General features: G+C 50.1%; 23 protein-coding genes and 2 long non-coding RNA genes across 89 annotated transcripts; 18 read left to right on the top strand and 7 right to left on the bottom strand.

Annotated features, from left to right (window-relative positions):
- The first annotated feature begins 4,513 nt into the window (after nt 1-4,513).
- Nucleotides 4,514-54,837, top strand: whrna (whirlin a). 3 transcript variants are annotated; one of them, XM_088614845.1, is made up of 12 exons: nt 4,515-7,316; nt 27,124-27,342; nt 28,590-28,715; nt 31,610-31,818; nt 32,809-32,845; nt 39,255-39,467; nt 40,402-40,608; nt 42,219-42,290; nt 43,423-43,954; nt 45,408-45,583; nt 47,308-47,430; nt 51,033-54,837. In XM_088614845.1, the coding sequence occupies exons 1-12, from the start codon at nt 6,528-6,530 to the stop codon at nt 51,213-51,215; spliced, it is 2,886 nt and encodes a 961-aa protein (XP_088470971.1). In that variant the 5' UTR covers nt 4,515-6,527; the 3' UTR covers nt 51,216-54,837. The 3 variants fall into 3 exon arrangements, with proteins under 3 accessions (XP_088470972.1, XP_088470971.1, XP_088470970.1); XM_088614844.1 differs by having other exon boundaries at nt 4,516-7,316; nt 45,405-45,583; XM_088614846.1 differs by lacking the exon at nt 40,402-40,608 and having other exon boundaries at nt 4,514-7,316; nt 45,405-45,583.
- Nucleotides 54,838-57,511: 2,674 nt separating this feature from the next.
- On the top strand, nt 57,512-79,728 carry akna (AT-hook transcription factor). 5 transcript variants are annotated; one of them, XM_088614836.1, is made up of 24 exons: nt 57,517-57,667; nt 58,146-58,234; nt 61,544-62,257; nt 63,621-64,587; nt 65,356-65,659; nt 65,825-65,899; nt 66,669-66,825; nt 67,020-67,243; nt 67,783-67,842; nt 68,186-68,298; nt 68,493-68,664; nt 69,600-69,778; nt 70,719-70,895; nt 71,152-71,398; nt 72,152-72,255; nt 72,637-72,860; nt 72,986-73,157; nt 74,259-74,417; nt 74,684-74,805; nt 74,966-75,091; nt 76,177-76,302; nt 76,537-76,641; nt 76,889-77,048; nt 77,365-79,728. In XM_088614836.1, exons 3-24 carry the CDS (start codon nt 61,801-61,803, stop codon nt 77,654-77,656), a joined length of 4,722 nt encoding a protein of 1,573 aa, XP_088470962.1. In that variant the 5' UTR covers nt 57,517-57,667; nt 58,146-58,234; nt 61,544-61,800; the 3' UTR covers nt 77,657-79,728. The 5 variants fall into 5 exon arrangements, with proteins under 5 accessions (XP_088470965.1, XP_088470963.1, XP_088470961.1 ...); XM_088614839.1 differs by lacking the exon at nt 58,146-58,234 and having other exon boundaries at nt 57,512-57,667; nt 67,116-67,243; XM_088614837.1 differs by lacking the exon at nt 58,146-58,234 and having other exon boundaries at nt 57,512-57,667; nt 70,737-70,895.
- Nucleotides 79,729-81,525: 1,797 nt separating this feature from the next.
- Nucleotides 81,526-111,995, bottom strand: stxbp1a (syntaxin binding protein 1a). Of its 2 annotated transcripts, XM_088614857.1 has the most exons (20): nt 111,838-111,995; nt 100,849-100,898; nt 100,091-100,172; nt 99,279-99,355; nt 98,220-98,298; nt 97,867-97,970; nt 95,584-95,732; nt 94,189-94,273; nt 93,817-93,947; nt 93,167-93,274; nt 92,441-92,501; nt 91,904-91,969; nt 91,357-91,437; nt 91,049-91,187; nt 90,825-90,934; nt 90,635-90,736; nt 90,219-90,304; nt 88,921-89,075; nt 86,550-86,682; nt 81,526-83,329 (listed from the first exon to the last, which is right to left on the bottom strand). In XM_088614857.1, the coding sequence occupies exons 1-19, from the start codon at nt 111,872-111,874 to the stop codon at nt 86,573-86,575; spliced, it is 1,812 nt and encodes a 603-aa protein (XP_088470983.1). In that variant the 5' UTR covers nt 111,875-111,995; the 3' UTR covers nt 81,526-83,329; nt 86,550-86,572. The 2 variants fall into 2 exon arrangements, with proteins under 2 accessions (XP_088470983.1, XP_088470984.1); XM_088614858.1 differs by lacking the exon at nt 86,550-86,682.
- A 4,244-nt stretch (nt 111,996-116,239) lies between these two features.
- niban2a (niban apoptosis regulator 2a) lies at nt 116,240-157,404 on the top strand. Its single transcript, XM_088614847.1, has 14 exons — nt 116,240-116,687; nt 134,435-134,565; nt 135,754-135,882; nt 136,388-136,493; nt 136,868-137,035; nt 143,858-143,973; nt 148,208-148,312; nt 148,779-148,941; nt 150,059-150,246; nt 150,839-150,994; nt 151,815-151,928; nt 152,227-152,334; nt 152,519-152,630; nt 152,989-157,404. The coding sequence occupies exons 1-14, from the start codon at nt 116,633-116,635 to the stop codon at nt 154,071-154,073; spliced, it is 2,736 nt and encodes a 911-aa protein (XP_088470973.1). The 5' UTR covers nt 116,240-116,632; the 3' UTR covers nt 154,074-157,404.
- A 119-nt stretch (nt 157,405-157,523) lies between these two features.
- slc31a2 (solute carrier family 31 member 2) lies at nt 157,524-163,925 on the bottom strand. The gene is made up of 5 exons (XM_088614907.1): nt 163,430-163,925; nt 161,580-162,507; nt 161,349-161,415; nt 159,888-160,080; nt 157,524-159,613 (listed from the first exon to the last, which is right to left on the bottom strand). The coding sequence occupies exons 2-5, from the start codon at nt 161,754-161,756 to the stop codon at nt 159,445-159,447; spliced, it is 606 nt and encodes a 201-aa protein (XP_088471033.1). The 5' UTR covers nt 161,757-162,507; nt 163,430-163,925; the 3' UTR covers nt 157,524-159,444.
- A 1,234-nt stretch (nt 163,926-165,159) lies between these two features.
- On the top strand, nt 165,160-182,203 carry LOC148643825 (ER degradation-enhancing alpha-mannosidase-like protein 3). Of its 2 annotated transcripts, XM_088614848.1 has the most exons (20): nt 165,160-166,165; nt 169,604-169,649; nt 169,988-170,088; nt 170,509-170,548; nt 170,870-170,982; nt 171,705-171,858; nt 172,369-172,503; nt 172,644-172,749; nt 173,046-173,143; nt 173,791-173,916; nt 174,069-174,152; nt 174,296-174,379; nt 174,788-174,912; nt 175,465-175,630; nt 176,076-176,227; nt 176,659-176,782; nt 177,483-177,665; nt 178,382-178,547; nt 179,240-179,431; nt 179,675-182,203. In XM_088614848.1, exons 1-20 carry the CDS (start codon nt 166,041-166,043, stop codon nt 179,953-179,955), a joined length of 2,601 nt encoding a protein of 866 aa, XP_088470974.1. In that variant the 5' UTR covers nt 165,160-166,040; the 3' UTR covers nt 179,956-182,203. The 2 variants fall into 2 exon arrangements, with proteins under 2 accessions (XP_088470974.1, XP_088470976.1); XM_088614850.1 differs by lacking the exons at nt 165,160-166,165; nt 169,604-169,649; nt 170,870-170,982 and having other exon boundaries at nt 170,002-170,088.
- Nucleotides 182,204-182,536: 333 nt separating this feature from the next.
- nelfb (negative elongation factor complex member B) lies at nt 182,537-190,556 on the top strand. Its single transcript, XM_088614859.1, has 13 exons — nt 182,537-182,842; nt 183,380-183,540; nt 184,218-184,317; nt 184,556-184,786; nt 185,179-185,364; nt 186,230-186,342; nt 186,443-186,545; nt 186,852-186,947; nt 187,074-187,216; nt 187,556-187,662; nt 188,245-188,386; nt 188,799-188,907; nt 189,551-190,556. The coding sequence occupies exons 1-13, from the start codon at nt 182,741-182,743 to the stop codon at nt 189,704-189,706; spliced, it is 1,749 nt and encodes a 582-aa protein (XP_088470985.1). The 5' UTR covers nt 182,537-182,740; the 3' UTR covers nt 189,707-190,556.
- Nucleotides 190,557-191,166: 610 nt separating this feature from the next.
- LOC148643823 (uncharacterized) lies at nt 191,167-197,941 on the bottom strand. Of its 5 annotated transcripts, none has more exons than XM_088614872.1 (6): nt 197,600-197,941; nt 195,105-195,279; nt 193,322-193,524; nt 192,824-192,891; nt 192,114-192,330; nt 191,167-191,820 (listed from the first exon to the last, which is right to left on the bottom strand). In XM_088614872.1, the coding sequence occupies exons 2-6, from the start codon at nt 195,273-195,275 to the stop codon at nt 191,319-191,321; spliced, it is 1,161 nt and encodes a 386-aa protein (XP_088470998.1). In that variant the 5' UTR covers nt 195,276-195,279; nt 197,600-197,941; the 3' UTR covers nt 191,167-191,318. The 5 variants fall into 5 exon arrangements, with proteins under 5 accessions (XP_088470998.1, XP_088470997.1, XP_088470996.1 ...); XM_088614871.1 differs by lacking the exon at nt 197,600-197,941 and adding an exon at nt 195,646-195,746; XM_088614870.1 differs by lacking the exon at nt 197,600-197,941 and adding an exon at nt 195,363-195,554.
- Nucleotides 197,942-198,384: 443 nt separating this feature from the next.
- On the top strand, nt 198,385-203,099 carry LOC148643822 (P2Y purinoceptor 4-like). Of its 3 annotated transcripts, none has more exons than XM_088614893.1 (2): nt 198,385-198,982; nt 200,810-203,099. In XM_088614893.1, the coding sequence occupies exon 2, from the start codon at nt 200,890-200,892 to the stop codon at nt 201,931-201,933; it is 1,044 nt and encodes a 347-aa protein (XP_088471019.1). In that variant the 5' UTR covers nt 198,385-198,982; nt 200,810-200,889; the 3' UTR covers nt 201,934-203,099. The 3 variants fall into 3 exon arrangements, with proteins under 3 accessions (XP_088471019.1, XP_088471018.1, XP_088471017.1); XM_088614892.1 differs by having other exon boundaries at nt 198,385-199,307; XM_088614891.1 differs by having other exon boundaries at nt 198,385-199,317.
- A 947-nt stretch (nt 203,100-204,046) lies between these two features.
- Nucleotides 204,047-213,804, top strand: LOC148643821 (glutamine synthetase-like). The gene is made up of 7 exons (XM_088614833.1): nt 204,047-204,973; nt 207,068-207,246; nt 208,960-209,121; nt 209,246-209,392; nt 210,227-210,354; nt 211,215-211,414; nt 212,184-213,804. Exons 2-7 carry the CDS (start codon nt 207,075-207,077, stop codon nt 212,488-212,490), a joined length of 1,116 nt encoding a protein of 371 aa, XP_088470959.1. The 5' UTR covers nt 204,047-204,973; nt 207,068-207,074; the 3' UTR covers nt 212,491-213,804.
- Nucleotides 213,805-216,184: 2,380 nt separating this feature from the next.
- LOC148643820 (arrestin domain-containing protein 1-like) lies at nt 216,185-243,651 on the top strand. The gene is made up of 8 exons (XM_088614569.1): nt 216,185-216,600; nt 231,816-231,926; nt 236,705-236,755; nt 237,394-237,548; nt 238,010-238,192; nt 238,618-238,794; nt 239,230-239,710; nt 240,428-243,651. The coding sequence occupies exons 1-8, from the start codon at nt 216,483-216,485 to the stop codon at nt 240,490-240,492; spliced, it is 1,341 nt and encodes a 446-aa protein (XP_088470695.1). The 5' UTR covers nt 216,185-216,482; the 3' UTR covers nt 240,493-243,651.
- Nucleotides 243,652-246,990: 3,339 nt separating this feature from the next.
- LOC148643819 (histone-lysine N-methyltransferase EHMT1-like) lies at nt 246,991-294,310 on the top strand. 10 transcript variants are annotated; one of them, XM_088614962.1, is made up of 28 exons: nt 246,993-247,510; nt 272,156-272,239; nt 273,732-273,816; nt 274,376-274,968; nt 275,669-275,819; nt 276,219-276,355; nt 276,597-276,794; nt 277,133-277,213; nt 277,850-277,967; nt 278,616-278,729; nt 279,137-279,282; nt 279,518-279,661; nt 280,246-280,472; nt 280,843-281,031; nt 282,086-282,168; nt 282,378-282,484; nt 283,075-283,197; nt 283,961-284,062; nt 284,486-284,590; nt 284,848-285,002; nt 286,014-286,181; nt 286,773-286,917; nt 287,919-287,996; nt 288,970-289,085; nt 289,704-289,790; nt 290,488-290,566; nt 291,434-291,609; nt 292,222-294,310. In XM_088614962.1, the coding sequence occupies exons 3-28, from the start codon at nt 273,774-273,776 to the stop codon at nt 292,415-292,417; spliced, it is 3,861 nt and encodes a 1,286-aa protein (XP_088471088.1). In that variant the 5' UTR covers nt 246,993-247,510; nt 272,156-272,239; nt 273,732-273,773; the 3' UTR covers nt 292,418-294,310. The 10 variants fall into 10 exon arrangements, with proteins under 10 accessions (XP_088471085.1, XP_088471088.1, XP_088471091.1 ...); XM_088614963.1 differs by lacking the exon at nt 246,993-247,510 and adding an exon at nt 262,868-262,885; XM_088614961.1 differs by lacking the exon at nt 246,993-247,510 and adding an exon at nt 271,015-271,585.
- Nucleotides 294,311-295,641: 1,331 nt separating this feature from the next.
- cacna1ba (calcium voltage-gated channel subunit alpha1 Ba) lies at nt 295,642-466,680 on the top strand. The gene is made up of 50 exons (XM_088614992.1): nt 295,642-295,878; nt 296,367-296,676; nt 300,735-300,995; nt 304,486-304,591; nt 306,485-306,624; nt 359,225-359,316; nt 359,562-359,714; nt 364,925-365,112; nt 378,440-378,543; nt 384,975-385,090; nt 386,026-386,082; nt 388,670-388,759; nt 391,469-391,678; nt 391,783-391,895; nt 392,837-392,949; nt 394,527-394,658; nt 400,265-400,337; nt 400,677-400,794; nt 401,569-401,636; nt 402,092-402,198; nt 405,819-405,881; nt 411,356-412,225; nt 412,778-412,965; nt 413,629-413,755; nt 414,645-414,774; nt 419,379-419,438; nt 419,985-420,091; nt 428,906-429,002; nt 429,156-429,316; nt 430,154-430,291; nt 431,482-431,683; nt 434,426-434,590; nt 435,104-435,214; nt 436,399-436,482; nt 438,377-438,493; nt 438,661-438,726; nt 439,528-439,619; nt 441,636-441,786; nt 442,197-442,324; nt 445,242-445,338; nt 447,761-447,866; nt 449,222-449,329; nt 450,981-451,096; nt 451,307-451,437; nt 452,020-452,155; nt 452,428-452,538; nt 457,412-457,447; nt 459,794-460,010; nt 460,654-460,886; nt 462,950-466,680. The coding sequence occupies exons 1-50, from the start codon at nt 295,821-295,823 to the stop codon at nt 463,484-463,486; spliced, it is 7,494 nt and encodes a 2,497-aa protein (XP_088471118.1). The 5' UTR covers nt 295,642-295,820; the 3' UTR covers nt 463,487-466,680.
- A 703-nt stretch (nt 466,681-467,383) lies between these two features.
- LOC148643817 (uncharacterized) lies at nt 467,384-552,742 on the top strand. 3 transcript variants are annotated; one of them, XM_088614954.1, is made up of 68 exons: nt 467,384-467,873; nt 490,843-490,990; nt 491,126-491,284; nt 491,557-491,752; nt 493,934-494,074; nt 494,606-494,686; nt 504,812-505,528; nt 509,412-509,456; nt 509,808-509,927; nt 514,361-514,399; nt 514,524-514,577; nt 514,894-514,947; nt 516,387-516,494; nt 516,954-517,007; nt 518,596-518,649; nt 519,154-519,198; nt 519,831-519,884; nt 520,409-520,453; nt 520,708-520,761; nt 521,325-521,369; nt 521,539-521,592; nt 523,378-523,422; nt 523,638-523,691; nt 525,296-525,340; nt 525,527-525,580; nt 525,711-525,818; nt 526,626-526,679; nt 526,971-527,024; nt 527,820-527,864; nt 528,489-528,542; nt 529,564-529,608; nt 530,492-530,545; nt 531,081-531,134; nt 531,438-531,491; nt 531,880-531,933; nt 532,463-532,516; nt 533,466-533,510; nt 533,775-533,819; nt 534,076-534,183; nt 534,880-534,933; nt 535,923-535,976; nt 536,489-536,542; nt 537,048-537,155; nt 537,612-537,665; nt 537,753-537,860; nt 538,246-538,299; nt 538,500-538,553; nt 539,150-539,203; nt 539,678-539,731; nt 540,486-540,593; nt 540,690-540,743; nt 541,786-541,839; nt 542,122-542,175; nt 542,424-542,477; nt 542,598-542,651; nt 543,098-543,151; nt 544,003-544,056; nt 544,485-544,538; nt 544,878-544,931; nt 545,551-545,604; nt 546,281-546,298; nt 546,839-546,892; nt 547,310-547,372; nt 547,842-548,007; nt 548,245-548,351; nt 548,830-548,910; nt 549,022-549,204; nt 550,183-552,742. In XM_088614954.1, the coding sequence occupies exons 1-68, from the start codon at nt 467,771-467,773 to the stop codon at nt 550,342-550,344; spliced, it is 5,526 nt and encodes a 1,841-aa protein (XP_088471080.1). In that variant the 5' UTR covers nt 467,384-467,770; the 3' UTR covers nt 550,345-552,742. The 3 variants fall into 3 exon arrangements, 2 of the variants coding, with proteins under 2 accessions (XP_088471080.1, XP_088471081.1); XM_088614955.1 differs by lacking the exons at nt 467,384-467,873; nt 490,843-490,990; nt 491,126-491,284; ... (1 more) ...; nt 493,934-494,074; nt 494,606-494,686 and adding an exon at nt 500,579-500,684; XR_015928898.1 differs by lacking the exons at nt 545,551-545,604; nt 546,281-546,298; nt 546,839-546,892; ... (4 more) ...; nt 549,022-549,204; nt 550,183-552,742 and having other exon boundaries at nt 543,930-544,056; nt 544,878-544,912.
- A 501-nt stretch (nt 552,743-553,243) lies between these two features.
- Nucleotides 553,244-570,278, top strand: man1b1b (mannosidase, alpha, class 1B, member 1b). 4 transcript variants are annotated; one of them, XM_088614972.1, is made up of 15 exons: nt 553,244-553,382; nt 553,950-554,062; nt 556,834-556,973; nt 557,835-557,943; nt 559,157-559,287; nt 559,470-559,627; nt 560,186-560,301; nt 560,629-560,814; nt 561,018-561,166; nt 561,396-561,584; nt 561,743-561,933; nt 563,231-563,351; nt 564,449-564,643; nt 565,450-565,581; nt 566,018-570,278. In XM_088614972.1, the coding sequence occupies exons 3-15, from the start codon at nt 556,869-556,871 to the stop codon at nt 566,219-566,221; spliced, it is 1,986 nt and encodes a 661-aa protein (XP_088471098.1). In that variant the 5' UTR covers nt 553,244-553,382; nt 553,950-554,062; nt 556,834-556,868; the 3' UTR covers nt 566,222-570,278. The 4 variants fall into 4 exon arrangements, with proteins under 4 accessions (XP_088471098.1, XP_088471099.1, XP_088471100.1 ...); XM_088614973.1 differs by having other exon boundaries at nt 553,252-553,382; nt 553,954-554,062; XM_088614974.1 differs by lacking the exon at nt 553,950-554,062 and having other exon boundaries at nt 553,272-553,382.
- On the bottom strand, nt 570,243-583,213 carry dpp7 (dipeptidyl-peptidase 7). Of its 2 annotated transcripts, none has more exons than XM_088614982.1 (13): nt 583,130-583,213; nt 582,445-582,559; nt 581,680-581,819; nt 579,909-580,072; nt 579,419-579,554; nt 577,874-577,955; nt 577,478-577,644; nt 577,202-577,262; nt 572,539-572,657; nt 571,975-572,131; nt 571,817-571,881; nt 570,870-570,940; nt 570,243-570,545 (listed from the first exon to the last, which is right to left on the bottom strand). In XM_088614982.1, exons 1-13 carry the CDS (start codon nt 583,202-583,204, stop codon nt 570,389-570,391), a joined length of 1,509 nt encoding a protein of 502 aa, XP_088471108.1. In that variant the 5' UTR covers nt 583,205-583,213; the 3' UTR covers nt 570,243-570,388. The 2 variants fall into 2 exon arrangements, with proteins under 2 accessions (XP_088471108.1, XP_088471107.1); XM_088614981.1 differs by lacking the exon at nt 583,130-583,213 and adding an exon at nt 582,944-583,123.
- LOC148643815 (kelch-like protein 9) lies at nt 572,654-581,412 on the top strand. 2 transcript variants are annotated; one of them, XM_088614976.1, is made up of 4 exons: nt 572,654-574,403; nt 575,251-575,503; nt 575,848-576,008; nt 576,553-581,412. In XM_088614976.1, exons 1-4 carry the CDS (start codon nt 573,351-573,353, stop codon nt 576,886-576,888), a joined length of 1,803 nt encoding a protein of 600 aa, XP_088471102.1. In that variant the 5' UTR covers nt 572,654-573,350; the 3' UTR covers nt 576,889-581,412. The 2 variants fall into 2 exon arrangements, with proteins under 2 accessions (XP_088471102.1, XP_088471103.1); XM_088614977.1 differs by lacking the exon at nt 576,553-581,412 and having other exon boundaries at nt 575,251-575,666; nt 575,700-575,955.
- A 31-nt stretch (nt 583,214-583,244) lies between the features above and the next one.
- On the top strand, nt 583,245-610,688 carry LOC148643812 (dual specificity testis-specific protein kinase 1). 8 transcript variants are annotated; one of them, XM_088614984.1, is made up of 11 exons: nt 583,245-583,416; nt 583,768-584,077; nt 587,281-587,393; nt 597,444-597,643; nt 601,007-601,128; nt 601,733-601,781; nt 602,466-602,615; nt 606,183-606,356; nt 606,770-606,853; nt 607,123-607,209; nt 607,877-610,688. In XM_088614984.1, the coding sequence occupies exons 1-11, from the start codon at nt 583,353-583,355 to the stop codon at nt 607,976-607,978; spliced, it is 1,455 nt and encodes a 484-aa protein (XP_088471110.1). In that variant the 5' UTR covers nt 583,245-583,352; the 3' UTR covers nt 607,979-610,688. The 8 variants fall into 8 exon arrangements, with proteins under 8 accessions (XP_088471110.1, XP_088471112.1, XP_088471116.1 ...); XM_088614986.1 differs by having other exon boundaries at nt 583,281-583,416; nt 583,768-584,086; XM_088614990.1 differs by lacking the exon at nt 587,281-587,393 and having other exon boundaries at nt 583,281-583,416; nt 583,768-584,086.
- Nucleotides 593,385-602,488, bottom strand: LOC148643813 (uncharacterized). Of its 2 annotated transcripts, XR_015928903.1 has the most exons (4): nt 602,349-602,488; nt 595,477-595,590; nt 594,870-595,156; nt 593,385-593,792 (listed from the first exon to the last, which is right to left on the bottom strand). It is a non-coding gene; the product is annotated as an uncharacterized LOC148643813 (long non-coding RNA). The 2 variants fall into 2 exon arrangements; XR_015928902.1 differs by lacking the exon at nt 593,385-593,792 and having other exon boundaries at nt 593,800-595,156.
- Nucleotides 610,689-623,106: 12,418 nt separating the features above from the next.
- On the bottom strand, nt 623,107-762,674 carry LOC148643810 (tenascin-like). 11 transcript variants are annotated; one of them, XM_088614943.1, is made up of 31 exons: nt 762,236-762,674; nt 722,738-722,895; nt 675,596-675,666; nt 659,659-660,236; nt 657,132-658,724; nt 655,011-655,274; nt 654,566-654,681; nt 653,590-653,743; nt 652,135-652,404; nt 651,238-651,423; nt 649,582-649,671; nt 648,932-649,195; nt 646,673-647,068; nt 644,291-644,737; nt 642,773-643,045; nt 639,820-640,092; nt 638,644-638,916; nt 637,910-638,182; nt 634,945-635,232; nt 633,374-633,646; nt 631,454-631,576; nt 630,659-630,802; nt 629,796-629,915; nt 629,040-629,183; nt 628,225-628,355; nt 627,820-627,952; nt 627,379-627,530; nt 626,951-627,047; nt 626,404-626,565; nt 625,343-625,506; nt 623,107-624,772 (listed from the first exon to the last, which is right to left on the bottom strand). In XM_088614943.1, the coding sequence occupies exons 4-31, from the start codon at nt 660,125-660,127 to the stop codon at nt 624,662-624,664; spliced, it is 7,383 nt and encodes a 2,460-aa protein (XP_088471069.1). In that variant the 5' UTR covers nt 660,128-660,236; nt 675,596-675,666; nt 722,738-722,895; nt 762,236-762,674; the 3' UTR covers nt 623,107-624,661. The 11 variants fall into 11 exon arrangements, with proteins under 11 accessions (XP_088471069.1, XP_088471068.1, XP_088471074.1 ...); XM_088614942.1 differs by lacking the exon at nt 722,738-722,895 and adding an exon at nt 695,546-695,796; XM_088614948.1 differs by lacking the exons at nt 722,738-722,895; nt 762,236-762,674 and adding exons at nt 695,546-695,796; nt 697,161-697,244.
- Nucleotides 624,701-626,182, top strand: LOC148643811 (uncharacterized). The gene is made up of 2 exons (XR_015928901.1): nt 624,701-624,795; nt 625,311-626,182. It is a non-coding gene; the product is annotated as an uncharacterized LOC148643811 (long non-coding RNA).
- Nucleotides 762,675-773,527: 10,853 nt separating the features above from the next.
- Nucleotides 773,528-789,035, bottom strand: LOC148643809 (TNF receptor-associated factor 2-like). 4 transcript variants are annotated; one of them, XR_015928900.1, is made up of 12 exons: nt 788,421-789,034; nt 786,698-786,908; nt 786,192-786,270; nt 785,665-785,763; nt 784,954-785,115; nt 784,644-784,718; nt 782,525-782,599; nt 781,213-781,698; nt 780,520-780,697; nt 779,951-780,099; nt 774,790-779,403; nt 773,528-774,659 (listed from the first exon to the last, which is right to left on the bottom strand). XR_015928900.1 is itself a non-coding variant. In XM_088614978.1 (11 exons), exons 2-11 carry the CDS (start codon nt 786,883-786,885, stop codon nt 779,185-779,187), a joined length of 1,710 nt encoding a protein of 569 aa, XP_088471104.1. In that variant the 5' UTR covers nt 786,886-786,908; nt 788,421-789,034; the 3' UTR covers nt 773,528-779,184. The 4 variants fall into 4 exon arrangements, 3 of the variants coding, with proteins under 3 accessions (XP_088471104.1, XP_088471105.1, XP_088471106.1); XM_088614978.1 differs by having other exon boundaries at nt 773,528-779,403; XM_088614979.1 differs by lacking the exon at nt 788,421-789,034 and adding an exon at nt 788,096-788,401 and having other exon boundaries at nt 773,528-779,403.
- A 125-nt stretch (nt 789,036-789,160) lies between these two features.
- On the top strand, nt 789,161-811,781 carry rabl6a (RAB, member RAS oncogene family-like 6a). 5 transcript variants are annotated; one of them, XM_088614966.1, is made up of 17 exons: nt 789,161-789,718; nt 790,482-791,090; nt 793,972-794,106; nt 795,440-795,487; nt 796,159-796,188; nt 797,840-797,892; nt 798,309-798,400; nt 800,674-800,814; nt 801,224-801,329; nt 802,046-802,149; nt 802,624-803,036; nt 804,837-804,993; nt 805,173-805,367; nt 805,690-805,963; nt 806,288-806,537; nt 807,553-807,611; nt 807,881-811,781. In XM_088614966.1, the coding sequence occupies exons 2-17, from the start codon at nt 790,961-790,963 to the stop codon at nt 808,070-808,072; spliced, it is 2,379 nt and encodes a 792-aa protein (XP_088471092.1). In that variant the 5' UTR covers nt 789,161-789,718; nt 790,482-790,960; the 3' UTR covers nt 808,073-811,781. The 5 variants fall into 5 exon arrangements, with proteins under 5 accessions (XP_088471092.1, XP_088471096.1, XP_088471094.1 ...); XM_088614970.1 differs by having other exon boundaries at nt 789,162-789,718; nt 806,351-806,537; XM_088614967.1 differs by lacking the exon at nt 789,161-789,718 and adding an exon at nt 790,003-790,242.
- A 17,944-nt stretch (nt 811,782-829,725) lies between these two features.
- Nucleotides 829,726-845,738, top strand: ajm1 (apical junction component 1 homolog). The gene is made up of 2 exons (XM_088615236.1): nt 829,726-829,854; nt 839,161-845,738. Exon 2 carries the CDS (start codon nt 839,217-839,219, stop codon nt 842,583-842,585), a length of 3,369 nt encoding a protein of 1,122 aa, XP_088471362.1. The 5' UTR covers nt 829,726-829,854; nt 839,161-839,216; the 3' UTR covers nt 842,586-845,738.
- Nucleotides 845,739-849,856: 4,118 nt separating this feature from the next.
- Nucleotides 849,857-896,003, top strand: gapvd1 (GTPase activating protein and VPS9 domains 1). Of its 10 annotated transcripts, none has more exons than XM_088615230.1 (29): nt 849,857-850,010; nt 860,453-860,673; nt 863,173-863,440; nt 864,433-865,008; nt 865,454-865,540; nt 866,012-866,146; nt 866,642-866,834; nt 869,064-869,144; nt 870,789-870,952; nt 871,502-871,631; nt 871,972-872,097; nt 872,985-873,158; nt 875,717-875,857; nt 877,971-878,105; nt 879,304-879,423; nt 879,842-879,919; nt 880,963-881,312; nt 881,699-881,786; nt 882,579-882,611; nt 884,558-884,629; nt 885,001-885,123; nt 885,625-885,754; nt 886,566-886,678; nt 887,182-887,341; nt 888,454-888,641; nt 889,268-889,481; nt 889,875-889,947; nt 891,044-891,258; nt 891,300-892,240. In XM_088615230.1, the coding sequence occupies exons 2-29, from the start codon at nt 860,489-860,491 to the stop codon at nt 891,502-891,504; spliced, it is 4,557 nt and encodes a 1,518-aa protein (XP_088471356.1). In that variant the 5' UTR covers nt 849,857-850,010; nt 860,453-860,488; the 3' UTR covers nt 891,505-892,240. The 10 variants fall into 10 exon arrangements, with proteins under 10 accessions (XP_088471356.1, XP_088471359.1, XP_088471358.1 ...); XM_088615233.1 differs by lacking the exon at nt 849,857-850,010 and adding an exon at nt 854,203-854,342 and having other exon boundaries at nt 891,300-892,241; XM_088615232.1 differs by lacking the exon at nt 849,857-850,010 and adding an exon at nt 854,377-854,505 and having other exon boundaries at nt 891,300-892,241.
- Nucleotides 896,004-922,498: the final 26,495 nt, after the last annotated feature.

Below are 922,498 nucleotides of genomic sequence, written 5' to 3'. Positions count from 1 at the left end.
TTTAATGAAAGATTTAATTCATTGAGCTGATTCAGTGCCCTCACTGAGCTACAGAATGCATATGTATTTCATTTCTCAGAGTCTGCATCAGTCTTAACAGGGCGACCAGATAGTAGGGGTCTAAATGTACCATGGTTTTTTTTCCCCCGTCTCAGACTGCAGGGATTGCGGGAATCTTGCATTGTTTTTTCTAAGGGAATTCCTGACGATCCCCACATTGTTGGGGAAGACATCATCGAGAATATTTGCAAGAGTAATAAAGTACTATTCTCCCAAACCCATCCTTCTGTGCCACTTCAGGAATTCCTGTATAAGTCTGGCACCAGTATTCTGCTGAATGTGTATTAGCACACTATGGTATTTTTGCCTTTTTTTTGCAAGTAACCTTCAGGATGTTCAATGAGGATTGCGAGGAAAAATAGGGAAGGAAGAAATGAGCGCTTGTGACAGGCAGTAAATTCGGGAGAGACCTTTGGGTTGTGGGAATAACAGGACTTCATTTCATGTCTCTGTGCTGCAAGGCAGCCCTTAAGTAGCAGTCATTAAAAATAGCCCAGTATAGTGTCTGGGACTGGCAGTGCGAATCTCACTCCCCTTGCTTCTCTGCTAATAAGAGCTTAAGGGTCTTAAACAGGACAGGCCTGGCAGCTCAGGCACCCCAGGAAGAAGCAGAAAGTAAAAACAACTATGGGCAAAGTGAGTAAATGAATGAACACAGTGCAATAAAGACAGGTTCCTATAGCTGTATAAAAAGGGTGAGGATTACACTGAACATCCTGTGCTCTGCTTGGGCTGAATCGCTTAATCCTCAGATTAGCCTCCTCTGCCAATCATGCAGAGACCCTGTAATAAAACTCATATCACACACACGTTTGAAAACACCAGCGAAAATTCCAAGCCACCTAGTGCTGTGAAGATCAAACCGCAACCTGTATTGCGTCACAGTACCGGCATCCCGCCACCAGATGGCACCCAAACAAGTAGCATGTACCTCATCCACTCTGGGGAGGCGTAGGTTAATCAGACCTCGTTAACCCATCACCACACCTCCCCTCCAGCCTACTTAAACCCTGCTCCCTGTTTCAACTTAGCTCAGTATTTGGTTAGATTTTGGGTGTTATACATCTTCTCCTTGAGATCTCATCCTGGGATGATTTCTTGGGTTTTGTTTTTTTTGGACTTCTGGACTTTGTCTTGGATACTTTTTGTCTAGTTTCACTTTTGCCTCATTGACCTTTTTGCTAGTCTTTTGATCTCGCCCTTGGCAATTTCTGCTTTCCCCAGTGATCTTGTTACCTGCGTACGGTCCAACAGTGTAACATACAGCAAATGGGCTTCTTGCTGTTGTTCTTCATCTATGCAGGTTTATATACGAAATGAGAGATGGTCCAGTCTTCTGCACAGTTATGATGGTGATACAGACTTTGTTCTCGTCAGTTACTGTGTTTCTGGCTGTGGAAGCTGTTTTCTAGCCCTTTTCTATAGGTGCTAGTACACATACTGCAGGGAGGACATGGAAGGGTTAGGTCTTCAGTAGCTTGTTGTTGAGCATTTCTTGTTCTGAGCACAGCAATGAAAAATAAGCCAGCAAAGAGCAGGCTGTAAGGACCCACCAGGCTCAATTTGTATCTCACTGCAGCCAAAGAAGAATTGAGCTCTCAGCGAAAGCCTGTACTCTGAAGAGGAGAAGCTCATTTATATTAGCAATAAAACAGAATATAGTGACAGGCCCTGATCCTATCTTGAAGGACTGTGCGCAAAAGAGAGAGAGACTGAATTACTCCTCTGTGCTTATGTCATGAGCCAGGACTGGCTGGGTACAGAGGCACACAAACAAACTGCTGATTGGGACTGTAGAAATGGATCTGAGCTGTCTCTACTTCTCTTCCTCCATGGATGGTTCCAGATTGCCTGCTAGGATGGACCCCCCCCGCTTAAAAGAAAGCCTGTAGTTCATTTCTGGGCTTTAAAGAAGTAAGGAGAGCAGGCATTCAGCACCTGGAAAGACCCAGTTTGTCTTCCCAGGCTCAGCAGTGGCACAGGGACTGGAGGACCCTGACGGAAATTAAGAACTGCATTTAGTCTGAACACATCTTTGCGTACAGAGTGGTAGGGGTGGAACCCTTTAAGAACAACTGGACTTGAGCCCGGTAGACAAGGTTAATTAGCTTGTGGCACACCAACAAGTGGGTTGGGTGGAAGGGCCTTTTCTCCTGTGTGGCTCAGCCAGTCATGCCACGGAATAACAGTGCAAAGCTGTCTCAACGGCTGGGCCTCATGTCTCCCTTCCCACAGCTCGGGGAAAACCGTCTCCTGTCTCCCCTCCCCTTTTGGTGACCAACCTCAAGCCTCAGTCGAAGCCACTACCCGCTTAGTCAAACCTTGTTTATGGTTTTCCGCTTGTCGAATTTTAACGATCTATTAAAACGGTACAGCTGCGTGGCGGAATTCGTTTTTAATCATTCGCTCCATTCCAGGAATCAAGATCTCGGAGGAAGCAAAAAAAAAAACCCCACCGCCGCAAGGCTTCCTGAGAAATGCCTTCAAATGGAGACCGTCCTTCCGAGGGAGGGTTCCAGATATCCCGCACAGCTCCTTTTTACTGTTCCTGTGAAAACGACTCCTTGGGGATGCTCTGTGTGAAATGGTAAGAAAACTGCTTGTGCTCGTGTGTGGGCGAGGCTGGGGTTGCGGTGATCTAGGCACTCCGGAGGAGAATTGACACGGGTTTCTTATAAACTACCTAGGATAACAACAACGCGTAGCCGCAGAAAGTGGCGGAGTGGTGCAGTGGTTAGCGTTGCAGTCTCGCAAGGCTGGGGCCCCGGGTTCGATCCCTGTGGAGTGGGTTTCCTCCCACAGTCCACAGACATCCTGGCAGGTTAACTGGCTTCTGGAAAAACTGGCCCAGGTGTGATTAGTGAGCGTCCCTCCCAGGGCGTATCCTGCCTGGCACCTTTGCTTGCCAGGATGGGCTCCGGCTCCCCCACCACTCTGGATTGGATAAAGCCGTTAGAAAATGGATGTTTAAGCAGATTCCCTGGAATCCTGTAGGAAACAAGCAGCTAAACTCCTTGGATTAATTAGAGCAGCAAGGAGTTGAAACAACAGGAGGCCGAGACAGCCCTTTGCTTTGTTCTTATAGCCGATAGGGGGGGAGATCTTAATTGGCCAATGCAGTGGGGGTGGTCTCAAAAAGCAAAGACCTTCTTTTCCTGACGCTTGCGTTTGACAACCTGGTAACGGCGTTATTCCACATCATAAGCAGCGCAGAAGCCCGTGCCCAGGACTGGAGAGGGTCAGGTAACGGGTGAGTCAGGACCCCTGGGGGGGGGGGCTGAGACGCACAGTAAGTGGGAAGAAGAGGCTGTGACCTCCGGGCCTCTTTCAGTCCCTGCTGACGCCCGCTGTGACTCACGGAGCCAGCGGCTCAGAGGCTGAGTCATCTCAGCCCCTCGCTCTAATTGCTGAAAAAATGCGACGACAACCTTCTTCTCCCTTCTCTCTCTCTCTCCACCTCTCCCCCTTTCTCTCCTCGCGCAGGGGAAAGGGCCCCTCGGTCCCGACCTGTCACGCCAGCACTGCCTGAGCCTGAACCATTGCCGTTCGCCGCTCCCCAAGGCGTTTCCCTGCGCCTTTAACGGGGAAGTATGATATTCATTTTCTCTCATGCTCTGCCCGTTCCCTTCCTTCTGTCTCGCTCTCCTGCTTCTGCTGACCGTCTGGAAAACTGCCACCTCCCCCAGCCAACTGGACAGGGTCTCAGTCTGAACGCTGGCGAAGTACTGTCAGGCGCCGTATCGGCGTCTGAAACCCGGGTGAGCGACGTGAAATGAAGGAGCCGTTCCCCCACTAAACCAGTGAGACCTCAATCTGTGTAGACCCCCCTCGCTTCTTTGTCACTTTTGGACCGTTGCTTGCTGAGTGGCTTCTGCTAATACGTTCTTTAAAAACAAACAAACAAACAAAAACATACCGTAGTTTATTTGGCGAGGGCTGTCGTCCGGAACGGCGGCGATAATGACGTCTCTACCTGCCAGGAAGCCCGCACGGTGACTCGGTGGGGCCTTGGTCGCCGAGACAGCGAGTCGCCCGCAGCGAGCGGTGTGGGTTTCGAGAGAGAGCACAGCACAGCACAGCACGGCTGTAATAATTAGGAGGAGTGCTGGGGGGGTAGATAAAACCGTTAATTGCCTCTTCTTGAAACGCTGTTTATATGCAGGGAACAAGCTGTTCTCGTTCTCACTTTGACTTCAACCCCTCCCTCCTACAAGGATACGTGTGTTGTTTTTTTCACAATATTGTTAAACCGATCCCTTGCGACGCTCATCTGGATTCGTTGCGCCAACCGATATTTTCGCTGCTGCTGGCGGCGCTGGGTGTCCGGCTCGTAAAAGACTTGCTGTCGTGTCGGAACTGGGGTGTATGGGGGGGGGGGGGGGGGGGTCAGCCCCCTGCCCCCCCCCACCTCCACCGGTGCTCCAGCACCGTGATCTGTGATTCAGCTTTTCCAGAGCGTCAGATTTTAAAAAGCATCATTAGTCCCGCAGCCCTGCCGCGCATAGGGGAACACCAGCATGCTAGATTTTTATTAACCAAACGTGCACGGTTTTCAAATGCGCATAATTTTAGACGGCAATTTAGAAAAAAAAACTCCTCCACTTACAGCCTTGAGCATACGCCACAAGGCTTTTAAAACAACCCCAAACCTCACGGGGAAACTGGTGCAAGGCCTCTTAAGACATTAACACCTGTCTTGGAGTCCTTACACTCCTGGTTCGGTTGAAAAACACTTAGGAGAGGAAGGCTTTCAAAGGCGCTACTTAAAACCCAGGCATGTAAATCGCACCTCCGTCTCTCAACGGCGTGGTCCTGACGAGTGGATGCACAGGACGAGAAGTGTACATGCACACGAAGAGTGAATCAGTTATATAACCACTTATAAAACACATTCCACTTGAGCCACCTCCAAATGAGAGGACGCTAATTTTAGCAAAGGCTAACGCATGACATTACCCTCTCTGTGCTGAGAAACGGACGAGCCGGCGCCGCCACTTTCGGGCTAATCGTCAGATAAATTGCGCCTTCTGTCAATGAGCTCGACCGAGGCAGCCGACTGTGTTGTAATTAACTTAAATCAAGGTGGGAGGTGATGGGCGGGCCTCCCCCCCTACACACACACTCCAACAAACACACAAGTGTGTTGAAACGGGCGCTTTGAGTGTCGGCGCTGACGAACAAGAACGACCGTTTTAACGTGTTTGTCTGAGACAGATGCGACGGGGGGGGTCTTTTAAAAAAAAACTCAAGTTGAATGTACTTTTCTCTAAAATATCTCGGCTGTTTACGTCTACTATGTTGGACTTTTATTTTTAAACCCCCCAAAACCCGCGGCGCCAATGACGGCCGCAACTCCGGGGTGAGTAGGCCTCCCATTGTATATCGCCGGTCCCTAGGCAACGCGCACTCACGCCGGGCTGCGTCATTTCCTGTTGGGGAGAAGGACTCGGGAGCCGGGAGCTGCGCTCAGCCGGGAGAGAGCCGAGCGGTGCGGGAGCGAGCAACAGCTTCCCGGCTGGACAGGACGGCGCGAAATCCGGCACAAACGTCCAATAAGTCCCCTTGCATTCAGGCTGTAAGACCGACCCTCATCCGTGGTGTGTGTCGTGTGGATATATATATATATTTGGAAAAACAAAACGGGTCTTGTTTAAGGGGGGAAGGAACTCAGCTCGGCACCGCAGACTCGGGTTCACGGTGTGCGCTGTTTTTTCCTCTCTCCGTCTGCTCCGACGTGTCACACCGCAGGGCTGAGACTCCGGAGGGAACGATTCTCCGGTTTCTCCTCTCTCCTCCCCCCCCCCTCCTCCTTTCAACCTCCGGAGTTGTGCAGAAATTACGGAAGAAAAAGTTCGGCAGCTTGATCTCTGCCCGTCGCCCCGGGGTGGTTGGTGGAGGTGACGGCGGGGTAGCTCCGTGGAGAAGCTCCCCCCGTGACCCAGCCGGCGGGTCCCCGTCTGATTTCAAGAGCAAAAACGTGCTTCGGCCCCGGCTTGTGCGGCGCAGGTACTTGCGGGAGACGGAGGGAGACACTTCTCGAAGGGCCGGTGTTTTTGGCGGAGCGACCAGTGGGGGGATATTCGTGGTGTCGCTCGGAGAGAGAGCAAGTTGCCTGGGCTGAAGGAAACTTTGTTGTTGTTGTTGTTGTTGTTGTTCGGGTGCTCCGCATTTCTCTCCCCGGGGGGGTGGCTTTCCAGGAGGAGATGTTTGTTTTGTTGTGTTTATGACGGACGTGCACAGACACCGTCGCCGGGACCCTGTGTGTTGAGTTTCGGCTCCGCTGGAGTCCGTCTTCACCCGACACCGCTGCGCTGCCTGCTTACCAGCCTCTGGGCGAAGGATTAAATTCGTGCGGCCGCCGAAAAGGAAGGAAGGAAGGAAGCGAGCGAGCGAGCCGGGAAGGAAAACAAAACAAGCGGCTTTTTCCCCCCCACCACGATGGGTCTCCGCTCCGTCCGTCGCCGGCGATGTGGCACTCCGTCCTCGTAACGCCCCGACCCGGCTCGGTTCCGAGGATGAGCACGGATCTGGAGCGCCTGTCGCTGACCTCCTCCTCGGCCAGCTCGGTGGGCTCCGGCTCCGGCGGCGGCCGCTCCCTGTCGGCCAACGTGCGGAAGCTGCACCGTGCCCTCAACCTGCTGCTCAGCGAGCCGGAGCGGGAGCAGTTCATCCACTGCCTCAACGTCTACCACTCCAAGCGGAACGTCTTCGACCTGGTGCAGACCCTCAGGGTCATCCTCCACACGCCCAGCAAGCGGCAGCTGCTGCCCATGCTGCGCCTGGTCATCCCCCGCTCGGACCAGCTGCTCTTCGACCAGTACACCTCCGAGGGCCTGTACCTCCGGTCCGAGCTGCTGGCGAGCAACGGCAGCCCGGAGACCCCCGGCCACGCCGCCTCCGCCTCCGCCGCCGCCGCCGCCCCCCGGCCGGAGCCGCTGCCGCTGCGCGCCTCGCCGGACAGTTTCAGCACCAGCAGCGAGGGGACAGCGCCCGCCCTGCCGCCTCCGCCGCCGCCGGGACGCGCGTCCCCGCAGGAGCCGCCGGGGGAGCTGCGACAGGTGTCGCTGAGGCGCAGCAAGAGCCACGAGGGTCTGGGCTTCAGCATCCGGGGCGGCTCGGAGCACGGCGTGGGCATCTACGTGTCCCTGGTGGAGCCGGGCTCGCTGGCCGAGAGGGAGGGCCTCCGGGTCGGCGATCAAATCCTGAGCGTCAACGACAAGGCGTTCGAGAGGGTCACCCACGCCGAGGCTGTGAAGGTGGGTGAGACTCGCTCGTTCGCTCCCTGCCGTGCCCGCCTCTTCGTCTGCCTGGGCCTGCAGAGCTTGGCCCTGGGGACCGTCGTGCCGCAAGCGAGCACAGAAACTTTTGATTTTGTGCGTGTGTGTGTGTGTGTGTGTGTGTGTGTGTGTGTGTGTGTGTGTGTGTGTGTGTTATCGCCTTCGGAGGCAAAATGGTGTCGGGGGGGGTCATGAAATAAGGCTTCAGGGTCTTGCAGGAACTGAAACCCCCAGGCAGTGAGGGTTGAGGGTGCGAAATTCTCACCCCAGCCCAACGCTCACCACTGCCTCCTTTTGGCTGTGTGGAATTGAGTGTTGTGGGGGGGTCTCATTCGATCTTGAGCAGGAGTCTGGACCAGGATCGGTGTCGTTTTTTCCGCTCTGGGCGCTTAGCGGTGGTTTCTGGGTGGAGGGGCTCACTGGAAGGGGTGGGGGTGCTGCTCTTGGCCCCCCGAAGACCTCGGGGTTCGCAGTCTGCGGCCCCTGCGCCGCCCTCTCCGGCACTGAGCCCCTGGTTGTGAGGGGGGGGCCGGCTGGCTGAGGAGGAGCTTAGGGGAGGGGCTCCCACCACTGTGATGAGTACTGCAGGGCTCCCACAGGCCTCGGCACCTTGGTCTCTTAAAAAGACCCGTCTGGACCACTGCTGCAGCTGCCTGGACGGGACAAAAGATGGCCTTTACCACTCATGGCCTCCTAATAACCCCCCTCTCTGAACTGGCTTCGTCACTCTGCTCTCCTCCCCACTGAGAGCTGGTGTGTGTGGGGAGCGGACTGGCGCGTCATCCAGGTGGGGGGCTGCACACTGGTGGTGGTGGAGGGGATCCCCATTACCAGTACGGCACTTTGAGTGGAGAGTCCAGAAAAGCGCTATACAAGTGTAAGGAATCACCGTTTAGTAAATTTCCCAAAAGAACAGCAGGAGGATTCCTTTGAGAAAAGCACTGACATCCGTTCTCCAGTTTAAACAGGAGGTGTGTGAATCTGCATTAGGGGGGTCAGCCGTGTGGTTGAAGCTCATCGGTGAGCTGCGAACTCACCCAAACGGGCCCACCGGGTCAGATGTCCTGCTCTCGCTTGCAGCCATGCTTGTGCCGGATCGGGAGGCGGTTTTCCGAATGAAACGGCACCACGCTTTAACGAAAGCCTCTCGGACACTTCCCGTCGGCGAGCGTGGTGGGGCGTGCCCAAATCCCAAGGGGCGTGGGGTTTGTGTTTTTTTCCGGGAGGTGTTGTGATTGGCGTGCCTGGCTGCCGCCTGCTCGGATGAGAGAAAATCCCAAGGCAGAAGCAGCTGGGGGGTTTGGGGTTTCCGGGGCTCCCAGATTTCCTGTCAGCGGGGTGTAGCAGCCCTGACGCGCCGGTGTGGTCGTCCCGTGTCGCTCCGGGCTGCTGTGGGCCCTCCCTGCTGCCCGTTCTGGCGAGGAGGTGTTCAGTGCTGGTTGGCGGACTCCAGTTTTTCCCAGGAGGAATGACGGGCCTGCGTTTGCTCGCTTGGCACAGGGGCGCCCAGTCTGTGCGATCTCGTTTTTTCGTCCCCTTGCTGTGTCGTGCTGGAGGGAAGACTGTGTTGGCCTCCGCTGGCTGTGAAATCCAGGCTTTGGCCTATTTCTCTTGGTGTCAGCTTCAGGCGCAGACTTAATTCATCCAGCAGCGAACGGGCAGCGTCGAGTCTCATTCCTCCCACTGTAGGTCTTGGCTCTTGATTTATGCTTTGAGACGGAGTCTGTAGTTTTGCTTTTTACTGAGCATTTATCCCCTGTTCTTTTGTAAAAGAGCGGCCCCGGTCTTGTGCGGCCGCCACCAGGTGCACAAATGGACAGAGAGCTCAGGTACTGTATACGGGATGGGATCACTGTCAGAGGAGTCAGTCCTGTCCTGTTCTCGTGACCCTGAAGCTCCCTCTGACTGCTGGGTGCCATTCCAGCAGAGGCATTTACTTAATTAATTTTCCTGAGCCCTCGATTGATCTATTTATCATCTTAAATCCTTTCTGTGTTTGAGCGACAGGGGATGGGGGTGCAATTAAAATGAACCCTGAGCAAGACCAGGTGGAATTCAATGAATGAGCCTGTACAGTATATCACCAAGAATCATTGCCTGGTGTGTGGTTGCCACAGTGTTATTTCTACCTGTTTGTGTGTGTTTGTTCACCTTTTAATTGATAATCCATTAGAAGCCTTTGGAACAGCAGTGTTACCACCTTGTAGCTTGAGCTTGTCAGGTTTGAGAGGTCGAGCAGGGCTCGGCCAGGTTAGTACTGGGACCGCTAAGCAAAACCAGGTTGCTGCTAAACGTGGTGGTGTTTGTGGACCAGTAGGTGGTGCTCTTTCCTCGGAACCAGAATTTCCTCAATGTGGTGACTGGAGACACTGTGCTGTAGGAGGCACCCTCATTTGAATAAGATGTTAAACAGAAGTCCTATATGATGGGTCATTAAGGATCTCCCCCTACCCCTGTTCTGCAGCGCAGGGGGGGGGCGCTGTGTGTCCCACAGGTGGGGGCTGTCCTTCAGGGGTGTTGAAATGTCTCCTTGTGAAACCATTCTAGGATCTGGATGAACAGTGCTAAGGAATCTGCATGAACACAGGACTGTGGCCGTTCCAGTAATAAGCTCAGCCGCCTCCGTGATCTACGATCAAGCATGGGGCCAGCTCTGCCAAGAGGGGCTTCATGTTTTATGTTAAAAGTGTTGTCAGCTCTTCGGTTTCTCTTTTTTCTTTTCCCCAGCCTTGGTCTCTAAAAAGAAATGTTCTCGTCTGCCGATACCAAGTAACTCTGCCGGCCCCCGTGATCCTCTGTCTCCTTTCCCGGCACCGGGAGGGCGAAACCGTTCACCGGGAGCCCAGGGGGAGTGTTCCTGTAGGCTGGGGGCTGCGGGGGCCAGCGGGTTTGCTCGCGGATGGCGGGAAAGGAGACAGAGGATCACGGGGCCGGCAGAGTTACTTGGTATCGGCAGACGAGAACATTTCTTTTGCGGATGGCGATGCGATGTGGGATGAGCCGCAGAGCGACGCTGTGTGTTCACCAATCCGACCGCAGGCCCCCGGACACGTCCCTGAACGTTTTCACGGTTCTAGACCGCGCAGTGAAGACGTGTAACGGGCGGTTTATCCATTTTAATATGGTAAAGAGCCACGGCTGTGTTGTGTGACGAATGAAATATCCTGGGCCGTTCTTGCATCAAGAACGAAGGGGACCCATGACTGGTTTCCCTGATATCCAAGGTTCGCGGTTATTAATTTGGCCTTTAATGCCGGAATCATATTTGCTTTTCTTTCAAGGCTGAAAATGAGCATTTTCCCCTCAGTGGAGGCGGCGGCTGCTGCTTCCATTTGTCAAGTTCAGGAGGGGGATTAAGTGTTTGGCTCCGGCGGTTAATACCGGGCGGATTTCTCTAATTGCCTTGGAAGACTCGGCGGGCTGGGAGAGGGGGGGGCGACGGGAGGCTGGGGTGGGCTGGTGGGTGCACCGTTCCCCTCTGTCTGGGCGAGCGCGGGCTGGCGGGGGCAGGTCGGGGGGATGAGGAGTTCTCAGTCAGAAAACAATAGTTTAACAATAGTCAAGCCATTTGCTCCCTCCAATGGCTGCTGAGCCCCCCTCATGAGGGAGGAGGTGCGAGCTGCCCTTCCTCTGTGGTCGGGCTGCTCCAGCAGGCCTCAGGGACCACCCTGCTGGGGGCCCTCGGAGATGCCCTCTCCCGGTCGGGCCCCCGCTAGCTCGCGAGGGAAGAGGAGAGCCTCTTATCCCAGCAGGGCCGGGCCAGCCCTGCGGCTGGCGGGCGGGTGTCCTCGCTGGAGCCGGGACACTGCGCTCTCGGCCACACACACAGGCCAGGCTGCCTGCCCGCTCCTGCGCGTCTGTTTTCCCCAGCAAAATAAAACAAGAAAGCCCCAGGGCTCCCCCTGCTGCAGGGGCTGTGTCAGTGCAGCGTGACTCACTGCCGTTCAATAGGAAAAATGCTGATGTGTGTGTTTTTTTTTTAAAAAAAAGGTTTAATTCCATAGGAGGGAACTGGGGGGCATCTTTACCGGAGATAAATACTTGTTTCTCCCAAATCACGCTCTGGAGAGCGGCGAGATGCACGAGGCAAAAACAGTGCTGCCGTATTGCAACTTTCTCGTTGACTTTAAAAACAGTTGTTTTGTGTAAAGAGAAGGAAAAAACTGATATGGCTTCGGAACTGGAGAGAGAGGTCTCGGAGCAGGCCGCAGTGTGGCGTAGCGGTTAGGGGCTCTGGACATCATTTGAGGGCTGCAGGTTCAAATCCCAGGTGGGGCACAGCCGTTGTACCCTTGAGGAAGCCTGCTCGCTCCTATTGCTTCAGCACAATACCCAGCTGGATAAATGAGTGCCAATATAAGTCACTGTGGATAAAAGCCTCAGCTAAGCGACTTGACAGAGCCTGTAATGAAAGCGCAAGAGAGATGACAGTGGCCAGGCCCGGTCCACCACGGCTGTCAGTAACTTCTAATCGCGCTGGCCGTCATTTCCTCGCCTAAAACATTCTCGATACGGCACGTGATCCCCCCGTCTCTCCCTCTCCAAGTCTTTGACATCCCTCCTCCCGCTATCTCCACCTCTGCAGCTGCCCCTTGGTCACTCCTCTCTCTGCTGGGGGGGGACTCAGAAAAGCAGCCCCCCCCCCCCCACGCACCAGGAGGCTGGCCCTGAGCCAATGCGCGTTAAGCCAAATTTACTGTGTCTAAAACACTATAAACCTTTCAAAAGGCTTAATTCTTGGGTGCTGTTATTCCTAGTGAAATAAAAATAAAGGGCTGTGCTTTATTAACTGTGTTGAGTGCTAACAACCGTGAGCCCCGTGGATGTTTATTAGTGATAAATGCAGTGTATTTATTACTGATGAAAGGCAGTGCCACCTTCTGGATTTAAAGCCTTGGACAGGGTTATTCGTTCCGCGTTAAAGCCAGCTGTTACACGGGGCTTGACCGTACTTCGCTCGGAGGCCAAGTATGAGCTAAAACGTCGCTGAGAGGCGTCGCCCCCCGAAAAATCACACAAGCAGGATTGTTTCGTCCTCCCGTTCATAAAAAAAACCCCCCCGCAGTTGCACACGGCATGAGGCGCCTCTGCAGTCCAGCTGGGCTTGCAAAGCAGGAATCAGCCCAATGGAGTTCACTCAGGTATGCTAAAAGCGTGGTCCTGATCTCAGGACGATGGGGCCCTTTCCCGGACTGCTCCCCTTTCCTGCGGAGGAGCTTGTTTCTCTTGCAGCTGATGGCCGGGGGGAGAGTGGGCGTCCGTTCCGATTGCGCTGTCCAGGGTGTCCTGTCCTGCCGCTGTAACGGGGCACTTGCTGAAGGGCAGTTTGGAGAGCAGTACGTCACAAGCTGTGTTTGGCCGGGGCCTGTCCAGATGCCACCACTGAAACACCCAGCCACAGAAGAGCCATCTACAGCTCAACACCAGTGGTGATGACAGTGATGATGATGAGGATTTGACAGTGGATGGAAGTCCCTGCGCGAGGTTGCGCATATTTTCAAAGGCCGATGTCCTTTCGAGTCTGCGTGACTGGAGTGGGGCCACGCTAACTGGCTCCTGCATGCGGTGCCTGTCAGGGGGGAGTTTGCACGTCTTCTCTGCAGTCGGGTGGGGTTTCCATTCAGGATGCTCAACATTCTCTCCCACCAGCGTGGGTGTTTCAGCAGGGGGGGGTTTTGAGTTTGGATGGGGGGGGTCTGTGGGGTTAACCAGTGCACTGGAGTGGAGGAGTCGTTTATGGCCTTACTGCTGTTCTGATGAAGTTTGAAACCTTCCGGATTTCGGGCCTTGGAAAGGGTCATTCGTGCCGCGTTAAAAAAATGCTCCGTGCCGCGGGAATTTGCGCCTTGATCGGGCCCGTTCCAGCCTCCAGCCGTGGGGCACATCAAAGCCAGTCGGGGAGATGTGGCGGAAGGATATTTTCCGGGGGGGGGGAGTGGGCTCGCGCCCCTCTTCGTTGGCGCAGAAGTTCTCGATTCAGCACACTCTTCTGCCTCGGCCGCGGCTCTTCTCGTTCGTCAAGTTCTAAAAATAACTGCTTGCATCAGTCTTAAAAATAGCAACGGCGTACTGTGTGTGTTTCTTTCATATTTGTTCCTGAGCTCCAGGCATTGTGCACAGCGTGTGTCTCTCTGATCCACCTGGAGCCCAACAGACTGCTTTTCCCTTGAATGGGAGGAGGAGGAGGAGGAAGACGTGCCGGGAGGTCCTTTTCCCTGCAGCGGGTGGAGGCCCGGTGGGATTTCAGGAGTTGCAGTGGGGACTGAGGTATTAAAGCAAGACATGCACACAGGACAAGATCAATCATTTAAAGAGCTGACCTCGAACCTCCGCCGTTAGGTAGCTTAATTCGTGGGGTATCCACATCAGCAGCAATGCCTCGGTCGTTTCATCTGCTGTGTGCTTTAAAGGCTTCAGTTTATTTTCGGTACAGTAAACAGATAAGATCACTTCATTAGCCCTATACAATTTCTCGCATTAGGAATGTGTCTTTTCGCAGACCCCAGCTTGCTCTCCATGAGACACACAGACAGGGAGAGAAGCTGGGGGTCAGAGCGCAGGGTCAGCCATTTATACGGCGCCCCTGGAGCAGGTGGGGTGAAGGGCCTTGCTCAGGGGCCCAACGGAGTAGGATTCCTCTGCCGGCCGCGGGATACGAACCGGCAACCTCCCAGCCACAGGATCCTATCCCAGCTTCTTCCTCCCAGCAAGGCAGATGAAGGGAGGGAGGGAAAGCGAGGGTCGCTCTTGCCCTTTTTTCCCACATCCTTTCTCCCAGCCTTTAAGTGGGACGAAAACGATGGGAAGAATTTCTGACGTTTAAGTCCCCCCCCATCACTGAGAAACGGGAATGCCACAGTCCCAGCTGGGAGGGGTCAGTGTGTCCCGGATACCCGTCTCCCATCCCCACCTATTCCAAAACCGGGAGCTGATCGTTTCCCACCTGCCAGCTTCTCCCATTCCTTATAAACCGGGGGAGTTCGACTGTACAGGCAGCTGTTCCATGCGAACGAATGGGGGCAGAATTCCCGTCCGGATTTCCCAAGCTTGGTTCCCTGTGTCCCGTGCCGGATGCTACAAAAAAAGCGCTCAGCGCCCCTTCTTCCGTCGGGACCGGGAGGGGGATTCCCAGCCTGCGGAGGTTTCTCAGTCATTGCATCTTCATGGCGGTAGACGGCTGCTCCGTCTGTGTGCTCACCTCCGCTAACGAGGCCAATCAGATCTAATTGGGCCGGTCAATTAAAGCTCCCCTCCCTGCTTGTGCGGGCGACACTTTGGCAGATCTCCTCTTAATATCGTTTCCGTCTCCCTCCCCCTCCCTGTCTGATGCAGTATTTCCTCGGAGCGGAATATATATGTTTAGCCTTCATGTATAAACCCGAGACGGAGCTTATTTCTAAAGCAGCCCTTTGATGTTGGTAAATCCCTGTGAACGGAGGGATGATAAATCCCCTCTTCCTCGGAACGGAGGACCCCGCGGGGTCCCAGCGAGACGTGATGAATCCTGGTCGGGGGGGGGGTGCCCCAAAATGTGCCGGGACAGGGTCCTGCTATCGGAATGCAGGGGGGGGCAGGTCCGGGAGGTGTGCCAGGGATGAAGTCGCCTGCATCTGATGAAACTCTGGGTCCCCTTTCTGGAGGTGCTCATACAGCTTACAGCGAAAACACTGTGACTTTTTAAACTGTCAAGCTAAAACCCCACATCAAAGCATTCCTTACTAGAGCCCTTTTAATAATAATAATAATAATAATAATAATTGCTTACACTTATATAGCGCTTTTCTGGACACTCCACTCAAAGCGCTTTACAGGTAATGGGGACTCCCCTCCACCACCACCAATGTGCAGCCCCACCTGGATGTTTGCTTTTTTTTTTTAAAGCAAATTCACCTGAAGTCTCATCAAATCCTTTGATGGTCCTTAACTGGGCCCGTTCTGATGCACAACTGGGAATTCTTCGGACGCTTCGCACGATCCCTATTCCCTATTGCAAGCTCTTTGCACCCGCTTTTTGTGGCCAGTGCAAATAAGAAGACATTTTAAATCAATACTAACCCCCAGTGTGAGCCCATTCAGATGGTTCGCAACAGCACAGGGAAAGCTGGGGAAGACTATGGTTTGTACAGTTAGGGCGTGACAGGCTTCTAAAAGTGGTGGGTGGGGCTGACGTTCCCCAGCCGGCTCGGAATAACGGAGCCGTTCTCGGGCTCTCTTGTGCTCGGTGTCCGCCGGGCTGGGACACCGGGACCTGTGGGGACCGCAGCCTCTCTGCTTGCAGTGCACGAGCCCAGAACAGCCAGTTCCCCAGCAGCACCCCTCCGTCACGAGCCGAAGCTGAAGAAGGAGAAGGGAAAAGACGAGCGACTGCAGGCCGGATCTGCAGTGTGGGGGGGAGGGGGAACAGGTGTGCAGTACAGCTGCTGCAGGAGAGGGAGAGAGCAACCGAAAGAGCAACAGCAATTTCATGTCTCATAAACCCTGACAGCTTTACCCCTGCTTTGCTGGAATCCTCTTGGGTTTTTAATTAACCGGGTTAGGAGGCGGCATGGGATCGATTCCCTTATCTTAGCGCCTCTGCTTATTCTAGGGAGGAGAGGATTTGCCTTTTTTTTTTTAAAAGCAGAAGGTGCTGTGCCGGAGCAGGACATGCGGTGCTCCCTCTGTCGCCCTACAGGGGGCGCTGTGCGCTCCAAAGTCCTTGCTTGCTGGCGAGGCCTTCTCTGCCTCTCACCAGGTGCTAATGGCTTGTTTGTCCCCCTTCCTGCATGGGCCTCCTGCGCTGTGTGGCTCACAGGATACATGCGGGGTGCATTTCAGGAATCTGCTGGTGCAAATGACTTGTTTAGTTCCAGACTTCAAATGACCTTTTGGCTGGTTCCCCTAGACCCTTCGCTCACTTTCCAGTGCTGTGCACTAACTGGGGCCTAAACTTGTGGGCTAACCGGCGCCACCTGTGGTCAGAGGCGGGAGCAGCAGGGGAGGCCGTTTCTCTTTCTCAGCCTGCGTGGCAACTTCGGGACTGAGCAGACGAGGCGAAAAAAGGACCCCGGGTCCTTGCTCGAGGTAGCCCCTCAAGGGGTCGTCCTTGTCGCTGCCTGTCCGGATCAGGAGCCCAGCGGCGTGCGTCCCCCAGCTGAGGGCTCCATTCCCACTGCCCGTCTGCGTGCTGCTTGTGTGGTGCGACGTTCCGGTGCTGCCCGCGACCCGCAGTGCCCTCTCAGCGCTGTGTCGAGCTGTTAAAGAGCACGGGTCTTCAGCTGGCGCATCCGGAGCCGGCCTGTCGAGCCCTGTGGTATCGCCACTCTGCCTGACGCTGAGGTTCCCCGGGAAGGGCCAGCCTGCCCACCTGCTCAGCTCCAGCACAGGGGAGGGGAGAGGAAGGGTCAGCCGCGCCGCTGAGAGAACAAAAGGATCTCCAAATAGATATCGACTGGCCGCGTGGAAAAAAGGCTCATAGTTACTTTTAGGAGCGTAGTTATAGCAACGACCGGTCTCCTAGCGATGCGGCTGAATTGCGCTGGAGAGGAGCCGCACTCCAGACCCCGGCGCAGAGGCAGTGGCAGGCCGGGGGGGGGGTGTTGGGGTGTCCTCTCAGCGGCCCGCTATCCGGGACTCCTGCGCCTCTGGTGAAGAGCCTGCGGAGCGTTCCTGAGCCCCTGAGCGTGTGGGATAAGAGTCTCAGGAGCCGGCTCTCTCCGGAAGGCCTCTGCTCCCACTCCAGGGAACGCTGGGGCCACTCTCTGCTTCGACTTGCGACTTCGCCTCCTAATTCACCTCCGGGCGTATTCGCCACACAACCGGCGGCCCGCAATGTCTGCCGCACACAGTCACGCCCAGACCCCCTGCCTTGTCGGGGTGCAGCTTGTCTTTTTTCCCGGTGTGCCCGGGAAGTTCCACCTCGCGGCTCTCGGCGCCTGTTCGCTCTCCGCCCTCCCCCTGGTGTGCCAGCTGGGGAAGCCAGCGGCTGGCAGAGCTCTGGGCCTCTGGTAGGCCCGGTGTGGGGTCAGATCCCGCTGGTGCTGTTGTGTCTTTAAGCGGGGCAGGTCCAGAAGAGTGTGCCCCTAAGGGGCCTGGCTGTAGAAAAGGCTACCGATGCAAAACCGCCTTGGATAAAAGCAGCGGCCGAACGCTAATCGAGTTAAGCCACGTTTTCTTCCCCCTTCCGTTTTCTTCCACGGCAATCCGTGAATGTCCCTGCAGCGCTCTGCATCAGAGTGCTCCCGGGAATTTCGCACGCAGTGTCCGTCGCGAACGCGTGTCCTCGCGGGTGAAGACGTCGCCTGGATTTATCGCCGCCACGCGAGTGCCGACGGATGCGCCGCTCCGTTTCTGAAGGCGAATCACCGGCCAGCTCGCCGTCACCCTGGTGGCGAGGGGAAGCGGCGGCGTGTTGCGTGCGCCGAGGTCTCCACGAGAGTCCCGATCGGTGAGCCGGAGACCAGGGGGGATCCGCTCGGGCGTGGCCGGGGCTGGACTCCCTCCGGCCTCTGGATCCGCAGAGGGAGAGCGGTCGGAGGGAAAGGTTTTCCCCTGTTCCTGGGAATTCTCACGCTCTCTGCTTCGCTGTGAAATACCGAGCACGACGGAGTGAAGAGGGATTTCTGACACTGATGCACGTTGAGGACTTTTGGCCCCATTAGGGGGGCGCTGGCCAGTAAGATGACCCGTGCTGGCGATGCCACGTGTGCCGTCTGTGGTCACCTGGCTGAAGAGGGCCGGACACATGTCGTAGAGCCGGTGGCGGATGACCACAGCGTCATCAGCTCAACCCCCCCACACCATGCTGGCCAAAAGCGCGCTCCCTTGTGATTTTGCAACATAGATGGCACCTTCGGTCCGGATGTATCCGGCAGGCAGGTGAGGATCCCTGGGAGGAGCTGGCTCCGGCTCGGTGCCGTGGCCGTTTTTTCCGAGAGCCCGTCCTGCCAGGCGGTGAAAAATCGTCTTTTTACAGCACGATAAGCACAACTTTAATTGCAGCGGGCCGTCCGTCAGCGCCTGGCTGCTGGGTGACAGTACGGACCCCCGGCACCCGGGCTGCGGAATGAGTCTGTCGTTAATTCAGCTTCGTTCTTTCATTTCCTGGTAAAGCAAGTCGCCTGGTGAAACGCGTCTGCTTGCTTTTTATAAATCAAATTACTCTGGAACGTTTGGTGCCTTCAGATGTGAAGCCTGCCTTCTGTGTTTTGTTCCGTTGTTTCAAAATCGAAATCGAAGAAGCCCCCCTGGGCAGGAAGGACCAGACCGGGCGGTAGTGTCTATTTCTGGGGCGGCAACTCGTTGGCTGGTTTAGTTAGATAAATGAAGCCATGAATGGCCTGCTGCTCCTCTGTCGGTTCTGACTGGTCATGCCCCGAACCCGAGTGACTCCAGTAATGGGGTTTCGCTTCTACTACTTTCGCTTCTTCTCTGAAACAGGGGGGCTTACAAAGCAGTACAGCGCTACGTCACTAACTGGGGTAGAGGGGTGTGTAGCTGGGAAATGAAAACGAGCTTCACACCCCAGGCGTAGGACCCTGCAGTTCCTCTTTTCTCTCCAGGGCCGAGTACAGACTCGACAGCACAACATCTCACTCGCTCAAGAGCAGCGGCAGCCTCAGCGATCTTGTAATCCAGTAATCAAAGTCTGATCTCCAGCTCAGAACTCTCCAGTATAACCTGGTCTGATTATCCCTCACTCAGAACACTCCAGTATAACCTGGTCTGATTATCCCTCACTCAGAACACTCCAGTATACAGTGCCTTGCGAAAGTATTCGGCCCCCTTGAACTTTTCAACCTTTTGCCACATTTCAGGCTTCAAACATAAAGATATAAATTTTTTATTTTATGTGAAGAATCACCAACAAGTGGGACACAATTGTGAAGTGGAACGAAATCTATTGGATTTTTGAAACTTTTTTAACTAATAAAAAAATGAAAAGTGGGGCGTGCAAAATTATTCGGCCCCTTTACTTTCACTGCAGCAAACTCACTCCAGAAGTTCAGCAAGGATCTCTGAATGATCCAATGTTGTCCTAAATGACTGATGGTGATAAATAGAATCCACCTGTGTGTAATCAAGTCTCTGTATAAATGCACCTGCTCTGTGATAGTCTCAAGGTTCTGTTGAAAGTGCAGAGAGCATCATGAAGAGCAAGGAACACACCAGGCAGGTCCGTAATACTGTTGTGGAGAAGTTTAAAGCCGGATTTGGATACAAAAAGATTTCCCAAGCTTCAAACATCCCAAGGAGCACTGTGCAAGCGATCATCTTGAAATGGAAGGAGTATCAGACCACTGCAAATCTACCAAGACCTGGCTGTCCCTCTAAACTTTCAGCTCAGACAAGGAGAAGACTGATCAGAGATGCAGCCAAGAGGCCCATGATCACTCTGGATGAACTGCAGAGAACTACAGCTGAGGTGGGAGAGTCTGTCCATAGGACAACAATCAGTCTTACACTGCACAAATCTGGCCTTTATGGAAGAGTGGCAAGAAGAAAGCCATTTCTAAAGATATCCATAAAAAGTCTCGTCTAAAGTTTGCCACAAGCCACCTGGGAGACACCCCAAACATGTGGAAGAAGGTGCTCTGCTCAGATGAAACCAAAATCGAACTTTTTGGCCACAATGCAAAACGATATGTTTGGCGTAAAAGCAACACAGCTCATCACCCTCAACACACCATCCCCACTGTCAAACATGGTGGTGGCAGCATCATGGTTTGGGCCTGCTTTTCTTCAGCAGGGACAGGGAAGATGGTTAAAATTGAGGGGAAGATGGATGCAGCCAAATACAGGACCATTCTGGATGAAAACCTGTTGGAGTCTGCAAAAGACCTGAAACTGGGACGGAGATTTATCTTCCAACAAGACAATGATCCCAAACATACAGCAAAATCTACAAAGGAATGGTTCACAAATAAACGTATCCAGGTGTTTGAATGGCCAAGTCAAAGTCCAGACCTGAATCCAATCGAGAATCTGTGGGAAGAGCTGAAAACTGCTGTTCACAAACGCTCTCCACCCAATCTCACTGAGCTCGAGCTGTTTTGCAAGGAAGAATGGGCAAGAATTTCAGTCTCTCGATGTGCAAAACTGATAGAGACATACCCCAAGCGACTTGCAGCTGTAATCGCAGCAAAAGGTGGCTCTACAAAGTATTATCGCAAGGGGGCCGAATAATTTTGCACGCCCCACTTTTCATTTTTTTATTAGTTAAAAAAGTTTCAAAAATCCAATAGATTTCGTTCCACTTCACAAATGTGTCCCACTTGTTGGTGATTCTTCACATAAAATAAAAAATTTATATCTTTATGTTTGAAGCCTGAAATGTGGCAAAAGGTTGAAAAGTTCAAGGGGGCCGAATACTTTCGCAAGGCACTGTAACCTGGTCTGATTATCCCTCACTCACAATACTCCAGTATAACCTGGTCTGATTATCCCTCACTCACAATACTCCAGTATAACCTGCTCTGATGAACTCTCCAGTATAACCTGGCCTGATTATCCCTCACTCAGAACACTCCAGTATAACCAACTCTGATTATCTCTCAGTCAGAACGCTCCAGTATAACCTGGCCTAGTTTGGTTCCAAGCCCAGTTCTTATCCAGTGCAGTGTCGACTTGTTTCGATTACACACAGCTTGGCCCAGATACTCTTCCTTCTCCTGGCATTTTCAGTCAGCATTTGCGTTTTGTAATCCCTGCATATTTATTGGAGTTCTCTTTAGAAATACTAATTAAAAACGGTGATCATTTTCGTGTCTGTAAATCAGCTGCAGTTAAGCAGTTCTTATATCTGTAAGATGTTTTGTTTTCTTTTGGGAAAGGTCAGCTCTTCTCTGCTCCTCCAATAATAAAATTTGTAATACTACTAATAATTAATAATAATGAAGCATTCTGATTACTCTCTAATGGAGTCCTGCAGTAGCTGGGAGTGATTTGTTCAGAAGAAAACATCTTAGAGAAAATTCCTGTTCACTTTTCATGGCCTACTTTTTTATTGTTGAAGTGTGTTTCTGGGGCTGGAGTCTAGCAAGGGGGGGGTGTGTGTGTGCGAGGGGTGACCGTCCGTGTCGACCTGAGAATTAGAACCGCCTGCTAGGAATCTGAAACGGGTTTTTGGGTCAGGAGCGAATATTTATATTGCCGGCAAAGTGGGACACAAAACATTTTAGAAGGAGGCTGCCGAAAAGTTTTGGCTTCAGTGCAAATGGTAGCTCTGATGTCCTGAAGGAAGTGGGGATCTGTTTCGGGTCGCGTCCTCAAAACCTTCGCCTTTCGGGGGCGTGTCTGGAATCGCGGAACCAGACGTTGTTGGGGCTCCTTCGCTCCCCTGCAGGGCCTGATCCCTGCTCCGCGCCTCGTTTCTCCGGCGCCCGGAGATGTTGGGGACGACCGATCTGGGGGCGCGGGTCCGGCGATGCCTCCTGGGGAAAAAGAAAGGCTCTCGCGTCCCTGGTCAGCTCGCTCAAGGCCTGGCCTAGCCGCTGACCGATCCGGGACGCGGGCAGCGATGATTTAAAGCTGGACTGTGAAGTGGGGCTCGTCCCGGCCAGGGCCGCTGCCGAGAGAGCCCCTCCGCCCGAGCGCCAGTCCAATAACTGTACGCGGCGCAGGAGCGGTTTCTAACGGAGGAAGAGCGCGGTGTTGAGCCTCTTCAGGTGTGTTCCTTTGCGGCCCTTGTGCTGACGCTGCCAACACCCCTCCCCGCCCCAACTTGAACGTAGGCAGCACGTGTCGGTTCGGTTCGGTGAAGTCATTCATCCGTCTTAAAAGGAGCAGCTTTCAGGTTTGTGGTGGGTTTAAGCGCGTGTGGCTCGGCATCGTCAAACCGCAAGAGCTAATTATTATTCATTCCCACAGTCGGCAGTGACCGCCTGCTCTTAAGCGCACCATCACACTGAAAACTGCTCTGGGCGCAGCGCAGTGACGAGCCACTCTCACCGGTGGGAGCCAGCTGGGTGACGCCGATGAGCCCTGACAAGGCCAGAACAGCCCCCTGTGGCTGCTGACCTGGGCCCTGCGCAAGCTAGGGGCAGCAGGAGAGGAATCCCCTTTGGTCTCCGCTTCTCAGCAGCTGGGAAACCGCGGGATTGAAGTCCTTTCAGGCTGTCTGTCCTAAAGGCAGGTAGCAGCACCGTTTAAACCTCTGAACTGCGCCAGTTTCCACAGTGACTGTGAACCAGATTAGCTTCTGAGAAATCGAAGGACGCCTGCAAGGCAGGGCAGCGCTGGGCGCTGATGATTGGGTCCTGACTGTCAGCGCGGGCCTAATATATGAACCCCACTCCTTCGAGTGTGCTGCTTATTTCCCTTTCAGGTAGATTATATAAATGTATGTAATAATACAATTTTACAGGCTGTGGGTAGAGTAGACAGGCGCAATAAGAATGAATTCAGAAGGAAATCCTGTATTAACTAATGGGCTCTCTGAAGGGGCTGGAGGGGTCCCGCTGGTGCAGTGAATTCTATTTCTCAATGACGGCCGAATAATTGAAGGCCCAGCGTGTTCTCCTGTTTCCCTGAAATGAAGGCTTGCCGCTATAAATAGCTTTGAATGCCTTTAGATCATGCATCCGCTGGCGAACGGAAAAAGAAAAGGAGAAATATTGTCAGAGAAGGTCCAGCTACTCGTTCACGCTGGGGCAGGACAGTCGCGGGCCGGGCTGGTTGTGAAAGGCAGGGAGGTGGCAGGACAGACCTCTGATGGTCTCGGGAGATGGACGGAGTCCATAAATGCAAGAGGGCAGATCGGTTTGATAGATCTCTGTCGCAGAGTACAATCAAGGCCGGCAATGGCCCGCTCAGCCCATCAGTGCAGTGTTTGTCCATTAGTTTGCTGCGCATCGATCGCAGAACGCTGTCGGGGGCGTCGCTCGGGAGGAGGGAGGCAGATCGACTTCCCCAGCGGCGCAGATGGGCAATTCATCCTTTATCATTTCTGCTCCAGGGCTTTTCAATCTTCCAGCAGGGCTGCAGGTGTCAGGCCCTGCCCGCGGGCTCCAGCGCACCTCCGTCTGCAGATCGACAGTACCCGGGGGGGTGGGGGGGGGGACACAACACCCGCCCCGCAACGGAGCAGGCACCAACACCCATGCAGATCCTCGCACAGAAGTCCAGCATTTATACTGTGGGTGTAGAAGTGTCATGGCAGATACCCCTGTGAAAAGAAACTTGTAAGCATATTGGAAGCGGGCTGGAAGAGAGAAGAGCCTAATTGGGGGGGAGGGGGGAGAATAAAATTAGGCAGTGAAATGCATTCAGCCAGAGAGCCTGGGGGCTGGGGGCTGTTGGCTGTACATTATAATTTGTCAATTGTCTCCCATTTAGAAACAAACAGGCCTGAAATATCCACTGATCCAAGACCTCATTAAAGACAAGGCTGGCTTTTGTGCTTCTCATTCTTATGGTAATAGAGGCAAATTGATGTTAATGTACTGTATGTATCAGTCAGGCCCAGACTGATCTCTTCCTCAGAGTGGGCAGCCCCTCCCCTTGCATATGAGATGTTACATCTCTCTTTTTTTTGCCTGATTTTCCAAATAATAGTAAGAGGAAGAGGGCCATGACGAAGACGACAGTGAAGAGCAAGAAGATGCAGAAGGAGGCCCTTTTTTAAGCACTTTTTCTCAAAAACAAACAACACAACCTCCCGAGCGCACGTGATCCAGTCGACAGCAGTGAAGCCTAAGAGGAAATTGAGAGCACAGTCAAACCGACCCAATAATGAATTACGCCACGCAGCTCAGCTTAATGAACGGCTTGCGCCCGTGCCAGGGCCAGTAAAACAAAGGTGCCAGCTTCTTTAATTAGCTCTGGTAATTAAGATTCCCCGACTTTCTGCAGAGGCAGGCACGCGCCGCTCTCCGACACGGCGCTGAAAGCGTCCCGGACAGATGGGGAGCAAGATTTTGAGATTTCGTTTTCCCTTAAAATTTCTCCCGGGGATCTTCTCAAGTCACCAGCTGCCCCTTCCACAGGGCACACCCCTGCCTCCCCAGGAACCCCAAACCACATCCCGAGCAAAAAATGACACGGGGGAGTAGTTGAATGCGATCATTGTCAAGTAATTGTGCTGATTTAGGGGTGCAGTCAAGCTGTTAATTGCCTGCCTGTTGCCAGGCGCATACTGAGGTCGGGACACATAGGGGTTGTAGCTTTAGTCTCTGGGGAATCGCTTCGGAGACTGTCGCCACCATCTCCGGGACATCCTTGAATCCCTGGTACTGGTTCTGCCGCTCCAAGGGATCGGCCGAGCCGATCTGCAGTCCGGCGTGGTTTCCCGCTGGGAGCGGGGGTTGCCGGCTCTTCAGCGAATCTTGCGTGCTGGCGGCGTGTCCAGAAAAGAGCTGCTTCTCACAATCTCTTCACCCCTGATGGAAGCAGCAGTCCAGAACGTGTTGTGGGTTTGGGGTTGTGCTGGCGGGACATGTAGGGGGCGCCCTCCCCACCAAGTCAGGTTTCCCCCCAAACCAATCGAGCTGCAGGCATGGCCACTGTAGGGGGGGGGGGAGACGCTAAATCGACTCCTGGGTCGTGAAAGAACCCATGACCCTCTCTGTAAGAGTAGGGTTGTCAACTCCAGAGTCCAGAGTCTACATTTCTGAACATCACATCAGCATTGTAGGCAGTCAGCAGGATGAAGTTAATCCCCTCCTATATGTGAAGTGCTCTGGGATGCTTTTTGATTAAATGCTCTGCAGGAGTTCAGGGAATGACAATAAACAAGACTAATATTAATGCAGAGATATGGAGATCTGTTTCTGTTTGGTCAGCAAGAAACTTTAAACACACGGCAGAAGCTTGTGAAGGACTTTGTTCCGACGAGAGCACACGCCGGGCTCCGCTGTCTAGTCGTGGCTGCCCGGGTTCAAACAGGCGACTACAGAAACATGCTGGCCGGCACTCCCTCACTCGGACCGTGCTGGCCAGAGCAGCAGTGAGGCCGGCACTACGGGCTGGACGCCTGGACACGGGCTCGGAGCTCTGCGCCTTGCACGTGCCTGTGGATTGAAGTAAAGTAAAGTAAATTGTAACAGTACGACTGCACCGTAATCAGGGTAAAGCTTTTAATTACCTCATGTAACACCGAAGGGCTCTTGTGCCACTAAGGGATAATCAAGCCAAAAATCCCGTTTTCACGCACGTGGCTGATCCGGGCCCGGCTGAAACCGTACCGCACTGGCGCTGTTCGGTCCGGCTCGGGGCGGGGGGGACAGGCACAGGAGGACGGCACCGCCCGCGGAAGCCCAGCAGGTGGGCGGTCACGGGTTACGGCGGACGTCAGCCTGAGGGAGCGGGACAGGGCTGGGGGATCCGGATCGGGATAAAACTGCGGGCGGTGTTATTTCACAGCGGACCCTGCCCGTGGTCTCCGTCCTTTCCCGGAAAGAGGCAGCGTCCACCGGAGAAGTCCTCAACCAGCTCCCGGCCTCCTGTGCGGGCAAACGGGCGAGTTTCTTCTGCGGCTATCGCTGACGTTGTCTTGCTCGATCACGAGCAGGCTGTGCTCTGCGGTCTTGTTTGATAAGAGCCGCTTATTATCCGATAACTGCTGGCGGATTTCTGGACTCGGGTGGCCATGTCACCCTGAGGGGCTTGGTGGCCCTGCGATGGGCTGAGCCAGTAAAACTCTCTGCATTTCAGTGTCAGTCCGCGAGCAGGAGGGGGGAGGCAGATGGAAAGTGATGGATATATTGCATGCTTTTATAGTTGGCGTTGCTATTAGCTCTCTGCAGACAGCGTGTAACATATGCGAGCCTGTTTATGTCCTCTAAGGCCTGTTTATTTATATATATCCTCTGTCTGTGGGTAGATGGGCCTCTTTTGCTCATTTGCTCGTATATTTGAGTGTAATACACAGAATTTTGCGGCTTTAAATATGATGGAGAATACAAAAATAGTGCTTTATAGTATGTAGAAATGCTAAAGGGAAAAAGGAAATATAAATAACATAACATTACTAATTCTAAGGGCAGCAAAGGGGTTAGCATTGCTGCCTCGCAGTGCTGGGGCCCTGGGGTCAATTCCAGACCTGGCCTGATGTCTGTGTGGAGTTTGTATGTTCTCCCTGTGTTTGTGTGGGCTTCCTCCAGGCGCACTGGTTTCCTCACACAGTCCAGTTACATACAGGCAGGTTAATTGGCCCTGGAGTGTGTGTGTGTGTGTGTGTGTGTGTGTGTGTGTGTGTGTGTGTGTGTGTGTGTGTGTGTGTGTGTGTGTGTGTGTCTCCCTCCCTGGCAATGGACTGAAGCGGTTCGAAAAGGGATAGAGGGATGCCCCTTGTATGATTAAGGAGGTCTTTGTAGCGATGCATGCTCTCTCTTGGGGACTGTTCTGGAGATTAATTTCGAAGCCCATATTGACCCGATCCTCAGAAAAGGTCAACGGCGTCTATCAGGAATCCTCCCTTGAATCTGCTCTCATTTTTACCCCGATCTGCTGGTTCGGCAGCCTGAATCCGAGAGGCAGGAGCAGCCTTGTGGAAAATATGGCAGAAGGTCACTGGCGCTGATCTCCCAGCCCCTCTCTCCTCCATCTGCCTTTCACGTGTTCTGTGTGAAGCAGAATCCATCCAGCGGCGGTCCTGCACACCCCTGGTTTAATCACGCCCAGTTACTGCCATGAGAACCCAGATACCGACTCCCCAGCTCCAGAACCAACAGGTTCAGGTTCTCATCCACAACTGTAGCCATATCGTTACTGAACACTTGGCCTTCTGTGTCAAGATGTATGGATACTGTTGCTCCTGTCTGAACACCAACCCTGCTCTGAAGACTCTCTCTCTCTCTCTCTCTCTCAGGTCCTCAAAGGCTCCAAGAAGCTGTCGCTGTCGGTGCGCTCGGTGGGGCGGATCCCCGGGGGGTACGTGACCAATCACGTGTACACGTGGGTGGACCCGCAGGGCCGCAGCGTCTCGCCCCCGCCGGACCTGACGCTGCACCGCAGCGCCACCCTGAGGCGCAAGGACGGCGCGCGCAGGAGCCACCTGCAGCTGCTGCAGGAGGGCGACGAGAAGAAGGTACGGGGAGGACCCGAGGTCACGAGAATCGCCCGGGGGGGTGGGCAGCAGAGCTGAGGTGGGGGGTCACGTTGAGCCCACGCGGGTCGCTCTCGTGATTGATGTCGCTGTCCGCTGAAAGGCTTGGCTCGTTCTTCACTTGTGCACCAGAAGTCATTGCTCCGCAGTGCTCACTTCGCCTCCACCCGTCATATATATTGAGCTGGCTGCTCCTTACTCCCAGAGTTAATGGATTCCCAGTTAGTGTTATAGGCTGACATCTGACCCGCCCCCACCGTGGCTCAGTAAATCCTGCAGAGTGCTGAGCTGGGGCGTCCTCTCTACTGTCTCAGCAGATTACTGAGCTCGGGTCTGAGCTGACAGGCGTGTGTCCCCATCCCTCCTCCTCTTGTAACAGGACTGTTCTACTGCACTGGGACTGTAGCTCCTAGTGTGACAGACTGTTCTACTGCACTGGGACTGTAGCTCCTAGTGTGACAGGACTGTTCTACTGTACTGGGACTGTAGCTCCTAGTGTAACAGGACTGTTCTACTGCACTGGGACTGTAGCTCCTAGTGTGACAGACTGTTCTACTGCACTGGAACTGTAGCTCCTAGTGTAACAGACTGGCCTACTGCACTGGGACTGTAGCTCCTGTTGTAACAGGACTGTTCTATTGTACTGGGACTGTAGCTCCTAGTGTGACAGACTGTTCTACTGCACTGGAACTGTAGCTCCTAGTGTAACAGACTGTTCTGCTGCACTGGGACTGTAGCTCCTATTGTAACAGACTGTTCTACTGCACTGGGACTGTAGCTCCTAGTGTGACAGGACTGTTCTACTGCACTGGGACTGTAGCTCCTAGTGTAACAGGACTGTTCTACTGCACTGAGACTGTAGCTCCTGTTGTAACAGGACTGTTCTACTGCACTGGAACTGTAGCTCCAAGTGTAACAGGACTGTTCTACTGCACTGGGACTGTAGCTCCTGTTGTAACAGGACTGTTCTACTGCACTGGAACTGTAGCTCCTAGTGTGACAGGACTGTTCTACTGCACTGGGACTGTAGCTCCTAGTGTGACAGGACTGTTCTATTGTACTGGGACTGTAGCCCCTATTGTAAGAGGACCATGTTGTATCTAGACTCATTTCCTGGGAAGTGCTTTGAAGTGGGAGCAGCACAATGTAAAATAAGTATATTTGTTTATGAAAACTGATTTGATTGACTGGTTTGACTGACTGATGGATTGAGTGCCATGTCTGTGCAGGTGAACCTGGTTCTCGATGACGGACGATCACTGGGGTTGATGATCCGGGGGGGTGCAGAGTACGCCCTGGGCATCTACATCACTGGTGTGGACCGTGGCTCTGCAGCGGACAGCGGGGGGCTCAAGGTGAGGGAAACACCACTCTCCCTGTGTCCCTGTCCCTCTCTCCCTCTTCCTGCTGGCTTGCACGATCGATGTGCTGTCGGGTGATGTTCAGTGTGATGCAGCGTGTGGCTCTGCAGGCGATGTGAGGCTGGACGATCAGCAAGAGACGGTGTGATCATTGTGAGAGCTGTGTGGTCCAGTCTGATGGCTCCGTGGTCCAGTCTGAAAGCTGGGCTGTCGGGGCGAGAGCTGTGCAGGGTTGGTTCCCTAGTTTCCAGAGCCAGGAAGCCCAGCCTGTCACAGCTAAGGGGATTAACAGCGCTGCTGCAGCCCCGGGGGCATCTTTGCATTTAATTCGCTGATAAACTGTAGAATATTGACTTCTTAATGTGGCCCAATCCCCTCTCCACCCCTACACACAAACACAAAACAAACGCAAATATACACACGCGCATACACCCCTCTCTCCTTTTCCTCTCCACCCCTCCTGCTTTCTCCCCACCTCCTGCGTTCACGGTGTGGGGGTGCGTGCCAGAGGCCCCCCTGTCTCTCTGCCCTCCTTCTGGCCCGGGTTTTCCTTCAAAGTGACAAAGATCAGCTGTCCCCCCCCCCCACCAGACTGAGAGAAGGTTTTAGGGACACCTTCCTGCCTGGACAGAAGCTCAGGGATCACAGCGATCTGGAGATTCAGGTGGCGAAAGCGCCGCTGACAGCTCTGGGGCCTTTCCCAGCTGGGCTAACCCAGGCGGTTCCTGCACCCCTGCAGCTGGAATCCCATGAGCTCAGCAGCGGACAGCCAGATGTGGAATGGCTGGCATGGGCTTGACCCAGATCCGGTTTAACACAGACCCAATTTAATGCAGGCCCGGTTCACCGCAGACCCCGTTTAACACAGACCTGATTTAACATAGACCCGGTTTAAGACTAACACAGATGAACGCAGACGTGGTTGAGTATAGACCCGGCAGGGGCTGAACTAAACCTAGTCAAAAGCAGACGGGAGACGCAGAAATCAAACCAGCACTTTGGAAATCAAATCAGCCCACAAACCAGGCCCTAATCTTAGCTCCTGTCTCCTTTGCGAAAAACCTTTTGCTCCCAGCTCCTCGAATCGAGTGGTTCCCCCAGGCATATTTATAGTGCGGCACACTCAAAACCTCCGCTCCTAAACTTGATGTAGCGCTTCATACTCGTACCGGGGAGAGTGTGGTGCCTAATGCTCGCCAACTAGACAGGCCTGCAGCTTGAATTATTGTCTCATTAGGAGAGAGGCTCGCCGATAAGAGCGCTGTTCGTTTTGGCCCGCCGACTGCTGTGTGCTCTGCCTACCTGATCTCTGCCCGTGCCCTACCTGCTGCATCGCTAATAAACAGGGTGACAAATCGCATTTCACACGCTGGCTTGCTCAGTCAGGTGGGAAATAATTCAATTGCTTTGTGTGCCATGCATCACGAGCGCCATGCCCGGGGTTCGGAGATGGAGCGGAGTGGTGTTTTTTCGGGGAACTTGTACTTCATTGGTCGCTGGCTTTTCTAAAGTATTTTCCTGAGCTCAGAGGGATTTCTGTTGTGCCAATGGAAAACGCATCAGATTCCCGGTGCTTAGCAGCATCGCGCACTCCAGGCTTTGGCAGCTGCTGTTCTTTGGTCCTGGCAATTTCAAGCTTGTTTTTGGTTTGCAGTAAGAAAGCATTGACAAGCATGGTGAGAACCGTGCTGTTTTGTTCAGCACTGCTTGCTCGGGAGTGGATGAAACCACTGGGCAGCGGGAGTCTGATTTGTTTCCCCTGCAGTTATTAGAGGTGTAGCGGCATGCCTGCTGTGCCTCTTGAGGAAACCTCAGCACAGATCGGAGGCGGCTGGTGGCCCTAGGTTTGTTCCTGCAGTTTGAACAGCTCGTCTGCGCAGCTGTCCTCTATGAACAGCTCGTCTGCGCAGCTGTCCTCTATGAACAGCTCGTCTGCGCAGCTGTCGTTTATAGATCGCTCCTCAGGGTCTGCCCCCTGCTGCTGCTGTTCCCTGCAAAGCACTTTGGGATGGGATGAGAAACCATGACCACCTGGATAAAGAGGGCCGGTGCCTCCCCCCGCTGCAGCGCGGCTCGGATCAAGCAGAGCGTTGAGACAAATGAAGGGAAAGTCGATACCCCACGTCTGTAGCTCGGCGGCGGGGCAGGAATGTCACGGGAGGAAATGTCAGCGGCGTCGCTCTGCAGCGCGCGCAGGCGGGCCGCGAAATGCCAGCCCCTCCCAGACTGCAGGGATCACTGCCCTGGGGGATGGCTCTCCATATCCCCGGCCGCACTGCTGCTGGGAGGCGTGAGCTCTTCCTTTGAAGCCTGCACGTGCGGAACGGGCCTGGGTTTCCCAGGAGCGCTCGGATCTCTCCCGTCAGGGGGACCGGTCCTTTCTCGGTTCTCTGTGTGACACTTAATAGCCTGAGTTTGGTTTCTGGTGTTAAAAAAAAGTCTGACCAGTGCCCTGCTGTGTGTGTTTGTGTGTGTGTTTGTTTGTGTGTGTGTGTGCGTGTGTTTGTGCCAGTCTGACCAGTGCCCTTCGCTCTAGGTGTGTGTGTGTGCCAGTCTGACCAGTGCCCTGCTCTGTGTACGTGTGTCTGTGCCAGTCTTACCAGTGCCCTGTACTCTGTGTGTGTGTCTGTGCCAGTCTCTCCAGTGCCCTGTACTCTGTGTGTGCCAGTCTGACCAGTGCCCTGCTCTGTGTATGTGTGTCTGTGCCAGTCTGACCAGTGCCCTGTACTCTGTGTGTGTCTGTGCCAGTCTAACCAGTGCCCTGCTCTGTGTGTGTGTGTCTGTGCCAGTCTGACCAGCGCCCTGCTCTGTGTGTGTGTGTCTGTGCCAGTCTGACCAGCGCCCTGCTCTGCGTGCCAGTCTGACGAGTGGTCTCTCTCTCTGGGCAGGTGGGAGACCAGATCCTGGAAGTGAACGGGCGCAGTTTCCTCAGTGTGCCCCATGACGAGGCCGTGCGCATTCTCAAGTCCTCGCGCCACCTCATCATGACCATCAAGGACGTCGGCCGGCTGCCCCACGCCCGCACTGTGGTCGACGAGACCAAGTGGATCGCCAGCTCGCAGATTGCCGAGAGCAGTGCCACAGGCAGCATCGCAGGGTACGGCCTCCGTGTTAAAATCCCCCCCCTCCTCCGCAGCCCGGTGGAACACTCCAGTCCCATATGGAAGATGACACGTGTTACTTGCCCGTCATACGCTATATCCCTGTATCTGTGGTGATTGGGCTTGGGTTAGATTTAATTCAGGAAGACATCTTCACACATCATCATGTGTCATCAGAATCCTTTCTAACCTTTTGTCCAGAAGTGTTCATGGTGACCCCAACCATGTCTCCTAAGACAAGCTCTGACCTCTGCCAAGATAAATGTGATGCATTATTGTGAATACACATGTGGGGCGGAGCGGTGGCTCTGTGGCTCAGGATCTGCGCCTGTGGCTGGAAGGTTGCCGGTTCAAATCCCGCGGCCGGCAGCGGAATCCTACTCCGTTGGGCCCCTGAGCAAGGCCCTTAACCCCAGCTGCTCCAGGGGCGCCATACAATGGCAGACCCTGCGCTCTGACCCCCAGCTTCTCTCCCTGTCTGTGTGTCTGTGTCTCCATGGAGAAAAGCTGGGGTATGTGAAAAGACAAATTCCTAATGCAAGAAATTGTATAGGGCTAATAAAGAAACATTATCATTACCCATCCTATCTCTTATTCTTATTGGAATAATAGGCTTGACTTAGAATGTGGTTGTGGCACCGTATTTTTTCGAACCATGTTCAAACAAACCCTAACTGTGATAAGAAAGGAGGTATGTCTCGTTAGTCCTGAAGGGAGGTGGACTTACTCTCTGATGGGTCTCGAGTTGTGATAGAAAAGGCCATCGAGATATATTAAAAGGTCCTGAAAAACATCGCCTAGAGACATTTAAAGATCTCATATGGAGAATAGTGCAGCATGGTAGCGCAGCGGCGCCCCGAGAGAGCAGTTGGCACAACGGCGTGGCAGAAGGCGCTGTAAGAGGGGGTCTAGCAGGCAGCCGATGAGTCCCGTCGGTCTTCCGTCCGCAGTCCGATGTTTTACCGTGTTTTGTTTTTTTCCCGCAGGTTGTCCTTGGATCAGGGGAGCTCTGCTGCCGGAAAGGTGAGGGATACTTTGCCGCAGACGTGCGCGCGGGGGGTCAGTGTCATTGTCCTACTCCGTTCTCCCGTTCCTCGAGCGGAGAACGGCCGGCGGGGCGTGGGAATTCAGGGCGTCGGCATTATAGATCGGCGCCTCTGTTCTTCCTTGCGGATTTCAGTGCAGATCACAGCTCGGCAGACAGAGAGAGAGAGAGAGAGAGGAGACGCAGAGAGACAGGTCTGCAGCCCAACAGTGGAGAGATAGGGAAATAGACAGACACACAGAGGAGTTACAGAAAGAAAGATAGAGAGAAGCCTTTCTTTGCTTTAAAGCTGAATTAATAAAGGGTGGTGGGAGGTGGGAAGCTGCCCAGCCTTGGTGTTGCAACTGATACCTGGCTTCTTTCAGGAAACTGTTGCATGAGATCCTGGGATCAAATGAGCTTGTTTCATGTGTTTAACACCTTGCACTTATCCTCTGAGGCAGCGATCCCCTTCCAAGCCAGCTAGCCCTTCCCTTGGCCTCCACTGTTCTCCTGCAGGACTGCGAATCCCTTCCCTCCTTCTCCAGCCAGCCTCACCCCCCCCACCCCCCCCCTCCCTCCCAGAGCTCTTCAGATCTTCAGAGCAATGGAAAAGAGCTCCTGCTCTCATCTCTGGGCCTTTGTAGCTGCAGACAGAAATAGCAGCTCCACACAGCCCCACTAGAGCTCAAGAGGCACGACGTGCAGCCTGTTCCTGCGAGCCCCCCCCCCCCTCGCCCCCTCCTCCCTCCCCCTGGCTCCGGCTCCTGCCTCTTCCAGCCCGGCTCTGGGAGGCAAAGGGACAAACAAGCCTGTCTTCACTCTCGGCAGGAAGCGCAGCCTGGTCTATCGGCATCGACATGCAGTGTGTATATAAGCATAGAGAGGCAGCGCAGCAGGGTGGGTGTGGGTTCAAGACACTGCTGTTATACCCCTGAGTCAGCGGCCCATACCCCAGTAGCTCCAGTCCAGCCAGCTCTGTAAGTGGGAACCAGCTTTACTGGGGGTGACCCCTGTGAAAGCCCAGCGTCCCACCCAGCACTGAACACCGCAGAAACCAGGATGAGCTCTGATCCAGTGAGCTGCTCTGGCTCTGGTAGGAGCCTTTACCTGTATGTGCAGGTGTGTACGGATGAATACACGTGCTTTTGGTTTCTCCCCTGAAATTTCCACCCCTGCGGCCCTGTTAGTGTGGCACTTGTGGAATCTGGTCTCGGAGAGATGGCTCCCCTAGAGCAGATCACCAGGCAGCTCCGACATGCAGTTCATGACCCTGCCACACGTGTCAGGGCGCTGTGTGGGTTCTACAAGACTGTGGCCCGCAAACATGCAGGCCCACATCTGCAAGACCTTTGTTTTTCTGACGCAGTTGTAGTTTCCCACCGCTTGGGCTCATGAGCTCCTGCAGGAAATGAGATCTGAAGCGCACTTTCGAGCTCTGCAGTATACCGCAGCTCACCAGTCTACACATGCTCTTCTGGGATCCCAGAACAGGCCCATGTGGGATCACATGAGGGTCCAGGTGCATTTGACTTAGATGTGAATTGGAGGAGACAGGATCGTGCTGAATGCAGATGTTTACCCATAGTTCTCCGTCTGAAGAGAGTTGTGCTTTCACATTGCTCAGCTTGGTTGCTGCTGTGTCTTGTATTGCCTAGATGTTTTTCATCCAAAACCAAGTCGGGTCTTGCTAAGTTCGCAGAGACCTTCCAATCCCAGCTCTAACTGGTGAATCAAAGAAACTGGGGCGAAGCACTTTGTTAATCAGCAATATTTTATAGGCACATTGGCGCTGTCTTGGGTCTTGGGGAGTCCTCTGTCTCCCTCTAGAGACGGTAGATTTAGTTAAATCCACTGCTATCCAATTCAAAAACCCAGGAGAATTGTATCCTTGCCCACCGTGCAGGGCCTGACATATGGGCTCAGGGAAAGGGCTTACGAAAGAACCGGACGATTCTTTGTGATTACATCGGTAATTATTTTAACCGGACCAAGAACTCTGAAGCGGAGCTTAACAGGCTCCCCGCGCAACTTTTTTCATCTGTAATAAGAGTTTTTTAACCTTCGGAAAGCAATCTTTCAAGAACAGACGTGCTGGATCCTGAATTAGAAGCCTGAGAATGGGTTATTGGGTTGGAGCTCTCAGAGTGCCTGATATTTGGTGGAAGAGGTCACAGTGTCTAATGGCAGGCAGGTGTGCAGAGCCGTCCGCTCACTCTGACACACTGCTGATCTCCTGTGAAGTTTTTCACTGTGTTTCCTGCACAGCTGCTGAACGGCATGGCCACAGCAATGCAAGAGGCTGTCACTGCGAGAGATAGTGTCTCATGAGTGTAGGCAGCATCACGGGGCTGTTGGATGAAGTATTAAGCTCCTGCATGAAACATGAGGCAGAAATCTAGATTCTGAATGAGTACAGGCCCTCTCTTTTATCTGCAAAGCTCGAGGGACTCAAACGGCGACAGAGCACCGTGGCTCAGGAGTGGAGATGACAATGCTGTTAATGTCGAACAGAAGTCGCGTCTGATGATCTGGATACAAGGAGGCTCTGCTGAAGAAAGGAGTGGGGGTTTTGCTTCAGTTATACAGCACTGGCAGGGTGATTTTCTAAAGGCTTTCTTTTGCTTGCTCCTGGATCAATTCACTCAGCCCTCTCTGAAAAAGGCATTGCACCACATAAAAGGTTGCATATCCAGCAGAAGAAATGCCAGCTGGGATCATTTTATCCGGTTTGGAGTTTTGGAACCAGTTCAAAATCCCCCCAAGCTGTTCCATCAACATTTCTCTTGTATCTTATGCTTGCGTGTTTCCTTGTTTTGCTTTTGTCCAGCCTGTCAACATGCAAGGGGAAGGTTCCCAGCTCAGCAAAACTGCTGCTTCCAGTCTGGTGGTCTGTAATCAATCTCATAGAAATGCATCAACACGGAATTGATCCTGGGCTGCACTGACAGCTGAGCCGCTCTGCTACAGCAGAGTGTGGCAGGGTGTACCCAAAGCCCTCTGGGGTATAATTACCTGAGCCGCCCGTCTCCATGGCCTGCAAAACAATCTGTGCAGGGCAGGGGTTCGAGAGACTGGGCAGGAGGTGTCGCATGTCCGCAGTCACGGATAGCTGAGCAGACACCCCAGTGCAATTGGCTGGACCCCCCTGATGTTGGCTCCCTGGCTGGCTCTGAGAGTCCACCCAGCGCTTCGTTGCAAGATGTTCAGCGGATGTGCGAGTGAGCTGGGCTCAACAGCAGGGTTCAGTCTGGAGGTTGTTGTTGTTGTTGTTGTTGTTGTTGTTGTTGTTGTTGTTGTTGTTGTTGTTGTTGTTGTTGTTGTTGTTTTGAACCCGAACAGCAGCGAGCCTGGTTCTGCGCCGGGGCTGGTGGGGGGAGGGGAGATTTCAAGTGTACCTGCAAAATGTCACAGTTCACAAGCTTGTTGATGAGATTTAGTTAAACAATGATTAGACAAATTAAGAATTTGATCATGTCACTGAGAGGTCAGTGGGTATGAAAATCGGCACACGCTGGGGTCCTGAGGACTGTGTTGGCCATCTCTACCTTGATAATTTAGGTAATTAAGGGTTAATTAACTAAATCCACCTAGTTTTGTGACTCATCTGCCTCACCTCCCCAATACTGTCCAATATAGCCCTGTACAACACAGTATAGCCCAGTACAACACAATATAGTCCTGTACAACACAATATAGCCCAGTACAACACAGTATAGTCCTGTACAACACAATATAGCCCAGTACAACACAGTATACTCCTGTACAACACAATATAGCCCAGTACAGCCCAGGACAATCCAGTACACCCTTAGACAGCTTAATATCAGTATAACACAATAAGGTACAGCAAAAAGTAGAACACTTCTATGCGGTACAACTAGCACAGTACAGTTCATCACACCCTAATACAGCACAGTAAAGCAGGGTACAGCCTGCTTAAGCCTGGTAAAGCAGAGTGCACGCCCAGAGGCTATTGGTTCACCCTGTGGCTGCAGTGTGCCCCGTGAAGATTACGACTGTTATTAAAGACACTTGCATTTTATCCCCTCGATCGATCCGCAGGAAATTTGATTTGCACCTCAGTGGGCGCGATGTGCAGGCGGGGTTGTTTAAATAGCCCAGCCACGCCGGGACCCCCCTCCCTGCAGCGGCTCGCGCCCCCCGACACACCGCGGCCCCGTCCCGCTACACGGCGTTGAGCTGCTCCTGCCTCGCAGGCTGTCCGATTCTAGCTGGAGCCTTTTTATGGTAAATAACAACGCGGCCATCTGTTCCGGTGCTATCACTGCACCAGACGCCCTGATAAATAAAACACCAGTGTTCGGCATCTGACAGCTGCAGCAGCAATTGACATTCAAAGAGTGAGTTTTGTTCTACCTGTAAAGTGGAGTCTAAGTTACGGTATATACACTTACAGCGCGGTAAAGCACGGTACAGCCTGGTAAAGCAACGTGCCTGCTCAAAGCTAGAGGGAATCGGTTCATCTTGCTGCTGTGTTGTGCCTTGTGTATCTGTAATGCGAGATGCATATCTGTCATGCATAGGCACATGTAATAAATTCTCTGCAAGATAACACTATGCGGATGGATGAAGAGAGAGGGAGGTGGGGGCTTGTGGAGGTGGGGGAGGGAGGGAGACTGATCGAGGGGAGAGACTGAAAGAGAGGGACCCGGACGGAAGAGGAGAAAGAGGGAAGACAGGAGGGAGGAGAGGGAAGTGAAGGAGAAGATATGGAAGAGGGGGAGAGAGAGAGAGAGCCCCACAGAGCTGGCGTCTCGTGCCCCAGCTGGAGGAACTGGAGGAGAGTGTGGCTCTCAAATAATAATATTATGGGGTTGTTTCTTTTTGTGACTGTGTTGCTAATGGTTATTCCTTTGGCAGTGCTGTAACTCATTAGCCAAGCCAGTAAAGTTCTCTGGATTTCGATTTCAAATTTGCGGAGGAGAGGAGAGAGACGGGGGGGGGAGGGAGGAAGAAGAGATGGCTGCAGAATGAGAGGATGATGAGGAGAAGGAGGAGGAGGAGGATGAATCAGTATTGCCCCTCTGTCCCGTTCCCGGGTGTTCCAGGCAGGCTGGTGGAGAGGCGACACTTAAGCTCTCAGTGTTGCCCCCCAGAGTCCAATACAGAACCAAAGCCCATCTGAAGGATCGATCCTTCAGTCCCAGATAAGTGCTTCTGTTTTGTCTGCAGTAAATTCCTCAAGCTCCTCACATCTGCGCCTGACTTGTGACAAGTCTATCCCCCGCTCAGTTCAATAGTTATTTTCCAGCAGAGTGGAATCATTTGGGCCATCAGATTCATTGGATTGTCAGCAGCTAATAGGTCAGAGGATCTGATCCAGCTGTCATTGACGGGAGGCAGGGAACTGGCTTTAACAGTGTTGATGGGTAGCTTGTTCCATGCTCCAACATCTCTTTGAGGAACTGTTCCCAGTTTAACTGCAGTTTTACTGCTGTTCTTGATTCTGAAAAGTCTGCAGGGGTGATTTCTCTCGGTGCCCTGCAGGATTTTGAACACTTGAATCCGGTTCCTTCATAGCCTTCTCTGTTCAGAAGCTCTATAACCGGACTGAAACAGCTCTCCTTTAATTTCCGAACAAAAAAAAAATCGCAAAAAAGTTCTTTTTTTAAACTCGTGTTGTCTTAAGTATGTCAGCATGAGGTTCATTCAGAGCCTCGCTGCCACACAGCCACCCTCACAGCCCCTCTGGCGGAGTGACTTTGAAGTGTCGTCTTTGATTTAAAAACTAATTAAAATGTTGCCGAGGCTCTTGCGTGGCGTGAGGGTGGTGGTGGAGGGGGGTGGCAGGTTGTCATTGTTACAATTGAGGAGATGCAGCAAGAAACTGATCAGCTTTGTCTTGTGGGTACAAGTTACAAGAGTGTGGGCGGGGCAGGGTGTGGTGGGCGGAGCTTCGTGAGATGGGGCGGGGACAGTTGAGGGGGTGGAGTGGGGCGGGGCAGTGTTGGGGGAGGCTGGGATATGGGAGGGGTAGGAGATAAGGCACAAAGCAGGGATCTCCAGATGTGGTTCTGGAGAAAACCCCAAAATATTTTATGCATCACCCCAGACTGCCTAAAGACTGGGCTTGATACGTTATACAAATTTGCTTGTTAGGGATTGATATGTTATACAAGTTTCTCTTTGAATATATTATTCAAAGCTCTGCTCAGACTGTCTACACGGATGTCATTTTAGCAAATCGCGTGCTTAATTAATCGTGACTGAAATTGTTCCAGGTTTTTAGAAATGGATGCTGGAATGACGTTCTCCTGGGTTTAAATCTGACTGTTCGTTAAAAAGAAAAAGCTCTTGCAGATGAGAGTTCGGTGATTTGATGCGTGTTTTTTAATAATAAAGTTTCCAAGCTGCCCTGCTCTCTCCCTCTCTCCCTCTCTCCAGCCAGTCTTCTACAAGGGGGTGGCGGGCTCTCAGGTGACGCTGTCCAGCCTGGTGAACCAGTCCCGGGCCATGCTGGAGGAGCAGGCGCGCCACCTGCTGACGGAGCCCGAGAGACAGACCATGGCCTACTACCTGGAGGAGTACCGCGACGGGCACATCGGCGTGGAGCAGCTGGTGATGGCGCTGTTCGAGCTGCTCAACACCCACGCTAAGGTACGGGCACCGCCTGTCCATTCATCATTGTTAATCGATCACTTCAGCTGGTCAGGTCGCCCCTCAATCGAGCAATAAAGCCACTAATGACCCTAACCTCTCTCCCTCAAGTAGTAACGGCAAATCAATTACGAAATTGGCAAGCCAGTGAGCTAAAACCATTCAATTCGATCCCAATAGCCAGCAGCCATATCACCCTGCAACTCACAACTTAAGCTAAGCAGGTGTGAGCCTGGTCAGTACCTGGATGGGAGACCTCCTGGGAAAAACTAAGGTTGCTGCTGGAAGAGGTGTTAGTGGGGCCAGCAGGGGGCGCTCACCCTGCGGCTCATGTGGGTCCTAATGCCCCAGTATAGTGACGGGGACACTATACTGTAAACAGGTGCTGTCCTTTGGATGAGACGTAAAACCGAGGTCCTGACTCCCTGTGGTCATTAAAAATCCCAGGGCGCTTCTCGAAAAGAGTAGGGGTGTACCCCGGCATCCCGGCCAAATTTCCCCATCGGCCTTTATCAATCATGGCCTCCTAACAATCCCCCTCTATAAATTGGCTTCATAACTCTGCTCTCCTCCCCACTGATCGCTGATGTGTGGTGAGCGTTCTGGCGCACTATGGCTGCCATCGCATCATCCAGGTGGGGCTGCACATTGGTGGTTGAGGGGAGTCCCCATTACCTGTAAAGCGCTTTGAGTGGATTGTCCAGAAAAGCGCTATATAAGTGTAAGCAATTATTATTATGAATTAATTTACAGATCGGTTGAACCATTGGGCAGTCAGTTGCCCCACTGATAAATCAATCAGGTAATCCCTCAAACAGCCAGGCGTTCAATAAAGGAACTTGCGGGCTGATCGGCGAGTAGAACCAGCGGGCGGTGGGCCGGGCCATCTCTCCGTGCTGACGGGTCTGTGCCCTGTGCTGCCCCCCCCCCACAGTTCTCGCTGCTGTCGGAGGTGCGGGGACTGCTGGCGGCGCAGGACGTGGAGCGCTTCGACAGCCTGGTGCTGCGCCGCGAGATCGAGGGCATGAAGGCGCGCCAGGCCGCGGGCGCGGGCGCGGACTCCTTCTCTCTGGTCTCGTACCCCGACACCCTGGCCTCCACCGGGAGCTACTTCACCTCCACCACCCTCAGCTCCGCACGGGTACGAGGGACAGCCTTTCCTGTCCAGTGCGGGCCGTCTGCATGTGTGCCTGAGCCGTCGGCGGTCCAGCCCTCCCGCCTGTCTGTCTGTCTGTCTGTCTGCGTGTGTGATGCTGCTCCCCGGAGCCTGTGTGTCCCTGCTCTTCGTCCTGCTGGTCTGTGTGTCTGTGCGCCTCTGCCTTTGTGCTGCTCGAATGATGACTGAATGAAGCCAGTCAAGCCTGGGGCGATAGGGGCCGTGGAGATCGGGTAAGAGTTATCTGCAGGGATGGGAAGAGTTGTTCCAGGTGGAGATGGGATTGACAGATTTAAATGTGCCTTTAACCATGGGACCCTCTGTGCTGTTTTCTGAACCCCCCTCCCCCCACAGGAGCGTCTGCTGTGGCTGATAGATCTGATGGAGGTATAATCGCCCCTGTTTCACCTTCCCCTTCCCAACACACAACACACACACTCAGTGCTCCTGAGGGTGTGTGTGTTCCTGTTTCCACCCCCTGCTCTGTGTGCGGTGACAGTGATGCTACTACGTGCGGAGTGTTTGCAGAGATGCTCTCCTGTGTGCTATCCTCCGTATCTCTCCCTCTTTCACTCTCTCCCTCCCTCTCTCTTTCTCACCCCTTCGCTTCTTGCCTCTCTCTGAACGAACCTGAGCCCCTCTTTGCCTTTTGAGATCCTGCACTGTGGCTGTCTTGTGATGTACTCTGCTTCCACTGAAAGGATTTGTCTCTTTCGGCGTTTTTTGGCCACTGTCGTGCATCGTCTGGCGTTTGCTCAGTGCAGAAGTGCATGCTGGGTTGGCCTGCTGTATTGATGTGTTGATGGGCCATCGCTGCAGAGATGCTCAACAGCAGTCAGACCCTTGTCGCACTCACAGGATCAGCCTGGGAGCGGAGATAGGGTGCGTTGCTGCACGACACCGAGCATGAAATCGACCAGACTCAGGCACTGCAGAAACTGTCATCTTGGGCTTGAACTGTTCACAGGTTTCTGAGGATTTCCTGAACGATTAAGTGTAAAAACTCAAGCAAGGCGCCAAAGGAGAGGAGGCCAATAGCACATCCAACTGATTATGTTGTCACCAACTCACGGGTCCAGGCTGTGTGATTCAGCAGCACAGCTGGGCAGCGTGTACCAGACTCCCATGTGCAGCCTGTTCTCTGTTCCTACTCACATACACTCCCATTTTCACCTGATGCCTTTTACTGTTGATCTGGAATACGCGATACTGGATTGATCTTGACAGTGCCCTTCAAGCTTTTGAATACATAATCCAAGTCTCCTGGTCGCATTCTCGGTCCAGGATTAAAGAGGTCTAGTTTCTTTCACCTCTTAGTATAGGATTTAAGCTGCGGTTATATAATAACACTGCAGAGAAGGACACATCTTTTGTATGTCGCTCATTGCTCTTCATCCTAGTTGACATCTTCTAATGCCAGTGCCTTCCTAACCCAATCTTCATACCTGCCCCGGGCCAATCACTGATCCTATTGGTGCCAAATCTGGATTGATACCTGAGCCTTTCCCGAGCCCTAACCGAGGACACCCAGGTGCAGCGCCTCTCTGGTTTGTCTGATCTAACCTTCTTTTCCCTGTTCCTCTCCCTCTCTCCAGAACGAGAGCATCATGGACGGGGGCAGCGAGACTGTGCAGGAGAACATGGACGACCTGCCTGACGTCTCTCTGGTGAGCTCATCCTACCCAGAATCCCACTCTTCTGGAGGGGGGACACGAGCAGAGAGGAGTTGTGTGAGTGAGAGAGGAGGAGGAGAGGGGAACCAGGGGTAAGGATGAAGAGTTTGGGTTGGAGCGAGGGAGGGAGATGTTGGGAAGGTTGGGGTGTAAGGGAGAGTGGAGTATGTGTGGCGCTGACTACCTGGAGCAGACAGGGAAGGAGTTATGGAGACTCGGGTACCCCAAAGTGCAGACTGTTACCCACAAACGAGAGCTAGTCTTCTCTCACCAGGCAGGGCGCTGAGATCCGAATGGCTGTCCCCTGCCAGGACAGACCAGACAGCACGCGGGAGTGTCCTGTACTGGACCGAGTGCGTTAACAGTGAAAAATCATTCCACATTTACGCTCGTCTCTCTTTTGGTTCTGTTCCTTCAAGTGAATCTTTCTCATATTTTGTTTTCCATTCCTGTGTTCTTTCTTTCCGCGCATTTCCTGGTTTGCTTGTTTTTTAAGTTCTTTTCAATTGTCTGTCTGAACAACCCTGTGCACTGCACTACTAGTGGCTTGTAATCATTAAAAAAAAAACTGGGACTGGGGGATGTTGATCTGGTGACACAAATCTTCCTGCGTGGTCCACATTGGAGAAGAGGTCGTCCTTCTTGGCCTCCAGGCTTTTGGCTCTAAGTTAAATCCGCACAGAGACAAGGGCACTAGTAGAAAGAATATTAAGAGCATACAGTCGCAATGAGTTGTGGGTATGAATGTTAATTAGCTCCTGCCCAATCACAGTGAGACAAGAGACGAGGGCAGGTGGACTGAGCAAAAAGTGGAGAACAAAAAAAATAGCCTGGAAAGGTATCCTGTAAGTGCCACGTATTCTGCTACGGCGCTCGCAGTGTTGAGACCCCGACACTGCAGGTTTGGCGGTGGAGGAAGTGCTGAACTGGGGCCCAGCGTCCTTGCAGAGCGCAATGCAGGGTCAGCCTGTGGCCCTGCGAGCGGGTGTCTGAGCGTGGCGGATGTCCGCACGGCCCACCTGCAGAGCCGGTCCACTCCGGCTGCCCTTGCCGGGGACCCCGCTGCGGTGGGGCGAGGGCGTGAGGGCGGCGGGCGCTCTGACCGGCCTGTCTCTGTCTCTCTCAGGACGAGGTGCGGTCCGTCACCGACTCCCCCCCGTCCTTCAAGCCCCCCCCTCCCCCTGCCCCTGCCCCTGCCCCGCCCCGGCGCCCCAGCCGGCGCGAGCCGCCCCGCCGCTCGCCGTCCGAATCCTCGCAGTCGGGGCTGTTCTTCACCGCGCCGGCGCGCGACTCCCCCGCCGAGAGCGACACCACCTCCCTGGCCTCCAGCGGCGCGGACTCGCAGGCTCACGCCCCAGGGAAGAAGGAGGTGGCACCCCAGCTCTCCCTGGTCCCCCAGCACCCCATCGGCCCCTTCCCCCGGGTGCAGTCCCCCACATCCGCTGCGGCCAAACCCCTGTCCCCCAGCCCCTCCCCCCCTCCTCCCCCCCAGACCACCACGCCCCCCCTGCCACACCCTGCCCAGCCTGCCCCCTCTAGCCCGGACAAGCCCCTCCCCTCTTCCCCGGCGTCCAATCAGCATTTCGTGATGGTGGAGGTGCACCGCCCCAACGCAGAGCCGGACGTGAACGAGGTTCGGCCACTGCCCCAGGCCCGAGGTAGGGGACACAGGGGCACAAGCCTACAACGGGCACTGCATTAACTTCCTGTGGAGGGACTTTAATAGGACCATTTCCCCCCATCACGTCAATTATTTTCAAACAGCTCTAATTACTGCCTAATTCGTCATGCATGTCTCTTTACCTCCAGCCTGCACAGGAATGTTAAGGAACAAACATGCCCCTGTGCCTTTTTCTAACTGTTTAACTTGGAGCTGTATGTGAGTGTGTGTCTTGGTGTTGCATCACTGTGTGTCCGTAAGTGCTCTCAGTTTGTATGTGCACATGCGAGTGTGTTAGTGCTCTCAGTGTGTATGTGCACATGCGTGTGTGTCTGTTAGTGCTCTCAGTGTGTATGTGCACGTGTGTGTGTGTCTGTTAGTGCTCTCAGTGTGCATGTGCACATGTGTGTGTGTCTGTGCTCTCAGTGTGTATGTGCACGTGTGTCTTTGTGCTCTGTGTGTATGTACATGAGTGTGTGTCTGTGCTCTGTGTGTATGTGCATGAGTGTGTGTCTGTGCTCTCAGTGTGTATGTGCATGAGTGTGTTTCTGTGCTCTGTGTGTATGTGCATGAGTGTGTGTCTGTGCTCTGTGTGTATGTGCATGAGTGTGTGTGCTCTCAGTGTGAATGTGCATGAGTGTGTGCCTGTGCTCTCAGTGTGTATGTGCATGAGTGTGTGTCTGTGCTCTCAGTGTGTATGTGCACAAGCGTGTGTTTGTGCTCTGTGTGTATGTGCATGAGTGTGTGTCTGTGCTCTGTGTGTATGTGCATGAGTGTGTGTCTGTGCTCTGTGTGTATGTGCATGAGTGTGTGTCTGTGCTCTGTGTGTATGTGCATGAGTGTGTGTCTGTGCTCTCAGTGTGTATGTACATGAGTGTGTGTCTGTGCTCTGTGTGTATGTGCATGAGTGTGTGTCTGTGCTCTGTGTGTATGTGCATGAGTGTGTCTGTGCTCTGTGTGTATGTGCATGAGTGTGTGTGCTCTCAGTGTGAATGTGCATGAGTGTGTGTCTGTGCTCTGTGTGTATGTGCATGAGTGTGTGCCTGTGCTCTCAGTGTGTATGTGCATGAGTGTGTGTCTGTGCTCTCAGTGTGTATGTACATGAGTGTGTGTCTGTGCTCTGTGTGTATGTGCATGAGTGTGTGTCTGTGCTCTGTGTGTATGTGCATGAGTGTGTGTCTGTGCTCTGTGTGTATGTGCATGAGTGTGTGTCTGTGCTCTCAGTGTGTATGTGCATGAGTGTGTGTCTGTGCTCTGTGTGTATGTGCATGAGTGTGTGTCTGTGCTCTGTGTGTATGTGCATGAGTGTGTGTCTGTGCTCTCAGTGTGTATGTGCATGAGTGTGTGTGCTCTGTGTGTATGTGCATGAGTGTGTGTCTGTGCTCTCAGTGTGTATGTCTGATGCTGACTGTCTGCGTGCTGAGAGCTGACCCTTCCTCCACCCCCAGCAGCAGGAGCGACGCTCTCCCTCTCGGACAGCGGGCAGACGCTGAGCGAGGACAGCGGCGTGGACATCGCAGACACGGGCGGGCACAGCAAGGACAACAGCCCCCGCCCAGCCAAGACGCGCAGCCCCCGGGAGGGGCCGGGGGCAGACGGCGCCGGGGAGGGAGCTGTTGGCAAGCCGGTGAGAGAGGGCGAGAGGGGAGGAGCGGTACATGGGCACAGCGGAAGGCAAGGGGAGACGGACAGAGGGGTGGAGGCGGGGGGTGTGAGTGATGAGCTCGGGGAGGGGCAGCAGTGGAGGGCGAGACGAGGCCGCGGAGGAGGGAGAGAGCACTACGCTGCGGTCCAGCTGTCTCAGGGAGCGAAGATTTTTTCTTGATTCATCTAAACTTGTTTTTCTCCTTCTGTTCGTTTGCTCATGTTCTGTTTGCATTCACCTGTCCCTGCCTCACCCTTCACTGCAGCCTGGGCCTCCACAGCGAGGTCGGCGAGCCCACACCCCGCCTGCAGGGGCCTGAAGCCAGTTCATTCTGAAAGCACACTGCTGGGTGTGCAAAGCTTTGTGCCTGTTTAACCTGAGGTCCTTATCAGCGAACAATCTTTCATTTGTTTTCTTTCAGTTTCATCTTGAAGTTGACTCTCAGAGCCCATTATCTCAGCTGTGAATGAAAGTCAGTGTGTGAATGGTGGGGGGGGTTCTCTAGCACCACCACACCTGTATTGCTAAGTGTGACCCCTGACCCATGACCTTTGGCCTCTGGCCTCTTGACCTCCCACCCTCCCCTGTGAGGAAAAAGCAGGTACAGGTGCACCGCCTGTATGTGTTTTAAACATGGTGTAGCCATGCTGAAGAGCCGACAAATTACTGGGCCATCCTACTGTGGAAATCTGTCACAGGAGCTACTGTTACTTGGAGAGAGTGTTTTGTTTTTCTGGATTTGAAGAAATATTTGAGAATCTCCCCCGCTGAGGGTTAAATGGAGCAGGCAGACAGCGTAGGTGTGTGTGTGTGAAATGCAACCCGGTGTTAATTTGTTTTCATGTAAACAAATTGAGATCTCTGGCAGATTTGGTCGGTGTGAATCCCTTGAAGGGGCGTCTGTCGTGGTGAGAAGGAGGCCGCGTGAGACCCAGCCGGCGTGTCGGTGTGTGGGCAGGGGGGCAGGCTGGAAGGGAGCCATCCCAATCCAGATTCGTTATCTCGTTAGGGACAGCAAATGAGGCGTGTGCGATTCAACAATTGCTCTGCTCCAACAGGCGTGCGTTTGCATGCTGTTCCCTGCTCCCATCCTCCTCAGGCCCTGTGCCTCTGCCACGGCTTCTGATAGCCCCCTCTGCTGCTGCTCACAGTGATGAGGGTTTTTTTCATTCAGCTGATCACTACGCCAGCCAATCAATCAAGCGTACGTTTATGTAGTGCCTTTCAGTTGTGGTCTTTCACAATCGACTGTACTTTTAAAGTCAATGAAAATGCAATAGGAAATACAGTATTTTTACAGTCTTGTACTGAGATACATTTGATTGTCTCTCAGTTGAAGCTGAATCCGGCTTCTTGTTCAAATCCCAGGGTGGGGCACAGCTCTTGAGCAGTGTGCTTCACTCAGATGGCTCCGTTAACACACCCATATGTATAAATTATAGAAGTATAGCGAAATCAAATTGATTCGTAATGATATTAATGGATGTGTAGAGGAATGCCAGTGTGTGTGAGTTGTATGGGTGGGAAATGATACTTGTACCTGTTTTAATGTGCACCTCTGTGCCTGTGTCCCTAAAGCTTTGCAAATCCTTGTTTTTTGTGTGACCACTTCATGTCTTGCAGCAACCGTGGTGTGGGAGGACACTGATCTCTGACTTTTTTTGTGCCCTGTGTCTGTGTGTCTGTGTGTCTGTGTGTGCGCACAGCCTGGACTCCTGGAGCCCACCTCCACCCTGGTGAGGGTCCGGAAGAGCGCCAGCACGCTGGGCATCGCCATTGAGGGGGGCGCCAACACTCGCCAGCCCCTTCCACGCATCGTCACCATACAGGTGAGGGGCGGGGGGGGGCAGCAGGGCAGGGGCACTATCGTGAGGAGAGGTAAGAGACCAGGCAGAGAGGCACTCATAGCACCAGGCATCTCCTAAATGCCCTCTAACAGGGTCAGGCAGTCAGGGGACATAAAACCCTTGTGCTGTCAAGCACAAGAAAACTTCCTTCACGAGGAATAACAGCCACCCAGGAATCAAGGGTACTGGAAGGATTCTGGAGTGTTCAGTCGAAATGTGGCTGAACCCGCCTGGCAGAGGGCTGGCCTCCTGGCCAGAGGACGGTCAGGCTGGGACCCCCCTGCAGAGAGAGGGGTGACCCAGGGGCAGCTGCAGAGGGGGAGATGGGGTGGGGGGGTGGGATGCATGGAGACGTATACGAGGGAGAGAAGGGGATCACGTCCAGTATTTACAGGAGAGGAGGTGAAGTCCAGGAGGGATCGCTCATGACTGACCGTCCGAACGGTCCCCCCCCCCCCGAACTTTCTTCATAAGCTCCAGAGATGAGAGGAGGCCGCTCAGTGTGTCAGCAGCTTATTGATTGGAAGATCCTCACCAGACTGATCTTCAGGGTCCCCTTCCTCTCAGCTCCAGCGTCTGCGTGCTCCCGGAGTCTGAAGGGAGCAGCACTCGGAGCTCGAAGATGCCGAGCTCGGCGCTCTCGTTGAGCGGAGGGGAATTCCCGGTCGTACAGTTCTGCTAGGTCTATAGTACCTGTAATGTGTATGATGCGGTATTTTGCGGATGTGCTCAAAATATGATAAAAAGCGCGCAGTCCTTATTTACAGGTTTATGCATGTTGGCTTATAAACGAGTGTGTAGCACTGCGGTCTGGAGTGGATCCAATTGCTCTTCAGTGGGAATCTGATATCTGTCCCTGGCAAATGTCTCTTTTCAATCCATCAGTCAAGGTTTATTTATCAATGCACCACAACACCGCATACCGCCGTGGTTGTCAGCAATGAAATGCTTTCATCCCTGTTTCCCTCTGAAGCCCAGTGTTCCTGGCTGCAGGCACGAGCTGTCAGTCCAGTGTCGCCATTAATTAGTGCTCATTCATCGTTTTCCGTGCGTTAACGTTTTGCTGCACGTCGGGGCAGACTGGAAGGCCTGAGCCCTTACGGGTGTAAAGGCATTGATTTGGTGCAGGAGCCCGGAGCAGGGCCCAGGAGGGGCTGTGGATTGGTGTCTCCTGCTTGCTGTTGTTTTTTTTTTATTTTGCTTCGGTTTGACTTTCAATTTAATAAAACCCGGAGATCAATTCCCTTGGCTCGGCGCGGATCGTGACACAGCTCAGGGCAGGGTCACCTTCCTGCTACAGTCTTTTTATCAGCAGATAAAAAAAGTAGCGAGGAGCCAGGACAGATGTCCTTACACACGCATACGGTGTACTGTACGGATTTTTATGCAGCTAAGACAAATATTCTGCACAGATTTTTCTTTACTTTAACATATACTGTATGGTTATATAGGCTTCTTAAATCAATTTAACTCATTATACTGTTATGGTCATTATTGTTTGAACCAGGAGGTCCATCTCTTCTTACAGTATACTGATGATGGGAAATAAGGAATAAACAGAAAACATACACACAGGCACCCAGGAACGTTAACGGTTTCTGATCACTGAGAGCGCATGATCACTCTCTGGACTGGACAACTGCCCACCAGGGAAGGCCACTGGGGAAGGGTCAGTTCAAACCTGGCCTGCATGTGTTTGGGATGTGGGAGGAAACTGGAGCATCTGGGAAAAGTCCACTTGGTACCGGGAAGAACACGGAAACTCCACACGGAAGGTGCCCCAGTCTGGAATTGAACCCAGGACCCAACAGCCAAGAGGCAGCAGCAGGATCAGGACTGAGTATAGTTCTGCTAAAGCTCAGGGGTGGAGAGCCAGAATCCTGCAGGTCATCCTAGAAAAATATCTTTGGAAAAGTTGAGAGTTTAAATCAATTTAATCAGTTCATTTTATAACAGGATTCTAGTCGCCACCTTACAAGAGAGATACAACTGCTCTGGAATAAATCTGGAGAGAACAATTCTGATAGATCCCTGGGATGAAGTGAAGGTGCTCTAAACTGACAGGCAGCAGGAACCTGAGTCTCTTCAGTGCTGATTTTCCAGATCCTGAAAGACATTGACAGCGTCTGCCCACTGGACTTCTTTCTAGGCTGACGGGCTAACTGGCCTCTTCCCGTATTCTTGAGGAATGTTCCCAGGAGAAGGGAAGAGGTGCAGGTGAAAGGGAAAAGAGGTGAAAAACAACAGAAAGGAAGGAAGTATCGGATTCGGATGAGAGCTGTGGAGAGAGCGCCCCCCACTGGCAGAGCCGAGATCACGCGCAGACCTGACGTGAGCCGAGCACAGCTGGGCAGCGGTGTTGGCCCGGCCCGAGCGGCCCGCGGCCAGCCCGCCCTGCTGTCTGTGCGGCTGCTGGTTTTATTTAGTGAGCACTGCAACGGCCCTGCATTTCAATGGAGTGCTATCAATACAGCAGGGATTAACATGTCAGCGTCCTGTCAGCCAGATCACTATCTCCCAATGAATCACAGAGCAGCAGACTCTTAATTGAATGTGGCTCTGTTTCGACTTTTATTACAGTTCTCACTTATTGGACATATTCCATAATAATAATCAAAATGACAGTGGGTAAAAGGGCTGTCATCATCTGAATATTAAATGTACTTCTTCTTGACTCTTTATTTTTAACCCTGAGACCCGGGAACACGCTGTCTTCTGATTGCAGTGGGAGCTGTTCTGTGTGTGACTTAATTGATTGTTGAACTAGAACTTTTAATTTGCTCATTAGGCTGCTTTAATTGTTTTCTGCTCTGAAGCCAGCAGTTGATCCGATAAAGCTGTTTGTGAGGAAGCCGTAACTTGAAATCCGCGAGTAATTGTAGAGCGTGGTTTTTTTTTTTTAAGTTTGAGTTCAACACAGGCTGCTTCAGTTCGGACATGAATCAAGTAATTCAGTGCCGTTGGGGAGGGGGGAATTGCGTTCTGAAGGGTTGAGAGAGACGTCATCACCCTGCAGCTCACAGCTGGCATCCCACTGGAAGAGGTGTTAGTGGGGCCAGCAGGGGGCACTCACCCTGCGGTCTGTGTGAGTCCTAATGCCCCAGTATAGTGACGGGGACACTATACCGTAAGAATGTGCCGTCCTTTGGATGAGATGTAAAACCCAGGTCCTGACTCTCTGTGGTCATTAAAAATCCCAGGGTGTTTCTCGAGAAGAGTAGGGGTGTTACCCCAGTGTCCTGGACAAATTTCCCCCTGGTCTTTACCAGTCATGGCCTCCTAATAACCCCCCTCTCTGAACTGGCTCCATCACTCTGCTCTCCTCCCCACTGAGAGCTGGTGTGTGGGGAGCGGACTGGCGCATCATCCAGGTGGGGCTGCACACTGGTGGTGGAGGGGATCCCTATTTACCTCTAAAGAGCTTTGAGTGGATTGTCCAGAAAAGCGCGATATAAGTATAAGGAATTATTATTATTATTATTATTATTATTATTATTATTATTATTATTGTTTCCACTTACGTGGAGTCACATCCTGCTGTCGCTGTCCATGACACAGGTCCCTCTCCCCCCCTCTCTCCACAGAGGGGTGGCTCAGCCCACAACTGCGGCAAGCTGAAAGTGGGCCATGTGATCCTGGAGGTCAACGGGGTGTCCCTGAGGGGCCGGGAGCACAGGGAGGCGGCGCGCATGATCGCCGAGGCCTTCAAGACCAGAGAGAGGGACTACATCGACTTCCTTGTCACGGAGTTCAACGTCGCGCTGTAGGGGGCGCCGCCGAGCTCGTCTCGACCGGGCGCTCGGACGCTGACCGCAGCGGGGAGGAGGAGGAGGAGGAGGAGGAGGAAGGTGGCTGGGAGCTGGGAGAACAGGACAACGGCCAGCGCCACACCACGAGGGAGCGATTGGGTGTCTGTGTGTGTGCGCGCGCGCGCGCCCAGACTGCACAGCTCTGCTGATGGGAAGAGGCCAACGGGAACTCCGGCCGCTGTCCTTCCGAATCCGGACCCGAGCTCGGGAACGGGAATCTGCTTGCTCCTGAGCTGCGGGGTTCAGGCCGGGGTCAGGGTCAGTGCTTCGAACCGTCTTCTTTTTCCACAGCGAGCGCACCTTGATCTGCACAGAGACACAGAGTCCTGCCCCCCGGGGCTGCACAAGTGTGGAGCCCTGCGCCGGGCCGAGGGGAGGAGTGTGCGGACCTGACAGCAGACCTCAACATCCGTTGGCGCTGGGAGAGAGAGGCCTGCTGTGCCGGGTCGTGAAGGGCTGGGGTTAATGGAGTCCCTGAGGTTTAAGCATAAGATTTGAGCTGGAGTGAGTTTTGGCAGACGCCTGGAAGGGGAGCTGTAGGCGAGCATCTCCTACAGCTGCCACTGGCTCCAGGGAGGGACCTGTGTCCGGGCCAGGAAAAGCTCTGTATCTGCCGTGCTTCGGTCAAGTGCGTCTTTTGAATCCTGACTTTCAGCAGACGATGAATACGTCAGGCCGAGCTAGTCGTTCCGTCGATTACATGAATTTCTGTAAAATTGCTAGGCCAGCTCGTGAAATGAAAGGAGTTGGCATATTCGCAGAACTGCAAATACCGCCGCAAAGTAGCGGCAGGAAATTTGGTCCCAAGTGCAAAGGGTCTGCGGGGAGCACTGACCCAGGGGCATAGACAGTGGACAGCAGGGGGTGCCAGCGTGACTCGTGTTTCCGTGCCTCAGATCTCTGGACGGACATGGTACACAGCAGCATGGAGCTGCACCATGGAGCTCAGCAAAGCCGGCTGGTGCTGTGTTTCTCTAAGATGTCTTTGGATGTGGGTCAGATTTCATGGCTCAGTTTCAATCGCACTGCTGTTGGAATCGGCTCCCTAAAGTTTAAAAGCGTCAAGCACATATAAAGAAAAGGAGATCATGTATCCATATATACTTTCTTTATATATGTACACAAATTACATGGGTATAGCCTGTGAAATGTCTAATACGATGCCTTAGGCTGCTACCGCAGGGTTTAATTTTCTGATGATGGGTTTTAATGAGGCAAGGGCTGGTTATTTGCCTTGCTTCATGTGTCAGCTCCTGCGTTTCTGCGCGCACAGTGTTTATCTGGAGAAGCGCTGTCTGCTGCTGCTCAGAATGACTCTGGGCGCTGCTGTGAATCCACACCCACAGCCAGAACAGCAGAGAACACCGACACAGGGGCTCGTTTCCCCTGCGAGGATGACGCACCGGCGCGGAGTGGGCGTGACTCAACGGACACTGGCACTTTATCAAAAAAACGGGCTCCCCCACATCTCAAGTGACAGGGGGCCGGGCCAGGGGGGGCCATCACGGACCGCCGGCCGATCGGAACGGGGTGTCCCCTGTTCCCGGTGCTGGACGGGGGTTAGGGAGCTGGGCTCAGGCTGGGGGGGGGGGGGACATCGCGTGTTTCGTAGCCTTAAGGGAACAGGGCAACCCCCTGTGAGTGTAGGGGTGTGAGCCTCATCCCTGGGCGTTATTGTTTAGTCATGGGCAGGGTGGCAGTCTGAGTGGGGTTGATGCATAACCTTAACAATGGGGGGCTTAACATGGTTTGGGAAATCTACAGCCCCCCCCCCCCAACCTAACCCTGAGTCTGAGCCCGAGCCCTCACGTTCGGTTCCTTACCCATTCCCAAAAGGGAGAGTATCTGTGGTTCTTGTGATGGAAATGTGCATGCATATATACATTTCAAATACACACAGTTGTACTGTATCTACATATAGCAGTCATCAGCTGTATGTGTTGGCACCCTTCGCTGCATCAAAGGTCATTCACTCATTCGCTGGAATGGACTGTTTGACTCATCTTTGTCGGTGTTCTTGTATATTTGATACCACGGTGTTATTGAATGCATCCTTGCAAGTGGTAACGTTAGATGCAATGATACCGTGAACAACGTCAGGTACAGGGTGCCAGTACATACACCTGCAGCTGCGGCCGACATCTATGTATTTACAGGTGTACAGATTTATAGTGAGGTGAGAGGCGAATGCAGCTGGACACGGGCTCATGATTGCACAGACCCGCTCCTCTGAAGTGATCGATCGATTATTGTAGATTTTAGCTGGATTTCGCTCATGCCTGCACTTTGGGGGTTCCGCCCTGTGACCCCAGGCTCCAGGGTGGGGGGGGAACCGGCCTCCTCTAGGGGGTTATAAACGAGGAGACGTCCCTGGCGCTGGTTGGGGGACCGGGGAAGCAGATTCTGTTTTGAGTAAGCGATGATGCAGAGTGAAGCCGAGGAAGATGTCTCGTGAGGCCCAGCTGTATTTTTGTAAAACGGGTGGAGGTGACTCTTTAGCGCAGAAGGTTTATTTTTGCAGAAGCGCCTACTTCCAGATGAAAAAAATAAAGTATGTATTTTATATAGAAATATGAATATTTCCCTTATAGAAATAAATGATTTACAGTAATATATCAGATAATATATGAAATAGAAATGTAAATACCAGTAGACTGGGAATTGTTTTTCTGAGCTGTTCGGTAGCTTGAGAACTGAGAGATTTCCATGTTCCTTCTCCGTCACGTGTCGCGAGCTGTGAATTCCCAGCGACGTCTTCGATGCTGGGGTGGAGAGGGGCTTCATTAGGGGGCTAATTCATCAGCAGTCAAGACTGCGGCTCTGCTCTGCCTTCACCCTCCGGACTTCACAGGCTCTCGGGCGCTCAGGGGTGGGAGCAGATGAGAACAGGGAATGGCATCACTGGCAGTGTTTTCCTTTGCGTTCTCTGTCCTTTACTGAGAAACGATGGGTGTGCAGATTTGCAGCTTCAGGGGAGACCCTCTCTGAGGGTGCAGCTCCCTGTCTTGTCTGCAAGCTGCAACATTGTTGACAGCTTTTATTTTCCTCAGTCTGGCAGAATTACACACATGCACGGCTACACAAGCACACAGAATTACACACATGCACGGCTACACAAGCACACAGAATTACACACATGCACACCTACACAAGCACACAGAATTACACACATGCACACCTACACAAGCACACAGAATTACACACATGCACAGCTACACAAGCACACAGAATTACACACATGCACAACTAAACAAGCACACAGAATTACACACATGCACAGCATAATTACACACAGTGTTAAAAGACTCCTTCATGAGAACGGATTTCCGAACGTGTCCGTTTTCAGGTCATATTCAGCACTGAGGTGCGTGCTGCTTCGTCATCAACCAATGTTTTGTTTTTTTACTCATTTTAATCTTTATTCTGTCTCCGCAGTCCTGGTCTGAACAAACTGCCACTTGAATTCTCTGTCTTCATGTCACATGTACAGTTTAATATGGGGCTCTGTAAATTATTGCGGCCGTCATTGTATTTATACAGAATTAGTGCGTTTAATTTTCCAATAAAGATTGAACAGTCATATCTGGTGGGGTGTGTTCATTTTGTGCTTTAGCATTTTTACATACAGACATTCGGCAATATATGTTTCAAGACGCCCCCAGCCCTTTCATTGTTTAATTGCTTGGTGATTAATTGTGTCCTGTTTGAAGGAGCTGGTGTAATACATGATAAGAGTGCAGTTACAGCCCCAGTGTCCACACGTCAAGCAAGCCCCAGAGGCAGAAGACAAGGAACTGATTTCTCACAGCAAAGCAAGCAGTAGTAGGAAGGCTTCGGTCTCTATAAAGCAGATCAGAAGCATGTGTCACAACCTCCCCTGTAATCCAGAGGTCTGGACGCTACAGTTCTCATTCTAATAGCACAGATCAATAAATCTTGTTGTGTCATATGTTCAGAAATCGTGATGCATGAGTAACTGGCTTCCCGAAAGACAATGTTTTTCCTTTGTACCCAGAGCACAGGATGCAATGATTGAGAAGGAGCGAAGCCACAACATACACCGTCATAGTCAAAGATGCTTTTTGGCAAGCTTACAGTGCAGAAACATCTCAGCCCAGCTGGGCGTCACAGAAAGGGTGTGTGCGTGTGTGTGTGTGTGTGTGTGTGTGTGTGTGTGTGTGTGTGTGTGTTCTTCCAAGCGCAGTGATCTTCGGTCTGCAGCACAGTTCACACAGCCCAGAGCCGAAATGACATTTACCGTATCTGACACTTCTAGTCGGCTACTGAAATCAATTCAAAGCACTTTGCAGCGCACAGAAATTATAGCGCGATCAATGGGGAGCAAGTGGATAACTGCACCATTATCCCGCGAGCTGCGGGATACCCTTTCTGAACCGAGGACTGCCGTCGAAGAGGAGGAAGAGATTCGGAGGTGAACTTTATTTTTGGGAGTGCGCGGAACCCCGGTTTAGAGCAATTATGATCAGCAGGATATGGAAAAGATGGGGCTGGTGTAGAAGCAGTCCAGAGCACAGCGAGCGGGCACATTTTGGACAGTAGAGAAAGGTCCTGCACTGGCAGGCTGCTGGAACTCAATCTCTTTAGTCTTGAACAGAGAAGCCCGGGAGCTGACCTGATTCAAAATCCTCAAAGGCACTGAAGCGTAGGTCCAGTGAAACTGTTCTGAACCGGCAGTTTGACAAGACCCAGAGAGGATTTATTCCCGCAGAGTCTAGTTCTGTCCCAGCCTGGACACATCTCTGGATCAAGTCAGGGAACAGCAGGGTCTTTTCTAGAGAGAGATTTCTAACAAGCTGCAAGACACAACAGCCAAAACTAGCCCTGCTCTTACCTCTCTTCCTCAGCACTTGTATAGACCACTGCAGACTACTTGAGTCTGTAGTTTAAAACTAGCAGCACACACTACGGGCTAAGGTTTTTATTCAAATTAACTTTCTCCCAGGTTTCTTTTTTCATACGGTGATTTTTGGGGGAAAGAAATTCTTACACACGCAAATGTGTTTTAATTGAAGTCTTCTAAACTTTTTGAGCATCTGCAATATGATGCAGTAAAATGATACAATGCTGCCCCCTTGTGTAGACCGTGGGTATTGCAGGTTCTGTGCGCGTTGTAGGTTAGGCCAGCGGTCCAAAACTGGTCCTGGAGGAACACGGTGTCTTCTGGGTTTTGCTCCAGACCTTTCTAAATTTGCTCTCTTTTGAAATGTAAAACGTGATTTGTAATGGATATCAATCCTGTACTGAGTTTCAGAACGGCTCTTATTCAGGTATGCTGCCTGAAAGAAATGTTAATTATGGGCTGTCTGGTACACTGTCACTCCCACTGTGGGCGTGTCTCATACAGCGTCATGACCTGTGTCCGTTCATCGCCAGGGGAAATACTTTTAAGAGCAATATGGTCAGAAATGAAGGCAAGCCAGTACAATTTGCTCCAGTTGTATAACACCCCCCCAAATACTCTTAAAGTGGTCATCTAGAGGACCCAATCAGCCCTAGCCTGTGTGTGTTTGGGAAGTATTAGTAACCTTGCAAACTCCACACAGACAGCCACCTGCTGTGCCCCCTGGCCCTATAGTCCACCAAATCCCAGTACTGAGAAGAACTCTTACAGACATGAGGGGCAACTCCTTACAGACTTCTGGGGATCGTGTATTCCAGACTCCTGCGGGAGCTCATCTTCCCTTCTCTTTCTCCATGGGATTCCAGAAGGCGTGCTTGAGGACTGTACTTCCTGTCATTACATTCGGGTTTATCTGATTGCGGTAAGTTTATAAAACCGCAGAGATGTGTGCCTTTCGCGCTCAATTCAAACGAAAACGACTTCATTTCGAGTAAACCTTTACAGTCAGACTGCACGTAACAACCTTCTGGTTTACTGGGGTGCAAATTACGTCGTTGCTCGTCCACCCTGATAACTTGAACTAATTCAGAATTAGCCATTTACACTAAACACAGAGTAGACACGGTATGCTGAAAGGCGTGCTGTAGACATTTAAAAAAGAAAAAGGAACTCCGACGCCGTGCGATAACGGTGAAGCCTCCGGATGAAGTTGAAACCGATAGTTTCTTGTCAATTCTTTGTTGGGGGAGAGGAGGGGACTTGGCGTGATTTCACGGCTGTGGGCGTGACTTCCGCCGCGTCCGCCAGACGCTCTCCCCGCCCCACCCCCTGCGCCCGTGAGTGGACCAATCACGGCCGCCCCTTGCGCGTTCCCCGCGGAATTGACAGCACGCAGGTCCCGCCCCCCCCGGCTCGGAGCCATGCTTCACAGTTGCGAACTTTGTTGCTGGGCGAGTTAAGAGGGACCCGACCGGGCCGAGCGGCTCCCTACAGCACTGGGCTGGTTCTGCAGAACTGACGGCGGGGACCGACGGGGTTTGAGAAGCAGGTGTGTGTGTGATTTCATCCCGCCCGTCTCCTCTTAGAGCGCCTGCACGGTACTGGGGAAGTGCCCGTTCTTCCCCTCCTCGAAGAGAACTGAAATTGGGTTCGGGTTCGGGCGGTGACGTGACGACGAGGAGCCCGGAGGCGTCAGTGAAGCAGCGTGCGGCGCTGCTCACGACCAAGATCCTTTGACGAGTTTGCTCAGTGGCCCCGATTCGGCTCGGCTCCCTGCGGGTCCGGTGTTGTCGGCGGCCCCGATCCGGTTCGGGACCGGCTCCCTGCGGGTCCGGTGCTGTCGGCGGTGCTGATTCGCCGCGGCGGGGGAGTGGGTATCCGGGGGACGCGCCGCGGCGCTGCTAGGCTGCGGGCTGTGTTAGTTTGTATGCGGTTCTCAAGGCAACAGACTCGTCTCCGGCTCTCAACTCGCATCCACCCCACCCCGCGCTGCTTTTTCTGGAAATTCTCGTTTTCCCCCACGACAGGTGGGACAGGACAGGCGCACCCCGCCGTACTGGGTCCACCTGGACTGCGGGCACGGCGCTGCGTGGACTTCTAGCGAGCCAAATCACAGGTAACGCGTCGCCGGTATTATCCTGCGCCGCGGAAAGGTGGTGTTTTCGTCTGACCCCTGTTGCGCGCAAACCAGGGGTTTTGTTTTTCCGTCTTGTATAGGAAAACACCGTGTCGCTCTGAATCGGGGTGTTGTGAGAGGTGTGCGCCGGGTCTCCGAGGTGAAGGGGAGCGAGAGGTCAGACTGAAACACCCCCCCGAGGCGCTGCTGCTCAGCCTTCGTGGGTACGAAAATCAAAGCAGGCAAAAAAAAGGGGGGACGCTTGTGGGGACGAAAAGACTCTTCCTCTTCTGCGGGGGCGGCCCGAGAACTGCAGACCCAGATGAAACTTTCAGAGGACCTCGCTGCTTGTGTCTCTGACCGATCGCGGTTTTCCTCCCCAGCGGGGCCGAGCCACAGGTAAAACCTGGGCTGGAGCCCACTGCTACGCGTCGGTGCTTACGGTGTGCTTCAGTGTCAAGAACGTGGTAGAGGGCGAAGGGATTTAATGGCAGGGAAACGGATGACTGAGGAGGTTACAGATCACAGCGAAGTGAACGTCCGGGCATTTCGGGGACACTGTGTCCAGTCCGGGTCCTGCACGGCTGTTGTGTGGTCACCTGTCTGGGTGCACCCCAGCAAGGGGTCGCCTGTCTGTGCGCACCCCAGCGCCAGGTCACCTGTCTGTGCGCACCCCAGCGCCAGGTCACCTGTCTGTGTGCACCCCAGCAAGGGGTCGCCTGTCTGGGTGCACCCCAGCAAGGGGTCGCCTGTCTGTGTGCACCCCAGCAAGGGGTCGCCTGTCTGTGCGCACCCCAGCGCCAGGTCACCTGTCTGTGTGCACCCCAGCAAGGGGTCGCCTGTCTGGGTGCACCCCAGCAAGGGGTCGCCTGTCTGGGTGCACCCCAGCGCCAGGTCACCTGTCTGTGTGCACCCCAGCGCCAGGTCACCTGTCTGTGTGCACCCCAGCGCCAGGTCACCCATCAGTCTTGATGTTCCAGGGATCCTGGCCGCGGCGTTCCCGTAGGGAAACAGGCTGGTCAAGGGGTCCCCAGGGGACGTATTGAGGGTGTTCCAGACAGTTTAGGACGAGGGCACACGAGAGAGATGTTTGTAGTGGCCCCCCACCTGCGCGCTGATGGACTGTAGATTTTGACATGTCTCTGGTGGGGGGGGGCAGGGTCAGTTAGCAATTGCACGGAATCAGACTGGCCTTAGAATAAACACAAATAAAACCTCCAGGCAGGCAGCTGGTGATTCGTACCCAGGGCTCTGGCTGCGGATTGACAAGGGGGGTGTTTACCCCCTGGATGATGTGTCAGCAGGGGGGCTGGTTTCATTATGCATTGAGCCTGATTGACCCCTGGTGAGTGGTCTCTCCGCTGCAGGCCTGCTGGGTCCTGATCTGGGCTCAACCAGTGAAACAGAGGGCTTAGCCCAGTCCAGCGCGGGACACCGGGAGCCCTTGCTGTGCTGGGGGGGTGGGGGGGAGTGGCAGCCCTGCTGACACCCCAGATCTCAGACCCCCTGGACAGATGGCCTGGGTCTGTTCTGCGCCCCCTCTCTGTCACGCCGCCTCACCAGCGTCCTGCCACAGGAAAGGTGACGCAGCAGCCCTTCGCAAAAGCTCTTCGGAAGTGTGAAGATCAGATCGTCCCGTTTCCTTCTTCTTCCTTCCCGACACTTGTTCTGGGTCCCGCCCCCTCTGTGCCGGCCCGTGCCTGGCGTCTGTCTGTCCCATTAGGAGGAGATGCTCCTTAGTAATCGGCTTGCCTTAATCCGGGATATTTATAACAATGGAGCAGCTTGTCTCCAGCTCCCTGTCTGTGCTCCCCCCTTCCTCCAGCCCCCCTGGTTCTGGACAGGACAGGGTCCGGCCCAGCCACTACCTGACCCTCCTACCTTTCCGTCATGGGGGGGGGGGGGGGTGTTCTTAAGCACGGCCAGACTCTTTAATCCGTCAATCGGAAAGTTTCCCCAACCACAAACATTCAGCCCGTTTGGCAGCAAGTAGCTAATTGGTCTCGTCCAGGTATTGAGTTCAGCAACGTCGGCGGCTTGTTCCAGACTCCCGCAACTCTTTGCGTTAAGAACTGCCCCGTGCTGTGTTGACTAACGAGCTGATTGCGTCAAAGGCCTGGGAGCCGGTTGTGCGCCGCGCCCTGCCTCGCGTGTTGCCCTTGCGCCGGCTTCAGGGTGGGAGCTCGGTTTCCGCGGAGTCGTGGCGTGGGGGAGTGGGGGAGGCGGTGGCCTGTCCCTGTCGCTGGGGACGAGCGGGTCGGCCCCGCTGCCAGAGCAGGGCTGAAGCTGCTCAGGGCTCCGGTGTCAGGCTGTCTGTCCCTTGCGCGCATGTGCGTTTGTGTGGGTCTGTATGCATGCGTGTCAGTGTGTGCGCTCGGTGTGTGTCTGTGTGTGCTCGGTGCGTGTGTCTGTGCGTGTCGGTGTCTGTGCTCGGTGTGTGTGTCTGTGTGTGCTCGGTGTGTGTGTGTCTGTGCTCGGTGTGTGTCTGTGTGTGCTCGGTGTGTGTCTGTGTGTGCTCGGTGTGTGTGCTCGGTGTGTGTGCTCGGTGTGTGTCTGTGTGTGCTCGGTGCGTGTGTCTGTGCGTGTCGGTGTCTGTGCTCGGTGTGTGTGCTCGGTGTGTGTCTGTGTGTGCTCGGTGCGTGTGTCTGTGCGTGTCGGTGTCTGTGCTCGGTGTGTGTGTCTGTGCTCGGTGTGTGTCTGTGTGTGCTCGGTGTGTGTCTGTGCGTGCTCGGTGTGTGTCTGTGCGTGTGGGTGTGTGTGCTCGGTGTGTGTCTGTGTGTGCTTGGTGCGTGTGTCTGTGCGTGTCAGTGTCTGTGCTCGGTGTGTGTGTCTGTGTGTGCTCGGTGTGTGTGTCTGTGCGTGTCGGTGTCTGTGCTCGGTGTGTGTGTCTGTGCGTGTCGGTGTCTGTGCTCGGTGTGTGTGTCTGTGCATGCTCGGTGTGTGTGTCTGTGCGTGTCGGTGTGTGTGCTCGGGGCCAGGGGTGGGAGACAATCACTGCTGTCCTGCCCTGCCCGCGCTGCAGTGAGTAGGCTCCCCGACCTGTTTCCCCCAGATGGGTCAGAGCCGCACTCGGGGCGCTCCGGTGTCAGACCTGCTCTTTCCTCTGGGGCGACTAAAGGAGCAGGGAAACAGTGTTCACTCTTCTGATCAGTCGGGGCTGCGGTGAGCGCTTCGCCTCTCACTCCTGTGTCGGGCGTCGAGGGGTGGAGAGCCCGCGCGGGTCTGGGCGTCCGATCTGGGTCCTGCTGACTTCAGACCCCGCTGTCTCAGTCCGACTCCCCCTCACGTGCTCCTCTCTCTCGTCCCCAGGGGCCCAGGACTCCCAGCGAGGGCGGGGAGAAGGAAGTTCTCGGCCTGCCTGCCCCCTGTCTCCCCGTGACCGAGCCCGGCAGACTCCGCGGGGGCGATGCGCAGATTCTCGGGGGGCCGCGGGCGCGCGCCCCGCCTGGCGTGACCTCTGACCTCGGCCCAGACCCATTCCCCCGCGCGCCATGTGATTGTGCCGCCCCTGTGCACGTACCCCCCCCCTCCTCCCGGGCCTGCGGGAGCGCTTCGGGGGTCCGCCGATGTCGGGCTACAGGATGGCCTCGTGCCCCCCGGTCTGCACCATGAAGGGGGGCACCAGTAGCGCCGACGGGGAGCACGCGAGAGGAGAGCCAGGGGGCGCCGTGGCCTCGCCGACCGGCTCCGCGCGCTCCGGGCTGAGCTGGGGCGGGGAGGGGACAGGAAGTCCGGACCACGACCTGGACTTCCACAGCCAGATGGACGAGAACGGAATCATCGGACTGGGAGAGCTTCCGGAAGAGCTGGAGGGGGGCGGGGGCGCCTTCTCGGACGCGGGGACCCCCGACCCCGAGGGGGGCCCGCCCCCGGCCCCGGCGAGCCCCGGGTTCGAGGAGGAGGAGGAGGAGGGGGGGGAGCTGTTCGGGGACCTGAGCTGCGACATCAGCGAGCTGCAGGACTCGGAGCCTCTGGGGCTCTCGGCGTCGCTGGGGGAGGAGGACGGCCCCGCCCTGTCCCTCTGTGAGTCGCTGACCGGACAGCACTGACCCCCATTCATCCCGCTAGGGCAGGGCGGTCCAGCCCTGAATACCTGCTGGACCACGGCAGCTCCCAGATCGCACATCCCTGCTGTCGTGCACAGCGATGAGCCAGTGCTCTATCAGCATGCAGACATACTGAGCCCTCCTATATGAGCAGCTTTGACACCCAGATAACTGAATCCATTCAAATTGGGGCGGAGCGGTGGCTCTGTGGCTCAGGATCTGCGCCTGTGGCTGGGAGGTTGCCGGTTCAAATCCCGTGGCCGGCAGAGGAATCCTACTCCGTTGGGCCCCTGAGCCAGACCCTTCACCCCAGCTGCTCCAGGGGTGCTGTATAAACGGCTGACCCTGCGCTCTGACCCCCAGCTTCTCTCCCTGTCTGTGTGTCTCATGGAGAGCAAGCTGGGGTCTGTGAATAGACACATTCCTAATGTGAGAAGTTGAATATGGCCGATACAGTGATCTCTTAAATGCAAAGCCTAGTACTGAAGAGGGCAGGCACAAGCACAGCAGCGCGGTATGGCTCGTCTTAGGCATCTGGCAAGGCCCCGGTGCAGACAGTCGTGTGAGAGACTGTTTTAGAAGGCCATTTGAGAAGCGCTGGCTTAGTGATATGTTTCAGGGGGGGTTGCTGGAGTGTGAATTTATAAGGCAGCAGGAATAGGCATCGGTGTGGTAAAAGATCGCACGGCTGGGTGTCTTAGTATGTTTTGGTACCTGAGCAGGCCGCTGCTCTCCTGGGATGTTGCTCGCGGGGTCGAACTGTTCTGGAAGGGCCAGGGAATTGATCCACTGGGAGCTGGGCCCTGCCGCTGTGGGGCTTGATCCAAGATCTGTGGGATGTGGGGATGTCTCGCAGGTGTTTGGTTTTTGTCCCTGTTTTTGGCTTTGCTTAGGAGCGGGAAAGGAATCGAAGAGCGGCCTCCCCAGTGTAGGAGCGGCTCTCGGGAAGAAAGATCGCTGAGATGAATTCAGGAGTCCAGCAGAGCTCACGGGGGACCGCTGGCTAATGACCAAGTCCGCCCTCGGCCCTCCTGAAGGGGCTGCCCCGGGCCGCTCGGGCTGTGGAAATCCCGAAAGAGGAGCTCCGCCGCGCGGACAGCGCCCTGCTGTTGCTCCGTTTCTATTTTTGGCCCCTCCTCTTTTTTTCCCGGAAGCGATAACCCCCCCGCCGGCTGCTTCCTCTTCCTGGGAAGGCCGAAAGCGATCTTCCCCCGCGAGGCCTTCTGCCTGGAGCGCCGCAGGGGCGCGGATTTCCCGAGCCAGGGGGAGATCCAGGTGATCCCTGCTCTGGGATCCCTAGCGGAGCTGTTCGTTTTGTCCCTCTCTCTCTCTCTCTCCAGGCGATTCCGAGGAGATGGAGGAGGATGCGGGCAGTGGGGGGGCCGCGGAGGGCGGGCCCTGGCGGATCCACAGGCAGCGGCCCTGGCGTCCGCAGAGCGACGGGCAGCTGGAGATGTCGGAGGACGAGAGGGAGGGGGCAGCCAGCACGGGAGGGGCGTCGGAGGACCGCAGGGATTCTCCAGACGACAGCGGAGGGGAGGACGTTCCCACTGCTGGGATTCTGGATGAGCGCTGGACAGGAGGGAGTTGTCCTGAAGCCAGGATGACAGAAGCGGCCCCCCTTGACCGCCCGCAGGAGACTGCAGAGGGCAGGGGGGTCAGGAACGTGGGAGGAGGGCTCTCTGCTCCGGCCTGGTCCCCCCAGCTCCCTCTGCAGAGGGCTCGAGAGCCGCCCACAGCGTCCCGCGACAGTGTGGACTGGACCATCCTGAGCCGGTTCTCCAGCGAGGACCTGGCCAACGGGCCCGACATCGAGGCCGAGACCTTCCCCGAGTCCTCCTTCACCGAGAGCGTGGCGGGGTCGGTCAGCAGTCGCCCGAGTCGAGCCCCCGCCGGGGAGGGCTCGTCCCCGAGGGGGAGCACAGAGTCCGGGGGCGCAGAGCCGAGACGCGGCGGCCTCTGTCCCTTCCCCACGCCCTTCCCCCCCGAGTCCGGAGGGGAGTTCGGACAGGGAGACGAGGAGGCGGAGGATGACGAAGGTGTAGGGGCGAGGGCGGTGTCCTCTTGGATGAAACCTGTGCCCAGCCACGCGCCGTCCCCCTCTGACCGAAACTCAAAGAGCGACACCCCCAGATCCTCTCGGCCTGCCCCTTCTCGTTCTGCGGACGGCCCCGGGCCGGCCCCCTCAGAGCCCCCTGCGCGGCGAGGAGCTCAGACAGGAAACCACGGGGTCTCCAGACTGCCAAGAGGGGTGTCCCCCAAACCCTCGTCGGAGAGCTCCGGCACCCCTGTTATTGAACCCCCCAGGTCAGTCTGAGTGTAACACCCCACCCCCAAAGTCTGGCAAGTTAAACCTTTAACCCCACCCAAGCTGACACCCCGTGATACCCTAAAAAAAGACGCTCCAAAACCAGATTTCGGACAGACCTAGTGGGTAATATCAAACACCTGTGAGTATCGATGGTTTCCAGGTTGTGATGAGCAAAATATGGAAAAAAAACAGTAAATTATGAACTGTAGATTCCAAAATGTATTTAAAAAAAGTCCTCGAATACTTGTTAAATCTGCGTGTCCATTCTTTTCCCCGACGATGATAACATCGTATCAGTTTGTCAGCAAGGTCAGATGATGGTAAAATAGGTCTTGGGATCCCCCAAGCGCCCCCTGCTGGTTGAAAGGTGTCACTACACCGGGGTTTTCCTTGAGTTGCGTCAGCTCCAGTCTGGTACCGACCACGTGTCTGATCAGAATGGTGCTGGCTCTAAGCCTGCCAAGGAAGTCTAGTTTAGACTGGGGTGTGAAAACTGCCTGCCCAACCACCGAGCTCACTGCACAGTGTGTCAGCGACGTCATATCTTATACTGCTGGTTAACCCTTATCAACACGCAGCGCTAATTAAAGGTGTGCGCGCGCCGTCAGGCTTGGGATTATAATTCAGCGTCTGAGCGCTCAGAGCACTCAGCTCTTACCGGGCCCACCCAGGGGTGGGTTCTACAGCTCTGTCTGAGCCTTTCTGGGGTGCTGTGCGCGGCACCCTGGGGGCTCAGCCTGGGTGAACCTGTCTCCGCGTCGCAGGTACGGCCGGGGCCCCCTCAACCACCCCCTCCCCGACTTCTCGAGGGTGGGGCCCAGGGTCCGGATCCCCAAGGACGGCTACAGACCCCCCCGGGGCCGGGGGTCGCCCCAGAAGAGATCCGCGGCCGGCGCGCCCCCCCTGGTCTTCAAGTCCCCCGCCGAGATCGTGAGGGAGGTGCTGCTGAGCGGCCCCGACGGGGCCCCGGCCCCCGCGGCTCCCCGGCGCCCCCCCGCCGCGCACGCCACTGTGCCGGAGGAGTTCAGGTGCCCCCAGCAGGCCAGCGCCCTGGTGCACCAGCTGCAGGTAGGTGTGCCCCTCCGCGCGGGTTTCCCTGGGGGAAAGGCCGAACGCCCTCCCAGCCCTCCCAGTGACGCGTGTGTGCGTTCCCAGAGCGACCCCCGAGAGCAGGGTTCTCCTCCACAGTCCCTCACAGCTCCGACCTCTCTCTCTCTCTCTCCGAACCTGCAGGAAGACTACAACAGGCTGCTGACCAAATACGCCGAGGCTGAGAACACCATCGACCGCCTGCGTCTGAGCGCTAAGGTACGCCGGACAGCGGCTCTGCCCTTGTCGTCTCGGGGGGGCGGGGGTTCTTTTACAGCCCCCCCAATTTCCAGCACAAAATAGACTCCAGCTATGCGCAGTTCTGTGATTCCGAACGAGGTGGCAAAGCTTCCGGGGAGGTGACCCGGCTCCCTGTGACACTGTAAACAAGCAGGCGTGTGAATCCAGCTCTTCTAATCCGATAGGAATATTGCTCTCGACTTGGAGATGGTTTTTCGATCAGTACTACTTGTTATGCCTGCCTGCAGGTCGTGTTGGGACATCTCTGCTGTGAAATAGCTGCTGCGCGACCTGTACTTGTTGGCTTGTAAACCGCAGTCCATTATTCATGACAGTGACTAGTGAGCAGGAAGGGCTGTCTCGCGTCACATTTCTCGCAAAGTCTCGCTCTCTTTGCAACAACATGGCAACTTACAGTACTTTCACCAAATCTGTGTCTAACTTGAAATGTGTGAAATGTCTCTGTAAGGTGAATGTCTTTGTCTTTGTATTGGACAGAAGTGTAGGTAGCAAAACGGCGAGTATAAGGCCACTTTAGGCAGCTGAGTTTTCTGGAAGAGAAGAACACAGCTTAAAACTGATCAATTCAGGAGTGTCGGGGGTGGGCGGGGGGGTTGGTTTGGTTTGACTCCGAAAGCATGTGTGAGCTGAGTCACTTCCAGGTGAAAGGGCGGAGAGGGCTGTCTGTGTCCCCCAGTGATGTCACTCCTCTGCCTCTGTGCCTCTCTGTCCGCTTCTCCGCTCGCAGGTCAGCCTCTACGCCAGCCCCCCGAGACCCAGCCCCCTCGTCCACTCCGGCGCCGTCCACCAGGGCTCAAAGGTCATGACCCTGACGTTTCCCCAGGCCCAGCGGGCCGAGCTGGGACCGTCTGCTGATCCTGCCCCGCTGGCCCGGCTGGGCCCAGGTACTGAGCCTCACTGTCCTGCCCGAGTCCTGCCTGCCCGTGATCGGGAGTGAGCGGGGTGCGTGTCTGGAGACGGACGAGCCTCTCTTGCGCAGCAGGCTTCCTGCGAATTGAGGGGGCTCTCCGTTTTTATTTGTGTTCTGAATTTTAAGGCCGGCCCGGTTTCTGAAAAAGAAAAAAAAAACGCCTTTCAGCGTCAGACGGGGGGGCAGGAGAGAGAAGGGCCTCCGATCGTCTCCCCTCCTCCTCCCCGTCTCTTGAGTTTTCCTGTGCTGTGGCATCTCCCGCAGGACAGACTGGGGCACCCTCTGACCTGCAGCCAGCCCAGGCCTGCGCCCCCGGTCCGGGCCCGGGACCTGGAGCAGGGGGACAGCTGACCGAAGCTCTGGCCAGGCAGGCCGAGAGGTTCCGGCTTCAGGTGGGTGCCGAGCGTCACCTCCGTTCTTTCCTAGTTAGAACAACAAGTGAAATAACTGGGCGAGACACACTTCTGAGCAAGGGGACACCAGGAGACGCTTGTGAAAAACTGGTTCTGCTGCACTGGACGAGCTCCTGTCTTTTATGTCCGTATGCTCTTGTCCTCAAGAAAAACCGGCTTGTGTCTTGTGTCTCGTGAAATGAATTAAATGTAATGAACAGATCGGCGACAGCAGGGCCCAGGCACAGAGGGGTCACGGGGGGCGTGTGCACTCGTGCACGGTGATGGGGGGTGGACACCAGAGGGGGCTGTATCTGCACACTGACGCCACCTTGTGCCAGTGATGGCAGGAGTGTTCGGTATCCAGTGGTCCGATGTGGATGCACGCCACGTGCCAGAGCACCTGAGGGCAGGGTTTTCTCTGTACAGCTGTTCGCACAAACAAGGCCTTGTGTCCTGATCTCTTCAGTGCAAAACCGCACAGCCGGTCTGACGTCACTGTGCCTCCTGTCTCTGCCTGCCTCTCCCTTCCTCTCCAGATCGACTCCTTCGAAGATCTGCTCAAGACTGGAACCCTCAAGCCCTACGAGCAGATGAAGGTACAAGGAGCTCCACCTGTTTCAGACCCCCCGCAAGCTTAACGCAGATGGAAGAGGTTCACTGTTAGAAGCTGGGATCGGTTCAGTGCGGGCATTAACTGGGGGTTCTCTATGAATTGGCTACATAACTCTGCTCTCCTCCCCACTGAGAGCTGGTGTGTGGGGAGCGTTCTGGCGCACTATGGCTGCCGTCGCATCATCCAGGTGGGGCTGCACACTGGTGGTGGTGGTGGGGAGTCCCCATTACCTGTAAAGCGCTTTGAGTGGAGTGTCCAGAAAAGCGCTATATAATTGTAAGCAATTAATTAATTAATGAATTCTCCCGCTCCCTGTGTGCTGGCAGGGCCTGGCCAGTCTGCAGCAGGCACAGGACTCTCTGGAGAGGAGCTACCTGCAGGCCAGGGAGCAACAGCGCCACCTGCCGCCACAAGACGCAGGGGTCTTCGACCCCGACAGGTGAGAGACAGGAGGCGCATTTGGATCCCCTTTGTTGGTTCGTCGAAGGAAAGAAATGGGAACCACGTCTGAAGTGATGTTGGGCATCCTCGCTCCTTCTCATTTCCTGTCGCCACCTCGTTCTCGGCCTCCTCCCTCCTCCCTCGCTCTTCCTGCTCCGTGTCTGACTCCGGCTTTCCGGCTCTCCGGCTCAGGGAGGTGGAGGGACAGATCTTCAGGCTGGGGATGCGCTTGGAGGATCTGACGGAGCAGGTCGAGCAGACGGCCCAGCGGAGGCCCAGCTCCCCCGCCGCCGCCCCCCCCTCGCCGCCCCCCATGCCAGATGCTCCGCCTGGAGTCCACAGCGCCCCCACGCCACACCCAGAGGTACTGCACTGTCTAGGGGCACAGGGGCCTGGCCGTCGCACTGCTGCCCCACATCTCCAGGGTTCAAGGTCCAGGCATCTTTCCGTTCGGAGTCTGCATGTTCCTTGCTCCGGTTCTTTGGCTTAAAAAAAAAAAGCCTGTCGTTTTCAGTCACACCACTAGGTGGCGAAGCGATCTTAAGATGTGTGCAGAGTTCGCTTGAGTCGAGGTTTTGCTCTCCTGGTAGAAGAGGGGTTTTAGAGAAGCAGGCCTTTTTTCCTGTGTGACTTCGGGGAGCACTTCAGCCATTTCCTGCACCTGTGCTTAGCTGTGATGGTTTGAATCCCATGGGAACAGAGAACTCCCCACACACCAGCTCTCAGTGGGAAGGAGAACAGAGCGATGAAGCCAGTTCAGAGATGGGGATTATTAGGAGGCCATGATTGGTAAGGGCCAATGGGGAAATTTGTCAGGACACCGGAGTTACACCCCTGCTCCTTCTGAGAAACACCCTGGGATTTCTAATGACCACAGAGAGTCTCATCTAAGAGATGGTGTGTTTTCTACAGTACAGTGTCCCCGTCACTATACTGGGGCATTAGGACCCACACAGACCGCAGGGTGAGCGCCCCCTGCTGGCCCCACTCACACCTCTAGGTGTTCCAGCAGGAACCTTAGCTTTCCCAGGAGGTCTCCCACCCAGGTACTGGCCCGGCTCACACCTGCTGAGCTCCAGTGGGGCTGCCCACTGGGAGCTGCAGGGCGATATGGCTGCTGGCTAATAATGACGTTGTATTTGACTGGCAAACACGTCTGTCCAAAGTGACTGAGGGAGGCAGGTAAACTGGGCCACAGAGCTATTGCCTCCCGGGCGTGAGAGCTGGGCTCCCGCGGGCAGGGGCGCTGTGGCTGTGCCGCTCCCTCAGGCCTCTCTCTGGGCCCCCCCTGTCCCGCAGAGCCCCGTGCTGCCGGCGGGGGGGCGTGGCGTGGGCGTGGCCGTGGAGGTGAGCTCGGTGAGCGGGGAGAGCGAGGAGGAGGAGGGCGAGGAGGGCGAGGCTCTGCCGGCGGCGCTGCCCGCCCCACTGCGGCACAAACACCAGTGCGTGGAAGGCGAGTTCAGCAACCTCCTGGACCAGTGAGTGCCCTAATTATTATTATTATTATGATTATTTATTGCTGTACTGCTACTGACTGTGATTGCTTACTTGACTAATGCCCTTGCCCAAGGCAGCTTACAAAGGTACACAAGCTGCAGTAGGATCCCTTATAGAACACAGCATGCTTCAGTTCAGGGCTTTGCAGTGTACAAGCTCCCCGTCTACCTGCACGGTCTCACAGACTCGCCCCTCTCCTCTGTGTTTCGCTTTGTCCTTTGGTTGGACTTTCAAGGGCTGCAGCACAGCCCCCTGCAGCACAGCCCCCTGCAGCACAGCTCCCTACTGCACAGGCCCCTGCAGCACAGCTCCCTGCAGCACAGGCCCCTGCAGCACAGGCCCCTACTGCACAGGCCCCTACTGCACAGGCCCCTACTGCACAGGCCCCTACTGCACAGGCCCCTACTGCACAGGCCCCTACTGCACAGCCCCATACTGCACAGCCCCATACTGCACAGCCCCCTGCAGCACAGCCCCCTGCAGCACATCCCCCTACTGCACATCCCCCTGCACCACAGCCCCCTGCACCACAGCCCCCTGCACCACAGCCCCCTGCAGCACAGCCCCCTGTGGACCAGCATGCCGGCAGGGGTCAGCAGAGTCTGAACTGCAGAGCACAGCCTGTGGAGTACGTGACGCCCCAGTCTGAGAGGTTATTTCGGGAAGACTCTCATTATCGCCTGGCGGGCTGTGTGGCGTCAGCAGACGCTCTGCAAGCGCATGACTCAGGCTGGGGGGCTGCAGCGAGAGGCGACAAAGGCTCAGAACTCACTTTGTTCTCTCCGGAAGAGCCGAGCATCTGCTCTAAACCCGTTTCATCTGTTTCAGAGCGTGCTTATTCCAGAGCAAACGTCCGGTCAGCCTGCCCGTTCCTGCCAGTGGCGGCTGGGCTGCGCTCAGGCGCTGCTCTGAGGGAACCAGGTCTGTGTGTCTCTCCAGGTACCAGAGCTTCAGGGAGCTGCCTGCACTCCTGGACTTGGGGAACAGGGGCGGGCTGGGAGACCCCATCCTGGGGCGTGAAGCCTGCGCAGAGGTTTCTGGGATAGCTGGAGGAGAGCAGGGGAGGACTGCAGCAGAGCAGAGAAGGGCACCCCAACAGTGAGTTTACCCTCTCCCCAAATCTCTCCTATTTCCATCTTTCGTGTACCTTACACACATTTCTGGCAAGAAGTAGAACAGCTACTGATGGCATTGAGCAATGCCGTTGACATTTTGTTTTTTATTCGGGAGACAATAAGGAGAGTTTATTTGTTATTTAATGGTGCCGCCTGAGCTTCTGAGCTACGATGGGCTGCTTTTCACAAACCTGCGCGGAAATGAAGGGAAGCAGACCGCTGTCTTTATCGCTCCCCAGGAAGCCAGTGGACGCCAGGGACGGTCACTTAGGTCAGCCGCAAGGCCGCTCCCGCCGCCAATCAGAGCTCTCCTCCCGGGAGCCCCTCCCCCAGGCTTCTAGGTTTCCACAGCAACAGGGGATGCGCGGTGTGAGCGTGTTCCCGGCTGGGGGCGGGGCACAATCCCGCGGCGGCAGCCTGACCAGCGTGGGAGAGAGCGGCCTGCCCGCCAAGGTCCCGCACGGGGACAGGACGGCGCCCCCTCAGGTGAGAGCCGGTACTGCACACGGCGGAGTTCGATCGCATGAAACATCTGGCAGGCTGGCAGCTGCCCATCCACACCTGCGATCTCAGCACTGTGCACCCACAGGGCCCAGTGCAGGCAACTGTGTGGAGGGCTGATACACATCTGGGTATTCGACTGGAGCAGTATGGGTGAAGGACCTGTCTCAGGGGTGCCACAGCTGTGACTCACCTGGGATTCGAACCCGCAGCCTTCCAGTTCTGAGTTCGCAGCCCTGAGTGCTGCTCCAGACTGCCGCCCGCGCTGTGTATTTATGGACACGTTGTAGCAGGTGTCACGAGTGCGGTAGGGAAAATGGGCATTGATCAAGTGAAAAACCAGAATCGGGAAAAATCAAATGGAAAAACGAAAACCAAAGCAGCTCTACTGTTTGTTTTACTCCCATTAAAACTCGATATAATGTCGCTGTATTGCTGTCCTCTTCTGTGTTGCTTGTTGGCTTCACTCCAGGAGTGGGGGACTGACTCAGTTTCTGCAGATGAGCTGGTAACGAATGGGCAGCACTAGAACCAATAACGGAGAAGACAGCTGAACGGGTTTCTTCATGAGGTGTTTGGAAACGGCACCATTAAGTCCCACCCTTTATGCACACCTCCTCACCCCAGACCAGAGCCAACGGGCTTGCGAACAGACTCTCCCCCGTCTGCCCTGCGGAACCAAGGCCCGACCAGAGGGCTAGCGTTCAACTCCATCACGGCTCAGGGCCTCTCTTGCAGGAGCGGATCGTTTCCCCGGAGACGGACAGCGGCTTTGTGGGCTCCGAGAGCAGCCGGCTCACCCCTGCGGTGCACAGCCCCTACCACCAGAGGGCAGGAGTGAGGTGGGGAAACGGCAGACCGCCGTAAAATACCAGAGAGCTGTCCAGTGCAGTAAATCAGCACTTTATAATGCAGAGCAGTGTCATACAACTGCAGCCGCTGCTAATCAGTGATTCCAATTATACTTTTGATTCCAATTGAGACTGAAAACCAGGTTTTTCTTAACTGTAATTGTTTTATTTTGTCTGTAGAAACCAGCTCAACAATAAGTTACCAGCCTTGAGTTTCTAACGCCGGGTGTGGGCTTGCACGCAAGAGCCTGCTGTGATATTTTGGCCTGGCTGATCTTCAAAAACCCGCAATGGACCAGACTGCTCTGCGAAGGGAGTCTGATCTGTGTCCACGCTAACCAGCAGTCCTGTCCCTGTCCCCCCGCTGTCCAGATACCCCTCCGGAGGGAGAGCCCAGAAGCCATCCAGCTCTGCCATGAAGTGTCCCGCCCCTCACCACCGCCCCCTAGTGGAGGACAGAAGGGTCCCTAGAGACACCGTGTCAGAGGTCAATGTGGGGAGGAACGCGTTGCCCCTGCCAAGCCCCTCCCCCACCAGCTCCCCGCAACACTGGGCCAGCAGCGTTACCAGCGAGTTCGAACCCGAGACCTACGCCAGTGAGTCTCGCCGTGCGCTGCTCTCCAAGCCTGTCTCTCTCTCTTGCTGTCCATTCTCCCCTCCCTCGTCTGCCTCTCTGCTCCACCCTCTCAGCCCGTCCCTGCTTCTCATGTCCCGTTTGCAGCCCTCAGCGACTCCGAAAGGGAGGAAGACGGACTGGGACCGGGCGCCCCCATTTCCTGCTCCCGACCAGCCAATAGGCAGCATCGCCAGCAGCAGAGCCCCTCCCCCCCGCTGCCCTATCGCCATGGAGACCAACCCAGAGCCCAGGCGTCTGGCCTGCTGCCCAGCCGACAGTGAGTGTCCCTGCAGTCCGGAGAGGTTGCCGTGGGGATGCAGACAAGCCTCTTAATTTAGGGCCATCCCAAGCTAAACCGTCCATTGTGCAGAACCCCCAAATCGGCGCTACGCAGGCACGCAAACACCAGGACACCAGAAGCAGACAGTAGGTTATGTGATGGTATAGTTGCTCTGCAAGGGTCTTACAGCTGTGGGATAACGCCTTTATTTACCGTTGTAAATGCTTAGCAGGCAGCTGGTCTGCTCACATACTGACATGTGTGATAAAGCCACACAGAGGTAAATCTCAGAGCAGAGCTGTGATAAAGGAGCATTGCTTTTGCACTCCTCCCAGAGTAACAGCACCAAGGGTGGAGGGTCCTGTCAGGGGGGTGGAGTGAGGTGGGCAGGATAGAGGCTGTTGCTGAGAGTCTTATCTACTTGCTGCACCAGGGCAGGCCTGTCCACTCTTGTGCCAGAGTGACCTCAGGGTCGTTTCTCTTCGCACAAACACGCCGCCACCTCCTCCCCGCTGTATCCATAACAAAGTCCCTGCCTGGATACCGGAGAGCACAGCCGGGCGGTCAGTGTACAACTGGCACTGCCCGGGCCCAGACTGCGCAGATCCGCTGGGAGGCTGGGATTTCGTTGTGGAAAGATGTCTCCGGCTGGTAGCGGGACGTTTCCCAGAGGCGGAGACGTCGGCATTTGATTAGCGTGTCTGCGTCTGTGCTGCGGAGGGCAGGAGAGGCCCGAGCTGCCTGCTGGGATGAGACTGCACCGCGGTCCTCTGCAGCTCATGTCTGTGCCTGGGCTTGCTTTTCTTTTACGGGCAATTTGATGGGATAGAAGTTCAGACATCGCAGGGACAAGAGAATATAGCGCTGGTCCCCAAACACTAGTGCTGAAGGAACCCTGTATTCTCTGGCTTCTGGTCCTGCGTTAATCACAGGCTAATTGATTTTAGTTTTCTGTCTCACACATGTCTTTAAATGCTGCTATAAGGTAGAGATAATTGCAATGCTTTTCTCTGCCTTACAGTTATAAATGAGGGGCATACAGATAATGTACACTAGGAGCCTTGGTGTCTCACCCCATTTCCTGTGTGTCTCTCATAGTGAAGCAATCCAGGCACTGCAGGTAGAGGTGTCCAGACTGAAACAGAGCCTGGAGGGCAGCCTGCACAGAACGGCACCCCCCAGCCCAGCCACAGCGCCCCCCACAGCCCGGGAGGACCAGCAGCCCCTGCCCCGGCACTCTTCCACGCCTGCCATGAGGTAGGTCCGCAGACAGGGGGCACCACCGAGCACAGCTGGGGTTTTTCTGTGCGTGACCACGCTCCTGCTTCGTGTGGTGTAAATAGTGAAACGTCCCAAGGGGGCGTCTATGTCAGGCCCCGCAGGGTGCACCCGGAACTGTTTATTTGACCCTTTGCACCGTTATCCCTGAAGAAAAAGTCCGCATTTTTTGGTACGGAAGCTGCGTGTCGCGGGGAGGGGCGAGAGGGGGAAGGACTGAAATATTCCAGTGTCTTGTCCGGCAGAGCCCTGCAGCGTGAGGAAGGCCGACGGCAAGAGGATGAGGAGCAGGAGAGGGAGCCCGTCAGCCCGGCCTGTAGGAGGCGATCGTCGTCGGCCCCACGACTGCGCGCGCAGTGGCACACCGGTGAGCCCTGCAGCTCCTCTCCTCTCCTCCTGCGGGAACTGTCTCTCCTCTCTGCTGTCCGGCCTCTTTTCCTCGTCTGTGTTTCGGGGCGGTGACCTACCAAGCCTAGTAACTCTCGACCAGTGGAAACTGTGCCCATGTCCGACGTGATTTCTTCCAGGCAGCGACTCGGACCGGGTCCACACTCTGCCCAGGCCCCGCTCCTCCAGGCCCGTCCCGCAGTCCCCTGCAGCGCCGGAGCGGGGCAGGCGGTCAGGAGCCGTGGCGTTTCGGGGACCGTACACAGGTAGAGCCCCGCAGGAGAGATACTCAGTATGCCATCCAGGACATCTGGCACTGGAGACGCACTGATTCCTGTCACGGCTGTGGAATAGGTCTGCAGTGAAGTGTTGGAGATTCCTGGTGTGGTCAGTGCTGTCTGTATGTAGACCTGGATCTAACAGTGAGTCTGTCATACCTCAGTGTCGTACCTCAGACAGACAGGCCAGCGTGTCTGGTGTACCTCAGAGAGACAGGCCAGCGTGTCTGGTGTACCTCAGAGAGACAGGCCAGCGTGTCTGGTGAACCTCAGAGAGACAGGCCAGCGTGTCTGGTGTACCCCAGAGAGACAGGCCAGCGTGTCTGGTGTACCCCAGAGAGACAGGCCAGCGTGTCTGGTGAACCTCAGAGAGACAGGCCAGCGTGTCTGGTGTACCTCAGAGAGACAGGCCAGCGTGTCTGGTGAACCTCAGAGAGACAGGCCAGCGTGTCTGGTGAACCTCAGAGAGACAGGCCAGCCTGTCTGGTGTACCTCAGAGAGACAGGCCAGCCTGTCTGGTGTACCTCAGAGAGACAGGCCAGCGTGTCTGGTGTACCTCAGAGAGACAGGCCAGCGTGTCTGGTGAACCTCAGAGAGACAGGCCAGCGTGTCTGGTGTACCTCAGAGAGACAGGCCAGCGTGTCTGGTGTACCCCAGAGAGACAGGCCAGCGTGTCTGGTGAACCCCAGACAGACAGGCCAGCGTGTCTGGTGTACCTCAGACAGACAGGCCAGCGTGTCTGGTGTACCTCAGAGAGACAGGCCAGCGTGTCTGGTGTACCTCAGAGAGACAGGCCAGCGTGTCTGGTGTACCCCAGAGAGACAGGCCAGCGTGTCTGGTGTACCTCAGAGAGACAGGCCAGCGTGTCTGGTGTACCCCAGAGAGACAGGCCAGCGTGTCTGGTGTACCTCAGAGAGACAGGCCAGCGTGTCTGGTGTACCCCAGAGAGACAGGCCAGCGTGTCTGGTGTACCCCAGAGAGACAGGCCAGCGTGTCTGGTGTACCTCAGAGAGACAGGCCAGCGTGTCTGGTGTACCTCAGACAGACAGGCCAGCATGTCTGTTGTATCCCAGGGAGACCGTACACTTCGGGGGTCCCAGGAGGCTCTGAGGACGCTGACCCCAGGGAGAGATCGAGCTCGTCCTGTCCACGCTGCAGTGTCATGACTCAACACCAGCAGAAGACTGCACATCACCACGGTACGCAGAACATTCAGAAGGCTGTGCAATTAATATTCACTTTAAAAGCAGCTGCTGAGATGAGCATATCTCACAGAGGGCTTTGTTTTTATTACGGTTATATTTTCAGCTCATTGATGTTTCAACACAGATATCGGGACTTACTGTTAAACTGAATATTCCCATCCAGAGTTTCAGCGCCTTGACCTCCCCTCTCACTGTGCCTCTCACACTCTCTCACATCTGTTCTTGCAGGAAGCACTGGGGCTCATGCTTCAACACCCTCCCCTCGCCACTGCCCCCTGTGTCGGGGTACAGGGGTACACACCCCCCAGGACAGAGAGAGGTGGGCTGAGCCAGGTGAGAAGTGGCTCATCCCTTCTTTAAGAGTTGCTCTATAGGGTCTTAGGGCTCTTAGCTAGTTCTAAAACTGGCTGAAGTTTCATCCTGTGGGTGTGCAGTATCTATCCATACTGTCATTGTCAATCAAAATGGAATCAAGCTCATTATTCTTTGGATTTTAGTGATCTGGTTCAGGAGAAAATGCGACTGCACCTTGTGTTGACATAACTCCCCCCCTTCTCTTCTCCCGTTTCTGATTGGTTAGGTGCTTCGGCTGAAAGTAACTCTGGCCCCACCCCTCGAAGGAGCCGACCAATGGGATCTCCCCAGAAGGAGAAGAGGGGTGTGTTTGTGGCAGCCCCCTCCCCTCCTCTTCTTTGCCATGTGCCAGTGGTTCAGTGCGTGCCCATCTGCACACCAGTCGTGTAAGTACTGCCCATGGATGGAATAGGGTGCTTTCACCCTAAATCACGCTGCGGCCTGGGACGCTATAGGGTTTTTTTTTCTATTTCACGAGTAACGTTAAATCTGTCAGTTTTAATTCTGCTCTTTTCCCAGCGGTCTTCCCTGAAATGAACTCTGAATTAATCAGTGAGGCAGGAACTCTGCCTTTTTAGCTCAGGCGTTGGCTAGCTGTTGTCGTTTCAGCTTCAGTTGCATCCTGGGGGAATGACAGTTTTAACTTGAATTTGATTGGTGGGTGGTTTGAGGGTCTGACCCCGCCCTTCCTTGGATTTGCAGGTATTACCCCGCCCCCCTCGCCAGGGCCCCGCCCTCCCACCTGGAACCCCGCCTCTACCTCTCCGTGGGCGGGGCGGGGGGAGGGGCTACAGGAGGCAGGGGTCCGCGGAGCAGGAGTCGACACGCCCGGTCCCTCACGCTGGCCGGCGGCAGCAGGGAGCAGTCCCTCAGCCTCTCGCTGAGCCGGGCCATCAGCGCTGCGCGCGGCATGAGGGAGGCCTCCCGCCACATGGCCCGCTCTCTCACAGCTGGGCTGGAACAGCAGGGGGCGCTGCGACAGCCCTGCCTCTAATTATACTGACCAGTCTCCCAGTGTCCGTTCCAGCGGCGTCCTAGATCTGGGAAATGAACCTGTGGTTGAACTGATCACCGTGCTGAATAAGAGCTTTTTTTTTTTAACTTTTTAAACCTGCAGAAACTGAGAGCCAGCACTGTAGTGACCAGCTCAGGGTGCTTTTTTATTCTGTCTGTTTATTTACTGTGAAGGTGCACGCCTCTGGTCATGGCGGGATCTCGCAGAGTTGACGGGGATCATTAAGCCAGGGGGGTTGTCTGCATGTGTAAAACCGGAAAATGGGACAGTGGCTCATGGAGTCCCCGCTTGTTTCTCGTTCAGGGTCACTCAGCTCATAGATGGGGGATCGCTGTGCCAGGATCTGGCAGTGGATTGATTTGGGAGTGACAGTATGTGAGCTCTCTTCCTGTACCCCAGGGGTTCATCTCAGCAGGCTTTCAGGGCGTCATGTAAGCAGGTGTCTGCGGCCTTGCATGCTACAGAGCAGCAGCTTTGATGAATCTGAGCATTAGAACTTCTGGAGACCTGAAACTATTGGCCTGTGACCAGCTGGGAGCTTGGTGACTTTTTCCTTTACCATTGCGCAATTCATCTGGGGATGAGAATCTGAGCCCTCCTTCAGCCCTGCAGCACTCTCAGGTGTTGCTGACCTCTGGAACCAGGTGACCTGTGTGACTAACCGGACTGGGGCTCCCCAAGACCAAGGCTGGGGCCCCCAGCTGTAGATCCTGCACCCCCTCTTTGTTGGAATGCCCCCCCCCCCTCCCCAACACACCGTCCCAATGTCAGACGAGCAAGAAATCTCCGTGACGCACTGATTGGAGAGGTGGGGTTTTGTGGGCGGGGGTCGTGGGGAGATCTCAGACTCCAAGAGCATCCGAACGCCGGAGTGAGAGGAGGTGGTGGTCGTGGCCGGTTGTGTTGGTGCTGCTGGTCATCCCCGCTGGTCCAGCCTGCAGTTCAGAAGGATGTTTCTGGAGCTCATGAGGGGATTCGCTTGCTTTGGGTTGGACAGGACTGGGACATTATTCCAGCTTTCTAAAGGAAAAGACCAAAATGTGCAGATGTTTCATCTTTGCATACCTCCTTTCTCAATTCAATTCAGTTTGTTTGTATATAGCACCTTTCACAACAAGGCACTGAACAATGCAAGTTATACTTTTAAGTAATGCAATACTTTCTGAGCAAATCTCAAGGTTTACGGTCCAGGTGGTGCGCCTGTCCTTTGATCTCAGTCTTTGATTTCTTAGATCGTCTGAAAAACTATTTTTAAACATTCCAGATGTCAGAGCAGGTTCTGTGGTTGAGAAGAATTAGCAGTGTGGAGCACCCGTCCTGGAGTGTTTGAAAGGTTCTGGTTTTCCTTCAGTCTGAGCTAATTTATTACTTATTTGGACTGGCTGAAACCCTTCCTTGGTCTTGAGCAGATGGAGACCTATCACACCTGGACAGAGTTAGAGGGATTTGTGATCTATAGTGAGTAGGGGGCGGAGTAATCCGCCATTCGGCTGATTGGCTGGGAGAGCGCACTGATCAGTTTTCCACGGCCAATCGAAATGCAGCATTCCGACTACAGCTGTGATCCCGTTATCGTCTTAGCAGTCTTTTTTCAGGTATGTCTCTTGTCTTAGTTTATTCACTTCTGGTCTGTAATAGTTTCATGTTCTGTGTATGAGGTTGTTTGGTGTTAAAATGCGTGTTTGGTAATTTATAGGTTTTGCTTTGTGCGTTTGTGGTCAGGGTTATTGTTAAGACATTCCTCAATCGCGATTTTGAGACTTTCGTGTAGTCTAAATTTCCTAGCAAGTGAAATAATTATAAAATTAGTAGTGTATTTTACCCATATCGAGTCGTGGTGCTGAGAGCTCATGTCAAGATGTGATTCCGAATTATTTTTGTAAATGTACGTAAATAATTACATATTTTTCTACTAATCTAACTAGAGATATACAGTCCTTTTCAGAATGCTTTTAGTTTTTTTTAGAAAAATCTATTCACAGTTTAGCTTTGCTTAGAGATTCTAAGTTTTGTAATGACGTCATTTGCACACAATAAAAATTTGCAGCAAATATGTTTCAGGCGGCTTTTATTTTTAATTCTTGAATATGGACCCGTAAACTTTCTGTGACATGACGTCCCTTTAAACCTAGCTGAAAAACGAAAATGCTGCACATTAAGAAACACCTCCTGAACGGCATTTATCTGAACAGAGAGGACGTGGGTGCAGTGTGCTGCCTTATCGTTTGCTCAAGCAACATTTACAGGTGACGACGATCAGGTCGGGTGTGTCAAACCCGAACGAGGCTCCACAGCCGAAACGTTGTGTTTCTTTTCTTCTCTTTTCAGCGGAAATAAACCTATTACTTGTTCCTTTGCAGCCTACGCATGCTGACGCAGCTCCCTGCTTGAACTATAACTGATTTATACAGCGGAGCACTTTCTCCAGTGACAGTGTCTCTTTCAGGCATTTTCCCAGCACAATAATGAAGATGTATTGTGCACCGATCACAGCCACCAGGGTTTAAATACTGATAACCTCAAGAGTGCGAGACGCACGTTCTGCTCCACCGGAATCTAGTAAAAAAACCACGTTGACGGGAAATGGCTTTTAAAAGGAGGTATGTCATTGTAAAAGAATCGCCGAAGTCTCTTTTATAGTTGTAACAGCTGAATGGTGTAGGTCTCCTAAACGACGAATTCTTGTTAAATAAGGTTTTAGCTGGGGAAGTGGGCCAGGTGACCTGTGACCTCTGACCTGGACGTGGTTTTACCAACGCGACCCGAGAATGGGCTGTCCGGGGGTGGGGTGGTCAGCCCCAAATCAGACAGGTTGTTTGCCAATTTCGGATTCCTCGTCGATTTCTAAGCGATTTTCAGGATCAATGTCGTTATGGGTCACAGAAGCACCCCATTTGAAAATAGCAGCGGCCTAGACCTCAAGCCTCCTCCTTCGCTTAATTGAACCCGTTAGTTGGCTTAATTGAGGAGCGCTCGTCACGTGTCCCCAGCCTTCGGCGACTGGTGACGTCAGGGAGGGCCGTAAGAGCTGCCGGAAGCGAAGACAAGTATCTCGGCCCTGCGGGACCCACCTATGAGTGTAGCGCTTTGAGAGAAGCCGAGACGAGCCCAGGTGAGTGCGGCAGGCTTGCCTGTCTCCTTGATAAACCTGGGATAGAAAGAGTTGTGTCAGGAGAGCTAGTGGAACAGTCGGGGGGCAGTGATCCAGTCAAAACCCTTGTTGTGCAGAGATTTAAATCTAATTTTAAATGTAAAGATGCGTTATTGTATTATTTCGTTACACCCTGCTAAGCGGCTGTTGCACCGCAATTTCCCTCACGGGATCAATAAAGTATCTAAAATTAGTACAGATGATAACTGCGCCCTTTGTGAAGGTGGCCTTGAAACCGTCCCGCATTTATTTTGTGATGATGTCCTATTGCAAAATGTCAAAACTTCCTGGCCTGTTTTGCAAACATATCAAAAGAGGCTGATATTGGTATTTTTCAAAGAAATACACGGTACTTCAATCCCGTTGGGAAATAATACGATGTGTAAATGTGTTTTGTAATGAACTGAATTGTTATACGTGCACATGAAGTGAAATGTCTGGGAAGGGTCCCGTGTTTGAACAGTTCAAAATGGATCCAAAATGCAAACTCTTTCGGTGTGTAAAAACATGAAAGCTGAGTGGACCTTATCTTTATTTACTGAACAGATCCCAAACGCAATTTAGGGAGAGTTAATTGTTAATCTTGCTTTTGCCCACTCGGAGCGAGAGCGCCGGTAATTCCCCGTTAAAGAACAGGTGCGTTACAAACACCAGCGCCGGAGTTTGTGCTTTAAATAAGACGCGACGCGCGTGTGGATCCGCACTTTAAATGGAAGCCAATTTATTAGACAGCTTTAATACATCACTTATAGGACATGTATAGTACAGTTTTGTGCTTCACCGCTCGCAGACAAAGATTGCCAATAAATTAAAACGGATTCAAGACAGACGAACTTAAAAAGTTTTAAAACCTTTTGTTTCTTCGATAAATAAGTTTTGATATAAATCAACCGGTCAATACAGTGATCTCTATACAACGTCAAAATTGGGAAAACAAAACCCCAACAACAACAACAAAAAAAAAAAAACCGAAACTCCTAGGGTGACGGAGCGCGCAGGGTGCACATTACAAACGGATTACCCGAGGGGGAGGGAAACTGAAAGGTTGGAGGGGGAGAAACAAAACTGATAGATTTCGTTGCTGTTGCAAAGCTGTTAACCAGTGGAAAAGTGTTACGTCGCACCAGGAGCGAAACAAGTCCAACAAAATCGCTATATATATATATTTCCCGTTCACCACTACAGCTAGAGCTAATACGTCACAAAGCACAGTGGCAGCTGCTTGGCATTATCCAAAGAAAAAAACGGTCACACTACGTCACAGCCAGAACATCACCGGAACGGAGAGACGCTAAACAGTAACATATCTTACACAACACGTAACTCAGTGCATGGAGGGTAAAACTTCATTACTAGCCAGTGAGAAGACTTCATTTTACAGAATACAATACTGAAATACAATTGGCCCCTTAAACGTTTGCAAGCAATGACCTTTTGACACAAAAAGTTACTTTTTTTTTTTTGTACTTACTCATGGAGGAGAAATGCTTCCTTAAGCCGTGGGTCAGAGGAGGAAGCTGGGAAGCAGGATTTTGTTTTCCTGTCTGAAACCGCTCCCTTCCACCCCCCCTCCCCCCAACCCCCCTTTTTGTTTGGCTGTCGGCGGGGGGGGTCTCGACGTCTGCAGTTCCAAGATCTGCCTTGAATTGCTCCCCCCGCCCCGCTTACAGGCTTTTCCTGAAAGAATCCAGAACTTGGGATGGGACAACTAGACACGCACGGGTGATTTAAGGTTGCATCTGGGTGCTTTGGGCCTACAGCTGGTCGCGGACTCCAGTATGAACCCCATCCCAGACTCTCCTGTCCAGCTGCCCGGCCTCACTGATGAAGCACATTTTGCAGGATCCCTCGGGAACAGGCTGGATAGGAGTCTACTATCCAGAGTTTCCTGGGACCCCTTAAATCATGTCTCCCAGAATTCCTGTCTCCTGTGCACTGTGTTCCCTGTGGAGAGCAGGTACTCCTGTGTGCACTGCCTGAACACGTTCCTCCTCTGACCACCCAGACGAAGCGGAAAGGAAAGATAGATGCTATTAATAAATCAGAGGGTCACAAACAGTCTTACACGTTCTAGCAGGTTTCATAGAGCATTCAATGTTACATTTGGTACTTAACGTTAAATGGTGCTTTTTCGACGTTTAAATCTTTGCATCCATTGTAAAAGAGGAGCCTCAAAGATATATTTTTTTTTCTTATTTTGTTTCAGCAATTCTTTTTTTAAAATGATTATTTTTTTTCTCTAGCAAGATGCATACATTTAATATAGGAAGGAAGAATGACATCACTGTGATGTCACCAGACAACAGGTTGTCTGATTGGTGGATGGATGGGAGGGGACTGGAGGGGGCAGGGCTGCAGGGAGGGGGCGGGGCAGAAGATCAGATCTGCGAAAGGGGAGCGAGGCCAGGGAGGTGATTTTTAGCTGGTGTTTTCCTCGTCTGGTTTATTCATCGTCTTTAGTGCATCGAGAAGCCGGGTGGGGGTGAAGACATGAGTCGACCCTGCAGGAAGGAGAGCGAGGGGGGAGAGAGAGAGACAGACGGACTGGTGTTAGTCGGGTTGACTCCGGCTGTTACTCTGAAAATGTGTTTTCAGCTGTTCTGATTTACAGGAAGATTTAAAATCCGAGGAAACTAACTTCCCAAGCTGGAAATTCAAAAGCTTTTGTAGCGTTTACTGTTCATCCAGCTAACTAATGATCTGCAAGGAGTTACCACAGGTTTTAAATATGGGTTAACCAGGCTGGGAGTGCCTTAACAAGATCTTTCAGATTAGTTAAAGGGGCGAATAACCACTGGAGAGATGCAGAGAAGAGCTGCATGCACATGCTCTGTCTGAAGAACAGACTGCACATAGTGCAGCCTTTCTCCATTTCTTTGTACGATGACGTCACCACAATCCAGAATGCCAGACAGGAACTCTTCACTCGTGGGGTTTTATGGTGCACCGGACAGTGATGTCACTATGCTGTAATGACATCACACACTAGGTGGTGACATCATAGTTGGGCAAGAGCAGCCCCAGCGGACCAGACCAGATTGATAAGTGATACTCTCAGCACACGATGCGAGTGTCACCATGCCATGCAAGCAATGGTCTACAGACTGCAGCAGGATGGGCAAACAGATGAAACAAGCTTTTGCATTTGTTAAACCATCCTGCGTTGCTTCTTAACCGGAGTTAAAGCAAAACGAAGTTTGAGAGCAGACGAAGTAACAAAATAGAGGTACTGCGTTATTGTTTTTTGTAAAAGCTGAAGACACATTTCTTACACCATATAGGAGCGATGTTTCTTCTTGGGGTTTTTTTGATCACTTGTTTCTGTAGCAAAGCTGCAGGTATCACTGCCGCCTGGCAGGTGGCGCTGTTTCAGTCCAGGGATGTAGTGCCATCCACGAGCTCAGAAATGAACTGAAGACTCTAGTGCCGAGATCCAGACGTTGTAATTTTACTGGAGAAACTCCAGTATTTGCTCAGCTCGACTGGACCGCAAACAAAGAACTCTTTCATTTAAACAGCCTGCGGGTGTTTATTTAGCTCGCTATGAAACTTGGTGTTTCATTTTTTTTTTTCCCTCTTTCTGCGCAAACGTTAAAAAGACCAGACGTGACAAGCCGGTTTAAGTTGATGTACCCCCGGGGTACGCAGGCAGATTGTGTGAGAGTGTGTAAACGTGCACAGCACGGAGAACAACTTGGATTGGGCTTGTCAGGTCCGGCAGGCCCGGAGAATACCTGGAGCTTTGCTCACTGCGCACAGAAACGCACAAGACGGCAACCGCGGCAGTGTGGCTCAGCAAAGAAATTTTTTTTTAAAAAAACACACATGAATAGAAAGGAAAACGGCCGTTTTATTGTTCAAAAAAAACATCGATGGCTTTCTGTTTTCTGCAAGCGGTGCTGAACGTGGCAGTATGCTCTCCCATACTGCACAGGGTAGCAGCTCTACTTGTAGAAAATTAAAAGTAAGTAAAATGATTTTTAAAAAAAAAACGGTTATTGCTTTAGCAGGTTCCCAATTCCTAGCCCTGTGCAGGTTAGTGGCCCCAGTTAACTCGACGCCGACGACGCCAATCTGTGCCGCGGGAGGTGTCGGGGTATCTGGGGAGAGGCCGGTGTGAGGGTCCCGGGGTCCGAGCTGGCCTGGGGATGGGATCTGGGGGTGGCCGAAGCTGGTGCACGTGTGTGCCTGTCGTATCAAAGTGTCCCTCGATGGCGTGCTCCTATCTGAGAAGGAAGTGATCAGTGTCTGTGTGGGGGGGTGAGGGGGACTTGCCGTTAAGCTCGCGGTGTGTGGGAGTGAGCTCAGAGCCCAGCCTTCTAGATAACATGTCGAGCCGCCGGTAAGCAGCGTGAATGTTATGGCGCTGAGGCATTAAGCAGGCGCACTGCTATGGAGAAAGCAGGGGCCTGCCTGTGACCTAGATGAGCTGTTGGGAGCCAAAAGTTTGTCGTTCTGCGCGGGCGACGGGCAGAGATGCATTATCCTATTCCTCAGGGGGCAGTATCCAGAAGGACAGTGAGGGAAGGGACGTGTGTGTGTGTGTTCTGTCCCCGCCGGTCTGGGCCTCTGTTCTAGGAGGGGAAGGCTTATTCCAGGGGTTGCTGGAGCTGATTGGACCAGCACCACCGATTGGGTCGGGTTCGACTCTGCCTACAGAATCTTTTCCGGCCCTCCCATTTAAAAAAAAAAATGTGGAGCTCGGGAATCCACCCCGTTTGGAATCGCCCGGTTTTCCTGCCCACACATCTCCGGGTTCACCGCAGTGTGACCCTCGGGAGCAGAGAGATGGCGAATTCCCCGTGGGGATCGCTGAGCCACAGCGTTCCCCCTGCGCCATTGCCGGGCGGAGCCAGGCTGGCGTCCCGGAACACCGCGGGACATTCCGCAGGGTGTGGAAAAAAGCATTTCCCCTCCGTGAACAGGAATTCCAAAATGGCGGAAGAAATACCCCCCCCACTTCTCCACTGAGGGGGCGGGGGCGGCGACAGGGCTGTGTGATATCTGAGGGAGGAACTGCTGTGTGTGTGTGTTTTGATTTTTAACGTCCAAGACGGCCGATTCGCCGCCTTGGTTAGGATTTTGGAGAAGATCGGGGGTGGATGGGGAAAAAAAACAACTGAAAAGTCAAAACAAATTCCGGAGAAAGTAGAAAAAAACGACCCAGCTGATTCTGACAAGAGTTTGGAAAAAACAAAAACAAAAATGAATCTCGGGGGTGGATTAAATCGCCTAACGAAACACAAAACAGGTGGAGGAGGGAAAAAAAAAAGAATAATGCACCACTTGCTCCCAGCGGGGAAAAATCCTGGGAGGACGGCGCCTGGAGCCTGTGATTTAATCCACCCGAAGAGAACAGTGCAGGGATGGCAGTCAGACTCCCGCTGAATAGCAGTCCGGTCCGCTCCAGGCTTTACGAGCTGCGGGGCTCTGCTGTGGTGGCCAGCCCAACACGGGGCGCTGGCCGCCTGATGCTGGGTGCCTCGCTTTCGGCCACTTTTCTCTGGACCGGGAGGGGTTCAACTCATGCAACGCGACGAGTCGGGGGCGACCGGGTTTCTGTTAGAGCCCACAGCTGGCAGTGCCGGGGGGGGCCCGAGCTGCTGTGCGGTGGTCCTGAGGTTGCCATCCCTGAGCAGAGCAGTAAGAGGATATCGAGGTAAAGAGAGCCCTTGTGCTACGGAGGGGTTCAGAAGGGCTTCTTTGCAAGGCTGCCTTTACTTTGTCAGAGTGTGCTTTGTCTCTCACTCCTCTTTAGGAGCCTGGTCCTCAAAGGACACCCTAGAGGACTCCCTGAAGTCGGGGTGCTGCAGGTCCGTTAGAAATTTGGTGGGGGTGAGCATGTGGGTGGAACCTGCGAAGGAACAGAGGCTGGCTGATTTGCAGAGCATGCCACATGACCTTTTCATTTACCCATTTCTGACCAGAACGTTTGAAGCAGAGCCGCACAGTGGCAGTAATGCCACCCTAAACATCCCTTATCACCCCCCCCACACACACACACACACTCCCCCCAAAATCCCGATTCTAAAGATTGGGAACCACTATCGCATGGAGCTCTGCGCAGCTACAAGAGCAGCAGTCTGTGGCTGTACCTCCTGGCGTGTGCGAGTCCCAGCTCTCTTTTCCAAACCCTTCTCCGAATTCCAGCTGGGGAATCTCCACCAGCCCACCCATCGGGGGTACAGGTCCACAGGAAGTATCGAAAGGGGGACCCCCCCACCCTCCCGCTGATGCTGAGTCTCCTCACACGTGGAGGTTGTGTCACAACGCGGGGACAGACACGCACCTCATCGTTCCAGAGATCAGTGAGTCGTGGCAGCTGCTCGTGTCTGGGGCGACGAGGAGGAGAGAAGCCCGAGCCCTGTACCCAGGCCAGGGCCACCAGCTGCTCCTGCCAGAGCAGTTACTGCGTGGGCCCAGACCTGCGGGCCTTCAGAATTGGACCCTTCTTCATGCAAAAAAAATGTCCAGCCTGTTTGGGGACGAGCTCCGCTCTCCTCAAAAGCGGTCATCCCAGGCGGTAGCTCTGGGAACTCGAGGCTCTTGAAGAGGGAGCTGGACCAGGATATACGGATCGGCACGCCGCGCTATACAGGCCTGGCTCCAGCTCCCCCGCAGTCTGGGGTGACGGGAAATCTCCGCCGTGCGCCCCAAGAAACTTTGTAAGTCACTACAGGAAATCAATTCCAATTTCTCGCGTGTCGAACGGCGAGATGGGATGGGTTTTTTTGGGAGGAATTACGGAACATCCTGGAATGGCTCACTGGTGGTTGAAGTGACTCTCCCCGAGGTGCTCACACAGATACAACTGTTTCGATGACAAACATTACAATAGTGATATGCTTTGAGACACAAGGGTCTGCGTCTAAGGTGCCATGCGAGTAGTTGGAATCGGTGTGAATCGCGAAGCACGTTGAGCTTTTCAGTTCGGGCTGGGCCTACTCGTCGGCCTCCCAGCTCTCCTGCCACCCCCTGCCTGTCTCGGAGCCTTGCAGCTGGGCAGGGCCTACAACTCTACCCTGAGGATGAAGTTGTGGAGGCCTTGGAGTGGGGGCAGTGGCGGGGGGGAGAGTGTGCAGTTGTCATTAGGTGTTGCTCAATGCCTAATGAAATCTGCTGTTGTCTGGGGGTCGGGGAGTTCTATAGTGAGACTTTAAAAGCAAACCGACCCGAAATAGAGTTCAAAAACTGTTTTTCCCCCTCCCCTCGTGGAAATAGTAAAAACATCTCATGTCTGCAGTCTAAAATACAATCCGTTTTCTCTGCCAGCGCCCATGTCGTGTGTAGATGAACTCTTCCTGGCAGTGAGGGGTGAAAGGTCAGAAAGCTCGTGAGCCAGCGGGGGCTTGTTGAGGCCCGAGGCCGGCAGTGGGCAGTGGGTAGCGGGCCAAGCCAGGCAAGGAAAGAGCTCAACTCAGACAGGGCAGTGTGCCTACAGGACAGGGCCGAGCGGCTGCACTTCAACAACAAGAGTTTTAACGCACACACAACGAGACACGCCCACAACTAAACCAGCAGCGGACTCGGACCTCCCCCCCGCAGTCCCTGAGTTACTGGCTTGCTAACACGAAGACCGTTCTTCAGTGGGAACAGACGCACAGCCGGGGCGCCTGTTAGAGACGCCACGCCTGTGCTGTCAGGAGACGAGGAGCTGCTGCTCACCTGAGCGTGTGCAAGATTCATTTCTAAGACGCATTCGCACCTAGACGGTTGTGACTTCTTCCAGAACCGATGCGGACATGATACAGAGAAACAGGCGTCTGCCCCCTTCCCCACCCCCTTCCCAAACAGATTCCCACTGCACAGGAGATTGAGCCCCTCCGGGTCCCAGCTGCAGGTTCCGGCGTACCGCCCGACACCGGGAGACGCGTCGTCCGAATCGGTACCCTGCCTTTATCTGAGATTTTCAGAGACCTTTGTGGAGTTAAGAGTTCAGACTTTATAAATACAGACGTAGTTCTCGGTCACTCCAAACGGGGGCGGACGATTGCAGCTTGTGGAACCTGGAACGGCTCCAACCCTCCGTGCACTGCTGGAAGATGGCGGACTTTCCCCACCCCCCCTTCCCCAGTGGCGGAGTGGCACTCACCGATGATGGCTTCCCACTTGCCGTTGGCCTGCGTGACCTCGTAGGCGCAGCGCATCTCGCTGAAGGACACGCCCCCGATGATGAAGACCAGGATGCGCGGCCCGGTGCGGTACTCCCCGGGGGTCTTGTTCTTGTGCCAGTGTCCGTAGCGGGCACTGTGGCAACAGGGGTGCGAGGGGCACTTCCTTTAGCTTACGGCATTCTGTGTGTAAACACTCTGCCCCTCCTCCCCCCCCCGTCCCCCTCCCAGAGCCCGATAACGGCCTCATTCTCGGACCACCGAAAGGCAGGGCCCCCCCCGGCGCATTCCCAGTCGTTGCTGGCTCACTCAGCTGCAGACTGATGAAACGTTACCGCCCTGGCTGTGAATCTCCCCCTCTCTCCCTGTTACCCCGATGTTTCAGGGCGCTGGGCTACGCTCTGCTCTGCTCTGCTCTGCTCGGCCTCGGCAGGAGAGTGATCGTTCTTCTCTGCTGGAGCTGCGTTCCGCCGTCTGAAACGGTGAACCGATGCCTCTTCAACGGTCCACCCCTTGACCTACAACACCCTTCAGAGCGACTCGGATCCGGTGTAGCGGGGATGTTGAAATGCTCGTCGAAGGTCTGTCCTCCATCTTGAATTCGTTGGACAATATTCCCCCTCCCTCCCAACCCCTGTGAGGCGCTCTGGGGGGGGTCATCTATGTGCAAAGAGCTCCCCGCGCGCAGAGCTATCGGATCGGATCTCTGCCTGACCCCCACGGGGTGAGCTGTCGGAGCTCTGGAGCTGCAAGCAGAAATGAAGGGAAATTTGTCCGAGGCAAACTGCTCCCATTCCCCTGAACAAGCAGCTCCAGGCCCGGCCCCTCTCCCCCACAGTGGGGGTGGGTGACAGCAGTGGTCTGCCCGCCCCGTGGCGCGTGTGTTCCAGCCTCGCGGTCCAGAGAGGCCCGTCAGGCGCATGCCTGGAAGCGAGCGAGATTGAAATGCCTCCCTCTCTTCCTGGGGTGGGAGAAGACGTCCAGTGCGGTCCAGTCCGGCCCTTGTTGGATCCCTCTTGCTCTATGCAGCCCCCACCAACTCAACCCCCCCCCCCCTCACAGCTGGTGGATTAGTCACAGGCCTTTTACAGCCAGACTCCCGCCTTGATGACTATTGATCTCTTCTCGTCTCGATAATGCCTATTGATCTTGCCCCTTTGCGCTCCCTGTCCGCAGAACCCCTCCCCCACCCCACCCCCCCGTGGCTGGACAGCCTCGGGTCACTGCAGTCATAAATTCCCGCACACAGGCACGGAGCCCTCCCCGCCCGCAGCCCTACCTGACCGCGGTGGTGCTGAAGGAGGCAGAGGAGCGGGTGGAGATGTAGGGGTAGTGCTTGGTGTCCAGCTTCTCCTCGATGACGTCCTGGGGGAGGCAGGGACACGAGGGTCAGGTCTGGGCCAGAGCAAGGGCTAACGTGGTGATCTCACCCAGCCGGCCGGCTGCTTTCCTGCTCGTTCAGGTCACGTCCGCCGTGCGGCTTTTACTCTGAGCTACTGTGGTGGTCTGTGGCGGCGCGATGAGCTGCAGTGGTTTATTGGACAGCAAACGTGAGCTTGAAAGGCGCTATATAGAATAAAGGTGATTCTTATGGAAAGTGTGCGCGCTGACTGGGACTTCGTCTGCCCTGTGGGGGCAGTTGGCTAGCAAAGGCTCTTGCCCCACTGGTGGCAGGGGGCAGGGGGGAGCCCTCACCTCCATGATGTCCTTGACCAGTGGGGTCCACCGTGACAGCTGGTAGGTCTGCTCGCTGATGCGCTCCTTGCGCTCCGGCTTGCTCCGGCGGCGCAGGGTGGACTGGGGAGAGACGGGCACGGAGTCAGAGAGAGAGCGAGCGAGGCGGGAGAGGGGGCGGGGCCTCGGCGAGGGAGAGGGCGACACTCACATCCGTGATGATGGGCACCCCCAGGTGGGCCATGTTGGTGATGATCTCGCTGTCCTCGGGGGGGATCTGGGCGTGCTGGATCAGCTTGTTCAGGTTCTCCTCCGTGATCCCTGAGCGAGACGGAGGGGGAGAGAGAGAGCTTCACTCACCCTTTCCGACTTCCCCGCCGCAAGCCAAGCGGAACAGACTGGGGGTGGGAGTGGAGCGGCGCCCCGCGGGCTCACCGTTCTTGAGGAAGATGTACAGGAGGATGATGCGGATCTTGTCGTAGGTGGAGACGTTGGCGTCCAGCAGGATGGGCACGATGGCCCTCATGGGGTCCTTGATCTTCTCGCCCTCCGCGTCCGTGCCCATCGCCAGGTCCTGAGAGAGGGGCAGAAAGACGCACGCTGCAGTGATCCCACAATCCCATTCCCACACCCTTCCAAGAAATTTAAGCCCTTCGGGACTAGGAAGTGCCACTGTCCTGGGCTGAAACAATCCTGCCCAGTGCTGCAGGTTAGCGCTCGGTCCCAAGGCCAGGTGAGCTTACCTGCTCAACGCGGCACAGCTTGTCCACGGTGCCCTGGTAGTGCTTCATGCAGTCCTCTGCTAGGTGCAGGTGAGTAGAGTACTGTGGACACAGATGGACACAAGTGTACAGACTGGAGAGGCTTTGTGGTGATGCAGGTGTCCTGGCCAAATTTCCTCCTGGCCTTTACCAATCATGGTCTCCTAATAATCCCCATCTATAAACTGGCTTCATCACTCTGCTCTCCTTCCTGCTGAGAGCTGGTGTGTGTAGGACTACACTTTGGTGGTAATAGTGGGATTCCCCATTACCTGTAAAGCTCTTTAAGTGGAGTGTCCAAAAAAGGGTTGTATAAATGTAAGGATATATAGGTGCTTTCCTGCACATAATCTGGGTATAGTTCAAGGGAAATACCCTGTGTGAGGTGATAGGGGTGATATAAAGGTGATATTACTTGTTCCTTTGTGCAGACTACACATGCTGAAGCAGCTACCCCCCCGAACTGTCTTTCCAGTAGCTGGATTTAAAGACTCATGAGACGCAGGGTAAACTGTACAGAGCCTCTCACCTTGCTCAGCTCCTTCTGGTACTGGGGCATCTTCTTCAGCATCTGGGACAGGTCCCGCATCGTGGTCTGCGAGAGGCAGAAGCAAACCGGACAGTCAACAGGGCCAAGCCCAGCCACAACAAGGAAAATCGGGAGGTGAGAGGAACTTGGGACGCTGGCCCACAGGATCTTGCTCAGTCGACACTGCCTAGCGGCCCTTTTAGAATTCAGACTGGACACCCTGTCCCACACAGCACCAAGGACAGGGCAATGATATTCCACTGTCCAAACTCGGATACCGAAATGTCTAACAAGTTTATCCCAGTCATTCCGGTTGCAGGATTGCAGAAGGGTGGATAACAGATCGTCAGTCTAATCTAATTAACCAGCTAGTTGTGTCAAAGCTCGTGAATGCACGGGAATGTCACTACTTGGCCACTCACAACAGGCACCACTGTACCTCGTGGCGGTATACTTGATGGCGGAGGATGGTGCTCACGGATGGTCTTTCACAAGTGATAAGTGTGAGTGCTAGAAGTGCAGGGCCAGGGATCTTACCTTGTCTCCTGTGTTCATCCGTTTGCTGGCAGAGAATTCCTTCAGGGAGCGGGTCACCTCCCTGTGGGGACAGAGAGGCGACTGGTTTACTCTGCACGCTGGCCTGGGCTCGGGGCTTCAGCGGGGATGTGGGCAAAGCAATCGGATTGATTGATTTGCAGATTCCCAACCACGTTTGCGGTCCTGGGGCTGGGTAGCCTCAGTGCCTCTCACCCTGAAGCCCTGGGGCAGGTGGAGTCAGGAGAATGTCCAGTTCTACTGCCGAAAGCCTGCAAGCTGCGTGCCCATTCCTGAGGGCTTGTAGATGACTCTCGTTCCACTTACTACCAGCTCAAACAGTAAACTGTTGCACTGTACCGCTACAGAAACAGGTGATTTAAGTTTGCCGAATTGTGCTTCCCAAGACCAGAGTGACCCCTGTCAATCCAGAACATGTAGCCTGTCCTGTGAAATAGTGTTCAGTATGGAGATCGTAGTGCTTGTGTGCAGCACATGCTTAGTGTTCAGGAGAGATTGTGAGGATGTTTAGGGGGTGTGCACATTGTGTACCGAGTTGAGCCTGGTGGAGGAAAGGCACAGTGTTCTTTCACTCATATAAAACAGATCTAGGCTTTGTGAGCAGATTCCAGCGATGCAGCGGGGAAGCAAATATATTTCATGATACTGGAACATTCTGGGGTAGTTTCTCAGATCCCCACTCCACCCCCTGAGAGGATGGACACTCACTGGGACACCTCGGCGATGTGTTTGTGTCGCAGAGTCATCCACAGGTCATCGTCCTCGTCCAGAAGGACCTCCTTCACCCGCGAGTCTCCCATCCCGCTGGTCTCGTACCTGGACACAGAGCGGCCCCACCAAGGCAGGCGTTAGGGCAACGCACTTACAAATCGCCCCGCAAGGGGGTCCAGCCTAGAGTAGATGACGGGGCTAAACAAGCATCAACAAGGTCTACTCTTGCGCACGGAGAGGGTGCTTCTAAAGTTGGTTAAAAACAGCCACTGTGGCTCACAAAACTCAAGCATGCAGAGGACAAATGGAAGCATGAGGAATGGGTGTTGCTGTGCCATGACTGTACACTGGAGGGCGCTATAGAGGCACAGCATTGATGCTGTTCGTGGACGCCAGAGACTGGCACACCCCTGGGCTGTGCCCTGTCCTCGTTGGTGGCAATGTGTGTGCACGCACTCCCATCTAGACGTTCCGCAGTGCTGCTCTCACAATGCAGACGTCTGAAAGGGTGCACAGACTTCATACAAGCTCCCGTCGTATGAGACAAGAGCCCACCGAGTGAAACCCGAAACGGCTCTAAAAAGCCCTGCCGTGCGCTGTACTGGGACGCTCTGGGATACACGGAGGTTAGGAGGTGCAGGCCGTACTTGTAGACGTCATTCTCGATGGGCAGCAGGTCGTAGCTCATGGCCTGGAAGGTCAGTTCGTGCAGGACTGGCGACACTGGGTCGAACGCCCGGTCCAAGATCAGTAGCTGGGAGCGAGCCTTGTCTGGGCCCTGCAAGGGAGGAGGAGGGGGGGGGGGGCACAAGGAGAGGGTGGGGAAGACCGGTTATCCATGCATGAGAGAGAAAGAGAGACATTGATTGGGGGGGACTATAACTGAAGCTCACAGTTTCTCACTAATGCAAGAACTCGTTGTGCTTGCACAGCCCAGAGAGGAATCGTGAGGTTTTTTCCAGAAGGAGTGCTGCTCTGGAGCCCAGGGATCATGAGCAGTAGATCATTGCACCTCTCACCTCTCCCATAGTGGGGTCGTCGGCCTTGTAGGCGTCCAGTTTGTCCTGCACCAGCTGAGCCAGGGTGGCGCTGTCCTTGTACTCCCTGCACACAGACGGAGAGACAAAGACAGCTGCACAGCGGGGTAGTGTTCGTGTACGGCCGTTCTTGTCACATTGGCAAGAAACAAGGAGCTGCTGGTTAGGAGTGGAGTTCCAGTTGCACGTTCCGTCTATAGCTTTTTCCCACAGTTAAAATGGCCACAGGTTTGCACGAAAAGACTCGAATAAGGCACGAATGCAAAACGGGGACACAGAGGGTGGTGCAAGATTACCAGTGCTGCTCAGTGCTGTTCTCACGGGTCACAGGGCCTTGTGACCTAGTCTCCCCAGAGCTCTGCTAGATACTAGAGCTACTTATCGGCCAGGCCAGTGATCTGTTTACGGGGGAGCTGCAACGCTGTTTTAGATTTTGGGTTTAGAAAGAATCGGGATTGATGAGGGCATTTGCAATAACAAGATCAGTCAAATGTTCTTGGTAACTTGTGAAACCTCCCAATTTCCATCACAAAGTAGACCAAATTTCCAGGTCTGCGCAGCCCCGTATTCTGTGATTCAGAACGGGGCGACAAAACTTCAGGCGAGGTGAAGTGGCCCCATGACGCTGTAAACAAGCAGGCGTGTGAATCCAGCTCGTTTGATCCGGGAGAAATATCGCTCTTGACTTCAAGATGGCGACAAACACTACTTGTTGACTCTGCATGCGGGTCATGTTGGAACATTTCTGCGCTGATATGTCTGCACAAACTGTACTTGTTCACTGCTGCGTCCCAGTACATTAGTCATTACAGCGACTAGTGAGCAGGAAGGGCCGCATCACGTCGCAGTTCTTGGGGGAACTCTTGTGACCACATGGCGACTCACGGTACTTTCACGGAGTTGACCATTTTGTGCTTCATTCGAAATTTGTCTTTTTCTTTTCTATAACGTCAATGAATTTATTTGACGGCCCAGACTTAATAACCAGTCTGAGAAACTGGGACTGCAGTTCCCACTTTAAGGTAAATGCCAGCTCTGATACTGACGGCCCTCTGCGTGTGTTACTGAACTTCCTGGTGTGCTGTCTTTGAGGCCCTGCGGTCCCTGTATATTAGTATAAGTGCAGCAGTAGTTCTTGATCAGGGCTGTCCGGTGTCTCTGCAGGTCTTTATTCCAGCTCGGCTCTTAACGAGAGCTGGTTATGGGCTTTACTGGACCGGACCAGCCCCTGTGTGAGGGGGCTGGCCTGTTCGCCTGGTGTGACCCATCCCGACAGTCAGCAGCTTGGAAAACCAGACACGGATTCGAGTCCCTTCGGGCGCGAGCCTGTCGACTCCGCACCCTGTTGGTTTCGGGCCCGGGGCCGAGGCGACTCACCCGCGGTATCTGACGGCAGGGTACTCCTTCAGTGTGGCGCACAGCGTGGCGATCTGCTCTGCCAGCCTCTCCATCACCGGGTTCTTCAGCTGGGTCTTGTGGGGACTGTAGAAGCTCTGGAAAGCATCTGGGTTGTCCAGAGAGTACGCCTGGGCACGGGGGAGAGGTGGGGAGAGACTCGGTCAGTCAACCAGCCTGCCGGTTCTGCTAGAAGCCAGCAGCCATTTCACCCTGCAGCTCCCAGCAGGCAGCCCCACTGGAGCTCGGCAGGTGTGAGCCGGGCCAGTACCTGGATGGGAGACTCCTGGGAAAGCTAAGGAATGCTGCTGGAAGAGGTGTAAGTGGGGCCAGCAGGGGGCAGTCTGTGTGGGTCCTAATCCTCTAGTATAGTGATGGGGACTTGGCATCCTGGCCAAATTTCCCCCCTGGCCTTTACCAATAATGACCTCCTTATAATCCCTGTCTCTGAACTAGCTTCATCACTCTGCTCTCCTCCCCACTGAGGAGTTGGAAAGGGTCTGTACAGTATGTGTGTGTGTGCTTGTTTTTGTGCATAGGTGTGCCCATACAGTATGCATGTAGTGTTTGAGCTTGTAGATTCGTATATAAACTTTCATGCACGATATTTGCTGCCTCCTCTTTATCAGCACCAACCAGACTAATGCGGAATTTACCACAACTGCTCTGCTGGGTGCAGAGGGCAGTAGTTATCCTAGCACACTTGTCCCACTCCCTGCATTCATTGTACTGGATCTGCAACTCCTTTAAAAAGCCCAGAAGTCTACAGGAACCCACCAAGTTCAGTAAAGCGGATATACGTCTCTGGGAGGACTTTGGGACAGAGATTTTCACTGATACTAGCACTGGAAAGCTTTCTCTCTCTACCCACCCAAGTCCATCTGTTCTGAGTCATGTGACCGTGCTGATGTCACCCAATCTGTCTCCTCTCGGATGTCTGATTGGCTGCTGGGCTCTATATACATGCCGGCTGTCCAATAGCAGGCAGGATTAGGGGGATGTGGCTGAGGCAGCGGCTGCATCACCATCAGCCCTAGAGCAGCTCTGGCTCTGGTGCACTAATCGCAGCTGACAGGAGAGGGGGATTGTGGGCCGGGCTGCCCTGAGACACAGCCCTCAGCTCAGCCCCTCTGGAAGGTTCTGTCAGTAAACAGAGCGCCACTGCACTCAGCTCTGAGCTGCTGTCTCTCTCAACCTCTCAGGCTGGGCTCTGAATGGAGTTCCCCAGCTTTCTCTTTCTCCTCTCCCTGCCCTTGTGTCCCCGTCTCTCCCACCCTGTCCTTCTCTCCCTGCTCTCTGAATCCCCACAGAAAGCGTCTCAGCTGCCATCTGCAGTGGTGTTCAAATGTATCCCTAGCCTCTTCAAACGCTGTCGCATTATCCTGATATTGCCTTTTGTTCCAATACAGAAGCCACTCGAATAATTGCGATGCGATAATGCAGGCGAAATGTCCACAGAGGAGATCTGGAAATCGGATAGGCAGCAGAGGTGCTTGTCTGCATGCCGGCGGCTTTCGCAGCCCTGTGTCAACATTGCGTTTATATTGTGCAGGCTGTGCCTGGCCCACTGCTGATGCATGACGTCTAGTGGAGCTCAGAAACGTCCTAGCCTGCAGAGTTTAACCCCTGAGCGACCTCATTATCTCGGGTTTGGCCTTTTCATGTTTAATGACGGGTCAGAAGGAGCGTACAAGCTGAAATGGAGATGAGGGAGCTGAGCGATGGGGAGTCTGATCGCTGTCTGTGAGCCCTGCTCCCCCCGGTGGGACTAAAGGAGGCTGTTCACTCCGTCTCGCTCATTAGAGGGCTAGTTGCTAATTGATCTAGGGATCCCATTAAGATGGGTCTTGAAGGATGTCATGATGTCGGCTTCAACAGCATGGCTGGGAGGCTTGTTCCACACTCCCACAACCCGTTGTGTAAAGAAGACCCCCCCCCCCCCCCCTTCAGTATTAAAAGGACTTGGCATTACTACCTTTCTGCTCATGTGCTCTTGTTTTCCACTGTCGATTCTGGGGAAAACTCCCAGAGGGTTGACTTTGATCACTTGAATGAGGTCCCGTCAAAGTCTTCTGTGTTTGTGATCATTTGAGATTCAGTGCCTTTAGCCTGTGTTGTTCAGTGTACAGCAGATGGCTAGTGTTCGGAGCAGTAGTGTTGAACCTGTCGCTGTAGGACACTCCTGTAAGGCCAGGGTTTAATCTTGCTGCTCTTTAAGACCGTTCTATCGCAGCACTGTCCCCCAAGCAGCTCACGGCGACGTACCTGCGACTCGTAGGGCAGGAAAGCAATGTTGATCTCCGTCAGGGTCTTGATCGTTTTCGATGCCCGGGATTTCACCAGCTCGTTGAACAAGGGGTCCGGGCAGGCTGTGGGCACACAGGGTACAGGGTGAGCTCTGATGCCCGGAGAACAGAGGCATCTCTGCAGGACGCGAGACCAGCGCTGTAGCACAAGGGTTCCCACGCCTGCTGAACCCCTTAACTAGCAGAATCAATTTGATCTGATCTTTACCGCGGGGGGGGGCGGGCCGGATCGGTCCGGTCCTTTCTGAACTGCGGGTTTGAACGCGAAGGGGAACGGGGGTGGGGCCTGAGCACGGCGCAGTCAGTACTCACAGTCGGTGAAGAAGACGTGGGCGGCTTTGTACTTGGTCGAGTGCGGGTCTTTGAAGTCGCCGATGAGCGTGTGCACTGACTGCAGAGGGAGGAAGAGGAGGAGGAGGGGTGAGCTGGGGGAGGAAGAGGGGGGCCCCCCTCTGCCTCGCACACGTGCACACACACACACACGCGCTGGTTCCCTGTCCCTGTGCACCGCTGGGACACTCCCAGGGCTCCAGCCACCCCTCTCCAGCGTCTGTCCCAGGCCTGCACGTCTGCCCTCACTGCTCTGCTCTGCTTTCACCACGGTGCACCACAGCCCCCCCCTGCACACCGGGCCAGTGAGCGGGGAACCCTCTCTGGGTAAGTCCCCCTGTGGGGTTCAGCTGTTCTGCAGGTTTGCAGGGCACGAAGCGGCTGTCACAATGCAGTAAGAGCACAGCATACTTGTAATTGAAAGGCTCCCATCTCAGATTGCATTGCACAGTGCTGTTGTCACAGCAAAAGCGCCTGATTTGTCCATGGAGTTTGTCTGGCTTTGCCCTGTGTTAAGCTCTACTACTACTACACAACTGGTGGAAAAACGTTTTTTTATGAGGACTGTCCTGCTGCGCACCTCGGCTCGGGCCGTGTTTCTGCGTGGCCTGAGTCTGGACCCCTAAGCCCCTCTGTCGGCCTGATGGGGGGGGTCAGTCCCCCAGGGATTAGTGACCATCAAGCCAGCCCCGCAGGGGGTCTGGCCAGCGCTGGTCAGAAGGTTCTAGCCTTCGTCACGCCCTCCAGGCAGCGAGCAGCCGGCCCCCTCTGTCCGTGCAGAGCCCTTGCTGGGGTTCTGTCTGATGCGCGGAATGGGGTTCCTGCTGGACGCCCGTGTCCTCGTGATTCTGCTGTACGTGAGCAGGCGTGAGCTCATGAGCCGACGGCAGACACGCCTGAGCAGGGGGGGGACACTGCTGCCCCCCCATCCCAGTGTCCGTCCTGCACGGGCCCCTCCCACCCAGCCCAGCCGCCCTCGTTCCCGGGGGCCGGCGCAGGACGGTGCCCCAGTCCTCGAGACGGGGCGCCGGGGGTCCTTACCTTCTCCGAGGGGGTGATCAGATAGACCGCCTCCAAGCTGGGAAGGGGTTCCCGGCGCTTGTTGATGTCCTCAACAACTGGCATGGAGAAAAGAGGGGAGAGAGAGAGGGAAGGAAAGGACAGACAATTCTCTGTTAGTCGGAAAAATGAGAAAGCCTTAGGACTTCATCGGTTCCTCGACTGAAGAATGTCTGCAAGCCTGCTGTGGCTCGGATCACAAGGAGGGCAGCAATGGTGACGCTGTTGTCACGTGTCCAGTTACACTGCTTTCGCTTTGGGAGCAAGAGCGCCTCCTACTGGTCCATTAGCACCACTTACAAGAGCAGCCCTTTGAGGTCCACCCCCCCCATCCCAGTACCGGCCTAGCTCGGCCTTGCTGAACTTCTGAGATCTGACAAGATCAGGCCCCAGGGCGGTAACGTTAAAAAAACATCGTTATAAAGGACAAAAACAGACTATCTGTCACCCCATTTTGGCTTAAAAACAGAAATGTGCTCTTCATTAAACCTTCAACAGAGCAAGCAGGCGCTCAGTTGATCCTCTGACTGGACTCCCTGACTTGATTCCCTGCATGTGGAGTAAACAGCACTGAGCTCCTCAATTGCTCTAATGAGTTTTGCTTTGTTCCTCTCTGTGCAAATGCTGCTGCACTCCAGTGTTCAGGGTGAATCAGAACATCTTACTGTTCTCCTACTGTGGCTTTGGGTGTAAGATCTGTGCAGTCTCACAGGCTGCACGCGGGTGGGTGGCTACTGTGGCTCCTGGCTATGTAGTGGGCTGGCCTGGCCAGGGGGTTCGGACAGTGGACTCACTGGTGATCCCTTCTGTCATGATGTCCGTCATCTTGCAGCAGGAGGACAGCATCCTCATGCTGAGCTGATCCACCACCAGCACCTGGAAGTACAACAATCCCGGATCATTCCTGAGGGATGTCATATCGTGGGCGAACTGATATTTTGGAAAAATACCCAGGCACGGCAAAATCCACTGGCAGGAAGATTCAGACAGTTGACCTTGTGTTTTGGACAACAGTCTGGCCGTATCCCAGGGGTGAAGCAGGTGTGTCGCGGATTTTGCTAGGGGATCCCGTCTTCGAAACCCCATTTGTTTTTCCAGAAATTGACTTTACTGTGGTTTGGAAACGGCATCTCCTCATACAACACTTGGATCAGGAGAAAGCTATACCTTGGCCGTGAGAAAAAGCTAATGCAATTTGGATGAATTTTAAATATTTTTAAAACGATACACAGTGACGACTCTGTGATTCCCCGTGACGACACCATGCTGCACCACGGCAACAGTACAAATCGCCGTGACGACACCGTGCTGCACCAGGACAACAGTACAAATCACCGTGTCGACACCGTGCTGCACCGTGCCGCTGTTTCGATTCACCGTGACGAAGCAACGATTCTCCTTGATTTACTGCACGACGTTGATGAATCAAAGTCGGGGTCATGACGCGCGCCCAGGACAGCCAATCGGAAAGAAGGGAAAATCCCGGCAGCTTTCGGGCCGTGCGCTGTGACGGGGGACAGAGGGACAGGGGCCCGCTGACCAGACCACTCACCTTCCACTCGCTCTTCTTCTTCACCTTCTTGATCACGTCGTTCATGATCTCTGCGGAGACACAAGGACAGGCGGCGTGCCGTCAGGAGCTGAGCCGGTGTCCAGACGCACGCCACGCCATGCCACGCACGCCACACACGTGTCTCTACACAGCCACATCACACGCCTCCATAAACACACATGCAAGAGACTGTTCCCCGTCTAATTTGAAAGGAATCTGTCTTTTTTCGTCCGTCTCCAGTTCCAACTGGGAGAGTTTTCTGGACAGGGGACGTGGGGAAGCCTAGTGCCCTGCCATTCCCTGCAGCACCTGCAGAAACTGGGGCAAGGGGGTGCACAGTGCCTCAGGTGCCAGGGTTAGTACACCCTGAAGCGTGCCATCACAGGGACACGCGGACAGTATTCAAGTTTCACCTCCTTCTATGTGGACTAAGACCATTCCCTCCTGCAATGAGCAGCTGTTAGGCTAAACGTATCCATACGCGATCTCTCTTCTGAGCCTGTTGAACACCCATTGGCTCCACCATAGCGGCGCTGGTGAATGAGCTACTGTACAGTCCTGATTTTAATGGACTTCACCCAGCCCGATGAGAAGGCTTCGATTGTAGTTCTCCCCCCTCCCCCGCCTGTATAAAAATGTGTGTGTCCACGGGTTCTAGCCCCACTGCCGGTTGTGTCTAGTGCATCTCTTCGCACCACGCAGCTATATTTGGACCAGCCACGAGGCCAGTCTCATGCCGATGAGTTGTTCCTGGACAGCAGCCATCTCGGGAATCTCTCAGGGATTTCAGGGCGTTCCTCAGACACTGTCTCCCCCTCTCCGGTCCTGTGGAGTGACAACTCCAGCCAGCACCCCCCTGCATTCATCCCACCCCCCTGGGCTACCTCTCCCCCCCCCCACTACCGGACATAACCAAGGCTGTCTGTGGTGGGGCGGCCACAAATGTCCCTATTGCACTGAGACCACCCTGCACCCTCACAAGCCTCTGGCTCCCAGACAGGTGCCGCTGTTAGGAACAAGAGCCCTCACTCATGGGAAAAGAACATCCCAAAGTGCTTTACCCTAAAGGAGAACCAGCTCAGGAAGTCCAGAGCAAAACCAGGCACCACTCAACTCAAGACACTGTGGGGAAAAATCGCTGTAGAAGCTGGAATTTAAGGCCCGGATGGATTGGCTGTGATTTGGCTTTTTCAGAGGGACGGGAAAGCCATGGGCTAACACAACTGGCCCCGGACAGATCTGGTCCCGTCACGGCTCGGCGCTCTTCCGGAGAGCCTTGACGGACCGGACCGATCAACAGCCCGGTCAGAGCACAGACTGGACCCTTCTACAGCAGCGCCCCTCACTCCCGGTCCTGGCCTGAAGCAGTGAGTCGTATGAACGAGAGAGCAACCGATTCAGAATAAGTTGTCGTGAAGCCCAGGGGGGGCGTGGACACCAGCAGGCACGGCGTCCCGCCAGGACCAGGAGCGGATATCTGGTTTGAATCGGTGGATGATGCCAAGACACCTAGAAATCCTGCCGGACTGTAGAGTCGGCGTTTCCCACATGTGGTGCAAGAAGCCGATTCGTGGAGCCCTGTCAATACCCCCCACCCCCAGCTCCGTGCAGGACAGGACAGAGACAGGCATCCCGGAAGAGAGGACAGTAAAGCAGATTGCAGCTGGTGTTGAGGGAGCCTGGTTGTCAGTGGGCAGGAGCGTATGGCTCCTGATCTCCATCTGTCAGAGCTGTGTTGCGCCGGCTTGTTGTGCCAGCATTTTGGTGTTGTTTCCTTCAATGAATCCACATTACGCGAATGATCCGCGGGAATATTATTTAATATCCGATAAGCAGTTAATTCGGAGTTAATCCTCGGCTCCGGGGAACGTGAGAGGGCCGTCCAGATGGGCTCTCTCCTCCCTGCCACTACGGCTGGACGCCGAAGTCTTCAGGGACCAGCTGACCGCAGCCACTGAGAGCTTGATTTATCGATCTGAACTGCCTTTTCATCTCCTTTCCCCCCCCCCCGACGACATTTTGAAGACTTACAGATTACCGTTGACGTGTTGGGGTCCCCAAAAAGGGGCAACTGATCTGCGCTTTGAATGAACAGGTGAAAAGATCAGTGGAGCCACGCGTGCCGAGTTAGGGAATTCAGTGCAGCACAGCTCGGCCATGATTACATTCATTGCTTTGATTAATCCACATCAGTTTCTGCAGCCGTGACTCAGATTTGACATTTCTGCTTGATCACGCTCACACTGAGTAACGGAGACAGACGGGAAGGATTCAGGGAATCTAGTCAGCAGACACAGAAATAAAAAGAAGAATGACGCTCTGTCTTGCCTGATGCATAGTGATTGCGCTATTAAGATTACGACAGATCAGTGTACTTCTGCGGTCTTGCGCATGCTTTCTTCTGGAGGAAGAGACACCTGGCTTTGCTTACACCGATTCAAAGAAGAAACCGCCCAGTTTTGTAGCTAAGCAAGTCACCCAGTCCAGCAACTTGCTAATGAACTCAATTGCTTTCAGGGCAGAACGAAGACTGAGATCAGGTTTGAAAGAACCTTCTCGCGCCTGGAGACATTCGGTGAGGATTAAAAAAAAAAGTAACGCCACATTTCCTCCTCTGAATTCTCTCCTGGTCTCCGTGGGCCACGGTCCACCAGCTCTTAAGAGTATCATAGAATCCTCAATGAGAGAAACTGTAGAAATACAGAATAATTAAGTGAGCAGCGGATTCAAATCAGGTCTGTGTGTGTCCAGGACAGAAAAATAAAAACCTAGGAAACACAGCAGCTGGGGGAACAGACGCAGGGAATTGAGGAAGAACCACAAAGAATACGGCATGCAGATTTAAGTGTATTCATTACAACTCATCGGTCTTTTATCCTGGCGTCTTTTTAAAAGCGTTATCAGTAGCAGTGGGGTGAAATCCGTCAGCCCTCGGGCCCGTACAGAGGAGCCAAGCGTCACCAGAAGATCGATCTTGAATGCTCGGGAGATGTAATTCAGTCGCGTGTGCGTGTCAGCAGTCAGCTGTGCTCAAGGTTGTGTGTAGGTGAGGTGATTTATTGCTGCGATTCGGGGACAGCAGGAGGGGAACGTGAGCCCTGGATCTGTGATCTCCCGTTTCAAATTTCGGCTCTTTCTCTCACCTGCGTATTGCGTGCAAAAGCGAGGAGTTATTTTTTTAAGCAAAAGGAAAAAAAAAGCAAAGACAAAAAGCAGCAAAGAGGTTTTGTGGGTTACGATTCACCATTGGATGCCAAGTTTATTTTTTTAAGGGAAAAAGACACCCAACCCCAACACTTGTGCAGCGCTGTTATGAGGGCAAACCTGGCCAAGTCTCTGAACGGACTGGCAGAGTGGCTGGTGACTCTTGACGTCATCTCAAGTGGACCCAACCCTAAAGGGGACAGACTGGGCCCACTACTCCAGAGCTCTATGGTTCCGATTTAAGCTATGTGAGCTTGCTTTGGTACCAGTGTCATTTCAGGCCCAGAACTGGAGGCACTTATTTACCCAAAGGGTGGTAGGAGTCTGGAACAAGTACCCCAGCAATGTGATCCTGGGATCAATAAGCTACTAACTACCAGATGGCCTTCTCTCACGTATGGGCTCTCCTCAGAGTGGTGTTTAAGAGCCCTTGGGTCTGTTCTCTCCTTTGCTGGCGTGCGCCTGGTTGATTAAATCTGTTACAATAATTATTATTTCCTATTAATTATTATTATTATTATTTTAAAAAAAAAAGCAGGTACCAAAACCGAGGGCAGAACCAGCTGCCTCTCCACACTTATCTGTATTTAACCTTCACTATAGAGGGCTGCTGAACAAATATTCCCTGTAGTGCAATTTCCTGTTCGACATGCAGAGCAGGACAGAAAGAGTTAGCTCCGAGATGCGAGGCCCCAAGTCATCCCCTTCTTTCTCCAGCTGCCACTCCAGGAAATTACCATAACCCATAGCAACTCAGATCATTCTCACATAGCACAGACCCTGCCTTTAAAGCACGAGCACAGGAGAATGACTTGCAAAAGTTCTACAACACGAATCTTACTGACTGTAGTATACAAGTAGCAATGACAGAGCGGTATGCGAGAATCGGGCTGCCCCCGCGATCCTCGAGCGCTAAAATCCGGCCGGGAGCTGATCCTTAATTGCTTAATTGACCCTGCTCCTGAATCAATGAAGTCATGAGGGATGTCTTGGTGAGAGGGAGCCTCATGGTTTGAAGAGGGGCGCCAGTCTGGGGAGATGAGAGAGAAGGGGGGGGGGGGGGAAGTGTCACGATTGTAGCCCACCCTCCTTAAGGGCTCTCCGGCTCTTTTCACTTTGAACTTAATTCTGTGCACCTGCCCCTTGTTCCAGCCTCCTCCCCGTTCCCCTTAAAAGCCAGACACTCGGTCAATTCCGGGCTCTACATCTGATTTCTGCATCGTGCGAGCTTGGGCCCTGGATCCGTCTGGATCCCTCTGGATCCATTATGTTTTTAACTCTCTGCTCCTGTTCCCGTTCCCCCCCGCCGGTTCCGGCCCGGCACCTGTTTTTAATCGCTTGTTTTGGATGGATCACCCGGCCATGGACTTTTGCTATCGTTCGGATTCCCCTTTGGACTTTTTCTAGGATTGTTTGCCTCGGCCACACCTCCCCGGATCACTGGCACTGCGTGGACACGCCCCCCTGTTTTCATCCCCGTATTCCTGCATGACTTTTTCCCCCCAGTGTTTCCTCACTTCTTCGGATTGTGTCGTCTGCATAGGGTCCGGAAAGAAGTGTTCGCTACCGGAAGGGGATTATGTCTAAATGTATCAAAACTCTTCGAACGGGGTGAATGCAAGAGGCCCCGGCAATCTCGAGTCTAATCTCCGCAAATCCTCTTACGTCTCGGGCCGAGCTATTTCTGTGACGGAGCGCGGGGGGCCGCCGTGAGCCGAACACACTCCCTGCCAGGGGGGGCCAGGAGATGCGGGCGCCGTGGAAGACAGGGGGGCCCTCGGGGTCCGGTCCCCCGCCGGAACCGAAAGCACGCTTCAGCTGTGCCCGCCTGAGCCGTTTTCCCCACCGCAGGGCAGGACAAAAGCCAAGGAGGTCACCAGGAGAGCGGGCAGTCGGTCTCGACATGGATCGTGTCCCTGCAGAGCAGGGGGTCTGTTCCTAGACCTGAGCCACCACCGCAGATGGGCCTGGGGGGGGGTCCACTCCGGTCTCGGTCCGGATCTCCGCAGGGGAGTGACATCACTGCGCCCCAAGCCCCAGGGGGTCCCCGGTCCCAGTCCCGCAGGGCCAGAGCCAATCGGCTCGGCTGGACCATCTCACTCAATCGCTTCTCCCGGCTGCTCGAGCGCTGGGGCTTCAGGCGGACCTGGAACAGCTGCAGGCCCACAGACGGGGGAGCCCCGCTGCACCCCAAGAGCAGCAGCCGGTCCGCACTCTGTCCCGGCACTACGAGAGGGATGCTGGCTCTTACTGAAGGCTGTCGGGGCTTGGAGACAGAGGCCTCTACCTCTTTCGGCGCCTGTCGGACAGCCTGGCTCCTTCATTTGGGGGAACTGACCTCGGGGGGGGAAACTGGATTTTGGAAGAGCATTTCGCCCGGAGCCGCATGGATGTACACGCTAAACAACAACACGATCACGTCAAGCAAACTGACCAGCAACACTCTTCCTCCGATGTATTTCTGAGATCTCTATCCAATTACCAGCACAGGATTAGCCTCCATTCAAATTGCATATAGAGTCAGCAGCAGGAACAGAAAAGCCTCTTTGGAAAGGCGTGACAGGCCCCCTGTGGGGCAGGTTCACTGGCATAGTCCCTCACCATTATGGGGGGGTTCAGAATTCATCAGGAGTTTCTCTTGGATAGCCCTTTTTCAGACATGTGTGTGCTTCCACGAAAACAAATCCCTTCCCCACTGATCCTTGCACAAGATGCACTTCCCACTTACAAGTGTTCAGAGTAGGAGGAATATACCACCTCTCCAAGCACGGGGGGGGGGGGGGGGGAGTAGTGGAACAGTCCCGAGTCACAGGCTGCGGACAGGAGGTCTCCTTTCAGTCAGTCCTACAGAAACGGCACCCAGGGTAGAAGTCAAGGCCTGCAAGGGCAGCAGCCCGGGCAGGCTGCTAAGATTCCCCCTGCAGAGCTGCTAGATCCATTCCAGGTTTTCCCCCTTGCCACATCGCACAAAGCACATCGGAGAAGCAGAACCACAGTTAAATGCCATTGTAGTTGCACATTGTAGATTACGTGTAAAACAGGGTAACGAGGTGTAAACGCACAGCACCTATTATCAGCTTTTGTAATGAACCTTGGGGCTTACATCTAACTGCTGTACAACAGGAGTCTTCATGAATTCCTTGCAACGCTTTTTCAGATGGGTTTACTCTTTGATCGAAATGCTTACTGAATTAGTCCCAATAACAAGCCTTTCTCGGGTCTTAGCAAGCAGTTGCTCATTAAAAGATTCCTAAAAGCTCTGCAGGACTCCAACCCGTGCTTGAACTGGGTTTGTTTGTCTCCGGTACCGAAGGGAGGTGTCAAACCCCTTACTGTGCATTGCAGAATACTCCGTACAAAACCCCTCTCGGTCCGTGAGCAAATTCTCAGCGTCGGGCATCACCTGGCTCCCAGACGTGCAAGTAAGTGGAGGAATTACTTGATGAGTTTCTCTTTTGCGTTATTATACTTGAGGGAAATGACCAGGGTGTGTTCTGAAACATGTTCAACTCCAGATTGAAAATGGCTTTCCCTTCCGGCAGGCCAATGGGAACGTCCAAAAGTGTCCGTCTTCACCCACGATCCGCACGGACATCCGCTTCTGTTCTGTGACCGCGGTGTGGAGATCTGGCTGCCTAACCGCAGCACGGTGCTGGGATTCTTATTAATTCGATAAGTCCGCTCTAGATCTATCAGAGATTTCGGGAAATGGTGGAAAGATATTAGAAAAGCCGAGGCGGAGCTGGAATTCTGCAAGGGCTCGAGTCTTCAGGACCAGGGGCCGAATCACAGCCGGGACCTTTTTTGGGAATGTTTTACAGGACATTTGACGTGAAAATTCTTTTAAGATCACCTTTCCAGTCTTCAACCTCAAACTTGACTTAATGTGGGATAGGATAAGATCACTTTATCGGCCCTATACAACTTCTTGCATTAGGAATTTGTCTTTTGGCAGACCCCAGCTTGCTCTCCCTGAGACACACAGACAGGGAGAGAGAAGCTGGGGGTCAGAGCGCAGGGTCAGCCATTTATCAAAGCCCCTGGAGCAGTTGGGGTGAAGGGCCTGGCTCAGGGGCCCAACGGAGTAGGATTCCTCTGCTAGGCCGCAGGATTTGAACCGGCAACCTTCCAGCCACAGGCGCAGATCAGAGTTTGGGCCCAGGGCAGGCCTTGAGCCATAGCTGTGGCAGAGGATGAGTGTGGAACGTCAGTGGGCGAGTGGGAGCTGTAGATGTTGGGACACCGAGACGGTGGATGTGAACTGATGACTCGGTGAGGAACTAGACCCCACACACACACACCAACCCCTCATCACAGGACACTCTTATCGGTTGGGCAGCTGGGGGGGGGTCAAAGGTCACTCAGAAGTGTGGCTGCAGCAGAAACTGTTCCGGGTTCATCCCCAGGAAGAGCTGCAGGGAGAGGGCAGCTTCCCGTCTCCCAGGTCCCTGGGGGGGGCAGGAGGCCATCTGTCACACTGCTGTCAGTTTCGTAATGTAGTCATGGTATGTCGTCAACATCGTAAAGACTCAGAGCGTCTGGGGGGCTATTTCGCACTGAGCTACGTGGGTACAGGTAGCTCCTGTGAGCCACAATGACTGGCTATAATTAGCGTGCAAAAGGAAGGTGTGTTCTTAAGAAGAACAATGATCTTTGCCATCTTCCGTCTTCCCTGTCCTGAAGGGACTGTACTCCGATCCCGGTGCGGGATCCTTGTGTGATGATGAGGATGGGACATTCCGAAGTTACCAAAAAAATCCAGCCAGGAGGTTTAATAAGCCTGAGCCCCTCTGTAAGTGAATATAGAGTACTGCGATCCCACTCAAAGGAACACCTGCTGCATGACATCATAATGCAATTACTACCAACCCCCCCCCCCCCCCCCCCCCCCGACACGCCCCCTGAGGTACACTGCATCCTGGGAAATGTAGTATTTTTTTGCCTCAGCTATTTAAATAGTGAGAAGTAACCTTAACCCGCACCAATACTTATAAGCGTGCTTTCTTAATATGACTGACAGTAAGAAAACCTCCCTTCATTTATTCATTTTCCTTTCAAGAGGGAATTTAAAATTTAGACCGTTTCGGTATGAGATCTGTGGAACCCAGCTCTTTATCAGAACCTTAAACATATATCCTGTGCCAATGGAACTGAATTTCAAGAGCAAACACTTACCAACTTGATTAGTTCTGGCAAGAAGCAGTCTACAGAATAAAAAAATACACAGAGCACCAGAATACCGCGTATGAATTTACTGTTTGTAAATGTTAGCCAGTTACCAAGCTGGGCACTGTACTACCTTAAATGATTAAAAAGCGACTTGTGATGTTATTGTGCTGTAAAAACGCCACAGGCAGCTTTCATTATATGAAACCCTTCTGCTGTGTTTGAACAAAGACGACCAGCTGAGGTTGGGGCTGACAGCGAAACCAGATTATTCGGAAGGCCCGCCCGCAGGAGAGCAGACGGTGTAGAGTCCAGGTGTCGCCCACAGAAACACGCAGCCCCCATGCGCGACCCCGCTACCTCTGGAGCACAAGAGCACATCGGTCAGCCCGGAGCGCGCACACGTCAATCGCGTGACTCCTAGCCCCACGGAGCGTGGAAACCAATCTGGATCTGTACTCCTAGAGCACTCGGGCCGGCGTCTAGAGAGTCTACAGGCTACTGCTGAATGATCTCTTGGAAAAAAATCGTTTTTATTTTTTTCGTTTTCTACAATCACGTTTAATAATCACATTTTGATGCGCAAGTGCGCAGTTTGGAGTGTTTTTTTTTTTAAAGCGGCCCTGCTCAGCAAAGGAACCAGTAATAGGTTTATTCCCTGCTGACCAGAGACGGCGTGTGTCCGGCAATTATTTCTTTATTAGCCCTGACGATACAGGACGCCGATGTCGCCTCCACCGTTTGCCTGGCGGGGAGTGTGAAGCGGCACCGCCAGTTCAGGAGGGCTGTGTGGTGTAGCAGAGCCGCTCAGCAGAACCCGTCCGGCACCGGCGCTAGAGAGCATCTGTGCGGCGCGGGAGGGCGAGGCCATAACACTGCGATTGTATCGGCGCGGCTTCAGTCATTAATGCTGATCCTGTTTCACATCATCTTCTTGCTTTTTTTGGGGAGGAGGAGGAGGAGGGAGGAAGTGAAATGGTATTGTGGTTTATTTCTCACACCAGCGTTGAGGTTTTCAATGGCAATGCTGATCCGTGGCTGTGAACTGCGAGGTGCTGCCTTGCGGTGTCCTTCCCCTGTTATTCTGCTGCAAAATCTCCGTGGGCTGAGGGAGAACTACCCGCGCCAGCCCCCTTTCTCCACGCTGCGCCACCTCATTGATCCGCGGCCTGAGTCGGTCCCGCAACTCTGACCCCCCCACACACACACACTCCAGCGGCCCCAAGCTGGGAAAACGACACCCGCCACTGACGTCGAAGCCGCCTGCCCACAGCTGTCAGAACCGCACGCCCGAACCGAACCGAACCGAATCACCGTCCGCTCTCGTATTGCTTTGAACAGCAGGGAGGCTTAGTCTCAAAACGCGCTGGGAAGCAATGCACCTATAGCTCCGATTCACGGAATCTGCTCGGTATTTGAAACCAGTTTTGGAGATCGCCCGTTGTCCGCGCTGAGCTGTGCAATGCGTTGGAACAGGCTCGTCTTGTAATCCCTTGCTATAACGCAGAGTTATTATTAACCCTCGTGTTGATTTTTACAAGGTGATTGAATAGCGTAACACCGAGAAAAATGAGCGAGCGGAAAGGGCTGTCTGCGCGTCAGATGGCCAGGTTGTACGAGAGCGAACGTGCAGGGAGCTCTAATCCCCAGGGAGAGGACAGATAGCCTCGCCATTGATGGTTTTAATTCTCTCTGAAATGGACACGCTGATAAAAAAAAAGCAATTTCCCACGGCACAGTACAGTAGCACTGCGCCAGGGACGTTTTAAAGCAGCACTTTCCCTCGAAATAAACGCATCGCCACCCGAGAGGATGAGACGAGGCAGGTTTCACTCCTCAGACGAGTTTAGCGGCGGTTCCTCCGCTAAACCACAAATTCAGACCCCGGCACGAACGCCTGTTTTGGGTTGAGCCGGTGGAAGCCGCCGAGCCGCTTACGCGCGGATGGTCTTTGTCGTCGAGGGACGTCAGCGATCGTGGGATTATCAGCGACACCTGAACGACAGCCCATCGTTGGCACACACACACAAAAAAAAGAAAATACAATCGTACGTTGTCGATTGAACTTCAGTGGGCGAGGCTTCGCTACACCGGAGCTGGGGGAAATGATCGCCGCAGATATGTGTGCGTCCTTAAATGACGGGACCCGAGAGGTTTTACCGTTAAGCCGTACAATAAAAGACGACAACAGCGCCAGGAAAACCGCCAGGCGTGCGAATTAGAAACGACCCCCTTTGATTTACGCCGTCAAGACACACGAACGCCCTGCGCCGCATCGCCGCTCTTCTCCAAAGCCCATTTGAAAAGGATGGGCGGAGGTTTTTTTTTAATAACCCCCACCACCACCCCGGTCCAGTAACCAAGACGGAAAGGGAGAGAAGCAGCAATAAAATTAATACACCCCCCCAGACCCACGCCACAGCCCTCTTGCAGGGGAGAGACCAAAATGCGCACCGCAGCGACCAGGTCACGGGGACCTGCCGTGAGATTCCTGCCGGAGCCGCCGCCGCATCCCCGGCGACATCGCGTTCATCCCAGCCCGGGCCCCCCGCAAAACGCAAACCAGACAGATTCCCCTGCAATTGTGAACAATAATGACGGAAAAGGAAGCGCGCTTACTTTCGCCGACCACAGCCTTCAGTCCGATGGGTGCCATGACGGTTGTGGAGAGTATCTGCCTTGTGGTGCCTGTCGCTGCCGCTGTTCCTGCCTGCCCTCAGCCGGAGAGAGGATGTTCACCGCGCATCGCAGCTGACTGCGGGGATTTCAGTGGAGGCGCTACGTCACCGCGCCGCCGTCCAATCCCCCGCCTCGTCCCCCCCGTCCCCCCCCCCTCCCACGGCCGCGGCTGCTCCGCTCTGTACCGCAGCGGTGCGGGTCTGGGGCCGAGCAGAGCGCCCAGCCAACCGCTGGTCTCCTTATGTCCAGCCCGACGAGTTTACAGGTCACTTCTCGGACATCGCCGGGCCCACTGGCGACTCCGGGGCCGCTGGCTGTATCTTGGACTTTGAAGAACTTCCCTCTCCGGGGGGTTGAGCCCTGCAGGTTCGGCTGTAGACCGAGGAGCCTTCTGTGTGGAGTCTGTGTGTTCTCCCACTGCTCCTGCGCCCTGCCTCCCAGAGGCCTCCTGGCCCACACTGGTGCCCTGACAGATCCCAGGAGTCCCGTCCGGACTCTAGTCCAGGTTGTGCTCATGAAGGAGCTGAATCTCTTTAGTGAGGAAAAGAGGGGGGTCAGGAGGGCAGCACACAGCCATCACATATCCACGAGGGCGACAGAAAGGGGGCGTATGGGGGGTCAGCCGGAGCTCACACAGCTGAATGAAGAGGTGGAGTGCTTAGCTGCGATGGCTGGAGGTGTTTCTCTACACCGAGAGTGGCAGGAGCGTGGAACAGGCTGCCTGGCATTGTGTGGCGGAATGCAGCAGGCTGGGATCTTGCTTCTGTGGTGGAAAGCCACTCCACTGTTGGAGGGTTGTAGCCGAGACCGGGGTGTCCCGATTCCTAGGCGACTGTGGGTCTTGGGTTTCGGCGCGCTGACCCGGTCAGTGCGGTCAGTGTGGAGGAGGTTGATGACCTTGTCCTTTCCCACGCTGTGTGGAAAAAACCCGTGCACGCTTACTACCACGTCACTCATCATCCTGGCGATCAAGTATTTTTAACTGTGCTCCGCAGCACGTTGTGTTTCTATGACTTAAAACGCTGACGGAGAGTAGATTCGAGTTAGTTTAATTCTTGGAAACTGACCGGGTGTGTGTATATGTCTGCTCACTACTTCACAGCGAGGATTCTGGAAGAGAATCGAGGCTGTGATTTTCGCCGAATCCTGGCGAGAGAAGCGAAGAGGGCTTTATTTCAGTTATTAACTGTAGTTAAGATTTCAACACGGTTACAGAGAACTTTGCGAATGCTCACTTTTTTATACTAAAGTTCCTTTCCTTTTTTTCACATTCGCTACCAGGTGCACACGCTTACAATTATTCACAGCGTTATCGAACGGATTTAAGGATTTAGTCACAAGCTCCTGCTGAAAACCACAGCTTGGAAAAAAACAAAAAAAGTCCCTCCAAACCCGGAAGAGGGACAGAATTCCCAGGAAAGCACAGGAAATCGGAGCGGCCATTTTCACCGGTCATTGCAATACCCGAAACTGCCCACACGAGGGGGGTAGAGACCAGTTTTTCCTTTGCCCTTCCCAGCGAGGTGCCAGCTTCGTGCGAGAACTTCTCGCGTTCAGTAACCGAGCTGAAGTTCAGGTGTGGATTCGGGCGTGCCCCTTTTAACGGACGGAGGGGCTGAGCGCCACTGCGTGGAGACGCGTTACTAGATTACTGGAGACGGCTAAAATACAGGATCGTCCAGTGTTCGACGTCCATCGTTTCCAGTTACAACAGACTTTGTTTTCACTTTCCCCATGAAAAGTGCAAAGCAGATCTGGCTAGCGACGGTGAATGTGCACCCTGTATGAGCAGAAGACAAGAGCAGGACACATTTTGCTGTTTTAGAACCGAGTTCGCTAGCTTTCCTTGCCTGCAAAGCCAGCCCGTAGTTGCACGGCGTGACTGCGCCCAGCAGGGCGAGTCCTGACGTGCGGGTGCTCCTGGCTCCTTCTCCGCAGTCCTGTTGCTGGGGGGGGCTATTGTGTCAGGTCTGTTCAGAGCAGCTGCACCTGAAGAGATGGAAGAAGGTGTTCAATTGGACCATCGGGCCAATAAAGAGCGGATCGAAAGTAAGTTTAAAAACTGAATTGGATTTAAAACCTTCTTGACACATGTTTTCCACACGATCCAGACAGCCCTGCAGTGGACACACTGTCTCCTCCAGGACCAGGACTGGACAGCCCTGCTGCAGATACACACTGTCTCCTCCAGGACCAGAACTGGACAGCCCTGCTGCAGACACACACTGAATCCTCCAGAACCAGAACTGGACAGCCCTGCTGCAGATACACTGACCCCACCAGGACCAGGACTGGACAGCCCTGCTGCAGATACACACTGACCCCTCCAGGACCAGGACTGGACAGCCCTGCTGCAGACACTCACTGACCCCTCCAGGACCAGGACTGGACAGCCCTGCCCCAGACACACACTGATCCCTCCAGGACCAGGACTGAACAGCCCTGCTGCAGACACACACTGACCCCTCCAGGACCAGAACTGGACAGCCCTGCTGCAGATACACTGACCCCTCCAGGACCAGGACCGGACAGCCCTGCTCCAGACACACACTGACCCCTCCAGGACCAGGACCGGACAGCCCTGCTGTAGACACACACTGACCCCTCCAGGACCAGGAACTGGACAGCCCTGCTGCAGATACACTGACCCCTCCAGGACCAGGACTGGACAGCCCTGAGCACCATGGACTGAATGACCTTCCTGTGTAACTATTCTTATGGCCTTATGAATAGATAGATTCAATGAATAAACACGATAAATACCATACGTAACTTGCCCATGATAAAACCCAACAGAATAATCAACAACATTGTATTACCTGTGTAATTAAATTATATGCCTTCATCATTGTAAAGCATTGTTTCGTGTGTCTTTAGATGAAACTAAAGCAGGCGCAGGCCAACAGAAAGCACGAGGCAGCCACTGGGAGGGCAGCTCCACACTGGGCCAGCCAGAAGCCCCGAGAGAGCTCGAGAGGTCTGTCAGAAGCGATGTCCCGGGACACTGCCTGGCTGTATTATTCCTTATCTCCGGCTGTCGAGAAAACGAACATTAAGGCAGCATCATCTGATGGCCCTCCACTCGTTTCATTTCTGAAAACGAACATCTGAAGGACTTAAAAAAAACATAACACTGTGAAAGGGTTTCCCCCACCATTCAAAGACGGAACATTTCCTTTGCTGAAGAGTCATTAGTGGTTTTTTTTTCATGGCGTTCTTTAATGGGGACATTCCACCAGGATACAGGGGTGCTGCCACAGTTGAACGAGCTGTTCCCTACCAGAGACGGGGTATCCTCAGAGGCCAGTGGTTAAGTCCTGGCTGGAAGTTCCAGTTCTGGCCTCAGACTGAGTGTTGGAGTGGAAAGGGAGAGAGACCTCAAGTGTTGAACTACCAACAGCCTGGCCTTCCTCCCATATGGTTAAAATGAGACGTGTAATCTCATCCGCTGCAGTTTACAAATATCGGGAAGAAAATAATGCAGCCTAGAGAAGGGATACTGGTAGAAAAATACACACTGGGTACAACTCTGAGCCCCGCCTGCACTACATTTCCTGAAACACGGAGATGAACTTCTGTACACTTGGGGGTCCGCTCACGGTAGACCCCCCCCCTCCCCTCTGTGCACCCCAAGAACAGAACATGTTCTGCGCCACGAAGACACGGCTCGAAAACCTTGTTTCAGTTCACTCAGCTTTTGGGGGAACCCCCGTCACCCCACCCCTGTCACTGTGTGTGTGTGTGAACGGGGCAGCCCGTTTGCAAATCCTTTAAACCCCCCCGAATAACCCTGAGCTGGTAACAATCAATAATGATCAAAGTGTTTGTTTTTTTGTTCAAGCAACAGATCTCTGTGATCGCATGGCACTATCCGGCACTGAAGGCGACTTCTGAAGTTGATTGAAAGCAGGAGCAAAACAAAACCCCTCTGTAAACGTGTATACTATATTCCTTTACAGTGTGGCGAACTTAATCCGGGGCAGTCATCGTCAGCTGCTTACGCGGCCTGCTGTATATTGAATTTTTCGCTTGAAGAATAAATGGACTCTTAACCGTTAAAATGGGACTATGAAAGGCCCCTTTCAAGTGCAGCAGGGGAACAGCAAGGGCGGTGTTATTAACTCCTCGCACTCCAAGCTCTGCTCCAAGGGCACAGTGTTTAACTGTACTCGTGGGGTGGGGGGCGGATTCGAGAGAAGGTCTCGGCTCAGGCGGCCCTTTTCGTGTTTTTTTTTTTTCCCTCTTAATTGCCGCTTTCGTTGAAACCACACCTTCGGAGCTGCTTATCCTAACAAGTCGAGCGGGTAATGAGTCAGTCGGAGGGTGTGTCCGCGGCGCGGCGGGACGGCACTGGAGCGCCTGTGCAGCGAGGAGCAGAGGGCGAGCCGACATCGCGGTGCGCTCAGTTTGGCTCGGATCTAAATCGAGAAGTGTCTGTGCGTCCCGTCCCTTCTGTCCCCGGGCGGCGTTTTCTCTCTGGATTATTCGTTTGGAGGGGAGAAGGAGAGGACGACGAAGGAGGAGTACAATAAGTTGTTTTTTTTTTCGCCTCTATGGTTGGTTTTTTCGGGTTAGTGTTTTGTTAAGGGGGGGGCAGCATCTGGTTTTCTCTCCCCCCCCCCACACACCCCCACACACCACTGACCCAACATCAGCACCGGTGAAGGGGGTAAGACCAGGCGAAGGGAGTCCGAGAGTCCGGTGGGCTTGTGAGGAGTGTACCGCCGCCGTCGCCATGGGGGATGTGGTTTCCACACACCTGGACGACAGCAGGAGGGAGATGATCACAGGTAAGTCGGAGAGCGACTGCGGCACGGATGAGATTTGAGTTTCCCGGCCCGGGGACTTGCGCTGAACTGCCGCGCAGAGTTAACATGGCTGTTTTTTTTTTTTCGGGAGGGCGGCGGGTCTGGCTGAATTGCAGCTTGATGAAAAGAGACTCTGTGTCTCTCTCAGCTGTGCGGACGCTTCCGAGCTCCACCGTGTGTGTGTGTGTGTGTTTGTAAACGCTCCCAGCTCGTTCCCACGGTTTTCCGAACGGATTTGGCAATTCCTGGCTCGGGCTGAGGTGGGCGTACGGAGGGAGAGACACCTCACCTCAAGGTGGACGAGCCAGCTTTGCCCGGAAAACAACGCGGAGACTTTTTTTTTAAAAAAAACTTCGAAAAGTGGGTAGGGAATCGGGTTGTACTTCAAAATTAAAAAAAAAAATGAAAGAGGAGACTGTGGAGGTTGTGAGTTACCAAACAGGAAGGGTGTCTTGTATTTGTAAATAGTAGCAGACTTCTCCGTGTCCCGCACCCGTCAATAATCCGTGTTAATGGTGCGTCTTTGACAGCGATAATGGCTGATTTTGCGACCCGTCTACCAGGGTTACACGGAAAACGCCTTGTGCGACTCGCGGCGTGGTGATTCTCGGGTCTGTACGCGTGTAGCTCTTCCCTCTCTCTCTCTCTCACACACGCACGCATTTTCCTTTCACGCAACGTGTGCCCGTGTTGTAGAATTTCACTTCCCCGTGATATCCGAGCCCTGCCGAGAGAGCCGGGTCGGGCAAGGTGGGCTTGGTCGATGACAGCCGGCAATGAGGACACTTCAGCCGCGGCTGGCGTGGGGACTGGGCTCCTGAAGACCGCGACGTGACGGCGGCACTCGGGGGTACTGAAGTCGCCAAGCGCCCGGGCAGCAAGAGATGGGAGCTCCTGACACGCCGCTGGGTTGCGGGGTCCCCCAGCTGAAGGCAGGCTCTTGTGTTGTCGGGGGGATTCGGGGTTTGTTAGAGGCAGGACGCACCCAGAATCCTACCCAAGGGCCCTGCTGCTCAGAGACCTTGAAATGGCCTCTGTGCTTTCCGTTTGCTGCTCTTTCTGCTGCTGGTGGTGGTGGGGGGGTGTGTTCTTTACCTGGCTGGCTTATAATAAGTGCTGCCGGTGCATCATGCAGGCGGGGGGCTGTAAAGCGCTTTGAGTGATGTGTCCAGAAATGTGCTATGTAACTGTGAGGATTATTATTATTATTATTGTAACGGAGTCGGGTTCTTGGGGTTGGTCCCTCACCGAATGGGCGTTGCTCAACGGGGATCTTGCCAGCTATGGTACAGAAGACCTTCCTCTGCCCGGGATCCCTGTTATGCACAGAGGTGTATTTGCTACATTATTATTATTATATATTATCTATATATATAGAGAGTTCTGCAGAGCAAGAACACCCCTCCCCAATCCCGAGAGTGCTCTCCTGCTCCCCCTGCTGGAGGGGCAGGAGCGTGTCACCGCTCACCACCAGCAGCCCTCCTGCAGCTCTTCCCTTCCCTGGCCCTGCTGCGTGTGTCTGTGGGGGGGGGAGCGTGCTAGCAACTTCCAGAGTCTATTTTAAGGCCCCTGTCTGGGGGCAGAAGCGAGAAGTGCAGTTCAACCCCGCCCCGCCCCGCCCCTGCCTGAGGGATCCCGTCCCGGGACGAGGGGGGGGGGCCCACTAGATGGGTCACAGTAAACGCTGGAGTGGGCGATCGCGCCGCGCAGCTCATATCAGCCCTGTGTACACTGGTGTTTGTGCCTCCTCCCGGTTGTGCCTGGTGTTGTGCCACAGTTGCCGGTTGCTCTCACGGAGCAGGCCTGAGGCAGCTTTCTGATTTCTACCGCAGGGCAGCCCACCAACCCAAAAGGACTGGATCCCTCCCCCCAAACACACAGCCATGTAACGACCAGGGTGAAGTGGGTGTCAGAATCACACAGGACAGTGCGGGTGAAGCTCTCAGCAGGCTCCGTGAGCTTGAAAGAGTTCAGGCAGGGAGCTGCGTCAGCATGCGTGGGCCGGGAAGGATCGAGTCCAGCTTTATTCCCTGCAGGAAAGAGAAGGGAGGAATCGCGACGTTTCGGCCGTGGAGCCCTCCTCGGGGGCGAACGTTGCGCTTCTCCGGCTCTGGTCTGGCTGGAGGGGTCAGGTGCCCCCCGGAGCGCCCTGTCTGCGCCCACACGGGCGGCTCGGGCCGTGGCTTTTTCCCCGTCGATGTCTGAAGTTCCCCGTCTGGTGAGACGCCGCTCCGCCGTCCAGAGTGCCTCCGGAGTTTCCGACCGCAAGCGCAAAAAACACGTTTCCCTGGGCATTCCTGGAATTCCAGCGTCAGGCTCGTCACTCGGCGTCTGCTGGCCCTGTGAGCGCCGGAGCGCTGGGGGGAGAGATGGAGGTGTGGGGGGGGCACACTAGACCTGTGGGTTCAACACCAGGCGCGGCTGTGGGTTCTGGCCCAGCCCGGTCCGCACCGGGACCGGCTGTGGGTTCTGGCCCAGCCCGGTCCGCACCGGGACCAGCTGTGGGTTCTGGCCCAGCCCGGTCCGCACCGGGACCAGCTGTGGGTTCTGGCCCAGCCCGGTCCACACTGGGACCAGCTGTGGGTTCTGGCCCAGCCCGGTCCACACTGGGACCAGGTGTGGGTTCTGGCCCAGCCCGGTCCACACCGGGTGCGTAAGGGCTCTCCCACTGTTCGGCCTCCCAGTCCGGTCCAGATACGGGCTCTCTCTGCGGTCCCACTGTTCGGCCTCCCAGTCCGGTCCAGATACGGGCTCTCTCTGCGGTCCCACTGTTGCGATTGGAGGGATCTGATGCCCCCTGGGGTGGGGTCAGCGGTGACCTGCCCTTGTAGAGCAGTGATCCAGTAGTCCAGGAGAGGGATTCCCAGCACACAAGTGCCCGGCCCTCGCTTGTCCCCGACTGGCCATGTCTCTCACCCCAGCGCCTGGCTCTTCTCCTCCGAACTTGGCCGCTTTTTGAAGTGGCCCCATTTCATTCCTGGGGGGCGGGGCGGAGGACCTGCTTCTCGATCCTGCGCCGACCGGCGCGGCTCGCTGGCGCTGGAACTGATCAGCTGCCTGGTCTGGATGTCCTTCAGCCCTTAGTTCTCGATTTCAGGAATGGAAACAATGCCCTAACTGCTTGCTCATGCTCCCTCGTCCCTGATTAAGCTGCTGTTTAAACAGGCGGGTATGACTCTGCATGAGAAACTGGTTCCCCTCCAGTCGGTGCTTTTCCAGCCCTGCAGCTCGATCATTAACGCAGGGCTCGATCATTAACCCCCTCGCGCGGCTCATTCATTCTCGTTACTCGAATTGGAAAAAGAAACCCGCCGGCCTCACGTCGGGAGGGGGGGGCCAGAGGGAGGCGATCTCGGCTGCCTCCCAAGACAAACCGACACGGGCCGTGCGATAATGGGGCCTTTATTTAATCCCAGCAGCGCTGCGCGTCGGGCCGGCAGACAGCTGTGGCTTTGTGTCCCGGGACACGCTCTCAGCGGCTCTGTGCGGCACACTGTCTGGCTCCGAGAGACTGCTCCCCGCCCGCCCCGTCACCTTCAGTATGGGCAGGACCTGACGCCCTGCTGGGAAGACCCTTCCTCATATACTGGGCTTTCGGACAGAATCCCCCACCCTTCGCTTTTCGGATTCGCCTTCATAGCCAAAATCGCCGAAGGACGTCGTCCGTCTCTCAGACGCCGAAGACTCGAGCTCCTGTCCAGTGATTCTTTCTCCCCCCCTGAGTCCCTGTCCGTCTCCAGGGACTCGTGAACAGGGCCAGACTGGTCCGATCATGCCCACGCTGACTGAACCAGTTGCCCCCTTTGCGGCAGGCGTTAGGCGGCTGATGGTTCGAAGGGACTGTTTGGACTGGGGTGTCTGGGAGAGGAAGCCCTCCAGGAGTGGGACCAGGGCGTCGTCCTGGGCCTGCGGGACAGCCGGGCAGGGGTGGGGGACAGGCTGCGGGGGGCCGCGGGACAGTGGTCTGGCTTGTGCAGGGAGGGGCTGACTCAGACACACCCAGCTCACACACAGAGGCGCTGTGTGACCAGAGCAGGTAGCAGCATGCCTGGAGGGACTGGCACACACAGACACACACACGTGTGCCTACACGCTTGCAGATCGTCCTCTAGTCCTCAAGTGCTCACAGAAAAAGAGAGCGCTCCTCTGCTTGCAGTGGATGGTGTTTGAGCGTGCTCCTCGAGGTGCCTGTGCTGGGTGTTTGAGCTCCTCGAGGTGCCTGTGTGGGGTGTTTGAGCGTGCTCCTTCAGGTGCTCTGCTAGTTACCTGGGTCAGCTAAACCAAGGATTATCAGACTCGAGGATGGGCCTAAAATACACAGCCTGGCTGCTGGCCAAAATCTCTCTGCGGGAATCTGCACGTTTGTCCTCCGAAACGTTTCCTCACTGGAGTTCCAGCTGCAGACGGGCGAAAGGGTTTTCTCAGTAATCCGTTTCGCCTTACTTGGGCGATCGCAGGGCTGCCGTCCTTGTAGTGGCCTGGTCCCGTTTTCCCTCGTGTGCTTTGAAGATGAGGCTGCTGGGTCACAGCACAGAACGGGGTCGGGGGGTTCTGGTCCTCTGATCGGCTGCCTTAGCCCCCCGATCGCAGCCCCCTTCGGCTGGTCCGTCCCCAGACGTCCCGTGTGGATCGCAGGGGCTGGGTTTGCGACTGGAGCCGGCCGGTGGGGGTGTTGGGTGCCGTTTTCAGTCATGTTTTTTCCAGCCAATCAGCCTTCACGCCCGAGCTTGCCAGTACTCTTTGAAGAGACTTGAATCGGAGCCGATGGGATTCCGCTAATAAGCAACAGAACTCACTTCTGTTTTGCGCAACGGTGCGTCGGCAAGGCTTGTCCGGTTGTCCGTCCGTGTCCCCCTGCTCCCTGCTCCGGCTCCCGGAGTTTTCCTCTTCCCTTCCCTAAACCTCCGTTCTTCCCGGCGTTGGCAGGACTCGGCGGCTTCAGCGCTCCCTTGAAGCTCCGCTCCTGGGCTATTATTGTCGTTTCTTCCTTTCCAGCTGATTTGTCAGGAATTAATCCGCCCGCAGATCAAAAGGCTTCCACTGTTGGAACGGTTCAGCCTCAACCCAAGAGGCAGTTCCTGGAGCAATCGGGGGAACTGGGGGGGGTGGTGGGAATAAATAGAACTGAAAGCGAAGCCTGAGAAGGGCCACAAACATCCTGGTGGAGCCCGCAGGGCCACCTTGTCCCTCCTCATGGGACGCTTTGCTTGGGCTTCCTCAAAAATCTGTTTCGTCCCCGCGCCACGGTTTCCTCGTTTGCTCAGCGGTTAACCTGCGGCCGCCAGCTGGGCAGGGTGGCGGCGCGAGGGGAGAGGAGGCCCCGCCGTGAGCCGTTTGCGCAGGGAGCGCGATCTTGGAACGGAGGGCTGCCGCGGCCTGTCTTGCCGGGCCCTGTAGGTTCTCGGGTGGCCTGCAGGGGTCGCTGTTGCAAGCGCGAACCCCACGTATCCCGTTTTGGCTGGGGCCGTCCCGGTGGCGTCTGTCTGTCTGTCTGGGCTGTGCGGGGCCCGACCGGCGCCCCCGAAGAACCGCTCCTGCGAGTGGAGCCTCTTGGGGAGCCCCTCTGCGCGCTGATCTGGGGGTGCTGTGAGGCGTTTAGGGGGGACAGGGAGAATACCCGTGATCAGGGGTCACAGGGCGCCCTTGCAGAGAGAGAAAGGCCTTGTGCTGCCAGCACCACTCGCGCACTGGAGGTCTCGTTTTGTGGGTCGAATCCCATCGACCGGAGTTGTGCCCTAATGTTGTGCGCGCGATCTGTTTTCTGGCTTATGGCCGTCCGCCATGTCTGATCTGTGGAGAGCGCGCGGGCACGAACAAGCACAGACCCGAGTGCAGCCGTTTCTCCCCCAGGGCAAACAGACACTTTCACCGTCAATCTCCTCCTCTAAATAAGAGGGAAACAACTGGCTCTTCCAGGGTAGTTTTAAAACAAGGCAGCGGGCGCAGTGTGGGCGTTGTTATTAAAACCGCAGCTCCTGCTTGCTCCTAGACCGACAGGATATTTATACTGCGATCAGTGACTTTACTCACAACGCCCCCCATCAGCGCTGTGCCCAGCGTGCCTGCCAGAACACGATCCGTTCTTGGCTCTCTGTGTTTTGCACAGCGTCCTCCTGAGCGAGCTGTTCGAAGTGCCCCTTCTGGCAGCCCTGTTTGAGCTGCAAAGCGTTGACAAGCGTGGGGGACACCTACGGTATTGTAATGGGGAGGAGGTAACTCTCACATCCAGACGAGAACCACACTTCCTCTAAAAAAGCCACAGGATTGCCTGCCTCCTGGGGCCCTGTGCACCGACAGCCAGAACTGTCTCTTCACCCCCCCAGCCCAGACCCGAGCACAAACTGCACACAAACCTGCGGGCTGCTTTAGATGAGCTCAGTCAGTTATCCGTTGCTGGGGGTTGTATCGTGATCACGCTCTGCTTTTTTGCTTGTTTTGTTTGTTTCTGCTTTCACTCCTTTTGAGTTTTTGGCATGCTGCCTTACTATTTGGGAAGTTCTTGGTGGAACGTATGAAGAAGCCAGGGGGGGAAGAAAAAGTGGGTGACACCCAGGGTTCAGAGAGCTGCGTCGCACTCATTTACCTCCCCATCTCACTTCCTGTTCCTGTGCGGTCAGACCGGAAGAGTGGCTTAGGAGCTGTTTTCCTCTGAAAGCCTCTCTTAGCTTTGCGTATAAAGGTTTAGGTCAGGGGTGCCCCAATCTGTCCCCGATGTCTCCTCGCTGTCCTTACTCAATCCGGTCTCTCCGTTGCCTTGGACTGTTTCATCGACAACTGCGTCTCCAGCCGAGCGCGCCTTTCAGATTCCTCCTTTGATCTCCCCCAGCCGTTTCCTGGTCGATCCCAGGAATTCTGCTCCGGAAGGGCACGGCTTGTCCCGGAGCCCCGTAACCCTCTGCACAAGGATCCTCCTCCTGTTGGGGAAACTCAGTCCGTCAATCGTTTAATCGCGGAGAAGCAGGAATTTGAACAGCAGGCAGGGAGATCCCTGAAGCCCTGGAAGAATAGTGCTGTGGGCCATATGGGACATGGCGCAGGAAATGAGCTGGTAATTAAAATTAAAAACCCTTGCAGATGCTAGAAACGAGCCTCCAGGGGCTTCGCTGTCTTCTGCATGAGCTCACCTGACCCCTCTAGTCCTTAGGTCCTTAATGAGTCATCTATTAGGGTTTGTCCTAATAGATATGGGAAGGAAAGATTTAGCAGTTAAGGCCAGTAGAAAAGACAGAGCGTGATCTAAAACCAAGACTCTCATCTTGGGCCTTGGTGTAGAACAGAATGACTGATTGCGGGTACCGATATCGCCAGCCCGGCATCGAGTCCAGGGCGAATCGGGAACGAGCCGTTTGTGCAGAGCGGAGTTGCTGCAGTTTGGTTTTCGGAGGGAGAAATCAAGGCAGCTACAGGCCCCTGCGGAGGAGGAAAGGGGTTAGGATGCGCAGAGACCAAGAGACGGAGAGATCTGTTCGCCGCCCTGCGGCGTTGCCCAGCGTTACACAGGCTGAAACAACACCTAGCATGCCGTGGGAGCAGACCCTAACACCACAGCAGCAGGTTGGCAGACCTGATAGCACTGAAGTGTTGAGCCCTTAGTAGAGTAGTAGTAGAGGAGTTTATTGCCAGATGTACATGTGCATCGGTATTCTTATTCGTGTTGTGGAGAACAGTGAATATGTAGTGGTGAAAAAAAACCCATGGTAGACCATGCAAAAAGTGCATAGTGCAGATGTGCATTGAGTCTGGGGCATTGCAGTTAGTTGTTAAGGATGCGTATGGCAGTAGGGTGGAAAACGTGGTGACGTCTGGCTCTCTCTGTCTCTCACTTTTGTTACAAGCCGGGTCTTCTGCTAGAGGTGGAGCTGGTGTGGCGACTGGTGGAGGGTTCCAGTGTATTCGGAGGTGCCCGGGGCTGTGTGGATCCTGCCTCAGCACCGGGAGATTGTCATTGCAAGGTTCAGGCCTACAGCTGCCCCCTCCCTCGCAGAGCTGACATGATGCGTGAGTCACTCGGAATCAGGCCCACGCCGTTCGAGAGAGCGCGTCCCCTCCCCCGCCCCCACGGTCAAACGCATCTCCCTTTCTGGACCCGATTGTTTGGAGAGAGGCTCGATGAGGGGTTTTCCAGGAGCAAAGGCCCGCTGGAGACTGTAAATTAACGGAGGCCTGCTGTAGATCAGGCTGAGAAACCTGTCGCGGCCTTCCCAGACTTGCCACGGTCGCTGGACGGTGTTCATTCTTTCTCGGTGACCCTGTCTCCTCCTGTCCACACCCTGGACAGTGATCTCTGCCCTGCTGTCACTCCCTGTGCGAATGGGACCCGGAATCTCTCGGCCTCGGCTTCGCTGACTTTCCCATTTGGTCGGGGGGGACTCTCCTTCAGGAAAGCATGTCCGTATCGGACAGCGTGTGACGACAGCCAGTGGGTCAGCCAGGGCACAAACCTTCAAGAATCTGGGCTCTTGCTCAGATTGTGCTTAATAACTGTGCTCCTCAGGCTGTCGGGGCCGCAGCTCAGTTGAGTTTCCTCCCCCAGTTGCGATTTTGGCAGGTGTGGAAATTCTGGGATTAGATTTATTCTGGGGACGAATGGTCGTCCGATCCCAGATTAGCATGGAGTAAACCTGGACTTGTACGAAAGAAAAGCCCCACCTGAAGAAGGCTCTACGGCCAAAACGTTCTCTTCTCTTTTCAGCAGGGGAGAAACCTCTACGTGTTCCTTTGCAGCCTGACACAGCTCCCTGCTTGAACTTCTGAATCCCAGAGTAGATTGGTTCTCTGTCCTATTAAGTGACGCCGCTTGCATGCGACAGTGTGAACAGTTGCACCGGCGTGGCAGGGAGGGCCTGACCCAGATCGCGATCGTCCTGCGTCTAAACGCCGGGCAGGGCAGTTTCATTTTTCACCGCCATCGGATAGTGCATTCACTTTTTGAAACGGGAGACGGAGATCCAGCCGATAAATTCGTGGCTGCCGATGCCTTACCTTTCCCAGGGACGTGTGACAAGAACAGCGGGTGGGTCTGTGAGCCACGCAAGGTGCCTACGGGCTCTGGGAGTTATCGAAGCAGCCTGGTGGTCTTCCCTCTGCAGCAGCCCGATACAGCAAAGGAAGAGCAGGATCTAATAGCAGCTGTGAATTCACTCGCGATCCATGTGCCAGACGTTCACTAGCAGAGCGAGCGAGGCTCTGGAGAGAAGACCTCCGTTTCCAGGGTGCATGGAGAAGGAGACGCTGGGCTCTGGGCTCTGTTCTTTGCAGTTGCCTCCTATGCAAACCGCATGATCAACAAAGTATGCGGACGGCATTTGTATGCATTTGTATCTGCTCCATTGTATTGTGGTTTTCATTGCACTGTCCAACCAGATGCGGCCTGGCTGCTCATTGGTTCTTCTCATGATTGGGCACTAAGCTGGCAGAAGAGGTGCCTCGGTGCTGGAGACTCTGTGCCCAGTGTCGTTCTCCGGGTTTCCCTTGGTTAATCAGCGCCCCCGCCCATCACCCCTCCCAGCTCGCTCACCCGCCCTGGAGTGAAAGCTCTCCCTCCGCGGGCTCTTACCCGAGAGTGCTCGCAAGTAAGCCCCCCCCCCAGGGATCGCTGGTGCTCCAGGCCTTTCCGCTGGGATCCTGCTCCGTGCCCGGGCAGGGTTTCTGCTTGCGCGGAACAGCGGCAGGGTGTTCTTCGGTTTTCGCCCCCTAGGGGGCGAGGGCAGCAGCTGCAGCCGCCGCCCTTCCAGAGCCTGCGGACGCCTTGGCGCGCGACTGCGACTTTCGAGGGCAGGCAGACGGCATCGCGGAGCGCTGCCACAACACCGACCTAAAAATAACCCCGCGGCCTTTATTTTGAACGGCCCTGCTTCTCTCCGGGACTTCCTGTTTCCGGTTCGCCAGCCGGATTGAATTGTGGGCAGGGCGACTGGCGCTGGTGGGCGTGCGGAGTGCCTGCTGGGAGTTCTCTCCGTGGGCTACCACTGGCAGACAAGCTGCTCGGATCCTGCTTGCCCTTCTGGGGGGGGCCAGGGTGGGGGCGCTGACATGACGCCTGTGTCTTCAATCCCTGGCCCGGGGAATCCCTAGGGAATAGTCTTACTGGGGTGTACTCGACATGACGTTTTCCTTTTCTAAGGAAAAGCACACTAATCTCCCAATCCCGACGGATGAACAGGTGTTGTCGGGATGTGCTCCTCTCCCGTGGCGCAGGAGAGATAATAAAAGGCCTCCGCCCGCCTGCCAGTGTCCGATTACAAACCCGGATCTTTATGGCACGAATCCAGGAAGAGTTAGCACGGGGCTCCCGTCTGACTGAAGAATCGGGAATAGGGCCCCAGGGATCGGCGTGGGTGTGGTGTGTTGATCTTCGGATGAGATCCAGGCCCTTATAACGCTAAAACAACCTGGAACTGCAGTGGCAAATTGTAAATGGTTGCAATCGGTAGATTTTGTGATTTTGTTGCTTGGATTAAACATGGTTTTCTCGAGAGAGATAGGACTACAAAAATCCTTCCGCGTACCATCCTCAGCGCCGATACACGCTCCTCTCTTACTCTGGGTTTCGTGCAGCCCCTGGTCATGGGCGCGCGCCTCAGTGATAAAGGCAATAAGATACTGGGTCCGTGCTTTCCTGGCGCGGCGGAGCAGTTTGCGGTGTCCCCAGAGCACGGAAACCGTCCAGCGTTTTGCAGTCGTAAGCGATCGGCAGTGGCAGCTTGCGAGGAAAATGAGATCACAGCAGGACGGTTTCCCCGCAAAACAATGGCCACAAGAAGAAATCCTGACCACTAATTACCCTCGGAATCGTTAGCCACATTCTGGTCGAACCCCAAAATACAACATCGGAAATTCAGAGATTTTGTCCTTTAATAATATAGTAAACCTAGACTTAGCATTATCGTTCTGGGTTTGGGTGCTTTTGCTTTTGACTATATGGGACTAAAGGATAGATGGATACTGGAAATTCTTTCAGATGCCAGTGAGAAAACGGGGCAGGAGAAAATGGAGCAGTGGATCGGGGTGGTGGAGGAGATGCACCTAATGGAAAAGATCACCTTTTTCTCGGAGGCGAATAGGATGAGCCAATACTGGCTAGCCTGGACTGGGTCTGCAGCCCCAGGAGGCCTGGTTTGGCTCTGTGCAAGAGGGTGAAGCTGGTTATGTGTTGCGTCTCGGGTGATGATATTTCTAGATGTCGCCTCCCATCTGTGCTGACGTGATATGAACGGCTCATTATATATATATATTAAAAAAAAACGTAATCCAAAAAATGAAAGATGGAAGGCAGGAAATGATGTGGCTCCGTACAGGTTGTGTTTGTAAGCAGTGGAAGAAGAGTCGTTCGCGTAGTGGGATGGTTTTGCCAGGTGGGAAGGCGACGTTTGCAGCTGCTGGCAGCCGGACCTGCGAGCGGAGGGCCTGGGATTCTTCCGAGGCAGCCCGGGGAAGCCAGCCCTGTTCCGGGGAAAGCCCTCCGGGACGCTATTGTTTCCTTCAAACAAGCAGAGCTTTGAAACGGCAGTGCAGCGTGTGTGTGGGGTGGGGTGGGGGTGGGGGGTAATTAATGACACATTGGGGTAGACGGGGCAGATGAAACGGAGCTCTGAACAGAACCTCCTGCAGCCGGTGGTCTTAAATCTGTCGGTTTTCACAACTTTGGTGTCTGTTGTGCTCCCTTTCTCTCTCTCTCTCTCCCTGCCCCTTTCTTTCAACTAGAAACCCTTCCCCTGCCTCTGCACAACTGCTCTTTTATTCTCTCTAGGTCTAATTACAGTCCCCGCCAGTGACTTTGAGGCGGATTTACAGCCTCACCCCGCGCGAGCACAGAGTGGAGGGTAATGACAGGCTTTGCAGCTCGTTAGCCCCAGATGCAATGGGAGGGGGTTTAGGAGGTGGGGAAGGCGAGGGGGGCAACGAGCTACTGTCGGGCTCACCCGGGAGTCCTGTCGGTGCCCCTGCCTTGGTAATCCGGGAGATTGCCGCAGCATTGCAACAGCTGGATTAACTGCGTTGCTCTGGGCGACGGCACAAGAGGGGGGGGGTGAATTTCACGACGGTTTCTGGAAAACGCCAGCCCTTGCCCTTTTCACACTTGCACAGTCGTTCTCTTTGGTGGAAGGAGCCAGTGATAATGTTAATGTAATAATGATCATGTTGCTTTTTATCAGCCCTATACAATTACAAATATGAGGAATGTGTCTTTTCGCAGACCCCAGCTTCTCTCCATGAGACACACAGACAGGGAGAGAAGCTGGGGGTCAGAGCGCAGGGTCAGCCGTTTATACGGCGGCCCTGGAGCAGTTGGGGTGAAGGGCCTTGCTCGGGGGCCCAACGGAGTAGGATTCCTCTGCCGGCCGCGGGATTTGAGCCGGCAACCTCCCAGCCACAGGCGCGGATCCCGAGCCACAGAGCCACCACGCTGCTTTTCCGAGAAACTGTCACTTCTCGTGCATTTTGTTTTTGTGCAAGAGAAGCAGGATGGCGTGATCGCGTAGCCCCGCGCTGGAGAGTGGGAGGCTGTGCTCTCGCTGGGGGTGATGTCCTTACAGAGAGAACAGAGAGTCCCACACCAGCGCTGTGCTGTGTCAGCAGCTAGCAAGCGTCACTAACCCTGACCACAGGCAGCATGGAGGTGGTGGTGGTGGTGGTGGTGGGTCATACTTTTATCTGCTTCACCAGATTTCTGGTCTTAGTTCAGCGTTTTCAGACTTGATCTGATTTTTTATTTCGTGTGGTTTCACGCTGGCAAAATCCAGTCCTTTCGGAGGCAGACATTTTCTTGTGCGATTGCTCACATCCCTTTTTATTTGCTTGAAACAACTGCCGCTCCCTCTGTGACGGGCACTGTGGTTTAATCCCTTGATGCGATGGAGAGAAAACCGTCTCGGGTCACGCGAGAGGCCTGTCTGAGGAGCGTGTTCCAAGGCTAGAATCTTGTCGCTTGTGGCCTGCACTTTATTGTGCAGCCTTTTGAGCTGTCATGTCAGTTTCTCGGTGCGTTTTGCGAAATTTAAAACGTGCTGCCTTGACAGGGAGGTAATGCAGCTGGGGCAAAACACCAAGCACAAAGCAGAGCACGCACAAACACTGCAGAATGTGGCCAGGCCCTGGAGCCCCCGCTGTTATTGCACTGGGGTGTTGGAGTGTTGGTGTTCAGGTGGGCTAAGCCATCATGTCCTCGAGGCGTGTTTGAATGGGGTGGGCCTCGCTCTGGTTTGTCTGTGCAGTGCATTGAGTTGTTTGGGATGCTCATGCTTATTTCAGGCTCCTTGTAGTCTGTGTTTATTTTCCAGCTGCCTGCCTCCCTCCAAGTGGTAATTTACAGCCATTGAGTCTTCACTAGGTCCCAATTTAGTGAAAAGCATTCATTGTCTGTGTTCATGCTGGCTTTATTATTGTTATTAACTATAATGATTTGAAACATTGCACTGGGGGTTCTTGTGTCCCACATGCGGAACAGTAGAGATCCATTCCTTTGAAAAGGAGACCTGTTTGGAAGTCCTGCTGGGGAAAACAGATCTGTCTCTGGGAGGTTTAAGCGTGTGTCACATGACTAAAACACAAACCTGGGAAATGAAGCCCTAGGCTTGTTGTGTCTGTTATTAGTGCCTGGTTTAATAAGCAGTTAAGAAAGTGGGTTGTGGTGAGTTCCTGCCACGCGCTGGACTGTGGGAGAAGCTGTGGGCTGAGGCTCTGTGCTGAATGTGACGCTGCCCTGGTGCTCTGCTTTGTCTGCAGTCACGGGCCCTCGTCAGAGCCTGAGTGGAGGGCTCCGGTTTGGCCTGTCTGGGCACGGCTCTCCTCCAGGCTGACAGCCCCCCTGGCACTTGCTGGCGTGTTTCTTGTCACCAGGTACGGCACTTACCTGCTTCCCTGCAGGGGTGCAGGTGTCCAGCCCTACACCGTGTGAGACACGTAGGCTCGCGCTGCATTTGACTTGAGGCTGCCATTTAATTTATCTCCAGAAAGTGATGTGGCATCGCCTGCGCTGGCTTCTTCCCCTGGCGCAATGTGACATTATCCTCACTGGCACTGACTTCTTCCCCGGGCGCAGTGTGACATCATGTGCTCTGGCACTGTCTTCTTCCCCGGGCGCAGTGTGACATCTGCACTGATGCAGTGTGACATCATGTGCACCGGCACAGACTTCTCCTCCTGGCGCAGTGTGACATCATCTGCACTGATGCAGTGTGACATCATCCTCACTGGCGCAGACTTCTCCCCCTGGCGCAGTGTGACATCATGTGCTCTGGCACCGACTTCTCCCCCTGGCACAGTGTGACATCATGTGCTCTGGCACTGACTTCTTCCCCTGGCGCAGTGTGACATCATCTGCACTGATGCAGTGTGACATCATGTGCACCAGCACAGACTTCTCCTCCTGGCGCAGTGTGACATCATCTGCACTGATGCAGTGTGACATCATCCTCACTGGCACAGACACACTGGCACAGTGTGAGATCAATCTGCGCTGGCGCTTCAGCCTGGGTTACAGTGACGACCACGCAGGTGTGCCTACAGGAAGATCGTTTGTGTGCGAAGCTCGGCAAGAGCTGGTTTTGAACAACATCAACACTGCAAGGGCAACGCCTTTACAATTAGACGCGTCTTGCAGGCAACAGCAGTGTTGAATTATTGGGTTGCAGGAATGCCTTTTTACTTCTTCCAGTAAGAGTTATAAATAGTCTTTAAAGGATCTAGCGCAACGCGTAAATGAACCGAAACCTGCGCGCAGTCTCGCTGGCCAACTGGGGCTCGGGGATGGGAAGGGGTTTCTCTGGAATGTGCCTGGGAAAGCAGGAGCCATTAGCACTGATGAGAAAACAAAACCTGGAAATCAGGACAAAGACGGGAGGGGGGGTGGGGGGGTGGAGAAGGAATGCAGAGGGGAGGAAGAGTGGGAGTGAAGTACAGGGAGCTGGACCAGCAGGGGGAAAGGGTGTCTGATCACCAGCTGTCTGTTGATTCACCAGTGAGATACTCGTATATGAGGACTCATTCTATATACTGTAGATATGCTTGCTGAATGTTTTATAATGACTGTATACAATATGTAGTAGTGTATTGTCTACTCTATACAGTATGAAAAATAATTTTGAACAATACACCTGTACTGTATCCATTCACACTTTCAACAAATGCACACCCTGCTGTCCTGCAGTTTTATTCATGATCCTTGGGGGGGATCTGGATACCCAAAGAATAAAAAGACAGTACTTTACAGCTCATTTTGCCCATTAAAAGTGATCGTTTGCTGTATTGGGCTCTTATCTTTTCCCAGAAGGGGTTAAGTGACCCAGCTATCAGGGTGAAAATTAGATCTGCATCCAGGAAGCTTTATGAATGGCAGGAAAACGGGCCTGATCAGTAGTGCAGCAGTAACCCTGCTACTGAGCTGCTGCCAGGGGCCTGTGATCTAGGATTTAAAGAAGCAAAAAAGCCACAAGAAGCGCAGAGCAGCGCTGAGTCAGGGCAGCGTGGCAGACTGTGACACAGCTGGGCCATGACTCGGCTCCGTGTGACCTCTGGGGGGGGGGGGATGTTGAGCAGGAACAGGGGTATGGGCAGTTTCCAGATTTCCCAATGTTCCACCCAGTCAGCAGCTTAACACTAAGAAGCGGTTGATATCCTCACTTCCCTCATGTTTAATCTTGCTCCAATAAAAAAAAAATAGATTGAGCTTCACCGGAGATGTCGTGCGTGTTTTAGGAAACCGAAGGGGTACACGTGTGAGTCAGCGTAATGAATTTATAGTAATAATTCCTTACACTTATAAAGCGCTGTTTTGGACTCTCCACTCAAAGCGCTTTACAGTACACTCCCCCACACGCCGGCTCTCAGTGAGGAGGAGAACAGCATGATGAAGCCAGTTCAGTGATGGGGATTATTAGGAGGCCATGATTGGGGGGGAAAAGGCAGGAAGAATTTGACCAGGACGCCGGGGTAGCACCCCTACTCCTTTCGAGAAACACACCCTGGGATTTTTAATGACCACTCAGGATGAGACTCAGGACCTCAGTTTTGTCTCATCTGAAAGGACGGCGCCTTTTTACAGTATAGTGTCCCCGTCACTACACTGGGGCATTAGGACCCACATAGACCGCAGGGTGAGCGCCCCCTGCTGGCCCCACTAACACCTCTTCCAGCAGCAGCCTCAGCTTTCCCAGGAGGTCTCCCATCCAGGTACTGACCAGACTCGCACTGCTGAGCTCCAGAGGGGCTGCCAGCAGGGAGCTGCAGGGCGATAGGGCTGCTGGCTCTACCTGTGTTATGGCTAATCGACACCTGTCTCGTCTGCCCCCATCAGTGTGAGTCTCTGACTGACCCGTCAGACACTGTGGAAGTGCCCGCAGGGATTTTACACCCTAGTGTGTTTGTGAGTGTGTGTAGGGGCATGGGGGCATGAGGCTGGCTTGCACACAAGCCGCCAGCCTGCCTGGGGGCAGGATGTTGGTTTAAGATACAGAGCGGAGGCCCTGTGCAAACAGAGATAGGGCTTCACCTCCACAGCCCTTCCTGCCTTGCTGGGTCTTCTATCTCGTTCCTGTCACACCTGCGGAGGAGATAGCGTGCTTCCACGGGGGGGTGGGGGGGTGGCTGCCTCCGGGGGGTTTTGGGGTGCGCTGCCTGCCCTTCAAAATGGGGGGGGGGTTCTGGAAACGAAGAAGGGAGGACTGGAAAACCAGGAAACACAGGGTTAAACCACAAACAAACGTTCTCTCTCCTTCCAGCCCGGCTGGCCTTCCAACCATTCAAGGAATCCGAAACCGAACAATGAAAACGTTTGCGTTTTGTTGTGCAATCGCTCTCACTGCTCGAGGTGCGGGATGCAGCTGACCTTTTTGGCAGCCTGACAACGCTTCTCGTCCTCTCGGAGGATAACAGTGGCGCTTTCAGAGCGCGAGGTTCCACGGGCTGGGACCAGGGCCCTAATGAGGTTGCTCGGCGATGTCGGTACCTCCCCCCCCACCCTTGACCTGTAGTGTTTGTGCTGGCTCGCTTTTGTGTTTCGTGTTGTGCCTTACCTGTATCCGACTGTCGGGACGGAGCTGCTTAAAACACTTGTGCTTTGCCGAGGCGCTGGCAAGTGTGCGTCATAACGAACTGGATTTCCATTTCTGGGTAAATAGCTGGCTCTGCTTTTAATGCCAAACAGCTGGAGAGAGGGAATCTGAAAAATGTCAAAATAAGTTTTTAGTGGCAAAGAGGCATTTACTGTTCTGTAGGCTTGACAGTATTCGTCTCTCTCTCACCCCTCACTCATCAGCCTCTGGTGGCTGTCCAACGGGCACTGACCCAGCACCGGCACGGCTGGGATCTGTCGGGATCTGGTTTGCAGCCGGTGGGATCAGTCGGGATCCCGGCCACAACGGGGGGTGTGCACTCTGAGCTGGGTTGTTCTGATGATCATACTGGGGAAAGGAAGCTGCTGATGTGAAAGGGCAAGTGAAGTTACCTGGCTGGGGGGTGGAGCTGCAGGTCCAGCCTGCAGTGTTCCAGTGGACCCTGGTGGCGTGAGTCTCCGTTTCCTGCCCGCACGGCCGTTGGAGGCTTTTCAGGTGTTACTGCCTGCGGGCTCCGGTGCCAACTCTTCCAGTGAAGTCGAAAGGCAAATATATATTTCGCATTTCAACCCTGCGGTTTTGCTTATGCAAACTTGCTCATAACGAGGGAAGGAGACGTGGGACCCAGGTCGCCGTTTCGCTGGTGCGTGACTGTGCGTGTTTGTGCTTCCTTCGCAGCGCGGACCGGCGAGGTGATGGGGGAGTTTGGGCGGCTGTACGAGCAGCAGTACGCCGTGGCGCTCTTCAACAAGGTCCGCTACGAGATCGAGGGCAACGGGGGACCCCAGTCCCAGCTCCTGCACCGCAAGGCAAGACCCCCCCCCCCCCACACTCCCACACCTGCTCCTCACTGGCCCCCCCGGCTCCCGGCCCCCTCTCTCTGGATCTGTCCTCTCTCCTGTCTCTCCCTCACTCATGTTACAGAATCTTCAGTCAGAATGTCTCTGGTATCTGTGCGTCATGCGATACCAGTGACATGACCCATCCTACCATGTCCAGACAGATAAAGAGCACCAGAGATCAAAACCATGATAGGGAAATGACCAAACACCCCAGGCGGGTGCCCCGGTGTGCAATCACATGGACTGGATTCTGTCCTTGTCCAGTCCAGTCCAAATACCAGTGTTTCCTGGGGAAAGCTGAAGGATTTTTTAACATTGGCCTGAGAGAAGACGTGATCGGCCGGGACAAGCCCGTATTTGACTGTGGCTCACCGCCCTGCAAGCTCACAACGTGACGGTTATTTCCTTTGCCTGTTGTGATATTTATCTGGGCGCAGTGACATCAGTGGTTGTGCTGAAGATGATGAATCAGCTGATAGGCAGCAAGGAGGAAAGCGCTTGGGGGTGTTTTCTGAACAACCGTCTCATTGACAACTTTTCTCCAGCCATGAAATTAGATTCAGTCTTATCAAAGCCATGTGAAATTGTGGTTTTTATGAGGCAATCTTCCTGTAGCACCTCCTGAAGGGACAGCAGGAGAGAACCTGCACAACACAGTCATGCTGTGACTAGTCACACTCAGGACTAGACGAGTCTAGAGCCCCGTGACTGGGCTGGGTCAGTGTCCTGGACTCCACAGGGACTGGAAGAGTCTAGAGCCCTGTGACTGGGCTGGGTCAGTGTCCTGGACTCCACAGGGACTGGAAGAGTCTAGAGGCCCATGACTAGTAATAAGTAGTTAATTGATTCCAGGCTCTCATTAATGCTTGTTCCATCCTCCAACAGCCCTTTATGTAAAGCAGCTTGTTGTCAGTTTTGTTTGCACTTCTGCGTAGACCACAGCTTCTTCACACCCTTCTGCAGACTCAGCAGGAACATTGTAACCCAACCCTTGCTGGATAAGGATCACTTTCCTGTTGTAACTGGAAAGAGCATATTTCATTATTCACCTTTCATTCATACTGCAAAGTCATGTAGACAAAGGCAAAGGTTTGTTTTTAAGATCCGACCCCAAGTTGGTGAAGATCCTCTCTCTCCTTACCTCTCGTGTCACAGGTGCCCCTGGAGGACAAGTCCATCTTCTCCGGGAATCTTTTCCAGTTCCTGGAGGAGAACAAGAAGTGGAGGAATCGGTTCCTCTATGTCCCGGACTCCTACAGTGTCTTGTTCTACGAGACCAAGCTGGTGAGCGATGTTTGTTTGACCGCAGTGTTGCACCGGGGGTTTAAAAGAAAGCAGACGGCCGAAGGACAGGTGGGGTGCAGGGTGTGGGTGTTCAAGCCAGGAAGAGATTCCATGGGCCTGATCTTTCAAGTTCCAAGTCGGGATTTTTAGGTTTAAAAGTCCCAGCTCAGAATCGCCCATTCTAATTGGCCAGGCTCAGTGTTATAACCCAGGGCATATACTGTACACAGTACTCAGATGCTCGTTCTTCAGATCAAGTCCCACAGTCCCCAGAGGAGTCAGTTACCGAGCCACACGGGGGCGCTGTGGAGCACTCTAGATGACCCAAGTCTCACCACAACCCTCAGCCCTGGTGACACAGGAAATCGGTTAATAACCCCGGCAGTGGACTCGAACCTGTAGCCGTGTCTGTGCTACAGCGCTCGCACTTCCCTCTGAATGTGCGACACAACTGGCCTTCCGCGTGCTCACTGTGCCCCCCCTCTCTCTCGCCCCCCTGCCCCAGGCCTATGACAGAGGACTGCACCCCAAGGGGACCATCAACTGCGCTGGCTACAAAGTGCTGACCTCAGTGGAGGAGTACGGCGAGCTGATGAACAGCAGCCTGCCAGGTGAGTCAGGAGAGGGGGAGGCGGGCAGGCGACGGGGAGAGTTGGCAGGGTTGTTTTTCTTCCTCCTACACCTTCCTTCCCACTCTTTCATCCCTCTTCCTGTACGTCTTGTTTGTCCGGTCCTTTTCGTTCCTTAGTTCCCAGGACTGTCTCCCACTGCGCCACCGGGAGCATCCCAGCTGCCAGGATTTGGCGCTGCCGGCATGTTAATGGTGTTGTTAATTGGGCGATGATAATTAAGGAGCCGGCTGCACGCAAGACCTGCTCTGGATCGGTGTGGAATAGGAGCTCCATTGTGGCGCTTGTGTGGGGGCAGTGTGCAGCGCGGCCCGTGGCTGACGAGGGTGTGCGTCGCCCTTTCCCTCTCTCGTCAGGTCTGAAGGCGAAGGCGGGCAGCTCCATGTTTTCGAAGTGCGCCACCCAGTTTCCCATCATCCTCTGGCACCCGTACGCGCGCCACCACTACTTCTGCGTGACGTCGGAGAAGGAGCACCAGAAGTGGCTCGCGGTCTTCCAGGACTGCGTCAGGCACACCAACAACGGTGAGGCACAAGTGCAGGTGCACACGCGTACACGCGTGCAGTACACACCTGCTCGCACGCCCATGCACGAGCACTCTCAATGCCTATTACAGGTGCATCCATTGAATAGAACTGCTCAACCAATCCAGACTGACACCAAGTTGGCTCAGGCAAGGCAGGTGCAGAGTTATCGTATCACTGGTGCCATTTCACAATTACGTCATAACGGAGCTTGTTGTAACCACCTTGAACCACAGGGAAGAGCACTAGAACATCTGAAACATCTGTGTTGTTCAGTACGCTTACAATGAACTACACAGAGGTACCACTTTCAAGGATATGGATTAAGAAACCTCCCTTATTGCTTGTTATTAAGTGTGATTCCTTTAATGAATCAAGGTGCCAGTGCAGGACACACACACACTGCCAGTGCATGACACACACACACCGGAGCAGTGCACACTTCTGACTTCTGTGAGCAAGCAGAAGGCTCACAGTGGTGATGTGTTCGTGTAGCTCCACAGCACCTTAACCTGGGAGAAAAAATGTTCAGGAGCCTTTTAAATGTTCAGCTGGGGAAGCTGTGGGGAAGGTATTACAGAGCATGGCGGCTCACTGTAACCCCGTGAGGTCGGCTGCATTGCCTTCAAATAACCAGCAGTTTGATTTGTCTGTTGTGTTGCGAATGTGTACAGTAAAGGGGTCCGGGGTGGTCTGTCGCGAGTGGGCCGGCAGGGCCCTCAGTCCTGGGGTGGGGTGGGTCGAGTTCGATCGCATGGGACTGAAAAAGGCGCACCCGCGGGCGCGCTAAATTCCCGTCGGCTTTGTCCGGCGCTCGTGTGACAGCCTGGCGCAGCAGCGGGAGTCGGGGCCGGGCACAAGACACTCCGTCCGGAACTCCATCGCAGCGACCGGCTTTTCCACATATTAATAAGTTTGTCCTTCCGGGGGGTGGAATTCCCTCTTCTCCTGCCTAGAGCAGAGTTGCCAGCAGAGTGGGAAATCTGGGAAGCGAGTGTCCCTGCCCTCCTCCCGCGGCCCTCTGGCTCCCTTGAGCTGAAGAGAAACAGGCACAGGAGGCCCGGGACCCCTCCCACTGCGGGGGCCCTGCCCGCGGTTAATGATTTTCAGAGCTAGACAAGCTCCCCCGTCCTTTCATCTCTGAACATGTGCGGCCGGCGCACATCTACATCTGTATCCCCGCGGGCGGGGCCCGAGCGGGGTCAGAGGTCACCAGAGCCGGGCCGCGTCACGCGGCGGCCGATCTCGGGCCAGCTGGCCGAGAGGTGTGCCCCCCCTGCCCCCACCATTTGTTTTTTTGTGTGTTTCGATTCTTACGGGGAAGAATATAGAGGTCGCACCACAGGAAGTGTAATTACACAGGGGGTTGAGCGCGTCTTCAGTGGGAGTAGATTTGCTGGGAATGGGGAAGGTCGTCTGCTTTTTTTTTTAACTTGAAAATTGCCAAGTGCATTAATCAAACTGCCGTTTGGAGATGTTTGTGTTATTGCATGGGGAGACAGAGCTTCAGGCACGATATTGTCTCAAGATTAAATGCTAGGTTTGCGGTTTGTGAGTTTGGCTGGGTTGCTATAGTGACACGGTATGTAAATACTGAGCGCTGCTCTGTACGGAGTGTTATTGCGACACAGTAAAGGTGACATTTACAGTCCGATATTTTTCCCTCAGCTATGTGGCAGTTTCCATTTCAAAGGCCTGTGCATGTAACTTGGTATCGTGTTTCAAAGTGCCTCAAGAAGCTGATGTTTTAAACCATAGCTGGGCAGTCTGAACCCCCTAAATGTCTTGCTCTTACTTCATGCTTATTAGTTCTTGCTTGGATGAGGGCTCCTGCGGAGCCATTGATATATGTATGTTATGGAGGCTCAGGTGATTTTTCAGGGCTATTTTTCCATACAGCACACAGTGCCACCTGGTGATGGCTTTGGTAAGTGCGTTTTGTTTCCAGTCAGGAGATCGAGGTCACCAGAACTGGAGAAAGTTTCTTAAATCTTTTCCTTTAATTGTTTTTTTTTCCTCCTCAGTCTTCTTCAGCGTAAACTTTTGGTAGTGTTTGGGTAGCTGCACAAGTCGGAAACCATGTGTGCAAATGCACACAGCAGCACCATCTTCCACCCTGAGGCGGTTTTCTCCTTTGACGATGCATGGGCGTGCTTCCTCGGACAGACCCTGACTGATTCGGGTCCTTTGTTGACGTTCCCCGTCGGGCTGTTTGTCCTGTTGCCATGGCGGCGAGGGCTGCGCGTGATGCTGCCGAGACAGGAGCTGCAGCGTCTGCAGGAGATGCTTGACGTGGGCGTGTCCCGATCTGAGTCCCCTCCAGCTGTCGTCTCCTTTCCTATTGGCTAGGCCTGGGGTGATGAGGGTGGAGCAGTTTGGAGGACCGGGCGTCTGTGTTTGCCCGTATGGAACCCTGCTTGGTGCCTGTGGTGAAAGTGGTTGGTTTTAATAACAGAATGAAGTTGGAGGGGGGAAGTGAAATATCACCCAAGAAGGAATTAGCCAGGCATCCCGTTCCCCATCATGACAAATTCAATTAAGCCTGCTAGCTGGCAGCGCACGCAGTCCTGGGTGGTTTCATGCACACTCGTGTGACTGATAGTGCTGAAGAGGAGTGCGAAGCGGATTTCTGACACGACTGGGCTGGGACGGCAGACCGCTCTTGTGCTTCCCAGCTTCCGGCTCGGTTCTGGGCCCAGGCGTCTGCCTGCACGGGGTTTGCATGTTCACTGCAGGTGCGCTAGTTTCCCGCCAGCGAGTCCTAAGACGCACAGCTTGGGATTGTGGCTACATGAAGTCGTCCCTGTCCTTGGGGAGCGGGATTTCCGGGGCCCCCTGACCGGCGTAACTCCGCTGCAGTCAGTGACCTCCGTTTGCACCGGGGAAGTGAAAGAAAAGAAGCTGGGTAGGAGAATGCGTGCTGTAGCAGAGCTGGGCTCTTGGTTTTCTTTGCTTTAAGCAGAGACTGGCTGTGTCCCAGCGCTCTGTGGCTACAGGGGTCTTCTGGGTGGAGTTCAGAGCTCCACACAGGCTAGACTGAGCTTGCAGACCGCCTTGGCAGCCCTGGACAAGAGTGTGCACAGAACGGGATGAAACTCCCTGCATTCTTTGTGGAGCTGACGGGGCTGGGCGGGGGGGGTAGCTGACAGCATCTACTGGGGAGGGAGTCTTTACAGTGCAGTGGTGGGGGGAGTCTGTTTAGACTACCAGCTCAATAATGTCTGGAATGTGGCAGCAATTCATTTTCCTGGTCAGGTCATCTCTGTCGGGGTCTGATCAGGAGGGGCAGTTACACAAACACGCACGCACACACAGAGAGAGAGAGAGGAGTCCCAGAACAGGGTCAGTCTTCCCTGCGGGAGCCTGCCTCTCACACCACAGTGCCTGGAGCACTGAGCCACCAGTTAATTAACTGCAAAGCCCCCCGAAACGTTGAGGGCTTTACTGAATCTTCCGTCAATGGGCATTATGAGGATCTTATTTTGCACTTTGCAGCAGTAGCATGGTTGTTTCTGGTGGTTTGATATGCACGTTGCTCTTAGAAACCGGCCTGCTTGTTTAGGCAGGATGACTTGATTTGATCTCGCCGAAGCTGTCGGAGGAGAAGTCATCGCAGACGGACGCGACGACCTTCGATAACCAGGCTTTAGACTCCCGTGCGCCTCCGGAGCTCTTTGTGGCTTCAGCTAACAAAGTCCTTCCGTTGGCCCAGCGGTGAGGTGTTTTCCACAGCTCCTGTGAATCCTGATAGTACATTCTGCGCCTCCCCAGCCATGCTGAGCAGCAGCAGCTGTGTGGGGTCCACCGTTTTGGAACCCGTGAGGTTCTGGATGAGTTGATTCCAAAGAAGGTCGGCCAGGATCGGCAGTCTAACGTGGCGATTTTTTAGAAAGTGGTCTGGACGGTGCTTCAATGCATTCTGGGCTCCAAGGCCGCAATAGAGGGGGCAGTTACGGAAGTGTAGAAGGGTGGGGGTGTCCGACTGACGCGGGAGGCGGCCCTCCAGTCCGACTGCCGGGCTCGCCTGACGTGCGCGTTCCTGAGACCCCGGCGTTCCGCGGAGCCGGATCGGGGCCTTTCCGGGCCACAGCGGAGCGCGAAGTTCCCGAGTTCCCACGCACGGGCGCCGTCTGGGAAAGCCCGGCTCTGTGTGAGCTCGTGTGAGGAGCCGCTCCTGGAGGGAACACAATGCCCCCCGGGTTCCCAGGAGGAAAATGAAATGCAAAATCCCGGCATTCCAGGAGGGAGAGAAACAAGCCTCTCTGTTTTTTTTTTTATTGTTTTCATAGAGGGGTCATTATTCCAGGCGTCCAGATGTTTTTTTTTTTTGGGTTTAGCTGACATGAACCAAAAATATGTTCTCATGGGGAAAGCCAAGATAAACGCTGTTTTTTTTAAGCATGTAGAGAGAGAAAGAGGCTCTGGGCTTCCTGTCGTTACTCTGACTCGAGGGAAACTGGTTTGTCGGGGTCCGTCTTAATGCAGTTCAGTGCCTCATCCCCCCACATCCTTTCCCTGTAAGCAGTCTGTAAGGATGCCAATCTGGCACTCATCTGTGTTGCTCTGTGAACTGTTCCCGGGTTTTGCCAACTGCTGTCTATTGAGCCTGAGCCAGTGTCAGGGGCTGGATATCTCATGTTATGTTGCCTGCTGTTCAGTTTTCAACATGGAGTCAAAAAAACCTGTGTAATCCTGCCACACTTATGCCCAATCTGACTGGGTGCGCAGGTTAATATAGAGTCCAATGCAGAAAGCTGTGTGGCGTTTGTATATGTAACCCCGGTGTAACCTCCTGTAACCCCGGTGTCCTGGCCAAATTTCCCCCCTGGCCTTTACCCCATCATGGCCTCCTAATAATCCCCCTCTATGAATTGGCTACATTACTCTGCTCTCCTCCCCACTGATAGCTGATGTGTGGTGAGCGTTCTGGCGCACTATGGCTGCCGTCGCATCATCCAGGTGGATGCTGCACATTGGTGGTGGTGGAGGGGAGTCCCCATTACCTGTAAAGCGCTTTGAGTGGAGTGTCCAGAAAAGCGCTATATAAGTGTAAGCAATTATTATTATTATTATTATTATATGTGACGCAGAAACGTTGTGCTACCTAGGTGAACTACACTTCCCATAACCCCACTGGGCAACTTCCTGTCTCGTTTTTTTTTTGCCCTGCGAGTCGCTAAGATGCCTGCTGTTGTGATGTCACTCAAGTCCCTCCCCGGATCTGGTGGTTTCAGCGGTGCTGCAACAGCGGTGATTGAAGACCTCACCCACATTGATTTCCTGATTGAAACAGTTCTGTTTCTGGAGATTAATGAACGACGGCAGGGTTCCCTTACTTGTGACAACACGTGTGGGGGAACTCGCTACTAACCTGCGTGAGCAGACTGACCAGCAGGGGTGCCCCTCCCCCTGCCTGGCCCCGTGTTTCCTTGAGGGGGGGGCGGCCAGGTGACCTTAACACCCCAACTCCTGTGCCACTTGCCTTCTCTTCTGCTGGTGACACGTGCGTTACCCATTCAGGAACCTGCAGCTCTGAAGTCCCAGAAATTGATTAAGCCCCTGAGCAGCCGGAGTACAGATTCCCCCCCGGAGTTCGTTTTCCTCCTGTAGGGCTGATGTTGGCGCTTCCTGCCCCTGTCCCAGCGTGGGGCTGGTGCCTTCGGTGTGGCAGGGCGTGGTGGGGGTGTGGCGGAGGCGCTAAGGAGACAGATTGGCAGCCCATGGGCTGGCAGCTCTGTGCCACCAGTCAGCAGTCGTCTCTCCACTGCCGTTCTGGATGTGGTTCGAGATGTTGGCCACACTGGGTCTCGGGCCGCTCAGATCCAGCTTCCTGCCACCCAGTGACCCACTGTGCCCGGCCGCCTCCCCTGACCTCCTCCTCCTGCCCGTCCTGCGTCTCCTGGAGCCCGGCGCGGAGCAGTCCAGGGACGACATCATCTCGCTGAGCACGTCCGAGCGCGACGGCGTGCATGAAATCGCGCGGCTAATTTTAGGAGATCCCTCGGGGGGGACAGCTGTCACAACGCCTAAATAAGCCACACGCAAACTCTCGCTTCCCCAAACCACGTTTTTTCTTTTTCCCTCAACGGTGCTGTGGGGGGGGTCCTTGGTTACTGTTGCCTGGGGTTGTGCCCACTTCCTGTTTCACAATGACAGCGGCCCGGTGCGGGAGAGGCGTCGGCGGTCATGGGCAGGAAAACGGTTTTCGATGTCTAACGGCGTCTCTAACCTCGTGTGCCGGCAGAGGCCTCTGTGGGCGACAGGTTGTGGCTGCCCATCCCTCTCCTCTGTATCTGTCTGGGCCCTCCGGAACAGTCCGTCTGACGTACACGAGCCACAGACCTGCCGGTTAAGGGACGTCTTTGTTGGTTGACTGAGCTCTTCCCAGCATTCCCCTGCGTAGCCGGCACGTTTCGTTTCTGGCCAGGGTGGACATGGCACGTCAATCCATTTTCATTTGCAGCCTCAAAGCTGGATTTGAGGATTAAATGATCTCCATTTTTGATGCGAAAGGTTATGGACAAATCTGACTAAAGCATGTTGCAGACTTAAAAAAAAAAAAAAAAGATAATTACTGCTTGATTGCCTCGTGGGGAAAAAGCCAGGCGTCCGCACTGAACCGAAACAAAATCGCCAACCTGTATCTGCTTTGTGGCTTCTCGGCCTCCGACGCCCTGATCTGGACCCGGTCTGTGGTTCGGTCTGGGCCCGTGGTGCCAGCCGTCTGCCTCCACCACTCCTCGCGTGGAGCTGCTGCTCGTGCGCGGCCTGCGTGTGCCCGCGATCCCCTCTCTAACGCCTGGCTCTTGGCTCCCCCTGCAGGTCTCCCGGAGGAGAGCAAGGTGCAGATCCCCGCCTTCACCGACGCCGTGCGCCTGTACCGCCAGAGCAAGGGCCAGTTCGGCACCTGGGACATGATGTGCGGAGACCCGCCGCAGGTGAGAGGGCCCGGGCACGGGGATAGGCATGCCCAGACTGCGGGCACTTTCTCCGCCTCTGTCCTGTGATTGGGGTGGAGTTGGGGGGGTCGTCTTTCCAGTTTTTCCGCAAAACAAAAATGCCCTCCAAGGAAAATCGAGTAAAAGTCTCCCAGGTAAGAGTGACACGAGCGCTAATTGCCCGTTTTGATCGTTCGGTGGGGTGTCAGGGTGGGGGTGGTGTCCGCAGGCAGCGCTGGGGGGAAAGAGCAGGCTGTGAGCGAGTTGCTCTAGGGCTGCTTTCATGCAAAACGCTCTCCTGGCTAATCGGAGCTGTCAGGTGCGACAAAGCCCCATTCAGGTCTGCTGTTCCCAGGGTGGGGAGCGTCCCGTCTGCTGGCGGGTGCGACTGGGTGGTTTTGGTTTCAAATTCAGGGTCCGGTTTTACCGGCTGAAGCTTCTGTCTCGCCTTCCTCGGTAATCCGAGACGGGTCGCGCTGCGGTTCTGAAAGGAATGCGATTTGTCGGTGTTCCCTGGATTATCTGATAAGGGGTCTGTGGAGGACAAGCCCCTGAGATGATGGTGCTTGGATTTTCGTTTTTTTTTTTTAAGTGCAAGATCGCTTTCCAGGAACGCGAGGCGACGGATCACATCGCCGTCCTCCCGGTCATGCAGACGACCCTGTCCCAACAGAAATCGCTCTGCTCTCCTTGACTGATTTCCTAATTGCTGTCGTTAAAAGGAGGGGTAGCAAAAGATTCAGCCGCAGGAACATTCCGTCTTCAGTCGGCTCTTGTAAACTGACTGTGCAAGTCCTAGGTTCAACAGTGAAGAACAAACTGGCCTGGGTCAGATTCTGGGATCAACAGGCAGCTCCCAGCGGGTGAGCGTTCAGTGTGAACAGTATCCCAGCGTTCTGCGTTTCTGAGCTGGATGTGCGACGTGTCCTGTACCTGCTCTTTGTAATCACAGAACGGAAAATAAATATCACAAATCTTTCAGAATGTCCATTAAATCCGGAGATGCAAAGCCAGTAGGGAAGTGTGTAGCTTTCCCACTCTTTAGTGTGAAGCAGGCTGACAGCGTGACTTCCTGGGGGTCAGGAGGGACACGGGAAATTGGTTTTTCCCTTCAGCTGTGATGGAGGCAGTTGAACTGGCTGCTGGCCCCCACGTCAGGACACTTACACTGGCTGGGTCTGGTGTCTGAGCTGCGGTGTGCAGGAACTCTGGGAGATGTGCTGTCTGCGTGTGTGTGAGAGGGCCTGTCAGTCTGCGGCACAGGGACAGGTATGGCTGGAATTTGAGGGCCTGGTATTCTTACGTCATTTCATTTCAATTTGTGACGCGCCGCTCTGATAAGCCAAGTCCTTAGAGAGGCTCGGTCCACTTCCCTGCTGTTCCTGTGGGTCGGTGCACAAGACTGTGGAGGTACCTTGAATTCTCCATGAGGTTCCCTTCACAGTGCTGGGTGTGGCCTGTCCAGACCAGGAGTACGAGCAGCACCTGAAATCCCTCCGGGCTTCAGCTGGAAAGCGGAGCTGATCTGAGAGTTTGATGATTCCATTTTTGTGTTGGGATAAAATGTAGAACACAATCCTGAATCCAGATGTTTAAAAAAAAAGGCCGCTACCGATTCGGGGACACATTGGATCGTGAGCCTCCAGGACGAAGATGGAGGACTCCTAGCTCAAGGCCCTGAAGGCACCAAGTGGAGATGTGAAGGAAGCTGTGCTCAGACCTCGGCAGGGCCTAGCCAGTTGACGCAGCGATTCCTCTGCCCGCGGACTGCAAGAAGAAGCATTCCTCTGTGTGCTTGACTGATCCCGAAGAGGGCCCGACGAGTTGGACGAGTGGTTCAGCCCCACAGACCGCGGCTGCTCTCTTCTGCTTCTGGGCGTTGGGAAGATTCTCACCCCCCCCCCCTCTGCAGATGAGCTCATCCTCCCCAAAAAAGCTCCTGACTCAGTGGTCAGACCCTGCAGCTCTGACCTCATGATGGTTTCTGAGCTGTACGGGATGTTGATGACTAAGGATGGGGGAAGGAGATGTCGTGGTGGGGGTGGTGGGGGGGGTTAGTTAGGTCAGAGGTCAGTGGTGATAATTTGTTGCTGACTGGGGGGGGCGGCATCTGTGGTGAAGTGGAGGGTGCCACACCCAGAACTGCCTGACTGGTTACAGACAGGAGTAGATGATAAGACCTTCAAGTTTGCTTGGTGTTCTCTGCAGTCAGCAGACAAATCGCCCCTCCCCCAGGGAAGAGTAAAAACTCCGTTTGTATTTTGAAATCGTCTTTATCACTGAATCTTGCTGAGCAATGTCCCAAACCAGACTTTCACAATGCCCGTTTTTCTACATTTGCCTTTCAATGAAAGGAAAGTATTGGCACGCAACTTGGGTTTAAACGCGGAAATGTATTTTGAAGGTGCAGAACACCGGACGTATACCTGCTTTAAACATTTGTTTTAACCCTGAACAAGAATTGTTGAGAACACAGAAACTGCATCTTAATGGAGGATTGTGAAGACCAGCTGTGTCTTTACAGCTCCACACAGGGCTCAGTGAATAAACGCCTACTCGACCTGTGACCTGCTCTTTGAAGAGCTGGCTGGCTGGCTCCTGTCCTGCTGGTGCCACATTAGTGAAGCGCTGCTGGGAATTGGGCCTGTCCGCCTCCCTCAGTTCCCACAGAGACACATCTCCGGGCGTCGTCTCCAGTCAGGAGTAGCCCAGCACTTTATTTAACGGAACTCCCTGCAGGACAAAACATTCCGGCTCGGCACAACTCGTGGGAGTTGAGCTTTTTATATCTCGACTGCCGACGGTTTTAATTCCCTGGCTTCGGCTGCATGATCTTTAAAAAGCCCTTTTGTGTTGTCTTTATTTTTATACTGTGCTTGCCTTTGTTTATTTTTAGCTGTTCTACATGGTTACGCGGAAAAGGCGCTATACAACCTAACTTGTTAGAAAGCCAGCGCCTTTTAATTACCCTCCCGAAACTCAGATCCACACAGGATAGTTTGTTGGGGGTTTTTTTTTTACTTCTGCTCTGAAACAAGCCCACTCTCCTTCATTACGTTCCGCCCAGAGATCCCGGGCCACCTCTGGGGCCCCGTTGCGAGACTCGGCTTTTTAATGCAATTTATTTTGCAGTTTATTTTGCCTTTTCTCTCCTCTTTGGACGCTCCATGGTAACGCTTCAGCCTTTTTGCGTGCATAAAGGGAGCAGGAAGGCGATGGCTCGTTGCTTTGGGGAAACGCAGAGTAGCGTGCATGGGCCTTCCTGGCGATGCCGTTTCCTCTGTGCGAAGACTGTGAAGCGGGGGCGCGGGCGTGTTGCTTGGGGCGCCTGGGTGTGTCACAGGCGTTGGCAGTGTTGTTGTCCCGTCCCCCCCCCCCCCAATCCCTCTCTTTAAACACTGCAGTTAATGAGCTGGAGAGAGCAACACTGGCCTCCTGACAAGTCAAATAAGAGGGGGGGGGAAGAGCTGGAGTTTGCTACAGCTCCCAGGACTAGCGAGCACTGTGAGGGAGGCCGTCCTGTCCGTGTGGGCACAGCTGCGCTGCCCGTCTCTGCCCATCCTGGCTGATTTGCTGCCCTCCAGCTAGGGCTGCAGGCTGGCCAGTGCCAGGGGCGAAGGGTTCTCGCCGGGAGTGTCTCGGATCTCTCCGAGATCTCTCCTCCAGATTCACACGGGATCCCCCTGTAAACGCCTCCTCCTTCAGCCCCAGTCATCGTGTGAGCTGTCAACCGGGTTTCGGCTTGCGGTGCTTTTCGTGCCGTTGCTGGAGACGCGTCGGACTTCACCCTCGCGGAAAGCGGAAGATCCTCGTCAACACTACAGGGCCTGGCGCGAACACGTCGGACGCTTGGCCTGGTTCGGAACCAAGCCCCGCTTTTTCCCCACCTGAAGCGGCTCTTGACATAGTGCGGGCGTTAATCTGGAGTCCAAAATGACGCAGGGCGGTGTTTTGTTGGTTCGTTTTGCAGTGAGAAAACTGATGATTTGTACACAGGAGTCAGGAAATTCATTGAAGATAAGAGGTGTCTAATAATACCCCCACACCGGAGACTAATAAGTGAAATACCTCTTGTGTCTGGCCGTGCCTGCGCCCCGGAGTTCGGCTCCGGTCTTTCCCTTTGTCTGAGGAGCCCGAGGCTCCGCCGTCCGGTGGGGGCCGGTGTCAGATCGTGTCACGGGGCCGGGTCCGCTTGAGCTAACCCCTCTGTCTCTCCCCTGCCGCGATGGAGCAGATCCTGGCCAACCTGGTGATGGAGAGCCTGCACCCGGAGCTGCGCGGCCTCATCGGCCCCCGGCTGAAGGGCAAGGTGCAGGAGAGGCAGCGGAACTGGATGCTGGTGAGTCGGGCCGTGGGTCCCCGGGTGGAGCCGCCGCCGGCTCAGAGAGCGTCCTCCCTGGGTCTCGGATCCCCCCGAGGTCCATCCTTCAGATTCACACGGGATCTTCCTGTAAATGACCCCTCCTTCAGCCCCGGTTATCCTTTGTGTGAGTTGTCAACCGGGTTCGGCTTTCGGTGCTTTTTGTGTTGTTGCTGGAGACACATCAGACTTCACCATGACTTTGGTTGTGCCGAGATCTGCGCCAACAAAAAACAATATCAGTGGACCGTTTTGTTTTTTTTTGCCCGAGTCTCCCCCTTGAAAACCACAATAGGATCCCCTCTGGAAAAGAGCTCAATTGGATGCGTTAAACCTTTCTCCACAGGCATATCGGCTAATTATTTCAAAGGACCCCCGGGGTCCTGCTTTTCTCGGACTGTGTCCCATGCGACCCCCGCTGACCCCGCCCCTCTCCCCCCGGCAGATCTCCGACGCCGTGTTCTCGATGGTGCTGAGCCAGACCCGGGTTCAGCACGAGGCTGTGGTTCAGCGCTGCGAGGCAGGGCGCCCCCCGCTGGAGGCCTCCATCCGCACGGACATGGACCAGATCATCACCTCCAAGGAGCACGTCACCGGGAAGATCCGGGGTGAGACGGCGCCCCCTGGTGTCCCCCTTCTGCTACTGCCCGACGGGCACGGCGGGAATTCTAACAACGCAGTTCTCTCATTCTAACAAAGTGCCTGTCAGGTTGGAAAAAGAAATATTCCGTTGCGGGACCAGCTTCCTCCCCAGGTTTTTTATTTTTTTCCCCGTCCTGCGGACTCCTTTCCCGCTGGGCCGCTCCCCAACCTCGGAGCGTTGCTGGAAAACGAGCAACGGGTGTGGGCTTGTCAGGAATGTCCTTGCCTGCTGCTTGGGGAGGGTTTGGTTTGCAGGGCTGGAATGGTTAGAGGTTGTTTTTTTTACCCCCACCCGTTATGAATAGGCGCACTCGCAGGACAAATGCGGAAGAACCAGATTCCAGGGATTCTGCCCCTGGGCAGACTCCGGCGCTGCCGATACCGCATCCCGAGACACGGCCACCCACGCCCTGACGAGCCCGACAGGGCCTGGTCTGATGACCTCGGAGGAAATAACTGGTGCCTCTAATAAATAACTTATTCCTCTGTCATTTGGTACTTGGTTCCTAATTGATCTAATGATCTCATCCAGTTTTTTCAAAGGAAGCCGGGGTATCGGCTTCAACAGCCTGGCTGTGAAGCCTGTTCCCCCCCTCCCGCCACCCTTCCTGTATAGTACTGCCTCCCCATCCTGTCCCGTTTCACGCTGCCCGCATGGCGGTTTAAGGGCAGCAGGCTTGAAGTGTAGCTCTGTTGCTGCGATGGCTTGATCGCTAGCGATCGCAGGTGAGGTGGTGTCGATCATTATCCAGCAACATCCGTTTGTACTTAGATCTGCAGGCTGAATGTAAACAAAAAACACCGTCATTGAACTATTTTTTTGTTGGGAGGTCCTCCAGCTGATCTGGGCCGGGTCTGTCTCCTGGGGTCACCTGGACCGTAACTGTCAACTGGTGCGGGTCTGTCGCCTGGTCTCACCTAGCCTCGGTCAGGGCAGGATCTCGTACAGATCCCGAGCAACTTTTGACCCGCAGCTGGACGGAGCAGGTTTTGCGTCGCTGCGGCTGTGTGGCGCGGGCGGGGTTAACGGCGCAGGGTCTGGCGTGTCTCACGCCGGCCGCGGTCTCCTCTGTGTCCCGGCAGCGCTGGTGCTGCCCAAGGCGGAGCAGTTCCTGAAGCGGAACGTCGAGCCCTACATCAGCTCCATCCTGGAGGCCCTGATGGAGCCCACCAGCCGCGGCTTCGCCGAGGTGCGGGACGTCTTCTTCCGGGAGCTCGTGGACATGAGCAAGAACGTGGTCAACGAGGGCGGCCGTGAGAAGCTGGGCGAGGTGAGGAGGGAGGGGCGGGGCGTCTGCCACATTCGCACAGGGCAGGAAAAAGACAGGGTTTGGTACCCTCCCTGACGAGGAGGTCTGTCTTCTGCCCAGGGCCGTGCCTCTGGTTCAAGAGGTCCCACAGCAGAGTGCACGCAGGAATGGGGCACGTTGGTAGCTGGAGAGCAGGCCAGGTGCCCTTGCTTCTTGATCGGGAGGGTGTGGCCGGGGTCTCGTGAGGTCAGGCTCTCTCCCCAGCCTGCAGTGCAGGGCTGAGCCTGGCTCCATGGCCACTGTTGAATGAAAGCAGCACTTTGCTCGCAAGGAAACCTGGTTCACCTGGGGTCGCCTGGGCCGGGAATGGTCACCTGGTTCACCTGGAGTCGCCTGGGCCGGGAATGGTCACCTGGCTCACCTGGGGTTGCCTGGGCCGGGAATGGTCACCTGGGGTCACTGGGGTCATGATGGTCACCTGGCTCACCTGGTGCCACCTGATTCACTCTGTCACCTGGGCTGGGTCTGTCGCTCAGGTATGTGTTCTCAAACCCTGGCCGGCCCTGCCCCAAGTCACCCTGGTCTCCCTCTCTCTCTCTCCCCCCCCATGCAGCACATGGACAAGGTCTCCATGCTGGCCTACCACCCGGTGAAGATGAACGTCTGCTACAGCAAGGTGGAGGAGCTGCACCTGGAGGGCCTGCAGCAGCGCTTCGGCGTGTCCAGCCCCTCCGTCTTCGTGCAGAGGGCGCAGATCCTCATGAGGGAGGTCAGCACAGCCCCACCTGCTGGCCACTGGGCGCACGGGCGCAGCCCAGCGAGTGTCGCCAGTAACTAGCGAGAAATAATATCGGCGCTTAATAGTGGGTTAATACACCAGTTGAAAATGGCCACAGTCAGGCTTTTGTTAACAACCTCCTAGTTCATTAGCAGGTTATTTCCAGCCCTTATTCCAAAGGCCCCTTCGTATTGGTGGAAGGCAGTCCATCAAGCCCATACTGACTGCACCTATTTACCCAAATCGTTTGCGAAACTAGACTCCAGCTGGCAGGGGGACAATTCCCCGAGGCCTCTCTTCCCAGCGGAGACTTTAATAAGTGACGTTATTGATTTTACATCCTCGGAGCTGGTTAGGTTACAGACAGCGGGCTGGAGGAGGGGGGGGTCTGGTTCATGATGTGTTTGAGATGCTCCCGCTAGTGGCGGTGGCCCGGGGTTTGTTCTAGACTCGCCTGGAGGTCAGATGGTGACCCTATGTGTGCTGGGATGAGGGGGGAAGGCAGAGTGAACTGCTGTACCTCCCTCTTCCTCCTCGCGGCGTTCTGTATTCAGACTGCTGACGGAAAGGAGCCGCCGCCCTCTTGTGGCCAAAAGCGGTAAGGGTTGGGAACTAAAATCAGCCCTTCCATCACATCTAACAGGCCCTGTCTGGAGTGTGCAGCTGCAGAAGGAGTGCAGCTGTTTTCCCCCACACAGTATTTGTGCAATAATTCCAGAATTAGGGAGGATCAGATGCTTTCCTCATGAGCAGGAACCTTGCGTGTTGCACCAGGCCGCGAGAAACAGCTCATGCCCCTCTCCGCCCACAGCAAATGGACAACGCGGTGTACACCTTCGAGCAGCTGCTGCACCAGAGCCTGGAGGGCCAGGGCAGCGAGGAGCTCTGCAAGATCATCCAGCGCTGCCAGGACCGGGTCATCAAGGTGAGGGCGGGGCCGGGGGGGGGGGTGAAGTTCAAAGTTCAAAGTTCAAAGGGCTGGGGGTCGTGCAGAGGGGCTGCTGTCCTGGGTGGTGGTGGGGGGAGACAGTGTTGCGTGTCCGGCTGCAGGTCGAGAAAGAAGTGATATGAGTGGGCGGGAGGCGTAGTGGGGCTGGCCGAGGGAGGTGATGAGCACTCCAACTGCAGGTATTGATTGTGAATGCTGGTCTTGGCCTTTTTTTTAAAATGCTAATCGCATCACTCTCCCCCTCCCCTGCCCTGCCCTCCCCTCCGCTCTGCAGAAGTACGACTACGACAGCAGCACCGTGCGGAAGAAGTTCTTCAGGGAGGCCCTCCTGCAGATCATCATCCCCTACATGCTGAAGCAGCTCTCCCCGACCTGCAAGGAGGTAGGACTGATGCACGCTGAGTGAGAGGGAACACCTGCAGACCAAAGCAATTTCAGCTTGCCGGCTTTGGGAAAGAGTTTGATACCTTGAAAAAGAGCCTACAGCTCTACCACCCCCACCCTGCTGGGGCGTTCGTCCCGTGTCCTGACGCACAATCCCCCCCCTCCCCTGTCCTCCCCTGCAGGAGCTGCCCCAGTTCCAGGAGCTGATCTTCGAGGACTTCTCCCGGTTCATCCTGGTGGAGAACGTCTTCGAGGAGGTGGTGCTGCAGTCCGTCATGAAGGACATCATGCAGGGTGAGTTGGCGGCTCCGCGGCCAGCCGCAGGGCACGAGAGGGGCGATGAGGAAGAAGAGCGTTTAAAATCAAGAACAGGAGACAAAAGGCCTGGGAGTCTGGAACAGCCTCCTCTCATCTGGAGCGGTTTGATCAGTTTCAGATTGTGGGAGGCTGCTGTACCGTACAGAAGCCTTTTCCAGTCACTGGTTACTGAAACCCAGTCTGTAATACATTTGCATAAAAAAAGCACAGCGAAGTTAAGAGTCAAAAACCCCTTGAAGGGACAGACCTGTGATGCCATCGGAGCCTCACCAGTCTCCCCAAGTCAGTGATGTTGTCGGCTGTAACTGTACTCTCTCTCTCTCTCTCTCTGCAGCGGTGAAGGAAGCCGCCGTTCAGAGGAGACACAACCTGTACCGCGACAGCATCGTCCTGACCAACAGCGACCCCAACCTGCTCCTGCTGGGAGAGGGGCCGCCCATCAACTGGGGGGGCGACGTGGGCGACGGCGAGGGCGGCGGTGGCGGCGGCGAGCCCACGAAGAGGCGGCGCATTAAGCAGGTGGTGTCCATGATCCAGGTGGACGGCACGCTGGTGGTGCCCAACGAGTCGTGCCTGGAGGTGCCGGGCGTGGGCGGCATCCCGGAGGACCAGGAGGGAGAGGCGGAGAACACCAGCACAGGCGGGGATGCGGAGTCGCTCAAGTCCCCCGACAGCATCCACGAAATCAGGGACCTCATCACCCCCAAGGTCGAAGTGCAGGTGTCCCTCCCCACTGCGGACGCGCCCCTCACCAACGGCACAGTCCCGCAGGAAGCGAGCGTCACGGATGTGACCGCCCAGGAAGCTGACAAGGCTGCGGTGCCCGCAGAGAGGGGCGCACAGGAAGCTGCCAAGAGTGAACCACGCACAGAGGAGGGGACACAGGAAATGGTCAAGAGTGAACCACGCATCGAGAGGGGTGCGCAGGAAGCTGCCGAGAGCAAACCACACACGGGGAGGGATGCACAGGAAGTTCAGGAAAGTCAGCCACACATCGAGAGGGGGACACAGGAAAACGCAAAGAGTACGCCGTCCACAGCAGAGGCCACACAGCAAGCCGCTGAGACTAGACTACCCAGTAACAAACAAGAGGAACCATTAAAAGAGGAGCTTGCAGCAGAGCACACCAAAAACTCCCCCGTGAAGTTGGCGCCACCCTTGCCCGTTGATTCTGACTCCTCCCACCATCACCATGACGACAGTGGATTCCAGTCCCCAGCCAATGAGGACGTAGAGGAGGATCAGGTTCAGCCAATCACCAAAGGCCAAGAGGAGGTGGGAGACACCATCGCTGACCCAGCCAAGGTTGAAGTGACTTTGGAGGAGAAGGAAGTGGATCCTTCCAATGACTTGGAGACAGGAGAGGAGGTTTCTGGGAAAGAGAGTCCCTCAGAGTCCATAGTGCCGGCTGGAAATTAGATGTTTACAATAAGAATAAAGCAGGAAAAATGATCTAAACACAGAAACGGGAATTAAATACTTGTTTTTGTTTTAGGCAAAGGAGAAAAAATATTTTTAAAGTAATTTTTATTAAGAGCAAAGTTTAAAAATTATTCATTGTTATTTTTTTTTTGGTTCCTTTTTACTTCTTCCATTGCTTAGATTGAGTAGTTGTCATATATATCAGCCCATGTCGACACTTCGATCAGACCCGAGAGAGCACGTTGTCGATTACCCCTGCCTCCCCCAGCCTCGGCCTCGACACTAAAACCAGAATGAATCCTGAGCAGCTGAGCCCAGGACACGGTCCGCCTCGGACTCGGCCCGAAGATCGGCGAGGAGCTGCGTTCTTCCATCTGGACCCCAGCCTGCGGCTCCTCTGGGGCCAGACCGGCCCCCAGCCCCGCGCGATGGTGCTGCTGAACACCTGCCCCCCTGCGCTTGAACTGTCGTCTCTGTGCTGGATCCCTACAGGCTCTTAGCAAGGGGGGCCCCGGTTCTGCAGGAGAGGGTGGAGAGCCGTCGTCTTTCATCGAACGAGGCCCGGTTTATTTTTGTTGTTGCAAACCCGCCCGGTTCAGAGCCGTCAGCGGTCTCGGCTCTCGCCAGCAGCCCCCGACCCTGCTGGGCTGGAGTGGGGTGGAGGAGGAGAGACAGTGCAGATGACAACCGTTAATTGACCTAATTTAGCAATTAAGAGCTCCGTCATGACTCTGCGCTGTTTTGGGGCTACTTGTGATTTTTTTTTTTGGGGGGGAGGGGCTGTCCCCTCTCTCAACTGTTGTGTGCCCCTGCATCACCTCCCACACAGGACGAGGAGAGAGCGCCGCCCTACTTCCACTCCCTTGGAACAAAACCAAAGGGGCTTCTGAGACGATCGACAGAAGAGGGGGAAAAGAGGAAAAACGTGTTTTTGAGTTTGCCGTTCTGAAACGTGGGAGCTGGGAGCCATCGGCGGACATGAGGAAGAGGCCAGGACTGAGACAGGAAAGCCTGCCCTCTGCCCTCTTCGCTCGTGCAGCCCCTGTCCACAGCCCGGCCCGGCCCGGCCCAGACGAGCAGCTCACATCCCTGCAGGAGGAGCCCTGTAGCGGTTCTGGGTGCGTTCTGACTGACGGTCTCGTTCTGGCGATGCTGATTCTTCATCGGTGCAGCTGGAGCTGTATTGCACGTGTGCGTGCGTGCTTTCGTGCACGTGTGTGTTTTTGTGGGGGGGGGGTGATCTCAAGGTTTTCCTTGCAGCCAGAGACTAAAGAAAAAAAAAACCCTGAAAAAAATGATTTTGCTGCTCCGAAAGGGGGGACCCAGAAGCCGAAGAGAAATGAGCAGTAGGTGGGAGGGAGGGGAGAGGCACTATAGAGATGTGAGATTCTGGGATCTGGACTTTCCAACACCACGCCTCGCTGGGTGAAAGAGGAACTGACAGCCCTCTGATGCTCCGGCGCAGCCTCGTTCCCCGTTCCGCTTTGGATCGTGGGAGTTTGTGAGGCACAGCCTGGGAGCCCAGATCTCATGGACTTCGTTTTGCACGAGCAGCAGGGACGGCGTGTTCTCCCTGCCGGAGCCTGGTGGAGCCCGGCACTAGTGACAGCTGCTGCTCCTCGGGCCTTGTAGTGGCCAGTCAGAGGCTGCTGACACACTCGCTGGCTGGGCTGCTTGCTGCTTCAGTCTTATCCAGTTATTCTCGCCCGCTGCAGGTCAAGCAGAGCACTCCGCCATCCGTCGGTAGGGCTGTGAAATGCTGTTCCTGTTCCAGCAGACTGCATTACAGCGGGGGATCCCCCATCTTGGTCCCGGGAACCCCGGACCCTGCTGGGTTTCACACCCATCAGGCTCTTTGTGATCTGATTGAACTCTTAAGGGACGCTTAAGATTCATTTTTGATATTAACAGCTGGGGCTTGCTTTTTGATTTACTGCAAGATCTCTGACCTCTGAGGAGGAGGAGAAAACTGGCGAAGGATTCAACTAAGTGAGAAGGCTGGAACCAAAACCAGCAGGTGTGGGGCTCCCCAAGACCAGGGCTGGGTGGGGCCCCCTCCATCTTTGAGCGTAGCTCTGGTGAGATGCCAAGAATCAGCTGTGCTTCACAGTGGCTGCACGGTTTACTGCAATGGGCGAGAAACGCATTCCTGTTACCAGATTTGCATGCTGCCTTGGATGGAAAAGGATATCCGCGCCATTATTTCTGATATCATAGTTTCTCGCTTTGTCAGGGAGGCCGCGCATTTGAATTTTCTGCTGGGGCTGAAGGAAAAAAAAAAACTCCGGAAGGCTTTGTGTGAGAAGAGTGTACATTGCCTGGTTCGGCGTGTAGAGAGGCCTGGTCTGCTGTGCTCTTGAGACACGCGAGACTGTTCGAGGAGGTGTGACACGGAGCCGGCTGAAGCGAGATACCGCAGGTGAACACTAGAGGGAGTGAAAAAAAAAGTCAGTGCTGGGTGATGGAGCCGCCCGGCTTCAGAAATAGGATTGGATTGAGACACATATACTTGCAAAGGGAACAGAGTTGGGATTGGTGAGATTATTTTTTTTTTTTTTGGCATAGGTATAGAATATGCAGTTACGTAAACACCGTTTATAGTTTGTAGATTTGCCAGACGGGTGTGACCGCTCTCGGTATAACTTCATCCTAAATCTGGCCGGGGGGGGCTGCCCTCCGGCCGCTGCGGAGGACGGGACTGGTTAGGAGCTCTGTACTACGTGTGGAGCGGTCAGGCTTGAGTATATTATTCAGTAGTTCTTTTTCCCCCCCACACAGAATTTGCTTCTGCTTCCTTAACTCTATAACACTTGTTATTTATTCAGGACCGCTCTTGTAACGACCGATTTCCCTGTAATAAAAATGTTTCTCAGAAATGCAAATCTACTGAGGCGCAGGCGGTAGAGAAATATGTTGTTTGGTTGTTGTTGTTGTTTTAATGGATTGGGAACTTGGTGCCACCTCTCACGCGGACACAGTTGCAAACTGAAAGCACTTGCAGGGGCGCCAGGGGGTGGCGACGTCTTTTTAAAAGGTTCCGGGCTGTCGAGAGCCTCCTTTCCCGGTGTTGGCACAGGAGAGAAGCTCCTTTTCCTTCGGCTTCTCTGGGGGGGGACCCCCGGGGCCTCCTGCAGTGCAGAACTGTCTGTTTTGTGTGCATTTCGGGACGTCCCGCCACGCTCACTCACTTTACGCCCTAAAGGCGTCATTCCAGGCTGCGGGGTGTTTTACCTTTTTTGTTTTTTCGTCTGTTCTGTTCACGATTTCTCTACCAAATGTTTTATGAAATGTCATGCAGATATACCTATAATAAACGAGTTGAACACGATGTGAGGCTACTGTGTTGCTCCCGCTGGCCCGCTGGGTGGTTTGGGGAAGAGGGTATCGGAAGGAATTCACCTTCACAGGCCGGTGCTCTGACATACTTTAGCCCGTTACACACAGAACTCCGAAAAAGTCATTTTATTTGATGTCTCGTTACAAAACGCGCTGCTTTGGCGATCATATATCATTTCAAAAACAGTGTAGATCTGTACATTATTGCTGTGTGGGTCAAACTTGCATTAGCGGAACGGCATGTGGGGTGCATCTTCAAAACCGCCTCTCCCAGACGATCGGTTCAAGTACTGGGGCACCTCTACAGCTTTGGCTTGGCATCCGCCCTGTTGACCTGCATTTAAATTCGTAGACCAGTTGGGCCGCAGAGCGTCTCTGCCGGGACACTGGGATACGATTTGGTTACTATATTACGATAATCTCCTAGAAAAGCTTTTCCCCTCGTCTCTTTAGCCCTATCTATTAGGATCACAGAGAGAGAAGAAACATTTTCCAGGACCATGTGGCAGAGTGCTGGCCGATTCCACCCCATCCCTTTCTGAATTGGCTTGATTAGTGAACAGCAGAGGGAGTTTATGCCTCAGATTGGGGGGGGGACATCTACCAACCAGAGAGCCTGGACACTTTCTACAACCAGGGCCCTTGGGTTACAGATAGTTTTTGATCACTAGATGCTGCCAGTCCAGTTTGTGTCTGGGAGGGAGACTGGACTTCTCAGTAACCCCTAGACATTTAAACAGCTGCTCAAAGATTAGCTCATGGCCAACATCCCACATCCCATCCCCCTGAAAGCGTTTTAAAGGCTTGCATCATTTATATATTGCACTTAATACATTTGATCACATTTTCTTAGAATAAATACATTGGGAGTTTTACTGATGGGGGGGAATCTGAAAGGCACATAGTTCCAACCCAGAAGTTACAGTAAGGCTTTAAACTGAAAGGTTGCAGGTTCGAATCCCAAAAAAAGTGCTTCTGCAGGAACATCCAGATGTAAAAGTAGGTACAAAGGTGAGATGCGTTTGATAAAAGCATGAGCTAAACTCTTGTGTAACCAGGACTGAACCAGCTCATTGCCGTCTTTAAAACTGTTCATGTCAATTTGTCTTGCAAATGAGGCACGGGCTCACTTTAAAAAAAAAAAAAAACCCTGTTAAACCGTAACCATTTATACCGTACAATCAGGAAGATGAGCCTTAAAACGTTTCATCCCGATCCAAGCAGAAGGATAACAACCGTGTTTTGATGTATAACCGGGTGCTGCAAGGGGCCAACAGAATAGGTTAGTCCAAACTGGTCCGTTTCAGCATCTGCTTCTCAACAGGTTGGGCCTCCTGCAGTGACCCCGGCTCTGTGGTTGCGCACCCTTCTTGTCCGGCTCTTGCCTCAACACGCAGGGTAGAAGACAGACAGACCTGTGGTCAGCAGAGGGCGGGACAGTGGCGAGTCATCGCCCTTGAGAGGGGAATTACAGCTCTGCTCATGTCTCGTCTGGCATGACTCACGGAGCGCAGGCACCTGCAGGGGAAGGTGCTTGCAGACGCTTGGACCTGGAATATTCGGCAGGGACACAGATCTGCACTTCTGGAGCTGGAGCAGCTCTTTGCTGTGCAGGGTTAGGTACAGTAGTTTGGTGCACCCGTTTACAATTGGAGCACAGAGTCTTTAAAAGGGGGGCGGGGGCGGTCCAGACACGCCGATGCACGTACGCAAATCTTGTTTGGTCTGGTTGAGATCGGCACGGGTCGCTGTGCAGAACTGTTCAAAAACGGGCCCATCGGGCTTGAGGCACTGCACAAGACGCACCCAGAGTCCCTGACAGAAAAGCACAAAGCTTTTGGCCAGCGGCTCTGCAGGCCATCAGTGCCGAAAAAATCGCACACCCTCGCAGAGGAGTGTGAAAGAAACCGAAGCAGAGCCCTGTTCAGCCGAGACCGCTTGAAAATGCCGACTTCCAGCCAGCCTGGAGGTCTTTCAGCAGAAGACTTTGCTCGCGTGAGGGGAGAGGGGGCGTCTCTCGTCCTCTCCTGCTTCAGGGCCGGCGCAGGAAGGGAAAGGCCAGGAAGTACCCGAGCCCAGAGCCGACGATGACGCCCAGGAAGATCCAGACGTTGTAGGACATCACGCACAGCATCAGCATGTAACCGAGGGTCACCTGGACAACGTGGACGGCTGCCTGCACCACATACAGCAGAATCCACCTGCCGGACACACAAGACACGCCCCTCGTCAGGGATTGCTGCCATGCCATTGGCTTGTCTTTCCCACCTGAAACCACACCCACCCTCACTAGTTACCACCATCCTATTGGACAGCCCCACCCAAAACCACACCCATTTTATGGACTTGTAATACCTTATTGGACAATTCTGTTCAAAGACCACACCCTTGGCTCCTCATAATTGTTATGTGGTGGTCCGGCACAAAGCCGCCACGTCACACGAGGTTAATAGTTTGGCACGTTCGGGCCAGTACCTGTTCCTGGAGCCTTCTGGGGGAGTGGGAGGCAGCGAGCTCTCCGAGGCCGTGCTCGTCAGGGTGGCCTGACTGCCCTGGTGCTCGGCAGGGGGTGGGGGGCGGGACCTCTCGCTGAGCCAAATCTTCCCCACCTTCAGCAGCTCGTAGGACACCGTGAGCAGCAGAACCACGAAGACGGACAGGACCATTCCTGCAGGCGCACATAACACAGCAGCCCCCCCCAGACCCAGAATTACTTAAAGGCAAGGAAAGAATTAATCAGCTAATTCGTGCCCCCCCCCCCTGCGGACTCACACCCTCTTGCGAGCTCGATTCGCTTAAGAGCTCCATAGAAGAAACGTGACAGGAGGCGGAGATGAAGATTAACACGAAAAAACACGAGTAGTCACACGAGTTGCACAGGTGCAAAACACATTTTGGCCCTCCCCCTCCCCTGCCGTTTCCTCCCAGCGATCCCAGCTGGGTCACAGCGCAGCGAGTAACGGGTTCGAGCCGCTTCTCCAACCCCCGCAGACCCCAGCCGGTCAGCCTGTGGGAACCCCCTCTCTCGCTTTAGTGCGGAACCACAACTATCAGTGATCACGCCCCGCCATTGTGCAAGGGCCCCCGCCGCTGACTCGGCCCAGCCTGCGCCTTCTTGATAAGGGGGCAGGGGGGGCTCTCGTAGTCCTCCAGCCACAAGCCCTGGGCTCTCCGGGGGGGGGGGGGCAGGCGTGCAGTGGAGGGGGGCGGGTAGTTAAGATCTGAGATCTGTGTCTCAGCAGAGCGAGGGGGAAGTCAAGTCCGAACTGTGCCGTGATGCTGCAATAAGGCCTCTTCATGTGACCTCCGTCCTACTTAAACAGATGCGTGATGCTTCTCATGACCAGCCTCGCCCCTTAATTAAGAGCAATACTTCCCCTCTTCCTACTTCCTACTAAGATCACTTCATTGGCCCTATACAATTTCTCCCATTAGGCATGTGTCTCTTCGCAGACCCCAGCTTGCTCTCCATGAGACACACAGACAGGGAGAGAAGCTGGGGGTCAGAGCGCAGGGTCAGCTGTTTATACAGCACCCCTGGAGCAGCTGGGGTGAAGGGCCTTGCTCAGGGGCCCAACGGAGTAGGATTCCTCTGCCAGGCCGCGGGATTTGAACCGGCAACCTTCCAGCCACAGGCGCAGATCCTGAGCCACAGGGCCACCACTCCGCCCCATGGGTCTCCTTTCAGAAGCAATGTTGTCTTCTGGCCCCCCCTGCACGCACGCACGCACACACACACACACACACACACAACACAACACAACACAACACAACACAACACAACACAACACAACACAACACAACACAACAAACACACACACACACACACACACACACACACACACACACACACACACACACCTTCCTACTTGCTTCACGAGACCCTGACCCAAGCAGCGGGTCGCTGAAATCGCTCTCGGTGAGCTCCGCGCCTACCTGCCGGGCCGTGCACGTCCCAGAAATCAAAAAGCAGCGTGACACTGCTGGAGTCTTCGAAGTGCATCTGGAAAACAGAAGGCGGACAGCGGGGAACGTGAACCGAGAGCCGGCGCAGGGCGGCGGTCGGTCGCGAGGGCGGGGCCCGCACGAAAGAGCTCACTTAGACTCCCGTGAGACAGACCAGCGAGGCCGTGGGGACCTAAGAAACAGCAAGCGAGACGAACTGACCCCTGGGCCCGGTCCTTGAAAGGAGCCAGGTATGGGCTTGAACACTTCCACTGCCTCTGGGAAAAGATCTGCCAGTCGTTTCTCCCCCGAACGGCAGCCCGGCCTCCCCTCACTGGCCACTTCATTTTGCTTCTCGAGCGGCGCTGCTCCGATGTGCAGCAGATAGCGCTCAGGCATGACTAGAGCAAAGACACTTCCCCCTGGGCCGCAGAGATAAGGCCCAGTGGCCGAGGTATTTCCTGCGATGTGTGAACACCGGACCCCCCCTCCCCAGCGCAGGGCTTCTCACTTAGGCTTCGGGGTGCACTAATCTGCAAGCCTTTGTCGTCGTTTGAAACCCACAATCCCCCTGGGCGCGCTGCGGAGAGCTAATGGCCTGCCTTGCTCGATCACGGAGAGCCCGGTGTTTGTCAAAGGGGCAGGGGTGTCTGGCTGTCGCCTTTCCAAGCGGCGGGGGGGGCTGTCTGCCGGAGAATTCAACCAGCCCCTCCTAGAAAACCAACAGCACAGAGACCTTTACTCCAGACAGAATCGCCTCGCCGAGTTTGCTGACTGCTTTCCCTCGAGGTGCTAGGTGAATGGGCTGCTCCTCTCAAGCCCATACAGGTGAACTAGCTGCTGTTTTGTTCCACTCTCTCCTCGCATTAAGATTTGCCGGGCCTGGAAAAATTAACTCTGTGCCCTCTGCCCCTACTTTATATTAAACTACAAATGTGAACAAGCCATTGCACTGCAAAAACAGTTTTAGCCTTGATAGTTTGCTCCTTTTACTCCACAAAGGAAAGGTTTAATGCTTTTGTATTTGTGTGTGTGTGTGTGTATTTGCGTGTGTGATTGTGGCTTGCAAATCGCAACAGCAGGTTTTTCCAGCAGAATCTTTATAGCCCGGGGGATTCTGAGGGTGTCGGACTAACTAACTCATCATGGCCTGAAAAGAAATGGGAAAAATAGTATAAACCAGTAGTTCACCAAAACAGTAGTGCCATTTGGAATATGTCTGCAACGACTGGAAATGAAGCAACGCACAGTGACCAAATATTATCCTTCCTCGACTTGTGCAGTCGTGCAATCCCTTCGTAAACACTTTTAAAACCAAGTCAAACGCACCGATGCACGGGGTGTGGTTTCAAAAGCTTCTTGAATAATACTTGTCAGTATTTAACGCGGCTCCCACGGCTGACGTTTTGAACTCTGCCTGGGGTCACCCTCGCGCCGTCAGCACTACCTTTCCCTCGGCGACCCCCCCAGTCGCAGGACACGGCTGTATACTCGCGGGTGTTTCCGCCCCGAGCGAAAATTCCCGCAGTGTGGCGAGGCGAGTGCTTGTTTGCGAAAAAAAAAAACCCGATAAGATAAAGTCGCCGTCTGTTTTCGCAGGAACCCACTGCGAGCCTCCCCACGACGACCTCGTTAAAAACACGTGCCCAGCCTTCTTCGGAAACGCACTGGATGTTTGAAAATGTTCCTTTTTCTTAGAAGTGAGTCCGACACAGGCTACGCCGCTACCTCGTCTGGCACTGGACGCCGAGGAACACCCCAATTTGCACAATACGCATTTCAGAAGGAAACAAACACACTCAAAAATGTGATTAGATTCAAAATCTATTCATATACCCTCCTCCAACTTCTACATTTTAAATGCAATAGCTTATTTAAGTTGTTTTCCGTGCGCTTCTGCTGCTGAGTCAATAGTTGTCCCATTCGAAGGCAGAGTTTTCCTGACGTTTAGCTACCTTCGATCGCCGTTTCTTCCTTCAAAACAATCATGGATCGATTCAGACAGACGACAGCTAACGATAGTTAACAAGACAGACCATGACAGAAATAAAGAACTCCGATCGAGAACTTACAGGCATCATCATCATCATCGTCATCGTCATGGAGAGATCGAAAGCGATATCACACGGACTCTTCCTCTGCCTTCCAAGGGATCAAACACGAGCAAGCCTAGGCAAACCCTGCTTGCCCTTATAGCTCTGCGGTCTGTGCGATCAGCTGCAAAGGCAGCGACTGTCACAGGTCGTCAACTTCCCTGTACCGTGCCTCCTAACTGCAGTCACATGGCGAAAGGCACGCTGTTCGCAATCCTCTCTGGGAAATGTAGTTTTTCCTCCTTTCAATGTTTTCGCTACAAGCGTGATCTCGGCTTTTGTTTCGACAGACTGCTCCATATCTCATCCCGAGGTTCTCCTGTGGCGCTGTGTACCGGTGCCAGCATATATCTGTTTATGAGTTAGGCCCAAATAAACATACGTCTGCAATACGTCATTCGTAGTGACACGGACTTGTGCACACGTCATTGTCCATTTTCAGCACTTGATTTCCAGATCACTTATTTTGGTAGATCTAGATTTGGGGGGGCAGGTTTGCGGCCTTGTGGCAAGCGTTTTTAACAGGGTGGTGAGCGCGTTTCCCCCTGGTACCGTATATATTTACCCCTTGCAGTGGAAGCTCACTGCGGCTCTGTTGGTATTTTGCGCGGATGAGTCTGTTCCTCAGCCCGCCTGCTGTAATCCTGTTCAATACTGTGCGTCAGGACGCACGAACAGTGACACACGAGAGGCCCGTCGGGTGATTAGTAGGAGAACGAGAGGGGCCCACCCTTCCCCCCAGTTTAGCAAACTGGTTCAGCCTCCTTCTTCAGATTCTACCAGTCTTCTCCAAAACCTTCATCGCCCCTCAAGTCCCCCAGAACAGCTTCTGTTTCAGCTGTGGGACTGCAGAATCCCTTCCCGGCGGCTGCTGAGCAGTGAGGGTTAATTCCTCTCGGACGAGATACTGCGCCGCGAAGCGAGGGGAGTCGCGAATCCGGACTTGTGGAGCTCGTGTGCAGGGACTCCGGGTGGGGCTCTAGGAAGGTTTCCAAGCCCATTGCGGAGAGATTTCGGTCTTCGTGTTCTATACACGCATCGCTAAATCCGAGAGCGGGACAAGTCCCACTCACCTGGTGCTCCTGCTTCTCTCTGTTAATCTGGATTTCTTCTGCCTTTTTTTGTGTGTCTTTCTGTGTGTTAAACGTTTATTCTTCAATTGTGATTAAGCAGAGTAGAAGATTTCTCTTGATCCTCGGTCTCTCGCAAATTCACATTCCCTCCTTACATACACTTGAATTAAAATATGTACATCATCGTTTTCTTTTTAAACTTTTACTGAAGAAAATAGAGTATTTTTACCTTTTCCTCCTCAAATTTGGCGACCGCCTAGTTCGCCTATATGGACGAGCCGGCCCTGGATCTTATCCAGCCTGGTTACTGGCATCAACATCAATTCTAGGAAAATAGTTCCATACTCCCACCACTCTCTGGGTAAAGACGTAGCTTCTGTTCTCGGAGACCCGGCGCAAAGAATACCTAGGTTTCCCCCAGGTCCAGAAGACAGCCTTTCACCAGACCAACGATCAGCAGTACAGCTAGGGTCTCCTCCCTCCGAGTTCTCGTGTGGATTTCAACGCTAAGCGAATTCACAAGGTGGGAAGATTACAATCAGCGAAACTACAAGTCCCGACATGCACCGCGGGCCTCGGTGAAATCCCCGTATGCAGGAACCAGCTGGTTCTTTAAATCTGTCTGAAGGAGAGCAGTCGCCGCATTCCTGGTCTGGGGGACAGGCGGGGAGTTTGCGGGGTTCCTCGTTAGGACTGTATCACTGCTGTGGGGACCCGAGCGAAGGATTAGGGGCTCGGTTCGGGGGGGCGGGTTAAAATAATGCCCAGAGTGGTATTACGCTGAAGTGGGGGGGTCTGTTTTTCCCCTGGTAGCCGGATCCTGTCCTTTGTTGTCGGGTTGTAAAGTTGCGAATGGAGTTGCGGCGGAGTTCGGGGCGCCCGCAGCCATACAGGGGGACCCCACTTGACGCGAGGGCTCGTGGCTGTGTGTGACGCAAGCAGCGGCTGTGCCTGAACAGCGGGCAGGACAGGAGACACCCAGCGTCACCGGACCGGACCGGACCCGAACCGCGTGTGCGCGCATCCGAGGTCATTGACAGCGCACTGTGCGCAGGTGTGCGCTCGCCTGGAAAACCTGGGGTCTGAAAGAAGGAGCATCTGAATGGAAACCTGAGTTTTCCCGGGACCGTGATCCCGTCCTGCCACCTGATCTCCGAACTGGACCGTGTTGGACTTCCAGGAAGTCGAAACCTAACAGCGTCCACGACGAGCCAGTGACAGACGAATAGTGGAGTTTTTTTTTATATCTACATTTCGCTCTTCTATAGGAGATTTTGGTGTAACGCGTGAGTTCTTGTCCTACAAGGAAGCGGCGTACAGTCAAGTGCAAGAAGGTGCTCTGTGGAGTTTGTAACCAAGCCGAAGAAACCAGATATCTAACCCTCTGCAATAACTTCAGGGCTCAGTCAGATTTCCTTGAAAAGTGAACAATCGGAGATCTCAGTCAAGGGGACTTATTGGCAGGACGCGTGAGCAGGAGGCGGCGCGGCGGGTTTTGGGGTGTAAGTACACCCGAAATGGGAGTTAGCGGACCCCGGCGGACGGGCCTGCCTGGCGAGGCGCTGCTGTGCCTGGCCGCCGTGCTCTCGGTGTGCCGGCCGGAGGTGGGGGCCATGTCGAAGGAGGAAAAGGCGAGAGTCAGGTAAGCCCTGAAGTAAGGACGCGCGGTGTGACGTCAGGGACGCGGAGCGCCTCTAGCTACAGTATGGCGACACAGTGGGACGTCACTGACACGTCAACAGTTCATTCCAGGTGTCTTGCCTCGTGTTTTGAGTGTGTGTGTGTGTGCGTGCGCGCGGCCTTTGGCAAAAATCTGTATTTAAAAAAAAAAAGTGCAAGAAAGAATAATCGTTACCAACAGCCGGATTTTAACGAAACAATCCTCCAGATCTCTTTCTGTCAGACTTCAGCTGCAGTCATAGTTTTGCCCTGTGCTGTTTTTGGAGCCTGCCAGAAGTCTTGTGCTGTTTAAAGTAAAAAAAAAAAGCTCAGCAGCTAAGCAGTTCAGCGATAAGCCGTTGACGCTGGTAGGGCTGTCTGAAAAAGTAAGCAGCCTGATTTGGCGGACGTTGACATTATATCTGGGCATGCGGGCAGGAAGGCATTTGCCAGCGGGTCAGATGGGCTGTGCAGTGCGCTGGGCACTGGAGCCCCCAGTGGGTTAAGTGCTGTGGTGAAGTAGCTCAGACAGAGCACAAGCCTACTTTCCAGCCCAGCAGGAGGCACTGTCCTGGGCTCCTCTGCATCCGTCCCACAGGCTAGAGGTCGCCCTGTGGTTTGGGCAGTATTGGGTGGGTGGGGGTAGGGTGGGGTGCGTGTTTTCACTCTGCTGCTGTTGGGTCAGGGTGCTGGGTCACCTGCACCCGGGACATCTGCCCAGATCAACAAGAGGGGAGTGTTCCGCGGAGTTCCGGGCTCTTCTCTGTGTCTGAGCTCTCTAAGCAGCCTGGGGCAGAGCTGGTGTTCGAAGTCCCCGCTGAATCAAAACTCGGATCGCCATGAATGAGGCGACGTCAAACACCCTCGTCTCATAATCGACACAGCTTCCAAGTCGATCACGGCAAACCTGCATTTCAGAAACCTGTCCGGATTTCAGAAACGTACGGTCTCCATGCTGGGGCGGAGCGTCCCTGTTACTGAGTATCGTGTGCGGACTTGACAAATGGCTGCAGTTAAGGGGCATTGTTCAATTAACCCGGACAAAAAAAATCCTCTCTGGCTGAACGGCGGTAGATGATTTTCTGTAAATCCAGTGCCGTCGTTGGACGGGAAGAATGTGATTTTCTTGTTCATTGTAAACATGACCACGGGCAGTCTCTGGAGAGGGAATGTCGGCGCAGCTGCAGGAGGGATTGCTTGGAAAACCAGGATAGGTTTGTTGTCCCTGGTGATCCAGTGTCGTGGTGGCAGTAAACCAGCCCGTTCCTGGGCAGGTGACCAGTCCCGGGGGCTCGGTCCACAGGCTGGGGAAGTGGGACTGATTCAAGACCACAGTGTGGTCTCCAGCTCCAGCGGGGCGGCCCCCCCGAGGGTGAGGCAGTAACAGTCTCCTGGCTGGGCTTGTCCACGATCACTCACAATCTCCAACCTAGAGCGTCTCGGCCTGTCCAAGCCTGTCTTTGATGAGCGTCCCAGGAGGCCTCACTGCGGCGTCTCGCCTGCTGGGAGATATTTGAGTTCCAGCTCGTCTCCTTGCTGCTCTTCATCTCTCGCGCTGATCTGCCTCTTTGACCTCTTGCCTGTCTTCTCAGTCCGGATGACACCCCGCTGAGAGGAGCCTGTATAGTAGTGCTTCAGTTCAGTCCAGCGTATTGTCATGTGCACGAGTGCAATGAAATGCATATTTGCTCTCATGTTCATTCATGTTGGTTTTCGATCTTCCTGACCTGCCTGATCTGTTTACCGATCCTGCCCACCCCTTCCACGAGTCAGTGCTCCTACATGTCTCCACACCCACCTGTCCACCTGCGTGCTGTCACCCCCCACCTTGGCAACAGGAGCTGTGGTCAGTTCTCCCGAGCCCTCTGACCCCCACACTTCAGTACAGGCCTGCTGTCTTCCTCAGCCGTGCGTGCAGGAGGATGCCCACCAGCTGCCCCCGACCTCTCGGGGCCACAGTGCAGGTGGGGCACCTGTGAGCCCGTCCTGGAGTTGGCATTTGGTTCCCTGGCACGGGGTAGCGTGTTGCGTCTCTCTCTCCGCCCCCGGACAGTCGGTCCGTTCCGCCTCGCGCTAATTAGTCATCTCTCCGGCAGCGTGCCCAGGCTTCGGAGCCGTGTCCCGGGATTTTACGTCGGCTTTGTCATTTCACATCGGTGGCACGAGTCCCTGGTTGTGCTCTCGGAAGCCGGCACAGCAGGAGACCGGTATTCCAGATTTTATTTTAGCGTGGGTTTTGTGTGTGCTCTCCGCTGTCCGGGCGGATTAGGTAACGTTATGTTTCGGGGAAATGAGTCAATTTGTTTTCGACAAAGGGCATGCGAGCCCGAATTCTTGTGCCGTGCGTCAGCGCTGCCGAAGCAGAGTGCAGCCCGCAGCCTGCAGCGACGATCTCGCCTGGAATTCACCACAACTCCCCTGCTCAGACAGCTCGCGCCCGTCCCTGCTGGCGCTGGTCGCTGTGCCAAGCTCCAAGCTCCAAGAGCTCGGTGCTCCCTGCTCCCTCTCAGGATCCTTTTTCACAGTCTCTAGCGTCCTGCTCGTGTGCGAAATTAAAAAAAAAAACCGACGAACAGGAGGGAGAGGAGTGTTCGTCGTTCACGGCACGCATTCCACGCATATAGGTCAGCATCTCTGATCTGGAGGTGCTGTTTGAGGCATGCAGGAGTCCCGAGGCTGATGTGCTGAAACTGTTTCAGCTCCACAGCTCTGCGTATTTCAGAGCCCTGGGCCTTCTAGAACGGGCCGTGTCTCCTAAACCAGCATGGCGCAAGGTGCACCCAAACGCCAAGCGCAGAGGGCTGAGCGTCCTGCAGCGCGAGGCGAAAGGCTTTGGAGCTGTGGTGCAGCACGGCGCCCAGCTGGCAGGGCCTCTGGGGCTCAAGAACACCTGTGGACCAGAGAATGCCAGCAGACCGCCACCCAGCCCCTATGGTAACCTGTAGCTAATCGATCCCCTGGGGCGCAGGCCTCCAGGGTTGAGTCTTTCCCGGAGAGCGAGTTTATTTTTCCTTTCGGAAGACGGCGCGCCAGCCCACGGTTCTGACTGTGACAGGTGGGGGGCTCCACCAGCGGGGGGCAGCAGAGAGAACAGTCGGACCTTGGACTTGCACCCCCTCCGTGACGGCGTTGCCCCTCAGATCTCAGTGCCCTGGGAGCTGCACGTGAAGTGATGATTTGCTCAGTCTGCCTGGAGATGCTACTCTAACTTCTGTAACATTATTACATTAGTCGTTACTCTCAATGAAAGCACATTTCCATATTGGAATAAAGCTTTTAAACACGGGCGGAAATCGCTCCCGAAGAGCTGGGATTTTCATGTTCTCTGCCTGGGGCTCCTAACCAGAGGCTCATTCAGAGAACAGACTGAAAGCTGGTTCCTGTTCTGTGTTGACCAAGACTGACGCGTCTCTCTCTTTAGGGAGCAGGTGGTGGAGATGTTTGACCATGCCTATGGCAGCTATATGGTGAGTAGCCACAGGGCGGTTTCTCCTCCAGTTCAGCGCTGGCAAGTTACGCTCCTTTTAAATGTTTTCCAAAGAAATTGAATATACCCCATGCTGAATTCAGGCCAAATACAGAACATGGAATGCCTAACTGAAGCTCTTCCTGTCCCGGTTAGCTACTGCTGTTGAGTATAATTACAGTCTGAGGGAAGAAGGCGAGGGAGGTGCTTATGAAAGTAGGAAAGAAAATGTGACTTCCTGTTTCCTGTTTGGTGCTCAATTATACACACCCCTCCATCTATTTCTCCTTCCGTGATTGGACGTGTCCGTTCCTGTGCCCTGTGCCGTCTCTCCCTCAGAAACACGCCTATCCCGCGGACGAGCTGATGCCCCTGAGCTGCAGGGGCAGGGTGCGAGGGATGGAGCCCAACCGCGGCGACATCGACGACGCGCTGGGCAAGTACGTGGCTGAGTCCGGATGCACAGTGGCTCGGGTCCGTTGCTGGTTTTGTGGCGTGCAAGTGGCTGAGGCAATCATGAGCTGAGTCCGGCGATTAAGATCCACATGGCCCTCCAGGAACTGGGGTAGGAACTGGAGCAGGCATAGGGGCAGGGGTAGAAACTGGGGCGGGGGCAGAAGCATTGGCAGCGGCAGGAACTGGGGTAGGGGTAGGGGTAGGGCAGGACCTGGAGAAGGGGTAGGAGCAGGCGCAGGGGGAGGGTCTGGGACAGGAACTGGATCAGGAAATGGGGCAGGACCTGGAGCTGGCCTAGGGTCAGGGGAAGGAACTGGGGTAGGGGCAGGATCTCCAGCGCGCTTGTGAGCCAGGCAGGAGGTCAAGCCACAGTGACCGGAAGCAGCTTCCTGTTCTCTCCGCAGGTTCTCTCTCACCCTCATCGACACCTTGGACACGCTGGTGGTGAGTCCTCCCATTCCTCAGCTCCGGGTTATTTCTCTCCTCGTTCCTGCTGTCCAGATGTGCTGTGCTACCAAAGGAGACGGAGAGCGTCTTGCATGTGAAATGTGTCTAAACTGATCTCATATCCGACTCAGTTATAGGGTAGTTCAGGTGGGGAGATGTGTTGGCATGCGTAGGCTGCAAAGGAACTCGTAAGAGGTTACTTCCCTGCTGAAAAGAGAAGAAAGAAAACGCAACGTTTCGGCTGTGGAGTCTTCTTCGGGTGCGAGGGCTTGACGGCTTTTTTCGCCCCCCCGTTCTTGCTCTGTCCCGCTCACCCAGGTGCTGAACAAGCTGGAGGAGTTCGAGGAGGGGGTGCGCCGGGCGATTCGGGACGTGAGGCTGGACAACGACGTGGTCGTGTCCGTCTTCGAGACCAACATCCGTGTGCTGGGGTACAGGCTCTGGGGGCGCGGGCAGAAGGGGGCGGGGCGTCTGCGTTTCGAGCAGCTCGGAGAAGAACGTTTTCAGCGTTTCGGTTGGCTTGTTTCCACTGGGCCTTGTTTTTTTTTTTTTGCAGTTTTTTTCCTTCATTGTGTCAGCACTTGTACCAAACTGTTCCATTTATTTACCGTAAGAAAGGTTACAGTTTGGCCCATTTAGGGGCAACTGGATTTTCCTGGGGACTGGGAATCTGCCACAATAACATGGCTGGGCAGCCATATTTCAGACTCTGGCCACCCTTTGTGGACAGAAGTGCCGCCTGCATCTCGGTTGAAAAATTCCGTGGTGCAAAGCTTCCACTGGTGTGTGTTTCACTGTTGATGCAGTGAGATTTCAGGGCCGAGTTGAGATCTGGTGTTGGAGTTTGAGCCTGTAAAGCAGGTTGTTGGTAGTGGATGCCTCTGTTCCGAGTCGGTCCACAAGAGACCTCGGCCAACAACTCCTGTGACGTTCAGGGAGGGTCGGCGTCGGAACTGGGGACCCCTTTGTAAAAAGGGGTCCCCCCTTTTTGACCACGGGAATTCCTGGCCTTCAGTTTTTAACCTAAGTATTGGCAAGGGAAGTTATTTACTCCTGTGGTTTTCTTTACGACATGTCAGTTAAATCACACAGTAGCTTCAGTGTCGGACTGAAAATCTGCCGTTTCCCCCCCCCCACCTTGCTGTTTCTGCAGTGGCCTGCTGGGGGCGCACGTGATGGCAGACATGCTGCGTCAGCGTGGGCAGCGAATGCTGTGGTACAGAGACGAGCTGCTGCACATGGCCAAGGAGCTGGGGAACCGCCTGCTGCCCGCCTTCAACACCACCAGCGGCCTGCCTTATCCACGGGTCAGGGGTCAAGGGTCAAGGGTCATGGGGCAGAAGTGCATGGGACTGCATGATCGTTTTGGTTTTTTTACTTTGTAGTGTCTTTGTACGACCTTGTCCTCAGCTTCGTCCTGCATCTCATGTATTCTTCTCAGTGAATGCGGTAGTCAGGGGCTTTACCATTCTTTTTGAGTTAGCTCAAATTAAAAAAATTCCTTAGTAAATTAAAACTAAAATTAATCTGAACAATCTGAATGCCAAATTTCTGCCCAACTTGGAGTTGCAGTTTGATCATCAATTCAAATGCCAGATGTTTAATGTGGTTTTTTAACTGGTTGTACTAGTTAAAGACCTAATTGCAGTCCGTTTTTGTTTGCTAATGTGGTTAAATATTTTTAAATCTGAACCTATTTCGGTTTATTAGCTGTCAGTGCTGCCATCTGGAGGCGATCTGTAGTATAGCAGCGCAGCAGTTGTATACAGGCTCAGGGGGCAGGGGACTGATGTCCCTGGGTTCCGTCTGTGTTCCAGGTCAACCTGCGCTACGGGGTCCTCAACCCCTTGTCCCGGACAGGCACTGAATCGGACACCTGCACTGCCTGCGCCGGCACCATGATCCTGGAGTTCGCTGCGCTCAGTCGTCTGCTGGGGGACTCTGTGTATGAGGTACCAGACTCGGGCGGGCAGTGAGTGTGCGTGTTGCGAGATGCCTGAGTGGTATCGTAATGAGAGATTGGCATGCGTGCGTGTGTCCGTGACGCTGTGTTCACATGTGGCGTTTCTCCGTGTCTGCCGCTGGGGAACAGGAGCACGCTCGCAGAGCTCTGGACGTGCTGTGGCAGAAGAGGCAGAGAGGAAGTGACCTCGTTGGCACCGTCATCAACATCCACAACGGCGACTGGGTCCGCAGGGGTGAGAGACTCGACGGGCCCCCCTCGATCGCTTGGCTCGCTCTTTTCCGGGGTTTGCGTTTCCGGTGTCTTCACTGAAGCACGAAACCAAGCCGCCGCGATCTGGGCCGGGCAGTGGGTGAGGAGGGTTTCGGCTCTCCTGCTAGGACTTCCGTGGCGTTTTTCGGAATTTTCACGTGCAGAAATTCTCTTTCCGATGAGTTTTCCCTGTCTCTCCTCCCGTATGCCCCTCTCTCTTTCTCCTCTCCTCCTGTCTCTCTTTTCCCCGTTCCCCGCTCTCCCCCTCTCCTCTCGCAGACAGCGGAGTGGGAGCCGGGATCGACTCGTACTACGAGTACCTGATGAAGGCGTATATCCTGTTGGGGGACGACGTCTACCTGGAGAGATTCAACACTGTGAGTGGGGAGGCGCCGTGTGCCGTGGGGGCCAGGCCCCACTGCACGCACTGACGGCTGTTGTCTTTGACTTTTGTGAGTGGCGCAGTGGCGTGGAGGAGTGTGTACTGCTACTTCGGAGGCTGGAGAACCTGCTGTGTGGCGTTTGTGTGCTCTGAATGCCTTTGTGAGGGTTGCCTGCTAGCTTCCTCAGACTCGTTTAATCGGTGTCTCTAAATTGACCCCTGTGTGCTTGTGCGTGTCCTCCAATGTGTGACCACCCAGCTTCTGTCCACTGACTCGCACCATGAATGAGCAGCTTTCTGAGAACAGACGGAAGAAGGGTTACGATCCCACTAGCTGATGACCTGAGAACGCTACTAGTTTAAATGAGTGCGGAAAAAGTTGTCTTCAGAATAACATTGTTCATTTAGGTCAGACCAATATTGTTGTCTCTTATTGCCTCGATATTGCATTGTTTTGTGTCAGTTCTTAATTACTTTCACTCCAAATGGGGCTCACAGTTTTAGACTTGGAGCGTTATCCTGCTGTAGGGCTGGGTGAAACAGCAGGTTCGCCCTGTAGCCTGGCTGCTGTGTGTGTGTCAGTCCTGGGGGGGGACAGTGACTGACTGCACTGCCCCCTGCTGGTGTCTGTCCGCTCTGCAGCACTACGCTGCCATCATGAAGTACATCAGCCAGCCGCCCCTGCTGCTCAGCGTCCACATGCACAACCCCACCATCAGCGTGCGCAGCTGGATGGACTCTCTGCTCGCCTTCTTCCCAGGATTGCAGGTACCGATTCCTGCTCAAGTCGCTTCAGACAATGGTGTCTTCCAGCCTGCTTGGTTGTCAGTAATCCCTGACTCCAGATGCCAAAGCCGTGGAGCTTTGTCCTGTAATACAGCAACAAGCTGCGATAATAACGACCCATGTGTGCTGTGCAGGTGCTGAGAGGGGATCTGAAACCTGCAATTGAGACGCATGAAATGCTGTATCAGGTTACTAAGGAGCACAAGTTTCTACCCGAGGTACGTTCAGCTCAAAAGCACGCAGTTGTCAGCCGTTCTGCAGCATAATGTTAATGTATCATTCCCGCTCGAATCTCTGCTGAAACTCATGATTCAAGTGTTGTTCTAGAGATCTCCTCTCTTCCTTTCTCCTGCCCGGCCAGGCCTTCACCACAGAGTTCAGGGTCCACTGGGGGCAGCATCCTCTCAGGCCCGAGTTTGCAGAGAGCACGTACTTCCTGTACAAGGTAGGAACGAGAGGGTTGGGGGGGGAAGAGCACAGCCCCTGCAGGGTTTTCAGACGAGCCTCAGACTAATCGGTGTGCAGAAAGGCTGAAAGCCAGCTGAGAAAACGGGCGTGCGCTGAAGCTGTCGGAAACCGTACCCTTGGCAGGGAGTATTTTTCACACGCGAGACTAACCGAGAAACAGGTCAAAGGTCTGAGAAAGTAAACCGGTTAAACCGTATAGCACTGGGGGGTGTAGATCTCGGCTGGAATGAGACCCAGCGGACGCAGGGCTGCTCCAGGACCAGAGCTGGGGAGAGCCGGTGTAGAAAGAGCTGTGCTCTTGCTGCTCGGATGGGAGGGTGGTGGGAGGGTCAGAGGTCGGAGGTCGGGGCAGCAGGGAAAAGCTGACGGCTGTTCATCCTCGCAGGCGACGGGAGACCCGTACTACCTGAGGGTGGGGAAGTCCGTGGTGGAGAAGCTGAACGCTCACGCCCGCGTGCCCTGCGGGTTCGCCGCCGTCCAGGACGTGCGCACTGGCGCGCACGAGGACAGGTGCCGTGCGTCGCCCCCCGAGATCCACCCAGAATCAGGGCAGAGGGGAAAGTAGAGGAGTTTGTTGCCATATGTCACGCGTACATTGGAATTCTTCATCGCGCTGATCTCCCGGGACATGCACAGTACAACAGAAAACACCACACAATGTAGACAGCGGGAACAATAAATATGTAGTAGCGAGACCAAAAAACACATGGTAGACCATGCAAAAAGTGCATTGTGCAGATGTGTATTTAGGCACTGCAGTCAGCTGTTAAGGATGCGTACTGCAGTGGGATAGAAGCTGTTCTTGAGTCAAGTGGTCTGTGCTTTAATAGTTACTAAAAACCCCACAGGTTTGCATGTGTGTAAAGATGGCGGTCCTACAGGGATTCTGCCAGAAACTGTCCACAGAGCTGTGGGCCGAGATCAGGGCTGAACACGGTTGAATCGATTCCCAGCAGCAGTAGAAGAGCCAGGACAGTGTCTCGAGGAATGAAGGTGGGAGCACAGATCCCCGTCGTGTTAAGAAGGTCTCCCTGACCGTGTCCCGTCTGTTTGTGATCCCAGGATGGACTCCTTCTTCCTGGCCGAGATGTTCAAGTACCTGTACCTGCTGTTCTCCGAGAAGAGCGAGCTTCCGTTCGACATCGACGATTACGTCTTCACCACCGAGGCTCATCTCCTGCCCATCTCCCTGTCCACCTCGCAGGGCCCCTGCCAGGACAACCGCACTGTGAGTCCCCTGGTCCCCCCTCCTGCCCCCCATCCCCTCAGTCACCAGCGCCCTCATCGCCATCTGGACGTTGCGCCCCTTTTCTGTCAGTTTGAAAAAGCCAAGTGCGGAGCGTCAAGATGCTCAAAACAACATCGATTGCTCCTCTGCCTCCCTGAAAGAGATTGAGGTGCGGTGAGAGTTGGATTTCTGGTCTTTCGTGCGTGGTCAGCGCAAAACGACGGCAGGCCGGGCGTCTTTCTGCAGCGGGTAAGACCTGGAAGCGGACCGGCCCGCTGTGCAGCGGGAGAGAGATTCCCATCCCCGCCGCCGCTGTCCCATGAAAAGAAAGCTCTCCGCGGAGCTAGGCTCCAGTCGCGAGGCCAGCGGGGGTGAATTCGGCCCCCCCGCCCGGCCTGCCCCCCCCAGCGACGTCACCCTGTGTCGCGTTGTCTCCCGGCTGCAGGGCGTCTACGCCTCTGAGGAGGACCTGTTCTCTTACTCCTGCCCCAGCGCGCAGACGCTCTTCCCCAACAACCCCTCCTTCGCCAAGACCATCCGGGACGGCTCCAAATACCTCATGGGGACAGGAGGCGGCTACCAGCCCTCAGCAGGCAGGTGAGTCCAGCATCTGCATCTCGTACCATTGCTTTGGAATTAGGTCAGAAAGGGCATCGGTGCCGTCCCACAATGCCTATGGTTATAGGATGACGATGATGAATACGAGTGTAGCGAGGCTTGAAGGGCAGTTCAAGCAGGTCAATGTGGTGCCACGCTGGAGTGATTGTTATAGGAGACCACACCAGCTTTTGTGCCCAACTGGGTCCAGAAAAGGTGGAATTGCTCACACGGTGCTTCAAGAGAGGCCCTCAAACCCCCCCCCTCCTGTAGTGGGGACAATTCACGCTAGAGGATTTCTCATCAATGTCTTTTTTTGAATTCTGAAAAGCCTGCTCACCTTGCCGACTTGGCCCCCCCCCTCGGGCCTGGCCCGTACAGATCCGCCTCGCGTCTCGGCTCACAGCACGCGTGCCCTCTCTCTCTCTCAGAGGCATCGAGCTGCCCCTGCACGACAACGGCATGGAGCCCATGGAGTTTCTGAAGAGCATGGGCATCTCCCTGACGCCGCTGAGCGACGGCAGCATTGGGGTCACCAGCACGGGGGCGCAGCTGGTAAGTGCAGACCTTGTACGTGTGGGCACTGACCCCCCCATCGCGACTGTACCCCAGCTGAGCCAGCGGCTTAACACAGTTAACACAGTCGGCTGTGGACCCAGACTTTCTAACTGGATGACTGCGCTCTTTAAACATTTCATTAAAACCGTGACGTGTTTCTAAAATGTGAACCTCAAAAAAACTGCTGTCAAGTATTTCCTGCAGGACAGTTTCAGGAAACAATTAGGGCTTTTTCCCGGAAGAGACGTTGAATAGGGTTCGGATATTCACGTTCGATGTCCCAGCTCCTTGATCTATGTGGCTCGGGACAGGATGGGGCTTCTTGAGCTGTCTTTCAGTCCCGCCAGGAACACCGTGGCCCCCCTGCATTGAGACCAGAATGTGAACTGTTTTCCAAATTTTTTTCCCCCTGTTTTCAAGCTGCTAAGAAGCACGTAAGGTAGATCTAAAATCTGCTATTCCTAAGCTCGGGTCCAACTGGGGGTCCAGTTAAGTCATCAAGAGCTGAGCTGGGGAAAAAAAAGAGCTTGAGACGCTGGAGTCTTGAGCAGCTGGATCGCCCAGCCGGCTGGTGATGCCAGCAGCTCTGTTTTGGAGTGGGGGGAGGGAGGTCGGGCTCTGGAGCCACCCAGCTCTTCTGTTTGCCTCCCCCAGTCTTTGGGCCAACAGTCCAGCGTGTCTCTCTGTCTCTCTCCAGGACGCCTCCTCGCAGAAAGGGGTGTACAGGGTGAAACTGATCGCCGAGGTCACCCAGGCTCCGGAGGAGGAAGAGGTCCTGCCCCTGGCCGTGCAGCTCATCTCCCCTCCCTTCCTGGGCCGGACCGTGCTGACCGCCGGCCCGGCCAAGTTCGGGATGGACCTCACCAAGACCGAGCACGGGGTGAGCGCATGCCTCCTCCGAAAGGCGCTATATAAAAGTTTGTCCTACGTGCTGTGGCCTCTCACCTTGTGACTCTCACTGCTGACTCACACTTTTGCCTGCTGGGTCTCAGCGCTGCCTTTCACTCTGGGGCCTCCCTGGGCTGATGGCATGCTTGGAGCAGGCTTGATTCAGGCACTGTACTAATGTCATTATTTTCCACAGGACTGTTAAGAGACATATAGGTCTGTAGCACTCCTGTAGGCCGGGACTGGATTTATCCAGACGTGTTAAAAGACTTCTGCCAGAGTTTTTCTACGATATGCTCTAATATAAAGTAACTTGCAGTCAGTGAGCTGTAAAAACCATTGAAGTGCAGTAAACTAGATGTTGTGGTAGGAACGGAAAGGATGAATTAATCGCAGGGGTCAAGTCCTGTTTTTTAAACCAGTTCCTAATTCTGCAGATGTAAAAAATAGGCTGTGGAACCGGGAATGGTTTTGAAGAGGGAGGAGGAGTGTAAGGGCTGGACCTGCAGGTCTGAATCCCACTGGTAGTCGTCCCTCTTTAAAGGGGGAGAAGTGGAACTGGGCCTGGGCGGAGTGGTGTAGAGAAACAGCCGCTCCCAGTCCTCGGCGTGCTGGCGGTGCCAAAGGGGCAGCCCCGCGGCCCTCTGGGAAGGCCAGGGCCGCGGCTGGCGGTGAACCCCCCCCCCCCCCTCCGCCTCTCCCCCGCAGGTGAAGGGCAGCATCGCGAAGAGCGCCCCCTACACGGCGTGCGGCGCCATCGAGAACCCCGCGGAGCTGAGGGGGCGGATCGCGCTGGCGCTGCGGGGGGACTGCATGTTCGCCGCCAAGGCCCGCCGGCTGCAGGACGCCGGCGCCATCGGGGTCATCTTCATCGGTAAGGGCCGGCCGGCCGCTCGCCCACGACGCCGAGACAAAGGACTGAGAGGCGCCAGAGAGCAGCCCTATCGCCCTGTAGCTCCCAGCTGGCAGCCCTCTGAAGCCCAGCAGCTGTGGGCCTGGTCAGTACCTGGACAGGAGACCTCCTGGGAACGCTGAGGCCGCTGCTGGAAGAGGTGTTAGTGGGGCCAGCAGGGGGCGCTCACCCTGCAGTCTGTGTGGGTCCTAATGCCCCAGTATAGTGACGGGGACACTAGACTGTAAAAAGGCGCCGTCCTTCGGATGAGACTTAAAACCGAGGTCCTGACTCTCTGTGGTCATTCAAAATCCCAGGGTGTTTCTCGAGAAGAGTAGGGGTGTTACCCCGGCGTCCTGGCCAAATTCCCCCCCTGGTCTTTACCAGTCATGGCCTCCTAATAACCCCCATCTCTGGTGGAGGTGAGATCCAGTTATGTGTAAAGCGCTTTGAGTGGAGTGTCCAGAAAAGTGCTATATAAGTGTAAGGAATTATTATTACTATTAATAACTGCTTTTCCTGTGTCTGTATAAATTGATGGTGAAAGGACACGTATCTCTTCAGCACAACAAGGCCCACGCTCTCGTGCGAATATATGTGTGTGTGTGTGTGTGTGATGGGTGAGCGGCTGTTCTGATTGGGGGCGCCCCGCTGTGTGTGTGCCCCTTGCGCAGACCACCGGGAGGGCAGCAGCAGCGAGGACACGCCCCTCTTTCAGATGGTGGGCGACGGGGGCGGGACCGACGACATCACCGTGCCCCTGGTCTTCCTGTTCAGCCGCGAGGGGGCGGGGCTGCTGGCCGCGCTGGAGGAGCACCGCAACGTGGACGTCCTGCTGCTGCCGCGGGACAGGCAGCTGGGGCAGGGTAAGGGGGCAGGAGGGGTGCAGACCGCACTCGCACCAGCAGAGCTCCTAGGACACGGCACGCGTCAGCCCAGCCTCGCGGGTGATGGCACAGTGTAGTCGTTGAGATTACTGTTAAAAATAGAGGCTTCCAGCTGCCCCCCCTTGATAGCGAATTCATTCAAGGGGCAAACGTGCCCGCAGAGGAGAAACAGGAAGAGCCCCCTCTGGCGGCTCGACTCACTCGGTCCTGTGTTTCCCCCAGAGCCCGGCAAGGCCGAGAGGCTGAAGGGGGTGAACATCAAGATCCGCCTGGCGGAGGAGGGCGAGGCACGGGAGGCCGGACCCCCGGGGGGGGGCGTGGCGAAGAGCGCCACCATCGAGCTGCTGCTGGAGCCCGAGGGGGGCCCCGCCCGGGGCTCCCGCCCCCCTGCGGGCCAGGGGCCGCCCGCCGAGGGGCCTTCCCCCGATCCCTGCAGCCCTGAGGGCACCGAGCGACGGGGCCCCCTGCGGGACATAGGGGGACCCCAGGAACCCGACCCCTGATGCGGGGGGGACACTGCCAAGCAAGGCTGGGGCTGCGCGGCCTCTGGGGATGAGGGTTCAGTGCCCCCGAATCGGACTGGGCGCTGGGGGGAGCAGGGCACGGGCGACACACTGTGGGTCCGGCTCTTTAAGAAACACTTGGGTTTTTATTTTAAAGTGACAGTGATTCAGATGGCTAAGAGGCTCCCCCTGTTCCTTTCCTGAAGGTCTGAAGGTGGGCTTTCTTTCTTCCTGTGGTTATTCGGTAGGCTATGCATAGGCAGTGTGTGTTTGAAAAAAACCTACACACGCACAAGGTGTGAGGAGGGGTGTTTGCACAAGCACGGAGCCCGTCCGCTCCTGTGCCATTGCTTTCCCTGGTGGAGGAGCACTCTTCATGTGCTGCGGCGTTCATGACGTGGGCCGTCTCTTTGTCAAGAACGTGCCCCAGTGCGATAAGAAAGGGATTGCAGGAGACGCAGCTGGCGTGAAGAAACGGCGGAGAGAACAAGTCGCTGGGCCCGTTTCCTGCCGCGGTGGAGGAACCTGGTGCTGGGAGGGGCCGCCGGCCGGCCGGCCAAGGTGTGTGACCAGTCTGTCCCTGAGGAACCAGTGACGCGGCCGTCTGAAACAACGACAGAGGGAGGAGGGGTGTGGGTGTTCGCCACCCCGGTGTTGATCTGTCACAGAGGAAGAACAGTCCAGGGAATGACTTGTGTCCGCAAGGAGTGCGCAGGTCGTCTCTCCCCTCTGTGGGCGCGGCTCTTCGCTCTGGCCAGTTCCTAAGCGCTCAGTCCCCTCTGCGTCCACCGCTGTGACTTCCTCCCCTTCCCCTGAGCAGCTCTTGGGCAGGGATGGGGGGGGGGGCTGTTGTTTACCGAATGTCGCTGGCCCGTGGGGGGCGGGGCGGGAGCCTACAGCCGGGCTGCTGGCTGGGATTCGGCTTCCCTCTGAAGACGCACAAAGTCTTGCCATAAAACAAACAAACCAGGTGTTATTCACCGCTGCTCTTTCCCAGAGTCACGAGATCGGGGGTGGTTCTAGCCTTGGGAAGAAAATCTGGACGTTCCCGGACTCGTTTTGGGGCGGTAGGGGTTGCCACGGCGAAGGCCTGGGCCTTCAGCTGAGGCATTTAAACAAATCTGGGAAAAGGGTCTTGGGGCTCCAGAGAGGACTGGGGCTGGATTATTGGAGATCTGGATTAAGAACCAGAAACAATTCCACCGGCAAGCACCTCATGCACTCTGGGTGTGTGTTCATTCTCATACTCCAGACCCACCCAGCAGTCAGCAGTCAGGGTTTTACAGCCCCAGTTGTGCGTTGGTGTGTCTTCGCTGGGCTTGTTTTAGGTAAAGAAGGAGCCATCTTCAAGTCCTGGGAGCGTGATTGATCATGGGCAGACATCTTCTTTCCCTCGGTCTGGGTCTGAGCCTTCCTCTGCCTGCTTTGTGTGTGTAGCTCTTAAATGGGCTTTTGTTTTCCCCAACCTTCACTTGAAAATGAGAGAGAAGATGTGATGGGGACAAAGGAGCACTTTGTCTGGGAGGGGGGGAAACACGTTGAAGAGTCTTCCTCAGTCCATGGTCAGTGTACAACCTGCTATGGCTGCTTTTAATGGAGATGTTCGATTGAAGCGTTCAAAATACTGGTCTTGGGGGGATCGCAGTTGGTGCTGCTGGTTTTCATTCCAGCTGAGTTACTCAATTTGACACTGTTTAATTGGAATATTTTAAAGTTTTTTTTTCTGCTCCGACGTGAGGGGGGTTTATGGTACTTCTGAAATACGATAGTTAAAAGGCAATCACCAACATGTTTAAGACCGGAAGGGAGCCGAGCAATTCTGATGTCTTTCTTTATGAGTGCCGTGGTTTATAACCGAGCGCTCAGCTGAAAGAGAAACTAGCAGCAGGCATGCAACTCACCCGGACCAAGACTGATGGCCCCCCGAGCTAAACAAGACCATTCTTTCCCCGTCTGTCGCTTAGTGTTCATCCATGACTTGAAACGTTAGTTTTTTAGATGTTACAGCCAAAGGCGGTGGATGGAGATGACTTGATTATTAACCATTTTCTGTATATTTCTGCAATATTTATTACTTTATGATTAATTCTGTATTGAAAGGAGCAGATCTGAAGTGCCAGACTGATATTCCTTTTGAGGTCCATGTCCTGTACTAGTATGATTTTCGCTGCTGTACGGTTATAATTGTTCTCAAGGGAAAAGGGGGCAGGTGACCTAGTTAATAAACACGAATGACTATTGAAACCGACTCACTGTTAATGTCTTCTTACTTAACAATCTAAAAATGTGTCGCGAAACCAAAGTCAGTATTTTGTCACGAAAAGAGAATTGAGCTCGACATTTCCTCGTTTGTTTTTGAGCTCTGTGTTCTGAACCGAAGGGACGGCTGTCGCACAGGTAGTGGTTTAAGAAAATGTTACAAAATTAAGCAAAATCAGTTTGAATAGGATCATCACCAACCCTCCTAATGTGCTGGAAAGGAGATTACGGATTGCCACAGTAAGTATACTTGAAGAAATCTGTGTTAACATAGTCGGTTCTGTCTATAGCGGAACCAATGTTACCACGTCCTTGTGCACCCGGGGGACTGTTTACGAGGCAGCGCACAGGAAATGTGAGTAATGCACTGACGATTTGAATGGATGAAGAGGAGGCTGTGTTGCTTTTAAACAAAAAGGAAAGTTGTGCTTTTCTGGTTTAAGCGTCATAAGTTTCTAATCGATAGCGTTACAAGCTTTTACGGACTCCGGGTTAGGTTTAAAAAAAAAAAAACAATCAACGCAGGATGTTTGCGGGTTTACCTGAACTGGGCATCTCCAACGGCGAGGATCTTAAAGAAACACTGACCAACTGCACTGAGCCCCTGAAAGCCATCGATCAGTTTCAGGTAAACGCAGCATATCAAGGAGGGGGGGGGGACATGAGACTTATTTCTGTTCGATTTCGTCTTCTAAGCAAGTCTTCAGTCGTGCAGAAGTTACTGGGTCGACTGTCAGGAGTACACCGAGCTCAATGCACTTTGGGGTGTTTTTTTAAGACGTGCGGATTTTGCATTTACGCCTGTGTTTGTTGACGTTGAAATTGATTAATTTATTTCCGTTGTCGCTGCAAGAGTTCTAGTGTTATAAATAATTGTCCCCGTAGCAAAAAAACAAACAAACTAACGAGTTGATAAGACAGCGACGATGACATTGAGGGGAATCTCGAGTCGCCTGTTCAACGTGTGTAATTGAAGAACGGAATGGGTCGTGGTTTGAAGGGTCATGTGCAAACTGTATCTGGGAGAGGAGTTCTCAAGGCGATTCAAAAAACCATGCTGCTTTAAAAGACACAACCCCTAACCAGCTTCAGCTATGCTGTGTCTGCTGTAGTGCCGCGCCGCTCTGTAACTTCGCAATCCAATCTCTGCTGGCTGTGATCGCAGACGGAGAATGGCATCCTGCTGCCCACCCTGCAGTCGGCTCTCCCGTTCCTGGACCTGCACGGCACGCCTCGGCTCGAGTTCCACCAGTCGGTGTTCGACGAGCTGAGGGACAAGCTGATGGAGAGGGTGGCGGTCATCGCCGAGGGCAAGGACGCCGATCGGTACGTGTGGGCCAAAGGGGCCTCGCCTGACTGTCAGGCTGTCTTACACCGTTTAACTCGAAAGTATCCTCGGAGTGAGAGACAACCCCGGGTTGTGCAGTGCGTCAGGGCTTCTCAGCTCGCAGTAGCTCAGGTGGGCAGCTGCGTCATCATGTGTGGGCTGCAAGGGAACAAGTAATAGGTTTGTTCCCTGCTGAAACGGAGCCTTCTTCGGGTGTGAGAAAGACAGGGTAGTAAGCAAAGGTCATGTAATGTAATAATAATAATAATAATTGCTTACACTTATATAGCGCTTTTCTGGACACTCCACTCAAAGTGCTTTTACAGGTAATGGGGACTCCCCTCCACCACCACCAATGTGCAGCCCCACCTGGATGATGGTAGACGTTGTGTTTTCTTTCTTCTCTTTTCTGCATGGAATAAACCTATTACTTGTTCCCCTGCAGGCTTGCAGTCTGTGCATCCGTGCCATCAGCTCTTCACTTGTATGGGTGGTGTTGTTTTATTTCGGGGGTGTGCTTGATGTTTCAATGTGCTGTGTGCAGCCAGGAGCTGGAATGGAGCGCACTGGAAGGGCTGCACGCTCGGTTGCCCGCGTGTAGGACTGCACTGGTTTGCTCCCAGTCCTGCAGGCGCTGCTTGGAGTGGCTGACCCCGCCTGTCCGTGTCTCCCTCAGGTACAGCAAGCTGGAGGAGCTGCTGGAGAAGAGCTTCCCCCTGGTCAAGATGCCCTCCATCCAGCCGGTCGTCATGCAAGTCATGAAGCACCTGCCCAAGGCCAGTCCGCGCTGACCGCTGACCGCTGACCGCTCTCTGTGGGGCCAGTCTCTCTGGCTGTCCACTTCTCTTGTCTTTGTCTTGGAAAGGGTGCAGGAGTGGTGTCTGTCTCTCTCTTCATTGGGGTTTGTGGCTTGAGGTGACGTGCTTGCACCCTGTTGGACGCTGGGGGTGGGGTGGGGGTCTCCCAGCCCACCTCACCCCGCCCTGCCTGCCTGCTCTCTCCCCCCCCCTGCAGGTGCCGGAGAAGAAGCTGAAGCAGGTCATGGCCGACAAGGAGCTGTACAAGGTGTGCGCGGTGGAGGTGAAGAGGCAGATCTGGCAGGATAACCAGGCCCTGTTCGGGGACGAGGTCTCCCCTCTGCTCAAGCAGTACATCGTGGAGAAGGAGGCGGCGCTTTTCAGCAGCGAGCTGTCCGTCCTGCACAGCTTCTTCAGCCCCTCGCCCAAGATGCGCCGGCAGGGAGAGGTGAGGGGGCGGGGGCAGCACGCGGGGAACACGTGTGTGTGTGGGTGGGTGCGTGCCTGCGTATGCGTGTTTGCCCGTGCGTGGGAGTGCCTGTATGGGAGTGTGTGTGTGCACGCGTGCCTGCGTGTGTGTCCTCATTTCTGGAATGATTCGCGTGATCAGAAGCTTGTGGCCCACAGAAAAGCTGATGCCTTCTCTCTGCTGTGTTGTTTATTGCTTTTTGTTTGGCAGGATGATTTTCATATAAAGAGTCGTTTTTTTTTTTGTATCTGTGGGCAGGCGGTTTCCTGCCCAAATCCGTCACTCGGCGGCGCCTGGGCGAGAGTTTTGGATTTTGAAGGTTTTTTCCCTAAATCGGTGCCTGTGTTGTTTCTTGTGGCGCCTGTGCGCAGGTGGTGCTCAGGCTGACCCAGATGATCGGGAAGAGCGTGAAGCTGTACGACATGGTGCTGCAGTTCCTGCGCACGCTCTTCCTGCGCACTCGCAACGTCCACTACTGCACGCTCCGCGCCGAGCTGCTGATGTCGCTGCACGACCTGGACGTCAGCGAGATCTGCTCTGTCGACCCCTGCCACAAGGTGCGCCCGCCTGGCCTGCTCCTTCTGGAGCGTGGACACCCATGTGTCACCACCTCTTACGGGGGGTGTCCGCCCCCGACCAGTAGGGAATTAACAGAGCGGACGATCCCGGGTGCCGGCGTTCGGCGGCGAAGCGACGCAAGATCCTGCGATCTTCGGGGGGCCGAAATTGGAGGTCTCCGGCCCTGCTCCTGGAGAGCTCCAGTCCGGCGAGACTCAGAGTTTGCCATTGGGTCCCCAGTTTCTAAACACCAGGCACAATTTTTATACTGTGATCAGTGGGAACGGTCCGTTTTCTAGGTTTCAGTGATTCCAGAGATCATCCTGGATAAAAATCTGAAACTCCTTTGGCCTTGGAGTACCCTTCCCAGAACGGATTGCATGCTTATCTGATCTGTAACTTACAGGTGTTTCTCACCTCTTAAAAAAAAAAGGGGGGGGGAATTGAGTGACCCCCTAAGACTGACTCGATGGGGCTGGAGGCTGGTGATGACCTGTTTCTTGAATGCCTGTTCATCCCAGGAGTCCCTTGAGTAAAGGAGTGCAGAGAAAAGCCTTTAGCTCAGACGTTCCACTCTTGTAGAATAATGGCCTTGCTGAGATTTGCCGAACGCAGGAAAAGGGCTTTGAGGCATGAATATTTAACAAACACTCAAAATTGCTTGTTCTAAGGAGAACAGTTTGTCTGTTTTAAATTTCAGTTTCAAAATGAACCCCGAGTTAGGTGTTCGGGCCCCATTGCTCTGTTTTTGCGGATGTGGCCGTTTTGTCTCATCTAGTTTATCTCTATGAAGTGCTAAGAGCTCTGCCCCCCCCCTGAGAGTCACAGCGTCTGGGCTCTGCTTGTTTGTGTCGCCCCCCGCAGTTCACCTGGTGCCTGGACGCCTGCATCCGGGAGAAGTTTGTGGACGCCAAGCGGGCCAGGGAGCTGCAGGGCTTCCTGGATGGGGTCAAGAAAGGGCAGGAGCAAGTGCTGGGGTGAGCGGGGAGACTGGGGGGTGGGGGGGCGCTGTGCTCGGGGGGTAGGAGTGTCGCTGCGTGCGGCCGCCTGACCCCCCGCTGTCCGTGTGCTCCTCAGGGACCTGTCCATGATCCTCTGTGACCCCTTTGCCAGCAACACCCTGGTCCTGAGCACCGTGAGGAACCTGCAGGAGCTGCTGGGCCAGGACGCCCTGCCCAGGGTGAGCACTTCCCTTAATGACCTGGATTAAGTAGCTGGCGTGGGTAAGAAACCAGTCAGGAGGCAAGGAGCTGCTCATTGGAAAGGAATTCTGGCCTCTGGGCCTGCAGGGCAAGAGCTGTCCGTCCTTTCAGTCTGTAGGCTTTCAGTCTGATCTTCACTGCAAAGAAAGTTTTCTCTGACGTTAAAAATAAACCGTATCTAAACTGCCTCAGCTGTCTTGACTGCATCAGCTGCCTCAGCTGCCTCAGCTGCAGACACAATCTGGTTCAGTGACTTAGCGTCCTCTCTGCGTGTCTCCGTGCAGGACAGCCCGGACCTGCTCCTGCTGCTGCGCATGCTGTGTCTGGGGCAGGGCGCCTGGGACATGATTGACAGCCAGGTCTTCAAGGAGCCCCGCCTGGTACGAGCCGAGTTCGGCCGGCCTGCGTTCCGGCTGGCGGGGGCTGGGTGCGCGTGCGCAAGCCAGCGGGGAGTGTCTCCCCCTCTCCCCCCCCCCCGTGACTGTGCGGGTGCTGTCTCCCTCTAGGACCTGGAGGTGGTGACCCGGTTTCTGCCGGCCATGATGTCTGTGGTGGTGGACGACTACACCTTCACTGTGGAGCAGAGGCTGCCCACCGAGGAGAAGAGCAGCCTGACCTACCCCACCGCCCTGCCCGAGGCCTACACCAAGTCAGCGCCTCTCCGCCGCCCCCCACCTGCCTCTGTGTGCCTCGTGTGCTCCACGCTGCCTGTTTAGAGTGAAGTGGAAGTGTAGGGGACAGATCGCAGGGGAAGGTGTGAGGCACCCGATCTGGAAATGAAAGGGGAATTTTAAGAGGGTTAACCGTTCAGCGCTAGGGGCAGGCATGGGCACAGTCTAATAAGGACGCTTGTCTACTGATGCATTTCCCACATGCGTGTGCGTGTCTGTGCACCCGTGTGGCCTTATCCTTCTAACGCGGCCCTTGTAAAGAGCTGGGGCTCAGTAATGCAGCTCTGGTGGGCTGAGGGTCCGCTGTCCCCTCTCAGGTTCCTGCAGGAGAACCGCGTGGCCTGCGAGATGGGGCTGTACTACGTCCTGCACATCACCAAGCAGAGGAACAAGAACGCCCTGCAGAGGCTGCTGCCCGCCCTGGGTGAGTAGCTCTGGCCTCCGAGCCGAAAGCTGGACATCTGTGTTTGCAGGGTAGGGAGTCACGCCCCTGGCTGAGGCTGTAGCTCTGTCTCAGTCCTGTGCCCCTGGCTGAGGCTGTAGCTCTGTCTCAGTCCTGTGCCCCTGGCTGAGGCTGTAGCTCTGTCTCAGTCCTGTGCCCCTGGCTGAGGCTGTAGCTCTGTCTCAGTCCTGTGCCCCTGGCTGAGGCTGTAGCTCTGTGTCGGTGCCCCTGGCTGAGGCTGTAGCTCTGTCTCGGTCCTGTGCCCCTGGCTGAGGCTGTAGCTCTGTCTCAGTCCTGTGCCCCTGGCTGAGGCTGTAGCTCTGTCTCAGTCCTGAGTGTCTGTGCCCCTGGCTGAGGGTGTAGCTCTGTCTCAGTCCTGTGCCCCTGGCTGAGGCTGTAGCTCTGTCTCAGTCCTGTGCCCCTGGCTAAGGCTGTAGCTCTGTCTCAGTCCTGTGCCCCTGGCTGAGGCTGTAGCTCTGTCTCAGTCCTGTGCCCCTGGCTGAGGCTGTAGCTCTGTCTCAGTCCTGTGCCCCTGGCTGAGGCCGTGTTTCTGTCTGCCTGCAGCGGAGACCCACAACGACATGGCGCTGGGCGACATCTTCCTGCACCTCTTCACCGGCCACCTCACCCTGCTGTCCGACGACTTTGGCACGGAGGAGTTCTGCAACGCCGTCTTTGACGGCTTTCTCCTCACCTCCTTCTCCAGGTATCCCTCCACCTTCCTGGTAACAAGGGGTGGGCAACATTGGAATATTGCTGGAGCTCTGTGAATGTGGGAAGTCTCTTGGTGTGTTCACTGTATCGCTAGCTTTCTATGATATCTATAATATTTCTATTCCATCGGGACAGTGGGGAGCCACTTTTCCACAGTGTTCTGGTATTTTACCCCATTAATGCACTGCGGGCCTCAGGTTCTCTGACAGTCATCGCTCACGGGACTACAGTCCCCACAGTCCTCTTTTTGTAACTGGGTCTGGGTTTGTATCGGTCAGCTAGTGTGAGCGCGCTGTGTCTCAGCTGTGTGCAGAAGGGTGGTGGGAGGTGAGGGTTCTGGCCCCAAGCAGTCAGGACTTGTGCGTCCCCCTGTGCCGCGCTGGCTAACTGCTCCTGTGTTCCAGTAAGGAGAACGTGCACAGACACATCCTGCGATTGCTGCTGCACCTGCATCACAAAGTGCTGCCCTCCCGGCTGGAGACTCTCCTCAAGGCCCTGGAGCCGCCCAAGCAGGTGAGCTCACGCAGCCCGCTGCGGACTGTCCGAGCAGTGTAGTGGTGCCCACACTCCCACCCTGACCTGCATGGGGCAGATTCACTGGAGCTGGTAGAGCAAGGCAAGTGCCTGGGGACTGTTCTGGACTCCCCAGCTTAATTTCGAAGCCAATAACGACTTGGTCCTCAGAAAAGGTCAACAGCGTCTATCAGGAAGCTGGAGTATTTTAAGGTCGATGCTTCATTGTCGATTTTGTTCTACCGGTCCTCCCTTGAATCTGCTCTCATTTTTACCCCGATCTGCTGGTTCGGCAGCCTGAATCCGAGAGGCAGGCCTTCTGTGTCATGATGTATGGATATCGTTGCTCCTGTCTGAACACCAACCCTGCTGCTCTAACACAACTTACCCCCCCAGGGACCCTTTTCCACCATGCCTTAGTTTGTTGTGTTGGTCGTACTTAAGCAGTGCTATGAGGTGTGTAGCTTTCTCAGGACACACCTGAAGAAGGCTCCACGGGCGAAACGTTGTTTTCTTTCTTCTCTTTCCAGCATGGGATAAACCTATGACTTGTTCCTTTGTAGCTTGCTCATGTCCGTGTTAGTGCGCACGCTGGCCCTGCCGAGCCGAGCCCCTCCACTCACGGCCCTGCCTCTCCCCACAGAGCAGCGAGCCCGTGCGCGAGCTCTACGCCCAGCTGGCGGAGAAGCTGGACGCCCAGAAGAAGAGCCCCGCCCCGGCCCCGGAGGCCCCCTCTCTGGACCTGGGGCTGCACCCGGTCTCCGTGCCCCCCGCCGGGCCTGGCGCCGCCCCGCTGTGAGAGAGCCCGCGGGCCCGGGCCCCGTAAGGAGCCGCCTCGACATCTTGGATTTCCTGCAGGCTGCCCGCAGGTGGCTTCTCATTGTTCCGATTGGGTAATTAATAGGGCAGCCGTAATGGGTCTCCAGATTCAAAGATCCGCAGGACCGAGGGGATCAAATTTATAATTCTGTGCTTTTCAGACCCAGGGGGGGTGGGGGGGGGAGAAAAGACCTTCATCTGAAAGCCCTCAGTGCAAGAGAGCTGGTTGTCACCCTGGCTCTGAAAACCAAGCAGCCCCCCCTCTCCTTCTCCAGTGTACAGCTAAAATGGGCTTTTTCTGCGGCCTCCCTGATTCCGGGGGAAACCCTAGTTTTAACTTTTTGCCGAGCTGAGCTATTTTGTCGTGCTCTGGATGGTCCCGCGCCGCTTCCCATGAGGCCATGCGGCGAGAACAGAGCCTTTTTTCGCTCAGCCCCCCCACGGTTGTCCTCCTGATCGGAGCAGCAGGAGCAGGGACAGGGAGGAACTCGGGGGCTGGAAGAGCTTCCACGAAATCCGCATTCTTTGAACCTGGCCGGCTGTACACAGTCAGCGATTGATTCTTGTGTTCACTCAAAATGAAGTTCAGGATTTTTTTTAAGTGCAGTTTTAACAGACTTGAAGCGGCATTATTCAGTAGAGCTGTAGTATGTCAGACACCTTGCATATTCAAGCATGTATATTTTTTTAATACAGAGCGTTGGAAGGGTGTTTACGGTATATTTTCATATTTTGGCAAGTGTGCGTAGGATTTAGGACTGTGTGTGCAGAAGTGTAGATCTGTGTGCGTGTGTGCAGAAAGCAGGCTGTAAATAAAGTTTTTTTTGAGATTTGGGAGTGTTTTTTGTGAGGCTAAAAACGGTCATGGAGGAGGAGGAGGCCCATCTGGGTGTCGGCTTCAACAACATGACTGGGAACCTTGTTCCCCACTCCCACAACTCTCTGTGTAAGGTCCCTCCTGTTTCTTCTCGGTTTGGGTGAGTTTTTGGAATATAAACAGGTGTTCACCTGCTCACCTGCTGTCAGGGACACCTGCTGTTTCCCGTTGCACTCCAACAGGGCTGCACCTGTGCTGGGAAGCGTGGGGCGCCCAGAGACGCCCTACTGTTCCCCGGAGGCTCTTGCAGGCACACTGCCCATCAATCAGCTGGGCAGGGAATTTGACTAAATATTCCCTGTGCCCGTCAGCTCCCCCACAGCGCCAGCCCCCTCTGCAGACGGGGAAAGCACCAGGGCTCAGGGTAGGGTCCTCTTTGTGGAACGCGAAACCCTGCCCTTCTGATCCATATCCCAGTCGCTGTGGATGGGAGGAGTCACCCTTTATGGACTGTACTGGTCCGACTGGGACCGGATGGCTGTTCTAGAACCTGAAACCAGAGCCTTAACAGTTAGGTAAGTATATATGTATGTACCTGAAGAAAGAAGCTTAGAAGCGACAGGTTGTCTGAACTATTGTATTCATGCAGCAGGTGAGAAAATACTGGAGTAAGACCAAGCTAGGACCTTTTCCCATTCGGAAGGGGAGCCAGCCTGAGCCGCTGGAAAGAGGGGGCGAAGGGGAGTGCTCGGACAGCGGGGAGGGCGTCCTTGCCTCAGCAGGGCCGCTCGGGCTCGGGCCGGCTCCTCTTCCTCTCCGGGGCACCGGGGCTGCAGCACACGGTCTCCAGGTGCTGCCCCGCGGCGTCGCGCCTGACCAGCGTCGCCTCGAACAGGGCGGGGTCCCAGCCGCCCGCCTGGCCCCCCGGGAACGCTAGCCCGTGCGCGCGCTCTCCGGGGCCGGCTGATCCCCTGGCCGGAGCGCGCCTTCCGCCGCGGGGTGGCGGCACGTCCACCACGGGAGGGTCCCGCCCGGCCCGTCTCTCCGGATCTGGATCTGGATCTGGATCCGGTTCCGGCTCCGGCCCGGGCGTGGGGAACCTCAGGCGGGGCAACGCGTGGTCCTTGGTCCTTACTCCCCACGATCCGGCTCTGCCTTCCTCGCCCGGGCCCGTCCGCAGATCCAGCCGGGCCAGCTGGAGCAGGAGGGCGTCCCGGGCTGGGAGAGGCGGGGTCGGTGTGCCCGTCCCGCGGGCGGGTGCCTGGGGAGGCCCGGCTCTGCAAGGGGAGGCGGAGTTCGAGGAATCGGGATGGGTGGCTTTTCAGCAGCTTTGCATGAGGAAACTGCAGAGCTTTTTGGGAAACCTCTCTAATCGCTAGCGGGATATACTTTCAGCTGTGCCATAACCACTATTTTTAACAAGAAAAGTTTAAGTCGAGTGTGAAAAGTAGAGAGAAGAAAAGGTGTTGAGCCTTCTTGAGCTGTGAAGATGTTGAAGAAGCAGGTATTCTTCAGTAAGAGGTCTGATCGTCACAGCAGTAGCCCCTTCCCAAATAACCAGCCCCCACACCTGCTGGGCCCTGTGTGGCGCCCCCCGGAGGCCTGGACGACGGGGCGCCCAGACGTGGGCGGGGCGTCCTCCTCCAGCATCACCTCGAAGAGCTGCCTGAGCCTGGCGGGCCTGCTGGCTCTTGGCTGACCCCTGGCCTGCACGCGGACGACCCTGGCTGGACAGGAGCAGAGAGGACAGGCCTGGTGGGGCGGGTGAGAGTTTCTCCGGTTCCTTCCTGAAAGCGAAGGATTTGTTTGTAACTTGCTCCAAAAAGGAGGATCAGACCTGGCACTGGGGGGGGGGACACTATTGCTTGAATGGATCTGCTGCCTTGTTTGTTAACTTGTTTCTATGCTCAGTCCCAAGTTTCAAAACGACCTCACTTTTCCAGCATGAAATCCGCTGCCTTCACCACAAGGAACTGTCAGCATCTCAGCCTCTTCACCCTTATTCCTGTCTACACTGCTGACACTCCAGGCAGCACACCTGAATGAGGGCAGGTTTAAACCTCAGAAACTGTTAGAGCACCGACACCAAGTACAAAGCCTCTTCAAAGCTCGAAGAGTTGAAAGAAAATTTGTCATTATTGCCCAAACACAGACAATGGGACTCCATCGGGCTGAGACGAAGGCCCTGAAGACAGGGGGGGTTGCCCAGGACCAGGAGCTGCTGCTGTCCAGGTGTGTGCTGTGTCCTGGCTGTGGTCCGAACTGTGGGCGTGTCCTCACCTGGCATGATCCCGGAGCACTGGGAGATGGGGGGGCCGCACAGCTCCACGGGCAGCAGAGGCTGGAGGCTGCAAGACAGGGAGGGGCTCGGCTGTAAATCCCAGGGAAACCTACATCCTGTTTAGTCATTTTTACACCATTGACTTCTCAGGGAGCTGGTGGACCGCATGTCCGCTCTCGGGACCAAATTTGTCCCGATTGACAACATTTTCATGTAGGCTTCACGTCTCACCGAACCCAGTGTGTGAGGACACTGGACAAGGAGATGGAAATGAATTAAAATCAGCCAAAACCCTCAAAGCTGTCCCCTACTCTAGCTGTGCATGGTGAAGGATAATTTGCCTTAAGATAAATACATTATCTAAATAAGTAATGATAACTGCATCTGAATAACCAGACTAAGGAAAATTATAAATTAATTTTTTTAAGTCTTTTAATCTGCCCACGCCTCCGGCAGTAGGTGGAGTGTGTCCTTCTATCCCTGCCCCTGCGCCTTACCAGGACGTCCTGCTCCAAACTCTCCCGGTGCCTCCGAGCCCTCGCTGCCCGGGACTGCGCTGTGTGGGCTTCCGGCTCCCTCCAGCGGGACTGACCGGTATCCGCTCCGCCGGACTCCTCAGGGGCTCGGCGGTCTGCGCAGCTCCCACTGGCCACTGAGGATCTTCCTTCTGCGTGTTCCCTGTGCTGGGAGGGCCTGTGGTCTGGGCAGAGCAGACGGGGGTGAGAAAGCGCGAGAGTTTGAAAGGATCTGAAAGTACACCTCACCCTCACTGTGTTTATATATTTCCTTTTCTCATCATACACGCACCTCTCTTCTATATGAATGGGGTTCACGTGGTGTTAGACGTGTTGGGTCTTTCGACCTGCCTGCGAAGCGAATCTCCCACTTGGGACGATAAAAGGGAACTCAGCAGAAGAGTCCCCTTCGCAGCGCACACTGCGAAACAGCTTCGGTGTTGGACGGCCCTGTGTTTTCCCTTCGCGGGCACTGTTGAGTACTTGACCTTTAACACCGCTTTCAGAAACGGGAACCTTTGCCGGATTTGGAAAGGGATTTGGTACTGGATCCCTGGATTAGTTTGAATTCTCTGTAGTCTGAACGGTGTGATGGGGAAACAGACGAGGTGAGGTTATATTCTGCGAAGAAGGGAAATGCAGAATTTGGGGGGCTGATCCAGCTCTCTCTCAGTGGAATAGGGGACAGAAGAGCTCTTCCACATGAAAAGAGGAGCTCAAGATCTTCTGGGGACTAATGTCTGTGAAGGACTGTTTCTGGGACTGAGCAGGCTTCTCCGGAAGGGGACCACTGGTACATCCGGGGAGCCCGGAGGGTTTCCGCAAGCCAGCAGTTTTCTTTACACACGGAGGAGCGGGAGGCTGGAACAGGCTGCCCAGTCCTGCTGTTCGGGCAGGTTTCCCCTCGATCCTTCAAGAAACGGCTGCCTTACTGATCCAGGTAAGCCAAGCTCATTTGCATCACTGGACTGATGATCTATTGACAGGATAGACCTGATCAACAATATCCAGCCCCTAGCGGTTACTCTAGGAGTTCAATCCTGGCAAGTCTTTCCTCCTTACAAGGAGGGCGTCTTGTTTTTGTTCCAGGCAGCATCTATCCGAGCAGTGCTGGCTGTGCAGGTGGGCTTCCCTTGAGGGCCCTGGTGCTGAGATTCACAGCCTCGCGGAGCACAGCACAGCTCTGGGGCCACAGGCCAGGGGCAGGCCCCTCCCGAAAGAAAGAGGGGGGAAAAAGCAGGATTCCTTCCAGTTACCTGGAGGAGGAATCCTGAACCTCCGCGCTTCTCTTGGGCTGCTGGCCGGGATCCGCAGAGCGGATGAGCCTTCTTCCGGAGGCTGCTACCTGGAAACACGGCACAGCCAGGAGAGAGAGAGAGAAATCACCGTGCCGCACTGGGCCTCTGGAACGTTTTGCTGGGAGGTTATGGGAGTTGTGGGAGTCGGTTAAAACGAGGACAGGCTGTTGGCGTCACTCTCTGCTTCTCCCAGAAGGAAGAATCGAACCTGCGGTTTCACTGTTGCCTGACCCTCTTCATGCCAGGTTAGAGATTCTCTGAGCTCTGCGCACCCAGGTCCCAGCTGCCCACTCGTTAGGTCCCTGCTTTGAGTTACACGGTTCCTTTGCCTGCAGTTGGCGATTGTCTGAAACGAACTGAGGCCGTGAGCCACACAGTTCGCGTGTTCTTAACCCCTTCAGTGTTAATCCTAAGACACCGCCGACCGGAGAGCGAACCGGCGCGTCGGGGGATAGCTGAAGACCCACCCCTCTCCGGACCTGATGCGGGGCGGTCGCAGTCCGAGTCCCGGCGCCCCGTTGGTCACGCGTGGGGCTGCGCTGTCCTATCGCCTTCCCCACGCACACCACGGTGTCCAGAGCCCGCGCCGGCCGCGGCGTGGACTTGCCTCGGTCGCTCCGGCCCTCCGATCCGTTCATGAGCCTGTGGCGGAAGAGCTAGCTATCAGTGCGCGCTTCCACGCGGGAGAGAGGACACGGAGCTGGCGGTGCACTTTCCCGTCGTACCGTGCAATAGCTCCCCACTTCGTCCGCCTACACATTCCCCGGTGCTCCCCAGAAACGTTCTCATTATCCCCGCGCCTTAGGAAGGGGGCACTTTAAGTTGCAATTAACAAATGGATCAGAAATGCCGCACATCCGCCTGCAACTCCATCTCATTTTGAATTCCTTTCAGGGTCTCCACGTTAAACCGCTGACCTCCCCAGGCGCTGAAGGCCTCACCGGCGCCCTGTGCCGTACAGCTGTCGCGACAGAAAGACGGTGGATCTGCCGCCCCCCCCCCACGTACCGACACTGCAGGCCCGCTCCTCCATCCAGGTAAACAACCGGCCTGGCTGGTTGCCCTGGAAACCGCAGGAGCTCTCCAACCGCCGCCGGTTACTGCGCGAGGAGCCCGTATAAAGGGGACACTGTACGGCGGGGGCACCCTACGATTCCCGGAGGGGTTCGGCTCGCCCGCTCCTCTATATATTATTAGGGGCTCCCAGCCCTGCGCCGGGCGGCCCGCACCCCAGCTGCTTCCCGGTCCCGTCGAGCGCTCGAGTGGGACGGTTTGTACGCTTAATTGAGCCCAATAATAGGAATGATCTGGAAGAATCACGTTCTCGTGGGTTTCCACCCACAGTCGGACACACTGGGAGGATAATCGGCTTTTTTTTTGGGGGGGTGGGACTGGCATTAGTGTGAGTGTGTGGGTGTCTGCTTGTGTCCTGCGATGGACTGGCGTCCCCTCCAGGGTCTACCCTGCCTTGCGCCCGTTGCTTGCTGGGATAGGCTCCGGCTCCCCAGCGCGACCCGGTGTTGGAAAACCGCTTAGAAAAAGGCCGTTTTTTCATTGCCCATCTAAGGCACGCATTTGTACCCGGGGGTTGCGACACGCGTGAGGCGACGTCGATCCGTCCTGCCGGGGCTGTTAAAAGAGAGCGGCAGCATTTCAGGACAAAACGGCCGTGACGGTTCTACACCCCTCCCTGGCAACGTCCCGGCGTCTCCATGGCAACATCCTCTCTCCCTTCCGTCCTCGCGCCGCGAGGGGGGAATGTCTTCAGTCTCTCCGGCTCTGGCGCACAGAACAGCTGGAGAGCCGGCGGCGCGTCTGCATTATACATGAGCCGCGAGTTGAGGCTCGTCCGTGCACAGGGAATTACACATACCTGGCCCGGCCTGTCATCAGCGAGCAGACTGTACCAGCGGGGAGAAATGCCGGCTCGCAGCCCTCGATGCTTGGGCGCGTATTTAATATTAACCAGCGCTATGTAGCATTTCGTACAGAAGGGACCTGGCTTTATCGGTCTTGGGCTCAAGCTGGTTTGCCTGCACAAAGGATTCATTTCTCAGACAGTTCAGGTCGTGGCAGTCGCTGGTGTCCGGTGGGGATTTTGTATTTATTTTTTTTTTGCAACTATTCGTATACGAGTTTCAGCGACCGAGCCTGTGAGCGGCGGAGCTGCAGGCTTGCGCCAGCTGCGGGCGCCCTGACCGCTGGCGAGCCGAGACCCCCCACCCTCACCCCCCGACGCCGAGCATCGCTGTTGCAGGAGACCGGTGCGGGGATGCGCTGCCTGTCCGGCTGAGGAGAACATCACGGGCGGTTCCGCCACCCAGCGAAGCGAGTCCACAGCGACGGGCAGGTCCTGATTCCGGATCACCCCCGACATCTGCTCTCCCGCCCCACTCCGCCCCCCCGCTGTCTCATGCCCGGTCTGCCCGCCCCGCGCGATGGACCCGGCCGTGCTCATCTTCCTGCTGTACGTCATGATCGCCCACGAGCTGGTGTGCGGCTGGGTGCAGTACCGGCGGCAGGCGGCCAAGCCGCGGAAACAGCCCGGGCCCGTCTGGACCTCCGGGTAAGTGGACCGACCCGGGGCCTCCCAGGACCGCCTGGGGCGGGGCGGACTGAGGAGGGGTGAGGGGGTCACCCAGGGTACCCGTACTATATCGAGGGTGGGAGGAGAAAGAGCAGCTGTGTCCTGTTGCCCCGAGTACACGATTATTCTGCTCTCTGGCGACATTCCCGCTCGTGACCAACCCCTGTCCAGTGGGAGGTCAGCACACGGGCGGGACGTGCTTCACCGAGAGCCGAGTGGCGGAGCCGCTTCACGCGAAATTCTTCACCGCAACGAGCCAATCAGAACTGCAGCAGGGATCCCCGAGCCGGAGAGAGACGCTGTCCATAGGCGCAGCGACGCTGCTCTCCGTCCGGGCATCTGACTATTTTAAAATAAAGTTGAACATTTTCTTACCTTTTAACACTTCTACTGCTGAAACAAAGGGGGCGCCATCCCCCCAGCACCGCTAACAGGAATGTGGGCGCGCCTGTGGCCCGGGGCCGGCGTTGCTGTATCGCAGCCCCGGTATCCCAATATTGGGGCTCTTCCTTCTCGCCCCCGCCAGGGCTCCACGCAGGTCACCTGCTTCCCAGCTGATTAACCCACGTGTGTCATTAAAGCGCTGGTTCTGGCGAAGGGCGACACTGGGATGACTGGGCCCGGCCCGGCCCGGCGCTTCTGGGCTGACCTCTCTCTCTCTCTCTCTCTCTCTCTCTCTCTCTCTCTCTCTCTCTCTCTCTCTCGTCCTGTCCAGGGGGTGGAGGCCGCCGACCCGGGGGCTGCCCAGGGTCAGCAGCCAGCCCGTGAGGACGGAGAGAGCGCGAGACTGGAGGAAGAGCGGGAGGATAGTGAGGAAGGCCTGAGAGGAAGAGGAGGAGCTGACGGGAGGATCATTCTCACGCGCAAGGAGCTTTTGAAGAGTCCCGCTCGTTTTTCTGTGTGTGTGTGTGTGCGCGCGTAATTCCCTGGCTCGTACCGGCGTCTCAAGACGCTGGAACCGACGGGTTTGGACCCGGCTCCATCTCCACTCATGGGTGGGCGAGAGAGGGGGAACGGGCCGCCCCCCCTGCCCCGGGAGCTCCTATAACCCGACACAACAGCAGAAGCCTGCTCTGACACGACACGCTGCGGCCGTGGGGCTTGTTGACTCGGTTGAGCGGGTCGAGGCGTTACAATGCGATTACAATGCAAGGAAGGAGTACGACGTGACCGTCGGCTCTACAGACAGTCCCCTCTCCGCGGAAATCCCCTGGGACTGAAAGCTCTGTAGGGAATGAAGACAGTTTTCCAGGACTCCATGAGCGACTCATGTGTGACTTATAACAGTTCCCCCCCTCCGTAATTATTTCCAGTGCTGGATCTATGATGTACAATTCTGAGTGTATAGTGGACACCAAGGCTGTCTCTCGGTCACCCCTCAGAGGCGCAGCCAGTGTCGAATTCCCGCTGTGTGATAAGTGGAGAAGTGATAAGTAATTATCACCATGTTTAAAGGGTTTCACCCAGTTCTTTCCAGGAAGTCTGACACGTTTTACGGCGAAATGTTGCCGGCTCTTCTTCGAAGTGGAAGCTTCAATCGGTTCTTATCTTCATCACACGAGTGTTATAGAGTCTCTCCCGAGGTGTGTTTTAGCACTTCACAGTTTGTCACGGCACAGCCAGCACGCGGACTACAGCGTTAATTAAACCAATTAAACCCAATCAACGGAACCCAATTAAAAGCTGGAGCCCGCGCGTGAGTCTCGAGGCAGGGTTTGGGCGCGCTATGGAGGCGGAGGCGAGCTTTGATTTCTGAAGGTGGGTGTTATTTGCCCTTATCTCGGCCTCTCTGTCTGCGGGTTTCTAATAAAGTCCCTGTCCAGTGAATGAAATACTCTTTTATTTTTAAACAAAAGTGTGTGTGTGTGTGTGCGCGGGGGATGAGCATCGGCCGCCTGCAAAGAATGCTGCTCAGTCCTCGCAGAAAAGAGAACTGGTGTTGAGCCGCAAGCTCCTGCGAAAACGCGATTGTTCCGTTTTTGGATGAGTGTCACCCGAGAGCTCCGGAGTCCGGCGCACACTTCCTCTAGGCGCTCGCCGGGGGTCTGCTCTTCAGACTGCAGCTCGCAGCGCCCGGGGACAGGTGGGGACAGGTGAGTACAGCCGCAACCGTCTCCTCCACCGAGCCCTTATCCAGTGCGCCGCTGTGTCGTTTCATCTCAGGAACTGATGGATGGGCCGGCTGAAAAACCCAGTCTCGGACTCACTTATTCCGGTTCCTGAAATAGTCATTCAGAACCTCTAACAGCATCACGAGAGTACAGAATAATTTGGACTTGAAGTCGGGTTTTTTTTTTGTTAACGTAAACGGTTTGTATGATGATTTAAATGTTTTAATAAAACGGAAAAGAATACTGTGCAAATAAAAAATACATTTTTCGGGGTTCATAGAAGAAATGATAAAACACTATACTTTTGGAATCCGGTTTTATTCTCAATCCGCTTGCAAGTCTTCACCTGTAACGCTTAATTTATCATGGCGCCCAATTCCATAACGTGCTGCTAACTTCTAATTTCTCAATGAATTTGTAATCACTTGGAAGGTCCGGTGCTATTTTTCCATGAAGTGCGTTTGAGCAATAGGATTTGAAATAAAAGATTTTCCTAACCCTGATGGAGGGGGAAAAAGGTTTTGGAGTCACAAGTGCAATGTGCCAGGAATTACATTCAGTTTTCTCATTTGACTAACACTTATCTCTCTTCTTAATTTATTAAAAACAAAGAAGACCATTAGGCGATGTATACGGTTTGTAAAAGAATACGGTCAAAGCAGAAGTGCATTAACAATGTCTGACTGTAGAGAACAGTTTTTAACTGAGCTCCCAGAGTGCTAAATAGAGTCTATTTAAAAATTTTAAAATATTTGTTCTATTTTATTAAGGATCCCACTGCCTCAATTGTCTCAAATTTAAATTGGTTAAATATGAAAATGTGGAGCCTCTTGGGTGAATAACCCTGAACCGTTGACTACCTATAGGATAAACATGGAAAAAAGTCCTCAAATATAACATATATATGATAAATATGAGCAGAACCAGGAGTCTAAACTGTTCAGTCTCACTAAATACAAGTCTACAATTACAGCAATACAGACCAAACCTGTTGTCAGTGCACTCCAAGCACCTCTCCAGACCTGTGCCGTTTCCAGCATGAGCTCACCTCCACTGCTTGACAGTATGCACCCTGCTGTCCTGGCCTTCCAGCACGAACATCCGCCCCATAGTCCATAGCGACCGCATGCTCCTGAACTCGCCCTCAAAATGAAAACTGATCCGTGTGGGACGTGTATGTAACTCATTCTCCCCTGGACAGAGTTGGCAATCTCACACTGAAGAGCCCTGAGGGTGAAACAGCAGGAGAGGAGTACATGCCCTGAGGTGATATTAATTCCTATTGTATCCCCTGATATTTCCAGCAGCGCTGGCCTCGCCAGTGTCCGTCATGTCGGAGTAAGACGTGGTACGAATCAGGTTTCATCCTCGGGCACAGCGGCACCCTCTGCCTTTGATGTTCATTTTTAATTGAACTAATTATTCGCATAAATGCAGAATAACCTGTTTCCCCCCCCCCCCCCTTCTTAACTAGCTGGAAATTGAAAAGCTCCGGTGAAGCTGACGGGATTTTCCGTCCGTCGAGGACTGCAGTCGCACATCCGCGGGCGAGCGATGAACTCCAGCCTCCCCCTCCTCTCCTGCAACAGCAGCCGGGCTGAGGCCTGCGGAGTCGAGCCCCAGAGCCCGGCCCTGACGGTGTTCCTCAGCCTGGTGTTCCTGGGGGGAATCCTGCTCAACTCCTTCAGCCTGTGGATCTTCTGCTTCCGCATGCCCCAGTGGTCGTCCGGGACCATCCTGCAGTTCCACCTGGCGCTGAGCGACGCCATCGGCACGCCCGCAGCGCCCTTCCTGGCCGCCTACTTCTCCCTGGGCAGCACCTGGCCCTTCGGGCAGTTCCTCTGCCAGCTCATGGTCATCTTCCTCAGCACCCACCTGTACGGCAGCATCTTCTTCCTCATGCTCATCAGTGTCCACCGCTATGTGGCCGTGGTGCATTTCTCCAAGAGCTCCCCGATCCGAAGGAGGGGCTTCGTGAAGAAGCTGTGCCTGGGCGTCTGGCTGGTCCTCCTGGCCTTAGGCCTGACTTTCTTCGGCTTCCTCAAGACCAGCCAGGTGGGCAACCACACGCTGTGCCTGAGCATCCACCAGGGGGAGCTCACGGGCGCCTACTTCGCCGTCAACTTCGTCCTCCTCGTCCCCGGCTTCCTGGTGCCTTTCGGCGTCTCGGCCACCTGCTACGCCCTGCTGCTGTGCTCCCTCTCCAAGATGAACGCCATCAACCAGAAGGCCTGGGCCGTGAAGGCCAAGTCGCTGCGGATGATCGCGGGCAGCGTGGCCATCTTCGCCGTCTGCTTCGTGCCGCTGCAGGTGGCGCGGACCGTCGGCGTGGTGCTCAAGAACTTCTTCCCCGACCGCTGCTCCCTGCTGCAGTGGACCGAGGTGGCCTACTACGCCTCCTGGGTCCTGGCGGGCGCCAACTGCTGCCTCGACCCCGTGCTCTACTGCTTCGGCTCCCGCAAGTTCACCCAGACCTTCCGCAGCTCCTTGAGGAGGGTGGGCGTGCGCTTCCGGGACGGGGCGGCGGAGCCGGAGGAGGGCGAGAGCTCCAGACAGAGCGTGACCTCCGGGGGCACCGCCTCGGCGCGCGCCCCCTAGGGGCGGCCCGCGGCCCGGCATCGAAGCCCGCTAAGGCGGCCGTGTGGCGGGAAGTCGGACGCTTTCGGGGCCGTGGCACAGCGCCCTCCGGTGGTGTGGAGAGGAGCGAACGGCTCCGGTCGGCGGAGGATCGGGCACGGCTCGGGCAGGCGGCGTCAGGTGGGGTTGGGGGGGGTCTCCCCAGCAGCCGGCCCCTGACCCTGCCCCTCAGGGCTGGCGGACAGCAGGAAAAGGCGCGTCCAGCAGCTCTGATTTCCCGCTGCTTGGAGGCCCGAGGGAGAAAAAGAAACTCCTGCCTGCGCTCAAGCAGATGGCTTCTGCAAGAAGCCTCAGTGTTATTGCCATGGTGTTACAGATGCAGATGCCTGAAGAAGACAATGGGGTTTTTTTAAAGTGTGTGTGTTGGATGTTTTCTTGGGGCTGTGGTACAGGTTAAGAGTCTTGCGTGCTTCAAAGCTCTTGAGGTGGTGGCATCTTGGCACCTGGCTCTGTGAATTCCAGCGGTGCAATGAGTTCATTACTCATGCTGGAAGGGCTCCTGCGACGCCCTACCTTCATTTTTGGCATGACTGGGAAGCGGGCCACTTTCGGAGCTGGTGGCCCTTCCAAATAAAGGAATTGACAGGGGAACAGAAAGAGGAAGGAGTGTGGTATTTTTACTGCAGCTCCTTTTTAGCTCAGAACTCTTTTTCCTGCTCGTCTATGACTAAACGCTGCCAACGCCCATGCAACTGGGCAGGTTGGGTTTTAAAATTCCTGAGAGCAAGGGGAAATTTGCAACAGCCAACGATTTGTTCCCAACGCCGTGTGGGATTATCCCTGATCTTGTGGCCACACCTGCCTGCTCTCCAGAACCAGCGTGGCCCTTCGCCTGTAGGACAGTTCCAGCCCTCCAGTCCGAACTTTGCCGAGACAACAGATGCGGAGGCTTCCCCCTGCTTGCTTATGTGTCAGCTGGCACACAGAGAAGACCTGCAGCCCAGTGTGTGATCTCCTGTCCTTTAACATCAGAACCGTCAGCCTCGCCAACAATGTTTTGTTGTAAAAATCTGATAACAATGATGATGTTTATTATTATTATTTGAAATGTCTGTAAATGTTCACTCCTTGTTATTGCTTAGGCACTGTACTGGACTGGTCAAGCCAATAAAACTCTTTGAATGCGATGTCTTGGCCAGGGGAAGCAGAGCACTGGAGAGGAAGCGAGCAGAGGCCTCCCTGTGGTGCCTGCTCCTGCCTCTGTTCCTACCCATCCTGCCTCCACTCTTGACCTGACCCCGGTCCCTGCCTCTGCTCCTGCCCTCAATTCTACTGCCCCTGGCCTCTGCTCCTGCCCTCGCTGCTGTGGCTGCCCCTACTCCTACCCATCCTGCCTCCACTCCTGAGGCCGGCCTCTGCTCCTGCCCCTGACCCCACTGCTGCCCTCCCTCCTGCTCCTGCCCCTTCCCATCCTGACTCCACTGCTGCCCTCCCTCCTGCTCCTGCCCCTGACCCCCCTGCTGCCCTCCCCCTGCCCCTTCCCATCCTGACTCCACTGCTGCCCCCCCCTCCTGCTCCTGCCCCCGTCCCCCGCAGGGACAGCGTGTTCCTCATCCTGCCAGCGCTGCGCTCCTGTCAGGCTCGGGCACAGCCTGCTCCCCTCGGGGGGGCAGAGGCCTGCCGGCACTTTCCCCATCAGCAACTCATTAAAAACAGGTGAATCGACTGCTTCTGCCCACAATGAGTTGTCCTGGGTAATGAGGCGCAGTGGAAACCCCCAGGAGTGTCGCCGCTCCTGACTCGACGTTACCAGCTCCGCTCCCGGCCGGGGCCCTGCTCTCCGGCAGCGTGTTGTCCCGTCAGGAGACCTACGGGACACCTGCCGCCTCCTTCAGGCACCACTCCGACCCCGGCCCTTTGTATTCATCTAAAAAAGCGCCTACAACAAAACATCCAGTTTCCCGGGCGGCCGAGTACTCTCCCCCCACCGGCGGCGCCCGGCCTGAGCCGCTCGGCCGGCGAGTTTGACCCACGTTGGGCGGCAGGACAGGGAGGGGTCACCGCGCCCGTCCTTCGCGAACAACCCTCCCTCGGTGACTCGGTGACCGTCTGCCCTGTGTTATCTACTACAGCCGCTTATCTGTTTGGAAATGCGGAAACTGCAAGGAAACAGGTGTCCTGTGTCCGAGGAGACGGGGGAGAGAGAACAGCGGAGTTTCTTGCTGGACGCTTTGTGCTTTCATTCTGACAGACCTCTCTTTAGCCCTGCTCTTTTACAACGGCCCGGCAGCCAGTTCTTCTGCTTTGCTGTTCCGCAGAAAAAAAAATCAGGGAAATTAAAATTCCCAGCAGGTACCGATTAAGTCTCGAGTCACGCCCGAGTCCACTCCAAACCACAGCTAGCCGATGACTTCCCAGCACAACCTGTATCACAGAAACACAGGGAAGAACGACATTTTTAAACGCATAGTTTGCGACCCGGCCAGCTGACGTCATTTCTCGACGGGCGTGACTCAGACTGCGACTCGTTTGTGTGTAAATAAGGCGAATCTTAATTGCACTTCACCGTGAAACTAGCGCCGTCCTTAAAAAAAATATATATATATCTTCGGGGTTTGTCGTTGCATCAGGGCCTTCCTCGTGCATGAACAGAAGTCGTGAAGGTGACACGCAGGCTTCACATGGGCCGTGGAACTGTGTCTCGGTGTTGCAGCCCGAGTCGTGTTTATTTTCGCCCGTGCTTCTCCGATTTGCGACGTGCGCGGAAAAAGGGCCGCTCGCGGCTGCTCCGTCAGCTCCCGCGAGGCGGCGCCCCCCTCCTCCCCCGGCAGGTGAGCCGGAGGTGTGTTGCTGACGCCAGCAGGCGGGGCCGGCCCGAGCTGGGGGATTTAAACTCTGCCTCCGCCGTAGAGAGAGAGTGTGTGTGTGTCTGGCGCTGGTAGGTTTAGGCAGCTCTGCTCCTCGGCTGTCCTGCTCACCAGCTTGAATCTTCACGTCGCACTGAAAAGGCAGAAAGGCGAAAAAGAAAACACGCGACGTTTCGACTGCGGAGCCTCAACAGGTGTGTATCTGCTCGATCTGATTTATCTTTCATCTTGCTTAAAGTTGGAGGAAATTGATTTCCTTCCCAGAATTGACACATTCTGTCTTATCGGTTATACCTATAATTTGGTTTTGTTGACCTTTTTAAATAAGTACATTTCTCAGGAAAGAAACACATTATAATCAGGAACAGAAGGTCGGTTTTGAACTGCTTTTTAATCTATTTAGCGATTTAGCTGAATCAAGTTCCTGAACATGTTAGTAGGCAACAGTGCTATATAATGACACTTCGGAACAGCGATGGCTCTTTTAGAGAGAAGGAAATAGTGTCGCTAGCCTGGAATTGTACGTGGCCAAACGTCACCTCATTGTTTGTTCAGACGCTCGAAACTTTTTTAAAGCCCGCTTTCCTTTGTCTTCATGACACAGTCCTGTTCTTAATAGGAGCAAAGGAGTTCCTCCCACACACTCCATAAACGCGACTACTGCTCTTAAAATGGAAGATGGTTTAACAAGGTGTTTCGATGATTCCTCGTTGTCTAGAAGATGATTGAATTCAAAAGGACAGGTTAATTTATTTCCCCTTTGGGTTTATGCGATTTAAATCTGTGGCTTACAAATGGTTGGCTCTGAGCTCGAACGTCTCTCCTCTGCTGTAGTCAGTAAGACTGTTGAGGTGATCTGGAATAACTTGTCTCAAAACGGGCAACAGTTCCCAGATCAACACAAGAACTGGTTCCGCTCCCGGATGTGAAGAGGCATGAGTCAATGAGTGCTTTGCAAACTGGGGTTACCAGATGTTCCCGGGGTATCCCCAGAAACAAAGGGGGACCTTCCCAAGTGCCAGTTTTGCAGTGTAGAATGAAAAATCACCAGAAAGGTTAGAAGTGAGAGGAGGCCATTCCACTGCTGTTTGGTAGTTAGTAGAGAACTCATCCAGCTGCGTCATGAGAGAAGCCAGGGTATCGGCTTCAACAGCAGGGCTGGGCGGCTTGTTCCACACCCCCACCACCCTCTGTGTACAGAAGCGCCTCCTGTCCTGACTGGAGGATCTCATGCAGCTGCGTAATGAGAGAAACTGGGGTATCAGCTTCAACAGCAGGGCTGGGCGGCTTGTTCCACACCCCCACCACCCTCTGTGTACAGAAGCACCTCCTGTCCTAACTGGAGGATCTCATGCAGCTGTGTCATGAGAGAAACCGGGGTATCGGCTTCAACAGCAGGACTGGGCAGCTTGTTCCACACCCCCACCACCCTCTGTGTACAGAAGCGCCTCCTGTCCTGACTGGAGGATCTCTTACAGCTGTGTCATGAGAGAAGCCAGGGTATCGGCTTCAAAAACAGGGCTGGGCGGCTTGTTCCACACCCCCACCACCCTCTGTGTACAGAAGCACCTCCTGTCCTGACTGGAGGATCTCATGCAGCTGTGTCATGAGAGAAGCCGGGGTATCAGCTTCAACAGCAGGGCTGGGCAGCTTGTTCCACACCCCCGCCACCCTCTGTGTACAGAAGCGCCTCCTGTCCTGACTGGAGGATCTCATGCAGCTGCGTCATGAGAGAAGCCGGGGTATCGGCTTCAACAGCAGGGCTGGGCGGCTTGTCCCACAATCCGAAACAAGATCCCTGCTCTGGCAGTGAACTTGCGGGAGACTCGCGCCCTAGCACCTGCTCGATTGTGTTTTCACTGCAGTTTCACATCCAGGGCTTTCCAGGATCGTCCCTATACTCCGCGTCCCCGGGCTGTCTTCCCGAAAACAGGTTCCGGTGTTTGCTAATGCTTTTCCCAAAACCATGTGCGGATCACAGGGTTTGGGTTTTCATAGGTAGCTTGGGAGCTCTTGCTTTCAGAGTAGAATACATTTAAATTCAAATCAATTAATAATTGTCTTAATTAAGTTCAATTATTCAATGTAATAAATATTATATTTAATTAAGGCAATTATTAGTCCAATGAAGGCTTCAACTTATCGCTCAAGAGCCTGCATATAAGACCCCCCCCCCCACTGCTAAAAAAACTGGGGTACCCCCGGACCAGGACAGAGTAGCTCCTCACTGGCTGCTGCCGGTGCCCTTTGGGTGCTCCTAAGCGCGCTGTGTGATCGCCCTGCCGCAGGCCTGCGATGGCGTCCTCGGTGTCGGACAGCTCCCGGCTGGACAAGGGCGTGCGGGAGTATTACCGGAGCCTGCCGCAGGACGGCAAGGTGCAGGTGACCTACGTGTGGATCGACGGCACGGGAGAGGGCCTGCGCAGCAAGACCCGGACCCTGGACGGCGAGCCCAAGGGCATCGAGGGTGAGCTCCCGCCTCCGCTGGCCGCGAACCGAACGGGGCTCCAATCCGTGTGCCAGCGCTCGGTTTACGAGTTGGAACGCTTGTGCGTCCGGTCGTGGGACCGGGGGGGCAGTCTTCAGGATCGGGCCAGCTCAGCTTGCCGAAGCCTTTTAAATCGAGCCATCTCTAAGCGTGGGCGGGTTCCAGATCACAAATTCGAGTAGCTGTAACTGTTGGTTTGTTTTAAAAGATCCTGTCATATCAAGATCATTTTCCACAGCAAGGCTTGACTATGCATTCAAAAAGTTCTTCGGTTTTGGGACCTTCCCCCGTCTTGCGGAGCCCGGGGGTCTCGGCGAAGGGGATTAATAGTGTGCGCGCTGTCCGAGAGCTGTTCAGGGTGGGGCTGCTTCACCTGCCTGGTCTGACGGCAACAGGATTCAGCCGAGTAAATCGCACGCCAGCCACTTCTCCTGCACTCGCCTGAGCCTCAGTGTGCAACAGGCAGGTCGGTCTCTTTAGCATGGTGTTGTGTATGGATGTGACACGCCACTGTTCTGGCAGGCCAGTGAGGTCAAACCACACACATGTACCGCAGTACTGGACACATGAAGGAGAAGCCCCCTGCACCAGAGGCCTGGCCTCTTGCCTAGGGTGTGTTAAGCACTCTCGAGAGTCCTGAAGACTATGGGCTGCGGAGAACTGAGAGACTGCTTTACAGCACCAGGCCAGCTCAGCAGAAAGTCGGAGACTCTCCGATTTTATTTTATTTTTCCAAAGTATGGAAAAGAATGAGTAATTAATGCTCTCCGCAAATGTGGAGGGTGAAGTCGCAGCCTTTAAAATCAAGCTATCCCTGCGAAGTGTGAATGGGTACAACATCACAAACTCGTGTCGTTGATGTTTTAGAGGATCCCATCGTGTCGATATCACCCTCCACAGCCTGCACATGCGTTCCAAAAGTTCTGATTACTACATCACTAAGTCTAAAGTCACAATAAGTTTCAGTTGTTTTGTACACATCGAGTCCTGTTGTGCACACATGAAATATTTGGCACGGTTCAGCATGGTGCATTTCTGCTGGGAAGTCGGCATGGGAAGATTTTTTTTTTTCTCTGCCAAGAGGCGCTACGTATAGTTCCTGCCCATGAAAGTGAAGCTGCCTGGTGTTTCTCTGCTCTCATGCTGTGGGGGGTAACTGTACTGTTCAGTAGCGGGCACGAGTGGTATCCGTGCCTCGTGGTATTGCCTTGTTGAGGGTGTGCTTTCTGAGGTCATCTGTTGTTCCCAAAATGTTATTGTTCTCTCTGCTCTCAGAGTGGTGGCGCAGAGCAAAACAGACTCGTGTTTCTGCCGTTCAGGAGAGCCTATCTGTTCAGCCTGGACTAAGGGGGACCATGGGGGTCTTTAGGGAATGTCCTGGGGGGATCCCCCCCCAAAAAAGGGGAAATGAAAATTCCTCACTCTTTCACTGCCATCTTCTGTGTCAACGCATGTGCTGACATTTATTACAGAACTGTTTCTCGTCATGAAATGCCCCCGTCAGATTTTGGCTTCAATTTACGCGTCCTTGTTGAAATGGGGTCCCCCGGTCAGAAATGGCTGGAAAAACTTTGTTTGGAGAACCCGGAAGTGGCCGTGAGCCAGGGGGAGGGCTCGGTCGGCTTCTCCTCGGGATTCGTTGGGCTCGGCAGCTTACTGATCCGGGCGTCTCCGATATCTCCGCCCCTGCAGATATTCCGGAGTGGAACTTCGACGGCTCCAGCACCTACCAGGCCGAGGGGTCCAACAGCGACATGTACCTGGTCCCGGCCAGGATGTTCAGGGACCCCTTCGCCCTGGACCCCAACAAGCTGGTGCTGTGCGAGGTGCTGAAGTACAACCGCAGGCCCGCAGGTGAGTGAGGGCCTACGTCCCGCCGATCGGCCGCACCGCGGCGGGTGGGGGTTGGGGGCGGGGTCCGGTTGGCTGAGAGCTCGGCCCGTGAGCTGAGTCGCCCCTTTTCTCTCTGTCCCGGCAGAGAACAACCTGCGGGCCAGCTGCAAGAAGGTGATGGAGCAGGTCCGGGACACTCACCCCTGGTTCGGGATGGAGCAGGAGTACACCCTGCTGGGGATAAACAAGCACCCCTATGGCTGGCCTCCCAACGGCTTCCCCGGACCCCAGGGTAGGTGGGCCTCACCGTGACCTCACCGTGACCCCGTCATGACCCCGTCCTGACCCTGCCCTGACCCCTCTGTGACCTCTCTGATCGCTCTGCCAGAACCAGATCGCTGTCCAGGGCGAACGGCCACCATCACGTTTTTAGACCCTGGTTATGCATTTCCAGTGCAAGTGCCTTTATTTCTGTACATCTCCGCTTCTACAGCTTAACGCGGAGAATTAGCCTTGGGGATTCTCCAGCAGATCACGTGTTGTATATATTTCATCGGACCGTCTGGGTGGGCAGTGGGCATGGTTCCCTTCCCCTCTCTTTAAAAAAAAATGAAGGTGCCAGTTTGAGTTTTAGCCTCCCAAATGCCAGTTTACTTTCGACTGACTTGACATCTGCCACCCCTGTGCTGCCTGGGAGGTGGTGGGCGGGTGGGGTTAGTGATTATGGGAGAGCGGCGTGTCTCCCTTTGACTCTGCTGACACCGCCAGGTGTGCATCTGCCTGAACATCTTTCCCGGTCGAGCCCCTCGGGAGCCCAGCCAGGGGGATTGATTTCCAGGGCACAGGCTTCAGTCAGGGCCTGAGCATCCTCTGCCTGCAAGGACCCCGAGGAGAGAAGGGCGAGTGACCAGCAGGGGGCGCTGCAGTAGCTTTATCCTGACGTTGACACGGGGAGTCGGGCCTGCGCTATGGGGCTCAGTGGCGAGACGGAGGTCATCCGCCAGGCGGCCGACAAGCCCCTGTGGGCGGCCGAATCCTCCCACTGCGCCGTCGGACTGGTGAATCGCGTTCCTGACCGCTGGCCCCCTGCATCGGTGTCTCTGAAAGCGCCCCGTTTCTCCGACAGGCCCCTACTACTGCGGGGTGGGCGCCGACTGCGTCTACGGCAGGGACATCGTGGAGAGCCACTACAAGGCCTGCCTCTACGCGGGGGTGAAGATCGGCGGCACCAACGCGGAGGTCATGCCCTCGCAGGTACCGACTGTCAGTCCCACCCCCTCCGAAGACTCTTTTTAGGGAGCTGGTCACCAGGCACCAGCACAAGGGAGGGGTCAGTGGGGGTGTGCGTCGATAATACAAACATGCTAAGGCATTTGTTTTTAAAAACAAAGAAAAGCTTAATGGTATTTCCACCTGTGTTTATGGGAAAACATGCTGAAATTCGGCTCCACAGCTGAATCTTTCTGTTTTTCTCTCCTCTGCAGCTTGCACACTGTGTACACAGAGGCGCACTTTCGCGTGACCTAGCCTGAGCTCGTAGTTTTGTTTTGTTTTTTCCCTTTGAGAGCGTGAGGCAGCTCTTTTGATGTCGGTGGTGGGTGGGGGAACGCTGTGGGAGTGTGGAACAAGCTGCCCAGCCACATTATTGAAGCCGATACCCCGGCCTCTTTAAAGAAATGGATGGATAAGATCCCGGAATCGATAGCTACTAATTACCAAATTAACCGCCTGGTCCAGATGGCCTCCTCTACTCATGTCCTGAGTCTCTGTATAACAGCCACCCAAGGATTCTGGAGTGCTCAGTCGAAATGTGGCTGAACCCGCCTGGCAGAGGGCTGGCCTCCTGGCCAGAGGACGGTCAGGCTGGGACCCCCCTGCAGAGAGAGGGGTGACCCAGGGGCAGCTGCAGAGGGGGAGATGGGGTGGGGGGTGGGATGCATGGAGACGTATACGAGGGAGAGAAGGGGATCACGTCCAGTATTTACAGTGTTTCAGGAGAGGAGGTGAAGTCCAGGAGGGATCGCTCCTGACTGACCGTCCGAGCTCCTGACTGACCCCTCCCCCCTCCCCCCCCCGAGCCTTCGTTGTAAACTCTCGTTCACTCCCCCTCCCAGTGGGAGTTCCAGGTGGGGCCCTGTGAGGGCATCGAGATGGGCGATCACCTCTGGGTGGCCCGCTTCCTGCTGCACCGGGTGTGCGAGGATTTCGGGGTGATCGCCAGCCTGGACCCCAAACCCATGCCGGGGAACTGGAACGGGGCCGGCTGCCACATCAACGTCAGCACGGAGGCCATGAGGAGCCCGGGGGGCCTGCAGTGAGTCCAACCCGCTGTAGCTATACTGCCGTACCTGTATCGCTGTCCTGCACCTGCTCTGCCTGATCCGCCTGTGTAACTGTACTGTCCTGCACAACATCCACCTGTGTTGTTCCTGCTCACTCTTCCTGCCTGTGTATAGATAGATAGATACTTTATTGATCCCGTGAGGGAAATTGCAGTGCAACAGCAGCTTAACACAGCCACAGTGTAACGAACGACACAATAATAATAATAATAATAATACAATACATACACACCTGAAGAAGGCTCCACGGCCGAAACGTTGTGTTCTCTTTCTTCTTTTTTTCAGCAGGGAATAAACCTATGACTTGTTCCTTTGCAGCCTGCGCATGCTGACGCAGCTCCCCACCTGAACCAGTACATACAATACGATCAATCGGTACAGTGAGAAGTGCACCAATAAGAGTTACTCACAGTCCGTAACACACACCGAACAAACCAGAACAGTACACAAAAAAAAGTCGATGAATATAAATGTAACAGTAGTGTACTGCTGTCCTCTTGCTATGGACGTCTATACAATTATACTGAACTTCTCTTCCAGCTGCAGTCGGCCGTTTGCAAAAAAAACCCCTCATTTTTAAGTGTTTGTTATCCCACATATCTGTGGGAATATTGGAATGTCGTCAGATTTCCCCCACATCGGCTCTGATCCAGTGTTAATGGCATTTCCCCCCGCTGGCTCGGTCCTCTCCAGCTGCCAGCGGTGCCCTTGAGCTTCCCCCCCTCTCTGACCCCCCCCCAGGCACATCGAGGAGGCCATCGAGAAGCTGGGCAGGCGCCACGCCCACCACATCCGCCTCTACGACCCGCGGGGCGGCAAGGACAACGAGCGCCGGCTGACCGGCCGCCACGAGACCTCCAGCCTCCACGAGTTCTCCGCCGGCGTGGCCAACCGGGGCGCCAGCATCCGCATCCCGCGCCAGGTGGGGCAGGACGGGCGCGGCTACTTCGAGGACCGCAGGCCCGCCGCCAACTGCGACCCCTACCTCGTGACGGAGGCCATCGTGCGCACCTGCGTGCTGGACGAGGCGGGCGAGGGCAGCGCCTGAGCTGCGCCGGGGTGGGGGGGGCGGTATGTGGGAGGTGGACCGTGCCCCCCCCCCCGGTGCCCAGCAGCCTGGTCTGCTCTGCGGCGCGCTGGCAGCGGGCGGGCCGAGGCACTGGAGCGGGCAGGCGTCGGAAATATTCCGCTGACGGGGAAACGCCTTCGAGGGCGGGGGTGTGTTTGAGGAGCGAGCACTTCTTAAAAAAGAAAATAAAAATCCACCCTACCCCTGTAAGGCATTCCATGCAATATCCACGCTGTACTGGACGCGAGCTCGTTTCGCCGGTCCGGACGGGCCGGGCCCTGCTGAGCAGCCCTAACGAGCCCGGAAGACCCCTCGACGGCCGCCTCCTACCGTTCGCTCTGCCTGTTTTCATCCCCCCCCCCCGATTTTATATCTGCGTTTCTGGCCCTCGAGGGCCACTACAGGCTTGGGGCCACCTCAGGCTTCTTCGTGCGAGTGTGGAGGCGGATCTCGATCCCCCACCTCCCTGGTTGCCGAGCGCCCTGGGGATCCGGATCCGCCTCCCTGCGGGATCATCCCACCTGCTGCCAGGTGCCGTGGGTAAAACGTGAAGTGGCTCAGACTGCTGTGCACGGGGGGTCTGATTTCCAGGGAGGAGGGAGGAGCATTCCAGAGGACAGTGACGCCTATCCATGATTTTTCCCTGCTCCAGGGTGTGATCTTGCACAACGGAACAGCTGTCTTGCAGGAAATGGCTTACAGCACTTTAGAAAGCCGACAATATATCTATTTTTTTAGGAGTCTTAAGCATGATAATGCTGTACTTTTATCTGGGAAGACTGTTGTAAACTTAGAGTAAATAGAGTATTTATTCAGTGGGATAATGAAGCCGTAGGTTTTCCCAGCTCTGTTGGATGAGTTGGGGTCTGATTTTTCAGCGGTGCAGCGCTGTCGGGGAATTAATCTAAATTTTAAAATTTAAATGCGTCGCCTTCAAAAGTGGTGATACCAGCAAACAAGGTGGTGTGGTGGGAGGGGCAGTTCTTCCCATGTAGCCCATATGGTAGTTAGTAGCTCATTGTCCTTGTTCAGATAGATTTTTTTTTTTTTTTTTTTTATGCGCTCAATTAATTCAGGTGAATCTTTAGGAAAAATATCACTGTGCAGCAGGTGGAAGCAATTCACTTTCAGCTCATTCAACTTAAGGAACGACAAAGCGAAACTTTGAGTTGTATTATTTTAATGTGTCACTTTTTGTATGGTTTTTAATGAAGGTGTGATGTTAATTTTACGGGTCTGCTCTCCCGGCTTTGTCTTTGGGAGTACGTGTGAAATAAACGCAATAGTGCTGTCTCCACTGTGCTGCTTGATTATTCACGCTGTGGGAAAGAGCTCATTGGTAATGATGCTCATTGTTCTGAGAAACAGATACCTGGTGAGGGGTAGGCCCCATCAAGTGGCAGTTTGTCAAACTGTAGTAGTTTGAAAAACTAGCCATGAATCCCGACGCTCGCTCTGACCTGCCTCGCGACGTACAAGTGACGAGAGAGTGAGCAGTTCTCCTTTGTTCCCCAAAGACTCTCCCTCCATCCTGACATCCAGGTCCAAACCCAGATCCAATCAGAGCTTCTGACCACTCTCTAATAGCACACGACAAGCCCAGTGGTCTCCTTAAACCAGCCGACGCCTCAGGGTGAATATGTCTGAACAGTGTACGTTCATCTGTTGTTGTGCTGTAGGCGACGGGTTTGACCACCTGTCTTGATACCTGGCTCTTGTGAAATCTACAAGCATGCACTCTGACTTTTTACCACAAGAGGGAAACATACACCACTTTTTTTTCACTACCTGCACACTTGTCCACTGCAGTGCATCAGGGTAGACAAAGGGCCGTCTGGAGCTGGAGGGCCAGTCTGACTGCAGGTTTTCTAGATCTTTTTAAGGTATTGCACCTTAACAGAGGGGACAAGTTGTTCCCAACTAAGCCAATAACGAGCTGTAGGTTGGTAGAGAGAATTTTAAAATGTAAACCCACAGCTATATCAGCCCTCCAGGACCAGGACTGGACGTGTCCGCAAACCCTGGTTCTGGGATCTCTTGTATCTTCAGGGTCCTAATCTCTGCCCGATTGATTTCTATCTTCTATTTGGGGCAAATATTTAAACGGGATGTGTACCCGTTTAACAGTTTCTGAGGTTTGAACCTGCCCCCATGCAGGTGTGCTGTCTGAAAGATCAGCAGCTGGACTCTGTTAAGAGGCGTGTGGACAGGAATCAGGGTGAAGGGGCTGAGGAGAGATGGTGACAGTTCCTTGCGCTGAAGGCAGTGGATTTCATGCTTGAGGTGAGGTGGTTTTGAAACTTGGGACTGAGTTCCAGATCGGCGAAGTCATCGAGAGGTACCGGAGAGCTGGAGCTCAGTAGACACAGGGGTCCCCAGGGATCAGGGGCGTAGTGTGAGCTACTGGGTCACAGGAAACCGCAATCAGAGGGGTGTGTGTGTGTAAGGGCGGGGGGTCCAGCACTTCCTGTCTACCCCGAAGGGGCCGATTTATTCCTAAACCACATTGCAAGGAAGAGAAATTCACAGCCAGCGGTTTTACACGGCTAGTGTAAATGTAAAATACGCAATCTAATTCCATCGTCGTCCCAGTTCCACAGAGATCCCTAGCCTGCTCCACTGGGGTCTGCGCCCGCGGTGAAACGCAGTCTGGGCTACGGGGAAGGAATTCACTTGTGTGTGTGTGTGTGTGTGTGTGTGTGTGTGTTGGTCATCTTACAATCTTACAGGCTCTCCCAGTCTGGACCATTGAGCTAGAGAACTGTGCCCTGTTGTGCTCCTGACCCTTGCTGTGTGACCAGAGACGGGTCTCTCCTCGGACTTCTACAGCCTTGTGGACCCCCCCCCCCCCAACTTCGGAGCCACCAGACCATTACCATGGACCTGTAGCAGCAGTGCAGCAGCCAAGAGGCTGTTGTCATGGCAACCGGCATCTCCCTCTCTCTGCTCTGCTCTTCCTAAGTGTGAGACTGAGAGACTCCAGTAGTGTATAAAAACTACATCGCTGATGCTCAGGGGGAGGGATGGGGGTTCTAGCCAGGATGAACTTCAGTTTTCCAGCCCTCTTTACAACTTAACATTTGCCAAAGTCGTTTTTCACATAACGACTATTATTTTATTTTTTAAAAAATCTGGGCTAAATGGGCGGGATGGCTTCGAACCATGATTCCATTCTTAAATGCCTCTTCCATCCTGGGAGGAGTTAGTGTATATATATACACATCGTGTCGCCTCACTGGGGTCAGGGCTTGTCAGCCGGCCTCAACAGCACGGCTGGCCAGCTTGTTCTGGACACCCACAACTCTTTGTGTAACGAAGAGTCTCCCGTCCTGAGTTCCGAGTCCAGCCTGCACTCTCCCCCCTTCCCTCATTTCCCGATCCCCGTGACCGGGCTGGTCTGGTCCTGAAGCTGCCCGCTGGACTCGCATCTCGGCGCGTCTCGGGGGGGCTTTTAAAACTTTTTTTTCAAATCGCCTCTGGCGAACTCCGCGCTTGTCTCTGAGACGCAAGACAGGGCTGGGAAAAAAAACAAAACAAAGAGAGACAAAAAAAAAAAAAAACAGGACAGGACACGCTGGAAGAAAATAATCTCGAAGACAAGAGTCTCCCAGCCCGGGGAGCGGATAACTGACACTTCCAGGGCCGAAAAGCAGCGCCCTCATGACGTGCGGACTGCAGGCCACACGTGACGGCGAGGGCGGTGCGAGCCGGGAAGGTGTTGCGGTCCGCCGGTCCGGCGGCCGGGATCCGGAGCCACAGGGGCGAGGGAATAGCCGGGCCCACTGTGACGTCGGCGCCGCCCCGCAGAGGGAGGGGGAGTGAGGGAGGGAGAGAGAGAGAGGGGCAGTAGTAGCGGCAGCAGCAGCAGCAGGTGGGACAGCGCAGCCGTGTGCGGCGCCTCTGAGGAGCACGGCCAAGCTCCCCGCGGACGACTGAGGCAGAAGGAGGGAGAGACGGGCTCCGCCGCCGACATGGGCAAGCTGCAGGAGTTCGACATCGCCTTCGCCGACGGCAAAGTGGTCTACAGCCCCGGCGAGTCGCTCACGGGCACCGTGAAAATCGCCGTGAGCGGCCCGCTGGTTTACAAAGGTGAGCAGCCGCCCCCGTCCTCGCCAAACTGTAGACGAGGGGCGGGGGTCGGACCCTGCCTTCTGTCCCCCCTCAGCGCTGTGTGTCTTGGCACGCCGTGTCTGAGCGGCGCCGCTTTGGAAACGAAGTAACCTCTTTGTTGGCGGAGGTGCTGTACAGGACATCGTGGGGGGAAAGTCGCTCGTAACTATTTATCCACACAGCTGACAGGTCCGAGGAGAGAGTTGTGTGTCTGTGTGTGTGTGGGGGGGGGGGATTTGGGTAGCTTATGTCTTTCATTACCGCGAAACCAGCAAGGACAGGCGTGATTAGGAGAGCAGTAATCAACTTTTGGAACCGCCTGTTTCTAAAGCGACAACCGCCGGAGCCCCCGGAGACTCGCAGGTAGCCGGACGGAGTTCCCTCCTGCTCTGGGCGAGTTGCGTGGCTGTTCCTGGGGGGCAGGAAAATATTCACTTCGCTCGGCTCTTCCGACTTCCCAAGCCGGGTTGAGAGCTTGTTCTGACGCTACTGCCCCTCTACTTATGACGCTGTCTAATGCTAGAAGGACTATAATCGAGTTCATTGTAGCGCGTATCTCGAAGCGCCTGGACGCGCAGGGCAGCGCTCTCTGTCACCTCCAACAGGTGTGCGTCTTTGTACCTGTCCACAGGACAGCGTACCTAGAAAAGGAACGCCTGGCTCTTGTCGTCAGAAGTATATGAGCACCGTGAAATCTTCCTCGTTCGTTTCGCTGTCTGTGGAATTGGCCAACTCTTTCCTGCTGGCTAGTGACGTCACTGTGCCGCGTCATGCTCTCTGGAAAAACACCTATGTTGATGAAAGGGGATTTCGCAACACGTCCTGTGTGTATCGCTTCTATTTTCTTACTAGTTGAAAGTGCATCATGTCGATCGACGCCATTCAGTTGGCGTTTACCCCTCCTTTGGCACATTTCTCCCTCAATAACACAACACTCCCTCGTTATGAGCTCATGGACGTGTGTTTTAAAGAGAGCTGTGGACCACGCCTGCCCTTCTCCAGGTGGGTTGGGCAACAGGAGAGATGAGTGCAAATTTTCCACGTGGGGCACACTGCCGGATTGTTTTGCTGGGATGGGGATGGAGGGGTTGTGGAACCTGTTAGGTGAGATAGACTGGGCCTCAGGGCTCAGGATGCCATGCAGGTGATACATGGTTTTGTCCCCATTGTGTTGCAGGCTTCTGACAAAACCATGACTCAGCGCCCAGACTCTAGGCAGAGCAGAGGATATGAAGTTTCCATTCTAGTTTTTTTTTTAAGGCCAGATCTCAACAGAGCTCCTCTGCTTATGTCCAGATATGCCCATGAACGAATTTTTGCTTAAAAGCGTCTGCATAGATATTGCATTTTATTCACAGTACTTTTCTGCAGGTAGATTTTCTTTCCTAAAAAAAAAAAGGTTTTGAATTTCCATTTTTCCATATTTTGTACCCCTGTATTTGGTCGATGACCTTGACTTTCTCGCTGTAGCTCTGGGTATGAAGACGGTGCCCACTATCATCTGACACCTGCCCAGCCTGAGTCCACATCTCAGCAAGAGCATGAGCCTCACGAACAGAGACCGCTTCGATTATGGGCAGGACCCAGCTCTGGGCCTAGTGGTTGTTGCTACAAGGGAGATGCTCTCCCAGATTTAAGTCCACCGAGGCCCAGTGAAGCCAGGTCAGGTGTGCTCCTGTACTCTTTGAGCTCAGACGTAGTCCAGCTGAGAACTGGAGAGGTCTGGACTGTAGGGCTCAGACTTTTCAGCCTCAGACAAGAGCTTTTCATTGGGGTGCAGAGAGAGTCCTGCCAACATGGTGGGCTGCGTGACTCCTAACTTTACTGGGGCACCCCTGATTATTCATGGGGGCGGGGGGGGGGGGGGGCGTTCTGTCATGAGGTGATTCTGCTGAGATGAGCTGGATTAATGTCTGCAAAAGTCCTGCTTGAAGTTCAGTGCTGTGCGTGTTGTCTATGAGTGAGTTTGGAGCTGTTTTAGGTTCCCGGCGCTGTTTTAGTGTCGGTTCGAGCTGGGCAGGACCTGGCCCTGTGTGGCCATCTGCGAACCACATCGCCGGGGCTGTAATTTCATGTCCAGCAGCTCAAGGCCAGATGCTCTGTGGATCTGGGACGTTTATCATGACCAGAGCTCAGCGTCAGCATTGGTGCTGCTCCTGGACTGAACAGGCTCTTAGAAGAACCTTCTTTTAAACCTTTTTTGGTGGGAGGTGGTGGTGGGGGGTGTTATGAAACCAGAATTATGTGGATTAGTGGCGTGAAAAGGCAGTACGATGTCCTGGCATTTTCCTGAGCCTCAGGGAAGCTGCCAAAAGCCTCAGATGCCCGAGTTTCTAAATCTCCGCAGGACCAAATAGTACGACCTGACCTGCTGCCTGGCAGCCCGTCTTGCCCCCTGCGGCGTCTGCCCTGGCCCTGCCCGCGGCCGGGGGCGTCGCCTGAGCGTTCCTGCCCCGGAACGGAAAGGTCGGAATGAAAAATAGATCCGAGAATCTCGGGGAGGCCTTTGGTTGCTGTTTCACTTCCTTTTCCGTTCCTGTTCGTGCCAGCTGGAGTCGGCCTGGCAGAGACGTGTCTGCTGAATTTGCTTGGCTGTGTTTTTTTTTTTTAAGTTGTATTTTTTGAATGTCCCGGTACGTACCGGCAGATTCATGACTGTGCAGAGGCTGCGTGAGTGTTGAGACGCAGGCTGTACGGAGGAGCTTTGCGGTCAGGACTGTTTGGTTGTGAAGCCTCCTGAGGCCTAAACGGAGACATCTCTTGGCAGTTCTTCCACATTGTTCCCCCCTGCTTTACCTGAGCAGGCCCGCAGGTCTTCGAGGCTCCTTCGCCATGTCAGCTCCTGGCTCCCAAGCACTGTGTCCTCGAGAGTGTCTTTAACTCATGAAGGCAGTGCTTGTACAATACGTGGCCTGATAAGGGCTGTGTAGTCATGTGGTGTGCTGGGTTGATTTTGGAACGTTTCAGCCCGATTCCCAGTGTTAGGATCCTGTTCCCACGTGGGGGAGAGAGCCCCAGGAACTGTTAAGGATTTGGCCCGATTGTGCAGTGACTCCGCAGATCAAGCATAATTCCAACATTCCCACTGTTCCTAGATAAGAACAGCTACCGGCATGAGGTTAGTCTACTAGTGACCACAGAATAACTAATGTCATTCCTGACCCACACATAAGCACAGGTGCTAATGAGGCTCCAGGGATCTCCACCAGTGGCCAGTGTGACCGAGTAGCTAATGTTCCCCAGTGTCCTGTAAAGAACTGCTAGCTCAGACTGTCTCTTTGACAGTCCTGCTCCATCAGTGGGCGTGTGACGAGTCTGGGTCTTTGGGGCTGTTGTTACGGACCTGTGCTCTGTCTGCTGTGTGTTTTCTTCAGTGTAAGACGAGGAAACGTGTGCAGGGCCAAGAGTAACCTCTGGTTTCACAGGTTTCCCCTGGGTCTCAAACGCCTTACAGACCAGTAAAGAATAGTCTGTTATGTCTATAAGGAAACTGAGTAATTGTCAGCCGACCTAGAATGAATCTGCAGACGTACCAGGACTTGCAGGAGTTTGGATTTAGGCTGTTTCAGTCAGCTGCTACACAATATTCCTGGTCTGGCGCCGGCTCAGGGGCGGGGTCCGGTCTTTGACGTCTTGCGCGTGAGATGGTTCGTGTCTGCGTGTTTTGCGAGAACAGCACGTTTGTCCTGCACAAGCCCCGATCGCAAACTGAGCTTCTACAGAGCAGGGCTGGCCTGAACTTTACCGGAGCACCTTGTCCTCCGGGGGCAGCTGAGGCTGTGACGCCCTTAAAGAGTCCTTTGATGAAATTTGCGCTGTGCCGCTGAGATCTCGCGCACTGGCGCTGGAAGCTCACTTGATCACAAAGAGCTCTTCTCTTTTCCCCTGCCTGTGTGGGGGATGGGGGGGGAGGAGGGAGTGGAAAGACACCTGGAATTGGAGCGGAGGTTGTTGTTTCAGGTTCCCCAGCAGAGCTCTCGACTCTGTGAGACTGGCATATTTGTCAGTGAGAGGCATGAGGATAATTGCTTTAACTTGCACGCCGCTTTTGTTAGACAAAGTCCTCCACACTTGCATTAGAAGGGGACACCCTAAGGTACAGGGGACACGCAGCAGCCCCCCTGCATTGCAGGGGAGAGAATCTGCAGCAGCAGGTGGACAGAGGGGGACCTGTGGGGGAGCCAGGTTGTTTTTGCACAGGGGGGACTTTAGGCAGGACACTGGAGTATTGCCCCTGAAACCAGTCAATATACAGACCCAGAGATCCTGCATATGAAGCTGGTGTGCAGAAAGTTATAGTTCAGTGGTATAACAGTGTGGATCACACAAAGCCCTTCACACAGAATTCCCCTTTCCCATACTAGTGAGGAATTTCAGGCATTATGTTGGGTCTTGTTTCCACCTGCCTTGGTGCACAGTCTGGATTATTTCCCCCAAGATAAGGTGGATCAAGGAGTTTCGGATCACTCACAGCTATTGGGGAACCTTGATAGTGTGTAAGATGTACTTAATGTGAGGAGAGTGAAACGCATCATAAAATGAAAGCTCTTCCAATTTTCCTGTGATCTTGTGGAACGGGCCCCGCGCACACACCTACCCACAAAGTCTGTGTAGACTGGTAGCAGGTACATGTGAACTCCGAGTGGCCGGATCGCTCCGTTTTTCACAGGCAGGTGGGACGCAGGGAGTGTGTATGCTGCTGTGGGCGGTTGCCCAGGTCAGAGGTCAGAGGTCAGGGTGCGAGGTGGGGGTGGGAGCAGGTTGTTAATGTCCTGTGTCCCGGCTAGGCTTGCAATCTGCAAAAATAAACGTTTTAAAACTTGATCATTTAAAACTGTTTTGCTTCCCCATTCTCATAATCACCTCTGTTTACCACCCTAGAGATTGTGGAAATGCTGCTTTCTTTTTACGGCCGGTTGGAAAACGATGGGGCGATGAACCGGAGGCGTTTTTTTACGCGGCGGATTTGTGGGGTACCCCGTTGTGGTGGTGCAGTTTTTTCGGGGATCTTCCTGGGGAGGCTCCTGTCTGTGATTGCTCGTGTCAGAAATGTCAGCACTTGGCCGGCCCACGGTCTAATTATAGTCCGCAGGCCGCAGCAGCTGTTGGAGCAGGGAGGAATGGCGGTGCTGTTGCGGAGCGGGGTTCGATTTGCCTTCGGATGCTGCCAGCTTCTTCCCAGCCTGTCCTCTCTCCAGCCCGGAATGTGGGGACAGGTTACTGAAAGAACCGGTGGTTGAGTGGTGTAACTCTTAGAAGGAAGGCAGGGCTGTGGCTGCTGTCCGTAGCTTTTAATGGTTGGCTTCATGCCTGTCTGCTCCAGCAGCGCCCGGTCTGTGAAAGGCGGGTGAAATCTGATCCCGGCAGACTCCTCATGATCTTTCCCAGACTTCAGACGGAAGCCAGCCCACCGAGCTGGGCAGCGGCTCGGGCGTTGATCTGTGCAGCTAAAGCCTTCAGTCCCAGCTAGCCCACGGCAGGTTTTTCATGACAGGGGTGGTGGGTGACGTTGTTAAGGTATTGTGAAAAGGTGCCGGATGATGTCATTCACGAAACCCACGGCCTGTCAGAGGGGTGCAGTAAATGGGGTTTCGCTCGTGTCCCAGTTCAGCTGGGAGCCGCCACTTCTGCCTGTGGAGCAAGTGAGGGGCACTGTCCCAGGTCTGTACTGTAAGCAGGCCGGCGGTCTTCTGTGTGTCCTTTCCAGAGGGGGGGCCCCGGTCCGGCATGCTTTAGCAGCGGGGTTCACTGGCCAGAAGGGCAGCTTGTCGGCCTGCTGGTCAGCACTCTGGTCTCATTTCAGGTTTGGCCTGGTGCCCTGGTCCCCACGGGGACAGCAGCTGGGCTCTTCACCTCATTAACACTGCGATCACATGTGGTTTAATAAGCCATTTCCCGGCCATTGCGTGGGAGTCGCTTAACGATGACGCTAATTAATGACGGTCAGTGAATAAAGATCCGGACAGCCTGTTCATTTGCAACAAGGAAACGCTCAATTCAATGAAGTCATTCAGAGCTCGTGGAGAGTTTAATGCTGAGAATCCTGTGGCGGCTCACATTCACCCGAAGAGCTGGTCCTGCTGGAACGGCCACTGCGGGCTTACTGGAACATAAAAACACGATGCGTCATGTGGGACAATGTGAACTTGTCCACGCGGTTTTCAGTGAGTGTAACCGAGAGCAGGAGGCAGTTCTTTACGTCAAGAGTTGTGGGAGTGTGGAACTACCCAGCCGATGATTATTGAAGCCGATTCCCTGGCCTCTTTAAAAAAAAAATGGCTGGGATCAATGAGCTGCTAATCGCCAAACGAGCCTCGAATGGCCTCCTGTAGTCGGTCACCTTTCTTGTGCCCTGAATCTCTGTGTGCGGATTACACTCGGCTGAAGAATCCGATCCCTGTCTCCCTCCCAGTGGGAGTTCCAGGTGGGGCCCTGTGAGGGCATCGAGATGGTCGATCACCCCTGGCTGGCCCGCTTCCTGCTGCACCGGGTGTGCGAGGATTTCGGGGTGATCACCAGCCTGGACCCCAAACCCGTGCCGGGGAACTGGAACGGGGGCGGGCTGCCACACCAACGTGAGGGCGGAGGCCACGAGGAGCCTTCCGACACTGGGTCTGCCGGGTTCTGGTGTTGCCGAAGGCCGCTCTCCTCGCGCCGGGCTGTGCTTGCCTCCTCTTCCTCGCCGCTGCTGCTGCGCAGTGACCTGTGTGTAGTCCAGGTGCGCAAGGGATCTGACCCACAACAGGCTTCAGTGTGAGGAAGAAGACAAGGCCCTCAAGGCCATGAGCTCCTTCAGGTGGTCAAAGACTCCCAGGAGCAGTACTATCTGTACCCCAGATAGATTTTGTAAATATTTTTTGTGATATCAGTTCTTTTTAAAAAAAAAAAAGACACTAGTGTGTTTTCCCCCGTTATCTGTCGCAGGCTTTGTTGTTGGAAAATCAAAGAAGTCCCCCTCCGCGCTCACTCATATCTCTAGGAGGTCAGATGCGCGTTCGGAGTCGTGGGCAGGTATGGACTGGGGCGGAAAGGGAAATTGTTTTTTAAGCAGAGTCCTGCTTTCCTGGGAGACTGGCGTGTCCGGTGGTGACAGATGGGCCGCTGGAAGCTCACTCGATTACAGGCCTCGTTTCCCTTCCTGTCCGTCGTCCTCCCCATGGAAACCGGAGTTGGAGTCGGGGGTGGGGGGGGAGTCTTGGGAATACTGCAGCAGCAGGGGGGCTGGTCTGCCATGAGTCACGACTGGAGCTCCAGCTGGAGAAATGGAAGGCAAAGAGGCCGGGAGGTGACTTCCGAATCAGGATTTCCTAATCCGTGACACTTCAGACTGCGGCTGTGGTTGGCCACGAAAATTGTGTGTACAGGATGAGAAGCTTTTTTGAAACTACCCATCTAAAATGCCCCTGATCTCCCTGGTCCACTGACTGCAGTGCCCATATGACTGAGTAGTGTTGTGCTTGCTGGCTCATGTGCAATATCCCCTCTGACACAGACGTGTGCTACAGTGTATTTAAATCGTGTATCGCCCGCTGGTGGAGGTGCCTCCCAGGAATGTTTCCCAGGCACCGCAAGAACAGTTCCAGAGCTTCCCAGCGCTGTGAAGTGCCCTGGAGTTCCGCCAGACCAGTAATGCCTTCTGGTCGCGAGCAGCCACAATCGCACGTGATTCCCAGTCTTAAAGGGACCAGCTCAGGACGCCCTTCAGATTGGCCTTTTAAGCAGCCAAGCTGATGAGGAACCTGGCCGAACTTTCCAGGCTTCCTCTTTGGTCCGTGTTGCTTCTGTAGGAGTGGAGCCGTAAGATTTGGATATATCACAAAGTACAGAAGGGCGGGCCCCCTTCTCTTTTGCTGCCTTGCTTGTGTTCTTAAATGAACTAGAATTCTGCTCCTGAGCTTCAGAACTGACCATGAAGCGCTGGTCCTTGGGGGAGCCAGCTGTTTGTCTGAGGTCTGGGGATACCGGACATACAACAGTGGGTCTCTCCAGGGTCAGAGACCGGTTCTCCGCCATGATCTGCGATCGGCACCCTCTGTATCCCTTCTGTCACCAGTCTTCTCCGGGGCTTAACTTGTGTGGTGTCATCCTCTCTCGGGGTCTGATTTCCATCAGTCTCCATCGCCGGTACCTCAGATGGGATCAGGACCTGCCTGCAGCTCCTGGGACCCTCTCCTGCAGAAGGTTTGTCTGCTCTGTGGGAACGTGTCCCGGACAGGGGGGCAGAATTGCAGGAGATGAGGTCAGCGCAGGAAGAAAGCAATCTAGCCCCGGGTCCCATTAATACCAGATCGAGCTGCAGGCTGACGAGTTTATTTTTAATCCGTAGAGACGTCCAGGGAAGAGGTCTGCTTATCTCGCTGAAGGCGTTTCCGTGCGTGGCAGTGCTGGTGGAAGGACCTGCTGAAGAGCCGTTTTTAGGGATGTATCCCATGTGTGCTGCTTCTGTGGTGGCTGATTGGCTGAAAGAGAGCGTGGCTGTTCTTTGACAGGCTTCTGATTGGTTGAAACGGACTCCACTCTCTCTTATCAGTATCTATGAGCAGTCATTAGTCATTAGTTAGTCATGGTGATTCACTTGGTGTTTTTCACTCCTTTTGTGCACAGAGCAACTAATTTACAGTAAATTCAGTCTGAAAGTGTAGCTGCTGGAGCAGAGTCCATGACTTGACACTGTCCTCTCTTGGTTACCTCAAACTGGCGTTTGAAAAAGTGTTTTTTTTAAAGTTAGCTGATCATCAACTGCCAGTGCAATTTTGCAATTACACATCAATAAATATTTAGCGGTACAAGAGCAGTGTCCACTCCACGTAGCCTTTCAGATTTCTTCCAGCCTTTGGAAAGGTGTTTTCAAACCCTGGGCTGTTGTTTTGGCTTCAGTCCTTGGAGTGTCGTTCTGTAGTGCTCCTGTTTGCCAGAGTTTGTTCTGAGAGAAACCGCTCCATCAGGGAGGAATGTTCTAATCGGCACCTGGGCTCGTTGTAACCAGCCCGACCTGCTACTTTTTAATCCTGGAATATTTCTCTGTAGCCCCAAGACAGGAAGACTGCAGGGCTGTTGAAAGGCACGTGGATGTGTTTTGTTGTCATTTCAGGACGCCTGGGAGAGTTTAATCTATGCAGTCGGATTTGTGCCGTCTGCAGCGTTGCCCGGCCCTGTTCCCTTCCGTAAGCTTCTCGCGCACAGATGTTTGATTCTGTTTTGAGGATGTTGAAGTGAACGGGGCAGAGCGCTGTCGGTTCTGAAGCTGTGTAGCACAATAAGCAGTGAAGGTCTGCCTGTTGGTAAAATCCTTCCATGTGAAGGTTCCCTGACTCATAATGCAACAGACTTTTGTCTGACACAAGAAAACGGATCTTTACAGCCAGTCGTGGGTGTGTCTGAACCACACTGCCCAGTGGCTTTGTCGAAGTTGGTGACTGGCTTCTTTTAAGAAACGACTGGATGACGTCCATTAGCTTACAGCAATGGAACGAGCTGCACTGGCTGATGGTTTCCTCTCATTTGTAACTGTTCTGAGCTCTTTCAGGTCCAGCGGACCGAGAAGGAAAACATTTGTATGCTTTGCTAAACCTGTACAACTGGGGAAAAAAAGCTCGTTACCTTATCTGCTCTGTTGAGTCTGTGGAACACAATGGATTTATCTTTCGCTGAAAGGGTTGTAGGCAAATTCCTGATTTCTCTTTCTGGGCTCGTCAGTCTCGCTGTATGCATGCAGAAGGTAGTTATTGTCATTAAACAGTCGTAAACTGAAAGGGTAGTTAACAGGACTCAAGCTCAGTGACCTGGCCTTTTCCTTTCTGCTGTAAGATTAGAAGGGGGGGTGGGGGCGTTGGATTCACTTGCTGTCTCTGTGTATAGAAGGACAGAGCCAGGAGTTCAGTGTTGTGTTGTACAGTACTCTCAGGCGAGGAGCTCCATTCTGATTGGCCCGCTAACTTGCCCTGCTGTGTAAATGGGTCTCCAGGTCATCGTTGTTGTTTTTAATTAACTTATCTGGCTAAATAAAGGGTCAAGTAATTTGGAGCTAGAGAGGTGATGGAGGAGATAATAGTCTGAGATGCCAGCTTGTGAAACATTTTAATTCCCCTTTTCTCTGCCTCACAAGTGCAAGAGACGTGTTTGATGTCCTGGTGTTAACACTGCTGACCGAGCTGGAATGAAACCACAGCCCCTGGTGTGATACAATCCAGCTATTGTTTGGGTGACGTGCTGCCCATTTCTTGTGCTGAAGAATGCAATGCCTTTCTTTCTTGTTCCTCTTGAGTGGCCCCTTAAGCCCACACAACCCTTTTGTAGGTGGAGATTCAAAGTCCCAGCAGTAAACTAGGAAACGGAATTTAAACAAATAAAAAAAGTTTTTGTGCCTCGCCCAGATGGTCAGTCTCTTGGCACGCTCTCGGTTGGTCGGATTCCCAGCGCTGATGTCACAGGGGTCAGACTGTCACGGAGAGATCAGCCTCGCCTTCTGATTGGCCAACTCTCGGTGTTGCCAAGGAGATCTCCTAATTTAGGACGATTTGCATTGGTTTTACAAACACACAGGCAGACAGTTGGGAGGTTGCACAATAACCTCTCCCTGTGATCATGTTGCCTTTGGCCTTCGTACAATCTCATGCATGTGAATGGAACACCTGTCTGTGCGCAGGTGAGAAAATGTCATTGCTTTAAAAACCCCTTTGCCTGTTAATGCTACTCCTTGGAGAAACCTGATCTTCACATCTTTAGGCATGAGGACTTGCTTATTTTAAATTTGCCTGTCTGCATGTTGTAAGAAAGCAGGCAAAAACACTGTATCGACAAAAATGGTCACTTTGCAGTGTCTGTCCTGTTATTAACAGAAACCAAACAGTTCTTCTGGAAAGCTGTGATTGTAGAATGTCTTCTCGAAACCTGTCTTATCGTCATGCAGTCTGGCACACCAGACAGTGGGAGAAAAATGCTCTGAATGTGGCTGTGGGTGTCAGGATTTAGTCATGACGATCCCATACGGAACGTGAGCTGAGGCCGATCTGGAAAGGCGTTCACAAGAGGTGCTCTTGACCGAGCAGCGCACTCTGGTCTTTTTGTTTAAAAATTATTTTGCATTTTCAAGGAGCAAAATGTGTAGACGGTTATGTATACAAAATTGCTCTTTCGTGGAGGTCCTAGTGCGATATTCTGGGTGCTCGGGCGTCCTGCTGTCATGACTGGTAGCAGCCTGACTGCAGGGTGCTGCTCTGATGAAGTCTTCCTGCGGGCTCATCCTGACGAGACAACGGTCCAGCAGGACAGGGCTTCAGTCTTCGTGCTGCGTGAGGTTGGCAGCCGTGTCGACGATGCCCTGTTGGCAAAGCTTGAGCCCCATCGGACACTTGTAGCCTAAGCCGGGGATGAAGTGGGTTCAGAGACCAGTGCTTGTTCGGGCCCTATGAGAGAAATGAGACAGAATCGTCAAGAGTATCTGCAACCTGGTGCAAAGCATGAATCGGTGGTGCAGCTTGTGGTGCTTCCAGTGGTGGTCAGGCACGCTGCTGCCTTTCACAACGGACTCCCCGCTCCCCCAACAGGGTGGATGGCGAGTCTTAGTCAGCGTGATGATTTCAGCTGTGTCAGTGCACTTGCTTCATGAGAAGATGTTCTCGATAACCGTGGATAGGTGGCCATCGCAAGTGATGACGCTCGTGGTATTTGAGCTCCTTTTGCGTTTTCTTTCGCTCCTTTCACCCCCGCTGGGTCCAGACCAGGACCAGCTCTGAAACTTGGACGTTTGCTGTGGCCGGGTCGGGCGTCCGCGTGATTCGAGCTGAGGCCGTGTCTGTGCTCTCCTCTGCCGCCGTTATCAAGGGAACAGGAACAATGTCTGTCTCAGCCAGCACCCCCCCCCCTCCCCTCCCCTGCTGGCTCCAGTTCCAGGGTGTGTGTGTGTGTGCGCGCACTACTGTTGTATCGGCAGCAACCGCGGTCTCTGGCCTCCCGTTTCCGCAGTGTGATCGTGAGGCCAAGCAGATGGGCCTGTCAATAAGGAGCTCTCCCAGCTGTGGGGGCTGGAAGCCATGTGTCTGCAGGAATCCGATGCCTCTTTTCTCTTTGTCTTCTCGGTGAGCCGCCCTGTGGTTCGCTGCCAGTCCATTAAGCCATCTGCTGCCCATTGCTTCCCGCAGGCGCGTGTGTGATCCCTGCGTTTTCCAGCATACTGGCAGGCAGGACACCTTCCGTTCAAGTTCCGGACTTTCCAAACTGTAGATGGAGCACAAGGAGCTGCTTCCACTTGTAGTTTTGCTTGGCTATAGGATTCTCCTTGCATGTGATTACAATGACAAACGAGAGGAGGCCTTTGTTTCTCATTGGGCAGATGGCAGCTTATCTGAGCTACCTGGTACCATGCTTTACCTTATCCTGCTGCTCCTTGAAGGCTCCCAGGTGGTCACCTTCCTCAACATGGCCAGGGCTCTTTGTGCTAGCTGCCCACTGAACCCTTGTATAAAGACATTGTTCCCAAATGCAGCCAGCTCTGTGTCTTTGTTCTTAATCTCCCCATCGAGGCTCGACGCAGCCATTCTCGTGAACGGCCTCCAGATGCTTTCAGGGGTTTTTGAACACCCGACTCAAGTGCTCACCAGCTCTCGCCGTCCTTGTGTCAAGATGGTGCTGACCTGGCGGTTGTGCCCCAGCTGGGAGACCTCGGTGCAGCGAGAGATTGAAATGGCGCTGTGGCCCGTTTGAACTCGGGGAGAAGAGAGTTTGGGAGGGTTGTAATCAAGTTGGTCACACAAGGGGGCGTCCTGCCTTCGGACTCCTGCACGTGCCCACCCAGTCACCTGTCCCCACCCACGCAGCCTGGAGCGAGTCCCACTGAAGTCTCTCATCTCCAAAAGGTCCTGATCCTCTGGAATACAGTGTGAACAATCCAGAGTTTCCTGCTCTGCAGTCCTGGAAGCAGGTTTGCTTAAAGCCTCCTGCACTTTGCTTTAAAAACTCTGCCCGGTGATCGTCAGTGATCCTCGATCTGGCTGGATGAGAGTAGGAGGTGGGGAGGTGCTGTTCTATACAGGACCTGTGACCTTAAAACGCTTTTGGATTGAGTAGAAATGTCAGCATTTCTCCAGCCAGCTCCACTGCTTATGACATATTTTCTCCTTATTTTTAAAATGATCAGTTTCGTGGCACAATTATTTTTTTATTTGCACAGCTGGGGTCCAATTCAAGTTTTTCCTCCACGTGATTTTGAACAAATGCAGTAGGTATGGCCATTCGAGATGCCACTGAGTTCAGGCGCATCGAGATCAACCTGCGTCGCAGGGCGATTGCACTTAAAGGTGCAGACCAGAAGTACATAGCTCAGAAACCACAGTGCAGCTCGGAAATCGGCTCTGTTACTGCTCTCGTCTCCTGTGTTGCTGTGCTGCGTCTGGGGTTTGAAATGTAGCAGTGTTTTACGTTGCACGGGCCTTTAGTACAGAGCACCCAGCCCGAGTAAGCCGAGATGGTATCGATGAAAAATTAATGACTGCCTGAAACGAAAAGTGACTCTCAGTCTCGCAACGCTTGAACACAGAGATGCATTTACTCGACACGAGCAGGGGATTTAATTTCTCATTAAGATAGATGAGGGCTCTTGGAAAGCCCAGTGGTGTTTTAGGTCATCAATAGGATTGTCTCTCACAGGTCTCTGGTCCTGGGAGTTTGCATGTTCCCCTATGCCAGTGATAATGTGTGTCTCTGAACTGCCCCTGGGTGTGAGTGCCCTGTGGGAGACTGGAGTCCTGTCCACAGTTCTCCCTGGATTGGCCCCCTGTTGCCATGACCCTCATCAGGAATAAGTGGATTTGTGACAACGGATTGATGGAAATCTAGAATTATTACCAGTACTGATCAATAAAACCACACCTAGTCTTCAGTTGGTAAGATGTCCACCAGTCCTCCAACACTCTCCATGACCCTGTGTATGTGAAACAAGCATGAAAGAGGGCGGACGAGGTCTGGACCGTGTTTATATGTGGCACACAAAGATAACTGCACCTGTCTGAAGACGGAAGAACAGACTCCTCAATATCCCTTCTGCCTGCAGGCAATCTGGAATTACTATCCTGAAAAATTCATGGGACTGCTCGCACCTTCACTGCGCTTATCGATCGGCGGGGCGGTGCTAAATGATTTATGAGTCTAGGCCCCGCTGTTCGCACCTGAAGGAACAGCGTGCTCAACAAACACGTGGGCCTGAGCTTACCCTGAGCCCCTGTACAGAGAGCACCAGCCTTCCCAGGTGGGAGAAACCACACTAAACGCTCTCTGGTGACAGGGGATTGCTTTTAACTGGAATAAAGCTGGTGTGATTGTGACTGCCCCCTCGTCCACAGACACACACACAGTGGTGGAGCAGGATCGGCCCTGGGAATGGGGGAAAGGGAAGCCGTTTCGGATTGTGTGGCTTGCCGGAGGGCAGGCTGAAAGGAGTCTTGGTTCACCCAGCCATTTTCCTACCGCTTTTTCCCCCCAATTCCAGAGTCGCGGGAGAGCCGGAGCTAATCCCGGCCAGGCATGGGCGCAAGGCAGGGTAAACCCTGGGTGGGACGCCAGTCCATTGCAGGACACACACACACGCACACAGACACGATTAACCTACCAGTATGTCCATGGGCCGGGGCAGCCTGTTTGAAAACTGGCCGATACCCGAGGTGTAGCTGTGCCTCGTCATGGAATAGTCTAGGGGAACTGCCTCTTTCCGTGAAGAGGTCTGTGCCAGTGTGCCTTATCAGCCATTCACAGAAATGACGCACGCACACACTCGGTGAGCAGGCCCTGGCGGTTTGTAAGTGGCCGCCAGATCTCCAGCGCCTTCCTCTTTCCTGAGGATGTGAGCGCTCTGGCTGAGCAGAGAACCTGTCTCACTCATCGCGTTTTTTATTTCCCTCGCTCCAGCCTGAGCTGTCTGGTCAGGGTCTAGGAAGCGCCTGTTGGCTTTCAGAGGGCCCTGATATTCGCTCCTGGTCCTGGAAGGGACGCTGCGTCCGAGAGTATTTGGACCACCCTGGACTTTTAATAACACGATTTGAATCATTCGTTGGTGGAATTGGTCTTGGTCATTGCTGCTGACAGTGGCTTGATCAGTGCTGCCTCTTGACGGTTGTAAGTTACCTATAGAAGCTGGTGGACAGGTGACCGGAGCACGAACACGACTGATCAATTTGTTGGGTCTTTTTTCCTCTTTCTTGCAGCGATCAAGGTGAACTGCATGGGGTCGTGCGGCGTGTCCACCAAGATGAACGACTCGTCCTGGGCCGTGGAGGAGCAGTACTTCAACAGCACGCTGTCTGTGGCCAACAAAGGTCAGCCGGGGGCTCTCCTCGTGGGCTGGCTGGGCCGGGGGGGCTGGGCTGGGGCTTGAGTAGTGAGCAGGTGAGAGCCGGCTGGCCGGGGCCTCTCTCCGATGGCCAGTTTCCAGTCCTGAGGTGGCCAGGGGAACAGACTGGGCATCAACAGCATAACCCCACAGTCTTCGCGCTGAAGTGGTTTTGTGTCCGTGGGGGTAGAAGCGGATCGATTAGGCCCCGGGTGCTTTGCAGCTGGCCGTTGTAAGAGAACATTTCTTAATGGATTAATGGATGCTGCACATTGGTGGTGGTGGAGGGGATCCCCATTACCTGTAACACGCTTTGAGTGGAGTGTCCAGAAAAGTGCTATATAAGTGTAAGCTATTATTATTATTATTATTATTATTATTATTATTATTAAAAGCTCTTTAATTTGAAGGGAAGCTTGCACCTTATGCTGTCTTGCCTCTCTGAATCCTTTTCTTCTCAGACCGTTCAGCCCATTTAGCCTGTGTGTAGTTAGTTGTTAATTGAGCCCAGGATCTCATGCAGCCCTTTCTTGAAAGAAACCAGGGAATCGGCTTCAGGGACATGGCTGCGCAGCTTGTTCCACGCTCCCACAACCCTTTGTGTAAAGACGGGCCTCCTGTGCTTAGTTTTAAACGGACGTCCACACGGTTTCACGTGTGTCTTCCAATTCGTCTTGTTCGTTCTGAAGACATCCAGCCAGGCTGATGAGAGGAAAGGCCTCTGGCTTGGAACCTTTCTCGTGTCCCTGAACATCAGCAGCACGTTTTTTGCGTTCACCTCGTGTTTCCTCTGCCCCGTGTCTGACGGATCTCGGTGGTCTCGTGTGCGGGCCCGCTGGACTGCGAGCTGCCTCTCTCTAGCCTGTGCTAGACGACCAGGGAGAGACGGGGCAGTAGGCTGTCCTGTGGCTCGCAGAGGCTCGGAATATTTCATGGCTGCAGAAGGAGACATTGAAACAGGTCTTTCTGGCTCTTCCGAAAGAGGGAGGGGGAACGTGACGCTCTCGAAACCAAGAATGTGTGCAAAGGACGTGTTATGGTAACAAAGCTTGGCTTGTGATCGCTTTCCTAAACCCCCAACGATCTGCTCGCCGAACAATGCCCTTACAATCACTTTGTTTGAGCCAAGGATCAGAGCAGAAAGAGAACTGGTCGGCTCTCTGAAATAAAGCAGCACGTGGCTCAGGTACACATCCAGAGGGAAGCTTTAGTATTCAAGGTACTGGCAGTTCCCTTCTGGTTGATCCCGGTTATGAATATTTTATGCCTGGGAGCATTCATACTGTTCATATGCTTAATGCAAAGCACTAAACAGACTGCAATGAATAGGCCTCCGATATTTGCAGTGTCAGACACTTTTATTTTTCCCAGATAATGAGCAATCAGTTGAGATGGCTCCATCAAGAGAACCTGACAGCCCCCACCTCTCGGCGTTGTGGATCTGTCATGCGCAAGAGCTACAAATGGGTAGCTCTACAAGGCTGACTTTAATCTGAACAGCGGCAACAGAAGAAGTCGCTAGCAACTGGGGTCCCGTGTCGGCATGTAGGTTTTAATTGGTCGTTAGCTTGCAGAAAACCCCTTTCTTTTCTCCTGTAGCCCTCACTCCGTTAGCTCTGCCTGAATACGTGCGCTTGCTGAGAGAAACGAAACCTGTGCATTCTGGCTTGGAACCACAAAAACCCCCCGAATTGTTCAGACCTGCATGTTTCTTCAGCGTTTTCTCTCAATAGTGGGTTCCAGCTACATAGTTGGTCCTTTTTAGTTTTGTGTTCTACTTGTGTCCATTCAGTTAAGGGCCTTGCTATTTGCTGTGAGCAGTGGCAGCTATTCAGCTGTGCTTGGGGTGGAAGAGCGAACGGACCCGGTTGGAGCCTGGTGTTCCTGTCGGCCCCACCAGCGAGTGCTGACAAAGGGAGCCCTTGAGCTGCAGCAGGCAGCTGATATCTGCACACACACACACACACACACACACACACCGAGCCCTCTCACCCCCCCTCCCTGGGCGGACAGAGAACCCGCGATGGAGGGAGTCTCCTAATTACTCTCCTGCTGCCCCAGCCTGGGCCCTTCAAGTCTGCCCTTGAACAGAACCTCTCTTTTTCTGAAATCGCTGCACAGGCAGGTGGGGGGGGTGAGGGGCGGGCTTGTTTACAAGCCGGTGAATGTGGTTAGTGTTTCCTCTGCGGTGAGATAAGTTTCGGCGAGCTCTGGATCGGCCTTGCGAGACGAAGGCCTGCTCAGGGTGACTCTGTTCTTCCGCGAAGGTGGGAGCTGCAGTGGTCTTGGCAGAACCTGAAGCCCGCTGAAGCAAACGGGATGCTGTTCGCCCTTATCTGCACTGGAGTCCCCACCAACCACAGTGTGATACCGAGGCTCCCACTGGCGCAGATTGGGCCACACAGATCCGAAGGGAGGAGAGACCATCTGCTTAACTGTTGTTTACCACATTCACTCCTAAGAACAGCATGTTGGAAAATGTGGAATCTCTTTTCAGCGCGCTTTCCCAGTGTACATGGGCTCTTCGAGCTGTGCTTTGGGATTATCGGGTGGGGAGCTGCAGTCGGGTGGGGAGACCGGTGGACAGTCAGTTAGCTGGAATAAGAGAGCAGGACGATCCGGCGCAGAATGGGTGTTGAGCTCGCAGGAAGCAGTCCCCACCTCGTGACTGGCACTGTGTCCGTGGGTAAAGAGAAAGCAGGCCGTCGGATGAGCCTCCCTTTGCTGTGTTGGGCTCCAGTTCCATTACCCAGGGGAGTGGAGAGAGTGGGAGGCGCCCCTCGGTGTTGGCAGGCTGGGAAGACTTAGGTTGCAAGGTGATGATCCTGTTGTTATGACGTTAGGATCCTGCATTCTGTGTGCTGATGGTTGTCTGCAGTGCCCCGAGAAAATTCCTGTGGTGATGCGGTTTTTCTTTCCCCAAAACAGGGCTATGCCAAATAGTTATACAGCATGCAGGTATAGGAGCGATGTTTGTCTGCTGTCACACTGAGGGTGTAGCTTTCTCAGCCATGAGGCAATGCTTTCAGAAAGAGCAGGCAGGCTGCTGCGCTTTGATGAGCAGAGATTGGCGATCGGAGGATCGGAGAGAAAGAGACACGCCGATGGAGTCTTCCGACTCCTTGGGCCGTCTGTTATTCCTGGGGGTTTTGGATAAGCAGGAGAAGGAAGTGTGCATCCAGAGAAGCCAGCATATTGAGTTTGTCAGCTGCGAGCTGATGTACCAGGCAGCAGACACTGTCTCCAGCTGCAGAGCCTTCCCAGAGAAAGGAGACAATATTGAGCTGCCGTCAAGCCACACACACAGATCAGGAAGTGGTTTAACGGAGGAGACAATGATCTGGTTATGGCTGCCAAAAGGCCATGAATGAGTCAGGGAATTTCAGGGCAGACAGAGGAGCAGTATTCTCTCTGCCCTCACTGGTCCCAGGTTCTGCAGAGTTTTGTGCCTGGCCTGGCGTTGTTCTGCGATGTTTTTCCACGTGTGTGAAATTCAGCAAGATAGGGTTTCTGTGCGATTGGCATAGCCAAGGTCTGTATTCTGCGTCAACATCTGGTAAAGCTGTAAAACTGTCGATTTTATTGAGGTTTTTCACAGCTTGGCAGTGCTTTACCTTGGAAGTGCCAAAGTGATCTCAGCAGTTGCCAGGGAGTTGCTGTGTGCGCAAATCACAGGCACACCTGTTGGCTGTTAATTAACAGGGAACTCGTCAGTTATTCATTAACCTCGCAGTAAAATCTGATTTCTGTTGGAACCCTTCTAAAAATACCTTCCTTGGCCCTTCCTTCTCAGATCCAAACAAAAGAAGGTGACACCTTCTGTCGCAACATTAGCTGGGGAGGGGATGAGATTGTCCTTTGTAGCCTGTGAACTGGAAAAGACAGATATTTTGGGTCTCAGTCATGCTGTCGTCAGAGCGAGTTCTGCCTTTAAATGGCGTGGCACTCTGTCCCCTGCAAGGGTGCCCTGGTGACACCGTGTGGCCAGCCCTGTAGAAACCCGAGCGTCTTGTTTTGGAGCAGGAGGGTGTCGAAACTTTGTCAGTGGAGACCTAGCACACCTTTGTCGCACAAACTGTGATCTTCCCAGTGTCCCAGTCACAGCAGTTTAATTCAATAAATAATAATAATAATAATAATTGCTTACACTTATATAGCACTTTTCTGGACACTCCACTCAAAGCGCTTTACAGGTACTGGGGATCCCCTCCACCACCACCAGTGTGCAGCCCCACCTGGATGATGCGACGGCAGCCATAGTGCGCCAGAACGCTCCCCACACACCAGCTATCAGTGGGGAGGAGAGCAGAGTAATGAAGCCAGTTCATAGAGGGGGAGTATTAGGAGGCCATGATTGGTAAGGGCCAATGGGAAATTTGTCCAGGATGCCGGGGTTACACCCCTACTCTTTTCGAGAAACACCCTGGGATTTTTAATGACCACAGAGAGTCAGGACCTCGGTTTTACGTCTCATCCGAAGGACGGCACCTGTTTACAGTATAGTGTCCCCGTCACTATACTGGGGCATTAGGACCCACATGGACCGCAGGGTGAGCGCCCCCTGCTGGCTCCACTAACACCTCTTCCAGCAGCAACCTTAGTTGCTATTAATTAAATAAATAAGTAATAATTCCTTGCTTTCTAAGGCTCTTTTCTGGACACTCCACTTTCGCCTTACAGGTAATGGGGGGGGAGGCGGGGTCACAGAACGTCTAGCCTGCAGCAGCAGTTGTTGAGTGTTGTCTGTCCTCTTGTGTTCTCTAGGGACTCTGGCAGCTGGAGCACATAGCTTTCCATTCCAGTTCCCCATACCAGGTAAGACAGCCGCGATGACTGAGTTCTGCGGGGGGCGAGATTATAAGCACTGTGCCGTTCCAGTCCTTCTCCCAGCGGGCGACTAGACTAGACCCTCATATTACCCCGATTTACCTTGCTGGCAGGAGTGGCCGGCACGCCGGAGGCCAGTGATGCGACGGAGGAGACCGGACGTGCTTGGGCCAGCTGTCACACTGTGACGGGAGGGGTGTATATCTGAGTTTTTTCCCTCTCAGTAGCCGCTGTGTCACGGGGTGGGGGACGGGCTGTTTTTAGGTCTCCTCTCTTGAACGTAAGGACGTGTGCAGCGTCTGTCAGGAGCTGCTCCCCTCTGCTCTGGAGGGGAACCCCTGAACCCCTGACCCCCCCCCACACACACACACCTTTGGGAATGAGTTACATGTTACACTTCCTGTGGGTACGTTAACATCGAGCCACCAGCTGCCCAGTGAGCGGATTTCTTTAATAATGATCTTAAAACCCTACAGATCCTTTTTTTTTAGGGAAGCTCCTCTTTGCTCGTGGATCACTCAGTCCTTTGTTGCAGCTGCTGCCGGAGGGCCAGCGCGGTGGGGGGGGTATTTCACGTCTTTGCTTCGATCTTTATCATTCTTGCTCCCACACCCTCCTCTCCGCAGGCTCGGCGCCCACCTCGTTCGAAGGGCCGTTCGGGAAGATCCTGTACCGGGTGCGGGCGGTCATTGACACGCCCCGCTTCGCCAAGGACTACAAGGCCGAGAAGCCTTTCTACCTGCTGAACCTCCTCAACCTGAACGAGGTGCCCGACATCGAGGTGAGAGGCGGCGGGGTGGCGGGCGGTTACGCTGCGGCGCGCCGGGGAGATTGCTCACTGTGCCCTCTCGAACCTCGAGCGCAGCTCTGCTCGCTTCCTGTCCTGTCTGCTCCGGCGCTCCTGCGCTCCTGGGATTTCCGAAAGCACTGAGCCGTTCTGTCTCGGACAGGGAAGACTACCTGGGGTCACGATGCAAGTGTTCAAAATCCCCAAGGACGCTGGCAAAAACCTCCATGAGGTCAAAAGATCGATTAGCTCATGATCACGTGAGATAGTGGGGCCGGATGGCCTCTTGTCTTTTGGAACGGCTCTTGTGCTGGCTTGTTTCCTCCTCGTGCGTCTCCCTCAGGGGTGGCGTACTGTCTTCCGTCGCCGTCCGGCCCTGCCGTTCGTCTCTTCCTCGAGAGGAGCGAGCGGCTAAGCCAGAGTTTTTCCTCCTCCTCCTCCTCTTGTCACCCCAGAAGCCCAGCTTGGCCGTGGCCACGAAGAAGTTCACTTACCTCCTGGTGAAGACGGGCACGGTGATGCTGAAGGCCAGGAGTGACCTGCGGGGCTACGCGCCCGGACAGGTCATCAAACTGACCGCCGAGGTCCACAACAAGTCCGGCAAGGATACCAGCTGTGTCCTGGCCAGCCTCATCCAGGTACTCCTCTTATAAACCTCCTGGCCCCTCGGAAATATCAGGGCTCTCCAGCCTGGTCATAAAGGGCCCCCAGCGTCTCCTGGAGCTCATCCTAAGTGACGCAGAAAGAGAAGTGAAATTTAACACCTGAAAGGCTTAATCTTAATCAGGTGCAGCCCACCTTATATACAAGGAACGTGAATTTCATACAGATGTTCTCTGGTCACATGTTGCAAGGTGGGAGTTCATATATTACCCTCCGAAGCAAAGTATAACAGGTCGGATATATACAGTGCTTCTCCTCAGCAGCTGTTATGAATGTGGGAGGTGTGTTGGGGTTTCGGAGGAGGGGGCGGCCTGGAGCAGGGGCGGGGAGCTCGGGTACTGTAGGGCGTCCTCTCGGTGGAGGGGATTCAGCTCTGTGCTCAGTCCTCCTCCCCCTGCAGAAAGTGACCTACAAGACGAAGCGCACCATCTTCGACCTGCGCACCATCGCGGAGGTGGAGGGCGCCGGCGTGAAGGCGGGGAAGCACGCCGAGTGGAAGGAGCAGATCATCGTGCCGCCGCTGCCGCAGTCCGCCGTGCCTGGCTGCTCCCTGATCCAGATCGACTACTTCCTGCAGGTGAGCCGGGACGAGACTCCCAGACTCCCACCGGGAATCCTGAGGGCTGTTCCGCTTCCCTACTGTAAATGCTGCAGGTCCAGAGTCACGAGACAGACTTGGTTCAAGCTCCTCTGGTAGACCACCATGTCATCTTGGGGTTCAAGACCACCACGTGATCTCTCTGGTGGGATTGGAGATGAATCCATTTATTCAGTAAACGGAGCACTAAGATAGTAGTCCTCATAGCAGCCCCAGGACTTCAGTCTTACAGAATTACAGGTCCCGAGTCGTCCCTAGTTCCTAGCCCCTGCAGGGTCGCAGCCTCTCCCTGTTTCCGTGAGAAGTGGCCTGGTAAAACGGGAGAATGCCGGTCGGAGGTGTGGCTTCCGCCCTCGGAGCGAGACTCGCAGACCGCTTCTAACCTGGGCCTCCGAACCTGCTTCTGTGTTCCAGGTGTCCCTGAAGTCGCCGGACATTCTGGTGACGTTGCCCATCTACATTGGGAACATCGCCATTAACACCTCCCCCAGGAGCCCCGCCCGCCCCGCCCCCCCCACCCCGGCGCCCCGGGTGCCCCCCACGCCGGCGCCCCGGTCCGCCCCCGGGGCGACGCCCAGCGCCCCCCCGGCCGAGGAGGTGGAGGACCTGGCGGCGGGGCTGGAGAACGAGGAGATCCCCACCAAGAGCCACTCCCAGCAGGACCCCTCCGGCGGCCGGCAGCCCTCCTTCTCCCCCAGCGCCTTCAGCTACGCCCCCGGCCTGAGCTTCTCCGAGGACCAGCGCCGCTGCAACGCCTCGGGCCCCTCGGGGCCCCTCTTCTGCGTGTCCACGGGGGCCACCATCCCCTTCTTTGCTGAGGGCGGGGTCGACCCCGTGCCCACCAGCAGCCAGCTCATCCTGCCCCCCGAGTACAGCACCTGGGGGTACCCGCACGGTGAGTCCCCCCCCTCCCTCTGCCCCGATTGAAGGAAAAAGCGGGTGACGGACTGGAGCCACCCAGCACATGGGTACCCCTGTACAGGGAGACATGGGTACCCCTGTACAGGGAGAGAGAGGGGGGGCTCCTTTCAGAGGTCCTCAAAGTGGCAGTCAGGTTTCGTGCATTTGTAGTTGTAATCCTTACACTCATATAGCGCCTTTCTGGACACTCCACTCAAAGTGCTGCACAGGTAACTGGGAATCCCACTACCGCCACCAGTGTGCAGCCCCACCTGGATGATGCGCCAGTCTGCTCCCCCCACGCACCAGCTCTCAGTGGGGAGGAGAGCAGAGGGATGGAGCCAGTTCAGAGAGGGGGGTTATTAGGAGGCCATGACCGTTAAAGACCAGGGGGAAATTTGGCCAGGACACTGGGGGTAACACCCCTGCTCTTTTTGAGAAGCGCCCCGGGATTTTTGATGACCACAGAGAGTCAGGCCCTGGTTTTTTTGTCTCATTTGAGCAGGATGAGGTGATATGGCTGCTGGCTTTTAGAAAGGGGGCAACATTAACTACTGCCATTCACACCGGGACCCGGCCCAGCTCTGCTGAGGTTGACCCGATGGACCTGGGACAGTTCCACTACACCTGGTGCGAGCGTTGTTGGTCACGTTGAGTCCTGCGTGTCTTGCGTAGCTGTTGTAACGCTCTGCTGTCTTCTCTGCGTCCCCAGAGCCGCCCCCCAGCTACGAGGAGAGCTGCAGTGGTGCCCCCACCCGTGTGGACAGCAGGAGATAGAGCAGCGGATGTGCTTTCGGCACTGCAAGGCACTTGGCACCGTGACCGCCCCCTGCAGGACTCACGGGGCACTGCAACCTGGCCTGTTCTGCCCAGTGGCGTCCGGTTTCACGTCCAGATTTTTGTAACTACTTCGGAAAAAGGGATCGAGCTTGTTTTTTTTCCCCCCTCTTCTGCCTGTCCGCTGTCGTCTCATTTTCCAAGAGAAATAAGAGGAGCTGGAGAATTAAAAAAAAAAAAAAGTGAGCGATGGTCACCCTGGTGCCGATCGAAGTAGTTCCTTAAACTAGACCGAGACGGAGCACGAGGTCGAGGGAAGCGTTGGGGAAAACTGGAGCTGGGATGTTTCGGCCCGGCCATTTTCATTTTTAGTGCTTTTAAAATGTACAGCATCTGTGATGCCTTAAATCGAACTTACTACTGATCCTCGTTTTTTTTCCCCCCCCCCTCATTAATTTTAAGACCACCCCACCCGGCCTTCACCTGATCTGTCCGTGTCGGGTGGGCTAAGATCCCAGTACACCGGTGTCCCACCAGGCACAACAAAACTGAACAAAGACTCAGACTTTTGTTATCCGAAAACCGGTCGGAGTCGCCCTGGTCGTGAAACTTGTGAAACTGGCAGGAGGAGCCGGCTGGCGAGCGGATCTCCGCGGGCCAGACGGTGGATTTGAGCAGGGAGCAGGACCCGAGTGCCAGCCGCCGGAGTCCACCATCGGCATCCCGCCCGCAGCCGGGCAAGGCCCTCAAGCCTACCGCGCGCAGCGGGAGAGAACGAGGGGCGTGCCCCCCCCCCCCCTACCTCAAGCCACCTGCTTCCGGGATGGGAAGGGGGCATGCCGCCCCGTGCTCAAGGTCATCGGGATCAGTGGGGAAGAACAAAGAAAAACACCTTCCGGGACGGAGGAGCAGGACAGCCGCGGGCGAAGGGCTCTTCTCCTCGCTGGTCGCTGGTCGAAGCCCGCCACCTCGTCGTCCTCGGAGTGGGAGGAGCCCCCGTCACCCCCAGGGGCTCTGGGATGCTACGGCGGGGGGGCTCAGACCCCTTGTTTTTCGGGAAGGGGGGGCGGGGGGGTAGCATCTGTTCCTGGCTGGACGCAGAGGTGCCGGGGCGCTTGCCTGAAGCACTGATCCGATCCGGCGCGTCTGTATGCGTCCTTCACGGGTTTCCTCTGCACGCTGCGTCTCCGGGCGCCTGTCTAGCGTTTGCCTGTGCGTGTGTGTTGATCACGGGTGGCCGGGATGCTACTGTCCTGTTCCTTTCTGGCACATGGTCCCGTTCACTTGTCCGGGGGCACAAGCCCTGTGAAATCCCATTGGCTGGCAGGGCCCTCTGCATTTCGCCAGAGGTTTTAATGCAGCAGGTGTCTTAGGAGAGGCGGCGTTTGATTCCCAGGCTTCTGGCCCAGAAACACGAAGGTAAATGATGGAGGATCGTCCCGTGTGCGTCTGCGGTCTCTTTGACTCGGGGACGGACCACTGCGTGTTGGGCTCTCCTGCTTGTGTCGCCAGCGCCAAGGACTTTGTGTGCACTCCTGTGGCGTGATGCGACTGCTCCAGCGCTGCCATGCTTGCATGTGGTATGTAGTGGCCAGTGCACTCCCATGATCCACTCTGGGACAGCGTGGCAAGTCAGTTCTTCACCTTTTATAAACCAGGCCAAAACGCCCCACCCCAGGAAACAATTAAACTGCTCCATGAAGTGGGCTCCATTCAGTCACTGAGCAGCAGTTGAAGGTGTGTATATTACTACACTTCTCTTTCTGAAATAAGGTGATTCAGTGAGTATACTTTTATAAAAGAGCAGATTACTGCATCGGCTCAGTGTAACTTCGTTTTTATTTATCCGAAGTGACTTGCATACCTCCTCTTGGTGCTGGGGATGTTAGCGCCCCCTGGTGTTCACTCCCATTCTCCGTGGGTGCATTCACTATAGCTCCTTCTGTGGGAGTTTTAGATCTCTTTGTTCGTCAGTGCTCAGTATTCCCTCTGGCTAGCCTTCTAATGATTACCTTCAAGTTGGTAAGCGAATGTTTCCTAACCTGGGGATGAATGTAGCGTTGTTGTTTGACTTAAACGATGAGCCCAAGTTGTGGGCCTGTGTCTGCCCTGTGATGGACTGGCGTCCCACCCAGGCTGTACCCTGCCCTGAGCCCCTTGCTTGCTGCGATAGGCTCCAGCTGCCCCGCTGGAAGACGGGTGGATTAGCCCCACCCCTCGAGTGAGTCTGCGAGGTGGACGCACAGCAGGGAGAGTCGAACCGGAGCCCAGCCTGGCCGTCTCTCTGGGCTGATGTGCTGCAGCTGCACCCCGATAGTGTGCTTGTACCCCTGGGTGAGTCCAGGAGATCAAACCTGGGCCGTGATGAGAAAAGGGGATTTTACCTAATGGAATTAGGTCTTTTATCCTTGTGAACGCTGGTGGCTGTTTGACCCCTGACCCCTTGTGCGTTTGTAAAGAATGTTGAATCCCGAAACTTTCTCCAGCGGGGCAGACATATTTAGGGCCACACTGGGCTAAAGGGAGTCTGAAGTGGTTGGTTTTTCGATGAGGATCGGTGTTACGGGACGTTTTTGAGTTTCTGCCTCATCCCGTTGTCCTGATCGGTGCAGTCTGGTCCGAAAAAAACCCAACAAAAGGGGTCCGACTGGGAAATGTGGGAATTCTGCACTCTTTCAGAGGACTCTTCTCCCGGATGAGGAGAGCTGCCAGCCGGGTGGGTTTCCCAGACCTGCGTCCGAACGGCAGATGCCCCGTTCTGACGTCTGTGTGTGTCTGTGTGTGTCTGTGTGTGTCTGTGTGTGTCTGTGAATGAAGACGCAGGAGTGTTCTGCTCAAGGAGCACTGACCCAAAGCCTTTTTATAGCAATTTAGAGCTGCTTTTATTTGTATTTTTTTTTCTTGCACAAAAGAAGGTTCTATAGCTTTATTAACTTATATCGGTCCTGTTCTGGGTTGAACGGAGGGCGTGTTTCTCTCTCTCCGTGGCAGGGCAGCGATTTTGTACTTTTATACCCGTCCCAGAGCGTGCCTCCGACTTCCCGTGATGATGATTCCCTTTCCCCCCGTGTGCAACCACTGTGTCTTAACAGCACCTTAGAGAATCACTTTTTCGAGTGTTAAATTGTCATATTAGGTACTAATAAAGATTCCTACGAAGTTATTGTTTCTATTTATTTTCCAATCCAAAGGGGAAACGGGGATGTTGTTCCGTGCTCCAGGTGAAGGGGCTGGGAAAATATTTGCAAACCGCCTGTCACGGGACTGCAGCAGGGAGAGAGTTCATATCCTGGGTGTAACTGCTGTTGTACTCTTAAGCACGACCCTTCACTCGGATTGCTCATTTTAATGGCCTGATGTGTATAGATTTGGCCCTGGATAGTCACTGAGAATGAGGTTTTATTAATTTGTTGGGGTGAATTTCTTGACGTAAATTCGTTATCAAGCGGAGAATCGCAATTACCCAAGTGCCACAGTGCAGTGGCTCGCGTCTGCCCTCTGCTGGATTGCTGTGGTAAACGCGGACGTGTTCCATGCTATTGTTCCAGATGTGTTTTTACCAGTACGAACCAAACTTCCCAGAGGTTTCCACGTTTCGGCCATATCGCGCCTGTTTGGACGCTAGTAGCTCTTTGGAAAGAGGCAGGGTTTTCATTTTAGCCAGAAGGAGCCCTCAGGCCTGTACAAGTAAGCAGCGAAGCTCTTGGTCAGAAATAAAAATGCCCCAAGCCAATTACATTGGAAGGGGTATGGGGCAAAACGGTCAATACTTCACGATTTCAGCTCGATGGAAGGGCTGATGGGCTTTCTGCAGGAGTAGCGGTCCTCGCCGCTGAGATTCCACTCCAGGGGGCTCTGGGGGCTTCAGGTCTCCTGGGGCACAGGGCGGGTTGAAATATAGCGCCCCGCGCAGGTAGATCAGCGAGTGTGCGGACCTGGAAGTAGGAGGAGGAGAGGGTGGGGCCCCCGAAAAGGCGCGCGAGAGGCACGAGCTGCTCTCGGGGAAGGGGGGACACTGGCCCCTTCATTCCCTCCCCCCTGCTAGAACGAACAGCCACCTGGAGGACACAAGCGGAAACTGCAGGGAGAGCGCCATTAAAACGGAGAACAGGAGGCGCTGCTTTACACAAAGGGTTGCGGGAGGGTGGAACAAGCTGCCCGGCCCTGTTGTTGAAAAAGGCTGGGGGTGAGTTCCCTGGGGCCAATAAATGACTAAATACCAATGAGAGTGATGGGCTACAATTCCTCCCCTCCTTTAACACCTTTCTTGTTCTCTATGGTCTAATCTACAGCTTTCAAAACCAACCCTGCGCCTTTGGGAGGCGTGGAAAGATCCTACACTATTTTTTTCAGGGATACTGGATTGTTTTCAAGTCGCCTCAACCTGCCGACACCTGACCTGTCTTCCATCTGCCACGCGTGTCCCCCCCACGGTCAAGTCACGGGGCTCCTCGAGCCGGGAGACGAGCCCACGGGCGTCTCCTCGCCCTGTCCCGGGTGCTGCCTCTGCCCCTCCTGTCCGAGCCGGAGCAGGTTGGTCAGAGTCCCGGGCTGCGCGTAGCAGATCGGGCGGCACTGGGATTGAACCCCCTTCCCGGAACAGCTCGGCCTCTGCCCTCTGCTTGTCGCGCTCGTGAATGAATCGCGGAGGGGCCCCGCAGGCCCGTCCCGGGCGCGATGCGTGAGCTGCCCGCCCGCCTGGGCGTCACGCCCGCTGCAGCGGGGAGCACGGGAGCGCCGCAGTCATGGAGGTAGAAGGCCGAGGTGTGTGTGTGTGCGTGCGTGTGCGACGCGTTCTGTTGGTTTCCCTTTCTGCAAAGCTCGCCTGCCAACCAACAACACGGCGATCCAGCTGGGGATTTACATAACCGGGCGGAGGAGGGGCAGGGGAAGTCATGGCGGTAGTTGGGGGGGACTTTTAATGTGAAGAGGCGGCCGGCCGGCTCCTCCCCTGATGTGGCCACGTGGGGGCGGCAGCTGCAGACGGGCGCTCCCTGTCTCGGCCGCTGTGGCGGAGGCGACCCGGGGCGTCTCTGGGGGAACACCTGCACTGGGGGGGACGGGGTGACACCTTAAGAGCTCAAAGGGGGGTAAAAAAAACAAAACTTGCCTTCATACGGCAAGCCGGAGAGGCAAAACACGCCAGGGTAAACGGGCTTTCTTGTGTCAACAGTTCTCAGCTGTTATTGATCACCTGAGCACCGCGGGCGCTGGAGGCCCGGTGCTGTCTCGACGGGTCGTGCCCCAGCCCCCAGCGCTGCCGCAGAGCCCGGCGGGGCTGGGTTTCACAGCGGGTCGGTCGGCCATAGCAGGTGGGAGCCCTGTGGGGACTCCGTCAGGCCTCTGCCCCCCCCCGCCTGACAGAGGAGCCGACACGCCTGGGGATCAATACAGCGCTCGTCCTGTTTGTCAGGAAGGAGGTGGAGAAGCCCAGGGCATGCCCGGGCTCTGGAGCTGTTTCTCCAGAAAATGAACCATCAGCCAGACCGATGTGATGTGTAACAGCGTCCTGTGGGTGGATTCTTGGTGTAATAACAATAATTATAATAATAATAATCCCATCCTCCTCCCACCTTTGGGAATCACACTGGAGGACTAAACACTATTTCTTAATAGTCGAAGGTTGATCATGTGGTTTGATTTGAAGACGGTGTGAAATGGCACACGCCACCCCACAGGAACCAGCGCCCCGAGATTCTTCCTCTGGTCAGCGCTGTCTGTGGCTGGAATGACCAACAGACATGAACTTGAGACTCTGCGAAGGCCCACTCCTCACTGGGCAGTTCTATAGGTTACTGGTCCAAGCAGCTCAGCATGCGTGGGCCGCAAAGGAACAGGTAAAGGTTTATTCCCTGCTGAAAAGAGAAGAGAGTGTGTAAGAACCCTACTCTTTTCAGCAGGGAATAAACCTGTTACTCGTTCCTAGATTACTGGTCATTTGTTTGGACGGTGTTCTTTCCCCGATACAAGAATGCAGAGACTTCAGCTCTGTTCCTGTGAAATGCAGACCAAGGGTAGCCTGGGCTCCAACTGGTCACCCCTCCTGGGAGCTGGACCCTCAGGGGGGGCAGGGCTCAGCTCACCTCAGTCGTTTGGAACTTTCCTTCGCTTCAGTCTTTTCGACCACACAGCTGGGCAGCTTGTTCCCGACCCCCGCTCCCCTCTGTGTAAGGTAGCGCTCCCCATTGAGGCCATGTACTTTTGTGTGTGTGTGTGTGGGGGGGGGGTAGGCTTTTCAATGTACTGGGGCTGCAGTGGGGTGCGGGCCCGGAGTCCAGGGGCCTGACACCCCCTTGCTGTTCACGGCCTGGCTGCGCGTCGCACAACGCGCCTGAGCGCTTGTGCCTCCGCATCGTCGCCATGGAAACGCCGCTGTGTCACTCAAGGACAGGGGCTGCAGCCGGGGGGGGGGGGGGGGGTTCAGGTGGGGTCTGCAGCAGATCCCCCGGGTCCTGAACGCGGGGTGACCCTCCTACCCTGGACCCCCGCTCCGCTAAACTGTTAAACTGAGACCCCCGTGCGCGTAACACCGGCGTCTCCCTTTAAAAACCGACCAACCCAAACCCAGCTGAGAGACTCCAGGGATGTCTTTCGTTTCAAGGTCGGTTCGCCGCCTTGTTCTCCGGCAGGAGCCGGGGTGTTACTTTCCCAGTCCCCCGCACGTAATCCCACAAAGCCCTTTTCCTCCCTTTCCACCTGTGAAGCGTCGCCGCTCCTCTCCTCTCGCACGGCCGCGGGGGATGGAGCGGAGCAGCGGAGTTCCGCATCAGGAAGGCGTGAAACGTGGCGAAGCAGCTTGTAGCTGCGCTCTTATTCCTGGCCGAAGGGCTGCCAACAGACTTGGCTGCCTAGGCTCGCGGTCGGAACCGGTCCTGGCACGGCGCCGGTTCCTGTAATGGCTGCAGGTGGGCACGGGGAGCCCACCGCCGGGTCCTCCCGTCGCCTCCCAGTGACGTCACCCGACAAGTAGGCGGGGCCGGGCCGGGCCTGAGGAATCATGGCTTCGGTTAAAGCGGAGGTAAGGGAGACCAGCGTCTCGCCGCTGCAACTTTTTGTTTTGTTTTGTTGGGTTGTTTCGCGGAAGCTGCCGTCTTCGCCCCCCGTTTCTCGGTCGTTCGCGGGGGGGTCTCGCCCCCCCCTCCCCGGGACGGACCCGGAAAGTGGGAGAGCCGGGAGGAGGGGGCGACCTTTTGTTGTAGACATTCGTGCGTTTCAAACTGCCCGCCTGCCCTCTCCCCTCTCCGTCTCTCTCTCTCCGCGGTGTCCTGTGTGTGTGTGTTATTTTTTGGTGGATTTCGGAAAGCGCTGCTGTCGTGGGTGTGTGTGGAGTGGGGCAGACGGGAGCGTGTGTGTGAGAGAGAGCCCTGCCGCACGGGAAGGGAAAGAGGTCTCCTCTCTTTTCCACGGGCAGAGGCGCGGGCGAACCCGGGAACCTGCACGGCGCATAACCCGGCGGCGCTGCGCGGGCGGCCGGGGCTGCGGACATGCTCGATCCCGGGCGGCCTGGGCTGCTGGGGGTCCGGTTCGGGTCGGAGGTTCCTGGGGGGTGGGGTGGAGAGGGTTGGCGGCCCCACGCATCCCCGGCGCAGCCCGGTCGCGCTTGCCCGCTCCCCTGCGGCCCGAATGCGGCGTTTGCATTGCAGACACGACCGCAGTCTTTGTTTTGTGCTGTGCCGTTTCGCCGGCAGCGTTGTTGTTGTTGTGGTTGTGGTGGTGTGTGTGTGCCTGGGGGGGACCCAGTGTTTCAAAACACACAGCAGTTTCATCCGGCAGTGTCTCAGTTGAACGCCTTTCGAAACCCCACACGACAGTAGACTATACAGGGCTGGGTGCTTGTTCGCGAGAGACGAGGTTTTCACCATCTTAAAACGAGGTAAAAATGAAGTACGAGCTCGACTCGAGCGCCCGGGTAACCCGGTTTGTGAGCGCCTTTTATATTAAAACAAAAACCCTCAAAGCCTTTTGGTACCAGCGGTCCGAACTCGTGTGCTGACGTAGCTTAAGCTCTTTAAAAAAAAATAAAACAGCAAATCCGCTCTGGCTGATGGCGTAGGCTGGGAAATTGATTTTATTTTTTTTGGGGGGGGTGGTGGATCTGATGTGGAAAGATGCACGAACCCCCTTGTGCTTCTAGTGTCTCTGCCTAAAACCCTTCTGTGTGTTGTTTCCTATGAGTTTACTTCATCCCAGAGCGCCTCTCGTACAGAGGGGTCTCATCATCCTCTGCGGTAGTGTAGGCCCTTCAGCCCCCCCCACACACACACAAGCTGCCCAGCTGTGTGGTTGGAGCCCATGCCCTGGTCCCTTCCCAGAAACGACTGGACGAGAGGCTGCCCTCAGTTCTCCACCTGAGGGGCTGGATGGGGCCTGAGGGCCTCCTCTCCTGCTCAGCCTCTGCGACGAGGAGGGGGGGGGGTATCCGTTTCTCCGAGGAAGGGGGCCGGTTTGCTCCCTCCAGCAGCTCACCCAAGGGGGCAGCCGGGGATGCACCCTGACTGCCAGCCCTCCTCAGCTGGGAGGGGAGTCTTTGGGTCTTTCGCCGTCCACTGCGGTTGAAGGGCCTGGAAACGGGGGGTGGGCTTAGCTGTGGACTGTGAGCTGGCAGGGGACCGGTCTTGGGGGGACGGCTTGGCGCTGGTCTGCGGAGAGGCGCTGTGTCCACTCTGAGCCCCGCAGGGGCCCTGGGTTCAGTTCCTTGGGTGCTGTCTGTTTGGAGTTCGCATGTTCCCTCCAGGGTTGTGTGGTGTCCTCCGGGTGCTCCGGTGTCCTCCTACAATCCAAAGACTTCCTAGCAGAGGAATCCTACTCCGTTGGGCCCCTGAGCCAGGCCTTTCACCCCAGCTGCTCCAGGGGCGCCGTATAAATGGCTGACCCTGCGCTCTGACCCCCAGCTTCTCTCCCTGTCTGTGTGTCTCATGGAGAGCAAGCTGGGGTCTGCGAAAAGACACATTCCTAATGCGAGAAACTGTGTATGGTCAATAAGGTGATCTGATCTTATCTAGTTGAATTAGCTTCCCGGTGAATTAGCCCAGGTGTGTGTGAGTGTGTGTGTGCCCTGTGATGGCCTGGTGGCCTGTCCAGGGTGTGCCCTGTCTTGTGCATTTTGCATGCTGGGATAGGCTCCGGCTCTCCCTGCGACCCTGCATGAGATGAAGTGATGGATGAAGAGGGGCAGTTTGTTTCACTGGCAGAGCGGTATGCTAGAAGATGCAGTATTGTTTTATTTTCGGGTACGTTACACACAGATGAAAAGAGTTGGCGTGGTGGGTTTCAGCCTTGGTGGGTGCTTTTTTTCTTAACTACGGCCCAGAAGAGGAATCGTCCACCAGCTGAGTTCTGGAGTCAAAGTTTATGTGCTCTTGGCGATGCAAGGGTTGGGTCAGATGTCCCTGGTTTTCCTGGGATTGTCCTGCAATTTAGTTTTATTTTTCACGATCCCGGTTAGAAACCTTGAAATTCTTAGCTTTTTTCCTTTAAGCATCAATTGCAGAGTGCTTTGAGGACAGTGTGATTGACGTGGTCCAGTAGTGCACCTGGTCGCGGAGAGCTGTGGTCTGATGCCACCAGCTCTCCCTCTTTGGGGACTGTGCTTTGATACACAAACCTTAGCCACCTCCTCTCTGCCTTTAGTGCCCGGAAAAGTCCCAGACGTCCATAGTGTACCGAAGTGTCCTTAAGCAGGTTTGCTGTCATGGAAGACTGTTCCCATGATTGTCTGCCTGATTCATACCGAGCTGCTCCAGCTGAGGGCCCAGCTGCACGCTCAAGATGGCTCAGAAGGCAGCCTGAAGTGTGTGGCTCGTGCCAACAGAGGGAGCCAGAGAGTCACGCCAGACTCCGGTTTCCTTTCAGTGTGTAGAGCTTCAGTCATTTCCTGTGGCTCTCTGGGGGTAGAGTCTGAAACGCGTTTCTCTCCACAATGGAGGGACGCGGGGAGGGAAGCGGCCTGCGTTTGAAGCCCTGAGCCTGCTGCGTGCGCCGAAGGGAGGCCGGCAGGTCATCTGAGCTCCGTCTGCGAGAACTAGGCCACTGGAGGGTCTTTGCTGTTGACTCGCGTTCTCTTAATTCCTGGCCAGTTTTAAGGTGATTTTGTGCAGATTTTTTTTTCTTCCCCTCCTCCATTTTCCAAGACCTCGCCAATAAGTTGCACTGCTCACTGTGAGGAGATCACACTGCCTCCAGATCTCAGCTGCTAGAGCCGAGGTTTCATCAGAAACAAGTAGTTGCGGTGCTGTCGTGTGTTGGGCAGCTAACAAAGCCAAGCAGCATGGTGCTCCTTTTGTTTAGTCCTAGGGCGACCTGCTTGTTCAACTCCCTCAGGAGCCCTGCACTAGAGACTTTACGGTGCTCACGGTACTGGATTTTCTGGGAGTCTGAGGGTCCTCTGGGCTGCAGTTGGTCCTCACACTTGAGGATGCTTGCAGAAGAGGGGGCTAGTAAAGACTAGGGCCGGAATGAGATGACCCTGACAGTTTTGAACTGGGTCACAAGTTTTTCCATGTAAAGAGGGCGTGATAGGTCTTTAGATGCGGGGACCGGAGAGGTAAGTGGCCTGTTTCTATACCATAGTGGGTGTCCCCTCTTTGTTCTCATTGTGCGCCATGCCAGGTCATGAAATAATAATTAGAGGTTAGTCGGTCTTCGGCCGTCTTCTGCAGCTGGTGTGGGGTTGGGGCTGCCACCCCGAGGGGGGTGGTGGTCTTTCTCTCAGCTTGTCCGTCCTCCTTCCGGGTCCCTCTCCTCGGGGAAGGGTCCCGGAAGACCGGGATTGGGTTTTTATGTGTGGCTTCTCTTTCCCAGGAAGTGCTGGAACGGTCCGGTTGATTGGTTGCCCGCTTGCTCGCCGGGAAGGAGTTCGTTTGCGAGAGAATTATTTCCCCTCTGTCCTTGCAGAACCTGAAACACGATTTATACGCTGCGCGTGAAGAGCTTCCTCATAAAAAAGCCCCCAGCAGGAGGTCCTTGTGCCGGCTCTGATCCTACAGAGCGTTGACTGGCAACTGTAGGCGTGTTGTGTTTCAAAGCTGTTTCCAAGGACTCTTCTGTCAAGGATAAGCAGTCCTTTCGCACCAGGACGGGGTTCATTCCCAACTGCGTCTCAACAGCCTGTAGATGAGGTCCGGTTACGGCCATGAGGTTAACTGCTGAGTGCTGGGGGGGGGGGGGGTTATTTGTGCAACAAGTTTCTGAACTGAGAAGGATGCTTCATCACCCCCCCCCCCCCCCCCCAGTTGGCCCACGTTCTGAACCGGGGCAGAGTCTGCTCAAACCCCTTGTGCCGCGAAACGTTTCTCGTGCGAGGGGTTGTGCCGAAGAGTAGTGGGTGGGTGGGTGAGGGGGGGGTAGTGGCAGGAAGATGTTTTGCTTTTAAAATAGGCCTTCCGGAGAGCCTGCCTCTTCTAAAGTAAAAATGAAATATGCCTGCCATTGCAGGCAGTGGATTAATGAACGTGTCAGTGCGGCGCATTTGAACATCAGTCCCATCAGTCTTTTGCAGGAACCCCCCCTCCCCCCCCCACACACACAAGATGTTCTCAATCCCTGATTCCCTCTCCTCTGGAGGAGCCACGGCCGACAGGATCCACGAGCGCGGCTTCTCCCTGCAGTCTCTCAGCCTGGCGTGCACTGAGCATGCTCAGTCCCGGCTGGGCTGCGCCTACCAGAGGCCGGGCCTGCTGGGCAGAGCAGAGGACTAGGCCTCTGGAGCCCGGAGGAGTGGCTCCGGTGCGGCCCAGTGGCTCGGAGGAGAGGGCTCTGATCGGGGGAAGGTAGGGGGGCGGAGGGCCGTGGGGGAAAGGCACACGGGGATTTCCTTGACTGACGTGTGCTGCACGTGTGCCTGTTTAGCGTGCGCTGTCATGACTTATTCATGTGGCACGTTCCTGTGCTGCCGTCCTCTCTGTGCAGTTCACATGCTTGTGCTTCGGCGCTCGAGGGCCCCAGGCGCGCCTTGTTTCGGGGTGCAGCGCGCGCCGCGCCTTTTCGGATCCGCGCCGGCGGGGGGTGTTGACGGTGTGGGCAGTGGGCGGGCTCCACTTCCTGTCCCGTGCGAGTCTGTTTGGAGTTGATCTGCTGGGGTCGGCCGCGGTGTCGAGCGTCGAGCAGAAGGCGCTTGGCGTTCTTCGTGAGCCGGCGAGGTGGCAGGATGGACCCGGACTGTGAGGGGGGTGGGCCCCGTCGAGCCAGCCCTGCGGATGGACAACTGTTTATTTTTTTTTTTGCTCGAGGATGCTCGTAGATTTCTTCTTTGGAGGTGGTTTTCACTTCATCAGGGTTTGTCCTAAAAAAAAAAACAAAAGGAAATGTCTTGTCTGTTGAGGGTGCTCGACACGCAGCTCTGACGGCTGACATGCTGAGCCCATCTGGGCTGCGGCCCCCGCTGGGAAGGGAGGAGGAGGGGAGAGTGCAGGGCCCATGTGCCCGACCGCTTGAAAGACACATCTCGGTGTCGTTGGTGGGGCGAGAGACATCTTGCACCTTAGAGCACCAGGTTGTGTGAATGCATTTGCAGGGGAACTAAAAAAACAAAACAAAACAAAACACAAGGCTGTTCCTTTGGCCTTTACAGGTGATTAGTTTTCCTTGTTTTGACTGCCCCCTTCATAAAATATGGACGTGTCCTTCTTCTTTATTAAAGTACCGGTCACTGCCTGTGCAGTTTCTAACTGAGGTCGAGGGTAGGAGTTGCTGAGGCGACAAGTCCCAGGCCTGTCCTGTGTTTCTGGCTGTGTGGTTCCTCTCCCACAGTTGACAAACACCATAAGGTCCAAAAGTCCCCATTGCCCTGCCTCCCATACTGCACTGCAGGAAGCTGTATAGTGACGTGAAGGTCTGGTGGGTGTCTGATTGGTTAAGTCAGGAACCTATGAGTGAGAGAACTGCCAATCCGCCCGTTTCCTGCTGTGTGGCAGTATGGGACCTGTGCACTTGTTTATGGCAGCACCCTGGGGCTCTTTTTCCCAGCTGCAAACTCCCATATCTCCTTAGAATCGGCCCCATGGTTTGCTTTCAGTTCCCGCTTGCCTTTGGACAGCATTCTCCTTTCTTTTTTTGGGGAACGTTCAGAGGCGCATGACCGGTGTAGTAATGTGTAGTGTAGTTATTCAAGAATTCTATTTGGCTGCTACATGCCCACATTTTTTTGGAATTCATCTCAGTGTTGAAAGTTAAGCTGTTGATTTTAACAAGTGTGCTTCAGAGTTTTAAGTGCTCAAGTTTTCAATAACATTTTATTTAAGGGGTCACTTGAAAGCCACAAATTGGTTGTGACACACAAGTGTTGTATAACGCTGTGTATAGCAGCTAGTTAGCTACCAGTTCACTTTTGTAACTAATTAATGTGTCCTACTGTAAGTGTTTTTCTAATAGTGTCCATATTAGGCATGGACCCCTCATAAACCAGCAGCCCCAAGCTGTAGGAACGTAACGGTGAGCCCTCAAAGTGACGTTAGTTTTTCCTTCTTCTTCATAGTGCCGATTTCACTTGCCCTTAAAAGATGATGACTGAAACAGAGGGAACTTTCTGAGTGTCTGTCTAAGGTGCATCCTGGAAGATTAGGGCACAAGGTGGGACTTCACTCTGGGCTTTTGCTGTTGATTAAATATCCCTGCCTGTAAGGAAGGTACCAGTGAATAATTCAGTTTTTACTGAATTACAGTACCAGTAGTTACCCTCCCGAAAACACAGATTGGTTCACGAAACTGGCTCTGTGAATGAATGTGCCTCACAGGAAAATGTGACGCAACTCCTTTGGTGCCTTTGGAAACCTAAGCTGAGAGGTTTTGGTTATCTGGGAGCAAGGTCATGCCGGCCTGGGGGCATCGTCTGCCTCTTTTGTGCTGGGATTGTGGAGTTCTGGAACGGGACGATCCCAAGTTTCGGCTGGAGGGCAGGTCCGGTTTCTCGCTGGCCTGGCTTCGTGGCCCCTTGGAAAGATGAGCAGGAGGGGAGTGAGACAGAATGAGAGAAGGACTTGTACGCTGGGCATCGTAATGTCACCTGCCATGCTCGCTGAGAGGGGAACAAGTGGTCACTCTCCTAGTGGTCAGTGCGAGGACTGTTAGACGACCCCTAGTAAAACAAAAAAGATTGATTGTTCTGCTGGGTTGTGTAGCCGAGAAGGGAGGAAGAGCTTGGAAGCTGTCCGTGGACTGGCAGAGCTGGAATCCGTCCGTTTCCTGGGATCTCTTACCAGTGTGTCAAGGCTGCTGACAAGCTGGTTCAGGCGTTTCAGGAAAAATCCTGTGAGGCAGTAGTCATCCTGAGGAGCTCCTTTAGAGCTCTGCAGGGAAAGAATACAGATCATAGGAATGCTAGTGTAAGGCAACAGGAAGAGCTTTTAGGCCAGATGACACGTCTGTGGCCCTGGGTCAGATTTTACCAGCTGCTGGAGACTCCCAGTATTGGCCAGCTACTGGTGCAGTTTGATTTCATCCTTCCAAGTAGCTGATCTTTCGGCAGTCCCTGAATTCTATGAAGCCAGGAGCCCTGTGCTGGGCTGTTTTTGAGTTCGTGGAAGTTCCTTATGCAGGGCCTGCTGTTTTTTTCCCCACCAAAATACTGCATTCCTCAGCACAGGCAGTTATTCCTGCTTCAGCTGTAATAAATACCCCAGCCTGTCTTAGCTGGAGGAAGGGCTGAGGAACAGAGTGAGCCGGTGGGGATTATTGAAACCTTGTGTTCATAATGGCATTTATCTTCATTAGCCTTTGGAACGAGATTAATGGTCTTCTTCCATCTTCCTGCTCCCGAACGTTTCCCTTCTTTCTTCTTTGTGTTGCAAGAGCACGAGAGCGCTGACTCGCCAGGGGAGCCCAGCGGGCCTGTCGAGTCTTCACTCCTGTGCGTCGGGGCCAAAGTCTCTTCGGTGTGGTTGCCGGACAGTTCGGAATATTCCCTGTGGGAATGAGTCGTGGAAGCTGCGCGATCGCGCACAGGTTATGACTGTGTTTGTGACGACAAAATCTGGGAAAAACCCAAACGAAACCCCTGCAAGGACGGCAGTTGCTGAGAAGCAGCTGGCGAGGACTGGTCAGAAGGGGCTGGTGTGGCAAGTCCCTTTCTGTACAAACCGAATGGCAGCGTCCTCTTTCCCATCTGAAAGGGCCAGAAATAGCCGTTTCAGGTCTGTTTTCACCCCGTGCGGAGTCTGTGTGGGACAGCACATAAAAATAGCACAGGAGTCAATGGAGATCCCCCCCCACCAGGACAGGAATAGAGACCCGTGTCAGACTGACCATGGGGCAGGAAATGCCTTTGACCAGCCGTGTTAAAGCTTTGGGCCGATTTCATTGGGTCTCGGCAGCTCAGTGGGGCCGGGCCCGGTCAGCACCGGGGGGGGGGGGAGACCTGGAACCCGACTCTCGGTGCCGTTGGTGGGCCAGTGTGTGTTGATTCTCTCCGGCGATGGAGGGCGCCGAGCTGTGGGCGGTCCTGCCCTGCGGAGGACACGAGATGAAATCGAGTTTCCTGACTAATTGGTCGTTAAGGACTCCAGTGCGCCGTTGCTCAGGGTAAAGGGGGCGTTGACACCTGGCATCCTGGTTAAATTCCTCCCTGTGCCTGAGCAATCTGGCTTCACTGAAGAAGATCCCTCCTCCCCCCACTACCACCACCACCACCTCTCGCCCCCAGTTCAACCGGTGAACCATTGCCTCCTTCCTCACCTCTGAGCTGCAGAATGACTGCCTCACTTCAGTGGAGAATTTCAATGATTCCCTCCTGTACGTGAAGAGCTTTCAGATCCCTGGGGATGATGAGTGCTATATATAGGGGATATATGATCACACATCTGTCTCCCTGCGTAGCAGGCTAGAGCAACCAGGAGCTGCTGCCTTAGAGTAAGCAGTTTGCACCCCTCCTCCTCCTCCTCCTCTCTGTTGCTCTCTATATCATACCGTACATGTGTATGTATATTTGTAGTGTTGTGTGACAATTACTGATTGCTGGTATAGGGATCCCTGTGTGTTGTTTCCACATATAGGTTCTGCTAAGAAGCCAGTCTGTACGATATTTGCTCAGTTAGCCTCTGGGGTCTGATGATGTATCTGGATGCTGCCGTAAATGACTGGCATGTGGGCTGGCTGCGTGTGAGGGTCTTTTCTTTGATTTTGTGTGTGGAAAGGTGCCGTCTGTGTTTACCAGACCAGATCGTCTGGAGGTGCTGGGAGGCTGATCTTCTGAAGGATACTCCAGAAGTGTCAGTCCTGGAGTCATCCAGTTACATAGCAGTTTGATGAAAACACGGTGACCTCCAGGACAGTTGGGCTTCTTGGGAAGGCTGAGGTGAAGGGTTGGTTGTGGTTCATCCTAGTCTTTTCTTTCCTTCCTATTTCACCAGTCCAGACAGGTTTGAAATCCATCTCTCGATACATCGTGCTTCCCCACACCACTAGTGAAACGCATGCTTTGTGTTCCACTCCCTCAGTTGTGCAGCAGATAATATTTTTGAGTTAAGGATCGGAAGAGATCCTCCGGCAAAATAAATTAACAAGCAGACGGGAGTCTGCACCTCTTCCTTGTGCCGTCAGTTTTGAAATGCTGGGACACAGCTGAAAGGGGACTCTTTTTGAGACTCATAAAAATCTGGGAAGTGGCTGTTCCATTAAGGATAACTTAGATGGGCTAACCGAGCAGAAAAATGTTCCTGGCAGATTTCCAGTGTGTCCTGGCCATGGCTGTAGTCTTTGGGGTGTTTTACTACACTGCTCTAGTGATTTAGCTACACTGTAAGGCTACTTACTCTCGAGCCTCTGCCTGGCAAAATATCACCTATATAAATCTTCAAGCGCAGGAAAACAGTCTGACATTTTGAAACCGCTGCAGAGCAGTGTCTTCGAGGCCTCGAGCTGCTGTTTCTGCCACGGCTGGATTGAGCAGGAGGGCGGCGGGGGGATTGCTCAAAAGATCACCCCCACCCCGGGCGTGCCCAGCGCTTTGACTCCTGCCCGGCCCTGACCTTCACGAGCTCCCGAGCCGCGTGGATTCCGAAATCGAGTGTTCTTTATTCTCTTTCTCTCCCCCCCCCCCCCTCCATTAAAAGCCTTGCCATTCCTCCCTGCAGGAGGAGAAAGAGAAAACCCTCTCGTTTCTGCCCTGCAGGGCACTCATGCTTCTCGTCTGAATGGCAAAAACGAGTGCTTGGAACCTATAAAGGGCGGGGGGTTGGGAGCGCAGACCGGTCAGGCTGTGGTCGTGCTGACACGCAAAGCAGAGCACGTGTCCTGTAGGAGCAGTCCTCTGGTCAGGCCGGCTGCTGTTGTCAGGAATGCACAGGAAAAGGATTGCATTTAAAGCACAAGGATCCCTTCCTCAAGCACACTTGACCGGCGTCGCTTAGTAGTGCTTGTGTGCGCGCTGGCGCTGCCGGACAGCTCGGTTTTTGAGGCCCTGTCCTGCTGCTCTTGCAAGAGTCCGTGCCATGAAATGGCTGCTCTGTTTTTCCCCCTTCTCTACCGAGCAACAGCAGGGCTCCCACTGAGCATGCCCAGTGCTGTGTCAGAGATTCTACAGGCGAGGTGGGTCATGTGACCTGAGCGGGGCCTGTGCATGTGTAGGAAGCTGGGAGGAAGAGTGGAGATCCACACCGTCTCTCTCTCTCGGTTTCCCCCCCTCTCCATCCATGGAGATCCACAGCCTGCAGCAGGTACTGCCATGTTGCTGGATGGGTTTGTCTTAAAGAGCAGAGGAAGGATTTTTTGGAAGGACTCGTGTGTTTTTAATTTTTTTTTTTCTGGCTTGCTTTCTGTGCGGTGATTGGCTCTACAGGTCTTGTTTTGATTTTTTAATTTTTCCCAGAGCCTGCTCTTGACTTCATTTGTGATTTTGGTTCTTGAATCTACAGTGTTTTAAGATTAAACCTCCTGTTTTTCCCCCCCACCCCAGCCCCCACCATGTGAAGAGAGAGAATCCAGATGTAACTCGTTTTTTGTTAAGTGCTTGAGAAGCTGGACCTGCTGGTTGGAATGGTGAGACAGCAGGCCCGTCTGAGCAAGGAGGGTCCCCGGCTCAGGCTAGTGTCTGTGTCAGCAGGAGTCTAGTCAATGCCAAGGGACTGGGAAGACCTGAACTTGCTTTTCCAGCCTGAGTCTGAGTATTTCCTGGCGTTAAGAGGAGACAACTGCCTACATTTCTGTTAGTCTTCTTTTGATCTTGGATTTGCCTTTTGTTTCAGTAAGGACTTTTTAAATTCTCTTATTGCCTTCCACTAAAGTCTTCATTTGCTTCATCTTCCGAAAGACGCCTGGCTCGATGTTCCTTTCAGCGCTTGCGGAATGATTTTAACCGCAGGCTGGGTCACGCTCTGTTTCAAAGCCTGTATGGTATATTTCTCAGCTCTACAGAAGAGAAATGGCGATGGTGGTTAGATCACAGCGTTTGCAGTCAGGAAAGGGTGTGGAATTTTTTTTTAATGTGAGCCAGGCTTAATGCTCCTGGCTGAATGCACAGGTAGAGCTGTGTAGCTGGAAAACGCTCAGGCCTGTGTGGTCTTCAGTGACGGCGCTGGAGGAGACGTGTCAGAATTCACTTGAGTGCTCGGGCTCTCCTGCAGATTCCTGAGCACCAGAGTGTGAGCTCGAAAAGGACCACAGTCATTATTCTTGCACCGCGGAGACTGACTGGGTTCCACACAGCCTGGTTGTTTGCATCTTTCGATTACAGAAACACCCTGTGGCTGGCTGGCTGGCTGGCTGTAGTGGGAAGTTCTCTGAGTGCTGCAGTATTTCATCTGGCTGTGTTAAACTCTTGAGGTGTCAGTATTTCGAAAAAAAAATTGATCTGTTAAGCGGCTATTGTCATCCTTAGGAGCTGTAAGCTTTGTTTTAAGATGCATTGCAAATTTAAGGAAATGAATACTACATGTGGAATTCCTTCAATCTGGTTTGAGGATACCAGTTTGGGTTCCCAGGAGTTTCTTGTGTGTTTTGCTGGTTTTTAGGCTGGACTGAATGTTGGGTTTGCACATCTGCATTTTCTTCGCAGCTGGGCCTTGAGATCTGCCTTCACGGCTGCAACTGTTAGATCTTGGAGATTAGCTCCTGAAACGTCCTTTCTTCCTCTTTCTGTGCTTTGGCATCAAAGGTCTTGTTTCCAAGCAGGATCTCTGTTGGAGGGGCGAGCTGAATTACGAACAGCTGTATTTTCCTGAGGGCGTGGAAACAACTCTGAGGAAAGTCTTTTTTGAGATCTGCGCGGGGTGGAAATTCAGCTTGGTTCCTACCCAGATGGAAAATGGATTTTTAAAATAATTTTTTCCCTGTTAAACGCTCGGTTATTAAGACTCGGAGAGGGGAGGTTTCTGGATGTGTGTGCTGGGATGAGTATTGGTTGAGAGGTGAAGCACAGCAGTGTGTTGCTTGGGCGTTTGGCTGAGACGTTTGCCTGCCGACGGCTCGCAGCTCTTTAATGTATTCCTGTGCCTGTCAATTACTGGCGCTACGAAATGGCTGAAAGACAGCCTGCACTGAGCATGCTCCGGATCCTGGGAGCACTGTAGCGCACTCCACCTTTCAAGAGCTTGAGATTCTTGCGCGTTCTTGAGTGAACCGGTGCTTCTCGTGTGTGAACGAGCTGTAGACGCTTGTACTGGGGGCTGTGCCTCATCTCTAGCAAACAAACGAGCGTGAGGTTGGACGTGTGACTGAAGTCTTTTGTGTTGCCGTTTTCCTCTAGCCTAACCTTCGCAAACTCGACCTCCCGTGTGCAGGGTTCCTGCCCTGCAGAGGGGGAAGTGAGCTGAGGGTCTTGCTGTAACACCAGACTGAAGGTCAACCAGTCAGTCAGTCATCCATCCAGAACGCAGGTCGGCGCTTAATTACTCCCCCATGCTGTAAAGGTTCTGATTTCTGTGGCAGCTTTCACCTCTCCTCTCTGCAAAGAAGCAGCTTACTGCCGATCAGAGAGGGTCTGTCCGTCCTCCTCGGCACTCCACACGTGTTCCGACACCCTCGCTGGCCCTTGGGCTGTGACCTTTCTGACCTCGGAAAGCTGAGCCGGGACGGGACGCGCCGCGGAGACGCAGCTGGGGGTGGGAATAACGTCTGCGATCGGCGCCTCGTCTCTGCCTGCGTGCTCCCGAACTTTCTCTCGGCTCATCAGCTGCAGCAGTAGGGCAGCCTGGGCCATGAGGGTGTTGGGTACCTGGCTCTCTTTGTGGGGGGGCTTTCTTATGCTGCTTTATCCTGGAGGCTTCAGGAAATAAGAGCTCGGAAGACTGGCAGTTCTGCTGAAGGAGGAGGCCAGGTCCCTCAGCCTTCCTTCATGACTCCTGACAGTTGCCTACTCAATATTGGGGCTTTAATGGTTTCTCTTTTCCAGTTAGAGCTGTAGACGGAAAGCAAACAAATATAGATTTTGTTATAAGCTAGCTGTTAAGATTTCTCTCTCTGAAAAGTTTGTTTCGGGACACTGATTGTTTTGCGGCGATAAAGGATCGGCATGATACTGCCAACGGTTACTTTGATGTGGATTTGCCGTTCTGTAGATGCTTGTATGCCGAGACAGAATTATAATGCCCAGGAGTTATACCCAGGCGTGGACTGAGGAATCGGTGAGATTCACGTTCACGATTCGCATGCGGCAGGTGCTTCCGATTGGGGTGTGATGGTGTCGCCCCGGAAGGACAACGGCCTTGGTCTCGGAAGTGGTGAGCGAGCGAAAGAGAGGGCTTATGGGAAGTGATTAGTTCAGGGCTAATACCTGCAGGATACCGTGTTTAACTGTTCGCCCTCCCCTTTAGGGGTGCACTTTAGTGTGGGTCTTGATCTTGGGTGGAGAGTAAGATATCTGGGGAATGGGGGACAAAGCAGCAACAGAGTTGAGGTGCTCGAATGGATAAGCCTGTCTGCAGTTCAGCACACGAGCGAGAAGCAGAAACGAATGTGAATATTTACCAGTCGAGGCGTTCAGCGGAACAGCTGTCTGCTTTTCAGGTTGAGGTGTCTGGCCTGAGCCAGGCTGCTCTCCAAGACCCTGTCTCTGCTGTTTCTTTCTCTAGCTATTAAACTGTGCCAATGAAGGGAGACTGAGAGAGGCCAATAATTTCCCAAAGGGATTGTCAGACTTGGCATTCGAGCCAAAGTGGATGCACAGGGAGTGTGCTTTCTGCATGTCTTCTGTGACCCCCCACCACAGATGAAGAGTGTTGGCATGAAACGCAAAGGATTAATAAACTGTTCCAGTTCTGAACCTTTGAGCTTCTGGAATGCATGTCGCCGCCACCACGCACAAAGAGTGGTAGGAGTTTGGATCAAGCGGTCCTGCCTCGCTGTTGAAGACTGTCTTAATATGAATGAAGCCTAGCCTTCTTTTGTGAAACCTCTGGACAATTTCATCAGATCAGTTAGCTGCTAAGAGCAAACCGAGCCAGGTCATTTGAGTGGCTCCTCTCATGTGTAGCCCTTGCTGCAGGTGGACAGACAGTGAGAGGCCCAGCAACCAGATAGCCTTTTGTCCTCCCATTTTGGCCTTGAGAACCATGAAAGACTGTTGCTAATAGTGACAGAGCACAGCCCCCAGGCTTTGAAATCGTAGAGGCCAGAGACTGAAAAATGGTCCTTTAACGTCGTGCCGTCGGTGTGTCTGGCCCACGGGGAGCGTTCGGTCCCGTAAGCAGGTTGTGTAGCTGTTCCCTTCCCCAGTCACAGCTTCACATAAATGGAGGCACCCTTGCCTTATAAACAAGCCTGAAATGTAAGTCTGACCTTGCTGGAGTTCCAAGGTCAGACCTCAGCCCGAAGTATGGTCAGCAGGGGGGATATATCTCAACGCTGTGTCACAAAGGCAGCCTCCTGGTAGACTGGCCGGTGAAAATGCAGCTGACCTCTTGCCCAGCACCTTCTGTGACGGGGTTGGGAATGAAGTGTTTTTTGGCTTTGACCCATACCCGAGTGAACCTGCGGGCTCTGTGGCCCTGCCAGGCCTGTGTGTGAATGTGGCTGTGCCACGGCGTGGAGCTCTGGCACTGCTGGAATTTAGTCTTTGCTCACTTGTTGGGTTTGGCAGGGGCCTGGGCTGGAGTAGATCTAGGGGCGGAACGCGGAAGAGCCAGGTCTCGGCGAGGAACTAAGAATCAGATGTTCACCTTCTGGCTCCGGCCTGATTCCAGCAGAACAGAACCGGGCCACTTCCGGCCCCCGGTCCCCGTAGGCCACTTGGAGCCTCGCTGCCCCTCCCCCGAAATGTCTTCCTGGCGAGGAGCTGTTCTGTGGGCACTGGGCTGCTCCCTCTGTGAGCATGCTCCCTGCCAGCCTGCGAACGCACCAACAGAGGGAGCAGCTCGGTCACATGACCGGAGCTGGGCGAGCGTGCTTGCAGGGAGGAGGAAGGGAAGAGGAACAATCTGCTGTCGACTCTCTCTCTCTCTCTTCCATGGAAGCCATCATTAGAAAGCAGGTACGACGCAGTCTGGCAGAGAAACCCAGTTCATGTGGCAAGACTAGATCTGTCTTTTGTTTTTGGTGCTGGTAGACATCCTGATGCGTTTCTCTCCATGCTGTGAACAGCATTTTAGTTCGATTTTTGTTTTTTTTGCTGTCATTTTTTGTTTTGTTTTGGTCCGCCGCTTCAGAACCATTTTTTAATTCGTTTTTTTTCCAGTTTTTGAATGGGTCGCTTTTTGAAAGGGAGTCTTTGTCGCTTGTATTTACGAAAGGTGTGACGGTCAGCCGTGGAGCCTCGTGCCAACATGGTGTCCGGCCTGGGAACAGACCAACGGCGGTCCCTTGGGTGTTAGATTGAGCTACAGGAGGGTGAAATGAAATGTCTGGGGGGGCTGGAAACTGAACTTCTTCCTTCAGGCTCTTGAAGTCCAGTAGCTCCTGCAGGGGGTTACAGAGGCCTTCTGCCCTCCTGAACGCTGCCTGCGATGCAGCCAGGTTGGAGTGGGATGTTCTGGTGGTATTTTGTGAAGTGAGAGGTCGCGGGGCCAGAATATCATTGTACGTTTATTTAAAACGAATAGAGAAGTCGGCCCGGGGTCGAAAGAAGATTAGAAACGCCGGCTCTGGCTTAGCGAGGGAAAGGGAAAAGGACGCCCGTTTGGTGTGGCTTGCAACACCTGAGTTCAATTTCCTGTTTCCTGGAATAGCCCTAGGCCGAGCCTCTCCTGCGGCTCCGAGCTTGTCGGGCTCTTTCCGGGAGAAGGTGCCGGAGGGGAGTGGGTGCCCTTGGGGAGCTGTAGGTCTCGGCTGTCCCCATTTTCAGCCCCTGAAAGCTTGCGCTCGTAGGCCTGGAGCTGGGCTTTCACCCCCGGGGGGGGGAGAGGATCTTCCGAAAAGGGCCTCCCAGGGATCTTGTCCGTGAACGAGCAGGGCAGGGAAAAGCCGGTTGTATTCCAGAGTGTCCTTAAATTGCCGGAAACGCCAAACCACCGCAGAGCGAGCAGGGGAACGGCGGTCCCGGGATAAACCCAGCGGCTCCCTGGAGGGGGCCACGGCGCTTGGGCTCGGGGCGCAGGCGGAGTTGTGCTCACGGTGTGCGACGCCTAAAGGAAGGGGGAGTCGCTCGGAAATCCCCCCAGCCCAGTGCCCAGGGCCCCGCCTTTTTCCCTCCACCCCATCGCCGAGCCCGTGCAAGATCCGCTGAGGTTCGGGCTTTCGGGAATCCGGAGAGAACCGCAGGGCCGTGCTGTCGGCACCCCTGGCCTTCCTGTGGATCCACTCTTCCCATGTCGCCCCCTTCCAGAATCACTGCTTGTAGTCGAGTGATTTTGATCGGAAGAAAGCCTTCATGCTGCTGCTCACCACTTTTTCGGTTTAAAGTGCGCCTGCTTGTTACAGCCAGTAATATTTGGAGGCAGTTGTTGTTGCTGTTTTGATTCCTTGCGGAACAGGAAGGAACATTTGTTTTTGTGCCCAGCCAGTGCTGTGTTACTGTGTTGCTTCTGAGCTGTACGTCAAGACTGGAATTCTGGGGCTCTTGGGCCTTTTAGTGCCGCCCGGCTGGTTATCTCTCTGACGTCATGGAATTCCCAAGACCGGCTGAACGCGTTAGAAGGGTGGTGTGTTAATTTTGTAGCAGAGCATTCCTTCGTCACAGTCCTTGGAGCTCTGGGTCCACTGGGGCTCCGTCTTCTCTGCCCCTTTGTGCCGCGTCCTGAGGGGCAGTTCTGTGTGGGAGACCGCCTGACAGGCGCTGCCGTGCCCTTACTGGGGCAGAGGAGCAGGGGTTGTAGCTCATGTCCGACGGGCTCTGTCCTTGCAGAGAAGCACGGGATACCAGGCGCTCCGCTTTTATGGTAGTAGAAGAGTTAATTGCCATCTGCGCATGAACGTCGGAATTCTTTTTCCGTGCCGATCTCTCAGGACGTCTCTCGGCACGGTACAGCAGACGACACGGTACAGCAAACACCACACGGCGTAGAAAGTACATTGCAAAATGACACACAATCAATCGTAACAACCAGAACAAGTGCGTTGTAAAGAACACAAATATGTGGTAGGGAGAAAAAATATGGTAGTCCACATCAGGGGTGCAGAGTGCGGAGGTAGGTTGAGTTGTGAGGCATTGGGCAGGCCATCTCTGGCAGGCTCGGCGTTTTTCCAGGCAAGGGAACATGTGCCCAGCACGAGTTCCTAGGAATCCATTGCCCGGGATGATGGGGATCTTCACGGGTCCTGGCACTCAAACCTGCGAGTGGCTTGGCGCCTGTCGGACCGGGTACAGTGAGCTTAGAGCCCCCTCAACATCGCCTCGAGTTTAACTTTTAAAAAAGCCTGTTGAACATCGAAGAAGAGCTAAAATTGTTAGAAATTTTGTTCTGGGGGCAAAAGCGTGCCGTGCAGTATGGCGGGTGTGAGAGAGGATTTTGCTTTGCTTTGGGTTTTGGTCGTGCCTGCTAGGAACACGAGGGGCGTAATGAACGAGAGGGGGCCTGTTCGGCTCATCTAGCCTGTTCGCTAGTGGCATCTCGTCCGGCTCGTCTCGGAACAGCCTGGCTGGGCAGCGTGCTCCGGACTCCCAGAGCCTCCTGTTCGTGGTTTGAAATGCACTCCCGCTTCAAAACTTTTCTGGTAGGAATGATGTTATATCTGTCTCGCAACCGGGTAGCTGTTCTGAGCCAGAGAATGTGTGGAAGAGGGGCAGAGTGGAGGCAACATGGAAGGGAAGCTGTGCTCAAACGTGTGTCACTTGTCTGTAGGTCAGAGAGCTCAGTGTTCCCTTCGCCCACGGGCTTGTCCCAGGACAAGAAGAGTTAAGTGAGTGTGAACGTGAAGGAACAGAGTTCTCTCTCCGTGCTGCTGTGCCGCTCCACTCTGTTGGAGGGTCAGTTTCGCCCAGGAAGGCTGCAGGCACAACTGTTTCCTGACCTCCAGCTCCTGGGCTGAAGAGGGGCACGGTCTCCATGGCTGAGAGAAAACTACACCAGAGGTGTGTCTTTGCTGAGGTCATTAGCAGGCCCCCCTTCAAACTGTAGGTTCAGATCCTGCTTTCGTCTGCCTCGATCAGTGGTGTGTTTTTCACCCAGAGCGTGCGTTCATAAAGAAGGTTGATCAAGAGATCAACACAGGCTTTTTTAGGGGAAATCTCATGCCTGGGATACCTTCTTACAAAATTCAGTGATGCTGACCAAGCTTGATTAAAACGCCAAAGACTGGTGCTTTGTTCTTCTGTAGCAGGGGTCTCCACCCCTCGTCCTGGAGAGTGGAGAGCACACTCCATTTATTTTTATATCACGGAGACTTGTTAAAGTAATCGATCAGCTAAGCGTGTAAATTATCAATTGAAAGAAACTGATTTGGGATGGCTGAAAGATATTCTGATTCTTGTTCCAAAAGGATCTTAAATGACTAAATTGACCACAACGACTGTTTAATTGATCGCAGTTACAATTATGCCAGGTCTTTAAGATAGTGATGATTTAAAAGCTGCCCATGAAACGTGCTGCACTGGGGTTCTACAGGACTGGGATTGGAGAGCCCAGTCCTGAAGTAATTTCCAAACCCCGTTCCTCTAACAGGGCTGAAGTTAGACAGCTGTGGTGTTCCTCTATGATAGCTTCTGGCGGCAGTGCTGCAGTGGTTCAGTTCTGCTCTCAGCTGGCGAGATTCGTGTCCGGGGCAGAGAACGCGCTGATCGTGAAGGGTTGCAGCCCTGTAAGAAATTAAAAAGTGCCTCCTTCTGTGTGAGGTTTCACACCTTCGAGAGCTGTCTTGAGCTGCCGTCGTTTTATTCTCCAATGGGTCCAGTTCAGAAATTGAGCATCTGATTTGGAGAGCCGGTGAAGGTTCCGGTCTTGATCGGAGAATCGGGTGTAGAGTTGCTGACCCTTGGATCTGCCGATGGATGGAACGAAATGGGAAGATCCTTCGGGAATGGGCAGCTACGCTCCGGCTGAAGTATGGTTCCCTTCCCTCCAGGGTGAGGAAAATTACTCCCCGTTGTCGTCAGATGGCTTTGTGCGTGCCGATGGGCACGGTTTAAAACTTAAAATCTGTTTTTACCGTGTTATCTTTGATACACAACAAGCCCCAAATAGAAAAAACTAGAGTAAAAGATGAGGTGATAGCAAAAATGCAGTTGGTCCCCCCCCAAATCTGAGGTGGTTGGTGTTATTGTATTGTGAGGTTGTGTTTTGAGGACAGGGGGAGTGGTACAGTGTGTACAGGGTGCCCAGTGACCTAACGAACTCACAGGTGTCTCCTGAGCCGGACGTCCACCACAGGAGGCCTCGGCGCTACGCGTCCCGTACAGTGCTGCACCAGAGAAGCGTCCCCGAAGGCCTTTCACTGCCCAGCAGCTTCGTGCTGGGTTTGGGCCCTGAAGCCTTGATATTTGGAATCAGGAGGCAGATGAGACTCCGTGCTCGGCTTGCGCTGTTTTCTTGTCAGGTCCTGCTCTGGTTGTGGGCTCGTCTCTGGCTGCAGTGTCGCCTGCTCTTTCTGCAGAGTTCAACAGGGCGATTTGTGTCATAACAGTGGGCCCAGGTGCAGCAGGGGATGGCCGTGAATAGGGTATTCATAGTTTTTTACTGTTTTTCTGCGTGAGTTACTGAAGTCATTCAGATCCATCGGCTGTCTCAACATGACTCATCGCATCAGCGGTGCAAATATTTACAACCTCTCAGGAAAGCTCAGCCAGGGAAAGTCGCTCTTCACTTGCAGTGAAACTGAAGTGGTCTAAGGCGTGTGCTCTATCTCGGTGTGCGGGTTAGTTGCATTGCATTGATGCAGATGTAGCTTGACGTGCCCTGATGTTTAAAAGTGTCGTTTGTGGAGAGGGTGGCTTGGCTGGCATGGTAGGCTTGCATATTTGCAGAACAATAATACATTGGTAACGTACTACAAAGAAAAAATATTTTTCAAACAATATTTAGATGAAATAATGTCTTACAAGCATGGATCTTTTTATTTGGCGTTAGTGTTTTCTTTTAGAAATGATTATTTTGTGCAAAAAAAACAAGTGACTTCATATTGAGCCAGTTGCAGGAAATTGGGTGTAATGGATTGGAGAGCCGTCTGCTTCTATCTTTACCCCTGGGGTTTCTGGTGTCACGCTGCTGATGTACAAGAAGGTCTTGGTTGTTTTTGTGTTTCAGATGTGACCTGGGAAGGGATCTAAGTGGAATTGTTGAGCTCCTGTGTTAGCCCTCCCACCCCCCTCCACATCTCTCCTCTAAAATAAGCCGCCTCTCGCCCGTTGTCTGTAAACAATCGGGTTATGAAATGGCCGAGATCTGCAGACAGCTCTCGGCTCTACTGGGCATGCTCCTCAGCCAGCCTGTAGGGGGAGGGGCGGGCTTCCACAGAGAAGGCATGTGTAGATTAGTTTCCACTGAAGAAAGCTGGATCCCTGCGCCCTTGTGCAGGCCCGATCCCACTCCTACTGGAGTGGAGGCTACTGTGAAGTCAATCCGTGTTTTAAATAATATGTGCGCGTGTGTATTTTTGTACACAGTTTGATGGCAACATTCAGTTCGAGTTTGTTTCCTCTGGATGTCTTTTTAGACGCAGGATGTCAGTCCCAGCCCCGTGCCCGTCCAGGAACTCTGTCCTGGGCATCACTGCTATAGATGGTCTAGTAACTTTTGAACAGGGCCGGGAGGGGGAGTTAGAGGTTATAGGTGGGCTGTTTTGGGGTCTGACTTGGGGTCCAGTGCCTGTTTTCACTCACCAGCCGTGTGAAAGATCAGAGGTTTGCCGAGTTGACGGGCCGATCAGAGCAGCTGCTTTGATGGAGAGGCTCAGGCTGGAAGACTTGGTCAGCTACGGGGTGAGGTCCTGTGCTGGGGAATCCGGCGGAGCTTGAATTGACACGGCCCTGGCGTGCGTGGTGCGTCAGGGGGCGCGGCGGGTTTGACCTGGCAGCGTCGTTACTGTGGTGGCGGCTGTCGGGCAGCTGGAAGAAGGCCGATTCTGCAGATCTCTCCGCCATGTCAAAATAATAATTAATAAATAATTGCTTACACTTATATAGCGCTTTTCTGGACACTCCACTCAAAGCGCTTTACAGATAATGGGGACTCCCCTCCACCACCACCAATGTGCAGACTGCTGTTAGAAACTACAGTGGGCAGCACGGATGCCCTCCAGTGAAGACAGAGGGCAGGACATGAAATCCTGACGCGCTGTGTTGCAGTGATCACAGCGATCGGGGAATTTGTGGTTCACGCCTGCAGGCATCATGGGGTTGTGCCAACTGTCCCTTTAGGCCCTGTGACCCCGAACAAAGAGTTTTTCAGCTTTTGCCCCCGAATGTTTCAGAGCTTCACCCGAAGAGCATCGGCATGCTTCGTCGACGGATGCGATTTCATTCAGTTTTCTCTTTTAAAAAAAAGGCAGCAGCAAGGTGTTCCATGTGTAGGCCTTAGGCCCCTCGGTCTGGCCTCGTGCTGGGGTTCGTGCACTGCAGCAGCCAGGGGCTTGGCGCAGGAAGGAGAGGCCTCCGCGTCTCCGACTGGAATCCGATCGTGGCGGATGTCTGAGCCGGTCTCTCCGACCCCCTGAAAGGCATGCAACGGGCTTGTCGGAGTCGGGGAGGCTGAAGAGAGAGCCCACTCTGACGGGCCCGGCTCGAGAGAAGACGCTGTACTGTTTAGTCCTTCTTGCTCCTGGGCCTGTAGATGGTTGATCTGATAGACTCTCTTGACAGCAGTCCGTCTGTGATTTGGCCTTGAACAGAGAGCGGGGTTAAACTCCAGTGCACTGTGGGACAGTGATGATGTGGCCAGCAGTGCTTTCTGTAAGCATGCAGCGTGCTGACCTGCCTGGGACCAGGATGTGATGTTTTCTGTGAGCGGGGGAGGGGGGTGTGAGCCTGAGATCAGGGTCTCTTGAGTTAGCTACCGAATCCCCACAGGCTTATCTCTCTGCTGACTGACGGGCATTGTCCTCTCAGGCCCTGCTGGCAGCTCATTAACAAGTGAAAGAATGGCGACTTTGTAGGTACCAGCCTGCTCACGTATAGGTTGCAACAAGAGATTGTTGGGGTTTTTTTTATTTTTTATTTCAACTTGTGGTTTGAGTTGTTACTGGAAAAGGATGCAGATGCTTTTTTGCTGCTAGCGAGCGAGGCAGTTTTGCTTTTGGTCAACGAATAAAGCGAAACCTGCCAGCAACTCTACGAGTTGCAGTAGGATTCAGAACGAGATGGCCTGACATCGGGGGCCACTGGGGAGTGTGCATGCTCTGTGGTAATCGCCCCCCGGGAGCCTGCCTCATTGATGTTGTCTGTTCTTTAACCCATCCCCTACAGCCCCTTTAAAAACGGCTTCTGTAACCTTTGGGGAGGACATATCCATTTAAAAATAGAATACCGATGAGCGAAATGAAGAGTTCCTCTGCGCGGAGCTCGCCTCTTCCGGTAATGAGCGTGTACAGTCAACAGCGGGGAAGGCCTGCTGTAGCCGAGAGAGGGAAAAACCAACCCGGTCATCACTCGGGGCAGAAAAAGGAGTAGCGTGCGTCTCGAGCAGGAGAGGCCAGACCTGTTCGTGTTCGGCCCCGGAGATCCTCCGCTGCTCTCCACTCCCCCAAGAACGGGGACAGGAGGGCGGGCCTGCGGGCCGTAAGGCGTCAACACGCTTTTGAGGAATGGAGGAGCGTTGGTCTCTGGGGGAGAGAGAGGGAGAGCTCTGGCCCCCGAGCTGTCCGGGCTGCGAACGACCGGTTTAAACCCGCCGTCAGATAATTTAGGGGTAAACGAAGCCATCGCGATTGGAAAGTCTCAATCTGGTGGGGGTGAAGGGCTGGCCAGGATGGAGCCCCTCTCCGTGCAGAACTGGAGCGCCAGTGGAGAACATAGCCTGGCCAGCGGAGGGCTGCCCTGCCGGATGCTCCCCAGCGGGGGGGGGGGGGGGGGGTGAGAAGGGGCTGGAGGGGTGCTGGGGTGGGGTGGGGTGGTGGGGTGGGGTGCGAGTGGATGGGCTGGCAGCTCTCGCACAGGAGCAGGAGAGAGGAGCAGCAGACGCAGAGCGAGCAGCAGCAGCAGCAGCACAGCCAAAACAGCAGAAGGAAGAGCAAGAGGAGGAGGAGGGGGGGGGGGGTGGTGGTGGTGGTGAGGGGGGACTCTTATTGTGAAGCGACTCCCTCGCTGGCAAGACGGCTTTTGTTGGGGAGCCGTTTGCAAGCAGACATTTTCTTGCTAGGAGGGTTGTCAGCCCGGGCTGCCAATCAGGAGGCAGGCGGCGTGGTGGAGGGGGCAACTGGGTGGCTCTGGCTGTGCGCGTGTGGTGGCGGGGAGGCCCAGATCTCCTGAACAAATTGCTCCCCTTCCTGGGCAGGAGTGAGCGCAGGCCTGCAGCTCAGCTAGGCTGTAGACCGGGGCTGGAGATGTGTGCAGGGTGGCATGAGTGCAGCAGTAAGACTTTGAGCCACGAGACGCGCTCGAAGCCTTGAGAGGGCTCTATTCTTTCGCCTGCTGCCTTGGTGCTCTTGAGGTTTTTGTTAATCCAGGGGCTTCCTGATCCTGCGACATTCGTTGTCTGCGTTTGTCTTGGCGATTTGTTTTGTTTTTAACGTGCAACCTTGCGCCCGTGGAGAGGGTGAAGGTGGGAGAAATCCGAGGTGTCCGGTCTTGAGTTGAGACAGGTCTTCCGAGCTGTTGGGCGTCTGCGAGGACGGGCCTGGAAGTCGGAGCATGGAGCCAGGGGAGAGGGTAGGGAGCTGGAAGAGGTTGCAGCTCTTGTGTTCAGTCCCTTAAGGTTGAACCAGGAACGGTTTCAAGAGACGGGAGGGCTATCATGGAGCCATGAGGGGAAGGGAAGATCGAGGCCCCTTCGCTGGCAGTGCGAGAGATTCGAACGTGTTATTCAACCCCACCTGTAGTCATTAAGGTAGAGGGAAGACGACCAGGGTGCAAAGCTTTTTCATTTTCTCTTGCGTAGCTGCAAGAGAAGTGACCTGGAACTGCACTGGCTCTCGTACTGCAGCTCGAGGATACATGGGAGCCGAAATGTGATCTGCAGGCATGGGAGACCTGGATCCTCTCTGCCTGGAACTTGGACAAGGGCATGATCTACAGTTCGTTTTTTTTTTTAATGCACCAATTCTTTTAAAAAACGACATCCTCCGTGGCAGTAGGCTTGGGCGTGTTGCCGTTGTTCTCTGTTTGCCTTGGGTCGATTTACATAAACGGTGTCGCACTCGAGATTCGCGGGCTGTTTCTGTCGCACAGGTGCTCACACGGTGTTTCTCTCTCCCTGTGTTCTTTTGATGGTGTTCGAAGGAGCCCTCTGCACAATAGAGACAGTCTGCAAAGACCTTGGGGAAAAGCGGGGAGTCTCTGTGCTTGAACGGACTCGCCTTGCAGGTTGGTAAGAGATTTCGGCGGTGGTTTGTGGAAAAACTCTCGCCCGCCCCCCCCCCTCTTCTCGATTTTGTCCCGAGAGGTATTGCAACCATGGGTTTTGCAGCCGGGGGGCCCTGGACGTCTTAATATACGTGGCGAGTCGGGGATATTTCAGCGGTGAGATGGCAAAGAGTGGGTGAAAAGGAGGAGGCTTGGAGTCAAGTGTGAGTCGTGCAGCTGGATTGCTGCTTGGGCAGCTTTGCAAAGAGCGAGCGGGACAGCATTCCTCTGCGTCCACCTGAGGCTGAGGGAGCACAGGGAGCACTGAAGACAGCAGCCAGCGACGCAAGTGTGGCTGTGGCACAGAGGCAACCTGAGACCAGGGCAGAGCAAACATCAGCAGCTCATAATACGGGCCTCTGCTTGCATGTTCCATTGGCAGGTTAATAAACACCAATGCTGGGGTCTTGCAGCTGAGGTTTTTATTACATAGTTAAGTCACCTAGAAATGTAGGTGTTTCTGCAGACGCTGTGGGTCTTTTTACTGGCTCTAAAAGAATCGTTTTCTGTTTAAAGTCTGTTCATCATCTCTCATTGCTCGGTTTTTCGTAAAGGCCTGGGGATCTTTTACTCAGACTGTACCGTGGTGGAAGGGGGTTTCTGACCACAAGTAGGCGATTGAACTCATCTGTCAGGAGCTAATGACTTGGCTAGCTGAGGCTTGTAAGGGCACTTCGTAATCCGGACTGGACCGTGTGCGCTGCTGTGGGCTTGAGAAGGAAGCACAGTTCCTCCTGTCCTCAATAGAGAGACTGTACGGACCGCTGTATAATCTACTGCGCCGTCACTCGCCGACCCCCAGGTGAAAAGATCATCTCTTCAAAAGGCCTCGCCGGAGGAGAGCAGAGCAGTTCTGCCGCCTCGCACCTGTGCCTTGTTCTGTCTTTGAGCACAGGTTTTCTGGGAAAAATAATTCAGCTCCACCTGTCTGAAGAGGAAAAGGAGTGGCTTGTTTCAGAATATCCGTATTTAGGGTTGTTTAATTCCTCCCACTCAGGGCCTTAAGACGTGCAGACCAGCAGGTGTGCTGCGTCTCATTAAAACGTCCAACAAGTCAAGACCTGTGAGGAGGCTTAGTGGTCCAGTTAAGCCATAAATGGACGAGTCCAGCCCAGTCCCTGGTATCGAGCTGTTGAGGTTTAAAGAGCCCTAGAGAACTTGCCAGGCTGTTCTAAATCCCCATCAGGAATAGCGATTCCTGCTGTGATTTAGGCCTCCTTCCTCCTTTAAGAGCTTTTTGTAACTCCCGCTGTGCATTTAGCAGTTCTTAAAAACTGCCGACCTCTGGAAAGCGCCGATTCTTTTTCAGGCCCATAACCGCTGCGGCTCTGCGTCTTGCGCTCTGTGCTGAGCGCACGAGCCTCGCGAAGGGACACCGCCCGCCGGGGGGACAGAGCCGAGCGCGAGCACGGCCCCCGGGCCCTGGGTGATGTCAGCGTCTGGTGTTTCTCAGCCCACAGGTGCGGCCAAGCGGGGCGCGAGGAAGGGAGAAGTCATGAAGACGGAGGTGATGAAGGAGCCGGTCAGCAGGGAAGGAGGTGAGCAGAGCAGGTGCAGTCCACGATACGCAGGCCGTACAGAACGGTGCTGCAGCACTAGCCAACTTCTCGGAATTGCAAAAGAGGCCTTTCGGGGGCTGCAGCTCATTGGGACAGTCGCTAATTGATCCAATGAAGTCCTCCAGTCGTTTCTCTAAACCAGGTGGCTGGGGCCGCGCGTTCCCCACTCCCACAACCCTTTGGGTACAGAAAGTTAAGAAACGTGGGAGGCCCCCCCATGTGCTTACGCAGCGATCTGCGGTTAAGGGGCGCTTCTCGGAGATGCTGAAGAACAGCTTTGAGGCTGTTGAATCGGCATTTTGCGGAAAGAAATGACAGAAAGCGCTTTAGGGGGAGGAAAGACAGTTTTTCATCCTTGTGATCCCCCGGTGTGTTTTTAATTAAAACCGCGCTGTGTGACCGGACGGATCCGGTGGGAAAAGCAGTACCCTCGCTGCTGGTCGGAGCAGCTTCGGCTCCGCTCCGCCACGCGATCCGAAGGGGTGCGGGGGTGTCATGGCTCTGCCGCTCTTTGACGCCGGTTTCCCCTGCCCGGCAGAGACGGGATCGGAGAGGAGCGCGGAGTCCGGCAAGATGGCGGCCGACGCGGAGCTGAACGGCATGGGCGAGAGCCACCAGAGCTCCCCCAGGATCTCCCCGGACGGCGGCGGCGGCGGCGGCGGCGTCGGCAAGGCCGCGCTGAAGCAATCAGACCTCAATAACAGACTGAGCCGGGCCAGCGAGAACGGGGTGCCCGAGCGGGCCGGAGAGCCGGGCCGCCCTCCCCCGGGCAAGCCCGCGGACCCCCCCCAGGCCTCGGTGACCGGGAGCAACGGCTTCATCCTCAGCAAGCAGCCGGCGGCGCCGGAGGCCGCCCCCTACAGGACTAGCGGCGCGAGCGCGGGCTCGTCTCTGGTCGGCCACGCCGCCAAGACCCTGCCGTCGCCGTCGGCCAGCCGGGCCAGGGGCCCCGGCGCGGCCCGGAGCGAGGGGGCCCCGGGGGGGGCGGGGTGGACCCCCGGCCGGCCCGGGGAGGACAAGTCGGAAGCCGAAGCCAAGAACGGCGCGAGCCAGGACCTCCACCCGCCGGTGACGATACACAGGGCCCGGAAGACCATGGCGCGGCCGGCCGCCAGCCAGACGACACTAAAGGTCAGCCGCCTCTCGCCTCCGGCCGCCCGCTCTGCCCCGCGTGAGGCCGAAGCCTGGGCTGGCGGTTTGCACATGGGGAAACTAGGGGTGAGGGCGGAGGCCGGGGCGACCTCTGTGACCCTCTCCCAGCACAGCAGTCCTGCTTAAAGGGGAGTTTCGTCCGTAAAACCGGGAAAGGCGGGCATTCCCAGCAACCACGGGGAACTGCACCAACAGTAAAACACGGCAAAATTAAACACCGCCTGGCCTTCAAATTCAGGAATATCTGGACTGCCCTGTGGCTGCAGGGTAGTTGCTTACTATTGGGTGTTTGTGTTTTTTATGCTTTAGCAAATTTTATACGGCGTATTAATGACGCGTGAAACAAAAAGCCTGTGTATTTATGATAAGGGCACAGGAACTCTTTTCATGGACGGCGTTGGTTGCAGTTGTTCCGAAAAATATATGTCTGTCATATATGTATTTGGAGGATGCATGTTTCACTTTATAATAGTGGGTGCAGGGGGCAGTAAGAGTGGCGTTGTGATTTAACAGACGTTCCGCACTAACGGATCCCTCTTCCCGCCTGCTAGTGTCCGTACGGTCTGGAGCGGGAATCCCTCGCTAGGCCTGGGAGCAGCGGGGAGGCTGGGAGGCTGGCCCTCTGCCCCCGGGGCGAGGAGTCTGACCCCCCGCCGCCCCCCTGTGGTTTTATTTCCAGCTCCTCAACAGGGAGCCGAAGGAGCCGAGCGCCGGGAAGGAGGGGGGCAGGAGCGGCGCGGAGCCCGGGAAGCCGCCCCAGGCGCCTTCCTCGCAGAACCAGCTACCTCGGAGCCAGAACGACGCCGCGGCCACGGCCAAGCCCCCGCCAGGTAGCCAGCGGCGCCGGAAAGGTCGCGGGTTCGTTCGGGGCCGACGGAGCACCCCGAGGTACTCCGCTTGGGCTGCTGCTGTCGGCGCCCCGCTGGACCGGTGGGGACACGTGCGAGTCCCCCTGGGGGGAGAAGCACCGGCGGGGTTCAGGGCGATTCGGACCCTACTGGGTTGGACCGGTGCCTCTGGGTGCGAGTCCGCATGGTATTCCCGCCTCTGCTCGGGTGTTTGACAGGGTCTTCCGTTTCAGTTTCCCCTTTCCAGTGGAGTCTCAAGGGGTTTCCATTCCTGGGGGGGGTTCTCTGTCCCCGGAGAAATGGCAGGAGACGAGCACGCTGACCCGGGAGAGGGCGGATTTCTCTTTCGCTCTTCTTCATCCCTTGTCCCCCTCTGCTCAGCCGCTGCCGGGTCCCGGAAGAAGAAGAGGAGGATGGGGACGTACAGTCTCGCCCCCAAGAAGAAACCCAAAGTGCTGAAGCAGCGATCGGTGCTGGAGATGTTCAAGAACATGACCCACCCCCCCTCGGGGGCTCAGGTGAGGAGCACGCCATCCGAAGGGGCTTTATTGATGTCTTACAGACTGCTGCTCATGTTGGCTTGTGCTAGGAGACTTGCAGTCCCTAATGCAAAATCTTATGCCATGCTTGGTGTTGCAGCTTATGAGAAGCAACATTCTTCTGGTTGAATTGGTGCAATTTATCCTTAACTGGGCCGTCACCTTAAACAGGTTGGCCAAGCTTTCCTGCCCTGCCCTGACCTTGTCTCCCGCTCCGCAGAAAGAGAGCGCGCAGGTGAACGGAGAGACCGTGGAAAACGAGACAGAGGAGGAGGAGTCCGAGGAGGGAGAGGACTCGGAGGAAGAGGAGGAGCAGGCGAGCGAGCGTCCCAGGGAGGAGTGGCTGCCAGCAGGGGGGGGTGACCTTGGGACCACGCCAATGGAGGGGTGCCTGACGACAGCGAACGCCACCCACAAGGTGGGCGAATCGCACTTCTCCCAGCACCTCTGCCCACAGCGCAGCGCAGAGTGACGTGAGCTGGTTGGGCCCAGGTTGGGGGGTTCTGAGGTTCATAGGTGAAGAGTTTAAAGATAGGCTGCGGGTGCACAACTCTGGGCCATTGGTCATCCATGTTTCTCTTCGTCCAGAGCCCTCTGTCACCTAACTGCTATAACTATTGACTTTATTTGGCCAAGTTCACACTGGTGATGGGAAGACACCTCTACAGATCTTGACCCTGAGAGTGTGTCTCTCTCGCTGGCAAGGTGTGTCAGGGGTGTGATGTCACTGGGGCTCTTCCTGTGCGTTGCCTGCAGGGGGAGGCCGAGGAGGAGGAGCAGGAATCGGAAGAATCGGCGGAGGAGGAAGAAGAAGAAGAAGGGAACGAATCAGATTTGGTAAAAATGAATCTGGAGGGTTTCCTTAGCGCAGGTTTAGACCGCCTTAGCTCCTCCTCTTTCACCTGTAGGAAGACCAGAAGGTCACAGGAGGGGACATAACCGGGAGACTTGTTCTTAACTCCAAAAACCTTTGTGTGAAGAAGTGCCTCCTCTCCGTTTTGAGCGCACCTCCACGTGGTTTAGCGTCCTGGCCGGTTTGTCTTGCGTTATGCGAAACTCCATTGAGCAACTCGAGGTTGACTAAGGTACCGGTTGCAACAGCACAGGTGTAGTTTCATTCTGTGCTGAAACTTGTAGAAAAGAAACAAAACACCTGTCCTCAGACTGTGGGGCTTCCTTCAGGTGAGAGGTAAGGAGGTGCGGGGGGGGGGGGGGTATATATGCCAGCAGGTGAGAATGAAAGTCCAAACTCGGGGAGAACAGGAGAGGTGTGTGGCCGGTAGAGGAGAAACGGGGAATTCTGGGGATGGATGTGCTGGTTGGATCGGGCTCCTGCAGCAGCCCGGCCTGAGAGGATGAGTCCGCTGCCTCTGCGGGGGTCTCTCCTTCAGCCGCCATTGCCCCCTGGGGGCCCGACCCCCCCCCCTTCCCTGCGCGTGGCCGGAGCATGACCTCCCGCTGTCCGCTCCGCAGAGCTCCGGGTCCAGCGTGAGGAAGAGGCTGAAGAAGAAGGGGAAGAGCGACAGTCCCTGGCTGCGGCCCGCCAGGAAGCGCAAGCGGAAGAGCCGGCCCAAAGCCGAGGGGGCCGCAGGTGAGCCCAGCCCGGGGGTCTCGTTCCGGTGGAGGGCTTGGCGCCGGAATAACGGGAAAGAGCGGGCTTGAGCCTGAGGCAGCCTCCCACGTGCTTGGGAAGGGAGCAGTATCCAGGGTTGTGGATCAGTCCTGTCATGTGACCAAGAGCTCCGCGGGTGTGGGGTCCCCTGGACGACGGTGTGCGACCCTTATTCTGCACGTCTGCCTCTCCCTTTGATCCCCGAGACCGACGCTCGTCAGTGCTTCAGGACTGATTGATCCTGTCCAAAAGGGGCCTAAATTCCTGCTGTGGGATTTACTGGGATGGGATTGTGCAGTGAGCCATTTCCTTAACCGTTTTTCGGTTGGTAACTAGATCAGCTGTTTCGAAGGCGGGGTGCCTCGCAGGGCAGGGGAGGGCAGAACAGACCGCGGGAGTTTGTGCGCCCTCCCCTCGCTGGCGTGGGTCCGTGCCAGCGCCTGTTGCTTGCTGGGATGGGCTCCGGCTCACCTGTATCGGTGGGACTAGCTCGAAAACGGGCAGGTGGATTCAAGGGGAAACTGGGAGTGAACCGAGACCCTACGGGTTCCCCTGGGCGTGTCCCGCTGCAGTATTGCCGTGAAAGCCGCCACAGACGTGAACCCGTGTCTGTCTGTTTGTGCCCAGGGAATGAGGCGGAGCCCCACGCCCAGGCTGACCACAGTAAGGAATACACTGAAGTGCCCCTGGACGCGCTGGACCTGAAGGTGCAGGAGGAGCTGCTCTCTTCACAGCACAGAGGTGAGAGAAACCAAGGAGAGCAGCAGCCGAGAGGAGGCGGGAGGCCTGGACTCGTGCTGGAGAAGGGTTGTGGACTTTGACTGCCAAGATGGCTTAGCACAGAGTGGGTTGGGAGCTCTCCCCCTGGTGGTGGCTGCTGTGTATTGCAGCATCGGTTGACTTCCCTGTAATGTGATTGGGATTTTGTTGCTTTTTATTAGTATGCATTCCAGTTCTTTTTTTTTTTTTTTTACAGGGGTTCGCTTGCTCTCGGAGCGGATTAGAGGGGATGTGAAACTTGTTAAGGGATTGAAAATGCGGGCCGGTTTTGAGAAAAGCTCTTGGGGATGGAATGGGGAGTTGGGATGTGGAGAAAACGGGAGCTGACCCCATCCCCCCCCCCCCCCCCCCTCTCGGGTTCTCCGCAGGTGCGTCCGGGAGCTCGGAAGCCATGGATGTGGATGCCGTGCAGGAGCTGCCCCTGTGCAGCTGCAGGATGGAGACGCCCAAGAGCCGGGAGATCCTGACACTGGCCAACAAGAAGTGTATGGCCACTGAGAGCGTGGATGGGCAGGTACGGCGCAGGCTGAGCCACGCCTTGTCAGGAGAGGCGGTGATTTCACTCTTGAGCTTCCTCATATCTGTTTTGGGATCGTCAGCAAGCCCCCCCCCCTGTCCGATAGGCTGGTGCCCGCAGTTGGCGCCTGTGCCTGCAAGGGGGCGCCCCCCCGGTGCCCTCTGCCTCCGCGCCCGGCCCGCCCGGCCCGCCCGGCCCGCTCTCAGGCGCTGTTCTCTCCCCTCTCTCTCAGCTGAGCCGGTGCCAGAGCGGAGTGATGAAGCACGAGATGATGCGCCCGTCCAACTCGGTCCAGCTGCTGGTGCTGTGTGAGGACCACCGCGCCGGCATGGTGAAGCACCAGTGCTGCCCCGGCTGCGGCTACTTCTGCAGAGCGGTAAGGGGCACCCCGCCATCCAAAATCGGGACAGGGCAGTTCCGGTCGCTCTTCGCCGGGGGCTTTCCGGGCTCCTCTCTGGGGTGCCTCGATGGCGCCTGTCCTGCTCTTAAATTCTCCGCTGGGTCGTGCAGCAACCCTGGGCTGGGCTCCTCCGCTGTGTCCCGCCAATCTGGCGAAGGCCGAGGGCCGTTCTGCCTTGTTCGTGGGGCCCAAAGAGGCCCCTTATTCCTCCTCTGCCCGCATGTTGAACTTAAAGATAAAACACAGCCAGGGTTTAACCTGAGGGCTGTTCTACACTCGGAGCTGCAGAGTCTTGGAACCGCCCCCAGATTTTGGATTTGTCGCAATTTAAATTGGCCCGGGGCTACTCCGCCTTGTCCCTTGGTTGCTGGCAGCACTGTAATTACGGCATTGATGCTGCCGACGATCAATTAAGTAATTAAGGAGCTGGTCTTGGCACCATCCTGTGGTGTTGGGGACTGAAGAACGTGAGAACGGGTGTCTGCAGAAGAGGAGAAAGGACGACACCGTCCCTGAAATGCGAGCCTCCTCGGTTCATCGTTCTTTTTCCCGGGATGCAGGGCACGTTCATGGAATGCCAGCCGGACAGCAACATCTCGCACCGCTTCCACCAGGACTGCGCCTCGGTGATGGACGGGCGGAGCTTCTGCCCGCACTGCGGGGAGGAGGCGGGCAAGGCCAAGGAGGTCACCATCGCCAAGGCCGACACCACCTCCATGGTGCCCGTGGCCCCCGGCCAGGAGCCCCCCCCCGCCACCGAGGGGAAGGCCGACACCACCACAGGCGGGTAAGTGCGCCGCAGCCTCCGGCGGTCTCGGGTCGGGCCGCGCTGTCCTTTTACAGTACTCGCGCTTTGCCCAAGCGCAGTGGTACCTGCCGCCATCTTCCCATCAGTCCCTTGGGTTCTGTTCTGCGTGAGCTTCGGGGTCAGGCCCCACGTGCTTGTGCTTGTGTCTCCATGCTCCTTCCTAAGGAGAGCCGGGCGCTGGCGGGTCCTGTCACTGGGGCTCCTGCTGCTGGGGGGGGCCCACGCCTTCGGAATAGGGGGGGACCAGCTGCCTCGTCTCGTCTCCCTGCGGCTTCGCATTCTGTAAACCATCCGGCAGATCTCGGGGGCCGACCAGCCTTCATCCTCTCTCTCCCCCTCTCCCTCCCAGCACTTCCCGAATGAGGCTGGCCAGCGAGGACAAGGCGGACAGCTCCGCGCCCAAGCCCTCGGAGGCGTCGGACTCGTCGGGGTCGCCCAGCAGCTCGCGGTGGGGGGCGGTGACCCCCTCCTCCGGGATGTCGCAGGGACCAGCCAAAGAAACCCTGGAGAGCGTTCTCCTGGCGCTGGATGCTGAGAAGTAAGCCCCCCTCCGAAGCCCCCCTGCTTGTATTCACCTGGACCAGCACAGAGGTCACGCAGAAGCAGACGAATCGATGGTTCTTGTCTTGTATAGCAGTATAGCAGTAGGGTGAAGCAGTTGAGGCGTTGAGCGCTTGAAATTGAAGCCCTCCCACCCAGGGCATGATTGAGATAATCAGATCTGCAGGGGAAAGGAACCGAGCTGCCCGCACGAGAGGCAAGCGGTTCTTCGACTCTTCCTTGCTCCCAGGTGTTGTTTACTGCACCTGATCCTTCATACCAAATCACATGCAACGACCACATGAGTTTTCACTTGACGTGATGAACCAGATGGCCGACAAAGTCCGATGCAAAGGAACAAGTAAAGATTTATTCCCTGCTGAAAAGAGCAGAAAAGAAACGCAATGTTTCGGCTGTGTGGAGCCTTCTCCGGGTGCACCCAAACCTACTTGATCCTTTGCAGCCTGCGCATGCTGAGGCGGTTCCCCACTTCACAAAGTAAGATGTCGGTTCACAGCCTCTCTCCCATCAATCGGGCAGCTCCAAATGAATGCTTTGATGGGTTCGGAGATAGTTGTAACTTATTTTAAACCTAAGCCCTGATTGAACCATGAAACGCATGCCGACGTATTCCCAAGATCGGCTTTAAACCAGTGTTAGCAGCACCAGCAGTGAAGGGCCTCCTGTCTCCTGGGAAGACCAGTGCAAGTCGCAGCACAGCAGAGATCGGATTTATGCGTTTACATTTAAAAAAATCATAAATTTAGTATGCAAAGGAAATGCCGTATTATACCTTCGACTATTGTCTTATAGTGAGGAATAAGACTTAAAATCTGTTGCTTTGGTAAGAAAATCCTCTGCACGTCGGAGAGTCTTTTGCACCCGTTAGTAGCTTCCAAGAAGCAGGTTTGTCTCGCTGCCGCCGACGTGCCCTCCTTCCTCTTCTTGGAACAAAAGTGGGGGCAGGTGATGAGGCTGCTGTTCTCATGGGGCTGAGCCGGGCGCTGAGCCAGGTTGTGATGTGCTCTCTCTCCCTTCTGTCACCCTGACAGGCCTAAGAAGCTGAGGTTTCACCCAAAGCAGCTGTACATCTCTGCCAAGCAAGGGGAGCTCCAGAAAGTGCTCATGATGCTGGGTATGAGGCTCGCCGATGAATAAACCGTCTTCTAACGAGGCTGGGGCCTCTCCGCTGGCCGCCGTCTGGGGGGGGATCCCTGCTGGAGGAGGGAAGGGCGTCTTGAGCTCCGTGGCGGTTAGGCTCTGCCGCTCCCCGACCGTGCTCGCGTGCCTCGCTGTGGGGGCGGCTGGCTCCGGGGTAACGGCTTCTCTCCGTGCTCTCGGCAGTGGACGGGATCGACCCCAACTTCAAGATGGAAAGCCAGAGCAAGCGCACGCCCCTCCACGTGGCGGCCGAGGCCGGGCACCAGGAGATCTGCCACATGCTGGTGCAGGTCAGTCCGGAGGGGAGGGGTGGGGCCATGTCTGCTTCACTGCGGAAGAGTCCGACACCACAGACTTGGAAGGGATGTTTGGGGACGCTGTTGTTTTCACACTTATTCCCAACCTAGGAGTCTTTTCATAGGAGAATGCCGATGTAGTGTCTCTGTACAGCTGTGATCTGCGTGCAGGCCGAGTGGCTGTACGGCCTAGGAGCAGAACGCACGTTTCCAATAGACGTCCTTTCCCATGAAGCTCTTCGGCGCCCAGTTGGGGACTTCCTGGCCTGGGCTTGTGCTCGGCCTCTGACTCTCCCTGTCGGAATTCCTGGGCTTTTGGGATTGATATCGGATTAAGCAGGCAGGCCGAGCCTGCAGAGACCCGGAAGATCCTTCTCGGATTCTTAACGTTGTACTGAGCACCTACCCAAGGTAGACGGGCGGTGTAAAAAAAAATAATAGAGCTTGTCGTCCCCAGCACGTGGAGATCTGGGAACAAGGTTTTTGTCACAAGGGTTTTCGTTCTGATTAAAATGTCCAATTGGCTAAGTGAGTCCGTCAATGAATGAATTGACCCCCCCCCCCACACATCCTTTCCCCGAAAGGCCGGAGCCAATCTGGACATGTGCGACGAGGACCAGAGGACGCCACTCATGGACGCCGCGGAGAACAGCCACCTGGAAACTGTGAAGTACCTGCTGAGCGCGGGGGCCATCGTCACCCACAAGGTCAGTGAGCCCCCTCCTCCACCCTCGCTCGCACAGGCGCACCCTCAGCTCAGAGCCTGCCTTGATGCTGGGCTCCTTTTCCGACACTAAAGGTGAAATAAGATGATCAGGTCCAAGCAGGTGTCTCTCCTAAACGTTCAAAGACACTGATGTCTATTTGGTGTGAAGTGGTAGATATGGAAGAGACTTGAAGGCCTGAAGGCAATCGGGAGAAATCAGGAGAAATGGCTCCCACTCCCTAGACCAGCCAGGACAGCGAGCTGATGTCTTGCTTTTATTCTTTCTTCACCTGCGTCTTGGCTGCAGTCAGAAACTCTAGAGCTCAGGCAGACTCGGACCAGCGGGGCCTCTAGGCCCTCTGGGTTCATTTCACTTTACAACTAGTCAACCAGTCAATTCCCTGAATTAGTTTCTCTCTCTAGATATACAGTGCAGCCCGCATGCACAGTGCAGGTCTTTCGGAGTTGAGAATTTCCGGTCTGACCTCGATCCAGGGTTCGCTTAGTGCTTTGAGTGTTCTGAGGCTCTGGAGAGAAAGGTTCCCAGTTGCCGATTGGAAAGTCAGGTCAGTCAGGGAGCCTGCAGTCCCCCTGGGGGCTGAAGTTCACGCCACCCGGTTTAGGCAGTAGGTCCTTCGGCGACAGAATCCCGGTTAAGTTTGGGGGTACATGAGTGGGGCGCGGCTGTGTCGCAGGGGCTTGTGAAGTTGAACAGAAGCTTGGGGTGCCGTGGCCGCGATGAGTGAGGCCTTCTCTCGTTGCAGGACGTCGAGGGCTCGACCTGCCTCCACCTCGCTGCCAAAAAGGGGCATTACGACGTCGTGGAGCACCTGCTGGACACCGGATCGATAGACATCAACTGCCAGGTAATGGAGTCACCTGGGGTTTCGGGGGAGCTGGGGAAACGCGGCCGCGTCTCGCAGAGAGTTAGAAACTGCGACACGGATGATTCGGGGAGGGTTTACTTTAATCAGTTTGCAGCACAGGCCAGGTGCTTGATGCACAACTTTCTTTAAAAAAAGCACCTGCTTTGAGACACAAGGGGCTGATGCTCCTTTATGAGCTCTGAGAGGTGAATCGCAAGAGTGGGGCCACACGCACCCCCCCCCCCCCCTTCAGCCCCGTCCCTGAAGAGCTCCACCCTGCGGTATCTGCCGCCGCCGCCGCCGCCGCCCCGGAGTGTCGTTTTCGGGAGGTTGGGCGTTCCCTTTCACACAGAAATGAACCAGTAAGAGCCCCCACCCCCCAGACAGACAGTGAATCCCTGCTGGTGACCTGATTTGTTCCAGGACGACGGGGGCTGGACACCCATGATTTGGGCGACAGAATACAAGCACATAGACGAGGTCAAACTGCTGCTCTCTCGGGGCGCCGACATCAACATCCGAGACAAGGTCAGTGGCGGAGCTTTCCTTTCCAGCTGTGACTGGGAGACGGTGCACATCTGGACCGCTGGGTGTGCTCAGTACCTCCTCAGTAGCCATGTGCATTGCTAATCTGAGCTTTTGGCCATGTTTAGAATTACTGTGCACTGGATGACCAGCCTCAGCGTGGTTAAGGTTTCCTTCTTCTTTTGCTCCCTTGTCGTGAATGCCTCTTCCTCACTGGGTTTCGTGTGGCTCTTAACCACCGTGTCCCCTCTGCTTGGCAGGAGGAGAACATCTGTCTGCACTGGGCGGCCTTCTCCGGGTGCGTGGACATCGCCGAGATCCTGCTGAACGCGAAGAGCGACCTCCACGTCGTGAACGTCCACGGGGACTCGCCGCTGCACATCGCCGCGCGGGAGAACCGGCACGACTGCGTGGCGTGAGTAGCGCCGGTTCACGCTCCCGCACTGTCACATCGGCGTGGAGTCGCTTACGCTTCTGTCGAGGCTTTCTGGACGCCCCACTCAAAGCGCTGTACAGGTCGTGGGGAATCCCACTACCGCCACCAGTGTGCAGCCCCACCTGGATGAGGCGCCAGTCCGCTCCCCCCACACCAGCTCTCAGTGGGGAGGAGAGCAGAGCGATGGAGCCAGTTCAGAGAGGGGGGTTATTAGGAGGCCATGATGGGTAAAGGCCAGAGGAAATTGGGCCAGGACACTGGGGTAACACCCCTACTCTTCTCGAGAAACGCCCTGGGATTTTTAATGACCGACGGTGCCTTTTGTCCCCGTCACTATACTGGGGCATTAGGACCCACACAGACCGCAGAGACTGCACAGACCTTCTGCTGGCCCCACTAACACGCTTCCAGTAGCAACCGTAGTTTCTCCCAGGAGGTCTTCCCATCCAGGTACTGGCCAGGCTCACACCTGCTGGGCTTTAGGGTGATATAGCAGGGTGATATAGCGATATGAGACCTGGTAAAACATGGTCCAGAATCTGGAGTTGAGCCGTGCTGACACAGACAGGCGTGAAATACACCGCTGTTTTCATACAGCTGGTTTAGAAAACTAGGTGCTCCTTTCTGTCATGTTTTCAGCGCTACAGGGCAGGTAGAGGCGCGGGGCCACGGGGAGTGGCAGTGGACGCTGTCCACTGAGCTGCTGGACGCAGCACGGCATCGCTTCCGACTCGGCCCACGTGGCGGCGATCGGGTGCCCCGGCCTTGTCCAGGCCCCCAAGAGCACGTGCACCCCCCCTCATCTCGGTCACACCTCTTGCACCACGCCCAAGCTCGTTTGAGCGAGCCGGCTGGTGTCCCTCCCGCCCGCGGCGGGACGCAGATCGGCAGGGACGGCGGGCGAGGGAGGGGACGGGCACGGCCGCGCCCTCTAACTGCCCGGCCTTCCTTCCTGCCCCACCCCCCCCCACCCCCTCCCCCACCCCCTAGGCTGTTCCTCTCCCGCGGGGCTGACGTCAGCCTGAAGAACAGGGAAGGGGAGACGCCCCTGGAGTGCTGCAGCCTCAACTCCAAGGTGTGGGCGGCCCTGCAGATGAGCAAGAAGCTGAAGGACGCGACGGCGCACAAGAGCGGGCAGGAGGAGAGGGTCATCAACAGGTAAGCCTCCCCGCCGGCCTGGCGCCCCCAGAGGACCCCCAGAGCGTTTGCGATCACAAGTGAAAGGGCAAACTAAGTCGGCTTGTTTTAAACAGAAGAAGTTTTGCTTGTAAATTAGTGGGCTTTCTCCTTTTATATTTCTTTAGCAGCACAGCATTGTGTGCTAACAAAGCATGAAAGTTTATTGTATCACTTACATTTTGGCACCTCTTTATTGCATTTTCAGTTTCTTCCAGAAGCGAGTTAATCATTTTTTTTTTTAATATTGAAAGGTTTTGATCCTAAAAGTAGAACTGGGAAAGAGCTGTGTCTTTGCAGGCTTTTGAAGAGCCTCACCTTAAGGCTGTGGAGGCGATAGCAATGAAACGAACACGGCCAATTTGTCACTTGTTAGCAACGGAATGGGATAACTGTCAGCACTAAATAAGCAATATACCGTAGATGTTTATGATGAGAAGATGAGCTTTTTATAGTTTTTCTTTGCGCTCATCGGAAAATAGTTGCTGGAAAGCATCCAAGCCGAACGCCAGCTAGCAGGAGTCGGCCAGCCCTGAGTGTCGTAGTGATGCTGTGCCTGTTGTGGCTCCGCAGGGACATTGCGCGCGGGTACGAGAGGGTCCCCGTGCCCTGTGTGAACGGTGTGGACAACGAGCCCTGCCCCAGCAACTACAAGTACGTCCCCGACAACTGCGTCACCTCCCCCATGAACATTGACAAGAACATCACGCACCTGCAGGTAAGGCCCGGCTCACCTGTGCATAGTACTTTACAGGATTACCAGCCCGACGAGCCCAGGGCTGGAACCCAGACTAGGTGACTGGACCCATGGGCAGGGATAACCTGAGGCTTCCGTTACCTGAAGCAGGTTGAACCACATCAGGCTTGACCTGCTACAAGCTCTTTACATAGAAGCTAGGGCTGGCTGGAGTTCACATGGGTGGGCAGTTCTGGTCCTGGAGGGCCGGCGTATCTGCAAGTTTTCACTCCAGCTCTGCTCTTAACCTAAATCTGCTCATGGTTGCCTTAACTGGACCAATTTATCAACCTCTCCCAGCTCCTCAGCTGCAGGGAGATCCAAGGAAAACCTCCAGAGACAGTCTCCCTAGGAGTAGGTTTGGACACCCCGGACAGACGGACACTAATGGTATAAACATTGAGAGGCACCTCTGGAGTTTCCTCAGTTTTGCTCCGACTGGCATTGTGGACGCAGAGCATGACTTTTCTGGCCGGAGTTTGTTAAAAGCAGGGTGATTAATTCATTTGCAGGTCACGTTAGGAGCATTAGACGGGTTGCAACGAGAGCAGGCCATTTGGGCCATCTGGGGATCTCATCCAGCCCTTTCTTAAAACAAGCAAAGGCAATGGCTTCCACAACGTGGCTGCACAGCTTGTTCCATGCTCCCACTACCCCTTGTGTAAATCGTGTTCTCAGTTTTAAATTCACTTTCACATTGTAAAACAATCGGTTTTACAATGAAAGCTGTGCAACAGGCCTCAGCCCGAAGCACTAGATTTCAGTAGTTTCAGAGCTTTTAGTAGACAAGCTCTGCCCATGTGAAAAGACAGGTAGCAGTTTGAGACCTGCTGTTGTAGTGCAGTGTTTTGATGGCACTAGCCCAAGACGCTGCCGTTTTAAACTGCTAAGAGGTGGTTATAATAGTTATAATGACGCGGACCTAAATCATGAGACAAGCTGGTATTTCAGCAAGGATTCTGTCTTCTGTCTCTGGTTCCCAGTACTGCGTCTGTGAAGACGACTGCTCCTCCACGAGCTGCATGTGTGGTCAGCTCAGTCTGCGCTGCTGGTTCGACAGGGTAAGCCACGCACGTCCGCTACTTTTTTGCACAAGCCTAATTTCTTCAAGAAAGGGTCCAATTCTACATCCACCCTTTCCCGCTCCTTCCAGTTCGGAGTTGTGGGGGAGGTGGAGTGTATCCCGGCAAGCCAGGGGCTCAGGGCAGGACACGCACTGGGTGGGACACCAGTCCGTCGCAGGGCAGACATGCAGACACACACACACACACACACACACGCAGATACATACCCGGGCCGATTTTCCCAGCAGCCAATGATCCTACCAGACAGTTTTTGGACTCTAGGAGGAAACTGGAGCTGGGCCAATCACTCTGTACTTAGTGTCACTATTTGTCTTGATTTTTCAAACACATTTCCCTTCTATTTCTGGAACTACAACATTCACTAAGGGCTGATTCTGGTTATTCGACTTAGAAATAACCCTAATAAAAATAGTTCTGAAAAGCAACCATAGCTTTTGAATCCTCTGCACCTCCTTCTATTCAACATGGTCAAACCGGCATTTGAATTTACCTACAAAAGTTTACATTTCAGAATTTAACAAATGGGCTCTGTAACTGATCACATTGCAATTAAGTCTACAGAACGTGATGATCTAGTGGTTGCCTACTATGCTGTACAGTACCTGCTGGACAGGGCTTGTCCAACCCTACTGCATCATACAAGATAGTGCTCAAGCCCAAGCAGATATTGCACGGTACTGACAGGATTCTTTTGAGTGAGGAGCCAGTGCAGGACGTCCGGGAATGATTGCATGTGGGCAGCACAACACCAGGCACGAAATGGAGCGGCCACAAGCCCGCGCCAGCGTCCAGGAGCTTGGCCGTGCACAGAAACTTCTGCACCAGGCCTGAGCTTTCGCGGTGGTGCTCGCCTCCTCCCTAACACACCGCAGGCGTAAGCACCCGGTCACGGGGGTGCGGGCGAGTGACCGGGCGAGCGCTCTGACCCCGTCTGTGTGTCCGCGTCCAGGAGGGCCGCCTGCAGCCGGAGTTCTGCCGGGAGGAGCCGCCGCTCATCTTCGAGTGCAACCACGCCTGCTCGTGCTGGAGGACCTGCAGGAACCGCGTGGTGCAGAACGGACTGCGGTAAGCGGCCGGCGTCCCCGTGAAGGAGGCTGGGGGGGTACGGGTCACCCGCTAGCCTGGTCTCAAGCTCAGCAGGGCCGGGCCGGGTCGGTCCTGGGACGGGGGAGACCCAGACTGCTGCTGCGTTAGAGGACCACTAGGCGGCGCCTTTCCCTCTTCCATCTGGCCCAGGATTTCCACGCCTGTGCCCTAATGTGGTGCCAGGGGTCTCTGTGGCCACAGGGGACTCTGTGCCGTAAGAGGGGCTGTCCTTCATCTGGGGTGTCAGGAACTTGAATTATCCTCGTGCGTCCTGGGCTGTTCATCAGAGCAAGGGTGTCAACATCAGCGTCCTGACTGAATTCCTCCCCGAGCCTGAGCTCTAAACTTACCCCTTAATTACTTACTTACAGCCTCTGTTGTCCACTTACTGCATTAATAAACACAGGCAGCCTTGCCGCAGTCGTACTAAAAGAAGGAACGGCAAACGGCTGTTTCTTTCGCGGCATCTCTCTTTGCGTCTGAGAGGGAGGCAGACCTGTCGAGTAACGAGCTTGTTCACTCTTTTCGAGCTGGTCCCGGGCCGCGGGCGGGCCGCCGGGGGTCTATCTGTAACGGCCGCCCGCCGTCTCTCCACAGGACACGGCTGCAGCTCTTTCGGACCAGAAAGATGGGCTGGGGAGTGCGGACCCTGCAGGACATCCCCCAGGGCACGTTCGTGTGCGAGTGAGTACCCCCCCCCCCCCGTCCCCCGCCACCCCACCCGAGAGTCCGCGCCCGGCGCGGTCCAGGCTCCGCGCGCCGTGTCCCGGCGCAGAGCCGCTGCCGCTTGCGGGCGGCGCGCGGGTGAGAAACGAGAAGCCGCAGGGCGACGTCCTCGGAGCGACACGTTGCTGACAGGCCCAGGTGCGCCCGACAGGCCGGGACGCCCCTCTCGTTTGCGGTGTTGCCGCGAGACCGCGGTAATGAGCTCCTGAGTGATGGCAGAGCCAGTGAAGGCTTAATAATTCCCTGTGATGTAGCCCAGCTGACCGGGCCACAACGCCGCTGGCGAGCTCTGTGCCAGTGAGAGCTGCACAGACCCCACCCCCTGACTGCAGATCCCAAATCGATGGGGGCTACAAATGTGTACAAAACCCAACCATCTAAAACCGCCTTTCCAAGTAGCGCAGATCGCCTGGGCCTGACCTGCATGCAATGTCTTCGATGACGGCGAGGAATTCTCCCCCTCCCCCTCCTCCGTGCCGTATCTACACGTAAAAGCTGTATTCAGCTGCACGGCAAATCATTAGCTTTTCCGTGGCTTTGAGGTTAAGGTATGAGAGTTCCCAGCACCAGACGTTCTCTCTCGCTAGGCGGATCTGCCAGCCCGTTCGGCCAAAGCTTGCTCTCCTCAATGCAGTTTTCCTTTGTCTCTGGACAGGTACGTCGGGGAGCTTATTTCCGATTCGGAGGCAGACGTCAGGCAGGACGACTCGTACCTCTTTGACCTAGACAACAAGGTAGTCTGTTGGATACAGGTGGCTGTGGGCTCCAGTCTGGAGTCAAGCCGGGTTCTGGTTTTGCCATGAGGGTCTGCTTTTCCCTCCTTGACCGTATCGTTTTTCTTTTCTGAGGTGACGCAGGACCTGTGCTTCAATAATTAAATTCTCTCTGGGGGGAAAAGGGGCAGGGTGTTTTCCTTGAAATTCAAAACCGCAACTGGGGCGCAGGGGGGTTTTTAATAAAGAAAGGTACACAATTAGTACAGGCAGGAGAGGTCTATATATAGCCGAGCACTCTGGCTGGCCTGCATGGTCAGGGCTGGATGCGGATCGTCATGGCGACAAATCTGTTGTCATGGCTTTTCCTCCAGGAAATCCGGGGATGGGCGTAGGGGAGGGGGGCAGGGAGGGTAGACGCCGGTTTCTGTGCAGCTGAGAGGAGAACAGGAAGCTCTACAGAGGCAGGAACACAGTGCTCCTCTCATAACTCATGCAGGAAAAGAGGCTATGATGGGCAAGGCAGGCTGCTCAACATGGTGATGCCTTGCAGCTGCTTGTCAGCAAAATATTTCTCGCTAATTACGGTGAGGTTTCTCATTTCATGCCTAATTGCATTTTTAATCTAGCTGCTCATTTCTGTTCCCACCAGCCAATCAGGAGGAGGTGAAGCTTTTAGATGTTTAAGTTATGAACTGTTGTTTTTTGTTGTTGTTGAACTGCCATCTCTTCCTAGGTCTCTTTCTAAGAACCGCAGGTAGAGAATTTCCCGCAGGTCGGTATTTATTTATTTTTTGCCGGCTTCTAACCCGAGCCCGTTGTCTGTCTGTCTTTGCTCCTGTGTGTGTGTGTGGATGGACGCCCCGTGTCCCGTGTCCGCCTGTCCAGGTGGGGGACGTGTACTGCATCGACGCGCGCTTCTACGGGAACGTCAGCCGGTTCATCAACCACATGTGTGAGCCCAACCTGTTCCCCGTGCGGGTCTTCACCTCCCACCAGGACCTGCGCTTCCCCCGCATCGCCTTCTTCAGCACCCGGGACATCTCCGCGGGGGACGAGCTCGGGTACGACTGCACCGACCGAGGGGGCCGGAGACGCAGATCAGTGTGCCGACGTGTATCATTAGAGTTAATCGCACGATTAACTGCACCTCTGCGTGCGGACTCGCCGGAGCGCACGCGTAGATTCACTGCAGGTGTCGGTGCACTTTTAATGCTTTCATCCCTGCCATTTCTCACCCCCTCGTCCAGTTCAGGGTCACGGGGCACGCAGCAGGCACAAGGCAGGGTACGCCCTGGGAGGGACACTAGTCCAATGCAGGGCGCGCACACACAGACGCGCTCGCATAAGGGCCAGTTTTCCCTAGAAGCCAGTTAACCTCCCACAGTCCAAGGAATGAGTGTTTTCAGTTAGTGCTGAATCTCTCTCTGGGGCCATGCTTCAGGGGAGACTCCCAGCGAAGGGCTAGTATATGTCAGCTTATCTGAGCGCAGTTCTTTAGCCTTTGAAATGGACCAGTGGAGATAAGGTTCGTTTACATCCCCAAGCTTCATTTAATGCTTGTCCTAATACATGGGATCTCTTCTTGTTTTGTAAAAATGAGTGGCTTAAGCTTGTCCTTGCTCACCTTTCCAGTGCTCTGACATGCCCGTGTCTGTGCTCCGCCTCCCGCGCAGGTTCGACTACGGCGACCGCTTCTGGGAGGTCAAGTCCAAGTACTTCAGCTGCCAGTGCTCCTCCCCCAAGTGCAAGCACTCGGCGGGGGCCATCGCACAGAGGCAGGCCGACAGCACGCCGGACGAGGCCCCGCACAGCGCGCTGCCCGACACCAGCTCCGCCGCCGCCCCCTCCAGCCCCTCCAGCCCCTCCTGAGGCTCTGCTGGGCGCAGACGTCCAGCCAGCGAAACCAGCCAGACATTCAGCCAGCCAGCCAGCCTCCCTCTGCCCACAGCAGTCCAGCACAGGAGCACTTCGAGACTCGAGACTCCCTTCCCCTACAGCCCCGCCAAACACGGTCACGGCCGAACCACACCTTGCCTCTCCCAGAGCGGCCCAGGAACCCAAAACACTAGCAGGTTAGCGCACTGGACGGCGGCTGTGGCGGGGGATGACCGTTCTTCATTCAGAGATCGCCGACTGGGACGCGCACCTCCAGTGGGTAGTGAGCATGGGTGCCTCTCTTGTTTTAGGTTTTATACCTTGATTTAAAAAAAAAAAATCAATTTCCGGACTCCTCCAGCGTTTCGCTCCGGACTGGTCAGCGGTCAAGACGCCACAGGACGTGAGTTTTTTTTTTGTCAGGGTGGCGGGGTTTACTGCCAAGAGAAAATCTGGAGAGTTACAGGGAACCCAGCATGCTGTTGTAGCATGTGAGCTGGACACTTCTGCCTTTTTTCCTTCAGTTGCCTCTGCAGCCCTTACCTCCAGCATCCACCATACGTCATATTTACATCAGAAGTATCTTTGGCGATAATAGAAGTACTTTGAATTATTTATTGGAATAAGCGTTCTTATCGGCGAGGTGTAGCAATGCCATTCCTTATAGGAAAGAACCAGTTGAACCGACTCGAAAAATGGCCAACACTCTTACCCAGAATGCTCTTGTGTAGCAGATGGGCTGGACACGTCAACTCATTCTACAAAAAACAGCGCATACTCTTCAGTTTCTGCACATAGGTTTTGTCCTTTTTTTAATATCTCCAAGCCACCAGCTCTTGGGTGCAGAACTTCTTCTGGAACTTTTCTTTCCTCTAGAGCGAAATCATGTAGCTTTCACGATGAAGCGATGGCGACAGTCGCTTTCCGCACCTCCCGAGGGGATGAATGGAGCGAGCGGTGGGCTGGAGGCGTTGCTCCCGGCAAGCCGGCGCCTCCCTTTCTGCGTTTCCGGGATTTTCCTCCGCATTTCCCTCCCTCCCCTTTTTATCTGTGGACCGACGTTCACCGGATCCGACTTGTCTCGTCAGAGGCCTCCTCTCCCTCCGCCCCCCTCCTCTCCGTGCGCGGGACTGGCGCTGGGCGGCCCCGATTCTGGTGCCAGGGCAGCCCGGTCCTCTGCACAGCTGCTTTCCTCCTCTTCTCTTCCCCCACCGCGACGCTGGAGAAGACCAGTATCGAAGCGCTTGGCAAGCATGGGTCTGGGGCGGGTGGTTGTTCGGTGAAGCATGCTACCTGAACAACAGACTGACTTGCCCTCTTTTTTTTTTTCCTCTGGATTCTTCGAAGCAAGAACCCCCCGTCTGTCGACAACACCTCCATGGGACATTTGCAACGGGAGCTGGAAAAACGACAACACAAACTTTCTAAAACGGAAAAACCCACACAAGAAAAGTAGACGAATGTGCTGGGGGGAGGGGACAAAAGACAATGGTGCTGATATAACGGTGTTTTCTTTTTCGGTTTATTTTTTTAATACTTGCAAAGTGAGAACAAGTTGTAAAATACAAAAAAAAAATGTTCGTTTTTTTTACATTGAATTTTACGGTCAATTTTTCTAACTGTAGTATTGTAGGTAGCCTGTATGATCCCTCCCTCCCCTCATTCTCTGTTGATGGTAAAACTACACTATTCCCCCTCATGTTTTTTTTCTAAAGTAAGTGGTTTAGTACAGTATATAGTATTCAGTGCAAATTCTCTAAGATCTAAATACAAAAAAATGTAATAAGATTACTTTCTGTTACCGATTTCTGGAGAGTAAGCTGAGATGTTCAGTCTCCTTGGTTGTATCTTTCTTTTTTTTTTCCAATAAATTTACTACTAATGAAACCGCCGTGGTTGGTGGTCGTGCGTTTTCCCGCTGCGAGAGGGTGGGACTGAACGGCCCGGTCTTTCCCAGCGCGGGTGGTGATCTCCGCGGATGGCGGCCGGGATCCAGTCCGCTCAAAGGGAAGACCTCTTGGCAGGGCTCGGCGCTCAAAACATTTTCTGCCAGTTCAGCCTTAGTTTTTAGGCCTTAGCCTTAGAGAACTGGAGGCATTGCTCTTCGACTCTCCCTTCTTTTGCATGTCTTTCAGAAGCAGTGTTGGTAGTAAATTGATGTGCAATGCTGCAAGTATAGAGCCCCCTGTACAGGGGTATCCAGACCACTTGCCTGTATGAAGTGCACTGTTTCACACACCCACAGTTAGCGCTGCTCTCAGACTCCTGAGACCTGCAACACCAAGCAACCCCACCCTTGAGCTGGAAGGCCTCAGTCTCTTGAACTTGAACTTTATTGCCATATGTAACCTGTACATGTACTGGTACAATGGAGTTCTTACTGACAGAAAGTCTCTCGATTGTTAAACCAAGTGTAAAAACACAAAGTGCAGACAGTGCATCAAGACAATATACAAACAAACAGTAGTCAATGCACGAGTAAACAAGTAAACAGTTTGAGGTTTTTGTTCCAGCTGAGCTCTTAAATGATGTGAAATTCGAGATTAATGAAGTTAAGATTGAGCCATCGGTTAAATTATTTTCTGCGACCATTTCTTGGGTTTCGAATAATCTCTCTCGCGCGTGTAGTATTACCAGTAAAATACAGCAGGAAAGATCTCCCCATGGTTGGAAAAACCTCCTACAGTTGCTCACATTTTAGTCGTTCTTAGTGATTTATAGACTTGTGTTAAATGCAACCTGGTCGTACAATAATCCCAAACTGGAGGAGCTCCGTCACGTTCGCATTTCGCAAACGGGTCATTCTGATCGTTAACAAAGTGTTCCACTGCTGGTGAACCTCTCAAAACCAGGCCAAGTTGAATTAAGGGTCCAACACGTCTGACAAAGAGCTCAGCTGGAGTGAGAGAAGGGAGACACAGGAGTACCCCAGGGGCAAGGTTGGATTAAGCACTGCTTTAGAAGATACCCCAACAAGTAACTTTCCTCCTCTTAATGTGAGCCGACGGTGAGGTGCAACAGGTTTGGAAAAGGTGGACTGCTGCAGCCTTGTCTTCCTGAGAACTGAGCAGTTTCAATGTAAAAGGAAACCTCCCAGTAGCACGCAGGCACGCGAAGGGTATGTCAGCGGGCTTTTAGCTGTATAAACTATGTGATGATTGCTCCCTTCCTGATTACCAGGAGGAAGCAGCGAGCCCTTGCTTGCCGGGGAAGGGGAGGGCTCCGGTGTGGCTGGTTTGTCACAGTGGATCAGATACTCCGCAGGGCCACAGGGCACCAGGGCACGGGTGGGGATATACGGCAGGAATAATCGTCGTGTGGGACAGCTCCCTTCTGCAGCTCCAAGACAAGACAGTCTCCAGCCAGGAAGTCACCCCCCAGCGAGGCCGGAGCTCCGATGAGACGCACAAGATCGCACACAAAATGGGACGAAAGGCGGTCCACACTGGTGTACGGTAGGATACTGGCCGGCTGTGTGGCCATTATCGTATAGAACTTACTGAAACGAACACAACTGCAGGTCCGGTAAGGGGCGGAAAGTCTCCGGCTGTTTTAATAACGTCCCATTTGATCCTTTTCCTCTGATCTCCTGCTAAACACGCTCCCGCCCTGAGGTCATGACCTCTGCACTGGGCGCGGGGGGTCGCTCGCACTGGAGCCTCTTTCCCGCTGCGGAAGTGACGCACGCCCACCGCGACGCCGCTCGAGCGCGTTTTTCTAACGGCTCTTGGCGGTTCGGTTTGAACCCGGATTCGCCCGGCGGCGTCGATGGCCGGTGAGGGGAGAGAGGGGCGTCTTATACCGCGGTTGAAAGACTGAGGAGGGGGGGGTTTGACGGGCAAATAAGAGCGGAACACCGGAACCCAGAAGGAGGCGCTGTGAGGAAAAATTGCCCCCCCGCCGGTTTTGCCGAGCCGGGCCCGACGTGTGTTTCTGTTCGCAGCGGTCCGCTCGGCTACGTTCAGCAGCTGGAGGATGCTCACGCTGGGCTCGGAGTACGGGTCGTGGTCCCAGTACCCGGGCTCCCCGGACTTGGAGCGCCAGCAGCCGCCGGTTCGGGGTGACGTTTCCGAGACGGACAGCCCCCCAGCGCCGGGGCCGCCCGACAGCCACTACAGCTCCGTCCTGCGGCTGAAGGCGGCGGCGGGGCAGGCCCGGAGCCCCCCGGGGGAGAGCCAGGGTGTGGCCCCGGGCGGCGAGGGTGTGGTGGAGAGCCACCGGGCGCAGCACGGCGAGCAGGCCAGCACGGGCGGGTAAGGCGGCCTTGTTTGTTTCAAGGAGAAAGTGACCTGAAAGACGGCTAACTGTCGCGGCTGTGAGGGCGGGAGGAAGGCGGGAGGAGGGCGGTGAGGTCAGGAGAGAACACGGGGCCGCTTTGCAATGTGGAAACTGGGAAATGAAACTTGAAAGTAGTCATGAAGCCGGGAAAGAATATTTCCCCAAACTCTCGCTGGTTTGTGCCGGGCCGGCGAAAGCAGCTCGCCAAGTCCGACGCATGACCCCTCCCTTTTTGAAATCTATAAGACAAGCATCGTGCTTGTAAAACGGCAGCTCACCGCGCGTGCTTCTAAAACGAGGACAACTGGCGTTGCTACTCGATTGTCGTGAACGTAAGATTTGACAGTGCGTCCTCGGCGGCTTTTATTGACTTGTGAGTAAATCCCCTGGAGAACGAGTCCGGTCGGTACAGGTGGGCACGCCGACTGCGTTTGGGGAGGCAGGTGCTGTATGTTGTAGCGAACCCGTCACAGGAACAGCTCTCCATTCGCCCACAAAGCAGCAGCGAGTTCCTTGAGCTGGACACCTCACGGCCTGCAGCCCCTCCGTCTTCCCCGAGCTTTTCTTCCTACACTGTGTAATTAAAAAGCTCAGAACCCGGCTTGAACGCGAATCGGACATCCTGAAGCCCGGCAGCGCCGTCTGCAGTACCCCAAGATTGACGGCAGGGGGCGCGCACGCACACCTCAAGCGCCCCCTGCACCGCCTGCGTCACACGCCGAACCAGAGGAACGGGGACATCTTGCTTGCCTTTTCTGGCCAAAGAAGTGAAGAATGGTGGGCAAAAAAAAAAAAAAATCATCCAAGGTTAAGAAGAATTTAACATCCAGCAGAAAAAAATGTTTTGCAGTCTGGGTTCTTGAGTGCTCGTTTAAGTGCCTTGATCTGGAACTTGGTTCACCTGCTCCAAGATCCACAGGGACTCTTCGTGGAGCAGAGAGTCTCGCCCGGTGCCTGTGATCCACACATCTACAGACCTTCGGTGTGAAAGCCCACCCCTTTCAGACACACAGAACGAAGTGTCTGTCCCTTGGTGGTTCTTTTCCCCCCTGACTGAGTCCGGCTCGCGTCGTGCTGGGAGGAGACGGCCCATCGGGTTCTTCCGTCTGCCCCCCAGCGTAGGACCCGGTGTTGGCGTTTGTTTCCCGAGTGCTTTCTGATTGAGGCGGGGCGGCGTCGGGTCTGGTCTTTGGTCCTGCATGATCGCCGCTGCGGTCGTTAAAGGGAACGAGAAGCTGACTTGTTAAATCATGTTTTAGTTTTTAATTCACAAGCCGTCCACCCCCGCACAGCGTCGCTACACAGGAAACTGGGGGCTAATAAACTGTTTGTTTGACTTTCCATCCTCAATAAAGCCTTAATTTAAAACAGAACAACCCCAGGTAAATGCATTATTAGCAAACCCATTACTTTGTCTTCCCGAACTGCTTCTGTTTTCTCCTGATTGCAGACTTCCTCCAGCTCCTCTTCCCCGAGACTGCCTGACTTCCTGTGAGCCCTGTTGCCCAGGCCTTTGCGTTGCAGGGCTGTGGCCCTGCCCCCTGCAGGGGCCCGTTGTCCTCCCTCTGCAGCCGAACGCGGCTGTGTGCGTGCAGGGAAGGGCACAGGGCTGCCAGGTCTTATAAAAGCTGGCCTGCACCCGAAACAGAGCAGAGCTAAGCCCACAGTTTAGGACAGAGTGAGCAGGAGGATAGATGTGAGGTCTGTCTCTCCGAGGATGTTCCGGTAAATCCTTCCTGCCTGGCGCGGTGCCGTGTCGCCTCTCAGGCACGGCCATGTCTGAGGCAAGACGGTTTCACCGTCGCCATGGGATACGGCCAGCCGCGGAGACAGGAAATGAGAGATGGGGGCGGGTGGGGGGGAGTCTCAACAAAACCGAGGCCGTGACATCGGCTTTCTGTCTACAACAGAAACTTGCAGACCGATGCTTGCTCTCCTGCTAAAATAAGAAAATAAGGGTTAATATGGTTTTTCCATACTTTTTGTTTTGTCTGTGCGTTTTGTGTTTGTGCGGGTTTTGCTCTCTTGTTTAACTAACGCAGGAGCCTTTGCGGTTGCGATGTTGCGCTGGGAGGTGAACCCGTGTTTACCCCCAGTGTGAGATCGCACCCGTTTTAAAGTGAACGGCGCTCGTCCCCCCTCCACAGCCCCCCGGCTTTTCAAATCGCACCCCCGGAGTAACTGCTTAGACCACACGGTTCTGGAGCAGATCAGGAGCGATGGGGATGGGGTCATAAAAACACACGGGTTACAAACCAGAGTTAGTAACTGATTGACCTCTGGGTCTTCTCCAGCTCTGTCTTGGAAGAATCAGCTTTAACCACATGGCTGGGCAGCTTCTTCCCCACTCCCACCTCTCTTTGTGTAGAGCCGCAGACAGCCGCAGACACCGACTCGAGTTCTGTGCAGTTGTTGAGGTACGTTTTTCACTGCCAGTAGTTCCACTGGAGGGATTGCAGTGCAGCGCTCTGTGCCATCACTGAAAAGGGGAATATTTAAGTTCTGTAGTGCTGCTCACTGACGGCAGCACAAGGAACAGGCAGTAGAGAACAGACTGTTGAACGTACCCTAGAAAAATATACATCGGCTTTCTGAGTGTGAAACGTGATTTATTAGCCTAACTTCAGTAGAGGTTCGCCCCCCTTGGAAAAGGCTATTCTGTAGTCGAGTGTGCCGTTTTTTTTAAGATGTCCAGGACACTGAGGAACTATGGAGACGAACTAAATATAATGAAAACGGCATCATCCTTCCTCCGGCTCCGACTTCCCGAGGGGTGTTTCGGAGTCGCAGGAGCGCGGGCGAGTTACACGAGGTGCGCTCTCCCGCGGGCAGTGCGCGCTCATGCCCGTGGTTCCGCGGTCACGCCCCGGCCCAGACGGCCCGGGAACCCGGCTCCCCGGGACCGGGGCGCTGCTCGGGGAGCCGTGAGCCGCAGCCTGGCCAGCGGGCGGACTCGCGCGTCGACGCGGCTCCCGTTCGAGTCTCCGGCGGGGCTGCGGTTGTGTAGCGAGTACACGCATGCAAGAAAGAAACACTGCGCGCAGAGCACCCCTTTTACCCCCCGCCCTCCTGCACCCCTGCACCCCTTCTCCCGCGAGCCGGAGCCCCGAGGAGAGGAGCGGACCCGCATGGTGCTCGTCACAGGTCGCGCTGCAGAAAGGGGGAAAAAAAAGGCACTTTTCACCGTGGTTTACTGAAGTGAGATTAAAAATAGCCCTGAATAGACCTGGAGCAACTGAGTTTCTTCCCTCGGCACCACGCTGGGGATAGCGGTACAGGTGGATCTGCTCCGCTGATAGGCTAATTACAGTCACATGCTGGTTCATAAGGGGCCGGCGCCGTGGAAATCGGTTACAATTCATGTTGCAATCGAGCGAGAGAGACGCAGCCCTGGGATTTTTCTCTGTTTTTTGTTTTCTTTGATTTTTTTTTGAGGGGAGGTGTTTTTGCCTATGCGAAGGGACACCGATTTGCTGACAAAAAAAAATGCACTTTAGATCAAACGGCAGCAAATAGGCAAACGGCTTGGGCGTCTGGAATCTCGGCTTCTCCGCTGTTCCTGCGATCGTTGCTACGGCGTTCAGGCGGTCGGCGTGTCTTGGAGGAATAAAAGCATGTTTTATGGACGCGGGCTGTTCTCGGAGGCAGACCGGGAGGGCACTGGAAGGGCCGTCTTCACTAGTCTGGGCTTTCAGGACTGCTAACTGGAGACGGGGTTACAGCTGAACTGGGGGGAAATGAAAAACTGAAACTCGCCCCCCCGTCCCACCCCCTGTATTGTCTACGGGATGGAATTAAAGTAAACACGGACGAGAAAGTTCTGTTTTAAAAAAAAAACCCACAAAGTAGAGCCAACGGAAAAGGGACTTGTTTTTCTTTGCCAAAAATCACGCTGAATGCCACACGCGCGCACACGCAGTGCGAAGCGAACTCCTGTCCGGGAATCAAGCGTGTGTGTGTGTGGTGATGCTTCTTCCCTCCGTGTTGTCTGATGTCAGTTTGGGTTCCAGCTCTCGGATCTGTGCGTTTCTAGAATGGCTCGCTTCGGAGACGATCTTCCTACCCGCTATGGAGGCGGCGGTCCAGCGGGCGCTGGGCGAGGAGGCAGCCGGCAGGGAGGCCCGCCGGGCGGCCCGAGGATGTACAAGCAGTCGATGGCCCAGAGAGCCAGGACCATGGCCATTTACAACCCCATCCCCGTCAAGCAGAACTGCTTCACCGTCAACAGATCCCTCTTCATCTTCAGCGAAGACAACATCATACGGAAATACGCCAAAAGAATAACCGAGTGGCCATATCCTTTCCTGAGTTTTACCGACTGTGGCGTGGCTGCGGGGAGTGTGTGTGTGTGGGGGGGTATTTTTAATTTGTTTTTTTTCCCCTTTTGCCAAAATAACACCGTCTTTCCTGCGGTCTTGCCCTTACCCGGAGCACCCCGCTCAGGCGCACGGCGCGGCAGGGCTGCGGGCTCAGGAGCAGACCTGCAGCTGTGCACGAAGTTTGCCGTTTTACAGCAGCCTGCCAGCCCTAGTGGCTGCTGTTGTGGTTAACTGCTGATTTCTCATTCATGAAAGAATGCAACGGGGGTTCGTTTCCTTAGCGGTCTTGTTTCGGATCTTCCCCCCCCCCCCCCCCCCCCCACCCCGGGGCGTGAGGCTGGGGACACGGGACCGGTGCCGCTGTTAGGGTGGTGCCCCGGGTCGGGGCCGGTGGGCTTTCCGTCTCCGCCCTGGCGCTGGAGCTCACGCCCGCTCCCTGCTCTCCTTGGCTTTCTTGCCCGAGATGGTGCTGATTGAGGTCAGCCCTGTAGTGGCCGGAGAGGGGCTGCCCGGCCGGCGGGGAGGCCGTTGTCGCGGGTACCGGAGCGGCTCCTAGCAACAGGGACAGGGACAGAAGCGGGAGCAGCCGAGCGGACACCTCTCCCGGGGTCTGGTTCCCTTTGCTTACAGGCTCACGGGAGAGGAGAGCGAGGAGGGGTAACTACTCGACTCCGGGTTATTGCACTGCCAACTAGTCGGGCACTCGTCAGATCCGCTGCCTGCAGAGCGTGAGACAAACACCCCAGTGGCGATAAACACGCCCTGGCTTCCTAACTGCGTCGAGGTGGAACCTCGGTTGCGCATTTTTACTGTCACCACGTCAAATACTGTCTAGGGAAGAGGACGCCGGCCGGTTTCATTGAGTGCACCTCGCCGAATCGTGTGTCAGATCCCGCTTCACGTGGGAGCGATGGCAAAGAAGTCGGGACCCGCGCACAGTGCCCCCCCCCCGCAGCGCGGGTGCAGGAGAGGGCAGAAGGAGGCACCGTCCGTGCCGTCCTGTACGTGAGCGGACACTCGCTCAGACGCACAGCGCTTCCCGCTGGGGGACGCGACTCGCGTGGAACGAGCGGCGCTGCTCCTGCTGTCGTCACCGCGAGGAGCCAGCGCGCGACCCCTCGCCCGCCTAACTCCCCCCCCCCCCCCCCCCCCCCCCGTCCTCCCGAGGGCGCGCGCCGCGGAAGAGCCTCGGGCTCGAGCGGCGGCGCCGCGCGGCCCGCGGCCGGCGCCCTCTCCATGGTCCTGAACTCGCCCACGCGCCTCGGCCCCTCGCGGCGGCAAAATGGCAAAACCGCCTCATAAACACGGCCAGACACCAGGTTCCTGTGCGTGGGAGTGGGAGTCTGTGGAAAGTGCAGATCGATTCCTTGCGCCGTCAAACGGCAGACATTTATTAGACGTTAACCTGAGCCAAGTCACGAAAGCCCAGGGAGGCACGGCTGTTTTGGACAGATAAATTAATTCTGGATCAGGGCAGAGAGAGTCTAAAACACGAAGAGAGTACAGCGTGCCTCTAACAGTCTCCTCCTTGAGGGACGATTCCGTTAGAAGTGACTGACAAGCTGTCGTTTGCCGATTCACTTCCTTAAATCCGGCTGGTGGCGCTTTCAGGTCCCCTGGAAATAAGCCGGCGTGGGGTGGCGAGGTGTCGTCCGTCTCCTGCCCCCTGCACCCCTCCTGCCTGGTGCTGTTTCTTCCTTTAGCACTGCGCTTCCTGCTCCTCTCGTGCCTTGGAAGACAGAAGGAAGGTCGTCCCCGGCAGACCCGAAAAAATACACAAACTCACAACCAGTCGCTCTTCGTAATTCTTTGCATTGATCAGATTTTTGATTGATTGCTAGAAGCAACATGAAGCGTTTTTACTCGGTAGAAAAATGGAAGTTAGAGAGCGATTTATTAATCCACCGTTTATTAATGGTCTCATAGACTTCATCTATTAGTGGTTTTGGCTTCAGTGGAGCTTTTGATAAATTGTCTTATTTAAATGTGAATGCTTTGTTGCACGGCTTTGCCTGTTAACTGTTGTGCAGTGAAAGTTTGGAGCTGAAAGAGTGACCCTGCAGAGGCACACGATCAGGATGATAAAGGAGTGGCTTTCTCCTTGCGAGAAGGGAAGGGTGACATGTCTGAAGAGGGCAAGTCCCTTCGGGTGCATCACCCTCGGCCCCAGCAGGACCGGCGCCCTGAGCCCGGTGCTCCTCCGCCCCTGCTCACGCACGCGAGATGAAGGATTACAGGCGACAAACTGTTGCCGAGAGAAGCAGATGAGTGTCCGTCCTCACGGGGAGACTGATGACTGAATGCCAGTGTTGAGTCTCTGTCGATACGTCTGATTCTGGACGAGTTTCTTAATGATCAGTGCAGCAAAACAGGGTGGTGGGGGGGTTGGGGGAAGGGCCCTGGCTTTCCTTCTCTCTCTGCTTCCTCCCGCCCTTGCCAAGAGACGTGCGGGTCCGAGCGTGGCCGCACGCAGCTGCCGGTCCCCTCCCGGAGGAAGGACAGCCCGCGCAAAGACGCTGCCTTGTGACCGACGGACCCTCCTCGCACCACTTCCTGTCTCTGTGCTTGACAGGGGCTTTCGTTCCCGTCTCTAGGCTGGTTCATTTTGACTGGCTGCGTGTGCAGACAGCTGCCGTTTGGCTTGTGCCCGTTTTCTTCAGTCCGACAGCCCCCTCCAGCGAAGAAGAGGCTCCGTTTCGTAGTCTTCCCCTGTGTGCCGGGTGTGTCTCGGGCATCGCAAGAGCCTCTTCCGGAGGGAATGGAGAAGGGCGGGGGGGCGCCGATTCCCTGTGGGGTGTCTGGGACAGGGGGTGGCTGAAGTGTCTGAGCTGATAAAGGCTGAAGTGAGGCTGGGGTTCATCAGGAGGCTCATTCGAAATTTCCATGCCATCACTGAAGATACATATGCAGAACTTAATTCAGCTAATTAAAACTGCACCAAGTGTTATTTAATCTTAAGTCTTTGGTGAGCTGTCTTGTGCTGCGGAGACCCACTTATTAACGATGAGCTCTTTTTACACGGCACAGAGGGTGAAGTCTGCCCGGTGTTTGCCCAGGCCCCTTGCCTGGCCGTGTGACCTGCGTGCCAGTGCGTGGCGTCGTGAGGTCGGGAAGCGATGCACGCCGCGGCGCTGAGAGGTCGAAGGTCGGCGCCGGCTCTCCGGCAGGCTCAGAGCGGGGCGTTTGTCAGCCATGGGATGTGTCCTTCCCACTGACTGTCGAGACGCTGGAGGAAGGGAAGACCGTGCTAAATTCAGAAACCCGGGAGGATATCGAGAAAGCAGTCAGAGCTTGGGTGAAAAAAACCACTATTATTTAGAATTGCTCACATTCTTCCCTTCTTTTTATTCCTGTGTGTTATTGGCTGCTGTCTGTGTGTTTTATGCCCCCGGTTTGGCTCTTCTCAAAGCGCAGCCATGCTGTGTTGTCGCTTCTCGTGCTTGTTGCCTTCCTTGACCAGCACACTCCATTTGAGTACATGATCCTAGCCACCATCATCGCCAACTGCATCGTGTTGGCTCTGGAGCAGCACCTGCCCTCTGAAGACAAGACCCCCATGTCCGGGAGACTGGTGAGTGAAGAGTAACTCTGCTGCTGTTCCCACACGTCGCTTCATTTACGATTTTCTTTCTTCCTCTGAAGCATTCACGTTATGACAAAAAAGTGTTTCAATGGGGTTGTTTTCTGTACGAAAGTATGATTTCTCATTGCCGCTGATTATTTGTTTTCTAAACATGTTAAAGTCATTTTTTGTGAATCATAATGATATCTATGGCTTTAGCTATTGATGTGGCTTTTTTATGATTTGCCCTGGGGAGGGGAACTGAGGAGGCCATCCGCCTCTTGTTAATATATAAAGAGAAAATACATTCTAATGAATACTCCCAGATCTATTGGAATATCTGTTTGCTGAAAGTCACGGTTAGTGGCACAAATTGAGGGCTGTGTATTAATCAGTTCAGCCCTTTTCTGTCAATACAGTAATGGTTTTTTAACGTGAGGGACAGCTTGATGCATCTTTTCTTGGGGGGTAGTGCCACCCCTTTGGAGCAGAAGACCCCTGCATCAGTACAGCGCCACAGATGTTGCCTCTTGAGGCCTCACTGCTTTTTCTAGTATGGCTGGAACTTCGTTATGCATGCAATAGTCTTTCTGTTTACAGTGTTTGCTTTTGCTTTGGGCGTGGGCTTTAGTAGACTGTATGTGCTCTTGATACGTGCAGTGTAGTGTGAAAGTCTTAGACTTTCTCTTTTTCATGCAGAAACCACAAGTCTGTGACACATTTCTGTCTGACACCTGACAAAGGCTCAGCAGCCGAAACATTTTCTTCTCACCACAGTTCAGTGTTGAATTAACCTTTACCTGTTCCTTGGCATCCAACACACACTGACATGGCTCCCCACCTGGATCTCTTCAGTGTGTCTTGATCGCTTTCAGGGCACTGCGTCTTGCTCCCAGAAGTACCAGGCAGACAGAAAAGGGCTCCGGTGAAAGTCCATAAATAAAACAAGAGCATTTTTATATCTGTGCATAATAGATACCGAGAATCTCCACCATCACTTGTTCTCCTATTAAGTTTAGTCTTGGTTCAACATGTGGTACTGGAATTACATCACAGGACTTAGTGTCTCCTCCTTTAAATAGCAGAGCCAGTTATTTTGAGTACCTTCCTTGTCAGTGTGTTTATCAGATTGCTCTCATTTCCTCCCACCTGCCAGAGATTTGCTGGTCAAGTTTGACTGGCTTCTCACCTGTGCCGTTCCTTGGGGGGGGGGGGGAGAATTCCCAATGGGACTTTATATGGAGAGGGAGGAGGGAGGGGGTGGTCTGTCCCAGTACAAGCAGTACTGGCAGAAAACTCCGGGAAGCTCAGCTCTAGTCCTGAAGGACTGCTGTTCGGCAGGGTTAATGTCTCTAAATCTCCAGCTTGATGAGTGTATGAATTTGTGACCTTTGTAATATGGTATATAATTTTTATTCTTTGCTACAGCGACTTTCACTGTCTTTTACATTAAATAACTTTCTCTTCAGATGTTGCGGGTTTTATTGACCCTGTGTGTGAATAACTCGGGGCAGCAAACTAGCCTCTCCCATTTCTTGGTTTTACCGTTAGCAGGGTGTTATCCAGAATGTGTTTGTTTTTATTTCAACTCAGAAACAGTCACAGTGTGCGTGCAGGTGTGGTCAGAATAAGGTTACAAAAGCGAAACGCTAACTGGTGTTGTCTTCCACGAGGAGCTGAGGTGGGTAAAGCCTGCAAGGCATTGAGTGGCCATGCAGTGGGAGTCTAGTCGGCTTCCCTGGGTCGTTCCAAGTGTTGATATTGTGCTCCGCGACTCTGCGTCTCAGCTGTCGAAGTGGTGGAGACGCAAAGACAAGCTCTCCTCCCCTCGGATCAGTTCCTCGTGCACTTTTCATTCAACTGCGACAAAACCCTTTTCCTCTCCTTCCCCTTACCTTGCAGGAAAACACGGAGCCCTACTTTATTGGAATATTTTGCTTTGAAGCCGGCATCAAGATCATCGCCCTTGGGTTTGTGTTACATAAAGGCTCCTACCTCCGGAACGGCTGGAATGTAATGGATTTCGTGGTCGTCTTAACGGGGTAAGTCCTACAGAAGTCACGTGTGGAGCTTGTGGCTGGAAGATGGCGCGGGGACGTGCTTGAGTTGGAGAGTCCATGCTGCGGTCGGGCGGGATATTGGCAGGTAACAGGGGACATCTTAATGTCACGGTAGTAGAGATGCAACAGAGAAATGGATTCTTGAGTTGTGTTTTCTAATGAGGAGATATTTGGAGTTTCATGTTGGGCTTCAGGGTCTGGAAGTTGTGATATGACATTAGTTCGTGTTTGAGTTGTCAGTGCTCAGTACATTGAAATTCCTCAGTACCTGTTAACACAAGGCTCCTGCTTCCTTATAGTGTGCTTGTGTTGCTTTTGTCTCGCTTCTGTTTGTGGTGACCAGGCACTGGTCTGCCACGCCTTTGCTCGGGGGACATTTTGTCCTGACGCCTGCTTTCGTGAAAGAGAGGGCCGTTTGTTGTTGGTCGTGCAGCCTCTGTTGCTGCTCCTCCCTACGACGTGCGGCAGACGCTCTGAGACGTCGATCATCTGGGAAACCGAGATGCTGCTGCTGAGAAACCTCTGCGAGAGGAGCCGAGGTGGAGGGCGGGGGGCGCTGGACTTCGGGGAGCAGGCAGGTGGTGGGGACGGCGAATCGCTGCCGGCCCCGCCGAGCGCCATTAGCAGCAGGTCCCGCGATGTCAGGCGTGTGCCGGGGGGAGTCGCCGCCCCGCCTGTCGTGGGAGCTGACGCGGAGCCGAGTCCCCTGCTGCGCAGATGCGCTCCTGCCGGGTCTCCCGAGGCCTGGCAGGCTGGCTGTAAACAATGAGCTCTCTGCTTTATTTAGCCCGAGACCTGGGCTGCAGCAATGCACCTGAGATGGGCGTCTCTTGCCTTCTCTCGCAGGGGGGGGGCAGGCGCTCGTACAGCACTGCACCTCCCTGCTGTGCTGCTCTGAGGGATGTGATCATCCTTCCTGTTTTTACCCTCCTCACTCGCGTGCCGCTGCGCGGAGTTCGCGGTGACGGTTGGCGTCTGTTTCACGGCAAGTGGGGTGATGTTTGCAGGCCGTGGGGGAAATAAAATATGTTCTTGGGGTTCGCGACCCGGGACAGTGGCAGATTTCACTGCGTAGGGCCGTTTGTGCCCCTCCCCCCCCCCCAGCCTGACCACATGTCAGCGTTTCAGACGCAGTGAAATGACCAGGGGGCTTCAGCTCTCAGTGGCTCAGTTCCTGTTTGCGATCTGTCCCGGTCAGTGTTTCATTTATTATCCTGTAACAAAGTGGGAAAAGAATGGAGGCTGCAGGAACTTTTGGGACAGGAGGGCCGTTGTCTTTTTTGTCTTTTCTTCCTCTTGTGCTGTTTCATTGCTTCTGCAGTACGAGTATCTCGGTGTGTCGCTGTGTGGAATTAAAAATGAGTCGACTGACAGCCTGAGGGAACTGTTCAGGCTTGCACAGTTTTAGAAGCCATTTGATTTTAAAACTGAATGGGTTCTATACGGTTTGAAGACTGCTAGGGGGGAAACCACTTGGTCTCCTAAAATTTAGAATAAAGGAGGTGAAAAAAGCAGAATAGAGGCTCTGTTGGTATCCACTTCTAAAACAATAAGCAGCTGGTCTCATGCCCAGTGAGGGTGGTAAGAAATGGACCGGATCTGGAATTATACCCACCGATTTTTTTGTCACTGAATAGAGACAAGGAGGATTTCAGTTATTTAGGAGAAATTAGGCTTGCGGTATTGGTTTATGTAGCTGTGGTGGTGGGATCCTTCTTGAATTCGGATCTTGATTATTAAATTTGAGAAAGATGTTCCAAGCTAGCCTGACATGAAAGTAATTAAACCCCACGGAGGTATATGAGGCTTATTAAAAAACGGCAGCTCGGTAATGATATCAACGCCATATGACAGTGAATAATTGACCTCCATATTAAAAAACAAGTCTAAAGCGCCTGATGGAACATTTTGTGCTGCCTCTGCCGTTTAGAATATCAACCTGAAACTGAATCATTTTCCTAAGCGCTGAGGTTTCCTTCAAAAAGTATTACGATAATTAGCATTGACTCATCTGGGAGTAATTCGGCCATTTAAATGAAGGCTAAATAAGCTGGCCTTTTGATATTTCAGTTAAAGTTGCGTTTTTTGGTTTTTTAGAACCGATTTTTTAATTTTTTGTATCCCGCCAGGCAGTTCCAATTGCGTGAAGACAAAATCAGCCGCTGCCCATCTGTTCTAGCCTGCCTTCCTCGAGGAGAAGTGAATTCAGTTCTGCTGTACACTAAATGCCATCTTCCCTAGTTTTTAATTCTGGTGGTAGATGCTGAGTATCTGAGCATCCGGAGCTAAGAGCAACCTGAACAGGGAAGGCGGGTTGTGAGCAAGCGTTACTCTTAACAGCTTCTGTCTGCACTTCAGAAGCAGCACCTGATCGGTAAAGAAAGCAAACAGGGAAGCACTTGTTTCAGCCAGCTGTCATTCGGCTTGCCTTTGAAAGCCGGTGTCAGAGATAACGTGCGTCTCTGGCTGGTTTTTGATTAAAGCCCCCCTAGTTTGAAAGTTGATTCAGACCAAACGTGCTTTAATTAAACTCGATCGACCAACGTGGCGCCGTGATCTCTGTCTGCTCTCTTAGCTGCGCCCCTGTTGACTCCTGGGCTGTGCTGTGTTGTTTGGCGATAGAGGTGGCCTGAAAAATGGCGACTCAAAGACGGATCGTAGTCTCTTCACGATCATCGTTGGTGCTTGCATTTATGCTCTGTTCTTGTGATCTTCTGTCTGAATTTGTGCGAGCTTGTAACAATTAGTACAAAGCGTTAGAGAAACAACTCTTTCAGGGGGAAAAAAAACGCTCTTTAGTGTATATCGATGTGTTTATGTGACAAGCCATTAAGAGCCAGAGTGAGAGCAGAGCTTTTTTAAAATCTCACCTTTTTACTTCGCCATTAACACTCTGTACCGCAAGGCTGAGGACTATGGAGGACAGGTCTGTGTTGTTCAGTGAATCTTAACTCTGCGATTTTACAGCTCTCTCAACTCGTCTACGTGCTTCACTGCCCACAAGACACAGTTGGTCATTCAGACAGGACGCCCCTGCTTTTGGTAATTAGATATTCTGCTTTCTTAATGAAAGAGGTCAGATTGTTTTCCTCCTCCGGGCAGCGAAAGACCTTTAATCTGCCCCAATAAGACATTAGGTGCTGCTAATAAGAAAATAAATCTGGCCTTCTGTGCTTCCACCCAGATCAATAACATATTGAGCCAAACCAAGAGGGTAATAGATTCGCAACTGTGCAGAGATTCTTCTTTTTGTCCTAGAAGAGCAGTGCTACCTCTTTCTCCTCCCTCATCCTCCTCCTTCTCTTCATCTTTCCCTCTTTCTCTGTCACCTGTAGAACAGAACTTCATCTCCGTGGGGAAAGGAGGTGATTTCAGGTGGCTGAGACCGAGCAGCAATCTTTGTCTTGTCAGGCAAAGTTTTGTTTAAACCCGTTAAACTTGAAGGAGTTGCTTAGTGAAACAGTGCCGCTTCCGTTCCAAAAATTAGTCTCTTTTTGAAGAGTGCCAGTGTGAGCGTTCTCCTTTTCATTCACTTGTTCCTGCTTTCCAGCTGATTTGAAATATAATACAATAAGCCTGAAGCATTCTGCTACAGCTTTCATTTCATCACTGCCTGGGAAAGGCATGGCTTGTATTGATCGCGACTCCCTCTGGATTTTTTAGCACAGGTCTGAAATCGGTTACATAATAGGTATCAGACTTTATTTAATTGCTGAAAGCAGACCTTTGAACAAAACTGCATTTTTAAATAGTTCAGGAGTTGAGTCTTTCCAAACGGGGCCTGCAGGAACTCGGCAGAAGGGAGGGAGCCACGGTGATCTGCGTAATCCGGCCCGGAGCAGCACCTGGAACTGAAATAGGGGTGCAGTGTTGGAAATTTCTGGCATTCCTGTCATCAGCTGTCAGTTTTGTAAGGAATACAGGTGGATTGTTAAAGGTGTCTGTCATTGCCTGTGGGGAAAGCTTGAAAACTCAGGGTAGGTCTTTGGAAGGCCCAGCGAGGGCCCTCGCTATTCTGTTGCCTTCCTGCAAGCAATGCTGCTTTGACTGGACACAGGTGGTGAGGTGGTCTCACCTGGCAGGTGTGGAGGAAAGGGAATACGGGAGAGCTGAGCCGAGGTCCCCCCGCCTGTTCTGAGAACGGCAGCTGCCTGAGCTGGGGTCGCTGGGGTCGCTGGGGTCGCTGGGGTCGCTGGGGTCGCTGGGGTCGCTGGGGTCGCTGGGGACTGGACTGGGTCCTCTCAGCTGGACCCACCAGTGCTCCAGTGAGCCATGACTCAAGGGTTTGTGAAAGACTCCAGTGAGAGACGCCACAGATCTGCAGCAGAATGTGAGCACCAGGCGACAGGGGGGGGTCCAAGTGTGACGGACTGGGCAGCAGTGTCTGTGAGCTAACGAGTTCCACATGTAGGACTAATAGCAACCTGACCACACAGCGCTACACTGTTCAAGTCCTGGGATCTCACGTGCTGCCAGTATGGGGCTCATCATGACATGACAACATTCCAGCAGGACAGCACATTTCCCCACCCTCCACGTGTACTAGTGAGACGGGAAGGTGAAAGATCCAGCGAGTCGGGAACGCAGTGCTTGGCTGTGACAGCGCGTGTACATCTGGGGCGCAGATACCAATGAACAGGCACGTGCTTGTCCAGGCTGGACAAACAGAACGGGACAGAACCCCACAAGCTGGCACCTGCAGCCTAGTGGATAGTGTGAGTCACAGATGTACAGCTTGTATTTACCATGCAAAGGGTTCTGTTAGTGTGGAGCAAATTACCCAGGAATGTTGCTGAGGCCCTTGAGTTCTTCAAAAGCAACTGTATGAGATCCTCACTCAACTGCTAACTACCAATTAAGCGGGATGGGTTGAATTGCCTCATCTTTTTTGTTCCTGTTCTTACTGCTTTCAGTGGTGGTCTTACACCCCACAAGCCTCTGACTGTCACAGCAGGCCCCCTGCCGATGTTAGTCAGTGGGGTGAATTTACCTGTGTCGTCATGGCTGTTTAATAAGTTGTCAGGGCACCTGCTGCCAATGCTAATGTTGTGAATTTGTTGCAGTTATAAGTGAGAAGTTCCTTTTGATTCTCATTATTAAAAACAGCCTAACCCTTAAATGTAAAAGACTTATAATCCTGTCTGTTTGTTGACTTCAAATACAAGCAAATTAATTCCATGCCCTTTCATGTTCTTGTGATGTGGCAGCCAGTTGCGGACTTCACAGAGGTTATTGAAAGGAGGTAGGTATGCAGATTTCTGTCGGTTTATCCTAATGGTGTGAGTAGTTTTCATGTCTCTTTGAGGTTGTAGCCATAGGCCGAAAACAGACATCCCTCTGTTGTCTCTGAGTGCATTTTTTAGCTGCGCAGGTGAATTGACTGATAAGTGAAATTTTCTTTATGGTCCAAATTCGGTGTGATTGCCTGACAGACTGGAATAGGTTTTTCTGTTGGATGATGGCAGCAGTTCTCAGGTAGCAGTTGTAAACCAGACAGTTTGAGGATCATATTAATAATATTATTGTTAAATATATATTGAGTTAAAAAATTAAATAATGAAGAATAAACATACACTTAGACCAAAAAACATCAACCAGCCTGTGTGGCACTCACTGATGGAAATGCGTTGGTCAGTGGAGCAGACTCTTGTCGGACAGGCAAGACTTGTTGGGTTTGAGAAGCACGAGACGGGCTTGTATCACTTTCCCTGACTAGAACTGTTCCCCCAATAGAAACCTTAACCTGAAGGTTAGGCTTCACCTGCTCTTCTTTGGGTTCCTAATATTTTTGCTGGTCTGTATGAACCCATTATTAGACGGCAGAATACATTCAGGGGTGTTGAAAAGATGGCTTCCATATAACTTGGCATGCAAGATGCAGTTTGTCACCTTTGCCCAGCTGCATCCCCGCTGGGGCAACAGCATATTGTGCGTGACAGCTGGAAGTGCACTGGGCGACACGATTCCTGTGCTCACGACGGTTTAGGTAGGAAAACCGGGATCAGATTGTCCGCCTCCCTTCTCTCTCGGCACGGAGAGTGTGAAGTCGCAGACGAGAGGCGCATCGCTGTCGCAGAGCACCGCTGGGTGCCTGGCCAGGGACAGACAGCAGCAGTGGCTGCTCTCCAGTGTGGGGACATCTATCAGGCTGGGGCACAGCAGTACGGGCAGAGCTGAAGAAATATCAGGTGCAGTTTTTTATCCCGGCGGTGACCGTCTTGGGTTTATTTGTTATGCCTCGCAGGTGTGCTTGGTGTTGTTCGTTTCTGGTCTGAAGCTGCCTGGTTCAGTCGGTTTGCCAGCTTCTGGGTCTCGGGCTTGGCTCTTTGCATCACCGGCAGGGGTTCTGGCGCCGCTCTGCGGTTCTGTTCTTTCCGAGAATGCTCCGAGCACACTGTCAGTTCAGTCCCGGACTGCTGCTCTGCTCCCCTTGTGGATGAGGCATTCAAATCTGATTTGAAAGGGAGTCGTGCTGTGTGAAGCAGGTGATAAAACCATAGTATTGTGTACAGTACCTTCCACGTAGGATGTGTTCTAAGTCCAAATCAAGGTAATTGCATCACGTGTCCTGCTGTGCTGCTGGAGCAGTTGTGATCGTACGCCGTCTTCATCCTCGCTCAAGCGCGTTAAAAGGGATTCCTTTAAGGCCGGAAGGCAGCCCTTGTTTTATTCTGGAGTCGCTCAGTTATTGCCTTTTATACAAGGCGCCTTTCAAGGGGTTGACAATGACCCGCACTGTTGCTGCCCAGGGGCTCAGATAGCCTTTAAAGAGATGCAGTACATTCTGCTGTGATTGCCCATCCTGAAGGCGTTCATCATCCTTTATTTTGTTCTGTTTAAAGACCTTGAGGTGTTTAATGCATTTTGCAGTTAATTATACACAACGTAGTAGTCATAGTGCAAAAAAAAAGGGTCATTATTGTGTTTAGATCGGTGTTGCATGTATGTCATCTCTGTAGTACAGCTACTCGTGCTGGTCTGGCAGGGGTTTGTGTAAAGAAATCACAAAATCAGATATCCTGATGGTTAGTAGCAACTTTCTCCTGGCAGACCGATGTAGTCGCCCTGTTCCAGACGGTGACAAGCTCTGCGTTTTATGGGTTAAATGCAGCTTCTGTAGGTGTCTTACTTGCAGTGCAACACCTGCTCCTTTTTTCTTTCCCTTTTGTCTCTTTAATATCTTGACTTTTAAAATATTTTACAATTAACACATTGTGGAGGTGCCCCTACTGCCCCCTATGCTAGGTCTTGAGCAGTGCTCACTGGGAAAGGAGAAGGAAAACAGATAAAAATGGCAGCAAAGTGAAGATGGTGTTACTGTTTTCACCCCCAGCAGACAGCCTCACCCCTCCTTCCTCACCCACTCTTGAGTTGTTGATGAATGATTTTCCAAAGCCACGTATAAATGAACTAACGATGTTGGTTTTTGGTGGCGATCGCGTTTCGGTGTGCCTTTTGCTCGATGTGAACCTTTTAACCGCCTGTTCTGAGGACGCGGAGCAAAGCTGTCCGTGTGCCGGGAAGCTGTGAGACATCGCGCGTCCCGTCCTTTCCCACGGGGAGGTGACACTCGGGTACAGGAAGTGACCAGCGCGGTTTAAGCAGCCGCCGGCGAGATGTTGGCTGATCGGTGTGGCGTGTGTTAAGTGCCGTGGTGAGATGTTGGCTGATCGGTGTGGCGTGTGTTAAGTGCCGTGGCGAGGTGGAGGCAGATGCGTTAATCACTAGAGCTGTCAAGGTTGAACCACCAACGCCTCCTGGAAGAAGACGAGCAAAAAAAAATATTTGCAATTCGTAAAACCTTTTATTTTACTTTTTAATATGAGCGATATGTCATGTTGTGCCGTCTAAATCTATATACAGATTCCATATCCGCAATGACACATTTGTTAAACAATGGCTAAACCGCATATTATGCAGAAAGACCCATATGTACTGTACCTATATTTGAAACTGCAGAATACCCTTGTGGAAAATTGATGTACTTATTTAAATACATAATTATTCAAATAGTGCCTGGATTATACAAGTCTCCTCTCCTCTGTGGTGCGGTGCTGTAGAATATTAGGAATATTTTGCTGTGCCTCAGGGTCATTTTCAGTGTCTTTAATGTGAGTTTTGTCTTTTAACTGGTATATTTTGTAGCGCGTTAAAGTTTTAAAAATGATAGTGAAAGCTGTTGTTAACGGTATCCTTTCTTTGGTTTTGTCTGGCCTCCAAATAAAAGCTGAAATCAGGGACGTGTGAAAATGAATGTTTTTCAGGATGCCCCAAGTGGTGCACACATGATACCACAGAGCTGTGTGTGTGTGTGTGGACTGTAAACGTTGCCCAATCAAGATCAGAGCTGCCCGCTGGAGCAGGAACAGTGACACCTGTTTCAGGTACCAGCTGGGGGAACAGGTGTGCCCAGGAGAGACACTTTCCTCCTCTTCTGTGCCAGATCCAACACGGACAAGTAGTGCAGTGGTGGGGGCGTGGGGTTTGTGAAGAAAACCACATCTTCACCTTTTGCGATGTGTACTCTCATGAGGTGAAACCACAAAGGGTTGGTTATGATTTTGTTTCTTTTTGTGGATTTTTTTTTTCACTGAGGAGAGTGCCAGCACAGGGCCTTGTCTGGAATCCAAGGGCCAGGGTAGATACTGGAGTCTTGCTCCGCTGGCTCCATCAGGCTGAGCTCGGAACAGCACACTGACTCCGCATGGATGCGAATCCTTGCGGGAGTTAGTCAGACAAACTCGACTCGAAGGCCGCTCAGTTGGGCTCTTTCATCTCCTTGCACACAGGAAGCAGGCCGGTTCTGTTTTCCACTAACTGCGGGTGAATCTGCAGGGCAGATTGGTGTGTGCGCACTCGTGCTGACCATCGCTGGGAGCTGCAGTTCACCTGTCCAGCTGCTTCTGACCAAGCGGCGAGGTAGTGTAGCTCCTAACCTGCCTTGCACGCGGTTTGAATGTTCTTGCTTTTCACATATGTGCAAGACTTCGCTGGCTCTGGTTTGATTATAAATCAGGCCTATTAGGTTAATATTAGCATATTAGCAAGCCTAATAGTGCAGTGATATTTCTAAATAGCGATGGCAAAATATATCAGTCAAGTGAAACAGGTTTCACAGTGCCCTGCTCAGTGTAAGCCACTTTGACAAACTTCCTGAGGAATTAAATCAAGACCTAAGTCCTCAAAGTAAGCCATAAGCCATTGAGCTGACAGATCTCTGCATAGCTGTGTTAACAGGGGCGGGCATCTCGAGAAAGAGTGCGAGAGACAGAATGCCATAGGGCCTTTTAAAAGAAACAAAACGTGCCTGTTGATCCAGGTTTTGAAGCTGTGAGGCTCTTGGCTCGAGCTGGGGTATGTTCTGGGGCAAAGGCAGTATCCTGAAGGCAGATGAGTCTGTAAAATACCAGCAGGATCATGTTACTAATGCAGTCATGAGAAAAACCGCTGCTTTGTCTCCACACAAGATGCCCTGGCTACACCAACGGGCATAACCATCAGTTCCTATTGTTTCGTTCACCAGAATCCTTGCCCACCTTGTGCGCCGTTGAAGCGGTGTTTATTAAGGCAGAAGCAGCACTTGTTTTTTTGCGGTGCTGCTATGCAAGTCCACAGCTGTGTAACGTTGCCCAGATTGATTTTTTTGGAAAGCATGATATACGCAAAGGATCTCAGACTGTTCCAGGTGGACCGGGATACTTTTACTCCACCTGAGCTCTCCGTCACACAGTTATTCCATGAACCGCGCCGTTTAAATCCTTCTGGTTCTGACCCCGTAAATGGCCCTTTAATGAACCGAATGGTTTGAGCAGCCAACTGTAAAAGATCTGAAGATTTTGTATTTTTTTTTTTTTAACTGCACTATCCTATAGGAACAAAAATATATTGGAACAGAAAGCAGACGGCAGTGGGCCCTCCTGGAGTCTCGAGGATCCTGTTCTAAAGGGACAGGACTGCCAAGGAGGTACAGGACGAACAGTCCAGCGTCTGGGGTCAGGGCCTTCTTTCGGCACTACTGCGCTGGGGTCTAGAACACAAAGCCCCGAGCGTCTTTTTCTGCTTCCACTGTCATGCGGCACCTTATTAATTTATTATACCTCCTCTCTCTCTCTTTATTAACTTGTCAGAGAGGAATTATGCATCTGCCCAAGAAGTGGTAGAGCTCTTAAAGGCTACATCACTGTATGCTTTGTCATTCCAGCTCGGCATAAATCTTTCAGAATGGTAGAATCCCAGTGGCACCTATTTTCTGGTCTTTCTGATGTTTCCGCAGTGTTGTCTTTGATGCAGTAGTCATGCTGTTGTACTTTCAAAAGAACTAACCAAGCAGCATAGCAAACATAAGTAAGAAAACATTTTTAAGGCAGGGGTATTGCTGTTTAGCTCTGATTTATTGTGTGCTAAAAACCCAATGTATCGAAAAATCAGTGCTGTGGAGGGTCATAAAAAACACCATTGAAGTGTACGTGGACCTGATGTTTTCAGTGCAGTGCTCCTACTGCACAACTCAAATAATTATGTTGAATAAACCGTAATAGCTCCTGCCATTTCCAGGAACTCGAGTATTACATTTATTCTCAATTGCGCGTGGCGTCCAAGAGTTAGGCTGGAGGGTTGCAGAAAATCTTATTTGGTATTGCTTGCACTTTGATTTGTAGTTCTCAGTTAATTCAGTCATAGTGGAAGCCTGATGTGCTCCGTCCCTTTGTTTTAAAATGTGAACAGTACGTGACCAAATCAGTCTCGCTGCCTCGAGTCGGGTCTGCCCTGGTGCTCGTGCACGCAGGGTGATGTTTGCACCCCTGTAGTGGTCCTTCATGCGTGGAACTAGAGAGTGCAAACTCATTCATCAGCTGTGAGACGCTGCAATAGGCAGTAGCAGCTGTCCGGTGCTTCATGTTGTTTTACAGTGAATGTACACAAACCCCTTCCTGTTCCTGGGTGCGGCCCTGTGGGCCTGTGCTGTCGGGTGGGCATTCAGACAGAACCGATGTGCTCTCAGCTGGGGACTTGTGTCATCTGCAGGGAGGATGCTTTTCGGTTTACAGTAGAGTTGACAAGGCAAATGTCTGCAAGCTGACCATGTCATGGATATGGGAGGGAGTTTCTGCCCAGTGCTAAGCCAAACTGTTGGTGAATGGAGACTGCCCTACTTAATTCAAGAATTAACAAATCAAATATGAAGATGCAAAACAATCAAAGGCTGTTGTGCTAAAATGTCTTAAAATACTGAGCTGTCAATGAGGGGCCTAGATAAGTCTATCAGCAGAGAGGGATTTTTATTTAGGGAGCTCATAATTACAGCGAACATGCCCATATTCTTTTTAATTGTGGCCTGTGGGCTAATGCAGGAAAACGCAGTAAAACGAGCTTTTAAACCCAGAAAAGATTTTTAAAGGTGCTGACTGGATGTAGTGTGACAAAACGATGATCAAACGGCGGAATCTGGCTCCTGTCGTCCCGTCTCGTGTTCAGTAAGGAATGGGAGTGACGTTCAGGAAGAGCAAGAGGAGGCCGGCTTGCTTTTCTGAGCAGCTCCCGGTCCCCTGTGGATCGGCGGAGAGTGAGGGAGCTCTCGGCCAGCCTGGGGGGTGAGCGAGGGTCGAGTTGGGGTTCGGGATGGGGCCTTATCCAGATGCGTCAATCCAGTGCAGGCCTTTCAGATGGTACAGGGTGTGAGTGACGTATCTCCCCTCCCCCTCCTAAAACAGCAGTTCTATTCGCAAAGCACGGAGTCCCGGGGGTGGAATTACTGTAGGTGCCGTTGTTCAGTACAATGTGCATCAGGTGCCCTAATAGCAAGAAACTAATCTTTTTTTTTACTTTATTTCAAGCCACCCAGGCAGAAAGTTAGCCTTGTTTCACATACAAGGTGCTGAGACCTGTTTTTTTTAGTGTTACACATAAAGGCTCTGTATACAGTATATATATCCCACTCTGTCTCGGGCACTCAGTCCCTTCTTTCTGAATTAGTTATGATGTAAATGTATTGAGCTGAGTTCCCAGACCAAGATGAGCAATAAATGTGGACTTGCTTACCTAAAATAGCATTAGGCAGTCTTCTAGGAAAGCTCCTAAACATGGTCTGTAAAAACACTGGATTTATGTTACAGTATTCTAATTAGTTATGTATTTTGAATACCCCATATCTGATACTATTTTGTATTTCGACACCCAGGCTGAATTTGGGTATGGTTCACTGAAGGACTTGAGTGCTAGTATTGCCAGTTAGCTGAGCAGCTGAAATGTAATCATGAATTGCTAGGATCTGTGTGGCAGTAACCAGGTGGGAGAGCACAGGGCATGCGGAAGACTACAAGAGAGAGCTGACATTCAAAACGGACTCTGGTTGATTTCGGCCAGTGGATTTTCCCAGGGGCTGAGGGAGGGAGGGTGGGTTGGTGGCCTGATTGTGTGTTAAAGTGGCTCTGAAAGCCATTTGCCCAGGAAAGGTCATTCCTGGCTGTCAATGCAAGGGACGGAGTGGGCATCCCCGAGGAGTCAAAGGTCACGACACTTCTGGTGACCATTCCCTGACCCTTACCACTGCCTTCATTGCACAGCTGCCAGTTAATTCCCAAGCCATGGGAATTGCCAGTGAGCGAGTAAGGGTACCAGTGTGAATCATTAGACCACTGCAGTGATGTTACGGTTATGCGTGAAAAACGTGAAGCTCTGAGATGTTTTGAGATGGCTCTCTGCTGCTGAGGGTGTTCACTGAGACGCAGGTACAGATACCTGTACTGCAAACCATTCGTTTCTGGAAACTGTTTTCTGCGTGGTGTTGAGATGATGTTGTGTTTAGAAAACAAAGTCAGAGAATGCTGGTTAGACAAGATTGATTAGCCTGGACGGTTTTCCAGCTAAACGTCTCTGCAGTTACTCAACACTGTCAATTTTGTAGTGACCTGGGGGATCATGAGGTCTCAGATCAGATACATTTTAATACAGTACTGTACTTCCAAACAAACGTCTGAAATTCATTGAAGAATGACGAAAGCTGCAGAGTCTGTTTCAGAGAGGAGGCATTCAGTAAGGCTGATGTAGGCTTTTCTACAGTATACTGACTATTGCAGTACTACTGTGTACAGCTGTCAATTCCTTGTAGTCACGTCTGACTGAAGCTCCCCAATATTAGTATTTTCCTACTCTGTTAAGGTCCAAGGCTGCTCAGTCCTTGTCTGTCAATGTCTACCCTGCTTCCTGTGGAGCAGGGGGAGTATTGCGACCTGTTTTATTTCACTCTGGAGGGGGCTCAGGAGTGGCCTGTCCTGCTGGCTTTAAAGGACCTCGAGTCGAGCTCTTTAGCCCAGGCGTCGATGACTTGTCTCAGGGACACCCTGACTTGTTTAGTACAGTGTGCATCCGCAGCCCCTGTGCCACGCTGCTCTCCAGGGTGGGATGAGGGACTGGGCCAAGCACGTGGGCAAGGGCAGGTGCAGGCACCAGCAGAGGTGTCGAGGTGTCGACAAGTAAGACAGCAGCAGGCCGGCATTGCCTAAACCGTTTCTTTGACGAACGACTTGGAATGCCTTTCTTCAGCAAGCCTCTGAGCGTTCTGTCTTCTCCTTCTGTGCCACAGTGGTCAGGACAGGTTCAGGTGGGGGGGGCGCTTTGGTTGGCACAGGTGTTGGAAATAGAACACGTGCAACAGCCGGGGCAGAATGCCAAACACCTGTATAAAAAGGAAATGAGTGAGAACTGTTGATCAGGTGAATTTTCCAGATGCTTTAGATGGATCTTTGTATTGAATTGGGGGGGCGGGGGTGTCACTTGCTTTTACCCTCTGTGATGTAGAGTGCCTAAGTAATTTTAGCTGCAGTTCCCGTTCCAATCTGCATCCATGCTCTGGTTTCACTAATATTGCTCTTGCCTTATCTTTAAGAACGCACATTGGCTCTTAGATAGTAAAAAGGCGGTCAAGCGTGTTATGGTATTGACTCAGGCAATTGTTGAGTTTTTAACTTTCTTTTAAGAGCACAGGAAATAAGCAGAGAAATTTATTTTTATTCCCCCCCCCCCAAAACAAGAAAATGCAATTTTTTCAGATTGCAGTCTTATAAAAACATATAACCATTTTCAATTTCATGGAAATGGCATTGATTTCTTTTATAGCGCACGGAGATTGTACAGAGGGATAACGTGAGATGAAGGCAATAACAATTGGGCAGTATGTGTAATCAGCCAAGCAGTGAGCTCAGGGCTCCTAAGGAAGGTGACAAATGAGAGGAAACCATGCGGCCTGTCTAGCCTGTTTGGTTGCTGGCTGCTAATTTCAGGCCATGCTGTCGAAGCCAATATCCTGGCTACTTTCAAGGAAAGGCTGAATGAGACTCTTGGATCCAAAAAACAAGCAACATGGGCTAAATGCATTAAATGGCCTCCTTTGGTTTGGAAACTTCCTGGTCTTAAGCTGTGTGGCACGAGTCTGATTTGTAGAGAGGGTAGGCTGGCTGCAGTCCTGGGTGTCTCCTCATGGTCCTGCCCGACCAGCACGGCCCTCCCTCCCTCCTGCTGCTCTACACTGCTCTGGCCTGGGGCCTGAACTCACTGCGTGGGGCAATTTGCTCTACACCCGCTGACACCCGAAACAAAGAGATGCTTCTCTCTCGGCCACGCTTTGTTTTTGAGAAGTCCGGAGAGGCGTGGGTTTGTGTTCTGGGTGGGGCCTGGTGACGTGGTTCGGGGTGATGCTGGGCCACGCTGAGCCCCCTGCTCCTGGGTTCGGCAGCTGTCAGAGGTGTGGATGCTAATTGTCGGCAGTTGTGAGTGGTTTTGGGAGCGTATCCTGGGCACTGGGCCTGTCAAAAGGGGGTTGTGGGTTCCACCTCTAAGGCAGATGCTGCACCCCCACTTACCCAGCTGAGTAGATGTTTCCTAGTGTCTTATGCAGGGGGAGACTTTAACTTCTGGAACGGGGCTCAGCTGGTTCCCTGGTTGGCATTAAACAGGCGAAGCACAGAGCCGGACCCTGAATGTTTCAAATAAAAAAAAAAAAAGGTGACGTGTTCTTCTGTGTTCTTTTGCAACCCCCCCACTGATCAAAGAAAGAAAGAGTCCACAGAGGGATGAAGGAGACAGTGGCATTTGCGACAGCTCTTTACTGGCTCCCCGCGGGGTCTGTACCCCATGGGGAGCGCGTCACCTTTCCGCGCAGCTCCGCGCCTGACAGTGCTGCGCCCTCCTGTTTGGTTCCCTGTCTGTTAAACAGCGTGTTACTCATTCTGATTAGTGGGGGAGCCACTTATCAAGAGCCGGCCTGGATATTGTGTACTCAGGCTGTAATAATCCTCTTCAGAATCCAGGCTCCTGGCGGGAGAGCAGTGCTGCACAGGGGCTGGTCGTGTCTGCAGACCTGCTGCGCTCGGCAGCCGCATGCTTAGTGACCAAAGCCCATCTCTTTCCAGCGAGCGCACCTCGCTCTCGTGACAAATCGCCCCGTAGGTGCTTTGAAATAGCAGTGTGTTTTATCGTAACTGTGAGTGAACAATGCTATTTCTCTGCTTGTGTGCACAAGAGACAGGGTTCAGTTTGTCTCCGTCATGTCTTGGGGCTGAGGCAGACCCAAGCCCGAGCTCCTTGCTTCCTGATGGATCGCTCCAGGCTGATCCCAGAAGACCATCGGCAAGTCCTCAAGATCCGTCTAGAGCAGAGGCACCTGAAGAAATGGGCAGAGCCTTCATACTGGTCCCATGAAGCCAGTAACGAACCGATCCCGGCCAAATGAGGCCCAGAGTGGGTGCCGACACACCAGGCTTCAGGATCAGGACTGGAAGCCATGCCTTTATCATGATCCACGATCCAGGATTTCTGGCATCGCTCCTTGTGCATGCCCTTGTGTGCGAGGCTGTTTCGTACATAGCGATGGCTTCAGCAATCCAACTGCAAGCTGTCGGACAACGGTGTGTTATGTTCGGAGTAGTCTGGAGGAATCGGGCTAGTTTAGGGGGTGCCACGTCAACGGCAGAACCCCTCCCCGTCGGTGCTGTGGAGGGTTTAAGGCACAGTCGCATTTCAGTAATTCATCATCAGGAAGAGTCATAGTTTCTTAGGAGTAGTTGTACACAGGATGTTAGGATGCACGCAAGTTATTAACAGGTCTTAAAGGCAATACTGACTAATGTACTTAATATAATAACCACCATGAAACCTGTTGTACACCTCAGACTGTGACGTTGCTAAAAAATGCTCGTGTGCCCAGGCTCCTGCGGTTCCAGTTGAATGGGCTCTGTGGGTATGGTAAACCTGGTGCAAGATCGGAAAGCAATATTCCATCTTTAGGATGAGGGCTGTGAACCAGTTCCAAGGTTCAGTTATTTGCGATGTGTTTTAGTGTGGTGTTGATGCTTTTTTAAAAAGTGTTGATTTCCATCAAAGAAAAAAAAAGCTTCATGTTGCTACCCACTGCCCTGCAGCTGGAGTGTAAAAGGAATGGATCGTATAGGTAGATGAAATCTAAGAAGTTCTATTATTTAGAGACTCTGTAGTTGAGGTTGTTGAATAACCTGCCAGGTGTGATGGATGGTGTGTGTCTGTGCTCCGTCCTGCTCAGACCTCCTGACTGAAGTGATCGCCTTGGCGTGCTGCAGCGTAGCCTGACCCTGAAAGGGTTAAGGCTGTCGTGACGCCTTGGGATCAGTCATGCTGGAAGGATCCTGTGAAATACTGCTCTTATTTACCGCGCTGCAGGGTGGAGGGAAGGAGCTGTTGCTCAAGTGTTCTAAATTACGGCACTGGACAGTGGCTCCCATCCTTAAGAAATCAAGACTCTGATGCTTTAATTTTATCACGGTAAAGTGAAGATACTGAATACCTCACCACATCATTAAATGCAGAAAACTGCTATCCTACAGCAATTAAAATTTTATATAAAGGCAAACTGGCATCAAAACGTAGCTGGTGCACATAGCGTACGTAATGCAAATTAACTCGCACACACTCGCATACCTACAGTATATACTGTATCTGCATGGTCTTTGCTAAAAATCAATAAGAAACTTGGCTGGTGCCCCAGCTCTTTGGACATCCGCAAACCCTGAGTCATGAACGTGTTTATAAGTTTAATTTCTTTATTTTCACTTACACTAGTTACCTGTAGAAGGCTCCACAGCTGTCTATTCCTTTCAGCAGGGAATAGACTTTGACCTGCTCCCTTGCAGCCTGCACATGCTGACGCAGCTCCCTGCCCGATTCTTTAGGTTCGTTTTAAATCCTCAGCAGTTTAAAGGCTGTTGCGTGATCGGTCCAGTCGCACTTCCCTTGGAGGGGAATAAGTTGCACCTTCCTCAGTTTGACCCTTCCCAACAAGCTTAAAGCCGTTTCTCGCTTGAGGAGAGTCGGAGAACGTGTCGAGCCCTTGCAGACTCGTGGGCATCATCCCTTTCCGAAACCGCTTTGGCAGTGCGCTGGCGCCTGGCGTTTGCAAAGCGCAGAGCAGGAGTACACCCACACACACACACGCACACACACAGGGGGGCCGCTGAGAGATGCCAGTTGACCTACACAGCGTGCGTTTGGACTGGGACTGGGCAGAACACGCCCCAGAAAGCGTCCCAGGTGGTAAGCCAAGATCCCGTGAGTGAGCGGTGTTAATCCTGGCACCACCTTGTCAGCCGACATGTTTCCTGTATGTGTCATACATGCAACTTACACGAGTGTACAAGCTGCATGTTTTTTTGGTGTTGTCTTTTCTCACCCTTCGCTCCTCCGGGGGAGCGGCGCAGTTGGTGTCGTGCGCCGTGGCCGCGAGGCGCGTCATGAGTGTGCAGAGCTGGGCATTGCCGGCCCTGTTCCGAAAAGCCCCCGGCAGCCCGAGCTCTGGACTTGCACAAGCTGCACTGCTAACGTCTGGCAGAGGCGCTAAGTGGCCAGTCAACAGTCGCACCAACTCACTCTTAACATTCAGTCTTCGTATGCTAATCGACCACCGAGCTGTCAGCTTCACTCTGTGACTTGCAGCTCAGGAACTCCACTGAACTCCTGAGAAACATGAGCCCAGAAGGGGTGACAGGACCAGTCCTACACTGTGTGCAGGAGGGCTCTTGGGAAGAGACTCCCTGAGCACTGGAGTGCAGAGACGGCATCACCAGTCGGGCAGTGCAACAGTAGGAGTGACATGAAAATATGTCGAGAGAAATATGAAGTGGGATTTCACTTAAGGATCCTGATACTACTTGGTGAAATTCTGGATGCTGAGATTTCTTATTACAATCTTCTTTTTAAGAGTCGGTGAATGAAGGGGACATGTTATAAGATATTGTCTGTAGCGTTACTGTTCACAAGTACTGTCAGTACTGTTTCAGTGAAGGCCTTGTGGCTGAACCTCCCCTATAATGCTTGGAAGATGACTGGAAGATCACACCTTATCTTGCCTGAAGCTTTACATTTCAGAATAAATGGTGTCTGAGATACCTGCAGGTGCTCTGTGCTCTCCTCTGTCTCTTTGCTGTAAGAGTCTGACAGGTGAAAGCTTCACGGGTGAGGTGTGTTGTGATTTTATTGTTTCTTGCGTTTAGAACTACCTGTTGGACCTGTAGTCCACCTGAGCTGTGCTGTAGGAGTGATATGCTGGACAGGTTTGTTTTTGGTGTGCAAACAGCCTTTCATAGCTAACTGCCTTCTAAGGCATTGTGTAGAGAACGATGTCTACTGAGTAAGCCATTGTTAACCATTGATTTTGCAGTTACTTACAGTATTTGACTTTTAACCTCATACACATGGTTTCTTGTGACGAATGAACAATGAGCTGCCATCAGTGTTAGAGTGGAGCATGTTTCAAGAACCCAGATCTGCCCTTAGACCACCAAATCCTGAGTTTAGCCTGGCTAATTTATTCTTATCCTTAATGCATGTAGCTCATGCCTTTTATCCAGTGTAGCTTACATTCCAAATAGTTACTGAACTGGAAAAATGAACAGTACAATGTGTACAAACTGTTGAATGGTATGGGGAGGAATTCGGCAGCAGGCAAAACAATACAAGATGCAGATTCCACCACAAGAGAGAGATTTTTTCCAAAACTGGTAAATGGATAAGGCTGATAGAAGTGTCATTTTGTTGTGCAGTTAGGATTAGTGTTTAAACACCATGTCCAAAACGAAACGTCGCCAAAACGCAATTGTGAATTGCGACGCTTGCCTGTCATGGACGTGACACTCCAGTTGTATTTCCTTCCTGGGTTCGGATTTCCCCTTGCAAGATGCCAGTCTTCCTCTCAGCCTCTCGCAGAAAGCCCATCTCAGTTTCTGATATATTAGTGTTTCAAGCAGCGACTCCCCTCCCCCCCCCCCCACAACTTCATTCCCTTACACATTCCACTATTGGAATCCGATCTCGGGATCCAGTGGGAATAGCACTTCGGAAACTGGAGAAGCTGCAGTCGCCATGGCAATTGATTTGGCGAAGCGGCAGGCTGCAGTGAAACATCCCTTTGTTGTCGGCGGATTGCGGGGCGGGGCTGCCCGCGTCTCGCGCGCTCCTCCGCCTCGGTGAGCCCCCCCCTCGGCCCCTGGAACGGACAAGGAGCGGGGCCGGCAGAGAGCAGACATCTTTATCCGTCCTCCGATATGGCCGTTCGCTCGCCGAGAGAGGCCGGGCGCTTGCAGTGGGGTCATTAGCAGCAGCAGCAGCAGCAGCAGCAGCAGTCATTGCTATAGCCTCAGAACTGTCTGGAATGAAAACGCGTTTTTTTTTGCTAACCAGACCGAAAACAACACGCTGAGCTGACTGCCGGACAGCTGCGAGCTCGGCCGAGAGCTGTGGCCGACGAAGATCCTTCCCCCTGACGAGCGTGGGCCGGCGCGCACGTCTAATTTTTATTAGGTGCAGGAATGCTGGAGCACAGCGGGGGGTGCCGCAGCTGCTGCTTCTGCGGTGTGAGAGGTCCGTTTCCTTCACTCCCCCCCCCCCGGGGCCCTTACTGCCTCTTCACAAGGTCGAACCAGCGCCGCCTGCCACCCCACACTCATCCTGCACCATCCCCTTCTCCCCTTCTTCAGTGGTACGGTCAGTACCTGGAGGGGAGACCTCCTGGGAAAAACTCAGGTTCCTGCTGGAAGAGGTGTGAGTGGGGCCAGCAGGGGGCGCTCACCCCGCAGTCTGTGTGGGTCCTAATGCCCCTGTATAGTGACGGGGACACTATACTGTAAGAAGACGCTGTCCTTCGGATGACGCATAAAACTGAGGTCCTGACTCTCTCTAGTCATTCAAAATCCCAGGGCGTTTCTCGAGAAGAGTACGGGTGTTAACCCGGCGTCCTGGTCGGATTTCCCCTTTGGCCTTTACCAATCATGGCCTCCTAATACTGAAGTGGCTTCATCACTGTGCTCTCCTCCCCACTGAGAGCCCACTGGCGCATCCTCCAGGTGGGGCTGCACCCTGACACTGGCGGAGGAGAGTCCCCATTTCAAGTGTAAGGAATTATGATTCTCCCCCTCCCCCATATCTGTGTCCCTGTCCAGAACAGCCCCCCCTTGCTTCCCCTCCTGTCATAGTATCCCAGCACCGACCCGCAGGGATCACGCGCTGCAGTCCAGGTTCTGAATCCCGGAGTGAACAAGATCAAGCTGCACGTCTGTGACGAAGCCACGGATCTCCTCTGTGCTCCGGCTTCAAAGGCCTGGCTGCATGCCACCTCCCAGGTGCCGACGGAGCCTCAGCTTTGATTCCCACCGGGAAGCTGTCTCTTCTCCCCCCCCCCCCCGGCTGTCGGCTCTTAAAAAGGCAGCGTGATTCTGGAGTGGTTCCATGTTCCAGGGCCTAGATACCTGGTCTTTACAGGAGAAGCCAGTTTTGCGCTTTCTTTTCATTCATTCATCCATCCTTTTTCTAACCTCCTCTTCCAGTTCAGGGTCGTAGGGGAGCTGGAACCTATCCCAGCAAGCAGTGGGCACAAGGCGTGGTACACCCTGGACTGGCTGGCAGGCGCAGAGACACAAACATGCTCCCACTTGCACCAGGACCAGTATGGCACTGAGCAGTGGGAGGAGACCCTCACAAATACACAGAGAACATACCAGCTCCCACAGAGTCCCACAGAGTCCAGAATTGAACCCGGAGCCCCCGCGCTTTGCCACTGTGCTGCCCTGTTCTCTTTTGTTTGCGAAGATGTGAGATTTTGTTATTTGCATTTCAGGCCTGCCCTTATGGCAGGCGATGCGTAGCATTAGTCTTGACGACCAAGCAGGTCCCTCACTAGTGGAGCACAGCATCCACATTCAACTTGCATACATAAAAGACAGTTACGTCTGTCACGCAGTAATTCCTGACAATTATTATTTTATCTCTTAGAAAAAAGAGCCGCGGTTTAATTAATGGCTGCGTGTCTGTGGGCAGTGTTTATCTTTTGAAATGAAATAGTGATTTATGGGCTGTGTGTGGTGTGAAGTTTTGCTTAATTAAGGCTCTGACCCCCTGATAGCTGGAGAGAAGAAGAGCGGCTATGGGGTGGAAAAAGAATGAAGTGTCATTTAACCCTTTCGGCACAGGAGCCACAAACTGTTTTATTGGTTTTAGACAAAATGAAGAAAGATGCATTCAGATTTCGGATTCAGGCAATCTAATTCTGTTTCATCCTCAGTCTTGAGCCATGTTTTCGGTGCCTGACACCAGGAAGGCCCTCATCCCCTTCCCCTCTCTCTGGGTCTCGCTCTTCCCCTCCTGTCCTCCACCTGTTTTCTTCCTCTTTGCCTCCATCCTGCCTTCTTTCTGGTGCGATGCAGTCTGCTGCTCTTGCTATCGTATTCAAATTAGCTGCGTGGAGTCACATCAGTGCGGCCTGACTCTGTTTCTATGGTGATGTTCCAGCGAGCTGTCTACAGTGAATGCGCTTTATTCCTCAGCAGATAAGCTGATGGACTGCATTTGCGCTGTTGGCAGAGAGAGTCTGTTCCCTCTGTTGCTGTTTTGCATGTGTGCTCTGTACAAATCCAACACCCCCCATCCCCTCTGAGCTGAATTTAATCACATAAATGAAACCACAAGGTTGGGACTCAAGTTCTCCAGCAGTAATCGGCAGCTATGTCAGTAGCTCAGGAGTGTGCATGAAGAGGCTTGATCGGCCAGGCGCTGTGTGTGTATCCCAGGCAGGTGGTGATGTGGTGCTGCTAAATGGGTATTTCCATTTTGATGATGTGAAAGCCTTCTTTACTTTAACATTTTGGTTATAAAGTGAAATAAATTCATTTCAAATTCAGAACCATTAAGCATCTTAATATCCACCTTTTGCTCTTATTTCTACAGTAACCGAAGGAAACAACTTGAAGCCAAATGGCTATTCAACTGTCTTTTCTACTGTTGTAGGGGAGAAGACCAAATTTGAAATGTTCGTGACTGATGCTATTTTTATTTTTATTTTCTTGCAGAAATAGAGTATGTTGAGGTTGGAGTTAAAAGGGTTGATTTCCAGGTTTTTTTTCCCCTGATTTTTTCTGTGATGTTATGGAGTATAGATCATGAACTTTTGTAGAGCAGCGTTCCTCCTCTGTGCTGCGCCACGTACTGGGGTGATACGCTCTGAGTGCCTTGAGAGTGGGGGCATAGCTTGGCGCGGTGTTGTCAGCGTGGCGCCACAGGGGCGTCGTGCTCAGCTGGTGCAGAACTGCAGTTTGGGCAGTCTTCTGTTGCCGTGCGAGTGCCGGAAGAGCACTCCTGCCGCAGTGGGGAACGTGCTTTGGCGCATCAGTGCTGCATGGCTGGGTCACATGGGGAAACTATCCCTCCCGTTGAGCAGTTCAGAAACTGCACATGCATGGTTGTATGATCTCTGTGTTTATTATCCTGAAACTTTCATTATGGAATAAACCTTTACCTGTTCCCTGGCAGCCTACACATGCCTGGATGCATCTACCTCCTCAGACTTAGTTGTGATGCTAAGAATGGCCACTTTAAAACCAATGACTGTGTGAGTCAGTAAATGATCCTGTTTGTTCAACAGTCCCAAGTACCAATCCAATGGTTTAATGAATTAATGAATTGTCTTTAGGAGAATCTCCTTTTGTCATGTGTGCATCACTGGGTTCCATCCTATATTTGAACCAGTTCAGGATGAAATGTGGTCTATAAATACATTAGGTGCTACCGGCTTGCAACGATGAGACTCTTCCCAGTATGTTTTGTTGGGAACAGATTTTTCTTGTTCTGCTGGTTTTGTCTCGCTGGTCTCTGCTGCTGATGTTGTTTGCTCTTTGCGAGGGTTTTTTGAAGAAATGGTTCCGACTGTCTGTGCCCCTGTTGGTGTTGCCCGTGACGCGGGCGGAGCAGAGGCAGACTCCGAGGCAGCGCAGGGTGGATCCCTGCAGGAACGTGAGGAGCAGCCGGCTCAGGGATCAGACGGAGCGGCCCCGCCGCCTGCCTGCCCGTCCCCCGGTGGGCGCGCACCGCTGACTCGTGAAGCGTGGAGGAGCCACCCACACAGCAGCCCTCATTAAGGAGGGGGGGTCTCCCCGGGAGCAGGAATCAACCCTCTTCCACGCGCCGCTCCTGCCTCTGAGCACACTCGCTGCAGGAGCTGCTTCCGTGTCTGAGTGAGCCTGGAAAACAGCCAGGAGAGCGTGAGCTGAGCACATCACAGTGTTCTTCCAGGCTCGGCTGCGGTACTGCGTGCCGGTCAGACCCTGAATTCGATCCCCTGCCTCCCTCAGCTGCGGAGTCTACATCAGCAGCAGAATAGCTCGTTATGCCCCAATCAGCCCCTCGCTGCAGGGACAGCGCTGGGATGGAGGGCTGGGAGAGCACTAGCCATCGTCTTACATTCCTGCAGCATGAAAGATATTGTCCGGAAAGAATGTTAAAAGGGAACTGCAATGACATTTTAATATTTTGGGGTGAGAAAGAATCGGCATTGATGAGTTCACTTCAAACCACAATGAAAGGACATAATGCGCACAATAACCTGTGGTACCTCCAATTTACATCACAAAATAGAGGAAATGTCCAGGTATGCATAGCGCCGTGTTCTGTGACTCAGAACGAAGCAACAAAACTTTCTATGAGACGAAGCAGCCCCTTGACACTAAACAAGCAGGCTTGTGAACACACCTCTTTTAATCCAGTAGAGATATTGCTCTCGACTTTGAGATGCTTTTGCCAATAAATACTACTTTTTAACTCTGCCTGCAGATCATGCTGGAACATTTCAGCAGTGAAATGTTTGCTGCTCAACCTGTACTTATCCACTCCTACATCACAGTCCATGAGTCATGACAGTGACTAGTGAGCAGGAAGGGCTGTCTCGTACTCTCCTGTGCCACGACCAGGGGTTTGTGAAAATACAGTATGGCAACTATACAGTACAAAGATGTTGTGCTTTTTATTTGGTAATTTGTTAAATTTCTCCATAAGCCAATTAATTTATTACTGAGAATTAATGACCAGTCTGAGGAATGGAGTGCGGTACCCCTTTAATAATGACAACAGGCAGTTCTATAGCCTGTGCTCTCCAAAGCAAAGTACCTGCTGGCAGTAGGTACAAGACTCTTGATTTCAAGAGGGACTTGTTTCCATTCAAGTCTATTTGTTGTTTGTTTGTGTAAATCTGATTGTAAATATGGAAGTTGTTGTTTTTTTTGCTATTTGTATAAAAGTTAAGCCATCGATTCACACGACTATACTGTATATAAGATTTTCCTGAATATTTTTAGTATTATTAACTTCTGTTTAAGGCAGATGAGGTTAACTCCAAGTTCACAAGTTTAAAAATACTAGAGATTTTGTAGAGCTTTTAGTTTTTTTTTTATGTTCCTGATATCAGATCCAGAGGGAAAACCCATTAATAAACTACCTTTCCTCTCCAGTAACTCGATGCTTAATCACCTGGTGAGTCTGACCTGCTGCGCTAAGTACACTGTGTGAAAGCCTGCCAGTGGTGCAGTCTGCTCCAGTTCCCTGGCTGCAGAGCAAAGCATGGAGTCAGGGAGGAAGGGAGAGACGCAGCCTCTTTTAAAACTTGCTGCTGCAGGGCCCTGTGTGAGAGCAGAGGCTGTATGTGCTCACCGAGTAGAATGAGGCACTTTGCGCTGGTTATTGTGTGTGTTTGTGATGTATGCGTTTGAGTTGGTGATTTGAATATCTCCTTGTACCAGTGTTCCTATCTTCTCCAAAGACTTTTATCAGTCTTTAAGCAGGGTTTTGCGAATTGCTCAAAGCAGTTTATAAATGCACCATGAATAATACAAAGCATATTTACTGAGCAGTGTTGATATAAATTATTTTTTTTGCTTATTTCAGTGCATTAATGCTTATTCTACAATATGTCTCAGAAGTCATTCTGGTATTTTTTCTTTCCTGTAAGGAAATCCTGCTCTTAAAGTAAAGCAATTCACCTTGAGCCATTAGCTACAGGCAGCAGTCAAAGTCTTTGATTCAGGAGGTTTAATGCTGATCTTTCCAGTTCTTTTTTTCCAGCCACGTTTTCCAAAGATCTCTCGTCAAGTTTTTCCCGGAGTCTGAATTTATATGTTAGTTTCTTTGAAAACAAATAAGGTGAAATGTTGATTTTCACAAACGGTTTAATCCTGCTTTGACTCGCTCTTTCTTCTTGTTAAGATGGCTTTGTAGCTAAGCTGGTGGGCTAGTTGCCAGCCCTGTTCTCCCTCAGTAATTCAATTTTCACTCCTGCGAGGTTTAGGAAATGTTTGGTAAATGACTGAAATGAATGATTAAGTACATTGTACTGTACAAGCACCTGCTCATTTGAGCAGAAAATAGCAACGTACAGTGATAGATGAGGATCAGAACTGTATTGTAGTCATATTGATCCTGCCTTTGCCCAATCAATCCAATACAAAATGAGCCCATTTCCCAAATCTTTGATCTTGCATGTTGGGGGGGGGGTGCGGGATGTTTGAATAGTCTTTCAATGCAATATCTGAGCCTTCTGTATGTCATCAATCATATATTGTTCTTTTTCAGGATTAGAAAAAAACCACAGTTCCTCTTCTAATAATAGAATATTCCAATGCAGATTTCAGCTTGACTTCTCCTGGAAGGCCCCTGATGCAGGCTGAGCCGTGAATTGTTAGTCTCATTTTAAATATCAGTGCTTGGGGTTTTCATCAAGGCAAAAGAAGTTTTTTCTGCTTCACTTTTACATGGGGGTCACTTGGAGGCACTAGAGCGTCAGTGCTGTGTGTCGTGCTAATCCACACCGTCTTGTTAACTACACATTTAGGAACAGCAGTCCTCGTGGTTTAAGTTCGGAAAGCTGTGCTGTGTGCAGGTCGCATCCATATCTGCAGCCACACATGGACCAGAGAGTGGCAGAAAGCGCACAGGGAAGTACATTTAACTCAAGAGGGTCTATGCAAGAGGGTTGTGGGATTATGGAACAAGTCTTATTGTCAAAGTGGTTCAAGACACGGAAGAATCGTCAGAACGAGATCCTGGAATCCTTTGGCTACGAGCTTTGAAACGAGTTAGATGGGCCAGATTGTCTCCTTCTCTTGTATCGCGTGTTCTTTAGTTCTGACGTCCCTCCAGTGTGGAGCAGGGACACCGTGACATCGCCAGAGGACAAACCAGGCTCCTCTGTCACACATCGGGAGGAAATCGCAAAGTCTGAACACTTCACTACAAAGTTATGGACCAGTTTTATCTTTCTTAAATCAAGTGACTCGAGAGCACACCTGTTTTTTTTTTTGTTGTTTTGTTGTTGTTCCAGTTCTAGTTTTTTTGCAGAATTAACAGTTTTCTTTTATTAGAGTTGCTGAGCTGCAGTGTAACAGGCTGCTGCTTATCTTGGGAATAATTTCATCTAAAAATGATTACTTTAAGACATTCGGTGTGAACTAGTTTTTCAGCAGTCAGCAAACAAAATAAGCTTGCTGCAATGTCGTCGTTCCTGTCCGAGGTGAGAGCAGTGTAGAAAGTAGTGCAGTCATGACCACCCTTTGCTCAGGAATCTAAGCTCCTTCAATGTGGGTGTTGGTTGAGATTCAGATGCATGCTCGAAGTGTTATTCCCAGAGATACTGACTTGTTTAATTTAAACAATTAACTGTATGTTTATTTTTTCTTTCTCTTCATACCGTACACGAAAGTTTCTTCTTTTTCTTATTTGTTAGCTGTATGTTTTCACGCTGCAGTAAATATATCGTGTTGAGTTCCTTTTACCTGCCTGCAAAGCAAGCATCTTCCCATCTGGGGCGGTAAAGTAAGTGAGGAGGAGTTTACACAGCTCTGGGGCCCACAGGTCCGGTTCCGCCTCTCTGAGACGAGGCAGAGCTGCGCGGCGCAGGCGCTGCTGTGGGGAGAGGCAGGGGGCAGGGTGGTCCTGGTGGTCAAGTCTGCAGCAGGGCATGTGCTGGAAAAGCCACATACAGCTGTTCCCACTTTGATGCCCCCTCCCTTCTGCCACTCCATCAAGCACCAGCTCGACGCGAGAGTGAAATACATTGGTGAAATGCCTTTGTGCGTCGCACGAGGACCCGAAGGGGGCGGCTGACGGCGGACAGGCCTGCTGGCCCGTCTCCGATCCAGGGACCGGCTCTCCGCGGTAAATGGAAACTTGCCGCAGGCGAGAAGGGGGGGGGGGGGGAGGGTGGGAAAGGCCTCTTCCCGGGTCGGTGCTCGCGCCGTCTGCGGGGAGAGAGCGAGAGCTGGAGACGGAGAGCGCGCTCGCGGCCTGCTGCCTCCCGAGCCTGCCTTCAGGAGGGGAGCCACAGATACGGCAGGGCAGCGTCCCATTGGCAGAGGGGCAGGCTGGCATCGCCATGGCTACGGGCACTTCGAGCACAGTGACCTGGGCGGCAGCTGGTTGCTTTTTTCAGTGAGTGAGATCAGAGAGCAAGGAGGGTCACTGCCAGCTCTTTTCCTGAATCCTGTGAACATGTAAGGGCAGACGCACGCATGCTGCACACGGAATCGTATACAGACAAGGATGGGAGAAAACGGTTCAAGTGGCAGCAAAAGTGACGGAGATCGCTCTTCTGATCCCGAGTTGGATTAGCTGGAGGGAGCTCTGGATTGGGGGGTGGGAGGTTCCAAGAGGGCATCCGGATACTCATTGCAGACCGCTCCACTGTGGTGACCAGCCCTGGGAAGGAGAGAGGCACTGTGACCTCGTGGAATTGCACATCAGTAGAGAAGCACTTACAGACTGGTCGTCTATTAAAGTGTGATTACTGAGCAAATCTACTTTGTTATTAAAGTGTGTATATTAGACATGTATTATTTCCACTTTTAGAATGAGGAAGTGAAATGATGGCAAGACTCAATATGCAATTTCATCCCTGCAGCAGGAAGAGCATTATTGACTTTATTGTGAAATGTGGTTTTGCTGGTACAACAGCTTACAATTCATAAGAGTTATAAAGCTGTTTTTAATGGATTCAGACTTTTATTGTTGGGAAACACAATAAACCCCGTGTACATTTCCTGTCATGGGCAGGTTTTTGTCTTCACTCATTTAGAACATTTAGCACCCAGACTTGTTCTCCTTTCTGTCCCTCAATGTCTGTTGTCTTGCAAGGCTCCGGTACTCAATAGGGCATTAGATTCTTTATTTCAGAGGACAAACGCATAATTAATTACTCTGTAATTGTGGCACATCTGGCAATTAATGGTGATCGTGGTGCAATTTATCATTTTTCCTCCAACATGCAGTTCTCAGGTTAGGTTTTAATGTCCCGCACATCCAACAAAAGTACAGTCGTGCACAGCTGAAAATGGACTTGGATTTGTTTCATCATCGCAGCATCGGTTCAGTTCACTTCTCGGGTTTCAGTGGGTCTCCGTGACTCGTTCTGCACAGCTCTGTAGCCGTAGTTGCTGTTACTCAGGTACGCGTGAGTATTTGACCATCTCTGTGCTCCTGGAATAGACTCAGACTGGGAACAAGAGGCAGTTGGTTCCACACACGGCTCATGGGGATATGGGGAAGAGCTCCCCACCCATTTGGCTGAAGTTTCTTTCAGGAAACGGCTGGATGAGGTCGTTTGGCAAATGTAACCATTAACCCCCAAATGGGACCGATGGGCCGAAACCTCTTATGTTCTCGTCTGTAAGGCCTGTAAAAGCTTGAGTATAAGAATGAGAATACTGGGAGTTAAGGTGTTATTGGAACATAAATATAAAATACCTGTGGAATTAGAATAAATTGCTTGTTTCAACAAAACTACAGTATTTTAGATGAGAGACTAAAGCACCTTTGTCCAGTGTTAGTCCTAGAACAGGAGGGTGTGTTGTCTTGTGTTTTCTACAGTCCCCGGCTGATCTCAGTCTCCGCAGTGTGGTTGTGGTGTAAAGGATGTGTGTGTATCAGACCCAGCGGGCTCAGTACAGGCAGTTCGTATCCCTTCCCTCTTCAGTGAGCCGGGACATGACCGCACCGGACGAATGTGAAAGAGGCTCAGGAGTCTGTGCCAGGGAGGTATTTTTTCTCCCCAGGTGATTTGTCTTTTTGGCATTTTGTATTTGGGCAAGTCATTTCAGAGACTGATTAAATTAACACAATAATTCTGTGTTTTTAACTATGAATTTCTCTTTTATGATTTTCTCAGTCTAATGACCATGCAGCATAGCACAGAAAAGCCAAACGCCTGGCAGAAGCCTCAGCAAAAGTGCCCAGCAAGATAACCATAGAAATGTACTGCGGTTGCAGAGCAGCTTGACTAATAAGCATTTTTGTTCAGGGCACAGATTGAGCTCTCATTTCCATATTTAACTTGTGTAGTAATCTTGCTTTTTCCCCCCCATTGCTTCCTGGACATCTGGTCTGGCTTCATATATTCGTTTTTCCAGTTAAACATTTTAAATTGCAGGGTCTGATATCCTGTAGATCTGGGATCCCCAGGCTGCATGATCCACTTTGTGGCAGAGTTAAAGCTGTTTTCAAAGCCCTGAGACAGAGTGTGTGGGAGAATGAGGGCTGAGGCAGAGCTGAGTGAATCCGTTTGTTAGTAGTTCCTATCAGTGCGATTGACCTGCCTTTCTCATTGTGCAGTACTCAGCTGCCAGCACCAGCTTCCCTCATCCATTCAATCAGTTAGCTACTTCAATGTCAGACACCTGAATCTAAACAGTGACAGGACACAATAACCAAAGTCTGGACAAGTGTGTAATGGCACAGCCTAATCAAAAGTGAATTTCCAAAATGTGCCACCTGCAAGTTTAGGTCATAAAAAAATAGAGCTGTGTCCTTTTCATGAAATATGCATGTACATCTGAATGAAGCAGAGAGAACTTTTAATAAAAGGATAAATATTTAATAGACCTAAATTCCCCACTTAAATGCAAGTCATGATGTTTTAATAAAAGCGAATGGCAGAGGATTAAGTGAATACCTTTCAGTGTTTGAGAGCTGTATCTTTTCAATTTCATTGTTAGTACAGCGAAAAGCTGGTGTGACGATTCCTTCTGCAGTGAGATGGAGGGATTGCTCTCAGTAGAAGAAGGCCCTGTGTTTTCCACTGCGCTTTGTCAAGCAGGCACTATGGCTGGCTCCTTGTAAGGCTGCGGCTTCCAAGTTCCTTCTGAAAGGAAAGCATGACTCTTATGATACAGCTTTGAGGGCCTTTCTGATAGCTCAGCCTCATCAAGAGTCACGAGGGAGGAAATGCAAATGGAGCTGCACCTACCTGGCAGTGTAACATGGCGTGTTCAGCCCTGACCAAGGAGCACGTCTAATGAGCAGTCTAACACAATGCCTGTCTGTCCCTGCCAGCAAACCTGCTAACTTGTTTATCTCTAAAGATCGCTGTCCAATGACAGCTGCCATATTAATGATGAGCCCTGATGTTGCTTTGGTTGTGCTGAGTTGGAAACATATATTTTTAAATATTTAAAAGCATTCTCAGAAATACAAGCTAACTTCATGCTGTAAGTTCTGTGGCTGTCTTCCTAAAATATTTAAATAATCAGTACAAATCTTTATAAATTATTGCTCATGTTGACTTTTTCCACTTGTTTTTTTTTTTTGCTGTGCAAATAAATAATCAATAGGTTAATTTTCTCTACATTTTCACATTACAAAAGAGCTCCCTTGTGAGGCTTGTGAGTGCAGCCGAATGCCATTGATAGCTTGGCTTAGCCTCAGGCACCTGGGTCTGGACTTTGTAGTTTCCTGCACTAGTTCAGAACTCTGTCTCAGGCTCTTGATTACGAGGCCCTACAATGAAAGCCCATGACTCTTTTCTTTTTAGATCCCAGCACCATGCTGGACGCTGCTGCTGCAGTCTGCATTTGTGGAAGTGCTTCTGTACTTCTCTTTGGAAAGAGCAAAGCTTGTACCCAGTGTAGTTTTGCCCAAAGGCCTCTTTTTTTATTCCAGCAGAATGGATGTCTGTACGATTGTGAGGTCTTCAGAAATATAAGATTTCATAAATGCAGCTCCATGTCTGGGCTCCCTAACCCCACTGTTCCTGAACATAACTGGGGAACAAAACGCCTGTTTTGTTCCAACTCAGTTCTCAATTACTTTAGCCCTAAATCACTCTAATCAATTGCTCAGTGTATTGTTCTTTCAGCTCGTAGAAAATCTGTGGTTTCTTGATGGGTATGACACAGAAGCTCATCTTTTATGATTACTGCCCTGCAGCTCTGGGGCCCTGCGTTGAGCCTAGGGTGCTATTGGTATGGGGTTTAAATATTCTTTCTGTGTTCATATGGGTTTTTCCAGACTCTGGTTTCCTCCCACAGTCCGAAGACATGCAGTACTGGGAGGTTAATTGGCTTCTGGGATAATTCGCCCCTGCTGTGAGTATGTGCGCGTTTGTGTCTGCTCTGTGAAGGACTGGCGTCCCATCCAGGGTGTACCCTGCTTTGCGTCCGTTGCTTGCTGGGATAGGCTTCAACTGTCCCAGCACCTTGAATGGGAAGAAGAGGTTAGAAAAAGGATGGATGGTTCTCTTGAAGTCTCCTCGCTGTTGAAAAGGTTTTTGCAGAGAATCCAGGGGCTTGAATCACATGGCAGTGCCACACCCCCTCCATTCAATCAAGTCAGATTCTGGGGTCCTGCCTCTGAGGGGGGGTAGCAATGCCTGCAGAGCACATGTGGATGTGTGATCGGTCACGCGGAGCTAAGAGCTGTGGTGCATAATTCCTGCCCTGGAGGTGCTCGCATTGCTAAAGCTTTTAACCACCTGCTGGAGCCAATTATTTAATTAACTGAACCAATTTAATACTTTAAAGCTCTTCAGCTGTTGATGGTTTAAACCGGTAGATTAAAGATTGATTGCTGGTGGGTCACAACCCAGTAATCAATTGCTTAAGGTCTCTTTATGTCCAGCAGGCAAACTGCTTGAGAGTTTTAAATCGGTTGGCCAGTTATCCTCACTCCCAGTCCTGGAGAGTCATGCTATCTTTTGGATTTCATTTCTCCTGAGCTCCTTATGACTTATGTGAGTTGTTTATTGAATTAATTGGTCTTAATGACAACTTTATTCCTAGTTTTTCTGCCCCGTGGGGGACCGGTGTCCTGTCCAGGGCGTACCCTGCCTTGCACCCATTGCTTGCTAGGATAGGCTCCAGCCGTGCTGCGAACCTGACCTGGATCAGACAGAAAATGGATGTTTGTGTCTCAGATGAAACTTGTAACCCTGTAGCTCTCCAAGATCAGGAGTGAAAAGCACTGCGATAAGCCGTTAATTAGAGAGCTCACTGGGCTGGTGGAGCCTTGATCTGAACAGACAAGGAAATCCTGCTGGTCTGTGTCATTCAAAGAACGCAGCCCTGCATCGATCTGTCAGAGCAGAGCAGCGTCCCTCCATCCTGTCCAGCAGAGCTCTGACTGGACACTAAAACGCCTCAAGAACTAAACGTTTTAATTAATTCATTTGGTAATTGACTCAATTAAGTCATCAAGAGCTTGGGGAACAGTGCACCGCGGAAGACCCTGTGGCCCTCAGGCTGTGAAGATGCGGTGCCTCATGCAGAGGAGATAGAGCCTTCTGAGGGCTGGGGGCTCTTCCTGTCCTGAGCCTGGAGCCCTTCTGCCCCCTGTTCCTTAACCGCAGCCGTTTACGGGATGAGGGGCGCCGCCCCGCCTCCCTGGCGTTCCTGTGTGAAAGTAAAATGGGTTTATCTGGACAATTTAGACAGGAAATGGTTCAGGATTGAGTTGCCTTCCTTCCCCTGCCCCCGGCGCTGTAACTCAATCAAATTGCCAGATGATATGACATTGCTTCCCAGAAGCTAGACCAGCCGGTTATACTGCATCAGGGCAGAGAGATGAACATCTCATGGCGTTTTAGCCTGTAAAAGTGCCTGAATCAGGGGCTGTGGAATGTGTGGCCCCTCTAATCCTCTCCATTGCACAAGAACTACTGCAGCCGTCTTGTTAATTATTGAATCGGTAAAAAGTGGGATCAATTTAACAATGATCCTGCACTGTGCTGAGGATGGTAATTTTTTTTAGTGAGGTGGGAGGGAAAAGCTTTTCGTTTGTAATTAACAAGTTTCTCAGAAAATGTGTTTTACTCCCAGAGATTCCTGCTCTCCCTGGGAATGGACCTCCTGACCTCCTGGGGCGTCTTGTCCTGGACCTGGGGGGCCAATGTGTCTGTGATTTAATGTGCTGAAGCTGCTGGACCACCTTTCTCCAGCTCTTCAGCTGCTGCTGCTGCTTTAAAGAGACCTAAACCCCCAAAGACAGCGTCTGTCTCTATAGGATCAGGACTGGACAGCTTTGAATTAAGAGACTGGTTCAGTGGAAGGTTACACATGATTCTAGTGCTTTATTGCTTTATTGCTCCTAAATGCTATTCTTTTGAACAGAAACACTAACAATGTGACTACTGTCTAGTACTTTGCCACCTGTTGGTGATGCTGTAACATGTTTAAAAATGTTTTGTTTGTCCACCGATATGTCATGATTATTTAGTTCCGATGCTGGGGAGAAACAGGAGGCTGGGAGTGGTGTCCTTGGGAAATAGTGGTTTGCTCCAGAAATGCGGAAACTGCTCTGTAATTGCTGTCATTGTTGTCCACATTGCAAGGAGCGAGAACTTGATTCATCATTATCGTGCTGTACGCTGCTCGGAGTGACATTGCATTTTATTAATAATTCAGTCCAGTTTTGTATGTTTTGCTAAGACTAAGTGATGCCATTAAAATAAAAAAAGGACGCTCTGCCTCTAAAGCTAGATACTGTTTTAGCTGTGTGTGTCTTGACACGCATACCGGCAACTGGGCATCTTATTGACACAACCTTGCCGAGTGCTTGATGTACATTGCTGTACACATGGTATGCTATTGTATTTGAAAGCCTAGAGTACTGGTTTGGGCTGTTGATACCCTGTTGTGCTTCATTGAAGGAGCCCTGGCTGAGCTGGCGCTGCCCCTCTTACTGGTGGTGATCATCTCCATGACATCTAGTTTCTGGTTTTCATTCAGCAGGAGCGTGCTGCTCCAGGTCTCTCCCAGTGCCTGCTCAGGAGACACCGGCCCACCCTGTCTCGTCCTTTTGAGCTTCTTCATCACTCTGTAGAGCACAGGTCGTGTCTGGGGGTCATCCCGTATTTGAGCTCCGAAGTGTGCTGAGATTGAAAGAGTCTTTGGCTCATAAGGACTATTCAACAGTGGGATGGTCTGTTTTTAAGTGCATTGAAGAATGAACAGCATGTGTAGTCTGTACATCCGTGAATAACTGCAGAGTGGAGTGAAAGGTCAAAATTCTGAATTGCTGACGCATTGTTCCCAAAAGCTTTTTTAACTTTTGTGTTCTGATTGAAAAGGCTGTGGATAGATTAGAGCCAGCCAGACGGCACTTTGATTGATTAATCGCACTGGATCCTCCTCGCGCTTCATGAGTTGTTGCTTGAGGACATGCAGCAGTAGATGGGGATCCAACCGTGTGTAGTGTGTAGTATACAAGACATTGTGGCTGTGTGTGTGTTGGCGAGAGTTGTGTTGGTGATTCACACATGTGATTCCACCCACAGCCTCCTGTTTATTTTTAAATGTAGTTGTGGATGTTTGTTGTTTTATTTGCACAGTGTTGGTGGGAGCACCGTATGCTAGGAAAAACATTAGACATTGGTTAGGAGTTCCGCAGTTTCTGCGTGTGAAGCTCAGAGCCTGGGGTCATCCATGCAGATGTAGTCAATTAGACGCACTAGCCCCCTTTACAATGAGAGGAGTGGGTGTCGGGAACCAAAGCAATGCTTTTGGGTGAAGATTCAAAGGGAGCTTTGAAACAAAGCACTTTGTTGAGGTTTACTCAATAACTAATAAGCATCAATAATGAAGAAAGACGAGCGTTTTTTCCAGCCTTTGTGGAAAACCCACAGTTCTTTACCAAGATAGTGACAGAAGTGACTTTGTGTGATAATGGCCTTTTTTAATTCCTAGTAATAATTCATGTGCTTGTCATTCTTGTTCTTTGTGATTATTTAGACAATATCGCATTGTTTCTACTTGGCATTTGTTCACAAAGGTCTGATCATGTTGCAGTGTTACATTAGAAGGCTTCAGACCTCACCCTCCCTCCTGTTGTGTTAAGGCTGAGACATGCTGAAGTCGGAAAGCACAAGAATCTGTCCAGGCCCAGGGGTGTTTAAATCACCAGGAAGGTCCATTAAGCCCTTAATGTGCTTCCAGGTGTTGCCGATTTCTTCAGGGGTGTCTCTTCTTCATCCCTTCGCTAGGATGGCAGAGCCAAGGTGACGAGCCTGGTGCTGTCCGTGAGGGGGGGCTCCAGATTCTCCGTGGATCACTCAGGAGGGGGGGTCTGTCTCTACACCCCTGTGAACTCTGCAGGAGAGCCTGTCTTTGCCCCACGCCGCATCTCTGGAATGAAGACAGTACAACACCTCGCTCATGCAGCTACGCAGCGAAGGAGGGTGAAATCTGAAAATAATGAGCTAGAAACGTATAGGGGTAAGAAAGGCACTAATGTAGGGTTTGGAAAACAAACAGAATTGTTACATGAGAAGGAAAAATCACTTCCCTCTGGTATTGTGCTTCACCTCGCTGTTAAGGCTTTAATGACGGAGTCCCATTAGAAAGCATGAGGGCCGGAGGCTGATTGATGTGCTATTAAAATAGATAAATTTGCCTTTCTTGACCGCATTACTCACTATGATTACAGTACGAGCAGGAGAGGGATGGGAAAGGAGGAAAGAAATGGAATAGGGTTCCTCAAGTGTCCGCAGTAATGGATCAGTAGTGCTGTTTGTAGTCATGGAAAACGTCTTATTAATAGGTGCTTGTTTTTACCTAAACATTCTGGGAATTAGGTGAATGGTTCGTGTTCATTTCCAGGCAGATTAAGCTGATGGTCGTGAGAATTATTCTCTCTTCTGTTTAATGTCACTGACCAAAGGAAGAGCCCGAGGCAGGGAGAATGGAGTAGTGATGACCGAGGTCTTGACGTTTCTCCTAGAGAGTCCTGCGTGTGCAGATCCGACACAGTGACACGGTGAATGTTCAGTGCGATGAAAGTCCATTCTGAATGAATCCGATGGGCAGGTAGACTTCAGGAAACTGCTGTCTCTCTTGTGACTCAGCTGCTGGAGACGTGTCAGCTTGACTGTGAGAAAGACACTCGAAAGGAACCAGACCTGTCTTAGTTCTGAACTGAGGAAACCAAGGTGGGGGTGGCAGAGTTGGGCGGGCGTCTTGATACATGTATTTAAAATCCTGAAAGGTAATCAATAAAGTCAACCTAGTGTACCAGTTGTGACCCACTGGTGAAAAATAGACGTTGCGTTGTAAGTGGAATGATGATGCACTTCCTTCCTTATTGAGGGTGTCTGGAACAGCGACTCGGGAAATGTTATTAAGGCAGGGGATCTTTAAAAAACTGTAGAATGATCATCTACCAGCCACATGAGCAATGTGGCTCAGGATCTGCGCCTGTGGCTGGAAGGTTGCCGGTTTGTATCTCACTGACGGCAGAGTAATCCGACTCCGTTGGGCCCCTGAGCAAGGCCCTTCACCCCAGCTGCTCCAGGGGCGCCTTATAAATGGCTGACCCTGCGGTCTGACCCCAAGCTTCTCTCCTTGTCTGTGTCTCATAGAGAGCAAGCTGGGACATGCGAAAAGATAAATACCCAATGCAAGAAATTGTATAGGCTAATAAACTGATTTTATCTAATAAAACTCACAAGCTTACATCATGTGGGTTTCTGTTTTTTTTGCCCTTCTGCCTGCCCTGTAAGAGAGCATCGAGAAGTATGGCCCAGTACATACCTTCAGTTTGGCTGGCACGCTGGTTAGTGCAGTCTCACAGCTCCAGTTGGAGTGCCAGTCTATGTGGAGTTTACATGTTCTTGTGGATTTGCATTTGCTCCAGTGGTTTCTTCCCAATACCTAAAGACATACAAGTTACTGTTGATTGGGTGCCCTAAATTATCCTCTTAGGAGGAGAGGTATTTTCAGAGGGGTTTCTTACTTGGGGACAAGGTTATAACCAGTACTGTCATATGAGATTGTGATGGAATGCAATCAAATGTGCACGATGAGCCTGTCTAATGTCTGTTTATTGCAAAGTGCACTGCTACCAGGTACATTAACTGACAGACTGATCTGGATGCAGAGAGAGGACTATAGTGCCATCATTTAAATGTTCAAGCCATCCATTTTACTCCCCACAACGTTTCAGAGTGGAAGACTTGCATCAAGGTTAAAAGTGTTAAAATAAGAAAGATCCGGTAACAAAAATTATATAATGATGAAAATGTAATCAAGCAAGGAAGTATGTGGTGAGATTTATCCCTTTCTGTCTGAACCTATCCTTTGTGCACAGTTGGAAAGCGACTGGAGCTGGAAATCATGATTTGCAATCGTGCATTTTAAACCAAACATCATCATTTATGCAAAGGGTTGTAGAAGCATGGTAGAGCTCCTGTAGAATCTAATATCTTGGCTTCTCTCAAGAAACAGCTGAGATGCATAGATCAGTTAACTCCTAATAACCAAAGACTACAGGACTCCTAATAACCAGAGACTACTAGCTGGGCTGAATGGCCTCCTCTCTTAGTCACTTTTGTTATGTTCTTTTCTTTAGAAGCTTCCACATATTGTATCGTTCTTGTGCTTGTGGTGGGGCTCAAATAAAAGAGCTAGATTCAGCTTGGCACACAAGTATCCATTTCCTGTTTGATGTTGCAGCCTAATCTTTTTTGATCAAGTGATCTTTCACAGTGTCGTTCCGAACCCCGGTGAATTTTCAGGTGAATGTTAGGGACGTTCCTGGAATTGGGCGCAAGTCTGTACTTTAGGAATACTAGTTCAAAGTACATGAGCAGAGAGAATGCCTCCCTTTAATGGACATCACAGAGGGTACGCTGCTCGCTTCAGAAAGCTGCAGGGGAAAGGAACCCAGGTACATTTCCTTTCATCCCTTCTAAATTTAACGCACTTTATTATTTCTCTTTTATTCCACGAGTATATATGGGGGTGGCATGGTGGCACATTGGTGAGCATTGCTGCCTTGGAGCGCAGGGGCCCTGGGTTCAATTCCTGAGGTGCTGTCTGCATGGAGTTTGTTTGTGCTTCCCACTTTTGCCTGGGTTCCTTTCAGGTGCTGTGGTTTCCCCCACAGGGCGAAGACACATTGGCAGGTTAATCAGCTTCTGGGAACACTGGCCCAGGTGTGAGTCTGTGTCTGTGTGTGCCCTGTGATGGACTGGTGTCCCAGCCAAGGAATATCCTACCTTGCGCCTTTCATCAAGAGAAAAAGAGGAAATATCCAATTTCACTACACAGGCAAAAAAATAATACTGTTTTTATTGGCAAACATGAATTTTATGCAATCGGATTCGGCAGATTGTTTTTAAAAAAACATTTCTTGTTATACAGCATGTGTCACAGCGTAGAGCTCAAAAACTTCCCCACTCCCTCCTACACACTTGTTCATATTAAAGGTTTATTAAGGTAGTAAATATTATGTAACACACGTTTCCTGGATACACAATTACAGAGCCATCAAGTATCATTTTTGTTGGGTTTTTCCATTTAATTCGAAAGGTTCTGAAAGAAAGGACAACGTGTGTTATGAAATTCGCCCAGTTTCTTTGCACCCAGCGTGGGGGTGGGGGACTTATCCCTCTTCCTGTGGGTGCTCCGTATGGATCCAAGCAGGAGGTGGGGTGGCTGGAAACAGAATGGAAGAGAGATGAAATGATGTACGGCTCGGGCAGGATCCCAGGAGCGAGTGCGAAATATAAAATGCCAGCAGCCATATCACCCTGCAGCTCACAGCAATCGGCCCCTCTGAAGCCCAGCAGGTGTGAGCCTGGCCAGTACCTGGATGGGAGACCTCCTGGGGAAAACTAAGGCTGCTGCTGGAAGAGGTGTTAGTGGGGCCAGCAGGGGGCGCTCACCCTGGGGTCTGTGCGAGTCCTAATGCCCCAGTATAGTGATGGGGACACTGTACTGTAAAAAGGCGCCGTCTTTCGGATGAGACGTAAAACAGGTTTTGACTCCCAGGGTGTTTCTTGAAATGAGTAGGGGTGTAACCCTGCTGTCCTGGCCAAATTTCCCCCTGGCCTTTACCAATCATGGCCTCCCAATAACCCCCATCTATGAACTGGCTCCATCACTCTGCTCTCCTCCCCACTGAGAGCTGGTGTGTGGGGAGCGGACTGAGGCGCTCTGGCTGCCGTCACATCATCCAGGTGGGGCTGCACTTCACTCCGGTGGTGGTGAAGGGGATTCCCATGACATGTAAAGTGAGTGGAGTGTCCAGAAAAAAGCTATATGAGTGTAAGCAAAACCAAACGATAACCTCATCTGGTGGCAGTGCATCAAGTCCGTTTTCCCTCTGGGCTCATTGAGGGGCCGAAGGAAGACTCACAGCCGCCACCCTAGCATCAGAGCAACGTTCATGGCTCGCTTTCATAACGTCAGGGCAGAGACAGACACTTGGACAGTAAAGGCTTTTGGAAATTTCCTCCCATGATTATACACTGGAGCCCGTGGGGTTCTTTTATGAAGACTGCATCCTGTCTTGGACAATGTCAGCACATCCTTTTTGCTTGTCTCTGTGCTCTCACAGTATTTAATGGCACTGAAACCATTCCCCGAGGCTGCAGCTTTTCAATGCGAAGCACCACATTTCCGCAGCCCTCGTGCAGAAACGGGCTCGTTTTCAGCAGCGCCAGTGCAACAGAGCCGCTCCTCGCTCGGCAAGTGTGTCGTGTGCGCGGTCTTGCTCTCCATAAACTTTTTTTTCCATCTCTGAGGAAAGTTGGTGCCTCCATCCGGGCCTACGCCGTCCTGTCACCCCCTGCTCAAAACCTCCCTGTTGCTCCCCTCTACAGAGGGGGCAGCCATCCACGACTAGCAGTGAGCGTGCTTTTCTCTACTGGCCTGTTTCAGCTGCCCTCGGATCGCAGTGGGGGCATTGGGTTGTATTATGCAAGCCAGCACCACCTTGTAATGACAGCGGGCCTTGGTAATTCATGGGGGAGCAGGGAGGTTGTTGGAGGAAATGGGTAACGCCAGCTACTTTCTTGTGCATTGATGAAGAAATCAACAGCAAACAGCAGCAAGTCGAGCTGTGTGCGGTTTCACTGAAATTACTGAGAGGTAACACTGTCCTAATAAAAAAGTGAAGAATAATCCCTGTACAGTTTATAGCGCTTTTCATCCCGGAGGATCCCAGAGTGCTTCACAAATAACAGCAGCAGAGCATTGTGTCCTGAAGACGGTTCCAGTGCCTCTTACCTCCTCCTTCAGCTTACTTCTGACCTCCTGTAGGTTTGTTTTTAATGGAGGGCCACAGGGGGAGTCGGTGAAGTTCTGTTTCCGTTTCTGTGAAACCATTAAGAATCCAGACACTGTTGACGCCCCGGCAGGTGCAAACACAGGGGGCCTGAAAGGGGGCCTGGAAGCTGTGGAGGTGACAGGCGAAGGCGAGGGGTGAGAATGGCCTTCAGAGAAAAATGGTGACCTCAGTTCTGTCCTGAGTGCTGGCAATTAGCATCGGCTCAGCTAGGGACGCGTTAGTTGCCCGACATTAATTAACACTCCACAAAAATGGGCCAAAGAAGTGCAGAGGGGATACTTGCTTAGCTCTATCTCTGATTCTTTTCATTTACATCACTGCAGCGCACAGTGGGGTTATGAGAGACACGCGGAGACATCTAGGCTTCAAAGGAACAAGTAGAGGTTAATTTTGTGTTTCTTCATTAGGATTCTCAGCGTGGAATTAAACATCCCTTGTTCCTGTGCAGCTAGCACGCACTGACACTGGTCCCCAAACATCGAGTCTTGGCTAGAACAAGACACGCACTTTCAGAAGGACTGTAACATCCGAGGTGGACGTGCATAATGCACCCAAAGTGAAGAATAACTTTTTTCATAAATGGCACAAATAAATTATTTTATTGGATTTCAGATGAGTTACATTCTAATTTCCTATGCCTGTTTCTAGTTTCTGATGATAAAGCGTTCCCTTTATGATGGAAAATTACACATCTGTGATGCAAGTTTCTCTTGTAGCTCTGCAGTTTCACTCTGCCTCTCTGGAGCACGGTGGTGACGTGGAGCCAACACGCCGTGTAGATAGGCTCAAGATAAGGAGCAAACAGGGGCCCGAGACTTTAAAATGAACGGCGCTGTACAGTCACACAATCTGATTTTAAAATTGCAAACCAAATATTGAATTTGTCAAATAGTGCCAGGCACTGATCTTGTAAAAGAGGCGCTTCTAAGAGATGGAGAACTTGCAGTGTTCATCAGTCGGGTTACTGGAAGGTAGTTTGTTACGGTCTGTGAAGAAAACGTGCTACAGCAGTTGTCCTAAAGTATGGAGCAGAAGAAGGGGGCTCAGTTTCTGATTCATTTCATCACGTCTGTAGTGAGGGAGATATTGTTCTATGGACATCTATCTATAAAGAGTGCACAGCCTTTCACCCATCTCTACAGCCTTGATTCTATTGATTGTGCGGGGTGGGTTGTGAATTTTGGTACCTAGTTCTTTAGTAAACCACCTGGTGCCAGCTGTGAGTTGCAGGGTGATATATCTGCTGGCAATGACAAGACATGATAAGCAACAGCCTGCCAAGTTTCTGTGGACTGACTAGTGCTTTCAGGTGCCCTAGAGCGGTGCTGTTCCTATGGATTTAGAGTGGATTCTTGTATTGCAGCCTCTGCTGCAGTCAGAACCTGTTGTATACAGGATCTCTGAAGGGAAAGGAAGACGGGGCCTGTGGACACCTACAGGAAATGCTGAAGTGTTAATGATCAGTAGAAAAGACCGTTATCTCCTAGTTCATAGTATGAGTGTGTTTATTTATATGCAGTGAAGCCAGATGTTATTGACTGTTTTCCATTAGATGTGAAGGTGTTTGTGTTCACTACGTGGTAAGAAAGAGACAAAAGACTGAGATGGGACGTGACTGAGTGCTCCCAGGGAGTGCAGTCTGTGAATTTGGCCATAATGAGCTCTGGGGCCAGGCAGTGAAAGCCCAGTGCGTGAAGCTAATGGGTTTGCTAATACAAAACACAAAAAACAATAAAAGATTACAATCCTATCTTTGTAATTAGCTGCACTGTTTTTTCCATTCTCTTCTTCGCTCTGTGGAGATGAATCAGCTGCCTGGTAATTTAATGAAACAACAGAAATTACCCAGAACAAGTCTGCAGTGAGAGATCTGGTTCTGTAGCAGCTGTAGAGGGACTGGGGAGGAGGGAGGGGCGGGGGGGTGGGAGGAGCACAGCAATTTTTGCATAGTGCCATGCAGTTGCTTTGGGTTGGGATTAATTTCAGTTTTTATCATCAATAATGGATTTATTTCTTATCCAGATGTCAAATGAAACAGTGACAATATGGATGAGACACTGACCTCAGGGAAGCTAGAAGCAGCACTCACAGCATCTAAATTACACATTGCATCAGATTCGATTTTCCTACCAGGGCAGCGAGATGAGGTCCACAGTGCTGGATCTGGACAGTAGGACACGCTTGAAAATTTGACAAATTATTATTATTATGTACTTCTTCTTCCAGGGCTGGGAAACACTGTCCCAGATTTCAGTTGTTAATGGATCTTGGCTCAGGCAGAGCTGGAGAACAAGTGGGCCCTGCAGTGACATAGGGAGGGAGACAGGGGGCGCTGTATTTTAATGTGTGCGGTTTGGTGATGTTGGACTCCCTAGCAGTACAGTGGAAAATCCAGGTTAGAAATGAGGAGAGGAACACTGGCAAGCACTCACTGTCTGACAGCTGTGTGGCAGCATGCCTTTCCCTTCACCTTAATGAATAAGTAGTTTGCTTTGCATGATTAACCCCGCAATAATCCTGAGAGAGAGAGAGGGAACTGGTTGCTTTAAAGATTAGTTTACAAAATGTTTCAGTCGTAAATAAATTGTATTTTAAAGCCACTATGTCCGCTGGCAAGGAGTTTGTTATGTAAGGAGCCACCCTTAAATAATGAATGCCTTTGAAATGTGGTCTATTTTCAGTCATGAGACAGTGATATCACAACATCACATCACTAAATCACAGGCCAAGCCTACATTAAAAATGCTCTTTAAAATGTTTCCAGCTCTGTTCTGGTAAAGCCAGCATTAGTTTCAGCAATGTGTCTCTAACATGGGGAGGCCAGTTTCCCACAGGGGCATGTTTGATCTGTCCTCAGGCTTTTCCAGCGTTCACACTTATTCACACCTTGGTTTGATCACATGGCGTTGGGCCAGTAAAAACGATGGCAGGTGGGAGTCACGAGTCTGAGCTCCTGTGCACCTCCAGTTTAAAAATGTTACTATTTAATGGCTGCATGAATTAGGCACTGAATTCAGAGCTTAGAGGGGATTTCGTCTGCAGGCTTTGTTCCCTTGGTGAGACTCCCTGTGTTCCTGTTTCACCGGCATCGCAATACAGCATGAAGGGCTGTCAGACGCTAATGCAGCCTGTCAATTAGCAGTATTCAGCGGTGTGACATGATTGTCACTCTGCACACCTTTTTCATTGAGTTCCTGAAAAAATATTTTTAAAATTGTGACTGAGCCCCTAGCCGAGACTTTTCTTAAGTGCCTTTCCAAACGCTAGGAGCCTCACCAGCTGCGGCTGTTGCAGAGCCGCTTACAGCAGAGCCCTGCTTGGCGTCCTGTCCCAGGGGTGGAGCGCCGGGGGGTTCAGTCACCGGCCCAGGCTGACACACAAGGGAAACGCCCTCTGCCTCTCCCTCTGTGGCCGTGGGCAAGCCGGAGAGTCCAGACGCTGGGGAGAGAGCAGGCTGTCTCGCAGTGCTGCAGACAGAGGATGTGTAATGACAGATATGTGTTCTCACCGGCCCTTCACTGCGGAGGCATTTTCTACGGGTAGACCTGTGAAAAATTCAATTACTCTTCTCCCCTTCTGAGTGCAACAGTAATTAAAGAGTATCTTTCCTTTGCAGAAAGTGAGAGATTTGCAGAAATTGTTTTTCAGAGGATGCTGCACATTGGCGGTGATGTCCAGTGGGACCTGAGTTTTGTTTTTTTGGTGTATTTTTAGCTTTGATAAAAGATCACGGGCAGCTGATAATGTTCATGAGCAAGCCCATGGGGGGAAACGGAGCCTGGATCTGACAGGCAGGTGGTAGCTGGGGGGCATTGCCAGATAAGCCAGATCATACACCCCATTCACAAGAATGGCTGTAAAGGAAAAAAATATAGTTTTCAGTTTAAGCCCTGAATTTATTAATCTGCCCAGCTGTGTGCTTTTTCAAGCAGCACCAAAGAACATGGACGAAGGTTAGTATAAGTCAGTGCTTGCCTGTTGGCGCTGAAAGGGTACCAACTGTAAATGTAAGAGATTCTGTAACACAGCGCCATGCTTGTTCTGGGAAAGAATTCCCTTCGGGACACATGGAAGCGTGGAACAACAACTTGTTGGAAACCACTTTTCATTTGCAGTTGGAGAGTAAAGGACAAAAGGCCTTCCTGTGCTGTTCCTGCTGGGATTTCGCGTGGCCCTCACAGAGAGCGAGTGGAGTTCTCTCTAGATCACTGAGACAAGAACACGTTGCTAGACAAGCTGGTATTTGGCTCACCCGCCCTGGCATTTTCAAAGCTCCTGGTATGTTTCTACGGTTGTTCTGGTGCAGGGCAATTCCTGAAATGAGTGTAATTGCGCATTTGACAAGCCCACATTGAAGTATCCAGAGCAGTATTGGAAATGCTGAATGCCGTTTTGCGTTTGATAAAAAAAAAGCATGTTCCTACAGTATAAATATACAGGAGTGCTTAAAATGTATAACATTGCGATAACATTTGAAGTCTAATTCTAATTCTGTCTGAAACTTTTTAATACTTTGTTATACCTTTTGGTATAAACCTGGACATTGACTCTGGACACAGGCAGACCTGGCTGTCCACAGAGATCAGACTCAGCGACCACAGGACGGGCCTAGACACTAGGCCCTACAGAGAGTCCTGGCTTCCTAGAGAAGATAGGCTCAGTGACCACAGCCTGGCCATCGAAATTGAATAACACAGCCGGAACCGGCTGCCCAGAGATCACTTGCACAAGGAGAAGCAGAGGCAGGGGCATACATCCTATTTTGCTGGAAGAAATGCTAAGGGATTAGAAAAACATTCTTCCTAAAATAATGAACATGATTCGCACACCTGCCGAAATCAGAACAGATTACACTCCTCCATTGCAGCAGCCTGAGGAAGAGAGTGAGCCTCCCAAATAATAATATGATAGTCCCGAATGTCTGGTGATGTTTACGAATTGTTACTGCTTTGGAAAACCCTGTAATTCAGCGGTCATGTCAAAGATATGTGGTTCTGAAAATAAATGAGAAAAATGAGGGGGTGTGAGGAGAGGGGGGCAGTGTGGCAGAAGAGGGGAGAGGCAGCCTAAGATGGGGAAGGCAGGAGACAGCGTGGAGATGGGAAACCGCCGGAAAAGAGAGGCGGGGCGTGGGAACAGAGACGGGAAGAAGAAAGGCCAAGAGGAGGCGGGGAGCTGCTGGGGCGCGAGAGACGGGACCGAGAGGAGAGGCAGCCAGGTGGAGGATACGAGGAGGAGGAGAGGCGTGAGAGAGGACGGCAGGCTGTTAGGATAATGAGGCAGTGTGCTGATGTCTTCTGAAGGGCCTGACACACTACAGTTAGTGAGTCTGCGGGCAGCTTCTCTACCACCATTATCCACTCAGGGAGGAAGCAGGGGGCCGGGAATATTAATCTGTACAGCACCAACAGGAAGAGGATGAGCACAGAAACTAGGCTTAAAGCAATTGCTTATTTATCACCATCATCAAGCTATATATTTCACTAGAACATTTTTTTACTAGCCGCTTCTTTAAAAAGCGGGAATGGGGTTTAATAATGAATCTCTTAATTGTAGTCTCGGGGCACCTGGTGATTGGTTTTTAATCGGCTCTCGCTGAAGACGTACTCCACACCACGGTTGCATTGCGTTTGCAGTCCCACGGCACCGCTGGTGGAATGAAAACAGCATGTTCAAAATGGAGATATGCGTGCATTTACTGCGCAAGGTGAAGATGTGCATGAGGAACAGGGGACTGCACTTTGCTTTAAACTCGGGAAGAGCCCGTCGCCTCTCTGTGTACGAGAGCTCTCATTCGCCGAGCTCTGCTCCCCGGTGAGGCCTGCTGGGAAACGCCCCCCTGCCTTCCTGGTTCTTCTGCGTGTGGAACGGGAGGGCAGGGGAGCTGCCCTGTCCAGTCACCCCCCCACGGTAACGGGCACTTCGACCCTCACTGGGAGAGCTGGGGGCAAGCAGGAAGATGGAACCGGATGAGTCCTCAGACAGAAACAGTGATGTTTGTCCCATCCCCCGAGCCTTGCCAGCCATTCAGAAAGACCCGGATTTAAACGGGGAAGGAAGGTAGGAAGGATGCTCCTTACCAGATAAGCCAAGCACAAGCGTAGTGATGATGAACATAGCGAGTCGCACCAGGACCTTGATTGTGTTTGGGGAGCATCTTGTCCTTTTCCCTCCACAGCAGGAGGGAAAAGGCCCCCGGTCCTCACTCTCTCGTGTGAGAGCGCCTCCCTGTGGCAGGCCTGTGATCTGCACCCTGCCTCTGGAGTATGGATTCAGTTTCCTCCAGCTCCTCTTTGAGACCAGTGACAATTAGGAAACATTCCCCTTTCTGATGTTCAAGCCATGGCTGTTTCTCAAGGTTTCTCAACTTGCAAACTTCCTTTTTTTCACACCTATGCATTGAGAAGAAGATCCAGAATTTTTAAATCAATAATAAGATTAAAACTGACAATATTATTAATTAAAAGCACCTTCCTATCATGTCCAAAGCTTAATAATTTTGTTTTAACAGTGCACATTAACATGTTTCTTTAAAAAATATATTGTTTAAAAGTACGAGAACTGCAGTTTTTCTCTGACAGTTATCATTAATGATTTTGCCGGCACATAATGAAATCTGCTTGTCTGACCGTGACTAAGAGTCGTCGTTTTGTTCTTTATTGTTGTTGCAGCTGTATGCACAGAAGAACGCACATGCAGCAACAGCCGCAGCAATTAATAACTGGAGGAAGCTGCATGCTTGTTTGTCGGTCAAGAATGTGCGTTTCTTTATGAGGTGTAGCTACATGCTGTTTAATGACACTCCGCTAATCCAACAATCGGATGTCCAGGCGGCAGAATTAGCTCCTAACAATAGGCTGACGGGCAACATTTATGACTGATGGCTGATAGCATCTCCTGGCCTGCTGGGCAGGCGGCAATGAAATATCATGGTGCTGATCTGGCGGCTGAGGGGGATATTAAAATCTACTCTTCCCTTGCACTGGGACATCAATCTCCACAAAGAAACATCCAGAATCATTACTGCTCGACTGCTCCAAGAGCCCATTCGCTCGCAGATCGTGGGGGGCGGGGGGTTGGGGTTGACGCGGCGCTGAGTGGCTGCCTGTGGCCAATGTGCATCGCTACCGTCGCTGGTAATGGTGAAGGATGCTGTGCTTTAGACCGCTCTTATATACAGTACCTTAGCCACTCAGGAAGAAAGAGGAGCTCTGTTGCTTTTAAAGCTGATTCAAATTGAAATTGCTCCGTTTCTTTTTGTCATGGGTGATGATGAAGCTGTGCTTTTAACTCTGTGTGTAAGGGGACTGTGTTCATCACTGCTGTTTGCCAGTGGATTTTTCCCAGAGAAAGCAGCCTCACAGGGGGAGAGTCTCCCCCAGATAGCCTCTGGCTTGCCTGTTTCGTGGTCTTGGGCACCTAGATTAATGCAGCAATCTACCAGATTATGTTTATTTTGTGCCTTTGCCACTTTGGAGCTTCCACAGAAGGGGAGTGCACCGTGGAGGATTTCAATGGAGCCCCCGAGGGAGGAAGCCATTGAGATGGAACCTCATTTAGCTGCAGTTGCTGAGAGACGGGGTTCAGCACCGCGGACAGCACTCCTGAAACTAGTGCAGGGATGGAACTTTCCAGCACTGAGTGCCTCCCAAGCAGAGAGGTCTAGCACCCAGAACCTGGCAGTGTGACCCCTTAAACTCACCACGTGGGTTCCCCTGAGCTTTACCTAGAGATTAAATAGGCCGTATGTCCTATTTCATTCCTGATCCAAGTCTTTATAATTTTTTATTACCTGTCTTTTCTTATTTGCACATAAAAAGTGCATAATGCCTTTAACACGACCTCCTAATGCAAATGGGAACTGTTTTTTGTAGTAACTGTAAATATTATTTTTCCAAGGCTTTAACGTGTGGCTTGCAGTATTGCACACAGAGGGGTAGGTCTGGGAAAGATACTGCCTAAGAAGTAGGCAGTATCGGGAAACGCTCACATACGGCCATACTGTATACATGCTCATATACATGGGGTGAATGTCAGTGTCTGTAATCAGTTTGGTTATATCCTTGGGGTTTTTAAAAAGTATGCATCACCTCCTTATTCTGTGTGACTTGCATTGTCATTTTGCCATTTATCATGCTTAAGCTCCACTCTGCCTAAATCATTTTCTTTACATGATTGGAGCTCTGTGGGGTCCTTTGTGTTGCTGATGAGAGAGGCCAGTACTTGAAGCTCTTGGATGTGTTTGAACCTGACAGACCTCCGGCCCCTTTTAATCCACACGGCGGCCTGGGAGCACAGGTCCAAGCAGAGAAACCCAGCAGCCTGCCACAGCTTTCTTTATCTCTGGGGAGTGAAGGAGCTCTAATTGCTGTGCTTTATTAGTCCAGCTTTCTAGTTGCATGAAATACAATAAAGTATGTGCACGTAAATATAATTATGCAGTTCTCCCCTGAGTTACCATAAAAGCTGCAGCAGAGTGCAGCTGTGTATCCAGAGCTCATACCACTCCCTTCTCCATTCATATATGCTGCTACAGCATCCACTAGTGTTGTTCCTTTACTTGCTATTTAAACATGGATGCATTTTGAAGCCATTGACTGGAACAGTTGATCTGAGATGCTTCTACTGTGCATCTTACATCCAGGTATTTTTATGGATTAATAAAGAAATACATTGGTTGCCAGCAACCCCTCCTCCCCTTTCTTCTTTCTTAGCAGTGTTAGCAAGACTCTCCTCAACATGATAATGTAGCACAATGAGAAGCTTGCTTTTGTATGTGCATGGTTTCTCTGCATGATAGATAGGACTTTGAAAAACATCTTCACTGGATAATTCAGTGTAGCACAGCTGAACTCAGATGACCTGGAGCTGTTGTACGCGGTGAGTGATTTCAGACCTGGGGTGGAATATGATTAGGAATCTTTTTTTTTTTTTCTGGTGTTGATGGGATAAGAAGGCCTCTGCAATAAGCCTGTGCGAATGCTCAGCTTCCATTCTCCTTTTCGCTTGCAGAGCCTCAGGGCAGAGAGATCTCAGGTCTCAGTGAGGAACAGCGGCGAGAAATCAATTCTCGGTGGCCAGGGAATACAGACGAGCAAAAACCCTGTGCTTTGGAGTTGCATTAAATGTCAAGTCGAAGGACGCTGCACTAAATGTACAATATCTGTGGTCATTACTTCTGTCACAAAGGATGGTCAGAAGAAAATATTCCCCCAAAGAAATGTGATTAGAAAGAATAAGTCAATATAATCACTGCACTTTTCTCTGAACTCCAGTTCTCTCTCTTAATTCCTGGTTTAATTCATGGGTAATGATCGTCTGTACAAGGTAAATATAGAATTTACAAAAGCACAAGCACTGTTTGTTAATCTGGCACTGAGTGTGGGTTTGTCTGTTTTTTATGTATGAGAATTACTTTGGATTGTGAGAGGAAACCAGAGCACCCAGAGAAAACCTACATGGGCACATAGAACATGCAAGCTCCACACAGACAGCACCCCAGGAATGGAAGCCAGGCCCCAGCGCTGTGAGGCAGCAATGCTGACCACTGCTGCACAGTGCCATCCCTGGGCTGTCAAGCACAAATCCAGCCAGCCCAGGAGGGTTTGTGGGTCTGTGCATATGTTCTGATTCTTGGGGAAAAGGGTGGGGAAAATGGGGAAAAGGGTGAAGTTAGTAGCTTATGAAGCTTTAGCACATAATTGGCTCAGCATATCCATGACGATTCCAAGAAGAAAAGGAGAGTGATACAGCTCTGAAGAGGGGAGCTGTGGATCCCTCTATCCTAGGCCAGATAGAGACAGCTCTGTAGTCGTGGTTGATAGCTTATTACTATCCCAGAATTTGTCACCTAATCATTTATAAACACCTCCAATTTCAGTGGTGTACATCTGATTAAGAAGACCTTGATCTGATATTGCCTCCTGGGTTCCCTGTATGAGATAAGCTTAACTGTGTTGGAGCTGATACTACTGTATGATAAATTCAGGTAGTAAAAGCAGAGCATCAAGTCTAAGGTTGAAACAATAAATATTTGCGTGTTGTTAGTCCGGCCTCATTAGGCAACGGGTTAATGTCTTATGATGCAAACAAGCAGGGTTGAGTCATTGGAAAATATTTGTAGATATTGCACACAAAATATGAGCTTCAGTGTGTGTCCCTAATTTGTAGGTCTGCATTCTATTAGAGAGTACATTTAGTTAAGTTTCATATGGAACCAGGTTCCTTGTTTGTTCTGTTGCTGCTAGATGTGTAAGTGTAAATGTGCTTCTCTGCACTAAATCGTCTTCCCAGAGGTCAACAGGAGCAGTGTTTTGCCCAGCCTGCCTGGACTTTCACTTCTAGAAGTGGGCAGTGGCCATCGCAGGTCTACCTGGAGTAGGTGCTTTCACACCGCCAAAGTTTTGGCCTGGGGCTCCAGTGTGCACGTCGTGACCCAGGTCGCTGTACCCGGATGAAAGGGATTTTAAACAGCGTGAACTGTACGGCTGGCGTAGGCGGAGTTGTGCAGAGTGTTGGGACAGACAGACTGAAAATCATCGTGACACACAGCAAGTCCCCCTCTCTCACGACTTTCTCTCTCAGAGCCCAGAGCGTATGGTTCTGCGCCTTGACGCAGCACTTAGTAACCCTTCCTCTGGCTCGTCACTAATGCAAGCTGCCAGTTGTAGATTTCTTGCTCTCGGCTACTGAAAGCTTCAGTGGCGCTTAGGCTACCCATGCATGCATTTCCCTTTTGTGGCTGTGGGCCGCTCAGATGTACAGACGGGCTTAATGAGAGCCAAGCCAATCCCCTAGCAGAAGAAAAAAATGGAAAAGTCAAATGGCAGGAACAGACCAAAGAGGCAGAGCACATTAGAGACAGCACAGCCTACACTAGGGGATCGCACCCCCGCATCCTCTTTCCCAGAAACAGGATTGGAGTGCAGTTACATCAGCTCATTACTGATGGGAGTGAGAGAGTGTTTTTAGGGAGAAAGGAAGGGACTGGCGGCCCCGCCCCCCCCCAAGAGGATTAGAACACGCGTTTGACTGGCCAGCGGAGAAACAAGAACTCTATAAAGCCAAGATTGATTGCTGAGGCACTGCTGCTGCAGGGAAGAAACCAGATCCTGGAGGCAGTTTAATGGATCCCTCTCCAGCCTCGGTGCCCGTCTGCCCTACTCCAGCATGCCACCACTGTGCGTGAGGGCCGTGTCCGTCACAGGACAAATCCCAAGACCGGGCCCACTCCTGGCAGGTGACATTTAATGTAGACAAATGCACAGTGGCACACGCAGGAGGCAGAAATATGAGCTGTAAATAGAAGATGTGAAACAGTGTGGAAAGTACCCATGCAAAATAGACTAGGGGTGCTCATGTTGACGCATCATTTTCTAGAGGTCCTGGGATCAAGCAATGCAAGAGGCAGACAGAAAGTTGGAATATATTCTTAAAAGGGCAAAACTATAATCATGTTCTGTTAAAATTGTACAAGACATCAATAAGATCTCGTGGAAATATTGTTAAAAATATACTATTGCTCTGGAATCAGTTCAGCTAGGCTAGCAGCTGAGAACATTTATGGTCTTAAAGGAATGTCCAGTACTGATAAACTCAATAAACTGAGTCTTTCCAGTCTTGGAATGGTGAAAGAGTTAACTACAAAACTGAGAACAGGAGGCACAAAAGGCAGTGGGAGTCTGGAGCAGTGATCAGCCATGTCTTTCCAGCAGTGGCTGGATGAGATCCTGAGAGCAATGAGCTGTTAACGATGAAATAATCTGGACTGACCCAATGGCCTCTCTTCATTTTGTACACTTCATATACTTGGAGAATTATTTCTAGTTTGCATTTCTGAAACGCGTATATCCACCATGTTAGGATTTGTTGACCCCTAAAACTATCAAGTGGTGAATTTCCTTTATTCCTTCTGCAGGATCCTGGCCACAGCCGGGACGGATTTCGATCTGCGCACGCTGAGAGCTGTTCGAGTACTACGGCCACTGAAGCTGGTGTCAGGAATACCAAGTAAGCGCAGGTTCTGCAGGGTCAACCTTAGCATTTCCATTCTGTTTCACTGCTGTGCCACCACCATTGTCTTAAGTGTTCATCCATCAATTCAGGGTCACAAGGATGCCTGCCACTCTCGGCGACCGATAGACATAAAGCAGGGTGCACCTCGGGCGGGATGTACCTGTCTGATTGCCTCCCTGACTCTGCCCAGTGGCCATGTGTCTCGTCTGTGTGTCTCTCACTCCCTGTCTCCTGGCCAGGCCTGCAGGTGGTGCTGAAGTCCATCATGAAGGCCATGGTTCCCCTGCTGCAGATCGGCCTGCTGCTCTTCTTTGCCATCGTCATGTTCGCCATCATCGGCCTGGAGTTCTACATGGGCAGGTTCCACAAGACCTGTTTCAAGATAGAGACAGGTAGGAGTCTCCCTCACGACACCCCCGGGACAGGGCCACACACCTTATGGTGTTTCCAATCTGTTCCATGTTACAGCATCTTGTCACAGCCAACACCTTAATTGTTCTGTTGTTCCAGCTGATTACCATGTGATCGGGTAGCTCGTTGTAGCAAATCAAATGGACTGGAAAGGGATGCACATCAAAAAGCCGTGATGTAAATGAAAAAAGAACCATTTTTTGTCCAGTGGTACAGTTCCAGGTGTCAGTTCTGAAATTTTCTATATCCACCAGTTGTTTAGGTAAGGTTAGCTGTTGTTTAGGCTGCAAGATCTCTTTCCATTCTTTCTGGTCATCTCCTATTGAAGAACTATGTGAGAGATGTTTATCCACAGCGGCTGTAAATCTGTTTGGAGGGCTCAAGGTTACAGATGGAATTTGTCTAAAATCTCTCACTTTTTTGTTAAAGTGATACCTAATTTTAAATCAAAATCACAAGTATACTTTGCCTAGCCCTTACCTCTTTTAGCTTTGTACGTGTACATGGGGGAGTGCTAACATGTACATACTCAGTGCTTTTGAAAATCGTGACAAGCTGGTGTAGTAAAATGAGAACGGTACTCACGTCGGCTCTGTGGAGCATTGTTTCTAAGAGAAACTGAGTTGGCTGCATACGACCAATTAAAAAGTGACAAAGCAATTAAAAAGGTGGTTGTTTATTTCTCTTCTGGCCCTTAAAGAAAAAAAAAAAGCATGTGCTGACAGCCGGTGCACACGGAGGCAGAGGAAGCCAGAGAAGTGTGGTTTTAACTAGCTGTGTGTGTCAGCCTCATCATGTCGGCTATCTGTCAGCATGCACATCTTCTGACGGCAGCCAAATACAAGCTTTTGCATTTTTAATGCTCCAAGTGTTGCTGCTTTTCTGGGGGCTTTGAACTGCAAAGCAGATTGACACTTGTGATACCGGGCTGGCCGGCATAAATGTGGTAGGGAGGAGGGCAGTGGGAGGGCAAGGCTCTGGGGAAGAACCTGGACTGGATTCAGGGGAACTGGAAGACCGAGCCATGGGAGGACTGCAGTGTGAGCTGTCCTCTGTTGTGCTGTAATGTAACAGAGTTCCCCCACCTCCACTTGATCTACTAGTCAGATTCTCGATCATGTTTTGGGTAAATGTGGTGTTCATACAGGCAGCAAAATGCCTTCATTGAATGTACTGCACGTATGATGCTATAACAGCTTTCACAATAATTTCTGAGCATAACAAATGTGTTAGTAATCATTAATATAATTTTTTTAGCACAATAGAGATCATACCATGTGTCAGGTTTAGGATTAAGTTTTAGATTGGAGCCTTTGTGATATATGTGTGGTCTTTTGGGGAAATTATTAAGTTAATGTGAATGTTGTGTAGGCGTTACACAGGTTAAACAAGACTGCTTTCACATAAATCATGACTATTCAAGATAAGAGACTCAGGGGGTCTCTTGCCTCCCTTTTCACACACGTGTTCTGCTTATACTGAATCATTCCAGGAGCCTTTACATGGTTGTAATGTCTCAGATGTTTCTATTACCTAGTTAAGTGGCCTGAAAACCTAAAGGTGCAGTGGACCTTTGTGCAGCCCTGATCTGAATCGGAGCCTCCTGCTGTTAAGATGGTTTATTTAAACTATGATGTTGAACTGGGACGGCAAAGCGAGCTGAGTAGAGGGAAGAAGATGAGAGCTACAGTCTAACAGGATGAGGAAGACATCTCAAGACTGAGACTGATCACGGATACTGTTCATTGGGGTTTTAGGAAAACACACTTGGAAACAGGAATCGGCCACAACGTCATGTTTACAGTGCCAGGAAAACAAACAGACTAAATAAAACATCATTTCTCCTGGAGCTCTATCTACATTTTTCTTAATCAATTAATGGGAACCTAAGCTGCTTACTAAAAGCCCTCTGAACTCAACAGAACCTCACAACGCAATGTCCACAGGCCAGCCACTTGCTTTCTTTCTTCTGTCTCCCCTCTGGTGCGACACATTACAGAGGTTCGCTTTCCGTATTAGAAAAGGCCAGTGGACCTCAGAAACCTCCACTTCCTGGTTTCCAAGTGGTCATTTGACCTGTTGTCTTCCTCCAGTTGGTCAGGCGACAGAGGGCAGCAGGTCATTCCCCCATGACTTTCTGGGCAATGTAGTTCAGTCAAGATCTGCCATCTTGTCTGACACTACTGTATCCTTACAGCTGTTAGGGGGGCCTGTGGAAGGCAGCAAAGTGTCTTAAGTTGCCCAAAAAAAAAATTGCTTAGAATGCAAGCACACTGAGCATTGACGGGTAATTAAGAGGAATGAGCTCCACAGCCTTCCTTCAGTCATCCTTCATTTTTCTTCATCTCTAAACTGTTGATACAGCAGTTTCCCCCAAGTCTTGTCATCTGCGATTTTGTTTCGTAAAGCAAAACAGGTTTGCGTTCTCCATTGGTGTTGCCTCTGAATCTGTCTGGAGTGAGTACATGTGACAGTGGAATATTGGCCAGCACCCTGAGATAAATGTAAAATAATGTTCTTTATAATCTGGGTGCACCCTGCTTCAATCTAGAGAACCTGTGAAGATGTTGAATTTTTTTGTTACTACAGTATTTCCTTCCCAATCTGGAATGGCCAATTATTATTTTGGATCATCTCCCAGTTTGAAATGACCCATTGTTAATTGGCAAGCTCGCTGTTTTCCAGAAGGCCTCAGAGCAGGCTGTGGTGTGCCTGGCCGGGGGGGGTGTGGGCTAGCTAGCGACGTGCCACACTCTGGCCGTGCTTTCTACCTGAGCTGTGTTGGGCTTTTCAGTTGATGTTCACCTTTGCCTCTCAGTCTGCAGTTTTTATTAATTTTAAGACTGATTTTCGTCATGCAGAATTCAATTTGGGAGCTGCTAATCCAACCCGGCTACTGTATATAACCCAAGCAGTGCTACTGTACTGTACAGTACGTATATCCTTCAAAAGCTGGGATCCTTTTGTGTAGCATCTTCCACTGTCTGTGCCTCTGGCCACGGGTCTACACATGATTCATTCTGCTGTTTCTGTAAGGGCATGTTGCTGAGCGAGGGGATAATCCACTTTATTATTGCAATTGCATTTCTCACATTTTGTATTTCTTACTGTATGCATTCTGTCATTCAGTCTGATTGAAATTCCTAGATTGGATGCTGTTCCAATTGACTCTTCTCACAAAAATCGGGTTCTGAGAAGGGTTATCTGGGACAGAGACAGGGAAGCACCATGAGGATGTAAAGGATGAGCTGCACATAATGAACATTTGAGCACATGGATGACCAGTTAGGCTGACAATACTGGGCAACACAATTTTTTTTACACTTTTTACTACTTCCTCTCTTAAAAGGGTGGTTTCAGACTTGGAGGTGATCCTCTTTTAAAGTGCCTCATCTGGAGATGTTGTAACTGTGATCTTGGGAAGAACTGATACAAGCCTACACTACACTAGAACCAGTGTTGAATCTGGCACTTTCATCTTTCTTTAACCGCACAGTAAGCGTAGTTTTAAAATGCAAAGTTTAAAATATTTAAAAAGAAGTTTCTCTTTGAACTTGCACAAAGCCCATTCACTGGGATATCGCATAAACACACAGCTCCACTTTGGTTCTTTAGTTTGCAAAGTCAAAGGTGTGGAAGGACTTTTACCTCATCCTGCAGCTTCTTCTTGTCTGTGCTGCATGAGAAAGTTGTCAAAAATAAGGAAATAAAAACGAAAGGCCAGCTTTAATAATATGCTTGTTAGAATGCGAATGTTCCCTCCCCTCACAACCCACACTGACGCTGGGGTGTGGAGCAGAGGTTAAGGTTCTGGACTGAACAGGGAAGGTTGTGGGCTTAAAACCTGGATGTGGTGGTGCTGTTGTACCCTTGATTAAAGAACCTCACAGAGAGAGCTACAGCACCCAGCCCAGCTGAGTACATGGGTGCGGTTTTTAGTCGCGGTGGGTCAGACCATCCTCCAGAAATAAAGGCTGTAAACATTATTGGAAAATAGCACAATTAAATTAAATAAATGACTTCCAATTACTTGTGAGTTACAGGAAGACCTATTTAAAAAAATAGACGAACAGTGAGAACATGTGAATGGGGTTTAGTTAAACATTGTTATAGCTTCAAATTGTAAGCTGGGGAAAACGGTTATTGCCTAACTAATCTCATAAATCATCAAGTTCTAATGAGCAGATCCCCTTCAGGTATTAATTACTGCAAGATAGTGAGTGCAATAGGGACAGACCCCCATTAACAGTATTCAGATGTAGACCGTTATCTGACACTGAGAATGTATGGAAGATTGCTATCAAGGCAGCAGTGCTGATGGTAATTGGAGGCCGTTGTTAGCTTCAAATCTTCATTAATTAACATCAGGGTCTCTAGAAGCATTACGATTTAATTCTCACCTCATTGTTCAAGAGCACTACTGCCAGAGTGCTATAATTTGAGCAGTAGATGGCAGAACATGGGAAGCTGTTTTTAGATCAAGCATTTAAGTACAAACACAAAGCTGAAAGCCTGTATGTTAACATGAGTTTTTCTAGGTTGAGCTCTGAGAAAGTCTGGAAGGGTTTTATTTGATGTGCTGCAGGGGTGAACAGACGTCAGCCCAGGCTGGTGCTTCCGATGTGTCATCGCTGAGGCCAGGAGCTTTCAGTTGGACTTCACTGAAGTGAAAGTGCCCTCTGTGTGGAGCAACCTTCCATGTCTTCCATGCTCCTCCCGTCTTAAATTAAGAGCTCAGCTTGCAGCTGGAAAGTCTTAAGAGAACCGAGGAGCAGTTTGGGCTGTATGAATGTGAACACTGGGTGTGAAGTAGGATCTTCAGATCGATGGGCAAGTTTATGAAATTTTGTCAAAGATAAAAGTATTCTCCCCCCTGTGGACATTCTCAAGTTAAGTTGAAAGAACAAATACAGATACTTTTATATCCCTCCGTTTTTCTTCCTTCTGTTCTACCTGGAGGACTTTGATTTTGTTTTACACAGTACACGCTTTATTCCGCACACATTGGCCATGCAGGAGGGTGGACATGCTTGAGTTTGGTGGGCGCTGTCCTTTCAGAGACGGGTTCAGTGGCCCTGGTTTGGTCTGTGGGGCGACGTCCGGCCCCCAGAGTGAGCTGAGCGGGCCCTGCCCGGCGGCAGGAGTCCGGACGAGCGTGTTGAGCTAAACTGGGTCCTGCTCTCTTTCGCAGGCGAGATCGCCGCAGATTTCCCCTGCGGCACGGAGCCCCCGGCCCGGCTCTGCCCCAATGAGACGGAGTGCCGGGAGTACTGGATCGGGCCCAACTTCGGCATCACCAATTTCGACAACATCCTCTTCGCGGTTCTCACCGTCTTCCAGTGCATCACGATGGAGGGCTGGACCGAGATCCTGTATAATGTGAGTCTCTGGCAATGTTCGGTTCTTACTCGCTTGCCGGCTGGCAGATCCTTTTCTCCCCCCACGTGTGTGCGGGAAAAGGAGTGCTTTAACTGGCGGAATCTGAAGGTGGGGGTGCGCGCACACAGCTGCAGGTCGGACACCTGCTGCACAAAGAGCTTAGCGCGAGGAGCGGCGCCACTCTTTTCAGCTCATGTGGTTTGGTTCGCGATGCAAAACAGGTTCTTTGGTTTACCGGTGTGGAAATGCCGTAACAGGTGTAATGTTAACCATTTAATGTCAGAAAAGGTTTCTTCAGTAAAAAGAGTCCTTTCCCCAGTGAATCCTGTGGAGCAGAGAGCTGGTAAGCATGTCGGTGAATTGCTGTGTGTGGTTAAGAAACAGTTGTTGTTTTTTTTCCAGTTTTGGGCAAAAAGGTTTTCTCCCTAAATTGGTGCTGGAAGAGTTGTCTCAAACACCTCGGGGGGGGGGGTTATTGGGACTTCATTGAAACTCGTATTTCTTGACCTGCACCCGTGTTCCTGTGACTTGTTCCTCTTCATGGTGTGCGGAGTGAGACTGCAGGAGTGGACGTGTCCAGGCATGAGGGATGTCCAAACATATGAGGTCTGTGCCACACAGCTACTGTATCTACTGCAGCAGTTACTTTCTCCATAGCCTGTAGGTTTGTAAGACACGACCTGCCTCTTCTACATTCATACTGTCTTCTAGAACATTTTGAAGCCATTTTAGTTTGGCTTAACCAGAGCTTTAGATGAAATTCAAGTAAGTCTGATTTATCTGGTTTGTAATGTGTTGTATCTGTTTTGTACTTTTTTTGAATGGGTATTACGTTCGCACTTTTTCCAATCAGTACGCACGTCCCCCGCTTGAAGAGTAATTTGAAATATCCTGGTGAGCCTTGTATGAATAATTTCTCACGTTTCTTTGAGCACAAGGTGGTAAAAATGGTTTGGTTCTCATGAAGACAGATATTTCAGCTCTTTTTTTTACCAGACTTCTGTTTCTTCTCTTGCTGATGGCTCATTATTCTACATGTCGGAATCCTGGGGAAACACTTCCCATAGTCTCGGAGAAGAACATGTGAGAGAAAAGTGATAAACAAGAGGAGGCCATCAGGCCCATCTTGCTCATTTGATTGCTGTTAGCTGATTGATCGAAGGATCTTGTCCAGACGTTATTTAAAAGATCTTGGGAAAACTCCTTCCACGACATTTCTGGTCAGCATTTCCTGGAATCTTTGTTCCAGATTCCCACATGCCTTTGTGTAAAGAAGTGCTTCCTATTCAGCCCTAATTTAGGGATGCCCACACTGCAGACCTGTTGTTCACCTGCCACTTGTACTGCTCTTTGAAACCTTAGAACTGCTACCGCTGCTACAGAGCACAGATCTGACTTCCCAGCCACTTCCAAAAGATCTGTGCGGTGAAAGTGCACTGCAGTGCAGCGAAACAGATCCTTTGGTTTGTCATGCCACATGAAAAATATTGGTATAGCTTATCATGGTGTCTGAATCGCGGTACTCTGCCTGGATCCACTGCCAACAGTGTAGGGGAACAGCATATGCTCGCCCGGCAGAGCTGGCTGCTGCTTTCTGCACAGCTCCTCACACTTCCCGTTTCTGGAGTTGAGAGCCACTCGGCCGGTACCGTACTGTCAGGGTGGCGGGGCGATTCAGGTCAGAAATGGTCAAACGAGCTCCTCTGTCACCCATCTCTTTGACTTTTTTCTTCAGCCCTTGGAGTTTTTGTTTGGAACCATGCTTGTGCTTCGTCTGAAATAGGAAAGATAGAAATCACAGGGCATGACGGATCTTTGGAAAGAAGCATTATACTTGTGTGGAACTCCATTTATAGCTCATTTTTTCTGCTTTTGGTTGGATTCTCCACGCAGTCAGAATTGGAGAGCTGAGCAGCACTTCTTCTTGGTGCAGTCTTCTTGGTCTGGCTGATCAGCAGGATCCAGTTCCTATAGAACTGTAGAATGTCCCAAGGACATTTAAAAACGTCGCCCTGAAATTAATTTCTGATTGTGTTAATGAAGCTCCCCATGTCTTGCGTCTTCCTTCAAGCCCACACCTTGATAAGTGCTGAATAAACATAGCCGGTGAGACATTAACAAAACTGCTGCAGGATGGAAATGAAAATGCTACTGGATTTTAGAGCCCAAATCCTTCAGAATACCCACAATAATCTGCTAGGAATCCTTTATGTGTTGAAGCCCAGCAGGGTGTTATTACAGGAAATGTGCACAGTGTTTGCAGGAGACAATGGCCCCAGGAGTCTGCAGGGTGTGTGCTAGTAGGAGCCATTTAGATCTATCCTGGTAATTAGTTCAGTCTGGATCCTGGAGGTCTGGTAAAGTATGTCTCCAGGTTTCAATCCAATCCAGTTCTTAGCAGGCTAAACCAGCTGATTACCAATGCAATTGGATTAATCTGCTTCTCCTCGCCCTCTAGGTGCTGCTTCTTTAAAGGACACTAAAACAACTACAGACACACCAGCCCCCTGGCAACAGGACTGGACAGCCTCCATTAAAGTGCAGTAAAGCACGGTAAAGGCTGTGAAGGCACAGCAAGAGTGACAAACCTGAGAAAATACCCTGGAAACTTCAGACTTTCAGAAGGGTAGAAATCAAACCCCTCCCAGGAAGGCAGCCTCCTGTCCCTGGGCACAGGCCATCCTATATGTTGTCTGCGCACAATGGGCTATTGTGGCCTTACATACGTTACATATGTATAGATTTTTTTTGTTATCATTGTTCTCCTGATCCCCCCCCCTCATGTTCTGCAAGTTAGTGCAGAAGCTCTTTCATACTGACAGGAGCTCTTTTCTCTCTGGGCAACGGTTCTTCACGTTTCAGTGGCTCAGTTCAATGGCTGTATGTCAGGGAAGAAAAAGTAAAGAGCCTTGATTTGTATTCTTTAAATGCATCTAACATTGTTACTGTCTTGATGTAATAAGCGCCAGCTTACAGCAGGAGCGTTTTGGCTTGAGGGACAGATCGTCAGAGAGGGCGTCACTACCAGCGGACAGGAAGTTGACAAGGGGGTGGGTGTGGGGTGAGGGAGGGATGGGCACGAGCTGGGCCGGGCTGTGAAGGAGTTCTCTCTAGCAGGCCAGAGCAGTCTTGGATGTTACAGACCCGGTCTGATCAAAGCCTCCCTTTCTGGGCCGGGCTGTGAAGGAGTTCTCTCTAGCGGGCCAGTGCAGTCTTGGACGTTACAGACCCGGTCTGATCAAAGCCTCCCTCTCTGAACCGGGCTGTGAAGGGCTGCCACTGCCTCTGTCATAGACTTGCAAGTCCTGTCTGTGGTGATTCACACATCGGGGCAGTCCTTGCTGATGCCGACATCTTTCCTTTCCCTGCCATGTGTCCCAAGAGAAATATTTCATACCCCAGTATCCTATGTATATTTTCTCCTGTAGTTCCATTTTTTATTCTTTAATAATAAATGGTTTAAAAAAATTCTTAGTGAAAAAAAAGCTTAAAAAATTGGCTAATATCCTTGTAGCAAAGAGTGAAGTCAGAAAAGCAACATTTTGGCTTCTGCATTCAGAGCCACGCATTTGCTGATGAAAATCAGTGCAGGACGTACGTAGAGGTGATTTGCTTTATCTTACAGGTTTTTCTGTGTCTGCCGTGACTCGGTGACTGGAATGTGATTTTTTTGTGATAGTGCTGGTCCAGCCACAGCTTAAATAAAGGCTTCTGGATAAAAAAAATTGCAGTTCGTCTCAAGGGGATGTATTATCATCGTGATATATAAACCAATAATGATCATCCTCGTCACCCTCGACACGTCTTTCAGGACTGTGTCATCTTAAACCGCTGAGTTTTTAATCAACCGGATGGGGTGCAGATGGAGCTGAACTGAGTACAGAACACCTAAGATGTGTGTGCGCAGTGGAAATGAGGCAGAGCTGTGACGGTACTGCTGGCCGTTATAAAAAAGGGCTGTGCAATGCAGAACCACCTCCTTTCCCAACATCACCTCCTCTCGGATTTCTGTTGCGTCTTGAGTTAACCTCTTTCCCGCTGGGCGCTCAGGAGCAGGGGCGGGGCTGCAGTGCGCTGTGGCTTGCTCTGAGTCATGCTGGGGGGGAAAGAGGGAGCAGATGAAGAGCTGCTGGCAGCGTGGCTCCGCTCCTTAGAGCCAACTGGAAAAGGCCAGTGCTCCGGCACTGCCAAGGGGATTGCATCGGAAGCCCACGGCTCACCCCACCCACCCTGCAAAATAGCTGCCGATCGGGAGCCGTCACGTGCCCACTCTCTCTGGAAATATACTGGGACGGCTTCCAGCTCAGCCATTGGAATCCACTCTGCTAACGAGTGGCTTGTGGTGCACTTAGCAGCATACAACTGCTGTCTGAGGAGGGCGGGGGCTGCTCCACTTGAGGAGAGCGAGGGAAGAAAAACAGTTATAATGCCTGTCGCCCGTGTCTCTCTTGGCACAACAGCTGATGCAGGTAGAAAAAAAAACCTATTTTGGTTTTAGTCTGCAGCTTTTTTTCCACCTTCTAAGTATCCTTACCCCCTTCACTATGTAATATAGATCAGTGTCCCTTACTTCCTCGGTGTCCCTATAATGATCAATTTGTCTCGTGGTTTTTACAACGGTTTCACTGCTTTAATGGCTTCTGCCCCCTGTTTTCAAGTCAAAGACTGTGTAACACTGTGTGTCTTGCTGTGCTTGGTTTTCAATTTGAACCAAGGATATTGTGCCCAGTGGAACACAGTAAGCAGGCACGGTTGGGGTTGTCTTAGTCATATGGTATCTTGAGTTGTATGCATGGAGAGATTACCCTGTTTCATCGCTGTGACTGGCAATGTGTGTCAGTCCTGAGGATATGGACCAATTCTAGGCACTATAACTTAGCCTGACACAACGAGCTCACTGTGGGTGAGGGGTAGAGCTGAGAGATCGTAGCAGCTACTCTTCTTTGGGTGGGAGCACTGAGTTCAATTAGCCAATGCTGACTTCATAGCAGGGCCGAAATTTAGGGGCAGAAGGAGGAGGGCGTAAAACAGAAATTATTTTCCGTTTAGTGGTTTTTGTCAGCGCTTCTGCGAAGTGCCTTTTACCCCCTGGAGTATTCTGAATTCATACCTGTCATGTTTGTTGAGTTTGGAGGAGGGGGTAGGGGAGCCCCTAGGGGCGCTGATGGATTGCTGGTCTCAGCTGTCCCGGCTGTTCACCCAGTGAAGTTCCGGGCCTTAACTAATTTATCGCCGGCTGAGGTAATCCAGGTCCCTGATTGCAAGGGCAGTGTGTGTGGTGGAGGGGTGGAGGAGGGGTTGTTAAAGTACAGATCTGAATAAACCAGGCTGGGTTCATTACAATCATAAATATTTATGGCATAAGCCCAGCTTTGTTTGTTTTTTTTTCTCATTTAGAAAGCGAGAAAAAAAAGATGTTTGTTCAGATGGACAGATCGGGGCAGTAGTTGATGTGCATTGCACAAAATCACTAGCGCTGTGTGCATCTTCAGTTCTGTCCTCTTTACTCTCCTCTTCAGGACATCCTGGGGATGACAACTGTTTCCCATTGAGATGCTAATGAGCCCCCCTCTTCAGGTCTGATTGCCGAGCCCCTGAAGTCACTGTGAGCTCTGAAATCCGCCAAGCCAGTGTTACAGTCTCAGAGCTGCACCCAGCTCTAGTCATCTCAAATCAATACGCTTTACTTTAGATGGGTGTGCTACATTTCTAATGGACCTGATAAAATTCAGTTAGTGCGCTGCATACTTGCAAGTGTGGCTAATTCAATAATTCAGGCACGATGCATCAGACTGATAACATAAAAAGAAATCTTATACTGCTTGAGGGATGTGGGTGGGAAAGGATGATCTTACAACTGCCTTTAAAAATAAAGGAAGAGCTTAGACATTTTCTGTGGTATCTGAACTTTAATATTCTAAGAGTAATAATAAGCAGACAAAGAGCTAAGTGGAGCTACAGTTTGCCAATATCAAAAAATGGTTTTCCTGGCTCACTTGTGAATCTGTTCTAACTGTATCTGGTTATTAATTCCTGGGCAAATCATCTTTTCATAGCAGTTGGCTTCATTCTCCCAGTTTCATAATTAGGGTTTTGCTGTTTCACTCCACTTGTGTCTGCTCAGACACACTCAGCTGGTTTTCATAGAGCACACGTTATCCCGAGCAAGAGGAAGCTCTTGTGTTCTATGCTTAGATGGTCTTCCATCTCCTGTGTGCAGTGACAGGCATGCATTACCACAGTCCAGTGAGCAAAAAGAAGAGAAACTAAAAATAAATTAAAAAGAGTACGGCACATGTCCTGTGCTGACCACACCGCAATCATTTTAATAAACTAAAGGAGTAATTTAATCTGTCCTGTGCTTTTTTTGTTTGTGTTTAATTTCTCATTTGTAGGTTTTCCTGTTTTTGTTCAATCTTAGAGATTCTCCTTGGGTGTTTCTGCTAGGTGTTTCTCAGGTGGGGCCAGTGTTACGAAATAGGAGACTATAAGAAATCTTGAGTCCAGGAGGCTGCTTTGTTCCACGTTTGGTCCCAGAGAGCCTCATTACATCAGGTGCTGCAGGTAGCTTCTGTCACTGTCCTGCTGGCTGATGAATGTGTTTTGGCCCTTTTGTTCTGTTTTATTTTTGCTGTGTTTATCTGGCTTCAGGGAGCGGTGCGGAGACGTGGTCCCTGATGTGGACACAGCTGTCATAGCCTTGAGTGAGGTGCTTTATCCCTGTCGTTCCAGTACACCGGTTCACATACGAGTCCCAGCGTAGATGGTGGACTAGCTTCCCATCCAGGGGGAGTCGTGTGCTCTGGATAGTCTGCATAAATCGATGGGACATGTGGAGCTGCTCTCATTGCAGAAGCAGCCAGTACAGTAGCACTGCTGCTGTCCATGGTGCTGAGTACAGAAGCGCTTGAACACACAGGGATGAAGCAGTGGCTTAGGAATGCCAAAGGGAGTTGAGCAGGCCTTGCCGATAACTAATCGATAAGTATTGTAGCTCTCCTTCTGCAGTGAAACAGTGTCTTTGTAGTTCATTTGAATCCTTTAAGTAACAACTGGATGAGATCTTCGGACCAAAGTTGCGACTGCAAACCGATCAGACTGAAATAACTTTTTATGTTCTTATGCTACACAGTTATTCCTCTGTTATTGCTGTGTAATTATTTTTTCAAACGTTAGAAGATTTGCTTTCTCATTAAGGGCAGTGACTGATGCAGTCTTATTTCCTGGGCTTGTGTTTCCCGAGACGTGTTGCTGCAGGCCGTGCTTTACCAGAAGTGATATCTTTGTGATGCCCACGCATTGGAGTTTCCAGGATATTTCACCGTCACTGATCGAACGCTAGCATAACACTCAGCAGTCAGATGTTATTCATCATGTTATTGCAAGGATATGCGTGCACATAGCCTGCCCATTTACCGCTGTCAGCTGAGACTGTGTCTGAGACTGAGCTGCACGGGAGGTCTGGGGGAACCCAGGAATCAGAAGTCGACCCAGCTGTGGTATTGAGCAGAATTCGAATGTAAGGGTCTGTCTATCGGCTCTTCTGCGTGTGGACCCTGGCCCACAAAGAGCCATTGCACATAGAGAAGCACGCTGTGAGGGAGACAGGCTCCAGATCTCTCGGGTAACACAGGACTCAATCCACGTGTTTTGAGGTGGTCATCGCTGTGGTCAGTTTGTGAAACCATTTCCATTTGCTTTAATCAATAAAACTTGAAGATGCTGTTTGTCCATTTCACCCATGATATAAATAACAATTGTGTGTATATAAAAATCCAATCAGCTTGTGTCTAGCGTTATTGCAGCCACTGAAAAGAAAACCAGAAGACTAGTCTGCACTTTACAATCTAGGTTGAACCTGAATGTTAAAATGGTAATAATAATAATAGCAGGCAATAAGCTAACTACACCTTCAGTTTGCCAATATCAAAAATAGTTTCTGCAGACTAACCTTTACACCCTTGCAGCGTTTAATTTGTGAATGGCAATCAAAAACGTAATTGAGTAATGGTGAATGGATTGCACCACCGTGTAAGGTGTGCAGCACACAATGCGTTTAACCGTGTGTGGGACACGTCTCTCTTATTGTGATTGATGGCTCACCTGAGCGCCCAGGCAAGCACAGCATGTTCAGAAAGGAAATATACGTGCTGCAGAAGGAAGGAAGAAAAATTATAATTGAATTATTAATAATCCGAGCGCCTGCGCCTCCATCTCTCACTTATGTCACGCGCCAGTGCGTCGGAAGGGCCATGGGCTGGCTCTAGGCCTAGAGCAGCGCCCCAGAGCCCTGCAGCCGCTGTGAGAATAGGTAATTTACTGTGTGAAGTAAGGCATGTAGGCTTCTCCTTTGTATCTTATTTATGGTGTAAATCTCCCACGACATAAATTGCCCTCCCACCTAGGCCTGTGGCGACTTCCTGTGGGGAAACCTTCGGCTCTACAGCTGTGAGCTTTGGAAGGTTCAGATCCAAAGATGAGGCGGCTGCTGCTGGTGTAGTCAGTAGTCGCGGCCCTGATTGGTCCATTCGCAGTACAGTAACTCGCCATACTGGAGAGGGCTTTGGCGTCTGTGTCCCAAAGGACAGGGCGGGTCCTGTGCTTACTCTTTCTGGCACTCGGCAAGGGTCTCTTCAAACGCGTCGTCTTTAAAGCCCATAAAGTTTCACAACTGGGCTCGCCTTATGCCTGCTTTACTGTGGTTAAAACAGGGCAGAGTACTGGGACATGCCAGTAGCTGACTGTGACTGGGATTTCCCAAACCACAGCACAGGATTGGCTGAGCACTGTCGTGGGTGGGGTCAGGATTAGTTGGCCAGGGCTCTGTTGACCCCGTGTGCATATGGAGTGTGCCCCTCTCCTCCAATCAGGTCTGAGCGTCAGCAGTGCTCGGTGATGCCGGCTCGTGGCGTATGAATTCAGTCCAGTCCAGGATATTTATGCTGTCCACAAAACGTTGTTAGTTGAGTTTATAACCTCTAGCATCTTAAATAAGATAATAGATTCCCTACAGCAGTGGGTTTAAACCAGAAATCCGTAGCTGATGCAGACCTGAACAAAGGGGTGATTCAGACTTCTTTATCTCCATGCTTGTTGAAAAGATTCCCCGGATTATCGTTTGTCACTCAAAGGCCGGTCTCTGCGGCTGAGCGACAAGAAGCCGTCTTATCTAGATGAGTGGGGAGCCGGTGTTCATGGGGCTGATGAAATCTGGGCTGGCTGTGTTGATGACGGGCCCTTGGTCAGAGCTGGGGGATTAGAGTGTGAGTGGGGCGGCTTCTCGAGGAAGGTGCAGGGAAGGCGTGTCTCACAGCACGCTTTTGCCTTCAGCTGCCCCAGTTCTCCAACATGCGCCGTCTTTTCCTCCCACATGCGAGTTCAGACTACGTAGAGAAGATGTAGCGCTTTCTCGAGATTCTCGATTACAAACCGTAGATGGAGACCTGCAGGCAGTGTCGTCTGATATCATTTTGTGTCCCAGATGTGGACCTCGGAAATTAAATCTGGACTTCAACACACCAGTCGCAGGAGGATGGAATCCAGTGCGTAATGGCATCTTGCCTGCTAGAGACTTCTTGCTTCTCTCCACTGGAAGTTTACATTAAATAGGAATGTAATTTGAGACTCGTCTATGAATCAAAATTTTGATTTAATCTGGACCTCAGGCAGAATAGCGCCTTAGGAAAAGAAGCTTTAAAAGCCCCAGGAACTGGAGAGGTGGCAAATCTAATTGAAGTTAACTAATGAAGGGTGGCTGTGGGCGTTCAGCCACTGAAGGAATCACAGGCCGTGCAGAGCTGCACCTACTTGGTAAATTGCTGAATCAGCTATTTGCAAGACGTGTGAACGGAAAGGAGAAAGAAAAATATCCTTTGATTTATTGCTGAATATGTATTAAATTTTAAACTCCCAAACTTCATTACAGTGGCTTTGAATGTTCAGTAATTACTTTTTGTCACTCATGCATCCAGATTTCTAAGCTGACATCACTGTTGCACGGTTGGTATATTGTTTGGTAAAAAGCCAGAGGGAAAGAGCAGGTCTTAAAGCAGCATCAGTTCAGGCTGTTGGGATAGGGAAGAAGTAGCTCAATTTATCATTAAGTGGAAATGTCCTAGTGCTTGAATGGAGTTTTCTTCATCCTCCCCAGTTGAGCAACCTGTATCAAATCGGAGCTGCTTTCTCAGTTCTGTTCCGTTCCAGCTGGGAAAAGGAGACACAAACATAAAAATCATGGTGTAGGACTGTGTAAATACCACGCCAGGCCTGAGGTTTGTCCCATGGCATCATTATTAAACCAGCCACTCGGGGAATGTGGTGTTTTGTGGAGGAAAGTCCCTCGTCAGCAAAGTCTCGAGTGCTGGTTGAGTATTCCCGATATTTGTCATCTGCAGAACAATCAATCCTCTTTGTCTCTCCCCCCTCCCTCTTTGTTCCCAGACTCCGGGCTCATGGTTACAGGAGTACTGACAGTCCCAGGATGGTGAGCAGGGTTTAGTTCAACTTGTCCTACCTTCTTGATCCATGAGGAAGAAATAAATATCTAATCCCTTTAAATGTATAAAAAGAACAGTAACAGCTCATTCAGAGCACATTGAAGTGTAGCAATGCAGATAAGAAACACTTGGATTAATTTTAATTTCTAAGGTTCATTATCTTAAAGTTCTTAATGTAAGATTACTTCCACTAATGCTAAAGAGCTTTACACACTCCTAATGTACAGCACAGCAAGTTTCACTTTGCTTTAATGTCTGAAAACAATTTTCAGTCAATCTTTTTATGATGTTTTGCAGTGCCTTTTTAAGCGTGAGTAATTCCAAGTTTAAAAGGGTTAAAAGCGACGAGATGTTTGCTCCGATGCCAGTTATTTAAATTCCTTAAGAGTGAAATACGTCAGGGAAAGACTACTTCATTTGTGTTCATTCAGCTTGAATTCAATAGAAAATGATTGTGCGATTAAGCCGGAATAATTACCAAGTGTTACTCTGAGTTACAGAAAAAACAGCTTTTCATCCTGACACATAAAAGCCAAACAGATGTGCAGCAGTCTTTTTTAATAAATTAGAAGCTTCTATTTAAAACCTCAATCCAAGATTGATGAAGATGTGATTGAACAAGCATGTTGCCTTTTTTGTCCTTAGCATGTGTGTTCTCAGTCATTGGGAACCACAGGAGGAGCTCAAACCTTTCAGCTGAGCTCAAAAGGATGGAATTAGATTCTTTCTTTGTCGTCGGAGATGTTGTCCTTCTGCTCAAGAGCACAGAGGAAATGTAGGAGCAAAGACATGCTATCTGTGTTTGCATTGAAAATGGAGCACAAACCAGAGTACTGCACTTTAATGTTGATACTGTAGCCAGGAGGTGTCAAATCCACTTCTTGGCAGGCTAGTGTCTTCTGTTTTTTGTTTCAACAAAGTAGTCAAGTAGACAGTTTAGCTTAATTCTTTTCTTAGGCGGGTACAGGATTTTTCTTAATGTTTTCTGCTTTCGTTTACTTAAACATTAATTAAGGTACAGCTCTTTGGAAATCAGCTTGGGGTCAATGTGAAAGTATTAAAATTGTACAATTTATTTATTGTAATGTGTATTGTAATGCTTATTAGTCTTGCAGTTATACAGTGTCACACTTATTAGCAATACAATCAGTTCATTAAACGAGCCCAACTGTGTAAGAGCTCAAGTGGAGCAGAAAGGGGAAGCCAGCAGGCCCCCCAGGAGGGATTGCCATCGAACGAGCTGCAGAAGAACAGAGAAAGGGAACGAAGATTAAAATGTACTTCTTCTTACCACCGACTCAGCACTTCAGAGCACCGATACCGACGATACACCCGGGTGCTTCAGAATAACAGCATCAAATCTGCGTGATTTCTGATCCGAACATCTTGTCACTGCTCATGAATTTCACATGGACATCAGAGCTCTCCCCACGCATTTAACATCACAGCTGGGTGATTTTTAAGCTCTGAAGGAAAAGAACACAGTGGGCCTTGGAGATGCCATTAACTAGAGGAGTATTCAGTGCATCTGCATAAATAATGCGCCACTCACATGTGCTGTTTAATGTACGTCTCACTCAGGAGAAATCCATTTTCTGGGCCTGAAACTCTCATGCTGGGTGCACTTGATTGTAGAGGTTTATCAGTTTATCAGCCCATCTGTTAAATTATATTACATTGCTTTCATTCATGTTCTGTTTTAACAGATTGTCCCAATATCCTGAGACTTGATTTTTTTTAGTCAGCAGAAGACTTGAAATTGTATTAAACAGGCAGATATTTAACCCTTATCCTCACAGAATAAGTGTGTGTGTGTGGAGTCTTTTTAGATTCCCCAGTGACACTGAGTGCTAAGTGCTGAATATCGTCTCGCTTTCAATATCGCCACGGAAGAAATTGTTTGAAACTCGGTGTTCGGTTACATCCTAAAACGTTGCATTGGTTCTGTTAGTCTGTAAAATAAAAACATATGTCTTGTGATATAGATTTATGGCACAAGCTTGTCTTCCTACACTTGGGTATTGGCCTTGCAGGGAAGGGGGTGCTTAGCCACCCCCTCCCACCTTGCTTGTGTTGACCTATAAGAACAGTATGTGGGCTCATTATAATCCAAGGGATATCTCTGTGTCTTGATCACGTTTTGAGTTTTGCACGTTGATTTGAAATCATGACTTTGTATATGTATTCTGCACTTTGTCTGGACTAGCATGCAAAGCCTGAGGTCTTCTCTGCGTGCGTTTTAGAGTTTCTCAACCAGTACATGACATATAATATTGAACTCTGGCTTATATCTTTCTTAATCTTTCTTAAATCTTTTCTTTCATTTGCTCCCTTTTTTAGTCCCACAGTGGCCTAACCAGCCTGTCAAAAAAATAATCATTTTCATTGTTCTTCAATCTCTTTGATGTATTGTATTTTAAAATCAATTTGATCAGAACTATGTAGCAATTAGAGCAGCAGGGACGGAGCTCTGATTGACCCTGGTTTTCATGGAAACCATTCAGCAAATTATTCAAATAGATCAAATGTGTGAACCCGTTGACCTCTCTGCTGCTCCTCGACTGGAGCCCAGGCTCCCAGCGGGATTTGCACCTTCTGTGCCGAAGAAAGAAAACTGCTATCCCGTTTTCTGATTGCCTCTGTGGACAAAGTACGAGACAGCAGATATTGTAGAGGACCAGTACTGAAATTTATACTCTCTCTCCTCCTGTCTGTCTCTGAAGTTCTGTGTAAGACATCTTTAGCTGTGAGTGCCCATTTGGAGGTACTGTGTCTAATGACTGCTGATGTGTGATGTGACAGTGCTGAGTGGTCTCTGTCTCTCTCTGCAGGCCAACGATGCCTCAGGAAACACCTGGAACTGGCTGTATTTCGTCCCGCTCATCATCATCGGCTCTTTCTTCATGCTGAACCTGGTCCTAGGAGTCCTGTCTGGGTAAGAGGCCTTCCAAACACCGCCCCCTGCTGGATGGGATGTTTTGTACATTTGTTCTCTTTGTTCTAAGTGTAGAACAAAAAAAAAGAGGTTACTTGACTTTTGACCCTAACAATTAGTTAAATCATGTAATTAGTATCAGAGAATGTATAAAAGCTAGAGGTCGGTGCTTTTATAGTGCTTTTCTCTCTTGACCAGAATTTCTAAACCTGCTGCTTTGGTGACTGGGCAACCACACTATAAGAATTAATAATAATTGCTAACACTTATTGCACTTTTCTGGACTCCACTCAAAGTGCTTTACAGGTAATGGGGACTCCCCTCCAACAACACCAATGTGCAGCATCCACTTGCCATTGGATGAGATGTTAAGCCAAAGTCCAGACTACTAAAGGTCCCAGGGCACTGTTTGTAAAGTGTAGGGATGTTCACCCCAGTGTCCTGGTTAAAATCCACTCTGGGTTTGTATCTGTTTTTCCTTAAGCTCCCCCTTAATTCAACTGGAGAAGCAGTTTCTCCCTCCTCCCCTTATCTGCTGTGCAGTAGTATTGATGATGCAAATGGCAGCTACATGTCACCCAGCTGGGCCTGCACTCTAGTGGGGGAAGAAGTGTGTCCCCACCTGTGCGTAAAGCGCTTTGGAAACAATCCAGATGAAAAGAGCTGTGCAGAGGCAGTTTGTTATCTGAATGTCATATCTTAGATTAGATATTAGATATTAGATAAGATCTCTTAATTGGCCATATACTGTACAATTTCTTGTGTTAGGAATTTGTCTTTTAATACCCCAACTTGCTCTCCATGAGACACAGACAGGGAGAGAAGCTGGGGGTCAGAGCGCAGGGTCAGCCATTTATACGGCGCCCCTGGAGCAGCTGGGGTGAAGGGCCTGGCTCAGGGGCCCAACGGAGTAGGATTCCTCTGCCGACCACAGGATACGAACTGACAACCTTCCAGCCACAGGCACAGTCCCATCTCTGCATCATTTGGCTTCTAAATCAAAACTTGTTATACAATCAGTCTGTGCATCTGCAAATTTAAATGCTGGGCCCACGTTTGGTATCATTTAAATACTAGAGCAAGGGGAATGTTAATTCTGGGAGGCTGAATCTATCTGGAGAGCGGCTCTTGCTGTCTGGTGAGTCCGTGTTTAGTTTAGACAGCATGCCTGCACTGGTGTGTGTCTTTCTACTGAGAAGAACGTTCTGAGTCTGAATTCTCTGCACATCTGCTATCTGTGGAGGGAATTTGCAAAACAGCAGGAGTTTCTCCAAGGTTGTTTCAATATTTTATTTGCTCTGATCCATGAGTTTTTTTTTGTGAGTAAATTTCCATTAATGATCTGTCCTCCAAGAACCCTCATTTCTGCCTTCGGACATTGCACCTACACTGCTCCCCTGTGTAAGGAACAATCTGTCTTCTTCTTTTTCACAGCCTTAGTCCCAGACTGTCCTGAGTCCAGCTACACAGAAGGTTATGCGATAGCTGGGCTGCTGTTGGGGCTGGAATTTATTGCTGCAAGGAAATCTAATCGTATTTCACTGGCATACACCACAGATGGTTTTCAGTGTTCTCTGATGTAAATGTTGCTTTGAGGTTTCATTTAGTTTGTTTTCATTGTTTGATTCCGCTTTAGGCTTTCTGTGTTTTTAAAAGGGGCTTGAGGTTCTGTATCAGTTCTCTTATTTAAAGCCTCATGAGCCTCAAGAGAGCCAGTCGTGTCGAGGGGAGAGGGCAGTGTGCTCCTTCGTGCCTGCGCCGGAGCTGGGACACGCCCTCTGGTTTGCACTGTGCTTCAGCTCCTCATCAGACAGGCCGATCAATTAGCGGCTCGTTATTCAGGCTTATTCTCGGAAATGGAGTTCCATTCTGGGTATAGTCCTGTGTCGCACCCTGACCAGGAGCAAGCAGCTTTCTGGCAGTGGTTGGATGGGTGGGATGATGGGAAATTTAATGGCCCAACCAGCGTGAATAACGTTTGGTTTACTTCTGCAACTTCTGACATTGATTCAAGTAATTTAAGTAAGCCCAGCTGGGGTGAAGCTTTGTGTAACTTTGGAACTGTGCTGGGCCCCCTCCTGTATTGCACTGTTGCTTCAATGATCTGGCTCAGGGGACTCCAGCAGTCCTGTTTTTCTCTTGACTTACTTCACTTCTGTTTGCAAATCAATAATTTGCTTAACTAGACCTTTTATAAAAAAAAAAGGTCTTCAGGGTCTATCCAGCTTAGGATTTAAAGTGAAACAATGAGATTTTGCCAGTTACTGGAACTGTTTAGTTCAGGAAGTGATTGTCTCATTCATGTGTGGAGGTGCAGTTGAAAGAAGAAAGGGGAGATCATTAAGGCCTTTTTCACCTCGAAGCTCTTTTCACCTCTCTCTCTGCCCTTATTTATGACCTGTAGACGCTGAGCACAGCTCGGCACCACATCCTCATTACTGACACCTCGATACAGTGAGAGAAACAAAACATTTAAGAGATTCGCCAGTCGTTTCTGTGAAGGCGTTTGTCGGTGCCGTGCTGTGGTTGTCCGCTCTGAGCGTGGCAGGGTGTTTGTCTTCTCTGAGACTTTATACTGGCCTGCATGACAGGGAAGGAAGCTGTGATTCCACCTCCTTGCTAGCGGTGTAACTGACTGAGCTGAGAGCCGGACCAGGGCTATTTTGTAATGCTCTGCAGTGGGGATTTGGGCTGTTATCCAGCTCTGTCGCTCTTCCAGGTGCTGAAAGTGCAATATATCATTCAGACAAGTCCACCATGATCTGTGCTTCCCTCTAACGAAATCCAGCACTGACCTTTGAGCTGGGAATGGGGGCATCTGGGCATCTGCATTAACTATTCTTACTTTCCCCTTCAAATATGATGACACAGGAGAAACACACTGAGGTATCCAGGAGTCAGTTTAATGGAAATTCTGTAGCTTGAGCAGCAGCATGTGGTCTAGGAACAGTTACATTCAGACAGAATGTAATGTAGTGTTTCTTAATGGAGAAATACGTGCTAATTAGCATGATCTTTTTTTAATTCACCTAATTTTTCACTAGTTCCTTTTGCAACTTTTGCAAGTGGTTACCTTGAGGCAGGGAATTCTTTGAGTGAAGAAATACGGTCAACTATGCCGAGCCAAGGAAGACTGTAATATGATGAGCGCAAGAGCAGAAGAAAACACTCCACCTTGTGCTATGCAAACATTTTGTAACGACATTCCTGCGTCCTGCGGTCGCATGTGAGCTCTGGGCACTGGGCGGGCTGGTCCTGTCACTTTACATAATTTCCTGCTTGCCCTGTGTTTCCTGGGCATGGCGATAGAGTAGGAGTGTATCCATGAACCCCCCCCCCCCCACGCAAGCTGGGCCTGTGCTTCTCTCAGGTCGGCCTCCACCGCGTCCATTGAAGTGACCTTCACACGGCTCTTTCATTCCCACACTCCCTCCGCGGGCACTGTCGTCCTGCGTTATCCTCCGCGCCCCGAGCTGCGCCCTTTGTTAGAAGGTAAAGGCCGTTGTCTTTGAGGTGGCGAGGGATCCAGGCGCACGCAGGGATGAGAAGAGAGGTCCGCCGGCGGGGGGGCCTGTTTCCCCGTGACACCTGCGTGCGCCGTCCCTCAGAAGCCCCCGCCTGGGGAGGCAGCAGGGGGCTGGGGGGCCTGGAAAGGTCAGGCGTCCGCGGGACCGGGCAGCGGGGAGTCCAGTGTCGCACAGGGGGCCCCAGCCTGGCTCCAGCACCTGGTTCTGATCCGCTACCTTATTTACTATTACAGGTTGGTCGATTCTGGGGGGTAGGAGGATAAAGACGGGGACAGTCAATAAAAGAAAAGGCATATGATATTTCTATAATTACACAAAACTTTAACTCTGTTGTAAAAGAAGGGAAATAGATCATTCAGATGTCAGTGTCTGTGCATTTATAGTATATCTGTGCTGTATTGCAGGATATGCTATTTACCATGTATAGTTTTAATTTATAAGTAAGTTAAATTTTTTAATTGTAGTTAATTGAGGTGCAGTGGTCTTATGAAATTGTATTGTAGGAAGTACAGCTGATGGAATGGATGCTGCTATATAAAGCCCTTAGTCTCAGATGCAGTCTGAGACTAAAATATATGTTTATGAGGATCAACAATACACTGTAAGACTACACTAGTGTTTTCTCCAATTACAACAACTGTGATTGTTACAGCTCAGTTTGAGTGAGAAGAGACTGTGCTTGTTGCTTAGTAGTTTTAAATTCACAGTGAACTTAACTTGATCACAGCAAGCCAGGGTAAACTACATGAGCAGCCAATATGAAGTGTTGTAGGAGCCAATTCACCACCAGTCGGATCTAATTGACTCGTTGTCAGCTGTTGTGTCGTCATTAATGTAATGTTGTGGTGAGGCTGTCAAGCAGACAAGCTAACCCAGCTGCCCCTCTTGCTGCAGCAATAATGTTGTTTTTCCTCATCACTCGTCCTTGAAGCTAAAAGGCTGCCTTTTGTGCTACAAAATATAGAATTAACTGCCAGCTTCAAACAAACCGGCAAAGTTTCAGCTGGAGATCGCCATTGAATCATCATTCTGTGCAAAGAGGGAAGAGCATTCAGTGAACAGAGCAGAACAGTGCAAAATGTCTCAGACCTTTGCACTGCTGAAACAGTATATGAGTTTCAACAGGGAGGCGGTAGCCCGCGTAATCGTGGTTATGGCATTGTTGAAAAAAACTGTTCATCTCCCATTTCGAAAGGAATATTATATGTACAGTATTTGCCTGAAGATGAGAACCCAGGTGAAGGCATCTAGTGAAATAAGCGTAGGGTATCTACTAAATATGTGTCAAGATCTTGCTATACAGTATCTGTGTATGCACATCCTATTTGGTGCTGAGCAAAGCAGAAACATAAGGCAGCTCTGGAGCCGTGCTCCTGTGCTGCGTGGGTAAAGTGCTTCCTTGAGCTCCACGGGGAGCAGTCTGAAGAGAGGCTGGGAGCCTCCTCGCCTGCGGGAGTGCTGGGATTCCAGGCTGACCGCCCCCTCAGTCCAGCGCGTGCCCCCCGAGGGAGGGGCTGCCTGTATTCACGCGTGGGGGGGTGCCCAATCGAAGCAGAGCTGTGACTGGGCCGTGGGAGGGGGATCCCCTCTCTCTCTCTCTTCCTCTCGTCGGCAGGGCTGGTACTGATCGGAGCCGTCAACACAAATACGTGGAACAAACACTTATCCATAGACCACCAGTGACACTAACAATACTAATAGTGACCACCTAACCCACCCTTCCCCATCTCCCCTTGAAACAGGAGAACCCCCTCCTTTTCAACAGAAAATGATCAATATGAAGAGACCGTGTCTCTCCCTCCTGTCATCTCTTAAGCAGCTACAGTACCTCTCTCTCAGGCCTCTCCCTCCCTCACTCTCTGTCTGTTCAACTGTGGTTAAAAAGCTGCTGTGGATGGAAGAGAGATCAGGTCTCATCTTAAATATCTAAACCGCGCTGGTGCTGCCCCAGAACACTTGCAAACCATTTGTAACTGGTATCGTTCTTAGTGAGAGTTGTCCTTTTGATCCTACTCTCTTGTCTTCTCAAATGCAAAAATAAAACACACAGGACAGAACACATCTACCGGGCTACACTTACAATGAATTCAGAACACTGGTTTTTATTCTGAAAAGGTCACAATTCCTGCTAACTGCAATACTCATTTGATTAGAACGTAACGGTGTCACCACCCCCCCTGCTGCTACAGGAAAAAAAAAAACAATGATTAGTTTATGTAGCTCCTTCCGTTGTGAGAAAGCACCATACTAGTGAAAGAATCTTTCATGACTGCACTGCCGTCATTCACTGTTAACAGTGTAAGCTGTGATGACACAGGTAGGGGTAGGGTTAATTTATTCCACACAAATAAAAGAAAGAAAATCTGTAAGTGTACTGTAAGTTAATTAACAAATTTCTCTGGACTTACTCTGCTAGTTAGGCAATGCGTTTGTCAGCAGTAAAGTGTCCTGCTCCACAGGGTGGTTTGCAGCGTCATTACGAATGACGTATGAATGTCAGCGCTGTGTCCCTACAGATATTGCATTATTATAATCACGTCTGCTGGGGGAAGGACAGCGTCAGCCTTATTAACCTTGGAATGCCTGGCAGTCAGTGACTGGAGTTTGTAACCAAAGTCTGGGAGAACAGACCCCTATTCCCGGCAGTCACAGGCTCACTCGCTCATCACTCTCACAGCCCTCCCCAATTCAGCAGTTTGTGTTTCTCAAGACTTGTCTTGTTGTAGGTGTGCCATGAGGTTTTGCTCAAATCAAGCTGTCCATGTTTCGATGGGGTGAAGTTTCTAGCCTGTGTTACTCCTGGACAGTGACCTCTCTTTGTGCGGTGGGCGGTCACGGTTGTGAACTGAAGCCGAGGCGAGGCTCTGATCTGTCCCTGTCCCTGTCCCTGTCCCTGTCCCGCAGCGAGTTTGCCAAGGAGCGTGAGCGCGTGGAGAAGAGGCAGGAGTTCCTGAAGCTGCGACGCCAGCAGCAGATCGAGCGCGAGCTGACCGGGTACCTGGAGTGGATATGCAAGGCAGGTCAGGCTGGTCTCCAGATTCCCGCTCCCTTCTCTGCTTGGCCTGGCCGAGCTCCTGGTCTGCATGCATTCAACACGCCTGCACGGGCCTGCTTGTGTGCAGCCGCGCTCCTCTGCTGTGCTCTTTGAGGAACTACCAGGAGAGCTAAGCTCTCGATTTTATAGAGGTCTTTTTTTAACTTAGTCTTCAGTCAGGTCTAAAGCAAGTATAAAGCTGTTTTTAGAAATCCATAGATGACCCACAGGGGCTGGGGTGGTGGAACTCTGGTCATCTCAGTGGTGGCCAGAGCAGTTCTTTCATGGCCACATGAATGCTTGACATTTAGACACCACTGTAAGCTCTGTGCGGGACTCTGGACCTTGATGTCGATGCACAAAGGAACAGGGAAGAACGGGTCTGGAGAGGCTACAGGAGAGATGGCTGCAGAGATGAGAAGGGCGGACATGAGTGGAAGAGGGACAGAGAGAGACCTTTTTCCGAAATTGGCTTGTGGCCTGGTTTGGCTCTCCCCAAGCCCCAGCCCTAATTGCAGCTGTCCGCAGTGCGCTGGGGTGGAGGGAGAGGCTAAGAGCTTCTGGAAGAAACGAGGCTGCTGTACGTCTGCCTGTCCTTGTCAGACCGGGCTCCCAGCGCGTGACCCACGCTGGCCTTCACACAGAGACTCGCTAAGGTCTGCGGGTCGGCCAGCCCGGGAGAATCGCCAGGGTCCAGCTTGGTGTAGAACATGACGCGCTGACTTTAACCTGCAAGAGCCCAGATCTCAGCAAGGGAGCTGCCCAGTGTAATGATTGGTGATGGCTTATTCACTTTAGGCATAAGAAGGCAGTACTGCAGCGAGTGGGGCATATGTGGAGGTGGTCAGGGAGGGGCTGGGATGGGGGGGTTGTCTCTGCACTTTGACGTGAAGAATCCTGATCCATGTGTCTTCATTCCAGAGGAGGTCATGCTGGCAGAAGAGGACAGGATCGCCGAGGAGAAATCTCCACTGGACGGTGGGTGGCACGGCGAGGGATGGGCCTTAAAGTGTTTTGTTTTCTCTAAAGCAGGGTCTTCCAAACCTGGGTCAGGAAGAAATGAGTAATATAATAACATTAATGGCCAGTTCCAAACACGTAGAGTAACCTGATGGTCGCTTACTGTGGGCTCAAACCAGTAGTGTCCAGTATTGCCTTCTGATTTCTGTTTCGGCTTTGCTGTCAATTGCTTAACTGAACCAATATTCTGTTTTTTAAATAGTTTTGGGATTGCAGCTTGTGATCAGCTGGGGGTGAGTGTGTGTGTGTGAGGGCAGCAGGGTGGGGTGGGGGGGCTTCAGATGATTTAGAAAGTCTTGCAAGAACCTTGAAATCTGCAGCCGCTTGCAGAGTGATCAGTCAGTTCAGTTCAGGGTTCTGGCACTGGTTTGAGGTTAAACTGACACAGGGCTTAGGGGGACAAGGAATTGAGGAGCACTGTTGACAGAAATCTAAGAAAAAAATTAAAGATCCTGTACTTACCAGTCATGTCTTTTTCTGTAAAACAACAATGTTCAGGTAATATAGCGGTAATTAAAAAAATAATGAAAAGTATTATTTGGATATCGTGGGACTAGACTTAATTAAACATTAGCCCGCCCCACACAGCAGTGCCACAGTCTCTGCAATTGTGGAGGTGCTCAACGCAGCTGTAATTACACAGCCTCACCTAATAGCATTACTACTGAACACAGAGCTGTGTCTCGCAGAGGAGCACGCTGATCAGTCTGGGTCTTCTGACAGGGCTGTGTGTGGCAGGTCTGTCACGAAGACAGCAGATGCAGTTGGTGCCTTGCACTCTGCTGAGCCCAGGCCTTAACTGGGGGTCCTGTGGGGGATGAGCTGATGAGAATTAGAAAGGGGCAGGCGGATCTGGGAGTGGAACAGTATCGAAGGGGGTTGAGTGAATCTGAGGTCCTGAAGGTATTGTGTTTGTTAGAACACGTGCAGGGTCACAAACTGGTGGAAACCATTCAGCCCATCTATCTGTTGCTTGTACACTTGTTGGAAGTCAGTTGATCCAGGATCTCATCCAGTGGATTTTTGTCCAGCCAGCCTAACCCAGCAGGGTAGCTTGAGCTAAACATCGGCAAGGTCATAGCAACATATTGTGAAACACTGCTGACACGTATATATTCTTTTATACGAAATGCTAAATTTTAGCGGGGACGGCGTGTTTGCAGCCAAAATTAAACATCGCAAGCGGGCTGGGGTGGGGGTGGAGGGAAATCTACCCCCGAAGCGATTTGATGGGTGGAAAGTAAATAAGAAAAGTCGCAGAGAGTGCAAAGTCCCCCAAATTCGACCCCTTTGGAGCGGGTCTGCTCTGCGCTGCCCTGCGGCCGTGATGCTCGCTTCAGAACCGCGCAGTGAGAGACCTGCGCGCCCTTCCTCCTGTCAGAGCCCCGGATCTGCGGATCTCCCCAGATCTGCACGGCGCACCAGAAGAGAAAGGCTGTGCTGCGGCGGGGCGTTTTTGATCCTTCACACAATGCCTGCTAATCCGCAGGGGACGAATCTGAGTTACTGTTGTGCGCCCAGCATGTGGCGGCCCTGTGCCGGCAGTGAGCTGCCTCATTTAATCCAAATGAAGTTTTAATACGGAGGGGCGGATTCTTCCAGGCTCCAGCTGTTAATGCGGTAAAATCCCCCTGTTAGACTCGAGAGCTTGTTTCTCCTCGATTTCCCCGTTCAGACTGAGCCTCCTGCTGCATTGCTGCAGTGTTGGTATCGTGGAGACGGCGTTGAGCTGCAGCTGGGTGGGGCGGGTTGCATCAAGCCCTCTGCCGATCCCTGTAGGCACAGCGCCCTCCCGCTGATCCGCTGCCCGGCGGCCCGGCTGTGGCAACTCTCACAGCTGCTACGCAAGGATTAATACTTCCATGACCCAGTGCAGTTGGTCATTTGTAGTTTTTGTGCTGTTAGCCTGGACTTTAGTGCCACGTGGGTCGTGTTTTTTTGGTGTTAGACCTCTTCTTGCCCCTTGCCTTCAATTCCACGGCTCAAGTGGGGTTGTGTTTCTACTACCAGCCTCATGGCAGATGCCGCGGTCTGGTCTCCATTGTAGCCGAGAACAGGTTCTTGCTGTGTTTCAGAAAACATCTTGACATGGAGAAGTATAAATCCAGGGAATAGTTTGATACAGAGAAGATGAAGCAGCTGGAATACTGGAGTCACTAAGAAATAACCTGGCCCTGTTTTTGAGCTGGCAGTCTGCTACTCGTGGAGGAGCCAAATGGAAGGAAAAGATCCCTTTGACACCTTTTTCCAGCTGTAGATTAACTTCCTACTGTTGCTCTTTTGCTGTCGGTAATTGCTTGACTGAGCAATACAGGTTTTCAGAGGAAAGAAAACTATCTTGCTCAGCATCTGCTTAATGTTAAAAAATCTAGTCCCTTTCTGCCTTTACTTCCATATGCACAGAGTTAATCAAATCTATCTTCTGTATATCTGGAGGTATTCTATCCAAAATGCAGGTGTTGGTGACACGCATGTGATTAACATTCAGTCAGCAGTTTTGCTGTGCCTAAATAACATCATGTCTTTGCCTGTTGGTTGTGTGTAGTGTTAAAAAGAGCCAAGACCAAGAAGAGCAAGAATGACCTGATCCACGCTGAGGAAGGAGAGGACCACTTCACAGACATCTCCTCCGTGGGTGAGATTACTCTCTGACTTCTGATCTCTGAACCCTGCACTCTGCATCCCAGCCTGTGCAGTCTGTGCTGAGATACACCGAGCCACTGTGGTTTAAATGCAAACAAGTGTCTGGACAGGCTGTACTATTCAGTTTACAGTGTCACAGACTGGAAGTCGGTGTAGCACACCGCTAAATGCACTCAAGTTGTAAAAGTGAACATTTCAGCCTGAGAATGAATTAATCTAATTCATGTCCAGTCTGTCTACATAACAGAGCGAATGTGGACAAAGGTATTCATTTTGATGGAGAGTTCCACAACCACATCTATTCTTATTATATATTAATAGCAGTACTAGGATAAAAAAGTGAATAAGACTAAGAATAAAAAGTAATAAGATCAGTCACATTTGCTTGATTTTTTTAATTAAATAACACTGACAGTGCATGGAACTCCCGTACACCTGCAGTCATGCTAACCCAACCCAATTCTTGTCCCTGGCTCTCAGTTTTTTCCAAGGGATCATTTTAATTGTTTTGAGTCTCTCTCAAAGCCGGGCCTGTGTGAGGGGGCGCTCTGAAATGTCAGGTCAACTCTTATTAATTCACAGCATTAGGTTTGCAGCATGACAGACTCACACAGGCCTGATACAGAGGAGGGGGGCCCGTTTAGCCACAGCTGAAATAATTGAAGGACTGCAGAGAATAACTTGCAGTTAAAACTGTGAAATGGGAAGCCACAGTGGTTGATTAATTCAAGTTTGTCTTAACTGCCAACCGTCTGTCCTCCAGATTTCATTACAAGAACCTGAAAGATGTGTTCAGTTCACATTTCAGTCTTTTAAAAAAGAATATTGTTGGGAATGCAAGGCACTCCACTCCTGGCTTGGGAAAAGACTCAGGAGTTCTTTGATTGGTAACCAGCAACATATACAGTACTGTATATACAGAATTCAAACTTATTTTTTTATTTTTCTTTTCTGGGCATTTGAGTAAATTAAACCCAGAAAATGTCCAGTACCTACCTAATTTAATCAGCCGCTGGGTTCTTGATTGTGGTTTCTTCTGCTTTAAGTGGAAAAAACTTGTTTAACCCATCTTTTCCTGAACTTTCTGACCCCTGACTCTCACGAAAACCCATTTCCTAGGTAATTGAAAATAAGACATTTATGGGTCTCATGATATCTTCTTAGCTAATGGGTAACCAGCTAGGATTGCTGATTGCAGGATAGTAGATGTGAGGGAAGGGATAGTAGTAATACCAGCAGAAGCAGAGGTATGAACAGTAGAAATCTTAGTATTACTTCTTAGCAGTACTAGCAGGCACAGTCTTAAGAGCAAAAGCAGTGTAACAGCAGTAATTGGCAGCAGCAGTGTCAGAAGATGTAGTGGTCCATAGGCAGTAGCGTCACAGTACTATCTTGGTTGACTTCACTCGAACACCAGTCTTAGACACAATCTGAAGATCAAATCTAACCAGGGTTTATGAACTCTGCCCATTGTCATTAAACATGCAGTGCTGAGCAAATTCAAACAAAAGCCTAAAAAAAAGACTGCAAATGAATAATGACAGTAGCCAAAAGAAGTATGCTTAATAAGGGAAAGATTTGCTACTACAGTATCTGTGGCCTCGGTTTTTAATGGCACTTAAAGCCTTGAAATTCTGCTGCCCAAGTGCTTTCAGACTGAGTCAGAAATTAGATCCACATGAGGGAGTCTTAATTATTTCGGATTTTATATTTGGTTTGAGTTAAAAAGTCCTCAGCGCTGCAGAAAGGCATGAATAGTGATCTAAACGAATGTTACAGTGCACGTTCCAGTGTCAGAAACACGTGGTGCTTCAGGAGTTTAATCTGTGCTCAAAATAGCCTGAATAATGATTATTCCTGGGCTCATTCAAGAGGAGTAATGAGGTGGTAATAGTATGATTTTTCACTTTTTTAATGCCCAGCTGACATTTGGGATTAATTTAAGATTTGAGGTTTTTAATATAGCTCAGGAGCAGTGTCTGCAGGGACTGTGAGCAGGAGAGAAGAGGGCTGCTCCAGCAGCAGGCTTCCCTTTCCACTCCCACAACCTCGCAGCCAGCTGGCGAAGGGGCTTGGTGGGTCGAGTGTTCGTGTGGGCGTGCACTCGGGGGAGTGGCGGGACCAGAGGGGGGAGGACGTCACCGGCCCAGCCTCACACAGTGAGGGCAGACTTGGGGTCGTGCTCTGCAGGGCCGCCAGTGAGGGCCGAGGAGGTCTCTGGAAGCGGCCACTCTCTCGGCTGATTAAAGCACTGCCCTGCAGCTTGGGAGCCCCGGTCCTGCAGGTTTTCCAAAACTGATTGGGTTAAGCCTTTAAAAACCCCTCTCGCAGAATCAGCTATTAGATTATTACCCAGTCAGTTCCTATTTGCTTGCTGCCATTGGGAAGAGTTCTTCTACAGGTGGGCGTGCCCGTGAGTGGGCCCCTCTGTGCCTTATTGATTAAAAAAAAGAGCATTGAAGGCAGTGGAAACTCATCTTTTGCAGAGATAATGCAGCACCCCCGCCCCGCCCCTTCTAGAACTGTAGAGCTGTGAGTGGCATTTCGTTTTACTTCCTTGTGCATGCTCTGTTCCAAGTTAACTGGATAAAAAGGAAGTGTTTGGATTTAACACGTCCTCAAATTTTGAGGAAGGGCTTCGCAGGCGGGTGGGTGCGGCCGGTCGGCCCTGACCCGTGTTCTCTGTCCCGACGCTGTCCAGGCTCCCCGTTCGCCCGCACCAGCCTGAAGAGCGGCAAGAACGAGAGCTCCTCCTACTTCCGGCGGAAGGAGAAGAGGCTGCGGTTCTTCATCCGCCGCATGGTCAAGTCGCAGAGCTTCTACTGGATCGTCCTGTGCCTGGTGGCCCTGAACACGCTGTGCGTGGCCATCGTGCACTACGACCAGCCGGACTGGCTCACCAAGGCGCTGTGTAGGTCCCGTGTGCTGCACCCCCACGTCACCTGTGCACCGCTGGGCCGCACAGTTAACCCTCACGTCGTCTGTCTTGTTTTTCTGGGTGGCATGGTGTTCCAGACTTGGCTGAGTTTGTGTTCCTGGGCCTCTTTCTGACCGAGATGACCTTGAAGATGTATGGGCTGGGACCCAGAAACTACTTTCACTCTTCTTTCAATTGCTTTGATTTTGGGGTGAGTCCCGAGTCGACGAACACACCCCACCCAACAGTCCAGTTTTCCCTTTCACACCACATTCCCTTCTCTTTCATCCCTGAAAGCCCTTCTTCACAGGAAAGGAAGAGTGTGTCTCTCTTGATGGTTCTCAATCATCTGGTTTGGGCCATTCCCAGTCCTCGTTTCTGGGGTGGGTCTGAGTACATGTTAAACCGTGGTCTAGGCTTGAAGTACAACAGTTTACATGATAGATATATATAGGAGAGTTTTTTGCCATTTGGACATGTACAATGGGATTGTTATTTGTACCGTTCTCTCAGAACACGCACAGTAGAACAGACAGCACCACACAATGTAGACAGTGCATTCCAACACAGTAAGCCTACTGTATCTATGAGAAGCCAGTTATCAGGGGGTTCTAGGTAAGGGTTATGTTAGAGGTCCTGATTCTTTTCACTAAAGTGCTGTGCAAATTCCAGGGGATGGTCTTCTTCCTCCACTGCAGTGCAGCCCCAGCCAGGAGGCACAGCAGATCAGGAAGGGGGGGAGGGAGGGAAGAGAGGAGAGGGGGAACTGCTTCACCAGGTGAAATAAGGGAGAGTTGTGCGGAGACCAGCCTGTTCAAGCCCTGAGTGGTGTTTAGCCAGGACACTATACTGTAGTTAACACCTCTACTGCTATGAACAGGAGTTTTAATTCCCAGGTAGTCAGAACCTTGGTTTAATGTCATATTTTAAAGGATAGCCCCTCCCACAGCACCATACTGGGGTACTGGGTGTAATGGTGGGGCAATTGTAGTCCACATATACAAAGAGCACCACCATGAGACTAGGCTAGAAGTTGGTAGCTCTGCTGTCAAACCCTGAAGTAGTTTAAGGGATAAAAGAAGCTAATTTCCTAATGAAGATAATTTCCTGGCTTCACTCTTTGTATCCTGTTCCTCTTGTTCTCTTTGCCAGGTGATAGTGGGTAGTATTTTTGAGGTGGTCTGGGCAGCAGTGAAGCCCGGGGCCTCATTCGGCATCAGTGTCCTGAGAGCCCTGCGTCTGCTCAGGATTTTCAAAGTAACAAAGTAAGTCTGCTTCCTTCCCATCGCCTCCCTTTAATACACATGGGGCTTGATCTATTCAGGTTCTGTAATATACACATTCAGAGGGGCCAAAGACATCCTGACTAGTTTCACTGTTGTCTCTAAATTGCCCCCTCTGTGCTCGTGTGTGCCCTGCAGCGGACTGGTGTCCTGCCCCGCTCCTGTGCTGCAGGCGACCCTCACCAGAAATAAGCAGTTTTCTGATACTGAATGACTGGATGAATGGACTAACCAGCACAATGCCCCCACCTTGCCGGTCTACAGGCAAATGATTTTTTTCCAGTTATCATCGGTTAAAACCAATAACCTCAAGCCCTAAATACTGTACACTCTACAGGCTGCTGCATCATTCTGCTCATTTTGCCTCTGTGTCTTTTAATTTTGTTCCCTTTTCATTTATTCCCTTCGGTGCACTGATCCACACCTGAAACGTGCTTATTTATAGACGGAGGACTGGTTTCTGGTTCGGAATTCTTTTTTAAGGGCACAAGAATCATTGTCATCTTCAGTCAACAAGAAGCATTTCCTGCAGCTTGTTCCAGCTTCACCCTGCTGGGAAATCAGTTTTCATTTAACTTAATTGCAAATCAACACAGAGAGACAGGATGTTGTCGAAACCCTGCATGTTAAATCTAATACACTCAGAAGATGTCTTTGAAGGGCAAATTTGTTCTACGTTTCTCTTTCTGTTTACAGTTTGTATATTATAGTATTCTAAGAAAGATATAATATGTTTGTGGTTAATAACCCAATTAAAAATGCACTTAAGCTAATTTGGAGAGCAGTTGTCTTTTGTGGTGCATTTAAACGTAATGTGGGGTCATGTGTCAGTTTGTGAGGATTTAGCATGAAGAAATTACATTCTGCCGCTTATTGGATTAAGATTGGATATCTGTGTGGACAAAAGAGTGCAACAGATTGTGTATTTGGTGGGCATGGGACCCTGCATCTAACAGTGAGATCCATCAAAACAATTAACACTTAATTGATGACATTTCAATTAAACATTTACGGTATGGCAGATAAGAAGGATGTAAACAGGCTCTTGGATTGAGTTTTATCACCGTTAGATGTGCTTTACTGTGCGTTGTCCGTACTGATCCTCAGCACCAGCCTCGCGTTTTATTATCGAAGTAATCCTGCAATCGACAAGCCAGTATTCAGAGTCACATGCGCAGTGGCATAGAAATAGCACCGGTGTCAGATTTAAGAGAGTTATACATTGCACTGCGTCAGGGAGCGGAGGCGTGCACTTTCAAATCCAGCCACATTAGCTGCAGCAGTTTACAATGCAGGAAAGTTATTATTATCTAATAAATACTAGATGTACTTATAATTGTGTGAGTGGGAGGACAATCAGGTTATGAATCAGTTTACATTTCCAACAGAAATGTCTTTCCCCTGGGCCTTGGAGTGGTGTGCGATACTGTATATGAGAGCCCATAACCAAGTGCTGCATTATCCATTCTTCTGGACAGTTCACCTGATGTCCTGTATACCCTTCTGTCCGCCTGCCTGTCTTTCTCGTTGTCTGCCCGTGTGGCTGTCTCGCTGTGCAGGTACTGGAACTCTCTGCGGAACCTGGTGGTGTCCCTGCTCAACTCCATGAAGTCCATCATCAGCCTGCTCTTCCTCCTCTTCCTCTTCATCGTCGTCTTCGCTCTGCTGGGCATGCAGCTTTTCGGCGGCCAGTGAGTACTCTCCCCCCTGTCCCTGTTCACCAGCCCCTCGCTTCACCCGGATACATTAACAGTCTTTCTCACCCCTCTGCATGGCGCAGCGCTCTTGCACACGCAGGGCTCAGGGCACTGAATTTGTAAAAAAAAGTAGCTTTTCACACTGGCTTCTGTGCAAAACCATGCATGAATGTACTATTTACAAAGTCCCCTTGCTTTGTAAAATATAATGTGCATACTGTACAATACACTAGTTATGGAAGAGAAATCTGCATTGTTGTTCTTAAGCTTTAAAGTAGTGTAATTTGATAGAATTGCAAAGTCTGTTTTAGATGTGGAAAGCACTAAAGTAATAAAAAAGAGGTTCTAAACAGTGAGCTACGTAGTCCCAAATTTATATTATGGCGTAAGTGCACTATAGCAGCTCAGTAGATCTGAGATTCCCTTTGGCATAGTACTATCAAGACGGTTTTCTGTAGATCTTACAATACGTCTTACTATAGTACTGTTCTGTCCATTTCATTAAAAAAGTGTTACAGTGTCACTGCCATATTCATATCCCTATGAAAACATAAAAAACATGAGTTCATAAAAATGCTGAAGTGTTCTGTTGTGTTAATAAAAAGATAAACTGTATTATTCCTGGCAGTGGCATGTTGTTTTAATCACATGAGATCACAGTTCCTTTCCTCTTTTTTATTGTGCTTCACTTTGGAATTGTGTTTATGAGCTATGCAGATGTGCAGGAAACTGGGAATTTAGGATTTCCATCCCACAAATTTGGAAATTGATCCTTCCCATCAGTATAACACAGTGGTCACATTGCTTTATGCAAGCAAGTTAGATGTTTCTTTTACATTCATAAGAAAAACTTTACCACATTAGATGTAAATGTATTGTCCAAACTGATCCTAATAGGAGATGAAGCAAAACAAATACCTGTCTCATTGAAATGATTGGGAGCTCACCGAGAACTGAAAGGAAAGATAATCCAGTCTTTTGCTCATCGGAGACATGTTATGGATACTCCTGAGCAGCATTCTGATTCAAAGAATTAAGTAATTGTTCAATTTCATTTTTGGTCTGGTAGTTCATTGCAATTGTTTATGATAAAACTTCACAGTAACTTCCCTTCAACACTTTTTTAAGAATCAAAGCTCATTTTTTAGGGATTTTCAAATCCTACATTTTTAGCACCTCTCTTTTGACATACAGGCGGCCACATAGTGGATCTCAGCTCATGCCTCCTAACTCTTTCTGATGACCTTCCCGCATACAGACGTCTCTCTGTTCTCCTGCCACGAACATCTAGTGGTAGTTTATTCACAAGGCTGTAGGTACACTTGAGGCAGGCAAAAGGGCAGAATCCTGAGCTGCTACTTCCAGACATCCGAGTTGACAGCTCCTCCTCTGAGGAGCCGTTTTATTCCGTCTCTCCGGATCTATCCGGCCTGCAGTCCCAGTGGTCCACGTTGTTGGCGTACAATCTTAACGCAGGTGAGAGATCCCTGCTGACTGTGACTGCCGCTTAGTCAAGCGCGGGTGCTGAGAGACACAAAAATCGCTTTTCTTCAAAGGGAGAAGCTTGGAGAAAACCACACACAAGGTGTACAGTAGTTCAGGTGGGTAGCTGCGTCAGCATGTGTAGGCTGCAAAGGAAAAAGTAATAGGTTTATTCCATGCTGAAAAAAAGAAGAAAGAGAACACAACGTTTCGGCCGTGGAGCCTTCTTCAGGTGTGAGCAAGGTGTACAGTTTGTTTTCAGGATTCTGCCGCCTGGGATTAACCCTGCAGTGCAATTCTCCCAATACACAGCAGAACTCCTGGGTGCATTAGCCTAATGTGTAGAGTGCATTAGCCCTGTCAGGTTGTCTTCACTGTGCCTGTTTAATTTGACCTGGGACGTTGTACCTCAACCCCAGGCCAGGGTTCTGGGGTTCTGTCAAGCCAGCGGGAATTCTAGAGACTGGATAGGTCGGATGTGGTCATGGTCAAACTGAGACAGTCGGCAGTAGCCGCAGATAGGCAGGATTGCTCACGCTGGTTTGCTGTGTACATCAGAAGGTCAGTGTTTGCTCTGACCATACAAGACAGGGGAAAAGAAATAGCATGGAATTAGTTTAAAAAAATTATTTGCCTTGGAATGCTTCAGGGATGTAAAACTATTTTTTGTGTGTAAATTAATGAAGGGAACATACTAGCATTGCTGTAAAGGGTTGAGGTGGCAGGGATCTGAATTATGCAGGAAACATATTTTCCAGGAAGAGTGTGGTTCACAGGAAAACGCCACAGCACCGTTTCAGTGCTGAAGCAAGAGTTCATTTCGTACTGTACCTGGTATTTCCCTTGCAAACCTTACCTGCATGCTCTGCATCAGAGTAGATGTCACAGTCATTCCTTCCAAGCCTTCATGCTGGTTTCAGTGCTTAACCCTGCTGTATTCCAATGCTGCTTTCCCCTCTTCAATCAACATTAAGGTACAGTTTAGAGGGATTTTTTTAACACACCTTTGTTTTTCTTCAGTTCCTTCACTCAATGAACATTGTGATTTCATCACATTTAAAGAGAGGACAAGGGCTTAACAGCACTCTGAGACAAATGAAGGAATACAAACCCGCAAAATATGCAATTCTATTCACTGATAAATTAGAAAACAGTGCTATCAGGTTAAACTGTGCTCAAAATTAAATTGAAGTTAAGCTACATGAGGATATGAACAGACTGCAGCAATTTAAGAGGAATGTTCTCATTATCATTAAACACTACATTTTATTTGTTTTAACTTAACCAAAAGAATAACTGCAATCAGGAGTTGTTAGCCTCGTGGCTTCACTGGTTTGTGAGATCCTAGCTGTCCCCCGGATGTGTGAACAGGTGGAAACAAGCTAACAGGACTCCATAGACTTGTGAAGCTATAGCACAGCTGACAGGGGATGGGGATGAACAGTGTATACTGATGGAAGGGGCATGTGTAGTTTGAGATGCATGCCCCTTGCATTGAGGGTGCTCTATCTGTGTGTGGGCCTGAAGCTCTGCAGTAAGCAGGGTTATTAATCTTAGCACTTTCCAGCTTTCACATAGCTCAGACAGGGCCAGCCAGAGAGCAGTCAGCAGTAAGTCACGGCAGTGTCGCTCAGCGAACAGTGACAGTGCTGTTTGTGAGTTATGTTGTTGTTGTTGCTGTTGTTTCTCTTGTGGGGCTCCAAACACCGTTTGTTTTATCTTCTCCCTGTTTTCTTCAGTTCCAAGGCGCCAGACACAAGTTCTGACAGGTTTGTTCACCCAGACACTCGTTCAAAATGAGACCCTACCTGGTCCCCCGTGGGGCGCTGTGTGTGACCTCTGACCTCTGAGTTGGGCGTTGGCTGTTGTCCCACTGAAATATTTCAGTAAATATGTGCTGTGAGGGATGTATTGCAAAGCATTTGCACAAAACCTCTGCAAAAGTGTTGTTGTTGTTGTTGTTGTTATTATTTAAAAGTTGTACCAATGTAATTATTTGGTCAGGATTGTCAGTCTAAAAATAAAAGAAAAAACATGTTATTAGAGATTTTGTAAGGTCTTATAAAACATCACTGGCAATTTTCTTACGATAGAATTTGGTTAATTTGTCAGTTCTGAAAATCTTTTTTTAAATAGTTCTACCCTTGAATGAGGTGAATGAAGATCATGCTGCTGGTTTTGTGTGAGTGAGGGTCAATACACCCTCATGGGTTTTAACGCGTGGGGCTGTGCAGTGGGAGAAGGAAGAAGGTGGAATGGCAAACCCACACCGCTCCCCGCGAGACAGACAGACACGTGGCGCTGCTGTGCTGCTCCTGCGGGGGTGTGCTCACGGGGGCACGCCTGGGGAGTCCAGTACAGTCACCATACTCTATACAGCCGTTTGCCTGGAGTTTTAGTCTGGATGAACTTCCTCCTGTGCGCATAAATGTGCTGGATAATTCCCTAGGAGGGAATAAAGAAGGGTCCAGTTCCCTTCGAGTTCCCTGAAGGACAGTGTGTGATCCCCTGCCTCTGCACACCCCAGCTTCTTCCCTTGTTCTAAATGAAACCACGTTATGAAGGTGACTTTCTAAGCTCTTCTGCTTGCACCAGGTGTGGATGGAATGAAATGCAGAAGAATTTGAATGTATTAATGGGCAGTTATATTATCTTATTGCTAGTTTTGCCTCTCTAAACTTTAGGAAAATCGGGGTTGAATCTTGCCATAGGAAAAAAAGGGACTTTAAAACATCCTTTACCAAGCTGATGAGCGCTGATGAGCACTGTATAAGATTGAGAGTTGTATCTGATATCCCCAATGAGCCAGCCTGCCTCCAAGCCTGTAGTGCCTGTGTGCTGTTTATCATGAGAAGAGCTGAGATAGTAACGTTTCCTAAATAGGAGTGAGTGTTTGCCATTCCTGTTGGGGAAAAGGGTTGTTTGTACTACTGTACGAAGTACATGTCTTCCCCCTGGGGCTGTGACCCCCCTGCATCAGTGAGGATTGCTGTGAAGGTTGGGGAAAGACCCGTCGTGTGCCTCCTGTTGTAGCATGCCCAACATGCCGTACTTGTTCGGTGTAAAAGATACAACCTTCACCTTTTCTGAACCCGCGATCTGTAGGGGACCCCTCAGACTGGATCTATTAAAAACAGCCAGAGAGTCATCAGGTGTGCCACTGTGATGTGGGTACCCGCATGTGCTCTGTATGAATACTGTGCGTGTGTGTCACTGTGCCTTACCTTTGTGCCCAGGACTTCCTCAATGAGATGGAATGTCCCCAGAAGCCCCGTGTAATAGAATAACATGGCTAAAGTGAACAGGAAGCCGGTTATCCTTATTATTATACACCCTTTTCATGTTGGCAGTTAACCTATGCAATCCATTGGTATGTCTGTAGTTCGGTTAACTGTGAATTTGATCTGGAGCAGTCCGATGATACAATAACACAGGGCTCTCTAGTTGCCATCTTTGAGTGCCACAGTCAGACTTGTCTCGCTAGGTCAGGCTCTTGTGATCCGCGTCCTGGAAAGCCACCGTGCTGCAAGTTAACCCTGTCAAAGCTTGAGTAAGACGGGGTTGAATTGATGAGATTGACGTTTGAGTGGGGTGGGGACGACGACACATTTTCCTATCTTGCGTAGCTCTTAAATTCTTGGTGGTTTCAAGAAATATCAAAAACTTTCTGGATTGCTGTCTTCAGGTTTCAATCCTATTTTTATTAATATTTTAAAAATAAAAAAATAATTATATTTTATCTTTATTTATTAAAGGTTTATACAGTCTATTAAAGGTGCTTAGTGTTAAGACCTATAATATACATCCCATTTTTACACTAGAGACTCCTTCACAGCAGTTCTAAGCACCTGTACCTGTAGCACTGCCAGATATTTTCAGTCTCTTGAGAACTGAGTTTACTTTCCTTGTGTTTTAGTCCCTTCTTCATGGCATACAATGGATTGTATCTAGAATTATGTACCCTGCTCTTGAAAAGTAGATTCCCCAATGCTTCAGTGAAAGTGGTTTGTTCAGACAGTTAACTGTGGCACTGGAAAGTGTGTACCTATACACACTGCATATGCTACAGTTCATGTGGGGGGACAGGTGACTTAAAAATATTATTCTCTCTTCCTCAGGTTTAACTTTGAGGATGAAACTCCCACCACCAACTTCGACACTTTCCCTGCTGCCATTCTCACAGTGTTCCAGGTGAGCTGGTCGCGTGGTGCGAGTATGTCTAGAGGAATCAGGGGGCCTTTCAGCATGGCAACCGTGTGGAGCAATAAACTCATCACTGGAAGGCTGGGGGTTCCCAAATTCCAGACGGGGCACTGCTCTAATATCCTTGAGAAAGGCACAATGCTCTCTTATTGCAGTAGAATCCCCTGCTGCATAAATGGGTCAAGATCCCTGAGGTATGATGTCTTTGAACCTTCCACTCGCTTGACAGCTCTGTAAGAGGAAAGGCTCCATGGTGCAGCAGAATACGTTTTCATTTTTCTCATGCATGTGCTGTATGAACACAGCAATTACTCTGCCACTGCTTAGATCCTAACAGGAGAGGACTGGAATGCCGTGATGTATCATGGGATTGAGTCGCAGGGCGGTGTGCGAAGAGGAATGCTCTCCTCCATCTACTTCATTGTCCTGACGCTGTTCGGTAACTGTATCCTTTGTGCTGCAGGAACTGCGTTAGACAGAAGCGGGCAGGGCGTGGATTTCAGGTGGGAGTGGCTGTCAGCCGGTCCAATCACAGCCAGGGGGAGTAAAAGAGGGAGGGGCAGGGGACACGGGCACTAATGGGACAACAGGCAAAATTGTCTGCTTACCTGAACAACAATATTCCACTTTTTATATTGCCATATAGAAATAAAACTATTCTTAAGAAGAAAAAATGTTGCAGGTGTAGGTTTACAAGTATTTGTTGCACCCTTGCTTAATGATTAGCCCTTAACTGAACTTTAGGGCCTGGGCCAATTAAGCAATTAAGGCTCAAAGCAGGAATTGGTTTATTTTTAGGTGTAAAGTCCTGTAATGGCATGGAATGAAGGTGCAAAGCTTGCTTTTCATTTCAACAGTCCTCTTTCCCTTTGACCACACGAGACTGAAAGAATGTCGATCAACAAATTATTAAAGCAAACACAAAAGCCAGGCAGAGGTTACATGGATGTAGGACTCCAGAGAGCTTTCTCTGCCTCCCATGCTTCTCCTGCTGCCAAAAAAGAAAATCACGTGTCTTTTTGAAATCCTCTGCTATTCATGGAGCGTGCTTTGCTAATGAGATGAATCAGTGGTGCAGTGGGAATTGAGCGGGGAATGAAGACCTGTGTGTGTATGTGTGTACACTCCTAGGCACGTGTGTGTGATTCGGGGAATGAGCAGTCCCTCTTCCCTGAGCCGCCAGTGTATCCAGAGTTTTCCTGAGCTGCTGGCTAAACAGACACGCTCCTCAACGTCTTCTTGGCCATTGCCGTTGACAACCTGGCTAATGCGCAGGAGCTAACGAAGGTAGGCTTGGGCCCAGGCCGCTGCCCTGTTCATGACTTCGGCACGCCTGCGAGCTGAAGAACTAGACAGCAGTCTGGACAGACACCCAGGAAGGAATATTCCCCTTTTATGTTGTGCAGTAATGAGTACAAAACCCCCTTTTAACTATTCTTACTACATTCTCTTAAGTTTCCTCTCTTAAATGCATATTCAGCTATCAGCATTTGTTGAAATTCTCCAGTGAATGTGCCTGTTAGCACCGAATATTCTGTGTTTTTAACCTTGTAATCTCATTCTGTAGCAGAGTCTTTCCGTGTTTTCGTGGTCCTTCAACAGCAGAGTCGTTTTTGCAGCATCCCGGGGAATTTTGATTGTTTTAACGCCGGTCCGTTCGGGGCTGTCTCTCGTCCTGGTTTGTGTTTGTGCGCGTGCGCGCGCGTGCGTGTCTGACGGATATCTCTGTTCCGACTGGCCAGGACGAGGAAGAGCAAGAGGAAGCCACCAGTAAAAAGCTTGCCCTCCAAAAGGCCAAGGAGGTAAAGGAGGTCAGCCCCATGTCGGCAGCTAACATTTCCATCGCAGCGTAAGTCATGAGGCATCAGACCCCAGGCCCTGCACCCCTTCCCTTTCCCTGCCCCCCACCTTGAGCTGTGCTGCTCTGCAGAAGCCAGATGTGTGTCGACTGTGTCCCCTTTCTCCCCTGACCCTTTGAGTGGCGCCCCAGACAACTAACACAGTATTCTGCCCAGTCTGTGCCCATAGTGTGCCCTCTGTGCTCTCTTGATGCTTTTTTTTTGCTGTTGCTCAATGATATGATTTTGTGAAGTTTATAGTTTTGAGTTCTGTTTTGTTGTGCATTATTTTTCTTTTTTTTGTGGGGATGGGGGGGGGCGGGGTGTGGGTTTTCTCATCCTTAATTGACCATCAGTCAGTGTCATCACTGAGAGTCGTTCACGCTGCCCCCGTGGTCCCTGTTTCTGTCCGCTGGCTGGCACCTCCCCCCGGAGGTTTTGTTTTTTTGCCCTATTGCCCCTGTGCCCTCTGTGACACGCGGGGGCCAGAAAGGCTGAGGGATGTACATGAGGGGCTGATGCTCGGCGTTCGTTTTACTCCGAGCAGATAGAGCTGTTCTCTCCGGGCCTCCACCAGGCTCGCGGTTCCGATCGTTGGACCTGCTCATTACAGTCTAAAAAAGGGGCAAAGAACCGTTTTGTGAACTGCAGCCAGATTGTTTTATAGAGTGGAGAAATGGTAAAACGGTTGCACACAAAACTTGTTGAGTTGTAGGCGTCGAACAGTCAGGCTGATGTGCTGGTCTTTGTCTCTCTGGAGGCCTGGTGGTTAACAGAAGGCTGACTTGCGCATCATTGTCTTTCCGGTGTGGGGGAATTGCCCAGGCTGATCTGTCCTCTGCAGTGCCCAATGCAGGCCCTCCAGCGGAGCTGCCCCACTCCCTCACACTCCCCCCTCCCCCCCGCAGGCTGTAGTGAGGGAGAGCGCACACTTGTTTGACCACTGGACAGTGAGACTGTCGGCGCTGCATTCAGAATCGGGCCCTTGTCCTTGCGCAGTAATCTCGGCAACTGATCAGAGAGCTTAAAAATAGTCTCTCGTTCTCCCGAGTCGCTCTGTGACCTTTTCTTCTCGTGCTGCTGCTGTGCTGCCTGATTCGCCACCAGCAAGCTGGAGGATTGAAAAGTTAGAAGAGGTGAGGAGGTGCGTGCAGCTGGCAGGGTGTTAGTGACTGCAGTTTGAGATCTTGCACATAACGATACCAGTTTGAAGTCCTTGGGCAGTCCTGACTGTCAGTGGCTTCTTCAGCGTCCGTCTCACTCTGCTTTTCCAGCAGAGTTCTGTTTTCACCCGGCTTCAGAGGCCTTGCTACTTGATGCAGTTTGGCCTAGATATTGTGAAATACTCCAGCTGACAGAATAAAGAGCGCTTTTTTACTGGACACTCGGTGTTTTGTGCTGCAGGCCTGCACTGGTACCCCCCTAATACTGATGGTGGCAGTAAAAAAAATAGAGGGGGTTGGGGGGTGGGGGGGGGGGCATCGACCTCTCATGTACACAGCCGAAATCATGCTATAATGGTCTGCACACTCATGAATCCCCTGCGCCGTGTGCAGATCTCCACATGCGTTCAGAAGCAGCCCTGTATGATCAGCTCTCTCCGTTAATCCCCGGGTTTGCTGTAAAAAGCGTTTGAGCGGACCCTGTGTGTAGTGCTTTGGCTGTGTGCTTGAGTGCAAGGCAGCTGAACCCAGCTTCTCACCCTGAGCCCTAAGATGTTGGCAAGCTGGTAAGTGTACTCCGATCCCCGCCACAGCGGCTCAGGAGGGGCTTCCCTCTGACCTTCCAGTGTTTACAAAGTCATTCCTGTTGTGGGTGTTACTGTCGTTGTGGTTATTGTCACTATCTGCTGGTTTTCAATGATCAGACTTTGTCGTAGCATGTACTGTATTTGGATTATTTTTTTTCATTTTTTATGGGTTTTGTTAAGTTGTAGTGGAAAGAGTGCTTTGAATTGGTTGCAAGAATTGTAAGAGTACTGATGAATGGAAGAGGGACTTTAGCTTTCAGGTCTCCAGAGCAGTGCATGTCAGGTTCACTCCACTGAAAGTTTTACAGTGGGGAATTGATCATGGCTCTTCACATGCTGCAGTGAATACTCTGATAGAAGTAAATCATGGTTTAAAACTTCAGAAAACCACTGCAAAAGCTGGATAAAATGGCAGCTGTAGTACACAGATATCTAGGATAATGGCAGATGTTGCAGACACCAGATATCTGAAGTATGTAATCCAAGCTCACATATCCCAGCTCAGGGCCTCTTCTGGACTCAGTACTGAAACAAGGACACATGGGGTCATAATGTGAACCGAGAATGGAATCCAGAAAGTACTTCATTACACCGTGCAGGTGTCTGGAACAGGCTCCCTAGGCACCTGTTGGAGGACCCAACTCTGATGGGCTTAATAGCCTCCTCTTGCTTGTGTCTTGGCATGTTCTTATTAAGAACAAGGAGAAGTGATTGAATTGGTCCTGTTATCATTTGATTTAGTTCAGTAAGATCTGAGTTGCAGTGAAACGCCATCAGACATTCTGGCCCTCCTGTAACATTGTTCCAGGTTGGACATCAGGGCCTCTGTGTCCTGGCTTTGCTCCTTGTTTGTCTCAGTGATTTTACTCCAATCATTAACCTTCGTTAGGTATTACAGTCTAATGACCAAATTCACAGAAAGCTGCCAGTTCCAGGAGACTCTAAAAAAGCTCACAGGTTACATGTAATCTCCAGATTTCTCAGGGCCTGGAAACATTGGAATGGTTTAATTATTTTTAATTATTATTAGTGGAATTAAGCAATCAATTACGTAAATGAAAGCTCAGCTTGAGTGAAAATTATAGCAGGGTTTTGCAGAGTAGTGAGAATGTTGCCGTGGTATAGTTTTGACTGAAAACACGTACTGTATGTTACAGGGTGTGTATTCACAACAAGCATCTTAGGGCACAGAAACAATCCTGAGAGCTGGTCTGCACACCTGCGAGTGACTGGAGAAATCACTTGGAGTTAAAGAAAGATTTGACACCAAATTGGAAGCCAATCAACTTTCAATGCACTCTTTCCTTTATTATTATTATTATTATTATTATTATTATTTAGAAAATACTAAACCTGTATGTTTTAGGAATTAAGGACATTTCCAAAGTCGCTTTCTTCTTAAATTGGGGCAGGTGGAAATCTCTTATGCTTGGCGAGTCTTGAAATAAGCAACTGCAGGACACACGGTATCACATATCTTAACGATCTCCCCCTCGTTTGTCCTGGCGTTCCTTATTTCAACATAAGCAGGCGCGTTTTCCACCACAGAGGTTAAACGGACTCTCAGCGGCTTTGGAAATAGCTCTCTTGCGCTGGACGAGAGAGTTGGAAATCAGATTTTTGTCTTTTCTTTAACAGTTGTCCGTTTATCCTACATTTGCTTCTTTCTGTGTTGGTTTCGCTGTGCGTCTGGTTTTGGTTTCGAAGCGAGGCGGCAGGGAGCATGGAGCTGCGGACCTGCGATGGGACAGACTCCTCGCGCTGTAGCTGGCCCTGCCCGCCGCCGCCGGCTCTCCGGCCTCTCCGGCCTCTTCCCGGCCTGTGTTTTTTTAATTTATTTATTTCTTCTGTCTCATCTTTCTTTGTTTTTTGCATGTGCAGTTTTGTAAAGCAAAATCGAGGTGCTCTATCACGCAGCTCGTCCGTGTCCAGCGTTAACTCACCGTGAGTTTGCTCTCTGTTTTAAAATATTCTCCAACCCTTTAAAACCCTTCCCAGTATCCTGCCATTCTTCACATCATCTTGGGTCTTTCCTTCACTTTATCTCTATATATTCTCTACATCTCAGGGCTGAATGTTGTGCAGTGTATACATACACATATTTCTATATCGCATCATGTAGGTATGTGTGTACAGTATATCAATACACTGACCTGAATTTTAATTGACCTCTCTATAGTAGCAGCTGCTCTCAAGAGCATTTTCCTTCCACTGTGATGCCTTTTCCCTCTGTCTCAGTTCATGCTTTTTTACTCTGACTTGTTAACTTTTCCTTTGTATCGGAATACTTGACAAATGTATGTGAAGATACGAGTTGGTATCAAGACGTCCATCTGTTCCAAACTCTTGGACCCTTGATAGGTCGCAATTGAATGTAATTAGAAACCCCCTTCAGATGAGCTGAGGCTTTGCGTTTTGAAGATTTTCAGTCTGATGTCAAGTATTGTTTTGGAGAGGGATTCTCTATGATAGTGTTGCTAACATCCGATTAAGTAGAGGTGCTTACTGTGCTGCGGATGTTGTTTAAGTGCTGTGTTATAGGCACTCTGCAAAGACAGGAGACAGAAAAAAATGGTGATTATAGCCTCTTAGTAGTGGCTGTCCTGTTTTCAGTAACGAATGAATGAATCGAGTGATAAAGTGAATAATGGAATTTACATCTGTATTCGGCTCTTCCAGGAATAATTCCATGGTTTTTGTAAGAGGGTCTCCCACCCTCAGAGTCCAAACAATCCTGTTAGGTGCGTTCTGATGAGCTTGCTGAAGTACACAGAATATGTTCACCAGTGGTGATTCTCTTGCGTGTAGGATGACAATATGAATGTCTCAGTGTGTTTTTCTAAAGCAGGAGGCAAATGCTCTCATCCCCGGAGGTTTGATATTTTCTCAGGTGCCCTTCTCCACTGCTTATTTACAAAGGAACTAGGTCAGTGCTGGCTGGGAGCAACCGAGGCTAGATTCAGGCTTGAACCAGAGAGCAGTCCGGCTATTTCAGGAGCTGCTGGCAGCCAGTCCGATTGGGTTCAGCAGAGTGAAACAGAGGGAAAGAGGAGAGAGCTGAGCTTTGGCAAGGAAGCTTATCCTCCTCCTGGAGGCAGCTACACCTGGCGTAGCTGCGTAGCAGCTCAAAAGATGGTGACCTGGTCGTTTAAAAGCAAACATTGTCATTTAACGTGTCTCAGCAGCCCGTACTCAGTCAGATCAGAAACCAACAACCCGGGACAGTAACCCCGCCGCAGTGGGGTCTCCGCGCCTCGCTGTGCTGGGCCTCCGGGGCCGAGGGCACGTCCGCTGCCCCGGGGTGCGCCCCCATGTCCTCCTCGCTGTCACTTGAAGTGGTCCCCCCAGACGGGGCCTTCGTGTCTCCTGTCATCTCCACTAATGCACAGTGATGCCTCTCTGAGCAGGGCTGACCTCTCACTGGTGTGTGGAGCTGAGAGGAAAGAAGTGTGACCGTTTCAAATTCATGCTTTGCAGAATCTACTCGCTGTTCTGGCGTCCTAGTGATTTTGTCCGTGGTATGAATATCATCAGTGGCTTTTGAGTGTGGAGCATGTCAGCCGTAATTGTGTGTGTGGGAGAGAGAGAATTTGTGTGTAGTTCCGGGAAGAGATTGCTGTGGTTACAATCTGTTCATCCATAACTTGAAAGATCTTCTGTCCCTTTGTTGTTTCATCTTTTCCTCGATACCCTTTTCATCTTAAACATGTCTCAGAAAGCAGCTGTTATTCAGTGTTGGTTACTGAACTCTAAGGCAACCAGGTGCATTTTCAAACAGAGTTATCCTTCTCTTTCTGTTAACCTGAGTTCATACTGCTGTTCACATGACGTTGGTGAATCGGCATTATTGAACACGGAAAAACATCAACACAAACAAGTCATATGGCATTGGTTGGAATCTGCAAAATATAAAACTAAATTTGCTTTCGAATGGAGAACTTGCTGTGCAAAAAGGGATCAAAGAGGAGGCAGACAGGGCAGGGGCACCCTGTTTGGAGAAACTGTGCATTTCCTTCACAACCAGAAAATTAAAAATAAATATATCAGAACAAAGCATGGAATCGGTGGCTACTTTCCTCGCTGTGTTTGGCTGTGTGACAATAACGGAGCTGTGCTGCTGCTTGACACTTGCAGCCGATGAGTGTCAGTCCTCTCTGAATGTTTGAGCCCAAACCATGAGGTTGAGGTGCTCGTCTCTCCCCACGTGATCAATTATAGTGATTGCATTGAGATTTAATTAACCGACGTGCTTACAGTGCTATAACCAATCTGGGTTCTTTTTTTTTTCCAGTATGATAATTTTTTTCAGTTATTTCTATGATGTTTTGCATCTCCTCTGTTGCTCGTTCAAATTCATTTCCTTTGTTTTTTTTGGGTCTGCTCATTTTATTGGTAAGAGTCCTCTCCATCGTGCTAGTCCAAGTCACTCATCTGTACCTTCTTGCCCCTGTAAGAGCATGACTGTCTATAAACTGTGTGCCGTTACTATACTGTATGATACTGTATGTTGTTTTAGGAGTTATGTCTGCTCTCCTGCTCGTCGCGTTTTGAGGTACAGGTACTGCTTAGGATGTACAGTAACAGTGGTGACAGTGTATTTCGAACATCTATATACATTTCTCTTGAAATAATTGTCATTTGTTTTCTTGGAGCAGTACAGACAATGAACTTGACTCCCCTCTATAGTTAATGTCCCTCCTTCACTTCAGCAAGCAGCACTTCAGTGCACTGTAGCCGAGCTGACATCTCAGCCAGTTTCAAAGTAGTGTCAGTGAGGCGGGGGTAAGAGACGCTACAAAGCAAGGCGTTCTTCCAGTGCAGTGCTCCTGTCTTCACAAGGACAGGCAAGGTGGGGAACAGCATACAGCAGCACTGGACTGGAAACGCCCTCTGCAAAATGAGTGAAGTCCTACCTGGGTGTTAGACTGGGCTTTAAGTGCTCTCACCTCCAAAACGTGTGGGAGCTGTTACGGGCGTAACTCAAGATATACAACTAGTAGATCTATATAGTCAAGTAGAAAACAAAGTGCACGCACAGATCCTGGGTCAAGGAACTTGCTAATTTCTTGAAGTAAAGACCCTGGCTGGTATGAAGACCCGCAGGAGTGTGGGGCTCCAGTCCTGGCTCAGATTGCACAGACATTATTCACATAAAGACTGGTCAGTAGCGCAAATAATAATAACTGGCCATCAGTGGTGCCTTCCGGTCATTGAGGAATGCACTAGTCATGCCCATTTAAAGGGAAGGAAAGAGTCCACGTGCCTCCTGAGAGGCACCTGTTGCCTCTGAATTGCAGGGCAGTCCCATTGTCTTGTGTGGCTAGACAGAGGCTGGCATGAATTGTTTGGAAAGTACAATGTTACAAGAGATGTCGAATGGAATAGAAAAGTGCCCACATGTAACTGAAATCAGAACTGCCTGCAGTCTTCCAATGTCTTTCAAGCAAGTTCTGTTTCATAAAACAATTATAATAAAGCAGCAGTGTTTATTATGTAGATGTTGGCAGCACCAAGTGACAAGAAAATGTCATTATATCTTTACAAATACGAAAAATATAGTAGATTAATACACCACTTAGGTTTCTATGAAGTGAATGTTAATTGTAAAGAGCAATGTGTAAGAACAAGACCAGCACTGGCTCAGACCACTGTGTGTTCACTTCTTCACCTGTCACTGGTGCTCTGTGGTTGGCCAACCATGACTAAACCCAAGGAAAAAACATGACAACACAAGTGTGTTCCGAATACAGTGATTAAAACAGCACTGTGGGCCTTTCTCTCTGTTTAAGATCTAAACATCTGTCCTGCTGGCAGAGCTGACCTGACCCCGGAGTTCTGCTTGGCTTGTTTTTCAGTGAAAGATAAATATAACACAGTGCTCTTTGTCTTGAGCTTTCTCACCCTGCTGAATCAGGAAGAGTGCCACAGAAATAAAACATGCTATTTTTTTCCCATTTTGAAGGCAGTGCACACACTGTATCACATGTATAGAGACAGCAGACAGGAAATAAGTCAAGGCTATGATATATCAGAGGCCTTGGCAAATATTTAGCATGGAGTTATTAAAAATTAGTGTGTTCAAGTGGAATTCATTACTTTTACCTGATGGCAATTCTGTGCCAAGAGCAAACATGAGGTACCTCTTGGAGTATTAACAGTAAGTCCAAGAGCAACTCATTGGGTTGTTGGTCAGGACTTCAAACCAAAATTAGATTTTTTACAAGCCTATAAAGCTAGGATGACAGTAACAGATAAGATGGCTGCAGCTGCTCTGTTCTCAGCAGGTCTTCTCTCCCCCTGCTGGTGTGGCAGCAAACTGCAGCGTCAGTCCAACACAGCAATCTGTAGCCCCTGCAGACAGTTCTTTCAGTACAGTGCTGCTGTCAGCCCCCCAGCTGCATGGATCTGTTTTTTTGTCTCTTTAGCTTCTGAATGAAGGGGTGACATTGACATTGGGGGAAGCTAGAGGCCTGCTCCCAAGAGTGCCATTGCAGCCCTTATAAAAGTTGAAATTGGTAAACCATGGTCCAAGCTTAGCAGTGTGTGAACACGCCCTGGGGCAGCATGACGAAGGACAGACAAGCATGGTGAAGGCTGGAGGGGTGTAGCAGAGCATGAGGAGAGCCTTGAGTAATTGGCCAGTCTCTGTGCATAGTGGAGAGGAGGCATGAGAAAAGCATGGTAAGATGTGAATTTACCATGGTGAACTTTTATATGGGTACATCCATGAAGACCATCTTTTAATGGTATTCAAACATAGTATGACTATACAGCTGTGCAGCAGGATCATTGGGCACTATTGAGCATAGTCTGCAGGCATCTTTGCCCTTTAACAGTGGTATGACCTCAGCAGACCAGAAGTCAGGTTTGTTTCTGTTACTTACCCAGTAACAACAATGCATCTTTTATCCAGTGAGAAAACTTAGCTGTAATTGTGTTTAGAATAAGAATTTTTTGTAAATTATGAGTGATTGAAGAAGCTTTGAAATGAGCGTTCCTCTAAAACCTGCAAGAGAAAGAGTTTATGGCTTAGTTTCATCCACCTGACAGGTTTGCGTTACTTAGTTTGAAAAACGACAGCGTGCAAGTTTTGATTGGCATTTGGTAGTGGATGTAAATCGCTAGGGAAGGATTCAGCACAGAAATGAGAAAAATAAGCAGGCACAGGTTCTAGGGTGAGATTGACAAATCAAATGACTTCAAAAACAAAAGCCAGCAGAAATGATGTTGTCATCTGTGAGGCAGCTCGAGGGCCTGGTCTTGCGTTCTAGAGGAGTAGTTTTACAGATGAGACGACCGATCGAAAGGTGGTCTTGACATGGATGAGGGTATTTCACCTCGGTCCATCTGCAAAATGCAAGCAGCCGCAGGCAGCGAGCGAGCAAGCGCTTGCTGACCAGGAATGTGCCCTCCTCCAGCAGGGAGCAGCAGAAGTCGATGAAGTTGATGTCAGTGTGGGAGCAGCGGACCACGCAGATTCGCCGGCACAACCTGCGCGCCAGCTGCGAGGCGCTGTACAGCGAGCTGGACCCCGAGGAGCGAGTCCGCCTGTCCTCCGTGCTGCACCTCCGGCCCGACATGAAGACCCACCTGGACCGGCCGCTTGTGGTGGAGCCGCGGGACGAGTCCCGCGACAACGCGGACGGCGCCAAGCCCGCGGATGGCGCCGCGCCCCCGGACGGGCCCGGACCAGGGCCGGGGGAGGCGACAGACCGGCCGCCGGCCAGAGACGCCGGTGAGCCCGCCGCCCCCCGCAAGCACCACCGGCACCACGACAGGCCGGCCGAGGACAGGCCCGAGCCGGGCAACGAGAACGGGGACACAGGGGGCAGCAGCAACGGCAAGGAGGGCCGGCATCGCTTGCACCACAGCCGCAGCAAAGACCAGGAGGGCCGGGGCAAAGAGGGCAAGGGCGAGAGGAGCCGCAGCAGAGAGGCCGCGAAGAGGCACCATCACCAGGGCCCAGCGGAAGACGGGGGAGGAGGGGAGAAGGAGCACCGCCGGCACTGCAGCCACCGCCAGCCCAAAGAGGGCAACGGCACAGTCAACAACGGGGGCGGCCGCGGCGAGCGCCGGGGCCGGCACAGGGACGGGCCCCGCCCCGCCAACCGGGAGGGCGAGGCCGGAGCTGGGGGAGCCAAGGGGGAGAACGGGGAGCGGCTTGAGAAACGGCACAAGCACCGCAGCAAAACCCAGCCCCCCACCGAGGGGGAGGACCGCAGGGAGAATGGAGAGCGAGAGCCGGAGGGAGATGCGGCGGATAAGGAGCGCAAGAACCACTGTCCGAAGTAAGAACCCAACCCCGGTCAAAATCCCAGCCTGCCCGGAGCAATTCTGAGCAAGCACTGGAGAGCCCAGATCAGCAGTACTACAGGGAGCTCGTGGCGTCCCTCTGGGCTCGATTCTTGGTCCTGTGTCAATGTTCTTGATTTTACATCCCAGTCCCACTCCCACAAAGCAGTCTTACACTAAACAGCTCAGTGGGGACAGAGTAGGGAATACTACATAGGGGGTAAATGTTGTGATCATCATCCCGAGAGACCTTTCGTTGTAGTTCTCGTTAACAAGTTTTTGCTCCTGTCCATCATGGGTCCTTTAGATTTTCTGTTAATGATTGCAATGTGTATATACTGTATATTCTTGATGACTTTGTATATTTATATTGTATATTCTGAGGGTTCTGTTCGCAAAGCACTGTGAGCTGCTCTAGATCTGACACACAGACAGAGTTTTGTTCTGGCTGTGTTGTGGTTGTTCTGCCTGGCGCCTTGAGGTGGGGGGTTCCGCCTGTCTCACCCTTCCGTGCCTGAGGGCTGTCGTTTTCCTCCTCGAACCCGCAGGGAGAAGCAGGCGGACGCGGGGACAAGCGCCCTGGCCACCACCCCGCAGCAGCTGGGCGGGGAGAAGCCCGAGGACTCGGACAACCAGAAGAACGTCAAGCGCACGGCCCAGACAGTCAACAACGCCAGCACCGTCGCCATCCCCTTGACTGTCACAGCCCCCCCAGGAGAGACCACCGTCATCCCCCGTCAGTGTCCCCGCCGCGTCCCAGGGCCTGGGTTGGCGCTCTGTGTAGGGCTGGACACATTACACAACATCACTCCTCATTGACTCTCATAACACTCACTATCTCGTGGTTCGGTGTCACTGAGTTTCCTCTTGATTTAAGCTCATAAGCTTCTGATGAACAATCACAACCATCGTCTCAGGGAAAAAATTACTGTCAGTGCTTACCACATAGACCGTGTGGTGAGGGCTCCCTACTGGTCCTACTAATACCTCTCCCAGTGTGTGCACACCTTCACTGACTTTGTTGATGCTGTTCAAAGAAGCAGTATACTGTATTATGTAGTTTATTCTTCAGTGGTAAAGCTATACTTCCTGCAGACATGTTATAATAAGCTGTTACAGTATTTTTTGAGATGGTGTTGTGATTGTTCGTCAGAAGCTGGCTTGCTCATATAAGAGCAATTGTGGGAACTCTGATGACCACAAGATAGCGACTACTGTGAGAGTTAATGATTGTTGGTGTAACCTACTGTGTCAAGTCCTGCACAGAACAAATACAGAGGCTTTCGTTTTATTGTTACTGAGGGGTTTGTTTCAGAAGGGGAGTCTTGTTGTTCCCATGTGCTAAACCACGTCAGGTGGTCAGCGGGCTTTCACAGTGAGGTCTGCTCGTCCCCTTCAGTGAACAGCATCGACTGTGACACGCTGCCGAAGACCGAGGAGAAGAAGAGCCTGGAAGACATGACCAAGAACGGGCCGAAGCAGATCCTGCCCTACAGCTCCATGTTCGTGTTCAGCCAGACCAACCCGTGAGTGTCCCGGGGGCGTTCTCCCAGCTCCTCTGTCTTGGGTGGGAGCGCTAGAGCCGAAGTGTGGATGTTGGCAGGGAGATGAAATCTCGCCTTTTCTTTGTGCGCTTAGTTTCTCAATAACTATGCTTATTTTGAGTTACTGTGTATTGACTGTGGGACAGCAGTATCTCTCGGGACAGTTTTCCCTTGTTCATTTTTATTCTTTTTAATATAAACGGAGGAGAGGTTACGCGTGACAAGAGGCCATTTGGCCTCCCTACAGTAGCTGATTTGCAGGGAGTTAATTGATCTGAAGATCCCACCCAAGTTCTCGAGAGATGCCAGTGCCTTAGCTTCAGAGACATAACTGGGCACCTTGTTCCACACTCCCGCAACCCTTTGGGTAAAGAAGTACCTGTTTCTCCCATGTGCCTCAGTTTATAATAGTTCTTTCCCTCTAGTTTCCACGCGTGTCATTTCTCTCATCTTTCTACTGTTGATCCTCAAGAGGCCCATTGGCTTGATGTTGTGGATGTGCTCTAAAAGAGGGCTTTAAAAGACAGACCCTTGTGTCTCACTTTAAACTTACAGATGTGGGCTTATAAAGTCAGGATATGTCCTTGATCAGAATTCACAATATAAAGATTGATTTCAGTAGTCTGAGAATTTGTGAGGTCCTTCATATAAGAATAAGGATAACAGCTGAGAAGTGAGATTTTTCAGTTCTGTTTTCAGTTTTTACAAAAATGGTCCGACATTTATTTCATTTCCGCCGACATTCATCAGTACCTATGGATGGTGTAAGACTTACAGACTAAATTTAGAGCACGAGCTGATGAAGGGCTCATGCCCTCCTGTCGGGGGCCGAGTGAGAATCTGCTCTGAGGCTGTGCTGTGCTGTGTGCAGGGTGCGGAGGCTGTGCCACTACATTGTCAACCTGCGCTACTTCGAGATGTGCATCCTGGTGGTGATCGCCATGAGCAGCATCGCCCTGGCCGCCGAGGACCCTGTGCAAGCCGACGCCCCCAGGAACAACGTGAGTCCTGTACAGCGTCCACTCGCGGCCCATCCCAGGACCCCCTGCTCCCATTCTCCCGGCCCCAGGACCCCTTCTCCCATTCTCCCGGCCCCAGGACCCCCGCTCCCATTCTCCCGGCCCCAGGACCCCTCCTCCCATTCTCCCGGCCCCAGGACCCCTGCTCCCATTCTCCCGGCCCCAGGACCCCCGCTCCCATTCTCCAGGCCCCAGGACCCCCTCTCCCATTCTCCCGGCCCCAGGACCCCCTCTCCCATTCTCCCGGCCCCAGGACCCCTCCTCCCATTCTCCCGGCCCCAGGACCCCCTCTCCCATTCTCCCGGCCCCAGGACCCCTCCTCCCATTCTCCCGGCCCCAGGACCCCCGCTCCTATTCTCCCGGCCCCAGGACCCCTCCTCCCATTCTCCCGGCCCCAGGACCCCCGCTCCTATTCTCCCGGCCCCAGGACCCCCGCTCCCATTCTCCCGGCCCCAGGACCCCCTCTCCCATTCTCCCCGGCCCCAGGACCCCCGCTCCCATTCTCCCGGCCCCAGGACCCCCGCTCCCATTCTCCCGGCCCCAGGACCCCCGCTCCCATTCTCCAGGCCCCAGGACCCCCTCTCCCATTCTCCCGGCCCCAGGACCCCCTCTCCCATTCTCCCGGCCCCAGGACCCCTCCTCCCATTCTCCCGGCCCCAGGACCCCCTCTCCCATTCTCCCGGCCCCAGGACCCCTCCTCCCATTCTCCCGGCCCCAGGACCCCCGCTCCTATTCTCCCGGCCCCAGGACCCCTCCTCCCATTCTCCCGGCCCCAGGACCCCCGCTCCCATTCTCCCGGCCCCAGGACCCCCGCTCCCATTCTCCCGGCCCCAGGACCCCTGCTCCCATTCTCCCGGCCCCAGGACCCCCTCTCCCATTCTCCCGGCCCCAGGACCCCCGCTCCCATTCTCCCGGCCCCAGGACCCCCGCTCCCATTCTCCCGGCCCCAAGACCCCCCCTCCCATTCTCCCGGCCCCAGGACCCCTGCTCCCATTCTCCCGGCCCCAGGACCCCTTCTCCCATTCTCCCGGCCCCAGGACCCCCGCTCCCATTCTCCCGGCCCCAGGACCCCCGCTCCCATTCTCCCGGCCCCAGGACCCCCGCTCCCATTCTCCCGGCCCCAGGACCCCCGCTCCCATTCTCCCGGCCCCAGGACCCCCGCTCCCATTCTCCCGGCCCCAGGACCCCCGCTCCCATTCTCCCGGCCCCAGGACCCCCGCTCCCATTCTCCCGGCCCCAGGACCCCCGCTCCCATTCTCCCGGCCCCAGGACCCCCGCTCCCATTCTCCCGGCCCCAGGACCCCCGCTCCCATTCTCCAGGCCCCAGGACCCCCTCTCCCATTCTCCCGGCCCCAGGACCCCCGCTCCTATTCTCCCGGCCCCAGGACCCCCGCTCCCATTCTCCCGGCCCCAGGACCCCCTCTCCCATTCTCCCGGCCCCAGGACCCCCTCTCCCATTCTCCCGGCCCCAGGACCCCCGCTCCTATTCTCCCGGCCCCAGGACCCCCGCTCCCATTCTCCCGGCCCCAGGACCCCCTCTCCCATTCTCCCGGCCCCAGGACCCCCTCTCCCATTCTCCCGGCCCCAGGACCCCCTCTCCCATTCTCCCGGCCCCAGGACCCCCCCTCCCATTCTCCCGGCCCCAGGACCCCCGCTCCCATTCTCCCGGCCCCAGGACCCCACCTCCCATTCTCCAGGCCCCAGGACCCCTGCTCCCATTCTCCCGGCCCCAGGACCCCCTCTCCCATTCTCCCGGCCCCAGGACCCCCGCTCCTATTCTCCAGGCCCCAGGACCCCCGCTCCCATTCTCCAGGCCCCAGGACCCCTGCTCCCATTCTCCCGGCCCCAGGACCCCCTCTCCCATTCTCCCGGCCCCAGGACCCCCGCTCCCATTCTCCCGGCCCCAGGACCCCCGCTCCTATTCTCCAGGCCCCAGGACCCCCGCTCCCATTCTCCAGGCCCCAGGACCCCTGCTCCCATTCTCCCGGCCCCAGGACCCCCTCTCCCATTCTCCCGGCCCCAGGACCCCCGCTCCCATTCTCCCGGCCCCAGGACCCCTGCTCCCATTCTCCCGGCCCCAGGACCCCTGCTCCCATTCTCCCGGCCCCAGGACCCCCGCTCCCATTCTCCAGGCCCCAGGACCCCTGCTCCCATTCTCCCGGCCCCAGGACCCCCTCTCCCATTCTCCCGGCCCCAGGACCCCCGCTCCCATTCTCCAGGCCCCAGGACCCCTGCTCCCATTCTCCAGGCCCCAGGACCCCCTCTCCCATTCTCCCGGCCCCAGGACCCCTGCTCCCATTCTCCCGGCCCCAGGACCCCTCCTCCCATTCTCCCCGGCCCCAGGACCCCCTCTCCCATTCTCCCGGCCCCAGGACCCCCGCTCCCATTCTCCCGGCCCCAGGACCCCCTCTCCCATTCTCCCGGCCCCAGGACCCCCTCTCCTATTCTCCCGGCCCCAGGACCCCCTCTCCCATTCTCCCGGCCCCAGGACCCCCGCTCCTATTCTCCCGGCCCCAGGACCCCCTCTCCCATTCTCCCGGCCCCAGGACCCCTGCTCCCATTCTCCCGGCCCCAGGACCCCCGCTCCTATTCTCCCGGCCCCAGGACCCCTGCTCCCATTCTCCCGGCCCCAGGACCCCCTCTCCCATTCTCCCGGCCCCAGGACCCCTGCTCCTATTCTCCCGGCCCCAGGACCCCCTCTCCCATTCTCCCGGCCCCAGGACCCCCTCTCCCATTCTCCCGGCCCCAGGACCCCCTCTCCCATTCTCCCGGCCCCAGGACCCCCTCTCCCATTCTCCCGGCCCCAGGACCCCCTCTCCCATTCTCCCGGCCCCAGGACCCCCGCTCCCATTCTCCAGGCCCCAGGACCCCCGCTCCCATTCTCCCGGCCCCAGGACCCCCGCTCCTATTCTCCAGGCCCCAGGACCCCCGCTCCCATTCTCCAGGCCCCAGGACCCCTGCTCCCATTCTCCCGGCCCCAGGACCCCCTCTCCCATTCTCCCGGCCCCAGGACCCCCGCTCCCATTCTCCCGGCCCCAGGACCCCCGCTCCTATTCTCCAGGCCCCAGGACCCCCGCTCCCATTCTCCAGGCCCCAGGACCCCTGCTCCCATTCTCCCGGCCCCAGGACCCCCTCTCCCATTCTCCCGGCCCCAGGACCCCCGCTCCCATTCTCCCGGCCCCAGGACCCCTGCTCCCATTCTCCCGGCCCCAGGACCCCCGCTCCCATTCTCCCGGCCCCAGGACCCCCGCTCCCATTCTCCCGGCCCCAGGACCCCCTCTCCCATTCTCCCGGCCCCAGGACCCCCGCTCCCATTCTCCAGGCCCCAGGACCCCCCCTCCCATTCTCCCGGCCCCAGGACCCCCTCTCCCATTCTCCCGGCCCCAGGACCCCCGCTCCCATTCTCCAGGCCCCAGGACCCCTGCTCCCATTCTCCAGGCCCCAGGACCCCCTCTCCCATTCTCCCGGCCCCAGGACCCCTGCTCCCATTCTCCCGGCCCCAGGACCCCTCCTCCCATTCTCCCCGGCCCCAGGACCCCCTCTCCCATTCTCCCGGCCCCAGGACCCCCGCTCCCATTCTCCCGGCCCCAGGACCCCCTCTCCCATTCTCCCGGCCCCAGGACCCCCTCTCCTATTCTCCCGGCCCCAGGACCCCCTCTCCCATTCTCCCGGCCCCAGGTTCCCCGCTCCCATTCTCCCGGCCCCAGGACCCCCGCTCCCATTCTCCCGGCCCCAGGACCCCCGCTCCCATTCTCCCGGCCCCAGGACCCCCGCTCCCATTCTCCCGGCCCCAGGACCCCCTCTCCCATTCTCCAGGCCCCAGGACCCCCTCTCCCATTCTCCCCGGCCCCAGGACCCCCGCTCCCATTCTCCCGGCCCCAGGACCCCCGCTCCCATTCTCCCGGCCCCAGGACCCCCGCTCCCATTCTCCCGGCCCCAGGACCCCCGCTCCTATTCTCCCGGCCCCAGGACCCCCGCTCCCATTCTCCCGGCCCCAGGACCCCCGCTCCTATTCTCCCGGCCCCAGGACCCCCGCTCCCATTCTCCCGGCCCCAGGACCCCCTCTCCCATTCTCCCGGCCCCAGGACCCCCGCTCCTATTCTCCCGGCCCCAGGACCCCCGCTCCTATTCTCCCGGCCCCAGGACCCCCGCTCCTATTCTCCCGGCCCCAGGACCCCCGCTCCTATTCTCCCGGCCCCAGGACCCCCATATGCAGTCTTTTGCATTGTGTGTGGCCAGACCTAAACACCCATACTGAGAGGAGGTTTCCCATCCTAGTCCTGGGGTTTTCTGGTTTTCATTTCAGCAGTGCCCTGTATCCCTTGATTGAACCATTGAATTAATTTGTTGAGGTCACGTAACCTATAATCTTACAGCTCTCCAGGTTAGATGTACAGAACAGTTCCATTCTGAAAATGCCTCTTTCAAAAAAAGGCAATTTAACATTTAACATATTTAATATATTTTACATTTTTCTATGCAGCTTTTTGATTAATTCACATTGTTTAAACAGCTCATATTGGTATATTGGCATGCAGATATGATTTTTTCCTTCGAGTTGTATCATATTTACCTTTTTCATCCAGGTGCTCAAATATTTGGATTACGTCTTTACGGGAGTGTTCACATTTGAGATGGTGATTAAGGTGAGTAGTGTGTGGTGTGTGATTATTACTGATTTTAATTATTGTAAGTATTACCTTGGCTCACCTTTCACCTTCCACTGTGTCCTGCCCCTCTGCTTTTTACTGCGGCGTTAGTACAGTATCATGCCGTGTGTTGAACACTTCTCCCAGAAAATCTTAGAGTGTTTTCAGCCTTGCAGCCTGAGAGAAACTGGCATGATTGCCAGTAAGATGTAGAGCTGCACAGTTTCCCACTTTAGCCTCACATTCTGACAAAAAGTCTTTCATGAAGTCGGCCTCAGGAAGGTTTCTGGGCACGTTTTTAATTTGGTTTAGCGGAATAGAAGCTGTCTGTCTCAGATATTTTTCAGGAGATGTGTTTTCTGATGGCTTGATTTTTATAACATATACAGTAACATTAACAAGAAATAAATCTTTTAATCAGTTTTTAACGTAGTGATTTGGAACTCCTCAGTGTCTGAAAAGATGGGAACACAGACAGGATTCCTACCCAGAAGAACTGCCTGCCTGTTGTAATTAAAGCTTGCCCTGTTGTCGTTTTTGAAGATGATCGATCTGGGTTTGCTCCTCCACCCTGGATCGTACTTCAGGGACCTTTGGAACATCCTGGACTTCATAGTTGTCAGTGGTGCTTTGGTGGCCTTTGCTTTTTCGTAAGTAAAATCTTCTCTCTCTATATATTTATGCCTGGAGGTTGCAGGCGTTTGCCCTGATGTGAGTTCTGGGAGACCGGAGTGGCTCAGGCTGACACACTAATAACAACAAAAAAATCGATTGGGGGTGGATGAAGATATCGGTAAAATGGGTTTTACCTTAAAGATGAAATGTCCACTTGTATTCTGTTGCAAACAACCACTTGGTAGGACCTTGTCAAGAACATATCTGCACTTCACTTTAAGTGTGCAGTTACTTGGTACCTACATTTTTACTTACTCACAATTACATTGTGTGTGTGTAAATAAATGAATAATTTCTTTTTTATGCAAATTAATATATAATTGTATGAATATGTAATCATTGTCCTTTAGAGGGGTGGCGCTGTGGCCTCGCAGCTCTGGGGCCCTGGGTTCACTTCTGGACCTGGGGTGCTTTCTGTGTGGAGTTGGTATTTCACCCTTTTTGTCAGGTGCTCCGGCTTTCCCGCGGCCCTGAACTGGATATAGTGGCTAGAAAATGGGTGGATATTCTGTAGAGACAAGATATTAAAAAATATGATCCCACTTGCCGATGGTTGTGAAGTTCTGTCATCTTACAGTAACTCCGCTTCTCGTCAGAGATGGGAGTCTGTACCCTTTGTTGAAATGAATAATGAATTGCTTTTCAGTGTCACCTGTATTTCTCCTCCTCTCTGTTCTTTTAATGGCACATGTGAGATGGTCTGCTGGCCATGCTGCTTGGCTCAGAACATCCTCCAGAAGCTTTTCATGTTCAGCTGCAGCGGTTGATGAAACCCCCGGCGCCCCAGGTTCCAAGAAAAGAGACTAACAGATTCTCTATAGAAGGAACAACTTCCGTTCATGTCAGGCACACAGTTTCACACTACATGCAAAACATCCATCTGTTCTATTGACTTCAGAGCAATCTGTCTGCAGCCTCACCGCTGGTGAAAATATCAGATGATAACTTCAGAGATACAGATTTCATGGGATTGATTATATCAAAATGTCCTGCCCAGTACCACACTGCCACCTATTGACCAGCCCAATTGTTGCCTCTTGCCTGTGTGCTATTAACTTCTGTATATTAACCTTCTCTGTTTTTGCTACCCTGCTCTTACTTTTTACCAGGTTCTGACAAATGGAAAAAGGGTTTAGGAGCAGGGAAAGATCTGAGCACACATTTTGGTCTTCTCCGATGATCTGTTTTGATCGGGCCTGGAATATTAAGCCTCATGTTCGGGAGGCATTTGATAATAAAAAGTTCTTCGGCAGTAGACTTCATGAGTGCATATAGGCTACCACACATCCTCTCACGAAGGCACACCCGATGTGCCTGAGCTCGCCTCCGGCTGCTCAAGTTTGACTTGAATGAGCCTTCTGCTGACTAATGTGCGTATCATTTCAGTAACAACCAGTAAGGCAATAGACTGAAGGCCAGCTGCCTGTGGATATTTGCAGCACTTCAGTTCTGTAATTGGGAAGGTATAAATGACAGACGTTATCTTGTATTTGCGAGAAGACTGTGCAGAGTGTTCGCATACGAATGGCTCAGACAGTGCAAGAGGCTGGGCTGTGCTTGTGTGCTTCTCTCTTCTCTCCTTCTCTCTCACTGTCCTGTGATGGTAAGTGTGAGTTTGTTACCTGGTGCTGTGGAGTTTTGTACATAACGAATTCTGACTCTTCTTCTGCTTCCTTGTTGCTGGACCTTGTGCAGGAGCTTCATGGGGTAATGCACTCATACTCTTCTGCCTGTCACTGTCTGGGCACACCACTAGGGGGAGTATGCTCACCCTCCTCCAGTCGCTGACCACAGCATGCGGTCTCTCGTGCAGCCCCATGGTCACCTGTCCATCTGGCTTCGCCTCATTCATTCGCCTGTGTGTCCTGCCCCTTCGCCTTTCACAGGGGCGTTAGCGCTAACAGGAGAGATGGAATTGCAAAGTGTTTTTGAGGATGTAAAACATTTTTTCTCTAGTGTGTTTATTTTCTGAGGTACAAACTGAAGCCACTCATTTTTGCATGTTTAGCAAAGTAGTAGTTGCTTTGTTAATAAGCACTCATTTACCACAATGCTTGGAATCTCAATTAAATACTACAGCTGTAGTAATGTGATTACAGAAAAACCTTACAGACTGTGGGACTTTTAACTCTGTAAGCTCAGCCTGATGTATTTAGGGGCACTGGCACCCTAACTTTTAAATGTGTATTAGACAGTTATGTGGTACAGCGTTGGTTGGAAAAAACAAACCTGATGCCTTCCAGTGACATCTTTGTTCATATGCAAAATGTCTAAGCCTTTTGATGATGTAAATGAGGCAAGACCCCCGTCACATGACAGGGGTCGTAAGCCTTGATCTTGGCACAGGTGAGATACTTCACAGCTCAGAGAGAAAAATTACGTATCCAGTTCAGAGCAATAGGCCATTGCTGTAACTCAAGGGGGTTCTCTGACCATGATGAAAGCCAGGTTACATCTACCTGTAGCACAAACTGTCAAGAGATTAAACTGACATAAATGAGAACAGTGAAATGTGGAAACCAAGTCTGCATGTGAAGAGTTAATGTCGGGTTTCTGTACCTCAGAACAGGAATAGTAACCAACTAAATGTTCAAGAACCTAAGTCCCACGTGTCTCAGTGTGAATCAGAGGCCATAAGAAGCATCACACTCAACATACACTTTCCAGGCTTAGTCTAAACCTGACAGTATGTCTCAGGATGCATGTGAAGATGTGCTTTCATGCTGCAGAAGCATATTGTTAAGAACTGATCGATGCCTGTTATAAGCTGTAGATCAGTGCCAACGACACCAAGAATAAAAATAATTCATACCTTATTAATAATTCAGTAATTCAAAGCATAAAGCAAGGAATCAGCATTTCTGAAGGGCAGCCTCTCCGTTGACAGAGTTCTGGTGCACCGCTGTTGGACTTGTTGGGAGCATCTGGTCTGTGGTTGGCTGATGGCTTGACTTCTGTGGCAGTCGCACCCTGTGCAGTTCACACCACAATCACCACCTCTGCACAGAACGTCGCTGCGTTCCTTCATGTCTTCATGGAATTCGTCCGTCTTTCCGCTGTTTCCGGGGGAACAGCACGGGCCCCAACAGTCACACCATTCCATAAATCCCCAGTCAGGTCCTGAATCAGACATTGTCTGCCGCAGTAGCTGACTCACAGGGCTCTGCGAGAGCTCTAGTGGCGATCGGTGTGAGGGAGGTGCACGAAGCCACTTCCTGCACAATTCAGTGACCTCTGTACTGTACGTCTGTGGGCTCATTCTGTCCATTTTCAGTCGATGTCTTTTTACATGAACAGGGACGTGTTTTTTTTTATGATCCATCTTCCATTTGTAGTCAAACGTATACCATTTATAATATCCAGTGTACTGCATGTAACCTCACGTGTCATTGTTACGTTTTCATTTTCCGTGATTCGTTTTTTTCAGCTCTTTAATCTTGTGTAGTTCTGAAGTCTTTCGGAGTGTGTGATAAATCTGTTGTGTAAGACTCCAGAATCCTCCTCGGTCGGCTGTCTTTGGTTTTACGCTGTCGCAGAGAGAACTGGCTGTCAGAAGAGATCATATTAGACTCTTGATTTCTGTGTCAGCTCACAGCGTAAACTGTAGTTTAACAGAGTGAGGACAAGACTGTCAGAATCTAAAGGGATTTTTCCTCAGTGGACAGAACGGTATTTTTAAAAATTTGTTTTCTGTATAGCTTCCATAGAACTCACAGCCTGTAATGCAAATTAATAGCAAATAATAATAATAATTATTATAATTATTTAAGTGACACTAGTTCAGAAATCACTAAAGTCTTCCTTTAAAAAGTTGTCTCCCTATTATTTGAATTTATTTGTGTCTTATAACTAGGACAGCTTCTTCACCCATATCTTATTCCTTATATAATTCCTTACGTGTCTTACAATGTTTTCTGAATGTCTTACATTACAGCGTTTAACTGTGAATCTTCACTCTAGGGGCAGTCATTTTCCAATATCATTACAATTAATCTGGTTTAATTTCAGTCTGTTTATTTCTGCCTATGTAGCTATTTGTATGTTGATGTCTGTGCAGCGGTTTGTAATTTCTTCCTGTACTTTTCTTTGTTTGTTCTTTGTTGACGCTCCCCTGCTTTTAGATCGCACCAAACCGTCACCAGGTGGGGCCCTCCCAGAACCCCCCCTCGTCCTCACTAGCCAGGACCGCGCCCCCTCTCCTTTCTGTGTTGCCCCTCTCCTCTACACAGCAGGAGGTGCAGCCAGGCACTCTGAGAGCTTTCCATTGACACCCCAGTGTGTCACTCTCTTTCTAGAAGCTGTGTAGCCTTGACAGATTTTGAGAAAAAGGAGCACAAATTCAAAACGGGGCGGCCAGGAGCCCGCTTGAGGGGAGCCCTGGATGGATCTGCAGGTGGATCTGCTGTTTGTGCAGTGGGAGCCACTCGCCTCCCTCCCTCCCTCCCTTGTGGACAGCTGCTGCTCCACTGTGTGGGCGCTGCCTCCCTCTTCCCTTAAGGGAGAAGAGACATATTGTCGTGGGAATAGACACTTCTCGGTACTTTCAGAGACACTTTCTGACAACTCGCTGTACGAGAAAGGAGAGGAGTTCTCTGCTTGGACCAAGATGCCCCGGCAGAGGCTCACAGCTGGCCCCCTGCCTCCGGAGTCGGGCCGGGCTTCAGCCGGCTGGGGTTCGGATCCTCAGTGAATCCAGGGACTCGCCTGCTGCCTGCGGGCCTGGCTTTGGAGGGCCGTCACTCAGGATGTCTCCTGGAGCCGAGGCAGGCTCTGCTGTGGGCGAGAGGAAGAGAAGGTCCTGCTTTGTGTTGTGGCGGAGGACATCTGCTCCTCCCCCTCCTTCCCGGCGAAGTGGTACGAGGATCTTGGCAGCAAAGGCAAACTGGCGCTGTTGGTGATCCAGAAACTGGGGGGGCGTAGAAAGTACAGCATAACAATGGGTGATTCCAGAGTTTAACAAAAAAACTTTAATGTGCAATATGCTCCAAGGGGGGTCTTGTAGCTCCTCTTCACTCTTTTACAGTAGGTCTTCAAGGGGTAGAGAGTCCCCCAAAGCAGGCCCTCCGTGTTGAGTCCTGAGTGAAAAGGGTGTTCTTTCCTGGGTGATTTTTTTCCCCCCATTCCTCGCTTTCCATGTGCTTCATTTCCCCAAGACGAAGACTGACACCCCCCCTCTTTTCAAGCCTCCTTCTCCTCCTCCTCTTCTGACTGAGGTAGGCTGACTTGCCGCTGGGGATGTAGGAGGTGTGAGACCAGACAGGCCCTGGACAGAGAAGAGCAACAGGCAAGGAGAGCCTGGGGAAGGAGGACCCGCTGGGAACCTCTGGTACTCTTCGTCCTGCCAGATGAGATTCCAGACCCAGGACCCAGGGCATTGAAGCCGTCCCTGAAGATGGAAGAGGTTTCAGAAATGAATTGTCTCTTTAACTGGTGTCCCCTTGTCTGGATCAATCACAGCAGAAAAACTTTAGTGTGAAGAGTGCTTGAATGTGGAATTCACAAATTCAGATGGTCACTGTTATCTGCGTAATTAAGAGAAGGACAGCAGTAAGCAGCAAAAGACCACTCAAACTCCTGTGGGGACCACGTCCTGAGATGTCTTCAAGGGCTCCTCCCTCCTCCATCTGATTAACTGCCCCTGTGTGACACAAGGCGGACAGTTTCCTATCCTGCTGCAGAGATGGACTGAGAACAGGCGTCCTCGGGTGGGAGTTGGCTGGAGTTTGCTGTCAATGCTAAAAGCCTCTCTTTTCCTCTTCACGGGGCTTCTTTGGAAAGCTATCAGAGTGCCATTGCTGTGTGTTGTCTGATTTCTAACCACTGGCCCTACTCACTGTGCGAGCATGCTAGACTAATGTGCATCAGAGCATGGTGATTTTGCATGCTGGTGTAGTAGACCTAGAAAACCAAGTGAAATGACCACACCATGATGTATGTGGCCATAATGCCGTGTCTGGGCAGCCCACTCTGGATCTGTAGAAGAAGGCTCCTGCCCTGAAACATAAGCCTTTCATGTAGTATTTATGTTATATAAGTCAAAACAACAAGAGGATGAATTTCGGTAAGTTGCGAGTCCCTTGTATCATACAGAGCAGAGTCTTGTTGAGCCCAGTGCGCTCAGGACTTGATCACAAACAGTCAGCGTGGAAAAAGCACTATTCTGCAAAAATTGATGTCTTTAGGCGAAGGCTGACCTTTTCAGAACAGTCTGTTGTAGTTGGCGTTTTAAATTTGTATTCTTTTTGCCGCAGAAAAAAAAGGTTCTGTTTTTTGGAGATTTGCTCATCCGGTGTTTGGAAGCTCACACTTCTGGTGACAGCCCGAACCAGTAGCTCTTCTGGGTGCAGGAGGGGGTTGCTTGTGTGCTACTCTTATCCTATGTGTGCTGACAGGATTCTGCCTTTTTCTGAAGAAACAGTTACGATCGGCCGAATACTGTGTCTGTGCAAGAGCCACCTGAGGCAGGGCCGTCTGCCTACTGGAGGACAGCTTTGTGCCCAATCTGGCCCCTGTAGTTCCACTGCCCCCAGACCACAGCTCTCAGAGAATAATCCCTCTGGGGTCTGCGTGCCAGCTTCTCTCTGTTCAGCTCAACAAGTTTGAAGAGGCCTGGAGCAGAGCAGTGGACCGTAAGAGCTAGCCAGGTTGGCCCAGGACCCTGAGACCTAACATCAGGCATGCAAAGGGCGATGTCCCACAGCCACTGAGCCCCTGGGGCTTCAGCCACATTTCTCTAGAGGGATGATTGGATCAGAAGCTGTACTGATCCTCATGTCTCGATATATTCAGTGTAAAACATCAGGGAGAAACTCTAAGGTTTCTAAAGCGAGATCCAGCAGCGCACACTGTAGAAAATAAGGAAAACTCTGTCCATTGCTTAGATCTTTATGAAAGTGGTTGAAATCGTCAGTGTTGGCGTGTTGTAGTCAGTAGGTTGTTAACAGCCGCATGCTCCATGCGGTTCCCAGGGTTAATGACTACCATTAACATGAAACATCACAAACAGTGCCGTCGTCCTTCTTAATTGACATCGTCGTTAGATTCAAATTAAGGCACCGCGGTTTCTCAGAGACTAGCTTTATCATGATGGCATGTTGACAAGGGCAGACTAGATCCTGCACCGCGCAGAAGGCTGAGTTTGTTTGTTGTTCAGTTCAGTTTAATTTGTTCACTTGGAGCGATCCAGACTTGTTCACTCGTATACAGTATGAACCCCAGAGAGCGAGTGAGACTCGACAGTGTTGTGGGTTTTGCTTGTCCACAAGCATCACAGGAGCCTCGTAGGTGATAATCTGGAGGTTGTTGTCCCTGTCCAGCCCGTGTGCAGTCGAATGAAGATGCGAAGGTGTTCTGCCTGAGAGTCTGTAAGGTTGGACTGAACAGCAGTGGAATGCAAAACATTTGTGCTTCTCTTACACATTCGGAAAGCGTTATCGCCATGGAAAATTCATGGTTAAAATGATGTAGTAAATATTTTATCTAACACTTGTGATGAGGATAATCCTGGGTTTTCTAGATTTTTTTTAAAGTATTTTTGTGTAAACTTCTATCATCTTGATTTTCCTCACAGTATACCCTTTTTAATTCTAAGTCTAAATAACCATTTGTTTTACTTTGAAATTGTACCTTTGCAGGTATTTTTGTGTTGCTTGTGTCTTCACCCTCTCAGCTTTGTAGCTTATTGTCAGAGGTGTTATGATTATCAGATACAAAAAACAGAGAAAAACCAGGGTCCCTTGGAAGAAACTCACATCCCGCTGTTGGGTGTTTCTTTTTATCTGATGTTCACTTGCCTGTTATTCTACAGAAACTCAAAACCACTGTCTATGTATATGAATCGCGTTTTGTTGTGTAGATGAATAGTGTATAGTGTTTAATCATGACATAGATATAGTCCAATTCCAATAGTATTCCAGACTTACAGATAGTCGGTTTCTGTAGAATAATGTTTACTACCATGCATGCATTAACTGCAGAATATGTCACGTTAACCCATGTAATCAATCCAGAATTACATGACTGTACAAAGGAGCATGGTCTGGATAGTCATGTGACTAGTCAGTGGAGGGTCTGAGAGCATTAGCAGGGTTAAGCTCTAGGATGCACAGGTGTGATCAGTCCTTCATCACAAAGGTAATATATATAATAAAGCCATGTAAAGGATGTTTTTTATTGTAATTGTTTTAGAAATCGAGCATCACATACATGTAGAATGTATGTAAATCTTAAGCATAGAATGTTACATTGTGCTGAAATCTCTAATGCAATCAGATACTTTTCTGTGTATTTGAGATGTAGTCTTAACATGGCAAGGCCATGCTCTCGCAGGCTGACATTGGAACACTTTACAATGCCGACATATTGTTGCAGTAGAGCAGGTAAAGAATCCTTTAGATGAGAGTTCTTTACAGTGTTGCTCCTGTTGTTTCCCTCCTAGAATCTGATACTGTATAACTTTAAAACAGAGGTACATGTTCAGTGTGACGAGATTCGCCTTCACCTTCAATGCATGCATTGTGCCCAAAATAATTTTATAACTTTAATGTAAATGTTTTGAAATGATACAACAATTTGCACCTGCTTTTCTAATCCGCGATTAGCTGCTTTTAGCAGTCGCTAGCCGTTGCCACACCCTGCAGGTTTTTAAAATTCACTACAGCCGAGTGTGTTTACTGCAGTTAACATTCACAGTAAAGTTTGCCGTTGCTGTCACACTGAGCGGTACAGCTCTCCTGCACCGTGCTCCTTCTGCGCAAAGACTAAGATCCCTGTGTGCTTGTTCTGTATAGAGGGACCAAAGGGAAGGATATCAACACCATTAAGTCCCTGCGTGTGCTCAGAGTGCTGCGTCCCCTGAAGACCATCAAGAGGCTGCCTAAACTGAAGGTACCGTCAGGACACATGGAGCACCAGCGACTGGAGACTGATTGTTAAAATATTTATCCCAGAAACCCGCTTCTCAGACACCTGGGTGGGGGTGGAAAAGGTTTAGAAAAGGTGCCTTTATCTTTCCCGTCCAACATGTCTCGCTCCCTCCAGGCTGTGTTCGACTGCGTGGTGAACTCCCTGAAGAACGTGCTGAACATCCTCATCGTCTACATGCTCTTCATGTTCATCTTTGCTGTCATCGCGGTGCAGCTCTTCAAGGGCAAGTTCTTCTACTGCACCGACGAGTCCAAGGAGCTGAAGAAGGACTGCAGGTAACGGCCTGGACCTCTGCTCTGGCTCTGGCGTGCTCCTCTCTTCTGCTTTCGCTGTTCGCTCTTCTCCTGCTTGATCTTCTCCAAAGCTGCCCGTTCGCACAGCGCTGTTGATGGTGCTGTGTTCCCAGCATGCCTCGGCAGTCCTGCCCGTCATCTGACGGGCAGACGGGCGAACGGGCCGGACAGGGGCGACCCGGAGCGCTGCCACGGTTCCACTGAGCCTCCAGAAGAAGGGGGTGTTGAAAATGATCTCGGCAACAGCCTTGTGAAGGCACTGATGGCGATGGGGAAAAAGAAAACGATGGCATAATGGCTTCATAATGCCTGCGTAGCTGCTGCAGAAGATGTTATAATCACAGATGACATAAACTCTGCGTAAGAGGTCATGACATTTGATTTAGCACCGTTTATAGCGCCTGGTACAATGCTAAAATAAATGTCATGACCTCTTGCGCACGTTATGCCATTTGCACATGTCCCAAGCATTATGTGTGATGATAATGTCTCATGTCGCAGTCACGAAGGGATTATGAAGCCACTGTTCAGCGATGTTAAAATGATGCTCTACCATAATAATGGTGCTAGTTGTCTTTATGAAAGCTTTTGCATGCAGATGTACAAACACACATTTTGGACCTGCAGAACAGGGGTTTTACCCCTGATGTTCACGGTCGCCGGCGGGTCACTCTTCTCGAAACGCCCGCTTGCAGTCGCTCGTTCTGTTCCGGGGCCCCTGCTCCGGCGTTCTTTGGCCCCCCCGCGCCCCTGCAGCTCGGCGGAGGAGGGGGCCGGGGGCCGGGTGTCCCTCTCACGGCTTCTCTCCCGCGGTCGCAGGGGTCAGTTCCTGGACTACGACAAGGACGGTGTGGCGGCGCAGCCCCGGGAGTGGAAGAAGTACGAGTTCCACTACGACAACGTGCTGTGGGCGTTCCTCACGCTCTTCACCGTGTCCACGGGCGAGGGCTGGCCCACGTGAGTGACCGGGGGACCGCGCGCCCTTCTGGCCGCAGGCTGCTCGCGGGGGCCCGGCTGGGTCCCACAAATCATGATTTTCATAATACCATCAGAACAGTTCATTCTCAATGATTTTTTCTAGTGCGTGAAATCAGACGAGTTCAATCAGGTACGAGTGTGAAGTGGCACAGAAATAGGTTGTGGGAACCTCGTTTATTGTGTCGAACGTGCTAGTGGTCTCTCTTGGGTCAGTGTCGCGCTGTAGTGCTGAAGTCACCTGTTCAGCGTGCTGGCCGCGCCGAGCCAGGATCGCTGTACTGCAAGGTGAGGGGGCTGAGCTCAGCCAGGTGAATAGGTTTACTTTCTATGGCGGAAGCCCTAAAGCAGTGCCGGCTGTCCCTCAGCAACAGGACCGGGGCTTCTGCCTGCCCTCACTTTAGTCTTTGTTGTCGAGATCAAAGGCTGCAGCTGACAAGGTTGTTTGAAGTGATATCCTGCTCGTTTCTGGAGCGAACGTCCTCGATACAGAAGCACATTAAGAGCTCTTGCCCAGATTCACTCACTAGTATGAATTTCTTATGAGATAAATGGCCTGGGAAAATGTCTTGTAAAAAGCGCTGTGCAAGTCACCGTAATTAACACTGAATGTTCCAGGGAAAGGCAAAGGGGGTTTCTACTTTACATTTTCCCCGAAAGAAGGAATTTTTCAAAAGTACATTCTAGCCTCAAGATGAAAATAGCATTTTAGATTCAGAACATGATTAGATAACTGAATTACATGTCACATTGCCTTACAACAGGGCCAGTAACGGAGTTCTGAACAGATCAGAAAGCACATTGCTACAGTTTATAAAAGGGGGTGTTTGAAAAGGAGGCTTCCTGTGTGTAAGTGGCTGCAGTTCTACGGGTCCTACTGAATTTGCAGGAGTTTAGGGACAGAGTAGTGCTTTGTGCGTCCGAATGGATATGCAGAGGAGCCTTCCTGCCTGGCTGAGGGGTGGTGGTCTTGCTGTAAGCCTCGATCAGCCCGAGCCCCTGCAAGGGCAGGAGTGCAAAATGACTAAGGGGAAATGGGTTTAATTGACCCCTACTTGTTGGGAGGAAGAGTGTTATGTAAACCTCATGAGTCTTCTCTTTTGATCTTTGGTTTCTAAGACAGACTCCTCCTATGTCTCCTGATCTCTCCCATTACCCCCCACTCTGCCCAGTGTCCTAAAGCACTCTGTGGACGCCACCTACGAGGATCAGGGTCCCAGCCCGGGCTTCAGAATGGAGATGTCCATCTTCTACGTGGTCTACTTCGTGGTGTTCCCCTTCTTCTTCGTCAACATCTTCGTGGCCCTCATCATCATCACCTTCCAGGAGCAAGGGGACAAGGTCATGTCTGAGTGCAGCCTGGAGAAGAACGAGGTAGGTTATTGTAACCCGTCTGCAGAAGGGGCTCACAAGCCACACTCCTTTTGCAAACTCCAGTCAGCAGCTGAGCTCTTCCATGGCTAGGCGCTCTTGGGATTGGAAATGTTTGGCTCATTCCAGGGCACTATCCACGGAAGGGTTTTTGTTTTTCAGGCTTTCATTAGTCTTCAGTTTCCTTTTGATGTGTCCTGCAGAGCACATTGCACTGCTCAGGGTACTTCTGTACTTACATCTGTGTGCTGTCCAAAAGCCTGCAAGCAGAGTTGAAAAAATTGTACCAAGGTGTCCTCCAAAACATGATCTGGCCACTCCCTGTCTGCCTGTCGATCTCCTGCAAGACAGACTTGATAGATGATGCCAAAAATTGATGAAAGCCAGCTGTTTCTGAGCTGGTACCTCACCTTCAGGAACTCCTGAAGTTCACGGTAGCTTGAAAACCTTCTGCCTGAATGCCTAGAAGATGCAGGCGGATTTTCGTTCAATATTTAAGTAGTTCAATACTAAATAAATGTAGTTAAAATGATCTGAAATTGCAGTTTATACCCCTGACCTTTGCCAAGTAATAACTGTGATTGCTAGTAGGGGTTTCCTGCTACTGTATATTGTTTTACAAGAACATCTTTTGTATATTCTGAGTGAACGAAGGTGTGATTGTGAGAACTGAATTGTCAGATTGTTAAAATTCAGGTTGCTGACTCTTCAAAAACCTATCACAAGCCCACATGTCCCGACCATAGGGTATTTATGGTCCATAGCGCAGCATGTCGTACCCATACATAGATAATTTATGCATGGCATACCGAAAATAAATAAAATACAGTGTAGTGTTGTATCGTATAGATAACTTCTGATCTAAGCTTTTCCATCAATGTTCACACTCTCCTGTCTCCCGGTGGATAATTTATAATTTAATTTCCCAGAGGCATGCTTTATTAATTAATGAAGTCTGTTATGTTTAAGATTTCATCCTATGAGTAACGTGTATGACTCAGAATGCTCAGACAGCCTTCTGAATAATGGTCACAGTTATAGCTGTACAGGCATATACAGTAGGTTTAAATATGTTTTGCAATCATTTGATTACCGGCTTGGATTGAGGGTGAGAAGCTGGTTCTGCATCATACATCAGCGCCAGCACCATATCGCCATGACAGCTCATACCCCAGCCCCAGATGCTCATTGTCTTTCTCTGGGACAAACCTGGTGAGGCAGCTGTGACACAAATCCGTCAGGCTCCTGTCAGGCGGACAGAGCCAGCCTGTGCACCAGCAGTGTGAAATAACATCTGCCTGCATGGAAACCCAGGAAAAACTCATCTGTGCCACAAAAGATAAAAGAACATCAGCTGAGGTTCACACATCTGTTAATTTGATAAACACAGGGGATTTGCATGTATATTCAAACTCTTCTGTCCCCTCCTGTCCTCCCCTGGATATTTTGATTTGATACAGTTCTAGCCTGGGACAGGGGATACAGAAAGTCAGACAATGGGGCCTGAGTCATAATGTCTTCACTCTGCAGCAGTGTTGTGTGCTGAGATTCAGGTCTGGATATTCTGTGCATTCATAATTGGATTTTTATTTGGCCGTGAGGCTAGCAAGATGCAAGCACACTGAACAGTGTGATTAACGTGGCTGAGGTGTCTCTTCAGTGAATCAATCAGGCTGGAAAGAGGCACTGATCTGCTCGGTGTCAACCACTTACTGATTTTATTGATTATTTCTGTTGAAACCATTGTTTTCAAGCGCATGGAGTCCTGTGTACTGCAGAGCCTGCAAGACATTGTTTGCCAGGAGCATCTGAGTTCTGGAAACCGCTTCACAGCTAAGGGTTGTGACACAACCCACAACAGGCTTCTTAAAAGCACGTTCTCTGTGTTAAATCAGCATTTTCTTATTTAATGGTCTCTCTCCATAAGAAAGCTTTAAAGGTCCAGCAGTACATCCCTCAGTTTTTAACTTTAATCATTCTGCATGTGAGATCTCATAGGCTTATATCTGCAAAAACAGTTTACTGTCCCTCATTATCAAGTGCACACTGTTGTAACCAGCAGGACTGTGCTCTTACCCTTGAACAGGGTATCCACACACAAACGAACACCCACATGGCTCCCGCCCAAAATACCCGGCTGTTTAATATTTTGTGACAATGTAAGTTCCTTTGGATAAAGGCATCAGACGAAATTAATTTGAATAAGCTTTCGGCCCGGCGTGATGGACAGTTCAGAGTGGCGTTGGAGGAAAAAGGGAATTTTCACACCCGAGGGGCTTTAGTTTTTAGGGTAACCGGAGAGAGATGGTGAGATGGGTACTGGTGATGTCTACCTCCTGGATGGGAGCAATGAGAATCAGAGCAGTGATGAGAGCCTGGAAATGTGGGAGGGCCAGCAGACAGCAGATTCCAGAGCCCTACTGGGTTGAGCTATATGGAGGGATAGACGCTGCTGAGGGATAGGAATATAAGGAAAATGGACAGACCCCAGGACTCCCCGTCTCGTGGGGTCTTAAAGGTGCGATCCAGAAAGCCACTGAAGAGCAAAAGACAGGGCCCCGAACGAGAGAAGCTGTTCTGCCCGTCTGGCCCGTTCGGTAGTTATGAGTGGACCAATCCCAGGGTCTCATCCAGCCGTTTCTTGAAAGAAGTCAAAGTACTGGCTCCAACAAAGTGGCGGGGGAGCTTGCTCCACGCTCCTGCAGCCCTTTGTGTAACCTCCCTTCCTCCCTTCACTCGTGACAGAGGGCCTGCATTGACTTTGCCATCAGCGCCAAGCCCCTCACACGCTACATGCCCCAGAACAAGCAGTCCTTCCAGTACAAGATGTGGAAGTTCGTGGTGTCGCCGCCCTTCGAGTATTTCATCATGGCCATGATCGCGCTCAACACTGTGGTGCTCATGATGAAGGTCAGTATCCTGGGGGTGGGCAAAAACCCCCAAAACGGCTTTTTTAAATCATATCTCCAGAAGAATGAAAAGAACCCTTCGATAGAATTGCCGGTAACACATCAATGTGCTCCGTTCGTGCTAGAGAGACCCGGACAGTTTTTATTCTGGAAACGTACAGTAACAAATACTTCAATAAAGAACTATTCACCCACTAACTTATCAGCTTGAAAGCAGATTTCGAAGATGATTGTGATGTGGGATTTCCTTTTATGTGTTGTCTCGGTTGGTAGTTATTAATTGATAGTAATTGGTAGTTACTCATGGATCCCAGGATCTCATCCAGACGTGTCATGAAAGAAGCTAGGATTCAGGCTTCAGCAGCATAGCTGCATAGCACACCCTTGTGTAAAGACATGCCTTGTGCTTCTCTCTTGTTTGGCCTGTCTCTGCCCTCTGTGAACACTGGGCTGAGACGTGGTCGTGTTAACTTTAGAGCTCAGATTCCTAACTCCTGATTGTTTTCTCCATCAGTTCTATGGGGCTCCAGTGGTGTACGAGGCAATGCTGAAGTACTTGAACGTTGTGTTTACAGCGCTGTTTTCCTTGGAGTGCATCCTGAAGATTATTGCATTTGGTGCCCTGGTAAATATGCTCATTGCTGCAGTTCACCTCTTTACTTGTGTTTTTTACTGTGTGTCTGCCTATAGAATCTGTGGCAACAACAGTCTGCTTGCTGTCTTAGAAAGCTTAGCTCCAGTGTTAAAATCTAGAAGCCAAACTGCTATGAAAGAGCATAACTTTAAAGAGGTTTAATCACTGCTATAAGGTAACCAACAAATCCACTAAACTCTGCATTTCAGCTCACTGTGGGGATTTGAAAATGTGGTTTATACATTTTTTGGGTCTCTTTGTCAGGCCATATAACATTGACTGGGATTACATGAAATTTAAGATCTTGCCTGCCTTCTTGATACGGTGAAAAGCCTTGTGTTGGCACCTGGATTGATCACCTTAATACAAAGCCGACAAAGAACAGTGAATAAAGCAAAAGTATTTTCGGGAAAAGTAGAATATTCATCCGCAAATCTGACACCTGTCTCTCAGGTCTCGGTTCTTGTTCTGGGAAGCGAGGCCAACTGGACAGGCCACTTCGGCAGAGCGGGAGTGCAGATGCCTCTCTGCTCCAAGTGAGGTGACGCACAGGGCAGGACACGGGAGAAATCTGAGCAAAGACAGCAGTGCATTGAATTACTTGCTGCCTTTATTCCTGCAGCACTTTTGGAAGCCATTCAGTTAATCCTTCAGGCACTTTGACAGTGATATTTGTGACAGGTCCTGTGAAATACTGGCTTGCTGCAATGCGTTAATGGAGATTTCTCTAAACCAGCAACCACTCCAAAGTAATCCTCATGAGTAACTGGGTTTGCATTTGTCAGCCAGATACTAACTGGTACTATCTGATTTCCGCAATTTTCTGACATGTTCGGTATAAATGCTTCATTGTTGTTAAATTGTGAGTTAAAAGCATGTGTATTACACATTTATAAAAGGCCTTTTGCATCCCCTCAACCAGAGGCCAAGTGATCCACTGCTTTGTGCAATGAAAAGCTAGAAGTTGTGAAATAAACTGTTCTTTCTGGATTATTTCAAGTCTCTACCAGAGTAGGGCAACTACAGTCCTGATGCTGTAAGAGAGCAAAGGAAAGAGCAACCTTAAGGTAGAAGCCATGAGGAGGAGGAGACAGCTCTGATTCTAAAAGACGTGGCCGTGCGGAATGAAAATGTGCAGAAACCCTGAGACTACTTTTGTCCCTCTTTCTGTTTAGAACTACCTGAAGGATGCCTGGAACGTGTTTGATTTTGTGACAGTATTGGGAAGTATAACTGATATATTGGTCACAGAAATTAATGTAAGTGCTTTCACCTTGCATAGCAGTCAGACTGTGTGAGCGCGTGCGTGTGAAAATGTGTTCTGTGTGCTTGTGAGTGTATGTGCTATATGTGAGTATGTGGGCTGCGTGAATGTACTGTATGTGTTTATTGTGAAGGTGTATGTGTGAATGTGTGTGTTCTGTGTGCATGTGAGTATGTGTGCTGCATGTGTGTTTGCTGTGTGAGTATCATGTGCATGTGAGTACACTACGTTTGATTGCGTGTGAGCGTGCTTGTGTGTGTGTGTGTGTGTGTGACTGTGTGAGCATGCTGTGATTAATTCTGGGATTGTGAGTGCAGTTCTCAGCAGTGCAGTCAGGCTAGGAAGCAAACTTGGTCACTCATGACAGTGGAAGCAGCTGGGGGTTATTGGTAATAGGATAAACAATTTACCCAGAAAATGACTATGAATCTACTGAAGGAGTTAATGGCACTGGAGCGCAGATATTAAGAAGAGGGATTAAGGGCGGTTCTGAAAGAAACAGACGAGGCCCTCTCCAGCAACTTCTGATGTGTAAAGCAGAGTCTGATTTAAGCGTTTGGGCCAAGAAAGCACCTCTGTCAGTGTGCAGCACTGGCTGGGCCTGTAGTCTCGCACACACAAGCTGATTAACCAGCAGCAATGGGGGTGTTCAGGAATGGAAACCGAAGGGAGGTGCAAGTGAGTTCACTCTAGCCTGGGTTTCTTCCCCTCGCGCTACACAGTGTTTAGGTCTGTTCTTCTCTCAGTTTGTGTGGACTGGACCTGGCCTGTTCATCCACTCCACTACCTTTTCTTTTTGGCTCCTCTTTTCTCCCTCCCTCTCCTGGCCTCTGTCCCACTTTCTTCTGTGCCTTCCATACCTCCGATGTGCGATTCTCTCCTCCTGCCGGCACACGCTCCCTCTGCCGGACGAATAACTGCCAACGCCCCTTCGCGGCATCCCTGGACCCACAGACATCGGTGAGTGGCGCTTCTTCCACGCAGCTGGACCCCGCCCTACCCGACCACTGCCCCCCGTCTCTGCCCCCCTCGTTGTCATCTTCCTCTGTGCCTCCAGATCATTCCTCTTGCTCCAAGCATGTCTTCATCCAAATGTCTGGGCGTTCATCCTAGTGTCAGATTCACATGTGGCTGTTCAAGTTAATTGCTGTCAGAAACACGGCAGTAAAAAGAAACAGAAATGCAAGTGACTATGCAAAAAGAAAGTTTTCCTTTTGGTGTCACACAAGACATGGGGCTGTCTGCTGCCTTATTTACAACAGGCTGTAAGGCAGCAATCGCTGGCGAAGTCGACACAGATTCGTGAGCACAGCTCACGGATTGAAAGGAAGCTCAGGGTGGTGGGAATGACTCAGAGCAGGCAGAGCTGCCACACTGTTGGGTCCAGCTGCAGAAATAAAGCTTCCAGATTTTTCCTGAAGAGGCAGAGCAGCGAAGGTAGAGCCTTTAACAGAATCGAACCTTGAGTTGTGCTTCAGGATTGTAGTTCAGGCATGTGGAAGTACATCTGGAGCAGGGGCTCCTGGAAGGACGCAGTGTTTGCATGTTTTTCACCCCTGCCCTTTATGACCTTACTGAGCTGATCATTAGCTTGCATGCACCACTTTGAAACTTCCCCTAACCACTTCAGCTCTCAATGATTTCAGCAGACCTAGAGAGCCTAGTTGTACACCTAAATTCTAGAGATCATCCCTACATCCTTTGGCATGTTTAGCTCAGGAAATAAATTTGCCTCTTTCATTCGAGGCAAATAACACTCTAGGCGCCCTGGGTCTCGACGTGATCCTGGGAGCAGCCTTTGCGCTCAACATCATCCTGGAAGCATGTGGAAGAGACAGGTTGTTGCGGTGTCTAAGCCAGAGGTCTGATTTCTGTGGTTTGGTTCCTAGAACAAGCTGATCAACCTCAGTTTCCTAAGGCTGTTCAGGGCTGCCCGACTCATCAAGCTTCTGCGACAGGGTTACACCATTCGGATTCTGCTCTGGACCTTTGTCCAGTCCTTCAAGGTAAGCTGGCCATCGTCTGCTGTACCTGTAGCATCAGGTGATGTAGGGTGATGTGCTCCACATTGTTAAAATGACATTGTTTGATGAGCAAGTAGGAAAAGCATATTAGTTTCTCTGTGCAAAACTCTGCCAGCCCATGTTTAACTGTCATGGTGTCCTTGTTCCAGGCCCTGCCTTACGTCTGCCTTCTGATTGCAATGCTGTTTTTTATCTACGCCATCATCGGAATGCAAGTAAGTGGGTTATCTGGGTAGTAATACAGTATGAAGGTTTCTGCTCCCTCTACTGCGCCTGTGAAACGTGCTCACCGCCAAAAATGGCTCCCATATTCCAGTAAGAACTGAATAAGGTGATCCTGCGGGGAGATCCTTTCTTTTACTGAATTAGGAATGTGCAGTTTGTCATTTAGCGTTGAAAGTAAATTTTAATCAACTGAGAGGCAACCTGCTCCCAAAAGGGAACTGGCCACTTTCTCAGTCAGGCGGCCGTCTCGTGTGGGAGATTGCAAGGCACTCTCCTGAAAGAAGACGCACTCTGGTCCAGATAAAAGACTTTGTAGGAAACTCCAGGAACATGACCTCTTTGGTTTTCTGCAAAAATACAATCAATACATGTGAAAAATGCAATACGTCATGAACCTAATATCAGTGATGGATGAATAAATCACACTGTTTGGAGGCTGATTAATCACAGAATGATGCTAATTGATGATGCTGTTTGTAATTTATAGTAATATTGTGTAAAGTCAACATGATTTGTGAAGAAATCTTTGTATTCACGTGATTACGTAATCGCCCTTGAATTATGCCTAGGGAGCAGAAATGCACTTTCCAGATGTATCTTAGCTTGAGGGCTTAATTAATAAATGATAAACACTTCATAGTGGATTAACGTCACGTCGGCAGGAAGTATTCGGAGACGTTCTCTGCAGTCTTCGGCTCCGGCCTGCAGTTTTACCACACTGTGTACTCTGGGATTCAGCCCAGGGTCTACAACGAGTTCGGGTTCCTAACGGACTCCTCCTTGTCTTCCAGGTTTTTGGAAACATTGACCTGCAAGACGATACAGCCATCAATCGGCACAACAATTTCCGTACCTTCTTCCAAGCTCTGATACTTCTGTTCAGGTAAACTAAATGACAGGGAACAGGCAAAGATTAATTCCACACTGAGAATTAGAAAGAGGAAACATGCTCAGGCAACTGAGCCTTCTGCACGTGTGAGCAAATGGCAAAAATCTGTTGTCTTTTCTTTCCGCCTTTCAGTGTGGAACCTTTAACTTTACGAGTTCCTTTGCAGCCTGCACTCAAGTCCAAAGGGTCATGTATGGTTTCTCAGCTCTTTAAAATTTCAAATGATCCAGATATTTAGCCTTTAGGTTTTGAATGCCGATGTAAAAACAAGGAACTTGCTGAATGAGGTAACAAAAAAACTGAGTTTAAACTCAGTAGTATACCAACAAATGCTCCTAAATTTGCATCTCAAACGAAGCACTGCACTTGTAGTTCTTGTTTAAACACACACCACCAGTAAGACATAGTCAATGCATTTAACAGCTAATAATGTGGATCTTTATAAATCCGTATGGGTAAGTGCTTTTGAAACAGTAATCAGTATGATCTTCTTTACACAGAGGGTTCGTCAGATCTATTTTGTCATGTTTTCTCATGTTCATCTTATGTTTGCCCTGATTCTCCTGCCCATGGCTTTAACTGATGTGCTCCTGAAGTGGTTAAGCTGGAAATATCTGTTGCTTGTTAAGATTGTGCAGGTTGTCCTAGACAAAATGTTGTACGTTTGTCCCCAGGCTGCAGTGGACGACTAATTGAATTCCCTCAGGGGATCCATTCCCTTGCTTTTTCAGTGCAGTAGGGGCAGTACTGATGCCAGGGCACTCTTACATCACAGTTCCTCTTTTCTGGCAGGAGAGCTTGCGTTTTGAAATGTCACTTTTTCGTGGTTCTGTTCTGCAGCTGTAGAAAAATCAGTAAAAAAGAGCGCTTTTTGCCTTCTGTGAGGGTAGAATCCAGATGACCTTTCAGCTCATTTACTTGTCAGCTGCTGGGGCTGGAGGTCCTGTGCGCTGTGATGTCGTTGTCACACCATGCTTTCTTTATCTCATGAGCACGTCACTGGAGTCGGGGGTCAGATTGTCGCTTGGTGAAGCCAGCTGGTATCTTTTGCTGGCTTGATGACAGCAGAGGTGAACTGACACTTGAAATTACTTTCTTCTGTTGCAAAGGGTTTAACGGTCAGTCTTTAATTATTGCATAACCAAGGCACAGTTGTGGTCCTTGATTTCAAATGGAATTAGCTATTTGCTCCACTCCGCAGTGAATGAGTGAGAAGGAAATGGTGGGAAATTAACCTCTTTGTGTTTGAGCGCAATGGTGCCCTGTGGAGATGACTTTAACATTGTCCTAATATTTAATATTTCCCTAAAAGTGCAATTCAGCCAAAAAGCCAAGCTTTTATTTAGAAAACCCTGACTAGAATTAAAAGGACTTTAAAAGAAAGGAAATTAAGAATTAAAAGCAATGAAGTGACGTGCACTGACACTAAGGACTTGATAGTTCTCAAGCTAAGCAGGACCTTCTTGTGTTTCTCTTTGCCACTTCAGATTTATGGGACTCGGCAATCCTGCTTTTTAAATCGAGTTAACCTTTGACCTGCCATTAGTGGAGATGCTGAAAGCCTCAGCCTCCAATGGCGACATTTTAGAAGCAAAGATATTGATTTCATGATCATAAAGATTAGAGAGACCCGCTGAGATAAAGCTGTGAGAAAAAGCAGATGTACTGTAACGTACACACTGGGGTTAAAACCTAGTTTTGTATGCAGGCTGTCTTTTGGACTGCAGGATAGGTTCACCATGGCCATTTTAAAGCATATTGCATCATTAAAGAGTCATTGCAGCCCCTTATCAGGACTCCGTTTCTGGGTGGGATCCCACGTGAGCAAGGACACTGTCGAAGCGGCGTTAACCCTCGAGATGCCGCTCGTGGAGATGGTGATGCGCGGCAGCTTCGGCCTCCCGCTGGTGCTGGACGGGCTGCTGGAGCTCGGTCGTCACCGGGGGGGGCCCGTGTCCGACGCTGCCCCTCGGCCCGCGCGTCCTGACGCCCTCCCCCCTGCTTCCCCAGGAGCGCCACGGGGGAGGCCTGGCACGAGATCATGCTGTCCTGCCTGAGCAACCGGCACTGCGACGAGCGCTCCGGCTCCACTGGGAAGGAGTGTGGCAGCGACTTCGCCTACTTCTACTTCGTCTCCTTCATCTTCCTCTGCTCCTTCCTGGTGAGCGCCGCCTTTCCCGACAGCCCCTCTCTCCCGCCCCGCCGGCAAAGGCGCGGCCAGGTGTCGCTCTGCATGTCATATTACCAGCTGCAGAGTCTTACTGCAAGACAGGAGGATTGTAGTTCACTTAGTATTTAGTTCTTCCATTTGATCTAAAGGTATGAGAAAGTTGTAGAATGATTTTTATGCTCTTTGCTAATAGTGTGTAAGAAAAGAGTAGGGGTGTTACCCCGATGTCCTGGCCGAATTTCCCCCTGGTCTTTTCCAGTTATGGCCTCCTAATAATCCCCATCTCTGACCTGGCTTCATCACTCTGCTCAACTCCCCACTGAGAGCTGGTGTGTGCCTGCCTGCATACTCTTGGGGTTTGCTTTTCGGGCGTGAGCCTGACACTTTGTCCTCTCCATCAGATGCTCAATCTCTTTGTGGCCGTCATTATGGACAACTTTGAGTATCTGACCCGAGACTCTTCAATACTGGGGCCTCATCACCTGGATGAGTTCATCCGCGTCTGGGCAGAGTACGACCCAGCAGCCTGGTATGTGTCCTTCCTTCACCTGGTGCAAGGTTCACTATTCCAGCATTTTCTAAAACTACTTCTCAACTGCTACTGAACGATGACCGGAAAAATACCTGCGTTCGGTTCTCATGTTTGGACAACCTAACGTTAGCAGAAATGTGTACATTTTATTACCTTACAGTGTTTTTCATCTACAGTAGCTCTGTGGAAACAAGAAGCGGACTCTTTTTTAAAAACACAGCTCCAGGGGAATAGTAGATTAAAATTAAATAAAAAGCTGAGTACATAAAAAATGAAGGCTGATCTGAGAGAGAAAAAACACAACAATAATTAAACTGTCCAAAAGTGAGACAAGGAATTCAGTCCAATTCGGTTTTGTGTTTTATTAATTCAGATATTGCTTTAAACTGGCAGGGTCAGGCTTTTCCCCTGAACCTTTGCTTTGTGGTTAGAGATGCAGACAGGGCGCACTGTCCTGATCCGTCTGCTCTGGGATATTGGTGAATCTCTTCCTGCCTCGGGGCACATCTCAGCAGAGAACAGTGGCGATGAGGTCCGGTAGAGGCTAATAGTATTGCTCACTGCATCATTTACTCTGCGTTTCCAGCGTCCCCTCACACAAATCCAAGATACGAGAATAAAAATCAATCATATCCTGTCCATAACAACATATAAAAATTATTTTTAACCTTGTTTTTTTTAAATGCAGAAGCACCAGACTGGAAATGAGCCATCCTGTCATGAGGATGTCAGTGCTTCAGACGTGGTTAGCTCAGATGCAGTCTGAGTGCCAAGACGTTCCAGTCAGCAGGGAATGGTTTATTAAAAATGAAACGTCTATAAATCTCCTTGACTTCTGCATTTCAGTCACAGAACTGAAGCTGCAGATTGCATAGAAAAAACAATAACTGTATGCAGCACATTTTGAACATGCCTTCTGAAAACTGTGTGACAAGGCCTCATTACAACAGAAAAACTACTCATAGCTAGCAGAAAAGAGAGGACAGAACCCCCCCCCCCCATACTGGTCATCTGTAAAATACAGTTCTTGACATTTCTCACTGGATATATGTCCCTGGAGTGGCTGGGCTGTATCTCTGTGCGTTTCGGACACAGTGAAGAGACTCGTTCTTTTGATTTATTAACTTGTACCTGTTCTGACATACAGAAACCATTTATAGCATAACAGATATGTATGCTGGAGCACGTGTTTGTGGTTCAGGAATATGAGCTGGGCACTGCCTAGTGTCAATAGGAACTAAAAAGATCAAAGAGCTTTGATCATCCTTCTGCAGTTCAACTGCTCACACGTTCAACTGCTATCGTCTCTTCACACTTAGGCATGATCAGGGCTGGCGGGACTCCATGAAGTATTTATACTGCACACTGCAGGACAAATAGTCATTAATGACTAATTATTAACGAGCCTCATTAAGTTCTGCAGGAAATGAGTCGGCTACTTTGATACCCCATTCCTGATAAATGTGGAAGGATAACAACTCATTTCCGTCCGCCTTGGAGGAGTGTGGTAGAGCAATTTAAATTAACCTGTTCTGACAGCAGAGGTCTTTGGCTGGTGGTGCATGCTGCGACGTTGCAATGATTCTGCAATGATTCTGCAATGGTCGAGTGGCATTGTGGATCATCTGCAACACAGCAGAACTGAGGGTCTTGTGAGGCCAGTAGGACTGTGTGCTCTCCTTGGTGGCCATCACCCAAGAGCCGAGGAGAGAGGTAAAGCAGGTTGTTACAGAGCGCAGAATTCCGCACCTCTGTGATGCTCTCTGCTTTTTTAGAAAGTGTCTTTTCTGAACGCTGCGAAACTTCAGTGTGAGTGGATGGGGGGGGGGGGGGTACAGGTGATGTCGGTCGGCCTTCCCCTCTCACCCGGTCCAGTCTGTGTTCTTCTGAGTCTGTCTTGATATTCATGTTCTAAACTCGGTTGTTCTCTTTTCAGCGGCCGGATTCTGTATAAGGATATGTACAATTTGTTGCGTGTTATCTCGCCTCCCCTTGGCTTAGGAAAGAAGTGCCCTAATAGGGTGGCCTATAAGGTTTGCAACCCAGACATCGATTCTCCCAGCTTCTCCAGACTACTGACCAGAGCCCTGACTGGCTGTGCAAGAGTGAATGAGTGGCTCGCCCATACTCTCCCCGCCCGTCTAACAACAGGCTTGTGGGGCACCATGCTGGAGCTGGAGCTGGAGCAAAGCCTTCAGGCTAATGTGTCGCCCAAAGGGGATAACAGAGTTCACACTGAGGTCCGAAAGAATTAGGTGCAATCTCGCTGAAATGGTTTACCGCGCCTTCAGTTTTAATCCCTGTGAGCATCTCTCAGACCGTAAGATGATAACTCCTGCATTTGGCTTTATTGATTTGGCAGAAAGAACAGATCTGTTTGTTCACCTTTTGTCTAGAGATGTTGTGGGGGTTGATCCGAATCCAAAGATCCGGTGCCCCGTTTTAAGATGCCTGCAGGAGCGCTGCAGGGCGTGGTGCTTTTCCGGGCGTTTTGTTAAGAAACCAGGCGACCGCGTCGAAAGCCTTGTTCTCCCAGCTCCACATGGTTACCTGCAGATGTCTCTCAGCATGACGGAGGAGGCATCCTCGACTCAACGCACTCATTTTCCCGCCACTGTGCTCTGTGCTCCATACTACTCCTTGTTGAGAGCTCCCTGTTTTCTGGCAGGGAACAGGACAGCTTCAGAATAGCAGCCAGGCAGAGATCCATCTCTGCTCCCAGACCTTCTGCTGTCTGGGCAGAAATGGCATCTGGCTTCACACCTCTCTTGGAAATCTAAATAACAAAAGATTTCTGTTTTGTTTGTGTCGTCCTCCTGTTTGGCCTTTTGTTTCTTGCTCTTTCTCAACCCCCATCATCATGGTTTTTGATTTATTCCTTTTGCCTTTGCTGTTTTTCCCTCCTCTCCTCAAGTGGCCGCATCGCATATCTTGATATGTATGAGATGCTGCTCCACATGTCCCCACCTTTAGGTCTGGGAAAGAAATGTCCAGCGAGAGTCGCCTACAAGGTAGCCAGAGAACGGCGGACTGCCACTTTGTCTCTCTTTCTTTGTCGGCTGGCCTAGCTCTGTGCTCTGCCATGCCAGTGTTTTCACACTTTTCTACTGGTGGTGTACAGTGAACCTGTCTCCGCACTCCACTGCACTTGGCTTTGAATAGTCTGACCTTAAGGCTGCAGTACAATAACATATCCAGTTAGGTGGGTATTCAGCTAGACATTTTAAACGAGCACAGAAAACATGAGCTCTTTCCCTGGGAGCACAGAAGCTGGGCTTGAACTGACTCTTTCGTCACTAAACCATTTCCTTCTGAAATACAGGGAGAATGGAAAGCGTTTCAAAGCTAAATGTTTTTTATTTAAATTTAGAGGCAGGCCAAGGACAGTTTTACACCTTTTCCTGTCTGGTTTATGTATCTAACAGCCTCCTGTTGCGATGAGCAACAGTCATTTGCAGCCAGTGTTGTAAATTAACGAGCTGTCTATGCTTCGTTAGTAGCTCCACAAATTCATCAAGTTTAAGTGCCTGTCTCTGACCTAACAGGGTTGCACTGAGGTTGAAATTAGTGACACTAGTCTGGCTGCATTCCCTGATTTAAATCTTAAATTAAAGCAGAAATCAATAAATGTAGCTGTGCAGTGAAGCACGGCATGTTTCCTTTTTTTTTTGCTGTTCTAGAAATATTTATTACCTCCTGCTGTTGTGGGTTTACTGTCTCCGGTGTAGGTGTTTGTGTCTGGTGTGTTATCGTCTTTCTCTCTCCTTCTGCTGTACTGACTTTTGGCAAAAGCTATTTTTTTTGGTTGACTGATGGGTGACCTTTCATCTTGCCCCTGCTGTCCTTGTTCAGTGATGTTCCCCTGTGACAATCATGGCTTCCCTGGCTTGTGTAGCTGTTGCTGCTGCAGCTGTACCGCCTGTGGTGTGCTCCTTGCTGGCTGTGTGTCTGTGCGTGCGTGCTCCTCGCTCCGCCTCGGCACCCTGCTCCTCTCCTGTCTGCTTGACACTTCCCCCCCAACGTGCACACACGCCAGTGACAGCGGGGTGTCTGTGTGCTGCTGTCTGTGCTCGGGAGGGCCCGACTCTGCTCCCCACTCCAGCAGGGGGCGCCACTGCTACTACCCATACTGCACTGCACTGCTAAACAGCTGAGTAAAGCATATCAATGCAGTTACTTAAAATACCAATATTGGTACTCTATACTATATGTACACAGCTGTAGATCTAAGTACATCGCACTGAAGCACTGCAGGAGAAAGCACTGTTTTATGTCTTCTCATTCCATGAAGTCTGACTTCAGGCAGAATGCGTAGTGTAAAAAAAAGACCCATGTCCTGCAGTCTTGTGAGCTCTTAACTCCCACCCTAACTTAGAAGGGTGTTAATTTATAGACATACCATGTGACGCAGAGTCTTTCTTAGCTCCTGTGTGCCTGCAGAGTTGTGGCAGCATGAAAAAAGACTAATATCTTGGCAGACCCCCCCCTTGTTTCTGAGGAAGGTGTGTACGGGGTTTGTTTTGGCTACCTCCAGAGTTTACTGGGCATAAATAAATCATTTATGTGTCCAGGTAAAATTGGTCTGTGATGTGCAGCTGCCCCGACTCTGCTGCAGGGCAGCCTGTGGGCGCCAGGACTGGCACTTGTAGTTCTAGATTAGTGGCAGTGGTGCACAGGGCTGGGCCCTTCCAGGTGTCATCTGCTTGTTAATTGCCATGTGCGTTCTTTCTTTCTCTCTGACCCCCTGTCACTCTCCAACGAGCTCACAATGACTCAGTAAGTCGCTGTTTACGTTGAAAGTGATCTTTCCCGTTCTTGTGCCCGTTTCCATTTCTTTATTTTGTTTTGCGCTGAGAGGGAAACCTTTTGAGTGTTGGCAAAGGACTCGCCCGTTTAGGAATCTCGGGCGGTCGCTCTGAAACCGGGCGCGTCGGAGAATAGCTGCAGGTTAGACCCTGTGCAGGTGTGCTGTAGAGGCACCCGTCGTGCACTGTAGAGGATAGTGGGGTGTGATAGACATTTTTGCAAAAGTCTCTTTTCTCCGTTTCAGAAAAGTGGCCTAATTAGGCAATCCGATGACACATCCTCATTTATTAAAACATAAAACTGTCCAATCAGCAAGAAGATGCAGTACAAAGAAAATAATAAATTCGGACTTTCTGAATAGAAATATCTGTTTGTTAAAGAAGATGACACCTTAAAAGCAGGTGGTGGCAAAAAAAAGATGTTCTCCTCAATTAATCTGGTAGACTATTCAATAACTGACAGAATGAGGTATGTTGAGCTACAGTACCATTGTGGCGACAGAGTTTAGGCAGTTTGCCTTGTGAATCAGCACTCAAAACGTTGGCCCAGGAGCTGTGTGGAAGTGATGCTCAGAGAGAGAGAGGCGCCGGGCTCACTAACGCTGCCGTCTTCCCACCCCCTGCCCAGCGCCTGGTGAAAATGAACATGCCCATCGCCGAGGACAACACCGTGCACTTCACCTCCACGCTGATGGCGCTGATCCGCACGGCGCTGGAAATCAAACTGGGCTCAGGTAGGAGCCGGCCCGCCTCGCGCTGCTTTGCTCTTGGTTCCCGGCGTTTCCTGCTTCCTCAGCCGTCTGGGAGTGATGCAGGCTGGGCCATAGAGCTCCTCCGCCTCAGCTCTGAAGGTGGCGGGGTGCCTTGGGAATGTCCCATGGCTCCCCAGACACAAAGGGAGATCTGAGACCAAGACAGGCATGAGTAGAAAATAGCTCTCGCACGACTTCCGTTTCGGTCTTGAGATTGAGCGCAATGTGGTGATGTGGGGTTCCACATCTGGAACACCGCTGGTGGTTCCTACCCTGTACTGCTGCCCCCCCCTGCGTTTCAAAATGTCTTCTCGCACCCCTGATCAAAAAGCGCCGATGTAGGTCAGTTCTACTAAGATGTGTCATGACTATAGGGTGAAACAGATATTTCTATGTTAATATTTCATGGATTAAAATAATACACCATTCTGAGTTGACATGTTGATACTGAGGCTTGATGAGGGTAGCTGTTCTTCAGTGCCTGTGCTTAATATATGATTTAGATGATTTACCTTCTAAAAGAATCTGGCCTGTCTTGCACCCCAGAAAGGGCATTTCGTTCCCCCTGGGGGTGTGCACCCCAAGGTAAGAGCCACTGCTCTAAAGCAAGGCATTGGTACCGTACACAGAGTGCAGGAGACCAGGGGACACCTGGGCAGCCTCCTGCTTTCAGCCTGAGAGAACAGACCCGATCTGGACCGAGAGCTCCAGCCCTGATACACGACTCTGCTTCCAGATCCCAGAGACAAGCCAACAGCAGGCAAGCACTGCTACCACAGAGAGGCTTCCTGTGCCCCAGATGAGCACCGGCTGCACAGATTTAAAATGCCACAGTGCATTGAGGCACCTGGGCATGCGTTATTCTCATTCATCTATTCAGTGCTTGATGTTTGGGCACCTGTTTTTTTATTCACTGTATACTGTTAATCCTGCTTTTTTAATTACCTTGCCCTGCTATGATCCATTCCCATTGGACCCATTAAAATTGTGAAGCTCGGGCCTGCTGTGTTTGAGCAGTGCCTTAGTACAGTGTGAGTTGCAGCCTGAGCACTCAGGCTTTCCTCTCCTAATGACACGTGGGAACTGTGAGTGTTCCAGACTTCCTGTGAAACTCTTTTCTTTCCTGAATGTCTCTTTCCGGGACCTTGAGAGGATTATCCCTGTAAGGCCTGGAAAAACTTGCTATTTCCTCCTAGGCTCCTTCTGTTAGATTATCTTCAGTTAACTATCCACTTCCTGTTGAGCACTAATGGACGCTGCTTCCCAGAGAAGACTTTTACAGGAACTAGGAGGAGTGTGACCCAGGAGAGGGGTGACAGTCCCTCATGTCTCCTCAGGGGTCATTCAGCAGCAGCTGTGTGATGCTGAACTGAAGAAGGAGATCGCCACCGTCTGGCCAAACCTCTCTCAGAAGACCATGGACCTGCTGGTGACTCCACACAGGCGTAAGGACACAGAGGATGTGCTGTTGTAACGGTCGTGTGTTTGGTTTCTGGATCACAAGGCTGTACTTGGGTTAAATGCCTGAAAAAACACTGCTTCAAAATTCCACTTTCAATTCTGACTGTATTTAGTCATTTAAAATGTTCAGATGTAATATAACTTTGATCCAACACTATCAGTCTCTTGAGCAATCAAAGCACTTTGTGAGACTTGTATTAATAGCAGTAGACTTGTTTTCACAGTAATATAATATACACAATATTATGATCTGCGATCTGAGAGCAACCAGCTTTGTTTTGGGTCTGATGTTCTGAGAACATTCTTCTTTTGGATTAGAAGCTTCATATTTAGTACTAAACCAAAAAGCATTTTAACTGGCCAGTTAAGATCCGTCGTGCGTACGGTATTTATATGTTCTGTTTTTAACTTTGCAAGCACTGCATAGTTTAGCTTGCATCGCAGCCCTTAATTAGTCAGCTCTACAGACAGTGGGGCAGCCTGCTGTGATGGATTCTGTCACGGTGGGGCTGTCTGCAGCGTTGCTCAAGCATGGCTGTGGCTGCGTCTGCAGCCGATCTCGATGGCCTGCTGCCCTAACTGGCTCTCTGGGGCGGAGCCCCCGTCCCCAGGACAGCACAGCTTGGCTGATTTCGGCCGGGCCTGCAGAGGGAACCTCGCTTGCACCATCTGGGCCTCTCCAAGCGTGAAAAAGCTCCACTTGTTGCAACACCGCCTGACGTCACTGCACAACTGAGGCAGCTGAGCCACTTGGGCCATGTTCTCTGCCTCTGTTTTTGTTGACATTGTTTTGACGTTGTTTATTGACAAAAACAGTTTTAGTAAGTGCATCTCTGTTTTTGCAAAATAAGAAAAACGAAAACACAAGTGGGATGCATGGGGGGGCAGTCGTTAGCAATGCTGCTGCACTGCACTGGGGCCCAGGGATCAATTCTAGACCTGTTGTGCTGTCTGTGTGGAGTTTGTGTGTACTCCCTATTTTCATGTGGCTTTCCTCCTTGCTCCTGTCCTCTTCCACAGTCCATAGCCACACTGGTACATTAATTGGCTTCTGGAAAAATTGACCATGGTGTGAGTGTGTGTCTGTGTTGGTGTGTGCGCTGCGATGGAGTGGCGTCCTGTCCAGGGCGTACCCTGCCAAGTGCGTTGTTTGACGTGACAGGCTCCGGCTCCCCCTCAGTAAACAAAATGGATGGAAGAAAATTAACAAGCTGATATCATATATATGATTGGTCAGGGTTGTAGGTAGCATTGTAGCATAGTGTTTAGCATTGTTCCCTCCACATCTGGGTTAGATTCCGGACTGCAAGGCTTTCTGTGTGGAGTGTGTTGAGAACGTAAGAACAATTATTGCAAATGAGAGGAGGCAAGTTGGCCCATCTCATTTTGACGGTAGCTAATTCCAGTATTGTCGTGCCTTTTCTGTAACAGTTTCATAGTTGAAAACATAGACGCTTAGAAACATAGTTTCAGAAGAACATTGAGCTCACGTCCACACAGTGAACACCAGTCAGGGGCTACTGTGAACAAAAAGGGTGAAGCATACAGAATCGGTTTACTGTTACACCTGGAGCTCTGAGCTCTCGCAGGGGAAGGGCGCAGTTTGCGACGTGTCGTGTGTTTTTCCCCCTGTAGCTAACGAGCTGACGGTGGGGAAGGTGTACGCCGCTCTGATGATCTTCGACTACTACAAGCTGAACCGCAGCAAACGGCTCCAGCAGCAGCAGCAGACAGCGGGCGGGCTGCCAAAGGTAAAGGGCTTCGCACTGCTGAGATTGAGCTCCCTGAGCCCCAGTGGGATTCCTGCCAGGGGAAGAGTGGAATCCAGAGCGGCCGGTCCGCTCTCCGCTCTCCGCAGCGCGTCCTGGAGCCGTGCTCCTTGGCATTGCCTGGATGCTCGATGCCGAGAGTGCGGAGTGTTCTGCGCTCTGGCTCCCAGCTTGTCTGTTCCTCCGTTTCAGAACAAGGTGAGCGAGCTCTTCAAGCCCATGCTGCCTCTCACCCTGATGCGGGACCAGCTGCCGCCCATGAACAACACCAAGCCGCTCCCGCAGCCCGCCAGCACCACCTCCCTCAACAACGGGGGCGCCTTGTGAGTACAGGGGGACCGCCCCGCACTGTCACACCGTGCCCTGTCAGACCCTGCCCCGCCCTGCTTCACCCTCTCATGCCACGCTCTGCCACACCCTGTTCCACCCTGCCCCGCCACACTATGCAATATCGCACCCTGCCGTGCCCCTCCCTGCCCCGCCCTGCCCCGCTGTGCCACTCCCTGCCCCGCCCTGCTCCACCCTGGCAGCTTGTGCTTTTGATGCTCGTACAGTTTTGTCTTGCTCTTATCCTGACATCATCAGGTCATACCTGTGGGATATGGGTCCCTATGTGCTCTCTTTCACAATTTGTAAGTAGCATTAATTCCCAAGAAAATAGAGGAACCAGAAGAGCAGGTTGCACATAATGTAAAAAATATTTCTTAGGCTAACTGTGAGCACCTTTTGTCGAAAAGAACACCTTTGTAAAGCATCATTGTCCTTCCACTAGCAAATATGTAAATCTTCACAGTTAAAGTGCAGGTGCTGTAGTCAGTGTAGTGTGTGTGCAGTGTGTAGCAGCTGGGAAGAGCCACTCCACATGCTGACCTGCTGGGCATCTGTGTGTGTGTGCACTCATCCAGGCCAGGCCAGGACACCGCTGTCAAAGAATCTCCTTCCTGGGTCACGGAGAAGGCACAGGAAGTGTTCCAGCTGAACAAGAAGCGGCCGGTTCAGAGGGGGCAGTCTGAGGACATCCCCAACACAACCAGAGCTCAGGTACCCTGCCTGACTCCCGCCAGGCAGCTTCAGTAACGCCTGTCACACCAATTTGTCCATTTTGTCACTCCAGTCTTGCTTTCATCTTGTTTTTTTTGGGGGGGGAGCGGGGTGCAAGTGAGGGCTTTCTGTGTGCACCTTTCATCAAAAGGAACAGCTTTGTAAGACATCACCACCTCATCACCAGTGGTATTTTCCTGGGATGTTGTGAAAATGCGCCGGGGGGGGCGGCGGCCATGGTCTTGATCTGATCCGCGTGCCGTGTGTCTCAGGAGGCGGTGGAGATGAAGAAGATGGACCACAGTGCCAATGGAGAGAGCCAGCCAGGCCTGGAGAGCCAGGGCAGAGCGGCGTCGATGCCCAGGCTGAACGCGGAGATGCAGGTACACCAGCACCACTCTCCCTGTCTTCACCTCCTGCTCGAGGAGGCACCTGTTCGCACACGTCTCTGCTGTGTGTGTTCTGTACCTGAATGGTGGTGAGGGAACTGAAGTATTAAGAGTTAAAGCCCTCTCTTGTGATCAAAGTGCTTAAAACTTCAGTCATACAAGGCAGAGGTTTTTTTATTAGCAGATTTAGCGATCAGGTCGTGATTGAGTGCCTCAATGAGTATGTACAGCTTGCCAAACTTCACAGGAGGGAATAAGGATGCAATTTAACTTTGTGTGTAAATCTGCTGATGACCGATTCAAATGTGTCCTTTAATTAGAATTGCAAATGAAATCAACCCTCAGGTTTTTTTCAACAGCAATGTCATTGCTGGACAGAGGACATTTCTGGAAAATAACACTACTGTCTAATAGACTACTGTCTAATTAGAATTATTTTTAAGAAATGGTGCTTTGCCTGGAATTTGTATAAGCATTTTTATTAATCTGATAGATTCCAAGCATTACCCATTCGTATTAAATATTGTCTGTTTTTTCATTAATGTATATATGCATTTGTGCCTGCTTGTATTTGTAAGAAGTATTGATCTGATTGAATCACAAGAATTGACAACAGTGGCCTTCTAAAGGTGATACCTCTAAGTTTAAGTGATATATTTCACATTTGCATAGCATTTCAAAGATAATTTTTATTAGAAAAATAATTGACAGGAATGTATGTACTGTAAATGTTGTTAGTGGTTTTTGGCATGTAAATAACATTCAAGTGGTAGGGTAGTTAAAAGATAGTCAAAACATTCCCAGGTCAGGCCACTGTCTTCTTGTCTGTACAGAGCAAGGTGGGTTCCAGTTTTTTAGATTTTAAAGGGAGCTGCAGTGTAGGTGTTTTGTAATTCCCAGATAGCATTTGCATTTTGGCCTTATACTCTGAAGGTTATATGAATAGTAATTAAAAAGCAGGAGAAAATGTCCTGAATTTTAAAATTTTGACAATTTAGGAAGATATCCTGGCATCACAAGGTTGAGTAACACTGAATATATTATTATTATTAATATTATTATTCACTTGATTTATCACTGCCTCCATTCACAAATCCAGAATTACTTATTAATTTTATTTTTTAGACTTATTCTTCTGCGTAGACGTTCTTCTGCATCAAATACCACATTGTGTGTACACACTGTACTCCTGGTGCATGTTCAGTAGGTACAGGCATAGCGTTAAGAGCCTGATCTCAGCACAGCAAGCAGCAGGGGAAGGGAGAAACAGCACGCTGCCCTCTTTCAGGGAGAACTCTTCACTGCATGCACACTGATAGGGACCCAGCGTGGCAGAGCTGAACGGGCTGTAAGAGCTGAGATCCAGTCTCGGCGCATGCCCTGGCCTTTGCTAAGTGAGCAGGCCTCTTTTATTCTAATAAACTGCAGTGGAGAGAGGAACCTGGGGCGATGAGCTTCTTGGGCTCTTCAGTGATCACACAAGCCCAAGGGAGGCACGGCAGCCTGAGGAAATGAGGGATCAGCCTTCTCCTCTGCAATGCCGACCCAAGGCAGAGCGGAGTGAACGGACAAGCTCAGGCCCAGGCTGGCTGTGTGAGCTCGGACTGCGTCCTGTCCAGCACTCAGAACTGAAGGGACTCGTATGCCTGCTCTCTCTCTCTCTGCTTTCCCTTTTCCATGTGTCATTTTGAAGCCGTCTGCCCTGGAGCCAGATGATCAGGACACGAGCATTCGGCTAACAGTAACTGCTGCTTGTGGAAAGTCAAATCTTCATAAGGTTACCTGTCCCACTGAGACGGGGACTCCCCAAAGCATGGCGCCTGGTTAGCTGAGCGTCGCCGATAGTAACGCTGGGATTATTTGTCCAGGACCCTCTTGGCACCCAGTGACAGGGCGATCTCTGCAACTTCCTGCGTAGTTACTGTATAGCTCCAGCATGTGAGGAGCTTGCAGGACATACGACAAGCACATGATCCAGTTTCGTTCGGCTATCTCAAAATAAAACGCGCGCACGCTATTTTAGGGATTAGCTGTGCTTCAAAAAGAAAACTCAATGGAGGCACCGAGGCTTTGTGCTTAAGAAACAAAGGTAGAACCCAAAAGAGCCTAGAAAAAGAAATAAATCATTCTGGCAGTTAATAAGAATAAAGCCACATTGTTCCAAAAAGCCACTCTGCACAGTGATATTCTCTTCCAGGGCTAAGAAGCAGGTCTATTAAATCTGACTAATGCTGGAGAGCATCCAATTTTAGGTCCAAACTTAAACCTACCATTTCAGAAAAAAATCCTTTTAATTTAATTAAAGATTTCTAGATTACAGGTTTCAAAGGTGGACCGGCACTCCACTCTTTCTGCTTAGCTTTTATCGTGCTTCCTTTCAGAGCGGGCTAGTGTGTTGGTGCGGCAGATTGAGCCCGCGGTGGGTTGGGACTGTCAGAGGGTTAATCTCCCATCCCAAAACCCAGCCCTCTCCTGTGGGAGCCCACATTGTCAAGGAGGAGACTCCCTGCTGCTCTCCGGACAAGCAGGGGGAGGCCACCCACCTCATGCTCCAGCATTCTCCCCTCTGTGTCTTTATGTTTCTGAAGAATTAAGTGAGATCACGCGTCTCTGGCTGTGTGCATTCCCCCTGATTTTAGCACTTGTAAATGACCGGGTTTTGGGACACACTTATGTACTGGAACAGGGCTCCTCAGTGGTAGTGCTGGACAGCAAAAGGCCCCCAGATCTTACAGCGACTCTGAACTCCTCGGGGATTAAAGAAATAGTTGTTAAGCTGTTAAGAGTGATTAAGTATTCATGGATTCATAGATTCAATTAAATCATTAGAGGCTCAGAAGGAAAAGAAACCAAATGAACCTGTGGGCCTCCAAATCCAGCCGTGTGTAGTTCTGGACTAACGTGTTTAACATGTGTTGGTCAGGCTGAGCTGTGTGAATCTGGACCACTCTTCTGAAGCATTGAAAGGCATCCTGGGAAATGGAGCAGCACGTTCAGTGACAGAGGGTTTGGAAGGGTTTTACACCGACAAGGATTAACTCAACCTCCTGAGAGATGTCTCTGCACTTTTTACTTTTGTAGCTGTCTTCTAACACGTTGAAAAAATTATTTGTCCTTGTTCCATAATGCATTCATTTTTTCTAAAACATAAGCTTTTTATCCAAACGTTGCAACGGTCAATGAAACATAAGAATTATGTTGGGTATTGACATTATAGCATTACAAGGCTACGCTGCATATGATCTGACAGATCTCCTATCTGTTTCATGCTGAAGGAGACTGTCTGTGTCTTTGATTTTTTTTCATACCCTTAATTTCCTTTTCCCTGTGCGGCCAACAGCAGGATTTGTATCTGGAAGTCCAAGCTCATGCAGGATGCTCTTTGTGTGTCTGACATGTGACACTCCGCACTGCCCAGTCCATCAAAGGAGCCCATTACCTTCCCAAACAAACTGTGCAACACAAAGAGAAAAGAAATGCCTTTCATTTCCAATAAGTAATCTTGAGACTTAAACCCACCTCAATCCCTTTAAACTGTGACAGAGCGACAAGGGGGAATTTGAGACTGGCTGAGCGATTTCAACACCTGCTAATAATGAGAAACTGTACGTGTGACTGCATTGCTCAGGAGAGTGGTTTTGCATTCACTGGCCTCTTTCCAGATTTGTAAAAATAAGACAAGGCCCAGATATCTTTCTGGACAATTCCTCCTTGTGTGGTGTGTGTGCAGGCTGAGGCTGTGGTCTGATGAAAGAAATGTGGACTAGAGATTTCTCTTTCTTTGTTCACTAATCTGAATTACTGATCTCTGTTGAAAAACATACGCTGTTAACAAATTCTGCATTTTGTGGGCATCCTTTGAGAGAAATGTCTAATTCTGGAACTATATGCAAGCAGAGGAATGGGACGTCACATTGATAAATGAAAACAACCCCCAACTCTTGCCACTTAATGTGTGTGGGCAGCCATGCAAATGCATTAAGATTTTGGTGTTGTGTGCATATCCTGAACACAGATTTGACAGGTGATCTTGTACCCTGCCCTGCCTGCCTGATTTTGCAATTTTACTGTTTTAAATCAATGAAACTCGTATTCAGTTTGGAATCAGCAAGCTCTCTGACCTAGAAGTTGCATCGATTGCGCGCAATCCACCTAAAATCTGTGATTTTACAATTGAATTAATTGACATTTTTTACGTGAAAAGGTGTTGAATATTCCTCTGCATAACTGGGAGCTGAATTTCAATAAATTGCTGTTGTTACAAAGTCTGTGGTATTCCTCCCTTCTGGAGATCTGAGAACCCGGAGAGCATGACTGCTCTTTCTGTGAAAAAGGGCTTTCCTCTCTAGAGAAAAACACATTTTTCTCGTTATCAAATATTTCCTTGATTTTTTTTTCCCCCTTTACTTTCATCTGCTCTTGTCACCAGCAGCGCAGTGCTATGTGCAGTCATTACTCATGTTCTTCAGAGAGCCTCACTGTGTCATGCTGTTTTCTCTGTGATCTCCAGCTGTGTTAGTTACTCATGTGTCTAATGATGTGGTTCCTGTCTTGTCTTGCTTTGCTCCTTGTCCTCCTGTTTCCCCTCTTCCCTCTCCTGCCCTTCACCTCCTTACCCCGTACTCCCTCCTCTCTGCCATCTCCTTCCCTCCTCTTCCTCTCCGCTCTTGTCCTCTTCACCTCCTGCCCTCTCCTTCCCTCCTCTTCCTCTCTGCTGAGGTCTTCTTCATCTCCTCTCCTCTCCTCTCTTGTCTCCTGCCCTCTCCTCCCTGGTGCTCTCTTCCCTCATCCTTCCTCTGCCTACCTGCCTGGCGCCTGGGCACATGGCTGCTCTGTGGCTCGCCTCCACCTGTGTGCCGTATCGCAGCGGGGCCATTCTCGAACTCCGAGGACGTACCTAGCAGTATGTACAGCTGTTCCCAGTATCATATATCACTGTGTTCATTGCTCACTTTCTTTCTGGTTTCCTTTTGTTGGGATCAACCCTCTCTCTGTGCAGGAGGCATGACTAGGCCAGTGGTGTCTCTTGGGAAAACCTGCCCGTCTGCACAGAGGCTTGGTTGAGCTTCGTGTTGGTGCCTTACTGACTTAATATTTACCCTTCTGATTGCCTCACAGTACACTCCCTTTCTACCCTGGGCTTGTGCTGGGTCACGTATTTAAAAATAAATGCGGACTTTCCAAATATAGTCAGCACTTGCTTGAACATATTGCAGAATCTTTTCGGAAGAAGTTCCAAGTTCCTCATGCCTAGATGAGTGTGTACAGCATGTTCGCAGCCACGCTGCGCTGTGCTGTCTGTCCGTGCCTGTCTGTCCAGTGACGCTTTGTTGTTGTTGTGCCTCCTGCTCATCATCTCTTCTGTGTGCCATCAGCAACCTGCTCCTTCCTACTGAAGTCTTACCTCAAAAGCCCTTTGTTTATGAAAAGAAAAACTGGCGCTGTGCAAGAATTTTGGAATCTCTTCTTTCTGATCAAGGCAGAATTTGAAGTGGGGTATAGCATCTGGAGCACCTGCTTTGTGAGGGACACGTCCAGGTTAATGGACATATTTCATTATGTCATTAGGAGGCATGAGAAACTTTGGATCTGTCCCTGAATTTGAAGTACTTTTTTCTTTTGCACCCGAGTGTCCAGGGAGTGTTTCTTTATTTTGAGAACAATGTTGAGTTGTCCAGGTATTTATCTTAAATACACTAAACATCTTCATTTAAGCCTGTTAAGTCAGTGCTTTGTCCCACCTTGTGTCTTTTAATTCTTCCCTTCAGTACTCCTACCTGTACGTCTTCTGCAGTGAAGTTTGAACACAAACAATAGAGGTGTTGATTTCTTCAGGCCTCGCCAGATGTTTTTGTTCAGTTCAAACTATTTTACAGCACCCCAAAACATGTGCTGCAATAATACATAGTATTGCATCTAAATATATACAATAAATGCAATACAACATAAAAAATAAATATATAACGATACAGATATATTTACACTGTGTATATACTGTATGTTGATATTTATTCATAGAAGTGGTCTGGTGTAAGTACACATCTGCAGCACGCTAATATGGGTGTCTGATTGCCTGTCTGTGAACTGACCTTGTTATGATTCACCTGTTCTTCAAAGCCTGTTTTGATGGTGCTTTCTGGGGTGATTGGTCTTCAGCATGTTTAATGATACACACCTGTCTCCAGCTGGAGATTAACAGAGTGGGTATTTCATGTCTCTCCACCAAAAACAAATCCAAGTGCATTTAAGATGTGACAGCCAGGTGTCTTCCCAGGCTTTCATTTTGTAAAGAGCAAGTTGCCTATTCTGCAATCTAGGATAGATGAAACTCATCATTTGGCTTTGATGATGTTCAGCTGGTGCCATTAACGTACTGTTAAAAGTTATGCGCTGATCTGCCTGGAGAAGTGTGATCAGGCGAGGAGGAGGTGGGAGGTGGGCTCGTATCTTTGTCAGCACTAGATTCGCAACTTTCTGCATGTGTGAGGCGCTAGACACTTGAACTAGGTGCTCCTCCCTGCTGCCGTGCTAAGTGGGGGCTAATGTCACCTTCACACACTAAATGCAAAACACCATCCAGGCACACCCAGTGCTCTACCATGTGTGTAACTTGAGAACAATGAAATTCATCAGTTGTTTTGGATTTCTACACAAATGCAGAAGCAAGAAAGAACATTGCAGACAGGAAAGAAAAAGAGATAATTTCCATCTCCTTGACAGTGTTGTCAGTGTCCAGTGGAGGGAGACAGTCAGCCTGTCCACTAAACTAGTAGAAAAAGCACATGAGCTTTCAACCTCTAGTAACACAATAAACATAAGGCAAAATTCACTAAGTTTATTTCTACTGAAAGTGATTCATACGTTAATTTAGTCGGTCCCTGTGGAAGTACACATACAATGTCTCGACCAATGAACAAACCTATGTCATAGAGGACGTTAGATTTTAAGAAAGGTCACCTGTTTATCAGAATAAGGTGAGTTTTTAGTAGGGGAGAGACAAGAGCCTACAGAACCTAGAGCCATTTGTTTCATTTCAAGCAGACGCACTCTGTCAGAGGCCCAGATGAGCCCTTTCGAACACTCAGGCCTGAAGACTGCAGGTGTTTTCTGTCTCTGAAGTGTCTGGTAGTGTTTTAAGAAACTGATTTGTGAGTAAATTTGCTTCACAGCCTTGCAAGAAAAGTCATCTTTGAGGCCTTTAACTGGTCCTTGTCTGTTGCTGCTTTTGCCTTACCTCCCCTCTCTGCAGCCCATTCCTGACACAAGCCCCATGAAGCGCTCTGTGTCCACGCTGGCTCCGCAGCGCCCCCCAGAGGTGCACCTGCCTGATTACGCTCTGGACCGCCCGGGGCCCGACCGGCCCCACCATCACCATCACCACCACCGCTGTCACCGGCGCCGGGAGAGGGACAGGAAGCAGCACTCTCTGGACAGGTCTCCCAGTGGCCAGACCCACAGCAACGCAGGTTATGCATTTGCACTTATTAAGATGATATTGCTCTTAAATGTGCACTCGATCCGTTTTTGTTGCACCTTCCATATAGGAGCATGTGCTTTTGGACAGATAATCGGGTATTTCTCAAGGTGAAGCCAAGCTGTCAGCTGTGGTTCTTGTTCAGGGAGGTACTGTATCTTTCATGTCGGCTCTGACAGCTGGCATTAGCCTGAACTACCAGGTGGATCCAGGTTTTGTCACCCAGGTGAAACAGTAGCTGCAGAAAAAGAGGAGCCTAACCCACTGTGGTCCCTGCGAGTCTTTGATTAGGAACCAGTAGCAGAGCCCTGAAACACAAAGTGATATGAATGGTTCTTGTAATGTCCTGTGGTCTATGAAGACAACAATGAGAGCACGCTTACAGATGTCACCCTGGTTAGGACAGTTCCCATGAGTCCTGTGAGTATGGTCCAGTTTTCACAGTACAGGCGTCTGGAGCTGGAAATCAGACAGTAAAGCGCAGTTGAGCAGTTTCACTGGAATCGTGTCGCTAATCTATGCAGGTTCATGCTTAGACTGCCACTGTGGTGTTTTTAATCCTTTTTGAAAATTGGGTTCCGACCCTTTTCGTTCTCTGTCTGAGCGCTTGTGTTTCTGGGACTGGGGGGGTTTAGGCACGCCAGGAGATCCCGGCTCTGCCGTCCCACTGGGGGAGGCCACGTCGCGGGACAGGAGGCAGGACCGGGGCCGGTCCCACGAGAGGAAGCACCACTCCTCGTCCTCGGAGAAGCAGCGGTACTACTCCTGCGACCGCTACGGCAGCCGCGACCACTCTCAGACCAAATCGAACGCCGCCAGCCGCTCGACCTCGCCCGTCGACACCCGCGAGTCCAGCCTCAACAAGCAGGTGAGGTACCCCTCCGAGAGGGGGGGTACAGGGCAGGGACCTCCGCCCTCAGGCCCCCAGGCCGAGAGGCGGGGCGGGGCAGCTGCCAGCTCCTTGAGAACAGCCCTCCCTTGAGCGTCATCGGTCAGAGCCTCAAGCTTGACCTGACCTTGAGCCACTGCTGGATCCGTCGAGGTCCGTTCAAATGTTAACGGACTCTATACAAATAAAAATCAGGGGATTGTTATTGCAAGATGCTGCCCAACTCTAGACTGTTATTCCAGTATGGTTTTGTCAGTCCACAGAAGTGAAAGGTATCATGGCTGGGTTTACTGGGCTCCTTAATCGCCTGGTCTGTATTGACGTTGTTCTGAAGGACGACGTTAATCTTGCATGGTTCCCAGTAAAGATTTTGCTCTTTAGTAAGAGCCAGTTGTTCGTGCTGAGAAGTGTCCGTCTGCTTGAGCTACAACAGATGGAAACGACTGCTGCAGACAGCACTTCAAAATGAAATGCAACCTGTAATCCTCCACAGCCCTCTCTCCCTGTAGCCCTGACTAGGAGCTTTCCTGCAGCAGTGATTGTAGAGATCTGTAAGAGCTCTGGGGTTTGGGAGGCCCAGGGTAAATCTACACAGCTAGTGGAAATTCGCAGGATTTCTGTCTCCCTGGGCGGGTGTACTTGATTCAGTCTCCCAGCCTGTGTGTGATGGTGTGTGGTGATTTGTGTGTTTGCAAATATCTCGTTCGTCTGTGTATGTGCGTTGGGTATGTTCCGGGCTTCAGGTTAATGAGATTACGGTATCAAAATAATATACTGCACATGCTATACTGAAGAGTTGTGCTTGATTGAAACCACCATCTTGAGCATGCAAATTGAGATGCAAAAGAGAAAACATATAAAAGAGAGAGACAATACATTTTGATCTTTAGAATATAGACATTATCACAGAAGTGTTCTGCTCGTTTCACAAGTGTTCAAATGTGTTATTAAAATGCTGCTTTAATATTAATATTTGAAATCCTTTTCACATTTAAAATTTTAAACATGAGTCAAAAGTTTTGCAAGGGGTGTTCTGCTGAGTTTTGATTTGTCTTTGAAGTGTTACGTAGGTTGTTAAGCTTTTAGTGCCTGAGCCTGTTGACCTCTGCAAGTCATCAGAGAAACTGGCTGATCTTCTGCCTGATGATACACGTGGACAAACATGAGTTTGTTTGAACACAGCAGAGTGTTGCCTCATTCCTGTACATTCCTGTGCTGTAAGGCAAGGGTCTGCCGCCCTGGTGCTCATGCCAACACGGACCAGCGCGTTTCCTGGGCCTCTTTAAATCACTAGAAGCTTCACAGGACCAAACGAAGACAAAATGAACTTAAGAATGTTTACAAACGAGAGGAGATCGTTTGGCCAATCTGTCTCTTTTGGCTGCTGATTAGTTCATCGATGTGAGGATCTCATCCATCTGTCTCTTTAAAGGCTCAGGGTATCGGCTTCAACAGTATAGCTGGGCAGCTGGTTTCAGACACCCACGGCTCTTTTTGTTACGGTGTTCCTCCAGTTAACAGTTTAAAAAAAAAACTGCTAAGTGTTCTCCACATGTCTTAAGCTGTTGATGATTTAAAGGGACCCAGAAAACCTGCTGGATTTGCTGTCTGTCAAGAGCCAGGAACGGAAACCACAGCTACTGTACATGATGTGAAAAGAGATCTGTGGTTTTCATCAGCAGAACTAAACCAGATCAGCTCGCACTGCACTGTGTCACTGTTCAGAAGCGCTGCTGTTCCTCTTTGCGCCTGTTACAGGCACTCACGAAGATTTGTTCTTGTCTCCGATTTTCTTCTTCACCATCTCCCGTTTGTCTGTGTCTCGAACCCGTGTCCCCACATGGCTGTGGCCTTGCTGTGCCTCCTGTCCCGCCGCTCTGCGCTTCTGTCTCTGTCTCTGTCTGCGCCGCTCCTGCCCCTCTCCTCCTCGACTCTGCTCTGTTTCCACTTCCTCCTCTCGCGCCCCCTGTCCACGTGCGCCCCCTTTTTCTTTCTTCATCATTGTTTTTGTTTTGATTCGCTCTGTTCCAATTTTCATCTAGGGCAGTGGTTCAGCTAAGGGGAGCCCGCTGATGCTGACCTCTGGCGACAGCACCCCCTGCCGAGGGCGCAGGCAGCTCCCCCAGACCCCCCTCACCCCCCGGCCCAGCGTCGCCTACAAGACCGCCAACTCCTCGCCCGTCCACTTCGGCGCCGCCACGCCCGGCGTGCCCTCCTTCTGCCCGGGCCGGCTGAGCCGCGGCCTGTCGGAGCACAACGCCCTGCTGCGCGGTGAGGGCGACTCGCAGGTCCGCGCCCACCTGGCCGTGACCCGGATCGGCTCTGACCCGTACCTGGGCTACCGGGACGATCGCAGCGGCCCGTTCTGGGCCCTCCCGGAGGACGCGCTGGCCGCCCACGCTGACCGCTCCCCCAGGACTTCAGCCTCGTACGGGGTGTCCCTTCCGCCCCCACCCCAGCTGCAGACCCGGGGGGTCCCCAATGGATACCATTATGCCCTGGGTGTCAACGCAGGGCCTGGCTCGGGCACCAGGGGGCGCCAGTACTACCAGGAGGCGGATGAGGATGATTGGTGCTAGCATGGCTTTAAACAACGACAAAGATTGCAAGGTTCTTGCAGATTTTTATGCATTTTAGGAAAATTTTGATGAGTTTTATCATCTTTTGCAAAAGCAGTAGTTAACACTGTTGTTGTATGTATGTATGCATCTGTTTTAAACAAAGAGGAAGAGAAGAGTGGCAGATGATGAGAAGATAAAAAACAAAGAAACCGCCTTTTGAGAAGAAAAGTGGAAAAGAATCATTCCAGATTTTGAGATACAAAGAGCATAAATATTTTATTTTAAAAAAGGCAAAATGGTAAATGGGTATCAGCCTGTGCTGTTGTTGAATTCGTCAGCGTCTTGTTGAACTGAAGGCGAGAGGCCCGCGGTGGTGTGGAAACGAGCACGAGAGAGGCACCGCGTTTCCGCTCTCCGTGCTGGGTGGCGTAGCGGCGGTGAACAGATGCCAAACCCCCTCCGCCGCCGTGCGCGTGGGCGCGGGACTCTGCCGGGGAGCACGCCCCCCACTGGTCACGCACTCCCGCGTCCTCTGTCCTTCTCCGCTTCGGTCCGTTAGTATTTCACTCTCTGTAACCCTCGTCGCCAGGCACGCCGGCCACACCTCCCCTCTCACCCCTTCCTGCACGGCAGCGCCGCCGGAGTGACCGCGAGGAAGGAGGGGACAGAAAAGAGCCCAAATGTTATTTGTTTTATATCGAGCTGTGGTAGAACTTTTATCTTTTCATTGTGTGCATTTTTGTAAATTGTATAAAAAAAACAACAAAACACAAAAAACAAAGTGTTTTATGTCAATGGCTCATAGCTCACTTTCATGCCAGGTCTACTGTTTCTTACTGACTGCTCCAGTTGTTCAATACCAAGTGCCTAACCTTTTAAATATCTCACCGTGGCAATGCCACCACTTTCTTCAGCGCACGCAGCCTGGATTGCTGGCGGAGGTCCGGGGTGTTAGTCAGGGCGGGACCTGGAGGCGCCTGGTGGAGCTCAGAGGAAGCTTGAAAGACGATTTCTCTTGTGGGGTACGGAGGGGAGCAAACGAGAGCGGGGCGTGGGAGTTTTCATTTGGGTTTTTTACTGAAACTTAAATAAAACTTGAAATGGGGAAGACGCGAAAATCCCAGCGCAAAAGCTGCACCGTGGAGCCTGGAGGGAGTGGGGCATTATTGACACAGTTGCATGTTCAAGTCTTTAATTCGGTTGTCAGAGGATATGAACACATACTGTATGGTGTATACTTATTTTTGTTGTGAGGATACTTGGAGAAAGCATTGCTAGCTATTGCCTTTTATTTAAATGTTATATTGCTATGAGAGAAAGGTGGAAATATATATATATACACATGCACTTTGGGTGAAGTGCGGGTGGGACAGAGAAATACAGATCCCTGATGAGAGTCTGGTTCAGCAAAGGTCAAGGAAGGGTCAAGACTGTTCCTCCTGCTGTTGAATGTTGTGTTAAACATCTGTGGTGTTTCTCCATCACCAAGGGATTCCCCTGCTATTGCCCACCTCGTGCATCACATCCATGTACCGTTGCACCGTCTGTCCTTTCTGTGACGCAATGCCGGCGCGCACAGGCGCAGATGCCCACGCCGAGGTCCGGTGACGCTGTCCGTCGGGGAGTACTGTCCGTGCTGGTTCCGTCCGTCACTCCTTCTCGCTGTGAGCTGCCAGCGTCTCTCCAGTCGCAGGGGCGATCGCGGCTGTCCGGAGTCCCGCCCTTTGCCGCAGCGAGGGGGTGCCTGCCTTGCTCCCAGCTTTCTTATCGTGCAAGAGGACCCCGTTCCTCACGAAGCAGACGACTGGCGAAGGCGGTTTTTCCGATCGATCGATCGATCGATCGATCGATCAGCTGGCGCTCCCAGAGAGAGCGCGGCTGTGATCTTTGTCCCCGGAGGTGGCGGTGTTCCCTGGGGACGGGCGTAACGGCCCAGTAAGTCTTGACCGCTGCTGCTGCCTCTCGTGAGGCCGGCCTGCTCCTTTCGGAGTTTTCTGGGCAGTTCCCGTGGCGTTCCGCATGACCGGACGATGGGAGGGACCCCAGGGAGGGGACACTGTGACCACAAGCTCTCAGAAGGGCTCTGGCTCTGTACATTTCCTGAAGCAGGGTGTTGACCATTGTCAAGTAGGGCTATGCAACACGAGAACACTTCAAATAAACTTCATCCATTCTGTAGCTTTACCTGCTGGGTTTTCCAGATTCAGGCTTCAGCATGATTGTGACCAAATGTTTTATAGAAAAGTTTTAAAAAAAAGCTAACAAAAAATAAAGCATAAAGGCACAATGATTATTATAAAATACTATAAGGGAAAAAAAACAGGACATTTTGAGAGACGTTTGGCAAGTTGATATTATCGCTGATAAATGCATGCATCAGATATACCCACTTTGACAACTGAAAAGAGAAAAATAGTGTTTGTTTTAAATGTATTAAAAAATCACAGTTTCTGGGGCGTACCCTTAAATGTAATATCAACCAAGGGGTACTTGGAAATTCAGAGGACGACTTAATGATTTATTGTCTTCTGTGGGGTAGAGTATGGAATTATTTTTAGTTGACAAAATGAACAAATACTTCAGATTCTTGTGCATTCTTTCTTTTCTTGTAGCCACAGAGCATCCTTATTTAATGCCATAGTGGGGCTAATGCCCAGATATGCTCACCTTCTTCTATGGCAGGTCTTTAATCTTTAATGTAGCGTCTGTATTTAAAAAACAGATCAAGCATATCTCCCCCAAATCCCTACCAGTCGGTTGCCAAAACTTTGAACTGCGCCCATCGGTTGCGTACCAGTTCCAGTTTAGTCGTGGCAGTACTCTTTGAATAAGTAATGTTTGCATGTTATATTAAAAGTATGTGCATGTGAAAACAAAGAAACATTGTTTAGCTTCGTACTTTTTGATACAATGTATTCATCAGTTGTTAATTTTTAATGATCTTTGATATAAATTGGGGGTTTGTGGAAAAAAGGTAACAACAAAACTTTATATTAAAAAAAAAAACAGTGTTGGAAATGATTTTAGAAAGTTCCATCCATGCAACACGACTGGAACTAACTTTACAAAATAAAAAGGTCCTGTGATTGAGTAGTTTGCTGCCTGATTTCTGTTTTTCAGCCAGACTTTGAATTCTGCAGTTGTTTCTACAGTTACATTTTGTATGAAGCGAAGTCCTTGAACTAAAAATTAAATAAAACTTAGAAAAAACACCACATTGCTATTCTTTATTTCAGCTTTATTTCAGCGTGGCTGTCGCTGATCGCTATTGCTTGGAAAGGTTCGAATTACTGTTCTCACGGCCTTTTATGGTTGGTAAAATTGTTAGTCTGCCATCTATCCATTTTCCAACAGTTTTTCCCATTCCAGGTCGCAAGGCAGGGTACACCCGGGACGGGACACCAGTCCATTGCAGGACACACACAGACACACTGGGGCCAGTTTTGCCAGAAGCCAAGTAACCTACAGTATTGTATTGTACAGAATGCTTTTGGACTTTTATAGGAAGCTGGAGCTTCAGGAAAAAAACCCACACCAACATGGTGAGACCATGCAAAATCCACACAGACAGCACCCGGGTCCAGAACTAGACCCAGGGCCCCGGTGCCACTGTTCCGGTATCAGTGAGCTTCTACACCTACCTCAGCAGGTAACCTCTCATTTAACCGGCGTTGTCTTGTCCAATCTGGGGGGGGGGGGGGGCAGAAGTTAGTCGCCTCCGTTATTCTGCACCTGTCGGCGCGCCGGGAGCAGCTGGGCGGTGCGCGTTCACAGGTGTGCGGGCGCTGTCACGCTGGGGCTCCGGGACCCCCGAGGTGGGAGGGGCACTAGCCGCCCAGCGGCCGAAGCGGATTGGCCGGGGCGCCGGGCAGTGGGCGGGGCCCCGCGGGTGGTATAGCGGGGCTGGGCGCGAGGGGCCGGTGAGTGGAGGTGCGTCGCCGTCGCGGCAGGGTCCCAGTCGCTCTCCTCACGGCTCTGAGGGCAGATTAAAAATTACTTCTCCCTGCACCGCTGCCCAGAGAACCGGCACCGACACTCCTCAGCCATCCCCACACGACAGCCACAGCCGCTCCGCCCGAGTGTCGCCACCCCGGCATGAGGTGAACTGGCGAGGCCGGTGAGCCCCGTCGACTCAGACGCGGGGCGAGTTTTGTCGGGCGAGACCGGCCGTGGAAATGTCGCCGTGCCGTGGGAGTACCCGTCTCCCCCGACGCGGGAGTTCCTGAGCCGCGTTTGCCCGGGACCTCCAGTGGCTCGGGGAGTCCGTGCCCGGTGTCCGGAGCGGCGAGCAGGACCGGGGCGATGGCGGGGCTGGCGCGGCTGCTGTGCGCCCTGCTGGCGCTGCGGTGCTGCCGGGCCGGCCGGCGCGACTCGGCGGAGCTGGGGTCCGGCGCGGCGCCTCCAGGTAAACACAGCCCGGACGCGAAACACGGCGCCTCTCGCCACCTGGGGGGACAACCCGGCGGGTACCGGGAGCTTGTAAACGAGCCCATCTGGGCGATACCTGTCGCTGTTCTCGGCGACCCGCCAGTCACGGTTACAGCGAGGGTCCTGTTATTATTTGAAGTTATTTCTTCTTTTGCTGATGCAAACGTGCAGCGTTTTCGATTCTTTTAAGTGTTGTTGTTGTTGTTGCTGTTTTGTGTGTGAAACCAGCGGGTGGTGCAGGTGGGATGGGCGGCGTGGGTGCCGTGCGCGGTACCGGTACCGGTGCTGCTCACGAACCTTCTGGAACCAACGAGCTCGAACTGTCCGTGGCGCAGCTCCGAGCTTCAAGACCGGTTTCTGGGGAAAACAGTCGTGTGTTTCTACCCCCCCCGGTGCTGTTTCCCGACGGAACTTCTTCATCCACAAAGGGGATAAAAAATACTTTTTGTAAAAGTGACGAGTTAGTGGCGCCCGAGCATGTTATATCGTCCTTGAAAACACGGTAAGAAGCGTCTCCGATCTGTCGAATTCCCACTCTCGACATTCAGAATTGCTCCTGGAGAGAAACTCGGTGTCTGTGATTGAAAATAATTTCACGTCGGGTCGAGCCCGCCCGTGTTACTCGGGTGTTAAATGTGTGTGTGTGTGTATATATAAATAATGGAATGTATTGTTTTCAGCATCCTGCCTTAATTTATTTCGCCACAGAGTTGTGGACGACTTTTATTCAGTTATAAACCCACATCCATTAAAGTCATGACACTTAGATTCTACAAAAGTGAACGTAATGTATTGTCAAGTTTACTGTAAATGTAGACGCGTTGGGAGAAACTGCTGTTGTCATTCTCCGAGGCGTGTGTCAACGACTCCTCGCACCACGCGTTCGCATTGGCATTACACGTTTACTTCAAGCTCCGAGCTCCTGCTGTAACACATGGTTCTGCGATTCGTACCGGCGTTTCCGCGATCCAGCACGTCACCCTGGGCTGTTGCTCGCCGTCCTGCCGCTGGGCGTCGCTGTTGGTCGATCTTTGGGCGCTGCGCTCGCCCACCTGTTGCACCGAAGACACTTTCTGTCGGTTTCGCGTCGAAAACGCGGGATACCTCCCCATCTTTATTTGAACCGTGTCATGTAGGTTTTTTTTTTTCTTTGAATTTACTTGACATGGCATGATTTCAATTAACCCTCCCCTTAAGCGCTCTTATGGCTCAGCAGAAACACCCCCCCATCCTTAGTGCCCGCAGAGAGTGTTAGTTTTTGCTGTCCCAGACCACAGCGTCAGAATCAGGTGTCTGTGTGCTGGGCACGCACACCTTGAAATGATCAGCGCTTGTTCAGAAAAAGTATTTATGAGGCTTTTGACAGGAGTTTTGCAAAAAAGCAGGAGTTTTCAGTATCCACTTAAATGTTTTTTATCCACTTCTCTTTTGACATCGCCAAGGTCATCCACGGGCATGGTAGCCGTACGCCAGACTCTTTCTCGTGCGGTCAAGCCTCTCCTGGGACTGCAGGACCCGAACGGCACTGTGGGAAGGCTGGTGTGGGGTCGCTCAGGGGTCGTGTGTTCTAGACTGGCGATTAAACCGAGGAGCCCAGGTTCTACGACACTTTCACCATGCTTTATGACGCTGTCAATCTCTGCTTGCTTGGTTAATTTTAAAGAGGAATTTCCTCCGTTTTTAAGAATACATTCTTTCTCCCTTGGCCGGTGTGTGGCTTAACGCCGAGCCGAGCTTTGTTTCTGCTGCGCTGTGATGTATACAGAACTGTGTCTCTGTATAAAAACACTCTCGGGCTCTTGAAGAGGCGGTCCTGCGGGGATACAGAAGGGCCGGGTTTCATCCTGTGCGGGTCGGCGCGTCGTGGAGCTCGTTTCGCTGCGCCGGTTCCCACGGCTCTTCCGTGAGAGCCAGCCCCCGTTGTGACTTGAACTGAACGTGGCTCGCCCGGCGAGAAAGTCTTGCCCTTATGTGTGGAAAAAACAGACGTCCGCAGAGTGCTCCCCGGTGGTCCTCTCAGTCCCCCAGGAGGTCCTCCCTGGTCTGGCCGCGGTGCCGTTCGGAAGCGGCCAGTGGTTCTCAGGACCCTCCTGGGGGACGGTTATCTGCCAACAGCTGCTACAGACAGCAGCTAACCGAGGGTTGTATGGCGTGCAAGGGTGATACCGAATTGACTGGCCCAGTGGGGGGGGAAAAACAAAGTGCACTTTTGTTAATGCAGGAAGGTGAATAGCTCTCTCCCCGTTTGCAAAGCCGGCAGAAGATTAGGATCGCGCTCCAGCCCTTCAAATTACAGGTCAATTAGCGCCTTCTGGCCAGAACAAGATGCGCAGCGGTGAGGCGGTGGGTTGGGGTGATCTGAGTGCGGGGTGATGACGAGGTCAAGGGTTGGTATTTGGTGGCATGGAACCACACCGCCTTCGGGCTCTGTGTCCACGTGCCGTGGTCCTGGGAAACGGTCTCATGGGTCCCACAAAAACATCCGGACTGTCAGTGCGGAATACAAAACGTCAGCCTAGGGCAGAAACCAACCTGAGCGGCTGGGCGCTATTTTTTGTTTTTGCTGTAAAATTTGAACGGTATGTAATTGTTTTATTTGAGTAGCGGAATAACGTCCTTGAAATGCACGTATAGGAGGGTCTTTGAGTTACCTGCTCGAGAGTATATCACACGGGGTTTCTGTCTGACCTCTGCACAGAAGGGAATGGTGCTAGACGGGGCGTGTGCAACCTGATATCTCCCCATTTCGCCCGCAGATCAAAGCCCTGGCTCTCTGTCTGCAGGGAGGAATCCAGGGGTAATCTGTATTCATTTAACAATTTATACTGACCTTGACTGGCAACACTGGGTTTGCATTTGTTCGCTCGAGTGTGTGAAGGACAGAACGTGTTCCCCGTCACAGGGAGATTTGCTCACCGTGCCTCTAAGCACCTCCACGGCTGAGGCAGTTCTACCGCTTCCCATTGGCAAGGTGGCAAGGCGCGTGCAGCCGGTACTCGGTCCTTGTAGCTTGCACGTGGCGTCGGCTGTCGACTGCCAGAAGCTCCAGTGTGCTGCAGCCTCCCCGTCGGTAAACAAGCAACAGAGTCCAGCACTGGTCCGGTTCTAACAAGCCCCGCCTTCCCTCTGAGCGAGCTCCTTCACCGCTCATAAACGCGCCCTGCTATCGTCTTCCTGGGGTGCGCGACCGCCCCCGTTTCAAAGAGACGCTGTCTCGGGGGTTCCCTCTCCTGTCCTTCGCGGTACCTCCGAGGGTCTCAGGGACCCCAGATGTCCTCGACATTAGACGCTCTCTGTCCGTCCCCCTCCTCTCTTTCTCTCCAAGGAGCACAGAAACATCACTTTTGAGGTCCTCCACCCCCGAATGTACGTACCGGCGCGTCTTGGTTATGGAACCCCGATCGGGTGGCCGGCGCCCAGATGAACACTGCCCTGTCGTGGACAGCAGTGCGTTCTGAGCTGCCCTTGAGGAAACGCCCAGGCCCGCAAGCATGGTAATTTATCACACTGCGGGGCAGGTGGATTGATTGCGGTGGAGCAGCTGTAAAATTAATTCCCCCATATCGCTGCTGCTGTGTGGGGCGCGTGTGTGTGTGTGTGTGCTGGATGACATAATGTTGTTTCAGCGCTAGTGTTACACTCATCAAGAGCACCCCACACCGGTGTCGCACAGGATCGGTATTGAGCCGCCACCCCATCCCCCCTGGTCCCCTCGGTGACTTGAAAGCCCAGTGGCTGACCCACACTGTAACCGGGCCGAAAAAAAATGGCCGTGATCCGTTTCTCATGTGGATTTATACGCTATCGGCCACTCGGGTCCCCCTTTACAGTCGTCAAGTGCTGGGGTGTTTCTTTACATGACAAACAAGAGACGTGGGCAGCCTGGAATGGAGGGGGACATAAATTTAAAGGTTTTACCTGCAGGTGTGGAGCTGTCAGGTCCCCCCTCCCCCCCCCGACACCGCAGCTCTCTGGTTTCTCTCCTGCGGTGGTGGTGGGTGTTGAAAATGACAGTGATGTCAGCTGCGAAAACACCGCTTTACTCGAGAGCGTTCCGTTTCTAGGTGGAAGGAGAAAGCAGGTAGTAGAGTTTGCAGGGGTGTCAGTGCTTAAGGCAGCATCTCTCCAGAATGTGTGTTATGGGAAACAGTTTAGTCCAAAGAAGAGTTTTGGCACTGACCCTCGATGAGGTTATTGTTGTTAGATAAATGTAGATTAGACTGTTAGGCCAGCAATTGAAGTGTCAGACAAAGGGTTTCCATTCAACTATGGAGACTAGAGTTAAATAATAAATTCATGCAGTGGGACATTTAAGGAAATGCGTCATGAGCTGATTGGTTGCGTCATGAGCTGATTGGGTGGGCGGCGGTTCACACCTGACACGGTGCCCCTCTGAGGCAGGTGTGGCAGTCGTCCTCCGGTGCTCTTGGCTTACGGGTAAACCGCATCTTCTGGTGGCCCTAAACAGACCCTAACCATTTTTTATTCACGGCTGTCGGCAACACAGAACCAGCCCTGATTGCCCTGCAGGTGAAGTCTAGGTTTAACACATTCCACCAGCCTCAGAGCTGCCTCTCAGAAGGCCTGCAGTAGGCGAGGCCTCAGAGCAGCCTCTGACAACAGGCGCTGAAGCGAGCCCCGCGTGTCCTGTTGAAAAGACCTGTCCCCCCTTCAGGTGTTTGCCTCCCGGAGAGATCCGTAGGTGCGGACGGGAAGAGAGGGACCCCTTTCTGCAAGGATATATGAGCTGCCCATGGTTTCAGGCAGAGATTCCTATTGTTCAGGCTTGCACTGCGGTCCGAGCACGCTAATCTCCCGCTCATTTAACGTCGACGTTGGGGCCTCTTCTGACGGCTTCATTTAAGACTGTTTGGATATGCCTGCTCGATGCGGAGCTGCGTTCTCTGAAGGGGGGCCCGCGAGGAATGAAGTGCGCGTTGTGGTGTCGGCCTGTTAAAAATCTGTCCAGACGCGTGAAGCCACACGTTTGGGGAAATGGTTCCTCCAGTTCGCCGGCCAGTCTTTGAAGCTTTTCCAATGAGAGTTGCGTGGGCCTGTAGCTCGGCTTTTGCGCCCCAAGCAAACGGATTGTCTGAATGAAAGCAGGGCGGGTAGAGCAGCCTTTTGTCCCGAGGAATGGCTGGCTCGCTGTCCCTCCCTCGCTCGGCGGCCTGGCCTTTGGGCTGCGGAGGAATGGGGTTTGATGGGGAGAATGGTCCCCAGGAGTGCTCGGTCGCATGTCAGCGCTCGTATGTTGTGCTCCCCACAAAGTCGTCTTTGTGCACGCCGCTGGTTTAGACTGACATCTGTTTCCGTTTCCTCCCGGCCGGAGCCGGGCGCCCAGCGTGCGGACAGCAGTGGCCCGGCTCGAGAAGGACGGGGTGAGGAGGTGGCGTCCCCCTTAAAGGGGGCTTCCATTGCCGATGGACCGTTTGGCGGCCCCAGCTGACACTGGCTGAGCCGGCTGATACCCTGGAGACCCTGTACCCCCCGGCCCAGTGCTCCTGCACCCCCCCAGCGCTGAGCCCTATCAGGTCCCCACACTCTCCCAGCTCCCTGATGGAAGGCCGCACTCCATAATGAGGGTGAGGCGCTTTGGGAGAGCTGGAACTTCCAGCTCATTCTGTTTATTTTATGATGAACAAATTCTTTCCCTGAAAAAAATGTAGCAGGAAAAAAAAAACATTTCCAGGGCCTTTTAATTTGTATTTTTACATGACCGAGAGATTAAATGTTCCCTGCCCTCAGAAGCAATCAGCATGGAAGTATGCCATGAGTGCGCTCCATTAAAGAAGGGAAAAAAAAAGTCCCTCTCCCTCATCCTGTACGTGTCCAACAAAAAGGCTGAGCCTGTATTTGAGGGGCCAGAGCTCATTGAGACAGACTTGACTTGACAGAGTTGACGACACCCCCCCTGGGCAGAACACTCTCCCATGACAGCTGGGCAGTTGAAGTTCCTTCCTTAAGAATACCATGTCCATAGAGGGCATTTGGGGTTTTGAACCTGCAGCCTTCTAGGCGTGAGTTCAGAGTCCTGACCACTGTGCTGTCCCCCTCTTCTCCGTCACCTTTCTTCAAGGGAACACAGGGCACTCTGCCGCAGGAGAGAAGATACCTTCTTGTCCTGGGATTGCTGCACGATCATTGCGGTACATCCAGACAGCCGATTCGCTAAGTGATATAGCTACAGCCCGAGCAGTCGACCTTCGTGCTGATCTGCACCGCCTTGGCCCTGGGGCCGCGGGTCCCTGCCCCTCCCCCTGTGGATGGCCTTTGATGGCAGGACGCGCCTGAGATGTAGCCAAAGGAGCACGCTGACTCCATTCCACACCCGTTTCAGAAAGAAAACACTTGCTCTTAAAATTAAGCGCAGCAAACTATGGGTATAGCGCAGCCGATCTCTTGTTGTATATGAAGTGGGACAGCAGCACGACCAGGACCTGCTGCAGTGCACATTCTAGTTCTTCTTTGGGAAGTAAGTGCGTTCCCACAGAGTCGACTAGGTTAGATTGTTTTAAAGGTTAATGAGATTAACATTTAATTTAAACCTCCTTTTTCTTCTGATTGTTCCCTTCCTCGGTGTAAAACGAGACTTGCAGCTGTGCAGTGTAAGTCCTGATGAGTGCTGCCATCGGGAATTTCGGGACTGTTGATGTTGAGTTACAGAAGGGATCTCATCAAAAGGTTTTGTTAATTACTGTGCTGCTTCAAACGCTGCTTACTGTTGGGTTGTGTGACGGACAGCTGGGACTGTACCTTGTCAAGCAGACATTCTGTAATACTAGCACGGTGTTTAGCAGGGTGGTGAGTTTAATTGTTTGAGACGTGCACTTCCTTTAAAAAGACGATGAGAACTGACTGGCCTTGCAGGGACGAGCTGTCTGTGTGGTCTGAAGGGGACGTGGGTGGCAGAGCAGGGCCTCAGTGTTTAGAGCCTTGTCAAATTAGCATTTAGCAGGCCTCTTGAACGGCCGTGTGAAACCGCGAAGCCCGGTCTTAACCGGACAGGTCACGTGTGCGACACCAGGCCCCCAGCAGCGTTCTGGATCTTGTCCAAGCCTAAACACACGGGCACATGCACCGAATTGTGTAGTGCTCAGGAGGAGCAGTGAGCAGCAGTGTGGCCAAGGTCCTGGGCTTGTAACTGGAAGTTTTGGGGTTGAAATCCCAGGTGAAATGTGCTTTAGCCAGATCAGTCTAGTGAGCTGTGTAACTGGGAGCAAATATAGACGTTTAATCAAAGGTCATTTATCGGTGATGCCCAACTTTTTTTTATTGTACACATTTTTTAATATGTGCGCGTGAAATCCTGCAAAGACCGCTAAATATCACGGGAGAACTGCATGGAATAAAACTGCCTGGAAAACAAGTATGCAATCAAATTAAGTCGATTTTTTTTTTTTTTAATACGGGCGTTTTGTTAGGGACACGGGGGCAGATGTGTTGAAGGTGCCCTATGACGTTGCGCTGCCTGCTCCCGAGAGCCTCCTGCTGGAAGAGGTCCCAGGAGCCGGTCCAGTCGCAGCCGGAGCCGCCGGCAGGTCGCCGTCGGTCTCCAGGCGTGACGATAGTGTGATGACAGTAACAGGCCTCAGCCAGTCGGGAGGGCCTCTGTGTGGGCTGTTCCCCAGACACAGAAGGGCATTCAGCAAGAAGGATCGCCCTGTCTTTGGCTCCTGAACTGCAGATCCTTTCATTTACTGTCCATCGCTTGTGCTGTTGCTCTCCCGGCCCAAACTGCTATTTTTAAAATTGATAATGGTCCCACTGTCGTACGGTGTTCTCAACGTATTTCAAAGTTAAGTGAAAGATGCCGGAGCAGGCATTCCTGGTCTCCTGCAGGGGCTCACTTGTGTGTTTTCATTTGCAGAACAAGAACCGAAATCTTGAAACTCGAGACCCAAGCCAGTGACGGAAATAAATGCAATTTAAAAGAGGTGCTGTGAGTGAGAATGCCTTTCGTGCGGATTAAAAAAATGTTCGTCTCTGCATATGTGAGCAGCCTACATCTTTTCTGTACATATTCTGTCCTCAGCTGAATCTGCTCAGGGTCTGGTAAAGAAACTGGAAATTATTTCTGATTTGACTTTTTGGAGGGTCTCCAATTCCCCCAAGCCATTACAACTTCGCTGAACTACCGGCTTTCTTGTTCTATGAGTGAGTAAAAATACACAGCCCTGATGTTTAGAGCCTGGGCTCATTTCACGCGTCTCCTGTGCTCCTTTAATGCACAGTTCTAGATTCCCCAGAGTTCCTTTAGTCGATAGACTCGGCTTTTTACAGTGCATGATCAGGAGGCGGCTGTTTTCTTGCAGGGTGTAATGTTTTTGCACATTTCTTAGAGCAGGTAATGTTAATCCCATCTGAGGCAGAGCTCCCCTGCATCGGGATTCTGCTGCACGTTGCTGCGATACGGAGACAATGAACAAGAGGGGGTAGGAGGAGTGTGTGCCGGGGATCACGCAGTGCGCGACTGTAGTTTTTTTTTGTGCTTCTAAACTTCCGGATGAAGGAAAAACCAGGAATGACAAAAGAGTGGAGAAGGCCGTCTTTCCTGATGAACAGCCATATAAAAGCACTCGCTTCTATAAATCCATATATTCCATATACTTTGATTTGCTATTTTATCTGCTTTGTACAGATATATTAGTTCTAATATATGTAGTTTCATGGAAGACTTTCTGCTGGCTGTATGCCTTCCTGTAGAGGTCCCATGGTTCACTAGAGATTGATCCTTGCCCAGATGCTCCTGATGTTCCCGGCATCCGGGCCGCGCTGCCCTGACCCAGACAGGTGGGGATTCCATTGGAAAAGCTCAATTAGCTCTGACCTCTTCACCCTGGGATGGGAGAGGTGAGAGGTCAGAGGATTCTTCTCCTGCGCCGCCAGTTACGTTTTCATCCCGGCAGACCCAGCTTCCCTCAGCTGGGAGGAGCCAGAGGCCTGCCGTACTGAGGCTTAGGAATCTAATCCCATGGCAGCCATTGACCATGACCTTGCTGGCCCGGGGTCACGGTATTCAGCAGCCTGGCCAGGGAGGAATGTGGCTGAGCCCGAGAGTCTGTTTGTTGAATTGGTCGGGGGGGATCTGGTGTTTGAAAAAAGCAGTCTCGCTTGGGGACTCTTCCTAAAAATCTGCAGACATCTTAATTTACTCACGCAGCAAGTGGAGGCTGATCTCCTTGTCATGGCCTTAACGTTTCACCAGACCCCACATCGGTCTGTAAAGCTCTACTTTCTCCAGGCTTGTTTTCTGTCTTCTTGCAGTCGGGGTTCTGAAACTCACCTTCAGGTTAAACTGTATTTAGTTTGCGGAGTGTAACGAAGAGCCTGATTTTTCTGTCCGGCTGTAGGCTAGCGAGATAAACACAATGGCATTCCTACGTTCGGTTTGCTTCGGCTTGATCTGATTTTTTAAAAAATTTGATAGTTATTCTAGTCTAGAGGCATTATTGTCTATAGTATTGCCTGGCTCAGCACACGCATTGGCTAGCGCAGCTCTTTAAAACATGCAGGAAGTTTTATTTTCCATCTTGGAGAGGTAATGCAGACTCTGCTGAGCTTATTTTAGAAAACAATAAATTGATTCCTGCAGTCCGGAGTCAGTGAGTGAGAGGAGACAGATCAGCTAATGGAGAAACATTTGTGCCAGAGTGGCTTTTAAGCTCCGTCACTTCAGGCTGTAGTGGGAGTTTTGTAGTCTGGCTGTGGCATGTTTTGCTTGACGCCTAGCAGCTGAGGACTGAAGGTTTAATTCATTTACTGTCATGGATAGTCTGGGGGCTGTAACTACTCCCCTGTGAGCAGAAGGCACAGTTTGCTGTGGAAACAGACTTTTGGTTTTGTATTTGTTTTTTTCCTTTGCATTGCGTTATTAAAACTGGAAAATGCAATGTTTTTTTGTTAAATGGGGACAAACGTTTTGGTATACAGTACTAGCTTTGCTGGCGGCTTGGTTTCAGGTTTGAAGCTAAGATGGTGATGGCTATTTCTATGGGTTCCAGCTAAACGGGTTGGGTTGCAGATTGTTTGCAAGTAGATGTGTGTGTGTTTCAGCCCATTAAAAGTGGAATTGAACACAGCAGAACAAAATCTTAAAAAGGAAAAACTCAGTCAGGCACCAGTTGTCTGCTAATACAGACCAGCAGAGTAAAACACCAGATTTTGATTAAGCTGTCTGGCTTGTTTGGAAGTGGAAGCACAACTGGCAAAACCCAAAATGTCATATGGAGCCCAATATGTAATTGCACCATGAATTTCAATTGGAAAAATCCTGTTTTTGAAACTCTTTAACAGATAGCGTAACATGCACTCCATTTTAGCAGTCTGCCAAGCGGAAAGCAGAGACGGAGCAGTCTCTCAAGATGCAGCGAGTCCAGGGACTTCATTAAGTGGTGGAGTGATCGATTAAGACGGGAAGCTGTGCAACTCTCAAATTTGCTCTAACGGTCTGACTTTCCTCCGTCCCCTGAAGACCGTGTGAGCTTGTCAGGCAGTGAGGGGCTTGTCTGAAGGATTTTGAGCGCCGGTTAAAGAGACGGGGCTAATCGCTGTCGTGCTCTGAGCTGGATGCCCCGAGACCCAGCCACCCAATACTGCTGTGGGATCATTTCAGGTTGTTAAAGGCTTAACATTTCTGGATAACCAGTCACTTTAAACCCTGCTGGGATGGGAGATTTACGCTGATACTCTCGGGTTAATTCGGTCTTCCCTGTTCCTGACAGAGGTCCTTTTCACAGGCTTTTCTCTAATGCACTAATCCCCCTCAAAACTCCAGGACTGCAGTACAGAGAGCCAAGTCACAGCCCGGCACTGGAAATCTGGACTAGTGCAGGGGAAGAAAACGGGGAGTGATTATAAGGATAGGTGTGTTCGTGATCATCTGTGCAAGCGCTCTGGGCAAACCTGGAAGTACAGTATATGACCAAAAGGAAAAAAAAAAAAGCGAGTACCTTTCCATTGTTAGTAATGGAAAAATGGCATGAGAAGCGCTATAAACCAGAGGCGGCTCTTTGATCCACCTTGTACATCTGGTTGGCGGTAGCCAATCGGTGCCAGAATCTGCTCCGGTCCTTTCACGAAAGAACCCAGCAAGTCTCCCTCTGCCTTCCCTCGGCACAGCTGGGTGATTCGTTCCAGACATGGCACGCTAACGCACCGCAGCCTGTGGTAACTGCAGCCCGTGACGTGCTCGCCCCAACCCCCTCCCGCCGTTTATAAAATGGCCTCCAGCACCCGGACGCCGACACTGAAACCTCACTGTTGGCGTCCGTCACCTCTGGCCATCTAGATAATCTGCCCGTCTCCGTGGGTTTATGCCTGCGAGCCTGCGAGACTGAGCCCTCCCTGGCGGGTGGAGTATCGGGGTCCTGCTGCACTGGTCAATCTCTCTCCGGTGCATCTGTGGCTTCGCAGTGAACCCCCCGAGGAGAGTTTCCTCTTCCCCCATACGACTGGATTGATTTGCAAAGAGTGACCCTCTGGGTGTTTTAAAATGAACCTCTGTAGAAAAGCAGCACCTTGCCTCCACCATCTCACCGTCTTGGGGCTCTGCCCTCCGTCACAGTTCAAAAGGGTTGGATGCCGTTCGTGATTCTACAGTAATGCAACGTCTATTGCAGTGCTGGTTTGAAAGTCGATGCCACGCGTTGTCTTTTTTTAAATGGGGGGAAAAATGCATTTTAAGACAGACATGGCTGTTTTGGTCTATGTGAAAATGTTTTTGCATTTTCGTTGACGTGTAATGAAGTCGTATTTCTACTGCTCTGTGACAGAGCTGCTTTCCTTTTGAAAAGGGTAAATAAGGCTTTGCTATGTTATTTGAAGAGGTGGATATCCACTGGAAGATTAAAATGTTGAAGTGGACCATGAAATTGCAATTGAGAGTTTATTACAGGATCTGACTCACTACCAACCTTTGTTCTCAGTTTTATTAAACTTGCTTGCAGACTGTGTACTGTACAGTGTGGTAAATTAAGTTTTGATTAAATATAATTGAAGGATTAAGGGGAAGAGAAGCAGTCGAGGCAATTTTGAAGAGTTTCCTTTTTATTTTATTTTCCTAGCCCAACACGATTCATCCCAGGAGACCTTGCTTTCACTTTCCAGTAAGTGAAATGTGAACCGGTAAAACTAATTGGGCATTAAATGGAAAACGAATGCCTGGGGTGACTGGTTCTGCATGTTTACTGTGCTGGGGAACTGAATGGGCTCAATGAAAACAGAAAAGATTCCCTAAGACTGAGGAGAGCATTGTGGCTGGAGAGCCCGTGTAGCATCTCATGGAAATCCAGAAAGCTTCAGCCGACTCTCCTCAGGGAAGTGGGCACAACCGTCTTTCTGTAGTTTACTAGCAGCCCAGAACTGAGGTTTACCAGCAGAGAAAGCTTGTTCTGTAATTTCAGATGCGCAGTAAACCTTCCCACTTTGTCTGGTCAGGCCCCCGGCCTGCTGGATTGCCTTTGGTTTTTCCAGTTTACATGGAAGGTGGATCAGAAACTCCCCATTTCTTATTTTCTGTCCCGGCTGAGTCCGCGTGGGCCCTGTGAATTGTCGGCCCAGTGGCCTCGATGAGATGCGTCTGGTCAGCAGTCGCTCTGGTTGTGGCCCTTCCTTGCTGGTGCCGGCATCTCGTTGGTGGAGATGCAACATCTAAACAATCGCAAGGAAAGCCGTTCCTGCCAGAGTGTTGTACAGTGCCATGCTGAATGCTATTACAGTAGACAGGAAGTGTGCTCAACTGCAGTTTCCTGCTTGCCATTCTCAGTGCACTGGAAGAAGAGTAACGTAGAGGACTGTTCTCCCTCGGACTGTATGGCAGAACCAGATCATCTTTCCTTGTCTCATTAGCTTCCTGTTGCGGTCATCTCATCCCTAGACGTTTCTCTTCCGGTCCTGCTCCTTGTCCTGCTGTACAGTAGATCCAGCGCCCAGGCACTTCTTCCCGATGCCTGCCTGGAGATGTTCTGGGGCTCACGGCTGGAAAGGGGGGACGCCATAAGCAACGTGGACGCCAACTGCTCCTCATCTCGGTTGAGCACGCGCTGGCGCTGGGGGGGGGGCAGGAGCCAGTCAGGGGGGCTGTGGATGCGTGTGTTTCTGCACATCGTTGTGCTAAATAACTCACCATTCAGTTATTGCTGCACAGATAGCAGGGTTCTTTGTAAATTCGTTTTACTTAAAGGTTCCTTTCATGTTTCCAGGTGTGGACTATACTGGGCCCGTTAAAGGATGCCAGCAAATTAAATAAGTAACACATTTACAAGGTTTCGTGTCTTAAATGGTTTTCTCCTGCCAGGGGTGGCACGGGCTGGAACAGGAGGAGATGTATTGCCTAGTGGGCACACTGGCAATCCTTCAGTGCAGACCTGAGGCTCGCTGGCCTGGGAAACACATGATGCCAAAACCAGCAACAGAGAAGACGTGTGAAAGAGTCTCACCTCCGAGCCGGAGAGCTGCGAGTGTTCAGGCTCGACCTGGAGAGCTCAAGAAACCATGCGGGCTGAGGGGGGAGGAACAACTGTTTTTGTGTTGAGGGGATTTTGCCAACTTGCCAAAGCGGGACCCAAAGAGCTTGTCTGTTCAGCGTCCCCCTGTTCCTCCTGTCCTGCTGGCTCTCTAATGTGTGAGGGGCCTGCTTGTTACCACCTTCCAGCCTTTCGGTGGAAAACTGAGGCTGGGTCACCAAAATCCGCCCCTGGGATCCTTCAGGTTTTATGGACCTTTTTAATTCGCCACCTGCTGAAACCCCGAGAAGGATGGTAGTTATGACCAATTAAGTCACTAATTATGACCCATTCAGTCAGTAATTGCTCATATTAAGTAGTTAAGGGGTCAGAGAGGTTCAGAAAACAGAAACATTTGTGATCTTTAAGCACCGGGCTTCAGCGGTGTCACTATACTCAAAGGCCCTCAGTCCTCCTGCTAGAGCCTGCGTGCTTCAGGAAGTGAGAGCTGCGCAGCTGGCTTTGCGCTGTGGTGAGCCCGCAGAACCCACTGGACTTTCCTCTTTTTACCTCTGGCCGCTTAAGGAGGGAAACATGATGTCTAGGAGAAGGGTAGACTCCGGTTCTTGTGTCACGATCCCAGTGGTATGTCATCAACCTGGTCACCCCGTGGGCCCCTCTCCACCCCGAGCTTCTGTTTTCTCCAGAGCTGCAAAATCCTGCATCTCTACCCCTGTGCATTCTGGGGGCTTACTGTGTCCTTAAACATGCTGTACACCCACTGCATATCAGAGCAGTTTCTAATTAACTTGGAGCGCCATCTTCCTTCCTGTCCATTGTTTGTTTTGTCCATGGTCTCTCTTGCCAATCTTCCCATACCATGCACCTGCTGGGGCACAACGAACACGTAGCATCGCCGTGTTCTACAGCATTTTACACTTTTAACGTGGGGAAAACCAATGTTAGGGACCGTTGATAGAAAACCCGGGGTACTGTACCTGTGAATGCAGGGAACTGCGCTCTGATGAATGAGCTGTGTGTCGGTTGTCCGGGAGTCTCCTCTTTCAACACATGGGCTCAAGATGCTTGTCTCTTGTCAGGCGGATTATGTCTCCCACCTGGCTGTACATTTTTCTTTTCTTTGAAACCTCCATTAATAACTCCTGTGATCTTTGGCCGTGCCCGGTGATTTCATACTGAGGCGTTGTTTGAAAAAAAGTCAGCAGCCTACTCGTACGGCACATCAATGGCAGGGAGCTCCTTGGCTGTGGAACGGTGCCCAGCAAGCAGGCAGATGTTCACCTGGGGTCTTTCAAGTTTAAGCACAGGAGAAGCCAGATCTCTTTGATCTCTCAAAAAAAGATACCACTTGTAGAGCCAGGTAACGAAAATGGCTGTGTTTGTTCACGAAGGCTTCTGGACACGGAAGTGATTTGCTCTTGTTCAGTGGCAGGAAAGGCTATGGAAGCCTTAGTTGGCAGAACTGCTTTCAGAGTACGGACACATGTCCTCGCCTTCCTTCTCCACCCACATGCTGTACAGTTCTTTGAGGAGGTCCGTGGCTGATTGTTGTGAAGGGTGCAATACCAAATAAGGTGATTGATTGAGGATGTGAGTGTGTCTGAAACCCAGGGTCAGGGTGAGCGACAGCGATCTGGCTCGGGTAAATGTGAGGAGGCACTGTGCTGGTACCTGACCCCTGCAGGTGGTGGGTGTGGGCAAGGAGAACTGGGACGGTCTTGCCAGCTGGATTGGCTGAGTCAGCCAGAGCCCTGACACTTCAGCGAGACACACCAGTTAGTAACCAGTGACTGTGGAGATAGGTTGTGTGGAAACGGACCTGTCAGATAGATACTCGCAAGAGTTCTCAACATTTTGCGTCTGAGGGGCCCCTGAGCATCTGTGTGAAAGAGCTCTTTTGTCCAGCCCCTGCAGTGCCACTCATTCTTTGAGTGACTTCTTGGTCATTAAAGTTTCCTTATCTTTCTGAGTGAAGACTTTAACCACCTGTCTAGAGGGACGGTGAAGTCTGTGACTTCTGGGGGGCTGCTGTGCGTTGGACATCCCTGTACTCATGAGCCCCATCCTTGCTGCTCTGACTGTTGTCTCTCTCGGTGCTGGTGTTCTGTGGGATCTCCGCACGAGTTCTGCAATCACAGGTCTCCTCCTGGCTTCCAGACACTTGCTGCAATTTATTCATCTGTCTTTCCATTTTCAGTAATCCCTTAATCTGCGTCGCCGTGACCTGGAGCTGGAGCCAGAGCACAGGAGAAAAAATACTTATGTCCACAGTTTGGTGTTCATGGGTAGGGGGGTATTTCTGCTTGTGTAGCTGTTGGGGGAGGGTGAGCAAAGTTAAAATCTCATGAAGAACTGAAAACATTTAATGTTTCGCAAGCTGCACTTGGTTTATTTTCAAATCCGTAAGCAATAGCAGAAGATATTAAGAGTTAGTGAGGAGTTTTAAAGCTAGTTTGAAAAGCTTTATTTTGGAAACGAGATTTGCCCTAAAGAAGTAAACTTCTATGTGTATGTGGAGGTTTCCCTTGGTGGCAAATTTACTGCACTGTATTTCAGATGCAAGATCCCTGGTTAATACTTTCGGGGTATGGGACCCAGTCTTCATTATGCTTTAGTGGTATACTCTTATTTTGTGAAGTAAGGCTGCACACAAGCACATGTTTTCTTTCCCAGGGGTGGAGTAATCTGTTATCTCTGTCAGGCCTGTATCTTCCCAGGTCCTCGGCCATCACTCTGGAGGAGGGTTATTTATGACCATTAATCCCCAGTAAGGCCTGGAGCGCTATTTCACTGAACTGAACACTGAATTCTTCCCGGGGGTTCAGAGACAGCAAGGCACTTTAGGGTGATAAGGTGCAGCTTGCAGCTGTTGTCTTCTTTTGGAGACTTTTCTCTCCCATTTTTTTTTTCATTCCCCCCTCCCCCTCCCCCCAGATCTGACTGCACTGTCTCGACGGTTACAGACATGTGCGTGTCCTTTGAGGCCAACACCTTCGCCCCGGCCCAGGCAGCAGAGTCCCTTTACCTCAACAACGGGAACATGAAATAAACCGCAGCAGAGTGCAGAACTCTTGTCAGACGTCATGTGGACGCTGAGATCCCATGAGCACAAGACGGCGTGTCCGAGGAGATGGAAGAATTACAGCGGCGAGCACGTATTCCTCATATGTTAAGTGGAGCTTCATTTGCCTGAAAAATTTGCTGGGGATTTGTCCTGCTTGTCTCTCTGAACTCGGTGTCCAGGGTCTGGCATTCCGTGCTGCAGGAAAACGAAGGTTTATCCCTGAAGTATCCTCTGTCACGCCAGCCTCCCCGCCCGCCTTGCCTGCGATTACCATCCCAGGACGAGTTTCTGCTTGCACTGGATAAACACAATTCTGTATGCAAACCAGCCTTTAGAATAAAACATTTTTGGCTCTGTATCCATTTCCCCTTCTGCATGGGCTGATTTCAGAAGAGCCCTTGCCTGCCTGCGTCTGTGGCGGAGAGCTGTGTCTGACTGTGCACTGTGCAGGTTCCTCCCCTGTGATCGGGGAGGGTGGACAGTCAGGATCTGACCTCTCGGAGTGGACATGGGGAGACCTTACACACTGCAGCCGGTGGAACTGACCAGAGCAGCAGAGCTATCTCCCTTGCCTCTGGGCTTGGACTTCAGCCCTCATTGCTGTTCCATTAGTGCAGTTTAACTTTTTATTTTAATTTTGTCATTATTAATGTTATTACACAGCTAACATACATTGCCAGCCAAGCAGCTAACTTCAAAAAGTATAAATGATTTCCATAATGAACTGATGTAGGTCTCTAACGTTTCAGTTAGAAGATGGTTTTTGCTCTTTTTCTCTGTCTTTTGTCCATCCTTGTGTATGAAGAGTCTCCAGTATAGTGGCGTATTGACGAGACAGGTAAAGGTGATATGCTGGAAAGGAATGTCAGAGATGGCATGTACCTGTCAGTGGTTATTGATTCCTGTGGGCAGGGTTCAGAGGTCAGGGGTCGTGTGGCTGTGGGGTGTGTGTTGGGAGGGGACAGACGAGTACTAGCAGGCACAGATTAGCAGCGGACCCATGAGATGTGCACCAGACAGGGCTCAGAGAAGTTGTTCACTGTCCCGCGATCAGATTTCTTCATGCATCTGGAAGGGGAGGTGGATGAGCGGTTCAGCACCATAAACGCTGAGGTCAAAAGAAAGAATTAATGACAATGTGAGGGGAAATGAAAAAAGATAATAAGCATAAGGATGCCTGAAGGAAGACAATAGAGGACTATTGTTTGTGTAGACAGGTACAGGGATTGTGTGCAGAGATTAATCTTGTTTAAGTCTGTGTAGACAGCAGCTGACAGCTTGTTTCATCACGCCGCGCCCTTCTGTGTTGAGCTTGTGCAGGTAGGTGATGTTGCTTGCAGAGCGCTTGCGGGGTGTTCTGGTAGCGGGGAGTCCCGAGGTGCAGCTCTGGAACATGGCCGACCCAGAGCTGCAGCAGGGCGCGGTCGCGTGCAGCCCAGTGTTCCCCTCACGGTGGAGTCCTGTTCCTCTTCCTCACCGAAACTCTAGACGCCTGGTGCCCGGCTTGTCGTTTTTCCTTTTTCACGTTCACCTGCTGACTGTGGCTACAGCATGGCACATGTGCGGTGACCTTTATTCACCCGTTCCTGTCTTTGAAGAGCCATGTGTTTCTGCCTGTATATCCTCGCGTAACAGCGAGGGGAGGGGCAGGGGGTCTTTGAAAGAGGTCAGGTTCAGTTTAATTCCATTAAAAGAGCTCCAATGTGCCCCTGAGGAAACGAGGTTTCCATGACGAATCAAGGCTGGGCTGTTTCTGTGTACTCCGAGGTAGGGCTGCGGGACCGTAAATCTCCCTGGTGCTCCTGTCTCACCTGCGTTGCTGGCTGGCTGGCTGCAGACCTGGCCCTGCTGTCCCGGTCTGTTGTGGTCCAGCTGCAGGTCCTGCAGTGAACGCTGGAGCCTTTCCCCGCACTGCAGCAGAGATTCTGGGCCTCAACATTTTGGTTAGTGGATTTTTTTTTTTCTTATTCACCCTACGCGTGCATAAAAGAGCACGCTCTAGCGTGTTTTGTCTTTGTAAGAAAAGACACCGCTCCGAAGTGTACCGACGTGAGCTGGGACACAGGAGGGACTGTCCAGGGCTCCCTCGCAAACTGGAGGGTCCTGGCTGCGGACAGCAGGGGCGCTGAAGGGCCGTGGGACCAGATTGACCAATTGGGCGTCGCTGCGGTTCAGGCAAAAGGCCCTGTCGGTGTCTGGTAGGCTCATGGTAGGGAAAAAACCTATCTTTAGTAAACCCAGTCAGAACAAATTATGTCTTTGAGGGATTATTAGATGCTTATGGGGAAAAAAAAACAACCTTCACAGTCCTAATGGCCGTTTCCCCCTGGGATTCTCGTTGCGTAGAATTCATTTCAGCCGCTGTCGATCTGCCCATTAAAACATTTCCCCTGCCGTGGATAATGGACTGCAGATCCAGTGCTTTCAGATGACAATTAAAATAAAATAATCGACTCCCTGGATGGTCTCTGAATAGTACAGCCGCGCTCATTATAACGCGAGCCCCTCTTGGTCCCGTGGTCTGAGGTTTTTCGTCCAGTGCGTGGCGGCGGAAGGAATCTTTTTTGTAGGCCCTGGAAATAATGGAAGCCAGCACGGCAGAGCTGCTGCTTCTTTCTAACTTGTCCGCTTCCTTCGCTCTCACCAGCCGGGACGAGGGCTGCCGCCCTGAGCTCGGCCGGACGTCGCCTTGACGTGAAAGCGAGAGAGCGTTTCATCCGGGTGGCGTTGGTCCCCGAGGGAGGGTCGGTTCGTGTGGCAATAAGCCATATTTTTGTGCACTGCAGTAATTCAAAGAATGGGCTGGAGAATTTGGAGAACTTGGGGATTCCTGACAGTTCCTTGACGAAGGTGTTTTGGGTGCTCTGTAGGAATTCTTGGCACTGCTCTGGCGGTCTCGGGAAGCAGTTATTAGAGCACAGAGAGATGCTTGCTTAGCCCACTACTGGGATGCTCTCTGTCCCCATCTAGATCTGCAGTGGGTCTTTCTGATGAACGTTTTCTGGGATTTACCCAGCCAGGTGTGTCTTACTGATTCTTTTTGGTACAGGAGTATTGTATCAGTAGTACACACACTGCACTAAACGTTTTGTCCAGGCATCTTTACACAGAGGGTTGTGGGAGTCTGGAACACGTTACTTAACTATGTTGTTGAAGCCGATACCCTGACTTCTATCAATAAGATCCTCAGAGCAATGAGCAACCTTACAAACTGAATGACCTCTTGTTATTTGCAGCCTTTCTTATATATTTTTTTACTTGTTGATCCTCTCTTTGCTTTTAATCAGATTTCAATGGAAACTTCAAACGAGGACAAGTTGATCCTTTTCTGTTACAGTTCCTATTGATAGTCATCCAGTTCAGGCTAGGCTTTCCCGGAACACAGGACATTGGAGAAGTAGATACACAGTGCTGGACTGCCGAATCCAAGGCAAGTGGACACTCGCTGATCAGACCCTGCTTGTCACCCTGCAGTGGGGTCATAGGTCAAGCTGCTGGAACCGTTGGCGATATAGGAGAAATTCTGCTGCTGTGGCTCGGCCAGTCTGCTCTGAAGATTTCAAAGAAACAAAACTCTTCACTGCCCTGCTGCATATATAAATGCATAATTGCAGTTATTATGTCATCTGTTTCTATAGTTTAGACTCCAGTAGAATTCATCGAAGGCAAATTGGAGTCTAATTTGGTGAAAAGAGCAACAGCAATCAGACTGTAGAGACTGTGGTTTATATTAATCGCCTCCACCCATCCGCCTAGAGAACTGGCCTGTCATACAGGGACTGTCAGCAGAGTCATTTTCTCCGTGGTCCCTTGATGTCAAGTCTGACAGCCGGCAGGTGGGCTCAGCGGCTCGTTCTCTGGACCGGCTGCCTGGCTCGAGCCTCAGCTTCGACCTGCCGATCGGGCCTGGAGCTGCAATTATACTGCCCTTCCTCACTCGCCCGTCGCGTCCTCAAGGAGCGAATAGTCCTCGGAGCCCATTACTGGCAAAAACTAACAAATGCAAGTTGAATTGAGGTACTTATTTTTTTAAAAAAAGTTCTCATGGGAAGGAATGCCAAGCACATTTTATGAAGGCCCCTCTTCTGTGCAGGAGAAGGCATGCCAAAATACACCGAGCCGGGATCGTGGCAGTTCTCCAAGGCAGGGGGGAAACATGACATTCTGCTGCGTCTCGTTATGCCCAAACGCTGTGGAGTGAAGCTATCAAGAAACGTGGGGGGCTTGTCTGCATGCTGCCTGACTCGCCACAACATTTGTACCCCTAAACGCACAGTGCCAGCTGCCCTCATTTACACACCCAGCGCTAGAATGACACCATATTTCTTCCTCGGTTTTGCAGCGTGAGGTCAACTCGTGCTTTTTTTGTATTCAGCTTCAGTTGTTCGGCAGGTCCCGTCTCAAGTGTTTTCAGAGGGTGAAGATTCAAAACTGGCTGAAGGCAGGGAACCTGACGTCCTCTTTGTACACCAGAGGATGCTGACATTGCGCACACACAGCCTCTGAGACCAGTGCCAGTACTAGAACTACAGCACTGTAAAACTGAAAACTGCAACAGGGCACTGTTTGCTTCTTAGGCTTGGCTCGGTGGTCCTGTGACCAAGGGTAAATTTGTTTCCAGGTGGGTCCCAGCTGAGGCCCAGGCCATTCCCTTTGTCAAAAGAAAGGTACTGAATGAGCAGAGGCCATTTGGGTCACGTAGCTTATTTGGTAGTTAGCAGCTCATAGGGGATCTCGTCCAGATGTTTCTTGAAAAGAAGACAGGCTATCGGCTTTACACCATGGCTGGGAGGGGGGTTGCATCCCATCCAGATGAGACCAGGAGACCACCTGTGAGCAGGCAGAAGCGTGAGGTTGGAGGGGGTACAGGGGGATTGTCTCAGGCGGGTGTGTGCCTCTGTTTTAGCTAAACAGGGGTGTCCTTCATGCCCTGCAGCAGTATCTTTCAAATTTGTTATAGGTTAGGATGCTCATCTATTTACCAAGAGCTCCTCCAACAATTGACGATGAAGCTGGGGACTCCCTTGCATCAGACAGATCGTGCGAGAATGCATGTTAACCCGCATCAGTTTGAATTCAGTATAAAGCTACATGTTTGACAGTGTTTACCGTAAACCGTAATCTTTCGATCGGCTATTATCGTCTGTATTGCTGTAAAAAGAAAAAGCCGTGCCTTGACAGTCTGGTGCAGAAATGGGCCCGGTATTCTGGGAGATCCTCCGGGAGGGAGGCCCTGTGGCTGCTCTCCTCTCCTGCGTCCCAGTGGCTAGTCGTGGGACACACCGGGGGCGGGGGGCTGGCGTCAGTGCTCAGCGGGGAATCCAGTGCTGGTGAGGCAGATGGTCAGAATTAATAATAACGATCAATCATTTTGCGGACACGCCTCTCCTGAGCGCCTAGTGGAGACTGGGTGGAGGACGGCCAGTGAATGGAGTATCGGTAAATGCCAGTTTGATTCCTCATCTGAAGGACAGAGCTTGTAGGGGGATCAAAAACTCTCTCTGTGGGCCGTGTCCACGGTCGAAGGCAGACCAGGGGCTTGGGGTGGGAACCATGGGACTCTTCTGGCTATCGATATCAGACTACTCCTCCCAACATGTTACTGTAATCACAGGCCGTGTGCAGGGTTAGGGTCTGCTGAGCTTGGTATTCGCTGCGTGGCTTCTTGTCGGATTTCATTCTCTTTATTCAGCTCTGGTTTTTCCTCGCTTGCCCACGTGTTTGAAAAGGAAATCAATTTGGAAGGATAAGTCTAACCTGAATTTTTTTTTTCTTGGGTATTCACCGACCATCGGGCATTGCAGTAAAGTAGAAGACACTCGTTTTTCACTTAGCTGCTGTTTGATTAGCTCATGGAGCTGCTGCAACATGGTATAGACACGTGAGGACTGGAACATTTCCGTCCCCCAGCAGCCGAGACAGGCATGACGGAGTCACTGTGACTGTCGGCTGTGCCTCAGAAACACCCACACAATGTCCAGACGAGGTCCGAAATGAGTGTAGCTGCTGGGCCCTTTGTTCGGGGTGAGTAATTGGCCTGCAGGGGAGGATAGGAGTGGGACAGGCAGCTGTACTTACCTGGACCTCAGCAGGGCCACTCCGGCACGGACCAGCATGGACACTGCTCACAGACTACAGCGTGACTGTGCCGATTTGGAAGCCCAGAGCGTTCTGGTTACTTAAACCTCTGTGCCGTAACCATGCTCTCACTTAAGTGCTGGTGGAGAAGTCTGCCCTTCCTGCAAGCTGCAGGCCACAGTCTTCCAAAATTAACAAGAACTGGTGTGAATCGGGGTGAAGTTCTGTTTGCATCTCCTTTCATTATTGGGCGAGACCCATTTAAGCCTTAGTTCAATCGGCCCGGGCCCTGAGCTGAGCTTCTGTGTTGCAGCCAACTGTTTTGCTCCTCTCTGCAGAGGAAGTGGATTTGCTGGAGCAGATTTCCTCCCAGGCTGTGAACAACAGTGACGTGTCCCTGGCTGAGGATGAGCAGAAGTGCCCGGTGCTGCACATCGGCCAGTACGCCACGCTGAGCCTGCCCACGCACCACGCTTTCGGACCAAGGTGAACTTTCCTCTTTGTGCCACCCCCTCCCCCTGTCTATTCACGCTTTCCTTCTCTGGGCTTCTTTACGGTCTTAATGCACTGATCCAGGCGTGGGTTCAAGGTTGTGAGCTGGTTTCCTGCCTGTGTGTCCAGCTTCGCGGATGAGTTCAGTGTGCTGCTGGAACTGAGGAGCGCCCTGCGAGAGGACACCAGTGTCCTGACCCTGCTCGACCACGGCGGCCACATCCTGCTGCAGATCAGACTGAACCCCTACACTCTGACCTTCGTCACCACCAGCAGGCGGGACTACGAGTGAGTTCCCAGTAGCCCTCCAGCGGGGATTTTTATGGGCAGTTTATAGTATCGCTGGCATTTAAGTTCTTGAAGTCTTGTGCTGAAATCAAAAGGTGTTACACGATGTGACATCACGGTATTCTTCCCTCTGAAAATAAAATATCCCAAGTTCCACTCTCATAGACTTGATGCATTCAGGAAGACGGAGGCTAGATAATTAGTCTCTACTGTGGTCCTGGAGCCTGACCACAGCTCTGTCTTCCCCATCTCAACCTCTCCCTCCTCTCCAGGTTCCCCGTGGGCGTGCTGGCGGACGGGGAGTGGCACCGCGTGGCCCTGGGCGTGTCGGCGCGGCGCCTGGAGCTGTTCGTGGACTGTGCCCTGGTGGAGGGCGTGGCCTGGAAGAACTACTTCGGCATGGGCATCGCCACCGACGGGCTGCTGATGGTCGGGGGGATCGTCGAGACCTTCGAGACGCCCTTTGAGGTGAGAGCCCTGGGAAGACTCCTTCACGTGTGCAACACCCAGAGAAGCCATGACTCCGCACAAAGGAGATGCTGAACGCTGCTTGTTTGGATAATACACTATATACGCAGAAACCTCCTTACAGAGTGCAGCCTGAGGCAAGGCTTTGCTGTATCGCGGATAGAAATGGTCCACACGCTGCACTGAAACTGGTCACATCTATCTGGTGAGCTACACTGCCAGCGTGATCTTAGAACGTCATGCAGTCAGGCGTGCTCCCTGCAGATCATAAACCTAATGCCTCCAAAACATGGTCCTTGAGAACTGTTTCTGCTTCAAAGGGCAGGAAGGATCATGTAGCTTCTTTACCACTCGATGGCAGCAAAGACAAATGAATCCCAGTATGAAATAGTCGTCGTGCCCATGGCCCACATGGTCCACAGCATGGGCACCGGTCTGATTTAACCCAGTAGATATTGAGCTGCGGTCAGTAGGACACCAACAAAATTACACTAAAAACATAATTTAACAATAAAAAGTACATCATTTCAGGATTCTAGGAAACAGAAGAGCTGTGTCCTAGATTTTATGATTATCCATTTGTATTTTGGAATAAAGTGGCTGCTACTTCTTTTATTGTCTTGGGTCTAAACTCCTGCCACAACATGTCTTTTTCCGTCCACGCATCCTGGTCTCAATTTCTTGGCCGTGCAGCTTGCAGGGCCGAACAGCACGCACTTTCTATGTGTCCTTAATCCCAGCCTGTAAATCAAAGGGTGATAAATATTTCACCCTGTCGTGAGCTACCTTGAGCATCTTGCAGCTCAGACTTGAGATCTGATCTCTGATGAACTCCAGAGCTCCTCTGGTCCCCGGTGGTGCAGGAGTGTGCCCTGTCTGCTCCCCCTCTCGCACTGACCCCGTCACGCAGTGCAGGACAGCCGGGATTAGCACACCGTAAAACGTCCAAAGCCGCGACGGGACAGCTGGCAGCGATGATCTCCGGAAATTGCAGTGCAAACTGTTTGAACATGATGTCGATTTTTTTTTTTTTTGAACTCCGGACTGGTGCTGAAAGGTTTGTGATGGGTGTTCGGGGGGGGGGGAGGGGGCAGAGACAGCCGTGCGCCCTGAGGAGAGGAAGAAGCAGAATGAGAAACGTGTAAACGCGTCTCGGGCGAAGTTTCCTGCTGGCGTGGAAACATCGTGTCCCAGCGGTATGTGGACTCACGCACGGCCTCTTGGGCCGCTTCCTCTCTGAAGGGTGAAGTTGTTCAGAGAGTGGAAGCTGCTGAATGCATGGCCCCAGTGGCCTGAGACGGCAGGCCCTGCCTCCTGGTGCCAAAGGAGTGACGGAGGAAACCGCACAAACCTGACATCCATTCCTGCAATGCCCCCTCAGTCCTGCCCCAGCACCACAGCCACCGGCAAAGGTGGCAGAAAGGCAGCGGGAGTTTTAAAAATGTCTGGTGCACGAGGCGTGGCGACGGAAGGGGTACTCGTTCGACCTCTTTGTTTCACCGCGAGGATCCCATCAAAGATCTTGGTGGCTTGCTTGGACGCCAGCCAAACAGCGCTGCTTGCTCCTCCCCGGCAAAATGGGGCGAAGAAGAGATCGAGGTGGGAAGATGCGATCACTGGTCACCTGCTGTCCAGGCTCGCTTGGGGAGCTCACTGGGGGACCAGTGCAGTTAATGATGCGCTGGATGAGATCACTGGATCAATTACAACTACTAGCAGCCAACCAACGAGCTATAGTATAGGTTTTATTTAAAATTGCGACTTGTCTTGGTATCTTATTAGACACTTAGTGACGTCATTTGAATGGAAAATGATTTAATGAAAAGTCATTACTCATGGATGAGTTGGGGTTCTCCATGATTCTACAGGCCTGCAGGATTCAGCATCATTACTTAACAGGTGGGATGGCAAATTTGCTTTTGGCATATTGAAGCTGCATGCGTTCAGGCTAGTCAGAGTCTGTAGTCCCTGCTAAGTGACCTTAGAAAGTTTTTCTCAGGAGCTTGGTTTTTTTTTGCCATTTGACTGTGATAGAACCATAGTTCTACCGTGATTTTACTCCTCAAGTCGGTCATGGTTCCCTGTGGTGTGCACCGGTCCCTTATCGTGCCTTCCTGGGGCCCGTGTGCTCACCGCGCTGCACCCCGCCCTGGTCAGCACCGCTTCCCCTTCTTCTCCCAGGGGTCTTTGCGGCAGATGACCTTTGTGATGGGCGACCCAGATGCTGCCCGAGAGCACTGCGCCCTCTACCTCCCCATCTGCGGGGGGGTGTCTCCCAAGCCCCCTCGCTCCCCCAGGATCCCCAACACGCGCGGGCTGGAGGTAAGCACCGCATTAATAGTGATGATGATGATTCTTTACACTTATATAGCGCTTTTCTGGACACTCCACTCAAAGTGCTTCACAGGTAATGAGGGCTCCCCTCCACCAGCACCAATGTGCAGCCCCCACACCAGCTATCAGCTATCATGAGAGCAGAGTGATGGAGCCAGTTCAGAGATGGGGATTATAAGGAGGCCGTGATTGGTAAGGGCCATTGGGAAATTTGGCCAGGACGCCGGGGTTACACCCCTACTCTTTTCGAAAAACGCCCTGGGATTTTTAATGACCACAGAGAAGTCAGGACCTCGGTTTTAAGTCTCATCCAAAGGAAGGCACCTTATTTTATAGCAGCTGGTTATATTGCCCTGCAACTCACAACTGGCAACCCACTAAACCTAAGGACATTACATTAGCATTGAGTTGCCATAGCAACTTTCAAAACCAGTTTCAGGTGTTTTTTAATGCACTGCTGATACGTTTTGATTGATTACCTTATTTTTTCCCCCATTTGTTATTTGTCTGTTTGTGCAGGATCCAGTGCTGTCCTCTAACCATCTTGAAGACTTGTTGGAGAACTCTGGAAGCTCCACTGACATTGAGGGTCTGTTCATAGTAAGTAGAACAGAAGAACAAACAGATGTGCAGCTGTAAAATTAATATCTAGACACATCAAATATTAATTTCGCAAAGATTGTTCCACTTAAGCATGACCTGTCTGCCTTCCCAGGTAACGTTTTCAATAAGCTGCTTGTTCCTACCCACCTCCCAGCCACGTCTCACAGCACGACAGTGGGTTTGCACAGAGGAAAACAGCTCTTCAGGAGTCAAAGGCATAAAAAAAGTTAGAAAATATGGGAAAATTAAACACCGATGTGGCTTTAAACAGATGTATTGCTGACCCCAACTGCTTCCTCATTTGTCCCAATAAAGCCGTTATTTCATTTCCTAATGGGGAGAAAACCTATAATTAATTATCACCGTGGGATCGCGGTAGGAGCAGTTTTTGAGCTCGGCACAACAGTGACCGGCGCCTGGCTGAGAAAGAAGAGTTTCACCGATGGGGCTGGGTGAGGGAAGACACTGTTTCACTCCTTTCACCCTCCACCTCACGGGCGGGGCTCCACTCCTCACACTGGGTCGGGTAGAACTTGGTTCTGCTTCTTTGAAGGGGGTTGGCCAGCGTCTGCAAGGGCGCCGTGGGGGCTCTGTGGCCCAGGTGTCGCAGGTCGCGTTTCCATGCCCACAGACCCGGGATCCGATCCTCGGGATCGCAGGGGATCAGCCGCCCAGGTCTCTCCCCGCTTGCTGGCGAACAGCAACTCGCACGAGCTGTGGGGCGCCGTCTTGCGTGCAGCAGTTTCGGCAAGTGCGGTCACTTCAGTTTCCCGACTGAAAACTGCTGGCTCTGTGGGGGGGGGGGCTCTGGGGAAGCACGAGTACGTGGGGGGGGGCACCGCCAGAGAGGAGAGTTTTGAAACAGCTGGGGTTCCAAAAATGGGTGAGTACAAGGCGTACAAGGCTTGCAGTTCTCAAGGGTCTGTGTTTTTCCTCTTCCAGCAAAAATAGTACATTATAAGTGAGCAGCCTTGCTGCAGAGACATTCTGGCTTTTGCACAAAGACCAGCTGAAAACCAAGTGGAAAAAATATCAATTTGGGGGATGTTAGCCATTCCCTTTCCTGTTTTTTGAAGTATTTCTTCAAGAATGCCAGTGTCCAATGTGGTACACTTTTATGAACTCAAACACAGAATAATAAATCAGGTCGCTCAGTCTGCACTTCAGCATTGCCATTTGTTATCACTAATGCCTGCCCCCTTGGGGATGTCGGACAGTGGAAACGTTTCCAGCCCTCCACTGGGGTTACTGTCCGCCTGCAGTTAAGCTCTCCACCAGAGGCACGCAGCTGGGGGCCTGAGTTCTCCAGTCTGAACAAATGTGGCCCAAGCGGGCCATCAGGCCATGCTTCAGAAACCTTGCGTACATGTTTGTTGTTTTAAAACCTCAGGCTCTGTTTTTGTACTCTTAACAGCACAGTCTGTCAGTGTTTTCAGTAGTGCAGGGATGTTCTCTTTTTACTTAATGATTTGAAATGGTATTTTGTACTCCTGATGAACTCGGACAGAACTTGTCAGGTTAACATGCAGAGCAATGGAAATGTTTGCTTAGCTGCAGATTCTGATCTAGCCAGGATTCTCTTTCTTGTTGTGGCACAGAACCTGGTTTAGACTTAACAATACGAGTGGCCACAATCACCGGGGTAATATGTAATCCTGCTTGCCCAGGGGCTGATGGGGACTGTGCCTGCTGAAGTGTGACTCAGACAGCTGCTGGGAGGAGATAGTCACTGCGCAGTCCAGCCAGATGTTGTTAGCTGACTGTTCCTTGGCCAGTCTTTGTAGGAGCCAGATGTGGTCACGTTCACGGAATGTGATTTACATAGTGATCGCTAGTTTGAAACCAGCCTGTTCCTCGCAAGAGTTCCCTGGGGTGAACAGGCAAAGTCTTTCTGCAGTTGTGCCATGATTTGTCATGCCTGTGCCATGGCGCTGACTTTGCTTTGCCACGGTGGTCCACGGTTCAACCCCTGGTCTGCGGTACCTTTCTGTGCTTCTGCTACAGTGCCCTCTGCAGGCTTTCAGAAAGGATGGCTTTTTGGGTGTGTTCCTGATGTTGATGTTGTAAAACCAACATTTAATTAAAGTGCCTGTAACATTTCTTTAAATGTAAATTATGCATAATGTATTTTTGTTTGTTGAATCCAATCCAAATAGGAGTAAACATCAACGTTGAAATGTGCAGATTCCAGCTGCTGCCTGACTGCCGTGTGTTTCTTTAAAAAGAATGAGGCTTTCCATTGTGGCAGACGAAATCCATTTTCATTCAGAAAGCACTTCCTGCTATTCAGAAAGCACTTCCTGCTATTCCTGAGTGAGGAGGCGCAGGAGGTAATACTGCGGAATGAACTGGTCATCCAACCACCTAAGTTCTGCTTGCGGAGATGTAAGATTTCATCTTCCCGGTTTCTTTAAATGCTGCAATTGCTAGCTGTCTGTGGCTATACACTGCATGTCCCTTCATTGATTAGGAGGGTAGCTAACAGTCCCAATATTTCATTCAGTCAGGACTCTACCATTCCTTTTAAAGCCTATAGTGCTCTCATTACAGGACACATGCAGCACATCTACTGTATGTTTAAATCTAGGACTCAGGAGTGTTCTGTACGTAGTTGAAAATAGTAGAGCTTTTAACATGAATGATGAGGTGCTAGTGTATTAGGGGGGAAAAAACTCTTGACTTGGCATGTGGTTAATGTGCATCTCGGGTCAGAGGTCAAGGTTGAAAATGTCAGCCAGAGAGTTTTGCTAAAGCTGCAGACTCTTTTCATTTGAAATTGTTCTAACAGACTGATGAATACAGACACTGTACAGTTATTTTTCAGGCTAGTTCAGGGTTCAGATGTGCTCACAGATTTTCATTTTTTTTCCCCACTCTGACATCATGCAAAATCTCTCATTGAGAAAATAACCATGTGGCTTCGTCACTAGCACATCCGAAGCCTTTCCAGGGCGACTCTGCAGTGAAAGAGATATTATGTTTAAGATTTTGATTTAAAAACACTTTTTAAAACCACTTAAAAGTGCGTGCGTTTCGGTTCAGATGTGCTCTGCCACAGAGCAGGAAGTGTTAGAACATGCAAGATGTCAGCTCTGGGCCCCTGGATCTGCTTGAAGCACTGACAGAAAGGTCATGGGCAATAGTGAGAGCGAGGCCTTTTCGCTCTGCCGTGCTAATTGACTGATAATTGTGTTAATTGACCCTCTCCGGGGTTCTCCCTGGGTGCATTAAGAGCAAGAGGGTGGCGATCCGTGGTGCAGGACAGGCCTAATTCCTGCAGCCGCTCCATGAGCTGTGAGGTAGGATACAGGGGTTAGAGCTGTGTGCCGGCTGCAAAAAACGAGCAGAGGTTAATTCCACATGGAAAAGTAGAGGGTAAAAGAGCAGTGTTTCAATGGAGCCTCTTCAGATGCGTCATACTGTGATTTTATGCCAAAAGGTATTAAGAATATAACAGTGAGTACTAAACCCAAGAGCATTAATAACACTTTGGATGCCTTAGTATATGTTCTTGTATTACTGTCTTATAGCCCCAGGAGTTACATTTCTGTCTTTTTTCCATGCCTCTGGGACTCTGAATGTACTGCAAATCAATTTATAATACTGACCTTTGTATAATAGTGTTTTTTTACTGGAGCAACACGATTTTTTGAAGACTAGGCATTTTTTGGCTCAGTAATTTTGGACAAGTGTGCGTCTCCAGCTGAGATCTAACTTTGGTCCTGTCAAGGGCAGCTGGTGAAGACCAGAGGTTAAGGGTCAAAGCCAGACGCAGGTGCAGCAACTAATTGATTTAGTATCTGCAAATTGAAGCCTTCCAGGAAGATTGCTGTAAAAAACAAATTGTATACCTGGGAAAATAGCTTTCAAGAAATGTTCACTGAGCCCACATAGTGTCAGTTTTATCTGCACAGGTTGGGCAATATACAGGCTTGTAGTTATGTCAGCATTTAGTGGCATCTTGTACATCATGCAAGGATGGGAAATGTCTCAATTTCAGTTTTCTTTACTTTCACCTGGTTTGGTTTTAAATTGTGGCAGTGAGAGTGTTTTTAGAAGTTCAAGAGGGAAAATGACAGTAAATTATCGTAATGGTACGTGTGGGGTCATGGCCAGAAAATGAGATAATCGGAGCAATTTTAGTTACAGTGCTTTAAGCTGGGAGGTGGTGCAGTTGGAATTATTTACTGTTTCTGGTTTTCAGAGCTTGCTTTTCTGGGAGCTCATGTGACACACAGACTGCTCTCCGCACCCTCAGGGCTCTTATACAAGTTACAGCAGAGCACTGTGTCACACTGCAGCCACCGGGGCTGAGTCAGGCTGCAGCTTACAGAGCAGGGAGAGCGAGGCTGGAGGCCAGGAGCTTCGGCCAGGGAGTACAGCTCTCAAAGAAGGGAGTACACAAAATACTGTTTGGCCATAGTCGTCACCTCCCATGTAGAGAAAGGCCGTTGGAAATGAATAAAGAAGAGAAGGAATATTAATCTCAGTGCCACGGCAAGAAGCATGAAACCTGGCAATACAGTATGTAAATTATTTTGATGCAGTGCAGAAAGGGACAGTGCTTTCTTCTAATAAAGAACAGTTTTTGATGCCAGGTCTGTTTTAAGCAAATTTAATTACAGATCGTAAATGAGAGTTGCACTGGGCATCGGAAGTTGTGTTGTTGCTGCCTCGTGTCCTCTGGATGTTTGTGCCTGTCATTAATGCCTGTGACCTGAGGAGGTCAAACTTATAATTATGCATCCACAGGCTGTAATTTACTGGAACCCACCAGAGCTATATAAGTAAGATTGTCTGCAAAGGGAAAAGAGAAGAGACAAATGTTGCTGTGTCAGTAAATTAACCTTTTTTTTTTTTACACTGACTTAACATTCTAATTTTACAGAATTGGAAACATGGAAAGTCTGTCTAATGGGAAACATGTTTGAAGTATTGTGAAGGTCATATTGCCGTGCATGATTGTAATAATTTTGTGGGAGGACAAGATCTGGAACCCATTAGCCTGTGTGGATCCCAGCGAGTAGGAAGTTTATTTGCAAACTTCTCTGTAATAGGTGGTGCCGCTTTGCACTACTGGGCTGCCTGGAAGGCTTGAATTTGGAACAGTGATACTGTGGTTTTTAAGTATTATACAAAACATTAACTAATCCTTCCTGTTCTATTAGAAGACTGTGCATTTTTGGATGCTGTTCTGCCGCTGAGTGGCGAATTCTGTTCCTTCTGAATGCTGCCATTAAAAGATAAAATGAGAAGACTCAAAATTTTTTTTTTAACACTACGCTTTTATCTGGCTACGGCTCCAATCCCTGGCCCTTGGCTGGGATTTATATACAGTAGGCTGCAACATTTCTTTTTGTCATAGTCTGGTCTCCGCCGACTGGGTGTAAATGTTAGTTTATTCCTGCACTGAGTGTAGCCAAGCCTGTCCCAGCATACCGCAGTCTCATAGGCTGCGTTCTCCACTTGGTTATGAGATGATGTCACAGCAAGGTTCTGGCCCTGCACACAGTGAAATTTCTTAACACATTCCCAGAGGAAAAGAGTTCGAATCTCCTAAACGCATGGATTTCCCTTAATGGATGGAGGGCATGGATTGCAGAAATTTTTAAAAAAAAAATCAAACCGCCTTCCAGCAGGTCTCGGATTGAGCAGTGTTTATGAAAAACAACAGGGGAGGCTTCAGGGGGGCGGAGGATGGGTCGCGCGGCGTGAAGTCGGCTGCAGGGCACCAGCCCTGCCCCGTGCCGCTGTCCGTGGGGGTGCACAGGGGGTGTTGCCAGCAGGGCAGGGCCGTGTATCTGGGAGGTGGGCAGGGCTAGGGGGTGCGGCCGAGCCCAGGAGGGTGTGCCCCACGCTGTGGGAGAGAGAGGGAGGGTGGGAGCGGGTTCCCAGACGGCGCAGTCCCCGTCTGTCTCCCACAGCCATGAGGAGCCCCGCTCAGCCGCTCGGCTGCCTGCTGCTGTGCCTGCTGTGCCTCCGCGCGCTGGGACAGGTAGGGCCGGCCTCCGCCTGCTCGCGCCCTGCCACACAGCGGGGGGAGCCCCTCGCTGCACCTGTGCCCACAGTTAGACCAATTCCACTGTCTTCTTCGGTTTTCGCGACTTGCGCCTCATTCTTTTCAAACGTGTCCACAGAGAAATGTTGTTTTGGTTCCATACTGTGTTCCGCACTGAGGAACTGTGTGCTATTGTCAGTGCTCTTAGGAGTTTGTTTTCTTCTCTTGCTCTTATTGTGATTTCACTCTGATTCGGTGGATAACACCATGGTATAGGACAGTACACCCTTGGAAGGTTAGTTTCTTATGATTCTAGTTTGTGGCTATGTTATGCATTTTACCTTTTATTATTCTTGTACTAGTTTTTATGATGTAGAATGTTTCAATCTTCTGACCTAAAGGTCCGTGCTGATGTATTGTATAGTTTACGTACATGTACGCGTGCTCGTGCTTAATGCAGGCGTGTTTTCTTGTTTTCCAAGCATGATCTCATTCAGCGCTGGTTACTGTTGTAGAATATCAACAGGTGCTGTGTTGCTATAATCACTTGACGGAGTGTTCTTTCCCATTTCTGTCAAGACATCCAAATCTACAGTAGGCATGTTTAGATCATTCATTCCTTTTCTGTAATTAAGGTTGTTTCATCGTTGAGATGCATGAAGTGCTAAAAGGGTTGTGTACCTGTTTTTTTTTTACAGTATGTTTTCTATAATCATTCTTTAATTATGCGTTTTTTTTGGAATGTCATGCGTGCAAATTTTAAGTGCATCACTGAGGGGCATGCATCTTGCAAAACAAAAGGGTTCATGCTTGTCCTTACAAAGGACCGGACAGTTTGATGTACCGGGGTAATTCTCTCATTTCATGCCAATTTTGTTTTCATCCCTTTGTGTATTCACATTCATTTAGACAGGAAAACACGTATATAAAATCAGAATTCTGTTCTGTTGTCAGAATTCCTTTTCTCATTGTATGAAGGGCTTTAGGTTTTATAGTGTTCCCCATGTTGTATCAGAGATCGCAAAGTGAGCAAACACCTGAGAGAGGTTGATGACTGGTGCTTTAGCATTACAGCCTGTTATGAGAAAATTGCTGACTCGTGCAGTGTAGTGTGCTCACAGCCTTCCTGTCTTCCTGTGACACAGCAGACAGGGCTGTCCGAGACCCCCGTTCTCAAGGATGCTAATGGGCAACCAAGTACAGTCTACTGTGACAGGCTGAACCCCTGCATTCTGACGTATGTTTGTCCAGCTGCCCGAACAGAAACACCGTCAGCTAAGATTACAGTCATACCTGGGTGTTTCCTGTGATTTATAGAGCTCGCCATTTCTTCAAGTCAGGTCGGCCCACTCAGTACAGACAGTGCCCTGCCTGCGGTGTGCTTCTGAGCTTTTCGATGTGGTGCTCAACCGTGGATCGGAGACGTTCGGATATCGGTGTCTACCCTTTATCCCTTTAGGCAGAGAAGAGAAGCCTAGTGAAGCCATATGAGTGGGGTGGGCAGCATTGACGTGCACTGGCTGCCAAGGAACTATTAAAGGTTAATTCCACTCTGATTGGAGCCAGCCTGCTTGCACACCTGAACAAACCCTGCAGAGCCGACAAAACATCTTTCTCCCGTGTTTCAGTGTAGAATTAACCTCCTCTTGTTCCTGATGGAACAGCTGCTCCTCTGATGTCAGCAGAACCACCTCTATTCCAAGCCAGGCTGTGTTGCTTAAGTCACCCCTGACCCCCCTCCCCATGCCCAAAGCAAGCGGAGTGCCAGCCGTTTTAGCGGAGAGACTGAGCCACAGGCCCTGGCTGGCCCGGGGTCCCCCCACCCCCTCTCCGACAGGAGGCACGGCTGCAGCACGCCAGGCCCACCGGTGCGCCCCCGGCCTTTGTTCCCCCGACATTCCACTGCCGGCGCCTGCGCTTCTGATGCCGTCGGCAAAGCCCGGGGCGTGGCGGCCTGTCGCAGCGAGATCGAGTCGGGCTCCAGCCTCTGTTCCCTTGCTTTCCGGAGCCTCGTCAGCCTGAGTCTAGGACACGAAACAGGTGTTGGAATATATGACATCATGTTCCGGGAGGCGTGACAGATGTAGCAGACGTACACTGAGTAGCCGGTAACAGTTGTTGCATGTCGAACGGCGCAGTGCGTTATTCACGCTGCCGGTGCAGGTGCCGAGAGACGCCTTTCCCCGTTTTTCAGTCAAGCCGGAGCATTTACGAAGTGTCGGAAATCCAGGATCCCTTGTTGCCCAGGCTGCTGGGGTTAGAGATGCACGTGATTCTGCGCAAGGTGCTTCTGCAAGTGCTTTTCGTGCAGGAGCAGGGTGTCCCCCTCGAACACCCCGCAGCGGAGACAGACAATGGCCTTGCAGTTCTCGGCCAAATACGTCTTCTGCTCCTCTTAAGGCAGGTTGTCCCATTACTCTTGTAGCGACAGCCTGTTTTCTGTTGCTTCACTGGTGCTTGCAGATGTTGCTGACGTGTTGTCTCTGTAGACATTTGTTCCCTGTGGCACCGGGAAAGCAGTCCAGAAGGATTTTGAAACTCTTTGTTCAGTTTCTTAATCAATGTCAGCTTAATAAAGTCAAAATTCTGTTCTCACCCATTCTGAACTCAAAGTAAAGCTTTTTAAAAAGTTTAGTATTTCATTCATCTGCTTTGTCAGACATCTTTTTCCGACGCACTTAATACTTCTCTATTATAGCACCTCCAGGGCACATTGTTTAGGGATGACGTACTGTATTTGAGTATTGTTCATCTTAGGATGGAAGTAAAACACTTGATCTGAGTTCAGGCATCTTTTTAAAAGGGCTGGACTGTTGCAATAAACTGCTATTCTCAGCTTAACTCCAACACAAACTGCAAAGTCAGGACTTAAAAAGGGGCTCTTAAAGGGAGACCTTTGGCTTAAGTAAACTGCTGTTACAGTTTATAAAAGGTGAATGACGGGGCTGTCTGGAGGACTACTTCAAGACCAGTCATGAAGGAAGGTTTCAAGCTCACACGTGAAATCTAAGAGGACTGTCAAACTATATTGTTAAAATGGATTCTCTGGGTTTCTTTTGGAGGAGATTCGTAGATCAATACAGTATGTGCCCCAGCAGCCTCGGAAGCTAGAGAGACCGCGTTTCTTCCTTTTGTGTTTAACATTTCTTACAAGCAGATGTTCTTTGTTCTGGGTCAAGTATCCAGTATGCTTTGGACAGGCTCACCACTAGCAAACTGCTGCTCTGAGCAGAGAGTGACCCATTGCCACCCGCTCGCGAGGTCGACGCGGGGGGGTTTAGCAGTGCATGACTGTTCCAGCACGGCCGCCACCTGACTGTAGTTACACTTTCTAAATGCAATTAACTCTTTGATGTTCGGAGGAATCGCCCAGAGAGGTGGATATAAATCACTGTCCCCTCTGGGTGTTTCTTCCCTGTCAATACCGCAGCCTTAAATCCCTGAGCCCCCCACGGCTAGTGTCTGGCTATTAGTCGAATGCATTAGTCTCTTTGCAGTCCTGTGGTCTCTTTCTGTTACTGGACTGGTTTTCACATGCCTACACACATCCTTTTACGGCTCCCTGCAGTGCCCCATTAAAGCTATCAATAAGAATTTACAGCACTGCCCCATCCACGCTTAGCTTACTTTTCCATTAGCCAAAACACATCCTGGACTAAAGAAAGGCTTGGCATCTTTTTTTTTTCTCCTTATCTCTTTCTACAGTGGCCCCTATAATGTGAGAAATGGCAGGCGAAGTGCTGAGGTTATGCTTCAAATGCACTTTTCCCAAACACAGGAAACTAGTGAGAGATGCAGATCAGCGAGGAAGCCAGATCCACAAATATATGGCTTTGAAATTGCTTTACAGCTGTATACATGTTTGATGAGGGGGCTGCTCGTGAGAGATTTGGGTATTAGTTTAACACAAAAAAATAATTCATTGTTCAGACAGCCAGTTTTTGCTCCATTTTGCATGCTGCGGTGCTATTAGGGGTATTGTTAAAAGTGGAGTTTACGAAGAATAATAGTCTTACATTTGTAGATTCAGATAGTAAAATCTGTGATGCGGAGGATAGGAATGAATTCCTGTTTTGCACTTGTTCATTGCTTTGCTCTGACTGGCTCTCTGTCGCCTCCTACAGGATTTCGCTGCTCAGACGCCGATGCCGCCAAGGGTGGCTCACCCCCGCGGAGACGGCACTTCGCCCTCGGGCCCCGGAAGACCGCCCTCCGTCATCCGAGGCGATGTTTTCCTCATCGAGGAGGGTGACCCGGAGAACGGGCCGCTCGGCGAGAGCCCTCGTGCGGGGCAGCCCCCGGGCCGCACCTCGGACAGCGCGGTGGACCGGCCGGACCCTGCCCCCTCCTCCCCTCCCCCGCTCCGCCGGGGGCCGCCGAAGGGGCCCCGTGGTGGGGGCGCCTCGAGAGCTGGCAAACCGGACTCGGCGTCCAAAACCCCCGAGGAGAACGTCACCACGGACAAGCGGAAGGGGCACAGTGGGTCCAGGGCTCTGGGCCCGTTCCCGGGGAAGCCGTCGGATGACATCATCGACCTGGACTCCTCCTCCTCCTCCTCCGTCTTACTCAAGAAGCCCTCCCTGCGAAAGCCCCCCCCGCACGGCTCCCAGCCCCCCCGCCCCGACTCCAAGGTGCTGATGGAGGAGGAGCTGCTGCTCCCGACTCGCGCGCCTCCCAGGGCCGGCAGCGGGCAGGGGAACAGCAGCGGGGGGGGTGGGAGCACCCTGACCGGCCCCGCCACCCGCAAGTACAAAGAGGGCGCGGTGGTGCAGGGGTCCGACGGCAGGCTCTACCGACTCAAGAAAGGCCCCCCAGGGCCACCTGGACCCCCGGGGAAGAAAGTGAGTGATCTTGGGCTTCTCTCCTTGGGTGGGCAGAGAACTGTGAACTGAGGGCTGAAGGACAGGGGCAGTGGGCAGGACAGGGGCTCGTCGTTGAGAAGCACGCGTGTTGTGCCTCAGGCAGCCCGATGGGTCTTGCACAGTATCTGCTGGCACCCCAGCTCTAGCGGTCTGCCCCCGGTGGGCGAAATCGGGCCTCGCTGCAGGGGCGAAGGGAGCCAGACTCCTGCAGTCAGGTCCCTGAGCGTCTTGCAGGTCTTGAATGGGAAGGTGTCCGATAGAAACGCAGACCTTGTGAGAAGTCGAGGTTGGTCGCCTGCCAACCTTGGCGGTCCGGGTGGCCTGCTCTCACCTTGGGACTTGGCCTGCTGTTCTTCACCCCTGCGGCTTCGTGTCGCACCTTGCCCCCTGCTTCCCCTCTGCCCCCGAACGCTCCCTCACACACGCTCTTCCTCTGTACCTGCTCGACCTGGTCTTCAACTAGATCATTGCACACGTACTTTAGTTAAGGACGGGTCGTTTCGGTGAAATGTGATGCACTTTAAAAAAACGTATTGAAACTAGTTGCTCCCAAGATCCACTGTGCAGAGGTGTCATTCATGACCCCCCTATGGTAGGAATATACAATAAGAAAGGTTACAAAAGAGAAGAGGCCACTCTCCCCATTTGGTTTGTTTGGTGGCTTGTGTGTAACTGAACTCAGAGTCTCATCCAGCTCTTTCTTGAAGGAAGCCAGCGCATCGGCTTCAACAGCAGGGCAGGGCAGGGCAGCTTGTCCCAAGCCCCACCTCCCTCTGGCGAGAGCTGTGCATAGCCTGACCCCGTGCTCCGCATCTAGTCGAAGCATCATCACTCTGGCTCTGTCAGCCTTCTTTGAAAAGCATGTCCAGAGGTTGATTTTTAACAGCGAGTCTGTAGCATAGATTGATGTTTGGAAACCTGTTCGGTCTCAAAGTAGATTCCATCTGGATAGGATATGTGCGTGCTGGTGCTGTAAAAGATTGCGAGCCATCTTTAGAGATTTATTTTCTTGTTTGGAGCACGCAGTGGGATACCTTTGTGGTCATGAATAAAATGTTGGAGCAGGCTTAATTATCTAACCCCCATAAATCCTTGCCTTTGTTGTTGACCTGACTATTTTTTCCAGTGTGGAAAAATGCAGTTGAAACCACAAATGTTCAAATGTCTTCAGATTTGCGTTTTGCCCTTTGTTGTATAGTCATTGCTTCTTAAGTTTAAGATATTATATGTACTCCAGTCATCAATACACCCTTTGTGATCAGCTAGTTACAGTGTCTGGATAAATGTGTAGAAAGGCTTTAGTGGAAAATGGAATTAAAAAAAATAAGAGCAACCCTGTATTTAGACAATGCCTTGAAACCTATTTTTGGTTTATGGTTCATTATAAATAACTCCCACAGTATTGGGGGATATTCCACAGTGACTATTCCTGAGCACTTGACTGGGCAAAGTGGAAAAAAAATATTTTATACCCAAACACTTCTCTGCCCGGCAACCTGAGTTCTCCTGCATGAGAAACTGCAGTGAATCTGTTTTCCTGTCCGATGAGCTTTGTTCATAGGGAGGTTGTTATTGATTATCTGCACATCATCATTCAGGAAGAACATTGGACTCCAGTATATCTGCCAGAGTCGTTTGTCAAACTCCAAGTGCATTGTCTGTCAACTCCACCTCCTGCTCAACAAGGTTTTGATTCACCCAGTGGGTTGTAAACCATTTAAATAAATAAATGAAAGGGTATATGGGTTTTCAAAGTGGCAGTGGTTTGGGTGCCACATTCCTCTTAAGCATTTTCTCAGGACTGTTTTTTTCTGAATTTCTCCTTCAGCGATGCCTGTCAGTTAAAGCACACACGTTGTTCATAGTGTTAACTGCCCGGCGAGATTGCATGCTTTTTTACTTGAGACTCTTTTCTGCTCAATTTGCTGTACAGCCAACTCTCTAACGCCAATCTGAAATCAAGTTTCTGCCTGATTTACATGCTTTCCCTGCGCTACGTGTGTAGGATGTGTACTAAATGCTTTAATCCTGTAGGTGTTTGCACGTTACACATTACTGATTACATTACAACACTGTTCAAAATGCACAGTGAAAAATTCAAGACATGAATGATAAAATCTCATGGCTCATGATCCTTCGGTATAAAAGTACATGACCTGCAGCTGGTTGAAACAGCCAGTGGATCATCTTGCAGTGAACTAAAGCCCAGACTGCTGGACTGTCCTGGTCAGGGGTGCTGCTTACAAGCGAGTGGCCATTTTACCACCTGGCTGAGCAGATAATGGCGAAGATATTGGACTGGGCTCTGCAGAAGAGATCTCCCAAGTGCTTTTGTAGCTTATCTTAACTTTAAATAGTTGTAGGGCCAGCACATACTTTATCTTAGCTTACATACAGTATAGGCTCAGGTAATAATAGGCTTAGCTGACTTGTCATTTAACTTTGACAGGAATATAACAGCTGATGCAGTAAATCCCTCTAGAAAGTAAGAGGTTCTATCAAATACCTCGCATTTAGTCTGTCTCTGTACATTTTAGGGAAAGCAGTGGCTTTAGGGAACAGCTCTTGAGATCCTCTGTGGTGTTTTAACATGCCAAGACATGGCAGTGACAAGCGGCATTGTTTGTAGACAGCTCAGTGACTGAGAGCAGCTCAGAAAGGGATTATTCACTTTTCAAGTCACCAGGAACCTGTGAGCAAATACTTTTTTTGCAGTATGATTGTTTGCTCCCAGAATATAAATTCTTTCATCATCACTGTCCAAAATTGTTTTCTGGAGGCTACGATTTTATAATTGAGGTTCCAAGCTCTAAAACAAGGTAAAAATAAGGATTAGGCATACCTGTCAAAGACTCCTTCTGGTTCTTATTTGACAGTTGTGTGTTTGCCTTATGAATTAAAAAAATAAAATGTAATGAAACTGAAATGTGGTTTAGTCACTAAGATCTACAGTATCGGTCTTGTGTGCTAAATGAAACCGTACAGAATGGCCTGGGACAGCCTTACTAGTCACAGACGAAACTGCGGAGGGCCGAGGTTAGGTGTGTGGTCTTGTTAAACTGCTTATTAGAGACAGATTTATTTGGCCTGTTTTGTTGACCTGCTCGTGAGCTCGTTGTGAGGAGTGGGAACTCCGACCTGATTTAGCAATCATGTAATCGCTTCCTCGGCCCTGAACGTTTCTCTGGGAACAGAACCAGCCTGTTGCTGCTGCTCCTTGTGGATTTATTTTCCATATGCTTTCACCTGCCACCTCCCCCTGCTGTTCGAATGCCCTTGACCGCTCCAGGCTGATAGACGACCGTAGATGTGAAGCACATCCCTTAGGGAACTGGAACATGTCCCCTGTTTCCAGACATTTCTTTTTATGTGTAAAACTGAGCTACAAATAGGTTTTTCCTCCCGAAATTACTTTTTTGGTTTCTGAGGACTGGTGATTTAGTCTCTAAGCCATCACCATCTGCCGGACATATTGTAGAGTGGATAGATTAATAAGAGGAGAAACTGTTTTTTTTTTCTCCTGCCTCAGTAATAATATGAAGCAGCAGTTCCTTCACTTTCCTTTAAAAGCACAGCTTCTCTGTGTCTCTCAGGAGCTTTTGAACTTCTTGGCTTTCAGTGACCAAGGATTGTAGGGTTAGACATGAGTGTGCAGAGTCATGTCGCCCCGCAGCTTGTCCTGCAGGTTATCAAGAAAGTACAAGGCTTAATAACACCCTGCTGGCTCTTGTGTTTTTATTCGATGCAGTCTTCCAAAATATCTACCCCTCGTTGAGACCTCTGCAGTCTTAATGGTTTTGTGTCCTATTGAAAGGTTTGCTGTATACTAATTGTCTATTTGTGTATCTGTTCTTTTTATCAGGGCTGCTCAGGAAGAAGAGGTTATCCTGGATTTAAAGGGTCTAAGGTAAGACGATTTGCTCTGCCTGGGGAGGTGTTTGGTGTGTAATAATACACTTGATTTTAGAAAGTGCCTTTCATGCCAAAACATCGTATAGGGGACATAGGAGGGAGTTTTCCACTGAGGTTTTAAACCCTCGGTCGTAGTTCCTGTAAATGGGCTTGAGTTGCACAGAAGCACACATGTACTTGACAGTAGCACTCAGCGCATGCTGCAGCTGTACGGGGCTTGTTTATAGAATACAGTAGGCTATACCGAGGCATGTATACTCGCATCAAGTGAGGTAGGAAGGAGAGACAGAGATCAACTGCCCTCTGGAAGCTGTCCAGTCCCATGGCTGTCTGGCGTGAATTGCAGGGCTCTCAAGGTGAGATGGGACGTACCGGGCTGCCAGGAGAACCAGGCCTGCCCGGGCCCGCTGGGCTTCCCACCCTGTACCTGTGGAGGAACACAGAGGAGGAGTGGGCCACGTTTCGGGTGAGTCCACCGACCGGTGCTCGGCAGCGGCTCTCCCCTGTAAGGTGCGTGTTCTGTACCTTCATGGCGCAGCTCCGTCCACCCGGGCAAATCGCACCAGTCCTTATGGGCTGCCGCGTCCTGGGGCGTACATGTACTGCGTGTGCAGTGGCCTTTAATATAGGGATGAATTTTGCTTTGCAGCAAGAAGCTTTGAGCACCTCCCCCCCACAACCACCTCCACCTCCACGGCCGTGCCTCATGATCGTGTGCTCCTGTCCTCTGTGCTGCTCTTGTCGCGGTGCAGTAATAATCAAAGAAGCAGGAGAACCGAGATTATAAGTTTCTTTTCCTGTTGGTTTGCAGTGTTGTGAATCTGCCATGGGAACTTCAGCTGAGTCTCTCTTTTTGGGGGGGGGAAAAAAACTCTCAGTTTTGTTTTTTTTCTTAAAATAAAACGCTTTTTTGTTTGGAGGATTTTGTTTTTCTGCGTCGTGTCCGTAACAGGCGAGCTCTTCCAGGAAACTGCGCGAGAGCTGTGGTCGCCTCGGCTGGCCTGGGCGGCTGTCCTGGCTGGGATTGGACTGCCCGAGGACACCGCCTCCAGTTTACCGTGCAGTGCCCAGCGCAGCACGCAGCCAGGCCCAGCAAACCAGCCGGGCTGGCTGAGGAAAGCACTCGGCGTTCCCTGTGCTCATTAAGTCATCTTTCTGTCTATTTCTGAGAGTAAATTTCAGCTTTGTTAAAGACCGCATCCACATATAAACCAGCGTGCTGTAATTGAAAGCAGTTGGAGTTACAAAGATAGTACAGGGATATTCTGTGAATTGCAGATGTATATCAACCTATTTGCTGTCTTTTCACTGCAGTTTTGTTTTTTCAGAAAATTGAGAGCAATGGATGATGGCACAAGATGCTGTTTTTTAAAAAATCACTAGTTTCGAATGGCTCTCTCTAGGAAAACAACTAGATACACATAACAGGATTTCTGCTTTTCAAGCAGAAGCATAGTTTTTTTTCTTAGAGTCTTTAACAAGCAGTGGCAGAAACTGCACATGATATAGTACATATTTCATTTTTCAAAAAACTCCTCCTAAAGGATGGCATCTTCAGTTGCAGGTGGCAGATATTCAATGTAATAAATGTATCTGGATTGAGAGCTGGTTATAGAATAAAAAACAATACAGATAAGCTCAGACCTGGGTGAGTACCACAGGGGTCTGTGCTTGGACCACTGCTCTTTCTAATTTATATCAATGATCTGTAGTCTGGTATAGTTAGCAAAATAGTAAAGCCTGAAGATGATGGCAAACAGCAGCACAGTGGCACAGGAGCATGAACATTGTCTTATCCCTTATGCTGTGGAACAGTGACTCTCCCTGCCCTCACCATCCCACGCACACACAGCTTGGAAATGCCATGCCATCTGTCATAAAGCTCCGAGCACAAAGTGGAGCAGACACGAACACAGCATGAGCTGATGCAAGGTGGACAGGCACGTGTGCAGAGGTCGGTGTTTGTTTCCCAGATGTGGAAGTGATGTTGACAGACTGGACAACATCACTGTTTTTTGGAGATGCTTGTGAAACCTCCAACCTCCTTAATCCTCTTTCATTCCTAATAGTGAAACTTTTTTCTATATATCGGTGTGTGAAAAGTCAAAAATTATATCCGATATTTACAATAAAGACAAGAACAACAAACACACATATATGCACACACTTATACAGTAAGCTAAAGAGTTGAAGCCTAGTGTATAAAAGTGAATTAAAAGTCCGGGCCTGAAAGTGTTTAAGAAAAGACGTGCAGCCCCAAGACACAAGCTGCCCAGAGAAAATGGAGACCCCCTAGTGAGAGCAAAGAGCAATGGTGGAAGAATTTAAAACATTTCTTTTCATTCCATAATGTTCTCCTAATATGGAAACGTTGATTGTATAGCGTAATGGCCATGGGAAACCCGTAAGGAGGCTCGTTAAGTCGGCTTCATTACTGCCCATCACGGATGCAGCCTGTCTGCTGCCAGATGTGAGCTCTCGTGCCCTCCTGCCTGTGAGGAGACCGGCTGCAGCTGTGGGGGGTGAAGGGACGACTGGCTCTGACGGAGAAGGCCCTGCCGTCAGGCACCTGGCCGGAGTCCACAGTCACGGAGCGGTGGCTCTGTGGCTCAGGATCTGCGCCTGTGGCTGGAAGGTTGCCTGTTTGCATCTCACGGCCGGCAGAGGAATCCGACTCCATTGGGCCCTTCACCCCAATTGCTCCAGGGGCGCCTTATAAATGGCTGACCCTGCGCTCTGACCCCCAGCTTCTCTCCCTGTCTGTGTGTCTCATGGAGAGCAAGCTGGGGTCTGCGAAAAGACACATTCCTAATGCAAGAAATTGTATATGGCCAATAAGGTGATCTTATCTTAGTCCTGCCACAGATGATATTAAAAGAGATGACAAGCCCAGCTGATGTACATAAGTGTTTTTGAGCATTGTTTATACAGTAGTACTCTCCACAGTGGAAATCAAATTTTATTTTCCCCGCATATTGATGGGAGTTTCTCTTCTAGTCATTGCTGTTACTGCCCTGGCTGTTGTCAGTAGTCCCCCTTCTCTGTTCCACCAACAGTCAGAAGCTGCACAGAGTTTAAAGATTTTAAAAGAAAGGAAACTCAGCACTTAGTGCGTAACAGCCTTAGTGTTGAGAGTTTTGGAAATGACTGCTAAAATGGCCTCCTAATAACCCCCATTTCTGAACCGGCTCCATCACTGTTCTCCTCCCCACTGAGAGCTGGTGTGTGGGGAGGGGACTGGCGCATCATCCAGGTGGGGCTGCACACTGGTGGTGGTGGAGGGGATCCCCATTACCTGTACAGCACTATGAGTGGAGTGTCCAGAAAAGTGCTATGTAAGTGTAAGCAATTATTATAATTAAAAGAATAGGTGTCAGTACAAGAGAGGGCTTTGAGCACATTTGTGATTGTTTTGTATCACAGCCACCTGCTGGTGAGAGAGTGCTATGACACCTGCCATTGATCGCCAGCACTGTCTGCCAACCGTCCCCATTAAAAGTCAGCTTCCACTTGAGCAGAGCAGAGCCATGGGACACCAGATTTCAAAGCCAGAGGCTGTGAGGTCCAGTCCCTGTTCTGGGATTTGATATCTTCACTTGTTTAATATCCTCCGGCACACAGTACCAAACGCGCTGTTACTCATGCAGGCTGAAGAAAAGAATTTGCAGCTAAGAATTACAGATGGGGGTTTTGTACAGTCCCATGAGGAACTGCTCACCAGAGCGAGGAGAGCCGGTTTGTGTGTTAAATCATCCCTTCTTGAGTGAAAGAAGTTACTGCAGGTAGAGTGTTAAACAACTGTGCAAACGCTCATATCTCAGTTATGCTTCTGTTTAGTGCAGAAGGCATGATGCAAAAACAAATGCTAATATACTTTTGCTCACCAGTGTTTGAAATAGCTTTCAGTGCAAAGGGGAGTTGTGATGTTCTCACATGCAGATTGATATCTTCAGTAATTGACCTTATTTTAAAGGTGCCGATCTCGTGTATCGGAAGGCATGCAGTAGGTGCGAAGTACACTTCGGCTGGGTGTATTAATAATAAATATATTAATAAGGGCTTCATAGGAGCGGTCTGAGGACTTGTATTCTGACACAGTTTCATGTTAAATGGAGGGAGATCGGCTGGGACCGGCTGACGGGTTGAGGGGTGCCGTGTAGGAGGAGGGGTTCATCCCTGCTTGTCACGACCAAGAAACCCGGGAGGTCAGGTTTGGAGGGGCGGTGCACACGGAGTGCAGCATGGAAAAGGTCATAATATTTGGATTTCTCCTTTCCTCGCCTCCCCTGGGAAGAGCTGTGCCTCCACTTTGGGTTTGGGGAGTCGGTGCCAAGTTAAATATTTATGAGGGCTGTATTATGAGAAGCTGTCAGTGAGACACGGGGCTTAATAAGGTGGAGATTGACCGCCGTGTTATTGAAACCCCTCCTCACCCCTGTGTGGCTCTGTCAGGGCCGCTGTGTGATTTATCGCCCCCCCACGCCGGGGGGGACTTGTATTCCTCGCAAGGAAGCCAGGCTCTGGCGGCAGAGCAGGGACCCCAAAGCCAGCTTTAGGGTTTCGGGGTTTGTTCGTTTATTTGTGCGTCTTCCTTTGTTGTTCGGTTTTGAATTGTTACGGATTTCGGTTTCTTTTCTCCGGCATACGCAGAAAAAAAAAATCCTGCTCGGTTACCCGCAGTGATTTCTGCAGGGTCTGGAGGGTGAAGTAGATTCCAGAGGCAAATGCAAAATCCACTGGGAACTTTGTTGATCGGTGCCTTTTTTATAGGTGGCTGTCGTCTTCACTGGTGTGGGTGTTAGATCCGTCTCTGAGCTGCTCTGTTGTCTCTGGGGTGGCTGGTACGCACTCGTTTCGGAAAGTGGTTTTACTGACGCTTGGTTTTCTCTTGTGTTCCAGCAAACCTCTTTCTTCCAGTTGCTGCAAGCAGGCTGGCCTGTGAGTATCGTTCTCCGTCGGCGAGTGTGTGTCCGTCAGTGACGGCGTCGGGTGATGCAGCCGGGCCTGTTGAAACGCAGACCTGCTTCCTCTGACTTTCTCTTCTTTTCTGACTTGTTTGCAGAGAGAGCAGGGGCCTCCTGGTCCTCCTGGGGAAATGGGGAAGCCAGGACTCCCGGTGTGTGTACCTCACCTACACACCCAGACATGCACACTGCAGCTGCACCCCGACTGATCCAGTCCACCCAGCTGTACAGAGGGGTACCCCTGCCACTTGCCAAATTCAGGGGGGAGTCATGCACTCTGTTCACCCCAATGTAATGGGACCCCGATGAGTCCCCAGGCTAAATTCACACTTTGCTTGGCAGTGAATGTCGATAATCTAGATACTCTATTCTGGAATTCCAAAGCATACATTACACTTCAGATCTGTCCGCTAGGTGTTGGAAAGTTCAGCTGCTCTAATGAAGCTGGTGTGGATGCTCTTTCTTTAGGGCATACCTGGAGATCCGGGGCCGAGGGGAGCTCGTGGACCCAGAGGCTATGTGGTAACTGCTCGATATGATGTCGTTTCGTTCTTTCATAGCAACTGCGGATGTGCCGTATTTGTTCATGAGCAAGAGGGGGGGCACTTTTTAAAACATTTTCACAAGTGAGAGTTAAACAGCTCCTCAAGTTTCCTGCCTTTCTCCTGTAACCATTTAATTAAAAACCAGTGGCTGCCCTATCCAAGCATTTCCAGTTCTCCTCACGCATGCAGTGTCTCACCCAGGGACTGACTTGTGTTCGGGTTCATCGCGTGGACAAGTCACAGGATTAAAACCAGTCACATGTGCTTCTGATTTATAATAAGTGTTTAAACTTATCTGTCATCCTCGGAGCAGTGATCATAAGAAAGAAACAGCGCCTTGTTTTCCGACGACAAAGATGATTTTTAAGAACTGACTTGGTCTGGGATGTGGACTTCACAGAAGCATGGCCTCTCACCTTGGCCTTGTGGCTTGTCCGCTCTGTGAACTTGAACGCATTTTAAAATATGTTTTTCGGAACTGCCTGTGACGAAAAAGTCACCATGCAAAATAAAGGCGCCTCTCTTGAGTTATGAGTGTGTGCATTGAGGGCCCGGGGGTCATTCTGTTTGGTTAAACTGTAAGCCTAAGAGAGCAGAGGGGTATTTCCTTCTTCTTCGACCGAGCTGTCTAAACACAAGTGATGAAACCCTCCGCCCCCTCCCTCAAGTGCGGCTTTCAAAGAAATTTCAGACTAATGTAACACATTGTCTCTGTTTTCCGCTGGGGCTGTGGGGTAACGCTGGAGGAAATAAGCTGTAATTACGCTTAACTCCTAACACATTTTACACCATCAAAGCCCCCAGCGGTTTTAAGCAGCAGTAAATGATTGCCCTCCACAATGACTAACCTCTGCGGTCCCAGATCTCACCCAGGCTTAACCCTCGTCGAGCCAGTGAGACTGGAGACGGCGCCCTGATCGCGTCTAGTGGAGAGAAGCGCTAAGAACTCCCCTGAGGAGTCATCGGCTTTGCAGGAATAATCGTTACACTGACAGGACCACGGTCTCGACCGTCACTGTGTTAAACTGCTCTTTGTGTCCAAGCACGCTTGAGTGTTTTTTCCAGCCGGGCCCAATGACAAACAGGGCGCTCATAATTAAATTCACAGTGCTTCCTGTGGGGAAAGTGGCACTGTGATGGCAGGTAATAAAACAGTGCACACCTGACCTGTTATGGTTTTGCACGCTCTTGAGGAGAAAGCTCAGCCGAGAAGGTTCTGTGTACACTGGTAGGGTACAGGTGGCGCCTGCCCCACAATGCACTGCACAGAGCAAAAAAAACACAGACTGAACACCCTCTTAACTGACTTCGGCACATCCTCGTGTCAGTCATGTTCTTCACCTCCGTCCGTGGGGGGGGGGGCGACTGTTCTGCTAAGGCGGGAGCCTGATCTGCTCCTCCTCCTCCTCCTCTCAGGGTGACCCTGGTCCGAAGGGAGTGTCCGGCCGGGCCGGTTGCCGGGGGTCAGACGGCGTTCACGGGATCGATGGACATGCGGGGCCGCAGGGGAGACCCGGCCCGCAGGTGAGGCCCGAGGCCACCACTTAGATTTCAGGCCTCCGGCTCCAAATAGTCACTCAGTCATCCAGGGCCTTCGTTTTTCCTCCCTAACCTGAGGCAGTCCTGGTGGAAAATGTTAGAACATTCCCAGTTCACACCCAGGCTCAGTCACCGACTTTGTGCCTTTGTGAGCAAATTCCTGAACATCTGTGCCGAGTCTGTCAGACAGGACATCTGGCCAGGCAGCTCTGTATAGCGGCAGAGACTGGGGACTGGAGATTTTGAATTAAAAATTCAAAGCAATGGACATGGTCTGCTAAGCCAAACAGGAGAGGGAGTTTGATCTTCACATGTGCCACAAGGTGAGCACAAAGACAAGACAGCATCGTCAAGCTGTCTAGGAATGTTATACTGTAGGAAGCACGACGGATGTATCCGTTATTTCTGATAACAATCGTCTTTGTTTTGTGGTTTGTTTGTCAGGGGCCTCAGGGTTACAAAGGAGAAAACGGGCCCAAAGGAGAGAAGGGGGATGATGTAAGTAGGGCGGGGAAATGGGACGCAGTTTCTCGCCTGGTGCGTCTCAGGCAGGTGCGATGGCAGGTGTTCTGCTTCTCGGATGGACATCAGAACTCAGGCTTGGCTGTGGAAGCCCTTCTTGAGCCCAGAGTCGGGCCATGTCGGCCAGTGCGTGGTGTAACTGACCCAAATGTCAAAATCCCTTCTGTGCTCCGGTCGTGTCAAACCTGACTGCCAATGTCACTCCCCAAGAGCAGCAGCCTTGCCTGTTAGGATTCTTGGGTGTGCGATTCGGCCACGGCTTTTTTAGTCCATCCAGCTGAGCGCCTGCAGTGCCGCTGGCCAGAGAGACGTGCTTCTCCCCCAGCTGGTGGTCAGTGGAGTTCGCTGGCTCTCGGTTTCCTGTAGCGTGCTCCAAATTGCGTGGCCATTTTCTAAGCGAAAAAACGACTAAATCAAACTAGCCGCCTTGTAGACATCAGGGGAGAATAAACAAGCAGGTCTCATCTGAACAGCGAGTTCACCTGTGGTAATTTGTTCAGCAGGAGCAGGGGTTTAGCACTCGGATATTAAGCCTCTCTATAAGAACGGCTTTCCCTGGCGCAGGCTTGCTTCCTGCGTGGCGGCTGTTCCAGGAGATCAGCTGTAGACTAGATTTGCTGTCACTGCTGGGAGCTCCAGTCCCTTAGGTACAGCACGGATCTGCACATGGAAGGTGCTTCAGCAAGGGAAACTCTTGCTTAAAGCTCAACAGCTGTAAAGCCGAAGACTGAAGCATATACAGTAAACTACATGTTTCCGCTAAAACAGGATCCTGTGCCGCAGTCTACCATCAAAGTTAGTGCCTCATCAGGGGGCACAGAATAAATGGCTCCTGTCGGCTGGTCAGTCCCAGGAGACAAAGCACAGGACATCCTTCCACACGTACAGACGATCTTCCTGAAACCCGGAGCACAGAAGGAGCAGCGAGCGGCGCGGAGGCACACCTGCGGTTCTCATCTTGTCTGAATATCACCAGCAGACTGAGATCCTGCAGCTGTGTCTTCCTCTAGCCCTCCTCTTCACAGGGGTCCATGTTACCCAGTTGGCACAAGGAGGGACCTTTTTACAATGAAACCAGCACTTTAAGCGCACATCCCCAGCTGTGGTTTGTCTCGTTGTTCAGAACATCTGTACAGTCTTAACAGAGCCTGATAATGCTTGGTTTATACCATAGAACTGCACACAACAGATCTGTCTGTAGTAGTCCTTGAAGATGGTATTTACTTCGACTTTACATGAAAGTTACTTGCGTCATATTAATATAAAAGTAAAAAAGTAAAACATTTTTATCCAGTATCTTTAGTGCTAATTGTATAATGAATTATAATATAAAACCATTTCAGCTCTTTAACTTAATATGACATTTCAAATAATTGGCTCAGAATTACTGTGCAATATTATTCTAAACAATATTCAGTACATGTCACTGGTAGTGGTTGTTATCTGCTGATGAGGGCTCAAACTATTGATTAATGAATTTTATCCATAAATGTCTTAAACGAATTTGTACTGAAAGTTGCAGTTCAACTATTAAGATTTTCATTTTTTTTTTATCTGATTAAAGGGTTTCGTTGGCCAAGTGGGTCCTGCTGGAGACGGAGGGAAGGAAGGAGAGAAGGTAATTCAGGTGTTTCTGTAATGATTGGCGGTATATAGTGCCATTCTAAAGACAAAAGTTCACAGACAACAAACTGGGACAGTATAAAGCTGTTCAGCCGAAATCTTCACATAGGATAAGTCACTCTAAACAATGCTGCTGTAAACGATGTAAATTCACAGCAGCAGTGTGTAAACCGTGCAAATTGTCTGATCCTGAGAGCGGTTTTCTTACAGGGACAGAAGTGAAGGGAATGTGCCGTTTCGCTACAGTTAATGCAACTCTGTAACCGTGTTGCCCTCTGTTGTTCAGAAGGCTGTACTACAGGGGAAAAATCACCCATAGGGCCGGCACTGGATAAACCTCATGTCACCGCGTGAAAGCAAACAGCTGAAGAATTTTAACCTTGCTACTAATTCTAGTATTTTTTTACATGATGTTTGCCCTTGGGGTGCTCCTGGGGTCACTGAAAGCCGTCGCTGGATTTCCGGGAGGAATGAGCTTTGTTTCCGTGTCTCGTTCCAGGGCTCGAAGGGGGAGATCGGCCCGCCGGGTCCTGTGGGGGCGCCTGTGAGTGACACTCTTCCTGTCTCCGCCTGCCCGTCTCACTCCGGCCCCTCTTGCTGTGCTGCCACTGCAGGGCAGGACGACGGGGCTGGAGGAGACGGATACAGAACCCCCCCCCACAGCGGAGCAGAGCGGCAAAGCCCTGCTGCTTGATTTGTCAGATTTGATATTTCTACACAGATAAACCTGCACTTGCCTCCCGGAAGATGTCTGCTTCCCGCTTCTGAGTGAGCTGTGACATAAAAAGCGCTGGAACCTCAAAGCAATCTGCATGCGTACCTTTGCTTCCCTCTTGCCGTGGTCACGGCAAGAGCAGCACCCAGGCGGACTGGGCCCGATGGCTCTGTGCTCATGTTCTCCACTGACAAAAAACAAAATCAGGAAGGGGCCTTGTCTTCAGAGTCATGCGATACGGGTCATTTCTGACGCCTGGAAAGTTTATCCCCAGAGGACGTTAACAAGCAGATGAATCAACCTTTCGTGCACAAATGGAGTTAGTCTGCCCTTGGGTCCTCCTGAAATCATCCTGATTTCAAAACCCCCCCAGACACCACAGCCCCTCCTGCGTGTCCCCTTGAAAGAGCTGTCCCACCCCCTCAGGCTGGTAACGCTGTCCGTGTGTCTGTTCTCCCCAGGGCCAGCAGGGCAGCCGAGGGTCCGCAGGACTGCAAGGGCCTCGGGGACCACCTGTGAGTAACAGTCCCGTTCCTCAGATTGTCTTTCACAGAGGTGAGAGCCAGGCCTCATACAGCACACACACAGGGGGCCAGGAGGGTCCAGTACGCCAAGCAGTCATGTTTTTGAGATTTCAGCTTCACAGGACTTCAACTGTTCAATAAGCACGTTCAGGACCTCGCATTTTGATCTAGTGGCCTCTGTGCGTTTATTACCAGCAGCACAGCGTAGCTGGAGCGCAGTGGTGGCGGCGCTGGACGCAAAGGCAGTTCTGCCCTTCGTTGCATCTCTCAAGACATCTAAGCGGTCTGTGAGAAAAATCAAAACTGCTGCTGGGGCCCGGTTTTCGTGTTTCTCGGCCTGTGAGCGCCGTTGCCAGTTCACTCTTCTAATCGGGGGGCGGTAAAAACCAATCCGCGTGACCCGATGACCCGCGCTTCGGGCACCTGCCCCTGCGTGTGAGCGAGAGCTCAGTCCAGCGGCGACTCTGGCCGCCCGGTGAAGCCCGGCGGACTGACGCCGGTGTCTTGTCTTCCAGGGGGAGATCGGGCCGCTGGGAAGAGCTGGGCCTCCTGGCGCTGCAGTAAGTGTGACAGTTCAGAATAAAAAGGGCCACCCAGGGAACTCGGACCTCCTTTCTGGCTCCGGTGGCACCTCGCACGTTTTTATGTCCTGCGTTGACCCACGTGCTGGGGTTCTGCCTGGAGCTGGGAGTGAGGGGTGGGAGGAGACTGGGGCTGCTGGCCTCCTCGTCCTTCTCTGTAAAAGGAGCATCGGCGGTGAGGCCCGAGGAGATGGGGTGTGTTCGCAGTGCTGACTGTGTGTGTCTGTCGACAGGGAGACACCGGGCCTACAGGAGCGGTCGGCGCCCAGGGGATTAACGGGTCGCAGGTGAGCGAGCGCTGTGGCGTCAGTGACGCGCTGCCCAACCCCTTCTGTCCAAAATATAAGGAACCCCCAGTAAAATTACAAGGTGCTCTCGGTGTCGGGCGGGACATGGGCTAATCGTTTTATGCAGATTTCCTTGACCCTCCTGGTTCAGAATAATCCCGATCGTATTGAATACCAGAGGTAGATGCTGCTCAGTCCCACATACGCCATCACCTTCATCACGGTCACGAGTGAGGACATCCTGCTGGAAAAATGAGACTGGATTTGGGCGCAGATATGTCCAAAACGTGCAGGAAATGTGCTCCCCCTCCTGTAAAAGCTGTTCTTGAGGTGGAAGCTGCACTGTGAGAGAGGATTCTTCTACTGCACTGGGGGGGGGGGAAGCTTTTTGTATTTTCATTGCAGGAATGAGAGCATCAGTCTAGCATGGAAGTAAAACAGGCCAGTCCATCCATCCCCGCTGCACTGATTTTAAACCCGATGAGCGCTTCGCACAGCAGCTCAAGCACTGTTGGAGTTGGAACTCGTGTCTTTTGAAGTTAAACGTTTTCTGCTTCTTACAGGGAGATTCTGGCCCTGCAGGTCCTCCTGGCCCCAGAGGCCCTCAGGTAGGAAAATTTTTCCAGTCCCCTTTAGAAATGCAGCCTCTGGGCTCAGGGGAGCCGCCTATCGGAAGCTCACGGGGATGCGGCTGCCCGAGGCCGGCCTGGACCATCCCTGTGGCTTCCCGCCTGCGGCCTCGGATCAAAACTGCTGCTGTGCTTTTTCCCTTTTTAGGGGCCGCCGGGGTTACAGGGAGTGAGGGGCTCTCCTGGGCGACGGGGGCAGCAGGTGAGTCCCTCCAGTCTTGTGATACTCGGCTCCCCTGGTAAGCGGCCCACCGTGTTGCGTCTCGGCGTCGGGTTTAAATAGCCTGTTCTGTTGTCTTTCCATTCCTCTGCGCCTGTTCAGGCCACAGACTGAGAGAGGACGAATCTCTGCTGAAAATTGGGACCCGTGAGGAAGATTCTCGCCCATTGGGAGTGCGCAGTATTTAGGCTTCGTGTGATTGCTCTTAAGCAAGAGGCATGAGGTCCTTTGAGAGACCAGGGTGTCGACTGGCGGGCTGGATCGTGGGAGACGGGAATGCTCCCATGCCTATGGGGCACACTGTGTCTGCTTTCTGTGCAGAGGCGCCCCCAGTGCCTCTCATGAAGGCTGCACAGAAGATGCATCCATTGTTAAACGACAGTAGCTGTAATGGAAAAACGGCAAATGGCTTTCCCAAGTCTTGCTCCTAGGGATTGAAGTATTGTGTGACTTTCCTGTTTTCATTTATCTGTTCTCCTGAGAACAGCCTCACTAAGTTATGTGTATTTTATGTTGTTAGATTCATCACTCATGCTATTTGCCCTTATCTTTATTGCAGTTCATGCCTGTAGGGTTCAGGTCTGGGTTATAGGGTCTTAGTGCCACGCGGGACAAACCCGACTGATCGGTTCCGATCTAGTTCCCTCATGTAAGTCGATAGTTCTCATTCGCCTCACCTTGGCCAGTTCGCCAGCACCCCAGCATATTTCTTCAAAATGAACTGTGAAACACAAACCAGGAGCCATGAGCGAAAACTATAGGGATGTGCATTTAAAACTGAGAAGAGGAGACACTTCTTCACCCAGAGGTTTGTGGGAGTCTGGAACGAGCTACCCAGCCTTGTTGCTGAAGCTGCTACCCTGGTTTCTTTCAAGAAGCAGCTGGGTGAGAACCTGGGATCAATTAACTTCTAACAACCCGACAAAAAAACAAAAAGGTTGGGACGCCTTGTTCTACAGCTGGTGAAAATAAACGTGCAGCTATGTACAGGTGAAACAGCTGGAAAACTGCGGGATGAAAGGATTAAAGGGCTCTGGGATCAAATCGCCATCACCTGCAAACTGTGCTTGAGGGATTGGTGAGGCAGAACTCTTATTGGCTGAGGGGTTCAGTGAAAAACAGCTTGGCCCATGTTTGGTAATTAGTTTAATGTGAAATACAGCCAAGTTCAGGTTGAAAGGGGCATCATGTGAGAAAAAAATAACCCTGAAATAAACACTAATTATCTAGCACAGTTAATTAAAAATCCTTTGAACATCTAGTTTAGCCATGAAAAGGACAGAGCTCTTGGAATGGATTGAAAAATACAGGAGGCAAAAACCATAGTGCTTGGTAAATCAATACTGGAGTTGAAAATAAATCTGAATTTCTAGTGGCGTCTGGGATCCTTTAGAGAGAGCTGAGTGAGTTGCTCACCTAGAAAGTCAGCTCGAGAAATCTCTCACCTGAAATACACGTCTGCGCTGAAGGTTCGGAGTTCTCTTAATTAAACAGATTAGTCACTAAATCTGCCTACAATGCACGTGTTCCTAGTCTTTAGGAAGAGTGTGTTTACCTGTAAAAATGGGGCTCTACAGGACCAGGGCTGAAGACCCTGTGGGGTCTCAGTACATGTGGGGTGTTTACATGTACTGAGTGTGTTCTCTAGCACCCTCTGGTGTCCACATTTTGTTTCTAGTTGATTTTCTAGTTGGAATAAATGGGAAAGTGTCTTCTGGACACACCTCACATACCAGTCCCATTGCACTCTCCTTTCTTTTTCACCAGGGCCAGCCAGGGAAAGAGGGATCTCCAGGCCCCAAGGGGCACATGGTAAGTTCTGACACTGCAGCCCAAGAGCTATGTCAACCTGCGGCACAGAGTAGCAGGCGCTCATGGACTAGGAACATCATTGTTCAGGAATTGTTATTATTTAGTCACAAGTAGTCGTATTTCCAAGCTAGCCCTGGAAAGGAGAAATTAAACTGCAGGAATGAATTTGTTGTGGACGATGGTAGGCTCATTTTTTAAATTATTTTATGTTCCAGGGGACAGAAGGGCCTATGGGAGCCAGAGGAGAGCACGGGTTCGAGGGTCCGATGGTGCGTACACAAACCCCTGTGATCTTGCTACACTACTCCCAGTGAAGTAAACCCACAGCCCACTGCTGTTCTGACTGGCAGTTACTGCTGTAGTGTAACACTATATTAGAAATGCTTGTGTTTTGTATTTTTGTGCACAAGTTATTGCACTTCACCAGTGCTGGGTTACAGGTCTTGACTGCCTTGTGTAAGCTAACCTCCCTGATGTTCCAGAATGTAACTTCCTGCAGGTCATGGTAACGAAACCCTTTCTTCCAAACACTTTGGTAATTGTATCTCTTGGATGTCACCTGGCTAAAGGCATTAGGAAAAACAACAATTAGGATTAAATTACAGTATCACTGCTGCTGTGACTGGCTTATCTAAAACTCTTTTTATTGACAGAAGGTTAAATCTTTGCGTATGGGCCACACTTACTGTAGTTTTGCCTAGTTATTGATTTATTCAGTTTTCTGTCAGTCTGCTGTGCTGATTCGATGAATAAGAAGAGCTCACTGGAATAAAAACAGGCCCGTTATTAGTTTGGTTTACGGGTTTTCATATAGCTTCCAAAAACCTAAAGCTCCATTTCCATAAAGTAGTAAATCCGTTTTAAAAATAGGCCCATGTGGTTTTGTTTTGGAAATAATCTGGGCCACGTTCCAGTCTGACTCTCCCAACTGTTAAGTTGTTGGGTTTTTTTAAAAGGCCAGTCCCTTGAAATTGTAACCATCCTGTGCAGAACAGCATGTTTTAGAGCTCTTCCATCACTTAATTTGGGTTGTTTCGGCCCGTGCTTTGATGACCCAGCAGGTATGAGAGTGATGTGTTGCCTTTGAAGATCCATGTTTTTCAGATGCAGGCGGGTGGGGGGCTGGGGTTGAGGGTGGAGGGGATCGGGGGTCTCACTGGTTTAAAGGGGGCTACCTCACTGCGGCCGTCTGGAAACAATTTGAGACTGATCATACCTCCCTGCTCATGTTCACTCAACACTCGGCCTCTGTGACTGGGCACGTTGAATCGCTGTCCCAGTCGTTTGGATCATCAGAATGACTATATTACCAAAAAATAATTTCAGGTTTACAATTTTACGTACACTCAGTTTAGTGCGCACAAGTTTTTGTCACTGGGGGAAAAATTTGCACAACTTTAAATTTTTGCACACAAGGGCCATTAGACGTTAGAGGGAACATTGGTTCGGGCACTGCTGTGTTTGCACAGCAGAGGGAATGGATCGCTCCTGACCCTGCAGAGACGTCACACATTGTCTGGGGAGGCTCGAAGAGGCTTGCGTTGCCCGGGAGGGATGTAAAGCTGCTAAAACACCACCTTACCCGGCAGTGGCTCTGTCCCCAACCTGGAGACGCGGAGCCAGGGCCAGAGGTGACTCTTGGGCATTCGGCCTCAGGAAGAGGAGGGGAAATGAGCAGAACTGGGTTGAAGTCTCTCCTGAGGAGCATCTGGGATAAAGACTGTCCTTGAAACACAAAAAACCGGGAGCCGTGTTGAAATATCTGATTGCACACGGGGCCACCGGGCTGTGGCTCTTACTGAAGGGCTGCCCTAGCAGTGTTATACTAAGCGTCCTCCCCGTTTGTCTGTTTCTCTCTCTCTCTCTCTCTCAGGGTGAAATTGGTTCTCCGGGTCCGAAGGGGATGCCAGGTAGCAGAGTAAGACCTACACAGTTTTACTCCTTTAATTTTGGTTGGGTCCATGCACGGGGAAGCAGCATGTCGGACAGTGTGGACACCTCCATTCTGTCCTGCCAATTTCCACACTGTTATGGGGTGTGTAAAATGATCCTATACTGTATCATCCGAAGCTTTACTGGTGCCCACGTGGTGCTGTTTTCACAGGGGAGCAGAGCCCCAGATGGAGACAAAGGTGATGCCGGGCCAACAGGAGAGCGAGTGAGTCCAGTTTTCTGATTACCATAACATTCTCATCTACATAATGACCTGACTTGATTTAATATCAAGGCTCAGGCTTGCTGCCCAGAAGCCTTTTCACAGCACTACACCTCTTCCTCTCCCTCTGCAGGGGCCAATGGGTCCTCCTGGGGTCAAAGGTCCTCTTGGGGTCAGTGGTCAGAGTGGCTTCCCAGGATTCCCTGGGCCAAAAGGTCAGCTAGGCACCCAGGGCATTCAGGTACGTTTCCGAATTTTATTCCATGTCCATTTTCATCAGGTGCAGCGGCACAGAGTCTCTTGACACCAACTTTGTAGTCTGAACTCGTCCAACCTCCATAGGTCAGCCAGGCTGGGCCCAGGTTGGTATTTGGATGAGAGGCTTCTAAAAAAACTTCTGCAATAAGCGGTGTCGGTGGACCAGCAGGTGGCGCTCCTTCCTCTGAGCACAGATTTATAAACCAGCACCCCAGTGTGGTGACTGGGGACATGGTGCTGTAGCAGGTACCTCAGGTGTTAAACTGAGGTCTGACTAGTCATTATTCTCGCAAACAGTACCCAAGGAATTTTAGTTTTAACCCCAGTATCCTGGTCAAATTCCTTTCTGGGCCTGAACAATCTGGCCTCCCTGAAGTTCCTCCTTAATTCAAAGGGTGCAGCAGTATTGCTCTCCTTCCCCTGACCTTGCATGCTGTGAGGCAGCTGCTCCAGAATAGTTGAGAGCATCACCCGACACTGGTGGCCGAAGGGGGCTCCCTTCTGCACGAGGAGCTCTTCAGAGTCTTTGGCGTATAAACGTTTTCGTTTGACAAGGAGCACACCCAGAGAATGCCAGCCCGTTAAGCAGCTCAGCTGAGGTTTAAGTTAGTGTTGCTCCAGCTCTTCTTTAAAATAGGATCATATACCTTTTCCACATTGTGGACCAAGTTCCCTCTCCATGGCATCGGAACGAATGTGGACCAGAGCCAGCTTATTGACCAGGAAAATCATGCCTGGTTCCTTTCTATCAGAGTCGTAAAGATGTGGGTTTGTTTTTTTTGCCTTACAGGGTGAAGATGGAGAAACTGGACCCCAGGGTCAGGCTGGCAGTGGAGGGTCAAAGGTCAGAGAGGGCACTTGTCCTGACTGTACTCAGACTGTGTACAACTGTTGTGTGTTGCACTCTTTGCCTGCCAGTATAGGGTGAACATTAAGAGCATGCTTACCAAGACTTATATGCTGCCTTAGAAGTAATTTTTCAGCCTTTGGACTGAACTCCAGTTCTTGTTATCTAGTGTCCTATATACAAAGCCACGCAGTTTCCTTTGTTGAGAGACAGAGTGGCGGTGAATTGGATGTGTTTTGAGCAGTATGGGCTGAGCCATGAGCGGGAAATATGTCTTTGTGTTTTCAGGGGAACAGAGGGCCAGATGGTCCGAAGGGCAGGCCAGGACCCAAAGGGCCCAGGGTAACTGCTGTGATCAGTATTGACAATCTGCACGTGAGCCTGGCCACCCCCCGTCCCCCAGCCAGACAGCCAACCTAAAGCCCAACACAACAGCATTTCTCTGCAGCGACCCTAAAATCAATCCCAGCTTCCCTTAGAGCAGAAGGGTCATCAGATAGTGTCCAGGTGGTCCCCAAAAACAATGGGAAACTGTCCTCTGCAGTCTGTAAGTGTGGAAACATCAGCAGCATCCTCATGCAATGAGCCTGCTCTGATAGCAGGCCTGTTGATTGGCACTTAAGCTTCTAATATCTTAAAATTAATAGCATAATTAGTTATGGTTGATTGATGAACTACATTGTTTGTTAATTCCACCCTGGAGATGTAGTCACCCCGTTTGAATCAGTTGTTCACTTAATTTGTCTGCATCACTACTGTTTGCAGGTTTTTACTCATTGAGGACTGTAAGTTACCTGTAAAGCCCGGACAGCAGCCCTCCGTTCAGAACTACGGGGTTATTGTTGTTGCCTTTATCCAAAGCAACTTAAATTTGTACCAGGTTTTACTGGATCAGTACTGAGGAGACACATTGCTTGAGTGTCTCAAACACGGGACCTTCCAGCTTCAAGGACAGAACTCTTAACTGCTGCTCCTGTTTGGAAGCTGATAATTTAGTGCTCTTAGAGGGTCTGGCAACCCTTCCCAGGGACCCAGGATGAGCGTGGGTGGACCCCAATTCTATTTTTTTGACACCTTGCAAGTTATAGGAATAGAAATCTTTCAGTCCCTCTTCCCCTAAACTGTGTGTCTTTCCAGGGGCGCGTAGGACAGCGTGGTCTGGTCGGTGTGTCAGGAATGCCGGTAAGGGGCAGAACAAGCTGGGAATAACAGTCTGTGGGCCTGAGCTTCAGCAAAACCTTCCACATGACCACGCTTACAAATCGAACAGACCCCGAGAAAAGGGAAACAAAGATCCAAGAACATCAATTTAAAAAATAGTCTCTGCTGTCGGAAGACTGGAATATATATATTTTTATACTCAATAGTCATAGTCTTGAATGTAGTTAACACTCTTATGGATGAGCTCTTTGGATCAGTCGTCTTTAATACGAAATGAGAGAGGTGGTTTGGATGTCCTCCTCTGTGATTTTTTTTACATAAGAATTAATATGTTATAATGTAACATTGTTAATAGGGGCATTCGATTTGTATTGAGAGGAGGAACTGCCGGACATTTTCCTGAAAGGCAGCTCAGAGGTGTAGATGTGTTAGTCTCTTGTCTGTTAGCTCTGCTCTCCACGGTGCCTCCCTGCAGGGAAGCACTTCATCTATAGGTCAGCCTCAGGTTCCTTTTCGAGCCACACAGCTGGCCTTCATACCCATGAAGCGATGCGCCAGTCCCTCGATTGCTCTTTCTGACGTCATCTCCCTGTGTGTGTGTGTGTGTCTGTCTGGCTGCGTGTGTGTGTGTCTGTCTCGTTGTAGGGGCTGCGAGGACAGCCTGGCACAGAGGGACCAGAAGGAAAGCCTGGTACACAGGTTCCCATTCTATACCTTTTAATCCCATGATTACTGTTTCTGACCGTGCTTCGCGTGCTCTCTGCTCATGGGCAGCAGGGAGGGCTCCAGCAGCAGCGGGGTGAGAGCTTTCCTGGCGGGGGTGGACTGGGGTAGGGGGGCACAAAGACAGGCTGCTGGGGCAGGAATGCAGCAGAGCCCAGGGCAGGTGGGTTCCCGGGGGAGAAGGGTACTGGGTACTGGGGCAGATGAGAGTGGGCGACAAGATGAAAGAGAAATTCTGTGCAGCTCTCTGGCGCCACAAGGTGGTGTATTGTTATCAACATTTGTGCAGTACGTGTGTGATTGTTCTTGCCACAGCTTGTGGTCTACCATTCTGGTGCTTTGTCATTTTAGCCAGTATTAGCTTTTAACTTGAAGGAGTTGAGAGCTGCCGTGATGGAGCAGAATGCCACAGAGGCCCGAGAGCTGAACCCCGTGTGAAACCCAGCTGAGTGTCTGTCTCGGGCTTCATAAAGAGATCGTGCTCGTGCTGCATAAAGGGATCTTGAGTAATGTGTTCCTGGAATAGCTAATGTGCTCCATTATTGCCCTTCACAGACGCTTTGGTGCTAAAGGAGGCTGTCATCGCTCAGCACCTGCAGGCAGGCTACCAGTGCTGTTCTGGGGCAGTCCAGCAGGTGGCGTGTGTCAGCCTGCACTGGCACGTCCACCTGTAATGCGCTGGCTGGTGTCAGGAGGAAGAGCACACGCCCCACTCTTTTATATAGTTTTATTAGATGGCTATTCCACATCCTGTGAGGGGAGGGGTTCTCTGTGCAGCGATCGATTGCAGATGGGAGTCTTGACGAGCAGCACATTGCATCTGGCTGTCTAAAGCAAAGTTTCCTCAACCTGTGTCACCATCGTTACTGCAGCAAATGTCTTAAGCGTTGTTATAAGCGTCCTCTGTTCATAACGGTCCTAAAAATGATGTTTTCTGTGGAGAAAGGTGCGGTCATGTGCCTAGCTGTGTTGACTGGTGTTTTTTCTCCTGTGCCAGGGAGCAGCGGGTGCCCCTGGGAGTCCCGGCACTGAAGGGGATCGAGTGAGTGTGGTCCTTTCTTCCAGCTTCGGTTTCCCTCTTTCCTTGGAAAACAGTTTTTAAAGGATCTTATGAAGAGTGTTACAGTGCTAATGGGGGAATAAGAAATGCAGAAAAAAACGTATTACTAGAGGCTATAATATTGATAATCCGTTTTGTCATTATTTATGGTGATTTGGGTTTGATTTTATGCATCCTACAAACGCGTTAGTCTTTTTATTGATTTAGTATTCTTTTTTAAACTTTTAGAACTTCATTAGCATTCCTGCCTGTCACTCGTTACACTTGATTGTTGGCCTTGATGACAGTTGTGATGCCTGTGACTGCTTATGAGCTGCACAGGTGGTACTGCTGTAGAATCGGGGATTACAGGCCTCTGAAGGAGAGTAATGAGTTGCCGTTTATACAGGCAGAAGAATTTCAGAGCTGATGGAAGTGAGGACAGACCATGAGCTCTGAACACATGGACAGTTCTTGTTGTCCTGAGAGAGAGCTTGGAGCTGTTTCATCGCACGCTCTGTCTCTTTGGTAACAAGTTGACATAAATATAAGTACAAGTAATAGGTTTATTCCATGCTGAAAAAAAGAAGAAAGAAAACACAACGTTTTGGCAGTGGAGACTTCTTCAGGTGTGAGGTGTGCTGGAAAAAACTGGGATTGATTTGAATGAAAGGTTAAAAAGCTTGAAAGGTTTATTCTCTGTTTGCAGCGCCCTGATAATTCTCTGGACCGTGCCTAGCACAGACTTTCAGTGCATCTCCAATCCAGTATAATAGCCCTTTCTTCAGTACAGTGTGCTGGTGATGGACTCGGACACAGCATGCCGAGAAGCCAATGTGCCAGCTGTGAATGCTGCTCACTGATGTAAGACTCTCTGTCTCTGCAGGGGATGGGGGGTCTGAGGGGAGAGCCGGGACAGAGGGGTCCCCCAGGATCTCCGGTATGTAAACCCCCCCCCAGAGCAGCCTGCACCGGACTCACCTGATGCAGTGGAGCGCAGCTTCGTCAAATAAACTAAATACATTACATCTAAGAATTGATCTGACACTTCTGACCTTTTCAGAAACGCTGTTCAGCTGCTATGGAGCAAAAACACAGGTTCACCACAGTGCCTAGAGAGTACTGTACTGTAGAATACTGTATATCAGGGTGTGTCCTAAGAAGATTGTGCTCGATTCCCTGAAATGATGCTACACAGCTTGAACTTATCCTCAAGCACAGATCACCTGAATCCTGTTAATACTGTCAATTGCGTTGATCCTGCTAACACTGTTGCTTCCTGTTAACATTGTGGACTCTGTTAAGGCTGTTGGATCCTGTTAAGATTGTTGATCCTGTTGATGCTGTTGATCCTGTTAACACTGTTGATTCTGTTGAGCTCAGGAGGGGGATTCACCACACCTGTGTTAAATGATTAAACTGCCCCTGCCCCCCCCCCACCCAAGACGAACTGACCTCACTCTGCGTTCCCACAGGGTCCCCCAGGCCGGCCCGGACAGGATGGGAGCCCTGGGCCTCTGGGCGAGAGGGTGAGAGAGAACGGGGTGGGGAGGGGAGGGGAAGGAGGGGTGATCTGTGAAGCCCTGTGGTGAAGACGAGGCATTCTGGCATAGAAACAATCCAGAATCCATGGTTACACCGATGACTGAAAAATATTGAGATCGATTACGTTATTAAAAATAAATGTTCTTTTTTTTTAGGAAAAGTAAAGTGATAAGGCTCATGAGCTGTGATGGGGACTGTGCTGTCCGGGGATTAATCGGAGCAGCGCGCTGGGGGCAGTATGGCTTCGCTGGGCCTGGGTGTCTTACGGTCTCCTTCTTGTCCCCCAGGGTTTCACTGGAAAGCCAGGCGTGGAGGGACCGCAGGGCCCAGTAGGCATGTATGTAAGTGCTGCCTGTCCAGGTGCTCATGGGGTAAAAGGTTGTATTGGCCTGTCTGACATGAGAGGCTGTGGGGGGGGTTGTGAGGGCGGAAAGTCAGATGTTCCCGAGAGCACGGACCGGATCCCTGAGGAGTGGCGCGCGGCGTGACAGTCCTTTCCTGGAGTGCTGTGAAGTAAATCTATGAACCTCGTTATCGTCAGTACTTCAGAGTGTGTGATATTTGCATTGTCCAAAGATCCTAACACTGAACACTCTTCTTGAGCTCCAGTGAAATAAAAAAATGCGTTGGTGTGATTTTGTGGAATTGCAGTCGCCAGTGTGTGCCCATCTCTGTCCCAGGATCTGCCTGTCTGTCTCCTGTTCCTCAGTGTCTGTTTCTTGTCTGCAGGGCTACCCTGGCCCAGTGGGTGATCGGGGAAGACCTGGCCACATGGGGGAAAGGGTAGGACCCTCTGTACCTGATGATTGAACTTGCATTGTAATTCCTACTGCTCTTCCTATCTAGAGCATTGTGATGAGCTAAATTTACTACATATTATTATTACAAGGCAATTCAAGGACCCATTCAATATAAAGAACTTGGACAAAATGCGCATCACACTGCTAGATGATAATAATTCCTTGCACTTATAAAGCGCTTTTATGAACACTCCACTCAAAGCGCTTTACAGGTAATGGGGACTCCCCTCCACCACCAATGTGCAGCCCCACCTGGAGGCGACGGCAGCCATTGCACACAGTCCGCTCCCCACACACCAGCTAACAGTGGGGAGGAGAGCAGAGTGATAGAAGTGATGATGAATCTTCATGTTTTGTAGTTTATTTTACATAAACGTGGAGATTTATTTTCATGTGCTATTTCTTTGCAGGCTGTATTGTGTGAAGTTATTTGAGTGTGCCATGTATTGGTAGAGCAAGACCCGTGTGCCAGCAAGTGCATGGACATTGATGTGAATGTCTTTTTCTTTCAGGGGGAGCCCGGTGTTCGAGGTCCCCCTGGGCCCCCAGGAAAGAAGGGGACCCCAGTAAGTATTCCGACACCTGCACAGCAGGATTGCTTCCATTACACTGCATGTGTGTCACAGAAGTGTTGTCGCCTACCTCGAAGCCTCGACAGGACAGAACAGAGCTGCAGCAGATTTCTCCGCTGTCTAGGGAGCAGTGCTGTGTGGCTCAAGGCACAAAAGCAACTGTGACTGAATCCCAGCAGGGGTTGTGTTGAATCCCCCTGTGGTGGAGGAGCAGTGTTGATCTAGGGAGCAGTGCTGCACGTGCTTGGAGCACCTGAGAGACCAGGATTCCCAGAGCTGCACTTGACCCACATATCCAGACGAAACAGCAGAGATTGCTTATCATGACAAACGTGCATTCATACAGAGGAAGAGGTTGTAGAGCTGAACCCAGCATGATGCAGCACGTAACTGAGAGTCAGTGTGAGGTGTTCTGGGGCCGGGAGTGTGCTGATCGATGCTGGTCTGTCTCCTATGCACTCACCATTGCAGTACTTCAGTACAACTAGAACTTTAATTACTGTGTTATCGATACGCCTAATTACCAGCTAAAGCTGAAGCAAAGTTTTGTAATGGAGTGATGTGGTAGGGCTGCAGAATGTGTCCTCATGTGTAAAGCTCCAGTCCTGGGTACCAAATAACTGCGGGTTTTCTGATACCACCAAACCAGTCTACAGAAAGCAGAGAAGAAATGGTAGGATTCCACCGTAGGATTGGGCCGGACACTATCTTGGAAAAGGCTCTGCAGATTCGGGGTGGGATTGGTGCAGGTCTGGAGTGGGCTGTCTTGGGACTAACAGGGCGATAGACTCATTCTGTGATTCTGTGAGTCCAAGGCCTGGGAGCGGTGCAGGGTTTCTTCAGTCTTTATGGTAGGCTGGAATGACCCCTGCCTGTCTGCTAGTGCACATCAGTAACATCTGCGTTATTCCCTGCGGTTCATGTTTAAATCACTGTGTTGCAGGGTTCTGCTGGACCTCCTGGGGAGAGAGGACCCAGTGGCCCCCAGGTGAGCTCGGCACAGTCTTCTGTACTGGAGTCTCACTGGCAGGGTGAAGGCAGAGGCTGAGCATGTGGCTTTTCTAAAAGGCGATGAGACAAAAATCAGCCAGTGCATTTAGTTGTGCAGCAAAGTTCTTAATGTTGAAAGGTACCAAACCTAGTTAAGCAAAGTGGGCTATTGAGCTTCAAGTCCTTAAAGTGCCATTAGACAGTGTGGAATCCCATTGTTCCTGTCTGTCGTTCTAACCTGTTTGCATGATTATTTCCTCAGGGAATGAGGGGAGAGCCAGGCACTAAAGGCATCGAGGGTGTACCTGTAAGTAGAAACACACAGCACACCATCCTAACTAAAGAAAAGGATATTTTATACAGAACAGAATTGTCTTTGTTGATGAGAAATAAACATACCATAAACATGGTAGTGTCCCGGCGCTGTACCGCGGTGCGCCGTGACCTGCGTGGCTTGCCGTGGGTGGAGGGGGCCAGCGAGGAGGGTGTCCCGGCCGGGTTGCAGTGCTGTGTTCTGGGTCTGCAGCGCGGGAGGCTGACCCTGTGGTGTGGCTGTGTTGCAGGGGCTGCCCGGGCCCCCCGGCCCAGATGGTGAGATGGGAAAGCCGGGCCCCCCAGGAGATCAGGGTCCTCAGGGGCCACCGGGGAGCGAAGGCCCCCTCGGATATCCAGTGAGTGGGTCATTTTCGCCAGCTGCCCTGTCTCCTCTCTTCTATCTTGGAAGAAGCGGTGCTGGTGATTCGTTTTTTGAGCAGAAGAACACAATGAGGTCTTCAGCAGCATGTTTTGTACATATCAGTGATCCTTTTCTCTTTGTCTCACCTGCACAGCTTTTCAGCTATTTTAGATGACTTTTTTTTTTGTTGTTCGATGCTGCATTTTTCTGTCTTTCTCTCTTGCTATGATGTAGTAAGTATTATAGCCACTAGTTCCCTTAGTCTTAGGATCATTTAGCTGTGATCACTTAAGCAGATGGTTTAAGGCTAAAGGAATCCAGAGATTAGGAGCAAAAATCTGAAGACGGGGACCAAATTACTTGCTTTAAATTGTTTCTTTAGAAACAGGTGATTTTGGAGTAAGTTACGAGACTTACTGAATTGAGGCATGCCCAACTTGCGTTGTAGACCCCTGGTTTAGCAAGCAATAGAAGACTCTTTAAATTATTTGCTTTTGACCTGAGCATAGAACTACATGTCTCACAACGTGACAACTAAGAGATCCAGAATTGGAACACAATCAGACAAGACCTGGATCAAAAGCTTTTGCAAGGCGGCATCATAACGGAAGCAGCTGACTCTCTGTCGCCCACCCCTGTTCATGTTCCACGTGCAGCAGACAGAGTCAAACCCTCACCTTCTGTCTTCCAGGGGAAGGAGGGGCCGCGGGGCCCGGAGGGGGCAGCTGGAGAGAAGGGAGACATGGTAAGAGGGGAGGGGTGCTGGAGAGGACCAGTGCTCTCTGGACAGAAGAGTGTGGACTGAGCTCTCCCGAGTCAGGAGCAGTGCCCTGATCTGGCTCTTCTCCTAGAACTGCAGAAAGAGCTTATGCAGGAAGATACTGCTGTTACTGTGCTGTCAAAGTGATGTGACTTGCTTTCCAAAACTGGGCTCCTAGACCCTCTACTTATTCCATTGACAAGCTCCAGAAGAGCTGCTTCTTACAGAAATCACCTCTAAATCTGATTTGAGAGAACAGGTCATATGCTTGTGTACTGTATATTCACCCCTTCCAGTGCTCCATTCTGTTTAATTTTAAACAGTTTATACATTTGTTTGAAAGTGAATTTTTCAAAATATACTAGCCGCCTTTGGGTTTTTTTTAGTTCTGAACACTGGAGTTTTAATGGAAAACAGTCGCTTTAAAAAAAGTGTGTGTACTGCAAATTCTAATTCAACAAAATGGGACATCCAGAGGCTGAGCTCTTGTACAAGGAGCTGCCAGGAGTTACTGGAGTAGGCATAGGAGGAGGTAGATAAGAAACCAAGCTTATCTAGAATTCACATCAGGAACTCCAGGTAAACCACACATGAGCACCCAGTATTAAGACCTGAAGCAGTGAATCCATCGCATCAACTGATCAGATCTAATCGACCCGTTGTCAGGGGCTCCTTGTTCCTCTCCAAACTTACAGAAACTTGAAAGGCTGCATTTTATGGTAGTAAATACAGATCTGTTGGGATAAACTATCACCTTATAACAAAATGCCTGAAATGCCCAATACTATGGTACTGTGTTTTGCACGAAGAAAAATCTGACAGAGTGGAACAATGCAAAATAACTACGACTTTAGCACTATTCACTATATATAAAAGTGTAATTGCAGTTCTGTAAGGCATTCATTGTAAACACATGTCATGGTGACAATTATGTAGGTATTGATTTTTGGCCTGCATTCTGTTCTCCTACCCAGGGCATCATGGGACTGCCAGGTGACCCAGGCACTGCTGGACTGGATGGGGAACAGGTGAGCAGGGGCATAGCAGCTTGTCCAGACCCAAAGAGGGAGTGCTGGTGACACTGCGGCTGCCAGTCAGTGCTGTCCAGTTCCTGTCTGAGCACCACGCTGTGGGACCGTTCGGACTGCCACCGGGACCTCATCCAAGGAACACTCTCTCTCTGGATAGAACAGTCCGCCTGCCTGAATCTCATTAATCAAATGACAACAGTCGCATTTCAGTGCACCCTTCCCATCAGAGCCTTCTGATTTCTACTGAGATTGCAGCAGAATGTTGTGCCATCTGCAAAACTCCAATTAAAATTCCCACTGCCTGATGGCACTTTCCATGCTGGTAGAGAGATGGAGGCAAGCAAGGAACACACATTTTATAATTTGTGATCAGTGGGTGAGCCACAGATTTGATTAATTGCTTGAAGCACAGGGAACGGTGACCAAGTTGATTCTCCGACACCACCTCCTTTTGTGTTGCTGTTACCTTTGGATGATTTTCTTTTTTTTTACCCTTTTCCTCTTTCCAGGGTCTCCCAGGACATACGGGGGCTGAGGGCCCTGCTGGGGTGAAGGGTGAGCAGGTCAGTTCATGCAGCACTATTGATTACAGCTGGTCAATATCGCACTATTGATTACAACTGATCAGGTTGCCTTTGAGCACATGGCAGAGATCTGAGCACTTTGACCTTTCAGCAAACCTGTCTTATTTTGGCCCTACCATCTTCCTTTTGTGTTTGTCAGACACTTCGTAAGCCTCCTGATGCAAATGCATGAAGCTGTTTCTGTGATTCATCTCCACTAAAGATCTCACTTCCAGTCATCTGCTAATTGGCTCTTACAGACAGGTGACGCAATGAGACTAAATTTAGATGGACACGGATCACCATTGAGTACATCAGTTGAATGGTTAACTGACCAGATTGAGTCTCTAAATTCCTTATACAAGAAATGGTATATGGCCAATGAAGTGATCTTATAAACACCCAGGTATTTCAGCAGGGGGAACATGCCCGAGCCGTCAGGCTGCATGTTGTTTGTTCCGCTGCAGCTGTGCAAGTCTGGACCTCCTCTGTGTGTTCCCTGCAGGGAGACGCTGGCCCCAGCGGTCCAGCCGGCCCCGAGGGGGAGCCAGGAGCGCCAGGGCCCCCTGGCACGAAGGGGCTTCTGGGAGAACCTGGGCCCATGGGAAAAGAGGTGAGGGGGGCTTCATTCTGATATTGTCCTGTTTTTCCCTGGAACTGGAGGTGTACTCCTCGAGGTCAAGAGCCTTGTTTAAGGGGGAACTGCAGTGAGATTTCCCACTCCTTCTCACTAGTCACTGTGATGACTGATGTACTGTGATGGACGAGTGAATAAGTACAGGTTGTGCAGCAGACATGTCACTGCAGTGATCTGCATGCGGAGTTAACAAGCGAGTAGTATTTCATGCAGACCTGTGTAGCCTGATCTTCCCAACACAAAGGATCATGCAAGAGAATTTCCTGGAGGCTTCAAGTGAATGTGAAGGAAAGGGACTTTTGACACACACTTTCAGCACTCTCTTGTTATCAGCAACAGGAAGCGCCTGTCTTTTGTCTCGCACAACTCCCAGCGTACACACAGCGGTGCCATGCGGTGGCAAGCATTCCCAACCCCCTGTCTCTTCTGCAGGGTGACGTCGGTGACCCCGGAGACATTGGGGACCCCGGACCTAAAGGTGACAAGGTGAGCGGGCAGCGCCTGCTGGACTGCAGACTGGAGCAGATGTGTGCCTCACAATTCAGACTTGCTAAGAGAGGTTCTTGTGTGCAGGGAGCAGTAGGCCCACTCGGACCCCCTGGCCAAGCAGGGCCTGCAGGTGCTGTCGGGCAGGTGGGAGACCGGGGACAGAAAGGGGAGAAGGGCCATGCAGGTCTCCTGGTGAGTGTCGGGTTTCCATCGCCGTGTCAGCTCAGCTGAACCCCAGGCACATTGGACACATTGCAGTGCTGACAAGCCGCATTATGTGCTTTTGTGAATTTAGAAAGCAGCAGTTTTAGATCCAGAGCTTGAATTCCGGGAACCAGGATAAGACGGTACAGAATGAAGTGTAGTGTCTCACAGATGTGCTTTGTAATGTGGAAGAAAGTGTTCAGTTGATTTTATTGTTTTGGAAGGTCATGTTGTTATTGAAGACGATACTCTGGCTCCCTTTAATAAACAGCTGGACAAGCTGAAGGGCCTCCTCTCGTCTGGCTTTCTTATGTTCCATCCTGTCACGAGGCAGCAGGCGGGAGATCTGACTTCCTCTCTCGTTGTGTCACAGGGGCAGTCGGGGCTGATGGGAGTGGCCGGTCTTTCTGGCTTCTCAGGACAGGCAGTAGGTATCCCTTTGAAACCCAGCTTTTCTCATTCCTTTGCGATAAAAACTGGGAGATCCAAATCTGACTCTTGCAAGTGAAAATGGAAAGCTTATGTGACGACCTCTTGCATGCAGGTGTACTCTCTTTACCAGTGTTGTTAAGATAATAAAGGCTTTTGGAAGGGACTTGGGTCAAACATTTTCCATTTTCTCTCAAGGGTGAACCAGGTTCTCCAGGACCGCTGGGACTTGATGGTTCGAAAGGAGAGAAGGTATTTTAATCAGGAGCCAGACTGGTCATCCAAAACCAATCACACCTGCTGTACCTGCTCTCCTGATTTCGAAGAGGAAATACCCAGCCGGGATAAAATGTTTGAAAGGAGTATTCTTTAAATGTCTGTTGTTTCACCCATCTGTACTGTAACTGAATTGTTTTCCTTCCCTGTACTGATCCCTTCTGTCTGTAGTGCTGGTTATCCCCCTGGTCTGGGACAGTCCAAAAGGATTTCAGCTCTTTTTAAATTTATCCTCCCAGCATGTCACTGGGGCTCGCATTTGGTACTGCCTGCCACTCGTATTTTGCCTGCAGTCAAAGGACTGGCAATAGTTTTTTGTAATGTCTCATTTTGCTACGATAGACTGGCATTCGCTCCAGGGTATATCCTGTTTTTGGTTGGCTCCCAGCGACCCAGTGCTTATCGCAGATGGACAGGTGCTATGTTTTATTAAAAGGGAAGGAGTCCTTTTTGTAAGGAGGATTTTGTAATCATACATCCTTTCAATCCTGTGTCGTGCAGTGTGCTGGCTGCAGGGATAGGGGGCGCTGCAGTACGTGTATGTGTAATTCGTATGCTGTGATTCGTTGCAGGGAGAAGCTGGGCTTAGAGGAGTAGCTGGTCATTTTGGTGTTGCAGGTCCTGAGGTACTGTTTGTAGAGTACCAGCTCTGTCATTTCACTGGCTAAGTATCATTAAACATGATCAAACCAAAAAATAAATATATACATTAGCAAATAGGTATTAATTATTAGGTAATTAATTAATAGGTATTAATTAATTAGCTCATTCCATTTCCTAGTGCAAGAAAACAAAAAAAAACACTTTGAACTCTTGCATTTGTAGAGCTGACTTGACACGTACAACACTTGGTAACATGTACAGTTGTGATGGACGTTGTTTGACTTGCAATACAATACTGCATAAGCCTTTCTATTTTTCATGTTCGTTTTATCCGTGTTCTCCCTTTTTTATTCTTAATATATCACTACAAAACAAGAATATGTATCGGCAGTTTTAATGCATTTAAAAATGAGATAGGGTGGGCTGTAGAAAGTGCACACAGTGAGTTGCTTGTGCACCTTGTGCCCCGACCTGACCTGCACTGTGGTCCTACACAGGGAGACCCCGGGGAGGACGGACAGAAAGGTGACCCAGGGAAACCAGGCCCTTTGGTAAGTACCCCCCAGTCGTGCGAAACCCCAAATCCTTTTCTCTCTCCTGGGGTGTCCTGAACCTTGTTTTTCACCTGCAGCAAGTACTCTAAATCATGCAAGACCTTGATAAAGTGACACCCCACCCAGTAAAACACAAACAACAAATCATAAGTGAAAACTGCAGGGGAAGAACACAAGTGGTAACTGGAAGTGCATTAAAACCGAGAGCAGCAGGCACCTCTTTACCCAGAGAGTTGTGGGGGTGTAGAACAAGCAGTCCAGCCTTGTTGGAGCCGAAACACCCAGCTCCTTTCAAGAAACAGCTGGATGAGATCCTGGGATCAGTGAGCTACCAGCTACCAAATGGGATGGATGGCCCACGTGGCTTCTCGTCTGCTACCTTTCTAATGTTTTTATTTTAAAAATGTAGTTTAATTATCGGGTTCTGAGCCAGGTACCTTCAAATATTCTTTCCTGTCTGAGATGTGCAGTCATATTAAAGTCTACTAGCAGAAGAAGAGCCCATCCAAGAGATTAAATTTAAAGCAATAGGTACAGATTAGCAAACACTAGTTCTTAGATACTTTATTGATCCCGTGAGGGCAATTGCAGAAACTTCTTACACTTAATTTAGTTCTACATACTGTGGGGCAACCTTGTTGTGAAAGGTGCTATATATAAATAAACTGATTTGAATTGAATACTGTACATGGTGAAAATCCGTACTTGTGCATTGAAGTATGTGCTTGATTAGCTGTGTCCTCACTTCTAGGGCGCAAGGGGCATAGAGGGAGCCCATGGGGTCCCGGGCTCTAAGGGGGTCCCGGGCCCTGTGGGGCCCAAGGGCGAGCCTGGGGAGAAAGGGGCACCAGGAGAGCAGGTGAGAGCTTCCGGGCGTCGCACTCTCCACGCAGGCCTGAGCCGGAAAGACAAACCGTTCGACCGGCTCAGCCTCTCGGTGTGTGTTTGACTGCAGGGTCCGGAGGGTCTCCCGGGGATCAGAGGGCCCCCAGCACTCCCTGGCCTCGAGGTAAACATAACGCAGGCGTACTCTGGCCACTAGTCCACCTCGCCAACACACCTGCAGGGCTGACCCCTGAAGTCGGCATAATTGTTTTAAAATGCCGAAACATAATCACACGCTTAACTCCTTTAAGATAAAGATGAATTTTGAAAGTCTTGCTATGAATGCTGTTTAAATAATTTTATGAAACTATAATTTGACAATAATGTGGATACATGCTTGGATCCCAGACTGTTTAGAGCTTGCATGTCCTTCCTGCGTTTACTGTTTTTTCCCCAAGTGCTGCAGTTCCTTCCCACCTTGTTCCCATGCGCTCCTGTGTTTACACCCTGTGACGGATTTCCATCCCAGCCGGAGCGTAGTTCCGTCTTGTGCCCTGATGAACTCATTGCTAGGACCCTCCACAGAAATAAGCAGCTGTCTTATAACGAGAGGAAGGGCAGTGCTGGAACTCGACCAAGGCTGTCATTACGTTCTGGTTTATAGTGGTGACCTGCAAAGGTTTTACTTATCCTTAGCCAGATCAGATTAATCAAAGTATTCCCATCATAATTCTGAACTAGCGCACTTAAGTAATTCAGGAGTCATTGTAAAAGGAAAGCCAGAATACCCTGTAGTTGTCCAGGATCACAGCTGGGAGACACAGAAATGAGACGCAGCTAACTAGTTTTTGTGCAGACTTTAGGTGAGGCCAGGTAAATACGTTTCTGTCTATTTACTTATCAGACTACTTTATCTAAGGCAAATTACACTTGCACTCATTTATACAGCTGGGTATTTTACTGGCACAGTGGCTCACTGGCACCTGTCTCAAGGGCACAACAGCAGTGTCTCACCTGGCATTCAAACCCAGGAACATCCAGCTGTGAGTCCAGAAGACTAACTTTTGCTCTCCCAATATAAATAAATAGCTTTTCTACATTACATTGCAAGAATACGGTTTGTGAGGGAAGGTATAATAAACATCATCATAACTGTAAAACTGTGTACTTTCATATACATTTGTAAAACGTGTGAAGCTTTTAATAGAAACGACTGTGCTCCACAGGGGCCTCCAGGAGAGATGGGCAGTCAGGGTCCTCCGGGATCAGCAGGGCCAGATGTGAGTTAACCGCATCCTGCGTGACGGCCTTAGGAGCTTCACACGTTACATAAATCCTGAAGCCACCCGTCTTTGGGATTCATGTAGTCAAGTGGACGTATCTGTCTAACTAGTGTGCAAATACCTATTGGAACATTATGTGAGCGTCATCTTTTTCACCCGCAGTCTTGATATCTCTGTTTTTGAACTGCATGAGTCTCCCCGTGCCTGCTGTCTTTCCCTGTGCCTGCACTGTGCCTGCTGTGCTGTGACGGATGGTGCGTGTTTCTTTTTTAATTCCAGGGGCTCACTGGACACCCAGGTCCTGAAGGCAGTAAAGGACGCAAAGGAGAGAAGGTAGATGGGATCTCTGCTTCCTCAAGTACACCTTTATAGATTCATTAAATGGGCATGATGTGAGTAGAGCACCTGTCTGATACACATAGTATCAAAGTGTTTGACCCATCTACGCCTGTAGCTGTGACAGACTGCTGTATCAGAGCTTCCAGCTGACAGGTGGCCTTGATTGTTTCTTCAGACTCATCAGTCCTTGTTGCACAACTGGGGAATCTCTCTAACCTGCTTTGTCCCACCCCCTCTTTCAGGGGGAAGATGGAGCTGAGGGAGACCCAGGGCAGCCGGGACCCCCAGGCAGGAAGGTGAGTGTTTAAGACAAACCCCTCTCCTCGGCCAGACTGAGAAGGCAGGATTGGCATCACCACTCCTTGCCTGTGACTTGTTTGTACGTCCTTCTTCAAACTGTGTTCCTGCCTTTTCAGGGGAAGAAAGGAAAGGCTGGTTTGAGAGGGGCAAGAGGACCCAAAGGAGAAAAGGTCAGAGGTCCATATTGACACAAATCCTCTCTGAAGTAGTCCACATTCAGAGCAGAATGTGCCTTCTCCTGGTCAGCATTGAGACTCAGCTTACTCAGTCGTTAGTGTGACACAATCTGTAGAAAAGACTGCACCACAAGTCCCTGCATTTAGTTCAGTCCAGTTAATTTGTCATATGTACAAGTGCAATGAAATGCTTATTTGCATGTGTGCTCCAATACAAAGACATTACAGGAATCACCAGAAACATCAACACAGAACTGCAGCAGAAACAACAAGTTAAATAACATACAACTAAAAAAAGTCAGACAAGCAGTGCGATAAAAAAACATCGCTGTGAGCCAGTGGTAGGGGCAGAGTTCAGTAATTGACAGCTTGTGGGAAGAAACTGTCTCTAGTATCCTCAGCTCCTTGATCGCTGTCTTCTGCTTGCTGTCCTTCTTCAGGGGGTGACAGGAGAGATGGGGCTGGAGGGGCCACCAGGAAGACAGGGGCCCTACGTGAGTCCAGCCTTTCAATATTTTGTCGTCATTGAGAAAAGCAACGGTCCCTTTCACTAGCTCCGTCGCACACAGAGACTTCAGCTCTCCTGAATCCCTAAATATCGACCGGTGTTTCTGAGCATGCTGTCGAGCATGCTGGTTTCTTCTTCCTACAGTCTGTCATCACAGAATTACAGTATTTTTGCCCTCCACCTGCATAAACCAAAGACATGAGAGCTTGCATACAGTATATACAGTATAAGTTTATTACAGCTGTTAAATGGGATTTTGTAGCGTGTGATACTTAGGCGCAGGACAGACTAACTGGATCACAGTGCACAGTGCACACTGGCAGTATGTAGCAGGTTTTTTTAGTTGTAACTTAAATCGTAATGTTTTGCTCCGATTTACAGCAAGTATTCAGACAGCAGGGTCGTGCACAAAGACAAGTTTGTATAATGCTCTGCGCAGGGGCAACCTTGCTCTTAGAAACCTTCATTTGCTTTGTGCTTTATTGTCTAGCACGCTCATTTGAGATGTGATTGATGTGGGGTGTCAGTACTTTTACTACAAGAGAAATGCTTGAAAGCCCAGGGAACATGGGAGGATTACATGAGCCTTTTTAGTGCCAGGTGGCTGAGATGCTGAAATGCATCATTGCGCTAGACAGCAGAGTGCGGGTGTAGGAGGTTGGCAGAAGGGTGAAATGAATTTTGTGAAAATGAAAATCTTTCCACCTCATACGCTGGGATCAGTTTTCCTATACATACCTCTCTCTTCCCCTTTCTCTCTGCAGCTCTCTTTCAATGTGTTTCCACCTCCATCTCTTTCTTTCTCCATTTTACTCTCTGTCGCCCTCTCTCTCTTAGGGGGTACCTGGTCTGAGAGGAGAGAAGGGGGTTCGGGGTGAAGCAGGGCAGAAGGTAATAATCAGATGAATGGAGTGTACTCTGTGATACCGGCGATGCATCACAGTATATATAATTCACTAAGTGGTTGTAATAGATGTACAATTGCATTTCTGTAGCACATTTCGCCCCACCTGGGTGACACAGCAGCCCCACTAAACGGGGGATCAGAGGAGTGAGAAACTGCTTCCCCGATGGAATTAAGGGGCAGCTTTTTGGTGGCCAGATTGTCCAAACCCAGACTGGGCTTGAGCCAGGACACTGGGGTTAACACCTTCCTACTCTTATAAAACAGCCCTCGTATCTTTAATGAACAAATAGTCCATTTACAAATTCTGTTAGACTTGCATGTTGAAATACTGTATTTCTTAGTGCTGCCTGTAAGGCCCAGGTTGTATCTCTCTTCGCTGAAGCGAGTGATTATCCCTCTCTTTTTTTATTAGGGGGAGAAGGGGAAGATGGGACCCCCTGGACCTTATGGGGATGAAGGATTCAAGGTATTGTACCTGTTCTCAGATCATTATCCATGTCTGTCCCTCCAGTACTGTGCAGCGGTCACTGATGTTAAGAGGTGGGAATGCACAGGGATGCACGGGTGTCTGTACAAATAATGTTAAAAATGCTGAAAACTAAACTGCAAAATTATCCTGCTGAATTTCTGGGGTAAATTTTCATAAAGGCCTTTGGTTTGTATGGTAACCACTCAGCTTTTGGTACAATCAGTTTGTACCAATCCGTCTAGCGGAATCGATTGAGCAGACTTGGCAGATCAGGTCAAGTCCAGAGCAGCTGAGCAAGGGAGCCTCACTGAGTGACAGCTGGTATGTCTGTTTCAGGGGAGACGGGGTCCCCCAGGGGAGGAGGGACCACAGGGAATGAAGGGGGAGCAGGTAAATAAACTTCTTATGTATATATACACATTTGTTTTTGTATATAAATAAACTTGTTTTAAGTGTGAAACAGAAAGTCAGTGGGGAAATTCGGGATGGAGGAGAGTTCTTTACACAAAGTCATGGGTGTCTGGAACAAACTACCTCCCCAAGTTGATGAAGTTTACCTCGCTGGGCTCCTGTGAGGAAAAGAAGTTGGATGAGATGCTTTGATTAAGCGCATACTGGCAACCAAAACGAGCATGATCTTGTTTACAACCTTTCTCCCGTCATTTTTTAATTCAGTAAACAGAATGTGATTGCAGGTCCCATGCTAAATACTGTCCAAATAAAGAAAAATTATACAACAAAATAAAGCTGAAGTGTAAGCATATGTTATATAAATTAATTAAGAGACTTTGAAGCCACAGAAATGCACAAGATTGGTTAGCTCAATACAGAAGTACACTGGACATAGCGCAGAACATAAAGGCCAGACAGACTGAAATAACAGCTGCAGAGCAGGAAGAGAGGTGAGGTGTCCACGCATTGGAATGGCCAGATTCCATGAGGCACAGGAGCAGGATCTACTGGCGCAGGGAATCGGTCTGTTTCACCTGCTGTCTGTGTGTGTCTGAAGGGGGATATCGGTCCTGCTGGCCCACCTGGATCTCCAGGCCTCCCAGGGCTGCCTGTAAGTTACCTTTTCTTAATCCTTACTGACATGACACCGCTGTGGAGACTGGGTCAGGTCCGGTAGTGCACTGTGAAATCATGGTGAAAGCCAAAGACAAACAGCATCAAATTACTGAACGCCAGACAAGCCCGGTAGTCTGAATAGCCTGCACTCGTATGCAGGTATTCTTGGGTCTTGTTTGTCTGTAAGGGTGTAATATACATGGGGTAAAACGTAAGAAACTGAGCTACTCATTGACTGCGATAAACTTCCATTGGGGATGTTCAGACACCCTCAGAACCCTTTTCCTCCAGAGTGTTAACACCTCCAGAAGCTCCGCCTTTATACCAGCTGCTTCTCTTTTCTGAAACGTTTCCACCCAATCCAATACAGACAGTGTGATTTTCAATCAAAAGGCAAGATTGTACCACTAATCTTTATTCAATCTCTGTGGAGTAGCTGGATTTACCTGTGCCGTGAGCATATTACACAAAGCCCATTAAGTGGAGATTAGAAGATTAGGAGCCACTCACAGGACTCTTATAGGAGAGAGCTTTAAAGGGTGATTATAAGTAGTATCGACGCTGCTGCCATTATTTCAGCTTCCTGTTCCAGTGCATTGTCAGTTGCTTTTATTTCTTTTATTAAAAAGTGTCTGAGTTTGCATTGTAATTCTTTTTCTTGTCCTCCCCAGGGCTTGTTTGGAGAAAAGGTACTGTCTGTAAATCCCTCTGAATGCAGCAGGACTCAGGTCCTCAGTGTTGTACAACTTCTTGTGCTTCTTGGCAAAAGCTGTAGGGGCTTTGAAGCAAGTGCTTCACTGAAGATGCTATGCAGTATTACATGGTGGGATTTGGAAGTATTATTATTTTTGCAGGAGCCTTTATCAAATATGTGGTGGGGATATGGGTAATGCAGCTTAGAGATGGTTGTCAGTTCAGGTCTCCGACGCAGATGTTTCTGATGCACCCCTGCACCCTAATGGCTCCAGTCCACCCAGTCTGTACAAATGGGTACCAGCACTGCTGAGGGGTGACGCTGCACCAGATCAGCATCCCATCCAGGAAGGAGTCGCATGCTGTACTGTCAGTCTGCATAACCTCAAGTCTGGACTCAAGACAGCACTATCATCCAATGACTAATTACACCCTGATGGGATTAGTTAATGAAGCAGTGTCAATGATTATAAATTTTAATTGCATAGACATCTGATCAGTGCTAGGTGTAATATGCTTTCATTTTCTGCTCTTAGGGCCTTAAAGGCTTTGCTGGACCTCCTGGACTAAAAGGAGAGAAGGGACTTCCTGTAAGCAACTCTTGCCTGCTGTTCCTCTGGGCTGGTCTAAATGATGTTGTACTGTACATGCATTTGACTCTTCACTCTTCATTCGACTTTAAACCCAGTCTTTGTGGTGTCATAGTGAGACATTGTTGCAGTGACGCAATGGGCTGCTCTTTCTGATGGCCTAGTATTATGAACAAATGTTTATAATGCAGCATTTGTGCCGTCTCTCTCTGCATCTGTGATCAACTGTGTGCAACACTCCCCAATGCTATTGCCAGTCTATATAAGAAGCTTATGGACTGAAATGCCAATACAGACAGGGAAGTGGTTGATCTGCAAATGGTTTCTGACGACCCACTTTAAAAACAAAATATGGGTGAATTGAAATGCCTCTATTCATCGCTTTGTATTCGTCTTTTTTTTTATTATTTAATTCAGGGGACACCAGGGCTCCCCGGTCCCCCGGGAGCCTCCATAAATATCACCCTTGAGCAGCTGAAGGTAGGTCTTCCCAGAGCTTTGCAAACTGTCTCGGGGAGGTCAGTTATAGAAAGGTGCAAGATGCTGGGTGCTGTTACTGAGCAGTACAATGCAGCGAGTCAGTCACACATTTGGGGGTTGCAGTTCCTTATAGCGAGAGGAGTGTTAGAAAGAAGTACAGCATTTAGAATATCTGCTGCCTGCAGCAGTTTTCATAGTAACTGCAGCACTTAGCGCCTTTGCAAGCTGTATTCACGAGCACCTTCGTCCAGTGAAACAGACCTCCTGGACTGACGTGGATCCAGATAGATACTGTCCCACGACGGCCCTCGTGTGCAGGAGCCGCGGTCGGGAGACAGTCTGTGAATTTCCTACCCCAGTTATGGGCATGAAAAGTCTGGTCTGAAAAGCACGCCGAGCCACTGTTGCGTTGCCGTCCAGACGCAAACGCTGTGGATGAATGAGCCCGAATCTGATTGGAAACCCGCAGGCCCTCATGCACGTGTCGGACCAGCCCAATTACCCACTGATCCTGGCCCTCCTGGACGTCCTGCACCAGGAGGTCCGGCTGCTCGTGGACCCCCCTGACGGCACCAAGGAGCGCCCCGCCACGACCTGCCAGGAGCTGCAGCTCTGCCAGCCCCACTACACTGACGGTGAGGCGCCAGCCGGACACGAGCCCGTTTTTAACTCCCCGCCCGATCCCTTCTTTACAAAGCGCGGCGCTGCCTGTAGTTCGCCTGCAGTGGGACTTGAGGCTCGCGTCTTCAGGTCCCCTTCACATCACGCCAGGCCTGAATTCCTGTTTGTGTGCTTGACGTGTCCGAGTCGATACGCGTCGAGTCACAATTACATAGTTTACCGCTTCATGTTGTGTCGTCTGCCTTTCCTAGGCTTTTATTACATTGATCCAAACCAGGGGAGCCCCGCGGACGCACTGCTATTATACTGCAACTTCTCCGGGGGTGGACAGACCTGCCTCTCACCAGTGCCAGATCAGGTAACGTGACCTCTGTGGCCATTAAAGTAGCAGTGGTTTGTCTCCCGCAGCGTCTCTTCGGTTCAGTGACTTTCTGCTCCATGTGACTTGCGAGGTCCTCTCTCGTTGCTCTCCGGGTGAGAGTATCTGCTGAACCATCACGAGGCTATTCGGAAAGGTGCCGTGAGGCTGGAGATGGGACCTTGAGATGGGGGAAGAATATAAACGATGCACAATTTTTAATATTCCTAGTGGGCTTCAGGAAACCGTGTTGCTTACTTGTTTTTTACTTGAGTTTGGCAGATTACAGAAATTGAGGATGTGGTGGAATTATGCAGTGAAATGCACAGGCGCTGTAGGGCGTGGACCCGGGCCTCACTGAGCTCACTGGGGCGTGTAGCTGGTTAGAGCTGTTCCAGTAGCTGGACGCCTGGAGGAGGTGAGGGCGGCCTCGCGGCTCTGTGGTAGATGATGATTGTCCCGTCTGTCCCACCCCCAGGTACCAGTGAGAGCGTGGCTGAAGGATTATGGGAAGGAGGAGTCCTTCGAGTGGCTCAGTGGATTGCAGGAGGGTTTCCAGGTGAGCCATTGACAGAACTCGTACGTCGTGGTGAGTGTGCAGTTCACACAGCTCCGACTCCAATTCCATACTAAACGGCTCCCCTACCCCCACCCTTTTGCTCGTCTGCAGTTTGAGTACTCGGGGGCCAATGTGGTGCAGATGCGTTTTTTGAAACTCAACAGCAACTTTGCGACGCAGAAAATCACCCACTCCTGCCACCCCAGCCTCACACAAAGCCAAAGGGAAAGCGAGATCAAATTCCTGGCAGATTCCAAGCGGCAGAGTTTTTTGGGCACGCTGAAGGAGTGTTCGGTACGATTTCTTTACAATCTCTCTCGGCGGTGTGTGTTTTGATTTGATCATGACGAGAAGGAAAAGGAAAGCCCTGAAGAAACTTGACAGTTTTGTTTGCTCCAGCTAATGCGAGCACCTTCCTCGCAGTTTTGAAGGCGCGGGATGAGCTGGTCTATTCAGACTGCATCCGTTATGAAATCTGTGCATGTGGAGCAATGGCATTTGGTACAGTTGCAGTACAGACCATGGGGACCAGGGCTTTAACCCTGTCAGTGCTCCAGGGCACTGGTTCGCCTCAGTACGTGGTTGTTGTGTCCATGGTAGCTTAGGACAGCAGTGCCCTCAGACGTGCACCACCAATGTTCTTGTGAGTCATCTGCATTCCTCCACAGTGCGGTTTTCAAGACGTAGCCTTTTGAATAGACCACCTACCTTTGCACATATGCTCGAAGCATATGGGCGAAGTGGGCCGTGGACACACCGTGAAAAGAGCCATGCCTTATAAGGAGGGCAGAGCAGTGGAGTGGTGATTATCACTACAGCTTCGTGGCTCCACGGGCCTGGGTGTGGTTTCAACATGGGGCATCTATCTGTGTGGAGCTTGCATGTTCTCCGCGTGGTTCATGTGGAGGTAGCATGTTCCCCACATGGTTTGTGTGGAGCTTGCATGTGCTCCACATGGTTCGTGTGAAGGTGGCATGTGCTCCACATGCTTTGTGTGGAGATTGCATGTTCTCCGCGTGGTTCATGTGGAGGAAGCATGTGCTCCACATGCTTTGTGTGGAGCTTGCATGTTCCCCACATGGTTTGTGTGGAGGTACCATGTGCTCCAGATGGTTCGTGTGGAGCTTGCATGTTCTCCACATGTTCGCGTGGAGGTGGCATGTGCTCAACATATATGTGCGTGGAGAAGTTCCTAAATCCAGGATGCGGCGGCCTATTTCACTCCCAGAGCGTGCGACACGGAGGGTCTGACTCTTCTTTTGTGCGCCACAGCCCCCGGACAGATTGGAGGCCGGGCCTGGGTCTCGGGAGGCTGTTTTCCAGTTCGACACGGGGGACGTTGACCTGCTGCCTGTGAGGGACCTGGCAGTGTTTCACAGCGGCAACGACGGCCAGGAGTTCGGATTCACCATCGGGCCCGTCTGCTTCAGCTAGAGTGGAAACGTCCAGAGTGGGCTCCGAGCTGAGGAGTCGGTTAAACTCAACCTTATTATTCTCTCCGACACGCGCCGGACTTTGTGTAACATCTCTGTACAGCCGATTTCTCCAAATATTCACTTCTTCACTGGGACAGTTATCCGTGAATCGCCTCAGAGCCTGGATAGAAGTGGCGCTGATTAAACGAGACCAGCTGTGTAAACGAAAGCTGGAACTAACCCCCGATGGCACCAGGCCTCCCGAAGGTTGAGAGCTGAAGACCCCTGATCTCGAGCGGGACACTGGAGGACGGGACGGAGGGAGTTTCTCGGTCTGTCTGAGCCTCTGGGTAGGGAGAAGAAGAGCTGGAGCCAGTCAGTGCCTCCCCTTTCTCCCTGCAGAGAAGGGTGGCTCTTCTGAAACGCCTCCTCATGAGACTCGCCCAGAGGCCACGTCCTCCAGAAGAACATGTTAATATTTTTTGTTTACAGAGACTTTTATATTAAGACAGGTGCTAATTTATAAAATTAAGTTTTTTAAAAAAACACTATACATTTTTGATGGTACCTTTTGTCATTAACGCAGGTTTATGGCAGTGACATGTCTGCTGTAGATTTTTTTTTTACTGTGTCTTCTCAGATTAACTTCAGGTACTTTCATGAACTAGTGGGACTTCAGGTTATTTCAGGCTCACTTTAATATTGTATGATTTAACAATGTGCTCTTATCAGGGGCACAGCTATTGTTCTACAAAAAGGGTGCTCACTAAGTACTATGCTTTATGCCTTTAAATCAGCTGAGGATCCTTACGTTGCATTTATTATCTTGTGCGAGTTCATCATCCTTGTGAATTCACCTGCATTGTGCTGTAAATCCTGTGTGCAGAGGCTAAGCACTAGGATTCAGTACAGACAGTGCTTTGCAAATATTCCTGCCTGAGACACAACTGCGTCAAGACTTTCTGTAGAAACAAAACCCATCTACTGTCTCACAAGACACAGCTGTCTGCCGTTCATTAATGCTTTATTTAGCACATCATAAATCTGAGGACTATGCAACAAATGGGAAAATTCAGGGTTTCAGAGCTTCGCATTATTGCTTTAAGAATTCTGACTTATATGAACTATGACTTTATTATGTATTGAGTAAAAAAACACAAATTATATGGGATAGAGCACTTGGTTTCTATGTAATGCTGACCTGAAATGTGATTTGGAAACCACAAATTCCCACCATGTCTTTGACTGTGATGGGGAATTAGAGGCACAGAAATGACACCAGTGAATTCGCACTGGAGGAGGACATCACAATACACTCAAAATAAGGACTAGTGATGGCTAGTATTGTGACACATTCTTCAATGACGTGCAGTGGCAGCACGATGTTGCATGCGCATATGGACTCTGTTTGCAGGCACGTTGTCAGATTATATTCATTTCTGTGGGCCAATGTTAATAAGTCAAAGGAATTTGCTATCCAGCTTGTTGACTCTGTCAATAAAAGGTTTAGGCACACAAGACCAGGGGTTGCACTGACAAAAGCTGTTCTGCCAAGTTCACTGAAGTTTAGTGCAATCTGTGTTTCCTTTTTTATTTACAGAAAAGAGCTCCAGGAGCTATACAGTTCATTAAGAATTTATTTAATACAGTGCCTTTAAAAGCAAATTGCTCATGAATGTATTCTGACAAACGTATTAAAGATTACAAGTAGAGCTTGTATTTGCATACTTTATGCAGTACAGTGGTATTATATAAAAGCAGACTTGCTTTTTTTTTTAGCTTGCAGCTCAAATTCTCCAGCTCATACAACAATACATCATCAGTTTTAAAAGCTGAGTAACTAATCTGGTGGCATTATCTGTGCAGTTTGATAAAAGTGTCGTGCAACTGCATATAATTCACAATTTAAGAAAACTGAATTTAGCAAATACATTTTCACCCCCAATTAATTTTTCATCTCATTGTTTAGTTGTATATTTATAGCATATACACTGTACCATAAGAAGGCTTTCTGTGTTAATAGCACTTCCTGCAGAAGGGATCTCTATGATTCAGTTCACAGATCTGTACAGACACTAGCTAAGCTCTGTTGTCTACATGGTTCTTCCAGATACCTGTACACCTCATTGGTAGGCAGTGGCCTCCTGTATTTCATAACCTTTCCTTCTGATTGGGAAGTTGAATTATTTTGCCTTAGCTGGCTGAGACGAATCACTGGTGCTACAGTATATGCCACGTTGAACTATGCCATTATTTCCTTTTTTGTATAATTTGCATTTATGTGGTTGTAATTTTGTCTGAAATTAAAATAAATGATATGCTGGTCATTTGTTATTATAGATTTATATAAGATGGAAGGTGTCTTCTTGTGTGTTTGTATCATTGTATCTTTGTTTTAATAAACTGTATAAAACGAACGCCTCAATTCATTGGCCATTGCATTTAGCAGCATGATCGTTGTAGCGACTGGTATTTGTGGGCAGGCGGGTTACTTTTCCGTTTCTCCAGTAGGGTTTAGGGTGTTGGACTGCCTATTTGGGGTACAAATCCTGCGACGGACACTTCTTTCAGACTGCCCCTGTACGCGTTCATTTTAGACCTCCAGTTTGTACTTGTAAATGCGTTTGTTCTCTAAAGGGCGCAGAATAACGTAGTCAAATAAGGGATTCAATCATTTTCCCCGACAGAAGGAAGTTGAAGCCCAGCTCTGACCTAAAAGCCCCCCCTTTTTTAATATCGGAGAAACCGCTCTAATGGACCCGCTGTGTTACCAATCTTAAGCAACCAGATCTGTAAAAAATGGGACTTCTGTGGGATTTTAATATCGGGTATTTTTTTTCTGGGACGAGGAAGTGGGGGGAAAAAAAACAAAAACAAAGGTGCTTTGTTAGTAAAACAGTACCTCTCCTCCCAGCAGTCGGGTCGGCTCCGGGGCCGCAGGGGTTAAGTGTGAGCGGAGAGGCGGCGCTGCTGGTGTGTAGGACGCGGTCGGGGGAGCTGTTTTTTAACCAACACTTTCCTTCTGCAAGCGAAAGCAGGAGACGAAAAACACCCGGGGTAAAAACGCTACGAATTTATTCACCCCTCTTTCTTTCTTTTTGTCGGAAATTCGCTTTTGGTTTGCAGGGCAAGCGTGTATTTGTGCAAAGGGTCATCGTTATCGACGGCGCGGCTGGAGAAAACCCTGAAGGTTTCAGTACAGTTAATGGAGCAAGTGCTCGGTCTAACGTTATTCTCTTTCTTTTTATTTATTTTTTTTCCATTTTTTTTGTGAAAGCGGCGGCGAGACACGGTGTTGAGTCTTAATGCGTAACGTTGTGTCCTCTCTTCCCCCCCCAAAAAGAGAGAAAAATGGACAGCTTGGAGTACGAGTTTCCTCCCACCGAGCTTGTGATCGGGAAATAACAGCTGCCAGTCAGTGTCAAGATGTATCGTGTTTTCAAAGACTTGAAACGAGTTGATGTTTACAAAACAGCAAGCATAGCGGGGAGCAATTTTTAGTTGCGCTATTTTTTTTCGCGTTATAATTTTATATCTTATGTTCAGAATGACATTTTAAGACTCTTTGCCCCAGTTGTGTTTCTGTCACACTTGATGCGAGAGTGTGTCGCGTTGTTTTTGAAGACAGGCCTCATGTGACGCCGCGGCCTGTCCTGACACCTTCAGCCGGAGTAGCTGCAACATTCCTCGGTACCAGCGGGGAAGTATCTGCGCCCCCCCCCCCCCCCCCTTTAAAGGTACGGCGAATTTTATTTTTATTTTAAGAAGCAAGTGGACTCCATCTATACCGGCAAGGTGTGCTCATGAATTAATTACAAGTTGTGAAATTGTTTTTGCCACAGTCGTACGAAAAGTCGGGATCACGTCTCTTGTGGCCTGAACGTTTTACGGTCACGATTTTCAGCTGTAATTTTACTCGTTTTCGTAAAACGTACGATGCACGTTTGTATTTCTTAAACGTAAGGCAAGTCGGTTATAATCAGAGCACGTCGTTTTTATACCACAGCTTTCTCGTCCTAGCTGTAGCTTGTACTACACAGAGAGCCGTATGTGACTTGTGGCAGTTTTGTAGAAAACCCGACAAGTTAGTAACCGTCGACGTAACTACGTTATTTTGTTAAAAAATTAAAAGTATTGGTTTAAAATGTTGCCGTCTGGACGTTACGGCTCATACGTGACGCTGTTCTCACATAAATACAAAACTTGCATCATGTCAAAAACACATTCAGTTGTTTTTAATGAGCGGGTTGTGTCCTGATACGTGTTTACCGACTCTGCGCTTTAATCTTCCTTAGAGACCAGTAAAATAATATTGTTTACGTGCTTAAGATTTCTGACGGTTAATCTGCGATAGACCTCTGTTATTCAGGATTATTCGGGTCATGGATAGCAGCCCAGCTCTTTGTAACTGTGTTTCCTTCGCGACAATTAATAACTACATTTTTTACTTTGTACTTAAAAATAATATAGGTCAGCCCTGCCCTGTCTTACTTCTGTTGGCTTGTTTTCAGTATGTTAACATCAAAGAACTTCATCACAGCCTAGGGGAGGCTGATCGTCCCAGATAAGTGTGTTAGTACTTATAATGATCCAAAGATCTCATCCGGACGTCTCTGTAAGAGACCTTAAACGTCATGGCTGTGAAGTCTCTTCCATGCTCCCACAACTCTTTGTGTAGAGAAGTGTGCCTTGTTCTCAGTTGAAATGCACTTCCAGTCGCCTCTGGAGTCCTCTGTTCAGTTTATCTGGCATGCGCACAAGTGCGAAGACATGCCCATTTGCATGCAGAAAGTCACGTCAACAAAATCAGAACAGCAGCAGCAGGAACAAGCCAAACCACACAACCTAAAAAAAAAAAGTCAGACGAGCAGAGTGAGGGAAATGAAAAACATCAGTGTGAGGTGGTTCCTTTTCCCCTGTGCTTTCAGTCCGCCAGGTGGACTTTCTCAGCACCTCGGAGGATTTTGAATATTTGTGTTGGGTCACGATAGAGAATCGTCTCTATTCAAGACTGAAGAGGGTCAAGGCAAGGGGGCCCCAGAGTTACATGTACACCCTCTGACACTCATTGCGGCAGCAGTTGGTGTCCTTGACTCTCAAAACTTCTCTCTAGCATCTGGATATTACAGGCCCCGAGCACATGTGGTGCTGATAACTACATTTACTCCCCTTTAAACCACTTCCTTGTTTAATAGAATGCACGGTTCATGAGTCCTTGTTTTTGTCAGGTTTGGCTGAAGTATCCCATCTCCTAGTAATGGCCTAGGAGTCATTTATCATGTAATTTATCACTTTCATATGAATTTTGAACACGTCCAGCCACCCCTCACTGGAAACCTCGCTAACGGTACAGCGGGCCCTGCGTCCATCCAGGAACTCCTAGAGGGCAGCGGGCTGGACAGCCCTCCGGGAGGACGTCAGTCCACCGCAGGGCACGGAGACCACACACTGAGGACGCCCCAGGCAGGGATGAGATTTGCACCATGTCCCGTGAGGCATTTCGATGCAATGAAACAACAGGACACAGTACAGGACAAAGACAGCTTAGCTACTGGCAATGGGGAAAAGGAGGCCGATTCCACTGGTTCTGAGGTCAAGGAAAGATGTCTGCATGCAGTGTCACAGGCTGTACAATGGAAACTGAAATCTGTTCTTTTCTCTAAGTTATGCAGGCGAGTACAGAAATACTTTCTAAAACCTATATTTGTGATAGGGGTGAACTCTTCCTGGAATGCCATTTAACATAGAGGCAGAATAAATTCCGTATTTACAGTAAACCGAAGATGGAGATTTTTTTTTCTGTTGTTGGTTTCTTTTTTTGTTTGTTTGGGTATCCGCTGGACAGTTCCAAACGAGGCCACAGCATTGGGACGAAGTGACCTTGTAGTGCAGCTCCGCGAGAGCTGGGAAGCAGTATGTCCAGCAGGTGAAAAGGATCCAGGACAAGTCAGAGCTGCCGCAAGCAAAGTGCAGGATTTCTGCTACTGGCCTGTGCGACCCTTTACTGTTGTTATGTTTCCCTGAGGGCAGCTGGTCACGTGGACACGTCAAGGGCCGTGTTGTTCAGAGGCGTCTATCTCCGAGTCCCCAGCCTGGCCGCTGACCGCTCTCTGTGCCTGAGCCATTAACTTGACCTCCTCGTGCGCCGTCCTGCGCGCGAGATTGAACAGCTGAGTTCTCGCTCTGCGTCCGTGTGCAGAATCGGTTACTGATGCACAGCTCGCGCCGCCGCCTCTGTCATTCTACCGCTGAGAAGGCAAAGAGCAGCTTCTGGTGGGCTGGGCTCTCCCGTAGTCGTGAGCTGCTGTGGCCAGGATCATGCTAAGATGTGTCGCACTGTTGACCTGTCCTTTGTCCTCTCCACTAAAAGGAGTGAATAGCAATAGTCAGAGGTACGGCCCTTGGGAATGGGTGACGCTAGCCCTTCTGTTCAGCTCCATTGCAGGACTTGTTTTTCCAGTTTGTTCCATCAGGCGATTTAATACTCCCTCTTGTGTTCCCTCCCTAGTGCGGCGTCTATGACCCCCCCATCTGACAGAAGAGATGTACCCCCCGATGAGAAAGGATTTCATATCTTTAACCCTCACTGAGCAGGACAGCCGCAACTACAACAACAGCAAGAGCTGGCGCCGGCAGTCCTGCTGGAGGGTGAGTCTGCCACCTGTGGGTGCTTCAGCCGGCCCCATTGACAGCCTTCATTGTCAAGACTGATCCCGAAGGTCTTCTGTCACGTGCAGCAGCACAGGCAGTCATCACAGTTGTTGCATCATATCGGTCTCGATTAAGCAAAGCAGTGACCTGTGAAGTGACTTTGGTCTAATTAATGGAATCCTGAAGTGAGGTGCGCTGGCACTGCCTGTTCCTGTTTTAGCTGAGAGCAGCCTTGGCATGTCCGTTCCCTGTCCCTGGCCGTCCTGCTGCTGTTGTGTTTACCTGGCACCATGACTGGAGCTCACTTCAATCATTCAGGGACGGCAGGACAAATAAAGGGCGCCGTTGCATGAATGAATCATAGCAATATTTTCCTCTGAGACTGAGCTGTTTAGCTTTTACTCTGCGGACCCTAGAGTAGTGTTAAATGGCTGATACGTGCCTCCTGCCACACAACAGTATGAACCTGCATGTAGAGAAGAGCTCGCTGCATTGTCCAGGCTTAATAAACTAGGAATAAGTCAATGTGTACTCTGTAAATATGCAGAAAAGCTTTTCCTAAAGAGTAGTGAAAACGGGACTGTGTTTAAGGTTAACATTTAAAGTTGAACTTCCCCTTTTGAGGTTGCACTGTGCGCTACAAAGAGAAGGGTGTTAACATCGCACATTAGACATCAGTGCTCGAGAGCAGACTTCAGGGGAGGCCTGGAGCCTGGTGCGTGTGCTGTTGCCCGTGCCAGACCTGTGTGAGGGAAATAACAGCTGGCGAAGCTCAGCCTCCGGTCCTGGTGATAACTGTCAGTATCGGCTTGTTCTCTGTTCACGGCAGCTCCCCTTCCTTCCCCTCCCTCTCTGCAGAAATGGAAGCAGCTGTCCAGGTTGCAGCGCAGTCTCCTTCTCTTCCTGTTCGCCCTGCTGGTGGTCTGTGGCATCACAACGTACCCGAACCTGGCTGAGCACTGGAGAGGTGGGGAGCGCGCACGAGTCCAATACAAGAGGAAGCTGCCCAGTGTTGCCTTGTTAGAGAGCGAGTCAGCAGGGGGGACCTTGCAGAAATCAAGTTCAAGATCGTGCACCAGTGCTTCAGATAAGGAGCCCACCTTTACTCCAGGCTGATAAACACCTGTTTATGCCCTTTAACATCCGTAGTAGTTTTTTTTGCGTCATGCAAAAACCCGTCCAGCCCTGGTTACTTCAGCAGCTGCACAGGAAGTATTTTGTTTTGTTTGCAGCTGCCAGGACCTTGTACTGGAGCCCGCGGAACTGTCCGATAGGATAACAATTGCACAATAAACAAGTGCATTTTAAATCTGACTTTGTGTTTAGCTCAGTCTTCAGTGCTTCCTTCACGTCAGTGTTATTTTGCCATTTCCTTGCAGTGAACTGTCTGAGGTATAAGCATCTCATCCTGCAGTAACGCATAATGCTTTGCAGTATTTTAAAATATTTATGCAGTTTCATGTCGAGACCATCAAAGGGGAACTACAGCGCTATTTTTATATTTCGGGCTTATAAAGAATGAGCATTGATGAGGGCATTTCAAACCACAATAACAGTAAAATGTACGCAGTAACTTGTAAAACCTCCAATTTACATCACAATATAGGCATTTCCAGGTATGCGTAGGCAAGAAAACTTCTCATAACGTGTGTGGCCCTGTGACAAGTATAAATTAGCGAGGCTGTGAGTGCACCTCTCTTAATCCAGCAGAAATATTGCTCTCGACCTCAACACAGTTTTGCCAGCAATCACTACTTACTACTTACCTCAGCCTGCAGAACACATTGGAAACTTTGTGGTGAAATGCCTGCTGTACCACATGTACTCATTCGCTCGTCCATCTTATGACCTCAGTCATCACAGTGACGAGTGAGCAGGAGGATCTACATCAGGGCACAGTTCTCATGGATTCTCACTCCTGCCTATGGCAGGACCAGGGGCTTGCCACTCCAATGACAATTGGGACAAGAAATTTGTAAAAAACAATTCTATATGTCAGTGAATTTATTTTGTTCCTGAGACTTAATAACAGGCCTGAGAAATTTGGGACTGCAGCTCCCCCTTACATTGGGACATAACAACTGCAGTTATTCCAGAAGCACAGGCAGCTCAGCGCTATTGCACTGCCAGGAGGAAAGCACCAGTAGTCCGTCCTGACGGTGTGTCCTGTGTCTGTCCAGCCCTGACGGACAGGTCTATGAAGGAAGACGGGATCGTCGGAGGCCTCCATGACCCAAAGCCTGTTGTCCCAGGCGTCGTTCCCGAGTTGGAGAGGAAGATCCCGCTGGTCTTACCGGAGCCCCCTCCCTTGGTCAGTACTGGTCCCCCTGTACCCCACCTCCTGCTGGACCCGAACCCCCTCGCTATGCAGAGTCAGGGCCCGCCTGTCAGTATTAGGAGGGAGATCCGCACCTGGTGCTGACAGTCAGACATTTTTCCCCTTGTTGGTTTCTTTGTCCTTTTCATCTCTTCCCTGCGCTCTGGTCCCCGCAGAAGCCCAGGAAGCCCTTCTCCAACAGGCGGGGGCCTCCCGCGCTACAGCACCGGGACCAGAAGAGGGGCAACGTGTCGGAATTGGAGGTGGAGGCGAGGGAGAGGGAGAGGCCGGCAGAGAAGGGCCGGGGAGAGGAGGAGGGAGAGAAATTGGTCAGGTAAGAACACTGGAGTGACCCGGCCAATACTGGACCTTCATTTCCACACACACACACACACACACACACACACACACACACACACACACACACACACACACATTTCGGCTTCTTTATTGTGTTTTGAGGGGGGGGTGATGCTGCACGGTTTCCAGCCGATGACGGGTTCCGTGTGAAGGAACCCTGCAGGTTCCCTGCTCTTCCTGGGAGTCTAAGTGTTTTACAGTAGGATCTTGAGGACTGGCTCTGCTGTGTAAGTCATCTGTAGAGCGTCTACGTGAAGCCCGTGAACTAGCCAGGACCTTATGTTGGATGCCGACAGCCACTGTGTCCCCCACAGGCTAGGGCTGTGGATCCCGGCTCTAAGGCTTGAGCCGTGGGGCAGTTGAGAGCCAGCGCATGGCTGATGGGGAAATGAACAGCACGGGTAGGATCGCAGTCTTGTACAGGCGGAGACAAGAGCAACCAAGACTTTTTTTTTAGAAGACTAACTAAGGAGAGGTCACGACTCAGGAGGCTAGTGTCCAAAGTGCAGACCCTGTGCTCCTCTCTCCACAGCTGGCACGGCACGATCATAGAAGCCGATCGGGCCTCGGAGCCGCCCCCCTCCGCCCGGGAGGACGAGGCCGCGGCCCCGGTCGCGGGGGGTGGAGGAGCCGCCCCGCTGGGACCAGGTGGGCACTCTAGTCTCCCTTCCGGTGTCCCTGCGCCGCGGCACCTGGGCACAGCCGGCACCCTCCCGGCATCAACCTGCAGCACAGCCGTGCAGAGGAGTGCACCGGAAGAGCAGGGGGGCCGAGTCCGTTAGGAACCGGTTCAGTCTAGGTTGTTCACCGTAGTCCGTATGGGAGCCTGTAGCAAGGTGAAGGAATTAAAAAAAAAACCGGCAGCCTACAGCCTGGGGCAGCTGTGAAAGGCAGAGGCGCAGTGCCCCACGAGGTGGTTGCTGTGCTGTGTCGGACGGCGGACTCATGGCGGCGCTGTCGGTTTGTGTGTTGCAGTGGCGGTGAGCGAGCGGCAGCGGGCCGTGGTGGAGGCCTTCCGGCACGCCTGGAAGGGCTACAAGGAGTTTGCCTGGGGCCACGATGAGCTGAAGCCCGTCTCCAAGTCCTACAGCGAGTGGTTCGGGCTGGGCCTGACGCTCATCGACGCCCTGGACACCATGTGGGTCCTGGGGCTGAAAGAAGGTAGGGAGGCAGAGCACCTCCATCCCAGAGCCGCCCGCTCCGACAGCAGATAAAGCACTACGCCCGTTCAAGGGCAAATGCTTGGCCGCAGCCAGCGCAATAAGGGTGCGGTTATTTATTCTCTAAATGGTTTCGATATTCTGTTCAGAGTGGTGTGGAGGTGAGGTTCCAGCTTCCTTTTCTTCATCTTTCTTTCCTGCCAGAATTTGAAGAAGCCAGGAAGTGGGTGGCTACTGAGCTGTCGTTCGCCAGGAACGTGGACGTGAATCTGTTTGAGAGCACGATCCGCATCATGGGGAGCCTGCTGAGCACCTACCACCTGACGCAGGACAGTCTGTTCCTGGACAAAGCGGTAGGGTGGTTGAATCGAGGGCCTCCCTCTGTCCCCGTCTCCTGTCCTCCCCTCCCTCCTGTCTTTTCAGTTTTAATGTCCCGTGCTGAACATTTCTCGCGTCAAAGAAACACGTCTTTACCTTCATCCTCTTGTAAACTAGGTCATTTTTATTTAAGAATGTTAATCCTGTAATATGATAAGCCAGCCATTCCTGTTCTCTCACTTCTTTTCTTCTTTGGCCCCTTAGAAGGACATAGGAGCCCGACTGATGCCGGCGTTCAACACCCCGTCCAAAATCCCGTATTCCGATGTGAACATCGGGCGCGGCACCGCCCACCCTCCGCGCTGGACCTCGGACAGCACCGTCGCCGAGGTGACCAGCATCCAGCTGGAGTTCAGGGAGCTGTCTCGCCTCACGCAGGACAGCAGGTACCAGGTGAGCCGCAGAGAGCTGATGTCCTCCCTGGGGAGACGGCTGTAGGTTCCTTTAGTAAGAGCCTTGGCTGACTCGGTCTGATCCCCTTGAAAACGCACGCTGTGGATCAGTCTAACCCAGTGAGACGGGACAAGCTGATGGCTCGTTCTGGCCCGCAGAAAGCAGTGGATGACGTCATGAAGCACGTGCACAAGCTGGAGGGCAAACAGGACGGCCTGGTGCCCATGTTCATCAACACCAACAACGGGCAGTTCACCCACCTGGGCGTGTTCACGCTGGGCGCCCGGGCCGACAGCTACTACGAGTACCTGCTGAAGCAGTGGATCCAGGGAGGGAAGACGGAGACTGAGTGAGGCTCTTTCTTTCCTGTTCTATCGCAGAGCGCAGGCGGTCACTAGGGAGGCCGGGACTCTCAAAAGGAGCTCCCCCGAGAGGGCAGAAAGGGCTGGTTATCCGTTGAAATGTTCGTGTTTTTCCTCTTCAGCTTTAATTCCATAATACCCAAAGTGTTTCACTGGGGAAAAACACAGAGGACGGTATGAAGTACTGCTGCTCTTGTTCAAAAGAATTATGGGGCTCGATCTGTGCATATTTTCAGTTGTTATTGTCACATACCCACCAAATTCGGAACCTCCAATCTTGATTTTCAAGTCTCTGCTCAAACCCCCTTTATTCTTCTTGTTAAAAAATGGACAGGACCGGAGTGCTCTACACTCCACTAGGTGGCAGCGTTGCCTTATAAGAGTGTGACATGGGTGCATTGCCTCTGGAAAAATATGGCCTAACAGGAAAACGATAGTCACAGATTGTTAATGGTAGATGACAAATTTTAAAACTGGTGTTATCTGGAATATCCAAGTATGATTTTCCTATTTCCTTTTTTGCTCTGTCTTATTACTGCAAGGCCAAGCTGTCCAACTGCTGTTTTGGGTGAAGCTTCTGTCCAAAGAGACCGACGTTTGCATTCGTTTATACAGCTGTATGTGTCACTGCAGGAGCAATTCAGGTTAAGCACCTTGCTGTTTAGGGTTCAGCAGCAGTGGGTTTGAACCCACAGCCTTCCAGTTCCGGGTCCAGAACTCTGACCACAGCTCTGCCTTAGAAACCAGGAGTGCTGTGTTCTTGGAAGATTTGACACTCCTCCCCAGCACACCAGCTCAAACTTGAGCGATGCTTGTAGAAAACCCCCCATTCTCGTTCTTGACCCCAAACCTCCCGGTTGCAAGTCCAGGGTCCTCAGTGCCGCCACCCTGCAAATATCCCACAGGCCCTGGGAAACATTCCAAGGCCTCCCTCAAAGGGATTGAGGTGACACTGCGTGGAAGCGTCTTCTGTCCCACACCCCTTTTGGAATGTTTTCTTGCTCGCAGTCGAGTTTATAGTTCACTACTGCTTCGTTCGACTAGAACACCACCCGGTCGGTGTGTGTATCGTTCTCCCCTGGCCTCAAACAAACTCCTGTCCCGTTCTGGAAACCGGAAGGGTGTGGGTTTTGTGCCCGGGATTCCTGTAGTTTGACTCGGCTGGATGAGCTCGGGTTAATGCACAGTTTGTAAGCGGGAGGGGGTGGAGTGTTCGGGGGGGGGGTGAATACTTGCGGCCGGGAGTTACAGGACGTTTTCCCTCCCTGTTCGCCTGCTGCCCAGGCTGCTGGAGGACTACGTCCAGGCGATCGAGGGGGTGAAGAAGAACCTCCTCCGCAAGTCGGAGCCCCGGAAGCTGACCTTCGTGGGGGAGATGTCGCACAGCCACTTCAGCCCCAAGATGGTGAGACCCCGCCCCGCCCCGCGGATGAATAAATGCAGCGGACTGCTGAACTGCTCTGTCTGCTTGCTGGGCCGGCCGATACGGCCGTGGCTCTGTGCTGCGGGCTGCTCTTTCGTTCACTGCGACGGCGCGCTTGTCGGCGTTACTTACCGACAGCCTAGCAACCGGTAACCCAGCAGGTCTGACGACGCTGCTCTCTGGACCCTCCCGGGGGCCGGCCGGCCGCGAGATGCCTATCAGCCTCTTCTTGAAGTGGGAACAGATAAAGTGTACAGCACGTTCTGTCCTTTTGTGCTGAAGCCAAGAAAAGTAGGATCTGATGAGGCACTGTTGTCCACCAGTAGCTCTCTTTGTTATCTTGCTGGGAGCAGTGCTGATGAGTGGTCTGGAGAAGTCTAGCGTGTGCTGGGCCTGCTTGGCGATTAGTGTTGCTAGGACAACGCTCTAACAGGTCATCTGTGTTGAGCGGGCTCCTACAGAGAACAGGGTGTCTGTTATCACTCAGTATATTTGAGACCTTAATTGCACATTAGCTGCTGGCTTGCAGGCAGTTAGGTTGCTACTCACTGACCTTGATAGCTTTGCCGTAGATAATGTCTTCACAGAAGCATCTGCGCTAATAAGACTCTGATAACACTATTTATTAATGTTTGCTTTCAAAAGGCCTAAAGGTACAAGGTACTATTTGGCTGTGAACTCCAATAACTGCAGGTTATGTTCCTGACACATCCACTGCATCAAAAGGAGGACATACTGTACAAGCCTCCTCAGTGCGACAGTCATTCAAGACGGTATCGTCTGGGTCTTGTCAGAATCCAGAATCCAGAGTGCAGAGGCCTGATTCCCTTGCCTTTGGCTCCACAGTGAGGCAGCTACGCATATGTAATGTTAAACGTAAATAATGTTTACGAGGCCTGATCAGTGCCACCCAACCTGATATGGTGGAGTTTACAGCAGGGTAAATACAGCTGGCTCCTCCGCTCCTGGTCAGGTGTGTAAATGCACCTGTCGCTCTCACCTCTGTGACCGCACGGTGGAGCAAAAAGAGCCGCTTTCCCATTTTTCGAACCTTTCTCCCATTTTCCCGCGGGCTCCAGGACCACCTGGTGTGTTTCCTTCCGGGCACCCTGGCGCTGGGAGCCCACAATGGGGTGGCGGAGGACCACATGGAGCTGGCCGAGCAGCTGATGGAGACCTGCTACCAGATGTACGCGCAGGTGGAGACTGGCCTGAGCCCCGAGATTGTCCACTTCAACCTCGTGCCCCGCAGCGGCAAGGACGTGGAGATCAAGGTGGGCGACGCGGGTCCGAGCCTGACTGACCGCGATGAGGGAGGGGTGGGATTGGTCAAGGTCGATTAGCCAGCGACGCGGCGAGCCCTGGGACTTCCGAGCGCTTTCATGAGGCGGCACAGCCTGCGGCGGAGCTGCGCGGGTTCGAGGGGTCAGGGCCCGCACTTCCTCGTTCTCCTCCAGTGCGGCAGCAGCGTGTGTGTGCTGTCCCAGAGAGGGTGGGTTTATGCCGGAAAAAGGCAATGGGTGATTCCAAGTTTATTAATAAAGAAACCGGAAAGGATCGTGTTTAAGCAGGTTGGGAACGGCCGACAGGCTTAGGGAAACCCATCGCATAAACTTCTGCTGTAATTAATCCCACAAAGCTAATCATTAATGGAAAACGTGTGAATTCATTTTATTTTAGTAACGGGGAGGGGTGTAGCATCAGAGGTCTAATGTCCCGAATCTAGGAGTCTTACCGGAACCCTTCTCGATCACATCTGCTTCCCTGAGTTCATCTCGCCAGTGTTGCTTGTGTGGCCTCCTGGAGGGTGTCTGGGGATGCGTGTTATATGTAGAATGGCAACCCAATCTCTAACCATAGCCTCAGCCCTGACCTAAGCTCGTCCCGTTTCCCTTCAAGCCGAGTCCAGCTCTGACCCTGGTCTCTAAGTGTATAAGTGTACCCCTACTGCGTGCGTGTGGGGTAATGCTGCAGTATGCAGGGCAGCGTGTGGCTCTCAAGGTGTGGCAGCCCTGACTCTGCTGATGGAGCCCTGCTGTCGAGCAGTGAGGCTGAGACCTGCTCCCTGTCTCCCCGGCAGCCTGCGGACAGACACAACCTGCTGCGCCCCGAGACCGTGGAGAGCCTCTTCTACCTGTACAGGTTCACCCGGGACAGGAAGTACCAGGACTGGGGCTGGGAGATCTTCCAGAACTTCAACAAGTACACCAGGGTGAGCAGGCCTCTGCGCTCCAGCCTCCCCTCTTCCCTCAGACCCGAGCGCTGCTGTCTCCCTGATCTGCTCAGCGGACATCCTAACGCAGAACAACGTCAAATATATACAGTTAACTAGTACAAATCTCAGCGAAGCAGCCTCTTAACTTGCTAGTCATAGAAGGTGGTTTAAAAGCCTCTTTCAGATTGTACCTCGCTACCAGCTCTTCAGCTATTGCAATGTTGTGCCTCAAAGGAGTGAAGAGCCAAATCCAGACATGAGGTATTGATCTGTTTTCAAAGGCCGGGGGGGACTTTGCTTCAGGTTGGCGTTGAGATGTTGTGAGTTGGCCCAGTCCTTGTCTAGCGGTGCCCTGGATCTCTCTTGCAGTGAGAGGAGGGCTCCGGTCTGGTACCCGGTGTTTACTGTCCCTCTGCTCGCTCGCTCTGTCTAGGTGCCAACGGGAGGGTACACCTCCATCAGCAACGTCCGCAACCCCGAGAACCCGGACCCCAGGGACAAGATGGAGAGCTTCTTCCTGGGCGAGACCTTGAAGTACTTCTATCTCCTGTTCTCTGAGGACTTCGACCTGATTAACCTGGACAAGTACGTTTTCAACACTGAGGCTCACCCGCTGCCCATCTGGGTGTCTTCCTGAGAGCCGGGGGCGCGGGGGAGCTTGTGACCTGTACAAACCTCAGGGCTAGGATGAAACAGATGTTTTTTAAGCCATGAAGGTGTCATCCCCAGTCGGTTCTGCAGCACACACGGATTACTGTTCTTTCTTCCAAACATAAGCGGTGACTCTTTTTTTTTTTTAGAAAAACCTGATATTGTAGGATTGAAGGCTTCGAGGCAATTATGTAAAGTTCGTTTTTTCCTAAAGTCTGGCATTGCGAGCGGCGTCCCTGGGGAGATATTTTGTCCTGGAGCCGACTACCTTATTTAAGCCTTTCATAAAATCAGTAAAGAATGAGGCCTGTCTTTCCTGGGGTGAAGACCTGTACTGGTAAAAGAATCTTTCATCATGTCTCAGAAACCTGGTTTTCAGCTGTGCAGAGTGAAGCACGGAGCCAAAATACAGATTGATAGCCAGAAGGTTGTCTACGGCCAATGAATACCTTGTCCCAGTGTGCATGACAATCGTTACCATCTATAAACCGTGTGTCACAGACCTGCTGCCCCTGCCCGGGGACCAGGGCAGACATGAGGCGGGTTCGTGGGCATCCAGCCCTTAAAGACACAGAGCGCAGCTCCAGCAGCAGCCCGGGGCTGGAAGGCCCAGCTCTCTGGCGAGCCCCAATTTTGTTCTTACCCGCCTGGAAAGAGGACGTCTCTCTCTCTCTCGCCCCCACCTCCTCCTGCCTGGGTGTGTGCCCTCATGACGCCCGGGGGAGTGCGATGAGGCTGGACATCTGGGCTCCTGCTTGCAAGCCGGTGCCGGACACGAACGGGACAGCGCGCGGGTCAGGAGGTACCTATGGTTTTGTCCACGGAGGACTTCTAATTAACACTGTGAAACTCTTGTGTTTGGAAATGCCAAGCACATGGTGATGTATTTCCTTTTCCATTTGGTTTCGAGGGGTGTAGCTCAGCTCCAGCTCGGGTTTCTCGTGGAGTGCTGTATATTCTAACAGGATGTAGGGTAGCACATGGGTCTCTAGGCCAGATCTTTCTAATCACTCGTTGGGGACCACACTGCAAATGATAGCTCAAGATTATTTATTGCCATGTGTTCCGTCATGAGGTTTATTTATAGGCACATGTTGAATGTATTTTTTTGTACAAATGATTCTGTGTTTTTTGAATAAGCACTTTTTGTCTTGGGTGAACACAATAAGAGTGAATTTTTCCAGATCTGGGAACGGTGACAGCCCATGTTCTCTGCAGCCATGCGGACGGCGTTAAGGGTTGTGCGTGCTGGAGCAGACACGTGGATAAGATGGTTATGGACTTTCTTTTGAGTAACTCTGCCATAAGTGGTGGCTTCAGTGTAGTGCCAGCTTGCTGTTGGAGTGGTTGTTTGCACTTTATATTTATCGTGCAGATGGTCAGTCTGATTTCACATGCCTATTTCGCTTACAAATGGAATTTGTTAAATTATCTAGTTTCTAATGTTAAGGTGTTAAAACATTAGTTTGGTAGATTGCTGCTGCTCACAACAATAGACGTGATCATGGCACAAAAGGTTGTGATTTGCTTTTTAATATATGCGTCTCACAACATTGTAGTTCATTCCAGTAGGATGAAAGAATTGCATAGAATTTAGCTTGTAGTCCTAGTATTGACCATTGACCATGGACAATTGTGAAGACCATATTTCCACTGTACTGTATGTCTTTGGCTTTGGCCTAATGCAGTTCTCAAACCTGCCAGGCTCCTTTGGTGAAGGTGACAGGTTATATTATATATTATAATGAGTGATTGCCAAATGATGGGATTTATGGTATTTGTTCACCAAGGAACGTAAAAATGCCAGAAGAAAGACTTATTTAAACATTCTTCTTTTTCCCTCCACTGTATGCACGGACACTAAGTGGCTTTAAGACTACTGAGACCTAAACTATAAAGAAGAGTAAGTGTTTAGTAAACCGAGAACAGAGTACAGTGCAACGATTATTATCTGTTGCACTTCATAATATACTCAATCTTGGTTCCTATGCAGGGTGCCGAACTCGTGAGGCTTCTTGTAATACAAGAGGAATATAACTTCCTGATCTCAAGGAACGCAGAGCAGAATCTTGTTTTTATTTGAAACGCCAGCTGGTCTTTTGGCACAGAAGCGCTTTCTCTTTGTGTTCCCCTGCATTACAGCTTTATTCTTAGAAGAAGCAACATAGATTTTTGTAGTTTAAATGGTAAAATCCCTGTTGCTTTAGACCTTGAGCTCGAGTAGAATACACGTTTTAGATTTTGACGAGAGTTCACTGCACAGAAGAGAAGAATCATGCTGTCAAACAGCTCTCTTATCTACATTGCATTCAGAACAAGTTTAAATGTCTCACCCTGCTGGTATCAGTGTTAAGTCTGAACACAAACTGACCTTTTCAAAACCAAGGGCCTCTCGGTATGCAGGTAGCTGCAGGATACAAGTACAGTCTTAACTTGAGAAACCAGCTCTAACTTGTAAACTGCTGCAAAGGTGGACATTTTTACTTGGTTTCTCAAAACCATTTTGTGGTGTTTTATTTTGTCTTGCTGACAGGTGTCCCAAGAGAGCATTTGTAAGGAGAGTCCTTTCCTTATTGTGTAGCGTAGGACTGTGAACATCTGTGTGCTGTGGACCATGGTGAACTCTCCACTCCTGGGTTAAAATGATGAACTATGAATTTATTTGTATACATATTAGAAATCACATGATTTACGTGAATCCAATACAAACGTCCATGCAGTGTTTTCATACAGCACATAGCAGTCACATAAAACATTGGGGTTGCTGTGTACTTTCAGTAAAGCTGAGTTAACGGTCTGTGTTTAAGCAGAACCCCTTAAAATACTGTGTCATTGTCAAAATGGGCAACGTTCATTGGAACATTGGGAGAAATGTTTTCAGACACTTCCAGTGTTTTCTTGGAGGTTAGGGCAAGACCCACGAAAGAGTTGTTCATTTGAAATAGCATCTATGCTGTTTAAGAGGGTAGGTTTTTTTTGGGACGGGGAGTGTGTTTAAAATTGAAACCTTTTAGAGGGATGCATCCTTTCTGGCTATGTCCTGTCCTGTTGAGGAAAGTCTTTCTCTGAATCCCGGTTACTGAATATGCCTTCCTAGCCTTCATGCCCAACTACTGGCTTTGTACAATATGATTGTTTTCCTGGGCTGGGGCTCTTTGACTTGGCACGTGCGGGTACCAGTCGAGGTCATCCCACGCTTCTGTGGTCCAGTAGTGCTGGCAGATGTCAAAGGTCGAAGTGAAGTGTCTTTGTTGGGAATTAGTTTTTTTGGGAGGTGGGGAGATACTTGACTGTATTGCAGAACTGTAGCCATCCCTAACTGTACTCTTAGAACTTAAACTCCCCTAACGTGTGAAATGCACATCTTTTATTGTAGATATTTTTGTTACACCTGCTACAAAAACAACATCCCGTCTTGGTAAACGGCTTTGTTTTGCACCTAGGAGTGTGTTCAAGATATCGGCTCAAGAGGAGCTAGATTTATAAATTGAAATTCCCTCCATTAGGTTTGAATTCATAATGGGTTAAGGTTCAAGGTCACTAGTGAACAATTTCATACACACAGAGCCTTTGGTGCCACTTCTGGTCCTTCAAGCTCGATTCATCAGCTGAACAAAACCATTCTGCTCGAGTATCAAAAACCAAAGAGCTGTGTAATTTCCTGCATTTTTGTTAAAAACAACTTGAAGCGTGCTTTTGAAAAAGCAGACTCGAAACTGTCACTTTCATTACTAATGAAGGGCATGATATTTAAGATATCTCAGAGGACTGTGCTTGGTTAGCACTGGGATCTTTCCTCAACGCTGTCTAGCTGTGTGAGCTGATACTTTGTCCATAGCAATGTGTGCAAAAGGTGCATAATCTGGACATGTTCCTGTAAAGAGCTGACTCTTATTTATGGACATGAAGGTCGGCGAGCGTCAAGCTCCTGGTCCAGCTATCTGCTGCGGCACAGTTTCGCTCTTTGTTATAAACCCTGTACAGAAATGTTGAGATTTGGTAAGCCATTTTGTTCTGTAATAAAACAAATCAGAGCCATTTTATTAATTTTTCTTATTACATTTTTATACTGCTGCAATGTGTTTTCCTCCACCACCACCACCACCCCCATACATGGTCTCCAGTTCTTAAAGTTTTTTTTACATGGTCATTTTTAGTTTTTGCCAAAACAGTACTTGCAGTGCATAGAGGTTTTGTGCCCAGGTCCAAGAAACTCTTTCATCCTTTCGGTTTTCACCCACTCCGCAATGATCTCGGCCTCTGTCCTCCGGGCCTCTCTCACAGAAACAGGATCTGCGGCATCAGAACCTCTGAAAGGATGCATTTCAAAAAGAAAAATCTCATTTAGCTGCTAGTACTGTCTATACATGCGTCCACCCTGCACAAAGCAAAAGCACCTTACTGCCTGCCATGAGAATCCCCCGTTTAGAGGGGAATTAAGACTTGGAGGGATTCAGTCACCCTCCCACAGATGGCAGCTTCTCCCCATTGGCTCCTCAGCCAAGCCCGTGTCTGAACCTGCGGCTCCTCTCGTACTGAGCAGGATTACTATTGCAACAACACGTCATCAGTAGGGTAGAACGTAGAAGTCAGAAGTGTTCGTTGTGATAGTAACTATTTCATTGTGGCCTTACCTTAAATCGAAGTGGTGAGCCCCGTCAGTAATGTTAATGGCAATCAGGGTAGGACTAAGTGAGTTTCTGATCTAGGAGGAGAAACCAAACCAGACAGGTACCGTCATGTGCTTCCCACGCCTGCAGTCTTCCACAGACAGGTTCAGTTCAGGACAAATCAGTCCTCGTATTAGCATTAGCAACTCGTAATAAAATCTTTCATCAATAAAACGCTAACAGCTTGCTAGTGAGATTAAAAAAAAAAGTCATGATGAAATTCGATGCAGAGAAAGTGAAAGTTTTTGAAAAATGACCGCAACAAAAAAAAAGTCCATCTTAATGTTTGATAAATAAAATGACCCAAAAAAATTTACAATCAGTACTGGAAAATACTTTAAAAAATGTCATGTTACTTAGGAGATGTTAAAATAACGGGTCAATGAGTGTTGGACCACAGATAACTACACAGCTCAGATCTGTCTTCCACACTGTTCATGAGTTTACAAAAACTTTTTAAAGACTGTTCTAAAGATGTGAACATGAGTGAAAAGGAAAGACATGGCCAACGTGAATAACTGCAGTTGGTTTTACATGGTAGCGAACCTCGAACACATTCCTCCCATTTCCAAGCATTAGTAAGAGACGCTTGGTTCTTAATTTGTTTTTTTGATTTACATAGCAGTATACACAACCTTGCCTCCCCTGTAAATCTAGAACTACCTGTGTAGCATCCTTTCCCAAAGTGTCTCTCGACACTCAAATCCCCGGCCTGTATAAAAGTACCATAAAGTCCATTTTAAAGCACGCGCTGAAAACGTGGTTTAATGCAACGCCCTTGAATCGGTCAGGAGCAGGGACTCCCATGATTCTGCTGAAGGAAACGTCTTCTGAGACACCACTGGGGGGGGGGGGGGGGCTGCCAACAAGCTGTGATTTCACTGAAGTAACAATCAAACGGTACAACTTACTCCTCCATTGGCCCAGGGGTCCAGATCGCCGTTGGAGAATATGATGTTGCTGGCGGAGGCGAGAGCTGTGGGCGAGCAGAGGCGTGTTAGAGAGGCACCGGGCCGCTTCTGTCGGCGCAAAGGTCAGCGAGCAAAAAACAGCTCGGCGCTCCGCTCACCGTCGCCCCAGAACTGCGTCCTCAGCCAGCCGGGCCTGGGAACCACCCCCCACTTGTCCTTACAGTACCTCTCCCGGTCCTGCTCGGTGAACGGCATCTCGGGGAACATGTCCGTCACGTTGTTGCTTTCATAGCAGAGCTCTATTTCCGTACACGCCTGACAAAAAAAAAAGGGGGGGTAAACCATCCATCAGATCGACTTCCACAATCCACAACATCCTAGGAATTCCATCGAGTGCCTTTAAAATTATCCGTTCGGCCCCGAGGCGTTTTTCGCCTTCTCTTACAACTGTTGGCAGAGTGGGGATATTATTGTGAAAGAAATGGTTTAGATGACTTGCTCTGTGAAAATGTAAGCTGCCAAATCTGCACTGGCTGGATGCAGCGCAGAACGCTACATCCAGGTGGGGCTGCACACTGGTGGTGGTGGAGGGGATCCCCATGACCTGTAAAGTGCTTTGAGTGGAGTGTCCAGAAAAGCGCTATATAAGTGTAAGCAATTATTATTATTATTATTATTACATTTGCAAGCACGCATCGTGTGGCCGTACTGCTAACACGTACCTGGTAATCCCACGCCAGGCTGTTGGAGCCGAGCCCGCAGCCCGTCGGATCGGCGCACTCGACGTACAGGGTGTAGAGATCGTAGCAGCGCAGCTCACCGGTGGAGTTATAGACAATACCTGAAAAGGGAGAAGACATTAGGCCGACGAGCATCTCCGCGAGCTCAACGCAGTAACATCTGCGGTAGATTTTAAATCTGCCGATTCACTTTAATCACGTCCGAGCCTCGTGCTTTTTCAGCGTAGCAGCACCCCCGTACAAACGCGTGCCATTGTGAGTTTTTGTTTCACCAAGATTGCCGTGCACGGCAACGTGTTCTCCTTTTTCCACGACCGTTCAAAGCCGGTGAACCCAGAACTCGCAAGGGCTAGGACCTCTGGCGCTTAACAATGGGACGACTGCGTGTAGGAATCCATTGACGCCAGCAGGCCAGTAAACAAGCACTTCAAGTCCGGACAAGTCAGAGCTGAAATTTAAAACCAGGCTATCAGTGGTAGGCGTGAGGGGGGTCCATTGAACCGTGCTGTGACATCTAGGATAGAGGAAACACTGTTTGTTTATGGTGATAGAGCACATTGATAAGGGCCCCCACGCAGCAGAGTAGAGTATTCACTGCATCTCCACTGGTGCCAAGACTACAGGAGCTCACACAGTGGGGAAAACAGGACGGCACGAGAACGGGCTCACTGGCGTTGCGGAGAAAAGCCTAGGAGATCAGATCAACACCTTTTCAGACCCTCTTTTTTTTTGAACCACTGCACTACCACCTCCCCCTGATAGAAGATCTAAGCTCGCAATCAAAGGGCCTTAAGATGGTGTCCCGGGAGCTGAAGGGCGCCGAAGGGAAGCTCCTGACGTCCGACGCTCACTCCCTGAGGATTCTGGAAGGAGCCCGCAGCCTGAGGGACCAGGGAGCCCTGTGCGACGTCACGCTGGAGGCAGAGGGCGTCCGTTTCCCGGTGCACAGAGTCATCCTGGCGTCGGCGAGCAGCTACTGCCGGGTCCTCTTCGCGGCCGCGGCCGACGGGCCGAGCGTGGTGCCGCTGGGGGACGTGAGCGCCCGGGGGCTGGGGCGGGTGCTGGACTTCGTCTACGCCGGCCGGCTGGAGCTCGTCCTGGCGACCCTGGAGGAGACGCTGAAGGCCGCCGAGGCCCTGCTGGTCCGCGACGCCGTCAAGCTCTGCTTCGGGTTCCTGGATGAGGCGCTGGGCCCGGACAACTGCGTGGAGATCCTCGGCATCACCCGCAGGTGCGGGCCCGAGGAGCTCCGGCGGAAGGCGGCGCGGCACGTGGGGGCCCGGCACCGGGCCCTGCTGCGCGACCGCGAGGAGCTGGTGGCGCTCGACGAGGAGGTCCTGAGGGGGATCCTGGAGCGCAGCGACCTGGGCCGGTACAGCGAAGCGGAGCTGCTCCGGTGCGTGCTGCAGTGGCTGCAGCACAGCCCCGCCAGGGCGCGGCACTCCCGGGACCTGCTGCGGAGGATCCGCTTCCCCCTTGTTCCCGCCGGACACCTGCAGGAGCTCCTGCGGGAGAGCCCCCTGCTGAAGACGGACTCGCACTGCTTCGGTCTCCTGCAGGAGGCGCTGGCGTACCACGCCCAGCCCTACGCCCAGCCCGCCCTGCAGGGCCCCAGCACGCAGGTCCGCTGCGGCTCGGACGGCCTGGTGGTGGTGGGGGGCAGGACCGCCGACAACAAGGTGTGCAAGGAGGTCTGGGTGTCGGACGAGAGGTGCGCCACCTGGAGGAGACTGGGTGAGCTGTGCAGCCCCCTCTACAACCACTGTGCTGCGGTGCTGGGCGGCTTCCTCTTTGTCCTCGGAGGCCAGCACAAGTTCGATCCGGCAGGGAATCAGCCAACGAACGAGGTAGGTTCACAGGATCCTCTACAGCCCTCCTCTATGCTTGTATCGGTGCGTTAGCGTGCAGTCCACAGTCCAGCGCTCTTCGAAGCAATGATTCTGACCTCGTCTGGGCCAAAAGGCTGAGAACCGATGGTGAAGCTAATACCCATGTATGCAGTACATTGCACAACGCTCCATCCACCCTCCTTTTGTCTAGCCCTGCTGCTTGTAACACATTCCTGCTCAGGGGAGGTCTGCTCTCAAGTAACTAAAGAAAAGAGTAAGACAATGAAGGATTGCTTGTTTCAGCATTATTCCAGCTCAGGGAGGGTAAGGGGTTGTGAATAATATCAACAACAAAATGCTACAGTAACTGAAATTATGGGATGTGAATGACTGTTGTGTTAAGATTTGCAAGTTCATTTACTAACACAACCACAAGGAGGGGGCACGTTTGGAATATACTGTATGAAAAATACCACAGTGAACTCTGGACAACATAAAGCCATCAAAGGGCAGTGAAAGTAATAGAGCAGTAGAAACGCATAGATTGAAAGCACTAAATACTATGAATTAATGTTCCTCATACATGCAGCATGCAATCAACTTTCTCCAGTTATTTGTAATTGCTTCCTGAAATATTATGAGGCCATTCAGAAGACATGAAACGAGTTAAGATATGGCTCTTAATTTCTCAACGGAGCAACGTTTAGGAAGAGCAGATTGCTCACAGAGCTCTGTTCACTGCTGCTGCGAGATCGCTTTCAGATCACAAGCTTCCCTCTCTGTCCTGAGAGGACGAACTGGGCTGTCCACTCGCCGTAGGACAGTTCTCCCCCGTGACCCTTCTCCCTCTCTCTGGGTGGGGTAGGTGTTCAGGTATGACCCTCGCGACGGCACCTGGCTGCAGGTGGCCGGAATGCTGGAGAAGAGGACCCGCTTCCACGCCGCCGCGCTGGCGGGTCAGCTGATGGCCGTGGCGGGCGGCACCCTGCGGGGGCGGCTGACGGCCGGCGCGGAGCAGTACCGGCCGGCGGAGAACAGGTGGGAGCCGGCCGCGCCGCTGCCCGTCGCCGTGGCCGACCACGCCGGGGCCACGCTCCAGGGGATCCTCTACATCGCAGGCAAGACCCCGCCCCCCCGCGCACACGCTGCCCCCCCCCCGCCGAGCGCCGGCTGGGCCCGGCGCCGACCCGGCTCCAGATCAAGGCCTCGCCGTCGGCACGCGGCGGCTAAGCCGGAGCTGGGGGGGGGGGGCGCTCGCGAGGTACTAGTGACCGTTGCACCGTTCGCACGAGTGGTGCACGAGTGGTGCACGAGTGGTGCACGAGTGGTGCACGAGTGGTGCGATTTTTTTCAAATAACCCAGCACGGGGGGGGGGGGCGTGAAAGGAGGACGGGACTGCGGTCCAGCGCGAGGGGGGGGGGGGGCGAATCCTGACAGCTGCTCCGCTCTGCTCCTCCGCAGGCGGGTTCTCCGCCGGGAAGACGCTCCGCGACCTCTACAGCTACCTCCCCCGCCTCCAGCACTGGGTCCCCAACCGGCCCATGGCCTTCCCCCGCTGCGACCACGCCATGGCGCCGGCCGGCGACAGGATATTCTGCGTCGGGGGCCGGGCCTTAAACCCGGTACGTGCCCGTCTCCTGCTTGCAGCGCGGCGCTGCTGAGCTCGCGGGTGCCATGTTCCGGGCTCCAGGGCTCAAAGAACGCTTCTGCCTCACAGCTATAAGACTCCCCCCACTGACACCCCTCTTTGACCTGGACCTAAAGTCCTGCCCTGGCTTGAATTCTGCCGGCCCGGTTAACATTATTGCTGCTACCCTGTTCCTGTGTCCAGGTGTTGTGACACCATGTGCTGTGTCGCTGCTTACGGCATCTGGCATGTGACGAAAACACGCAAGTAAGCATTTCATTGCACTCGGGGTGCACGTGACAGTAAACGTAAATAAAATAAAAAATAACTGGTTCAGTCCCCACCCCACCCCACCCGATCGACTGTCAGGGAAACTGCAGCAGCTGAAGCAGGAGGTCACATCAACCAGCAGAGCTCCTGGCTAAACGAGGGTAAAAAAGAATCCCTTTTCCATGCCAGTGTATCGAGGTTGTGAAGGTGTGGAATCCTGCAGCTGAACACGGCGAACGCTGTCTCCCCTGTGCTGTTTGGACCCCCAGGCGCAGGAGTGGGTGCACGTGAACGAGATGGAGTGCTACAGCCCGGCGGCGGACCAGTGGACGGCGGTGAAGGTGTCCGCGCCGGAGCGCTGCCAGTTCAGCCTGAGCGCCCGCGGCTGGCGGCTCTGCGTGGCGGGCGGGGGGTCGCTGCGCAGCCTGAGCAAGACGGGGGACGTCTCCCTCTACGACTGCCAGGCCGGGAGGTGGGAGAGGGCCGGGGCGCTGCCCCTGCCGCTGGTGGACCACACGGCCAGCCTGCTCACGCTCCCCGGGGAGGTCCTGCCGGGCCTGGCGCCGGAGGAGAGGCCCAGAAGTCCACTCCCCACCTCTTCGTAATGGAGTGAAGGCCGGGTGGACCGGGGCCGGACTAGGGAGAGCCCAGCTGTTGGCAGCCGTTCCCCCCCTCCGCTGTCGGGAAGCGTTTGCCACGGCGCCCTCGTCTCCCGGCAGGGAGCGCGTCCGACGGCAGCGCTCGGACTTTACGGCGGCCGAAGGCACAACGCCGCCGATGGTCGTTCCCCAGGTACCGAGCCCCCTATCTCCTGGCCAGGCTCGTGTTTCTCTTCCCCCCCCCCCCCCCGACGCTTCACGCGCGGCTCGAGACGGCAGGCCGCGTTTTCCGGCCTCGGCGGCACGCCGGCCAACTTACCCACCGTGTCTCGGAGCGCCCTCAGCGGGTCGGTCCCGTTGAGCATGGTGTCGCAGGCGACCTGGGGGCGGAGGAGGAACGCACGCGGTTATTCCCGTTTCGGCGTGCGAGCCCTGCTTCTGCGCGACGCGTCGGCGGGGGCGTTCATCCCCAGACAGTCCAGATGAGGAATAACTAGTTTCACCTGACCTGCCCGTAGCAGGGTCTGCCCTGTTCTATCACACTGAGCGTCTCAGCTGGGTCGGATGCGCTTCCTGAGGCAAAGCGGAGCCGTACCTTCACCGGGTTCGCAGGGAGGTTGCCGATGAAGTGGGTACTGTAGGGGTAGTCCAGCATGGCCATTAAAGTGAAGGCGTTCCTCAGGAACCCAAACATCTGGCGCATATCCTTCTCGGAGGAAGGGGTCTTGCAGAGAGAGAACTCTTCCTTGATCCTCCAGTAATCTGCAGTCAAAATCACAAGCCTTTGTAACGCAACGCCTCACAAAGTTTACTTTTCTGCCGTTTGACCAGACCGGAGACCACTGGGCACAAACTCCCTCTTACGAGGACAAACCGACCAAGTTGCTTACTTCACGGCGTCGTGGATATTGTCACGTTAGAATTGTTAAAAAAAATAATATATGTAATGAACGTGCTAAAAATTAAATAATCTGCTACAATCGGATCACACCTTGGGCCCGAGACAGATCGATAAGGCTCCGGAAAGCTTTTCTCACGGTGTCTTTACAGGCGGGACGGTATCGCTCAAAATCCTGGGCAGAAGAAAAGAGAACATTTTAGTCTTTTAGAAAGTTGATTTATGGGGGGAAAGAGATCGAGCCAAGGTGCGTCGATGTTTCGCTCGCTGTGTTGTCTTTGTTAGCTCCCAGAGTCAGATCTCAGAGCAGTGTGATTTCCAGTTAAATATTGTACTTGTGATTGGGAGGGACTCATTCCAGATGAAAGGTATGCAATAGTGTGGGCCTGCGTGGACGCCCTGAGCACCTGCAGAGTGCCTTACAGCCAGGGAGCGAGCGAGCGGTGTGCCGGTGTGTAGTCATATCGTAAGGCAAGACTGTAGCACCTGTAGCCTCCACCACCATGAACTGGCTTCCTTTTGTTCTAATGTGTATTTTGGAGGCTGACGAAGAAAAGAATCAAGCTTCCCCAGCAGCAGTTTTTCCATGTGGAGCCCTGTTTTAATTTGTACATTCATTCACCGATCGACAGATATCATGTTCTAGATATCAAATATATCTGGTTTGCTTTTCCTCCATTTCATTTACATAGATGTATATAATCAGTTGAGTCTTTTTTCATACCTTCGATACTAACAACTACAGTGCGTCGTCGTAGCGTAAGGCAAGACTTCTTCGCTATATACAAAGAAGAGTCTTTCCACTAAAGGGAAAATAATTTAGGAGCCGTTTCGCCAGAACGCTGGTTCAGAGCTTGAACCCCATTCGCAATCTCGTGGGGATCTTCAGAAGCAGGCCTGATGAGCCTCAGGTGCTGTAGCTATCGATTAGGGAGTGCAGTGGGAGGTGTGCTCCACTGTCACAGGTGCTAGAGACAGTACCTGTGGTTATCGGCGTGAAGGATAGCTTCTGATCTCCACAAGTTCTGTGGTTTCTCGGACCCTTCTCTCCTGTAAGACTTAAGTGAGTCTGATACACCTCCAGGCGCTCCAGTTTCCTCCCACAGTCCAAAAATAAGCTGGCAGGTTATCTGACTTGGCCCTGCTGTGAGCACGTGTGTCTGTGTGTGCCTAGTGATGCCGCCTTGTGCCTGTTGCTTGCTGGGATAGGCGCTGGCTCCCCCACAGCCCTGTACTGGATGAAGTGGTTAGAAAATGGATGCATAGATGGGTAGTTAGTAGACTTAAGGTGGGCAGTCCTGGGTCCTGGAGGGCTTGCCTGCAGCTTTTCAGTCCACTTCAGCACTTAACAGGCTCAGTCAGCTCGTTATTGGCTTAATGAGACCCAATTAACAGTTTCCTCCAATTCTTCAGGTGGTGGTACTTTAAACAGCACCTAGGAAGCCCGCAGGCAGGCCCTCCAGGAGGAGGACCCAGCAGGATGAGGCTCGGCCCTGGCGATCTCCGCCTGAGCTCGGTGACTATCAGCACAGTCGATGCCGGTACTGCGAGGAGTTTCGAAGCCAGTTCCCCCCCCCCCCCCGGCAGCGTCCGAGCGCAAGGCGGTACACGGATCTGCGAGTCCGCAGTAAGACTTGCCGAGGTCACGTCGCGGAAAAACTGCTTTGGGTCTCCCAGGCCAGCTGTAGAAAGAACTGGGGCGCTGGCAGCCAGAGCACCTGCCACTATGTTGGGGTACCTGAGCCTCATGTAGGCACTCAGCATCCCTCCGTAGCTGAAAGACAAAGTTAAAACCAGCTACAAAACCAGTTAGCCTCAGTACCACTAACCTGCCGCTATAAAGCCACTTTTAAACAGGCGCGGTGTGAACAGCCATAAAATTCATATATAATAATAAGACACGAAAGCAACAATAAATATTCAACGGATTGAGACGTTACTGTCCCATCATTTAAATGGCTAGAATTTCTCATGGCGTAACTGGAATAATTAACTCTAGGCACATTTGAAGCGTTTAAGTATTCAGTCTGGGCCAATGAAGACGCGGCCCTGCGTTTATTCTTTGAATCGCAGCCGTCCGAGTCCGTCGGCCGTATCCAGGAGGGGGCGCTGGCCGACTGGCACTGACCTCCCCCCGAAGGCGATGACGGGGCAGGCCGTGGCGCCCAGCTGCCCCCGCAGCTCCGCGATCAGCAGCGCGTAGTCCGCCAGGGCCTGCTCCGCGGTCAGCAGCCCGACCCTGGGGGTCGTGAACGACTGCTCGCCGAACGGAAGCGATTTGCCGTAGTATCTCTGGGGACCAGAAAGAGGATACGGTCAAAAATCACAGCGTCTCCGTTAGAGCGCGCAGGGCGGATATACTGTCACGGCACATGTGCGAGACTCGGCATTTCCCGCGAGGCCGCCGAGGCTCGTGTTTCGCATGTGTCCCTTCAGGACTCTGGCGCGGCGCCTGCGGTCCACACACGCTGTAGGATTTACTACGGTTCACAAAAACACGCTCCGCCACCCCACTGCGCGATTCCCAGACCGATTCGGCAATTGCCGGTCAGCAGGATGAGGAAGAATTCCTGTGCTAGTTGTATTAAAGTCCTGCCGTGGAAACACATGAGGTAGTACTATATTTGGAGACAGAATTAATTCACAGAAAATGGTTTATCGATCAGACGGTTTACACGTAAAAAGACCTGGGCTGTTTAGCCTTTTTTCCCCCCCATCTCCTAGTTTCTAATTGCACTTTTTTAGAACTATTTACATTGTGCCTGCCAAGATGGGGGTTATACAGAAATGCAGTATTTCGTTTTGCTTCAGCAACCGAAATCAGATCTTGAGGGGGGACTTTTTTCGAGTTAATGAGTATTTAGTAAAGTTTTCTTACTGTAAACTGAGAAAAAATGTTATCCTTTCCATTATATGAATGTCGTTCACAATACCAATCCATTGTTCAGACATCGCAGGTTCTTCAATAAGCCCTTTTCTTGTGATTTGCTTTCTTTTACTACCTTGTAACAGGTAGATGTATGTCTGTAGGTTCAATGTGATCAAAAAGAAAACAGGTTCCCAAGCACTGAGAATTTCAAAGGTATAGTTGAGTTTCCAGTCTTGTTAAGGGTTGTGTATGAAGTGCTAATAACACAGTAACTGGGCTGGAGCAGAACACGTGCTACCGAGTTGCTACCTGCTCTCCACACACCCTCCACCACCGTGAACTGGATTCCTTTGGTTCGAATGTGTATTTTGGAGGCTGACGAAGAAAAGAATCAAGCTTCCCCAGCAGCAGTTTTTCCATGTGGAGCCCTGTTTTAATTTGTACATTCATTCACCGATCGACAGATATCATGTTCTAGATATCAGAGATATCTGGTTTGCTTTTTCTCCATTTCATTTCCATAGATATATATAATCAGTTGAGTCTTTTTTCATATCTTCGATATGAATGTGTAATTTTCATATCATTTTCAGATTACTTTGTTTCTAAGCAACTGTAAATATTTGAAATGTGCAAAGAAATCCTGTTTTTCAATATGATACTGGTTTGATCATTCTGGTCTCCACACGGCCCTGTTTTGTCATGATGCACACTGCTGTCATCTCTCTGATGTCCTTAAAGTGGATGCTATCCATCTAAACAATTTTGCATTATTCTCTGTTTGTTATAAGTTCTTGTAACCTTAAACCGTATCTTAATTGGTGTAACTATCCAGGTTACTGCTGTTTTGTGTTTAGCATTTGCTAAATTTTGTTTTCCACCCCTTAAGAAGGAACTAAGTTCATGAGGAACTTGTTTCCCAATAACCTTGTGAGTGTCACCTGCTGCTGTTTTTTCCTTTCTCTGCTCTACACCCCGGAGCTGTAGTGTGCTCGGACTCTATCCCAGTGCGGAGAAGCCGGCTTCTTACGTGCTCTGCGAATATAGCCAGTGCCCGCTGTTCAGCGGCCAGTTCCATGATAAATCCGGAGTTCCGAGCAAAATCCCAGATGTCCCCTTCATTGCCAGTGTAGAAAAAGATAGGTCCGAAACCTTTGTCCCAGTACTGATCTAAAAAAAACACACAGAGGCTGGAGCAGTCAGGCTGTCCTCTAAAACCAGAGCAGACAGTTTTTAACAAACGACAACACTGCAAGAATGGGGCTGTAGAGACTGCTCTGTTACTGAAAATGTATCACAAAACAAAACACACATTTTTAGACAGACATTTTTCTGAATCTAATGTACTTATGTACTCGTATGCCCCACTTATCCTGGGCCTTTTCTAGTTCCAGGGGTTCACATTTCTGGATTCTGGCCCATGCACAGCAATGGTTTAAACATCACCAGTAGCTGACGGCTATAAAGAAGGGGGTAAAGCAGCACAAATTGGATGGTTTTAACACTTGTCCAAGCTGCAGAGCTGTATCTAACTCCCCATGCCAAAACGCCTGCAGGAGCCCCAGTTCTAGCCCTGTCCCTGATCAAACTGATACTGGAAGTTCAGGAGCACCTCCAGCTGTGTGTCTCCTCTGGTGAAAGGAGAGGCTCTGGGACAGCAGATCCCCGCCTAGGAAGACAGTTACTCCTCACAGCAGGCCGGCCAGCCCTCATTCTCCCTGCCCCCCCAAGCCACTCTCCAAGGTTCAGTCATTGTTTTTCTGCTACGAAAGGAAATGTCGGGGCAGCGACTCACCCGCGATCAGGTAGCGCTGCAGGAAGGTGCCGTTGCCGTAGCTGTTGAAGTTGAAGTGGTCCAGCGTCTGCTGGAAATACTTCTCTCTGAGCTGGGGCGGCTGGGCTCCTCGCGTCTGCAAACATGAACCGCGTCACCCCTGCGGCACCCACCTTTCCCATGCACTGGCATACGGACGGCAGGTCGCTACAGAAACTAAAATGTATTTTACGAGAGCAGAACCAAAGTCAGCGATCTGAGCTACGGACGTCTAACTTGATCTCACCCCCCAATCACTTAACGTACTCTACGTACACAGCTAAGGGGACCACAGTTTCTGATTTGTTCCCCTGGAATAAACTCTTACAGTTTTCCGGGTGGTTTCTGTCTGACACTGATGAAGCCCGTTAACACCCACACTGCCGCCTCGACCCTCGACCTTGACGATTACTGCACCCCGATCGCGCAGCGCAAAGAGGTGCCGAGTGACAGAGGGAATCTGACCGCCCTGCGCCCTCACCTCTCCCGTTAGCACGGCCCCCGACAGCTCCCTGAGCGCAGAGAAGGCGTGCGTTTCCCCATTTAAACAGAACAAAAACAGGAGCACGACGCCGGCCGGGCGAGTCGTCATTCCTCACGGTGAGACGAGCGATCTTAACGCTCCGCCGCCACGGATCAAGCGAGTCCTGAGAGCAGCACGACTTACTAAATAACTTCTTGGCGGTGGACCAGCGGTCACATGATTCACGGGCAACCGGGTCATGTGACCCCGCATGGTCATGTGACACCCCCCCTCCCTCGTGAGGGCGCGTGGCAGCGGCGTCAACGTTTTCAAACCGAACGAACCGCCAGTCTCGTGCAGGTCCGTTATTTAAAAAAAGAAGTATTTGGGGTTTTTCTAACGTAGAAATGAACAATTCTAATCGATAATGTCTATAATTGTACGGACGACGCCTAACTGCTCGTCGACCACTTTTTCAAATGGGGGAACAGGTAAAGATTTATTCCGGAAAAAAACAGACACGACGGTTTCGTCACCCGGAGCCGCCTTCTGGTGTGAGGGGAACCGGCAGCTAATCAAGACTTTTTTATTAACAACAATTATTTGCTAATTAAAAAGCAAATTAGTCGTATATAAAACAATCTAACTGAAACAACTGAAAAAGCTCATAGTAAAGTTATTAACATAGTCCTAAATCAGTTGTATACTTACATAGCGCCTGACTATACAGAGCACCTGAGCAAATCAGTGTATTGTAATTTAACTTCTTTAAAAACGATTATTATTATTATTATTATTATTATTATTATTATTATTATTATTATTATTATATTTTCGGGCAGAGGCTGCTGGTGTGAGTGTCTTTCGGGCCAGCAGGGGGCGACAGTGTACAGCCAGTCGTGTTCCGGGCTCCATCGGTGACTATTCACCTTTAACACGTTTAGCCTTTAAGGCTCAAGAGATTTATTTTACAATGGCAACGGTAAACCGCATCATAAAAGCGCAATCCAGCTGTCCTTGGAGGAGCACACCTCACCTCATTCGGGCCGGGCTGGGCGCCCAAGGCGACACGGGAACCCCTCCCGACAGCCTGGGGACCCCCGACAGGAGCGGCCCCATAGTCGGCGACTCACCGAGAGCGGGACCGGCGAGGTGAGGCAGGTGAGAGAGTATCCCCTCCACTGTCACCCCCTGACACCCTTCTTCACCCCATCTCTCCTTCTCTTCTTCACCCCCTGAACCCCAACCTCCGACCCCCTTTCTCTCCCCATCTCTCACCAGTTATCCCCTGACCCCTGACCCTCTTCAGACGATACAGTACAGTCTGCCGCAGGTCTTCATCTATAATAATAATAATAATAATTAATTGCTTACACTTATATAGCGCTTTTCTGGACACTGCACTCAAAGCGCTTTACAGGTAATGGGGACTCCCCTCCACCCCCACCATCTGTCGTTATATATGACATTAACGGGTCAGCGTGACTGTAGCTGCGATTTTACATAAAAAGAGGGAAAAGGCAAATCTTTGAAGTACAAGACGAGCCGCGAAATAAGAATTTGACTGTTTGAAGAGGGGAGGGGGTTCTCCAGACACCCCCGGTGCGAAACGAGGCGCGGGCGCGAGCAGCGGGGCCGAGGGGCGGCGGGGGCGCGCAGGGCCCCGTGCACGCGGGCACGGTCCCCCGCCGGCGGCCAGTGAAAGGCGCCGCTTCCGGCGAGCGAGCCGCACGAGCCAGCCCCGGGCGCCCTGGGACCTGCCTGACCCCCCGCGCGCGCACCGCCGGAGCCGTGTCGCAATGCGCCCGCTCGGGTCACAGCTCAGCCGGGACCACGCACGCCGCGCACTCGCCTTCTGAGCCCCCGGCACCGACTGCGGGTCCGAACCCCAGGAGACGAGCGAGCGGTAACTCGGCCGTGACAGACGTTGGAGCGGTAAGTCTCTGTCAGGCTGGGATGAGCGTTTCTGTCCGTGCGTGGTGGATTAAGTTTAAATCTGTACATGCTCCTCGGAGCTCCCCGTCTTCGCGAGCGGTGCGGAGTTTGAGAGGTAGCCTAGAAGTTTAACGCTGGCTGCTGTTTAGATTTGAACTGTGAATTTTCATCCAGAAGTTTTAAACTGAGAATAAGGTCCTGGAGTGATTTTTTTTTGTTGTTCTGCCGTCGTGCCGGAGTTGGTGTTGTGGTCGTTGTCTTGCTGGATTTTGACGTTGGCAACCCCGGTTCGTTTTCTTTAGAACTTCAAAACAAGGTAATTTCTCAGCTCCTGTCGCCTATATCCAAGTACTGCATAAAATACTTGCATATCGTGGACACAGCGTTTAGGTCAGAGTGAACGGATTCGAAGTTTTGGCAAAGTCGTTATTGTCATTATCGAAATGTTAAACGTATTTGTATAGCGGCAATATTGACACGAGATGTGGAGTCGAGCTTCTGAGCAGCTGCCATGTTAACATGAATATTGCGCATCTCTGTACCTGCTTGTTCGTGGATGTAGTTGATGTTAGTTGAGAAAAGGCAGGAGACGTTTGCGTTCTCTACGCTCCGCTGTTGAGAACAACCCTTTCATACTGAAGCATTAAAGTGTCACCCTCTTCCTGCGTGTAGTTCTAGAAAATAAAGTGTACAGGTTTCGATTAACATGTGTGGGGCGTCATTTTGATTAAAATCTTGATTCTGGTGCGCCGGAGTGCCCGTTGCATGAGCGCTAGGTCACCTCATGAGGGAGCATGGTTTTTAAACGCAGGTGATGAGGTGGTCTCACCTGGAAGGTGTGATTCCCGGTGAAAGGGAAAAGGTAACAGAAGAGCTGAGCCAAGGTCGCCCCGCCCGTTTCCAGAGCAGCACCTGCGTGACCTGGGGTCGCTGGAGGCTGGACTGGGTCCTCTCAGCTGGACCCACCAGTGCTCCAGTGAGCCATGACTCAAGGGTTTGTGAAAGACTCCAGCGAGAGACGCCACAGATCTGCAGCACAGTGCGAGCACCAGGCGACGGGGGGGTCCAAGTGTGACAGACTGGGCAGCAGTGTCTGGTCACTACAGCTCTCCACGTGTGGCTGATAGTAACCTGAAGCCCAGTAGCAGCTCCGACTGATCAAGTCCTGGAGCTCACTTGCTGCCCCTCCTGTGGGCTCTTCCAGACATGACCAGCAGGACTGTAACAGCAGCTTTCTTGCCATGTGAGAATGTGACGGTTTTGCCCTGGTTGCCCCGTTCTCCAGACGGGAGCCCCATGGAATATCTGTGGGATGAGCTGGGATGATGTGTGGTCTCTGGGGCCCGGAGGAAGCACACGTTGCACATTGCCAGCTTGTTTTGCTTCCCATAGTGGAAAAAGATGCTGTTAGCCTGGGACTTTTACAGTAGCCTACCTGTAAACTACTGGTGAGGACGGATGGTCATCAGCTTAATGAGTTTACCTGTGTCACTGTGCTTCAATAACACGTCAGTCTACCTGCTACAGGAAATATTATTTTGCTGAGGATAATTTTGTGAAGTGTTTTACAGTTGTAAGTGGCACTTGTTCAAGGGGTTGTGAAAATGCCCAGAGCTGCTGTACCTGTAGCAGACCTGCAACCTGATAGCGTTGTAGCAGAGGTGTGAAACAGTAGCTGCAGTCCCCGATGTCTTTTTCTTATGTAGCAGCAGCTTGGCACCGCGCAACGGCTGCCAAGGTACGACAAACAGAAGTCTGATGTTTCACGAGAGCAAAGCCCGGTTCGGCACACGTTGATTTCAAATAATGAAATAAATGTTTTTCGGTCACAGCTTTCTATGATACAGGCAATGGCGTTACAATGTGAATGTCTGGACTGTGAAATGAGTGTTTTTGTAAATGTGATGTGTAACAATGAGATGCAAACTTTAAAAAAAAAACACTGTGTGCTGACCGTCTATACAGATTTATTAGTTTTGTTGAGCTCGCGAAGCCAGTGGACGAAACATACTAAAGTATAGTTAACACAGTAAAAGTGTAATATACTGAATATAAACTTTTAGTAGGGATCAAAAATCTAAATTCTTTATTTTATTGTGCCTCGTTTGTCAGAGGTGAAGAATAACCATGTTTGGTCTATGTGTATTATAATCCTACTGTAAAGGCTTGCAGCGAATTACTGCCTGGGTCACACTACTAAGAAAAGTGGTCTCTACCACACGAGGCTAATACTGTACCCTGACTTTTGTACAGTATTCCCAGTTTTCCCTGCTGAGATGTCTGTGTCGTTGCCCCGTGATGCTGTAATTCCTGGATCTCTGCTGCTGGTGTGGAAGTGGAGATGGTGTGCTGTCACTGTGTGTGTACCTTGGTGTCTGTGTGCTTTTGTTCACTGTGTTGCCCTGTGTGCTTTTCCCCAGCTGCTGGATACCGACCTTACCCCCTGCCTCCCTGCTTGAATTCTGTGTGTGGAAGGATTGCCCATTGCCACCCACGTCCGAGATGCATATGAATAGCTTATTGAATCACTGGAGTAAGTAATACACCCTCCCTGTCAACTCTGTCCTGTTCCCTCCCTCAGCCAATGAGTTCCCTGTGCGTGGCTGTCTCCTTCTGTCCCTGGGTCTCACATCATAACTTTATAACTAGGTTTTGAACCATAACCTGTCCATTTTGTTTTCAGCGTTGAGCTGTTATCTTATTTTAATGTTATTTGTGCTGGAATGAAGTCGTATGCATGATACCTGACCTTGGAGCTATGGCTGCAGTCATGCAAACATTACTCTGAAGCATTTGGGACTGTCTGTTTTTTTGCAGTTATGTACAGTGATATTTTGCGTTCATCACCATAAGATTTCTGTAAAGAGAAAGCAGGTGTGCAGAGAGAATCTGCACGACTTGCATCTTTGTCTTTTGTGTCATTAAGTCTTAATTTAAAGCATTGCTAATGTCAAATTGTATATTTTATGCTGATGCTGCACAAATATGAAGCTGGACAGGTGCTGGATACCGCTTTGCTGGGAAGTTGAGCCACTTCAGAATTCAAAGCAACTGAAAAAGTCAATCGTAAAGAATGGTAGTAGATAGGATGGACCAATAGCTTTTTGCTATATTTCTTTGTGTTGAGAAATTTGTGGTCCTGATAGGGTTTTGCAGAAAAACAATAAAATAACTTTTGAGCTGTCGTTCCTCATGGTTCCCAGAAGGAAACGGGATTGCTGATTATTTTGCCGGAGGCTCCGGCGGTTATTCCCCGTGGTGCCCGTGCCGTGCTGTGTTTCTCATGGGTCCTCTGTCTCCCGCTCCTGTCGGACAGGAGAGAGCCCAGGAGTCGAGCAGCGATCAGTTATTTATACCACACAAGCGAGGGGATCGTGCTTCTGAACGGCACCACTGGGCTTTTAATAGTTCGTCACGAAACTGTATCTTGGGCTCCACGGTCTGATCCTGTAGGAGAGCGGAAGACCCGCATGCCGTGGGAATTTGAGACTGGGACTTGCAGGGAAAGTTTGTCATCTCAGCCTCCATCGGTACATTTTCTCCTGCATGTTGGTTTTACACATAAAACTCCCAATGGATCCATGTAGTGTCCTACTAAGCAGTGTGCTCTGCCTGCAGACTGCTGGTCTTTATACTCATTGGCAGAAATGTACAGTCTTGACTGCTGCCTTCATCTCCCTCTTGCCCCAGCAAAAGCAGGATCTGACCAGGTTGTGCATTTTGACGTTCTTACCTTGACCTCCAGAGTTCTGTCGCACCTTGGTCTCCCTCATAGAGCCATTCCCATGCCGAGGAAAGCACTCTGGGAAAAAATGCTTAGGGTGACAAGAGTTGATGCATTTCTTAATGGTTCCAATGTACTGTGCATTGCATTATTAACAGTGCTGAGGCATCACATCCTTTAGACTTTTTTTTTATGCTTTTGCTCAAACATCAAATACTTTATCAGTTGACAATTTCTTCAAAAGAAGACTGTTCACAACAGCATATTATGTTTGCTTGCTTTGGTCCATTGTTATTACTGTAAACACATAATTCTTTATTAATTGCTAAAGCAACTGTTTTTCCCAATACAAGTACAGTATCTTAGTGTGTAGTTGTAGACTCTCTGTTGTTTTTGCTGCTTTGGTGGACAAACAAGAGACTGTTGATGAGGCGTGCTCTTTAACCTAAGTGCTGAAGCAGTGGAGTGAAAGTCCTTAATTAATGCAGTCCACAGCTCATCTGCTTATTGACATAATCAGGAGATTTATCCCTCCGGAATTAAGCTGCTTTCCCATGAGTGTGCAGTGGGAAATATTACAGTCTGATTGGTACATTGGGACTGGTGAGGCTGTTCAGACATGCCTGAGAAGTACTAGCAATGCGCTGGCCCTGTAGACCGTGTTGTAACAGTAATGGTAGACTGTAGTTGCTGTCCCCATATCTTTTTACTTACACAGCTCTCCACTTGCTTCTTGTGTCAGTGAGGTATAAAATGATTCCCATCCTTTTACTGTAGCATCCATGTTCTAGTCTTGTTCCTTGCCCGTCTGAAACTAGCCCGGCTCTCTGAGCAGATTTCTCTTACTGAAAAGCCACAGTGTTGTCTTAAGCTTTTGAAACGCAAATGAGTTGATTACCTTCTCCAAGGTAACCAAGTAGGCAAACTAAGAACACATTTTCATTTGCGGTGATAACCTTGAGACCCATGAATCCAGCAGAGGTTTTTACTGCAGCTGTCTTTTGTGAAGTGACTCGCTCAAGGGTCAAATGGTGCTGTGCCTCCCAGGATTTGAACCCACAACCTTCTACTGTAGAGGCCGTAGGCCTGACTGTTGCCTTGGTTCCTGTAACACTGATCAAATAAAAGGTACAAGGCTCAACTCAATGGCACACTTGACCATTGCAGGTTACCACACACACATTTGCACAGCTGGGTGGACAAGAGTAATGAGAGAAAATGCTAGCTGACCCTTGTTACTTGTCTATGAGAGGGTGACAGCAGGACAGTTCTCATGACTGGCCATGCAGGGCGTAGCACGAGCACGTGGGGTGATCGCCGTGAGCTTTACTCGACCGTATAACACTGCTTTGGCAACAAAATATGCCCTCCCATTCCTCTCTTCCCAAGCTAATACTGGATTTTGGGCTGATTCATTTCCATTTGCGTCGGGTTCTTATATAACCTTTGCAGGAAGCAATTAGCCAGGCAGCGTGACTTCCACAGCTTTCTCTGTATGTATTTCTCTTTTGGCATCTGTCTAAATTATGATTGTGTGTGTGGTGTCTAATGGCTGTGATGACAGGCATCTGTTGCCTATTGGAGTACCACCCTGAATCAGAAGCTCTTGAAAATTCATACCTCGTACTCTCGCCACGTATCGCTCAGGGTTCAGGTCTGCAAAGGAAGAATGATCAAGTGGTCATCCTGTACTGAAGGACAGTGTGTGCTCTGAGCCGAGTCCCCAGTGGACCCCTCCCTGAGTTTGGCTGCCGTGTTGTTTTATAAAGTCGTTGTATTAGTGGAAACCTTTACCGCAGGGCTGCTCCCTGATGAGTCGAGCACTTTTCTGTGCCAGCTCCCATTATGCACTGCACTACAGGAGAATCTGCATCTGTCAACAGCCTTTTTGGTTAATTAAGCGTAAAAGAGGCAAAACTATTTATTTTGCTAAGAAGAAACGTGAATGTCCATAGAAATATATTTCCCCACAACCTGATGAGATCTGTCAATAGATATAAGATGATCTTTAATGAATGCTGACATAAGGTTTAGGTGATCTGAACCCTGAGTGCAGACGTGTATTGCAATCTGTGGGGCAACCTTTTTGAGTAAATGGGAGCATGCCCACGGTGCACATGATTTTTGTACTCTCGAAAGAAATCCAGTCATTTCAATTGAACCGATTCCTGTCTTTTCTCCTCCCCCTGCCTGGCACAGTTTCCAAATTCTAAACCACGTCCCTGCAATGCTGAACAGAGAAAGCACAGTGGACAGACGAAGATATTCCCCGTAAGCTAGAGTGTGGATTTGCTAACCAACCACAAATCCATTTTCTCGCAGTCTCACAGCCAGTTGTTTAAATAAGTGGAGAGAAAAAGAGGAAAGTTCTGGACCTCTGATAATGTCTGACGTAAAGCAAAGGTAGTTATCAGTGTGTGAAAAACACCTGCCTGGTGTGCTGTAAGGGTTTGGCATCAGCGTACCAGCCACGTGACTGTAATGGCTGTAATCTGGTCAGGAGCACATAAAACAAATTATTCAGGACATTTCAGAGATTTTTACTCCAAGGCTTACTAAAACACGGTAATTCTGACCAAGTAAAAATATCCCCTTGGCTAAGCAATATACTGCTTCACAGCCAAGTGATTTTCTCGGTTTTACAGAACTCGTTATTGTGCCCCAGTCCAACAACTATACGGTAGATTTAATTTTACCAGGAAACTGGGGACAACGCGCTGTCCGATGTTGTCCTTCAGATGAGACGTTAAACTGAGGTTCTGACATACCCGGTTATGATAGATCTTCTGGCACAGTTTGTAAGAGCAGAGTGGTAGCTCTGGTGTGCTGGGTAAATTCCATGATGTGACTGTATGATCTGGTCTCCCCACACTCCTGTTAATTCACCCCATTACTTCACCCAATCGGCTGTGCACATCAGGGGTGAGTGAAGTAGGTCCCCTCCTGTATGTGAAACACAGTGGGAATCTTTGGGATGGAATTGCAGAATTGCAGTTAACTACTTAAAAATGTAGATTTTGCTGATTTCAGGGTTTGAACCAGCAAGCCCTTTCCCTTTTTGTTACAGCACTACAAGTTACAGTTCCTTGGTCATCTCCAAGGAAGGAGCAGACTGATATGGAAACAGAAAGCCTAAATGAAATGAGAAGTGTTCCTCCGCTCATAGTCCATTCTGCCCCAGCTACAGTTAGCACACGACGTCCTTCAGTCGCCTGCTCCACCGTTTTTATATATTCTCTTGGCAGTATTTTTTCCTGCACACTGGTTGGCATGTTTCTTTTATTCCCAGCATGCCTTTCCAATCTTTACAACCCCAACCTGACCACCAGGAGAAGCAATCAGTTGCCGTCTCCCACCTTGTTGTTTTGACATGTTGGCTTGTCCTGTAATTCTGGAGTATTTGTCCCTTTTGCATCGCAGGCATTTACGAAAAACAGGTATCTCCAGATCCACCTCCTGGCACCACGCGAATGCCCAGGGCTTTCGTCAGTTCTCACAGGAGACCTGGCACACCTGTGTCCGTGCTGCAGGTGCCAGAGCCATGCGCGTCACCCCATTGGTTTAGCAGAGCAGTGCTTTGCTGAGCACGAAAGTTATCAAGAACTTTGCCGGATCTGGAGTTTAGTACTCCACCTCCCACAAAGTCAGCGTCTTGCTAACTTTAGAACGCTGACTTTGCTACTTTTGAAAAAAGCAAGCAAAGAGCACCTGATGCAGCAGGCAGCCCAGGCTGGCATCAGTGGGGCAGCCACACACGTTTAACTGCAAGATATAGATACTGAGTGTCTGCCTCATCCTGTGATCCAATATTGGAAATGGTGAGGAGAAGACAAGGTTTTTATTTTAAAGCTGAAAGAAATATATGTCTAAGTATTTAAAAAGCTTGCTAAATTTGAAGACCAATCAATAATGATGCAATAAGTCTCCAAGCTTATGGCACTGAGGTTATATCATTTTTAGCAATTGACTATAAATAATATTGCATTGCCTCACATGCCATTCACACAGTAATCGGAGAGCCCTTTCATGTACATTTGCATTGCAAATCCAGGGGTTTTCTAATGAAGCCAGCATTCACTTTATCAAGGGAACTGTGAAAGCTGAGGCTTTGAGGCATTCTGATCTGTTCCCATCATCCCATAGCCGTGTTAATGAGCAACAGGAAGCTTTCATATGCAAAGAAAAAAGACAAATTAAATCAGTTTATACTTATGTCTAATGCAAATTTAACAGAAACTCTCTTGGTGAAATCCAGATTATGAATAATTCTCCTTATCATTCTGTCTCCCATGTCCATGGGTTGCAATCTGATGCACCAGTCAGGACATGCTCAGAGCACCAGTAGCTACATGGAAATCCTACATCTGATTCAGCCCCTTGAGTCCTCCTCCACCCCCATCCCCTCCTCAGGAGAGGGCTCGTTCAGATTCCTTAGATAAATCATTAAAGTCTTCTTCCACAAACTACCTCCCCTGCACGTTGAATGGCTGCATCAGCCCCAGTGGACTATCCATAGTGCCTTACAGGATTCTGCAAAATTTTAATTCTCCCCACCACTCATTATGATTGATAATAGTGCAGCAACTTTTGTTCCAGCAACACCACATGGAAGATGGCACACTTCTATTCCAGAGTGAAAACTCAGAGCTGTGCTTCTGAAACTAAATCTTCTCCCAGAGTAAAGCATTTTAAACAGGGTTGATCTCGGGACCACAGGAATACTTTTAAATCTTAAACTCTAAGACACTAAGTATGACTTCTAGCTCTAGGAAGTCTGGGATGAATTAGCAGTTATCTACTGAAGATAAAATCCTGGCAGGATTACCTTTATGGACTGTGACATTTTGCTTAGATGTAATTGAGCTCTTTGCATCCCCAATTCAGCCAATCTAACCAATTTAGTAGTTAGCTAACTGATCCTGAGTCTCTCATCTTATTCATATACTACATCTCAAGTAATATCAATTCCAGTTATTTTATGTGAACTCATAGAAGTGAAGGGCCAACATGTAGGATTGATTCAGCTTGTGTCCCTTACCCATCAGCGGACTGTCGAGAGACGGGAGTGAGGCAATGTGGGACAGTGGCCTTCAGCAGCCCAGAGTGTTTACCGCGTGCAGACAATGGGCTGCTTCAACAGCGCAGCACCCTGCTTTCTCACAGCTCCGTCAAAAATGCAGACGTAGGCCCGTGCCGCGTCACGAGACTCTTGGAATAGAAAGAGATGCATTGTACTAACGAATGATGTTTTATTCATGTACACAGTTTAAATTGGAGTGCATGTAAGATCCCTGTAGGACTTGGTTTATAGACTGTGATATTTTGCTTCATGATGTGCAGGGTACTGCGTTATGTAGAAACGTTTTTTATCAAAGTCATGTCTCTAACTGCTTTGAACGAATCAATAGACGCCACGCTCTCTGAGAACTGTTGAAGTCAGTGGGAGTTTGGAACGTTTTTCGCACTCAGGACACAACTTAGGAGACAAGTCTTGTTAGCAGTGTGGTTTTTCTCAACCTATATTATTCTATAATATTCCTTTCTAATAAAAGCTCAGTTGTCCACACTGGTTCTTATCAAGGTGTGTAGAATTAAACCTCTACATGAATCAGACCTGTTTCTTTCAGTCCTTTTAAAAATGATAAGTAATTTGTGTTAGATGATTTATTTAAGTTTAATGAGAGTAAATGCATATGCAAATAATTGAAATTGAAAGCGTTATCTTGGGAAGAGGTACAGGGGGCTGCATAAATGAACAGCTGGATGTAGATTGGAGGGCCAGAGCGTGTGCCGATGATGTTGGAGAGAGGGAAGAGAGTGTCTAGGAGTCCCTGATTCTCAAGTCTAACACTTGTGCTTCTTGGCAGGCACTAGGAGATGAAGCCCGTGGTCTCATTTGTGTTACCTTGGGTTTTTAGTGTTGCAGGTCAGCTTTGTTAGCAGAAAGAATTGCATCCGTCTGCTTATTGTTGGTAATCCAGTAGATAGCAACCAAGAATGGGTTGGGAATCGAAAATGGATTTAAGTGAAAGCAAGGAATGAAAATGTCGATAGGCTAATAACTGAACAGGAAGGGGGTCAGCAAAAAAGCCGTAGGAAGAGTTCAGGATGCCAACAGGAATGACGGCAGTATGTGGTCTTAGCTTATTGTCACATTTCTAACGCAGCTGTCAGGATGCTGTGCTCTTAGTCACTTCTAAGCAAGCAGTGTAGTTTGAGTTACACTGAGGGCAGTATCCTCAATACCACACAGACCCAATACACTCATTCAGTCTGTTTGTGTACCTTGGAGTGGCTGATGAGAAGAGGACCGTCTCCTTAAATTCTAGCATTTAAGTACTAAAGTCTGCAACCTCCCCGTGGGCCGAGGTGGAGTGACGTCACAGGTGCAGTCTCAGCGGGACTCGGGCCGGGGTCAGTTTGCCAGGTCAAGGTTCAGATCGCTGCAGGGTGCTGGGAGGTAAACACGTCACCCAGAGACTTGGATTCCTGGCACACTGCTGGTGGCTTCCCGGACTGAAACGGGCCCCACAGGAACTATGCTCAGTGCACAGTGAGGGTTTCTGAGCAAGCTGGAAACAAAAAAAAATGTGGCATTAAACCAAGCTGCTATTCTACCGAGTTACTGAACTTCATGATAATGAATTAGCATAACAAGACGTTCATTATTTACTTAAAATTTTTTTTTACTTTTTTACATGGACACATGAACACAATTCAGCACTTTCCAAACTGAATGTTAACTAAATACATTTATTTTTTTTATTAATAGAGGCATATGGGATTTAATTTGTTAGTCTGAGATCCGAATCACTATCTCCCAGTGCTCTTGCCTAATGGGCTGTTTGACAGAGTCCTGGCTGGTAGCCTACAAGACAAATCACTTTCTTACTTGCATTTCCAAAGCGCCTTGACCCAAGACGTCCTGTGAACAAAGAGTTGTTTCAGAGGACAGGCAACACCCAGAGCACAGAGGATCCCAGTCAGTCGTTTGGCGGGTGAACATCTAAAACAGTGATACATTCCTGACATGTGACCGTTTTCTGTAGAGTTACAGAGTACCAGCGAGATTTTCATGTACAAAAACATGTTGCCAATTCCTTTCATTTACAGGAATGGCAATATATAAAATAGATGTTCCTAATGCATCAGCCACTCACTGGCTTTGCTTTTGTGCAGCGACAGGAAAGCAGCTACGCTGTCAACAGGAGACAAAAGAATGTGCGTCTGAGGGACACGGCTCACAGATTCTCTCTAGAAGGGCCTCATTACAACTCTGCATAATCACATGGATTCGCTCCCAGCAACTGAAAGGCTAGATGGGCCGGATAGCCCCTTTTTTATAACCTTTCTTCTGTTTCTTCATTTCTTTTTGGTGCAGTTGTTGTGCCTGCTAAGGCAGTAATTAAAGCAGCTTTGTTCGTGTCAAATAAAACATGACCAATTGATCGTCTTTTTTTTTTTTAAAGGATTTGAGTACGTGGGGCTTTGCTGTTCTTTAAGGTGTCCTGTGCTCTAGCCGAGTGTATATGTGAATAGAGAGAGACGGAGAACCCAGTGCTCTGGGTTGAGAAAAGGAAACTGATACAGAATGCGAGCTCTCGAGACAGCACCTCGCACTGAGAGGAAGTCAAGGTTGCCATGCTGGGCTGCAAGTGTGTCTGTCGCACCTGTTCCTGTGATGCCACTCCCCAAACGCTTTGCTCAGGAAGTGGCAACTGCTTTGTTTTCTGAGAAATGATGAGCACTGACTTTAAACATCCTGAGTTGGGCCTGTCTTTGGCAGTCAGGTATATACCGCAGCGTTCGCCTGTTTCCCTGGGGCTCTCGATGAATGGTGCACTACCCAGAGATCTAAGGTTTCATATGGAACCTTCAGTGCCTGTGCCTCGCCCTGCTTTCCAAAGACAAAAGATTCTGTCTCCGCGTACATCTTCTATTTAAGTGAGTGCAGCAAGTGGTTTCATAACAGGCTTATGTAATTTTGTACTGTGTGTCACTGAGATTTGTCTCATGATGAAGGAAACGTTCATGGCGGCATGTCTGCGCCCGTTTCCTGTGCCTCTGTGTTGTCTTCTTGCTCTCGTTGTCTTCCTGAGAGAGACGAGGGCGAGGAAAAAAGCAGATATTGTCGTTTTAATGAGAATCTGTTTTGTGTGTGACAACAGAATAGAAATTTAATAAACAGCTCTGTTGAAACACTTATTAGTCACTTCTTTTTCCATGCTCTATTTATAGAAAACCTTTTTGATTTTTTTACCCTTTCATTACCATGAAACACTCCCAGCCGCGCTTTGCAAATCAGCACATTTTACTTTCAAATGCAGTTGGTTTTGTTTCTTCCCCTAGCATGAATATTTCTGAAAGGAAACTCTTAACGATATTTAAAACGGGCTCTTTTTCCTCTCTTAAGTGTGATCCCTTTCGCCTGTCTTCCTGTGCTTCCAAGGCTGGTATTTGAAAATGTGCTCATTATCGTTAAAATCCCAGTTTTGCACAGGTAACCTGCTTCTGTGTGGTATCTTTCCTGCTGCCGTTTTGAGATTTTCATTCCGGAGTCTTGTCTTTATTTGATTTTTTTAAGCTCGGGTATTGCAGGACATCATCAGCCAGGTAATCAAATATTATAAACTGTATAAATGTGCATTTGCAAGTGATTTAGCAAAGGACTGTGAGCGACTAGTGTTAAGACCGTGAGCATGACAGAAAGTCAAAACATCAGCAAGTCTGCTCCATTAAAATGGACTTTCCCTTGGACAGGAAAGATGTCTCAGATTTAGATACTCAAAGGTTTTGGACAAAGACCTCGCTCCATGAGTGACCAGTGTCTGACTCTGTTCCTCCTCTTCTTGACCACAGCTGAGATCTCCAGGATGTGCGAGGCAGAGGTCATCTCCTCAGAGCCCACTAGCCCCACCCAGCTGTGCGGCGAGTCCTCGGACTCTTATTACCACGTGGACCGCTGGCAGAAGCTGCGCACAGCCGTCAGGAAACTGGAGTTCTGGGAGAACTTCGCCGCTGAGCTCATAGGGAGTGGCTTCTTCTCCAAAGTCTACAAGGTACGGTCTTGCTGTATGGCAAAGTATATTATAGCACAGGTTAAAGCTGTGTGAAAGCAAGGTCAGCTTGTGGTAAAGGCTTTGAAAATAATTACCATGCTAGCTGGTATAAGACTTGAATGGTTTGTGGTAACGTTCCAGAGGTCTGCTTTCCATCATAGGCAGCAGTGTGGTGCAGTGGGCAGGGCTCAGGACTGTTGTGGGTTCAAAACCCTTGAGCAAGGCTCTTTACTCCGATTGCTCCAGTAACATGCCCAACTGTACAAATGGATAAAAGTGCTAGCTAAATAAATAATCAATTTAAAATAAATAGATATTGATACTATTATTGAAATTAAATATTGAACTAGATCTGATATTCTATTTGCTGATGCCCGAGCTGATGGCTGCCGTTTCTGAACAGCTGGAGAAACAGTTTAATAATAAAACTCATTTGATATAGTGCCGTTAAAAGCATGGCTGCTTTTCTTAACCTGTTTGAGTCTAGACTTTCTCTTGAATCTGCTGGCGTTCTAGAATTGCGTTGATGCAGGAATGGGCGAGTGGCTCTACAGCTGCTGCAGAGGTCTGGCTTTCAGACTATATCCCTTGTGGTCCACACTGTTTCCCTGTTGTCAGCCATTGAAAAACCGACGTCTGCACAAACTTTGGCTGGTCACTGTTAATCCAGGGGTTGTAAAACTGCACATTAAAGAATTAACAGTAAATCAGTTATGATATTGTGGTATTTGTTGCAGTGTAAGCTTGTAAATCATATGCATGGGTGTTTTTTTTATTGTTAATGGATTCTTGTTGTTTTAAATGTATATTGTATTGTTTATGTTTTTTTTTTACTTGCCTGCAAAGCAAATTTCCCATCTGGGACAATAATGTCAGTAAATTAGGATCGGGTACAGGCGTTAGGCTGCAGGCTGCTGCTGTGTGCACTGAAAGAGTGGAGGGTGACAAGTCCCAGAGGTGCTTCTCCAGCTTTTGCTCTGCAGACTCAACAGGCAGTGATTATAGCTCAGGCCCCTGAGACCCTGCAGTGCACTTTAGTTTCCCTCGAGTTCAGGAGTTTTCGAACCATCAGCCATGTTTTTCCAAATGTGTGATTGGTTGCCTTAGGGCTTTAGGATATTTATGGTCAGTTATTCAAAAATACATCCAATTTTCATCTTCTTATCTTCTTTTCTCTTTCTCATCTCTACCTCTCTCATCTGATTTTTTATTAAAATAGCTTGTTCCTGGACCGTTTCATAGTTTCTCCTTGACCTCATCATTTTTCATTAACTGCACCTACCACAGTTCAGTTCCACAGGTCAGCCGTTTTTTAAGCCATTAATTTGATCTGTCCCCCCCTTTTCAGTCTATCACGTCTTTTGCGATGAAGACGAAGCATCAGAACACCACATTCCTGCTGAGGAATGCAGGAGAAAAACGGTGTGTGACATCAAACAGGGCAGCACAGCAGTAATGCCTGTTTCAGTCCTTTGCTGAGCTCAGACAAATGAGACCCTCTGGCCAGGAAAGTATGCCTTATGCGGAATAGATATGCGTCACTTTTCAGTGTGCATGAAACTGGGATTTAAACAAGAAATCTGTTCATTTCATTCAGAGATTCCACGTGTGGTAGGGAGTGATGAGACAACTTTCTTACCTGTGCCCAGCAGAAACACAGAAATCCGGCCTTGGATTTCGAGTTTAGATCTGCAGAGGGACTTGGCGTTTTGCTTTGTATTCAAAGCAGATTTATGAAAGTGTCCCTTCGTTTTTTATTCTTTTTTTCTTCAGCCTGGAAGTGCTGGGTCACATTGTTGTTGCTTCTTTTAGGAAGCCTTTAATATAAGTATTTGATCTTTGTTTGCCTACCCCGTTGTGTCTTCGAGGAAGTGCTAGGCTTAACCCATCCATAAATAAACATGCTTTAGTTGTAATTCTGTAGTAGGGCTCCTGTGAAAGAAGGTTCACAAACTGTGTAGGATTCTAGCCGTGTTGTGGTCAGGTATGGTACGGTCCCAACTACAGAAATATGATAACTGGAATACGAATAATAATGAATTAAAAACTGTCTTATCAGGTCAGCAGTGCTTGTAATTTTCCGGCACACTTTTCTAAACTTATCACAGTATTGAGCTCAGCCCTGAAAGATTGCATCACCTCTGTCCACAGTCTCCTTATGATCCATGATCCTTATGATCCATTGGTGAAGTTGCTGTGGTAATCAGCCACTTTTTATTCCTTAAAAATTAATGTGCAAAGATTTAATGAGACGTCCAGGCCGGGAAGGCAGTTTATGATCTTTAATAATTTCGACTATTTTCAGTTTTTTCCCCCGAACAAGGAGGCTTTAATGAGGGTCTGGTTATGGCCTTGCTGTGTAAAGATGGAGTGAATGAGTGTGATCCGAGGCAGGGCTGCGATTAAAACTGGCCCAGACTGAAACTTCCTGCTGTTGTTTTTGTGTTCTGTTGCGAAAGAACGTTTAAGATATAGATCTTGCGGAACAGATGTGTGTTTTGGAGAATCTGCGATCGTGGTAAGAGCTGCAGTTTCCTAAATCACAACATGTGAATTCTCACAGAGTCATCAAGTGTGTCTGCATCTCACTGGTCACACTGCTTTAACAAAGAGTAAAATGAAACATCATTGCGCAACAATTCATGTGATGGACTGGAAGATGATGTGAAGAATGACTACAAGATTTGATAAGGCTCTTGAAATTTTGAGTACAATTTTCCTCTTTAACTATGACAAACATCCCTTTGTGTTTTGATAGTCTGAAGTCTAAACAATATATTTATTGCATCAATTTGGTTGGATGGAAGAACGACTCTGCGTGGATTTTGTATGTTCTCCACGTGTTCATGGGGGTTTCCTCCAGGTCCTCCAGTTTTCTCCCACAGTCCAAATACATACTGGTATTCTGGAAAAACTGGCCCTGGTCTGAGTGTCTGTGTTTGTCCTACGATGAACTGGCATCCTGTCCAGGATGTACCCTGCCTTTTGCCCATTGCTTGTTAGGATAGGCTCCGGCTCCCCCACAACCCACTGCTGGATAAAGCTGTTAGCGCTGCCTGTAAGCATAATTCTGAGAGATGTGCTTGAATGTACATGCCTGACAAAGCCATCTGTCTGCCTCCCAGGGTGATGCAGAACGTGTTTCCCATTTTAAATAAAAAGGTCATTCACAGTGATAAGTCAGATTGATATTCTTGGAGGAACTAGGGATAATCCCCCCTCAAAATGGCAACTTGATTTTTTTTGTTGAGTTATAAGTCCAGTACCGGGAATCCAAAGTGCTCGGCTGGAGTGCTCTGCGAGCCCCAGAGGGGTAGTCCGTGAAGAAGCCTTCTCTCACACGGGTGTGGCTCTGTCCACCAGGTCACCCACGCCACCACGCGGAAAGTCATGGTCGTGAAGATCTACAAGAACGACGTGGACCAGGACAGCATCGTGCGAGAGATCAGCCTGCTGCAAAAGCTCTCCCACCCCAACATTGTCAGGTAGCCGCTTGAATAATTAACTCCCCTGTTGGGTTTCCCCTTTTGAATAAGTAATACCATTCAGTTTTTTTAACTGATGAAGTTAATGACCTGTCCTGGCATGACGCCTTGTGTTAATATTTTATGTTCTCCTTTTTCCATTTTAACATACATCGGCCCTTATAAGTACGGTTCCGTACATTAGGGTCTTGAGCGGGTTAATCATATTTCGGTCAAATAATTCTGTAATACATCTTCACACTTTGTTTGCCTGGGCAATTAACTGGTTTTCATACATAGAAGTGAAATTCTTATCATAAAATAAACACTTCCTGCTCAGTTAATGGCTAGTAGCTCACCTTGAGTCTGTAAGCAAGACTGTTTTAATTTTGTAAAACTGTTACATGAGACAAAATATTAACAAAATGTTGTGTGCAAAAGCTAAGCAACTGTAAATTAAAGTTACTCTCAGGATAGTGTGGTTAGTGTGAAAATGTTCTGAAAAAGTGTGCTTTATTTCTTTTGTGTTGGTGTTAGAGCTTTGTGTTGACATTTTTAGTTTTAACACTGCCAGTCACTTGTTAAGACTGCTGATGAAGAAGGGCCCGTCATGTTTGTTTTTCAGATATCTGGGGATCTGTGTTAAAGAAGATAAGCTGTATCCAATCCTGGAGGTAAGCTTCCTGTCTGAACTTTTCTGCCGTGACAGCAGAGAAGAGGTGAAGTGAGCAGGTGAAAACACGCATGAGATCGGAGAAACTTGTCGATTTGGCGTGTCGATAACGTCGTGCTGGTGGCCTGTCAGTTGATGGGACACTTCGGTCTGTGTTGTCGGGGTGGGAGTGGGGAATTCTTGCAGTGTTTCTGTTTCATATCAAATGACATTTAACCTCTGCTAAAAGAATACGGGATTTTATAGAAGCTAAATACATTTACGAAAGACTGGTTTGCTATACAGTACATAAAAGTTCACCAAACAGTGGCCGCTTACGTTTCTTCATACAGAACTGGTGAATAAGAGGCATTGATCTTCTGTTGCCTATTTCTGAAGAGTCTCAGGCAATCAGCAGATATGAATGAAATGTCAAGTTTTGGCCCTGGCACAATGCATTGAGGTATAAGAGTGGATTCAGTGATTTCGACCACATTTTTAGTGTCTTTAGAAGCTGCAGCAATTTTGCAAACGGTACCAAAAAGGCAGGTTTGAACCATGGATGCAAATTTCAGTAAAGAGTGCTTACCTTGTTGAAAAGCACTTCCTCCCCGACCCTCTTTCTGTCCTGTTGCATCAGTTCTGTGCACTGGAGATGGGTGTGGCTGATGGCGCCAACTTGCTTTTCTCTCCTCTGTCCCCTCAGTATATGAGTGGGGGCTGCCTGGAAGAGCTGCTGGCCAGGAAGGACGTCTTTCTCTCCTGGAGGGAGAAGGTGGACCTGGCCTCGGACATCACCCGAGGAATGATCTACCTCCACTACAAGAACATCTACCACAGAGATCTCAACTCCAAGGTGGGCCTAGGCCACCCTGCACAAAAGGCTCTGAAACCACACAAAACCCGTTTTGCTATTTGAACAACTGGTCTCATTGTCTTTCCGCAATCTAGTTAGCATGGCTGTCGCAGCTTGCTGTAACTTGTTAGTTTGTCTCACCAGATTAAGACAGCGCATAGATGAAAGTCTTCATGTAGTTATGCATACTTGGTTTTTTAAAAAAATTATCAGCGCACAAACTTGCAAGTTCGTTCCTAGTATGTGGCGTGTGAGAGGGAAGTATTCCAGCAATGTAGTGACCAATGGTTTCACATTCAAATTCAGTTTTCAAGAACTGGAAAAACAACATCCTTTATCTTTTTAATTTTATTTTCAACTTCAAGTTCCCACTTGTTCTCTGCATCACCTTACAGATTCCGTATTTTTCCCCAGACGTCTATATATGGGATCAGCTAAATGCATATGTCTCACAGATTCACAGAGCAGTCCGGCCCGCAGTGCCCACAAGCCAGCTGTCCGCACGGCATGCTCCAGCCTTTGGGCTGCTTTAGAAGTGTTTGGAAGAATGCGGACACACGTTAGTCCTGTTTTCAAGCTTGTGCCTTGGGATCTGCCTGAAGCTGGTTGAGGGAGGTCTTCTCATAAATAGAAGAGTTGATCCTCTGTATCAACCCTGCAAAATAATGACCATATTTGACATGTGATATTTCAGTGAAGCTGCTTTGTTTACACAATAGTGAAAAGATCTTTTATATTTCTGTACATCTCAGATTTCCAGTTTCACCTTCCTACATCCGTCCGTTTTCTAAGCACTTTTCAGGCAAGGTAGGGGACTAAGCAGACCGAGAGAGCATCCGGTGATTTCAATAAAAGCTCACTGTTATTTTCGCTGTTGCGCCGGCTTCTGCTGTCTGTGGAAAACAGTCAGCCAGGAATGTGCAAACGGCAGCCGTTGCCAGGATCCGCGTGCGAAGGGCTGCGAGCCTCCCAGTCTCTCCCCCTGACATCGCAGCGAGGGAGAGGCCACGCCTTTGTCATGCTAATGGCCCCATTCAGAAGAGTGTTACTGCTCACGGAGGCACACAGCCATCACACAGGGTGAAAGCAGAGTGGAGAGCTAGGGAGACACTACCCCTGTGCTCCCTGGCTTTCTGCATTCTCCATTTCAATGAGAGCTCCATGATGCTGGTCTGCCTGCTGTTTAAAACCAGTTATTCGTTTCCCAAAATAATTGCAATTACAGAATATAAGAAAGGCTATCTATTATTTTGTATTAATCTTATTTAATAAATGTGTCTCTGTTTTAGCTGCGTTTTTTACGCCAAGTGTTCTTGGGTGTTTAAAGCCGGCTTACCAACCATTTGGATGAAGGCCATACTCTGGCTTCTTTAAAAAAACTGGATGAGATTTTCAAATCAACTCACTTCTAAAAAAAGGCCAAATGGTCTCCGCTTGTTTCGTAGCTATTTATCTTTTCATACTGTATCTACATTTAGGTCATTAATGATACTTGTCTTCAAGAGACTTCTTTCCGAGAATGCTCTTATTTTTAAGACATTGTAAGGAGTCATTGGTGAGCTACACTGGTGCCCTTTCTTCACAAGTGTATTAGGAGATTATATCTGATTAGGCCTTGGCATTTGTGTCAGAAACTGTCTGGTATCACAACACATTGGATTGAATTTCAAGGAGCCCGGCTGTTTAACCTTTGCAGGTGGCCACCTCTGTCAGTGTGCCAGCATTGGCTCTGGAGGACTTGTTACAGTAGGTGAAATAATCAAAGCAGTCCTGTCTGTTTTGCAGTAGCATAAGAACAGAGAGTCTGATATTGAACTACCACTCCAGTCTAATTTAATCTTCTTGAATCTCAAGTCTCAATTTCTTGTGTACTGTACAGCCTACACTTTGGTTATTAATGGCATAGAAGCATTATTTCAAACAGCCCTGTAATTTGGCTTTTTTAACATCAGCCAAGTTTGGAGGAAAAAAAGTGGTGGTTTTTCCTTTAGTTTCTGACCAGGCACAGCCTGGCTTAGCTTCTGAGGTCTGAATATTTCAGGATTCTTGGCAATAAGCTCTTGATGTATTTAATGAGGGTTGGACAGATCCCAGATAACAGTTAATCGCAGGCTGCCGAGTGGAAAAGCAAATGAAACAGTACAAGACTACCGCAAGGGCAGCCTTGGTGAAACCGCAGGCTCCCCGAGCTCGTCAGCAGTTTTTCAGAGCAGAGTTCTGCTGCTGATGCTTGATGCTGCTTTAGATTTTCCTGAGGCGAGTCCATGTGGTTTGGGCAGGCAGTGCACTCTGTGCCTAGGGGAGGCTGAGCTTGTCCAGATGGCCATACGAGCCTGCAGCCTGCAGCTGGTCTCCTCGAGGAGCAGGACCAAGGACTTGCACCATGTTTCTGTAGGACTGATTTGCTTTCATCTCAAAATGGGATTACTGGCAATCTAATCAAGCCGTAACTAATGACTGAACGTGCTGTTCCTCACTGGTGTCAAACGCGGCTTTGTGACCTTGACTGCCCTGTCTCATGAACTGTGTGAATTAGTTTATCAAGGAGGAGGTCTTTAGAATTCACTCTTACATGTGTTGAACTGCATATTGCTATAATAAACAGTTGTGCTTTTTTGCATTAGGTTTAGCTCATTCTGGTTGTTTGTATATGGGGCTGTTATCTAGCCGGAAAAAGAGAGACAATCTTCAAATGTTTCTTCTAGGTAGCTTGTTGCCCACTGATATCGCCCTTTATACAACAAATCTTTTCTTAATTTTAAGTGCATTCTGTTTACAGCTGTGTCCTCTGGTTCATGCAGAAGAAGTCTGCTAGGTTGAAGCCGGTTGGTTCAGAAGGTTCAAACATGAGCAATGCTTCCCCCTGCTGGCTGAGTTTATTGTAGCAATGGATTTGCCTTGTTGAGACAAAAGTCTGTATCTGCAAAAATTATCCCTTAAAATAATAGATTTCCTATTTCTAATATACAGAATAATCAACAGATTATTTTTCTTCAATTTCCATCTTTCTGTTTTAATCTTTTTGTTTTATGATTTTTTAAAGCTGTAAGTAAAATGATACAGTTTCTCTACAGAATGAGGAAGGTTCACCATCAGAGATTTGAATTCTGTGGGACACAGCTTTGGAGCCGTTACAGTACACACCTACAGCTCTGATAAATCCAACATTTTCACCAGGGAGTTGATGTGGGGGAGGAAAGGCGAAGCGATTATATAAAGGGAAAATAAAAGCTTTTAGAGCTCAGCTTGAGTTCATATGCACTGTCAATCTCGTCTTTTCAGAAAGGTAGCTGTTACACCAGAGTTATGAACTGTTCTTCACTAAGTGTCCTGTTGTATTGAGACAAGGCTCAAGAACACGAGAAAGGAGACCATTCAGCCCCTCTAGCGCATTTGTTAGTTCATTGGCAGCCGGGGTATCCACTGCAATAGCAACTTGTTCCACACTCCCACCACCCTTTGTGTAATGAAGCGTAGGAAGGAAGTGTCCCCAGGTGCACACTGGGATCTCGAACCCTCAGTACAAGCTATCTGAACTGAAGGGGGTCTTACTGTCTGTCGCTACAGAACTGCCTGATCAGGGTGACGCCGCGCGGGAGGGAGGCGCTGGTGACCGACTTCGGCTTGGCCAGGGAGGTGGTGGAGCTGCCGGCCAAGGACCCCGAGCGGAAACTGTCCCTGGTGGGCTCTGCCTTCTGGATGGCACCGGAAATGCTGCGAGGGGAACCATATGACCGCAAGGTACTGACCGCAGGGCCAGGAGTTAAATATCTCCTGCTGGGGGGGAAATCAGTCCGTTGGAGCCCATGGTCCTCTTGCACGCTGGTTAGGTTGCTCAGACACTCACAGCATTGGCTCGGCTGGTTAATGAATTTGTTATTAATTATTATTTGCGCACCAAGTTGTATATGTCTACTGTAAACGAGTTTCCACTTGTATAGCTGGTGTTCTTCAGTGTCCCAGTTAAAGATTGACTTGATTTTGATTAACTTCATTCTTTGTGTTACATGATGTTTCTTCCCTTAAACCGAAACGGTGAGGGTCTCGAGCTGGCAGGAGAGGAGCTCCTCTTCCTTCGGGGCTGTCACATGCTCTCTTAGGTCACACCTTAACAACAGGGCTACATCACCTGCTCGTTTTGCCTCTCCCTGCAGGTGGATGTTTTCTCCTTTGGGATTGTACTGTGTGAGATTCTTGGCCGGATACCTGCAGATCCTGAGGTTCTTCCCAGAACACAGGTATAAACATTTTTGTGTGGTTGCTGCTTGGTTCAATTCTGGACAGTCATGAGTGCACATATCTCTTTATGCACATGTGGTTTCATCTGGGTAATCTGGTTTCTTCCCATCTTCCAAGGATGTGAATTAATTAGGTTTTTAGGGGTCTGTGTCTTGAGCACAGACAACAGTGTCTGTGTCACTGTTGTGCATGTGTGTGCAACTTACAGTGATGCCGCCGGTGCCGTTGGTACCTGACCACTGCTGACCTTGTCTGTCCCTTGCGACAGGATTACGGGCTGGATGTGGCTGCGTTCCGGGAGATGGTGAGCGGGTGTCCACAGAGAGTGCTGGAGCTGGCAGCCAACTGCTGTCAGGTGACTGTTTATCCTGGCTTCAAGCCTGCCGCCATGCTAAACTACTTCCCCTCTCAGCCGTATTGGTTGCAAATCTAATTAGCTTGCAATGCACTGCATGCACCTGTGATGCTTTCTTGCTGTTTGGGTGTGCTGTGATCACTGGCCGTATTCCAAATTGTGACAAAACAAGCAGGTGGGTAAGAACTAATTTGCTTACTGGCTCAGCTGTCCTCCTCCCTGCTCTCTTCATCTGCCCAACCACCCTGCTCCCGTTTCAGAAAGCCGGGGAGTTCTATCGCTCTGTTTCTGTGTACAGAGCTCCTGAGCACAGTTCGTCCAAACTGGTTCATGTGCTGAGCCAGGCTAGCCTGTAGGGGCCAAGGAAACTGGTGAACTGCTATTTCAAAAACCTTTCAACCCACATGCTTCTGGATAGCATGGCCTTTAGTGAGGCAATGGAGAGACCCCTTTAACAGCTCTGGCGTTTTCATTAGAAGTAATACACACAGCTCCAGACCTGAACAGCATCAGCGTGTAGCTCTGCCTCTGGTAGTTTGCTGGGAACGAGTGATCATTAGGATGTTTGCGCCACAAGGGTATGAAAACAGTCCCACCTCGTGTTGTGGGTTCCTGTTTCTAACCTCACAGGGCTATCTCTCGATTTTCCTTTCTCCTTTCCGCTCAGATGGAGGCATTTCGGCGGCCATCGTTCACAGAGCTGCTGGAAGAGCTGGAAGAGGTCTCCGAGACGCTGGAGCCCCCGAAGGCCGAGCTGGCGACGGGGTGAGGGCCCCGGCACAAGGCCCAGGATGGGCCAGTCTGGACTGGACCGCTGCTGCTCTCCGTGTGCCTGTCCAGCCCGGTCTCGAGCCCAAGAGGACTCTCCACATTCCGCTGACACTGCTGTGTGTTTCCTGGGAAGAACGTCTGGTAGGCTGGCATGAAGAAGGACTGATTCTCTGCTGTTTCTCTTGATTTCTCAGAAAAAACCCCAGTTGGGTTTGATCGGATCCGTGTTGCACCAGGAGCCTGTTGTGTGTGTGTGTGTGTGTGTGTGTGTGTGTGTGTGTGTGTGTGTGTGTGTGTGTGTGTGTGTGTGTGTGTGTGTTCGCACGAGCTGTTGCTCACATTAAACCTATAGAAGCTTTTTTATTCAATGTGGAACGATGGTGATATATGAACAAACAGAGGCTGTTTTTCTCTGCATTTCTTAAAAGACTCAATAAATATAGATGTGATCTTAATTGTTCAGGCCCTAGAGTAACTCTACCAGTGTGCACAGTGAGAAATTGTGTCCTCTGGTATATAATAACATGCAGACACACTGCAGCATCTTTTTATTTGACCTTTTCAGCAAAATACGCTGTTCTTACGGCAAAGTTTTGTGCTTGAAACTGCCTTAAGTAAGCTTGACAGAGCCTGTATTCCCACTTTCCTCCTTCCTGCCAGCAGCCCGGATGAGTGTGTGGGTGGCGTCTTTTGCAGTGAAGTACTGTGTCTTTTCTCTTCTTGCACCTGAATTTGAAAGTGCCTGGAGCTTAGTTGACCATAATGAGATTTTTTTTCTTCAGTTTTTGAAGTTCATATTGATCATTACAAATGCATTTAATGTTTTGATTCACACTTTGTTATAGAAAACCTGGAGATAGGTTTGATGAAATTTGGGTACTACCAGCGAAGCTCACATCGGAATCTCTGACAGGACGTAAAGTATGTCAGCGTTCATTGTAAAGATGAAATCCAGGTTGTGTTAATCCTCAAAAAGTGATGCTTTTGGGAAGCACCATGTCTGAGGCAGAGGGGAGATGTTCGTCAACTCACCAGCCATTGAGAATATGCTCTTCGTCAAGGTCAGTTTCCGGGTTATACTATCTGGTACCCCGGAGCTCATTTCTGTGTGTGTGGGAATGCTGAAGAGTGTTTGAGTGGCTCTCCTGGGATTCCTCTGCTTCCTCTGGTTTCTTCTGTGTTTGCTTGCTCGCGGGTTGCCCCAGGCATTGAGACATTCTGAAATAATAAACTTGGCCAGATTCGTCAGAGCCTCTTTTGGGAATGTTTGCCTGCTTAGTAGACTTTGCTTGAAGTCCCGAATTTCTTTTTTAGTCGGTAATTAGAAATATTTTTGTGCTTGGTAGTATTAGCACTTATTCCATGTTTTTGTTACATGTGCAAGTGTACATAAATGTAAATATTTCAGATGTACAGATTCAAGAGCTGATTTAGTACTGTAAAGCTTTGCAATAGTACTGGTGCTAATTACATTATTGTTTTTGTTAGAGTAATAAGTCTGCGCTCTCTTGCAATTATGGACCTCAGCTTTTAATACCTGCTGAAACTATTTTTTTTCATAAAGAATTTATGGGTGAACTGCCTGGCAATTAATTTCTCACTCTACTTGGATGCATGTGAATATCATTGTCACGGATGCATTAGATTGTTTTGGAAGACCAGAAATGAGTCTATAAAAGCCAATGCTAGTAACATCTCAGTACAGTACACTGGTTTGATAACAAGGCACAGTTCTTATTTACATGACTGGAGTGATTTAATTTCATGAACTGTTTGTTAAAGACACACACTGCCCTACCGAAATATGAGAGAATGCCCCTCATAGCAGTTGCCCCATCTCCAGGTGTTACGTCATGGCATCATTTAAGGAATGTTCACAGCTGTCCCTCAGAGATGTGGAACCACTAATTGACACATTACCCTGGTCTGCTGTTGCATGCATATCAACCATCATTTTTCTTGTGCACTCACTCACAGCAGTGTTTTTACTAGGTTGTACCTGGTCTGCTACCTCTTGTACTCTGGCATCATGGGTATGAGATGTCATAGCTTGTGCTGGGACATTCCTACTGCTCTGGATAGAGAGGGCCGCTTGTATTTCGATCAGACTGTTTATATTGTGAGTGTGTTCTATAGGATTTGTTTTCTGTAACCCGAATCTTTCAGCAATACACTAGTGCTTTGTAATAAACTAGAATGCATTCTAATTGTGGTTACAAACTTTACTGTACATGTACAAGAATGACATCAGACATGCTTCTGGTTGTTCAATCTCTTTTATGCAGTAATGCTGTGGATTTTGAGTATGGAAAGTATTTACAGATGAGGCTCCATCAGTGAGCTGTGGTGAGAATGGTGCCCCATCGTTCTCGGGATACATTTGAGAATATGATTTAACCAGAGCGCACACCCATCCACCCATAAGCTTTAATTTCACATTGAAGATTATATTATTAATGGCTTGTCAGATTGGATTAATTATCCCTGTTTGAGTATGTGTTTTATTTTTAATTCTGAATTTTGAACTTTTTTTAGGTAATACTAACAGAATTCTGTCAGGCAATTACATTGGCACATGAGCTTGTTCAGACATGATGAGGCAGCACATATCTGGAAGACTAGATATAGATATCGACTGCCAGTGGGTTTCTATGGATCATTTATGTACATAAGGAATAATTAAAAATAAAGTTTTTTTAAACTATTAATGGAACTTTTGTCTTTTTTCCTCCAGAGGATGATCTCTTCGGGGACACAGCTCTGTTTTTACTTTATTGACTAGTGTGTTGCTAGAGCATGCAGCCCGATTTCCTGAAGTTTTTTTAGGATTGTGCAGAGTAAAAGCAAGTATTTGTCTGACCTGTGCAGAAAAAGTAATTTTGGCTTGTCTTGCTGCTTGTGCACACGTGTGCCCACACCACACACCGGCTGGGGTCTCCCAGTGCAGGTGACGGTCAGCACATCTCGGAGACGAGCGCTCAGAAGGGGTTAGCACTGGTAGCAGCTGTGTGGCTCTGTGTTTGCTTTCCTGCAGGTGTTGCTTAGTGACTCTTCGGCCTTTGGACCAGACTGGAGACCAACACGCACGCAAGAAAGCAGGAATAGGAGACTCGTCTTCCTCTTCCTCGTCATTGGAAATCTGCAGTCGCTTGGGTTGACTGTGAATACATAGTTATACCCTTATTTAATATATGATACATGTTTTGTTCTGGATTTTTCATCTGGATTTTGCTGTTCTGTATGGTAGAAGTCTCCAGAGTGTAGACGATTTCCTAGATATTTCCCGAAGAATGATGTCCGTATGTCTGCAGTCTCTGTTCCAGACGGCTGATAAATGTGAGAGACGAGATCATTTCGAACCCGCGTGCCAGGAGGTCCAGGAGCACATTTCTTGCTTTCTTCACTCTTCTTGCACCTCTGCAGAAACTTCCCCAAAACCGATTTCACAAGGATAATGAATTGGTCAAGATGTGGTACTTTTTCTGTTTTCTGATTATTTCTGGCTATTATTATTTCTTTGCTTAAAATATAAAATAAAAGAATGCATTTCTCAAAACGATGCTAATGCTGCACTGTTCCACAAAGATTCTCACTGCAGCTTTGTTCTTTGTTGCAGAAAAGCAGGGCTCTTGTGATCAAAGGTTGTTTTGACTGCCTGTCTCTTTCCATTCCACATTCATTACGAAGCCTTTGTGTCAGCCTCCAACCACAAAGCCCATTGACAGACCAGCCTTTGAATTGGACACTGGCTGTTGCTTCAGGTAAAAGATAGTTATTTCCTCGGGTCTGCGTTGTGGCCAGACGTGTTGGTAGCAGGCAGGTCGCAGTGCAGGCACTGTCTTTACCTGCCTCTGTTTTTCTTTTGGAAGTGAGGACATAAGCCGGGGATAGGTGTAAGGCATATGGTTTCTGGAAACTAGTATTTACAGAATGGCTCAGGCAGAACTGGCTCATGCACAGTCATTCATGTGCAAAGCTGTATCGGGTGAATAATTTAAAGGTCTCATAAAGGAGTGACAAACTTCTGCCTTTCCCTTTTTTTGAAGTTCTATCAAACGAGAAGGTAACAAAAGCCCAGCTGAACAAACAAACGGCAGTTTCCTGCCGTTTTTCCAGTACAGTGAATTGTTCCGTGTTTTTACGGTTGCTCTTGCACTGTTATTATTTGTTCAGACCTGTTCCCCGGCACAGCCGTGTCCCCTTGTGTGAACTGCACACCGGTTATCAGTCACACTGCAAGCATTGCAGATCTGTTCCCCAGCAGAGAATCATGTAATCCTGCAGTGACCCACAATTCATCTCTGACTTTGGTGGCAGATGGTATTAAATTTGCTTGCTTACATGTAGATGGCTAAATCCTTTGTGCTAAACCTTTATGGGAAATAAAATTAATAATTGCAGCTCGATGGGGTTAGGCTGCAAGACCACAGAATTTGAACTGACAGGTCTCCTGTGACAGTTTCTGACCACTGCAATGATGCTCTGACATCCACTACTGTTCCCAGTTCTATGTATGTTCACTTATTTAACCTGTTTTTAAACCTAGAAAAAGCCTGTAAAAAAATAGTTTTTTTAATACAGAGATCATGTGAAAAAAATAATTTACCTTGTGAGTATCCAAGGAACTGAAAAGTCCAAATTTTCAATTGATCTAGCTTTAATGATTCTTCACTGTCTTTTGAGTGTGTCAATATCTATTTAAACAGCAGTCTCTGTCATTGTCACTAGATCACAGCTGGTCTGTTCCAGGAGAACATCAGTAAAGATATGTGGGGAAGTGGATGAGTTGAGAATTACCCTCACAGTTGAAGCCAGGCTTAACTTTCATTTTTTGTTGTAGGAAATCTGAATCAAAAAGGAGGAACACCAGACACACTGATGGAAATGGAGTTCCTCTGCATTGATGAACAGCCTGAGACTACTTATGCAAGTTAAACTGCTGTCTTACTGCTGTCTTTTGTCAGTGTCCTACATCTGTATTTCATAACTTGTATTAGCTTTAGAACGGTCCTCTACTGCAAAATATTAAAACTGATTTATTTAAGTGTTGCTCTAAAACTTCCTATAATGGTTCAAGCAAGAAGAATCGATAGGCAACTGGTTTTGTCAGCACAAGACCAGATGGGTAGGCTGCAAAGGAACAAGTAATAGGTTTATTCCTTGCTGAAAAGAAAAGAAAGAAAACACAATGTTTCAGCTGTGGAGCCCTCTCTGGGTGTGAATCCACCCGAACTCACACCCGAAGAAAGCTCTGCAGCTAAAACATTGTGTTTTCTTCTCTTTTCAGCAGGGAATAAACCTATTACTTGTTCCTTTGCAGTGTTATGTAAAGACTGGTGTTGATTGATAGAGATTGGTGTTGGTCTGTATGGCTCTGTGTTGCAGTGAGATTCTTACTGGATATTATAAATGTGAATTAATGTTTTGCTATTTGATGACCGTAGTGCTTTCGTTGATCATTTCTCTGCTTAAGCTTGTAATGGTCGAACTCGGTAAATACTGCCCAGATTTGAATTTCAGATTCGTAACACCAGAAGAAACAGCTGAGCAGTTGTAGACTGCAAAGAATCAAACAGCTTTGACACAATTCAGAAAAGATGAGGCCCATCTTACAGTCCCTCAGCTGTTTCTGAAGCATGCTCACGCCTGCTGTAAAATTGCAACCACGTGAAAAATGTGAAACACATGAATTATAAATTGATCAAAAATTCAGAGTACTGCTTTGCATGTCAATGGGAGAGAGCTTGGTTCCAGGAGCATCTGCAATTGCTGCTTTTAAACAGCCCAAAGCCTTCAAAGGGTTTGGAGAGCAAGAGTGGGTGGAATGTGTTGAGGAAAGTCCTGCTGCTGAGGGAGTGACTCATCTGTGTGGATTGAAGGCTGGTTGCAGAGGCAGGGCCTCTTCATCCTCACAGAAGATGAAAAACAGCTTTGGTTCAAATTCAGGCACCTGCTGCTGGGGGGTGACTGCTGTCCTGCTACTGTATGTCTGAGTCTAGCCTTGCGTTTAGACTGTTGTGTCCAAATGGGACTTGTCATATGTGTCCTGTCCACAGCCCTGCTCCTTGGCTTTGAGTATGACTGAGCTTGACCTCCTTCCTCACCAATGTCTTGTCTGTGTTGACCAGTGATGGAACACTAACAGCAGAAGCATTCGAGTCTTTACCTGTTACATTTTACACCATGTAGAACACTTATGAAGGCCGTTCCTTCATTAGGATGGTCAGATCCAGCCATTCAGAACGCGCTCCGAATAATGCAGCACACTGCGGTGTACACACCCCACCACACCCTGCTCGTTCTTAAATATTCTGTTGTGGGACCGCACTGTTTTGTAAAGCTGCCTGGTGGCCCAGCGAATGCTTAATGTGGCAGGCAGGAGCATACGGGCTGTCGCCACAAAATGCCTGGTTTTGAGTCCTGGTCAGTGTTGAGCCCCTTGGTACGATCTTTTTCCAGTTATAGAATTTAAGTTGTATACTTTTTAGAGTTTTATTAATGTTATCCTGTATATTACATTGTTAAATATTCATTTAAAAAAATTAAGTACGGCTATTTTAGAAAAACACAATTAGAATTAAGTTGGCTGATGTTATAAAACTACATTACATGCTGTTGCATTTACACCCCCACTGCAAGCTCATTAACAGTTTCAAAAATCCTGACTGGGAGAAAAAAGTCACGTGTGTACATGTTTTTTTCCTCATTGCAGTATACAGTCTAACAGTGACTAAACAATATACACAACACACATTTTTATTTATTTGTGGAATAGTTTGATTTATTGTAAGACCACTAACATCAACAGAAAACATGGATATTTTTAATTTGAAAACACTAAGACCAGTGAGTAACCCCAGAAACCACATCACTGGTATAACACACAAGTACTGTATAACAATCCCAATACTAAATAAACAGTAGAACCACAATTATATTTGCCGTTGTATTAAGTTACAACAGATACAAATCTGAAAACCAGTCTGAATCATTTTAAAACACAATTTATGAATCCTGCTGTATTTCACTGTATTTTGTTCAGATCATGGCTTGCCCAGTGGGTTTTTTGTTTTGATTATACTATGAATCAGTCCCCAAGACATACCATCAAACGTTTTGAAATGTAAAAATGAATCCAACCTTAGTTGAGTTTGCTTGAGAGAAAGGGATACCTTTTAAGAAGCCGTGTACTTTTGGCAAAGTAGCTGATTTTGCTTGGAGAATTTAACATCTGTCTATTGTAGCTTATTTCATTGAGCTGAAGGTTACCTTTCTCTTAAAAGCGGCTGTTAGCAGATGGGTTTGTTAACACACGAGTGTTTACTTCTGCTTGCCCTTTCTCTCGGGGAAATGATACAAGCTCCACTGTTCCGACACCCACAGGTCTGCTTCTTTGACGGTCTTGTTACACGAGTGGGTTGCGCTATACTGTGATATATAAAACTGATCAAAATGCCAATATTGTGTACATATTCATTTAATTATAAGAGAATGGTTTTATTTAAGATGTTAATTGTAGAAATATATTAGATATAGTGACTTTTAAATCTTTGTATTTGATACCAGATTAAGACCAGGAGTTACTTAGTACCCAAGAGATGCATTGTGTATGGACGGAAAAACCCCACACCCAGTTTCCCCTCACCACCTCCATTGGCACAGAACATTCCCCCCAGTGCTGCAGCAGAAAACGTACTGTAAGTTTCAACAGAGGTTCATTCATTTGAGTTCTTGTATTATTAAGACTAATATTTTCATATTTGACATGCTCTGATATGTACAATCCTCAGAAATATGCATATTATTTTATTGTGAGAATATAAATATAATCTAATATAATTAGATCATATAATTATATTAGCCATTGCATCAACAGTTACAACAGATATACATTTTGAAACAAATCTGATTTTTTTTTAAAAGAAGTTATTGACCCCCCTTTTCTCACTTCTGCAGACGAGATCATGGTTTTTGTTAATTATACCGAGGGTGTGAAGATTCAGTGAGCACCGGGGGCTATTTAACACAGTGAGGTGACCCAGATGGATAACTGGTAAATGAGGCGTGATCAAATTGTGTCGAGCTGGGAATCAGCTACGCGAAGCTGGCCCCGCGACATTTTGGGGAAAGGGAGTTAGTGGGAAGTGTCCCCCACCGTTTAGTTTTAATATAACAGCATATTACTGTGATCTTTGTCTTACAAGTACATTTTTAAATGTCTGTGATTGGTATTCTTGCAAATACACTATGTGTTATTCAGTTTGTTTCTGCGTGTTAGTTATATCTGCTTTTATATTGCTGTAACTATAGTGGAGATACACACTAGTATGGAAGCCCGTTTCCACCAGGGAGTAAAAAAAAAAACGCGCTACGGTATCTTCCATAGAATTGCGACTTGGTATCTCAGAATTGCGACTTAGTATCTCACATTTGCGACTTCGAAATAGTCCATATTTCATTGTCTGTCCTTTTGTTATTGTAACGGATTCGGGTTCTAGGGCTGGTGCCCTCGCCGCTCCTCACTGCATTGGCTCGAACCCGGGTCTTGCCAGCTGAGCTCAAGAACACTTTCTTTATCCCCGGCGGCCAGCATCCCTGTTATGCGCAGGAGAGGGCGGTGCCGTCACCGCACTCCAACCAGATCGTACAACCTGTATGTCGGCCGTTCCGTTACACTATTTTCATGAATCGTACAGGATCATAGGATCTATAAGCCTGAAGACTTGTCTTGTACAGTGCCCTGAGAAAAATCACATTAATTACACTAATTTTTTATAGAATCCCATTTCCGCCAGTGAGGCTTCCATAGTACCTGAATGGAATAGTGCACGGTGGGCTTTTTAAAAATAGTTTTTATTTACGGAGACAGAATATGAAATAAGATACAGAAATAGGCACTTCACATCCAGAGGAATTCACAATTATAAAAGCTGAAACATACTTTTTACGTATTTCCATTGTATGTCCTTTTTTACTTAAAAAGGTCTTCTTTAGCTCGGGTGGCAAGACCTGGGTTCGAGCCCATGCAGTGAGGAGCGGCGAGGGCACCAGCCCTAGAACCCGAATCCGTTACAAGAACAAGAGGACACACAATGAAATATGGGCTATTTCGATGTCGCAAATGTGAGATATATAGTCGCAACTCTATGGAAGATACCATAGCGCGTTTTTTTACTCCCTGGCGGAGATGGGCTTCCACACACTAGAGTACACACTCTAGAAAGAAATATCCTGAACACAGTGAGGAAAAACAGACGCATTTTATTGTCTTTATCAAAAATCTATTTCTTGAGTTGTGGGAAACGTAGGATATAAAGTTATTTTTCTATATCTTCTCTAAAATGTCTACTACCATGGGGAAAAAACTGAAGTGATTGAACACGAGAAAAGAATCTGCGTGTTTTTTTATGAAGACAGCCTTCGTAAAAAATGCAAAAGTAAAATGGAGAGAATACATTTTACTGTAATAATTCAATACTACCAGCCCAAGAGAGCCTCCTTATAATATTTAAGTTATTTTTACACTTTTTAAATCGTTTTGCACTTTCCTAGCCTTTAGGGGCTTATACAGTGCTCGTAATTAACAGGTTTAAACGAAAACGAAAAGACTACGCGTGCCTGCTATAGAGAGGAGGGGTCAAGCCTCTGAATGGTCAGAAGTCGCTGATTGACAGCTGTTTGAACTAATCAGATGAGCTCTTTCTGGAGCCGGTCGATTTGAACGTATAGGGCTTCGGCAGCCATCTTTGCAGGATATTTGTTTTATAAACTCGTGGGTTTTCATAGTAAAACAGCAAAGTGAACGCAATTTCCCAAGGTAAGGTAAATGTTCTTTATATATTTTTGCAAATTGTTGCTTTTGCGCTCGTATTTTGCCGGAAAACCGTTAAATTATAGATGTATTTCCCGCTTCTCTAAACTGAAACGCGAGATGAAAGTAAGGAGGAAAAAGGTTCGTTAGCTTTCTGCTAATGTATCTGGTTATGAAGCAGTTCTGAGACGCTCAGGCTGGCTTGTGTTGTGTGATGTATAGTATGTTATTTTGTTTTTTTATGTTTATTATTCAACCTTTGTGCAACTCTAAAGTTTGGCATTACACTATTTCTTTATTACAAAATAGTTTCGCTGCAGTGAAAACACTCTTCATGGTCGTGTTTGGAGGATATTGGAGATGAATTGTATTGACAGTATTTTGAGAGACGATTTAAAAACTGGTTCTGGTCGTGAGAAGTGCGGCGGTGTGACGTGCTGACTATCAGAGTGTTCCTGTTCAGAGACCGTACTGTACTTCACTGGTTTCACTGCTCTTTGTCACTACAGATTATGATTATTTAAAATGTATATGTGCCATTTCGTTTTAAGACTTGTTGTAAACCGGTGGAAAGGATTCCAGGTAGCTAACACATTCATGGTTTTAATTTTTTTACTTTTAACATGTGATATCTAAGCATGTAGCCATATTGTACATGTTATTTACTAGTTTAATTTTAGGGAAGGAGTCTTTGTTAGGAATAAAACTGCCCTTTACTGAGCGACGCTGTTCCAGTGACCGGGGGTAAAGTAAGCTTGAAGTTCGAAAACGATGTTGGCACGCCAAACCAACTGCATTTTAAAGACCACGACTTGTGGAAATGTCCACAGCCTCTACATCAAACTATCAGTGAGCTAATGATCTTTTTTTAAAACTCCGGTTTTTCATCGATGCGTAATTACGCACTAACTGGACCGCTGTGTATGGAAGCCCGTTTCCGCCAGGGAGTAAAAAAAAAACGCGCTATGGGATCTCAGAATTGCGACTTAGTATCTCACATTTGCGACTTCGAAATAGTCCATATTTCATTGTCTGTCCTTTTGTTATTGTAACGGATTCGGGTTCTAGGGTTCGTGCCCTCGCCGCTCCTCACTGCATTGGCTCGAACCCGGGTCTTGCCAGCTGAGCTCAAGAACACTTTCTTTATCCCCGGCGGCCAGCATCCCTGTTATGCGCAGGAGAGGGCGGTGCCGTCACCACACTGCAACCAGATCGTACAACCTGTATGTCGGCCGTTCCGTTACACTATTTTAATGAATCGTACAGGATCATAGGATCTATAAGCCTGAAGACTTGTCTTGTACAGTGCCCTGAGAAAAATCACATTAATTACACTAATTATTTATAGAATCCCATTTCCGCCAGTGAGGCTTCCATAGTACCTGAATGGAATAGTGCACGGTGGGCTTTTTAAAAATAGTTTTTATTTACGGAGACAGAATATGAAATAAGATACAGAAATAGGCACTTCACATCCAGAGGAATTCACAATTATAAAAGCTGAAACATACTTTTTACGTATTTCCATTGTATGTCCTTTTTTACTTAAAAAGGTCTTCTTTAGCTCAGCTGGCAAGACCTGGGTTCGAGCCCATGCAGTGAGGAGCGGCGAGGGCACCAGCCCTAGAACCCGAATCCGTTACAAGAACAAGAGGACACACAATGAAATATGGGCTATTTCGAAGTCGCAAATGTGAGATATAAAGTCTGAATTCTGAGTTGCTAAGTCGCAATTCTGAGATACCATAGTGCGTTTTTTTTTACTCCCTGGCGGAAACGGGCTTCCATAGCTGTGTGCACAGCTTCAAACCGAGAAATACTGTCCAATACGGCTTCGTGCGAAAACCCGTCTCACCATTTCGGAAACCCTTTGACCTGTTTTCATTCAGGTAAGGGTCAACTATATTCACAATACTTCAGACAGCAGGAAGATTTAAATATTCTTTACTCAGCAGCTTATTAAAAACAGCTCCCATGATGTTCAAACCGATTTTTTACACATTAGACTGACACAGGTTTGCGTTCCGAATCTCTTTTTCTCGTGCTTCTATTTAATGTGGCACTGTGCACCGGGATAGGAGTATGCTGTTCACAAGCCAATAGCATTTAAACCACAGCACCCACAATGCTTAGTGTTTTATACACTGAGCAGGTCCTCTGACCTTTCCCAGCTTTGTTTTATAGATATTTGAATCTTCCTGCTGTCTGCTGTGAATATAGTTGACCCTTACCTGAATGAAAACAGGACATAAAGAAAGGGTTTCCGAAATGAAACAAAACTTTATTCCCGTGCTCACAGTCTGGGTAATCGGAGACTGCGCTGTTCTGCTTCCTATGGTGAGACGGGTTTTCGCACGAAGCCGTATTGGACAGTATTCCTCGGTTGTGAAGCTGTGCACACAGCGGTCCCCCGGGGTCCAGTTAGTGCGTAATTACGCATCGATGAAAAACCGGAGGTTTAAAAAAAGATCATTAGCTCACTGATAGTTTGATGTAGAGGCTGTGGACATCTCCACAAGTCTCGGTCTTTAAAATGCATTTGGTTTGAAGGCGTTCTGTGCTTCCATCGCGAAGATATGGACAAAAGAATATTCGTGCGTGGTCCAAAAAAGTGAAGCCCGAGGAAACATTCACAATGTATTTTATACACAAAGCAAGTGTTCTCGCAACTCTTAGAGGTTTCGTGAAAACGCTACAAGCGTGCCAAAATCGTTTTCGAGCTTCAAGCTAACTTTTCCCCGGTGTTACAGTGGACGTGTAGTTCAAGCGGACAAGTCGAAATGTTTCCGTAGTAACCACAAGGGAACGATCAATGAGATCGATGTAGATACTATTACCAGCTATATAAATGTATTAATAGATCCATAAATTAATATCAGTAATGACGTTAAGAATGTTTTTCAGCTACCAAAATTGATTTACATGATTCCATAGTAATATTCCCTGTAAATGGATTTAAACTACAACCTTTTTACAATATTAACGACAGCAAGTATTCATGCAAAAGGTTAAAACATTATAGCTTTTTATAAAGTATATAAACGTATTATTGTTAGAACCAGAATGTCAGACTTTTTCCAGAATAACCACAGTAAGTGACTGACTTAGACTTTGCTGCAGAAAATGTTTATGAAGAAGGTGGCATGCTGTTGTGTATTCTTTTCTGGCTACCACTACGAGCTGTATGCAGTATGTATAATGTTTATATTCCTTAATTAATATTATTTATTACCGACAGAGACATTGTGTTGTTTTTTGTCAGCTACCACAATTTACCTTAAGTTAAAAAAATCCATACCTGTATTAATATTCTATATTGAGTAGATTTAAGTAGTAGTAAATAAAAGTAGGGAAACAGATTAAATAAAATACGGTTTCACTAACATCAATCGCGCCACAAGTGCCTCCTGAATCACACGGGTACCGCGCCAGGTTTCCAAGACATGGCACGCTTTTGAGTGGCTGCATCTGTTGTCATTGGATGATTGGGCACTGGGTGGAGCTGATCGATGAGACATGATGGCAGCAGCTGGGAGCCATTGGGTCTTGTATGTTATGATGTACCTCCCCTCCATTTAAGGTTCTTTTAAATCTTTTTTTGTTTGAGGTCCTCCAGTATATGCACGTCTTGCCAAACCGTGACTGTAAACGAATTGCATACTAATAGCTTTTACGTGTCTTAAGGGTCTCCTAATGAGTGTGTTAAATTTCATTTGCATGTGAATCCTGAAGTAGCTGTACTTACAAGTGCATTGCCTTTTAAGGCACCTGTACTTGGTGTGGTCAGGATCTCTGTGCTTTTCCACAAGTGAAGCATACAGATTTATTTTCTAGAAGGCATCACTAAGCTTTTAGTATTCTAATTTTTCCTGTGTAACGTATATGCAGGTTGTCTTTGGCAGCCTCACATTTTAATATAATATTAATATTCTTTCCACATGTCCATACTGTATTGTACTACAGCAAGGGTCTGCTGTACTGATCCATAGCTTTTAGTGTTTGAAGATCTCCTGTAACACAACCTCGAGTCGCACTAACCCCAATGTCTCACTCATTCATTGCTCGCCTGTGAGCGAAAACACTTTTCAAGAAGTCTGAGGCAGCAGTAATTCAGATGAAGATGCAGATGGAATTTCATTCATAGCTTTTTGGAATAAATCACTTCTCCTGGCTCTCTATTAGCCTGCATTATAGATCTCAAGATTCCCCATCTTGTAGAATTCTTATTCTAATGGAAATTTGATGACAATGTAAAATGTTTGTACAGTACATTAGTAACTCCTTATAAAGGGAGAACAAAGCTACAGCTATCCTGTCTAAGGTATCCATACAAGGAAATACAAATTTTGCTTTAAGATCGGATTTCATTTTTTTGTAGGGAAAACTAGAAAACCTTTCTCAGTTATAGAATTCCATGCAATTTGCATTATAGGGTGTGATAACTGTTGTTCAGTATATAATGTCTTTAACTGAAATGCTGGAAAAACTGTGCTTATTTTGTCTTGAGCTATTTATTGCTTGATCTCTGTCAGACTGGATAGAAGTTAAGTCATCCTTCAACTGGTGGTCTGTCAGTTGCTGTTTTAAAGGCTGGGTGCATATGCCAATACTTCCAACCTCTTGCCCTCATACCCAAGCTACATTACCCTACTTTTGATTGAAGTACTACTGAGAGACCTGGTGTTGTTCAGACAGAAGTACTGTAAATTACCCTGTTTCGCCACCTGCTGGTGAGAGAACATTTCGCCTATCCCCTTGAGGTGTAGGTGCTGCGTGTTTTGGTGTAACTGCTGAGCTCTTTCCAAAACAATTTGTGTGGAATTTGGCTTTTTTCAGAGACGGTAAAGAGAGAATAAACTTGCAGTGTAGCTTACAAAGTTTGAATTACTTGAGGTTGATGAGATTGTTTTGGTCCACTTAATATGTGCCTCTTGCTGCTTGAATTAGGTCTGACCTGTCAGTAAAGATGTTGGAAAAGAAAGATGAGATACTGCAAGAAGACCCTGTACAAGCAGTTAAGACAAGCTACATTACCTGGGTCTATATCTCTGTGAAATACTGCACAGCAAGACGTTAACTTGTGGGTGTCTGGACAAGCTTGTCCAACAGCAAACTGGTTCAGGAGGGTTGTAGGACTGGCTGGATAATGTGATCTGTGTCTTAAACTGCTAGGGCATCAAGCAGAAGAGCTTAGTCTTCAGCTGTTTCCTGACTCTAGTCTGTTTCCTTCTCTGTTAGACTCAGACAGCTTTTAATGAACTTTATAACTGGTCAAGTAGTTATGAAGGATCTGCATACTCTAGAAGGAAAAAAACTTTCTTTTTTAAACAAAGTTTGTTTTATTGTAATAAGGGTTACAGAGAAACATCTGTTGCTGTTTTCAGCTTTAAAAAAGAAGCAATTTACACAGGTATTCAATTTCAACAGTGGCTTATCAAGGTCACACTGACTCAGCTTTTTCTCTTGAAGGAGTTTAGATTTATACATACAGATCCTTTTTATCATTAATACTGAAAACAGACCAGGGTGTGTTCCTGTCCTGACTTTCTTTCACAAAAATGGGCAGATTTCCATTAAAATCCCTTTTAAGATAACAGAAGTCACTGTTTGAGTTCTGGTTGTACAGCAGGTCACCGAGACCTTTCCCCCCCATGCTGTTCCACAGTGGAACTGCTGATGGAGAGGTCCTGCCTTGGGGCTGCAGGGCCGATGAAAGTGAGAATGGAAACGGGTCCTTCTCTCTGTGTGGCTGCCAGGGCAGAGGCTAACAGCTGTGCCACAGGAACAGCAGCAGGGCCGCCCCGTGCTTGTCAAGGGGCTGCATATCACTGGGGCGCTTATTAATGCATGAAGGGGTTCTCCCCAACCCCCTTCCTAGTTTGACTGGGGTGTGAGGAGGAGGTAAGCATCAAATTCACAACATTTTAACTTGAAATCTGTGACCAGCGATTTGTTTTCCCTCCCTATTATTTTCAGAAATATTTTTAAATGCCTATGTGAATATCCACACAGGCCTAGTTAACGTCAAAGGGCAGAAGTCTAAGGTACAGGTTTTTGTGATCAGGGACCCACAGACCCCAACAGGTTTCGCCCACCAAAGAAAAATGAAGTAAACGACTGTGACTGGACATTTCATACAAAAGAAAATAAAACGATCATACAAAAAAAATACAATGAAATGGCATCACCTAGCCAAACATATATAAATCCCCCTCCCCAGAAAAGAGCAGTCTGTAGCACAATTACCAGTCTAGGCACTGGCTGCAGGTTATCATTCCAACATAACACTTGAGCTTAACTGGTTCTGTTTACTTCCTTCTCCCAGGTCAGGTGTTGATGCTTCAAAGAGACCTTGAAAATCTTCAGGTCCAGGACCTCCAACTTCAGACTTTTAAAATGAAAAGGACCCCCCCAACCATCAACTGTGGAGCTCGTTGTCTTTGGTGCACGTCTCTGTCTCAGGGTGTGTGTCACAGGTGAGAGAGCGGGATTTGAAGTTCATGGGCACTGCAGTGGCTCAGCACTGACAAATGCTTCCTGTCCATCAGGGCTGCCCCACTCCAGTCCTGGAAATCTGTGCAGGATTTCACCCCACCCGAGCTCTAAACTAACTGATTGGATCATTGGCTTAACAGGACCAGTTTAACACCTTTCCCCAGTTCTGTAGATACTGGAGATACAAGACCTTAAAGACCTGCTGGACTGCGGCCTCCCAGGACTGGAGTTGTGCACAGGAGGGCGGAAGGATGGGAAATGGGGGTCAGGGGTCAGGGGTGAGCACTGGGCTGGTGACAGTGGCTTTGGTAGCTGCGGGGGCAATGAAGAGGGATGGGGATGATGGGGTGTTAGGGATTTGAGGTGATCTTTATTTTATGACCTTTTTCTCCTTCCTTCAAAATTCCTGAAGTTGGATGGTCTGATTTTCATTTCAGCGAACTCGATGGAGTGCTCGTGGCCTTTCCAGTGGAACCAGTTGACACCCTGAGAGGTTAAATAGAAACAAGGTGAGCCCACAAAAGATGCTGTAAGTTCTAAATCTCCACTGGTTACTGTACAGACTTACATCTGCCTTCACTGAAACAGATATACTGTGTGATACAGGATATGACTAATAATTAACTACATTTACTGAAGGTTCAGATTATACTGCTCATTTTTAAAGGAGAACTGCAGTCCTGTTTTCTCAGACCACTTATTAAATCTTGGTAACAAATATTGAATGAATAATGAATATAATAGAACACATTAATTCATTGACATTGTAGAAAAAAACATCTTGAAGTCAAAAGCAATATTTCTATTGGATTAAAAGAGCTGTATTCACACGCCCGCATGTTTACAGGGCCAAGGGCTGCTTTGCCTCACAGGAGGTTTTTTTTTTGCCTTACCTATGCTGCACATACCTGAAATCTCATCTAGTTTGTGATGTCAATTGGAGGGTTTTACAGGTTGCTCTGTACATTTTACCGGGACTGACTATTCGGCAAAATACTCATTTTGAATATTTCCATCTAAATAGGAAGACAACTTGACTGGGCGGAGTTCGCTCACCTTGCTGTGACTGTTGTCGCCGTATCTGCCCATGAGGTTGACGCGGTGGCAGTTCTTGTACCAGAAGGCGCCCTTGTAGGACAGAGCACAGTTGGTGACCGCGATGTCATTGTCATTGTCGTAGGTGGAGAAGGGCCGGCCCTGGTGGTAGGTCATGGAGTCCCCTGAGAGAGAGAGAGGAGAGGGTTGAGACTGATACTCTCCACACAAGCATCTCTATTATTTCTTAGGCAGGTGCCTGCATCCAGGGTGCTTTGTAGAAGTTAGAATTAAAAGGTAAATCTGTTTGAGAACAGCCCTGGCCTTCCTAGAGCATCACTGGGGTAACAGGAGGAAGCCAGTCGCACTGGTTTAGGTCTCTGAAGAAAGGCTGTGAACGAGAGGCTATTCAGCCCATCAGGCTCAACCTGTGATGGAGCAGCTCAGTGACTGAAATAGGGGTGGGGCAGGAAAGCCTGCTGCAGCCACCCTCTGTGTGCACAGAAGCATTTCCTACTCCCCATCCCAAGTTAATTCCCTCTTAGTGACTCGGAAATAATTCAGAGTCCTTATTTCACTACTGAGTGTGATGTAGTCCCTTGGGTTTATACCTACACCCTGCAGCAGGGGGAGCACTTTCCACCACAGTATTAAAAATCACAAGCCCTCAGGGGAGAATAAAGTGTCACACGTGAACTCACTGGCTGCCCAGACTGCTGTAGCGACTGTCCTAGCAGAGACATGGTGCACAGAGGAGGAGGCAACAGTCAGAGCCTCCAGCCCAGGCACACCCAGTCAGTGTGCCTTCTTTTTGGTCTCATTTAATGAACAACATGTCAATAAAAAGAGCACTCAATTAAATATACAGCTGTTAATAAAGGTTTTTTAGTGTGTGGGTTTTTGTTTTCTCCCCCTACTACAGCTCTAAGTTAATGGAATTAATCACTTCCAGTATGTCAGGCTCCAGCCCCTGAGTAACAAGACTAAATATTCACCACCTGACCCCAAGTCACAATGTGTCTGGTAAGGCAGGGTAAAGGGTGAGCTAATCTGTACCCTGTACACGTACACAAGCTGCCTACCTGCTGTGCCGCTGTAGCTCCCCACGTACACCTTGTAGCGGCTGCGCGGCTCGGAGACGCTGAACTTGTCGTACTGGGCGTAGGCGGTCTCGCCCTGGTCCCGCAGGTCCACGCGCAGCTCGTACTGGCCACTCGCCGTGATCTTGTGGAGGTTGCTGAGGCCTGAGGGGAGAGCAGTCTATCAGCTCGGCCAGTCTGGGGTCTTTCTGACCTCACTGCCTTCCTCGAGAGTGGCTTCAGCAGTAGTACAGTATAAACTGGACACATTTATTTCCATTACTTTATACATATTTCATTGTCACTAATAATTTTCTTCTCTCACATAACTCCTGATATGAAACCATTACAAGTCTTGAAATTTAATACATATTGAACTGGTGCCTTTTCTCCAGTTTAGTCTATGTGCAAACTGCCTACAACTGTTCTGTCTGCAAGTAGATGCTTGTTAATCCTGTGGCATCGCGGGTCATGTGACTCCTTCCTCGCCCCAACCTGTACCCCCTACCCTGCTGTCCTGGGGAGCGAGAAGAGGAATAGCAGATCCTACCAAGCCAGAACTCGTCGTTCATGTCTCCGAAGCCAGCGGTGTAGTTCCTCCAGTTCCTGAAGAACTCCAGGTTACCACTCTGACGCTTCAGGAACACCTGCAACAGGGTGCAGGACACAACATCAGTCGGTGAAGAAGGCGGCAGCGTTCAAAGACAAAGGAGAAATTCACCGGGAAATATTAACTGAAGCAACATGGTGATAATTTCTTGAAGAACCTAATTTTTCTTTTAGACATTTACCTAGTGCTAGTGCAAAGTTAATTATTTTAAATCTGCATAGAATCAAAATAATAGTCAGCATAAACACATTTGGATACGATTAACTTTTATGTGTTTTTATATATCTTAAGAAACATGCAATCTTGATGCTAAGTAATGTATTAATGTAAGCAGGTGGTCGGCCCTGAACCTCTGCTGCAGCACTTACAATCCAGCCCCCGCCATCCGTGGTCATATCGCAGTACACCTGCAGCGGCTGCCTCTCGTCTCCGCCCAGGTAGATGGTGTAGAGCCCGGAGGTGGTGTCTCCGTTGAGCAGGGCCTGCGAGCAGTCCTTGGGGTGCCTGTACAGCATTCCAACTGCACAGGGGGAGACAGAGGGGTCACTGCCAGGAGGGGTCATCAAAAACTGATGCACGAGGGCTGCCCTGGCCTGACTCACAAAAAATACTCTCTGCATAGAACTAGACAACAGAATATTGCTGGATAATCTGAAATAAACACCAACCATTCCCGCGTTACACCACAGGTCCATTTTGATGTAAGTGAAACTGACCTAGTCCAAGACTGAAAATGATGGGCACCTAACAGCCCAGACTAGAAAGTCCAGGAGTGCATGGAGTTAGGGGGGGCAGTGGGGGGGACTCACTGGTGGTGAAGACAGTGTAGATTAAAGGGCTGCGCTCCGGCCCAGAGATGGCCTGCAGACTGACGGTGTACTGTGTGGACGCACTCAGCTGGGCCATGTTGTAGGAGGTGGTTGTGGGGCCCAGGACAACTTCCTATTTGGAGAGGAGAGAGAAGCAAAAGATAAATACTTGGACATTTCATTTTTTTGTGAGGCACTCTGAATCTTGTTGAGCACATTACCAACATCCCTGTGAAACTCTAGCAATACAATAAAATAAATCTTGATTCATGGTGCTCTTGCTGTCACACCTATGTTGGACACTGTACAGAGCTGTCTTGGCAACACTTTCCTCAGTGCTGGAGGAAAAATTGAGCTGTGTATAAGTCCTTTATGTCCACTGCATAGTGAAGGGGTTGCTCGTACCCTGACTTGGCCGTCTGAGGACTCGAAGCGCAGGATGTAGCCAGTGATGGTGGCTCGGGGCGGTCTCCATGACAGCACGGCGCTGTCTGTCTGCACGTTGCTGGAGGTCAGATCTCGAGGGGCGTCCAGGGCTGAGGGCACAGAGGACAGGACTGAGAGGAGCAGAGGCAGCAGTGGGAGCCCTGCAGTATTCATCACAGGAATGGTAATTCCTTTTGCAGAATGAACTGATACAGAGGCCCTGGAAGTATCAGGTTCCAGCAGTGCCCCAGTCCCTTGTTCAGACAGAGTGCTGAGATAATCAACCTGCATTCGCTGGGATTGGAGTACACCAGTCTCACTCCTCACAGCTGGTACCAGACTCGTCCCTGAACTGGTCTTTTGCCCATTAGACCTTTCTCGTGTATATTTCTTTTGGATACATCACATTGCCCCTTGAGAAAAACACAAAGCTGAATACAACTTAAGGTGTTCCAGCACAATGATAGCTCAGCTATAAAGGAAACAGGACGCAGGGAATGTGAGGACAAGGTCTAGCAGAGTCATGACACTTAGTGAGAGTGACGGCACTATGGAAGAAATGATCACAGACATCCTCCCAGAGCCAGCTAGATTAGAGCAGATCCTCGAAACCACAGAGAATTAGGACGGCCTCACTCTAGCTGCACCGCAGTTTCCGGGCCCAGGGTCCAGAACCGCAGGCAGATGGAGAAAACGCAACTGTCTAACGATCAAGAGCTCAGCTTCAATGTACCACAGTGCAGCAGGGGCCCTGCCAATGTCTATGCATGTGTGTGGCAGTGGGGGGTGCTCACCGGTGGTGAACTCGGTGGTGGTGGCAGCACTCTGCTGGCTGCCCCTCACGGCGTAGACCCGGACAGTGTAGAGGGTGGCAGGGTGCAGGCTGCTCATGTGAAACTCCACGGTGTTGCCAGACACTCTCTCCACCACAGGGGCCACTGCGGAGAAATGAGATGTTAAACACTGAACCCTGGCCGGCGCCAAGACACTAAACTCACCACACGTTCTGACTTCTTACAATGGTGGGTTTAACTCTTCCAACGAAGCATCTGTGTTTTTTTGAGGACAGGAATTGACTTACAGTCTGTCATGTGAATGTGACACTAATTGCAAAATCTTCAGGCACAGAAGAAATAGTTCAGAATTTAGAAGCACTTTTTTCCCCAATGAGTCTCAATCAGGAAAGTCTCCACAAAACTTCAACCTTGATAAATGTATCATCCAGGGCACAATTTACAGCCCCTATGATTTGGTACATTTGTTTCTGGCTCTGAGGCCCAGAATTGAATGACTTACAAAATATCGTGTGCAAATTTTCACCCTGAATGCACTTCAGATTAGCCTGCAGCAGCAGACAAGTTACACTCCTGGCTCTGAGCTGCAGTAAAGACTCTAGTGCCCAGCTCTAGAGCAGGAATATTACACAAGAACACAGCATCCTGTCCCTCCAGACGGTAGGTCCCCTGGTGCTGCTATTTAAACCCCCTTTGAGAGCTGGCCACAAGAGCATGAAGCAGTGCAGTACAGGCAGCGCGGGCCTGGAGGGGTACCGTTGTCAGCGCTGTATGTGATGACGTATCCCTCCACGGTGGCGATGGCTGGCTGCCACAGCAGCAGACCCTCCGAGTCGGTGATGTTGATGGCAGTGAGGCCGCGGGGTTTGTCCAGAGCTGGTGGGGAAGAAGGGCACGATCAAGCTCGATGCGCTGTGCTTCAGTATCACTCACCACGTGCAATAATAATTATTAATATATAATTACACTTGTATAGAGTTATTCTGGACACCCCACTCAAAGCGCTTTACAGGTAATGGGGATCCCCTCCACCACCACCAGTGTGCAGCCCCACCTGGATGAGGCGCCAGTCCGCTCCCCACACACCAGCTCTCAGTGGGGAGGAGAGCAGGGTGATGGAGCCAGTTCAGAGATGGGGGTTATTAGGAGGCCATGATGGGTAAAGGCCAATGGGAAATTTGGCCAGGACGCCGGGGTTACACCCCTACTCTTTTCGAGAAACGCCCTGGGATTTTCAATGACCACAGAGTCGGAACCTCAGTTTTACATCTCACTCACAGGACGGTGCTTTTTTACAGTCTAGTGTCCCCGTCACTACACTGGGGCATTAGGACCCACACAGACTGCAGGGTGAGCGCCCCCTGCTGGCCCCGCTAACACCTCTTCCAGCAGCAACCTTAGTTTTTCCCAGGAGGTCTCCCTCCAGGTACTGACCAGGCTCACAGCTGCTGTGCTTCAGTGGGCTGCAAGTTGTGGGTTGTGGGGTGATATGATATGGCAATTTCAGTATTAGTTCTCATCTCAGCTTGACTAAAAAACATGATGAGAAACTAGCAAATACAAGAACCATTCAAAAACATGCCCACTCCCCAGCTGGCTGAGGGCTGCGTGTGACTGACCCGTGGTGACCACGTCAGAGGCAGGGTCACTCTCCTCCAGCCCCTTGACTGAGATGATGGTGACTTCATAGGTCACACCGGGGGTCAGCTTGGCCAGGACAGTTTTTGAGCTGGATCCGTCCACTGTCACTGTCTGGGGGGTTCCTGAGTGTGGAATACAAAGAAATGCAATGAGAGAGATTTCTGTACAGAGTGACTAGTAACTATACTAATACGAAGCAGAGAAATACAAATGCAAATAGCTACATTCAAATACAACATGATGCTTACAGCTTTCAGACAAAAACATATTACCTTGTTTTTCATAAGCGGATCTTATGTGTGCTGCACGTATCCTGTACCTACACTAACACAGAGCAGTACTGTCCGAACTATAACCTTTACACACCACTAGGGGGCAGCCGTGCCCACTGATACAGGAGCTACAGGGAGATGAACTGAGAAAAGAAGGATTATATATATTGAGATCTCCAGGATCTTTCCAGATGTTATTCATTTGAGTGTTCACGGGAAACTCTAGGGTTTGCAGTGATGCTCCTCACATCTGCAGTTCACACTGCTTACAAAGCCGTCACCTCTTCTCCTGGGTGACCGTCGCCTCCAGGAACTGAGCATCTTTTCACCAACTCACTGGGGTTTTATCTGCTTGCTAATTGTACAAGACTGTAGTCCCAATTAAGGTAAGTGACTCGGATAGGGATGATATGGGCTTTTAAGACAATTGCATGATGCAAAATAACTCCAGTCCATTATCTGCATCCCTACTCCTGTGCCTGGTACTGTCGGGGCACTGACCTCCCTGTGTGGGCACATAGGAGACTCGGTAGCTGTCCACCCGGGTGCGAGGGACGGTCCAGTGCACAGTGGCCGTGGTGTCCGTCACATCAGAGAAACGCAGGCCCTTCGGGGCTCCCAGGCCTGAGGACACATTCGGAGAAAGACAGACCAGACAAGACAGAAGAGAAAGGAGAGAATCAATAATCGGGTCTGCAGCTTGGCAGGGCATTCTGGAGCCTGTTTTTCCGCCACCCCCTTCCGAAACGCGGCTCCTCGCGGCATTTGTGAAGGACCCCCCTTTCCGAGAAGCCAGTAATGCTGTCCTGCAGAAAAAGGAAGGGTCTGAGCGCACCAGGACTCATTGCGGACACTTGTGGAATGGTGAGGGTCACTGACCCCCCTTCCTTTTCAACAGTGTGGAGAAACGGCAGCACAGTCTTAGAACCAGAGCAAAGAGAGAAAGACACAGCAAACCCCCCTCCTGGCAGCAGAGCGTGTCCTTTTCAGACTCTTCACTGCAGCTCAAAAGGACTCTCAGAGTCTCATAAGACTCCCTGAAAGCAGAAACCCAGTCCGAAACCAAGATAAATCAAAGCCATGAGAACAGTGGGAGATGAGGGAGAGCAGAGCAGAGCCACAAACTGCAGACCAGGGAGAAACAGGAAGAACATCAAAAAGGCATCCACCTCAACTTCCAGCATCACTCGAAAAGAAAACTCAGCTCTTTAAGGCGTGCAAGAGAAGGTTCTGGGGGATGAGACACACACAAGCAAAATCTTCCCCTTGAGAAAATTATCGGGTCTTTGCTTTTTTTTCAAAACTATGCAGCAGAGGTGAGGAGTCACAAAAATGTAGGGCAGAAAAGAAAGCATGCTGTAAGAAGAGATGACAAGCTACTCTCTTGAGAATTACTCCCTAGAAGGGAGTACTGGCTAATGAGTTATTTCAGGCCCCTTTGGAGCAACAGCTGCTTTCTGTTGGACAGATATTCGCAGACACGGATGACAGCCAGGCAGTCAAACTGACTTATGTGCACAGAGAAGGTGTAGTGGCAGTGATATGATGGCTGCTGGCATATCCCCAACAGTAGCTGTGAATATTAGATTAAGAAAATCGATAAGACACACCGATAAGAAAACAAGAGCAATTGTTATTCAGATTGCTAGTGACAACCCAGCCGCTTCTAAATCTTTCAGCTCAACATTAGCTCCTTTTGCTTGTATACTCTCAGCTCATCACTTTCAGCAAAGCTTTCTCCTTTTATTAAAGTGTTTATACCATGTACCTTACTTCTCACTGGCAAAAGGTTAATGTTCTACTTGGGGTAAAGCCAACAGAGAGCTTTGAATTGAACTCAGAAATGCTTGTTTGGCCCACTTTAGGTCTGTCTCGATTACACTACTGAAGACGAGGATGAACAGTCACTCCATTCCCCTGAAAGGCATTCACAGATATACAGGGGCAGATGCTCAAGGTAAAAAAAGAAAAAGTTAACTATTCATATCCTGTGCCTCTGCCCCTCTGGGCACATTGTTTGTGATTTCATCACAACACTGATGCAAGATGAGGATTTGTATGTCAAGCCGACTTAAAATACACTTTTTATCTTGCACCAAGTACTTTGAACTTAGTCATAACGCAGTTGAAGGCCTCAAAAACCCAGAACGGCTGGGAGGAAACAATGAGTACAGCCCGGTTTCTTGTTAAGTAATGGGAAGGTGCAAGCATGGGAGATGTAAAATGGCTGCTGATGACTGGAAGTACCTCACAGACACGCCTTCTCATGCTCCTCTGGATCGAAGCCAAGACTGCGACAGCACGGTACGACAAGAGCTTTTGAGAGATTAGAAATGGCAACAGCGGGGAGAGACGGCTCCTCTGTTCCCGTTCACCAGCGCAGAGGGGCGCGGGGGCGCTGCCGGCTGCTGGGAGAAGTACCTGTTCGGGCCACACCATGAATGGGCTGCGAGCGCCTCCCCAGGGCCACGCCATACAGCTCGATTTCGTACTCGGTGCCCCCCGAGAGGCCCGTTACGTCTCTGGTTCTCTCCTCCCCGGAGGCGCTCAGCTCCTGTGGGTGCGCCTGCTTTCTGGAGTCCCTAACTTTAATAATGAACCTATCGAAGACGTCCTCGTCCGCGGTCCAGGAGAGGCGGAAGCTGTCTGAAGTCACGTCGGAGACGAGGAGGTGGTCCACTTCGGGCTCCGCCTCTGGACGACAAGGGAAGCAAGAGGGGTGTTTTTTTTTTTGGTAGATGTTTTTGTTTTGGTTGTTGAGGGCCATTCCAAAGGATGATGATGGTGGTGGTGGTGATGATGGAGATGTAATGACCATTGGCTCTCAGTTATTGACCAGCACGCAGGGGCGGCTGGTCGCAGTTAGCACAGGGAAGAAAGCTGGTTAATGGAGCCTCGACTTCGTCACAATGCATTAACACATTAGCAGAGGAACAGGGGAGCGAGTAAGGCATCACAGTGCATTTGATATTTTTCCCAATAAGGCACACCAAGTTCTCAGTAGAATGTAAACACATCTAAGTCTTCGTTTTATCGGGATGTTTCTGTCTTGGATGTAAAAAACGCTCTGGAACTGTGCCTGTCTGAAACCAGGGCCTAATTCCTGCACTTCAGTAGCAGATGCTCAGTTTGAGCCTGACAAGTGCTGTACACCGAATGCAGCTGTGTCCTCTCTGTCTCTTAACACATTCTGACTTTTTCTCAAAATTGCTTCTGAGAAAAAACAGTGTGAAACCTCCACCCCCATGCATCTGGGCATTAAAATGAAATAAATAGAAAAACAGTTAACACAAAAATTATCCCAAGCAGAAAGTGTAAGTTCATGCTTCAGGTGCACATTACTGTGTTTCCCTCTTTACAGTCAACAACAGATTGATCATGGTGGCAGTCAAGAGACAACTTCAATACAGCCCTGGACGCCCTGTGAGGAGGCAAGGGATCGAGTTACTGTGGATTCTAGATGAGTCTACACTGATGATCCAAAGGAAAACACAGCAAAAATATGTCAAACGCGTCGCTTGGCCATATTTGAATGGGAGAAGGAAAAGAGCAGCATGGCATTTCTGAAAGAAATTGCAAGACTGTACAAGCAAAATCTGTAAAAAAAAAAACTAGAGGAGGAAAAAATCCAAATGTTCAAGGAAGGAGAGAGCGTAGGAGGTAGACCAGAGTGTTGGGGGCTCTCCAGCAACGGGTGCAAAATGCCAGGCCTGCTGCCAAATCGCTGTCTCCCCATCCTGTCAGCATGTGGCCAGCATGCGTAAAGAAAAAGGGACAGGCAATTGCGTATCTAACTTAGATGTTTCCAAATTTCATGTTTAAAAGCCAATCCCCATCATAAACGGACTTTCCCTCTTCCACATATTCCATGTGTACTTAAAGGCTTCCAGTTTTTCAGGCTCAGCCCCGTTGCCCTTTGTGCTTGTGGCAGCTGTGCACAGCTGCTGGAGAGCCCAGGCTGCGGACTGCAGGTGTGGTGTGTTTGTGTGTACCTGTCACAGCCACTGCTGTCACCGGCCTGGAGCGCAGCCCGGACCGAGCCAGGCCCGTGAGGCTGATCTCATAGCCTATGCCAGTGATCAGCCCAGACACATCCCAGGACCGCTGGCTGCCCGGCACCCTGAACTCCTGGGGCTCCAGCAGCCGGCCCAAGTCCGTGACCACCATGAAAAAGTGGTCAAAACCATCGGGCCGGCTCCCGTTCCTCGCTGTCCAGGACACCCGGAACCCGTACGGGTTCACGTCCGAAATGTTTAGGTTTTCCACTTTGGGCAACTCCGCTATGGGAACGGCAGGGATTGTTTTGGGTTTTTTTTTTAGGAAAGGGGGAGAAACAAGTGCATGTGAGAACACAGATTGAGGAATGCAGTGATTGCAAAACACGCATACAGCAAGGGACCTATCCTGTTTCGACTACTGCAAGAGAATCACTTCCCTATCGTGAGGACAAGATCGCGCAGCTCTGTGTTAACCAAACTCTGTGAGCATTACATGAATAATTAAAATTATATGCAAAGACACATGTGAAGAAGATGCACATGTGTTCATGACATGTGTTCATGCATGTCTCTATGCGACTATGTGCCAAGATGTGCAACTACACAGAAAATCATGATAATACAAACCACACCAGCTCTGTAAAAACACAGAACACCACCCTGGGGCAGCATGGCCTCACACTTCATCTCGGGCCCACACGTGGGTAATACACAGGCTGGAATGCAGGGCTCTGTGTTCAACAAGATGGTCTTCAGGCTCCGAATGCTCTTTATTTTTCCAGAACACCTCTGTCCTATTGCAAATTTTGCTCTCATAAACTAGGCAAGGGTACGAGTCCTGGGTTTTGCTGGGTTTTTTTTTTCTGGGAAGCTTACTCCTGCATCTGTTCTAAACTGTGTAGCAAACCTAAACAGTCATGTCAACAAAACAAACAATGGCATAAATAAACCAATCATTTAAAAAAAGAACAATGTTCACATTACCTAAACATACGGAAAGAATACATTCTACAGTATTACTACAGTACCAAACTGTCACCACCTCTCAGGCCCTAGAATGCCTGGAATGAAAGCATGGAAAAGCATGTGAGAGGCAGCCCACAGGCCTCATGACAGCACTGCGGTACCCAGAGATGCCAACTGACAGGCTAGAGACTTCTAGGAATTCATTACTGTTAATAATATCATTGTGAGACTGGTTCTTCCTATAGCCCCCCCCAAAATGTGGCTGTTTTCAAAGCAAAGCAAAGGAGTGAAAAGGCGATAAAACGTTAAGGCACTAATTAGAGGCAAGCCCCGGGAACGTCTTCGATCCCTAGGACCAGAGCTGGAGATGCCGACCGGCCTGGAGAGGCTGACAAGAATGTGCTGAAGCGGCAGGAATGGAGCTGCGGTCTCTAGCCGGCTAGAGAGAGAAAGTGCTCCTTTGCTGGGGTCTGCTGTTGGCATGTCCACAATGAAATCCATCGAAGACGCATCCCAGTGGGATAGAAGAAAATTTGGCATGTGAGGGCTTCACAGGGACTCTGCAAAATTGAGGTGGGCTACCACAAAATTTAAGCTGACACTGAAACTGCAGAGTGATTGTTCTAAAAACAGGGCTGGAGTGAATATTTCTACCAAACCACGGACAGAGTTCTCGGAAAAAAATACATAAGGAGAGTAATATTGCCGCAGGGTAAACATGTCCTCAACAAAGCTCTTTTCACTCATAGTCAAAATCCATCTTTCTCTGATGGAGATCTCCCTGACCACTAACAGGTTCTTTTTTTTAACCCGAAGCTTGTGCAACGGGAGAGCCTCTCGGGGCACTGCAGCAGCCGGGATCGGCCGCGCTGTGAGCAGGGTGGAGGAAGCCTCCAGGGCTGTCGCTTCTCATTAGCAGCGCTCTGACTCCGCCAGGCTGGCGCAGGAAAACGGACCCGAGTGCTGACACGAAGCAGCTGCAGACCCGCTCCCTCGTGGCCGACCCGCACGCAGAACCCACACCCCCGGAGCGCGGGGGGGGGGGGGCTGACTGGCGTCGAAGGCTCTCCCGAGATCAAACCCTCAGCTGAAGACAATATAATGGCAATATAATCTAAAGTGAAATAGGGTTAATACAATCTTTTAACACTGTTAATCTTTGAGCACCACTACTGGCAAAACACATCTTTGAGCTTTGGCACTCTGTTACTACAGTGAAGGCTGTTTCTTCCTCGTCTCCCCGTTGAGCCTGTCCTGACTCGGCAGTGGGCAGGACTGACTGCTGCCCTAAGAAGTGCTGCCACCCACTGGCCACCAAACGAAAGAGCACCGACTCTGGAAAATCAAACTGCTGCTTAACAAAAAAAAGTGTGCGGTGAAGTGAAGGCGCAGTGGTTTTCGCCAACAGCAGAGGTCCCTAAGATTGGGCTTCCTGGAATTATCTGCTGAAGAATGTGACGAGACTCATCGAGCTAGCTCCCCACTGGGCATACAAAAGGCAGGCATAGGGTGATGAGCACATTGGAGTCCACAGAGGTTTCCTCAGCATCTTGAGAACAAGGTGCATGCGTGTTTGAGGATGAAGGGAACCAGGCGCTGAGAAATAAAGACCAGCAGCACATCCCAAAGAACCCCTACAAGGCAGCAGAGTTCAAGCAAGCCGAGGTGGGGGGGGCGGGGGGGGGGGACTTTTTTCCCTCCTCTTGATGGTTAACTATTAGAAATGTGGAAATCTGCAATGTATGCACAGAAGGCGAGCCTTGGTTTTCAGCAAAACGGGTAGGATGCAATTGCCATGCATTTATGCATAAACTTTCCCAGCTCCAGAGTGAAAATCACCAGTCAAGCAAAAGACTGAAAGGCCTCCTCTCGGTCTTAACCCTCCCTATGTCCTCCTGTCCTTCTGTTCTCACGCTGCGCACCCTGCTGCGCCGGAGCACCGAGCTGCACGGCCGCACGTGCTGATGAGAGTCGCGGGTGAGTTACGCAGTACCTGTCACAGCGAAGGCAGACAGCGCAGCTCTGCGCCGCCCCAGGGCCAGGCCATGCAGGGTAATGTTATAGCCTGTGGCATCCACCAGGTCAGTGACCCCGGCGCTGCGGGCCTCTCCAGCCACAGTGAGCTCCACGGGGTCGTACAGAGAGTCGGCGTCTGTGACACGGATGACAAAGCCCTCAAACGTCCCTGCAGTCGTGCTCCAGGTCAGAGTGAAGGAGTCTGGGCTTATATCTGACACGGCTAGGGTGCCCAGCTGAGGCTCTGGCTCTGAGTGAAAGAAAATCAATTTGTTTTTCTTTTTTTGGGGTTGGGAAGGGCGGCTTAGGGTAGGCAGAAAAATATTTCAAGTATTTCTCTTCAGAGCAATCAACAAAAACACACGAGAAATTTATTTTAAAAATCCACTGAAATGTAAATGTTTTAAACCAAAACTCTCTCGCCAATTCACTGCAGCTTTGTTCTGAAAAGGGAACTGATTTAGCAAAAACAGGCTGCTTAAATTAAAAAATGCAAAATAAATTAGAGTCAATTTTTTGTTTCTTCTTTTTTAATTCTTTAAAACTCTACCCTCTATGCCCACAGTGTGTTTTGTTAGACCAGAATCTATTGCCATGTTTGTTCTAAACAATTAACATGGGGCAGACTTCTGAAATGACTGATCATACACCTACTGACGACAAAAGGAAGAAGGTGAAATTTGATTAAAGCAATAAAAGGAGTTACTTTACCTGTAGTTGCTAAGGCCATTAAGGGCAGTGTGTTCTGGCTGCCAGAGCTGCCATACAATTTAATATTGTACTGTGTGTCGCTCTTCAGATTGGAAAGGACTGTGGAGCGCGCCCAGCTGGGCACTGTCAGCCCCCTCGCCTGTGAGGGCAAAGCAGACTCTCTGATCTCTACAACAAAGTTATCAAAAGCCCTTTCTCTCGTCGTCCAAGAAAGCAACAGGCTTTCAGAGGTAACGTTAGAAACAACTAGCCTGGCCAAGTCAGGTTCTGCAGCTACAGAGGAGAAAAGAGTCAGCATTGATTTGTAAAGACCCGTCTCAGAGCAACTGCTGCCAGCCTCCTGCACATGCAGTGCCAATCCCCCAACACAAGATGCTCCCCAGCAACTCAGTCCTCACTACTGCTCTTTGCCACCCTTAACTGCTCCCCTCCCCCCCCCCACCAACGTTAAATGTCCCATTCCCCAGTAGGACAACCACAGAGTTTCACAGTACAGACTGCACACTTAGCAGGTGCCATCGTGCACTGCCACAGCAGGAGGAAATTACTGAAAATTGAGGACATCTAGCAGGAGTTTTTGATGGGGATCAATGGATTAAAAATAAACTACAGAGGCAATTAGGGCAAGCCTACACGCTTACATACTAGTTAAGGATATACACACCATGCAATAAATCTGAAACGTATACACTATGGGAACGCTTGCACATGCACATGAACGGGATATTTATACTCTGTTCTCTACATACTGATGGCTGAGTGTAAACATACCCTTAGCAAAAAGTGGTTGTTTAGGGAGATATCTTGTGTCTAATATAATAACGCTTTCCTTTTTGGAAAGCCCTGTGGAAAGCTTATTAATTCAGCCAAACTTACTCAGTATCAAGACAGGGGAAAAAAATATTAATCTGCAAGACTCCTGCTCAAGACAAAGGAGATTCTTGGCCTCTAACAGAGGATAATTGTGGAAATGAAATGTGAAATTAAAGTAAAAAATCATTAAGAGAGGTTTATGCTGATGAGCGATAATGTAAATATATATGTGTAAAAAACTGGAAAACATTTTAAAAAATTGCCAGTGCACAGCAGATTGTGAACTGCCCCCACCTTTTCCCCAGAGAAAGCTATGTCAAGACAGGCTGACAGACTATAACGAAAAGAGAGGGACAACAATACCTGTTGTGGCCACGGTACTCATCGCAGGGGTTCTGACCCCCTGCAGAACCCCATACAGGTAGGCTACATAGTCAGTGCTGGGCCGGAGCCCCGCGATATCAGTGAACAGAGCATTGTGGGACAGGTTAAATTCCATAGGCTCCGTCAGCCTGCTGGAATCTATGATCTCCAAGACAAACCCTTCAAAATCCCCTTCTGTGTCATTCCAGGAGATTCGGAAGCTTTCTGCGGTAATGTTAGACACAGACAAACTGCCAAGTGTAGGCTCCACCACTAGAGAAAGAAACAATTATTACCTTTTATAACATGTTTTGAAGATAGAAAACAGCCACTGTGAGGGCTAAGCACAGTTCAGCTCCAGAAGACTCCAGCAGGACTGCAAGCCAGCAGACATGGGATTTTGTGCAGTAAAAGAGGTACTAAATTTTAAGAGGCAATATTGGATTTGAAAGAGTTACTGTGTGCTTCAAATTGTTTATGGAAAAGTCCTCAGCATGAGAGTGAAACACTGACTCTCACTGCTCAGCCAATCATCTAACAGCTCCTTGGAGCATTCTTCATCCATTTTGGCAAGTTCGAATGACATGTTATACTATATTAATATTATTACAAACTGCTGGAAAATCTGTGATAAAGATCAAGTTCAGCAGTCGCTGCTCCTTTAAAGTGCTGTGTGTGGAATTTCCTTTTTCAAAGGTACAGTATTTACTGCAATTCTGGATTCCTGCTAACATACTCAGTACAGCCCTTGTGGGTGTACCAAGTTCAATTATAAAGCAGTTGTAGCAACAGATCGTGTTCACAGAAGTTCACAGGATATCGTGTGTTTGTAGGGCTGAGTGATGGGAAAGAGTCACTTCTGCACAATTTGTGAATGATTTTCGAGAATAAAGGCTCAGATGGAGCTGAAAAATTGGGTTTCCAAAACCCACACACAAAATACCAATGCTAAAGAATGAACTGATTTCTGATGGATATCTTAAGCTAATTTATTCAAGACAGAGAGTGCACCAACTAAATGCATTTAAATGTTTTAAACAATTAGAGATATCTGAAAAACAGAGCAAGTTTTCGAATTTGGGAGCATTTGAGGAAGAGAGAAGCACAAAACAAGTGTTTAACGCAACAGTGTTAATTAAAGGCATAACAGACGGGCTCAAGGTAAATGTCAGCCCATGTTTGATCATTCAAAAAGCCCTTTGATTTTTCTTTGGACTTCAGAATAAAAACAACAAACAAGGAGAGTGAAACAAAATAAAGCATTCATTACAAAATTACACGTGAAGAGCAAAGAGGCAACAAAGAGGGGAGAGGAAGAGGACGAAAAGCTGGTGACGGCACGAGTGACTCGGTGGGTTGTCATTATTAGCAGCTTTTTGAGAGACGAGGGGGGGTGGTTATGGAGTGCACTGTAGTGTCAAAGCAGACAGCTCAAAAGGCTATTGGAAAATATGGCCATGGAGACATAACAGCCTGTCACTTGCAGGTAAACAGTGCGCTGAAGGATGTTGTCATGCAAGCGAAGCAGCTGCTGGTTCTTAGAATTCCTGGAACGCTGTCAGAAGCAGGAACAGAAGCCAGACAAACAACCACCAGAACGCCAGGTGGAGGAGATCTCAGAGATGTTTTTCCCCTTGAGATCCTACACAGGCTGGAGGGATCAGGGGCTACTGTAAGCAGAAATCGGCACAGCTTTAACCTCCGGCTCCTGCAGCGCATATTTCAAAAGCGTTACAAAACACAACTTGCCAGATTTAAGACTAGGCATAGAAGGCACCTCGGCAAATGTGAATCACACAAAAACAGATTTCCCTAACTATTGTTGAGCGATCTGATGGAGCTCAAAGCTGATATGACCACATGTGTGCGTTCCGAAAGAACCACCTGGTCAAGGTGAAGATGAATGAGGCTTCCCTCTAGCCGCTGTGACAAATGAGACAGGCGGTCCAGCAGGTCTAATTCTCACTGGCACATCAATTATTAATGATGGAATTGATGCCTTAAATCACGAGATGGGGAACAGGCGATCTCTGGCCTTCATAATTAGAAAGTGTTGGGAGATTTTCTTACTTGCTGGTCATCAAGAGGTAGATGGTTTACGTCTCACCTGTCCTCTCGGTTTTTCAATTGAACTAATTGCTCGGACAGCTGCCTGAGCTCGGTCTCGGTGTGAGATGCGAGAGAGAAAAGGAGAACCTGCGGGATGGCGGGTCTGACTTGGCCACAACTTCGCCCAAAATCGACAGCATGTGCACTGAAGGACTGTCTACCTGGCTTGCTGGAAAGGTCTCAAGAAAAGTGTTAAGATGATGATGATGATGATGATGATGAAAATGACGATGGTGATGAAGAATATGGTTTAAATCAAACGCATACGCAGCATCAGTCCAGTGCAGCTGATGGAGGGTGTGGCAATGAGGTGGGCCACCTTGGTTAAGAGATGTCTCAGCAGGCAGATGGACTATCTGCAGTGTTAAGTATTTCGACCCTACTCAGTGACAGCTGCTCTCTTGCTGAAGTGGATGGATTTTTGCAATCACTGCAGCACCACGTGGGCTCACCGCAGCGCCCCGCAAGGCAAGCCAGAGGCTTCATGCACTGGCCCGCGGGGCGGGAGGGGAGTCAGACAGATGGCGATGGACAGCAGTTTGTTTTTTTGTTTATTTGAGGGATGAGAGACCCCACTTGGGGGCAAGAGAGGCGCAGTGGCTGGGGGGTGAAGTGACATGTAGGATGATGTCCTGATGAAGTTAAAAGAAAATGAAACGATTTTTTGTTCTTAAAAAGAGAACAGCAAGGGCGTGCTCCGTGCAGCGCAGAGGAAGGACTCGGTTGTGTGAGCGAGCTGCTGCTTGACACCACAGGATCATCCGAACGGAGGGGAGAGGAGGAGAGAGCGGAGAGCGGGAGAGGAGCAGGGGTCCGACCCCTCCCCGAGGCAATACCTGGATACCTGTTCTGGCTTCTGCAAAGACAGGCGGGGTAGGGGAGCCGCGGCTCACCCCCCGAAGGGCGATATTATAAGAGGAACTGGGTTCGACCCCGGTGATGCCCAGGGACCGGGCATCACCGGACACCGTGAGGCTCTGCGGCTCAGCACCCCGCTCAGAATCTGTAACCTCAACCAGGAAGCCCTCAAAGGCCCCGTCAGCCGCTGTCCAAGACAGATTGAAGCTGTCCCAAGAAACACCTGAGACCGTTAGCGCTCCCAGCTCAGGCTTCTCCTCTGGATGACAAACAGATCAAAACCAAAATGATTAAACATGAAACAACAAATGGATTAAATTAATATAATGGATTATTAGGGGAATTTGTTTTCTTCTCAAGCCTCTGAACTGCCTAAAGCCTTCTTTAGAAACTTCTAAACTTCTGTGCACTTCCTGAATGCTGCATCAGCTCAAAGCTCAGTTTATAGCTCCTGAGGGCGGAGGTGCAGGCAAAAAAGGCGTTAATCTGTGCTCTAAAATACAGTGCAAACCTATTAACCTCATTAAAAAACCTAATTACAAAGGCTGATTCATTTTTCTACCTTGCAAAAGCGGACGTGGCAATAAAGTAGCTTTCCAAAAAAACAACTCAGAATGACAAAAACATACAGTACAAATCTGAAAACAAGACTGAGGATGAGGATGAAATGGAGGAATGGAATGGAGGGAGAGCAGAAGAGATGACTACTCTTTTCATGCCTGATAGAGTATTTGATGTGTAACACAGGCAGCAGAAGGTAAAAGGAGGTAATCAAACTCAGGCTGTTAAATGAAAAACCCTCTAGTCGTGAGATCTACACAACAAATCCCATTGAACTGCAGAAGAAGCAGACTAAGAACTCTGTTTTGGTATCAAATACCCAAACTGTAATATTTGTACAGCAAACAAGAGTGCTTTTCACACTGTCACGAAAGCAAGATGGGGGTATCGCCTCATTCGGCACTTTGTTTGCGAGTCAACATTATGAAGAGACTCAGCCATACAACTGTACTGCCATGCTCCCTCTCCCCTCAAGCATGCCTGGTACATGCAATATCCCTGATGCTCTAGAGCTGGACTGCTCTAAGCAATATCAGTGTGATTTTTACCTCCACAATGACAAGCCATTACCAACTGCTGAAGACTCCCTGGAAGGCCAAGTTTACCGTATTTAAACAACAGTCGTTAGGTTTAAACAGGAGTAGAAAAATGACGCATTCATTACAACAGTCCTCAAATTTGCTTGATTGTGCCATGCATGCTTATTCACTGCATTCCCTGCTGCTCATTTCGGAATGGGATAAGACCATACAAGGTGCATTCACTGCCAAAACATTTGGGCATGCATGATACATGTAGTACCATTCATGAAACGTCTCCCAGGTATCGTGCCATAGAAACGGCACGCCTGAGCTTGGAGGCCGATCATATTACAAGAAGAAGGAAATGAGAGGAAGAAGTTTTAATGGGTGTGGAAATGAAACCTGGGACCATGGACAAATACCTGTGTTGGCAATAGCCTTGAGAGGCATTGACCTCTCTCCTTGGGCAATTCCATACAGAGAAATCTCATAAAGCGTGCCAGGAGACAAGCCTTCCAGGTCAGCACGGTGGGCATCTCCTGGAATCGTTATCTGATTAAGCTTGTCAGGCTCTGTCATGTCTTTCAGCTCTACAAGGAAGCTATCAAAGGTTCTGCCAGAAACTTCCCAAGACAGGCCCAGGCTAGTATGGGTCACCTTTGTGACATTGAGGTCCCCAGTGAGCTCCGAGCTGGAACTCACAGGCTCTGTCCCAGACTGCCACAACACAGCCTCTGTTGGTGGCAGTTCTGTTTTAAGAGAAACATGAGGGGTGACTGTTGGGTGGCTCAGCCAGCTGGGAGCTAAAGTCTTAGCACTCATGTCTGTCACTGGGCCTGCATCCACCGACGCTGGAGTGGGCTTGGACACTAGACAAAAGTACATTCAAACATGTTAATCAGTAGCTTCTGTGGGAAGAAGACAAAGAGGAAATCAGGTTAACTGCAGAAAAACGCTGCATTGTTTGTCGTTTTCAGAAAACTAGGGGAAGAAACAAGCAACGTTGTTTACATGAGACAGGAACAAACGAAAGCTTCAAGATTGTGGATTGAAGTGAGGCGAGCAGAGCTCCCTTTCCAAGAGTCATCGCTCAAGTCTGCAACTGTTTCATGCAAAAATCGTTCAGGAAGTCACTCAGCCTCATGTGTTTTGAGTTGTTCACGACATCTCTTCAATGAAGAATACAAGAAAATGGACAGAAGTACCTCTCTGTGACCTGAGATCAGAACATGTGCAGCATTCCCTCTTCAGTAATGAAACAGGTCTTGGGAACGACCCAGTTTACACTGCAACACCTATCGTCCCGTAGGGGACACCCTCATGCTGCTAATTCATCTGCTCCAGTAGCGTGGGCATTAATGGCCCTGAGCAAGCCATTAATTTTTTGAAGGTTCCGTATAGTCTGCCTGAGCAGAATGTACACAGTACACTTCAAAATCATGATGAAGCCATGCAATGCGATGCAACCTTAATCTGAACACCCGAGCAGTGTTTGCATTCATGCGAGAGGCAGGTAGCACAAGATGCACAAATAGGCTACCATTATCCTCTTCTGATGCACACTCAAGTGGTAAATGGTATGTAAATGGAATGGCAAACAATGAGCATGAAATAAATGAACTATGTTGGCCTCAGCCTCCAGAAGCGAATAGTTGCTTATAATAGCTGTAATGGGGGAGGATAACGATGCAGGAAATTAGTTCTAATTTTATACGAGGGCTTCATTATATTCCATCGCAGCTGAATCTAAAGCAATTTTGCTAATTGAGGCTCTTACTATGAAGCATACCAGCTCCATTCTGATATGCGAGTACAGAAAAACCCATCCATCCATTACTGAAAACCCTCTTATTACTGGTGAGGGTTGTGGCAACCTGGAGCCCATCGTGGAGGCACAGGGCACAAAGGAGAACTACACCCTGGACAGGACGCTCGTCGTTCACATGGGATGTATGGGACAATTTACAGGTGCTAAGAAACCTAATTAGGGGGCTTTAAAAGGGTGACAGAAACATACAATTATGGGGGACAATATGCAAACTCGCAGGGAAAGTGCCCCAGTCTGGAAATGAACTGGAAATGAGGACCCAAGAGCTGTGAGGCAACAGCGACTCCAACCACGACCCACCAAATGTCACCCTACAGCAGTTTTCAGCTTTTCTTGTGAATGTCTTTTATTTCAATGTCTACTGTACATCCTTCGCAGAGTATGGTCCCTTGTGATGGCGCCACACTGTCCCATGACCAGTAAGTGTTTTCTTAGATGACAGCGTCTAGCTACTAACTGCATAACTCTCTTAACCAGATTTACACTTTTTTTTTACGTTTCTGAAGTACAGAACTGGAGCCTGAAATTGTTAGTTCTTCACTTGCTACTGTACTGCTGTAGTCAAGGAAGAGGTTGGTGCTCTCCCATTTTCAACCATGACTAAGCAACTTTCTCTGGTTGTCCAGGCCTGGCCTTTCCAGCATGCATATGGAGATGTGATGAGGTGATGGGGTGATGATGATGGGGTGAATCTTCTTGGGCATGCAAACCACAGATTCTCTCTGGTCATGCCATGCTCCTACTCTAATAAGTATGAGAGCATGAACAAAATAATGGATTCATAACATGAGCATGCAAACCCCTTTACTGCTTGGCACACTTTGAACTGTGAGATGTATGACTTTGTGAGATTACAAAAATGCACCCTTTTTCCTGGCTGCTAAGATTCTATTAACTGTCTTTTTGAAAGAAAGAAAAGAGCTCAGGACAGAGGAAGAAGATATGCTGGCTGTCTTGCAGCCTAAATAATATATACCTGTAACAGCAACTGCTTCAAGAGGCGAGGATCTCTGGCTAGCGGTTACTCCATAAAGCTTTACTCGATACTCTGTGGCTGCCCTCAAGCCACGGATTACAGTGCCTGTAGAATCTCCAGGGAGAAGGGTCTCCAACTTTTCCCATAATCCCACTGTGTCTCTACATTCTACAACGTAACTATCATACTCATTGTATGCCTCTGTGTCCCAAGAGAGATGAAATCCATCTGCTGTTACGCCCCAAACTTTCAGGGCCCCGATCTCATCCTCGCGCCCCATCCCAGAGAATTCGGGATCTGTGTTGTCTAGAGGCATAAAGCTAAAAACATTGTCCTCAGAAATTTGTGGTGTTGTGAGCTCTAGGATACTGTCAGCTAAATAGAATGTGAACGAAGCTACAAAAAAACACAAACAAACAACAAATTAAATTGAAAGAGAAGCTTGGTAGATTGGAACTTGTCCTGCTTACTATGGGCAAGGTCAGACTCCTGGTTACATGTCTGTGAGTCGCTGAAATAAAAGATTCTCTGGATTTATAGCTGGTAGAAAGCATTTTCTTTCTTTCAGCTCACTGCAACACATTAGCTCAAACAAACTATTACAATTCCTTAAATTAAGGATTCGCTAAAGTGGGTTTTTGCCTTTGGAGTAAATTGTGCATCACTGGCTCAATGGCTGGACATACAATGAACAATTAAGAAGACCTTTTTGCAGGCCAGTTCTTCATAATACAGTATGAGTCCTTAGCCTTCACTCAACCAGGAGGTTATATCAATGCTCGGGCAATTTAAGGGGGCAATAAGAAGAGGAAAGTGAACCAGTGCAAACAAAGTACTTCCAGATTAAAAATTGCATTATTTCAACATAAAAGGAAGCAAACAGGTATAGTTTTAGAGATATAGAAGAAGTCTTGAGCATAGAATTAAGGCTCTTCAATAAAAACAATAGTGCTCTACCCCTGGAGGTAACCTGCAAAGTGCATTCCAAGTTTTAAAAACCCAAAGCGATATTTTTTAAACCTCAAGGTACTTGTTCTCCTTTCGCCAGGGCAGAGAGGAGTGAAATCCCATGCTGCAGTTAAACGCCGTTTGAACCATACTCTGAAATGAGCATAAATCTGGAGGGGTTTCCTATTCGGAGCTGCGAGATGTCTCAAAGCACATCCTTGCTGGGCGAAGGCGGCCAGGCGCTGCGGCCGGGCCCCCGGGCCGTCGAGCGGCGGTCCCAGCAACCCCGCGGGGCCGAACACCGTGTTGAGCAGCACTAAGGCCCAAACCAGGAGGGTGCTTTCTCCCTCTTGCACAGTCGCCTATTGTGCCCACAAAACCCAGGCACTGTGTTCGTGCCATGTGGTGCTTAACAATAACGCTCGGGAAAAAGAAAAATAAACAAGCCGGGTTAGAAAAGTCACAGCTTTGAGCTGACATTAACGGGATACGGTATGGAACCAATTTCTTTAACAGTATAATAGTTCATCGTGGTGAAATCAGACAGGAACAGGGGAGAGGGCCACACTGCAACAATTAATGCATGAATGAGCTTTGTGTGCTGCACAGAACAGCTCTATTCTACACACATTTGGCTACGCAGAAAAAAAATCCAGAAAAGGGGATTTGGAGCCAGGACTGCTTCCCCTCATGTCGAATTAATTCTATCCAGTGTGCTTTCCAGGCGTCAGTCCTGAACACAATCTGTGCCGCTACTGATCTGGGTGGGTGGGGATAACTCCGAGGTTTGCTTTGAATGGCAGCTCCTGAGTCTGCCTCACAGCACCCTTGGACTTGGCGGAAGGAGGGCATCCATGTTCTCTAGGAAACTCCAGCAGCCTCCAGGTTGCGTGTTCAGGTTTGGGGAGATTTGAAACCTGGACACAACACCTTTTTATCCCCTCGTCACGTTAAACTGCTTGAGGTGGTATTGATCAGTGGAACTGATGATAAGGATTGTTAATCCATAAAGACAGGCCCAAAGGCACACCACGGCGCTCAAAGCCATTGAAATCCCTTGTGCCTAAGAGCACCACTAACACCAACACAGTGGTGCGCCTTCTCTTCCAAGGAGAGGAAAAAAGGCTTCTACCCCAGAGCTCTTCATCCTGTATGAAAGTTGTGTTTAGTGCACTCTGGAAGGATGAGCTACTGGGAAAACTGATGGGTGGCTGCAAGGCCCAAGGGACACAGAATACACCCCCCCGTCTGCCCGCAGCCAAGCATGATGGCGAGCTGCTCCTGCACCGTGGCGCAGGGCCCTGCACTTACCCGTGGAACCGGTGACAGTGGCTGCCTGGCTGCGCTGCCTGCCCCTCTCCGCGGTCAGCGTGATGGTGTAGCGCATGCCGGGATCCAGGCCGCTCAGGGTGTAGGAGCTGGCGTCGGAGGGCAGCTCCACTTCCTGTCTCTTCCCGTCCGCCGACACGTACACCAGGCGGTAGATGTCGATCTTGGCCAGGGGCCGCCTCCAGCGCAGCAAGAGCGCCCTCTCCGTCGACCCGCTCACCTCCAGGTCCAGGGGCGCATCCAGTTCTGAGGGGTGAGGGGGCACAGGGTCAGCGTACAGGAGGTGCACCCCCAGAGGTGCCTGATCGGGCAACTCAGGTCCTAATTGGCATGGCGCTGTTAATCCCCGTGTGCTGGCTAAAGTTTGCAAAATCTAGCCATTGGAATTTCCTGCTTAATTCAACTGCACAACTGACCAATTTCACTCGATCATACTGCACTTATTTCACTCGAGTGCTTTGCGGCGGAGCCATTCTTTTATAAAACGGCCCTACTTTGGCCTTCCTCAGGCCATTGTACTAAAGCAGCTTTTAGTTATCTATTTTGGGCTTTTCTGAAAAAGGACAAGAGAAGCTTAGACACACAATACATAGACTTCTTACTGACACAGGCCTAGTCCCCGATGTGCTTACCGGTGGCTGCGTTGATGGTAGCGGGCATGCTCTCTCTGTCCTTCTTCACAGCCGTGACACCCAGCCCGTACTCGGTGCCTGGCCTCAGGCCTTGCAAACACAAAAAGGAAAGCTGGTGAAGTCCTAGAAAATGGTACCTTGTAACACGCTGTGCCCGCCGTACCATTCATATAAAAACCGCAACATGATACCTGTTGTGACAAAAATCGGAATCTTTCATTTGCAGCAAGCCATTACAAGCCTGCCTGAAATCCAAATCGAACCGTCCAATGAAAATACGGCACAGCCAAGTGCACTGTGAGTGGATGCACTTCCATGAGCTGTTTGGATCCAAGACGAAGCCGTCAGGTTATTCTCTTAGCAGTGCAATGAGAATTTAAGAGGTGAAGATATGCACCTTCTTATCCAAAAGATTTTCAGTTCGATTTTTTTTCATTCTGCTAATCACAGGACAAGTTGATAGCTCAGGACGAGGTCTGCCTATATAATTCTTACTTCTTAATGGCTGAGGGAGCCATTCCACACTGCAATTAGACTTTCTGCTTAAGGCCTGCGATTTCCTGCACTTATATCATTTATTAACTTACAAGGGTTATTGTGTAGGAGCCTCAAAGCATAAAATTATACTGAATGCACAGCAAAGTCATTATCAGTAAATTCACAAGCGTGACGTTAATTACAGATGATAACATGACAAAAACGTGAGGTGAGTAGCAAAGCTTTTAAAGTTATTAGCTGAATGACCCTGCAGTGTTCTTGACAGGAACAAAGAAGAGAGTCAGACAAAGAAACTATTAACATTTAAAAATATCTTTCTTAGACGGAATAATCTGTGCATGCGTACAAAAGCACCGGCTATAAAGTGAGAAGCGCAGAAGAAATGTCAATTCTTATTGCTGTTCACAGCCTTTCCAGGTCTCTCTGAAACAAGGAGGAAAGGGCAGAAGAGCCTCCGTTAAACAGCTCCAACCTTCTCTCCTATCGCACCGCTAGAAACCAGAACTTCTGCTGCGTCACGGAAATAAAAACTACAAACAAGAAGACAGAGACCCGCTGTGACACATTATGAGCTTGCAGTTTAAAATGTAGGCATTTGGCAAAACATTCAATTAGAACCACACATCCAAAACGCGTGCTTTCACGGCACCTGATCCATTCACGTAAAGCAACAAAAGTCCTATATTGTGAAAAACTGTAACTCTTACAGAACAGTTAAAAGCTGCCAATTATTCAAGAAGAAAGAAAAGGTTTCTGTTCTATTAAGGGAGCTAAAGACGGAAAGCAGAGACTAGCGGGGAACAAATTCAGACATCTGTTAATGGAATCCAACCATTACAGCAGGGTGGTCCAAGTCCAGTCCTGGAGGACCAGTGTGTCTGCAGATCTTCATGCCAACTCAGCTCTAAATGACCTAAATAACCTCTTTGTTGGCTGGATTGGGCCAATTTACCAGCTCTTCAGGTGTCACGGATTTAAACAGACCTAGAAAACCCACAGACACATCGGTCTCCAGGAGCTGAGCTGGACCACCCTGACAAAGCGCCTCACTTCAGGCGAAAGAGAAGGTAGTACGAAGCTGCTTCCATCACTTTGACCGTTCGGGAGCCCCCACTGCTGCACAGACTGGACACAGCCCGGGGTCTGCTGGCCCCATACCAGTGAGGGTGGTCCTGGTGGTGCTTTGCCGGCCCCTGGGCACGGTGATCTCCACGTGCTCTCCGCCGGAGATGGGGGCGTACTTGATCCGGTAGCTGTTCACGTTGGCCTTGCTGTTCCTCCACTCCAGAGTGATGCTGTTGTCAGTCTGGGAAATGGCCTGCAGATTTTTGGGGGCATCCAGATCTGGCGCACAGAAAAAGGGGGGTTCAAAAATGAGCTCTACGCCTGACAAAGAGCATGATCGTTCACTTTTACATCTGCATCGATCTACAAAGAAAACACTGGTAATTATAGGAAATCGAATTTCTCATACTTTCTAGGAATATCCTTGCTGAAATATCTGGACTAAACCAACTGCTAAAGACACACAAAAGGAACCAGTCAGCAGCAGAAGCAATGTTGCTACCCACTGTGACAAAGAAATGAGAAACGCTGCGTCCTCAAATCTAGATGTCAAGCATTATAGAGAGCAATCTGAACGAGCTGGACCGTGATAAAAGACCTCTTGTCAATTTATATTGCTGGTCTGACTGCCAACTAGAAGGAAACGCCTACAATGCACAACAATGCACATTCATCAGGTCGCTCGCAGATTTCATTACCAAAATGTTACAAAGTGCATTTCAGTGTGCCTAAAGAACAGGGAAGGCAGAAAAATCCAGTTCTGGGTGACCTTCAGTGACCTGCTTACTTTTTTGTTCCCTTAAAAAAGGAGCATTTCTCACAGGGTCTCAACACAGTCCAGCTACTGCGCTTTGGGTCCAGCCAGTTTTTCAATCATCGACCTTTCAACTCAAACCCTTTCCGAAGGCATAACGAGTTTCTGATCGTTGGCCGGCTGTGCCTCTTGCTACTGTGTCTTGATGGAGACTCGGCCCAGTGGCGCTGCCTCACCCGTGGTGAACGTCTCCGAGACCGGGTCGCTCCGCATGTCTCCGCGCCGGGACACCAGCGACACCTCGTACTCCGTGTCCGGTTTCAGGTTGCCCACGTTGTACTGGGAGTCCGCGGAGGAGAGCTCCACGGTGGTTCTGTCCGAGAGCTGCGAGCCGGGCCCGTAGGACAGGGTGACACCGTCCACCTGAGCCACCGGCTTGAACCAGGTGATGAAGGCCGTGGAGTCGGTCACATCGCGCACCTCCACCTGGCTCGGGGCGTCGATCTCTGCGAGGCAGAATAAACCAGGGGAGCTGAGAGGGTGCGCCCACAGAACCAGCAAGGTGGCCCTCCTACAGTTCCCCCTGAACTCATCTGAAACCCTGAAGCAGTTCCCCATTCCTCACTCCTGCTGCTGGGCTGCTGGCGCAGAGTGTCAGCCAGGAGGAGGCTGCTCTTCACTGGGGATAAAGTTGGTCCCCTCCTACATACGGGAACACCACAGAAATAAAATGATGCAACTATGAAATCACACACCGCAGCATCAGAACAATTTCAGACTTCACGGTGGATGGAGTTAAATCCAGGGCCACTCAGGCTGCAGCCTGTCTGATCCACTTCATTGCTAAATTTTAAGTCAACCACCTCCTTAATTGTTTAATTGACAACCAGAAGGATTAGTTAAACAATTAAAGAGCATACTGAGGACATCCTAGTTTAAACAAAATGAATACTGCCGAGGCATTACAGATAGACCACAGGAACATTAGGCTACACTATGGAGGTCACACATGTATGGAGGATGCACAAGCTAAATGAATCACAGGGCAGGGAACACATGCCACCTTCAGTGCAAGACAGATAAACTTGCTGTGCTGTCCTCATCTGAAGTTCAGGTCCACTGCGTATTTTTAGGTGGTAATGGTTGTCATTCCCCTACAGACCCTCTGCAGTTTCTACTGATTTCCTCAGTACTCACTGCAGTATACACGTCAAAGAGGGAGGTTGTAAAACAGAAACAAAGTGATGAATGGAAGGCTAGAGGCTGGGGGAAGTGGTCTCCATTATCTGGAAATGCCAGACCCATATTAACATGTGATGAGGGATGTCTTCCCGCCCTTTGTGGAGCTGCTGCACTGCTGCGTGAGCACTAGCTCAGTGGGAGCACTGAGAAGTGACAGCGGATGTCAAAGACACGCACACATCTTCAGTAACCTCTCTGAATGTTTGCCGTCTCACTTGCTACGTGTGTTGAGTCATCACTTTGTAAATCAATGCCTTCGTTTATGATTTCATCTAACAGGGGAGTGTTTGAGGCATATACATTTTGTGTATAATTCAGTATGTGTCCCAAGTATACGAGGCAACCCTGGCCATCATATCAAGCAATAAAAGTTGGAGTGGGAAGTGGCAGGGTCTGGAGAAGAAGGGGGGGGGGATATTCCCGTCGGAGTGGGAGGGGGAGTCTCTTACTAGTGACGACATTCTTGGAGGCTCCGGGGCCGCGGGTGCCGTTCTTCACGATGTGGAGAGTGACCTCATACTCCTGCCCCGGCCCCAGACCGGACTGTGTGTAGCTCGTCTCCGGTCTCGTCAGGGTGTTGGAAATCCCGCCGTTCTCTTCCTTCTGCAAAATGTCAAAAGGGCAGTGTCTACAGTCAACAGCTTCACTGGTGTTGGACTTGCTCCTCTGCAAAGGCTAGACAGGGACAATTCCACCACAGCATATGATGGTTAAATGATGACCCATGTTATAAACATCCCACTGAAAACCATGGGGACACATCAGTGGAGGATAATAGAGGTCAGAACAAATAGCTTCTGGAAAACAGCAGTTAGATAATGATAATGAGACATAAGTCAGAGGAAAATCATTTAAAAATCATTTAAAATTCCAAAGTCTGACTGGAACAGGACCTGACATATTTTGGAAATGCTCAGCAGTGGTTTTGAAATAAAAAAGCTGGCATTAAACATGCTGTAAAATGGAATGGCCACCGAACTGTGACGCCCTTCCAATTTCCCTTGCATATATAAAAAAAAACAGTCTGGCAACGATGGATCGTGCAAGGTGCAAAAGGCTCTTTCATTCATGCGCGAATAATGCAGATCTTTGGAATTTATTCAGGAGCCATAAACCGAGTTTAGAGTAGAAGAGAGTCTAACACCAATAAAAGCTGGTATGCAAGTCCTGGCTCATGGATCTTCTCTTTGTTTATTTAACTGCTCCCAAAGTTTCCCTTAATGAAAGCCCTGCAAAAACAATAAGGAGGCTCCAGATTTTATGGACATCAGGATCATCGCCAGGAGTTACTCGGTAGTTGATGTTAGGAAGCTCTGTTCCATCGGGGCTTTCACAGACGCCGCACGCTTGCGCAACAGCCCTCGAGGTCTGTTTCCCCAGACACGGCTGCACTCGTGGCTCCTACGGAGGGCAGGGGGAGCTCACCGTGTTTCTGAAGATGAGGTTCCAGCCATCGAAGGAGATGTCCAGGGGATCCCACTGCACCTCCACGGAGGTCTCCCGCACCGACTTGAACTTCAGTCCCTCGGGCTCTGGGAGGTCTGCAGGAGACACAGGGGAGCACCCCATGAGCCCCTGACTGTCGCCCGTGTGCGAACTGCCTGGATTACGAGCTGATCTATGCTACGATAAAGGTCAAGAAGCAGACCTCCACGCACCAAGAGAAAATGCATAAAAGCTTCAGTAACTAACAAAACAATGCTCAGAATTACACCACACCCCCTTATTCTCGCTACAAAGCCTGCAGGACAGTTTTCACCTCCTTTTTTAAACACTAAATGAATGGGTTATACAGTTTGACCTTGTTGACGTGGACATGTTACAAACGCAGGCCTGAGCCTGGAAGTGGCCCGGCTGCGTCATGACGTACGTGTGGCAACGCGGGCACTGACGGGGATGCTCCTCTTGTTGTTGAGGACGGCGTAGACGTTGACCAGGTACTCCACGCCAGGCTCCAGCTCGCGGATGGTCGCAGCACGCTTGTCTCCCGGCACACGGAAGTCCAGCTCCAGGCCTCCGGGGGAGGTGGGGATGTAGGTGATGAGGTACTCAGTCACGCTCATCTCGTTGGCCCAGGTCAAGTTGACGGTCTCAGGGGTCACCTCCGTCACGGTCAGATCCTTAGGTGGGGACACTGCCAACAGAACAGAACACCTGATTAGCGGAGAATTTCATTAAGGATATTCAGACTCACAATTCATTATCATTTATGTCCTTTTTTCCACATCTCCACCCAGACCTGTTTAAAATTTAAAACCGCAAAGAGACTCTACACCATGGAACTAAGTTTGCTAAATATTTTTCCTGATGTACTCTTATGGCAGTAATTACGAGTTTGCAAAACTATTCCTTTCAACAATCCCCAGTTTAATAACTGCACATAAGCTACAAAACTTTCCAGCCTCTAAATACAGCGAAATAGATAGTCATCCTAGAAGAGTTTTGAAGATTGCTTTTGGGAAAAAAAATACGCCAGAAAAGAACAAAGACGCATTTCACCAGGGACTCCTTAATGGCAATCGAGGGTTCGGGCTCCATTTTTAAAATCCTGGTATGATTTGTCAATTATGTGTCTTTTCCCAAAAGAAAGAAGTATGAGCAGGAAAAATATGCTTTTCTCTTTCAGAAGGTAAGTCAGTTGAGAACAAACTCTCATTCATAATGACAACCTGGAGACCCCGTCTTGCAGCTGGGCATTTCACTACAGCAGGGCTCAAACCCAGAACCCGCTACGCTGGAGCCCTGATTCCTAACCTCTATTCCACTTTGCTGCCATGTCATGTCTTTCAGCAGGTCATGGGTACAAAGCTAGTTACTTCAACCTTTAACGTTCCTACATCCCAGTTTAGTGTGAATCATTTTCACCTCAGGGCTGAGTTCCTTGAAGCTGCAGAAACCCATTTTCTAGGCAGGGAAAATGACTCTGAAGCACATGTGGGCTGCAGTTATCATGACTGTGCCCAAAGTCCAGCTAATTAAAGAGCCTGGGTGCCTACTGCATCATTAGTGTACACAAGAACTCAATTATGAGGTGTGCTACCATGTGCAATGTCTTCACCATTTCTCTATATGATTGCTTTCCAGAAGAGGATTTCATAACCGTCACCGCCTTGTCTTAAAAGGTCTGCCATTTCTGCTTGGTGTTTAACAAAAAAGGGCTGGGCTGGAAAAAATTCACTTAAATAAATAAAAAATGGAAACAGTAATAAACATACAAACGACATGAAAAAAGACTGTTTTAAACTCTGTTTATAAGGAGAGCAGTTGTCGATTTGATCCGGAAATTCATTTTTTAATTCGGGTATAGAAAGATTTTCAAATTGGGAGTAAAATAACATTAACATTCTTGAGTGCAAAATTCAAGTATCGTTTTACTGGTAACTAACATTACAACAGGATACCCTGCTACGCTGCTGTGAACTAACACTTCAAAAGGCAAAAATTTGGGCCACATTATTCGCTGATTTCGACATTTAAGTCCTTTTTAAAAACCTGGGTAAATCAAGGTTTAAAAACTTAAAACCCAAGTGATTGAGACGGATGGAAGAGCTGAGGGAAAGTTATTCCAATACCCAGCAAACAAGCCCCACTTCTAAGATACAGCACGACTGACCCTTCCCGCCTCAAGCGTATTGTTGTTACGGCACAGAAAGGCTGTTTCAGGTGCCTGGCAGAACGAAACGTTTCTTCCTTGGAAAGAAGACAGGAAGGCCCAAGAGGACCGTCTCTGCCTTTGAGCTCAAGCTGGATAAATGAGTTTTCAAGAAGTCTTCAAAGCAAAAGAAAAAAATGACAACGTGGACATCTTAATTTTGGAAGTGCAGTGCCACTGATGTGAAGTGGAAAAACTGTGTCATTTTAAAATACCTTCAACTGAAGAGGTGATTCATTTACAATGCCATAACAGCACGACCCACAGCTGGAGTCCAATTTTTCTACCAACGGTATCTGCATGAGGAACTGTGTCTTTAAGGAATATTGAGAAGCTGACCTTCAGAGCAGTCTTCGCCGATGTAGCCCTCGTCGCAGACGCACTGCCCGTTGACACAGCGCCCCCTGTCGTTGCAGTTATTGGGGCACCCCAGCTCGCCACAGTCTTCACCCACGAAGCCCTCGTCACAGACGCACTGCCCGTTGACACAGCGCCCCCTGTCGTTGCAGTTATCGGGGCACCCCAGCTCGCCACAGTCTTCGCCCACGAAGCCCTCGTCACAGACGCACTGCCCGTTGACACAGCGCCCCCTGTCGTTGCAGTTATTGGGGCACCCCAGCTCGCCACAGTCTTCGCCCACGAAGCCCTCGTCGCAGACGCACTGCCCGTTGACGCAGCGCCCCCTGTCATTGCAGTTATTGGGGCACCCCAGCTCGCCGCAGTCTTCGCCCACAAAGCCCTCGTCGCAGACGCACTGCCCGTTGACACAGCGCCCCCTGTCGTTGCAGTTGGCAGGGCAGGTGAGCTCAGAGCAGTCCAGCCCCGTGTAGCCCTCGTTGCAGACGCAGCGCCCGTCCAGGCAGACGCCCCTCTCCAGGCAGTCGTTGGGGCAGGTCTTCTGGCCGCAGTCGTCTCCGGCGAAGCCCTCGTCGCACACGCAGAGGCCGTCGACGCAGCGCCCGCGGCCCCGGCAGTCCCCGGGGCAGGTCAGCTCGCTGCAGTCCTCCCCGGTGAACCCGGCGAAGCAGGCGCACTTCCCGTCCACGCAGTCCCCCCGGCCGAAGCAGTCGTTGGGGCAGGTCTTCAGGCTGCAGTCCTCCCCGGCGAAGCCCTCGTCGCAGACACACTGGCCGTTGACGCAGCGCCCGCGGTCCAGGCAGTTGTTGGGGCAGGAGAGCTCGCCGCAGTCCTCCCCCGTGAAGCCCACGTCGCAGACGCACTGCCCGTTGACGCAGCGCCCCCTGTCGTTGCAGTTGCTGGGGCACGCCAGCTCGCCGCAGTCCTCGCCCACGAAGCCCTCGTCGCAGACGCACTGCCCGTTGACGCAGCGCCCGCGGCCGCGGCAGTCGTTGGGGCAGGTGAGCTCGCCGCAGTCCTCGCCGGCGTAGCCCGCGCTGCAGACGCACTGCCCGTCCACGCAGTAGCCGCGGCTGTTGCAGTTCCCGGGGCAGGTCAGCTCGCCGCAGTCCTCCCCCGTGAAGCCCTCGTCGCAGAAGCAGACGCCGTCGACGCAGCGGCCCCGGTCGTAGCAGTCGTTGGGGCAGATGAGCTCGGAGCAGTCTTCGCCCGTGAAGCCCTCGTCGCACACGCACTCGTCGTCCACGCAGCGGCCCCGGCCCAGGCAGTTGTTGAGGCAGCGGGTCTGGGAGCAGTCCTCCCCGGTGTAGCCCTCCGCACAGATGCAGACCCCGTCCACGCACTGCCCGTGCTCGCCGCAGTCCACGGTGCACAGCTCCACCCCGCAGTCTTCGCCCGTGTAGCCCTCGAAGCACACGCACACGCCGTCCACGCAGCGGCCCTGGTCCTGGCAGTCGCCGGGACACTCCGGCTCCGTGCAGTTGGGGCCCTTCCAGCCCGGCTCACACAAACAGCTACAGGTGTCCGTGCTGTAGTTGCCATGGCCGTTGCAGTACGGCTTCACGTCCACGAGACCTGCGGGCAACAGGGCAAGAGGTTATTCACCCGCAGGACACAGGGGGCACGTTTCTCAGCTCACAAGGAGTAACTGTTAGATGCTTTGAGGGATGTCTGTTGAGAACAGGGCGGAGCGGTGGCTCTGTGGCTCAGGAAGGTTGGCGGTTCGTATCCCGCAGCCGGCAGAGGAATCCTACTCTGTTGGGCCCCTGAGCAAGGACCTTAACCCCAGCTGCTCCAGGGGCGCCATATAAATGGCTGACCCTGCGCTCTGACCCCCAGCTTCTCTCCCTGTCTGTGTGTCTCATGGAGAGCAAGCTGGGGTAATTGTATTTGGCCAATAAAGTGATTTTATCTTATCTAAGTTGGGCACAAGAGGCACTGGGTTAAGGTTTTCTGATCAACAACCTGTCCATAGGAGAGGCAGTTGTTGGGGCAGGAGAAGAGGAGGGGCAAGTCAGGACCTCCAAGCAAGGAGAGAAATTAACCAAGGTGCAGCTGCTCAGGTGGAGAGGGGATGTAGGAAGGATGCATTAAGACCAATGCAAGGGAGAGAGAGGGGTGCCGTATAATATTAATAGCTTTTCAGGTAGTGACGTCATGGAGGACTACAAGCTACAGCATCAAACAAAGGTGAAAGGGAACCTGCGGAACAGGCCTTTGCAATGCCAGAGACAGTTCTGCCCAAACCTACAAATGTCAACTTTAACTTACATAAAAGGCCTCTGTCATCAAGCACTGTCTTGCAAAGCATGAAACAAAGGCTGCAAGTTATAGCAAAAAAAACGTATATCCTTGTGATGATAAGAGATTAAAGCATGGCAGGCGAGACCTTCTTGCAAGACGCAGGTTTGCAAAACGATTCAAAGTGAAAGCATGGCGGCGTGCAAACAGGCAGGGCCCTGACGACTGAGGATCGTCTTCAGGCCTGCAGGACGCTGGCTGCTCCTACCTGTGGCCGGGGCACCGCAGCAGCCAGCCCCACTGCCGCACTGCTCCCTCAGCTGGGACACCTGCCCTTCCAGCAGCTCCAGGCGGCTCAGGAGGTCCTTGATGTCCGGGGCATTGGCACAGCCGCAGGCCTGGCGGGGGATATTGATGCGATGGGTGAAGACTATCTGGTTGTCCCCGTCCACAGTGTGCTCGGTGGCGTGGACATCCGAGGGGGCTTTGGGCTTGAGCTCCGTTCCTCCCGGGGAGTCGAGGTCTACCAAGCACATGGAGCCCATGGGGACATTGATGTTGTAGACGTGGTTAAAGACAACGGGCTGGTCTGGGCTCGGGAGAGTGACGTTCTCCACTCTGGGAGATGCCAGGACCTCTCTCCTGTGCCGAATCACTTTCTTGATCAGCCCTGCATCTGCAAGATGAAGCACGGAGACTGCAGCCAGGCAGACCAGGACAAAGCCTTGGAGCCTCATGCTTTCCCGTCAGCGTCTGGTCCTTTCCTCAAACGTCCTGCACAGTGCAGTCGAACAGGACGGTGCCAAGTGCTTCAGAGACGAGGGCAGGGGAGTGGGCGCACCTGTCCTGTACGGAGCGGAAACAAAAACAGAGTGAGAAAAGAAGCCACAGTTATGATTAGATTAGAAGAGAAGCCCTAAAAGATAAGAAGTGGGGCATTTAATAAACCTGGTTCCAAACAGGACTGGATTAAAGATACAGCAGGTGATTACAGAGTAGTAAAACCAAAGCTCTCACCATTGTGTACCTGGTGACCTGGTCAACACAGTCAGTGCACCTATTTATTGGGGGGGGTAGGGGGGAAGGGACTTGGGAATGCAACTGATACAAACAATTGTTTCCCGTCTGTTTCCCAAGCACGAGAGTGACCAGGTGAATGTTCCTTTTTTTCCCCCACAGATTATGGCTCTTAATCTGGGAAAGAATGCATCTCTCTGTCTGTGAAATATTTGTGCGGGTGTCTTTCATAGGGTCCAGTCTTTTACAGAATGCATGCAACACCTGGACTAACAAACCTCCTCTGTCCTGGCTGTCCAGGTTCGAAGACAGAGCTGACAGTTTAATGCCCTGCTGATGATTGACAACTAATCTGCAGTTTCTGTTGTCCTCTTTGTAAATTTGTACATGCAGAAAAAGCAATTCTCTTAACGTGCCTCAGACACCCAGCTCTTTTTCGCTAGCTGCTAATAAGCTATAGGAGGGAAACTTTTCCCATGCAAGCTTGGAAAGAAATATTGCCTGAGAAAATAGAGTGCAATAAACAAACAATCTGGAAAGGGAAACAACTGCAAAACATGTTTTTTCTTTGATCTTGATGCTAAACACATTTCTATCTGCACAGCAAAGTTCTCCACTGCGTGGATGTCAGGAAACAGCGTAAAAATGTTTTAGAAAAAAGATGGGTATAGCAGATAATGAGAAGGAGGTCACTCTCCCCCAAACGTAAAATAGTGCTTGCGTAAGTATTGAAACTGCCACTGCTACTTGCTTTATTGCAGGAGGAAAAAATGACAAGCTTGAAACTGGGTTAGGAGATCATATATATATATATGCACAACCTTAGAGCCTGCATACTGGTCCCGCTTGTGAGGGAGATCAGTCTTTCCAAAGGGATTGTAAAAGGGATGCTGGAACTTCTAAACTCTTTAGCGACTGTACAAGCTGGAGGGGAGTGGCCACTCCTTCTCCATGTGGATGTGCGATACGGCCCAAACGGACAGGCTTCTCAACGCCACTCACCACGGTGTCACCTCACACTCTCGTCATGCCGCCCGCCCGCAGACACACACACACACACACCGCCTGTCAGCGCCGATGGGATAACTGCACCTGGATTCCCCCTGCAACATCGCGGCACCACGCCCGTGTGCGCCGAGCCAACACGTCAACCAGAAAACACCTGTGCACGGCTGGAGAACCAGCAACGGCAGAAAAAAAAAAAACTACAAACAACAATCACTAAATTGATTATTTTTGGGAGAATTCTTAAAAACAACCTCCTTTCATCCAAAATGTCACCAGTTTTCTAAAGAGTCTAAAGAGGATCTTAGGCTCCAGGAAGTGTGGAATCGGTTGCCGTTTTTTTTTTAGCAAACTTACTTGCTAAAAGCAAATAGTAAACTAGCGACAGGAAAGAACACTCTTACTCCGTGCTGAGATTTTCCAGAAAAGCTTTATGTAAGGCTCAGTGGCCTTACCCAGTGTCCTAATCCATCTATTCAGGTAATGGATACTGTTGCCTTCTGGATACGTACAGCCCCTAGAGAAAGCCTAGTTTCGGAACTGCTTTCTAAACCCAAGAGCTGAGCAGTGACAGACAGGTCTCACAGGAACAAATGGCAAAAAGAAGGGGGGGGGGAAAGAGCACAAGACTGTGTGTGTGACCCATGAGGACCGCCGGCTCTGTGGAGAGCCCTGCAGCTCATGCCAGGGGCGACCCTCAGGCTCGCACGTCGGCAGAAAGGGCCAGGGGCCTCGAGGTGGCAGCTGCAGCGGGACGGCGCATCAATCCCGCGAGGGCAGACTGCCGGGGAGGTGCTGGGGCCTCCTCCCCTGGGGCGCGCGCGAGAAAATCACCGTAGCCCCACACTCCCGTCAGACGGCCGGAAGCCCAGGAATTCGATACACAAAATTACGGGGAAATTGCCTGGAAGTGCGGCCATGATTTCGTTTTGGATGGATGAGCAGATTTTTCATTTCTGCCTGTCACTTCTCAACCAAGTGACAGGAAGGCTCTGAGGGAGCCCAGCCCTTTTCTTTGTGCGCTTGTGTGTTTTTCATTGTACAAAATAAGCTGAATCTGGACTTGCCAATACAACGATTGGAACCCAGCTTAGGTAACACAATCAGGCCCATGACTACTGACTCCTGCAACCAAGTCGGAATTATGTTAGTCATGACATGCAGCCCTGTCCAATTATAAAACAAACGTGTGTTTGTCCGAAAAATAAAGAGTTCAGCCCCTACAATCCAGCCATTAATCAAAAGCACTTTACTAAAACGCGCAACATTTTTCTCTCTTGCGTGGGAAAAATGCAAACAGATCCCTGTAGATTTTTTTGTTGGTTGTGGTGTTTCTTCCAGATGCCTTCAATAACTACACTTCCGAAGCCAAGATAAAATGCTAATGCTGTCACAGAAAGAGTCAAAAAGACCAGACGGAATTTAAATTAGACTGCTGTCTTTTTCTGCGCGCCAGCCTGGGAGACCACAACAAAGAGAGCTGGCACCCCGCTGTCACATGCACGCAGTCATCCTCTCTCCCTGCTCGACAGAGAAGCCCACCTCGCTGGCCTGGGCTTCCACCAGATTCTGACTTCAGCTTTCCCCCTGTACAACCACATCTTCCTAATCCAATGGGAACTTTCCTGGCAGAAAACAATAAGGATTTGCTTTTCCCTTTTGGTTTCTTAGTGTTATTACCAGGGGATTCCACAAGGTCACATGCTAAACTCTCCGGGACTCGAAATAAAATCAAGCCATTTCCTTTGATCACACTGCAATTGCAAAAGCAGTTATGACTGTGTCATAACTTAATTTAAACTGAAGCCCTCCGTAAGTCATTTCAAAAAGTATATTAAAATGGAAGAGACCGACACCTGATCCAGAGAAAATTAGTTAAGACTATTATATATGAGAGAAAAGCACAAGGTTAATTTTGCATCACCCACACAAGGCCATGAAGCAGAACAAAGAGGCTTCAAGCAAGTAAAAAGGACAAACAACGGCCTCATGGCCTTGTGTGCTCCACAGTGACAAAGAGGAGCTCTGAGATACAGGACTCAGATTTTAAAAAATACCAATAGCAGCAGTGATATGTGAAGGGTCTGTTCCGAGAAGGGATGTCTCAAATACATCTTTGTTCTGGGAAGTATAGGTACAGGGTTTTTTAAAAGGGGAACAAATCTATGTAGACATTTTCAGAAGCGGACCACTTCTTGTAACAAGAGGAATGCTTCTGTTTGCTTCTTTTAACAGGGTGAATATGGCTACACACACACACACACACACACACACACACACACACACACACACACCACGTTCCCCTTGAATCTGAGATTACAGGCACTGGAGTCTATTGCAGTTGGCTCTGTAAGCCCATTGTGCTGCCAATATTACTGGTAACATAAAACAAAGACTCCAGTTCTTCAGCTTCAGAGCACTGCCCTGCAAGGTTCGTTTCTCAGCTCAGTGCATCTGACTAATGAATATCCCTTGTCTGTTACTGATCTAATTGGGGTATTCTGAAAGCCCCGACATGCCCAGGAAGTGGACGCATTGGGCAGCCAGTGTCTTGCCAAGCTGCTCTTTTTAAAGGTTGGATGCTTTCCTATGCTCAACGCGCTAGAGGCACTGATGGCAAACAGAGGGCTCTCTCTCTCTCTTTCATTCAAGCTCCTCACCAGGCAAGACGGACGCCTTCATTGTGAAGAAAACAAACCTTCGACTTCCCTGTATACATCCAGAGAGTTCATACGGCATCTTTTGAATTTGAGATCACACACCAGTGATATGGAATGCAGATCAAAAAGTATTTACAGTGCTACTGCAAGCCTAAACATCAATATTGAATATGCAAACTTAGATGAAATGATGTAGTGTTTCTTTTATATAGTTTCTCAGTTGCTCTGCTCAGGAAATTCATAACCCAGGTAAGGACACTGCTGTTGCCCCCTTGAGCAAGGTTCTCCCGTCCATCCAGTTTACCCAACTGGATATCAACATAGCAGGGGGGTGCCCCCTGAGACGGGTTAGTACCCCCCCATCCAAGGTGGAGCCAACTAATTCCCTACAAACCCAATAACCAAGAGTCTTTAACTCTCTCCAGAAATAAAACCTAGTTCAAACAGCACGGGGAAATGATATGCCTATAAAACACACTGCTTTGATGAAAACTAACCAGTAGTAACAATCCTGTGACATTTGCTCCTTTTCACCAGGGGTGGGATGTAGCAACAAAATTAGAAGCATAAACGGGTTTTGATCTGAGAAGTAGCTCTTTATAATACAACTAATGACTGATTTGCTCTCGGTCCTGTCTCTGACCGTCACATAGTTGCTGTAAGGTCGCCCACGAGTCTTTACTGGGTATATAATGCTGGGTAATGCAAGTTTAATTGGATCCTACCAATAGCACCCAATAGTTTGCAGCACATATTGAATAACAGTAAAGTTTTAATGATAGGTTATCCAATTCCCATTGCAATGGCCTTGCTTAGTGTTATTACAGGCATGTCTGGTAGGATCAAATTAGCTTGTTGCTTTGATGGAATAAAACTGTCCCTACTACTGTATCAGAGGTGATTATAGCAATTACAATCAGTCCTTCTTTAATGACTCAGACACTCCACCAAAAATGCTTATCATCCTGTGTAATCTTATTGTTTCCTGCAAATCTTTTTGTACCCCACTGTAGCATTTCACAGTCTCCAAGAGCTCCAGTAAAAGAAAGTTTCAGTATCACATACTTATTTAGACGAACCCTATACTGCAATATGCAGAATATCTTCCGTGTCAGGGTGAATCTTGATGAAGCCTACAGTAATGTCTTATTTGATGGAAGAAGATTCTGCCCCTGTTGAATCTCTGTGGAATGTGACTTCCCGTGGCGGAGTTAGGGAACATACACAGAGGCATGCTGTCACACTTCGCCTCCACAGTTTCAAAGCCAGCAGATTAAATTACACTATCACAGGAAAAAGCAGGAAAAAAACCCACGACAGAAGGGCTCACTCAACACATGATGTGCTGGGGTAGAAAACTCCAAATTAAAAAATGTTAACTACACTGGAGTTCTCATAGTGTTACTGTGCAGACAGAATTCGAAGAAGCTTTCAGTCTCATTGGGCAGATGTGCTTTAGCGGACATTCAAACAGATGCTCCAGGGTCTTCAAGCACAACTGAGGGGTGCGTTCTACTTCATTAGAAAACAGCAGGATGTACGACTGGGCGAGCTCAGAAGAATGAGGTCAAAGATCAAAACACAGGTGAAACCTGCACAGCTGGTAGCTGGCTGGCAATGCAGATCATGCAGAAACCACAAAGACACGAAACCACACGAAAATCTCTGTTAATATCCAAGCACTGTAAAACTGAGCACGAGGATCTTGGGGATTGTCTTTTGAGGTTCTGCCAAGCGTCTCTCCCTGGTTATCTTTAACGATCAGAGCTCTTGCGTGTTGGGCTGGGTAGGTTTCAGTCTGGTGCTGCTAATGTGAGAGCAGTAGAGTGTCTGATCTTCACTGAAGAGTGTGCAAGCAGAAATGTCCATGTAAAGATATACTGTAAACAATCTACAGCACTATCGGTCCACAGTAACTTTTACTGAATGCTAACTGCACTAACTGTCCAGTACAGCCTTATACCAAACATCTAAAATTTCAATGGAAACAGCAGAATTCCAGTTCTCTGTGCCCACAATGACTTTTCCAGCCACTACTTTTCCATTCCCTCCCATATTACAAACAGAAGCTTCTTTTAAATCGCTTCTGCAGGATTCCTGCATGATTGATGACAGGCCTTTTTCGGTGTATTTCATATTTATGAGCAAAAGGGTTGGTGCTCAGTACGAAAGGCACCATGCTGGGGGAAAACCAGGCCCTGAACTAAGAGCTGCAGAGAGGACGTGCGCAGCGCCCAGCAGTCTGGCAGCACATGCGAGGTGTAAAAAGGAGCGGATTAATCTTGCATGTGCAACATGTGATATTGCACCGTTAATCTTGCGTGTGAGGCACGTGACATATCGTTTCAGAACAATATGTCCATCATATAACAGGTACTGCATATCTGACAATCTAAATGAGCCAGAGTAGGTGAGGGGGGTATTTGTAGCTACCCTTGCTTTCAGGATCATGTTTAAATCCGCCACCATGACATGGCGACTATGGTAGAATTCGAACATAGTTCTAACAGAAAACTCAACACCGACAGAGCCCAGATAGAAAGTTACACTGTTTCTCCTTGCATTCAGTAAATAACTCAATTAATTGATGTTGAGCATTTTATATTTGCCTGAAACGAACATACAGAAGAACAGTTTGACAGGTGAGTTTCCAGTCTAAACATCGGGACAGGAGTGGCTATTGGATCTAACAAACAATATATTTTGAAAACAAATTAAACGTCCGCTCTCCCAAAAGAAGGTAAATCTTCTGACGGATTTGGACATCCGGGTGTTTAGGAGAATCATGCCCACCATTGTCTGCTTCATTTAATTTTGCAGACATAGCTTTTAAAGCTCTTCACCCTTGTTAAAAAATATTTTCCATCATCAAAACATAATTGTAAATATTAACCTTGAAAGTGCATGGATTTGTGAGGTCCAAGATAAATAACTGGGAATGCATGCTGCTCTGCGCGTTGAGCAAAAGCAATAAATTGTCCTTGACAAAAACCAGTCTGGCTTGTATACTGTATATCAGAGGAACGGAGCCTCCTCTCCCTTCATAGTAATTATCAAGCTTGCCTAGATTTGTAGGTCACTCGGAACGGGCTGCCTCTGTGCCACGCCATTGAAACTGGGTCGCCCTGGAGTGCAGAGCAGAAATGACTGGGGAGTCCTTTCACCTTGGAAGTTGCTAACAAATCCATCTCCTCTCTTTCTGACCAGGACCGCATGGGGGGGCGGAAATCTTTTTTCAGACACTACAATCAGAAAGAATGGGCTCGATTAAAAAACGTGGCCCTGTCGCTGTAAAATAAAAGAAACAAAAAAGAAATTTTGTTTCTCGGGCTGTGACATCCATCAAGGTGAATCTCTGGCCTTTTAAAAAAAAGTGCTGTGGAGCACAATAACACATACTGTACAAAAAACAGTTTTACACTGGTATGTATTAATACATATATAAGTCATCAGCAGCTGGCTGCTAGTTAGAGTGCTGTCCTCTTTTTTTCCTGTATATCTATGCTGTTTCATATTGTTCTGCAGTAAATAACCAAGGTCAGAACTGGACAGATAGAAAGACCTGCTGAGACTTGCATTATATCTGTTAATCACGGTGCCCAGAAGTGCGTTCCCAGGATCTTATGAGAGGCTGTGTTGCGTGACACAGAACTGATTCACCGTAAGCGTTGTACCTGCTCAGATTACTGTGCTCAGGAATTGATTTTTTTTCTAATTTACCATCACGTCAACTGTCTGCAAGGCGGCGTCAGGATACCAAAGCTTTATCCGGCCTCGGAATCAGCCGGGATTCTCACTGGAGAAACCGGAGAGGTTGGAGGAATGTCTGAACCGCTCCTGGGGGATGGGCTGGGGGGGGAGGGGGGGCAGAGATTCCATCATTTCAGGTGGATGGTGGTGATTCTCAGTGGAGCACACCTGACAAAACAAAAGGGGGCTGGGAGCACTTCAGCACCAGTGTCCCAGCTTGCTTACCCTCCACTCAAGAGGACGACGGGGTTAATCCTGAAATCACATCCAGCAAAACGTGAACTTGACCGATTTTAGCAGATTATCAGAAAACCCAGAATGTGCTCGAGCCGATTTTTCCATCTTACTGTGAAGTGCCAAAGAAACAGAGCTGTTAGCAGGCCGGTCAAATGAGGACATGGAGCCGGTAGCATGCTACAGAAGTGAACGGAACATATGATCCGATATCCTGAGAGTAACCCGACTGGGAGAGCGAGGATACAAGCAGTTGTGTGGCTGAACACAGAGCCAATCTGTATCCTGAAAACGGTGGTGCTCTCTCCTGCTCATCAGTCTGTTCCTAACGTCCCTTTCTTCAGTGATCATCAACGTGCATCTCGAATTAGGAGCACAGGACCTTGGAATACTGGGAGTTCTGGAAGTGATTACCCCCCTAGCCCCCCTCACCACTGTACTGTCAGGGCTTCAAATTCCTGAGCACTATAGACACTATAAACACACGAGCAACAGACAGACTGCAGGGGTCAGATCTGTATCGTATACACACTAAAAGCAACAGACAAAGAAAAGAAAGGGGGAAACAGAAGTTACAGATAGGTGAGTATGGAAGTGCGGGGCGAGGTGCAGTATGTTGTAGTATAAAGACACCACCATAAATATCGAGCAGAACCTTCTTCACACTTGCCGTGCACAGGAGAAACGTGCCAATGTATTTTTTTTCTTTTCTAAAACGGCAGCAGGAGTGCCAGATCAGGTGGATATAAGGACCTGGATTAGGAACCGCCCAATGGAAATCCACAAATGGCTTTTCAGAATCTGAAATGGAGGCCATGTGGTCAGAACTGTGAAACATACACTGTACAGCTATCAAGAGGCGAAGCCAGTTCAGATGAACCTACGGGTCTTGGAGAAATCATAGACCTCGCTCGTCCAACAAGCAGGGAGGCGTGTGAAAGCTCCGAGCAGAGGTGACTGCCGGCAGTATGCGACAAGAGGACGAAGCCACATTTCTATGGCTCAGAAGGGGAGCAGCTCAGGGCTTAAAGCCTCCAAACCTAAAAAAATAACTAAAATCCCAGGGCTGAAAAGAAGAAAGAGGCTTTTCACTGCATCCGTCTTTATTCAATGCTCATACGGACAGAGAAAGAGAGGTTTTCTTCATTAAGACGAGAGTTTCCTGATAATGCCAAGTGCTGGCAGTGACCCATAAATATGGTTAACGGGCTACTGTATTTCTTTACTTCCAGATGCAGAAATGCCCTGTTTTAACGCAGACCTCAAATGAAAGAAGGATACCACATTTGTTGCTTGTTACTCGTCGGCAGGCCTCTGATCCACATGATCAGAGTCAGGCTGGTGACCTCAGATTTTATTAGCTCAACCTTTCGCTCCCCTCTGTTGAAGTTTTGAGTTAGTATACCCCCCCACACACACACCCCTGCCCCGGCCGCTACATTCACAGTTAACACAGACCCCCCCGCCACTTCCACCCAGCTCCCCTCTGTCCTGTCCTCCCTTTTCACTGCCTCCCATACAAATGCAATTGCACAAGTGCAGTGGAACAGCAGGAGCTTCTCAGCCACATTTGGGTTGAGGCTGAGGCTTGTCATGGCATTGCAGAACAGGCTGCAGGCAGGGGAGCAGGTATGCGTCGCAGCAGGATGGCACTCTGACCCAGATCGGGCACCCGTGGCTCAGCCGAGAGAACAGCTAGGGCCCCCCCCTTCTGAGCTTCAGGGGTCCTTGTGCCCGTACACTGAAACATTTCCACTGATACACCACAGACACCCCATCAGGTTCAACAGTAAAAACATAGTGAAAGCTTTGAAGAAAGCCGGCAGGCGTGGCATTATACAAAAGCCATCAAGGTAAAAGTGTGGTATACATAAACCAAGACTTACGTTAGAGCCAAGGGAAAATTGTGCAAATTAATTTCTTTAACTACCGTGTGGGTACATTACCATCAGGAAGGCTTCTCAAACAACGACAAGCTTCAGGGTACTATAGCAAGTGCACACAAAAGGCCTAATTATTGTATTTTCAGGGGCTGAACACCGTCAAGTGATTTGCACTAGACCTGCAATGTTCAGATAAAAATGTGCGGACGGAAGGTGCAGGAGACAAAGGAGAGACAAGTGCACTTGGCAAGGACAGTGCCTTGGCTGCCCGTGGACGTCAGCGGAGGGGTGTCTCTGTCCTTGGTCCTAATTCCAAGCTTTCGAGCTGTGCAGCCGTGCAGGCAGGGTGCAGGAATGCAGGGGGAACCCAACACTGCACCGCAAGAAACTCGCACACAACAGAGGACAGACTGATCCCGCCGGGGGGGGGTGAAGCCGGGGACGAGCACAACCAGACGGCGCCTTGCTTTGCTCTTGTAGCTCACGGCTAAATCTTTACAGTGATCGGCTCATGGAGATCACAGTAGAATAACCACAACGGATAGCATTCACTACTATTCACTGCAAAGGGAAACCGCCAAGTTATCACCAACTGGTGAGGAAGAAAGTCACAGCATCTTTAAAAATAATACAAACAAAAGACAACAGTTCATTAAAACACTGAATGGCAGATCTGAGGGTGACAGTTCAGTAACTGACTGCTTGCTTTTTAATAAATTAACGAAGATGCATATTTTTATGCATTTATCCACAACTGCTCGTTCCTGGTAGGAAGGAGGGAATTTTCCCACATTCAAATGCAAAAGAAGAGAAAGGGACCATTCTGGATGCAGGAATAGGAATCTTGGCCTGTCCTGGACATCCGTTAACCTAGTCTGCATGGAAGGCGCAGTGCGTCGCATGCCCAAACGGAGAAGACGCACTCTGACACCTGTGTGTGCTAAGAACGTAGTGTTACACTAGCTCTGAGAGTTTTACGTTCTGCGATTTGCGAAGCCCTGCTGGTGGGGCCATGTGTCGAGCAGACAACGTCACCACAGTGCCCCGCCACATCCACTAACCTCGGGTTCACTAACCTGGCACCAGCCTCCCGTCTCCTCATCATTAACATAGAAAAACCATTAACCAGAAAAGAGAATAGCTTCTGGGAAACGGCTTCACTTTTTTCCAATTTTCCAATCTAAAATTATGTTATTGTTTTTGGAGCTGCTCTCTAGTCTTCTCACTCCAGTCAGGATGTCAGCATCTTTCATGGCCTTAAGAGCCCCAGCTCTATAAATGGAACAAAACCAGATGGGGGATAGAAGAAAGGTGACCAACGAAAGGTCATTAGCTCTTTTGGTTACTGGTAGCTAATTAGTCTGAGGATCTCATCCAGCTGTTCCTTATCTAAAATAGTTCTCATTTATGTTTTGCTGCCTGCATGAAAAGCTCTGCACTTGCCAATTTTAAATATCAGCTGCCAGGTAATTGCCAATTCCTGAATTTTGTTGAAACCTTTTTTTAATTTTCTTTTGCCACTCCCACACTATTTTGCTAATCCTCCTATTGAAGCACCACCCGCTGTAATACCTACACCAGAGCCTGTATCATTGGTATAAATTGGAAAAGCAGTGGCCCTAGTACAGATCCAGGTGGCACTACCCATTACATCATCCCCACTTTGAGCATCACCCCTTACAATTTATTACTCATTAACCAGTTTTCAATCTAAATACATTCATTACCTTGAATGCCTACCTCCTGCAATTTTAATATATATAGTTTACGAGGAACATAATAGAAAGCATTCAGAACATTTCATATGCGCGGTAAGTACAAATTTATGCTGTTGTGTGATCCAAGTATTGACTTTCCAAACATCTCTTTAACCTTTCTTTACAAGCAGAAAGCTTTACCGCATCGTGTTTTTAATCTTTCTATACAGCGCTTTCTTTCTCATTAATTTTTTTTTTTTGCAATTGATTTTCTGAACCATGTGGGCCACTGCTTTCCAGACCTTGATGGACTTACTTGTGGGACAGACAAAAAACCTTTTTTCCAGCCTAACACTGGATGGCAAAATCTCAAAGAAAAACAGATCAAAGTAAAGAACTGTAAAGCACAGTGAGTGTATGCATGACGTAATACCGGGCAAAGTAATGTGAACATTCACCGTGATGATCTTTTGTAAAGCTGTCATTCTTACAATAGAAGATTCTCTCCAGAAACTAAACTCGGATTCACTGGATCATCTAGGACCTGGCTCCACCTCACTTCAACCCCAACTGTTATACCGTGATAAAACAGACCTCACCACTGCCAAGATACACTCATTCAGTAGGGCAGTGAGGGACAGCCGGATAGGTTGCACATGATGTGAGGACATCAAGGAGTGGGCTTCAGCAGGAGCCAGCCACGCGATGCCCAAGTGCGTGGTGACTTGTTTTCCAGTAATGGACAAAGTGATCAGATTCGGTAAATGCAAACATCTGGCAGCAGCAGTAATTGGGAACAGGTGAGGCCCTGTACCTGAGGAGGGCGATAAAGCCTGTTTTTTTGGGGGGGTTTTCATAGCACAGTGCTCACATGAGGGATGCATATGGGGAGTTCTGATCTTGTTCTAAAAACAAGAGCCACAGAAATAGTCCTTCCTGATACCCGACTTCTAGTTTATCTACCAATATGTCATGACCCAGCGGGCATTTCAAATAAAAAAAAGACAAACTGTGCTAAATGTGCTGAACTGACTTCCTTTAAACCCCTGTGATCAGGAAACTTCAATTACAGTTAGGAAAGAAAAAACTCGGCCCTCTCTTCTCATGTAACCATTTAAAAGAAGTGCATTAATAGCTAATCGTGTTATGACAGGTTAATGTCAAATGACAAAACAAGTGATGGTAATTGAGGATGTTATTAAAACAGTTACTATGAGATACAAGAATGTTTCTATACCGCAGGAGACTGGAATTAATTCATTAGTTTTTTATTGGCATATCACCACAAAAGCTACAGGAAAATTATTTTGCAAGCATGTTCCAGATCTGCACACTATAGAGTACAATACAACATCATACAAACAGGCACTATATACAGTATACTAAATACATGCATAAAACCTGTAATCTACAAATCCTCTTAATCAATTTTAACAATTCATTAGAAAAGCTATTAATCCACAATTCTACTGGTATATATGGGTATCATATAGTAATTCCCAATCTGATTGGGGTTCAGGGATGCTTCTTAATAACTCCCTCCCTCACCTAAGCCTTCTCCTGCCATTCCAGCTATGCCCCACACATCTCCAGACAGACACTGGTGAACAGCACCACTTTCTACGTTTATCAGACCAAAAGGCTTTACAGTCAGTAAGGTAACGTCCGTCGTCAAACCATCAAACAGTAATCCAATTTGAAACCAACGACGTGTCAATGAGAGTAATTTCTCTTGCCAGTTGAGCCCAGTCCCCGGGGGGCTATATAAGGTCATTAGCTTTACATTAATGAAGCTGTTGCCAGAGGTTATCCAGCAACAAGCAGGAGAGACCAAAAGTGCCTCACAATAAGCACTTCCAGTAAAGTTACAGCATTTCATTCCCCAGCATATCACCTCGTCCCAGACGATTTCCTGAGGGATTTCCCAGCTCTAGAGAGTTATTTCTGAGTCGTTTCCACTGGTAATGGGCTCGGAGGCTGTCTGCATTATTCAGGTTGGAGGAATGTGCTGTTCTGTGAATTGATGCCTTCAGCAGGAGAGCATCTGCACTAGGAAGCTCCCTTCCCCAAGTGCATTGTCACCTTGAAACCACTAGATGATTGAGAGAACAGCTGTTTAAACACAGCCTTGCGTCTCACTCTTCTTTCCACTGGGCAACACAGTCAGACGCACTACAGCGCAGAACAATTGAGTTCAAAAGAAAACGCACACCGAGCCTGACCTGAGACTACAGCAAAGCACGGTTTAAAAAAAAAAACCAACAGTAAATTGGAATTAGTCACAAATTCACAGTGAAGTCGTGCATATTGCAAAATAATCTGAGAAATGTGTATAGATATATAGTGATAATACAAGTGTACAAGAGACCTAAAAAAACAAATGTACCAACTGTTCTTACTCACATTAATGGGAAAAAGAGATGAACTAATTCAATAATCAATTACATTGCCTTTTAATTGGATTTCTGGTGAGGAAAAACATTCATGATCACTTCTGATTCATAAGCTACGTTCTATTGTACATTTTCAAAAGATTTCTATTATGCACCTTAATCATTGTACAAACAGACATACAGCACACAGAAGCAAGCAGCAAGGTGTGAAAGTGTGTTGGAAAACTGGAGGAGGGAGAGCACTATTCATCTCCCAATGGAAACCATGAAGACAGAAATTACTCCTCACCTCCTTGCGCCCAGGGTTTTTATATTTTTAAAAACGGGGTCAAATAAAAAGCCCTGACGTCATGGAGACCGTGGACCCAGTGATGTGGTTTCTTGCGCTCCCCGACTCGAGCGCGCGAGTCAGGACCCACCTCGCTCCTGCTCCCCCGGTTAGGTGCAGCGGTCTTTGTGCGATGCTGCCTCTAACACCCACAATATTTGATTGCTCTGGTCAGCCCCTCAGCCCTGTTCTGGTTCGAGTCCACCTGCTAACCACCAACAGCCAGCCTGCAGAACAAGGCGCCTGGCACTTTGGGGCACCACACCTGGCACCCCCAGCAAGCAGAAACAACACTAGATCTGCAGCTGCGAAGCCTGCGACTGTGGCGGGTTATATCCCCGAGACGAGGTGTCTGGAAACTCCCCGGCACGCTGCACACACTGCCTAAACTTTCCAGGTGCTCCCGCTGCTAGTCAACACCTCCAAATAGGCAGGACAATCTCGCAGATATAATTAACGTTTTTAATAACCGCACAGCTCCTTCTCAAGTGCTGCTGAGCCGAGGACCTTGCTGCATTCAGCAAATATTTTAACAACTTAATTCATAAACCATAACGGGCAGAGACTTCAGGCTCTCCAGCCCAGCCAGGATGCAGCTCTGAGGCACAAAACCTCATAAAAACCAAAGGGCTGAAGACAAAGAAAGACGCTCCTGGGAATACAGATTAACATACTAAGCCAGTCTAATTCAGTTAGCACAGCAGATCTCATAAAACCTTATGAAAAGTGCCTGTGACATTATTGAAAAATATATGCAAATATATACATAACAGCACTTTATAAATAAGCCCTTGAAATCAATATATTTCATTTTAAATTAGACTATTTTTATTGTGTTACCTCGCACATAAAGCAATTAAACCTGTGAGGTGTTTCCAGTGTATTCCCATTTCAGGCATCAATTCCAACACTTATATGTGGGGAGTATATAACATGCCAGAACACATTTATGTATACATTTTCATTATTTTAACTTACACGCTCAGAAGCAAACAGACAAAACAAAATGACAGATTCTTGACCGAGGTATTGGCATTCAAAATGTTCATTTAGGAAGCTCACCAAATAATGTGATATAATTTCCTTCATTTCCAACTTCATAAGAAGTGCCTCTATGATGGAAACATGAAATGATGTGGCACGCAAACAGGAACAGATTCAACAAAAAATTAACAGCTATAAAGTTAAGCAGCAGTGAGTTTTCGAGCGAGTGAAAGAAAAAATCCATTTGAACTTACCTTCTGCGGTGAGAATTCGGAAGTTCGGAAATCTGAGGAATCCTACTGTGCGAGTTGAAACAGCCAGCTTTCTAAGGACCCAGCAAATACAGCAGCAAAAGAACAAAAGGGAGAAAATGTTACTCTCCCGTTATTGAGTTACAGTGATTACTGTTTTTTTTTTAATACTCTGATCTCCTGATAATTTTTCCTCCCTATTCCAGCCACACAGGCAGAGGCAGCAGTATCTCTGATGCTGCTGCGAAGCTGGAGAGGAGAGGAGGTGGGAAGGAGAGAGAGGGAGAGAGCGAGCGCACGAGAGAGAGTATTCCCTTCTCTGTGACTGAAGACGCGCTGTGGTCAGAACCCCGCTCCTACCTACTGCTTATATACAGTCCCCTCCTGACAATGTGCAAGCAGTTTGGCTGGCTCCTTGAAATGGGATGCCTTTGGGCTGAGTAGCGCACAAGCCCACTGGAGTATTAAGCCAACAGCCACTCAGCAGAGCAGCCTGAAAGAGGAGGAAGACAAGAATTTTAAAAAGCACCACTGACATACCATTTAAGGCTGGAGATGAAAGCACTGACCAGTGGAAGAAGGAGTGACCTGGCCTGAAGGAAACACTGGACACCTCTGCCACCCATCTCTCTTCCCATATTTTCTTCTTCTCCTCCCTCTATTTGAGTAAAGAGCTCTTATGCCCCCTTTCTCCTAAGCCACTTCATTTACAGTTACTGAATCAAATCTTGCCTCCCCCGTATCTAGAAGAATATATATTTGCTAATTTATATATATTGCTTTTATGTTTTTGCCAGGGGCCCTAGTTTATTGCACTCACAGTTACAGTACATGGGCTGGCTGCTCTTTAGAACACACAAGAATTTAAGCACTGAGTAATCAGAGATACAGAGGATAGGTTCCAGTTTTGAGGATTGTACAAAATAAATAAAAAACAAAGAAGTGACATAAGCTATAAAAACCTTTTCGAAACCCAATCCCTGATCTTATTTATGTCCCTCTCATACACTGCCGCAACAGGACAAAGACTTTCTTCAATGCTGCATCACCTCTCCCTTTTCCTCCTCTTCTCTCTCCCGATGTTATCTCTGTCCCCTAGACTCTCTCTCTGTCCCCCCTCTCCTGCTCTCCTACTGGCCACTCACCCTGTCTAATTCAAACTGTGCTTTATTGGTATTAAATGGTCTCGGGTAGCGCCAAAGCCTTCAGTTACGACGAAACAATTAAACTAACAAACAGCAGCCGTAACAGAATAAAACAAAAACATACAACACAATAAATCAAACAATTGGACAAACGCAAGCATCTGGCCGCTGCACATCAACAGGAAATGTCTATTTTACAGGCATGTTTGGGTCTGTCAGATTTTGCACGTGTCCGCTGTGCTGTGGCCCAGTCCGGGACGCCCGGCTGGCGAGCAGGGAGAAGAGAGCATGTCTGCCCTGTCCTGAGTCCTGTGTCCTTGTCCCCATTTCCACACTGACCACACATCTTGGCCTTTCCCTGGAGACCTGCAGGGCCCCTTTCCACTCGAGGTTGTGCTCACTTTCTCCCACATTCCTCGAGGCTTCCCTCTCTCTCCGTCACTCTCCCCGTCTCTCACTCTCTCCCTGCACTCCTCCTCCTGTTGGTCCAGGAACCCAACAGCTGAAACCCGATGCACTAATTCAAACACCACTGCCTCTCCACTCCCCACAGTTACCTCCAAGACCTGCCCTTGACTGACGTGTTTAAATACAGCTCCCTGCCTCTTGTGAAACCCCCCCAGCCTCCTCTGTCTTTAGCTCCTCTGGCAGAACTACAGTACATTACGCTGGTTGTGATTAACAGCTGAGATGTGCTGTCGATTGTGCACACATTCTCAGCAGCTTTACCCAAGGTAAGGAAAGTGCACGTTTGGTGCTGAACCCCCAACACACAGTGCTGGCAGATAACAGGCACCACCTGCTCTCCTAAACCCAGGCTATGCAAGGTCAAAGTTCAAGCCGGATCTTAGCCTTCTTGCTGAGTTTCTAAGGTCCTATTTGTAAAAGTAAGAAAGATCAGGATGGCAGCTGGGGCTCCCTTAAAGCTCTCTTTCACACTTTAGCCGTCAAATCATGTCTACTCTTTGCTATCTAATGATGCCTCATTACGTATTACTGCATACCAACGATGTAAATTAAATGATTTAAAATTAATTTTTAAGAAAATCACCAGGGAACCTGAATTCGTAAAACAAGCCTGCTGTTTGAACAAAGGGAGGTTTTAAAAAAAAACTAAAACCAAACATCTTCAGAGAGCACAATGGATCAGGAATTACACAGAGCTCCAGCCGACTAGCTGGGCTGTCCCGTGTCAAATCCGAGTGTTACTGGCCAACACTGGGCAACGCGAGCCTCGTCACATTAAGACTCTCCAGTGGGAGAGGGGAAAAGGCTGGGGGTTGGGGGGGGCTGTGCCACTTCTCTGGCTGTCTGGGTGGAAAAAAATATCCTGTCAGTGTTTTTAAGACAAAGACCAGTCAAGCAGCAAAGATGGATGAGCTGGGGTAGAGAATCACTGGGCTCTATATTAGAAATTCTTATTAGCACAGTCAACAGCCATATTTAATAATCTTTAATGGAGTCACTGTGCTGAGCATCACTCACCTTTGAACGATATGAAAGATTATGTTTATAACTCACGAGGCACAGGCCTATCCATCAATATATAGTATAACTGTTATTTATTGTACAGATATATGCATAAACTATACGTCAGAAAAAATAAATACTAGGAGGCATTCCGCTGAAAGGAGAGGGAATCAATATTCTCAGCGGTGAGTTTACAGTTCACATGAATATCTTTTAAATTAGAAGCGCGAGGGGCAGCGGTTTAAATTTCAGGGTATTTTGGGTAGATTCATTTACAAACAGAGAAGACTGCACTGGACCAGACTGGGCTATACTCGATATATAGACTTGAGTCAAAATCGCAGACAGCGTTAGAGGACCCAGCGCCACAGTCCTGGTCACTAGTGCAGCACCGTGCAGACAGCAGTACAGTGCCTTCAAATATACGGTTTCATTTAATAAGTGCATAAGTAAAAAAAAATAATCAAAATGTTATTTTAAAAAAGGCTTAGCTTAAATATAAACATTCAAAATAATGTGTTCTGAGTATCAATAATTGGGGGAGTTCATTTTAGCATTTGATCTCAGGGGTAAATTATTGGTGTTTGTGGCATGGCAATTGTCAAAAGAGCTTTTAGGAATTCCTAATTAAAAAAATAGCCCTGGTGTTCAGGGTGAGCAGATCAGAGACAGAGGGCAGGTAACCCAGCTGTTGGCCGGAGATGGGACTACAACTGGAGAGACCAGGATAGCAGTGTCAGGCAGAAGGAGTGAAAAGAAGGAGGAGAATGAGAGAGAAAGAAGAGAAGAGAGGGAGAGAGACAACACAGAGAAGACAGAGAGAGATGGAGGGAGGGAGAGAGAGAAAGCGACAGAGGGAGACACAGACAAGCAGCACTAGGCACACTATCTCAGCACTCCCTCTCAGTGGCAGAGAGAGAGCTCATTATCTGGCTCAGGCCCTGCAGCTATCTCCTCTCTTAAACAGGCACGATGCGAGCCCGGGAGAGCAGCTCCTGACAGACAGCGAACTAGGAAGTGACCTGGAAAGACCGTTTTCCTCATTAAAAATAAATTAGCAGGTAATAAAGCCGACTGTGGATTTGTGCTCCCCGCCATGTATTATGCAGGAGTCCCAGAGCTGCACTCCAGTACTCTCAGGTAAGAATGAAACTCCGAGAGCAGGCGCTCTCCAGGACACTGTATGAGCCACTGCAGAGCTGGCCAGCAGGAACGATCGCTCCCTCTCATCACCCTCTGTCTCAGCTCACAACACCCCCCCCCAGCCACAGCGCTCCTGCACCCTGCTGCTTAACGAATTGAAAAATTAATGCCGATTGAAAATTAAAAGTGGGGAGGGGGTATTCCAATCCACTCTCCCTAGGTTTGCCAGCAGCTCGCGTCTCTCAATTTGCCCTGAAGCTTTCGCAAGCTGAAGGCAAAACAAACAGTCTATTAATACTTCATAATGCGTGCCAGAGAGGCTTTTTCAGGAAGAGAGCCTCACAGAAATGCCTAATCTCCATCCTGAAGCGGGAGTCCCGTCTTTTTTTTTTAAAGCACGCCGGTGTCTCGGGAAGCGGGGATGAGCAGGGCTGGTGCTGCGAGGGGGCAGGTGTGGCGAAGCTGAGCGCCACCATCAGCTCGGATGCCAATCATGGAAGAAAGAGAAACGAGTGTTTCAGGGGTGGCGCTGTCCCAGTTAGACTTTAACCTCACACCCCACCCAACCCCCAACACATTTTCGATTCATTGCCACTTTTTCCTCTTGATTGGATCGTCCCAAATTCCCGCGTCCCCCTGTGGGGTCTCATTTGCCCCACAGCTACTGTACCTTGCACGAGCCATGGCTTTATCTGGGCCGAGCCCACCCGAGGAGTCTGGACCCACAGCGGTGGGCCAGGTCCTGCAGTGGCGACTGGGTGAGGGAGCTGCCATCTGCGTTAGTCCTCTCACCAGGAGACACGCCTGACTCAGATCTGGCTTTTTTTTTTTGTTTCAGATATTTCTGTTTCTTCAAATCCCATCCTTTTTTTCCTACACCCAGTGTTAAATCATGCAATCACTTTTTCCACAAACTTACAGCTGGGCCAGCTAAGATTCCACTACAAACGTTGTCAAGGATGCTTTGCCTGTTTTCCGGGCTTTCTTAAATCACCAATCGCATGCTGTTAAACTGGTGACCAGGAGGACTGCTTCAAAGACAACGGAAGCTACAAGGATTTGGAAATGCTGCAGCAGAAACAAGACTGACTCATCCTAATCAATTAACTTATATCACAGCAGCCAAAATCAGCTAACTAGTTTGGCCGAGCATGGCTCTGACCTTAACAAAATGGTATTTTTTTTTCTTTTTTTAGCACATGCATGCTGTCATGTATTTTAGAATGATTTCATCTTTCAAGATGAGCAAATTCAATTGAACTTTGCTTTTTGAGCGAGTCTGTAATCTCTTTCAAAAAAACTATTCACGAACGCTGCACTCTGCATTTCTATACATAAAAGCTGGACGGTGCAGGAACTGTTTCGAGTGCTCTGATATGTGCTAGGGTGTAAGAGACAGGCAGCACAGGCTCTCTTTCTGACAGCGTGCCTTTTTCAGCACTGAATCCCTTTTTATACATCACACCTTTCTCTTTTTTGGGTGCTTTGTAGTGTACGTATCTCCCAAATACCCTACTGAGATAAATAATTACACTTTCAGTAATGCACTGCTAGCTGCTAATTTCCCCCTAATGAGCTATATGGGCTAAATGGGCCACGTTCTCATGTTCCGCCCCCTACCGGAATTTGAATCTGGGATTTGTCTCTCGTATATCAAAAACATGAAAACTGGATTCTGAATAGCAAAAGAATGATTAGAACTGGACAGATAGAGAGCATGCCAATTCCAGCGGCTGTAGCTCTGTAGTTCCTGTGCAGGGTGGAGAGTGCCCCAGACCACACATACTCTCTGCTCCTTTTGTTCTGAGGAGATGACCTGAGAAAGCCTGTAATTCCCTGACACAAAGCCAGCCCTGGCAATTCTACAGCGAAATACCCAGCAGTGATGCAGCCCAGCCCTGCACCTCTGTTCCTGCCCTTCGCAGTTGGCTCCTCCTTGTCCTTTCACATCAAGAGCTGTCAAAGATCCAGAGCTTTAGAGTGGGAGGAAAGGGAACCATTTAGAAGAGTCAAAGGCCATTTAACCCATTAGAACTCAGCGTTTTCCTGTACTCTTAGTGATTTGGTCCTTCATCCTTACTTGTGATACATCTCACCTTATCGGCCTTTTCTTGCAGAACCCAGGCTCGGACCCCTTGAGATCAAAATGTATATACTATATTTTGCATACACAGATGTTATTAACACATGTATATACAATGATGAAGTGGACAATTTCCCTCACTAAAATAATGTTAGGCAGTATGTCTGAATTCTGCTCCTACAGTATGTTAAAAACAATGATTCATACTTCAATTCCACGCAGAAAATCTAAAAACATACATTAGCCATTTAAACTGCGAAAATGAATATTCCAGCTGATGTGCTGTACAAAGAGAAGTAGAACTCTTTCTTTTCATGGGATAACAGTAAACAATTCAGCTTGTATAATGGAACTGTCCTGCTTCTGGTCAGACAGTAGTCTTAACATATTTCAAAGCTTCACTCCTAATGAGCATGGCTCTGGAAGACCGCTATTGTATCACTTTTTTAAAAACAAACACATTAAAAGCCCTCTTGTTGAAAACCCACAGCATCCAAACACTAAGCAGGAGCCTCACTGGAAACTACAGGACATGGAAGAATCAGGGAACTGGTGCCTGTTCATTCCGGGGTCTGTGATTGCAGGAAACCAGAAGCCCTGGTCTGATTACACGAGATCCGGCCACAAAGCAACTTTTGTCGCACCAGGGTGTGTCGAGCTCCATTCGCTAGCATGAACGAGCAAATATTTCCGCGGTGTTCCTACCCCATGTGCGTGCCGATGGCAGGAACGCAACCAGTGCGTGATGAAACACGTAAAGTCAATAAATGATGACTCACCCCTGACTCACAAAAATCTGTTGCAGGGGCCCTTCCACTGCAGTCCCCCACCAACCCCCATTCCATCCTGACAGCTGAAATAAAAACTTCACCCAGGGGATTCAGCAGGCTGGAGCTCTGGATGCCCACAGAACCACACACAGTTCACGTGCCCACTGGGACACAGGGTGACCTCATGGGCCAGGATCGCCAGACGTTCTATCAGGGAGGGAGATGAGGCGAGGCAAAGACTGCTTTCAACAGAACAGGCATTTCTTTTCTGAAAGTAAAACAAAAAAAATGCAGCGAGCCTTAAACGTGCGATGCATATGCTCCAGCTTGTCTAAATAAACGCGCAGCCCCATCAGTGACCCACACAGCCAGCAGGCAGTGGGACAGCGAAGGCAGGTGGTCAGTTTGGCTGGCTGGAGCGCTACAGCTGAGCCAGAGATGTCGAATTGCTGACCAGCCCCATTACTCCCAACCCCAGTCAGGCCGTTCCTGTTCTCAACAAAGAGCGCCATCTGGTCAACGTCCCTTCTTCATACTGGACCCTTAGTTCTTTCTGGTGATGTACAGATCTCTGTCTATATTTGAGAACAAAGAATTTGAAGAACAACAAAAATTACAGAGTGGAAACTTATAAAAGAAAAAGCCAAAAAGAGTCAAAGCCTTTAAGGTAGGATATATTATATACAATATATAACCATATAATATTTTGGCTTTTGTAAGACAATTGTAATTAATATTACATAATACAGATTACATATTCTATATTATTCAAGAATCTTGGGAGTTTATTTGTGAATAGCAATAGAGTGGACATGACGATTTACGTGGGAAACTAAGACTCTTCTCACTACCACAATTAAGCCCGCATTACAAACTAAATGTGAAAACTATAATGATATGAAAAGATGACGACCATCATTTCCTATACTACCACACTTCCAAATGCAAGCAATAGAGAAAAACTTCGCCCGCGAAACTGGGGGAAAAAAAGGGAAAAAACGCACTTCCACAAATTCAGCCCAAATCCGTCTAGTGCCCAAAGTGTTAAGACACTCTCACACAACTGTGCTTCTGTGATTTCATCTGTGCCCTCCTGCTCTCTGACCTTTAAGCCTACCCCCTTAAGTACAACGGTGGTCTGACCTAGAAGCAGTCACACATCTGATGGTCTCCAGTCCGCGGTGAGAAAACTCTGCACTGTACCAGAATCGGGTTCACCAGGCGCGAGACAAAACTACAATGGCTGCCCACAGCAAGATCAAGGAAAATTCCCAGCCTGCACACAAGCACACGACAAAGTACAGCATCTGTTGATCTTTGGCTCACACTGCTGGGCCAGTGTAAGGCGGTGGTATGTGCCCTGAACATTTTTTACAACTACAAAGTTTATACGTTTATAGTCTAAGTTTATAATCATATTCGTCTTGAGATGTTATCTAACTAACAGTTTTACTGAGAGCATCTTTTTTCTATAGTATTATATTTTTTTACATTTTGGGGGGGGCGAGTTTGGAATTGGAAATCTCATCTAAGGAATCATGATCAGTACGGGAGGATGCATTTCTAGGGTCTTTGCTGGGAGAGATATGTGCCAGAGAAGAATGAAGAAGAGCAGTTCGGGGGTGCAATCTGCCAAACACACAATACATACGGAGACAGGGAAGGAGAAAACAAAATAAATTCCCATGTGAGAGCAGTAAGGTAAGATCAGAGGCCTCCTAATGCAACACAGGTGTTCTGATGGTTGTTGACAATTTTAAGCACAGCCTTCTAATCTTCCACAGAAAGCACAGTGTTCATCTGCCCCCTGGGTGTGGTCCTGCTATCTGCTGAGGAAATGAAAGGGCTCCTGTAACTTGTGGTCTTAGCTGAAGGCACCAATGGCACCAGAGTTAAGCACATTGAACGGGCAAGCTTAACACTCATGGGCATATATATAAAAGCAAAGCTTCTTCTTCGATCCTCTAAAAGGACCGTGTGTAAAGAGTACAAGAGGATGAAAAAAAAGGAGTAGATTTGTGGACTCCAAGCAAGTGGTGTTAACGGTGCAAGTGCTGACGGCTGCCCAGTAAACCAGTGAAAAAGTCGAAACACAAAGAGAATGGAAATATCTATTTCTCATAAAAGATATGCCTGAGAGAACAGTAGTAAATCACAGACCTGTATCACAAAAAGACTCTCTCAGACCTCACACCTGCATGAATCTCATTTAACATCAAGTCACTCTCTTCTCTTTCGCAAAAGCCCCAGCTGCAAAACTAAAGGGGGTGGTAGACTGTGACAATGAACCGGGACAAGTCAGCAAACGTCTTTACCAGCACAGGTTAAAGAGCTGACAGGAAAACTTCACCAAGATTACCTGACCCTTTCAGTAGATCAGGGGAAAGGCAATAAAAATTAATTTCAAAACCATTATTAGCATTCCCTCTCCTCTAATCACTTCTTTCAAGACTTTCTGCTCTTGAAAAGACTGTTTGTTTTGGAGACAGTTTCCAGCTTTGAAAAGCAGTATTTTAGGAGCTACAACATTGACAAATGATTGTCCAGCACAAATGTTTCAAAATTATTAAAAAGGGTTCCGTTTCCCTCAGTCACTGCCTGCAGACACTAAATGGATGCCTGGCCATTAACAGGCACGGATGACAAAACAATAACAAACGCAAGCTGGAAAATGTCACTGTTTAACTCTCAACTGAATTATGAGGGAAAAGGGATTTAACAGCCACAAAGGAGTCCTTTATACCCCCTTTCATCATTGCAGGAAAAACTCTAAAAAGATGGATTTGCAAGAAAAAAAATATCTGGGGACTTCTACGCCAAGAACAAAATTACAACTATTCAGTGTTTATCATCATTTCATGTTGACAAAGAAAGTTCGGTTGATGGAGGCAAGATGAGATACAGGCGGCGTAAAATAAAAAGTAATTTCCATTACAGATCATCCGCGTAATAAACCCCGAAGACTCCTGACATTTGGTGCCCCTGGCAATTTAATTTTTTTTATCAGCTGCTATTGAGCAGGCCACCTTTCCTTGTCGAAATCTCATTCTCTCTCTGTTCACAGCACTGGAATTCATTCAAGCAAGAGCTTAGCGCTTTCTCTCGTCTTCCCATCTTTCGCTTACTCTGCCTTCCCTCCTCTCTAGCAAACAGGAATGACAGGCTCATCCATGAGACGGCTTATCAGATTACCCACTGAGCACCTTTTGGGATTTCAACCTCCTGCAGACACGGCTCAGAAATCATCTATCCCCCCTCCCTGCTCTTCTCCCCGGCATAAGGAGATGGCGTACCCGAGTGCTGAATCTGTCAGGGGACCTTAATGGAAGAGCTTCTGCAAAACCAATTCCCAGGTGCGCAGTGCCAAGCCGAATGAAAAACGCCAGCTTCTGAGAGGAGTCAGGGGAGTGCAAAAATGTCACCGTCTCTGGTGCAAAATGGAATTCCTATAGACAAAAGAAGCAATTTAGGTTGGGTTAAATTGCCCTGTTGAACTTCAGGGTCTCCAGCTCAGGTGTGGCTTTTTAACATTTTCCTTTGTCAAACTGAATGCATTTAATCACCATGAACAAGCCTACAGATGAAAAGGTAGACAAAAAGCATCGCACTACAGAGCCAGTTCGGATTTTGTCCTCCTGGCCTCACCTTCGTAATTGCATAGAATCCTGGGATGTCTTCCACAACTGAGCCAAAAGACAGGGACCTTCACGGAGAGGAGGTACAAGTCAAGATGGAATATTAACTTTTCCTGCAGACATTAACTCATCTAAAAATCACTACAGTTTAAAATGTGTCTGGACTACATGCAAAGAACATATGTAGAATAAAGCAATAGTAAACAAAGCCCATTTGAACTACCTTTATTTTAACTGGTAAGCCAATCAAAAACTAATTCTCATGAGCAATGATGAGCTGGAGAGTACCCATCCGCACAAATGATGAGCATGTCAACAGAACAACCAGAACTTAGCACTTTACTCAAGGGAACAATGGCAGCACCACCTTAAGATCTGAGTCTACAGCCCTCTGAGCCCTCCAAAGGCCTGACCGCTGCCTCATGCTGCTGTGTAAAATTATCTCTGCCAATACCTGTCTTATTCTATCTTCTATGCTGCGATCTCATGGAAAAAAGTCCCAGCTAAAACCTATGGCTCCATAACGTGTTGAAAGTCAGGCAGGTCTTTTCAAGGTTTAATAGGAAGGTTGTTGAAATGTGTTAATTAGTGTTATAAGAAATTAAACAAGCAATACCAGCAGCTCTGAAGAAAAAATAACCTATCATTAATCTTCTCATCAGCCCTGAATCTGTTTCATAAGATGCGTCGTTAAACTGAAGGCAGAAAACAGCTCTCCCGTGAGCCCAACTGTTAGATAGCTTTCTAACAACTTCCAGGAGACTGCTCTCCAGTTTATTCCAGCCAATGTTGACTCCAAAACCTTGATAAACCGCAAACGTTATGGAACAAAAATGGGATGGCAAATACAAAAAGCCCAGATACCATTATCAAGAGTAAATGTTTAGAAGCTTATGTCTGTATTTCAAAATTACTGACAGTCTGGCTAAGAAAATTGTATTCTGGATGGATTAAGGAGATATCAACCATTTTTAAATTAAAAAGAACGCTTGGCAGGATAAAAGACCCCTTAAGGACAAAAAAAGATGTGATAAAGAGTTTAACTAAAATTATCTTGTCCTGAAATCCCTAATGGGCTCTCAAAATATGAGACAATGATGTCACCCTCTGTGTTTATACCACAACATAGCTAGAATGCACTGAGATCCTGCATCCCTGGAACATGTTTTTTAAGGAACACGAAGAGAGCATAATTAAAGCAGAGCAAGCTATGCTCTTGTAGGCTGCCAAAACGTTCTGATCCAAAAAAATAAGCATTGGGATCTTCCATAAACAAGGGAAGCAATGATTGATGCTATGACTACCAGTGCTTACAGTTCCTGTGCAATACACTACACACTCGTTGTGATTTACTGAAAACAAGAAAGCCACCCACAAACTGGTCTCATCATGAAAGCACTTCTTTGGCTGAAGATTAAAAAATGAGACGACAAAGAAAAAATGAAAACAGAGGGACAAAACTAAACAAAGCAACAAAAAGGAACATTTTCTATAGCTTAATTGCATTGTTTGGAGGCTCTCAAACAAATTTGTAGTTACAACCATGTAGTTACATGGAATAAATAACAGCTGCTACAAGAAGGAAATGGACAACAAACTCAGCAGGCGTAATGCTGCTGGTTTTCGTCTCTGTCCTCAACCACACTGAGATACTCCTGAACATTTTCTGTGTGTCACTGCCTGCCTGTGCTCATACAGCTGGTGCTGGACTGAACTTCAGGATACAGAGCACATTTGCCTTCTTTTGGTGAGCAACTGCCAGACAGACTTCATTTTACAGATCCTACCAACAAGAAATCACATCCCAAGCTAAGCAAGTCAATCACAAATTCCATTGTGCAGCATAAGTGTCATTACTTTTAAAAGGTAAAACAAGATGCCGGCATTTAGGAGCTGAATGACTAGCTCTCTGAAGCCACTGACACATGAGTTGAGAACCAGCAAGCACAGAAGACCTGGTCTGGAACACAAGACTGATTCTATAGAATATATTAGGCAGGACAAAAACAAGAGAGTATACTAAGCATGCCATCCGTTTTGTGTTCATGTGTTCAGCAGGGACCAGCACTGCTCCTGGCAGGCTTCACAGATTGAAATCCACCAACAGCTGAGTGGTTCGCTTCTAGCAACTTAGTGAGCTAGACTAGACAAATGGCATCTTCACATTTGTAACCTTTCTGTGCCTGATGCATAGCGCCCCCTCCTGGGGGGACAGGGGGTTGCCTTCTACTTCTTAATCTTTGTCGCACTATTTGAACTCCTGAGGGTCAGCAAGACAAAAATGGAGGGGATTTCGGGAAGTTGTTTTCCTCTCCAGAGAAAATGTCAGTGTGCCCCGTAAGAGAGTATACAGAGAACAATCAGCGATTCTAAAAACTGTGTAATATCTAATGTATACTTAATACAGCTCATCTCACCAGGTCCTAGAAGCTCAGCATGGCTGGATCTAGTCCCTGGTGCCATCGAAGACCTCTAAGGAAAACCAAGCAGTAGCGGACCAGTAGGTGGCGATCTTTGCCCTGTACCAGAATTTCCAAACCTTCACCCCCATATAGTGACTAGGGTTAGTGTGCTGTAGGATACATCATATCGTCCTTTAGATGAAATGTTATGCTCTGGCACTACGGGTATGGGGGTTAACCCCAGTGTCCCGACGAAACTCTTCCCTTTGATAGAACAATCTGGCCACCCGAACCATCTCGCATATTTCAGCTGGCGGAGCAGTCTCCCACTCCTCCCCCTGATCTGCTGTGCAGTGGATCTGCCCTTCAGCAACTGAAGTGGGTTTCCAAGCATATTGCTTTAGGATCCTCTGGGCTACAAAAGGGTAGACACCAATGCAAGGTGATTAACGTCCCTAGAATGCACCAAACTGCATCAAACGTACCGAACGGTACAATTAATACTGTGCTTTCTTCGAGAAAGATCAGCAAGAGTAGCTCTCACAGATTCCTTTCACTGTCTGCACTGTAAACTCTGCCGAGACACATTTGGGGCACAGTTGCTATTCATTCAGGCCTTTTATGGAGAGACCAATGATTTATTTATCTGACATAGGTAGCGCTACAAAGAGCTTCGTGGGCTTGAATTTATGAGCAGTTTAAATGCGTCTGGAGATTCCCTGAATGCCAAAGGTGTTAAATAAGTTGAGTAGTAAGATCACGCTAATGCCATTCATTAGACAAAAAAAGTAATAAAGCTTGTTAATTCCAAATCTGTCAAACTATTATGAAAATCATGAATTGCCGTCAAATGTGAAAATGAATATTATACTTTAACCCTCCTATATTTCAGTTTCACAAAATTCATGAAGATCAATAAAAATACAAACAAAAGCTGTACACATGAATGTCAGTGCCACGTACATTTCCTGGCACGACAGCAAAAGTCTGCTTTTCCTTCAGTGTAGGTCAGTCTAATATTAAACGCAGTGTGTTTGAAATGCTTACCTTTGCTCCTTCACTGTAGATCCACAGTCTTTCCCTTAGAAAACAGACTAACCGAGGAAGAGGAGGCACTCCTTTAGGCAAAGGGATGCAGGAGTATGGAACAAGCCGCCCAGCTTTTTTTATTTAAGCCAATTCCCTATATTATTTCAGGTAATAGCTGCACAATATCCTTGGGTCAATTTGCTACTTACTACGCAGCAGCCTACATGGGCCCAATGGCCTCCTCTCACATGAAACCTTTCTTGCATTCTTAATAAAGGTCAGAATGCTGAATTCACCCACTAGTGTTGCGTTTTTCACAATGTATTATCACACTATGACACTATGCATCCCAAAATTAATATTATTCTTTACTACACCTATGTGTAGCATCTCTCTGTGTTTGGTCACACTTTACTGTGCTGTTCCCACCATTAAATCAGCACAATATTTTCGGTAAAGCCTAAAGCTGCATCATGTTGTACCAGACACCACACCAGTGTCCACAAACTGCCCATGTCTGACGGCATGTTTGTGCAGCATGAACAATGACTTCAATACACTCAAATCCTGTACCACTCGGCTTTAGAGCATGGATGCAAAAAGAATAAATCAAGATTAGAAAGGGAACTTCCAGTAATGAATCATACACACAGGCTTACAAAATGAATGCCTGTCATGTACAGAATTGGGCTACAAAGCCAGGGATCTCTTTCAAAGAAAACTTGCAAAAACAGCTTTCAATTTTGCACTTCCTGCCTGTCAGAGCTAAGTGTTTGAGGCAGAACTCCACTCGTTCTCTCCGAGCCTTTTGTCTGCAGGAGAATCCCGCAGGATGGGAGGGGATTTAATGAGAGAGGGGAATGAGAACAAAGGAGAGATCATGGCTCTTTACAGAAGCAAATTGGCTTAGCTCAGATTGCAGGACAGAAAGCACAAGGGGTATTTAAAAAAATAACAATAATAACACCAATTACGACACCAAAGAAATGCATTCCTGGCTCATCCTTGGAAAGCCACCTTCACCAACCACTCCCCCACCTGTACACTGCTAGGTGTGGTAATGATAACGTCTTGGGGTCAAAGGAGAAAAGGACATGACCTCACAAATAGGTGTACAAAGCTTCAAGAGGGAATTTCAATTAAAAACTGCTAAAACACTCTTGCTTATTGATTTCTGTCCACTTGTATGATATAGCAAGAATAAGAAAAAAGTTTTGTAACAATAAAAAGTAAAATATTCAGAGGACGTACATAATGAGTCTACACCTGAACTTTTAGTTATATTCTTTTTCTTACAAAAGCACACAAGCCTTAGGATAAACACTGAATGCTCTGGTAAAATCATAATTTATTATCTCGAAACCTTCAACATGCTTCTAAGAAAAAAACAGACAACACGAGAGGCCAGCATTAAGAGTTGCACTCTCAGTTTGGACTGGAGAACTGAAGAAGCCATGCTTTAGCAAACAGCCTGATACAAACCAGTTTGGTGTTGCACAGAGATATCACTGTACAACCTGCAGGAAACAATGGCAAAGTAAACTTAATGCACGGTGTCAGCTGTGAGAAAACAGCAAAAAAGGTAGATTCATGGTGATGAACCTTCACGTGGGTGAATTCAATTCTTTTAAATGTCACCCATCTTTTAGTTACATGGAACCATCCCCCCACTGGGCTGTTTTTTTTCTATGGGTTTATAAAGGTTGATTTTTTTTTCACTGAAGCACTGTATTTTCTGCACCCTGGAGTTGCCTTATCGCACCCGCAGCTGCCTCTGAACAGTCTTCTTTTCATCTGCAATCCCACAGCCTTCCTATCGGGAAATCTGCAGCTCTGCGCGGCGGGGGACACGGGCTGGCGTGCGCGTAGTGGGACGGAGAGGCATGCCGGGCGCTCTCCCGAAAAAAAAAAAGAGACGATTTCTTCCCTCTACCCCACCCCACCCCCCACCTCGCCTCCCCTTCTTCAATTCCATCACTCCCTGCGTCTCGTCTCTTTAAACATGCAAACAGCAGCACAGCTCCACTTAATAAAGCCATAGCCCTCTACCTGCCACGGCGCGCAGGATCAGGGTAATCCTTCCTGACTGCTGGAAGAAGAAACGGCACATTGAGCTAATTAAAAAGCAGACTGAGCTGGGACCTTGCTTGAGGCAGGATCCATCAAGACGTATTAAAGGTGTCTTGATGGAGGGCTTTGGCACACTTCATCGCCTTGGCATCCCACAGCCGAGAATGGGGAATAATAACAGCGCTGAAACCGAACCCACACGCGAAATGAAAAGGAAAAACACTGCAAAGGAAATGCTTATTGTGCAGTAGTGCACCTTTCAGCAAAGGAGATACAACCTCGTTACAACTGGGCAGTGGCAGACATCTCTGTACAACACTGCGTTCCCAGAGTGCTCTACTGCACGTTCTAGCCTACTGGTGTCCCGTATATTTTGGCTAATGGTGCCTGAAAATAACTGTAAGCACTGACAGTACCGCCCTCTCCATCACCTCCAAGCATGCCAAACACCACCTGCACCATCATCCTGGCTGCTCGTCTCCCTGTGCTGCGTATTTGCAGCTTGGTTGGAATTTCCAGTCCTTTCTGATGACCTCATGCGGTCAAAGGGTTCAGTCCCGGGGAGGTGTGGAGGCAGGGCAGGAGCCGGGTTCAGGCGAACGGAGACGAGACAGCTGGGAGCAGCACGCACGGCGATCCTTCTGACGGGGCAGAGAACACGCAGCTCCGGCCTCAGTATGTAAACTCGGCGTGAACATGGACAGCAGCCTCGTGCGCCTCGCGTCACCAGCAGAGCTGCCCCACAAGTCCGTGCGCAGCTCCGCTTCGGAGAAGACGCAGAGCAGACGTTACACAGAGCGGGCTGTCACTCGGCGCATAAACATGAACAAATATGGAACTGCCGCCACAGAGGACTTGCAAAAAGTTAATACCTGCCAATTTCTACATACCGTCCTTCGCAAGGCTGAAGGTGGGGGCGCACTGATGTAAAGACACCCTGCAGGAGCAGCTCAGCCTCCGAGTAATACAATAACAAACAGGGACCATTTACTGAAGGAAAACAGGCACCCAGGGTGCCATCTGGAAAGCAAGAGCTGTAGCACACAAATGTCACATATATTTTATAGAATAAAATATAGAATCATAGAATATAAGATACAGAATATAGTATAGAAGTTAATTTTCTTTGTTTTAAATCTTCTTTCTATGCATAAAACGCAGTGCTTGTATGTGTCTTACTCATGGGGCTTGCAATTTGTTGTGAAATACTGTTGCACTGTGCACTTCTATCTTTATATTATTGTCCCAACTGTCATATTAAAAATCTGAGCAACCACATATTGCTCTCCATGCCCATGAAACACAGACAGTGATCTGTGTGCAACCCCATAAAAGTAGAGGATTGTATCACGCTATATTGCATACTGTTTCCTGCGGGCAACTAACTACTGACAGTCAAGTCTGATGTATTTTTTCCCAAGGTAAAGTTTAATAGAATATCACATGACAAACATGCTGAACCATTTTCATGGCCTCTGTATTGTTCGTGATAATAACCACATCTTTTGTTTTCATAATGGAGCTGTCTCATGGCTGTGTTATGTGGTTTCTGTGCATTGCCATCTTAACCTAGACGTAAGAGATGCAACTACAACCATAGATAGTGATACATTCCTTGACAGCAGTGGTGGTTGTAGTCACGCACCCACATATGAAGAACAAAACATACATGTAAAGTATAAAAGAAAAAAACTGTAGGAAATGAATGACTATTGGCGAAAAAAAATTGAATTTGGCTCAAACCGAGGAACCAAGAATTCCTGTTGTTCGGTTGATCTTTAATAACATGCCAAAGCAGAATCGGACCACCTGCTACATTGCATAAAACCCCGCAATGAGCAATGACCTCAAGTTTGAGGGATTAAGACTGTTTAGCTCTGCTCAACTGAGATTGCAAACAGCCCCAAACAAGGGCTCCCCTCCACATTAATTACAGCAAAATCAAACACTATCTCTGGAAACAATTCTCTGCCATGCTGCTGTACTCTTTCAAGTGAGAAAAGCAGAACATTTATAACTTAGTACTTAATTGGATTAAACTGCACACTGGAAGAAATTGGCCCTGGTTTCCTTGTACTCTTATCAAAATACTACATTTCAGACAGGAGAAACACACTGAAAACATGTGTGACAATTAATATAATTACCGCAATTTCTGATATTATGATGATGATGAGGGTAAGAAATGTAAACAGCAAACCAAATAGCTAATATATTCCCATTATTATAGCATTGATAAGTGTAGCCATTGGGTTTCAAAAGGTCACATGCAATGCAACACTACCTAAACATACACATTTGATAAATCTGCAGCTTTCTGTACAATATTGTAATATCTGTATATATTGAAGCAATTCAGGGAGATAGTCAAGACAGCACAGCAGTTTGATTCATTTTACGTTTTACAATGCGCAGCTCTTAAACTGTCTCACAGCCACAGAAGAAACAGCAAAGCCAGTTTATTTAAGATTATGTTTGAACTTCACACGTCTAGGTATGCAAATATATTCACAATGAAGTAACCGGATTGCAGGCTTATAAAAGAACAGCAGCTTGTAAACACCAGAATTTAAGGGCTAAAACGCTTCCCTATAAAGTACAGAGGCTGAAGCAAGATCCTGTGAAAAGGAAGGAAGAGCAAAAAAAAAAAAACAAGTGAATGGCAGCTGATGATAATTGTCTTCTAAGTAATAGGAGAGCTCCCTACACCTGTGACCCAAAGCACAGGGCAAGTTACCAGGAGGTGCCCCTTTCAAAGAGACTGGCTCTTCCACCGACAGGGTATCACCCCATGTCAGTCACGGTCCTATCTTCAAATAAGAGGAAAAAACAGCCTTCCGTATGAGACTTCACAGCAGCAGCTGTGGAGACGGATCAGCTGTCAGTGCATGAGATGCTTTAGGTAAAAGTCTGATGATGGCAGATTAACATTTGTGATTAAATTCACATGGAGAAGAACCCAATTATGACATCAGACTCCAATACAACCACACACAGGCAATTTCCATACCCGAGACCCATCGGTGCATCAGGCCAGAGCTAATCCTAACAACCACACAGAACAGATACTAAATTCATACTAAAATCAAATATTTTTTTCTCCATGGGAACCACTTGAAAAAAGGCAGTTAAAGTACTGTGCTACTTGAAACTGCTGCATTTGCTAAATGGGACAGAGCATTATGCTTCCTAGTGCAGCTCTGCCTGCTTTGAATAAATCCCACTCTTAATGCCCTCACCCCTCCAGGGAAACACTAGCTCTTATTTCCAGAGAAGTGATTCATTGCACTCAACAGGTTCAGGGAAGCCTGGACCATGCTGTGGGGTCAGTCATGCAGTTGCAGCTGTGCTTCACAAAGGGAGGAGAGTGTGGTTCACTGTAGCCCAGAGCAGCGAGAGATCAGCTGGCAACTTCCTGAAGCACCATCGGCAGAAATTAAAGACCAACAGACAAAGCAGCCTCATCCCGGCACCCTCGCCACCCTCATGTACTGTATTTCACTGGGGATTTACTGTACTTTTTGTCAGAGCTTCAAAGGGGTTTCACACGTCTTCACCAATAGTCAACATTCATTGGTGCATATCATGGTATTACCATGGTATAGCATAGTAATGTTGAAACCTTAGGAAACCACAGCAAAAATCTAGGAAAAACAGAATTCACCATCCATAAGGAGGATCCTCAGGACCCCAAAGCTTTTTGCCAGAGAAGAATCTGACTAGAACTGATGCACAATGCGAAGCACACATTCCACGCACTGCATTACAGAGGAGTTTACAAATAAGGAGGTGAGTTTTTGAAATGAACCGTTAAAAGTATGGAATCAAAGAGTGTAAGTGAACTTAATTTTGCTTTTCAACACCACTTTGGAAAAGCATTGAACTGGTTACTTCAAAAGAAGGCTTGCAGGTGTAACATGAGGAGATAAGAGGATGGCATCTGATCACAAGGGCCATGTGGTCTTTCAAACCCTCTTCTTGCTTTCTGAGTTACCTGAGCCGGACAACACAGACAGGGGAAAGAAGAGCCCCCATTGAACTCAAATCGATTTCTACGTGGGGACCAGACCTCTGGGGAATCTGGGACTAATGGATTGCCTTTCCCGCAGGCAAATTGTCTCAATTTCAGGGCTGTCCAAAGAAGCCAGGCCGGCTCTCCGGCCTCAATAAAGCAACAGCATGAGATAAAAGACAGCAAGAGCCTACCTGTTCCTTCACAGCTGCCCTCTGCGCAGATCTGACACAGCTGGGCTCACCCCTGCCTCTCCTCATGGCAGCCCTGCTAAGGGCACGCAGACGCAGACGCAGACGCAGACGCAGACGCAGACGCAGACGCAGACGCAGACGCAGACGCAGACGCAGACGCAGACGCAGACCGGGTTTTTCTCTAACCACCTTCCTCTACCTCTCCCAGTCCCTGTGCACTTTCATCCCTGGCCTCTTTCTTCATGCTTATGCTTGCAGAGGAAAAACAATACATCAAACTCATTTTCAGTGTAATTACTGATCCAGCTGCGCTAGCTATTTTAGCTCTTTATCAATCTAGCAAAAGGGGAAGGAGCTCCTGATTTTCTTGTTTATGCTGCTTATTACTTTCATCGACAGTAGATCCATCTTTTTTTACCCAAGGCTCCTGTCCTTGTTAGTATCGGGCTGACACCCCCATGTATTCTCCCGTGCTTGCCTCATTCCTCAAACCACATCACATGGAAAGTTCACTTCGAAGGTCAAGCATGACAGCGAGAATCAGCACCAAGGCACAGAGTCCACGCTTTGGACAGGAGACCTCTCTAACGGCCTGTTGTTAATGCTGTACCGGGCTCCTGGTTTTCAAGCTGACAGTGATTAATACTGCATGTATGAAACATTTTGGTCAAAAAAACCTTTAGCATTTCCCATTTAACAGTAGCCGTGGGTTGCCATAAATCAGCCGAAAGCTATTTGGAGAAGCCGTCGGTAACGTGCCTGCTACAGAAAACTAGCATCAATCAGAAGGCCTCTGCGTGACGTGGCAGCCGGGTCAGAGATCAGGGAGCAGCTCTAGCCAGCAAAGCAGGAGGCCCCAGTTTCTCTGGCTTTTTTTATTTGCAGAACAAAACCGAATTCTTCCGACGGGGAAACTGTGAAGCCAAGGGAGTAAGACGTACGTTTACAAAGGTGATGCTCTGAGAGACTCTCAAAAGTTCAGTTCTCTCCTCGTGTACCTTCCTTGCCTGAGTCTTGTGCCTCAGCCTGGGTCTGCACCATAGCACCCCCAGCTCAAAAAGTCACTCAACCTGCGGTTTTAATATTTTACATCATGACTGTCCGAGACGAGCCTGGATGTTCACAAGTTGAATAAGATTAAAGCACTTCCTTAATCCCATAATCAATATCAGTCACAATATTATTTAAATAATTCTTTGCATTTATACAATACTTTTCAACTCAAAGGACCACAAAGCATTTCACATAGAGGAGGAGACCCATCTCACCCATCACTGAACTACAGAATCATAATCGCCAGGCACATTTCATGTATATGAAATTCACTCTGGTCTACTTGGTGCTACACAGCAGACCCACCTGCACAGCAGCTCAGGGGAGGAGTGAGAGACTGGTCTGCCAGGTGAATTAAGGGAGAACTTTACAGAGACCAGATCACTCAATCCCAGACTGCACTTTGGACTCACACAATAGGGGTAATACTAGGAAATTCTGTTCTAGATATGGACAAAGCCACAGTAGTGACCCTTTCCTTGTGTTTGAAGATGCTTCAGAGGGAGAATACAGAGTATGTCCACATGGACACACTAACTACAACGTACATCTCTTCTCTTACCTCATGCATGCGTGAAGTTCTGGCTGTGGGTAACCTAACAACTGTACTTTGCTTTCAGGCACAAACACAGCAGCCTTGCAAAATAACTCCAGCACGCACCCTAACCCAGCTCAGAAAATAGCACTAGAAACCTGGACAAGGATAAAAGCACTTTAGATTACAAATCCTTACATGCTTATCACAGGAAATCGTGATAAAAAATACCTTTAATGCAATGGAAATGATTTATGTTTAAGGAAAAAAATATCAGAGATACAAGGCAAGTATAATAAGGTTACAGACTTCCTGCATCCATTTTTTTAAATACTTTTGCCTTAGTTTTGCCACCTTCATCAGTTAATCTACCTTTCTAAGACTAATTGCATAAAGACGTTTATTAGGGAGAACGGATATCATTTGCTTTTAATCACCAAGTGCAGGCATAGGACTTGCATGGGTAAAATCCCAAAGTGCCATTCAGGACACCAGAACCTGAGGGCCTGGCCTGTACCAATTTAAACACTGTGTCATGGTCAACTGGAAGATGGAACCACAGGTAACATATGACACATGGCCATGACACCCCCAAATGGGCAAGAATTAATTGTGGTCCTACGCTCACTGTCCTAATTATTAGGACCTCAATGCAGACAGATAAAGGGGCTCTTTCTGTGCCAATATTTCGGTCCCCTGGTGTTGAAACCATGTTGGCAAAAGCTCTCCCAGCGCAAGGCAGAGTTCCCCCCCCTTCCCTTGCGGTGGAAATGGCAGAACATGCTACAAAACTGACCCACACACGAAGCAGGCTCCACAGCCCAAGCATTACGTCTCTCCTTTTCCTTTCTGCGTGGAACAAACCTTTACCCCGATCCTCTGCAGCCCATGTACGCTGACGGCTACCTATCTGAACATCTGCTGGTGCCATGATAGTTTGGCCTGTGTCCCACGTCTCTCCCACTGTGGAGCCCACGACCCCGGCTGGAGAGGAAGTGAGCCATCCCAGTTGACCAGTTCACTGGCGCTGCTGGGATTCCAGTCTCCGCGGCTGCATCACCTCGCTCTCCGCACACTGCCGCTCAGCTCCTCGCACGTCCCGGACCGTTTAACTAAACCCTCGGCCTCCTTCAGAAAACCCCAGGCTCCTTCCAACAATAACAGAGCCGGCCCAGACCTTTGCGTTTTAAAATATGAGCGCAGAAATTTCCTGCCATGTTTTTCTTTCAGTAAAACACTCGGCCCTAAGCTTTAAAGAAGACCTGTCAATTACATGGCATTACGGTGTTAATTTTTCTTTTAAATTACACAAACCATGTTAAAAACATAATTCAGCCCCCTTAACGTCCAAATGTAAAAGCAAATGCGTGTAGCAGTAAATTTCCATGCGTGGAGTGCCCATGAAAAATATGCAAAGGAATTAGAACTAAATAAATTTGGAAAAAAAAACACTATAAAAAAGTTTCCATATGGAAGTCTTTAAGATCTGCTTGTGTATTTTCAGGTCTGAGGATTCTGGTTTATAACTGGATAAGCCTGCCTTTGTGCAGAGGTCAGCACTACGCACCGCTCTGTGCTTGGTTACTATCCCTTCTAAGTGGTCTCACAAATGTGAGTATATCATTACATTCAGATAGAAGTCAGCAATTCCTTCTGGGTTGAAAGACCCACTTGCAAACCTCCCCAGAACAGTAGTTTAAAATCTGTAAGGAGCCCACAAGACCATGCTCTGGGATCACTGTTATTTAATTTAAAATGTACTACCAGTAAGCAAAGGCATCTTAAAATTGGTCAATAAACACCAAAGGAATTAAGACACCCGAGAAGAGGTGATTTTACTGCAGAGGACAGCATTTTCTACCTGTGCCATGTCTTGTGCCTAGAGCAGGAGTCCCCAACTCCTGATCTCAGGGACTACACCCACAGTTGTTTTCCATCTCCTTAAATCATCAAGAGCTAAAGGCTATGAATGAGGGATAAACCACCCTAATCACACCTTAACTGGTTCAATTATATAAGACCTGTCTAGAACTTAAGGAGACATGGGAGACCTGCTGTAAGAAACACTAGAGTAAGACATTTCTGCCTAGACCGGACACTTGCTAAGCACAAACTTCAACAGACTGCCAGGTGACCTTCACACAAGCCAGCATCAGAGAAACCAGCATCTGTCAGGAACTGGGCATGGAAGTCACAAAGTTACAGCTTGGATGTTATTTCAGAGATGTTATTTTTCTAGCTCAGTTTCTGTTCATTAAATAAAGTTTAGTCTATCCAACACATCTGAGAAGGTCTACAACAGTCCATTTCAATATAAGCCAAGGTTTACTTTAATTACCAGAACTAACGCTGAGCAAAAATGGAAAAACAATCATTGCTCACATGAAGTACATGCTACTGTACATCTTTGTGATCTGTCGTCAAAGGCAATAAAAAAAACACTGCTTGAAATGTTTTTGCTGTAAAGGATTTGAATGTGTAGTGTTACTGAAAAATGTTCAAGGTGCATTGCTGGCTTATCACAATTACTAAATACAGGGTAAATATTCAGTCTCTTAAGAATTGTAATACTTCGAATTATTTATATACGGTCTAAACCGGCTACAAAATATCAATTAAAAACCAATAGATGGCTTAATTTGCAAAAGCTCTGAAATGCAGTAAAAGAGATCTAGTATCTCTTCTAAAACAGATGGGGAAACCCAGACCCCTTGCCTAAATATTTAAGCTACTAGTGGGTTTCTGACATATTAATTTTGATCCATCTTCAAAATGTTATAAACATTGCTGTTGTCTGGCAGAAGGTGTGGAAAATTCTGAAGGGAATCCCTCCTCCAAGCAGGATATAATGTCTTTTTTGTTTGTTCCTTAGTTCCCACATAGTGATCCATTAAACATGTGTTTAATCTAAAGCATACTAATCAGAGCTTTCACTGCACTAATATTAGCATGAGAAGATCTGTACCTCAAGTGCACTGTAGATACATATACATATATGCAAGAATTAGTCATTTTGACGTGTCTAAGTAGCACACTTGATAACGTTGTATTTTCAGTAAGTATGTCATTAATATATTAGAGAAGGGCGCTGTGTCAAAGTGAGAACTGCAAAGGATCAAGCAGAGGTAAATTAGAACCTGAAAAGTAGAAAGAAAACACCTGAAGACGCACCTGCAGAGCCCTGAAGAGGGTCGCATTGGAAGGCTATGCTTTTTAATTAGTACCCTTCAACTAGATAACTCAAAAACAAAAACTACTTATATGAATAACTGAAAAATGCAAAACAAACTGCTCTGAGCCATTTCACAATGTTAGAAACAGAACGTGTAAAGAGAATTGTGATGCTGCCTTCTGTATAATCGGTCAAGACAAGCAATCCCGAAGAGCAGCTTCTAGCTCATCAGAGCTGACTGAGATGGGTCTTGACTAAATATATCCATGTTTTTGGCTTTATAAACGACAGGATGTAAGTGTGCTAAAAAATTCAATTTAATTATGTTCTTAATCTGATCCATGAAAATGAACTCTGTATTAAGAAAGAATAGTTTCTGTCTGGTTCCTGACGAAACGGATATTTGAAACATTAAGGGTGTCTGAGGCAGTGGTAATGTTTGAATCCTAAACCGTTTCTGCTCCTCAGAAATGAAGCTGTGGTTTAAGTGAAATAAGAGAATTGATTGTTTTTTCCCTGTTTCACTGTTATTCTTTATATCACATTCTCTAGCTCCAAAATGCGAAGAAAATGTTTACAGAGTCACGCCAGAAATGCTCCCTGCAATGCCAAATGAACAAAGCCTCCACAAAGAGCACGGCTGCTCTCCCAGAGCTGCAATCCCAGAGCACAAACCGACATCCTGGTACACATCTCAGCAGAGCCCATTTCTGTTTTCCAGACTCTCCAGATTAGAAGGATGAAATCACCAATCATTACATGTAAATGCGCTCTCGGCACACAATTTGCGGCCAAATTTGGAAAACAAATTACTTTCCAGACAGTTTTTTTCCGGAACTTCTCACTATAATCGTGTGTAACAAGCTCCCTGAGTATCCCTAGCTTTGTGTTTTTAGTATTTTTATCATCTTTCATGCGTCGTTACCGGGACTCTTGGTTGACTTCTCATGGTCGAGAAACATTAGAATGACTTAATCCACAGAGTTTACAAAAAAGAGCAGATAAGAGTGTTATTTTTCTTTTGCCTCTTAATGCATGAAAAAAAAACAGCGTGACACCCCTACTGAAGGCGAAGCACAAATGAGACACAACAAAAACGATTAGCTGCCACCCACAGCCTCACAGTTCCAGGGACCTGGGTTCGAATTCCCCTTGGGGTGTCTGTGTGTGAGGTGCCTGCATGTCTTCCCATTGCTCAAATGGGGATTCCTCCCACCTTCCAGAGAGATGATGGCAGAGTTTGACAGGCTTTTCTAAAGACGAAAACTCATGCTGGTTCCAGTACAAATTATCAAACTGGTTCCAAATAATCAGAACAGTAATTTATTAGTATAAATACTGACACAAGTTAAACAAAACCAAATGAGCAGGATGGCACCCTCTCACTTGCTGCTGTTCTGGTGCTCAGACACAGTGTATGAAATGAGTGCTGTAGGCTTCAATGGCAAAAAAAATGGATATGCCAAAAGAGCACAATGTATAGGGATTAACGAACACCAAGTTAATCAAAACATCGGAAGAAGCAAGCCTGAACAATAACTCAGAAAGAAAATACTACAGAAACTTCAGAAGGAAATAAATATATCTTTTGCACATACAATCTGCCTTTGCTATGTCATAACCTATAGCCACACACCTCTATTCTGTAGCCAAAGGGGGCTTGTAGAGCTCAGGGGTGGTTTCTGATGAGCACATTGGGGCTCAAGCAGCAGCCAACTAGATCTCGCAGCAGGGTCGCTGGAGGGGTCCTCTGGAAGGCAGGACTCCAGGAATGGGCAGACAGGGATTTTAGCTGACTATGCCACCCCCCTCTCCCCAGGACGGTGGCTTAAAGAAAACTGCAGCTAAAAAAAAAAACAGATTTTGTTTTACGAAGAAATTATTTTTTCCAACCTCATGTGTCGTTAAAACCTTTACCAGCTGCTGTACATCTGCAAAACCTACCTCTGTTATAGAAAAAAAAAAGAAGATTCTGTGCCAAGCACCTAATACGTTTGAATCCATGACCACAAAAGGCATATGTGATAGCTCTGCAGAGGAAACAATGTGTTCCAGGCTCCTGTTTTGCAGGCTATAGATTTACAACATTACACAGGAAAATAAAGACCCACAGTGCACAGCAATTACAATGCACTGGAATCACTGCAATCATAAAACTGTTGTGATTGCTGAGCTCTGTTAATGTGTCTTTCCTGCAGACTCTGTTTAACCTGCATGTGGAGAATGCAGCTTTTCAGTTTTATGTTAAAGATGTAAACAAATCAGGACCGTTTTTCGCAACCCAAAGGATCAGAGTTTTTGCAGGTTTCATAGCTGCTGCTGTTAAATATTATGACAGTGATCAATCTTTTTAAAACCCTCTTTGTTTCCTTTAAGAATCCAGACATTCATTCTAAAGATCAAATATAGCCAGGGCTCGCTCACCATGAGGTTATTCGCAAATCAAACGAGCCACTAATTAAAATCAGTGTGTATCATCTATCCCCAAAGCAACATTTAATTACAAACCAGTAAAGAAAGAAGATATCACGAGAAGTTCCCTCTAGCTTCCTTAAGATCCGTTTTCAATTATATACTAATAAAGCATAAAATCATGCTGTATGAGCATACATGTAAGTGTATGAGAAATGTTTTAATGTCATCAATTCAAGGGCATCATTTAATAGATTATTCTATTCTATAGGTAAAACTAGATCCTTTGTGCTACCTGAATAAAAAAGCAAAATAAACAGCAGATAAACTAAAATATTGATTTCACTCATCTTTGCTTTTGTTTATTTCAGTTTATTTATCTTTTATTCTAAAACTGTTTGTGTTCAGGTTTTAGGTGTTTGTGCAAATCAATGAAAATGAGTTAACTGTATGTCTCACTTTGTTCTGACATTCTGGAATAGTGCTCAGTGGTGGGAAAAAAAGAAAAATAAAATGGCAGCTTTTTCAAATGATAAAACTGGGGTGTTTCACCTCTCTCGCTGGGCTGACAAGGCTGTGGTAGGTTGTGATCATCCCCTCTGGCCACAGTATTCCAGTCCTAGTATTGTTAGGTCTTCTAGGGTCCACCGTGTCTGTGTTGTGTTCCAAGAATGGAAAATCTGCATGTTCTTGTGAGATATTCTTGTGTTAAAGGCAATTCCTCTCTTCTGAGGAACACTTCCACTGCCCAGTGGTAGGCCTGGACAACACGAGTCATCGTGACTCTCACCCCATCTCCTGACACAGCCCCCAGGAATAAAAGCCTCCACCGCTGTCTCTGCTTGCACAGCCTCCTGTCCGCAGAAGACAGCCATGTTGGCAGAGGAGGGACAGCACGTCACCGCTGAAGAGCTCATGACTGACAAATAGCTCCAGTCATCCTGCTGATGTGCAGGTTATTTCTTCCAGGGATGTCACGGGCTGTAGCCACTGCAGTACGGCTGGTCCTTCGTCAGTATGGTGCCTCCCAGGACATGGTTTCCAAGTTTCTCTGGACTTCTGCTGGTTTGCTGAAGCAGAACCTGAAGATCGGCTTCAGTCCTGCCGATAGCAACCAGCCCCTCTGCACTACTCTGGTGGATCATTTCATTTATTCCTTATAAAACCTTATTATTAGGTTATTAAACCTATCAGCTCACTGCCTAAACTGCTTACACTACCAATGCGAGGAGAGAGCCATTTCTGTTTCTCTGTAAACCTTAGACTGTAACTGTGTGTTTGGAATGAGCATCTGGAAATGTACTGTACATATTTTTATTTACAGGATTTGCATGGAGTACGTGTAGGGTTAAACTCTTCGGTTTCCCCAAATGGTTGACAGTCAATGTTGTATCCCTCAGCACTATAAAGCCCATCCTAGTCACACACAGCAGTGTCCTTACATGGGGCACACTGATTACAGAACCAGCCTCTAGCTCTGGCCTTGAATCTGCCCATAGATAAGCACTCTAGCAATGGAAGATTCTCAGCGCTATTCACACAGATTCTAGAGAGCCCTACAGCATACAAAGTGGGAAAACGTATCCAGCCTATTAGTACCTACTTCTGTTTTCAATGCTACAGCCAGATACATTTCCAGCGTAAAGGCACAGACAAGAGAGGGTAAATAACAAGAAAAATATAACTATAGCTCAGGGTCTTCCTGTTTTTATACTGAAAATCGTGGGTTGCATCCAGAAAGCTTGTAACATATTTAATGTATTTTATATAGGCAAAAACAAACAGCTAGGCATTAAATGGTCAAAAAAGAAGCTTTGTCTTTTCATATTTTGACATCTGTGTTAAAATGTAATGCATTTCCGCTAAAAAATAACTCTATAGCCTGTATAAATGGCTTGCCCATCCTAAACAATTAGGAACAGACTTTCAGCTGATACATTCTGCCATTGCAACTGTGTGTATTACACTCCTTACGGATACAAAGGTTTGGTGTTTCTTCAGCTCCTAAATATTTCACAACAGACACCCTAGAAAAGTCCCGAGACGCCTGATATACAACACAAACACCATGGCATGTGGGACTAGTCCCTGCAGGCTCTGGAAGACGGCAGGAGGTCATAGCCTTTCCCTAGGAAATAAGCAATTTATAGCTACGAAAATCTGCAGATTAATATATAGCCACCCCCTCCCAGATGCAGGAAATAATTCTGCCATCACTCTTAGGACCTGCTGACTTCCGTAGGAGGCTGTCAGGAGAACAGACTGCCAGTCACACTAGGAACTCCAGTAGGTCCTGTGTCCTATGGGTGTTTTTGTTCAGTGTAGCACAAGGGTACCAGCAAGCCTTTAGACTTAAATGTTTTTTAGATAACATTTTATTTCTTTGCTATAAAAAGCCTTAAGCCTAGAATGCCTCAGCAGTAGCCCTATAAATCACACATCCAGAATGTCTCTGAGGTTGTGAGTGAGGTCAGAATTAAACACGAGATAAAAACAGTTGTTTAGTAAAGGCGCAAACAATCTTAACATTGCACCATTAAAAATGAAAAAATTGCCAAGGAAAGTACCACGTCAAACAAGGGTCTGAAATGATCTTCTTTACAAAAGAAGTTCAGCATGTTTTTGCTTCAGCTAATGCTTGGCACTAGTCAATTTCCCAGTCAGTAACACCCCATTGCCACTGGTTCTTCCTGTAGACGCAGTGTGACAAGGACTGGTAGAAGCCAGAACACTGCCATCTGGGCAGAAGGATTCATCTTCCTTTATAACACTTCTGGAAATAATTAAGATAATCGTCTGCAGAAACAAAACCCCATCAGGCCTGAAACTGGAAAAAAAAAATCACAAGAAAACCGTTGCTCGAAAGAAAGACGGTCTGCAATATGCTTCCCATCCAGATGTTCACTGCTCAGTTCAGGGGAAGTGAAGAAGTTACTACAGACTCATCCTGGTGAACATTCTTTACCCACTAAGGTCAAAAGGCAAGCTCCCCCTCGTCGCCCCAGAGCAGACAGCGAGATGAGCCCTGCAGGTCTCCCCTGGGATCGATTGTCATCTGATTGCCTTTCAACTAGTCTAAACACCGAGACCCTTCCAGAGGTTATCAGTCGCCATAATTACAGTCTTCACTCCCCGTGAGGATTAGATGAACTTTGTCTGTCACAGAAAAGCAGCGATGTGACACAAAATATATCAGTTGACTAGCTTATTTTAAAAGCTGCTGGTCCTGGTATCTTTCTTCGAATATGCGCCGAAATGTAATCCCGTCACGGAGAGTTTTGTGACATTTACTCAGAATTTAATCTCACAATGATTTTTTTTATCTTGCTTTTTAAAATGAAATCCAGAATAACCAGAGGATACAGGCCACTGTTGTTCTCTACCAGTGATAGTCTAACTGCCAAAGCTATTTATAGGAACAGAGACACTGAGAACTATAAAAATGAGTAAAGAGTTGTGGGTGATGAACATCTAAATATAAATGAAGACCACTGAATGTGTTCATACAATATTTGTTCAATGCATTAGAAATCAATGTTTGTAACTTTTTTTTAAATGTTTTAAGTACAATATTTTAATGATGCTATGTTTTAAAATACAGACAAAACATGCTCACAAATGCTAAAAGCAGCTGCTATACATAATTACTTAATAGTTTTAGATCAAACTAATTTGTACTATAGCTGCAACCATTGTATTGGTGTAATTGTGTACCTCCAGTAGGTCTTAGGCTGACAAAAAAAATTAAAAACATTAAAAAATTAAGTATTTTTTTTAAATGAAAAGAATGAATGTCTATGTCCCACAAGGCAGGAGTTCAGGTTAATTTACAGCAGCCCTCAGACATGCAACCCAGACAAGGGCTCTCAGCTTCCTGTACTGGATGCACACTGTTGCCATGGAAGCAGAAACAAACTGTGAGCCCTGCTGTTAGAAGGCATGGGTCCACGGGCCACTGTCTGCAAGGCTGCCCCCTCGCATTTCAGCTGGACAGGCCCTCCAAACCAGCCTCACACGGGCTTTTCACAACGACCGTGCCTCAGGATGAGCTGAGGACCGCACATATCATGACAGCGTTTAAGTAAGAAAACAAAGAGCCACTGTACACCTGCATCCAATTAGAGGCAAGATTCAGGCTGATAAATGTGTGATGGGAAACATTTACTCTAAAAGGACTCCAGTTTTAAAAAGGCAGCTCAAGACTGGTGCTGGTTTCTCCCAGAGAAAATCAATGACCACAGAAAGGCTGAGAGATCTCCCCCAGTAAAGTGTTATAGGTTATCTTTAACACAAAGAGTGATGGGCCAGAGAAAGCTTAGGGCACCAGATCTCTCCTGAAACAGTCACAGCTGCATGGGAAAAGACAGGGATCTAAGTGGAGCGCTGCTGGGCGAGATCAGTGAACAGTACTTGACACTCTGACAAGTTTCTCTTCTTCCTCACAGGCCTTCAAGCTTCTCACTGTTAATGGCAGAAAGCACAGGCCTTGGCAGTCAGTCAAGAGACTGGGTAACAGTCAGGTAATTGGGACACCAGGAGAGACACGTTCTGGAGCTGCAGCGACTAAGAGCCCTGTCATGCCTTGTAAGTTCTGCTTATCATGGTCAGCCAGACCTGCAAGACGTTTGCATCATCTTTTAATGCTCGTGGAAGATTGTGAGAGATCTCTTGGCAAAAAACTTTTCATCGTCTGTACCCAAATGAGACAGAAATTGAAACCTCTGCTATCACTTAGCTCATTCTAGCCTTCCACTGAACTCCTTTTACTTGTCCAAAAAACATGAACAATTACACTGTATGTGTTTTTATAGTACAATATATTTCACAGATATACAGTCCTCCCTGAAGGCTTTCTTTAGTTTTATCCCGATTGTCTCCATTCTTTCTTACACACAACATGAGTGTGTGCAGGGACTACACACACTGCAGAGCGTTCGTTTTCCCAGCCACCACTTCCCCATGTTCTGCTGTTTTCTTTTCCCCAGCTAACTAAGGATGATTGATAATAACTTAATCCACAGCTAATCTGTTCTCAGCAGCAAGACCTAAGAAGCAAAGATGCCTCGCTTGCCGTAAACTCTCTCTAAATATTTAGAGGATGCTCAAGTGCAAGCTGAGCTAATCACATTTGAACAGAATTCCTGAGCAATAACAAAATGATGCGCAGATCCAATGCATAAACAAGAACTAGTTTCGAGCTTTCATATGTGAAGAGGCATTTAATGAAGTAATAGTAAATCCAATCAACACAAGCACAGCATTGGAACATCCTACTGACCTCACAGAACTGCTCCAGCTCAAGGCAGGATTATCAAGGACTGCTGGCAGACTTGCAGCTCAGAAGAAACCCTTTAGGAGAGGCTATAAACTTAAGGTACAGAACGAAAGGACACCAGATAGGTTTTGGTGGTGTGAGATGAAAGCTTGCAATGAGGAAATGAATGTTAAGTTTAAATATTTGGGATAATTTAATAATCTTCCAATTATCTTGACAAAACAGTGAGGTTTGACTATCTCTCCCTCATTATTCAGTCATCCTCATCTTTTCTTCCATTTATTTTAATAACTCCTTCAGACTCATGTAGGCTTCATTTTAAAAATGCTCAAAAACTCCACTCACAATTGGCAGCCCCTCCTTTTCCCTGCAAAGAACTCCGCACTCCGGCACCCACAAACTGACCCCCTTGAAAGAGTACGTTTGGGCTTTGATGCAGCCCCAAGCAGAAAGAACTGTTATACAAAGTTACACCTAATGGCAATTCAGTGTTCCAGACACATTTCAAACAATTAGCTAACAAACAGCCAGACAGCACTGGACCTGTAAAGCCACAGTCGGTGCGGGACAAAGAAAGTGATGGTCAGTTAGGACTGAATAATGGAAAACAAAGCTCCACAGGTCCACAGGTTCTGTCGAGAGAGAACACTTTCACTGTTCTTCACTGTAGCCAGCCATGTTTAAACCAGTAATAATGATGCTGCCGGAAAACACCCTTTTCTGTAAAAACCTACAGGATTTTCCAAGGTGGTGGATTGGGTTTGACATGCCGGCGCCTGCACTAGATGGAAGAAAGGGGCATGGTGGGGTGTGTGAGTGTGGAACAAGCTACCCAGCGACATTACTGAAGCTGATAACCTGGCTTTTGTCAAGATGCTACCGGACGAGACCCTGGGATCAATTGGCTCCTCACTACCAAACGGCACAGAAGGGCCAAATAGCCCTTTCTCATGAGAGCAAGAGCAGGCACATAAGAACAAAGACGTTTCTACACTTTCTCCATCCCGTGAAAGAAATGACAAAAAGAGGAGTGAGGAAAAATGGGCCTTTCCGTCCTCCTCAGATATTCAAGATACCCCAGTATTACTCCTTTATACAACACTCCTTTTTAAAGAACCAAACATCAGTTGAGAAGAATTACATGTGATAGGAACTGTATGCTTATAATTAAGGGAATGTACTAACAGAACACAAATCCTCAGAAAAAGCACAAGAATGTGGTTTACAGGTTTCTCAAAAACCCAGTCACACAGGACTGTGTCACACAGAGTCCTAACTTTCATAAATGTGCCAAAAAATAAAAAGAAAAGCCTTGCAGGCAGACCTCGTACTTTGGTGAGCCTAACCTAGCCCTGTCTAAAACAGCTGTGCAACACTAAGACCTTTCCCAACAGTGTGAATGGCTGTCGATCACAACAATAAGCAGTGCTCCCAAATTAGCATCGGTCAGCAGATTACAGTCACAGCTGCAGAGAAGAGGATTCAGCACAAGTGAATACGGATAGCACACTGCAGGCACCAAGAGATCCCTGTGCCTCAAAGGCAGTCCTTTGCTAGGCACCTTTAATGGATGCCAAACCCATAAACTGTGGATGGCTCTTTATAGAGCAGGCCCCCTCTTCCCCAGCTGAGCAGTTCCACAGCTGTGGGGCAGCAAGAAGCATTTCATAAAAGCAGGACGTTAGAAGCAAACCTTGTGCTCAAAGGTTTGTCTGTTTTTCATTTAAAAGTGCCTGGAGATCCCACAAATAAGCCAAAACATATTCAGATCAAGTTTCATACCATTACTAACCACATAGTTACCACAATCATATGGCTGAGGCTCCTGCTCCAGTGACTTAACTTCTATGCAGATAGTTATGTCACCTGTAAGTCGACCATAGCACGTTTGACCATGATAAATTACCGAACTGCTCCACCTCTATTCTGTAGACCTGTAGAAGACATAGGACCTCGTTCCTCGAGAAGAGCTCCAGTTCCTCTTTTCTCACACTTTAATCCGTCTCGGTAATCTCTGCATTAATTGCAGGCGTTGCTCCGGTCCAGGCGCTGGTTGTGAGGGCCGAGACCAGTGGTGCAGCAGTGTCGCAGGCGTTGCTCCGGTCCAGGCGCTGGTAGTGAGGGCCGAGACCAGTGGTGCAGCAGTGTCGCAGGCGTTGCTCCGGTCCAGGCGCTGGTTGTGAGGGCCGAGACCAGTGGTGCAGCAGTGTCGCAGGCGTTGCTCCGGTCCAGGCGCTGGTAGTGAGGGCCGAGACCAGTGGTGCAGCAGTGTCGCAGGCGTTGCTCCGGTCCAGGCGCTGGTTGTGAGGGCCGAGACCAGTGGTGCAGCAGTGTCGCAGGCGTTGCTCCGGTCCAGGCGCTGGTAGTGAGGGCCGAGACCAGTGGTGCAGCAGTGTCGCAGGCGTTGCTCCGGTCCAGGCGCTGGTAGTGAGGGCCGAGACCAGTGGTGCAGCAGTGTCGCAGGCGTTGCTCCGGTCCAGGCGCTGGTTGTGAGGGCCGAGACCAGTGGTGCAGCAGTGTCGCAGGCGTTGCTCCGGTCCAGGCGCTGGTAGTGAGGGCCGAGACCAGTGGTGCAGCAGTGTTGCAGGCGTTGCTCCGGTCCAGGCGCTGGTTGTGAGGGCCGAGACCAGTGGTGCAGCAGTGTCGCAGGCGTTGCTCCGGTCCAGGCGCTGGTTGTGAGGGCCGAGACCAGTGGTGCAGCAGTGTCGCAGGCGTTGCTCCGGTCCAGGCGCTGGTAGTGAGGGCCGAGACCAGTGGTGCAGCAGTGTCGCAGGCGTTGCTCCAGTCCAGGCGCTGGTTGTGAGGGCTGAGCTCAGACTGTGTGCTCTTGGCCAAACTACATAGCTTGAAGGTCAATCTGTGTTACCCAGTTAATTACTCTGGGCAACGACCTGAAGAATGAGGATGTGGGCAACAGTGGTTGTAAGTGAGGTTCCTTTGCAAGGCTGTTGGGCTTAATCCTTGTGTCAAAGATCGCCAACCTGCAGAGCCTCAGAGCCAAGTCAATACTCTTCCAGATCAAGAGGACCCTGGTAAGATGTTGGACTCTGTGGGGCACACCCACTGTGTACAGGCCTCGAGATCAGCCCAGAACATGCTGGGGGGAATCTCCTTTGGCTGTCGTGGAAACACTTGGGGATCTCCCAAAGAGGAGCTGGATTCTGCAAGGAAAACAGAGCCTGACCTCCCTATGCCTGGCTTCTGCTGTGATCCTCACCCGGGCAACTGGGCTGAAAACGGGTGGTTGGATTATTTTCTCTCTTCAACAGAGACAGCTGTAAGTCCCTCAAAGAAGTTTGTTTCCATCTTTTCTAATTTTGTGAATCACTTAGCCAAGAGCGTAAAGCAAATCTTTGAGTAAGTTAATGTTAGCTGTTCTTACAGTGAAGAAGAAAAAAAGGTCTAAAACAAAAAATGACACCAGAGTCAAGAGGAAAAAAAACACGGCTAACAAGAAATGAAAGATGCCCTCATTCCAACATTATAGCTGTAACAAATCCTGGATATTGCACAAAGCCTACTGAGGTTGATAACAGCGGTTTCAATATTGGAGACAAGGATTTATGGCCCAGAGAGCAGTGCTGATGTGAATTCTCAACACAGCACTACAGAAACATTACAACTGTCACTATCCCAGAGTGATGTGGAAAATCCCTGGTCCTGTCTGCCTGGCCGGAGCCCAAGGGCTGGCCTGACACATAGCAATTAATTATTTTCTGCATCTTCCTGTCAGCATGTTGATCAATCAGTTTTAAAGCGATTTGCAGCTCTCCCTGTTTTGAATATATTTGTGCAAAAAAAAAATGTCCTTTTGCACTCATATGACAATAAACCACGTCCAAGTCTGAGCTTAAAGTGTTTAGAAGATCCTGTCATTTGTTACAAGTTAGCGGGTGAGAAGGGATAAGCATTAGCTGCACAGCTCTCACAGTGGCATAAATCTAAACACAGAGAATGTCAGATCGATGAACTTGAGGAACTAGGAGCTCAGTTCGCTGCACTGAACAGCGAAGCAGTGCACGACTCGAACACTCAATCAAAACTCCACACAGACTTGCCGATAGCACCAGTTTGACATATGTGCCCTGCAGGGCTGACCCTGTAGAAGATTCAATTTAATATCTCATCATATTTATTTTTCAGACACTGAACCTATTGTCCTTCTGCACAGCGTGGAAACCTGGAAAGATCTGGCGAGAGGAAAGGCTCCCCCGATTGGATTTTTTTTTTCTCGCTTTCAATTTGACAACGAAAGCCAGACGGAGAAACCTCGAGGCGTCTGCAAAGCTAATTAGAAAAGAAAGCAACATTTTGCGGAAAAATGTCTGCTTTGCTTTGAAACGCAGAGAGCGCATCCTGTATAAATGAATGGAGATTAGTTTTTTTGTTTTAGTTCCCGCCGTACGCTTCTATCCTGCAAGAACAGCACAATGAATTCAGTGTCCCCGACCAGAGGGGCTGCAGTCAAGCAAAAACACAGGGGCTCCCTCAACACTTCACACCTCCAGCCCTCAGGAGAGCAACAGCCAGCACTTGTACAGCAACAGAAACCTTCCACAACACAGACAGCCCCACTTCCTACTTTGTAATATAAATACAGTATAGTACTTAAGGCATTTATTTTAGGATGAATATGTGAGATGTATGAAGGCACTTAAAAATAACTTAAACCAGAATGGTTGTCTTCTAAACCAACAATTAACACTCATCACTTTTATATGTATTTTATAAACTCATACAGAGTATTGTAAAAATTGTAAATACTTAATATCTCATCATTGAAGTGTTTATAATTATTTTCCTTGGGACATAAACATTTTTACTGTATTTTGTAAAGGATTATTTGGATTTGAGATGATGTGTCACGAAAGGCACTATATCAAAGATTATTTCCCTACAGAGAGCTGTGAAATCTCTGGAGTACAATTTCACTGATCTCCATTTGGCATCGGCGCTCAGATCCTAATTTGGCCTGGGGAAGTGCCTGCAAGAAATCTTCGTTTAGAATAGGGAGGGGTGAAGGGGATTGTCTGCAGAGCTTTGATTCCACACCAGCGCAGAATTGTGCGCCAATCACACCTCAGTTATTTAATTGGTAAACGAGCTGGATCAATGTAACAATTTCAGTTTTATAAGTGCCAATGTGCAAGCTCTAAAACTAAAGTTTCTTGACAAGCGGTGTGTAGAACACCTTCCCCTACTCACTATATCCTAACTGTACTGTAAGAGCCACAGCTCAAGCCTGAATCCACAATCCTCTCCCACAAAAGCATGCCTTAAGGCTCTCTGGATTTACTGAGAAAGCAGCCAGCACCTTGATTCCTCCTCCTCCCACAATGTTTGCGGTCAAATTATTCCCTTTTCTAAACTGTATAGCTTCTTTCTCACATGAACTGGGTCTGGAGTCAGGTAAAAAAAATAGGATCTTCTATGCAACACTCCCCATCTTTCCCTCTCCTCTGTTCCCCCCCACCGTTTTTATAAAGGGCTGCGAGAAGCGAATTGAGTGAAAGCTCGCTAATCCGCCCCCAACCTCGCTCCACCGGAGACTTATTTATGTTAAAGCTCCTCTAGTTGAACATATGGCTGCAATATACTCCCTGCTTGTAATCTGCACCACTGAGAATACACTGGATTATTGCCCCTGGCTGTAGCTGTAAATCAGTAGCAAACTGTGTAAAAATTTTTCCAATGGAGATAAAAAAAACAATATATACACATGAACACTGAACGCTCCTTTCTTTGCTCCTGCTTCCAAAACACACACAGTATTTCATTTTTAATTCTAGGTCTGAAAATGTTTTTTCAAGTCAGTTAATGATTCATCACTTTGAAGTATTATCATTCTGGGGACATCAGAAGACACCTCAAACTGCCTATCACTGTTTATTTACAGTATATATTCATTATTGTGTTTTACAGCTCTGACCCCTGGCAAGTTACCTAGAAAACACCCTTGCGCAACCTGAACTGATGAACAGTTCCCTGCTTTGAGCCTCCTGATATTGCAGTGCAGACGGTGGCTGTATTTTGCCCAAGGAAAACAGCACTGTCATCGAGCAGAACAAGTTAGGCACTAGGGAGAGTGTGGCTGCGGTCACTGGCAGGAAGAGGGAATTCAGGAGCATTTGGGAGAGAGGGAGAGGTGATTGGACTGAGCCTGTCGGCCTAATCACAGGTCTCAAGGGATTTTTCCAGAATATTTTTCAGTGAATCCTACATATCCTGCAATATGTGCAGTGTCTGTTGCCACCCTCTCTTTCCAACAGGGGCCGTCTTGTGTACTCTCCTGTTTCTATTATTCATTGTGCTCTCAAGAGATGGCTCCGCGTGCATTAGCACTGCTGGCACAGTTTGGTCTCGAGTCTGGCGGCATGGCTTAGGGAAGCATTCTTCTTTTCGTGCAACAGCTAAGGACACGCACAGCCCGATCAGAACACACTTGTCCCATCGCATAAAAGCTGAACGTGCGATTAGGTGCTGTCATTAGGATGAGGTCAGGGCAACCTGCCACAGCTTCAGCCAGCCAGGTCTGAAGCAGCAGAATAAAAAGACACCTCCAGGGCTGTTTAAGACGAAGACGCTCGTGAGACCCTGTACAGGAGACAGGAGATATTCTCTTGGGGGTGTGAGATCTCCTGTGGTCGCCTGATAACTATCTGCACTGAAGAGTGAAAAGAGCCACAGCAGTGTGGTCCCTGACCCTTTTGAGGACTCTAATTCATTTAAGTCCTTGTGATAAAATCAAGCTTTTATAAAGCTTCCAGTATTAAGACTCAAAGAGAGCACAGCTCCACAAAGCCAAAACACTCCCCCGGAGCACGGTAGACGGGTGAAAGCCTGCAGTCACATAGATCTCCGTTTTCAGCGAAGCTGAAGACATTCCCTCTCGTACCCACTGAAATGAAACAGCCCTCCCCGAACGCTCTTACACAGGAACTAACAATTCAACACCAACAAGGGAAAAACGCAGCCCGGACTGACACGTGGTTCAATACCATCGGCACTGCCATCCACCATGACAAACAATTAACATGAACACTAATCCTCTGTAACGTGGTAGCTGTCTAAATAAGCACCCCTTTTCCAAAACAGATGGTGCCATTAAACTCCGGTCATTATGAAAGAGGTAGCCTGGGGTGCGACTAGAACTGACTTTTTCCACCACAAATTCCTCTGACTTTGCAGATGTGTCCAGTTCAAAGACAGTTTCCCTCATCAAAGACACAGGCAACATCACAGAAGACCTTTCACCTGAAGCAGTTTTAAAAAATTAACAGACTAGCAATGCATTACAGAGGAAGCAATGTAAATCAATACAGGGTGTTTCCTAATTGCTGCCTTTGACAACAGCATTTAGCGTTCAGAGGAAACTGATTATTAAATACCTCCTTGAGGCTTTCCCATTAAATAAGAGTTACAGCTCATTCTAACCATAAGTACTGTCCCAAAAAGGATTTAAAGCCACTGGTAGGTTGTGTAGTCAATTGCAATTATCACAGCGTTCTGGCAGCTTAAATATTTAAAAATCGAAAGATTTAAAAGGTATCTGTTGCATCTGCATGACAGGAAATAAATAAATCCAAGACTCATGCCCTTAATTCAGCCACAAAGCACTCATTCTGGTTACACATAATCAGCTATTGGCCTCAAACTGGGTTCATAAAAGAACACTGAATTAAAGCAAAACAAAACAGTCATCCTTTCCTTCAAAGTATCATTCTCTCACAGTTCATCGATCCATATCAGAAAGGAGATCTAAGCCACTACCTGAACCTTGTAAGTGTCACAGCCCATCCTGGACACAACACGCACAAGGCAGGACACAGGTGCTCTACCCCTGTACGGGATTGCTAGTCCACTGCAGGACAAATGTACACGGGGAGAACATGCAAACTCCACACAGTCCACTACCTGAAGCTGGAATCAAAGCCAGGACCCCGGAACTGTGAGGCAGCAGTGCTAATAGTGGCATTACTGCAATAACCCGAGTTCCACAGTTTTCAATAAAAAACAGATAAATACATCTTTGTTCTGGGATATAGCATCCAAAGGGTCATGTTCATGGCTAAATTAACTCTGGGTGGAGGTCCCCGGTTATTCTGGTGAAAATCAAGAGCAGTGTCTTCTTCTCTGGGACATTACCATAACACCGCTCATTCAGAATGCTTAATAACTATAACGTCCATAGTTAACTTGTCAGAGTGTTAAATTCACTTCATTTATCGGTCAGGATCACCATAATCTTAGACCCCAACGCAACACTGCAGAGCTCTGTCTGCTGTGTCCTGCTAGACTATTCAGCACTGCTTCCAGCTGCTGGCCAGACTTGTACATGTGGGTCTGGCTCTGTCCTGCAGATGACACACTAGGAGTCATAAAAACCATCAGTGTGTATCATGCAAAAGCAGAAACATTCATTTCCTAGACAGTGGTGTAAAAAACGTGTCCTGAACAACTGCTTCATTCAGAGTCTTTTTCAGAACATTTAAAGACATCATTTCAAATGGTTAAATTTGGACTCATACTTGGAATCACTGGAATATGAGTACTTTGTTTTACAGTCTGGAAATATCCGGGTTTCTTGAGAAACGTTAAGCCTCTGCAGGACTCTACGGCGCAATTGGCATCCCTATTGATACCCATTACTATGCATCTCTACAGAATACTTGCTCGTTTTCCAAGCTTTAAAGAAAACTAACAGCATCTGTTTTTTGTTTTTCGTTCTCTGCTTTTACAGCCATCTTTTTGTAAAGATAATGCATAGTGACGTTGCGATGCTTGTAGCAATCCCACGTACCATCTCCTGGGACCAGCCTTACTGGAACAGACAGAACATGAGACCTAAATATTGACTGTAACACTGTCACTTAAGCTCCCCTGTGTTCCAGTGTGCAGTGATGGGACAAACAGACACTTGACTTGTTATTGCAAGGGGGAATCAGTCCAAACTGGCACATTTACAGTAGCTTCACAAAGCCACACTGCCAAACCCCTCAGAGAGCTGCGAACTCAGTTACCCCTAAAGGCCCAGAGCTCCTCTGCAAGAGAATTCCACACTATGCGGGTTTCAAAGGGGGTGAAGACACATCGCCGACATGCCAAGTGCACTGACCCTGCTCGCATGTACGAAGGGATGCCAGAAGGTATAGCACTCAGAGGGGTAAATGGGATTATGTGGTACCAAGTAATACCATGTGTGAGAAAGAATAAAGGAGGATTGGAAGGACACGGCAGGAACAAGCAGTACTGGATAGCAAAACATTAGTCAGACAATCAAGGTCAGAGAAGCTGGAAAAATACTGAAAATCTGCCTCATCTCCTTATTAACCATGAGAAATATGGCCGGAATTGTATATAAGCCACCAAAAACGTGCATTTCTGTTGCTATCTCCTGCATTAGTAGTAATGGCCCCCAGTGAAGACTGGTGGGTTAAAGCCAGTTATGCGGTCTCTGAAACAGCTGGAGTAAATAAATCTGAAGATTATCCGTATTCCTGTGGCCTGAGAATCACTTTCACCACAATAATATGAAAATTACATTCTGGAATGTTCTTAAATTACTTTAGGCTTGTTGTACAAAGGTACACCAAAAGGCATTTAGCTTAGTAGAATGTTGCCTCAGCCAGATTTATTTACTGTATATGCTGCTGTGCAAAGGTCATAAACATCTGGTATTGTTTTGCTCTTTTCACAAAATGAGCAAAAGGCAATTTTGTGGCAATATTGAAATGGTAATCATGCTGTTATCAAGGTAGGAATCAGTGCTGAGAGTTCTATATTTTATCTTTTAGCTTCATGGAAGTATAGAGAGAAACAACTGATGTTAATAATGAAGAGCATCTGATAGCTAGCAAGTCAATTAGATCTGATTGGTCAACGCAATGGACACTGGCTGTGTGTAGTTTACCTTGAGTTATGACCACGTTTCTGAATTAAAGATTTCTTAATGACAAGCTGGGGGGGGGTTTCAACGAGCTGCACAATAAAGATCTATCTAAGACATCTGGTCAGCAGTGCATGCCTGTAAATTGTACATTTGAGGTGTTATAAAAATTAAAGAACTGCTTTACTGCCACACCAAAATAAATATTAGCAACAATATTAAACATTTTTAATCCAAAACTTCCACTAATAAAGATTTTTGTAGAGGGTATACTTATAACTGATTTCGTCTTATTCAAAAGAAAAGGAGCAGCACTGGTTACAAAATGTACCCATTTCGTGTTACATTTCTTGTTCCAGCAGTGCCAAAATTAAAACCTATGAAGTAAGGAGTTATTACATACCCAGGGAGAAAGACTGATGTGTACAGTGTAAATATTTAATTGTGGTTGTTTTTGCAACAACAACTTAAGACGATGTCCGGCTGTATATTTTCCTCTGTTTTGAAACCTTGACTACCATCAATAGCTGGCGCAAAGCCGCATTTTGCAGAAAGTTTGGTATTTTCATTAGATGACTGTCCAGTCTATCTTTATACATATATATACTGAAAAGTTACCAGGAAAAAAAAAATTCTAACTGGAATGTTTTAAAACACAGAGTAAGTCACCAGCTATTACAGAGCACTGCAAAAAAAACTTATCTAAAGGCAGTATAAAGCCTATACTATACTTATATAAGCTAGTATACAAGGGCTCAGTGACATTGTGCTATTCAGCCAGACCACTGTTCATGTTAATTTAGAAAAAAAAACACTTTCTATGCACAATGTTATCAGAACTAAAAGGCAGCCTATGTTAATTTGAAGAGATGTCCTTTTGAACTATTTGGGGAAAAAAAATAAACAAACATAAGATCTGAAAAACAAGTCCAAGACAGCAGTCATATTCTACCATTTTATTTGGGGATTATACTGTAGCATGATGGGCCATTACTACTACTTCAGATAGGCTGTGGACCTCCAAGAGCTCTTGGCCATTCTCTAAAATTTTTGAAATTATGACAGTTAAGACAATGCTATAACAAAGAACAAATAGGTAACTGAGGTTCAATCAGAATGAAGCATGATCTGTTCAGTTCAGGGCCACATACTGAACTCAGAGCTGCTGACCTCAAAAAGTTCTAAAGTAATTTCACCAGCATTAGTCTGTTCTGGAGAAGATGCAGTTGCTCTATAATTAGAGTTCTTGCAAACAACCATGTAATAAAACTCCTGTTTCACTTTGAAAGTGGACTTAACTCTGTGATTATGTTTTAGAGTATGTGCCAAGCCGTTTCCATTGTTCCAATGAGCCCACAGGATCCCCATTTGTGAACCAATGTTTTTTGATTTTCAAAGAGGCATTTAAGGATGATGAAATGTTAATGTCAAAAAATGTGTTCACATACTTAACTTGCACTTCAGCTGTTTTGACTTTGAAATATCAAGCCTTTGCCTGAGAAATAAAACGATGCAGTGCTTGCATGGGGACACAGACTCAATCCATCTGGTCTTGTAGTGCAGGGATCAGAGCAGTTACCAATTTGCATGCTAAAACATGTCTCACATCTCCAGGCCAGAGGCTTTGATAACTGAGAATCAAGCTTTTCTTAAGCATGCTGGCTTTCCTTTAATTACTGGAGCACAGACCATAGCAGCACCAATTAACACCTTCAGAAGGCATTTTAACAGCACACCTTGGCTTGTCTGCGGCCCTAGTGCCATTCTTGGCACCTTAAAGGGGAAAAGATTTTTTCACATTCTCTGCTGCCTAGAATTTGTCATGTTTGGCTTACAGAATGTGCATAAACTCAGCAGGTTCCGTTCCACGGCACTTATACTGCTACCAAACTCTTAACGCTTCACCTTGCACATAGATCAATATTTTATGCAACGTACAAATGACAACAGGCAGATGGTCGAAGAGACTATATGCATTAAAGGATATGCTGCGAAAAAGTGGGAATATGGAGTCTACATGAGTAAAGAACAAAATTATATCCTGTAGCATGGCAAAGCACATTAAAACCCACGCTGAACTTTGACAGACTATACTATGGGGAAGCAAAGGTGTTTCCAAAACCTACACAATGAAACCCAAGCCGAAAGAATCATGTACTAATGGAAGACACCAGATGAATGTCTTATTAAGCACAACAGCGTTAAACACATTCTTCTAAACTGACGAAGACCATACTGGGATGTTAGCCAGCGCTGCAGGAGCATCTTTCTTCAGCTCAGCAGTAGCCTGAATAATGAAAATGTGTATCGCGAGGGACAGAGAAGAGCTGGGGCACATGTGCACACACACACACAAGCAGAATACTCTGTGAAGGAACCGCAGGATGAAGAGTAGGAATGCAAGAAGAAAAAGAAACAAGACTGCATATCCCACGGGGGATAAGAAAGATAAAAAGTTAGTAGGTAAGAAAAACAAAGATCCATGGGGCGCTCATGAAGCCTGAAGCAGTCAGTACCTGTGAGACACCGTACCGTTTGTGCAGTGTAAACGGAAAATGCTGAGCCAGATGTTCTCCCCACTACCCTGAGACTACAGCCACTTGAGCCCTTTTCTATAACAGGGTACTGCTTGCCACGGATGAAGGTTCTGTCAAAACAGCCAATTAAACAAATGAAAACAAAAGGTCATTTTTGCCATCCTTTAAGTAGTAAGAGAATTACCAAAAATGACCCCATGAACATTTGTCATCTAGTTCAGACCTATGGAAACCCCTTCGATTGCTACTCTGGAAGCTGAGACGCATCGAGACTCCGGGGTTTAATACCCTGCATGCCTCCAGAACGAAACTAACAAGCAGAGAGACACATTTCTCACAAGAAGCAGTGAGCTCATCTTCAAGACATTCTACTGGTGCAGCACGCTCTTCAGACTCCCTGTGATTCACATCAGCGTGCTCTCCCACCCACGGGCTGATCTGGCACATCTGAGGCCAGCGACGCCTCGCTGCGCTCACGCTGCCCAGGAGCGATCTGTAGCCTGGCGACTCTTTGACATGACGCGTCTCAAGCACATTTCCCATTGAACAGTTTTCCACGGGGATGCATCAGTGTCAAGTCTTCCCACGGACAGTCAGAGGGTCGGCTCCTCTCCCTGTGGATTCCCACCCCTTTGGAATGGGAAAACCACCACAAACCAGTATTTAAAGTGCTCTGACATTCTCACAATCTACCCACAGTGGCTAATTCCTTTCACTCCACCATGGGAAAAGCTGATGTCGTGGTGGAGCAGGCTCCAGCATCTGAGCATTGCTAACTGTCACATTTAAATCCTGACAACCCTCTCATCTTCCCCTGACAAGCTGTCAGAGGGAAAAGGAAAAAAGACCAACACCCTCCGAGATGTAAAAACAAGATTGTTTCATTGCGGATTTACTTCCCATTTCATTATTCCTCTCTCCAAAATGAAAGACAGCCTTTGGCAGTGTATTTTTATTACTGGGTGACATTAAGGAAAACACATGGCAAATGGCCCTAATAAGAGATTCAAGTCCTGTCAAGACCAATATTGAAAGAATGAGTGTCTCTGTTAGCCCCCCTTTGAAACTGCCAACGGAATGGGAAGAGATGAACCAGGTTTTTATTCTTCCAGATTTGGTTGTGGGATTTATGTCAGTTTTTTCACACTGTTGCTCCCTTCTGTCAGCAACCCTGGCTGCTGTGCTTCAGCTCCAGTACTAACCTGTGACCTGCGGGCAGCTGACAGAACCAAATAGCCAAACGCTTTTCTATGGGGGGAGACTGTGGTCTATTTAGGTAGCAACTGAGCTGTCCCTCAACCTGTCTTTTTCATCAGCGACTGCTCCCTCAACACAGGGTTCCAAAGTCCTGTCCATCAGCCTGACACATGAGACCGACACTCTCAGGCACCACCAAAAAGTCTGGCTGTTCCAGTCAATCCATTAGCCTTCTGAAGTTTTTTTTAGAACCCCCCCAAACGTTGCCTACAATTCAAAGCTGATGTCCAAAACAGCAAGGTAATGAATTTCCCGTCCAAGCTCACCATTTTTTATTTCAGGACTTTTACTTTGCCGTGCAGAAATCTAATTAACAACTTGAGCGGGCCTGATATCACTGAGAAGGCTCGTGCCCCACAAAGGCACCATCTGTTACAAACTAGGCCAAGCAGACCAACCTGAGAAGCACGGTAAGACTCCAAGATCTTTGCCCCCAGCCTGGGTCGTGCTGAGCAAAGTAACATACAACTATGTTGCTGCAGCTCTCGACTCGAGTACCATACGATATATCTGTAATAGATATATTACAGGGCGGGGCGGTGGCTCTGTGGCTCAGGATCTGCGCCTGTAGCTGGAAGGTTGCCGGTTCAAATCCCGCGGTTGCCGGTTCAAAACACCTGTGAAATTCGCCACTACAAAATCCACTCCTTGTTTAAAAAAAATTCTGCCTTGAAAATTGGATGGATGTCTTTGGAAAATCACAGATTTCTGAAAATGCCACCCCTGTTGATGTTTGCTAGACATTGGAGAGGATTCCCACACACGCTGGTCCCCAGTTCAATTTTAATGAGAATGAACGAACATCTGTCTGAACGTTTCATGAGTGTGCGCTCATTAAACAAAACGGAAATACACCGCGTGGGAAACCACGGAAAAGAAAAAAGAAATTAAAGAATTCAAATGCAATACATAGAGGAACTTCCCCTCTGAATCAGCAAAAACGATGTTCTGTAAAAGCTTACATATTTTCACAAATGACAAACCTTATACAAGCATTCTTGAAGTGGTCTTCTTTTCCTTGCCCAGATTTAAATGGAAACAATTTTTCTCCAGGGCGCCACGTACCTCACTCAGCGATTCCGTCGGCCAGCCAATCCAGCTGTTACCAAAGGTGAGAGTTCTGGGTGACTAATGTGACAACAGGTTGGTCTTGAAGGCGAGTCACAGTTCCTGTCTTCACAGAGGCCTAAATGCTGAGCGATGGTGCCGGTGCTGTAAAAACACTGCAACCAGAAAAACTGATCACGGACCGTGGAACTGCATTTCATCGGTGACTTGCTTTGATGCACTTCCGAATCATCGCAAGGAACTCTTCAGTGCTTGTTTTTGCTTCTTATGCCTAGCTGCACCGATGGGGTCTCTCCAGGCAGGACAGTACGCAAACAATACGTCTTTACAGAGCACCGTTTGGATCATAAACGCCTTAGGACATATGCGTTAAACTTGAACATGGTACTCACGGAGGCAATGTTACAAATGCCACTATTTACTACATTTAAAACTTTACTTCTCACACGACAGCCTGTGATGAGATCACTTTAGCACAGAAAACGCAGCTTGGTACATTAAACAAAGGATATAATATTACATATCAACTTCTCTTTGCAACCTGCAGGGAGCATATTTGCTGAACCGTGAAAACCATCCACATGTGCTCCTCTGGCCTCACCTGTATTAAAACATGCGCCCGGGGTGAAACAGTCCAGGCCCGATTCTGAACTGAAGCACAATTAACCACTGTATTTGCATGGAAGGAATCAGCACGTTTGTAACAGGTGTGCCTTTTCAGGCGCACGAGAAGAACAGCTGGCACTGAGAAAGCTTCAAACGAAAAACTAAAAAGGCCGGTATTGTTTTCTTACAAAGCAATAATTGACTAATTAAAAAATACAGACATTTTAATGAAATCGCTGAGAAAGAAGGAGAAACTGTATTTATTAAAGCACACTGTCTTAATGTGCCAGACCACTCTGATAAGGAACGACAGTATATTAACCTTTTGTGGCTTTAACAACTTAATGGATGTTCGTTCTAACTGAAGCTATAAGCACTCGCTATTATTACACTGGCACTCACTGACTACAATGGAAACATGTTATTCCTTGTGTTCCGTGTTCACCTATTCAAGCTGAAGGTCAGAGCCGCGATGAACGTTTTTGTGTTCCGTATTTCGGAGCAGAATGCTGAGAGGAGGTCTCGCTCATTTTCAGGAAAAGGACGTCCACAGCATGGACTGGATTTCCGCATCAGAAAAACACGCAGCACACAGTCCGGCTGAGCAAAGATTTCGTTGACATATCCCACTGCCTAAACATCTCGCTCTTAAATATCTGAGCCCAGTAACAGATCACGACACTAAGCTGGCACAAAGCTCCTTCAACTTACAAGACAACTTAGCAGAACCTTATGCGTGTGCATGGAGAAAGTTTGCCACAGAACTGAGACACATTTACTGTAGTTTTACCACAGGTTTCACTGTGCTTTTTTACACCTGACCACGGGAACGCCCTGGCATGCTGGAAGCCTCACACGTGGTTTGCCCTGGCGCTGCCCAGGCTCAGTCAAACCAGTCTGAAGCGGCAACAAAACACCTGCCAGCCTGTCCCGCTCGTCTCCAGCAGCAGGTGCTACTGCAACGCCTGGGAAATCTTCCGGGCTGGAGGGGGTGAAAGAGCAATGACCAGGACTGAAATAACAACCAATGTTTTGCCAGGGTGACACTTCTCCTAAACATAAGGCAGACGACGCTTTATAAATCAGGGTGAACAGGGATAGAAAAAAAGGCTATAAAAAGCAGAAAAGCATTTAAATTATCCAAAATGTTTTTTTTCGTTAATAAGTAAAGCCATTTGAATTTGAATTTGAAATGTTAGGAGCGCAATGAATGCACTCTGCCTTGTAAGCAGTGCAGAAAAGGAGAGATCAAAGTGGTTTTATTTTACTGTTCGATGTCATGCTCATGGAGAGGTGACACGGCACCATGCGACAGCACCTTGATGCCCAGCCTCCCGTCAGACAGCACTCCCTGCATCTGCGCGGAGTGTGACAACCCACAGGCATGGCAGTGCACTTCTGCAATCAACCCCCCCCCCCCCCAAAAAAACAGCCCCCAGGCACAAATCCTCTTGCCCACAGAAGCCAGCGAGTTATTGTTCCCCTTGTTATCTCCAGCAAGACTCAGACTGGAGTTACATCAAGGAAATCCTCTGCACATTTCAGCCAGAGCCTCAGCTCAGCCATTCACACTAAGCTCATTAAGAATTAGAAGGTGACTAAATCACCAAGATATCTTTTTACTGGGGGTAGTGAGAGAACAACAGTGTCACCTCCTCACTTCCTTAAATCTTTCTCATATGCAGAAGGTGATAAATATTAATGATGCTTGAATATTTTCCCCCTTATAACACACACACTGTTTTCTTTGATTATGTCATTCACACTTTCTCCCCCGAATCATTACCGGATGCTTTCACAACTTCTACATGGGTGCCAAAAACTTTTTATTTATAAAAGCAGGAAAATATGCTTAATGAGAACAGACTTTGAACAAGTTAAAGAGAAAAACATATTGGGGAAACAAAGAAACAGCTTGTGTGACTTAGTCATTTACTGAATTTGCCACAAAGTCAGTGGTCAATGCAATAAAGCCAAATGAACAAATTAAGGTCAGCACTATTACAAAGAAAACTAATTTAAACATGGTAATAAACACTGTAAACCTCTTAAAAATTTAGTTTTGAATACCACTTAACCCTTGAAGGAAAGGTAGATTTTTTGCCTTTTCTAGCATAGCATAGACTGAATCACCTAAAACACTAGAATATTACAAGCCATTCATCTCCTTTTTGCTTCTGCTCAGACGTATTTGTTTTTTTTTTTTAAATATAGCACACCTGCAAGTCATACTGAAGAGAAGTGGACTTTTTCTTACATGAACTGTGACTTAAAGAACTATGAATATGTTTTAAAAAAGGAACGGTAAAAATTACAGAGCTACTAAAACAAGACTATTATAAACACTAACCAAAAACAACCAAAAACAATTAAAAGTTTCTATGGCAACTATACCAATTGCCTCAAATAGCTAACTGCGCAGCCTGTGGCACATTCTTTAAAGACTTGCTCATTGTCTCTCTTTGGTTAGTTGTTTAACACTTAGAGAAAAGGCAGGAACAAAGAGTCATGTAGCTATTTTTGGCAAAATATAAACCACAGAATATCACAATGCCTCCCGTAATCTAGGATCTGCTCTTTTGAGTCAATATATTTTATTGTGGTCGCACACAAAAAGTACTTTTGACGATTTAAGTCACATAAATGCCTCCGGAGAAATTCAACGATAAAACCCCGTTTTAAATAACCAGAGCTTCACTCTCAAACTGGAATAAATAGCAATCACCTCTGCACCCTATATCGCCATTAACAGAACATGACACTAGGTGGGGGAAAAAAGGGTGCAATTTAAGATCTTATGGGTCAAAGGTTATAGTAACTTGGTCTAGCAAGGGTCAAAATCTTCACACTGCATAATGTACAGGCCTGGTGCTTGAGTTTCACTTGCCTCAGTATTCTGCCAGTGCCAGTGTAGCTGAAGTCGCCATGGCTACAGGGCTCTAAGTAACCAATGTGGTGGATTTCACGGAGAGACAATGCCATGTAATCCTGAGAGCAGGCCTGTTACCATTCTGCGTGGTTATTAAACTGGAAACTCATTTAAAATGGCCCCCTTATCCCTGCCATTCGGAAAACTGCAGAGACCCGACAGGAAAACAGCTGTTCAGCTGGTCTGCTGTTTAAGTAAACGCAGCGGCACAAGAACAGCACACAGAGGTCTCATAGCAGGACCTACTGTAACAATGATGTTTGATTGCAGGAAATGAAAAGGCAAATGGGGGAGCAGGGCCTCAAATGGGTGCAGAGCAACGAACGCGTGTTTTAATGAAAAGTTTGGCTTAAAGCAAGAGTTCTGAGCACAGAATACCAAAATTAAATGCCTTGTGCCCTGAGGGTGTCCACATACAAGAGAGGACCCACTTAACACAGCCCCACCTGGGTGAGGTGCTCAGCCACCCTGTGGAGTGGAACTGCTGGTGCAGAAGATCAGGGGGAGCAGCAAGAAAGTTTTACAACCCCAGGGACAAAGCCACAAGAATCCCGAGGCCAAACTCCCATCACGCTCATTTGATTGCTAGGAGCCAAGTGACCCTCAGTCCAGAATGGGTCTCTGGATCAGAACAGTCTGCAGTAGAGAACGGGAAAGGCGTTCAGGGATGACCTCGTCATGCCACCCAGGTCTCCAACAGCCCCCAGCGTGTTTCCTATTCCAGCGCCCTGCTAGCAGGTCATTTACAAGCTCCCGCGATCGCCAGGCAGCTGATGGAGAAGCAAAACCAAATACATCTCAAACAAAAGGCAAAACCCAGAAACCCATGTCCAGATGTAGCCCTTCATTTATTCCTAAGGTCCTGTCAAACCGGGAGAATTTCCGACTGCTCTGCACACTATTATTCCTCTGCTCCTCTATTTAGTCTGAAGAAATCTTGAGGGTGGTATGGTCAACACATTCCTCAGTGTATGATATATATGTGTGTATATATATTTCTAAAGCTAAGGGACATTTTTATGGAGGGATATTTGATTTATAAACCACACAGATGTTCTTCCTGTTTTTATACTTTTGTTCCAGAGCTTCAGAAATTGATTAAGCAGCATGTCACATGTTCAAGAAGAAGACCTGACATTTGTTTTTTTAAAGTGGTCTCCATTCTTTCCTACTCTTTGAGATAATCCAGGATCTGTGACAGCGCCTTGCTTTATTACTCTGGACCTGGCACTGTCACCATGGATGGGTGGATGGACAGTTCACACAGGGAGTAAAGGTCAGTAACAAGGGCTAAGAGGTTTTGGGTGCTGGTCCCTGTGCCAGGGCTGTATGAGGCTGCAAGCCCGTTTTCTCCAGCGAGCCCTTGCAGACTCCTCCCTTAGCCCACAGACACCCGTCAGCCAAGGGAGTAGACCCATCCCCATCTCCAGCTGCGGCTCTCCAGCCCAGACATCTCCGCCATCCCACTGCAGGCACGACTGCTGCCGTCCTGTCTGCTCACTCCAGGACCAGGAATTGGGTTTATGACCTGCGCAGTAACCGCTGAATGAATCCCGTCCGAGGAATTCCGACACCGGACCAAGGGGATGGGATGTCACCTGCGAGGGGGCTGCTGCAGCTCGCTCCAGTTCACCGGAGTTAAGAGGGATGAGCAAAGGATGAAGGGCATTTGGTGTGTCAGTGCTGAAGAAGGAGGTGGGAGCCAGACGAGACCATGAGGATAGTCCCACAGACCTTCTTCCCAGGGAGAGGGACCGAGCGCCAGTGAGCTGGCCCTGGGGTCCCACCTGTTAGTATGGAATTTGTGCCCCCCTAACCTCCATAGCCAGAATATGATGAAACAAGCAACCGTGCTATCTTTCACTCGCGCCAGAGCCCGAAATAAACTCCTCACAATCGCAGTGCTGCGCGTCTGCCATTCCCATATTCGCACTTGCAGGACATCTGTTTTCGCAAACTGGCTCAGAAACGTTTCGGAGACCAGTGAGAACATTGTTGTGTCTTTTGTACGAGTAAAATAAAGAAAGTCACTCTCAATTAGAAAACAAAATCCTCACAGCTGCTGAGAGCTGTTTCAACACTGAGTCATAAAGGACTTATTTTAATGTGCTGCAATTAATCAGTGGATGAAAAACCTTTTAAAATGGCAGTAAATGACAATTCTTTAAAGATCTTCCTATAGTTCTCATTTCTCAAAGGGGCTTAAAAGGAGGTAATTCTTTTACACTGATGAGACCACTAGCTGTTTGGCTATTTATTTAAGATTAAAGACATGTTCAGCTGAGATTAGACATCTTTGTGTCCTGAATATTCATATAGGACTTCTAAACGTGTTGCACAGCTTTCTGTGATATAAAGCGTACATTTCTAAGCATGCTTAGATCCATAAATGTCTGCTGTCACTTATATTTCAGCAAATATTTTTCATGTTCATAAGAAAGCAAGAAAAGCTACAAACAAGCTTACTGAGGAACACTTAGCTCATTGAGCTGTTAATTAGCTGTAGCTAATTGGTCGGGGATCTTACCCAGACATTCTTAGAGAAGCCTTGTTATCGGCTCTGACAACATGGCTGGGTAGCTTGTTCCCGACTCTTTGCACTAAATAGTGCTTCCTGTTCTCCATTTTTCACCTTAGTTTTTCACTTAGATTCTCCTATTCAGGTTTCAGTGCTGAACCAGCGTGCCATACAAACAACTAAGCAATGAATGAGGAATCTATAATTGTACATTGAAAGTAACACTGTAGTAACCTCATTAACACAAGCAAGCAGGCCTGTGTTTTAGGCTTCTAGGATTGTAAGCATCCTGTGAGGAAATGGGAGATATGATGTCAACACATTGAGACCGATTTCCCGAGCAGCATACAGGAGTCCTACCTTCCCAGGTGAACACTGTGCTCGCATAAATTGGCATTAACTTCTCTGTCAGAACAAACAGCCCCATCTGGTTGCTTTAGTCAAGAGCAGCCCAACAAGCACAGTAACCTGATAAGAATACAATCTTATTCATTAGTAAAAATATTTATGGTCTCTGTGTGAAGCTTTTAAAGACATTTTTCAGAAAGAATTGTAACTGCTTCACTTTCTTAGTTTATTATACTACAACAAAGTTTGTCTTATTTTTATAGTTTCTTTGGAACCAAAAACACACAAAATTAAGTTTTTGAAAGTCATATAAAAATGCTCCTACAGTATACAACATTTCCCCCTTCTCAAACAAAATCTCAAACTGCATTCAAGTTTGCAGGACTCCCATTACCTAAAGAAAAGAGTCTTCAATCACACTTACCATAAAATAATTTTCTGTGAATCTTGAGCAACGAGCCAAGAATGCAAATTGAAGATTTACACACTGCAAACTGAAACTATACTAAACAAATTTGCAATTTCTTAGATTACAGTGCAAAAGACGGGGTAAGGAGGGATGTGTACCTTTTCTTCCTTCCCCAGCCAGTGAGCGGCTTCACTCCAGTTCACCCAGGAGATTCGCAAAAATGCTGAGACAGGTCATGTAGCTCCCCACAGTCACTGATTCAACTGCCCCAGTGCAGAAGGGTGGTGATCCTCTCCTAAAATAGACCAAGGGCGCAAGAGCAATCCCAGATAAAACATGGCAGCATGGGGCCTGGGTGGGAATGGAGGCAGCTGCCCTTGGAGACGCGCAAAGCTTGATCACGCAGCCCACAGCCACACTGCTGGCTCCAAACACACGAGTTTAAACTTCAGGATGCAGCCAACAATCACAGCCTATGCTGGGGGCTCTCTGCTTGGCCTCAACTATGCAAAAACAAGGGACTGTCCTCTGCCAGGTCAATAAAGCACATTATTCTATTGCATGATGGCACATGGCATTGCAGATCAATAGTCAGTCTATTCTTTTATTGAAAGCGATCATAGCTGCTGGATATTTATGGGGTGGGGGGTGGTAGCGGTAGCAGCTGCATTGAGCACGACAACTCAAGATACTGGTCTTTTGACAATATGGATTCAGATAAGCAGGTTCTACAGATCCACAGATATGCAAAGTGTTGTGTGTACCTCAGGGCTTGTCCCTGTTGACTACATTCAGTGAATCTAAATTGCAATCCATTAGCAATCGGACCAAGGCAGGTGAAGGAAGAGATCATCCTCATTATTTTCACTGAGTTTGGACTTTAGGAACATAAAGTTTCAACTTCCAGCTTAAAAGTGGTGCTTCGTAAACATCACAAAGAACATGATTTTGAGAAGTGGATAACCTAATGTCTCTTCTTATAAAAGCATTTGCCCTTTTTGATTGCAAAGGGGTTTAAACGGTACATGAATGTCAGCACGCCTGAACAAGAAGCACCTCTTGTTAATAAAGTATAATCAGAGAACACTGCTTTTCCTTTACAGCCCATCTGTTAGCAGGCATCATGGGAGATGATAGCAATGATAGACAGATTTGTAACACAATGCCTACTGCTTCCAGTGTGGTCAGCTGCTCCAGTTGGAGGGATTTATCAAATCACAGAGGAAGTTTTGGGTTTAACTAGATTTAAATGTGCTCTGACTACGGGAGTGGTACATACAGTATGAGGTCAATAAACCTTTGAACACAGCCAGAATGGTAAATGATCTTTCACTGACAGGACCGGGTCTGTGTGTTTTTGCCAACTTTTTTCTCGACTGCCTGGACTTTGTCCTCACAGACTGCATGGTAACAGTGTAATGTGAGGCACTGGTGGAGAACCCTCCGTGTCCCAGTCTCCAGTCATGCGCACGGTTTTAATGGTTTGTGATCTTGAAGGCTCATTTCCTAAAAGATGCCTGAGAAACGTGACACATGCATTTAATGAACAGAAAGTATCTTTTCAAATATACTCTAATGCTCCTGGCTGTAAAGATAACACCCTTTGAAACATAAGAAATGCAGAATCTCTCACAGAGTTTAAAAACACTGATCCTAGAAGCCTGCAGACTAGAGTGTGCACATGTGCACAAAGAGAGAAAAAAATACGTGCTTTCATGCAAAAACAAGTAAATGGCAAGAAACAGTTTGGTTATTAATCTGTGGTTGTCTGGCAAGCGAGAAATGTGCAGTGCTTTTGTTTTGGTAGCAGGAGGGATGCTCTATTTGTGTTTTTCTGTGTGTTTTGCTCATCTACAAAACCACAATTAATTGGCCAGATGAGAACAACGCTGCTCTCCACACAAGAGTTAACACAGCCACTTCAATGGGTGACAAGGCTAGTCCTTGTTTCTTAAACCTGTTCAGCCACCTTCTGAACACATCTGTCTCAGCTGGCATCGTTCCCAGAGAACGCCATTCTGATTTCTCTCACAAGCATCTGCTCTTAGCTTGAAGCCATTTATTTATTATAGGACAATAAATTTTCAGGGAAGACTTAAAAAAATCAATTGCTAAACATCTTCCCAGAACTCTTTTGCAATAGACAGGATTTCAAATCATGGACCGTAAAAATGACGGTTAGCATACCTAACGTCTCAGGGATGTGGAAGAAAACAGCATGCCTTGCAATCACTAATGCACATTCAATATTAGGTTCCCCGAGTGCTGAAATATTGTCATGATGAGATGCAGCCGAGAGGTACTGGACATGGTATTGGAGCTTACACTGGAAATATAAACCTTTAATGGGGTTCAAAGAGATAAAAAACATCATTATATGGATTGTTGCATTTGATATAATGACAGTCTGATCTAGATTCTTAAAACTGTAAAACAAATTCTACAGATATTTACCAGAGTTGGAATTGGCCACATTTTTTGCTGCTTAGAATTCAGTACAGGTACTGTACATCAGCCAGGGTGCAGTCATGTAGCAATCTGTCATTCCAGATGGCAGTTTTTTCAAACAGCCTGTCTTATAATTCTAGTGATGTATGAACTGTTCCTTGTTTTTTTTTTCGCTTCTACAAGTCTCCTTACATGTTTTTACATATCTTGTTTAAAATGTCTGCAGCACAAAACTGCCCCACCCTCATACACTCCCCTTGCTCACACCTTTATATGATAACACAGAATACTTCTCTATTAGTTTAACCAGTTCAATTCTCCAACAAAAATAAAGGAAGCTGAATCAGTCAGGACAGGCCCTTTTCAATTATCTTCTAGTATAAATTATATAATTGGGGGGATCCAGTACAGATCAAAGTCTTATAAATGAGATATTTGAACTTGTACATCAGATATGTTAGAGAACTAAACCATTTTCATTTTGAATTGAAAGGGTTATGGGGAGGTGGGGGGTGGGTTGAGGTATGATTCAAGTATTCAAGGGCATCGACAAAGTCAACCCAGCGGCTATCTTCAGAATCAACAGTGAAATACAAACCAGGAAGCACGAGTAGAAACTAAGTGGCAGTGCACTGAAAACCGAGAGGGTCAAAGGCTTGTGGGATTCTGGATCAGGCTTCCCGGCCAGGTTGTTGAAGCCAATATCCTGGCTTCTTCCAAGAAAAGCCTGGATGAGATCCTCTGATCAATTAGCGACTTAACTACCAGATGATCTGGGCAGGCCCACATGATTTCCTCTCATGTAACCGTTATCTTCTGTATAATGATATAACTGATTTCATGCACTTGGCCATGAGGTGCAAGCTTTGAAAATAATTTCAAAGCCTTGCTAGTTTTGGTATCTCGGTGTGCACCAAAGTAAAAAGATATTACTGATTCAGAATGTCCTTATAATGTTCAATCATTTTAAAATACATTTACATATAAAATGTTGTTCTTAACATAGCTTTTCAGAGAGTTCACCAGTCCAGCTTCTCTCAACCCACACAAGTGCACTGGAAACTCTGACTAAGAAAACAGCACTTCCTTTCGGCATGTCTCATCATCAAAGATTACCCCTCAGGGTTTAGACTTCTCAATAACTCCAGACAAGAGTTCCAACTCCTTTCAAGTTTGTTTTTTCAAGTATTACAATGTAAGGCAAATCAAATATCTCAACTGGGCTCACCTTCGCTTGAAGCTGTGCAGCTGATCTGGGAAACACTGAGGCTCTGAACCTGTACACTTATCTATTAAATACGTGGCTCAGGTTAAGTCTTGCCTGTGAGCTTACAAACCTGCAACAGTCTGAGCTTGGATATATAATTATTTTTAGAGACAGTGATGCCACTTATATATCATTAAGGTTTACCAGACATCTGTATATTTTCCATTTATTAACGAGTTTTTGCTAAAAAACAATGATGCACAGTCACCTGATCTTTCAGACTGTGATCAAGGACAGCAAAAAATATATGTAATGTTCCTCATTTTCTCCCAAAAAGCTGGTTTCCATAATCTAATTCGCAGGACCTTTAAAATGCATTTGAAAATTTTGAAGTACCTCTGTTATTATATTTCCACGAAACTAAGAGCATCGAGCCTTAAACCACACACATGGAATACAAACACTGTTAGAGTCAAAATTTAAACATTACTTTAGGTTTAAGTCAATTAATAGAATTAATTCCATCATCTGTCTTCATCACTGTCCAATAAAAATATCATTTCAGCAACTGCAAGGGATTAAAGACGTATCTACCCAACCACACTACCACATCCATAATCCCCAGACCTGGCTGTCAGTCTGTGCTGTCATTGTTCAACCTGTTATCTGTATAAACACATCTTCGCCTGTGACAGACAGGGAGTTTTCCCTCAGAGGAGACAGGGACTGTGCCTGTTTGACTTTGTTCATCCCAACTCAAAGCGCTGCTCCAGTGGGCAGCTAATAGCTTTTTCCTACACAGATTTAAATATTTTGTTGTCAAGGGAGCCCAAGGCTCAGAGGGGTTAAAAGGTTAGCAGGAAATGCAATGAAAGAATCCCGGTGTGTGGTGTTCGAACCTTTTGTTGCCAGAGCTCTGGAAGTCCAATGCAACACAAGCAGCAGAGTTTCAGTCACCATGACTGCTCCACAAGAACCTGTCCAGCAATTGTACGGAGATAAATCACTTAACTTAGAAATGAAATGTGCATGACACACAACACAACACACACGTATACAGGAGCAGTCTGTATTAAACATATAAATTCCGACACACGTATCAGGGTAAGAAGAAAAGATGAGAAATAAGTTTTCTTATAAGACAGATCTTCGATTATTAGCAATGGGGAGGAAAACGGAAAAGAATGTTTAAAAAGGTGTCAGAAAGAAATCAGAAGGAAGTTGCATTCTGAAAAACAGACGGTAGTATCACTAACAATGCTGACTGCTCTTTCAGTGTACAAATATTTACAAAGGGTGACATCTTGATTATAATTAAAGTGGCTGAAACAAACTGCATGTGCATTGCTTGCTGTGGAACATCTCCATATAGCCATCAGAAGCTCTTTCTTCTACAACAACAGAAGGCGACTGAACCTTAGAGGAGGCAGATCTGTTTTTTCAGCTGTGTGTTTGGCTGTTCAGTGCAGCTGCTTTGTGTTGCCACCCTGGATGAGCACTTCAGTCCTGTCACAGCTATTCCTGGCAACCCAGCCAGCACTGTGAGCAGCTACTGTCACACTCCCACCTAACTCAACCTGAGGCACGAGCTAATTAATTACTCTGCCACTGGCAAAGGCTCACAGGTTTGTTTGCCGTCTATTAACCCAGCGATTTCTGTCCCAGTGTACAGATTTCATTTTAATCTCATCATTCCAGTATCCATCCCCCAGAGGCTCATGAAGATGGCGTGTGGTACCTTCACACTAAATTTCAAAATAATGTCAAGAGAATATAATTCATTGGTACAAGTTTTTAAACTCTCACTACAGCCTGGATTAGCTGTGCGAGATCTGTGTTCCTATACTATTGTCTTGTTGGCTCTTCAAGTGTATGAACAGCTTACCTTAGTTTATTATTAGTATCTCTATAGAACACTATTACTATGGCTTAATACAGTAAGCTGTCAGTTTTATCCTGATTCTGGCTCCTGTTAGCTCAGTATCTCCTGGGCTTTGTTCCAATTGATCTCTAAGTTGCTTAACAGAACCTCTAATTAAAAAAGGTTCTCCTTATGAAAATGATTAGTTCTTTCTTTCGATCTGTTAAAGTCACTGATCCCAAAATATTTATAAAGCACTTAACCCGAAAGGTCCAACAAGTTAAGAGTCAAAAGTAACGAAACAGAGCTGAAAAAAATAAAATCATATCAGATTATGTCAATTAAGATCCTCTGAAATTAAAATCAGTAGACACTAAAGGTCAAGGGTCAAAGTGAGCAAGACAGGAGAGCATTAATGTAAGTACTTTGAGCAACTTCTCATATACAGTAGTATTAGTATATCTGCATCTCTAATATCCCTGCAACTATGACCCCTCTGTAACAATGTGGCAGACCAAATGAAATAGTGAAATGGAAAACAGCCTTCTTCAGTTCTAAGTGATGGCTCATCACATCTGGATACAGACCCTCATTGTGTTCTCCCACTCCCTGTGACATCAGAGGGAAAAACCAGGGCCTGACTATCACATCTTGGGCTCAATCGCCCAACATGATTGAACACGGATCCTCCCATAAGCCCCATTGTTGTAAATACACTTGTCAGGTTGTTTTACATGTCCAGGAGGCAGAACAAAGATTTTCTGGAAAGACGCCATGCGATGCCTGACAGTGCTGCCTGAGCAACCAAATATCAGCAGATTTTAGACCCAATTTTTCTTTGTCTGCTGTGGCAGAAGAGGGGAGACAAACCCTTCCACGGCCTGCGAGTGTGGGGGAGCAGGGGGTCTTCCAGCTGCTTAATGTTAATTCCATGTGTCCATTGTCTCCGATTACATCCTACAGCAGGTAGCCACGGATTTCCTGCCAGTTCAGTGCTGCCTGAACTCTGCAGCTGCAGAAAGGACTAAGGATCTTAAAGACCACAAATCATCAGTGATCTTTTCTCTCCGCTTCATAAAAGCACGGTTTGTATTCTGCACAGAATACAAACACACAGAAACAACTCCACTTAAAAGCACAGTGCGTTACCCTACTCATTATAGTCTTTAATGAGAAGAAGCATTTCAGTGTTCAACTAGTTTAATAAAACAGAAAATAATATTGCTGGGCTGCCTTACATCCCATTACTATAGGTTAAAGAATCGGAAACAGAAATGTTATTTATGTTAACCACATTTCTTAATGTATTATTGACATTTTCCAACTTGCATAATGCACCTTGCTTCTTTATGATGCTGGTGAGAGCAGTAGGCAGCACTCAACTAGAATTCCCAATTCCATACCCCAGTCTAGAGATCGGGGAAACTGTGCTATAGGATGTCACATCCTTCAGATGAGATGTTAATCTGAGGTGTTGATTACTTGGTCATTACAAACCTCATGGTAGTGCGAGAGTTTCGTTCCTCTACTTGAACGATCTCACTTCCCCCCCCCCGATCTCCTGCACAGGGAGGCTGCTGTGTGTCACTCAGGTGGGGGCTGCACTTCAGTGAGGGATGAAGTGGGCCTCCCCCCCTCCTTACGTGAAACTCTCAGAGATCCTCAGATGGAAATCGCTAAGGAAATGCCATCAGTCCCCAGCAAGAACCCGATAAATCCAACATATGATCTCTGGGAGCATTTTCACATGATCTCACACACGTCTGGCACTGTGTGTTCAGGATGTGCCAAACTCTGTAAGCAAGCCACAGATGCGTATATCTGATATTAAAAAGGACTGCTGTGGTTCCTTCCTTGTGGCGGCTGATGGCTTCTGAGAGTTTTAAAATATCAACCAGGGACACATTTCTGCATTCAGAAAAGTTCTCGCCATTTCACCATTTGTAGCCAAAGACCTACAGACCATAAAATATGTTGATTTATGGAGTTTAAGATCAAATGGCAGTCGATGGATATTAAATACTAAAACGGTGTGGCTGCCCTGCAGACCTCATTGGAGATCAAACACAAGACATTCTGCAGCCCAAACCCAAGGAAAAGAGTTCAGCCGAATATTGCTGGACGAGCCATCTGGAATTCAAAACGTATTAAAGTATTCATTTATTTGTCTGAAGCGCTTATCCAAAAGTAATTTGCAAGGGTTACAGTTATACATTTTTTGGCCCTTGAATTTTGGTACCCATTCTCATTGTTGCCAGAGCAAACCAGCAAATGCCCACATGAGATCGGACCCCACAACCTTGTAGTCAGGGGTCCAGAGGCCCTAACCACTGCTCCTCACTGCAACTCCCCTTAACTGGAGGATGGAAAGACAACACTGAAGAAAAATGTAGGCAGACCTCAACACCTGCTTGTTATTGACACCTACCAGATGACACAAGTATTTGTCCAAGTCTGAAAATCATTGTGCAGGATACTTTGATGTCTGGCAGATAACTATTGAAAGACTACTATGAAGATAATTTATTGTGAGGTGTATAGTTTTATAACAGAATACTGAATATTTAGCAAGTATGGAGTTTCTGATCAATTCTTTTCTAAAATTGGATAAGAGTTAAAATATATGGAGCTCATTAAATTGTCATGAACGCACAAATACCCAAGTATTACCTTCATCAAGGTGCTGTGCTCACTTACAGGTAGACATTATCTGAATGTCCAGTTTCTCAAAAATTAAACAGCTCTGCAGGGAATGCTCAAGCTAAAACCCAGACCCTGGCAGTTCCACCGATTAAAACTAAAACACAGTTAATCACTGTGCCAACTGTCCATCAATCAACTCCTGTCGAGAACTGGATGTCTGCTCCTGCCTGGACCGCTCCTCGGCATGACTCCCTAAGCTCTTTATAAGAATCAAAGGAAACTGCCTGCCTGAAATAAAGTCAATAGAAAGCGGCTGATTAACGGTCTCAGGACCCAAACATAAGAAATCGGGTCCAATCCCACACCAGCTCGTTAAGCATGTCCATGGCCTTCAAAGCCTGTGATGTCACTTAAAAAAAGCCGTTTTCATCTGTGAGGTTGACCACATGACAGGGTAAACTGATGGAAAAGAGCACTGAGCAGTGAAGCAGTTTTCCATTGGGAGCTGTCCAGCCTGGAAAAGAGGGTGTTACTTAGGACTGCCATGGGTGGCCCAGATTACAGCTGAGGTCACCAACCGCCGTTTCGTCGTTTCTTATTCACTGTCAACAGTGGGCAGCAGGGGGAGGGGGGCGTAATTGTCTCTGAACTGCTGATTTTATTCTACATTTTATGTTCCTCCGGTTAGAGCCAGCTGAGAAGCCCAGCGTGATTATCTAGGCTGGTCTCACTTTTTCACATGGGAAGCCTTGTAGCAAAGACGACTGAGCTGCAAACGCAGAGAGGGAGCCGCGATCAAAGGCACCGCGCGCCCAGAGACTCCGCCAGCGCTAACAGGAAGTCTCAGCTGGTGACAAGCGTTTCAACACCCAATAACACAAGCTCTGAAACATTTGCTCACAATCTATTCTTATAAACCATGAATAGAAAGTTATTAAATTCTAAACGTGACTGCATTTTTCTTACTATTCAGTGCTCAGTACTCTAGATGCACACTGTGCTTTAAGGATTTTTTGCAACAGAAGCATGTGCTCTCATGTAAACAAAAAATTATTTTAGATGTGGTTTGGGTTAGATGATTTTTCATGGTTTTTTTGTTCCCCGGTGTTTCCAGAGTGCTGCAGCTGTGCAGGTGTCAGGACCACCAGAGTACCCAGAATTCAATTATTAACACTTCCTGAATGACCCACAGGGGCAGACTACTTTGAAGAGTCTGTAGCTTTCATTATTAGGGAACAAAAAAAAAACCCGTTTCAATGCTTCAAATTTTGGAAAACAACATTAACACTGAACTACTTGATTATAATACATTTAGAAACTTTCATGAGGCTGTGTTCATCTGACTCAAAAAAACACAAAGATCTGAACTAACCAAACAGTCCAGCGGTACAGCGAGAACAGCTCTTCTCGATGGCCGGCCATGCAGCCTGGATCACTGCAGGGAAGTATCATGCAGAACACATTGACGTTGCCTGCCATCTGTGATCTCCAGTCAGACAGGGAGCAAGACTGGGCCAGTGTGCAACTAAGACCTTTCTGAGAGCCTGGAAGAACATTTTCAAAATCTGGGCATCAATCGCCTCTGTAACTCCAATACAATCATCAATGGAGCTGCCCACTGTAAGAAACACAGACATGACAGAACTTTTCTTTCTTCTTTGTGACAAAGAAAGACTTTTTCAGTGAGTAAAATAAAAGACAGTTGTATACAATTATTACAAAATCAGTGTGGTCAGTTTTTTCATATATCCAGTTTCTGACTTTTAAAACTGGTGGTGTCTGGCACTGGCCACTTCCAAGCCTAGAGTGTCTGGAGCCAAGGCAGTCTGGTTTTGTTAGCTGTGGTCCACTGAGGCCTGGGTTTTAAAGAAATCTTTGCGTAATGATCTTATACTGAAACTTGACCTTCTATCATTGAATAAAGGAGAAGGATTAATGGGTACTTCGTCCGTTAAAATGCTTTGTTTGCTTCTTCCTTCTTGTGCATTATCCTTGTTTGATACAGAATGTTTGAACACTGAAGAGCCTACCTGTGATCACACTCTGCACAGGCTGTGCAAGCTGCTCTCCATCAGTGTCTGCCCTGCTCGCAGTATTCTCTTCCTTTGATTCTCGTTATTTCCACTTTCTTTTCTCAGCCCCGTCTAGTGCCCAATCCCCCTTTCCCTCCTCCATCTCGGGCTGTACCTCTCCCAGCAGTCATATGGTATTCCTATTAACTGCCCACCTGGTAGAAAGAATGAAGAGGCCTTCAGCCTTCCAAGAAAAACATGGAGAGGAAGCCCATTAGCCCAAGGGATGTCTTCACCCTCGGATTTCCTCCGAGCAGGCTGATTATCCCTTGCACAGGAAGAATCCAAACTACCTCTCTTTAGCCCACTGATCTGGTAAAGATGCTACATATGCTTATTTTTTTATTTCTTTACTAAAGAAAAATCATCCATGTGGGAATCTCTATGAAAAAAACTTAAAGCTATAAGCTTGAATTTGTCTAAATCTATGCGACTGGAATGCACAAGAACAAAAAGGTTTATTGATATCTTAATCTAGATCACAATTCCTTGCTACATGCAACAAGCCAATCTACCAAGCGCGTCTCTACCTCCTCTCTCATTCTTCTGTCACCCAATCTGTTCAACAGCAAATCCCAGCCTGTCTTCTCTTGGTGTGAAGCAAGAGAACGTGCTAGAAAGGCAGTGTGACTTGGATAAATTGGAGAATAACACCAGCTTTGGCAGAAGAGGGAGACTGAATGCCTAGAAACACTAACATTAAATACATTATAATGCTGAAACATAAGCATTCTTGCAGTTCAGAAGCCAAGGACAAGAAGCTGCTTATATCTATGTTTATTTCACTCGGCTGTCTGACACTCAATAAATCCCGGTGACACTAGGCGGAAATTCCTAGATGGTAACAATAGAGTCTGTCTCTCTTCATTTTCTTCATTCAGGAAGCAGGAGCTCCTGCAGACAATTTGTTTTATTGTCGTGGACTCACAATCATTATCTTGCAGACAAAGAAAGAACACAAGACAGGTCAAACATGAGAGCAAGCCCTTCAAGCCCATCTGTCTCGACTGGTGCTGAGAAATTAACTGATCCCAAGATCTCATCCAGCTGTTACTGGAAAGAAACCAGTTTATCAGCTTCAACAACATGGGCAAGCTGGGGACAACTGACTTTTGGGTAAAGAAGTACCTCCAGTTACCCAGTAAACAGAAACAGAGTAACAGAAGGTAAGCATGCTATGACGGGTAGGTGCTTCAATATTCAAACATTTTGTACCAACCAAACAAGAAGAGTTAATACGGAGAAATGGAGAAGGGGCCACCAGAAGCTTTTCCTTCTCATCGTCCTCGGCGATGATGGGGTAACAGTTACAGATGGTGCGGTATCCCTGCAGTATCGCAGCACTAGCAGAATTCCACTGAAGGAAGGCTGGGCTGTCCCAGCTTCTACACAGCACGGCTGTTTCATCTGCATTACAGTGCAGGCATCTAATGCTCTGTCAGTCAAACCGTAGCTGTGCTGGACAGTGGTGGAGGAGGTGAGTGAGAGCCCTGGGTGGGGAGTGAGGGCAGATTACACAAACTGGAAATAAGAGAGTCCCGAGGACCACTACTTGAATTTCCACTACTGATCCATTTTAGCCACTCCAGAGACTGAGGAATCTCACGCCTTGGTCTCCTAAGAAGATCTTATCACGCCCAGACTGGAAAAGCTTTACCTATCTACCTTGGGGAACTCCTGTAACCCATTAAGGGAACTTTATATGTCCTTAGCCATGCTTTTATTATTAACTGCCAACAGCATGGCGAATCCTCAATGGTCACTGAATAATATTCCATTCCCTAGCAGCCATGAGCACTTTCCACGACTAAAGAAGGAGCCTTTGTTTCAAAAGCAATCCTCTTTGAGAAGAATCCTCAGGATGCAGTGATGTCATTTCTTAGTTGCTCAAGTGTCAGGCATAACGCAGAACAGACTGAGGTCTGATATTTAAGATTAAAATGTAAAATCCTTTTTTTTTCCCCACACAGTGAAATTGAAACTGCTTACATTGTCCCACTGTTGAACTCTAGTAAAGAGGTCGTGTTCACTGATTTAATCTTATTCCACAGCAAGGCAATATAACAAGACACATCACAGCCAAAAGGCATATGAAATTCACTCCATAACCAGTATTTATGGAAATTATAGATTGTTACACTAGGGTACAGTACCGTTGATACAGCAGCAGAATTCTACTGAACGTTATTCATCTGACATAAAAAACATACTAACAAGTTCCATTCAAATGCAGGATTATTGGACATGAAAAGATTAAATGTGCAAAATAAGGTGCACTTCTAATTAACTGCTTCATTAAGGCACTTCCAACACTTTGATGTCATTACACACTTTATTACAACTGGACACCAGGGAAGTGGTCCTACCATCAATACCGTCACAGGGGGGCATACAATTCAAAGCTTCCTTAAAAAATGTTAATCTCAGATTAAAAACAACAATTTTCTAGAATGGAAAACACACCAAAATCCATTTTAGAGTAATATCCCCTTGGCATGTTCCTCAATGACTTGTCTTTCATGATTGATTCCACCCTGACAGATGGACACAATACTGTAGAGTGGTTTCTGGCGAGCACATTCCTACATGAATGGCAGAACGAAAACAGAAGCCCTTGTTTTCCATCCAAAAATGAAACCCCAAAGACCCCTATCACTCTGTTTCTACTTTCAACGCTAGGAATTTAGTTAAAAATGATAAGTGGAACCAGAGATGAAAAGCTGCTCATCTATTAAGTTATTAAAGTTGTGTAAAGGCCATTCCAGTGCACATTAGATAAGCATTTACACTCTCTTGTACTGAGCACATTCTGCCATAAGTAAGTCATTTGGAAGAACTGTTACTATTTAAGATGTTTTTGCAATCATCCAGCGATTACCTTTTGTAACGCATGTAGAACAGGGAATGACTTAACCTCAGTTTTGGATATTTCAGTGCCAGCAATGTCTGTTCTCTAATCGGATGAACTGCACATGCACAGACAGTGTCAGCCACAGTCACCACAGGCTGAAAACCGATACCCATGATCTTCCTGTCAGTGGGGCTTATCTTCCCATGGAAACCCAAAGCTTAGAACACAAACCCTGGAAAATGAACACTGTGTAGAGATGGACAGGAAAGCAATGGGAGAACACTTCAAAAATTGTTGGAAAGTCCGATTCTTCCGTAATTTGATAGCACAAACCGAAAGTATGAATGAGCTTAGCACATCTACTGGTGAACACGAAAGGCTGCTATTTATAGCAAATGTTATGATCAAATCTAAACTTACAGTTCAAAGATATTATTATTTCAAGAGTCACAGTAACATATACAGGTCCAGGAATCATAATCACTTTGCTGATTTCATCATTTTTAGAGGAATTGTTTTAATGAAAAACACTCCTTTTAAACTAAACGGAAAAAATGTTTCAAACTCTGTGTATGACCTAGAGGTACAGTCATTCTTAAAACAAATGATAATGAATGTATTTCTACACAGCAGATGAAATCATAGTACAACTGGACTCTACACCTGCATGTGCATCTGGATTGAATATCTATGTAGAAGACAGGTCTGCCTGTGCTACAGTCCGTCTCTGGCTCTTTTTGGCTCACTTTCAATCTGTTATTTGTTATGTTCTGTGATAGATAAGTTCCTTCTTACAATAGAACAAGTCTAGCCAGTCCTGTGCTTGTAAATACCTGCCTTATTTTGTGTTTGCATCTCCAAGTTTTTATGACTCCTGTTGGAAATGTCTGAGGAGTTACCTTTTTGAATACTTTGGGTGTGCCACCTAATTCTTAACGTCAAAGCTCCTCAGCTCTCAAACTGAGCATCAGCAGGAACAATATAATGGCAGAGATGGTGGTGCTGAAAGACTGCAAGGGAAGCAGGGCTGCTTGAGAAGCCCTGATCTGACCCATTCCTCTGCATAAATCAGACTAGACCTCACTAGTCTAACCACCTGTCCAACAGAGAGGAAGCACTGGAGTCCATTTGACTAGGTGCAGCATCACACAAATACAACATTGAAGATGAGTCTATTAGTTATAAAAAAAAGATCAGTCCAGGTTATCCAGAAGAACTTTTGTTCAAACACATGATATGAAACACAACAGCATGCATGTGGAATAAAAATGGCAAAAGATATTAGAAGACATTTGAATCAAACACAATACGTTTCCCAGTAAGGTCCATCGCTGTGCGTGTAGAGGACAGCTGAAGCAATAGCTGCTTTGGACCCGACTGCAGAGTTTAATGATAATTATGTATTGAACAGGCCCAAGGGAATGACCTAATTTCATTGTGGTTTCACAGTGTGGCTCAGTGCATCGTCTGGAGTCTGTCCTTTCTCTGAGCATCAGTCAGCGCCACCGAGCGCGGAATGAATTCATTTTCAAAAGCTCTGCGTAAACCCGTCTTTAAATGAACACAGGACCTCCGCAAACATGTGCAAACACAAAGATCTCTGGGAGGAAAAACAGCGACCGGCGATAGCGAAGTGAAAACAGATCTGCTCGTCAGTTATTCAAGCACTGCAGGCTGTCTGGAAGAGCCATTATTAACCCCACTTCTGTGCCAAGGAGGACGGGAGTCAGAGACATGACCTGGTTAAACCAAGAGACAATGACTGAGTGAACACTGATTACAGTAAATACAGCTCAGCCAGGACGATATCAGTCTTAATCACAGGCCAGGCAGAGCTCTTCCTCAGACAGCATTAAAGGACCTCAATGTTTCTCATTTGAAAAAACACCACAAAATAGCTAGACAGGGCATATGGTCTTCCTCGCACTTAGAACCTCCCTCTTGACTCTACTCTTAAAATTGAATAACCTCATTTATTCAGGCGTTCAAGCAAATACAACATGGAATATAATCTCTATATGCTCTAACATCGTAGATCACCAGTCTAGCTTGATTATTTGTAGGTAGGATTCTAACCTCCCCATTACTGAAATTAACTTTGAAATGCTAAGTGTGCGAATTAAGAAAAGTACAAGTGAGATAAGGCTTGGGAAACCAAAGAGAGGTTCTAGGATGATACAAGAACTTAATTTCATTTCTTTCCATGAAGCAGTATCTAAACCCATTCTTCTTACTTGTAATGTTTTCTTATGACCTTTTTTGCAGGTATGTTAAAAAACACCACTGTCCAGATTTTCAGATATGACAGATGCTACACATTATCACCTGAAAGCTACCTGCAGCTAAGAAACAAAACAGGATAAATATCAGACGATGTCATTGTTATAATGCATTTCACCATCAACACAGTGTAGATTTTTACCATAGTCAACAAATGTGACAAAAAGTGACAGCCTGGGTCTGAATATTTGGCAGCGTCAATGTCACCCACTGAAGCAGAGTTACTGCTGCCCCCTGCTGGAAGAACTGCAGCATGCCAGCCTGTTCTCACCATTGCTCCTCAAAGCTGCTGCCAGATCTCAGGAAGAGAGATGGGGGGGGGGGTTCTGGGCAACTAAAATATTGATAGACTTGTTTGACAAAGTGAGTTGAATTGTACTTTGATTTTTCCCCTTACCTTAATAAACACTCAGGGGGCAGAAAATCTGTATAGATTAGTATTATAATTACTATATTACCCAAGTAAGAGTTGTACGAGAAACTTCACAATCTAGAGAAGGGTGCCCAACTAACTGTCCCGGAGGGCCAGAAATCCCTGGCTCTCTGTGCATGCTTGTAGCTTGTTCTTGAGTAGCTAGAGGATTAGAGACCTATAAAACCTGCTGGACAGCCACCCTCAGGTCCGGAGTCGTGCTCAACAAGATGTGAACAAGGAACAATGTCTGGAGACTGGGCTCAGGCTCACAACGGCGTTTAAGCTCCTGCACGCCTGCCTGGACAAGCAGTACCAGTAGCCTCGCTGCCTCCAAACCTCAGAGAATGAGCCGGAAAGCACGTCTGATGGGACGTCAAGAAAGATTAAACACTGCGAAATTAAAAAAAGGAACTGTACACTTGTTTTAGAGCAGGAAACGCAATGACACACCTAACACATCTACGCAGCTTCCAGAATGTCGGACAGAGGCCGACGGGTCGTATGAGTAGGGCCCTGCTGCCCAGGGAAAACTGTTGCGGCTTCCTGCCCCGCTACCCAGACACACCTGCAGCAGCCGCTCCCCGGGCTGAGGCCCCGCGGCCGCGCGTCAGTCAGGGGTGATTTACGCGGCTCTGCGGCTTCCAGCGGTAACAAGAAGAGCAGACGCACAGGCCCGCTTCCAGCCGCCACCCACGTGTTCGAGCCCCATAGCGGGTGTGAGGGGCAGCCCCCCCACCCCACCCCACACACAGGCCCCTCAGCAGGATGCCAGAGGAGTCCCGCATGGGGAAAAAAGAGACGAGACTCCCTTCCCTCCCCGCCAAGTGAACCAGCTCTCATTTTGTGCGAGCCTGCCCGCAAATCATTGTTTCCGAGCAGTAACGCAAATCAGTCCCTTGCTGAAAACGCTGATAATGAAAGCGACCATTTGCACAACTGGGCGTCCGTCACGCATTCTTCCTCCTGCCGGGAAACATCAATGACTAAACGTCTGCCCATGTGTGCTCACCAAGCGAGTCTCCCCTCTGACTGCGCGCCGGCTGGGCTCGAGCTGCGCTCCATGCTGCCTGCGCCGGCTCAGCGCATAGCTCCCGGACGAGGTCATCCTCACTGTGCGCCGCTGCCAGTGGAAGTGGAAAACTCCCGTCAGGCTGCGGACCTGGACTTGACCCGACAGCCCTCACGCACAGACGGAGCAAAGGAACCCAGTTCCGGACAGCTGGGCCCGTTCTAGTCAGGCCGTGCTCTAGAAGGGTGACCGAGAGGTTTTTCCCCCGCTGACATCATCACACAGCTGACTGAAGGAACAGGGAACCAATGCACCCCCTTCCCCCAAACAAGCACATGTGTTTGAATTCCTATATTTGTGGGTAACATCCTGTTGAGCTTTGTTCTATTTGCTGCTCCTCCATGATTTGATACAAGAAAGCATTATTTTGTTCTTTTCATGCTCCTGGCTGCCTATGTGAGCTATGGTCAGGAATGTGTTTGTCAGTAATTACTACATGCACAATTTGTAAGCACCGATTACCTGAACCAGAAAGAGCACCTGGAGAAAATTCACTCGGACACACGAGGAGAACATGTACACAGAAAGAGGCCCAGGACAGACTCTTACCCAGGAGAAGCTGTGAGGCAGCAGCACCAACAGCCACATCCCCATGTCGCCCACAACAGCAATCATCTCGCATTCAAACACGAACAAACTCTACAGCAGCCATTCACCACTAGATATGCAGGTCTGGTGGATTACACTCTTTTTGCTCTGGAAAAAAAAAAATATATAGGAGGCTATTTTTAAAATGTTTATTTAGAAACACATCCTATTGATCTGTTGAATCTCTGTGATTTAAAAGCTTTTGCACTGAAGAGCTAAAAGTTCATCAGGCTTCTACTCTAGTGAATGAGGTGTAGAAAGAGCTAGGGGTCATGTAGGTGGCATTACATTAAAACACACTTAGCAGTGGGAGTTTAAGCACAACAGCTCCTTGAAATGGAGCAGCGAGAATGAAAATCCCTGCACTGATATCCGCACATCTACAGGGACTTCGTGATTTTCTATTTGCATAGAAAAACTGAAAAACTCCACTGCCTATCAAGAATTGTTGATCATGTTGACCATGACTTATTTCTCTATCCAGAATAAATTTGATAGGTTTGAGATCCCAACAAACAAGCTTTTACACTAAACCTTACTCTAAGAATTGATCTCATTTTTGGAATACCAAACCACGTTTTAAAAAATCATCTTAAATGTCTTCCAACAGAGGAGGTGGGTGTCTGATTTTACTGTCAGCTCAATGGCTCAGCAGGCAACACCAGAATGACCGTCCTGACAAGGCTAAGACGTGTTAATGAGGCCACCAGTCACATCACTTTGCTTGGTGTGAACCTGTTTCTAATAAAACGGCATAGCAAAACTTCACTAACACCGTCCGAATTTCTACCAAAGGACCCCTAAGCTACTTGGACACACTGTGTGGCTGTCATCCGCAGCACCACAAATTTCCAAAGCACCCAAAACCCATGAATCTGAGCAGTTTTGGCTGCCTATATACAACACCAAGGCAGCACCAGATCCACTGATAGCAGGGGAGGGAATGTAGAGACACAATGCAGCACTAATGTATGTTTAGCTGTGGCGAAACCAACCAAACAGATGCATGCCTACATCTGAAAGGGAGCATGATCCAAATGATCATTCAGCAAGAACGCCAGCTGAGAGCTCGGAGCATCATTGTTTAGGATAATGGCCAGAGAAGGAGAAACGATTTCAAAACACGTGAATAAGTACCCACAACACCCCTGAACAGAGAGCACACAAAGGACTCGGGACTAGATCATACGGTCATGTACTGGATGGGTCTCATACACTGTGAGAGAAAGCAAAGGAATCTTTTGATGATTAGGATTTTTTGAAGCTGAACTTCTATTGTCCCAATAAAAAAAGGCATATAGTCCCATTACTCACCGATCACGCAGACGACACTGCCCCCCTGGGGGCGCCATCGGCATGGATTGCAAAATGGACACGCAAGAGGTGCCAGGTGCCGCGTAATGAAATAGCAAGCCCTTGAACAAACCCTCATTAAAATTTTCTGCCAGAAACTGAATCCCTTTATCACCCTGAAATGGCAAAAAGGGAATTACATATAAGGAGTTTATTAGTGTGGAAAGTAGGATAGTCGGAATACCGTGTTTTCCGGGACTTGCAAGTCATTCCACCAAACGCCAAGTTGTAAGTAACTGCATAATTGTGGGGCCAAAACTCAATTTACACTGTCTAAGGGGAACACTAGAATAAATTAAATCTTGAAGTCTATATGGAGAGTCCAGATTTTCTTCACATGAATGCCAAAATACAGGAGTTTCAGGATAAAACCAAACAACAGTGACTGCAAAACAAAGGAGCAGAAATAAAATGTAAAGTCCGGCTGAGCTAAGATCCCCACAGATCTTTCGCACTGCAGAACGGAACACCGTGTACACAGCCACTTCCTTTCCCTGAGAATCTGGAAAGCAGAGCATGCAATCTATCCCAATACCACAACAGGAGGTCCTGATGGCCTCTAACACCCGTACCCCCCCCCCCTTAAAATTACAAAAACATGACCAAGAAATAATGGTAAGGAACAAAATAAAATAATAAAAGAATACACTTCTGGTCAGCAACCATCATGGAAACAGATGGAAAGACACTCCTCCAGAAAAAACACTAGCAGGCACATTGGTGAAGGAACGGTCTACAGCAGTTGCCTCATCTCCAAAACTGCAAGCTTGTCTTTCTTTTAATTACCTTCCTCAACTGTAGCTCAAGTCGAGACAACACGTTTTAATGCAAACTCAGGAATGGCAGGACCAGATCCTCTGGGATGTGCAGAGCCAGCCCGGGGACTGAGAACAGGAGGGCTCTTATGCAGCTCGGAAATGCGGAGTCATGGCTGCACTTCAGCCTTGACTGCACTGGCTGCACTGTGCTACTGTGCTACACAACAGTCCCCAACCAAACAGTTCCCCAGCCTGCTTCAGTAGCTGTAGTGAACACTTTTGCTACTAGAAAATTGAGAAAAGAGATTTCAGAGCATTTTCCCATGGTCACAGAACTGTAATACTTCACTCTAGCTAAGCATCAACAGATTCACAATATGGCAATACAACACATATGCGATGACCAATACAGTATCAGTGTAATTTTCTGGTTCTCCTAAAGCAGGGCTGTACATTCTTTTTTTTAGGTCTCTTTAAGTTAGCACCACCTGAAGAGCTGGGAGAAGCTGTTTAGCTGGTCCAGTTATGCCAGTAACCAGCTAAAGCAAGAGCTGAATGTGAATGAGAACCCACAGACACACCAGCCCTTCCAGACTATGACTGGACAGTCAGAGAAATAAAAAATGTCAGTCCTCATACTTCAAAGGGAATGTTAGATAAATACAAGAACTTCAAACCAACATTTCATTCCAAGCAGGATTATAAGAATCATCTCCTGTGCTTAAAATACATGTCAACATGATAGAATGTGAAGTAAATCAATATTGTTGGTCCCCAGATCTCATATTCTTCATAAATAACAAAAATACTTCCTAGAACGCCAACAGTGGCTCTTATCCAGTCCCTCACTTAGCTCATATTTTGTCAGAAGACTTTGCAGAATGAGGTATCATAACTTTTCCTCAATTCTCTGACTTTGAAATTTTTACTGTTAAGGGAATAATGTTACTGTAAAAGGCCACAAAATAATATTACTACATTGGAGATTTCAATGACATTATCCAAGAGACACTAAGACCTTTGCTCTTTTTGGGTTGCTTACATTCAAAGATATGAATATAAAGCATCACTATGGAAATCAATTACATGTAAGTTACTGTTACCTTGCATAATTATTTGATTTATCCTGTGTATGAATTTACACACTAAACCATAATCATGCCATCTTTTTTTTCAGCCTTAGATTAATAAAAAAAGAGAAATTTCCTGTTGGCTCCCTAAAGCAAAACAAATCAAATCTTTAAAATAATTGACAGGCATGAGCATGTGGTACACAAATAGCAAGAAATCTTAAAATGAAAGACGTATTCTTTCTTTGGTATTTTATCTAGGTGATCATGTACAGGCCAAGGGTTTGCCTATGGGAACGAATGTCACAGCTTACATACTATGTAATTGTCCATTGGGATACTGGGAAAGCAAGTGAAAAACACTTTTTCCACCTGCAAAGTTTCTGTGGGCCAACAAATCATGTTTTGCACTATTGTCTCAGTGCTTCAGTGTTCCTGGTCAGATTCCATGTTCTCCCCATGTTCTCACAGATTTTCTCTAAGTCCTCAGGGTGTCATCCCACAGACATGCTGGCTGGGTTTGAGCAGACCCTCTAAGTTGCCTCCGTCTCTGTGGCCCTGAGATGGAGCAACAGAGTGGCCATATGCTGTCAAACCCACTGTGTATACTGGTTTTCCAGGGTAGCATCTGACCTTCACCGGGATAAGCAACTTACAGTTGATGAAAGGAATGCAATATTGCAGCGCAATTTTACAGAGGAATAAAATACTTTACAGAATCTTTTTTTGTACCATGTGTACTATAATTTTAATTAGGTCCCTTATAGCATGAGCCCCTGTAAATACAGTAAAGAAAAACCCCTTCATCTTTGTTTAGATTGGTATCTTAATCACACCACAGCACTCCAGGGGGTGAGAATTAACCCAGAGGAATAATAAGCATCTGGTAGCGATTCAGCACTACCAAGACCAATCATGCAGTAGGAAAGAAAAGTTACTCTATTTTTGCAAGCATTAACTATCTGCATAATGGAACTCAGATGTGCATAAGTGATATGCAGAACAGCTTTACAGCACATGAAAAATGATTTAAGCATAATGAGCGTCCCTTGTTTAAGCTTTTTTTCTTAAACCACACTTATTCATAACCCGCTCAGAACTCAATGCTTCCAACTGAAACAAATTAAAAGGCTAAAGCTGGACAAAATGAGTTTTGCGCTTTAGTGCAAGTTCCGATACAGACCCAGATATTTATAACAGCAGTCTGTCCCACGCTTTTCTGCGTCTCTCGCCTCAACTCCTCTGCCCTGGGGGACTCTTTTGAGATCACTAGTGAAATCTTAAGGTCCTCCCGGGTGAATATGGGCTGTAGCAATGCTGCATCATCTCGATGATCAAAAGGATCATCTCATAGGAAGGCAAAGAAGCACAAATGCACTTAACGTGGCTAAACTTACTCACGTGGATTACAGTACAATTCAATGCACCCGCATGAGGGTTTCATGTTTCTGAAAGTGATGACTTCAGGTGCGGTTCACAATGCAAACTGTGAAAAGCAGATATTCTGGCGCTTTCCTGTGCCACTGGGAAAGCTCTGTGCTCACACACAGCGGGACAGTCTCTCAGAGTACACCACATTCCAGACCAGGGCGGAGACCTTCTGCATTGAGAGCCAGTGGAGGGAAACATCAGATGTCTTGGCACTGCTAGGCTCCATAATGAATGTCTGGGTACGGCTGGATGGTGGATTGGGCCTGACTCTGTGCTCATCGGTGGCCGGCAGCTCATTCTCTTGGACAGACCAGTTAATCTGCACTGCAATCCACCATGAGGTGCTGTGGGTTCAGGTCCACCTGGGAGAAGAACGCCAGTCTCTCGCCCTGCACCACTAACAGCTGGTACCGCACGCTCCCACCCTCGGCTTTTACCAGCTGTTTGCACCCTCAACCTCTGCATGTGCCAGCTCGCAAACACCAGGGCTGGGAGCACCGGTCCAGCCACCGTGTCATGAAAGACAGATGTCATTTCCCACCAGTGTGTCCCACGCTAAGGAACACCAAATGAATAAATCACCTTTCTGGTAAAAATGGCTGCGTTTCATTAATGTTTCTATGACGCAACCTCAGTAAACTTGGGTTTCTCCATATAGGCAGCCCTATAAAATGTCACTGAGTTTTTATTTAAGAACATGATCATAAGTTACAACGTTACAACGACAGGAGGCCATTTGACAGGACCCAATTCATCCAACGATCTCATCCAGCTGTTTCTTAAAACCGATACCCTGGCTTCCATGACATGGCTGGAAAGCTTGCTCCACACCCCCACAACCTTTTAACTGCAGTGGCAGATGTTATCAGTTCTAAAAGCACTTTCCTGTAGCTGCCAGGACAGTTGTAGTTTTCCCTTTGGCGGAGGTTTCATTGCCACTCCATCGCTGATGGACAGCGCTTTAAAGCCCAGCGGGTCTGCTTCAGAACATGAGAATTAACTGAATCCCCAACACCAGAGTCAGCTGGTTCTGCGCCACATTCATGATGAATTGCACAACGGATGATGTGATTCTGATCAACAATGTCCCAGAAGCCAACAGCGTAACCGTGGATACGGACTGTGTGCTGAGGGGGCTGGTAGCCATTACATCATCCACCCAGTTCTGAAGAAGCGAGAAGGACTCTTCTTGAGACAGGTTCAAGTAAATATGTATTTAAAAAAAGACATTTTCAGTATAAACAGTCCCCAGCAGTCAACATAAAACTTCAAGAGATTTGGCGCAATGGAATTTTATTTTAATATATGTTTCTCCTTGGATAAATACTTGTCTGTAAAAAAAAAAAAGTAAATCTCCTACAATGTTCCAAAGTGCAAATACAGTCGCCAGAGACAGAAGCTGCTGCTATTTTGTCTTCATCCATATGATTGTTTTCATTATTCATCACCTACCCATCCAGACAAACATGTCTTAATTTTTCTACAGCCGGGCACAGAGATCCCTGCCGAGGAGCCAGTCTGAGGTCTCCAAATATCAACAGAAGGCTAGGGCAAATACTTCTTAATCCCCAGGGATTGATTTTAAAAATGATGACATCATGCCCTTTTCCTCTTCTGCAAGCACATAAGAGTCTTTCAGTTCTCATATATGACAAATCTGCTGTTCATGTTCAATACTGACTTCTCTTGTGTACGGTATATCAGTGTTTCCCAACAGCACCCCAAACCAACGGTCTCCACTACAGGTTTTCAAAGGCCAGAGCTCTGCTAATTTATCTTAGCAGAGGTGAGCAAGAATCCTTAGAAGCGAGAATAAATTATAGCATTTTCGGCTAATCTCCATTTAATCCACATCCGAACATGTTCCCACAGTTCCTTTCATAGGCTTACACACCGCTTCCTTGCCCTGTAAAATGACACATCGTGCTCTCTGCTCACTGGTTGACAGACAGCCTCACACAAGACCTCATTCCACAAATATCCATTTATTACAAAAAAGATCTAAGACCAGAGATCACTATTCCTTCAGCACATCTAACAGTGGCTGCAATCTGATAAATCACCTAATTAAATCAGTAAAACTTTAGTCCACCTCCTAATGGACAGTGACCCTGTCCCAATCTCACTGCTCCATGACTCACAGCCTTCATGGTACAACAGTATGAATAGTCCTCTTAACTTTATAAGCCCTGTAGATCTTAATGAAGAAGCCTTGTGATTGCGTTCCATAACTGGAAAAGCAGTCAAAGAGACCCCTCTTACATAATGTAATGTAGATATCACTAAGAACCTATAAGAACCAAAAGGGTAAAAGAGCATATTAGGTTTTTGAGGGCCTTACCCCTACTGGGACGTTGCTTGTAACATAGCAGCTCCAACACAGAGACCTTCCCGTGAAGGGAAATCTTTGAAAATCCCTTCTGCAAAAGTTTAATATTTAAATATTAAGTTTTAAACATAAAAGCAAAAGGCTCTCTATTTAAATTGGGGATATAAAAGAGTTGAAAATGAACTTATGATGAATAACGTTGTTATTCCAGTTTCTGCTACCCTATGGTAAATCCCAGTCCTAAAGAAAGAGCTCTTTCCAGTCCATGGATTACCCTCCACGACTGCACACACTGAACGACCCCACAGTAGCGCCACCACTGCAGGAAACCCCCTCACAGTACATCTGCCAATACCTGAGGCCGGACAGACATTGTGTGTTTGGCTGCGATTCACTTCCCCTCTCCTGCCGTCTTTGAGAAACATATTCTAAACAGTGAGGTCACCACTCTGGTCTTTCAGAGGAAAACTCTCAAAGGCGTCCTTTTTTTCTGTCTTAGAAAAGGGGGGGGCAGCTTTGCTTTCAGGGCTCGTCCAGAAAAGGGGCCTGTGTCGGTGCGCAGCACGCCCACACCCCGATGGGCTGAATTAGCACTTGAGCCGAGAACCACCAGGCGCCACGCAGCGCCAAGCAAGAACGCAGAGCTCGGCAGCTTTTCCACACGACCGGAAGAAAAAGGTCTTTGTGTGGCTTCGTATCCAGATGCATCTGAAGAATGAAAAACGATGCTTATTATGGTAATGAAATCGAAATATTCCATCTGCTAATCATTCCAATAAGAATTCTATCTATACTGTTCAATCGTATGCTTTCGCCTAAAAGTGATATACACAGACAATTTCAGATACATAGTTAATATATTTGGAAATCTGTATTAAATCTCTCATAGATTTTTCATAGCCTTTTTACTGTGATCTTGTGCACTAGACTTGTTTTATTCTGGGTATCTGATAACTGTGTACATTATTCTGTACTTCACACTGTGAGGGATTAAGACAAATGACCTCTCTCTCTCTCTTAAGAGCAGATGAGGTTAAGGACCCATTGAGATCCAATTTCTAGTGCTATAAGGGGGGAAAAACCACTCAGGCAGTTCATAACACAAGATGTCACCTATTTATCAGGCTACCCTTGGGGCTGCGGTAACTTGAGATGGGTGTCAAGAGGCTGGGAGGGACATGAGACCCCACTATTTATACAAAGTCGGGGGGGGGGGGGGTTGGGTGAGTGCATGGTGCGAAGGATGGATGTTTTCCGTTGGACACAAAGTGCATGCCATGAGGGTAAAGAAAGCCTGTGAATATTCCCGAGGCGGGATATTTAAATACCCACATGATCCGGCACGTTAATCCACCCTGAAGTAGCATATTGTTGTCCGAGTCCCCAAGGAACCCAGGGAAAAAAAACTATCTGACCTCTGACCTCCAGACATGCTACACTCCATTAGCACTGAAGTTGACAGCTGGGGGTCAAACACTGAGCGTCTGGCATTCTTATACATTAACATCGACATTTTATTTACTTTTCCATGTGTGGTTTCATTTGCTGCACATGAAACGTCAGCAGTACAAGGCAGGGAGACACAGCTGACAGACTCCTGGTCTGCAATGAAAAGGCCCAGTCTTGCAGAGGGGGGGAATTGTTGGTTGCCTGAGGTCTGACGAGTGTGACTGCTTGTATATTGAAGTGAAAAATCTAGATTTAACACAAAAGCATAAGAACAGGGCCCAACACTTCATGCGCAGGAGATACAGTAGCTTTGATCCTAATGAAACATAACGTCATTACAAAACTAAGCTGACTTTAAAAAAAAAAAACACGACTGAAGCCTATGGGTACTATAGAGTGCCAGGGGCTTTGATAGGGTGCTGAAACAACACTTCAAGCTTAAAAGAAGAACATGTTGCCTCAGGATTATCTGATAGTGTTCCAGGGTTACAGGCTTCTGCATTTGAGACAGCAGCACTGTTCAGTGAGGGAGAAAAAAGCAAAGTTACTCACAAGCCTGGCAATGTCTGCTGGAGAAATAATAAGTGGACACAAGTGCCTCGTTCACTTATCAGTGGCAATTTAGATGCCATTAGCCTGCCTAATACACTGTAACTCACCAGCCACAATTCTCAGACAGTTTACACAGACTGGAAAAGTTCACAGGAAAATAAGGGGGAGCAAGGACCTCAGCTCTGCAGTTTGTAACCCCTCAGGTCGGGTTCTGAAATAATGGAAAGTATGACATCAGCTCGGCATTCTTAAACCCCATTAAAACCAGCTCTCCGATTATGAGCTGGTCCATAAAATTGTCAAAAGCAGACAAAACTCAGAATTTATGCGGCTGCGCTACTGTGCGAGAGAGCTGCTGCTGAGTGATCCCGTAGACTTCTTCTTTTCGACTTTTTCATTCAGCCTCAGAAGATGAAATCAGCAAACCAGGGCTGTACAATTCGAGCTCATAGCTATTGTGTAGCTGAGAAAATATCTCCAATGTACTTTCTGTACCATCTGGATCTAAAACACTGAAAGGAGAATTTTTCCTAACAGTTGTAACATTAAGGATATAATTTCACAATCAAACTCTTTCATAGTGATTTTACACAGCATTAACCAACCCGCAGAGCTAATATGGCTTGGAGAATGTTGACAGCACCATTAATTTGACTTAATTCTGCATCTGAAACACATTACTGAGGGCAAACCAACCTTTAGAAAAGTCATTATTAATGAAAACTAATGCTTCAGGAAGGAACAAAGAATCATTGATACTGAAATGACGTTGCTAAGTGGCGCATAGACATAAGAATTTTGACATTATGTATTTTTCAAGTAATTGTGCTTGCAGTACAATAGCGAACAATTTCTTTTTCTTACTCCTCATCGCCAGTGCTAGCTGTAAAGTGTTGAGTGAGGCTGTAGGTGGACTTAACTGCCTTCCATGAAGCACCTAAGCCGTCTCCCCCAGAACAGGGGATAAAAAGATAGTTAAATGCCAGCGTAGCACATAAACAGCTCAATTTATCTTTTGTGCAAGATGACAGTAAATTAAAATAACAAGCTTCAAGATCCAAGACAATGCAGACTTTATTCCAGGTCAGATAAGAGGCCATTGCAATCAAAAGAGGTTTTTTTTTTTTACTATGAACAGTTTTTCAATGTTAGTAATTACAGGGCTTACACAGACACTTTGGAAAGATCTCTTTAATGTTGCTGGAGTGACATCATATGAACATATTCCGAGCAACAGCTCCTTCGGGCTACAGGTTTCGACAAAATTAGACTTTCCATAAAAGTCTTAAAGAAAATTCAAGACTGAGCAAACACCTGGCAGATGATGTTTAATGAAGACAAGTGCAGGGTTTTACCTGCTGATAGCAAAACCTTATCAACTAAAATGGTAGACACTGAGATAGAGGAGGCGATCTTTGAAAAAGACTTAGGTGTTTACACTAACATCTCTTAAAGCATCTCGATAATGTTGGGAGGCAATTAAAAAGTCAATTAAAATGAGGACAGTTAAAAGTATAAAATTAAAATCAAGAGATGATATGATACAAACCGTATAATGCAGCAGCAAGGCCTCGCAATGTTAAGAGTGGAAAGCTGTGTCCTTGTGCACTGGCTGCAAAGGAAGAAACAAAGTTTCATTCCACACTGAAAACAGGAAGAAGAAACAACACCTGAAGAAGGCTCAACAGCAAAAACGCAGAACTAACCTGTACTTGTTCCTCATTTATAGTACTGTGCACAATTTTGGTCAGTACATCACAGAACATAAATGACTGTTCTGGAACCAGTCCAGAGGAGAATAAACAGCTATATTCCATAACCTAATGGAATGTCCCCCACTGACCAGGCTGAAGGAACTGAACCTTTCACGTCATGAACAGAGTCGATCGCGATGGAACCTGACCGAAGTAGTCAAGATACTCAAAAGGCACTGAAGTCAACATAACAGACTCCTTCAGAATAAACAGTGAAGACAGAAACCCGAGGACACAAGTGGCATCTAACTGGAAGGGTTTCTAAAACTGAGAACAGGAAGCACTCGTTCACAGAAAAGGGTTGTGGGAGTATAAAACAAGCACCCAGCCTTGATGCTGAAGCTCATACCCCAGCCAAGCTGGATGAGATAGGATCAATCAGCTAGTAATGATCAAACAGGCTCAATAGCCTGAAGACTAGTAGCAACCTAGCCTGGCCTAACCACCTCAGAGGGGGGACAGTGCAAGTCTTAAGCCGAGTTTAAAAGTCTGCATTTGACAGCACCAACCAGACTGCTTTTAATTAAGTCAAACAAAATTGATCCAAAAGTGATGTAAGGGCTGGAATGCTTTAACCAGAGGGTGAAGCATATCTGACTAAATTACACATTGGCTACACTGTTTAGTCTGTAAGATACCCAGAGCATTAGTGCAGTTACAAATTCATAAAACAGACAACAGTAAGAAGCAGAATGCTGTTGACACCGGTGAGGTCATATTCATCCAGCAGATACAGATGAGCTTAGTCACCCTTCACTGTCCCATTAATAGCAAAACCCTGGGGGGTAAATCAGTGAGTCAGTGGGGAATCCAGCAACAGGAGGGAACAGTCCAAACTCCCTGTGTCCTTAACATCTGTCCTAAAGCAGGGAGAGCATTTATCAGATCAGGGAGGTGTAATCAAGAGAATCAGGTTTACTTAATAAGGGGTAATAGGTTACACTCATTTAGTTTTAAAAATTATGGAAAAGCACTCAGAAGCCTCCCCCACAACCACAATGAAATGAGGTAACCAGCACACCAGCAGAGACAAAGCACAGGTGCATCTGAGACTTAAAAAGTCAGAGGCACTATTACTTACAAAAATTAGCTGAGGGAGTCTGGAACAAACCAGCATGTCTTGCTGTTGAAAGCCAATCACTGGTATCCTTCAGAAAACAGCCTGATGTAATTCTTGGGACACAACTCTTTGACCAAGATGTGCCAAATGGCCTCCTCTCATGTCTATCTTTTTTTTGTTTTCCTGTACTGCAATTTTTCAACTGATCTAGAGGCCTCAGCTATTATTAATGCAGTGTGCAGCAATATCAGTGCAGTGTAAAGAGATTGGTCTAAGTCACCCAATGCACTTAACAACTGTAGTGTTTTTAATATACTTTACCTCTTTGCAGATCACAATAATATACCTGCAGGCTTCACATAACCATGTATGTGGCTGTATACTTCAACATTCTTATAATGGTATACTTTAGGTTAAGGTACCTAACCACAGGACTCCACAAAGCAACATCTCAGGTTAGAAAGTAATCAGAGGTCAAAGGTGAGTCATGCCACATGATGAAGGACAGGAGGGTTACTGACTTCAGCTCAACTTGTGAAAACCTTATGGTTCTTGCTTTAGCCTATTAAGGTGAAATGGGAGGGTAGATACAGAAAACCAAGGTGCACTCTAGAGCGTGGCTAGTGCGTACCAGGTTGGTCAGGCGCTTATAAAGAAGTTCTTCTTGACTTGGTGGAACAGAGACAGGGGGATACAGAGCACCTCTGTACGAATCTGCAGCCTAACCTCATAAGTCATGCTGTCTGACTCTGGACACTTAGTGGTATGAGACCACAAGTAGAGTACAAACAGCCATACTGTCAGGCCACCCTCTTTTGTGCATTTGTTCAGTGCAATGGTCCACACCCATCATTCCTGGAGGACTGGTAGCGTGTAGTGGGTGGAAGATCAGAAAGATATGACTGGGAACTGGTGACATGGCCCCTACCTGTTTTGAGGCAGCTGCACATTGGTGATATGTTAATATGTTTAAAAAAAAATAAAAGAAAGATATGATACATGTCTGAGCCAGGTGCATGTCACTAGGTGCTTAGTCCGACAGAGGACTACAGTGAGCCGAGGCCTGTCCCTGCGGGAAATGGGCTGGATACACCCTGAATGGGATTCCAGTCTAATGGAAGAAATGATTTTATATCGCAGTGTTTGGATATCAGTTGACTAGACAGGCTTTCTTTTACAGCACTTATGGGTGGATCTGTCTTCAACTTTCTAGATTGGACCTACTCTGTAAAGACAAAACAGGACAGACACCATTTCTCATTACCTTCCTCTGCTGCCTCCATGGTGTTTTGTTTTAACTACTTAGGGAACTTTTTATTAAAGCCAGGCCCCAGGTTTCTGTGAACTTTCAGAAATGTTCAATAAAATAAAAATCATAAAATAACAGGTTAATACCGAGGACGTCTGAAGTCAACCATTGTAAGCAGAGAGAATACTGACCCTATTTAGCAATTCTGAGAGACCAGCTATCACAGTTGGCAAAATCTCCTCGGAAGCTTTTTAAAAGAAAAAAAAGGTTTTTCTCTGGGAAAAAACAACTTTGATTTATGATTGGAAAATCTGTCACTAATACCCCCCCAGAAAAAAATCCAGCACTTAAAAATGAAACTGTTTACCTTAACAAGATCTTTTACAAGTCTGCCTGGGACACACTTCATATCCCACAAAATTAATCAAACTGTCTGAAAGGTTGTGAACAGATCCTACATGAGTAAAAGAATGAGCAACAAAGTGAGAGAGCTGCTGCAGCGCATAGCCAAGGCATGTGGTTTTACAATTAAGTGTACGGCACCGAGCAAGATAAACCAACTCTCTCACTTGAGCACCTATTTCTGCAGGAGGCTTCAAAGTAGCCTTTTTGTGCCATTAAGGATTTCCAGCATTTTCACTGTACATGGCAGTGAATGGCAGCAATGTGTAGGATTTAACAGAGCTACTAAAAAAAAAACGAAGCGAGTACTGGAAAATCAAAGCTGAGCGCTACAGGTCACCAGGGGTTAACCTGGGGTTATTCCTCTGATGTCATCTGGAAGCTATGCGTTTCCCTAAATTTAACAGTCTAGCCGCCCCCCCCCACACACACTCCTCTCCCCCGACCCCCCAGGAACCACAACTCGCATTAATGTATATTCATGTTACACGGCTGCGACTTTGCTAAGTTACATAACAGACATAAATAACGGCTCCAGGTTTGGAGCAAAGAGACGACACATTAACACTCCCAACTGGAGTGCCCCACCGCGTGGATTAAAAATGATGGCGAGAGAGGGAAGTAAATGGAAAGGAGGTAGCCCACGTGTTCTGTGGGTATTTCTTGTGAAAACACTCGTAAATTCCAAAACAAAATGGATGTCTGGGCCTCATTACAACTTGAAATCTGATACAGGGAATAAAACAGACATGGGGCTCCTGTACACCATTTCATAATCTAAAATGACCTCCACAAGTACCTGAATGTGCATGGACCAGCGTTCACTGAATATTCATTCTCAGATATTAGTTTCTGACCCGCCATCAAGCATGTATACTCAGGTGCTCTCATCACTTTGGTTACACAGATGGGCACCGTGCATCCGCTTTTCAGACAAGCACGCCTGACTATGGGCGTCTGAAGGCTGCATTAATGCTTTAGCAACTGTTTAACTCATCGGTCATGCCAATAAGCTCTACGAACTGAAACAGGGAAACGTCCAGGCGAGGCGTTAAATTAATGATGATTGAGTGAGTCACCTGCAGAAATCGATAAAACCACGGCTCGCTGGGCTGTTATCTCTTTCTGAAAAGGTGTCGCTAGGAGAGAAACTTGCTTTACAGGACCAGCTAAATACTAGCGACCCGCCAACTTATGCACAACAACGCCATCATAAAACCAACGACCACGATAAAAACTGCAGGATACATCGAAGGTAACAGACTACGAACAAAACAACTGCCACCTGCATCATTCCTGAAAGACATCGAGACGGGACTTCAATGGTTGTTAAATCACACATCAGCTCTCGTAAGGAGACGTTAGGAGACGTTGCGACTGTTTGTGGCTCCGGTATAGGACTGCTGGATCTAGCTATACCAACCGACACACCTACGTATCTCTCTCTATATGTACACGTCTTTTATATTGATTATAAGGTTAGGTAGTGTAGCGCAGATATTTGCCGAAAGGTACGCTTTTGGAAAGCAAGAGCAAAGAAATAGTTTGTCACACCACGGCATGTTTTTACAGTATTGCGTTTATATAAATGCAAACAGCATTACTTAACAAGCCAAATACTACTAAATCATAGAGATCCGTACAAGCCGCCAAGGGTGAGTCGTCACGGGAAAAGTTAAAGCGTGAAACCGGGGCCACCAGACCTCCGCTTAACTTCACTCGGCTCACACGTCTGAGGTAATTTTATTCAGCTTTGAGGAAAACCCAAGTCTTAAAATGAGCAGGACGCTTCTGCTCGACCCTGGTCGCCCTAACCGGCGGGAAACGGGGAGAGTGTACGGTACCTCGCCTCAGGCCGCCGCCGCCGCCCTCGCTTTCCTGCCGGCGGGTTCCGTTGGCGCAGCCGCCGGGCCCGGCCTGTCCCGGCTGAAGGGCCGAAAGCGACGGGGGGAAACGACAAAACCGAGCCTCCTCTGGCGCCCCGTTGGCCTCGGCTCAGCCGCCCCGGAACATGCCCGCGATGAGGGCCGTGTGAGCGCGGCAGGTGCGGCGGCCATGTCTTCTCGGTCTTCTCGGCGTCTCCTCCGCCGGGACGGACAAAACAGACCGGAACCGGGGAGGCCCGCCAGCAAAGATGCCGTCCAGGTCGCTGGGGTGGGAGCCCTGGCCGCCCGGTTCCGAGGACAAAGTCGTTTGTAGGCCTGTAGCGGGCGGCGAAAGCAAACCGATAACCGGCTCGGACGCTCTCGAGCTGCGGCGCTCGCGGCTGGTTTGCCGCCAAAGGGTACGCGCATGCGCGGTGAACGCGGCGCCTGTAAGAACGTTACTGCACATTTGCAGGTTGAGTCCAGTTTTATTTGTCATCTGCACAGGTGCACTGAAGTGTTTATTCGCATGCGTGCTCCAATACATCAAGACATCAAGGAAACACCACCAACATAAGCTCAGAACAGCAGCGGCAACAAGTTAAATAACTTTCATACATAACATAATGAATAACATACAACTTAATAAAAACATCAGCGTCAGCCAGTTATCTGATTATTTAAGCGAAACGTTTCAAGAGAAGGTTTAATGCAGACCGGTTGGGAACGCTCACACGTGAATTGGAGCGTCATTGTTGAGAAATACGTTCAAAGGGATGCGATTTTTGCGTCATACCGCATACTGTACTTTTGCCATAGGACAAAGTTATGACATAGCAACCTACTAATCCAAAGAAAAACGTAGTACAATTAGTGGTAAGTGCCAAAGTTATTTATGAGAAATGAGGAAGCAAGCAGGCCCGGGTGCTACTCCGAACCGTGTACAGAGGATTGTTTTGAAAGCAAAATCGCCGTACAGTGTCGCCCGCCCCAGAGCGGAAGATGAAGAGCCCCCGACAGGATGTGACGTACTTCTACCGTAAAGGCAAAGATCCGTGAGAAAAAACGTGCGATTTCAGATGCATCACGATTGCAGACACCGTATGGTGTGACCTGAGTGAAAAACGCTTCATGGGAATAGGTTGTAAAAACGATCGTCTTAACAGAACACCAGTCTACTCCAACAGACTGCAATAAACTCACAAAATCGCTGACGTGCCTGATTAAAAATTAAAGACCAGGGGCATTCACATTAACACATTTTACAAGTGATTTGTCTTCGTGTACATGACGAGTGCGGCGGCGCCTACGTGCTGAACGCAGCGCAATTCCGCTTTTCCCTGCAATTAGACCAACCAATCGGAGTGCTGTCAGGGACTGGGGAAAACCCCTTCTCGGCGTAAACTAAAATAATGAACAAAATAATCTGTAGACCTCGTTTCTTTTTTCTCTCAGAGAACAACATCAGCATTATCTCTCGGGGGAGCGATCCGCCTTTGCCATGTGAAGACTGTCCTGTCCGCCCCCACCTGTCTCGGCCGCGTCTGGACCTCCGCCGGCCCCACCGGCTGCCCTCACTCCGCTTTCCGTTCTGTAACTCCTCAGGAATGTCCTTTTCCCCCCTTTAATGGCAATTTCTAATAAAAAAAAACCTCAAACACAAGGAGAAAGGGGCGCAATTATCTTTTTTTTTTCCCTGTTCAGCAGCAATGAAAGACGCATTTAGTGCAAAAGCCAATTATGCAGCTCATATGACGCGATGAAATCCTTCGGGGGGAAAAAAGTCTTTTCCGGGAGGAAGGATATTTTTAAATCTGATGTTGTGAATGAAGCTGCTTTGTGTGTGTGATTTTGAGGCAATACAACTTTTTAAGTAAGAATGACTATTGCATACGAGTATGTTTATGTTTGTATGGTAAAAGCACGTGAGAGGTCTGGCTTTAAAAGTTCGAGTTTTAGCAGAAAGGTAGACAGTGAAGTCGGACAGAGAGCCATCTCACCCGCAAGGCCAGCCAGGGAGCTGTGAGCAGGACGTTCTAACAAAAATCAACAGATATTTTATATTCTCCAAAAGAAATATATAGTACAAACAATAGAAAATGAAACATTTATGTTTTATATATTTATGAATGCTGTCAGACATCAGTTGAATCCACATCTGGTGAGAAGTACCAACATCATAAAACGGCTTTTAATACATAATAATCAAAACCATATTTCTGCTTCTTTTCACTTTCTTGAATGTGGCTTTTTTCCCTGGACTGCAGATGTTCTGCGAAACTCTTAATTTAGATCTCCCTGCAGCTCCACGTCAGCGGTCCTCGTCCGGCAGGAACACGCTGCCTTTTCTCTGGGAAAGACGACGGGAGACACCTACAAGGAAAACAGAGCGTCTGCACACAACCCCGAACACAACCCTGAAAACAACACTGAAAACAACCCTAACACAACCCTGCACACAATCCTGAACTCATCCCTAACACAACCTGAACACAACCCTGAACACAACCCTAATACAACCCTGCACACAATCCTGAACTCATCCCTGAACACAACCCTGAACACAGCTGTGCAGGGGTGAGCCCAGGGCTCCAGACAGCACAGGCTCAGACACAAGTACTGGCATGTCAGCAAAAAAAGAATGAATGAACAAACTCTACATGTCATTCGACAGCAAAGTCTGGTGCACGTCCATTCCTCCTGGCGAATGACAGCTCAGACAATGAAAGTTGCCAATTCTTACATGTGCCGTTCTAGAGCTGTGGATGTACGGGACATAGGAACACACCTACTGCGTGTACTCATGCACAGGATCCGAGCCGGGACACTGTTGTGTGTTGTGCGTAATTAACTGAGACCTTCCCCAGCCTGTCTGGATGTCAGACTTGGCCCAATGGCTCTCAGGCCCAGAGCCTTGTGGGTTTGCAGCTCCGGCTCTGTGAGACACCCTTTCGTCTCCTTCCAGTGCTGTATTCATCGCGTCTCCAGAGGGGGCAGACGGCACATCAACATTCCCCGTCTCTCTCTCGCTCATGGGGAGAGAAATCTGATAGCCGAGGGCACCGAGGCTCGTGCTAGAGCAAAGAAGGCTTCCCCTCGTTTTGTGTTTCTACTGTATGTGCTTTCCTTATTTTCATTAACAAGCAGAGACAGCGGCTCTGAGGGGCCCTGCCCCTGCTGCAGACAGACACGCACACTGACATTCACGGAGCCAGGCTCTGGGGCTGCCTCATGGGTCTTATTCATCCCTTCAGCGGCACTAGAAGGAAAGGGGAGGTGGCAGCCTCTTAGAGAGAGTGGGTCCGAGGTCACTCTCCTGCTCCACCAAGCTCAATCCAGCTTCCTCGTTTCCCTCTGCATCTGCTTTTTAGCTCAGGTCAGAGAGCCTGATTACAGCACAGCGCCCCTATTCTCCAAGCTTTGTTTTAAAGTACTGGTGTCCCCTAAGACATAAAGGCAAGTCTGCTGTCCTTGGCTGACTGTGCATCAGTGAACACCTTCACTTACTGTACCTGCATGTCTTACACTTCTCAAGACCAGCACAGTACTTCTCCATATGTCCCCATCGTCTGGGTCAGGTGTGTTTTAAGGTTCTTTCTTTGTGCTGGGAAGCATAGATGAGATTTTCAGACACATGAAAAGGCAACTGAATTCAAAAGATATAATGATTTAGGAACTCAGAACTGACATGGTTGCAGAAATTATTCCCTTCCCTTTTCCTGTCTGTGAATGACAAGTGTGTCTGGCTTTCACGGGCAAGAAAGCCCTGCTGCACAGGCCAGCGTGATTAATTGAAATAATCCTGTGATTCAATCACAGGCTGTACCGTGCAGAACCGCAAAGCAAACAGCCAGACTGGAAATATGAAATCACATTTTTACCTCTGTCGAGATTTCCTTCTGTGTTTGGAGTCTTATGCACCTGACAGACGCAATGCAGACCCCCGTCTCAGCACTTAAAACAGCCCACCTCCAAGCTTTCTCCTCCCAGTGTGGGTTCCCAAAGCCTGGAAGCAGCATGTAGGAATTCAGGTGCTAATGTGTCTTGTCTAATGTGGGCTGCCCAGCACCACCAGGACATTCCCAGGCCTTCTTGTGTTTGGCATCAAAGCTGCTGACCTCAGAGCCCTCCTACGCTTTCATGTCCTTGCCTTTATGGCTCTGGTCATCCTCAAGGCCCTCCCGGGAGGTCAGGTGTTTCAAATCTGAAGGCAGGGGGCCAGAAATCTGATACCCGTGCGCGTGGCATTACAGCGCTCCAACGGGCGAGACAGACCAGGGGAGGGAGCCGTTCTGCCTAAAGGAAGAGCAAAACCAGTGGCCTCACTGAGCCTCTGGGTCTTCCACTCCATCCCCACCGCCAGACGCACGGCGAAAGCCCGAGTCACATTTAGTTCCACTCCTCGCTGCTTGCAGAACCCAGGTCTTCTTCTCAAACGATTCTTGAGGTGTTCGGTGGTACTTTCTTCCTCGGCACAAGCCTTCTTTGAGCCTTGACCGAGTTGCGAATTTAACTGCCACAGCCACATTCACCAGGCGGAGACTGAAGACAGAGGAGAGTCGCGCTGCACAGGCTCTGTCCACAGTCTTTTCATTGGACTCCCCCAAAAGTTTGGCACCCGATGTGAGTTTTAAGGAGGCAGGAAAGGGGGTGTCCAGAGATGTACTTGAGGTTGGTTGGCTCCCAAGCTGTGGAAATCTTGTTTGTCACAGGATAACTACCGTATTGACACCAAGGAAGCAGTGCTATAAAATCAAGCCACCAAGCTTACAATGAATAAGTGTTAAAGATGTTATTTCTACATGTGACATTCCGAAGGCACAAATACCCAGGTGACAAGGATACTACTAAAATATGCCTGAGGTGTTTCACAGTACGGCTGAAGACAGAGGGGGTCAGACCTGCCCTGGCCCTGCTCCCCCTGGCGTTGCCCACGTGCCCTGGCAGCTCCAGAGAGGCAGCTGTGCCCCCGCTGGTGGGGCCACCTCCCTCAGCTCGGCCAGCTGCCCATCCAGGAATCCCCCCGCTGGGAGAGAAGGGGTTTTCTCCAGCTCGGAAGCACAAACCGCTGCTTGGAGAGCCCCTTGGGGTGACCGGCGCCTGACCTCTGTCCACCTGATCCCTGAACACAACAGAGGCTGCTGCTGGCTGGATTGACTCTTGCCCCCCCATGACTCTGAATGGGACCACGAGGTTAGGAAGTGGATGGGTGGGACAGTAATTGAGTTTTACATTGGACACTGGTCTGATCTGTCATCCTGTTTATCCTCAGCGCAGTGTGTGTACTGTACTTCTGTGGCTTTCTGCAGCCCCAAGTCCGAATTTGCTCAAGCATTCCAGAAGCATCTCACATCTTTTCAGAAATAACCCAGAAGTGGAGAGAACTGCGCCAGAGAAGGAAGCATAGCTGAGAGGAGAACTTTTCAGGGCAAAGAAAAAAAAAACAACTTTTGGCCACCTCCCAGGCAGGACCCGAGAGCCCGTTCAAACCGCCTGCGATGATTCGGATCTGGGTTTAAAAGGGAAAGCTGCCTTTCTTAAATGACGCGACTGTTCAAGAATGGCATGGTGCTTGGATTGCACACAAGATCCTTCCAGACTGTTCCCCATTACCGTGGTGAACGATGGCAAAACCCAGCACTGCATTTAATTACAAGCCTGGGTAAAACCCGAGTGCAGCCACTACTCAAGCCCAGCATGACATCAGCTGGCTCTCAGAGCGAGGGACATGCCCAGCCCCTGTGACAGAGAGCTGGCAGGAGACCCCACTCTCTAGCTGGTGCTCTGACCCGGAGCACAGCAGGGGGACTCCTACCTGCCTGCTGGACGCCTGGCGGGCAGAGGACAGTGGCCCAGCCTGGAGCTGAGGCAGGGGAGATGGGGCTGAAATCGCACCGGTCAAAGGGTCTCTGCAGGCTCCCTGCCCTCCGGCGTCTTCAGTCATTCACTTTAATGGCATTTCATCCAAGACCTAAAAGACACCAAAGCCGTGCATGCAAAATTACCAGAAAGTATATATATATATTAATTTAAAAACACCCCCTTTGTCATTAAAACCCACCAAAACACAAACTCAGATCGTAGCTCCGGTCTCCAGGAAGGACGTCTCACACTCCTGTTTCTCTTTCAAATAAAAGGCTACAGAGTTTCTGCCTCAGGTTTTTCAAAGGGGGGGGCACATGCCAAGGTGAGAGAGAGTTTGCCCTAAATTATTTTTCTGTTGCTCATGGGGGGATTCCCTTCCTCTGATCCATGAGATTAGACCGTTTTAGGGAGGTGGTGACCACCAGGTCCCGAGGGGGTGACGTGTTGCTGAGCAAGACGACATCGGCTGGACTTCTGCAGCCCTGGTCTGACAGCAGTATACCCTGAGCGCGCCCTCGGAGCATCTCGGCAGCGCTGTCACCCTCAGTGCGGATGAAATACACACTGTGTGAGCCAGGGCAGGAAAGACGCGCTGTGCTCAAGCTCCAGACGTGCGGCGCGGGGCTGCTGCTGCTGTGCCGACTGCAGGAAACCCAGGCCCACAGGCGGCGAGGTGCGCTGGTGGGACTAACGTCCCCGCAGTCCTCACCGCTGACGGACAGAGGTTTCGCTTTTTCCACTCTCCAGGCTGCGCTTCGTCACATTTTCCAGGTCAAGAGCTGCAAAGCTGTGATTTAATTAAAAGCAACAGAATGACTACATCTCCGCAGCTGCTGTCTATTAGGGTTCCTGAAAAAAAAAAAACACTCTTCAAAGAGACCAACTTGACTTTAGGAAACTATTTTACCTAAATCAAATTAGGAAGAGGGACAACAGAACCTCAACAATTTGGCCCATTAGTCTCCCAGCAGCTCGAGACGATGATTCTTCAGCGCTGACTCGTTACTGGCCGCGCTCACCATGAAGCCTGGCCCTGTGACCTCTCTGAAACCCATCTGACAAAGTCCTGCCCCGGACTCCAGCGTCTCCCTGCCGTCAAAACAGGCTGCTAGGAATAGCTGGAAGGCAGTTTGAGTCTGTTAGCCAAGACCCCAGCGTTTCCGCCCCCTGCAGGACGAGCTGCCCGACGTGGGTGTGGAAAAGCAAGGCGGCCCCTCGGGCCGGCGTCCCGAACGGCCCGCCCACAGCGCCGAGCGCCGGGGCGGCTGTGGGACCGGTCCCAGCGCGGGACCGCAGCGGCGTGAGCAGCAGGGGCTCCCCAGGGGGCCGGGTCCGGGGGAGGCCGGCGGAGACTGGGGTCAGGGAGCGGAGCGTTTCGGCAGGGGCAGAGGGCTGTTCCTCCCCAGCTCCCTGCAGGCCGGGACTCGGGCCCAGCCCACCTCCTGCTCCCGGCCCTGGAGGAACTGGGCACGGCTGCCCCTACCTGCTGGGCGCAGGCTACAGTCTGCGGCACACAGGTCATTCATGCGGGCTCCCAGCCGCGGGCGGGGCTCGGAGACCCGGGAGAGCCGATCTGGCCTCCTGGGACGGAGTGGGAAGGCCGGAAGAGCTCCTGCAGGCCGGGACCGGAGGAGGAAGTGCAGTCACGCAGCAGCAGTGCGATCGGTCAGCTCACGTCCTCTGTGTCGGCCTGCGGAGACTCAGCCCCAGCGCATCTTCACGTGCATGCTGCTGCATTTAAAACAAAAGGAGGAAAGGCTGCAGCGCAGAGCGAGTGAGATATGGTGGCGATTAACCCCCGGCCTGCAGCACCAGGCCCTGCTGGGAAAGTGCTGAAACAGTCTGGGTTGATACCAGCTGGAGCCAATAGCCCTGCCCTGTAGTTCACCTACCCTGAGCGTCTCTTAGCTGATCTTCAAGTACCCAGGTTTACCTATAAAAACATCCACTCCTTTCCCTAGAAGTCATAAATCTGCCATTTATTTATTTATTTATTCATTTGTTCCCAGTTCCTAGCTGCTAAGCACACGCAAGCCTCTTAATTGCCTTCTCGCGCTCTGCGGCTGCTGTTTATCGGCGAGATGCAGCGCGCAGCTCCGCTGATTTTCCCTAAAAAGATTAATCCGTCCCTTACTGATCTACTGTATCTGTTTTAATTACTTTTTGGAGCGCCACTGTCTCGGGCGGATCCGGGCGCCCTGGGGTGTCGAGAAATAAGCGCTCGGTGCGCCGTGCCCCGCCGCAGCGAGCTCAGATCGGGGCATCGATAATTCAAGGCGACAGCCAAATTATCGTTCGGGTTTCTGCTTCAATCCCAGCCGTGCAAATCCCCCCCTCCCCGCAATTTACGCATAAATCCCACCCTTGGCGGCAGAGGTAATGGAGTCCCGAGGAAAATCACATTCCGGGGGTATTTTCCTTCACCGGCTCTCCAACAACCTTTCAACAAGCTGAACACTCAGATACACATACGGTAGGTTTACACTGGACTAAATGGTGTTCCAGAACACGAGAGAACTGTGTTCCAAATCCCACCGTCCTTCTGCGTCTCTCTCAATGTCTTAATAAGGGCCGAAGATGTATTGTGCCGTTTAGTGGGGGAACGGAACTCAACTCGCAGACTTCAGGAAGATATAAAAGATATAAAAAAACTGTAATGATTTTCCTGTTACTGTCGCTGCCGAGTATTTGACTTCTAAGATCAACGATACATGTTTCTATTATTATTATTATTATTGATTAAACAAGACTTAGAAAGGGCGTTGTTCTCCAAGATAGCACGTTTCTGTTCCACGCCAGCACGCCCGATCGTTAAAAATCCCAGGGTTTTTCTCGAAAAGAGTAGGGGTGTAACCCCGGCGTCCTGGCCAAATTTCCCATTGGCCCTTACCAATTATGGCCTCCTAATAATCCACATCTATGAATTGGCTATATTACTCTGCTCTCCTCCCCACTGAGAGCTGGTGTGTGGTGAGCGTTCTGGCGCACTATGGCTGCCGTCGCATCATCCAGGTGGGGCTGCACACTGGTGGTGGTGGAGGGGATCCCCATTACCTGTAAAGCGCTTTGAGTGGAGTGTCCAGAAAAGCGCTATATAAGTGTAAGAAATTATTATTATTATTATTATTATTATTATTATTATTATTATTAAAGCGCAGATTTCTCGTTTTCAGAAAAAAACTGGCGATGAATGAAACCTGGTTCTGGGTGGGCTCGTCTGCTCTGCAGTACATATGTACAGTAGTATTTACATAGAGTGCACATAACAGTAATTTATAAAGAACGTTATCATCATTTTAATTTATATTATGTCAAAATTATTTTATAATTCGTACTAAATGATAAATTAATCATGAAGGTCGGGGTTTATCATTCACAAACGTTTGTCAAACGTGATTTTTTCAAAGTGGGTGTGGCTGTCAAAGACCGCGCTGAAAAGAAAAAAAGAACAGAAAAATATTTGCCTGTCCCCCAAACAGACCCCTGGTCGTATATGGAAGAGCACATGGCAGACCCCAAATCCCTCTTCACACAAGAACAGGCGCAACTAGCTTCCGCCTCTCCTGTCACGAGTGAAGGATTCACTGACGACAACCTGCGGGGCTGTGTTGTGTACAGCCCGGGAGTGGCTGCTAGTTCGTGACAGATCACGGGATTTACACCCCATAAATCCGTTTCTGTAACGAAAGGATACGCGTAAGATACCGTTGCCTGGCGTTGAAGGGATATGAGGCGGCGATGAACTGATCTCAGTCTAGAATCCTGAAGAAGGCTCCACGGCCGAAACGTTGTGTTTTCTTTCTCCTTTTCAGCAGGAAATAAACCTGTTACTTGTTCCTTAGTATCCTTAACGTTTGCTGCTGCGGCTCCTGCTGCTGTTCGTAGTTTTGTTATCTTTGCAATAAGTGTTTCCAGAGGCATTTGGCTTTGATTTCCGCTCAGCAAGGCTCCAGCTACAGTATGTTCCCTAAAAGGGGTCCTCCGCCTTTTCGTGTCTGAAGTCTGTAAACGACACGGAGCCCCGCTTCAGATCACCGGGAGAGCGACAAGGCGCACAGCGCCCGGGCCTCGGACCCCGCGGAGTCCCGTTACTTTCCAGCCGCCCCGCGCCTCGGCCCCTGGTGTTCCTGCCTGGCTGAAGGTCCGGCTCACCGGTGCAAAAACAAGCCGGTTCCGGCCGAGCCCAACAGAACCGGCAGCCGCTGCTCAACCAGATCCGCGACCGGGACTCGTGCATTCACACTAGCTGCCGTGAGACTGGGGGTTCAGGGGCTCTGCCTCTGAGGGGCTGTGGGGGGAGAGGAGAGGGTCTTAACACACAGCGTCCGGCCCGAGGAACATCTGACTTCCCCATAGCTGTTTCTGGGAAAGGCATCTGCAGAACGGAAGCGCTTTTACGACCTCGAAAGGTTTATTTTATTTCTCCTTTTGGGCGGTGGTGGACATGTGACAACGGACAGAAATCTGCACGTCCACGTGAAGCAGGCGGGGGCGAGGGGAGCGCAGATGAAAGCGCAGAACGGCGCCACCGCGTTTTAGGTTCGCCCATCAATCGGCGGCTGTCACGTAAGGAACTCTGCGGCCCAGCTCCCCTCGACACTGATGTCGTTAATCTCCTCCAGCTGTTTTTCCGATAAAACCGCAGGCAGATGTGGCTGCTCGGGGCGGAACGCTGCTGCACACTGACACCTGGTGGACACGCTGGGTACTGCCGGGAGCTCGGATCGGATCTACCGGCGCTGTGCGCAAGTGCGAGACCCAGACAGACAGGCCCTAGGCATTTATACCACTGCACAACTTTAAAAGGCCATGGTAAAAAAAAAAAAACTGCATTTATTTCACTGTCGTGTTGGTGTGGTCTACACAGTCCTGGAGGGGAGATGAGGGAAAAATGCAGCTCTACGGAGCCCAGCGTGTGTTCGAAACCCATCACGGCCACAGCTGGTGTCGGAGAGGTTGGTTGCCGAGTGCGACAACACACGGGGGGCCTGGGGATTCTGGGAGCAGGCGCGGCCGGGCGCAGCCTCCTAGGGACCAGTCCACATGGGGGAAAGTGACTGCACACAGAGGACTCCGTCTGCAGGCTAGCAGTCCTGCCCAGGGAGAACCGTGCGCCCAGGACAATCTGACAGGGGCGCATGTCCGCCCACAGACGCAAGCGCCCGAGGGCAGAGACGGTGGGCACACGGCGCTGACGCGGTGCAGGGGGAGAAGCTGCATTGCTCCCCAGTGCTGCTGTCTGAAGAGGCCCTGGGTGTCCCAGCGTGTGCCTGCAGATGCCCTGGGGCTCAAGAGCAGCAGCACCGCAGGAGCTGGGAGAACCTGTCAACCAGGTCCAGTTCAGCCAGCAGTTCTGCACTTTACTCAGCACATGGAAGACCTGCAGGCACACCAGCCCCCCACATGTTTGGTTAATCATTTTTTATTGAAATACAGAATAAACAAATCCACATCCCAGGTACAAAGACCGTCTCCCCCAGCACACAGACACTCGGGTGATTAGACCAGGACAACAGTTACACTGAGTTGCGTACGTTGTTTTTAAAGGTGTAATTTAAATGAAGGTTTTAACAAAGCGCAAAAGCACTGATCACTGCGCAATGCCAATAACTCACAGTTGTAGCTCACAATCAGATTATTAATAAGATCATGAATTTTATTAACAGATTATGAATTACAGTCGAGGTTTTATGTATGGAGTTCAACTCTTTTTAGAGTTTAGGTTAAGAGAAGACAGCACGGCAGTGCTTTTGAAAGAGAGTTTTTTTTACGGTACTGGCTAGAATTTCAAGCAAGTGGACAGTACAGCACAGAAAAAGTAATCTGTTCAAAGCTGAATGGCAAAACCAACAATAAATGCACAAGTGACACGCAGGCATGGAACACTACATTTTCAGCCCACATACAGGTGCCCCTGCCCAGCACACAAGAACCAGGCTATAAAGACTTAATAGGGATTCCCTTTTTCACTCAAACACAAACCCAATTTAAATTCCTTACCTCAAGAAAAAAAGATCTTTTCTACAGTTTTTGTAGATGGACAAACTTTTGTTCACACTCTCATTGGACTATGTGGATTGTTTTATATAAATACACTTGACTAATTAATTTACTGTATCGCTTTCACCATTTAACACTACATGCCTATGGTACAGCATACACATCAACATCATGCATTTTGTAGCAACAGTAACACATATGCCAAATTGTGCCACCAGGGGGCGAACCACACAATTCCCTGCTTTTGTTCATGCAACACAGAAAGAACTTTTCAGTTTAGTGCCTTGAACTCCCAGTAAATACAGCTTGCAGAAGCTTTACCATAGGCAGCAACAACAGTGCAGGTTTAGTCAAAGCTTCAGAAGCCGCCGGAAGAAAGCAGTACTGCTTGTTGCAAAACAATCGCAAACTGGGGGATAGGGAAAAGCAAACCACTGACATTCGGTCAAGAGTTTAGCAACGATAACTTTGCCACAGGTATAACAATAAAGACGGCAAGCTTACCCTGAACCCGAGCCCAGCAGGTGTCACAGGTCAGCTGTAAAATATCCCATTGTTAAACCCGTTTTGAACATTTTTATTTTGACCACTCGAGTAATTTAGAGATCGCTGGAAGCCAAAACATCCTACTGCTCTCAAGGGTCATAAGACGGCCATTCCTGACTCACCGGAGGTCCAAGCGCAAACTGATGTCTCGAGGGTTGACCTGAAATAGCCGCTGGACTGCGTCTCTCCAAAATCAGGGCCGATAATACTGGTTCCAGGGCTCTGGGAGACAAATGCTGCTCCTGGGCAAGCCAACTGATCGGCCTGACAGCTCTGCAAGTTCACACACAGGGAGCGGTTCAGCTTGGCGCTGGGGGCCACTCTGATTTAAATGTCTTCATGGGTTACAGTCTGGGAGTTAGAAGGAACTAAAGGCAAGGCCTAACTTTACTGTCACACTGTATGTCAAATACATCCTTTCAAAAAACTCCTCATTTTACTTTAACATCATGCTGTACTTAAATGCAGAATTTAACATCACTAAGAGGAAAAAATGTAGAAAGATGAAAAACATTGCGCATATCCATTGACTATACCTAACTATCATTTCACCATTACCAACATCACTGTTGCCTGTTCTCAGAGAGCACAGTTAATGAAGTACATGATACTCCATGCTGTCACACAAAACAGCAGTCCCTAATTAAATCTTTCTTAACGATATACACAGTCAAACAATGCTAACTGCTTCTCCAATACATTAAATGTTTAGAAAGGTAAATATTTATATAAAGTTTAGCATATGTTTATACATATGAAAAAGAAGCTGCAGCCGGCAAACTTCAGATTTTAACGTTGTTAAAAAAAATCAATAAAAATTTTGAGATTCCATTTACCAGTGTGAGTTGGCACAATTCTTGGATTTCAGCAAGGCGGTATCTGCTGTGTGTCAGAAGATCCTCGTGCTGAATTCCACACTACTTCTGCAATTGCAGCATCTTCTCTTAGGAAGCGGATGTCTGCATGGGGTTTTTTATGGGAAAATTGGAACTGTTTTGTTTCTACCGTACTAATCAGACAACCAGTACTCAGAAAAAACACACCAGCACGTGGACGTCAGCGTGTCAATAACTCTGAACCAGAGAAGCTGTTGAAAGAGGAGTGACCAACAAAAAGTTCCTTTAACCACACATTGTCGCTCCTGCTCAGAGAATCGGACAGTATGTGTGACACAAAGGGCAAACAGGGCCACTCTCTGGTCGCATCTCGGGGCCAGAGCCACCAGAGCAGAGCAGAAACACTACAGCCCACTGGCTGGGTTAACAAAGCCTTCCACTGCAGAACTCAGCTGACACCTGGCAGCCTAGATAGGCAAGTCCTATAACACTCAACTCTTCATTACCAGCTATTGCAATGTTCTTCAGATTTTATTATCTAGGAATCATGGCATGGCAGCTAGAAAAAGCTTTAAAAGCTTTAAAAGTCTTTTTTCTACTTGTCTGGAAACAGGGCGTGGGACCTGAGAATTGAAGAGGTTTCGTACAGTCAGCTGAGATGCTGTGCTTATTAGAAAAAGTTTCCATAGGACCTCAGCAGCCCTGACATGTTTCTTAACCCATCTTGACAAAACTTAACAGTAAATATCATCTTAGAAAATATTCTAATATAATACAACTATTCAGATATAACAATAATAAGATAATTACCTTGAATTATACAAAAAGCTATAGATAATTGTAATCTATTTAAATATATAATGTTTTAAAGATATAATATTGTATTAAAAGATACATATGCTGGTGTTTTACCCAAGACAAAACCAGTATATAAAAAAAAAAGGCATACAAGTTAAAACATCAGTTTCCCAATTGGTCTGCTAAATAAACCAATTGTGTACTATATTGTTAAGAAAATGGAAACTTCTCATGCACAGAGAAGTCTCACTGCAAGTCAAGGCTGGTTAAGAAACAGGCAGGGACTGGCTGGTCACTTCCTACACTCCCTCGGCATGGACTCCACCGCTGGCAGGAAAGGAAGTGCCGATGGCTCAAGTGCTAGGCCTGAAAGCAAAGGCTCTCGAGCTCGGGGCTTTTAACACCCCCTCAGCCCATACCTTCAGAACGCCCCAAACAAATAACAGGTTTAATAGGCACAGCATTCTGCCGGCCCCCCGAAGCACAAAGGAGGAGTTGTGTGTTTTCTGCTGGATCCCCAGAAAGGATGTATTGCAGGAGAATACAGCTCTCACCCTCGTTGTCGTCGTTTTCTAACCACTTACTGCCGGTGAGGGGATGGGGTGGCAACAGGCTGCGCAGGGCAGACCAGACCCTCCTGTCCCTAGCAACAGTCTCCAGCTCCTCCTGGGAGATTCCCAAGCATTCCCGGGCCAGCTGAGAGATATAAATCCCTTCCAGCGTGTCCTGGGTTTGCCCTACTGGGCTGTGCCTGGTACACCTCCAGTGGGAGGTGCCTGGGGGGCATCCTCATCTCAGCCGGCCCCCATGATCCTCCCGGACCCCCAGGTTCCTCACCATGGCACGGAGAGCGAGCCCGGCAGCCCCGCGGAGAAACCTCACTTCTGCCACTCTAGGCAGCAATCTCCTTCCTTCAGTCACGACCCGGAGCTCGCAAACACAGGTGAGGATGGGGACGCAGATCGAGCGGGAAACCGAGGGCTTCATCAGAGAACTCCAGCCCTTTACCTGCATCTTGTTTAAAGGGTTCATTAGCATGGGGCACCGCATGAACACCGATGGATTTTAAAAACAAACACCTCCCTTGTGGGGCCTGCCTGGGCGCTTCGGAAGCGGCATAACTTTTCTCTTTGTGGCCTTCTTCCTGCACCTCAACATTTCAAAGCATTTTAAATGGCCGCTTTGTGCCTTTTCCCTCAATCCAACTATCAAAGGATGCCTTCAAATCAAACTTAACTTCACCTCCTATCAATATAAAAACGTGCTACAAAACAACCCTGCATCACAATATACCCCTCTAATGCAAACCTGCATGTATCCCTGTCCACACATAAAAGAGAAATTGTAAATCATGCAATCCTCTCCTAAAACCTGAAATTCAGCCCGTCCCCTCCGAACAGCAGCGACAGGCAGCAGAGAGGGTCTCCCGAGAGGAATAAAAGAGCATGCCGTCTTTTGCAGTCTTCACCCTCTCAGTGACCTGTCCACCTGCGTTTGAGAAATGACCTTGATTGGGTGCTAACTTGAGTGTATCTTCCACAGATTCAGCATGCAAACTAACATCACAAGGAAAACATAAAAACAAATTGCACGCAAAATTACAGATAACTCATCTGCAAAATGAAATATTCTGCCTCGATCTGCTGGATTTTAGGCAATGTCCACCACTACACAGAATTACAGAAAAACATCTAGGGCTTGGTATTTAAAGAGTGGCACACACCATGAGCTTCTGACTGCTCCTGGCTAGAGGTTCCTGTACCACTTTCAAATACTACGCCCATACAGTTATACATACTGCATTAGAATATGAATACAACTCTCATACTTAAGGAGAAAACAAGTCTTCCCTGCCCTGTGCGTATTGTACATGCCCCCAGCACCAGCAGACAGACCCACCACCACTCCCATACAACAACGTGCCTTACGGCGCCAGAACATACCGCCTCCGAGTTTCTTTTTAGGAGCTGATTGAAGTTATGGTCCCTCTAAGCTACACGGACCCACTTAAAACTTAAAACAAATTTGTCAATTATGCAAAAAAAATGGGTTTGCATTCGGCCATTTCACATTCCCACATGCTCAGAGCAGTGACCCTTAACGGCCCACTTGTCCCTGTCGACAACCTGACTTTGTGTCTCCTATTGTGTGGTCATCACTGTTGTCATCTGCTAAACCTTTCAACCACAGACCTCCTGTAAAGTCCTTAACAGCTACAGGTGAGTGGATTCCAGTCTTCACTGCAAAGTCTTCACCTCCTCAGTGATAACTGTGTAACAGGACGTACCTCCGTACAGTGTAGTGTACATCAAGCATCACTTAGTGCTAACTGCTAAGAACGCTGCCCAACAAGTGCGTTGGCAAAGACTTTGCAGCTGAAGAGAATCGCACAAATCCAGCACGTCGCAGACCTGCCTGCTATTTTTGCAGCCTTCCCACTGCGTGACTATGCCTTTGTATTGCCCTGACATGGCTCCTGTCGTGCTTAGACATACCCCTCTGCTTTACAATTCATACAAGTTGTCCTGAGGACAGCTTGTCCCTTTCATCCGCGTTTTGCTCACTGCCTAATACAACCCTTAACAGACATAAATGAACCAAGTGAACTGGTTGTTTTCAGCTTCCTTTAACCATTTGAAAGATCTCGGACAACATCCGCATTAAAGGAACTCCAGTCTAAAAGCTAACTGGTTTCGAAGTTCTAATTAAAGAAGTTACAAGATCCAACAGGCGCCAGAGAGCTCAGCTGCTACAAAGCCCGGACAGCAGCAGCACAGGGCGTCCCCAGTGCCAGGACAGGAAGGCCCTGCCGTAAGCTGACCTCCCCCCCCCCCAATCGACAGAGGGCCGCCACTATGCAAAGCCGCCGCAGGGCTTTCTGGACTAGAGCCCGGTCAGGTCCACGATGGCCTTGATGAAGATGGTGTCGTCCCGGATGTAGGAGTTCTTGGAGTCCAGCTTGGACAGCGGGCAGAAGAGTGGGCAGCCGCTGGCGATGTTCATCTCGCTGACGGGCCGCTGGAAGGAGGAGGAGGTGACGTCGGGCCGGAAGGCGTCGATGATGTGCTCCCGGTTGTTCTGGTCCAGCAGCATCAGGGTCACCTGGAGGGAGAGCGAGGTGGTTTACGGGACAGAAGGGGGTCTCCCGAAGAGAAGAGCCTAGAACACAGGCATCAAACAGGCATCGCCACCCTGCATGCTTCTGGCGACAAACCTTCAGCTGCAGCAGCTGTTGTACTAATAGATCAACCGCTGAAAAAAACAGACAGACATTAACAAGCCTGTCTGTCGCCTTCTCTTGACACAGCGAACCCTGTCTCAGAGTCTCCTGGTACCTGATCAACACATCGATCTCCCGATGTGGGAACTTTGATGTCCAAAAGTAGAACACAGAAGCATTACAGTGACCCGCTTCCCCCCCAAGCCAGAAACTCATCTGAAAGCCCTTACAAGGTAACCGTAGGGTAGTTCCTTTCTGACACAAGCCAGTCGATGAGGCAGAGCGAATCGCCCGACAGACGCAAAAGACGAAAACCCCCCCCCCCCCGAGAATCAGCCTTCAAAGATCCCAGCGGAGCATTTCTCCCGCCGCTGCCGGTCGGCACCGGCCCACCCCGGCGCTCACGGGCACACGACTGACCCGGCTCACCTTCTGGTTGAAGGGCCACTTGAGCAGGGCGTCGTTCTGCCCGCGCATCACCACGAAGAACAGGGACAGGTGTGTGCCGCGCCCCGTGCCGTCACCGTTCAGGTAGATGCGCAGGCACATCTTGTAGCCGTACTTGCTGGTGTAAAAGGCTGTAAGAGGCAAAAAAAAATAAAAAAAATAAAAGGGTTCACTGGAAAAACATCTCCAGTCCCAGAACTCCCCCTGCATCATTGCAAAGTGCATATCACTAAATTTCTTCCTGCAACATGATTTCATTCTGCCACAGTAACGCGGTGATTTAATGGAAGACAATGGCTAAGCTGCACAGATCGATACAGCTGTATAAGTCGCTTTGCATGTATATGCGAGTGCTTGGCCAGCTGCGAGCCACCACCATGGACTTCAAAACAGACACAGGCTTCAGATGGACACCCTCCCGGGATTCAGCACAATCCCGTCGCAACTGCACTAATCAAAAAGCTTCCACGGCAACAACATCAGGAGCAGGGGGACCAGCTGCTGCCACGCTTTCCGTTCGCGGTCTAGAGAGGAGGAGCAGGAAGGGCAACCTGGAGAGAACATGGCGGGGGCGCGTCCGGCGATGGCGTCCTGCCTCTTCTTCGTGAAGTCCGAGATCCTCCAGACGAAGACGCCGTCGTAGGTGGCGGCCAGGAGCTCCCGCAGCTTCCCCTCCATCTCCGCGATGGTCAGGTCCTTCAGCCCCGCCGTCCTCTCCAGCTGGCGCACCTGGGAGGCGGGGGTGAGAGGGGCAGTGAGTTCCCTGCGCTTACTCGTGTACGCAAAAAAAAAAAAACAACTCTGTTGAACTGAACTTGTCTGAGCTGTTTGCCCTGAAGCATTCTACGTTCACCTAGCCAGTCAATCCCCCCTGGCAAAAAGCACGTCTCTTTCCCTTTTTCCCAGAGGAGGTCTACCTGAGATAACGAGGATGCAGAGAACTAACAAATACTTATGCAAGATCAGTACGAAGGTCGAGCATGCATTAGGATTCATTGCTTATGACTCACATGAGTTGTGTTAAAGCACGCATACGCGAGCAGGCTATTATACTTCCGCAGGGAAGCTCCCAGGGCTGTCAGGTGTGTCAGGCTGCTCCCAGCGTACACCGCTAAGAGGAGTTTCTCCCCCACCAGCCCTTCGTCTCTACCAGGAAACACTGGCTGTCAGCCTGCCCCGAGGCAGACTGTGTCTGTGCAGACTACGCGTCTGTGCAACTGCCAGGAGAGCACGGGCGGCCAGACCTTGTTGCCGAGCGTCTCGATCTTCTCCTGGTCCAGCCGGTGCTGCCGGTTGTAAGCCTCCAGGGTCGTGGACGAGCGCTCCACCTCGCGGTTCAGCACGCACACGATGTTCTCGAACGTGCCCACCTTCAGCTCCAGCTCCTGGCACCGGCGGCTCAGCTCGGCCACCTTGGCCTTCTCGCTGTGCAGCTGCAGCTCCAGGGCGGCGGTGGCGGAGCTGGGCAGCGGGGTGAAGGAGGTGGCCAGGGCCACGGGGGGGGCGGCGGCGGCTCCCTGCACGGGAGGCGCCGCGCTCAGGTGGCCCATCTTGGCCTCCAGCTCGCGCACGGACTGGTGCAGCTCGTGGATCTTCAGGCTGGCGTGCTCCAGGCTCTGGGGCTGAATGCCCTCCAAGTTCACCTTGATGCCCATGATGTAGTGCAGCAGCAGGTTCAAGTGCTCGTAAGAGCACGCGCGCTCGTGGTCAAGCACCTTCTCTTTCTCCACCTTGAAAAGAATGAGACGATGTTTGTGCATCTACGCATAGCACATGGCTGCAGATGCATACTGTACTCCACCTGACTCTACTGCTTACCCTTCCATGCTCACTTAACAGTTACTCATCCTAGCAAATAGCAGGTAACATGTCTAGCAAATTGAGGATCCAGGGAACCTATAAATACTTATATGTCTTTTACTACATATTATGAATAGGAGCCTGACTCCAGATGTATCTACTGTATATGGCAGAAATAATTTAACTAGAAGCATATTAAGATAATACAGTGCTTTACGTCTCATGCATGTGTTTGGTGAACACTGCACTCATTTTCTCCTGCTTTTAATAACTGTGGTGACTGCAAAACAAGTTATTTTCATATATAACAATATTCTGAGAAATTACAAGTACAATCTACAACTTAGATACTGTGAATGACACACATTTCATCTACGGTAACCGCCAAGAAGGCTCTTTATAATTTAACTACTTTAACAGAAGGTAAACGACAAAAAAGTATTTGACAAGATGGGTTAAAAATGAAATAAATGTAGCAACAGTTTCAAATCCTGACTGGAAAAGATCTAAAAACTGGACATTGTTAAAGAAGGTCTTTTACACACTTTTAAAAAGTAAATACGCGAGGCACAAATGTGGTACAAACATCTCTGCATTGGCAGTGTGACAAAAGTTACCTCGATTATGAAAGCAATACTGGTATGAAAACTTAGGATGAGTTCACATTTCAGAAATTAAAAGAAAACATGAGTAATGTAACATGCAATACAATAATGTTCTACTGTGGTAAGATAAAATAAAAGAAAAGCTACTTACTGACGTATTACACCCAACAACATGAAATCTGCAAGGAGCTCTAAATTTACTACAGAACTTAATATGGTCCACATACTGCAATGAAAGAAACAGAAACATTGTAACAGGCAAAAGACTGTAACACATGACCCATGAACTTCCTGTGTTAGAAATCAGCAGTGTGCCCAAACACCCCTTGCTGGAGAGTAAATATGACCATTTTTAATTGGCAATTTATCTGTGATGTATAAGATGACAGCTAAACCCATTTCCATGGTCTGCAAGAGGCTTATTTTTTTGTCTTGCACAGGACTATGTTTGGCTCATGGAATACAACTGCTTCATGGTGCCCAGAACCTGCTACGCTTTACATCAAGTCCTTTATTAAACTGGGTGATGCATCTGAAAACCGATTCTCATTTGCAATGATGACCAGGAGAGAAACCCTTCTATACAGCAGGAACAACAGGAGTTAGATTTGGGTACCTTGCTCAAGGTACCAACAGCAGCCTCTCTCCTGGGATTTGAACCCACAACCCTAGTCTAGTTTGGAGCCCAGCCTTCTAACCACTACTCCACACTGCTGCCCCGTTTAAGACAAAAAGATATGAGAGATCTTGAACTTCTTCTGTGCCTTTGCCGAGTAACACAGCGACACAGAGGTGACGTTATCCAGAGGCTAGAGTCCTGACATCCAGCCGTAGTCACATTTGGCTGGATTCTCCCAGCAGGCGGCTGTCCAAACAGCAGGAGTTGCTGTTTGCTGGGATCCTAAAGCGCCCCAGCTGACTCATCCTGTTCATACAGCGACGGTGCCTAAAGCAGGGCGCCGCTGGGAGTCACAGCCAAGGGGCTCTGGTGACACGACCCTGCCTCCGACTCCTGACGATCAAGAGCTCGACGTGCCCAGGAAACCGATTCCTTCCACGATTTTCTGAACCACACGGCAGAGCCGCTAACATTAAAAGGGTCGCGAGAGAACCGCCATCGTGGCATAAAAAAACTTCTGCACTGTGTTCTGGTTCAGGTGCTCCCCAAGTAACTGTAATACTTGTAATACTACAAGCAGGAAAACACAAGAGTGTCCCTAATACTGCCCCGCTGAACCGTCAAATAATGTCCAGTCTCACAGCAGCTGGGTGAAGGGCTCCTGCGTATTTCTAGCCAGGTGCATTCAGTAACAAACATGAAAAACAAAAATATGAAATACTTTTCTCCCATTTCCCTCTAAAGCGATTACTGCTTTACTGTCTCATTCTAATGCAGCAACACCCCCTTCTTCCACAAATAAAACATTGGCCCTTTTGTTTGTAGTGGCAATGTCCACAGCATACCCCTGCTATTAAAATGATTAAGAATCCACAAAAGACAATGAAATATTAATTAATTGCCTTTATATAGTGCTTGTCCTCCCAAATTGCTTTACACAACTGGGGACCCACTTAATTACCCACTGAAGCACAGTCTGAAGCACTCAGACTTTCTGCAACAGGAGCCCTATCTGGGTGACATACAGCAGTCCCCCTGCTCAGCAGATCAGGTGAGGAGCGAGAATTTACCTCTCCACTTTTAATTAAGCAGAATTTAGGTCTCATGGGTTTGTTAATGACTATGTACTGTAGTTGAGACCTAAGATTAATCTCTCATCCAAAGGATGACAGCTCCCACACCACAAAATACTGGAGCATCCGATTGAAAATTCTGAGCTAGAGGGAAGAATGGAACCAAAAGTACTTAAACAAGCTACCCTGCCATATGGTTGAAGCCGAAGTCCTGGCCTCTTTCAGGAAAAGCTGGTTGAGATCCTCGGACCACTTGGTTACTAACCACCAAACGTGTTAGATGGGCAAAATTTAATTGCTCTTATAATCCATCACTAAGAACAGCAACTACGTTTCCCTTAGATTTCTCACAGTACTGACCAGGCCCAGCCACACGTAGTGTCCGAGATCTGACATCATCAAACCAAAGAGTTAACGCTGTCATATGTTTTGTATATTAAGTTGTCATAGTTCCTTATCTTGATGACAAGAGATCTCCGGAGTGGCACTCTTTTCATTTGGTATTTGGGTTTTTGCATTAATAAAATCAGAAAGACGGCACTTTCTAACTGCTTTATAGCTACTTTATCGACACTTACTTTTTCTCTTGGAATTTTCTTCTTGGCACAGCCTTCACATATCATAGGGTATTTAGGACAAATCTCATCGTGTGCCTGGAAAAGAGAAGGCACGTTTGTTTTCCAACCTGAAAAACAGTGTTGCGTCGCAGCCACTAGGCGAAATCCTATGGCAGAGAAATAAGTCAACTGCACTACAAATATTTCTTTTTCCAACGGGCGACTTTAACATGGGGAGTATTTCTCTTTTACTGTCTGTGGGAACACCACCACCACCACCACCACCAACCACAACAACAATAAAGCACCTTGCCAGTCCTTCATTATTCACCTTAATATTTTTAAAATGAAACGGCTCTTTGCAGTACTTGCAGTTCAAGGTCCTTTCCGGACATTCCCGCTCATTATGTCTCTCCTGTTCATTAAATCTTATGGCCTCTCCGCAGGACGGGCAGGCGATGATCATGAACTCGCACTTCCCCTCATGAAGGGCCTACGGAAGCGAGGAACACGGAAGGGAAGAAATGGAAAAACACCTTTAGAACAATGTGTGTATAAGGAGTTCAAAACTGCCCTTTCTTCAGCCTTTGTAACCACACGGTAGCAGTGGGTACAAGCTTTGACATCTAAAATGCACTCTAAGATGGACTCAAAAAGAGCTAAAAACCAACAACAAATCGAAAGGTTACTTTCCGGTTTCCCCTCACGTTGCAGCAAAGCCAGTCTATACAGTGTTATCCTAATAATACAGTCGAACTTTGAGAAGCTGACTCACTCTAAAACACTGCCCATCTCAATGCCTTCTACAGCTCTGGCCTACAGCGAGTCTGGCGAGCAATTCGTAATACTGAAGGAAACATAACATGACCATCTTTGGTTAGAAACAGCGGTACTCAGTATACAGTGCATGACTAATGAAGTAAACAGGATGACGTGCACACGTGATGAACGATGCCAAGAGGACGGGTGTCTTGGGATTCAGTTTCTTCAGCTGGAGTGCAAACGGGAGATGCAGGCAGTGGAGTGAGAGAAGAAAGCTTACCTCATATTCTTTAATACTGCCCTTCCAGGAGCATCCCTCATTGAGACAGACCGCAGGCAGGGCCTCCACTTCTCTGCGAGCTGCGTTGTCTGGGAAAGCCTTGGGTAGAGACCACAATAACTAGAATTAATTTACACATACTCACAAATCTTATCGAGCTCTCAGATGCCAAGCTTAACATGCTCTCGTGGCCAAACATGGCACCTGGCAGATTTCACTTCCATCATCCGGAACAATAAATCAGACTCTTTATTAATAATTTATGCTACACTACATTTCTGAATGACTCGGGAGCGCAGCCAGCTACAGTATAGCAGAACAGTTATTTAGCACAACACTGGAGAAACATCAGGCTGACTTTTCAAGCAACCTGCCAGTGAGTTGGACCAACAATTCCCTGGATTTCAAAATAAGTGTAGCCTATATGCTATCCAAGATGGGAACAGCTGGAAAGGTTCTCTCTGTGGTTAAAGGAAATGGGCACTATTATAGCAACTGTTGAGTTAACATTCCCAAATATTACTTACACAGCCCAGTGTCAGAATAGATGTTGGGTCTTCAAATATATCTTCTTTTATACACGCACTGCATTTCTGAGGCCCGGAGCTGAAAGGCGACACAAAAAATGTAAAAATATTTTTAAAACTAAAAAAAAAAGGTAAACATTTGTCATTAATAACAACAAACTTCACAGGAAACATGGAACAAATGGTTTCAACATACAGGACCAAGTGTTCACCACTTGAATTTGTAAAGGTTTTTGGGATGTGCTATTACCCATACTTATAAAAATAAAATCACATTCCTTACGGGTGTACTGTCGAGATATTTGCTCTTTGTAACAGGAGGTAATTAAATAGAGAATACATCAATCTTCTTGATGGTTTTAATATGTTATGAATCCTGGCACTTGAGGATGAGATGAGAGTGATGGCAGGAGAGAGATGGAGCTGGGTGGCTGTACACAATTATTTAACATGGATCTTGACACAAACAAAACAGATTCATTCTGTAAGCCCACCATGGCACTCACCTCACTGTTCTGTTAAAGCAATAGGAGCAGAATCGATGTCCACACTGGGCTTGAAAAGGTCTTCTGAGGATGTTTTGACAACAGTTACACAGGTGTTTGTCCTCAAGCTTGTTCGCCAAAATCTTCTTTGGGAATCCCGGCTTGTTGCCCTCCAATGACGAAGGAGGGGACGGATCCTGTGTGGCCATTATTATCCCAACACAAGGGCGATCTGTGGTGTGAGCAGCGGACAAGAGTCACTGACAACACAGAACACAAGCCAGCGTCCGTCTGACCACTGAGAAAGCTGCTTGCTAGTGTGCAATTCTTATCTCAGAGCTTTGGGAAAGAGAAAAAGAAACTGAAACTTGAAACATACTTCACAGACAATTCTTTAGTATGAGGCTGGGAAAATGCTGGGTTAAGTTGCCTTCACTAAGTGAAACACATATGATCACTGGATAGGGGCATAAGACAGGAGATGGCACATCCTTCGTGTTTACTAATTTAGTAATGAAGGTACTCTGAAATATTTTCCAGGCATTTCTTGAAGGACCCAGACATAGGGCCTCTATCACCTCCCTGAAAAGCCTGTTCAAGATACTCACAAACCTTCAATATAAGTTTCTTTTTTTCTCACTCCCCTTTGAATTCCCTTTCACTTTCCAATTACTAGCTGAAGGTCACTGTTTCACTACTGAGCATGAAATAGACGGCATCTATACCTGCACTACGATTTTGCTACCGTGGATAACTACTTTCAAAGCAGAATTATTTTGAACACCTGTCAATATATGTTTTTAAGGCATCCCTTTTAACAACCTATTCCGCTAGGAACGTCTTAGCTTATTTTTCTATATTATAACATATTATTGTATTATGAGACACATTATTAACATATTGATACATTAAGTGAGAAATAGATCCATAAAATATATAAAAGTATAAATAAAAATCAGATTTTCCTGCAATATGTATTGTTACCGTGCTATGCACAGTCAAAAGTAAGAGAATGTATCAACACGACCGTCACAGTATCCCAATCTCCAGAACAGTCTTTGTCGTAAAAGGGCACACCCAAAAGGAACATAAGATACAGGGTACTTATTTTTTTTTAAATGAGATTTATACTGGACGGCAGCTGCAGCTTCACGTCGAGGCCTCAGGTGAGCGTACTGAGGCCTACACAGCACCGAGCTCGGAGTTTTTTGTTTTCGGCTCCGATGAGGTGGGGAGGTGGGGAGGTGGGGTGGGGCGGGGCGCGGGGACGGCCTGTGGACTCGCAGCAGCGCCCAGCGCACCGACACTCGCAGAAAGCAAGGTCTCTCTAAAAAGAAACCCACCCCAGAAAAAAAAAGCATTCTCCGACTAATAAACTAATAAAAAAAGGATTGTTTTTTTTTTTAAATAAGAACATACGTCACGTCTCGCAACTCTCAGCCACACGCATCCTCTACAGCCGCCGGGAATTTCCCCGGCGGTACCTGCAGCGCCCAGTGTGGGTCACCACCAGCCTCCTAGCGCTGTCTTTCAGGGGGAACCTGTCAGACAGTGCCTAGACACCGGCTCTGAAGTGCACTGGTCCTCCGGGGCCTCCACTGGCTTGTATTATTTCCGAAATAGGAATAGAGCGACAAGCCCGCCCCTTCATTATAACGCGGAGAAGGGGGTGGGTGGGGGACAAGATGAGCGTTATTATCCGCACTCGGCGTGGAAACGCGGAGTCACAAAAAGCCCTACTTACCAGAAGTGAGCCCAGCATCGATGCTGACCCTGGGGGCGGTTATTCTCTCTTACGGTTTCGGTTTTCTTTCCGCAGTTACAACGCATGACATTTTCATGCCACTTTCAGCAATTGTGTCGTGACAGGCTTCCCCAGCCTTGCCAACGGCTGCCTTCTTTATCTTTCAAACTAAATTTGTCAAACGAGCACGGCATACGTTGGGTGAATGGGGCATAGAAAGACGAAAACGCATTTTACGGATACAAGCGAAAGAAATATCGGCGTCTAAAACAACATTCAACACCAGAATGAACTTAACAGGAAAACAAAGTTAGCCACGGCTAACACCCAAGCAAAGTCTGTGCTCACTGTGCAAAACAAACACTGCCGAGTGAGCAGTGGGGTCTTCAAAATTGCGAGGAAATTTTAAAATTGTAGTCCTGTCCTGGATTCTTTACAATGCTGGAGCCTCTACGCCAGGTGCAGTGTCTCTTTCAGCCTTTGCGCTTAAGCAATGTATTCCCGGCGTGTGCGTGGAATCATTTTTGCTTCGTTTTATCACAAATGTCGCTGAATAACACACCGCTGCAACGAGAAAGCACGCTTTCCGTGCACGACGAGGCGGTGCGGTTGAGCAACCTGAACGGCGTGAGAAATTGCAGTCGCGTGTCCTCCCCCTCCCCGCCGCCAGAGGCGCTGTTTGAAGGGCGCGCACCCCGAATGGGCCGCTCCGGAGCGTCTTCCTGGTTTCGGTGGCGTTGCCCAGGGGAGAGAGCGAGAAACATGGCTGCCGCAGAAGATTGATGCTCTGGGTCGCCGACGACAAGATGGAGCGAAAAGGGATCTCCCGATAGAGCCTAAATGCCCCCCCGTTCAGTTCAGATAATGTATTAGCCGGCCGCTAAAACATTTCATAGAAAGTGGGCGCTTACGACGACTCGTCCTGTTTTGTCGAAGGGAATTCAATTAGCGAGCGACCCTAGAGGGGAAAAAAAAACACGGTCTCTCCACGCTAGCAGTGGGAAACTAGACATCTTTAAAAATGCACCGTGCAGATTGAATGAAAACCTAGCTAGAGTATCGAATCGAGAGTGGGACATCATTAAAAACACGGTTTAAACCGCTGCATTAACTGCACGGGGAGACGAGAGGATGATAATTCTACTGAATTGGCTGCAACTCAAAAGTCTGTCCAAGGAATAAACCACTTGGATGCAAAATTGCATGAAGCGTTGAAACGGTCTTATTCGATCGAGAGCGCCGGCGGACTCGAACGACATCGAACAGCGAAGAATCCAGAGGCTGGATGTAACTAAAGGGTATGTTTTCTTCTTCAAACCCGTCGTGTTTTAAACGCACATCGCTCTGACACGGATAGGCTTCGATTTGGGAATACGGGGGCGTGCACGCCAGTCTCGGTGCTGGCTGTGTAGATGCATCGACGAGAGCCGATGAACCTTTGTGCAGAAGATCGAATTACACCCCCCCAAAAAAAATGGCAGGATCTGTCCCGTTGGAAGTGGGCTGGGACTGTCGTTTATTTAACGCGATTCAATCACATTGCAGTGTAACTCGCACTCTGATTGCGCTCGCGTTGGAGCCATATGGCACGTTTGGGAAAAATTTCGTTTTCGCAGTGCGGGCGCCTGCGTGCTCCATTCATTATTTTCTTTCTGATAAAATTCAGCTTCTCGTGTAGGTCGTCTAACGTGCATTCGCCGTGCATCTCCGTATTTTATGCGACCGGACTCGTTGTTTGTGCTGGACATTCCTGAGCCCTGGAATGTGGACAGGAGACTGTCAGACCTGGGCACAGTCTCGGTTCCCTCGAGGTCCCCCCAAGGTCGGTAACTTCAGCTTCAATGAAAAATCAGGCGGTTTACAAGCGGCGTTAAAGGTTCTCCGTCTGATCCCGGTGACGAGGCGCAAAAGCACAGCGCTGACGGATGGGGAAAATAAAAACTTTTGGCCACGAAGACCTGAGACATTCCGACACATGAGCGTCGCTCTGCGTTTTTCCTGGCGGAGGTTCCTGGGCTCCGAGTGCGTTTTGACTGACCTGTCGTGTGTCATTTCTTGCAGGCGATCGCTGTGTCCGGCGGAGATGCCCAGGAGCTGCCGCGAAGCTGTGAGGAGTTAAACCGCTGACTCTTCCGCCGGCCGGCACAGATCATTGCTCATCTTGCTTTGTAGGCGGATTTAAAGAAGGATTTATTTAAAAGTCCCCTTTCAGAAAATGTGACCAGAAATTGCCCCCCCCACCACCACCACCCCACCCCCCTCTCAAGCGCTGCACAAGGACTGCTGGCCCATTCGAGAATCAACAGTGCGGTCTTTGAAACAGGAAAGCTCTTCCGAGAAGTACCCCTCAGATGTGATATCGGAGCGACTGAAGGAGGCAGAGGTTAGGTGTGGGAGGCTGTAACCCGACGTCGTCCCGCACATGGGCTGCCTGTCGGACCGGCGAGCTCTGACTTCGCCCGGCGTGTGAGTGTCTCCTGAGTCGGGGGCGCGGAGCCCCGATACTGCGGCAGCGGCGGGAGATTGCGGAAATCGGCGACATGTTTTCGGCTTTGAAGAAGCTTGTGGGCTCGGAGCCCGGGCAGGTGAGAGAGAGGGCCATCCCGGCTGGCCTGCAGTCCATGAATCAGAGTCTGCAGAGACGATTCGCCAAGGGAGTCCAGTATAACAGTAAGTACACGCTGTTGTTTTGTTTTTTTTAGCGCTGGCGGAAAGGCATTGCTTTGCACTGATGTGCAACTCAAAACGCAGCGTCGAGCGCAAGGCGGGGAGCTATGGAGAGTGGGGTGTATTTCTGCAGTGGGTTAGTGAGCACAGTGCAGAGCTGAACGACTTGCACTGCTGCGTGTTTACAAATGCGATGGTGTCGCTTCGGTTGTGTTCAGACTGTGTTTTTTAGCTTAGTTAGATTTCATGAGCTGAAGGGGTGTCTGCTGAGGGCGCTGGAGAGACTCCCAGTTCAGTTCATCGTTCTGAAAGTGCTTTCCCACGCAGGTGCCCAGGAGGTCCGTCCTCCCCTTGAATATTCCCAGAGTGCGGAGAGCCCGCCATCTCCTGCCCAGTGCATAGTGAGCAGAGTTGGATCAGAGGTGCAGCCCGTTTTCAGTGGAGATATTGGGGCCGTGTCTGCTCCTGGGTGGGTCGCAGGTGATGACACGCTTTGCACACGTGTGCGGCTGCTGTTGTAGGCTTGGGCGGCAGAGAAGCTTGCTGTGGAGATTCGGAGCGCTTTTGTTTTTGTTATTGCTGGTTTTGAATCGGTGACCAGGTGCTCCGCACTTGGAAGAGGAGGTTCCAGACCTTCCCAGTCATGCCCATCCGTGCCTTCGGGGAGAGATCCTGGAGGTCCTGCCAGCTTCAGTGTGAAAGTGGGGGCAGGGGGGGAAACTGGGGTATCTCTCACTCTGGGGCTCCTGTGCCGTGCTGACGTGGAGCCTACAAAGCAAATGGCAAGAACAGCGACACATCTGCATGGATTCTGCAGCAGAGCTCTGTGCTTTTCAGGGGTTAGAAGCACACAGGAGTTGGTAGAGAGAAAGAGAAAACTGATGCAAAAGACCCCCCCCCAACAAAAAACATCCCGAAACTTTAATCGGAGAACATGGCCGGTGCCAGGTTAGACTCCCCTTATTGTTCTTCCCAGTTATCGGAGTTCTCCTCCGTGCGCTCTGAACATGAGGCGTGAATAATGCATGGCCTGTCACAGGATCCCCTCTGCCGGCCGGGACAGCGGCGCGGAGCCTGCTGCCTTTGCCACCTGTATCAGCCTCGGGTCTGGGATGGGAACTCCGGCAGGCAGACTCGGCTTTTTTTCCTCCGGGCGGAGGTGATTACCCTGTTTCTCGGAACTGGCCGCTGCACGTTTCGGATGAGCCCATCGGTCTGGCTTGTTTGCAGCTGTCATGTAGCTGCGGTTAGCCAGTCCCCTCGCTGAGGCGCCCCTGCAGCCAGCTCAGCGGCTCTGAGCCTCCGCAGCAACGGCTCCCCTGTGCTTTCCACATCTCTGACCAAGCAGATCGCCGGAGCAGGTCGGATTTTAAAACCTGAGATTTAACCATGGAATGAAAGAGAGAGAATTCCGTATTTATTTTAGTACATGGAAAACTTTTTAAAAAGTTTTCTTTAAAATGCCAGTGCTTGATGAAACGAAGTCGTGGTTACTGACGTGCCTGTGCTTGATTTGCCTGGTGAAGAAAGTCTTGCAGTCTCGCGCCCCCGGGCTCAGAACCTCAGAGGTGGGTTGTGTGTCTGGCAGGTTCTGCGCTTGCCCAGCCCTGTTGTGAGGGCGGAGGGCTTGTTTCTGGGCGCGGCAGAGCCGGGCTGAGCTGCAGGCCTTCCTCGAGACTCCCCGCGCTCTGTAGCGGGACGAGCACGCCCCCGTTGCGAGGCAGGCGAGGCTCCCTCCCCTAGTCAGTTTGCCCCCTGACGCAGTTATCCCAGTTGTTTTGCAGCCCCTTGCCGGTGAAAGTGAATATTTATCTTTGATCTCAGTAGCTGATTGCTGTTCTCCATCGTGAGGAAGCAGTTCCTGGTTCTTGGTGCTGTAGCGATTCCTGCTTTTTGCTGCCTGTGAGCAAACTCGTTTGCCGCTCCTGTAGAGAATTCCTGCCATCAGGCTAGTGAACTTTTAAGGCGCAAAATACCTTTAATGATCACGATCAGCTGATCAGTATTTAAATAGTATACCAGCATTTTAATGGTAGCATGTTCGTTCTTTGGTCTTGTCTTTGAGGACGTATGTCCATGACTCGGGGGTCGACCCTCTGGTCTTGTTGGTAAGTCTGGCCTGATGAAGAGCAGTGTTCCTGACCACGCCTGTGAAAAGGACCAGCGTCTCCTCCCGGTGGTCCCCAGCTGCTGCTTCAATCTGCTGACCTTGTTCAGGGATTGTATGTTCTTCCCATTGGCCGCCTGGGGGTCCTCCCACAGTCTGGGGACCTGCTATCTGGGTTAATTGGCTTCTCTATATTGCCCACTGTATCCCACGTGCCCTGAGATAAACTGGCATCCCCTCCAGCCTTTACTCTGCCTTGTGCTCACTGTGCTGGGTTAGGGTTTAGCTCAGTGAGGTTTGCAGGCCGAGACGTGTTTTTAAAAGAAGTGGATCTGTCGTGCGCTGTTCAGCATGTGCCACTGGAACTGGAAAGATTTCCGTCTTTTCCCGTTCTGTTATAGGGGCTCGGCTTCTCCCATTAAAGTATCCCGTGCAGGAAAACCTCGGCCGTCTTCCTTCCTATGAAAAGGAAAACGTTGGGTTTTCTTTCCGTTTTCCCTTAAGGACAGAAGCCTGGTACTGCCAACCCAAGAATCACAGTGCTGTCTTCTGCGGGGGTGATTGCTTGACGCACCCCCCGTTTTCCACTCCAGGGAAACCTGTTGGAGCACGGAGCACATTGACCAGTCAAGGCCAACGCCCACACCGAAGGAAACTGTGGCCTGGCTTGCTATGCAGCTGTTAAGCCCCTGAAGCGTTAATAAAAATAAGCTTGTGGTACGTGGTTCCTCGAACCTTCCCGCTGGCAGACTGCATGACTTTGCTTCTTTCCCACAGTGAAGATTGTGATCCGGGGGGACCGGAACACCGGGAAGAGCACGCTGTGGCACCGGCTGCAGGGCCGGAAGTTCCTGGAGGAATACATCCCCACCCAGGAGATCCAGGTCACCAGCATACACTGGAACTACAAGAGTAAGTGTTCCCTCCCTGTGTGCAGGGTCCCGCCCCTGAGCTCATCGCCTCTCAGGGATCCCCGGAAGAGTACAAGCGTTGTGTTAAGTCCCGGGCTGTGACCCACCTGCGTGTAACGGATTTAAATCGCCTCTCTTGGTTGGGGGGGGGGGTTTCCGGTTGGAGAGAGAGTGCGCAGGGTCTAGCAGTTGAAAAGGAAGGCCTTAAGGGTTGGGACATTTGCAGTCGAAGTTTTGGTCTAATCAGATTGCCCTCGTCCCGCTCATCGGATGATTCGATGAAGTAACTGAGAGCATCCCAGAAGCGACTACACAGGTGCCGCGACGCAGCTTCAGCTTGCTGAAAGGCACCCCAAAGTCTCCCTGCTGGCCCCTCCTATCCCCCTGCTGTGCTCCAGGAACCCCCAGGCTGATTGCCCCTCCCTCTCTGACTGCCCACACCCGGGCCACTCCTGTCCTTCCGGTCAGCTAAGCCATCCTCGTCAGGCCAGGAGCCTCCCGTCTTTGCCCGGGACGGCCGAGACAGGCGGAGAGAGGTTCGGAGAGAGCGAAGCAGCTTGATCGGCGGCTCCTCCCGCGCGCGTGTCGCCGGGGCGAGTGGAGAGCCGCGCGGAGCCCCGCTGGCCGCTGCTGTCCGCCCCCTGAAAGACCGGAGCGGTGCTGCTTGCCAGGCTCATTACAGATCATCGGTGTGTAAGCCCTGGCAGGCCGAAGCCAGATGAGATTCCCTTCCCCTTTCCTGGCTCGCAGCAGCGTGTTAATTTGTCACAGCCAGCGCAGCCGGATTTATGCGGCTCCCCCTGCGCTCGGCTGGCGTTTGTCTTCATCCTTGATCTTGTGCGAGCACTAATAACTTCTGGTAATGCGGACAGAGGGGTTTGCTCTGCCAAGGCATTCACCCCCCCCCCGGTGGTGTTTAAGCGCTGGAGCTGCGAGGCGGCTGGCGACTGCATCAGCGACGCATCTCGAGTATAAATAACCTTCGCTTTCCCTGATGAGCTCTGCGGAGGCAGAGTCTGCTGCCGCTGTGCCAGGACACAGCGCGTCCTCCTGTGCTGTGGTGACCTGCCATGAAAACACCGGTCTAGACGACTGCTGGCCTCGTGCTCTTTAACAGATAGGAGCTATTGAGCTCTTCTTTGTTTACTGGGCTTTGTTCATCTTTGTGTGGAATTGCTGGCTGTTTTTACTGCCGGTAGCAGTGTAATAAGACATGGCAGTGGTGCTTTGCTCTTGACCTGTACCTGTTCCACTGTGCCCTGGGGCGGGATGGTGAAGGGATTGCGTTCAAGGTTTCCGTGTTTAAGCGTCCCTTCCCTGATTTCTCTCCTCAGCGACTGACGACGTGGTGAAGGTGGAGGTCTGGGACGTGGTGGACAAAGGTGAGTGTGGGCGTTGGGAGAGCCTCTTCCTGTCTCCGCCTCCCCTGGGAGGGTCCCGTGGAGCTGCCGAGAGGCCGTGGGGGAGAGATGGGGGGTCTCCCTTCATCCTCGCTAAAGTGTCAAACCGCCCGAGCCTCTGCAGCAGCTGGCCGAGATAAGTCTGCATTCTAGCAGGGTTATGGCTGATCAGCAAAACGAGGTGAAGTTTCATGTCATTCTTTTCTTTTGGCTGGCCCTGCGTTTTCGATCCCAGTTCATGACCTCAGTCTACTGACTGCAGGAAGTGAGTAGGTTGCCTTGAGATGCCTGGTGTTTGAGCAGTTCTTAGTGTGTGCAAACTGGGTGGGTTTGACTAACAGAGACAGGTGGCACTGATCCCTTGACCTTTAATACCGAGCTTCGTTGAGGGATTGATCATTAAACGGAATGCATGCGTAGGTGCGGAGGTGTGCTTTTCCCAGCGCCCAGCTACCTGCACAGGTACTATTTGCACAGGTGTGAGCAGCAGCGAGTCTTTTTCTTGTCCAGGTGTTCAGGCAGCCAGTTCATTCTGCTCCTGTTGAATTTTGCGCGGTGCGATTGTCTGTTTGACATATTTTTCGACCTGCTGCGTTTTCCTTAATTGCCATCTTTATTTATTTTTTATTTCCTGCTCTTCCACAATTCTTCAGGTCAAAAATTTCCTCTTGCTGAAGGTTTAGGTGAGAACCGCCTTAGTTTGTAGAGGGCTGTGCCTGGAGCTGCTTGTCTCCAGCGAGTCTGTCAGTGTGCTGCTGAGAGCTCTGAAGGGGAAGAGACTGGTCTTCTGCAGGAAGCACTGTGCTTGAGAGAAGCCCAGACACGCTGTGCACTGTTTCTGAAATTACCACTTGAGTCTCAGGCCACTCTGTGCATTGTAGTGGCCCTGTGTTGAGTAAAAACAAACGAATTCTGCTTTAAACCAACTCTATAAAACTATAAACTCAGCGGTGGCTTGTATATATTCAGATACAGCAGTATCTGTTTCATGTATACTCTAGTTTATTTCGTTGGTTTTTAGCTTCAAAAATGAGCATGGAGATATAAATGCAGTATATCTGCCACAATAACCTAAACTGTGGGCTTTCAGGTATTCACTGAATGTCTACGTATGAAGAGGAGCTTTTGAAAAAGCAGCAAATGCATGCAAGGTGCTTTTCGTCTGCAGGCGATCAAAAACCAAACATGGTTTGGCAGTGTCGTGTTTTATAAATTCCCCCCTTGCGAAAAGCCTCGTCTCTTCTAGCGTGACCGCCTCAGGCCCCCCAGGGGGGTTGCTCGTTGTGTTTGCAGTGCAGGCTGGGGAAGGTGGTCTGCTCCTTTTCTCAGCTGCAACAGCGGCAGTGCACGTGCTGTGAATGGGTGTCACTGCAGCGAAAGGCATTCATTTCAGCCCATCTCGTGCCTCAAACGGGATGAATGGTAAATAACGCAGGGCACATCTCTGCATGCGCACTGTGTGCGTCTACTGTGTCTCCCAGACTGTGGTCTCATGAACCCACAGCTGTATAGACCGTCCAGCCTGAGCCATTCGCTGCACTGGAATGACTCTCTGGGTTTGATTAACGGTGTGGATTGCTTTATGATGGAGAACGAAGGCTTGTTTCAAAGCTCTGATACACACCTTTCCTAGAAAACGTTCAGGGTCATTAGTGATGAATTGGCTGCATCAGCAGGTTTGCAATCGTGTTCTTATTTTCCTTTGGGATATTCGGGAGGGGGGTTAGCTCGAAATCTGACAACGCGCAGGAACTCCGTTCTCGTTGCCCTCTGCACACCCCCGTGGGAGTGTCCTACTCTGACTCCCAGTCTAGAACGACTCAGGGTCCGTCATGTACGCCTCTCTTGGGAACAGGAAGAGGCTTCTGTTGGGATTCCAGAGTCCTGGCAGGAACGTGTGGCGGCGGAGCGGGGAGGAGTCTGGGTCGAGACCTCTTCTCCGCTCTTCCTCCTCAGCGCCTGCGAGCAGGGTGGGGCAGTGTGTCGAGTCAACAACCTTTAGCCCAGGAGCTGCTCATTTGCGATGGCTGCTGTTTTTGATGCACCCGAGCGCTGTGACTTTGCATCACTGAAAACATTCGCTCGGATTTCCCAGCGCTCCTCCCAGCACACTCTGGGGCCAGGCTGCGCGATTGGGATGTTCCCCAGTGCAGAACCTTCGTCTTCGGATGTAGCTGATCTGATGCGCAGCGTTTCTTTGGCATGGGTGTATCAGACCTTGAAAACCTCCGCTGTAGACTAGCAGAGTGGAGCTGTGTTGGACTGAATGGATGGAACGGTCTTCTTTTTATATCGCTGCCCAAAATCCAACCTCTCCTCTTTTGTTTTTGATAGGCAAAAGTAAAAAGCGAGGTGAAAGTTTGAAGCTGGAAAATGAGCCTCAGGAGGTAGGTACAAACCATTTTTGGGGGGGATATTTCAGGGAGTATGTTTGAAAATAAAAATTGGAAAGTTAATTTTAGTTTTGACACCACTGGTTTTAACCCGTCACAGTTACTCTATTCTCTGTGTGAGAAAAGCAGTTTTACACTTTTGAAAGTATCGTCCCAGGAGAATTTCACCTATAAATAAAATCCAGACAGTCTTCATACAGGTCTGACTCAGGTCTGGCTTTTTTTTTCGAATAAGTGTAGATTTGTTACTCGCCCATGAAGGACTGTTCCAGTGTGTTGTGTAGTGTCGCCAGCCCTGTGCTCTCTCTGTTCCTTGCCTCCCAGAAGCCCCCAGCTGTCCTGAGTTGACGGGACCTGGAGCCTGTGACTCCACTGTGCACTCATTTTGTCTCTCCTACCCATGCCCGCAGGCTGAAAACGAGCTGGCCCTGGACGCCGAGTTTCTAGATGTCTACAAGAACTGCAATGGAGTGATCATGATGTTTGACATCACCAAGCAGTGGTAAGAGGGCGGGTGTCAGTATTTCTCGGATGCCGTTTCATAAAATCAACTGTGATCTTAAGCCGTTGTGGCTTAGAAGTAGACTTTGAAACTGCACCTCTGGAATAGAGAGTTTACAGTTTCAGGAAAGCAAACTATGAAGGAATGAGACCAGGCCTTGGAGGTAGGGAATGGGATAGGAGAGAGAGAGAGCATCGGTAGAGAATAGATGACAAGCCTGTGGAGATGTTGGGTCTGAAGCACAGAGCTGGTTCGACCCAAGATCGAGAAAGTCGAAGGACAGAAAGCAGTGGGTTCAGAGGATTATCACATTAGGAAATAAAAACTAGAAGAAAAACACCCAGGAACCTGGGAGAAAAACAGAATAATGAATTGCTGGGACAGGTAAATAAGGGGAGCTGGAAAGGCAGAGGCTGAGGAAAGAGTTTTGCACCAGAGGCATGAATAACCTGCCAGCATGCCTGAGCCTGAGGGAGGCTGCATCGAGCACTAAAGGTTGTACGTCCATCCAGGGCCCGATTCTTGCGCCTCTCAGCAAGAGAGACGTTCCCAAAGCTCTTCCCAGCAGCCTGTCAAGATGGGAGAAATGCCCTCTGACTGGTAAAATGCTAATTTTATCGCTTGCTTATAAAAAGGATGACAAACATGCACGTGTAATTGTGGGGCTCACAGGTCTTGATTCTATTACTTGTAACACTTTGATAAGGAAACTTCCTGGACCGGACAGTGTCTGGCCTTGAATATTGTGTTGTCAAATCAACGCATGCAGTGATATCCTTGGGTTCCTTGTCAGTGCGTAGAGGGTTTATACCCTCCTGCCCCATCGCGCCTGGGTACTGCGTTGCTCTGCGGATGTTACCAGCCCACAGATGTCGGAGTTCTCCTCTCTTCAGTGAGCCTTTCAGTGCTCTGTCCAGTGCTCTCAGTTACCCGCCTCTGTAACCAGACTCCCTGCTGGCAGGGTGCTCAGTGATCGTGTTGCTCAGGGTTTGCGCCCATGTGCTTTGTTGTTGAGCCTTCCTCAACCCGATACACTGCTCTGTTCCTGCTGGGAGCATGTGAGGGTCAGACAGCCAGTGAATGCACACAGCCCCTCTGCTCTGAGCGGCTGTATCAGCAGATGGGATTCAGGTCTTTCCCTTTTCACGAGATCTGTCCGGCGTACTGCTGTGTAGAGCAGTGGTTCACTCCTGGTCCTTTAGGAATTCCATTCCTGCTGGCTTTTGTTCCAACTGGGCCTTAACTCACCAGCCGTGATTTATATGCATATTCAGTCAGGGGCCTTTTTTGATTTCAGCTCTTTTAAAGCTAAATGAGAATTGTGCTCGGTGTGAACCCTGTGCTGATCGGTGAGATTGAGACTGCGAGAGCTGGAATACAGCTGATTACAGTAAAGCAGAAGTAAAAGCACGGACTCGCTGGGGGAGGGGTCTGATACAGCATCATTCCCACTTCTCTGTTCATCAACCGCGTCACCTGTTAAGAGTTTTTTTTAGTCAGAAATAAGGAAGCGCGTTCTTGATTGGCAGGGTCAGGAGCGACTGCATGACGTTCATTGTGCTCAAGCTGGAAATCGTTTTTCGAAATCGAGGACTAGGTGCAGGAAACAATCTGAGCCAGCCGGCAGGAGCGCAGATCTGTGGGTGCAGGTGTCCCCAGGGCCAGGACAGGAGAACCTCTGTATCCTGAGAACGCCTTGACTGCACTCATAGCTGGGACCACACAATTTCTTGTGCCGCCCTTGGATTGTTACAGCTCCTCCAGGATGTGCCTGCAGTTAGTGGATCCCTAAGATATGTTGGTGACAGCCTTGCTCTTCCTTGGCAAAACGCTGCTCACAAATCCTTTCTTTTAATATTCTTGAAGGCCGTATTCTAAGATCTTGGCACCTAGAGAAAAGGTTTTTTTTTAGCGCGGGCGCCCTTCAGGTATGGCCGTTGGCAGTAGTACGTGCTGCGAAGGTGCCCTTGCTTTCCGGCGGGTCAGCTCTGGGATGGTTCTCCAAAGCTCCTGCACCGCTGGAAATCGTGTGTCGGGGTTTATCCGGATGAGAAGAAGCTGTGTGGAACCACAATCCCACCAGCAGCACAGGGGTGACTCGAGCCAGGGTCCGGCAGTGTCCACAGGGCCTGGGGGTTCAGCTCGGTTGAGCTGCAGTCTGGGGGGGGGTCATTCGTTCACCCTGGGCTGCCTCGTCAGGGGCCGGGGGCTGTTCTGGGAACTAGAGGGAATATTCCACTGTGTGCTTGTTGTCTTGTGTCTGCCGCTGTCAGGACCTTTAACTACATCCTGCGGGAGCTGCCCAAGGTGCCCACTCACGTGCCCGTGTGCGTGCTGGGGAACCACCGCGACATGGGGGAGCACCGGGTCATCCTGCCCGACGACATCCGCGACTTCATCGCCAGCCTCAACAGGTAGGGCCTCTTCCCCAGACCCGGGAGGCTGCACTGCGGAGCTGGAGGAGCACCGCGCTCGAGGTTTAAATCCTTTCTTCTGACGTCCTCGCCCCTTTTCCCTTCGCTTCATGGACGCCATATTCTCCTTTCGCAGTATTTGTGAGTGAGTGGAGGATTGCTCCTTGCCTATTCCCTGAGTAGGCAGGAGCCGGTTGTGCTTTATGCCTCTAGCACTCCGTCCTGTTTCGCACTGCAGAGCCCTGCAGGTTAGCCCGCTCTCCCCAGCCTCACCCGACGGCTGGCACCACCCTGTGCCCCGGGCGGAGCCTCGAGCCCCTGCTGGGTTCGGCCGCCAGCAGAGCAGTGGGGCTCGGCCCGTCCAGACCCGGGGGGCTTCAGTGGGCTGTGTTTTTCTGCTTGTTTGCAGACCTCTCGGTTCGTCCTACATCCATTACGCTGAGTCTTCCATGAAGAATGGGTTTGGCCTGAAGTACTTGCACAGATTTTTCAACATACCGTTTCTGCAGCTGCAGGTGAGCGTTCGGGGGGGCCTTGACGTCAGGTGGTCTGTGATCTGTCGTGTTTGGAGTGGGGGCGGTGTCTCGGTTAGGGATGCTGCCTCGCAGCCTTTGGCACCGGGTTCCGGATCCAGTCTGGGGCTCCCCCTGGAGTGTGGGGTTTGACCAGGTGGCCCAGTTTCTTCCCTCCTTCCACGGACCAGGCTTTGTAGGCTGGGTTAGCCGGCCTCTTGAAATCGTCCCTGCGTGACACCGTGCATCGTGCCCAATAAGAGCTTGGGGAGACGAATGCACTGTTGAAAAACCACTGTTTGCTGTTGGTAGTAACTTGAAAAAAAACCTCAGCAAAGACCCCAGAGTTTGGGATGTGGTGGTTAAATTGACAGGACCAAACACCTGTCCATGGAAAAAATGCTTTTAGAACGGGTCAATAATGGGTCATATCGTTGTCTTTTTGCAATGAATGTTACAACTGGTTGAATTAACTCCGGACTAAGGAGTGAAAAGCAAACCCTGGTGACGACCGCCTCGTCTAGATTCCTTGACATTCCATCCGCAGCCGTTGCCTTCGGAGCCGTGAGCTGTAATTCGTACTGTAACCCGAGCCGTGTAACTCCGGCGCTTTTTGGGGGCGCCCTTCATTATTGATGTTGCTGAGCAGGAGGGGTGGGGCTGGGTCGCCTCGCGCCTCGCTCTCCCAGCCTGAGCCCTGCTCCCCGTGTCGCCCGCAGAGAGAGACCCTGCTCCGGCAGCTGGAGACCAACCAGCTGGACATCGACGCCACGCTGGAGGAGCTGACCGTGCAGCAGGAGACCGAGGACCAGAACTACGACATGTACGTCACCTGACCGCACCCCGACACGCGTGCAGAGAGCCGGAGAGCAGCACAGGCAGAGAACGCACAGAGGCCGATTCCTGTTAAGCAAACACTGATCCGCGCGTGGACCGTTTTCAGGCCTGATCGCACAGAATGAGGCAGAGGCAACGCCTTTGTGACGGCGTAGGAGCACTGAGCGATTCAGCTGCAGAGCGTCTTCCACAAATGCCCCCGGTTAGAAAACGTCAAGCATATCGGGGCTGCGACTGGGAGGCTGTACAGCGGGGTAGCAGAGCTGGTGCTCTTGTCAGTCCTCGCTGAAGTTAAGGGCTGTCGCTGTAAAAATCCAGTGCTTATCTGCTCGGTAACCTGGGCTGTAAACTGCACAGGACATGAAGAGCATGCAGGGAGTATGTCTTTAGGAAAGGGGTGGGCAGGTGGTTTAACACGGCATGTTGGGTATTGCCCCATCCTTCTGCTTGACTCTTCCAGTTTCCTGGACATGATGGAAGCCCGCAGTCGAGGATACGGCTCCCCTGTGCCAGCCAACGGACAGAGCCCCTCCTCGGGGTCCCAGTCCCCCGTCGTGCCCCCCAGCGGAGCCTCCACAGGCAGCTCCAGTCCGGGGACCCCCCAGCCCCCCCCTCCCTCCCAGCCCCTGCACTCCCCGGCGCCCTCGCCCTCCCCTCCCCCCCCAGCGGTGACCCCAGCGGTGGCGCCCTCTTCTGCCGAACCCCAGGGCCCGCCCCAGCCGCCCCCGCCCCCCCAGGAGCCCCGCGGCCCCTCGCCCCCGCCCCCCGTGGCTGCCCCCGCCCCTGCCTCCGTGCCCCCTCCCCAAAGGCGCAGCATCATCTCGCGGCTGTTCGGCTCGTCCCCTGCCCCCGAGGCCCCGGCAGGAAAGCCTGGTGAGTCGGGACAGGAGGCGTGTGGGGGGTGGTCTTTGGGGCGAATCAGTGGGGGTCTGATGGGGGTGGGGGGTGTGGTCTCTTTGTATGAGGGCGGAGCAGTGGTTGTCTGATGGGGGTGGGGGTGGGGTTTCTTTGTATGGAGGCGAATCAGTGGGGGTTTGATTGGGTTGGGGGTGTGGTCTCTTTATATGGGGGCGGAGCAGTGGGGGTCTGATGGGGTTAGGGGTGTGGTCTCTTTGTGTGGGGGTCTGATGGAGTTAGGGGTGTGGTCTCTTTGTGTGGGGGCGGAGCAGTGGTGGCCCGATGGGGGTGGGGGTGTGGTCTCTTTGTATGGGGGGGGCGGAGCAGTGGGGGTCTGATGGGGTTAGGGGTGTGGTCTCTTTGTGTGGGGGCAGAGCAGTGGTGGTCCAGTGGGGGTGGGGGTGTGGTCTCTTCCATTGGCGGTGCCAGGCACGGTGCTGCATCTCACGTCGACAAAACTGCAATTTCCTGCGCTTCATTTAAGTACGCAGCGTAGTAATTTTAAATCTAGTATTTTAAGTTTAACAGCTAATTATAACAAACCGGGAAACTGTCTTGAAGCATCTGTCAAAACCCAATCAAGGCAGAATGTAAAGCGTCGGAAAGAACTGGAAGCGTTTCGAGATAAGGGTTCCGTTTTGAAACATTCAATGACGTGTGGCGCTGAGGAGACGGCCAGGCTGGCGCTGCAGGGCTTGTGCGTGAAGCCCGCGGGTCTCGACGTGCTGGTTTCGGGCCCGGCTGCTCTCTCTGCGGACGTGGCTTCCAGCAGAGCGGAGGGCAGTGCGTCTGTGGACACTGGGCAGGGCGCCGTCGCGCCGCTGTCGTCCAGACACTCGACTTGCTGCATTGCAGGTCTGTGCTGTGGAGGGGACAGCCCGTCACCTGAATGGAGGGCTGCATTGATTTTCTCTGGGAATTAATTGCCATTTCACAGTTGGGTCAACAGAAGCGAGAAATGGCTTATAAGCTCGAAAGATCCATTTATACCGGATAAGCGTCTGTCAAGTTAGATCTTGGAAAGCTACCACGCTAAATGTCAACAGTCCCCAGTATCTGTTTTTTTTTTGTTAAAGCACTGATGCTTATAAGAGGACAGGATGCCCTTGTGCAGCGAGTGAGAAACCCAGTGAAGTGTGTTATTGAAGTACAGTCAGTCCATGACCGTCCTGTGCAAAGACTACAGTTCTGTATCCAGCCAGCCGGTGGTATGTGATGAAACTGAGCTGAAGGCTGAGGCTGAAGATCTGAACCCAACTTAATGCACATGCCACACGGTTTTTATAGCTGACGACTAAAGGTTTTACATTTACTGTGGTCTGATTTAACAGGATGACTTATTTTGCTGACCTCTTTACGCAAGATGATTTCATATTCCAAAAAGTATAGAGTGGTGTTAACCAGAAAGGATCAGCTGGTAAGACAATTGAACAGTAAGACCGTTGTTGAATCGGTGCACAGATAGTGCACACAACAAATAGGATTTGCAGTACTGAGATCGTGGGCTCTGGAAGTACAGACATTATGCAAGATGTTCTGTGTTGGCTTAAGGCATAGAGCAGCGTAGTGATGAATCCTGGATTTTCAAAGAAGACATGTTCTTATTCAAGCCCGATTGGCACTTTTAAAAAACATTTACAGCGACTTGCAGGGAGCTGGGAGTAGCAGCCTTTCAGCTTGCTGCGGCTCGTTGGGCTGGAGGAGTAGGGGCTGCGCTGACCGGAGGGCCGCACGCTGGCTGCGCTTGGCTGACCTGGGCTCTCTCTCTGTGCTCAGATTCCCCGGCCCCTGGGGGCCCCGAGGTGCCCGCGAGGGTGCAGAGCGTGGACGACTTCGTGCCGGACGAGGGCCTGGACCGCGGGTTCCTGGAGGACAGCACCCCATCGAAGGGCAAGCAGCAGCCCGCGGAGCAGCCCGGGGCGGACAGCGACAGGTGGGATAGATTCCAATACACAGGAGCCGGATATTATATACAGTATTCTTGGTTTTGCATGTAAGACCTTTAAAAGGCCTGATAACAAGTAAAAAATAAGATATTCAAATGTGCAGTAATTTCCTTTAAGTCCTTGAACCTGGATGAGTATGTCAAGTCCAGCACTTGTCCCCCCGCAGTGATGGGGAGGCCAGAGGTGGTAACCCCATGGTGGCCGGGTTCCAGGATGATTTGGACCCCGACGACAAGGTCCCGCAAAAGCCCCCCTCCAAGCCGGTCGTCCTGAGCAAGGATATCGCATTGTCCAGCGAGGAGGAGGAGGGGGCCGGAGCCGTGACGGACAAGGGTCTGGACAGGAAGTCGGACACTAAGCGGTAAGCAGGAGCCGGGCAGAAGACTGGAGCCACTGGCCATCAGGCTGATTAAGCAGCAGCAGCAGCAGCAGCAGCAGCAGCACAGCGTCTCTCTGAGCTTCAGAGAAGGGGTAATTACAGAAAGCCTGAAATGTGTGTCTAAAATAACTGCAGGAGGCTTTATCAGATGTTCTGTTTATCCTCTCCGGTTGATCTACCTCTTGCAGAAGCTGAATGGCACTTCTTTGCCCGTTGTGACGAGGGTTTTATTTTTTTCCCCCCCATCTGTGCGCTTGGATCAGGCGGCCGTGTCTTTTTTTTAATTCCCCTCCGTGTGCGCTAGATCTTCCGCCAACCCTCCTCGGCCTGACCGCGCGACGGAGAAGACCCCTCCCCCCCGGGGCCCCAAGACGGACCCCGTCTCCCTCGGCGCCCTCCGGGCTCCGGCCGCCTCCCCCGCCCCGCCCGCGCGGCCCCCCGGCAGGAAGAAGGGGGGTGAGGCGGACCCCGAGTCCTCCGACACGGACCCCGAGGGGCCTGTGGCCAAGCAGATGCTGTCCTTCATTATGGACGACCCGGACTTTGACAGCGAGGAGTCGGACAACCAGGTCACAAAGGTAGTGATGTCTGCTTCCAGGCGTCCGCGTACAGCGTCTCTGTGGGCCTGCGATCTGCACCTCCTGTGTGAGGAATAGTCTCTCTGCCTTAAGGGGGTTGTGGCTGTTTTTAATGTTGGGTTTAAAGCAAAGTGTTTGTAAGTCACGGCCTGGGAAGACTGAGAGGGGAGTCTCTTGAAGTGTTCGCGGTTGCAGGGTGCAGCTATTCTCAGGTATAAAATACACACTTGTGCCGATGGAAGAGCTTTTTTTCCCCCACTTTTGGTCTTTGCCGTTTCGTCAAGTGTGCGGAAAATAGACGTCTTTTTTTTTTTATGGTCACAGGAAGCATCTCCTGCGCTCGCGTGTCCTCACGGTCGCGATCCTTCTCCTCCCTGTCGCGAGCAGGAGACCTTCCCGGTCCGGGAGGATGTCTCGGACCTGTCCGACGACGACCTGGTGGTCCCCTCCAAGATCGCTGAGCCCCTGAAACCCGCTGTCCTGTCCTTCAAGCCCAAGAACGACGCGGACCTGTTTGGCCTGGGGATCGAGGAGAATCCGTCCAAGAGCAAGGGAAGCAGCGAAGACGTAGAAGGTAGGTTTTGTTCCTCCACGATTCGGGAATATCCATTCCTATTGGAAGGCTCTCCTGTTTTTCCTGTGCCCTCTCGGCTCTCGCAGTGACTGGCTCGGGTCGCTGCTGCAGTCGAGCCTCCTCGTCAACGCGTGTCCACCTGGTGTCAAAGCCGCTCGCCTCCTGGTGAGGGCGTAGGCCAGCTGGAGCTGCAGCACCTGCACCTGCAGTGCGGCGGCCAGCAGGGGTCACTGTTACCTCACAGATCGAGGCTGCCCTGGCCAGGGCTAATGCTGGCCGTGGGGTAATGCCATCGAACTAGTGTCTGGAGTCCTGCCCCCGCGTTCTCACTTTTTAGCTGCTTCTTTTTAATTTTTTTATTTTCGAGAAACAGATAACACAATTTTCAATACGAATGACAATACAGATATACCAATATACATCGCACATGAAATTGTAGTCTATTCCCTTAATATTTTACAGTTATTTTATTGCTAACTGAACTATATACATTCAAAATAAGGAAGATCCGTTTTATGATTTATGAAGAGGGTAGATATACATTCTTAATTCGAGTTTCAGTTATTCTGTATCTCCACCAATTCAGACCCTAAAGGCTTCATGTACTTGACCACTTCTTACCTGCTTCCCGAGAGCTCGCTGCTCTGCACACAGCTACACCGCAGGCCTCTCCCAGCTGCCAGGTCCGTGGCTTTGGTGAGGAGATGAGAAACAGGCTCGTGAGGATTGGAAGGGCTCCATCTGCTTTTGTTGTTTCTTTATACAGGTCTTCAGTTTCACTGCTGCTCCAGACAATTTGCAGAAACGTACAATAATCTAGCGAGTAGGAAAGGCCTCCCAGTTGCATAGATTGTGAGCTAAATAGACATATTTTGTATTTTGCCTTGGAGCTACATCTTAACATTAATCGCATTTACCAGCCTGTTATCCTCCCCACTACTCTGACTCAGGCTTGTTCCAGAGGATGTCATTCCTGTTCAATCCCGTCTCCGCCTTTTCCGTTTTTCCCTTGCAGATAAAGACGGCAAACAGGCCTCAAAAGACAAGAAGAAAAAGAAGAAGAAAGCCAAAGAGGTATGCGTCTTTATCCCCGACGCGCAGAAGGGGGAGTCCGCCGGCCCGTCTCCTAGCTCTGCAGAAACACACCTGCTGTTCTTGTTCACAAGAGTCCCCTCCCGCGCGCAGCTTGTTTTTAAAGCCTTGACCCAGGCAGCAGCTGCACAGGTGCCAGAGAGAACAGGAGCCTTCGTCACACGTGTGGCTCAGCTCGGGCCGAGAGCCCCTTGGCGGGCGGAGCCGCCAGGATCGGGGGGGTTGAGCTTTATTCTCTCGTCTGGTTGCAGGAGGACGAGAAGGGCGGCAAGAAGCGCCACAAGCACAGGAAGAAGGAAAAGGAGGAAGGAGCAGCGGGAGAGGAGAAGAAGAAGAAGAAATCCCGGCCCAAGAAGCCGGGCGACTTGGACGACCTGGAGGCGTTCCTGGCGGGAGGGGAGGGGCCAGCCAAGAGCGGGGGCGGGGACTACGAGGAGCTGTAGAGCCTGGGAGTGGGTGGGGCCCTGCGGGGGTCAGGGGTCAGGGGGCGGGGCCTCCAGCCCCACTTCCTTCCTTCTGGGTTGTATTCCAGCACTTCTGTTTCTCCCCACAAAACTGCAACTGTAACCCCCCACCCCGCCCCCTCCGACCCCCCAGGGCAACGGGACAATCATGGATATTCCCCCCGATGCCGAGAGAGCGGGAGCGCTGTGGGATCCACACTACCGGTTGACCCACTGCACGGATGTCTGGTTTCGTCTCTGTCCTTCGCAGTCCTTGTGTTGGGTTTCTATATGCTCTCCTCCAGTAATCCAGTATGGCTCTTTTTCCTGTCCCACAGAATTCCCGTCTCGGATTACACTAAGGATTCCTCGAAAGCATGTCCCGTATGAGTTGGTGGTGAATGTATATGTCTGTCACTCCTGGTAATCGACCGGATTCCAGATGAGAAGCTGGATTCTGAGGTTTTTGGATTCTTAAGTTTGTTCTTCTTCAAGTCAGGGAGTAAAATTGCTGCAAAAGAGTAAAAAAAAAAAATTCTCAGCTTTTCTATCTTCTTAGGAGTATTTTTGAAGACAAGCCAACGGGTGACTGTCTTGAATCATCGGGCGGTGCATCCTGGCAAATAAAACAATCCCATAAAAATGATCCAACATCGCGTGTTCGTGGAAACCAGGCTTTCGTCCTGGGCTGCGTCTCATACTCCACCTCCGCTTTTACAAACACAAATCTCCGCGTCTTGTTTCACATGCCTTAAGGGAAACCTGACTCTTGACATAATTCAGTAAATCTTCTTCTTTTCGGTGAGAGAGTTCCAGTGCAGAGCGAACCCCTGCAAGCCAGATTAGGGTGGAGCCGAAGAGTGGGCTGAGGCTGTCCTGGCCGCTGGGTCTCAAGCAGGCTGGCTGGGTTCAGTTTCTGGAGCAGCTGGCTGGTCTGAGGTGCCTTCTGGAGCCGATCCTTGGCCTGCAGAGAAGCAGCAGGCTTTGCATTTGAAGTAGACTTGAGCCTAGTGGCTCAGCCGATCGGCGTTGACCTGGTTCTGTAGCATGAAGTCCATCGTAGGGTTGCGCCACCCCAGCAGTGCTGGTACCCACTTGTACACAGGTGAGCTGGAGCAAAAGTATCTGACTCGGGTGCAGCAGCAGGCTCTGGTGAGGCTTAGTCTTCACCACTACTCTGCACTGATCTTTTTGGTTTTTGCGGGTCACTGCTTCAGTCATCCCTTTCTCAAGATGTGGAGTGATCCGCGACTTAAACTGGTGCTTTTTTTTTTATTACATAAGTTAGAAAGCAACCCTTTGGAATGAATGCGTCAAAGTTTCCAAGCTGCTGCTGGGAGCAGTGCAGGAGTTACGAGTCTTGAGGAATGGGGGACTAAGCGAGACCAGTGAACCCCACTGGGTTGTGCCTCTCCAGGAGCTGGGGCCCAGCCTGCTGCTGCGCTAGTGCGAGACTGGGGGATGGCCAGCTGTTCTTTAGAGCCAGGGCTGCAGGAAGCTCGGATTTGAATAATCAAGTTTAATTTACGAGCACATAAGAAATCTGTGAAAGAAAGGAGGCTGTTGGTAGTTCAGTGAGTAGTCACTAGCGACTGGTTTAGTAGTCGCTAGCAGTGAATTTTTTCATGTGTATTAGATGTTGGGTTATTTCTCTCATCCAGTCAAGCAAGTTGACTTTTTATATGAAGTGCAAATGATTTTGGGCCACAGCTGTCTAAAGGATTGTTCTCTTGCCAAGTGCATCGATTCCTTTCATCTCCTGTCCCTAGAGCTCAGGTTTAAGTGTTCCATCACCTCTGTCTCAGTTCTTTTAGACTCCCTGGAAAGCTCCTTCGTAAAAACTGAATCATGTCTGCTCAGCACAGTTCTTGTTTTTGGACATGCGTGAATTATATAAACACTTTGGATTGTAATTGTTTTTATTTCTTCAATTACCATTGCATTACCCACACCAAGACCAAAAAGGTGTGCACTCTTGACATAAGTACCTCAGTTATTTACCTTTGTGTGTGTTTTGACTGTTATTTCCCCTTTATCACGTTGTTTTGCTGCCCTACTGCTGTTCTGTGCGCTTGGTGTTGCACATGGAGAATGTGGATGCACGCCTGAAAGACACTAGTCTGGGTCACTGTGATGGCTGATGGAACATCAGTGTAGCTCTGTGCACAGAAGCTGGGACTCGAGATGCTCCTTAGCTCCCTCATTTCTTAGCCCTAGAAGGGTGTGTGTGTGTTTGCGATCAAAGCCCGAGTTTGCAGATGCAGTGCTTAGCTGGGCAGCAGGGGCTCTGTCCTGAGAGATGTGCAGAGCTTGACCGGGGCCCGGGTTCGCTGAGCGTGCTCGTTCTGGGGCGGACCAACAGCAGAGCGGCCTCGTGAGGCGTAAACCAAAGATCGTGCTTGGTGGCGGGCTGGGGTGGCCAGCGCTGTCGCCGTGGTCACTGCAGTTCCTGCCAGCCTCCCTGCGCCGTCCCGGAGGCACGTTTCGGGCATCGGAACGCCCCTCCTGAAACAGATGGCCTCTCCGGTGCCAGGCCGCGGCTGCTGGAGATACCAAACCAGCCTCTCGTGTGCTTGCAGGCGGGCTGGCTCGGTTCTGTTCGGACTCCTGGTGCTGTTGGAGTGTTGCCTCGTGTCCACAGCCCTGTCGGTTTTGGAAACCCAAACAGGAAAGCGTTCCAGTCGTCCTCGGACCACTCCCGCTCCGATTACGCCTGGTCACTTCTCGGCTTATTTTTTAAAGATCTTGTCCTTTGTTATTTCCGGCATGAGAGAAGGGTACAATGAAATCTTGGCAGCTGCCAGAGTTCTTGGTTTATTTCGAGTCTGGAGAGTTGGCTGGTGAAGAAGAGGAGGGTGACCAGTCTTTCTGCCCGAGCTGCAAACTGGGAAGACCGGAAGTCTGCTGCTTGGGGCCACGTGCCTGAAGTGCACCCCGGAAATCAAGCCGGTGCGCCTCAAGTCTGGAGCAAGAAACTTCTGTAATTTAGGATGTTGCGGTGTCGGAACTGAATTGCAAGTTCTTGTGTTTGTTTCTGGAGCTCTGTTTTTTTTCTACAGTGATATGAATGCCATTTTCACTTGGTTCAGCCCTCTGTCCTATAGGAAGTTCGCAACAGGCTGGGGGCAGGGCGCAGTTTGTATAAGATGAATAAGGTCGTATGGTGCCTGCGGTCTGGGTGAGCCTTTCCGTGCAGGAGAGCGCGTGTTCACACCGTCTGTAGAGGCGTGTGCAGGTCATTCGAGAACTGCCTGACACAGGAGACGAGCTCCCAGGGGACGCGTGGCAGGCTTGAAGTACCTGGTGAGAGGAGCGTCGCAGCTGTTTTTCTGCTCTTCTGTTGCGTTACTGACTCTCTTTTGTTTTGGCAAGTCTGATCCTCCAAAATCCGCTGAACTTGAAGCTCGAGTGTTCATTTTTCACTTTTATTTTGGGAAAACAAGTTAAATCCGAACCGACGTTTTGAGATGTCCAACCATTCTGGACCCGCACGCTGACATGAATAGCTTTACCCATCTGTCCTGACTCTGCGCATCTGGCAGGAGTGTAACTCTGATTGCTCTGAAATGCAGCCATTGTACACAGGTGAGGAAAGAAGTCAAGACCTTGATTATGTTCCTTTCTTTTCCTCATGAAATGCTTCCATCTGCACACTGTATGTGGATCTGTGTTCAAATTGTCTAATAAATGCAAAAATATTTTCTTCTTACTGTGTGTCAGTGATAGCTGAAACCCAGGCTAGTGTGACCAAGTGATCATGATGTTTCAGGTCCGTAAGACAGCCTTTGAGGCCCTGTTCTGCATAAAGAACACTGGAGTGGAGGATGATCACTGAGGTAACAAAAGTGATCCATGTTGCCGTCTCTTCCTGTCCCCATCTCGTCCTGGTGCTCATTTCTGAAGCCACCTTTCAGACTGCTATAGTTCTTAAAGCCAAAAGAAAATATCTGCTCGAGTCTTTTTGAAGAACAGATGTTTACTTAAGCACATGGCCTGTAGAGAACTCAATACTGCTGTTACAATGGAAGTGGTTCAGTTACTGCAATGTAATAGCTGTCAGTTGTGAACCAGTCACAGTTCTGTAACTTTTGTGTGAAACCACATGAAATATAGGTGATCACTGAACTGCGGGTATAGACTATAGTAAATCAGTACTAATAGTCCCAGTCTACGTGATTTAAGTAAAATAATAACGCAATTTTGCTATTAAGTAATGATTCCTTATATGTTTGGCTGTAAAAATGTTAGTCGTTTTTAAAACATTAGATGTAATAATCTCATTTTCTCTCTGATCTAGGAAATTTATAAGTTAACAAATACAATTACAGAGCTGATGGGGAAAAACGGTCAATTAGCATTGTTGGTGAAGTATGTTGGCCATCATTCCTCTGTCCGACCACTAGAGGGCGTCAGAACATTGCAGCACTCCGTGTGGGGATTTAAATCGGCTTCTTGGGAGGAAAGTTGAGATTCTTTCTGGAAACAAAACCGCTGGCAAGTGTAGTGATTTGAGACACTCGCGGGAAGAAATGTGTTTTCCCATAAGGGATTTCACAATGAGGATTCGCGGGGTCTTGAATCTTCCAGCACAGCGAGACGAATAGCTGCCTCGTTTGTAACTTGTCTTGTGTTCTTTAATGTGAAAACCAAACGTTTGTACTCGAGCAGAGGGTCAGCAGTAGGTCGTCCTCTCTTGTGCCCTGTGCTTCTGGGGGTCCTGCAGCCCTTACCAGGAATAAGCAGTGTGGAGGGATAGATATACATTTCGAATGAGGGCTCTGTAGGCGGCGTATCTGCCAATCACTGGACTGGTGTTTCGATTCCTCTTCTTACGTGTCGTTATAGAGGAGCCTCGGAGGTTCCGCAGTGGCATGAAACCCCTCGGGTAGTTGGGCTGAGACACCCGCCTCAGATGAATATCTCAGACCTGCTCAGAGCAGGTTCGCTGGGAGCTGAGAAGGGAAGACTAGGCGCCGCCGTTTCCTAAATGGATCGCCTTGATCCCTTGTGCGCCTCAATTCTGCGGCCTCTTGTCCCGGCGGCGCAGAATCCATCAGGAAGTGCAGACCTGAGCCCCGGTTTCTGGGGTGTCGGGGACACACACCTGCAAGCGACGCACCGTCTGAAAGAATTTGCCCCGCGGCCCCGCAGCGTGTGGGACCAGTAATTCACCTGGCAGCGAGGGGGACGCGTGCGCAGATCAGACCCCTCTCCCTCGATTTCCACTTGGGAAGGCGGAACCAAGACGATTTTCAGGGTTGTTTCCTGTCCTGGCGTGATGTGACCCCTATGGATTGAGTAACTGAGCTGCTGGAGCCACAATTCATCGCTGCGGAAGAACAGCCATTCCTCTTCTATCACGTCCTCGATAGCTGCTTCAGCCCTGAACATGTTCCCGTGTTCCCAGTCGGTTCCTAAATTGGCTTTGATCTGCGGGGACAGTTGGAGGATGCTTTCCTAATTGATATCAATATTTAATTAGCATGAATCCCTCTGCCCCTTCCCTAATTAATAACACAATTGCCTCTGGGCTACTTCTCTGCAATGAGACCATACCAAGGCAGAGCAGTGGTTAAGACACTTGGCACTCCCTGGGAAGGTCACGCACTTGCAGTGATCACACACTGGCCCAGTGTTTCGCTGTGCACAGGACCCCTGGGGTTCACTGCACGGGCCGTTCAGAGGTGACTTGCTGGGAAGCTCTCAGCTGCAATGGAATGTGCCTGAACATCAACAACAACACTGCAAAGTGCTGGCCCTGCAATGCATCATGGGTGCAGCAGGAATCCTGCGTGTGTCCTTGGCATCTGCCATGCTTCTCAGTGGCCTGAGGTATGATAGGTGTAAAAAGCATGTATTCTATGGGATATTCTTCCATTTTTCCATGTACCAAGTATCCTCTCATCACCGGTAAGTGAAAGCAGGTAAGTATAATTTTTCAGAGGCCTGCTTCACTTCCTTGCTGACCCCTATGAAGCAGCACCTTGAGTCCACTGTGTGTTGAATGAGACAAACAGTGAGGTTTTCAGAGTGGATATGTCAGCTGATGAGCAATATAGTGTCACGAAACACACGTATTAGGCAGTATTAAACATGCTAAAGCCCACAGCAGTGAAGAGGTCTGAGTAACAGAGCAAGCCCCGATGATAAAGAGCACTGCGTTGCAGGATGCTGCAGGACAGTTCGGTGATGTGGTCTACCCTGAAGTTCACAGATCTGCCCTCTGCTCAGTCTTATTGGCTGCCGGGGGAGGTTGCCTCGGAAACAGAGTGCTTTCTGACTGGCAGCTCTGTGCTGATGGGAAGGGTGCGCTTCTGGAGCAGAGCAGCAGTTCCCGGCCGAGCTCCAGCTGCTGTCCGCTGGGTTAAATGTGCATGCCGCTTGCTGTAGAGATCAACGTGATCTAAGCAAGTATTGCAAGTACATAATGCTCTGCAGCTTTGTTTAGATTAGACTAAAATGATGCACAATACAGTTCCCAGATAGCCCTTTTTTTTCATGCGTGTTTAAATTTGTGCGTTATTTGAAAAGGGAACAGCTGTTTGAGATGCACTCACTGCGGTTGCTCGGCTGTCGGCATCCAAACTGGCCTGCTGCCTCCCCAGGAGATGTGCCTTTTCTGGGGCTCAAATGGAATAAACCACATGAAGCGATCAGACTGCCGTGTAAAGGTGAAGAAATTCCCTTTTTTTCAGATGAAATGTTCACAAGCTTACACGAGTCCATGAAACTGTAACATTCCGGCAGCCCCGTCGGCTCTGCTTGTGTCGGAAGGAGCGTGAGCCGTCTGGTTACGTCGTTTCTTGGCTGAGCTGCGGCCCAGCTGCCCAGGCCCCAGGAGTCTCTGCTCTGAGGGTCCTCGTCATCTTCCCCGTCTCCTTCGCCTTCCCGTTCAGAGCCCCAGCGTGCCTCCCAGCATGGCTGCTTCCCCGGAGTCACGCGCTCCAGGCCTGTTAATGCACGCAGACGGAACGCCGACCTCTCGAACCCGGACGGCGTGAGCCGAGCTCGGCGTCTGGGGCGGGGGCCCCTCGTGTTTCTGTGCTTGCAGAGGGCTGGTTTCCGTGATGGTGTGTTAACTGCCGCCTCACGGTGGGCTTGAACTCCAGGGCCTTCGGATGTCACTGGCGCCCCGCGAGGTTCGGTCACGAGTCTGTCATCTGGTGCGGATCTTAATGGAAAACGACATCGCCATTCATGTATCTGTCTGGGCCCTTGAATCCAAAGCAATCTGCTTTTTTTTTTTACACACATTACATACACTGATCATGTTACTTGTCTGTAATGCTGGTCTTGGCACACTGACAGGTGCAGCACCTGGGATCATGGCTACAGCCTCCCTGTCAGGAGTCCAGAGCCTCTTCTCCCAGCGCCTGGGTGACAGAGCCATGTGCTTTCACCTCACTGTGGCTGTGGCCGTCCTCTGCCTTGAAAGGTAAAATTAATGTCTGGGAGAGGGGGAGTTTTTCCTGCAGGACCTCAACCCTCTGTACAATTGTTTACTTCTTTACTACTAATAGGCTGTGTTTCCCCTCTGTAAAAAAAAAAAACCTGGTTATAAAAGGTTGAAGAAGTGTCGCATTATAGGTGAGAGGGGCTGCTGCATGAAAGCCGTGGCAGTGTTAACGCAGGAAGAGTCCTGTTACCCCAGTCGTGTGCTCTTTCCTCCTCCCAAGCCTGACGCAGAGCCACACTCAGAACAACAGCAGGGGGCTCCTGTACCTTCCCAGTCAGGGGCGGGGCAGGGCAGGGCAGAGCAGGGCGGAGGCTCCACGACTCGGTTTTTGCTGGGACCCCCAAGAAGCTACAAAAACTCAAACGCCTGCTCATATCACAGCCTTAGCCCTGGCAGGAGATCGTGAAGCAGGCCACAGCCCCATCCGGTTACGGGCACTGCAGATCTGGGGGGGGGTTCTCGAACACGTGTTGTTTAGCAATCCCAGATTCAGATACACTAACCTCTTTTCCTCCCAAAAAGATTTAAGCCCAGTGCTTATTGAAGGAGATTAACCCAGAGATCAAGTCCATGTAAATCGTTTTATTAAAAAAAAGTTACATCGTAAAAAGACAGTAATGTTGTAATCCCCCACAGAGGACTGTAGACCTCTTCCAAAAGCTCTGATTAGAGATGCTAAAATAAGGGGCTTCTTTGCGTTGTTCAATCTTTTGATCAGCTTTGAGTTATCTTATTAACAAACATCTCTGCTACCATTCCAGTTGGACAGCCTTGAATAAGAGCATATAAAGGTTAGGCAGGAGAGCGTGCAGTGGGCCCCAGTCTTGCTTGCTCAATTGCTACCTGGAGACAGATCTTCCTCTTTCCTCTCCTAGAAAAGATCTTCAGAAGATCGAAAGGGAAAAATGAGTCTCATCCCACGTCGGGAAAGACATTTGTTCATTACAGACGACGTTCATTGTCAAAGAAAAGTAGTTTGGTCTCCCATTACTCAAAGTTCTTTGGTGTCCACATCTTTACAAATGCAATTACACATTAATGAGTCAGACAGAATCTGCATAGATATCAGGAGTAAAATGCATCATACATTCCATATGTGTATACTATATATACAGTGGCACTTCTGAGAGCTGTATTGTATTGAAAACCTTGCACTGAATGTGTGCTGAAGTTGCATTTGAACACAGACCAATCAGTTCACGTTGTCGGGCGCTGTTCGGGTTGTGAACACAAGTGAAAGGCAGGAAAGAGACCTCGCAGGAAGAGAAGAGGGGCGTCAGCCCATGTTGGGATGCTGTTGCGGCAGTTCTGTGTGTAGAGACTCCTGGGGTTCTGTCCTGTATGCTGGTGGGGGTACAGGAGGCCCCCCACTCATTCCTGTGGCACCTGCACGAGTCTGCGGGAAATGAGTGATGTAGCCTCAGCACGTCACTGGCCCCACACTGACACGAGCACAGAGGAGGGAAGGGAAACGCCTGTTTCTCGTGACTCCTCCAGGCAGCCAGTGGGCTGTAGACCTTTTCCAAAAGCACCGCCTGGAGCTGCAGAAATCAGTGGTCTGTTGGCCTGTTCAGTCTGAGATCTCGTCTTCACTCGGCTCTCTTCATCAGAGCAATTTGTCGAGCGTTTTCTTTTCCTAGAAAATCAGTTCAGTCGCGTGCAGCTGAAATGTGCAGAAACCCGTTTCTCCCGTTGTAGTTGGCTCAGTGGCGTTAGGGTGTAGTCACCGGTTTGTCCCCGTTTTTGCACTGTGAGCTCGTTTCTTTGATGAGCTGTCCTCCAGGGCTGTATGCATGCGATGTGATCTCTGGGGGGAGCCTCATAGGTCTTTCTTGAGAACATTAATTGATTGGCTTTTTACAGAACAGACATACATGACCCATATATTATTCAGGTCCCAGCAGAGATGAAAGAATGAATTACCAGAGATTATGTCAGGCTGGGACAGATAAAGCATTTATATCCTTCTGCATGTCTGCAGCCCAGGCTATTTTCTGTGTGAATTCTGCATTGTCTTATAATTCCCCTTTTGTGGTAGGTATTTTTACTTAAGCAAAATGGCATTGCTTCTTGTGGATCATTAAATACCTAAGAGACAAAGGGATAACATTTTTTGCTTTTGTAGATTTTTTTTTTCTTGGCTGCTCTGCTTGGAAGAATGGATTCCAGAGGGATTATGAGCCACGCGCATTCGGCCTCGCACAGTGAGGGCATCTGAGTGACCTCCTGTGTCCAGGACCAGAGGGCTTGAGTGTAATCACTCCCTCCATCCCTTATCACTTACTGGCTGTGATGAAAGACGAAGGACTGGACGTCCGAGCTCTGCCCTCCGGCCCTGTTCGGAACAACGCATCCCAGAAGTGTCACGGACAGCTCGCCTGTCTCTGCACCGTCGCCCCGCCTCACCCCCTCTCCACACCGGGCTGCAGAGAAGGCAGCGCTGTCCCTCTTGCTTTGTGATCGCTGGGTCATGCCGGTGTTTTACAACACTTCCCCAGCGTGACATTTTCATTGGAATACAATCTGCTGGCTTCTACAAGGAAGAGCACAAACTTGTGCTTCTGGAAAAAAAATAGGGGAAAATTCCTGATTGAATTGGACTGAAAGGCAGGGGAATAGCATACCAGAATATCAGGCACATGTGATTCTCTTCCAGAACCGAGGCAGCAAGCGCCGACTCCAGCAGCACAGGGAGCTGACTTGAGCAGGTGGCGTCTCTGCTGCTTCCTGGACCCACAGCCCTGCAGTTCAGGTTCTCTCTCAGCACAGGCAGAAGGCTGCAGAAAGCTCAGTAATTTAAAACTGCCTGGTCTCCACTGAGTTACACGATCAGACTCTCAAACAAGTCCACACCCACCTCCTAGGTCCCCTGCTCCCCATCCAACTGTCTGCCTTCATTTTCAGCGCACCAGCTATAGCAGAGAACCAGGCTAATTAATTAGTGGAATTTGCATACTACAGTACATCCTATTGAAGGGGATAGACTCACTATTAACTGAGCCTCTGCAGCAGCAGGTCACAGGCAGGCGGCCTCAGATGAGCTGCGCTCGCTGCTGCCGGGCTGGGGACGGAGTAACGAGGGGAGAGTTGGTATGGCCGTAGGAAAGGGTCTGGATCTTTGCCGGCTCCGGGAACACCGAGCCGCAGCCCAGCTCCTCAGCTCCCCGGGTGTGAATCCGGTGTGAAGAAGAACCGGAACGCGTCCCTCCCCCCTCCCGCTGTGCTCCGGGACGTCCCGGGGAAGGGCACCATGAGACAGACCGGCCCACCTGGCCCACAGCTCTTGGCTGCTGACGGGGCTCCCCTCTGGCCATGTCTGTCCACACAGGCAGAGCCCTCTGCACTGAGAGAGGTCTCTCCTGCTGCACACACCCGCTCTCTCTCTCTCTCTCTCACTTACACACACACACGCACACACGCACACACGCACACACGCACACACACACACAGAGGAGCCAGGTCCACTCAGACACAGCATGGGCTGCTGAATCCCAGAAGCTCAGCCCTCTGGGACCATGCATATCAAATGCACATCAAATGAAGGTAATTTTTGTGGAGTTATTATCATCTGAAAAGCAATACTTTTAGAAATGTTGACTTTAAAACTTCAATAACCTAAAGCAGGGGTTCTATTTTAAAAATATAGATATTTTTGGAAGTAAAATATATTACATTAAAGCAATCAAATGTAACACTTTACCGTGACTCTATCTGCAAAAACCAACGACGGAATTATCCGATAGAGTTAGCTCTACATTTGTCGCAAGGTTTGATTTAGTTAAAATCTCAAGGGGGCACTTGAGGCAATTCATGTAGGGTGAAGGGGTTCAGCTGACAAAAAAAAGGCTGGTGACCCCTGACCTGAAGGCACAAAACAATAAAGCACATCCCCTCTCGGTTCCTCTTTGTGCATGTTGGCCAGCTTACCTGGGCTCTGTGTTAGACCGAGAGCAAGTTGGCAGCGCGTCACACTTTCCAGACACCAACACAGTGGGGGCTTTATGGCGGAAATGTCTATTTACGACATGTTGCCGAGTCTCATATTAAACCCATCATTCACGCAGGGATCATCAGGGAGGGCTGGAGCTTGTAATAATGTAACAGAAGCTGCATTATTGCATTTCTGGAGACAGCGTTTCTGAAGCTCTCGTTTTTAATTCTGAATGATGCTCTAAGAGGAAAGGACTGACAGATCAGCCACAGGCACCCTTGCAAATTGTGAGCAGCCAATGCATTAGCCATCCCTATTGTTAACATGCAAAAATACGCTACATTTTGTAACCTGTGTATGTTTGGAAAATCATGCAGGAAAATGCAGTTTTCTTCTGCTGATTAATGTACATTGTTTTTATTAAAGAGCAAATAAGTGCTAATCGCAATAAGTGGGCTAGGCGCATCAGATGTCACCTGACTTTGCTCGTTTGCAGGAAACGGCTTTTCTCTGTGTCTGTACAGGCCTCTAGAAGTACACCTGGAGGTCAGGGGTCAGGCGATGGGCTCGGTGGCCCACATCCCCAAAACCAACATCGTCTGCCATCTGCCTAGTGCCCTTCCTCACCCACACAAGCCTCAGCTCCATATTCCTGCAGATACGAGATCAGACAGCACCCCAGGGGTCCCCCAGAGAATATCTAGGGCTTTCAGCAACGCTTAGGATCGTTTCCACGTCGTCAGTGCAGTCCCAAACCAGTGTGTTTGGGGCTCGTGAAGTGTTTCAGCAAGCCTTCTGAGTCTCTGATGTCCTACAGTCCCCCCAGAAGTTTAAAAATGAATATTTTTATTGATTTGCAGTGATAAGATAAGATTTATTGTCCCCTGAGGGAAATTTTTTGTGGACACACAGCACGTCTGTACATTTAAATATAATGCACACACCCCAAAAAACATTGCTCATCACTCTACTGCACATGTATAACACATAACAACGCATAACATTTAGGATCCGTATGTAGGTATCTATCTATCTGCATTTCTTGAATTGAGTGGACAGAGGGAATTCATACAATTTTTCCGTGTTGTATACAGCACATGCACAGTACAGGCTTTTCCGGCCCTCCGAGAGAAATCCCGAGCCGGAGAGCTGCCCCTCCAGCCTGAATCACTGGGACCGCCGGACTGCCCGTCGCCCAGCTCCTATGCCGGATATCACCATAGCAACCGCTGAGTTCTGTTCGCATGGAGATCAAAGTCTTCCGTTCTTCTAATTATTTCCTCCCAGAGCCGCGGAGCTCTCTGTCACCCGCGAGCTGTGCCGGCGTGCAGGTCAGGTGAGGCCTGGTGGAATATAAATGCATCTCAGTTTTGGGGTACAGAGGGGACCTCCCTGCTCTGCTCATCAGGGGGGATTTCAAAGCCAGACGTCCTGTGACTCGTTGATCAGAACAGAACAAGTGTGTCTGCAGGTGAAAGAAGCCCATCGGCCCCTCTGGGCTGTGGCAGGTTCTAGCTGTTGGACTCCGGTGTTTCCTGAAGGAGCTTTTTTCTCTCTCCCACCACCCTCTGTTATATGATACATCGGTGCTGTTTAACAAGCAAAGTACCTCGCAAATAACTCTTTCACATGAAAGGTAAGACTAGCTGTCATCTGACTTAGCAGAGTGCATTAACTAACACTTGTATCCTTATTTTAATCCCAGTCCCATATGATTTAGTTGTTTCCTGGGATGTTTTCCTTTTTTTTTTTGCATTTCTGAACCTGAGTCTGACACCTGGCTCCTCCTGCATCATTACTTTCCTTCACCTTCTGTCCAGCTGTACACGTCTCCTGCAATGACAAGTAAGTGCAGGGGAATATGCCGTTGCTGTGCTTCTGAAAGCCTCTGAGTGACCCGATTTACCTTTTCTTTGTGGTTTTATAATGGGCATCACTTACATGCCGTCTAAAAGCCGTTTGCGCTTGGGAATACGTTTCCTAAGGAAATAACAGCTGTACCACATGAGAAGGGTACTAGTTATATAACCTTGGTAACGTGCTCGGTTTGATAACGAACAGCACAAAGTTCACTCACATCTGTTATGTAATTATTCTGGAGGAGCACTGCTCATTGAACGGAATGAAATAAGAGTTTCTGGATATTAATAAGGCAAGGACATTTAAATCCGATACGAGTCCTTTCTTTCTTCACACCGGCAACCAGCACTGAATCATAGCTCCAAATATGATCATTCCATGAACAGGCTCCTGATTAAATACCACAGTGCCCTATTATTCCAGACAAAGGCTTGCTGCCTAGTTAATTAGAAATGTGGCGCACTGTGTTTCATATCGCGTTGGGTGATTTATTCCCTGTGGAATCAGGCCTGTGTGTGCCCGGGCAGTCCAGTGAGCACATTGTTCATGCAAGACCTGTAATCCTTAGGAGACTACCGCAGTAAGTGTGCCCAGGATTTCTGGAGTCTGCTGATGGGCGTCACCACTGCCACACTTCTGTCCTGCCGTCTCCTGGCTGTCTCCTGCTCCCGTTTCTCTTTCCCTGTGCTCCTGCATCGCTCTCTCCCCCCAGGCCAGATGTCATTTCTGTTGGAAGTGGGGGAGAGAGAGAAAGATGGGGGACGAGAGCCCAGACAAGGACAGAGGCGGTTATGTCTAGCCCACATCTGTGACGTACAAAGGCCCTGCTGTGCTACTCTAGCGCCCCCTGTGTTAGGAACGTGCCCTAGCCTGGCGCTGAGCGGTGCAGAGTGCCCAGCCTCTCCCCGCCTCACCAGTGCTCTGAGGAGCCATTGCAATGTGCCTTTGAATGGCTGCCAGTTGAGTGAGCGGGCCACTTAGGGGAGACAGGCACGCTGGTAAGAGCGAAGGGGCAGAGGAGGCTGCTTCAGTTCGGGAGCGGACGGGATGCGACCCCACCCCTCCTTCCTGCGGGAGAAGGAATAGATGCCTGTGCAGCTCGGACAGCGTCGCCACGGCAGACCTCCTGCGCGGCAGCTCGTGAGGCTCACTGCACCACAGGGCGTGTCATGTGCAGGGGCATGTCGGAGGGCTTCTGCCCAGCCTTGCTGTACACTGCATCTGTGTTCTCCTGCGGCAGGCGTCACGTGCTGTCCAGGCTGTGAGGGGCTGCAGTCTTGGATTGGTAATCCCTGCCTCCGTGCCCTCGGGGTCTCTTTCTGTCCTGTCAGGATGGGAGAATCTCCTGTCGGATACTGATCCCGGGATCAATCAGCTGATAGCTCCCCAATGGGCTCAATGGGCCGGATGGCTTCCTTTGGTTTGCAGCTATTTTTATATTCTAGTAGGAAGTGAGGGGGAACAATAAGATGACAGGAAAAAAGAAAGAGATGCTTTGAAGCCGTGATAACTGTGCACTCAGCAACACACATCTTCAGCAGTTGAATAGGATTTACAACAGAGCAAAAATAATTGCATAACGTTCATTAAGATAACAGCACATGTTGGCCGTTGCCATAATCTGGCTCTGTGTATTGTTGATTATCTGTTATATTCATTTCACATGACGCTGCCCACCAGTGTCCGCGGGTCCGCAGGCCTGGCCGAGTCCCCGATGAGAGAGGCGGCTGGGCTTGATTTCCGGTTCCTCAGCGCTGGAGTCCCTCGACACGCTCGTCTGCAGAGGACTGCGGAGCAGGAAGGGTTTGCACAAGTGAGGGGTGACACTGTAGCCGAGTGCTCAGTGCTCAGAGCTCAGAGTGTTGCTGTAGCCGAGTGCTCAGTGCTCAGAGCTCAGTGTGTTGCTGTAGCAGAGTGCTCAGTGCTCAGTGCTCAGAGTGTTGCTGTAGCCGAGTGCTCAGTGCTCAGTGCTCAGTGTGATGCTGTAGCAGAGTGCTCAGGGCTCAGTGTGATGCTGTAGCAGAGTGCTCAGTGCTCAGAGCTCAGTGTGATGCTGTAGCAGAGTGCTCAGTGCTCAGAGCTCAGTGTGATGCTGTAGCAGAGTGCTCAGTGCTCAAAGCTCAGTGTGTTGCTGTAGCAGAGTGCTCAGTGCTCAGAGCTCAGTGTGATGCTGTAGCAGAGTGCTCAGTGCTTAGAGCTCAGTGTGTTGCTGTAGCAGAGTGCTCAGTGCTCAGAGCTCAATGTGTTGCTGTAGCAGAGTGCTCAGGGCTCAGTGTTAATGTAGCAGACTCCTTCATGCTCAGGGCTCAGTGTGTTGCTCTAGCAGAGTGCTCAGTGCTCAGGGCTCAGTGTGTTGCTATAGCCGAGTGCTCAGTGTGTTGCTGTAGCAGAGTGCTCAGTGCTCAGGGCTCAGTGTGATGCTGTAGCAGAGTGCTCAGTGCTCAGAGCTCAGTGTGTTGCTCTAGCAGAGTGCTCAGTGCTCAGGGCTTAGTGTGAACGTAGCAGAGTGATCCGTCTTTCTGTTTTCTGCTCACATGCTCTCTGTGGGGGGTCTGGGATGTTCCTCCATCTCTCCCAGAATGCTCTGCTCTCTTCAGGAACTTACCCTGTGCTTGTTGCCATGGTTACCAACTGGGGGTGGGTGGGGGCTGACCACCTGACATTTAAACGAGGCATTAGTTGCTTAACTTTCACTTGAAAACGTTGATGTTGATCCCTGGAACTCATTTGTTGTCACGCTCCGGTATATTTCAGTTTTCCTTGTTTCTCTGCTGTGTGCGCAGAATGATTTTGCCCTCTAAGAACAGAGAAAGAATCTCTGTGTCATAGAGATGAATTTTTCATGAAGTAATCTGAAGGAATGTTTAATGTCTGTCATGAGACCTACAGCATATTAGGAGCTGCAGTCTCTAGGCTCTGGGTCCTACTAGCAGAGCTTTGAATTGAAATTTAAAGTAGCAGTACTGCTTGTTTTCTGTATGTTGTTGTCCATCCCTACTCATGACTACTACAAAGAAACGTGTTTCATGAATCATTTCAGTTCACCTGGACCATTTCATCATCGTTGATACCGATTTGAGCATTTCGTGCTTTTACTGCGTAACGTTTCAGGTTGAACTAAAACTAAGCAGGAGAGGTGGGCGGCGTGCTTTCCTCTAGGGTTCTAGAAATGAAATGAATGAACGCAGGTAAAACAGCATGAACAAGACGGCTGCTGGGGATGTGAGCAGCCGGGAGGAGCCCGTGGTTATGCTCCCCTCCAGCACCGTGTGCTGACTGCCGGCGACCACCCCCTCCCACCCCCGGGCAGCTGGACAGCTCCTCGGCGAGGGAAGAAGACTCAAGCTCAGGGAAGACTGGAGTTGAAAGCACCGCATGAGAGCAGCCAAGGCAAGCCCAGGCAGCTCCTGCAGACGGCTGCTCCTTAATGCACCTGTCGACCTGCAGATAATCACACCGGCGACAGTGGGCCTGGAGTGAAATGCTATTCTTAAACTTTGTAGGGAAGGGAGAAAAAAAAATCTTTTTTTTTTCTAAACAGGATTTTCTCAGCATTATCTTCCTCATTTTGTGATAGTCAGTTTAGTGAATAGACTGGTGATCTGTTGCACGTCAATCGGAAGGGATGTGTTTCTGATTAAAGCTGACGATGGTAATTGCACAGAACTCATTTTCTCTTTTCCCACCCGTTTTCGCTCGGCCTGTCCTGCTGGGCGGTCCCTGTGGCCCATCCTGTCGGTACTGTATCCACCCATGTAACTTCAGAGAATCAGAATTTCACATCACACAAGTTGAATTGGCCATTTGGCGTAAGTAATTACTCACACGGACTGCGGACTACTGTAATGTGCAGAAAACATCCATCTGTGCTGCTTGCGCTACAGACAGAAGTGTTGCCTTGGGAGGCCGTTGGCTCCAGCCCAGTCTTGTGCAGCCCTGACACAGTGAGTAATTGCTGGGACTGCTGCCTCCTGGGCAGAGGCCTCATAAATAACCCCTGAGGCTGCAGGAGACTGACTCCTGCTAATCAGTAACTGGTAGGGCTGGACTGCTTTCTCCCAGTGAAGGTGAAGAGGAGTGCATGACCCTTGTACTTGAAGCAGTGAAAGGGGAAATAGAACCCTCTTTGTTTTTCTTTGCAGAGAGCATGCCATGCGCTGAGATCAGGGACCTCACCCAGCCAACTGAGCTTCTTTCATAACCCTTTCATAGCCAGCAGCCACATCACCCTGCAGCTCCCAGCTGGCAGCCCACTGGAGCCCAGCAGCTGTGGGCCTGGCCAGTGCCTGGCTGGGAGACCTCCTGGGAAAGCTGAGGCTGCTGCTGGAAGAGGTGCTAGTGAGACCAGTGGGGGGCGCTCTCCCTGTGGGCTGTGTGGGTTCTGATGCTCCTGTAGAGGGACACTATACCATAAAAAAGGCACTGTCCCTTGGATGAGATGTTATTAAAAATCCCAGATTATTACTTGAAAAGAGTAGGGGTGTAACCCCAGTGTCTGGGCCAAATTTCCTCTGGCCTTTACCAATCATGGCCTCCTAATAATCCTCATCTCTGTACTGGCCTCATCACTCTGACTGGAACTCACTGGCCCACTATGGCTGCCGTCGCAGCCTCCAGGTGGGGCTGCACACTGGTGGTGGAGGGGATCCCCATGACCTGTAAAGCGCTTTGAGTGGAGTGTCCAGAAAAGTGCTATAATTATAAGATATTGTTGTTGTAAGAAAATAGAGGCACCTGGGTACAAAAAAAACTGTTTTGCAGGAACAGGAGGTGCTTCTTTACCTAAAGGGTGGTGGGAGTGTGGAACAAGTGTTTAAGTCAATATCTTGGCTTCTTTGGAGAAAAGGGCTGCATGAGATCCTCACATCAATTAGCTACTACTGACCAATTTCACAGGTGGGCCACGGCACCTCTTCCCGTTGATAATCATTTTCACATTGTAAAGGAAGTCGAATGAAACATCGTTAGTTATGATTTGAGTGATATACTTATCTTTAGAAACTATCCGTCAGCTTCTTATCCAGTGAGACTACCTTTCTGCTCATGATCATGTGTTTTGAAATGCTGTTAACACATCACTTACCACTCTATTCCCTATATATCAGTACAATGGTCTCCATGTTCCCCCTTCAGTGACCTGTGAGTACAATTCCAATTGCAAGCTAATGGCATTCAATCCCACAGGCATTCACTGGCACTATGGAGCCTGAAAGGTTTCCTCCTGTGAGGCGTGACCGCGGCTCAGCTGACCAACTCCGGAGAAGACAAGTTTAACATCGATTTACCCTCTTGAGCTTCATTTCAGGCTCTTATCTGCATGAACAGGGTGTGCAGGCAGGAATTGATTTTCTGTTTTTTTTCAGCCACTCTGAAGTGCATCAGACACCTCCTAATAGCAGCTGACAGGTTCTAATCCTTGTGTGTTTTCCAAGAACAGAGAGGAAGCTCAGCTGTGCCATTCATTTCAATTTCAATGGCTCCTGACAGAGAAGAGACTGTTCATACGCAGACAGAAGGTTATATATGCATACAGTGCATACTCAGAGAATGAGAGAGAGCTCTGACACGGACTGCTAACAAAAAACAAGAAACCCTTTTATTTATGACCCCAAGAGTGTGCTGCTGCTATTGAGGTTAATGCACAGTGCAGATCTCTTAGATACCCCTCATTTGCTTTTGCTGTGAATTCCCAGATGCTGATCACCAGCTTCTCACCCTTCCCTGCTGTAAGGAAGTCTCTCTGCAAAGGAGCATTGAGAGGTGGGTCTGCAGTTGCACGCCCAGCGGGGTGTGTGCAATGTGTGCAGAGGCTCAGCAGCACAGCCCCGGCTCTGGCTAAGGTGACCCTGCACTGTGCTGGTGAGAGATGTCCACCCCATCCGAGACACAGGGGGGACAGGGACTGACAGACTCGACCCCCGATCACTGTGGAGACTGTTGTCTTAATGGCTGTCAGGGCAAAAGCAGACAAAAAGGCACACGTGGGGCAGTTTCAAACACCAAACCGCTTGTGCTGAGCTGAAGACGATACCGGGACAAGACAGATTCTGTTGAAGACCCAGAAGATTCTGCTTTTTAAGAAGGCACTTTACAGGCGACACAGATAATTCTGCAGAGAACAGACAGAACCTAAATATTTGATAAACTTCATTCAAAGTCTCTGCAATTTCTCAACTGAATCACCATTTTCTTTTCCTAATGGGATGATTTGTGTAGTCGTGTTTTAGCTGCCTTCATACATCTACTGAGTCATGATTAATTGGACTGTGTGTACATGCTGAGTCATGCTGCCTTCATGCATGTTCTGCACATGGTGAATGCACAGCTGTTATTAGGAAGCAGCAAAATCCTATACCCTTCAGTGGAAATACAATGGGACTGTGGCACCATTGCCTTCTCTCTCTGATAAACATGCCTTTTTCCTGTGGGCTGTGATCTCAGTCCCCGCAAGCCTCCCAGCTTGACTGAACCTATTTCGGGCTCAGCCTGGAAAGGCGAAGTGGAGACTGGCAGCTTTGTCCCAGTCTGTGGGGTACCCTGGCACCGACTGGCCTGCCATCTGTAAGATTGTGCCGGCTTGCCCGGGCACTTCCAGATCAATAACTCCTTGATTTTGCACGGGCAGCATACATCCACAGAAGACCAGCTTCCATCCTAACAGGAGGAGTGCAAAGACACCTTGTCTGCTAAATAGCCAATAAAAATAATGATGTATTCTTTCTGAAGTAATAGGATCATAATCTCACATGCAGGCAGGGGTCACCAGCCTTGGCTCGAGAGAGCCATAGTCCTCCGGGTCTTTAAGCAGCTTTAGGTAGCTAATGAATAGAGATGTGTTAAATGTACTGATCGGGTTAGCCTGATCGATAACTGAGTCCATTGGTCCATTGGTGGCCAGGTCATGTGGAGCACAAGCAGCTGGAAAGCAAAGAGCACGAGTGATCTCAGAATCGTACACAGCAGGAACATTTCCTCATGCCTCACAGAGCTGGCTGCCCATCTGGGAGTGTAGAGGTGTCTCTAGACCTGACAGATAACCTGCAGGTTTCTGTGAAAAGTCAGCTCTTCGGGAGATAACCCTTCTCCTGAATGACAGCGTTTCCCTGAAATCATGACCTCATGACTGGTGAATTCAAAAAGCCTCAAAATGAAGCATGTAAGGTTCTGCCTTCGTGCCCTTGGTCTTCTGCACACTGCCCGTTCCAAGCGAGTGACCGGTCCTGTCCAGAATTCTGGGAATGGCCCGGCCCGGCCCACTGAGTATCCCTGAAGGTCTGTGGAGCAGCAGCAAACCAGACCTTTCCACAGCTGACACAACTAGGAGAGCCTGGCGTTCCGGTCTCTGGATCCTCACCGGAAGTTCAGATTTTCTGAAGTGATAACAGGGCCTGGGGGGGGTCACCTGTAGGAGCCACAACTTGTGCTGTCGTCTGGGCGGGCCCCATGTCTCCGAGGACACCCCTGGAGGTGCCCCGAAGGTCCACTGTAAGGGATGCGGAGGGATTCTACAGCTGGAGGAGCCTCTGGAGGCTGACCGACCTGCAAAGAGGAACGCTGTCTTCATTTTCTGTTTCTATTTCTGTTTCATAGTGCAGGAAGCCAAGGAGTCTAAAACGGGCCATCAAAGTAATTCATTTTCTTATTAATTCCTTAATTAAGGAAATGGCAGGGATGGCCGTCGCCCAATCTCCGCGGGACCGGAATACTTTTGACGGCTGTAGGGTGCAGGAGCGGGCAGGCCACTCGGGGAACCGGCTCTGCGCACAAGGGAGGGCTCTGTCTGCGGCTCCGGCAGCCGGGACCACGGCTTCCGGCGCAGAGGAGCCCTGCGGGTAATTCCAGGGACAGACAGAGGGGTAAAGGGGTGAGTATGCAGGACGGTGGGCACACAGGAGCTGAACGAGGTCCAGCTTCTGAAAAGGCTCTGCTGGAGTTCGGACAGGACCGCGCATCCTGCGGCTCATCCGTTACCGGCAGCGGTGACCCCGCCCGCTGTGCAAGTCCAGACCTGTCGGTCGTGTTCAACCTGCCGCCCAGCGCCACTTCTCCGCGACATCGATGTGTCCTCCGCGTCACATGAGCAGCGGCTTCGCTCTTCCCTCCCCGCCCGGGCCGGCCGCTGGGGGCAGGCGTGAGCCGGCAGCTGGGCGGCTGGCGCTGCCTGTCCAGTCCTCCGGGCTCGGCGGAGGAGAGACGGCGCAGAATCGCGCGTCGGTAGCATCGGGTTGCTACACACAGACGCCAGCGCAGGCGGTCCGTCACACCCCCCCCCCGACTCCAGCGCTGGCAGAGGCGCCGGAGCGGAGTCGCGTTGGGAAGCCCGTGCGAGGAGCCGGCGGGGATGGCCAGCCCGTGTTTGACGCAGACGCGCGGGGGTCGCCCGGCGCTGGCAGCGACGCGAGGGACCGAGTCGCAGGCTGGGCTGCTCCGCATGACAGCCCGCACGGACGGCCGCAGGGTGTAATCGTTTCGGCGTCCGCGATCGAAATAAGCGAAAAAATGGGGACCCGTGAGGCAGGAGCATGGACTACAACGGTAAGCCCTCTCTGCCGTCGTGACCGCGGGTTACCCTGCTGGCCCGTGGCGACATGGTGTTTAAACCGGGCTGTGCTGGGCAGTGTTTTATGACGACGGGCGCTGGTGGTCCGTGGAAACTGCCCCGGTCGCATGCGCGGCTCCTCGGGATTTAGCAGCCGTGATGAAGGACGGCGGCGCTCGGTGGTCGCATGTCCTGATGGACGCCCGTCACGGCCAGCCGGGGCGGGGGGGGCCCGAGCACGAACACGCGTGTTTTATGTGACAGCAGCCTGCGGGGCCGGACACGCGAGACATCCCCGCCTGGAGAGCTGCGCCGCGCGTCACGGCGCACGGGGGACCAGAGCGCGAACGAACTTGGGGGACATGAAAGATACAAACAAAACGCATCGCGGCTGGGCGCCGGTGGTGGGGACTCCGTGCTGCACTGTATGTTCAGCCTTTTCGTTCCACTCGGGTTTTGCTGCTGCTCTGAGCGGACCGCAGCATCCCAGCCCGTCGAGCCGGGTGCACAGCGGGAGTCTGCACCGCATCTTCGTGCCGTTTTGGCCTTGTTTTGCCCCCAAGTTCAGTGATTTAACTACTTCTTCTCATGTGCCTGGGGACTCTTGCCTGATTCATGCAGCCCGTTAACACGCCAGGAGGCGTCAGTGGGTCTTGTGAAGAGCCGACGGCGGAGTGAGCTCCGTGGGGGCTTGTGACAGGCGCCCCCGGGGAAGGTGAGGGGCGAAGAACGCGCGACACGTTCGGAGTATCTCCTCGTAATTGTAGTATTTTCGCCTTCTGACACGTGATCTAAAAAAGCCAGTCCACACATTATCAACGGGGGATCCTCTTCCCAGTGATGTCATGGTCCGGTTCACGGGATGCCCTTTTAAGTGTGGGGCGCGCTGCCTCGCACGGGTGATGAGGCGTGAGTGTCGCCCGCTGCTGCTGTGATCCGGCAGCACACAGCGCGCTCGCCGAGGGGGTTGAAGGTGCGCGGTTAGTGTGTACGGTCTCCAGGAGACAAGGCATGTGGGCTCTGTGTGTGTGTGTTTACAGTATGTAACAAGTGCTTTTCGGAATCAGAGGCTGGGCAGGGTGGCCTGGAGTCGACTGAAGACACAATACTGGCCCCCGTGAAGTGTGCGCGCAGTATTTCCGGTGCCTGTGCGGTACAGAATGTTGATCAGTCAAGAAAAAAAACACCTCGGGGGGTTCGGAGGAGCGCAAGAAACGCGATGTTCACAGCTGGGAGCTCCAGTCCACGAAGGCCAGCCGTCCCCCCCGGTGTCGCTTTCCGCGGGTCCCCACAGCGCGAGGAGTGAGAGAACTCATTTGCACAAGCCTTCCCTTCCGAACCCCTGGGGAGTCTCGCAGAGGTCTAACTGGTGCGCCCCACCATTTATATCTGTCTCAGACATCCTGGGTTTTGTAAAAGCAGGTGATGTTCATCGCGATAAGTGTGTCATCGCTAAAAAGCCTTATTGCACTTTGACGCAATAACCCAGATAAAAGCCAGCTTTGGAATATCAGTTCTCTATTGTTTACCCATCCGTTATATTTACTCTGGAGCTGCCAGGGCTAAGGTGTCCTTTAAAGAGCCGTCCTGTAATGAGCACTGCTGATCCTGTCATGCCTGATGCAATGACACCACAGGCGACCTCAAGCAGCAGCTCTGTTATTCCAGGTAACGAGCTGTCATCACAGGCTGGAGGCCACTTCTGTGCATCATCAGCGACACCTGTAAACACATGTTGCATGCACATGCACACACACATACAGGCTGCATGTACCATGTGCTGCAGTCTCATGCTCCAGTTTATAAATCTGTGCCCCGCATTTCCCAGCCAAAAAAAGCCAGTTGGTTTGGAAAGTTATTTCTGTATGTACAGGCCCCTGGGGAAGAGGCAGAGATCTGCAGGCTATTGATCCCAGTAATGGGAATTTATATGATAGTCAATAGAGTGTCAATGGCAGTACAGCTTGAGCACTGAGAGATAATGGCTGACCCAACAGGCGCAGTGGGCAGGTGCTCTGAGTGTGCAGGAAGCCCTTCTCTCTGCTGTGTAAGAGAAGCGACAGAGGTCGTCTGTGCTTTACAGAGAAGAGCTATAGGGCAGCGATAAGCTTCTTGACGTCGTCCGTTTTTACCAGCTTGGAATCTCTGTCATTTCCTTCAGCTTCCTCTCGATGAAATCGCAGAACCCTGGGACTCCTCCCAGGCTGTGAGTTCTGCTGACTGACACTCTGTCATAGTGCCTGGTTGTGGCAACCGGTTTCTAGACACACTGCTCTGTGAGTCCCGAGGTGGGCTGGCATCCTGCCCGGCGTGAGCTTCATCCTTGTGCCCTGCGCTCCTGGCACACTCTCTGGGAATGAGCGACACTCTGGGAGTGGATCCTGGCGTGGAAAGGGTGTGGCGCCGATGCGCTGGCCTGATACTCCTGACCTTTTGCCATTGCTGGTTGAACCTGAGGCCCTTGCTCTTGGGCCACCAGCAGAGCAGACCTTCAGGTGACCCGTTCAGCACCCTTCCAGGCAGCTGCAGAACCCATCCGGATTTCTTGCTCTCCAAACTTTGTGGGTCGTGGGGACACAGTTAGGCTCCCGGATTATGGCTGGGAGCCGAGTGGTGTTCACAGTGATTGCACCATCAGGGAATAGTTCGGAGTCACTGTGCTCCCTGCTTCATGGCCTGTGTTTTATTTGGAATTGGCTCAGCTTGCAAATACTGCTGTGCATTTCTTCATGTTTGTATTGTCTTGCTGGGATGGAGGAATTTAAATTTCCTTGTGCACACAGTTGGGCTGGTTTAAGGTCAAACGGTGCCAATATTCCTGCATGTTGTCTTGAGCATAATAACGATAATGCATTAAGCAGCAGCGTTTTTGCAGAGTATCTTACAGAGGCTGGGGGGAGGGGGGAGTTATACTGCACCAGCTGCTCCAGAGTCAGTTTGAACTGGACCTCAGTGGTGGTTCTTCCAGGTGGCAGAATTTGCAGGAGCTAACGGAGAATTTAATGCACATCCTGACGTTTCTTTGCAAGTTTTGTTTTTAATGTGGTGCTGGGGTTTCCAGGCATTTGTCAGAGATGGAGCTGTCCATCAGAACTGCCTCTGGACTGCTGTTTGTATGATCTTAACCAAAGGATAGGCTGCAAGGAGGTTCCCAAGCATGTCTCTGGGAAGCAGAGCTGGGATTTGGACTGGGAAGCACTTGCTAATAAGCTCCTTTCCCTCAGTGACTGAGAATAAAAATGATGAAATGACTGACCTGGACTCGCCTCCTGAGGTCGTGTTCGGAAAGCGTCAGGCTTGACGTCAAGTTAGGTGGCAGAGACATCTGCGCTGTCTTTCTTGACTTACTCCTTACTTACGAAAAGCAACGTGTGTTCAGTACGTGTGTTTCGTGCCATGACGTTCCCAGTCCAGCCCGGAGCCAGGAGGACAGGTCAGCACTGGGCACAGAGCTTGCTGGTTTCCAGAGTGGCAGCGTGCTGGTACGGCAGCATGGTCATGTTTCAGACGCTGCTGTGATTTGGTATGCCATATGCTCTCACGATCTCTTGTATCGTCCGAGCGCCAAGCTAAAGATCATAGGTTCTTAAAGGCTTTGCTGCCCCTTTCCCTGCTGACGTCTCGTGGTAATATTTGATAAATCCAGGGCTCAGCTCTGATGGCAGCTTGGAAGAGGAGAAGGTGTGGGTCTGCAGATGGCAGAGATCGGGTCTGCTCTGCCGTTTCCTCATCCATCTTTCTAACCACTTCATCCATTACATGATCTCAGGGGAGTACTGGGCGCAGGGCAGGGTACCCCCAGGGCACGCACGCACGCACGCATGCACGCACACCGGGACCAATTTTCCCAGAAGCCACTTAACCTACCTTGTCTTTGGACTGTGGGGGGGAGCTGGAGCATCCGGGGGAGACTCACGTGAACACAGGGAGGACGTACAGACCGCACACAGCCCGGGGCCCCAGCAGTGCTCACCGTGCCACCCTGCTGTACCGGCATTTCTATATACATTCAAATGTGTATTTTGTCTGGTCCTGTGCAAAGGACTGGAGTTTATTAGATTAGATAAGATCATTCTTTATTGCCACACCACAATAGTTGGTGGAATTTGCTATTCAGCAAGAATAGATGAGCCCTACATACAACATATACAGTACAAAGTTAAATAGGACAGAAGACAGACGAGCTTCGTCACATACACATGTAAACAATCCGTGTAGCAGCAGCAGAAATTCTACGGTGGAGTTCAGAGTTCAGTGTGACTTCAGAGTTCGTATGGCAGGGGGAAAGGAGCTGAGGGTGTCTGAGGTATCTGTGCTTCTGTGTCACCCCTCCCCTGTAAGACGTTAACAGCTGCTCTCGGCAGAAGCAGCAGGACCGTGTGGCACGTGCTCCTCGCTCACACGATCTGGGCGGACACCGAAAGGCTCCTGTCCTTCGTTTAGCGTTCCTGTTTCATTTTTGACATCCTGTCACTCTCTGGGGGGGATGGCGAAGACAGATGTGTTGATCGGCTGTGCTGTGAGGGGGTGCAGTCGTCTGTGAGTGGCCTCATGTCTATAGACATCTCCAGTGTCCCAGGGGGGAATTCTGGGGAATCAGGGTTCTCCCAGAGGAGGTGTTCCTGGAGTGCAGTGAGGCAAAAGAGTCAGTCCAGTAAGTGTGCTTTGTCACAGAGACTGGCCCTCCAGGCGTTACGTGCAAGACTGACAAAAACGAACAAGTAGTCCTTCACTAACAAAGCCTATTTTGCATATACACGATAGATGGCTGCAAAGGAGGAAACAATTATTAAAACTAAAGTGGAGGATAATCTGTATTTCTGAATTGCGAAGTGCTTCAAGAGTACTGTTTTAACTGAACCACAGGTAAAGCAGCCCTGAAACTCTTCCAGAAAAAAATAAAAGATAACCAACAAACTACACTGACCGTGCACCTAAACTGCTCATGAGGAATCGAGATGTTTCTCTCTGTTTTTCAGTTTCGGTTCCTGCTTTGCTCCAGTGCTCTATAGAACAGTCTCATTGAGGCAGTGAAGGACCCTTATTATTCGTGCAACACACAAGTGTCGGAGAGTTAGACAGAGCCTTTTCTTCTGTGAATCTTTCTTTCATGTTCTCTGGCACGAACTGCAACACCAAAGCTGGATCTGAAAACGACCTTTGCAAAAACTGGTGGCGTGTTTTTCTGAAGCACCTGTTGGTCATCAAACATGAACGGAGGTGAACTTTTCTAGGCGTCTTTTTTCAGTCGCTCTGTTTTACTGACATTTTTTTAAATGATTCTGAGAAAAACCCCTTCCAGGGACACTGAATCAGCGTTTTTTGTCTGCTTCCCAGAAGATGTGTCCTGCTTCTCGGGAGAAGCTGCTGAGGTTCTGGTGGAGACGGTAGTTTGGCGATCTCAGGTCCGTGACGTCGTGGACCAGCCTCCAGGATGGCAGGGGTCACCTTAGAAACCGCTGAAAGATTCAGGTCCAGTCGAGACACGTAGCAAATGTCTGGGCCAGACTTTGTAGGCCTCTGTTCCAACACTGTTACAATTTCTAAAACAAGGAAAGACAGGAACGCGCTCTGAAAATCTGTAGTAAAACATGAAATATAATACCCTTGAAGCAGTGAAGGGGAGTCTGTAGTAGAAGAATGAGGAATGTTTGCACAGGTCACCTGTCTGTTTTCTCATTAGCGCCCAGCTGGAGAGGCTTGATATTGAGATGCTAGACCGAGCACCGGGTGAGGAGTGTTTTGTCATTCTCACGTCCACCCCTGCTCCTGTTTGAGCCCACTCCTGCGCACAGGAACGGGGAGCCAGCCAGTCAGTGGCGTGTGTTTTCAACGGCTTTCTTCAGGGCTCCTCACAGCCAAGGAAAAGAGAAAGGGGGTGCATACAGTTATGACTTCAAAATGAGACGAGGCGGCGCTTCTTTCCACGAAGGGTGGTGGGGGTGGGGAACAGGCTGATGCGGCAGGTCCCAGCCCTGCTGCGGAAGCCGGACGGTTCTTTCAAGAAACAGCTGATGAGGCTCCTCTCGCGCTGCAGATGTCTGGAGTGAGCATCCCGGCCAGCGGAGTGACTGAATGTCCCCTGGCGAGATGAGGCGCCCCGGGGGGGCAGGGAGCTGGCGGCTGGCGGTCTGAGCCGCGTAGCGTGCTGTGTGTGGCTGCCAGCGAGGCCTGATATTTACAGTCTCCTCGGGACGAGCAGGAGAAGCGACACCGGCTGCCCTGGACAGGCCCCCAGAGGCTTCAGAAAGGAGAAATTCGGGAGGGAGGGGAGATCCCAATCTCGCACACTTCCGGTCGCCTGCGCGTGTGCGTCTCGCGCCCGGGACGGCCCACGTCGCATTTCTCTCGCGCTATATCAGTAAACGCAGTCCTTTAATTCTGCTTGTAAAAATAGTCAACCCTGATTAGGACCAGTTCTCTACATCCTATTAGCATTCTTCTCAGGAAGTTTGCCCTCGGTTCTCTTGAAATCCTGCTTCCAGACTGTTTCTTGGACTTGACAGAATGTTGCAGGAGCTCTGTAATTTGGTGCTCTTCCTCCGTAGTTACTTGTGATCTTGTGTGAGACAGCGCGTGGGCGTAGCAGTGAGAGGCTGCTGGGAGGGAGCGACAGATAAACCAGGCCGCTGCAGGGTGTTCAGAAAGAAGACCAGTTATGTATCTCTGCCATCTGCGTTGCCCAGACACTGCGGTTAACCAGGGTGTGATGGATACCTTCAACTGTTTGCCTTTATTGATCGCTGCTCCTCGTGATCAAATGATTGCAATATTCTGCATTTTACCTCCGTCCGTTATCGAAAACTGCTTCTGAGCAGCAGTGACACATGAACCCGAGGACACGAGTGGACACTGTGAAATCCAAAAACAGGAGGCGCGTCTGTACCCAAAGCAGTGTGGGAGTATGGAACAAGGCTGGATGAGATCCTGGCATTAATTAACTGTTAATTAGCAGATGGGCCGGTCGGGTGAATGGGTACGAATGATGCTCTTATTTACAGTTCTTGTGTTCTATTCCTGCTGATGAACCCACAGCCTGTACTCTAGTCTTAGGGTACCAGGAGGGACCCCCACCCTGGACAGGACTACCAGACCTGCGAAACCACTCCCAGCACTTAGAGTCCTGACTTCTCATAACCAGCCTGTCTTTGGAAGGTTGGAGGAAGCCGGAGCTCCGGGAGAAAATGCATGAAGACATGCATGCATACTCCACACAGAAGGATCCCACGTCACTGGGAATTAAACCTCAGACCGAGTAATTGTATGGCAGTGTGGCTAATAGCCACGAGTCCTGTACTGTCCCTGGTCTTTCTTTTTATTCGCAAAGTTTCAACAAGGACACAAGGACACAATCCAGCCTAAACATATCCCAGCAGCAGTTTGCAATGACAATCTCCTCATTCTCCCCATGTGCCTTTGCAGTGACTAATCAAAATCTGAGTGTTACCCCCCCAGCTTCTGTCAGCAACTGGGGAAGTAGCATAAAAACCAAAAAAGAAAACAGCGTTCACTGACAAGTTGCACTTCAAGTTGAGAAAGTGGCAGTAGATTCCCCCAGTGTGACATTTCTCTTGCCTGAATACTGGGCTCGTGTAGGTACCGTGTCCCACATTTCAAGAAAAACTACAACATTTCATCAGGTCTCCTGTTAGACATGCTCTCTGAATTTCACCCACGATGGGCTGAGTTTCAGTTGAATACATATTCAGAGCATGAGATGCCAACTGCCGTGAGAGCCCAGAGGAACACTAAAACACTACAGCAGACGTGATGCTCAGGAGAAGACCCATCCCTGAGAGCTACACTGTCACACACAGGTCCGAGCAAAAACCCAGCCATGACTTTGTGAAAAATACATTTTAATGGCCGGACCCCTGGAATAACACTTGTTTCCAGATCTTCTCTTCAAACACAGGGGCAGATGGCTTAGGCTTCAAAGACACTAAATTGTTTTTTTGCAGGTAACACCAAGTCAAACCGACAGTGAAAGTGAGCCTTAAATTACTCAGCACACACTAGTCCAGCTTCAAGCTTCAAGTGTGATGAGTTTGTCGATAAGGTTCAGTTCATAAGGCTGATCTCTGATGCGGGCTTAACTCAAAAGAGTAACAAAAAAGGACATTTTATACTCTTACTCTTTAGTGTTAAAAGTTGTGATTGTGCTTACCCTGTTTTTGGAAATGTATCCTAAAATTGAATTTAAGTTATTTAGAACTGTTTCAGTATTTTCACTTTTTTCCCCATTTGGCATTTCATATCGTCAATAAATCCATCCAGTTGAGCTTGTAAAGATTGGAAAGGTTAAATACTGCTACATTTATCTATAGTGACACAAACCCATAACTTATCATGTATGTGTGCAATGTAAAATTGACTCCACAGTTCAGACCTGTGGAGCCCTGAATGTTAGCACCTGAGAGAGAATTGAATTGGATTTATATATCTTGTATGGTTTAAGGAAAACTTATTTCGCAAAGCCCCACATTTTAAAAACCATTCAAATTAAAATCTTTAAAAAAAAAACATAAAATGATGACAACAGTTCCAGTAAATACACGATAACAGCACATTTCAGGTGCTCGGTCAAACCCTAATGAAGGTGGAGAAGAGGCGTGCTGCGAACAGCTAGCAGAATCGGGGTGACTCACCTGCTTGAGAACCCCCCGCCCCCCTGATTAATGGAGGATGAGTCAGGGCGCCGCTGTGAGGGAGGAGGTGGGTGGGGGAGGGACGTGAAAGTGAAATGCGCCAGCGAGTCAGCAGGAGGCCCGATGTCTGGATGGAGGTGGCACAAGTGGGCGAGACCGGGGTCTGACCTCCTCCCGAGCTGTTGTTTAAAACTCCATAAACGGCTGTAAGACGGATCGACTCCGACTCGCCTCCGGCTTGTGCAGATTCCCATTTGGGAGGGCCCAGTCCAGAGCCCTTCACCCACCCTGAGCATTAAAACTCAGTTCTGTGCGGAGGCCAATGAAGAAATGTGGGGTTTTAATGCAGACTTGAGTGACAGAAGGGTAGAAAACAGCTATGCCATGCGATACGAATCTCTCCTTTTTTCTTTTGATTCGATATTTACATTTAATTTCATTTTTAGCCTTTAAGATGTGCAGACGTGTGCAGTTGCCTGAGCACAGTATTCTGGGTCCTGGATGTATCAGCGGTGGGGTCTGACTCTTCCAAGTGGCAAACGCCAGAAGTGTTTTGAGAGGAACCGGGTGACACGATTGTTTGCGAGCATCGGAACTATTGCACAGGAATTTCCTGGAGGTGAAAACATGATTTTTGTTGGCTTTGTGTTGCAGGAAATATCCACCTCGAAGCAGTCTGAAGCGAGGAACTTGTAGAGTCCCTTTTTAAGATGACACGAACAGACCCGCCTGACATACTGGTATCGACTGTGTATCGAGACATTAAAGTGAACCCCAGCTCCACGTCCTCCAGGTCTCTCCATTCATCCTCACCATGTGATTCCCAGATCCTCGGCACGCTGGAGCTCGATCAGGACAAGTTCAACAAGAGGCACTGCCGCAGCTTCGACTTCCTCGAGTCCCTGGACGATCCGAAGGCTTGCGCGCCCTCGATGGAGCAGCCGTACCGGAGGGCCGACAGGGGGGTCCCCAATCCCGATGCCGCTTGGAGCGCTCTGGCTCAGCAGGGTCACCTCCGGTTCTCCTCGCCGGACCTGTTCAACTCCAGGCTGCCTCCTCCTCCTCCTCATCCTCACCCTCCTGCGCAGCAGCAGCAGCCCCATGCGTGTGAGGCCACGAGCGAGGCGGCCAGGGCGGACATGAAGAGGAGGGCCCGGTCGAAGAGCGCCCCCAGGGCGAAGACCACTTTCACGCCGGTGCCCATCGAGGTGTCTCCTCCGCCCGTGCGGAGGGGCAGGGAGGTGCAGAGGGCCCCGCGGGAGCCCCAGAGGAGGCCGGAGGGCTCCCCGCGACGGGAGCCTTCCTACGGGCCCTACCATCCCTCGAACAGGGCCTTGATGAACGAGGTCCACCCCATAAAACTGCAGCCGCAGAGGGGAGACAGCCGCTACTCCCCTCTGTTCGTCTCCGACTGCCTGGAGGAGAGCAGATCGGACAAGCAGGCCGCCAGCCCTCATGTCAGGTGCCGCGTGGATATCAAGCCGGACGAGGCCGTGCTGCAGCAGGCGGTGAAGGGGGGGAAGCCCCCGGTGCCCAGGGCTGAGGTGGCCTGGCAGAGATACCCCAGCGGGGGGGGCAGGGCCCTGATTGTGCCACGCCAGGCCTCCTCCTCCAGGACGCCGACCCCCAGTGACTCCTACAGTGGGGAGTACAGGCAGCCGTACCCGTATCACAGCTGCATGCCAAATGACTACGCCCCGGCGGACCTCCCTGTGCAGAGCGTGCCGTCTCCCAGGGAGTACCTTGGCAGAGAACGGAGGGCTTTTTCCATCCCCAATGTGCCGACCAAATACTTCTACACCGAGGACCTCGGCGGGTATGCTGCTCCGGCTCCGGTTCCTGCTCCGGCTCCGGCTCCGGCTCCGGCTCCCCCTGCCAGGACTTTCTACCAGGAGGAACACTACAGCTATCCCAGCCAAAACCTTGCTCCCAAAGTGCAGTACGCGCCAGATCCCAGGACTCGCCTGGTTCACACTTTCCCAGCCCGGCCATATTATACCGAAGAGCCTCGCCAGTACCCAGTGTATCCCAAACCTTACTCTACCAATGACCCCCAGCCCTACATTGTCCAGACTGCCCCTTCTAGGACGTACTATGGGGAGGATCCTAGAACCTGCCAGTTCCAGACGGTCCCATCCAAGGTGTTCTACACCAATGAGCACTACGCTGCCCCCGCGGAGCACCATATTCCTTCCCGGGCCTATCACACGGAGGGCCGCCGCCGCCCAAGGGTGTCTCAGCCTCAGGTGGGCGAGTGGTACGGCTCCGATGGGCTTGGCTATGCCACCCACCATCCTTCCTCTCACGCCGCCCAGTATCCCCCGCAGAGGACCAGGGTCGAACCCGTGCTCTCGCCGTGGTACGGCACCCACGGCCTGGAGCAGGGCAGGCTGGGGACGGACTCCAGGCCCTACTCCAAGTCTTGGGACAACATCCTGAACCCGGGCGCGGAGAGGGAGCCCCCGGTGCAGCGCGGGAGGAGCTACGAGAACCTGCTCTGCCGGGGCAAGCGGGCCTCGTCCCCGGACGAGAGGAGGCAGCCGGTGATCGTCAACCTGTCCAGCTCGCCGCGGCGCTACGCGGCCCTGTCCCTGTCCGAGAACTCGCTGATGGAGAAGGTGCGCTCGGACGGCGGGAGGAACGCCCTGGGGCGGCTGTGGTTCGTGACGCCCGAGATCACCATCACCGACAACGACATCCGCCCCGCCGGCTTCGGCAAGAAGGAGGGGCGCTCGGCCAGCTGGGATGTGCTGGACTCCGGCACCGCTCCGGCCCCGAGCGGACCTTACCAGGACCCGCGTCCGCACAACGAGGACGGAACCAAAGAGAAGACCCACAACAGCTCCTCCCTCCAGCAGAGCCTGGAGCAGCTGGACGAGCTTTTGGCCGACCTTGTGATCGACTACAAGCCCCCGGCCAGCCGCAGGCCCAGCGAGGACCTGCTGGACCAGCTCAAGAAGCTGATCAACGAGGACGAGTCGGGCCCGTCGGCCAGGAGAGAGCCCCTGGGGCCGGATGACCCGGCCCCGCTGAAGAAGCAGCCCGCGGCCCTGAAAGTCGGCCCCGGCGCCCACAAGGAGGAGGGCGGGGGCGGGTTCGGCGGGCTCCCGCGGGGCGCCGAGGAGTGCTCGCCGGACCAGAGCACGGACGAGGACGACACCATGATGTGCTCCAACAGCAAGTGCGGGCGGACGGAGACCCTGTTCAACGCCTGCCTCTACTTCAAGTCCTGCCACAGCTGCTACACCTACTACTGCTCCCGCAACTGTCGGCGCGAGGACTGGGACGTGCACAAGGAGAACTGCCTGTACGGCCGGGTGGGCAGCGTCTGCCGGCACATCCTCAGGTTCTGCCGCGAGAGCGGCGACGTCCACCTGGCCTTCTCCCGCATCGCCAAAGTGGGCTTCCTGTCCCGCGGGAGGGGCGTCCTCTTCCTGGGGCTCCCCAACCCGGGGTCCGCCGATAACTTCCTGCAGTACGGCCTGGAGAGCCTCCTCATGTCGCCCACCTACCTGTCCCTCAGGGAGCTGGAGGGCTTCAGGGACAACCTGGGGGAGTACGGCAAGGAGCTGCAGGAGGCCGGCCAGGAGTACGACCCCAGCGAATGTTTCCTCCTGAATGTATCCATAGCCGTCGGCGAACACGTGCCAAACAGGCCCTCCCCGAGGGTCCCAGCCCCCACGGTCAGGAAGTACGCCAAGGTGGCCCTGGCCTCCTCCAGCCCCGAGAAGAAGATCCTGAGGAAGGAGAGCGACATGGAGACCCTGATCCTCACCCCTCCCCCGGGCACGGCGGACATCGACAAAGAAGGGGAGGAGGGCAGGAAGGCCAGGGAGATCTGCTTCATCAACATTCAGCGCGAGCTGAGGACCCGGGGGGTCTTCCTCCGCCACGAGTACCCCAAAATCTACCAGCAGCTCTGTGAGTTTGTGGAAAGTAACAAGAGGTTCACTCCCACCACCATTTACCCCATCGACAAGCGGACTGGGAAGCAGTTCATGTGTATGATCATGGCCGCCTCCGAGCCCAGAACCCTGGACTGGGTGGGCACCCCCCACCTCCTGGACGACATTATATAACCAAGTGCACCTTTGATGTTCTGTATATAAAATATATTGTTATACATATCTTAACATGAAGCCTATTTATTATAGATGTTTGTAGATACGTATTTTACTATGGAGAAGAGTTATATTCATGTTTGCCTCGTCGGTATTATTTATAATAGGATGTAATGGCCTGTCAGAAAACAAAAAAATGGAGGATGTTTAGCCAGCCTGGTACTTGTTTTTTCCCCTCCTGAGGCAAATCAATCTCCCCTGCATCAGCCGCTTCTCTGCTACAGTGGCTTGTAGGTCGGTGTTGTGTATTACCAAGGCCAGCAGGGTTGTGGCATCCACAGCGACTGTTTGCCAGCACAGCCCTGCCAGCCAGGAGTGCCGAAGGGAAAGGGTGCCTCAGGCTGAAGCATCCTGCCTCTGGAGTAGGATTTCAACGTATCGTTGTAGGTTCTTCTAGAAATAGACCAGTTTACTGCCTTTCACATCTCCAGCAGTTCCTGTAGGAAGCCTTACTGTGAATTCCAATAGGATGAGGATGTCTGTTTCTATGTGAAATGCATTTTAAGTAATAATATATAGTGACACACTGGTTTCCTGGTTCCTCCTTAATCCAGCCTCTGAAGAAGTTTGACTCCTCCCCTGGTCTGCTGTGCAGCAGGGCTGCTGTGTGTCACTCAGAAGGGGGCTGGATGTCAGTGGTGGGGCAGATGGGTCCCCTCTGCTATATAAAGTGCTTTAGAAATGCAGAATTATTATGATGAGAGCATATCTCACATTTGCATATCTTATTTATCATTTTAAATTTTTAATGTTCTGCTTGCTCGTTAGGAAGACCAAGCCGAACGATCAAGCGGTTCTCCTCCAGGAGTGGGGGAAAAAAAAGACATTTTACCGATATCCAGTCCAAGCGATCAGCTTGGGGATTTTAGATCTGGGAGAGTGATTAGAGGGATTGCAAAATGAAGGCATTCAGGATTAGCCAACCAAATGTGCTGAGAATTTGCTAAGTATAATTGAAGGGCTTCATGACACTCTGGCGATGCTCCAGAGCTGATCTGCTGTGCCAGGGAAGAACAGAGCGACTCTGATCTTTTTCAGTTATACTGGATGTGATGAGTTTGGGGAAAAACAGATGCACGAATGTTAGGCAAGGTATATCATGATGGATACTAACATTCTGGTCCTGCCTTTCCTGTATCATCACCAGGTGGATAATTGATTGTTAATAATTATAAGGTAACTCAATTTTGTGTAAAACCCAGTTCGATGAAATGGAATTTAAGAAGGCAAGGTTTAAATGTGTTGATACTGCACGGTGTAGGAAACAGCATTAGATTAAGATCGGCCATTTGCAGATGTACAACAGTGCTTGTGCTTAGCTACTGTAGGACAAATGTGAGAGCTGCTAAATTTATACTTGGCAGCTCATTTTTGTATTTCAGATTTTGGGAACTTTGTGCTCCAGTTACACCTTGTAATAATTCATAGACAAAAGACTTAACCGTGCCCATGTTCTTGTGTAGCTGCTGTCTCTGTGGTATCCTTTATTTTTCCCTAAGATGGAATCTTGCTGCCATTATTTACAGCTGTGTGTGTGTGTGTGCGCAGTGCAGGTAACTTGCAAGGCAAATGCTGCCTTCCTTTGGTCTTAATTTCTGGAAAATACAACACGTTAATAATTAAGCGATAAACTGTAACTGTTTGTGAATAATTTATCCAGCTATGGTTTTAGAGGCAAAAGTTCTTAATCGATCCCAGGGAGTTGTGGATGAGTTTGTCCTCGCCTTCCGGAGCTCAGAATGAGCTGGAAAGATTCAGCCCCCTTTTCCCGAGACCTGAGCTCTTACACTTACACTTACACACGAGCTGGTGTGATGTCCTCAATTGTCCCTGTCTCCTTGGCCCCGGGATGGACGGGTCCCTGTCCAGGGCAGGGCGTTCACTGGCAGTCAGTCTCTCCCCTGCCTTGCTCCCTGTCCCTCCAGGGTGAGGTGCAAGCCTGCTGCAGCCCTGACCAGGGCAGGAGACGTTCCGATGACGGATAAATAGAAGCCAAATTATTCCTGCTGGGTTCCTGCTCAGTATTTATCATCCCCTGGGTAAATCAACGGACTGTAGAAACGTGCCCAAGCCCGTTTGAGCAGCCCACAATGACCTCCGTCTCTGCGTTTCCGACGGTTACAGATGAGTTTGCACCCAAGTTCACGTTGAGGCACTTTCTGTCGTCTTTGGAGCCTTAGTTACCACCCCCCTGACAGCCAGGTATCCAGAATGAAACGAGGCAGGCTCCTAAAGGTCGTCTCCCAGGTGTGGAGAGAACCGTTGTCAAGCCAAGTATAATTCTTGTGCTGCACGTTTAGAGTTGATCACTGCACTTGTTCCCGATTTGTTTATTTTTGCCGCAATATTTCAGTCTGCGTGTCGATGAGCGGTGCAAGGGGAAATCGGACTAGAGCGCTGTTTGGAATACTTGCGGTAGCGAAATGGAGCTGGTGTGACAGATAAGCCCAGCCTTTACTCGGCACGCTGTAGAACAGACCTGTACATCACTTGAAAACGTTCAGGACGTTTTTGGGAAGCGTGTGAAACTTTCCGTCCTCGGAGTGAGGTCTCAAGGCCAGCCTGTGGCGATAATCTAACTGCAAGTTGAGACCCAACACTGGGAGAGCAATCTTAAGACTATGGTAAGAGGACAAGCACTGTGTCAACATTTCTCTGGGTGCAAGGCACTGCTACACTACCAAAACAAGAGACTCGCTTTCTGACATAGAACTAATAATTCCTTTTAGGTGTGGCATCCAAAAAATGTTCCATTTTCTGGCTCAGTATTAAAAAATACCTTCAGCTGCATGGTGTTATGCTTATAAGTACGACTTTGTTTAAACACTGTCCTCTGACTAAACCAACACATCGCCTACTTCATTATCATCATTATATCTGCAGCACTGCGCCCCCTCTATCAGTTGGACTCTTTTACAAGCTGTATGCACCCGTGCGAGTTGAATGTTACTGAATGCACGTTTACTTTCCCATGTATCATTTTAATAATCAATAATAAAATGCCTGAAGATTTTAATATTTTTACAAAAAAAAAAGTATGCAGGGTGATGAAATGATTTCTAGATTTAATGCCATGTAATTGTGTGTAGAATAAAACCTGTGAGGGGAAAATGATTTTTCTTTTTTACATTGGCCAAGTGAAAGTGCTGCAGTTTTTAAGACGAATCCGGATAACATGTCATGCAACATCTGAAGATGACCACCGACTGTATTTTTTGCTCCCTTGTTTGACTGTGTTCTCTTTATAAAGCATATTTAATAATAATAATAATAATAATAATAATAATAATAATAATAATAATAAATGAACAGGAAGGACGAGGCTGTGTGGAATCTGTTGGCGCTCAGTGAGGCTGTCTCTCACCCGCTTGACTCATATCTGGGTTTGACAAAGGGGCCCTTTCAGTGTGCTCGAGCAACAGCACAGTCTCTTACAAAATAAAAGAGTGGGGGGTCGGGGTGGGGGGGGGTGAGAGGAGGCTGTTGTTTGTGTGCTGAGTCAAAAGCTCTGGGACATGTGTCATTTTCCATTTTTAAAAAAGTGTTCACTCAGAAGACCGGCTGGCTGCACTCCGCAGGGCTCCAGTGGGATCCACACTGGAGGAGAAGGGGGGGGGCATTCAGTTTTCTGGTGTTATGGAGGGAAAAAAAGCCGCCCCCCTTTCCGCTAGCAGCTGAGGACCTGCAGACCCCCAACGCACGCTGATTAACGACGCGATGATGACTGATCTGGCTCCCCGTGGGAAAGCTCAGCAGAGCCGCCCGAGATGTAGGTCGGGTCGAGGAGGAGGGCCCGGGCAGGGACGCCCCAGCTCCGGCTGCAGTCCGATCCACGGCCCAAGACCGCTGAATCTCTTTCAGGAGCAGGATCCACAACCCCTCCAGTTCACCCGCAGCACGCAGGCCTGCGCGGGGTCCCTTTCTGGTTAAGAAACCCGCTCCTGTCCAGAACCTGAACTCCCTCCAGTGCATTCCTGTCCACGGTGTTGTGCTGGTGAGAACGGGGCTTGCGTTCGGCAGAGAGGCTCCTGCACAAATCAGGACGAGCCACTGGTTCCTGCAGGTGCAGGCTGCCTGAGGCCAGTTCGATCCCACCGTGACAGGTGTGATCCTGGGGAAGATGCTGTTGCAGTCTCCTCCAGTGGAGCTCCTTAGGATCTAACAGGGCTGCCCAACTCCCAGTGCTTATTTCCATCACTGTATGGCGAGCTTACAAACTGCTCATGGTCGGGCATTTCAAGAGATCAGCTGCACACCTGGCAGGTATCGCGCGCGCCACTTGCTGAGTGACAGGTGACCATCATACGGCATGTCTTCTACATCAACCATATCCGCAGACTTCAGTCCTGCTTCTTCATAGCTCAGAAAAACATTTGAGCTCTCTTTAAATATAACCCAGTTTAGAACAATTTGTTCAGAGTAAGTTTTCAAACATTCCCCAAAGACAAAGAGAAAAAAAACTGTTCATCATTCAATGCTGTCAGTATATTGTAACTGGAGAAACTACCCCCCCCCGTGAGGATAACAGAAATACATTTGCATATTTCTCTGCTCCGAGTCCTTGTAATCTCGGTGTCTTTTTGATCAGCAATTCTTGACGTGGCAGGGAGGAGCGAGAGATTCATCCCTACTCCTCCGCAGGGATGGGAGGGTTGACGTGCAGGTGCCACAGGAAATCACTGTCAAAAATTTGGAAAAGGAACCTGTGATGTTCACTCCCATACTGTGTGTGATTTGATGAGGAAATCCTGCTCCCAAATTCACGTGACTCCCCTCAGCCCTGGGACAAATGAGGGCAGAAAACCAGAAAGTTTTATTTTAGCACTAAAATATATTCTTAGGCCAAATTTGTATCATACGGACCTGATCAAAAGGTGTTTTCTTTTCATGTGATAAAAATAGTTATGATGCTAGATACAAGCTGTCACTCAAAATTCAGTCATACCAGCTAGTTGTATTTTCCCTAAAACAAATAGGACACTCATGATGTTCCTTCATTTGGAAAAACTGCGTGTTTTAGTGACACAGATCTGAAAAAACTGAACTGGAAGGAAACCTGAAGCGAGATGCACAAACTTTGAATATTGTACGGCAGACTTATATTGTCTGATATATTTCCAGGAATCTCCGTTTTTTTCAGACTCTTCTCCTGGATAGCTCCTCGGAAAGGTTCGCTATGTTATTCTTAAGCTGTTTTGCCGCGGTGGTTATTTTCCTCAGCCTGTTGATGACAGATATGATGCTACCACGCAATGAACAAATATTTGCTTTTGAATGTTTGTGCTGAAAGAAAACTAAAGCAAGCAGCCAGGATGCTGGAGCTGATGCAGCTGAGTCTTTCAGGAAGTGACTGGACTATATCCGGCAATGAAAAGACATACTGTAGATGTGCCCAGTGGCCGATCTGGAAAAACTCCTACGAGGGCCAGTTTTGAAGCTCTGAGTGATACGCTGCATAGTCCTTGGGTTAAATTTGAAATATCACTGCTGACAGGTAGGAAACTCCCTGCCTTCTGATTAAACATAACTCTGTACATGCTCCTGTCGACAGCCAGCACCACCTTCTGAGACACTTCCTGGTCATCGCTGCAGGATTTATTGGCACAGCAGGCCAACAAGACGGGACTTCCCCTCTCAGAGGTGTATTTTAAATAAATATTAAATATATGACATTTCTTACACCAAAGGACAAGATCAAGAGCAGACAGCTCAGCCCTGACATCTCGATTTCTGTGCTGCAGAGTAGTTTGTGTCGTATTGGCTACACTCTCGAAGAGCACAGAGCTTCTGCTTCCACAGATCACATTCTTACTCACTTCTGTCTGTTCGGTGAAGTGGGGTTTGGGTGTGTTCTTATACAGCCAGCAAAGGTACTTCAGCTGGACACCCCACTTAAAGCACTGTACAGGTAATGGGGATCCCCTCCACCGCCACCAGTGTGTACCCCAACCTGGATGAGGCGCCAGTCCGCTCCCCGCACACCAGCTCTCAGTGCGGAGGAGAGCAGAGTGATGGAGCCAGTTCAAAGATGGGGGGTTATTAAGAGGCCATGACTGGTAAAGGCTGGGGGGGAAATTGGGCAGGACACCAGGGTAACACCCCTACTCTTCTCGAGAAACACCCTGGGATTTGTAATGACCAGAAAGAGTCAGGACCGCAGTTTTACGTCTCACCCAAAGAACAGCGCCTTTTTACAGTATAGTGTGCCCGTCACTATACTGGGGCAGCAGGACTCACTCAGGCTATAGGATGAGCGCCCCCTACTGGCCCCGCTAACACCTCTTCCAGCAGCAACCTTAGCTTTCCCAGGAGTCTCTGGTCCACACCTGCTGAGCTTCAGTGGGCTGGAGGCTGATATAGCTGTTGGCTATAGCTAATCCAATCACTAACCTTGGTCTACTGCTAACCTTTATCTCACATTCTGACTGCAGAACACCTGCTTTATTGACTTTCTATAGAACACCGACTGCTAGTAAATTTCGGTACGATCTTCTAAATCTGTCATTTGCACAGCTTCATCTAAAGCGTGACCCCGATCCGTCTCCATTGCGATGTGAGGCGGAGCAGATTGTGTTTCGCGTGGCGTTAGCGCCGTCGTCTGTTAGAACCGGGTTATTACAACGAGTAAAACGAGCATTTCATTCCCAGTCTGGGGTCTGAAATTGTTCCGTTAGTTGTGGGAGTCTGATGTGATAGAATCGAAATATTCCGATTGTTTATACTTTAGACTGCAAAAGCTTTAAAGATGCATTATTTATTCCAAATCGATTGGAACTGTGACACGCTTGGCCCCTGCGTTAGCTTTGATCTAGGCGAAGTGTTGTCGTATTTAGAAAACAATTTAAAGGAGTCCCGATTAATGAAGATCTTTTTTTATTATTGGCGATAAATAATACTTGGCAACACGGTATGCAGGCTCAATCGAGGCGAGAGGTCGACCGTATGATTTATAAAACAACGCCAAATAGGGAGCACGTTTCATTAATGAGAAGCGTCTTCATTTTCACCTTCCTTCCTTTTATTTACACGCCAGTAAACCGTCTTTAAAAAAAACCCCGTAAAACTACACGAAACAAATTTCCCCCAATGGGACAATAAACCTTGAATTGAGAAATGGAGATCTTCAGATGCACTATGTGTGCGCGCATGTGCGTACTACACAGAGACGTCCCACCAAAGACTACAAGTCCCGTGAGGCTCGACGCACGGCCAATCCACAGTGCGCAGTGACAGCTACCGGTTGGGCAGGACGGAGTAGGGAGGTATTTATCTGTAACAACACTGTGGGGGCAAAGACGGATATATTGAACTGAAATAACATCCTAAAGCAAGAGGGGACCAGACGGATAAACCCCAGACATCAGAGCACGAGTTTGTTTTCCTGTAAGTACTGCCCTGAGAGCCGGCCGGAGTGTGATTCTGGGGGGTACCCGGGGCAGGTTGGCGGTGCTTGGGGGCTCGGTTCTGGGACGGGTTGTTCGGGTAGGCCCGGCGCAGAGAGGCAGGCAGGCAGGAGCGTTTCCCCGCCGCCGCGGGAGGACGAGGGCGGTGTGCGCGGCGGAGACGGGGCCCCCGGACCCCCCTGTGCTGTAACGGGCCCCCACCCGAGCCCCGGGCTGGCGTGCGGGGCCGCGCCGGGGGGAGGCGAGCCGGCCCGGGCGGCGCGGCGCAGTGCGAGCGGCTGGTGACCGAAATCGGGGGGCTTTGTTTTCGCGTGTGTCCGGCGGGAGTGATGGATACGCGCTGGTGTCTCGGTCTTCCGAGAAGGGACGCAGACTGCTGCCAGGCGGAGCTGCTGCAGGGATTAATTTCAAGTTTTGTGTCTTTTTCAGAGGGTGGGCTGTGTTGGTGTTTGCTGTTTTTGTTGTTGTTGTCGTTGCTGTCGATGCCATTTCCAAACCTAACCCGCGGGGCTTGTCCCACGACTTTCTTGTCCTCTCCGGTCACAGCGCCGGGTTTTCCTGTTCGTCTCAAGCGGCGGCGGCGGCCCGGGTCGCGGTCAGTGGAAGCGTGCTGATGTCCCGGTTCGGTCCGGCCGAACCGGTCAGCTGGGGGGGCGGGGGGGAGGCCCGGAGACGCGCGAGCCCGGGGGCTCGAGTTCTGTCTCGCCGGTGCAGGGCGATCCCAGCTGGCGGGCGTATTGCATATAGCTGAATATTTTGCACGCTGTCAGCTGTCTGTAACGCGACACCTTGACAGGAGGGACCGGGAGCGGGCGGTTCGGTCTGCGGTTCGGGTGCCAACCCCTGTGCACAGGCTCGTGGCTTTATGACCCAGTCGCTCTCGGGTCGTCCGGTTTTTCGCTCTTCCGGTAAACGATTTCCTGCTTCTTGTTGTTGGCGTTAATCAAATCGCGATGATTATTGGAGAGAGAGTCTCGCTGTCCCAGCTGTTGCTCGGCGCTGGGAGATGCGCAGATCTGCACACCTGAGCTGGAGGAGGGGAAAAAAAGGACAAATTAAAAGCGCAAATTTAATTAATTGAATGAAGGGCCCATATGCATTGGATTTCAGTACACGTGGCGAATATGAGCTGCTTTCTTCAAGAGTGTTTCTCGTGTTCAGCCTGTTACACCCCTCCCTGTCTGCGGACTGCTCATCCCGTTAAACCGAGAGTCCACTGTCAGGCCTGCCCTGCGACTGATGCAGCTGTGCCCGGGTCACTGATTCGCCGGAGCACGGCGCGCAGTCGGACCCAGAAGGAAAAGCTCCGTCCGCCGCTGTCCGGGGCGCGGCGGTGGGGGGGGGGCTCCCCGCTTTTGCAGCTCCCCACTGTGCGGGGCACCCGGAGAGGCGGCTCGCTGGGGACAGTCCCCGCTCCGGGGCGCGGGCGCCAGACCCCCTGGGCCTTTCCAGACAGCGGTGTGCCTGGCGGAGGGGTGGAACAGTCTTGTGCCCCCCCAGCAGCCCCCACCTGTTGAGGGGAGATCATGTGTGCCCCCTGTGCCCGTGCTGACCCGAGTCCGCTGCGGTCTCCCAGCGCTGAGAGCGCCGTCCCGGTCAGGCGGGTCCAGGACAGGAGCGCGGGCCCAGTTTGTGGCGAGTAAGAACGGGAAAAGAGTGGCAGGGCGGCAGAACCGCTCGCCAGCAGGTGCGCCGAAGAGCTGGGGCGTCGCTCTGGGCTCTCCCAGCCGAGGGGTTGCGCCCCTTTTCCCCATCGTTCCTGCGCCCCACTCCGGCGGCCCGAGCGAGGTCAGTGCGGTGGAGACCAGGGCGCCCCCCCCCCCCCCCCCCGCCCGAAGTGCTGTCAGTCGCTTGGGTGGTCCACTTGGCGTGGGCGTTCGTGGCGAGCTCTGCTTCTCCTTCTCGCCCGCCGGTGTGGCTTCCAGCCTCGCGCCAGCTTCCACGCAGGAGGTGGACGAAGGAGCTTCAGTTTAAGAACCGCAAGAAATGATGCAAAACGGAGCAGGGAATTCGGCCCGTCTCTCAACAGGTCCATTTGGCTGTTGGCAGTTAATTGATCCCAGGTTCTCATCCAGCTGCTTCTTGAAGGAATCCAGGGTATCGGCTTCAACAGCCAGGCTGGCCACCTCGTTCCCCCCTCCCACCAGTCTCTGGGTAAAGAAGTGTCTCCTTTGCTTTCTTTTGAAAGCACTCCCACTTCTTTATTTAGATGTGTAGGTCACGTCTGACAGATGTGGTGCCGACAGAGCAGAGCACTGTCAGAAATAAAAGCCTCATCTCTGTGTGTGTGTGTGTTGGGACTTTCCCCTGGTTCCTATGGGCTTGAGCTCTTCAGGATGAAATTTTTTACCGAGGGAGGCAAATTCTTCCCCCTCCCCTCTCTCTCATAGGCCATTCATGTAAGAAAACATTTTTCACTCCCCAACATCCTGTAAAGCACATAAGTGTGAACAGCCCATTATTTCTAAGGCATATTTTTTCTCTCAATCAAGGCACGAGCATCTGTGTTTCGGCAGTTGGCCCTCATTCCTCATTCGGTTCTCTGACCTTTTCAGTCGTTCGGTTCTCGAATGCAAATCAATGCTTTTCTTTTTCTCTCCTCTGCAAAGGAATATTTGGGCGCGGTACACTGGGGATATTAAACATTTCCAAGATTTATGTTCGGTGGCATTTATTTCGGAAGTCAGGTAGTAAACATGCTTGTGGATGTTGATGGAGTGTCTGTTGCTATTTCTGGAGGCAGAATGCAAAAGTTTTTTTCCATGTTTATTGTAGTTGTAAATGAAGATTCTTTGAAATCATGCACATCTTTGAAATAATAAAACACTTCAAACTTTATTCCTGTTAAAAGCTAGAAACTGAATCTGCAAGAGCATGATTATGTCATTTGCAATTTAAATGTGCAGATTATAAGGTACCATTAGAGAGGCTGAGAATTGACTCATCCTGTTCAGTCTTGAAAGCCATCTGAAGTCCTCCTTAATGAGTAAAGTACCTTTCAGAACGTAAGACGTTATTGGGACAGAAACCATCAGACCTGTCTGTTCTGCCAGTCATGCATTAATGCCATGTTGCCTGCAGGCTGGTTTGTGTGAATCCATTGCATTCTCCCTGTGGTTATCCTACTGGATATCACTTTTATACCCCAGTTAGAGTATACTTTAAAGAGTGATGTGGAGTTGGACACTCAATGTTTTCCCAGAAATACAGATTTATTTTTGGGGGGGGGGGTTGTCTGTGAAATATGTGCTTCAGAGCCTCCCTTCCTGTAGATAGTGAAATAACTCCAGAGGCTGGACCCCGTCTGTGTGTCGGAGAGATGCTGGACAGTGCAGTTTTCGCTGTTCCTGATTTTCAGCAGACTGCTTCCTTTTATGAGCTGGGGATGCTGAAGAGCGAAAACGCGGACACAAGATAACCCGGTCGGTTTGTCTGTGTTTGTCGGTTTCCTGGAGGATTGCTGACTTTGCCAGGGGTCGCCTGGGTTCTCCGGACTTGCAAGGCCACAGCGGTTAGCCGGGATGTCAGTGACACCAGTGGGGGCCTCTTTGTGCCCTGCGGACACAGGTCAACATGAGGCAGCCTCTGCCATGCACACGCCATGCACACGCCATGCACACGCCATGCACACGCCATGCACACGCCATGCACACGCCATGCACACGCCATGCACACGCACTGCCACTGGAGAGAATCAATAACCTGGTCACTTCCTGCGCTTCTGTTAATCATCAGGCCTTCCCAGCAGCTCAGTATTGGTGTGGAAGAAGCACTGTTGCAATTTTTTCACATGCATTTTACAAGGGGAAGCTTGGAAAGTCAAACAGAGTTCCTTACGTGTGCTGACCTTGGGTAAATGTTTGGGCAAGCAACCTTCCAGCTCTGCAGGGTTCCTCGGCGCGGCCCTTTCCCAGAGATTCTGTGTGCGTGAATCGGCATGGGGGAGCTGGGAGAGGAAGTCGGTGTAGCAGCTTGTCCAGTTTCACAATGAAGGTGCTGGTTGCGTTGAAGAGGAACAGAGCAGGGCTCCTAGCGCACGAGAGCGAGAGAGAGAAGGCAGGTCTCTGGCAGCCGATTTATTGTAAATGGGACCTGGTTCTTCAATCAAGGTTCCCCTGATTGCTAGAGGAAAAAGAGGCGTGCTCGGGCTGGGATCCGAAAGAAGATGTGAGACGCGTGGGCAGCGTCTCGGGCTCTTTCTGTGCTGCAGGCTCCAGCCAGCTCCAGCACATGGGCAGGACTGTGAGAGGAGTGAAAAGGGCAGACAGGGAGCAGGAACTCTGGCTTGGGAACTCCTGAGACACGCACAGCTGTGAGGACGGTTGGCCGGCTTTTGTTGTTTTAATTTAGCGTTGCCGTGGTCTCTGCTGTGTTCTCCATCACCTGTAGGGCAGGGCGCAGTTTACTCTATCCTGTACTGGGTGAAATGTTTCAGATACAGGATCAAGGCTAATTCCTTTCCTCTCGCTCCCAGGGTGAGTGTTTCCGAACTCGTCTTGAAGTGGGGTACATGTACCCCCCTCGGGGAATGTTAACGACGTTGGCCCAGCACATTAACGAGCTCTAAGGACCAGAGTGGACAACGAGAGCCTCTTGTTTGTTCAGAAAGTGATAAATGTCTCTTTTTATTTGTCAAATAACTCTTCTGGCGTTGTATTTTAATGGGTGTACTTCTGTGTGTGGTTTCGTTAGGGAAGAGAGTTGGATTAAATCCAGTAAGGTACCGTTGTGCGACAAGATCGGGTTTTTCTGACGGGCTGTGTGGAAAATGCAGGAGAGACTGCCCCGCTGAGAAGTAAAGAAACTGTGCTGAGTGGCCCTCTTCTGCATTCATCACTGTTTCACAGCGTTTCCCACGGCTTGCACTTTGGACTTTATCGAAAAGTGTCATTTCAGACGAGGCAGATAAGCCACTGCGCCCGTGGTTTCACCCTCGTGAATTGTTCATCCTGTCTGCCCGGGTCCTGGAGTAATAGGAGAGACGGGAGAGTGTTTGTCCTGGAGGAGCTGGAAGCTGCCGTGATCCCGACCTGTGCGTCGGCGTTTGAAATGTACAGTAAGTGGAGATGCAGGGGCAGTGAGGGGCCGAGGGAAGACGAGCTCTTCTGTAGTTGGATATGCGGGAGGGCCCTTCAGGAGGAAGGTGCGCCCGAGAGCTGAGGGGATGCTTTTCGGGTCGCTGTGGCCGTGTCTCGCGTGGGCCTGCAGGGACGGGAGCCGCCGGGGGGGCGACGAGCGCTTCCAGACCCGTTTTTTTTTTTTTAGTTCTGCTGACGGGCCCTAGAGGAATCTGACGTGGGATCATAAAACGGGGAGACCTGAATTTGCAGTTCCTCAAAAGATTAGCCTGCCCGCTCCGCGTTTGTGCAGTTTGGAATTTATCGTAAATAAAAACGGAACTGTTGGGCAAAGTTGGTTTTTGTTTTCCCCCCTGGAGCCCGTAGACGTTAACTAGAATAAAGAATTTCGGAGTTTCTGTAGACTTCCATTTGTTGATGTAGATGTTATCGTTGTACGTTGGAGAAGTGTTTTGTCTTTTCACACTCGCTGAGGCGCAGCAGGGGGCAGCCCCTTCACACACAGTAGAAAAGCTACACCCCTGGGTGGCACTGCAGCGTGGGAGTGTGTGTTACATCCTCACAGCTCCGGGGTCCCGGGTTTGGTTCCGGCTCCAGGCACCAGTCTGAGTGGAGTCTGCCTGCTCGCTCTGCGTTTCTGTGGGCGTTCACCTGGTAACGCAGTTCCCTCCTGCCTCCCGCTGGCAAGCCAGTTTATGGCTGATCCGTGACTCCGGATGGTCCCTTTCCCAGGGGTGTCCATCCTTGCGTTGTTTCCGTCCCCTGGTGCGCACGCAGGCGTCCTGGCGTTTCAGGAGTTCGGCTCTTCTGCGTGATCGCCGCGGGCCACTGCTGAAACAGGAACTGAAAACAGGACCCTGTTGTTCGGTTGCTGCTGGAAAGCTAGTGTCTCTCTTTCCGGACGGCTATAAATGGTATTTTGTTCCCGTTTGGCCTTCGTTATTTAATTAAAGGGCTGTGCCGTGGCGGAACCAGCCCTCTGGCGTTCCTGTTTATATCGGCTGATGTGTAAATCCATCACGTCTTTCATAAAGGAAGTGTTTCGTTTTTATATGACGTAGTGAGCTGCAGCGTGCGCTGGCCACGTTTCTGCTCACCCAGGTCCAGATGAACCAGGCGCATTTAGAACTGACTGGTGAAGTCCAGGGTGAGTCTTTTTTATGTTGAGGAAAGCTGAGCTACATGCTGTCTTGCTCAGAGGAATGCACCTTTGTCCTGACTTCACTTCCAATCAAACCGGAGCTTCAGCCCAGCTGGAGTCCTGGTATATGAGCTGCCACTCGTTGCTGGCGAGGAGGAGCCACAGTTGTGTGTGGGGAAGCAGTCCCCGGGAGAGGCAGGTGCACATGGACGATGGCAAGAAACTGGCTGAGGGTTCTGGAGAGCGGTTTATTCCTCGTTCCTGGAATTTCCTGGAGTGAGTTTTGATCTTTTAACAAGCTCTCCCCCTCTCCCTTGAGCACAGCTGGATCGGGATGAAGCCAGAACTGTGACCCACCTGCTCGTGGCAGATTCCAGTCCGCGGTTCCAGATCGGCATGGCAGGTGTCCGGTGGGAGAAAGAAGGGAGCCTGCATCAGGTGGCTGAGTCCGCGATTTGGGATGGGCAGGTGGTTCAGAGTTTTGATTTAATTTAGGCCTCCGTCCAGGCTTGGCAACCTCATTGTGCCAAGAAGCGCACCATTATAGCCGAGAATAAGATCTGCATGCAGATGTGATGAAAACAGACTATCTTGTGTGCCTTCCGATGTTCAGTGAATAGTCATTGAACAAGTCTCTTTTTTTTATCTTCTTTTTGCTTAATGAGGCTGGGCCTTAGGAATTCAGGCTAGGTTTAAACACTTCAGATCTCTACCAGGCCGTAGTATTGTCATGAGGTCTGGTGTGTCGGTCCCCCCCCCAGGTGTGGACTGCACCTCTGCACCGACTGTAGTATCCAGGCCTTGGATCTTGCAGGACTTTTTCCCCTCCTGCAAAGCTTCTTGGTGGCAGTACTCAGTGTGCAGAAGCACCTGAAATCTGCAGCTGCTGTGCACCATCCATGTTGCTGCTCTGCAAATTGCAGAAGGACTGCTCTTGGTTTGCTCATAAGAGTTTAATTGCTCCTGCTCCTGCTAAAGAGGAAGGCGCTGTTGTTATGTCCGGTAGCCGCGAAAAGCCAGCGCCTGTAGGACACGAGCGTGCCCATCCGTGCCCTCGCCCCCACACTCTCCCCCGTTGGCACGTTAAAAGTGCGGGCGCTCTTTGGATGGGTGCGCGCCGGTGCTTCTCCAGCAAGCTGCTCGGCTCTCTTCTGCTTTGCAGTTTCGGTTCTTCTTCGCGTCAGAGGGCCACCTGGCCTGGCGTCCTGTGCTTCGTGCCTTCGAGGCCAGCAGAGCCCCGTGTGGCTTCGTACGTCTGCTGGAAACGGGTGCCGGGTTTGCGAGTGGATCCTGATGCCCAGTGTGGGAATTGGTGTGAAATTTCCCCAGAGCGAATCGGCCTCTAGGTTGCATTCATGAAGTGACTTGTTGCTGTCCCGCTTAAATTGGGCCGCTTGCTTGCTTTTGACTGTGGCTGAGGGGTGGGTGTGCTGTTGTAACCCACTGAGCACCCTCTTGATGGACGCAGAAGTGTGCTCTTCCTGTACACCGTCAGCGGCGGCTTTTGTAGCACAGGGAGTTTCTGCCTGGCAGCAGGAATTCATTTACGTTGGGGAAGCCTGCTTGAACACATCTTTAAGCATACTTTCTGTTCAGGGTACTTGGGGGGCGGGGGAGTGTGTGTGCCTGTGACCGCAGGCATGCTGGGGCTGTGAAGAGCGTGCATTGCACTGAACATCTGTGGTCGAAGACCTGGAACAGAGAGGAGGGAAGTTCTGTGGCTGGAAGTCATGCTGGTACTGTCCACTGATTTACAGAGTGTCCTCACAAAAGTTAACTGGCAGATGTAAGGCAGTTTTTTTTCTCTCGGCTGTGAATTGGCTTTGTCGTCTTTCGTTGGACACACCATCTCCTGGAAGTAGGACGACTGGTATTCCAGAAAGCCTCAGGAGGATGTAGTCTCTTCACAGCCAAAGGAAGTGATGTTTTGTTAGCAAGTAAGAAGCACAAATGTTGTCGGACGAAATGGCTCCGGTCTCCAGTACAGGAAGGAAGGGGGAGCTTAGTGCCTCGCAGAAGAGAATAAGTCTTTCCCTGTGGGCCAAGGATTTTGCTGAGCATTCATTTGCACGCAGTTTGCACCGTTTTGACTTATAGAACACCGAAGGGTTTATATGCGGAGGTTATCAAGTTTGCTTCCAGCGTGCTCGTGTGCTTTGATTTAGCAAAAGCTCTGAACTTGCATGCTTGTGGGAGTCCTAGTACTGCTTTATTCCTGTTAAACCGCCCAGTCAGGTTCCCTGTGACCTTCAGTATCTGTTGGAATAAGGGAGCGCAGTGATTAACTTCCTACGGCTGGCACACCTCACCATTCATAGGTTAGCTATTAGCATTTGATCATAACGCAGACTAATCTGAGGTTCACACCCATTCGACGAGTGTAAATTGTGTGCGTGTGCTCTGTGATGTGCTGGCGTCCCGTCCAGTGTGCAGTCCTGCCTTGCGCCCTGCTTACAGGATGGGCTCCAAGTTACCGTATCGTTTACCAGGAATCCCTTATTGCAGCGAAGTAGCTAGCTATCCCTCTGTATTTCAAAATATCTGCACATAATCACATGGTCTCAATTAAGAGTGTCTTTGCATACTATGCATATTGTCTACAAACCCAACCTGCCTCAGGTTGTAGGTTTTCCTAGGCTGTCTGGCTGCTCCAGGGAATCTATAGAGCAGTTTCGAGGAAGCAGTCGTCCTGCTCCCGATAGCAGGAGCTTGCAGTACTGTGGAAGACGCAGTAAATCACAGCTCCGCCTGGTGAGGAAGTTCCTCCCTCCCTGCCGCTCTGGGCCCGCCCGGTCAGGGTGGATCGGGGGCAGGAGGTGCCCGGCGAGGGTGATGCCATCTGCCCAGAACCGGAGCCCAAACAGTGGCGGCTGGGGTGATGCCACATGGCCGGAACCGGAGCCCAAACAGTGGCGGCTGAGGTGATGCCACATGGCCGGAACCGGAGCCCAAACAGTGGCGGCTGAGGTGATGCCACATGGCCGGAACCGGAGCCCGAACAGTGGCGGCTAGGGTGATGCCATCTGCCCAGAACCGGAGCCCAAACAGTGGCGGCTGAGGTGATGCCACATGGCCGGAACCGGAGCCTGAACAGTGGCAGCTGGGGAGATGCCACGTGCCCTGGACACTCTTAGCACCGGGAGCTGAATGCTCTGCGATGAAGAGCCACTCAGCTAACGGTGAGCAGCACCAACAAGGAGCGCCGAAGTGGTGCGTACTGCACCAGCACTTCTTGTCCGACGGTAAAGATTCGCTTAGAAAAAAGCGAGGTGAAAATCTTGAAAGAGTCGCCTACCTGGTGCCAGGTCGTGTGCAAGGGAGTGTTGCAGCTGAAGATCAAGTTGTTATGCTATGGGAGTCTTATAAACCTACAAGTCGCACTACAGGAATTTTTTACCGCAATGTTTTGGATGAACTTGGTTTGAACTGTGAAGTTAAAATTGAAGCAGCAAAAAAAAAAAAAAAGGCAAGAAATAATTACATCCGCGGATCAGCTTTTTCTCCTAGTGCAGCTAACTGTGTAGCTGAGGTTTCTCCAGTGTAACTAGGGTCCTGGGACGAGAAGCCTGTTTTCCGTCGACAAAGAGCCTTTTGTGTGAAAGAATGCTTCAGGAAATCATTCAAATTATATGCATTCCCTCCTGTTTTTTCTTCACTTAATAAGCAATGGAGAGTGAGGCATTTGCATTATTCTGACAGACGTCTATTAAAAGCAGCAGAGTTTCTTTTGTTTGTGCGGATGTGTGTGTATGTGTGAAGCCGGTCCAGCTGTTGACGTTGCAGGGCTGCTCAATTTGCATTGACAGCCTCAGCCTCGTTACAGATAAGAAACCCTAATTCCAGCTCGGCTGTTTGTTTCAGACAGCGAGAGTGGCTGTGTTGCGCGGTTGAATTTTGCTGCCCAGCTGTCTCCACGTTCTTGCCGGTCTCCTGAGGAAGCGGCGCCGTTTTAGCAGCGCGTTCTTAGCCGTGCCGGAATTAACCCTTCGCGCGCGCCAGCTCGGGAAATTGGGTGGCTATCGGTGCGCTCCGTCACTGTCTGCCTCGCCGTACGGCTAAGCGCGTGGCTCGTTGCTCTCGGTACCTGCTTCCCACTCAGCCTCCGTCTTCTCATCCGGATTTCTCCCACTTGCTCTCAATCTCTACCCCCCACTCTCCTTGCCTGCCTTCCTGACCTCCTAATTTTGCTCTCTGCCCCTGCAGACAGCGCCCTTGTCCTCTCCTGTCCTGCTGGTGAAGATGGTTAAGCCAGACATCCACACTCTGGCCCATCACCTCAAGCAGGAGCGGCTCTACGTCAACTCGGAGAAGCAGCTCATCCAGAGGCTCAACGCGGAGGTGCTCAAGACGGCCGAGAAGCTGTACCGCGCGGCCTGGATCGCTAAGCAGCAGAGGATCAACTTGGACCGATTCATCCTCACCAGGTAGGCGGCACCCTCTCCCCCAGCTGTCTTGGAGCGGGGGGGCCTGTGTGCTACAGGCACGGGGGGGGGGGGATGAGTGAATGATTAGGGTGGCTAACCAGTTCATCGTGAACAGGAGACGACCCAGGGGAAATTTCGGATGCCGGACTTGAGGGTGTCATTTACCCCAGCAAGTGCTGGATCAGTCATATTTCCACAAGACTGCAGACAGCTGGTGCAAGTTTACCAATTTGTAGTTGTTAAGTATTTTCGCCTCGGTTGGTTTAAAAGAATCGTTGACGTGTGGGTCTTTCTGTTGCACACGTCAAAGCCCAGTCTTTCATGCGCTATTTGAGGCACTTCCTCTTCGCTGCGGGGAGATGCTCTTTTTTTTTTGCAGCAGCAGGTTTCACCGCTTCATCCAGACCTTCTCAAGTTCCTCAATCAGCTCTTAGCTACCCATGTGGATTATCACACTGCACACGTATGCGATCTCACAGTCCTCTGGCTTACACATGTAGCGGATCTCTGTCTGATTAACCTCCTGACGTCAAGCTTCGTTTGACACGGGGGTGCTGGGCGCACAGATTTATGTGAGTTTACATTTGGGTCCACTGGCACAAGACAGCGTACCTCCTTTTAATTTGCTGTGTCATTATTCTAAATATGCAGTGCACACACAAGAAGAAATTGGATGTTTTTCTATATCAAGTTAATCTGGTAAATGCAAGCTGGTGTCCGGCAAGTTAAAAATACTCTGTCTCAGTGGGTATCTTAAAATGCACACTTTTGAGGGTTCAAGAGAGTGTTCTGGCTTACTAAAGCTCTGGAATGTGCCATGGCTCTGTTCCGAACACTGTCCCTACGAATACCTGTTTTTAAAACGCACTGCCTGAGTTTTGTGGCACACTCTGCTTCCTTGTCATGCAGCAGATGGTTTTAACATCGGAGTGCAGATGAACAGGGCTAACCCTGGAGAGCCAGCTGCCATGAAGGCTAGAGAAGCATCTCCTGATGACACTGTAGTCTCTGATCGTCCGTGTGCAGACTTGTTCGCTCGAAGTCTCCTGCCATGCAGGGTTATTCTGGAATTGCATTGGAGGGCCTGAATGTTGTTAGGTTAGGGCTTTAAAGTATTGGACGGATTTTCCCAGCTTAGCACACGCTGCCGATTCAAAGACACTAGTAAAACTTGCAGGGATGAAACCCTGCAGAAAGGGAGATATTAACCCTTGCAAACACTCTAAAGAACCTAAATGGGGAAACTGGGGGAGAGGAATACTGTGATGCTGAGACCTGGGGGTCATCTCATCGCACCCTCGTGCACGATGAGGGGGTGCTCTAGGAGCTGCCCCGCCCTCGTGCACAATGAGGGGGTGATCTTGGTGCTGCCCCGCCCTCGTGCACGATGAGGGGGTGATCTTGGTGCTGCCCCGCCCTCGTGCACGATGAGGGGGTGTTCTAGGAGCTGCCCCGCCCTCGTGCACGATGAGGGGGTGATCTTGGTGCTGCCCCGCCCTCGTGCACGATGAGGGGGTGTTCTAGGAGCTGCCCCGCCCTCGTGCACGATGAGGAGGTGATCTAGGAGCTGCCCCGCCCTCGTGCACGATGAGGAGGTGATCTAGGAGCTGCCCCGCCCTCGTGCACGATGAGGAGGTGATCTAGGAGCTGCCCCGCCCTCATGCACGATGAGGGGGTGTTCTAGGAGCTGCCCCGCCCTCGTGCACGATGAGGGGGTGTTCTAGGAGCTGCCCCGCCCTCGTGCACGATGAGGAGGTGATCTAGGAGCTGCCCCGCCCTCATGCACGATGAGGGGGTGTTCTAGGAGCTGCCCCGCCCTCGTGCACGATGAGGGGGTGTTCTAGGAGCTGCCCCACCCTCGTGCACGATGAGGGGGTGTTCTAGGAGCTGCCCCGCCCTCGTGCACGATGAGGAGGTGATCTAGGAGCTGCCCCGCCCTCATGCACGATGAGGGGGTGTTCTAGGAGCTGCCCCGCCCTCGTGCACGATGAGGAGGTGATTTAGGAGCTGCCCCGCCCTTGTGCACGATGAGGAGGTGTTCTAGGAGCTGCCCCGCCCTCGTGCACGATGAGGAGGTGTTCTAGGAGCTGCCCCGCCCTCGTGCACGATGAGGAGGTGATCTAGGAGCTGCCCCGCCCTCGTGCACGATGAGGGGGTGTTCTAGGAGCTGCCCCGCCCTCGTGCACGATGAGGGGGTGTTCTAGGAGCTGCCCCGCCCTCGTGCACGATGAGGGGGTGTTCTAGGAGCTGCCCCGCCCTCGTGCACGATGAGGGGGTGTTCTAGGAGCTGCCCCGCCCTCGTGCACGATGAGGGGGTGATCTAGGAGCTGCCCCGCCCTCGTGCACGATGAGGGGGTGATCTAGGAGCTGCCCCGCCCTCGTGCACGATGAGGGGGTGTTTTAGGAGCTGCCCCGCCCTTGTGCAAGGTGCCATGGTGTGAGGAGGTGTCTTAAGAGCTGGTGCTTGGTTCCCAACTGTCCCGCCCTGTGTCCCGGCAGTGCCGAGGCCTCGCCCGCGGAGTGCTGCCAGCATGCCAAGATCTTGGAGGACACGCAGTTTGTGGATGGCTACAAAACCCTGGGCTTCCAGGAGAGCATCTATGGGGAGTTCCTCAGCCGCCTGCGGGAGAACCCGCGGCTCGTGGCGTCTTGCCTGGTGACTGGAGAGAAGCTAAACCAGGAGCACACCCAGGGGGTCACGCACACGGTCTTCACCTCCCTGTACGGCAACTGCATCATGCAGGAAGACGAGCACTACCTGCTTCAGGTGAGGAGCCCTGCTGCCCTCGTAGGTCTCCTGCGTTCTTGGCACTGCTGCGAGACCCCGCAAAAAAATCTTCTCATTACGATTTTAAAAAGACAAAGGGGGCTGCATGTTTCTGAAGGGCATTTATATGAAAAATAGATGTGGTCCATAACACATCTGAATGTATTAATGGAAACCTTTGTGAGAGTGTGCATTTATTGCCATCCATTAACATTATATAAATTATTCAGGGATATGCGCGTACTGAGGACATAGGAGTTGGTGTGAAAAGTATGCTTATTAATGCAGTTTAATAACCCACAAATGTAAGTGCTTCCATTACCGCTGTTCTTACAATGTCTTTCTTGATGTTGTATTTGGCCAGGATTAGGCATTGTGTCACTCAGCCTAATTTTAGTTCAATGCGTATTGCACTGCTGCTGACTGTGAATTATGGTGAATGACCAGGCACTGACAAACCAGATGTCGTTGTGCAGCAGCTTAGAGTAAGTTTCTTTGGAAACAGGCAGGTCTCTTACAAAGCCCTCTTGTGAAGATTGGATAAAGCCCTACAAGGAGAATGAGCCCAGTTATGATAACCACACTAGTGTTTTTCAGCAGGTTGCGACCTTGTAGCTTTCTCTCGTCAGACCTCAGAAGCTATTGGAAGAGTGGTCAGTGCTAGTGTTTCTAAGGAAACACCAGCAGCCTGGTTAAGTGGTCCTGGTGGACCAGTAGGCGGTGCTCTTCCCTCTGGACCAGTATTTCCAATCCAGCGTCCCCGTACTGTGACAGGTGACACTGTGCTTTAAGACATGTCCCTTGTGTGAGGCTTTAAAATGAGGTCCTGACTGCTTGACACAGTCTGGCACCACTAGCGAATTCAACCTCAGTTCCTCGCTCCCACCCGCCCTCCTGATCTGTTGTTCTCGAGACGGGATGTGAAGGGGCCTCCTGGGGCCGGTGGTCGGTGCGATGGCAGTAATTGACGCTGCTCCGGCTCTTTCCCCCAGGTGCTGCGCTACCTGATCGAGTTCGAGCTGAAGGAGAGCGACAACCCCCGGCGCCTGCTGCGCCGCGGCACCTGCGTCTTCAGCACCCTCTTCAAGCTCTTCTCCGAGGGCCTGTACTCGGCCAAGCTCTTCCTCACCGCCACCCTGCACGAGCCCATCATGCAGCTGCTGGTGGAGGACGAGGACCACCTGGAGACGGACCCCAGCAAGGTGACCGAGCGCTTCACCCCCGCCCAGCAGGAGCGGATGTTCGGCGACAAGGGCTCCGAGGGCTACCGCCGCAAAGTCCAGGAGATGGTGGAGTCCAACGAGGCCAAGCTGGTCGCCCTGGTCAACAAGTTCATCGGCTACCTGAAGCAGAACACCTACTGCTTCCCCCACAGCCTGCGCTGGATTGTGTCGCAGATGTACAAGACGCTGTCGTGCGTGGAGAGGCTGGACCTGGGCGAGGTGCGGACCATGTGCACCGACCTCCTGCTCACCTGCTTCATCTGCCCGGCCATCGTCAACCCCGAGCAGTACGGCATCATCTCGGACGCCCCCATCAACGAGGTGGCCAGGTTCAACCTGATGCAGGTAGGAGGAGGGTTGCCAGAGGCCGCGCGTCCACCCAGACCAGCTCTGAGACCGCCGAATGCGAATTTTAGAGAGGTTTTACAGCACAGGAGCCATTCTGCACATGTGAGCGCTTGCAGCCGATCAATACCAAAGTGCTAGTATAACACATGCAAACATGAACAGGAGATTATTTCTTCTGGATCCAAAAATATTGTTAGTTTACCTCTTAGCGATTTCTGTTTTGTTTTGAAGAATTGTATAGTCCTTTCCTCAAGCGCAAATTTGTGATTTTGATACGATTCCCGTAGGGTTGCAGTCTCTGCATGCTTCTGTGCCTAAAAGCTTGTGGGGAAAATTGCCATTGGTTTGAAAAGTTTTGGAAGGCTGCGTTTTAGCAGTGTTCAGACCTGTTTTTTATCACACTGTCCTGCTCAGCTCCTCTCCTGTCCTTGTGCTCTTGCAGGTGGGGCGGCTGCTGCAGCAGTTGGCCATGGCGGGCACTGATGAGGGGGACCCCCGTGTGAAGAGCAGCCTGTCCAAGTTTGATAAGGTAAGGGCTGCGTGCGGCCAGCGGTGCTCACTAACGTCTGTGTAGGTTGTTGGAGCAGTCCCTCTACACAGTTTACCCACACTGTTGGAGGTCATCTTTCTCATTGCACAGAAAGAGGAGCTTCTGACTCAAGTTGCATGCATTTAACATGTCCCCCTATCCACTGTGGGTAAGTTCTTATGACGCAGTGGTCTTCGAGAGAACCAAGTGCAAGATAAAAGCTTGTTCTCCTTCATTCAGTAATTGAAGTCGGTCTAAATTAAATAGATCTCCTCCTACTGCAGTAGTTTAATTTTCTTTTTCACAAATTACACACGTTACATTACGGCATCCAGTTGTTTTTAAAAGAACATGCCATCTCTTCAAAATATGATTTTAAAATTGGATTCGGGAGTTCTGGGAGATGTGGCTTGTGTATTTTTTGCCAGTCACTTCATTCTTGTGGTAACTGGCTGGTGTTTTGTGTTCCAGAGCTGTGTCGCTGCATTCCTGGATGTGGTGATTGGTGGGCGGGCAGTGGAGACCCCGCCCATGTCCTCTGTGAACCTATTGGAAGGACTAACGAGGACTGTAGTGTACATTGCTCAGGGTCAGCTGCTAGCACTGGTAAGGTTCAGTTATTTCATGTTATTGTCATTAATGTACAATACACTCTGTATTTAAAGCTTTTCTTGCCAAAATAGTGGAGTATTCAATTAGATCGTTCTTTAAAAGATGTCTTATTTTTAGTCTCGTCACTGTTGTTCTTGAAATCAAAGTTGTTGATTTGCATTCACAGGTATAGTTTTTTTATCAATGGTGAATTACATTTCTGTATTTAGCCATAAATCGGATCCATCCCATGCGGAGATCCTGTATTTTTTCTTCCCAGTTCGGAGGAATCTGTTTTTAAATGTATTTTTAATAAATGTCGGGGGGACAGTGTGTGCGGTCCTCATCCCTTCCATGTTGGTGTTGGAGAGCAGTAGCAGGAGGCAGAGCTGCTTAACAGTAGCTGAATCCAAATGGTTGTAATAATTTGTCTAAAATCGGGATTAGGAGACTTCGCTTGCGCTCGCCCGGTCCTGACCGGTTGCTGAGGTTTGTGCGGCCGTCCTGCAGGTGGATTTCGTGCGGAACGTGATGTCCGGCGACCAGCTGCGCGAGGAGGAGAGACTGGCCCTGGAGACTCTGCTGGCCAACGTCCCGCAGTCCCGGCCCGGCAAGAGCAACAGCCTGGAGCTCACCCCCTCCAACACCCCCCAGCTCTCCCCCGCCACCACCCCCGCCAACAAGAAGAACCGGCTGCCCATAGGTACCTCGTTGCCTGTGGCCGCCGCGGAGCTGTGGAAGGGTTTCTGGCGGTGCAGTCACATGCCGTCTTGAAACAAGCGGCCCTTGAGGGAACGCCGTTTGTATCGAGCTGTGCTGTCGTTAAAGGGGGCTCCTTAAACTGTGGCGGTGCTCACCTCCTTCTTCCTTAGAGCAGTTTCTATGGACGTCACCTGGTGCTGTTAATGGCTGTCAATCGGACAAAAAGCTGGTTGTAGCAAAAAAAAAAAACAAGCCTCAAGCCCCATGCAGGGCCTGTTGGAGATGACCATGCATCAGCCTGGTGTTGATGCTGTAGGGTTGAGTATTGACCTGCTGTGGGAATGATGTGTTGTGGTTTTGTTTCTTTTGCAGTTTGGGTTCTCATTTTAATTAGGCACTGCACTGCAATGCACTAGCTGGGCATTTGGGGTCTTAATTGTGTGCAGCAAAGCTCACAGCCCTTTAATTTGTTCTGTGAGCCAGGTTGGTCCAGTCCTTGAGACTGCAAGTCCCTTTAAGAATACGAGCTGGGAGAGGTTATGACATTGTTCACTTGAGCCAATAATGAGCTGAATTGGATTGAAGAACTACAGACGCCCTGGCCCACCATGGTGGTGTTAGTGCCCAGAAATGCGATACTCTGACACTATTGGACTGCCATACCACTCCTCCTGTTTCCATTGTGTTTTGCTCTGTCTATGAATTACATTTTTATTAATTCCTTGTAATCGATATTGGTATATTTTTAAAAAGTCAAGACTTCCAGTGTTATGATGAAAAATGAGATGGGTTCTGAATTGACCCTGGGAGCAAGGAGCTAATGAGATGTTTAGCTTAGGGCCGTAGAAGCAATTGCTGCATCTGGATAGCGGCACTGTTATAGGGGTGAAAACCAATTATATCAGGACACGCTAATTAATGCATTGCATTCATTACGGGTGTAACTCAGAACATTTTGTTCTATTCCTAACACGTTGGTGGCAGATCCATATAAAAGCAGAGTATCTCCATAACATCGCGGCAACTTCTTCTCCAGGCGAATTAATACGGACTACAAACAAATCTGTTTTTAATGGGAACGATTTCTCCAGCATTCGGGGAAGTTGTCGGCTGTTTAAAAAAAAAATGTCAAAAATGAGAAAATGACACGTACACACATCACCGGAGCCCTCGGTGATACAGTCACCACACAGACCAGCAGAGGTCTCTTTTACTCCACTTCGTCCTGGCTGATACGGAAGCAGGCAGGTTCATGAACAGGCTCGCAGGTGCTGTGCAGTGAGGTAGCCTGAATGGGGGACATCTTTAAAATAGAACAACCTGGTGCGACGGCTATCCCACTTCCAAGAAATATTAAATGCGACGTATGACACAGCAGTGTCAGTTCACTATGCGTCCACGTTCAGTTTTTGTGGGTCTGCTATGTTTCCGAGCTGTCTTCTGGGCCAGTTCTGGAACATGAGGAGACCCGTCTCTGCAGATGGCCGGAACGCAAATGCCAGGAGTGTAGAGGAACGATAACGGGAGGGGGTTCTGAGTGGGTCAGCCGGGAAGGACGCCCGCTCTGCGTGCAGGTGGGGCCCCCAATCCAGACGGCTCCAGTTTGACCAGCGTCTGCAGCCAGCCGTGACTGGGACTCTCTGGGCGCCAGCGCGCGATGGCCCTGAGCGTTGCTGAGGCAGGGAGGGCGCTGGTTGACCAGGCTAAATTCCCAGGTTTGGGGAAAACCGCAGCTTCCTGCACCACATGTTTCCAGATAAAAGATGGCGTGGGCCCCGTCGGAGGAGACCGCCCGCAGGTCCTACTTCCCTCCTTCCCTCCGCCCGCAGCCGAGTCATAAACTAGACGCGGTGATGTCTCGGGGCGACAGAGGTGTGGCATTCGTTGGCCGATGCCAAAGTTAAAACAAGAATTGAGAACGCGGCCGGCAGTGTAACTTGACTTCCGCTACAAGCCGTTGTGTTGATGCGCCAAGGAGTCCCTTGTATCCCGAAAGTGAGACGGGAGGAGTGCAGCACAGTGGTATGGAATCCGAAACGGCAGCTGTGCTCGATGGGATGGTTTCCGATGCCTTGGGAACGGGAGTGCTGCCCACCGGGGCATGGCGAGCGTCCCGTGCCGCTCCGGCGCGGCAGCTCGCGGCGTGACGTGACTCGCCGGGGCCGAGCCGCGGGCCGTAATTCTTTCCCTCTGTTTTTTCTGTTTCTGTTCCTTTGCTGCCAACACTCAGGACAACACTTAGCAGCCATTACCTGCTGGGATCCCTCCTCCGCCAACCTGTCTGCACACATTCCCTTAGTAACCCCTTTCGGTGGGTAGAGCAGGGTCCCGCCCCGTGCCCGCCATCCACCGCTCTCCTATCGGCTGCTCTCCCCTCGGCTCCTCTCCCATCCACCGCTCTCCTATCGGCTGCTCTCCCCTCGGCTCCTCTCCCATCCACCGCTCTCCTATCGGCTGCTCTCCCCTCGGCTCCTCTCCCATCCACCGCTCTCCCATTGGCTTCTCCCCCAGTCGCCTGCCGCTGCTCCGTCGCTCCATCCCGCTGCAGCTTGTCCTCGAATGGCATGCCAGGCTTTTGTCTGTGACCGTGTGCATCCGTCCACCCTGCAAAAGCCCTGGTCAAGAGCAAGGGAAAGCAAGGTCCAGCGGTCCATTGTGCGCAGGAAGCGCTGGTGTGGAAGTGCATGTTAAGCTTGTGTTTATAAAATCGGCATGGGCATCTCTCATGAGAGGATTAGGGAATTCGTACTCCACACCCGCAGTGCCAGGTTTTGAATTTGTGTCTTCTTCCTAACATTCGAACATTTTCGTGTGAAACCTCAAGTGGGGAAAAAATGTACAGTTTTGTTGAATTTGCAGTTATCAAGGTGTTTAACTTGCACCTGTCCTGTTACGTTAGCACATCCAGCCAAAACAAAATGAACTTTTCAAAAAGGGGGAGAATTAGTCTTACCGTTCCAAAACCGTGTTGGGCTTTCCAACAGCGGATCCCAGGTCAGCCTTGCCTCGCTTGTAAGGAGAAAGAGACTTTTCACAGCTACTGTCTTAAGTCAGCCTGTGCTAGATTTCCACTAGGAAGCACAGCTGGAAGGTGAGTGACTTAAGAGTGGAGTAGATTCTCCCTGGAGAGCAGAAAACCACAACCTCTGTGAAATGCATGCCAAGCTTTCTGTGTCCTTGGCTGTTGCTGCACTTTGAGTTTGGCATGCACCCTGTGATGTTTGTTTGTGCTGCAGGCCTTGTGTTGCTATAGCTGTATACTACATATATAGTTTTGTACATAGTTGTATAAGGAAGAACTGCTGGTAACAGATCATTTAAGTATGTGTGATGAGAGACACTGCTAGAGAAGACAGAAGTCCAGACATGTTATCTCTGCTTGCAGGCTTCTTTCATTTAAATACATTTTTTAGGATGGTTAGAATTTGTGAGCGTGTAACAATCGCAAAACGTGCAGGGACAGTGAATAATGCACAGTGTTTCAAGAGGGAGGCAAGGTTTCTAAGCCTTGGCAAGGGCCTGCGTCAATTGTGAGATTGCATTTGCGTACACTTCCTGGCCTGCCTGCTGACAGATTTAGTCCATCGGGCAAACGTGTAGATCTCAGTCAAAACCGTATGAAAACAAGATGCATGGTGAAACTCATGATCTCCAGAACAAAAAATCGTGGAGTAAACGTGAAATGAGGAGCAAGGCATAACTGGGATGAGCAGGTAGTATGTCAAGGTGGTGGAGAGAAGAATGGAGTCTGATGGGTTGAAATTGGCAAAGGAAAGATCTCAGAGTAGCACCTGGATTTGAGCTCATGTCACACTGAGCCGTTGACTCAGCAGGTCATCTGTTATCTGCCAGCAGTGCAGTGAAACATGTTTGAGTCGTTTGTCCTGTGATGCCATGTGGCTGGAACACTATGCTAGGGGTCAGTATAACGTCCTGTCCTCTCATTGCTTTGTAGCTGCCTCGCGAAGCCGCAGCAGGTCTAATATCGCGCAGGACCAGCAGGGGGAGCTAGAGGCCTGCTCCCAGGACTCCTTGCAGGAAGTGATGCCAGAGGAAGTGCTGGTCATCTCCCTGGGCACCGCCCCTCAGACTGTTCCGGGGATGATGTCAGAGAATGAGGTAATTCTCGGAATGCAGGGTCGCGAGGCTAAAAAACGGGTTACAAGTCCATCAGCTTTTCTTTGATTAGTGTTTCTCTGTCTTGGAAGGAAGTAAATCAGTTTTCTGCATGCGTTTCTGCCCCTTTAAAATATTTAGAAGATGCACCTGTTTAAAAAGTAGATAGGAGATATTTGGCCGATGCTTTTGTAAGGTTTTGCACACCCCTTTAGTTTCCCTGCTGTTGGATTTTATTTTTCTTTCTCGCGACAGATTGCTGTCTTCTTTTGGGTAAAGTTTCTTCACTATCTGTACTGCCAAACACTTCTCAAAAAGCCTAGACCATCTGTGGAAAACAGTTGCTGATGGAAAGCCAGGCAACTGCCTGCTTAAAAATATAACAGTCTTAGAGCCCCTAAAGCTCCTGCTTACTTATCTAACCGCATCAGGGCTGGTTCCTCTTGGGTTACCATGATACATTCATGCTGGGAGGCATTTACTGGATCGGAAAGGAAGAGCTTCTCTGTGTAAAGGTGTCGGGTAGAAGGTGTTGGTCTCTGCCACTTTCAGGTGTTGACGCTGCAGATGGCGGATGGTGGGCAGGGAGAGGTTCCTGTGGACGACACCAAGCTGCACGGCAAGCCGGACAAAACCCTGCGTTTCTCCCTCTGCAGCGACAACTTGGAGGGGATATCCGAAGGTGCGTGTTCCAAGGCAGCCTGTAGATGGCAGCCTTTCCCTGCTGAAAGCTCTGCAGGGCGCATGCAGAGAGGGTTGATGTCAGAGGCGCACAGCAAAACAGTCTGAAGGAAAATGCTGTGCACTAGCTAGTGCTCCTGCTTCATGGGTAATCACTTATTGATTAGCGCAGTTTGGATTGTTTGGCATTGGCGTAGAAGACACCAGTAGTGACGGACTGGGAAGTGGATTGCCGGTCAGGTGCAGGAGTTCCGTAGGCCGGGATAAATGTCTTATTCTTTTCACGGTGCAGTAGAGGTGTGCCTTTTGTCTGTTGACTGTGTCAGGCTGCGTGTTCACAGGGCCCTCCAATCGCTCTAATTCGGTGTCCTCGCTGGATCTGGAGGGCGAGTCGGTGTCGGAGCTCGGGGCCGGACCGTCGGGGAGCAATGGAGTGGAGGCGCTTCAGCTCCTGGAGCACGAGCAAGGTGCGCCAGACCTCACCCCTACTCGCGCCTGTGACCCCGTGACTTCTGGTCGAAATATTAAAACAGATCCGTGGGATTCAATTGCCCTCCCAGCTTGTTTGAGTGATGCTGACTGCACTGTGAGTGTGCACCTACCCCTCATACTAATAAATTCGTAAGGTTCAGCAGTCAGTTGCAGAGTGGGTGAGTGGCTCTTGGCCAACCTGACACCCCTCAAACAAAGCTGTTAATGAGACATCTGAAAATCCACTGTGTGTACTTGGCCAGTCCTGTGTTAAGAGGCAGCCCTGTCCCTAGGGTTAACCTGGAGACAGTTTAATCGAACCCTGGACCCCATCTGCCCATCTGTCATACTGCTGCCAAACCGCTGTTTGATCCCCCTATTAAATTGGGGGGAAAATGCAATTTGACTTTAGGTTTTATAGGTCACTATACTTTCACTGAAGTGCATTTCTTCAGTGATCGAGTGTAAAAGACGTTAAGCATAATGTTTTATAAAGTCTAATGCTTTGTACAGTACGTCTAATTAAGAAAACAATTAGGTTAGTCGTTTAATTGATGAGTAGGCTGGACAGTGAACCAGGCCCTCTAGGAATTGAATCTGACATAACAGGGTTAGGCTCTGGTGACAAGGGCATTTTCAGCTGCTATTAAGAAGAGCCATTTGCTGTTCATCATTTTAAATGCAGTTTCCATACTGCATCTTGCTGATCTTTCATAGTAAAAAAATAAACTTCATCGTCCATAATTTTGCTTTAAAGCTTCAGCATGAATGTTCCATGAAAGGCACCCCTGCAGCTGTAAAGAAAAGGCCTTTCTCAGAGCTGTGATGGGCTGTGGTCCTGGCAGGCCAGTGCTCCAACTTTGTGCTCTGCTCTTCTCTGCAGCCACGACGCAGGACAATCTGGACGACAAGTTAAGGAAGTTTGAGATCCGGGATATGATGGGACTGACAGACGACCGGGACATTTCGGAGACGGTTAGCGAGACCTGGAGCACCGACGTGCTGGGAAGTGATTTTGATCCCAATGTGGACGAGGACAGGCTGCAGGAAATCGCTGGTGAGAACGAGCTTGCTTCTTTACCCAGGCTCCTCAGCAGGCACCGGTCAGGCCCTCCGGTGTTCTGCAGCCTTCCCTGGTTTTGGTTCCCAACTTGTTTTGGTTCACAAACCGAGATTTTCAAAATGGTCATCTGTTTGTGTTGTGCTTATCGAAACCACGGGTCCCCAGTTCTTTTTCTATGTCTCTTTAAAGCAGCAGCATCCGAAGCGCTGGGCGAAGCAGTTATACTAGTCCACCGAAGCCAAGAATGAGCTGATTCAGATTATGAACGCAGCTGGACTGAAACCCTGCAGACTCCAGGACCAGGATTGAGTTTGCTTCCTGCCTTCAGGATTAGTATTAGCGATCCTTGCTGTAGACAGACTGGGCCTCCAGGACCAGGACTGGGGATCCCTGCTGTGCACACAGGGGACCTCCGGGATCAGTATTGGTGTTCCCCAACTTAAACAAAGGACACGTGCTGGACGTCCTGCTGCCTAGAGCACAGTGTGCAATATCTCCGCTTAATGAAGTGAATAGACTGAAGGATTGGACAGAGCATCATCGAAGCTCTTTTGGGATACGGCCGCTGCAGAGCCTCTCGGTGGCAGTGTCTTGTGCAGGAGTAAGCCAGTCAGCTACAGAACACCACAGAGCAAATGAGGGCCTTATTTTAAGGGTTAAATTTACTTTCAAGTTCTTTTTTTAACTCCGTTCCACTCCTAGTAAATACAAATGGCTGCTCTTTATCCTTTTTAATGAAAAGGAAAAAAAACATTTAATTAAAATTGTTACAGACGAAGAAGGTCTAATACGTGCTGCCTCTTTAACTTTAATATTTAGGTTTTTATCATTTTAAGATTTTTCTAATAAAGGCATCAGGTGCTAACCTGCCATCTTGTGGTAGATTTGTAATACTGAGTCTCCTTTAATTCAAGTACACAATAACTAACAGACGGACAGCTGTTCTGTGGGAGAATGTCTTGGAGATCCGCACCTCTAAATCGGGAGTAAATTGATCATGGACAATAGCAAACTTCCAGTCACCCCTCTGCTGATCAGTTAATGTAACTACACAACTGTCCCTCTCCAAGACATCCTGGCTGGTGCAGAGCAAGCAGAACCCAAGCAGCTACAGTACATACAGAGCGTACAGCATCCAGCCCGCCTGCGTGGCTGTTAAAATTGAATGTTAAAATCAATGTATTGCTGCTGGAAGTGTTGACCAAAACTCGTAATGAGTGAAAGGCAGATGTCGTTAATCTAAGATACACATAAGTTAGCTTGGATCTGGACATGCTGCTTGCAAGTGTGTCAAGCTGTGGAAAGTCAGTGTCAAGGAGAGGAAACTCTTCAACCAGGAGATGCAAAGCTGAGTAGAGAGCCACTCGGACGCAAATACCCGGCTGTTTAGACAAAGGACAGATCAAAAGACGTGGAAAGCTAAAACCGAGACGGAAAATGGAGACCATAAAAAGAAAGATTTTACAAAAGACATGGCAGATTGCAGAACGTAGCTGTAGAGGTGCATCTCCGTGCAGATGTACGCTAATATTGTTTCTCGTAGCGTCTGCAATCATCATGTTCAATAAAAAGAAACAATCCAGCATGTTAATCTCGTTTTATCACCCCCTGCTTTACCCCCCCACCTACCATTACATTAAACCCTGACATTCACTCGGTCTCTGCAGTGTTATTGACCTTGGTTCTTTCTCGTCAGAGGCTGGCATTTTTCATTCTTTGGAATATGGCGTTCGGGGACTTTTCCATCATTAAGTGAATTTACAGCGATTTCCTTATGTGTTTTCTCCAAGGGATTTGGTTATGAGATGCACATTAAATATCCATTAATACCTCATTATCCCACTGATAAGATTACCATGATAATGAGGCAGAAATTCTAATTGTTTCACTTCTTGTTGTGCCACTCACTTAATCACGAGCCTGAAAGATGGAGCTGCGTGCCCCTGCCTTGAAAACTGTAAACAGCGACAGCGGGGCAGGGTCCGTGTCACCTCGCGCCAGCCCCTTCCCTGATCCTGCTCTTCCCGAGGAGAAGAGGCACCGACGACTCTTTGCTGTCCCTGTTCCCGACGGAAAAAACGGCTCATCTGCCCGCTCTGTTTGTGGCTTACTGTTGTTGTACAGATGCTGGACTCTTAAATCGAACCCGAGCCGAGACCTTATTCTCCTCCGGGCCTTGCCTTCCGAATACATCCCGGAGTGATAGGACTGTTACAATGGGAACCGAGATAGTGGACGCGTTTGCTTCTGTGTTCGCGCAAACAGCTTGCCCAGCGACTAATCATCGTTATAGGCATCGGCAAGCAGGTCTGAATTCTGCGGCTCATCGGAGGGATGGAGGAGAGGGAAGTTCATCAGCCTCCTCGGAGGAGCATGCAGGAAGTTGGCAACAGTCAGGCCTGGACTCGGGCCTTCCTGCTTATGAGCTGATTGCTTTTAGCGCCGGGCTGCATAGTCTGCTGTAAAAAAAGACCGATATTTCCCTCTGCTGGGTGTGAAAGAGGGCGCTCTTAGTGATGTTTTTTTTCCCCCCTCTATTTTCCTCTTATCAGGAGCGACTGTGGAGAACATGTTGGGTAGCCTTCTGTGTCTGCCGGGCTCAGGGTCGGTTCTGCTGGACCCGTGCACCGGATCTACCATCTCCGAGACGACCAGTGAGGCCTGGAGTGTGGAGGTGCTTCCCAGTGACTCGGGTGAGTCCAGGATGCTGCAGTGCGCCCCCCGTAGGAGTGCTGGGTTGTGGGAGTCCCACCATGTGGGAAATAAGGCGACTTTAGGAAGAGGGTGTGTAAGTGCACCACATCCCCAAGCATGAAACAATACATGATACTACCGAATACTTGGTGTCTTTTATCTGGTAGCTTGCTGTCTCACGCAGGGCACAGTTGAAGAAGGCTGGCTTTGATTGAATTGCCAAGTCTCTTCGGCAATTGCCAGTAATTTTGGAAGAGCGTTGTTTTTGTGTAGCGGGGCTCCTTTGCAGCTCTGCCTTCACGTCTGTACGGGTGCGTTTGCGCACTGAAAGCTCGCTCTTTGTCGGCTCCCTCCCTGAGGATCTGCAGGTGCCCTCGCACCTGCAGTGAAAACCGCAGGTGGCATCAAACACTGGAGAAAACTTTTCATTCTACACTGTGTCAGCATTGTTGAGAATGCCAGAGTATTGAGTGTCTTGATGGCCTAGTCCTTTGCAGGTGTCTTGCAATAGAGCTGTTGCATGTGTTGGAGATGCACAGTTTGTAATAGCGTATACAAGGATTTTTAAAACGGAAGTACGTACAGAACAGCATCAAAAGTGATTGAAAGTGTTTGAGACCATAAAATATCTTTAAACAATTACTATTAACAATTTGAAAGGTTTCATGAACAAGAGTATTGAATTAATAATCAAAAATAAATGATCTTATAATTGTTGTTGCCGCATAATTCTTCTACATTAATTGAAGTACACAATTGCAATATGTCCAGAGCTGAAATCATATGCATGATTGGCCTGATTGCTTTTTCTCTCTGCTTGCTGCCTGGGCTGTGCACTGTAATAACGCTATCAATGTTTCGCCTGGAGCTCCCCGCTTGTTTTACGCTGCTTAGCCATGAAACAAGACTCAGAAGAGCAGTTCAGTTGCACATTATTACAAACGAGCATGCAAATTAATGCTCCGGTCAGTAATGAGATACTGTATAAAAATTCATGGCTTGATTTGTTCATTTTAAACCCTGCCGAATAGAGAGCATTTAGTGAAATACTTTATAATCACCCTTTCAAATAGAATGCTCTCTTTTATAATGATCACTACTTCCTGTGTGTATAGTGCAACCCTCTTAGGATAAAGCATTTACTGAATTGGCTGGGAGCAGATATATATACAGTTGCAGATGTGACTATTCTTCCCCTTTGTTCTAAAACGGAAAAGTGAATTGACATTTCATTGTACTTACAAGGTGTCAAAACTTAATGACTACAGTACAAGCATGGATATACACACTACTGTATACTACAGCTTTACATGTTGATTCAGGCATTAAAGGGCAATATTAGTACAATACCTACACCTGGACAATGTTGCCATTAATGTCTCCAATTTAAATCAAGGTTTTGTGGACATTTAGGGTGTTGGTACAGTTCTATGGGTAGTAGCCTATCTGCACTGTTTACGAGAACAGGTGAAGTGCATTGTTCCTGACTGGCCTGTGCCATTAACTCATTGTGATCGGTGCTCCTGAAACGTGTGCCGTCAGGGTTGGGTGTGCCCGGTCTGCCCAGGGTGCCCTCCACTTTGCCGGCTTGCGAAGCTGGCTGCGGGCGCCGTGGGACTCACGGGATCCAAGTTTTTCCCACATGGGACGGTGCACATTCTGGAGGCACAGATACACGTGGTCTTCCAGTATGAGGTGTGAATAAAAGACACTCCCAAATTTGCGAAATGGGAAAAAAAAGTAATTCCCCCATTAAAGTTGGTGCATTCCGATTTCTGCTGCCTTTAAGCTCCTTGTCGACCTCTGCAACTGCTCTGCACAGCTGGCTTTTAGCTCTGCCCCTCACACCTGCAAGACTCCAAGAGCTGTGCCCAGTCTTTGTTAATGCGCCGTAATATCTCTTGGATAAATAACCAGACCCGCTCGAGGAGGGTTCATCGAGGCAGTAGGCGGCGGCCTGTGTTGCCGGTGCCTGCTCCTTCTGGGGCGCTTTGAAGTCGTGACCCGACTTGGCCAGCCCCCGGGGGCGGCGTGGGGCGCTGCTCGGCGCGTAGGCCGCGTCTCTCTCCCCCCCCCTTGCTGACAGCGTGGCCCGTTTCTCCTGCTCCACAGAGGCCCCGGACCTGAAGCAGGAGGAGAGGCTGCAGGAGCTGGAGAGCTGCTCGGGGGTGGGCAGCACGTCCGACGACACGGAGGTCCGGGAGGTGGGCTCGCGGCCGAGCACCCCAGGGCTCAGCGCCGTCTCAGGTAGCGCCGCTGTTCCGGCCCGGCCCGGCCCGGCCCGGTGCAGTCCTGCAACACGACCCGCTCCTTGACTGTGGCGCCCGATCCCGCTAGTTGGTTAAGTCAACAAGCCGGTTGCGGCGCACCAGGGGAGTGGAACACAAGGGCTGCAAGCCGTAATACGGACCCTCGCAGGCAGGGTGTTTCACAGTCAGCAGCCGTGCCATGAGCCCCTCTGCGTGCTTCCGCGTACTGCCCGGTCTTGGGTGGACATTGAAGCTGGCTGTGGCCTTGCTGGCCTGCAGAAGGCTGGTGCAGGATAGCGGCGCGCGTCTCCCTGCCTTCAGCTGTCCGGCAGCGCGGCTCAGGGCACAGGCCGGAGCAGCGCCGGACGCAGCAGTGTCCGGGGGGGGGGGGGGATTTGTTTTTTCGGCCGTGCGTCTTTGTTTTTATCGGGGAACAAAAGCGGTCAGTTCCGCCACACCTGACTGTTTTACAATCGGCAGGGCTGCGTGACCGGCGTTAAAAAGCCGGCCTGGAAATCTCCAGGGGTTCAGAGCCCCCGATCCAAAGGTGTTTTTCAAGGTTGTTGCGTCCTGAGGTGATTAAGCCGTGGTCCCCCTGGACGCCCGAGGCGCTTCCTCAAAAGGGGTCCCTGAGGTGCTGGGAGATGAATCACCCCCAGTTGGTTATTTTCCTTACCATTAGCTTTCTTGTCTCCTTTGTCTTGGCCCATGGGAGCACTGTGGCTAATTTAGCGTCCCCATGGGGCTGCTGGTGAAATCGGCAACTGCACACGCAGCGCCACTCCAGCGGGCTCGGTGTCCCACTCTCCCGTTTCCCGTTTCAGGGCCCCTAACCTTGATGCCAGTCCTGTCTGTCGAGCTGCTACCCTTTTCAGCTGCTTTCCAGGTGCCTTTAGGAAAAAAATAGAGCCAGCAAATGAAAGTGCTCTGTTGGCCGTACCAGCTCAAGAACTACAGGCCGAGCTGAAGGAAAGCAGGTCTGCATTAATTAAATCGGTTGCAGCCTCAGACTTGGCCTTTGTCACCTGTGGCAAGGGCTGTGATCATTTCCTGTTGTCTTTTTGGACTAATAAAAAAAAATCAGGATTTTGGATCCTGGGGATTTGGAAATGCAGTCGTTGTTCCCTTTGCAGCTGCTGGCAGATGTTGGCTGAATTCCCTGGTTCCGTGAATAAAATACTTTCTTCCTCGGGCAGGTATAAGTGCAACGTCGGAAGATATCCCGAATAAGATTGAGGATCTGCGTTCGGAGTGCAGCTCGGACTTCGGAGGGAAGGATTCTGTGACCAGTCCGGATGGAGAGGAATCTGGACACGGTAGGGTGGCTCAGTGTCTTTTCTCCAGTCTCCAGTGCCTATGCTGCGGTCCAGAATGGTGTGATGTGAATGGGGAAAAATTACCGGGCGTTGTCTCTGTTTTGCGAAAGTCAAAAATATTCTTTTGATGTCACGCCTTCGGAAATGCAGATACTATGCTGTTTGGAGGGCAGCTGCGTTTTGCTGGGGCTATTTGCTTGGCTAAAATTTCTCTTTTCATAAGAGACGGTATAATACTAGACTGCCTTCTTCAAAAACAAAAAGCTTGCGTCAGCCCTTGTGGCCTGCTTTGTCACATGACCAGCGACCAAAACTAAATGTGTTGAGATGGTGCTAGCTGAGCCTATGAAATGAAGGTCAGGCTGTTCTGCTAGGTATACTGCTTGTATTAATCGGCATTTCCCTTTCTGTTGTCCAGGAGCACACCATCTGACATCGCCACCTTCTCAAGTGGACTCGCTGCTGGCCATGTTCGATCCCCTCGCCATGGGTGACGGTAATCCAGCTCCTCTGCTCTCGCCAGCGCGGACAGCCCCTTGATTCTGTGGCAAAACGTTTCTTCTGGGTTGGAAACGAGCATCGCTGACTCCGTCTTATGACGGAAACCTGAAAGAAAAGCTTAAAAGTTTTAAAATTAAATAGATGTGCAGTCATAGTCCTTTCCCTTGCCCAATTACTGTCCAAGGCCTTGCTTAGCTAAAATTAGATTAAAGGATTAAAAAAAAAAAGTTTTCCCATTCCTTGTGTTAAGGTTTTGTGTTACTTAGTGAATCAGATTTTCCCTGATTCAGCATAGCCTTCCCAGCTTCCTAACCGAAGGGGGGTTGACACCTGCAGCTGATGGAATGATAGGTTGTGAGATCTCACCGCGGATGCGCTGGCACACAGCTCTGCCCCGCTGTGCTCCTGGCATCAGGCTCGTTTTGGAAACTGCACCACCGCAGAAACACCCTCGGAAAAGCCTGTTTAGCTTCATCCTGGATGCAGAATTCCTGAGGGCAGGATGTTTGGGGCTCCCATGTTGTACCTCTCATTCTGTACAAAATGGGGCGCAGGGGGAACACATCCCACCCCTCTTGCTTGGCAGCTTGATCTTTTTAGGGGCTTATGATTTCTAAGAGATTATTCAAGCCAACAGAATGTAATTTATTTCAGTGTAAATGCTTATGATAGAGGCGCATAAAAGAATGTGAGACTTAACTTATTATTGTAATATATCTTCTGCAACTCACCAGTACTGTCTTAAGAGACTGCAGTTCGGACAGATGTGGACCAGCTTGGTCTGCTGTGCAGTAAGAGTTTTATATTTCTCTGTTGCAAGATGACTAGACATGTGAGTCCAAGCGCAAACTTGACTTTGACTTGAATGGGGTGTACAGAAGGATTATAAAAAACAAGCCGAAGATTAGTTCACGAGCCAGAGTCCAAGGGGTTTTGCCTTTGGGGAAAGCACGCCAAATGTTTCTACCCACGCCAGCTCAGCTGTGGTTCTTCTGAAACCTTCTCAGATGTGTCATTGTTTTATTTTGGGGTTCCTAGGATCTGCAACGTCCACAGTGGTCCGACCGAAGGTGCACTATGCCCGGCCCCCACACCCGCCCCCAGACCCCCCTATCCCGGAGGCGTTTGCCACAGGCCAGGAGCCCCGGCTGTCCATGTTCGTGCCACATGGGCTGTCGCAGGCTGAGCTGGAGCAGGGCAAGCAGCGCCACTCGTACCCGGACCGGCTGGTGCGCAGCCGGAGCTCTGACATCATGTGCGCCGCGCGCCGGCCCACCAGCGACCCCGGGCTGAACCGGCGGCCCAACCTGGAGGAGAGGGACCTGCCGGGGGGCGTGTCCGCCATGGGGCACAGCTCCTCCCCCAGCAAGGACTCGCTGAAGGGAGAGGTAAGAAACGGGGCGCACTGGCCTTGGGGTTCACCCACCTCTTGATGTGTGACTGCGTAGGTTTACACCATTACAGTCACTGCGAGGATCAGCTGTGCCGTCAGCTGATGGCTCAACCGCTGAGCAAACCGAGGAATCATCCAGGCCCCCCTCATCGCTGTTGAGTCACTTTCAAGTATACGTGTAGGATTCGGTTGACCATTTAAATTTTGATTTCTCATGCAGTTCTCCCGTGTGACTTGTAAATGCGTTTATAAGTGAGTCTGTACCCCTCCTCCCTTCTTTCCTCCCGTCTTTATATTACTCTGGATCTGTGAAGACGGAGAGCAGAGTCTCACGCTTGAGATCTATGAATACAATAACAGTGGGTAATTTCATATGCACAGGCGGAGGACAGAAAAGACAGCGATGATGAAAAGTCCGATCGGAACAAACCCTGGTGGAAGAAGCGCTTTGTTCCTGCAATCCCTAAAGGTAAGAACAGATTACAGACGTGGCGAGCTTCCCTCTGCCTCTCTCTCTCCCCCTTCTCTCGTACTGTTTGCATAGAAGAAACCGCTCAAGCTGCTTTAATTGCTGGGTTGATATTTCAGTAACTTTCCTTGAAATTAGCGAGCTGATGCAGAGGTGATGTTTGGCAGAGGTACAGGACGTGCCGCTGTGACGAGTCACTGCTTCCCCTTCGGATCGCCTGAAATGCCCAGTATTATTAAAACAACCATTTTCTTCAGATTCATTTCTAAAGGCAAGGCGTCTGAAGGAACAACCGCAGCTGTAGGGCAGGGGAGGTTTAAATTGGCTGTTCGGGGGCCCAGGGGGCGGGATTGCAGCCTCTGGGAGAGGGGCAGGCCATGTGCGCGCCGTGCAGCCGCCTCCCCAGTTAGCGCGGCACGGAAAAGCGCGACGCGTTTCCAGGGCCGTGAGGAATAATCTGAAGTAGCGGTGTGGCGTCTGTGTCGGGACGCGAGGCTTCATTCGGGTCACGAACGCGACGGGAGGAGTTGCGCGGAGGGAGAGGTAGAACTGCAACTGCGGTGCTGTTTTAGAAAGCTCCACCAGCTACCTGCATCCCGCTCTGAGTTACTGTACCTTTCGTAATGGGAGAAGCACGAGATCCTTCCGGGGGGCTCGCAGTCTTCGCAGCGCGGTGTGCGGGGCAGTGGCGCTCGCTTTGCAGGCGGTTCTGTCGCACTTGCCCTTTTACGGAGGTGAGGTCCTGTTGGGATGGGAGTCAGCGGCCAAACCCTGTTTGTGTTCCCCATGCAGTGCTGTACTGGGCGGCCGAGAGCGAAGCCACAGGTAACGTCTTCGGCTGGATGTTTCCGTTGAGCCGTCCTGGCGAACAGCCGGAGTCTGGGTGTCTGCTTGCGCTGCCCGAGCTGTCCCTTGTGGTGCTTTAACCGGCTGTGATGTGACACGGTGAAGGCCGGAGTCGTGAATCGACGCTGTTCCATTTTTCTACTTTTTTTTTTCAGTGTTTAAAAAAAAAAAGATGTTTTTTAAAAGCCAAACAAAGGGCAAGGAGCACTTCAGGACCCGGGGGGCGGGGGGTGTGTGCTGGTGTCCCATTTCGGCGGGCTACTTTTAATCGAAAGCGTTCAGAGGTCCTTTGAAATGAGATCCGAGCACCTTGCCCGCACCCCTCCAGCACCAGAGCTCCCGACTTCGGCAGCCAGCCGGCTCAAAGCAGAGCAGAAACAGTTCCTGCAAGTCCTGATGCAGGGTCGTGTCTGACCAGTACCGGGATTGACATATGGCACTGCGGTTTCATACTGTATGTCCTGAGGGACATCCCACACCAGCTACAGCCCGCAGCTTAAAACGGTAACCAGTAGGCGCTGGCTTAGAATTTCATCTGACCAGGAGGGTCAGAGGGCTTCCCTGCACCCCTGCCATGTTTCTGGGCACAACACTGCCGATGGAAGGCATTTAAAGCCCCCTTTTTAAATTTACACACACATTGTTCTCCCCAAACAGCAAGTATCAACGAAAGTGCTAGTATAAATCATGCGTTTGCCGGATACTTCGGCAGCATCAGGCATTTATCGTGTTCTGCCCTCAATGGCACTATTTTTCACAGTGAGCGCAGAGATGGGACTCAGCCCAGTTTCAGTCCGTGAAAGTGATCCAGCGCTGTGGTGCAGCTCCAGAGCTCCTCTTTGTTTGTGTCTGCAGTTTTTTACCTCCCCCCACCTTGAAGACCTTTCGCTGTTGATCATCAGTAATGTTCTGCTCAGGCAGTCAGGCAGACAAAAATAGATTTGATGCTTAAAAATCATCAGCCACTGCCTTCAAGTGCCTGTGAAAACTTGGGGGCTCAGCGTTTTTCCTTTATTTTTTTTGTGCGGAACGGAAAAAATAAAGTTGGGCCTCAGATGATGAAGCGATGTTCTCGTTGATCGCCGTCCAGTTACTCACTTGTTTGCAACAGTGAAAGAACTTCTTTAGACATGCTGTTACTTTTTTCGTTTCCATGGTATGTACGATGTCTTTCATGGATGGCTTTTAAAAAACTGTGTCATCCCAGATTGGTTAAAATACAAGTGATTTCAGCAAAACTCAACTTTTAGTTATTTTAAATAGCTGGTCTTTATCTGTAGCTAAAATGATACTTGGTAATAATGCCTGGTTTTATCCAAAGCAGCTAAGAGATTAGCTGTGTAGGGATAAAACTGCTGTTTTGGAGTTGCACAGAGAAGATTCTCAGTTTTAGGCCTTAACAGAGAATTAAGGTATGTGCTCAGGGTAAACAGTTGTTTCAATGGCAGGGACATCTTGAACAGGTAATCTCCTACTCGTAAGCTCTTGCTTACTTGGAAATTTAGCTTCTGAGTCTTCTTTTTGAATGGCTTATTGAAAACTTTTAATACAAGTAAACCTCAAATTTTAAACCAAGTGTTATTCTCTCCCTCTTATTCACAGAACGTAATCTGTAAACTAACTTTTATCTATCCATGTAAAATGTGAGTATCCCGATGTGCAGCTCCTGCAGCTGTAGAGTGTGTGAGGGTTCTGATGCGCAGCGCCTGCAGCTGTAGTGCATGTGAGGGTTTTGATGCGCAGAGCCTGCAGCTGTAGAGTGTGTGAGGGTTTTGATGTGCAGCGCCTGCAGCTGTAGTGCATGTGTGGGTTGTGATGCGCAGCACCTGCAGCTGTAGAGCGTGTGAGGGTTCTGATGCGCATCATGTAGTGGGCTACTCCTACTCTTTCCCAGCCTGGGCTCATGGTTATCTTTCTCTCTTCAGGTCCGATGGCATTTCGAAAGAAGGACAAACAGGAGAAGGAGGATCAGGGTCCTGACCGTGTCCCTCTTACAGGTCTGCTCTCCAGTTTCAGTTTTAATTACGAACCGGAAGAACGCAGGCAGGTCACGAATTAAGTGCCGATTCTGACCTCTGTCTCCACGGGCCACCTGGGCTGTTTTCCCTTTCCTTCCTCTCTTCATCCGTTTTAAAGATGAGTCAGTTATATTTTAGCTCAGACGTGGGGAAAATGTGACCGATTCCCTAGTGTTATTATCGGTCATTGTCCTGCAGAGTCCCTGCTGTTTCGTGAAGTGTTTCCTTCGCAGGAGCTCTCGAAGGAAATTGCTGTCGAGTTGATGGGTCTGGTTCTGGATGTTTCTGCCGGCCTGTGGCGGGGCACCCTGACCTGTGTGCATGATTCTGTGGGGCCCCTTGTCTTGCAGAAGAGCCGGTGTCCAGGTTAACCCCGCAGGTGCAAGCAGCAGAAGACATCCTGGACAAGTACAGGAACATCAAGAGGATGGGCCCCAGCGAGGGCGTGGTGTCTGCATCCTACGAAGGCCCTGGTCAGTGTGCACAGCACGCACAGTCACGTGCAGTGCATGCCCTTTTCAGCATTTTATATACAAATACACACGGATTTAAACAGTGTTTTGTAGTTATATTTTATTGTGGAGAAATTATTGAAATGCAAATGCTAAAGATCAGTAAGGTTGACGACACCGGAAGTTAACAAATGAATTAGCCAGTTCTGGTGGATGTTCAGACTTTAGGGAATGTGAAGCTGATATCGGTGACCCAAGAGGTCGTGGGGTTGACAAACAGACATGACTCCCTCTTTTTCTTTTCCTGGTTGTTCCTCCCTGCCGTGCAGATACTGACAAAGCGAAAAAAGGGACATTTTATAGTATTTTAACTTCATGTACCTCTCTGTTCGAGATGCTGCGAAATCGGGGTAGGAGCTCGTAAAAGAATGTGGCTTCTTCACCCAGCAGCCTGCAGCTGTTACACACTTGTTCAAGTTTTCCGAAAGCAGTTCTCCTAACGTGCTCCTGCCGCCTGTCCAGAGCCCTGCGGGGAAGGGGAGAGTGTCCACGGACCCGCGCGCGAGGAGGCTCTGCAGAACATCTCCGCGGACGACCTGCCCGACTCCGCCAGCCAGGCCGCCCAGCCACAGGACTCCAAATTCTCCTTCAGGTCGGTTCGGGGCCGGGCTGCCCTCCGGTCTCGCTGCCACGCCAGTGCCCAGCAAGCCCCGTACGGGCCCTGGGGGGTGGGGGGGGGCGGGGCTGTGCTTCCTGCCAGGAGAGCTGTGCAAGAGGCGTCCACCGGATACACGTTTCAGAATCTCCGACGGTTTCATTTTGTGAACAAGCACTCGTCTGGTGTCGTCTTTGACAACGCTCTGAGTCAGGAACGGCGAAATGTTTGAGAGGGAGTTTAACAGGGTTATAAGGAAGTCTGAGGTAGCAGGTCTGCAGGGCAAGTGATGATGAGAAGAGATATAGGCCTTTAGGCTCAGTGTAAACGCAGAGTGTTTGTCCATTACCCGAGATAAATTCATCTGGCTTGCTGTGTTCTGCCCTTGGTCTTTCCATAGTAAAAACTCCGTGCTGTCGGGGAGGGGGTTAGGGTAGGTCAGACCGATCCTGCGTCTTTCTTATGTTTTATTTCTTTAGTGTCTCATCACTGGTGAATTCATTAACAGCCAGTGAGATGAGATAATAAAACAGAGATTAAATGAGATGATAAAACCTGGATGACTGTACATCATGACGGCAGTTCTGCGTCTTCCCCACTTTTTTACTTCTTCCTGTTTGGGATGATTGTTTCTCCCGTTTGGAAATCGGGCAGAGCCGTTGGAGATGTCAGGACTGCAGCTCATTATTTTTCAATAGCTGTGGATTTCCTTGGAATTAGTCATTTTGTTGTAGAGGGGGGCATTCACCTGCAGGAGTCTCCTGCTAATCTTCCTTCCTTGTGTCTCTCCCTCCCCTCTTCCCAACAGTGATGCCAAGAAGAAGCTGCGGATGGCCCTGTGCTCCGCGGACTCCGTTGTCTTTCCGATTCTGACTCATCCCACCACCAGGAACGGGCTGCCGGACCACACTGACCCGGAAGGTAGACGCTGGATCAAAACGGGCGTGGAGTGGCAGAGCGATGACGTTGGAGAAAGCACCTTTAGGGCTCTTTAGATTTTATTGTGCACCTGATTTGCTTGGCAACCTCACGCGTTTTCAGATTTTCACATTTGTATTTCTTGAAGTCTAAGAAATGATGCTGGTGAAGGTGGTTCACCAGGCGGTGGGTTAGTTGGTTTCCTCCAGTCCCTTCTTGATCCATTTTAGCGTTTTAAAAAATGTGAAAACGAAACAGATTTAATTGCTGGGCAAATTCTGAAGAAAATTCAGTCTGTTGTTGTTATCGTGAGACGTTTAAATGATGCTGGGAAAGGGTTGTCTCCTGGAAGAATTCCCATGTCACGATGTCTCCAGGGCGGTGGGAAGGCAACCCTTTCCTTCCGCAGGCCGTTAATCAACGGGACATTTGTTAATCACCGAAGACAAACGCGTACAAAGTCCGAGAAGCTAGGGCTCTGATGCGCCGCTCCTACCTCCTTGCAGAGAACGAGATTGTCTGCTTCCTGAAGGTCCAGCTGGCAGAAGCCATCAACCTCCAGGACAAGAACCAGATGGCCCAGATCCAGGAGACGACGCGCTGCGTGAGTCGCTTCGACAGCCGCACCTGCAAGAAGCTACTGGCCGCCATAGCTGAAGACTACAGGTGCGTGGCGACTCGGACGAGCTGGTTAGATCAGGCCCATCATTAACCAGTGCATTATAATAATAACAATTAATAATTCTCTGGACTCCCCTCCACCACCACCAGTGTGCAGCCCCACCTGGATGATGTGACAGTAGCCAGAGTGCAGCAGTACTCTCCCTACACACCAGCTCAGTGAGGAGAACAGAGTGATGAAGCCAGTTCAGAGATAGGGATTAAGAGGCCGTGATTGGTAAAGGCCAAGGGGGAAATTTGGCCAGGACACTGGGGTAACAGCCCTAATGACCACGGAGAGTCAGGACCTTGCTTTTACGTCTCATCCAAAGGATGGCGCCTTTTCACAGTATGGTGTTTGTCACTTTACTGGGGCATTAGGACCCACACAGACTGCAGGGTGAGCGCCCCCTACTGGCCCCTCTAACACCTCTTCCAGCAGCAGCCTCAGCTCTCCTGGGAGGTCTCTCATCCAGGTGGTGACCAGGCTCACACCTGCTGAGCTTCGGGGGGCTGCCAGCTGGGAGGTGCCGGGTGATGGGTGATACAGCTGCTGTATAAAAGACAGAGCTTTGCTGTCGTGACAGTGCCTTAACAGGCTTCTTGTCCCTGAAAGCTAGTGTCTTGATTCTGGGGGAGCCTCTGTGCTGCTGCTGCTGAGCTTTATCCAGCACTTGTATGCGGAGCAGGACAGGACATCCGAGGAGAGGATCACGAAGAAAGGTTTCAGAAACCTGTCCTTGCTGTTTCGGACACTCTTAAGGAGTGGATGGAATCCAGAATGTGGCCTGTCTGTGGGACTTGTTGGGTTAGGTCAGAAGAATGAATAGAGACAACAGAGCTGTTCTGAAAAAGGCCACAGGTTAGAGGGGAACTGCAGTCCCAGTTTCTCGGTTATTAAATCTCTGAAAGAAAATTAAAAAAAAAGACAAATTTCAAATGAAACACAAAATTGTGAGCCGCCATGTTGTTGCAAACCCGCATTCAAATTCCCAGGAGTTGCGATTGTGATGCAGCCCTTCCCGCTCGCTAGTCACTGCACTGACTAACGTAGTGTGATGTAGAGCGAATGAGGACTCTTAACGCGCCTCTCCGCCGCGTCTCTCGGCCCCCCGCAGGAAGAGGGCTCCGTACATCGCCTACCTGACGCGCTGCCGGCAGGGCCTGCAGACCTCCCAGGCCCACCTGGAGCGGCTCCTGCAGAGAGTGCTGAGGGACAAGGAGGTGGCCACCCGCTACTTCACCACCGTCTGCGTCCGGCTGCTGCTCGAGAGGATGGAGTCCAGGATGCTCAACTTCATAAACGGTACCTTCTGTGTTCCCTGCATGCCTTCCCCTTGTCTCGGGCCCCTTTCCCCCCACAGTGAGGTCCGCACCCCGTTTTCTGTAGTAAACTAGCTGGGCGTGCCTCAGGACGGAGCCCAGGGGGTGTCCCAGTGTGGGGGAGCTGGTTCCACGTCCCGTCGTCTTTAACACCTGAGGGAACCAAGAAAAGGGCTGCCAGCAGACCTGTCAGTTGTCGTGGTCCTCCTTTATGGTTTTCTCACTCTCCTGCCCTGCTGCTGCACTCTCACCAGTATGTTTGCAGTCAGCCCACTGGAGGGCACCAGAGAGCTTCTGCAAAAGATTTTTTGCTCTGAGAAATACCTTGCTGCCGCTGGACAGGACTGGGGTGTTGGGAAGGTTTTTGTTTGTAATCCTTGACAGCCTGTGAGCTTTTCTCTCTCTTTTTTTTTCTTTTCTCTCGCTTGAAACTCGAAACCAGCGGAACTCTGGTAGCTGATGAAGTTCAGACCTCAAAGCCGGGTTGTCTTACAGAACCCCTGAGGTCTTGACTGGTCTTGTGCCGTCTCATGGGGTGCGTTTTCCATGCTGGAAGCGCAGAGATCTCTCGTAAGAGCCCCTCCGGCTTTGCTTCCCCTCCCCGCACAGCGTTCCAGGCCTGTACCGCCGCCGACGACAAGACGGCCGCCGTGGAGGACTTCCTGCGGGACCTGTACGGCGCGATGGCCCACGATGCCATCTGGCAGTACGCCAGCGAGGAGCAGCTCCAGGACGCGCAGATGGCCATCGAGCGCAGCGTCATGAACCGCATCTTCAAGCTGGCCTTCTACCCCAACCAGGACGGGGACACCCTGCGCGACCAGTACGTGAGCGCCCCCCCCGGGCCGCCCCTCTCTCGAGATGGAGATATATCGGCCCTTTACCTGTGCGGCTCACAGGCAGGGCGTACCCTGCCTCGTGGCCATTGCTTGCTGGGATTGGTCCCGACTCCCTTGCAACCCTGAATGGGAAGGAGCAGCTAGAAAAGGAATGGATGAAAGCCTTAGTATTTTGGGGTTCTGAAGGGAATGAGATGTTTATATTTGATGCCGTTAAATAATCTTCTGTTGACATAAAATTGAGGACCGAGTACCGATTCCTATATTTGCTGGCTTTTGCTGGTGTGATTTTTTTATCCCTATTTCCTTCAGGACTGAGCCCTCTGCTTAGTGAAAGACGAGCCTATCTTCACCTTCCTACTGCTTCTCTTTTTCAGGGTCTTGCAGGAACACATCCAGCGTCTCTCCAAAGTGGTGACGGCCAATCACAAAGCTCTCCAAATCCCCGAGGTAGCTTTTCTGATTGCACAGGTTTTTTACTCCTCGACAGATTACCTTTTAAATCTAATTGTAATCCACTTTCCTTTTAAGTGGGAGTCCATAGACCGAAATAAATTACTTATATGTTATAGATCAATCCAATGTGTTACCTTCATACTCTCAAAAGGCATTTTTGGGGGGCTTTCAGTCGGTAATGAGGCTTATTTTTTTACTTTAACAGGCACTCTGCTTCTAACCAGATCAAAGAGAGCCACCTCTTAGGGTTTTGTTAAGCTTACAGAGTTTGATGGGTCATTCCATAGTCCTTGCAAATAAGAAAGCATTGTGGTTTGGTTGCAAATGGACTTTTGCATTAATGCATCTGAACTAATGCAATTGTTGAGAAACAATAAACAGCAAAAAGAAAGCCTCTGCATTAATACAAATCAGTAATTCTAAAGTGTCCAGTCTTGGGGTGGAAAAGAGGATATGCACTTTACATGTGTCATAAGAATTCTAGATATAACTGTTTATGAACTGCAGATGAATTGAATTTATTGGAGCAAGAAGAGACTCATTTTTCTACTTGTATGCACAAGTTCATTAAAGTTGAGACAGATTTATTGGGGGAGCTGACACAGGTAGTTAATAAACAAGCCTGGCTATGGCCCAGGAATTTCATGTCTAGCCTCTCTGAGGTTTAAGGTTTCCTTCAAATTTTAGGTCAGAAGAGACTAAGCATTCTCAGACTTGTGGATCCCGCCACTCTGCAGTCTTGAGAAAGCAGTGCTGGGCAGAAGAGTTCATCTCCAAGCATGTGTATAGAATTAAACTCAAAGAGACATGGGGATACAGAGCTGAGCTGACTGCGGCAACCTATTTTTTTTTTAGTCTGTGTAGAAGAAACCTCCTAAAAGTGTTCTGTTTTTCTTTAGGGATATTATCAGCCACAGTCTTGGTTTCCATCTTACAAAGCGCGTCTTTGATGCGATCTGGTTGGGGAAGTACAGTCAGTGTAGAGCTAAACCCCTTGATGGTTTGCAGAATCGGCTGATCTGTGTGTGTGTGCGTGTTGTAACCGTGCCCGGTCTGTGTGTTTTCGGGACGGCCTGTGCCGGCTCTCCAGGTCTACCTGCAGGAGGCCCCCTGGCCGTCGGCGCAAGCCGAGATCCGGACGATCAGCGCCTACAAGACCCCCCGGGACAAGGTGCAGTGCATCCTGCGCATGTGCTCCACCATCATGAACCTGCTGAGCCTGGCCAACGAGGACTCTGTCCCGGGGGCCGACGACTTTGTGCCCGTCCTGGTCTTCGTCCTGATTAAGGTGAGCCGGCCGGCGAGGCCCCACCCTGCGCTGGATCTCGCCGTGCTTTAATGGCGAGGCCATTCCGGCTCGGCGAAGGAAACGTGATTGGGTTCCGCTTTTTCCGTCTGACATTCCTGCCGGAAAGAGTTTTTCCACGCACTGTGTCTTCTTCGTCCCACTTCTACCTTATCTGTGTCAGGAGACGTTCGGTGTCGTCTGAATCAATCATCCCTCTTAAAACTGAAGTGTCCTCACAGCCTGCTTCTCTGTTGTTTTTTTGAGTCGGTCTCTGAAATGATGCCGCTTGTTAGCAGGTGTGATCTGTACCTAAAATACGCTCTGTGACGGAGGCATTGGTCCTACTCAGCACAACTGAAAATAACCTGCTTGTTGCTCCTCAATTCAGACAGCAGACCCCACGTGCGGTTGGAAGTCATTTTACACATAGAACCGAGCTTGAGATGAAAGATGATCTCCATGCTGCGTTTTAAAATTCCAACTGGAAGCGTGTCAAGGATAAGTGAAACTTGATCGCTTTGTTTAGGAAAATTACTGTTCCTGCGCCTCTGCACATATTGTGCGATTATCAGTCCTCTCTGGTTAATTTTGTGTGCGGCGGATGAATGGTGAGTGTTGAGGAGAAGTGAAATAGTTTTCTCTGCACTGTTAGTGTGAAGTTTGTTCTCCTTGAGCGAGGATTCCAGGAATCCCACTACAGAAACTCATTCGAAGCCAAAATAACCCTTAAACTGGGGTGACACCTTCCCGCACAGCTCTGTGATTGGCGCACTTCTTTTTCAAATCTCGTTGGTTTCCAGATTGATTTTTTTTTTTGCTTCGTCTCCCGTTTTCTTCCTCGCCAGCCTAACCCCGTTTCACAAGGTTTCCTTTGTCCTCTTCTTCCACCCCCTCAGCGCCGTTTTCCTGCTCTCTCCCCCCCCTCACTAGTTTTTTTTTTTTTACTTCTTTCTTTCCACTGATTCAGCGGCGAGAATTAACCTCTACTTGTTCCTTTACGGTTTCCTCTGCCTGTGCTTCGCCCCTGCAGGCTAACCCTCCCTGTCTGCTGTCCACCATCCAGTACATCAGTAATTTCTACGCCAGCCGGCTGAGTGGGGAGGAATGCTATTGGTGGATGCAGTTCACGGCAGCAGTGGAATTCATCAAGACCATCGACGATCGCAAGTGAGGCAGAACGCCACCTGTATCGACAGACTGTTAGGGAGGAGCCAGGAGGCCTGTAGACCAGCTGCTTCCCAGCCCCGCGCAGAAGACCTGCTTCTCCAGCCTGTAATATTTGTACATAGAGTAGAGACGTTTAAAAAAGTGAAATTACGAACTATAAGAGACAAAGATGCAACTTTTACTCAAAAATAAAAATCAGCCAACCAGAAAAAAGAGACTAAGTAATTAACCTTGAACTTGACTAACAACACGGGTTCTTTTCTTCTCTTCTCGCCGGTAGTCATGTTGGCGGGTTAGCGCTGCAGCCGAGCTTCGCGAGAGATTTCCAATAAAGGGCCGAAACGCGTGGAAAATGACAAGGGACCACGCTGCTTCTTCATGTGGGGTGGGGGGGGGGAGTCTCTGCGGGGACGCGGTGCTTGTGGACGTCGCTCTGGTCATGGGGACAGCAGGACGTGCAGCCCGAGCCCGGGCACAGTCGCCTCACTCGATTGACAGGATAGATCCATCTAAAGAACTTGATTGCTATTGATCCGTCTCGGAAGGAGTGCCATGAGGTGAAACGCGGACAGGGCAGCTGTATCTCTTTCGTGTCAGTTGGAAGTGTGAGGAATGTAAATTACAAATCCATTAATTTTTTTTTAAGATGACTTCTTTGTAACATATGCCTAAATCGGCGCAGAAATTTTTTTCTTTTCTTTAAAGTACTTCGTGCCTACTTAATGTTAGAAACGTGGGTTCACGTCCTTCTGTTGTGATAGCGTTTCCCGTTCGCGCGGCGTGTCTGTCTGCCTGCGCGGCGAGGGCAGGGTGGCGGCGGTGCCCATGCCTTCTCCGGGTGGGGAGGGGAGCGTGGGTGTGCTGGGAGGGTCTCTCTCCACACTTACAGTGCACACGCAGGAGAGGCGAGGGTTGGGGCTGTCACAGGAAACGTGCAGGTCGACCCGTACAGCCGTAGAGTCTGGTGGCGGTGTTCGGCGCACACCTCACCAGAGCTGCACCTGGGGGAGAGGAGGCGGACAAAGGGAGGGGAACGTTTTATACAGCGCGTTTGTGTTTGTGAGGCTACCTCACCTTATTAAGTTCATCATCTGGAAGCTGCAGTTTGCTTTGCTCGTCGCGATTGACCGTACGGTTTTATTACTGCTGATATCTGGGGTTGTATTTGTACGTGTTTTTTATTAGAAGTAACTAAAGCAGTCATTAGCCCGGGTGCCTCGTGTGCTTAAAACAGAATACTTTTCTGTTTTTTGAGAAGAAAGGGGTTAACCGGTGCGTTTCTAACTGCGGTGTGATGATAACTTGAGGTATTTGCCCTCTGCCTGGAATAAAGACGCCTCTCTGTGTGAACGTGCCGTTCAGCCTCTGCAGTGCCGATCTAGCGTGAAGTATAGAGTTGAACAGTGAAGTCCTGAAGCAGTAGCCTATTTATTTTTACCATTTTAACCTAGACTAGAAATTTTTACCTGTTTTTACTGTTTCAGCTGAAGCACCTTTTTTCAAGATGTAAATAGTCGTAATAATCCGAGTGATCTCTATGTCCCTGGCCCTTTCAGAGGTGTTTAACCCGGTGGGGGTGCTGGATGCTGTGGAGACATTGTTCTCCTGCAGCACTCTTGAGCCCCCACTGCCTGCAGGTGTTGGACCGGTGTATGAAAGCCACGCCCCTCTGATATCAGCCCCTTACCCCTCGCAGCAGCTAGAGCACAGTCCTCTTTATAGCTACACTTTCCAGTGTGGAGGAGTGCTTTCCCCCTACTGCTCATGTTTGAGTGAAATGCACTCAACGTTTTGAAGAATAAAACGCGCTTTGCATTTCAAAATATCTAAATGTATAGTACCATCAGCAAGCAAAGCTGTTTGTGTTTTTTTTTTTAAGGGCTAGCACTTTCTGGCACCGTCCTGCACTTTAGCTTCAACGTTTCTTCTGAGAGGCTGAGCAGCAGCAATGCATCTGTCAGCGGTCAGCCAAGCTCACTCCCAGCCTTAACGGCACCGCGCGAATTTTTTTTTTTTGTTAGTAGTTCAGGTGGGCAGCTGCGTCAGCATGCGTGGGCTGCAAAGGAACAAGTCACAGGTTTATTCCCCGCTGAAAAGAGAAGAAAAAAAAACACAACGGGTTGTGAAGAAGGCTCCACGGGTGAAACGTGTTTTCTTTCTTCTCTTTTCAGCGGGGAATAAACCTGTTACTTGATCAATAAACCTGTTACTTGATCAATTTTTGTTTGCCTGACCCCGCGGTCCGCCGCGATGCTCTTGGGGACACACTGTGGCACGGAGGGGGGTGCTCTGCTGTGCCGACAGACAGCACCCCCCATGTTCGGTTTCGTTTCTGATCCCCTCCCGGATCGAACCCCGTTTTAGCGTGCCGTTTCCCCCTGGCGCTGCCGGGGCGGGGTTCGGCGGGCCGAGCCGGAGCAGGACCGACCCATTGACGAAGGGCACCCGTGCATACCCCAGGCGTGGCAAAGCAGATCCCGCTGGCCTGGCCCCGGCGGGCGGGGGAATCGGGTAAGGACTCTGGTCTCTTGTTGCCGATCCTTCCCTGTGTATGAGTGGATGGTCAACACAGACTCGTGGGACTGAACGTCCAGTTGCGCTGCGGGCCGAGAAGGTCCTGCCGCAGGTGTCCTCGTAACGGACACTCTAGTGCGCTTCGGGTTCTGCAAGGTTATAAGCCTTCTCATTCCTGTCCCAGCACTGCCCACCCCCCCCGGATTAAAACGTGAAAATGCACCGCGCTGATCTGCTGTCACCCCCTCTCCTGCGCGTGTCCGATTCGCTCGTGTTTTGTCCGCGAACAGAGACACGCACGCACGCACGAGTGGACAGTCGCTCTGCGGGCGAGGGCCTTTACGCGTTCAATGATTATTTAACGAAAAATACATATATATTGTAAATATTTTAAAACATGATGATGTTGGGGGTTTTTTCCCCCCTAAGTTATTGCCAGGTTCGGGGAGGGGGGGGTTTGCGCTTCATTTTGTATTAAAATAAGAAACGAAGATTTCGAAGCGTCTTGCAACAGACGTGATTATGAAAAGGTTATCGCCCCCGTTTACCGAGAGCCTTACTTTTAACGGTCTTTGGTCTCAGCGCCCGGCCCGGTGGTTCGGCCGCTGCTACAGAGGTGTGCGCAGCCAGGCTAGAAGGCAGAAAGTGGGTCAGAATTGTCGGACCTGTATTCACGCAGCTGCTGCAGTGACAAGGGACAAGCCCGGTTCCGTCCGCTTTTCGCAGCCGGGCCGGGTTGGTGCTTTTCGGTTGTCCTGCTTAAAACCGTGACTACTCCAGCCCTGTGGAGGGGCGGGGCTGGACTGAGATGACACCGCTGTCAGAACCGAGCTGCACGCGGTTCAGTGGGTCGATGAGCGCAGGTCCCGAGCGGAACACCTGCCGGCAGCCTGTGGTTCTAACTGTGTGTCCCTTTTCGCTACCATGGACGGGGAAAAACAACTCAAACCTGTAACTGTAAATGAATAACCTTGCACAATCTTGCACACGGGCGGGGGGGTGTAATGTATCATGTCTTTTAATGTGATTAATGTATTATATCATTCGATAAAAAATATTAAAAACAGAAGTTTATTTCTCCTGTTGGTGTAGCGTTTGCTGCTTCTTTTTATTAGCATACACGTTCAGCTCAGGAACGCAGTTATATACCCGAATTACCACGGCCGTCTTGTTCACAGCGAGTTCTTACAACGCTAGGCTTGGAATCGATTATAAAGATGCAGATTTATTCCAATGCAAGTATTTAAAATTACAGTACAGGTGGTGAAGGCAATGCAAATGATGCTGCATAACAGAACGCCGGGAACTCGTTTGTTCCGCTGGTGTTGTTGCAGAGCCGTTAACCTGGTTACCCCACGCTGGACAATGCAAGTTCCAACGCATCCTGATATAAACAAAACACTCAAAACACTGCCGGGGAAACAAAGGTCTGTGATCCATTCACCCGTTCGTTCCTAACCATGTCTGGGATATACTTTTACATCGTCGATTTGTGTAAACAAAAATCAGAAGGAAAAAAATAATAATATAAAGTTTGCAGGTCCACATGTTTAATCCTGAACCTTGTTTTTTTTTAATTCAGTTTCCTTACAGAGAACACGAATTAAAATACTCTAAATCTTTATTTAAAAAAAACACAACTCAAGCAAACCTGCCAAGACTCAGGCCTGGAGTAGATCACACCGATCACTCGCAAGTTTCCGAACCGGGGCTGGAAGTGTGCTTGCAAACGGGCAACATGGCGGCAGCAGGCTGGCTGGGGACCAGCGAGGAATTTCGTCTTGGTTACTGGGTTCCTGCCCTGCTCTGACTGGTGGACTGCACACTGTCAGCATTCGCCTGTATAACTGTTTCCCCCTCATCAAGGACTGCAGGAGGACAAGGGCCAGCGTGTCGAGTTTGTGTTGCTTAAAACTCTAGATGTGGACCTGTAAAACTACACAAGAAAGGTTACAACGGCCTTATGCAAACCCTGCTTGTTCAGGTGTTTGGAGAACAGAATCCAAATAAGCTACATGGCCATACAGCTGTGAATACCAGTATCAAATACTGTCCTAGTCTTCTACATGTAAGACTCCTTCAAAACCACTTCCAGAGAATCACAGTCTTTTCTGTAACATGGTGACCAGGACTGCAGACCTACAGCAGATCCCACTGATGCACTGTGTTCATTTTCATCAGACTTTTCTGGATTTATATTCTGCACGTTGAAATGTACTACTTAACACTGTCTGCTGACCCAGGCCCTCCGTTTAAAGGCGATCCTGAGAGTCCGCACTCAAGCCCTGTGATGGGAGCGTCATGACAGAACAGCGAGTCATCCGTTTGCAATCTGTACTCATAAACATATTGCAATTAAAACTGCCTTCAGCTTCTGCGGCTCGTTGCAGTGGCTGGAGCTCCTGATAGCTCCCCCTGTCTCGTGCTGTCTGCTGAAAGGGGATGGGGGGGAATCACACCCCCCGACCTGACAACTGCAGTGTCCGCTGTGCTCCCAGGCAGCCATGCGGCAGCACTGACGCTACACACTAATTTTATGAGAAAGCCAACAGCCTCTCTAATAGAAATGCATCTTGACAGAAGTCACTGAGGATTTATAGCAATATCACACCATGGGAAAACCTGCCTGCTACCAAATACAGACTGTGGTGACTGAGTATCTGAGAAAGATGAGGGAAGGAAAAAAAAGCTTCAAATGAAGTGCCTTTATTAATTTTCAACTCCCCCGTTTCACTCTCTCTGCATAGTCACATACACATACACAAATTAGGATTTTCTTTTCCTCATTCTCAGAGTTTTCTACTCCTACACAGAGAGTGGCGAAAGACATGTGCTGCAAATTTATTTGAGACTAATTCAACGTCTGTCCTGAAACAGGCTGACGAGAAAGCAGTTTTAACATGCTACGCCATCATCTCGGCCTCAAGAACACACCTAGCTTTTCATCAGCTGGAGTTAAACAAAAGCTGGGATTTTACTACCACCACCACGGGCTTGTGGGAACCTCTGTCAGGCATTTTCCAAGCAAGATTTGGATCTTGTGTGAGTCCCAAGTACATTTCCAGCTCACACTCGTCCCTTTAGAGGGCACAGGTGGAATCTACATAGAAATCCATTTAAAGCTGAGAAAAAGGAGGCACTTCTTTACACAAAGGGTTGTGGGAGACTGCAACAAGCTACCCTCAGCCCTATTGTCGAAGGCAACAATTAACTAACTATCCAGCGACTGGACCAGACATGTTGAAGGCGGACCTTCTCCTTTTGTGACCTGTCTCACGTCCCTAAAGTTCATTCTCCCACTTTCTCCGGTGGTCCTGGAGACACTTGGTTCGCGATAACAGAATATTCTCAACGCAATCAACAGATTTCCCCCCCCCCCAGACGCCCCTCCATAGAAGAAAACTTCTAATGAAAACAAACACCCAGACAAATTCTCATCTCGCTCAAGGTCGATACTTAGAATGTATGAGATTTCTGGTGTTTTACTCTATAAATTTGATCCATGGCTTGCCACGCACACCAGTGGGAATCGATGGCAGTAATACACCACAGAATGAAGTCCTTCTGCTTCTGCGAGGGGGTGGTAGAAATCAGAGACAGAGAGTTAACGGGGGCAAGAGTGGATTTGCCCCAGTAATTTTTTTTGGGGGGGTAGCAGCCCATTCTCCATTCCCACTGATGCCCCTGATGGAGTCAAGCATCCAGACAAACGTCATTATAAAGTGGTACCCACTCAGTATGACATCATACTTTCCCACTCCTTCATGCCTGCAAAAGTATGACCGCTTTGCGTCCACCAAACCTCTTGCCTGCTACTCCCTATGATGCTATGGTGCGCCGTAAGTTCAGATAAATAAGCACAGTTTTACAAACAACAAATGGTAACTAATTTATCATGAATGGATCACTGCTGAACCTTATTTTATACAGGAACGACTTATAAAAAACTAAGCTGCGATTGTAGAAAGAACATTAGTCAAATCTATACTGTAAATTAGAAGTGTCGCTAAACATCAGTCTTCTAGGCACAAGGTTGTGGTGAAACAGCCTATTCTGCCGTACAGCAATGGAAGGAAATGGATAAGCCCAACAGCAACAAAGCAGATCTTAAATCGGAAATAAATCCTACATACAATTATCTGTCATCTCCTAGAATATCCTTACTGGCATATATCGCACAGATCCCTCTCTAATTGTCATCTTTGCCTCAAACAAACAGCACAGTGGGAAGCCTTTTTCACTTGAAGATATCTGTGCTGTTATTCTGTGCATGTGCGTGTTGAAATTTGGGCAGCAGGCTTAATTCGCTTTATTAATAAACCATCGACCCAGAAGCTGGTAGAATTGAGTGTACTGGGGCGATGTGCTTCTCGGTTTGCACACTCGGAGCACCAGACACGAGCCCACAGATAGTGACACACAACTCATCCAGGGCGTCTGCATGACACTGGAGCGCCGAGAAACCGTGCCCACCTGACAGGCAGCAGCTCAACACCTTCCCTCCTGCCGGCCAATGGCCAAGACCTTTTATACACATCACATCGCCAAGCCTGCTTTTTAGGTATCATGCAACTACAAGACATTCTTCAAACCCCAAATCTCCCCTTTAAAATGACTTCCGCTAAGCTGAATGAGAACAGTCTCCTCTCAAGTGCTGGCAACAACATAGCAACCCCCACGCCTGTGTGTTCTCACCCGGGACACAGATACACAGGAAGACAAAGAGGGGAAATTTCCAACACAAGGTAAAAGATACCTAATATAGTCTACAGTGTTTTAAGGAGGTCGTTTTTTCTCTTCTGAGAAAGCTTAGCCTGGTTTCCCTCCGTTATACACACACACACACACACCAGATTGCTGGCGGAATCTGAGCAGCCCCAGGCTTTTCCACAGATGTCACTGGACTCACACACAGTCCAGCTCCTTCGCTCGCTGTTCCAGCCGGGAGCGCGCGGGCTCTCCAGGGAGATCAGAGACACCCGGGGCCAACGCGAGCATCATCTTCGCAGAGCAAGAGGTCGTGTTTCAGGGCCACTCCAGGTCCCTCCAGGTTAACAGCCGACGATCCCTGAAAACGGTTCGCTCGGTCCGACAGCTAAGTCAGCTGCACAGGTGAGAACTTGGGACACCAAGGAAGCCTGAGGAGTCCGTGGCTCTGGAGGAGCAGAGCTGTGTGCGTCTGGCTTAGACTGCCCCAGCAATGGCTGCTTTCCTCACAGCAGGCTCAAGAACACTGAGCTTACAGGCTGGCTCACAATTATGGACGGGAGACACAATCCCGAGCACAAAACACAGACACAAGCACTGCAGTACCAGGAACAGGCCTGTGTCTAATGCAGGGCCAGATACAGACGTTGTATGCAGAATGCACGTATCAATAATGGGTATCCAAATTCTAGAATTTATTGCACCATCTATAAATTGCCTACCATGCTTATGCATATAAGATATACACTGCGATTAGAAGTACTGGTGTAATGGACCTGGGAGAAACCTACAGCCAGCACAGGCGCTTGAAGCAGCAAAGAGCACGAAGAGCTGGTATTTCTTACAACGGCAGACGAGTCGGTTAAGCTGGAAACCACTCATTGCAGTACGCATGTTTATACGTCAATTTTTTTTTTTTAAATGTTGGAGCCGCGATTCCCGGAGGCGACCGCCCCCCTAATTTCCACGAGGTCCCCTCTGCCTGACCCCGGTGCCGAACAGCCCCCCCGCCGAGGCCTGGCGCGGCCGGAGTCACCTGTTTCGTCGTGCAGTAGTGGTGTCTTCTACCTGCGCCTTCCCGGCTCTCTTCGTTTCTCTGGCTCCGGCGGGTGGGGGCGACAGCTCGTTCAGCGCAGCCCGTTGCCCCACACGGGTCTGCTGCCCGTCCTGCAGGGGGAGTCTCTAGTCCAGGGACAGTCTGAGCCGGCCACAGGGGTGGTATTGGCACCCTGTTGTCTGTCATTTGTTTCTAGAAAGAAACACCGCTGAAGCCTAGATGTTTCTCCGCCATGCCTCTTCGAAGTTTATTTAACGCTCCAGAGATCAGAGCAACTGGTAGTTCTGATGTTCCCTCTCGTTTCTAACCAACGCCAGGGTGTGCTAACGGCCTCACAGCCCGGCCTCGCCAGAGCAGGTGCGGAGGACTCAACCTGACCAATACCAGGGCGCGCACACGCACACGGGGCCGAACAGCCCGTTTCCGGCTTGTACACCGGGCAACAATTATTTGGGAAAATCCTTTGTTTCCAGCGTGTTTTGGACAGAGCTCCTTCTCCGACTGTTTAGAAGGAAATGGTCCCATAACTTATAACCAGCCAATACGAAATACAATATCGCAGAGTCGGTGGTTACTGATAATTCGGCTCCTGGCCCAGTTACTGTCCTGCGCCTTGTAAAAACTTACGTGCGGTCGGTTAAGGGCGGGATATTGATTCTGAACCATCAGGTCAGAGAGTTTGACCGGGGGGAGATCATGCAAACCGTTTACATGTATTATTATCAATAATAAAGTCATTATCCCGTTACAACACGCACACACCTCCTCTCCATGTGTCACGGAATAGAAAGCGACAGGTAAATCGACCGGGTTTAACCTGTTTTTGACGCACATGGTATCGCACGGCGTGACTCCATTTTAACAGCGCTAGCCGTGGAGCTGGGATGAGATAAACTCTCATTTGGCCCTCACGACTCGCAGTTCCCCCGTTTTATTCCGTGTCAACAAGCTGAACATTAATAACAGATTCTGTTTTCTGCCAGACCTCTCGCAAACTTCGCACCGCGAGCAAACGGCGGCGTGGCGTGGCGTGGCGTGGCGTGGCGCCGCGGCCCGGTGCGCTCCCCGGTTTCGCCTCCAGGTGGCGCTCGTACCATTCGCGACGGCCGCAGACAATGGGCTCATTGAGGCCGTGTTCAGATACAGCGGGTTTGGAAGACGAAAACAGAAGGGGGAAAAAAAAACAAAATTTCGAGCAAGTTATTTCACTTCGACGGCGTTATATCCGTAGTCTGTTTTTAGGAAAAGCCATTAGGCCTTTTGTGAACTCAGTAACGATGATCGACCTTTACTGATGTTCTTGAACGTAGAAAACGAGCGACTTTCAAAAAGGCAGCAGCCTCGGTTACAAACCATAACAAAGACTTCAAAATATTCTGGAAAACTGGCATCGGTACTCGTATTCCTCGACAATGTTCTCTGTTCTATTTCTCATGAGAATGAATTACATTTCGACCTGAATATCACAATACATTCCACGGAGCTTAAAAATACATATTCAATTCGCATAAAACTTAATTAGGCAGTAATGCATTATGCGCACGTTACTTCATTGAACGCCGTGCAAAAAAAAACAACTTTCGACAACGACTTGTAGATAAGAGAGTCGTGGGCAGAAAGGTTACAAAAAGACAATTAAGGAACTTAATGAACGATTGAAACACAGGACTACAACAGTTCGCTTAAATTAAATGTGTTCTGAATACTGAGAAATTGCTTTTCAGGTTTTGGAGACCATTACTTAATTTTCACTCGGTGAAAAAAAAATGTTTTCAGCCTTAAATGTTTTAATGAAAAATTCCATTTTATTGTAGGCGGCTATTGTCGTTTTCTTAAATTACGTTTATAGCGAAGGCGTGCCTTTGAGTACATTATGTCGTATCTTCAGTGGTGTTAAGCCATCTTGCAGAGTGTAGTCTTTTTATTGTGTACAGCCCACTAACAGGGCCTGCAAACAGAGTCCGCAGCCTCACAAAGCACTCACTGGATGTCGAACACCCAGTTCTGCAATTTAATATAAATCTGTGTACAACCCAAACCAAGGACAACCTGACTTCTTGATAGTTTGCAGTGAATTTAAAATTATTTTTCTCTACCAGATGCTTGAAAGACTGCATTATGTACAAAACCGTAGGCATCTCTAATTTTAAGTTACATTCTGGGCAGATACTGTTCATTCTCAGACTGACCCCAGCCCACAGCTGTTTTTCAGAATAAAAGATAGGAAGGATTTATACAAACTACAGTACACGGCGCATCTCAGACTGCTGTCTTTTTAAAATGGCTGTAGTTAGGGTGTTAGTACTGCAACGTAGTACAACACGATGATATAGAAAAAAACAATCTTGTTTTGGACAGCAGTTCAAATTTAGGATAAACCAGTTAGGACTCTAACTTTTAATAACTCTAAGGATTATTAAAAATAAAAAAAGCTAAGATCATAAGTCACTTAACTTTGCAAAGGGTTCTATTTATTAAAAACTACATAGATTAATCTTTAATCACCAATGCTGTCCTGCATGCTCATTAAAACAGAGCAATGTCACCATAGTATTTAATATCGATATTCATATTATGCATAAAATTAGTTCTGGCACGTTTTTCCCCACTCACAATATTTTAAGACGTTTCCGGTTGATATCTCTTAAGTGAATTCATCGTGTACATCAGTTGTAAAGATTTTTTTTTCATTTTCAGAGGCCTCTTTTGAAAAATAACAAACACACGGTATTTATTATCCAGGGGAAGCTTCACTCCAGCTACAGTGCGCATAAAACAAACACTTTTCTCTCTTTTCTCTCCTAGCACGGGCAGGTCCACCCCCGCCCACGACGCAACTGGACCGGTGCCGCCGAGTGTCGCGCCGAGCCGTATCCGGCCCAGCTAAGGGAACGTTTTCATTTTCTAGAAAATTCCAACAAAGGGCCTTCAAACGCAAAACGCTCCTGAAAGATGTTCTTCCAATTAATTAACGGCTGGCAAAGAGCAACTCAGCATGTAGTGCCTGCCGTGACATCAAGACCTGAATTTGCTCTAAAACCCAATTGATGTAAACCGCGCTAATGCTTTTAAGGTGAGCAACAAGTGTATCCATCAATCGGCGCCACCTAATCTAATAGCAATAATGAAAGGTGTGCGTCACCATTAATTTAAGCAGTTCACCATTAGCGTTGCACTCTGCTGAAACCGTCGCAGTCACAGCTATTTACAAATTAATGCACATTACCGTCACTAAGCAGTGCATTCAAATTGCTGGCTGAGGTAATAGAAACAATAAAGGAAAGGACGAAAATATAACTCTACACCCCGACAGTGCTCACATTTACCCGCCCCCCCCAGTCCTGAGGCAGGTACGCCAGCAGTCCAGAGCGCCGAGGACAGACCGGGCGACTCGCAAGAGGTCCTTCCGGGATCCAGTTTCGGCGCTCGGCTCGGAACCGGCCCTGTCTGAGCGCCGGGCCTGTGCGAGTCGCAAGGCATCGCAGGAAGTACAGCGATGCCTCTGTAACTGCAGGAACGGGTTACACCGGCCTGATCGTCAGTAGAACTTTTCGGCTTCCCTGGCGTTCACGGCAAACGCGCGCGTAACGAGAGCAGGTCTGGCCGTTTTAATATCAATTTCCAAAGGCGCACGCAGCACTGATGGCGAGATAGGAAACGCACACGTAAATATATATATATAAATAAATAAAATAGAATGCATATTACTGAGTTTAAATATTCTGTTGTACGTTTCCGTAGTTTGGATATTGGTCAATGCAACATTTTTGCTGCCGCGTGCAGGGATGCACAGTCTTTAGTACTCTTACAATTGGCAGCGTCGGAAACAGTGGAGTGAACCTTGAAATGTTCAAACGTCCAGCCTGAAGATGCGCCAGAGCCGCGCCAGGGCCGACAGACACCCGCCTGGCAGGTACAGACCACCTCGGGACTGAACCTGGTTGCCGGTTCGCCTTTGTGTGGCGCTACTCGGGCGTTCAGTTGACTAACAGTCCTATTAAGACCAACATTACTGCTGGGTCTTCTGCTACTACTGCTTCCCCGATACAAAAACAATAACGATGCACAACTCCAGGAGTCAGAAACATACTGTACCAAAAAAGAAAACCCCGCGGCGAGGCGGAGTGGGGGGGAATGAGAGGACACGAGTGAAGCACGAAGTCGGAACGGAACAGCCGTGAGAATCTGGTGGCTGTTCGAGTGAAAAACCCAGTAGAAACCGGAAGGTTCTGCGGTTCCGCAGGCTAAGCGAAGTTCGGAGGACACGTGTGTCAGCAGTCCGTCGGACTTGTATTAAAAGAGCCCTTCAGAAACGCGTCTCTCCTTGCGAACTTTAACGTCGATATGTCTTTTACTTCATTCCTTCTCCTCCTGCTATCTTTTAATCACTTAAGAGGAACCTCTGTGGGGCCTTTGAGGATTCTGTTAAATGCCGTGAGTTCCCCGTGAGTTATACCCACTCGTCCTGCGTGAAAACTATTTCTGGAGCCCAACCTGAACTGCGCATATAGCTTCCTGGCATATTCGGATATTCCCACGTCTGCTTGCGGCTCTTCGGAACCACGCGGAACCTTCTGGAAGGGAGCCTGCCCTGCGAATCCCACTCATCCTCTCCGCAGTCATGTGACACCAGAGCTTGACGTGACCCCTCGAGATGCAGGGGACGCCGGGGACAGGAATCCCACCAGCATTCAGGACTGAGCTCCCTATTGAAATCTAGCTCAACACAGGAAACGTGCGACAGACTTCCACTGTCCGCACAGTTGAGCCCTTTTAAGATGACCCTTAATTCGCCGGGAGAAGCAGTTTGTCTGGTCTGTGGTGCAGTGGGGATGCCTTCGTTACCTGATTGGGGCTGGACTCCACCGGGGGCTGAAATAGTTCTTCTCCTGCCTCCCCTGTGTCTGTGCTTGTCCTGTTGTGGTTCGAAATGACTGGCCTGACGCGAGTCTCGTCTGTTCTGACAGCAGGTGTCTCTGCACCTCTGGCCTGCGTCTCCACACACAAGGAAGCCAAGAGGCCAAAAACGAACCCCGAAATTTTGATCTGGACATTGCTGGGGGCAGCTGTGAGTGAAGCCACAGGTGAGCAGGACTTGTGTTTGTCTGGGGCTGGGGGTTCAATCAGGCTAAATGCCCTGACCTGACACCAGCGATCCAGATGAGTCCGTCACGTCTTCATCGCAGGAAAACGAAATTCACGTCTCAGGAAGGAACTTTTATTTCACTTCTCAGAGACATCCGGGGGAAGTTCCGTGTCCCACTGCCTGTGGGTAGAAGGATCACATCTGGAAAACGTATTTCTCGAGTGTAGACATGCCCAGCGCTTGTCACAAACCAGAGGTAACATTCTGCCAAGCTAAAGGCGTCCTGCTGCTGCAGATGTGTAATCTGTGTGCGCCACTGCAGTTCCTTTTGGGTTTCAGCTAGACTCTCCCAACTGTGGTTGAAAGGCCAGCAGTTTCTCTGCACCTGGATGAGCACGCTGTAGAATAAGGGACCGTTCTGCAGAGAGACCTCACTTCTAATTTAAAATAATAATAATAATAATAATAATAACAACAAATATCCTTACAGTTATACACTCCCCTTCACCAGCACTCACCTGCATATGCAGCAGCATCTTTAAAAGCACACATCTTCAACAAACTCTAGAAACCCGGGTGCCTCACAGCCGTGAGTCCAAGCAGACGCAGCAGCTCCTGTCCCTGGAGACCGTCTGGGCGCAGTGACAACGGTCACTGACGCTGAAAGCTGCAGCACAAGGATGGCAGAGGTGTAAACCTTCAGATCACAAGACCCCCATCGCACCTCCCCAGGCACACAGCGCTCAGCCAGCTCCGTGAGAAGCCAGGGCCTGGCGAGAGCAGGTGGCGCCCTCTCCAGAGAGGGGGAGGTAGCACAATCGCCTTTGCAGAAAAGATTACTGCTGTGCGTTTGGTCAGAACTGATTCACAATGCCCTTCCCGGGGTCCAGTGGGTCTGATGTGCCACACGTGTGCTGCACCATAGTAAACTATGCTTCCAGAAGCATCTGTTTTTGATTGTTATTGACTATCAGCATGCACTGAAGTGAGGCACTGCAGTGACTCGTTAATGCGCAGCCTGAGCGCAATTCGAAGAACAGGACTTTAGCTTCGCCGTGGTGAACTTTCGTCAGGGGAATGACTGCAGCGGCACAGTCGTGTGCAGCAGGGAAAGGGGGCACTTTAAAGAGGATCTGAATGAAGAACTACAGCAAGTCACTGAAAGAGCCAGTACTGGGATGATTGGGTGCTTTGAAAACATACAGTGATAAACAGTCGATTTCAACTGAGGATTGCAATGACAATATGACACCCTTCATTAGTCAGAGCAGATCATGCTCATCAGCCCCTTTCTGTTCTGTCGCACACCGCACAGCCCTGCTGCTGCCATTCTGGGTATTGACTCCTGCTGCAGACGGATCAACAATTTCAGCCAAGGTGAACCTCTAATTACTTGTGCAGTAGGATGAATGGAGACAGAGTCTTTAAAAAAAAAAAGAAGAATTCCTGGAGCTGCCGCCGAACAGGAGAGAGGGAGCGTGCTGGGGTATTTCTGCAGCGTCTCGAGCGGGACGGTCAGGCCGCCATACCGGATGGAAAATGTCGAGCGCGGCGCAGAGCTGCAAGCCGCAGGAGAGGGCCGCAAAAACCCCAGAGCCGCAGCAGCAGGGATGGGCAGTGTCTGAGCTTCCCCTCTCTGCCCCGCAGGTATTTCCCCCACCCTCCTCTCAGCACGCCCCTGCGCAGTGAACCTTACCCGGAGGAGGCTGGGAGCTGCAATCCTCACCCCGCCTGTCTTCCCATCGGAGGCGAATTCCGCCTGGAGGCGCGTGGAGACACTGGGGCCTTGGGGTACCTGGATGTGACGGAGCAGCCGACTCCGGGAGGGGGGCGGAGGCCAGGAGGCGGCTGTGTGACGCACGGAGAAGCACAAGGACATTTCGGGGGTTCAGCTCCAGAGGGCTCGGTGACGATGGTGCGTCACAGTCCAAATACCCCCTGAACCTGCACCGTACTCACCTCTGTCCCTTTCCAGCTCTTTCCCACTGTGTGGGGCCGTCCGACACCCAGGACACTTGCCCTGCAGGGTGTCGTTAACTCACTAACCAGAGAGAAAGGCGAATCCCCAACCCCCACACTTTGATTAGTTCAAATTCCAAACGCCTGATTCTGGCTACTGGGGGGCCTGGTGGTGCAGCGTCAGTATTGCTGCCTCACAGCGCTGGAGCCCTGGGTTCCCTGTCCAGACTGGGTGAGCATTCTGCGTGGAGTCTGCATGTTCTCATGGGTTTCCTCTCGCAGTCCAGAGGCACGCTGCTGGGTTAACTGGCCCTGGTGTGAGTGTGGGTGTCTGCCTGTGTCCCTGCAGGCGCCCGCTGCTTGCTGGAATAGGCTCTGGCTTCCAGGCCACCCTGAACTGGATGGAGAGGTTAGGAGATGGGGTGGATGATTCTGGCTACTGTAGATGACATCTTCATTCTTCTGCTGTGCCTCACTGTGTCCCCTGGCCTGTGTGCAGGAATGGGTGGAGACGAAGGCCCAGGCCCAGGCAAAGCAGAGGCACACAGTGCAGAGCGCACCTGCAGACCTGCAGCTCTGGGCTGGTGGGATGGATTATCAATGGATTGAGGCTTCTGGGCTTTCCCAGAGACTCAGCTGACCTGTATACTCCTCCTCTTACTGCAGGGTGAGCTGGAGACAGGCAGAGGGGGCAGAAAACGACTCCAGAAACTCAGCCGTTTTGTCAGAGTGCTTTAGTCCCGTTTCGGGCCAGATCCCCGTCTTTCCTTTCTCACACGGCTGCGGTCACAGCGTTTGAGTCCGTTTCTGAGCGGACAGTCCGGGTGACAGCTCTGTACACGGCCTTCGGCTCACTTAGGCACTGTCCGCGCAGGAATGCTGTTCGGGATCCCGACTCGGGAGACCGTTGCTGGAGCGTGTTCCGGGCGCTGGGAGGCAGCGAGCGGGCTGGTCGTTTACCCACTGTGCACGCTGTGACAGCGGAGTCACTTCCACCCGGAATATCCCAGCCCACTCCTGCTTTAAACAAAGTCCGGTGACACAGCAGTTTGCTTGTAACCATATTCCATTCTCATGCAAAATCAGGCCTTTATTCTGGGAAGACCATGGAATTTTCTTATAAAATGGAAACATATTGCAATGGTAGCCAATGGGTCACCACCGTGGTAAAATGGCCTTATGATATCGCTCTTCATTCTTGTGAAGTAATAGAAACCGTTCAAACCCTCAATAGACAGCGATGCCCTGGAATGTCACTAGACACGTCCAGAGTAGGGGTTATTCAAGGGAAAAATACTACACGGTCAAAGCAAATGCTTGTTTAAGGGCGTTTATTTTGATTGCTTTTTCCCCCCCGGGTTCCCGGTACAACAGTTGGAAAAACCGGGAATGTGGAACAATTCGCCCACCATGTTGTTGAAGCCGATATTCTGGCATCTTTCCCCAAAATGTCTGGATGAGACGCTTGTGCCGACCAGCTACCCACCTGCCCAGCCGTGACACAGCCTTGGGCAGCACAGCAGCCACCAATAATAATAATAATAATAATAATAATAATAATAAAGAGGTTCCTCCTCCTCCATCCTCACTGCCGCCCAGCATTAAGAGACAGCAGAGCCCTTTTCTCCGGAATGCTATATCCCGAACGCTGCACGACGTGGCGTCAGCTGATAAATTGCAGATTAACTGACTGCCACACTCCACTTCACTTCCCCCCCTGTTAATTTCACACGTTCCTGCTATTCGCTGCTTTCGTGGCCTGTCAATTCTGCCTAATCGCGGGAGGCACTGAAACACTAGGTCCTGACAGACCCAGATCAAGAATGATGAACATCTTTCAGGGGCAAAAAACTCCAACTCCTAACTCTGCTGGATTGCTCACATCACTTATGCACAAATCAGCAGTATGCCAGAGAGAAGGAATTATGCCTGGTGACAGGAGATACATGAGGTACATATTGTACAGCTGAAGCAGCCTTGACAAGCTATAGTTAACTGCCACTGCTGAGGCCAGACACAGGGAGCGTACCGGGTCTTATTAATGACATCATACCCATGTCTGGATCACCTAATAGCACACTGTTGCGGGCGTGATGCAGGAGCTTGTACATGGTACTCATCATCCGTCAATCAGTCGGTGAAATCTGGGCTTGCTCTTAACACATCCCCAAATGGTGCTGCTTACAACCACTGCGTTAACAACATTTCAGTGGTCACCATACGGCAAGGTACAGTCGTGGGCGAGAAAAAGAGAAAAGTCTTGTCCCGACGTAATGTACACATGCCATTACTTAATGGAATGTTAAAGTTTCAGGTCTGGGCAGATGGTTTTGCTATCTAATGCTGTGAAACAGTTAGAGCTCATCAATGCTGATATTTTCCCTGTAAGGGGCTGGCCTGTGTCTGATAATGGATCCATAGATACTTAACGCCACCTCAGAACCCCACTTCTTTCCCAAACACCTCTATCTTAGAGGACGATATCAGTCTAGCCCCCTTTAAACATTTGCAACTGCTCTTCAAGTGCAGGAAAGAATGCCCCACTGTCCATGAATGAAATCTGCAAACCAGTCATGTGCCTCGGCTGACTAGTTTTCTAATGATATTCCGCAGAAATGCTTCCACAGGGGTTAACATTAAAACAAATAGGCATCTAAATACGGCTGTAGGATTTTCTCTATGTGTAAGGTTTACTCTACAGGATTTCTCTGTGCAAGAGTTGCTCTGTGTGCACAATTTTCTGATGTGAAGGACATGCTGTACAGACGCAGTTGTTGCCACAAAGATTCTGACAGACTTAATTAGTTCTCATAGGTGGTCATCTGTAGGAAAGATCAGAGATGAACTCTAAATATACTGATCCTAAAATACGTGTTTTCCAATACCACGAGGATACACAGGGGAGAGGTTTTAAAAAAGTGTAAAAGGTGCTTGTGAACTGTGAAAAGCAGCTAGAAATCAGATAGAAAGAGACTCACTGTCAGTCTGATCTCTCTTTGTTACAACATAAAACCTCTTTCAAACCTGCACTGAGCTGTGACCCCTTGCCTGTCTCCACTATCAAAGACAGTGCACACAGAGACCGAGGGGTCTTCTCTGGTTTATACCCCTTCTCATGTTCTTGTCTGAGGCTTGAAATGAAGCCTAACTTGCTCACAAGGCGGAAGGAAAGAATGAATCTTGAACAGCTGTAATGGCTCGGAATTCTGCACTCCGAAACAACAGAGCCTCCAGAAGAAGCAGGAGGCTTCACTGCCGTTAAGTGTTCAGGCATGCACCCTCTCAGTTCCTAGACAAAAGACACTTGACCAGCACACATCCCCTGCTGTGCACAATCCACACATCTGCAGGTTTAACCTAATGCAGAGGTAATGGCAAATACCATGATGAAAAATCCTGTTGATGTCTTTCATGGTGAGATTCACAATGTCTGTTCCGATGCCTTTCCCAAATTACAGAAATAAGCATTTCTATGTAAATGTATTCAAGACAAAAAAAAAACATGGGGGAAAAAAACCTTGAGATCTGCCTGATTATGCATAATTTTACTGTTTCACTCCTCATTTCAACATCAAGCTCTGCCTTATTGCATGGTCATTAAATGCTAAAATAATGGCAACCTCACAGCTTCTTGGGTCTAATTGCTCTGCTATACAGCTGCATTTCTCTAGACAATTAGGATGTAGTGGGGCTCACTAGTGCTTTTTCTGCCTATTAATAAGATTGTGAATATTTCTAACTGAAGAGGACAATTACTTTGGAGTTTAATTCCCTGCATAGACAAGGAGGGACGTTTCTCCTCTTTTCTTCTTTGCTCATGTTTGTTGTTTGATGCCTCAGAGCAAGCAAGTAACCAAGGAGAAGAAATTCTTCAAGTACTGAGGGGGACCTGGGAGTACTGTGTGTCACTGGCAATTTGAATGTGTGGGTAAAATCAAAGCAATCGCTCATTAATAAAAGTGAACTCAGTACATGTCTAGTGTGCTTTGCGTTACAGAAGAAACCGCAGATACCGTTTTAATGAAATGCGAATCGTAGTGTTTTAAGGTTAGCTTAGTATCTATTCCAACACAAGATGGGTTCTTGGTGTCATTTTCAAGTGAGGCCATACACAGAAAACATTTACTGCAATGGGATCCAAATGCAGAGCCACCATGAGCTTTTAAAAGCTGAGCCCAGCTCCCTCGCTCTTTCATGAATGCACAGTCTGCTTCAGCAGTTAGGAGTTGGCAAACAAAATATTGCTTTTCAGAACTGAGCAGTGGAGTCATACAGAGTAAATGAAAGCCAAGCGCCACCAAATGGCTCATATGCATTAGCATACGAGCCAAACAGAAATTGTTTAAATCCAGTAACATAGGAGGACATTCCAGTGTCAAATCTCCCTTTGCAACTACTAAACTAATCGTTTGAGCATTATTAGTATTGCACAGCCTATAATTGTGTGTCACACCTTCCCCACAGATTTAAATCAGAAATGGGAAAACAGAGTTTGCGTCATTACACTGAATCACACCGACTCCGCTCTCCCGACTGCGGACAGCTGTGGCTGAAAGAGACAGTTTGAAATTCCTGAGTCACTGAAGTCAATCAATTGAACTTTCGACTGACCCAGATCAGGCACGACAATACTGATGGCTCCTTCAGAATGAAATGTCTCAGCACGCCGCCTGCCCCGCTCTCTGGGAAAGGCTGGGTGCCCATGGGAGCTCTCTGGGTTGTCTCGAAGCAGAGGCAACCTCAAGTGACTCCTCTTGTTTATAACTTAGCATTTCTCTTTCACTCTAACATTTAGCCGTGACTTATCTTGTGATCCTTAAAAGCTTAAATTAATGACAACCACACAGCAGCTCATTTATAATTGCTTCATTATACTGTTGTGTTCTCCTGACAATAATGGTGTTTGCTGGTGTATTTCTAATTATGTGGCATTTTTAGCTCGTTATCGAGGACTTCGTGTTTCCTAATTGCGAAGAAAGAAAGACGACTTACCTAGTTTCGGCGTCTCATGAATTCCACTGCACCCGAGCCTCACAGCCGCTAAGAAAAAGAGGAAGGAGGTTTTTTACTCCTTTTCAATATAATGAACTGATCTAACACCCGCAGGAGATGGTCTGGGGTTGAATGTTAGACAGTTTTACCCACACACTTATTTCTAGGAGTATGAGCTCAAGAACTACTGTAAACAAGTCCAGTCCCTGTACTTCCCATGTCTCTGATGCCCCAGTGATTCATCCCACAAGCATGCCTGTTGCCCTACTGCCCAACAGCCCTCTGCACCTGGGGCTCCACAAGACAGGCTCTCTGTCCAGCCACGTCTGATGGCTCAGATCCTTCTCTGCTTGCCCACTCTCCACCTCATTCCCAAGCCTGTCTGCGAACTGCCCGATTTCTAAAGAAGAGACGGACCACATTCTGCAGGATGAGCCCTGTGCCGCTGGGCCGATTGTCAGGCAGCCCCCAGATCGACAGAGTGCTGTCGGGCTGCGCATGCAGGGTGTTATGTGATATTATTTGAAGTTGTCATGGGAAGCCCTGAACTCTGCTTGCTCTGAAGGGGAAGGTCATCTGATTGGGGATCAACAAATGTGCATCAACAGAAGTGCACAGGAGGAAATGCCCACACCACAATATCAAGCCAAACCTATCGCATGTGCACTGTGTTTGTATAAAAATACAAACAGACACAAAGACCAGCTCAGAGCTCTGCCTCCTGCCATTTCCATGCAGGAGAAACACAGAAGCCGTCACCTCCAAGCATTAATGAAAAATCTGCTTTACATGTCCTGCAGAACCATGTGCACAAGGAGGACTGGTGTGCGCCGATGAGCTCGGTTCTGGCCCCCCTAGAACAGTGCGGAGTGATGGGGAAAAGACCCCCCCAGTGCCAGGGGCTGAGGTACAGTGGCCATCGGCATCCCAGGGCTCTGCACTGCAATTGGAAGCCAGTTGGCTTGAACAGAATCAAACTCCACAATAAAACAACTATTAAGAAATTCGATCGGTAAACATCATAAAAACCACGCCACTAAAGCTGGAAATCTACATGTAAGCCTGAGAAGGCAGCCCCCCAAAACTCACTCCTAATGACAATAATAACAACACTGATAATGGCCACTTTAAAAAGCGATTTAATTCCGCAAACTGAAGAATAAAAACCTGCACTTAATACCCAGTGGGCCTCAGCGTTCCATTTTCATGCTACATTGCCGGATATAGAGAATGACATTATAATAATTAAAGAATATTAAGAACAGAGTGGGCTGTGCTATTTGGGCTTGTGCATAATGGTGACCACCACTGTTATTTCTATTTGAAAAATCCATTCATGCGTGAAACAATAATAACCCCCCAGGATCAGTGGTGTCATTTTTATTCTTCTCTCTCCCTCCCTCCCTCTCTCTTTTTAATTCTGCTGCTGCAGCATCTACGGCCGGCGCTGTCTGAAACCTCAGAGGCGGACTTAATTAGTTGCTAAGAGAAGCTGCTGGTAGAGAGGAGCTCCTGTGGCACAGATTTCGTTCACTCCGAACCTTGCTAATTACCAGGTAGTCGGTAATTTTCTCCCATCCCAAGTGGCCACTGACAAAGGCTCCGTGCAAGTGGGGAATGGAAGAACAGAACAATAACAATAATATTAATAATAATAATTTTAAAAAGAGGGCTTACCCTGTATGGCAGGGTCACTGGGGTCACTGACACAATGAATTGAATGGGCATCTGGACAAGCTGTGGTCATTAGGAGAGCTGGACCTGACACAGCTGCAGAAGTGACTGACCCCAGCAGACCTCGTCCACTCGTCCAAGGATGAGCCTTTCTTTCCTCTCTCCCTCCCTCTGTTTAAAGCGTCTTCACACCTTGACAGTACAGCAGAACTATGGCACCATTCAATTTTAGCCTTGGAAACTTTCATAAGGACACCGAGGGTGAATTACAGAAAACTGCAACCCGTGCAGAAGCAATTAGCATCTGCCAATGTAGAAGAGCGAGGCAGGAAGTGTGTTTGATTGACTCTTACATCTGAAAGGCTTGTTTGTTTTGCCGTTTAATGTTACAAACCAGTCCTGACTTTGCAGCTGTCTTGTTTCTTACTTGTTTTCTGTAGTACTGTATTGGCACCTGTCTGCCAGTTGATCGTGGTTTTAGGTAATCAGTCCCAAAACCAAAAACCGTAACTAACCCCCAGCCTGAACGTTTGACACGTCCGATGGGAACCCAGAGGCTTTCTGTTCTGTTCTTAGGGACATCCCAAACCGTGGCTCATAAATCTCTAACATACTATAAAGCTGTTCTTTTGCAGATCTGATTCGGACCCAATGTGAAAATCATGTTGCTTTGTCAGTCTGGCTAGTGGACTACCCATTTACCTGGGAAAAATGACGCAGGACACGCTTGGCACAGTATGTATTCAAAGCATTCATGTTGTTGATCAAGTTGCTGGTCAGCAATTACACACACACATCAGCATCTACAAGCAACAACTCTTCTCCCAGCTCAAATCTGCGCAGTGGCGGCCAATAAGACAACCAATTGAGACTGCCTCAGCTGGACATTCGAACCTCTGGACCGGTCAGAAGCGATGTCACATGATCACCTCTCCTGGAACGTGCACCTGTGGTCAAAATGCTTAACACCAGCCTTGCATGACCTACAAATGACTTACAGTACAAACACTGTCTACCAGCCTCTGTGTGCAAGGCTGGGGGGGCATGAATCATTTTAGACGCTGCTTTACAACACAGTAACCTGCCAGCTGAAAAACATGCAGCACTGACAGAGATAACAGAGCTGCAACAAGCACATCTGCATCTGACAGCATGACCTTGTGCAGAAGGCAGGGCCTGATGCAGACGATTACACATTCGACGTAGAAAAATGCAAAAACATGAGGTGATGATTGGACAACTATACCATTCATGCATGCTACTCATTTTAATAAGTCACGGTTTCATTTATTCAACTGGGAGAATACAGATGTATCTCCATCAGCTACTGCAGATGCTGGAAGATACACTGAACAAAACTTTACTCAGCACGTTCCCCACTTTTTCATCCTGAATTTCACAACTCTGTAAGCTACCACATGCAGCAGTTCCTGCCTACACTCTGCGCAGTCTTAAAAGTTCCCAGTCAATGTACGTGCATATTCATTTTAAATAGTCAAAAATACGAAATGACACAACCAGGGGAATCAAAAAGACAAACCATTGCCCACGTAGCATAAGAGAAAATGTCATACAGTAGCAATTCAAAACACTCCAAATAATACTGCTAATAAAATCAAATGGAAAAAACGGATATGTCACTTTCTGCCCCCTTAATGTTTTGCTCCAGTTCAGAACTGGCATTTAACTTCATAACGCGTGTTCGTCTCTGAGCTGATTAAAAGGACAAATCTGTGAAAGGACTCGCCAAAGGGCCGCAGGCCAAGAGCAGAACTGCAGCACAAATCGCACAACTCCTGAGGTCGCACCACTTCGTGTCCGCTGTCCTCGCGTTCTACAACGTGAGAAATCACCGTAAAAACGAAATTCCGCGGGTTGCATTTGCTTTGCATCTCCGGCCTCTCTGCGGTTGAGAGAGTCGTCTCTAAAAAGGGCCCAGAATCGGTCTCTGCCGGTAGTCAAGCTGTGTGGCTCACACAGGCCAGGATAGAGAACCGCCCTTGTGCTCCAGTCACAGCCTAGACCCGGGCAGGTGACTGCCGAGCGACAGCAGCCCTGCGCGGAGGGCCTGAGGTGGCGGCTGGACTGGGCTCACCCGACGGGGGGGGGGGGGCAGCCCGACCTCGGCGCCACGTTTCGGGGCTCCTGGCCTGATCTAGGGCTGCAGCCCTCGCTGCCGAGAGCCCGGAGTCGAGCGCTAACAAGCAGAGCTTCTGCGACGCTGGGTTTAATGGTCCCTGAGAGGACTCCGGAATTGGAATCTAAGTGGAATTCCACGGCTCCCTTTGGAAAAGAAAAAACCGAGGCTGTTTTGTGCTCGATTTTGTCCCTCTTTATTTCATTGTGGCCGACTCCGATCCCAGTGCACTCTTCCCACTCGCTCCAGTCGGGAGTGTTCAGCCTTATTAACCCTCTAAGCGTGGAGCACCTGAGGGAGGTCAGACATTGGTAGTTAAAAATCTATTGTGACTCGTCGGAAAAATGAATAAACGAGCACATTATTTTTTCCCATTCAGAAGCTGGGCGCAGTGTTTGTCTAATCAAGAGCAGGAGCCAGCGGAGTCAACCAGGGCTGACATGCACATTTTATTTAAGTTTTTTTTCTGTCAAAGGAGTTTAAATGCGTAATGAACAAGGAGCGGTGATTTGAAATATAATCCCATTACACTGATGAAATTACAAAGACTGCAAGAGTTCACAAATCATGCTCATTGTTTCCTATCATGAACAATGCCCTGTTGAGATTTTACTGCTAAGCAGAGGTGCACACTTGGAATGAATAGTGACAGGACTGTAACCAGATTTAAGACACAGTCTGCCGTGCACCTTCCCGAGCAGGAGAGGCTGTGCTCGGCGCTCTCTTCTCAGTGTGCGATTTGAAGGACAGAGGCGAGACTGTGTTGTTGTTGCCGGGAGTGGAGGCAGGCTGCTGGTGTAGTAGGGGCTCTGGTCTCAGCGCCATATCGGTGTGAAGTGCTTGTTCTTGACTTCTTCCTCGCTGCACTCCTCCTCCTCCTCCTCCTCCTCCAGCTGTTCCTTTCTCATCACGCTCAAGTCCTCTCTGAACGTTCATACTGCAATCTGTTACACTCCCTTCTATAGAAGTGGCACCACTGTCACAGCTCTGCCATTGGTGGCACCCACACTTCCCAGCAGTTCAAATAAAGCCTTCAATAGTTCAGATAAAGCTTGCAAAAGTGGAACTGCACATGATGTTTAACAACTGTTCCCCTGAATTAAGCAGAACACAGTATATTTGCATTGTAACCTTTGAAATTATGACGCGTTGCATTAATCAAAGCCCTTCAGCCCTGCTAATCTTTTGGAAACAGGCAATGACGTATATAGTATGCACTGGTAGAATGAAATTTACAGTTTAGGAATAATTTTTTTGCAAATATCTGCATTTGCTTTGTAACTTAAAAAAAAGTTCAGCTTTGCTTTTCAACATTAATCCAGCACCAAGGTTTTTCTTTTACAACGGCTGTTTTAATTGGAACCTGCTTTGCCCTTTAACGACATCGCAAGAAGCTAATAAGACTAAAGAAGCAGATTTGCCTTTAAAACGCTTAACCATTTTTTAACACTAATGAAGTGGGGAAAGTGTTGTTGGCATTACAGAACTGCAAGTTGATGTATTTTTAAAAACCCCTGGTGCTTGGAAGATCATAAAACACATTTAAAGACAGGAACCTTTATCCGGCTATTTGTGTTTAATTGGGAGCGGTGAGTGATGCCCACTTCCTTTTAAACGTGCTCCGCCGGGCCCCCGCTGCCAGCCAGCAGTGTTTGTCTAAAGCTCCTGCTTCGCTCGCAGGCCTGTGTGCATCAGCACATCAAGCACGCGCAGAAAGTTAACTCCTACTCCCAGCTCCCCGGCCTGTAACTCTCTCCCTGCTTGCGTGCAGGTGGGATGTTTTCAGCAACGCAGAACCCGGTTTGGCACCTTGTGTTAGGAATAAAAATTCCCTCCCTAAAAAGGTTAGCTTTCTCAGGGTGTTCAGGCAGAGCCACGCTGGAACGCCCCTCCAGTCCTAGGCCGTCCGACGTGCACACAAACATGTCCGTTGTGAAATTAAGGGTGCGTACTAGAGGAGGCCTCAAACCCCGATCGGTTTTGTAACGGCCACCACACGCCGCTTTTGAGCGGAAGTTTTTAAAATCAGCCGAGTCGTCGCTTAAAACCGGACAGCTGCCGTGACGGTAGTGGACAACGGGGAAGTGGACAACCTGTTGAAAGTGGAGTGGAGCTCAGCTCTTGATCCCCTTAGCCACGGGGACACAATTTCATTCTCTCCCCAACGGTCCTGGATTGCAAGTGAACCCGTCCCAGCAGAGCGACGGAAACAAACAGCCTCTGTTCTAGAACAAGACACGTCAGCAATGGCTCTGCTTCCACTGTGAGATGTCCTGAAGTGTGCCAAAGCTCACCGAAGGCATGGCGAAGGCCTGGGAAAGCTGGACAGGAGCTGGCAAGACTAAGTGTGAAACAGTGAAACTTGTGAACAGTGACCAAGCCACCACACAGAATCACAAGCGCCCCCGAGCTCACCCTGCCGCGCCCCCACAGCCCGACCTGTCCGGGACGGGCCCTGGGCTTGTCTGGAATTTGGCAGGAGTGCCAGGGCGCCCTGAAGCCCTGGTGTGTGCTGACCCCTGACCCCCGAGTCACCTCACAGCGCTGCAGCTGGTGCAGATCACAAACCCGGGGCAGATCGGGAGACAGAACAGCGCGGGTTCAGGATGAGACGGGGAAAAACGGACCTGATGCAAGTGAACGCGACCTCTCCTCCACCCTGTCCCCCAGCTCTGCAACAGGATGACTGCAGTGTGCAGCGGATACATCCCGACACGCATCGCTCACGCGCTCATCAGTCACCCAAGTCCACCCCCATCACTCCGACCTGCTCGCTGCAAGAAGGATTAGAACAGATTAAAACAAAGGCCTGCACCTGGCTTAGAGAGACCTTAAAGAACACCTTGTGTTATTGTGGGCCCCGGGGAATAATGTCATAATTTATTTTCTACAACACAATAAAGACGGCACACTACGCAGATATATACGTCTCTGCATATGTGTCTATCTGTTCTGCCTGCCATCATTATGTATATATAAGGTGGCCCGTTCATCTATGTCTGTGTGCAATGACAGATAGTCATGATGCTCTGCTGTAAAAAATGGCCTTGCTTTCCCCTGGCCCCCCAAAACAGTTCTGTCACGAGCTGTCCAGCCTCATGCCCGCGCGCGGCTCGTCCTCCCAGCTTTATTCGAAGTGACAGCTGGGGGCCGGGGACTCTTTCTCGTGGCACCCCGGCCGAGCCCGCGCGCCGGCTCCTCTCTGAAGTGCGACATTAATTCTAATAAAGAGCCGCTTTAGCGCAGCTCTGTGAAGAATCGGCTGGTTGGGGGCCGGCAGCGCTTTTATAAATTCCCGGCGTAATGAAGGCAGGCACCGGGAAGCAGGCGCAGGTGGCGCGGCAGTGCAGGTGGCGCCTCTCACCTCCGGGGTCTCGGGCGACGCCGGCGCTGCCAGCGCTCAGGGGAGGGGGGTCGGGGGGGGTGGGGGGACCAGGACTGCATTCTAATTACCAGGTAGGCTTCCTGCTCGGAGCCCCCGGTCGTGTGGCAGCCCGACTCGGAACCGATGGCTTTTCGTTTTGTTTTTTTCTGCCGCCGTTATTCATTTTCTAAAAACAAAATCAGATCAGGATGGACGTGCCCATCCCAACCCGCGGCAGCTCAGGACAAACTCCTGGTTCAAACACAAAGATCTGGATTTTTTCAGGACTAGAACCCCGAAGTGAACTGGCATGTTGGAGTGCCGCTGCTCGGGGGGGTGCTCTTCCCAGCGAGAGCCGCGCCGCTCCTCTGCCCGCCTGCCTGCTCCGCAGGATCGCAGCCCGTCGGCGCCCGCAGCAGGGGGCCCAGCTGACCGTCGAGATGCTCCCAGCCTGGGCGGGCACAGGAAGAGGGCGGCGATTCCCGTGGTGCAGGACGAGTCTGCTGTAGGAGCAGATGAAAACCAGGCCCCAGCAGGAAGAGGAGGATTCTGGGATACAGGCTGAACAGCGGCGGTGAGCCTGGTACCTGGGACCTGGGACCAGAGGTGCGCTTGACTCAAACAAAAGTGTCGACTTCATCTTCAGTTCACCGTTTCTTTCAGAAAGGACACAACCCGACGAGTCTTAACCCAGCTTTGCGAAGAATCACTGTGCTTTACCGGGGTGTTCTCTCGTTAGGGGACAAGTAAATGTAGCAACAACAGTGTTGTAACAGCGGCAGCCCAGGGGAGGCTGCATCAGCACACAAGCGCAGATGTTGCCGCATTGTTGGAAACGCCAACCCAACAGGGAGCAGACGTTCATTAGCTATTGTTTTAGCCCTTTGCCGATTCCCTGACAAAAGCAGCAGCCACCCCCCAGACTGCACTGGCCGCGCGGCCACAACTGGCAGGACTCGCCCCGAAAAAATCAAAACAAGCACACGGCACCAGCGTCTGGTGGGACAGGTGCACGCTGTAAGAGTTAACAGAATGAAGGGGTTTCATTGTTCAGTGTATGTCAATAAGACTGGAAATTAGCCCATCCATTTCAGTGTGCTCGCCACAAGACCTGTCCGTAGCAATGCGACACTTGTAGCGTTTGAAATAATAATTGGATTAAAGCTCGGTCACTGCAGCCCTGCAGTGATTTATTTTCAATCACCTACAAAAACAACAGCACGCACCAAACAAAGCCCTGCTTGACTCATCCACCAGCTTTTATTTCAGGATTTGGGTAGCCGGGCCGGCAGGATACCCGGGGAGCTCGGCTCTTCCCCGGTTAGCGTTAATGCTGGGATTCGGATTGGGAAACGCGCACGTTGGAAAGAGCAGGCACTTCTCAGAAAACCAACCCGGAGAAGGGGGTTATTTTGGAGAAAGGGACAACATGCACAGCTGAGTGCATGGCTCAGAATTGTTAAAGAGGTTGCTAAGTTAGGTGCCACAGCTCATGAGCATCACCCTTAATGGACTTTGACATGGTTATCACCCGGAGAGCCCGGAAGAACTCAAGCATTCAGCAGGAGTGAACAACGAGGAATCGAAACCTGCGCTTGCAGGGGGTATGCATTTGCTACAAGACTCCCATGCTGCAAGAACATTGACTTGTGCCTCAGAGTGTGTGCAGCATTCAATTAAGCCCCTGTTCTTAAAGCAAATTACACCAGTGAGTGCAGATGCTAAGAGAGATGAACAAATCCCACAAAGTGCGGTTATGTGCAACCAGTCCCACAAGTAGGGCAGGACTGCTGCACATTTTCTTGATGTGCTCTCTGCAAGAAGAGGGCCGTTACATGGTTCACTGCTGCACTGGCCTTCAGAGGAGAAGGGAACAGCCCAGGGTCACAGGAGGGCCAAACGGTCAAGCTCAATTGCAGGTCGCTCTGCAGGAACACGCGGTTTTACGAGGTGTTAATCAGGAGCAGGAGGCGAACGAACATGAGCAAGGAATTAAAACCACCTGAAAAGAAATGAAGGAGCCCGTCAAGATTTTTTATGGTCGCTACATAAGGGGAGCGAGGCTCTGCACAGCTCGAGCGCCGCAGATGTGGGCAAAGCACCCGAGGAGGAAGGCGAGGAGGAGGAGGAGGAGGCGGCAGAAGGCAGCGCGGCGAGGTACCCCCGCCGCCGAGGCCTGAACACATGGCAGAGCCTGAGGCGGCCCTGGGCACAACCTGCGCTTCGCTCAGCCCAGTGAGCAGGGAGCGGGCGAGGCGAGGCGAGGCGAGGGGGGCTGGCACGCGCCCCCAAGCAGGTGCGCCGCAGGACGGCGAGGGGCGGGCCTCCGCGGAGGCTGCAGCGGGCACCGCGGCTCGGGGGTCGCTCGCCCGTACCGAGGCCGGGCCCCTCCCGGACACGGACCCCTCCTGCACACAAGCTGGAGCGAAGAACCTCGCTTTTCACTTCCAGAGCGGAGCGTCACCGCAGTCGGACAAACCTACCTGAACCAGGCAAGACGAAGCACCAGAGTCCCACAGCATTAGTTCCGCCTTTGCGCAGTTTTCAATACTGCCCAAAGGCCAACGTCTCTTTTTTAACAAAGAAAAACGATAGATTTG

This window comes from Lepisosteus platostomus, chromosome 21, assembly GCF_059453375.1.
Source record: "Lepisosteus platostomus isolate fLepPlt1 chromosome 21, fLepPlt1.hap1, whole genome shotgun sequence".
Lineage (NCBI taxonomy): Eukaryota > Metazoa > Chordata > Actinopteri > Semionotiformes > Lepisosteidae > Lepisosteus > Lepisosteus platostomus.
Note: the sequence above shows the minus strand (reverse complement) of the source record. Positions and strands in the feature narration are given on the sequence as shown.

Bases quoted from the DNA above. Each gene is read 5' to 3' on its own strand.
- whrna (XM_088614844.1), top strand. From the start codon at position 6,528: ATGTGGCACTCCGTCCTCGTAACGCCCCGACCCGGCTCGGTTCCGAGG. The intron at 43,955-45,404 runs GTAGGGGACACA...CTCCACCCCCAG, and splicing joins GCCACTGCCCCAGGCCCGAG to CAGCAGGAGCGACGCTCTCC. The intron at 47,431-51,032 runs GTGAGGGGCGGG...CTCTCTCCACAG, and splicing joins CACGCATCGTCACCATACAG to AGGGGTGGCTCAGCCCACAA.
- akna (XM_088614835.1), top strand. From the start codon at position 61,801: ATGTCGGGCTACAGGATGGCCTCGTGCCCCCCGGTCTGCACCATGAAG. The intron at 68,299-68,492 runs GTGAGAGACAGG...TCTCCGGCTCAG, and splicing joins GGGGTCTTCGACCCCGACAG to GGAGGTGGAGGGACAGATCT. The intron at 70,896-71,151 runs GTGAGTTTACCC...ATCGCTCCCCAG, and splicing joins CAGAGAAGGGCACCCCAACA to GAAGCCAGTGGACGCCAGGG.
- stxbp1a (XM_088614857.1), bottom strand. From the start codon at position 111,874: ATGGCACCCATCGGACTGAAGGCTGTGGTCGGCGAAA. The intron at 97,971-98,219 runs GTGAGTACTGAC...GTGTGCCCACAG, and splicing joins CCACGTCTTCTTCACCGACT to CCTGCCCGGACCCCTTGTTC. The intron at 91,438-91,903 runs GTGAGAGGCTCT...CTGTGTCCACAG, and splicing joins ACCAGAAGGAGCTGAGCAAG to TACTCTACTCACCTGCACCT.
- niban2a (XM_088614847.1), top strand. From the start codon at position 116,633: ATGGGGGATGTGGTTTCCACACACCTGGACGACAGCAGGAGGGAGATG. The intron at 150,995-151,814 runs GTCAGCACAGCC...CTCCGCCCACAG, and splicing joins CGCAGATCCTCATGAGGGAG to CAAATGGACAACGCGGTGTA. The intron at 151,929-152,226 runs GTGAGGGCGGGG...TCCGCTCTGCAG, and splicing joins GCCAGGACCGGGTCATCAAG to AAGTACGACTACGACAGCAG.
- slc31a2 (XM_088614907.1), bottom strand. From the start codon at position 161,756: ATGCCTGAGCGCTATCTGCTGCACATCGGAGCAGCGCCGCTCGAGAAG. The intron at 161,416-161,579 runs GTCAGTTCGTCT...TCTGTTTTCCAG, and splicing joins TTCAAGGACCGGGCCCAGGG to ATGCACTTCGAAGACTCCAG. The intron at 159,614-159,887 runs GTACTGGCCCGA...TGTGTCCGGCAG, and splicing joins CCAGAAGGCTCCAGGAACAG to GTGGATTCTGCTGTATGTGG.
- LOC148643825 (XM_088614848.1), top strand. From the start codon at position 166,041: ATGGGAGTTAGCGGACCCCGGCGGACGGGCCTGCCTGGCGAGGCGCTG. The intron at 172,504-172,643 runs GTACCAGACTCG...GCTGGGGAACAG, and splicing joins TGGGGGACTCTGTGTATGAG to GAGCACGCTCGCAGAGCTCT. The intron at 177,666-178,381 runs GTGAGCGCATGC...TCTCCCCCGCAG, and splicing joins TCACCAAGACCGAGCACGGG to GTGAAGGGCAGCATCGCGAA.
- nelfb (XM_088614859.1), top strand. From the start codon at position 182,741: ATGTTTGCGGGTTTACCTGAACTGGGCATCTCCAACGGCGAGGATCTT. The intron at 186,546-186,851 runs GTGAGCACTTCC...GTCTCCGTGCAG, and splicing joins GCCAGGACGCCCTGCCCAGG to GACAGCCCGGACCTGCTCCT. The intron at 187,663-188,244 runs GTGAGTAGCTCT...GTCTGCCTGCAG, and splicing joins GAGGCTGCTGCCCGCCCTGG to CGGAGACCCACAACGACATG.
- LOC148643823 (XM_088614868.1), bottom strand. From the start codon at position 196,035: ATGCCAGTCCCACCCCCCCAAAAAAAAAGCCGATTATCCTCCCAGTGT. The intron at 192,892-193,321 runs GTAAGGCGCAGG...CCTGTCTTGCAG, and splicing joins GTTTGGAGCAGGACGTCCTG to CCTCCAGCCTCTGCTGCCCG. The intron at 191,821-192,113 runs GTGTGGGGGCTG...CTCCCCTTGCAG, and splicing joins CGCCACACAGGGCCCAGCAG to AGCCGGGCCTCCCCAGGCAC.
- LOC148643822 (XM_088614893.1), top strand. From the start codon at position 200,890: ATGAACTCCAGCCTCCCCCTCCTCTCCTGCAACAGCAGCCGGGCTGAG.
- LOC148643821 (XM_088614833.1), top strand. From the start codon at position 207,075: ATGGCGTCCTCGGTGTCGGACAGCTCCCGGCTGGACAAGGGCGTGCGG. The intron at 210,355-211,214 runs GTACCGACTGTC...TCCCCCTCCCAG, and splicing joins CGGAGGTCATGCCCTCGCAG to TGGGAGTTCCAGGTGGGGCC. The intron at 211,415-212,183 runs GTGAGTCCAACC...ACCCCCCCCCAG, and splicing joins AGGAGCCCGGGGGGCCTGCA to GCACATCGAGGAGGCCATCG.
- LOC148643820 (XM_088614569.1), top strand. From the start codon at position 216,483: ATGGGCAAGCTGCAGGAGTTCGACATCGCCTTCGCCGACGGCAAAGTG. The intron at 216,601-231,815 runs GTGAGCAGCCGC...TCTTTCTTGCAG, and splicing joins CGGCCCGCTGGTTTACAAAG to CGATCAAGGTGAACTGCATG. The intron at 238,795-239,229 runs GTGAGCCGGGAC...TCTGTGTTCCAG, and splicing joins AGATCGACTACTTCCTGCAG to GTGTCCCTGAAGTCGCCGGA.
- LOC148643819 (XM_088614957.1), top strand. From the start codon at position 262,727: ATGCTCCCTGCCAGCCTGCGAACGCACCAACAGAGGGAGCAGCTCGGT. The intron at 278,730-279,136 runs GTGAGAGAAACC...GGTTCTCCGCAG, and splicing joins GCTCTCTTCACAGCACAGAG to GTGCGTCCGGGAGCTCGGAA. The intron at 289,791-290,487 runs GTGAGTACCCCC...GTCTCTGGACAG, and splicing joins CAGGGCACGTTCGTGTGCGA to GTACGTCGGGGAGCTTATTT.
- cacna1ba (XM_088614992.1), top strand. From the start codon at position 295,821: ATGAGACGCACAAGATCGCACACAAAATGGGACGAAAGGCGGTCCACA. The intron at 412,966-413,628 runs GTCAGTGTCCCC...CGTCCCCTTCAG, and splicing joins AGAGACCACCGTCATCCCCC to TGAACAGCATCGACTGTGAC. The intron at 436,483-438,376 runs GTAAGTGCTTTC...TTTGGTTCCTAG, and splicing joins TATTGGTCACAGAAATTAAT to AACAAGCTGATCAACCTCAG.
- LOC148643817 (XM_088614954.1), top strand. From the start codon at position 467,771: ATGGCGGGGCTGGCGCGGCTGCTGTGCGCCCTGCTGGCGCTGCGGTGC. The intron at 467,874-490,842 runs GTAAACACAGCC...TCCTCTCTGCAG, and splicing joins GTCCGGCGCGGCGCCTCCAG to AGGAAGTGGATTTGCTGGAG. The intron at 514,578-514,893 runs GTGTGTGTACCT...CTCTTTCTTTAG, and splicing joins TGGGGAAGCCAGGACTCCCG to GGCATACCTGGAGATCCGGG.
- man1b1b (XM_088614972.1), top strand. From the start codon at position 556,869: ATGTACCCCCCGATGAGAAAGGATTTCATATCTTTAACCCTCACTGAG. The intron at 559,288-559,469 runs GTCAGTACTGGT...TGGTCCCCGCAG, and splicing joins TACCGGAGCCCCCTCCCTTG to AAGCCCAGGAAGCCCTTCTC. The intron at 563,352-564,448 runs GTGAGACCCCGC...CGCGGGCTCCAG, and splicing joins GCCACTTCAGCCCCAAGATG to GACCACCTGGTGTGTTTCCT.
- LOC148643815 (XM_088614976.1), top strand. From the start codon at position 573,351: ATGGTGTCCCGGGAGCTGAAGGGCGCCGAAGGGAAGCTCCTGACGTCC. The intron at 574,404-575,250 runs GTAGGTTCACAG...TGGGTGGGGTAG, and splicing joins GGAATCAGCCAACGAACGAG to GTGTTCAGGTATGACCCTCG. The intron at 576,009-576,552 runs GTACGTGCCCGT...TTGGACCCCCAG, and splicing joins GGGGCCGGGCCTTAAACCCG to GCGCAGGAGTGGGTGCACGT.
- dpp7 (XM_088614981.1), bottom strand. From the start codon at position 583,054: ATGACGACTCGCCCGGCCGGCGTCGTGCTCCTGTTTTTGTTCTGTTTA. The intron at 579,555-579,908 runs GTCAGTGCCAGT...TTTGTCTTTCAG, and splicing joins GTCATCGCCTTCGGGGGGAG to CTACGGAGGGATGCTGAGTG. The intron at 570,941-571,816 runs GTAAGTTGTACC...TTCTCCTCCTAG, and splicing joins ACCCCTGGGCCAATGGAGGA to ATCAGAAACTCACTTAGTCC.
- LOC148643812 (XM_088614984.1), top strand. From the start codon at position 583,353: ATGTCTATAATTGTACGGACGACGCCTAACTGCTCGTCGACCACTTTT. The intron at 606,357-606,769 runs GTACTGACCGCA...CTCTCCCTGCAG, and splicing joins GGGAACCATATGACCGCAAG to GTGGATGTTTTCTCCTTTGG. The intron at 607,210-607,876 runs GTGACTGTTTAT...CTTTCCGCTCAG, and splicing joins TGGCAGCCAACTGCTGTCAG to ATGGAGGCATTTCGGCGGCC.
- LOC148643810 (XM_088614943.1), bottom strand. From the start codon at position 660,127: ATGAGGCTCCAAGGCTTTGTCCTGGTCTGCCTGGCTGCAGTCTCCGTG. The intron at 644,738-646,672 runs GTATATATTATT...ACTTTTGTCTAG, and splicing joins TGAAGCAGTTGCTGTTACAG to TGTCCAAGCCCACTCCAGCG. The intron at 638,917-639,819 runs GTATTGTTGTCC...TCTCCTCTGTAG, and splicing joins GAGTACCGTGGCCACAACAG to CTGCAGAACCTGACTTGGCC.
- LOC148643809 (XM_088614978.1), bottom strand. From the start codon at position 786,885: ATGGCCACACAGGATCCGTCCCCTCCTTCGTCATTGGAGGGCAACAAG. The intron at 786,271-786,697 runs GTGAGTGCCATG...GTCGCCTTTCAG, and splicing joins TGCTTTAACAGAACAGTGAG to CTCCGGGCCTCAGAAATGCA. The intron at 782,600-784,643 runs GTAAGTGTCGAT...CTTTCATTGCAG, and splicing joins AGAAAATTCCAAGAGAAAAA to TATGTGGACCATATTAAGTT.
- rabl6a (XM_088614966.1), top strand. From the start codon at position 790,961: ATGTTTTCGGCTTTGAAGAAGCTTGTGGGCTCGGAGCCCGGGCAGGTG. The intron at 797,893-798,308 runs GTAGGTACAAAC...CCATGCCCGCAG, and splicing joins TGGAAAATGAGCCTCAGGAG to GCTGAAAACGAGCTGGCCCT. The intron at 802,150-802,623 runs GTACGTCACCTG...TGACTCTTCCAG, and splicing joins GAGGACCAGAACTACGACAT to TTTCCTGGACATGATGGAAG.
- ajm1 (XM_088615236.1), top strand. From the start codon at position 839,217: ATGACACGAACAGACCCGCCTGACATACTGGTATCGACTGTGTATCGA.
- gapvd1 (XM_088615233.1), top strand. From the start codon at position 860,489: ATGGTTAAGCCAGACATCCACACTCTGGCCCATCACCTCAAGCAGGAG. The intron at 884,630-885,000 runs GTCTGCTCTCCA...CTTGTCTTGCAG, and splicing joins TGACCGTGTCCCTCTTACAG to AAGAGCCGGTGTCCAGGTTA. The intron at 885,124-885,624 runs GTCAGTGTGCAC...CCGCCTGTCCAG, and splicing joins TGCATCCTACGAAGGCCCTG to AGCCCTGCGGGGAAGGGGAG.